The sequence below is a fragment of the Schistocerca serialis genome, chromosome 8 (assembly GCF_023864345.2).
Source record: "Schistocerca serialis cubense isolate TAMUIC-IGC-003099 chromosome 8, iqSchSeri2.2, whole genome shotgun sequence".
In the NCBI taxonomy this organism is placed as follows: domain Eukaryota; kingdom Metazoa; phylum Arthropoda; class Insecta; order Orthoptera; family Acrididae; genus Schistocerca; species Schistocerca serialis.
The window spans coordinates 246,261,444-247,414,876 of record NC_064645.1 but is presented as its reverse complement, the minus strand read 5'-3'; the positions used below and the strand labels follow the sequence as shown (position 1 = coordinate 247,414,876).

Here is a 1,153,433-nt window from a genome sequence, read left to right as displayed (position 1 = left end):
TATTAATTAATTCCCTTCAAAAATTGAATATTCACAAAACTACTACTCGAAACGTGATTGCACACAAAGCACTGTGAGGCCTGTAGTTGGAGTTGCGACCATCTCCAGACTCTGGAATTACATGAATATTTACTTTCTATGCATATCAGTGAGAAATGATTAGTCAGTTAAGAATTAATTCACCGATCTCGAAACCGATATAAACTGCAATATACGATTTTACACGCCAATAGCTGGAAGTCGAAATAAATATCTCTGTAACTCTAAGTAGGATGTCAATCTCTTTTCGAGTTTTAACTGGTTGTTTGAAGGCACTGCCAGCGAGAGAAAAATTTCTGAGTTTACAGCTGCTGTGGCATTCATCACTTACCTGAAACGTTCAGTGGGCTTAGTTTATATTTGTTGCTGGAGTGAGGAATGTTAATGCTCTTATTTTTATTTTCATCACTTTTAGAAGCACACTAGTATCTAAGCACAGATGGGAAAAGCAGAAAAATTACATATTTAAAGTTCATGACATATTACGAAAGCCACAGAAGATCATAAAAGAAACACACAAACATAAATCGAAGCACTGTCCTACAGTGGAATTTTCGGTGAATTTTCGATGTCCTTCAACTGCTGGTCAGGAGATGTTCTAAAGTCACAGTGGCAGGTGGGGAACAGCATCCCACCTGACCGAACCAGAGAAGGCTGATCGGCTTGGACTCATCTCTGAACACTCGAACAAAGTAGACATCACGCGGCTCTGAGACATCATGAAACTTTCCATTGATACCTTGCCCCTATATTGTTGGAGCCAGTCTGTAGAGGCTCCTACATCCTGCAGAAAGTCTTGTGACTCTCAGGCATCATGGAACTTACTATGAATGCTGCTTTCTGATTAGTTCTTACCGAATTTTCCAGCCAAATTGCTGCTGCTGCGTGGGAGTTCTGTCCACCATTTTCTGCTGGCAGACAAATCACTAGAATATCAGGGGCAAACTATTTTGTACAGATCGAAAAATATACAGCAGTTAAACACTGCAAAAGTGGTCTACAGATTAAGAAATACAGAGACTATAGTCAAAGACAGTTTCTCAGTTACACTGCTCTGCTAATGTCGAGGGAAGCTTGAGTTTTTCGGCGTGAAACCGATCTCCAGTCACGCTGTTTTACCGCAAACGATTGTACCATCATACCACATCGATGTAGTAAACGCAATTCATATCTTGCACCACACAAAATCATCACTCCTGCATCCTGCATATAACTATCGACCGTCCGACACTCATACATATACTGCAAAAACAGACAGATCCCAAAAACCATAAGCACATGTAGTGTATATAGTCGCAGCAGCAGATATTTCTCGCGAGATCGGTCGGCCATCCACCATGGCCAATGGTCATGAGGCAACTGCCCCCATACATGCTGGCCTGATGCCCTCTGCGGACAGCAGTCATGTGCAAAGGCTGGGCTCATTCCTCTGGCACAAAGACGCCTGCTAATGGTACTGTTTCCGACCCTGAGTGCTTGCTGCCGTTGTGTCTGTGACGAGCTGAGATCATCTCCAGATTGTGGGATTAGAAGAGATTTTACTTTCGGAGCTCTGTCGATGAGAAATGCTTCGTCGATCACGAATTAATTTATCGATCTCTTAACCGACATCAGCTGCAATATCCGATTTTACACGCCAAAAAATGACGTACTTGTGACACTTTCATGCTGAAATGATCGAGAAGCATATGAAAATTTCCGGAATTTCATGTATTTTCACATGGTTTGCCAGAATATTGTACCATTTACGCAGCTGTTCTCGGTTTTAGCCGTATAGCAGTATGCGGCCGATCGCTTGCATAGTACAATTCCAAAGATGGAGAGTTTAAATTATATCTCTAGAAACCCAAAACATTAGCGAGATCATTATATGAGACGTGCTACAAACCACTGAGTAACGAGAAACATTTCTCGTCTAAGAGCTTTACGTGAAAATTCGAAAATGGAGGAAACTGGTAGTTCCACACATATTTTTTAACGAATACCAATGTCAATGATATAATAGATTCCAGACCATTCTTATACTTTTCAAAGTCATCTAAGGTTTTAATACATATAATCGTATGTGTTTCTCAGGTCTAGCGAACCAGCTAATGTCTCTTCCACCTGTTTTTCACCATCTAGATGCAACAACCCACATCACAACTGATAATGTCTCAACGAAATAAAGACGAGAAATGTGTAGAATGGCAGTACAAGAAGCCAATCGTCGATTTACAGGGGAGGGAATAATTGTCCAGTGCAAATACATGACATATCGAATCTTCTCAAATTACCACAAAAATCGGAGAATACTCACAACACACGCGATCACGAAGGCTACCAAAAACATACTGAGTACTAGTTCACTATTCACCCACCTAGAGGACAGCACGGTTAGGTCAGTTGTACGTTTGTACCTCGCCTCTCGAGTTCGGGCGGCTCAGTGACTGGAGTGCATTTAAATGGGTCTGCACATGTTCCGTATGTATTAACAATACTACAGAGTCCACCAGAAAAATGTATACACTCTCTGTCAATCGATTTGAGCTATGAATGTGTTTTAGTACGTTCTTTGGCTCCAGAGATGTTAGTACTTTCATCGTGGTATTGAGAAAAAGCAACGCCACCTAGGTGGTGTTGGAAAAAGAGATGGCCGGAGCACGCTTGACATTCGAGCAACGAAACTATATTCTGAAGTGGTCTTTCAACTTTGATAATGCCGTTGAATTGCTACGTCAGAGGAGGCGGGAGTTTGAAACAGAACCACCAACCTGCCTAACAATTAAAGGCATCTTTGACAAGTTTGAATTGCATGGAACGATTTGTGATACCCACGAAGGAAGATGAGGAAGACAGTGTACAGATACAAGTCCTGCTTCGTTGGCTCTCGTGTTGGAAATGTGTGTTAATTCTCCATAGAAGTCTGCTACACAAAGTGCATCTGAAGTGGGGGTTAGCAGTATAACTGTATGAAGAATTCTGATAGCTGCAAAGTGGAAAGTTTACATTTCATGATTACTGCACATGATTAATGATGACGATCCTTATCGCTGAATGTAATTTCGCAAATGGTAGCAGCAAATGGTAACTGATGGTGAGACACAATTTCAGCTTAATGGAGCCATGAATCAGCATAACAGGCATAACTGGGCACTGGAAAATCCGCATGTTTATGTGGATAAAGTGCTCCATCTACGAGGGGTTTATATGTGGTGTTGACTATCAGCTAAGGGCTTAGTAGAACCCTCTTCCTGTAATGCTACTGTCACTGGAGAAGTGTACCTGGAAATGTTACGCACATCAACGCCACCTAGGTGGTGTTGGAAAAAGAGAAGGTATATGTGGTGCACTTCATGGAGCTGATGAAGAGGTCTTCTACCAACAAGATGGGGCGCCAGGTTATACAACATCTGTGATCAATTATTAAATGTGAAACAAACACATAAGTAATACTTTTCGTTCCTTAAAGTGTGTATACATTTTTCTGGCGGACTCTGTTGTTTGGCAAACGATCAATATATTGAAGCGACCCCACATCATCAGTAATATTGGCAAAAACTGTCACTTGGCAATGCGATTTCACTGAGTCATAATCGTTGTATGTCTTTGCTTTTATGAATCAGTGACTTTGCTTTTGCCGTCGCCACATGGGACGAGTTAGACAACGTTTACATGGCGCAGTTTCGTGATGCCACTTACCAGCTATTTCTCGTTGAAAACCCATTTCGTCACGTGGAAGACAAGATAAGTACTACGATATTTCGACAATGTGCCATGTAAAGTAGAACCCATAGGAAGCAAGAACTCTCCCTACGTCACAAGCAGAAAGCAAGACACCATACTGTATTTGTCGTGTTCAGCAGAAGCCCATATTCGATGGGTTTTATATTATATGTTACACATTATGAATATTTGCTGTACCTAAGTACCACCACGTTGACTATCTCGAGAACAAATCGTTACTGGTACGAGTTGTTTTAATAAAACGACGGAGAAAAGTCATATTGGTAGTTAAAGAATTTTCGTATTTATTTATTTTCGCGTTATTACTCGCATGCAACGAGACTACGCCGTTTTATAGCAACGACCCTTTCAAAATTCATGAAAACATGTCGTTATTATTATAATTTATTATATAATTTAATGTCAACGGCATTTCAGAAGCTCAAGTAACGGAAATGAGGGTCATCAATAGTGTAGTTGGTTGAGGCACTGCACCAAAGAATTGAAATTAGATTGGATGGGGGTTTGCATCCTGGTAAAACAATTTTTTCCTCCTTCGCGTTTTCTAGAAGGTTGTGGGCGTTTCATGAGAAATTAGTAGAAATAATTTCTGTAATATTTGATGTTGTGTAAATATGAACGCGCTCTCTGTCAGGAGCGAGTGAGTTCGATTTGGTGAAGTTTTATAAGCTGATGTCTTTCCTGAGTGGACTGTACCTCCCATTTATGTTTTACTACACGTTCACAGACATTAAAGTTTTAATTATGTACACCATAGAGAGAACATGTCTAGCACATGGTCTGGAAAGGAAATGTTCGTGTTAATAGAGGTAATGCAGGAATTCTACAAGGGTCCATTTTTGTGAACAAACTGTATGGTTTGCGAGCGAAATAAATCCAACAACCGTCGCTGGAGTGCGCTAAGAGCGCAAAATCACGTCAACCTGCTTGTGCCATGTGCTGACGGCGCTATGTCTCGTCACATGGGATATCCCGTCTGCATGTACATCAACGTCAGCTGCCATGTCCCCTGTGCCAGCGGCTTTCGTCTCTGTAAATGCCTACTTGACCGTCTGTCTACTTGCCAGTATCTTTTGTTGTGTCTTGTCATGTATCACGTTATGTTTCTCATACACTCAGTCATATTGCACTCATGTCAGAACAGTATAACATGCGAGTTTGTTTTAATCTGAAGTGGTATAATAAAGTATATAGTATTACGACCATGTTGTTGTTGTTGTCTTCAGTCCTGAGACTAGTTTGATGCAGCTCTCCATGCTGCTCTATCCTGTGCAAGCTTCTTCATCTCCCCGTACTTACTGCAACAGACATCCTTCTGAATCTGCTTAGATTACGAGCATAAGTGTTCTCAAAATAAATGATTTATTTATTTATTTATTTAGAATATAGCACTACACATTAAATACAGTTAAGAACAAATAAAAGTCCATAAATAAATATAAATACAGATAATAAATTAAAGCAGGTGCTATATTCTAACGTCCAGTTTCCTTATCCCGTCAGCGCTTAATGCTGTGGTCATGAAGGTCGTTTGGGTCACTCAGATAAGCTCTCAGTTTACACTCGTTAACGATGTGCTGGATGGCCTGGTTCAGTACTTCAGAGCTTGGAGCGTATTTCTTACACTGCTGTGCAGGCTGTAAGCACACACTCCGTCTCCTGTTCGGATGCGATTTATATTTCTTCACTCATGCTGTGGGGTTCAAAGCCCTTGGGTCTCTATAGAGGGTCAATAAGATATCACGCTCCAGGTGGAATATTCATGGTCCGATTTCGTGCCATTTTCTGTCAATGGCGAAGTCACTAACAGCAATCTGCTGGGCCAGTCGCAGAGACGGATTTCTGGAATGAAATTGATTTGTTCTCAACACATAAATATCCTCATTGATGGGAAGTTGAAGATCATTCATTGTCTTTCAGCAGGGCTTCTTGTCTTCTTAACAAAGGACGAGTTATGTGTCTAAATGTTGGAAGGCAGCTTAAGGAAGTCGTTTTTATGCATCCAGAAATGATGCTTATGTTTGTGTGTTGAGCTGAGTGTCTGTGAGTATCTTATTCATCTGAGGACTGTTCAAACACACTGTAGCACACTAAACAGAGTGACGAAGCTTGAAGTGTAGCTGTAGATCGAAGTGATTCTGCTAATGTTCCACATTTAGTACTGCAAAATTTCTGGATAAGGTTGTCTCATGTGCTCAGTTTCCAAGATGCTTTTGCTAGTTACGTCCTGAAAGATAGCGTCCTATCAAAAGTCATTTCAAGGCAATTTGGGTGACTCTAGTAGGGAAGCACTGTGTCATTCATAGGACCTCCAGTTTATAATCTGCCGATTTGTTGTTTAAGTGGAAACTGCTGACTTCATGTTTTGAAAAATTGGGTATGAGTCTCTACATGATGAAATATTTATGTATTGTGTTGAGATAATCAGTTAGAGTGCTTTCAGCACTTTTGAACTCTTTGTGCTGAACCACAAGTGTTAGATCGTCACCTATGTAACAAATATAAAGGATGAAAAGTATAGTGGATAATACTGATCCCTGAGTTTTTTGCTTCTTACATTACCCTGCACTACTCATAAGTGCCTGTCTGAGAGCACGTTATTGATTAGTCTCAACGTGGTTTGGTAGGGGATGACTGATCAGCTTATATAAGAACCCTCCTTTCCACACTGTATCGTAAGCATCAGGCAAGTCCACAAAACTACAGTAGTAATTTACTGGTTGTATCCACATGTATATCAACAAGCGTTATAACTCTCAGTACATTATGTACCCAGTCCAGGGTACCGTTGTTCAATAGAAGAATTGTTTTACTCAACAAAGATTGTGACGAATTATTTGGTTGATATGATGAAGCCGAAAGAAAACGAAAACTATAGAGATTGGGCTTTCGCAATGTAGAACGAGCTTATTCTCAAAGGATTGGCAAAATTTATGTCAGAAGTAGTTGTATCCGAAAATGCCAAGGCGAGAATAGTTCTTACTACTGATCAGTCTTTGTGTGTGCATGTAAAAGAAGCAGTCATGATAGTGGACTTGTGCCAAGAAACTGAAGTCATTAATGACTCTTGTTTTGCTTGAAGTATAAATTTGATGAGAACATTAATATCAGTACACCTAGAAAAATGTGATTCAATGACAAACTATGTAAATCAGGTAGTAAAAAATGGTCGAAAACTATGTGGAACTGCTTTTGCGATTACTGATGAATGGAGTTCTTTATTACTGTTAGCAGGATTACAGGATAAATACTCTCCAATGTTCATGCTACTGAACATTCAGGAATTCCTATTACGACAGATGTAACTAAAAGCAAGCTTCTCAATATGGAAGAAGCGGTTACCAATGGCAGTGCTTTTGGAGTGAAAAGTTGGCAACATAATCAAATGTATTTTCACCAAAATGGAACTTCCATATCGCCATTTAGAAATAAACTGAACCTTTATTGTCAGATCACGTGGGATACTAACATCAAGGCAAGGACTAAGCCAGGACAAGATAAGAATAAATGCAGCCAAGATGGGCGTGGCCCTTGAGATGTTTTTTATTCTATTGATAATGCCTAACAAGTCTGTAACAGTTTGCCACCCAAAGATTCTTGGAAACCTTGGGTATGGCTTTTGTTTCAGCGTGCTTCCATACTGCGGGATAGCAACCAGACCTGAAAATTTCAGTAATAATATCCCCCGGCTGGGCAATCGCAATAAGTGGTCGCTACTTCAGGACAGTGTTAGCAATGCCATCTGGTCCTACCACCTTCTTTCTGTTTGCGGACCTAAGTTGCAACCTCTTCAGTTGAAACAGGTGAAACGTTGTTGCACTCATTAGTGGCTGCAACATATATAGGCACCTGTTCATCTATTGTGGTGATGGTTCTGTGGTCCATAAGACCAGTCTGCTGGGATGCTAGCCTTCTTATTGGGACTGCAAATAACATGGTGGTCATGCTAAAGTGGTTGTTTTCGTTGGGTGCACTGCAGGAACATTTCTGTTGTCTTCCTGCAGACTGATTTGGAAGTTGGAGACAAGCGACTTCATCAACTCGCTCTCTGTGTCTGTGCACTTCCACAGCTGTCTATATTTCATGATGAAGGCAGGTTATCAGTCTCTTCATTGTTTCGTCAGCTGCCATTGCCTGAAGGCACAATTCTTGGTAAAAGCTGCCTGGACGTCAGGCAGCATCTGTCGTGAGTTAACAGTCCCATTCACATAGATTAGTCAGCAAAAAATTACTGTAATGATATTTAAACAATAACATTTCTTCATCTGAACTATTAGGCAAGTAAGTGTATAAGAATATATGAAGGGAAACAGTATTGTAGAATAGCAGCTCCACTGATGTTTTTTGCATAAACCAAGTAACAGTAATAATAATTATCTTGATTAATCGAGGTAATTTGTGGCTCAGCTCATCGTTAAAATATATGTTGAATTTCATCTTGGAATGACATAAAGATGACAATTGAGTACAACACTGCGCAAGTAGCAACGTAATTTATTACTCTTGTGAAGCACATACAAAATGCATCACACATCTTGGTAGCCAGAGAGTGAACTGTCTTTTACAACTGACGATCCCCTTCCTGGGGATCCAGTTGACTGTCAAAGAGGTTGCTACACTGCAGTGTCCCACAGAGACCACCCCATGGAGAGTGGAGCGCTGGAGGGTGCTGTGTAATGTAGTGTTGATGAGTAGTGAGGGCTGTCAATCTATGCCACACACAGGTGGCACAGCGTGAGTCATAGCAGGAGATGATGTGGCTATCTATGGTGAGAAGCTGTGAGGGCCTCAGTTGATTCTGGTTTTTCTGTTGACAGTGTTGGTTCGTTTGTGAGTGGCCGTATGTTTGACAGCATAGTTGTGGTGAGCCAATTACTTGGAGGATTATTCGGCAGGCTGATCATGAGCTCACCTCCCAAGAAGATTCAGGAGGACATCACCACGAAATCCACTGTTGTTGGTAGATGATACGTTTGTAAGGGTCTGGTAGCGGGCTGTTCAGTTACACGGTGTGGAGCTATGCGAATGGCTCCCACCGACAAGTCGGTGTCTACGAGTTTGACTGCAACGTCTTCTGGTTGGAAGTCACAGACGTCTATAATGTGCATCACTGGTTCGAGAGGTAGCAGTCAGTCACATGGAACATGGATGGAGTGTAGTCGTCCTGAAAGTCCTTCGAATTCTTTCCAGTGAAGAGTGTCGGATGTGGTTTCATCTGTTGACTGAGACCATCATAGGGTTGCCATTGATGTCAATATCTAATATGTGGCTGCAGTGATGTAACACTCACAAAGGTCCACAGCAGGGAAGCTGTAAGGCTGGCCATATGGCATCATCATGGAGCATTACATATGCACAGTAAGTGAGTACTCTATGTATGAATGGCTTTGGGGCCGAGTGTGCAGAGAGAAGGCACCAATAAATTGCAGATGTGATCTTTAACTCACTGCACTATAACAGGGAGCTCCATGGGTCTGGTGTGGAAATTGATAACACAAAGTCTGCTGAAAGTGTTTCTGTCTTGTCATAAAGTATTTCCACTAGCAAGACGTGTAGGTCGTCCTTCCAAACCATGCGAACACCAATGAGTACCCACGAGACAATCTCAGTCTATGCACCACCACGGCACATGGTAGAAGAGAGGCGATTGGTATTATGGCGTGAGTCAGTGCACCTGTCACGACATGCAGTTGTCGTTTGGGTACAAGCAGGGCTGACGACAGTTGCGAGCAGCTGCACTGTACTGCACGATACAAGTAATGTTGCAGTTGAGTTGGGGCATTGTCAGCTGGTGCAGCGTTTTCTGCCAGTGATTTTGTGCCATGTGTAATCTGTGACTCATAACTTGGAGAGAGACCCACGGTGTCAGCTACCCGTGAGGTCGGGCAGTGTCAAAACTTGCTTGCTGGGTGATTGGGTGGTGGAATCAGTGATGATCAAATTGATGAGCTGCCTTTGCTGTACAACTGATTGAAATCTGTCCATCAGGGCAAGTTTTTTTATCTGCAAGTCCCACCTTGTGCATCATCATTGCGAGCTGAAGTGGAAGTTTGATGATCCATAATGTCCAGAGAGTTAGATCTGGCGTTAATGTGGGCTCGTCGAGTGAATGTAAACGGTGCTGTAATTTGAAGAACATCCCTCGGCAAGCTGTTATTTGTAAATCACCTGTCACACCTATTGCTCAGGGGTGTGTGCAAGCTGTTGTATCAATGCAGTTTTGCTGTGTCATACTTATAGTGTGCCAGAGGGGATGGGATAATGTCGCTGATTAATTAAATGTGTTCTGTGATGTGACACACAAACATCACAAAATTTGAGCTGTCTTGTACGATGCATAGTGAAGCAAATACACGCTCATCTGTTGTGAACGGTAATGACATTACATTGGGTCAGGAAAGTGGGAGTCTAGGATGTGGTGTAGCTCTACACTCTCATTTGAAGCCTAATAACGAATGTACCACCTGAGTCGAATAGTAAGGGATGACCAGTGCTGAAACCATTGTTCGTAGTGCGGGTGGAGCTGGAAACATGCCGACAATGTCACACAGTGGTTGTGCATGTGAAACGATTGTACCAAATATCAGCGATCGTGACATGGGAGATGTAGGCATCACATCTCGTCACACGAAAACAGAATACAAATTGATTGGCGGTGATTGTGCATGTGAAACGATTTTACTAAACGTCGGCGATAGCGACATGGAAGATGCAGCAAGCACTCTTGGCATTACATCTGTTCACACGAAAACAGAATACAAATTGATCGGCGTTTGGTCAGCATGTAAGTTCACTAATAGAGACCCTGATCGCGGCCATTCATGAATCACAGTCACTATGCCTTGGAGGTGCGAGCCGATACTCTGCATTCAACAGTGTTTGCTAATGAAAGCAATGGGAACACTGCATTGTCATCGAAGTCGATGAATTTGGAGCAGTAGAGCTGCGAGAAACAGCGAACATAGTAAATTTTGTGTCCATTGTTAATGATCAATAACATGACACGCCAGTATTTCGCAAATTAATTTGTGTCCCGTGCAGATGGTTTCAGTAATGTAGAATTCTCCCCCAGAATGAGATAAATGTGACAGTTGAATACAACACTGTGCAAGTGATAATGCAGTTTATTTCTTTCATGATGCACATATGTCATACAACTGGACAGCCAAAGAGCAAACTGTCTTTTACAACCGAAGATCCCCTTCACAAGGACGATCATCAGAGAGATTGCTCCCTCGTGATGACCCGACAGTTATTATGAGGTATGTTTCTTCATGAGGCCCACATTTTGAATGTTTCAGAGAAGATATTAATTTTTAGATGATAAAGGATCATGGTTTATTACCAAGGTCAATTTATCCAACAATTCACTTCTCAGGTACAGTCAAATATATCTTGTTACAGAGAGTCACTTCTAAAGAATCACTTATTTCTTAATTGATAATGTTGCATTTCTTTTCATCATTGGCGAATTATAAAAACTGATATTTTTGTTATGACACACTGTTCACAGTAATCAGTTCATAAAATAATACTTCATTCCATCTTACATGATGGGAGTTCAACATCCGACGCGTTGTGACAGTTCTCTCTCCATTACTCTCAAAGACTAGAGAAAAACTAAACAACAGGCCCGGATCTGGGAGGGGGGGGGGGGCAGGCGGCAAACCAGGGCATCTGCACATATTCTTGAAGACAAAAACCTTGTTTCACAAAGTGCCTGTCATCCAGTGCTCGTTGCTCTATCGATTATTCATATGATTTTGACACACATCCCAGTTGGTTTTTGAATAATTTTGAGCAAATTCTAAGCCGATTTCTGAACCAGCCATAAGTCGATTTTTGGATGCAAGCATAGCATACGAGATGTCTCTGCCAGGGGAATCTTCGTCGCATCTAGATATAAAAAACTTTCCCGCAGACAAAAGGGGTCGGTGGCATACGAGCTGAGCCAGATTAATCCGAACGAGTGAATGCGAATTCCTGTTTGTTTTTGGGGTTGATTGGGTGAGCGAATGATCAATGTTCTTATAATTAATTGCGGAATCTATAGATTCAGATTACCAGAGTGGAAATAAACAGGTAAGAAAGATTACTTGTTATCTTCTCAATGTATCCAAGAAAATGAATTTTTGTCAGAAAATTCTTGTCAGATCGCTACACCACCGGTTGTACAGTGCCGAGTTAGCAGCGGCTTTAAATTCTAGTCCATGAACAGCGCGGAAAAGGCGTCGTACGAACACGTAATAGCGCCTAACCAGAGAATAAACGCGGGATAACTGAGCCTGTGATTCTGGCAGGGTTAGTGAAGTTAGCCAGAGAATAAGTTTTGACAATGGCAGGAAGAGTTACAGAATTAGTGACGACAAGATTGGTTGTTAAAACGAGGAAGGAGAAGAAACGGTGACATCGCACAAATTATGTGGAAGAACACGAGGGTTCCAAATTTATGTAAAAATTTTTGTACTACCACTTTTCCATCTCACGCTTTAGAAACCGGAGCATATGAATGAAATGTGAAACTATTTCCTAACATAAAACATTTTACTTGTAGTAGGCCTAATATGCGTTTGATATTGGCATTTCGTGAACTGTGTTCCATCGTGTTATTTATGTAAATGAGGTACACAAAAATGACCATTTGTGCCAACACAGTCTCGCTTATTTGGCATCTCTTACAATTACTGCAATATTAGAAAGGCCTATTTCGTTTTATGTAGCAGACTATGGCAAAATAGACATAATCAAATCTAGAAACCACACCAGTCTTGGGTACCATTTGTATTAAAAGCTTTTTCAGGTGGTCAATTGATAGTGACCGGTGTTTTCATTATTTGTTTTCATTGGTGGAAACCAGACGTTTTGATTGATGTTTGTATTACTTCTTGTGACTGGTGGAAATCAACGAATGGAAAACCAGGCGACAGCTGTGACGTGGCGCTGTTTTCCTGCTTTCTAGCGCCGGCCGAAGCGCGCCAGTACTCTATGTACCTGCGGCCGGTACGGTGTCCCGCGCGCCCGTATGTGTTGCATCACTTGAGCTATCGTCCCGTAGCGCTGTTATTGCTGGCAGCCAAGACTTCGGCAGTCGGTAGCCGTCTTCTCTGTTCATGTTGGCCGGTCATTTGGCTATTTCTATTGCCTCTCTAATTTTCCTCCTGAAAATAAAAGGCTGTTCCGTTAGTACGTGAACTTCACCAAATTCAATATGTTTACTGCACTCATCCTGGTGTTCTGCCATCGCTGACTTGGTGTGCTGTCGCAGTCGGATATATCTTCTGTGTTCAGTTATCCGTGTGCTGATTGGTCGCCCCATCTTGCATACATACACTAATCCACATTCGCACCTAATTTCATAAACTCCAGCAGCATGTAGTTTATCAGCTGTATCTTTCATTGTGCGAAAACACCTTTTATTCTGTTGCTGCTTCGGAAAATCGGCTTGATGCCTGCTCAGCGAGGAATTTTGCCCACCCGTTCAGTGACACCATGAACATATGGTAACAGAGCGATGTTTTGTGCTTCCTTTTGCTCTCCTCTATTGCCTTCATTCTTTGTCGCCATAGTTTTATCTATTACTAACATTCCATAACCATTGGCACAAAAATGGGCTTGAGGTTTTGTAGTTCACCCTTTAGATGTTTCTCATCGCTGATCATGTGAGCCCTCTTGGTTAAAGTGCACAGGGCGGATTTCTTCTACGTAGTTTGATCATGGGAATAGCATGCAGGTACCTGTCAGTGCTGGTTGGCTACCTGTATACTCCACAGCCCAGTTTACAATCAGGCTTTCTGTAAACTTTCACTTCGAGGAAAGGCAGCACCCCACTCTTTTCCATGTCCATAGTGAATTGGATTCTGCTGTGCAGCTGGTTGACGTGTTGGTGGAAATTTCGTAGCTCTTCCTCTCTCTCTGGTCAGATAACAAAAGCGTCGTCAACATATCGGAGCTACATTCCGGGCGTAATTGTGTGGACTGGAGAGCTGTTTCTTCAAAAGCTTCCATGAAGATGTCTGCTGTAATAGGTGAGAGAGGGGAACCCATAGCTACACCATCTGCCTGTTCATAAAATTTCCCTTTCCACCTGAAATAGGTGGTCGTTGCACAGTGGTGCACTAGATTGCAGATATCGGGTGCCATGCCTTCCTCTAAGATGTTCATGGTGTCTTGTACCGGTACATTATTGAATAAGGACTTCACGTCAAAGCTAACCATCATGTCTGTGGCCCCGATATACTGGGTGATCAAAAAGTCAGTATAAATTTGGAAACTGAATAAATCACGGAATAATGTAGATAGAGAGGTACAAATTGACACACATGCTTGGAATGACATAGGGTTTTATTAGAACCAAAAAAATACAAAAGTTCAAAAAATGTGCGACAGATGGCGCTTCATCTGATCAGAGTAGCAATAATTAGCATAACAAAGTAAGACACAGCAAAGATGAAGTTCTTTACAGGAAATGCTCAATATGTCCACCATCATTCCTCAACAATAGCTGTAGTCGAGGAATAATGTTGTGAATAGCACTGTAAAGCATGTCCAGAGTTATGGCGAGGCATTGGCGTCGGATGTTGTCTTTCAGCATCCCTAGAGATGTCGGCCGATCACAATACACTTGCAACTTCAGGTAACCCCAAAGTCAATAATCGCACGAACTGAGGTCTGGGGACCTGGAAGGCCAAGCATGATGAAAGTGGCCGCTGAGCACACGATCATCACCAAACGACGCGCGCAAGAGATCTTTCACACGTCTAGCAATATGGGGTGGAGCGCCATCCTGCATAAACATCGTACTTTCCAGCAGGTGTTTATCAGCCAGGCTGGGAATGATGCGATTCTGTAACACTTCGGCATACCTCTCACCCGTTACGGTAGCAGTTACAAAACCAGAATCATGGATTTCCTCGAAGAAAAAATGCCCAATAACGGTAGATGTAGTAAATCCAACCCATACCGTGACTTTCTCGTCGTGCAATGGAGTTTTACACGACAGTTCTGCCGGCCGCGGTGGCCGAGCGGTTCTAGGCGCTTCAGTCTGGAGCCGCGCGACTGCTGCGGTGACAGGTTCGAATCTGCCTCGGGCATGGATGTGTGTGATGTCCTTAGGTTGGTTAGGTTTAAGTAGTTCTAAGTTCTAGGGGACTGATGACCTCAGATGTTAAGCCCTATAGTGCTCAGAGCCATTTGAACCATTTGAGCCACGACAGTTCTAGGATTTTCGGTAGCCCAAATTCTGCAGTTGTGGGCGTTGACAGACCCTCGGAGCGTGAAATGAGCTTCGTCGGTTCACAACACGTTACTCAACCAAACGTCATCTTCCGCCATCTTTTGAAATGCCCACACCGCAAATACCCTCCGCTTCACTAAATCGCCAGCTAACAGTTCATGATGCCGATGGATTTTGTACGGATAGCATTGGAGGGTACGCCTAAGTGCCAACCAAACAATAGTGTATGTAATGCCGGTGCGACGTGCGACTGCACTAGCGATGACTTCCCCGTGCATGGACGAACCCGCTACAGTCTCCATTTCTTCGTGAACTGTCTCAGCAGCATTACACCTAGTGCTCGGTCGCCCACTACGAGGTCTATCGTCTAAACAACCCGTGGCTTAGAACTTCAAAATCATTCTCGCCACAGCTGCATTTGTCAACGGACCTTTACCCGTTCGAATCCCCTTCCTATGGCGATAGGATCGTAACGCTGAACTAGCACATTCCCCATTCTGATTATACAGCTTCATTAAAAGCGCCTTTTCAGGTAACGTCAACATGCTGCGACTGCTGGTGCATCTGATTCACTCTCTCATTACAGCTCCTTTTATACATAATTGTCATGTGCAGTCACTCACGTTTTGCTGCCCAACGCCATCTGTCGGACATTTTGTGAACTTTGTTTTTTTTTTTGTTCTAATAAAACCCCATGTCATTCCAAGCCTGTGTGTCAATTTTTACCTCTCTATCTCCATTATTCCGTGGTTTATTAAGTTTTCAAATTTATACTGGCTTTTTGATCACCCAGTACTTTTGTTTTAAAAGTTCTACAAAGTGGGCGGAGTCATTAACGTACGATTTTGTGTGGTCCACCAAATGTCAGAGCTTTGGAGCCAGTTCCTTTGCTAGATTGTACGTCGGTGCATTAATGGTACTCACAATCGGTCATAAAGGAAAGGACTCTTTATGGACTTTCGGTACACCATATATTCTTGGTGCCTGTGGAACTTGTGGAATGAGCCTCTAGTTTGCTTTAGCAATGCTTGCGTTGATTTGATTATCTTGGTCGTCGGATCTTCCTTAAGTTTCTTATAAACGGGTTCATCCATAAGATCCTCCATTAATTTGTTATAATTTTCCGTGTACAACATAACAGTCGCATTTCCCTTATCGGCTCTTGTTATTACTATATGAAAGCTGTTCTTCAGTTCCGCGTTAGCATGACGTTCCTCCCTGCTGATATTTTGTTTCGGAGGCTTTGTGTGGGTCTTCTCCGCCTCAGTTTGTGGTAGATGACGAATCGAAGCCTCGACAGATTCGATGATGTCTTCTTTTGGGACTCGTTTTGGTGCGACTGCGAAATTCATCCCTTTAGCCAGAATTTGTGTGACTGCATTGATTAAGATGTGGCTGGAAAGGTTAACCACCATCTGTTGAGTGTCCAGCACCAGTCCTTCGTCAGTGGTTTTCTGCTGCAGTTTGTCGAACTTCCTCATCTGATGGATGGCGGTACTATGGCTCGACCTTGCAGCCTGTTGACAGGTTAACATGTCGATCTTCTCCCATTTTGTTTTTTTGTGTAAGAAAACGTTTGACGAACTTTGATTCTTTCGCAGAAAGGAAGGCTGTAGCAAGATTAGAGAGAAAAAATGCTGGGACCTAATGATTGAAGAAATGTGTACTGTCTTGCTTGTATCTTGCCTGTAATGGTTTTATGTTTCCTATATTTAATTTTATGTCACACAAAAGAGAAAGTTGTTAGCTAATAGGCAATAAAGAGTGCAAATTTACTGAGGGTTATTATTCTCCCATTCACAAATAATCCCACTCAGTATTAATTGTGGGACTTTTTTAAGGAGGGTAGGATGTAAAACTGGTCGACTGGGACCAGAAGACCCACCGCAGATTTTAATTTTCACTGTCCTGAACATAGGTTTGATGACTTCCATTGAAAAATATACATGTTTGAATTCCACAGAGCATCTATGTTTTATGTATCAAACTCTTCAGAAATATATGCGCTACAAAATGGCATTTTTAATTTTTTTAATTTTTGACATCGTATCTCAAACGCTCAAGGGGAGGGGAGGGGGGGGAGGAAGAGGGGGCCACAACTATCAAGTTTTTGCACCGGTTCGGAAATATCGTAGATCCGGGGCTGCTAAACAAAGATAGCACAACTTGTTGGTGCAAAGCATCAAAAATACATTCTTACAATATTAACATCTCACTGTGTTCTGGTATTTATGAAAAGTTGTAACAATTTTTATTTTTATGGATAGTGAAATTCTGTGACGAATTTACATAATCAAATATTTCAAAATACGAAATACATGCCGGATACAATTGAAAGAAACAAACGAGATTTATATGATAATTTATGTTCTTAATAGTCAAAGATATAAATGGATTTCCAAAACATTACAGAAATTAATTTCAAATAAATGTTCTCAAACAAAATATCGAACACATAGACTGCCTTTCTTAACAATATCTGCAATATTCGAAGAAAAATTAATGGAACCAGAAATTTCATTAATTAGAACATGTAACGTAATCTGTTATTGAACAGAGTTCCCTGTGGTACATATTCGTCATAGCATTCTGCACTGCAGGTGTGGTGGGGCTGAGCCTACTTCTCTCACTGTAGGTGTCGAGAAGTGTTTGACGGCTAGCCGTCATCAGCTGGAGTTGGTGCTCACATGGCTTTGGCAAGAAAAGTCTTGAATTCTTTCCAATTGGTGTTCATAAGGTTGCTGCCACTATTTGGCTGTGCAATGACGTCTCCATCAATGTTGTAAACCACAACCAGTTGATCAGATGACAGAACATTGCGCATCAAGGTGGATACTCGATGTCCTAGGCCCTTGATAACTGCAAGATCGATGTTATCAGAGCTTCCACAATTTCATAGATAAATAGTCAGGTCATAAGACACTACAGTAATTGACTTGTAGCGTTCAGTGATGTGTTGGAGCTGTCAGCTGCTGGTTTTGTCTACCCTGGTGTTCCAAGCAAAAAGTTTGGCATTGTAATCTCCAGCCAGGAAGATCCTGCCGTGGTGTGACAGGAGTGCAGCAAAGTCAGATGGATCCAGTGCAACTCTTGGCGGCCTTTAGGCTGCATCTCACTGATATTTCCACAGTCACTCCAGTGGCCTGCACTAACGTTAACTCTGGTAAAGCGGTCTCAAAGTGGCAAAATGAGCTGTCGATGTAGATATCTGTGCCCCCGCCCAATTTTTCTCTGTCTGTGTATTAGCACGTGCAATTTCGCACCATGACGTTCAAACATAGTTAAGGTGCATTTCACAAACCAGGTAAATATCAGTGACCTCCTCTCTTAGAAATTTTCGAAATTCTCCAGGCTGTTGGCGAATGCCATTGGTTAAAACAGTCAATCTATTAGTTGTGTTGTCCAAGCCGCTTCCTGAGGGTTATTGTGTATTTTGCTGGGATAGCTGTCTTCAGTGGAGCAGTGATTAGCTGTGGCAGATCAGTTGATGAAACGGCAGCTGCTAGTTACAAGCTTCTGCACTAGCATCATCAGATTTGCAACTCACTGACAGTTGCAGGGATTGCGCCGCAAGCCACTGCATGTTGCGTGGTGGAGGGTACCCTGTTCCACGATTAGTCACTTTCTTTCCTGGTCGACTTGCAAATAGAGTGAGGGAAGAGCAACTATGCTTTGCACTTAGATCTTTTTACAGATGCATTAATCTCTACTGACCATTGCCTATTGTCATTTGCACATTCTCTTTTGTATCGAGAGCACACTAGCCTTTGTTTCATCATCATTTCCCGAATTTCATTAGCACTGTGGTGCAGTGATCGTCAGTTGTGTTGGTGTTTTCTGTTGGCTTTTCTCTTGGCAGGACAGGGTGGCAGTGGTCACACCGTGCTGGCTGCTCCTTTGTGTTGTGCTGTCTCACTTCCTTGAGGCAAGCTTTCTCTTCTTTGCAGGCGCTAAGGATAGAGTTGCATATTACGTTCTCTGCAATTCAGTGCTGGGTCTGCAACATTTGCTGGCGATGCGGTGATCGTTGGCGCCTCTGGTGGGACAGCTCTGGAATATGACACTCCAGGACATCTGGTGGCTAGTTGCTTTTGTTAGTAGTATATGCAAGTGGGTACGAGCACAGGGATAATGTAGATAGGCAGCCTGCACTATAAGCTAAGTGGCAATGGTACCATAAGAGGCAACCAGTTAAGTGTAGAATGGCGGAAAATTCACACAGTAATCTGGCAGTGGGAGTTCCTGAACACTAAGCCTGTTGTTTTCCTTACACAAACATGCTGTACCATTCACATGGCCTGGTCTAATTTATGACTCATATGTAAACAAACCTGCATCTTATGGCTCTTATCCAATATTTATTTAGGTCAAGTGATTACCTTAATTACTATACTTTATGATCCACTTTATAATAATTATTATAAATTATAACCCAAAATAGCCACCTTCCCCCATTCACTTTAAAGGTCATCCTCACCCTATTCTACGTCAGCTGAGTGCCGAGAAGTTCAAGGGGGTTTTATCGGATTGACTGGAGGTGCCAGTTATCGTAATTACTATAATTCGTGGCCCAAAAGTTACATCATCATCTAACACATCTGCCAAGATATTTTGACATTGCAGTGAATGCGCAAAAACGGCCGGTAATTATTAAAAATCTAAATGATTTAGCACGTATCTAGCAGAATTATGCTAAAATAAACACACCACCACAGTATTAACTTATAATTACTAAGGTATTATATATTTTTAGCGATTTTTTGCACAAGGCCGCTTTTCTAAGATACTACCCACATCTTAATCAGTATAATTTATGTCACCATCAGGCCGACTAAGATGAGCCTGACATCATGACATTACTGTGGATGTATAAAAGTGGAGGGAAATTAAGAAAGAAATCTAAGCACGAAAGTTTCTCCAGCCGTGTATACAACAGTAAACACATACAAGACGTCATTACATTAGACTAATATCCAATATTTAAACAATTTCCCACACTTTTACCGGTCAGGGACTGCACTGTCTGTGCATGGCTCAGCACTGCAAACATCACTCACCACTGCCACTGCCACTGCCACTGGCCCACAGCGACCCTCCATGCTTTAACCACTATGACTGCCACCTAGTGTCTGAGGAATGACATGCCACAGTCACTGGCCAGCTACCGTGAGGGTGGCTCTTGCTCCCCCCCCCCCCCCCCCCCCCCTCCACACACACACAAAATCCATGCGTGGGCAGACAGCTGCATAAACAATTAACATTTCACTCCAGACTACAAGAACATATAAGCATTTTTTTAAATTATTATTTAAAATGAAACTCCTCCAGCTGTTCCTTAGATTTCATATTTATTTGGCTACTGGTTTCGACATTGTGTCAACATCATCTTCAGGCCCTATATAACACACCATACATAAAACAAACAATGTGAGACATCAGCAATCTACGTGCTATTGTACAAATTAAATGTATTATAAACATATTATATAAAGGATGACTTCATTAAAAGGCGTTCATTTTCACTGAGATGCAATTTACATGGTATAAACAAATACAAATGAGGTTACATATACATGGTTATTCCCATTACAGATTAATACCAGACATTTGAATAAAGTGGGGGTATATATAAGTCTAAGTGACAAACCATTACTCTTAGAGGTAATAACACAGGCATGAAACAGTACTAAAATTGTGTTACAAGCGAATAATGATACCCTAAACACTTCTGTGGGTGCATAATTCAACTAACAGGAAGGAAAAAATGCATTGCCAATCAGACATATGTAAGGCATGATTCCATTGTTTAAAACTGGTGCTGTTTACATAGAACACATGTAAATTGCTGATTTGCTCGATCTCAGCTATTCTTTATAGAAGTTTACTCATACAACGCAACCCTAGCTTTCTAGTATACAGTTTACATGTGTTTTATGTAAATAGCACTGGTTTTCCCACTCAGTTTTTACTCTTCTTCTAGCTTTACTGGTAATATTACAAAAATTCATCAATACTGTTTTATCCTTATATACAATCAAAGCATTATCACTAAACTATTTTTCTGTCTCATTTATTGTCCTAGAAATACTATGCTGTAGATTGTCCTTTTATGAAAATGCTAGTGTCATCAGTGAACATCACCGTTTCAGCAACTGTCAGATGGTTTGCCAAATCGTTTATATACACCAAGAACAACAGAGGGCCTAACGCAGAACCCTGGGGCACTAAATAGCTAGTTTTTTTGAAATCTGAAAGATTCTCTTTGCCCTCATGACATATTTATACTTTCTGTTGCCTACCAGAGAAAAAAAGACTTGAACCATTTGAAGGCAAGTCCCGAGACCCCATAAAATTCTAGTTTCATACACAATAAGTCATGGCTGATTAGATCAAACACTTGAGTTAAATCTAAGAATATCCCACAGCTTAATTCAGTCTTGCCCAAGGCATTTAGGACCATCTTCATGAACTGAAAGACTGTCATTTTTGTGGGTCTGTTCTTTCTAAACCCATTTTGGCTATTAGTCAGTATTTTATTTTTATTCAGGAAGTCAGCTAGCCTTTCATACATTACACTTTTAATTACATTAGAAAAACCTGACAATAATGACATTGGCCTATAATTATTTATGTCAGCTGTACTATTCTTTTTGTGAAGTAGCTTTGTTATGGAGAGTTTTAGTTTTGATGGGAACACCCCCATCCTGAAAGAAGTATTAATATGTCAGTTGAGCGAGTATCTATGCTGGTAGAACTATGTATGATTACCTTGTCTGGCATTCTGTCACTACCACAAGACATTTTAATTTTTAGGTTATTAATAGCATTTCTAACTTCACATTCTGTTTCTGGGTACAGAAACATTGTCTTTTCGCAAGTTGGTATTTTTTGTTTTCGTTCTTTGAATTGCACAGACTTTTAATTAGGTTCAGTGCTATGTTCACATAATATTCATTGAATATATTGGCTATCTGTTGAGCATCTTCTATCACTTTACCCTCACTTATAATTTTGAAATTATGGGTCTTCGTTTTTACATTTTTCTGTGCTATTGTTTATACCCTTCCAAATCGATTTTGATTTATTGCTCCCCTTGTTAATGTATGAATCATTGCTTAGCCTTTTTCTGCCTATAAACCTTTCCTGTAGACCCTTCTATATTTCCTTTAGTATGGTCTTATTGTTTTATTTATTTTAGCATGTTTTCTTAGGTTTCTAAGTGTGATTGCTGATTTTTTAATTCCTTATTACCCCCTGTGTTTGTCTTCTCATTGACTTTAATTCTTCTTAACGGGAATGCCACATCGTAGGAATATTTATAGTCAGTAAGAAAACTGTCATACTTTTCGTCTATATCATCAGTTTGTTCGATGCCCCACTGCACCCTTTCTAGCATACTATTAAAAACCCACATGTCGTTTGCATTAATAAGTCTTTTTTGTACATATTTTCCAGTACTGTGCATTTCTTATTGTTCTCATTCCTTATCATTTTTAAAGCCATATGGTCAGAAAAGCCTGTGTCTGTTACTTAAATATTGTACTCACAGCTTTGTTTGTTGGTAAATATCTGATCAAGTTTGTTTCAGACCCATCCCCATATCTGGTAATTTCCTGCGCAGTAGGTTTCATGTTGTACGAGTTAAACAGATTTAATAACTGTACATTGTTATTATTACTTTTGTTAAAATTAATGTTAAAGTCGTCAAGAACTATTGCGCATTTTGACCTGAAACTCAATTCATTTAAAAGATAATCTATATTATATAAGATTTGGGTAAAGTCACCTGATGGGGACCTATAGATGCAAGCAATGATAGTTTGACAGTCTGTATGTTCACAAATACAACATTCAGAATCTTTCTCTGCACACTTCACCTTGCTAAGTTTTACCTCCTTAGATTCAACATTACTTCTAACATAGATGCATACACCTCCACATTTATGTTTCTCTGCAAGAGATACTTATTAAGTCAAAGTCTGGTATATTTGCTGCACAAATCTGAGTCTCCCGAAACCAGTGCTCATTGATACACAGCACAGAAATCACCTTAAGATTACAGTTTAAAATTACTTCCAGCTCACACATTTTGTTGCCTAGTCTTTGAACATTCTGATACAACAAAATCAAGCCACATGTGCACCACTCTGACAATTCCAAGAAAATTGCAAGAGAAGTTTTACATGTCTATTATGTAACTGATATATCTTTTGCATAGGTGCCAGATGTTAGCACAAATGGTGGTGAAGTGGTTACCATTTGAGCTTTGTAAGATGAATGTATATAAGGCAGTGGTTCGATTCCTGCTCAAACTTTCATTTTTGTTGTACAGGTGTAAATTCTGTGATATTCAAAAAAATTGCACATCTACTTTTCATTCTTGCTACATTAGCAATGTCTCACAACTATGCATGTTAACTGCCAAATGGGGCCTGCATCTCTCTCTGCAGCTCGAAATGTTGAGGTGCAAAGTTATTCCATATACATTACCAGATGGCACGTATAAGGCAGTTCGCAAATCATGACAGGCGTAAATTTTCAGGAAAACCATGTGTTGCTTCATTTACTAGTTGATAGTTACAAATACACTCCTGGAAATTGAAATAAGAACACCGTGAATTCATTGTCCCAGGAAGGGGAAACTTTATTGACACATTCCTGGGGTCAGATACATCACATGATCACACTGACAGAACCACAGGCACATAGACACAGGCAACAGAGCATGCACAATGTCGGCACTAGTACAGTGTATATCCACCTTTCGCAGCAATGCAGGCTGCTATTCTGCCATGGAGACGATCGTAGAGATGCTGGATGTAGTCCTGTGGAACGGCTTGCCATGCCATTTCCACCTGGCGCCTCAGTTGGACCAGCGTTCGTGCTGGACGTGCAGACCGCGTGAGACGACGCTTCATCCAGTCCCAAACATGCTCAATGGGGGACAGATCCGGAGATCTTGCTGGCCAGGGTAGTTGACTTACACCTTCTAGAGCACGTTGGGTGGCAGGGGATACATGCGGACGTGCATTGTCCTGTTGGAACAGCAAGTTCCCTTGCCAGTCTAGGAATGGTAGAACGATGGGTTCGATGACGGTTTGGATGTACCGTGCACTATTCAGTGTCCCCTCGATGATCACCAGTGGTGTACGGCCAGTGTAGGAGATCGCTCCCCACACCATGATGCCGGGTGTGGGCCCTGTGTGCCTCGGTCGTATGCAGTCCTGATTGTGGCGCTCACCTGCACGGCGCCAAACACGCATCATTGGCACCAAGGCAGAAGCGACTCTCATCGCTGAAGACGACACGTCTCCATTCGTCCCTCCATTCACGCCTGTCGCGACACCACTGGAGGCGGGCTGCACGATGTTGGGGCGTGAGCGGAAGACGGCCTAACGGTGTGCGGGACCGTAGACCAGCTTCATGGAGACGGTTGCGAATGGTCCTCGCCGATACCCCAGGAGCAACAGTGTCCCTAATTTGCTGGGAAGTGGCGGTGCGGTCCCCTACGGCACTGCGTAGGATCCTACGGTCTTGGCGTGCATCCGTGCGTCGCTGCGGTCCGGTCCCAGGTCGACGGGCACGTGCACCTTCCGCCGACCACTGGCGACAACATCGATGTACTGTGGAGACCTCACGCCCCATGTGTTGAGCAATTCGGCGGTACGTCCACCCGGCCTCCCGCATGCCCACTATACGCCCTCGCTCAAAGTCCGTCAACTGCACATACGGTTCACATCCACGCTGTCGCGGCATGCTACCAGTGTTAAAGACTGCGATGGAGCTCCGTATGCCACGGCAAACTGGCTGACACTGACGGCGGCGGTGCACAAATGCTGCGCAGCTAGCGCCATTCGACGGCCAACACCGCGGTTCCTGGTGTGTCCGCTGTGCCGTGCGCGTGATCATTGCTTGTACAGCCCTCTCGCAGTGTCCGGAGCAAGTATGGTGGGTCTGACACACCGGTGTCAATGTGTTCTTTTTTCCATTTCCAGGAGTGTATGTTTGTTCTAATAATTAAATTTAATTCAAATTTAGTAAGCAGTCAAATCATAAAAAAATTACTACAACTTCATTAAGATGTAAGTGTTTTTTTAATTATATTACCTCTCAAATGTCATATAAATTAAATAATACAACCTGTGATGAAAAAAAAACACAGATTGAAAATTAAGACTAAGTGGGAGTTGAACCACCACCACATATGCGTTGATCTTGTTGTTGTGGTCTTCAGTCCAAAGACTGGTTTGATGCAGCTCTCCATGCTACTCCATCCTCTGCAAGCCTCATCATCTCTGAGTAATTACTGCAAGCTACATCCTTCTGAAGGTGCTTAGTGAATTCATCTCTTGGTCTTCCTCTACGATTTTTTACCCTCCACACTTCCCTACAATACTAAATTTGTGATCGCTTGATGCCTGAGAACATATCCTACCAACTGATCCCTTCTTCTAGGCAAGTTGTGCCACACATACCTTTTCTTGCCAATTCTATTTAGTACCTCCACATTAGTTACATTATTTACCCATCTAATCTTCAGCATTCTTCTGTAGCATCACATTTTGAAAGCTTCTATTATCTTCTTGTCTAAATTGTTTATCATCCATGTTTCATTTACATACATTGCTACACTCCATACAAATACTTTCAGAAAAAACTTTCTGACAATTAAATCTATACTCAACATTAACAGATTTCTCTTCTTCAGAAACACTTTCCTTGCCATCGCCAGTCTATATTTTATATCCTCCCTACTTCAACCATCATCTGTTATTTTGTAGCCCAATTAGCAAAACTCATCTACTACTTTAAGTGTTTCATTTCCTAATTTAGTTCTCTCAGCATTACCTGATTTAATTCATCTACATTCCATTATCCTCATTTTGCTTTTCTTGATTTTCATCTTACATCCTTCTTTCAAGACACTGTCCATTCCGTTCAACTGCCCTTCCAAGTTCTTTGCTGTCTCTAACAGAATTATAATGTCATTGGCAAAACTCAAGATTTTTATTTCTTCTCCCTGGATTTTAATTGCTACTCCAAATTTTTCCTTTGTTTCCTTTACTGCTTGCTCAACATACAGATTGGATAACTCCAGTGATAGACTACAACCCTGTCTCACTTCCCGTCTCAACCACTGCTTCCCTTTCATGCCCCTCGACCCTTATAGTTGCCATCTGCTTTCTGTACAAATTGTAAATAGCCTTTCATTCCCTGTATTTGACTCCTGCCACCTTCATAATTTGGAAGAGAGTATTCCAGTCAACATTGTCAAACGCTTTCTCTAACTCTACAAATGCAATAAACATAGTTCTGCCTTTCCTTAACCTATCTTCTGAGATAAATTGTAGGGTATAGTTCAATTCTTTTATCTTGGCGGCTCGTGCATGCCCGCCTAGACGCAGGAGATTGCTGCGTTGCCAGTTGCACACGACGCACGCGCCAGGAGAAGCAGTGCCATAGTATAGCATAGTTCGCAAGCTTACGTTTAGGGGGGAGCGCACAGTTCATGAAGTAAAGCCATCACGGCCGCATTAACCCTTTCGCTGCTACAAAGACGTGCTCCCTGCATTCCGCGCTGTGGGCGATTTTGTCACTGCACGGCTCGCCTGTGCAGACACATTGCGTTCTGACTGCTTTGACACTCTTTATCATTCGATTCCACAAAAACTATTTGGCTCAAAAATTAGATTTTTACCTATCTTCTTGACTGATACCTTTTACAATTTGTACAGAAACCAGATGGCAGTTATAAGAGTCGAGGGACATGAAAGGGAAGCAGTGGTTGGGAAGGGAGTAAGACAGGGTTGTAGCCTCTCCCCAATGTTGTTCAATCTGTATATTGAGCAAGCAGTAAAGGAAACAAAAGAAAAATTCGGAGTAGGTATTAAAATTCATGGAGAAGAAATAAAAACTTTGAGGTTCGCCGATGACATTGTAATTCTGTCAGAGACAGCAAAGGACTTGGAAGAACAGTTGAATGGAATGGACAGTGTCTTGAAAGGAGGATATAAGATGAACATCAACAAAAGCAAAACAAGGATAATGGAATGTAGTCTAATTAAGTCGGGTGATGCTGAGGGAATTAGATTAGGAAATGAGGCACTTAAAGTAGTAAAGGAGTTTTGCTATTTGGGGAGCAAAATAACTGATGATGGTCGAAGTAGAGAGGATATAAAATGTAGGCTGGCAATGGCAAGGAAAGCGTTTCTGAAGAAGAGAAATTTGTTAACATCCAGTATTGATTTAAGTGTCAGGAAGTCATTTCTGAAAGTATTCGTATGGAGTGTAGCCATGTATGGAAGTGAAACATGGACGATAAATAGTTTGGACAAGAAGAGAATAGAAGCTTTTGAAATGTGGTGCTACAGAAGAATGCTGAAGATTAGATGGGTAGATCACATAACTAATGAGGAAGTATTGAATAGGATTGGGGAGAAGAGAAGTTTGTGGCACAACTTGACCAGAAGAAGGGATCGGTTGGTAGGACATGTTCTGAGGCATCAAGGGATCGCCAATTTAGTATTGGAGGGCAGCGTGGAGGGTAAAAATCGTAGAGGGAGACCAAGAGATGAATACACTAAGCAGATTCAGAAGGATGTAGGTTGCAGTAGGTACTGGGAGATGAAAAAGCTTGCACAGGATAGAGTAGCATGGAGAGCTGCATCAAACCAGTCTCACGACTGAAGACCACAACAACAACAACCTTCCCCCCATAAATGACTTAATTTTGTTTCGATGTTCAATGCAGTTATTATGCAGCATTAAATATAGTAAACCTTTGCACGAAATTTTGAAGAGTTTGCAGAGGTAAAGTCCATAGAGTATACTTTCCGGATGGTCGATTTTGGTTACCACAATGTTGAGAATGAAATGTGGACAAGATACCTATATATTTCATTTAATTTAAGTACCACATAAGTGTCGTATGTAATATTGAGAAATATTCCACCTTTCGCGACTGTAACAAAAGTTTTACTTACACTGGGCACGTTTGGCTTTATTTTAAAGCACTTCAATCAATCAAAAGGAAGTAGACAAAATACATTAAACAAAACTGTGGACTTACAAAAACATTAGGACTTGAATATACCGTCTGTCAGTGAAGTGCTCAGAGCTATGTCAAATATAATTTTGTGTGTGGCACACACAAACAGCATTTATTTGCTAAAACACTGATGAGCCAACACAAACGTTGAATATTGTGCTACCGCAGCACAAAACTACGAAAGGTGACTTGGCAATGCAGGACACAAAATACAGTCCTCTTATGATGCTTCAAAAGAGAGAAATGCATCTGGTCTAAATGAGTCGCTTATTACAGTTGCAGAAGAGGGATATATTTCAATACCATTGGTAAAACTGCGACTGTGGAACAAAAACAAGAAATAGAACATGAATACCATTGTGTATGTGCCATACCTTTCACCGATGGAAGTGCTTTAAAATTAAGCCAAACGCGCCGTGTGTAAATAAAACTTTTATTACAGTCGCGAAAGACGGAATATTTCTCAATATTACATACGACACCTATGTGGTACTTAAATTAAATGAGATATTCTTATACAGTAAATATTATATGAAATTTAGGTATCTTGTCCACATTTCATTCTCAACATTGTGGCAACTAAAATCGACCATACGGAAAGTATACGCTATGGACTTTTACCTCTGCAAACTCTTCAAAATTTCGTGCAATGGTTTACTACATTTAATGCTGCACATCAAAACAAAATTAAGTCATTTATGGGGGGGAAGGTATCAGGCAAGAAGACGTGTAAAAATCAAATTTTTTGGCCAAATAGTTTTTGTGAAATCGAATGATAAGTGTGTCAAAGCAGTGGGAACACCATGTGTCTGCACAGGCGAGAAGTGCAGTGATGACAAAATCGCGCACAGCGCGGAATGCGGGGAGCACGTGTCTGCAGCAGCGAAAAAGTTAATGAAGAGGCAAAGCACTAGAAATTTCATTCAAACGAATAAAATTCGTGAAGTAAGGCACTCCAATATTGTTTTTAAAAAAAGAAAATATTAAGCACCACACAAGGATGATCTCATTACCTCTCACTTTGCAGCCCAACACCTTAACCGTTCCGCTACCTCAGCTCATCGAACGATGTAACTCCATAAGGACTCTAACATCTCACGCAACTACTTATAAACACTGTTGGTATAACTATGAATTACTCACGCTTCGTCGAAGTACAATAGGAAATAAACAATTACCGCTGTTCTTTATTGCGAAAAAGCAGTTCGTGAGATTGAAACAAACACCTTTCCTTGCTATCGCCTGAATTAGGAGTCTTATTGCTTGTTTGGTTTAATTAATTAATAGAATATGAAGCAATTGGTATAAAGAATGCTTTTTCCAAACTTTCTGTAAAAGAAAGTCTGCTATCAAGACATTGCTTTTGTTCTATTACTTTATTTATGACTGAACGTTTCTAAAACTGAAGACATTCGTCCGTGCTCTGCACTGCTGTCGAGATCTGGCAACGTCGTTCTCTGTTCATTGGCTGACTGTGTTTTGTGACATCAGATGCTCAGAACGAACCTAAACTCAGCCGCCAAGATATATGACGCGCACTTTAGCGTTGGCTTGCATGTGCCTACATTTCTACAAAATCCAAAGTGATCTTCCCTGATGTTGGCTTCTACCAGTTTTTCTATTCGTCTGTAAACAATGTGTGTGTGTGTGTGTGTGTATGTGTGTTTTTTTTTTTTCGTCCATGACTTATTAAACTAATGGTTTGGTAATTTTCACACCTACCAGCACCTGCTTTCTTTAGAATTGGAATTATTATATTCTTCTTGAAGTCTCAGGGTGTTTCGCCCGTCTCGTACATCTAGCTGACCAGATGGAAGAGTTTTGTCACAGCTGGCTCTCCAAGGTTATTAGTAGTTCTGGGCCTTGTTTAGACTTAGGTATTTCAGTGCTCTGCCAAAGTCTTCACACAGTACCGTATCTCCCATCTCATTGTCATCTACATCCTTTTCATTTCCATAATATTGCCCTTAAGTATATCACCCTTATATAGACCCTCTATGTACTCCTTCCACCTTTCTGCTTTCCCTTCATTAATTAATGTTAATCAACATAATAAAAAATATTTTAACCATATGGTCCTTTCGTACTAATATGGATTAATAGTCTTAGGATAGAAACCGACCTGGCTCACACCGGTCTGAACTCAGATCACGTAAGAATTTAAAGGTCGAACAAACCTAATCACTGGGCTCCTGCACCCAAAATTTTTCTTAGGACTGGTTTTCCATCTGAGCTCTTGATATTCATACAGGTGGTTCTCTTTTCTCTAAAGTCTCTTTAATTTTCCTTTAGGTGGCGTCTGTCTTACCCCTAGTGATATATGCTTCTACATCCTTACCTTTGTCCTCAAGCCATCCCTGCTTAGCCATTTTGCACTTCCTGTCAATCTCATTTTTGAGACGTTCGTATTCCTTTTCACCTGCTTCATTTACTGCATTTTTATATTTCCTCCTTTCATCAATTAAATTCAATATTTCTTCTGTTACCCAAGGACTTCTACTAGCCCTCGTCTTTTTACCTACATGATCCTCTGTTGCCTTCACTATTTTTTCTCTCAGAGCTACCCATTCTTCGTCTACAGTTTTCATTTCCCCTATTCTTGTCAATTGTTCCCTAATGCTCCCTCTGAAACTCTCTACAACCTCTGGTTCGTTCAGCTTGTACATGCCCCATCTCCCTAAATTCTTCCCTTTTGCTATCTCTCCAGTTTTAATCTACAGTTCATAACTAATAAATTGTGATTGAGCCCTTATCTGTCCCTAGAAATGTCTTACAATTTAAAACCTGTTTCCTAAATCTCTGTCTTACTATTATATAATCTATCTGAAACCTTCCAGTACCTACAGGCCTCTTTCACATATACAAACTTCTTTCATGATTCTTAAACCAAGTGTTAGCTATGATTAAGTTGTGCTCTGTGGAAAATTCTACCAAGCAAATTCCTCTTTCATTCCTTGCCCCAGTCCATATTCACCTACTACTTTTCCTTCTCTTCCTTTTCCTACTATCAAATTCTAGTCCTGACATGACTATTATATTTTCATCTCCCTTAACTATCTGATAATTTCTTTTATCGCATCATACATTTCTTCAATCTCATTATCATATGTGGAGCAAGTTGGCATATAAACTTGTACTACTGTGGTAGGCATGGGCTTCGTGTCTATCTTGGCTACAATAATGCATTCACTGTGCTGTTCATAGCACCTTATCCGCGTACCTATTTTTTTATTCATTATTGAACTTACTCCTGCATTACCCGTATTTGATTTTGTATTTATAACCCTGTATTCTCCTGACCAGAAGTCTTGTTTCTTCTGCCACAGAACTTCACTAATTCCCACTATATCTAATTTTAACCTGTCCATTTACCTTTTTAAGTATTTATCTTACCTGCCCGATTAAGGGATCTGACATTCCATACTCCAGTCTGTAGAAAGCCAGTTTTGTTTCTCCTGATGACGTCCTCCTGAGTAGTCCCCGCCCGGAGATCTGAACGGGGAACTATTTTACCTCCAAAATATTTAACCCAAGAGGATGCTATCAACATTTAACCATACAATAAAGCTGCATGTACTTGGGAAAAATTACAGCTGTAGTTTCACCTTGCTTTCAGTTGTTCACTGTTGCAACACAGCGATGCTGTTTTGGTTGATGTTGCAAGACCAGTTCAGTCAATCATCCAGACTGATGCCCCTGCAATTACTGAAAAGGCTGCTGCCTCTCTACAGGAACCACATGTTTGACTGGCCTCTCTACACATACCCCTCTGTTATGGTTGCAACTACCATGCAGCTATCTGTATTGCTGAAGCATGCAAACTTCCCAACAACAGCAAGGTTCATGGTTAATGGTTTTGTCATAAGAAACTTGAATGCTGATGACTTGACCCCCACAAACTGTAACCTTCAGCACCTAGCACAGATAGATATGATATTGCAAGAGCCTATGTTATTCTGATTACGATCTGAAGTTCCTTTGGACATCCATCCGTGTCTAAAGGAACAGGCGCTGCATAGAAACATGGTTGCCAACATATGTAAGTTTGAGTCTGGCTGTGAGTCGTGCACAGATGGCCAAATGGTAAGGCAACTGCTCATGATAATTGGAAAATCAGAGTTTGAGTCCCAGTCCAGCACAAATTTTCACTGCCATCATTCCAGTCTACAACTCATGGTAGTCCTTATTCGCAATTGAGAATTCATTTCATAACGGCTATGGATGCTGCATGTCCAAAGGAACTACACACCCACAGGCACTGCAATATCGTATCTGCCAATATCAGGCATGTGACTTTCAAGTACAACATCTGACCTATGCCAGAATATATATATGGATGTACAAGTACAGGTCATAGATGCATGGTTGACGTCATATGTAAGTTTGGTTCTGGCCGTGAATCGTGCACAGATAGCCAAAAGGTAAGGCGACCGCTCACAATAAGCAGGAAATCTGCGTTCAAGTCCTGATCCAGCACAAATTCTCATTGTCGGCATTCCATTCTAACAGCTGATGGTAGTCCTTATTCACAATTGCAAATTCATTTGACATGTTTAGCACAGATTGAGCCGGTACATAACAGACATGTAAAATGTCTCTTGCGATTTTCCTGGAATTGAGTACTGCACATTACTACTTCCACATTATTTTGCTTTAATGGCCTACTAAATGTGTACAAAGTTTGACGTAAATCTAGGATCCCAACTCTGTGGCCTCCCCTTGTGAGTCAAACGCTTTCTGAAAGTCGGGAAATACTGCATCTACCTGCCCACCTTGATACAAAGCTTTCAGTATGTCATGTTTCACAACATCAATGTTTTCGGAATCCATGCTGCGTGGAGGAGAACATCATGTTTGAACACACAATATGTTCTAAGAGTCTACATCAGATTGATGTCAAGGATATTGGATGGTAGTTTTGTGGATCACTTCTACTACCTTTCTTGGAGACAGGTGTGACCTGGGCTTCGTTATTTGTTTGAGGGTTCTATGATAGATTATAGCTAGAAGAGGGTCTAACTCGGCCGCAAATTCACCGCACATCTGATATGGTTTTCATCAGGCCCTGAAGCTTTTTTCAGTTTTAGCAATGTCAGCTGTTTCTCAGCACCACTGACACATACTTATTTCACTGATCATTTCAGTGGTATGAGGATTAAGTTGGGGCAATTCTCCTAGGTTTTTCTTTGTAAAAGAACATTTGGAAATGAAGTTAAGCATTTTGGCTTTTGTTTTGATACCCTCAGTTTCAGTTCCTGTCTCACTCATTAGGTAATGGATACTAAGTTTGGTGCCACTAACAGCCTTTACACATGACAAGAATTTCTTTGGGTTTTGCGAAAGATCATTTGACAATATTCTGCTACAGTACTCATTGAAGGTGTCATGCATTGCTCTCTCGACAGCTAATTGCGTTTCAGTCAGCATCTCTCTGTCTATAGCTCTAAGCTTTGCTTCAGACCTATTTTACAGTAATCTCTGCTTCTTTAGAAGTTTCTTCACAGTGTGTATACCATAGAGAATGTTTCACATGATGCCTTATCATGCCCACCAGTAACAAAACTGTAATTTTCCCAACTGATTGTTAGATGGTTCAAATGGCTCTGTGCACTACGGGACTTAACTTCTAAGGTCATCAGTCCCCTAGAACTTAGAACTACTTACACCTAACTAACCTAAGGACATCACACACATCCATGACTGAGGCAGGATTCGAACCTGCAACTGTAGCGTTCGCCCGGTTCCAGACTGCAGTGCCTAGAACTGCTCGGCCACCTCGGCCAGTGATTGTTAGATGATTAAAGTCTCCACTGATGATTGCAGTATGATTGGGGAACTTACATACAAGTGAACTGAGGTTTTCTCTGAAGTTTTCAGTTACATCAAGAGATGAGTCTGGTGGGCAATAGAAGGATCCAATTATGCAATTTATGCCCAACCCTGATACTGAGTCTAGCGCATACAATCTCACATGCAGCTTCAATTTCTATCTCAGTAGATATGAGTTTTTTGTCTGCTGCAAAAAAATACACCACCCCCATTTCCCATTTGCCTGACCTTTTTAATATACACTTAAATTTACCCCAAAAATCTCACGGCTATCAATTTCAGGTTCCAACCAGCTTTTTGTACCTTGTATTATGCGAGCTTCACTGCTTTTCATGAGCACTTCAAACTCTGGCACTTTGTTGTGAATGCATGGCAGTCTATGATTAGGAGTTTAATACTCTCACCTTTGTGAGGAATTTCTTTTGATCTTACACTGAAACTTCTGGGTTTCCAACAGATATTGTAATCTGTATTGAATGGAGAGTCAACTAATCTAAAAAAAAACCTTTTGTGCACACCATACTCAGTCAGCTACCTGGGTAACAGCCTCTGTTGAGTAGTGCATGCCTGACCCATTTAGAGGTACTCTACAGTTCTCAATCCTATGTCGCAAGTCCAGAAAGTTGGAGCCTAGCTTGTCCAGAAGCTTCAAAGTTTCTGGTTCAGTCCTTCCACTCGATTCAGAACCAAAGGGGCCACAACCAGTTCTGGGGACAAGGCTGCAAATTGTGAGCTTCGCTGAAGTTCCATGTGCAAAACTGGTCTTCTCAACCTTCTCTTCCATTCACTGGAATGACCCAAGTATGACCTCATAGCCCATACAACGAGCATCATTTGTTCCACCCTGTGCCACAACCTACTGTAGGTTGCACCCTGTTCCCTCAATGGCTGCTGGAATAGCCTCTTCAACATGTTGAATGAGGCCCCCAGGCATATACACTGAATGCACCTGGTGTCCTTTCCTGCCCCTTGCCATCACTTCCCTAATGGGTAACATCATTCCCCATTCAGTTGAACTACCAATATTAACAGACCTCTACCCTTTTGTGTTTGCCTCCTCTTGAAATGGACAAAACAAAAAAGTTTACCCCAAAACGGGTGAAATGAGTCTCAAAGGCTTAGTTTAAATTTCAGTGAAAGACAGCACCTCAAAGTTATTGTTAGGGGGATCAGTACAATACCCTGAGTCCTTCTTGGTCCCTGTCCATCCTGTAGAGGATGCCTAGCTCTACCATTGAAACACCACTCACAGACAGTAGGCTAGTAATGAAAGGTCCTGTACTTTCTGCAGGGGAACTATTCCAACACAATAACTTGCAGCAGCTGTCAATAATTTGGCAATATTCAGGGTGCTTTCCAGCTGCTTACAAATGTCAACCAATTCGTTCTGTATTCAAGAACAGTATTCACAGTGGGGCTGCATTTTAGCTGGTGCAATGTGTTACAAGACATTGCACAAATAACTTTAAATTAAGCCTGCTGATTATCTTTTAATTTGTTGAGTTAAAAAGTTGCTAACTTCCTATAAGAACTGAAGCAAACACATAAAACAAGATTTCTGTTAAGGCAACAGAAAAACCTGTGTTAAAAATTACTTGTATCCTAAAATTTTTTTAGGTTAATTATAGCTGTTAGCAAACTTGGAAACAGAGTTAATTTATGATAAATGTAGAGAATATATATGGCTACTCGTCTTTAAGGGAAAACTAGATGAAACACAATATGTTAGTTAGAATACCTGCTACTGTAACTACGGTATATCACAAACACTGCTTACTGCAAATTAGATTATGGGCAGGACAATGGTAGCTTCTGAAAATTTTCAAAATTGCACATTTATTTGTCTTAACATTTTACATTGCACATTTTACACAATGAAATTGGAGAATGACTGTTTTAGGCCTACTGTTCCCAAAAATTTTAAACAAGCACATATAAGTGTAAGCCTTAAACTGACAATAACAGTACAAGTTTATCATGGCACTCGTGAATGTTCGAAATTTCACAAAATATCACAGTACAAATGTATAGTGATACAATCAATGAAAGATTAAGCAGAAGATGTGAACAGTAAAACATGCTAATCTATAATTTCAGCCCAGCACACAAATCTTGTACACACAGTCTCACATATAGGAAAATTCCGAAGTCAGCTTTTGTATATAAATAAACGTGCAAATGCCATGGATTTTTCACTTAGCTGTTTTTGTTGCAACTTCTGCACTGGCATGCTGAAGAAGAACATTGCAGTGTGAGTTTATCTCAGACGAAATAGCTACAATGTTTAGCACCAAAAAAGAAAGTTTTTTGCCTGTTTTACCTAACAGTGCCACTATCTGGAGCAATGTTTTGTATAAAAACATTAGTTGATAGGAAATAGGTAAGTAATTATTTCAATTAAGCCTGTTTTCATTGTGTTTCTGTGTTAGTGTGTTAATGTGAATCTAACTTCCTGATGTCATGTTTTGCTCACTTTGGCACTATGGAGAAAAACTAGGAACATGAGGTGGGGCAAAACCAGGCCAACTACAGTTTACAGATAAAAAAAGAGACCACACGGGGAAATATTAGAAGTTTAGACATTTCAAGGTGATGCCTCTGAAACCACTGTGCTCCAAGATGATGTTTCTCTATCTCCTACAACTGAAAAATTTCCAGAACCGCAAGGTGAATAATTCATCTTGGAAATAAGACTGATTGTTGTTGCTGAACCTTCTTATAGTCCATCATTATCCTCTCTGTCACCAAAGCTTCTAATTCTACTCCAAATGTTGACTTGGAAGTCCAAATCATAGTAGGAAAAAAGGGCAAAACAGCAATACTGACCAGCTCTCCATAAAAGTGTGATTTTTCAAGCTTAAGAAAAAGTCATGAAAGAGAAACAAGAAAAGAAAAACTCAAAATGAAAGCTTTTTATGGGAAAGAACAAAAAGGGTCAAGATGTAAGGAAGGTGAAGAAGTAAGAGAGAAAGATACTGCATTACATGCCTTGTTTCTCCCTCCAGTGTTGTCATCCACTTATGATGGGGACCATTTTGAACTCTAGGCATAGCAACAAATTGCTGTGTGTGTCATGCAAACTATTAGGATATATTATATCTACCTGTAAAATGTATCCTGTTTCATAATCCATCACCATCAATGATAATTTACTCAATCTGGTGATTTCCTTATCAGACAGCCATTGAAACCCTCTAATAGGTAGAGGTTGTTGAATGGCATGCCTGTATAAGTTATTTAAATCTAATTACATATTATAACTCAAAACTGCTGGATGCTTCATTGAATTACTCATCCACTCGCTGGTTATTTATCTTGGTCACATTGGCAAAGCCACCCATAAACCCCGTGCTTGAAAAATAACATTATGTCAATACAGGTTAAGAGCTTGATGTTGACATGGGTCTTTTTCAGCAATGCATCCCACAAAAACCCTGGTGCAGTGTAATAGAAGGCAGGTTCCAGCATGTGTGTTTCCGTGCATACACTCCAGAATTTCCCAAAAATGCCTGCAAGAGTACATTGGTCTCGTATAAAGTCTTGCATATTATCCTAAATTAGAGATGTTTTATCCCTGTCAAATATTCAACATGTGCTCGGTCCACCTACCAGTGTGGGCTCCAGGAGGGGAGATCTGCAATGACCACTTTCACTTGCACCACCTGGTAACATCCATCTGGCAGGCCTTCACAAAGCACCAACACCTTATTGCTGAGTTTTTTTTTTGCACTAGGCATTTGACATTGCCTGGTATCATCAAATCTTAACCACACTCTACTACTGAGGTTTCCGAATTGCTTTACCAGTTTTTAACCACAACTTTCTGTCATGCTGACTGTTTTGAATTAAGAGTTGGTTTCGTCAGCTCCCCATAGGTATAGAAGAGTGGCATCCCTAAATGTTGAGCGTCACACTCTTTCTTATAGCCATCAAAGAACTTCTGGACTCCATGGACCCAGTGATTAATTGTGCTGTTTATGTTGAAAACTTTTGCATCTGATACAGTTGCCAGTCTGTGGCCTTAACAACCATAAAGAAGGCTTCTTTTTGAGCTCTCAATCATGGCTTCCAATTTTCTCCCACTACAAAATGTGCCATGCATTTTTGTCCGATACTGCTGTCCACCCCTCTTTGACAATAAACTGACATGGCTACACTATATCTGGCAGCTTAAGGCAAATTGCATTCAGAAGCTTAATGCCTACTGATTTTGTAGCCATAACTCTTGGGGCACTGAGTGTACCAACACTGTATACTTCTACACGGCACTGCCCTTTTCATGCCTTGACTACATGTGGCAGATTTATGGTTCAGCAGCGACCTCAGCTTTGTGACAGTTTGGTTCAGTTCATCAATCCCAACTCTACAGTTTCTACACCACCAACTGCTACTCAATTACGCAATTTCCATCCTTCAGTTCCCCATCCATCAGGTTCATTTTCCCTTTGATAAGTATCAAACACCAGACATTCGACACAGGGTGTGCTGCCAAATTGCAAGGTGTTTGGAAATTTTTTGTACTGACATTCACTTACCTCCTCTCGAACGTACCCACATGGTGACCCTACTTACACTCCATTGCAGACGGAGTGGAGAATGGTGGGCTTCTGCTCCCTCCAACAAACTGTGCACTATCAAGGGGACGTTGTTTGGAATTGCTCCTCTCATTTGTCATGGACAGAGTTCTCTCTCTCGTGCCACCTTCATACTGATCATATCCATTTGCCTCATGGTGTTACCACGTGCAATGAGACACCTCCCTAATGTGAATCTAGTGCTTTGTTAACAGTGATTCACATCCTTGTGGAGAGCCACCTTACTAAGTCTTCCACCTCTTAAGGACTCCTTATCCTCAGTATTGTCATATGATGAAAGAGCAGTAAGACAAATTTTAAACTTTCTCCAAGAGAATGGCTTCTATTCCCATCTTTAATGGTTTGGCCTTACTTGGGTTGGGAGTTCAGCAGTTGTGAAACTGGCTCCTGCCACTGCATGCTGAGCCCTGGAGGGACTAATTGCATTGCTAGGGGACTGATGACCACACATTTTAAGACTCATAGTGCTCATAGCCATTTGAACCATTGCATTTCCCCAATTGCCAGCTCACGCATTCCCTTTTACCTTACATCTTTATCTTTTTCTGATAACTGCTGTCTTCTTCTCTTAGCATAGCTTGTGTTGCCTATTTCTCTTCTTTGTTTTCTCCTTTTCCATTTCAGTGAATATTAATTATTAACACTCTACTGTCCAAATTATTATTTACTGTAGAAAAAAATATTTATGTGCACAGAATGTTAAGGAATAATGTATTTAACACATATAAGGTGAATGTTTGTTTTTTAAATTATTTATAATTTCAAAATAGGTCTGTGACTGAGGTCACAGTGGGCAGTTGAACTTTTTGTTCAGTCTTGTACAAATATGGTAGTGTTTCTATTATAAGACAAGAATGCACCTGCATTTTACAATAAAATTGGAAGGAAGGAAAGAATAATGGGATAACAATTACATGCAAAATTACACACAATACAATAATTTAAAAAAAATACAAAGTTAAAAATTTATTTTAGTGTCATCATTTTCAGCTTTATTTTTAGCTTCTGATATGAACTATTTAGTATGAAAATCAGAAAAAAACAATTAGAATTTGATGTAGAGCAAAGATGCACTTTACATTTTGTATAAAACACTTTTGATGCACCATTACATCCTGGCTTTTTGTAACATCCTCTTTTTCCTGAAAATCGGGACCAGTAGCCCATTCCATCGTTCCTCACTTCTTTTTCAGGCAGTGGTTCTGCTGGCACAATTTTCTTCTTCAACTGAATTTCAGTTTCATTTGACGAACTACTGCGTCTTCCTCTTCTTCTCTGTCCACCCTTATTTAGTTTGCAAATACAAACAGCAAGAGTAGCTTTGAAGTCCAATAGGCTAAGCTGATTTACTTTTCCCACCTTACACTCTGTACAATCTCTTCTGTATAGCAGTCAAGCATTGAGTACAGTCAGATCAAGCAAGTGAAATACAAGTCTCAAGTACCACTTCTTCGACCGGATCCTGATGCGGTACAATGCTATCAGTTAGCCCAAAAGATCAACACCACCCATGCACTGATTGTAACAGTGAACAATCCTGGGACATTCAACATTTATGTTTTCTTTCTTTGTACAGTCCATCTCTCCACTATTGATGTTGGATGAGCACCAGAAAAAGTATCGAGCAAATGAACAGGCTTGGTGTCATACCATTTACAGCACACTACTTAACGCCATCAGTTCTAGATAAATGTTCCCCTTAACTCCCTCGACCACCCTTTTTCATCTCTTTGTCAGATGTGAATGTACAATCTTTGAGCCAATTACGTCTCACAGTTCCTAAAGACTGAATACCCATTTTTTCTAGTTCAACTACTAGCCGAACTCCTGTGAACCAATTACGAAAATACAATTTGTGAAACATGTGTCTATGTATCACAGAAGCCAAGCGAAGAATGTTTCCACTCACACTAACATCAGGCAAGGAAGGGTCATGCTTCACATTCCCTGTATATATCTCTAAATTATGTGCAATTCCATTTGAATCACTCAAGACAAATGCTTTATAACCCCATTTTTTTAGATTTACTTTTCACATAATTCTTCAAGCTATGTTTTCCCTTGAAAGGAATCATCTGTTCGTCTACTGACAACTTTTCACTCATGGGGATACTTTGAAAATTCCCAACCAATGACTCCAAAAAGGGCCTGATCTTATGCAATTTGTCAGCTGGATCTATATTTTCATTATCGTTGAAATGGAGTCCTAATTTTAGCTGCTCCCACCTACTGCAGCTCATTATATCAGCAACAGCTGGAATCTGATTAGCAGTTTTCCAATACATACAAGATAGTGGAAGTCCATAAATGGACATGTACATACAACAACCAAAAAATTGTTCAATTTCATTTTTATCACTGTTTATTGGTTTAGAAATGTCTTTCTGTAGTGCTTATAAGTTGGTTTGAGAAGCAACATTATCCACAATTTTTTCATCTAACAACTGCCTGGAATAGGTCACAGGTTGATGAGACTCTTCTGGTGCAAAAGGGAGAGAATTCTTCCATGGTTGAACAGGATGAATAATATGATGGGTAGTACGTCTCCAGTCATCATTGACTTGAACTTCATCACTAATGTTTTTGTTATTACTTTCATTATGCACAAGTACACTGTCCTCTGCACTATCATTATCACTCTCGGCTATAATTATATTACCTTGACGATTTTCTACTATCTCCATATCGTCCTTACTATCTGAAGCTGAGACAGAATCTTCTGATTCATACCCAGGAATGGGCCTAACTTCATATTCTTCACCTTTTTTTCAGTTTTCCTTAAAAATTTCGGGGGTCCATGACTCTAACAAAGTAGGGTTATGATTCCATTATTGCCCAATATTACTTCAGAGAAACGGACATAAATTCCATCATCAACAGGCAACATTTATACTTATATAAATTGCAGTGTTTTAATAATGAAGAATCATACTTACATATATTAATAAGTATTTTGTTTCTTTCTTGAAAAACGAAAACACAGTCACTGTAAATAATAACTAAACTAGTACCAGCACAGGAAGCTGGCAAGTGAGTGCAGCCTACCTACCCTACTTACCAAAGATAATATTATATTGGTGTCTGTGCAAAGAACCTAAATATAAAGCAGCCATATTGTAGCACTCAGTTTGGCATGACTTCAGAGCCACAGTGGGCAGTAGATGGTGAATTTTTTTTCTGCGTTTTTCTATTTGGCAGGGGTTGAGCATAGGGGTGCCCTTTTCTACAGATGAGACCCTAGCGATCCCCCTCCCCTCCTGTTCCTTTGAAGTTCATGTCAGTCCAATTTTGTGCCTCTGAATATATTTTCTGAAGTTACTTTTAAGTCTGGATCTCTCAGCCCTAATGCTTTGTACATCATATATGAACTCTGCAAACTAGTGGGAAGCATATGGCAGAAGCTATTTAGCATTTGACCAAACATTACAATTTTTTCCCATTCCTATCACTTACGGAAAGCAAGAAGAATGACAGTTTAAATGCCTTTGTGAGTGCTGTAAGGAGTCTAATCTTGTTTCACAATCTTTATGGGTGCCACGCACAGGTGTCAGAAGCATATTTCTAAATTCTTCACTTAATAATGGTTCCTGAAATTTTGTAAAGTAAGATTTCATAAAAGTGTTCGCATCTATCTTCAAATGCCTCCTAGCATTTCTCTGACAATCTCCTGCGAGGCAAACAGACCTCTATACATTTGCACTCCCTTTATTTGCTTTTATTCACCATTCCCCCATTAGTTCTGAGTGGTATCAACCCCACACACTTGAACAATATTTTACACCTACATGCACATACATATTCTGCAAGCCACTGTAAGGTGCATGGTAGGAGGTACCCTGTACCATTACTAGTCATTTCCTTTCCTGTCCCACTAGCAGATAGAGCAGGGGGACAAACTATTGTCTATATGCCTCCAAATCAGCTACCGGTAATAAATCTAGTGGCCACTGCAAAGCAGCTAAAAGTGGGCAGCCCAGCAAGAGGTGGACGACTGTCATTTGGGAGCTACAGCGACAATGAGGTGGGTCCTCACGACGGAGGAAGTAACCATGTGTGAGTCACGTATGGCCAACGCAGAGTCGACTAAGGACAACTGATTCCCTGTGAGAAGCCCGCAGGGAAGACTTCCACACATTCACAGTCTCCTTAATGACACGCAGTTTGTTGTGCATACTGTTATACCCCTCCATCTCCCAAAGCGATTCTGATGTATCCTGGGGTCCACACAAACACCACTCAATGAATGGACCATGGCAGAGATGGACTCCTGGATGTTCGCTACCAAAGGATGGCGAGGGTAGCACTGGTCGATAGCTTGTAAGCGGCTCAGGGAGTCAGAACAGAGAAGAAACGACTCACCAGAACAGGAACAGATGTACTGAAGTGCACAAGATATGGCTACAAGCTCTGCAGTGAATACACTGCAGCCAGCAGGCAAGGAACGCTGTTCAGTATGGCCTCTGTGGACATAGGCAAAGCCAACATTACCATCAGCCACCGAGCCCTCGGTGTAAACAACTTCAGAGCCTCGGAACACGTCAAGAATCGAGAGGAAGTGACAGCAAAGAGTGGCGGGGTTAGTGGAGTCCTTAGGGCCATGTAAAAGGTCCAGACAAAGCTTCGGCCAAGGTGTACACCATGGAGGTGTATGTGAATGGACTTCAAGTAGATGTGGTAAAGGGAAGGACTCCAGTTCGGAGGGAAGGGATCGCACGCGAACCGCAATTGTTAGCCCTGACCTGGGCCACCAGTGCAGGAGATGAACTGCCATGTGTGGGAAAAGGAGACAGTAATTCAGATGCTCAGGAGAACTAAGAATGTGTGCAACATATCTGGTGAGCAGTTGTGCACGTCAGATCTGCAATGGAGGGACTCCAGCCTCTACCAGGACACTCGTCACTGGACTCGTTCTAAAAGCCCCCGTCGCTAGGCGAATGCCACAGTGGTGCACTGGGTCGAGGAAACACAACGCTGAGGGTGCCACCGAACTGTAAACCAGACTCCTATAGTCAAAGCGGGATTGAACAAGGGCTCCATAGAGCTGCAGCAGCATAGAGCGATCTGCACCCCAGTTGGTGTTCCTCAGACAGTGGAGAGCATTGAGGTGCTGCCAGCACTCCCGCTTAAGCTGACGAAAGTAAGATAGCCAAGTCAATCTGGCGTTGAAAACCAGTCCTAAGAATCGATATGTCTCCACTACAGTGAGTGGATCATCATTAAAGTTCTGGTTCTGGATGAACGGTACAATGCCTACAGAAGTGAATGTCACATTACTTCACGGCCGGAAACTGGAAGCCATGGGCTAGAGCCCATGACTGCACCTTGTAAATGGCTTCCTCTAGGCGCCGTTCAGCAACAGAAGTACTAGGGGTGCAATACGAAATACAGAAGTCATCCACATACAGAGAAGGGGAGACCGATGGCCCTACAGCTGCTGCTAGGCTGTTGATGGCCACTAAAAATAAGGATACACTCAATACGGAACCCTGCGGAACGCCATTCTCCTGAATACGGGGGGAACTAAGAGACGCACCAACTTGGACATGGAAAGTACGGAGCGACAGCAAGTTTCCGGAGACCCCACTCATACAATGTGGCAAGGATATGATGTCATCGTGTCGTGTCATATGCTTTACGAAAGTCAAAAAAGACAGCAACCAGATGTTGGTGTCTGGAAAAGGCTGTTTGGATGGCAGACTCGAGGGACACACAATTATCAGTGGTAGAACAACACTGGCGGAATGTGCCCTGACATGGAGTCAGAAGGCCACATGACTCCAGGATCCAAACCAACTGCCGACACAACATACATTCCAGCAGCTTACAGAGGTCGTTGGTGTGGCTGAAGGGGCTATAGTTATCCACATCAAGTGTATTTTTATTGGGTTTTAGCACCAGAATATGGTGCTCTCCAGGCTTTGTGATGGAAAGACGCTATTGTACCAGATCCGGCTGAAGATGACGAGGAGATATCGCTTGTAGTCAGATGAGAGAAGTTTAATTGTCTGACTGTGGATCTGATACAGCCAAGGAGCTGTGTCGAGGCAATATGTAAGGGTGCTGAGGAACTCCCACTCTGTAAATGGGGCGTTATAAGGTTCACTGTGGTGTTTAGTCAACGGAGGACTTTCCTTTCCATCTGCTGTTTGAGGGTGCGAAAGGCTGGGGGGGTAGTTCTCCGACACAGAGGCTCGACCATAGTGCTCAGAAAATTGCTCAGCAATCGATTTCGCATCAGTAGAGAGCACGCCATTGATGTTAACGCCAGGGACACCTGCTGGGGTCTGATACCCAGAAAGACGCCTGATCTTCGCCCAGAGTTGGGAAAGTGACATATGGCACCCAATGGTCGACATGTACCTCTCTCAGCACTCCTGTTTCCGTCATTTTATACGCAGGCGAATGTGGGCACGGAGCCGCTTAAAGGCTATTAGGTGCTCTAGGGAAGGTTGCCACTTATGTCACTGTAGATCTTGCCGATGCTCTTTAATTGCCTCAGCAGCTTTCGGAGACCACCAAGGAACTGTCTTTCGCCAAGGGACACCCTAGAGAATGAGGGATCACGTTTTTGCCACAGAAATTATCGTTGTAGTGACCTGCTCAATCACGACATTGATGGAACCACGTGAGGAAGATTCAACGTTTACAGCAGAGGTGAAGGCCTTGCTTAAAATCCACCTGGGTAGGCGTCCGTGGGCATGATGCCAGGGGAGTAACAAGAAGATGGGGAAGGGGTCACTACCACACAGGTCGTTATGTGGTCTCCAATGGATAGATGGGAGGCGTCCTGGGCTGCAAATTGATAAATCAAAGGCCAAGTATCTACCATGAGCCACACTGAAACGTGTGGCGGCCCCAGTATTTAAGAGGCAGAGGCTGAGTTGGGTCAGTAAATTTTCGAAATCTCTGCCATGGCCAGTAAGCACGGTGCTACCTCACAAGGGGTTGTGGGTATTAAAATCTCCCAAAAGTAGGAAAGGTTTAGGGAGTTGATCAATCAGTGCAGCATATACGTTCAGGGGCACCGCACCATCTGGAGGGAGATATATGTTGTAGACGGTTATTTCCTGTGTCGTCCGAATCCTGACAGCCACAGCTTCAAGAGGAGTTTGAAGGGGCACAGGTTCACTACATACAGAGTTCAGGACATAAACGCAATCTCCACTTGACATTCTATTATATTTGCTTCAGTTCTTGTAATATCTCCTGTAGCCACAAAGGGCAGGGGTCCGCATTGCCGGGAACAAGAATTCCTGGAGGGCAATGCAGAAAGCAGGTTTAAAATTTAACAGTTGCTGTAGCTCAGCCACGTAGCGGAAAAAACCGGCACAATTTCACTTTAGTATGTCATCATCATAAGACTGAGAAGGCATGAAACACAACACCCAATGAAGTAGTCTATGCCTCAGAGTAACCTGCTGCAACTGACTTATTTCCTGAACAGGCTATATCCACTGTGTCTGAGGGTCTGACAAGATCTAGGTCCTCAGCACACACCAGGATCTTCACCTCACCCTCAGATGCGGAGCTTGTAGGCAGCAGTGGTGTGGATGCCACAGCAATTCCCTTGGTCTTGGGGGGTCTTCTTTCCGGATTTCTCTCGCTGATCCTTAGGTTTCTCTGGCTAGGACTGATTCAGTGTCCAAGACTGAGGATGATCATGAAGCCCTCTGCAGCTGCTTTTGGGCACTTCAGCCACTGGTGAGTGTCATCTTTCCCACTAGCAGAAACCTTGAAAGGGACCCTTTCCTAGCAAGAGGAGCTGAAGAAGACTTACGCTTCTCTGGCTGAGAAGTGGGGATTGGTGTCCCCAATGGCTGAGGGGGGGGGGGGGGGGGGGGGGACGACAGTGCTCCCGAGGTAAGTGGTGCGGGAGCAACCGAGAGGGAAGTGCTCCCCACCATCACGGGGGGCAGGTGCAGTCTTCCGGCTCTGAGAGCCGACTGGAACTCGAAGAACAGATGGGGCTACAATTGTTCTCGTAGCGGCAGCATAAGAGGAGCCCATAACCACAAGATGTAGGCACTCAAATTTCCTCTTGGCCTCAGTGAAGGTCAGTCAGTCCAGGGTCTTGTATCCCATGATTTTCCTTTCTCGCTGTAAAATCCTGCAGTCTGGTGAGCAAGGGGAATGATGCTCTCTGCAGTTGACACAGATGGGAGGTGGAGCACATGGAGTATTGGGATGGGATGGATGTCAACATCTCGATATGTGATGTTGGAAGTATAGCAGGAAGACATTTGGCCAAACTTCCAGCACTTAAAGCATCACATTAGGGGAGGGATACATGGCTTGCCATCACAGCAGTAGACCATCACCTTGACCTTCTCAAAAGCCAAGATTGAGGCACCAGTGGCAACCTGATCATCCCTCGGACCCTGATGTACACACCAGACAAAATGAACTCCTCATCGCTCTAAGTTGGCACACAGCTCGTTGCCAGAAGGTCCCTGTGGAATATAATACCCTGGACCATATTTCACTTCTTATGTGGTGTGATGGTAACGGAAACATCCCCCAGCTTGTCACAAGTAATGCCCGTGACTGAGCAGAAGATGCCATTTTATCAAGACTGACCCTGACTGCGTTTTGGGCAGGCCTCCACCTCCCCTAACTTGTCCTCTAAATGCTCTACAAAAAACTGGGGCCACATCGAGACAAAGGAGTCCACATCGGCTCTCGTACATAAGAGGTACTGGGGCGAATAAGGTTCACTGTCATCCTTATCATGGCAATCCTCCCAGGGTGTGGCCAGGGAGGGGAACAATTTAGAATCATACTTTCTTGCATTGTACTGAGACAGAGTGCTTAGAGGCAAGTGGTGTTTGATCACCAGCAAGTGATGATGTGGCATGCTTCATCACGCATCATCCGCCCTTGTGCCACACACTCAGATCAGGGGACCTCCCCCCACGAGCGCCGCCCAGCCACAGCAAAGGCCACCTGGTAGGATGGCCATAACCAGGAGTCCCGATGCCCCAGGTTGATGGGCATCTACTCCTTGGCATATGTGGGGAGTTAAAGGTGCAGGCATCAGCAGAGTCAGTCCTATGTAGTCAGGGGGCTACAACCAACAGGGTACAGGGCGGCCGCACCCCAATGGACTGGCTACCGTGCTGGATATGAGGTGCAAAGAACTCCATGGTCCTCGTTGGCACAGAAACGACACTGCATAGTGGGTGGAGGAAAACACACCCAGGAAGGTGTCCTCACTCAACAGATGGAGGATGAGCGGGACTGCAATGCTACAACAAGAAAGTGGGCTAAAGATCTCAATGCACGATGGACATGATGGACAATGAAAGCACCCTTCCCAATTGTTTCGCTCTTCGGGAAAATTTTGAAAAATGGAGGTCAAACCCTACAGGGGACCACCACATAAAGGCTGAAAGGTGTGAGATTCCTTTTACTCACCTCTTACGACAGGCAGGAATACCCCAGGCCTATTCTAACCCCCAGGCCCACAGAGGGGAGAATCGACTGACACACACATACAGGACTCAAGACCTCAAGAAGCTGAAGAAACAAAAACTTGGACCAAATTAAATCCTTGTCAGTTCTGATGTTGTTTCTTTGTTTACCAAAGTGAAATTCAATGATTATCTGGAGTAAATCAATTCCATTTTCCTCGTATGACATCATCATGCTCTTCCATGCATGTCTCACCACAGGCTATTCCAAGTGCAATGGTAACTTCTACGAACAGCTGGAAGGGATTTTTATCTGTAATCCACTTAGTCCACTGGCAGCCAAATCCATTACATTTCAAACCACAGACTTGTAAACTTAAGGTACGGAACAGGTACTTCAACAACACCTTTGTTTTGTGCAGCCATGGAGAGATGTCTGAACAGGTTCTGTGCCAACATAAAATTTACCTGGGAGGTAGAAAGAGACCAAGAGCTTCTCTGTCTAGCTGTGCTGGTTATGAGGGATGGTGAGAACCTGCACAAAGTGTCAAATCATCATCGAAGCCAAAAAATGGAATGATTAATGTGCTTGTAATACACGTACGATGAATATGAGCGGCAACACCTTGGATGTGATATGCAACACTGGAAAGCATTCTGAAGAGCTGTGGGTACATCACCAGTTACACGAGAAGTGTCACAAAATCTAACACACGGCAAAGTGACATCAGAAAAGAAATATCAGATATGGCCTTTCAGCAATAAATCCCGAGGGTAACAGACAGAATCCACTGTATGTTGTGTAAAAAAGGTATAAAGACTATTTGCAGTAAGACAAAGAGTACTGCATTCTGTTATCTGCACCTGTAGTTTCGTACCTGTAGACCACTGACATTAATGAATTCTATTTTCCTTGCTAAATTACGTTGAAAAAACATACTCTAACAAGTCCTTTCAGCTGGAAGGTCATGCCGATTTGTACCTGCTTATCTCTTTTGTATCATTACACATGACCAACCGAATTTTAGCAGATTCTGTCCAATAGAATTTAAACATCTTATTCAGACTCACTACATTGAATGATTGAACTTACTTTTCCCAGCACACTTGTAAATTTATTTCGATATCAAAATTTATGATCTTTCCACTAAATATTTAATCTCTCTTTTTACATTCCACCTTAATGATTTTTTATACTGCATCTGCTTTCTCATTCCGTCCATTGTTTCTGTGAACAGTATTACGCATACAGAAAACTCTCTCTTTGGCAGTTTAATTTGGACCTCATTGTTTTTTAAATTGAGAAAGTGATAATGAATTTCATGTTCCTGAACAAATGGGCAAAAGGATTGCTGTTGAGGCTGGTGCTTACATTAGTATGTGTAATTAGCTAAAAAGTATATCATAATCAGTTTTATTCATGCCAAAGAACAGAATAATTATTCAATTAGTCACTCTCCATTGGAAATATGAGCTTCATAAAACGTAAAATTTTGCTACAAGCCTGACTGATCTAAAATCAACGTAACAATATTCTTTCATTCCCAAAAAATGAATGTTCTTAAAATAACTTTGATGTATTTTGCTAAAAATTTGGGAGCTTTTTGATGTAGTATTTTTTAACTCATATTGACAGTTCTCTTACAGAATATAAGTAATATGCACCTGTATTGTACAAGTAATGTTAGTACAGAAAGGCCATTGACACTTACCACTTACCACAAAAGGGGGGGGGGGGGGGGGGGGGGGAAGTCTGATGACAGAACCAAACTTAGGTTCAACAAGTGACTACCAGGCACCTTGGTTGTGTGCTACTTGCACACTGCCATTAACACCTACTTTGGACCATATCTAGCGCTGCTGGTCAAATCAATAAATATTTTACGATCACTGTCAACATCCTATACTTCTGCGTATAACATTTCCCTGGTATTAATTTCCTATTTTGTGTACAGTACGTCTTGCTGACATGATAGTATGTTGCCACTATAATGCAACAAGGGCATTAACTGGGTGAAAGTGTTGACCCAAATTGTGACATGGCTGTATACAATGAGAATGCCCATTGGGCATTTTCCATATGAACAGTTTTGTTTTGTTGACTGTACACACAATATGTGGCCACGAGCCGGAATCCAGTAAGTTACCTTTTTAAAGTCTTGGAATTCTTACAGTCTCACCAGTATATTCTGTCCTTAATTAGGATTATCGATAATAAAACTCTGTTTCAGACAAACTTTAATTTGCAAACTGACAGTACAAAACACAAAGAGATTACCTGACTATCTAGATGCAAAAACTGAAAATTTCTGTTAGCTCCATAGCAAGTAGCAGCATTCATTGTAAAGCTGCATGGCAAACAGCAGTATACTTTAGACAGGTCTCTTATCATTTCAAAAGTAGGAAACCAATTTCTTTGAAAAATACCAATATCATAAAGCAAGTATGAAGTTATCAATATAAAACAAACAGCAACTATTTATTATAACTATGGAAGCAGCAGATTTTTTCAGAGTAGTGGGTTTCTCTCTAATTTACTAGGTTACGCTTAGCAGGTATAATTTCAAGTAGCGAATACTCTAAGATTCTAAAACAGATGGATATCAATGATATTCCATGATAGTTTTTTGGATCTTCTGTCCTTCTTGTAGACAGATGTGATCTATGCTTTCTTCCAATCATTTCAATACTTCTTACATTCGAGAGATCTACAGTATGTTATGGTCATTCAGCATCACTCAACACATTCCTTCGTATGGGTATACAGAAAAGGAGACGTGACTAAATGTATGAATATGTTACATTTTAGCAGTGCCTTCTTTTAGTATAAAGCAAAGTGACACAGTGGCTGAGGCACTGAAAAATAAAGAAAATCAATAAGCAAGAGAAAGGTGGCATCCATGCTATCTATTACCAACTGACTGCCCAATACTTCATATGAAACATCTACATTGTGATATAGTTGATAACGTACTATCAAACAGTGGATGATTTTTCAGAACAAATTAGGCTCTGAAAAGCTTCGCCTTATGCCTCCCAGTCTTTGTAACTGCATGTCTATGCTTTTCAAACTAAAACTGTGGACAAATTTTGCTCTTTGTTATTGATATGTGTCAACTATTCCAGGTCCAGCAATGTTTGTATATAGTGTGCGAAGCCACTAACAATTCTTCACCAGTCATTACTTTCTTGCACACCTTCTCAACAGGTGCATTAATAACAAAACTGAAAACTATGTTCACCTCCAGAGCTTTTCAAACCAACAAAATGGAATTCCAATGGAAAATGAGGCTCTTATACAAAACAGTACAGACAAATATAGAATGAACTTTCTTAATTCACTGCCGAACAGTGTGGGCTGGTGCCTAATTCCAGCTCTGACGAAATTGCCTCTGTTACACATCCCAACATAGTCCTACAATATGGCAACCATTAACTGAGTTTTTGCTTAAGATTCACTGGAGTATGATTCCTGAATGTGATATGTTACCCTCTGACTGATGGTTCATCACAGTCCTAACTAAAATCTAAATATCCAGAATAAAGCAATCTGCTACAGAAAGTATGTAGTGCACAGTCATTAGGAGTAGAGATGCATGCAAGAGACCTGCCAGTGAAGCTGCTGGTAAAGGTGGACGATGAGACATCAACAAGGGGTCAGGGATCTATTGAAACGTGCTTTATGGTTGCATAAATTGCTATTTCCGCTTATATGTGAATCACATTTGGTTAGGCGCTCACAGTAAATTAGAGGTATTATATTGTGTCTGACTTGCAGGATGCATCAGCACCAAGAATTTGCCCTAACACATGTAGTCCTGTCATCATAACAAAAACCACAACACAGCATTGCTTATACTGTCTTTGAAAGCAGACAATTCTCATTAAAAAAAAATACCATAGGATGGTACTGCTGGCAGTTACTCACCTTCAGAGGGTGAAATGTTTAGTGCTGCTGAGAGACACACATAAAAGTATGCACAATATCCTAGGTTTCGGAACTATTGGTTCCTTCTTGTAGAGGGAAGAGTAATAGATCAGAGAAGGTTAAAAAGAAATGACAGGCCATTCAGGCTCCCAGGATAAGAGGGACCTAACTGTTTTGAGGTTGAGGGGAGACAAGGAACGAAAGGGTTGGGGAATCACAGGGTATAGAGTCGAAGATAGTACACTGGTAAGCATTGAACTAGCTTTACTACAAACAGAATGAGAAGTAAACATGAATAAGGGGAAAATAAACACAATGAAGATGAAAAAGTATAAACTTAGTAAGATAAAAATATAAAGAAAACAGATCATGATGATGATGATGAAAATAGAGAGGGGAGGTGTCATAATAGAATTTAAGTGCAGAGGTTTGTTGTGATGTGAGGAAGTATTGGATGTGCAAGCTCCATCTCCGAAGTTCAGAGTAAGTATTATCATGTGGTGTAGCAGGCACTCAGGTTCCTTACATCACACTAAAGAACATGTTTAGTACCACAGTACTGGGTGTTCTCAAGACGGACAGTTCTCCTCTGCCCATTCATGCATTCGGCCAGTTTAGTGGTGGTCATTCCCATGTTGTAGCTACTTCATAATTACGTCTCCAAAACCCACATTACAGAACAATTGAAAGAGCTGTTTGTCACCACTTATTTAAACCTAGATGCTGAGACTCTGATGTAGTTTTTGTGCATATGACCATCTACTCTTTTCATTTTGTAGTTATTTTGCTTGTCTATAATACCTGGCATGCTGTCTGCTATATTACTGTCACCTGTAAGTGAAGTTCTGATTTTAAAAAATCAGATTCACCATGCAACCTTTCCTATTTTTGTACTGACAGTAAAACTTCTGTCTTTTAGTTTAAGTGACTTCTTATGCTTTGGTGTAAAATACTGTGGTCCTGTGCAAACTGTAATAATTTGCTTTGATAGTATTAGGCTCATTTGTGCATCCATTCACGACCTCTGTCTTTCAGCAAAGTCTAATCTTAAAAACAAACAATTGAATAATTGGAAAACATGGTGAAATAGGCTGTGGACTGGGCACTGAATGCTTTCACCAAACAAGTAACCACAAGTATTCAGAAGCTCATGCTACATTTAATTTTAGAATGGAGAGGGAGGGGGGGGGGGGGTGACATCTTCTGTAACAATACACCCAACTCTATCTGTACAACAAACACTTCGAGCATCATGCAGAGCCTGCCATGGCAATCATAATTTGACATATTTTCATACTAATTTGAAGAGTATTCACAATTATGTAGGTGGTATCATCTTAATTATGCATTTGAAGTGGTTGTCTAAATTTCTGCCTGAGCTTCAGTAAGACCTTTCCTCCCTATGAACATATCATTTAGTGACATCCTTATCAGCCTATTTGAATGAAACAAACAAAGATATGTCAAGTTGCAGACAGGCACGATTAAAAGACACTCACATATAGCTTTCGGTCAAAGCCTTCAGTAAACACACACACACACACACACACACACACACACACACACACACACACACACAAAGACCGCCAACTCAGGCTGGAATGCAACATCACATGGGATGCAAGCAGCAATATGGAGGGGGTGGGGAAGGGGTAGTAATGTATGGGTGTGGAGAGAGACAAACGCTGTCTGGAGGAGTTTGCAGAGACTAGACTGCCAACAGGCACAGTGTCAGAAGGCTGGAGGGGCAAGGGTGGGGCAAAAGGAAAGACAGGTGGAGCCACTGGCAGAGGGCTGCAAATAAACAGGGTGGAGACGAGAATGGGAATTAGATGATAGGATGGGAGGAGGGGGGGGGGGGGGGAGGGGAGAGAAACTGTTGGGTAGAGGGTGTGGGGTAGAGTGCTGCAACGCTCAGTGTTTGACCGGTCACGGCTCGCCTGTTGACGGGGGGACCGAGCCTCTCGTGTCCGGCCCCACACGACTCAGCTCGGTCACGTACTCGTCCATGTCTGATGTCCGGATTCCGGACACACGGATAACCGAGCATGACCGGTCACCGCTGACGTCTCACCTCGCCTCGTCCCGGCTCGCTGCACTGTACTGTACAAATCCAACGCCTCTCTCTCTCTTTCTATTTCTCTCTCTCTCTCTCTCTCTCACACACACACACACACACACACACACACACACACTATATATTTATCTCTGTCTCTCCCTCTCTTTTAATACAAAAGTAACGTTTCCAAGAACGGGTACGTAACACAGCTAAATTCATAGAGCACTTTCTTTTATAATATTTACTCCCGTCTTCCTAACGTCCGGCCATCCTGATTTAGGTTTTCCGTGATTTCCTTAAATCGCTCCAGGCAAATGCCAGGATGGTTCCTTTCAAAGGGCACGGCCGACTTCCTTCCCCGTCCGTCCCTAATCCGATGAGACCGATGACCTCGCTGTCTGGTCTCCTTCCCCAAAACAACCAACCAACGTAACGTCCGGGAATTTTGTTGTAAATAAAACATTGATCACAAGAGACCAATCTGTGTTAACGTAATGTGTTGTAAGCGTCATATAGTGCATCTGATTATGCGAATCAGTCCACATATCAACTCTCGCAGCAAATGTTTTATTAATAACTTCCGCCGGCCGGTGTGGCCGAGCGGTTCTAGGCGTTATAGTCCGGAACCGTGCGACCGTTACGGTCGCAGGTTCGAATCCTGCCCCGGGCATGGATGTGTGTGATGTCCTTTGGTTAGTTAGGTTTAAGTAGTTCTAAGTTCTAGGGGACTGATGACCTTAGAAGTTAAGTCCCATAGTGCTCTGAGCCATTTGAACCATTTAATAACTTCCGCAATAACAGAAGGCATTATGTTGTTTTGTATTGCATCAGCTTGTTCTTTGACATGTCTGCTTATAGTAGAGGGATGTGGCATGACATCTGCCACGTTAACTTCTCCATAATGGGCACCTAGATGTATTAATTCTTGGCCTACTTCTCTGAAACCACCAGAAACAGCATTAAAAGGTCTCATATCTTTAGCACACATTGCAACACACTTTGCTGTAATACTATTTTTTATTATTGCCGGTATTCCTGAAGGAGCTGTATCTTTGTGAGGTTTGTTGCAACTGTATTTCTTTAAATGAGTGGTTCCCGAATGGAAACACAATAATGTAGAGCAGTTTATGCACGATACGTACCCAGTAGACGCACTGTTTTCGTCTACAACCAACAAAAATATGCTCCATACTTGGCTTTTTACACCTTCCCGTCTCTTCAATGTGTAAACATTGGTTTCAATCGTACATCTTACTGCACTGGCTTCCCCGCACTGCATGATTACAGAGAGAGAGAGAGAGAGAGAGAGAGAGAGAGAGAGAGAGAGAGAGAGAGACACCACAAATGAGAAGACCGTACTGGCTGCAGTCTCACACGGATAATGACACATGTAATGTGTTTGAAGTTACGTGCTATGTATTCGGTCACGGCTTCTATGTTCGGTCACTAGAACTAGTGCGGGCAGCCTATCCAGTTAGGGTGTGCTCGCCCCATCTCGTATTTTGTGCTCGCTTACTCGGTCATGCAGGACTCTAGTGTGGGGACAGTATATGTTACCATATGTTATACTGTCCCCACACCCTCCACTGAACAGTTTCCACCCCCTCTGTCCTATCATCTCCTCCTCATTCTCGTCTCCCTCCCTGTTTATTTGCAGCCCTCTGCCAATGAATCGGCCTGTCTTTCCTCACTCCTCTCCTTTTTGTTCCTTTTTTCCCCACCTCCCTGCCTCACAACCTCCAGACAATCGCCTGTTCGCAGTCTAGTCCCTGCACACTCCACTAGACAGCATTTGTCTCTCTACCTACCTGTACATTACTATCCCTTCCTCTTCAACACCACCTCCAGATTGCTGCTTGCTTCCCACATAGTGTTCCATTCGGGCCAGAGATGCTGGATTTGGTGGTCGTGTGTGCTTGCTCTTTTGTGTGTGTGTGTGTGTGTGTGTGTGTGTGTGTGTGTGTGTGTGTGTGTGTGTGTTTTACTGAATACAGCTGTGGCCAAAAGCTATACTCCATTCACCTTAAGAATAAACCTGATGTAAACATTGCACTATGTATTCTTCCACGTTTGCTGGAGCCTCATTGGATTTCCATTTCACGTGGGACTTCAGCCAAGCTGTCTCGACTGTCAAGTGCGATAATAAGAGTATGTTTTGAGCTGTGCGTTGCGTGCACATAGACATAGTGATAAAACGGGACAACAGCTTTACCGGCAAATTTAACTTGGACAGCACTGGCCATCCAGCTAGCCTGCAGTGACATGGCCAGCTGCAGTTCACTCTTAAAGAGAGACGAGCTGAGGAGCAATACAGCTTCAAATGTCATTTAATTTTTAAGCAGAATGAAATAATACACTGCAAATCTCCCACAATACACTCGTTGGAGAAAACTGCAACACGTTATCGTTTTTAGCTAACATACTATTATAATCAAAAACAAGAATAATGAAAATTCCTGACTTAACCACAGGGTAATTTTTCTGTATAAGCTGAGTGTAACATAAGAGAGTATTGAAGGATTTCACTGTATAGTTAAAAATTGAAGCCACTCAAGGTATTGCTTACAGTAAATCTTCTGGTAATCTCTTAGCTCCTTCCTTATCCGAATCCAAGAAATATATTTCAGTTCTGGAAGTGCCACCTGCACGTTGATAATGAGCCTGTCAACAACAGAATCCACAAAGCCAACCAGGCGCAGCATTTTCTCTCCTTCTTTTATGACGACCCGTTCTATATCCTGCCAGCATTTGGCAGTGACATGTGAAAAAGCTGTGTGCGTTAGTTCCAGTATGTCTCGCAGCTTAACAGTCTTAACAGTCTTCTCGGCCCAAACTCCGCAGCTTGGCTCCAGATCAGTTCTGTTGGGTACATATTGTAATGGTACAGTAGCAAATATAAAAATGCAGCATTTGTATGATTTGCTCGATGCTGTGAAAATGTTGTTTTTCATGTTTTACTATACTTATCTACCTCTGTGGTATAAAACGATGGACACAGTCCAAATAAAGAGGATTTGGTTTTTCATTTTTGCCTTAAAAATTAAATTGTTATATTTTCTTAATTTAAACAACTTTTATGAACAGTCTTTCATAAAACACTGATAATTAAAAATTTGTATTTGAAATGGAAACAGGAATTTTGCGTCCAAATGTAATTGGAAACAAGAAGACGTGCATTATTCTAAAAAATAATGATGAGTTTTATAATTACGAGATATAGGTATTTCAAATTGAATGAGAAAAAAAAAAAAAAATAATGTCACTGAGGAGATTTGAACCAATGCACGAATATCTGCACTTGGTTCACATTCCAATATGCTACCGACTGCACCGCACATTTATCGAATTTTTGTATATCAACTGCATTATAATGCTGGGAAAACTTCAAATCCAATTATCTCCATAAATTTATGGAAAATATTAAAAACAGCCTATTCCTGGGCACTTTGTAACCGAATTCTACACGTGTGTTACACTACGAACAGAAAGCAGCCTCAGCCATTTTTATACTGCGCATTAGCAGTGCGATAATCAGAGCACAATGCTACAGAGGCTGTGGCTGTACACGATTTTTGAAATAACAACATAGCTAAAGCGTGATTAAGAAAAACATTGATGGCTGTTAATACATTTGAATATCTTAAAAGTTTCATTTAACATAACTTAGTAATAAGGTATTTAATACATGAATAGGACCCACTTCCAAGATTGTAACACCACCAGTGTACATGTGCTATAGCTTCTGAGCAATCATCACGTTTGTGTTTGTTTACATCAGGTTTATTCTTATTATGAACGGATTACATATGCGAGTGTTTTTTAACTGTGCCCGTCTGCAACTTGACATGTCTTCTTTACGGTAAGTAGCAATCTATCTTTTCCTACATTGTTGATATTCTTATCTGGAGTTTCCACTGTCTGAAGGAAATGAAACAAAGAAAACATAACTGCAGTGAAAGAAGATACCCGACAGATGGCAGCACTGTTGCCAACTATCAACCGCAAATTACAAACGGCTTCAGGAGAACAAGTCTTCTGTAGAGCTGTGGCAACAATGGAACATTGCTGTAGAGACATACAGATATATGTGATTAAATCACGTAGACACGCAAAAGCAGCCACACCGAGCACGCTGACACTGTCAGGGATCTTGTTTCGCGAGCTCTATTATAGGTAAATTTATACAAAAGATATTTAGACAAAAAAATAACAATTCATACTAAAATACAGCTATAATTAATAACAACTTTCATTTTAAAATTTCCAAATACATGCATGTTACAAATAGCTCCAGTCTTTCAAGAGTAACACCTCATATTTACATGCATGTAATCACAGTATTGGTGACCCATAACACAATATTTTGTTACATTTAATACTATCATTAATGAGAGTTTTAAATCCTGTGGAACTTTTCTTGCGAAACAGATAAAATTATGTCATGTAATTGCCACAAATGGTAATAAGAACACAATTAAAACCTTTTATTATCTGTAACATTTGCAATACTTTTAGACTGATGTCTTAACTTTGGTACAACAGCCACATCATTTAGACAAAAATAGACATAAAAATCAGTCTTAGTGTTACCATGCTTCAAATATGAGTAAGTTATTTAATTATGAAGTCATGACAATTTCATAGTAAAATATATATATATTTAAATTCTACATATACATAGTATATTTAAAAAGTAAATGGCAATTAATCCATTCTCTCTTTACCTGGATTGCATCTGAGGTAAAACAAAGTTCATAACAGTCACTCACGCCAATATTTGGCACAACACTACACAGCAGTGAATGGCATTAATCAGACATCATAGATAAAAACTTATGCTCTGTCTATTAAACTCCAGTCAGTTTTACATTCAAGCATGTAAAAATGGCACTAAATGTATTAATATATTTCTTTTAATACAAACAAAAAAGAAAGACCTAATCACATTTCATTAAAAGAACTGTGCACACCACACTCACTTCTGCATTGCTATCCAAATCGGAGTAGCAACTGGGTCATTTCTGTCAGATTTTTTAAATAATCACACCGGTATATTCCACTGTTTATCAAACTGAACACTCCTACAATAACACCTTTTGCATTACTGGCAGCATGCTGCTAATCAATTTCTTCCTTAATGCCCAAAAGACGTTCACTTGATAGAGATGAAGAGAGGGGCTGCTGGGCATAGTTTTTAATTTGTTGCAAAGAGATAAGTTGATTAGGAAATGTGTTGGATGTGGTTTTTGGAGCATCAGACACAACACCAGCTGACAATGGAAATTGACTTACTGTCGACGGAAACGCACCATGCTGAGGCAAAGGAACAGCTACATAAGATAGATACTGTGGAGCAGACGTCATCACCTGTGAGGCAGGATTCACATGCTGGTTGTGCTGGGTAAGGTGATTAACGTGCATGAGCCCGCTTACAGTCTGGAATGGGGGAAGATTTGAAGATGCGAAAGTTTCACTCCGAGAGATGGAATAAACAGAAGTAGGATTAGGAACAGATACCGAGCACTGTTGAGATTCAGATGTCTGCACTGGTAGCCTAACTGTACTTATAGCATCTCTGGGGCTATGATCTTTCGTGACCAGATTTTCACCCACATCATCAGCACTCTCTCCATTGTTTCCACTGCGATCAGTGTCTTCATCCTGTGGCTGGTGTGTCACGCCTTGCTCAAGAAGGTCACGAAGTTGGGATGCTGCAGATCGCTGTTCTGTAAATGGGGAATTATTCATCTGTCGCAAGGCCATATTTTCCCGTGCAGCAGCCTCGGACAAAACGTTACTGAAATCTGGAGATACCTTGGCCCAATATGTCTGAAGGTCAATAGCCGAATAGCCATCTGCTTCACTGCCTTGTGGATTTGCTGGAACATTCGGTTCAGCACCTGATAAAGGTGGTATCTTGTCTGTCCTATCTGCATGTTTCTGCATATGCTTCGCCAAATGCACTTCCTGTGTGTACGACTTCCCACAATATTGGCAAATATGGGTCTTCAAGTGTTTAGACTCCTTGTGTCTGGGAATATGTTCTATGAGGGAGGGCTCATCTGCAAAACATTTATGGCATGAGTTGCATTTGAAAGGCTTATCCGTCTGGTGGCAACGAGAGTGACTATGAAGATTACTCAGCTGAGAGAAAGCCTTGCTGCAGCCTGGCTCAGGACATTTATACGGTTTGTCACCTGTGTGGGTACGGATGTGCTGCTGCAAATGGGAGAGTTGAGTGAAGCTTCTCTGACATATTTCACACAGGTATGGCTTGATACCCAAATGAATTCTAGTATGCTGTGTGAGGTATGAGCTGTTTGCAAATGCTTTGGAACATTGTGTGCACTTATATCTTTTCGTGTCACGTGCTTGGACAGTATCTGCACTTTGAGGCCTCTGTAACATTAAAACAACAAATATCATTAACTCACAAGCTTAAAATCTATGCAATTAATACATTAATCATAACAATAGATAATGTAACCAAAAGCAAATATGGGCAATTTACCAAGCACACAAACCAAAATTATAAACATATCCCTCCCACACAGCTCTATATACATATTTTACCACACACACACACACACACACACACACACACACACACACACACACACACGGAGAGAGAGAGAGAGAGAGAGAGAGAGAGAGAGAGAGAGAGAGCAGCGGTATGAGAAAGATACATATTCATCCTTCAGTCAGGTGGACACATTAATCCTTTGACTGCTGGGGACGTGTAACTCTTAATGCCTCGCTGTTCCCCTGGCGCACCTGAGGCGTATATGCGCGACCTTGGATCTTCCCTACATCGCTAAGGACGTGTTTACGCATCCCACATCATCGGCCTTCCCACTGCTAGGGACGAGTTTAGGCACACTAGTAACAGTTCCCTGAGCGCTACAGACATGTATACACGCAGAGCTGTCTTTCCGCCCTGCTCTTCCAGTAGTTGTTCAATGGTCTGATTGTATAGTTCGAGAGTGCTTATATGATTGTTGCTGTGTTCCCTCTTTGCAGAATTCGAATTAGATTACTGTATTTTCATAAGTTTTCTTGTTTTCTACATGAGAAATGTCACGCTGCCGTGGTTACACAGATAAAGAAATCCTGTATATGCTCACTAAGAGTGACAGTGAATGTGAATTATCGGACATTGCTAACTGTGAAGAGTTCAACAGAATCTCAAGGCTGTAGTCCTAAGCCCTTTATATCAGAGGGGAGAGCAAGAATTACAGTCAGCAGTCCCTCTGAATCTGAGGAATCAGAAAGTGACAGTGAAACGGTTCGGAAAAGAACGCACTTAAGTGACACATTTGACTGGAAAGTAACCGATTTCCAGCCGTTAAACCATTACTTCGATGACTCCAGTTCAGGACACAAATGTCAATTAGATACTGACCCAAGCATTCTTTCATTTTTTGTGATATTTACGTCTCAAGAACTGTTGCAATTTATTGCAGACAAAACAAATCGTTTTTAGGTTTACACCAGACAAAATACTACAGAATCTGTGAATTCTCGGTTGTCAAAGTGGAAAGACACTGGATTTGACGAAATGTATTGTTTTGTTGCTGTTTGCCTTCTAATGGCGCAAGTTAAGAAGTAAAAATTAAGTGATTATTGGTCCAGAGAGACACTTTTGAACACACCAATTTTCAGCAAAATTATGTCCCGAGACCGTTTTTGTCTACTTCTGAGAACATTACACTTCAGTGATAACTCTGCGAGTACTGGAGGCGACAGTCTATTTAAAATTAGGATGATTGTTGACAAAGTTCATAAGATATTTTGCAATTCATTTCACTCACATCACAAGCTTTGTATAGATGACAGTCTGTTGCTGTTCAAAGGACGATTATCTTTTAAGCAATTTATTCCAACCAAGTGAAGTAGATTCGGAATAAATACATTTGTATTGTGTGACTGTCAGATTGGGTATATTTTAGATTTTACTGTATATACAGGCGCAGCAACAGCAATTGGGTTCCGCAATTTGGGGAGAAGTGGCGACGTAGTGGCAACTCTTATGGGACCCTACCTGGAACAGGGTCATATTCTATATGTCGATAATTGGTGCTCCAGCCTGGAGCTGTTCCTCTGGCTTTACAACCATGGAACAGCCACATGTGGCACTGTTCATAAGAATAGGCGCAACATGGCAAAACTGCAGAAGAAATTAAAATGAGGAGAAACAGAGTTTAGGTCCACTGACAAAGTCCCCACTACCAAGTGGTGCAATAAGAGAGAGGTGTACTTGTTGACCACAAGTCATACAACACAAATGGTTGAAACAGAGGAGACTGACAGAAATACTGGCAAAAAAATAAAGAAAGAGCGCAATGTATTGTAGATTACAATTCAAGTATGGGTGCAGTTGACCGTTGTGACATGTTATTGAGCTCAGTGGGATCAGTACATAAGACTGTGAAGTGGTATAAGAAATATTTTTTTCACATTCTGAATTTGTACATTCTAAATGCTCATGCTCTCGATCAGTCGGCAACAGGGCGAAAAATGGCATTCACAGAATTTCACCTTTCTCTTGTAAGGGAGATTGTGGAAAAATACGCTACAGAAAGCACAAAAGCTGGTAGGGGAAGGCATTACGATGACGAGAATCCTCTGCGATCACAGGGAGACATTTTCCGGCTGTTATCGTGAGTTTGCACAAAACAGAAAGTGCACTGGTAAACTAGATACCAATGCAAAACTTCCAATTTTCCATTATGTGTTGTACCCTGCTTTGAGACTTATCATACAAAGAAGCATTCCTAACTATTTGGAAGTAAATTTCAGAAAATTTAGTGATGTTTCTGAAGGAATTACTAAAAAAAAAAAAATCCATTTTTAACTTCGCCAGTGCGCAATACCTGTACCGTGGCGAATGTGATTACGCTGAGTATATTACGCCAGTATAACAAAACCCATATATTAATCTGTGTACGATACATTTAAATTATTAACATGTAACATGGACAGTTATATTCTTTTATCCTTAGTAGTACAAATGTAGACGCATTGGTCTACTTGTGCAAAACATGTTTTCCATAACTGATTGAAACGCCTTTGATCAATGAGAAACAACATGCTAAAGTAAAAACTCTTTTCTCAGTGCGATTTTTCTTCTTACTTTGCCTCTGTTGTTAGCCAATATTGAACATTAAACTCATTGTTCTGGGGAGGGTGGGAGGCTTAAAATTTGTTGTTCAAATGAGACCTGCTTTGAAGCATTAGTAGAAAGTGGTATTTGAAAAAGAAGTATCGAATATACCCTGTTTCCATCCTTTCATGAAAATCAACACCTTCTCGACTAATTTGTAGATTATTGGAAAATAGTAGGGGAATAAAAATTTTTATTCCTTATTGTTGTGCAGTCAATCTATTGCACTCTAAATTTCATTTTCATCATGCGTTCACATTACTAGATATGCTAACCAGAAGTTTACATTGATTTCGGGCCTGATTTTCACACCCCACTTTCATTCCAGTTGTACAACTTGGTATGTTTTACAGGGCACAGTTTTTTAGATAAATCTTGGCTGTATGACCCATAAGGGTTATTCCTCTATAGTTTTTACAAAGTCTAAAAAACTGTGCTCTGTAAAACATACCAAGCTGTACAACTGGAGTGAAAGTGGGGTGTGAAAATCAGGCCCGAAATCAATGTAAACTTCTGGTTAGCATATCTAGTAGTGTGAACGCATGATGAAAATGAAATTTAGAGTGCAATAGATTGACTGCACAACAATTTTGAAAGAATTTTACTAAATCGAATAAGTGAAAAGATAGGAAAGGAGCTGAGTGGAGAACAGCATGGGTTTAGGAAAGGAAGAAGCATGATCGACCTGATATATTCTGTCCTTCAACTGATGGAGAAAAGTTGGAAGTATAACAAAAGGGTGACAATGATTTTTATAGACATAGAAAAGGCATATGACTCCGTTACCAGGGAAAGACTCTCGGAAGAAGTGAAGAAAAAGAAATGAAGAAGATAGATACAGAAGATGGATACATTAATGTAATAAAGACAATGTACAGAGGACACAATTGTAGAATTAGAATACCATTGGGGAACTCTGAATACTTCGAAACAAGACAATGACTTAAGCAAGGAAGTATTCTATCTACTGCACTTTCTAATGTTGTGGTGGAGGGAATGAATAGGGCAGTTAAAGATATAGTAAAACAAAAAGACAAAAAGATGATTTTTGCAGATGATATGGTAATATGGGGTGATAAAGAGGTAGACATACAGTTACAACTTGATGCGTGGAAGGAAATAATGAAAAGGTATGGATTAAAAATAAATAAAGATAAGAGTGAAGTAATGGTATTTGGAAGAGAGAAAGGGATCAATGGAAATATTACCTTGAATGGAGAACCCCTCAAAGTGGTAGAAAGTTTCACTTATTTAGGAAGTGAAATATCTAGGGATGGAAAAATACCTAACGACATTAATAGGAGGTTACAGAACTGAGGCAATTTCTACCAAACAATAAAACACCTGATTTGGAAATCAGAAAAAGCAAAACTCCTTATGTATAACAATTATTACTTCCCTATTGTCACCTATGGTGGAGAAACATGGACAATGACAGAAAGGAACTGGAGTACACGGCAAGCAGGGGAAATGAAATTTCTCAGAGCAGTTAAGGGAAAAACAAGAAAGGACAGAGTAAGGAATGTAGAGATTAGAAAGGACCTTAAACAAGAAAGTATGAGAAAATAAATTGAGAAAAAGAGATTAAGATGGTATGGGCATGTTAAGAGGATGCATGGGCAGGGACTCCCCAAAATTATGGAAGAACTAAAGATGGAAGGGAAAAGACCTAGAGGGTGCCCAAGAACACGGTGGAAAATGGGAGTGAGAATATCTGTGGAAAGGAGAGCTGTGACATGGCAGCAAGTAGAGGAAGAAAAGTGGCGGGAGGACCGAGCAAAATGGAGAGGACTCCCCAGCACCCAGACCCAGCAGTAGCTGGAGCGGAATCCGGATATAGCTAGTTTTTTAGCAAAGTCACTACAAAAATACTGCATTTTAGACGTTTTTACTAAATCTTCAATTTTGCACTTAATTCATTCAGTACTGAAAAGTGCTATGGAAATGAAACTTTCTATTTAAGAACCTTGTGTTGTTAAGTTACTACATGCCAAGTTTCACGTTCGTCATAATATTAGTTCAGGAGATGCAAGAAGCCAAACTTTGAAATTTTTTCGGGCACTAATTTTTTTGGCCCATTTACCTACAATTTTCTGGCTTAATATGGTTCGTAAAATTCTTTTCATTATTATTCTTAAGAGAATGCATAAAGTTGTACAAGATGGCCAAATTTTATTTCTTTACAAAACCTATTGCCCAACATATTACAGCTCAAAGTTGCCAAAAATTCATACTGGCTCTGCACAAGTCGTATTCAGCAGAGAAATATTCAGCACAGGGCAGGTTGGACAGCGGACCGATCCAGTCCCAGTGGCAGCTCCAAGGGACAGGCACACAGTGCAGGTAGATGGATTACACCACAGGCCACGGCGCCTCAGTGCGCCTAGCAGGTGGCATGCCTCCAGCAGTCAAAGGGTTAACATATAAGGTGACCTAACAAATACCAACAAAGTTAGAAACCTTGATAATAACCCATGATATAGAAAATATGGTAGCATAATTTATGTCAGAAATTCCAGCCAAGCAAAACAAATTTGAAAGTGAGGGACAAATATTAAATTAACATTAGGTTCAGTCCTAACTGTGCTATGCTATACAATACAAAACTATTATATTAACAATTTCAGCCTGCATAACTGGGTTTGAAATAACCCACACACAAAACAAGATCAGTACTTTTATTTTATGGAAGTGATTACTGGAGTTTAATATGAAGTTAGACTTCAATATTACATTACTGATATTCAATTTGCAAGCGCTGCCAAAGAAAACAATGAAAATGCTATAAAATTATATCGAATGCAGGACATCTCCATATTACCCAAATTACATTGGCAATTACTAACAGTATAAAGTTTTGTGGTGTGTTTGCAACACTTTCAGATCTACCTGCAGTTTTCTGAACTGCCATGTATTTTTATGCCTGAAGGGCAGATAGGCACAACAAAAAGACTGTCACAAACAAAGCTTTCGGCCAATCAGCCAACAATCCTTTTTTTTGTTGTGGGTTTCTGCGACTCAGCATCTCTACTATATGGCGAGTAGCAACTTACCTTTTCACAATATTGTTACATTCCATCCTGGATTTTCCATTGTTTTATTTATGCCAGAAGGCTCAAAAAATGGTTCAAATGGCTCTGAGGACTATGGGACTTAACTTCTGAGGTCATCAGTCCCCTAGAACTTAGATCTACTTAAACCTAATTAACCTGAGGACACACATCCATGCCCAAGGCAGGATTCGAAACTGCGACCGTAGTGGTCGCGCGGTTCCAGACTGTAGTGCCTAGAACCACTCGGCCCCTCTGGCCAGCCGCAGAAGGCTCTTTTCAAGTCACAAGCAGAAGGAATATCATGTTTAATGCCTTATCAAGAACAAAACTGCTGCATACAGAACACAAGCCCAGATCGGGCAAAGATTAAGAAGCAAATTGTTTGAACCTTTTTTCAAAGGAAACATTATTTATAGCAACTGTAATTTTCAATTTGGCATTTTATATTTTATATATTTCAAAGTTTTAAATATGTAACGACATTTTAAAATTGTGTGGCATAAGTACGGCTATCTCGAATTAAATAAATAAATAGTGCAGCTTCTTGTTCAGTCTCATGATCAGTATACCCCATTCCGCGACTTTGCCTGGATTTAAAGCACCGTGTTCCAAGTTTACACACCTCTTTACATTTCAGAGCCAAATCTAAACTGCAAAATATGCAAGTCATTTTTCTAAAAAGCAAAATACATGCATTGTGTGTAAAAATTAACACACACTACAAACAAAGCAAAAACAATTCGGAACACTATTAACCAGTAATGGGCGCCCTGAATAAATTTCATAGTTGAGCAAAAGCTAGAATCAAAACAATTGCTATGGCAAAAATGACAACACACAGAAATTGTTGGCCATCAAACATTATTTCCTCACTTTGGCAGCGACAATTTGACTAATAATAATCAATCAAATGTAACCGAATTTAATTTGCTTTATCAATACTGTATACACCACTACCGATGGCCCGCAGTTTTAAAAAATACAACACATGTGAATATTACAAAATGTGGTAATTCTCCTGGCAAGACTGACTTTCCCAGTAAAATGTTAAACTCTTGTACTGACTTCATAAGATCACCACTTAGCTATAGTTAATCAGCTAAAGACTAAAGGCAAGATTCCTGACACTTAAAAATACCATTAAAAAACACATTTAACGCATTAACCTAAAACTGTGGTGGCTAAAGATTACTACAGGTTGTTCACTGCTGCGGTAAATAATCTTCTATATGTCAGTGTATGTATTTGCTCCAGAAATGATATTTTTCCCCTCAACAATATTATTTACTCGCACTTTAATGAAAAGGTTTTTAGATTGGCATCTTAAAAACTATTTTTTTACTTCCAATAATGGAAAGAAAATCATCTTATTTACTGCATTTATGTAAATCACTTATATGAATGATTACAAAAGATTGAAGATTTGATATTTGTTTTTTAATTGAAAGTTTTCTGTTAGATCACTCAACAGAACAATCTAGACAGAAAACATTCATTGAAGTGCAATTTGTTGCCACTCTAGTATACACTCTCAGTTCACACAAATGGTATCATTTGATCAGATGAGCCATTTGAAAGAAAGAGAAACAGGGATTAAAATACTAGGAATAATTATATTTTTGTTTGTTGCTCAAGACTGTCTTTCTCTATTCATAACATGTTTTCTCCAATTTAGTGTTCTGTTTACTTTGTCGGACATGTCACTGTGTTGTGCTCCTGATGTCACTGTGTTGTGCTCCTGGTGGAGTATGCTCAAATACCACACACCAAATTATATGATACATCATCTGTGTGAAGTAGCTGTTTATTGTGGCAAAGGAAGAATCTCCTGTAAGTGCCTGGTAATCAATGTTCGGATTTCTCACAATTAGCATATAGATTCTCTTACTCTTTTCATCTTTGCCAATTGAACTAAAATATTGTTCAGAAACTCAACTCTTATGTCTTTGTCAGTTGCTTGTGTCTCAATAAACTGTTCATATGCATTACAAAACAAGCAAATGTCCTCTGTAGGAATTGAAAAAGTATCATTTTGACACTTGTTCACTGACTCAGTCTCTGTAATACTGCATCATTATCCACAAAATAGGCACATTTGTTGTGACATTTACATCAGCGCTCATGGACTGTCTTATCTTGCTGTAGATGTGCATCGAAAATAATGTGCTATGTAAGACTTCATTTTAATTGTAAATCTGTGATTTGCAGTAGAGTTTCAAGAATGCCTGTCATATGTAAATGCAGCAATCAGTTTAAAAATAAAAATAGTTTATTTATAATGGTTCTGGAAAACTGCAAAGGACTTATGTGACAACCCACGTAATTGTGTTGTGCCATGTCATTTGTATTAGCAACTTGATATTTACTTGTGAAAAAGTTTGCTATTTGCTATCTTGTAATTCCTTTACTTTTGATGCTCTAGTTACTCACTCACTTGATACACCAAATGTGCAAAGAAATTAGCCCACACTGTGTAAGATTAAGTCTTGATGTGAAACAATACAATAAAAGTCTTAGTTCACATCAGACTTGCTGTTTTCTGTATGCAAGATGTACTAAGCCACAGAAATGAGCTTTTTGTTAAGAATATATGAAAGTTGTGACAGAACTGAAATAATTTAGGAGTAAAGGAGTCCATTCACCAAATAGCACAAGCGTTGACTGATCGACAGGCACATACTAAAGAGAGAAAAGGCTCTGATGAGCTAGAGTACAAATGTATACACAGAAACACCCATGCAAGTAAGTGCCCATCCATTGTGCTGGCTGGACACACAAACACTGGGATTGCAGTTCAGCAGGTAGCCTAGGGTGGGATTTGTATCTGATGGGTTGAATAGAGGGTTGAGGCTGTGGCTTGAATGGAGAACATGGGCAGGAGGGGTGGCAGGTACACAGGTGAGGCATGTGGTACATTGGTACCAGTGCCGGTAAGGTACAGAAAACGATGATGTGTGGATTGGGAGGAGCTGACAGGACAGAAGAAGGGGAAAATGTTGGGTAGAGGCTGAGGGGACAGTGGGATGGCAGAGATCAAGGGCAAGTGTGTTGCAAGGATACCTCCCACCTGCATAGTTTAGAAAAGATAATGCCAGAGTGACGGGTACCAATGATGTAGGTTGTGGTGCAGCCATTGAATTGGAGAATGTGGTGCTCAGGTGCATGTTGTGCCACTGGGTGGTCAGCTTTGTTCTTGGCCAGACTGGCAGTAGCCATTCATCCTGGTGAACAGCATGTCAATTTTCATACTGACACAGAAACTTGTGTAGTGGTTGCAGCACAATTGGTATATGACTTGGCTGAATTCACAGGTGGCCCTTCCTCTGATGATGTAAGATAAGCCTGTGGCAGGACTGGAGTAGGAAATGCTGTGTGTGTGTGTACTGGGCAGGTCTTGCACCGGGTCTTCCACACATTACGGAGACTGAATGAGTGAACTTAATCCACATACACTGCCTACTGAGACACAAGCAGCTGACAAAGACATAAGAGTTGAGAATCTAAAGGCTAATTGAGAGAAATCCAGACACTGATTACCAGGTACTACAGGAGATTTTTCCTTTGCCATAATAAACACCTACATGGCACAAATGATGTATCAAATAATTTGGTGTGTGATATTAGAGCATACTCCACCAGAAGCACAACACAGTGACATGCCTTACAAAGTAAACAGAAAACTAAATCAGAGAAAACATGTTATGAACAGAGAAAGACAGTCACATGCAACAAAAAATATAATTATTCCTACTACTTTAATTCCTTTTTCTCTTGCTTGTAAACAGTTCATCTGTTCAAGACATCATTTGTGTGACCTGACAGTATAAACAAGAGTGGCACCAAGTTGCACTTCAATGAATATTTTCTGTCTAGATTGTTCTATTGAGTGATCTAACAGAAAACTTTCAATTAAAAAACAAATATCACTGCTTCAAACTTTTGTAATCATTCATAGAACTGATTTACATAAATGCAATAAATAAGATGATTTCCTTCCACAATATAAGTAATAGTTTTTAAGACACCAATCTACAAAAAAAAAAAACGTTGTGGTTAAAGTGCAAGTAAATAATATCGTTGAGGGAAAAAAAATGTCATATCTGGACCAAATACGTACACTGACACATAGGAAATCATGTACCACAGCAGTGGCTAACCAACAGTACTCTTCAGACACCACAATTTTAGGGGATTGTATTTTCTCATCACTAGCTCCCCTTACATCAATAAAAATTATAACTTTCCATGCTAATCTAAACCTCAGATGAGGTCTCTCTCTTTGTGCAACCACGATTTCGAATTTCAGATGAAATCACTCACAAATTCAAATACAGAACAGACCATTCTGCCTGTGTACCTCCAACCTGACATGACAAACTGCCAGCACCTGCTGTATTCCACATACTGGGCAGTGCATGGACAGCACTTTAAGCTACAGTCTGTGACGGGGAACAAAAACTTGTTAATGAAGCTGCTCTTGGTTGCTTGCTGTATCATACCTGGCATCCAAAATATTTGGTAGCAAAGTGGAGAATATTGTGTCTTTTACTTAAAATTATAATGTGTTGTCCATATGACTGTAACAGGAGAAAAGTAGACTTAATATAGACATATAATAAATGTAACAAGGATGTAATACAACAGGTGAAACTCTGCGCCTAAAATGGAGTCATCCACAAATACATAAAACTATTAGCCTTTTCATGGGTAATTTGTACCGATGTTTCATTTTCTACATTCATTTGATAAAAATTTTACGTATTAATGCATGTAGAAGGATTTGAATAACGTAATGCAAAATGTGCAACAAAGAATTAAGTAGGCATTTTAACAAGCGACTGCTGTTCCAGTTCATGCAATATATTGAAACAAAAATATTTGTAATGAGAAAATACAATAGTATGTGATAGAATAAGCTTGTACAGAACTGTGTAATGTATTAGGTTTAAGTATTTGTGTATTGTGAAAAGTGTTTCTAAACAAATGTTGGTCAGGTATATAGGTGTTAATTTGACAGGAGCAGTGTGTCACATGACAAAGCACAGAACAGAGACACAAGACAAAGATCATGGTCTGGTGTTTGGGAGCCAAACGGATAAGGTGGGGTACAACAGCGTGGGATCACACGCATTTTGATTCCGAGGCAGGGTCAGGCATACAGGATTGTTCAGCAGCTAATCTTTGGGTTATAAGTATGTGAGCTGTGAACATAGTGGGATTACAGCGAATGTGATGTAGTGAACTGTTTATTGCCTGCCACTGCTATGCTAAAACTATTTACAGACTTGACTGGACCACAATGTGTAGGACCACCATTCATAGTTAAGCAAGTTTCTATGAATAAAGCAACTATATAAATCTAACGTGTGCTAAACATACATTAATATCCTTAATTCTCGATTTCATTGGTTAATTACTCATATATATCTGTATTACACTAGCTGACCTCTTAGCCACTTTGATACATCGGTGCAGGGAATGGCAATTGAATCTCAATGTAGACAAGTGTAATGTGCTGCGAATACACAGAAAGATAGATCCTTTATCATTTAGCTACAAAATAGCAGGTCAGCAACTGGAAGCAGTTAATACCATAAATAATCTGGGAGTACGCATTAGGAGTGATTTAAAATGGAATGATCATATAATTCATTGGAAGAATCCTAAGGAAATGCAATCCGAAAACAAAGGAAGTAGGTTACAGTACGCTTGTTCGCCCACTGCTTGAATACTGCTCAGCAGTGTGGGATCCGTACCAGATAGGGTTGATAGAAGATATAGAGAAGATCCAACGGAGAGCAGCGCGCTTCGTTACGGGATCATTTAGTAATCGCGAAAGCGTTACGGAGATGATAGATAAACTCCAGTGGAAAACTCTGCAGGAGAGACGCTCAGTAGCTCGGTATGGGCTTCTGTCAAAGTTTCGAGAACATACCTTCACCGAAGAGTCAAGCAGTATATTGCTCCCTCCTACGTATATCTCGCGCAGAGACCATGAGGATAAAATCAGAGAGATTAGAGCCCACACAGAGGCATACCGACAATCCTTCTTTCCACGAACAATACGAGAATGGAATAGAAGGGAGAACCGATAGAGGTACTCAAGGTACCCTCCGCCACACACCGTCAGGTGGCTTGCGGAGTATGGATGTAGATGTAGAATAATTTATGTAAGGGCATAAAGCAACCGTGTGCAACAAAACCCCTGTGCAGACGAGCCATTTAACAGGTTGTGTGCTCGCCCTGCTAGCAGCAGTAGTTACCACTAACCATCGGTGATGCAAGTACACACAGAAAACCAACACTGCCCAAACAGGCCTAAAGCTACCAACCGGTGGCCATGTAATTCTCAACCCTTAGGCGTCACCGGATGCCGATATAGGGGGGCATGCAGTCAGCACACCGCTCTCCCAACCATTGTCAGTTTTTGTGACTGGGCCGGCCGGGGTGGCCGAGCGGTTCTAGACACTACAGTCTGGTACCGCGCGACTGCTATGGTCGCAGGTTCGAATCCTGCCTCAGGCATGGATGTGTGTGATGTCCTTAGGTTAGTTAGGTTTAAGTAGTTCTAAGTTCTAGGGGACTGATGACCTCAGATGTTAAGTCCAATAGTGCTCAGAGCCATTTGAACCATTTTTTTGTGACTGGTTCCGCTACTTATCAATAAAGCAGCTCCGCAATTGGTTTCCCAAGGGCTAAGTGCAACTTGCTTGCCAACAGCAGCTGGCAGACCCAGACAGTGACACAATCAAATGCTAACCAAGCCCATCAGCACTTATCTTTGGTGATGTGACGGGAACCAGTGTTACCACTGAAGAAGTCCACACAATTTCTTAAAAAATATGGTTAGTTTCATTTTGAGAATTTGCAGGGTGCTTTATTACTGAGGAAGAGAGATTTCTAATTGCCAATAGGGCTACATATAATCTTCTTCTTCCTCTTTTTCTACAATCATCACACATTGCTGCCAAAGCTAACTTCACTTGTTTTCAGTTCAATCAACCAACATGTTTTTTGTGGGAACATTCTGCTGTTGTGGCATCACATCTGATTACAATACCTAAGGAATAGGCCTGAACTAATGACACTGAGGTTACATGATCATTAGTTCATCTGAATGAAACTCATTTTCATGCTGTTGCTTTCAATAACTTTTAAAATACATAGAAATAGCTAATTAAAGTTTTAGAACATGTATACTACAATTCAGTAGTTACAATCTATTGACAACAACATACAGTGTACTCTCAATTATTCGCGTGCAGATTATTCGTGCATCTAAAAAAATGATGTGCAATATTTTCTCTAGCAAACAGCAATAAACAACCCCTGTGTGACAATAAATGCAATTTCAGTCGTTTAAGTATTGTTTCCATTGTTATCGGCCAGCCTGTTCTATGTAAACTGAAAACAAACAGTTTTCTGGTGTTAATCAGCATGTAAGTGTCAACAAAGCACATTAAAGGATATTTGTAACAAAAATGATGGAGAAATAAAAGAATATCAATATCAGAAAAGGAAAGTTGCCACTCACCATACGGCAGAGATGCTGAGTTATGATAAGCACACCAAAAAGATTCACACAATTATAGCTTTCAGCCATTAAGGCCTTTGTCAACAGTGGACTGCAGATGTGTGTGCGAGTTGCATTTGAAAGAGTGTATGTATGTGTGTCTACCGCTGACAAAGGCCTTAATGGCCGAAAGCTAGAATTGTGTGAATCTTTTTGCTGTAACTATCACGACTCAGCATCTCCACTATATGGTGAGTGGCAACTTTCCGTCTCTCATATTGTTATATTCCATCCTGGATTTTCCATTGTTGGAGGAACGAAATAAATATTTGTCGACATTAAAACAATAATTAGAAATAACTGAAAGATTTGAGAAGGGAGAAGTTGCTGCAAAACTAAGTACAAATTATGGTATTGGTATGCATACTGTTAGGGACATTTAAAAAGAATAAGCAGAAAAGACAGAATTTTGTCAGGAAATATGACTATTTCTGGACCACCTATATGTAAAAGCATGAAGAGATTTACATTTGGTGAATTAGATGCCGCTCTTTTGCAATGTTTCAGCCAAAAACGAACAGAATGTGTCAGTCTTTCAGGCGCAATGTGCGCTCAAAAAACTAAATTTTTTCTTGAAGTTATAGAGTTAGAGGGACAGTTTAATGCCTCATCTGGATGGCTAACCAGATTCAAACAATATCACAGATTCCCGAACTTATCATGAAAGGAGAGCAGGTTACTTCAAATGTTGCTGTTGATTCCTTCCAGGAAGAGTTCCAGAAATTCGGGGGAGAGGAAAATTTCACACCAGACCAAATTAATAATCTACATCTACATCCATACTCCGCAAGCCACCTGACGGTGTGTGGTGGAGGGTACCTTGAGTACCTCTATACATTCTCCCTTCTATTTCAGTCTTGTATTGTTCATGGAAAGAAAGATTGTCGGTATGCCTCTGTGTGGGCTCTAATCTCTCTGATTTTATCCTCATGGTCTCTTCACGAGATATACGTAGGAGGGAGCAATATACTGCTTGACTCCTCGGTGAAGGTATGTTCTCGAAACTTCAACAAAAGCCCATACCGAGCTACGGAGCATCTCTCTACATTGATACTCCGCAAGCCACCCAACGGTGTGTGGCGGAGAGCACTTTACGTGCCACTGTCACTACCTCCCTTTCCTGTTCCAGTCGCGTATGGTTCGCGGGAAGAACGACTGTCTGAAAGCCTCCGTGCACGCTCTAATCTCTCTAATTTTACATTTGTGATCTCCTCGGGAGGTATAAGTAGTCTTCCACTGGGGTTTATCTATCATCTCCGTAATGCTTTCACAATTACTAAATGATCCTGTAACAAAGCGCGCTGCTCTCCGTTGGATCTTCTCTATCTCTTCTATCAACCCTATCTGGTACGGATCCCATACTGGTGAGCAATATTCAAGCAGTGGGCGAACAAGTGTACTGTAACCTACTTCCTTTGTTTTCGGATTGCATTTCCTTAGGATTCTTCCAATGAATTTCAGTCTGGCATTTGCTTTACCGACGATCAACTTTATATGATGATTAAATAATGCAGATGAAAAGTGGACTGTATTGGAAATGTCTCCCAGCCAGAACCCTTGCTTGTAAGAGTGAAGTTTGTGCTCCTGGATATAAATCATATGAAGAATGTGTTCCAATTTTGTGCACTGCTAGTGCTTCTGGGAACCACAAAGTGAAACTACTAGTGATTGGGAGAAAAAAGATCATTCGAGGACATCACAGCTAAGGACTCCCTATGGATTCACACACTTCTGTACCACAACTTCGATGATTTCTAGAAGAAAAAGAATTGCCACACAAGGCTGTTCTATTGCTTGAGAATACTGTTTCACATTCTTATGAGAGGATTCTCATACCTGAAAATGGTTTCACCATAACTATGTTTTTACCTCCTAACATGACTGCCATTAGACAGTCAATGGACCAAGGCATAATTGCATTGGGAAAATGACACTACCAGGATGGTCTACTGATAATGCTAGCTGATGAGGATGATTTAGTGGTGTTTTGTTCTGGAAGAATTTGAAATTCTAGATGCCATACATGGGATTTCTAATGCCTGGCAGGAAATCATGCCACATACATTAGTTTGATCATGGAGGAAAATTCGTCCATATATGGAAGAAAGAGATTTTTGAGGTTTCAGTAATGAAGACATAACAACCGTATAAATAATGAATCTACCAATAGTTTCAAATGGTTTTGAAGATGCCAATGAAGAAACCTTGACTGAGTGGCTAAAGACCTATGCTTGTAAACCCGGTTTTCAGTACAAATGTGACGCCGAAATTGAGACCACTGCTTCACATGAAAACAAAGAGGGGTTTAGTGAATGTGAAAGTTGTGATGAAGACAGTGACCTCATCAGTCATTGTACCGCATTTCAATATGATGATACTGTTCTAGACTATCTGGACCAGAAGGGGTTTCAGTAAAGTGAAATTATTACTGCAAAAAAATTTGAAATGCAGCGTAAAAAAAAGTCAACTCCTCTCAGAAGCAGACCAACATCACAGACTATTTAAAAAATAAACAGCCCTACGGTACCTATGCAAAGAACTTCAGTAACATTCAAACAACGAATACATCTTTGAAAATATATCGAGCATTCATGTTTTTTGATTCTTCGTGCATCTTCTCCCCTATGTTACTCCAAACAATGGTGAGTGTATTGTACAAGTTTGCTGTATTAGGCTAATCTGCTGAAATATAAAGTCCGCATGTTTTCCCAGCTTAAAAATTATTTCATAAAAGAACAATTCATTATCAAAAGAAAGAAAGTTTACGGTTTAACGCCTAGTCAATGACAATGTCACTAGCTTAGTTTAATCAAGAAATTGGAAGAAACTCAACCATCTTCATTTAAAAGCAATAATCACAGCCTCACAATGTCCTCAGAGAAGTGCTGAAACATCCAAGGATATCAGCAGAGTCAAAGTTTGCCAAGAACGTCTACCTGTAGTTCACCTGACTGCGAACTGTCATTTTTAACCATGCAATACGTAGCAGGACAGAGTGGGGGAAAGATGTGGTTTCATCGAGGCCCTTTATACCCCCCCCCCCCCCCAAGGCCTGAGTGGTGGTGTGTCTGGAAGTTTCCTTCAATAATTCTTGCGAAAACCAAGTGACTTCAATTCTGTGCATCACGGTTCTAACCTCCATCACAGAGGCATCAAAAGAAGGGGCGAAATTTGAGTAAGAGGGGCTGTGACAATCTTCCCATTCTGTGACGCGTCCATGGTAGCATTAGCCAGAATTGTGGTGAAGTTCATGCCAATGTGACATCATTAACCCACCTTACATGTCACTGGAACTTCTGAGCTGTGGCCTTGCTATCTGTAGTGTTGGCTAGCCAAGCGCTGTGATTTTGCACCATGACAGGAGGCTGTACGCACCTTTGAGACAAATTTCAAACTTAAGCGTCAGAATGGGTGCGAATTTTGAGGTTTCGAAAAAGAGATCCTTAAGTTCTGTTGTGCTACTGCAATGTAGCTGTGCCACATCATCTAATGTCCACTAATAATCTGGATGCATTGGTAATGTCACTGTCCCCCAAACTCATTATTAAAACTTACTCCACCCTACATTTGTAAGACCCCCAAGTTATGCAACACACTGTTGTTGTCGATGGAACATTCCGACTCTTAAAATGCACTGAAGAGCTCTACAAGCCTACTGGTCATATGAAGTGCAGGTAAGTAGAAAATGTGTCACAACTTAACCCTCGAGCAGGCATGCCTATGTACAAAGTGCACCAATCACGAATAACAATGCCTTGTAGTATTCCATCGTTGTTTCACAACTGCGAGCCCAAATCTATTCCTTCATTATTGCTTCACCTAACACTGTGATAAATTGTGTTGCCATACGTCCAAGAGAGCAGCAATAATATAAAATAAACAGTGAGTTAACTCAGAAAATCTTTACAGTCCAAGCAAGAAAATGACCCAGATTCTGAGCTAGCAGCACAATCCCACTAGGCACTTGTATATGAGATAATTAGCAATTAAATAATCAGCTGGCTGGGATCTGATGCAACTGCTCTGTTTAATACTTCGAGTGGGTCATTACTGTAGGGTAATCCTTGTACTCGGCAACAAAATAATATAATGAAAGTTTATTTTATTATTGTTTAATTAAACAGTGGTTTAGCTGATACAATGTAAGTTTATTTTATCATTGTTTAATTGAACTAAGGTTAATCTGTTCTATTACTAACACATTTTTACCTCGGTAACATAACACAGCTATTCCTGAAATGTGTAAATACTAAGGTGTGCGCCCACTCGTGTTGTAAAAAAATGGCACGCCAACTCACAGGTTAAGAACAAGTGAAATAAATCTTTGCTGGTGACACGCTACAAAGTCAACAAGTAAAACTGTCGAGTGTTTGGTATCAAATGGATATAATTTTCAACAAAATAATTTTCACTTTAAAGGTTGCATACCAGACAGCAATACACAATTTCTTATATAGTTACCAATAATGTAAGAAATCTTTTTTTTTCTGCAGGGAGGTATGAGAAGCCAAAATAATTGTTGTTGGGTTCAAGTATGGCCCAGGAGTGAAGCCAGTCACAGCAATCTGCCTCTACAACACATACATTGGCAACATGCTAATTTCTGGTACCCAATGGGGGATAAAGTAGGTAATCAAAGAGAACCTACAGCGTCCTGCAAAGATCTTTAAATATTTATATTAACAAATTTGTTTACTGTTTATTTGAAATGACAGTTGTGTTGGCATGCTAAATTAGGTTGAAAGATGATATCAGCAAGTGAAATGATACGACAAAAAGCTCGCCTTCGCCTATCAAACAGCGTAAATAGTTACACAGACCTTGTCCACAGGGTCATGTTTTGCTATACATCATGGACCACAAATTTATTGCTACAGTTATGGTGTTGATTTAATGAACTTTCGCAATTTTCTTTTTAATATACTGAAAATTTTGTCTTTGTTGCTAGGATCTGATACAACTGTTTCCAATCAAGCTGCAAAACACTTCTCTGGCTGCTGTTCTCTCTTTCGATACTTACAATTGAATGCTCACATAGGCACCCTTCCTGCTCTCCCCCCCCCCCCCCCCCCCCCTTGCAGTACCATTAAACATCGACCTCAGCAAGTGCTGTCAACATTGCTCTGCTAAACATTTAAGTAACAACACTGCACTTGATCTAGATTACTATTTCACTGTTGTATAACAAATCAGAAATTGTGACTGCATGCAAATTACTGCTTGACTTTTAATATGGGAAACAGTCATGAGCATAAATGAAATAGTACTCACTGCAGATGTTTCCTTAAATACTTATGGCTTCAACTACTCTACCATACTGTACAACAGTTCTTTAAGAGAAATGAAGGACAATATTGCTATTTTTTTCCATTGTAAAACAGCTTACCTTATACAGTTTTCCTAACCTGCAAATATATGTCAATTTCCACTAATTCTGAGAATCAAAAAGGTGAATTATACTACAAACAGAGGAAGCTATACATTTTTCATTTAATGTGTATGTCCATTAAATCACAGATATATCTTCAATGTTAATTTCATTCCTTCTTGTGATTCTATAAAGATACATTAATATTTAGCAGATTGTTATCTAAAAAAAGAAGGGGGAGGAGATGACAGAAACTATAAACAATATAAACTAAAGCAAATTAATCCAGTATAACAGTATCACCCTAATCCAATATTAAAAGTATTGCAGGGTGTATGATTTCAAGTGTTTCTCATTATGCCATATGCTGTATGATTGCCTTAGACTGAAATCTGCCTGCTCATTCCATTTCAAACATTAACCATTACAACCAAATTCGTTAGTATAATTCTTGACAATCATCATGAAATTTCATAATATAGCTCACACTCAGTGTGCTCAATTCAAAACATGTGATCATATTCAAAGTAATTTCACAATTTCTTATTTCTCACATTCCTCAATACTCTTTATTTTTGCACAGTTTTATCAAAAAGTACACACTGTTTTATAGAAGTTTCCTTTATAGTCCCACATTTTGAAAAGCAAATGCACACAAACGAATGTCACATATGCCTAATCAAAATAAGAAATACTCAGAAACAAAACCAAGAAACAAATTTGAAATTTCTTCTCTAAAATGTGGAATCTCCTTGACACTCCAGCAAATTCAGGTATAAAGTGGGGTGAAAAGGGGGAGAGTTGGAGGGTTTCGTGGCGAAAAATGTTCAGTTTTAAAATGTGCATACGAAGTTATGCACCATTATTAAATGTACACCTCAAATGATTTATTGTTTGCTTCTACAGTTAAGAACTACTCAGGGTCGAATACAGGCATTGTGTAGTCAAACCAATGGCAATGTGCATTAGTATAAACACTGTGAATAAAAATGACAAATGCTGAATTAAAATGTTGTAGGGGACAAAACACTGTTTTTGATTTCACATCCATGAAAATTATTGTTGTCACAAACAATTTGTGTATTTGGGGAAAGGAGGGGACAGCAACTGACATTCATAGTTGACTGTATGAAACTGCCAATATGTACCACTCACATCAAGATCAATATTCAGCAGAGATACAACATTGATTCAAATGGGGAAAGCGAAGGACCAAGAAATCCACCCAGCATCAAGTTTAAATGATTTATACAAATCACTGGCAATTAAATAAAAAAATCTTACTAATAATCTGAGATATGTACAATATTTTCTGAATTCACTGTTGTCTCTTGTTTAGTTGTGTCAAATATTAATTATATTTTCTTTTGAAATGTGATACACAGAGTGCAACATGAGGGAACATTTCTGGACACAAACTATGGGTCAGCTGTCAGCATAAACAGCAGTAATATAGATCAAGGCAGTCCGTAGTTCCCTTACCTACCACAGACACTTGCTCTGTCCATTTCAGGACAATGAATAATAACAAGGGACTATGAAGTGAGATGGTGTGGCTATGATGGGATGAAGATTGTTTATTCGCCTAAAGCAAGTTAACTTACACTACATTGTTATGATGATGTTGCAGATGGTGGAACTATCTTCCTCTGACTGTACACTATTCATAAATAGCACAACCCAAGAGAAGATTGTTTTGAATATATGATTATACAAGTGGATGTATGGAAAAAGTGGGGATGGGAGCAGGGTTCAGAAATAGTCCTGTTCCCACTAATAACTCTTCCTTGCTTTTTCACTTTCCCTTCAGGAAGGGATTCAAATGCCATTTCCCTTTTATACATTTAAAGACTTTTCAGTTGTTGGCAACAAGTATTCCAAACTGATGCTCTACACGTATCTGCCTGACAAAATATATGGAGGGCATGCTTGCATACAGAAAGAGGTGTAAAATGTCATTGTTCTACGTGAACCAATATTAGTTGAACTCAAACAGCTATATCATGCAGTTCACGTTGACAGGTACACCTCTCAGTAACTGACTAGTGTTAGGCCTAATGATTTTATTGTCTTAACTGCTATCCACAAAATTAATTGTACAACATACCTGCATAGTCAACTGCAACTTTCATGACATCATCTATTGAAATTGTTCCACAATTTCTTCTGTTCTATGGAAAATGTAATCATCATTTGGATAGCCTTTTCCAAGGTCAATGAGTTGTGCAGCCAATCCGTTTGCATTTCACTATGTAATCACATAATCTGCAAAGGCATTTCTCAAAAGCCATCCTCGTTTCTTTAAGGAAGAAAAGAGAATAATTTGTCAGTGTTTAGTAGCTACCTTTAAACACATATGACAATACAGACAACACCACAATAACTATATAATGCTCAACTAGTTGCAAAAAGCACATAAAGTAAAGTGTGTGAATAAAGAATTGTTCAATGTGTACCAAACACTCAAACCTGGGAATACAAAACATTCTCTTGTAAAAATCATTGTGACACAAATACTGCGCTGACACAACGGACGCGACAGAATCGCAGTTCTCCCGTTTTTCTATAATCATATAGGAATATTTGCGCAGAACATTAGCATTATATTATCATTCAGTTTTTATCCCGACAGCAAACAAATGTCTTCTTTAGTAGTTAACTCTGACTACTTGTAAAAATGCCTGTATGATCCAACATTCCGTTTTCATAAGATTCGAGAGTAAATGTATAAGATACTACTCTTGTACTCTATAGCATAATCTGAGGACTTGTCGAACTGCGAAATATGACAAACATTCTATTTCACAGTTACACTTCTGGAAGCGCTTTATTAAATGACATAAGATACAACTTAAATGACATAACATACAACTAACTCAATGGAACATAATGCTGTGCAGCGCTGAACAATTTGCAGTTATCGCTAAAGAAAATTCACACCTGACGAATTCGGTGACATCCACGAAGGCTCTCTTTGTCTTCAACATCGAAGCACCTGTTTCCGAAATTCTGCAGACAAGTAATTCATTGTCGTCTCATCCTCACACATAACGAATATCACAGCTTCCGTAGCCTGCTTCAAACCAAACAGAGTAAATAAACACACAAACTGCTTGCAAAACACATTTTTTGTTCATTACAAATCATTTGAATCAAAATAGACGCTAACCGGCAAAGAGCTGAAAAATTGTGAATTGGACAGGGATCCCAACATCTCTGAACACAATGAAATAAGAAATCACTGGAACACTTGTTACAGTTGGCTACATGCATTAGGTAACGATCAGCATTTGATCTCTGACTCCAATAAAAATTCTCGTTACACACAAAAAAAATTAACTTTTTGCTTTTTATCATACACCTGAAGCGCTAACGTGAAGGCCAAATTTTTGCAGCTCGCAAATAACGAAAGTTCGTATAGCGTAAAGTGTGTTATGTGATTTAAACGTGTAATCTATGTTGCAATACGTGATAAATGTGGATGGTTCAAATGGCTCTGAGCACTATGGTAAATGTGGATGCTGCCGGAAGCCTAGGTTACACGGCGCCACTGGTGTGCGCAACTCCAAGCGTGAAACGAGTTGCACGCAAATGGTTTCGCATATGTCTGTAGACGCGGCGGCACTTCAGTTTCGTCGCTTTGTGAGTGCCGTATAGTCTTAAGGAAGATGAAAGTTTTGCCAGCTGTACGAGTTGTGGCGGAATTTATGCGTATTTGCGTGATATAGCCATGTAAAAAAGATTAAAAAATAAGAAACGTGTTTGGGTTCGTGACTGGATAAAGAAAAAACGTCAGCTCGATTGCTCAGCGATCTTGTTGAGAGAAACTACGGTGGAAGAATTTAGAAATTATTTTAATCATCTTAGAATGTCATCAGACCAGTTCGCGGTTCTGCTAAATACAATTAATAAAGTAATAAGGGAAAAAAAGCTGCTGTAAATGCCAATCAACACAGGCCGTTCCGCCACATCCTGTCAAAACATTCTACAATGCATTTCAAATCCTGTCATCACACTGGCCGTCTCGTCCCGTTACTGCATCGTTAATGTTTCTTGGCAAGGAAGTTTTCATGGCTAACGTCATCCATCCATTGTTGATCACTTGATCCACAAGTTCATTTCCTTCTTACAAATGGCCATGCGCACATATCCAAATTTCTTTCCGTTGAGGTTTTAGTGGTTGATATCAGCTGGTTTTAGTAAGATATTTGCTATAAATCTGTTTCGTTCCGTTATTTATTTTTTTAATTTATAATAAATAACGAAAGATTAATTGAAGCAGTAAGGCAGAAGTCTGAATTGTATGACATGAGCGTACCAAATTACTTGACCTCTACTACATTTATAAAGAGCATTTTTATACATACCACTACCAAAGTCCAACATAACAGTTGCGATACTCACTGCTGTAAAGCCTAGTTTACACGACGACACTGCATTGCGTCACTCGTTGAGTGGAATGAGTTGCACACAAGTGGTTTCATATTTGGCTGTAGACGGGTCCCTGAGTAGTGTCTGAACTGAAAGTATTGACAACTTAACGTCACACGAGCTGTGTTGGAGTTAAAGCGTGTGCATGTAAGTGCTGCATAAGAAAAAAAAAAAACAATAAGAAACGTGTTTCGATTCGCGACTGGATGAAGAAAAGACGTCAGCTCGGTTGCTCATCATCCATGCTGAAATTTATAACGGAAGACCCAAGTAATTCTTTAAATTATCTCAGAATGTCACCAGAACTGTTCACGTTTCTTCTAAATAGAGTTAATTATGCGATAAGGAGTAAAGGTACGGTAACACATGAAGCACTTGTCACCAGAACTAAAATTACATATGATATTGCGTGCATTACAAACGAGAACATTTGGCATGATACAAGATGCGGTTTTAGTTGGTGATGACGCTTTTTCATTAACACCAATAATTATTAATATTAACAGTAATAACTATTAACATTAACAGCAATAATTTTTTGAAGCAGGCTGCACTAAGAAGAGAATGGTTTGCAAACTACTCTCTTCAAGATAGATCTGAACTGTGGCAATATTTCAAAATTCTAACATATGTGAATGGGGAGCGCTGCTGCAATGTTTGAAGTAGATAAAAATTGAATAAAGAATGCAGCTTCTTGAATTTGTATAGCCTTCCCTCCTGTCAACAATATTCCTTAACAAAGAGTTGGACAATTCGAAAGATGGGATTTTAGCCTTGTAGACGAGAGCATTGTAACAGCTAGAATTACACTTGCTTGTATTTTTCTTAATTCAGTTGTATACGTGCTCCTAACTCAATAAATTTCGCTCTGCAGCTCGTATATTGTCAAACCATCTATACTATTATCGCACATGACGGTCTCAGCAATATGTTTCCATGGAGGTATCTTTACCTCCATGTATGTTGCTTATTTTTGTAGTCAGCATCACTGAAATCCCACAAACACCTATTCAAAGCAAAGATATCCACAAAGCGAACATTATTCTCCGTTTCCCACTTCATATTTCAGTTTTTCTACATTCTACAAACACAGCTAACCTCAAAACTCATGCAACTATATTTAGTGTTGCCAAAGTTGGAACATGCCGAAAGTTAGTTTCACCAACAAGATGCACAAACGCACGGCTCGCATGTGTAGTGCCCGATAGCGCAGTTGTCTGCAACCTAGTGTCGTCATGTAAACTAGGCTTAAAAGTTGTTACCCTTTAAGAGCTGGAGCGACACTAGCGCTTCAAGCGGCAGGAAAGGAGAACTTCAGATGTGTCGTAAACACACTGCTTGTTTTGCATCACTTTCCTATGTGATTTACGAAATATTTGTATTGTTTTTTTGCCTCCAAGAGTTTGTGTAATATCAGAAGACACCGATGTTTCTAAAAATGATACTAAAATAAGAGCACGTAGGGATAAAACTCATGAAGCCAGTGGCAAATTACAATACATTCGTGAAGAAACACTTGCGACATTGGATGGAACTGCAGCTTACTATGTCGATATCAACGGAATATAAACACATAGATTCACACATAAGAAGCACAGGCACGTACCTGTACATGGAAAAGGGATAGACGCCCCCTTTATCGTTCCCACAGGCCTACTGTGTTTTAGCTATTGTCGCCCATTGCCACAGTACGGCCTTCATCTTTATTATTATTCTAAGTGGGACAAGCAACTGCAAAATAGTGGGAGAAATGTACCATAAGTGTAAAGCCCAAGTCCTCACAGCCAGTAATACTGTCAAAAGTGCTGTCATATGTTAAATTTGTCGATAAAGACTTTTCATCCAATAACATATGCACTAATTTATCAGTATCCTAGACATGCTGTACCTTCTGCTTTAAAAGGTGGAACATATTGTCGCTTATCCCACATTTTACCTGTATTCCTTCAACATACCTCTGTAACGTACACATTGATGGAACCATGAAACCTTCTGACAAAACCTGTATGCCTGAGTGCTGTAATATAATAAATTTAGAGCAAACAGCCCAGTTTTGTCTTCCCATCTTGGAGATGGCATGCTGATTTGGTTTAACAACAAACCACGGGCATGTTTTTTTTAAATATTGGGATCCTATAGTCTTCAAAATTTGTTTTTCCTTCTTCACTTGATCCTTCTGATACAGTTTCTGTTGCTGTCTGAACTTAAAATGATAGGTACTTTCCTCGTCCCCTAACAGTTTTACACGAAGTCAAGCAATCTGCACATTCTGATATTCCACATGTTTATTCTAAACACGAATAACTGCACTTAATTTCACCACTTCATCGTCAAAGGAGGTCTGTGTTGACGATTCAGATGAATCTGGCATTGATATATGGAGAATTGAACTGGCTACTGTTGTGCCATAGGAGTGTTTTACAGTTTTAGACGGACTGAAGAACTTTTGTAGCAAGTTCCTCTGCATCGTCAGTTGAGGCGGCGTACTTGACATGTCAAACAATTGGTTAACTGCTTTCTACACGAGTTTATTATTGTCTGCATTCATGAACTGGTTTTGTTGGACATGGAGCGGACAAAACATTATTATAGAGGTAAACAGGGTCCTTTTTCATAAGATCTTCCTGGCTACCATTCACTAGCCATTGTCTACTCCTAAAACGAAACATTAATCATCGATATACACTCCTGGAAATTGAAATAAGAACACCGTGAATTCATTGTCCCAGGAAGGGGAAACTTTATTGACACATTCCTGGGGTCAGATACATCACATGATCACACTGACAGAACCACAGGCACATAGACACAGGCAACAGAGCATGCACAATGTCGGCACTAGTACAGTGTATATCCACCTTTCGCAGCAATGCAGGCTGCTATGCTCCCATGGAGACGATCGTTGAGATGCTGGATGTAGTCCTGTGGAACGGCTTGCCATGCCATTTCCACCTGGCGCCTCAGTTGGACCAGCGTTCGTGCTGGACGTGCAGACCGCTTGAGACGACGCTTCATCCAGTCCCAAACATGCGCAATGGGGGACAGATCCGGAGATCTTGCTGGCCAGGGTAGTTGACTTACACCTTCTAGAGCACGTTGGGTGGCACGGGATACATGCGGACGTGCATTGTCCTGTTGGAACAGCAAGTTCCCTTGCCGGTCTAGGAATGGTAGAACGATGGGATCGATGACGGTTTGGATGTACCGTGCACTATTCAGTGTCCCCTCGACGATCACCAGTGGTGTACGGCCAGTGTAGGAGATCGCTCCCCACACCATGATGCCGGGTGTTGGCCCTGTGTGCCTCGGTCGTATGCAGTCCTGATTGTGGCGCTCACCTGCACGGCGCCAAACACGCATACGACCATCATTGGCACCAAGGCAGAAGCGACTCTCATCGGTGAAGACGACACGTCTCCATTCGTACCTCCATTCACGCCTGTCGCGACACCACTGGAGGCGGGCTGCACGATGTTGGGGCGTGAGCGGAAGACGGCCTAACGGTGTGCGGGACCGTAGCCCAGCTTCATGGAGACGGTTGCGAATGGTCCTCGCCGATACCCCAGGAGCAACAGTGTCCCTAATTTGCTGGGAAATGGCGGTGCGGTCCCCTACGGCACTGCGTAGGATCCTACGGTCTTGGCGTGCATCCGTGCGTCGCTGCGGTCCGGTCCCAGGTCGACGGGCACGTGCACCTTCCGCCGACCACTGGCGACAACATCGATGTACTGTGGAGACCTCACGCCCCACGTGTTGAGCAATTCGGCGGTACGTCCACCCGGCCTCCCGCATGCCCACTATACCCCCTCGCTCAAAGTCCGTCAACTGCACATACGGTTCACGTCCACGCTGTCGCGGCATGCTACCAGTGTTAAAGACTGCGATGGAGCTCCGTATGCCACGGCAAACTGGCTGACACTAACAGCGGCGGTGCACAAATGCTGCGCAGCTAGCGCCATTCGACGGCCAACACCGCGGTTCCTGGTGTGTCCGCTGTGCCGTGCATGTGATCATTGCTTGTACAGCCCTCTCGCAGTGTCCGGAGCAAGTATGGTGGGTCTGACACACCGGTGTCAATGTGTTCTTTTTTCCATTTCCAGGAGTGTACATCTAATTTGCAAGCGATCCTGACAATGCAGTTTATGATGGTATACACCTTTCAGGGTCCTTAGGAAACCTAAAAAAGGCAGACATCGTATCATCTTCTTGTTATTGCTGTAATTTATTGCACTAAGCTACGCTCCCATTTGTAAAAACTATTGTAGAAACCAGAATAAACAAACCCTTTTCGCTTTCGCTTCACGATCGCGCCAGACCTAACAGTTTAACTTACTGGCCGCTTGACGCGCTGCTGGCGCACTAGGCAACAAAATCGAGGCGAAGTGTCAAAATTGTTATGTTAGACTGTGCTGGTAGAGTATTGAATATTTTACAATGAAATGCATGCAATATGGCTGCAGCCAGATTTGGAGAAAATACTGTGGACTGAATCAGGTTGATTACCAGGTAGAATTTATTTGTTATTGTCAAGAACTTTAGCGACTCGTAAATAAATGGACTGAAACCTTTAGGCACAGCAAGTTGATTGTATAAACATGTGTTTGTGGCAGGCTTGTTTATTGTTAAGCACCTGTCTGGATTGCGAGTGTGGAACAGTTTTGCAGGCATCAGTAGTCAATATTTATGTGGTTTCACTAGCTAACCCCAGTGCAAATAAAAGCACTTGAACTACCAAAAGCCAAATACAAGATGTAAAGAAAACCTATCAATCTTGAAGGGAAAGATCTTGAGGGAGATACGACTATTGCACAAAAAATTGCATTGAACTAATAACTAAATTTAACCTTAAAGAAACAAATTTTTCATGGGATGTGATGGAGGCTCATATCACTGTGTTTGTTTTAATAATTCTAGGTGCAATTTAACGTAACAAATAAAAAACAGATCCTTCAAGTTTCTGCAATATAAAATGAAGACTCCTCTTCCCGAATTCCTTGTATAGTGTATGAAATACCTTTTCTCTACCATGTTATGATATTTTTCGCGCCTGCACTCTTTTATTTTCACTTCTGTCTTCTTTCTCTAAAAGACAAGCCATCCCTGCTAGTAGCAAACAACTTGAGGCCAATAAATGTCATTTTCGTACAAATGTGGACTCAAATATCCATGTATATAAGTTACCACAATGAGTATGTGCACCTTGCACGTAAAAACAGTTCAAAATATTCCAGGTAATATCGCAATTCCCGCTGAAAACACAGTTGTGGACAGCCATGCGAGTTGAGAACACGCAACTTGAATTGACTTGTGATAGTGCCGTGATGGACAGTGTGAATTGGGCTTAATGCGTGAATCATAGTAGCCAGAATTAAAATCACAAATCACATTGCGTTTGTTCGCAAGTGGGGATCCATATCCTTCTCTTCAGTACCTGTATCGTATTCCTGAATTCACAATTGCCAATATGTTCCAATTATTTGTGCTGCCATCCACATAAGACTTTCGAAATACATGAAAGTAAAGCAATCCAATCCACCATTTCATGATTTAGGTATTATTATTAAAGATCAAAATAAATGCATTTGCAGTAACAACACACCATTGCAATTTAACTAATCCATTTTAATGTCACAGTACAGGGTGCTGGTTTCTGACTGTGACAGCCCTTTTCCCCACCTGGTGTTTCCTCAGCAGCAACTAACTGTTCTGAGTGGAACTATTCTTTCTTTTGCCTTTCAGCCAAGAAACGCTTCTGCTAATAGGTAATTAGGGACTACATCTGCTCCATAAGTTCCATACTAAATCCTTCTGGAAATTTTCGCTTTTGCTACATAATGCTCTTGCAAAAACTGGCAATTTCATGTTCCTCCTCAGGCTGATTTGCAATTGACCTTAATACGTCGATAGCAGTTTCGAGATGCTGGAAAGAGACTTCATCGAGACTTTTCTCTGTACTGTGTTTTGAAGCTGACTGCGAGCTGCTGCTGCAAGATTTACCACTCACACTGTCACTGATTTTGTTAATGCTTGATGTGAGTGGAGACTGTGGTTCACTTATTAGTGTGTGCTCCACTACATGCTGATTTTCAACTTCTTCATTTTCTTTATTAAGGGAAAAATGAGATTGTTATAACCTGATTTTTAGCATACCTGATCATAATTTGGTATCACTCTCATGAAATGCAGTGTTTGGGTCAGTAATCCCCCTTACCTTTTACAGGTAACCCAGCCAGAAGATGAATAGAGAGATATAATGAAGGACTTCGAAATTCGATGGAATTTCTCATGCTTTGGTGAAACAGATAGGAAACATGTAGTGATCAAGTGTCCACGAAAAAGTGTTTCTGAATTTCATAAAAATATAAGGGCACTTTCAGCATCGTTTTCTTTGCTTTTGCAGACAGTAATTACTGTTTAGTTTACGTTGATATAAGTGAAATAGGAAGGGCATCTCATGGTAATATTTTTGCAAGCTGCACGCTACAATCGGCAATAGAACCCAGAACCCCAGATCACGTAAGAAACAGATTGACCGTCCTTACGGCGGAGCAGGCAACAGTAAAAATAGTTTTCCCGTTGGTCAACAGATGTCGCAGGCGACGCTACAATGCTAACTGACCTGTCCATGTCGCGGAATTGGCAACGCTGTATCTTCGGTGACGTGAATGACGCTGATTTGCGTTCGGCTAGAGCGCTGCGCGCAAAACGCATTCGGCACACAGCTGACTGTAGCTCATAATCGGCTGTGGTTTTTCCCGAGAATCGAAGAATGTAGATTATCTCCTGTAATTTTACAAACCAAGTTTATTTCTTCTGTAGGGATACTTCTCACAATCATGCGAAATGAAAAGTAACAGACAAACATTTCTCGCGAGCTGGTGTTTAAATGCAGACTGTATTGCAGCCGCATAGGTTTTACACTCGCCTTCCATGCCGTCTATTTCCTCTTTGCTATACAGCTCTTCTGATGTGGATTATGGTGGAAAAAAAGATCTCCACGTGCAAGTTAACACTAGAAAGTTTTCAAAATCCGCACTCGGTTATGATGCGAATTAAGGCTGGACATATTTCAATGACAGTCATTTCAAATTTAAATTCTTTTACTTTGCATGTAACTTATCGTAAATGATATAAGAGAGGCACAGAACGATGAATTTTGGATTGTTGTTGAAAGGGGGCTGCAAACGCGGTAATATACAACTGAAAGCGTGTTTTTCGAGCATATTTTGGCGGTGTCAATTTTGAAGAGCCACAGACGGCAAACAATAATTACGTTAAAAATTTACTTTGTACTGTTTAAAGATAACCCGCAAATATTCGCAACAGACGTACGCTTTTATCTGCAACACAGTTATTGTTGGGGATATCCGTACTCGCGCAGACCTGTTACTGTAAGTAGTGCTGTTTTCGAGTGAAAGCTGTGTGAGGATTATTAGCGCACAGATAAAAAAAAAATTAAAATAGGCAGCGTCTATAGTTTGCATGCTATGCTCGTTCTCTTCTATTACCTCCCTTCATTCCAGTATAAACGCTTGTTCACAGGTATAAACGAATGGCAGTGAACATTTGCGAATTATCTATGCATACTCGTTTGTAGCAGTGTAAACGAGATTTTACACTCGTTCACTTCGTTCGCTGTAGTATATACCAGGATTTAGAGGGACTGATGACGTAGCAGTTACATGACGGCTGTTATTCATTTATTTCACTGTTGCGATTTCAGCTCTAGAGCCATTTTCAAGTACCAAGGGAAAGGTCTTGTAAGGTAATGCTTCTTAAATTGTTTACCAAATGTTAGCACACTACGCTTTGCATTTTGTTATCCATATCTTATATTTGTTTCAGTTTTCACATTGCACACAAAAATGCCTCTACAGCCAAAATTACGATAGTGAAGTGAATAAACAGTTTAAAAAAGTCCAAATGGCAGCAAAGATTTCATTTAAAAATTATATGATATGATTCTTGTACAGGAAGGGCTGCCACGTTATATCAGAATATAAAATCGACAAAAGGATCGAATGCTTAGGGCTCTTTATTAATTCTTACTCGTAACTAATTTATTGATTTACCTGAATTTAAAATCCACTCCCGTGACCTTTCTTTATCTTTGAAGGGAAATCTGAACATTTTTAGTTCAGGATTTGTCCGTCTACTCCTTCCACAGTTTGATATACTCACAGCCCCTCGGCATGACGACTCGATCCACTACCACCGGTATGTCAGAAACAGCTGTACTTCACAGACGCCAAATGGTGGAAAGCTGCACGCGTTCGGACCATGTTGCCACATATTTCACAGAATGGAGTGGCATCTACTGGTTGGTGCCACAAGTAAGAGTGTGACGCTGTTGCTGCCTGGTGGCCGTTCCCTGACAAGGGTTGCCTGCTAGACCAAGCGATTGGGCAATCTATTTCTTACGTGATCTGGGCCGGAACTCTCGGCTTGCCAGAAGATGTAGTTTGGCTAGTGACCATGCTTTCCCATTGACACCATATTTAATGAAGCTTTTTTCAAAACATGAGTCACTGAGTTTAAAAGCAAAAATATTCAGTTAAAGGTTTTCGAGAGCTCGCTGAACTGTGGAAAATAAGTTTGGAATTCTGGTGCCATAATTTCGTATATTTGATAAGACAATACCACTTCACGCAACAAATGTTCGACAAAATTGTAAGGAATACATGTGCCATCCATAACTCACAGAGAAAAACGGTTCACCGACAATACGTGCAACCACAATTGCTAGACCAGGAGAAACTGGTTAGCGGAGCTTACCAGAAAGGAACAAGGAGAAGCATAAAAGCTGGGGGGCTGACAGATATACAGCTGCAAGAAGGCAGCAATAATTATTTGAAACAGGCTGTATTAAAGATAAACTACTTTATTACAGATGGATCTGTACCTTTGCAAAATTTAAGAGTTTAAAAATATGTATCAGTAGTATAAATTGTAAATGTCAAACACTGATGTGACTTTTTAAATAAATGAATATTGACACAGGAATTCAACTTACCACATTTATGTATCCTTTCTTTCTGTACACAATTCTCCTCAAAAACGAATCAGTCAACTCGAGCCTTGGGGATTTCGTCTTGTAGATGGAGACGTCTTGCTTGCCTGCAGTTTTCTCATTTCGTTTGTGTATGTCCTCCCACTTCAGAGTATTTTGCCATGCAGCTCAGACAACAGCATTCCTTCAGAGTTTGGATCACGTAGGATAGCCTCAAGTGCAACAACACATTGCTGCTTTTTTTTTTTTTTGTAGTCAACGTCATTGGAATCCCACAAAGAGCTATGCATAGCAAAGAATTCCTACTGTTCTTCACTTCATATTGAAGTTTGTTTACACTGCACTGATACATCTAATCTCAAAACTCATGCATGTAGTCTCACCAAAGCTGGAATGAGCCGAAACTGCTTCAAGGATCCCATAAATGATCATTCATTTTGTCAACTTAATTATGCTTGCCAAATATTTGACTGTGTACAGTGCTGTTCCACATGTGTGTTAAGCACAGGTCGTGTTTAGCGTGTTTCCGAGAATTTTTGATTGACTGCTTCAAGGATCCCATAAATGATCATTCATTTTGTCAACTTAATTATGCTTGCCAAATATTTGACTGTGTACAGTGCTGTTCCACATGTGTGTTAAGCACAGGTCGTGTTTAGCGTGTTTCCGAGAATTTTTGATTGACAGTGAGTTTGGCAAGATGGCGGACATTGTTTGTGTCGATGTTTCGCTGCTTGCTGTTTGGACACAATAACTTAACGATTTCGTTAGTGCTGCCAGATGCAGAGAAAATCGGCACTACTTGAAAGGTATTAATTTGTCTCCAAGTGCTGCCAATATCAAGCTTTCCCCAGTCGTGAAGTACTAAGGGGACACAGTCGCGAACAGGCTCAAAAAAATCGATTTTTTTTAGTCTTAATCTATGCTCCAATTATTTGACTACAAAATGCCGTTTCTTTCATACAAATCTGATTATTAGATTCGGAGTTATTAATTTGTTCGTGAAGCATGGTAACTAGCGTCACGTCCATTTTTGCTGTGTCTTGTGCAGTAGTCAGCATTGACTATAGTACAACAATCATTTATGTTCCACGGATATAAATACTCTTTATTTGGGTTGCAAGAGAGAATTGTTATTGTGATGTTTGCCAGCCTGTCTGCATTGTCGACTATCATTTGTCAGTTTCTTCTTCCTAGTTTTGGTGATACAAATGTAATGATTTTGTGAAACATTATAACACAATGGGTAGAATAAGGAAGTTTGAATATAAGCCGAAGTTTCGTGGAAGTAAATATGTAAAAATAAACCGCGAAACTGCTAGTTTTGAACAGAGGGCAGAAAATAATATTCGGTTCTAGGTGCTACAGTCTGGAGCCGAGTGACCGCTCTGGTCGCAGGTTCGAATACTGCCTCAGGCACGGATGTGTATGACGTCCTTAGGTTAGTTAGGTTTAATTAGTCCTACGTTCTAGGCTACTGATGACCTCAGAAGTTAAGTCGCATAGTGCTCAGAGCCATTTTTGAAAATAATATTGAAAGTGAAGTCAGTGCGAGTGTCAGTGCTTGAAGCAAGAAGTTTCTAGGTGCTGCCGGTTTTCCAAGTGCCTCTCCAATGCGTGACAATGCAATATGTGGCGTGAACAGTGTTTCTGTTGTTACAGACACACATTCTGATCTCCATGAGGTTATTACGTGAACTTATAGAAAAACACACAAATTGTAAAAACTGTGGTGGAAACGTTACTTTGCACGAAGATGTGGTGAAAACCAAGGGAATTGTTGTAATTTAGTTTTGACATGTTTGGAATGTAGCTGTACTGCCAATACAATGTTATCCCACGTAACAAGAAGCAGATTGTATGAAAACAATGTAAGATTAGTGTATGCACTTAGATCTACTGGAAAAGGGCGAAGTGCAGGTGCTGTTCTTTGTGCAGTGATGAGCATTCCTCCACCTCCAAGAAAGTTTGATGTTTACAACAAGACTATTGGTGCAGTTGTAGCTGAGGTAAGTGAATCTACAATGTTGAAAGCAGCCAAAGAAGCAGTTCAGTTGAATGATACGAAATCTGAGCCAAGGCAAATTTCTGCTGGTTTTGATGGCAGTTGGCAGAAACGTGGGCATGCATCCCTAAATGGCATTGTGTCAGCAACTTCTTTTGATACTGGGAAGGTTCTGGATATTGAAATTATTACTAAGTTCTGTGACATCTGTAGCAAAAACCCCACTATACAACATGTGTGCAAAAAGGACTATGATGGTTCTAGTGGAGGCATGGAAGTGGCTGGTGTTGCTAAAATTTTCAAAAGGTCTGTGCAGTCAAGAGGTATCCTCTATACAGACTATCTTGGGGATGGGGACAGTAAGGCTTATCAGAAAGTGGTAGAAGATAAACCTTATGGGCCTAGAGTCAAAATTAATAAACTGTAATGTATAGGTCATGTACGGAAAAGAATGGGATCACGACCTCTAAAGATACGTAAGCAAAAAAAGTTAGGCGATAAAGGGGACCTGACAAAGGCTGAAATAGACAGGATCCAGACTTATTATGGTATGGCCATTAGAAATAACTGCAACAATGTAGAAGCAATGAGGAGAGCCATCTGCGCTACATTCTTTCACAAAATTTCAACAGATGAGGGACCACAACAAAACCTTTGCCCACAGGGACCTGACAGCTGGTGCAAATTCAACAACCCAGCTACATCTTCCAGTTATAAGCACAAACATTCAATTCCAGAAAAAAATCCTGCTAGCTGTGAAACCCATTTTCAGATACCTTAGCCAACAAGAGCTCTTCAAAAAGTGTCTCCATGGAAAAACTCAAAACCTAAATGAAAGTTTGAATTCTATCATTTGGACAAGGCTACCAAGAACTGTTTTCGTTAGAAAAGAAACACTAAAATTTGGTGTTCATGATGCAGTGACGTGCTTCAATGCTGGTGTGTCGAAGAAGACTGATGTATTAAGACTCGTGGGGACAAAGGATGGTATAAATACTGAAAGGGACCTGAAAAAGATTGACAAGGACCATATTCGTTATGCTGATATTTCTGCAGGAAATGCTACCAAGCAGGCCAGGATAGCCAGAAGATCAAAGAAAATAAGAAAAGAAGATAAAGATCAAGAAGCTGAGCCACAGTATAGCCCTGGAATGTTTTAAAAGTGTGTCTGTATGACATTGTATATTACTTTCTTGCATGTAAAACTTTAATACCATTTTTCTCAAAACTACATTTTTTGACCTTCTGGTACACTTTTCTCAAAAACTATGACTGCTACACACATCAGAATACAGTATCTCTTGTTAATACAACGATGATTAATTAGATTAAAAAATAGACCAGTAGTGATAAAAAGAACAGATTTACAAGCTCCAAGGTGTTTAGAAAAGTTTTAATTTTTTGTCTTATAGAACAAAAAAATGATTACTCATGAAATATATAAAATACATTAACCATTTTTTATGTGATTTGAGAATGATGTTTCAGCTGTACACTGTAAAAGTTTCAGGTCTTTATCTCCATTAGTTACTTCAGAAAGTGTACCTGACGTTTGCTCGTTTTAGCATTGATTCCTTATGGGAGTTCCCTCGCGACTGTGTCCCCTTAAGCCAGATTCAAACAAACAACAAAGTTTAGCAACAGCTAGTGGCGTATTGCAGTTGCATGTATGAATTCCCAATTTTTAGTGGTGCAACTTAAGAGACGCTACTTTGCTCGCGCCACAAGAAGTTCAGCTAGACTGTACTTTGTTGCGCCACTTTCCCATTACCACTACTTCCTGGTGGTAGTAATTCGAAACACGAGTACTCTGTCAGAGTTATCATGGAGAAATTGCTGCTGTCTTCAGTTCGATTTCAGTGTAAGCTGGCTGTTGTGACCAAGCGATTCTAGGCACTTAAGTCCAGAACCGCTCTGCTGCTACGGTCACAGGTTCGAATCCTGCCTTGGGCATGGATGTGTTTGATGTCCTTAGGTTAGTTAGTTTCAAGTAATTCTAAGTCTAGGGGACTGATGACCTCAGATGTTAAAGTCCCATAGCGCTCAGAGCCATTTGAACCATTTCAGTGTAATTTTATTTCTATTACAGCTGACACAGTATAAGTAATAGTGCAAAAAAGACATTTAGTACCGGTAACAATATTTGCACTTCCAGGTAGTGTACATCGAACACAACAACCAAGGAACATTATATTACACACATAAAACTCAAAGTGTACAATAGCACAAGAGAGGTCTATTATATTTCACGTGATGGACTTTGCCGCCGTCTCACACAAATACATTTTTCACACTATTCCAACACCCCCCTTTGAACATATATTTAGTGGTTTGCCTTCATAAGATGAACCAAATAGCCCCACAGTCTCTCCAAACTTCTCTTTGTCGAAAGATTTTGTCAGAAGGTCAGCCAACATGTCATCTGTGCGCAGGTAGTCCACAGCAACGTTATGTCGCTCTATGTGGTACCGAATAAAATGGTGCCTTATATCAATATGTTTTGTACAAGCACTAGTGACATCATTTTTAACTAGATTGATGGCTCCTTTAGTGACGCAGATGAGCTGAAAGTTTACATTGTTTGAGGGCTATATTAAAAATGTGATTGAGAATGTATGCAAAATCTAGCTTATTGGTAACATTTATTTTCCAAAAACACAGATAGACATAAGTTATGCTAAACACGTGATGACAGAATATCGTAAACAACTAGCAGGTGGTTTAAGACCACAATGGACAAGGATCCTGGGTGGAAGAAGTGACTCAAGTACTCTGGCCCTAAAAATGTGGATAACGCAATCTGAATTGATCTGACGCTGAGCAGACTTTGATCGAGTCTATAGAAGTCTTTATAGGTTCAGCTGAGAGCAAGTGGCGATTGAAATTTCTACGCCCTGACCAGGCCGGAGCAGCCGTACGTTACCCTGTTTGCTTCGTGCTACGATGTAACTTGCACCTGGTGAGATGTGTGGGGCGGAGGCAAGGCGTAAGGCGGCACCTGTGAATCGATCGCGGCCACGAAAGAAATACAAAATCTCACGGCCTAGCGATCAGGCAGACGGATCGCGATTTACTCTCTACCAGAGCCCTGAAATCACAGGAGATTTCAGTGTCTGACACACCTGTTCGCCGGTCGTACCAAGGACCTATTTGGCTCACTTACATGACAAAGTGCACAAAGATACCAAATGTCAAGACGGGTAAACCAAAAACGAATAAGTGTGCCCTTGGCGAACGAGTAGTCCGAGACATTTGAAGTCACACTGTTGGTACAGTAAGAATTTCACCACATGCTCCCCAGTCTAACTACTCGCAAGTGAAGTCAGTCTTAGAACAGGTCTGAAGTACCAACCACACATGCCAGAGCTTCGACCAGAAGAGGCTTCCAGGCCGAAGTCCAGAACCCGAGTGCCCTGCACGTCTCCAGATAAAAATATTCAATTTTTCCGCAAAGTGCACGTACGATACCGCCTTCACCCTGTCATGTGCCAATCACAGGGCTTTAGAGGCGCTAAATCTCCCCTCCTACACGACAGCACAAACTGATGTCGAACCAGCGTAAGAGTTAAGAAACCTGCATCTCTGGAAAAAAAAGAAACCGCCAATTACTGGCCTTTTTTTACTTTTCGTGGAGAGACAAGATGTTTTTCTCTGAAGTTGCATCGCTTCCCGCGGCAACCAACGAACAGATACAATCTTAAAGATCTTTATCTAAATAGCCTGTGCCTTGGAGCAAGTTAGTCCTAGCTATGAGATGTAATAAAGAGTCTATCTCTAAACGTTTGTCAAATGCCAGAGTTTCTTTTATGACCATGGCGGCCGATGGAAATGGGCCACAGGCCTATTTGCAGAACCGGCAAGCACGAAAACGTGTGAATTTTATTAGGCTTGGCGTGCACACAATGCCCAGTTTATGACTCCACTGTGTAGATGCGTCCCTTCAGTCCATCGCCCCCCACCCATCCTTCAGTTGGCGCCAATGCAGTATAGCAGTATTGTCCTACTGGAGACATGTCTCGACAAGGGGCTGCTCTGTCTGCCCAGTATCGCAGTGGGCCTGTCCGGCCAGATTTACTGAGGGATGGGATCGCCACCAGTTGCTTTCAACTTCCAACATGCTGTTTCTACAAATTAAGAACCTTAAAAGTAACTCATACTTTTAGCGCCCTACCGGGCTCCATCAACGCCTGCTCAGGCCATTAGCTTTCTAGAGTCACGCTCAAAGTGCATAGGTTGTAAGAAAATCCTTACTAATTTTCTGTATGCGAAAGATAAAAGAGAGAGTAACTTGTTCTCTCTCAGATCGTTATATGTTCCACGATTAAATTTGTTTCTACTTCAGATTTTAATGTTCTTAGCTGCAAAGCTTCCCATGTGGTGTAAAATAGCGCCATATACTCGGCTTCTATGGTACTCAATGCAATAGTTTTTTTGCTTTTGACAGGACGATGAAATGAGGCCCCCTATTAATTTAAAGCAGCAGCCAGTAGTGGAGTGCCTATCTCCCAATTCAGTCCCCAAGTCTGTGTCACTGTAGCTTTCTAGTTTTGCATTACTTTCTCTATGGTATCTTAATTCATGATTTGAAGTTCCCCTTAGGTATCGGAATATCTTTTTCCAGCTTTCCAATGCTTTTCCTTTGGGTCTCTGCAATATCTGCTCACTGCATTGGTGGCAAAAGCAATGTCAGGTTGTGACGTTTGAGACAAATATAACAGACTCCCTACTGCTTCTAAATATGGAACATTCTTATCACGTCACACATCTGCCTCACTTATACTTAACTTCATTCCTACTTCCATTTTGAGTAGTAATTGGTTTACAATCACTCATGCCAAATTTCTTTCAGATTTTTTCCGTATGTGATGATTAATTTAAGCTCAATTCTTGTCTCTCTTCATCCTTAGCGATCTGTATAGCTAAATAACGTTTAACTTCTCCCAAATCATGCACCTTAAACTTGGTTTACAGCTGTTTCTTGAAAATTCTCATTTGGCTTTCGTTTTCAATTAGTATATACTGGGATCTGCCTTAGATTGCTTCATATTCATATTTATTAGAGTTTCATGTAGACATCAATTCCAGCAATGTTCACTTTGTTTAAGTTCATAAATCCTTTTTCGCAAATGCCAAATCTTTTCTCTTTCCGATCTGGTTTTCATGACTTCTCTCAGTGGAATGACATCTATTTCCGATCTGGTTTTCATGACTTCTCTCAGTGGAATGACATCTATCTCCTTCTCCAGTTTCCCATTTAAATATGCAGTTTTTACATCTATATGATGAATTGTTAAATTTCGTTTTGCTGCCAAGGCTAAAAGATATCTCAATGAGGCATATTTGACTACAGGGGAAAAAGCTTGTATGTACCCCTTGTTTTTGCGAATAACCTTTTATTACAAGTCGTGCTTTGTATCTTGGTGATGAATTTTCGTGGCTCTTCAAAGTAAATATCCATCTTGCCTGTAATGGTTTCTTGTCTGCTGGCGTATTTACCCATTCAAAGGTTTCGTTCTGAGATAAAGATTCCGATTACCTCTCCATTACGTCTTTCCACTCATGAGAGTTATGGCTGCTCATTGCTTTTCTGCCGTTGCTGGCGTATCATTAGAAGAATGGGCTGCATACATCGCAAAATCCGGATATTTTTTCGGTTTTGGTATGTGAGCAGAATGCCTTACATTGTTCTCTTCATTTTGTTAGTCCTCAAACTCATAGTCTCCATTTGCTTTTGACTGCCCTCATCTCCAAAAGAATAAAAACATGAGAGTGGGTTACCTTTATTGTTGGTTCCTCTCCCTGAGCTAACAGCAACATACGAGTACCTCTTTTGCTGCGTGTCTGACCTTGAGTTTACTTTTTTTCTGCACTGAGATGCAATATGCTCTTCTTCTAACACCTATAGCACCTCAATGATTTCTCCCTTTTGTTTTTATGAATAAGGAGCAGATGCAGTTTCCTTCTCTAATACATGACAGCTCGAAGTACTTTTTATATCCTGTAGGATTTTCACTTTAACACTGTCGTCCGTGATCGGTATATCCGAGCTTTCCAGCCCCATAATCATAGGCGCATAGCTTTTGGGCAGTCCTGCCAACAGCAGTGTCCCTATACAATTTCAAACCCAGAATTTCTCAGTCGGTTCGATGTGGTTATTATTTTGTTAATATATCCGTCTACACTCTTGCATTTTTCGAGTTGAGTGGTGATTAATTCACGTAACTATTCTACTTTCCTTGTATGACCTCCAACCTCAAAAGCACTTCGTAATTTGTCCAAGACTTCTTTCGCTGTCACAGCTTTTTCAACGTGAACATAATACACTGCGTCAACGAGTAGTATCAACTTTGATTTTGCTCTCCTATCCTTACTTGACTAATTCTGATCTGTGGATTTCATTGTCCCATCCACCACATCCCATAGGTCGTCCATACATAAATACGCTTCTACTGCAAATTTTCACGTTGCATAGTTTTCGCGACCCATGAATATTTCAATCTAAGGATTTTCTGCTGCACTCATTTCAATGGTAACTTTATTCTTTCTTAACGTACAGAATAATACCGAAGAATAATACAAAAGAGAGGCGTTCGTCTTGCAAGGATAACTCGTACTTCACGCAAGTGTATTACTTGGAACGTTTCCAGTACTTTCTCACTACTATATTATAGATATACTTATTCAAAATGCATCGCTGGGCCCATAACCTATTAGAGTCGACACAGTTGAATAAGTAATAGTGAGTAAAAGACATTTAGTTGCGGTAACTATTTGCACTTCCAGGTAAAATACTTCGAACACAACAACCAAGGAACATTATATTACACACATAAAACTTTGAGTGTACAATAGCACCAGAGAGGACTATTATAATTCACATGACGCTCTTTGCCACTGTGTCACACAAATATATTGTTAACACAATTCCAACAATTTCGAAAAAGGTGAAAACAAAGGTCGGCAGGTACTGAGTACAGCAATGAATGTTTGATTTCCTGCGGCAGTGTGCGTGTGTGTGTGTGTGTGTGTGTGTGTGTGTGTGTGTGTGTGTGCAAACTGATGGCATATCCCTGTATCCCACAGCCTTAAAAGATCTTTAAATGAATAAATAAATAAATAGACTTAATATATGTAACCAAAAAAAGCGAATCACATAAACTTCATAATTTGTGAGACCAAGCATTGTATAAATTGTGAGCTAGTTTCAGGGAGTAGCTCCAGAGTGTGATGTGACAGCTGTTAAACGCAAATTAGTCACTGAAAATGCCTCTATCAACTAACATAACAAGATTCTAAAAACTTGGAAGAGTGGCATGTTTGCATATGATATGTTTGTGCCAGCTATCAGTTAGTTTACCACTGCAGACAGTATTTTCGTCTGTGGGTGTTATTTCTTTTATAAATGTGTTTTTTTCTCCTGATTTATCCACGTAGAAATCCATTTTCAGAACCAACATTTGGGCTTTGTTTTCCCTGTATTTAACTCTTGTCACAGCTTTAAGGCCATAAGACTGCACTGTAACAATTTATCTGACCATACAGAACAAATAATTACCATAAACCAAAACATAAAGGATACAAAGTACAATATTAAGTACCAACCTCTACACAAAGAAAACAAAAATAAGTTCACTAACAATCTTGCTGAGAAGAGTTGGAGTGGACTACTAGATAAAAACAACAGAAAAATGATAGTATCTTTATAACTAAGTATTGTGAATACATCAATGAGGCTTTCCTCAACAAAACAACTGGATAAGTAGAGACATTATGGTATCCAGCAGTAGGCTCAAAGAATTACATTGATCAGTTAAGTGCAGAACAGTATGCTCAAATATCAAGATGTATTATACTAGGCATAAGAAAATATATCACAAAGTCATAAAATGTGCTAAGAAAAAGGTTATTGGGTAGGCTATCTGCCTTTCAGAAAACAGGGAAAGGACAGCATGGCAAACATTAAATGAAGAAACAGGTCATAAAAGGAATAAGAAGGAATGTCCCAAAGAAATTATATGAAATAACACTATGATAAAAAGCTCTGAATTAATAGCAAATGTTTTCAGCTACTATATAAATATCTGCTAACATTTGACAGACAATATCTCAATCTCAAGAACTAATGCTTTAAATAGGTTAAAGCTGAAGAAACAGGCAATAAGTAATTCGATTTACTTGTTGCCTGCTAGTGAAGGAGAAGTAATTACAGTTATAAACAACCTGAAAAACACTAAGACGCAGGATGTTTCTGGGATATCAAATATGCTCATGAAACTGTCTTCTACCTAGAGGTAGAAGACAGTTTCATGAGCATAGTTGATATCTCAGAAACATCCTAAGCCACCTACAAAAGTATTTAATGGGTCAATGGCAGAGGGGATGTTTCCAGAAGTCCTAAAAATTGCAAGGTTAATACCTTTATTCAAAAAGGGTGATGCAAGAGAACCATAAAATTACAGACCTGTGAGTATTTTACCAACAATAGCAAATATCTATGAACATATTATGTATAACTGGTTGATGAAGTTTTTCACAACCCACAAAATATTGTCCAAAAGTCAACATGGTTACCAGAAAAATAAGTCCACCACTACTGTTGCACAAGATCTCCCTGACTGTGCTAGATGCTTTTGAGAGGGAAGAAATTGCAATAGGGATATTTTGCGACTTATCTAAAGCATTTGACCTAGTAAATCACGAATTACTTCTGGAGAAATTAGAATTCTCTTGGATCAGAGGTATTGCAGTTGACTTGTTGAAATCCTACTTGAGAAACAGGTATCAAAAAGTAGAAATATCAGATGAAGAAAATACAAAGAAAATTATACACAGTGTACCACACAGTGTGATTTAAGTAAACGATCTTCCTAATGGCATCCAAAATAAGACCATTCTTTATGCTGATGATACCAATATTGTGATAAAGGATGCAAAATTAGAAGAACATGCTCGAAATGCTGAAGGCGTTCCTTGTAAGCTTGATGAATGGTTTTGTAATAATAGATTAGTACCAAATTACAAGAAAACCAATTTTATCTGTTTTAAAAATAGCAAGTTGAAACAAAATTTGTTAGAATTAAAAATTAACGAGAGCAGATTTGAGCAAGTGAAAAGTGCAAAATTTTTGGGTCTCTGCATAAATGACAAAACGACAGTCAGAGCACATCAATATTGTTTGTCATAAGCTCAACTCAGTTTGTTTTGCTATCAGGCAGTAAAGTGAATTTGTCAACATGGAAACCTTGACAAAATATTACTATGCACAATTTTATTCTATTATGTCCTTTGGGACTGAACTTCGAGAGGGTGCATTAAATAGGGATAATATCCTTATTGTACAGAAAAAGTCCATCTGCATAATGACAAGGCAAAAGAGGTGTACAGCTTGTAAACCAAAACTCAAAGTACTGTACATCCTAACAGCAGTAAATGTTTACAGTTACAGAATTCTAACAGTCACAAAAAACACAGTAATCTCTGCCAAACAAATAAAAAGGTACACCAATATGAAACCATGAATTGCTGGAAACTGAGGGCAATTCAGCATCAAACCAGCCGATATAAGAAAGGAATTACATACATAACAATGCGCCTCTACAATTGTCTTCCAAATGTCATTACGCAAATAGAGAACATAAATAAATTTTAAAGATGTAAAAGACTAATATTGACAGACAATCCATTTAATTCAAATCAGGAATTTTATGATCAAAGCAAAGTTACGAATAAAAGAATGTACGATTATAAACTTTCATGTCTATAGACTGACATGATTATAAACCTGTGTGAGCTTAACATGTATGGTTATCAACCTGTATAGTAGTATTAATTTGTAACTATTAATTTATACCTACATATGCAAACTTAAATGTACTTTCAACTTTAGTGTGTAAGACCTGAGAGTGCCTATTTGTAAAGATACAACATGTATGAACTGCATTACATCAAACTGTCTGCTGAATAAATAATAATAATAATATTGTTCATATCCGCCCATATTGTTTCTATTGACGCCATATTGAAAGCTGTGCAACTACACATAATTTGTGGTGGCCTGTGTAAATGGTAGCTCACGATACCACTGTGGAAAACCACACCACAAGCTGCATGTGTGAAACCAGATTTATGAAAGTCTTGTGTTCACTAACAAGTAACTTCCATAAGCAATTGCTGAGCTGTTTACATTAGAACAAAAACTTACTCAGGTTTCCTTATCCAGGTTACTGGGGCAAGTTTATTTTAGGGACTCACTTCGAGTATTATTGCAGAGGTGCAGTTATTCTTAAAAACCAGAGCAGTCGCCACTGTTATTGCATTATTATTAACAAATAAAAATCGTGACTTAACACAAAAATCAAAAAATTAAAAAAAGTATTAGAGTAGTACATTCTGATGTTAACAAGATAAACTATTCAATTTACTAAAATCAGAGGACTTAACTTAGATTTAAAACTTTGAGGATGTAGAATGCAAACTTGGAATGTCTCTTGTCTATTGTACAATCACATATTCGATAACAGGAAACAAAAATGTGGTGCGGTATCTCACCAAGAGACTGTGTTTTAATTTTCGATTTTTGCAATCAATCAGCTAAAATTTAAAGATATCTGTATTGCCTTTTGCTGAAACAAATTGATTGGTAAACTCATTTCATACTTCTTTGACTGGTAGTGTTAGTTACATGTTTAGGGGTTGCAATGGTACTGCCGTGGCACGCACAGCCACACAAACGCAACGGTCGGCTACCTCGGCAGAGTTAAGCAGCGCCTGCAACTCAGTACCGGAGCATTCCACCAGCCAGCGCTAGAGGCGTTCCCGCCAAACTTCCAATCAACCGCGAACTACGCACGCGCATGAGCTTTTTTCCGGCGCGGATGGTCACACTATGTTATCACCATCCGCCAATCAGGGATCGCCAACGGCCGCCAATCATCACTCCGGAATCAGCAGAGAAAGACTGGAACCGCCGGGTTAAATAGCCGGAAGAAAGGAAAACATACGTCTTTCGACCTGCCACCGACTGCCACCCGGAAGAGACTTCGGGGCAGCCGGAACGTCCAGGTGCCACGTCTTCGCTAAGCCGGCCAACGACCCTGGACTCTGCGCACGTCTACTTCCTCTGCATCCGCCGGCAAGCATTGAGAGAAAACTAGACAAAGCAATGTAAATTCAGTTCAGTTGCTAATATGTCAATTCAGTAAGGTGGCATAATTCTTTGGCTTGTTATACAATTTTGGCATGAGAAGAAGCTTTTTGTTTTCGAAGGAATTTTATCTTTTTGTAAAATTAAGCAGTGGCCTTGCTCCACCTAAAAAAACTTTTGTTCGCAAATGTGTGTTAATCTGTGGATATAACAGGTACATTTGTTTCAGTCCATCTGTCTTTGTGTCAGTCATCTTTTCGACAGTGATATTTTCTCTCCAGTACTGAACACACACAACTTCTGTAAGTTTGAGAAATATTTCCACGAAATGACAAATTCTGTAAGTGCTTGCAGCAGAATGCAAGAAACTGGAACAAATTTTCAGCCTGCAATGAAGTGTACACTGATCTGAAACTTCCTGACAGATTAAAACTGTGTGCTGGACTGGGACTCGAACCTGGGAACCTGGTGTGGCAGTTTTAATTTGTTAGGAACTTTCATGTAAGAGACTATTTCTACTAACTTGTGAACTTCTTGAAGATGTCGATAGGATGGGAGGGGAGGTTACAGATATGGTGGATCCTAAAATTCCACCCAACTCTGTGATTGCATGGATAATGCGCCATATCGCAGCAGGAAGTTCGACAGAATGCCTAATAAATATGATATCAGCTTTACATTGTTAGATTGGCTGGAGACAGGCAAATAAACTGTAACGACTCAATAAGAAAAGCTGAACTATTATCTAAAATACAGGAAAACAAACCCACTATGAAGGTATAAATTGTGGATAAAATACCTGACAGAGAGGACACAAAGTAGTCTGTTTACCACTCAACAACTGCGATCTAAATTGCATGGTTTTGGCTTGGGCCACAATAAAACGATTTCAGGGAGAATAGTATCACTGGTAACATGTCAAAGAAGGGATTGCAGAATATTGTTAATGCTGCTTTCATTTTAGTTGCTGCATAGGACTGGCAAAGTTACTGCAGGAAACAGCAGCAGCCTGAGCTGGTATTGGATATGAGATGGAATAATGGAAATGGGCATTGATTAAGTTATCATCATTACCATACCCTTAAGTGATCATGATGGTGGTGATGATGACAGTGATCTTTAGAGAACACCATTTTGACAGTTCTTTAAGGTACAGTTAATTCGTTTTTAAACATTACTGCTGTGCTGCGTTTAAATAAATGCAATATGAAAACAGATCCCAAAAATCAGTTTTTGACTTACAATTCACAGTGTCGTAAGTTGCACAATCATCTACTTCCATTTTTGTTATTTTCGATAAATAATACATATGTTGTAGGTAAAACACATGAGCATCAATATGTCAACAAATTACGCGATTTCCGATATGTCATTTAAGCGAGCAGTATTTTCGCGAGTGCCACCTGCGTTTTTGTTTCAAACACAAAACACGGATTGTGGTGCCAGTACTTTTACAAACAGCTGACACTGCCCTCCCCTTACTGCTCCTCTCCCCTAGGCTCGGCCATTCCTGACCGCTACCTCGTCAATCGTCCACTTATCGTGGGCAAACAGTTTGTATAGTGAAAAGTTGTTTTATTAGAATTACCTCACTGTACGGTGAGTTCCTATGGTTATGGAAACTACGATCAAAGATAAAACCAAATAGCATGGAAATTACCAAACTGGTGCAAGTAACATACCTTTCCCACCCATATACACTCCTGGAAATGGAAAAAAGAACACATTGACACCGGTGTGTCAGACCCACCATACTTGCTCCGGACACTGCGAGAGGGCTATACAAGCAATGATCACACGCACGGCACAGCGGACACACCAGGAACCGCGGTGTTGGACGTCGAATGGCGCTAGCTGCGCAGCATTTGTGCACCGCCGCCGTCAGTGTCAGCCAGTTTGCCGTGGCATACGGAGCTCCATCGCAGTCTTTAACACTGGTAGCATGCCGCAACAGTGTGGACGTGAACGGTATGTGCAGTTGACGGACTTTGAGAGAGGGCGTACAGTGGGCATGCGGGAGGCCGGGTGGACGTACCGCCGAATTGCTCAACACGTGGGGCGTGAGGTCTCCACAGTACATCGATGTTGTCGCCAGTGGTCGGCGGAAGGTGCACGTGCCCGTCGACCTGGGACCGGACCGCAGCGACGCACGGAAGCACGCCAAGACCGTAGGATCCTACGCAGTGCCGTAGGGGACCGCACCGCCACTTCCCAGCAAATTAGGGACACTGTTGCTCCTGGGGTATCGGCGAGGACCATTCGCAACCGTCTCCATGAAGCTGGGCTACGGTCCCGCACACCGTTACGCCGTCTTCCGCTCACGCCCCAACATCGTGCAGCCCGCCTCCAGTGGTGTCGCGACAGGCGTGAATGGAGGGACGAATGGAGACGTGTCGTCTTCAGCGATGAGAGTCGCTTCTGCCTTGGTGCCAATGATGGTCGTATGCGTGTTTGGCGCCGTGCAGGTGAGCGCCACAATCAGGACTGCATACGACCGAGGCACACAGAGCCAACACCCGGCATCATGGTGTGGGGAGCGATCTCCTACACTGGCCGTACACCACTGGTGATCGTCGAGGGGACACTGAATAGTGCACGGTACATCCAAACCGTCATCGAACCCATCGTTCTACCATTCCTAGGCCGGCAAGGGAACTTGCTGTTCCAACAGGACAATGCACGTCCGCATGTATCCCGTGCCACCCAACGTGCTCTAGAAGGTGTAAGTCAACTAGCCTGGCCAGCAAGATCTCCGGATCTGTCCCCCATTGAGCATGTTTGGGACTGGATGAAGCGTCGTCTCACGCGGTCTGCACGTCCAGCACGAACGCTGGTCCAACTGAGGCGCCAGGTGGAAATGGCATGGCTAGCCGTTCCACAGGACTACATCCAGCATCTCTACGATCGTCTCCATGGGAGAATAGGAGCCTGCATTGCTGCGAAAGGTGGATATACACTGTACTAGTGCCGACATTATGCATGCTCTGTTGCCTGTGTCTATGTGCCTGTGGTTCTGTCAGTGTGATCATGTGATGTATCTGACCCCAGGAATGTGTCAATAAAGTTTCCCCTTCCTGGGACAATGAATTCACGGTGTTCTTATTTCAATTTCCAGGTGTGTATTATGCAGGAAAAGGTTATGAACGAAATCAGTATTTTGTTCATGATATACAAGCGGCAATGCAATGAAATAAAAGAAATTGTCCTTCAGTTCTTCTGCAGAGAAAATCAATATTTTACACATGACATAAACGGGAATTCAATGAAATGAAGGACATTTAAGTTCTCCAGATCTTCTATGGACATTGTAGACTATATATCCCCATGTTGTGGTATCTTAATGAACTGTCATTAGAGGTCCAAGAAGGAGTGAATTTACGCACACTTGCATATTCTTTTTCAGTGGGAGTGTGACATAACTATAAACAAGTTAAACATTTCACTGCCCATCCAAAGAAAGTTGAAGTAATCATCAGGTTCTAAGCATAAAGCCGGGTTCACACATGTAACAAAAGTGTCGCCACAGCTAGAGGCATACTGCAGTTCTAATGCAAATGCATGTGTGAACTCCCAGTTTTTAGTGGCGCAAATTAAGAGACGCAACTTCCACCATGCCACAAGAAGTTCAACTATATTGTACTTTGTTGCACCACTTCCCTTTCACCACTCCTCTCTGGTGGCAGTGTTTTGAAATTCGAGCATTCCACTGCAGTTTCTGTGGAGTAATTGCTACTGTTCTTCATTAGATTTCAGTTTGTTTTCATTTTACTACTGAAAAAAAAGTGAGAACACTGGTCAGCAGGTATACTTTTGCAGCTTCCGGAACTACAAGAACAGCCGCCTACCTTTGGTTTTCTGCAGCAGTGTGTGCATCTGTGTGTATGGGGGGGGGGGGGGGGCAGCATTTTCAAACCAGTGACATATCACAAACTTAAACGATTTTTCGATGAATAAACTTGATAGGTGTAGAAAAAAAGCAAGTCGTATAAACTTCGTTGTTTGTGGGACCAAGAATTGTATAAATTTAGGGTTGTACGTGGAAAATAGCTCCAGATTGTCAGGTGGCAACTGTTAAACTAAAAATCTGTTATTCGAAATGCCTATATCAATAAATACAGTAAGATTCTAAAATCTTGGAAGAGTGGCGTGTCTGCAGATGATATTTGAATGCCAGCTGTTGGGTAATTTGGCACTGCAAACAGCATTTTCGTCTCTGATTGTCACTTCTTTTATAAATATGTTTTTGATCCCTGATTTTTACCTATGCGTAATCTATTTTTGGATCCAGCATTTAGATTTTGTCTTCCTTGTATTTAACTCTTGTTGCAGCCTTAAGGCTGCCCATACGATTTCTCTTGCCATCATATTGAAAGCTCTGTAAGTACTTAGAGTGGCATTCTGTGTGAACAGTAGCTCACAAAGCCACTACAGAAATCAATAAGTCATGGCGCCACATTAGTTGCGAGTGAACCCAGCTTAACATTTCCATTTACAGGTTTTCATGTGTGTATTTCTCTCATTTTAAACAATTCCCTTGCCAAGTGTCTTGTTTTCTTACTTTTGTTCATCTCTAAACATGACGCTAGAGTCAACATACATCATACACAAAAAACATCTGCTTCAAAAGTAATATTAAATTAATAAGCTTTCTACGTACATGTACAGCTTGTCTGACCCATCCATCATGAATCTGATGTACAAGGTTGCTCTTTTACAAGGGCCTTAACAAATTATTAAAAGTTTCATTGTCCAGTGATGTAATCGTTGTGTTCTAAGAGTAATATTTTCTGTAGCAGATGTTCATGGGTAAATTTCTCTCTCACTTTAAGCCATTCTCTGGACCAGCATCTTGATATTCTGCTTCTTCTTTAAACACACTGGCAAAGTCAATGCCAGAAATTCTTTGTCTGTATCTGTGACCATTCTCACTTCTGACATAATACTCACTAATGTGAACAGCTTCCGCTTAACAGTGAGACAAAATTTGTTGGTATGTGAATGGCTTGTTTGACAAATCCGTGGCTAGATAAGGGTGAATCTGATAAACAAGTCTGTTCGTTTATGGGGGCCTATAGTTTCATGCACGAGTTGCACAAACACATGCTGCACGTGCACAGTGGCCATGTAGCTCAGTTGCGTGCAATCTAGTTTCGTCGTGTAAACGAGGCTATAGGAAATGGTATGTGTAGACTGTGGGATGGAATTTCACTTGGGTGACTAGCGGAGAACTAAAGTTCTCCCATGGGACTGTGGGCTCTACTAGAATGACAAGAGAATCACTGAATGGGAGGAAAAGATTTGTGTCCTTCAAAACTGAGTTAGAATATGTGTACTGTGAAACAGACAAGTTGAGCACGGTAAAGGTCGTGGGAATTGGGTAAAGGTAAAAAACAATGGGTGAAAGGGAACAGCTCTTTAACTTCATCTACATTTGAGCTTTCAATGGCGAACAAATTAGACTTGTTAACTGAAGTAGAAGGGAAAGAGCCTCATCCAGCTGTAGGTCACAGTGGGTGCAGCAGGCTTCTAGCAAAGAAGCTAAGTATAGGTTGGTACCAAAAGAGAGTAGAAAGAAAAGGACCTTGCTGCTAGGTTGTTTCCATGGGAGTGCTGTAGTGTTGGTACAGGACAAATCAGGAATACAGTACCAGGTCACAACTACTGTGAAACCAAGTGCTAGCCTCAGCCATGTGACAGGGGAGATAGGGAATTTTTGCAAAGATTTTGACAGAGGATCAGCTTATTGTAGTAGGTGGAGCAGGGAACAGCCTGGCTACCGACAGTAATTACAGCATTAAGATCGACCTGGTGAAACAGGAGTAGCGAGTACACACGCAAATGTGAGTTTTGTGGAGGACCTACAATAGCATTGCCAACGTTAACACTGCTGTAAGCTGAGTGAACACCAAGCTGGCCAGCTTGCAGCTTCTGAAACGAAATCTCATATGGGTGCAGTGCCTTTTCCTGGAATTGGGATATGGGATTATACTGGAATCTGTAAGACCCATTAGACTCCTTTAACTATAAGTTATTTTCGTGTGTAAAATTTTGTGTGTGTTTGTGCAAAGGGTGATACAATTGATATATCTATTCAGGACCAGAGAGTACATACGGCAATATTTACACTAACTGTACAAATAAAAGAAGGCACAAACTTCCTTTTTTTGTTTTGTTTTTTGTTTTTGAGGGCGCTAGGAGATACCAGGATATTCGCTTTGGTCTTTTATCATCCTGATCTAGTCATTTAAGGATTGTTGTCTGTTGCTGTGAATCTCTTCTGATGTATTAAGCTAAATTTCATTCAAAACATGTTCGAATCCTTTATAACAATACCAGTCCACATTATTATGTTCTACTGATTAATTAATAATTTTAAGAGTAATAATTAAGATGGAAATTTGCTGGCCCAGCACAAGAAAAGCAACAATATTGAGTTCGTTCGGGAGCGTGTGTCTCATCTAATTTATGCACAGCAGCACACACACCAGATAGTCAGGCTTACGATTTTTTGTATACACGAAAAATCTATAACATATAATAATGACTACAGACGATAGTTCTTCGAGCCTTGAGTTATTTATCTCCTCTTCTTCTTTGAAGACAATGTTACGGCGTCCAGCTTGCTCTGCTTAAATTTCTTACTTCTCTGAAGTATTACAGATATCAGTAATGAAGATACATAGATCAGGTGAAATAAGTAAATGAGTTGACTTTTATAACTTGTGAAGAAAACAATGGTGCAGTGATGGAGCCCTACAGCAACCCAGATGAGTTCCATAAGGCTTACATAGGTGAAACTGGTCGCCGAGACATCAACTTGAGTTCAGTATAATGCTCCTCAAACCACTGTAGCGTGGTACTGGCTCCGAAACAACCACATTATATTGCTGAAAGATGGCATCACCGTCAAGGAAGATGTCAAGCATGAAAGAATGCAGATGGTTCGCTGCTATCAGTGTGTCTTCGATTGCTACCATATGTCCCATGCAAGCACGCACAGGAGAATGTTTCCCATAGCATAATACTGTTCCCATTAGCCCGCATGGCGCTACACGTTTCGAGCCGCCATTACCTCGATGATGCCATTTGTGGAGATGACGATGGACCTAATGTACCAAAGATGTGATTAACCTGAAGAGCTGACAAGTTTCCATTGATCATTTGTCGAATCCTGATGGTCCTGTACCCACTGCTGTCATAATTGACGATGTCTTTGAATCAGTATGTGAACACATAGGGATGGTCTGCTGCAGAGCACCATGTTTAACAGTGTACGATGAGCAGTATGCTCCAAAACACTTGTGTGTGCACCAGCATTGTGCTCTTTTGGCAGAGATGCCACAGATCGCCGTTTATCCTACTTTACAGAATATACAAGCCTCCAAACCCCACATTCTGTTAAGAGTCGTGGATGTCCAATCATCTAGCACCCAATGGTAGTTTCACTGTCCTACCGCTTTCCGTAGATGCTCATGACAGCAGCACATGAATTTATTCGACCAGCTTCGTCGTTTTCGAGGTACTTCTTCACAGGTTCTGTGTAACGATAATTTGCCCTTTGTCAAAGTCACTTATGTCAATGGATTTAACCATTTTCAGTCTATATCTGCGCTAGGGTGATCTCTCGTTCGTGTCTGCTTTGTTCACATACTTCTGTTACTGCATCAAGCGCCTACAACGTCACCAGGCAGCATCCAAAGTCGCATTGGACAGTGGTCATAATGTTTAGACTTATCGGTGTATATACTGTATGTTCGTGTCTAAGGCTACGCTGAACCTAATTGTGTTCATCCAACTGAAGACAGCGCTACCAGTCGGCCGTGTTGCGCTATGTAATGACAACTGACCATCCCATTTTACTGTGAGCATCACAACTCACGTGACAAGTGAGTGTGAGTGCTGTGTCTCACCTAGCCGCATCCTCAACAGGCCTGCTGTAGTCTATAACGTGTGTTACTAGTGTAAGACGTGTATATTTGTATTGTTTATTGTCAAATCACAATTTATGAAAGATGTTTATATTTTATTAATAGGATTAAGTAGGAATAATTAATATTTGTCATGTTGGAAATAATTGTGGTAGCAGGGAATGTCTGCACCAAAGTATTGTTGACAAGAGATACCGCAAATTGATATAATTTTAAAAAGGGCGGGAGAGACCGCGTATGGATACATTTTAAGAAAAGAGTGGGAAAGACCGCGCATTGATACATTTTGTAATGGTAGCAGGTATTGTCTGCACCAGAAAGCATTGTTGGCAGGAGAGACCGCACTTTAGCGTTCGTAGGATGTCAGTAGTAAGCGAGAAGTGAAGCGAGTCGGTAACAGGTCTGAAGCGAGAGGTTGAGAGGAGCGGTGTGCCTGCCAGCCACCAGCTATGACTTACAAGAGATTATAAACGGATGTACAGAGACATCAGCTAACTATTATCATAAGAGGAACTAATATTATTGAATTATTTTCTTTGTGAAACTCAAGACTACTGAAGGTATATTTGCGCAATGCTAGTTGTAAGATTATTGTAAAAAGTAAGTCCCATTTGAACGTTTGTAAAATAATTTCATTCAGAATATAATTAACTTTTGCCAGCAATATTGCATTTCTAATTATAATCCATCCCAAAAACCATCAACGTAAAACTTTGCAAAATTTTATTGTTATCAAGAAAAAGTTTAACTATGAATTACGTAACTTCAGTGAAATTAATTAAATAATAACGTCAGCTTTGCTATTACAGAATAACGCCAGCTTTGGTAAGAAATACAGCCACTTATTATGAAAGCCCACCAGCAGCTAATAGAATATAGTAAAACAGAGTAATTATATTCATGTCGCAGTTCGATGTAGCAGTCAGATGGCGATCCAGTAACAGTAAAAAAGGTAAGGAACAGTTTTGGATTATTGCAGATAACGACTGAGGGCCACGACGACGACACATTCTATGTTTCGTCGAAATAATCAGAAAATCACTTTTAATAAGCAGCAATTAAATTTGCAGGCGAAGATAGAGAAAGAGAATAAATTTCAAAGGGAAGATTTCATTTGTTATTATTAAGCAAGAGATGGAAGTCCTAAGGGAAGGTTACATAGGTTATTGTAAAATGGATGGTTATCAGTGACAAAATAGTATAGAGGAGACAGGAAGGTTTCGCTAGTAATTAGTTTTAACATATGTTAAAGGTTGTAAAACTGCAACTGGTCACTTTTTATGATACTTTATTTTGTCTTCATGCTGGTCTCCCCATCTTCTAACAGAGGAAGAAAGTGTGCATTTAATTTCATGTCATTTGCCTGTGTTTCTGCTGCAGAGATTTTATATTCAGTGTCCACCCATACAGATTTTGATTCTAAGAACCTCTCGAGGCGAATGCTGCGACTATTTCCTAGAAAAGTGTTGGTCTTTAAGATAGTCTTGTCAGTCTGCATTAGGGAATATTTTATAAACTTCAAAAGAAATTTAGCTGACTTTGTGTAGTTCCTCGGGGACGTCAGGAGGGGGTAGTCTCTTTTTGTCCCCCATTACATTTATTTAAAATATTTACAAGATTTCCAACGATTATATTAAACTACATTTCAATATTAACAATTTTTTCAGTGAGTCTGAGGTTTTCTTGGTCATTGTAACTTCTGTGCGTGGGCCACACTAGTCAAAAATTATTTTAAGTTCCCTTTAGTTTGGAGTGTCTTTAAAGCTTTTCCAGTCGTTTTGTCAGACTTCACTGCTGACTTTTTTCCTCCTTTTCCATTGAAGTTTTAGATATTAATGTATTTATTTTTCGGTTCCAACTTTGTGAGACATTACTAGTGCGATGGCATCTGGTATATGTTATCGAGCCACTGGTTCACAAAATTGTCATAAAAGTTCTGAAGCTTTTAGTTTTCAGGCTTACTCCTGGATACACAGGCAACATCATTTAACATTTCCATGGGAAGATGTGCTAGAGAAGAACACATTCGTATCTGATAGCGTATTTCCCCATTTTCCTTATAGTCTGGAATGATGGCGCAAAGTTGAATTTGTTTCCAAAAACACTAATTAAAATGATAATTGCAACCTGTAATTCCTGTGCCAGGAAACAAACTGTTAGCTGCTTGGACGATGGCAATTTCGAAGTCTGTCATCAGAGATATTGGGTTCATCCAGTCATGTTGCTTTTCAATAGCTTTAAAAAAACGTCCATATGTTCCTCGCTTTTTATTTTGTAGAAAATCATAAACAACTGGAATGGTGTTTGTTTCCTCCCAAGAACTGTTAAGCTCAGTGTGGAGTATGAACAACTGTCCAAACTACTTGCTTGAACTCTTGAATGTTACATGCACAAAGAATGCTTTTCCCTTTTTGCTGTCATTCGCTCCCGTGTTATCATCTGCAAGTAAAAAATTGCTACCATCATTCACCAGTAAATTATTTTCTTCGAAGAATATTTCTCCAGAATCTGTGGAATCTTGTGTAGTTCCCAGATATTTTCGTGCAAATCGATGTAACAGTTGTTTCACTCTTCTGTATGATGGGAATGATGTTATGAAGGCGTAGCCTTGGTTGAAGAGCTGCCCTGCTTCTTCAACGTAAACGGAGGAAACTGTAGCGTCTGTTTCTTTTGCCCACTTCTTTGCGCTGACTAAACGTTTTCGCACTTCATTTGCTGTTTCATATTGAATACAAACATGGCTGCCTTCTCCTAAAACTATGTTATTTTTTGTGCATAGCCTTGTTTTGCATTTATTCTTTTTAAAGTTTACACAAGTTTTTCTTTTTAAAGTTTACACAACGACAATAAGGCACATCTTGTTTGTTTGTTTGGTACACTACATATTAGCGCCTGTTGTTAATCAGTAATGGCTTCCCTTCAATGGTCTCTTAGCACTAAAATATGGAATTCTACCTACCAGTCAGAGGTCTACTGCAGTACTGAACTCTGGAAGAAAGCCACACCCACTATGAACTGGTGTAGGGACAGGGACTTCGCGCAGGAAATATGCTTTGGCCTTGCCGAGAACACGTCGCAGGTAGCGGTGGACAGGCTGGTGTATCCCACTTCTGGAATACCCTGTCCACTGCCTACAGTGTCCTCTGTGCAAATATCAACACATTCCTTCTTCATACAAGTGTCATTCCCTACAAGTGTTACAAACTCAGCCTAAGCTCACTCGCTCGTTCAGCTCTGCAGACAAACTGCATTTATAAGCCTGTGTACTCGTGAGTGAGTATTTTTGTACAAATGAGAACTGCATCTTATCCCAGAATCCGCTGTTACAGAGTCTTACTGATTGCTAGTACTACAACGAAACACACAACTTTGCAGTATGCTGAATAGACACTAGACTACATGGTAGGGATCATGAGGTATATGCTGAGTGGCAAGCCACGCCACTGACATCCGAGTGAATCCAACCAGCCCTCAGTAGCCCAGAACTGTCATAGAATGTTGTGTTGTAATTGCGTTTACGAGCGAAAACAAGGTTGTTTATGGCAGTGTGAATTTTTGTTGGCGACTGGCGATTGAGTTCAGAGATATGCCATAATTATGAGTGCATTGAGGGACTTCTTAGAGCATATTTTTAAGTGAGAAATAAAGGTTTGCTGCGCGATCGCAATTGTACTAACCACAGCACACAATGAAGTAAGTTAGAAATCAAATTTCGTAAATTTCCTAAAAACAATGAGACAAAACGAAAACGGATAATCGCTTGTAAATGTGTAGATTCGTTTTCAGTTGAAAATTCTCGTGTCTGCTCAATACATTTCACTGATTCGGATTGTAAAAGGGATTTGAAAAGTGAACTAGAATATTCTTTCGACACGCAAGTTTACAGCTGATGCTGCTCCAACTCTAAATATACCATCCTCCAGTGCTGATTTATAGCAGACTAATGACCCTAATAATGTGAGAATGAGAAACATTTGGAGTTAAAAGTGAAACTACCGTAAATAAGTAGAAGATATTCTACAGGTAAATATATAACCCATTAATGAAGAAATTACTACCAGATAAAACATTAACCCCGAAAATAAACACTGCTGTAAATGTGACATTGTGTGCTTACGCCAACAATTAGAAATAATGGAAACAGTAGAAAAAGACATCAGGCAAAAGATACAGATATAAAAAATTAAAACACGTTCAAAAGGTGATTCAGGATTCTTTTTCAGACTGTCAACAATGAGTGGTTATGAAAGGATGATGTACTAACTGGTCATCTGAAGAAATTTCAAAGGCTGCCTCTTTACGTTGTCAAACTCGTAAAGCATTATCTTTTGTCAGAGATGTATTGAAATACCCTCTTCCTAGTGAAGTGACCATTAAAAAGAAGGTTCAGGCATTTTAGCATTCCACCAAGTTTTATTGATTTAAACCTGGTTAACATTGCAGACCCGGGAATTTTATGAGACACCAATTCACCACCTCATGTCACGGTGGGACAAGTTTCTAAACAGCCAGGGTCAATATGTATAAGATACATGAACTGGTTTCTGTAATTATGCCTCGGACTCGTTTCTTTTTGAGTGCCACTTATACAAGTTCTTCATCTTGGATCAAGTACTGCAGAAGACGTGTCTCGCTTGTACGGTATAATGAAATTTTTGCTTCTGGACTAAGACAGTTGTTTCCCTTTAGTCTGGATGCCAGAAGTTCTACTCCATTCTTTGACAAATCAAGATCTCGTAGCAGACAATTTGTTTTCCCTTGACTGAATAATTTAGGTGTAGAAATTTCTCCCTCATATTCACTTCCACTGCTGATGCAGCTTTTGCACTCCAAATCCTGTATTTCTTCAAGTTCTGACATTACAAGTTCAGGTAGTTTAGTAAACACTGGTAGAGGAACTTTACTGTGTGCCACAAGTCTCCTGGCTGATTCTAAATTTAAATATAACTTTTACGTTTTTTGAATCGATTGAAACCTTTGACATCTACAACACAAAAGTACCAGTCATCATGGTGATCTTTTGGCTCTCGCCAGACCAATGGAGCACCGAAATTTGAACATTCTCTTCGCCCGTTCTTCCATTGTCGATGACACTCCACACAATTATTACAAACAGTGTGGGGGTCCCATGGTATATCTTGGTCTCCAAGCTCTATCCCAAAATATGCAAGATATTCCTCTTTACGAAGTCTGTGATGTTCTGTGATTGTTTCTGTAGACACTATTCACCACAAATATTATAACAGAACACATTGGGGTTGTTTATGTGCATCCTCTTTGTGATGAACTCATATTTTCCTGAAACAGATAAAATAAAAATACAAAAAATTTCAAAGAATTTAATATGAAGTTTTATTGTGAATTATTAAAGACTGTAATATTTAGGTGGAAATAAAGATCAACCATATTGATGGAAAATCAGCTTCCATGTGAACATTTAATTAAAATCCAAAAACATAAATATCTTCAGAACTAGAGCGAATTCGTGAGAGGTAAAGCCATATTCGGATTCAGGGCCTCGGAAATACAGGGCTATTACAAATGATTGAAGCGATTTCATAAATTCACTGTAGCTCCATTCATTGACATATGGTCACGACACACTACAGATACGTAGAAAAATTCATAAAGTTTTGTTCGGCTGAAGCCGCACTTCAGGTTTCTGCCACCAGAGCGCTCGAGAGCGCAGTGAGACAAAATGGCGACAGGAGCCGAGAAAGCGTATGTCGTGCTTGAAATACACTCACATCAGTCAGTCATAACAGTGCAACGACACTTCAGGACGAAGTTCAACAAAGATCCACCAACTGCTAACTCCATTCGGCGATGGTATGTGCAGTTTAAAGCTTCTGGATGCCTCTGTAAGGGGAAATCAATGGGTCGGCCTGCAGTGAGCGAAGAAACGGTTGAACGCGTGCAGGCAAGTTTCATGCGTAGCCCGCAGAAGTCGACGAATAAAGCAAGCAGAGAGCTAAACGTACCACAGCCGACGGTTTGGAAAATCTTACAGAAAAGGCTAAAGTAGAAGCCTTACCGTTTACAATTGCTACAAGCCCTGACACCCGATGACAAAGTCAAACGCTTTGAATTTTCGGCGCGGTTGCAACAGCTCATGGAAGAGGATGCGTTCAGTGCGAAACTTGTTTTCAGTGATGAAGCAACATTTTTTCTTAATGGTGAAGTTAACAGACACAATGTGCGAATCTGGGCGGTAGAGAATCCTCACGCATTCGTGCAGCAAATTCGCAATTCACCAAAAGTTAACGTGTTTTGTGCAATCTTACGGTTTAAAGTTTACGGCCCTTTTTCTTCTGCAAAAAAAACGTTACAGGACACGTGTATCCGGACATCCTGGAAAATTGGCTCATGCCACAACTGGAGACCGACAGCGCCGACTTCATCTTTCAACAGGATGGTGCTCCACCGCACTTCCATCATGATGTTCGGCATTTCTTAAACAGGAGATTGGAAAACCGATGGATCGGTCGTGGTGGAGATCATGATCAGCAATTCATGTCATGGCCTCCACGCTCTCCCGACTTAACCCCATGCGATTTCTTTCTGTGGGGTTATGTGAAAGATTCAGTGTTTAAACCTCCTCTACCAAGAAACGTGCCAGAACTGCGAGCTCGCATCAACAATGCTTTCGAACTCATTGATGGGGACATACTGCGCCGAGTGTGGGAAGAACTTGATTATCGGCTTGATGTCTGCCGAATCACTAAAAGGGCACATATCGAACATTTGTGAATGCCTAAAAAAACTTTTTGAGTTTTTGTATGTGTGTGCAAAGCATTGTGAAAATATCTTAAATAATAAAGTTATTGTAGAGCTGTGAAATCGCTTCAATCATTTGTAATAACCCTGTATAATAAATGCGTTCGAATATCCTCGAGAATAAAAAAAATTGTAGAGCTTTGTAATTATTTTGTCATTATTTTAGTTTTACTGTACCTAGTAATTCATAACAAATCAGTAGTAGGCTTATAAACCAATGGCTCCTGTAGGTGCTCTACTATTAATCAGTAGGACCCCATTAGCGGATTCCAGTACAATATGCAATTCTCCTTTATACGAAAATACCCCATTATGAGTTACAAGGCTTAGAAACTCAGTTCATCTGCTGAGGTGAGTGAGCAAGCGATTGAATCCAGGCCTACCCTTGTGATGTATGTGCCATGGCCTGTCTTTCTTGTGAGCCTTGCCTCACTCCAGCAGTGGACTCACATAATGCACCCATTCCTGCATGCAAACATGACATCGAAATGATCTCTCATCGTGTCCTCAGAACAATGATGCTGCTCAGGCATTAAATTAACTCATAATGTAACTCCAATGACAGTTACTTAAAATAACTTGCCAAACTGTTTACTTTAATCATATGAAATGTTTATTGTTCTTTCTAGTGTAAACCAATCTTATAATTCTGTCACCCTTATAAGTTGAATGGCTGCTCACGTAACACCCTGTATCATAGTCATTCGAGTGGGCTAACTGAAGACCCGCATATCTTGTATATGTCAAGTTTAACATTAATGTCATGAGAACGAGGACGAAAGACTCTGCTAGTAATATTTAAACTATTGCAGTAAGATCACTTATAAATAAAGGAGGGCACCGAGAAGAAGCCTTGTTGTTTCACGCTGTCTTTCTGGTTTCAGTTACTGTTGTGTAAGCGTTGGTACAGTAGTCTGTTATTAAATAATAATATACTAAATTCATTGAACGTTTGTTTTGTCTATTTATTTCAAAGCCAGACCATATTCTTGTATCTTAATGCTATGTACACTGACGGAAAAAAATCGTGACATCAGGAAGGAGTTGTGCGACATAAACGAAAGCTGGTAGGTGTATTTCTACATCTGAAAGATGGTATCTATTTAAATTTCACGCCAGTCGCATAAGAGTGGCGCAAGTAGCGCCACTACAAGGATGCTAATCAAGCTTGCTTTAAATACATGCTGCAACACTCGTGAGCGTTAGTAGCCTTTGAAATTAGACATAGTGAATTGATGTTAGTCAAGAGTGCCTTTAAGGCGACATAAACGTTGTTAACACTTCACTGAGTTTGAATGAGGTCATGTAACAGGGCTATGAAAAGTTGGATGCTACTTCTGCAATATTGCAGAAAGACTTGGCAGGAATGTAGCCACTGAACACGACTACTGGCAGCAGTGATCACGAGAATGTATTGTCGCAAGGAGACCATGCTACAGATGGGTATATAGCACTACCAAGAGGGAAGACCACTGTGTTCAGCGTGTAGCTCTGGCACATTTTACTGCATTGCAGAAGGAATCTGAGCAGCAGTTGGCCTCACAGTGACAGAATGAACTGTTATAAAGAGTACTTCAAGGACAGCTCTGAGTCAGACACCTCGCAGCGTGCATTCCATTGACTCCAAACCAACACCATTTGCGACTTCAGTGGTCTCACGCGAGAGCTCATTGGAGGGCAAGGTGGAAGTCTTTTGTGTTGGTTAGGAGCACGCCAGTTACGGGCCTGCAATTAACCTGTGTGCATGTTAGACACACTGGATCTTTACCTGAAGTTATAGTCTGGGGTTTGATTTTGTATGACAGCAGGAGCACTCTTGTGGTTATCCCACGCACCCTGACTCCATACTGTACATCAGTGATTTGACTGTTGTGTTGTCGTTCACGAACACCATTCGACAGACTGTTTTCCAACACGATAACGCTCGCCCATATACCACTACAGTAATCCAACATGCTCTAGAGAACATAGTGCCGTCTTGATCACCAGATCAGTCTCCAGTCGCCCACATCTGGGTCACCATCAAACGAAAACTACAGCACAAAAAGCGTTAACCATCCTTGAATTAACCGACCAAGAGTAATAGATATGGATCTCCATCCCGCAAACTGACATCCCACACTTGTACAACACAATGTATGCACATTTGCATGCTTTCATTCAACATTCCAGAGGTTACACTGGTTATTAACATACCAGCACTTCACATTTGCAATGGCTTATCTCGCTCTTACATTAACTTGAGATCTTGTGATGTTAATGACTTACATATGTGACATAGACAAATGTATTCCTGAAATTTTATTAGTCTACATCAATTATTTTTGAAAGTTGCAATTTGTTTTTCATTTACAGCTGCTACGTGAAAGTAGACGCTAAAATTCAGATGTGGGACTTGTCCGCCATTGTCGTAATATGAAATGATAATTTATCAGATAATTTTCTTTTATTTGTGCACCAATGAACCTGCTGTTTCTCAGAAACTAAGTCCAGCATTTAACTAACAATATAGTGTAACGTGATTGATCGATTGCATTATGCATGTACTTTTCAAAATTACGACAGTCCCCGTTTTTAACTTAGTGAATCCTTCCAAAGTAAGTATAAGGTAAACTACAATAATCATACAGCACAATGTGATTGGTCAATCGCATTATGCTATGTGATCAAAAGTATATGGACACCCCCCAAAAACAAACTTTTTCATATTAGATGGATTGTGCTGCCACTTACTTCAGGTACTCCATATCAGCGACCTGAGTAGGCATTAGACATCATGGGAGAGCACAATGGGGCGCTCTGCGAAAGTCACGGGCTTCAAACGTGGACAGGTGATTGGGTGTCACTTGTGTCATACGTCTCTACACGAGATTTCCACACTCCTAAACATCCCTAGGTCCACTGTTTCCAATATGATAGTGAAGTGAAAACGTGAAGAGACACATACAGCACAAAAGCGTACAGGCCGACCTCGTCTATTGACTGACAGAGACCGTCGACAGTTGAAGAGGGTCATAATGTGTAACAGGCAGACATCTATTCAGACCATCACACAGTAATTCCAAACTGCATCAAATACTATGACAGTTAGGTGAGAGGTAGCCCGCCCAGTTGGCCGTGCGGATTTGTGTCGAGGTCTGGTGATCTGGCCAGTCTGTGGATGGTTTTTAAGCGGTTTTCCATCTGCCTCAGCGAATGCGGGCTGGTTTCTCTTATTCCACCTCAGCTACAATATGCCGGCGATTGCTGCGCAAATAAGTTCTCCATGTACGCTTACACCAAAATTACTCTACCACGCAAACAATAGGGGTTACACTCGTCTGGTGTGAGACGTTCGCTGGGGGGTTCACCGATGGCCAAACCACACAATAACCCTGGGTTCGGTGTGGGGCGGCGGAGGGTTCAAGTGGACTGCAGTAGTCGTTGTGGGGTTGCGGACCACTGTGGCTGCGGTGGGGATGGAGCCTCTCCGTTGTTTCTAGGTCCCCAGTTAACATAACATAACATAGGTGGGAGGTGAGAAAACGTGGATTTCATGCTCATAAGCCACGCATCACGCCGGTAAATGGCAAACGACGCCTCACTTGGTGTAAGGACAACGTTGTGTGGAGTGACAAATCACGGTACACAATGTGGCGATCCAATGGCAGGATGTGGGCATTGCGAATTCCTGGTGAACGTCATATGCCAGTGTGTGTAGTGTCAACAGTAAAATTCTGAGGCCGTGGTGTTATGGTGTGATCGTGTTTTTCATGGAGGGGGTTTGCACCCCTTGTTGTTTTGCGTGGCACCATCACAGCACATTGATGTTATAAGCACCTTCTTGCATCCCATTGTTGAAGAGCAATTTGCGGATGGCGATTGCATCTTTCAACACGATCAAGCACCTGTTCATAATGCACGGCTTGCGGCGGAATGGTTACACGACAATAACATCCCTGTAATGGACGGGCCTGCACAGAGTCCTGACCCGAATTCTACAGAACACCTTTGGAACGCCAACTTCGTGCCAGGCCTCACCGGCTGACATCGATACCTCTCCTCAGTGTAGCACTCCGTGCAGAATGGGCTGCCATTCCCCAAGAAACCTTACATCACCTGATTGAACATATGCCTGCGGGAGTGGAAGCCGTCATCAAGGCTAAGGATGGGCCAACACAAAATTGAATTCTAGTATTACCAATGGAGGACGCCACATACTTGTAAGTCATTTTCAGCCAGGTGTCCAGATACTCTTGATCATAGAGTGTACTTTTCAAAATTATGACAGTCCACGATAAGTATGAGGTAAACTACAATAATCATTTAGCATAATGTGTTTGCGACAGTCCACATTTTTAATTTAGTGAATCCTTGCACTGTATGTATGACGTAAACTACAATAATCAGTACCAGCTTTCTTTGTGAATAATATTCTTCGTGGAGTGAAACTTTTCCAGAAAATTAAGTTCTGAATTCCTGAAGAGGCGAAATTAATTACAATCTTTATTCTTTACTTTCTTTATTTTCCTTCTATCTTCTCAGGTAGAGATCGTTCCATAGCCTATGTGATATGTACAGCTTTTGTGATGCAGTGGGATGTGTTGGTGGCAGTAATGCTTGTGGACTTTGTGTAGGCAATTTACTGCTGTTATTGAGCTACCAGATGTTATCGTACTGTTTGTTTACTGCTGTGTGACGATGTTCTATCAGTTGAATATCTTTTCCTAGTATCTGATGGTACTTTCTGTTCCACTTGCAATTGTCATTTTGGTAGGTGCACGACATCTTGCATTTCAGTGCCTGTTGACCAAAATGCCTTTGATTCCAGCAAACGTTAATTAAACTGCTCACGTGCTGTTTCTTATTCATGGGTGGTGCATAAACTCAGTAGCTCTTCGGAAACGTTTGTCAAGTGTTGCTGAATGGTGGCGGCGCAGAGCAGTGTCATCTTTTTGCCGGAATTCGGAGTGAATTTTGTCGAGCCAATACGTGGATTGCTTCCTGCTGATATCATGGCAACTGTTGCTGGCAACTCCATTGTTGTGTGTGCACTCTTTCAGTCACTTTGAGCAGTTTGTATAATGGCTGACCACCTTGCATGACCAGTGCTAATCACAATGTAAAACTTCCATGTACTTCCCTTTACATTCATTTTTATGTTATTGGAAATGAGTAATGTGATGCTTTACAGGAAGAACATGCTTCATTGCTAAATTAACCTGACCATGTTGTCTAATATGAACATGAGTCGCTTTAACTTTATGAATATTGGACTTCCTCTTTCGTGAATGAAAAAATGTCATCTTGAAACAATAACAAAAAAAAAGCATACTAATTCGTTTAATCGAACATTTAAGATGTAACAACACTCCATAACGACGCCTAGGCTCAACAATACTTATATTAAAACTTAAGCTCATTCCACTTTCGTACAGAAGTTGCGTTTGCTACACTGTGTTTCCAAATTAATCTGTCATGCTGTCACTATTCACAGAAGCCTTTTCATAACTGTTCGAATAGTAATATGTACCACCAGCAGAAGTTACTGATTGACAATGGTGATGCTGTTTGGCGAGACATTTAATAAATACTTACAACCACCTTTCAATGTGTAAACTGAACAATTAATTAGTTTTTCCTACCAACCGACTTTCAATCACATAATCACTTCAGTAGACTCTTCAGAAAATTTATGAAACCCAGACAACTCTCTCACTCACATATATGCACATCGCCAGTAGCGCTTGAACATTGTTGGTGTTAATAGCGAGACAGTGCCGAAGCCAGAAAAGGTGCGCTCAGCTCCACAAAAAAAAAAGAACAACGACGTTTAAGAAGTAAGTACGTTTTACTGTCATAACACCAACTATTGCAGTACTCCTTACATCCTCCCAGTATAATTTTTTCTAAAAACCACCGAAGAAAGCTTCTGAAAACCGTAAAGGTTACTTGAAATCCCAAAGAAAATTTTTAACCAATAATAATTTCAATAAAGAAACAAATAACCACATACTGATGAACAACCAGCAATTACTCCCCCCTCCTCCGTCATCCTAATGTAATACAAGTGCATCTCGTATTCTCTTCAAAAATTACCAGTTGTTTAGATCTGCTTGATACAGAGGGAAGAAAAAATGCCGCACTCAGTGGATAGCATGTGATTTCTCATCTGAGTTCAACACAAAAGTGTTTTTAGTAAAATCTAGTCCTGACAATAGGTATAATAGAAAAGCAGTTCTTTAAAAAAGAGGTTCTGGCAATGCTGTAACAGCGTGCAGCGTGGCCAAGAACAGGTAGCACGAACTCTTTGAGATGCTGGAGCTGTCCCACTGGCTCAGTGAGATGAAGCAATACATGGGAACAGATGTGCAGACTCGCCAATATTCTATTCGTTTCGTGCCAGATTTCTTTTTTTCTTTTTTTTCAGTTAAAACGTCAGACTTTATCCAACTTACACATCCCAATATAGTATCTTGTGGTATCTTTCTGTTATTGTTACCTTTATTTAAATGTTAAAACATAACACGAACTTCTTACAGACTTAAATGACCACTGTGCTATGTCCATGACATAAATGAAGCCATTAGAAAATAATAATGGATACAGTAACATCATCAGTATCCAATGAGGTACAAAATATACAATCAGTAGGCAACACTAGGTTGTGCATTATTCTAATCACCATAATTCCACTCTGTTCATTTGACATGCTGGCTTATCTGCACTGAGAGGGTACATACACGTACGAGCAACGTTCACTTTAGAGAAGGAGTTCAAAGCGACAACCTTGCATTTGCAAATATCTCGCCACTCGCTAGATCATACTTTACTGGACACTATGCAACCCACCCATATGCACCATTACCAAAGTAGCACGTAAGTGAGCTATTAGGTCATGTATATCCATGGGTGGATTATTATAAACTTTTTCCTTTAAGTGTCCCCTTAATTAAAAATTCAGTGGATTAAGGTGCAGGGAACATGGAGGTCAGAGCATTGGAGCTCCATGAGGCACCATTTCCCTGGAAACGCTTCATTTAAATATTTACACACATTAATCCCAAAGTGTGGAAGTGTGCCATCTTAATGAAACCATAGCTATCGCCGAACAACAAATGGATGCATCAAGCAAAGTATTGCAAAGAAACATGAGTGCAGGGGTGCATTAAACTTGTCCAGCAATAAGTAGGGACCCAAAAGCACTCCTCCCACAATTTCAGCCAAAGCATGCCTGAAATCCACATTCAAGGTGACATGTGGATTGCGTTCTTATCAACAATGGCTGTTGTGGAGTCATGGTAGAAGCTAGATTTGTCAGACCATATCATGTTATTTATAAAATGTTTGTTATTTTTCACTTGGCGCAAAAGCCATTCATAAAACTGTACTTCTGGCTGCTTGTCTTAAGTGTAATGATATGGATGCAGTTCTTCATAAGGTAACACTTCAAAAACTAGACCTAGAGATACGTGGAACTGCCTTGCACTACCATAGGTACTTTGCTGAGGTGACTGGTGAGCTATTTCAAGAATCGTGTCCTCTGTTTGCAGACCTTTGTCCATTACCTGCGGACAAAGATCACTGGTTTGCTGAAGGCGTTGCTCTAGGTGACAAAAAACATTCTTATTGGGATGGCGCATTTGAGAATAGCGTGCAGCATATGCACAAGCAGCAGCAGGAGCAGCAGCAGCTTGGTTATCGGATGCACCCAGCATCAAAAGCATATCGACATATTCATTGTTCATGTACTTCATTGGGAATCCTCCTTACATGAACTCGACAATACTAGTTATGGTTGTGCACTGCACAGTCAGTAGACAGATGCACACAGTATGATGGATCCCACTGCCATGTGATGGGCTACTGTCATGCAATAAAATAATGTCCTGCTTATAAATGACGAGAGCTAGGTAACGGACGTCTAAAAAAAAAAGGACCCTGACAAGGATTCCAGCCATAGCTACATAGTGGATATAGCTTTCATGTCCCAACAGACTACTCGGAAAGCTATGAGAGCTGGTATAGTACTCTGGGGTGATACATGTTCCTTTGTACATTCTGATGTACTGCATAATGTGACAGTGTTGGCAGCTCATCGTTTTCATATATGTGTTTTCAAAACGCAACCAATTTGATTCTGAATCTGGATGAGAAATCAGATGGCAAACACCAGCTGCAGCATTTTTTTTTTCACTCTGTGTATGTAGTAGGATATACATTGAAATCAAATTTAACCAATTTAATACAGTACATACAGACTAAACAGTAAAATTTCACAATTCCCTTGTACATATCTACTTTATCAGTATTCGTTAAAATAGTGTCAAAAAGTTACTTGAGGCAGTCCAGTGAAATCTGTTTACTATAATGCTCATCTAGATCATTAATCTTTTCCATGAGGAAGATGATACTTCACTATTGTAAAGGCATATTCATACAAATCTACAAATGTTATGGGCACAGGCAGTACGAAAAGCCGGCCGCGGTGGCCGAGCGGTTCTAGGCGCTACAGTCTCGAACCGCGAGACCGCTACAGTCGGAGGTTCGAATCCTGCCTCGGGCATGGATGTATGTGATATCCTTAGGTTAGTTAGGTTTAAGTAGTTCTAAGTTCTAGGGGACTGATGAGCTCAGAAGTTAAGTCCCATACTGCTCAGAGCCATTTGAATCATTTTTGAACCAGTGCGAAAAACAGTGTCATTGTGATATCATCAGCTGTTAAACGACTCAAAATGTTGCATATCTTTCCTACTGTTCAGCTCAACATCACTAAAAATACTTTCTCCTAATGCAATGATGTGTGACGTCTACTTCCTTCGAACATACACTCCTGGAAATTGAAATAAGAACACCGTGAATTCATTGTCCCAGGAAGGGGAAACTTTATTGACACATTCCTGGGGTCAGATACATCACATGATCACACTGACAGAACCACAGGCACATAGACACAGGCAACAGAGCATGCACAATGTCGGCACTAGTACAGTGTATATCCACCTTTCGCAGCAATGCAGGCTGCTATTCTCCCATGGAGACGATTGTAGAGATGCTGGATGTAGTCCTGTGGAACGGCTTGCCATGCCATTTCCACCTGGCGCCTCAGTTGGACCAGCGTTCGTGCTGGACGTGCAGACCGCGTGAGACGACGCTTCATCCAGTCCCAAACATGCTCAATGGGGGACAGATCCGGAGATCTTGCTGGCCAGGGTAGTTGACTTACACCTTCTAGAGCACGTTGGGTGGCACGGGATACATGCGGACGTGCATTGTCCTGTTGGAACAGCAAGTTCCCTTGCCGGTCTAGGAATGGTAGAACGATGGGTTCGATGACGGTTTGGATGTACCGTGCACTATTCAGTGTCCCCTCGACGATCACCAGTGGTGTACGGCCAGTGTAGGGGATCGCTCACCACACCATGATGCCGGGTGTTGGCCCTGTGTGCCTCGGTCGTATGCAGTCCTGATTGTGGCGCTCACCTGCACGGCGCCAAACACGCATACGACCATCATTGGCACCAAGGCAGAAGCGACTCTCATCGCTGAAGACGACACGTCTCCATTCGTCCCTCCATTCACGCCTGTCGCGACACCACTGGAGGCGGGCTGCACGATGTTGGGGCGTGAGCGGAAGACGGCCTAACGGTGTGCGGGACCGTAGCCCAGCTTCATGGAGACGGTTGCGAATGGTCCTCGCCGATACCCCAGGAGCAACAGTGTCCCTAATTTGCTGGGAAGTGGCGGTGCGGTCCCCTACGGCACTGCGTAGGATCCTACGGTCTTGGCGTGCATCCGTGCGTCGCTGCGGTCCGGTCCCAGGTCGACGGGCACGTGCACCTTCCGCCGACCACTGGCGACAACATCGATGTACTGTGGAGACCTCACGCCCCACGTGTTGAGCAATTCGGCGGTACGTCCACCCGGCCTCCCGCATGCCCACTATACGCCCTCGCTCAAAGTCCGTCAACTGCACATACGGTTCACGTCCACGCTGTCGCGGCATGCTACCAGTGTTAAAGACTGCGATGGAGCTCCGTATGCCACGGCAAACTAGCTGACACTGACGGCGGCGGTGCACAAATGCTGCGCAGCTAGCGCCATTCGACGGCCAACACCGCGGTTCCTGGTGTGTCCGCTGTGCCGTGCTTGTGATCATTGCTTGTACAGCCCTCTCGCAGTGTCCGGAGCAAGTATGGTGGGTCTGACACACCGGTGTCAATGTGTTCTTTTTTCCATTTCCAGGAGTGTATTTCTACAAACTCAGCAGTTATAACGCTTCAGATATCCCCTATACCTATGTAAACAATGGTCAGGCTATGCAAAAATAATCTTCAGTCTCTTGACTATACTATAACTGTAGCTTACTACTCTCAAGCAATCAAGGGAACCCTACACTGAGGTGAGATACCTCCTAATATCGTGTCACTCCTACTTCTGCTGGTATAGGACAGCAACTCGATTTGGCACAGACTGAACAAGACGTCGTTGGACGTTCCCTGCGGAAATACTGAGCCATGCTGCCTCTCCAACCGTCCATAATTGCGAAAGTGCTGCTGGTGTAGGATTTTGTGCACAAACTGACCTCTCGATTATGTCCCATAAATGTTTGATAAGATTCGTGTCGGACAATCTGGGTAGCCAAATCCTTCGTTCGAATTGTTCACAATGTTCTTCAAACCAATCGTGAATAATTGTGGCCCAGTGACATGACATCGTTGTTTGGGAACATTAACTCCACAAATGGCCGCAAATGGGTTCCAAGAAGTCGAACATAACTATTTCCAGTCAGTGATACGTTCAGCTGGATCAGAGGACACAGTCCATTCCCTGTAAACGTAGTCCATACCATTATGGAGTCACCTTCTGCTTGCACAGCGCCTTGTTGTTCTGCTGTTAGCAGAGATACTCGCATCAGCCATCAGCTGTCATAGCCCATTAACGCCAAACTTTGCTGTGCTGTCCTAGTGGATACATTCGTCATACACTTCACTTTGATTTCTGCGGTAATTTCACGAAGTGTTGCTTGTCTGTTAGCACTGACCACTGTATGGATATGCCGCTGCTCTCAGCCCTTAAGTGAAGGCTACTGGCCACTTTGTTCTCTGTGGTTTTCTTTTGTTTTGTTTTAAGGCGCAAAAACAATTGAGGTCATAAGAGCCATGAACATAACCTTAGAAAACTAATAAGTAAAAGAAGCGACTACACGTTCAGCCCAATCAAAGGAAATAAAGAGGTAAAAATAAGGACTTCCTCTTGGAGAAAGGTCCACAAAGTACATCATAGAGAAAGCGGAGGTCCCAAATCAAAGATTAAATGTACTTTGACATATTGCGTACTTTGACATATTGCTACAGCAGAAAAAAGTAAAACGCGGTCGGCAGCCTGCGCGTCGTTCGCTAAAACGACTGATAACTCAGATGGCAAACATGCAGTGGAATGTAAAAGGTTTACAAAAGGCATTCGGTCACAGAATGGCGAAGTGTCATAGTTTGATGACCATAGGCATGAAGAGGTGCGGGGTTCACCACTTAACCCAATACAAAACCTAGCTAAAATAATCTTCTCACGACGAGAGGGCTGATATGAGGTCGGCCAAGTCGTTCGGAGATGCTTAATTCCCCGCAGCTTGTTCTCGGAAGAGAAGACCAGTGGTGATGCCAAAGTGACGCCATCTGCCAACAGACGGCAATGAGATCATCCAAAGGAGTGGAAGAGCTAGCAGATCGAGACAGGAAGATTGCAACCTTTGCAGCAGCGTCAGCAGCCTCACTTGCCATCAGACTGACAAAACCATGAACCCACTTGAACATCACAGTGGTCTCCTCAAGAGCGAGCAATTGGAAGCTTTCATTGACCCACTGCACTACGAGATGGACTGTGTACAGCACACAAAGGCTCTGAAGGGCACTGAGAGAATTGGAGAATAGCACATAATTAAAACGCCTGTGTCACCGGATGTACTGGGTGGCCTGACAGAAAGTTAAGAGCTCTTGTGTAAAAATAGAGCAGTGTTCTAAAAGCCAATACCGAAAATGATCAGTGTCAATGATTAAGGTACATGCAGCACCGTGGTCAATGTTAGAGCCAACAGTGCACGTAAAGGTGCTATCGCTAAGTTGCACGCGAAGCTCGATAAACTTACAGCAATAGATTGAAATGGTAGTAGTGCACCTGGGAAGTGAATTGAGTCCGAGATTAACGTGGGCTGCCGCACGAAGCCATGGTGGTGAAGGGTTCACTCCCATCAGGAATGTGGCAGGTAGTGTGAAATTAAGCTGCTGGAGTAGTATCTGAAAGCCATCTCCAGGAGATAACAAAGAAGATGGGAGCAACCCATACTGCTAGTCAAGGGAGTTACAGAAAGAGAGGGCTTAGGATGGGTGGTCAGGCATGGCAGATAAACTGCATATGTGGCCATTGAGGAGGACATCATGCCAGTATGATATTGGTAGTTCGACAGCATCTGCATAGGGACTCTGAACTTGGCTAGTGTTAAAGGCGCCAGTGACGAAATGTAGTCCTTTATGGTAGACTGTGTTAAGACAATGGAAGATGGACGAACGTGCAGATGAATAATTGAAACGCCCACAGGCTAGTTTCGAATAGACAAGGGATTGGTACAAATGGAGGAGGGTCACCCAATCCACACCCCAGAAAGTACCACTTAGGACACTGAGGGAGCAGGTAGAGCATGTGGCCAGTAAGACACTCTCTTTTAAAAATTCCTAAAGGAAATGGGACAGGCGGTCTTGGAAGCTCCACATGTATAGAGTGCAGAGTATACCAGTCTTCCAAACAGGTGTCATAGACTTTCCCCAAATCAAGAAAACATGGCCACAGTCTGGTATTTCCACAGAAAACCGTTCATGACATGGGTTGACGAAGTAACCAGATGGTCAAATGCAGAACAGCACATTCTAAATCCACAATGTGCAGTGGTTAGTATATTCCGAGACTCAAGCCACCATACCAGTCAGCCATGAATCACACGTCAAAAATAGTTTTGCATCACCTGGGTTCGGAGAGTTCCAGAACCTGTACAGAAAATTGGAAGAGAGTCAACATAAATATCATTTCCGCCATTTTTGTTGCTCATAAAAGTTGGTTTGTTTGTGAGATTGAAGGGACCAGACCACTGGGGCCATCGCTCCCTTTTTCCATGAACTTGAAACACCCTCAAAGAATAAGAACAAACAATGGAGATGACAACAGATGACACAGGACAAGAAAGACACAGACAGAGACCAGAAAAAAGGAATTAAAATCACACCGAATGTGACAGTGGTTGGCCGACCATAGAAAAAAAAGGAAAAGCCAACCACCAAGAAACGCACTAAAAACTCCAGTCTAAAATCGTAGGCCAAAGGCCAGACTCAACTCAAAAAAAGGACAAACACTTAGATCAAACGAAAAAAACCCTGCACGAATAGAACTCAAAACTAAATCTGCCATCGCAATGTCATCTGATAAAAGTGCAGGAAGCATATCAGGCAACGCAAACGACTGCCTGAGCAGAGTTAAAAGCAGGTAGTCCAACAAGATGTGAACCACCGTCAAAGCTGACAGACAGCGACATAAAGGTGGGTCCTCATGGCGCAATAAATAGCTGTGTGTTATCCAGGTGTGGCCAATGCGTAGCCGGCAGAGGACAACAGAGTCCTTGTGAGAGACCCGCAAGGAGGAGCGCCACGCACCGGTCGCCTCGTTGATGGCCCGAAGTTTGTTGGGTGCGCCATTCTTCACCCCAAGTGGGAAGTAACTTCTGCTTCATAACTGACCTGAGGTCGCTCTCCGAAACGCCAATCTCCAAGGCTGGTGCACCAACAGCCTGTTTGGCCAGCTTGTCAACATGTTCATTTCCCAGGATGCCAACATGACCCGGAGTCTACACAAAGACCACAGAGAGGCCGCAACGGGCAAGAGTATGGAGCCTGTATAGCCGTCACCAGACGAGAGCAAGGGAAACCCTGGTCGATAGCTCGTAAACCGCTCAGGGAGTCACTACAGGGGTAGAATGAAGGACTCTCCTGGGCAGGAGCGGATATACTCTAGGGCACGAGAAATGGCGACCAGCTTGGCAGTTAAAATACTGCAGCAGGCCAGCAGTGAGTGTTGTTCATAATGATCCCCTAGAGTAAGAGCATAACCGACACAGCCAGCAACCATTGAAGCATCAGTATAGACAACGACAGAGCCTTGAAACGTGCAAGGATTGAAAGAAAGCGGCACTGGAGGGCCTCAGGAGGGACTGAGTCCTTTGAGCCCTGTGCCAAATCGAGCCGAAGGGATGGGCAGGGCACACACCAGGGGGGTATACACAGAGGGGCCTGAAAAAGAGGTGGAAGAGGGAAAGCCTCAAGTCCAGAGAGAAGAGCTCTGACGCAAACCGTGACTGTACACTCTGACTGGGGCCGCCATTCCAGAAGATGGACGATCGACTGAGGGAACAGGAGACGATAATTGGGATGCCCGGGCAAGCTACAAAAGTATGTAGCATGAGCGGCCTGTAATCATTGGCGCCGGAACTGTAATGGAGGGACACCTGCCTCCACAAGTATGCTGTTGACAGGGCTTGTCCGAAAAGCTCCAGTGGCGAGTTGGATCCCACTGTGAAGGATGGGGGTCAAGCAACTGCAATGAGGAAGGTGATGACGAACCGTAAGCCAGGCTCCCATAATCTAGAAGGGACTGAATTAACGCCTGGTACAGCCGTAGAAGGGTAGACTGATCGGCAGCCCAGCTGGTGTGACTGAAGCAACTGAAACGTTCCCTTTGAACAATTATACATGACTGTCCTTAAACTGACACACAATATTTTGTTAGCGCAACGCAATCTGACTTTCAAAAAATCCCTACGAAAGAATGGGCCCTGACTAACAGTAAACTATACCTTTCACAAATCACTTACCTCACAAAAATCTTCGCTACTCAAGCTACTGCAATACAGCGAGCGCCACTACTGCCAGCTAAATAAAAGATTCAAACTACTGAAGGCACTAACTACTGATAGGGATAGTTAGCAAATGAAAGATATTAATAGAGAACAAACAATGTATTTACCTTGATATCATCATATATAAATGTAGCAGTTCATGACAAATTTCAAAACTCTGCCATCTCTCTCCCCACATCCACCACTGCTGGCGGCTCACCTCCAACTGCGCAACGCTACATGCTGTTCACATCCAGCTGCCGCTGCCCAACACTACAATGGCAGACAACAATGCAAACTACCCACAGACTGCACACAGCACAGCCAGTGATTTTTCATATAGAGCGCTACGTGGCGTTACCAATAAGAAAACATAAACAGCCTACTTACATAGCCCCCATGCTCCCCACAAAAAATTTTACAAATTGGTTTGGGCAGTGGCCAATACAGATTTGAAAAAATTTTTCATAATTACAATAACAAAGAAATCAAATGCACACACTTATTGATACTATGTTGGTCAAAAGCTCAAATTTTCTCACAGTCTATAAAGATAGTCCTGATCGTTCATCACGGTAAAATAGTAGTGTTTTTCTCAAAGTCTGAGCAGTAGAAGAAAATGCACACGGAAGTAGTGGATTTCCATGCAGTCTTGAAGAAGTAGTGTTGTCCTTCCAACGGAAAGACAGTGCTGACTCTTGACATGCTGACAGATAATGGGCCACAACAGAGCAAACCCGCAGCAGAGTCATTCGAAGTTTTGAAGAATATTGGTAGGTAGGTCATCACAGAGCAGACCCACTGGAGTCCTGGTAGAGATTGTGGTATTGGTGGACCACCAGAGGTGCAGACCCACTGCAGTCCTTGTAGAAATAATGGTATTGGTGGGTCATCAAAGATGCAGACCCACTGTAGTCCTTGTAGAAATAATGGCGTTGATGGATCATCAAAGATGTAGACCCAATGTAGTCCTTGAAGAGATAATGGTTTGGTGGGCCACCAGAGGTGCAGACCCACTGTAGTCCTTGTAGAGATGGCCAGCAGCCATCTGTTGCGATTGTGCAGGTGCACATTCACCATCGAAGAGTCTTGCGGAGAATATAGCAAGTCCATAAACCACCACTTGTGCACTCACAAAGTTTTTGGAATTGTCCTTAGAACCAGCAATGCTGTTATCCAGTCCCTTGCTGAATCATTAACACACGTGCAAACACAATCAGTCCCTACTTCTCACATATTGTCCATATACTATGACCAACAGAAACGTGTGCAGTGAAATGTAACTAACAAGTTAATAATATCATGAACTGGTGACAATTACAATTTTATAACATAAGAATACAATAACAAAGGTACAAAATACATCATTAAAAACATAACAATACAGATAACATTTGTAGTACCGGTTTTACAAAAGAATCGAAATAACATATCCATCAGAGTTACAGGAATTGTGACATAAGTAAATATATAAAATAATGAGAATAGTTTTCGAAACATTAATTTCACACATGAACATTGAAACAGAACAGAATTGTAAACAACTTTACAAAGAAAATAACATATTATTAATGCAACTTATATTTGAGGATAACAGTATTCCTCCTCATAGTGAATATAGCTTAGTATTAGAAAAATTCTACAACATAAATCGTATTAGCTAAACACATAAAGACAGGAAAAACACAAATACACAAGAGTACACACACATATAGCGGAATAATACAAAAGGAAAGGACAGGGTTTGTTTTACTGCAGTATTTTGCATGGAGATCTCCCTTTGTTCATCATTATTCCCAAAAGTACTATCTATACCTGCTTTCTGTACTTTTTTCGTTTAACTTCTCGATGCATTTCTTCCAATTCATCGCAACTCATTCTCTTATATAGTCTACCCCCTCTTAAGCTAACTTAAATCTACTGAGCTCAGATGCTAAACTAAGGGACGAGGCAATGCAGCAGCACAAAACAAGTAACACAAACAGCAATGACAAAAAAAATCAAATTTGCAAAGCAAGCTACAGTAAATCTAAATTACCAAGCAATTCAACATTACAACTAATATGAGGTAATGCACAGCAAACAAAAAAATAAATCTGGCTTAGCAGAGTAACACAAATTAAAGTTCAGTAGCACTATGCCTGGCAAACAGCAGCTTATATCTAAACATGACATAGCTCAAGCAGAAAAAATAGTACACTAAAGACAACAATGCAGACAAGGGAAATGTATATTCACATCTTAATGTCTATGTAAATTAATGTGGTGCACCACAACAACTTATTGTAAAAAAAATATTACCATGTACTTGAAAAGAAAATTATGTGTCCAGTTACTGTTACTAGTCCCTTCTTATTGTTCTTTCCTTTCCAAGTGCTCCTTTTTTAAAGAATGTGGATTACAAAATTATTATTTAATAGATCTGTTGACAGAAAGTGTTCACATTAGCAAATGCATTTTATTTTATAAAAGCAATGCTGAAACACAGCTGGAAACCAGATATCAAGTGAAATAAGCAACTACGAAAAGCAAAGCATAAAAATATCATTCAATAGTCATGTGACATTTCATAAATTAGTAGAAATTCTCTCAACTCTCGTAGAAAGACGCTTGTCGTAATCAGGTGTGCAGATGTAAAAATATTTCTCGTCATTTCATTAGGCATTTCAGTAAATATCATAAATTACGAGCTCCACAGTATGCTTTCGACAAGGAAATGTCAATAGCGAGGACAATGGCCTCCCCTTTCTTTTTTTCTACCTGTGCTTCTGATGAGGCACTCACTAATGACTTGTTCTCCCGGCGTCTGACACAGCTGCGTGCCCATGACGCATTACTTGCAGGTGGTCACTTAACTTTCTTACGGAAATATTTACGACAGCAGTTTTCGCTACAGTGACAATCTCATATAAAAATTTCACAGGTCGAAAATTTGCGTTACAAATGTGTAGAAACAAAATCCTGTAAATATAACAGCATTCAAAAAATTTTCGCCAGCATTGTGATACATTCACGCATATACACATATTTCATAACTCTTAAAGTACGATTCTTGGTTTCCAACAACCTTTTCCACAAATCAGAGTCACCACTACTCATTATTCCTTACGTTATTACATATACATATTCGTCGACACTTCTTCAATATTTCATAACAGATACATAGCATACTCAAATAACTCATATAGCATTAGCTTATTGATCATAAACATACCTCAACAGCATAATACCCATCGTCATCATAATAATAACATCATAACAGATCAATCACATCTCAAAATCGTCGTAGCTTTCTGAATATTTTAAACCTACAAAAAATTCTCTGCTCATTTCAAAAGTGTTATCTACCTCAAATGTACTTTAAAAATCATGATCTCATACCAAATACATCATTCAAAGCTCTCATAGTATCACAATGGTTCCGAAAAAATATGAGCATTTCACAAAGTACAGACAAAATACAATTTCATAAGTGTGAAGTTATCCAACTGTGTAATTGCGTAAACACCTGTCACTGATGTAATAAAAAAAGTTTATCTCTCAGTTAAATGATCAGATAGCTGTATAATTTGTGTGTTAGAGAAATATGGTACCAATGTGTAAAGTTGTATAAGCAAATACCATATTAGCTAGGGTTCCTTGTGGTTGCCACACACATGGTACACAAAGTAAGCATGTACCCCCCCTGAGGATTAATGTAATTATACTCTCAGGTGTTACAGATGTATCACAGAAAATGTATCACGGAAAAACTTGGTATCATTGTACTTCAAATATCTTTAAAAATAAATGTTTTAAGTACAAAATTAATCACTGAAATGCGTGTCCTGTGCGCTTAATGTGCATCTTGTTGTAAGATAATCTCTGTGGAAGTGTCGTAGTTATTTTCCTCCGAAAGCTAAGTTCTACAGAAGCCAATGTACTTACCTCATGATAAACAAAAGTGAAATGCTTTGCGTATAGATATCTTAGTTATTACGCTTATTGCCATGATGAAGAAAGTACTGTGCTGTAACGTATTGCTGTGCTACGGAAAAGGCAATCTCATTGTAGCTATACCACAAAAGTTACTACTAAAACATGTTTTACTTTCCAGAAGAATTCAGAAAACTGCGCAGATATAAAACAGAAACACCGCAAAAGCAACATTGTATATTGTCACTCATTAGTAGCGTCGTGATAAAATCGTGTAGCTGTCACATAAACTAACCACTGTGTCATCTGGTATCTCACAGAAAGTACTTTAAATCCAGAATATATTTTCAAGTAAACCAAAATGTTGCATTAAAATCTCATTAGCAGTACTGGTAAATGTTCTAAGTATGTGAGCCTTATAGTCGTTACGTAATCGTGCAACTAACAAGCAAGAATGTACACACACAATAACACTGTGTCGTCTGTTCGCAATAACAATGCATTCGGAATTTCTGTTTAAATAAGTTCTCTTGGTTCTTGACTGGATATTTAACTTCAAAGACTGTTGCATGGTAACAGTTTCTAAAGCATACTAGTGACGTGAAGTGCAACGTTTTATGGCAAAGACAAAGTTAAAAAGCAGATTATCTTTCAATAAACGGTTTTACATGTGAAATGTGGTGTAAACCTTTACTCTACCTAGTACGCAGAGTTTCAACTTTAACGCAATTATCATGTGGTATACGTCGTTAAACAATACTGGAATTTTTCTTAAGGTTAGCGTCTATGTCATTTTTCTCTGAGCCAGCCGGCGCAAGCGGCTGCCTGCGGTGCGAGTCATTGTCTGTCCCTTTGTTGGCGCGCGTCGTTATTGGGATTAGGAGACCTAGCTTCTACAAATTCACGTTGTCGAAAGTGCCCTGCTCTGTTTGAATTCCGCCAGTTCTGATGAAATTCAGGTCTGTCGTTATGATTATCTCGTCTGTCGTCATGTCGGTAGATTCCATAGTTTCTTTCTTGTCGGTCACGTGGTGGAGAATTTCTCCCTGAGTCGTAACTGTGCGCTGGACCGTTGCGTCTAAAGTTATTCTGTCTCCCTTGATAATAATTGTTTTGGTTCCCATATTGTCTGTTTCTCTGATTGTCTCTGTGATAGTCATTACCACGGAGAGGTGATCTTTCCCTGTAATTATTACTCTGCCAACGGTTGTAATACGGGTGGTGTCTGTTTCGGTCACGATTTGTGTTGTGAGAATAGCCTTGTCGCGTCCAGTTATTATTTCTTTCATCGCGGAATTGCGACTGATGTGATCTGTAATTGTTGTGCTCCTGCGTTCCGCGATTGTCAGTGTCACTTTCCAGTTCTTGTAACAGTCCCTGAAAAGCTTCAATGTCGTCTTTGCAACGTCCTGCTAAAATAATATGTCGTAAATGTTCAGGTAATTTGATTAAGCAAATGCGGATGAGTTCTGAGGGGCTGTATGGGTTTGACATGTACTGATTCTTGTGCAACATGTCTTCAAAATATTTGACAAGACTGGAAAATTCAGATTGTTCGAAATGTTTCATCATTATGATGCCATGTTTTACTCGGTCTTGTGTAGCTTGAGACCAATATGATGAGAGGAAGGCATGGTAAAATTCTCCTTCACTGTGACAATCGTGAATGACCGATCGCATTCTTACAGCTGGTTCATTCTCCAAGTAGCCACACATAAATTCTAACCTGTTCTCCAATGACCAGTTGGGAGGAAAACAATGAGAGAATTGATGGAGCCACGCTTGTGGATGAATGTCGTTGGCAGAATTCTTAAATGTTTTGAATTTACGTGAACAGCTTATAGTCAAAGTCATCGTGTCGGCGAGTAGCATATCGGTCATTGTTACGTCGTGTCGGCGGTTCCATCTCAAAATTCGGTCCACCTTGCCAATTCCTTTCATAATTACCGAAATGCTCTGTGTTATTATTTTGTGGCTTTTCCGTATTTCTAAGTTCCTCTTCCCGTGTCGGAGCGCGAGTGTCCTCTGAAATATGTAATTCTTGTATCACCTGCGTCAACTGATCTTGTACTTTCCAGATTTCTCTTTTGTACTGTGTATTGATTTGATTTTGATTTTGTTTGAATTTTCTTATTTGTTCATACTCTTCTGTGTCAGTGAAGGCTACGGGTCTTGTGTCATTCAGATCATCATCTACGTTTGTAGATAAGTTAGTGACCTGATCCGAAAGTTCGGCTACTTTCTCCGATAGTGGACACATTTCCTCAGTGTGTTTTTCTGAACCAAGATTCAGAGTGTCCATTTGTGTTGAAATCGAATCTACTGTGTCCTTTAAGTTTTCCTGAGTTTTTGCAAGTTGCGTAACCGAATCGGTAGATGCAACTGAGTCAATTTTAGCCCACAAGGTCTCATGATTTTCATGAACAATGGTTTGCAGTTCTTTTATGGCTGCTTCGTGATTCTGTAATGCATTTTCATGCCGCGAAAAAATAGGTTGAAAATGCTCACAAATTTGTGTTTTTACGTCATTACAGACTTTTTGACATTTCGATTCAATGTTATGTAACTCAGTAGTTAAATCTTCACGTGTTTGTTCAAGCGTGGTGTGAAGATTTTGTTCCATTGCGTCTAACTGTTGCTGTGTTTGTCTCTGGTGTTGTTCCATTGTGTCTAACTTTTGAAGCTTTTGCTGTGTTTGTCTCTGATTTTGTTCCATTGTGTCTAACTTTTGAAGCTTTTGCTGTGTTTGTCTCTGATTTTGTTCCATTGTGTCTAACTTTAGAAGATTCTGTTCTATTGTGTCTAACTTTTGTAACCTTTGTCCCATTTGTTGCATTAACTGTAATAACAGTGCACTGGTGTCTGAAACATGTTCCTCAGTGCTATTCGGCAACACATTTGAACTGGCAATATTCGCAGTTTGAATACCAGAAAATGTGTATTGACTTATTTGAGAAAAGGGTGAGGACGCAAAACCTGAATCTACAGTATTTGCAAGATTGTGTCCTGTCATTTCGGATTCCTGAGGCGAGCTGTTGCCGACCGATCGATCGATAATGCTTCCCTCTTCACTAATTGTTTCACTGTCCACGCCATTGTTTGCCACCCGCTCCATTTCCCTATGCACAATTACCAAATTACTACTTTGAACATCAGTTAATTCATTACTCGGTGGCGCTAACACACTGCTTTCATTTTCACTGTCATTTCTCAGTTTACTTTGGAGCCTAGTATTACATTTTTCACACGCCATTATTGTCACAGTATTTCACACGACAACACAGAAAAACACAATTTGAAGATCAAAAATAAGAGAACACATTAACATAGCACTGAAAATAATATCTAGTTAATTGCAGCTGCGGAATACTTGGTGCAAATCTACATGCATACCACAACTGTTTTACTGTACAACAATGAAAGACTGCAACTACAAAGGAGATTTTCTCTACAATTACGCGCTAGCAATAAACAAAATCTACACTAATTACACAAACTACAACAAAAAATCAGAAGATTCCAGGTTCGAATCCTGGCAGGGTCGCCATATGAAACGTCCCCTTTGAACAATTATACATGACTGTCCTTAAACTGACACACAATATTTTGTTAGCGCAACGCAATCTGACTTTCAAAAAATCCCTACAAAAGAATGGGCCCTCACTAACAGTAAACTATACCTTTCACAAATCACTTACCTCACAAAAATCTTCGCTACTCAAGCTACTGCAATACAGCGAGCGCCACTACTGCCAGCTAAATAAAAGATTCAAACTACTGAAGGCACTAACTACTGATAGGGATAGTTAGCAAATGAAAGATATTAATAGAGAACAAACAATGTATTTACCTTGATATCATCATATATAAATATAGCAGTTCATGACAAATTTCAAAACTCCGCCATCTCTCTCCCCACATCCACCACTGCTGGCGGCTCACCTCCAACTGCGCAACGCTACGCGCTGTTCACATCCAGCTGCCGCTGCCCAACACTACAATGGCAGACAACAATGCAAACTACCCACAGACTGCACACAGCACAGCCAGTGATTTTTCATATAGAGCGCTACGTGGCGTTACCAATAAGAAAACATAAACAACCTACTTACACAACGAAGAGCGTTAAGATGCCGCCAGCACGTCTGTTTAAGCTACCGAACATGAGGGAGTCAAGTCAACCAGGTATCAAAAACCAATCCCAAAAACCGATGCATCTCCACCACAGCAAGAGGTTCGCCGTCAAGATAAAAGCCATGGCTCAGGTTGAACAGTGCGTCGCCAGTAGAAATGCATAACGCAGGTCTTGGCAGCCGAAAACTGGAAGCCATGTACTACAGCCCAAGACTGCACCTTGCAGATAGCGCCCTGCAGCTGCTGTTCAGCAGCTGCAATGCCAGTGGAGCTAAAGTATAGGCAGAAGTCGTCAGCATACAAGGAAGCTGAGACAGACGTTCCCACCACCGCAGCGAGCCCATTTATTGCAATTAAAAAGAGGCAGACACTTAAGACAGATCCTTGCGGTACCCATTCTCATGAACTTTGGAGGAAATATGGGAGGCTGCAACTTGCAAGTGGAAGGAACGAAGTGAGAGAAAATTTTGTACGAAAATCAGTAGCGGACCCCGAAGACCCCAACCATGAAGTGTAGAGAGGATGTGATGTCGCCATGTCATATCGTATGCCTTCTGCATGTCAAAAAAGATGGCGACCAGATGCTGACAGCAGGCAAAGGCTGTACAGATGGCAGACTCCAGGCACACCAGATTAGCGGCGGCAGAGCAGCCCTTATGGAACCCATCCTGAGACGGAGCCAGAAGGCCGCAGACACAAGTAGTCAACTCAACCTCTGGTGCACCATGCGTTCGAGCAACTTGCAAAGAACGTTGGGGAGGCTAATGGGGCGGTAGCTGTCCACCTCCAGTCGGTTCTTCCAGGTTTCAACTTGGAGACTACGATGCTTTCCCACCATTGCGACGGGAATTCACCCTCAACACAGATACAGTTGAAAAGGTCTAGGAGGCGTCGCTGGCAGTCCACCGAGAGGCATTTGAGCATCTGACAGTGGATGCGATCTGGCCCGGGACCCGTATCAGGGCAAGTGGGTAGGGCACTTCGGAATTCCCACTCACTGAATGGAACATTGTACGATTCAGGGTGGCACGTGTGAAATGAAAGGCTCCGACGTTCCAGTCGCTCTTTCAGTGAGCAGATGGCCAGTGGGTAATTCGCAGAAGTGGAACTCTGAGCAAAATGCTCCGCTAAGTGGTGTGTAATTGTATCAGAGTCAGTACAGACTGCTCCATTCAGTGAAAGTTCAGATACGCTGACGGGGATCCGAAAGCCATAGAGTCGCCTAATCTTGGCCCAAACCTGCGATGGAGAGGTATGGAAGCCAATGGTGGAGACATACCTTTCCCAGCACTCCTGCTTGCGTTGGCAAATGAGGCGACGGGCTCACACACGGAACCAATTAAAGGCGATGAGGTGTGCCAATGAGGGATGCTGTTTGTGACACTGGAGTGCCCGCCTGCGATCTATAATCGCCGCAGCAATCTCGGGTGACCACAAAGGCACAGAAGACCCAGAAGAACAGAGAATGGCAGATTCTGTGGCAGTAACGATGCCAGTAGTGACCGAGTGAACAACCATGTCAATGGAAAGAGGCTCAATAGCGGCAATGGAGGTGAACAAGTCCCAGTCTGCTTTATTCATAGCCCATCTGCAGAGGCGCCCAGAAGAGTGATGCTGTGGCAGTGACAGAGAGATCGGAAAGTGGTCACTACCGCACAAGTCGTCATACACACTCTATTGGACAGATGGTAATAGGCTAGGGCTGCAGATCAAAAGACCGATGGCTGAGTACGTGCCATGCACCACACTGAAATGTGTGAAGGCACCAGTATTTAAAAGAGAAAGGTCGAGCTGTGCCAGTACTTGCTCAATGATGCAGCCTCAGCCTGTTGCCACTGATCCTCCCCATAGAGGGTTATTCGCGCTGAAGTCGCCCAGTAAGAGAAAAGGTGGTGGCAATTGGGCTGTCAGCGCAGCCAGGACATGCTGTGGGATATCACCATTTGGTGGAAGATAGAGACTGCAGACAGTAACAGCGTGAGGAGTCCACACCTGAACAGCGACAGCCTCTAAAGGCGTTTGTAGAGGGACAGACTCGCTGTAAAGAGATTGAAGGACGTAGATGCAGACGCCACCAGATACCCTCTCATGAGCTGCCCAGTTCTTATAATAACCCCGATAGCCATGGAGGGTGGGGGTTCGCATCACCGGAAACCAAGTTTCCTGAAGAGCAATGCAGAGGAAAGGGTGAAGGCTGAGAAGTTGTCAGAGCTCAGCATGATAGTGGAAAAAACCGCTGCAGTTCCACTGGAGGATGACATTGTCCATGGCCGAGAAAGACGTGAAGGGACTGCGGAGGCAGAATACGCCACTGGGTCACCTGCTGCCACTGATTGAGTACCGATGGGACTGACATCCATCATGTCTTAGGGACCGGCGAGATCTAGGCCTTCAGTGGACGCCAGAATCTCCACCGCATCCTCAGATGCAGAGCTTGTAGGTAGCAGTGGAGTGGGTGCCATCACGATTTCCTTGGTCTTAGGGGTCTTCGATGAGTGACCCAAGGGATCCCTTCCTAGAGAGAGAAGCCGAAGAAGACTTACTCTTCTCTGGCTTAGAAGCGGGGACTGGTGTTCCCGATGGTTGGAGGGGTGCTGCTCCCGAAGTAGGTGGTGCAGAAGCAACAGGGACGGAAGTGCCCCCCAACCATCAAGGGGGCAGGTGTGGTCCTTCAGCTCTGAGAGCTGACTGTATATGGTGCAACGGATGGAGCTGTAACAGGAGTGACAGTGGCAGCATAAGATGACATCATGTGCATGGAATGAAGCCGTTCAAATTTCTGTTTAGCATCAATGTAGGTCAGTCAGTCCTGGGTCTTGTATTTCATTATTTTCCGTTCCTTCTGTAGAATCTTGCAGTCCGCCAAGCAAGGGGGATGGTGCTCTCCACTGTTGACACAGATGGGAAGCGGGCCATATGGAGTATCAGGAAAGGGTTGGACGACCACAATTGCGACATATGAGGCTGGAAGTAGAGCGAGAAGACATATGGCTGAACTTCCAACACTTGAAGCACCGCATCAGGGGAGGGATATATGGCTTCACATCACAGCGGTAGACCATCACCTTCGCCTTCTCGGGTAACGTGTCACCCTCGAAGGCCAAGATGAAGGCACCAGTGGCAACCTGATTATACCTCGGACCCCAGTGGACGTGCTGGACGAAATGGACAGCTCGTCACTCTAAGTTGGCGTCCAGCTCTTCATCAGACTGTAGAAGAAGGTCCCTGTGGAAGATAATGCCCTGGACCATATTTAAGCATTTGTGGGGTGTGATAGTAACAGAAACTTCCTCCAGCTTCTTTCAAGTGATGTAACGTTCCCTGGCAGCACACACACTATTAATCAAAGGAAATGACATTTGATTGTACTATGTACGCTATGAAGCAATTCGTATGTACTGTAATTGTTTAACAAAAAAATATTATTTAATTTTGTATAAAGGACATTCGTTATTATTGTAATATTTTCTGTAATAATATTCTCGATGTATTTATGATTGTAACATTTCTATACTCATAATGTAATTACGAAATATGTCAATATCTGCGATAAGAAAAATGTAAAATACAGCCACAGAGGGGAATAATGTTGTAAGATTACAAAGAGAAATTAACAAGCAGCAATAGTATAAATATGGATACATAATGTGCATTCTTTGTCGTCTTCCTCGAGAGCTGAGAGAGAGAGGAACCTGTGACGTAGCATTTTATGAATGAGTAGACTTCTTTTGTCTGTATCTATCTTTACCCGCCATTAGAGGAGAAATTACGAACTAATGTAAGTTGAATTATTGTTGTGGTCTACATACATTATAATTTATCAAAATTGTGTATTACTAATGTAAATTAGCTTGCCCATGTCATCTATAATATTTCTTTAGAGAATTTTCAGCATTTTTAGCAATTATCGTTGGTGTTGCTGGGCTGTGCCGCGACCGAACGATTTGCAGCGGCGGCACATTTGAAAAATTGTCCCGCTAAGAAAAATTAACCAAACCCGTAAATCGGGAGCAGATAAAATTAGCAGTGAATTACGAAAATATTTTTCTTTTACAGCAATCCTGAGACTGACGGAATTTATTACTGGTTTCACATTTGTGCAATCATAGGCGGATAGTTATCGTTGAAGTTTAACAATCTGTTGGTTCTTTCAATTTCTAAAGCAAATAACTTAAACGTATAGTGAAGTGTGTTTTATCAATGATAATTAAACGTTCAGGTCGGCTTGGCAATATTTAACCATTTTCTGCTAACAGAGACAGTCTTGTGTTCCATAGCTAACGCCGGGAAAGAATTTAGTAAATATTTAAAAAACCATTGCATTTAGAAAATGTGTGCCAAGGCCGAAATACGTAAAAAATTTAATTTATACAATTTTCAACTAAATGTTCTAAATCAGTTAATATGAATTTATCAGCATGAGAGGGTTGACTAAGGTTCACGTAATTTTAAATGTGCTTGATTCTGTCTAAATGAATTTTTATTACCACACGTAAATAAGGGGTTCTACAACAAAGTTCGTACTGAAAGAAAAAATAACAAAAATATATAAAGCAACATTTCCATCCCCAACATTTTCAAATCAATTTTTATATATTTTTTTATTTCATTAACTTGGCGCCCAACAACGTGGGGCCCGAATAAGCAGTGGCCACAAAATACCCATGAGATAACTAGGGAATTATTGTAGTCGAACTTTGTTGGAGAACAATTAATAATTTTTTCATGTATTGTATGTATTGCCTAACCAATATTGTGTGGTAATACCTGTATATGATTTTTTGCATGAGAACACTATATATACAGAGGCAAGCTGAAGAAGAGAGCTCATTTTATCAAAAAATTAATTACCTACCACAATACCAGGGGGCAGCTGCACCCAAGATATATCACCAAAAGGTAAAGCTACAGTGTAGTTGTCCTGTGGGTAGTAAAGTAGCCTCAGTGCGGTGTTCTCAGATCATTAGTGGTGTGCTTGTTGTTAATGTTCTTTTTTAAAAATAACAGGACATTTGAGTAGTTGGTCATCGTAGTATATAATAAGTGTGTTTCAACAAATGACCATTTCTTGTGTGATTATGTCAGTGAAACCTGAGTGTTAAGATATTTAGTTCAGATTTTGTTTCTTTTTTTGACTATGGTTAGATTGCGTAGTCAGAAAAATATAAACATGGATAATGAACAACAGTTAGCAAGCAGTGATATCGAGTTAGAAAGTGGGGCACAAAGTAATGTTAGTGGCGTAGTTCAGGAAGTACAATGTGAGAATCTGGGGGCAGAAGGGCAAGAAATGTTGCCACTGCCAGCCAGTTACTCAGTTGAAAGTAGAAATACTGTGCCACCTACAAGCACTAGACACGGAGGAGAGACTGGTGAGGTGTCAGAAGTGTAATCATTAAGGGTTATGTTCGAGCGCATGCTCAATTTCCAAGCTGAATTTGCACGTATGCAAGCAGAACGCGATAGTGAACGTGATGCTAAACAAGCAGAGCGTGATCGATGCCAGCATGAGAGAAACTTGCAGTTAATGCAATCTTTGGAAGCTATGCGAAGTGAGATTGTTAGTTTGAGACAGAACTATGAAACCATACCCAAAGCGGTGCAAGAACTGAGCGAAAGAGTAGATAGTATCCAGGTGGCTAACGCCAGTATCGTAGATGAAATTGGTGTACTGGCTAACAGGATGGAAAAATTAGAAATTGACACAAGTCAAGCAATAGAGCAGAAAATGTCCGAACAAAATTGAAAAGGAATTTACAAAAAAATTAGACGAGAAGGTGCACGCCGCGATTGAGGCCAAGAACTTGGGCTCGAGTGCGGAAGTGCAGGGCCTAAAATGGGCGGTGCACACTGACATTCCGCTGTGGCAGCGGAATCGTCGTCTTGCGGAGCTGGAAAACAGCTTGTTGCACGGCGACGCACAGGCGTGTGTCACGCTAGCCAAGTTCAACAATGATACGGTTATAAATATAGCAGTGAAAAATTGCGACTGCGAGACAGAACAGGCGACCAATGTTAGCGAAACAAACAAATGTCACTCCAAAATAGTGATTGAAGAAAGCCTGATTAAAAACCGACAGTTTCAGATCTTTACAACGGAGAAGAAATCTGTTCACCCTGTAGTATTTATCAAGGGATTTAGAAACATTTTGCCAAGCGTTTGGAGTCATACACAGAAAATACAGTTCGTTATGTCTTACATACAAGGAGATGCTGCATTATGGGCAACCGAAGCAGCTGACAGTTGCGACACATATGAGCAATTTGAAAAGGCATTCTTGGCCAAATATTGGTCAACATGTATTCAGGAGAGATTACGGAAAGAGGTATATAATCCAGAGCCGTATTCTCCACGATTAGGCAATTTGCGAAAATATTTTGAGAAATACATTAATAAGACCCGTTACTGGGACGAGCAGATTTCATCCCGGGATTTGATCAGACTTTTGAAATCACACTTGCCGATACACGTAAAGGAAAAACTTATACACGTACCGGAGAACGACATGGAACATTTCTTGTCTGTTCTGGACTCAATTGACCTGATTCAGGAGGATGTTAAGGCAGCCTCTGAACAGGCTAGAAGTAACGGAAACGGTTACAGAAATGGTCGAAATAACACGCCTCCACCAAATAATGGAAACGGCGGAGGTAACAATAGGAGACAAGATTATGTACAAAACGGAAATAGAGGTAGAGACCGGAATGGCAATAGTCCGCCTGTGAATAATGACCGGAAAAGGAGGTCCGATGACCGATATGAAACAGGCCCACCAAGCAATAGTAGATGGAAAAATGCCAGTGGGCCGTGGAACACTAATACCTATAACGATGCAAACCGAACTTGACCACAGAACCAGAGGCCCAGTCCGGACCGGCAAAACAGTGAAAGATATGACAATAACCGACCGCCACGACAAAATGCGCCAATTGCGCAACCGTGGCGGCCGACGCAACACAACTTACACATAGTGGAGGTCAGCGACACAGAGCAGCCACACCCATCCACCAGTAATAATCCAACAAACTAGATCCAGCCGAGATACGCTCTCCATCGTCGGCTGAGGTTTGGAGTGAGAGCAGCCCGACACAGAACAAAACATCGGAAATCTGTATCCTCAGGTATAATGACGGGGTACAGATGGGACATGAATTAATAACTGAACCACCCACGTGCATAAAGGAGCACAAAGACGAAGTACAAGCGATAATAGAGATCAAAATTAACAATATTGATGTGCAAGCAATCGTAGATACAGGTGCTACTGTCAGTGTCATGAGTATGGACTTATTCAGAGTACTGAGGAAAGAAAAGCGTATGCTGACTTTTCCTGTGAACAATTGCAAAGTCACTGGAGCCATCAGTGCACAGCGACAAATAATTAAACTCCAAGTGCGGGTGGAGATGTATATAGGGGGAGAAGCCATAGCGTGCTCGTTCCTGGTAGTAAAGGGTTTAAAGGTAGCCTGCATTTTGGAGGTAGATTTTTTGAGAGAAAGGGACGCAGTAATTGACCTTTCTCGGGGAAAATTAAGTTTGATGAACGCGGGTAGGATAGAATTGTCCATGCTCAGATCTGAAGAGGTACCTGTGCCTAATTGTAATGCTATTAACATAAAATGTAGGAATCAGTGGATACTACATTTAGACAATCATTCTCTAGGGCAAAATCTCTATTATCCAGACGTACAAAGTGATCAATTAAAAGCAAATGTGGACGCACTTGTGAACGAAGTAGCACAGTCCGAAAATTTGAACTCAATGTAACAGCAGGATTTGGTACAGTTACTATCTAACTATGCAAATGTATTTTCAGAACGACCAGGAATTGTTAAGGGATATCAATACAATATCGAGGCGAAGCCTCACAAAACCTACTGTCGAGCCTCATACTCCATTCCTTGGTCCAAGAAGGAAATAGTAGCTATCTCTTAGCAGATCCCCACTCAGGAAGAGTACGGGGACTGTATCCGCGTAAGGATGTGAAAATATTCCTACAGTAAATGACTAATAGTCCTATGTGTTATGTGTAAAAAGGTACACCATTCTTTTGAAAATGAATGAACATTAATGATGTGTGATATGTAGGGATAATGTACTAGTGTAGAAGTATTTAATTATAAGAATATGATTGACTTTCTCTTTTGTTTATGATTATTTGTGTTATGTCTTCTGTTTAGTTAGTGTTGGCTTAAGCATGCTCTAAATGTCTGCACAGATAACCTGATTAGTGCAATTATTTGTAGTGTTAAATTGTGACAGAGATCAGTCAGGAGGAACATTTTAGTAGTGATTAGTTTGTGTACTGCATGATATTTTATATGTGTGTCACACTAGAAATATTTCTTGGTACAGTCTTTTCTATTACATGTGTGTATATATATATATATATATATATATATATATATATATATATATGTGTATGTGTGTGTGTGTGTGTGTGTGTGTGTGTGTGTGTGTGTAGCTGTCAGATTGACAGATTCGAACCCAGAATAATATCAATAATATGAGACCCTGAGAACTTTATTTTCAAACTAGTATTATCAAAGAGAGTAATGCATCCAGTAGTGACCCGAGGTCACCATGGGAGGCAAACTTATTGCAAATTTAAGTAACGCAAAGTTACGCACAAAGAAGCTTCAATTGAAGCATGTGCAGATCCAATCAGTAAAAAGAGCTAGCCCGATACAGTCCTAGTCAATTTTAGCCTACAGAGACTACACTGTAGTTACGTAGGACCTTGCAAGTAAAGTGAGACATAATTTCAAAGGAGTTATTGAACAATATGCCTGAATCCGGCTGGAATGCACAAATAAAATCTACTCGAATATAAATATAGATGATTTTTGGGCAAACTAAAACGAAATTTTAATATTTGTTACCATGTACGCAATTATCACACACCTTGGTAAAGAGCGAACAAAGAAGTTACGAATGTGCTGTTACAAAAAATCGCACAACGGACATTGTAACTGAAAAAACTGAAACAAAAGTGCAGTATTGTGTGGCAGAGACAGACAGTGACTGTTAAACCTGCAGCAATACGTCACGAGGTTGTTTTGAACAAGCAATAAGAAACTGTATCATCGCCGTGTGTGCAAGTGGACAAGGAACTAGCACGACACGAACAGTGAGCCGATAACAGACGGTGGATCAAGCTAGTGTCAAACTATAACTCGTTGTGTGTCAAGGGACGCCAGGAAAGCGCATTGACTATAGAGATACATTTTGTCCTAAGGTGAAATCTTGCGTGTGACTAATGACAAGTCATGACATGGTGAAAAAAATATTGTGTGCCCATAAAACGTGTTACTGTGACAACGAAACATTGTGCAAACCAGACTAGTGAAGGCCTACTGAATAATAACTGCCAATAACTGTGTGCGTTCTTTCCCACAACAGGCAAAATGCCCATAAGGATAGTACACTGTTTGTGAACTTGTTGCATGTTTGCTGGAGCACTGCAAGAAGATGTCACACGGGCGAGCTGATATACAACGCGCATCCGGCTACTTAAGCCATGCAGCGGCCGCAGCAGCCCGTAGCAGACCAGACAGCCACACGCCTCTCCGCGCCGTAGCTGTCAACACCGGGGGCGGTGACCTACACGGAGTCGACGCGCCGCGCCGAGCGCCGCTCAACAATCATTCCACACCGCTCACCAACTACAGCATTACTGACATATCCCAAAATATTTACACAAACTGCATAACATGTCAATGAACTCGATTTTTGACAAACATTGAACACTTATTATGTATACCCGTAAACTGACGAGAGAAAATGAACACTAACAAGTGTAGGAGATGGATTTGTAACACGTAGGTAGTGGGAACATTATGAAAGGTGACGTTGTACTAAATGATTTCAAAAAACTAAGTGATATATCCTAGGACAAGTGACCTTGCAGTATATCGCAAAAAAATGATAATTACGAGTTGTTAATCACAGATAACAAACTTTCTTGAACTGTAAGTGACTGTGATATTATGTAACCGTTGATGACAAACTGGTAAATCAATTCAAAAGAATGACTGTTAAAGAGACAAGATTAATCATGAACCAACTGGGATGGCTGGGCTCCGGCACAGTTTTGCCCAGGTTTCCTGTCTGCCTTCGCCCAAATGGGGGAGCCATGAACATATATAACCCTGGGACTAATTAAAAGAGCCATTCCATAAAAAAATACAGAATTGTAAAGAACGTTACTGGCACCATTGTGTCAAAGTATAGAAACTCTTTGCCAAATGCTGCCAGGGGGCAATGTAACGTTCCCTGGCAGCACACACACTATTAATCAAAGGAAATGACATTTGATTGTACTATGTACGCTATGAAGCAATTCGTATGTACTGTAATTGTTCAACAAAAAAATATTATTTAGTTTTGTATAAAGGACATTCGTTATTATTGTAATATTTTCTGTAATAATATTCTCGATGTATTTATGATTGTAACATTTCTATACTCATAATGTAATTACGAAATATGTCAATATCTGCGATAAGAAAAATGTAAAATACAGCCACAGAGGGGAATAATGTTGTAAGATTACAAAGAGAAATTAACAAGCAGCAATAGTATAAATATGGATACATAATGTGCATTCTTTGTCGTCTTCCTCGAGAGCTGAGAGAGAGAGGAACCTGTGACGTAGCATTTTATGAATGAGTAGACTTCTTTTGTCTGTATCTATCTTTACCCGCCATTAGAGGAGAAATTACGAACTAATGTAAGTTGAATTATTGTTGTGGTCTACATACATTATAATTTATCAAAATTGTGTATTACTAATGTAAATTAGCTTGCCCATGTCATCTATAATATTTCTTTAGAGAATTTTCAGCATTTTTAGCAATTATCGTTGGTGTTGCTGGGCTGTGCCGTGACCGAACGATTTGCAGCGGCGGCACATTTGAAAAATTGTCCCGCTAAGAAAAATTAACCAAACCCGTAAATCGGGAGCAGATAAAATTAGCAGTGAATTACGAAAATATTTTTCTTTTACAGCAATCCTGAGACTGACGGAATTTATTACTGGTTTCACATTTGTGCAATCATAGCCGGATAGTTAACGTTGAAGTTTAACAATCTGTTGGCTCTTTCAGTTTCTAAAGCAAATAACTTAAACGTATAGTGAAGTGTGTTTTATCAATGATAATTAAACGTTCAGGTCGGCTTGGCAATATTTAACCATTTTCTGCTAACAGAGACAGTCTTGTGTTCCATAGCTAACGCCGGGAAAGAATTTAGTAAATATTTAAAAAACCACTGCATTTAGAAAATGTGTGCCAAGGCCGAAATACGTAAAAAATTTAATTTATATAATTTTCAACTAAATGTTCTTAATATGTTAATATGAATTTATCAGCATGAGAGGGTTGACTAAGGTTCACGTAATTTTAAATGTGCTTGATTCTGTCTAAATGAATTTTTATTACCACACGTAAATAAGGGGTTCTACAACAAAGTTCGTACTGAAAGAAAAAATAACAAAAATATATAAAGCAACATTTCCACCCCCAACATTTTCAAATCAATTTTTATATATATATTTTTTTTTATTTCATTAAAGTGAGTAATGCCCGTGACTGGGCAGAGGATGCTGTTTTTCCCAAGACTGACGCGGACCGCATTTTTTACAAGCCCTCCACCTAGACAAACTTGTCCTCTAAATGCTCTACAAAGAACAGTGGCTTCATGGACACAAAGGATTCCCCCATCAGCTCTCGTACAGACTAGATACCTGGGCAAATACATCTTGCTGTCATTCATAGCCTTTAGTTCCTCCTATGGTGAGGCCAGGGAGGAGAACGATTTGGGGTCATACATGTTTGCATTAAAGTGAGCCATTGAACGCTTAGAGACTGCTGGTGCTTGGCCACCAGCAAGAGAAAAGGTGCCACGCTTCATTGTGTGTCATCCACCCTGATGCCATCTACTCCGACCAAGGGCCCTTCCCACGGGCGCCACCCAGCCACAGCAAGGGCCACCTGGCAGGATGTCCATCGCTGGGAGTCCCGATGCCCCAGGGAGATAGGCATCTACTCCTTGGCATATGTGGGGAGTTAATAGCACAGGCATCAGTAGAGCGATTCCTGTGTTGTCAGAGGGCTACAACAAACAGGGTACCTGGTGGCCCCACAATGGACTGGCTACCATGCTCGATATTAGGTGACAAGTGGTCCATGGTCGTCGTCAGTGCAGAAAGCGACACTGCAGAGTCCATCGCGGAAATCGCACCCAGGAACGTATCCTCGCCCAAGAGATGGAGAGCGAGCGGGACTGCAATGCAACGACGAATAAGCTGGCTAAAGGTCTCAATAGACGATGGACACAATGCACCAAGTAAGGCACCCTTCCCCAATTGACCTATCAGTCATAGTGGCAGTGACATGCTGCCCCCTCCCCCTCCCGACATCCATTTTCCACCCCTACTGAATGCTCAGATGTCTGAGAGACTGTCATCAAGCAATCAGTTTACATGGGGGAATAATCATCCACCCATCATATTCAATCTTCTCACACAAGACACACACCCACTTTTGATGACCCTCACCCAACACATTGGTGTCTTCATTAGCCCACACTGCCATGGGCAAGAGCGGACATTCTTTGTACCTAACTGCCCATCACAGGCTGAGCTAATCCACAACATCCAGTCACCGACTCCTCGTGACCACTCCTGCTGCCAGCCGTGGCACTCTCTGGGCCAAGCACCAGTGGCTTGGATGAATACAGTAGTTCTATCCTATTCCACCCCAACAAAGAGCTTTCAGTTTAAAAAACCCACTTTACCCAATCCGAGGCAGGGATGTTGCTGCCTTACACCTCGAAACTCACACGTGAAATGTAGATTTCTCTCCTTTATACGAGCTATTTTCTAAGACAAAAGAAATTAGAAAAGTTGTGAATATTAGGTTTTTCTACATACCATTATATACATTCAGCAATAAATCTGATTTTATTACTGTGTTTTTCTTTCCCTGTGTAGTGTGGAGATTGACATTTCTTTAAGAAATATTGTCACAACAAGAAAACACCCCAGCTACAGCTCTCAAATAATATACATGATACCCTAGCCATTGCTTCCATCCACAAAGTGGTACGTCACTATGGTCAAATCGATAGGCTACTTAATTAATTAATTAAATCATGAGAGTCACTTTGCATGGCTTGTATTTTTTTTCAGCAGTCAGAATAAACTTGCCAGGTAGCTCAAATGGGAATCCCTGGAGGGAAGACAATGTTCTGTTTGAGGAACATTATTGAAATCCAACAATTGAAGCTGACCGCAGAAGGATTCTGCTGCTGCCAACACAGATTTCTCATAAGGATCATGAAGATAAAGTATGAGAAATTAGCACTCATGAGGACGCATATAGACAGTCTTTTTTCCTCACTCAATTTGTGAATGGAGCAGGAAAATGAATGACTAATAGATGTACACGGTACCCTCCGACACACACTATATGATGGCTTGCTAAGTAAGCATGTAGATGAAAAAGAAAATTTACTGTACCTTTTAAGATATCAGTCCATCCATTTACAACAAAACTCACGAAGGAATGTTGTCTCTTTTTTATTGAGAAAACAAAAGATGAAACTTCTGCTGCTGATTGTCTCTCGGTACTAATCTTCATATTAGCTCCTAATTTTCTCTTTGCAGTCACTTCGAGAGATGGATGTGAGAAGTTGTAATATATTTGACCACAACACTTTGAAGAAGTGGTACAGAGTTCATTTCTCAACTCCCCTTTCGACAGAGTATCACTTACAGCCATACCCTCATGGTTCTTCCAGTCCTGATATATAGCATTTGTATTCACATCATTTCCATGAGTAAGATGTACCTGCAGCCAAGTCACAGGCTGCTACTCATTCTCTCAAAATACCATGTTCTGATAACTCCGTTCCATTAGTTAGAAGACTGGTAGATAAAAAGCTATCACAACAAGAAAAGTAGCACACTAACGTACACAAGGAAATTCCAACCATGCAGAGTAGGCTATATGCGGAACGTACAAAAAAAATTCAGAAGCATAACACGTACAATTCATCGATATCAAATGATGGTCTATAAACATCACTCTGTACATGTCCAATCTCCTTTATCATGTTCATATGATTACAACACTAGCGATACAACAGCGTAATGGTAATGGTGACTTTGCTGACAGCCCATCCGCCCATCCGCCCCCCCCCCTCCCTCCCCCCTCCCCCCCCCCCCCCCTCTCTCTCTCTCTCTCTCTCTCTTCTCTCTCTCATAAAGTTATGAACTATAAAAACTTCACTAACATCACCTGGTAGAGAACTCTCTCTCTTCCAATATATTGGGAAACAAAAATCATCTGCTTATTGACATCAATCATGTGTGGTGATCCCGCTAAAATACGCATGTACCAGTCCACTGGAGCAGTCGACCAGTGATCGAACTCACTTCCACGGATCTGTGTAAAGTTTTGTCGCCTGCACTGAAGGAAGGCCATATCAACTATCAGTCATAAGTAGAGGTTTTGTTGTTTCATAAGCAATTTGATACATTATTTATTGCTCTAATACATCGAAGCAGTGTATGACTACAGTTTTGTACACTGCCATACTTTTTTTTTTCTACCATGACTTCGAGGTTTGTGTCATGGGCTAAACCGACATTAACAGGTTTCGATCCACTGGCTCTCACAGAAAGCTGGACTTTACATGGCATAAACTATTCTGTTGCCACAACACACACAATGATTTAAATAAAATACAGAAGTTGTGTACCTTATTGACAAAAAATTTGGAAGATTTTGTGGCATTGTGGAGCATTTCCAAACGACATACAGGTACTGCAGTCTGAAGGAGATCTGCGTCTCTCAGGGCGCCTTCATATCTGTCACCCAAACATTCTCTCTCTCCTCATTATTTTGTATCATCCAACAGAGAAAAACTACAAACTATAAAAACCTCGCTAAAGTCATCCAATAGTGAACACGATGTGATATTACCATGTCCCTTCTCTTCTGATATATGGAAACCATGTACTGTTTGCTTGCTGCCATTGGCCATATGTAGCGATCCTATTAAATATACAGGTATTGCTCCATTGGAGCAGGTGGCCAGCGATCCAAGTTGCTTGCACAAACTATTGTAAAGTTTCACCACCTGTACTGCAGGAGGACTATGTATCGCAAACAATCACAAGAGTGGGTTCCTGTGTTGTTCTTTAATAAGGAGCTCAATACATTGTCTTTCTGCTGTTACACATCCAAAGAGTGTAGGACTACAGATTTGGACACTGCCATACATTCTGTTTTTCATTACGACTGGAAGGTGTGATCAGGTGCTAAACCAACATTAACACATTTCGATACATTGTATCTATTGTATCTCACAGAAAGCTGGACTTTGCATGGTGTAAACTAAGCTGCTCGCATAACACACAGGATGGTTGAAATAAGACAGCAGCAGTGTATCTTATTGACAAAAAATGTGGTAGACATTGCAACATATGGAAACTGGAAGATTCTGCAGCATTGTCGAACTTTTCCAAATAGTTGTTTGAAGGTGATGATATCTATATTTAATTTCATCTTCCACAGCGATGGGGTAGCAGATGTCTCTGTGTTTCATTTTTTGAAGAGACCCTAGGCATTGATTCCTCTTATTGTGGGTGCATATTGCACCCAGGTATACGATCACTGTTTCGGTGTTCTAAGTGGTAGTCATCCTGTCCCCCAAGTCAATGGACATTGCGTCTTTCATTTTAGTTTTCTTTATTTTATCAGGTTTGCCGCAATTTCAATGGAATTTACCCAAGTAAATGAAGTCCAAACTAACACTCTCGATGAGTTATCATGTCAACAAAAGGTCTCACTGCGTCAATCTCTAGAGTCTGTCAGCCAATGACATTGCTGCATGGTTCTCAACTTCTGTATCATTGCTAAACTGCCCCTCCATTACTTTGCAAGTACCGTGTACACGTCAACATATTGCGAACCCTGTTACACAGCCTATGTCAAATTACACAAATATTGTTCCTTAGAGTAGTAGATAGCCATCACCATAGAGGAGATGCAAGAACAATGTTCCTTAGTCAAAACACCTTATAATCTCGGTAACATTTTATTGCGATTTGCCGTCTCTCTCCCCCCCCCCCCCCCCCCCTATGGGACGGAGTGACTATGTATTCTCCAATTCGTGTGTTAAAGTCAGACAGTCTAAGCTCTAGCACTCAAGCCTCAATTTTGAAATGAGCTACCCCTTTGTTGAACCTATAGGCCAAAGACCCTGAGCAAAACTCTATATGGCCTGTCTCTATGCATCTCGTAACTCTTCTTCTATATTTAACCAACACCCCCCCCCCCCTCCGCCCCCCCTCCCAAAACTGTCTCCGATTTAATTTGAAACTGACCAGAAGTAGGAGGATACTAGACCAGCCATATTCAATGTCTCTTGAAGCAACAAAACGAGCTGAGTATCACGTAATCAATATAGTTCGATATTTTGCTTTCACAAAGAGTATCACACCTGTTCCAAACTTGTACAGACAGGAAGTAGTGGTATATACCAGTTTTCTCATTCCATTACTGTAACTACCATTCTTCAAACAGTATTCTGTACTAGACTTATATCACCTGTCCAATTACAAAACATCTCTCCAGATGCTTGCATGCTGAGGGGTTTAGTACTCCTTACTAGTGTATAGTAGATAGGAGACTGATACATTTGCGAGTGTTGTGATAATATAACAGACGATTAAGGAGAAGAAGAAGAAAAAGAAATGTTTCAGTTGTGCATGATGGAGCTCCAGACAAAAGGAGTTCGAAAAATGTTACGTAAATCACTTGTGCCATCAATTCTGTAGAGTTGTTGTAGTGTATGGATTCCATACCAAGAAGGTGCTGGGAAGAAAGGAATGAACATAGAACATAGACAAAATGCAGAGCAGTGGTGTTTGACATGTGAAATTACACCCCATGCTGCACCGACTCTGTAAACAGAACCCACTCTCTTCCATACAAACAACAGATGTGTACCAGATGTATACACAGGGATTGCAGTACCTCACAAACATCTACCGCTAATTTAGAATCACCATAGTTATGAAAGTGAAAACTCGATTTATGTCCAAGGTGCGCGAAAAATGACCTGCAGCAATATCTCCTTCTCTCTCGAGTGCATCATCAGTCTACCATTACATCACACATCATTATAAACCCATCTCGAGCGGTCACTCCATCCACCACTGTCATTTTTTAATGCAAATGCAAGTCAATTTATAGGTAAATGGTTCTCTTTTCTGGGAAATCATCAAATTCAGCAGTTAACTTACATGTACATGAATAGACATGCAGCAGAATGTTGTTAAAAACCATATAGAAACTTCTGTAAGTTATTGTTAGCTGACACTGCATGGTTGTGATTGATACAGAGTACAGAGAAGCACATTGTATGTTATAACCTTTAATCACCAATAATTGCGTGGATATTCAAACACACTCACTTAGGAACAATAGCTCGTTACATGATAACAACTCAGTATCTCTTATTCGACTGCCGTGCCGTGACATGCGGCCGGCGCCGTTCGTAGCTAGGTGGCGCTCCCGCGCTCAGTCGAGTTGCGGAGCGCCTCTATCGCCGTTTGCGCGTACTGTCGTGGCGGCACTGTTAAATGTCGTGGCACTGTCACAACACTTTTCCCCCCTTGAAAAAAAAAAAACACTCACTTCCTTGGAGACGTGGACAGTGCGGAGACATCCATGGCCTCTTGTGAGGCCCTGAGAAGATCCCGCGGAGAGACACGAGAGTATGGTCGAAAATGTCCAGGACGGAAGCTCGTGCGTGGAACGTGCCTCCTAGACGAGATGATGGGTGAAAACTCCGGAGCAGCATCCATAGGTGTCGTGGACCTGGGGGTGTGCTCCAGCGAGAGGGGTCCCGGAGAAGGCAGTGTCGCGACTGGGGCCGGTTCCGGCGTACTCGAAAGCGGTAGCGACGTCGGCTGCATCAACACGTACGGTAGATCGGCAGCAGCGACAGGACGGGCTTCTCGGGCTGGTGGAGGCGAAGGAAGGGGCGGTGGCACCGGCATGGCCACCACTCGTGGGCGCAACTGGTCGTAATGGTGAACAACCATGCCGCCGTCCGTACGTATTTCACAAAGCCAGCGGCCGCGAAGAGCCTTGACCACCCCTGGAATCCATTTAGGGCGAGATCCATACCCTCGTGCCCACACGTCGGCGCCCACAGAATATTTTCCTGCACTAGGGGACACAGCACAAGGCCTGACAGGGTGAAGCAGGTGCAGTAGAGTGCGCGGTTGGCAGCCATGTAAGAGTTCAGCAGGGCTGCGATCACCCAGAGGCGTGAAGCGATAAGAACTCAGAAATTGCAGCAGAGCGTCATCTGTGGAAAAATCACTAAGGAATTTTTTCATCTGGCTTTTGAAAGTGCGTACAGGGCGCTCGACCTCCCCATTCGATTGCGGATGGAAGGGCGGTGATGTAACATGATGAATCCCTTGTCCAGTACAAAAATCACGGAAGGTCTGCTAAGAGAACTGAGAGCCATTGTCCGTGACGATCGTGGATGGAAGACCTTCTAGCGCAAAGATTTTGGACAAAGCCAGCGTCGTCGCCGCAGTGGTTGGGCGACAGACATCGAACAACAAACGGAAACTTCGAGAAGGTGTCAGTCAACAGTAGCCAATAAGTACCAAACAAGGGACCAGCAAAGTCAGCGTGCACCCGTTCCCATGGCTGCTCCGGGTCAGGCCACGGAGAGGGCATTGTAAGAGGTGCAGCCAGTTGTTGAGCACACTGACCACACGCAGCAACCATGTGGGCGATGTCCGAATCAATACCGGGCCAATAAACGTGCCTGCGGGCCAGGGACTTAGTCCGAGAAATACCCCAATGGCCTTCATGCAACAGTTTGAGAACATCTTTGCAAAGAGAGGCTGGCACCACGACCCATGGAGATGCGCCATCCGTGGCCAGAAGAACAACATCATCACGAACAGACAGACGAAGACGCAAGGCATGGTAGTTGCGAATGGGATCCGATGCCCGGCCCTTGGTCCTGTCCGGCCAACCCCGTTGAACAAAACCGATCACCTTACGCAGGACCGGGTCCCATGCAGTAGCCGACGCGACCTGCGAACCTGTAAGGGGAAAACCCTCGACCGCACGACCTTCTTCCTCATCAATGTGGAAACAGAGTAGTTCATCACGATCGAAAACCGGGTCGGGGTCCATCGGCAATCGCGACAATGCGTCAGCGTTGGCGTGCTGGGCCGTGGAGCGATAGTGAATCTCATAGTGAAAACGAGACAAGTGTAAGGCCAAACGTTGCAGGCGGTGAGCTGCCTTATCTGGAAGCGATGCCGATAGGCTAAACAGAGAGACCAGCGGCTTGTAGTCGGTGATTAGGTGAAACTTAGAACCATACAAAAAAACGCTGAACTTTTTTAGAGCATAAATGATAGTGATCGCCTCCTTTTCGATTTGAGAGCAACGCCGTTGCGCATCGTTGAGGGTCTTGGAAGCATAGGCGATGGGTTGTTTCGACCCATCCTCATACCGATGGGCCCCTAGGCCAAACGGTGGCGCGTCAGTCGCCAGAACCAAGTGCTGACCCGGACGGAATGTGGCAAGACAAGGCGCTGACTGCAAATGAGCCTTCAGGCGGACAAAAGCCTGCTGACACTCGTCGGACCAACAGAAAGGGACGTTTTTGCGTAACAGCTGATGCAGAGGATGAGCTACCGCCGCCGTGGATGGAATGAATTTGTGATAATAAGCAATCTTGCCTAGAAACGCCTGAAGTTCGTTGACCGTAGACAGCCGGGGTAGAGCGTTAATGGCCGCAACGTGCTGACGTATAGGACGTATACCCTCACGGGACAAGTGGAAACCAAGATACACAATGGAGGGTTGGAAGAACTGTGACTTGTCCAGATTGCACCTCAACCCAGCCGAATGCAAAACCCGAAACAGTGAACGCAAATTGCGAAGGTGCTCCTCAGTGGAGGCCTCCGTGACAACAAAGTCATCCAGATAGTTTATGCAGCCAGGAACGGAAGCCATGAGCTGTTCCAAAAACCGCTGAAAAATGGCCGGCGCGCTAGCGAAGCCAAATGGTAACCGCTGGTACTGATACAACCCACAAGGAGTGTTGATGACGAAAAATTCCTTGGAAGAAGCATCCAACGGCAACTGATGGTACACCTCCGATAAGTCAAGTTTGGAAAAGAACTGGCCCCCAGCGAGCTTGGTAAATAACTCCTCAGGACGGGGAAGAGGATAAGTGTCAATGAGGCTCTGAGCGTTGACAGTGGCTTTAAAATCACCACACAATTGCAGACTCCCGTTTGGTTTAGAAACCACCACGATTGGCGATGCCCATTCGCTGGAGGTAACAGGAAGGAGAATCCCTGAAGCTGTTAACCTGTTTATCTCAGCCTTGACAGGTTCACGCAACGCCACCGGAATAGGGTGTGCCCGGAAAAACTTAGGGCGAGCTGTAGGTTTAAGAGTAATGTGGGCTTCAAAATCCTTGGGACGACCCAGACCAGCAGAGAACACGGACGAAAATTCAGAACACACTCCATCCAGCTGTTGATACAGAATATCCTCAGATATGAGGTGCACATCATCATGAATGGAGAACCCGAACAACTGGAAAGCATCATAACCGAACAGGTTTTCAGTGCCCGCATGATCCACCACATAAAATGTGATGGGCCTAACAACAGACTTGTAGGCAGTGGAAGCATCAAACTGGCCAATGATAGGAATTTTCTGTTTATTATAAGTTCTCAGATTTCGCGTAACTGGAGACAAGGGAGGGGAGCCCAACTCCAAATACGTGCGAGAATTAATGAGAGTTACTGCAGAGCCAGTGTCCACTTGCATGCGAATGTCTTTATCCAGAACACGAACAGTAACAAACAACTTATTTGTTTGAGAAAGCACACAGTTAACGTCCATGTCCGATGCCTCGTCCTCGTCGACAGGAACTTTAGGGGACTGACATACAGAAGCAATGTGGCCCTTTTTCCTACATGAATTACACGTGGCCCAACGTTTTGGACACGCGGCCCTGTTATGCTGTACGAAACAACGTGGACAAGAAGGAAGTGCGGAACGAACCTGCTTCTGTGGTTTCTGTTGTCGCTGCGAGCGTTGCGGCCCAATTCGACGTTGTTTACGCGAGTGAACCGCCGCCATATCTTCGTTAGTTAGACAATAAGTCACACATTTCTTGGAAGGACAGAGAGGCAGGTTCCCGCAGAGGGGCTAACTGAGATAGCAGCTGATAGATCCGTGGGGAAATCCAAGATGGAAATAACGACTTACACATAGGAGCGTCGACAACGCCGAAAGCCAAGAAGTGTTGCCGCAAACGCTTCTCATAATCCTCCCAGTCTTCAGCGGCCTCGTCGTAAGGAGGGAATGGAGGCGGAGAAGAGGAAGACAGATGATGAGTTAGCGACGTCAACAATGCCTGAATAGCAGCCGTCAGCTGTGTTTGTTGTTCAATGAGCGCTTGCATAAACTGTTCCATGTCTGCCCCGTCACGAACACACAAATCCACAAAGCAGTGAAAATATCCGACCTCGTTGCCAAAAAGTGTTATAACCTTTAATCACCAATAATTGCGTGGATATTCAAACACACTCACTTAGGAACAATAGCTCGTTACATGATAACAACTCAGTACCTCTTATTCGACTGCCGTGCCGTGACATGTGGCCGGCGCCATTCGTAGCTAGGTGGCGCTCCCGCGCTCAGCCGAGTTGCGGAGCGCCTCTATCGCCGATTGCGCGTACTGTCGTGGCAGCACTGTTAAATGTCGTGGCACTGTTACAACATTGTAAATAATGTTTTTAGGGTTTTAAAATACTTAAACAGTCTTGCACAGGGTAAAATACACAATCCATTCTGTAGCTATACAGTATATTGCAGTCCCCCAGCTGCTAATACAACACACCTTAGCTAAGGACATTTTATAAAAACCTGTAAGATGGTTGCTGATAACTTTTGCATTACATATGGGCTTGTGATCCGACAAATATAAATTTATTAATCTACATTTGGTGATCATTCACGTTAAACAATTTATTCCAGCATGGGCAAAAGTGACAAAGCAGATAAAGTTACGAAAATTGAAGGAAAATATGTATAAATTGAGAGAATATACGCCAAAATGCACGGAAATGGAATGGGAATGACAGAGTACTTGGATGTCTTCTGCTTGGTGCAAGAAAATTCTTCTACATGGAAACGAGCATGCGACAGCAAGAGGAATATGAGAAAAAGTTGACATGGAAGCACTGGGTAAACAGGGAAACAGCCATTTTTCGTGGACACCAATAAGATGACTGGAACAGATTCTTTAAAGTGGATGATCACCATATGTAGAGTAATAAATTTATATATGTCAGATCACAAGCCCAGATGTGATGCAAAAGTTATCAGCAATGATCTTACATAATTTTGTAAAGTGTCCCTAGCTAAACCGCATTCTATTGCATTTTTAATGGCATTCTGCTATATGTTTATTGAGGTAATAGGGATACATGCAAGTTGACTGCTGTATTCGATGGTTTCCTGGAAAAGAGAACCTTTTGCTTCTAAATTGACTTGCATCTCTGTTGAAGGATGACAGAAAGTAGATGGAGTGACCACTGGTGATGGGGGTTGTAATGAGATATGATTTAATGGCAGACTGATGATACATTCAGGAGAGGGAGACATTGCTGCACCCATTTAACCATTTTTTCTGTTGTTCTCTCAGAGTGTATCAGTTGTGTGGTATAGCCTGCATCCAGCTCATATACAAAAGGGTGTTGTGTGTGTGACACAGGGCGCTACCTATCTGTAATCGTTAATAGCAAACTTCTCCATACCACAGTCATCAGAGCATTTCCAGCTCATGTGTAATGAAACAGCTGGCCGCGGTGGCCGAGCGGTTCTAGGCGATTCAGTCCGGAACCGCGAGACTGCTGTGGTCGCAGGTTCGAATCCTGCCTCTGGCATTGATGTGTGTGATGTCCTTAGGTTAGTTAGGTTTAAGTAGTTCTAGGGGACTGATGACCTCAGATGTTAAGTCCCATAGTGCTCACAGGCATTTGAACAATTTTTTTGTAATGAAACATGTCCATCGATGGAAAACTTGTTTCAATACACTCCATCAGACAAACGATGGAAAACTTGTTTCTGTACACTCCATTAGATGAATGAAGATTTACGCAATGTACTCCATTCCCATGCCACATCTTGGACATAAAGGAAGTCTTCATTTTCATAACTGCGGTGATTCTAAGTTAGTGGCACATGTTTGTGAGTTACTGCAATCCCTGTGTATACATCTGGTTGACAACTGTTGATTGTATGGAAGAGAGTGAGTTCCATTAACGGAGTTAATGCAATATGGCGTGTAATTTCACATATCAAACACTGCTGCTATGCATTTTGTATGTGTTAAATGATTATTCCTCTCTTCCCAGCACCTTCTTGGTACAGAATTCATACACTATAACAACTCTACAGAATTGACAGCACAAGTGATTTACATAACATTATTCCAACTCCTTCCATCTGGAGCTCCATCATGCAAAACTCAAATGTTTCTTCTTCTTCTTAATCTTATTTATATCACCACAACACTCTCAAATGTATCAGGCACCTATCTACCATACACCTTTAAGGACTACTAAACGTCTCAGCATGCAAGCATATAGAGAGATGATTTGTAATTGGACAGATGACACAAGACTTTGAAGAATGGTAGTTACAATACTAGAATGAGAAAACTGCTCTGTACCACTGTTGCCTGTCTCTAATAGTTTGGAACTCTTTGCAAAATCAAAATATCCAACTGTATTGATTACATGAAACTCAGCTTGTTTTTTTGCTTCAAGAGACAACGAATGTGGCTGGTCTAGTATCCTCCTACTTCCGGTCAATTTCAAATTAAATCAGAGACAGTCCGGGGAGGGGAGCGGAGGGGGGTGGGTGGTTGAAGACAGAGGAAGAGTTACGAGATGCATAGAGACAGGCCATAGAGAGCTCAGGGTCCTTAGCCTACAGCTTCAACAAAGGGCAAATGTATCACACTGCTCATGAAAGAACAACAAAGGAACCCTCTTTTGGATTGTTTGTGGTATATGGTCCACATACAGTAAGGGCGGCAAAACTTTAAAATGGTCTGTGCAAGTGACATGTATCGCTGGTCACCTGCACCAATGGACAAATACCTGTATATTTAACCGGATCAATACACATAGTCGATGTCAACACACAGATGGCATTTGGTTCCCAATATTCTGGAAGAGAGAGTTGGCGGAAAATCTTATTGAGTTCTCTACCAGGTGATGATGGTGAAGTTTTTATAGCTTTACTCCATTGGATATTACAAAAATAAGGAGGAGGAGGAGGGGGAGAGAGAGAGAGAGAGAGAGAGGGTGGGGGGGGGGGGGGAGAGACAGAGATACTGTGCTGTCAACAAAGACTTAGGCACCATTACACTGTCATGTTTCCAGCGTTGTAATCATAGGAACACGATAAAGGAGATTAGGACATGTACAGAGTGATATTGATGAATTGTAGGTGTTATGCTTCCGAATTTCTGTGCACATTTTGTTAATTTCCTCGTGTATGTTAGTGTGCTATTTTTCTCAATGTGAAAGCTGTCGGCCTTCTAACTAATGGAACAGTGCTGTCAAAATGTAATGGGATTTCAAGAGAATTAGCAGGGGTCTGTGATTCGACCGGGGGTATCTCTTATTCATGGAAATAATGTGGATTCAAATGCTATATATCAAAGACTATAAGATTCATGAGAATACCGTAGGTAAGGGATACTCTGGTGAAAGGGAAGTTGAGAGGTGAGCTCTGTACCACATCTCTGAAGTGTTGTAGTCAAACATATTACAACCTCTCGTGAAGTGACTGCAGTGAAATAGTAAGGAGCTAATATGGAGGTTTTTACTGACAGACAAATATCAGCAGAAGTTCTGTCCTTTGTTTTCTCTATAAGTAAGAGAGAACATAACTGAGTTCTGTCTGCCTATAAATGGATGGACTAATAGCTTAATATGTAGACCAAATTTACATTTAGGGCTATATACTTACTTAGCAAACCAATATACATCGTGCAGTGAGGAGACCCTGCACTACTATTAGTCATTCCCTTTCCTATTCCACTCTCAAATTGAGTGAGGAAAAAAGATTGCCTATATGCCTCCTTCTGAGTACCAGTTTCTCGTATCTTACTTTCATGGTCCTTATGTGAAATGTATGTTGGTAGTGGTAGTACTCTTCTGCAGTCAGCTTCAAATGTCAGATCTCAATAGTGTTCCTCAAGAAGGACATGGTCTTCCCTCCAGGGATTCCTATTTGAGTTACCTGGTGAGTGTAATCCAACTACTGAAAAAAAATTACTTGGCATTCAAAGAGACTCTCATTATCAATTTAATTAATTAGCCTATTAATTTGATATCAATGACATGCTGCCTGGCAGGTGGAAGTAATGACTATGGCACTACAGATATGGCTTTTTTTTTCTGTTGCAACGACATGTTTTAATGAAATTTCAATCACCCTCCTACACAGGGAGAGAAGACGTTGGTAACAAAATCAGAGGTATTACCGAATTTTTAACATGATACCTAGTATAAGATGGTGGCAAGTGTTTTAAGTGATATATTTGACTCGTGTAAATTATTACACAATTAAATTGACAGAGTGGTGCAAATTGACTGTTTCCCTCTATTTTGGATATCAAAATTGTGTCAGCTCTCCCATTGTCGCCAGCATTATCCAATCCTGAGGAGAGGTGAAAACCTCCATCTGCGTTTTTTGAGTCATTCACACACACACACACACACACACACACACACATACACACACACACACACACACACACACACACAAAGCAGGAAGTGGCGTCTTGAGAGGCACAGAGACAGGAAGTGTGTCTGGAAGTTCCCAATCAACATAATGCTGCCTATTGATGCTTTTTCTGGGGCCACAAGATCAAAGGAGGCCAATATCAGGTCCGTGGTCAGTGGTATTTAGTATTGTGATGTTTTTACCTTCGTGGTGGCGCCCAAGCTATGAAAACTCACGCAGGAGACCCCAAATGGTGGCTACTATACCACACTTCATTCCATTCCTCAGTTCTTACAGTTATTACATCATGGGAAGCAGCTGTGGGGAGTCCAGGCATGAGCTCTACCCAAGTGGGGCAAACTGATTAAATGAAGAATATGCATGAATATATTATAGTCACTGGTTTGAATTTTGTGTTGTGGGATCCTTCCTCTCCAGCACAGAATGGGTCTTTTTCCCAACAATTTTTTCTGGGAGGGGTGCGGGTGGGGTGTCCTCTGGTGGTGGAATTGTGTACTAGCTCAGTCAATCCATGTCTGTCAAGGGGAGCACACGAACAAAAATTATCCACAGAGACAACACAACTGATCTGCAACAGTGTAATTACATAATTAGGACATTTAGTTGCTGGATGTGACCTTTTTCCGCCAAGTAAGGATATTCAACCCCTGAAAATTGAATTTTATAAATAAACAGTATAACCTGTACAATGTAATTGACATTGACTTCATTTCTTGTCACAAAAGCCTTCCTCTCCAGCACAGACTGAGTTTTTGACCCACCAATTTCCAGATGGAGGAGGGGAGGAGGAGTGGAGGATGGGAGGGAGCGCTGGGGGATTTTCCAGATGAGGACAGGTTAATTAATTGACAAATTAATTAATTAGTCAATTAATTTAACAGCAAAAGTGTGCTTCTCTCAGTTAGGGGGTTTCCCAGAGCGATGGAGGAGGGGTGAGGGGTTTCTCAGAAGGACAGATTATCCCAGGGTGTGGTAAATCAGTGGCTTATAAATTACTTAGCTGAACAATAGATTACAATCATAAATCAATCAGATTTGCCTCTGAATGTATGCTTGACCCTTAATGTATGCAACTGCTTTAACAAAATGCCCCAGAACATATTTTGTCCCACAACTCTCCTGAAAGAGGTGCCAATTGGCAATTGGGAAAGTTAACAGCTGAGGCAATCATCCCTCTCTGGGTCTGACCTATACCAGGGGCATATACGATTCCTACCTGTCGACCTTTGGCTGGGTGTTATATGTTATCCACTCACATGTTATGCTTCAAATGCATGGGCCGGTGTCAAGGATTGCACAGGGAGGAGGACGAAAGAAAGAGGAACCCCAAAAGCTGATGTATAGGAAGAGGAGGCGATGGAGATGAAGAAAGGAAGAGAAAACAGATGAGGAGCTGTCTAAATTCTGGGCTATAGAAACTTTGGGACACATTCGCACAAATATCCAAGACACATTTCCCAAGAGAGCAGAAAAGGAATAGCAGAAGGATAGACATCTAGAACGGAAGGGGAAGAAGAGCTGCAAAAGGTGGGGCCCCATAGCCAAGCACGAACTTCCTGGAGAGGAGTGAGCCCCTGGGGAAGGGAGGGAGGGGGGGTTGTCCATTGTGAGAAATAATGCCTGAAATTTGGTATTCCTGGCACACACTGTGGCTCTTGGATTAGTGAATTCTCTAATGATTTCTGAAATGGAATGTCCAGTATGTCTAACTCAAACTACAATTCTGTGTTCAAAGGTTCAAAGTATGTTAATTCCCATTTGGCCATAATCACATCGGCAACCTTCTAACGTGTATCATCTGAGTACAAATAACAACTCTTGTCAGTGTACTGCCGTTTTATACCTTGTGTACGTGATATTACCGCCGTCCATATGTGTGCATATCACTTTCATCACCACAACATACATATTCACCAAACTGGAAGATCAGTAGTTACCAGCTGTTTGTCTAGTGAGGTAAACCATCTCAAGACTATATCTGAAATAGAGAATCCTTTCTCAAATGAAAATCAAATCAATTTACTCAGATTATGTCAATAGGATAAACTAGAAAAATGAAGCACAAGAATATTTATTATCTACAGGATGTATACGTGGACAAGAAAAAGTAAATTCCCGGATTTCCCAGTTAAAAATATGCTTTGTCCAGGGTGAAAGTAAACTTTTCCGTGTTAAGTGACAGTATACCTTTCCTCAGAAATGTAAAACTTATCAATCCTTTGAATGGTTATGGTTTTACACACCGGCGTACAGTTTCCCGGCCTTTTAGAAAACCAAACACTGTAAAAAAAGAAAAAGAACAGGTCGTGGAATGATCTTTGATGTGCAGCAACATGTATGCTGAATATTTTTGTATTACAAAAGTATAAACTTGAATTCCTCCAAACACCACATGTTACTTTCAGAAGCATTGAACACGAGATTGCGATGCGATTTTTTTAAACCAGTCATAGCTCATGTCACGTGATCTCGCCAGCCAATGACAACAAATATTCAGAGCATAATACACGTGATGTAGTAAGCCAACACCAAAATCACTGTTAAGCAGCACGTACACACAAATAGGAAACGTTAATGATTTAAATTAATATACATAGCGTTGCTAAAAGGAAAGCAAAGTTTTCACATATACTATTGGTCTTGAGGATTAATAAGCTGCAAGAGAAGCTACACTTTCAAATATAATATTGATCTTTTTTGCACATGTTACACTTTAAGATACATCACACACATGTGCGGGTAAAATTTTTAATAACGACATAAACGTCTGATCTTCTGGCCTCGAAATTTTTCTAAATGGTCGTCCTCAAAGAGTTTATTTTTAAATGCGATTTAAATGCTCTGTGATTTAAGAAATTCATTGTACATTCTCGCACATAGATCATCTTGCATAACAGGAAATTTACTTTGAAAATAATGCTTTTCAAACAACCATTCGCAATATTTTCCCGCAACCTGTTAGAAATAGGTTTGTTTCAGCAGGTGCCAGAGAGCGCCAGATACTAGGTGTCACCATGCTTGCGCAGCTACGATGACACACAAAGCCGATGTGTAAAACATTGAAAGAACTTGAATCGTGAATTTGCAGAACGACTTAAGTCCCTCGAGGTACGTATTCAGAAACAAAAAAAAACTGTCCATTATCTTACTGAAGCGAATATTGCACTAAAATAATGCATTATATGTTACATACACCGAAACTACACTCCTGGAAATGGAAAAAAGAACACATTGACACCGGTGTGTCAGACCCACCATACTTGCTCCGGACACTGCGAGAGGGCTGTACAATCAATGATCACACGCACGGTATAGCGGACACACCAGGAACCGCGGTGTTGGCCGTCGAATGGCGCTAGCTGCGCAGCATTTGTGCACCGCCGCCGTCAGTGTCACCCAGTTTGCCGTGGCATACGGAGCTCCATCGCAGTCTTTAACACTGGTAGCATGCCGCGACAGCGTGGACGTGAACCGTATGTGCAGTTGACGGACTTTGAGCGAGGGCGTATAGTGGGCATGCGGGAGGCCGGGTGGACGTACCGCCGAATTGCTCAACACGTGGGGCGTGAGGTCTCCACAGTACATCGATGTTGTCGCCAGTGGTCGGCGGAAGGTGCACGTGCCCGTCGACCTGGGACCGGACCGCAGCGACGCACGGATGCACGCCAAGACCGTAGGATCCTACGCAGTGCCGTAGGGGACCGCACCGCCACTTCCCAGCAAATTAGGGACACTGTTGCTCCTGGGGTATCGGCGAGGACCATTCGCAACCGTCTCCATGAAGCTGGGCTACGGTCCCGCACACCGTTACGCCGTCTTCCGCTCACGCCCCAACATCGTGCAGCCCGCCTCCAGTGGTGTCGCGACAGGCGTGAATGGAGGGACGAATGGAGACGTGTCGTCTTCAGCGATGAGAGTCGCTTCTGCCTTGGTGCCAATGATGGTCGTATGCGTGTTTGGCGCCGTGCAGGTGAGCGCCACAATCAGGACTGCATACGACCGAGGCACACAGGGCCAACACCCGGCATCATGGTGTGGGGAGCGATCTCCTACACTGGCCGTACACCACTGGTGATCGTCAAGGGGACACTGAATAGTGCACGGTACATCCAAACCGTCATCGAACCCATCGTTCTACCATTCCTAGACCGGCAAGGGAACTTGCTGTTCCAACAGGACAATGCACGTCCGCATGTATCCCGTGCCACCCAACGTGCTCTAGAAGGTGTAAGTCAACTACCCTGGCCAGCAAGATCTCCGGATCTGTCCCCATTGAGCATGTTTGGGACTGGATGAAGCGTCGTCTCACGCAGTCTGCACGTCCAGCACGAACGCTGGTCCAACTGAGGCGCCAGGTGGAAATGGCATGGCAAGCCGTTCCACAGGACTACATCCAGCATCTCTACGACCGTCTCCATGGGAGAATAGCAGCCTGCATTGCTGCGAAAGGTGGATATACACTGTACTAGTGCCGACATTGTGCATGCTCTGTTGCCTGTGTCTATGTGCCTGTGGTTCTGTCAGTGTGATCATGTGATGTATCTGACCCCAGGAATGTGTCAATAAAGTTTCCCCTTCCTGGGACAATGAATTCACGGTGTTCTTATTTCAATTTCCAGGAGTGTACATAAGACTGTCATTACAAAAGCATTATCTTGTACTTCCTCCATGTTCATAGTTTTGTTTAAAAAAGGAGGGCAAAGTCGTTTTTCAAATTAACTTCAGTTTTGCTTCTTATGTAATAAAATTCTGGCATATAAACATATCATATTGTATTGCCTTTATTGACAAACACATTCAGAATACAGAGAACGGTAAATCATCCAGGGAAATAAACATACTCGACAAAATTTCCAAAACGAAATTGCTATTTATTTTACTCATTTTCCTTTGTTTCCCAAGCTGCAATTTTCACATAAAATGCTTTAGATTCATTACAGTTGGGAATGTACTTCAGCATTTTGCGTATGTTTTTAATTTTATTTTCACTGATTGGACACACACCATTTGGATAAGCATGTCTGTGTGATAGTTCAGGGATGTGTGGATATGTTGGCCCAAGGATGGAAGAGTGTTGAATTATTCCTCCTATGAATAGTTTTGCCATAACTATTCCGATCTGTTCTGCAGAAAAGCAGAGTTCCATAAAAGTTGAAACAGTGAAAGATACCTTTTTATCTCTAGGAATGTCCTTAACAGACGTCTCTATGGAATTGGCATTTCTTTTGTAATAATGTGACCAACAGTTGTTGTAATCATAAACATCCTCACTTTCAACGATTGTAAATGTAAAATTTCCTTTAGTGCTAGACTATGTATATACACATGTCCTTCATTGTGTAGAGTCTATCCACACTCATCAATCGTCTTTTCACTACTACGAAGTAATTATCATTTGGCAGAAAGGACTGTCCTCTATTAGAGAAAATAAGTCTGATGTTCAAAAAACGGCTCTGAGCACTTATAGCCATTAAAAACCTGATGAGAGTGTTGTTCTTATTCTGGCCTGGACAGCCATCACAAAACAACCAATGTTCTTTAACACTATAGATGAGGTACAGGTATTGAATAATGGAGGAGAAAACTGCATATCTCATTTGGACTTATCTCAGCTTTCCCTTCATGGTAGATGTAGAAGGATACTGAATTAGTTTTATGTTATGCACAGAGAAAACTGGAATTGTCGGTTGACGATAATAATACATGTCCTGAACTGGTATCTTAGGCAAGCATACATTTTGCATGTAATCAAATGTTACAGCAAGAAAATCCTCTCTCTCAGTGTATAATGTGGTTGCATCTTCTAGTGTTTTGTAGGACTTTTTGCTGTGACGTCTGAACTAGGGATTCTGCTGCAGCTACACGTTTAGCACAATCATTAAGTGCACCGCTTTTCACTTTAACACGTAATTCATGTGTCTACATTGGGCCCACCAAATCTCAAACGGAAATGGTTATTGAAATATCTGTGATAATAGTGGTAAGACACATTACTTTCAGGATATTTGACAAGAAACATGTCACACGTAGATTTCACAGTTAGCTCACTGTTTAAGTAGAAAACATCTGTATTTCCATACTGGGTTTGTTTAGTTGGAAATGATTCAATATGGGCATGAACAGAAGCAAGTATATCAGCCTCTTTTGCGTTCCCTGGTTTGTGTTTTCTGCGGTTGTCTTTAGGAGACTTGTCACGAAGCAGCAACTTACCCAATCTCTTCACCCTGGATTCGGTAACACAATAAACACTGAGGAAGGCTTTCTTACATTCCTCTATCTACTTGTCTGAATCTTTAACGTAATACTTGAACATAGCTGCCTCAGTACCAGAGTCGTCTTTCCTTCTTGTTCGTTTTTTTATGGTAATACTTTCAGTTTGTCCCTGTAAGAATACATCTTGTTCGTTCTTAGTGTGAAAATATTTCATGTAATTAACTGCTTCCAACTATGCATTTTCGGAAATCAAGATGAGACATTGTTTCCTGCATCTGAAATATATGACAACTTTTTTATAAACAAGAGTCTACATTACTAATAATTACCAGTCTCAGTAAGCTACAACGATGTGTACAACAATATTGTGTAGAACAATATTATGAAACAAAATTAAATCCAAATTGCTTAACCCCCAAGCAGGTCCTGTTTGTGTAGCTGAAACTAACTTCCCCACAAGATTTACATGCTCCAAACCTTTAACCTTGGTACACTTTATTGTAGCTCTCTTGTATTCTGCAGCCCTTTTCATTCCTTTCCTTGTATTTTGGTCATTATTTTCTTCATTTCCAACAACACCAATACATAAAGAACTGCTACTAGACGCCATTTTCGTTTGCAACTAACGTATCGCAGGGCTACCCCAGAAACAAAAGTAATATAGACGTTTCACTAACTTAAAGCTATACATGAATCTGTTAACAATCATCATTATATGACAAGCAAAACAACTCAAGTCCTGGACTAAGGCTGTTTTGACAGTAAACACGAATGTTCTGTTACTGGAAATAATGTGCAGAAGTTAGGTACTAAAGTCTCTTTGGTATTAAGTGATGTGTGTTGGGTATTGGAACATTGCTGTGCAGATAACTCAGAACCATGAAAATGTGGATTTAATTCGTTTTGCAGATTCATGATTCTCTTACATTGTCATAAAAGAAACAAGACATCAGAGGATACTCCAAGAACATAGGAATTTCGTGAACCATACTAAAATGCATAATTCAGCTTAAAGTGCATATTCGTATGTCCAGACTCGAATGTAAATTTTCTTGGACTACCAGTACTGTATTATCTCATGTTTGGTTCTTTATTATGGTATAATGCCATACGCACTAGAAGATGAAAACATGCACTTTTGAAATGCATTGAACAGTTCAAACCAGCCAATAGAGTGGAGTTAAACACTGCATTTCACATAAATTGACTGCCTCAGCGGAAAAGATTAATAAAAGCCAGATCTCTTTAGCAAACCGACACAAATAACTTCATTGTTCTGCAAGGCGATTAATGCTCGACTGTCAGAAAGGTGGAAATAAAATAAAATCTGAAACTGATAACATATTTTATCCTTCCTTAATTACGTGAATGAATTTTAATTCACTTGATAGCTCCCGGCCACAGAAATCCGTTTTGTTTTAAATTGATGTGAGAGCAATAAATGAACACTAAACGTAATCACAGGTTGCATGGAAACTACTCGCCTCCCCACTACAATTCATACTGCTCTGTGCATCAGCCCCGGATCAACGATATTTCCGAACCGCGGCAGTACTAGATAGTGGTTGCCCCCTCCCTCTACCTCCCTCGAGCGTTTGAGATAGGATACCAAAAATTTAAAAAAATCGACTTTGTTCATTTTATAGTGCACACATTTCTGAAGAGTCTGATATATAAAACATATGTGTTCGAGAAAATGTAAGACATGTTATTTCGTCTTAAGTGTGTCAAAGTTCAGCATTCTTCATTCACACGTCACTGCATTTCGTTCTGTGGAATTGAAACATATAATATTTTGTAATGGATGCCATCAAAAAAAAAAAAAAAAAAAATGTGTGAAATCTTATTGGACTTAACTGCTAAGGTCATCAGTTCCTAAGCTTACACACTACTTAACCTAAATTATCCTAAGGACAAACACACAAACACCCATGCCTGAGGGAGGACTCGAACCTCCGCCAGGATCAGCCGCACAGTCCATAACTGCAGCGCCTCACACCACTCGGCTAATCCCGCGCGGCTGTAATGGATGCCAACAAACTATATTCAGGACAGTGGAAATTAAAATGTTCTATGGTGCCTCTCTTGCTCCCAGTCGGCCAGTTTGACATCCAGCCCCTCTTTTAAAAAATAAAAAAAATTAAAAAAACTCGCAAATAATATTGAATGGGATTATTTCTAACCGGGAGACCAAGAACTCTTCAGAAAATCTGCACTCTTTATTGCCTATTAGCTAATAACTTGCTTTTTGCGTAACGTAAAATGAAGTATAGGATACATGAAACCAGTAAGGACAAGAAACAAGCAAGACAGTGCACATTTCTTCCATCCTTAAGTCCTAACATTTCTTTTTCTCTCTAATCTTGCTATAGCTTTACATGGAGTGCTTTCCTTTCTGGGAAAAAATTTATTGCCTCATCAAAGTTCGTCAAACGTTTTGCTACATGAAAAAACCAAATGTCGTCGTCTAATGCTGAAAAAGTTAATACAAACAGTACACAAAACCAGTGTGGTTTATCCGTCTGATTATGTGTATTTTGTTACTGTCTGCTAGATACAACGAAATAGGCCTGTCTACTATTACAGCAGCTGTAACACACACCAAATAAACAACTGTTTTGACGCAATGGTTATTTTTATAACATGACGGAATATAATTCACGAAGTACAAATATCAAATACCTAATTAGGCCTACTACAAGCAAAACGCTTTATGTTCGAAAATAGTTTCACATTTCATTCATACGCCCCAACTTCCCAAGCATGAGATCGAAAAGTAGTAGTACGAAATTTTTATGTAAATTTGGATTCCTCATATTCTTCCATAATCTGTTTGATGTCCCCATTTCTTCTCCTTCCACGTTCTAAGAAACAATCTTGTCATCACTAATTCTGTAACTATTCCTGCCAGTGTCAAAATTTACCCTCTGGTAACTTCACTAACCTTGCCACAATCAATGGTTTAGTTATCCCGCGTGTATTCTCTGGTTAGGCGGTATTACGTGTCCGTACAACGCGTTTTCCGCGCTACTCCCAGAAAAGAACTTCAGCGGCTGCTACCGGCGTCTGTACAACTGACCGTTACTAATGTAGCAGTCTGGCCAAAAATTTTCTACCAAAATTTCATTTTCTTGGATACACTCAGAAGATAATATGTAATCTTACTTCCCTGTTATTCCTGTTAGTCGTTTATTTCCACTCTGATAGTCTGAATCTATGGATTTCGCTGGTAATTATAACAACACTGATCATTCGCAGACCCAGTCAACCACATAAATAATCAGCAATTGGCATTCATTCGTTCGGCTTTATTCCGCTCAGCTCGCATAGCCCGATCCCCTTCTGTCTGCAAGAAAGTTTATTTCTAAAGCGACAGGGATTCCCCTGGCAGAGACATTACGCACACTATGCACGCATTCAAAAATCAACTTGTGGTTCATTCAGAAATAAACTTAGAATATGTTCAAAAACCAACAGGACATATGAATAATCGATAGACCACCGTGCGCTGGATACTCGGCGCGTTGTGAAACAAGGTTTTTTCCTGAATAATATCAATTTGGCGCACCCCCTCCCCTGAAATTGCCGCCTGGGGCAGTTAACCTGGTTTGCCCCCAGTGAATCTAGCAGCTTGCGTGTGCCAGTACAATTTTTCCAGGTAGCATCTTGCTCCTACTGCTTATACAGCTAACAGCCACACTTCTGTAGCCAGCAGTGGGAGAAGGTACTACAAATGCGCAACTCAGCTGCGCATGCACATAAGCCCACTCACAACTGCTCAAACGAATCTAATGTCAACAGTTGTGGCGTCACGCTCATTGGAGGCAATTTGTTATTACGAAGCATTCCACAGTCTTCCTAAGGCCTTTGACACATTTTGCTGTTGGCAGACGCTTGTGTGATCACTGTGTTTTGTTGTTATATATGGCGCATTTCCTTTGCAAACTTAAGTTTTATTTTCATATTTTTTTTTTCTCTCGTTCATATTTTACTGCTGCAGTATGATTCTGCAGTAGCGGGCTACAGTAGTATCCTTTGTTACAGTTTTGTTTCTTACCAGTCAAAATTACAAAAATTTAACTGAAAACTAAAACAAAAAAATTCCCGGAATTCCTAAAAATTCCCGGGTTTTTTCCCGGTTTTCTCCTGGATGAAAAAATTCCCGGATTTTTCCCGTATCTTCCGGTTGCCCCGGGTCGTATACACCCTGATCTACCTCAGTACTTTTAATCAAACAGAAGAAAATTTTGACTATATATCACAACATCTATAAATGCAGAAGCAAAATTGAAAACATTTTTATCTCAAGATAACAGTAGAACATAAATAAATCTGATGTGATCATAGTTCAAACATACTGGCTAGAGTGACATTATGACACTGTTGTTTTGTGTGTTAATTACTGTGAACAGGAACAAAAATATGCTACTTAAATTTGGGAAACATTTAAAAAGACGGGTAATCCAAGTTGTGATTAGACTACTGAAAGAAAAACACTCACAAAACAATTAGAAGTTGGCGTTTTTCTTTGAGTCTCAACACTGTAAGGAACATGGACAGTCAGTGTCAGATGGGTGTAGCAGCTGATTTTGACATCTGCTACTGCTGAGAACATGCAGCCTATACATTGGGGCGGGGCGGTTCATCACAAGCAGCCAGTGAACTTTATTGGCGGCCAACTGCATGAGTGACGTCGATGATGACTTATCTGCTCGGAAGAAATCAAGAGTGAAAAAGGCAAATGCACAGCTCTCCTGTGCACCCCACGTTTTTGTGGCCTTGACAGTGAATGAGGCAAGGCGTAAAGCTGGACTGCGGCACACCATCGCCCCACATGACTGTTCTCTCAGCAGGTCGTCAGACGTGTAAAAACAGAGTAGCTTAGCGTCCTGACACATGACAAGAATCAAAATATGCACACCACATAAAACTACTACATTCTCGATCTCTAGCTTTGTAAGTGCCACAAATGCTAGATGCCAAGAAGAAAGGAAATTCCACTGGTCACAAAAACGACAGACTACATTACTGCTGGTGCTGCAGACACAGAACATTAACATAAACAGTATGAAACACTAGACGATCCACAGTTTAGAAAATTGTCAGTTCTTTTACTTTGTGGGTAACACTCGGTCTTCTTGTCGGCCTACATCCTCCTGAATCGCATCGATGTTGACCTAAACATCATCTTGTGCTTCTTCTTCCATCCTCATATTTACATCTTTTAAACATTCAGACAGGCACACACCCTTTTCCGGTCCACCTGTTATGTTTCACACACGTCTGCAAGCATACGGTCAATCTCAACCATGTGTTCTGCTATCATTCCACCTTCTTCTATGCCGCTCTCTGTAATCAGGTAAGCCGTAATTATCTCGCGCGCATCCGTGACGGCAATCTACATCTACAGCTGCACTGTGAAGCACATGGCACTAGTTATTAGGGTATCTTCCCGTTCCATTGACATACTGAGTGCAGGAAGAATGATTGTTTGCGTGTCTGTGTGTGTGCCGTAATTAATCTTGTCATATCCTCACGATTCCTATGTGAGCAATGCACAGGGTCTTGTAGTATATTCCTAGAGTCGTCATTTAAAGGTAGTTCTTCAAACTTCGTGAGTAGGCTTTCTCATGATAGTTTACCTCTATGTTCAAGAGTCTGCCAGTTCAGTTTCTTCAGCATCTCTGTGACATTCTCCCATGGGTCAAATATGTGACCAAATGCGCTTTCCTTCTCTGTATACATTCAATATTTCCTGTTAGTCCTATTTGGTATGGGTCCCACACACACATGAGCAATACTACAAAATCGGTCGCAGATGTGGTTTGTAAGAAATTTCCTTCGTAGACTTTTCCAAGCATTCTATAAATAAACTGGAGTCTACAACCTGGTTCATGTCTTCTCTCATCTCCAGCAGTTTCTCCTCTCTTTCAGTTTGTACAAATATTTTTCGTACCTGCTCTAGTTTCAGTTATCGTGCCAATCAGATCACTATGAACTTTGCACAGTAGGCTTTTGTCACCTAGCATACTATGTGACTATTTTCGTCCAGTACTCCCATACACCGATTTCTCTGCAGGCCTAATTCCTTTTCCAGAAATTCTGAGTACATTTCACTATATTTCCGGTTGTACAGTCGATTGTAACTCGACTTTGAACTCTCGTCTGAAGTGCTGTTGTCCAGTATTCCACCAGGAACGTCATCTCAGCTTCCACATACAATAATTTATTTATTTATTATTATTTTTTTTTTTTTTTGTTTCTGCTTCAAAGACAAGATATCAAGCGTTTTCTCACGATTTAACAATCTCTGGCACTTTTCTTCTAAATCTCGTTTTAGTTTTTAACAGTCTGTTTCGGTTTCTCTGTAGCAGTTATCATTACTTAGTTTCCCTGAACCTTCCACTCCAAAGGATATTGTTATCTGGAGATGAATTATACTCGGTTTTGTTACTAGGTGTATCTGTGGCACCGAAGTTTTAATTGTGCCTAATTCTGCCATTAGTTCCATGTGCATTGGTTCTCCCTTAGTCACGTCATCAAAACTGGAATCTTTGAGCCCTGCTCTATTGTATTCCTCCTCTTTATGGAGCCAAGGATCCACAATACTGTCTACTTTTGTTTGTTCTTTTACCAAAGACATTTTCAGACTTGAAAATCAGAAGTACAAAATACAAGCCTAATGAGCATCCTCCACACAGAATTCGTCACATGCCAAATGGCTCGAAAGTTTCGCCTACAGCTTTTAATCAGGACCCTCCTTCCTAATTCCATCTATTGTCCACATTACTCTTTTATAAAGATTTGAGAAGAGTGAAGATTACAATAACTTTCTAGTTAACTTAGCTTTCATGTAGAGTTGGCTCCATTTCCTGTCTAGGGATCTGATTTTTGAAGCTGCAAATGTCACATTTTAGGGCCTCACAGTTTCCATTTCCTGTCTAGGGATCTGATTTTTGAAGCTGCAAATGTCACATTTTAGGGCCTCACAGTTAAATTGATCTAAATATAAATTTGAAGATTATTGTTTCAGAATTTTTGTTTTTACATAGACATATTATCTCACATTTTAGTGTATCATACAGTATTCTGAATTTCACATTAACAAAGCCAAAATTACATTGTTCGCACAAAATACAAAAATACATCCAGTCACATCAGAGGCATGCTTACGATTCCCACACTCTGGAGAAATAATGATATTCCAATTGGTTTACAATTTTCCTTAACAAATGAATTTCTACTAGTTTCTGTTACATTCTTAATTTCAATTATTATTTCATAAATGAATCCAGAAATAAACGTAGTAACCAGTACAGTATTGCATAATTAATAACAGAAATTTTAAGTGTGTCAATAGTTCATAATTTCAAATTTTTCTAACATTCAGAACTAGTACTTTTCGATTATAACATCAAGACTAAAACAATTTATAAAGTAATTCATTTTCATAAATTTCAGCTTGAAATGCAACATATTGTGTATAAATTTATATGAAAGTTTTCAAACAAGCAACTGAGATAATACTGATCTGCCCAAAATTCGAAAAATGATACTGGTATCGACAACTACTGCTGAGGAAAAGTAATGCCAGAGGAGGATGTCCTGTTACAAGGTGCAAATTCAAACTATGTGTAATTGGCATTCTAACACTACTGCTGTTTCTTTCTAAGGCTGATGATTGCTGTGCCATTGTGTATTGCTGAAATTGCACGGGTCCCTGTGCATCGACGAATTGGGTGTCTCAAACCACTGCAATCCAAGACACTGCTATGTCACACACGATTTCCTTTGTGATGGCACTTTTTTTACTCTCTCCACTCAAGAACTCGTCCCCTCTATCGTTTGTAGCTGTTTCACATTATTGTGTTCGATTTACTATTCTTCACCAAAAAGCATTAGTCCTTACAACAGCAAACCAGCTGCATAACCCCCATGTACTTCCCCTTTAATTGTTTGTTGTGGCTACTGGATTCCAGTAATGGGATGCTTTAAGGACACAAAAGGCTTCACTACTAAATAAACCTAACTGTGTTGCCAAATACGAACAAGTGTCTCTTTTATAATACTTAACGAATATTATGGTTCTTCAATTATGAATGGAAAACTGTCACTTTGAAAGAATGACAGTACAAATCATACTACTTTTGGCACACAATACACTTCCTAACAATGCCTGGGTCTGGACCAGTTCAAGAATATTTTTCCCCAAAAGCCGCTCTTCATTTAGTGTCGCCCCCCCCCCCTCCTCCTTCCACCCTTTTCATTCATATATTTTCATCCCTGTCAATTTTTGCTACTAATTGTGATATACACTTAGGCTCTCCTGGCACTACTCTCAACTTGGGGCCCCAAGAGACTGCTATTAATTGTGATACATCCTGTACCGGTTGAAAATCTTGCAATTGTGGTGCCTCTAAGGCCCTCTCATCTAGCCACCCCAAGTGGCTGCTTTTGTTGCTTGGACCTAAAATCCCCCCTTGCCTAGGCTCAAGTACACTTATATTAACAGTTGACTTCATTCCACTTTCATGCTGAAGTCACTATTGCTGCACTACATTTCCAAATTAATCTGTCACATTGTCACTGATCACAGAAGCTTTTTCATAACTGTTCAAATAGAAATATGTTCCACCTATGGAAGTTATTTGTTGATAATGATGATGGTGTTTCATCCACAGACCTAATATATATTTACATCCACCTTTCGATGAATAAACTGAATTGTTAATTACTTTTGCCTTACGAACCTATGTAATACTTTCAAATTCTTAATCATCACTTTAGCAAACTCTTCAGATAATTTATACATGACGTGACTACTTGCGAGCACCCTTTATGAAACCTGACAATGACTCTCCCACTCAGCTACAGGCACATAAACAGTAAGGCATGGGCTTTGTTAATGTTAGTAGTGAGACAACGTTCTTGTCAGAAACAGGCATGCATAGCTCTGTGAATTCCAGAAATCAGCAATGTGTAAGGAGTACAATTTACTGTGTCATAATATTAACTATAGGTATAGTCCTTGCCAAGCATTATCAAATTGGAAACTGTAACTGTGACTATCATACCACGTAGATATTGCAAGAATTATGAAGGTGTTTTGTCACTTTGTTCTTCCTGATACAGCTGTTGTCTGAACCTTTTGCCTAGCAATTTGGTGCTGCGAGCAATTAATTCAGTTTTTAAGATAAAGTAAGCTTGCTGGTGAGGTGGGCACATAATAATGTCCAACACCAATGCAGCTGCTTCCTTTTACGAATTGCTGATCGCTGACATAAATTGTTTGTGATCATCTGAGATGTATTGAAGAGTGAAAATATATTCCGTAACAGTGAATAAAATTTGTGGTTGGTCAGGTATAAATGGTGGAACCCGTAACAGCAAACAGGGTGTGAAAGAATCACTTGATCTGATGGATGGACGGTTCATTGCTCGTGAGTGTGGTTGCGATGCAGAAGAATCACCAGAACAGTCAATTTCTTCACATTTGGTTTAACTCGCATCCTTCCATAGCAGAAATATCCAAAGCACTGTGTCTAACCAATACAGGTGTTTCAATTTTATCAGCGATTTCTTCTTTACACACCACAGTGTCCACAGTTTGTGTTCCAGGAAGAGTAATCTCCAAAACCTGTATTTAACTGCAAATTTCTTGAACCTCGACATTGATGGTGTGCAACAGGTTATGATTGTTTTCCATTATGGTGCCATATTTTGCTGACCACAACATAAATCGTCCACACTGAAATTTGTTTCTTCAGTTTTGGAGCCCGAATTACTGGTACATGGGTAATACTGGTACATGACATGCAACAATGTACATGAGCTTCATGTCTACAGAAATATGGAACAGCACATGTAACAATGTACATGACCTTTAAGTACAGAAATACATTTATTGCTCACAACACATGACACACATTATGTTGTTACATAAGAGCACAAAGCACTCAGGGAAAATCTGTAGATACAAGTTTATATCAAAGGTAATACACAGCAAAGTTGATTACTAGAAAAATTGTCTCCCCAAGAGAAAGCAAGGCTTCAATAAGGTAAGCATGTTCTAATGGATGTAGGTTCAGGTAGTTACACAGAGATGAAGAGGTTTGCATGGGATTGATTAAAGTGGAGAACTGCATCAAACCAGTCTCCCGAATGAAGATGACAAACAGTAGACATGTACTGTGTGACAGGGCCCTACTTGTAAGAATACTGGAGGGTACACTATAACCACTGCCCCCTCCACCCTTGTTTCTCAACCACAACAATGCTGACACCCTGTCCAGTCTTCAGTTCACTTTGCTGAATGAATAATACATTGTACAAGCACTGGTCTAAAAGCCTGTTTTATAATGTCACATAAAAAATTGCTGTACATTCTCAAACATTCCTTTAAAGTGCTGTACAATGAGCCAGGCAAGCAGGACCCTACCAATTAGCCCCTTCTTTAGTTTCAGCTGGGATTTCCTTTACTAATGACTTGATGTAGCCCAACAGGGCAGAAGACACAACAGTAAGATTCAGTAACCACACTGGCCATGTGTCAGGACATCCCTTTCCAAACCAACAAGTAGGTTGCCTATTGTTCAGATGCTCGTGGACATAAATATTGAAGGGAGACGGTGCATCATCATGTTGAAAGTACATATAGGATAATTCACAGACAGAACTGCACTTAAAATTCAAAATTATTTGGCCCAGTTGTTTGCGCATGTTTATGATTCAGGTGTACTTGCTGCTCACCTGTACCTTTAACACTATATTCTTTGAAGTGTACGTTACACGGATAAATAACAACTCTTACTGATGAACCATAGCAATAATTACCTCATTTTCTACTGTTTGAAGAATTCTCTGTTAAGCATCCTGGCCAACTCTGTGTGACTTGAATAACACAGTTTCTTGAATGTTTCTATCCACGGTTACCGTGATCAACTAACAGTACTTCACAAAAAGCAGGAATTTTTTAAAAAAAAAATCTGATAATTTATGTGTAATCAATAAATTATTTATCCTTTATGTAGTGGGGTAACAAATGTGCTCTAATCTCAATATGAGTAGAAGATAATACATCGAAAATATGCTATAGTATTAAATAATGGTATTTAATTGGTTCAATACAATATAATTACCTTGAAGTAATTTACAGTCTTTCACAGTTGTGCTTCCTTTGAAAGTGTATTTTTCAATAGAATGTACTACTGAGAGAAGAGCAAAATTGTTATCTCGAAAAATATAGCTATAAAATTCATCACAAGACACATCCTTGAAACTGTACTGGACCTATAAAATTCCTTAGCTGAATCTATCAACAAAGAGCTCATTTCTTCTGTCCACTGAGCAACTATGAGAGGAGACACTGGTTCAGCAGATGCATTGCTAGCAGGAAATGCAAAAAAAGTGGCAATTTTTTTTCAAAATTTCTGAAAACGTTTCAAGATTCTGACACTTTTTAAATAAAGGTCACTTCTGTTGGTCTAGGTAGAGTTTTCATCTAACATTATAAATATGGAACCATTCTTGATGTTGTAGAACTGATCAAACAATTCTGAATCATCCATTTTCACACCTTTGGTTTGTAAGTACTGAAGACATGGAAGAATGTCTTCAAAGCAATTGTCCTTTAAGTCATCAGGTTTAAGCCATTTGAACCCCTTGAATTCTTCCATTAGTAGCAACATTTTTCTGGATAATCAGAGCAAGTTTCATAGAAACAAGATACATTTTACATGTACACATGGCACTCCTTTTCCAAGAAAGCTTGTGTAAAAGAATTTAAAGCTTCTCTGACTGAGAGGGATGAACTTATTCTTAAGCCTGTTTTTCAGTGAAATTAAAACACTTTCATATAAGTCATGCACTTCTACAATAGAATTGTGTTCTTTTTCAAAAAGACATCGTCCTGCAATTAAAAATGTGATCCTCAAGGAGAGAAGCAGAAGATATTACTCCAAAAATTTCTAATTGTTATGGGCACATATTTTTTTACCCTGAGAACAGAAGTGAGATTCAAGTGCTGAGTACAACTTCAGAATCCTCCTCATTGCTGGGTACAATGACAGCCATCTGGTTCTGAAATGGTTTTGGAGTTGTTGGTAATTTGTGTCGACAAATTCAGTGAAATCCTTCAGTTCCTCTGTGCGTACTGCACACACGTGGGGGGGGGGGAACTTTCATAGCAAACAATTATATATGTTAAGGGACAGAATCAGTTTGCATTGCAAGGTCTTGTGTAACATCTATACATGGCATCCAGTCTGTTATACTTTCATTTAATTATCTTTTGAATGCAGAATACACATTATTTTCTCTCCTGCATGCAACCAATCTATTGAGAAGTACTACAGTAATGTTTTTAGGATTCTGTTCATCAGTTTGTAAAACTGGAACTCTTATAGGTTCGCTTTGTTGCTCGTCTGTCTGTCCATCCATCTGCCAAACTGTGAAAACCCTCTTGTTCAGGAACAGGTAGGTAGGCATATCAAGTTGAAATTTATGTTACATACTGACATCTATGGTCCCTTGAAGGTGTAATACAATGAAGCTTCTAAATCAGTGTACTCAAAAGAGACGGCCATTTGTGTCATGCATTTTGATACCCAAAAACTCACTCATCAAAATCTATAGGGTGGTTTCCATTGACCTAGAATGGTGAAATTTGGAAAGACACAAGGTTTCACATTACAAGTAAAGAGAAAAAAATCCGAAAATTCATAATTTATAATTATGTAAAAGGAAAAAATACTTTTGTCACTTTTTTATCCATTTGTCTGTTAAGACCCTTTTCCTCTGCAACAGTTTGGCATACCAAGTTCAAATTTATGTCATATACTGAGGTCTACGTTCCCTTGGTGGTAAAAACTGTAAGCTTCTAGAATGAGATTTTCACTCTGCAGTGGAGTGTGCGCTGATATGAAACTTCCTGGCAGATTAAAACTGTGTGCCCGACCGAGACTCGAACTCGGGACCTTTGCCTTTCGCGGGCAAGTGCTCTACCAAGCTTCTAAATCAATGCAATCAAAACCCATGGCAATTTATGTCACATATTTTGATACTTGAAAATGCACTCATCAAAGCGTGTAGATTGCTTCCTTTTGATTTAGAATCGTGAAATTTGGCAAGAAGTCAGTTTTCACAGTACAAGTAAAGGAAAAAATCTGAAACCTGCTAAACTAACATATCACATAAAAAATATATTTTTCTATTTAAACATACACATCATCATTCATCAAAGGCATAATGGAGGAACATTAATGCATGCAAACATAAAATTTAAGTTTTTCTCTTTCTACAAATATAAACTGAAGTCCCCTGCACTCTTCTTTAGTGACAACCATTTAAACAAATTAATCCACAATTATCCATGTCGTGTACTTGAGAACAGGCAAATGTAATGAACTGTGGTCATTCCACAATCATGCGACATTTGCATGTAATGGGGAAAGTTCAAAATTCAGATGTGTGGATACTGTATGTTCTAAGCCAAAATGAAAAAAAAAATCAGCGAGTAGCCATATCTCTGCTTGCTCCTCATCAATTGACTGTTCCCATCCTGTATCATTACTGGTAACAAGAAGTGATATCTTTATGCTAACATATGGAAAGGAAAAGAATGGTTTAGCCCAAACAAAGCAATAACACCCCATACAAAGACCTGCATCTGTCCACAAAAGATAACATTGTGCATCTGGTGGAACAGCGATGGTGTGGGATGCTATGAACTGCCTCCCAGATGTGTAAACATCAGTGCTGACATTTACTGTCAACAACACAGGCATCTTGCACACACAGTCCAAGAACAATGACCAAGAAGACCGAGTGAAGTGATGCTACTCCACAATAATGACCACACGCATTCTGCTAGACTGACAGAAAACACTATACAGGAGATGGGTTGGGAAGTCATTCTGCAACCGCCTTATTCACCTTATCTTGCACCCTCAGACTTTCACTTTTCTGCTGTCTATTGATCAACCTGCAAGGAACTTCCTCCCAGATGAAAATGTGGCTTGATGAGTATTTGCCCCAAAACCATGTGATTTCTACAGTCACAGAATCAAACAGTTACTCCAGCATTGACAAACTGTTGTAACTAGAAAAGGAGACTATATTGTTGATGACTAAGTCTCCCTTTGTGTATCTGTTGCATTTACGAAACTTAAAGAAAAACACTACAAATGTATGCTCCAACCCACTACATCATGTTTGCAATAAGCAGCATTGAAAGTACACCTCCCATTGAAGCTCTGCAATCGTTGGTGGTTCTTCGGTTTCCTCGAACATTCCATCATCAGTCTGCATCTCTGGACCTTAGTAGAGCTTCATATGTAGGACACACTTGATGTTTATGCAGTTTAACTTCTTGATGAATGGTGATAACCTTAAATTCAGTATGTGATGAATAACAAGTGACAAAGGATGCAATACAGCCCAAAGCAATGCCTTAGTAACTTTTCTGATAGTCTCTCTTTCCACAGAGGAATAAAAATCCATACTAAATCTTACCAGCAGCATCTCATTGGTCGGTACATAGCGTTATATATAGCCAAGTCATCAAAAATCAAAAAATGTCATCTAGGGAAAAAAATTCATGTAGTCACAAATTTGTTCATGAACAGCATGCTAAAAATCCTGACCAGTGGGGTGTGAGTGTGGGGTGGGGGGATATGTAAAAACAACATTTTTACATTTTTCTTTTATATCTGTAAAACCATGGCTTCTACCAAAAATGTTTACCAGTAGAAAATCAAACTACATTAAATTTCCTACAAAAAGGTCCTAACCGTTTTTTCTGTTTCTCCGTTGCAGGGGACAGAAAAATCACAGATTATTAAAAATAGTTTTTTAATCATATAAAATTGATGTTTATTGCTAAATGAAGTGGATTAAGAACAAATGGTAAATGTGAGTACCAAATCTAAGTTAAGCGGTAACTAGGGTTCTGGGGATTAAACACAGTGGAAAGGTGGGAATGGAGGTTACAAGCATGAGGCAAGGTAGGTCACTGCACCGTGGTCATGCAATTCCCTTTTTCACAGGTTTGCAAAATGAAAGGCGAGCAGACAGTTCTCAATTCTCTCTACAGCATTACATCACAACAAAAACCAACTACAGGATATTTCACAAAGTTATACCGACCCTTCTACAGCTTGCCTTATGGACACGGTGACACAGTGAGCAGACACTCCCAGGGGGGGTGTGAGTTGGAAGGGGGGGGGGATGTTTGCGGCAAATAAAATTTGATAACTTTACATTGGCTACAAAAATGGGTTGCTGATAATATAAAGGCAAGAAAAGCCTATGGACAGATTCTACATAAATCTCTGCACACTGTTCTACACTGCTAAAAGGGAAACTGATTCTTATTCAACCTGTAGAGCAGTTTTAGAGTTCTTCTGGGAAAAGCGCCTTCCTCCACAACAAGTGCTCCTTGCTTTTCAGTTTACAGATTATAAACTCCCACCCACAGCATCTCCTGCCCTGTACTCTTACGTAAGACGTCAAAATATCTTCATTGAGCTCATGGTTATATAGCAGAGTTATTTTCAGTCTATTAAGTGAGTCTTTACTTGGACAATGGGCTTGCTGCAGTGGTAACACCAGTTACCATCCGATCACTGGAGTTAAGTGCTGTTGAGCTTGGGTGGCACTAGGATGGGTGACTGTCCAGTCTGTCAAGCCCTGTTGGCAAGTGGAGTAATCATAGCCTTTGTCATGGCAATTGAGGAGCTACTTGACTGAGAAGTTGCGGCTAGGGGGCCCAATCTTGAAAACTGGCAGCAGCAGTAGCAGCACCAGCAGAGCAGTGCGCTGAACACATGCACTGAGTGGACCACTTACCATAGATGCACACTTTGTCTTACAACATGGATGTCAATACATCTGATGGAACGGGACTGATCATGTTTAAATCTAGAGCAGTAATTGCCTGCACTACATTGCACAACTTGAGTTGAAATATCTACACCTAGGTGACCTCCTCCTGTTACAGAAGGAGCCAATTTAAGCCTATGGGCCTCTTCAGATATTGAGAGAGCTGAGGCTGGGGTGCTTCATTTAATATCCTCATGCTGTATTGTATTATTGCCATTGAAAGTGGAGACAATGAAATCGGCTCTCTGTGAATGACGTAGTACTGTCACAAGTGTGGCCTTTTGAAAGTACATGCAGGCGTCACTGCATCCAGGTGCTGAGGTTTTTTACATAATAGCTTTTTTCACAATGCAAATAAACACTCACTTAATAAACTGAAAATAATACCAGTTTATAAACACGAGCTTAATGAAGTGTTTTTTTTTTTTTTTTTTTTTTTTTTTTTTTTTTTTTTTTTTTTTTTTTTTTTTTTTTTGTCTACTCACATGACAGAACTGGATAAGAAATGCTGGGGAAGTATCATCAATCTGTTTACTGAAAAGCATGCCAAGCTTATGATGGAGAAAGTTGCCTTTCCTGGAAAAATGAATGACTAGGAATTAGTTTCTCCTCTAACACTGTAAAATGGTGTGCAGAGATTTACACTGCTTCTTTCCATTTGGATTCCCAGTATAAATGTTATTAAAAATTCATATCTGTATTCTGTGTAGTGTTAAGGCACCTTGTGGAAAATAACCACTCCCGACCACGTGTGCACACTGTGTCACCAGTTATTCTTAAGACGAGCTGTGGAATGGTTAGTATAACTTTGTAAAATAACCTTTAGTCACTTTTTGTAACACAGTGTGATAGAGAAAATTGGGAATTGCCCACTTGCTCTTCATTTTGCAGATCTATGAAGGAGGGATGTGCATAACCACAATCTGGTAACCTACCTTCCCTCACATGTCTAACCTTCACCCCAGTCTTTCAACTCTGCACTCCCAAGACACAAGTTATCCCTTAATATGGTTCTACTTAGATGTGGTACACACATTTAATATTCATTCTTAAGACACTACATTTACGATATACATTAACTTTATACCATTAAAACACTATTTTCAATAATCTGTGATTTTACCAACCCTTGCAATTTGGAAACTATTAGTTGCAGAGAAAAACTGGTTTGGTCTTTATTGTAGGAAATTTAATGTAGTTCAATTGTGTAATAGGAAAAAATTTCCCTAGAAGCCACTGTTTTTGAGATCTTAAAAAAAGTGATCTTAACATACCAACCTACCCCCACACTCATACTTCCACCTCACTGGTAGGATCTTAAGTATGTTGTTCATGACACTCCCCTTTACCACTATGCGAAAATTTGCAGCTACATGAATTTGTCCCCATAAATTTTACTTCATTGACTGGGTAATAGTGCTCTTGGTCTTTCTCCTTCCTGCCTTTCTTCTTCAGACCTGGTGATGAGGTGTTTCACATAGTCATCCTGAGTATCATCCAGTTGACACAGGACCAGTGTATTCTCTGTCGTTTCGGGCTTGTGACCACGGAGCAGAAAGAACAGTAGGGAGCCTTCAGTATCTTGCTTCACTGTGTTATATGCAAATGTCATGACAAGGTTGTATTGTATCCCAATCTCTCTTTTCAGCAACCTATATTGAAAACTTAATCTGTTTTCATCTTATTAATAAATTCTGGGGGGCAAATTGTCTGTGGGTGTTAGGCAGTTGTCATCCTGTGGATGATGTCATAATGCGAAATTAAGTCAGATACAAGTCTCAACAGGAAAATATTTCCACAATCATGGCTCATCATATAGGCTGCTCTGTGCTTTAAAATTATGTCTTCTATAAGGCACCTTGTACTTTCCAGAGCTTCAACAGCTGGCACAGCTTTGGTGACAGCATAGTGGGTGAGGTAGTCAGTGCAGAATATTAGTCATTGTTTTCCATTTGTTAGCTTTGGGAACCTCCCAACAAGTTGATTCCAGTTGGGTGGTATGGCTTTGCTGCAGGTGGGATTTGTACCAGTGAGTGATGCCCACTTCTGATTCTGTCTAGAGCCTTCATGAGTCCCAGGTGACCAGATTTTGGAGCACCCTCGAAATATATTTCTGGATAGTTGGCCATAGATGAGCTGGGATGATGAGGAACCATTTCCATCCCATTGGATCATACTTCCTCTTACAAAATATCCAGTTTATTAGCTATTACGTTATTATCCTATGCTTGGTTCCTCCTCCTTCACGACTTATATGGTTTTCAACAGTACTGGGTCTACCCTGTTCACCAGCAATGTCATTTAATGCAGCAATGACTAAGATTTCATCCACATTGCTTTATTCTGTCAAAGTATTTCTTAAAAGGCAGTCGGCATCCTTCCACATTTACACCTACTTCTATGTTCTGCATGGCAGAGGGTATGCCCCGTGTACCAGTCAATAGGGCTTCTTCTCATTCCATTCACGTATGGAGCAAGGGACGAATGATTGTTTCAGCGTCTGCTGTGTATACCATTCAGACGTATTCCTGAAGCTTTAGTCCCCTTCTTGCCAGTTGACCTCATGCCTCATTGAGGCTAGTCAGCTAGCATAGAGAATAATGGTTTACCACAACAGTGAATGGTTTACCAAATAGAAACAATACAGTTTGGTCATACAATACAAGTGGTCATACAATGCAAAGACTGGAGAAGGTGTTAGCATCTTCTTAAGGACAAGGGAAGATCTTTCTCGCACCTCTTTCCAGGACAATTTGTCTTCACCTTTCAGTAGCTCTTGCAAAGAACATGCATTGGTACTAAAGTACTTTACGACTCGTCAGTAGAACAGGCATATTCTGAGAAAACTTCTTGCAACATGAATGTGCTGAGATTTGGAAAAGCTGTAACTGCTCTTCTTTTCTCTGGATCAGGATGGGCTCCGTCACCATTCACTAGATGCCCCAAGATTTTTATTTCTTTGGCAGCAAAGATGCACTTTTTCTGATTCAGATGGATGCCTAGATGCACTTTTTCTGATTCAGATGGATGCCTGTAGTCTGAACACTCTTCAACATAGATGTCAGATGGCTTAGATGTTCTTAAAATGTCTTTGAAAAAATACAGTGTTATCCAGATAGCATTGGCACATTGTCCATTTAAGGTGTCAAAGTATGTTTGAAGGTGCCTGGAGCATTAGACAGTCCAAAAAAAACTAAACTCAAAAGCCATCAGGAGTAATGAAGACAGTCTTCTCACAGAACGCCTCATCAACCTCGATTTACCGATAGCCTGTCTGCATGTCCATAGTAGAGAACTACTTTGCTCTCTTCAAGCCATCTACTGCACCATCAATGTGGAGCAATGGGTAGACATAATTCTTCATGATTTTTTTTTCAGTTGTCAGTAGTCAAAACAGTAATGCCATGTACCATCTTTCTTCATGACCCCGGGGGCCAAGGACCCTCTGAAGGTTCAGTGATGTCACCTTGCAGCATCAGCTACACTTCCTTTTGGATTACTCTTCATTCAGCAGGCGACAAACTATATCAGTGCTTGCTAGTTGATGAATGATCCCATTGTTAATATGGTTTTTTTCCTTTGGCTGCTTGTTCTTTTTCTCTCCACTCCAAGATTCGAAAGCATCCAAAAACTGACCCAAAATGGGTATCATTCACTGATGTTATTTCACAGTCTTGCCAGATATTATTGGTGATTCAATAGTATCTTCTTCTCCTGCTTTGTCTGCAGTGGTAGTGAAGCACTACTCTTTGTCAATGACACTGTGCTACCCTTCCTGGACTGGTTCTGCTGTTCTTCTACACATACCTTTATGGATGAGCTGTAGCTGCTAGCAACAGTGTTTCAAAGTTCTCCTTCACCATATACAATGTTTATGATCATCACTGGCATGGAGATTCTCTGTATGAGCACAGTATCTTTTGCATCCAACAAAGGCTTCACCGTTTAACACAACATGTTGACCGACAACTGAACTTGTCTCAGTGAAGGGGGATACAAACATCTTCCCACCAACAACCATCCAGAGCAATCTTTATTATGTGTTCTTGTTGGAATGGCTTTGCCAGTTTGGAGTTCTAGTCTTCCACAGTCTATGACTACTTGCACTGCCTGCAAAAAGTTCCTCCCAACAAAAAAAATTATAACTACATTCTCCTAAAACAATACATCTGAAGGGCTGTGTTCTCTCATTGATAGTTATTCTTGCAATAAATGTTCCCATCAGCTTGACGTATTTCCTATTTTTGACTTTCACCACAATTGCTTTCGCCTCATGGGCGACAACCTTCTTTGGGTGACGACAATAAATATCCAAAATTATGGAAAATTAAGTTCCAAGTCAGCTAGCGCCTGCACAGGTTGGCCATCTATGACGTCAATGATATTTCCTGACAGCTCCGTGACTGTCGACAATGCAGGATTTGTATCTGCGCTGAACTCACCCCCACAGACAGTCATCTCACTTAGCTGTTAGCTAGGTAAGTGCCTGGTACCTCTGTATGGGTACAACATGTTGGCAAGTGCCTTTGTCCGGTAATGGGCTTTGTTCAACAGGTCAACTATAATCATTGATAGGCATGAATAGAACTGTTCATTGGTAGTAGGTGGTGTATTAGTTGTCAAAAACATCCTTCTTTCAGTGTAATACTATGCAATGTATTTAGGGCACCCACAGTGGAAACACATTAGTTTGTTGTTCTCTGTCCTCCAAATGTCTGTTTTTCTATAGGAGTTACCATGGGAGTTGGTTGTACCTGCATTGGTCAGAAACTGGGTCATCATTTGATGGCTGCAGCATAAGTCTGAATTGACCAGGTCAGTTCTTCATGGTGTCTTCATCTGGTGGCAGAGGTTTCTGATAAGAATCAATACTCATCTTCTTAGCATTCTTTATTACCTCCCAATATATGAGATCGACATTCAAGGCTGTTATCTCTCGTATACTCAGTCCGATATTTCTAGCTGCTACACATTGCTGTATCACTTCACTTACTATCTGGAGTATGAGAGAGGTGAGCTCACTGTGGTTTCCCATAACTGCTATATACACCACATCACGCAATTGGTCTCAACTCTTTCATCTGACTTTTTCTGTTGCATTTCCTTGTCTTGCTGGCAACACCTGATTAATTTCTCTGTCGTTATAGCATCCTTTACCAGAAGAGCTGATACATGTCTTCTGCGACTCCCTTCATCGAGCGTGAAATTTTGTTGGCCTTTGTCATATTAGGATTCACGATGTGACATAGGGCCAAAATATATCATATGGGTGACCATGTCACTTCCTCATGACACTGGGCCCTGTTAAATTGTTCTTCCACTAAACAGACCTGCTGCTGATTGTCACCAATTTTTTTTTTTTTCTCTTCAGTTTGGCCTGCAGTTTATCCCAACCACTCTGCCTCTCTCCACTGTTCTCCCCATGCTGCTAAGCTGTACCATCTAAGTAAAAGTACATATTTACCAAACACATCAAGTCATCCCAAATGTTGAATTTGGTGACTCAGTCAAATCTTTCTGCCATTTCATCCGGTTGTGAGCAGCATCTCTGGAAAACACTGTTGGACACTAGTTGTACAGCTGACTTCTTGCTGTTTTGGAATCCACGAGTGGTCCCTGATGGATCTGTTACTCAAGTGAGATCCAGTGACTCATCCACATTCAAAGTCACTGAGCTCTCCCACTGCACAGATTCTGCTGTCACTCCTTCTCTGTTGACAACCCAGTACTCCCCACCTTCTTTTATACTGGCAATTCTGCCACTCGTGACGTCTAGTGGCCAATTCTGCATTACTCAGTGGTGTCCAGATATTTTTGATCAGAGAATGTACATCCACACGATATTTTGTTGATATAAATACTTAGGTTTCTTCAGCCTCTGTGAATCTCACGAAATAGTACTCTGTGTACTGCAACAAGGTGGAACGACTACAGAGTCCCATAAATGGGTCAGGTGTGCAACATGTATCAGAGGCTGCTACCCATTGTAGCTCACTGGGTGTGAGGTGTACACGAGGTGTTTTAGATTAGACAACTTTCCATCTGCTCCATATAATGACAGACCCGAAGCATTAGCATAAGAGTAAAGAAATGCCACCCACAGGCGAAAGTATTAAAAGCCTAGTGATCAACTGCCAAAGCATCCACAACAAACTGATAGAAATGTATATACCTGCGTGACTCAGACATATACATTCCTGTAAGAGTGCAATGGATCCTTGATGTCTGTTTAAGTGTGGATGCACTAGTACCGTCTGAACTCCTGTGGGAATCAATAATTTGCGTGTACGGTGTTTAAGGATGAGTGATGCTGCACTGCAGCATGCAATACGCTGGAAATTTTGGTCAGATGAAAAGCATGTCCAGATGGCCAAGGCAGTTAGCACAACCATTCCAGAGAAGCAGAGACTCCAGGTTTGAATCCCAGTCCAGCATAAATTTTCACTTTTCGCCACTGCATTATCACACTGCTCTGTCCAGCTGGAAGTCATGAGTTTCCCACCCATCCTCTCCCTTTACTTCATCTATTTTATATAAACAAACTGATAGGTTTCAAAGCACCCCCAAAAAGCAGCGGAGCTCACATAATAAATACTAGATACAGAAATCTGTTAAAAACCCCAAAACTGACAGCAGTGAAATTTTTATGGAAAATTTAAAAGTATATCGAAAGGATAGGTTTACAGAACATAGAGGTAGTGCATTTGTCACAATAGACAAGACACTACAATCCATGGACATAGAAACCAAAACAGCATGCGAGCAAGGTAGGTAAGAAAGCACAAGAGAATGACTTTGTAAAACTCAGTATCAACAGTGGGTATAAACTTGTAAATGAATCTTTCTATCAACTGCCAGACTCATGCGCAGAGGTAACTGAAAACTTCACAGTAAACCTCAGTTAGTTAGTGCATACATTTCCAATTCATACTGTCATCACTGCAGAAGACTTTAGCTGTCTAATAATCAACTGGAGAACTGGGGTAGTTTACAGTTTTATGTGATGGGCATGACTAGACACCTTGCAAATCAATGCTAAGTGCTTTCTCTGAAAATTACCTAGGACAATATATGAGATGGAAAGTACACACACACACACACACACACACACACACAAAAAAAAAACTGCATTCTCGGGCAAATGCAACTGAAACCACACTATATGGTGAGTAGCAACTTTCCTTCTCATAATATTGTTTATTCCATTCTGGATTTTCCATTGTTTACTTACCTAGAACAGATAGTTTGGGAGGCCATGCATGATGGAAATGTGTTTTCCCTTTGAGGATGTCCACATTGGAACTGGCACTACTGACCATGAGACAGTTGTAGCAACAGTGATTACCAAACTACTACAAAGGGCAACTAAAACAAGTAAAAAGATTTATATGTTCAGTAAATTAGTCACTTCACAATGAGGAACTTGAAACTTATAGTTCTGGACAGGAGCATGTGGAAGAACTGTGTGCACTGGATAAACACGTACATAGTAGAATGTTTCATGATGGGCAGGGACCCTCCACAGTACAGTGTCACTGTAAAGAAAGTTCAGAGAAACAACAACCACTGCATAATAGATGTAAAACAAAGAATATGGCTACAGTCAGGGATAAGCTAAATGAAATCCTTGTTTTGTAAATAAAAACAGCCTGTTCTTGCTGCACTGTATTTTGTTTCTCGCAGGCACATTTCACCTTTTCACTTTAAGGCATCATCAGTGGGATAGTTCGCGATTTTGATTGGCATCTCCATTTCCTCTCATCTGGTCACATGCTGGAGGTTGGACTACAACTCTATTTACGAAACATAAGCATGTCTTTAAACTGGCGTTCTACGGATCGGAGCATGGAATGTCAGATCCCTTAATTGGGCAGGTAGGTTAGAAAATTTAAAAAGGGAAATGGATAGGTTGAAGTTAGATATAGTGGGAATTAGTGAAGTTCGGTGGGAGGAGGAACAAGACTTCTGGTTAGGTGACTACAGGGTTATAAACACAAAATCAAATAGGGGTAATGCAGGAGTAGGTTTAATAATGAATAGGAAAATAGGAATGCGGGTAAGCTACTACGAACAGCATAGTGAACGCATTATTGTGGCCAAGATAGATACGAAGCCCAGACCTACTACAGTAGTACAAGTTTATATGCCAACTAGCTCTGCAGATGACGAAGAAAATGAAGAAATGTATGATGAAATAAAAGCAATTATTCAGATTGTGAAGGGAGACGAAAATTAAATAGTCATGGGTGACTGGAATTCGAGTGTAGGAAAAGGGAGAGAAGGAAACATAGTAGGTGAATATGGATTGGGGCTAAGAAATGAAAGAGGAAGCTGCCTGGTAGAATTTTGCACAGAGCACAACATAATCATAACTAACACTTGGTTTAAGAATCATGAAAGAAGGTTGTATACATGGAAGAACCCTGGAGATACTAAAAGGTATCAGATAGATTATATAATGGTAAGACAGAGATTTAGGTACCAGGTTTTAAATTGTAAGACATTTCCAGGGGTAGATGTGGACTCTGACCACAATCTATTGGTTATAACCTGTAGATTACAACTGAAGAAACTGCAAAAAGGTGGGAATTTAAGGAGATGGGACCTGGATAAACTAAAAGAACCAGAGGTTGTACAGAGATTCATGGAGAGCATAAGGGAGCAATTGACAGGAATGGGGGAAATAAATACAGTAGAAGAAGAATGGGTAGCTTTGAGGGATGAAGTAGTGAAGGCAGCAGAGGATCAAATAGGTAAAAAGACGAGGGCTAGTAGAAATCCTTGGGTAACAGAAGAAATATTGAATTTAATTGATGAAAGGAGAAAATATAAAAATGCAGTAAGTGAAGCAGGCAAAAAGGAATACAAACGTCTCAAAAATGAGAGCGACAGGAAGTGCGAAATGGCTAAGCAGGGATGGCTAGAGGACAAATGTAAGGATGTAAAGGCCTATCTCACTAGGGGTAAGATAGATACTGCCTACAGGAAAATTAAAGAGACCTTTGGAGATAAGAGAACGACTTGTATGAATATCAAGAGCTCAGATGGAAACCCAGTTCTAAGCAAAGAAGGGAAAGCAGAAAGGTGGAAGGAGTATATAGAGGGTCTATACAAGGGCGATGTACTTGAGGACAATATTATGGAAATGGAAGAGGATGTAGATGAAGATGAAATGGAAGATATGATACTGCGTGAAGAGTTTGACAGAGCACTGAAAGACCTGAGTCGAAACAAGGCCCTCGGAGTAGACAATATTCCATTGGAACTACTGACGGCCTTGGGAGAGCCAGTCCTGACAAAACTCTACCATCTGGTGAGCAAGATGTATGAAACAGGTGAAATACCCTCAGACTTCAAGCAGAATATAAGAATTCCAATCCCAAAGAAAGCAGGTGTTGACAGATGTGAAACTTACCGAACTATCAGTTTAATAAGTCACAGCTGCAAAATACTAACACGAATTCTTTACAGACGAATGGAAAAACTAGTAGAAGCCAACCTCGGGGAAGATCAGTTTGGATTCCGTAGAAACACTGGAACACGTGAGGCAATACTAACCTTACGACTTATCTTAGAAGAAAGATTAAGGAAAGGCAAACCTACGTTTCTAGCATTTGTAGACTTAGAGAAAGCTTTTGACAATGTTGACTGGAATACTCTCTTTCAAATTCTAAAGGTGGCAGGGGTAAAATACAGGGAGCGAAAGGCTATTTACAATTTGTACAGAAACGAGATGGCAATTATAAGAGTCGAGGGACATGAAAGGGAAGCAGTGGTTGGGAAGGGAGTAAGACAGGGTTGTAGCCTCTCCCCGATGTTGTTCAATCTGTATATTGAGCAAGCAGTAAAGGAAACAAAAGAAAAATTCGGAGTAGGTATTAAAAATCATGGAGAAGAAATAAAAACTTTGAGGTTCGCCGATGACATTGTAATTCTGTCAGAGACAGCAAAGGACTTGGAAGAGCAGTTGAATGGAATGGACAGTGTCTTGAAAGGAGGGTATAAGATGAACATCAACAAAAGCAAAACAAGGATAATGGAATGTAGTCTAATTAAGTCGGGTGATGCTGAGGGAATTAGATTAGGAAATGAGGCACTTAAAGTAGTAAAGGAGTTTTGCTATTTGGGGAGCAAAATAACTGATGATGGTCGAAGTAGAGAGGATATAAAATGTAGGCCGGCAATGGCAAGGAAAGCGTTTCTGAAGAAGAGAAATTTGTTAACATCCACTATTGATTTAAGTGTCAGGAAGTCATTTCTGAAAGTATTTGTATGGAGTGTAGCCATGTATGGAAGTGAAACATGGACGATAAATAGTTTGGACAAGAAGAGAATAGAAGCTTTCGAAATGTGGTGCTACAGAAGAATGCTGAAGATTAGATGGGTAGATCACATAACTAATGAGGAAGTATTGAATACGATTGGGGAGAAGAGAAGTTTGTGGCACAACTTGACCAGAAGAAGGGATCGGTTGGTAGGACATGTTCTGAGGCATCAAGGGATCACCAATTTAGTATTGGAGGGCAGCGTGGAGGGTAAAAATCGTAGAGGGAGACCAAGAGATGAATACACTAAGCAGATTCAGAAGGATGTAGGTTGCAGTAGGTACTGGAAGATGAAAAAGCTTGCACAGGATAGAGTAGCATGGAGAGCTGCATCAAACCAGTCTCAGGACTGAAGACCACAACAACAACAACAAGCATGTCTTTATGTGTGATCTCCAGCATGTGACCACATGAGAGGAAACACAGATGCCAACTAAAAATGCGAAGAACTATCCCACTAATGACACATTACAGTGAAAAAGGAAAAATGCATCTAGGAGAAGTAAAATACAGTGCAGCAAGAAGACATGGTTTTTATTTACAGAACAAATATTTCTATGCTTGCTGCGCAGGATGACCACCCAAACAAACTTGTGAATGAAATCCATTCAGCTGCCAAAAAAAAAAGAGTCAAGCCTTCAATGACTGCCATAGTAACACTCATGGATAACACAGGAACTGAAATTGAAAGTAGCTAAGCAAAATCAGAAATGCTTCACTCAATTTTCAAATGTTCCTTTACAAAGGAAAATTATGGAGTAGTGCCCCAGATTCTCACATCACTGCAATGACAAGATGATATAGATATTAGTGTCAGTGGCATTCCAAAACAGCTGAAATAGCTAAAATTAAACAAAACTAATGGAATCCCTAATAGATCTCTGCATATAAGGAAGGCAGCACAAGTTACACCCGTCTACAAGAAGGATAGGAGAAGTAATCCACATAACTACCGTCCAACGTTGTTGACATCTATCTGTTGTAGAATATTGGAACAAACTCTATGCTTAAACATATTGAGGTATCTTGAACAAAATAACCTTGCTCATGCCAGCCAGCATGGATTCCGAAAATGTTGAGAAATTCAACTTTCACTTCCCTTACGTGACATCGTGAAACACACAGATCAGGCTGTCACATTCATGCAGTATTTTTTGACTTCTGAAAAGCTTTTGACTCAATATACTAACTGCATTTATTATTAAGTCCAATCTTATAGGGGTGTCATGCAAAATTTAGGACTAGACTAAGGTCTTCTTTGCAGGGAGAGCACAGTGCATTATCTTGGCTACAGAATTTTTGATAGATGTAGAAGTAAAGTAGACAATATTAATAGTAACCTCAAACTTCTTGTCGCTAATACTGTTACCTATAATGAATAACCACCTGAAGAAAGGTATGCAAATATCCAGTCAGATCATGATAATATTTGAAAGTGATGCAGACTGCTAACTAGCTACACCTATAAGGCACCAGTTTCAATACACTGGATGAAGTTTTCCAGCAATATTATGAAAAGCATTGCTACTCAATGTAGAGATGACACATTGATTTGCAAACATGCACAGCAAAAAGACTGTTACACACTGAGCTTTCAGCCAAAGCCTTCTTCAGAGGGAAAAAAACCACACACACACACACACACACACACACACACACACACACACACACAAAAAAAACGATCTCCAGTTGCTCTGGTCGTACTGCAACTGTATGGAATGGAACCAGCAATCTGGAGCGGGCTGGGGAAGGGGGAGGAATAGCAGGGTATGAGTGGGAGGAGAAAAGTGACCACTCCTTGACGGAGCATGCAGAGATTAGATCATTGCAAAATATACCTATTTTTAAAAAATCATATAAAAATTACTTGACATCTCTCTCAGTGACAGTCTACCTCCTTCCAAAATAACTACGTAAATGCAGATCCCATGTAGCTTATATTTAAATAAATAGTATAGATGGCAATTGATAGATTTATACAATATAAATTACAAGGGTTGTACCAAAAGTAAGGTTCCCAATGAGCTACAGCCTTGAGGGAAGGTGCTAGGCTCAATCTGACAACAGTGCCGTGTGCAGTGGTAACCCCACTCTCGAGCCAGCACATCCACAATTCGCTATGTCACTCAGTGTTGGCTTGGCAGCCATCAGAGATGGAAGTGTTGATTGCCACTCCCGTCAAGTGCCAGGTTCGAGGAGTAATCTGGTTTCTCCATGCATGGAAGTTACCGCCCATGGAGATCCATCAGCAACTGACTGAGGTTTAAGGTGAAGATTGCATGTCCATTCAGCATGTCCGCAAATGGTGCAGGGCTTTTGCTGAGGGTCACAAGGAAGTTAGCAATGAAGAATGGAATAGAAGACTGCCAGTTTCGGATGCGATTGTCCAGAATATCAACTGCTCAAAGATTGGAGGGTCACTGTCTGTGAACTTGTTGAACACATTCCTGGAGCTTCACATGGCACAATTGAAAGAACTTTAACAGAAACTTGGGTTATCACAATGTGTGTGCTTGCTGTGTCCCCTGGATGCTGAACAATGGACAAAAGGAGGGGCTGTGCTCGCAAGTTCCTTCAACAACGTGAGGGGGGAGGTAATAAGGAGAAGTTACTGGACTCTATCATCAAATGAGATGAAACGTGGGTGTTTCGTTACACCCCCTGAAACAAAACAGCAATCTCGTCAGTGCTGTCACTCCGGTTCACCGCCACCAAAGAAATTCATACAAACGCAATCGGCTGTAAAGGTTATGGTGACTGTGTTTTGGGATTGGAAGGAGGTACTACTCATCGATTTCATGCAACCTGGGATGGCAATAACTCAGACAGATATTGTGAAACATTGACCAAACTCCGGTGAGCAATCCAGAATCGCCAGAGAGGATGATTTGAGTGTTTTATACTGTTGTACTTTTAACTTAAAACTTGATTATGGCAAATTACGTGTTGAATTACTATGCATAAAATTGCCGCATTTGTTGAGAATAGTCAGGGTTCTGATCATGGTAACCAACAAATAGTGCATAAACAAGTGAAAAACATTTTCAGTATACTTGCTTTCATCAGATATGAAACCAAAAATGACGGTCTGGTCATAAATATGTACCTCAGTATACGCTGAAGCAACTTACGTGGATGCTAGAGTTGGCCTAGGGGGCTGCCAACATCACAGCTACTATGCCTGGCACTAAGAGGTCTGCAGAGTGGAAGTGCAGCCACTCGGGCATGTCTTGTTCGAGTATGAATGCTCTGAGTGAGTAAGCTGTAGTTGAATAGGACAGATGCAGCCCGGCCTGGAACACTTGTTGCTCTGATGCTGTGACTGCCATAGCAGCTCTGTGTGTGTGCGTGCAGGCTTGTGTTGCTTCAGATATGGAACAACATTCATATCAATTTAGTTATGCTGTAGATGTGCATTCCTGCAGTGTAGTGTCTAATGCTTTACACAACAAAGAAAATTCAGAAACAGTCAAAAGTTCCACAGTTCAAATCAGTTGTTCTGCAAAACTGCAACTTTAGTTCACTGTCCCATGTGATTGTAGCCAACATAAACTCAATTTCAACCACCTGAAAATTTTTGCATGTGTAGATTCATTATTTTTTTATACAATTTATAGATTTACAAATAGTCTTCCCTGTAGTATGCAGTATTAATGGTAATCTTACCTTTTAGAACATCTTTACTGTTGTAGCAACTATAATCAGACATTTTGTAGTTAACCTAAAAATTAAGTAGTAGTAATGGTCTAAGTTCAGGCTATAACATATGGTCTAAATTTGCATTTATCTAATTCTAATCTTATCCTCACAATCCCTATGTGAGCGATACATAGTTAGTTGTAGTATATTCCTAGAGTAACCATTTAAAGCTGGCTCTTGCAACTTTGTTAACAGACTTTCTTGGGATAGCACATGTCTATGAGCAAGAGCCTTCCAGTTCAGTTCCTTCAGTAGCTCTCTGACACTCTCTCACAGATTAAACAAACCTGTGATCATTCGTGTTCTCCTCCTCTGTATATGTTCAATCTCCCCTGATAGTCTTACCTGGTACAGGTTCCACAAACTTGAGCAATATTCTAGAACTTGTCACATGTTTGGTTTGTAAGCAATCTCCTTTATAGATTGATCACATTTCCACAGTACTCTACCAATAAACCCAAATCTACCACCTCTTTATCTGCAACTGAACCTATGTGACCATTTCCTTTAATATCCCTATAAAGTGTTACACCCAGGCATTTGCACAAGTTGGCCAATTCCAACAGTGACTACCGGTAACTACATTATAATCACAGTATACATTTTTTTTCCTTTCTGTGAAGTGCACAATATTAGATTTCTGAACATTCAGAGCAAGTTGCCATTGAAGTCTTGTCAAGATCTGACTGAATATTTATGCAACTTCTTTCAGACAGTACTTCATTGTAGAGAACTGCATTGTCCAATTAGCCGGTTGGTTGATTTGGGGCTTGGAGACCAAACAGCGAGGTCATCGGTCCCATCATATTAGAGAAGGATGGGGAAGGGTGTCAGCCATGCACTTTCAAAGGAACCATCCTGGCATTTACCTGAAGCACTTTAGGTTCATCACAGAAAACCTAAATCAGGCTGGCTGGACGCGGGTTTGAACCATTGTCCTCCGCAATGAAAGTCCAATGTGCTAATCACTGTACCACTTTGCAGTGCATCTGCAAAAAGCTTGATTTTTTACAATTAATACTGTCTGCAAGCCCTCCCATGAACCATGGACCTTGCCGCTGGTGGGGAGGCTTGCGTGCCTCAGCAATACACATAGCCGTACCGTATGTGCAACCATAACGGAGGGGTATCTGTTGAGAGGCCAGACAAATGTAGGTTTCCTGAAACGGGGCAACAGTATTTTCAGTAGTTGCAGGGGCAACAATATGGATGATTGATCTCGGCTTAACAGCTGAAAGCAAGGGAAAACTACAGCCATAATTTTTCCTGGCGGCATGCAGCTTTACTGTATGCTTAAATGACGATGGTGTCCTCTTGGGTAAAATATTCTGGAGGTAAAATAGTCCTCCATTCAGACCTCCGGGCGGGGACTACTCAGAAGGACTCAGTTATCAGGAGAAAAAAATCTGGTGTTCTACGGGTCGGAGCGTGGAATGTCAGATCCCTTAATCAGGAAGGTAGGTAAGTAGGTTAGAAAATTTAAATAGGGAAATAGCTAGGTTAAAGTTAGATATAGTGGGACTTAGTGAAGTCTGGTGGCAGGAAGAACAAGACTTCTGGTCAGGTGAATACAGGGTTATAAATACAAATCAAATAGGGGTAATGCAAGAGTAGGTTTAGTAATGAGAAAAAAAAAAAAGAGTGCGGGTAAGCTACTACGAACAGCATAGTGAACGGATTATTGCAGCCAAGATAGACATTAAGCCCACACCTGCCACAGTAGTACAAGTTTATGACAACTAGCTCTGCAGACATCGGCAGAAGACCCAAAGGACGACCTAAGCAATGTTGGGCTGGTACAATTCATAAAGACCTCCAATGGGTGAACATCCAACCACATGCAGCCTGTGAGAGTGAAATGAGAACAACAGACGCATGTAGCAGACCCCACAGGTACGCGAGACAAACGCTGAAGGAAAAGAAGACATTCAGTTGGCTTAAGAAGAGGCTTACCAGATTATTTTGTGGCCAGCCCAGGACATACTTTTGATACCATTTATAAGTCTCATGTTTACTTTGGCTTTAAAAAATCTCATGTTTGCTGAAGCAGTAGCAATGATGGCACTCTTTCATTTATCTGTTTCTACATGGACTTTAATATTACTCTTCCTTTACGTGCAATAGAAAATTCTCCAGTACATAGCATGGAATAACCATGTTCAGCACTACAATCAATATAGTCGCAAAAATTTGTACCCTTGTTGCTGATTAACATTAAATACACAATTTTGCCCATTGCTAAATAATGAAACAAGAAATGAACACAGATAAAATGATTGAAAACCAAGACAAATTACTTCAAACATGGAAACAAACACATTGCCCCTGTTGTGTTGCCAAGTGACTGACAATAAGTGAAACATTGTGATGAAACCTTTGGCCATGCCTCTCCACTGGCACCAGCGCTTGCTCCACGGTCGGCCAAGATTGGCATGACCATAAGAGAATGTTTAAAAAATGGGATGTCCAACACAGAAGAATAATATGTAAAAAATCCTCGTGTCATAAAATAATGAAACCCCGATATCCTTTTTTTTTTTTGCAGCCCCAGACAGCATTAAAAATCCAGGACTGTCTGGTCTAATCCCAGACATATGGTGAGCTTAAGTAGTAAGTCAATTTGAGCTAGTAAACATAATTATTTGCTGCTTAGATCATTTTTAGATGAGAATGGGAGTGGGAGTGATTACGTTCTTTTATTTACTGTATTTTGTATGGCACAGTTAAAGCAGCATCTCTCAATTCTCCATCCCACTGCAACCAGCCAGAAGTCAAACTAAAGCCATACATATGAAAAGCTGTAATTTAACATTCACATTGCCTGGTCAACGATACTTCACAATGAAACGGAAATGTTACTCCATCGTTTGCAGCATGTAACTTTAGTCTGAAGATGGCCGTAACTGGTCAAAACCGGTTACGACATTGTGAAATGTTCATGCAATTATGCCATGTAATATACAAAAAAAAATTAAAGACCTATATTCTTAGTATAAATACAAAAATCTCACAATGAAGAGAAAAATTAAGGTTCACCACAGCTTTCAACAGTAAACCAAAATAAATGCCTATAAAATACAGTGCATAAAATAGTGCTACAGAAATTTAAACAGTGGTGATACTATTTTGCTTTTACGAAATATTTTGCATTTTAGTTTTCATTTATGACCAGTGTTACCTCACCCATCTCTGGAAGTTTCATGTATCTTAATTTATGAACGATATATATATAATTTTTTTGTTTTAGAGATCTTGACAGTATTGTCTCAGTTATCAGAGGCTTAGTAGACCGTGCTGCTTTTGATAGGCAGGTGTCAAAAATATTTTATTGTAATTAGTTCAATGTTTCAAATTTTGAAAGGTTGGGTTGGTATGTCCACCAGCACCTCTGCACTAAAATATTCTGAGTGTAAAATGTTGTACTACTTAATAGCCATGTGTTGTTTTGGCAATTAAACATAACTGACACACATGAATTTTTTGAAGGCTTTGCCTTAACTTTGTTTGCGATTGCTCTTTGGCATGGTTACACAATTTAAGATATTTCTAATCTGCCGAAATAATTCTTAACCCTTATCCATTCGAGGAAGAAATTTGACAAACAACTACATTCTATGCATAACTTAATTAAAATATTAATGGATTATGATAGCAAAACTAAAAATGCCTGCAGCTGAAAACAATGGCTATTGAAAACACCTCTGAATGCAAATGAAAGTTATCATGAGAATCCAATCACGCTGGGAAGAATACACAGGTTAAGTTATACTCTGCAGATGAGTTTTTCCTAGTAACAGTAGATAATTTTACCTTAGGTAACAGATTAAAACTTATTTCTACAAATAGCTGTGAATCAAACTCACAATGCCACACAAGTATTTGTCAGCAGGGACACCAAAGCAGAATTATGCATCTACAAACCAAGTTATGTAAATATAGAAGAGTAGGTGGTGTTTTGGGGAATGTTTGCCAATATGAGCAACATATGTGGAGAACATGTGGTCTAGAGGTAATGTGACTAGTAATAAAAATGTCCTGGGTGCTGGGCGTGAATATAGTCAAAGCACTTTTAATTAATATCAGCAATGGTGGCAAAAGACTTCCAGCACAAGAAGTAACCCTCATTCTACCAACAGCCTTGTCGAAGGGGGTGGATGAATGCACAGGTGTCTGGTGCACTTGCCTTTGGGACTGGAAAATACCCATAATAGGTGGAGGAATCAGTAACGATCAATGGCATCAGCATGTAGAAGGCAATGGAAACCACTGCATTAAAGACGCACAAGGTGTATCCAGAAGACATGTGGCCTGTAACTGAAAAAATGTGATGATGGTATAGAAGAAGAAATTGCAGTCGATACAGAAGAGAAGATAGGAGATCTAGACTTAACCAGAATTTAAAGTAGATTGAAGACTTGAGGTTAGATAAAGCAGAAGGGATAGGTAATATCCCATCAGAATTTCTAAAATCATAGGGTGATGTGGCAACCAAACCACTATTCATGTTTGTGTGCAGAATCTATGAGACTTGGGACATTGCATCACAATTTCAGAAGAGTGTCATCCACACATTCCGAAGATGGCAAGAGCTGATAAGTGTAAGAACTATCACACAATTGGCTTAATAGCACTTGCGTCCAATTTGCTGACAAGAACAATACACGGAAGAATAGAAAAGAGTTGAGAATCTGTTAGAAGGAATTTGGAAAGGTAAAGGCAGCAGAGGGGCAGTCCTGACATTGCACTTAATAACAGAAACAAGACCAAAGAGCTTCATAGGTTTGGTCGACTTTGAAAATGTGCTCAACAACACAAAGTGATGCATGACGTTTGAAATTCTTAGAGCTATAGTGAATGGTGGTAATACGCAATATGTACAAAAACCAAGAGGGAACACTAAGAACGGAAGAAGCATTCAGATTAAAGGAGGAGTATGAGTCTATCACCCCTGCTGTTCAATCTACACATCAAAGAAGTAATGGTGGGATTAAAGTCAGGGTGACAGGATATCAATTAGTTATAACAGCACACTGAATGTGTCTCACACCTTCTGAATAAATGTTGGAACAGAAACTTCAACTGTTACACAACTCTACATACACTAGCCAGAGAATTTCAATCTGCAGTTTCTGCACACCACATTAACATGATTACAATAAATCTGTCACTTCTATTTCCTCTGCAACAAGGTAACAAAAAATCGTATGTACACATTAAATATTATTCCAGACTTTGCTCCAATCAGTATCAACTGTTTTAACCTTTTTTGAGTTTCCACTTTTCCCTCCACAAACAGTATGATAAAATAAAGAATATCACAATTTGTAACAGATGCATTAAAGAAGCTTCACAGATTTAATCAATTTAAAAGATACAGTCTTTAAGTTCCTTAAAATAATAACAAAAATAACTTAAATGCCATGACAAGAAGTATAAAATTCAACAGATCATTTACAGAAGTTTATATTTTGTACATGCAAATGATCACTTAATGATATGGAAACTAAACAGCAGTGCCATGATTAGTACATGGAACATGATTTTTTTCCAATTACTCTTTGTTCTTAAGTAATAGCTCAGTGCAGGTTCAAGCAGTCTCTCAGAAATTGATATAGTGTGGAAGGAATTTATGAGCTGTTCCTTGAGTTACAATGCAAATCTAGAAGTCAAAAGATGCTGCTGGAAAAAGTGAATTCCACTTACTAACAGTAGTAACTTACAAAGTTCATTTTTATAAACACAAAAGAACCTCTTGTGAGGTCTCATTTTCTTGGTACTGAAATTAGCTGAAGGATTTTGGCCTGAAATGTTTAAATTCAAACAATAAGGTGACTATTATATTCACCTGTATCTGTTAAATACCATAAATACTGCACTAGTTTATGGCTGTAAATGAACTAATTTGTTCTTACAGTTAGTTGTGACTTATGTGGCTCTATACTGTATAATCTGCAGCACCACTTTCAGTATCACAGTACAAAAATGGGAGGAAAAAATTCTACACATTTAGCATAAATATTTATCTAGATAAAATGAATGTTCCACTTCACTGAAAAATGGGATTGCCAAGACAGTATTAACAAAACACCTGAACACTATAAAATCTGGCTTCTCTTAGAGGGACCTTCTGACAGTACACAAAAATCTGCTCTGGTATGCACAAAATTAAAGCTGACTATTTCCTGGAGCAGAAAACTTAACTTATTAATTCACTTGGTAGCCAAAACACAAAGCCACAAAGATGAAAGTTACATCTGAACATGATCTGCTCCTAAACAATCACCTCTTCACTTGGCAACTAACAAATTTGTTTTTAAGTTACATACTACCTATTAAACAACAAGGATGTACTAAGTTTCATTCTCACTGAATCATAATTTGGAACATAGGTTTCATCTAACAGTATCACTGGGTATTAATGAACTACCAAAGAGTAACCAACATCACACAATGTAATATGATGAAAGCAAAAATTAACAATCAAGGAAGTTAGCAGCCATCAACAACTCTAGAGCAATCTCAGGTGCAATAGGGAATTCTGGTATCTCCGTTGAGCTGTTCGTGTAACGTACTTTGTACGTAAAGTACATACACACCTTCTGCAGAACATGAGAGCTGAAAATTAAAGTTCTGACATAAGTGAAATTCTACACACAATGCACCATTGTAACAATATATTCTATGTCGCATTGCAAATTAACAAATGCTGCAGTGCTTACCCTAGTTTTAAAGAGAAAAAAGGAGATAATCAGCAACAACATAACGTGTCAATATACGTCTGACAGTATACAGACACACAAACAAAACCATATCTTCCTAATTAACGCAAGAGATATAAACAGTTGAAAACTTACGGGATTTCTCTAAAATTAACTTCATTGGTTTCATTTTCAGCGAACTGTCCAGGTCCGCTGAGCATAGCTTTAATAGTTCCCGACGTCAGGGCATGTTCTCGTTTGACTATAAATTCGTGGCCATCCGATGATATCAGTTTGACATACATTGCATCGGGGCCCTCGCACCCGCCGTAGACCTTTTCTTCATCCTAAGGGAGGCAGAAACTGTTGTAAAATTATTGAATTAATGCAAAACGCTCTTTAACTTCGTGATAGTACGTTGACCAACCTTTTTGTCATCCGAGATGTCGCCAGACATAGTGATACTGAACTCTGAAACATTATTTCAATTACATTTGACTGTGATATTACGAGTGGCAGATCTGCGAACTTTCGAAATTATACGCCATGGGCGCATAGATCAAAATAACACCAAGCAGTCTTTTTTAATCTTACGTACCTAATTCAATCTTCTGAGTATGACTTTCAATACTGTACACTACCACAACTCAACAGCATCGCTGGGAACTCGTTTCCGGTTTCAAAATTAAAGTCCACTGTCAACGAATATCACTTTCGGCGTACTGCAAGCGCCATCTGACGCATATTCTCTCTCATACGAACAAAGATATTAAAGAATGTTGAAGCCTCCAAAGATTAAATCGTTACTACGTTAGATTGAAATGTCTTCATAGGAACTTCTTAGATATGTCGCATCCAAAACGGATGGTTCTTATTTCTTTGTGTTGATGTTTGACTGTGTTGTTATCAAACATGTAGGCGGCCCAATAAAAATCGCGATAAGCACGTGATAAAAGAAACAATGGCCCGACAAGGATGTGTGTACGTATCGTTTTGCTGGCACAGCAACGTAAGCATCACTTGAAGGTGGACGTGATAGAATGGCAGCTACGATACTGGTAACTGGTGGGGCTGGGTATGTGGGCTCACACACAGTAATTGAATTACTAAACTCCGGGTATGAGGTGGTGGTCGTTGACAATCTAGTGAATGCTTGCCAAGGTGAGAGGTTGTAGAAATTAACATTTAAATAGTTGCTGCACTTTAAAATGTGAATGACATCGTGAAAATGTTGTCAGTATCTTAACACGACTGTCTTGTAATATTTTACACTTTAACTTGTACCGTACTGTACTTTAGCAGCTTCATTTTATGCTTGGGCTAATTTATTATTTTCTTTCTTAACGCTGCTATTCACATTTCCCTTAAAATGGTGAAAAGAAAACTTAGCACAGCCAGTTTCAGGATCCATGTGGTGTCTGGGGGTAGATTCTGAAGCTATACTATACCTTACTAATTACAATAACCAAATAATCGCATACAAAAATGTTACAAATAGATTACAAAACTATTACAAATAGATAACTTCTAGCAGTGATATTCTAAAATATAGAGCACGTTTTCTCCAGACTAATTTGCTTCATAATGCCACAGAACTGCATCCAGCAAATCAATGATTTGTGAAGATTCATTATTTTAACACTACCGCTGAAATTTTATGCTAATTTAGTTGTAGTTGCTTTGTGATTGAAGTATAGAAAATCATTTTCTGTGAATTTAACCAGCATATTGGACCTTGAAGTACCAAATTTTGATTTTTTTAGAACACTGATGTTTATTGTTTCGGTGGACCATCTAAAATGTAAGATTTTTTTTATGGATTTTGTGTGAGTCTTCCTTTTTTTTAAAAAAAATTTGTCGTTTTTTAAAAGAGAGAGATTACAATATTTTAGATAGTCTGACTTACATTTTGAAGTTTCAGTTTTCTGTTTTTTTTTTTCCACATGAATCATGGACCTTGCCGTTTGAGGGGAGGCTTCTGTGCTTCTGTGATACAGATAGCCATACCGTAGGTGCAACCACAACAGAGGGATATCTGTTGAGAGGCCAGGCAAATGTGTGGTTCCTGAAGAGGGTCAGCAACCTTTTCAGTAGTTGCAAGGGCAACAGTCTGGATGATTGACTGATCTGGTCTTGTTTTAACACTAACCAAAACGGCCTTGCTGTGTTGGTACTGCGAACTGCTGAAAGCCATAATTTTTCCCGAGGGCATGCAGCTTTACTGTATGCTTAAATGATGATGGTGTCCTCTTGGGTAAAATATTCCGCAGGTAAAATAGTCCCCCCATTCGGATCTCTGGGCAGGAACTACAGTGGAGGACGGTGTTATCAGGAGAAAGAAAACTGGTGTTCTACAGATCGGAACGTGGAATGTCCGATCCTTTAATAGGCAGGTAGGTTAGAAAATTTAAAAAGGGAAATGGATAGGTTAAAGTTAGATATAGTGGGAGTTAGTGAAGTTCGGTGGCAGGAGCAACAAGACTTCTAGTCAGGTGACTACAGGGTTATAAGTACAAAATCAAGTAGGGGTACTGCAGGAGTAGGTTTAATAATGAATAAAAAATAGGATTGTGGGTAAGCTACTAAAAAACAGCTTAGTGAACGCATTATTATGGCCAAGATAGACACAAAGCCCATGCCTACCACAGTAGTAAAAGTTTATATGCCAACTAGCTCCGCAGATGACGAAGAGATTGAAGAAACGTATGATGAGATAAAAGAAATCATTCATGTAGTGAAGGGAGATGAAAATTTAATAGTCATAGGAAAAGGAAGAGAAGGAAATGTAGTAGGTGAATATGGAATGAGGGTGAGGAATGAAAGAGAAAGCCACTGGGTAGAATTTTGCACATAGCATAACTTAATCATAGCTAACACTTGGTTCAAGAATCATGAAAGAAGGTTGTATACATGGAAGAGGCCTGGATATACTGGAAGGTTTCAGATAGATTATATAGTGGTAAGACATAGATTTAGGAACCAGGTTTAAATTGTAAGATATTACCAAGGAGCAGATGTGGACTCTGACCACAATCTATTGGTTATAAACTGTAGATTACAACTGAAGAAACTGCAAAAAGGTAGTAATTTAAGGGGATGGGACTTGGATAAACTGACAGAACCAAAGTTTCAGGGAGATCATTAGGGAACGATTGACCAGAATGGAGAAAAGAAATAAAGCAGATGAAGAACGGATAGCTTTGAGAGATGAAATAATGAAGGCAGCAGAGGATCAAGTAGGTAAAAAGACGGCTAGTAGAAATCCTTGGGTAACAGAAGAAATATTGAATTTAATTGATGAAAGGAGAAAATATAAAAATGCAGTAAGTGAAGCAGGCAAAAAGGAATACAAACGTCTCAAAAATGAGATCGACAGGAAGTGCAAAATGGCTAAGCGGGGATGGCTAGAGGACAAACGTAAGGATGTAGATGCATATATCACTAGGGGTAAGAAAGATACTGCCTACAGGAAAATTAAAGAGACCTTTGGAGAAAAGAGATCCACTTGTATGACTATCAAGAGGTCAGATGGAAACCCAGTTCTAAGCAAAAAAGGGAAAGCAGAAAGGTGGAAGGAGTATATAGAGGGTCTATACAAGGGCGATGTACTTGAGGACAACATTATGGAAATGGAAGAGCATGTAGATGAAGATGAAATGGGAGATACAATACTGCGTTAAGATTTTGACAGAGCACTGAAAAGTGAAAACAAGGCCACGGGAGTAGACAACATTCCATTAGAACTACTAATTGCCTTGGGAGAGCCAGCCCTGACAAAACTCTACCATCTGGTGAGCAAGATGTATAAGACAGGCGAAATACCCTCAGACTTCAAGAAGAATATATTAATTCCAATCCCAAAGAAAGCAGGTGTTGACAGATGTGAAAATACTGAACTATCAGTTTAATAAGTCATGGCTGCAAAATACAAACACGAATTCTTTACAGATTAGTGGAAAAACTGGTGGAAGCCGACCTTGGGGAAGATCAGTTTGGATTCCGTAGAAATGTTGGAACACGCGAGGCAATACTGGCCCTACAACTTATCTTAGAAGCTAGATTAAGGAAAGGCAAACCTACTTTTCTAGCATTTGTACATTTAGAGAAAGCTTTTGACAATGTTGACTGGAATACTCTCTTTCAAATTCTGTAGGTGGCAGGGGTAAAATACCAGGTGCAAAAGGCTACTTACAATTTGTACAGAAAACAGATGGCAGTTATAAGAGTCGAGGGGCATGAAAGGGAAGCAGTGGTTGGGAAGGGAGTGAGACAGGGTTGTAGCATATCCCCAATGTTATTCAATCTGTATATTGAGCAAGCAGTAAAGGAAACAAAAGAAAAATTTGGAGTAGAAATTAAAATCCATGGAGAAGAAATAAATACTTTGAGGTTCGCCGATGACATTGTAATTCTGTCAGAGACAGCAAAGGACTTGGAAGAGCAGTTGAATGGAATGGACAGTGTCTTGAAAGGAGGATATAAGATGAACATCAACAAAAACAAGGATAATGGAATGTAGTAGAATTAAGTCGGGTGATGCTGAGGGAATTAGATTAGGAAATGAGACACTTAAAGTAGTAGATTAGTTTTGCTTTTGGAGAGCAAAATAACTGATGATGGTCAAAGTAGAGAGGATATAAAATTTAGACTGGCTATGGCAAGGAAAGCATTTCTGAAGAAGAGAAATCTGTTTACATTGAGTATAGATTTAAATGTCAGGAAGTCGTTTCTGCAAGTATATGTGTGGAATGTAGCCATGTATGGAAGTGAAACATGGATGATAAATAGTTTAGACAAGAAGAGAATAGGAGCTTTTGGAATGTGGTGTTACAGAAGAATGCTGAACATTAGATGGGTAGCTCACATAACTAATGAGGAAGTATTGAGTATAATTGGGGAGAAGAGAAACTTGTGGCACAACTTGGCTAGAAGAAGGGATCGGTTGGTAGGACATGTTCTGAGGCATCAGGGAATCACCAATTTGGTATTGGAGGGCAGTGTGGAGGGTAAAAATCGTAGAGGGAGACCAAGAAATGAATTCACTAAACAGATTCAGAAGGATGTAGGTTGCAGTAGGTACTGGGAGATGAAGAAGCTTGCACAGGATGGAGTAGCATGGAGAGCTGCATCAAACCAGTCTCTGGACTGAAGACAACAACAACAACAATAATTTTTATTCAGTTTCTTATAACCTTTAAAAGACACCGTGTGCGTTATGACAGTAGTCTTGAAAATTCTAAATTTTACCCAGTTGCTTAAATTTTACTTTACATTTAAGCATGGTATCCAGAGCATAATTATTAGGACTTTGGAGTCATTAATAATGCCAGAGTCAGCCAAATAACAGTTATTTTCTTATTTTATTAGTCAATTTATTACATTATTAGATTTGTATATTCTTGTTTAGACAAAAATTTGATTTTCCAATGTTACCTGTAAAAATATTTTAACTTACCAGTGCTCTGCGAAGTTGTTGTTGGAAAGCTCTTGTAGAATATAAAACATTTGGATTAAAGGATGGCGCTCACTGAAAAGCAGAAACGTTCAGCTGCTGATTGGTGCACACACAAAATAAAAACCTGGCTAATTTTCAGAATTATCCTTTGCTCAGCAAGAGTGAAATACACACACACACACATACACACACACGCGCGCGCGCTCCTACATGGTGCTGGCTGGATTAACAAAGTCAGTGCTATATTTCCGCGGGCACACTAGTATTGGTGGGTGTAGTGTTGGGTGGGATGGGGTAGGTAGAGAGGGAGGTAAGTGGCAGGTAAGGAGAGCAATTGAGGGTGGCTGGCTAGCTGCTCACAGGGAGGTGGCCAGTTTGCCGGCCAGGAATGTGGGAGGGAGGGAGAGTGGCTGGCATATGGGCTGGCACAATTGTAGCAGTCAGCTGGAAGTGGCACACCATTTTACTTCCTGGATCACGATTGATACATTTCCCTGTACACCAACATCCATCATGACCTTTCTGTTGTCAGACAACATCTCTCCCAACATTCTTCAGACTCCAAACGAACCAACTTATTCCTTATATAGCTTACTAACTATATTCTGGCTCACATCGACTTTTCCTTTGAAGGGAAGGCTTACAAACAAATCGACAGCACAGCCATGGCCACCCACATGGCATCGTCCTGTGCCAAGCTGTTTATGGACCAGCTAGAGGAAACATTCCTAGCCTCCCAAAATTGCCAACTGCTAGCCTAGTTCAGGTTCATTGATGATACCTTCAAGATCTGTTCTCAGGGCCAAGACACCCTATCTATATTCCTTCATAACCACAGTACCTTTTCTCCCATCCATTTCACCTGGTCCTCCTCCTACCCAATGCACCATCTTCCTGGAAATTGAGCTACACATCTATATTGGCTCCATCCATACCTTTGTCCACATTAAACCCACTAACCACCAAGAGTATCTTCATTTTGGCAGGTGCCATGTCTTCCACACCAAAAAAATCGCTCTCATACAGCTCAGCTATTAATAGACAACATATCTGCAGTGACAAGAACTCCCTTGCCAATCTTGGTGAAGGCCTCACGAAGGCCTTCATATACAGACACCACCTCCGAAACCTAGTCTACAAACAGAGTTCCCATGCTGTATCCTCGCACACACCCTATCCTCCCACCACCCCCAAGAATTAGCCATAAAGGAGCACCCTCCTCCTCATCCAGTATCACTCTGGACTAGAACAACTGAACCGTGTCCTTTGCCAGGTCTTTGATGATCTCTCATTCTACCCTGAAATGAGGGACGCCATATTCAAGATCCTTTCTACCCCTCCCAAAATGATGTTCCGTCACTCACCCAACCTACATGTCACTTTACCACATCCATAAGCCACTTGTACTGCCAACCCCATGCCACAGGGATCATATCCCTGTAAGACATGCCTAATACAGCCACCCAACATGGTGTACTGCAGTCCTGTCACAGGCTTATCCTAACCCGTCAGAGGCCAGGCCACCTTTACAAATAGCCACGTTGTATGCAAACTCCGCTGCACACACTGCACAGCTTTTTATGTTGGTATGACTACCAGCTAGCAGTCCACCACGATGAGTGGCCACTGCGAAACTGTTGTCAGGAACAAAGTTGACCATTCGGTGTCACAACACGCTCAATTTCAATGACTGCTTCACAAATCATGCCATCCGGATCTGTCCACCATCAGCTTCTCTGAACTAGGCAACTGCACTCCAGTTATTGTTCTGGCTTCAGTCTCAGCTAAATCAGTGCCTCTGCACCCTCCACCCAACAGCTTCCTCTTCCTCCCTCCTATCCGCCCGTCCCAATTCACATCCCACGTTGCCTTTAGTGCCGACAAGTCAACACTTCTGGTTCCTTTAATCCAGAATACTAATAATAATTTACTTAATCTTACATTTATGTTATATACGCATTAAGGCAGTATGAATTCTATTGACATCAATGCACATTTTATGTAAGGACCACGAAGTCAAGTTAGAGCAATTACAGCCTGAATGAGATTTTCACTCCGCAGCAGTGTGTGCGCTGATATGAAACTTCCTGGCAGATTAAAACTGTGTGCCGGACCAAGTTGGGGCCTTTGCCTTTCGCAGGCAAGTGCTCTACCATCTGAGCTACCCAAGCATGACTCGCGCCCTATCCTACAGCTTTACTTCTGCCAGTACCTCGTTTCCTACTTTCCAAACTTCACAGAAGCTCTCCTGTGAACCTAGCAGAACTAGCACTCCTGGAAAAGGTCCTGAGTTTGAGTTTCGGTCCAGCACACAGTTTTAATCTGCCAGGAAGTTTCAATTACAGCCTGTCCAGAGTGGTATAGCCAGTCGTTTTTCTCCCACTCCTTTTGTGAGTGGAACAGGAGAGGACACCGTATGGTGGCCTGAGGAGTATTTATGTAGATGTAGAAGTGTGTGGCAGATGGTACTTCCCATTGTGCCGGTTATTAGGGCTTTTTCCCTTTCTGTGCACAGGTGGAGTGTGGGATGAATGATTGTTTATATACCTCTGTGTGCACTATAATTAAACTAATATTATCTTCATGTTTCCTGTTCAAGAATAATCGCATTATGCAGATCCAGTTGTAGAGTCTTATTCACATGATTTTTCAGTCTAGTTTTCATTACAAGTATATTTTCTGTAAATCCAATATCATTTACTTCCATTCTATGTGAAGTAACATAGAGATGCCATTGTACCATAATTCTTTCAAAATTTATGTATCCCAGGGGCTCACAATTCTTTTGAGAGTACGTGTGTGCAAACACCAGACCCAAGCCATCTCGGCATATCTCCTCTTCTTGGGCCAAGGAACTATTCTATGATTGTTTCATTCCCTTCAGCTTGACCTCCAACAATTGCCCTACCTAATGTTGACTTGAACCTACCTCCAGTCATTTTTGGTTATTCAACTTTGCCTTGTTTGATAGATCTTGCACCCCATTCAATTCATTTACAAATGGCTGCCATTAACAAGTTTCACCTACTTACTGTCTTCCAAATTTCTCCGTATTGCAGGCCCTGCAGAGAATGTCACTCTGTGTGTGTGTGTGTGTGTGTGTGTGTGTGTGTGTGTGTGTGTGTGTGTCAGCGTGTCAGCAGGAACTCCCACAGTGTAGCTCAGTGACTATACAGGGAATACACTGTCGATGCCTGAGCTGATCCCTCCCAGTAAATGCTCAGGAGTATGAGTTTATATTGTTTGTCTTATTTGGTACTTCAGAGCAATGACCTCCATGCCAAGTGGCCATGGCCTTGGTAGGGTGACACTCGTGGGGAGATGAGTGAGAGGCACCATGACAGACCAATAGCAACTAAGAGAACCAAGTTAAACCACTCTGGAGTCGTACAGCCCCAGCAGTCTCATAAGATCAGTTGACTTACTATAACACAGAAGAATATAATCCCAGTATTTTTCCCCTGATTAGCTATGAATTGAAATGAAAAGTAACCTGTTAAACAAGGAGAGAGATACGTGCTTCAGTTCCTGATCCATACTATGACTGACTGTGAATCCTTTTCAAATTCCTAGCTATTATTGTTTGTGAAAGAAATTGAAGACGTGTAGAGTAAGGTATTTCAATAAACAAAGTGTGGAACAGATCTGTGCTGATTAAAACAGCTTTCTCCCTCACTCATTTGCGTTGATACACTGTGACTTGAGGGTGACTCATCACTGCAAAGAGTTAAGATTATGTTTACAGATTTTATGTAAAATTCTGTGTACCTCCCACACCAAGTGCACAAAATTTGGCCACGTGTCATCTTGTACAAATCAACCTACCTGTAGAGATTACAGGCATCCCTACACATGTATGACCATTGTACAACTGGCTCACTGCACAAATTTTGTGGAGGATCACTCCCACCAATCACCAGCCTGCGTTGTTGCAAGATATCATCATCTATTATTGTTTTAACACAACAAAGAAATCGGGCAAAAGTGGAGCATCTTTACCCTGTCCAGATGATTATAAGCTACTTCTGAAATGTAACCTTTACATCATGTGCAGTGAGGAGAAATGTTGCCTCCACCTCCTGGTCACTGGTCCCTAGCAGCCATTTTATTTCATCCGTTCATATAAGGAAGGCTACCCTCACTCTCGCCCCTTCCCCCTAACTGCTTTTATGTATGTGCTGGGGACTTCAACTCTATCCACCCATATAGTAAAGACTTCTAGCAGAGGGCTCCCCCCTCCTGGTCCTACTACCCTAACCCCCACAATTCCACACCCTAATGACAGCCAGTGGCTGCAAGAAAGGTGAATATTGGGCCGCAGAGGAGTCTTTTGTCATCTGTACCAGACTCGGCCTGGATATTTTTTCTCCTGAATCCAGATTCAATTAGAAGTAAGAGGAGGGAAAGGAGAAACCATAAAGAGGAGGAGGAAATGAAGAAACCACAGACAATGGCAGCCCCAGCTGCCCTATAAGTGCATGTGCACGCTCACACACACACACACACACACACACACACACACACACACACACACACACACACAGAATTGTTTATAGTTAGTCACTACCTAGCTGAACTGGAGCACTTGCTGTCGCTTTACACTGTGGCTTCAGGAAGCCAAATTCCCCACAGCATATTCACCCATTATACATAATTACTGAACAGAATTAAGCCTGAAAGAACACCTGGCAGGTTGTGTACTCTGGTCCTTGAGATTGTCTCTAGTAACCAAACACCACTTGATACCATGGCTAAAGTTGTGGCAATGTGCACACAGATGAGTGTAGAAATCACATTTGCAATATATATCCTCATCTCAAGGTTGTGATGACATACTGTGGGATTATTGATTTTATCTGCTAGTTGATCGCGCCCATTATTTTTTCTTTTCGGCATAAATGCCCATAACCCTTTCTGGTGCAGCTCTGAGACCACAAACCTTGGTAACTTCTTAGAGTAGGTGTTATAAAATCTTAAGCTTTTTGTTTTGAATTTACCCATTTATTCAATAAAAGTTACACATCTTTGTGATAGTGATCACTATCTGATCATTTTATCCCTCCCATAGCAGTACTCAATTGGACGCCCTATATATTGGGTTCTTAAGAATACTGCCTGTCAGACTTTTAGCACTTTGTCACTTTAGACATAAATGGCCCTGAGTAGCATCGAGAGCTGCATCTAACCATTCCTCAGGCTAAAGTCAATAACGTCAAGTGAGTGATATGTAAGAGATTGTAGTATATTCCTGGATTCCCCACTTAAAGCAGGTCCTTAAAACTTTGTAAGTAGCCTTTCTTTTTGTATAGTTTCCATCATATTCAACTGTCTAATAGCTCAGTTTCTTCAGCATCTCCGTGACTCTCTCCCTATAATCAGACAAACCTGTGACCATTTGTGCTGGCCTTCTTTGTATACAGTGAATATCTCCTGTTAGCACTATGCGGTACAGCTCCCATGCAGTTGAGGGTTGGTATGGGAATAGTAGCAGTTGTGATGCATGTTATTAGAAATTGTACACTGTTCTCATGACCATTCAGACATGGGAAGACTACATAGTAAAGATGAATGCGAAATAAATAGAAGTAGTGGCTCATGTCATGCCTGAAGAATGTGAAGTGTTTGAGAAGGGGAAGTTGACATCTGCAGATAAGATTAGCTATAAATGTGGCAACAGATGTTCTGTTGAGAAATTATCTAAGCTGTCTGTTCATTACTGATAAAATCCACACTCCATTTCTCATATGTGCTAACCTACAAATATATGGAATAATCATTCTGGTTAGATTGCTCCTCGTTTTGAAAATACCTGTGGCAATGGAAGCTGTTAAAGTGAAATGCATTCTGATTTTTTTATTAATAATGAACACTCCAATCTCATTTCCTAAACTGCAGATTTCATCCTTCAAGTCTCTTGTACACAGTATTAGTCTCTGTTTGGCATTAGTCCAAAATAATAACAACAATAGTAATAATAACAAGATAGTTATTACAATGTAATTGATACAACATGACTGTTTTCACAGATGCCTCTTGAAACATGATGAGGGTAGCTACGTATTTTATTTTAATAAAGTGCAATGGCAAGGTAATGATTTACATATATAGCAAGTATGCCAGGACCCATGTTGCAGATTATCTGAATATCACCATGAAACATAATTCTCTGGGAATAAGGATGTTAAGTACGGATGAATAACATTAAACAGTGTTGTATAATACACCTTAGATATGTATGAGTGTACATGTTTGTGGGGGATGACCCATATCTGCCGTAACTCGGTAACTATTTTAGAAAGCTGCTACATCTTAGATGTTAATAAAGTTAAAGCCTTTTTGAAAATCAGTGGTGTAAGAAGGAGAGTAATGCAAGAAATGGCCAGTAAATTTGAAAGTAATTTTTTACTGGTCTGTCAAGATATTAACAAAATTTTGGACTTACATGAAGTCTGTAAACAAATTAGAACCATCTATACTATACAGTCATTCAGTGATCACTCTGGCACCAAAATGAATGTTGACAGAGATGGCTGAAACATTAGTCTTCTGATATTTTTCGCTTTGAAGGTTTGTAATAGAATTCCTCCTTTCAATCATTTTAAAAATGCCAGAGTGACAGAGATTGAAAAGTTATTGGGAATAGAAAATTAACTAAAATCATTCAGAACAGGAAAGGCATATTTTTAATTTGGCTTTGGTTTATTGAAACATGACCATCAGTTTGGATTCTGTTTAGATTACACAAAAGAACTTGCTCGACTTTTAGCAACAGTTTATCACAAGTCACTAGAGACATAATGAGCTCCAGGCAGTAGCAATAAATAAATAAATAAATGCAGGTCATTCCCATTTTCAAGGAGAATCATTGGACAGATACACATTACTGTAGGTTTGTATTACTAACATCTGTCTATTTTGTGGAATCATGAGTAAGTTTTATGTTTGAGTATTACTGCTTTTCTTTAGAATGGCACTCTCCTCTGTGGGAATCAATATCTATTACACAGGGATAGAGCATGTGGAACAAAGCACATTCTGTTTGTCACTGAAATTCGGGAATCAGTAGATAACGGCATCCAGAATGTACTTGACACATTTAGTGAACAAAATAAGAGCTTACCAAGTTTCAGAAAAAATTTGTGACTGCATTCAGGACATTGTAGCATATAGAGTTTCTCGTGTCATCTTTAATGGTACAAAATTAACTGATGTAAAAGTAGCTTCAGTAGTACGATGGGAGGATTTAATGGCCATTGCTGTTCATGATATGTACAGGGTATATTAGCAAGAATGGTCAGTATTCAGAGGTATGACAGGAACGATCATTTGAAGTAAAAAAGTCTAGTAATCAGGGGCTTTAAAATGCACACCTTAAGAACTATGTGCATTTCTTCATCTCTGATGCTGGGAAACAAATTTCTTCTACTGTAAGCTATTTCCTTTCTATATTTTGGGAGGAAGTAGAATGCACCAAAACAAGAAAAAATTGTATAGTAGACATAGACTCCGGCAGGCAAATGAGCTATGAGCACTTTTTCAGTAGAATAGACATGTTTCACAGTCTGAAGATGACCAAGTGCTCAAAACTCTTAATTTATGTGCTTCAGAGCCCATGTTTATCACATTTTTTTCTTGTTTTGGTCCTTACCTCCTCTCAAAATATGGAAAGCAAAGAACTTGCAATAGAAGATGAAGTAGTGTTAACAGTTCTTACAGTGTGCATTTTAGAGCCCATGTTTACTTTATAGTCTTCTGCTTTGAATGATCCTCTCGTCATATCCCTGAATATTGACCATCCCTCCGGGGACACCCCTTGTAAATGATCTAGTGCATAATACCAGAAGCTGTGTGAGGCTACTGAAAGATTATAGTGTTGTGTATGGAAATGTTGCAGTGCTAGAGAGTTGTAGTGAAAGGCAGAAGGTAGGATCTACCCTTGGTGCAGGGGTTGGCAGTCAGTATTCATCACAAATAAGTTTAATAAGTTGCTCATAAACAGGTGGAAAGACCCACTATTATTCTATTACTTTATTGGTGTTTAACCATGGCAAACAGTAACAACCATAAAATACCTAGAGAGTTTGTGTCCAGAGTGAATAGAATGACCACATAAAACTAGTTGTGGCAAAGGTATAAGACAGATATTTATTGAAAGTTTATCCATGAAATAAATGGCTTAAAAACTGTGGATCTAGTGATTCTTGAGTATTGCTCTTCAGCCAGGGACACTTATTTTGTAGGAATGTTTGAGGAGCTGTAGATGATCTCAAGATGAGAAGTTAGAGAAGACTTTAAGAGACATGACCAATTTCTCTACAGATTTTTTTAATAAGTGCCAGAGTGTCACAGAAATGCTATTCAAATACCAGTGTCTGATGCTCTCACAGAGAGGTTTATTGTCAAAATGTGAAAGTTTATGTTCCAAGAACACTCAAGTAATGTATTACTTCCCATCACATGGACCTCACAATACGACCATAACAAAAATGCAAGAGAAATTTCAGCCATTTTTTAAGTCTTCTGATTGGTTTATTGCAGCCTACCACAAATTCCTCTCCTGTGTCAATCTTTTCATCTCAGAGCAGCGCTTGCAGCCTACTTTTTCAATTAATTGCTCTAAGTTTTCAAATATCTGTCTTCCTCTATAGTTTTTACTCTATGTAACTCCTTGTAGTGTCAAGGAAATTATTCCACAATGACTTAACAGATGTCCTATCATCTTGTCCCATCTTCTTGCTAGTGTTTTCAATATCTTCCTTTCCTCATGATTCTGTGGAGAACCTTCCATTCTCTACCTTATAAGGCCACCTTATTTTCAAAATTCTTTTGTAACACCATGTTTCAAATGCTTTGATTCTCTTCCGTTTCCATTTTCCCACAACCCACGTTTCTTCCCCATACAGCGCTCTGCTCCATATGTATATTCTCAGAAATTTCTTCATCAAATGAAGGCCTTTGTTTGATACTAGCAGACTTCTCTTGGCCAGGAATGCTCTTTTTGCCAGTGATAGTCTGCTTTTCATGTCCTTCTGACTCCATCTATTGTGGGTTATTTTGTTGCACGTGTAGCAGAATTCTTTAACTTGATGATGTAGACGTAGACCCTATAAGTAGTGAGAGAAGAAGTGCACAAAGCCACCATATGTGTGAAAAAAAAAAGGAAAGACAAAATCAAACAATGGAAAGTCGAGGAGGGAATAACACAGTATCGTGAAAAGAATATATTGCTACTCGCTGTATAGAGGAGACATTGAATCACAGGTAGGCCAATAAAAAGACTGCTGTATATTTTAGCTTTCACTCAAAAGGCCTTCTTCTGAAGTAAAACAAACACACACACACACACACACACACACACACAAACTAGCACACACATGAACACTGTCTCTGGCACTGTGAATCTCAAAACAAGCTTCTAAAATTATTTTTATATCTGGAGGAAGACAATCCTGTAAACAGAAACAGTGTCTGAACTTGTTCTGCTTTACAAGAAAGAAGCAGACAGGTGTAGACTATAGAGCTATTAGTTTATTAGTGACTAAAGTTGCCATCAACCATGTAGGCATTAACTTGAGATTCGCAGATTTAGAGAAAGCTGTTGACTCAGTTTCAGCAGAATCTGTAGTAACAACCCTCAAGAAGCAAGTTATTATTGTCATCTTTATTATTATTTGTCACATCGGACCACTTGAGCTGTACCACATCCACAGTTTCTTTGAAGGTTGTAGTTTGTGGTTCTTATGGTCTGCCCACTAGCTTTTCATTTGTTGTGATCATGATTTCCTCAATTCATCTGAAACCTTTGTAACCTTTATGTGTGTCCTTTCTGCAGGAAATGTGTGTATTAAGAAGGGTGTTAATTTTATCTTGGTTCTTTGCATCACTTTCTCAAGTTTAAAAGCTTTGAGATTGTGCTGCATTTCTTAAATCCATGTCCCCCTATCTTCTTTCCCAGATTTCTCATCAGTAGTTGTAAGATTCTGTTTTCTGGCAGGGAGAAGAAATATAAGAAACAAGAGATTATTTCCTTCTTCATTGTAGTGATGATTGCTTTTGAATTCTGCAAGGTACAAACAAACACTGTATGTTACACAGGGCAAACAAGAATTACATAGATCACTACTCACATTAGAGTCCACAATCAGTGGATTGTCGGTCCCACAAAGTGATGCTAGAGGATGAGTCCACAACCACAAAACGCCAATCAGTTAGCTGGGGACCATAAAGGTTGTGTTCAAAGTTCTTACTGGCTCAGAAATATGGCCAGTCAATTTCACAGGAAAGGTTGCAAGCCAACCGCTCCGTAAGGATGGAGACGTCCATCAGCAGCAAAGTATGAGCCATGCAAAGAGAGACACAAAACAGAATCTGGTTTCACAGTGATGTCATAAACACTTAGGTAGTAAGGCAAATTCTGAACTGCTTCATGTAGCAGAGTGATCTCTCTTGCTAATAAAGTGCTTACCTTATTTGAACACTGCTTTCCCCCAAAACTTACCAAGGTTAGAGCAAAGTATACAAAGAAGCCATGGATTACTCGAGGAATAGGGGTATCTTGTAAAACAAAAAGAAAACTGTATCTGTCAATCCGAAACATTTCCAATGTTGATGCTATAGCACATTATAAGAAATACTGCAAAATATTAAAGACTGTAATACGGATGTCAAAGCAAATATATTACAAGGAAAAGATAGTCATATCAGATAACAAAATAAAGACAATATGGGATATAGTGAAGGAGGAGACCGGTAGAACCAGACATGAAGAGGAACAAATAGCATTAAGAGTAAATGATGCATTGGTGACAGATGTGTATAGTGTTGCAGAACTTTTTAACAAACATTTTATAACTGTTACTGAAAAGATGGGGTTGTCAGGTTCGGTAGATGCTGCTATGGATTACCTTAGACCAGACATTTCAAGTAACTTCCATAATATGAATTTGACCCTCACTACCCCAACAGAAATAATGTCCACCATAAAATCTTTAAAATCAAAAACATCTAGTGGGTATGATGAAATATCAACAAAGTTAATTAAAGAATGTGATTCTGAGCTAAGTAACATATTAAGCTATCTGTGTAACCAGTCGTTTATCAGTGGAATATTTCCCGAATGGCTGAAATATGCTGAAGTTAAGCCACTGTTTAAGAAGGGAGATAAAGAAATAGCATCAAATTTCCGTCCAATTTCACTGTTGCCAGCATTCTCAAAAATTTTCGAAAAAGTAATGTACAGTCGTCTTTATAACCATCTTATCTCAAATAACATACTGTCAAAGTCACAGTTTGGATTTCTAAAAGGTTCTGATATTGAGAAGGCTATCTACACTTACAGTGAAAATGTACTTAATTCATTAGACAAAAAATTGCAGGCAACTGGTATATTTTGTGATCTGTCAAAGGCATTTGACTGTGTAAATCACAATATCCTTTTAAGTAAACTAGAATATTATAGTGTAACAGGAAATGCTGCAAAATGGTTCAAATCTTATATCTCTGGCAGGAAACAAAGGGTGTTATTAGGAAAGAGATATGTATCAAGCTATCAGGCATCATCCAACTGGGAACTAATTACATGTGGGGTCCCACAAGGTTCCATTTTGGGGCCCTTACTTTTTCTTGTGTATATCAATGACCTTTCATCAGTAACATTACCAGATGCCAAGTTTGTTTTGTTTGCTGATGATACAAACATTGCAATAAATAGCAAATCAAGTGTAGTCTTAGAAAGATCAGCCAATAAAATATTTGTAGACATTAATCACTGGTTCCTAGCCAATTCTTTGTCACTAAACTTTGAAAAAACACACTACATGCAGTTCAGAACTTGTAAGGGGTGTCCCAAGAGTATATGTCTAACATATGATGACAAGAAGATAGAAGAAGTGGACGGTGTTAAATTCTTGGGATTACAGCTTGATAATAAATTCAACTGGGAGGAGCACACCACAGAACTGCTGAAGCGTCTTAACAAATCTCTGTTTGCAATGCGAATTTTGTCAGACATAGGGGATATAAAAATGAAAAAGCTGGCATACTATGCTTACTTTCATTCCATAATGTCATATGGGATTATTTTCTGGGGTAATTCATCAAGCCAAGCTAAAGTTTTCCGGGCACAAAAACGTGCAGTAAGAATTATATGTGGTGTGAACTCAAGAACATCCTGCAGAAGCCTGTTTAGGGAACTAGGGATACTAACCACAGCTTCCCAATATATTTATTCCTTAATGAAATTTGTCATTAAAAATATATCACTTTTTCAAACCAACAGCTCAATTCATGGAATCAATACTAGAAATAAGAATAATCTTCACAAGGATTTAAAGTCACTTAGTCTTGTACAAAAAGGTGTGCATTATTCAGGAACACACATTTTCAATAACTTGCCAGCAGCCATAAAAAGCTTAACAACCAATGAAATTCAGTTTAAGAGAAGCCTAAAGGATTTATTGGTGGCCAACTCCTTCTACTCCATTGATGAATTTCTGAGGAAAACCAACTGATTTGTATATAAGTACAACATAACTTCTGCACAATTTCAGTGCAGTAATGTGTTCACTGAAAATTTGTGTGTGTGTGTGTGTGTGTGTGTGTAAGTATAATCTAACTTCTGCACCATTTCAGTGCAGTAATGTGTTCACTGAAAATTTGTGTGTGTGTGTGTAAGTATAATCTAACTTCTGCACCATTTCAGTGCAGTAATGTGTTCATTGTAAATAAGTATTACAGTAGTTGTATTACATGTTTCTTACCTTATAAATAAATATAAAACTTTTTTATTTTAAATTCAGTGCAATAGTATTTGTAAAATGACTCTTAGTGTTCATTAAAAAATGACGATCATTCCACTTGGGACCTGTGGAATGGTACATTAGCTTATTTGTTTTAGTTTAAATATTTGTCATGTATTGTTGTTTTTTCTGACATGTTCCACATCCTGGAGGACCTCCTCACTACGGATCAATTGGAATGAAAGTAAATCTAATCTAATCTAATCTAATACATTGTGCCTGACTTTGTAGGCTCCTTGATGCCACAGGTCTTGCCTATTGCAAATGCTATCTGCAGTCATTGCTAGTGTTGCTCGCTGCATCTATTGGGCTGTCTCCCATCAATATGCCCTATGCTGGTTGTATTGATATCCTCACCCAGCAGTAGATCAAATGTGTTTGCATCTTCAGCACTGCTATTAGGATACAATAATTGGATCAGTCTCTCAGTAGATAGTTTCATTGTCGAGGATTCTCCTAATTCTGTCAACCTATTTTTCTTTTTTTTTAGGGAAATACCTATATTAGTATAAAAACGAATATATACGTAATGTTAATACAGGGAAATTTGGATTTGAAACAGGAGTCAGGCAAAAGAGCTTGCATATCACGAAAACTATTCTCAGCAGCCCTAGAGAAATTTTCACGTCCTTCACCAAGAAAAAGAGTGACAGGGTATTTGTTAGTGAAATGTATCTGAACTGCTTTCGTTTTACTGTTGACATTGTGCTGTGTGCCTCTTCATGCAGAAAACCATCAGCAACTAATGGGAGAAGTTTATACAATAACTTTGAGAGTGGACCTGAAAATTTTTTGTAATAAGACCAAAATAATATACATTAGGCACAGCAGAAATAAAATAATACACATTAACAATGCAGTGAGTTTTTGTGTTTAGGGCAGTTGAAGACAACCACATGGACAGCATAAGAAATAAGGAGAAGGTTGAAAATGGGCTGTTTTATCTGTGTGGTAAACTGAACTGTTTTGGGAACAAGTCTTCTTCTGTGTCTCAAATAAAAAGTTTACAGTCAGTATGTATTACCAGTTTTGATTTTTGGCAGTGAGAGATTGATTTTTTACTGCAAAAAATATTGAAAAATTGATGGTTGCTCAGCAAGCAATGGAGAGATTCATGTTGGAGGTTACTAGGAGAGATGGGGGAAACTGAGAAAATGCACAAAGAACAGATTGCATTGGAAGATATAGTTATGAATATGGTGGAAATGAAATGTAGATAAGCAGGACATACAGCAAAGCAAGTGAATAGTAAATGTCCCAAGGAGTCACTGTGCTGGGTTCCAAGAGATAATAAAACGCTTCACATGACAGCACAATGGAAGTGCAAACACCCTATCCCATATTCCTATAACATCAATTATTGAACTACTTAGTTGGAGAGAGGGAGTTCCCAACTGTGTTTTATGTTCTTATACTGTGTGTTGCTGTCCTTATATTTTTATTGTTTCTGTTTTAATCTTCTTCCATGTAGAGAAATGAAACTAGGTTTGTAAATAATTAAATCAAAATTAATGTGAAAAATACTACTCTATGTTCGTAAAAGTCATGACCCTTCCCTATCCCCACCCCCCACCCTCTGAACCGCTCTTCCATACACACCAATAGAAACACAGTTAAGGAGAACTTCATCATGATTTTGCTGTTACGCAAATAATTACTGAACAAAGTGAAAAATTTGAAGTATTTAGACAATTGTGTTTGTACAGATCTTTCTTGGCTGAACTCCTCCTCTTCCTGCAAAGGCTTAATTCAGATTCGCCTGGTCCTTTTCCAAATTTACCTTTCTTGTCATTGACATCAACCATATTCAAGTCCGCATTCAAACTGTAGTCCATATAAAACCCCTACAGCCTAGACATCTGCGGCGAACATATCTACTCCATCATTAAATCCCTCAAAAAGTACACCAACAATCTCTCCCAAGCTTTCTCTTCCCACAACTACCCTGCAGATCTTAATTACAAACAAATCTCCTGGACAGTATCATCTACTCACCCTCTAATTAAAACAGCCACCTCTTCTAAAAACCTCAGAACCACACCCCTGTTTTCCAGTGCCACCCAGGCTTTGAATGCCTCAGTATATTACTCTTCCAAGGGTGGGACTTTCTCAGTCATGACCTGAAATAAGATAATCTCTCTCTGATATCCTCCCTATATCACCCACTATTGCCTTTCATCACCCTCTTAACCTCCATAACATCGTAGTCACGCTATATAACATCACCAAACCATTATCCCAACTGCAAGGTTCCTATCACTGCAATCACCCTCCCCTGTAAAACATACCCCCAGCCCACTACTGGTAAATCTGCAATATCAGAGGCAGAGCTACTTCCAAAAGTACATTTTTTTTCTTTTTCATTGACAGACTTGTGTCAACTGCACAGAAAGTATTTAATATACACATGACCACCACTAAACGGGATAAAAACACTGTCCATCTCGAGGACACGCAGTATGCAGTTCCTGAACATGGTCTACAGCATGAATCAGTGACCTGAGTGCCTGTATTTTGTTTATTGTTTTTAACAACAGTGTAATAAAAGAGACTGCACACACACAAGTGCCTGTATTTTATTTATTGTTTTCAACAACAATGTAGTAAGAGACTGCACACACACACACACACACACACACACACACACACACACACACACACAAGGAAGCGCACCTCACGCACACACGACCACCAACTACAGCATCTCAGGCCGGAAAGCGCGAGATGCTGGAGTTGGTGATAATGTGTGAATGAGGTGTGCTTGCTTGTGTATGTGGCTGTAGTGTGCCTCTCTTTCACTGATGAAGGCTGTGGTGACTGAAAGCTTTATGTAAGTGTCTTTTAATTGTGCCTGCCTGCAACTTGACATGACTTCTTTAGACCCTATTCACCCAGGGCTACCTGACAACGAAGAGACTGGGAGAATGGATGACTCAAGTAGCCGATCACAATCACATAGGCACGACATGAGAGTCCGTTATTGCCAAGTCACTTGTGGCGTGAATAGAAAATTAAAGCAGTTCCACTGGCTGTGGGCAACTAATGTATGTAGTGCGCTTTTTTGTGTGCTATGGCCCCAGTAATACAATGTTCTGTGACTCTATTAGTGATGATCATCTTATAATAGAGTATTATTATTACTGTTGGTACAGAAGGAGAAAAGAGCTGTGGGTTCATCCTTACACTGAGAATAAATTAAATTTTAGGTTACAAGTTGCCTAATTGCTTGGGTGCATTGGACAGGAAACATGTCCGCATTGAAAAATTACCTGGGACATGTTCAACTAACTTCAATTATATACAGTCCACTCCACAGTATTGTTGGCATGCTGATGGTTTAATAATTATCATTGAAACTGATTATGCAGGTAGAAATAGTGATGGAGGAATATTTCGTGCTTCAGCAACCAAAAACTGGATTACAAATGGAAGATTAAACTTGCCATTCCCTTCGAGGCTACCAGATGATGAAAATGAATATAATGTCCCTTATTATTTTGTAGGAGATGAAGTGTTTCCGTTATTACGCTACTTGATGCCACCATATACACAAAGAACACTCAATAACGCTAGATAAAGCAGAGGAAGAAAATCTGTTAAATGCTTATTTGGAATGCTAACACAGAAGTTTCAAGTCCTGAGCAGTCCTTTTCATTCTCGAACTACAGGAAGTGTAGTGACATAATAAAATTCGTGTGCATGCCACATAATTTCTTTCGAAAATATGAGGGTATCCAATACAGTTGTGGTGAGCAATAATGCAACAACTTCAAAACGCCAATAGTCAGAATCCTGCCAAGGAAAGACATTGCACTGCATCCTCATTCTGCTGCTTATGAAGTAAGGAATTATTTAGCCAACTACCTTCTGACACCTTGTGCTTCCCCCCCGTGGCAGTGGAAGTACTGGATCAATAGTAATCAGGATCTACTATAATAGTCTTTCTTCACAAAATTATTCATTTGTAATGTGTATTTCTGTAATACTTATAAATAAATTTCTGTATGATTTTATTTACATATTGATATATAATTAAAAATGTTTTAGTTACATATTTATTAAATTCTTTGCGTGGTGGGTGCTTATAAATCATTGAGTAGTTTTTCAATAAAATGGATCTTAAAGCATAGTACGTAGGACTTATTTATTTTATGTTAAAAATTTTAATGACTGATAATGAACTTACCTGACAGATCAACCTCCTTGGCTACTTCATGCCATGCTCTCTCATGTCACCTCCTTCCTTTAATACCCTTTCAATTTGTAATTTTATAGTTACGGATATTTCTCGCACGAATTTCAAATTAAACATTTGTTCATACATTGCACAAGCCAATGGTACGAATGCAACTGAGAGACCAGGTGACTAGCATGTCGGGTCACATAGTATCCAAGTTGCGACGACTCTGGAATGCTGCTACTGAAGTATCCCTGCGTGGGCGACCCCACCTAATTACACATGCCGGGTCTCTTGGTTGCAGAGTATCTCAGTCACTAAGAGACTTGAGTATCCCCATGTCAACAGGTCTTTAGACTAACAGCAATCTGTCTTCTCCTACATTGTTGATATTCCTACCTGGAGTTTCCATTGCTCTACTGTATTGGTTTTAGTTTTTCACCTTTGTTCCTTCCTTCCTTCTTCTTTTTGTTTCTACTGTTGTAGTTTTTAACTACACTGTTCACTTCTCTTCCCCCTAATCAGTCTATATTTCACACTCTGTCCTTTCTATGTCTGGACTGAAGTGGGCACAGTGCTTACCATTGTACTGTTTCTGATATGATATGATGCTCTCTTTGTCTCCTGCCCTTTCATTGTTGTTTATTCTTGTCCACACTACTGGTGGGTCCGTCTTGTCCTGGGGACAGAGTGACCTTCCCTTCGTTTTTGATCTTTCCCAACCTATGTATGTCTCCTCACTGGAGAACAAGCTAAGATAGTGTCATCACATTTATATGTATCTATCAATAGTACTAAACACTTTGCCTCCTGGATGGCATTACTGTACAGTAAATCCGTTTTATAATTTATTAGTTTTCTTGATTGAGTACAGTTAGACCCCCCACTCCAATTATGTGCTCACTGCTGATTCAACATTTCAATAACACCCTGAAAACTGCAGTACATGTGGTAGTCATGAAGTTTTAACTATCACAACAAAAAATAAAGTTATGTACTTTATTTTTTGTTTGTTTGCAGGTACATGCTTACAGTTTTCACAAAATGTCACAGCCCATTGATAAAATAATTTATAATGTGGTAATTCATTTTCAGCGGTAGCAGCTTAAAGTTTGTAGCTGTTTCAGACAAATCCATATAACTTCTTTAACCGTGTGGGTTGGCCTAACATGGCTACAGCAATTCTACTGCTGCTGGAAATAAAGTACCATGCGCAGGCAAATCCAGATAACTTCTTTAACCTCTGAATTGGCCTGACATGACTGCAACAATTCCACTGCTGCTGGAAATAAAGTACCTTGTGATACTCCACTGCTGGGCTGTGCGATTTTGTTTTGGTACCTGTAGAGGCATACAGTGGCTTGGTAATTTCAACATGTACCAAAACTGTAGACATGTATGTGCAAAAAAGCTGAAAATTGGGTACGTAACTTTGTTTTTATGAGATAATAACTGAAACTTTTTGGAGTGTTTCTCTTACCTTTCTCCCCATCAGCACAACATTTTTACACTTGAGCAGCACTCTACAGACTGTCTAAAGTGAAGAAGTCTTTGCAGACTTCATCGCAGCAGACGAGAATGTTGCTGTACGTTAGATTGGGTATATTTCTCCACATTAACACACTGACTACCACATGAGTTATATATAACTCGCAGATAATTTTCTCTTTGAGCCACATGAAGTAAATAAAACTCGTGAACATATTCTCATTTAAAATTCCATGCTAACTCTCAGCGGCATACGGTGAAAGAAATCATATGTGTGGCCTACGGTTATCTAGAGTGCAAGAAAAGTTATAGGCATTGGTATTCATGAGTTCTACCCAACTCACATGACTCAGTCATCCTGGACTTTTCTTCCTTTTGTAATTTAATTTTAAACATTACTTACACTATAGAATGTAAATTACGTACTGTTTTTATTTACATTTTCCAACTGGATTTGAAAAAATTGGGTAATGGCACTTTGTTCCTCTAACGCCTATATGCACTGGGCACTCTTTATCTAACACGTATATGCACTGTGTTAAAAAAAAACTGCACAGACCTGTGGGTCACAGTTTTTACAGTTCCATGCAGTTTTGTTGGCATTTCTTGATAGCTTGCTGTCATCCATATTCATACATCATTTTTGCAGCACTGTGCACCTTTGTCTGGCTACTCCCACGTTCATAAGTGCACAATCTGCAAGCAATGCATTGGCTTTAGTGAGGGATGTCTTAGGTTCATATGCATCTTTTGTGCGGAGCAGTTTGTCACTTTCTCTTTTAACTCAGGGGTTGAGGTTTTCTTAATGTTGATGTAGCAGTCAACAGCATGTGTGTTTACCATTGCTGATCCTGTCATTAATTCGATCGCTAGCTTCCTGTACCATTTTACTCTCCATCTTAGACAATGGGAGTATGTCTTCATGTGTAGTTCCTTCTCTAGATTGTTGCACAGATGACAAAATGGTAGATATTGAAATAGATGACAGAAGGATAGAAAACTATTAAAATCACTCAAAAGAGGAAAGGCCGCTGGACCTGATGGGATACCAGTTCGATTTTACACGGAGTACATGAAGGAACTTGCGCCCCTTCTTACAGCGGTGTACCGTAGGTCTCTAGAAGAGCGTAGCGTTCCAAAAGATAAGGGCACATGTCATCCCCGTTTTCAAGAAGGGATGTCGAATAGATGTGCAGAACTATAGACCTATATCTCTAGCGCCGATCAGTTGTAGAATTTTGGAACCTGTATTATGTTAAAGTATAATGACTTTTCTGGAGACTAGAAATCTACTCTGTAGGAATCAGCATGGGTTTCGAAAAAGACGATCACGTGAAACCAAGCTCGCGCTATTCGTCCACAAGACTCAGAGGGCCATAGACACGGGTTCCCAGGTAGATGCCGTGTTTCTTGACTTCTGCAAGGCATTTGATACAGTTCCCCACAGTTGTTTAATGAACAAAGTAAGAGCATATGGACTATCAGACCAATTGTGTGATTGGATTGAAGAGTTCCTAGATAACAGAATTCAGCATGTCGCTCTCAATGGAGAGAAGTCTTCCGATGTAAGAGTGATTTCAGGTGTGCCGCAGGGGAGTGTCGTAGGACCATTGCTATTCACAATATATATAAATGACCGTGTAGATAACATCTGAAGTTCACTGAGGCTTTTTGCAGGTGATCCTGTAGTGTATCTAGAGGTTGTAACAATGGAAAATTGTACTGAAATGCAGGAGGATCTGCAACGAATTGATGCATGGTGCAGGGAATGGCAATTGAATCTCAATGTAGACAAGTGTAATGTGCTGCGAATACATAGAAAGAAAGATCCTTTATCATTTAGCTACAATATAGCAGGTCAGCAACTGGAAGCAGTTAATTCCACAAATTATCTGGGAGTAGGCATTAGGAGTGATTTCAAATGAAATGACCATATAAAATTAATCGTCAGTAAAGCAGATGCCAGGCTGAGCTTCATTGGAAGAATCCTAAGGAAATGCAGTCCGTAAACAAAGGAAGTAGGTTACAGTACACTTGTTCGCCCACTGCTTGAATGCTGACTCTGCAAGAGAGACGCTCAGTAGCTCGGTACGTGCTTTTGTTGAAGTTTCGAGAACATACCTTCACTGAGGAGTCAAGCAGTATATTGCTCCTTCCTACGTATATCTCGCAAAGAGACCATGAGGATAAAATCAGAGAGATTAGAGCCCACATAGAGGCATACCAACAATCTTTCTTTCCACAAGCAATACGAGACTGGAATAGAAGGGAGAACTGATAGAGGTACTCAAGGTACCCTCTGCCACACACCGTCAGGTGGCTTGCGGAGTATGGATGTAGATGTGGATGATTAGAGAGATATGTAAATGTCTTTGATTATTATTGCTGGTTTTTTTTCTTTGTCCCTCGCCCAATGTCTTCTTCTTCTTCTTCTTCACCATTCTAACACATCCAGCTTATCTTTCCATTTCAGTATGATAACACCTGTGTTACTTTCTTTTGCTAAGTGTTAATCCTTCCTCAGTTTTGCCTGTACAATTTCCTGCGGACTGAATTTTCTATTTGTTCTTAGAGTGCCACCTAAATGTGTTGATCATTCAAGATGAGCCCTTCAGTAAAAACTGTATGTTTATAAAATCCTTCCCTAATTTAATAAATCACCCATAAGGGTCATACCAACAACTGGTAGAGGAACTCCAAGCTTAGTATCCTTCCCACAGTACACTTTTAAATTCCAGGGGTAGCCACCCTTTAGACAGTGTCTAAATAATTTTACTCCAAATTAATGACACTTTTCCTTTATGTACTGAACAAAACTTAGTTGTTCTCAAAATGACACATGTGTTTCATCAGTGGAAACTTCTTTACCTGGCATGACTACCCTTTGAAATCTCTGCAGTAATTTCTCTATAATTAATTCAGTTCTGAACGAACAGTCTCCTACAGGGTTATTGAAAAAAGTCATAAATGTAACAGCAGTTCAGACTGATTTTGTGACACAAGGTTTTTTTTTAATATTGTTTTGATAGAGCAAATTTTTTGATCCGTAATTTGGAATATTTGGCTATAGTGACATCCATCACAAAAATTCTAAAAATCATTGACTTTTAATCTTGCCGACATCAAACCATTTATTCAGTCGTGAATTAATACTGACTGAATTATTTTTTAATATTTGTTTAGTATATACATTAGTTTGTTGCATCACATACTCTAAAGTATCATCAGTTACAAAGTATTTGAAACAATCAATCATGTTTTGTCTTCGAGACATAGTGCAACAAAAGCATTTAAACTCCAATTGGTATGAAGAAACACAAAATATTTCATATTTTTGCATATAACTGGTCTCCAGACAATCTCATTAAAATTTTTTTCAGGGTTGTCACCATCTTCAGAGATTCCCGATATTACATATATTTCATTGGAATGTGAAACAGTGTGAATAACATGGTTAGAGGTGCATTGTTGACTGGTTTTTACAGCTTTGTAGCCTGACTTATTGACTGATTGTGTATATAAAACTTTTCTTCCTCCCATCACCAATTGTGGAATATCACCTTCAGAACTTTCAGTTTCACTTCCAGGCTTGTCAGGTAAAAAGCTGTCAGAGTTAATGTTAAATAATGACGCAGTAGCTTCGTCACTTATGCCCATAACTTCATCTAAAAGTTTCTGTACATTCCTTCGTTTATCTTCATAACTTCTGCAAGACATTTTCTTTCTTCTCTGTATTTCTTGGTTACAGCACAAACAACATCAAATAAAGACTGTAGCAACAATGTAGGAAAGCAATAATGTAACTGCACACAAATACTATTATGAACTGAAAGACTGGCAAGAGTGCCAACCCAAATTTTTTAGCCACATAGTATATCTCTGTCCGGGCATACTTTGGCACCATTTGTGTCATGTGTGACTTAAAAAAAAAAAGGCTCGATAATAAAGTACTAAGCGGAAATATTGTCAGCTTATTTATGCCTAAATAGTTTATTTGGTACAAAATGAAGGAGAAAATGAAAAAAGATCCTTGGGGGTTGATAACCAAAGTATGCCATGGCAGCCATTGTGTTAAAAGATGCAATATTTTGATATTGGTACCTCTACAGATAGTGGATGGATGACATTAGAAACCATGCATATCTGTAGTGAAAAGTAGTCTACAGGAGGTCTTTATTCAACAGTGGATGTCAAATGGCTGATAAGTGACAGTTCTTCTGGTAGTGCATTAAAAATATGAAAGTCGCTTGAAGCAACAACAAAAAATACCTTTTTGCACTTGGTTGGCTTAGAAAACCATGATGTACAGTTGAAGAAATGTTCTCAAGTGAAGATATCGTCCACACACAGTTATTCACTTTTCTGTGAGAATTACGTCTTCAGTTATCGAATTGCTAATGTAGAACGCTCTTCAGTTTGAGAAACTCAACTTATAGTATGTTTGAAACATCAGCAGTTAATAATAATTAGATAATAAAATCCATTGTTACAGGAAAAGATGGCCAACCTGAGGCCCTGAAACGTGTTGAGAAGATCACAGGAAAGAAAGTTAAATTCTACAATGTTGACCTGTTAAAGTTAGATGAACTGGACAAAGTCTTTTCTGCGGTAGGTATTTATGGTGTATAGAATTACTAGAAAATGAAATAGCTTTGTAGCCACTATTTTACTTTAATAACAAAAGAGTACTGACATCTTTCTATTGTTATGCTCAAATTGACGGCCTGTCTTGTAAAAAAGAAACCAAGTGAATCTCGAGCAAAGTTCGTAATAATTGATGGTTATATGTTCCAGGGATCATTTTGCATGATAGATAATAATGATGTGGAATGAGTCATTTTACACTCGCATCACAAATTAATTTGTACGTGTGGCTACATTCTGAACATTTTTAAGGGTGGTTTTTGTGAAAAAAAGATATGCAGGTGTGAAGTAGTAATTCCTACCCACAACCTTTTACGCATTATGGTAATAGGAATTCTTCTGCAGAATAGAAGAAATTGTAAAGGAGAAACATTTGTAGTTTGTTCTCACATTTCATTCTGCTGTCTGTCAGACATTTTGTATCAATGGATAAGTAATAAAAAAATTTTGTCACAGCATTGTGCATCCCTTTTTGAGCTAAAGACAACCTTAAAGTAGAGTAATGAATGTCATTTTTCCTTCTGGTATTGTAATGTGTACATTATTGTTACTTTTGATCGGTAGTGAATTACTTACAACAAATTCATGAGGGATGTACTGTGAAGCAATAGTCAGAAACCCGAACTCCTGAAGTAGATGTCTACAAGGTGATCATGGCTGAGCACCACATATTATTCTTACAGCATGCTTTTGTGAATGAAGACTTTCTTTTTAAAAGATGAGTTACAGCAGAACATTATTCCACATGGCTTATTGAAACTTATTGATATTGTGTCATCTGTCATATATAAAATATGATTCTGTTGCAAATGCAATATTTGAATACTACTACTAATTCAGCCTAATCATCCACTGTAGCAGAAAAGTGTTTTCCTGATATAGTGACTGATTGCTCACTTACATTTGAGAACATTGCACTGTAACACAAATGGGGCAACACAATAAGAAATAACCAATAACATTTATTAAGAATACGTTGCAATATAGTACTTAACTTTGGTACAGAGCTAATGGCTGCAGGCGAAAATGGTAACCATCTACAGAGCTGTGACAACACTGGAGCACTGCCATAGAGACGTTTGCAAAATTGCGTTACGTTATTGGTTGACATAGGCCCACAAAGCTGCCACCTCTAGCCCACTGCAATTTTCAGAGATCAACTTGTGCCTACTCAACTGTAGGAGTTCTTGGTTTGCTGACAGCTGTTGTAGTAAATTTAGCATTGTCTGTAGGACGAGTTCTGGTTGGGCCATGTCTCAGAAATGTGCTAAGAACAGTTTACAAAATTCATGGAAGTTTTTCTGGAAAGGAAACGGATTAGCAACCCTTGAATCTACTACGAACAGAATATTTTAAGCCATGCAGTGTTGCCACAAAAATGGTGAAATTGATCACAAACTGTAAGAAACAAGTGAAAATAAAAATTTTCATACCTAGTAATTTCTCTCTTTTCTCCAGTATTGTTTTCTTTTTACTTTTTACTTTTACTTCACCCAGTAAAGAGAATGTTGTGTGTTTGCACTGTCTAGTTGTCAAAAATTTCTGATTTTTTTAAATCCCACTCCCCCGCCAAATGTTGGATATTGGAGACAATTTGTCAACAATGTTTAAAGTTTGTCCTTGTTGCCAGAATGTTGTGAATGAAGTTAGTGAATGCTACTGTTAGTTCAGGTGAAACGTCCAGTCCTGTGAAGGTGGCTGACTGTACAATTAAACACTTGTTTGAAAGGGCGGCATTATAACAGAAATGTGGCAACAGAATAACAAATAACCAATAACATTTATAAAGAGTATGTTACAACATAGTAGTTAATTTGGGTACAATTTGGTGCATGGCACTTGATGTCCTAAACCTAATACAATGATATCTAAATAACTTTGCTGTCTCTTGGTAGTCTACCATATAGTCACTACAATGAAATGTAAATTGTGTAGACACTTTATTAATGGTCTTAGTTCTCCATAAAAAGCAACTGCTAAGTCAGAAGGTGGTCTTCATAGAACTGTACAAAACTGGCTGCAGGCACTGAACTGAATTGTCTGACTGCTGGTTCAGAACATTATTTGTCTGCGACACGTGTTTTGTGCCTGTCTGTCGAAGAATTTCTTTGTCTGCCAGTACAAGGTAGAAGCGATGTAGTCCATGGTTGACAGTGCTCTCTGTAGCAACTGATCACACTATTGGTGGGTGTAAATGATGCACTGAAGGAAGTGTCACTGAAGCAGAAAGAGATTGAGTTTTTGAGTGCGATCTGGAGAGCAGTGCACAAAACTGGGAGGCACGAGACAAGTGTTGTGATGCTGGCAGTGTGCTGATCCTGTAGTGTACAGCAGCCAGGTTGAGCAACCCAGATGTTTGCTTATTGAAGCTCATATTTACTGATGTCCATTTGGACATCTTTCTTCAGAGTAGAGTTACATTCCAAATTTAGAACTTTTTTAATTATTTATGCTTCTAAATTTGATATGTTATTGTACTGATATTTTACTTGGACTCTACTGTATAACTAATATTGCTAAGATGTCATGTACAATAATTCAGTTTTTTACATTTCCTGTACGTGCTAGTGGAAATTCCTGGTACATTTGTCAGTATAATCTGTAGGATTTAGCAATATCATGTAATGTAAAATTTAATTACTAGCATGAGATGTATGATGAATTGGCTTGTAATTATAGGAGATTTAATTTTCACCCATTTTATTATCATGTGTAAGATACTGGAATTTAAAGATATTTTTATTGTGTTTCAGCATCCAATTTCCCTCGTTATGCACTTTGCAGCACTTAAGGCAGTTGGAGAGTCAGTGTCATTACCTCTTGCTTACTATAAAAACAATGTCAGTGGTTCAATCATTCTCCTTGAGGTATGTTATTTACCTACTAATTATGATTGGCTTGGCTTTAAAAATTCTCTTTTTGTGACACTTTATTCCTTTATAACTGTAGTGGATATAATAAGCAATAACCAGGAAATGCTGTGTAACAGACCACCATGTAGCTGAAAGAATGGCTTATAGTTTCTCTAGGGAATCTCTGTTCAAGTGGCAAAAAATAGTCAGACACAATGAGTTTGGTAAGTCAGACTGGGGCATTGCCAATATTATGGATTAAACTGTAATTTGTGTTTGGAGGTAAGTCAGTCCTGTCCTCCCCATTCTCCTCAATGTAATAGAACAAAAGAGTGAGAGAGTCCTGAAACGTTACCTAAATGGAAATATTGAAATCGAAACACACTTTACATGAATTTTTTAATAAGTTGCAAATAATGTGTGTCCAACATAGGCAATGAGGTTTGGCCAGTTACTCTCCCTAACCTCCTCCTTTCCATCTTTTTGGCAGCTCCACGGTGCTGAATTTACAAATTATCTGGAACCTTTAAGAAAGATGTTCTTGCTTCCAGTTGTGGATATTTTTCCACTAAGATTACTGCTTCAACCAGAGTAAAGGATAACTGCAAGATTCCATACAGAGAATGAAGCAGAATATGTTAGTGATGACAAAACAACCTCCTCTGAGCATTTATTGACTATCGCAGGCCGGCTGCTGTGGCCCAGTGGTTCTAGGTGCTTCAGTCTGGAACTGCGCTGCTGCTAGGGTCACAGGTTCGAATCCTGCCTCGGGCATGGATGTGTGTGATGTTCTTAGGTTAGTTAAGTTTAAGTTGTTCTAAATCTAGGGGACTGATGACCTCAAATGTTAAGTCACATAGTGCTTAGAGCCATTTGAATTTGACTATCACAGTCAGGGACACAGATAGCAGTGGATAGCTCCCTTTTTCATTGCCAGTTTTAGACTGAGTGTACATTGCTTGGTCTTGCTTCATTATCTGTGTGCGTTTGAATTCGCAATCCCTCCCCCCCCCCCCCCTTTTTCTTTTTTTTTTTTTTTTTTTTTTTTTTTTTTTTTTTTTTTTTGCCCGAGATAATGGCTCCTTTATAGGCACAAAATATTTAACATTGCATATTTCAGTTTGTCCTCTTTTAAAGCTGTTCACTACCATAAACTGTCAGACATCTCTGTTCTCTTACACACTACATTTTTGTAACTAATGGCTTTGCAGTTCTAAAATTAATTACAGTGTTGGTGGAATACAAATAATTTAAGGAGTAAAGGTAATAACTCACTACATAGTTGAGGTTCTGATTTATCAATAAGCAAATAAACAAGACTTTGATTAAAAATAAAATTGTATTGCAGTTGCAGGTCACACACAACTTTTTTTATTATTGGCTTCATGCATTAGACATGAATGTCTTCAGAAATTTAGTATCTAGCGGCAACATACTAAATGTATCTCACTGTACAGTGGTGACATCAGACGTAAAATGACATTTTACATTTGGCCACCAAATTTTTGAAGATGCTTGCATCTGATGAGCAAAACCTGTAATAAAAGGAAGTTGTATGCAACTTGTGGCCGCTCCACAGTTTTATTCCTTTTGGTCGCGGTTCCCTGCAGGTGATGCCCGCAAGATGTCAAATGTTGCTAGCTTCCAAACAGTTCTTCTTCAGATCTATACACATACTCCTGTATGCCTACATTATCGTGACTGACAACATTTTGCCGGGACTGTAGCTCACCTGGATCAAGGGTTTGTGTCAGGTAGAGTGCTGTAACTGCAAGCGGAACGGTTGCAGGGTTGCCGGGAACTAAAGCGCGGTGGGACCAAACGGGAGCGGCCCGCGAACAAACAAAACGAAAGGGGAAGGACTTACATAAACAACGATGAATGACCTAGCAAGGCCTAACGAACAACAACACGCAAATAGCAACGGGGTCACAAGTGAAACCTCACGAATCCACAGTGTCCACTCGTACACGGAAACCAAGCAGACATGCTGTCTGTAGGCGAGATGTCGATAGACTAACGCGAATATCAGACTGCCTGCTGAGCGAGAGGCAGGCGCTTAAATACCTGATAGAGTACGTTGCTATTGGCCGCTTGGACCACGTGCTCCACTGTGGCGCCCTCACATTATACGCGGGCAAGGAGTGCGCTCGTAGCCACGGCTTACGGCGCGATAGCTGGAGAGACCTCTAGTGGTAATCAAGGTCCATGCCATCTGGCACGTATTCGAAACCCGTGCACTTGGTACCAGATAGAGTGGGTGAGGAGAGAAAGTAGGCACATTGTCCTCCACCTCTCTTGTTGACAGCATCCAAACCTCTGTCCATGTCAAGCATAGTGCCTGCTACCGTCCTTTCCGTACTAAAATAGGACCAACCTTTGTCAACACATTTTCAGTGATGGGAAATCTGCCCAGTGTGCTGAAAGCCTTACTAAGACTTCCAATCAGGCAGACAGATTTCCCATACTCTATCCACCCCCAGGAACCAACTACAAAGGAGCATCTGCCTCACCACTCAGAATCATCCCAAACTGAAACAACTGAACCATATCCTCCACCAGGGCTTTGACTACTTACCTCCACACCCAGAACAAGGAATTTCCTGCCTACAATCCTCCCACCCTCCCAGAGTGGTATGTCACTACCCATCCAATCCTCCCATATCCTAGTCCATTCTTACATCACTCCCTCACCTTGTGCTCTGTTGAGATGTATTTAATTTCATCCTTTACTGAAGATTTCCACAGAGGGGAGCATTAAATGAGTCTATAACCAATCTTTGTCAGCTGAGCCACAAATTTAATTCAGAGTTGGAAATTACATCAGATGGAGTTAGTAATTGATAAGTAGGTTCAGGTGCTCACTTTCCTCTTGGAGTCTCACAATACTTTACATATATATTCCAATTACGCTTTGTGTTAATGGTATATATCTGAGACTCGGCACCTCAGCTGTTTGGTGATCATTACCTTTAGTCCATTAATTATTTATAAATACTGAAAACTGATTATCTTGTGGTAGATAGTTGAACAAGACTGTAATGTATATTGCTAAGATAATGATTCACAGATCCTTCATTATTTAAATTTTTGAAATTAATTTATCACTTGTATTGCCTGTGGTTGAAATTAAATTCGACCAATTGAGTCAGTGGATCTGATCTATGATAAATGTCATTTATCTTAAAGCGATACACTCCACATAAAACTGTGTTTCAAATTTTAGCCTCAGATCTGACCCATAGCAAGTGTTGCATTGTAGCTACAAGCATTCTTCAAATAATTCTTCGGGTTCTCTGTAATTGTTTTATCATTTGAAGTGAGTCCCTGGTACAGTGCATTGAAAAATAAATTGTGTTAATGGTGGCAAATTAACTTTTCCCTTATAATAACACAATGTGAATGCCACTGTGTCATGTGCAGTAACCTCAGATGCAAAATGATTAGCATTACAAAATCCCCCCAGGTGTTCTTTCGTGAGTTCATGTATGGTGCCCATGGGGCCCCAAGCTATTGCAGCCCATTCTTCCTTTCCTGTACCCCTCCCTTCCAATCCTTGCTCTTTCCCTGCTGCCTCCTCCTTCCCCTCTCTTGGTGTTCTTACTTATGTCGAGGTGGTGTCCACCTTGTTTACTGTATTCCTTCCGGTTTTGTTCTGTGTGCCTTTTCTTTCTCATCTTCCCTTTTCAACGTTTTTGGTCCCCCTTTGGGGTTCAACCTCTGTTTCTAAATTTCCTCTCTGTAGTGTGAGCCATTTGGGGAAAACTTCCTCCCTAGCGTCTGTGGTATGGATCCCTCCCTCCCTTCCTCCCTCCCTCCCTCCCCCCCCCCTGCCCTTTCCCCTCCCCCTCCTTCTCTGTATCCCTACTCCACTGCCAAAGGTCACAAGCACCAATAGCCAGTCCATGTGGTGGGCCTGTTATGTATCCCTGACAACATAGGGATCACACTTCTGATATCTTGGCTTTGCCTTCCCAAGTGTGCCTAGGAATGCTTGCTTGTCATTCTGGATCAGCTATGAGGAGAGCCCCTGATTGAATTGGGTGATGTCAGGGTGGATGTGTTGCATATGAAATGTATCAAGTTCCAAAAATCTGACCATTCTTTTGTGGCCTTCCATTTGATTGGTAATGGATCATTGAATGCTACCTCTTCTGACCCTATAACGTCCCCTTCCCTTGCTACACGCTGTGAGGAGGGCCAGGCTTGGGGTGAAACACTTTCCCCACTACCTGGTCTGTACTAGGATGGATAGGGACACATTCACCACCACAAAGCTGTTATATTTTGTGGAAAATATCTAAGAAAAGTTTGGCAAAGTGGAGTCTCTCAGTAAGACACTGTCGGGTTCCATATTGATCAAAACTACTTCTGCCACGTGATCTGCAGCCCATCACACTTTATCATCTTGGCGATGCCCCGGTGTCCATTACACCTTACCAGTCTGTAAATGTGGTTCAGGGACCTCATCCTTCAAACTGATGAGGAACTCCATGCCAATCTGGAATTATGAGGTGTTCGTTTCATTCATTGTGTGCAGAAAGGTCATAAGGACAATTGCCCTGATACAACGACGTTATTGTGGATTTTGAGGGATATATCCTCTCAGAGAAGGTCAAGGTTACATGTTACCCGTGTATTGTGAAGCCAGACGTTCCGCCACCCAGGAGGTGCTTTCGGTGCTTGTGTTTTGGGCACATGTATTCCCAATATATGGGGGACCCTTTGTGCTGTGAATGTGGACACACACTCTATGAGGGGAGCACTGTGTTCCCCCAACTACGTGCATTAATTGTCATGACCATCGCTCTCCACGCTGACCAGATTGCCTGGCTTATAAGAAAGAAAAGAAGACACAAGAGTATAAGTCCCTTGATCTTTTAGCTTACACTGAGGCTCGTCAGAAATATGACAGACTTCATCTTGTGTCGATGACTTCTACTTTTGCCTTTGTTACATTCTTTGCCCCTCCTCCCTCTTCCTTACTGCAGTCCTGTGCCCCTCTCATCTCCCACTCCACCACGTTTCCCATGCCCTCCCCTCGAGATACCCCTCCATACCTGCCCTCCTCAACCTATGAAAGAAGAAGAAGAAATGTAAGTCTCGGGACAAGGCTTGCCCACTGGAGGTGCTATCCCCCCCCCCTCGCAACCTGAGTGTGACCTCTTATTTACGGATGTCACCCCATCCTCATGATGGATGGTGACCTGCCAGTGTGATTGGCTCCAGCCTGTTCGCCTCCCATTTGGATACCCACTCCATGATTATTCAGTGGAACTGCAATGGCTACTACTGTCACATCCCAGAGTTGCAGTTCCTTATTGCCTTTTACTCGGCAGCTTCTGTTATTCTCCAGAATCTCATTTTACTGATGCTCACTAACCGACCGTTCATGGGTTCCGTGCTTTGTTGGAACTGCGTTGGCCCTTTAAGGGCTTCCAGTGCCATTTACACGTTGGTACATACAGATATTGTTATTACATGGATCCCACTTCATACCAAATTGGAAGCAGTTGTCGTCTGTGTCCACTTGGAGTCCGTAATCTCTATCTCCCTCCTGACAGATCACCTATGTCTGCTGCCCTGCTGTCTTGTCTGGGGTTCCTCATGGACCCATTTCTTGCGGATGGCGACCGGTGCCTTCTTAATGATGGTTCCCCTACTCATTTTAGTGCCATGTATGCAACTTCCCTGCCACTGATCTTTCACTTTCTTCCCTTTCTCTCCTCTCTTCGTTTTGCTGGTGGCCACATTATGACTACTGTGATAGTGACCACTTCCTGTTGATTCTCTCATTCCCTTCCCACCATCCGATGACCAGGTTACCTCGATGGGCTTTACATCATGCTGATTGGCCTGTATATACCTCCGAAGTCATATTTACACATTATTTCCCAGGTTGTATTGATGAAGTCATCCGTGATCTTTGAACTAGGTACAGGGAATTATTTTCCACCAGGATCATCTTCTCCAAACTGACGAGGAGCTCTGTGCAAACCTCGAGCGACAAGGAGTCCGATTTATCTGCCATGTACATCTGGGCCCTAAAAACAATAGCACCGATACAGGCGCCTTTATCCTGTCCTTTGAGGGGGATGCCCTCCCAGCGAAGGTAGAGGTGATGGTGTATTGGTGTGATGTAAAACCTTACATTCCACCACCAATGAGATGCTTCAAATGCTTATGGTTTGGACACATGTCTTCCCGTTGCACCAATGATCCCCTCTGTGTTGACTGTGGGCACCCCCTCCATGAGGGGAGTGCCTGTGCTCCACCGCCAGCGTGTGTAAATTGTAATGCGCAGCATCCTCCATGCTCGCCAGCATGCCCAGTGTATTTGGAAGAATGACAAATTCAGGAGTACAAGATCATAGATTGACTTACGTACACCGAGGCTTGTCGAATGTATCAACACCTCCATTCCGTGCATATAACTTCTACCTTTGCTTCAGTCATGTCTATTCCCCGTCGTACCCCTCCTCTTCCCAGCACCGACCCATTCTCCCCACACCTTCAGCCTCACCCTCACTCTCCTACTCTTACTCCCCCTCGTCAACAGTACCCATACCCACCCCTTCAGGTGCTGCTCCCCCTCCTCTGCCGGAGAAGTGCTCCCCTTCTTCGGCAGCTGCCGGTACTGGAGCTTCCTCCCAGGACACCTCTTCCCCGCACTCCCCTCAAAGGCGATATGCTGTTGCACATCGGCCGTGCGATCCGCGACCAGTGGGCGATAAGATTACCAGGTGTAATTCCATGCCTGACCTCGCTGCAATGTGCCCTTCTCTTTCTTCACAAAAGAAGAAGCAGAAACACAAGAACAAGGGCAAGGCCCCTCCGGTACTGCCTTGTCTTCCTCCAGCCAATGATCCAACAGGGTCTGACCCCACCTATATGGACATTACCCCATCCTTATCGGTGACGGACGGCGACCCGGTGACGTGACTGGCTCCGGTCCGTTCGCTTCCCATTTGGACTCCAGCTGGAGAATCCTCCAGTGGCATTGTAATGGCTATTTGCGTCATCTCCCAGAGTTGCAGCCCCTTCTTTCCTCCTACTCTGCTGCTTGCATTGCTCTCTAGGAGACCCATTTTATCAATCCTTACTCACCCACCCTTTGTGGGTTCCATGCTTTTTGTCGAAACTGAATTGACCCCTTGCGGGCTTCTGGTGAAGTTTGCACCGTGGTCCTCAAGGACATTGTTAGTAAACGGGTTCCCCTCCATACCACTCTGGAAGCCATTGCTGTCAGTCCATCTGGCCACTCGAATCACAATCTCTACCTCCTGCCTGACAAGTCACCCACATCCCTTGCCTTAACAACCCTTCTTCAACAACTCCCTTCTCCCTTCATGCTTCTAGGGGACTTTAATGCCCACAACCCTCTTTGGGGTAGGCACGCGACTACTGCCCTGGGCAGGACAGTTGAAGCTGTTCTGGCAGAGCTTGACCTCTGTCTCCTAAACACCAGCACTCCCACACACTTTAGTGTGGCGCACGGCACTTTCCCTGCCATTGACCTCTCCATCTGCAGTCCCGGCCTTCTTCCCTCCATTCAGTTGGGATGTGCACAATGACTTATGTGACAGCGAACATTACCCAATTGTTTTGACCTTCGTTCAGTGGCTGCCATAAGTCCGCACCCCCCTCTTCACAACTGTGGGCGAAACTCGGGCAAATTTTTGGCCATCGTCCTCCCGCCAGCATTGCAGGAATTTTTGTGCGTGGTGTTGTCCTTACCCATCCGGACTTTGTCGCAGAGCATTTTGCTCAACACTTTGCCCTAGCCTCTGCATCGACTCAGTATCCACCCACGTTCCTCCTCCTGAAAGAGTGCACGGAACGACTGCCTTTGACTTTAGTTTCTTGCTGCTTGTAGCCTTAAAACGCCCCATTCAGCGAGTGGGAATCTGCCAGTGCCCTCGCCCTTTGTCCTGACACGGCTCCTGCACTGGATTGGATACATAACCAAATGCTCCAACACTTATCGGTGGCTGGCCACCGTCGTATACTGACCCTTTTCAACCATCTGTGGAGTTAGGGGGTATTTCCTACCCAGTGGCAGGAAAGCATTGTTATTCTGGTGTTGGAGCCTGGGAAGCCACCTCCGGATAGCTACTGTCCAAGTAGCCTTACCAACACCCTCCGCATGCTCCTTGAATGCATGGTGAGTCTCGCAGCTGTTTTGGATCCTTGAATCCCACGACGTTGTGTCATTGACTCAAGATGGTTTTTGCAGTGGCCACTGCACGGTGGATAACTTAGTCCACCTGGAGTCTGCTATGTGGTCGGTTTTTGCCCATTGGCAACACCTTCTTGCAGTCTTTGACCTGCATAAAGCCTACGACACCACCTGTCGCCACCACATCCTCACCACCCTTCACGAATGGGGCCTTCATGGTGCTCTGCCCGTTTTTATATGTAACTTTCTTTCTTGTCACTCTTTCCGGGTCCAAGTTGGTTGCTCCTAGAGCACTTCCCATCGGCAAGAAAATAGGGTTCCACAGGGTTCCGTGTTGAGCATCCCTTTCTTTCTCGTTACCATTAATGGACTGGTGGGTGCTGCTGGGCCGACAGTGTCCCCCTCTTTGTATGCTGATGATTTTTGTATCTACATCGCTTCCTCAATCATGAGTGCTGCAGAACGCCATCTACAGGGGGCAATCTACCAGGCACAATCATGGGCTCTCTCCCATGGTTTTCAGTTTTCGGTGGCTAAGTCTTGTGTCATGCATTTCTGCCGTCGCTGTACATTCCATCCCCATCCGGACATGTTCCTCGATGGCCAATCCCTCGAGGTGGTGGACATCCATCGCTTCTTGGGTCTGGTCTTCAATGCCCATTTGACATGGCTCCTTCATCTTCGCCAGCTGAAGACAACGTGCTTGTTACATCTCAGTGTTCTTAGATGTCTGTGCAATACCGCCTGGGGTGCAGACCGCTCTATTCTCCTGTGATTGTACAAAGCGCTGGTCCAGTCTCGTTTAGACTACTTAGACTACAGGAGTCCTGCCTATGGTTCTTTGTCACCTTCGACATTGCAGATACTAGACCCCATCTACCATTGTGGGGTACGACTTGTGACTGGTGCCTTCCGGACTAGCCCCTTGATTAGCCTTCTCACAGAAGCAGGGATTTCACCGCTGCGAGTTTTGCGCCAACAACAGCTGATACCTTATGTGCTCCGCATTTGCTGCACTCCAAAGCACCCTAATTATGGTCTCCTTAACCCGACACGGAGATCAACCTCCCGCGACGGTGGCCACGATGTGGGCTTACCATGGCTGCCCGCATTCAGTCACTCTTTTTCTGAGCTCTGACACTTCCCTTTACTGCTTCTTTTCTCTGCTTACGCAAGTACCCCTCTGTGTTGCATCTCTCGGCCACAGCTCTGTCTTGATGTCTCCATCAATTCAAAGGATTCTATCCCTCCAGAGGCCCTTCGCCACCATTTCTACCGTTTCCTCAGAAGTGATTTCTACTGATTGCTCCATGGTTGCTGGTCACACTGGTTATGCTTACACGTATGTGAGACACACGGAACTTCATTCCTTGCCAGATGGCTGTAGTGTTTTTACTGCAGAATTGGTTGCCGTCTTGCGCACACTGGACCATGTCGAGACTGTCCTTCACTATCTGTAGTGACTCCTGCCATGTTGGGATACCTGGTAATGAACTTGCCGATCGACTAGCTGAATTGGCTACTAACGAGCCATCTCTTGCTGTTGGCATTCCAGAAATAGACCTTCGCTCGGTGTTATGTCGTCAGGTTCTGGGACTTTGGAATGCAGAATGGCACACATTTTCTTTGCCGAACAAGCTCATGGCGATAAAGGATTTTACAACTATGTGGCAGTCCTTATGGGCCTCTCGGAAAGCCTCTGTCATCCTTTGATGGCTCCGCAACGGGCTGACTCATGGTTATCTCCTGCGTCGTGAGAACCCCCCTCTCTGTCGTTGTGGATCAATATTCTGTGGTTCACCTCTTACTGGAATATCCCGACTTTGCCACCTTGCGACGGACTTTTAGCTTCCCAGACTTGCTACCCTTGGTGTTAGCTTGACAATGCCTCAGTGGCTGATCTAGTTTTATGATTTCTTTGTGATGGGGTTTTTTTATCACTTTATTTAAGCGTGGGACCTTCAACCTTATCAGTTGGCGGAGGGGCTGTCAGGCCGTCTTGCTCCCCCCTTCCCCCGATTGGACTGGCTTTGACTGGACTTGGTGGTTCACCCCAACCTTCCCACTCCTCCTTTATGGGATCTATTTTATCTTGAATGTCTATCTTATTTACCTGTGCTTCTTCCTTCATGCTCCTGTCATTAGTCACTTTCTTTCCCTCCTCTCTTCTTCCATATTCTTCCTTCCATCTGTGTCAATAATTTGTAATTTTATGGCCATTGTAGTTCCCTCTTATAGTGTGAGGTTTTATCAGTTTTAGTTATTCCAAGGTCGGTGGGACTGATGACCGTGTAGTTTGGTATCTTTCTCCAGTCCAACCAACCGGTAGCACAACTGACCCGAGGGGAAAATGGCAACGAAAACTTAGAGTAGAAGGACTCCAGTTGCTGATTTGCTCTTGTGACGCTGTCTGTTGCTGCTGAGGCCACAACCAACGCTGCCCCATGTGACGCTGAGTCGAGTGTTGCACTGCTGCAACAGCTGCCCCTTTGTCCTGAACAATTGCAGCTTGCCTAACAGGTTTGACTGAGCAACTTCCGGTACCTCCCCCTACTCAGCAATCTGATCACTTGTGACTCGTGACACTTCAAAGGACTGTGCTATATTGAGCACATCTGTAAGTGCTCACATTGAAGTTCTTTTTCGTGGACATCCCAATCCAGGACCAGACGAATAATAATGTCACACACACCATTTGATCAGCGCAGGATACGTGATGGGTACTAGTGACAAAGTTACAATGACAGCGCAACCCATGTAATTCAGCTGCCCAGACATTATAAGAGTGGGCATTTCTGACAACGGTAAAATTCTATGTCCATTACAATGACCTGTGTATTGTCACAGTAATAGATTGAAAAAAGCTTGCACGTTTCATCAAATGATAAGGTGGCCGGTTGTTGCTAAGATGCAAGTTGGCACAACTGATACACATGCAGTGAAAGCCAGGAAAGTAAGGAAGCCCTACACAGGTTGGCATCTCCCATGCAGAAAACTTGGAAATGTTGGTGTAACAGTGTCTCGTAGGAGTCCCAGTCTTCGACCAATTCATCATGTGCCAGAAGGGGCAACAGTTGCACAGACGAAAGACAAATGTCCCGCGAGTGTGCAGATGCCACTTGATTGGGAGCAATGGTCAGAACCTGCTGTTGATCTGTGAAAGCTTCTTGCTGGGCAATGATACGTTGGAGTGTTTCTTCCATCGAGATGTTTGTCAGGTGACTTAGCACAGACAGTAACCATAGAAGAAACATAATCTTCTCTCATCGCCAAGTTTGTTATAGCGAGGAAAAACATGATTTATGGAACTTAGTATTTCATACAGCCAACTTGAGATACAGTTAAGCACAGGTTGTGCATAGCACTGAACACATTGAATGGACAACAGCTATACAGGGTACAGAATAGGCCAAGCACTCATTTGCGATCCCTTAAATAATACTGTTTCTTTGGTGACTCATCAAAGCACGCCAGGGGGCTGACCTAGGTGGCCTCCAAGTGCGCATGTGAACTGTATGGACACATCATTTCTGAAATTGTGCCCAGAAAGATATACATGTTTAGTAAACTAGATAAAAAAGCAGTGGTATCATATTGCAAAGTGGAATTTGAGACTTTTAGCACAAAGCAAGAGCATGTAGAGGAACTATGGCTCAAGTTTAAAAGAATAATTGACGGTGCACTGGAGAAATGCGTACCCAGTAGAACGGTCCATAATGGGAGGGACCTGCACATAGTATACAGTCACTGTAACTAAATTTCTAAAGGTACTGAGATTACTGCACAATAGCTGTAAAACAAAGCGTAGAGCTATAGATACAAAGATGCTGAATGAAACATGTTTGACTGTCAAGAGAGCAACGCGTAAAGCCTTCAGTGAGTACCATAGCAGATTTTTATCAAATGATCTTTCACGAAATCCAAAGAAATTCTAGTCATATGTAAAGGCTACTAGCAGCACCAAAGTTAGTTCCCAGTCCCTAGTGAATGAGACAAGAACTAAAATTGAGGGTAGTAAAGCAAAAGCTGAAATGCTTCACTCCATTTTTGAAATGTTTCTTTATGAAAACCCAGAGTATTGCCCCAGTTTAATCCTCATACCACTGAAAAGATGAGTGAAATAAGTATTAGTATCAGTGGTGCTGTGGAACAGTTGAAATTGTTAACAATGAACAAAGCCCCAGGTTCTGACGTAAACCCCATCAGAAACTATACTAAATTTGTGGGCGAGTTAGCCCCTCTTCTGACTGTAATCTATTGTGATCCCTCTAACAAAAAAGCGTTCACAGTTCTTAGAAAAAAGCACAGGACACATGTGTCTACAAGAAGGTTAGTAGAAGTGATCCATAAAACTACCGTCCAGTATCCTTGGCACTGATTTATTGTAGAATGTTAGAACATATTCTGAACTCAAACATAATGAGGTATCTTGAACAGAATGACCTCTTCTGTGCCAACCAGCTAGGATTCCGAAAACATCAGTCATCTGAAACCCAACTTGCACATTTCTCATGTGACATACTGACTGCCTTAGTAGATCAAGGCAGTCGTGCAGATGCCGTATTTCTTGATTTCTGAAAAACATTTGACTCAGCACCACACCTAAACTTATTGTCAAAAGAAAAATCATATGGGGTATCAAACAAAATTTGTGACTTTGATTGATAACTTTCTGGTACGAAGGATGCAGCATGTTATTTTGGTCAGAGTGTCATTGACAGATGTGGAAATATCTTGTGGTGTACCCCATGGAAATGTGTTGGTACCCTTGCTGTTCATGTTGTGTATCAATGACCTTGCAGACAATATTAATAGTAACCTCAGACTTTTTGTAGATGATCCAGTTATCTATAATGAATTACAATCTGAAAGAAGCTGCATAAATATTCAGTCAAATCTAGGTAAGATTTCAAAGTGGTGCATAGATTGTCAACTCACTTTAAATGTTCAGAAATGTAAAATTGTGCACTTCAGTAAATGAAAAAAAAAAAAATGTAGTAGCCTACATCTATAATATCAGGGAGTTACGGTTGGAATTGGTCAACTCATACAAATTCCTGGGTGTAACCCTTTGAAGGAATATGATATAGAATGATTACATAGGCTCAGTCATGGGTAAAGCAGGTGCTAGACTTCAGTTTATTGGTACAAAACTGGGAAACTGCAGTTGGTCCGCTAAGGAAGTTGCTTACAAATCACTTGTGCAGCCAGTTCTAGAATATTGCTCAAGTGTGTGGGACTGATACCAAATCAGTCAAATGGGGAATATTGAACGTATTCAGAGAAGGGCAGCACGAATAGTCACAGGTTTGTTTGACCCTTGGGAGAGTGTCGCTGAGATGTTAAAAGAACTCACCTGACAGACTCTTGAAGATAGATGTAAACTGTACTGAGAAAGTCTACTAACAAAGTTTCAAGAACTGGCTTTTAATGACCCCCCCCCCCCCCCCTCGCCCCGTGGTCCCACAGTCCGTTTTTGGGTACTTGTGTGGCGCACATGGAGCCCCAAACTATTGCAGTCTCCTTTCCTTTCCAGGCTGTATTACCATCCCTGTTCCTCTCCCTCCCTATCCTTTCTCCTTTGTCCCTGCCCCCTCTCTTCCCTCTTAGTGGACTTCTTTTTGTCGACCTGGCTATCCTCCTGGCTTTCTTTTGGTCTGTGCTATTGTTTTGTTTGCTGTTTCCATTTCCTTTTTGGCGTTTTTGGTCCCCTTGGGGTTTGACCTCCATTCCCAAAATTTTCTGTTCAGTGTGAGCCATTTGGGGATGAACTCCCTATCTAGCTTCCATGGTGCAGGTTCCTCTCCCCCTCCCCTCTCCTTTCCCTTTGCACCCTGGCCCCCCTCCTACTAGGTCACCAGCACAGTAGCCAGTCCATGTGGTGGGGCTGTTATGTACCCACTTGGCTGAGCCCCCTGAAACCACAGGGATCACACTGCTAGTACCTGAGCTGTTAACATCTTGTGTATGCCCAGGAGTCAATGCTAATCACTTTGGGCCACCAGATCTCCCGGCAATGGTGCCGTGCCAGGCGGCCCTTGCTGTGGCTGAGTGGCACCCATGAGGTGAGCCCCTGATCAGAGTGGGTGGCACTAGGACGGACGCCTTGAGCATGAAGCAACAAAAGCTTCACCATTCTGGCCATTCAGTGGCTGTCTCTAAGAGAGATAGCATATGTGAGATTGCTTCTTCTGATCCTTCGGTATTCCCCTCCCTGGCCACCCCCTGGGAGGAGAGTCAAGCTTGCCGGCTTGGGTTGAAACCTTTCCTTCAGTACCTGGTTTGTACCAGGATGGATGCTGGAAGTTTTGCCATGACCAAGCCTTTATTTTTCATGGATACGATTGAAGATAAGTATGGTGAAGTGGAATCAATGAGTAAAATGCAGTTCGGTGCTTTGCTCATAAAGACATCGTCTGCTGCCCAATCTGACGCACTGTGTTCTTTTGATCTCAGTGATCTCCCAGTCTCCATCACGCCCCATCCAATCTATGAGCTCAGTACAGGGAATTATTTTCCACCGAGATCTTCTTCTCCAAACTGACAAGGAGCTCCATGCTAACCTTGAGCGGCGAGGGGTTCATTTTATTCGCTGTGTGCAGCAAGGCCCTCCAAAGAATCGCACCGCTACAGGCACCTTTATCCTGGCCTTTGAGGGGGTGTCCTCCCAGAGAAGGTCAAGGTAATGGTGTATCAGTGTGATGTAAAACCTTATATTCCACCACCAATGATATGCTTTAAATGCTTATGGTTTGGACACGTCTTCCCGCTACAGCAATGATCCTCTCTGCAGTAACAGTGGGCGCCCCCTCCATGAAGGAAGTGCCTGTGCTCCCCCTCCCCCATTGTGTGTAAATTGTCATGGACAGCATTCTCCACACTCGCCTGCATGCCCGGTGTTTGTGAAAGAAAGAAGGATTCAAGAGTACGAAACCTTAGATCGGCTCACCTACACCGAGGCTCATCAAAAGTATGGCTGGCTCCATCCCGTGTCTATGACTTCTGCTTTTGCTTCAGTTACATCCATTCCCCCTCCTACCCCCTCCTCTTCCCAGTTCCATCCCATTCGCCCCATACCTTCAGCCTCCTCCTCACTCTCCCACTCCACCTCCCCGTCAGTACCCATACCCACCCCTTCGGGTGCTGCTCCCCCTCCCCTACTGGAGAAGTGCTCCCCTTCTTCGGCCGCTGCCGGTACTGGAGCTTTCTCCCGGGACTCCTCATCCCGTCACCCCCCTGAAAGGCAATCTGCTGCTCCGCATCGGCAGCACGATCCACAGCCAGTGGGTGCCAAGGTTGCCAGGTTTAATTCTGTGCCCACCCTCACTGAAGTCTGCCCTTTTCTTCCTTCCCAAGAGAAGAAGGAGAAACACAAGAACAAGGGCAAGGCCCCTCTGGTATCCCCTGAGGTGCAGCCTTCCCCTCCTCCAGTCAATGAACCAGTAGAGTCTGACCCCATGTATATGGATATTACCCCATCCTTATCGGTGACGAATGGCGACTCGGTGGCGTGACTGACTCCGGTCCGTTCACTTCCCATTTGGACTCCAGCTTGAGAACCCTCCAGTGGAATTGTAAGGGATATTTGCGTCACCTTCCAGAGTTGCAGCCCCTTCTTTCCTTCTACTCTGCTGCCTGCATTGCACTCCAGGAGACCCATTTTGTCAATTCTTACTCAGCTGCCATTTGTGAGTTCCACGCTTTGTCGGAACCAAATTGGCCCCGTGTAGGCTTCTGGTGGTGTTTGCACCTTGGTCCGCAAGGACATTGTTACCACTCTGGAAGCCATTGCTGTCAGGGTCCATCTGGCCACTCCAATCACAATCTGTAATCTCTGCCTTCCACATAACAGACTGCTCACATCCCTTGCCCTCACCACCTTTCTTCAACAACTCCCTTCTCCTTCCTGCTACTAGGTGACTTTAATGCCCACAACCCTCTTTGGGGTAATAATAAGACTACTGCTCTGGGCAGGACAGTTGAAGCTGTTCTGGCAGGGCTTGACCTCTTTTTACTAAACACAAGTGCTCCCATACAATTTAGTGTGGTGCACAGCACTTTCTCTACCATTGACCTCTCCATCTGCAGTTCTGGCCTTCTTCCCTCCATGCAGTGGGGTGTCCACGATGACTTATGTGACAATAACCATTACCTGATTGTTTTGACCTTCCTTCAGTGTCTCTCGCTCCGTCACCCTCCCAGGTGTGCCATTCTAAGGCTGATTGTGGTGCCTTCTCCTCTGCTCTCATTCCCCCTATACTGCCACACGACAGTGTTGATGAATCTACACAGACTTTGACTGCCACCATCCTTTCAGCAGCTGTTTCAGCAATCCCTTCCTCCTCAGGTTGCCCCCATCGGGAGATGGTCCCTTGGTGAACTCCGGAAATTGCTGCAGCTATAAAAGAGGTCTTTAAACAACTCCGCGCCCGGACCTGCTACCTAATAAAATTTCAGGAACGGATTTGCTGGGATCGATATGTAGCTGGTACCATAGGACCACACATCCCCTCTTCACAAATCTGGGCGAAACTCAGGCGAATTTTTGGCCACCGTCCTCCCACCGGGTTGCAGGAATGTCTGTGCATTGTGTTGTCCTTACCAATCCGGAATTTTGCAGAAAATTTCGCTCAACACTTTGCTCAAGCTTCGCCATCAGCTCAGTATCTGCCCACATTGCTTCTCGCTGCTTGGAGCCTTATAATGCCCCATTCAGTGAGTGAGTGGCAATTCGCCAGCACCCTCGCCTTTTGTCCAGACACGGCTCCTGGACCGGATCGGATACATAACCAAATGCTCCAACACTTATCGGTGGCTGGCCACCATTGTATACTGACCCTCTTCAACTGTCTGTGGAGTGAGGGAGTCTTCCCTACCCAGTGGCAGGAAAGCATTGTTATTCCATTGTTGAAGCCTGGGAAGCCACCTCTTCAGTTGGATAGTTACCATCCAAGTAGCCTTACCAACACCCTCTGCAAGCTCCTTGAATGCCTGCAGAGTCTGGTGGCTGTTTTGGATCCTTGAGTCCCACAACCTTTTGTCATTTACTCAAGGTGGTTTTTGCTGTGGCCGCCATATGGTGGATAACTTAGTCCACCTGGAGTCTGCTATCCGGCCAGCTTTTGCCCATTGGCAACACCTCCTTGCAGTCTTCTTTGATCTGCATAAAGCCTAGACACCACCTGGTGTCACCATATCCTCTCCACCCTCCAAGAATGGGCCTTTCTCTTTTCGGGTCCAAGTTGGCTCCTCCTACAGCACTCCCTATCGGCAAGAAAATGGGGTTCCACAGGTTTCAGTGCTGAGCATCCCTATCTTTCTCAGAGCCATTATTGGCCTGGTGATGACTGTTGGGCCGACAGTGTCCCTATCTTTGTATGCTGACAATTTTTATATCTATGTCGCTTCCACTGTAATGGGCCCTGCAGAATGCCATCTACAGTGGGCAATCTGCCGGGCACACCCATGGGCTTTGTTCCATGGCTTTCAGTTTTCAGCGGCCAAGTTGTGTGTCATGCATTTCTGATGTCACCGTACAGACCATCCCCACCCGGACTTGTTCCTCGATGGCCAGCCCCTCGAGGTGGTGGACTCCCATCTCTTCTTGGGTCTGGTCTTCACTGCCCGGTTGACATGGCTCCTTCATCTTCGCCAGCTGAAGAGGACGTGGTGGTCCCATCTCAATGTTCCTAGGTGTCTGTTCAATACCACCTGGGGTGCAAACCGCTCTGTTCTGCGGTTGTATCAAACGCTGGTCCAGTCTCTCGTTTAGACTATGGAAGTCCTGTCTATTGTTCTGTGTTGCCTTCGACATTGCAGATACTAGAGCCCATCCACCACTGTGGAGTCCAACTTGCGACTGGTGCCTTCCGGACTAGCCCCGTGCTTAGCCTTCTCGCAGAGGTGGCGATTCCACCACTGTGAGTTTTGCGCCAACAACAGCTGATATCTTATGCGCTCAACGTTCGCTGCACCCCCAAAGCACCCTAATTATGGTCTCCTTTATCCAGACACGGAGATCCCCCTGCCGCAGCGGCAGCCACGATCTGGTCTTACCATGGTTGTCTGCATTCAATCGCTCTTTTCTGAGCTCCAGCAATTCCTTTTACCACCTCTTTTCTCCACTCACACACGTACCCCTCCGTGGTGCGTCCCTTGGCCACAGCTGTGTCTTGGTCGCTCGATTGATTCAAAGGGTTCTGTCCCTACGATTGCTCTTCACCGCCAGTTCTACTGTCTCCTCAGTTCCTTTCAGGGTTCAGAAGTGATCTATACTGATGGCTGCATGGTTGCTGGCCACACTGGTTTTGCTTACACCTATGCACGACCCACGGAACTTCATTTGTTGCCAGGTGGCTGTAGTGTTTTTACTGCTGAATTGGTAGCCATCTTGTGTGCACTGGGCCATTTCCACTCCTGCTCAGTACTATCCTTCACTATCTGTAAAGACTCATTGAGTGATTTGCACGCTATTGGCCAGTGCTCCCCTCGCCACCTGTTGGTCATCGCTACCCAGGACTCCCTTTCTCTCCTTGCTCAACGTTGGTGCTCAGTGGTTTTCATTTGGACCCCAGGCCATATTGGGATTCCTGGCATTGAACTTGCCGATCAACTGGCTAAATTGGCTACTACTAGGCCATCTCTTGCTATTGACATTCCGGAAATAGGCCTTCGCTCGGCATTACGTCATCAGGTTTTGGGCCTATGGAATGCAGAACAGCGTACTCTTTCTTCGTCGAACGAGCTCAGGGTGATTAAGGAATCTACAACTCTGTGGTGGTCCTCTTTACAGGCCTCTTGTAAGATTCTGTCATCCTGAGCCAGCTCCACATCGGCCATACTTGACTGACTCACGGTTATCTCCTCCATTGCGAGGACCCCCCTCTCTGTCGTTGTGGATCGTTGTTGACTGTGGCCCACATCTTATTGGGCTGTCCCAAATTAGACGCCCTGCAATGGACTTTTAGCTTTCCAGACTCGCTACCCCTGGTGTTGGCTGACACTGCCTCAGCGGCGGATCTCATTTTACATTTTATTCATGATGAGGGTTTTTATCACTTTATTTAAGGGTGGGACCTTCCACCTTATCAGTGAGTGGGGGGGATGACAGGCCCTCTTGCTCCCCACTTCTCTCCGATCGTATTGGCTTCAACTGTGCTTGGTGGTTCACCCTAGTCCTCTGCCTTCCCATTCCTTTCCTTATGGTGTCTGTTATGTCTTAAGCATCTCTCTTGTCTCCTGTGCTGCTTCCTTCATGTCCCTGTCATTAATCACTTTCTTTCCCTCACCTCTTCTTCTGCCCTTTTCCTTCCTTCCCTGTTAATAGTTTATCATTTTATGGACATTGTAGTTCCCTCTTCTAATATGGTATTTTATCGGTTTTAGTTACTCCAAGGTCGGAGGGACTGATGACTGCTTAGTTTGGTCCCTTCTCCACTCAACCAACCAACCGGCTTTAAATGATTACTCAAGGAATATACTACAAACCCTTATACATCCCTCACATAGGAATCATGATGAGATTAGAATACTACAAATCCTTATACATCCCTCACATAGAAATCATGATAAGATTAGAATAATTACAGCATCCAAAGAGACATTCAAGCAATCATTCTTCTCATGCTTCATACTTTAATGGAATGGGAAGAAGCCCTAATAACTGGTACAATGGGGTGTACCCTCTGCCAAGCATTTCACTGTGGTTTTTAGAGTATAGATGAAGATGTAGACTAGACAGATTTTAATGCACAATAGAGAAGGTATTATCAATGTTATGAATGTGAAAACATCAATCTTGTTTTACCACTCTCAGCAGCTAGGTACAGGTTATTTTTTTCTTTATGCACATCTATGGCAAAGTACCTTTCAAATTATGTAAGTTTCATTGGCCTCCTTGTATAATTAATATTAAAAATTAGTACTTTAATTTTTGTGTTTGTGTATTAATATTATGATTGATTGACTAGTTTTATATGTTTTCGCACCAGTCTTTGCAATAAGCATATCTATGTAGTTTAATGGTGACAAGAGCCCTTGTGTTGTCCTCCCTCCCTCCCTCCTTCCCTTTCCGTCTCTTTGTTTGTTTCTTTCTTTCTTTCAACTTCTTCATCCTTCCTGTGTGTGGGATAGGAATTTGTACTAGGATTTTGTATATCCCTTACATTTGTAAGGAACAGCACTCCATACAATAAGAAGGGATGAACTGTAACTGGAATTCAAACTTACATTTATTGCATTGTTGATAATGTATAAATCAAGAGTAGAAAAGTCCTTGTGAATGTTTTGTGCTCTTGCCTTCGTCTGTCCACAATATCTAATCCCCTCAGAATTTAATTTGAACTGCATTCCAGTACCCTTTTTTCCCATTCTTGATGTTCAGTTTCTAACTTCTTTTCATAACACTATCCATTCTGTTCAGCTGTTCTTCCAAGCCATTTGCCATCTCTGACAGAATTTGTGTGTCGTCAGCAAATGTCAAAGTTTTCTCCATGAAGTTCATTTTCCTTTCCAAATTACTTATTATACAAATAGAATGACATTGGGAATCAGTTACAACCCTATCTCAATCCCTTCACAACCACTGTTTTCTTTTAACATCCTTCAGCGTCTGTAGATTTGGCCTGCTTCAATCTATCTTCCAAAATAAGTCACACAAACCAATATCCCTTGTGGCTGGCTTTTACCAGTCTTCCCATTCTTTTGAATATATGTATCAGTATTTTGAAACCTGGATTTTCCATTGTTTGACTTATTCAACTGATGGTTCAGTAATATTCACACCTGCCAGCACCTGTTTTCTTTGGAATTGGAATTATTACATTAATCTTGAAATCTGAGTGTATTTTACCTGTCTCGTGCATTTTCCATGCGAGGTGGAATATATTTGTCAAGGCCCGTTCTCCTAAAGAGCTTCATAATTCTGAGGGAATGTCATCTACTCCATCTTTGTGTGATATATTGTCAGTATTGTTTCTTGCTTTTTCTGTAACATATCTTTTTTTGCTTTCTGAAGCATGTGCAGACTATGAATTAGTGGTGGTGGTGGTGGTGGTGGTGGTGGTGTGTGTGTGTGTGTGTGTGTGTGTGTGTGTGTGTGTGTGTGTGTGTGTGTGTTTTACTAAATAAATGTAATTTACTTGTCAACTTGATTGGTTACCAGGTAATGAAATCTCATGGTGTGAAGAAACTAGTTTATTCATCATCTGCAACGGTTTATGGAACTCCTCAGAGTTTGCCCTTAACAGAAGATCATCCCACTGGTCAAGGCTGCACCAATCCATATGGAAAAAGTAAATACTTCGTGGAAGAAATACTCAAGGACTTAGTTATATCGGATAAGGTATCTATAAAATTATGTAAAATAGTTGTCATGGATAGCACAAATTTATGATTCAGAAGATTTGCTTGCCCTCTTAAACATGTTGAACTTTTTTTGGAGTGCACTGGTAGTGTAATGAAACATATTTTGCTCCCCCTTGATACCGGTGCCTCCAAACTCGAGGAAAGCAAGGTGAGCATTGATCATATGCTACGTCTCATCATGAAGTTTGTGATGTGTAATCTATCCCCAGTCTTTCCATTATCACCATATTTTCTTGTTACTTTATTCCTTTGTACTACCGAGCAAGGTGGTACAATGATTAGCACGCTGGGATTGCATTCAGGAGGACAACGGTTCAAACCTGCATGCGGCCATCCTGATTTATTTTTTCTGTGATTTACCTAAATCACTTCAGGCAAATGCCAGGATGGTTCCTTTGAAACGGCATGGTCAACTTCCTCCCCATCCTTCTCTAATCCGATGGGACTGATGACCTTGCTGTTTGATCCCCTCCCCCAGGTCCTTCCTTTCTATAATTGTATGCCTTCCCTGTTTTAACATATACTTACTGATTCTTTTTGTGTTTATTTCTCTCCCCCTGCCCATCCATCTGCTCCACCACTTGTGATAGCCTACATTTCTGGTATATGTTTCCTGCATTTGTGTCTGCATCAAGCAATTTTTGATTTTGACTTGCGATCGACTGCTACTCACCACATATATGAGGTGTTGAGCAGTGGGCAAGCACTATGTGAAAACAGACTGTATGATATTATTAGCTATGTGACCCTTGCATCAGAAGAAGTAGCAATCTCAGCTGGAGTGGGCAGTTCATTTCTCACATAATGAACTATGATGTGACATCAAGTAAAAATACCTTTCTTCCAACAAACTCCGTTCCAGTTTTAACAACACATTTACAAATAGTACACAAGATTATGTATTTTGTAGAGATCTTAAACGTGGTTCATCAATTAAACTGCATACGTTTGTAGTGTGCAAGTGTAAATGAGAAAACCATCAAACACGACAGTTTTGCATATCATCATTGTTTCAGCTCAATTTCTCTCTGCCAGCTAATGACAGCACAGCGTACATGATACTGCACAAATATGACAGTCATCAAATATGATGGACCAAAGAAACTGTCTCTTTGTGACAGACAGACAGACAAGAATTTAAATTACACTGCACAAGTAGTAAGATTGATCGCTTCTTAAGAAATTACGACCGTTGTTTTTTCCAACTCATAATCACAACCTTTCAGAATGACCTAGACCTTGGTCTTTGTAACATATCACACTGTTGCCACAAACTGTATTCACAAATAGTAAAAATAATATTAAATAAATATTGGAAGAAACACAGTCGATGGTCTATTTTACTTCCTAAAAAACGTGTGCATGACGTCATGTACCCTGTGCTGTGATTTGCTAATGAACCAAACTGATTAGGGGCTATGTTGACTTACATGTTAGCACAGCTGAAGTGCCATATTTGTGATTTTGTATTTATGCATGTGTACTATCAAAATATGCCATTTGATACTTCACTAAGATCTCTCGAAACCATGTTGTTTTTGGTACATTTCTAGTGCAAACATATCAGGGAATGTGATTTCACAAAATACAACGATTGCCTCTATTTAAAAATAAAAGATTTTTCATTTTTTCGGAAAAGGATTTTTTGGTGGCATTCTCGTACAGTTACAGATCCAGATTCACAGCCCTAGGGTCTTGTTTCAACCATAGTATGATAATGATGAACTCCATTAATGCCGATATATCAGAGATTCCATTAAGTGTACCTGGAATTGCGAGTCTAAGCCATGTATGTATTCTAAACAGATACAAATTCATCTGTAATGTAGTGGAAAAGCAATTTTTCCAGTGGAAAATGTAGACATTGTCAAATGATTTCTGTTGTACTGATCATAAATGTAGAATACAAGTGGCTGTTTCCGCACTATAGTGAAGTATTGATGTACTGACAGATAATATTTGAGAAGAAAATAAGGTTATGACAGTGCTTCCTTTTCAGAAAACTTTCCAGTGGCGTGTGGTTGCTGAGTTATTTTTCCTTTGATTGATTAGATGTAATGGGTTTTACATAAATGTGTTCCATTTTTTCTGTAATGTAAATATATGTGATTTTTGATGTCAGTGAATGTGAAATTGATAAGTATATTTTCTTTTTTTTAGCATTTCACTGAAAAACAAATAAGGCAAAAATAAGGAACAGGCGGAACTTCGAAAATAAGCTATCAGAAACTGATAAAGAAACTAGCAAAAAACAGCAAATTTGGTTAAAAAGCTTAGAAATTAACATAAAATAGCACTGAGTTGGCCATAAAATAAAACGAGTTTTTCCTATCCCTATATATAACACAAAATGCAGAACATTATTGTCCATTTTGCCAGCATGGATTCCTCTTATTACTAGTACATACCAAAAAAAAATTTTGTGGTTTTTCTTCCAGTTTGCTAATTTTTGTAGTTAAGATTTTCTTTCCTCACCGTGAAATTATTGCCCACTGTTTTACTCCCAGGAAAGAGCTTTGACAAGATTATTTATTGTGATGCCCCCATAAGATGTGCCAGTTAATAAATTATTGAATGTAAGAAGAGAGGAAAAACTATTAACAAATTCACACAGATGGAGATAAGGAAATGAAAAGACAGATTCAAAGAAAATGGGACTGAAAAAGGAAAGACAATAGCCCCCAATTCTAATTCTAAAAAGGATTTTACTAATATAATAATATGAAATGATATTCAACATAAGTTTAATGTTATTTGCAGTTGGCTTTTATACAAGAAGTCCAACAGTTTATGCTCACATAGTTATAAGAAAGATAAGATTAAAACCCTATTACATATTTCCTAATGTAATATTGTTCGTCTCACAGTAAGGAGGATTTCCTAAAGAATGGCTAGCAGTGATCTAAGTGAGATGCTGTCATCTTACATAACAGCAATTTCTCTGTCAAGAGCAGGGTGTTCTCTTATTTACAGGAAAATATGCTCCTCTATGTTGTTGCATATGTAATGCTGCTTTTGCGTGAACCTAAGAGAACATTTAATACTCTTGACAGAAGATAAAAGTATTAGCTGCATCAACGCTGGAACATAGCCAGCTGTCTGCAGTCTGGTGCACCTAAAATTTTCTGAAATTCCAGAAACTCTTAATAGTAGTACCAGCGTAAGAACTCATTGTCAGCAACGATTAGCTTTTTTCTGAATAAGTTGGCCACTGAGGCCATATTTAAACAAATTACTAATCCAGACAGTAATGGCTGCCAACAATGAAAATCTCCAACTGAAATTAATTGTGCCAATACTCAGAGAGAGGATGTTAATTTTTACATGAATAAAATTGTGTATCATTTTAAGAAACAAAGCATGTATTTTAAAGATAGCAAATGCATAATTTCCAGCAATTCAGACTTTTTTCAACTGAGCAGAATAAGAGCATCCAGATATTACAATAAGACAAAGCAGAATGATCACAAAGAAGACATTTCTGAATTGCAAAAGAAACAATTTTCTTAAGTATTTGATGCTTCGGTCACATCAGAGATACCACTTGTATATCCATTTTCAAACTGCGATAGAATTCCTATGACCTGTGTCTCTGTGTTTTACATCACTTTAACACAATTCACTTATATTTTTCACTAAATTTTTCCAGGAGACATTACACCATCCCGCCCCCCTAAGGACATTCTTTGTGGAAATGCTTACCTTCACTGGGCAAAGGAATGCTGTTATTTCACCCTATGCATCATATACTGTGAGCCGTTTCTTTCATATCAGTCTAGTAGGATGCCAGTTCCCTGCTATTTTGAGTGCACTGTCAACAGCAACCTTGCAACCCTTCCTTCCCCCTGTATTACAGAATTTCTCATGTTCAGTCCTTAATACTGAGAGAGGTAACCATTTGTATGGATTCCTATACTTATACCTATAACCTAACATCTTCATCCAGTGCATAGAAACTTTGATAGGACTCGTACAGAATTACAACTACTCATCTATTAAAAATAGTGTAAATCCATTCTCAATTATACGAGCTATGAACTTGAAAATTTCCTGCAAAGTCAAGTTACAAAATTTATGAATCACAAATTATGGAAAAAAATGGAAATGAAGTCCCATGCTTCTTTACAGAGTGTAGGGGAACGATGCGGGAGACCCGCACCGCCTTACTAGGCAAGGTCCTAATGGAGGTGGTTTGCCGTTTCCTTCCTCCGACCGTAATGGGGATGGATGATGATGATGAAGACGACACAACACCACCCAGTCATCTCGAGGCAGGAAAAATCCCTGACCCCGCCGGGAATCGAACCCGGTACCCCGTGCTCGGGAAGCGAGAACGCTACCGCGAGACCACGAGGGCGGACTATCACAAATTATAAATATTAATAAATTACTTATAGTTAAACAGATTGCTGACATTTGGTGATGCTTCCTCAGTGACCAAATGCTATCAGACTACCAATTAATAACTGTTCATTAGCAAGAATCTCTAATTTCATAAACTTTTGTCTTGGTCTAATATACTTTCACATATGAACTAATTTTCAAATCCAGCAGAAGCTGGATAAAAGAAACTTCCTCACTTTCCCATGCATGTATTCCAGGGTTCTCTGACCCAGCCAGCCTAAAACAGTGAACTCCATAGTAGCTTACCACACACATACCATCCCCCTCCTTTATACTACCTCTTTCTTCAATGGAGGAACATCACCTGACATACCATATAACTACTTACTAGAATTCTCTGACCCCATAAATATAACAGTCACACAGTATTCCATCTTACTGTGTTAACATCACATGGCTACAATAAACCTGAACTGAAACATTTGCTTTGCAATAAAATAAATAAAATGCACATGTAATAATTTAAAAAGATGACAGTGAAGAAAATAAAGTATTTTAAACCCCATAAAACTATAGAAGACAAGACAACAGCATCAAAAACAATGACAAGGTGTAAAATGTATGGTAGATATAAAACAACCAGGACTAAATAACTGATAGCTACATGTGACACAGAATAATAAACAAAAGACCACCAAAGATAGCACAAAAAGTGCTGAAACATGTTTGGATAAAGCAGAAGTAAACAAACAGTGCCTTGCTTAAGGTGGAATTTCTCTCCATTATTCCACATATTTAATAATGATTAAACATTTTGTATCTGCATAATTTTCTAGTCTATTAAAACAATTTTCTAGTCTATTAAAACTACAAACCCTTGCCAGTAGCTTATTGAGACACTCTTCTTCTCTCTTATTGATATGCAGCATCTATCTATTTCATCTGTAATTACTTTCACAATGCAAATTCTGTCTTGTTTCTATATAAATTTAAAACAAGAAGGCAGAATCATGTCGCAATAGATAGCAGTTTAGTTTTTTATTATTCAAGTGTAATTACCAGTTCAAACCCAATTAGGCAATTTTCAGAACAAAAATTACAACAAACAAAAACAAATCTAATAATTACTTTGTGTCATTTAAGTTATTTATAATCAAACATGGAAAATCCAGGATGGAATGTAACAGTATTATGACAAGGATAATTGCTACTCACCATATAGCGGAGATGATGAGTCGCAGATAGGCACAACAAAAAGACTGCCGTAAAGTGAGATTTCGGCCAACAAGGCCTTTGTCAAAAGTGGACAACACACACTCGTGCAACCGCAACTCACACACCCTTACCTCTCCTGTGCCACACAAACTTGTATCTCATCCTACCAACCCCTCCCCAGTCCCACTCTTCCTCCTCCTCTCTATTCCAGTTTGCACCTACTAACTTCACCTAATCTAGTCACATTTGTGATCCCCTCTTCTTCAACCACAGACCTGCAACCCATATTACAATCTTTTTATTTATTTTTCCTTTGATGTTATTGTGTCATAATGCCAATTTCAGTTGGTTTTTGCCTTTCAAATCAGCCTACTCCCTCAGATTTCATCTAGTTTCTCCGTACTTCATCTGTTTCATCCTTTTCGTGATTTTCACCATGTGTTTGGGTGTATTTTCAAAATGGTGAAAACCAACTGAAATAGGCAATGAGATCGAAGGAAAAATGAATAAAAATATTGTAATGGGGGTTGCAGGTGTGTGGGTTAATAAGTGTGAAGAAGGAGGGTGACAGATATTACTAGATTAGCTGAAGTTAGTAGGTGCAAACTGGAATCAAGAGGAGCAGGAGTGGGCATGAAGAGGGACTGGTAATATGAGATACAAGTTCATGTGACACAGGAAAGGTATGGGAAGTAACACACAAAAATATGCGAAAGTGACTTGGGGAGATTGATCAATTTGAAGGTACAGGATTAATGATATCGACGAGAGTAATGTGGAACAAGAGATGCTGCATCAACAATTGGCGTGGTCTTGTAGCAGTGTGCTGTGCATGGCTAAGTTATTTATAGTAAGAAGGAACTGGAAAATACAGGAAGAACCTCATTTTTATCGACAAAATTTTGGAGGTTGAGCGAAGATATTTTCTGAGTATTTTGACACAAAGTACCCATTTTTTTCGTAGCGGATTATCATTTCCTACAATTATTTATCTCTCTTTTTTTTATTTTTTTTTTATTTTTTTATTTTATTTTTTTTTAATTGCAACACAAATAACTGCACAAACAGTATGCAGTCAGTGGCATGTGCTGTGTGTCTTGTTTGGAAACAAACTTGTTGCATTTCGTTTCTGTTTAGGGTTTGTTTTTTCAGCAGTATTAGTTGTACATTAACAGTGACACAAAGCAGTATGGATAGGTTTAATGCTGAAGGGTTGATCAGTATGCATCCCAAGTATGCAGTGGAAGAGCCGAATGATGATGCTATGCTGGGCTGTTCTTGCAGTGAAGGCAACCACCTCACAGTACTTTCGCATCTGTATGTAGCTGCATTACTCTGAGTTTTGTGTTGTACATATTCGTGACTGCATATGATGGGCTAATCCACTGTTATGGAGGTATTTAAACAGAAACATAGGTAATTGGGGTAACAAACTGAGTAATTCATAATTAAATTATTATTCTGTAATGAGCCACTAGAGACCACAAATGCCTTATACCAAAATACACAGAAAATATCCCTGACCAGCCCCTGAAGTTTTTTGTTGGAATTCAGATACAACCTGTAGAAGCCATCATTCCCCATTACCTAAAATGCGGGACAGCTGCTACCATCGGCAATAGCAGGTGCGCACCATTACAACTAAGAAACCATGAAAAGCTCCATGATTGTATGTGACAGTATGTCACAGAGTTGATGTTACTGTCTCGATAAAGTGGTAGTGCTGTATTATGTACATAGTGATGTGAGCATTTGTGTTACTGGTGCATTTCTTACAGAGGTTAAAATACAAATAAAATGTATTAATATATAGCAATTTACAAAAAGAGGCTACCTTTTACAGTATTAAGTTATTGAAAGGCCCAGCAAATAGGTATATGTAAGGAAGGGAAAGGTGTGTGTGTGTGTGTGTGTGTGTGTGTGTGTGTGTGTGTGTGTGTGTGTGTCTTTACAATCATACGTCAACAAAATTATTCCTTCCAATAGACCATTAGTGTCATTCCTTCAGATATTTTCTCACTTCTTTGACAAACTCCAATGGAAGTAATTAGTCCCAAAAGCTGTAAACGGTTTTTCTGTTATGATATCTCCAGTGATGTATTTGCTTCCATCCCCATGGTATGTTACAGTCAAGCATGTATTAAATCTGGTAATTAACTTGTGCTTCTTCATTCTCCTTTGCTGTGCACAATCCCAAGCGATTATTCTATTGTCATGGAGATACTTGAATCATCTTCATATTTTATCTTTTTGAATAGCAACTGAAACCACACAACACTTTTGATTGTCATTTTCATGCCACATGTTTCACTGTATACAACTTAAGTTAATAACAGAAGGAGAGGGTATTTTGTGTATTATTGCAACATTAATTATACTTTTCTGATATCTTTTATAAATGCATTTGCTTGCAGCATAAAAATAGCACTGCATTGTACTGTTATGTTTTAGGAATGGTCAGTTGTCTCATTGCGTTACTTTAACCCTGTTGGTGCCCACAAATCAGGTCATATTGGAGAAGATCCTAGTGGGATACCCAACAACCTCATGCCATACATATCTCAAGTGGCTGTTGGTCGTCGACCTTCATTGTCTGTATATGGTTCTGACTATGAAACACCAGATGGTACAGGTATGTCATTATCCTTTTGTTTTCTTTCAGATGTTACACTCTAAAGTGTCTGTGTATTATATTAACATTTCTGCTTGTGTTCGCTTCATTCAGCATTTCTCGTGTCATGTATCAAGTAAAAAATTTTTATGAAAGATTGATGTACAAATAACTGAAGGAGTAAAGTTCTCAACTTACGTTATAGTTTAGGTGTTGAATGGCTGATAGGCACATAAGACATACAATGTTGCTAAGCTCTCATACTACGTATTTCTTCATAGTTAATACAGAGATGCACATACACTCGTGCACACACACACGCACACACACACACACACACACACACACACACACACACACACACACACACACACACACACGAGTGAGAGAGCGAGATGGGGGTGAAAAAGAGGAGTAAGTTGGATTTGCTTATGTTATAGATCCAGTGTTGTTCTCCCACAAAGTACAAAGATTAATTCAATTGTTCGTCATGTTCATTCATCGTAGTGACTTCTACCTTTCTCCTGCTCAATATAGTCTTCATCCACCTACATATGGCAGTCTCATTGCTATACTCTTCTGCAGCTCTAACCACAAATTCATGTGTTGCTAACATCTCCCTTGATAGTCAGGAAGATGCAGAGAGTGATTTTCTGAAAGTCTAGTGCTTTTTCCACCTTCCCAACAAGTTGGTGAAGAAGTGCTGTTTCACATAATTTGCCTGATTTATATGCATGTTGGTTTACATGTAAAGAAAACTTAGTTAGCCTCCTTTCCCAAATGTGCTCATTAATCAGTATTTCTAATGTCATGAAAAGAAAGGAGGACAGACTGATGAGTCTCATACCGTTGGGACCTACATAGGAACCTAATTAAACTCTCTTGCCAGTTGCAGCAAAGCTTGAAAAGTACCTCTTGGATTAGTTGGTATTCTGGTGAGCATTTTGTGAAGTCTAGTGTAAGCAGCTGTACCTTCCACTTTCCTTCAGAATACCTTACAGGATTATAGTTTTGCTTGCTTAATCACAAGTTTGTATATGGCAAGAACCTCTCTATATTTTGTCCATTGTCCTTTCCTTCTTGCAAGGTTGAACAGTCCTCTTGTCAGCTTCCTTTGCAATTCCCCGTTATTGTTCCACCAAGGTACATTCCTGTTTGTCAGCTTCTTGGTGACTAGGCACTCTTCAAAATATGGGGTCATAATGGCAGGCAACACTGCATCCGCCATTTCCTTAAAATCTACTGGATTCCTTATCCAAGTTTTGACTTCAGATAAGTGTGAGTTGAGGTCTTTCCTTTAAGAGTCCCAGTATGTTTTCCTAAGATTCCTGTAGGCCATGGTATGTTTGGCACCCATTTCAACCTCAAACTGCATGTATATTGTGTTCAGGTAAGGATGGCTTCAAGACCACATGTCCTTGTTTGACATAGGTGCCCATTAGAATAGACCCAACCGTTATACCAGTTGTTTTTTCCCTTTTTCTTACATTCCTGAATGAAGGTTTGTTGCCTCTATTCAGTGCCTCCAGCTTATCCTCGAATAAAAGTTCAAGAATGTGCTCACCTCTGTTCTTGGTGTCGCTTCTTCCCTACACCAGGTTGTGGTCATTGGCATCGGAACCTACCAGCAGTTGCGCATTCTGCTGTTAGCAGACATGCACTTCAAGGAGTACTGTCCTCACAAGGAGGGCAAGCTGAGGCAAATTCCATTTCCCTTGTCTTCCTTCCTCATGTTGCTTTATCCTGGTGGTCACTAAGTTCCTGGAACTGAAGTCTGCCATCAGGACGAATGAAGTTCCATTCTTAACGTAAATGAATGTTCTGGCATCCTTTAGATTCCTAGCATAAATCAACTTAAGTCCAGTTCTTCCAATGCCTGAAACACCCCCTTTATATTAATAAGGTTCCTGGATAAGAGCCATGTCAATCTCCTGTCTTTGTAGAAGACGAGTTGGGGTGGCAGCTGCCCCTTTATTGTGCTCCAGGTTTATCTGCAGCTTTTGCAGCCTCCAACATGTTGCCATGGTTGCATCTAATGTCTTTGATTATCCTGATGGAAACTTGCAAGAACCCAAGTACAGTTTTAGGCCTTGGATTTTTAACCATCAATTTTGGTCAACTGCTACAACTTTTTGATTGATTACCCTCCAGTCCGGTTTCAAGACTTTCTGGTCATGTGCCCATACTTCCTCAAACAGTCTTACGAGGAGTTCCTTAAGAAGTTTCTGTACCCAAATAGTTATCCTTGCAGGCTTTGGAAGATCAGCCGCTGTCTTGACCAGCAACTTCACCTCCTCCCATGGAGATATCTTGGGTACCACCTCCTTAAGCCAATCCACTCTTTCCATCACCTCGCAGGCAAAGATACAAGCACCCTTGAGCAGATAAACCCTCCTGACTCTGGGCCTGGGCATGCATCTCCCCAATCTTCTCAAAGAGTGTCATCTGAACAAGCTCCATTCTGCTGCAAGGTTATATTGACCAGTGGATACCCCTGTTGGGTAACTGCCATCCTGAAAATGGAGACAGCAGCTCTATAGGTGTTTCCCTATTTCTTGCCTTGGCTTTTTCTGGATCTGTTTATGTTGATAAGTGGGAGTATTAGACTCCTCCCTTGTTCCCTGTCTTAGAGTAGAAGGGACACGGTTATAGCTTCAATGCGAGGGAGTCTCCCCCCCCCCCCCCCCGCCCCCCCGCCCCCCCAAGACCTTTTAGTTCCTCCATTGATCTTTAGAACACCATTCTTTACCTTCCTTTTCTTCTTGTTCTTTGAGAAGTTTTCTCCTCTGAACCCCAGACATGAATTTGTTCTTGACCTAATCCAACTTCTCAGTAACAGTTTCCACTTCTAGAACTAGTCTCTTATCTAGTCCAATTGCGGAAACAACTTCCATCAGTTCCAACCCTGATGCTTGGGTGTTTGAGGTCTCATCAAGACCCTCAGTTTTTGTTTTGTTTTGCTTGTTCTCCATTTTGGTCCCATGAGAATTGCTAATTGCTCAGTTGACACCACAGAACCCCACCCAGTGCGAAGTTAATTACTCAGGGAGGTCGCCTGGTATCCCTGAGGCTCTGTTAATGACACGTGTTCCTATGTGCCGCATACCCATAGGCACAGAGCACATCACTCCTTCGGTTGGGTACCTGGGGAATTGGGGAAGGAAATGGGAGTGAGTAAGGGAGTGATGGGGCTTTGGGACAAGGGGCTTGCAGAGAAAAGGAAGAATCATCTTAATAGGTACTGGTGTTGTCTTGTTGCAATATTACATCATACAGGCTTATTCCTCTCCTCTCTACCTTGCTGTAATGTATGGATTTCTGTTTCTATCTGGCAATACCATTAGCCTGTAAAACAAACTGTGTGACTACTCCACAAACTTCTAGAGATTACATCAAACAAATAATGAGGAAAGGCAGCCACTCACTTGCTGTTGAATGATGTTTGGTGTGTAGGTACACTTAGGATATGAAAATAAAGTTTTCAAGATTTTGTACTTTTATCATTTTTTCCTTATATGGAGAACAACCTCCTCCTCCTCCACTCCCTCCCAAGTGGCTAGACTGTGTGGAAGTGTTGTTAGTGGTAGGTAAGTTCCATGTGGACAATAGTGAGCCACTTTGAGTTTAGAAAATTCTGGAGAGTTATCAGGTGATGATTCAGGGGGAGTGGAGAAAGTACAGTTAGATGGAGGAATAAACTGAAGAAGGCAGGGTTCAGTATTGGTTTTATGTTGAGCCTGATTCGTAGGGTTGCTAGAAAGAAATGTTTCCTCTTTAGGGACCAGGAGTAGGAGTGGTCTTTAACAAACTCAGCATGACTGAATTTGGGGCAAAAAGATGAGGCCTTTAGAAAGGACTGATGCTTCTGTAGGATTGAGGCTTCTGGAGAATAGATTCAAAAGTGTGTTGCCGGTCTACTTAGGTTCTGGGTTCTGTAGTGTGGCAGGAGGGAGTTTCTGAGAATATATGGCAGGTGTAGTATGTCGAGGGGGAAGTTTCCCCCCCCCCCCCCCCCCACCTTCGGCATTACATTTTGCAAATTTTACTGTTATAGTATGCCAATTTTTGTGTTACTTTCTGCTGATTTTGTTTTTAGTTTTTGACAGGTTATTTTTTAAGTGTCATGTCATTCTTATTTTGGGCTTATTTCTTTGTTTTTTGTTGTTATGTTGAAGCTGAAAATATACCCATTGAGTACATTCTATTAACTGACATCACATTTATTTAAATTATTAAAAAAGAAAATTTATCTATTGAACCCATTAAATCCAATCAATCCACAAAACAAAACAAAAATATTTTTGAAAAAGAGATTATTGTCATAACTTCAAAAGTTCCCTTCTGGGACATTGTGATGCAGGTTCAACAACACTTCAAAATAGTGTGAAGACAACCAGGCTCAGTGTAAAACTGAACACAAAAGACAAAATGTCTATGGCACCGCAGCAGATATTTGACAGTGTTTGTGTACCCTAACTGGCATGTAAAGTTACTTTTCAACTAAATTATGAAGGCATTTGTATCCCTTCAGAATATTTTACACAGCTGAGACTTTAGGATTAAATGAGACCACTCACTGAAAAGCAGAAGCATTGAGTTGTCAATAGGCACATGGAAAAGAAGAAAACTTGGTAACTTCTGGAGTTATCCTGTGCCAAGCTAGAGTACATGCACGCGCACGCACACACACACACACACACACACACACACACACACACACACACACACACACATATATATACAAGGTCTGTTCAAAAAATTCCGGAACTTTTCCACAAATTTTTCTGCACTTACCTTCTACTTATTGGTAATGGTCTCCTTCAAAATACTCTCCTCCAAAATTGGTACACCATTCCCAACCCCATTTCCACTTCAGTCTTGGTATGGATATTGCTGTATTGAGTGAAGCCCTGTCTATGAATTTTCTTTTATCTTGTCTATCGTTGCACTTCTTTGTCCTTTCAACTGGGTTGTCAACTTTGGAAATTAAAAAAAAAGTCCGGAAGGGCCAGGTCTGGAGAGTACAGAGGATGAGTGTGCAATAGTCATGCACCAACAGGGATGAATGTGCGGGTGTGTTATCATGATGCAAGAGCCATGAAATTTCTCGCCACATTTCAGGCTGTTTTCTCACAGGCATAGCAACTCGTCCAGATAGTACCATCGATTAACAGTTTCCCCCTCTGGCCCGAGCTCATGTTGAACTAATCCTTCAAAGTATAGAAAACTATCAGCGTGGCTGTGACGTTTGGCCTGAATTGACGAGCTTTTTTTTTGGTCTTGGAGAACCTCTCCCAAACCATTGTGAAGACTGAAGCTTGGTCTCATCATCACAACTGTAGACCCATGTCTCATCACCAGTTATGATTCTGTTAAAGAACATCTCATTCTCATTTGCACAATCTAAAAGCTCTTCATAGATTTGAGGCGGCGGTCTTTCTGGTCTTGACTCATGAACCATGGGATGAACTGGGTGGAAACACTATGGATTCCAAGATCCTGTGTCAGGATTTCATGTCATGATCCAACCGAAATGTTACATTCTTCTGCAGTCTCTCTGACAGTCAGTCTTCGATTGGTATGCACAATTTCATTGACATTCCTGACATGAGCATCGTTGTTAGACATTGAAGGGCATCCTGAATGTGGGTCATCTTCATCTTCCATCTGGCCATTTTTAAACCGAGTATGGCATAAGCACTCATCACTGTAGGCTTCCTGCATCATTTGGTGTGTCTCTGTAAAGGTGTTCTTGAGTTTCACGCAAAATTTTATGCAGGTGTGTTGCTCTGCCATCTCGAAATTCGCAAACCGTATGACACAATGTTCTACTCAATAGAGCACTGAACAATAACTAACAAACATACAACAATGAAACTTCTGGCAGTTACACATTAAACACAGGCATGTGCAGGGGTGCCAGCCGCATTTCGCTCCAACACACCATTGGCACGAAATTACGAATGTTCCAGAATTTTATGAACTGACCTCGTACACGTGCCTATGCCCCTATGTGGTACTGGTGAGATTGACCATGTCAATGCTATTCTGTGACAGGTGGGCTGCTTGTGATGGGGTACTGTCAGGTGGAGTGGGTAGAGGATAAGAGAAGTAGGGAGAGGGACTTGTGGGGGGGGGGGGGGGGGGGGGTAGAGGGAAAGAGATGCAGGGAGAGGGATGGGGATGGGTGACTAACAGCTCAGAGGGAGGCTTGTTTGCTGGCTAGGAACACAGGAGAGAGGTGTGGCAGGTATAGTTGTAGCAGCTGGAGGGAAGTGGCACGTGCTGAAGGCTATGTGGGAATATGAATTGGGAGGGGGTGACAGGATGGAGGAAGGGGAAACTGTTGGGTGGAAGGTGGAAAGACAGTGGGTTACCTGATATTGAGGCTGGGACTGTTATGGGAGCTCTTGCCGCAAAATGCTTCTGCTTTTTGGTGAGTGGTCTCCTTTAATCCTAAAGTATTTACATCGTACTAGAACTTTCCTACAACATTTTCATAACGTAGACTTGCCATTCTTGATACATGTAAGAGAATCTTTTTCCAAGTCAGCTTTAATAGATTTCATTATCATACCATGACTGAAAGAAGAACCTAGAACTGTGAACACACATTACATGTTTGTGAGGCCATAGAAGATGCTAGCTTAACTAGAAGATGCAACCCTGTGTGTTTCATTGTTTCCTTCACTTCTGTCTGAAGTGTACATCCCTTCATTTTCTCAAAAGTTTGCTGGTTTAACCACCACAATTCATTTTCCCACAATAATGAAGCAATCTTCAGTTTTAAAGAGGGATGCAGGTAATGGTTTTATATGGGGATTTCTAAATTCATGATATTTTTATGCACTAGATTGTACCAAAATCGATGTGGTTGGGCAGGTGTTTAATGCAGTGCATCAGTTAAACTGTATATTTTTGTAGTATATGAATATAGATACGAAAATAACAAATGGCACTTGAGTTCCACAAACTTGTAAATCTACATCACTTGGTCAACATATCAGCACACAGGACACGTAATGTCTTGCAAAATTTTTCTGGCAGTAAAACAGAACACTGAGAATGTTTATTTCAATATTTATTCAATGTTATTGTTACTATTTTGTGAATGAAAAAAGGAATAGGGTTCCATATTTGCTGTTTCTCATATCTTGTGAGCAATGTAAATGTGTAGTTTAATTGATGTGCCACATTAAAGATCTCGTCCAAATGCGACATTCTTTTGTGCGACAGATTGTGTAAAAGTGGTCTGAAATGTCACGTTGGTGAATAAAATTTTTACTGGTATAAAGAGAGTTGGAAGTAGCATCTTTTCATTTGGTGCCACGTCAACAACCATAGTTTTCTATGCAAGAAATCAACTGTCAATTTATACACAATTCTCAGTGCTGAGAAAGAAAGTCAAAATCCAGTTTCAGGGTTCAATAACTATCGTTAGGCTTAGAATGACAAAACCATGTCTAGAATGTGTGTTTTTGGTTGGCATACAAAATTCAGGGATTGCAAGGAAGAAGTTGAATACTAACAATGTGCTGGACATATCAGCTGTGCATTCACCTGTGACTGATGATCTACAAATACAGAAGTTGTGCCAAAGGTTGTCTTGATGAATGAAAGAAACACTGTGTAACAGATTTTTTTTTTTTGTGAAATGTTGGAACATTTTGGAGGCCAATCCAGGTCCTCAGGGCAGAGCTGTAGCTATTGATGAACCTTAAATTTGTGAGTATGATTCATGAGTAAAGGGCAAAAGTTTCTAGTAGCACACAAGTGCCTCTACTTGATCAAAGAATTCTTGAATAAATGAGAGTGTAACAGATATTCATTGTCTTGTTTGAGATTAAAAGTGTGCTCCGAAAGAAATCTATGTCTGCTAGATGAACAGTCAATAGTAAATTGTATGCATAAGTACATGAATGTGTAAGAATTTTGGCTGCACTCTGTTCAAAGGGAGAACACTGGTACCTGAATGTTCCATCAAAACTGCACCCTGTCACACATCTCTGAATGTTGAGCTAGCACTGGCCAAACACAAAATGAAAATAATTAACTAACCAACTTGCTGTAAAAAGAATGAAGTTCTACTGTAAATTTCTGTTCTTCACATATTATTTATTGTATTTTTCAGTGAAATACTGTTGAATCTATGTAAATTAGAACATTACTTGGTTTCATGACTTCTGTTTCCGCATGCTAGTTAATAAGCATGCTTCTCTAAGGACTGCTGTCTCAGAATGAAAGCTAATATTAAGGTATTGGAATTTTCTTGTAGTGTAGTCAGTCAGAGTGACAAAAACTGTTTGAAAATTCCTAAAAAAAAGTATAACATAATTTTTATCTTATTGCATTCCTCATGTTTCATGTATGTTCTGTATGTAATACATAATCACTGTTAAAGTAGGGTAACTGGAATTCTCTTCTGTGTTTCCACATCTTTACAACTTTCTATTGGACAGTGTACAATCTTAAATAATGGTTTGGGCACATCCACTGCATTTTGAACTAGTATTTTGAAGGCCAGCATTAAAATGCCACATAAATGTGAAGCAGTTTTTGTGATTCATTTGCAATCATCGACAGCAAGCAGTATTTTAAGATTGTAAAAAAGTGACTCAAAAATGCGTGGTGATTATGATACCAGCACATGCCCCATATTGAGAGTTGCTAATTTCTTACATGGAAAAGATGATTTCCACAAACTTTTTGTCCTTATTCCCTAGAACCAGTATAAATGGCACTTTTGTAACAATTACATAAAATTTATTTACATATTTCGACAGAATAGAGTCACACTTATCAATCATCAGCACTATCCTAATCTATACCTTATATTCAGCATCAAAATTACAAAAAACTGTTTTATTCCAGGTGTCCGTGATTATATTCACATAGAAGATCTGGCTCTCGGACATATAGCAGCTGCAAAATTGCTTTTATCTTCATTGTCAGGTCAATTCAAGGTCTATAACCTTGGAACGGGTCGTGGGAATTCTGTTCTTGAGGTATGCTGCAGTACTTAATTTTTAAAAACAATGATTTCCAAAATAAAATAATCAGAGTTAAAAGAAAAATCCTTCCTAACAAAACACTAGCAGACATGCACTTGAGCAAAGGATGTCATTTCTACTGTTGATTGTCGTGTCCTGCCATCACACTCTTGACCACAATCCTCGATAATTTACCATTCTACAGTTCCAGCTGTCTCTTTTGTCATAAGAAGCAACCTCTGGCATTGGATTTAAAAACCTGATTTTTTGTGTCACCTGTCTCATGTTAACATCTACACATTAACCTTGTTAAGCTGCTACTGGGCAGACTGGTTATTCTTCTTGTTTCACTGTCAGTAAATATCTTTGAACTGTGTATCAAAACCATATAATTTGAATTACTCTATTGGTTGGACACACAAAATTTAATTTTAATCTTTTATAAGCTGTGGGCTAGACTACTTGTCTGAAGCAATTTGTGCCGTTAGTGTAAAGGGTGAAATAACTTTGTTAGTACATTACTGACTTTGCAAATGTAAGCATGATGAACTGTCCATCATTGCTGCCATCTGTTGGTTTCTTTCATTGTGGAACTACACTAGTCGGACTTGTAGTGTGGTTTCATGACTGTGCCGGTGGACACTAGTACACACATAGCAGTATTTTAGAAGATATTTTTGATGGTGTTTGAAATAAAATTTGCACTAGAATAAAATAAGGTTGTATTACCACTATTTTTACAGTGATACTTGGCTTGTTGTTATTTTGAACAGAACTATCTCCTTTAAATAATAACTATTAACTATTGATCACAGGTGATAACAGAAATACTAACAACTCAGAAGAAGATAATCAGCTTCAGCCATCTTACTTCCAGTATAATAAGCCTACAGTTTCATAGACATAGCTTTCCAAATAGACTACTTCTTGAAATTATCTGTTCCACTAAGTATGCAGGTATCATAAAAAGTTTTTCTCCCTTTAAATTTATATTTTTAGACTTCAGAAATTGAGTATCTGCAGAACTGTCAGTTACAAACACATTAATGGCATCATAAATTATGGCACCTTGTCCTCAACTAGTGTATCTGCTGTAACATTATGCGAGAACAGTTTGTTGTATTTGCTGATTCTGGGTTCTTTATTGAACAATCAAAACACAAATTCCCATTCTGTTTGTGGTTTCATCATACAGGATGTTTGTCTTTATTCCGTCTATAACTTCACTGGTGAATTTACTATTTTCAGAAGAAATTTCTAGGAATAAAACAAACTATCATGTAACATGTGAGACAATAGTCGCAAAATAATCATCACAGTTTCTAGGCATTACTTTGGACAACAAAGATGATTTAGGTGTGACTTCAACTACTTCATTTTGTGCTGCGTGTGTCGCCGTAGTGACTGTACTACAGTGTAAACATGCAAAAATTTTACCATTACTGACGTGTCTTCTCTTTAGTGCAAAATTTGAAAGTAGTGACTTTTAAGAACCTTTGAAGTGAATTTTGCAAGTGATGATTAGAATATGAATTTCTGTGTGAGAGGACATTTGAAATTTTTTGCAAGTACAGTTACTTTCCCGTATGCCAGTAAGCTATAGATATGGCAACATACATAACAATTTTTGCATATTTACATTAAAGTCACCCCTACAATGCAGCAACTTGCACACATCACACCAGGCATCATTCTTATTACATTTTCATAGGGTTTCCCATACCATATTTAGAAAACAAATTACTTTTTTTATAGTGCCTGTAAAGTGAGCCAACTATATAATCTTTTTAAGTTTTATGTTGTGAAACTTAAAATTTCCCATTACTTCATAGATATTATGCATTGAATTACAGTGCAGTCTGTGACAATTATTGGAAAAAAATCTGGAAAGTAGGGTAGGAAACACTTAACTGTTAATGCAGTATGCTGCTGTTGTATGCATCTGGTTTCTGAATTTCTCAATTTTTGTGGGAGCTTATTTAAAATTGTAAGGTGCAGTAAACCACATGTCACAGTGTCATGTGTGCCCAAAAAAGTGGAACCATTATACACAAAAAATGCGAATTATAGGCATGTACTTTTCACTTTGATAATTCTGCTTACGAAATTTAAGAATAACTATCAATGTTAACCAGAATACTTCAAACTGCAGTTCATCTTACTACAGGGATTGCAAGTAATATGACATTCCTGTTGTGCTTATAGATCTGTATCATACGTATTAGAGTTAGTGCACCAGACCTGAGGGCTGTTTCTCCTGTTATTTCTAACGTACATCATAATCTCACGTCTCAAAAGCAAATAACTTATCTGTTAAATATTTCTCAGACAAATACTCTATCAAGGTAGATTTTTATTCAAGAATTCGGCAATCCATGACTGTATGACATGATTTTCCAGCTTTGCTAGTGAGATGTTAGCTTTTGCAAAACTTCAACAGTTCCTTTCCCAAAACAGTCTTTTTATTGTTTTCTTCTTTTGGCACTATTTAGGTTTTTCAACAACTGATGACTGTTTATATGAGTAATGAGAAGCAGCAGCTTTTTTCTCATTGGTGAACAGAGTGCTTCTCTTATATAATATTTCTTGACAATGTCTGTCTGTTGTTGGCCAACTAGACAATGGCAAAATCTTTACTAAACTGTTTTTTAATCTGTTGCATATAAGCCATGACTAGCATATTGCTGAAGGGACGAATGACCCATACTTGACAATACGGCAGACAGAACTGACAAGGTAGTAGAAGCAGAATGGAACTGAACTGCAGAGCTATACCAGCATATTCTAGAAAGACTAGGCATGGTGGCTGACCAGAGCAGCTGAGTCGATAGAAATTGAATAATATCAACTCATATCGATTGCTTTTTGGTCACTGCCAACTTTGGCTGACAGACAACATTATGTTTAGGGTGACTAAATCTACAAAACCAAAAGTGACAAGGTGAATTAATGATAACTGTTGAGCGTAACTGATTTAAAAATCATTTATTGTCATACTAGACACATAAAACAGTGTGTCCTCATCTAGTTACAGACAGCAGCAACTAAAAATCATAGGCCCAACTGGTAAACACATTTCAGTTTCTATTGATTCTGCTACTCCCAGCAACTACCTTGCTGGAATTGGCTTGTATGTGTTTATATTGCAAGTCTCACAGCAGAGTCCTCTGTTGCTGTATGTGACAACATGTTATAAAGATCTCTCACCTACCCAACAGTTAACGAGCACAATGATACACCACCGCAGTTTTGAAAGGTGTCCACATTCTCTTTCCAAACTGAGATTTTCCAGATGCTGTACAATATGAGTAACGGTCGATTACTTCATAGATGCAGAAAATAAAGCTGGTACTTTTCACAGAAGATCGATTGCTAGTGGTGAATGTAATAAAATAAATTAATAATACCTTTGCAGAGGGCCACATGATTTTACTGCTGTATCCATAGGTAGATTTCATGAAAAAGGAGAGTGCAGAACTCCTGCTGTCGAGTTTGCTGATAATGAACCTAAGTTCCCGGTTGGGACTGCTTTTATGGTATGGTTCTATTGTGATTCTTAACTGGATTTTTAATTGTTTGTTTCATTTTGTTTTCAGGTGATTAAAGCATTTGAAGAAGCGAGTGGTTGTAAAATTCCATATACCATCTGCCCCAGAAGACCAGGTGACATAGCAGCATCGTATGCAGATGCTTCGCTTGCTAACAAAGAGCTGGGTTGGACTGCTGCAAAAACTCTTCACGATATGTGTTAGTATATATATATGGATATTTCAGTGAAAATAATTCATTTTTTAAATATAATAGAACTGGATAGACAAGACAATCTATTCATCAAGTGCCAGGAGGAGAAAACACACACAAAAGTTAAGGAAATATGGAAGCTTTCAGAGCCAGTGACTCCTTTTTCTGGCAGAAAAGTTTAAGGGGAAGGAGGAGAGATGATGGCAAAGGGCTGGTGAGGTGTAGGATATGGGTAGAATTACAGAAAAGTTGCCCAGAACCCTGGGTTAGAAGAGAAGTACCATACAGGATGGGAAGGAAATATATGTATACCTACACACATCAAAAAAAGTTTTGCGTCACCCCGGTTTGCAGAACTCCTGAAGATAGACGTTGACACAGACGCAGCCCCTTTGAATGTTCATAGATGTCACTAAACACACCCAAAGATGTAAGCAACCATGCGTGAGCAGCGCCTATTAGCCGGAGGGAGTCCGACAGCCGATCAGTTCCAGTCTTTCCACCAGGAAGGAGGTACACGGCTCGTGTTGTCTGTAGTTCAACCATGCCTAGACGGTCAAACCATGGTTCGATCACGTCCACATTGTTACTTTATGCCAGGAAGGGCTCTCAACAAGGGAAGTGGCCAGGCGTCTCGGAGTGAACCAAAGAGACGTTGTTCGGACAAGGAGGAACTGTCGGTGACATGCCTCGCTCAGGCCGCCCAAGGGCTACTACTGCAGTGGATGACCACTACCTACGGAATATGGCCCAGAGGAACCATGACTGCAACACCACCATGTTGAGTAATGCTTTTTGTGCAGCCACAGGATGTCGTGTTAAGACTCAAACTGTGTGCAATAGGAAGCATGATGCGCAACTTCACTCCCAACATCCATGGCGATTTTCCACCTTAGCAACCATGATACCATGCAGCACAGTACAAATGGGCCCAACAACATTCCGTGCAGACCACTCAGGATTGGTATCGCATTCTCTTCACCGATGAGTTGTGCATGTTCCTTCAATTAGACAATCGTCGGAGACATGTTTGGAGGCAACACAGTCAGGCTGAACACCTTAGACACATTGTCCAGCGAGTGCAGCAAGGTGGAAGTTCGCTACTGTTTTGGTGAGCATTACATGGGGCTGACGTATGCCGCTAGTGGTCATGGAAGGCGCCATAACAGCTGTATGATACATGAATGCCATCCTCTGACCAATAGTGCAAGCATATTGGCGAGGCAATCATCTTCATGGACGACAATTCGTGCCCCCATCGTGCACATCTTGTGAATGTCTTCCTTCAGGTTAACGACATCACTTGACTAGAGTGGCCAGCATGTTCTCCAGACATGAACCCTAACGAACATGCCCGGGATGGATTGAAAAGAGCTGTTTATGATGACCCACCAATCACTCTGAGGGATCAGTGCCAAATCGCCATTGAGGAGTGGGACAGTCTGGACCAACAGTGCCTTGATGAAGTTGTGGATAGTATGCCACGACAAATACAGGCATGCAGCAATGCAAGAGGACGTGCTACTGGATGTTAGAGGTACCAGTGTGTACAGCAATCTGGACCAACACCTCTGAATGTCTCGCTGTATGGTGGTACAATACGCAACGTGTGGTTTTCATGAGCTTTAAAAAGGGCAGAAATTATGTTTATTTTGATCTCTATTCCAATTTTCTGCACGGGTTTTGGAACTCTTGGAACTGAGGTGATGCAAAACTTTTTTTTATGTGTGTACATTGTTGGCCTTAACACCTTGCTGATAGAAGTGCATTAGCGTTCAGATTTATAACAACGTATTGCCTGCTGACAGTGACACAATAGTAATTTTAATTGGAATTTTGCAGCGGTCTTCAGTTACATACAGGAATTATAATTACATCCTCAGGATGATTGATTGGTAGTGCTTACACACATAACGCCCCTTATTTGTCACATGGGTGTGCCACCCTGCTGTCATCTGCAGCTTGGTGGTTGCCTTTCCTCATTTCTACCTGTTGTTGCCATCCTAGAACTTCCATTAGCATAGTAATTATAATTTACGATTTGTAAAATATTTACATGTAGTATAAACACCAAAATTGTAGATAAATCACTGCCTTTGCAACCCTTAAGCCTCTCTAATTCTGTCAAATTGTAACATTTGCAGTGGGGTAATATACATATTTAATTAGAACATGAATGTTTAGACCATTGGCATCGCATAAGAAATCTGATAATTTAACAGTATTATGGAGAATATCATTTTGCCAGAACAGTGGTTTGCTTTTTTTTATTTATTTATAATTGCTGTAAGTAAGTCTACCAGACTATGGACAGAAGCTTTCTAGTATGATGTTATATAGGTTATCATGAAGCAGTTGGTAATATGCAGTCTGTTAAAATATGACTAGGTTCTCTCTCTCATGTTTATGAATGACTAGGTTCCCTTTCTCATGTTTATGAATGAATGACTAGGTTCTCTCTCTCTCATGTTTATGAAATAATGGCATTTGTTGTGTTTTATTAAGCAAAAAGGACAGTGATATGGTTGCTTACTTAAATTTGACATAAATGAGTATGAAATCCATGTATGGTTTTTGTAACTCATTTCCGGTGAATTGCAAGATTGTTGTTGTTGTGAACAGTCACAGGATTCTAGGCTTCTCAATTGATGTTAGTCTGGTCAGGTGACATGAGTTACAGCCTTAGACATGTTCACAATCAACACTCCAACCTTGCCTTTCCTTCATTGTTGTGTGCCCTTTATTCAGACCATGAACTGCTAAAGTAAAGAGTTTGTGAAGGATGCAACATAGAAGTGGCCTGCATAAGTCTTTGTACTCCCAAATTAAAGAAATTTTAATCTCATGATATAATACCTGGATATTAGATAATAAGAATTCAGTAGAATGCATTAAAAAAAGAAAGGTATGTGGTTCATGCATCTCAGTTTCCGCATGACGATCATCAATCAATCAATCAGTCAGTCAGTCATTTCACAACCACTGCTGGCTAAAGGCCTCCTCCAGACTTCTGCACATAATACAGTCTTCAGCCATATGTATCCATTTTGCTCCTTGTGTGTTTTCTTATGTCATGTATCTCCTTTCCATATGGTCATTGTCTCAGTCTATTCTTATACCTTGAAATCTAGTGAATAGCTTCATTAGACTTCTACCATTCATTCAATCACCACAGTAGTAGTAATTTATTCATTCAAACATCATTTTACATTGATAGATGATTTGTCAGCCTTATACAAGGAAAAGTTTAGCTGTATGTGTCGTCATCTGTGTCGTCATCATCATCGTTGTAGTTTTCAGTCTGAAGACTGACCTAATGAAGCACTCCATGCTAGGGAGCATGCTCTTCATCTCTGCATAACTACTACAACCTACATCCATTTGATCCTGTTTATCATATGCATCCCTTTACAGTTTTTACCCCACATGTCCCTCCCATTACCAAACTGACAATTAATTGATGCCTCCAGATGTGTGCTATCAACTAGTCGCTTCTTATAGTCAAGTTCTCATAAATTTCTTTTGTCAACAATTTGATTATCCAGTCTACCCATCTAATCTTCTGTCTCCTTTGGTTATGCCTAATGTACAATACTTTTTTATGCATACATGTGTGGGAAAAGGTAGCTTAATAAAATGAAAAATAATTATACAGTGTCAGTTAAGTTTCTCTACTCTTTTCACTGCATACACCGTGCACACTTTCTGATCACTTTAGGGCTACTACTATGCTGCTGTGTATCTGTTACATCTGCTAGTCTTCCATTCTGCCTTCTGAAAAACTTGGCGTCAACTCATGATGAATGAGATATTAAAAGTAGAAAAATAGTGGAACATTTTCAGTGTTTTATGCATTAATGACCATCTCTCCTGCTACTCCTTACCAACACATGCCCCCCCCCCCTCTCCCCTCTGTGTTCTTTAAGTAATCTTTAATTGCATAATATACATTACTTAAGAGGTACACTTTGATTGCCTTTTAAATAAATTCATTTTAGTTGTCTCTTTAACCTCCTGGGGCAATTAACTGTTCAATTCTGATCTCTGACAGCAAATGCTGTTTTTCATTGATAAATCGAAGCTGATTCCTGTTCTATGATTGTGTGTAAAACTGTTTGTGTCTTACCTAATATTGTTTTTCCTCACATGCAGAACAGATTGGGAAATGAACAGACGTGGCAGTAAAAATTCCCAATTTTTTAAATTGTTCTCTTGAAATTAACCCAAAGGGCAGCCAGATGCAAATGAGACAGATGGAAAAAAGTAAGTAAACTGTTTATTATTTCAAAAGTAATTGCCATAACTGTTAATACATTTATCCCTCTTTGAGACAGTGTGATCAGTGCTTTCATGGAAAAATGTTTGCAGTTATCTATGAAACCACAATTATATCCAGCCAGCATCTCTTCATCCATAGCAAATCGATGACCACAAACGTCTTTCTTCAAGGCTACAAAAATATAGTAACCGCATTGGGAGAGATCAGGACTGTATGGAGGATATCTAAGGGGTTCCCAGCGAAACTTCTGCAGTGTAGTCGAAACAAATGGGCTCGCCCATGTGTTGCCCAGTTTGTTTAAAGTATGCTGCAGAAGTTTTGCTGGGAAGCCCTTATACATTCTCCATACAGTCATATTTTTGGAGCCCTAAAGAAGGATACTTGTGGCCTTGATTTGCTTTTGATGAAGAGGTGGACACTTGGCTACAGTCATGGTTCCATAGGCAACCACAAACATTTTCCCAAAAGGGTACTGACTGCCCTGGGGTAAAAGTATTAGCAGTTATAGTGATTACTTATGAAGTGATAAACAATTTACTTCTTTTCATCTGTTTTGTTTTCATTTGACTCTCTGTTATACTAATAATTATTTTTCATGTGGCACATCTCAGCTGTTTGAAAATTTTATCCATTTTTTGCGTATTTGAGCCCTAGAAAAGTCATATAGCTAAGAATTGAATGTACACAGGAACGTTATATCAGCACTAGCAACTGGCTGTTACACAGTAGAAACCTAGGGGCATAATTGCATGCAGCCACTATCTTTGTACTCGTATGTTTGTGCCATGTCAGTTGATAATACTAGCCAACATAAAAAATATTTTTGAGGGTTTCTTTCATTTAATGAGTGAAATCTTCCTTATTTTGAATGTGTGTGTGTGGGGGGGTACGACAAAAAAATTTAACAATGTTGGAAAACATATCTTTTCTTACATAGTTGATATTCCTGCCTGGAGTTTGTTGTTTGAAACAAAAAAGTTTATTAGCTCTAGTTTCTGTGATTGACAATAGGTGGAAATATTATATTCTGGTCTATTAAGAGGAAATAATACATTTTAATTAAATATGTCAACAATGTTGAAAGTTCAGTTGAATTATACATTTTTTTTAATAAAGCTACATTCCAAGAGTCCTAAATTATGGAAGAAACCCTGGCGGGTGGTTGTATCTGAAGAGAATCATGTGGTGGCTACATGAGCTCGTTTTCTTTTGACTTTTCTCTTGTGAGTTTCCAAGCACCCCTATTCAGAGACCAGCAGTAATCTGCAAGCTCAGGATCATTCCAATGGCTGTGATATATCTGTCCCATTACAATAATTTCCTGGTGGCACCTTTCCCCATGTTCATCACAACAAGGAGGGAAAAAGTCTAGATGTGAGTGGAGGAAATGCACCTTAGGGACATGATAGATCCAAGTTGATGGTATTTTTGCAGGACTACTACCATCAACTAAGAATGGTTACTGTCTCTTTTGTTGCCTAAAAACCCATGAAGGCTTCCCTAACTTCCTTTTCTTTCCCCATCAAAATGTGATCAAACACAAGGTCCTTCAAAGTTGCCAAATTCGTGACCCACAAAAATACAGTAAAACTCTGCTTTTATGTTCCAGAATAAATGTTTCCCATTATTTGTGACATTTTTTATTGCTCTCATCAAATTTCCTATGTCCACAATGTTAATTTGCACCCAATTTTGCGTCAATATATTTATAATTTTCACACGATTTACCCTTTATGAAAAAGTACTCTCGAAGAAAAAATGATGTAATTGACGTAAAATGATGTAATTCATGTAAAATAATGCTGGTCATTAATTAGTGCTTACAAACGCTACGTGGTTAGGTTTCTTGACACCAGGGAGTCCTACTCAGCAGATCGGAACTGGTAAACCAGTAAGAGTCAGAACAATTCATGCTGTATCTCTTGCTGCTGCCAAGCTCTACTCGGCATGGTGGCTGATGGGAATAACTATAGATTCGTTCGAATAAAGACATCATGACTAGTCACAAGCATTTCCACAGTGTGCTGACCGTGCATGCGCAGCTTCGTGAGTGTTATGATCATTGTGACACCTTTATCAAATCACATTTAGCGTATTTCATCATTTGGCCACTTGTAGCACTAGTTGACACCTTCACTTACTACAAGTTGCTCAGATGTTTTAGTTTTAATCACAGCACCAATTACCTATTTTTTAGTGCTGAGCAAAATGCATTTTGAGATTAATTCTCTTTGTCAGGTGAAGTATTTACATATGTATTTTTTGTGGTGTTACACAAACAAACAATGTGAGTGAGAGTATGCTTGTGTGTGGTTTTCTACATAATTGAGGAGGCACAGTACCTGATAACTTCAAAAATATGGCTACAATGCAAGAGATGCAAAACAACACATATGCAAACTCCACACAAAATACTGATGTAAATATGTGCACTTGACAACCAGAAAAAAATTCTCAAAACGCATCATCCTAAGCACAAAAAATAAATAACTGGTGCAGTGTTTCATTATTTAAATAATGAATGGCAGCTGTAGGCTTTCTAAAAACATCAGTTATGATACATGAAATAAGTTTCTGCTTCCAGTTACAATTACATCAGCAGTTTTTATTAGAAATGAATCTTTAATAGGTAATAAACAAGTCCCTGACAAGTATTATGTACATATATTATGCATAAAATGTGAAAATGCAAGAGGTATCCTGTACATAACTTTCACAGCTTAAAACATTATTTCCCACATTTTACACCATTTTTTTAAAGTCCCCTGAAAAGTGTTAAAACGAAGTTTCACTGTACTCTCCTTAACCTTTGCATTACTTAAAATAGGCCTGCCCATCTTAGTTCATTGCTTTGACAAAATTTTCATCAACCTCACCTTATATAGGGGTGGAGAATAATCTCTTTTGGATCCACGAGAGGTTCAGCATTGACATTTTTCACTCTAGGGTTAAGATTTCTTGCAGGCCAGTGTGCTTGAGTATAATGTGATTTTATATCCCTACTGTCCTGCATATGTAAAATGCAACAGTACTAAGTGTAGCCTAGTTCTATTCCTAAGAGAGCAGCGATGACTTTTAGATCACTTTATATTTTCCACTTGTTTTCAGAATATTTGATTGAGTCAAGGAGAGCTTTCATGTTTGCATAAGTCTCCTTCAGTGAACTGCATGACTTCAGAAGCAATACAGCTGTTGTGAAGCAATACACCTTTCAAACTTAGCTTGAAGGAATCTGTGAGTAGCCTCTAGGATCATGGTTCGCATGCAAAGATTTCATCAAACCATCAATATAAAACCAAACAAGAATATTGGTTTTCTTCTCAAAATGAGAAAGCAGATTCCTAGACATTGTCTGCAATATGAAACCTTAATGTTGAAGAGGATTCCATTGCTGTATTCTTGATCCTAAAAGTTCAGTTTTCTCCTTTGACAACCAAAGATCTCGAATGAGGACACTCAATTCCAATTGATTCAGTTGGTGTGGTTTACTATCTTTTTCCACAAAATCAGGGTCATGGGATGCGTAAAGCTCCTTAGGTTCTTCTTCCACACTGCCTTCGTCTTCTATTTCCACCCCAAAGTTCTAGGGGTAGAGTAGGAACTAGTGAAGTATCTGAATGTGAAATAGGTCACATAGCAGATGGAGGATTCAGGTACTGAATTGTTTTTCTGTATTTTGTTGTCAATCCTGCCTTTATAGGTGGAATCAAGCAGAAATAGCAGTCATCTATGCGACTTGTAGGGTTTCGATAAACCATAGGTACAGCAAAAGCCATAGATCAGTATTTTTCAGCCATTCATAAAGTATAACAGAAGAAGAGTTGCAACATATATTTGGAGCCCGTGACGTATACCAGTCCCTTACCTTCATAACAAAATAATACCGATAGGCGTTCTTCACAAGAGGTGTCAGATTCCGTTTGTGTGATGAAAATGTTATTCGCCACAAATGTAAGAAATGTTATTCACTGAATTTACACATTTTCATAAAGTTTACACCTTAAGACTCAAAATATCATAATTTCCGCACTAATTAAAACAGAAACAATATGTATGTTTATAATCTACAGACTACAGAAAAAAAAATATTTTTTGCAGTGACAGGTGTCCCAATTTCAAAAGAAATTGTCTTCCAAATAGAAAATGTAGACTAAGAAAACGATATGCTACTTTACTTTATCACCAAAACAAGAGCTGGTCGGTCATTTTTATGGTTATTCATGTATTCAGCAGGTGAAAATACATATAAGCAGCTATTTTTGAACCCGTTACATTTTCATTGTTGGCCAGTGTAATCAATATTTATATCCCCCTCCTTTAAAAAAAGTGTTTGATACCCAGTCTTTAGATTTATCATTTATATTTAATGCAACAGCTGTTTTTCTCCCTTTAAGCTGAAATTCGTTCTGATTGTTTTTTTTATGTTCAGTATTAATTTATTACACACTGCCCAGTTTTATATATCCTTGAGGGTTTTATCTGCCTTGCCTACTAGGAGCTACGATGTTTTATCAGTGACTGATGTTGCTATCATTAGCAAAGACAAAACCAAATTTTATTTTCACTACAATCATAATTACATCTTCCACTCTAGGCTGCTCCGTGATTCATTTGTTTATTTTTCTGTATCTACTAATAATTTGCAAGAAGCATATCCCCATTGCTTTTTAAGTAATCCTCAGTTCTGGAAGGTTTCATTACTAAAAGTTCACATCTCAGTGCCAAATGTCAAAACTTGTAATATTTACTTACCATAAATTTTCTATTTCAGGTGCATCAGAAGCTTAGTTTTGAAAACTGTTTACTTTACCAAAAGCACTACAGCTCACATTTCCATCTGTGTTACTTTCTTTTGCTGTTCCTCCAGTCACTGTCTTCAATTTGTTCTGTGAATTCTTTCTTCATTCATACCATTTCCTTGCATACGTCTGAATTACATACCATTTAGTCAGTATGCATGTGGCAGCATGCGCTACCTAACATCTTAAAAACACCACTCATAAAAATGATTTTCTTCTAGGGCTATACCTAGGGTTCTATTGGTGAGAGAAAGGTAGGGTAAAATATTTTGGATAGGCCTTGGGCTAGGGCAGTTATGGTTGCGTGTGAGAGTGAGAGGTGAGTTGCATGTTAAAGAGAGCACAAATATGTTTCTCCGATAGGAGCAATTGTTGTGCTCAGAGAGGAGCACTTTCTCATTGGTCATGTTATATTTGATTAATATAACTTCTTTCATCTTGCTCTGCTAAGGTCAGGTAATTGTTGAAGTTTTTTCTGTAGTAGACGCAAACAGTAGCAAGAGGGCGTGCTGAAAACTAATGCCTCCAAATTATTTTTTATGTGAAAACTCTTAAAGCTTTTTGGATAAAAGAACTTTATTAACATTTCATGTCTTTTCTTCATGTCTACATATTTATTTCTCAACAAAGTTACTGTGATGACAAACACATTTCTCCCAACAAGAGACCAGTTTGTTGATACTGTCACTGTAGAATGGTTGACGTTGTCGACAGAACCACTGCTTCACCTCTGCTTGCACTGCTGCATCACTATCAAAGTGTAGGCCTGAAAAGTGTTCTTTAAGTTTTGAAAACAGATGAAAATCAGATGGGGCCAAGTTGGGACTGTATGGAGGATGATTGATGACAGTGATCTCGAGGCTGGATTGTTAGAGATATCACAGTGCTTGTGTATGATCTGGCATTATGGTGCAGAAGGAGAGAGTGCTCCAAGCATGGCTAAACTCTTTGAAATTGCGCTTTCCGTGTTTTGAGGATCTCACAGTTTATTGCAGAGTTTATCGTGATGCCTTCAGGTATGAATTTCAAATCCACCACAACTGGAATATCCCAAAACTTTGTGAGCATGACTTTACCTGCTGATAGCATGATCCTTTGTGCTGGAACTCCATGGATGCTCTCTTGTTTTCGGGGTCAAAATGGTGAACAAACCTGTATCACCTGTCACAATATTGTTAAGGATCACATCACCCTCGCACTTAAAACGCAAAAGAAATTGTTTGCAGGTTCTACTGTTCTCTGTTTCATGTTGGGAGTAAGCATTCGAGACACGACACTGTACTTAGTTTTCTGTACCACAGTTCTGCAGTGACGACCTGCACACATACTCCTGATACCCCTAAATTAAGTGAGATATAACAACGAAAACAATCAATAACTGACAAAATAATTCAGTTGGATAGATAAAAAATATACTCACCAAGTGGCAGCAGAAATCATGCACAAAAGATGGTTGTAATTGGCGAGCGTTCAGAGTCAGTGGCTCCTTCTTCAGGCAGAAGGGTTGAAGGGGAAGGAAGAGGGGTGAAGGAAAAGGACTGGACAGGTCTAGGGAAAGGTAGATTTCAGGAAAGTCAGCCAGAACCGCAGGTCAAGGGAGACTTACTGCACAGGATGAGAAGAAAGGACTGACTGTTTGGGACTGCATTGTATAAGATTTGAAAACCTGAGATCTGTCTCCCACCTTTAAGCTCTGAAGTTTTCAAATCTCATCCGTTGCAGTCCCCAACAGTCAGTCCTTTCTTCTCATCCCGTGCGATAAGTCTCCCCTGACCTCTTTCCCTAGACCTGTCCAGTCCTTTTCCTTCATCTCTTTCCCTTCAACGCTTCTGCCTGAAGAAGGAGCCACTGGCTCTGAAAGCTTGCCAGTTACAACCATCTTTTATGTGTGTATTTTGCCGCCACTTGGTGGTAGATTTTTTATCTATCCAATTAAATTATTTTGTCACTTAAGTGAGAGCTATTATTGTGTTATCCAACAATTTTCTCTGATGAGTTCATCAGCCAAATTCTGATGAGTCTTCGATTGCTGTAAGAAGTGTCCACTCTGAGCTCTGTCACTTATGTTGAGGTTAGCACCACTGTTTCCTTCATTACAATTATGAACAACGCAACATCACATATTACTAATGCCGGTACAATCATAACTGTACATACCCTTTCATTCTTCTATGGATATAATAAGATACAAATTTCCTGTGACTAGGAAATCAATTACAGCACACTGTTTCTCAAGCATTGACATAGTTGCAGAGTGTTGCAACATGTGTCAGCAAAACAAGAAAATTGACAAAGTTATATGCATGACATGTAATACCTCAACCGGTATTGAGAAAAGAATAAAAAAATTCAGAGGCGTGACTTCTCAGCACACTTCCATATGTATTTTTGTATTCAGTCTATTTCATTGATACGTACTCCTCGTTGTTTCCTCAGTTTAAGAACTTCGAAATTTGCTCTAGGACTGCTGAAAATAGTTTTGGTGCAATGGAATGTCCTGTTTTATTTCTGAGTTTCCAGCTGTTCTGTCCAGGTGTAATGAAAGCTGCATCATGGGTATTTATACATGGCAATTCAAAATGAGTATAGCAGTTACAAATGGCTATGACTATTTAATGCATAGCAGTACATCGATAAGAGTGACAGAAAATGTAAGACAGTAATGTTTTCTACATACATAGTAGCTGTCCTGTGTTTCCCCTCTTAGTCACAGTGACTACGTCCATGTGAGAGTGTATTTTGCACTATATATTCGTAAGCATGAGTGGAGTCATTGATACTAGCACTTCAACAATGCAAATTTTGAGTTCTGAACTTGTTTGCAACAAAGTATGCACATACACAAGGTTTTTTGCATAAGCCTTTGAAAAGAAACCCTAGAATGTCAGGTCTGGAGTTCTGTGTGAACAAGAGCAGATTACAGTGTCATCATGTCCAGTATGACTCATCCAAACATACTATGTCGGTGAATTGCCATTGCTATCTGCAAATGTTGTTGGCATTTGGAAGTGCTTGACTGTATCGCTGACAAAGCCATCTCTGCACTTTGATGACAGAATAACAGTTTTGAAATCCTTTGACACTTCACTTGCGCAGCACTGCCCATATAGCTACCAGCATCCGGTTCACTGCCTTTGTACAACAACTGAAGGTTCAAACTCTCTATTATGTTCTGGGTAATTTCTATTGCTGTATCTCTAGCATTAAATAGTCGCTGTTTGTAACTACTGTATCCTTTTCAGTTGCCTGCATAATGTCGATATTTTATACAATAGTATAACAGCAGTAAATTGTTGCATTATCAGTAGTACAGTTAGTGTGAAAAGTTAGACATTGATTCCCTATACCATCAGCAGCACAAGTTGGTGGGAACTTGTTGACATTTGCTTGGCGTAAAGTGGGGAAACACAAATAGATTTGGGAGATGAAATAGTGAAATCATCAGAGAATGAAATGGACAAAAAGACATGCTCTAGCAGAAATCCTTGGATAATAAAGAAGGTATTTAATTGGCAAAAGGAGAAAACATAAAAATCAAGCAGGCAAAAGAAACTAAAGGACAAATGCAAGGCTGTAAAAGCATGCATGTCTATGGGAAAAAATTGAAGATAGCTTTGGAGAAAAGCCAAGCAGCTGTATGAATATCAAGATCACATGTAGCAAGCTAGTACCAAGCAAAGAAACTTGAAAGGTGGAAGGAATATTTAAAAGAGCTATACAAGAGTAATGGTCTTCAAGATGTTATTACAGAAGGGAAACAAGCAGTAGATGAAGATGAGATGGGAGATGTGATTTGTGAGAAGAATTTGATAGAGCACTCAAAGACTTAAGTCAGAACAAGGCTCCTGGAGGAGACATCTTTCCTTTGAAATTATTGATATCCTTGGGAGAACCAGCTACAACAAAAACTATCCCACATGGTGTGCAAGATACAGTATACGAGCCTGGTGTAATAACATCATACTTCAGAAGAATGTAATAATTCTATTTACGAGGGCCACTGTTTCCATTTCTTACCATCTCAAAAAATTATATACATCTTTGGAAAACTAACACAGTTGTTTGTTAACATAACACTTATCACATTTCTTTTGTATCAGACTAAATAACCACACCAGCCCAAATGAACACAAATGTAAATGGTAGAAATTTTACACAAATACTACAGACAGATGTGGCAGATTGACACTATTGGCTGGTGAGTCACATGGTACACTTCCCCTTGCTACTGCACATAACCCCACCACTTGCCATCTTACATGTACATCAATGGGGCAGCTGCTGGCTTAACTGTTGGACATCTTCAAAGCACATGGCACTCACTCAGTAGGATTCAAATAGGAAGTAGACTGATTAGTCTGTTAGCAGGGTATCCTCGCTGAATAGCAAATTATCTATCGTGTGGACTCAGTAGGTATTATGATCATTATCGTCTGCAGACAGGAAAGAAACACGAGTGACACTAGCATGTTGTTGTTGTTGTGGTCTTCAGTCCTGAGACTGGTTTGATGCAGCTCTCCATGCTACTCTATCCTGTGCAAGCTTCTTCATTTCCCAGTACATACTGCAATCTACATCCTTCTGAATCTGCTCAGTGTATTCATCTCTTGGTCTCCCTCTACTATTTTTACCCTCCACGCTGCCCTCCAATACTAAATTGGTGATGCCTTGATGCCTCAGAACATGTCCTACCAACCGATCCCTTCTTCTGGTCAAGTTGAGCCACAAACTTCTCTTCTCCCCAATCCTATTCAATACTTCCTCATTAGTTATGTGATCTACCCATCTAATCTTCACCATTCTTCTGTAGCACCACATTTCGAAAGCTTCTTTCTCTTCTTGTCCAAACTATTTATCGTCCATGTTTCACTTCCATACATGGCTACACTCCATACAAATACTTTCAGAAAATACTTCCTGACACTTAAATCAATACTCGATGTTAACAAATTTCTCTTCTTCAGAAACGCTTTCCTTGCCATTGCCAGTCTACATTTTATATCCTCTCTACTTCAACCATCATCACTTATTTTGCTCCCCAAATAGCAAAACTCCTTTACTACTTTAAGTGTCTCATTTCCTAATCTAATTCCCTCAGCATCACCCGACTTAATTCGACTACATTCCATTATCCTCGTTTTGCTTTTGTTGATGTTCATCTTATATCCTCCTTTCAAGACGCTATCCATTCCCTTCAACTGCTCTTCCAAGTCCTTTGCGGTCTCTGACAGAATTACAATGTCATCGGCGAACCTCAAAGGTTTTATTTCTTCTCCATGGATTTAATACCTACTCTGAATTTTTCTTTTGTTTCCTTTACTGCTTGCTCAATATACAGATTGAATAACATCGGGGAGAGGCTACAACCCTGTCTTACTCCCTTCCCAACAACTGCTTCCCTTTCATGTCCCTCGACTCTTATAACTGCCATCTGGTTTCTGTACAAATTGTAAATAGCCTTTCACTCCCTGTATTTTACCCCTTCCACCTTCAGAATCTGGAAGAGTATTTCAGTCAACATTGTCAAAAGCTTTCTCTAAGTCTACAAATGCTAGAAACGTAGGTTTGGCTTTCCTTTATCTTTCTTCTAAGATAAGTCATAAGGTCAGTATTGCCTCACGTGTTCCAGTATTTCTACGGAATCCAAACTGATCTTCCCCGAGTTCGGCTTCTACTAGTTTTTCCATTCGTCTGTAAAGAATTCGTGTTAGTATTTTGCAGCTGTGGCTTATTAAACTGACTGTTCAGTAATTTTCACATCCGTCAACACCTGCTTTCTTTGGGATTGGAATTATTATATTCTTCTTGAAGTCTGAGGTTATTTCACCTGTTTCATACATCTTGCTCACCAGATGGTAGAGTTTTGTCAGGACTGGCTCTCCCAAGGCCATCAGTAGTTCCAATGGAATATTGTCTACTCCGGGGGCCTTGTTTCGACTCAGGTCTTTCAGTGCTCTGTCAAACTCTTCACGCAGTATCGTATCTCCCATTTCATCTTCATCTACATCCTCTTCCATTTCCATCCTCAAGTACATCGCCCTTGTATAGACCCTCTATATACTCCTTCCACCTTTCTGCTTTCCCTTCTTTGCTTAGAACTGGGTTTCCATCTGAGCTCTTGATGTTCATACAAGTGGTTCTCTTATCTCCAAAGGTCTCTTTAATTTTCCTGCAGGCAGTATCTATCTTACCCCTAATGAGATAAGCCTCTACATCCTTACATTTGTCCTCTAGCCATCCCTGCTTAGCCATTTTGTACTTCCTGTCGATCTCATTTTTGAGACGCTTGTATTCCTTTTTGCCTGCTTCATTTACTGCATTTTTATATTTTCTCCTTTCATCAATTAAATTCAATATTTCTTCTGATACCCAAGGATTTCTACTAGCTGCCTTCACTACTTCATCCCTCAAAGCTACCCATTCTTCTTCTACTGTATTTCTTTCCCCCATTCCTGTAAATTGTTCCCTTATGCTCTCCATGAAACCCTGTACAACCCCTGGCTCTTTCAGTTTATCCAGGTCCCATCTCCTTAAGTTCCCACCTTTTTGCAGTTTCTTCAGTTTTAATCTACAGGTCATAACCAATAGATTGTGGTCAGAGTCCACATCTGCCGCTGGAAATGTCTTACAATTTAAAACCTGGTTCCTAAATCTCTGTCTTACCATTATATAGTCTATCTGATACCTTTTAGTATCTCCAGGATTCTTCCAAGTATACAACCTTCTTTCATGATTCTTGAACCAAGTGTTAGCTATGATTAAGTTATGCTCTGTGCAAAATTCTACCAGACGGCTTACTCTTTCATTTCTCTCCCCCAATCCATATTCACCCACTACGTTTCCTTCTCTCCCTTTTCCTACTCTCGAATTCCAGTCACCCATGACTATTAAATTTTCGTCACCCTTCACTATCTGAATAATTTCTTTTATCTCATCATACATTTCTTCAATTTCTTCGTCATCTGCAGAGCTAGTTTGCATATAAACTTGTACTACTGTAGTAGGTGTGGGCTTCGTATCTATCTTGGCCACAATAATGCGTTCACTATACTGTTTGTAGTAGCTTACCCGCATTCCTATTTTCCTATTCAGTATTAAACCTACTCCTGCATTACCCCTATTTGATTTTGTGTTTATAACCCTGTAATCACCTGACCAGAAGTCTTGTTCCTCCTGCCAGCGAACTTCACTAATTCCCACTATATCTAACTTTAACCTATCCATTTCCCTTTTTACATTTTCTAACCAACCTGCCCGATTAAGTGATCTGACATTCCACGCTCCGATCCGTAGAACGCCAGTTTTCTTTCTCCTGATAATGACATCCTCTTGAGTAGTCCCCGCCCGGAGATCCAAATGGGGGACTATTTTACCTCCGGAATATTTTACCCAAGAGGACGCCATCATCATTTAATCATACAGTAAAGCTGCATGCCCTCAGGAAAAATTACGGCCGTAGTTTCCCCTTGCTTTCAGCCGTTCGCAGTACCAGCACAGCAAGGCCGTTTTGGGGACACTAGCATGTAGCAAACAAAATATCAGAGAAGTTGTACCTTTGAACCACCAAAGAAGTGATTCAGATAACATGAGGAATTATCTTCTGCAGTCACATGAAACACTTTCCTATCTGTTCATATTCACAATATTTTGATGTTTTGCATTCAGATTTTAGTTGGCTATGCACCACAAAACTTGCTGCAAGTATTAATGCATTTGTTGAAAACCTTGACATATTAACAACTCATCAAAGGAAACAAAGCTGTATCAAAATGAAATCCAACATCAGTCGTCAATAAATCCTAGGGCCCCAGAATTGGAATACATTCCCGCATTAGTCATGCCTCTTACTGATGTCTGTAAGACACACAGTGGATACAACATTATTCCTAGAACATAGTGCAATATCTTGACTGAAAACATGTTTTTCCCATCTTCCACAAGTGCTTCTCTTCAGCCTTCCTCTGGATGCTAATTGTCTTTAATCTTCTAAGAAAGAAATAATTGCTTCTGAAAAATCAGTTTGATCAGTAATGTAGAATGTTGTTGTCATAGGTGTTAGTTCAGTAGTGTTCATATGAACATACATTGCTGAGGGTAAATTATTGAAAACAATTGATGTTACAGTAGCACAAAAACTGAAATCAAGTCAAGCTGAGCTCAGAAGTCTGCTTTATATAATTGTTAATCTCAGACTATTTCACCAAGAAATAATAAACTTTGAGTAGTAAAATTTTTAGAACCAAGTTGAGTTCAGTTGCATTCATCAGTTCACATCCGAGTGGCACTACAAAAGAAAGGATTTTGTTTGTTTTGTTTGTTGTGATGTCATCCATTCTGGCACTACGAGTGCTATGTTACTCACAGCACCAGACCAATGCTTTTCTTTGAAACTGCATGTAGGATAAAATTAATATATTCAATTTCCAAAACTGCTCACTTGGGTTGATGAACTAGACAGTTCATATTACATTTTTAACTACTAAACATTTCTTAATTGCTATGACAACTGTACGCTCATTGATAAACAGAAATATTAGCATTTGTACGTCAATTAGCAAAGTCATGTTTATCGGACAATAGTGAACTGAAGCAGTGTTTTTGTGGCTCAGTGGTAACATGCTGGATTGGAGATTGTAATGTTTAGGTTTGATCTCGGGTCAGTCCTGTGAGTATGTATTGCATTTACCACTTGTTTCGCCTCTGGCAACATTTGATAATGTGCAAAATGCTGAGTTGCATCTTGGTTTGGGGCCCACATTAAACTGTAGGTGCCCATTTATTGGGATGAATAACTTTGTTTGAAGACCTGAGGAAGGCAAGGGTATACCACCTCCAAAAGAACAAAGTACATCGCTGTGGTTTTGACAACCAACTATCAGGCTGATGACGACTGTACGTAAACAGATAATGTAAGTGTATACTTCTGCTGTTCTCTGCATCAGTAGTTACTTTAGCATTGAATGACAATTGCTTTAAAATCAGCAAACTATTAGACTTTCATTCACACAGAAAGATGCCTAAATCCATTATCAACAATCTGTAATACTTTATTGTACGGACTATAAGAAACAATTTTTATTCCCCCCACCCTCCTTTCAAAAAATTGCCTCCAAAATTCAGGTGCATCTTATACTCAAAATTAATACAAAATGTCCAGTGTTTGTATTAAAATTCCTACCAGTCTTAAAAATGGCTATATATTCGGTGCCGGGAAACCTGTCTGTATCTGGCAACATTGGATTCAACTGGTAGCAGTAGTGCACCGGTGCGACGAACATGAGGTATTGTGATTCACAAGCTTGCCAAAGCTGTCTACCTCCCACATCACCATCACAAACCCTGAATACTGTCTAGCCTGTGATGTGTCATTGCAGTCTGCGGTGCCATTGAACTTCAATTGAAAATTATTTATGTCATCGATAACAGTACAATGTTTTTGCTAGTAGCTACTTTTGTAATGGAAAAATATAAAAGGCATTCATATGATGCGGCCTGTAAATCGAAACTAACAGCACAAGCAGAAGAACATGGAAACAGAGCAACTGAGTGGGATTTCGGCCCTCCACCAACAGAAGAAAAAAAAAATTCACAACTGGTGGGCTAGTAAAGAAGAACTGAAGAAAATGAGGAAGAGTAAATGTGCAAATAGAGAACCGAATGCAAAATGGCCAAAACTAGAAGATGACGTATTGAAATTGACTCAAGGACACCGTCAAAATGGCATTGGAATTAATACAAGAATGGTTCAAATACATGCTCATAAGCTAGTGCTGCAGTGGAACTTAACAGACTTTAAGGGTGGAGTAGGTTGGTGCTACATTTTTCTTCATACTTTTAGGATTTGAAGGTCATAATCCGGATACAGTTTCCTAAAATTTTTTAAAAATGGCTTTGAAGACTAGAAGATAAAAAGAGTGCTGTTATGTATGAAACATTTCTAGCACATTAACATATTCACTGGTAGCTGAATGCACAGTGTAATCATTAAAATTGTGTCCATCCAAATCGATGGTATTTTGATTGAGCAAACAGTTGTGTTTGCTACTGAAAACTTAGTTGTTAATGTGAACACTCTTGCTATAGATCCTAACTATTGTCAGTAACAACTTGTTGTAGCAAATTTTGCTTCAAAAGTCCTTAACATCTTACACAATTATCAAAGAAGCCCCTAATGTAGATAAAAAGAGCTTCGCATTTCTTAATTGCACTGTTCAGCTGTCATTTTAACACTGCAGGAAAAACATTTACACAAATGTACTGATATTTATCGAAGGTGAACAGTTACACACGTATTGTAAGAATGAACGTCCAGGCACAGTAAGCATAACCGGTTACCGTACCATTCACAACACCACATCCTCTCTATGTTAATATTTGTGCAGCTTATAGGAGTGTGTAATGAGGTAAGCTCTTTAAATAGGCCTACTTGAGAATTTTCAGAGATTTGCAGTTTCTTGTCTTGGGCTGCTTGTTAAAGTCTTTTGCAGCATGTAGTAAAGCTCCACTCTAGACTCTGCCTGAGCAAGGTGAACTGATATTTTTGATCATTTTATTATTGTCAATTCTATTTTCTTTTTAAACATAAGGTAATTTCTGTGACATAAAAAACTTTCATGGCATATAATTTGTTCTGTGAAATTTTGCGTTAACTGCAAGATGGAAAACAACATGCAACCCTGATATTGTGGTCCAAAGTCTTCTGACCATCTTCAGGTGTACACTGGTGAAAGTGCACTGATTTCCCCGGTTTAGAACTTTGCTGATGCATGCATGGTGTACACAGTTATCATTGCCCTAATCAGTCAGGATGGCAGTTTCCAATTAGGTAATGTATGGCATCCTGCTATAAAAACCTTCACGCCCTGCACAGTCGGCACCACTCTGTGAATTTGCCGTGTGAAGAAGGTCGATCTTAGATTGTTGAGCTGAGCTTTCATCATGGAGGACACTCACCGCAATGTACAGACTTGCAGCAGACCTGTATGCACTCTAGCAAATGCTTGCGCATTAACAGCTGTATACACCACGCATGCACTGGCAGTGTATTAAACAGGGAAGATCAAATATAAAATTTCAATGTTTCGGAGACTGTTGCAAGACGCCTTCCTCAGGGTGTACTGCTAACTGCAGGGAAGATCAGTGTACTTTCGCCAGTGAAGATGGCCAGAAGATCATGGCAGCAAGTAACCAACATTCAGCAGTTTGCCTAAAATTTCATGGCGCATGGTAATTACTACTTATGGCTCTTAAAAATTATTTATTGTAGTTGCAATTTTCAGCCTCACTCTTTTCCACGCAAATATCAAAAACGGAAGCACGAGAAAGGCAAATATGCTTCTGTTTCAAAGACGACTGAAAAGTGGGGTAACAGCTGCATCATTCTATCTTCCTCACCACCTACAAAAAATTTTTGCATGTGAACATACCCGCACTTTTTCTAGCATTAATCTAGCCTCTTACTCCCACAAGCTGCCCTAACTGTAATTCTCACACTCACTACGCCATCACTAGAAGTTGCTCATACCCATCCACTCCCACTTGCCCATTCTCACTCTCATTCAGCCCAATTCATTGTCATTATCTCTTTGTGTCTCCAAACTGTCACTGTCTCCTATCTCACAGTCATTGTCTCTCTCTTGCTATCTCTTATTGCTACTATTTCATTCATGCCTTCCCACTACTTCTGTTTCTTCTCACTATCACTTTCTCTCTCTTCCTTGTTGTCATTGTCACAGGCTTTTGTCTCCGATTGTCAGCGGCTCTCGCCCACTTTCACTTTCTACTTCTATTTATTCCTCTCCCACTGGCACTGTCTCCTTCACTCTGTTACGAGCACAATTGTGTCACTGTCAACTACATTCTACTGCCACTGAATCACTGGGTCTCTCTCACACTACCATTGTCTCCTTTGCTCTTTCTGTACCATAACAACTGTCTAATATCATCCAGTATTTATTAACTTTCCATCTCTTTACCAATGCCACTGTCTCCTCCTCTCTCAACATAATGAAGTATGAATATGTTGACATGACAACATTTTTGGGGACATTTATGAAGGTGCTGAGGAAGCTTGTACCACACTTTTCAGCAAGAGTCCTACAAAAAGGAACATAGTCATATTTTTGTGCTCCGATAGGAACTACTTTCCATTGATGCCCATCTTTTCCCTGCCACAGCAGGGCATGTCATTTTGATAGTTTACTTATGTGTGAAATTGAAATAATGGAAAACTAATTTTATACCTCAGACCAGATTTTACATGCACTAAAATTTTTCATGTACTTCAGTCCTGCAACATGGGATTCCCAGAACCCTTGTGATGATAATTGAGACACTTCACTGCATATCTTTCATGTCGCATCACTTTATAAACTACATTTTCACCTCATACTGTATTTTATGTGTACAAGTAGGGTAACTTCAAAATTTTCAAGATTATTTGAGATCAAGATATTAGAAAATATCGTCAAAATAAAACTCATTTGCTGTGAGTAGCCGTCTTGGTATCTGCAGGTGGAGTGTATTTTAGTGGCTGATGACTGCTGTATTCAGGTTGTGTGGCAATGTTTTGACTGCTCGAGCAATGTCTGTTCTATACCTATTAATCCATGCAGCTACAACTAACACTACCACTTTAATGCTCCATTATTAGATTAGTTTAGGAATCAACCGTGCAACTCATGATTTATCTCAAGAGTCCAGCTATGCTGTGTCGTGTTCTTCCTCGGCATTAAACTTCTTCCTTCCATGCAGATTTCTATAAGTGAAGTGGCTATAAAACAAAACACTGCTTCTCTACTTAAATAAAGAGTAGATTGATTCCAATTAAATCTGTATACTGCCACAAACAAACATTCATAAACTATTACATGTTATATTGGAAGATGCTACTCCCATAACCAACTAATATTACTGTCTCTAATGGTGCCTTGATGAGCCTCGTAAGGCCCATTGTAGACCACATCAAATGCAAAAAGAATCCAACTGGTTTGCTCCATTTGCCTAAGCAGGAGGAAGTGTGTAATATTCAAACTTTGTTCCTGTGCTTTAGGATAGTGACATTAAGATGATCCATCTGTTGGTACACAAACTGCCCGTTACCCAATGGCTATCAAAAACTCTTGCTCCTACCTTCTTATCACCAAAAGAAGAATCCTGTTTGTATGCAAGGTGTTTTGGTACATGTTAGGTAGCTGACAGTGTTGTATGCATACTGATACAGTTAGGCACACAGGTATAAATACAGCTACCATTCCAATATTCAAACAAGTGCGAGTGGTATCCAGGTCACACAATAGCCATGCATCCACAAAAGGAAAATTCAATACAGAAAACTACTAACCTACAAGAGAATTGCTAGGAAGTACTTATCTTAAAGAGCTGGAATATTTAGTGTTGGCAATAGACACTCATCAGTGTAAAAGTTCACGACACTATCATAGCTTTTGGATTTGTTAGTTCCTTCCTAAGGGAGGAAAGAGGGATAGATTGAGGAAGGTTAAAAACAAAGGTCGAATCACTCAAAGATTATTAACCTTCCACAACCTCACTACAGGTGGTTTCCTCTCATCCTGGAGTCTGAGTGTCCTTTTGAACTCTCGCCAACCTATCCTTCTCTCCTCCCTAAGGAAGGAACTATTAGTTCCAAAAACTAGAATAGTGTTGTGTAATTTTTCTTTTATATGTGTGTAGCATCAGAACTAAGTGTTTCTGCACCTGAAGCTAAGTGATGGCCAGCAATTATGTCTCGTAATTTAAAATCTGTACCCAGAACCACGGCAGAGCTACAGTAGTAACGTATCTGTGTACTATGTAATCTGCCTACAAGCTCTACAAGGCACCAAATGGTGCATGGCAGAGGGTATATTGTACCATTATTAATCATTTCCTTTCTTGTTCCATTTGCAAATGGAACAAGGGAAAAGTGACTGTCTGTATGCTTCCATACAATCCCTGGTTTCTTGATACTTAATATAGATGTACATCGGCAACAACATAAACAATCCACAGTTGGCTGCAAATTCCAGTCTGTAAATTTTCACAATAGTGTTTTGTGAAAATATCATAATCTCCCCACCAGAAATTCCTCTTTGAGTTCTCAAAGCGTCTCCATAATACTTGTATGTTGATTGAACCTACTGGTAACAAAACTAGCGGTGCGCCTCTGAATTGCACCGATCCATTCCTTTAATCTGACCTGAAACAGTAGTCAACAGTACTCGAGAACGGATCACACAAGTGTTGCAAATGTGGTCTGATTTATAGTACAGATACACATTCCTAAAATTCTTCCAGTAAACGAAAGCTGACGATTCATCTTTCATACTACCATCCTGATCTGTTCGTTCCATTTCATATTGCTTTGCAGCATTAGGGCTAGATATTTGATAAACATGAAAATGTCTACTATAACACTGCTAATACTGCATGTGAACATTATAGGATTGCTTTTCCTACTCATCTGCATTAACTTACATTTTTCTACATTTTGAGCACGCTACCATTCACCACACTAAATGTAAATTTAGTCTTAAGTCATCCTGTATCCTTCTACAGTCACTCAGTGATGATACTTTCTTGTAATCTACAGTGCCATCATATTAAAGTGCATTGCACACTCCAAACGACGTGGTTCATTTGAACATTGGCCATATTTTGACTGTGGGTTATTCATCAGAGTGTATAGTTTGTTTGCAACAATACTACAGAGGAGTTTATTTATGGTGTGGTTTTTATGTATGATGTGGTTGCTTTTGCAGTTAGTCGTGCCTCTGCTGAGCAGAGCGATATTAGTAATGCAAATAAGGAACAGGCAGACAGGGAGAGAAAAACTAGGGATAATCACTGAATAGAAATGAAGGCACAATTAGCCTTGGGTATGTCCAATGCCAAGTTAAAGAGCGAACTCTTCAGTATGAATGAAGTTATCTATATTGCTACTATACCACGTGGGTCCTTTGTATACTCCCACTGAGCACCAATTTCCCAAGAAATAAACATGGCGTTCTGCGTGTCCAGTTCCTGTGCTGTTTATATTGGTTGTAATTTATTTTTTTATTATTTATTTTCCTCCTCTTTGTGTCTCATTTTAATCCACCCCCCCCCCCCTCCCCTTTCTTTCCACTCTTTGCTTGCATTAATCTTTCTACTTTCTCTTATATTCATAATCCACCTATACTTCAGGCTCTGTCCCATCTATCATCTCTGAAATGGGACTGGCACAGAGCTTGGCCACATACTGTCTGAAGCCTTCTCCCTCATCTGCACCTCCCTTGCTCCTCATAACAGAGAGATCCTTCTTAGCCTAGGATTTGACTGGCCTGCCCTCCCTTATTTTCCAGCTTCCCCCCCACCCCCAACAAATATTTTTTTTCCTCCTTGAAGAAGGAACATATTGCTCTGAGAGGTAGGAGTGTTGCTTTCTATTTTTTCTATTGGCAGTGCTGATGGATATTCTAGAAACCCTCATTATCATTGTGTGTCAGATATATTATAGATAAGGTATTCTTTAGAGAGAGGCAGTTCAGCCTTGAAAGGGGGGAGAAAGTGAATGGAGATGAGGTGAGATATGATACAGTAAAAATAATTTGACAGAGCGCTGAAAAACCTAATTTGAAACTAGGCACTTGTAGCAGAGGCAGTCTATACATGTACCTCTTGTTGATTTAATACTTTGTGTCTTCTTCATGGTAGAGCTGCAAATGGTGTATTATACTAGCTATATGCCCATGGTTTGCAATGGAAATTAAAGAAGGACCTTTGGATACCAACACCTTTCAGGGTTCTGTACCTCAGTCAGTAAAAACAGAACCCTTGCAAGATCATTTTGTCAGAAAATTCGTTTTTCCTAACCAGGAAGTCAAATGTTAATGAAACCCATCAAAAGAAGCACAGGAAAATTCACTTGAGAAAAATTTTAAATTACATAGAGACATAATGTCCGGCCAGTACTTACCTTCAAGCAAAGTTCACCATACTGCTAACAGACACATGTAATTTTTTAAAAAATAAAATGTACATAGCTTTCAGAATGTTAGTTCCTTCTTCAGGTAGGAAAGAGGTACAGATTGGAAAAGGTTTGAAAGGAGTATCAGGTCATTCAGATCAGGTGGACATAGGTGAAGGGGGACATGTCAGGAAGTAAGAGACCAAAGGAGTGTGTTAGTTTCAGCCCAGAGATAATACAAGGTGACAATTATGGAACTATATGAAAAATAAATAAATTAGATACAAACTATGGCGTCCACACACTTCACTATAGATATTCGGATTTAGGTTACGACATGTTCGATGTGCCTGCCATCATTGACGATGATGTGGTGCAGACGAATACCGAAATTCCACATGACCCGCCGAAGTGTCGGAACATTGATGCTGTCGTTGGCCTCCTGAATGGCTGTTTTCAGCTCAGCAATGGTTTTGGGGTTATTGCTGTACATCTTGTACAGCACAAAAGGGAGTCACATGTGTTCAAATCTGGAGAATATGGCGGCCAATCGAGGCCCATGCCAGTAGCCTATGCATACCCCAGAGCCAGAATGCGGACTCCGAAGTGCTCATCCAGGACATCAAACACTCTCGTGCTTTGATGGGGTCGAGCTACGTCTTGCATGAATCACATCTTGTCGAAATCAGGATCACTGTGGGTAATGGGGATGAAATCATCTTCCAAAACCTTCAGGTACCTTTCAGTAGTCACAGTGCCATCAAGGAATATCACACCGATTATTCCATGACTGGACAGTGCACAACACACAGTCACCCGTTGAGAGTGAAGAGACTTCTCGATCATGGAATGCTGATTTTTTTGTTCCCCAAATGTGCCAATTTTGCTTATTGATGAACCCTTCCAAATGAGTGGGCTATGTTGCTAAACCAAACTGTATATGTGTATACAAATTCCCATCATTCCCCGCGGTCAACTGTGCAGTTTGAGTGTACTAACACAACCGTTCTGAAATTATGATGATTTTATTTAATATAGTTCATTAATTGTCACCCTGTAGAAGGGCCTAACAGGAAGAGAATTGAGGCCTAACAGGAAGAAAATTGAGAAGTGTAATTAATAACTAAGAAGAAAGGAAACTGGGTGAAACCAAAAATAGGGAGGGGGGCAGGAAATTGAGATAAAAAAGCAAGCAAGTAAATAAATGACTAAATAATGAAATTCTACCAGTGGGTAGGAAGGAGGAGGATTGTTCATGGAATTTAAGTTCAGGAGTGTGGTGGAATGCAAGGATGTATCAGAGATCATAGTTTCCATCTCCGTAATTAAGGATGGAAGTATCAAAATGTCATGTGTGGTGAAGCAGGCAATAAAGTCTCGTGAATCGTGCTGTACAACAGGCTCAGTAAGTGGGTACTGGGCTCAGTCTGGAAATATGTCATCTGAGAACAGTGTTACAGAGATTAGGAAGGCAATAAAAGGCATCAGTGAGTGATGTGGGAAGGGTATCTGTGAGGGATGATTTCATTTAAAGGCTTGACCTGACAAAGTTGTAACCTTGGCAGAGTCCTGTATCGAGGTCTGTTGGGCGGGAAGGGCACAAACTGCCCAAGATAATTGTTTGTGGACAAGGTGTGTGGGGTAGTTCAAGGAGAGAGAAACCTGGGAAAGATGTTTGTAAGATTCTTTCATCGGTTCAGTGTTGGAGGAGATACGTTCTCCATGGATGCGTAGACTGTTAGGAAGAAAGCATTTGATGTAGGAGTGACAGTTGAATTGATGAGCTGCACCTGGTCAGTATTGTGTGTTCTTCGTAGCTATTTCACAGAGTTTTTTTCACTATTCTCTATTTTAAAAAAGTAATTTGTTAGCAGTCAAGCAAGCATAGCCTGTCATTAGCACTTTGATTGTTGCAGGTGCAGACACATGGCGTTGGCAGTCACAGAATCCACATGGTTTTTCTTCGTCAGAACATTAGTTATGATAAAGGATCGTACCACCTTGAAGACTGTTCATAATTGCAACTGTGCATATTCAAAAATAGTTGGAAGAAACCATTACCAGTAGTTCCAGTAATATGTGCCCAATAATCTGTAATTTCAATGAAAGTAACATAATTTTTGTGTATGACACTGTGACATATGCAATGTTTTGCATTCATAAGGACCATAGTCTTATTTTTATGAATTCATTATATCTGACTACTCCAAATTTGGTCCGCCTTCACACGTTAGTGGTCAGTGTGGCTGCCTGGTACTGTCAGGAATTTTTTCTCAGTTGGAGGACTGGAACGGAGTCCACTCAGCCTCATGATGCCAATTGAAGAGCTACTTGTATGAGAAGTAACAGCTCCAAGGCTTGCAGAGCCAACAATAACTGGAAAAGCAGTGTGTTGACCTCACACCCCCAGATTGGCCCATCTGAGGTTAGAATCACTGAGCTTTTCATTCGTTCCAAATTTGACAGGCGTAAATTATTACTTCTTGTGTTTAATGATCTTGGATTTCAAATCTTTTCTTATCACATTATTGTATCGAGTTACACTCCCCCCCCCCCCCCCCCTGCCCCTCCAATGTGGGTGAATTTATGAAATGGGATGTGTGTGCATTACATTCAGTGCCGACATATTTTAAAAAAGTATGCTTGCATCCCAGAAGTTTTGTTCAGATGACACCAGTAATTATTCATATTGTCCTACAGGAGTAAGACATTAAAATCTCTGTCAGTATTATTTTGATCTAAAGTGACAAAGGACACACACACACACACACACACACACACACACACACACAGTGGTTAATGTTCCATAGATTAGTAACAAAAGTGTAGGTTATCTACTTGCAGCTCGAACAGTGAAACAAGCAGCTGCCCAATTTGTAATGTGTTAGTAAAGCAAACTGAAATTGTAAAGTATCAGTTTTATGCAAGGTATGTAACTTACGCAGCTGCTCAATACAATTTTTTCCATAAAGTGATCTGCATACTAAAGAAAGACCAGTGGAACATTTGTCTTCATAGTGGATCGCCTAACCGAATACTTGGATAGAAAGACAATATAGTATTGTTTATAGGACATAATTACATGATAAACCATTGGAGGTACTCCAGAAGATGTTTGGAGGTATGCTGAAATTTTGGAATAAGGATCAGCTGCAAAAAATGTCCATTATTGTGATTTTGAGATTGAAGAAAATAATGTGTGCCAAACTTCATAACTTTATTTGCACGCAGAGAATAAAGTTTGTTACAGTTAAAAGTATTTTATACATAATTAATCTGATTGTATTACTACAAGCTTTGTACTCAGTTGCTGATTTTCCATTCACATGCATGTTTACTATTTTGAATAGTGTGCAGAGTTGAATTCTTTTAATCAGCTACACATAATAAGTAAAGGAAAAAAAAGTGAGACCTGTCTCTGTGATCAACTTTCTGAATAGAACAAGGTTCCGAAATTGTATATAGCAGCCATACTTCGGTCAAATACCAGATTTTCCCTCTTATTTTTGTTTACTGTAAGAACAAGCTGACTTGAGATTATGTTAGCTGTCATTGTAGAAGGTCATAGTAAGAGTTGCAGACTTCAAAGTAGAATTGCATAGATAAAATATATACTCACCAAACGGCGACAGATGAAAAAATATATAAAGATTAAGTGTGGTGCAGCCTCCAACAATTGGTCTTTCTTCCTCATCTCATCTGGTAAGTTGCCTCTGACATGGGGTTCTGGGCAACTTTTCTGAACTCTTCCCGTTTCCTAAACCTCGCCAGCCAGTCCTTTTTCTTCATCCCTCTTCCTTCCTCTTCAACCCTACTGCCAGTAGCTGCTGGCTCCAAAAGCTTGCACATTTGCTTAACCTTTATATATGTTGCCTCCTCCTGCTGCTTGGTAAGTAGCTTCTTTATCTATTCAATTTTAATACATTTTGAAAAATTTATTATTTTCATTGCTAGACTTTAAGTCGACATTTTATTAGAGATCTTTCCCTTTTTCTTGCATTTTTATTATCATAGATCATCTTTTAGATTAAAACACTTGCCAACAGACGAAATGAAGATATGACACATAAAGAGGAAAAAACATAAGTTGTCTTAAATGGTACGAGGTAGGAAATAAGGCAGTGACATAGTGCATACTGCAAATAATTCGTCTCCAAATAGAATAATATTGCTTTGCTCAGTTAAAGAAAGATCTTGGTGTTGAATAGAAAATTAACGTTTTGCTAGAATTGTGTAAATAGTCTGTTCTCTTAATTATTGGCTATAAAATCTGTGGGAGAAACGTCCATTATTTTTACAAAAACCCACCAAATTGTAATAAAGATTATATTTCATAACATGTTACTATTAGATAAGTGCAGAATTAATTTACAAAAACTACGCTTATTCTGTCAGAATGTTATTACTATGTTTGCTTGGAAGAATTTGGCACAATGCAGAAAGAAACTAGTGCATTCTAATGTGTTTGCCATTGATACTCTTCAAATGTGACTAATTTCAAATTATGACATATGGACTCATGATTCACAATTGTCTGAGATTTCACAGCTGTGGATGTAACTAAACAAAACATTCATAAGTCTAATGACATACACTGAAAGTCCTTTTCAAGCATTCACTTTCAAAAAGTGCATCTTATTGTCTGTTCTTTATAATTATCTTTAATAGTTTTGTAATGTGAATGCCATGCAATCCTCACCTAAGTACAAATCACATAGAGTATGGTAAGCAATCTTTTACACTTAGTGTTCCAAACTGTGCTGCAGATTTCTGTTTGTTGAAACAGAATTCGATCCTAGTCGCCCTTGCATGGAATTGTGTTATGCAAAATAAAGCTTTAAATGTGTGATGTATATTAAGTATTTTGTTATGTCATCGGTTTGTGTGCCCTAACAGCGGCAACCAAATCGAAATATGTTCCTGACTTGAATATGTACAGTTTTGTGATTTGCAATTTTATTGATCAATGAAGTCGTTGCAGTGTACCGGTAGTACAATATTTGGTTGTTTATATTTGTGTATATTGACATCTACCGACGTCTTATGAACGGTGGAGAATATGAAACATGTATAATTCCTATTTTACAGCCAGTTGTATAAAAAAACACTGTAACTGTTTTTAGACGGTGTGGTGCAGTAAATATTATTTTGTGGGCCTAGTGTTCTTTTATTATGATTTATTTAAACCCTCATATCACGTCTTTTACCACTTGTTTTATTGTCTCTATTCAATCAACGTGGGGCACAATGCAGAAATAGTGGATGACGTCAGTTTGCGTGATTGTGGACGGTACCATCTGCACACGCGCAGTGATCGCGTGGAATTTTAATGTCGAAATGTAGTACGGGTAATTGTTTGATTGTATTGCTGACGTCGTGTGTGTATAAAGCGCGAATCTGTTAATTGACATTAGAGGTAAGTTAGTTTATTAATAGCATCCATGAAAGATGGTTTTACATTTTGTGAAAGTTTGAAAATTGCACGATGCAGCGGATGAACATTTTGTGCTGCGGCAGCGAGTGGCGTCTGTGTTCGTGCCCAACCCATCGACGAACTAGTGATCTAAGTTGGCGGTTGTGTCAGAACTCTGTTTTTGTTGTTGTTTGATGGAGATTTCGACTATCAATTAAGGTAACTACCATTTTTAAGTTAACGTTAGTTTTCATTAAACTGTTACATTGCGACGCTTTTAATATATTAATATTCAAGGTGTAAGTACGAACAGCGGTTTGTTTTGATGCGTTTGAATGGAATGTAAAAGGCTCACTTGTGTTGAATGAATTAAACTAACCACGTAGAGTGATAAACAAAAGTAACGCTTCAACGGAGTGTCATTAAATAAATGAACGAAGTATGGAATGTCATTAAGTAACAAAATATAAACATCAGGTACCGGACGGCGGCTTTCCTCCCACACTGTTAACTGGGATGCAACATATTCGAAACACGTAAACATCATTCAGAATTTTATTTTATGCTGTAAGAAGCGTGTGACCTGAATAATAGTATTTTCACCTCATGTGACGTATGTATATGTGGAACCATCAGTGCAATGTACATAGTTTGTGTTGAGGTAATTTTATTTTAAATGCTTATTGAAACGAAACTAAATGTTTGAAAGAAAAAGTGCTTATTACCGATGGGTAGCACAGCTCCTTTCCCTTCGCTAATTGTGTGGATCCTGCAGTGATCGAAAACTGACAGCGCAACGTATCTACAGATTTAGCATGTACAAGAAAGCAAACTGACGTGTTACTACTATTCTAATATGCAACAAACAACTGCATATTTTGAGTATGAGCTAATATGAACATAATAGATTCACAATGGACTTACATTTAAACATGAAGCTGCACCTGTTTAGTGCAAACCGGCCCAAGCGTCATACAGATTGGCGCGAAACCCATAGGGCAGATTATATAAGCACATCGACGTACAGAGTAATGAGTGCTACATGATTATGGATTACTGTTGTGGTCTTATACAGAGATGTAGCAGATCATTTATTTGTAGATGCTGTAAATTGATTTCTCAGTGATGACATTGCCTTGCAAAAACACAGATTTTGTCCTTTTATTGAAACATGTTGCTAAATATAACAACTGTTATACATAAAAAGGAAAAATACTGTAAATAATTCAGATTTCTTTCAGAAAACTATGATGTATATATTATTTTGTTTTGTTATTACCTTTGGGACAGAACTCACAAATGCTTACAATATGTAGACTGTATATAGGGAAATGATCGCCTTGAGTGGAACTAGTTACTCGTTAAACATCGTCAAAAAAATGAAATCGTGGTCTGTATGTAGTATTTCTACTCTTTAGTAAGACAACCATTTCTTATATATTTGTTGAGTGTCAATGGATGTCAGACTACAAGGCAAAAGGTCCGGGGGACCAGGGTTCAATCCTAAGTCGGCCATAGAATATTTTCCGTCACATGTCGCTTCTTGGGCCACTGGTAGTGATTTAGTAATATGAGTAATGTGAAGCTGCACGGAAGTTCAGTGTCCACGTTAAACTGTTTTTATTTTTGTAGTTAAGTCTGTTTTAGTGGGAGGAGGAAGGCAATGGCTTACTGTCCCCACTAAGACCATGTTTAGTAAAGCACTTTAGTTTTCAAAGCAACCTTAGGGTTAACGATAGATTTACGTGAAACCGCGTGCTAGTTGTTATATTATAAATATAACCGGTCGTTTTGCACTGAACAATACACATAGGCGACATGGTAAATTCGGCGGGCCTCAGTTTTCTTACAGCTATATCTTCGAGGAAAAGAAAAGTTAGTACATTCAAAGGCCTATTATTCCGTACCAGTATTTCCACAAGTTGTATTTTGGCTCGGGAGGTGACGTTTGAAATGACAGCTTGTGACCGCCGCATGTGCGGCATTTCTGCAGCATTACGCGCTGTGACCCAGCAGCCGTGATCAAAGTCGTGACCTTTGGCGCAGGGGAGTGTTCGCTGTCGCCAGTGACATCATCCTGGATTGGGGTCATATCACTCGTGTTCCATCAAGGGCAGTAGTACTGCAGGTGCCTACTGATTTCAGTTGTTACAAGGTATTGGTTGGGTACAGCGGTTCAGTAATCTAAAAAAAAAATTAGACACGTAGCAATGTTTTTCTTTTTTTTTCTAAATACGTCGAAGAAGACAATGGGATTGTACTCATAACAAATCGATCGTCAGTTTTGGTTTGTTGCATAATTATGTGTACCGTGACTGCATGACTCATTAGGAAATACGACAGAATATTTACATCTTTATGTTTTCAACATTATTTAAGAAGTACATTTTTAGAGTTTGTACATTTAGGGAAATGTTGACTGGAACACACCTTATGAAATTCTGTAGGTGGCAGGGATAAAATACGGGAGCAAAAGGTTATCTACAACTTGTGTAGAAACTAGATGTGAGCGTCAAAAGGGCATGAAAGAGAAGAAGTGGTTGAGAAGGGAGTGATGATGGTTGTAGGTTATTCCTTATGTTATTCAATTTGTGGACTGAGCAGTCAGTAAAGGAAATAGAGGAAATGTTGCCATTCTGTCAGAGACTGCGGTGGAATTGGAACATCAGTTGACTTTAATGGATAGTGTCGTGAAAAGAGGTTATAAGATGAACATCAACAAAAGTGAAAGAATGGTAATGGAATGATTAAGTCATATGCAGCTGAGGGAATTTGGTTTAGAATTGAAACGCTGAAGGTAGTTTATATGTTGTGCTGAGAATGATCAATCTAGACAGGATACAAGGTCAAGTAAATCACTTCTGGGAAACTTGTTAAAATTGAGTATAAGAATAAGTTTTAGAAGTCTTTCCTGAAGATATTTTTCTGAGTATAGTGTTGTATGGAAGTGGCACGTGCTTGATAAGTGGTATAGACAGGAGGAGAATTTAAGCACTTGAAATTTATTGCTACAGCTGAAGGTGAGGAGGTACTGAGTCAAATTGAGGAATAAAAAACCGTTATGGCACAACTTGAGTAAAAGTAGTGATCGGTTGATAAGGACACGTCCCGAGTCACCAAGAAATAGCCAATTTGGTAACTGACGGGGGGGGGGGGGCAAGGCTTCCTACAGTAGAATAGGTTCAAGTGATATATATTGCAGTGGTTAGGTAGAGCAATTTATTTTTTCCCTTCACATGTCGGAACAGTGCAGAGTCACAAGGAGCAAGGTCTGGATTGCAAGGAGGCTGCTCAAGAAGTCTCTGTCCTGTTCGCCACAAATATTCACCACATGCTTTTGCGCAGTTGTCATAATGGATGTACCAAATGCTCATTCTTGACGTCGATCGCACGTTCTTCAAAGATTGGAAGACTGGGGAGAGACAGCTCAGTGCACCACTTTTCTGTGACTGCCTTCTGTGTGTCCAAAACAACGCTCTCCACAATTCCGTTGCATTTGGGAAAAAAAAGACAGCTATCATTTTCTTCTTTACTGATCGGGATTTTCTGACAGCTACGGGTGTGTCGTCATTTTCAAAGATTCAACCTTGTTTTGAGTCATAGGACCCCAAGTCTCGTCAACTATCACGATATTATTCACTTACTGAGATTGCCCCTTAGAAGACTTCTTTAACATCTCCCTGCACCAAGTCTCACGCCGTGTCATCTGCTCTTCCGTCAGTCTATGCAGAGACCCAGAGACAACCAAGTTTCTTTATTTGCAAATGATCATGCAGAACACAACGAATTGCTGGTGCATTTAGTCCTAAGGTATCCTCTGTCTTGCCTAGTAAGGCGGCGCGAGTCTCCTACGCTCTGTAAAGTAGTATGGGACTCATCATCATCATCATCCTCTGTCTGCTTGCAGATCACTTGCCTGTCTTCGTGTAGCATTTTCCTCGCGGCATTAGTATTTTCCTCCCTAACTGATGATCGTGGCCTTCCCATCCTCCAGAGTGATATTTTCTCTTTAAGAGTTCACTCTACCATCTGAATATAGTTGTACGATGTGGACACACATCACTGAGTGCAAGAGTCATTTCTTCGCAGCAGTGGTTTATGTTCAAACCATGCGCAAAGTTGCACCGCAAAACTGCCCAAATCTCACTCCGTGACCACGATGCCATAGCAAGCACTTCCAACTAACCCTGCTGGTGAACGACTGCGCCCACGGCTCAGCGGCTACAATGCAAGTATGATGTATTATCAGAACACAGCAACAGTCACCCTCCTGCGACTCATTGTTGCGTCGTATTGCAAAACTTTCCTAGTAACTTTTGTATTTATATTGTTGGGTGCTAGCCACAGTTGCGTAACCCCATGTTGTTAAAGTAATCAAAATAGTTACGTATCCTTGTCCTCAAACAAAGCTCTCTCTTGGTGGGAATTTCTGTCTCACTTCTTTTCTCTTTCTGGATTTACATCCTTTTGCCAAAAGAAGAATGATTCATCATCTTGTCTCCCGTTATTTTTTTTATCTCCGGAAATAATAGAGCAGTTTGTCATGATTGAAAAAGGAAGTAATGCTGTATTTTTTGTTTTTGAAGTTGCAGGTCTCCATGACGTAACGCGAACACTTGGAAGTCTAATGCTGTAATGTTTTCCTCATCGTGCAGACGATGCAGCTGAATGCTTGGTTTCTGATTCATTTTCTTCCAGCGTGTTTGTAAGCACATACGTATATCCCGAAGCAAAATTTTGTGTTTGTCTAAGAAAAATAGCCTGTTTACCAAATGAATACATGTTATTTGCATTATTTGAGGCAAAGCTGCACTCGATATTTGAGAGCACTGAGATGAGAAGGAAGGGCACGGTGAAATTCTTATGCTCTCGATCCCCTGGAGCTATGGTCGCCAAACTTATAAGTGTTACGAACTATCGTGCCGTTTTTAAATCCTGTTGTGGGCTACTAATTAAAATAGAACAGAAATAAGTGTTTTTTTTTTAAAAATCCGACATTTGTTTGTTATTAAACTTACATTTCTAGTAAATATGAAATGAATTTTAATTTAACTGTAAATAGGAAAAAATTCAGATTCAATTGTACGTAAGAAAGAAATTGAAGTGCAGTTACTGATTTCAGTACAATAAGAACAGATTTTTTTATCATAATTGTTTACTCGTTTCTGTCAGCAGCAAGTTATTTTGATGTTACGGGAGTAGGTAGTGGCTGCCATTCAAATACAGTTGCCGGCCGCGGTGGTCTAGCGCTTCTAGGCGCTCAGTCCGGAACCGCGCGACTGCTACGGTCGCAGGTTCGAATCCTGCCTCGGGCATGGATGTGTGTGATGTCCTTAGGTTAGTTAGGTTTAAGTAGTTCTAAGTTCTAGGGGACTGATGACCACAGATGTTAAGTCCCATAGTGCTCAGAGCCATTTGAACCATTTTGTCCGCCAGTCAGTCTGTACTGTATTTATTATAAATTTCATACTAGAAAAGGAAACCTCACACACATGTAAAGCTGAGAACTGCGTTCATTTTCAGTCGAACCTGGACCAAAATTAGGTTTTTTTTTTCTTTAGGAACAAGAGGTTAAATATGTTCAGAGCTTGAAGAAAGAAATTTGAATCATTTTGAAAATCAGCCAGTACCAGCTTCACTGCAGAATTGCCTTCTTGAAAATCAAATTACTGCATGACAAAAGTAGCGAACTCTTCAGCATCAAACTCCATAAAAGTGATTATTGAAAGTTCTCCCTGCAGAAGCAAAAAGGGCGTAGGCTTAGCGTCTGGGGCGTCGCTCATCCGGTGCACGGTTCGTCGATACGGCAAAGCATGTGTGATCTGTCTCTCACAATAACCATTCTGACGAAAGATGACCTCAAGATGGGCCAAATCGACTGACAAACTAACATGGTCCGAGATGACGTGGGCCCTCCGAACCAAGATATAAGTACCGCTTCACGTTCAGCGGGATGGTGACAACTGCCTGTAGATATGTCAGTGTAAGTAGGCTTCCTGTAAACCCAACGTGCCATCAACTTCCTCCTGACCAACACATCAAAGAAGGAAAGGCGGCCATCCTTTCTTCCTCCAAATAGTCGAGTGGAGGTGCTCTAAAAAGTCGTTCACAGTGCCATGAGGCCAAACTACGAAAGTATTGTCTACATATATGTAAAAAACTCGAAGGTTTCAAAACCGCCGACTCCAAGGAACTTTCCCATAAACTGATTGGCAATAATAGGTGACGACGGGCTTCCCATGGAAGTCCACCTGTCTGCTCATAGCACTGGTCATTAAATAAAGGGTAAGTGGAAATTGCCGGCCGGAGTGGCCGTGCGGTTCTAGGCGCTACAGTCTGGAGCCGGTCGACCGCTACGGTCGCAGGTTCGAATCCTGCCTCTGGCATGGATGTGTGTGATGTCCTTAGGTTAGTTAGGTTTAAGTAGTTCTACGTTCTAGGGGACTGATGACCTCAGAAGTTAAGTCGAATAGCGCTCAGAGCCATTTTTAAGTGGAAATTAACACACAGGTTCGTTAATGCAACACCAAACGTGATAAGCCGTAACGAATTAGACAGAGAAACGCGAGTAAAGAGAGAGAGAGAGAGAGAGAGAGGGGCCAAATCAAAACTTACTAGAATACCAGTCAAACTGTACGTCTCGGCTGTTTCTTCTGTTTAACATTCTACTTTTGGCGGTTCTACGTATCTGTTCTGCAGAAATATTAAAGCACTGTCGAGTTGTCAGTTTTCTCAGCGCACAAGTGTTAAGCTTGGTTCAAAATGGCTCTGAACACTATGGGACTCAACATGTGAGGTCATCAGTTCCCTAGAACTTAGAACTACTTAAACCTAACTAACCTAAGGACAACACGCACATCCATGCCCGAGGCAGGATTCGAACCTGCGACCCTAGCGGTCGCGCGGTTCCAGACAAGCGCCTAGAACCGCTCGGCCACACCGGCCGGCGTTAAGTTTGGATGGTGCCATTATTGATCCCATGACACCAGAAGTGTTTGTTTACTGTGTGGTCAAAATTTAGTTATCAACTTAATATCATTCCATTTTAGGCTTAATTAGTGTTTTCATTTACTTTCAATGTTATTATGGCTTCGAGCTTGTGAGGAAAACATTAGAAGCACATCAAGGTAGCGGCGCAAATGATCTTGAAGATGAAAATGACCCTGTTGACATTAAACTTCTTACGAACAAAGCTGTGACTAGTGAATCAGATACTGAAGAGAGAAATGAATAAAGAGAGAAGACATCTAGTAGCAGAAGCAGGTATAAGTAGTCCCCTATTGAGCCTCTAAGGAATGTGAGAACACCAGTCCACAATTTGATCATGAAAGTTTCTACACTGAAAGTCACTACAAGAAGATTAGGAGACTGGTGCAGTCCGTTGGAAGCGTGGGAATGTTGATTTACCAGACATACGTTAGATTTGTAGAAGATATTTCCCAAATATGTTGATCAGTGAGTGTGGAGAGAAGAACTTGGATGAATGTTGAGTATTGGTGAAACATTGTGTTTCTGTTCGTATGTACCATTCCATTATATGCCGCTAATTTTTCACACCCAATTCGTTCATCTTACATCAGTCTATCACTGTTTCATGTTATTTCTTAATGCAGTACACTAGTTTGAATTTTTGTGTTCCATTTCGATTGACTGTTATGCAGGATTAGGTACACTTGTTTTCCTTTTGTGATTTATTTTGAGTTTTTTATGTTAAAATGTTTTGTTTTCTAATTTTTGTACGAGGGATTACCCAAAAAACCGTGATTAGTTTTTAAAACCTATATATTTTCAAATTGTTTACAAAACAACCTTACCCTCTTTAGAATACTCTCCATTCCATTTAATACATTTGTCCCATCGGTGCTTCCACTGCTTCGAAACATTTTTTTGTACTCGTCTTTAGAAATGGCTTACAGCTCCTCCCTCCTCCTCCTCCTCCTCCTCCTCCTCCTCCTCCTTCTTCTTCTTCTTCTTGGCTTCTTTAGTGTTGTCAAATCGGTGTCCTTTCATGCCCCTTTTCAGCGTAGAAATAAAGGTGTATGGAACCACGTCAGGTGAGTAAGGTGCGTGGGGCGGCGGAACCATACCATTTTTAACCAAAACCTGTCTAGCAGAGATGGATGCGTGTGCAGGTGCGTTGTCGTGGTGGAAGAAGTCTCCTGGCTGCCACAAATCCTGTCATTTTGACGAACTCTGTTGCGCAATCTTCTTAAAACTTCCAAATAAAAGGTGAGCACAGGCTCTAATGTTTTCAATATTTTCGTCGATTCGGGCAGTTGATGGACGTGCAAAACGGGGTTTGTCATCAATCGACGTGTCGTCATTTTCAAATCGAGCAAACCACTCGTATACTCGTATACATAGCGTTATCTTGGTAAGCTGTTTTCAACTTTAAAACAGTTTCAGCAACATTATTACCGACAAAAAAAAAAAAAAAAAAAAAAAAAACAGAATTTCACAGCTGCACGGTGTGCACTCAAACCTGCCATCATAAAAAACGAAACAGAGCTAGCAAAAATTATCACTGTGGAAGAGCAGAAAGTCAGGTGGACAACACAGGCGGCACTGACCTGGCATTGAGGTGCGCTATACGCGCCTAGCGGCAGAAATGCGTACTACACACAAGCCCCGCCCACCGCAATGTTTTTCCGGTTTTTTGTATGAATCAAAGTCTGTGGTGGAAGTAAAATAGACCACTTTCCACGGAAAAAAGTGGTATCCTTTCGGACCCCACACCGCCATTTATGCTCCAAAGGAGTCATAACTCCCTAGGGGATTAACAGTCGCTCTCTAACTGAACTCAACAATGAACAAAACGCTACGGTAGCGATACTGCAGCTGGATTGTGGTTTGTCTTCGTATTTTCTATGTATGAGACATGTCCAGAAAATCAAGTGTACTAGATTTTCATTTTTTAAAGAAAAAGTCTATTGAAAAAATTACGGGATATTGCAGATACAACTGTTGACTATTTCCACATAATTGCCACCCCTTTCAGTGCATTTGGTGATCCGTGGCATAAGCTTCTGTATGCCTCGAGCTCTCCCTCCAGCTCCTTCCCCCACTTCAGAACGTCTTTCTGCACCTCCTCGTCGGTTGAAAATTTAATTCCACTCGCGCGTGTCTTCATGAAGGTGGAAATATAACCTGAAGGCGGGGGATGGTTCAAAACATTACAGCCGAATGAGTCCAAGAGCGCCTTGGTGCCTAAGACAGTGTGAGGACGAGCGTTGTCGTGCAACAAGCACACACGCGTCTACAGAATTCCCCTCCTTTTGTTTTCAGTGCCCCTTTTGAGTTTTTTTAGGGTCTCTCAATATCGTTGTGCATTCATGATGTCACCCTGACGCAGAAATTTGATCAGAATGAAGCTTTTTTGGTTCCAAAACATTGAGCCTATGATTATTTTTGCTCAAATTATGGTTGAGTATTTGGCGGATGGGGAATTGGTGTGACGCTACTGTACGACTGTCTTTTTGTCTAAGTCGCGTAATGAGCCACTCACGTTTCATCTCCAGTTACAGTACAGTTCAGAAAATCCTCGCCTTCCAATACTCAAGGCGTTCAAGAAAATCGCGGGCGCTATTCACCCGACTTTTATTTTCTGCTGCTGCCTGTCAGCTGTTTGGGGCCCATCTTGCGCACATTTTCCGGTATCCCAACGTTTCAGTGAGTGACTCATATTATAGTGTTCCGGAGAGTTGTGAAAACATAGCAAAAATTTCATCCACTGTCAATAAGTGGTCTTCACGAACAGTTTCCACGGTTTTTTGCACCAACTCACCACCCGAAATGAAAGGTCATCCTCCCCTCTGTTCGTCATGAATATTTGTTCCGTCTCCACAAAGCTCCCTACGCCACTTGAACAACACACTTGTTCTGTTCATAACAGCTTCGCCGTAAACCGTTTTGATTCGCGAAAAAAAATTCGGAAAATGTTAATCCCGCGAATAGGAAGCAGATCCCAGCACGCGGCTCGCACTGGGCGAGATTTCTTACCGACATCTTTCACGCAGCTGGACGCTACAACATGAGGTTACGTACTACCGTGTTCCTGCAATGCTCAGCTCACTCTGGTCAGGGAATGTGCCTCTACCACTCAGTGTTGCCAGTCGTCAAAAAACCGTAGCCCGTTAATGGTCACAGTACACTTACTTTCTGAAGTGCCTCGTATGTCATCAGCTTGAACAGTTTCCAGCCCCAGGCTGGGTCTGTTTCGAATATAAGCCTCGTCATCTGGTCCTGTTTTCCTTCCATCTGTCATGTGTTCACTGTGGTCATGTCGTCGCCCTTGTTTAAACACACACCTTTCGGCCATCTATCCTTTGATCTTCCTCTTGGTCTTTTCCTTCTCATCTCCATTTTATGTATCTTCTTGGGAGTCCTCTTGTTTTCCATTCTCATTAAGGGACCATACCATCTTAGAATAGATGTTTGTAACCTGCTCTGCAAGGGTTACTCATTCACTATTTCCTTTACCCTTTCGTTCCTCTTCCAGTCTGTCCTTGGCACTTCTATCCCACTTTTGAGAAACTTTCACATGCTGGTAATCTGCTTACATCTCTTTTCTTCTTTGCCCATGTTTCAGATGCATAGATCGGTATTGGGTTGTAGAAACGTCTGTATATTTGCTTTTTTTGTGGGACATCTTTGTTCCAGGCTAGGCTGCCTGTCTGTCACATTCACTGACCTCTCATTTCTTCCATTTTACTCTATCAGTCTTCCCAAGTACTTGACACTTTGCACCTTTCTCAAACTGCTCACCTTCCATCCTTATTCCACTAGTTGTCGTTGTAACCAGGATCTTAGGTTCCATACTGTCTCAGAGTTTCTTCCCAAGCATCCAGCTGTTCCTGAACCTCCGCTCCCTGTTTTCCCACATCAAGACCATTGCTTTCATCTTATCTGCTCCAGTTTTTCTGCAAACTTAGTCATTAGCTCGTATAAGACCACAGTGAAGAGGAGAGGTGACCATGCCCCACATGTTTGCTGGAGCCATTGCGTCCTTTCATTTCCCACTTATACACAGCTCAAACTTCCACAGTATATGTCCTCCACTGTGCTTGTAGTCTTTTTTTTTCCACTGCCTTCTTTTCTAGTGCTTCCCAGACCTTTCTTCTACAGAGGCTATCAAATGCGTTTTCCGTATCGCGAAAGGCCATCGTAGTGGTGTTCCTGGAGCTACCTTGATGCAAATATGAGGTTGACCTCCCAGCTCTGAAGCTATGTATTACTCTCTTGTATATACATTTTTTTAAATTAAGTCTACCGAAAATATAAGTGCCGATAGAGGTCTCTCGACGCCCAGGGACCTGGACTATCTGGCCAATGCACAAATCCAGTTCTTGCGATACCGACTTACGTACTAGCAAGAACTAATCATCTTAATGATGTACTCGTCCTAAAAATAAAAATAAGAAAAGAATGTGGAATTGTTTCATTTCGTAGCCGTATCTCTTGTGAATGTATCAGATGAAGGGACTGTTTCTCTTTGGGAAATAAAGGACGACAATTTAAAGCGAGTGTACGGGCTGTATAGCGCCGTCCCTCGGTCCCGCTTTTCGAATCAACTGCGCCGGAGCGTCGCTTTTGAAAAGAGAGACGCCACAGCTGGTCGCCAGGGACGGCAGCCTCCGCCTCGCCGCTTATTGTATGGGGCCCCGTCCCCCTCATTGTACCTTCGCCAAGCTTAAAGTTATTCCGCCGCACCAGGGTTCAAGGTGCGACAGCACCGCCCATCTCAATGAATGAAACAGGCGTGGGAACGTCTGTCGCTGCTAGAACTATCAAACGGCCTGTGTTACACTGCATAGCGTTAACTTGCAATGTTAGTTGATCTCCTGTCACTACCGATATCCGCAAACTATTGATTTCTTATTTTAGAAGAACAAGTAGAATCACTATTTCATTGGATAAAGAAACACTCTTCTACAGTTGAAGAGTGAAAATGGTAAACATTGTAACTGCCAAATCGCACGTTTGGCAACAGAGTGAAGAAAAACAGTGTATATCTGTTTCTGCTTGACTGACTTGTATCCAAAAAATTCAGAAGCTATTCCGAAACCATAGGCTGTTCACCGTATCACCGCAAACAATAATGAGACATATTAAAAAATAAATGTATATTCCTGACATTGCCAGAAGGAGAGCGTTCTGTAATATAATGAACTCCGTAAAAACACCAAGCAGCCAGGTACACTAATAATGCGTTTATCTGGATGACCGGTTTCGACAAGATTATCTTACCATCGTCGGATTTGCAAGGACAGAACCAGATTGACAGGGTAATGATGTTACAAAAGGTGTAACCGAAAACAGTTGGCATGTCCATATACAGGGTGTTACAAAAAGGTACGGCCAAACTTTCAGGAAACATTCCTCACACACAAATAAAGAAAAGATGTCATGTGCACATGTGTCCGGAAACGCTTAATTTCAATGTTAGAGCTCATTTTAGTTTCGTCAGTATGTACTGTACTTCCTCGATTCACCGCCAGTTGGCCCAATTGAAGGAAGGTAATGTTGACTTCGGTGCTTGTGTTGAGATGTGACTCATTGCTCTACAGTACTAGCATCAAGCACATCAGTACGTAGCCTCAACAGGTTAGTGTTCATCACGAACGTGGTTTTGCAGTCAGTGCAATGTTTACAAATGCGGAGTTGGCAGATGCCCATTTGATGTATGGATGAGCACGGGGCAATAGCCGTGGCGCGGTACGTTTGTATCGAGACAGATTTCCAGAAAGAAGGTGTCCCGACAGGAAGACGTTCGAAGCAATTGATCGGCGTCTTAGGGAGCACGGAACATTCCAGCCTATGACTCGCGACTGGGGAAGACCTAGAACGACGAGGACACCTGCAATGGACGAGGCAATTCTGCGTGCAGTTGACGATAACCCTAATGTCAGCGTCAGAGAAGTTGCTGCTGTACAAGGTAACGTTGACCACGTCACTGTATGGAGAGTGCTACGGGAGAACCAGTTGTTTCCGTACCATGTACAGCGTGTGCAGGCACTGTCAGCAGCTGATTGGCCTCCACGGGTACACTTCTGCAAATGGTTCATCCAACAATGTGTCAATCCTCATTTCAGTGCAAATGTTCTCTTTACGGATGAGGTTTCATTCCAACGTGATCAAATTGTTAATTTTCACAATCAACATGTCTGGGCTGACGAGAATCCGCACGCAATTGTGCAATCACGTCATCAACACAGATTTTCTGTGAACGTTTGGGCAGGCATTGTTGGTGATGTCTTGATTGGGCCCCATGTTCTTCCACCTACGCTCAATGGAGCACGTTATCATGATTTCATACGGGATACTCTACCTGTGCTGCTAGAACATGTGCCTTTACAAGTGCGACACAACATGTGGTTCATGCACGATGGAGCTCCTGCACATTTCAGTCGAAGTTTTCGTACGCTTCTCAACAACAGATTCGGCGACCGATGGATTGGTAGAGGTGGATCAATTCCATGGCCTCCACGCTCTCCTGACCTCAACCCTCTGGACTTTCACTTATGGGGGCGTTTGAAAGCTCTTGTCTACGCAACCCCGGTACCAAATGTAGAGACTCTTCGTGCTCGTATTGTGGACGGCTGTGATACAATATGCCATTCTCCAGGGCTGCATCAGGGATTCCATGCGACGGAGGGTGGATGCATGTATCCTCGCTAACTGAGGACATTTTGAACATTTCCTGTAACAAAGTGTTTGAAGTCACGCTGGTACGTTCTGTTGCTGTGTGTTTCCATTCCATGATTAATGTGATATGAAGAGAAGTAATAAAATGAGCTCTAACATGAAAAGTAAGCGTTTCCGGACACATGTCTTCATAACATATTTTCTTTCTTTGTGTGTGAGGAATGTTTCCTGAAAGTTTGGCCATACCTTTTTGTAACACCCTGTATATGGAAAAGTTGCATACCTTCAACTTTACAATCCACTCAATGTCCGCCACCTGCACTTTGTATCGTGTTATATCACATCGTGGGCTACAAGCAGTGGCGCCTCAACGCCCGCTCAGCGAACGTACGAGCCTCCGCAGCAGCCGCCGCCTCGTTCATGCTCTCATGCTGACTGCTGTTCATCGGCGACAAAGGCCGGAATTTTCACGCCAGTATCGCAAATGGACGTCCACTCAGTGGCGACAGATGGCTTTTTTCAGATGAATCACGTTTTATGCCCCATCGGACATATGGCCGTTAGCGTGTACCGCGTGAAATGTCCGAAAGAAAAAGGAGTCCACGGCGGAGGAGGGAGTGTTATGGTCTGGGGAATGCACTCGTGGCATTCTCTGGATGACCTCGTCGTTCTGGAATGCAAATTGGATGAACGCAAAGTATGCATCTACCCTTAGGGGCCATATGCACCCCTACATGCAAGTTTTTTTCCTCGGCACGGTAGCATCTACCAGGAGGACAATGAACGTGTCACACTGCTAGCAGTGTACGTGCGTGGCTCGAAGAGCACCAAGATGAGTTTGCCGTACTCCCGTGGCCAACAGACTCCCCGGATTTGAAACCAGTCTTCAATATGTGGGACCATCTCGCTCGAGCTGTCGCCATTGATCCTCAGCCGAGAAACTTTGCGCAGCTGGCCACGGCCCTGGAGTCGTCATGACCCCATATCCCTGCCGATACCATGCAGAACTTCATTGACTGTCTTCCTGCACTGCAAGAGGTGGTTATTCAGGCTTTTTAACAGGCGGCCAAAGTAATGTGAAAGGACAGTGTAAATGACAGTAAAATGTTCCAGTATAATCGTAATAATATGATTACATCAGCGGTTATTACAGTGCTTTTGCTTTTATTGACGTACACCCCTTACCGCCCCTCTCGGATGTGCGCTTGGTAGAGCTGCACGTGTCCTCACGTGATAGCGATTGCTTTTCGGCGATGGGACCGGTTGGTAGGACATGTTCTGAGGCATCAGGGGATAACCAATTTAGTATTGGAGGGCAGCGTGGAGGGTAAAAATCGCAGAGGGAGACCAAGAGATGAATACACTAAGCAGATTCAGAAGGATGTAGGTTGCAGTAAGTACTGGGAGATGAAGCTTGCACAGGATAGAGTAGCATGGAGAGCTGCATCCAACCAGTCTCAGGACTGAAGACCACAACAACATACACACACACACACACACAGATATATATATATATATATATATATATGCGCATCGCGTAGAGGTTTCCTGTTGGAACTCGGAGAGCTTAAGTTCCAAGAAGAGTCGGCCAACATATCATTTGCTCTCCCACAGACCTGGCGCACGACGAGAAAATCAAGGAAATTAAGAGGTCCTGCGATCCGCGTCGTTCTTTGCACGCGCTGTTCGTGAATGGAACAGGAAATGGGGGAAAAGATATCGGTAGTAGAGATACCTCCACCACATATCGTAAGGTGGATTGTGGAGTGTAGATGTAGATGACCAGCCACGTAGTTTTCGCATATCATTGGCTGGCTTAAAGCCATTAGGTATTTATCCTTCTGTTCAGTTTAGTAAGTCACGGTTGAATTATCTATGGAAGAATGAAGCGATTGGTTGATGCTGAACAGGGCGAAGATAAACTTTAATCACGGGAAATGCAGGAACGTGAGCAACAATATTCACCGTGCAACTTACCTTCGAAAGAAGGTAGGTTGAAGAAAGACAAACCAATATTTGTAACTTTTGTGTATTCAGGAAAAAACTTTTGGAAACGTGTATGGAATACACTGTTTCAAATTCTCAAAGATTAGAGATAATATACTGGGAGCGAAAGGTTATCCTCAAATTGTACAACAAACAGTCTGCAGTCCGTCAGGGACCTGAAAGGGCCGCAGAAATTGGAACAGGTGTGTGGTCTGTCTGCTGTAATACTCAGTTTGTACAGAGAATAAGCAGTAAAAGAAACCATAGAGATATTAGGTTTGCCGAAGATACTGTGATTCTGCCAGAGACAGTAAAGGACTTGGAAGCTCAATTTAACGCAGTGGATAGTGAACTGAAAAAATGTTACAAGACGAAGATCGTTAAAAATAAAGGAAAGTTAATGAACTGCAATCGAATTAAATCAGGTGATACCAAGGGAATTGGATTAGGCAATGAGGCGCAAAAGTAGTTCGCGAATTTTTCTATTTGATTTGTGAGGAACATATGTCGGTAAAAGTATAGAAGATCTAAAGCAAGAAAAGTTCGTGTAAAAAAGAGAAATGTATTGACACTGAATATAAAAATTAAGTGGTAGGAAATCTTTTCTGGCAGTATTAGTCAGGTATGTTGCGGATGTGAGACGAGGACGATAGATACTACAGACAAAAACGAAATAAAAGAATTTAAAATTCTATGTTACAGTAAAATGCTGGATATTAGATAGGTGATCGGATAATCAATAAGGAGGTACTGAATCGAATCAGGAAAATTTATAGGTTGACTAAAAGAAGTGGTCGCGTGATAGGAGACATCAGAGGCATCGAGGAATAGTTAGTTTAGTAATGTGGGAATTGAAGGAGATAAAAACTGTACAGGGAGGTTAAGGCTTGACTATAGTAAGCAAGTTCAGTTAAATGTATGTCGCAGTAGCCACGGAGAGATTAAAGTGGTTTGTACGGGGAAGACTAATGTGCATTAAACCAGTTTCGTTCTGAAGATTGCAGCAGCCACATTCTGTTCATATAAAAGCCAGTGCTGCAGTATGATGTACTTACTTAAGTGCTTCACGCACGCGCAATTCTGATCGTAGACTGTCAACTTTCAAACATTCTCGGAAAAGTCGAATAAATCGCAGGTATCCGTGAACTGCCTCTGCACCAGGATTATCTCCTGCACAGACCAATTGCTTTAGTGATCCTAGGGATAGTGGTTATCGCTGAAGCAACCGGTTTTGTGTTACACCGGTTCTTATCGTCTTCATTTTAACCTGACTGTTAAAACCGTTCGAAACAACCGGTTTCTGAAATTACTGATTTTCAATTTTTTATTACTATAAACATAAACTTCAAACAAAGATGGAAATGGATAGGTTTAAGTTAGATATAGTGAGAATTAGTGAAGTTCGGTGGGAAGGGGGAACAAGACTTCTGGTGATGTGAATACAGGGTTAAAAATACAAAATCAAATAAGGGCAATGCAGGAGTAGATTTAATAATGAATAAAAAAATAGGAGCGCGGGTCAACTACTACTAACAGCATAGTGAACGCATTATTGTAGCCAAGATACACACGAAGCTCATACCCACGACAGTACAACAAGTTTATATGCCTAATCTATCCGCATATGATGATGAGAGTGAAGCAACATATGATGAGATAAAAGAAATTATTCAGATAGTGAAGGGAGACGAAAATTTAATAGTCATGGGGACTGGAATTCGATAGTAGGAAAAGGAAGAGAAGGAAAAATACTAGGTGAACACGGACAGGGGAAGAGGAAGCCACCTGGTAGAACTTTGCACAGAACACGATTTAATCATAGCTAATACTTGGTTTAAGAATCATGAAAGAAGACTGTATACGTGGAAGAGACACTGGAAGGTTTGAGATTGATTATATAATGGTATAACTAAGATTTCTTGACCTGAATTTAAATTGTAAGACATTTCCAGGGGCAGATGTGGACTCTGACCACAATTTATTGGTTATGAACTGTGGATTAAACTGAAGGAACCAGAGGTTGTAGAGTGTTTGGATGGGAGTATTAGGGAACGATTGACAATAACAGGGGAAAGCAATACAGCAGAAGAAGAATGGGTAGCTTTGATAGATAGTGAAGGCAGCAGAGGATCAAGTAGGTAAAAAGACGAGGGCTGGTAGGAATCCTTGGATAACAGAAGAGATATTGAATTTAACTGATACAAGGAGAAAATATAAAAATGCAGTAAATGAAGCAGGCGAAAGGGAATAAAAAAGTCTAAAAAATGATATTGACAGGAAGTGCAAAATGGCTAAGCAAGAATGGCTAGAGGACAAATATAAGGCTTTAGAAGCATATATCACTAGGGGAAAGATAGTTGCCACCTACAGGAAAATTAAAGAGACCTTTGGAGAAAAGAGAACCACCTGTATGAATATCAAGCGTTCAGATGGAAAACCAGTACTAAGCAAAGAATGGATAGCAGAAAGGCGGAAGGTGTATATAGAGAATTGAAAAGCCTTAAGTCGAAAAAGGCCCCGGGAGTTGATGACGTTCCGTTAGAACTACTGATAGCCTAGGGAGAGCTAGTCGACAGAATTCTTCCATCTGTCGAGCACGATGTATGAGACAGGCGAAATATCCTCAGACTTAAAGAAGAATATAATAATTCCAATTCCAAGGAAAGCAGGTGCTGACAGGTGTGAAAATTACTCAACTATCAGTTTAATAAGTCATAGTTGCAAAATACTAACATGAATTCCTTACAGAAGAATGGAGAAACTGTTAGAAGCTGACCTCGGGGAAGATAAGTTTGGATTCTGGAGAAATGTAGGAACACGCTAGACAGTACTGACCTTACGACTTCTCATAGAAGGCAGGTTAAGGAAAGGCAGACCTACGTTTATTGCCTTTGTAGAACTAGAAAAAGCTTTTGACAGTGTGCACTGGAATACTCTTTCAAATTCTAAAGGTGTCAGGGATAAATTACAGCCGGCCGGTGTGGCCGAGCGGTTCTAGGCGCTTCAGTCCGGAACCGCGCGACCGCTACGGTCGCAGGTTCAAATCCTGCCTCGGGCATGGATGTGTGTGACGTCCTTAGTTAGGATTAAGTAGTTCTAAGTTCTAGAGGACTGATGACCTCAGATGTTAAGTCCCATAGTGCTCAGAGCCATTTTTGATAAATTACAGGGAGCGAAAGACTACCTAGAACTTATATGCAAACCAAACGGTAGTTATAACAGTCGAGGAACATGAAAGGGGGGGGGGGCAACGATTGGAAAGGGAGTTAGACAGGGTTGTAGCCTATCCCAGTGTTATTCAACCTGTACTTGAGCAAACAATAAAGGAAACAAAAGAAAAATTTGGAGTAGGAATTAAAGTTGGGGGAGAAGAAATAAAAACTTTGAGGTTTGCCGAAGACATTGTAATTCAGTCAGAGGCAGCAAAGACTTTGAAGAGCAGCTGAACGGAATGGACAGTGTCATGAAGGGAGGATATAAGATGAGCATCAACAAACGCATAACAAAGATAATCGAAAGTAATCAAATTAAATCAGATGGTGCTACCGGAATTAGATTAGGAAATCAGACACTTAAAATTGGAAATGAGTTTTGCTATTTGGGCAGCAAAATAACTGATGATGGCTGAAGTAGAGAGGATAGAAAATGTAGACTGGCAGTGGCAAGAAAAGCGCATCTCAAAAAGAGAAATTTGTAAAAAAAATGATGAAATGATAGTGTGTCATTGATGGCCGGGAGACGGCATCCGGGAAGTTCGGATGCCGAGTTGCAAGTCTTATTTCAGGCGACGACACCACAATGGGCGGTTTGCGTGTTGGTGGTGATGAAATGATGATGAGGACAACACAACACCCATTCCACGAGAAGATTAAATCTCGAACCGGGCCGGGAATCGTACCCGGCCTGCTGTTTGGTAGGCAAACACGTTACCACTCAGCTAAGCAGGCGGACAAACAGATTTGTTAACGTCGAGTATAGATTTAAGTGTCAGTAAGTCTTTTCTGAAAGTATTTGTATGGAGTGTAGCTATGCTCGGAAGTGAAACATGGACGATAAACAGTTTAGACAAGGAGCTTTTGAAATGTGGTGCTACTGAAGAATGCTGAAGATTACACAGGTAGATACATAACTGATGAGGAGGTAATGAATAGAATTGGGAGGAAAAGAAATTTGTGGCACAACTTGACTAGAAGAAGGGATCGGTTGGGAGGACATATTCTGAGTCATCAAGGGATCACCAATTTAGTTCTGGAGGGAAGCGAAGGAGGTAAAAATCGTAGAGGGAGACCAAGATACAAATACAGGAAGCGGATCCAGAAGGATGTAGGTTGCAGTAATTATTCGGAGATGAAGAGGCGAGGCTTGATCAGGGCAGAGTAGCATGGAGAGCTGCATCAGACCAGTGGCGGATACAAATGGGGGGCAACCCCCCCCCCCCCCCTCCTTGCGGCGCCGCCCGCATTGTCGCCCCCGTCAGTCAGCCCGCACGCTATTCGTTCGTTTCTTTCGTCGGTCGACTCGGCTAAATCGAGTTACCGAGTAGCTGTACATTCCTATGTAGTACGCGCGTCCGCGTCATCGTATTTTATACGTTTCTGTCTGGCCCATAGATAGCTAACGCATACTTACGAGAAAAGTCGCTGCCATTCTAGTGATCTCGATACGTTATTCTGTCTGGCATTTGTTCTAGACAAGTCACGAATATTCTATTATTTTCTTGTACAGTGAACGTAGCGTTATAAATATGGACTACTTGCAGAATAGGAAGCTTGTTTACATTCAGAAGCAGAACTATTAAGACTGAATAATGAATAAATAAAAGGTTGTCTGTTTGTCCTAGATCTGACTATCCTACTTTGCAAACGCCGTACAAAATATTTGCTTTTCTACCTGCACCTATTACTACAGTAGAAAGGAAGTAGAAGCGTACAGAGACATGTCTCACGTCGTGGATGAGGATCGAGTTAGTGGCTTAGCTCTGTTGAACACTCATCCTGACATTAATTGTCCTATTGACGATGTAATTAACCAATTTTCCAGGAAGTATAGGCGCATAGAATTCATCATTTAACGAAGAGAACCATAATTGTAACTTTTTTATGTCATAAGATGGCACTGTCTTGTATATTGTATAATCAGTTTAAATAAAACTTTCTTTAACTTTGCATGTGACTTGATTATTTTTTATTACGGTAAAAGTAAGGGTAGCTCAATATAACTTTAGCGCCCCCTACTTGAGGTTTTTCTGAATCCGCCTCTGCATCAAACCAGTCTTCGGACTGAAGACCACAACAACAACAGTGCAGCTGGGGTAAATATATCTGCGAATTCAGCTTTTCTGTTTCTGTCAACCCTAGACCGCCACAAGGCAACAGATAAATTATTATTTCCGCGACGCTGTACCGATTCGTATGTCTTGTGTTTGTTGCTGGTTCCTAATGCGTTCCTTAGGCGTTGTTATTAAAAGATTGTGTTCCGGTTTTCCAAATTTCTATAAAATCCAATATTTTAAAGCAATGGAAGTTTTACGAATAAACATCACTCGTTTTTTTTTAAAAAAAAAGGTTTATTTAAAAACCAAAAATTTTACTACTGCTGCTGTGGCAAGACGATGTGGCGATTTTTTACTTGGTTATTAGTAAAAAACGAAAAAAACCTATTGTAAGCGAGACCAAACAAATACCGAAAAATACCGGTTGCGTTGTGCCAAAAGCTTCATCATGCATAAATCATATGATTCCGCTTATTTTCGGAAGCATCCTCTGTAAGAAGTCTGGAAGTAAATTCTAAATAAAACCCTTTTAGGCAGATCCTCTAAGAGGTGCTGGTAGAATATATTAAACTTCAAGCCAATCACGTCCAGTCCGTACTCAAATAATTAAACTTCTGCCAGCATGAATAGTAAAATGAGGATTTTCACCCTTCCACAAATGTTAGAAAAAATTGTTAATCTATCTCTTCCATAAGTTGCTTCATCTGCAGATAAAACTGAAGATACAAAGAACTAATTGATGGTTTCTGCAACAAGCCATTGGCACAAATTCGTTGATCGATAAGCGGAAGACCCGGCAGACGTTGAAAATGATACGTAAGTATGAAATACGCCCTTTGCGGTACTGTGAGATGTATTGCATGTTAAGGCAGCGTGCCGCGTGCTGAGACCTGGATGTTCTTAGAGCCAGCTGAATGGTTCTTTGTGGTCAGACTTACAAGCTGATCTTGTTCTAGTCTGTAAACCATTACATAACTAGGTGGCGCAGCGGCTAATGCAGAGGACTCGTATTCGGAAGGACGCCGGTCCAAATCTCCTTTCGGGTATCCAGATTTAGTTTTTCTGTTGTTTCCATAAATTGCTTAAGGCAAATATCCGAGATTGTGCTCCGTGTGGAATGACCTCATCGTCGACGGGGCGTTAATGCCCTTTCCTTCTTCGTTATACCATTTGTGGAGCTACATATTCCTTCTCAGCAGCCGCATGTGAACAGCAGCATATGTTGGACGCCTCGACCGTTTTCCATCAGCAGTTGCAGCCGTGCAGTCTCATATTCGTTGCACCTTGCATGGTCGTATTCTGCCTGATCGCAGAAGTAAAATCCAGCCTTATTTAAATGGATCACTTTGTAAGTAACTCATTAGTATTCCACACGTGAAATGTTGAAGACTGATTATTTCAAGTGTATACAAACGTCAAATATAAAGTCTCCATAACCCGTAGCCTTTGAGCGTACAATGAGTGCCTCTGCATATTGAGTTGCATCGATTATGGTACTCGATTATCTAATAAAATCAATTTTGACAGTTGATGCACGATGTAGAACGGATTGCTCGGAAGTATCAGGAGAGCCAGTCCATTCAGCGAGAAAAATCCTAATAGGTATGCGGAATCCCAGTTGCCTTTATCAACAAGCAGTACCGTGAGTTGATGGGGTTCAAACAACGCTACGCCTCATGTTGCAATAAACGGCCTAGTTTGTCTTTACTCGATGTAACCATAGTACTGTGACGAGGCTGTAGTTTCGCAAATTGTTGAAAATCGTGTACATGTTATCCAACGGCTTCGCCATAACTTACCTCACGACTTTTATCCTGCCAGTTCATTTGTCTCACCTATTAGTCGCTTTCTGGAGAACACAAAAAAATGGCTGTAATGGCAGATTTTAAGAGGAGGACAAACAGAGCGGCTGACAGTAGCTGCACTCGCTCTCCAGCAACAAGGAACTACTTGACTATAAGGAAGAAACTTTCAGATAAGCTTATACGGAGAAAGATAAGGAAAATTTGAGTTGAACGGAATGCTACAGGTGGAAGAGAAACGCGCCTGAGAAAGAGGAACATAAGATTTTATCAAACTTACCAAAATGGGACATAATTCTTCCAGATGCATTCAAAGAAGAGTGAAGTAAGTAAGGAAATCTAGAAGGTTTTCAATTGACTACAAAGCATACTTCATAGTTGGGCTGAGTACATTCACACAAACTCAGAACTGCTCTCACTCGGACACCAGCGATAATTGAGTAACGACGGTGCAGCTTAGGCGTCGCTGCCCTCTAATTAGACGTTTGTGAAAATTTTAACTCCGATAATAATTTAAAATATTGATGTAAATGCACGTAAAACTCTTAATGCCACTACAACCTCGTTACTGTCACAGAACCGATATACAGTATAACGCAAGCCTTACGAATTGCATAAAAAGTATATATATCGCGTCATATTTGTTCTTTTTTACATTAACCATCAGAACGTGTATGCTCGGTGAGCGTACAGTGCATGTTCAATATGTCCTCCTTGTTGGTAAAGAGTGTTCTTAAAAGCATCATTGACTGGTTTCCTGCAATTTGTCTCGCCCTCAATTTTAAAAAGGCACGACATACTCACTTCTGCACATCTAGGGGTGCTAAACCAATCATAAGTGTAACACATCGTAAGAAAACAATAAACAGGATGGAAACTTCAACTTCTTAGGTTCCATGTTGATGAGAATTTAAACTATAAGAAGCAGGTTTTGGAATTCCTAAAGCAGCTTAGTCCAGCCACATTTACACTTGGAATAATTGCAAATCTTAGGGTGCGACAAATTAGTAAGCTGACATATTTCACATATTTTCATTCGATAATGCCATTTGGAATAGTGTCCCGGGATAACCTCATCTTTAAGAAAGAAAGTATTGATTTCTAAAAAAGTACTGTAAGAATAAAATGTGGTGTTCACCCACGGTCATCTTGCAGACGTCTTTTTAAGGAGCTGGGCATTCTGGCTATATTTTCACATTATATTTACTCCCTCTTGAAGTTTGTTGTAAACAATCCACTACAGTTGAAAAGGAACAATTATGTACATAATTATAATATCAGAAGGAAAAATTATATTCGTTACTCCACATTAACGTTGTCTTTAGCTCAAAAAGGTGTTCACAGTGCTGCAACAAAAATTTTTGATCATTTAGCCATTGATGTAAAATGTCTGACAGGCAGCAAAGTAAAATTTGAAAGCAAACTGAAAAAAGTTTCTATTGAGAATTACTTCTGTTCCAGAGAAGAATTTGTAGTATAATAATGTGCAAAGGGTGATGACGATGATGAAGTCCCATACTCCTTGTCGGAGCGTAGGGGAGCGATGCGGAAGACCGCACCGCCGTACTAGGCAAGGTCCTAGTGGAGGTGGTTTGCCATTGCCTTCCTCCGACCGTAATGGGGATGAGTGATGATGATGAACAACACCGAGTCATCTCGAGGCAGGTGAAAATCCGTGACCTCGCCGGGAATCGAACCCGAAGCCCCGTGCTCGGGAATCGAGAACGCTATCGTGAGACCACGAGCTGTAATGATAGGAATGACTAACTCACTCCATGGCTGGACATGGCACCCCATGCACTCAATTTTTTTTACGTAGTTTCAGTCTCACGTGCAACATTAAGAACTTCTCATGCTTAAAATCTGAGATACTGCCAATTGACGCTACTGTTCAGATGAAAGTAAAGGAAAAAAAAGTGTTCATTATGTAACTATGTTTACAAATTACTTTTGGATGTGAATGCAAAATGACTCGTTCTGCGTCATTACTATTTAGCATTCAAAATGATCCATGGGACATGAAGCTAACTAACGTACCACCTCCTCGAGACGGAACTATGATGTTTCCGACCACCCTATGACGCAAACCGTCAGTGGTTCCGTAGTAAAAACTTTTGATAGCCGTTTGCAGTTGCATTCGATTCATGGTTTGTTGCGATAAACTGTCTCCTTCAAATATCCCGATAAGGAATAATCATAGGGGTTAATATGATAAGGAATAATCATAGGGGTTAATGTGCGGGCTGTGTGGCGGCCATATCGAACCGCTCTGAAAACATTCTGCATATCTATGGGACATCAAATGCGCTCGAAAGGTTCGTGCAGGAAATCCAGAATAAAGTTAGCTGTGTGAGGACGGGCTCCGATCTTCCATGAGCCATTGCATCTCCATTGTTAACCCTTTTGCTTAAAGTTGCAGAAAATAATTGTTTTGTGACTTGTGCGTGTAGTGCGCGCTGTTAACTGTGTCGTTAAAAAAGATTGGCCCAGTGACTCCAAGCCTGGACATGGCACCCCATGCACTCAGTTTTTCTCCGTAATTTTCAGTCTCACGTGCGTCATGGTGAGCTTCTCTTGCTTAAAATCTGAGATTCTGCCAATTGGCGCCAGGGCGTTCAGATGAAAGTACACCTTATCAGAGAACCATGTGTTACGGATTATGGCATCATCATTTGCAAGAGCCGAAGTTACAAACAGTAATCGCCATACTTCGTTATTACGTTGCCATAAACTGAAGCGGTGGTGACACGCATGCGTGCCATTGACAAGTGCTGTCTTCTCGTGAATCTTATTCGAACTGCGGCTACTCGTGACAACATTCCAACGTTGCCAACCTGTAAATAAAATGGTATACAGTGTCAGTATGTGAAATTTCGTGCGCCATAGTTCTGAGGCATCAAGGGATCACCAATTTGGTACTGGAGGGCAGCGTGGAGGGTAAAAATCGTAGAGGGAGACCAAGAGATGAATACACTAAGCAGATTCAGAAGGATGTAGGCTGCAGTAGCTACTGGGAGATGAAGAAGCTTGCACAGGATAGAGTAGCATGGAGAGCTGCATCAAACCAGTCTCAGGACTGAAGACCACAACAACAACAACAACATCCTGTAGCTGCTGACTGTTGAAGCACGTCGATCGACGGTTGGCAAGTGATTTTTATCTGTAGATAATATATGATCAGAGGAATGCTTGGCGGAAAGAATTGCTAGAAAAAACACCGATTTTCTTTAATGGGAGGATGCCTTGGGTGTTCGGGTCAGCGTGTGACTGTGATGTGCAGTTGGGACGCAGTACCAAGTACGCGCTGTCGGGAAGGAGATTTTTTCGGTCTCTAGAAATTCCGTAAATTAGCGTTATTTGCACTTTATAGGAACCAAGGTAATTAAAATCGCTTCGTTCATTCCCCTTTGCTTCATGCCTGCCGCTTATCCTCTGACGCTCTGAAGCGAATAATGTATTTTGACCTTGAACAGTTGACAACTGTGGCTAGACTGGGCGCATAAACTGAAGATCTGGTCCGCGGGTTGGTAAGAGGCATTGTTTTCGAATGGACGCTACTTTAAACCTGGCTGTTTGATACATACTAGACTTTAGTGTAATAAACGTCGTACAGAAATAGGGTGTTCCATCGCGGTAGCATACAGAAGATTATTTGTTCGCCCTTGGACGAGACCAAGACATGTTGGAGACTGGACGAGGTCATCTGAGTCTCTCTGTCCGCTAGACATCAGCCTGATTGTATTAACTGGGAAAAGATGAATCGCTTAACTAGCGACGTTATAAATCAAAGTACTCGTAGAACGTCAAGCAATAGTACCGAGCGAGTGGTGCAGTTGTTAACACCCTGGACTCCCAATACGGAGGATGAGGTTCAAATCCGCATCCGACCAACCAGATTTAGGTTTTCCTTGCTTTCCCTAGATCGCTTAAAATAAGTGCCGGGGTGTTTCCCTTGAAAGGGCACTGCCGATTTCATTCCCTAATCCGAGCTTGTGCTCGGTCTCTATTGATCTCGTTATTGACAGGATATTAAACTTCAATCTCCCTTCCTTACCTTTTTCAACAAACAAGGTTATACATAGGGCCAGTGGACTACTGAGACTGAGGGAAAGCGCTGTCTACCACACACAACGAGTATAGCAGTTGAACTGGATGTGCTGAGTTGTACGGGATGCAATCAAAGATGACTTGACTTGAAGTGACATCAGAGAAAACTGGTGCTGAACCTTCACTGTAATTAGTAAATTGTGTCTGATTTTACCAGAATTCGAGTCAAACCGTGATATCTGGATTTTTCGCAACCAACCAAGTCTCTCCGTTACGTTAACCGAGCATACCTCCATGCCTAGCTCTAATTTTAATTGTCACCGATGTTTCTGCCTATGCTTTTCGTACTCAGCTACGCGATATGTGGTCCTACAGGGTATGTGGGAATAGCACGCTTAAGGGGACGCAGTCAGTAGAGCACTGTAGCTTACCCTACCATAAGGGGCGTACGTCAGAACTGAATTGAATTCGCTGAACTGAAATGAATGTTGTGCCCTAAGTCAGTGAAGTTACAATGACGTGCTCCTACAACCGATCCGTGCCCCCAGTGGCGTTACTGCAGTAGAGGTGAAAGCATCAGCGACAATGAAAGTTTCACTTAGGCCTGGCGTGCTCAGATCCACAACGGTCAAGGTGACTGTCCACGAAAAGCAATAAATTCTGTTTCGAGTTCCACTCTGACATCAATTTTCATTAGTTACGACATATTCATTTATTACATTTACACTGTTGGACATGAAAGAAAGAAACACGCAGAATGGAAGGAAGAAACAAGATGGAACTTCGCGAGTTCGGAGAGTACGTGATAACTTGACAATATGAGTGGATGCAAGCACTGATTAGGTTGGAAGCAGTAACCATAAAGTCGTCGTATCCTTTCCTGAGACAAGTTGGCACATAACTGCTGTAACTGGTCCTTGACTTCCTTGGCACTGGCAGTGGGAAAGAATTGACTTCTGAGCTGGTCCAACAGATGTTCTATCAGGAACTGATCTATGGGCCTTGCTGGCCACAGAAGTACCTCAACATCACCTACACAGTTTATAGAGATACGTGCCATGTGTAGACAAGCATTGCCCGGTTGTAAAACGGCACTACGATAGTGTAGCATGAGAGATAATACATGAGGACGCAGCATATCTGTGACGTACCGTTGTGCCGTCAGAGTTCCCTCAGTTACTACCAGCCGTGACCTGAAGTCATACCCTGTGGCTCCCCACTCAATGACGGCAGGAGTAACATAACAGTACCTCTCCGAAACTTTGGAAGAATGGGACCTCTATCCAGGTCATTGCCACACTCCCCGGTGACTGTCATCTGATGCAGTGGAGAACTGCAATCCATCGCTGAACACTATGCGACGCCATTTATCAACAGTCCATGTTTCCTGGTCACTGCATCACTCGAAATGCAGCCCGTTGTGTTGTTGTGTTAACGGCAGCTTACGGAAGGGACGATAATTTCGAAGTCAGGCTGCTGCTAGTCTCGGTACGAGGGTACTTGGTGACACTATATGTTGCAGAGAGTCCATTACTTGTTGTCACTGGACAGGCCCAGATGTGAAGAGGGTTAGGATGTGCTTGGCGTACAATTCAGCGATCCCCCCTTGTGGTGGTCAGACATGGCCGACTGGAACCTTTAACACCGATTGTGTCTGCTCTCACGTTCCCATGAAGTCCAACGTCAGGTTCCTGTCACATTTGAATGCCCCACAAATCTGGATATTGCACGATCCGACCAGACAATCACATCGAGACACACAATGACGCCCCTTTCAAACTCGGTCAGATGCTGATAACACTGTCTTACGCAGCATCTCCGTGTCCTACACAATGTCCACTCAACATCTGACGCTGTGCACGCCCCCCAATTATGCAAGTAATAGCAGTGCCCTAGGCTGTTATTTGAGAAACAACGGCCACCATTTACGTCTTATTGCGGATAGTTTAAATACTGCGCATTTTGAACCCAACGGCAGGGATCTGGACAGAAGACCTTGACATTTATGTTCATCGTAGTACTAACCCACATAGTATAATCAATGAACAAGTAATAAGTGATAGACAATGGTTTTTCACCGTTTTTGATGAGCTGCTAGTTTCTTTTCTCTTTTGCACTTCTAACTAATACAAATGTTCTTTCTTACGTTTTGTTTGTGACGGACACACAAAGTAAAATAAAACGAATTACTTTATAACTAAGATTTTATGCTTAGATTTAATCTTTTTATTTTACCTTTTATGTCTTTTACTACTTACCCTTAATGTTGACGTGAAATAATACACCACTTTAAATTTGTATTAATTTTTGTTATTACCGTAAAATAAATCTTGTTAAAATGTAACGGCTTACTATCCCGTATTGGCGAGATGCGTCGCCACCAACCATATGCCATCTAATGTAAGCGAGTTTATTTATGCGGCGTTGAGGGCCGATATACTCATTCGTCTGCTAAAACGAAAGTAAACTCCGTCCGAACAGGCCTTGAAAGGCGCAGCTGTCCCGACCGGCCGCCGTGTCATCCTCAACGCACAGGCGTCATTGGATGCGGATATGGACGGGCATTTGGTCAGCACACCGCTCTCCCGGCCGTATATCAGTGTACGAGACCGGAGTCGCTACTTCTCAATCAAATAGCTCCTCACTTTGCCTCACAAGGGCTGAGTGCACCCCGCTTGCCAACAGCGCTCAGCAGAACGGATTGTCACCCATCCAATTGCTAGCCCAGCCCGACAGCGCTTAACTTCGGTGGTCTGACGGGAGCCGGTGTTATCACTGCGGCAAGGCCGTTGGCCATTCGTCTGCTTGCTGTCTTTATGTGAATAAAGTAACTAAGTGGCCTTATATGTCGAAAAACTTCTTTACCACAGCATTGTAATCGTATTTCATTGTGATACGTATTTGTTGTTGTTGTTGTGGTCTTCAGTCCTGAGACTGGTTTGATGCAGCTCTCCATGCTACTCTATCCTGCGCAAGCTTCTTCATCTCCCGGTACCTACTGCAACCTACATCCTTCTGAATCTGCTTAGTGTATTCATCTCTTGGTCTCCCTCTACGATTTTTACCCTCCACGCTGCCCTCCAATGCTAAATTTGTGATCCCTTGATGCCTCAAAACATGTCCTACCAACCGATCCCTTCTTCTAGTCAAGTTGTGCCACAAACTTCTCTTCTCCCCAATCCTATTCAATACCTCCTCATTAGTTACGTGATCTACCCACCTTATCTTCAGCATTCTTCTGTAGCACCACATTTCGAAAGCTTCTATTCTCTTCTTGTCCAAACTAGTTATCGTCCATGTTTCACTTCCATACATGGCTACACTCCATACAAATATTTTCAGAAACGACTTCCTGACACTTAAATCTATACTCGATGTTAACAAATTTCTCTTCTTCAGAAACGATTTCCTTGCCATTGCCAGTCTACATTTTATATCCTCTCTACTTCGACAATCATTAGTTATTTTGCTCCCCAAATAGCAAAACTCTTTTACTACTTTAAGTGTCTCATTTCCTAATCTAAGTCGCTCAGCATCACCCGATTTAATTTGACTACATTCCATTATCCTTGTTTTGCCCCTGTTGATGTTCATCTTATATCCTCCTTTCAAGACACTGTCCATTCCATTCAACTGTTCTTCCAAGTCCTTTGCTGTCTCTGACAGAATTACAATGTCATCGGCGAACCTCAAAGTTTTTACTTCTTCTCCATGAATTTTAATACCTACTCCGAATTTTTCTTTTGTTTCCTTTACTGCTTGCTCAATATTCAGATTGAATAACATCGGGGACAGGCTACAACCCTGTCTCACTCCTTTCCCAACCACTGCTTCCCTTTCATGCCCCTCGACTCTTATAACTGCCATCTGGTTTCTGTACAAATTGTAAATAGCCTTTCGCTCCCTGTATTTTACCCCTGCCACCTTCAGAATTTGAAAGAGAGTATTCCAGTTAACATTGTCAAAAGCTTTCTCTAAGTCTACAAATGCTAGAAACGTAGGTTTGCCTTTTCTTAATCTTTCTTCTAAGATAAGTCGTAAGGTTAGTATTGCCTCACGTGTTCCAACATTTCTACGGAATCCAAACTGATCTTCCCCGAGGTCCACTTCTACCAGTTTTTCCATTCGTCTGTAAAGAATTCGCGTTAGTATTTTGCAGCTGTGACTTATTAAACTGATAGTTCGGTAATTTTCACATCTGTCAACACCTGCTTTCTTTGGGATTGGAATTATTATATTCTTCTCGATGTCTGAGGGTATTTCGCCTGTCTCATATATCTTGCTCACCAGATGGTAGAGTTTTGTCATGACTGGCTCTCCCAAGGCCATCAGTAGTTCTAATGGAATGTTGTCTATTCCCGGGGCCTTGTTTCGACTCAGGTCTTTCAGTGCTCTGTCAAATTCTTCACGCAGTATCATATCTCCCATTTCGTCTTCATCTACATCCTCTTCCATTTCCATAATATTGTCCTCAAGTACATCGCCCTTGTATAAACCCTCTATATACTCCTTCCACCTTTCTGCTTTCCCTTCTTTGCTTAGAACTGGGTTGCCATCTGAGCTCTTGATATTCATACAAGTGGTTCTCTTATCTCCAAAGGTCTCTTTAATTTTCCTGTAGGCAGTATCTATCTTACCCCTAGTGAGACAAGCCTCTACATCCTTACATTTGTCCTCTAGCCATCCCTGCTTAGCCATTTTGCACTTCCTGTCGATCTCAATTTTGAGACGTTTGTATTCCTTTTTGCCTGCTTCATTTACTGCATTTTTATATTTTCTCCTTTCATCAATTAAATTCAATATTTCTTCTGTTACCCAAGGATTTCTATTAGCCCTCGTCTTTTTACCTACTTGATCGTCTGCTGCCTTCACTACTTCATCCCTCAGATCTACCCATTCTTCTTCTACTGTATTTCTTTCCCCCATTCCTGTCAATTGTTCCCTTATGCTCTCCCTCAAACTCTCTACAACCTCTGGTTCTTTCAGTTTATCCAGGTCCCATCTCCTTAAATTCCCACCTTTTTGCAGTTTCTTCAGTTTCAATCTGCAGTTCATAACCAATAGATTGTGGTCAGAATCCACATCTGCCCCTGGAAATGTCTTACAATTTGAAACCTGGTTCGTAAATCTCTGTCTTACCATTATATAATCTATCTGATACCTTTTAGTATCTCCAGGATTCTTCCAGGTATACAACCTTCTTTTATGATTCTTGAACCAAGTGTTAGCTATGATTAAGTTATGCTCTGTGCAAAATTCTACAAGGCGGCTTCCTCTTTCGTTTCTTCCCCCCCAATCCATATTCACCTACTATGTTTCCTTCTCTCCCTTTTCCTACTGACGAATTCCAGTCACCCATGACTATTAAATTTTCGTCTCCCTTCACTACCTGAATAATTTCTTTTATCTCGTCATACATTTCATCAATTTCTTCATCATCTGCAGAGCTAGTTGGCATATAAACTTGTACTACTGTAGTAGGCATGGGCTTTGTGTCTATCTTGGCCACAATAATGCGTTCACTATGCTGTTTGTAGTAGCTTACCCGCACTCCTATTTTTTTATTCATTATTAAACCTACTCCTGCATTACCCCTATTTGATTTTGTATTTATAACCCTGTAATCACCTGACCAAAAGTCTTGTTCCTCCTGCCACCGAACTTCACTAATTCCCACTATATCTAACTTTAACCTATCCATTTCCCTTTTTAAATTTTCTAACCTACCTGCCCGATTAAGGGATCTGACATTCCACGCTCCGATCCGTAGAACGCCAATTTTCTTTCTCCTGATAACGACGTCGTCTTCAGTAGTCCCCGCCCGGAGATCCGAATGGGGGACTATTTTACCTCCGGAATATTTTACCCAAGAGGACGCCATCATCATTTAATCATACAGTAAAGCTGCATGTCCTCTGGAAAAATTACGGCCGTAGTTTCCCCTTGCTTTCAGCCGTTCGCAGTACCAGCACAGCAAAGCCGTTTTGGTTAATGTTACAAGGCCAGATCAGTCAATCATCCAGACTGTTGCCCTTGCAACTACTGAAAAGGCTGCTGCCCCTCTTCAGGAACCACACGTTTGTCTGGCCTCTCAACAGATACCCCTCCGTTGTGGTTGCACCTACGGTACGGCTATCTGTATCGCTGAGGCACGTAAGCCCCCCCACCAACGGCAAGGTCCATGGTTCATGGGGGATACGTATTTATGCAAAGGAAAATTTTGTGAATATTGATTCATACCTGTGTATCTGTATAAATAAGTTACTGCATGTGTTCACATTTATAATGTACAACTGTGTTATTAATTTAGCAGGTCATCTGATGATGGGTTACACCTGATATGTGTTATGAAAATGAAGGAGTGCCATTAAAATCTAGTGACTACTTTTTGCGTCCTATCAGTTTTTTTAATAATTATATTAAAAATGACTGTTATAATGATGACAAGTGTCGTGGAAGATATTGAAAACTAACGCATAAGAGATTTTCACTGTTTAACTCACTTCACAGAGAGAGACGGGCTGCCACTTCCTTCTTCGTCATCCCGACTTGTTCACTGGGGGCGTCTGCGCCGTCTAACCCCTGTTATATGGTGGTGTATTGCTTCCGTACATTTGCACGCTTTCAGCGTGAATTATTGTACAATAGTTCCCCCTTCAAAAGTAGAAAAACATTACTTCGCAATACTTAGCTTTGTCAGTGGGCTGGGCCATTTTGTTTTGATTCCTCCATTGGCGTACTGTGGCCCGAGGATTTCAGCGTGTTCTAGAGCGGCAGATGTGTGCCTGCACCCAAACCAAACATTAATTACGTAACTTTAATTTTTGAGGTGACAATTAAAGCTTAACGGCTAGCAATCGTATTTTTCGGCTTGTGAAGCGATACATGAAAACTCTGAGGTCAGATTTTATCTCGTGTCTTGCCTTTAGGAGTCGAAAGTGCGGAACACGCTTCCGAACAGTGTGTTTCGGAACGTGAGAGCGTCGACTGTTGCTTTCGCCGGGTGGTGTGAGCTGTGGTGTAGGATAGACTCTCGAGGCCTCCGCGCGACGTGGGGCAGATGTGCTGTAACGTAACGGTATGGGCGGACACGGCAGACCGGTCCGACTAGCGCCGTGGCCTCATTCGGACGGGGCAGCCACTGCGGCCAGAGCAGCCCAGCTCAAGAGTGCGCCTGCACTGGCCCCGTTCCCGTCTGGCAGCCGTCATTGCATTTTCTGACAGCGCTACCGAGCGAGGTGGCGCAGTGGTTAGCACACTGGACTCGCTTTCGGGAGGACGACGGTTCAATCCCGCGTCCGGCCATCCTGATTTAGGTTTTCCGTGCTTTCCCTAAATCGCTCCAGGCAAATCCCGGGATGGTTCCTCTGAAAGGGCACGGCCGACTTCCTACCCCGTCCTTCCCTAATACGATGACCTCGATGTTTGGTCTCTTCCTCCAAAACAACCCAACTCTCTCTGACAGCGCCGTCACGCGCCTCTATAGCGGTCGGCATTCATTTCACGATTTTACGTTCCGTGAAGTGCACAACTTCGTAAGTATCTACACTGAGAGCGGTCTTCGCACCAGCAACACCACAGTGGAGCCTCGTTTTACCAGGACTGACGCGAGACCGAAGATAATTATCGAAAATCCAGATAATCCGGCAATTAAGAAAAAAATCACAGTTCTGCTGAAATGGTTTCCGCCTGGCGTTCCAAATAAACCATTGTTTTGTACGTCTGCGTTGTTAACTCCCTAGGTACCATAATAATGTCATGTATGTAACCCAGTGGTCAGGTATAAATTTTTTAATTGGACGCCACTTCGGCAGCTTTTCGTCACTAATCTACCCAAGTTATCCATCCGGGGAAAGGACACCTACAGATCAACGTGGAATCCGAAATACATGTTGTTCTTGGGAACTCCACACATCGATGAGAGGTAAAGCCTAGATTAAAGGTAGAATGGAAACTTCAGTGCTCCGACCGGGATGCGATCCTGCGGCATCTCGGTTTCCGCGCACACGCTTTACATTACCCCCAGACCCGAAAGGGTCAATTGTCTTCACATTGAGCGCCAACATCGTCAGCTGAATAATGATCACTATCGCCGTTATCCGCAGACGAAAATAACGATAATTTCTTCATCAAATCATCAGTTTGTAGCGAAGGCCTTCAGTATATTTCTGATTAATTTTCGACTCTGTCACCGTTGTGTTTCAAACACCAAATTCAGTAGCAACGTTGTCCAGCAATTCTTTATTCATCCTGTACACAACCGGTAACTTTTTGTCCGTGAACGCTACCATCTTTTTACTCTTTGAAGTTGTTTCACACTCGCAACAAACGGGGGCAATTCAGTAGTAGGCAGCCCAATGTTATCAACTGACACTGCGCCAGACTCAGTGTATGGCGGTTAACCATAGTTAATGCAGTTACGGCAGTAACTGTAATGGAAAAAAGTAAGTCGATCCGAATTAACCAGAGATCCCCATTAAGGAGAGCTGGATAAATTAGCTTCTAATGCACTACAATTTTTATCGGATAGAATTCTCTCCGAGGTAAGTAACAGAATCAGCTGCGAAAGAGGTGAAATTGCAACTAATACTATTTCTAGTGTAACATCAACAGTAATGAGCCTGTTAAGGTTCCCTGCGGCACACCACATATTACTACAAAATGTCTGTGTCTGTGTTTTCTGTATCAGGAAATTTTCGATTCTGTCGCGAAATCCCACATTAATCTATTTTCTATGGAAGTCATCGATGTCATACTGAATCAGAAGTTTTTCGAAAGTTTGTAAACACCGAATCAACCTAATTCAACCGATAAGGTCATGTGTGAACACGACAAGTTGAGTTTCGTATGATCCGTGTTTTTGGAACACGTATTTTCCGAAATGACACATGTTTCGCGCTGGCTGCGCTGCGTTGAAATTGGCGATTTTTTGCAGAGTTAGAGTCGGGAAGGCAAAACAAGGTTAGCGCTCGACTAGATACACGAGTGAAATAGCCGTAACAGCGTATCGAAGCTGATGGTCTCCAAGACAGTGTAATCGAAGTACGCCTGCGCAATCTTGGAGCCTGAAGACGGCCACAAACGTAACAGCAAGCTTGACAAGCATTCATGATCAGCCACTGTGTGCAAGCGTGGGTGACCTTCTGTAGGGTACCTATGCTCTGGCATTCAGACTGTTAAGTCTGCTTGAGGCTTGGTTGATTTTCTGTGGCGTTGCTGGCCATTGAAATTGCAGCGCAATGAAGACTGCATGCAGGAAACGTTAAATTGACAATGCAATGTACTACACACTTCGATATTAAAAGGGTTAGCATTTCAACACCACCGCAAAAAAACAGGTATGAGTAACGCCATCTCCATTCTGTATACAGTATGACAATTCAGCTGCCCCTACCACTGGGTTTTATGCAACCCACAACAACTTCAAATATCAAGTGCAAGATTTTCATATTCTCTCACTTGCTACGGACAAACTATTAGCCCTACAGAATAAATGAACAGGACGTTTTTGTGGGAAACCTAATGAAGTTAAATTTCCTAATGGGATACTTTTTCACCAGAGACCGTAGTTTTCGAATTATTCAAGAAACGCATTAAATTTTCTACAAACAGGGCCTGTTCATTTTTTCTGTAGGACTAATAGATAGGGCGTAGTGAGCGAAAGAATAAGAAAATCTCGCACATAGTTTTTGAAGGTATTTCGTATTGTGTAAAACCTGGCAGTAGAGGCAGCTGAATCACCGTGTATAAGGAAAGATTACGGAGCGGAAATCTAATTCAAATCTTGGTTGTTTGTCAGATCTTGCTATGTCGCGACTAAGAAGGAAAATATCTAGCAGCACGTGTCGAAATTCTACAGTGGTAAGATTGTGGCCTGTCGAGACTGGATTATCGTTCTCGAATCTTGCTGCTCTTGTTGGTCAGGGTTCCACGACTGTCATGAGAATACTGTGTTGTTGGGTTCAGGAGGGCCGTATACATTTACTCAACACCGTGCAGTATTTCAGCACTCCCAAGCAACTAGCACCCGAGAGGACAGACATAATCTTCGCTCGGCCGTGCAGGATCCTACCGTCATGTCAGTAAATGGGCTTGTTCTCACAGACTGTGCAGTGACATCTGGATCACCACGAGCTGTCAGCACGGCGATCGTTTTTGCGACTACCATTTTTTGACACGGCAATAGAAAGATGCTCGCTGACAGTGGTGTTCCCAAAGACACCACTGGACAGATGAGTGACACCACATAAGTCCCATTCTGTGTAGAGCATCACGATGAATATTTCAATGTGGAGGCTGCATGGAGAACGAACATTGCCAGATTGCATACGTCATCGTCATATGAGCCCAGACCTAGGGTGATCGTATGAGGTGCCATTTCGTACACAACACGACCACACATCTGTCTGGCAGGCCTTACAGCACTGCAACACATCAGAATTGTATTTTCTGACGACTCTATGACGTTATGTTTCAACAAGAATAACGCAAGACCGCATATTGCTAATTCTGTCCTGATCTACCTCGATTAGAGGATGTTTAACTACTGCCCGCGCCTAGCATGTTTTCCAGAACCCTTACTCAATAAAAACATCAGGTCGTCGGTTACCGAGAGACTAGCGCGCCACTACTCTGCAACCACTACGATTTAGGAATTCTTACAAAGAGTTTAAGCAGACTGGAATGACACACCCACATCTGTTATCCAAGCTCAGTGCTACTCGACGTTCAGCGTGTTAGAGCCGTTGTTGCTTTAACAGTGTATACTGTGTGTACACCCTACAAATTTAATCCTGTATCCTTCCTGCCCTAGAGGATGTAACGGGTAAAAGTGGAGATATTTTTATATGTGGTACCACCTTATTATGTAAATGCTCCATCGTGTTGGTTGTTTTATCTCTTCGTCGAACAGTCTTGCCACAGACACGTCACAAACTTTATGACCTGGTGTTTTCTGCATGGCCGTAACTAAACCACTAAATGGACTACGTCTGTCAGTGTACACTAACCGTGTTGCGTCGACGTGTCCACACTTCAGTACTTGACCTGCTGCCCAGAGGAAAATAAGCATTAGTGGCTTCCTCTTAACACATGTCCTTAGAGGTACTAACCAACCAGAAAACATGCCACTACTAATAGCTATAACTAGAGACCGGATTATATGCATTTGCATGTTGCATATGCATTTGCATATTTGACTCTTTTTAAGCGGTTATTGCCTTTTTTTTAAACTAAACACGAGCGACGATGCATATTTTCGCTCTATGTTTACAATATTTTAAAAATATAGCTCGATCTAGTTTTGATGTCTCACAGATTGACCACGGCCTAGAACTTCGTGCAGTTGCCGACATAGAGGCCACTGCCTATCGAAATCATGACAGAAGAGGAACAGGAACAGGCAGAAAGAGTCAGTGCTCCTGCGCCCGCACCCCCGTTAATCCCCTCCGTTGTTACACCGTAAGCGTCGGCAACAATTAAAACTACGCAAGCTTTTAGTCGCACGTCCATTGTTTTAGTTTAGCTGTCTGTTTACTTGTGCACAGTTGAACGTTTCTACGACGTGTAGTGTGTAACGTGTTGTGCGCCATGCCACCCGAAAAAAGAAACGACGTTTCGTGGATAGCTGACCACTCTGGAACATTTACATATAACGGAATTGGTTCGTGGAAAATAGACCAGCATGTCAAGGCGAGGGAGGAATGCAGAAGAAACCACAACAACTTCTGACTACAGCAAGTTGCAGTAGCAGGGATTTGTCCAAAGGTAACAAAAAAAGTCTGTTTAACATGGATCTATGTGAAGCATTCATTGCAAGCAATATTCCTCTTCAGAAACTTACAAACCCTATCCTCAAAGGCCTCCTGCGCAAATATTGCTTAAATAAAATTATACGAGATGAATCAACATAGTGTAAAAATTACATACCAACAAATTACGTAAATGTTCCACAAGAAGTATGCAGTCAACTCAAGGACAGCATTAACTGTATTTCAGTTGACGAAACTACAGACACTTGTGGCCGTTACATTGCAATCTAATTGTTGGTGCTTTAAAAGAAGAGCCTTCTCCTTCCTATTTAGCGGCCTGCAAAGAACTTGAAAAAGTAAATCATTCTACGTCCGCCAGGTTTGTGAATGAGAGTATTAGAAAAACATTTCCAGAATCTTCTGTAGATGAAAGGGTGTTTGTGTTTTTCAGATGCTGCTCCCTATATGATTAAAGCGGGAAAATCCGTCGGAGTGTTTTATCCCAGTTTGATTCATGTGACGTGCTTTGCTCATGGAGTACATCGTCTTGCTGAAGAACAACGTTCCACGTTTGTGAATGTAAATAAACTAATTTCATCCACAAATAAAATGTTTCTAAAGGCTCCTGCTCGCATCAAGACTTACAAAGAAAAACTACCAAATGTGCCTTTACTTCCCAAACAAGTGATAACTCATTGGGGTACGCGGGTAGAAGCAGTGTCGTTTTACAACGAACATTTCGAGACCATTAGAGGGGTAGTAAACGACTTCGATAGCTTTGGCAGTTTGCCAGTGCAAGGAATCTTTAATGATTCCTTATTAAAAAAGACATTGCTGTGATTGGCACTCATTTTTCCCATATATTTGCAAGTATTGGTTCAAATGGCTCTAAGCACTATGGGACTGAACATCTGAGGCCATCAGTCCCCTAGAACTTAGAACTACTTAAACCTAACCAACCTAAGGACATCACACACATCCATGCCCGAGGAAGGATTCGAACCTGCGACTGCAGCAGCGGACTGAAGCGCCTAGAACCGCTCTGACTCAACGGCCGGCCTGCAAGTATTAAAAAGCTCGAAACTTTAGATTTGGCGTTGAATGAGTCTATTCAGTTAATGAACAAAATTATTCTAGTGAATTCCTCATTGGCGGAGGTATTCCCAAGAAAACACAAGAAAAGTTTGAAAACATTTTAAACGATAACCCAGGCTTTGAACCCTTGTGCCAAATTGATAGTTTTATTAATGGGACGGGTGAACTTTTTACCAGAAACAATAAGTGCTAACATAGCACCCAAATTCAAATACTACCCAGTTACGTCAGTTGAGGTAGAACGGTCGTGTTCTGCTTATAAAAATGTTTTGAGTGATCGAAGACACAATCTTACTACCGAACATTTGGAACAGTACTTGGTCGTTTATGTTTACAATAGTGGGAAAATGTAAGATAAATTGTAGATGATACTTTGGGCCAATAGTGTTAATTAAAAGTTAATGCTGTTAAAAAAATCCTGATTGTATGTTGTTATTTTATATAAAATCTTAAAATCAACCACGCGGAGCTGTCGTAGTAAAGTAGTTGGCCTCTAGATGGCCTCAGCGTTGCAGATGGGGAGCGTAATAAGCAACACACATCGTATTACTGACTGTAAGGTTACATCTTTATACAACTGAATAAATACAATTGAAATTTTGCTGTTCATGCTTTTTCTGAATTTGTTGTAGAGCTTTCCAGTACTGTAACGCCTTGTCAGCACAGCTTGCATACGTAATGTCAGTGTCATTCACATAATATCGCCGCAACTGTGAATCAACTGGTCAGCGAAATAAAGGTGTGCTAACAAAATTTCAAACTACAGGAACTGCCGAATTTTAAAATTCGGTTTGCTCTCGCGCCCGTGAAAGTTGGAAATTATCAAGAGTGTATCATTTGAATTTTCAATAATAGCAACATTTTGACATGCGAATATATTTACTTCATAGTGTAAGAACACTGTGTTGGCGGGCCGAATACCCTAACCAAGGTGATTGAAAAATGAAGTTACTGGTCCGTTATTGAAATAGCTCTTCTGTTGGCAATGGAGGTGGGTAAAAAAGAACCGCATTCTGTTTCTGGCCTCATTACTTAGTCAGGTTACGGGAGTCGAACTAGTTCCCAACAATGTTGTGGTAAGTGCTGTGCCACTGTGTTTTCAAGGCTCTTTCGACTTTCAAGATTATGATGCAAACCTGACAAGCTGTCTAACCCGCCGTAGTTAGTGCTTGCGGCTTTCGTATGCAACAATCAGTCACGCTGTGTATCAGAATGGGGACATTTCGCAACAGTGAAGTAGCAGTCGCGCGTGAGCTGAGAGCAGCAGGGGGTGCAGCAGCGGGGGGTGCTCATCTCTTCGGTGTAAATAGTAGATTTTGTTTTTGATGTCTGTGTCTTCTACATATAATAATGAGATACGGGACCAGGTCCCATTAAATGGCGCTGTAAGTTGTATACAAGACAAGAACGCCGCCCCACGATAAAGAAAACTGGTCAAGATTTGTCCAGTGAAGTAGTGTAACAAGTTCATCCTGTTTTTTCATTCGGTTAGGAAAGGTGCTGGACAAAGTTTTATAAATAATAATACAACTTAAATTCATTAGAATTTTTACTGATTATGCTCTTGTCTTTCTAGCAAAGAGACACTACACGGCAATCAGATTTTTGTATTTTTTTTTATATAATTTTGGTACGTGAAGTTCAGAACTCAAATATACATCTCCCAAAGCAATTGGAGAAAGTTTTCAAAAATACTCCAGAGAATCATGACTTTTTAATATGCTACACGAAGGTGGTGTTGTTTCGACAAGGAGCGTGCAAATGTCGTAGGTTGCTTCCCTGACGCTTGAGGGGGGGGGGGGGGGGGGGGGGTCTGGTTTCGAAACCTAGCGAAATCAAATTTTTAAACAAAGGTGCATATTCTGCGGGCATTTACGTTCAGCTTAAAATAGAAAAAGATAGAAAAAATTAATTTATAATTTTTTAAGTATACAATCTTGATTTACAATCTTTTACAAGAGACCGGCAAACACGAATTTTTGTTTGCAGTGAAAACTGGATTTCTGTGTGCGGTATATAATTAGAAATACGAAGACGTTTATTTCTCATTGAGATGACAGATGTGTTACTTGGCTGATATTTGATGAATTCTCTTTGTGCGTAAATTTTGTTCGACTGTTAGCATAGTATAGGCTACAGCCGAATGTAATTTTTTAGTCTCTATTTTTGTTGGAGTTTGATTGTAAGTCATTAAGTGATCAGCGAATGTGGAATGTGCGCTGTTGTTTTTAAGGTATATGAGGCGCTCGGAATACTTCGTTTTGATTTTCTGTTACATCGTACAGTCCGTGTACACACACTGTTTCTTTTGTTGTTGTGAAGTCTTTGTACCTCTATTGTATTGTCGTATGGTATTCTAACTGAAGTCCCTGTTCAACCTGTTCCCTGTTGTGTTCACTCGTACGTGTGCTGCGTGTCGATGAAAAAGTGACAGAAATGGTAATACAGGTGATTACTCTATGTACAGGTTGCCCATACCTTACATTAATATTACGGCGTCGATTCCAATTAAATTTGCCAAATAAGCACAAGTCGTAAGTGGACTATTGCAAAGGTACGGCCATAAAATGATAAACAGCCAAAGTCTAAAATGGGAAACATTCAGACACGTTGAACCACCCAGCTGCTGCAGCGTACAATATTCAAATTATTTGTAGTTGTAATCCGAAGTAGGGAAGTCGGCGTAATTTGGTGAGGCGTTCTTGGTTGGTTGGTTGGTTTGGGGAAGGAGACCAGACAGCGTGGTCATCGGTCTCATCGGATTAGGGAAGGATGGGGAACGAAGTCGGCCGTGCCCTTTCAGAGGAACCATCCCGGCATTTGCCTGGATTGATTTAGGGAAATTACGGAAAGGGCGTTCTTGAAGACGGGTGTCTGTGATAAGGAAAACTGTGGAACGACCGAGCGTCTGTGCCCCCATGATACATTTAGGCGTACCGGCGTTGAGTTTGGCAGCGATCCGAGGACAACCCGATGGAAGCCGAAGCTGGTCGCAGCAGCAGCGCAGCGCCACGACGTGCGAGCTAATGACCTCGGGACGTGTGGCATGGCGGGCTTTCTCGCAGGTGATTGTCCGGGATGGCGCGGCCACGTGTTACGGCACGGACAGGACTGCCAAATCTGTATGCGCGTGTCGCCACACTCGACTCACAGTGGGTATGGCGTTTTCTCAGCAAGCATACAAGCAGCGCTGGGCTCTGGCTTGTCGGTGTAAGCCATAGGAATCATTTCTAAGCTGCAAGTTAAATTCAAATAGTATGTCTCTAAATTATACTATCCCAGGGATGTGGGAGGATCGCCGAATAGACCTACGTATATACTCCGCAATGTCGGAGGATAAATAATACTGATATTGTCGATTTCCTCTCCTTTTCAATTTGCCTACTAGTCGAGGGAAAAGTTATTAAAATTATTATTCTTGCTATTATGCTGTGGTTTACTGTTTCGTACCCGTCTAGAGGGGTGGGAGGGGTGTGTGGGGGGGGGGGGGGGTTATTGTGGATTCGATGTGGGCTCGTCATTGACCCAGTGAATCACGGTGATTTATGCTCAGGTTACAAAAGTAATAGGATACGTCTTGATATCGTGTCGGACCTCTTTATGCCCGGCATAGTGCAGTAAGTCGACGCTCTCTCAAGAGTTCGCGTCTGCTCGTATGTGGGGGCCCTTTAGTACTCCACACTCGCTGCAATCAATTGATCATTGAAGACGCCGAGCCATTCGCGATGTGACTGGCGGCAGATCAAAACGTTGAATACTGACGCGCACCCACTACGAGTCGTCTTTTAGCCGAGAAAATGGATGACGTAACAGAGGCTATGAGTTTTATACCGGACTGTGCTACATCATAATATCGATAAGTCGAGTTCAGTTAAGCGATATACTTAATCGATATTTGTCAAGAAAATATATCGGTAACATAGATATTTGGTGGCAGTATAATCAGATAATATTGTTATTATAATCATTTAACTCGTATTAGAGAAAACTCAACCCTACTTTCTTATTAATATTCAAATATTTACAACATAAGAATGGTACCTACAACGTTTTACCATGAAATACGTAGAGAAATTTTGACTCTTGTCAATTGTGTACTTTCGTAACCTTCTGTCACTCGAAAGTAAGTTGGGACATGCATTAGAAATGTGACACTAAATAAAAGAGATCAGTCTTGGACGTTGAACACACTTCTCCGGAATTATCGGTATACCGTACCCTGGACGGTTAGGAGGTAACTTATTCACAATCTGAAGCGAAATATCTCGACCTACTCCCTTTCTGAATCAGATAGCTAGGAATTATTTGTCTGTTGTAGGGACTACAGTTCCTGCTGAAAGATTATTTTCAAAATCAGGTGATGTGGTTCCTGCCAAAACAGGTGGATTAAAAGCAGAATATACTAACAAATAAATTTTGTAAGTTGTCTAGAAACTGAAGTTTTGAAATTGATATTTTTTCATTTTTATTGTGTAAAAAAATGTTCAAATGTGTGTGAAATCTTTTGGGACTTAACTGCTTCGGTCATCAGTCCCTAAGTTTACACACTACTTAACCTAAATTATCCTAAGGACAGACACACACACCCATGCCCGAGGGAGGACTCGAACCTCCGCCGGGACCAGCCGCACAGTCCATGACTGCAGCGCCTTAGACCGCACGGTATAGTATGTACTTGAGTGATTTTTTCTGATTATTTTTTTTTTGTATGTGTAGTATAATATTTTTCATTTTTCCAAAGATTTCTCTATGTGTAAAATAATGTATAATTAAATTTGGTTTTTCCTAAATTTTTCATTAATTCATGAAACTCACCTCTCACAGTTTTAAATAACTCGTGCAATTATAATTGAACTGAATGTAAAAACTAAATTTTTGGCACCGATAGATCTAAATGTCGATTCTTGAATGAGTTGTGTCGATTTGGATGCTTAATACAGAGATATTCGCTAATATCGATATTCATCTTTCGATGCCCATAAAGGCTTAACTGGAGTTGTAAAACTCCCGAAGACAACGGTAGTTTTCTTTGTAGCCTTGGTCGGTTAAGGTTCTGCCTGCGTTAGCTGTACCTTAGGTGTGTTGTATATTTGTTGTGCGTTGCCTCATAACGTTCGTTTTCTTTACGTATGCGATCAGTCTCTTACTGGATTCCCCTAAAACCCGGGAGCCGTGAATCGTGTAGAAAATGTGTGAAGATGTATAAAGAACTGTGTAATCTAAGGAAAATTGTTGTTGTACGGAGTTATTCTCCTGTGTGTTACGTAAAAATAAACGATATTTATAGCAACACTGAAACTGCCAGTAGTTAATTCAGGTTTTATTCGAAAATTGTTGCTTTGCTACGTGGAACAGAGGGATGTTGTAATAAAAATAAAGAAAACTAGACACGTTTATCATATAGCGCTAGAAAACGCAATTTCCTGAAAAAAGTAAAGTTAAAAAAAAAGGCACAACGAAAACAAACGAGACGTTTCTTCAGTACTTCGTACACGTTTCTGTCATTCATAAACAACTTTCGCAGTTATCACTAATACAGGAAATTCTTGCCTTTGATCATGATGATGAACGGTCTGTTGACCACAAAATAACAACAATAGTTAAACAGATTTGTTTATGTATCTGGATGTAAACTGTACTTGCATCAAAGGTAATAACTTTGGTTACATAAAAGCGCAGAAGTTGCGCCTCCATTACTTATAAAATGTAGTTTATATTTTGTAAAGCTGTAAGATACTCAGTGGACTAACACTGAAGGACGCACGGTTATAAGTATATGCAAAGCTAACAAACAACCGATGAGAAGCCGTCGGCTCCCTGTTTCTCTTTTACACATTCATTTATTTATCTTTCCCTACCAATGCTATCAGTACTATCGGTAATCCTACCATTAACTACGTGACTTGTGTAGTGTATTAAAACTGCTGAACTCTAGTGCTGGTGGAGTGCTACTCTAGCGTTAACAATGCAAAGACTCGCCGTATGCAGGGGCCCTGGTACGAACACACGAGACCGCCAGTTGGCCGCCGGCCGGCGAGTCTTGCAAGCGTGGCCCCGACTGCTGACCGTGGCGCTGGCCAGACGCCCCACTACACAGCGCCCACGCAGCTCCAGCCGGCAATCTGTGCATGACTGATGACATCACCGGCGCTTATTCCCTGCAGCTAACAGGGGCACGTAGGGTGGGAGTGGGGCCGCAGGGGAAAAAGGAAAAGGAAAGGAGCGTGCGGCCGGCGCGGCGCCTTGGCACACTCACAAGTCGGACGTGACTCGTCTGGTGAAAACATCGCCGATCGCGTTTCGCAGGTCACCCAGACGCGCGTCACTCAGCCCTGTTTTCCTGCAGCCCAGCTACAGAAAGCACGTCCGCAGTTGGTCAGCGCCTTAGATTCGCTACATTCGTGGAAACTCTGGTCGAGACCGCGCCTTTAGTTGTTCCCTTCCGACAGAATAATAGACCGAAATTACAGTAACGACACCCAATGGTGAAAACAACAGAGCGACGAAACACTGTGTCATCCTCAAATATGGTCGTACAGAGAGAGACAGACAGACAGAGAGAAAGCGCACAAACGTTGCCAAGTTCCCTGTGTGAAGAGTAATTCATGTTTCAACATGTTCCAAGCTAATCTGCCTGAATAGTTCACAGACGGATGTGTTTGATGCTAGAAAAGATTACTTTCTAGTTTCATGATCGCTTACAATATGCAAACCTGCACAGATGTGCGGGCGTAGCCCGACCAAACTCCACCAAAAACATGTCAGAGGATGTTCGGGGACATTTCATGAGCATTTTAGTGTAAAGGACTAGGGGGTGACCATCGGTCCTGGGCCAGTGGGCCGGCCGAAGTGGCCGTGCGGTTCTAGGCGCTACAGTTTGGCGCCGAGCTACCGCTACGGTCGCAGGTTCGAATCCTGCCTCGGGCATGGATGTGTGTGATGTCCTTAGGCTTAAAAATTCCACCGCTGTTTGGGAACGTGGTCTCCAGGTACTCGAACACAACCGTTTCCTAGTCAATGATCCGTTCAGTTGGACCAGAGGACTTAATTTATTCCATGTAAACACGGTTCACACCAGTGTGGAATCAGCACCTGCTCGTTGACAACTTGGGCCCATGGACTCGTGATGTCAGTGACACGCTCGTACCCTACCATCGGCTTTTACCATCCGAAATCGGGTACTCATCTGACCTGGCCACCGTTTTTCAGCCATCTGGGTTCAAACCGATATCGTCACGAGCCTTGGAGAGACGCTTCAGGCGATGTCGTGCTGTTAGCAAAGGCACTTGCGTCGGCCGTCTGCTGCCATAGCCCATTAACGCCAAATCCCGCTGCATCGTCCTAATGGATACGTTCGTCTCACGTTCCACATCGATTTCTGCGGTTATTTCTCACAATGTTGCTTGTCTGTCAGCACTGACAAATCTCTGCAAACGCCGCTGCTCTGTGTCGTTAAGTGAAAGCCGTCGACCACTGCGTTGTCTGTGGTGAAACGTTATACCTGAAATTTGGTGTTCTCGGCACACTCTTAACTCTGTGGATCTGAGAATATTGAATTCCTTAACGATTTCCGAAATTGAATGTCCAATGTGTCTAGCTCCAACTACCATTCCGTATTTAATTCCCGCCCTGTGGCCGTAATCACGTGGGAAATCTTGTCACATGACTCACCTGAGTAAATATGACAGCCTCGCCAATACACTGCCCTTCTCTACCTTGTGTACGCGAGACTACAGCCATCTGTATTTGTGCATGTCGCTTTCCCATGACTTTTGTCTTCTCAGTGTACTGTGCAGAACAGTTATTACTCAAAGATAACGCCAATACGAACACTGCTGAGTTTACACAGGATCCTAACGAGGATCAAGAGTAGTTTTAAATCTCTAAAGCCACTAATAACTTTCCATTCCTCCCCAATATTTACACTCAGTGGCGAAAGTAATTATCATTATACTGAAATAAAAAGTAACTTTACAATACTGGCTGTCGCACGATATCAACCTCAGCAAGTTCACATTCTCACACGGTTTAAAAGCATTTAGCAGTTTACGAAGTATTTATTTACTTAGCTGAAGACTAAGACTATTCTTTTGGAATAACCCTAACTTTTCACGTGCATAAACAAACGTGTCAAGATCTGCGCTGGCGAACGAACCAGAGTAGAATGAGAGTAAGCCCACCTTGCAACAGTGGCTGGCGCTCATGGGCGATAGTGGGGGAAGCGACATCTTGTAAGAAAGTTTAACATCTTTTAACTTTCTTTCGTGACTTACGCGCAAGTTGGCATGACTATGTGCAACTTGGGTGCTTTTACATCTAAGGTGACTTACGCGAGTGATGGGGGATGCACGTGGATGTACTTGATGCCTGTGAAAACCCGGTTTTACTCTCTATTTTGTGTTGTACGTTTGGTGGTTGTCAATTGCAGGCTTTTCACTGTTCATTACGGTAGCCGGGAAAATAAACCGAATAAGTCATAATTGCATTATTTCGCTGTGCCGAGTTGCCGGAGAAAAAAATGGCTCTGAGCACTATGGGACTTAACTGCTGAGGTCATCAGTCCCCTAGAACTTAGAACTACTTAAACCTAACCAACCTAAGGACATCACACACACCCATGCCCGAGGCAGGATTCGAACCTGCGACCGTAGCAGCAGCGCGGTTCCCCATTGAAGCGCCTAGAACCGCTCGGTCACATCGGCCGTCTCTTTCTTAATGACAACTACAAAAATATGATACTAAACTTCATATGTACTCATCACATTCTCCTGCACCTGTCACCTATCCTTGAGACACAGCTCTCACACTGCGCTTTAGGAAAGATGTCACTGTTCTCGAAGAAAGAAAATCTTTCCGAATAGGCTGAACGTAACTCTGGATGTCTCCTGAGAGACAAACTTTTTGTTTTTTCTTAATATTTATAGAATGTACATAATCACAACTATTGGCTTGATTTAGAGGTTTCAGTCATCATAACAACAGTTTTCAGATCACATTACAACTGAGGCAGTATATTAACGAATTATTGTTTTTTCCCCAAATACATATGATGTCAAGATAGACGTTAGGATCTGAAAGAGGGCACGAGCTTCTTTGCGTAGATTACCTATTCTCCTGCTGCGTCCGACTAGTCTGTGAAGCAGAAATCTTTATGGTGCGATTACGGAGGAGCAGCAAAGAACAGATAAAACGTATTTTATGAGTCTGCCGGCAACGAGTCTTATTTGAACTTCTCTCTTGATTTCTCGACAACCTTTCCGGTCTACTTAGTCGACACTGCGTCCATTGTTCTTATCTCTCGCTGCAGACTTTTATGCCTAGTCGGCCTTTCCACTTCGTCTCTTTCTGCCTAACCACTTTCGTTACTGTTCCCTCTTCGCTTACTCTCCATCTCGGAGTTCTGAAACTGACTCTTTGCCGTACAAAAGTACTCGTATCAGTGATCTTATAGCTTTCCCTTCCAACCTAAATTAATCTATCAACAACGTGCACCTTCTCACAAAATCCGATTTGGAGGTATCCTGAATAAAGCTCGGTACGTGTCTTACCAGTACTTATAATTATACGTAGCTTCAGCACCTTACGTCATCACGTGAGATACATGTACTGTAACCCTCAAACAGTGTGATAAAGAGTCTTCCCTTTGGAGACTGACAAGTGTATTTCGCCCCGTTTTCGACAGTTTGTCATGCTTTCAGCAATGGATTGCGGTATGGGGTTCCGAACCCGCTCCCTATCTACGTCTACATCTATACTGTACAAACCACTGTGAAATGCATGGCAGAGGGTACTGTCCATTGTACCAGTTATTGTAGATCCTTCCCATTCTATTTGCGTATGGAGCGCGGAAACAATGATAGCGTAAATGCCTCTGTACGCGTTGTAATTGATGTAATCTTGTCTTTGCGATCCCTACGGGAGCGTTACGCAGACGGTTGTACTATATTCGTAGATTCCCCTCTTAATGTTAGTTCTTGAACCTTTTCAAGTAGCCTGATATGGAATAATTGATATCTATTTTGAAGCGCCCGACAATTAAGGTTTTTCAGTATCTCTGTGAAGCGCGGCCATGGGCTCAACTGATCTGTGGCCATTCATGCTGCTGTTCTTTACATGCGTTCCGTATCTCCCATTAGCCCTATTTTGTAAGGATTCCACACATATGAGCAACATCTAAAGACGGGTTGCACGAGTAGTTTGCAAGCAGTTTCCTTTGTAGGCTAACTGCATTTATCCAAAACCAATGAACCGAAGTCTGCCACGTGGTTTACCTACTGCTGAAGATGTGTAATTCCATTTCATATCCTTACAAATTGTTACAACGACATATTTATTGAGCTACTAATTCCAGTTCTGACTTATTGACGCTGTGGTGTGGAATTCTAATGTATGTGAAAGACCTTTTTTCGATTATGAAACTAAACAAATCACGATTACAAGGAAATGTGAGTGCGAAAATCTATGAATTTGTCTGCATGTGTCCGTATCCCGACAGTTTATACCAAACAAAATAATATTATGTCTTCAGTGCGTCAAAAATAAATAATATTGAAAATCTGTTTTGTTTTTGATCTACAGTATGTTGTTGAGCAAGGTGAAATACAAAAGCAAGTAGTTTGCAGTGCAATGCGTAGCCATTTAAATGCTGCGCGTTTGTGATTTCCCCTTCTTCCCCACCTCGCTCTCAGACAGTGTGACAGCCGGTCGGTGTGGCCGATCGGTTCTAGGCGCTTCAGTCTGGAACCGCGCGACCGCCACGGTCGCAGGTTCGAATCCTGCCTCGAGCATGGATGTGTGTGATGTCCTTAGGTTAGTTAGGTTTAAGTAGTTCTAAGTTCTAGGGGACTGATGACCTCAGATGTTAAGTCCCATAGTGCTCAGAGCCATTTGAACCATTAGACAGGGTGACAAGGCAGTGGGGGAAGTATGCCAGCCAGGCTGTGCGCTGTGGTAAAAGTGCCAGGCCACAGCTCTCGAGCCGAAGTCGTGGCAACCCTTGCTCTAAGGCGACAATATGGGCACCAACTAAGCTTGAAAGGGCTCTTCGAGGCATATTGACTGCCTGAACTGCATACAGTAGCCGCATTGGCTCGTTCATGATTAGAGGCATAACAGCTGTACCAAAGCACACTGAGAATCTGGTTTTTCTTTTACCTCCATCACGCAGGATGCTATACAGGGTATGTGTGTGGGGGGAGGGGGGGGGGAAGGTCCGTATTTTAAAAGTGATAGTGTATGTAATTCTGAACAAAAAATCTTGTATGGACATAGGTCCGCAAGTGCTTCGTTAGAGAGGTATGGGCATTGAAAGGAACTTTAATTCTGCAAAATTGATGTGCACAACGTGAACGTATACGCAATACAAGTGGACCGTAACGTGATTTTCTTGTAAACGACGCACGGATACTTGCCATATTTACGCCATGCGACCTACGACGTAATATGGTCATGTGGCGTACGTAGTACACTCACCAGTTGTTTTCGCAGTTGTGCCGTGTAAGCCGCATTGCGTAGTGTACCGGCGACAGATCGGTTAGCTGTATAGTGTTAACTGTGTTCGTTCAAGCGCTGCTAACAATACCACATGTCTACAGTGGGAAATAGGCAGATACGATGTATGTTTATGGCTTCTGCAACCGTAGGGCTACCGCTGCAAGAGAAGAATACCACAGGCGCTTTCCGACTCGACGATTACCTGATCACAGGCTGTTTACCAATGTGTGTATTGGTTTGCGTGCAACAGGCTCTCTTCCAAGTAGTTCTTTCGTCCGAGCGCACACCTCAACAAACTTTGCAAGAACAGGAAGAAATTATCGCAAGTGTTGAGCGAAATCCCGGTACGAGCATACGAAGAATGTCCCTGCGTATGAATGTCCCACAGTCATGTGTATGGGAAACACTACAAGCGGAAAACCTGTATCCATTTCACATACAACGTTTCCAAAATCTCCACGTTGGCGACAATGCCCAACGTCTTCAATTCTGCCACTGGGTAACTGAGAATAGTCATTTGCTTCCATACATTCTATTCACTGACGAAGCCCAGTTTCACGACATGGAATAAACAACACACGCAATAATCATCGATGGTCACGGGAAAATACACACGCTTCAGTGGATAGCAATTTCCAAGTTCGATTTGCCATAAATGTTTGGTGCGGCGTGATCAATAACCTTTTGATAGGTCCATTTATTATGAGTCAGCGATTGGCGGGAGAGAGGTACTTGCAGTTTTTTGGAAAATTCATTTGTGGAACTATTGGAAGGCGTCCCTGTGGCCAAGCGGACTGGAATGTACTTTCAACATGACGGTGCCCCTCCACAAGTCACCTTATGTGTGAGGGACCATCTCAACCGCACCTACCCTAATCACTGGACTGGCCGTGGCGGTGCTATTAACTGGCCTCCAAGATCACCTGACCTTACACCTTTATATTTCTGTTTATGGGCTTAGATGAAATCAGAGGTACTCAAAGTAAAGGTAAATACACGAGATGAACTGCTTCGTCGCATCATGGACGCTGCTGAATTGATTAGGAACCAACCGCAGGCAACACATGTTATCGCTAGAGCGCAAAAGTGCAGTGACGGTCATGGTGGGGTATTCGAAACTGTTCTGTGAACTGTACAACATCTGTACGATAGGTGTTAAAGCCGTTTGTAAAAGACGTGGTACATCTTTTTCAACTGAATACATGTAACATGCATGTTGTAACGCATTATGTACTAAATGCAAAGTGAATAAACATTATGTAAAAAGGTGTAACATAACTGTACTTCTCTGTAACATTGTTTTCAAGAAAATCACGTTACGGTCCAGTTGTATTGCGTATTCGTTCACGTTGTGCACATCAATTTTGCAAAATTAAAGTTCCTTTCAGTACCAGTACCTCCATAACGAAGCATTTGCGGACCTATGTTCATATAACTTTTTTGTTCAGTATTACTTATACTATCACTGTGTAAAATATTGACCTTTCCTCGCCGGCCGCGGTGGTCTAGCGGTTCTAGGCGCGCAGTCCGGAACCGCGCGACTGCTACGGTCGCAGGTTCGAATCCTGCCTCGGGCATGGATGTGTGTGATGTCCTTAGGTTAGTTAGGTTTAAGTAGTTCTAAGTTCTAGGGGACTGATGACCACAGTAGTTAAGTCCCATAGTGCTCAGAGCCATTTTTGACCTTTCCTCCCCAAACACCCTGTATATTGAGTTTTCTTGTGATCAGAAGAATTTTGAGAGAGATTATCAGTAAAAATAAATAAACGTGGACTCTGAAACTTCCTGGCAGATTAAAACTGTGTGCCGGACAGAGACTCGAACTCGGGACCTTTGCCATTCGCGGGCAAGTGCTCTACCAACTGAGCTACCCAAGCACGACTCACGCCCCGTTCTCGCAGCTTTACTTCTGCCAGTCTCCTACCGTGCTTGGGTAGCTCAGTTGGTAAAGAAATTGCCCGCGAAAGGCAAAGGTCCCGAGTTCGTGTCTCGGTCCGGCACACATTTTTAATCTGCCAGGAAGCTTCATATCAGCGCACACTCCGCTGCAGAGTGAAAATATCATTCTGGAAACATCCCCAAGGCTGTGGCTAAGCCATGTCTCCGCAATATCCTTTCTTTCAGGAGTGCTAGTTCTGCAAGGTTCGCAGGAGAGCTTCTGTAAAGTTTGGAAGGTAGGAGACGAGGTACGGGCAGAAGTAAAGCTGCGAGGACAGGGCGTGAGTCGTGCTTGGGTAGCTCAGTTGGTAGAGAACTTGCCCGCGAAAGGCAAAGGTCCCGAGTTTGAGTCTCGGTCCGGCACACAGTTTTAATCAGGCAGGAAGTTTCATATCAGCGCACACTCCGCTGCAGAGTGAAAATCTCATTCTGGAAACGTGGGCTCTGCAGATCATGTGGGTAGTGTAAAACATTTGTGAGCAGCAGCGTCGTCAGCTTGGCCGCGTACAGATCAGAGAGGCTAGTAAGTTTCGCAGACGCTGCGGGACCGCCCAAGACATCTCTCCTCTGGTGGTCCCCGTGACCAACTGCCCCTCGGGGGGTCCTGTGGCAACAGAAGACATTAAGGCTGCGGGGACAGGGCAGCGTCCCAGCTGTGCAAATGCCGGCGGGCGTTGCTCGACTCCTAATGACATTCTGATTGCAAAACTGATCCATTTACCCTTTCTCTCTCGTCTGCTTGCACAAGCTAAATTTCAGTTCCTAATGTGGGTCACTGGAGGCCGGCTCTCTCGTTAACAGATTAAAATCTTCTCCTTTTTAATGCTTCTCTGCTTTTGTTTTTTTGCTTCTGTTATGAACACAGAAAGTGTGGAATAAAAATCAAACTGTAATGCAAATATATTTAACTAAATGTATGCTATTTATAATGGGAATTCAAGCTTCCCTATGAAGCAAACAACTGTTGTTTATAAACGCTCATGTTTCAACACTATATGCCATCCATCAGTGGGTACTTTTATTTAGAAAAAAGAACTATTAAAAGTACCCACGATGACACAGAAGTGATGAAACATCTTCGGACATTTATAAACAACAGTTGTTTACATAACAGGCGGACCTGAATTCCCATAATTTGGTCTGCAAATAAGGCTGCTACTAAAACTTCAAAACCAAGATGCTTATGCCATTTATATTTTTCCATACGCTTGTCGCCTAAGTTTATTAAGAATTATCTTCCGTGGCCAGAAATATATACAGGTATATACTCTAACATTGTAGTTTTTAGGTTATAAACAAGTCTAGCATTTGCGCTTTCTAGCGTCGTGTTTTATTAACCATGCATGTTGATGAAGCGTTACACGTGGAATTACATTTTCCGTGCAGGTAAAGCTTGTAACCTGTATTTCAAGTACTGAATATTCTTTCTTCAAAAACGTTCTTCTCGTGTAACGTGTGCTTTAGATATAGTGTTCAACTTCTCAGCGAAACTAACTATTGGTAGGGCCTGTGTTGCGCATGTGAACAGCATCCGGAAATAAAACAAATCTTACTGAAATTCTGAATTTGAAATAATGAAAATGAATGTAATTAAATGCCAAAAGAAACTAATTATGTCCCCAGTCAAAATTATTTAACCGACAGTCGATACGGTAGTAGGTTATGAAAGTTAGCTAACATGAAATGCAATGTCAGATTTAAAATATCCACAAAATAAAATACAGCTCAACGCAACAGAAAGTAACTGTTTAAGATTATCTATGCTGTTCGCTATAAATTAATCTGCCTACTTAGCACAATACCTGTAAATTCTGACTATGTACTATTTACTCACAAGAATGCAAAGTGAGATCTGCCGTGAAATAAAAGTAACTTACCTAATGCTCAGCATACTGCTTTATGTCTCATGTGCTGACGTTCTCGAAAGCGAATAATTCAGCGGATGCAGCGGGCAAAATAATCTCTTTGCTTGTCAGAAAGTCTGCCTCTGCATATAGCATGAGTTGCAATACACGCACGACAAAATATGGAGGAGGGTATTACCTAGAAGAAAATCGTCCTTGAAAAATTATAGTCTGATTATTGTCAAAAAACTCTGTACAGCATAAGAAGGCTCTGACAATTACAAAATTATCTCATTATAAAAATTAGGCATTTCAGTCAACAGCGTAATTTGTGATATAATGAAAAGAGAGATCACATTAACACAAATCATTAATATTATTAGTTATCTAATGGTCAAAGATTTCCTTCAGTTGATAGTTTTGACAAACAAACATTTCATTCTTGCGCATGCATGGATTACCTTGAACTATTCCCCCAAAAATCTTCTCCATCCTATACAGTAAATAAACTAGCTTTATAAACAAGTTTTCATCTCCATAATAAAGTACTCCAGATAATTTCCTCCAGATTCACAAATACCAGATCTCCACCTTTGAAAACTCAACTGCTCGCTACGATGCGTCTTATAATAACATCCAGCGCTGCACAATTGACTGGCGACCAAGCGTGCCACAGACTACATTAAACACTGAGTCGAGGCTAAACGTTTAACGTAACAAAACTGCTTCTCACGTTACTTATGACACTATGAGGAATGTTTTGTATAAGAAATTCAGTAATGGCCTCTCGAGTTTGGCGTAAGTACCAGAGATTTTCAATAGGCTTGGTCCTCTCAGTGGGTGTTGAACTCTAGATCTTGACTTCGCCACTGCGAGCTGCAGTTTAACGTTTAGTCAATCGCCTAGCGACTTCGCAATCATTTCCTTCCCCAGTTTCGTCGTACAGTGATAGTGTCTCGTCAGTGGTACTTAAATGTTTCGTCTCATTTTTCCTTCTTCCCCATTATGGCAACTTTACCTCACCTGTCCATATGTCCATCTACCGCCGAATCCCGTAAATAATACTGGACGTTGACTGTCAAGACGTAACTACGCCACTAGCACATGAGTCCCATAAGCTAGTGTTTTTACTACCTACTGCGGTTTTTATGACGTGTCACTGCCGTAATCTTAAAGGCTATCAGAATTTTAAAGCCTCCACATGGCGATGTGACTGCCCGCTCAGGGAAGTGCAGTGAATGAAGATAGATCGCTTAAGAATGTAGCAAGTGTAGAACCGTTTTAGGCCGGTATTACACAATTATATTTCTTTGACAAAGACATTGATCAAATATTTGTCAAATTTCTTTTACAAAGTCCTTTGACGTGACGCTATAAAAGCTTATTACACTGTCGACGTATTTTCCATCAAATACCAAGCTGGCAGACAACAACTTATTATTATGCGCTGCAGTTGCTAGTACTACAGTTGCGCTGTGTGTGTGTATTTGGAACAAAATCGGCGGAGAAAAAGGAAACGTACATGGATAAAGCCATAGGTATTACGTCGAAATAGTAAAAGCACTCAGCAAAATTTGTTACGAGAGCTGCTAAAGGAGGACGTCAAGTCTGTATATAAATTACTCACGAATGGATGAGAGTGTATTTCAGTATTACTCAGTAAAGTGGCTTCTCATATTACAAAACATAATACTCTTTTTAGAAATGCTATATATGCAGAACACAGTCAAATTATGACACTGGGGTTTCTTGGCACAGGAGAGATCTACTCAAGTTTACAACACAGCACTGGAATATCAGATTACACATTAACCAAAATAATTCCAGAAAAGTGTGAAGCGATTTATAAAGCACTGAAGTGGCAATATGTGAAGGTAAATAAATGATTAGTACACTATATGGGCAATAAGAACTATTTTTATTTTTGAATAATTTAATTAATGGAATTAGTGTTCCAACAATTACACCGAGCGAGGTGGCGCAGTGGCTAGCACACTGGACTCTTATTCGGGAAGACGACGGTTCAATCCCGCGTCCGGTCATTCAGATTTAGGTTTTCCGTGATTTCCCTAAATTATTCCAGGCAAATGCCGTGATGGTTCCTTTGAAAGGGCACGGCCGACTTCCTTCCCCGTCCTTCCCTAATCCGATGAGACCGATGACATCGCTGTCTGGTCTCCTCCCCCAAACAACCCTACCCCCCTCCACCAATTACAAAATTGTTCCACAAAATTTCGGGCGAACTGCCGGATGTTTGTAACTTCCTGCCACAATATTGCGGCGCAGAGTCTTCTGGCCATCTTCAGGTGATACTGGCGAAAATGCACTGAGCTGTGGTATCTAAGGCCCCACCGGCACATGCGTGGTAGATTCACTTGACGTTGCGCGTGCGCTATTTGAGCGCGTTCGATTCTGCAATGCCGCTCGCCCTTCGTGGTGAAAACTCGCCGCATCGATGTCAATTCGATTGTCTTCCTGTGATTCCATCACAGAACTACGGCGGCTACGGAGGTCACGAAGTTTTTCAACGATTGGAATCTTTTCAACGTTGAAAAATAGTTGGAAAATCTCTGTCCCCATGGATGCGCTATGAGAGTGCTGAAAAAGGAAATCGTATGGTGCAAGATCTTCCTTCCTTCTCGATCAGTGTCCCTCACGTCTATGTGGCCTTGGTAAAATTGTTCGCACCATTCACTATGGATGGACACGACACTGCATTTGGTCCTTATACCGCCAGAATTTCACAGTAAATCTGTGTACAATTCTGACGTTTTGTCCATAAGAATCGTTCTACCCCGCGTACTTCAACTTTGGAGTTCGTTTCCAGCTGCTGCGCCATTTCACCCAGACACTGTGATGCACCTTCTATATGTACCGCAGCAGAACTGTCTCTCATTGAAACCCAAAACGTGTACTCTCTTCTGAGAATGCGCCGCTCTTGTTACGCAATAGTCTTAGTTGTGTGAATTGCTTTCTGAAGTCATTACCTATTTTGAGACATTACTACATGGTGGATACTTGATTGCGTCCGCAGCTATGCAATCAATTTGCCGGGGGGGGGGGGGGGGGGAGTACCATTTAAAAACTCCAATTTTTCTATGAACTTTGTTAGCAGATTGTTTCAAAAACGTAATATTTCTTTTATCAATGCTGTACAATGAAAGAAAATGTTATGTTTTCTCTTTTTCTGCTAAATTTTCTGTGTATCGTAAAATATGCGTATGGCTGTCGAATCATTTCATCAATAATGCACAGGTCAGCAACAGTGCGAAATGAATGACACGTCCACATTGTTAATTAAGTCACCTGTAGAGCAAGACTTACGGAGTAAGTCAGTATTTTGGTTTTATCTGTATCATGTTTTCTTTTGTGAAGGAAGTTATAAATAGCGTCCGAACTCTCATAGGGTACTGTGACTGCCGAGGATAAAAAATCGCACATTAAGATTCAAACTGTACGTGACAATAATCCGAACGAAATCCACACAGCTTTAAGTGAAATTCGTGGTGAGTTAATGCTGTACCATAATATAGTTTCTCTCTTTTCTAATCGTTTTCGTGAAGGTCGTCTGAACATGAACAACGACAAAATAGCACAGAGGCTGGAGAATTTAACAGATGATCAAATCAGAAACTTGTGGCAGATCCACTTGAAAAAGCCCGTCATGCAACAGTTGAGGAAAATTGTGAAGCTACAGTGATACTGTCAACATAAAGCGTTCCGTATTTTGACAAGTGAGTTGAATGAGAGAAACCTTTCTGGGCATTGCTGTAACTAGTATTTCACTCTGAAGTTGAAGCTTTCTTGCATCGTATCGTTGTTATTGATGAACCATTTGTTAGAGACTTTGTGGCAGAGTTGAAAGTACAGTCGAAAGAACGGAGAGGTCAATGTTTCTCACGAACAAAAATGTCGGCCTCAATTAAAGATTAAGCAAATGACGATTACCATAGAATCAACAGTAGAGAAAGCGTTCCATGTTGACATGGTGTTAAATAAATGTGTTATACTGAATTCGTGCAACACCTGACCAAAAAAATCCACAAAACCGGACTTAGTTTGCTCGAGTCTCGGCAGGTCCGTCTCCACGATAACGATCGCCGTCACACCGCCAATGTCGTACCAGAAAATCTGCGCGAATGTGGTGCCTCATGAATCATCCAGTCCTAATGCGAGTACACTAGTCAGTGACTTATACCCAAAGTTGTAACAGCCGTTGCGAGGACGCAGGCATTCATCTCTGGAAGAGCGTTCTGCCACCCTTACCTGAACTATGATTAGCAAAGATACTGTGTTAGATGGGACTATGAAACTCCTGCACCATTGGAATGGATCACTTGAGAAAGGAGACAATATTGAAGGTCTGTAGAGAAAGTATCAAAAAAATAATCGTGGCAACAAATAAAAAATTATATGTTTTATTTATTAAATGACCCTCGTAAGTATTACTTGTCCTACATTAAGCTACATTTTAAATTTTGAATTCATCATAGTTCAAATATTCACAACGTTAAAAAGGGCATCCACAATACATAAAAATCATAGAGATACAAGGGTAAAAAAACATACTTTGCACATTAAAGGTAAAGGCTGAGTATGTAATAGGACTGCTGATACTTTTAAAAATATCGGGAATCCGATATATCGATATTTAAAAAGTATCATTATTGACATGTATATATATAAAAAATTATCGATATGTGGACGGGAAAAATATCGACGTACCGGCCAAAACAAGTATCGGCTGCACGTTGTAAATATGCTGCTAGTTTCAGAGCTGTATATTTAAGTATTGCTTTATTGTTAGATATTCTATACGTCAAAAAGCTAGCAGCCTGCTTATCCACCTTAGGGCAAAAATTGAAAGCAAGAAGATGCACGTTCACGTTTGACGATAACCACTTTGCTAACAATGGTAACTGCAGATAAGTTGCACAATAGCAGGTATCTGATGGGTCCGTCGTTCGGTTTCGTCAAATATCGGATTTGTATGGAAAAACTTCATGTCGACTTCTCTCTCTCTCTCTCTCTCTCTCTCTCTCTCTCTCTCTCTCTCTCTCTCTCTCTCTCTCTCTCTCTCTTTTCCTTCTTCAAACGTCAGCGAACTAGCAGGTGCAGTGTCAAAATTGCATGGTGAAGTTAAACGTTGCAGTTTGTGTGTGCAGCGCCGAACGCCGATTACGTCAGCAATTCCCTCCGCCCACCATAAAGACCATTCCTGACATTTAGATTTTTGTTCATCAGTTTCAACATCTGTTTTTGAAGAATACCGATGTGAAGAAATAACACACTAGCTGCGTTAAAAAAATTTTTTTTTAACGCAAATGGTGTGCTATTTCTTCACATCAGATATCTTGTTATTCCTGTCACATTGCCAGCCCCTAGTGCAGTTTGACTACTTCTTTGTGCTATCTATACGGATGGACGTGTACGGGTATGGAGACAACCTCATGAATCCATGGACCCTGCATGTCTGTAATGGTTTGGGGCATGTGCAGTTGGGGTGATTTGGGACTCCTAATACGTCTAAATACAACTGTGACAGGTGACACGTATGTAAGCATTCTGATCACCTTCATCCATTCATGTCCATTGTGCATTCTGACGGACTTCGGCAATTCCAGCAGGACGATGCGACATCCCACACTTCCAGAATTGCTACAGGGTGGCTCCAGGGACACTCTTCTGAGTTTAAACACTTCCACTGGTCACCAGACTCTCCAGACATGGACATTATTGAACATGTCAGAGATGCCTCGCAGCGTGCTGTTCAGAAGAGATCCTCTCCCCCTCGTACTCTTACGGATTTATGGTCAGCCATGCGAGATTCGTGGTGTCTATTCCTTCCAGCGCTACCTCAGAGATTAGTCGAGTCCATGCCACGTCGTATTGAGTCATTTCTGTGTGCTCGCGGGGGCGCTATATGATATTAGGCAGATGTTCCAGTTTCTTTGTCTCTTCAGTGTATGTCTGCTCCACATTTCCTCCTAAACCACTGGACCGATTACAGCCCAACTTGTTTAAAACATTACTTACTGTCTGGAAAGAATTGTTGTGGGGGGTAAGAACCACCTATCTAGGAAAGGGGTGGGTTTGGGTATAGAAAAAGATGCGCTAATACCCGACTTTACTCTTTCAATATTTGAGAATGAGAGCACTTGGCAACTTGCAACAACCTTTACACATAATATAAAACCTTTACGAAACTTGGTCTCGCTGACAATTCCTGCAAAATAATGAAAAGAGAAAGTTTAGCTCTTACTACATTTTCTCTGTTTATCCAGTAAAACTGTCGCATCAGGCATGACGTTTTGATTTATTACTTACTTGGTACTAAATGTATTCGCGGCATATTTTGCAGACAGTGTTTAGGTACATCACTGAATGTACCTGCAAAACTATATCATTGTACGACTCATAGTTCAGGAGATATGTCGTCATAAACACAAAGCTGCTCGAAAAACAGCCGCATCATACTTCATCATTTAAATTTATTGCTACTTTTCTCTACTAACTCCGCTCGCAATATATTTCGCTGACAGCATCCATGTAAACCTCTGAATGTACCTACAAAATTTTACCATTGTACGACATATTGTTCAAGAGATTTGACGTCGGGCGGAATTCGTTGATTTACAAGAGAACATGTGCACAGATATGTGTGACATATTTGTAACGTGCGTATGCGGGAAAGGCCATAGGTAAAAAGCTCTTCGTAATATTCCTGAATTGATTTCAACCAATTTTTGTGCAGATACTACTTACTACCTGGAAAGAAATGCTTTGTGGTGTAACAACCAGCAACTTCGTATTGGGGTGGGAGTGAGGACGGGGAGGGGAGAGAGAGAGAGAGAGAGAGAGAGAGGAGGGGGGAGGGAGGGAGAAGGAGGCAGAGGTTGACAGAGAAAGAAACGACGAGGAGATGGACAGAAAAAAGAGGAGGGGCAGATGGACTGAGAGGAGGAGAAGGCGAAATGGATCGAAGGGGAAGGTGAGGAGATGGACAGAGGAAGAGGGGAAGATGGAAGAGAAAGGAAAGAGGTGAGGAATATATATATAGAGAGACGGAGAGGAGTACTTGGAGAGAGAGAGGGGGGAGGAGGAGATGGTCTAATAGAAGATTGCAACGCCGGGTACTCAGCTATAAAAACGTTCCTTTTTTTCCTTCGACTCTTATAACTGTAGTCTCGCTTTTGTGCAAATTGTAGATAACCTTTAGCCTCCTGTATTTTATTCATACTAGTTCCAGAATTTCGAAGAATGAAGAACGTAATCCATTATTACGTTCTTCATTCAGTCAAAATAACTGAGGTAAGGTTTCTGTAACTCTCCCCCCCCCCCCCCCCCCCGTCACCCCTACGCCCCCTTGGACCGTGGACGTGGCCGTTGGTGGGAAGGCTGGCGTGCCTCAGCGATACAGATATCCGTACTGCAGGTGCAACCACAACGGAGGGGTATCTGTTGAGAGGCCAGACAAACATATGGTTCCTGAAGAAGCGCAGCAGCCTTTACTAATCAGAACGGCCTTGCTGTGCTGGTACTGCGAGCGGCTGAAGGCAAGGGGAAACTACAGCCGTAATTTTTCCCGAGGGCATGCAGCTTTACTGTATGGTTAAATGATGATGGCGTCCTTTTGGTAAAATATTCTGGAGGTAAAATAGTCCCCCATTCCGATTTCTGGACAGGGACTACTCAGGAGGACGCCCTTATCAGGAGAAACAAAACTGGCGTTCTGCGGATCGGAGTGTGGAACGTTAGATCCCTTAGTCGGGCAGGTAGGTTAGAAACATTAAAAACGGAAATGGATAGGTTAAAGTTAGATATAGTGGGAATTAGTGAAGTTCGGTGGCAGGAGGAACAAGACTTCTGGTCAGGGTTATAAATACAAAATCAAATAGGGGTAATGCAGGAGTAGGTTTAATAATGAATTTAAAAAAATAGGAATGCGGGGAAGCTACTACAAACAGCATAGAGAACGCATTATTGTGCCCAAGACAGACACGAAGCCCACGCCTACCGCAGTAGTACAAGTTTATATGCCAGCTAGCTCCGTAGATGACGAAGAGATTGATGAAATGTATGATGAGATAAAAGAAATTATTCAGATAGCGAAGGGACACGAAAATTTAGTCATGGGTGACTGGAATTCGATAGTAGGAAAAGGAAGAGAAGGAAACGTAGTAGGTGAATATGGAATGGGGATAAGAAAGGAAAGAAGAAGACGCCTGGTAGAATTCTGCACACAACATAACTTAGTCGTAGCTAACACTTGGTTCAAGAATCATGAAAGACGGTTGTATACTTGGAAGAGGCCTTGAGACGCTGGAAGGTTTCAGATAGAGTATATAATGGTAAGACAGAGATTTATGAACCAGGTTTTAAACTGTAAGACATTTCCAGGGGCAGATGTGGACTCTCACCACAATCTATTGGTTATGAACTGTAGACTAAAACTGAAGAAACTGCAAAAAGGTAGGAATTTAAGGAGATGGGACCTGGATAAACCGACTAAACCAGAGGTTGTATAGAGTTTCAGGGAGAGCTTTAGGGAACGACTGACAGGAATAGGGGAAAGAAATACAGTAGAAGGAGAATGGGTAGCTATGAGGGATGAAATAGTGAAGGCAACAGAGGATCCAGTAGGTAAAAAGACGAGGGCTAGTAGAAATCCATGGGTAACAGAAGAGATATTGAATTTAATTGATGAAAGTAGCAAATATAAAATGCAGTAAATGAAGCAGGCAGAAAGGAATACAAACGTCTCAAAAATGAGATCGACAGGAAGTGCAAAATGACTAATCAGGGATGGCTAGAGGGCAAATGTAAGGATGTAGTGGCATATCTCACTAGTGGTAAGATAGATACTGCCTACAGAAAAATTAAAGAGACCTTTGGAGAAAAGAGAACCTCTTGTGTGAAATTCAAGACATCAGATGGAAACCCAGTTCTAAGCAAAGAAGGGAAAGCAGAAAGGTGGAAGGAGTATATAGAGGATCTATACAAGGGTGATGTACTAGAGGACAGTATTATGGAAATGGAAGACGATGTAGATGAAGATGAAATGGAAGATATGATATTGCGTGTATAGTTTGACAGAGCACTGAAAGACGTAAGTCGAAACAAGGCCACGGGAGTAGACAACACGCCATTAGAACTGCTGACAGCCTTGGGAGAGCCAGCCCTGACAAAATCTACCATCTGGTCAGCAAGATGTATGAGACAGGCGAAATACCATAAGGCTTCAAGAAGAATATAACAATTCCAATCCCAAAGAAAGCAGGTGTTGACAGATGTGAAAATTACCGAACTATCAGTTTAATAAGTCACGGCTGCAAAATACTAACGTGAATTCCTTATCGACGAATGGAAAAACTGGTAGAAGCCGACCTCGGGGAAGATCAGTTTGGATTCTGTAGAAATATTGGAACACGCGAGGCAATACTGACCCTACGACTTATCTTAGAAGAAAGATTAAGGAAAGGCAAACCTACGTTTCTAGCATTTGTAGACTTAGAGAAAGCTTTTGACAATGTTGACTGAAATATTCTCTTTCGAATTCTGAAGGTGGCAGGGGTAAAATAGAGGGAGCGAAAGGCTATTTACAATTTGTACAGAAACCAGATGACAGTTGTAAGAGTCGAGGGGCATGATAGGGGAGAAGTGGTTGGGAAGGGAGTGAGACAGGGTTGTAGCCCATCCCCGATTTTATTCACTCTGTATATTGAGCAAGCAGTAAAGGAAACAAAAGAAAAATTTGGAGTAGGAATTAAAATCCGTGGAGAAGAAATAAAAACTTTGAGGTTCGTCGATGACATTGTAATTCCGTCAGATTATTTGGTAAGCGTGATAGCGTTACGGAGATGTTTAGCAAACTCAAGTGGCAAGACTCTGCAAGAGAGGCGCTCTGCATCGCGGTGTAGCTTGCTGTCCAGGTTTCGAGAGGGTGCGTTTCTGTATGAGGTATCGAATATATTACTTCCCCATACTTATCCCTCCCGAGAAGATCACGAATGTAAAATTAGAGAGATTCGAGCGCGCACGGAGGCTTTCCTGCAGCCGTTCATCCCGCGAACCATACGCGACTGGAACAGGAAAGGGAGTTAACGACAGTGGCACATAAAGTGCTCTCCGCCGCACACCGTTGTGTTGAACGGAATGGACAGTGTCGTGAAAGGAGGATATAAGATGAACATCAACAAAAGCAAAACGAGGGTAATGGAATGTAGTCTAATTAAGTCGGATGTTTCTGAGGAAGTAGATTAGGAAATGAGACGCTTAAGGTAGTAGATGAGTTTTGCTATTTGGGGAGCAGTATAACTGATGATGGTCGAAGTAGAGAGGATATAAGATGTAGACTGGCAATGGCAAGGAAAGCGTTTCTGAAGAAGAGAAATATGTGAACATCGAGTATAGATTTAAATGTCAGGAAGTCGTTTTTGAAAGTATTTGAATGGAGTGTAGCCATGTATTGAAGTCAAACATGAACAATAGATAGTTTAGACAAGAAGAGAATAGAAGGTTTCGAAATGTGGTGCTACAGAAGAATGCTGAAGATTAGATGGGTAGATCACATAACTAATGAGGACGTGTTGAGTATAATTGGGGAGAAGAGAAATTTGTGGCACAATCTGACTACAAGAAGGGATCGGTTGGTAGGACATGTTCTGAGGCATCAAGTGATCACCAATTTAGTATTGGAGGGCAGCGTGGAGGATAAAAATCATAGAGGGAGACCAAGATGTGAATACACTAAGCAGATGGTAGGTTGCAGTAGGTACTGGGAGATGAAGAAGCTTGCACAGGATGGAGTAGCATGGAGAGCACCATCAAACCAGTCTCTGGACTGAAGACCACAACAACAACAACAACAGATGCTAGAAATATAGACGGGTTGTCTTTCTTTAGTCTACCTTGCAAGATTAATTCGTAGCATCAGTATTGCCCCCATCGTGGTACTTGTATCCAGAATCGAAAATGATCTCCCTCTGTGTCGGCTTCTACCGTCATTCTACTCTACTGTACATAATTTTGTCAGTATTTTACAACCATGACTAATAAAACTGATAATATTTTGATGTGTGAACACCTGCCTTGTTTGCAGTTGGAATGCTTATGTTCTCCCTGAAGTTAAAAAAAAAAAAAAATCCTATGGCATTGTTGGCCGGGAAGCACCGTCCGCAAGCAGGTTACCACTCAACTTTTTAAATTTTTTTAAAATTTTTATTTGGTCTTTGCGGATGTCACATGACATACGTGTTGAAGCTCGTTGTTGATCCCTTCACTCAGTTTTTTATTACAAGGACGAGCCAGCTCTCTGACCCAACTCGCTGAGCAACCGTGCCGACTCTAAAGCAAGCGGACGTTTAAGTTCCACCTAACGTGGTGTCCGTAAGGACGTGTCCAAAGGGTCACCGCCATCACTGTAGGAGCACCGATTTTGTTTTTCGTGCGTTTCTCTGAGAGAGCCACACCGCATCACGAAAGTCTGTTGTGCCGGCTGGGCGTTGGTCGGGCTTGGCTCACGCGCCAGCGGCGACGCCACGTCACGTGACCTCTAGCGACGGAGCGTGGAAGGGGATACGAAAGGGGGGGGGGGGGGGGTCAAGCCGAGCGGCTCTCTCCGCTTTCACCTTTCTCGAGACAGTCCTGCACTCGTCGTATTGTTCTTATTCGCGTACGCTTGCTGCATAATGGCGCTGGAGACGATCAAGAATCTCGATCGTAAAATACTTAAAACACATCATCATTTTCTTTCTGATTTAACATGGCCAGCTATTCACGAATTATTATGTACTGGATGTTGAATAATAACCACAAGCAGTCACAATAGAAGGTGATTTAACACATGGATAATTTCGGGCTTGTGGTTTACATTCATGTATATGTTTCCATACTCAGTGCTGGAAATCACTGTTTAAATCAAAAACAAATAATGTTATGATGAATATACAGACACAGTGAAACTTTTGGGAGTGACAAAGCGACATGTGTGTTATAAAATATTATATTACTTTCACACGGGTGGTGTATCCATATCGTTTTAACATTACATTTATCACATTTTTTTACAAAATATTTCGCTTTCTACACGTTAGCTGTATATTAACCACAATGCTAATTATTTGTGCTTCTGTATTTTGTCTTTGATAAAGTAGTGGCATTTTAGATGTTATTAGCTTCAGTAGCACATACAGTCATAACATCCAACGTATTTACAGTGGGAAACAGAGGTTATGATCAAAGTGTTTAGGTCAAAGAAGTACATAGACGTTTCACAAGCATATACGTAACAGACAACACAGTTCATGAAAATAAAATTGTCTCATGATTGTGGAACCACAGTGCCATTTATAGTATATAGAATGGTTGCTGGCGAATTATATAAGGTTAAATAGGCAATATCTTCCTTTTTTCTCAAAAAGTTGCTAATTGTGAGGGGGGACAGGAGTTACAGTTTTTGATTTTTAAAATATTTCATGAAATGATTTGTTTGCAAGGTGTACTTGTTCCTTGAGAATTAGGTGTTGTGATTTAGAGCTATCACAGTGTAACTTTCCAGCTCTTTAATAAGATACATTTTCTTTCGTTCCCTGACAGTGCATATTATATGCAGGTTGTTTTTCTTCAATGGCTGTGGATGGGTAGTCTTGTTCTTTCAGATGTATTGCAGAATTGGATTGTTTAGCCGGAAGGCATCCATGTGTTCCCCGGTATCTTATAGTGAAACTACTTCCCGTCTGGCCTACATAGAATTGTGGGCAATTGTCATTAAAAAGTTTGTAAATACCTTATCTGGCGTGACACTGGCTGTTTGCCTTCTTGCAGTGAATTATGTGCTACTGTAGCTTATTGTTGGTGCTGAAGGATATTTGAATACCACTCTTATGAAAGCGTTAGCTACGTGGTATGAAATTTTTCTTATAAACGGGACGCGAGCAAATGTGTGTATTTGTTCTTGTGAATCTCATTTAGTAAGGTCGGCATTGTTCCTCTTTGCTTTTGTTGTGAAGTTTATCAGATATATCTGGCCTACATAGAATTGTGGGCAATTGTCATTAAAAAGTTTGTAAATACCTTATCTGGCGTGACACTGGCTGTTTGCCTTCTTGCAGTGAATTATGTGCTACTGTAGCTTATTGTTGGTGCTGAAGGATATTTGAATACCACTCTTATGAAAGCGTTAGCTACGTGGTATGAAATTTTTCTTATAAACGGGACGCGAGCAAATGTGTGTATTTGTTCTTGTGAATCTCATTTAGTAAGGTCGGCATTGTTCCTCTTTGCTTTTGTTGTGAAGTTTATCAGATATATCTGGATTTTATGAATGTACACCGTGCGAAAATGGACTGAAACCCGAAATCGGTTGTACGCTAAATAAAATCACATTTTGTGAGTGGTAACGGTTATTATTCTGCATACTGTAAAAGAACAGTCACGGTGTTCAACTGCATCCTTTACGGATGAAATACATATTATGTATTGGCCTTTGTATTCTACAATTTAACCATTGCATTATGGAGTGCAGATGTAATGTGAATTTAATACCTCTACGCGGTTACAAGACGTGAAGACAAGACGCATCTACTGCTCTTTGAAATACAAATGAAAATTTTTTCATAATACTGCACCGCAAATGATCATATGCATACGCTGGAGAAATAGAATTTTTTTTATGGCGGTACTTATTCTGATATGCTCTATTTCTTGTTTGTTGTTTTCTGTGTCCATTATTTTAAATATGTGTCGATCTCGCGTCTGCTTCAATTTTCAGTCTTCTCTGGATGTTGATTTTGACACGGTAGTTCATCCGCACAACTTTCTACGTCAAATACCTTTCTGCACTTAAGATTTCTGTGTGCTCTCAGGTACGTTAGATTCCTGTTAGCAGAAGAATTGAAAAAAGAGTCTCGGTGTCTGAATTCTTTCTTTAAGTGCCTGAGTATTTGTTGTGCGTCAGAATTGACAAAATCGTAGATTTTCATTGTGTGGGGCGTTATTTTTGTAGTTTTTAATTTTTTCCCGCTCTTCTCATGTCACATCAATATTACAACATTTAAAGGTAGAAGCGTACACTTTTGTTTACGTAGGAATCCGTCTCCTGAACTAGATACAAGATTGTTATATGTATTTCTTCGAATTTTTTACACTCATCGTGTTTTTAGGATTACGCCATAGGTCTAATAAAAGCTCGAAATTTTATTAAACTTTTTTCTGCAAAGTTGTTCTGAAATGATGCCGTATTGCCACAATTCTTCTGGGAGAATCTATGAACAGGTTTTACATTATTTTTTGTTTTTTACAGAAGTTCACGAGTGTTCGTCACAGGCTGTTAAGTGTGAATATGTTACAACTAATCATTCTCTTCCTTTGTATAGGTGTATAATCCTACACATAAAGATTTTTATCTTGAGACCAAGCTCTATACAAAATCAGTGTATATAAACAAGAGCCTGTTATATATATCGACAACTGGATTTCACTCTTGAAAACTTTGTGTTTGGTTTAAATTTGAACTGTGTACAAAGTCACTGATAAAAACACGGAGATGTAGATGTGAAGACAGTGGAGAGTAACGTGGTGTTGCGAGAACCTGTACCGCTGGTACGTTCGTGGCTGGTAAACGTTATGGTATCAGCATTTGCCGGCTGCGTTCTGCCTTGGGCGCGCTGGTAACCAGTCAGTGGCATTTCCTCACCACCAGTGAGGTAAGCAGCAGTGATTCACAGCGGGCAACAAGGCGGTGCACTCAGCCCATACACAGCCTGCACACGGCAGCCGTTCCAGCAAGAGCTTCGTTACCACTCAACGGCAGCGATCACTTTCGTGATACGAACACAAACACAACTGATGCTGTGCAGTGGTTCCTAAGTACACTGGACGCCGGTAATATTACACTTAGAAGGGTAGAGACAAGGCTAATCATAAATGATAGTATGTAAAACAAGGCGACTGTAATGTATGGTTAACGTGCGATATCCACTGACGTGAAAACTTCTCTCAAGTTCGTGTAATACGTAACCGAACAAAGTAACAGACGCTACCGAGCTATAAGCTGCCTTAGTTTTCGTTATAATTTGTATATTTCAGTCCATGTGTAATATCGCCATTCACATTTTAATAATATACCAAGCTTTCAAGTTTAGTGTCCTGGTAGCAAAGTTTAGTCGATCATTATTTTAACGTGTTTATTTCAAAATAAAACAACAGCATACTCAGGAAAATGTTTTCCCTCAATAAATTGTACGCTGGTCTTTATAAGTCGTTTTCAGTTCATTATGCTGTAAAATAATTATGCTATCGTCATGTAAAACAGTATTAGGAATCGTGTCAGAAAGTCATATAAAATCTGATTGTAATTGTGTCTTTCAATTTCCTACGTAAATATTAATAAGTGTAGGGAATGTACAGCATTCTTTGCCTGCTTCCCGTGTTGGTTGTAAATTCATTTGTTTGGTGTGCTGTCATCTCTAATACTACCCGTGTGTTACACTACAGACTTAATACTGCTGCAGTTGGATATCAGAGTATACCATTTCTTTTCCAGTACTGCTCAAAGTTTAATTTTTGAGACATTATCAAAAGTTTTTCGAAAGTCTGTAAAGTTTATAAACTTCGTACATTAGACACTAAACATTGCTTCTTCCATAATATTAACATCATCCAAATTATACTTGCTGTCATGATACTGCGAAGGGCTGAAAGCAAGGGGAAACTACAGCCGTAATTTTTCCCGGGTACATGCAGCTCTACTGTATCGTTACATGATGATGTAGTCGTCTTTGGTAAAATACATCGGAGGCAAAGTAGTCCCCCATTTGCATCCCGGGCGAGGACTACTCAGGGGGATGTCGTCATCAAGAGAAACAAAAGCGTCTTTCTTGGGATCGGAGCGTGGAATGCTAGATCCCTGAAACGGGTAGTTAGGTTAAAAAGTGAAAAAAGGGAAATGGATTGGTTGAAGTTAGATATAGTCGGAATTAATGAAGTTCGTTGGCAGGAGGAACAGGATTTCTGGTCAGGTGAATACATGTTTATAAATACAAAATCAAATTGGGGAAATGCAGAGCGGGTTTCGTAATGAATAAGAAAATAGGAATGCGGGTTAGCTACTATGAACAGCATAGTGAATGCATTATCGTAGTCAATATAGACACGAAGCCCACGCCTACATCAGTAGTACAAGTTTACATGCCAACTAGCTTCGCAGATGATGAAGAGATTGAAGAAATGTATGATGACATAAAAGAAATTGTTCAAGTATTTAAAAGAGACGAGAATTTAATTGTGATGAGGAATTGTAATTCGATGGTAGGAAAAGGAAGAGAAGGAAAAGTACTAGGTGAATATGGACTGGGGGGAAAGGAATGAAAGAGGAAGCCGCCTGGTAGAATTTTGCACAGGGCATAATTTAATCATCACAGTCAGTTGGTTTAAGAATCAGGAAAGAAGTCTGTATACGTGGAAGAGACCTGGAGACACCGGAAGATTTCGTATTTATTATATAATGGTTAGACAGAGATTTACGAACCAGATTTTAAATTGCAAGACATTTCCAGGGGCAGATGTGGACTTTGACCACAATTTATTGTTTATGAACTGTAGATTAAAACTGGAGAAATTTGAAAGAGATAGGAATTTAAGGAGATGGGCCCTGGATATGCTGAAAGAACTGGAGGTCGTTGAGAGTTTCAGAGGGAGTATTAGGCAACGGTTGACCAGAAGAAGGGGAAGGAATACAGTAGAAGACGAATGGGTAGCTTTAAGAGATGAAGTACTAAAGGCATCATTCACCATATAGATAAAAAGACAGGCCTAAAGGAATCCAGGGATGTCACAAGAGATATTGAATTTAACTGATGAAAGGAGAACATTTAAAAATGCAGCAAACGAAGCGGGCGACAGGGAATACAAATGTTTTAAATGTAGCTCTTTCGTGAAGTTATTGACTACTTGTATAATGTAGTGTAGTGCCGTATTGATTTTAAAAATTCTTGCGTATTGATATCGTGTCGTTCTTTTAGAGTCTTCCCTCCAGAGCCGGCCGGTGTGGCCGTGCGGTTCTAGGCGCTTCAGTCTGGAGCCGCCTGACCGCTTCGGTCGCAGGTTCGAATCCTGCTTCGGGCATGGATGTGTGTGATGTCCTTAGGTTAGTTAGGTTTAAGTAGTTCTAAGTTCTAGGGGCCTGATGACCTCAGATGTTAAGTCTCATAGTGCTCAGAGCCATTTGAACCAAGCCTTCCTCCAGAAACTTGTAGCAGCAAGTTGCCGGACGGAAGACGGCGATAGCAAGAAGAAAGAAGCACCGGATGGAAAGATTCTGGAACATTGACGCGATACCAATACCTAAGTACTTCCAGTAGCAAAGACGACGACCGATAAAGCCTACATTGTTATGTAGAGTAGTATAGTTGTCATTATAACAATTTTGATGATGATATAAGGAATGGGGTGAAGTCCAGTAGTGGCATGTAGCTTACTCCTCTCGACTAGCCCACCAAGCTAAACGCCCCATCCGACGTCTAGATCATCATCAAGATTGTCACGTGATGTCACTCTATGAGACATTAAATCATAATATTCTACATCTGTACTCCGAAAGCACGTGGGTACTTCTACCTCCACTAAAGTTTCCAACCCTCTATATTTCATTCTCGTTGCGAATGCTGTGTGGAAAGAAAGACTTTTTTTGTCATTAGTATTCTAACTGGTCTGATGCGACCCGCCACGAAACCTCCTTAGTCCATATCTTAATAGTCTACTTACTTTTCAGCTTCCTTCTACAGGATGATCAGAAACTGTTTGAAAAGACTGTAAGGGAGGAGCAGGGGAGGCTGTGCTAAGAAGTATTTGTTAGGAGAAAAATTCGATACGTTGCGCCGTTTCTGAGTTATTTTATAATGAAAGTAGCCAGTCAAGCCGTTACGCGCGAAAATTCAAGCACTTGCGCGCGCTAAAATGCGGTAATGCACAGACATCTGTGGTTCCATGATTTACCATTTGTTCAAATGCCCATTACAAGTTAAAATGTGCCTTTTTCGGAAATGATAAGTTTAACCTAGCTGAGCATAAACTGCATTTGTTCGGTTTGAGGAAACCAAACGAAGAATAAGTTTGGCGAAACTGTCTCTTGCAGGCTTCTTGAATTTGCTTGAACTCTGAAGCGGCGCGACGTACCGAATTTTTTCTTAACAATTATTTAAGCTCTCGTGCAACATCCTACAAGTTTTTCAGACTGTTTCTGACCACGCTCTGTATCAACAGATCTCAAACACTTATATTCTCTTCTTTCCCGGTTTTTCCGCAGACCATTAGTAACCACAACACAATGCTGTGCTCCGAACGTACATTCTCAGAAATTTCTTCCTCATATTAAGGCCTATGTTTGGTACTAATAGACTCCTTATGGCCGGGAATCTATCCCTCTGGCACCAAAAATGTTACTTGACCTGCTGTTGAAGCTGGAACATTCCCGAGTAAATACGAAGACGTCGTCGCTTGTATCCATAACGTAAACAACGTAGCTCTGTTTGGAAGTTGGGTCTGCCAAGCCCAATATGTTACGGCCAGGGGGGAACTAACGGTCACCACATGTGTGCCACGATAACCAACTACTCTCAGGTCTCGCAGCGTCTGTTCACGTGTGCTGGCACAGATTTTTCCTGAACATCGCTGTGGATAATGCACTCCTATGTTGTGGGGGCATTAATTTGTCTGAGAAATTATTTATGTCCTCGTTGCGTACCGTCGTCTGGTATGAATTGTTTCTTCTATCATTATTTAAAATTCAGTGAATTGATTGAGATATTCTTTGGTGTAGGCCCATAGTAGTTCTGTAACCCATGTCAGGGAGTAAAACGTTTTCCTGCAACTAATACAACGAGCGCAACTTTGTATCGATAGCTAGTTCTGTACGTTAGTCTACTTAAGATATGAAGATACAGATAAAAAAGAAAGAAGATTGTCGACGAAGATGTCATTAGAGACGGAGCACAAGCGCAGATTGATCGAAAGGTAGGGAAGGACATAGACTGTTTATTTCCAGAAGAACGATTCCAGCCAGCATTTGGCATTCAGGGAAACTACGGAAAACTGAGTCTGGGTGCCAGACGGGATTTTGAACCATCTTACTCCCAAATGCGACTGCAGCGTCTTAACACTGCACCACTTCGCTCGTTGTTCTAGTTGTATGTCTTACTTGTAATGTGGTTGGTCGAACTCATAATGTGGCCGACAAAAAAAAAAAAAAAAAAAACACGTTGTCTTTTGAAAGATCTTAGATTATTGAAACATTATTAGTGATCTCTCTTCCACCATTTCATGTCCTTGTTGTTAAGTATCTAGAAGTGTGTTCTTAAATCCAGATATGCACCCTACATTCAGCAACAGATACGTTCTAATTCAGGCATGTTCTGTTTGTATCTACGTGGTATTCTTCAGTGCCCATTAATCGTTTGCGTTTGCTGCTTGCGACTTACGGGAACTTCCACTGCATTTTAAAAAAAAACGAATCTTTCTGTTATATAGTGGTGCGCCTAAAAAGATATTTGTAATCTGTATTTACGTAAACAATGGCCCGGACCTTTTTCAAGTAACAACTGTCACATTTTCGTACTTAACTGATCTCACAGATGTAGGCATCAACTATTTATGGTTCCATGCTGCTCCAGTCTTAACAGCTCACATTGAGACAAATGCACGGATATAACTATTTTCTGCGTCACGGAGCAAAAATACATTACAATGCGTTTTATTACGTTATCACTTTATCTCCTGAACAGAGAGCGACACGGAAGTTCGCACCACTCTGCTCGGAAACCCACGTCACCAGGCATCATATAACTGACGTTTATGCGTCACTCGACGGAAACTTGCATCACCAGAGTAGGACACAGTCACGCTTTAGCGTTAGACTTCACAAAATTTAAAACGTGATTTGAGCCACAGAAAATGTTTTGTTGTGGCCTTCAGTCTGCACATTGGTTTGATGCAGACGTCCAGGTAGTCTTTCCTGCGCAAACCTTTTTATTTCTGCTTAACTGCTTTAACGCACATCCATTTCAACTTGCTTTCTCAAATTCGAGCCTAGGGCTCCCTCTGCAATATTTACTCCCACACATTCCCCTACCGAGCGAAGTGGCGAAGTGGTTAGCACACTAAATCGCATTCGGGAGGACAACGGTTAAAACCTGCGTCCGGCCATCCTGATTTACCTATTCTGTGATTTCCCTGAGTCGCTTCAGGCAAATGCCGGGATGGTTCCTTTGATAGTGCACGGCCTACTTCCTTCCCTAATCTGATGGGACCGATGACCTCGCTATTTGGTCCCCTCTCCCCATATCAACCTATCCCAACCCAGCCAAACTTCCCTGACGATTTCTTTGATACCTCAGCATATGCCTTTTCAACACATACCTTCTTTTAGTGAAGTTGTGCCATAAATTTATTTGCCCTCCTATTCGATTCAGTACTTCTTCATTAATCAACAGAACTTCCCATACAACCTTCTGAATTCACCTATACACCACTTTTCAGAATCTTCCGTTCTCTGTCTGAACTGTTTATCGTCGACCTTTCACTTTCGTACAAGGCTATGCTCCAGAGAAAAACCTGCAGACTTACTGACAGTTAAATTTATATTAGATACTAAAAAATTACCAATTTCCACTTATATCCTCTATACTTATAACATCGTCATATCACTGCTCAAATAATAAAACGCATCTACTACTTTTAGTGATTCATTTCCTAATCTAATTTCCTCAGAATCGTCAAATTTAATTCGGCTACATAGATTACCTTTGTTTTACTTTTGTTCAAAATGGCTCTGAGCACTATGGCACTTAACTTCTGAGGTCATCAGTCCCGTAGAACTTAGAACTACTTAAACCTAACTAACCTAAGGACATCACATACATCCATGCCCGAGGCAGGATTCGAACCTGCAACCGTAGCGGTCGCGCGGTTCCAGGCTGTAGCGCCTAGAACCGCTCGGCCACTCCGGCCGGCTTACTTTTGCTGATGTCCATCATACAACCATTGTGCAAGACACTATCCAATGTATTTTCGTTCGACATATCGAAGAAAATAATACATTACAAAGTGAAAAACATAAATTATTATAAATGATATAACATATCAGAAAAAATATTAAGCGAATAGGAGAATACACTATACACACTGCAAACAGATAACACATCTGAACTGAAAAGCACAAAACATCATGATTTTAAAAGACTTATTTAAAAGAAGGTCACCATACACATTGCAGTGAAATAGCAACTTGAAGATCACTAAGCCGCTGCAGGGCTTCGCCAGAGACATTGAAGATGTCTTTAACTCCTCTTCCTTTGGAACCATAAATTACACAATTTAAAATATGATCCATAGTTTGAAATTCACCGCGCTCACAGAATTGATCATTTGCAAGATCCCACTTTGTCATTGAGCTTTGACAGTAACCTGTTCCAGTTATTATTGCGTTTAATCTTGTCCAAAGTCAAGGGCAAAGCTAGAACCTGTTTGATCACGTCAGCAATAAGAGATGAATTATTCAGGGTTTTTCTTCACCAGTGTTCCTGCCAGCCCCTTCCTTCCTCAAAAACATCAAACGTTTGGATGGTTTTCCAGAGATGGGCCCTCGACTTCAGTCGATCCTTTGTGTGTAACTGATGATGAATTGGAAGATCGCACTGGTTTGATATCTTCTTCGATTAATTTTTTTTTTTTTTTTTTTGCAGCTTTGCGTCTGGTATTTGAGCATTGGACAGAAGTGGTGGCCATGTTGTGAGGATCGATTTCAATGAGCCGTTTATGAACCTCTTTGATTCATTGTACTCCACAACTATTTTGTGTGGGCACTCATTGCCCATACTGGGGCGCAGTCATCTGCAATACTACATATCATTGTCAATACAGATATATACAATGTGTTCGCATCGCATCCCCACGAGCTTGCATGCTAGTTTGACTAGTATAGTATTTCTGGCCTCCCCCCCATGAACCATGGACCTTGCCGTTGGTGGGGAGGCTTGCGTGCCTCAGCGATACAGATGGCCGTACCGTAGGTGCAACCACAATGGAGGGGTATCTGTTGAGAGGCCAGACAAGCATGTGGTTCCTGAAGAGGGGCAGCAGCCTTTTCAGTAGTTGCAGGGGCAACAGTCTGGATGATTGACTGATCTGGCCTTGTAACATTAACCAAAACGGCCTTGCTGTGCTGGTACTGCGAACGGCTGAAAGCAAGGGGAAACTACAGCCGTAATTTTTCCCGAGGACATGCAGCTTTACTGTATGATTAAATGATGATAGCGTCCTCTTGGGTAAAATATTCCGGAGGTAAAATAGTCCCCCATTCGGATCTCCGGGCGGGGACTACTCAAGAGGACGTCGTTATCAGGAGAAAGAAAACTGGCGTTCTACGGATCGGAGTGTGGAATGTCAGATCCCTTAATCGGGCAGGTAGATTAGAAAATCTAAAAATGGAAATGGATAGGTTAAAGTTAGATATAGTGGGAATTAGTGAAGTTCTGTGGCAGGAGGAACAAGACTTCTGGTCAAGTGAATACAGGGTTATAAATACAAAATCAAATAGGGGTAATGCAGGAGTAGGTTTAATAATGAATAAAAAAATAGGAGTGCGGGTCAGCTACTACAAACAGCATAGTGAACGCATTATTGTGGCCAAGATAGACACAAAGCCCATGCCTACTACAGTAGTACAAGTTTATATGCCAACTAGCTCTGCAGATGATGAAGAAATTAATGAAATGTATGACGAGATAAAAGAAATTATTCAGGTAGTGAAGGGAGACGAAAATTTAATAGTCATGGGTGACTGGAATTCGTCAGTAGGAAAAGGGAGAGAGGGAAACATAGTAGGTGAATATGGATTGGGGGGAAGAAATGAAAGAGGAAGCCGCCTTGTAGAATTTTGCACAGAGCATAACTTAATCAAAGCTAACACTTGGTTCAACAATCATAAAAGAAGGTTGTATACCTGGAAGAATCCTGGAAATACTAAAAGGTATCAGATAGATTATATAATGGTAAGACAGAGATTTAGGAACCAGGTTTTAAATTGTAAGACATTTCCAGGGGCAGATGTGGATACTGACCACAATCTATTGGTTATGAACTGCAGATTAAAACTGAAGAAACTGCAAAAAGGTGGGAATTTAAGGAGATGGAACCTGGATAAACTGAAAGAACCAGAGGTTGTAGAGAGTTTCAGGGAGAGCATAAGGGAACAATTGACAGGAATGGGGGAAAGAAATACAGTAGAAGAAGAATGGGTAGCTCTGAGGGATGAAGTAGTGAAGGCAGCAGACGATCAAGTAGGTAAAAAGACGAGGGCTAATAGAAATCCTTGGGTAACAGAAGAAATATTGAATTTAATTGATGAAAGGAGAAAATATAAAAATGCAGTAAATGAAGCAGGCAAAAAGGAATACAAACGTCTCAAAAATGAGATCGACAGGAAGTGCAAAATGGCTAAGCAGGGATGGCTAGAGGACAAATGTAAGGATGTAGAGGCCTGTCTCACTAGGGGTAAGATAGATACTGCCTACAGGAAAATTAAAGAGACCTTTGGAGAGAAGAGAACCACTTGTATGAATATCAAGAGCCCAGATGGCAACCCAGTTCTAAGCAAAGAAGGGAAGGCAGAAAGGTGGAAGGAGTATATAGAGGGTTTATACAAGGGCGATGTACTTGAGGACAATATTATGGAAATGGAAGAGGATGTAGATGAAGACGAAATGGGAGATAAGATACTGCGTGAAGAGTTTGACAGAACACTGAAAGACCTAAGTCGAAACAAGGCCTCGGGAGTAGACAACATTCCATTAGAACTACTGATGGCCTTGGGAGAGCCAGTCATGACAAAACTCTACCATCTGGTGAGCAAGATGTATGAGACAGGCGAAATACCCTCAGACTTCAAGAAGAATATAATAATTCCAATCCCAAAGAAAGCAGGTGTTGACAGATGTGAAAATTACCGAACTATCAGTTTAATAAGTCACAGTTGCAAAATACTAACGCGAATTCTTTACAGACGAATGGAAAAACTGGTAGAAGCGGACCTCGGGGAAGATCAGTTTGGATTCCGTAGAAATGTTGGGACACGTGAGGCAATACTGACCCTACGACTTATCTTAGAAGAAAGATTAAGAAAAGGCAAACCTACGTTTCTAGCATTTGTAGACTTAGAGAAAGCTTTTGACAATGTTAACTGGAATACTCCCTTCAAATTCTGAAGGTGGCAGGGGGAAAATACAGGGAGCGGAAGGCTATTTACAATTTGTACAGAAACCAGATGGCAGTTATAAGAGTCGAGGGACATGAAAGGGAAGCAGTGGTTGGGAAAGGAGTGAGACAGGGTTGTAGCCTCTCCCCGATGTTATTCAATCTGTATATTGAGCAAGCAGTAAAGGAAACAAAAGAAAAATTCGGAGTAGGTATTAAAATTCATGGAGAAGAAGTAAAAACTTTGAGGTTTGCCGATGATATTGTAATTCTATCAGAGACAACAAAGGACTTGGAAGAGCAGTTGAACGGAATGGACAGTGTCTTGAAAGGAGGATATAAGATGAACATCAACAAAAGCAAAACGAGGATAATGGAATGTAGTCAAATTAAATCGGGTGATGCTGAGGGAATTAGATTAGGAAATGAGACACTTAAAGTAGTAAAGGAGTTTTGCCATTTAGGGAGTAAAATAAATGATGATGGTCGAAGTAGAGAGGATATAATATGTAGACTGGCAATGGCAAGGAAATCGTTTCTGAAGAAGAGAAATTTGTTAACATCGAGTATAGATTTAAGTGTCAGGAAGTCGTTTCTGAAAGTATTTGTATGGAGTGTAGCCATGTATGGAAGTGAAACATGGACGATAACTAGTTTGGACAAGAAGAGAATAGAAACTTTCGAAATGTGGTGCTACAGAAGAATGCTGAAGATAAGGTGGGTAGATCACGTAACTAATGAGGAGGTACTGAATAGGATTGGGGAGAAGAGAAATTTGTGGCACAACTTGACTAGAAGAAGGGATCGGTTGGTAGGACATGTTTTGAGGCATCAAGGGATCACAAATTTAGCATTGGAGGGCAGCGTGGAGGGTAAAAATCGTAGAGGGAGACCAAGAGATGAATACACAAAGCAGATTCAGAAGGATGTAGGATGCAGTAGGTACTGGGAGATGAAGAAGCTTGCACATGATAGAGTAGCATGGAGAGCTGCATCAAACCAGTCTCAGGACTGAAGACCACAACAACAACAGTATTTCTGGATTTCAAATTCTGCTTCACGTCTTTTAAGTGCGGCCTGTAGGAAAATATACTGTCAAGTTTAACTCATAAGTATTTATGAGTGTTTCCAAGTTTAGTGGCTCTCTGTAGAGTTTTAAATCTCAACTTCGTGTTAGCTGCTTTATTGTTGAGATGCTTAGTGATACTTACAGATTTGGAAGGATTTGGTTAAATGTTTCATTTGATGTAAAACTCATGAAGAGTAACTGAGGTACTATTCAGAGTCGCTTGACTTTGATTTTATGGCAGTTGCTAAATCATCAGTGTAGGCAACTTTATGTGACTGTGTGTCGGGTAAATACGATACATAGAAGTTTAAAAGTAAGAGGCAAGCACTGAATCTTGAGGTGGCAGTTGTTCTGACACTGCTTATCTTGTCTCTTAGATGGACACTTTAAGTTCACTCCAATAACATAGATTTCATGATCTTAAGCTTTTGCTTGATTTGATGACTTCTGCGAGTTTATCTAAACGCCCTTTGATCAAGACTGTGTCATATGCTCATGACTGATCAACTTGGCTTCATTGCATCGTGGAAGCCTCTTTCTATGTATGTGGCCAGCGTCAGTGCTTGTTTACAACAGCTACTGTTTTTCCTGAAATCACTTGCTCCACCAGCATCACCATTTCGATGAATGGCATTAATCTCGAGGCCAATACCCTCTCAAACAGTTTTTAGGTAGTACACGGTGGAAAGCTAGGTCTGAAGTTGTTTGAATCGTCTGCTGTTTTCCCTGGTACTGCAGTCAGCCTTGCCTCCTTCCATCTCTTTGGTAGTTTTGTAGAATCAGTTATTTTTTTCAGAGTCTGCTATTTCTGTGAAGAGTCTGACCAACCAGATTTTTGGTTTTTGCCCCAATTTAAAAAAAAAGTCCGGTAGTACACCATTCATACCTGGGGCCTAACGGTTTTGCACTAGCATTTCACCAGTATCAACTGTATATGCAATTTCTGTTTCACCAGCGTCAGCTGCACGTGCAATTTCTGTTTCACCAGCATCAACTGCACATGCAGTTTCCTTTTTTTTGTTTTTTGTTTTTTTTTTTTGAGAAATTTTATAAATAGCTCTTCAGCTTTCAGTTCCTTTTTTTTTTGAACAGCTAATTTTTATTTTTGGTATTTTCTTAAGTGTGAAAGCAATTTGGTTTGGTGAGACACTGGTAGCTAAAGCTTTCAAATGCCTTGTTTGTCCCAGTTTTTGTCGCACATTCCATCCGTTATGACTAGAATGTGTAAAGTTAAGAGAAGACTCTGTACCCTGCCACATGTTTCTTCGTTCTTGATTTAAGAGCTCGATTACTCACACAGCAACCTCATTGTCTTTAGTCTAGGAGTTGCACACATTATTCTGACCAGCAAAGGATGTGTGCCCTTTCCTTCCTCCATGAGGGATAGATTTGTTACGTGGTCCTTAGTAGCCCAGTGAATGGATGGATAGGGGAAGGGATGGACAGAGAGAGGGGGTAGGAGGAGATAGATAAGAAGAAGGAGCAAGAAGAGATGGATAAGAAGAGGGGGCATGAAGAGGTGAGCTGAGAGAGAGAGGGGGTAGGAGATGGGCAAAGAGGGTAGAGGGGATGGACAGAGAGGGAGGAGGGGATGGCTAAGTGGGGAGGAAGAGATGGACACAGAGAGGGAGGGAGTAGGAGATGTGTGAGATATGTGTAGAGTGCATATGCAAGTGAAGCCTAGGAGAAGAAACTAGTGTGTGTGTGTGTGTGTGTGTAACGCAGACTGTATGTATGTCTAGGATATGCGATATCCTCCTAAACTCCTGGATCGATTTCAGCCAAGTCTGGTACATAAACAGCAAACTTCACAAGTATCAGCCGTTGTCATACAGGCTGCCCTGCAAGACTGACATGTTCTGTGCGAGTAGTATCGGCCTGCCTTATCTACCTGCTTTGCAGGGCAGCCTGCGTGTGAGAGGCAGGAAACTTTTTTCCAGCCACTAGTATGTAGGCTCCTTGCACAACAGGTGTGTTGTGTTTGAGGAGTATTGGACATGCGATATCCTTCTAAACTCGTGGATCGATTTCAGCCAAGTCTGGTACATAAACAGCAAACTTCACAAGTATCAGCCCTTGTCATATAGGCTGCCCTGCAAGACTGACATGTTTTGTGCGACTGGTATCGGCCTGCCTTATCTACCTGCTTTGCAGGGCAGCCTGCGTGTGAGAGGCAAGAAACTTTTTTCCAGCCACTAGTGTGTAGGCTCCTTGCACGACAGGTGTGTTGTGTTTGAGGAGTATTGGACATAGGAGACAGACAGACAGGGACGAGGGGGGCACAAACAGAGAAGGGGAGGAGGAGCCGAGAGAGCAGGAGGGGGAGATGCAGGAGGGAGGTCGAATGTGTAAAAGAGCAGTAGGGTTGTGGAAAAGGAAGAGGGAGGTAGGAGGAGATGGAAGAGAGAGGAATATGGGTAGAGGGACAAGGAAGCTATGGTCGGCGAGAAAAGACACAGGAGATGGACAAATAGGTATGGGAAGAAGGAAATGGAGAAAAAGAGAGAATAGGGAGGATAAGGGATACAGAGAGCTGGGGGAGGAAGATGTGGACACAGAGAGGACAGAGGAGATGTGGGCAATATGTGTGTCGAAAGCGGTTTTGGCTAACCTGATAAGTTTCGTAATTAGAAGGATAAAATCTTTATCAAAGCAGTACATTTCCCCTGTCAAATGATTGTGAACGGAGAAAAGACAGCGTTTTCCGATTATGCTACATCATTCATGCAAGCTTCACTGTCGTAGATCGAGAGAGTGTGAGTTCTCAGTTCCTGTGATTTGTGACGATACTTGGTCGGTATACAGTATTTCCTCCGCAAAGTTATTGTCTTTCTGGATAACCCAAATTGCTTCGTGCAGTGAAATGCGGAACGGTGATACATTTATGAAGAATACGCCGAATGCTTCTGTGAATTGTACATCCCTCTATCTTTGAATTTACGAGAACTGGCCTACGAATTTGTTTTAAAAGTCTCACGAACCGCCTTTTCTGCTGCCTTTTTGATACTGTACTGATTCTTCCTTTGAATGCGTTGCCACAGCGTATGCATTACACACGCTCTAGTAATTCTTTGTGTAAAACTGATGTACAGTATAATTATACAGCATCTAACAAACATAAATGGCCAGACTTTCAGGGAACATTCCTCACACGTAGAGGAAGAAAACATGTTATATGGGCATGGGTCTGGAAACGCTTCATTTCCAAGTTAGAACACAGTTTCAGAACGAGACCCTAACAAATAGTCACCAACAACGCCAACACAAACGCTGACAGAAAATCTTTGTTGAAGTTGTGATTGCATAATTTCCTGAAAGTTATCGACAAACCAATACGTGCTGAGTTTCAGAATTTACAATCTGATCACGTTGAAACTAAGCCTCATCCGTAAACAGCTCATTGGCGCTGAAGTGAGAGTTGTCACATTATTGAATGACCCATTCGCAGAAGTGTGCCCGTGCATGAAAATCAGTTGCTGATAGTGCCTGCACATGCTGTGCATGGTACTGTTACGGCAGCTTCTCATGTAGTACTCTCCAGTCATGTGGTCAACATTACTTGTTACAGTTACGCTGACGCAAGAGTCGTCGTCAACTGCACGAAGAAGCTTGGCGTCCAGTTGAGGTGTCCTATTCATTCTAGGCCTACCCCAGTCGCGAGTAGTAGGTTTAGGCTACCCACGCTCCCTAAGGCGACGATCATTTGCTTCCAAAGTCCTCTGGAAATCTCTCCCGTTACAAACGTTGAGCGCCGCGGCCATTACCGTCTGCTAATCTGTACAGAAGCAAAGGAGCTGGCATCTGCCGACTCCACATTGGAGTGCACTTCCATTGCATAGTGCTAGCAGCGAAGTGCGTGATGAACACTAAACGGTTGTTCTACGTGCTTGAACAGTCCATGATGAACAGTAAACAGTTGATACTACGTGCTTGAAGCACTGAAGATGTCGCATGTCAACACAATGACGTGAGTCATACATTAACATTACTTTCGTTGTATTGGAACAATAAACAGTGGCGGTGAACCTAAGAATTACATCTTATTGTACATTCTATCGAATAGAGTGTTATGAACATTTCAGGGAAATAAACGTGTCATGTAATGCTGGTACGTTCTGTTTCTGTACGTTTCCTATGATTAATGTGATTACGGAAACAAGTAGAAAATGAGCACTAATATGGAAATAAAGCGCTTCCGGAGCCATGTCCATACAACACACTTTATACCTCTATCTGTAGGAAATATTTCCTGTAAGTTTGGCCGTACGTTTCTGTTACACCCTGTACTTTCACTCAGCCACTTCTTTAGATTGTTCGGCTATGCTGCTTCGCCTATTTTCTATTCCACTTGCTAATTTCATAATCGAAGACAGAACGTCGCTATTTTCTTTATGTAGATCAAGGCGTCTGAGCCGGCCGGAATGGCCGAGCGGTTCTAGGAGCTACAGTCTGGAACCGCGTGACCGCTACGGTCGCAAGTTCGAATCCTGCCTCGGGCATGGATGTGTGTGATGTCCTTAGGTTAGTGAGGTTTAAGTAGTTCTAAGTTCTATGGGACTCATGACCTCAGAAGTTAAGTCCCATAGTGCTCAGAGCCATTTGAACCATTTTTTTGAACCAAGGCGTCTGAGACTTTCTGCATCTGATGCTTGGAAGCACGCGTTGTACAAAACTCAAGGGCAATAGAGCCATTAAGAGAAATCTGAAGGCAGCGCTCAAGCGGTCTCGCTGATGATTGGCGCTTGTTAAGGACACTCAAAGCTCCATTAGACGGCTAGACTTGCAACCACCCCAAGTCAGCTTCTCCGCTAACGTGCTATATCGCGTGCAATGAAGCAGCATTTTGCGGCCTTCTGAACTAAACTTTCTATGGTAAACTGTAGTTTTCCGAAATGTCACATATTGGAATGAGTCAAGTACTACTCAGTCTTTATCCACTGCCAGGCGTAACGTATTACTAACCATGCATGTTTTCCTTTTCTGAATGCAGAACCTTCAATACAATTTTTAAATGAGTGAAAAGCCCAATATAGGCATAAATCACACCAGTGCGAACATTCGCGTGTATAGTGGGATATCACGACAAGTGACGTGCCATTCGGCAAATACGTTTGATTCAAATGGCTCTGAGCACTATGGGACTTAACATCTATGGTCATCAGTCCCCTAGAACTTAGAACTACTTAAACCTAACTAACCTAAGGACAGCACACAACACCCAGCCATCACGAGGCAGAGAAAATCCCTGACCCCGCCGGGAATCGAACCCGGGAACCCGGGCGTGGGAAGCGAGAACGCTACCGCACGACCACGAGATGCGGGCAAATACGTTTGTGTGTCGAATGAATTCATTCAAACAAACTCTGACCCTTTCCTTTATAGTGTGTGTTACTTGGCTTTATAGAATATTTTACATTATATATTTTCTTATTTTTATATTTTCTTATATTTTCTTATAGGGAACTTTTGGGTTAGGATAATGCTGTGAAATGATAAGCAGCTTGCACCTAATTGTGCAGTCAGTAGAATAATATGGACGCAGCATTAACATTTGTGATACGGGCCTAATATTGTGCCCTTCACATGCCACCGTGTGGTGTGTGGCGGAGGCTACATGCTGTACAGTGCATTAACAACGATTTCCATAACAAATGCTCTTTTGAAGTACGTTCTTATCTACTTCTCCCTCTTTCTTATCTTTTTTTTCCTTTATCGGGACTCCTTTTTCTTTGCCTAATAATAGTAATAGGTTTGTCAGTCCATTCATATCCGCTGTTTAGTGTACACGTACAAGCGCTAGCTAACAAACTACTTCTCGCGGATCGCGACAACAGAGGGACGTCATCAACCTAGGGCGCATCCAGCTTTGTGTACAACAGTGTTTGGCTTTCATTTTGAGAAGGCTTTCTCGCACTGTCAGATTTACATGGTAAATACTGTTAATCATGTATTTGCGATTTAAGAGTTATCAAAAGGTGGTTTAAATCTTGCAAGACTTTCTGTACATACGGGGTGAACAAAAATACGGAAACGCCAGAACACAGCACATACGGTGTAGGAAAAACGTTGGCATTCTAAACAGTTTCCAGTCGCCTCGTAACGGATAAATACAGGCCCTGTTTGCTTTCCAAGGGAATTGAGACCGTTTCTCCTGCACAACAATGGCATGTCCAGGTAACAATGACGGAGGTGGATAGAGATCACTTTTCTCTAAAGTAGACCATGATTGCTCAAAAATAGTGAGATCTGGTGGTGTGGTAGCCAGGGGATGTAAGCCAGTTCACCCTCGTGCTCACAAAACCAGTCCTGGTCGATGTGAACAGGGTGCCCTGTCCTCCTGAACACAGTATCACCACTGGGGAACAAAAATTACACCTTGGGTTGAACCGAATCAGCCAAAATGGTTACACAGCCCTTGGCAGTAATGCGATCTTGGAATGACCAGCTTTCTTAGTACCAGTGTCGTCCCCATTGTCTTTTGGATATATTGTAAATGTAGGTTCTAGCTAACATTCTTTACATGATAAAGAAAATACTAAAATAGAAGACTTTTAGAAACAATTTCCACAAATGATATTAAAGGCAAATAAAATGGCTGTAAAATTATAGCTTACGTTGGATCTAGTTATCAGATGAAAAGTATATCGTGATCAAAGCTCTTAAAACTCTAATAATGTGCTCGGAGAGAAGCCATTCACCTAAATAGCATTATCGTATGGGGCATCAAGCAATATTTGTGACTGGATTAAGGATGTTTTTGCTAGGAGGACACAAAGTTATCTCGGAAGCAGAGTTTTCGACAGATGTAGAAGTAACTTCGGGTGTGCTGCAGGGAAGTGTGTTGGAACCCTTGCTGTTCACGTTTTGTATTAATGACATTGCAGACAATATTAATAATAGCCTCAGATTTTCTGCAGACAACGCAGCTAACTGTAGTGAAGTCCTGTCTAAAAGAAGCTGTTCAAATATTCAATCAGCTCTTGATAAGATTTTAAAGTGGTGCAACTTGCTGGAAATGTTTAGTAATGCTTAATTTTGCACTTCACGAAATGAAAGAAGATGTGGCATCCTATGACTATAATATCAATGAGTCACAGTTGAAATCGGTCAGCTCATGCAGAGACGTAGGTGTGGAACGATCACATAGGCTAATTCGTACGTAAAACAGGTGGCAGATTTCGGTTTATTGGTAGACTATTGGAGAAGTCTACGAAAGAGACTGCATGCAAAAGACTTGTTTGGCCCATCCTAGAATACTGCTCAAGTGTGTGGCACCCATACCAATTAGGACTAACAGGAGATACTGAAGCTGGCCGTTGTGGCCAAGCGGTTCTAGGCGATTCGGTCCGGAACCACGCTGCTGCTACGCTCGCAGGTTCGAATCCTGCTTCGGGGATGGATTTGTGTGATGTCCTTAGGTTAGTTAGGTTTAAGTAGTTCTAAGTTCTAGGGGACTGATGACCTCAGATGTTAAGTCCCATAGTGCTTAGAGTCATTTTTTTCCGAGATACTGAGCAGGTACAAAGAGTGGCAGCGCGAATAGTAATCGGTTTGTTGAACCCACGGGACAGTGCCACGAAGATGCTGAAGAACTGAACTGTTTCATGGAATAGTTTGCGTCTATCTTGAAGCTGCCACGGCTGCAAATTATCTGATGGTAACCTACTTACAAAATTTTTGGAACCAACGTTAAATGATGAATCTAGGAATGCATTACAACCCCCTGTGTACCCATACCACAGACACAATGAAGAGAAGATTAGACTAATTACAGCACGCACAGAGGTATTTAAGCAATCATTCTTCCTACGGTCCATACGTGAATGTAAAGGGAGAGGCCCTAATAATTGGTACACTGGCATGTAACCTTTGCCATGCACTTGACGGTGGTTTGCAGAGGATGGATGTAGATATAGACCTCGAGGAGTGCACACGGGACTCATGGAATAGCACGATATGACTGCCCAAATCATCACAGAACGCCCACCATGTTTCATCCTTAGGACGTAAACTCGGCCGGAAATTGAAAACAGTGTGAAACAAGACTCTTCCGAACAAGAGACTTTCTTCAATTGCTCCGCAGTTCAGAGTTTATGGCTTCGGCATCACGTTTTCCTGTGACGGGCATTTGCATCACTGATGTGTAGTTTTTGAATTTCAACCCGCCTTGCAATCTGCAACTTATGGAGATTCCTTCGTATAATTTTGGTGCTGACTGGGTTCGCGAGTGCGACATTCAGTTTTGCAGTAACTTTGCAGCTGTTGTCTTATTTTTCGTCACAATCCTCCTCAGTGACTACCTTTTAAGCATCACTAAACACACACTTTCGTCCGTGTTGTGACTTAGCTGATGATGTTTTTCCCCTTTTCCCTGTATGCGGTTTAAATCTTCATTGCGGTGTCTCTTGAAACACCAAACACTTCGGCTTCCGTGGCTACAGAAGCACCCACCATACGATCACCAAGAATCTGCGCACGTTTGACTTCGCTGAGCTCCGACATAATGCACTCAGTTGTACACAGAACACTGTTCCGACTGCGACTGACACTTGCAACGTATTGAGGACATTGCACGGATGTCATTCGCGATCACATACAGCAGGGCAACCTACAGGCTTAGCCAACAGCTGCATTTATGTTCATGTATGCATTGCTCGCGTGGTTTCCATATTTTTGTCCGCTTCCTGTATAACAATCAATATTTACCAACTCTGAATTTCTGAGCAGTCAACTGTAGCCTTCAGTTCCTACAACCATAGCTTAGATCCGTTTACGTTGTAAGCGCTTCATTGGGCCTCTTCAGTTGACGATTTACCATCTAACGCATTGAGGTACTTATATATAAAAGACAATTACTGTGTATTTTTAATTAATTTGCTTATATGCTGCAATCACCCTTTTTTTCTTTTTAACCCCATAACACTAAAGGGAGGAGGGAGATGTTACAGTGCTGCTAAACCATCGTAAATAACGGGTGTCCGGGAAGTAAGGACGAATTTGAATTTTGTGCCATTTTGTCATATACCGTGGTTTTTTCATGTTCGTTATCTGCGATCCTTCCCATTAGTAGCCTGATAGCTTTTGTGTGGTGAGCATTGTTCTTTGATGTTTATTTTCGTCTTGTAGAAAATGACAAAAAATAATGGTTCAAATGGCTCTGAGCACTATGGGACTTAACTGCTGTGGTCATCAGTCCCCTAGAACTTAGAACTACTTAAACCTAACTAACCTAAGGACATCACACACATCCATGCCCGAGGCAGAAAATGACAACTGAGCAACGCGTCCAAGTGATAAAAAGTTACTACAAAAACAGTGCAAGTCCCACGGCAACCGTTTGTGAATTGCGTGTGGCACTCGGAAGTAATGCTGCTACAGTCGAATCACCAGTTCGGAAGTTGATTCGGTAGTTTCAGACCACGGGTTACGTTTCAACGTCAAGAGAACAGGACGACCGCGTTTTGTTCGGACACAAGAAAATATTGCTGTCGTGCGTGACAATGTGGCCGTAAGCCCCAGAAAATCAGTTCGCCGACCAGCTCAACATTTGAATTTATCCCTAAGTTCACGGCATGAAAGCCTTTGAAATTATCTGAAAATGTATGTGTACAAGATTCAACTTATACAAGAGTTGAAGCGTGCAGATCATGGAAAGATACATCTATTTGCTCAATGGGTCTTGGTTCGACAAGCGGAGAACTTCACAAAAAGAATAACGTTCCCGGATGAGGCGCACTTCCACTTCAGCGGGTACGACAATAAGCAGAACTGCAGAATTTTGAGTAGCAAAAATCCGCGAGTGACCGTGGAAGTTTAGATGTATCCACAACGCACAACAGTGTGGTGTGGGTTCTGGGCAGGAGTAGTGATCGTCCCTTACTTTTTTTAAATGATGAGGGAGTTGCCGTCACTGCGAACGGCTACCGTTACCTAAAAATGGGTTTTTTTCCTCTTATTAATGAAAATGGCAATTTTTTTGTCTCAACAAGACGGTGCAACATGTCACACATCCCTTGAAACGATAAACGACTGCAGTGCTGATTGAAAGGTTTCCTCAAAAAATTATCTCTTTGCTTGGCAGTCAGAAATAGCCTGCCAGATCATGCGATCCTACACCTTGTTTTTTTTGTGGAGATTTGTGAAATCAAAATTGTACGTGAACAAACCACAAATAACACACCAGTTGTAGGATGAAATTCAAAGGGTTATTAATGGCACCCCACCTGATATTTGTGAACGCATCATCGGGAACTTCAATGTACGCATTGTTCATTGCTGCGCAGCCTTGGGTGGTCATATGGGGGATATAGTTTTTCGTACATAACTGGGAGGAGTTACTTAATATGTTTGTAAAAAAAATTATATTTTCAACAAATTTTGTGTGTTCAATAGCAATTTAACATTCGTCACTAGTTCCCGGACACCCTCTATTACTACTCCACATTTTGTTCAAAGGAAGACGTAATTTATAGGTAAGGAATTAGTTAATTACAATAATTAAATCTCCATTAGTAGATTACATACCAAATTAGGTACAAAATGCCCTGTTTTATACCCTATTGCAATCATAAATTTTACCAGGGTTTAGTAGTTAGGGTTAATTGACTCACTTGGTGAGGACTTGATAATCAGTCTAAACCGGTAATGACTTAATTTTTGCGATCTGCGACAGATATATACAATAAAAAATAGTACAGTTGTCATTGTACCTTTTTCTAATACAGGACATAGGACGAACATTCGACGTTCAGTGTGCCTTAATTTTATTAATTTGAATATTTGAATCGTTTTACGAGTTGTATGTGGATGAAGTGGTATATATATCTTCGGTCATCTTGTAAGGGACGCTCACGGAATTAATAGAATAAAGATGCCTTCACACCTGGGTAACTTCATGTGCGCACTAGGTGCGTGCGTCCATTGCTCAAAGGGGCAACGGGGCGCATGCACAAGTGCGGTCACGCATGCCTGTGATAATGCGCGCTCGAGCCACCGTGTGTAGGCGCAGGAATCTACCCATCCCAGACGGGGAGATACTCCTACGTGTGCAACAGTCATGCGCCTGTCCGCGGTTCTCATCATTTGGTGCTTTACCCGCTGAAAGATCCAGTTTTTCTCGCGCAATCAAATTTGCCTTTGCGTTAGCTCATTGGCCGAGTGGTCTAACGATAAATACGTGGAATCAGTATTATCGTGCATTTACTTTTTTCTGTATGGTTAATTCTGTTGTTTATAAAGACAGCTTGAAACTAAATAACTGTCTGCAGTTCCTCACGAGGAAGAATAACCTGGAAACCACAACGGCAAACCTGAGCAAAATGAAAAGTCTTCGCTCGTAGTTCCGAAGAATACGTAGTGCAGAATAGCAATTCTGGGACTCTTGACGCCGGCCGGAGTGGCCGTGCGGTTCTAGGCGCTCCAGTCTGGAACCGTGTGACCGCTACGGTCGCAGGTTCGAATCCTGCCTCGGGCATGGATGTGTGTGATGTCCTTAGGTTAGTTAGGTTTAAGTAGTTCTAAGTTCTAGGGGACTGATGACCATAGCAGTTAAGTCCCATAGTGCTCAGAGCCATTTGAAACATTTGGACTCTTGACGTGTCGAAGCCCTGTTGGTTCCCTTACGAACTGCTTTGGTTAATATGTTGTTTGTGTCAACGAGAGCAAATATAAAAAAGACTGAAATCTCTAGCAGAAATGCGCATTCATGATTCATAAAGTAGTTTTTGATTTCCAAAAAAATGGCTCTGAGCACTATGGGACTTAACATCTATGGTCATCAGTCCCCTAAAACTTAGAACTACTTAAACCTAACTAACCTAAGGACATCACACAACACTCAATCATCACGAGGCAGAGAAAATTCCTGACCCCGCCGGGAATCGAACCCGGGAACCCGGGCGTGGGAAGCGAGAACGCTACCGCACGACCACGAGCTGCGGACTTTCGATTTCCAAATGGAATCGGAAACGTAAGATCTAATATCTGATACTTCATTAGCCGCCAGCATATCCATATTCTGCGGAAACTGTTCCTCTCTATGTTTCGCAGATTTCAACTCCGAACACATGCGGCTTACCCAGCGAATCGATTTCATCAGAGCAACAACAAACGGTACCGAAGTTTCTGACTGTTTATAATGCTTCAGCCCGTGACTCTCCAAGTGGAGCAAAAATTTGCATTCGTAATATAAAATAAATGACTATAAGCACGTTGATTTGATGGTTGTTACATTTTCTCTTCATACAAAAATTTTCTCTTTTGTAGAGTTCATCTTTACGATTACACGTTTTGCGAGACAAGTATAATACACGTACTTGCATGTTCTTGACCTGTTCATTGTAAAAGTTAAGAATCTCACAAGTGTTATGTTCCGCGCGGTAAGTCTGATAGGTAGCATTGGGTGGTTCTCAGGGTGCCTTTAGACAGCTTGTTTATGGTGCAGTCTCGATGCTCAGCATTGCCAGCGTACCTGGCTGACCCTGACTAAGGCCGGTATTACACTATCAAATTTCTTTGTCCAATATCTTTGTCAAAGATATTTGATGGTGTAATAGGGACTTTGTCAAATGTCATCCAATATTTGATCAAATCTAGGGCCTCGCTGTAGATTTGATCAAAGAAATCGCCTGTCTTCTGTTCTCTGCAATGTGACATGTTACCACATGGAGCGCTAGCATCGCTGCATTCTGTCGTCTGTAGTGTTTTTATAAACATTGCCGGTAAATACAATTGGTGTGTGCCGACAACTACAAAATTAATAGAGATGTATGAAGCTTATGAGGCGCTTTACAACGTGAGGCACCCTGAATACAAAAATAGATTAAGAAGATTGGAGACCTGACCTGACCTAACCTAACATAATCCTCTTCTGTAGCAAGGAATCTGAGTGTTACAGTGAGCCTGTCTTCTGAAGATGTAGCAGTTATTAAGTGAATATTGTGCTTTGTGATATGAGGATACACCTCACAGAGCACATACAGAAATGTATGCTCATCCATTCTTAAGTAATTGATGTACAACTTGACGTCTTCCACTGTAAGCCCACCTAACAAGTTTTGTTGAATGCTTTTATCGTGTCGTCGTAAAACCCACGGCTTCACCCAGATTAGATTAGTTTTTCGTTCCATAGATCCGTGCTGAGGAGATCCTCGTGGATGTGGAACATGTCAATTTTTTTAAGCCGAAATAACAATACTAATAGTATGAATAAATACATCATTTGTTTCTATTAAAAATTTCGTCAATGGAGTAGAAGGAGTTGGCCACTAGTAAGTCTTTCAGGTTTCTTTTAAACTGATCTTTATTTGTAACTAAAATTTTTATGTTTGCTGGCAAATTATTTAAGATGAGTGTTCCTGAGTAGTGGACCCTTTTTTGAACTAAAGTAAGTGCTTTTAAGTCCTTGTGCAGATCATTTTTGTTCCAGGTGTTGTATGTATGAACTGAGCTGTTTGTTGGAAAAAGAGATATATTATTTAGGACAAATTTCATTAAGGAGTAAATATACTGAGAGGCAGTAGTTAGTATACCCAGTTCTTTGAAGAAGTTTCTGCAGGACGTCCGTGAATTTACTACACAAAATAATACTTATTACACGCTTTTGGACTCTGAAAACTTTTGTTTGACTTTAAGATTTACCCCAAAATATTATACCATATGACATTATGGAATGAAAGTAGGCAAAGTATGCAAGCTTTTTCATTTTTATGTTGCCTATGTCTGCTAACACTCGAATTGGAAATACAGACTTGTTAAGGCGTTTCTGCAGTTCTGTGGTGTGCTCCTCCCAACCGAATTTGTTATCAAGTTGTAATCCCAGGAATTTAAGACTGTCAACCTTGTATGTATGGTTCCATTTTTTCCCCCACTTCTTTTCCGCATGTGCACACGATGCAATTGCGGTATGTGCAACAAGTTGTTGTCAGCCATCTTGAACTTTGACGGAAAATTTGATGACAGTGTAATACCCCGTCTAGCGCTACGTCAAAGATCTTTGTCAAATATATTTGACGGAATATTTGATCACATGTTTGATCAAATCTTTGACAAAGAAATTTGGTAGTGTAATACCGGCCTAACGATCCCACTGCCCACTGTCCACCTCCAAGGGCGCATTTAACTACAGGCTAGCCCGGGCAGCTGCAGCTTGATTACTGGAATAGCGTGCGTACTGCTCTCTGGGTGTGGATAGAATCAATCATGCAGACATGTTTAGAAAGTGGCATGCACCTACTACAAGCGTGCTTATACGTAAGACGCGCCGGCCAGAGTGGCCGCGCGGTTCTAGGCGCTACAGTCTGGAACCGGGCGACCGCTGCGGTCGCAGGTTCGCATCCTGCCTCAGTCATGGATGTGTGTGATGTCCATAGGTTAGTTAGGTTTAAGTGATTCTAAGCTCTAGGGCACTGATGACCTGAGAAGTTTAAAGTCCTGTAGTGCTCAGAGCCATTTGAACCATTTGAACGTACGGCGCGCGAGAACAGGCGAAACGCGAGCAGGTGTAAACGCAGCTTAAGTCTGTCGCTAATGCAAGTCTTTTTATGTTCGTTGTTGTTAAACGTTTCTGTTAATTCCTTGCACTGAGTAAACAATCAGGAATTGTGCAGCTGATCTCTGAATATTCTCTAACTCTTCTGTTAAGCTAATTTGTTAATAGAACCATAATGATACACAAAATTGAAAATAACGATCGGGCGACAATTTTAAGCGATATTCTTCGCAGATAAATTACACTTTCCTACAATTATGGCAATAAATTTCTCCCTCTCTCACTGCTAGAGTCACGTGGTTGCCGATGCTGTAGACAAACAGTATACACTGAGGTGACAAAAGTCATGGGATACCTCCTACTGTCGTGTCGGACTTCCTCTTTTACGGCGTAATGCGACAACTCGACGCGGCACTGACACGAGTCGTTCGAAGTTCGCTGCAGAAATACTGAGTCATGCAGCGTCTATAACCGTCCACAACTGCGAAAGTGCTGCCCGTGCAGGATTTTGTGCACGAACTGACTTCTCAGTTATGTCCCATAAATGTTCGATGGGATTTACGTCGGGCGATCTAGGTAGCCAAACCATTCGCTCGAACTGTCCAGAATGTTATTCAGACTAATCACGAACAGTTGTGGCCCGGTGACATGGAGCATTGTCATCCATAAAAACTCCCTCGTTCTTTAGGTACATGAAGTCCATGAATGGCTGCTAATGGTCTCCATGTAGCCGACCATAACCATTTTTAGTCAGTGATCGGTTCAGTTAGACCAGGGCACCCAGTCAATTCTATGTAAACACAGTTCACACCACTATGGAGTCACCAGCCTGCACAGTGCCTTGTTGACAACTTGGGTTCATGGCTTCATGGGATCTGCGCCACACTCGAACCCTACCGTCAGGTCTTACCAACTGAAATCTGGACTCATCTGACCAGACCACGGTTTTCCAGTCGTCTAGGATCCAACCGATATGGTCACGAACCCAGGAGAGATGCTGCAGGCAATGTCGCGCTGTTAGCAAAGGCACTCGCGCCGGTCGTCTGCTGCCATACCCCATTAATGCCAGATATCTACTTACTGCCCCAACTGATACGTTCATCGTACGTCCCACATTAATTTCTGCTCTTATTGCACCCAGTGTCACTTGTCTGGTAGCAACTACAACTCTATGCATACGGCGCTCGTCTTGATCTTTAAGTGAAGGCCGTCGGCCACTGCGTTGCTGGTGGTGGTGAGAAGTAATGCCTGACATTTGGTATTCTCGGCTCATCCTTGACACTATGGACCTCGCAATATTGTCTCGGTTTCCGAAATGGAGTGTCCCATGCGTCCAGCTCGAACTACCATTCCCCGTTCAAAGTCAGTTACCTCCCGTCGTGCGGCCATTATCACGTCGGTCACCTTTTCACATGAATCACTTGGTGCAAATGACAGCTTCGTCAATGCACTACCCTTCTATACCTTGTGTACGCGATACTACCGTCATTTGTAATGGGTGAACTTAATAAAATCGACAAACTTCAGTGACGGATTCCTGATTGGAAATGGAGGAAAAAAGGTCTTATGAACATGTGTTCCGGAATGCATCGTTGGCACGGTAGATGGCACTGACGAATGACAGTTCCTCTGACCACATGCCGTGTGTTTCTTGTGTGTTGCAAGTAATAGGTATAGTAGCGGTTGTCATGCAGGATACACGTAATAATCGTACTTTGGCTTACACCATGTTGATGTAAGCACCTCCAAATCTGGTGTACGCACAGTCCGCCGCCTCCCTGAAATTTCATCTGTCTGAAAGGACCCATGATCACAAAAACGCCCAAAAAGGGCTTGAAATGGCGTGTGATGTGGGTGGCGTCTGTGAGGGTGCTTGCTTTGGTACAGCCGTGCTAGCTCTCGACTGTTTCCATACGCTTGGCCGTACACAAACAACACTGTGGCTTGTTCTCGACATTAGTACCATACCATCCTGTTGCTTACAGTACATTGCGTCAGTCACAGAGCCTGCAAAGCACAATGAACACATGTCACGTGGTGAGAGGGACCTTCTTTCGCCAGCACCATCTACTGCGGCAACGATGCATTTTCGGACACGTGTTCATAAGACCTTTTTCCTTCCATTTCTAGTCAGTAATCCGTCCCTGCAGTTTATCGGTTTCATTCGTGTTCACCCTGTGTGTGTGTGCAGTTTCCTGTCCTACGACTTTTGTCACCTCAGTGTATAAACAGATGCTAAAAGTCACGCCATTCATCAGCTTTGTATAATCAGTAACAAATAAAATTTATTTGTGACACAAACTCAACAGCTACATCACTCAGGTTGTAGCAAATGGCGGAGTGATGTCTGCGCTTTATTCCAAGCCTTTCATGCGTTCGCTGTCTGACTCCGAAAAACACCAAGTGGGCCGACTATCCGCCGGCCCATATAAACAGAGGTTCCCACACACAACTTAAAATTTTCGAGGTGATATTTAAAACTTTTGTCACTATCTTATATCCATTTTCTATGATGTTATAAATCTAGACTCAATTGCGGCAAAGAGAAGCAACGAGCACTTCCAGTTACATGTCCAGCGACGATAGGAACTGAACAAAGCTCTTTTTCATCTCGGAAAGTTTTTTGTAAAAGAAAAAAACTCCAGTAAACATGGGCTCTAAAGTGCATACCTTATCAAATGTGAACACTTGTTCATCTTCTCTACGGTGAAACATATCTTTTGTACTGAATAAGTGCTCGTGGACGATACACATTTTAGATCCCATTTTTATGAGACATTTTGTCTTGTCCTGGTCCATACTACCACCTCTGAAAGTTTGTCGGTGGATTTCTGGTTCACCCTGTATAAAGACAATGAAATATGTCCAAGATAAATGTTATTTCCAATGAGTTTACCGAGATTGGTATCATATTTAATGGTTGTATTACATTTATTACGATAAACGATAGATACAAGACGATAGCAAAGTTCCTGATTAGCACAATGTAATTGCTTAAATATCTTAAAAAATATCCAATACAGAGTCTAAATTTGTTTAATAAATCGTGATTTTATTTCAGAAGAGTCATCGAATAAATTTTTATCTTATTTCTTCCTATGGGTGTAAATCTCAATTATTTCGATGTATTCATTCTGTGGCGTTTGATCGGCAGTTGCAGTGCTCAGAACACAGTTCATTCCTTTGCTATCGACATTTTAAGCGAAAAATTATTGTTCAATAATAACGGCCCCCGCCCTTCTTCTGTGTACATTCAGAGAGGTTGCAATTAAATTTAGTCTAATGATATAGTGTTTACCATGTTGTATGTCTGTATTTATAGCCGAGGAAGATGGTGTTCTTATGTGCCTTTTCCATTTGTTTCAGGTGAGTAGGGGAACACTGCAGAGGTTCAGTGAGCGCATAGAGAAAGACGAATGGCTTTGTCGATATTGGCGTGCAAGAGAATGCCAGAGACTCGCTGCTGGCGACGCGCAAACGCTACTTGCACGCTGCTGTTTAAGGAGGATTTATATTCCTCTTTTCTGTGGTCATCACCTTTCGGTAAGAATTACATTTAGCTGCACAGAACGGAGAAGAGAGAAAGGGGGGAGGGGAGGTATACGACTTCGGCCGTTGTTGATGTTTTATACTAATCTCAGTACCTGGCAGAGAAGTGAAAGATAACGATAAATGTATATGCAAGGGTAGCTCTAGAGAAGACGACTTCGACGCCACGCACTTTGTAATATGTCTGGACGCTATTTATGTTAGTGCAGGATCTCGTGACGCCTGACGGAGAGCATGTCTTCTTGCTGAGTAAAAATCCTCTTTCACTGTAATGCATAATTTTGTAGACGGAAATAGCCGTTCTTAAAGGTGAAGGTGGCTCCAGTTTAGGAGAACGTGACCTCTTGCTGTGTTATTCCAGCACCTGAGGCAAGTAATGGGCTATCATTCGTTCGCCTTAAGTTGTGTGTTTGTACACAGACAACTTCGTGTTTTGCGTACCTGATTTCACAGCAGGGCTTATTAACGGCCGTTCTGCACGTCCGGTTGAAATAGATTTTCTGCCCGCTGCCCTCAACAGTTCAGTGTCATTTCCATATCCCGTGCCACTGATGACAGCCTCATGCTCTCGCCAGTGCATATTTTCCTCTCGTAAATCTGTGAAATTCGGGAATTGTAATTCGGCACGGAAGCTAGTCGTGTAGTTTCGAGGGCGCAGTGGCACTGTGCCAAGGTGTCGGAAGAGCTTCGATCGATCCGCGTTCCAGCCATTAGATTTACGACCGCCATAATTTCGTTCATTTGTTCGATGTAAATGTCAGCGTGATTCATAAGGGCCTGCGCCCTGCGCGAAACTCCAGCTCGCTCTTTCACATTTGAAAGCTCGCTGGATTAGTTTTGCTCAATTATCGGGCGGCTATCGTCGAAGCTACAGTAATACCGTGCAGATGAGTATAACAATTGAGTCGGTAGTTTGAAGAAGGGAACAACCGCCAAAAAATCGATGTTTTTCCTTTCTTTCCACCAGACACATGTTCGCATGTAGAGCTTTGAAAAGAGAACGAAGGCCACTGAGGTGCCGGCTTATTCTTACTTGAGTATATTCGAGTTCGTCCACCCTCAACGTTGTGGTTGCACTAACAGCAGGTGATCGTATCTGCTGTTCAATCTTTTAAAACATCGTGTTTGCAGTGCATCTAGGTATTGTTTTGTGTTAAATACCTTCATTAAAGGTGACTGAATAACAGTAATTTATGTAGCAACTATTCTAAGTGGTTTAAAAGAATTTTAGTTTGCCGACAACGAAGTTCCTGGAAATTTACTCGTTTTCGATTTCAAAAAACAGGATATCAGTATACTTCCTACCTAAAAATTACAGACCACACCTGAACTCCTTGATCGAGTAGCAAAAAAAAAGTGCTCCGCATTCCACCATAAATTTCATACAGTGTAAAAATTCCAATACAAGACAAGAAGATCAAGGCTGTATGATAGACAGTTACATACATTCCACATGAGTACAGACCATTTCATGAGGAGGCGTTGATGAGATCAACAACAGCTGCTGCAGAGGACGATAAAAATGGGAAGTAAAGATTTTTAGGGTAAATTTCATAGACAATGCTTTCAAAACCTGTGAGTTGTATAGACATTTTTCGTATATGTTTGTTATCAACTTTTGTGAAAATTTAACTATTTATGAGGTCGAAATAAGAATTTTTAATGCCTAATTCATAATCAGTTTGAAGAATGGAGAAAATCCACGGTGTTGTCCTTCAGGACAATCCAGTTCGACTTTCCAAGGTACTGAGATAGGAGGAAAATGTACAAGGATCTCATATAAATGCTTGGTTAAGACAAAATTAAAAATAAGAAAAATGGCTCTGAGCACTATGGGACTTAACTGCTGAGGTCATCAGTCCCCTAGAACTTAGAACTACTTAAACCTAACTAACCTAAGGACATCACACACATCCATGCCCGAGGCAGGATTCGAACCTGCGACCGTAGCGGTCGCGCGGTTCCAGACTGTAGCGCCTAGAACCGGCCGGGCCACTCCTGCCGGCACCCGAGGGAGGACTCGAACCTCCGGCGGGAGGGGCCGCGCAGTCCGTGACATGGCACCTCTAACCGCACGGCCACTCAGAGCGGCACAGTGGAACAAATCGTACGCTATCAGGGGTGACGGTCCGGCGCCGTTTATTACGGCATGGGTTTCGTACTCGCCGTCCACTTCTCTGCCTACCTTTGACCAACGTGCAGAAACATGCTATACGGCAACGGTGTATGGAACGCCACCACTGAGGACAGGAATGGCATCAATAGTATTCTCGGACGAATCCAGGTTCTGTTTGCTTGAAAATGATGGCCACATGTTGGTTCGCCGCAGACAGGGGAAGCGACATCACACTGACTGCACTCGGACAAGCCATACAGCGCCGACTCAAGGACTTATGGTTTGTGGTGCTATGGGGTACAGCTACAAATCTTAGTTCGTTCATGTCCAGGGCGCTGTGATAAGTGTGACCTACGTGAATGAGATCCTGCGACCCGTAGCTATACCCTTTCTGCACAACACCCGAGACGCCATTTTTTAGCTAGATAATGTGCGACCACATGTTGCTGCACGAACAAGTGCCTTCTTGGTGTCTCAGGATGTCAGCCTTTTCCCCTGGCCCACTAGATCACCATACTTGTCGCCAACGGAAAACGTATGGGAGAGAGTTAAATGACGGGTGCAGCGCTGTGACCCGTTGCCAACCCCCATAAAAGAACTTTGGAACCAGGTGAATGCAGCATGGATAACTAAACCACAGGATGCCATTCGTGCCTTATAAGCGTCGATGCCATCACGTATGTAACAAGTTGTCAGGGCCCATGGCGGACCCTGTGCCTACTAGGCAACAGGACACATGATGAACCGAGGTGACGGAAATGTTAAACATTTCTGCAGAACATAGTAATGTATTTGTCCTGTGAATATGACTAGTCGTTCAAGGGTTCAGTTTTTTCTGAACATAAGTGTAAGCCATATCTCAAGGTCTTCGTACCCAGCAAGGCTACACGCTGCCTCTATTATTCCTTAAACTACTTTCCGTCAGTTTACTTGTTCTCCACCAACGTATAAGTGGGACAATAGAGCAAACTATATTATTACCTACTGCACGTATCTTTTGCCGCCCTCTGCTAACGCTGTCACTTAGTGCCTGTTTCAACATTCCGTGAACAAAGCTTATGCTAAAAGGAAGGGGAAAAGTCGCCACAAAGCGTACACCAGTACTGCACGTGCAGAGGGCAAGTTGCGCACACTGTGTGTCTTACCCACCCAACCTCCTTGACATTTTGTGCTAGTCGAACCTAGTTAGTTGCTTTCAGCCTCTTCGCTCGGGAGTGGATGAAGAAGTGTGAGGTGTACAAACAAAAGGTGAACATGCGAGATAAACAGCTTGGTCACATCATGGACGCTGCTATCCGCAATAGCGAACGTGAGAGGCACACAGACAAGTAACACATGTTCTCCCAAGAGTGCACAAGTACACTGCAGATGACGGTGGGATATGGAACATTGATTGTGAACTGTAAACCAAAACTGTTTCTCGTTTTGCAGGGCCGGCCGGAGTGGCCGAGCGGTTCTAGGCGCTACAGTCTGGAACTGCGCGACCGCTACGGTCGCAGGTTCGAATCCTTCCTCGGGCATGGATGTGTGTGATGTCCTTAGGTTAGTTAGGTTTAAGTAGTTCTGAGTTCTAGGGGACTGATGACCTCAGAAGTTAAGTCCCATAGTGCTCAGAGCCATTTGAACCTTTTTTTTTTCGTTTTGCAAAGCAGTAGTCCAGATGACTGGTAGGTTATTTCAACAGAACCAAATGAGCTGATAACAGTTGCGGATTGATTGATGACTGCATGATTGGATTAGGAATTGCGTTCATCAAATGCTGTGCAGTTCTGTTCGTATGTCCAGACTGATACCTTACAGCGGAATTTACGGAGGCCAACTGATCGACATAAAATTATAAGTGTTGTAAGTGTACTTGTCCGCTCTATTCTCATATCTTGTACCGCCTACTTTTAATTTGTAATCTGATGATTCTGATAAGAATAAATATTTTTTTAAAAAACATTCCTTTAAATTGACATGCTTATAAGTCTTGAATCTTTGATGATGTAAAACCAGTGACAAGAAGAGAGTTAATGTTGTGATTTCGGGCGTTCAGTCAGCTTGAGCGTCAAATGGCAGAGCGTGCGCCGGGAGTCGAACTCGCCTACAAATAACCCAGCATTATCGTCAGCCACACGAATTGCAGCCACATGTTCGGAAATATTGCCGACCCCTGTTGCTCCGTAATGTTTGCGGCAATAGGGTTACATCTCCGGGCCAGATGCGTTCTTAAGGACCGGAAACTGAACGGAAGGAGCTAGTGGACGGGAGTGACGCTCTCCTGGTTTTGAATTTCACAAGGAAAAAGGTAAGAAAAATAGAAATGGGGGTTTGTTCGCGCGTTCGCTTCTAAGTAAGCGAACTGCTTCCGAAACTTCCACTCATGAACTGATGCTGGAGACATGTCTTCTCCAGAATGTTGTAATACGTTTTGGAATGTGTCGTGTAAGCAACTGGTTCGAGAATTGACGCGAGCGATACCAATATGAAAGATAGTACACCACTTACAGCAACATTGGCTACTGATGCTTCGTACAGGAATTTGACGTTCTTCTTTAAGCTATAAGGGAAAGATGGAAAAGATAAGTAAGCGTTCATTATTTCGAAAATAATCGCCGTAACCGTTAATGCATGTTGCCAAATTGTTCGAGTACCCTGCAGAGGTTTTGCTGGGAAGTCCTTACACATCCTCCTTACAGTCCCGATCTCTCCCCATGCTATATCCATATTTCCGGAGCCATGAAGACAGATATTTTCGTCCGTCATTTCTTTCGGACGAAGAGTCAGACGCCTGGGTCCAGTTATTGTTCTGTAGGCAACCACAATTGTTTTCCCATGAATACATTGACAGTCTTGTCTCTCATTCGATTAAACTTATTAACAGTTATCGATTGCTTTTGGTTAAACAGTTTACTTATTTTTTCTCATTGTCTCGTTTTCATTTGACTGCCCCGTATACACTTTTCATGGATATGCATCTTGGTACCAGATGTTTGCAACGTTTTCTCGGAAGGGCTTAAGAGATTAATTACGATAGTCTGAAACAGCAGTCCACTGTTCATCTTAATATTTTCTGTGGTTCACTAGTACAGTGACAGTACTTTGAATTTCATAAACGCGATATTTTATGACCATAGTTATGTGGCGTGAAAAGCACTGTATACAGAGACAGTAATAAAAGGCAACAAAGACACGCGACGAACCTAAAAAAAGTTAGAAGTCTACATACATACTTTGCAAGCCACCGTATCCTGTACCACTACTAGTCGTTTCCGTTCCTGTTCCACGCGCACATGGAGCGACGGAAAAACGACTGTCTGTATGCCTCCGTATGAGCCCTAATTTCTCGTATCTTATCTTCGTGGTTTTATGGGAAATGTATAGTGGCGGCTGTAGGGTCGTTCTGCAGTCAGCTTCAAATGCCGGTTCTCTTACATTTTCTCAATAGTGTTTCTCGAAAAGACCGTCGCCATCCGTTCAGGGATTCCCATTTGAGTTCCGGAAACATCACCTTAACACTTCCGTATTGTTCGAACCTACCGGTAACAAATCTAGCAGCCTGACTGCTTCAGTGTCTTCCAGTCCGACCTGGTGCGGGTCCCACCAAACACTGGAACAGTACTCAAGGATAGGTCGCACTAGAGTCCTACGTGCCGTCTCCTTCACAGATGATCCACACTTTCCTACAATTCTCCCAATAAACCGATGTCGACCATTCCCCTTCCCTACTACAGTTCTGAAATTCTCGTTCCATTTCATATCGCTTCGCCACGTTACACCCAGATATTTAAACGACGTGTCTGTGTCAAGCAGGGCACTACTTATGCTGTATCCGAACATTATGGGTTTGTTTTTCCTACTCATCCTCATTAACTTGTATTTTTCTACATTTAGAGTTAGCTGCCATTCATCACACCAACTAGAAATTTTGCCTAAGGCACCTTGTACCATCCTACAATGACTCATATTCGACACCTTCCAGTACAGCACAGCATCATCGGCAAACAACCGCCGATTTGGCCCACCCTGTCTGCCAGATCATTTAAGTATATAGAAAGTGTTAGCGGTCCTATCACACTTCCCTGGGGCGCTCCTGACGATACCCTCGTCTCTCATGAATCCAAGCCGTCGAAACGGATAACATACTGGGTTCTATTACTTAAGAAGTCTTCGAACCACTTAATATTGGAGAACCTATTCCATGAGTTCGACCTTCGTTAAGAGTTTGCAAATGCTTTTCGGAAATCTAAAAATAGGGAATCTGCCTGTTGTCCTTCCTCCATAGTTCGCTGTACATCATGTGAAGAGTGTCACGTGACCGATGCTTTCTAAAACCACGCTGATTCGTGGACATAAACTTCTCGGTTCGAGAAAATTTATTGTATTCCAACTGAGAAGAATTCTGCGGCAAACCGATGTTCAGGATATTGGTTTGTAATTTTGCGGTTCCGTTCTTTTACCCTTCTTGCATATGTGAGTTAATAATAATAACAATAAAATATATAAATGTGGTGATTGAAACCGGATGTGTTTATACCACAGAGTACCGCTCCATAAACACAGCCTCACAGTTAAATAATTTGAAGAAGAAAGAAAGGAAAACAATTTGGCAAATTTTAGGTCCAAAGTATGAAAATGGGATTTGGAAATTGAGAAGCGACAAGGAGGATATGAAAAACTGAGAATATAGCAGGTACAATGAGAAAACGGAGGTTTATATTTTATACCAAAATTTCATAGTTTGCAGAAGTTAGGGATGGAAATAAAAGACAAAGACATAGAAAACAGGCATGAATTCAGGGAAAAGGCACAAAAACTGAACGGTTTAAAAAAATGTCAAAAGCAGAGAGGAGGACATGGATAGGAGAAATTAAGTAACAACAGTGAGCAAGAATGGAGAAGTATTGGTAGCCAAAAAAAGGAAAAGAATGAGTTTTTAAAATCAGATGTTTCGCGTGGTCCTGATTCGGCCAGATTCGAATAATATAGCAGTAATAATAATAATAATAATAATAATAATAATAATAATAATATGTTTACATAAGTAATTACTGCATCAGTTTAGTAAAAATCCAAGAAATAGCACTTGAAAAGCATTCATCCGAAAATTTGAGTAGAATATGTGTCATGGAATTAGTTTAACAATGGGTAACAGTAACAAACTTGCGCAACTTTGACAGCATTATAATTTACGTGAGATAAAATTGAAGTGCGTGCTCAGCATTATCAATATTTCACTTAGCACAATCACTGTGAACATAAGTCTGGAAACTATGACAATGTGGTTGTGTATGTTAAGGGGATGCTGTCTCTTTCAGTCGTTTCCATCTAGGCTGTGTTCGGGAAGTTGCTCGATTGTGTGTGTGTGTGTGTGTGTGTGTGTGTGTGTGTGTGTGTGTGTGTGTGTGTGAGAGAGAGAGAGAGAGAGAGAGAGAGAGAGAGTTTTAGTGGAGAGTCTTTCCCTTTCTGTCTTCTCTTAAAAGCGCCCATTCACAGCCTGACTGGTCCGCCTACTCGTCCAAATCTGTGGGTGGACCGGCAACCGCGACTGCTTGAAGGATGCTACCTGCCTGCACTGACGGAATGTGGGCTTGCAGATATCGATTGGGGCTAGCAGGTAGAGATCTGCCAGTCAAACCAACTGGTCCGGACCACCGACACGATCGCGGATCCATCGCCGGCGGATTCGTCTGCCTGTGTTTGGGGGGCCCTTGCTGAAAATGCTATTGTTTGTAGGTTCTGCCTGTATACTTACGAACTATGTGGGTTTTATTGCTGATAGCAAGGACAGTCAGCCTGGTAATGTGCCCCATACAAAGTTTCAGTGTTGCGTGTAAGGTCGTCAGCCTATCCTCGAGGGCAGGCCCCCAGACAAGCGGCTCAGAAGTATCGTGTGTTAAATGTAGTTTGTAATTTCTAGAATTATTTGTCAGTTTCGAGACTTAGTTGTTTTGGTACTTCATTCTTAGACAGTTAGCTGTGGAATTTGGAAATTGACACGTGTAAAAATACACTCCTGGAAATTGAAATAAGAACACCGTGAATTCATTGTCCCAGGAAGGGGAAACTTTATTGACACATTCCTGGGGTCAGATACATCACATGATCACACTGACAGAACCACAGGCACATAGACACAGGCAACAGAGCATGCACAATGTCGGCACTAGTACAGTGTATATCCACCTTTCGCAGCAATGCAGGCTGCTATTCTCCCATGGAGACGATCGTAGAGATGCTGGATGTAGTCCTGTGGAACGGCTTGCCATGCCATTTCCACCTGGCGCCTCAGTTGGACCAGCGTTTGTGCTGGACGTGCAGACCGCGTGAGACGACGCCTCATCCAGTCCCAAACATGCTCAATGGGGGACAGATCCGGAGATCTTGCTGGCCAGGGTAGTTGACTTACACCTTCTAGAGCACGTTGGGTGGCACGGGATACATGCGGACGTGCATTGTCCTGTTGGAACAGCAAGTTCCCTTGCCGGTCTAGGAATGGTAGAACGATGGGTTCGATGACGGTTTGGATGTACCGTGCACTATTCAGTGTCCCCTCGACGATCACCAATGGTGTACGGCCACTGTAGGAGATCGCTCCCCACACCACGATGCCGGGTGTTGGCCCTGTGTGCCTCGGTCGTATGCAGTCCTGATTGTGGCGCTCACCTGCACGGCGCCAAACACGCATACGACCATCATTGACACCAAGGCAGAAGCGACTCTCATCGCTGAAGACGACACGTCTCCATTCGTCCCTCCATTCACGCCTGTCGCGACACCACTGGAGGCGGGCTGCACGATGTTGGGGCGTGAGCGGAAGACGGCCTAACGGTGTGCGGGACCGTAGCCCAGCTTCATGGAGACGGTTGCGAGTGGTCCTCGCCGATACCCCAGGAGCAACAGTGTCCCTAATTTGCTGGGAAGTGGCGGTGCGGTCCCCTACGGCACTGCGTAGGATCCTACGGTCTTGGCGTGCATCCGTGCGTCGCTGCGGTCCGGTCCCAGGTCGACGGGCACGTGCACCTTCCGCCGACCACTGGCGACAACATCGATGTACTGTGGAGACCTCACGCCCCAAGTGTTGAGCAATTTGGCGGTACGTCCACCCGGCCTCCCGCATGCCCACTATACGCCCTCGCTCAATGTCCGTCAACTGCACATACGGTTCACGTCCACGCTGTCGCGGCATGCTACCAGTGTTAAAGACTGCGATGGAGCTCCGTATGCCACGGCAAACTGGCTGACACTGACGGCGGCGGTGCACAAATGCTGCGCAGCTAGCGCCATTCGGCGGCCAACACCGCGGTTCCTGGTGTGTCCGCTGTGCCGTGCGTGTGATCATTGCTTGTACAGCCCTCTCGCAGTGTCCGGAGCAAGTATGGTGGGTCTGACACACCGGTGTCAATGTGTTCTTTTTTCCATTTCCAGGAGTGTATAAATGCTCCTGCTGAAATGTGTTTCGGGGAGAGTCATGACAAACCCGCACCATGCCCCGTGGATAAGTGCCCACCCGCAGACTGTGTTGTGGACGCCCCCTGCTCGCTCAGTCGCCCCCCTGCCCCCTACTATTGGACGCCGTAAATCACGGAGCGTGTAACTGGGTCCGCTGTCAGAGCACGGCCGCAGCTCTGGTGACCAGGGAGAGGATGAGCTCCGCGGTCGTAAAACGCTTGTGCCAGCGGAACAACGACAACATCGTAATCTCCGTTATTACGACCGCCGGGGCTGGCCGCTGGACAACGGCACCGGAGCGAGCAGCTAGCGGTGCTAGAGCCTAGCGAGCTGCACTCACCGCGGCTTTCCGGGTCACTCTGCCAGCGGCACAGGGCGATAGCTGTAGTGGTAGTGGTAGAGTGGCGATATTTTTCTACGAGGATCGTTCAGTATGTAATGCATAACATTTTTGTACTCAAAGTATCGTGATTTAATTCGTGATTTAAATCCACCATATCACACTACTGGCCATTAAAATTGCTACACCACAAAGATGACGTGCTACAGACGCGAAATATAACCGACAGGAAGAAGATGCTGTGATATGCAAATGATTGACACCTACAACGTGCTGACATGAGGGAAGTTTCCAACCCATTTCTCATACACAAACAGCAGTTGAACGGCGTTGCCCGGTGAAACGTTGTTGTGATGCCTCGTGTAAGGAGGAGAAATGCGTACCATCACGTTTCCGACTTTGATAAAGGTCGGATTGTAGCGTATCGCGATTGCGGATTATCGTATCGCGACATTGCTGCTCGCATTGGTCGAGATCCAATGACTGTTAGCAGAATATGGAATCGGTGGGTTCAGGAGAGTAGATGGGGACGTTTGCAAGACAAACACCATCTGCACGAACAGTTCGACGACGTTTGCAGCAGCATGTGCTATGAGCTCGGAGACCATGGCTGCGGTTACCCTTGACGCTGCATCACAGACAGGAGCGCCTGCAATGGTGTACTCAACGACGAACCTGGGTGCACGAATGGCAAAACGTCAATTTTTCGGATGAATCCAGGTTCTGAGGTTCTGTTTACAGCATCATGATGGTCGCATCCGTGTTTGGCGACATCGCAGTGAACGCACATTGGAAGCGTGTATTCGTCATCGCCATACTGGCGTATCACCCGGTGTGATGGTATGGGGTGCCACTGGTTACACGTCTCGGTCACCTCTTGTTCACATTCACGGCACTTTGAACAGAGGACGTTACATTTCAGATGTGTTACGACCCGTGGCTCTACCCTTCATTCGATCCCTGCGAAACCCCACATTTCAGCAGGATAATGGACGACCGCATGTTGCAGGTCCCGTATGGGCCACACAAAATATTCGACTGCTGCCCTGGCCAGCACATTCTCCAGATCTTTCAGCAATTGAAAACGTCTGGCCAATGGTGTCCGAGCAACTGGCTCGTCACAATACGCCAGTCACTACTCTTGGTGAACTGTGGTATCGTGTTGAAGCTGCATGGGCAGCTGTACCTGTACACGCCATCCAAGCTCTGTTTGGCTTAAGGCCCCGCCGTATCAAGGCCGTTATTACGGCCAGAGGTGGTTGTTCTGGGTACTGATTTCTCAGGATCTATGCACCCAAATTGCGTGAAAATGTAAGTACATGTCAGTTCTAGTATTATATATTTGTCCCATGAATACCCGTTTATCATCTACATTTCTTCTTGGTGTAGCAATTTTAATGGCCAGTAGTGTATTCCCCAAATTCTTTAACCATAAAACCGTTTTCAACTTAATTTCCTTTCATATCTGTGGTCGTACGTCACCTTAATAGGAGTATGAGAGCCTATATGTCTTCGTTATAATACTCTACTGGTCGGCGTCACAACCACGTTCTTGCTGTGTCAATAACTTACCCATCATTGCTGTAGCGCTTCCCGTGGAGCCCATACTTTGAAAGATGTACATATTAGGAGACAAGTTATGAAAGATGTACATACCACGTGAAATGACAGTTTGTTTGGTACATTTGAGAGGTTTATTTGGAATATTTGCCGTAAAGAGCATTAGTGAGAAGTGTCCTTTGGCTACCGGAAGTTGTACAAGTATTATTGAGCAGAGCGCGGGCGAGCGAGGGAGTCAGCAGTTGTCGGCCACAGACAGACGGACAATGTTGAGTCGTCACATAGTGGGGAGAGCATGGATGGCGGCCGTGCCGCATAGAGAATGAAATTTTATTTGAGGTGCTCCTTTATATGTAATCCAGGATTGAGGATAGAGGATGATTTTAGAGAGAAGCGTCAAGGTAATCTCCATTTCGTTTATATTCCCGTTATTATTGTAGTGTGAAGATTTAGTTGTGTCTTATAATATCAACATGTTGGTATCCATAGTGTTCAGTATACTAATTAGTTTCCTCTCATAATTGTTAGTTAAATGCATTTCATTTAAAAAAGCAAAGAGCAAATTTTACATTATTTAAATATTATGCATAAAAGTAATTCTTCTGGTATATGACAGTACTGAGAAAATGTTATCGTTCATGCTGGTTCCAATTTCCTTTTTATCTCAATAAGTTGATTCTGTATAGTTGTAGAATACAACCTTTTTGTCATTTATAAATATTGGACTGAAATACTGCGTGGCAGCAAATCATATTTTCGGAAAAAGAACAAAAGTTTAATTTGTAAAAGTAAGATAAAGGAAGGTACGGCAGTTTGTCGTGTAGCGATATATTTCAGAAACCTGCAATTCAGCACTTCACATTGTTGCAGTGTGCAGAAAAAGCCGAGTTACCCGTTGCAAGGTAAGAAACAGTTCTAGGACCTAACCGAACCTACTGAGATGAAATGAGAAGCACTTTTCATTAGCAAAATTTACATATAAACTATGTAAATGCGTTTTTCTAACAGGACACTCATTTATTACGTATCAGTTAACTATTGTATGTTACTGTTTGATGAGGAAACCACTGATAAATATTCTTGATATTCAGTTTCATTTACAAGTAGTCAGATGCAGTTTACGTTAATGGATATTACAGTCATCAAAAATAATTTGCATAGTTATGTTCGTGTTTAAAAGTAGGATTGTTGTGGTTGTGGTCTTCAGTCTTGAGACTGGTTTGATGCAGCTCTCCATGCTACTCTATCCTGTGCAAGCTTCATCATCTCCCAGTACCTACTGCAACCTACATCCTTCTGAATCTGCTTAGTGTATTCATCTCTTGGTCTCCCTCTGCGATTTTTACCCTCCATGCTGCCCTCCAATACTAAATTGGTGCTCCCTTGATGCCTCAGAACATGTCCTACCAACCGATCCCTTCTTCTAGTCAAGTTGTGCCACAAACTTCTCTTCTCCCCAATCCTATTCAATACCTCCTCATTAGTTACGTGATCTACCCACCTTATCTTCAGCATTCTTCTGTAGCACCACATTTCGAAAGCTTCTATTCTCTTCTTGTCCAAACTAGTTATCGTCCATGTTTCACTTCCCTACATGGCTACACTCCATACAAATACTTTCAGAAACGAATTCCTTTCACTTAAATCTATACTCGATGTTAACAAATTTCTCTTCTTCAGAAACGCTTTCCTTGCCATTGCCAGTCTACATTTTATATCCTCTCTACTATTTTGCTCCCCAAATGGCAAAACTCCTTTACTACTTTAAGTGTCTCATTTCCTAATCTAATTCCCTCAGCATCACCCGATTTAATTTGACTACATTCCATTATCCTCGTTTTGCTTTTGTTGATGTTCATCTTATAAAGCTGCATGTCCTCGGGAAAAATTACGGCTGTAGTTTCCCCTTGTTTTCAGCCGTTCGCAGTACCAGCACAGCAAGGCCGTAAAGTAGGATATGAAAGGCGATTCTAGATCAGAATCTGTAATCGGAATTTAAAAGTTATATAGTACCCAAGTAAAACGTAATAGTTGCGTCACGTTCAGTTCACGTTGCGTTACAGTAGTATAATTGTATTTAGAAAGCATCATCTTCAGTGAGCCAAAGAAGTGGAAGTCAGGAGATGTGAGATGCAGACTGTAGGACGGATTTTGAAGAATAGTCATGATCTCTTGGGCATACAGACTTGTGTGTAGCACTGTGGACACAAACACGCTGTAATCGTTTCCTAAGTGTCTCAGGTAGACTTCGGCGTGAATTGATGGAGACATTACCTGAGGCTATAAAAAATGAGATATCATTTACAAACTCAGACAAGCTCATCATGGCGAACTGTGTTCACGGATCCATACTACAATCGGGTCGTGACTTTGGAGCATGGAGTGAGGAAGAGTTGGCGCTGTTTGCTGTATTTAGCACAAAGGCCCACGTCTTGTCTACTTTCATGCTCCTCCTTTTCTGTTAGAAATGTTTTTGTGATATTGAATTTCTATAGCCTCTCTTTACATGTTCGGAACTGTAGTATTGCCGGCCGGGGTGGCCGAGCGGTTCTAGGCCCTACAGTCTGGAACCGCGCGACCGCTACGGTCGCAGGTTCGAATCCTGCCTCGGGCATGGATGTGTGTGATGTCTTTAGGTTAGTTAGGTTTAAGTAGTTCTAAGTTCTAGTGGACTGATGACCTTAGAAGTTAAGTCCCATAGTGCCCAGAGCCATTTGAACCATTTCATTTTGAACTGTAGTATTGGAGAAACGAATTGAGTGGTTCCCCAATTCCAGTGCATGATCTGCTATAAACCGGATGTTGATGCTTGTTTTACACGGTCCATTCACATTAATGTGACCACCTGTCAAAGCCTGTATGACCATCTCTAGGAAGGGATTCAGTGAGGTTCCGGAAGGTACCGGCATGGATGTAGAGCCATATCGACTTCAGTGCCGTCTAGGTATCTCGGTTGAGGATCCTTGGCGCGAACAGCCCGGTCGACGTGGTCCCACAGATTCTCGATTGAATGTAAATGCGGCGACTTTGGTGGCCACGGGAGTTGTCAGTGTACTAGGGAAAAACAAACTGCGTGTAGGGGTGGACATAGTCCCTAAGGATAGATGTTTAGTTGTGTTGGTCCATTGTGCGTTCCAGAATGACGAGATCGCCTAGGGAATTCCTCGAAAACATTACCCAGACCATAACGCTACTTGCCCCGGCCTGGACCCTTCCGACGATTGTTGAAAGATGTTTGCTTTCAGACGTCTCACGCAGTACACGGTTAACGGCTTCCATCATCTGAAAATGCCCCCTATCGGCACTCAGTGGACATGACTGGACCATGTAGTATTCCGCTGTTCACTTGACCACATGTGCAAGGCATTTGGTATACTTCTTCTGTGGCAAGTAGTGGGTGTTGGTCCGTTGCTAAATGAAGCAAACATCGCCAACTCTTCGGCCTACAAGTTGCATAAAAGATACGTCTGCGCGACACTGCGATCTCACGAAGCGACCTGATAATGTCACGGTCGGACCGTTGTTTGCTGAGCGTATTTGAGTTTGAAACTACTAATTGGGTCTTCATACCCTCTTCTGACGTCTCCAGCGCTAGGAGACCAAAAGTTCGGCACAGAAACACGCCTTGGACCACGGCCTAAGGATGCAAATACCGACCATGAAAGCCTCCACTGAATGAGCTACAGATTTGTGTAAAGAATCAACCGGTAATCGCAAAGCCTGGTACGTATACGCTCAGTGCTGTAGAAAAATAGTGAAGTGTTTTGTTCATCCTCCCTTATGTTAGCTACATACAATTCTCTTAATGCAATTTTGTCATATGATGACATGTTGGAGACCGTGGCTGTTTTTGAAGACAAATGTTGATCGTGTTAGGACAGCAACCAGCCACAAATTTACTTTGAGTTCCTTTATTCAAAGGAAACCGTTACCGGTTTCGAATCGTTGCGATTCATCATCAGACGGTTTACACGCTTTCTTTCTACATTTGGTGTGATTTTTACAGATTAATTGACCTAAAATATAAATAAAACATAATTACAAACACGTCACACACAGATGGTTGCGTTGCAGATTTTCGTTGCATGTGACTTACGTGAAACGTCGGTTTCGAGTGATTGTTTCTATAAGGTTCATCCAATCGATGTAAATGCATTCCCACTGCATCCTCGTTGTTGCACACGTAATAGTTGTCACTGTACACTTTAGATCTGTCGCTGAGTTCATTCCAACCAAGCACAACATGTTTTGGTACATACAAAGAGCTTACAAACATATGGGTGTCACAGATGCTGTGATATATCGTAACATTTGATGATGATGTCCTATGTTTGGAAAGGACCATATATTCTTTTACAAAACTGTAATGTCTTTTACATTAGTGTAGAGAGATTAAATTTTTTTTTATAATTTATATATAAATCTGTTATTGCTAATTTAATTATAAAGTTTTTTATATATTATTTAGAGCTGTATAGGTAAAATAGTACATTATTTTATTACATTTGGCAGTATGAGAATTATAGTAACATATAAATTTTCTACTTGATCTGCAGATAGGTGTATTAATATTATTTGCTTTGGAGGCTGGAAAGTAATTTTTGGAAATTTTTCAGGAAAGGGGCGTTAGCCAACTCTGTTTGTTCGTTAAGGATATAGTCTGGGGTGCTGTTTTTGTGTGTGTGTATTTCTAATTCTTCTAATATGTTCATAGTGGCCCCTTTTTCTGTTAGATGTAAAATCTTTAAGTTGTCCTCAATGTTACCCACTGAATGGTTTTCTTCAGCAATATGGGCTGCAAATGCTGATTTGTTCAAGTTACCAAGTCTTAGGGCATCAATATGTTCTTTATATCTAATTTCAAAACTTCTGCCTGTCTGTCCAATGTAGAATTTTGGGCATGTATCACACTTGAGTTTGTATATTCCTGATTTACGGTAGGGACTCTTGGAGGTGTTTACATCATGTATCACTTTTTGTTGTAATTTATTTTTTGTGGAAAAGCTGATTCTGATATTTTTCTTCTTTTTAAATAAGTTTGCTATTTGGTATAAAAGTGGGCCTATGTATGGGAGAGTAGCATATTTAGGTTTGGCTTCAGTGGCACACTGATTTGGCTTGAAGTGACTGCTGTGAAGTGGATCTGTGGGTTTTGTCTGCATTTTGTTGTGGAGTTTTTCTATTATTGTGGGTTTATATTCATTATTATGAGCAACTGTTTTAATTATGTTGATTTCATTTTGTTGGTCTGTGTCACTCATTGGTACTTTTTTAATTCGGTGTAGCATCGTTCTGAAATATGCCATTTTTTGTTGGCGGGGGTGGCAAGATGAGTTGCTAATACTGACATCTGTGGTGGTAGGTTTTCTGTAAATACTGAATTGATGTTTATTGTTACTATTGCAAATTTTCAGGTCAAGAAAGTTAATGCTTCGCCCGATTGTTAACTCAAGAAACAGCCCTGCATACTTCATAAGCCGTAAATTAAAAGACCTCATTACCAAATACTATACATTTGAAAATAACTACACCATACATAACACACATGAACTCATAAGCTTAATTAAAGACATCCACATCCCACCAACAGCTAAATTAGCATCACTAGACATAGTCAACCTGTACACGAACATCCCTGTAAAAGAGACTATTAACATTATAAGAAACAATCTGCTTAAATATAAGAAAATTAGTGTTGCAGAGATCTGCCAACCAGCACATCTCAAACAAAATAATATACTACAGAAGATATGTTGATGATACAATACTGCTTTTTGATGGTACAAGCAATGAAATAGATACATTAGCAGCAGATCTTAACAAAATGCACCAAAATATTAAATTCACTGTTGAACATGAAACTAATAAAAGCATTAACTTTCTTGACCTGAAAATTTGCAATAGTAACAATAAACATCAATTCAGTATTTACAGAAAACCTACCACCACAGATGTCAGTATTAGCAACTCATCTTGCCACCCCCGCCAACAAAAAATGGCATATTTCAGAACGATGCTACACTGAATTAAAAAAGTACCAATGAGTGACACAGACCAACAAAATGAAATCAACATAATTAAAACAGTTGCTCATAATAATGAATATAAACCCACAATAATAGAAAAACTCCACAACAAAATGCAGACAAAACCCACAGATCCACTTCACAGCAGTCACTTCAAGCCAAATCAGTGTGCCACTGAAGCCAAACCTAAATATGCTACTCTCCCATACATAGGCCCACTTTCATACCAAATAGCAAACTTATTTAAAAAGAAGAAAAATATCAGAATCAGCTTTTCCACAAAAAATAAATTACAACAAAAAGTGATACATGATGTAAACACCTCCAAGAGTCCCTACCGTAAATCAGGAATATACAAACTCAAGTGTGATACATGCCCAAAATTCTACATTGGACAGACAGGCAGAAGTTTTGAAATTAGATATAAAGAACATATTGATGCCCTAAGACTTGGTAACTTGAACAAATCAGCATTTGCAGCCCATATCGCTGAAGAAAACCATTCAGTGGGTAACATTGAGGACAACTTAAAGATTTTACATCTAACAGAAAAAGGGGCCACTATGAACATATTAGAAGAATTAGAAATACACACACACAAAAACAGCACCCCAGACTATATCCTTAACGAACAAACAGAGTTGGCTAACGCCCCTTTCCTGAAAAATTTCCAAAAATTACTTTCCAGCCTCCAAAGCAAATAATATTAATACACCTATCTGCAGATCAAGTAGAAAATTTATATGTTACTATAATTCTCATACTGCCAAATGTAATAAAATAATGTACTATTTTACCTATACAGCTCTAAATAATATATAAAAAACTTTATAATTAAATTAGCAATAACAGATTTATATATAAATTATAAAAAAATTTAATCTCTCTACACTAATGTAAAAGACATTACAGTTTTGTAACAGAATATATGCTCCTTTCCAAACATAGGACATCATCGTCAAATGTTACGATATATCACAGCATCTGTGACACCCATATGTTTGTAAGCTCTTTGTATGTACCAAAACATGTTGTGCTTGGTTGGAATGAACTCAGCGACAGATCTAAAGTGTACAGTGACAACTATTACGTGTGCAACAACGAGGATGCAGTGGGAATGCATTTACATCGATTGGATGAACGTTATAGAAACAATCACTCGAAACCGACGTTTCACGTAAGTCACATGCAACGAAAATCTGCAACGCAACCATCTGTGTGTGACGTGTTTGTAATTATGTTTTATTTATATTTTAGGTCAATTAATCTGTAAAAATCACACCAAATGTAGAAAGAAAGCGTGTAAACCGTCTGATGATGAATCGCAACGATTCGAAACCGGTAACGGTTTCCTTTGAATAAAGGAACTCAAAGTAAATTTGTGGCTGGTTGCTGTCCTAACACGATCAACATTTGTATACAATTCTCTTACCGGCCTTGTGACCGTGCGGTTCTAGGCGCTGCTGGTACGGTCGCGGGTTCGAATCCTGCCTCGGGCATGAATGTGTGTGATGCCCTTAAGTTAGTTAGGTTTGGTTCAAATGGCTCTGGGCACTATGGGACTTAACTTCGGAGGTCATCAGTCCCCTAGAACTTAGAACTACTTAAACCTAACTGACCTAAGGACATCACACACATCCCTGCCCGAGGCAGGATTCGAACCTGCGACCGTAGCGGTCGGGCGGTTCCAGACTGTAGCGCCTAGTTAGGTTTAAGTAGTTCTAAGTCTAGGGAACTGATGACCTCAGATTTTAAGTCCCATAGTGCTTTGAACCATTTGAACAAGTCTTTGTTGATGTCGCGTGCCAATTACTTATTCATTTCGGCATAACTATTTATCACAACTCTTTTCTGTATATACAGCTAGAGGAAGTACCTACTGCATACTTAAATTCAGAAAACCACCACGACCAACACAAGCTGTGCCTCTTGTATATGATATGTACCAAGAATGTAAAGAAGTTTGGGAGAAATTTCTTCCAGCAGGTTCTCGTCTTATTACTGAGCCTCCTAAATGGACTTGGTGTTCCCAGGAAATAGTGGGTAGTTTTGAATCGGTTCCGTACTGAGTATGGATGTTGTGGTGCTTGTTTGAATAAATGGGGCTCAAGGGATACCCCGGCGTGAGACTAGGATTTCTGTGTGCGAAATACGCAGCACCTGATCGAAGAGTGTTTATTACGAAAAATTCATGGTGGTCTCAATGAACTGCTTTTGGTGACACCAAGATCTGTGGACTGGATAAGAGTTCTCAGGGTGTCTACGACCCGGGAGATCCGGGAAAAACCCGGGAATTTTTTCATCCGGGAGAAAACCGGGAAAAACCCGGGAATTTTTTTGAAATCCGGGAATTTTTTCATTGTTTTTGTTCTCAGCTAAATTTTTGGTACTTTGACTGGTAAGAACCAATACTCTAACAAAGGATATTACTGTATCCTGCTACTGCAGAATAATACTGCAGCCATAAAACATGAACGAGAGAAAAAACTAAAATAAAACTTAAATTGCAAAGGAAATGCGCCATATACAGCAACAGAACACAGTGCTCATACAAGCGTCTGCCAACAGCAAAATGTGTCAAACGCTTTAGTAAGACTATGCAGTGCTTCGTTACAACAAATTGCCTCCGATGTGCATGACGTCACAACTGTTAACATTAGATTTGTTTTAGCAGTTACGAGATGGATCATGCGCATCCGCAGTTGAGTTGTATCTTCTTCCGCTTCTGGCTACAGAAAAAAAAGGCAGCTAGATGCTACCGGTAAAAATTTTACTGGCGCAGCAGCCCTGGATCTAGGAGTGTGGGGGAGGGGGGGGGGCAAATTCATATAAAACTTGTTTCACAAAGCGCCTAGCATCCACCGCACGTTGGTCTATCGATTATTCGTATGACATTGAAACATGTCCCTGTCGGTTTGTGAACATTGTTGAACACATCCTGAGTTGATTTCTGAATGAATCATAAGTTGATTTGTGAATGCGTGCATAGTGTACGTGATGTCTCTGTCAGTGGAATCCTCGTCACATCTAGAAATAAACTTTCCTGCAGACAAAGGGGGCTATACGAGCTGAGCAGAGCATAGCCAAATGAAAGAAAGCCAACCACTGTCTGATTATGTGGTTGATAGGGTTTGCGAATGATGAGCGTTGTTACGATTACCAGCGAAATCCATAGATTCAGACTACCAGAGTGCGAATAAACGACTAACAGGAACAACAGCTAAGAAAGATTACGTATTATCTTCTCAATGTATCCGAGAAAATGAAATTTTGACAGAAAATCTTTGGCCAGATCGCAATACTAGCAAGGGCCAGTTGTACAGTCTCCGGCTAGCAGCCGCTTTAAGGCCTATTCTGGAAGTAGCGCGGAAAACGCGTTGTACGAACACGTAACAATGCCTAACCGGAGAATAATCGCGGGATAACTAAACTGGTGATTCTGGCAGAGTTGTCAAGTTAACCGGCGAATAAGCTTTCACATTGGCAGGAATAGATGCGGAATTAGTGATGACAACATTGTTTGTTAGAACGAGGAAGGAGAAGAAACGGATACATCACACAAATTATGGAAGAATAAGACGAGTCCAGATCTCTATAAAAATTTCGCACTACTAATTTTCGATCTCATGCTTGAGAAACTGGAGCGTATGAATGAAGTGTAAAACTATTTCCTAACGTAAAGCTTTTTGCTTGTAGTAGGCCTAATAGGCATCTGATATTGGTACTTTGTGAATTATAATCTGCCGTCTTATAAAAACGACCATTTCTGCCAAAACGGTCTCGTTTATTTGGCGTGTGTTACAATTGCTGCAGTACAGTATTATAAAGGCCTATTTTGTTTTATCTCGCAGACAGTGACAAAATATAGGTAATCAGGTCGAGAAACCACAGGGCCTATTTGTGATTACAGCGTTTTCAGTATTAGACAGCGAAATTTCGATTTTTCATGTGGCCGGCCGGAGTGGCCGTGCTGTTCTAGGCGCTACAGTCTGGAGCCGAGCGACCGCTACGGTCGCAGGTTCGAATCCTGCCTCGGGCATGGATGTGTGTGATGTCCTTAGGTTAGTTAGGTTTAAGTAGTTCTAAGTTCTAGGGGACTGATGACCTCAGCAGTTAAGTCCCATAGTGGTTAGAGCCATTTGAACCATTTTTCATGTAGCAAAACGTTTTACGAACTTTGATGAGGTAACAGATCCTTTCGCAGAAAGCTGTAGCAAGATTAGGCAGAAAAAAAATCTAGGAGCTAAGAATTGAAGAAATGTGTACTGTCTTGCTTGTCTCTTCTCTTTACTGGCTTTATGTTTCCTATACTTAATTTTATGTCACACAAAGCGGCAAGTTGTTAGCTAATATGGAATAAAGAGTGCAAATTTTCTGAAGAGTTTTTTTTCTTAAAAAAAAAGAGGGGCAGGATGTCAAACCGGCAGACTGGAAGCAGGAGAGGCACCATAGGACATTTTAATTTCCGCTGTCCTGAATATAGGTTGATGGCATCCAGTACAAAATATACACGTTTCAATTCCACAGACCGAAATACAGTGGCGTGCGATAGAAGAATGCTGTGTGAAGAGGAGTGGCGCTGCACTTTGGCACACTTAAGGTCAGATAACATGTCTTACAATTCCTCGGACACGTATGTTTTATGTATCAGAGTCTTCAGAGAGATGTCCGCTACAAAATAAACGTATTTTTCAAAATTCGATTTTTTTAAATTTTTGACGTCCTATCTCAAACGTTCGAGGGACGCCACTATCTTCTATTGCCCCGGTTCGGAAATATCGTAGATACGGGTCTGATGCGCAGAGCAGTCTGAGTTATAATAGGGAAACGGGTAGTCTCCATGTGACCCGTGTTTACATTTAGTGATTTTGCTGTTTCCTCTTTGTCTACTGCACTCACGTCAAATGAAAACAAAATTGATTTCTTTGGCCGGGAGCTGTCATGTGAATTAAAATACATTCACATAATTACGGACGGCTAAAATACGGTATTAGTTTCAGATTTTATTTTATTTCCACCTTTCTGACAGTCAAGCATTAATTGCCATGCAGAACAATGAAGTTATTTTTATCGGTTTGCTGAAGAAATTTCTTTTATTAATCTTTTCCGCTGAGGCAGTCAATATATTTGAAACAAAGGGTTTAATTTCAAACTATTGGCTAGTTTCAACTGTTCAGAGCATTTCAAGTGTACGTTTTCATCTCCTAGAACGTATGGCCTTATGCCATAACAAAGAACCAGGCATGAGATAACAAAGTACTGCTACCCAAGGAAATTTACATCCTGACACAATATTGAAAAGCTTAATATAAGATCGATGCCTACTTCACTGGGAATCTGGGACTCATTTAAAAATCAGCTCTTTGATGACGAGCTACTTAAGAATTTATAGCCCAGAAGATCATACTTTTATGTCGTTATTAAAAAATTTACTGGTACATTTGTGTGATATATCTTAAAATGTAATACGTGCATAAAAGCCCAACATTATATGTGAAAGCTTAGCTTCTCTTGCAGCATATTGGCTTTAGAGATCAATATTATATGTGAAAGCATTGTTTTTCTTGTAGGAACATTATATATATTAATTTAAACCATTAACTTTTCCTGTTCGTGTGTTCGCGCTACTTAACAGTGATGTTGCTGTTGGCTGACTACACCACGTGTCCGAAGCTCTAAATATACGCTGTCATCGGCTGGCGAGATCACGTGACATGAACTATGACTGGCTTACAAATACGCATCGCAATTTCGATTTCAATGCTTCGGAAAGTAACAGGCGGTGCTTGATGGAATTCGAATTTATACTTTCATAATACGAAAATATGCAGCGTACATGTTACTGCACATCAAACATCTTTCCAAAAGGTGTTTCGTTTTCTAAAGCGCCGGGAAATTCTACGTGCATGTATAAAACCATAACCATTCACAGGATTGATAAGTTATACAGTTCCGAGAGAAAATATACTGTCAATTAACAGGGAAAAACTGTTTCCACCCGGGAGAAAGTGTATTTTTAACCGGGAAACCCGGGAATTTTTTTTCCTTGTCCACGTATACACCCTGGTTCTAGATAATTAGTTATAAAATTGTTGTGTGTTTGTTTATATTATGTAGTTTTTAATGTTGTTTAACGATTTATGTATGAAGTCTTTAAACAAGAATGTAAAATGATCCTGTAAGCCATACGAATAGTAATAATACCCTATATACTCATACCAGACCTCCTCCGTATCTGTGTGGTCAGTGTAGATAAAGGAGGACAGGGGTTCAATTCCCGGTACTGTATAGGATTTTTCCTTGGTGGGAGGACTGGTACGAGGTTTACTCGTGATGCCAGTTGAGGAGCTGCTGGAATGAGAAGGAGCGGCTGCAAAGTCTGGAAAGTCGGCAGAGCGATCGGAAGAGCATAATGCTGATCTAATGACCGCCCATACTGCATACGCATGACGCCGTATGGCAGGGGATGACACGGCGATATCCTTTGGGCCTTAAAGGCCTGGATGAGGAGTTTATTTAAATACTCATACCTAAGCCTGCCCCTGGAATATCTCGCGGGCGGAGCTCGGAATATGCAAGAGCTAGAGCGCCAGCGATACCGCTAATGTTGGAACACGCCGCAGGAAGGTTCCCTCGGCGACAGAATGGGATGGCGTGGGTGGCGGTTGCGGTGCTGTAGCAGCGATGCGTTGGCTGACGCTTCGCGCGGAAAGAGACAGCGATGCGACGAGCCGCGGCACGTGGCTCTCGATCGAAGCCGCCGGTCTCAAAATAGTGGCGCTTCTGCATAAACACGGCCGGACGAGCGAGGACTGTCACTTGTAGAAAAACAAGCGGCCGCCTCGTGTGATGTGATGTGATGTGATGCGATGCGACACGACGTGATGTGATGCTGGGCTCCGCAGGCATTAAAAGCGCCATCTGGCCGTCTCCGGAAGCGTGTCGCTGTTTGTGTTTGTGCTGGCCGAGTACACCGGCCGAGCGCTGGTCTGCGCAGTGTAAACAGTCCAGGAATATCGCCGCCGCTGCCGGCTACGCAGCGCCCGTCTGGGCGGCGCGAAGGAAGCGGGAACGCCAGTTCGTGTGGCCTCTCGTTCTAAATTACACGGGACCTCTTCGCACTCTAGGACTAAACGGAGGACGCGGTTGTCAGCAGGACGCTGGGCTGCACCACCAATCGAAGACACGGTCAGGTAAAATAGTGGCCAGCAACAAGAAGTTTTAGATACCTAGGCTCCACAGTCGCTGCTGATGGAATTACAATTAGAATCAACTTAAGCTGGAACGATCACATAGATAATGTTGTGGGAAATACAAAGCAAAGGCCGGCCGCGGTGGCCGAACGGTACTAGGCGCTTCAGGCCGGAACCGCGCTGCTGCTACGGCCGCAGGCTCGAATCCTGCCTCGGGCATGGTTGTGTGAGATGTCCTTAGGTTAGTTAGATTTAATTAGTTCTAAGTCTAGGGAACTGATGACCTCAGATGTTAAGTCCCATAGTGCTTAGAGCCATTTGAACAAAGCGAAGACTGCACTTTATTGGCAGAACACTTAGAAGATGCAACACATAAGACTAAAGAGACTGCTGCACTACGCTAGTCCGTCTTCCACTAGAGTATTGCTGTCCGATAGGGGATCCTTATCAGATGTAATTGTCGGAGGACATCGAAAAAGTTAGAAGAAGAGCAACTTGTTGAGTAATATCGTTAAATAGGGGAGGTAGTGTCACGGATATGATTAGCGAGTTGGGGTGGCAGTCATTAAAACAAATGCGATTTTCATTGCAGCGAGACCTGTTCACGAAATTTCAATCTGCACAATTCTCCTCTAAATGCGAAAATATTTGGTTGACATCCACCTATAGTGGCAGAAATGATCACCTTGCTAAAATAACAGAAATTAGAGGTCACAGGGAAACGTCAAGTGTTTGTTTTTTCCGCGCGCAGTTGGAGATTGGAACGGTAGCGAAATAGCGGGAAAGTGTTTCTATGAACCCTGTGTCAGGCACTTAAGTGAGAATTGCAGAGTGGTCATGTAGATGTGGATGGAAATTTCAGAGTAGAAATCTGTAACCGCCTGTGAGCAACACATAGCTCAAACAGCGTTCTGTGACTGGCGTACTTTGTGATCGGAATACTCCAACCAGGCACAAGTCGAACGTATACCGACCTGTAATCCGTTCAGTTGCATTCTATGGTGCTGCCCTTCAGCAAAAGACATGGGACAACGACTTGCTGTCATGGAAACAACGAGAATGAGATGGACATCTGGTTTAACAGTGAACTGTTGTTCAAATGGCTCTGAGCACTATGGGACTAAACATCTGTGGTCATCAGTCCCCTAGAACTTAGAACTACTTAAACCTAACTAACCTAAGGACATCACACACATCCATGCCCGAGGCAGGATTCGAACCTGCGACCGTAGCAGTCGCGCGGTTCCGGACTGAGCGCCTAGAACTGTTGTTGTTGTTGTGATCTTCAGTCCTGATACTGGTTTGATGCAGCTCTCCATGCTACCCTACCTGTACAAGCTTCTTCATCTCCCAGTACTTACTGCAACCTACATCCTTATGAATCTGCTTAGTGTATTCGTCTCTTGGTCTCCCTCTTTCATGTCGCAGATGATGAAGCTCGTAAGTTATATGGAGAAGCACCGGTAGTAGAGAAGATGAGAGGCAGCCATCTACGATGATATGGTTCTTAGAGGAGACGCAACAACAGTGGCAAAAACTGGTTTCAGGTTGATAGTAAATGGTAAACGGGCAGTAGAACAACCTAGGTGGCCATGGATTGACACCCTGCACAAGGAACTCAAGATCTCAGACCTGCGTCCTGATCAGGCACAAGAGCGGATAAAATGGTGGCAAAGAACTATAGTAGCGAACTCTGCCACCGTGCAAGACAAACGCTAAGGATGGAGAAGACGAAGAAGAAGAAGAAAAAGATCCATCATGCACACAATACTCTCAGTTTTCAAGCTATGTCGATGGATGGATCGCCGTCGATCGCATCGCCTGCTATCAGCAGCGACGCAGGTACACTGCAGATGTCGAGCAAATAATTGACCTTACTCATTATACAGACAAATAAACACACTGCCACATACAATAGACTTACGTATTTATATATAGGGCACATTGTACCAGAATTAAATTAAAAGTAGCTTCCATCCGTCGGTTTTGGCCGAGGTTTTCGGGAGATTGTAATACAAAATCTGGAACTAAAAATTCCCTCCAAAATTGAAAAGGGATTTCACAATTGGGAGTCCCTGTACCACGCTATCAACTCCCCTGGTCTTTGGGCGAAAAGACGTTGATTCTGCCAAGGGCCAGTACTAGAAGCTCTTATACAGGGTGTCGCAGAAGGAATGGTCCGTATTTAAAGATATGAAAGAAACGATCTTCCGAAGTAAAAATGTCCAGTAAACGTGGGCTCTAGCATGCAACCTTAAGAGCTGTGAGCATTTGTTTATCGTCGCTACAGTGGAACACGTCTCTTCTACTTAACAAGTGCTCTTAGTTCTTAAGCTTTAGAGCCCATGTTTAGCTGACTTTTTTGCTTCGAATGATCGTTCCTGTCATATGCTTGAATACTGACCATATCTCCTGGAACACGATGTGTAGACAGGGTGAGTCAGATAACGTTTATCTCTGCAACTTATAGAATAATAAGTGAAAGGAATATTTATTTAGGTAAGTTACTCTCTCTGCGGAGCTGTGAGCGTACTTTTAGTCATTTTGCAGAGAGCTACAGCAACGATTTTGTAAGTGCAACTTTATATTTTTGTATCTTGTAGCTGGTGTATTTAAACAAACTGTGAGGAGATCAATGTAAATGCAAATTTTAGTCATGTAGCTAGAAACGGCACACGGCGTAGACTCTGTCATTGTGTTCAGGATGTTCCGATGGTGGGATGTTAATTTAAGTGACGTGTTCTAACGAGTGGCCATTTTCCTGAATACACAAGTCAGTGCGCCGTCTATACGACCTGCTCACTCGTTTGAACACCTTGTGTATTGTGTATGTAACCGGGAACCTAGAAACAACGGAGAGGCTTCGTCCCGCCGTAGCCCTCAGTGGTTCACAACCCCAAACAGGCCACAGCTGTCCACCCACCTCACCGCCGCCCCACATCGAACCCAGGGTTATTGTGCGGTTCGGCCCCCCAGTGGTCCCCCACGGGAACGTCTCATACCAGACGAGTGTAACCCCAAATGTTTGCGTGGTAGGGTAATCATGGTATACGCGTACGTGGAGACGGTGTTTGCGCACAATCGCCGACATAGTATAATTGAGGCGGCATAAGGGGAACCAGCCCGCTTTCGCCGAGGCAGATGGAAAACCGCCTTAAAAACCATCCACAGGCTGGCCGCCACACCGGACCTCGACATAAAGCCGCCGGGCGGATTCGTCCACGCTTTCCCGCTCAGGAAGCAGCGCGTTACACTACGCGGCTAGCCGGGCGGGCTTGAACAGCTTACTTAGATGAACATTCCGCCACCTGAACATTCATCTGAACGCAGCCAATGATGTACAGTTTAGTGCAATTGCGTTCCGCGGCCAGAGTGATGTGACATAAAAGTTTTCTGATATGGTACCGCATCATAATATAAAAAACTATACTGGTTACAATGGCCTTCCTCTGGATCTGGCTATATTTATTTATTTATTTGCGTTATGACGCGGTACCATACTCAGAAAACTTTTATGTCAGACGTACAGCATGTTGCATCCACCCCTAAAACTTTGAACGTTTCTAGCTCCCAACTGAAATTGATAGAAATTTGGATTAAATTGATTCTTACAACGTTGGTTTAAGTATATTTACTACAGCGTAGAAAAACTAGTGCTCTGTCTAAAAAATTGTCCCCGAAAAATTACTAGATAAAATTTGTTCATAAGTGCGCAAAAGAGTAACGTTTCTTAACTTTACATATCTCAATAAATATTTCTTTTCACATATTATTTTGTAAGTTTCAGAGAAAAACACCTTATCTAAAACACCCTTCAGATTGTCTATCTCCGAAAGTACGTCGTAACAACTCAAACAAACTGCTCTATGTATGCGCTAGACAATGAAAAGTATATATGTAAGTAAGCCGCGTCATGTTGAATTAAAACTTGAGCTTTCTGAGATATGCATCTCTTTCTTCATCAGGAACTGACTACCTATCTCTTGTTTCGCCTTTCTCCGTCCCTATTGTAAAAGTAGATTTGTTGTTGTTGTGGTCTTCAGTCCTGAGACTGGTTTGATGCAGCTCTCCATGCTACTCTATCCCGTGCAAGCTTCTTCATCTCCCAGTACCTACCGCAACCTACATCTTTCTGAATCTGCTTAGTGTATTCATCTCTTGGTCTCCCTCTACGATTTTTACCCTCCACGCTGTCCTCCAATACTAAATTGGTGATCCCTTGCTGCCTCAGAACATGTCCTACCAACCGATCCCTTCTCCTAGTCAAGTTGTGCCACAAACTCCTCTTCTCCCCAATCCTATTCAATACTTCCTCATTAGTTATGTCATCTACCCATCTAATCTTCAGCATTCTTCTGTAGCACCACATTTCAGAAGCTTCTATTCTCTTCTTGTTCAAGCTATTTATCGTCCATATTTCACTTCCATACATGGCTACACTCCATACGAATACTTTCAGAAATGACTTCCTGACACTTAAATCTGTACTCGATGTTAACAAATTTCTCTTCTTCAGAAACGCTTTCCTTGCCATTGCCAGTCTACATTTTATATCCTCTCTACTTCGACAATCATTAGTTATTTTGCTCCCCAAATAGCAAAACTCCTTTACTACTTTAAGTGTCTCATTTCCTAATCTAATTCCCTCAGCATCACCCGACGTAATTCGACTACATTCCATTATCCTCGTTTTGCTTTTGTTGATGTTCATCTTATAGCCTCCTTTCAAGACACTATCCATTCCGTTCAACTTCTCTTCCAAGTCCTTTGCTGTCTCTGACAGAATTACAATGTCATCGGCGAACCTCAAAGTTTTTATTTCTTCTCCATGATTTTTAATACCTACTCCGAATTTTTCTTTTGTTTCCTTTACTGCTTGCTCAATATACAAATTGAATAACATTGGGGAGAGGCCACAACCCTGTCTCACTCCCTTCCCAACCACTGCTTCCCTTTCATGTCCCTCGACTCTTATAACTGCCATCTGGTTTCTGTACAAATTGTAAATAGCCTTTCGCTCCCTGTATTTTACCCCTGCCACCTTCAGAATGTGAAAGAGAGTATTCCAGTCAACATTGTCAAAAGCTTTCTCTAAGTCTACAAATGCTAGAAACGTATGTTTGCCCTTCCTTAATCTAGCTTCTAAGATAAGTCGTAGGGTCAGTATTGCCTCACGTGTTCCAACATTTCTACGGAATCGAAACTGATCTTCCCCGAGATCGGCTTCTACTAGTTTTTCCATTCGTCTGTAAAGAATTCGCGTTAGTATTTTGCAACTGTGACGTATTAAACTGATATTTCGGTAATTTTCACATCTGTCAACACCTGCTTTCTTTGGGATTGGAATTATTATATTCTTCTTGAAGTCTGAGGGTATTTCGCCTGTTTCATACATCTTGCTCACCAGACGGTTGAGTTTTGTCAGGACTGGCTCTCCCAAGACCGTCAGTAGTTCTAATGGAATATTGTCTACTCCGGGGGCCTTGTTTCGACTCAGGTCTTTCAGTGCTCTGTCAAACTCTTCACGCAGTATCGTATCTCCCATTTCATCTTCATCTACATCCTCCGTAATATTGTCCTCAATTACATCGCCCTTGTATAGACCCTCTATATACTCCTTCCACCTTTCTGCTTTCCCTTCTTTGCTTAGAACTGGGTTTCAATCTGAGCTCTTGATGTTCATGCAAGTGGTTCTCTTATCTCCAAAGGTCTCTTTAATTTTCCGTAGGCAGTGTCTATCTTACCCCTAGTGATACTCGCTTCTACATCCTTACATTTGTCCTCTAGCCATCCCTGCTTAGCAATTTTGCAATTCCTGTCGATCTCATTTTTGAGACGTTTGTATTCCTTTTTGTCTGCTTCATTTACTGCATTTTTATATTTTCTCCTTTCATCAATTAAATTCAATATTTCTTCTGTTACCCAAGGATTTCTATTAGCCCCCGTCTTTTTACCTACTTGATCGTCTGCTGCCTTCACTACTTCATCCCTCAGAGCTACCCATTCTTCTTCTACTGTATTTCTTTCCCCCATTCCTGTCAATTGTTCCCTTATGCTCTCCCTGAAACTCTGTACAACCTCTGGTTCTTTCAGTTTATCCAGGTTCCATCTCCTTAAATTCCCACCTTTTTGCAGTTTCTTCAGTTTTAATCTAATCTACAAGAAGATTTAGAAATGTGAATTAGTAAATTCAACAGAGAAAGTGACTGTTAATCTTAGTGGAGCCTGGGACAGGATTCTAGAAACGGATAATTCTCTTAGAATCAAAACTAAAACATGATTTCAAAGGAAAGTGGTGCTGCTGCCGTCGGTCGCCGTTCTCCTTCCGCCTCGAAATCTGTCCCGTATAGACGGGGCGGCATTCGCTTCACTGTCCATTTAGTGCATTTGTGCATGTCAGGCTCTCCCCAGGTTACGTCACTCTACCAACAGTAGGTACGATTACTCTACAGGTTTTATCGCATGCTCCAAATGCTGGAACGATATCCACGACGCCACGCAGTCCTAACATCCGACTACCATTTTCTTCTACTTTCCTGTGTCATACAACCCTAGGACACCTCTGCTTCTCTTACATGCCCCGTGAAGCTGAACCCCAAAATCGTGTAGTCTCCCCCATCGTTGCAAATCGTGGGCAGCTAGCAAGCCTCCAACTCGTCCCACCATGTTTCATCCGCAAACTCTCCATGTCCTTCCAACGCAATTTCAATAGCCTTCCCCTCGTAGACAATCGATTCTTCGCTGATATCTCCCCTTCCTCCCAACGATAACCTTACACACCCATTCGGAATGAATGCTGGAGGCCATCCTTTCCTTGTCTTGCTGGCATCCTATTGATCTAACACCTACATAGCATCTACCAGTTCCTTCCCACATACATATCCCATATCCTGTACTATATAACACCCTCTCCATTACAGTCAGATATCAATCTCTGCTCACGGTTATATCAGGAGCCCCCATCTCACCATCCTCATAACTAAAAGACTATACACTACATCATCATCATCATCTTGTCATAAACATGCGAGAAATCAGGTCTCCTACGAAGGCTTTTAGAGAGTCGTTTCTCTTTAGTTGCGAGTGGAATACAAAAGGAAGTGAGCAGTAGTGGTACGCGGTACCCTCCGCCATGCACTGCATGGTGTCTTGCTGAGTATATATGTAGATGTAGATCATACCATTTTTGATCTCTTAAATATTTTCTATTACTTTCATAAATTATGAAACCAGCTTGCTGCAGAGTGGCAATTTGGCCGCCGCCAGCACATCCCCAGAAAGGGGAATATGCGTTACAGTTAAATTGTAAAAAAAGGTTTCAGCTGTTACCTTCCCACGTCACTTGTATCTCCTTTTAGAACTGTCTAATAAGTGGAAACTTCAAATAAATCAACAGAAAAGACAAGCCACCAATTTTGGCCGCTCCACTCGGCCATTCCGGAGTGTAGATTACGCGCCTCTTCGCGTACAAGCAAGTCATTATTTGACTAACACAGTGTCTAGGTCTGACCCTTGACAGAAAGCTCACATGGACTGCACACCTTCTTACCAACCATCACAATACCCGAACGCAACTAAATATTCTGGGGTCTGTATCCCACTACCGTTACCTCAAAAATGGTTCAAATGGCTCTGAGCATTATGGGACTTAACTTCTGAGGTCATCAGTCCCCTAGAACTTAGAACTACTTAAACCTAACTAACCTAAGGACATCACACACATCCATGCCCGAGGCAGGATTCGAGCCTGCGACCGTAGCAGTCGCGCGGTTTCAGACTGTAGCGACTAGAACCCCTCGACCACCCCAGCCGGCACTGTTATCCTCACTTCTAAATAAGTCATCCGACTCATCCTTACTTATGCCAAAGTTGCCTTAATCTCAACCTCTCCTAAATTTTACAAATCCCTTGTAATCCTAGAAAGATAAGTTCTGTATCTCGTTTTGCGCATCCTTCTCCCGCACTGTCTTCTCTTCTTGGAGCACCTTCGAATCCAAAAGATTAATCGGAAAATCAGTCCCATTACCCAATATATCACATATCACTAGTCCGGGTACCCTGTTACGTCACTACATCCACATCTCAGTTTCATGCCTTATCCATCCTCAACTGCCGAGTTTCAACCAACTGCTGGTACCCAACCATGAAATCTGCCCCGAGATCATCCAACCCAAATTAGCAACTCTTCACTTTACCCAATCCTCCAGTTTCCTCCCTCCTCAATCCTACCGTTAATAACTGTAGTTTTCACAGAGCCGTTTTCTAGTACTCAATATTTCATCTACTTCATGAAGACGGCGTTTCGTGTCACCGTGTCGCTCGACTCATTCGCGTCAAAATTTAACTTCGCGAGGCTATGAGCACTTGACGAGATCTGCAGCCGAAGGCGACAAAATTGGAGTCTGGTTGCAGTGTTTGTCAAAAATCAGAGGCTAGATTAGCGGGACTAGAGGACTACTTTAGTACAACGAAGTTTGTAAATCCGTCTAGTGGAAAGTCTTGTTTGACCTTGCGATCTTGACAGGAGAGACCTTGACAAGGGAGACGCTTGTATGTCAACTCCGTTGTGTAGTAAACAGTTCGTAAATAGAACCGTTAAAAGCGTGGAGAGATAAACGACTGTTGTTTATGCGATGATGCCACCCGCCTGGAGTGTACTAAAAATTCCCCGTGGCTAGCTGGAATCGCACACGCTCTTTTAGCTCAGCGCCGTTTATTTAACATTAACATAGGTGTAATTGCAATTGTTAAAGTTTCTGTGAAAAAAATGATTTTTCTACAAAATCAGGTAGTGATGAAGACTTCTATCCAGAAGGAGGGGTGTCAGGTCCCATCACTACCGTCTCGAATTACGTTTTCCACGGTTTATCTAAATAATTCAGTCAGAGACCATTATTATTCTTTAAAATAAAGACCACGAACATTCTCAGTCCTCAGCCTTTCCATATCTTGTTTCTGATCCGTCTGTAATGACCTCGCCTCGTACACGTCATTTTCAGCATTACTTCAAAAGACAAAATCATAAAATTTAACAACGCAGTTTACATCAAGGATCTCAAAAACGAAGGATGCCTATATATTTCAGATTAATACTGTTCTTAGAACAATATACTCATAAACTAGAAAATAAGTTACCAGTGATTCCCTACCGAAGTTAAAAAATCATTTCGCCGCTATCTACTTATTTAAATTAGATCCATTGCCGATTTCACACCGACAGGTTCACCATCAGACGGCTACACACGATTGATTTGCGGTTTTTTTACCCTGCGTGGACAGTGAAAGTCGCTACTTATCTGCGTTGCGCTCAGTTTCTTTGTGTGTGTGTGTGTGTGTGTGTGTGTGTGTGTGTGTGTGTGTGTGTGTGTGTAGTCATGTTGTTGAAAATCTATATTTTTATGGGCCGACACGTCGATATTTTTCCTTCGATTTATCGATACTTTTTGCCTATTTAACGACGGCATGAAATGACATTTTCCCAAATATCTGTGTATCAGATTCCCTATATTTATAAAAACATCAACAGTCCTACCGCGTACCGCCCACCGTGAAAGCTGGACTGGCCACTAGTGGGCGGTAGAGACCAGGTGGACTGCCTCTGGTCTAGATGACAAATGCCAACAGCCGAATGCGACAACCGTCGGCGTCTCCCGAGCGTACCATCTGACTGCAACAGCTGATGTCTGAAAAGGATGAGGAATGATCGGTCCTCAGCAAGTTTCCGAAGTCAGAACGTAATTCTACCTGCTAGAACGTAGAAAGCAGTTAATGCCTTCGTTCCTCAGAGATATCCCCTCCTACCTAGATGCCAACCTACCCAAAGGAGAACATTTTCTTTATCAACGCGCTTCTTTGAAGAAGCAGTACCCGTTCGAATTTTCGGCGGCTTCCGTTGTCACCGTTTTGGAGATATTGCTACGTTTTCTCATGATGGTCGTATCATAGATCAGATTTCGGGATATGGCTCGGTGCTATGTAAAGAATCGGCCAATGACTTTTCTTTGAGAGAAAGGTATGTACCTAAAGTTAAACAAATATTGAAATAAAATTGGTATTAAAAAATAAATGCACCGAAGAATTAGTTGTAACGAGTAGATCAATATTCTGTAGGAATACAAATTTGATTTTAATTAATTGGTGTCTCTTTCTTTGTTATTAGATCTCGCATGAGCGCTCATGTAAGCAGCTTGGTGCATGGCGAAGTGTGCTAGAGTTTTAGTGTCACAGGGTCAGATGGCTGATCGTTCGCACATCTGTAGTGTTGGCTACAGGAGGAATGAAACCCAGCTATTTGCTTCATGCAGAGATGACGGACACTGTACTATTTCATTCAGTTTTGAACCAAAGTTGACGGATGTGTAAGTTGCTACACAACAAAAACAAATTCCACAACCTACTGTGAATCCTAATGTGGTAACGCGCGTTATTCGACAGTAGAGATTGACAGATGAGGATGTTATATTGAACCGAAGTCTTCCGACTTAGTACTATGGCCGACTAGGGAACAAAGAGGTGTATTAGGTTGGTGCACAAGTTCGTAGCATTTTTCCATAAATTTAATAAACTCAACAGATACACATAACACTTTAGTCATCAATAATATTCTCCTTCATTATTTACAACAAAGCTGGGGTAATTTTTCGATTCCGCGACTGTAGAAATCACATGATTTTGAGGCGAAGAACTCGTCGAGCCATTTCGGAGCGCTTCTCATCCGAAAAGGAAGTTTCTTGAAGGCTGTTCGTTAGAGAGCGGAAAAATTGAAAATCTGAAGGTGCAAGATCAGGTGAATAATGTGTCTACGGATTGAGTTCCCAACCCCACTCCTGTATAGTGTTATTTTGCAGCCTAACAGAATGCGGGAGGGCGTTATTGTGTCCTGGTTGCTTTTCTTGGACTGAATAAGACGACTCAAATGGTTCAAATGGCTCTGAGCACTATGGGACTTAACAGCTGTGGTCATCAGCCCCCTAGAACCTAGAACGACTTAAACCTAACTAACCTAATGACATCATACATATCCATGCCCGAGGCAGGATTCGAACCTGCGACCGTAGCGGTCGCGCGGTTCCAGACTGAAGCGCCTAGAACCGCTCGGATACACAGGTCGGCTAAGACGTCTCAGTTCTTGATAGTAAATGCCAGCAGTGATACAGTAGTTCCCCTTCGGGGAAGCAATTCGAAGTATACCACACCGTCGTTGTTCCACCAGATATATAACTTTATCTTTTGTGAAGGCGCTCAGGTTTTGGTACGGTGAGTTGCTGCTTTGTTTGAGCTCAGCTAATCCTTTCTTTCCCTTATGTTACTTTAAAGACATCATTTATGGTCATCACGAAAGATACGGGATAGGAATGGTCGGTATTTCACGAGCCAATATATGACGGGGAAGCTGAGATGCACATAGGCCACCAACTGTTGTTTGTAATTTTGACTTAGAGCATGCGGTACCCAAACACCCGATTGCATGCAAATGTCGCGTAATGGTGGAATGATCACAGTTCATCTCATGTGTAAGTTCTCGAGTACACTGATGTGGATAATTGTGGATTAATACACTTAAATAATCTTCATCAAACCCCGAAAGTCTTCCTGAACGCAGAGTCACTAATATCAAACCGATAACCATTCTCTTGCTGTGCTCTGTCCAATGACATTATTCCCATAGACGCCGCAAATGTTTCTGGCTGCCTCCGCTGCTGCCATCCCTCTGTTGAAATCAAACAAGAGAATACGTCGGAAATGTTCCGATTGCTCCACGTGGCACCCCCATTTTGTAGCGTCCGCAGTTCCACTCATTATCTCAAAATGACAGTATGTAAAGTCAGATACCAACAGCGAACTACAAATAAGGAATGACAATCGATAAATTAACCCGTAGCATCCGGAATACCAACCTGCAAAACAGAAACGCTACAACTTAGAACACCAACCCAATAGAATGGATGGCGGTAGCAACTCGCTGTGAGGAGTGTACAGGGTGAGTCAAAAGTCCTTGGACACCTTCATAAGTTGGAAGATTAAAGGGAAAATTGAAATGTGATGATGGGATCATAGGTTTGATGTGCGGACGCAACTTTTGGAATGAATGTCATTCATAGCCGGTATCTTGAAATCCGCCGTTTTGGATTCAAGTCATTTTTTTTAAAGGGAAGGAGGGTGTATGACACATAAAATAACACACGTTTTAATTTAGTGGTGTAATTTGTTTTTGTCTATCTTGTACAGTTTAGAGGTTATTAATGTTCGAAGTTGGGAAATTACCTTCATACCGACTGCTACAACACATGTTCTACGTGCTGTCCATCCCGTGCAATGCACAGCTGTAGTCGCCGCAACCACATTAATAACTTCTAAACTGTACAAGATAGACAAAAACAAATTACACCACTCAATGCCAGAGCTCAAGCGAGTGTTATTTGATGTGTCATACAACCCCCTTCCCATAAAAAAAAGACTTGAATCCAAAATGCGGATTTCAATATGGCTGCCATGAATGACATTCACTCTAAAAGTTGCGGCCCCACGTCAAACCTATGTTCCCATCATCACATTTCAATTTTCCCTTAAATCTTCCAACATATGAAGGTGTCGAAGGACTCTTGACTCGCCCTGTATTATGCGAAAGATTTCTCCCGTTCAAAGAGTTACTGAATGACGTTCAGTAACACTTGCAAGTATTCACCAGTGAAAATACATATTCAGACAAGAGATGAGTGCAGCGTCAGAAGTAAGGAGCTAAAGTCGTTGTGGCCACCGTTGCGTGAGGATAACGATTGCCGCGTAACTTTGATTCGTTCATAACACGTTACCATAGCACTTAAGAGATTGCGTGTGCCGCTGTGCCGGAGTGGCGGCTTCGCCTACAGAACCGGTCCGAGTAGCGTGGGATTGCCTGCAAGCGCTGAGCGGCAGCAGGAGCTGACAAACCGGACGAGCGCCGCATCCCGGACTCAGCCGTCGCTGTTCGTCCGCGTATGCGTGTGTTTGTGTGTGGTCTGCCACAGTTTACCATTCACGGAAGCCGCCCGGACGTGGAAACAGGATCCTACTCCCGCCCTCGTGTGTGTGTGTGTGTGAGAGAGAGAGAGAGAGAGAGAGAGAGAGAGAGAGAGATAGACGGCGGACGCAGCGGCGGACGCAGCTTGTCAGGTCCCATTATCATGACAACAGGTGCGTTTCCGCAGTGGCATTGTCCTTTCATCTTGCACATATTTCCTTGCCAAATCATAGCTCGTGTTTCATATGTAGAAGAATACTTCGGTTTTCATTCTGACAGTAAGCAGTAAGAATGTTGTTGTCTCATAAGTTCAATAAACTGCTTGGTGCAACTCTCCACGGTAATGTATCTGTGCAAGCCTTGTCGTTTCTGCATAACAACCAGGCACGGATCCAGGGCTCGATCCTGGACGAGGTCGGGGCGGTAGGGTCATATCTAATGAATACTTCGCAAGCTGCCTGACGGTGTGTGGCGGGGGGGGTCTCCTAGCATCAGTATCTGATCTCTCCGTACGTGTTCCGTTCGGGAATGGCTCGTGGGAAGACTGATTATCGGTAAGTCTCTTTATTAGCTTTAATAACTCGAATTTTCTCGTTCTGGTCATTTCGAGAGATGTATGTAGGAGGAGATAGTATGTTGTCCGACTATTCACGGCACGTACTGCCTCGGAATTGCAGTAGTAAACCACTCCGTGACGCACAACGCTTAACTTGGAGTTTGTTCATTGTCTGTCAAACTTTCTCACGCCGGCTAAAGCACCCGGACCCTATGACGAAAGGCGCCGCTCTTCGTTGGACGTTCTCTACACTTTCTATTAGTCCTACCTGGTATGGGTCCCAGAGTGGTGAGCAATACTCTAGAAGCGGTCGAACAAGCATTCTGTAAGCCAGTTCTTTCATGGGTGGGTTACATTTCCTTAAGACTCTTCCTATGAATCTCAGTGTAGCATCTGCTTTTCGTACTATTTGTTTTATGTGGTCATTCCGCTTAAGGTCGCTCCGTGCTTTTCGTACTATTTGTTTTACGTGGTCATTCCGCTTAAGGTCGCTCCGGATGGTTACGACTGGATATTTTGCAGTATTTACTGTTTCCAGTCAATTCTTTTCACATTTGCCTGTGGTCGGCATTAAATAAATGCCTTATTCGCCCAGCTTTCTTGGAGTATCGGGACACCATTCAGGTGGAGCATCTTGGAAATAAGTACAGCCACATTTGAGTTGTTCTAACCTTTCCGTAACTGTTTGAAATCAAGTGGCTTACTCCTTATAAATCTTCACCATCTTTGGACCACTTTCCGTTGGCGATTGAGTGTCCGAAATAAAGAATTGTATGCCGGCTTGGTATTCTAGTTTATCCATTTGAGCGAAACACACACGACAATACCATTAAAAAATATCAACCAACCACCGTTACTCAATTTATTCAAAATAGATCTGCACCAGCTTCGAACATGTATTTTATTTTATGGCTTCTATACTGGATTGATTCTGAGTTTCGAAAGGTTGTCCAATGTTTCTGGGAGTGGTTGTCCCGTCGAAATTCCAATGTTCTTTCTGAACGGATGAGGTCTGACTTTGAAATGCTTCATATTGCAACACGTCCCGTGGTTCGTCGTAGCATTGAGGGATTTGTAGTGCTGTACACCGATCGTGCTTCAAAACATAGAGTGAAAAAAGATATTCGTTTTGGTGCATTTTTTGGGCTTTCTGACACTAAAAGTCGGTTTTCAGAATCAACACAGAATTTTCGACAGCCCGACCTTTTTAGAAACTTTGACTCCATCAAGAAACACCCTATATATTTCGTTATTAACACAGCGTAAAATACGTTAAATAAAAAGTGTGCTGCCGGCCGGAGTGGCCGAGCGGCTCTAGGCGCTACAGTCTGGAACCGCGCGACCGCTACGGTCGCAGGTTCGAATCCTGCCTCTGTCATGGATGTGTGTGATGTCCTTAGGTTAGTTAGGTTTAAGTAGTTCTAAGTTCTAGGGGACTGATGACCTCAGAAGTTAAGTCCCATAGTGCTCAGAGCCATTTTTTTTTTTTTTTTTTTTTTTTTTTTTTAAGTGTGCTGCCGGCTGGAGACGAACCTGCGATTGGTAACCTTTGATGGTACATTTTTGAAAGAGTGGTGTAGTAAATTGTAGCTGATGATGTTTTCATTTAGAAATACGTATTGTTCTATTTGCTGACTTAAACTGATGTAAGGACAATATTAATCTGGAACAAATCTGTACCCGATTTTTAAGAATCGTGATGTAAATAGCTTCGTCAGATAATGTTATTTTTGTATTGTGAGCATTAGACCGTTATTAGACAGAAAAGCTACCATAAAGCTGTTTAGACATAAATTCTCACGGAACTCTAAATTCTATAACCTCTTGTGTCTTATGTTTGAAGTCACGTCTAATGTAACGGCTTGTCCGAGACCATATCATAAAGCGAAAAAACATACGCACACAACATGAAACTTCCGTGTTATTCAGATAGAAAGCGCATGTTATTCAGATAGAAAGCGCAATGAATTACCTCTTCCTATGTGGAAACATTGTCACCTAATTTAAGAAGAAAAGTCACTACGTCTGAATTTACAAAATTTTCGGCTTGCGTGTGTAGGACAAAGATTAACGATGGTGTGAGATAGTTGAATTTTTAGCATAGATGCAGTTTCATTGAAATTGTCCAGATTTGAGTTTACCACAATTGCTGAATAATTCAGATCCAGTGTCAGTTTATGTCTCGCGATGAAATCCATCATGTCCAGTAGAGTCTACACTGTTAGTAATTAAAAAAAAAGATTACGTTTTGAATTCATAAGGGCATTGCCCCCGCAAGGTCCAATACAGACTGTGAAGCTAACAGATGAAAAGCTTCTGTACTCGTAGGACAGATTAAGTGCACGTCACAGCATTGGGTACTAGAGATACGTTATCTGAGTTGTTAGAGCAGACAGGTAAGTCAGTTATTGGGTCGATAGCGCATTCGAGCCTTTCTTGAGTTACTTATTTACCCACGATAAGTTGCTAGTGCATCAAAGAAAACAATACACTGGAAGTGAGAACGCCTTCAGTGTATTGAATACAGTCGCGTCCACAACTGCGAAATTTGGATAGAACTAGAAAGAGAACAATATCTTAGGGATTTTATCTGCAACTGATGCATCATAGGCGTTCATATTGCGGTCATAGCTTGTTATTTTATCGTAGAGTGTAGTTACTTCTTTCCTATACTTCTTAGCTCCTGGCGCCTCCATTTTGTTGTATAATTTGTCATGCTGAAGATATTTATTGTCTTTTCCTGATGTCTCTTACTGACTGCAGCGTCTGCTGCTGTGCAAAGTACAGGGTTATCAATGAGTTTTCAGTGCTTATCTTATTGTGTCGCCAGTCAGTCTGTGTGCATCGGAACCGAGCGAGATAGCGCAGCGATTAGGACGATGGACTCCTGTTCTGGAAGAACGGGGCTTTAAAATGTCTGTTATATTACGCATATTGAGTACACATTTCTAGGAAAGTGCCTTTTTGATTATGTTTCAGTTGGATCTGTGTGCACATTGAAGCTTTGTTTCCTAGAAACGGGAGGGGAAAGTGTTCTGAGGGGGATGGGAGGCAGTTTAATTTAAGACTGCGTAAACACTATATTGAAATACGAGTGTACACTGACGACGTTATGACCACTGTCGAGTGAACCAACTAGTTCGCTGTTACGAGGCTAATTCACTTATTTCTGCGACGCGTTTCAGAGATTTAAACCCCCATCATCAGATGAATTTGTGTGGACTAATGAACCAGGTATGAGTTGTATTATGACTTTGCGGTAACTTGTGACACTGTCTAGTAGAAGACGAAAACAAAACACTATTTCAGTACACGGCTTCTGGTTTTGTTGAGGTCTTTGAAAGCGTGTACGACAGTATAAATTTAAAAGTAAAAATATCTCCAGTTACTACAAGCTCCTTGTGATTGGTAGCAGTAATCTCGTTGTTTCATTCGATACTACGAGTAATAGAAGTTACAAAAGGCAAATTGTTGTGGCCCGGTGTTTGGGAACGAGCATATCGGAAACGGCGAGGCTGGTCGGCTGTTCGCGTGATACTGTCTTGAGCACCTATGGAAAATGGGTGACGGACGTGGGGCTACATGCTGGTGGACGTCCACGGCTCATCGCAGTATATGGAGGCAGGAGGCTTTCCCGTTCTGTAAAGGACAGCTGGCGATCTGTGGCAGATCTGACGGCAGAGTATGAGGGTTATTCGGAAAGTAAGATACGGTCAGTCACGAAATGGAAACCACAGTGAAAACATGACGAAGTTTTCACGTATGTGTCGGGGAGTATGTCTCGTATGCCCGTAGATCGCATCACATCGCTCTTCGCGGTTCGAAACGCGCAGTGAGCTCGTAAAGAAGCCTAGAAAATAACGTCTTCCGCCAAGTATGATTGCCTCCTGAGAAATTTCGCCTGATTTCGCGCAGCCCACCATAAAATAGCTGCCATGCATTACCCTCTTGACGACAATTCTTGGGTAGCGCAGGGGTGATGAAGACGCTCATGCAGCTTTTTCGATGGAAGTCTTTGATCACCCACCACACAGACTGCACTTGGCTCCCTCTGAGTTGCATCCCTGCTCACAGGAACCGCTGCCTATGAAGACAATATTTTGGTAAAGCCAACGAGCTGCAGACCAGTGTTGAGAATCGGAAAAAAGGACAGGAGGTTGCCTTCTATGACGAGAGTATTGGAAAATTCGTAAAACGCTACGACAAATGTTTAATGAGGAACCCCTTTAGTACGAGGTCACAAAACGCCAATGGTGTTTATGGCTTTCGACGCCCCAGATATTGTCTACCTGCAACCACAATATTCCATTTTGGATGCTGATGGCAACAGGGGGCGGGTTGGGGGTATCCAGTGGAGAGCACAGCATGAGACTACGGCGAGTAGTTGAACTGCTTAGTCGACGAGTAAATCACAACATCACTATAGTGCTAACGGTGTTGATACAAAGCAGAGCAATGGCAACGGTAAAAAAAGCAAACATTGCATTATATAATACCACTTGCCGAAGTTGACGTATTGTCAGAAAGAAACCTAAGGAATTTCGCAGAGTGAGAAGGAAGTGGCAGAAGAAATATTTGCGTTTCTGCAGTTTGAGTCAGTCGTATACGTTCTATTGTGCGGACATTGTACATGAGGAGTAAAATGATGACGACACATACTTAACAAGTGAAAGTGATACTGGAACAGGTGTCAAGCCTTGTAGTTCATCATCCTTGTTGGACAGGGAGACACAAATCCCGTCGCCAGTGAAACGTAGTAAAGGACTATCATTGTCCAAGGAGCGGGTACAGAACATAATTACATAAGTGGGAGATCATCCGCAGCATAGTAACGAAACAATTATCAACAGATTTCGAATACGTCCGCAGCAATATAACCGTGTAGTGCATAAGAAAAACCAACTGATATTCAAGGGAGGATAAGGCGCACTTGTTACAAAAACTGTTGTTTGTGCGTTTCTAGGATGTTCGATTCAATTTACAGGATGTGCATGATAGCAGGTTGCGTTATGCACATCAAGTTACGCGCAATGATTTTAAGAGAAGCAGTGGATGGTTGTACAGAACTGGAAGACATAAAATAACGAAATTTCAAACAAAGCGTCAACTTGACGATGCACAGCAAACTGCGGAATCGCCCTGAAAATTTTTAGACGAAACAAACTAATCCCGTCGTTCAGCGAGGTGTTTTCAACTCCGACAAATCGGGATTTGAAGAAAAAATTCGTGTGAATGGAAGTCTGGAAATAAGAGGTACCAAGAGAATTGTGTCAAGATCAACTAACATCAAAGTCTTAACGCATTCGTATACAATTATGTCGACTGTTAATCTGGATGGTAAATTGGCTGGAAAGTTATTTATTGTGCTGCGAGAAGTTGAAGGTGCTCTGCCCCCTACGCCTCTTTCTCGTGCGCGCAGTCTTGCAAGGATAATAGGGAATATTTACTTTACAGCAAGCAAGAGTGGGAAAATGAGCGAATCCGAACTATGGTAGAGCACTGCTTTTGGTCAATAGCTGGTCAAAATAATTTGATTTTGCGTGATTCTTGGTCTGCGTATAAAAATCATACTCCTTTAGAGCAAACATCCAAAAATGGTTCAAATGGCTCTGAGCACTATAGGTCCTAACATCTGAGGTCATCAGTCCCCTAGAACTTAGAACTACTTAAACCTAACTAACCTAAGGACATAGCCGGCGGTGGTGACCGAGCGGTTCTAGGCGCTCAGTCCGGAACTGCGCGACTGCTACGGTCGCAGGTTCGAATCCTTCCTCTAGCATGGATGTGTGTGATGTCCTTAGGTTAGTTAGGTTTAAGTAGTTCTAAGTTCTAGGGGACTGATGACCACAGATGTTAAGTCCCATAGTGCTCAGAGCCATTTGAACCTAAGGACATCACACACATCCATGCCCGAGACAGGATTCGAACCTGCGACCGTAGCAGTCGCACGGTTCCAGACTGAAGCGCCTAGAACCGCTCGGCCACCGCGGCCGGCCAAACTATCCATCCCGAAAAGTATATGACACTGCAATTCATACCGCAATGAACCACTTGACGAATTCGGTCTGTGTATGTTTGGTTTTTTTTTCGTGCCTATAAAACATATTATTGCACTATCTGCAGATACGCCTTAAAGGATAGCCAGTTTCACGATAAGCTACACGTTTGTAAATCCCAGGAGGTCGCCTTCGATCTTGATGGTGCGAACCTTTTTGATCACTGTGCCACGCCATTTTTTATTCGGTTTTCACCGTGCAAGTTAATGGTTTGTTTTGAACATGTCTTGATTGTCGACGCTGTCCATTTTGTGAAGTGTAACACATACATCCCGTAGAAGGTTGATCTCCGCACCTCCCGGACACTCGTTTTCTGTCGGTTCCTGATGCATATGGTGAGCCATTAACAACTAATAATTTTCCTGTCATAACTGTTAATACAACACTTTCAAATGAGCCTTACTAAAGATTGAACTTGCGATCTTGTAAGTCGGAGCGGCGGCTATGTAGAGAAGTAGCAGGAAGATGTAACTGCACAAATAAAACATTTTTGATTACAATGTGGTTTCCATTTCCGAATAGCCCTCGCACAATGCTGGTGCAGGCACAAGTCTTTCAGATCACACCGTTCAGTGCACGTTTTTGAAAATAGGGTTCCACACCAGACGACCTCTAAGTGTTCCCATGTTGACTCAACGATATCGACAATTACTATTGCAGTGGGCACGTGATCGTCGCGATTGGACCGTCGATCAATTGAAACGTATCGCGTGGTCGGATTAGTCTTGTTTCTTGTTATAGTATGTGGGCGAGGCGAATAAATGTGGGCGAAGGAAGCTCTTTACTGCATTCTAAGATGTAAGAAAAGACCGTAACGATGACCTAATGGTAAGTAGCTAGATGGCATTAGAAAACAAGCTGGGGCGATGTGGATTCCTATGACATTATGGTGTAATTCTTGTCACGGTCCGTGTGGTCTATGGCGTCTTGTCACGGTCCGTGCGGCTCCCCCCGTCGGAGGTTCGAGCCCTCCCTCGGGCGTGTGTGTGTGTGTGTGTGTGTGTGTGTGTGTGTGTGTGTGTGTGTTGTCCATAGCGGCTAAGTTAGCTTAAGTTAGAATAAGTAGTGTGTAGGCTTTGGGAACGATGACCTCAGCAGTTTGGTCCCATAAGACCTTAACACAAATTACCAAATTGCCACTGTATCGATTTGGGAACCTCACTTTCTAGAGTCCTCGAACGTTTGTGGTTCTTTGGATCTCTCTTTTTGGCGTAATTAAGAATACGCGTTTGTGGAATCAGCTTATTTTAACTGAACGGAGTTTAGATCCTATTGCGCGGGGTGTTTAGTATCCTGACAAAGTGTCTGATAATGTTAATGTAAAGTAGCTCCTATTCAAGAAGTATGAGGGATTTTTCGGAATTTTTAGAGGGGATCAGGATTCAGCTTATTATTTTCATGCGAAGGGCATTCGTGCATTGCTAAGAAAGGATACAAAACTTTACACTACCCACTCATGCACTCCGCGGAGAATTCGGCGGAAGACGTGGGCAAAGCAACAGACATCATTACGGATTCTGCACGGAGTAGCAGTACTGTCGCTTTTAATGCCATACTTTACGGACTACTCTTTTTTTCTGTTTAAATTACTCCATTTGAGCCGGCGTCTAATGATGCTTGCCGCAGGAAAAGGGCGCCCCCTCCGCTTGAGACGTCCGTTGTTTCGGTCTGAGCTCCGTGGCTGCTTTAATGAGCAAAATCGCGCCCCCAGCTGACGCACTGCTTGCCTCAATTCCAGCCCATTAGCTGCTGCAAAAGCGACGCGAAGATGCGACAGACTTGAATAGAGCCGTACTGCTCTGCGCTGGACTGTATTGGCTCGCTGGTAATGTTCGTACATTGTGCGGTCCCGCCCCCCTCCCCCCAGTTTCACACAAAAGGAAAATGACAATGAATGACAGAAAACGCTTCAAGGCTGTAAGGCCTTCTGTGTACCATTTTTATCTCAGTAAACTGAGTTTTTCTCTATACATACTGCCAGTTGTGGTTAGTAGATCACACATTTGTAATGGGTGTGTTCATACGGTCGCTTTGAAACGGTATGCACTATATGATCAAAAGTATCCGGACACTCCCAAAACATGTTTTCTCTATTAGGTGCATTCTGCTGTCACCTACTGCCAGGTACTCCACATCAGCGACCTCAGTAGTCATTAGACATCGTGAGAGAGCAGAATGTGCCGTTCCGCGGAACTCACGGATGTCGAACGTAGCAAGGTGATTCGATGTCACTTATAAGTCTGCACGCGAGATTCCCACACTGCTAAACATCCCTAGGTCCACTGTTTCCGATGTTATAGTGAAGTGGAAACGTGAAGGGGCACGTACAGTACAAAAGCATACTGGCCGACCGCGTCTATTGACTGACAGAGACCGCCGACTGTTGAAGAGGGTCGTAATGTGTAATAGGCAGACATCTATCCAGACCGTCACACAGAAATTCCAAACTGCATCAGAATCCACTGCAAGTACTATGACAGAGAGGTGAGAAAACTTGGATTTCATGGTCGAGCGGCTGCTCATAAGCCACATATCACGCTGGTAAATGCCAAACAACGTCTCGCTTGGTATAAGGAGCGTAAACATTGGACGATTGAACAATGTAAAAACGTTATGTGGAATTACGAATCACGGACACATTGTGGCGATCCGATGGCAGGGTATGGTTAATGCCCGGTGAACGTCATCTGCCAGCGTGTGTAGTGCCAACAGTAAAATTCGGAGGCGGTGGTGTTAGAGTGTGGTCGTGTTTTTCATGGAGGGGGCTTGCACCCCTTGTTGTTTCGCGTGGCACTATCACAGCACAGGCCTACATTGATGTTTTAAGCACGGTGTTGCTCCGCACTATTGAAGAGCAATTCGGGGATGGCGACTGCATCTTTCAACACGATTGAGCACCACGATGCACGACCTGTGGCAGAGTGGTTACACGATAATAACATCCCTGTAATGGACTGGCCTGCACAGAGTCCTGACCTGAATCCTATAGAACATCTTTGGGATGTTTTGGAACGACGATTTCGTGTCAGGCCTCACCGACCGACATCGATACCTCTCCTCGGTGTAGCACTCCGTGAAGAATCGACTGCCATTCCCCAAGAAATCTTCCGGCACCTGTTTGACTGTATGCGTGCGAGAGTGGAAGCTGTCTTCAAGGCTAAGGGTGGGCCAACACCATATTGAATTCCAGAATTACCGATGGAGGGCCCCACGAACTTTTAAGTCATTTTGAGCCGGGTGTCCGGATACTTTCGATCACATAGTGTATTTATTCCAGTAAAGGCACACATGTGGCCATCCGTAACATGTAATAATGTTTCTTTTATTGATTGACATTTTTACCATCACGATGCTGTTACCCACATGCATACATAGTACAGGCCTACAATCAATGATTCATTCGTTTTCAGAGTCCTATGTTTCGCTAAGTATTGCGTGGACAAATATGACTGAAGCCTGAATAGAACCGAAAACTCACCGAGTTTGCATTGTGTCCACCAGCTGACGTTGCGAAGGCAGTGCCTTGGCAGAACGGCAACCAAGCAAGAAAACAGTTTTTGTAAGTTATCTGTTACAACAGTCCAGCTATCATTCGGAAACAATTATGGAAAAGAACCGCCATCTAACCACGGCACAGTGCGATAGTATCGACAGTTTTGACACACTGGTCGTCTCTGTAAACAGAAAAGTACCGGTGGACCAAGCGCGTCAGATGCAACCATGGTGAGGGAGAAGAAGTTTTGTAAGCACTCTAAGAAGATCAACGGTCCGCGCAAGCCTCGAACTTGGAACACCGCAGATTCTTCTGTGGAAGATTTTGCGACCACGGTTACATTTGATTTGAAAGCGTACTGTCTGTATCTCATACGCCTTCAATTTTCCCTCACAATGCAGGAAGCACTTGAGGATGAACATTTCGCCTTCAAACCTAACCTTCAGTGACGAAACAACCTTCCATTTTTCTGGAAAGGTTAATCGCCACAATGTGACAGTGTGGGGTTCTAAGGCGCTGCAGTCCTGGACTGTGCGGCTGGTCCCGGCGGAGGTTCGAATCCTCCCTCGGGCATGGGTGTGTGTGTTTGTCCTTAGGATAATTTAGGTTTAGTAGTGTGTAAGCTTAGGAACTGATGATCTTAGCAGTTAAGTCCCATAAGATTTCAGACACATTTGATCTTTTTTTTTTTTGTGGGGTTCTGAACATCCTCATGAAATTGTGGCGCATGAACTAGTTTCACCGTAGGTTACTGTTTTCCGTGCAATGTCGCAGGCGAAGGTGGTTGGGCAGTTTTTCTGATATGAGAGGACTGTGATGGAGGCCACGTAACTTTGTATGTTGTGATTATTTGCACAACTGACTCCTGATTCCAAGAATTTCATCGTCCAACAAGACGGTGCACCCCCTTCATCGGAGCATCGAGGTTCCTCTCTAGCTAAACGATGAAATTCCTCATCGCTGGATTGAGCATAATGGTGAAGATGGTGCGGATCTGTTCCCTAGGACCAACTCACTCCCCACGCGTTAAGGAGCTTGTTTACGTGTCACCACTGCCAAGAAAACCGCTAAAGCTCAGGGAACAATGCTGCTGTGGTGGCCATTGAAGGATATTGCTATATAAGGTACGAAACGAACCTTACTATCGCTTTGATATACATCGTGTGACCAGAGAAGTACTAATAGAACATTTGTTGAGTGCAAAAAGCAAACTTGGTGAATTTACAGCCCGATTCATGCATCAGTCGTATTTGTACATGTAATACTTTTAGGGTATAAAGCTTTTAAAACTAATGAGTCATTCATAGTAGCCGTGTATCATTTCCGGTGAATTTAGAATTTCAGTAATTGCCATTTAAAAACATGTAGAGGTCAATGTGTAACGACTGATAGGAACAAAAAAACTAATGTATATCTCTGTTGTCAGGTCACGTATCTCAAAGTGGCTAATCATTTCATTTTATGCTAATCCACTCTCGTAGGTGCCAACAAGACTGTAACCGATGTCGGAAGGGAAACAGTTGCATTAACCAGCGTTCTGATTAAAATTTCGTGCCGCATCTTGTGTATGATCCATCCTGTGTGAGCTATATTGACATCGTAGCCAACTGGACACGGAACTCTAAAATAAGGAACTTCGATATGCTTAGGAAGTCGCTTGATAACATAATATTACTTAGTGTGCAAGATCTGCCACTTTTTACCGTTTCCCATATTGTAATGGCTTTCGACTGCCGTCCATAGTTCCTTACAAAGAGTGAACAGAGTGTTAATATTTTCTGTGAGGCTGTATATTGCACATCGTACTTTATTTCCACCTTTTGTTTGAATCATCAACATGAATCATCATCAATGTTTGAAAAATATTCGGAAGTCGCTGATTTCGAGGTTAAAGGTAGGCGAATCTTTGCACTTTCAGTTTTCTCGAACAGTGGAATCATTCTATCTCAGAAACTTTACGGGTGTAGGAATGTTGGTAATATTTTATAATATTGTATTTTAATCTCTTATAAGATCCATTACTCGAGCGATTTCATATTCAGCAGGGCTTCTGTATTTTTCGAAAATTCGTACTTAAAATGGACCGGCGTCTAATACTTAAGATGTGCCTGCGTGCAAAAATATATGCAGATCCGTTGGTTTTCCGGATCTGCCGACAGCCAGAGAGCAAACTTCTCGGAAAGGAGGAATACTTGGAGAGCCATTCATTGGCCGCTCCGAGAGCTGTACTTCGATAGCTCAGGTAATTGTCTGCAAAAGACGAAGATTCCAAAAATCAACGCGCAACTTTATACAGAAATATTTACTTTGCTTTGATGAAAAGTAAGTTAATAAAGGTTTCCGCAAAAAACCCCAGTAAACCGTTAATATTTTTATTTCATTTAGTTTATTTCATATTTTTATTTCATTTAGTTTATTTCATTTAATACAGCCAGTAACAGACGCTAGTCTAAACAAGTAGTCGTTGAACTAAATTGAATAAAAGTATGTCGATAATTGAAATATACCATTAGAAGAAAATAAAAATTCTGTGCACGCAGTTCCATTCCGCGCCGTAGATATTTCTTCGAAACATCGGGATAAAATCATTACAAATGGTCGTATTTATATGTAATTTAATTATCAATGTCATTAATACAATGGTTACACAGAGCAGTGCAGTGTTTAAAGAATAGGTAAATCACAAATCTGGACTGTCGCTTGCCGCTGTATGCCCGATTGGCCAGCTACGTAATTCCTTTGCGCCGTTTTCTCCATTTCCTTTTCGACGTTGCCATAGCTTCGCTAGTTCATGTAATGGGAAAAGTATCTGGTGGCTTGTACATTGCAACTGTTTCAGATAACCTGGCTCATTTTGATGTCGTTTTGCGATTGTGTTCTAATACCATAAACAAAATTTAATCTTTGTATAACGAGGAACAAAACCTTGCTTCTGCATTTTCCAATTGTATCTATAGGAAGGTAAACCATTACTTTAATCTCCGTGACGATCAATTTTCTCCGTGACGTGGTTCAAGCTGTACTGAAATGCCTAAAAATTTTAAAGCGCGTGTGCTGGGCCGGGATTCAAATCCGGAGCTTTCCTTGAGGGAATCATACTTCATAGCGCTGTGAACTAAGCAGACTGGAACCGCATACACGTACTTGTGTTCTGTGTGACCGTTCGACATGTGTTATACACAGTACCCCTGTGATCTATTGTGAGAATCAAAACCGTTCTTTTAACTGCTCAAATTCAAATGGTTCAAATGGCTCTGAGCACTATGGGACTCAACATCTTAGATCATAAGTCCCCTAGAACTTAGAACTACTTAAACCTAACTAACGTAAGGACATCACACACACCCATGCCCGAGGCAGGATTCGAACCTGCGACCGTAGCGCTCCCGCGGTTCCGGATGCAGCGCCAGAACCGCACGGCCACCGCGGCCGGATTTTAACTGCTCCCTATTGGATATGTCACACCGATGTCTTCCTCAGATCTCTTTGATTCACCGTATTTAGCCAATACTTTGTGATGGTGGCTCAATTAAGATCTAGGAAACGATAATTCAGAAGAGGTTGCATCTAGAAACTGAAGTCTGTGAAGAACAGTTTGGGTTTATGCCGGGAAGAGTAACAACCGACTCAATATTTGCGCTACGGTAACTGATGGCGAGGCACAGAGAAGTACAAGCCGAACTGCATATGGCCTTTATCGATCTTGAGAAGGCATATGACAGAGTGTCGAGGCAAGAGATATGGAGATGTCTGAGAAGTAAATGCCTGCCGGAAAAATATATTAGGTGGTAGAAGACATGTATGAAGGTGCAATGACACAAGTCAGGAGCAGTGCAGGCGCAACAAAGGCATTTCCAGTGAGAGTAGGACTACATCAGGGATCTGCTCTCAGCCCATATCTCTTTGACCTTGTCATTGATGTACTAGTCAAAGATGTGAAAAAAGAGGCACCTTGGAGCACAATGTTTGCCGATGATGTTGTAATCTGTGAACCCACCCAGGAGGCACTTCAAGACAAGCTTGAACAGTGGAGAAAAACTCTAGAGGAAAGGGGAATGAGAGTTAGCAGGGTGAAAACAGAGTATATGTATACAAAGGATGCCAAAGACCTATATTTAACCTGCAAGGAGATCAACTGACGCTGGTCAGTAAATTTAAAGACCTAGGCGTTTACATGCAAAGTGATGGAGGACTGGAGGCCGAAATACAACACAGGATAAATAGTGGATGGATGAACTGGACGAAACTGAGTGGAGCACTGTGTGATACGAAGGTTAGCTGCAGAATGAAAGTCTGTGGGAGGCCTGCGATGCTGTATAGCGCAGAAACTTGTCCAATTACAAAAACCCAAGAGAAAAAGATGGAAGTGGCAGAAATGAGAATGTTAAGGTGGATGAATGGGGTGACACGAAAGGATAGTCTAAGGAATGAGTACATCTGGGGAATAGTGAAAGTGGGGCCTGTAGGGAAGAAGATCCAAGAAAGTAGGCTAAGATGGTATGGACATGCGCAGAGAAGAGTACTACGCGGGGAGAAGAATTGAATACCTAGAAATCGAAGGACCAAGGAGAAGAGGAAGACCGAAACTGAGATGGAAGGACAAGGTAGCAGGAGACCCACGGGAGAAAGTATGGCTCAGAGAAGAAGCACTGGATAGGCATTTATGGAAGAATAAGATCCTGCAAAGCAACGCCGATCCCACATGACGTGGGAAAAGACTGAGATGATATTCATGATGGCTTTGTGTTGGCGGCTCAGTGATTTTGTGCCAGTCTGAGAGTTCAGAGGTGTTGTCGAACTTCAATTCACCCCTAGTTATATTAGTAGGTACGAAGAATCTCGAGTTGTACGCGTTACGTTGTACTTCTATCTCTATATTCGGTTTGTGGCGCTTGTTCGCGAATGGCACGTGGGAAAAATGACGATCGGTAAACCTTCCTATCAGCTCTTATTTCTCGGAATTTCTCGTTCAGGTCATTTCGCGATACATGTGTTGGATGAAGTGAAATGTTGCCTCACTCTTCCCCGAACGTATTCTCTCGGAATATGCACAGTAAACCTCTCCGTCATGCATGACGCTTATACCCGTGTTCTAGCGTCTGCCACTGGAATTCGTCAAGCGTCTTCGTAAAGTTCTCGCACCGACTACACAGTTCCTTGACGAAGCGCGGCGCTCTTCGTTGAATCTTCTCAATCTCTTCTATTAGTCCAATCTGGCGAGAGTCCCAGACTGATGCTACGGTCGCAGGTTCGAATCCTGCCTCGGGCATGGATGTGTGTGATGTCCTTAGGTTAGTTAGGTTTAAGTAATTCTAAGTTCTAGGGGACTGATGACCTCAGATGTTAAGTCCCATAGTGCTCAGAGCTATTTGAACCAGGCTGATGAGCAATACTCAACAATCGGTCGAACAAGTGTCATGTAAGTTACTTCTCTCGTCGAGGAATTTCATTTCAGTAATATTCTTCCTATGAATCTTAGCCTGGCGGTTGCTTTTCCTACTATTAGTGTTAAGTGGTCACTCCACTTTAGCTCGTTCCGGATGGTTACTTCTAAGTATATACGTTAGTTACTATTTCCAAAGATTTGTTACCAATAATGTAATCGTAGAGTAGTGGATTTCTTCGTTTTTTTATGCAAAATGTATTACATTTATTTATGTTTAGGGTCAGCAGCCAATCTCTGGACCAATCATAATTACTCTGCAGGTCTTTCTGGTATTCGGTACTGTATTCTGGCGTTGCTACCTTCATATAGACAACCACAGCATCTGCGAACAGCCTTGTGGATTTCCCGACCTTACCCACTAGATCATTTATATACAGGGTGGTCAGGAAGAGCCTGAACAGTTTGTAAAAGTCTCACAGGGTACGTTATTATGAGAAATAATTGTCAAGAAACAGATTCGATACATTGTGCTGTTTCCAAGTTAATTATCATTGAAATTAGGCAGTCAAGCTGCTTTGCTCGCAAAATCAAGCGGCCAGCCGGATACAATTATTCCAGTTATTCTCATAGAGTAGATGATAGCTCACGAGACTCCTCAGCTTTTGGCTCGGGTTCCCTTGTCCATTTTTTGTATCGCACGCCATAGGAAACCAACCGAAGAACACATTTGGGCGCGCATCGACCTTAATGGCTAACTTACGGAAATTATCTTGGAAACGGCGCAATGTATAGAATTTTTTTCGTGATAATTATTTCTCAGCACAACTCTCCTGCAGCATCTTTACAAACTTTTCCAAGCTGGTAAACAGCCACGGTCGTATCACACTTCCCTGAGATACTCCTGATATTATCTTTACATTTGGTGATTCTATAACTGGCTAAGTAGGCTGTCAGTTCAAAGATCGAAGGAAAGCAACGACATACCATACCATATGATCCCGCCTAGTAAAGCGCTGTGCTGTTCAACCAACCATTTGGGTTGATGACAGCTGTACCTGTTCGTTAACTTGACAATTACATGTTTTTGTCAGTTTTAAAATTTACGGAGGTCTACGTCTAAATCTACATTTACATCTACATCTACATTTGTACTCCGCAAGCCACCCAACGGTGTGTGGCGGAGGGCACTTTACGTGCCACGGTCATTACCTCCCTTTTCTGTTCCAGTCGCGTATGGTTCGCGGGAAGAACGACTGTCTGAAAGCCTCCGTACGCGCTCTAATCTCTCGAATTTTACATTCGTGATCTCCTCGGGAGGTATAAGTAGGGGGAAGCAATATATTCGATACCTCATCCAGAAACGCACCCTCTCGAAATCTGGCGAGCAAGCTACACCGCGATGCAGAGCGCCTCTCTTGCAGAGTCTGCCACTTGAGTTTGCTAAACATCTCCGTAACGCTTACCAAATAACCCTGTGACGAAACGCGCCGCTCTTCTTTGGATCTTCTCTATCTCCTCCGTCAACCCGATCTGGTACAGATCCCACACTGATGAGCAATACTCAAGTATAGGTCGAACGAGTGTTTTGTAAGCCACCTCCTTTGTTGATGGACTACATTCCCTAAGGACTCTCCCAATGAATCTCAACCTGGCACCCGCCTTACCAACAATTAATTTTATATGATCATTCCACTTCAAATCGTTCCGCACGCGTACTCCCAGATATTTTACAGAAGTAACTGCTACCAGTGTTTGTTCCGCTATCATATAATCATACAATAAAGGATCCTTCTTTCTATATATTCGCAATACATTACATTTGTCTATGTTAAGGGTCAGTTGCCACTCCCTGCACCAAGTGCCTATCCGCTGCAGATCTTCCTGCATTTCGCTACAATTTTCTAATGCTGCAACTTCTCTGTATACTACAGCACCATCCGCGAAAAGCCGCATGGAACTTCCGATACTATCTACTAGGTCATTTACATATATTGTGAAAAGCAATGGTCCCACAACACTCCCCTGTGGCACGCCAGAGGTTACTTTAACGTCTGTAGACGTCTCCCCATTGATAACAACATGCTGTGTTCTGTTTGCTAAAAACTCTTCAAATTGTAACAACCACATTATTAGACCTACGAACATCGGTATCCAAACTTGGTACCATAAGCAAAATCCGAATAACCACTTTACCTACTGTTCAAACCACACTGAAAACCCATCACAGTAAATTGCAGTCATATATGTAGCTCTTGTACTTTTTGTTTACAAACATGACGTAAGTTCATTGTATGCGTGACCTACTGTTGCATTTTTTTCTTTTTTAATCGAAAATCGTAGCTTATATTAACGAGACCAACACAATTAATCGATTGCCTCATAGATGGTCCCTCTTTTCTCCTGTCGGATAAAACTAAGAAGGGGCCAGGTCTGCGTTCCAGAGGCGTAGCATCTCATACGAGAAGCCTCCTGACTTTCATCTTTCAAGGAGAAGAATGACCTTCACGTGTCAGGAAACAGGTTGTGTAACGGACAGCAGTTTGTTCTCTTTCCTCGGTTTGCTGAAGTACTTAAGAACCAACGGAAATAATGTTGCTAATGCTTTCTAATGTATTATTCGACGGTACCATCTCTTCGTGTACGGACCTGCTCCATACAATCACCAGCAAAAATAGTGTGCTGGTTCACAGTCTCTCCTCGGAATGCAAACTATTGTGTTTAGCAGCCTTTCAAGCTTTCACAGAAACTTAAAAAGTGGTAAATATCGCTGTAATGTTCCTCGAAATATTCGTCTTTTAAATTTCTACACATCTGCATGCTATGGACCCTTGTACGGAACCTTTTTTTCCCTTTATGATGTTTATACCTCAAAAACATGGTTCTGGAACGATCAGTACCTGCTTGACTTGACGTATTTTTGTATTGACGTAAGGGAACAAAAAGAAGTTGGTCGGTGATAAAATCGGATGAATGTGGGCAATCACACATTGTTTCGATGTTTTTTTCTCTGTCAAATGTCGACCGAACGACATCGCCAATTACGAATGCAGTGTGCGCGTATTGTCGAGACAGGGCCGTGGATCAATGGAAACGTGTCACCTGGTCGGACGAATCACGTTTGTGTTACATCAGACCGTATGCGTCGTCGTCCAGATAAACAGCTGTTCTGGATTTGCACCACATCGTGAACATAGGCCAGTGAGGGCAGTATTATGCTACGGGGGACATTCACCTGGGCTTCTATCTTATGATAGTAATCGAAGGCACCACTATCGCTATAGCTGTGGACTAGGCGAACGTCGTTGCGGATCGCCTGCACCCCGTCGTGTTTGATGCCATTTCCGACAGCGAAGGCGTATCCCAGCATGACAGTTTCCCATGTCACCAGGCCAGAATTTGGGTACGGTGGTTTGAGGGGCATAATGAGCTCACGTTGAGTTGTTGATGACCACTAAATTCACCTGATCTGAACCGAACTGAATTCATATGGGGCGCTATTGGTGTCTACAAACGATCCACGTGACCTGTGCGGAGACATCTGGTATCACATACCTCCGAAAACCTACCAAGGTCTTGTCGGACTCTTGCTACCCAGAATCGATGCTGAATTGCATTAACAAAGTGGACCGTAGCGCTATTAAGTGGGTAATCATGACGTTGTGGCTCAGCAGTGTAAGTAGTGTGTAGAATTTAGTATGAAGATTAGAATAGCGGTGACCCTCACAGACTTAAAAAAAAGACTCCAGCAGTTCCGAGACACACAACAGCTGGAATGTAAAGTGTAGGTTGGGTATAGTATAGATAGTTATGACTCGAGGTCATCCCTAGACGGCCGTGAACGTGTGTAGAATCGAGATAAAGTAGTAGTATATAGGTAGGTTTCTTCCTTTATCTTTTGTTGGTGGTTCGTTTATTCTAATTTATACCCTTAATGTCACCTTATGGTGAGTGGGTGAGAGTGTTACTGGTATCCTCTTTTTCCCCGTTCCCTGATCCAGTGACGAATATGTGCGTGGGCAGAACGGCTGTCGGCGAATCTAATATTCTTCTTTGTCTTTGTTCGTCATCTGCGCAGGGTCGGCGTGATTATTAACTAATTTGGCATGGTTAATTGTAAGGCGTGACCGGACGTCGTTCGTGTCGCACACGTGACACCCCCCTCCCCCCGTCATAGAATGTGTGTACCGTCTGCATGTAGTGCTATTCTTGTGAAAGTTTACTAAATGTTTGCGAATCGTGTAGCTGAGGTGGGTCTTGGGTTCCAGTTTTGTATTCACCTAGTTGGATGTGGGAAACCGTCTTAAACCACTTCCAGGCTGGTCGGCATCCCGGCCCTCGTCGTTAACCCGCGGGGCGGGTTCGATCTGGAGGTTGTGCGTCTCACCGTCCTGGAAGCGGCTCTTCAAAGAGACAGCTATCCTGTCAGATACTGTCGGTAAAACTAAATTGAGCACTAGCACCCCAGATTTTCTCTTCGTGGCTATTTCCCGAGACGTATGAGGGGGGGAAAGTAACACAATGGGGGGGGGGGGGGGAGGCGGGCATGAAGGAATTACGCGCTTGGGACGGTAATCGGGAGGTATAATGTACTTGTGCAAACAAACAAATGACTGTAGTTTCAGAAAAAATTGGTTGATCTGTTCAAGGGAGTAAGCTTCTCAAATTGAGCAAGTCAGTAACTCGTTGCTCCTCCTTGGGCCCTCTTGGAAACAGTTATCGGGGTTGGCATTCATTGATAGAGTTGTTGCGTATCCTCCAGAGGGATATCGTGCTGAAATCTGTACAGTGGCGTTTTATTGTCAAAATACCCAACTCGTCGGAGGGCCCTGCCCATAATGCTCCAAACGTTCTCAACTGCGGAGAATCCAGAGACCTAATTGGCCAAGGTAGGGTTTGGCAAGCACGAAGAAGTGACGTAGAAAATCTCGCCGTTTTCGGGCGAACACTATCCTTCTGGAATGTAATCCCAGGATGCTTGCTATGATGGGCAAGAAAACGGGGTGTAAAATATCGTCGACGTACCACTGTGTTCTAAGGAGGCCGCGAATGGCAATCAAAGGCGTCCTCCTATGAAATGAAATGGCACCCCAGATCATTACTCCTGACTGGCAATCGACAGGCAGGTTAGTATTCCACCGGGCTGTCTCTAGACAAGTCTTCACTGGTCATCGGCGCTTAGTTCGAAGCGGAACTCATCACTGAAGACGATTTTACTCCTCCCAATGGGGATTCAGGTCGAAGACGTTTCTGAAGACATCTTGGAGAGCGGTGAAATACCAATCTGACTGTTGCTTGTCATATGGCCCCACATCCAGGAGTGATGGTCTGGGGTGCCGTTTCTTTTCATAGCAGCAACCACAGTGGTTGTCATCTGCAGCACACTTGCAGCATAGTGGTACGTCGACGGTATTCCACGCCCCATTTTGTTGCTCTTCACAGCAAACCGTCCTGAGCAAGGTAATGGCCATCTGCGCAAAAAAATGGTTCAAATGGCTCTAAGCACTATGGGACTTAACATTTGAGGTCATCAGTCCCCTAGACTTAGAAGTACTTAAACCTACCTAACCTAAGGACATCACACATATCCATGCCCGAGGCAGGATTCGAACCTGTGACCGTAGCAGCAGCACGGTTCCGGACTGAAGCGCCTAGAACCGCTCGGCCACAAAGGCCGGCCAATCTGCGCACGTCGTGAGTTTATTCTACTGCTCGTGTTGGTGCTTGGAAAACCCTATCTTGACCAGAAAGGTCGTTTGGAGCATTACAGGCAGGGCGCTCCAAACAGCTTGGTAATTTGACGATCTCACGCGCCAGTTGGACAGAATTTGGCGCGGTGTCCCTAAGGAGGACAACCAAAAACTATCAATCAGTGCCAAGCCGAGTAACTGCTTGCATAACGGTCAGAGCTGGAGCAACGCATTATTAACTTGCTCAGCTTGTGAAGCTCTTTTTGTTGAATAAATCTTTTAATTTTTCTGAAATTGTAATATTTTGCTTGTCAGTACCATATTATTCCTTCGTGGTGCAGTTTGTCTTTTTTGTTTTGTTTTGTGTATGTTGTCCGACTCTCCTTAGAATGCGCGTTTCGACAGTAAACCTCAGCGTTATGCGCAACCCATCTCTCGTATCGTATGCCCCTGGTGTTTGTCGAGCATCTCCGAAACGCTCGCCGGCCAGTGTGGCCGAGCGGTTCTAGGCGCTACAGTCTGGAACCGCGCGACCGCTCCGGTCGCAGGTTCGAATCCTGCCTCGGGCATGGATGTGTGTGATGTCCTTAGGTTAGTTGGATTTAATTAGTTCTAAGTTCTAGGGGACTGATGACCTTAGAAGTTACGTCCCGTAGTGCTCAGAGCCATTTGAACCATTTTGAACCGAAACTCTCTCGCGCGCCGACTAAAGGTTTTCTTTGTTGGATCCTCATTGTTTCTTATATTATTCCCACTCGGTAAGGGTTTCATACCAAAGAGTAAGACTCAAGAATCGATCGAACAAGTATTTTATAAGCTGCTACGTATGTGGATGAGTTACGTTTCCTCAAGTTTCTCCCAATGAATGTGAGTGTGGCATCTGCTTCAACTATTTTTTTATGTTGTCACTCCACTTTAAGTCGCTTAGGATGATTGCTGCTACACATTTTACGGTAATTACTGTTTTCAGAGATTTATCGCCAATAGTATTTATGCGCCCATGCGTTACGTGTATTTACGTTCGGGGTTAACTGCTAGTCCCTGCATCAGTCGTCAGTCCCCTGCGGGCCTTCCTCATTATGATATGTTAAAATATTTCGTTCTGTAACATTATCATTGTACAGGGGTTGTGGGTTGAACGACCCGCGACAGACCTCTGAGAGTAAGCAATAAATAAATTTAAAATGAATGAGTAAACGTGCCCGTAATTAAGATACTTGTGCCTAAACAAATGTGTGATTCAGACGAATCTGCTTCTTATAACGGCGTTAACTGTTTTAGGTAACGTTCTAATTACTGTGAAGGGGAATAGAAGGAGAACGAAGCGCGGGCGTTTCGATATTAATGAGCGCGTAATGCAGTTTCTCACTTAAGGTGGCCCGTGAAATTCGGCGTACCTATAAAATCGCTCCAAGTAGGGGGAACGCCACGCCGCGCTGGTGGAATTGCCTCATCACTTATTCATTGCGCCTGCGCGTAGCGCGCGGCAACCCGCAACGCCACAACTTGTTTGCTAGTTTGCGCGTCGTCTCCCGCCACGTGGGTGGGTGCCAGCACGCACCTGACCCTGAATCTGACGGGCTTCGGCGTTTATCAAGTACATACACAACACTTTTACACTCCGCCTGCTTACGATGCTTCTATGTTTAGAGCGCTCGCAGTTCGACACTCGGGGATTTGTTTACAGCAATGCCGTGAAAAGGAGAAATGTTTTTGCATGTAATACAAATTTAAGTTGAAGACCGACCCAACAATTACAGAGGAATATCACTGCTGGATATAACATACAAGATTCTTTCTCAAGTCCTTTTGAATAGGGCAGAGCCGCAATTGGACCGCAAATCGGGGAATACCGGGGGAGGTTTTATAAAGGGTAGATCACGTTAGGAACAAATACTAGCCGGCCGGTGTGGCCGAACGGTTCTAGGCGCTTCAGTCTGGAAACGCGCGACCGCTACGGTCGCAGGTTCGAATCCTGCTTCGGGCATGGATGTGTGTGATGTCGTTGGTTAGTTACGTTTGAGTAGTTCTAAGTTCTACGGGACTGATGACCTCAGATGATAAGTCCCATAGTTCTCAGAGCCATTTGAACAAATACTAAACCTCAAAAACATTATGGCATACCAAATATCAAGGGCAAAGACATACGTAATCCCCTTCATTGATTTCGAAAAAGCATATGATTCGATTCATACAGAATCTCTATTAATAGTCCTGGAAGAAATGGGTTTGGATAAGAAAACAACTAATATTATAAAAACGGCCCTTACAAATACATTTTCGAAAGTTAAATTTATGGGCGAATTATCGGAACCCTTTGAAATAAAAACGGGAGTGCGACAGGGAGGTGGGCTGTCACCGTTGCTGTTCAATTGTGCGCTTGAGAAAGTAGTCAGAGAATGGAACACAAATATTAAGAGTGGTATAAGACTGGGTTGCAAAAAGAAGAACCTTAAAGTAAATTGCATTGCTTTTACAGGTGATATGGCCCTGTTTGCTGAAACGGGGGAAGGAGCACGGGAGCAAATCCTTGAACTAAAGAAACAGGCAGCTAAAATAGGTCTTCACATCTCCTTTGAAAAAAACTAAGATATTGGCAAACATCAAGCATTTAAGTAAATACCTCAAAGTTCAAGAACAGAAGATTGAAATAGTAAAAGAATTCAAGTATCTCGAAGAATGGATTAGTTGGAATGCTGGGGAAAGCAAAGCAATGGAATCCAGAAAAAATAAACTTGAATTGGTCTTCCAACTAACAAAAAATACATACAATAAAAAATCCCTTTCATGGGGGTCCAAAATTACACATTACAAGACAGTGATTAAGCCAGAAGCACGGTATGCAGCAGAAACACTAAACATGAAATTCTAAGGCCAAATGGAGAAACTTGAGCTAAAACCATTTGACACTATTTATGTATTCTTCACCGACCGACGTGTGGAACAATAGGGCGGTGTGTATTATTTTACGTATTTGTCAACACTTTCCGCTGAAGTTGCATGTTGCACTGTTTTTCGTCACACACTGCGCGGGCGTCTGTCATTTTTCCATGACCTCTTGCACGAGTAGGACTTTGGTTGAATAAAGCGGTCTTTTGCCGTGCTTCCAAGGGAACATCACCAACTTCATCCCGTATTTTAAGGAGGAAAGAAGCACATATGCAAGATATCACCCCCAGAAATTGTCCCGTGCGAAAATTTTTACTATAATTCTGGTGGTACGCAGTTATGACCCTCTGAAAGTACGGCCTTCCAACTTTCACGCGCACCGTTTGCCACTTGTTCGGCCCCCCTACAGCCCGAGCGTGAAGTACTATACATTGGAGTGACAACCAGAGCTCCTCATATACGCTGGATGTTGAAGGCGAGGGAAGAGCAAGGCGGAGGTGGACACGTCTACTCATGTTTTGAAATGTAGTTCGAGAGCACACGTCATTGTACGCGTAAAATACCAAGTAGTAAAAGTGCGTAGTATAGCAACCTCCTGCGCAAATACGTTCAGTATTATTCTAACAATATTCTCGTACTGATATGCGAAACTGTATACACATCTGTAAATCAAAATGAATAAACTGAAGCAGTTGGAGAATTGTTATGCACTCCGTCTTCAGACTACGAGTGGCCTACCGGGACCATCCGACCGCCGTGTCATCCTCCGAAGAGGATGCGGATAGGAGGGCCGTGGGGTCAGCACACCGCTCTCCCGGTTGTTATGATGGTATTCTTGACCGAGGGAATTGCTATGAAATAAAGTTAATGATCTTCGATTTACAATTTAATCATGCCGTCCATGTTAAAGAATAGCGCATATGCCAACTTACTTGACTTGGACAGTGTCAGCTTTAAAATTCAGAGAAGACAACGCACAGCAACGGTGTTAATGCTTACATTTCTCTTCGCTACTTCTTTAATGACACTCATCCGTTTTATTCATTAACACTGCATTTGTGACTCGCAATATAAAAATGTGCAAAATAAAGGAATTCGTAGCACCAGGTACAAGTTAGAAACCGCGCACTTTGACACAATTAACAAAGCATGTTTCCAATGTCAAAATAGTACATAGAAACCTGTCACTCACTCTACTGTACAGCGCTTCCTACTAGAGCATTAAGCAACTGCGACGGAGCGGCGCAAGTGACAAACGACCGGTGCGCGCGAAAGTTAGAAACTGTACTTCCAGAAGGTCGTAATTGAGGACTGTCTGAAATATGGCCAAAATTTCCGCGCGTGATCGATTGTTGGTGCTGATATCTTGCATGTTTGTTTTTTCTCCTTAAAAGATAACGTCAAGTTGGTGATGTTTCCTTGTTAGTACAAAACACTTTCAAACATCTATGAAAACCATACTTTTATTGAGCCTTGCTTCTAGTGCTGAAGGCAGTTCAGTATTGAAGAAAAAATACACTACTGGCCATTAAAATTGCTACACCAAGAAGAAATGCAGATGATAAACGGGTATTCATTGGACAAATATATTATACTAGAACTGACATGTGATTACATTTTCACGCAATTTAGGTGCATAGATCCCGAGAAATCAGTACCCAGAACGACCACCTCTGGCCATAATAACGGCCTTCATACGCCTGGTCATTGAGTCAAACAGAGCTTGGATGGCGTATACAGGTACAGCTGCCCATGCAGCTTCAACTCGATACCACAGTTCATCAAGAGTAGTGACTGGCGTATTGTGACGAGACAGTTGCTCGGCCACCATTGGCCAGAAGTTTTCAATTGGAGAGAGATCTGGAGAATGTGCTGGCCAGGGCAGCAGTCGAACATTTTCTGTATCCAGAAAGGCCCGTACAGGACCTGCAACATGGGGTCGTGCATTATTCTGCTGAAATGTAGGGTTTCGCAGGGATCGAATGAAGGGTAGAGCCACGGGTCGAAACACATCTGAAATGTAACGTCCACTGTTCAAAGAGCCATCAATGCGAACAAGAGGTGACCGAGACGTGTAATCAGTGGCACCCCATACCATCACGCCGGGTGATACGCCAGTATGGCGATGACGAATACACGCTTCCAATGTGCGTTCACCGCGATGTTGCCAAACACGGATGCGACCATAATGATGCTGTAAACAGAACCTGGATTCATCCGAAAAAATGACGTTTTGCCATTCGTGCACCCAGGTTCGTCGTTGAGTACACCATCGCAGGCGCTCCTGTCTGTGATGCAGCGTCAAGGGTAACCGCAGCCATGGTCTCCGAGCTGATAGTCCATGCTGCTGCAAACGTCGTCGAACTGTTCGTGCAGATGGTTGTTGTGCAAACGTCCCCATCTGTTGACTCAGGGATCGAGACGTGGCTGCACGATCCGTTACAGCCATGCGGATAAGATGCCTGTCGTCTCGACTGTTAGTGATACGAGGCCGTTGGGATCCAGCAAGGCGTTCCGTATTACCCTCCTGAACCCACAGATTCCATATTTTGCTAACAGTCATTGGATCTCGACCAATGCGAGCAGCAATGTCGCGATACGATAAACCGCAATCACGATAGGCTACAATCCGACCTTTATCAAAGTCGGAAACGTGATGGTACGCATTCCTCCTCCTTACACGAGGTATCACAACAGCGTTTCACCAAGCAACGCCAGTCAACTGCTGTTCGTGTATGAGAATTCGCTTGGAAACTTTCGTCATGTCAGCACGTTGTAATGGTCGCCAACCTTCTGTGAATGCTCTGAAAAGCTGATCATTTGCATATCACAGCATCTTCTTCCTGTCGGTTAAATTTCGCGTTTGTGGCACGCCATCTTCGTGGTGTAGCAATTTTAATGGCCAGTAGTGTATACACGTAGTCTTCCCGGTGGGGTCAGGGATTTTCTCTGCCTCGTGATGACTGGGTGTTGTGTGCTGTCCTTAGGTTAGTTAGGTTTAAGTAGTTCTAAGTTATAGTGGACTGATGACCATAGATGTTAAGTCCCATAGTGCTCAGAGCCATTTGAACCATACACGTAGTCGTATCGTTACATCATTAGGGTGGACAAAATAAGTGTGCTGAAAAATATTTATAAGACTCACACAGAACTGACTCATGTTACTGCACAGAAGATCTGCGTATCACGGAAAAAGCTGGAAACCGTGATTTCGATACACCAGCAGATCGCTGTCGCACTTCTGCGCATGTGCTTCTTCGGCATTCTCAGTTCCGAATACTTCTCAGTGTCATTAGGTTCGAGTGTGTGAGAGGAGCACGTGTCGTTACTGGCCAATTGAATGCAACACAAAACGGTGCAAAACAGTGCGTTTTCGTGGTAGAGTGTTATGCGAAGCACCATTCTGGAACACGTGTGCCGAACAGCTTTCTGAAGAGTTTAAGATTGGAAGTGTTTCGGCAAAACGTCCAGCAAAGTCGTCAACGCAAAACTTAGTGGCAAAATGGCGCGAAACGAGCTCTGTAGTGAACAAAAACAGTGATTACCCGCAAAGCGTTCGAACACCAGAAAACAGTGCTCGAGTCGTACTGTAAAAACTTCCGGGTCAGTTTTATATTGGCCACCCCTACGATGTACAGTATCCTCAGTCAGTCTTTTGGTTGCACGTCTGTTACAGACCTCAATTATCTGTAGTTGAACCATTCAATTAATACTTTCCTTGCATGTGGAGGCCCCAAGTGTACTCTTTACGCCCTACTTTTGATACCTCTGGAGGCCACTGCTCTTCTTCCTTAAGACTGATATCGTTATAACTGAACTAAACTTTGTGCATCTTACGCTACCTTGGGTGGTCGGTTTCCCAATATCGTCTCCACGTACCATTACTAAATTCTGATTATTAGGAATGAATAATTGTGAACGTTTTCAAACGTACTTACATTCATGTCGTTCGTTTTGTCGGAGGCTGTAGGCAACTTGGCCCAGGCCAACTTTTGATAAAAGTGATCGGGCAGATATGTGTCGTTTCTAAAAGAAACGTCACAAAGTGTGTAATTGTCTGGTCTGTACCCTTGCGCGGATTCAAAACAAGAAATGGATACAAAAATTTCTCTATGACAAATGTTTGGCAATAGCCCGCAGTGTGTCGTACACCTTATCTCAGTGCTCGTCGCTAACCCTTTCAAACGAGATTACGGTTATTTGCATACAAGCATTCTTCTACTACGACTCCGATATCTCTCCGTAATTTGTCAAAACGACAAGTTAATTGTCGACCCTCCACTTATCTCTAACTGTTGCGAAAACATGGCTTTTATGCCAGTTGTACAGTGTAGCAACAAGATACGTGTTTTTAAGAGCGATACGATATTACATTGTATTGTTAAAGAAGATGCAATGTTCCTTCGACCATGCATGCATGTCCGAAGGTACAGGCACTGCGGCGACTACAGCCGTTATGAAATACATGAAATGTATTGGCAGTTGCGAATATGAACAACCATCAGCTGTATAAGAGAACGAAGACAGCATTTGTGCCGGACCAGGACTTGAACCCGAATTTCCCGCTTTACGCGAGCAGTCACCCTAACTGCTATGGCTATCCGTGAACGACTCACGAGCAGACCCAAAGTTCCACGTGCCGACGCTCCTGCTTCACATCCTGTGCTCCTGGACTTGACTGAAAGTCGCTGCCTGCTATCGGCGGATATATACGGTATTACAGTGCTTGTGTGTTACTAAGAACGATGTAACGTTCCTTCGGACATGCATACATGTCTGAACGAACGTACAGTGCGGCGACTAAAGACGTTATGAAATTTTCAGTGTTGTCATATCCTTTGAAATGTGAATTCTTCTAGGACAACTCTCCAAGGTTTTCCACCCAATAATATCCAAACAGTAGACTCTGTACACAATTTATTAAATCGCCAATACTAAACTCTTCAACAAATTCATATAACTTACAGAACTTAAATGGTTAAAAGAATGAGCTTTAAAAACAATAACGGCGTCTTGCCACCATAAAAATCAAAGAACATTTTACAATAGTGCTTTTAGAGTTTACCCAAGAGACAAAATCCAATAATAAGTTAACTTGGCAATACAACTTAAGATCGTTTACAAAAACCTTTAAAAATGATAATGACACTTGGCACCATAAAATCGGAAAACATTAAGAGCAGTAAAATAATAATAATAATAATAGCAACTTGGCACCATAAAATAAGAGAAATTTCTTGTGCAAGAACAAATTATAATGGTGCTTTAAAAGATTTTGCTCCACAGACCAAGATCCAATAATAATTTAGCTTGGCATTACAATTGAAAATCATTTATATTAAAAAAAAACTTAAAGATAATGGCACTTGGCACCATAAAATCAAAGAAGCGCAACACGCAACCAATAAATATAATAAAATAAAATAATAATTTGATACAACCCAAGGGTAAGGGCAACTCCCAACGCAATCACAGACGAGCGAGCTCTCAACACTTCGAAGCCTTCCCACTAGAAACGGTCCTCGAAATAAACCGCTGAGAGCTCCCCGACATGCCTCCCACAACTGCCCACCACTTACGCACCTTGATTATGTTCTGTAACACACGACAGATAATATCAACACAAGATAAAATTCAAAAATCAAATAACAATATAACATCCCGACAGCACATGATAACCACGGCGCCGTTAACTCGGGCGCTCTTAACAAGTGCCGGAAACCAACACACACGAATCTTAATAAACAATTCTCGCTTCTTAAAACAAAACAATAAAAGCCAAGCGCACATGAATAGTCAAACCACAGTCTTAGAAGTGCCTTAACGACACCAAACGCGACTATTCCACCAAGTTAATAATAACACAGTGAGTTAAAAATACAGAACATACCACTAAATGCTGTTACACAAACCAAATTGACGAGATCGTGTTGTTCAGGTCCCAGAAGACCACATATACCAAGCAGCAGTAATTCACTATGCATATACTGTCCAAAACCGCCTTTCTTAGGCAGACTTTACCTAACACATCAAATGCCAAATATACCATACATGAACGCAACTCCGGGCAGGTAACAGGAACCACCTACGTGAATTCCTTCAAAAAGGAACAAACAAGTACCACCAAAGGTAACGGTGAGCGGACCGGGTGGGCAACGACCCACTCAGCGGGATAACCAAAAGATACTCCAGTTGAGCAAATAAATTAGTACTAACAAATATCGTAACGTGCCACACACACACACAGCAAAAACTTCCAACAACGCCGTCCCACATCAGAAAGAAGTTCAGAAACCGCTGCTGGAGCTTCCAGCGGAAAATCTGACGAGCCAACCTAGCCCACACGCTAACCTGGCAGATGACTCCAAAATTCAGCAACTAGTTGTCTCCGGGCCAGAGTATCACAGGACCCCACCGGACCTCCACATCTGACAGGCAGGCAGAACAAGTACGCCGACTCCAATTAATCACCACCGCATGGCCAGCACAGCGGCGAGTCGCCTCCGCCACAGGCCACTCTGCTCATATTGCGAGGCACAACAATCTTTGCGCTAGTCTCCAACAGGTCAGGCAGAGCGAACTTCACGTTCCGTGCAGTACCCGGAAACCGACTACCCTCTCGCTTTCCGCCGGCCACCGCAAACACACGCCAGAGACGTAATAGCAAATCACCACCGGAGCGCCATCCTCACCAGAACAGCGAACTACAATCGATTATAGCGCGCGCTCTAAACAAGATCATATGATAGCGGCGCGCGCCATATCACCCTTATGCAGCTGATGGTTTCGTATTTAATGACGGCTGAGTCGCTGCAGTGCCTGTTTCTTCGGTCATGCTTGCATGTCTAAAGTACAGTTCATCGTTCTTGTTAACAACACAGGCGGTGTAATATCGTACTCATCCGCCGATACCAGGCAGCGACTTTAAATCAAAATGTCCACCCCTGTACGAGAATGAAATAATTCGTCTACGAATACAGGTTGTGACGCAACAACAACGACATATGGGACTTTGGGTATGGCCATGAGCCGTTCCTGGTTATAACCAATTTGTAGGGATATGAAACAGAACTAACACGTAGGCTCAGCGAAAACCTACTTACCAAGTTTCAAGAACCGACATTAAATCAGGAATTTACATACCGCTCTCGTAGGGATCGGAAGATAAGAGTATTAATCACAGCGCGGGCAGAGGCGTTTGAGCAATCATTCTTCCTCCAGTCCATACGTTAATGGATCAGGAAAAAGGCACCAGTAACTGGTACAGTGGGAAGTCTCCCCCGCCATACACTTCTTAGTGGTTTGCAGAGTATTGATTGAGATGTAGATTCCAGAGCGCTTCTAAAAACTGAGAGTAATAAGGATGCGTTGGAGAACAAGTTTTAGCAGTATTTAATGGCGTGAAGGTACCGAGAGTTTCTGCTAGATAAGCAGACATTTAGACGGTGTTCGGATCGAGGTACACTTTCAGAGCTGTGTACCAGATCGTAGACGATAGCGTGACACAGAGGCAGGCCATGATCAATGCATAGTAGTGACATCAGTGTTTCTATTCAAATGTTCCTTTACAAAAGAGTGTTGCCACCATTAAATGGCCTTACTGCTGCAAAGATGAGCATCATCGTAATCGGTACCAATAGCATGGAGAAGCAATTTAAGCCGGTTCAAATGGCTCTGAGCACTATGGGACTTAACTGCTGAGGTCATCAGTCCCCTAGAACCTAGTACTTAAACCTAACTAACCCAAGGACATCACACACATCCATGCCCGAAGCAGGATTCGAACCTGCGACCGTAGCGGTCGCGCGGTTCCAGACTGTAGCGCTTAGAACCGCTCGGCCACTCCGACCGGCTTTAAGCCGGTAAAACTCAGTAACGCCACAAGGCGAATTACATTCTATACAGAATTTGTGAGTCAATTAACTCCACTCATGACCGTAATTTACCGCATGTCCCATCAACAAAAAAAAGAAAAAAGAATGTTCTCAGTAATTGGCAATAAGCACGGGCCATGCGCATGTTCAAAGTACGAAGTAGTACTGATCTGTATCACTCACGTCTATTTGTAACAGAATCCTATAACATATTTAGGAGTTCTACATGGAACAAATGACCTTCGGCATGGAAATAAATATGGATTTGGAAAACGGATCAGCTCGACTCGCCCTATATCCTCAGTACAATGGATAAAAGAAAACCAAGTTGATTCGATATTTCCAGCTTGCGAAAAGCTTCTGATTCACCATCAGATTGCTGCCCTCTAAATAAAACACGTTCCGTAGTTGATTAATTATGAAATGCGGTTTTCGGCTGAATACATTGTAAAAATGTAGGAAATTAAAAAGATGGGATCTGGGTAATTGAGGCAGATATTGTCGAGAGTTTCAAAATCAGCATTAGGCTGTGATTAACTGAAACAAGGATAGGAGTGGTATAGAAGTTGAAATGGTAGCTTTGAGAGAGAAATAGTGAAGGCAACAGAGAAAAGAACTAGGAAAAAAAATACAAGGTTGAGCAGAACTCATTGCATCTGACTTAGGATATTAAATTTCGTTAATAAAAGAAAAAAACATAAAAATGCAGCAAATGAAGCAAGAGACAGAGGATAAAGACGCAAAAAAATAGTGGCAGAAAGTGCACTTTGGAAAAGCGGGAATTGTTTGAGTAGAAAAAAATTGGTTCAAATAGCTCTGAGCACTATGGGACTTAACATCTGAGGTCATCAGTCCCCTAGAACTTAGAACTGCATAAACCTAACTAACCTAAGGACACTACATACATCCATGCCCGAGGCAGGATTCGAACCTGCGACCGTAGCAGTCGGGCGGTTCCGGACTGAAGCGCCTAGAACAGCTCGGCCACCGCGGCCGGCTTGTTAGAGTAGAAATGAGAGACATGTAAGACTGGAGGAACGATAGAATGATCAAAGATACCTCTGCAGAAAAGAGAAGCAGCAGTGTCAATATCAAGAGCCCACCGAGCGAGGTGGCGCAGTGGTTAGCACACTGGACTCGCATTCGGGAGGACGACGGTTCAATCCCGTCTCCGGCCATCCTGATTTAGGTTTTCCGTGATTTCCCTAAATCGCTTCAGGCAAATGCCGGGATGGTTCCTTTGAAAGGGCACGGCCGATTTCCTTCCCCATCCTTCCCTCACCCGAGCTTGTGCTCCGTCTCTAATGATCTCGTTGTCGACGGGACGTTAAACACTAATCTCCTCCTCCTCCTCCTCAAGAGCCCAGATCATAAATCAGTACTAAAAAAAAGAATAGCTGTAGTTTAGTCAGTAGTTTAAGCATCCGCCACGTTAGCCGAAAGCGCTAACGCGCTGCTTCCTGGACTCGGGTGGGCGCGCCGGCCCCGGATCGAACCCGCCCGGCCGATTAACGACGACGGTCGGTGTGCCGGCCAGCCTGGATGTGGTTTTTAGGCGGTTTTCCACATCCCCCTAGGTGAATACTGGGCTGGTCCCCACGTCCCGCCTCAGTTACATGGCTCGCAGACATCTGAACACTTTCGCATTGTTCCATGGCTTACACTAGTCGCAGACTGTTGGGGTAAACTAATTCTGTCCTGGGGGGTACGGGGTGGCGGCAGGAAGGGCATCCGGCCACCCCTTAATCTAACATTCTCAAGTCCGATTAACCATGTTGACCCTGCGTACCTGCGGAACAAAGGGACAAGCGGAAGAAAGTCAGTAATTTACACCTGCATCTATAGGTTGGAAACCACTATGAAGGGCAAAGCAGAGGAAATTTCCTATTTGATCAGTTATTAGGACTTGTTCCCATTCCATTCACGCGTGGAGCGTGGGAGCTGTGATTGTTTAAACATTTCCGTGCGCCCTGTAATTGATATAATCCTGTCCTTGCGATACCTACGGGAGCGGTACGTAGCAGTTGTAGTATATTCCTATATTCCTTGTTTCACCACTTACAGCTGATTCTTCAAACTAAAGTAGCTTTTCTCGGGACATATTACGTCTATCTTCAAAAGTCTGCCAGTTCAGTTTCTTCCGCACCTCTTTGACACTCTCCCATGGGTCAAACAAACGGGTGACCATTCGTGCTGCCCTTCTCTGCATATGTTCAGTATCCCTTGTTAGGCCATTTGGTACTGGTTCTGCCAACTTGAGCAGTATTCTAGGATGGGTAGCACGAGTGTTTTGTAAGGAATCTCTTAGATAGACTGACTTTTTCCCGTAGTGTTCTACCAGTTAACCGAAGTCTGCCACCTGCTTTACCTAGGCTGAGCCTACGTGCTCGTTCCGTTTCATATCCCCACAAATTGCTCCCTCTAGGTTTTACTATGAATTGACAGATCGATCTGAGACTCATTGACGTTGGCCGGCCAGAGTGGCCGAGTGGTTCTAGGCGCTTCAGTCCGGAACCGCGCGACCTACGGTCGCAGGTTCGAATCCTGCCTCGGGCATGGATGTGTGTGATGTCCTTAGGTTAGTTAGGTTTAAGTAGTTCTAAGTTATAGGCGACTGATGACCTCAGATGTTAAGTCCCATAGTGCTCAGAGCCATTTGAACCATTTTTTTCAATGACGTTGTCGTAAAAGGATACAACGTTTTTATAGTTTTGTGCAGGTCAAAATCTGATCATTTAAAGCAAATTGCCAATGCCAGATGAAACCAGACCAACAAATACACATTGCAAACCCATGGAACCTATTATGAATCAGTTAAGCGAGACCAGGTCATCTTGTTCACTGGAGTAAAATCACACTCTGGTATCGAAGGCAATGAACTAGCTGAGGAAGTAACTTGCAGAGGAGTATTACTGAAAAATTAACTCTCGTTTATATACTTTAACCATGTTATCATGGCGAGAACGGTCTCTAGGTGGCGAGAAGAATGAAATCTTGGTTAAAGGGAAGACAATACGCAGAAATCCAGACGACAGGCCCATCACAGCTGTAGATAACTTCGTGTAAATTGCCGTAGAAAGTAAGTACCAACTAGACCTGTTGTTGAATTGAGATCAGCAATGGCAAATTTCCTATAATTTATTTGTTAGATTCCGCCGTCTGCGATTATGACAGAAATTCACAGGGAAATTCTGCACTTTTTCTCGTTTACGGAAAGTACAGGAACGTTTCTATGCAAACTGATTGACCTCCGACAACGAACTACCTGTCTCCTGTGTAGGAACAAGTCAGCCGCAAGTGTCCTGTGTTCGTTTGTAATATCTTTCATTGTGAACATTAAACTATGACTATGTCAAGATAATGTGTATTACTTCGATGTATTAGAAATGTGCCTAGTGTATAATTTTATACAGGGTGTTACAAAAAGGTGCGGCCAAACTTTCAGGAAACATTCCTCACACACAAATAAAGAAAAGATGTTATGTAGACATGTGTCCGGAAACGCTTAATTTCCATGTTAGAGCTCATTTTAGTTTCGTCAGTATGTGCTGTACTTCCTCGATTCACCGTCAGTTGGCCCAGTTGAAGGAAGGTAATGTTGACTTCGGTGCTTGTGTTGACATGCGACTCATTGCTCTACAGCACATCAGTACGTAGTATCAACAAGTTAGTGTTGATCAGGAACGTGGTTTTGCAGTCAGTGCAATGTTTACAGATGCGGAGTTGGCAGATGCCCATTTGATGTATGGATTACCACGGGGCAATAGCCGTAGCTCGGTACTTTTGTATCGAGACAAATTTCCAGAACCAAGGTGTCCCGGTAGGAAGACGTTCGAAGCAATTGATCGGCATCTTAGGGAGCACGGAACATTCCAGCCTATGACTCGCGACTACGGAAGACCTAGAACGACGAGGACACCTGCAATGGACGAGGCAATTCTTCGTGCAGTTGACGATAACCCTAATGTCAGCGTCAGAGAAGTTACTGCTGTACAAGGTAACGTTGACCACGTCACTGTATGGAGAGTGCTACTGGAGAACCAGTTGTTTCCGTACCATGTACAGCGTGTGCGGGCACTATCAGCAGCTGATTGGCCTCCACCGGTACACTTCTGCGAATGGTTCATCCAACAATGTGTCAATCCTCATTTCAGTGCAAATGATCTCTTTACGGATAAGGCTTCATTCCAACGTGATCAAATTGTAAATTTTCACAATCAACATGTGTGGGCTGACGAGAATCCGCACGCAATTGTGCAATCACGTCATCAACACAGATTTTCTGTGAACTTTTGGGCAGGCATTGTTGGTGATGTCTCGATTGGGCCCCATGTTCTTCCACCTACGCTCAATGGAGCACGTTATCACGATTTCATACGGGATACTCTACCTGTGCTGCTAGAACATGTGCCTTTACAAGTACGACACAACATGTGGTTCATGCACGATGGAGCTCCTGCACACTTCAGTCGAAGTGTTCGTACGCTTCTCAACAACAGATTCGGTGACCGATGGATTGGTAGAGGAGGACAGATTCCATGGCCTCCACGCTCTCCTGACCTCAACCCTCTTGACTTTCATTTATGGGGGCATTTGAAAGCTCTTGTCTACGCAACCCCGGTACCAAATGTGGAGACTCTTCGTGCTCGTATTGTGGACGGCTGTGATACAATACGCCATTCTCCAGGGCTGCATCAGCGCATCAGGGATTCCATGCGACGGAGGGTGGATGCATGTATCCTCGCTAACCGAGGACATTTTGAACATTTCCTGTAACAAAGTGTTTGAAGTCACGGTGGTACGTTCTGTTGTTGTGTGTTTCCATTCCACGATTAAAGTGATTTGAAGAGAAGTAATAAAATGAGCTCTAACATGGAAAGTAAGCGTTTCCGGACACATGTCCACATAACATATTTTCTTGGTTTGTGTGTGAGGAATGTTTCCTGAAAGTTTGGCCGTACGTTTTTGTAACACCCTGTATATTTTACGTTCTAAGTTCTACGAGGTATTGTCGCTCATCCTTACGTTACTTGTGCAAGTTTAATTCGGTAATGTCACTGGAAACGCTTTGGGCACATCATTGGTGACTTACTTATTGGTTGGCCAGGCCAGATAAATTTTGAAAAAGCATAAATACGTCGTCTGCGCGTTAGGGCGGCTTGCTGGATGTTACTCCCATACTTCACCAGACTGAACCTTTTCGCAATGTGACAGGCCCCATTTAAAACTCAGGTGTAGGTGGCGTACGTGTATTATCCTTGCGTCATGTGGTGTCGAAATCGTTAGAAACGTTTATCTGCTACTTTTCATAAATCAGCGTCGTCCTTCAAGGTGTCGCAGGCGATTTATTTTTCCGCTAATGTACACCGTGTCGTAAATGCAGGCGCCTTTGTGCGCACTTTAGCGAGTGCCGCCGCCTTTCTGCTCGTGTGCACTCCCTCCAGTTCCCTATTACACTCCCTCCAGTTCCCTATTAACCCCTGCGCGCTCCTTCCATTTTCCTACGCTCGCGGGTAATTAGCAACTCATTGCGAGCGCCGCCCTCTTCGGCGCGCGCTTAAACCAATTTGCAGGTAACTAATTGAATGTGTATATGCATCAGTGCCTCTCCAAGTCAGTTATTCGCGCCGTACCTGCGCCTCTTGACAGAATTTACTGTGTGTACTGGGGAATTCGTTTGGCCTTCATCTTCTTCCAGACTAGGATCTTACGTATGATTGAAGACTGAATATTCGAAATGATGTTACACGCAGCTGGAACCGGAGGCAGAAATTTAACAGAGTTAAACGGAGATCAGGTTCGGATCCAGGGTTTGGTTGCGTGGCAGGGGGAAGGAGGAGGGTCACAGTTTATTACTCTCTTCCCTCCTCTCTCCTAATACATTTTGCCGTCACGCCCACTTTAAACGTGCCACATATACAGGGCGCGGACAAAATATAGAAACACGACAAAAAAAAACACATTACCTTGTCTCCTTATACGGTGTAGATAAACCGTTAACATTCAAAGCAGCTTCCAGCCGTCCCAGAAAGGATGAATGCCGGTTCTGTATGGTTTTCAAGGGAGTCTTATACATTCTTCCTGCAAAATAGTAACAAGTTCGGCTAAAGATGGTGGAGGTGAATATGGATCAAGCACCCATCTCTCCAAAGTACATGACAACGGCTCAGTAATATTGGGATCTGGTGACTGTGTTGGCCAGGCGAAATGCGACATGTCATCTCCGTGCTCACAAAACCAGTCTTGGATTATGCGAACTGTGTGAACAGTGACCCTGCTGCCTTGGAACACTGCATCACCATTGGGAAACGAGCATTGTACTGTACCATGGAGTGGACTCGATCGCCCAAATCGTCACATAATCTTTGCCAATGACGCAGCCTTGCATAGTAACCATGGGGCCCATGGAATACCGTGATATGGCTGCCCAAATTGTCACCGAACCTCAGCCACGTTTCACTCTTAGGACATAAACTCGGCCAGAAGTTGGAAACAGTGCGAAACAAGACACTTTCGACCAAACGAAATTGGCCAGAAGTGGGAAAAAGTGTTAAACAAGAGCCTTCCGACCAGGTGACATTCTTCCATTGCTCCATGGTCCAGGTGTTACAAGTACGGCATCACGTTTTCCTTTTGTAAGTATGGGCATCAGTGAAGAGTGGTTTTGGAATTCGATCTCGCCTGGCAATTCCCTGCTTCTGGAGCTACCTTCGTGTTGTTTTGATGCTGACAGGGTTCGGGAGTGCGACATTTAAGTTCTATAGTGAGATTTTCAGCTGTCGTCCTCTTTATTTTTCGTCGCAGTCCTCTTCAGTGTCCGGGCGTCACGATCACTCCACACCCACCCACCCACCCAACCCACCCACCCACCCACCCACACACACACACACACACACACACACACACACAGGTCCGAGCTGTGACTTATCGCATGATGGATTTCCCAGTTTCCCTGTATGTGGTATAAATCTTCGATGTGGTGCTGCTGCGTTGTTTACGGATACAGCATCGGTCCCTGGGTGAAGAGGATATAAGCTCCGCGTCCGACAGGTGACGGCCCAGTTCGATAGCAGGATGAAGAGTACCCATCTACATCTACTTCATACTTCGCAAGCCACCTAATGGTGTGTGGCGGAGGATACTTTCAGTACCAGTATCTGATTCCTCCCCCTGTTCTACTTGCGAATAGTGCGTGGGAAGAATGATTTTGGTAAGCTTCTGCATTGGCGCTAATTTGTCGAATTTTCTCCTCGTGCTCTATACGCGAGATGTATGTGGGAGGAAGTAATACATTGTCCGGTTCCGCTTGAAAAGCGTTGTTTCGAAATTTTAGTAGTAAATCTCTCCGTGATGCACAACACAGCTCTTGAAACGTCTGCCAGTGGAGTTTGTTTAGCATCCCCGTATAAAATCTGAGTGTGCACTCTTCTTTTGCCTTTGTCCCGCCGGGATCTCCATGGTTATTACCGAATTGGAGTGGTTAATTTAAGAGGTTGCCGGATGTCCTTCCTGTGCCTCCCCACCACACGGTCCGCCCCCTTGTCGTTTCTAAATTGCATACATTAAAACTGTGAGCATTTCTTCCCCGACACTGTGTAACATAACGTCTGCCGTAGATTGTAGACAGTTGGGAATGTGGGTCTCACGGGAAGTGTGCAAGGGATAAGTGCCTGCAGTCGCGCTATTCATCCGTGTCCTCGGTGGCTCCGATGGATAGAGCGTCTGCCGTGTAAGCAGGAGATCCCGGGTTCGAGACCCGGTCGGGGCACACATTTTCAGCTGTCCCTATCGAGGTATATCAACACCACCTGTCGGCAGCTGAGGGTTTCAATTAATTATCATTTATTCTAGAGAAGCTGCACGCTCGTCAATGGTATCTTTCTTTCGAGAGCAGTTACTATCTGAGAGCAGTTACTATCTTCATAAATACTGTGAAATAAGTCTCTTGTGCTGCAAGCTCTTTGCCTTACGTATTGTAGAGGTGGTAATAAGGACGAAACCAAGAATAAAATGTCCCGCAAACATAGGTTCTGATAAGCGTACCTTAAGAGCTATGAGCAGTTGTTCATTTTCGCTACTTTGAAAGATATCTCTGCTACTGAACAAGTACTCTTAGCTTTTAAGGTACCCACTTCAGAGCCTATGTTTACTAGACCTTTTTCGCTTCGAATGATCGTACGTGTCATATTCCTGCATATTGAGTATTCGTCCTGGTACATGTGATTGTGTCGTAAAAATATATAACAACTATAAACTTCATGGCTCATATGGCCAAGGTTTTCGTGATTTTATGGCAAAATGCCCGTTCAGTGAGCTTTTCAAAAATTTTCTGACCCATTGACTGGATTATTAGTGTTGTTGCTGTTTTTTGTAGTTTCTACTTTCGACTGACGTAATTGTCGTCCATAATATTTGGTAGGATCTGCCTTTCATTCGTGCTTGGGCGCTTCGGTGCTTCGTAAACGCAGACAACAAACGCCAACGACCTGTGGTCCCGCCGGGACCGGCGCAACCTCGCCGTGAGTGATGGCCAGCACTGCAGCGGTATTATACGTAATTGGCCGTACGGTCGCCGCAGCCGGCGTAATGTCCGGCGACCCGTGTCGTAACCACAGGGGCGCGGCCAGTACGCGGGGAATGCCGGAGCGTGGCGGCGTGTCGCGGCTGTGATTTGATGGGCCCGCCGTGACTGCGCGCGCGCTGCCATTACGTCCAGACCGCGGCTGCGGTCCTCTGCCGGCGCGGGGCACTCATCTCGTCACCAGACGAGTTCATTAGCGGCTTGGTGCACGCATCAGGTCTATAACACTGCATTTTGATACGTAGAGAGCTACTTGTTCACAACTGTTCATCTTCCATGTTACGTATTACTGACGTAGCGTAGACTGAGGTGATAAAAGTCGTGAGATAGCGATATCCACGTATACAAATGGCGGTAGTATTGCGTACACAAGGTGTAGAAAGGCGGTACGTTGGTGGAGCTGCCATCTGTACTTAGGTGACTCATATGAAAAGGTTTCCAACCTGATTGTGGCCACACGACAGAAATTCAGAGACTTTGGACGCGGAATGGTACTTGGAGCTAGACGCATGGGACATTCCATTTCGGATACCATTCGGGAATTCAGTGTTCCAAGATCCACAGTGACAAGAACGTGCCGAGCGTATTTCACGCATTACCTCTCACCACGAACAACGCAGCGACCGACGGCCTTCCGTCAACGGCCGAGAAAAGCGGCGTATGCGTAGAGTTGCTAACGGACTACACTGCGTGAAATAACCGCAGAAAACAATGTGCGACGCACGACGAACGTTTGTGTTACGACTGTGCTGCGAAATTTTGCATTAATGCACAGGGTAAAGTAGCCCGGAGGACAGAGTTCCAGGGTGGAAAAAAAGGGCACAGGAAAGGAAATACAGTACTACTTGCAGATGTTGAAAGTGACCACCATTCATGTACTGGCGCTTTTAGGCCCTGGTCAGCAAGTGATTAATGCGGATCGAAGCTGGACTGCTGGAACTGCTGCTACCTCATCCGAAATGTTCTGCTGCAGTTCTTGAAGACTATGAGTGTTGTTGCGATACACGTTAGAGTTGAGGGCTCCCCATGCAAAGTAATCGCACACTGACAGATCGGGTGACTGGGTTGGCTAGCTAGGACCGCGACCGGGCTGTCCTTTGTAACAACTCTGTCAGGCGTGAAGATGATGCAGATAGATGTGCTGCAAGGTTCGGCCGAGCTTTATGGACCGTTGCTCCATCGTGTTGGAAGTCGTTATATGCACACATTCACGTCCAGTCGTATCCGCTCGTCCGGGCTACTTTTATTTGCCCCACCACTATGACAGCAGACGACCGACGCGAGTGCCTTTGCTAGCAACACAACACGGCCCGCAGCGCCTCTCCTGGGCTCGTGACCATATCGGTTGGTCCCTAGACAACTGGAAAACCGTCTCCTGGTCAGAAGAGTCCCGATTTCTGTTGGTAAGAAATTATTGGTGAGAGATGATGGTAGGGTCTGAGTGTGACGCAGACCCCACGAAGCCATGGATCCCCCAACAAGGCAGTGTACAAGTTGATGGGGCCTCCATAACTGTATGGGCCGTGGTTATATGGACTCGACTGAGTCTCTGGTCCAACTGAACTGGTAATTGACTGGAAATGTTTATGTTCGGCTACTCGGAGACCGTTTACAGCCATTCATGGACTTCACGTTCCCAAACAACGATATCATGTCAACGGGCTACAGTTGTTCGCGACTGGTTTGAAGAACATTCTGGACAATTCGAGCAACTTATTTGGCCACCCAGATCGCCCTACATGAATCCTATCGATCATTTATGGGACCTGATCGAGAGGTTAGTTCGTGCAGAAAATTGTGTGCCGGCAAGCTTTCGCAATTATGGACGGCTATAGAGGCAGCATGGTTCAATATTTCTGCAGCGGACATCCGACGACTTCTTCAGTCAATTCCACGTCCAGTTGCTGCACTATGCCGATCAAAAGAATGTCCGAAACGATTGTATGAGATACCCCATGACTTTAAAAAATGTAAATGTCGTGTGACTAGGGCCTCCCGTCGGATAGACTGTTCGCCTGGTGCAACTCTTTCGATTGGACACCACTTCGGGGACTCGCGCGTCGATGTGGATGAAATGATGGTGATTAGGACAACACAACACCCAGTCCCTGAGCGGAGAAAATCTCCGACCCAGCCGGGAATCGAACCCGGCCCCTTAGGACCGACATTCTGTGGCGCTGACCACTCAGCTACCGGGGGCGGACACTCCATGACTTTTCTCACCTCAGTGTACAGTGGACCACTGTGGCTAACAACAGAAGGCGAATATAGGATAAGGAAGGAAATATACATCTGCATCCACCGCAATACTCTACAACTCACCTTATTGCGGAGGCGCTTCTGGTATCGTAACACGTCAGTACAGCGAAGATGCTGAGGGAATTTAAATGTGAATGAGTGGAAAAAAGCGCCATTGTTTTCTCAAAATCCTTATGAGTTAACTTAGAGAGGAAAAAAGAAAAACTCTGTGTCAGATAGTGTGTGCACCGTTCATAATTCCGCCTTTATTTGGTGAGCTATGCAGACTGACATTTTTTCTTCGCTTTGTACGCGAATGCAGTGAGGAAAACAGTCGCCAATGTTTATTTGTTGCTTATTCAGCCTGACCAGATTTGGAACTTACGGCCCACCCTTTCATCTGAGAAGAGATGTTATAAAAATATTCACAGGAGTCACAATAATAATAATAATAATAATAATAACAATAATTGACACTAATAAACAACTGTGGCAACACAGGGAGGGAAAAGTTGGGAGGAGGGACTGACGAGAGTGAGCTGCAGATTAGTATATGGAAGAGTTGGCTAGTGTGATAGAACGTGGGACTTTAATCGTATTTTGAAGTTTCGAATAAATTTATTTTGTCTGATTTTTTTGAGGGAGATTGTTCGAAAGCCACGTTCCTGACACAGAAAATGATTTAGAGAACATAGCATGATGGTACAGAGTGGATTTTACTGGAGACGACGATAGAGCAGGCCTAGGAGTTGATAGTTTCTGTTCTTATCGGCATGCAGCCATGATAATTGTTCGTAGGCAGAAGTGATATAGTCGAAACAGCGTACGTCATAAATGTATCGCATACAAGCATTCATCGCCAGTTCTAGCCTGCTCGAATTTTTGCACGAAAGTCCTTGGAGAATAGCATTACTATAGTGAAGTATAGGGAGTATTAGTGACTTCGCGAGCTTCTCTTTGACCTTTGAAGGAAATACTTTTTTATCTTTCTGTAGTAAATGAATTGACGCTGACACCTTCTTGCAAAACGTAGTTGTGTTTCCAGTCCAGTCTGTGTGGTGGTCCAGAATTAACCTCAAGTTCTTTGACGAAGAGGAGAAGGTTATTTCTGTGCCGTTTAGCATTAACGATGGAAGAGATTCTCTAAACTGTGTGGTACTAGATTATATTAGATTTACTTTCATTCCAATTGATCCGTAGTGAGGAGGTTCTCCAGGATGTAGGACATGTCAGAAAAACAATAATACATGACAAATATTTACAACTGAAACAAATAAGCTAATGTACCTTCCACAGGTACCAAGTGGAATGATCTGATCGTCATTTTTTTTAATGAACACTGTATGAAAGAATCATTTTACAAACACAAATGCACTAGATTTAAAATGAAAAAAGTTTTACTTATTTATGGGGTAATAAACATGTAATAGAACTATTATAAGACTTATTTACAATGAACACATTACTGCAATGAAATGGTGCAGATGTTAGGGTGTACTTACACACACACACACACACACACACACACACACACACATATATATATATATATATATATATATACTGCACTGAAATGGTGCAGATGTTGGAGTGTACTTACACACACGCACACACACACACACACACACACACACATATATATATATATATATATATATATATATATATATATATATATATATACTCCTGGAAATGGAAAAAAGAACACATTGACACCGGTGTGTCAGACCCACCATACTTGCTCCGGACACTGCGAGAGGGCTGTACAAGCAATGATCACACGCACGGCACAGCGGACACACCAGGAACCGCGGTGTTGGCCGTCGAATGGCGCTAGTTGCGCAGCATTTGTGCACCGCCGCCGTCAGTGTCAGCCAGTTTGCGTGGCATACGGAGCTCCATCGCAGTCTTTAACACTGGTAGCATGCCGCGACAGCGTGGACGTGAACCGTATGTGCAGTTGACGGACTTTGAGCGAGGGCGTATAGTGGGCATGCGGGCGGCCGGGTGGACGTACCGCCGAATTGCTCAACACGTGGGGCGTGAGGTCTCCACAGTACATCGATGTTGTCGCCAGTGGTCGGCGGAAGGTGCACGTGCCCGTCGACCTGGGACCGGACCGCAGCGACGCACGGATGCACGCCAAGACCGTAGGATCCTACGCAGTGCCGTAGGGGACCGCACCGCCACTTCCCAGCAAATTAGGGACACTGTTGCTCCTGGGGTATCGGCGAGGACCATTCGCAACCGTCTCCATGAAGCTGGGCTACGGTCCCGCGCACCGTTAGGCCGTCTTCCGCTCACGCCCCAACATCGTGCAGCCCGCCTCCATTGGTGTCGCGACAGGCGTGAATGGAGGGACGAATGGAGACGTGTCGTCTTCAGCGATGAGAGTCGCTTCTGCCTTGGTGCCAATGATGGTCATATGCGTGTTTGGCGCCGTGCAGGTGAGCGCCACAATCAGGACTGCATACGACCGAGGCACACAGGGCCAACACCCGGCATCATGGTGTGGGGAGCGATCTCCTACACTGGCCGTACACCACTGGTGATCGTCGAGGGGACACTGAATAGTGCACGGTACATCCAAACCGTCATCGAACCCATCGTTCTACCATTCCTAGACCGGCAAGGGAACTTGCTGTTCCAACAGGACAATGCACGTCCGCATGTATCCCGTGCCACCCAACGTGCTCTAGAAGGTGTAAGTCAACTACCCTGGCCAGCAAGATCTCCGGATCTGTCCCCCATTGAGCATGTTTGGGACTGGATGAAGCGTCGTCTCACGCGGTCTGCACGTCCAGCACGAACGCTGGTCCAACTGAGGCGCCAGGTGGAAATGGCATGGCAAGCCGTTCCACAGGACTACATCCAGCATCTCTACGATCGTCTCCATGGGAGAATAGCAGCCAGCATTGCTGCGAAAGGTGGATATACACTGTACTAGTGCCGACATTGTGCATGCTCTGTTGCCTGTGTCTATGTGCCTGTGGTTCTGTCAGTGTGATCATGTGATGTATCTGACCCCAGGAATGTGTCAATAAAGTTTCCCCTTCCTGGGACAATGAATTCACGGTGTTCTTATTTCAATTTCCAGGAGTGTATATATATATAGTCACTTATTTACAATGAACATATTACTGCACTGAAATTGTGCAGAAGCTACCAATAAATCCTTTAGGCTTCTCTTAAACTGAATTTTTTCTGTGAACGACTTTCAATGAAAAGAAAGCTAATCTTTAGACAGGGAAAGCAAGTTTGCATGTTATGGGAAAGTGATGAATTATAAACGAAAAGTTATTTCATTTCATTCTGAAAAGCTGAGTTTGACAAAATGGTTTATTATGACAAAATTTCAAAAGAGTCAAGGTTATTGTTGTAGGAAGGGCCTACTTATAGAGGTAATCCTATATTGACAATGAGAGATAAACAATATAAACCTGTATCATTGTCTTGTGAATGTATTCTCTGATTTACATAAAACTTTATAATATTCACACTGATTGAGTGTATATACAATTATTTGTTGAAGCTTTAAAAGAGGAGATGCTACAAGAGGCAATAGATCTATATGATGTATTCATCAGTTATATACAAAAGCTATCATGTCTGATACCTATGTTGTTGAGAAAGTGTTTAGTCCTGTTGTCAGAGTACACAGGGTAAGCTTCACTGTAGTTGGCTGTTATTGGTAAAGTAAATACATTATTCCTACTCCCCATAGACTCTCGCATTTAATATTTGTCTGTTAGTTGATACTAACTTTGGTGGTAGTTTATCTTTTGAACTTAGTGAACCCTGAAGGTGAGATGTGTTGTTATAATTAATATCTAGATAGCTACCTCAATATAACACGAAAAGTGTTATTGTGTCCATCAATTCATAGGCAGTGATGTCGTAGTGAGTTGTAGTGTGACTTATAGCATGAGAAGCTTATTATCAAATCTTACGTGATGTCGTTATGTTAATACAAACTTTTCAAGTCACACAGATTACGCCATTAGATGCTTTGTGAGCGATTAAGATTACTTGCGTTTTAGATGAATTAAATGTCAAACTTATGCTTTGCGCCGGCTGACATAAGGCAAGTAAATTATCATTTACGTAAAGGATGGCTATGCACAGGTTTGTTGGACTTGCACCTAGATATAATCGAGTGTCGTCAGCGTATAGGTGATATTTGCAGCGGGAGAGAATAGTTGACAAATCTTTAACATACAATGAGAAAAGTAATGGGCCTAGTATTGAGCCTTTTGGGACCCCCAGATACTGCAACCCTTCAGTTTGATCTTTTTGATCAAATCATTACACACTGTTGGCGAGATATAAGGTATGAGTGGAATCATTGCGCAGCACTCGAAGAAAAATTTAGCTTTTGAGTTTAGCAAGTAGAAGTCAAAGTCAACAGCTTTTCTGAAATTCAAAACGCACATATAGTCGCATGTAATTTATCCACACCTAGTTTCTGTTCGTCATTCGCTTTTATAAGAGCTGTAGTTGTGATGCGATTTTGCAGGAAACCAGGCTGGTATTCATCTAAAAGGTTATTTGTTGTTAAATAATTGGTAAGCTGTTCGAGGACTATGTATTCTTAGGCTATGTATTCTAAGCCTTGGATAGTGCTCATCGAATGCAAATAGGTTTAGTCAGAATGTTGTTTGGCACACCCCTTTTTGCGTAATGGTTTTATAGTACATGCTTCCAGGATGTTAGGAAGATGCTGGAGGTCAGAGAATAGCTAAAAATGTTAGTTGTTTAGAGCAGTAGGGGACCGACGAGAAAACTTATCATTACACTTATATAATCATGCCCTGCCGCTGCCGAACCAATACGCACAGCGGACTACCTGACTGTGTTAGGGCTTAACGGCTGCAGAAAAACATTTTCGTTTGTACCAACCACCGATACTTAAAGGATTAGATTAGATTAGTACTTGTTCCATAGATCATGAGTACGACACTTCGTAATGATGTGGAACGTGTCAGGTTAATAAAAGGTGTATATACAAGATATTACATTACACAAAATAATACATGACACTTAATATTTTTAATATTTTTTTTTGGTGGGGTTTGGGGAAATTACCCACTTACTATATCAAAAAATTCGTCTGATGAGTAGAAGGAGTTGCCATTAAGAAATTCTTTTAATTTCCTTTTAAATGATATACGGCTATCTGTCAGACTTTTGATGCTATTAGGTAAGTGACCAAAGACTTTTGTGGCAGCATAATTTACACCCTTCTGAGCCAAAGTTAGATTTAACCTTGAGTAGTGAAGATCATCCTTTCTCCTAGTGTTGTAGCCTTGTACATTGCTATTACTTTTGAATTCGTTCAGGTTGTTAATAACAAATTTCATAAGTGAATATATATATTGTGAGGCTACAGTGAAGATCTCTAGCTCTTTAAATAAGTGTCTGCAGGATGATCTTGGATGAGCTCCAGCAATTATTCTGATTACACGCTTTTGTGCAATGAACACTCTCTTAATGATGAGTTACCCCAGAATATGATGCCATAGGAAAGCAGAGAATGAAAATAGGCGTGGTAAGCTAATTTACTGAGATGTATATCGCCAAAATAGCGTAAATAGCTGAACTCAAACGTTTCAGCAGATCCTCAGTGTGTTTTTTCCAGTTCAACCCCTCATCAATGCATACACCTAGAAATTTTGAATATTCTACCTTAGCTACCGATTTCTGATCGAAGTCTGTATTTATTAATGGTGTCATTCCATTTACTGTGTGGAACTGTATATACTGTGTTTTGTCAAAGTTTAATGAGAGCCCATTTGCCGAGAACCACTTAATGATTTTCTGAAAAACATCGTTTACAATTTCACCAGTTAATTCTTGTCTGTTGTGTGTGATACCTATACTTGTATCATCGGCAAAAAGTACCAGCTTTGCATCTTTGTGAATATAGAATGGCAAGTCATTAATATATATTAAGAACAGCAGAGGACCCAAGACCGAACCTTGCGGCACCCCATTCTTGATTGTTCCCCAGTTTGAGAAATCACCAGTTTTTTTCATATTATGTGAACTGCTTATTTCAACTTTCTGCACTCTTCCAGTTAGGTATGATTTAAACCATTTGAGCACTGTCCCATTCATACCACAGTGCTTGATCTTATCTAGAAGTATTCCGTGATTTACACAATCAAAAGCCTTTGAGAGATCACAAAAAATCCCAACGGGTGACTTCCGGTTACTCAGAGCATTTAATATTTCATTAGTGAAAGTATATATAGCATTTTCCGTTAAAAAACCCTTCTGGGAACCAAACTAAACATTTTGTTAAAACTTTATTTTTACAAAGGTGTGAAGCTACTCTACAATACATTACTTTTTCAAGAATTTTGGATAAGGCAGTCAGAAGAGAGATTGGGCGGTAGTTGTTGACATCAGACGTATCCCCTTTTTTAAGCAATGGTTTAACAATGTCATACTTCAGTCTAGCTTCAGAGCTTCAGTAGAGCTTTTTGCGCATCACTTTTCGGACAAAAGACGTTCTTTGCGCGTAGTACAATTGCTTACATAACAGAAGCGAATCACAGTCTGATTCCAGATTGATTACGGCTAACCGCAGACTACTTATTCGGCGTACATTCAGTTCCATATAGCAAAGCATTGTTTTCCAGAATGTTCTAAAAGCTATTTGTTCGAATTGAAGTTTACAGTTAAGCGTACTGATATCTCTTAACGCTTACAAAAATCTAAGGATCAAAGTAGTAATAAAATGTACTTAATAATTACGAAATAAATCCAACAATTTCAAACTATATCACATGTAAAGGTTTTAGATATCTTAACTTTTACAGCATACCAAATGTTTTCGAAGAAATTGAATGTGTTTTTGAACTATAATTTACTGAACAATTTGGCATTACGTAAATTATATTTGAAAAATAATAAAGTCCACGTGACATTAGTTATAAATGATATAGGAAAAATAGTAACAGAGCACATTTCTCATAGACACAAAATATTTTAATTATATGTTTTTTTTAAAAAGTGAGATCCATAGGTTGACTTAAGTTCCATTACGAAATAATTTCACATAATAGTTCGCAACAAATGTGTTTTAAAATATCGTAAACAAATTTGGGAAAGAATACAATATTTCAGACTATAGCATACTAATATAAATACCATGAATCTAGTACTGCTCAACCGAAATCAGAATAAACATTGCCAGAGAAAGAGGTGGAATCGCAGATTTCTGTTAACTCAGGATGGTATCGTAAGCTTCGGGTGATACATAAAGCCCTAAATCTAGGTTTGTTGTACAGGGAACCTGAAGTATTGTTCATGTCTTGTATCGCCTTGAACAATAGGGAAACATAAAGTTATTTGCATCTCGTTCTGCTGTAAGCCTTAAAAAAGTTTTAGTATCAGTTCTTCTTTCGTAGAAGAAGTGTTATCTTATGCAGAAAGTCTGTATTGAAAAATGTGGATATATGGCATTAGAAAACATTCAGAGCAGAGCCTGAATTTTGATGTAACGTGTCATTTATTTCCACCGGATAAACTTAAACGTTGCCTTGCCAAACACCTTCCCATATAAGACATGATAATGATATGTACTGCAACGCAAACTTATTTGACAGTATATATTTAGTAAAACTCTGAACCCTCAACACGTGCGGTTCTAGGCGCTTCAGTCTGGAACCGCGTGACCGCTACGGTCGCAGGTTCGAATCCTGCCTCGAGCATGGATGTGTGTGATGTCCTTAGGTTAGTTAGGTTTAAGTAGTTGTAACTTCTGGGGACTGATGACAACAGATGTTAAGTCCCATAGTGGTCAGAGCCATTTGAACCATTTGAACTCTCAAAATTTAGCGCGTTTCAGTTGTTTACGACTATCTTTTCTGTTCGCAGGTACGTTCGTTTACTGGTTGACCATGCGAACATCGACTGATGTTGCTGTTCTGGGTATGTTAACTTGTTTCAAACAATCGATAAGCTCTCAATAATTCACATGTATGGGAAAAATGTTAATACAGCATTCAGTAAATTAGTTTTCATGTCACCGAATTTCTAGTGTTTGCAGTTTGAATGTGACTTATGGTCTCCTGCTTCCCGATTGAGATCATAAATTGAACGCTGATTAAATGAGGAGTGGAAGTGGAAAACACTAAGTGCTAAATCTCACATTTGTCAGGGGAAGTATTCTGGTAACCCAGAATTATGTGCGTACCTCATCACCGCAAGAAAATGAGACAGGTTAAAAAATAAATACTGTATTAAGAACCAGGAAACGGGTGGTTGTAGACGCCATTAACCTAGTTTTTGTTCCATGTGCCATTAATACTGAGGCACCACTTTCTATTTGTGATAATAAAAACTGAATTAATGAAAGTACTCCCCAATTATTGTCTTATGTTTCTTACACAACTCCATTCTTGGGATCAGATGTTGCCAAGTTTACCGTAAAACTCCGTGTGCCGTTGAGGAAGAAGTGGAACATCGCCAAAAGGTCTTTCTATTTTGCAACTGATAAACATATTTGATCTTTCAGATGAAGTACAGCATGGCATACATCTGCATTGGTCTTTCCTGTTTTGAAAACATTGACATTTTTCTATTCTTCTGTTTGAAAGTAAGAATTTTTAATAGCGTTTGAGATGGATGAGTATGAGACACTTAGATGATACAGCGGTTGTGGATCTTACACGCCTGCATTGAAAACACTATTTCAGCAGCATCTTCACGATCAAGGGAGTCAGATGTACGCATAACAGTGCCATGGAATGGGTTCATAGCTTTAGATGACGGCACTGCTGACGGAAGCACTGCATGGCACAAAGACCGGCAATTTCTTGTAATGGATGTTTGGAAATGTGTTCCATGATTTGACTCTTGGAACAAGTCTAGGGACATACACCAGAGTATCAAGATCACAGTAGCACAGAAAACACATTTTTTTAATGTCACTTAGAACGTTTCAAAAAATGGCTGTGCTATAATCTCCTATGTTGTTGATTTTCTGTTCATGTAATCGCAATATCTTCCACATAACATGAGGGAGTGTTGATTTCAAAACACAAACTGACAAAAAGACGGCTGACATATTTATTCGATCTTGGTTTACTGTAACATACGCGCGAATATTCTGTTCAGTTGTGCGTCATCTTCCAGTTAATTTTAGCCGTTACTGACTTCCTTGAGCGTCCGATAACTATGCAGTTATCATTTCGTTGTTGCCACTGCTCTTCCTTACACTCGTCAAAATTCACTGTAACTACAGGAACAGACTTAAGTTTCGCAACTTTCGTGGAACACGGAGCTATCTTTTGCACAGATGCTTTGCTGACCTCCCATTGCAGCTCAACATAACGTAAAATACACGTGATCCTACGACTATCGTTGCATCGGAAGATGGTCTTTTGCGGAGACTCTACCTAAACAAGGAGATGTTATTTGAAATTCAAAGAAGAAGCCTGCATTCTGAAACGGCATGCAAGACAACACGTATCAGCTATAGCTGCTCCTCGCACTGTGGAAGCAGCTGCGAGATTCCGATGGGATTTGGTCATCTACCTTCTCGTCGTGACCTCCCGCGCAATAGCTACTTCTGCCTCCACCTGAAGAACTGGCTCTCATCTCGAAGCGAAAACTAGATTGCAGAATTGCATGAGTTCCGGAGACAGAAATATTACACAGAGCACTTGAACTGTTTGCCGATATTCGCAGTGGAATGGTGATTACAGAGGAAAGTTATGTACATTCTATTTTTCGCGCAAGTACTTGTCTCCATCTAAAAGTTTTACCCTCTCATAGTTCCCTCCATTAACAAAATAACTATTTCGGAATGAATTCATCACCGTGTAGCGGAGTGTGCGCTGATGTGAACTTCCTGGCAGATCAAAACTGAGTGCCGAGCGAGCCTCGAACTCGGGACCTTCGCCTTTCACGGAAAAAGTGCCCTACCAGTTGAGCTTTCCTAGTACAATTCACGACCAATACTCTCAACTTCACTTCCGCCAATACGTCATATCCTAGTTCCAAACTTTCATATTAGTGTCACTCTGCTGCAGAGTGAATTCATTCTGGGAACAACACCTCAGGCTGTGCCTAAGCCATTTCTACGCTATATATTTTCTGGCAGCTGTGCAAGTGCCGCAAGCTTCCCAAGATAACTTCTGTGAAGCTTGGAAGGTAGTAGATGAGGTACTGGCAGAAGAGGAGGCGTGAGAAAGAGTCGTGAGCGGTCCTTGGCTGGCTCAGTTGGTAGAGCACTTTCCCGCAAAAAGCAAAGATCCAGACTTAAAGTCCCAGTCCAGCACTCAGTTTTGATCATTTAGGAAGTTCAAATTAACCATTCCGTGATGTCTCAATATATCTGATATCAAATGATCCCTTCTTGTAGTCAAGTTGTGCCATAAATTTCCCCTGGGCTAGATTCACTACCTCCCTATTGGTTAGTCGATATACGCATCCAATCTTTAGCAGTCTTCTGTCACATCAGCAGAAGTTTTGAACATGGCTGCTTGGTTCAGCGACCGTTTATAAATTAAAATTGAAACAAATGAGCCCTCGGTCACATTTTTTTAGTCGTATTAACCAGGTTTCAACACTTCTAAATTCTGATGAAGGCACTCTTATAAGTGTTGAAAAATGGTTAATAAGACTACAAACTGTGACCGAGATTTCATGTGTTCAATTTTAGATTTCAGGAGCTTCTTCTTGTATGAACTGTTTATCGTCCACATTTTAATTCCGTACAAGGTAAATACCTTTAGAAAAGCGTTGTTAACAAATGCGTACTTAATGTGAACAAATTTCATTTTTTCAAAAACGCTTTTGTTGCTACTACCCGTCCAGATTTGATATCCCCTTTACTTCAACAATCGTCACTTACTTACAAAACTCATCTATTGCTTTTAGTGTCTTGTTTCTATTCTAATTCCATCCGAATTACATGATGTAATTCGATTACATTCTACACAAATCAAAAAAAGTTTTGCACCACCTCGGGTCCGAGAGTTCCGGAACCTGTACAGAAAATTGCAATAGAGATCAATATAAACATCATTTCAGCTCTTTTTATTGCTCGTAAAAACCACACGTTGCATGTTGTATCATCATACTGCGAGACCTTCAGAGGTGGTGGTCCAGATTGCTGTAGACACCGGTACCTCTAATACCGAGTAGCACATCCTCTTACATTAATGCATGTCTGCATTCGTCGTAACATACTATCCTTAAGTACATCAAGACACTGTTGGTCCAGATTGTCCCACTCCTCAACGGCGATTCGACGTAGACCCCTCAGAGTGGTTGGTGGGTCACGTCGTCCATAAACAGCACTTTTCAATCCATCCTAGGCATGTTCGATAGGATTCATGTCTGGAGAACATCCTGGCCACTCTAGTCGAGCGATGTCGTTATCCTGAAGGAAGTCATTCACAAGACGTGCACGATGGGGGCGCGAATTGTCGTCTATGATGACAAATCCCTCGCTAATATGCTGCCGATATGGTTGCACTATCGGTCGGAGGATGACATTCACGTATCGTACAGCCATTACGGCTCTTTCCATAACCACCAGCGGCGCACGTCGGCCCAAGATAATGCCACCCCCACACAGCAGGGAACCTCCACCTTGCTGCACTCGATGGACAGTGTGTCTAAGGCGTTCAGCCTGACCGGGTTGCTTTCAAACACATCTCCGACGGTTGTCTCGTTGAAGGCATATGCGGCACTCATCGGTGAAGAGAACGTGATGCCAATCGTGAGCGGTCCATTCAGAATGTTGTTGGGCCCATCTGTACCGCGCTGCATAGTGTCGTGGTTGTAAAGATGGACCTCGCCGTGGACGTCGGGAGTGAAGTCACGCATCATGCACTCTATTGCGCACAGTTTTAGTCGTAACACGACGTCCTGTGGCTGCACGAAAGCATTATTCAACATGGTGGCGTTGCTGTCAGGGTTCCTCCGAGCCATAATCTGTAGGTAGCGGTCATCCACTGCAGTAGTAAGCACTTGGGCGGCCTGAGCGAGGCATGTCATCGACAGTCTCTGTCTTTCTGTATCTCCTCCATGTCCGAACATCACTTTGGTTCACTCCGAGACGCCTGGATACTTCCCTTGTTGAGAGCCCTTCCTGGCACAGAGTAACAATGCGGACGCGATCTAACCGCGGTATTGAACTTCTAGGCATGGTTGCACTACAGACAACACGAGCCGTGTACCTCCTTCCTGGTGGAATGACGAACTGATCGGCTGTCCGACACGCTCGGTCTATAGGCGCTGCTCATGCATGGTTGTTTAGTGACATCTCTGAACAGTCAAAGTGACTGTGTCTGTGATACATTATCCACAGTCAACGTCTCTCTTCAGGAGTTGTGGGAACCGGGGTGATGCAAAACTTTTTTTGATGTGTGTATTACACTTGTTTTACTTTTTATAATATTCATCTTATAACTTCATTTCAAGACAATCTCCATTCAGTCTTTTACCATGTCTGACAGTATTACAGGTTCGTCGGCTCACCTCAAAAGTTTTCATTTTTGTTCCTTGAACTTTAATTCCCTTTACTTATTTCCAATTTGTATTAGTAGTGAGAAAATGTCCGAGAGGCGGTGCGTGTGTCTTAATATTGCTTGAGCTGCGTATTTACAGGCGATGGCGTCAGTCGTGCATTCGACGCACGATGTTTGTGTAAATGGAGCTCCAAGGCTTCTTGATCTTTTAATATCAGCTGATGTCATCGACGTCAGTTAGGTTTATAGAACTGGTGCCGTTTCAGGCTTGTTTCCTGACTTCACACAGAATCTGAAACATATGATAATTATTTCCCCCAAGGTCAGTATCGTTGTATGGCGACTGTGTTGTAATGACTGTATTTATACTAAACTACGAATGGAAGAAAGAAAGTTTGAAAGTAGGCCTGAACATTAGCTATAATAAGACTGAAGTAATATAGAATGAACTCGCAGAAAAGAAAATTGTACATATTAACAGTGTATTGGTGGATATAGTTAGTATTTTTGCATTTAGGGCAGCTGAAGAGAATCATTCGATGAACAGCAAAAGGAGTAAGTAAGAAAAGAAAATGGCCCAGAGTAATTTTCATGAAATAAAAACGGTTTTCTAAACTACGCTTTGACGTGTCTTCTGTCAGTGTGTGTTACCAGTTTTCACTTATGGCAGTGAGACCTAGTCTTATAATGAGAAAACCATCCTGCAACTAAGGGTTGTAGTGGACATATGTGCCTTTATAATACTTTGAGAGACAGGAAAACATTGAAATGGGTTATGGAACAGACTGAAGTAGAAGATGTAAAGATAGCGATACTGAAAGTAACATCGAAATGTATGGCACAGGTACCAGGCAAATAGATGGTAGATAAACCAAGGTGTCCTTGGAACATTCAAAGAGGTAAGGAACGACGTAGATAGCAAACTAAGGGAAGGTAGGCAGATGACATCAGAAAATATGCTGGGGTAACGGGGATATGTATCGGATGAAGACCATAATGCATAGGAAAGCCTAGAGATCCATCAGTGGATGTCAGATGGAGAACCAACCAGTCACATCGTTAGAGAGTTACTTCTGACATTTCTTCATTAGCAATGCGTTTTGAATCCCCTCCCCCGTTGCCAATAAATCTATCGAACCTTGAGTTTCTCTGGGCGGAGAATACAGCCGGGCGTCGTCGTCGACAAACGCTGATATTTCGACAGGAGCACCTCCTGTCCTGTGCATGGAAATTTAAAATCTTGGTTTGCAGAAATATTCCGGAAAGATAAGACAAACGCGCACACACACACACACACACACACACACACACTAGCGTCAGCACACAACCACAGACGACCAGCGTCAGAATTTATCTATCGTGCATATTAACAAACAGCGGTGAGGTACCATTAACTGTGTACCTCTGTTACTTGACCAGGGAGATCAAGATTCCAAGTAAAACACAAGCAATAACTTCAATCTTTAATGTAAAGTAACTTACTAATTTAATCTCAACTGCTTTCTTAACACCAGTATCCCCATTGCTGGAAGTGTATGCCACACTCCGCGTGTCTTTATAACCCGTAAGATGACCGGTGACAAGGCAGTGTTCTCGAATAACAGATTTGCTCTGCTGTTGTAAGCGTGTGCTACGTTTATGCTCAATACACCGGTCATCCGCGGCCCTGATGGCCTGCCCAAAATATGACGTCACATCTCCAAGAAATACGACAGACACGCGCCTTGCGCATTTTCAGATGGTTCAAATGGGTCTGAGCACTTTGGGACTTAACATCATAGGTCATCAGTACCCTATAACTTAGAACTGCTTACACCTAACCAACCTAAGGACATAACACACATCATTCCCGAGGCAAGATTCGAACCTGCGACCGTAGCGGTCGCGCGGTTCCTGACTGTAGCGCCTAGAACCTCCCGGCCACCACGGCCGGCCCTTGCGCATTTCGGGTCCCTCCTTTGCAGATCCTGAAAGGATCCAAACCCTAGAATATTTGCAAAAATACGACCAATCCTGTTGGAAATGCTTCCTGCGTAAGACAGAAATGTCAGATTCTTGGATGATATGTCGGTATTCTCTTCACTCGCCCGATGCGCGATTGGTCCATAGCGCAACACTTGTCTAACCTGTCTTTCACTATAACCATTCTGACGAAAGATGGGCTAACTCAATTGACAAGCTTTCAGGATCTGAAATGACATGGGTCCAATGAACCACGGTACGAAGTACTCCCTGTACTGAGCCAGACGGTGACAGCTGTCAACCGTAAGTTTCAAGCTCTTCAATGACATGGGTTCTATGAACCAACGTACGAAGTACCCCTTTACGCTGAGGCAGATGGTGACATCAGTCAACCGTAATATACAAATCAGTGTGCGTTGGCGTACTATGAACGGCAGGTCCCAACGTACTATCAGCCTTCCTCTTCACCAACACGTCAATGAAGGGAAGGCAGTCAGCCTTTTCCCCTCCATCGTGAAGGGAATATTCGGGTGGATTGAACTGAGATGTCCTAAAATGCTATTTATTACTTCCATGAGTGTAACACAACACAACACCCCCCCCCCCCCCCCCACACACACACACAAAAGTGGAAGTCAACAATTGTGGAAACAGGTTCGGTAATGCAATACCAAACCTAACCTCAATTAACCGTAACGAATCAGGCAGAGAACGCGAATGAAGAGAGAGACCACATCAAAACGTGCTAAAATATAAGAGTCACTCAAACTCAATCTCTCTAATCGACATAATAGATCAGCCGAACTCTTTAATTTGATGCTCACACTGACCTACTAGTGGGTTCGAGTAGCACGATGTTTTGCTACACGATATGTCGGAGCGGCAGTCTTACTCAGAGTCGACCTAATGGGAACATCTTCCTTGTTGAACTTCGGAAGACCATATAATCTATGAGAGACAGCACAATAAGAATGAAGACTCTTGATAGTCTCGTGAGACAAGGAACTTTTCTTCAGGTGGTTGTTACTCTTTCTCTCAACACTTTTTTGTACGGTCAGCACTGACCTTGGGATGCGCTGTATCAGATAGTAAACACTGCATCTTTTGAACGTAATCCTGCTTGTCCACCGCAACTGTAACATTGCCCTTGTTGATGGGTAAGATAACAATATCAGGACACCCCCCTCCCCCGTGTGACCGGAAAGCAGCCCTTTAGACATGTTATTTATGTTACTCTTGGTTGAACACGCCCCAGACAATACACGAAATGCTTCTCTCCTAACTCCTCGATAGCATCAGTACGTACTTTAAAACCAGCCTGTTCGAGAGATAAAATCGCTTGGTCGTCAGTGCAAAATTTAAACCTGCATTGTCCAAAGCTTTCTTCGTAAGATCGATCACAGAACGTCTGGATGTACTGTAGTATTACAGTCCGAGCCACAGGAACTTTCAAACTTCGCCGAATGCCCGGTGGTTACAGTATGAAATTCTCAGTCGGAGTGCGACCAAAAAGAACTTGCCATCAAATCCTAAGATAATGCTGAAATTTTCAAATCAGTCATTAAATGAAGCCAAAATAATTCCTTGCAAACAAAATCTAACTGTCGGTGAGTGCTCGTATAATGGATCTTTTCACGAACAAGAGCTAAACTAGGGCGTTACTTTATGCGATTGGCTGCAGGAGAATTAATATGATGCACAACTTTGGCAAACGTTGTAACGGCTGTACTGTCTCGACACTGTAACAATTTGTAACAGTGGAATTCCGTGTAACTACTTGTGCACAAATGGTTCGTTCATTTTCTGTCACAGAGAACAACACTCACTTGAGTGCAAAGACAATTCAGTACAAACTGTTGAAAGTGCGTTGATAGATTGATGCGTAGATTTTGTTATGCTTGTAGCGTCCATTTACCGTGAGAACATTAATCGATTGTCAGTTATTATCAGAAGCGTTAATATTGGACTTGAAGAGACTACTGAATTTCCGATGTTTAACAGTAGTGAGAATCGTTGCGGACAATGGAAAAATTGAGTAGCAAATGGAAGCAGTCGACCGTCAAGATATGCTCTGTGAATTTAATAAAGGGGCAAAGAAAGCGGTTACGGTTCGTAATATTTATGCTGAATTTGGGGAGAATTCTAAAACAAGAAAGTGGTCTTCTCGGTCGATAGGTTGTTCGTTTTAACGTAAGCTACGTAGATTGAAATGAGATGTCCTTAAAAGCCATTTAAATTCTCACTTCCATGAGTCCCCCTCCCCCCCCCCCCCCCCAGAAAAAAGTGGAAGTCAACACTTGTGGAAACAGGTTCGTTAATACAACACCAAATCTAACATCTACATCTACATCTATACTCCGCGAGCCACCTTACGGTGTGTGGCGGAGGGTACTTATTGTACCACTATCTGATCCCCCCTTCCCTGTTCCATTCACGAATTGTGCGTGGAAAGAACGACTGCTTGTAAGTCTCCGTATTTGCTCTAATTTCTCGGATCTTTTCGTTGTGATCATTACGCGAGATATATGTGGGCGGTAGTAATATGTTGCCCATCTCTTCCCGGAATGTGCTCTCTCGTAATTTCGATAATAAACCTCTCCGTATTGCGTAACGCCTTTCTTGAAGTGTCCGCCACTGGAGCTTGTTCAGCATCTCCGTAACGCTCTCGCGCTGACTAAATGTCCCCATGACGAATCGCGCTGCTTTTCGCTGGATCATGTCTATCTCTTCTATTAATCCAACCTGGTAAGGGTCCCATACTGATGAGCAATACTCAAGAATCGGACGAACAAGCGTTTTGTAAGCTACTTCTTTCGTCGATGAGTCACATTTTCTTAGAATTCTTCCTATGAATCTCAACCTGGCGCCTGCTTTTCCCACTATTTGTTTTATGTGATCATTCCACTTCAGATCGCTCCGGATAGTAACTCCTAAGTATTTTACGGTCGTTACCGCTTCCAATGATTTACCACCTATGGCATAATCGTACTGGAATGGATTTCTGCCCCTATGTATGCGCATTATATTACATTTATCTACGTTTAGGGAAAGCTGCCAGCTTTCGCACCATGCATTAATCCTCTGCAGGTCCTCCTGGAGTACGTACGAGTCTTCTGATGTTGCTACTTTCTTGTAGACAACCGTGTCAGCTGCAAATAGCCTCACGGAGCTACCGATGTTGTCAACTAAGTCATTTATGTATATTGTAAACAATAAAGGTCCTATCACGCTTCCCTGCGGTACTCCCGAAATTACCTCTACATCTGCAGATTTTGAACCGTGAAGAATGACATGTTGTGTTCTTTCTTCTAGGAAATCCTGAATCCAATCACAAACCTGGTCCGATATTCCGTAAGCTCGTATTTTTTTCACTAAACGTAATTGCGGAACCGTATCAAATGCCTTCCTGAAGTCCAGGAATACGGCATCAATCTGCTCGCCAGTGTCTACGGCACTGTGAATTTCTTGGGAAAATAGGGCGAGCTGAGTTTCACATGATCTCTGTTTGCGGAATCCATGTTGGTTATGATGAAGGAGATTTGTATTATCTAAGAACGTCATAATACGAGAACACAAAACATGTTCCATTATTCTACAACAGATTGACGTAAGCGAAATAGGCCTATAATTATTCGCCTCTGATTTATGACCCTTCTTGAAAATGGGAACGACCTGCGCTTTCTTCCAGTCGCTAGGTACTTTACGTTCTTCCAGCGATCTACGATAAATTGCTGATAGAAAGGGGGCAAGTTCTTTAGCATAATCACTGTAGAATCTTAAGGGTATCTCGTCTGGTCCGGATGCTTTTCCGCTACTAAGTGATAGCAGTTGTTTTTCAATTCCGATATCGTTTATTTCAATATTTTCCATTTTGGCGTCCGTGCGACGGCTGAAGTCAGGGACCGTGTTACGATTTTCCGCAGTGAAACAGTTTCGGAACACTGAATTCAGTATTTCTGCCTTTCTTCGGTCGTCCTCTGTTTCGGTGCCATCGTGGTCAACGAGTGACTGAATAGGGGATTTAAATCCGCTTACCGATTTTACATATGACCAAAACTTTTTAGGGTTCTTGTTTAGATTGTTTGCCAATGTTTTATGTTCGAATTCGTTGAATGCTTCTCTCATTGCTCTCTTTACGCTCTTTTTCGCTTCGTTCAGCTTTTCCTTATCAGCTATGATTCGACTACTCTTAAACCTATGATGAAGCTTTCTTTGTTTCCGTAGTACCTTTCGTACATGATTGTTATACCACGGTGGATCTTTCCCCTCGCTTTGGACCTTAGTCGGTACGAACTTATCTAAGGCGTACTGGACGATGTTTCTGAATTTTTTTCCATTTTTGTTCCACATCCTCTTCCTCAGAAATGAACGTTTGATGGTGGTCACTCAGATATTCTGCGATTTGTGCCCTATCACTCTTGTTAAGCAAATATATTTTCCTTCCTTTCTTGGCATTTCTTATTACACTTGTAGTCATTGATGCAACCACTGACTTATGATCACTGATACCCTCTTCTACATTCACGGAGTCGAAAAGTTCCGGTCTATTTGTTGCTATGAGGTCTAAAACGTTAGCTTCACGAGTTGGTTCTCTAACTATCTGCTCGAAGTAATTCTCGGACAAGGCAGTCAGGATAATGTCACAAGAGTCTCTGTCCCTGGCTCCAGTTCTGATTGTGTGACTATCCCTAATTAACCTAACGAATCAGACAGAGAAGGCGAATGAAGAGAGAGACCACATCAAAACTTGCTAAAATATAAGTCATTCAAACATAATCTCTCTAATGGACATAATAGATCGGTCAGATGTTAATCTCAGACGTCTATGAAGACCGTCTGAACTCTTTAATCCACAATAATGTCAGTCAGTGTCGCCAAAAATCCGCAAATGTTTTTTTTATGAACTGTGACCATCGACCATCGTGTGACGTTTGTTTTCCAGTTTTGAAGGGTTCAGTTATTTGATGTACTGGTTCCCAAAGACCTAATCCTAAACAAGAAAAATCAGCAGGTGCTGTCATAACAACCGGTTTCGAGCAACTGGCGGTAGATGAAACGAGGAAAAAGAGAATCAATCTAAACTCGATAAAATCTACCAAATAACTGTCTACGTTATGATATACAAGAATAACATCATACTTAAATGCACATGCTGGAACCGATTTCCGTTGCGTTGCTACAAAGTTGAATGGGACGGTAGGTAGAGGTTGAGTTTTTTGTAGATATTATGAAATCCATTATTTGTCTATTGATAAATGTTTATATTAGCATAATGATTATCGACCTCGGTAGATTTTATAGTTACATTCATTAGGCTAATGCGATATGAATAATAAACATTTTTAAGCTTCAAAGTTAAAAAAATTAAATTTCAGCATTTATAATAATGGGTAAGAAAAGAGCGGTGATAGAATGAGTTCATAAGCATCATTGTGTGCCCTTTTGGCCATGAACAGTATCAACCAACCTTCTTTCATCCGTATAGCCGACGAGAAACTTTGCCTTCATATGGTAACTGCAAAAACAGAAAGAAAAGTACGTGTTTGTGAAAAAGGTCTGTGTTCACGCACAAAGACAGTGTTATGCACCTGATGGAACAATGAGAGTGTTGTATCTCACACGTTGCTTCCCAGGAGTATACGCATCACTGCTGGCATTTATTGCCAACAACAGAGACACCTTGCGTACACTCTCCAAGGAAAACAAGCAACAAGAGTGCGTCCAAGTGCTGCTACTTCACGATAACGATCCGCACTCGGCCAGGCTGACAGGAGCTCTGCAATCCTGCTCCCTGTCCCGTCTCGTAGACTGTCGCCTTTTCTTCTCTACCGCTCTGTATTCAACAGCTATCACGGAAATTACTTTGCAGACGAAAGTGAGCTTCTTATTTAGTGTAACCGTTTCTTTAACTCCACACGAACTGGTTTATAATGGAGTGGTTTCAAAATCTACCCAAGCATTGGTAGAATCTTGTAGATAATGTAAGAGGGAAATTATATTATTGGTCATTTATTTCTCTCATTTTTATTTAATGACCTGGTATATAGATTCCTTAAACTTTCTTAGATAATGTGTTTCCATAGAGGTTCTAATACAGGAAATTTTCAAACTTACCAGAGAGTGGACCCGAACTGCAACCAGGGAATTTCGGTGGTTATTCAGGGATACTATCTGAATATTGTAGTACAAGATAGCCCGTGGTTTCAGGCACTCGTTACAGAGTAAGAATGTAATTTTGTTTGATCCGGTTTGTTATCCTTGGATGGGTGATCGTCTGGGTCTGCCGAGCACTGTTGGTAAGCGGGCTGCACTCAGCACCTGTGAGGTCGATTGAGGAGCTACGACAACGGCTGGGAGAGCGGTGTGCTGACCACATGCCCCTTTATACCCGCATTCAGTGACGCCAATCGGCTGAGGATGACACGGCGGTCGAACGGTACCGTAGGGCCTTTCGAGGCCTTTTCAGACACAGTTCGGTTTTTTATATCAGTTACGTTTCTTGCTGTGAAATACCTTCACAACTGTGGAAAACTAAGTACTCTGCAGTAATTTTAACACGGAAATATCCGCTTTATCTCAGGCGCCTATTTATTTATGCAAAAGGGTTGGTGTTTCCATCACAGCTTAAATTCAGAAAACCTGTACACAAGTTGCATATCGACCAACTCTCCGTCAGTAAATCTACCCATAATGCTTTGTACCACTGTTAACCTACATACAGCTAACGCTGCCGGAAAAACAAACCCAAGACAGAACCAAACATTAAGGAATACAAGCTAGAGGCCGAGGAGTAAACTGGACATCACTATTGTAAACAGCAAGTATCGTGAATGAGTGGAATTATGTTTGCTCCCACTCAACACAAATAGTACATGCCGCCGATGTCTACGGATACTTCCACGCATGTTAGGTGTAATTAAAAAATGAATGGAGGCAAAAAATCAAACGAAATGAAATTAAAGTGGAACTTCGGTTTAACCTGGATCTCCAGTTCACAAACATCGTACTTTCTTTTGTTTTGTTTGTTGTTCGTACAGTAACTGTACAGCATTTGATACTCTGGAAGTAGTAGCGGTAACAATCGACAACGAGAGATATTGAAGTGAAATTCATTCAACTGGCCCCGCAGCTACTGGCACGGTGTCAGCTAATGAGTTAACATTGAGCTGTAGAATATACTACTGGACTCGTTTGTGACGAGTGTAAAATAGCATCAAAGAGAAGACACTAGTCCGTGCAGAAAAAGTTACGTGCACTGTATTCTATGTATGAAGGAGAATTGTTGGAAAACGTCGCTGCTGAATTTGGTGTAGGATCTTCAACGGTGCCAGGTTATAAGAAGAACCGGAAATAAATCATAATTTTTGATGACAAAAATTATCGCCGTTTGCACGAGTGCAGACAGTAACGATAGCGATGATGTATCACTGGACGGCCGGCAGTAGTGGCCGAGCGGTTCTAGGCGCTACAGTTTGGAGGCGAGCGACCGCTACGGTCGCAGGTTCGAATCCTGCCTCGGGCATGGATGTGTGTGATGTCCTTAGGTTAGTTAGGTTTAATTAGTTCTAAGTTCTAGGGGACTGATGACCTCCGAATTTAAGTCGCATAGTGCTCAGAGCCATTTGAACCATTTTATCACTGGACTAAGTTGCCGTTCAGTCTGAAGACATCAATACACCTAAAGAAGCTGCGACGCAGCTGGACAGAATAATGGTTGATATGAAATGCCAGGCGGAAACAGGTTCTATCGAAGTAATGCTGGTCAAGCTCAAAATGGTTCAAATGGCCCTGAGCCCTATGGGACTCAACACTGAGGTCATCAGTCCCCTCGACTTAGAACTACTTAAACCTAACTAACCTAAGGACACCACACACATCCATGCGCGAGGCAGGATTCGAACCTGCGACCGTAGCGGTCGCGCGGTTCCAGACTGAAGCGCCTAGAACCGCTCGGCCACACCTGCCGGCGCTGGTGAAGCGCCTATTTGATCGTACTGAGTGTAAACCTCATAGGACTTCAGCTCTAAACGTACCTACTAATTAATTCAGTGTATAAAATTATGTTTTTTTATATGTAGCTACATGTATGTGAAAAAATTTACAATGGGCGTATTTACGTGAAAATAAATATAATGAGTGTGTTTATGGGACTTAATCCGTGTTATTCTAATTTCCTTCTGAATTTCTAGGTTTTCGATGTCCGTCTCGGTAGCTGTGCATTCTGCGCTCAGATTGCTTACCGAAGGTGCGCGGGTTCGATCCCCGGTTGGGTCGGAGATTTTCTCCGATTGGAGACTGGGAATTGTGTTGTCTCTACGTTCGTATCGTCATAATAGGCACTTCCAGAAATCCAATAAATTTAAAAAAAAGATTTTTCGATAATTCGGATGAGCTAAGATTGCACGTAATCCGGATAAACGAGGTTGTAGTGTACTCTGTGTATCGAGCCACCAGAGACCACTGGCCCCTTACACAAAATACTCAGAAAATATCCCTGAACATCCTTCGTAATTTTGTTGATGAAGTTTAGATTCACCTTATAAATTTATAGGTGTATATTGAAAGAGTTGTTTTAGATTAAAAGTGCAGGAAGTGTTAAAAAACAACCGCCTTGTCGCAGTGTGCTGGCTGCCGCTGTCGATGCCGGTTACGAAGTGTCGGCCCTTCACTGTTTAATGCCACTCTGGGGGTAGAGGAGCGGCGCATAATGAAGACAGCGGGCACTTGCAGCCCCGCGCGTCCCAGGAAGGGGAGGAGAGTCCTGTGTTTTGCGAGCGGACGTCCGGCTTCGGCTAATGAGCGGGGTTCCGTCCCCACTGCGGGTCCCTTTCTCTTCCCCCCACCCCGTCTCTTTTCCCCTAGCGCTGCCAGCACGCGTTCGACAGCGGGCGCCAGCGGCGTCGGCGTCGGAGTGGGCATCGATTGTGTGCGCGCCCCGCCGGCGCCGCTCTAATTGGGGACGCACACTTCTCCCTCCCCTCCCTCCCGCCCCTTCCACCGCCCCCCCACTCCAGGCTCCCACTGCCACAACAGGCGCTCCGCAGACGCTTTCACTGTGCGCGCAGCGTGCGGAAGCAACGACACCTGCAGCTAAAATTAGCCAGTCGCTAAACAAAGTATCGCTGTCTGAGAAATCGTACACACTGAAACATTCCTTTCCTCCGTGGCCCGGAGCTTCTGCGGCGTCGTGCGTTGTCCTATTCTCGTCGGCCCCGGCCAGAATCGACACACTCTTGGCGATGTGTGGCGAGCGAGACGAATTACACTTAAGTACTGCTCCCCAGATTTAATAGGAAACGTTTAGTGGGGGACCCGGATTAGTTCTCTGCAGTGCAACACATGTAAAGACAGTTTAAATAAGGGTTCCAGTGCTCACGAGACAGTTTGAACTTCTCACTACTCCAGGGTCAATAGTTAACGTTCCGTAGCAATCTAACTACTGTGCGCAACAAAATCAAATCGTAATTGACGACTAAGTGTGAATTTTGACTCAAAGGTGCCTCCAACCTTCCTCTGTAATGGTGCAACAACGTGGCGCCCTGCGACGGCGCTCTCGAGCTCAGCGACGCTTCAAACAGCTAAGTGTCGACACATCGGAAAAAAGGCCAAACGTCGGCAATTTCTTCTGAGTGGAAGTTCGATTTATGATGTTACAATGGCACCAAATTTCGCCCGGTCTTAGGCGCCTCGTCACGGCTCGTGAGGCTCCCAGCGTCGGAGGTTCGAGTCCTCCCCCAGGCATGGGTGTATGTGTTGTTCTTAGCGTAAGTTAGTGTAAGTTAAAGTGGTGTGTAAGCCTAGGGACCGATGACCTTAGCAGTTTGGTCCCATAGGAACTTACCACAAATTTCCAAATTTTTTTCACCAAAGTTCCGTCCACCGCCACTGTGGAAGGTCTTCACACTCTCTTTTACCCACATTTCACATATTTTTTTACCGCCTTTGCGATGAAGGTCAGCAACCACGACACCCAGCTTTTAAATCACGTTGTTTTCGTTTGGGTGGTGAAGGAAAACACTTCAGACATTTCACCGCGTACCATCGTCGCGATAAGGCCTCTGGGGTGTCATACATTGAGGTAGTGAAACCTTCCTTTCCCTTGGGGCGTAGATTCCCACACATTACGCAGTCGAAAATGACAGTTCACAGTGCGACGAGTAACAAACAGGACGACGCTCTTGACAGTGTTCGAGGGTGCTGACACCGCCTGGCCGTTTGCTCCCTGCAATCGTGGGACTGCTACCCTACTCAGGGTGATCACATCTTTTTAAATGTAAGAGGACAGCATTTTTTGCTGTGCCTTCTGGATGGAACCACTGGGGACCATTCAAAACTGTTCACGAAATCTGAGTGTGATCCGAAGCAGTAACGTGGTTCTTTCCTTTTTCATCCCAGTACTTGTCAGAAACTATGACACCAATTCAGCCACAACGTTGCTCTAGCGCCCTAGGGTTAAGCAACCCCTTCGACACCTTGAAGTTTGGTTACCTTCCGCTGCTAGAACAACCGCAAGGCTAGATTGGTGTCGAACTTTGACAAGTACCACTTAACGTGTTCAATAAAGGTGCATGGGATGCCACAGACGGTGTTGCCCAACTAGATGACCTAAGAGGGACACTTCACCACCTTATTCACTCAAGTGTCAGTGTCTAAACCTCCCATGATCACGCCACAGTAGGGCGCGAAAAAGGACGAATGAAAAAGCATATACATCGTTTGCTCCTTCGAATCACGTTCAAATTTCGTCAGATGGTTCAGAACTGTCCTTAGTGGTCGCACACTGCATGGCACAGCAAAAATTGCAATCACATTGCACTACAAACGGTCGTGATCACGTTCGATGGGGATGCAGCCCCACGATGTCCATAGGGTAGGGGTCGACAGCAGTGTCGAGCATTGCCATGAACTACGTCATGTTGCTCGTCGCACAGCGAACTGTCGTTTTCTACGCGAAATGTGGAGGAATCAACCCGCCAAGGGGAAGAGGTGGTTTCATTTCCGCTCTTTCCCATGAGGCCTATTCGCGCTGATAGTGGGCGGCAGTGTGTCTGAATTTGTTTCGTCGGCCACCCATACGAAAACCGTATGATTTTAATGCCGGTGTCGCGGTTCTGAACTTCATCGCAGTGGCGCCAAAAAAAGGGGTACAATGTTGGTAGCAGGGTGTGTGACGAGATCCCCATCGTGTGACATGTCCACCACAGCATTGAGCAGAACTGCGATGGAATTTAGTGTCAATGTGACATTATTAATCCACCTTCTAAGCCTCAATAACTTCCGAGATTTGGCCGTTTTTTCGCATTTATCGACATCTTACTGTTTGAAGCTTGAGGGTCAAGTGTCAGGTCGTCAGCCTTTTGCACCATTACAGAGGAAAGTTGAAGACACCTTTGAGCCAAGTTTCAAACTTACGCATTGCAGTGGGAGACAATTACGGGGTTTCGAAAGGCGATCCTTAAATTTTGTTGCGAAGTCTACGTTCAGAAAGATTCCAAGATTCGACCACTGGGTCGCCTCCATTAGGCTGCCAACAACTCCCGCCGAGAATCTCAACGTAACAGGAATGCAGTTTAAAGTGAATAGGGACAAGTCACATCAAAACACTACATACAAATTAACATGCAAACGAATCTAATTTATTGGTTTTGGTCATTCACAAGATGTGCACGATGGGGGCGTGAATTGTCGTCTGTGAAGAATGCCCCGCCAATGTGCTGCCGATATGGTTGCACTACCGGTCCGAGGGTGGCATTCACGTATCGTGCAGCCGTTACGGCGCCTTCCATGACTACCAGCGGCGTACTTCGGCCCCACATAATGTCACACCAAAACAGCAGGAAATCTCCAACTTCCTGCACTCGCTGGCGTTGAGCCTGACCGGGTTACCTCCAAACACATCTCCGACGATTGTCTGGTTGAAGGCATCTGTGAAACTCATCGGTGAAGAGAATGTGATGCCAATCCTGAGCGGTCCATTCGGTATATTGTTGGGCCCATCTGTACTGCACTGCATGGTGTCGTGGTTGCCAAGAAAGATTTCGCCATGGACGTCGGGAGTGAAGTAGCGCATCATGCAGTAGTAGCCCTTGGGCGGCCTGAACGAAACTTGTCATCGACAGTTTCTGTCTCTCTGTATCTCCTCCATGTCCGAACAACATCGCTTTGGTTCACTCCGAGACGCCTGGACACTTCGCTTGTTGAGAGCCCTTCCTGGCACAAAGTAACAATGTGGACTCGATCGAACCGCCGTGTTGACCGTCTAGGCATGGTTGAAATACAGGCAACACGAGCTGTGTACCTCCTTCCTGTTGGAATGACTGGAACTGATCGGCTGTCGGACCCCCTCCGCCTAATAGGCGCTGCTCATGCATGGTTGTTTACATCTTTGGGCTGGTTTAGTGACATCTCTGAACAGTCAAAGAGATTGTGTCTGAGATACAATATCCACAGTCGATGTCTATCTTCAAGAGTTTTTTGATGTGTGTATAAAGCATGTCGGTGAGATGTGAAAAACAGTGCAGTCGCTGTCGTAACGCGGAAGTGGAGCGACTTATGTGACGTCTAAAATGAAATGATCATTGGCTTTTGGGACAAGGGTGGAAACTTTCGGAAACGGCAAAGTTTGTAAACTGTTCGCATGTTGCTGTGTTTGTGCAGGGTGCGGCGCTTAAATCGGGACAAATGAATTTTTTTTAAAAATCAAATTTATTAAAACAAAATAAAAATGAAAATGAAAATCCTTGTACCTAGAAGTAGTGGTATCTTTCAAGTGTAACATTACTCGATGTATTCAGCCGTAATGATCGCCTCCAATCTTATCCTGGAGCGATCGCACGCAAAACTGAAACATCGCTGTCTACATTGGCGAATGCTGCTTGGATTGCGACTCGTAGACATGCGACATTCGGGTGCATCGTCTTATTGGTAACTATTTCGACTACGCTCCAAAAATAGTAGTCGAGGGGGTTCAAATCTGGCGTATTCGGGGAGCAGAACTCTTTCGATCAGAACATTTCAACGTTATCCGAAAGCCAATTTTGGACTGAATGGCTCGTATGAGGCCCTACTTTGCCATCCGACGCATTGTTCGTTCGCTGACGTTCAATACTGACGCCAATTGCGTCAGCGATTGCCTCTGGTCCTCCGAAGTCAGCGCCTGAGCCTTTTTGATGACTGCTGCAGTTCGTGTCCCGCGTTTCTTCGAATGAGATTTCCTAGCCGGGTTCGGGGAACCTTCCCCAGACTTCTCAGAAGCATTATACTTGGCCACAATATTGTAAACAGTTGATCTCAGGTACCCGAAGAATCGAACTGTTTCAGTGGGCGAACGCCAAGCGCGAAGACTTTGGATAATCGGAGCTCTTTGGTTCTACTCCCCACTTGTCCGTAACATCTCGGTCATTCTGATGTTCTGATTGACTGTTTACTAGATGCTTACGACTTTCAGGAAAGTCAATCGCGACCTTCGGCGGAACTACGATATGGCGGGGAATTGAAATTTGCCCAGATTTAAGCGCCGCACCCTATGTACCGTGCATGGCAAAACGGCGCTGTCCAAAACCGGCATCGAGGCGGCTGTGTTGCTCCACGAGCCGTAGATGACAGGGATGAACGGTAGCTACGGAGATGTGTACGGGCAAATAGACGTGCAACTGTTAAGCAACTGGTAGTGTCTCCGCAATGACCGTTCAGCGAACTTGCTTTGTATGGGCATCCGCAGCAGGTGCCTGGTTCGTGCACCCCCACGCTGATACTGCAGCTGGACGTCCACTGAGCGGCGACAGGTGACCTTTTCAGGTGAATCACGTTTTATGGCTCATTGGCTAGATGGCCGTTGGCGTGAAATGTCTGAAAAGACTCATAACATGACAATGGTCGGACTAGTCCAGGCCGGAAGAGAAAACGTTATGGTCTGGGAAATGTTTTCGTGGTATTCTCTGGATGACCTCGTCCTTCTGTAAGGCACAATGGGGTAAAACAAGTATGCATCTGTCCTTTTAGTTCATGTCCACCTCTTCATACAGTTTGTTTTTCTTCAGCACGATGGTATTTATCAGCAGGACAATGCACCATGTCACTGAGCTTGCAATGTATGTGCGTCGTTCGAAGAGCACCGGGATGCGTTTACCGTACTCCGCTAGCCACCAAACTTCCCGGATGTAAACCCAATCATGAATCCGTCAGACCATTTCGTTTGGACTGTACCTGCCATAGATCCTTAACCGAGAAACCTAGCGCAGCTGGCCACAGCACTGGAGTCGGCATAGCTGCACATACCTGTCGATATCTTCCAGAATCTGCTTGATTTTCTTTCTACACGTCCGCGCTGGAAAAGGTGTTTATTTGGCTTTGACAAGTGGTCACATTAATGTGACTGGACAGTGTATTTATTCGTACCAGACTTAGGAATCCAGCCTGTAGCCTCAGCAGGTCACCCTGTCGTTCTCGCCGCAGTTCGCTGTGGGTGGCCGGATAATTGGCACGGGCTGGGAGCGCGTTGGCGCTGCCGGTTCCTACAGCTGCCGCCTGTTGCGACATACGGCGACATGAGGCGTCGGGTCGGCGCGCGCCGCTGTCAGCGTTCCGCGTGATGCTCGCCCGCGGGCAGTGACGGACGGAAGCGGAGATGCGCAGCCGACTCGGCTGGAAAGTGTCCAAGCTGCGCTGTAGGCTGCACCGGCCGCCGGCACGCTCAGTGGGCGCGCACCATCCACAGCCGACGCTCCTGGTCTTGTCACGTTACTCACCGTGCGTCCCTCCAGCAATTAATGTACAGCAAAATTTCTGTCCTTGCAATTAAGGAACGGAGACTTCACTCAAAATAGTTGTGTGTATACGCTGATGACCTACTGCATAATAACGTACTGATACAACTGTGGAACGTAGTAGGCATGCGTGCATGATTTCGACAAGTCATTGGTGCGTTTCCGGAGGTATGAGACACTAGTCACGCAGTTCCCATAAATTATGGGTCGGGGTTTGCAGGCACTATCCTGCACCTCGAAACACTGTAGCACGATTCTGGCCTTGTGATGCATTGTATTGTATGTATTGTATATTAACCCGGGACCTAGAAACGATGGAGAGGCTCCGTCCTCGCCACATCCGCAGTGGTCCACAACCCCACGACGACTACCGCAGTCCACTTCACCCCTTCGCCGCCCCACACCGAACTCAGGGTTATTGTGCGGTTCGTTCCCCAGTGGACCCCCCCCCCCCCCCAGGGAACGTCTCACACCAGACGAGTGTAACCCCTATGTTTGCGTGGTAGAGTAAAGAGTAATGGTGGTGTACGAGTACGTGGAGAACTTGTGTGCGCAGCTGTCGCCGACATAGTGTAACTGAGGCGAAATAAGGGGAACCAACCTGCATTCGCCGAGGGAGATGGAAAACCGCCTAAAAACCATCCACAGACTTGCCGGTTCACCGGACCTCGACACAAATCCGCCGGGCGGATTCGTACCGGGGAGTAGGCCGGAATTGTGATGCATACAGTACTCCTACTGGAAGATGCTAACGCGTCGTGGAAGACATCAAGCATGAAGGGATGCGGGTGGTCCGCAGTAGTGTTTACGTAGTCCAAGGCTATTCGGTGCCTTCGATTACTACCACAGGTCCCATGGAAGCCCAGATGAATGGCCCCCAAATTGCAATGCTGCACCTACAGGCCTGGTTTCGAGAAGCAGTTCTACACTGAAGAGCCAAAGAAACTAGCACACCTGCCTAATACCGCGTAGGGCCCCCGCGAGCACGCAGAAGTGCCGCAACGTGACGTGGCATGGACTCGACTAATGTCTGAAATAGTGCTGGAGCGAATTGACACCATGAATCCTGCACGACTGTACATAAATCCGTAAGAATACGAGGGGGTGGAGATCTCTTCTGAATAGCACGTTGCAAGGCATCCCAGAAATGCGCAGTAGATCTGAATGGATGCAGGTGATCAGACAAGATGCTTAGGTGCGTATCACGTGTCAAAGTCGTATCTAGATGTATCAGGGGTCCTATATCACTCCAGTTACGCACGCCGCACACCATTACAGACCGTCCCCCAGCTTGAACAGTCCCATGCTCACATACAGGGTCCGTGGATTTGTGAGGTTGTCTCCATACCCGTACACATCTATCCGCTTGATACAATCTGCAACGAGACTCGTCCAACCAGGCAACATGTTACTAGTCATCATCAGTTCAGTGTGGGTGTTGACGGGCCCAGGCGAGACTTGAAGCTCTGTGTTGTGCAGTCATCGAGGATATACGAGTGGCCTTCGGTTCCGAAAGCCCATATCTATTACGTTTCGTTGAGTGATTCGTACGCTGACACTTGTTGAATGCTCAGCTATGAAATCTGCAGCAGTTTCCGGAAGGGTTGCACTTCTGTGACGTTGAGCGATTCTCTTCAGTCGTCGTTGGTCCCGTTCTGGTAGCATCTTTTTCCGGCCGCAGCGATGTCGGAGATTTGATGTTTTACCGGATTCCTGATATTCACGGTACACTCGAGAAATGGTCGTACTGGAAAATCCCCACTTCATCGCTACCTCGTAGATGCTGTGTCCCATCGCTCGTGCCCCGACTATAACACCATGTTCAGACTGACTCAAACCTTGATGACCTGCCATTGTAGCGCTCTAAGAACTGCTCTCTGAGCACTATGGCTCTGAGCACTATGGGACTCAACTGCTGAGGTCATTAGTCTACTAGAACTTAGAACTAGTTAAACCTAACTAACCTAAGGACATCACAAACATCCATGCCCGAGGCAGGATTCGAACCTACAACCGTAGCGGTCTTGCGGTTCCAGACTGCAGCGCCTTTAACCGCACGGCCACTTCGGCCGGCTCTAAGAACTGCGCCAGACACTTGTCTTATATAGGCGTTGCCGACCGCAGCGTCGTATTCTGCCTGTTTAAATATCTGTATTTGAATACGCATGCCTATACCAGTTTTTTTTTTTTTTTTTTTTTTTTTTTTTTTTTTTTTTTTTTTTTTTTTTTTTTTGGCGCTTCAGTGTATGACAGCGTATCTGTACACTACCATTGACCTCGTGTAACAAGAAGCATGATTCATCCGGTCAGGCGACTGATTTACAATGACCCATTGTCCAGTCTCGTTGATCCCATGCCCAATGAAATCGCATCATGTCTACGCCTTTGCTTCCGCCGTTTTGCAATACGCAGCAGCAATGGCAAGTGGTGGTTCAGGTGGTAGGTCGTAAGTGTCGTAGAATCAGCTTAGGCATTTGTAAACACAACGCCATCAAAATACTAGTCGATTAGTGATTGCGTCATAAAGTTATTCTCGATTGAATAAGTAAACTTACGAGCGCAATTCTCGTCATTTGCGGGAAGTTTTAATTTTCTGTTTGGATAAGTCTGCGGCTGAGGTTCATAAAATAATGGGTAAGACCTATGGTGAGGCGCGTATTATGAAAGAACGTGCAGAGAATGTTTTTAACGCTACAAGAACGGTGATTTTGACATCGAAGACGGGCATGACGGTGAAAGAAAGAAGGTTTTCGAAGCTACTGAAACCGACGGAAACAATGTGGGGAGACCGTTATCGAAAGCAGTTGATGCATTTTGGTACGTGGTTCCCAATTCGTTCCACACTTACCCGCCATATCGTAGATACATAAAAGAGAAAGCGGGATGAAATCATGGTTGGTAGTCACAATTTATAATTAAGACAGTTTATTGAAATTACACATTTTAAGGAATTTGACAATTACAAATTGTGGACGAGCCACTACATAAAGCTTTGCAAATACAGCTAGAAACCCAACGTACTCAGTACTCAAATAAACAGTTCCTTAAGAGAAAGTTATAAAATAACTTAATGTGCCAGGCATTTATAGAAACCTTAAGCATAGCAATTATCAATTACTTCACATAGCCACTTCATCAAACTCCTTAAAACCAGTTATTACAGTAAGAAGGCCCCACTTAACATTCTTCACTGAAATACCCTTATAAAGTTACTATTTCGATCCGTTTAAAGAAGCACTTGTTAAAAGGTCAATTACAAACTTAACGTTTCCGGGTACTAATACCCCTCGCTTTATTTTCCCTTATTAAGAAAAGAGAATTACTGACAAACTTCGGAAATTCAAACACCCATATAGGATTTTCCTCAAAATACATATAATGAAAACAATTACCATTAAAGGGTGATTTAATGACACTTCAACACTAGTGCCAAGCTAGGATCCTATTACATAAAATGATAGAACCACTTACATAAAAACTACAGCAGAAACACTGATCTTTAAAAATGAATGTCCCCGTTCTCAGACGTGTTATTAAAGACTACTAGGAAGAGCTGCGCAAGGAACTCAGCAGATGCTATGCAGTTTAAAGTTTAGCCAGTTTCCAGTCGGTAAGATTTAAGGAAACAGGTTCGTATAAGAACAGGTTACATCTTAACCCGCCTTCGCGGAACGAAGATAAATACTAAACTTTGGAAGGCGGTATGCGAACAACTCCCGGTAGTGGCCAGGTTCTTAAAGACTGCCAGGTCTAGACCTCGGATGACATTTCACTCGCCGCCAAGGCGGTGGAACAATCAAAGGTTTTTGCGCGAATCCCAAAGACATTCCAGTAACTTTGAAACACAGAAACACTCGGCAGAACCTTTGACTCGATATCTGGGTAAGCGTGTAAAGGAACACGTTACACTACTGACAAATTCGCAACTTTGACCTTAAGCATTTTACACATGGACAACCGTATTAATAGAGTGCAGGCTTTGAAAACGCCAATATAAAATCATATGATTACAAGAAACCCAGAGCACTAGTAAAACTTCTGAAAAAACTTTCGAATAACGGCCACCATTTAACTAGGCCAACTGAAGTCTTCCACACCATGTTAAAGTTCGACTACGAAAGTCTCACCGTAATAATAAAATTTAAATGCCTCTGAATGCGTCAGTCAACAAATCACAATTACGACCACTTACTTCATATCACGTACATAATACGAAGGAACGGGTTCCACAGTTTCACCGCTTCACTTCAAATTTTGTTTCCAGCGAAGTCACAGAACTTGTACCTCCAAGCTGCCCATGTCGCCAAAACGCCCGACCAATTTCACACCACAACATGTAACGGTCATCACGCTCGTTCGGCATCCGTTGACACTCGTCTTCCAGAGACAGTCACGAGATCTCGAGGGTTACCCGTCGAAGGCTAACAACCAAATCGCTTCGCCCGTCAACCCGGAAGATAAGACACGCGAAAAGCAAAGATAGCTTAGCTCAATCACAATCGATCTCAACGATACATGAACAAAATAACACTGGCGCTAGCTTACCACGGCTCACATTTGAGTCGAGCACTGAAAGAAAGACAGCCACAGTACAGTGATAGACACGAAATGGTGATTTTGCAGCGTTGAGATGGGAAGTCCTACGCCATCCGCATATTCTACCTCTGACTACCACTTTTTTCTGTCAATAGCTTATGGTCTGGCCGACTAGGACCTCTGTTCATAAGAGCAAGTGCAAAATATGATCGGTTCATAGATCTCCTCAAATGAGATCCAATTCTTCCGACACGGGTACCGTATGCTGCCCGAAAATTTGAAAAAGTAGTGGCCACCGATTCCCAGTACTTAGAATCGCAGTTTTTTTTTACTATAAAGCCTCGAACTTCGAGAATAAACGGTGAAAGCAAAGTTGTAGACCTAATAACTGACGATGTCATCAGGTCAGCATAAGAACACGTCAGAGCAGCATGCTACGGAGCACTGTGTTCAACGATGTGTGCTGAAGAGTGTGCTCCGAAATGCTTGTGCCCAAACCAGCATTGCACTCTGTCGTCAGATAAACCTACCCTGCTTTACAAGGAGGAAAAGTCTCTGACTACTATGTTCTGTGATGAGGTGCCGATGTTAAAACATTCTTGCCTACTCGTGGTTTCACCGTCCTTCAACCAGTTTCCATAGATGATCTCGACAAAAGCACGCGACCACCTTAGCCACATCCGAGAAGCTGGTGTCCACGCACCGGGCTATAACAATCTGCCCTCCCTCAAGGTCGCTTATGTCAATGGATTTTCCCATTTGCGTACAGCCGTTAGTATGCTTCGTGTCTGTCCCGCTGATATAGTTTCCTTATCATGTCACGTGTCAACACTACGACGCTACATTCAATTTCGCCTTGGGCAGTCGTCGTAATGTTTAGGCTCTTTGTATTCGACGAATGATTATAGGCAGAAGTATAGTAATTTTGATTAATGGGTACTACTCGTAACTCTTCCATTTACCGAGATATTAAAGCATGTAGGTTTTTTTATAGAACGATGTAACTTGCTAAACTACATTCGAAAGGTCTTGAAAACACGGGTACAGCGTTGAGACATGTCGCAAAAATGTGCGGAATGTATGCGAAATACGAAAGCAAGGTAGCTGGAATCGGAATTGCAGTTTCAACAATGCAAACTGGGGCTCTTGTTCCACGCTCCGTTGTTATTGTAAAATAAAAAGCATACAAAAATGGACGCCACCGAGCTATTGTGGGTTCGTCCTTGTCACTGCCATCGTGTGTGTTTTATGCTTGGTACAGAGTGTATGACACTTTATAAAATAGGTCAAACCGCAAGATAGAGGCATAAATTTGTACTTTCCACGCTGTTGTTGCTCTACCAGCCGGCCGGCCGGAGTGATCGAGCGGTTCTAGGCACTACAGTCTGGAACCGCGCGACCGCTACGGTCGCAGGTTCGAATCCTGCCTCGGGCATGGATGTGTGTGATGTCTTTAGGTTAGTTAGGTTTAAGTAGTTCTGAGTTCTAGGGGACTGATAGCCCCAGAAGTTAAGTCCCATGGTGCTCAGAGCCATTTGAACCCCTGCTCTACCAGCCGGCAGTGCTGCTAAATGTTTTCACATAAATCACGCTTGTGGAAAGAGTAGGAAACTGTTAATATATGCGATTGCAGGCTTTCTCGGCGTATTTCAGCCGAGTGGCGTCGTCTTCTAGTCGCAACGTTTCAGTGGATGGTGTATCCATCATCTTCAGGCGAAGTGCGGCTAGAAGACGACGCCACTCGGCTGGTAACCCGTGAAGATTTCATAACTGTGTACTAGTTTTGTTCTGAAGTCATATTCTTTAGCCGGCCGCGGTGGACGAGCGGTTCTAGGCGCGTCAGTCCGGAACCGCAGGACTGCTACGGTCGCAGGTTCGAATCCTGCCTCGGGCATGGATGTGTGTGATGTCCTTAGGTTAGTTAGGTTTAAGTAGTTCTAAGTTCTAGGCGACTGATGACCTCAGATGTTAAGTCCCATAGTGCTAAAGAGCCATTTGAACCATCTGACCCATTCCATATTTTTTGGTCGCTGCTACTTCCACGTCTTGTCAAATTCACTGAAAATCATTTTGTAGAAGAACTGATGTCTACCCTTCATATTGTCTCTTGTCATTTCAACGCCCTGGTTTGTATTTATTTTGTAGCAGTTTATTTCTGTCAACCGTCGTATAGTGCACGAAGCGATATCTGATTAATCAGGTGTACCGTACTCGCGCTCCTGAGCGCGACGGTACTTACATACCGGCGTGACTCTAGCAAGCAGAGTCGTCAATTGTGGCACAATTTGACAGTAGAATCTTATTGTAGAATCTGTTTACAAGGGAACCTCCCCATCGCACCCCCCTCAGATTTAGTTATAAGTTGGCACAGTGGATAGGACTTGAAAAACTGAACACAGATCAATCGAGAAAATAGGAAGAAGTTGTGTGGAACTATGAAAAAAAATAAGCAAAATATACAAACTGAGAAGTCTATGCGCAAGATAGGCAACATCAAGGACAGTGTAAGCTCAGGAGCGCCGTGGTCCCGTGGTTAGCGCTAGCAGCTGCGGAACGAGAGGTCCTTGGTTCAAGTCTTCCCTCGAGTGAAAAGTATCCTTTATTTATTTTCGCAAAGTTATGATCTGTCCGTTCGCTCATTGACGTCTCTGTTCACTGTAATAAGTTTAGTATCTGTGTTTTGCGACCGCACCGCAAAACTGTGCGATTAGTAGACGAAAGGACGTGCCTCTCCAATGGGAACCGAAAACATTTGATCGCAAGGTCATAGGTCAACCGATTCCTCCACAGGAAAACTCGTCTGATATATTCTATACGACACTGGTGATGGCATGTGCGTCAGATGACAGGAATATGTTGTCGACCCACCTAAATTGTACACTTGGCGAATGGGTAAAAAGATTCTTCTACCTTGCCCGATTTAGGTTTTCTTGTGGATGTGATGATCACTCCCAAAAAAGTGATGTAAACACAGGAGTTTGTCACATAAACTGCAACAAATGAATGCAACAGTTTCACAGTCGCACAGTTTTCCCTGTGCTCTGTCAAAACATATGTTTTTAACGTTTTCAAATTTTTTCCGTTTAGGTGTAGCGTCCCCATATTACGGCGCAGTTACCTCGCATCGGACGGTCGGACAAATAATAATTGCCTGAAAATAAAAAATTACACTTTTCACTCGAGGGAAGACTTGAACCAAGGACCTCTCGTTCCGCAGCTGCTCACGCTAACCACGGGACCACGGCGCTCCTGAGCTTACACTGTCCTTGATGTTGCCTATCTTGCGCATGGACTTCTCAGTTTGTATATTTTGCTTATTTTTTTCATAGTTCCACACAACTTCTTCCTGTTTTCTTGATTGATCTGTGTTCAGTTTTTCAAGGCCTCTCCACTGTGCCAACTTATAACTAAATCTGAGGGAGGAGCGATGGGGAGGTTCCCTTGTTAGCATGGATGGTTTTTGTCTTGGTACTACGGTAATAATAAAGAGAATGTTATTCACTAGGCCACACTGCACGGGGGAACAAATTTGCGTGCTAACAAAGCCATTCTTCATCTTTGTGCATCCCTCGCTTTCGATTCGCGACAGACCTTTAATCACCTGTCCTGTCTGTCTTTAGGAGCAACGACAGTCGCACAGAGAGGGGAACGCTGCATCTTTATTCATAACACTGTTTGAAAGCAAAAGACAGGGGGCAGAAGCAGAGTAAAAAAAAATCGTGAGTTCGTTATTTTTCCTGCGGAAACATCCTTTTCTGTGTGTACCAACTAAGAAAATAATTTTTATTGTGTCGTGATCTTTTTTTAAAGCTACTGCGTTCGTACAAAAAGGAAGTGGAAAAATCGTGGTTATGGTTCACGACTCACGTTTATCACACATTTTCCCCTGATTTCCCAAATCTCACCCTTCCAATCTATGAATGTTTCTGAGCGGTGTTAATACTTTTTTGCATATACAAATTCTGGACAACGATGCACCACAAGATGATTCGGCAAACAACGTCATTCTGCCGTTTTAGTTCCTCGCGCTTCGGAGTGGCCTTTGAACATGTAACGACGATGTTAGTGTTGGTGCGCGTTGCTACTTTGCTATGACAGATTTCAACATGGTTCACAAGTAAGTAGCAGATCAGTTTCTATAGAGAGAAACTGATAATTTTCGGTGCATATAAATGTTTCCATAGAGCGTCAGTACCAGAGACTTGTCATAGTAGCATGAGGAGCATGGCTCACCAGTACCAGTACCAAAGGAGAAAAGATGAAATATGGAAGTCAGAGAGAGGGACCAAATTGGCTACGAGGTAATTTATTCTGTCTCCAAGCAGAACACATGAAGCCCGGTCCTTCTTGTACAACACTTGAGTGAGTTAAAACAGTATCCCCTCGATGTTTATCGTCTGTCCATTACTTGTATTCTTTTCCCTGTCCTCGCCTGCCCACTTCTTTCACTTGCGATTTTTCTATTTTTTCATTTTTTATATTGTGTATTTCCTTTTCCGTGGGTTTTATGCTAACATTGCGAACGTTATGAGACTAACATAATACTTACTAAGATCTTTTAAAATTGTATTTGGATATTTTGCAATGCGGGCCTTTTTCTTAAGTCGGATGGTGACTTGTTTTAACAAGAACGAAACGCAGGCGGTTTATGAATATACAGAAGAGATCCGTAACACATTAAAAACTCGAAGGGCTTGCAATGAAACCTGAATATATTAACAAGAGTGTATGCTCACAGGAGCACCTTTTTTACTTGCTTCAAATAAAAAGAAGGTCCAAATGATAAAATCTTCCGTTTCTCCTCATGTAATCCGCTGCTGGTCCTGTTAGAGTTGTTATGAACAGAGCTCACGCTGATTCTCTTAAGATATTTTAAATTACTTGTTCCAGATAGTCGATAGGTGAATATAAAAAATGGGACGGGACAAAATTGGGCAATTAGAAAGGCAAGTTATTTGTTAGTCCATCTTCATCTTTCCGGCTCAGATCAACGTTTGTCCGAATATCAGATGCCGGCAGCTCTGGCACATTCTATCATTAGTAGACTCTATACCACAAAAATTATAGATTTCGACATTTTAACTGCAGCATGGAGTACACATTTCAGCTTGTACAATCAGCGTGTGTGAATTCCACACTGTCGATCCGAATTCGATTTTGATCATTTACAATTCTCGCAAAGATCGGCTCTGAATTGATTCTTGTTTATCAGAACTTGGCTGCACTCATCAACATTTATTTTGGGAACGGGCGCTGATAACCTCGTTGTTGTGCGCCCTAAAACACTAATCATCATCATCATCAACCAAATTCGATTTCCAGTATATATTTAGATATAACATCCTTCCGAGTATAAGGATCAGCGACTTGTCTGTACCGTACGTTTCTTTTTATCTATTTTCAGTCTCAGTCGCACTCCACTGTAAACTCACAACTAATTTCGGTTTGTTCACATCAATTTTAGAGTCATTGTATTCTTTGAATTTCAATACTAACGTGAACCCATTACCTAGTTCAGTTTAAAGTCTCCTTGTAACACGTTTGAAGGACCAGCTCTCCTTGTTACCAGGTAGCTGGAAGGACCAGAGAAGTTTCGAAGGTGCCAGACACCAACTTCGCGTTGGATGGTTGAATTTTATGTTTTTTTTTTTAAATAAAAGTTTAGAAACATCGTCATTTACTCGGCGAGGTGGCGTATTCGTGAGGAAGTGAGCTCAAAACCGTGTGTTGGCTTCCTGGCTTAGGTTTCCTCATACACTACTGGTCACTAAAATTGCTGCACCAAGAAGAAATGCAGATGATAAACGGGTATTCATTGGACGAATATATTATACTAGAACTGACATGTGATTACATTTTCACGCAATTTGGGTTCATAGATCCTGAGAAATCAGTACCCAGAACAACAACCTCTGGCCGTAATAACGGCCTTCTTACGCCTGGGCCTTGAGTCAAACAGAGCCTGGATGGCGTGTACAGGTACAGCTGCTCGTGCAGCTTCAACACGATACCACAGTTCATCAAGAGTAGCGACTGGCGTATTGTGACGAGCCAGTTGCTCGGCCACCATTGACCAGACGTTTTCAGTTGGTGAGAGATCTGGAGAATGTGCTGGCCAGGGCAGCAGCCGAACATTTTCTGTATCCAGAAAGACTCGTACAGGACCAGCAACATGCGGTCGTGCATTATTCTGCTGAAATGTAGGGTTTCGCAGGGATCGAATGAAGGGTAGAGCCACGGGTCGAAATACATCTGAAATGTAACGTCCATTGTTCAAAGAGCCGTCAATGCGAACAAGAGGTGACCGAGACGTGTAATCAATGGCACCCCATACCATCACGCCGGGTGATACGCCAGTATGGCGATGACGAATACACGCTTCCATTGTGCGTTCATCGCGATGTCGCCAAACACGGATGCGACCATCATGATACTGTAAACAGAACTTGGATTCATCCGAAAAAAATGACGTTTTGCCATTCGTGCACCCAGGTTCGTCGTTGAGTACACTATCGCAGGTGCTACTGTCTGTGATGCAGCGTCAAGAGTAACCATAGCCATGGCCTCCGAGCTGATAGTCTATGCTGCTGCAAACGTCGTCGAACTGTTCGTGCAGATGGTTGTTGTCTTGCAAACGTCCCCATCTGTTGACTCAGGGATCGAGACGTGGCTGCACGATCCGATACAGGCATGCAGATAAGATGCCTGTCATCTCGACTGCTAGTGATACGAGGCCGTTGGGATCCAGCACGGCGTTCCGTGTTACCCTCCTGAACCCACCGATTCCATATTCTGCTAACAGTTATTGGATCTCGACCGACGCGAGCAGCAATGTTGCGATACGATAAACCGCAATCGCGATAGGCTACAATCCGACCTTTATTAAAGTCGGAAACGCGGTGGTACGCATTTCTCCTCCTTACACGAGTAATCACAACAACGTTTCACCAGGCAACGCCGGTCTACTGCTGTTTGTGTATGAGAAATGGGTTGGAAACTTTGCTCATGTCAGCACGTTGTAGGTGTCCCCACCGGCGCCAACCTTGTGTGAATGCTCTGGAAAGCTAATCATTTGCATATCACAGCATCTTCTTCCAGTCTGTTATATTTCGCGTCTGTAGGACGTCATCTTCGTGGTGTAGCAAATTTAATGGCCAGTAGTGTAGTTTCCCTGCATATCGCCTACAGTCCGTTCGGCTGGCTACCTGTCCCGCCGAGCTCGGTTGTACTTTCATCACAATTTACTTTTTCGCTCCAGTCTGTTCCCCGACACATTTCATTGTTTATATTCCCTCCATAGCAATTCCCAACGTACATCTCTCCTTTATCCGCTTAGCAATCATCAGTTTTTGAATAATTCGTTAAGTCCGTGCCTTACAGCAGTAAGTCAAAAGCTGATAATAAACACTCATTGCAAACTATCCATTTCAGACACATCAAAAAGCATGTTTTTGAAAACGATATTTGGTCCACCGGAAGGACTCTCAGCCTTTGTTCTTTTTCTGTGTATTTCTTTTACTGCTCCTGCAGCCGTCGTCTACAATTGCCATACATAAAAATCTTTTCAGCTTGTTCCATGTCTTCGTTGATAAATTGTACTGTTCTATTTTCAGTCTGTTGGCTACAATTACATTCCTTTAGGCTTATTACAGTTGATTTCCAGGCCTAGTTTCAACTTTGCTCCATTGATTACTTCAGTTAATTGTTGCAAGTTGATCTATACTAACTTGCAGTTAATGGATCTTAAAACTACTACTACCGTCATATTCCCGCAGTACCGTCGCTTGGAACAGCGTCCAACACAATCAGAAAAAATATATGTTTTAATCTATAGCCGCCTTTGTCAAATTTCCCTATTGGCTACCGGTTTCTGCACACTGCACCATCCTGTAATTATAAAATCCCAGCGCATCGTTAAAACAATAATGTAAGAGAAATTTACGTTTTTTCCATGATAGCAAATATATGGCGCATAGTGCAACCTTAAGATATACAGCTAGCTCATGCCTCTGGCATTCAGTCGTCACGCTAGCTTCCCAAGTAGGTGCGTCAAACGCTAAAAGTAAAGGTCAGTCCTGAGCTTTAAGTGGATGCAAATTGAGGCCAGCAGCGATAACAGTGCCCCCTCCCCCCACCCCGCCCCCTTTAGGCAAAGTTCGGTTTTGCTACTTTATAAAAAGGGTCATAATGTAGAAAATATCCAAAAAATAAAAGCAATATAAAATATGAAATTTGAGCATACACTGAGGTAACAAAAGTTGTGGAATATCGATATGCATATATACAAATGGAGGTAGTATCGCGTAAACAAAGTGTAAAAGCGCAATGCAGTGGCGGAGCTGCCATTTGTACTCAGGTGAATCATGTGAAAGGGTTGTCGACGTGATTATGGGCGCAAGACGGAATTAACAGGTGTTGTACGCGGAATGGTAGTTGGAGATAGACGCATGGGACATTCCATTTCAGAAATCTTTAGGGAATCCAATATTCCGAGATCCACCGTGTCAAGAGCGCGCCGAGAATACCAAATTTCAGGCATTACCTCTCAGCACGAACAACGCAGTGGCCGACGGCCTTCAGTTAACCACCGAGAGCTGTGGCGTTTGCGTAGAGTTGTCAGAGCTAACAGAGAGCCAACGCTGTGTGAAATATCCCCAAAAATCAGTGTGGGACTTGCGACGAACGTATCTGTTAGGACAGTGCGGCGACATTTGGCGTTAAAGGGGCTATGAGGGCAGACGATCGTCGCTAATGTCTTTGCTAACAGCACGACGTGATCAGGGCCGCCCCTCTTGAACTCGTGACCATATCGGTTGGTCCCTAGATGACTGGAAAGTTGTGGCCTGGTCATCTGAGTCCAGATTTCAGTTGCTAAGAGCAGATGGTTATGTTCGGCTACTTGGAGAGCATGTGCAGCCAGTCGTGGACTTCATGTTCGCAAACGACGATGTCATATCGCTGCGCCACAGTTGTTCGCGATTGGTTTGAAGAACGTTCTGGACAATCCGAGCGAATGACTTGGCCACTTATATCAACCGACATTAATCTCACCGAACATTTATGGGACATAATCGCGTGGTCCCTTCATGCATAACACCCAGCACCGGCAACACTTTCGAGGTTATGGACAGCTATACAGGCAACATGGCTCAATATTTCTGCAGGGGACTTCCAACTTATCTTCAACATTTCGCGGCCCTGTCAGCAACTGTATAAATATTAATTTTAATTTTAATAATGAACAGCCTCAGTTGCACCGTTTACCTAGAATTTACCTAGGTTTCAGTCGGGATAACCCAACCCTCTTCAGAGTAACAGTAACTATCGTTTCTCCGTAGTGGACATCGTCAGTACAGCACTCGTGGTTGCCGCATCGCGGTCGCGAAGTGGGGCCGAGGCAGTTCCAGATAAGTTTTATAGTCTGACGATAATTTATGGACTTGTAGTTTTAGCTTGACGATGTCCAATATGGACAAACGGTAGTTACTGTTAATCTGAAGAAGGTTGGGTTATCCCGACTGAAACCAAGGTAAATTCTAGGTAAACGGTGCAACTGAGGCTGTTGATTATTAAAATTAAAATTGACTTCCAACTTGTTGAGTCCACACCACGTCGAGTTACTACACTACGCTGGACAGAAGGAGCTCCGACACAATATTAGGAGGTACCCCATGACTTTTGTAACATCACTGTATCACATATATTTATATAAACCGACCGGCCTTTGTGGCCGAGCGGTTCTAGGCGCTTCAGTCCGGAACCGCGCTGCTGCTACGGTCGCAGGTTCGAATCCTGCCTCGGGCATGGATGTGTGTGATGTCCTTAGGTTAGTTACGTATAAGTAGTTCCAAGTCTAGGGCACTGATGATCTCAGATGTTAAGTCCTATAGTGCTCAGAGCCGTTTGAACCATTTTTGATATAAACCGTATACAAACGGTAAATGTAAATATGATTACAGAGATTTGCTGTTTTGCCTGTAATGTTTTATTATAGTGGCTGCTACTTTATTCTATGTTTTGTGCGCAATTTCTTAAATTTCGTGTTTTATGCTGTTTTTATTTTTTGATATATTTTACATTGTGACTCTCTTTGAAGTAGTAAAAATGAAATGCTGTACGTTGGAAACACTCTTATCACGAATGGTCGCAGTTTGCCTCTATTTAAAGGTTAGTATTTCACACACTTACCGAGCGAGGTGGCGCAGTAGTAAGCACACTGGACTCGCATTCGGGAGGACGACGGTTCAATCCCGCGTCCGGCCATCCTGATTTAGGTTTTCCTTGATTTCCCCAGATCACTTCAGGCAAATGCCGGGATGGTTGCTTCGAAAGGCCACGGCCGATTTCCTTCCACATCCTTCCCTTATCCGAGCTTGTGCTCCGTCTCTAATGACCTCGTTGTCGACGGGACGTTAAACACTAATCTCCTCCTCCTCCTCCTTCTTCACACACTTACTTGTGGATACCTTGCCGGAAACTAGCTCTAGATAGAAGAACCGTAACCAGTGCGCAGTGAGCTGACGCCGAACACTCTATCTCAGAGGCTCGATGTGGCAAAATGCGAGAGAATAGGAAGGACTGCCGCCGTGCGTCGTAACTTTTGGAAAAGCCATCTTACTCGAGCTCGGCAGTAAAACGGCAGAGTGCGGCTGCGGAATGATTCCGGTTACTGCTGCTTCCACATGAAACATCCGTTGGCGGTCACACAATTCGCCAGCGCACTAAAAAATTAATGCGCCATTTTGGAGATGAGAACGCGATCCCTTCCGACACAAGGCGCGTATTGTGGATTGTCTAAAGGATAGAAACACGTGAGGCAATGCTGACCCTATTTATTACTTAGGAAGATTGATTGATAAAAGACAAACCTAACTTTATAGCACATTTCTATTTCGAGGAAGCTATTGAAATTCCGAAGGCGGCATAGATAAAATAAGGGACAACTTATCCAGAAACAAGACTGCAGACATAAGTGTCGAAGGACATGAAATGGAAGCAGTAGTTGAGAAGGGCGTGAGACGGAGCTATAACCTACCCCCAGTGTTATTCAATCTTTACAATGAGCGAGCATTAAAGGCAACGAAGGAAAAGGGGTTAAAGTTCAGATTTGCGGAAATACTGCAATGCTGTCAGAGACGGGAAAGGAACTTGGAAGAGCAGTTGACTCGCATGGATAGTGTCTTGAAAATAGGTTATATGATGATCATCACCGTAAAAAACAAGAGGGGTGGAATGAAGTCGAATTAAATCAGGTAATTACAGAGTGGATTACATTAAAAAATCAGACAGTCAAAATACGAGATTAGTTTTGTTATTTAGGCAGTAAAGTAACTGACAGTGGCTGATGTAAAGAAGAAACAAGACGCAGACTCGCGAGAACAAGGAAAGCGTTTCCTAAAAAGTAGTTAATTTACTTAGTTGGCCACATGAACGAAAATCGGTTCATTACCAGGCTACCAGTGTCTCCGGGTCTCTCTTGACTTCATCCGTATACATCATTTTTGCTGTACAATGGGGTTTAGGACCTTCCGGTTACTCTTCTAGCACTGGCTTCACCATCCTTTCTTCTCTTCTCTATGCGTGTCCCAGACTTTCAATTCTTATATTCAGAAAAAGTTAACATCGAATATAAATTTAAATGTGAGGCTGTCTTTTCTGAAGATGTTTAGTACTGTGTAGTTTTGTACGAAAGTGAAACGTGGACGATTAGCATTTAAGACAAGTAGAGAATAGAAGCGTTTGAAATGTGGTGGTACAGAAGAATATCGAAAATTGGATGAGGTTGTAGTAAAACAATTTAGGGGGTACTGAATCGGAATTGTCATTTTGGTACTGGAAGAAAGTAAACAGTTTTAAATGGATGTAGATTTACTTAGGTATGCAGAGATGAAGAGTCTTGCACAGGATAGACTAGTACGAAGCCAGCCTTCGGACGGAAGCCCGCAACAACAACATAGACTGATTAAATACACACATCAAAAAGTTTTGCATCACCCCTGTTCCCAGAACTCCTGAAGATAGACGTTGACTGTGGATATTGTATCTCATACACAGTCCCTTTCACTGTTCAAGGATGTCACTAAACACACCCAAAGATGTAAACATCCATGCATGAGCAGCGCCTTTTAGACGGAGGGGGTCCGAAAGCCAATCAGTTTCAGTCATTCCACCAGGAAGGAGGTACACCGCTTGTGTTGTCTTTTGTTCAACCATGACTAGACGGCCAATACCGCGGTTCGATCGCGTCCGCATTGTTACTTTGTGCGAGGAAAGGCTCTCAACAAGGGAAGTGTCCAGGCGTCTCGGAGTGAATCAAGGCGATGTTGTTCGGACGTGGAGGAGATACAGAGTGTCAGAAACTGTCGATGACATGCCTCGCTCAGGCCGCCCAAGGGCTACTACTGCAGTGGATGACCGCTACCTGCGGATTATGGCTCGGAGGAACCCTGACAGCAACGCCACCATGTTGAATAATGCTTTTCGTGCAGCCACAGGACGTCGTATTACGACTCAAACTGTGCACAATGGGCTGCATGATGCGCAACTTCACTCCCGACGTCCATGGCGAGGTCCATCTTCGCAACCACGACACCATGTAGCGCGGTATAGATGGGCCCAACAACGTGACGAATGGACCGCCTAGTATTGGCATCACGTTCTCTTCACCGACGAGTGTCGCATATGCCTTCAACTAGGCGATCGTCGGAGACGTGTTTGGAGGCAACCTGCTCAGGCTGAACGACTTAGACACACTGTCCAGCGAATGCAACAAGGTGGAGGATCCCTGCTGTTTTGGGGTGGCATCATGGGCCGACGTATGTCGCTGGTGGTCATGGAAGGCGCCGTAGCGGCTGTACCATGCGTGAATGCCATCCTCCGACCGACAGTGAAATCTTATCGGCAGCATACTGGCGAGGCATTCGTCTTCATGGACGACAATTCGCACCCCCATCGTGCGCATCTTGTAAATGCCTTCCTTCAGGATAACGACATCGCTCGACTAGAGTGGCCAGCATGCTCTCCAGACATGAACCCTATCGAACATGCCTAGGATAGATAGAAAAGGGCTGTTTATGGACGACGTGATTCACCAACCACTCTGAGGGATCCACGCCGAATCGCCGTTGACGAGTGGGACAATCTGGACCAACAGTGCCTTGATGAACTTGTGGATAGTACGCCACGACGAATACAGGCATGCATCAATGCAAGAGGACGTGCTGCTGGGTATAAGAGGTACCGGTGTGTAAAAGCAGTCTGGACCACAACCTCTGAAGGTCTCGCTGTATGGTGGTACAACATGCAATGTGTGGTTTTTATGAGCAATAAAAAGCGCGGAAATGATGTTTATGTCGATCTCTATTCCAGTTTTCTGTACAGGTTCCGAAACTCTCGGAACCGAGGTGATGCGAATCTTCCTTTGATGTGTGTATAAACGTTGGCTTCCGCGGCCATTGTCACATTCAGTAAACTTTTTCTGGGTTTGTGACTGCATTGTCAATATGTAACACTACCGACGTCGGAGAGTGTTTTAATTTATAGTAAACAAAAGAAGGTCAGTTGCAACAGGGACTGATACGTCGGTAGTTTTACATATGGACAATGTGCTCACAAACCCAGAAAAATTTTACTGAACGTGGACTGATGTCTGACGCCTCGGTGGCAGTTTGAGGTCTGCGCAGATTTTGTATAGGATCCTACAGCTCCAACCTGCTGTCCAACCCAGAAGTCAACATTTCAGCCGTCCACCAAGACGATAGATAATACACTGAGCGTATCATGTCCACCCCGTGTACACTTTCCTGCTGGAGGAACAAATCAACTGCTGGTAAGTGGAATTATCTGTGATATCTGCTGACATAAACCCGGCCGAGCATGCTTGCGAGCAGTTGTAGTGCGTCGTCGCAGAAACAGGAGAGTCGCAGTCGGAGAATGGGACATGCGTGAGCGAGCATTAACGCACCGACCACCTTGTGGAAAAAATGGTTCAAATGGCTCTGAGCACTATGGGACTTAACATCTGAGGTCATCAATCCCCTAGAACTTAGAACTTCTTAAACCTGACTAACCTAAGGACATCACACACATCCATGCCCGAGGCAGGATTCGAACCTGCGACCTTAGCAGTCTCGCGGTTCCGGACTGCAGCGCCTAGAACCGCGTGGCCACCATGGTCGGCCCACCTTGTGGACAGCATACCAAGAAAGAGCCAATCTTGTTATGATGGATGGCGTGGAGCAGCATGGTACTGAATGTTTCCCAATAGCAGATTTTGATTTCACAGGTGTACAAAGATGTTCACTTTCGAAAAAACTGCCTATATTTTGATTATTGTTTTGTTATTATTTCACCGTAAATCTAGATTTTATATTTCGCAATGCATATTCGTTCATTCCTGGTTGTTCGTGAATCAAAGTGTACACAAATTTTCAGATTAGTAAAGTTAAGAATGTGAAAGGTAAGGTAAATAATTAAAATCCCTTGACATATGAATATGAAAGAAATTATGCTTATACCAAATGAAATATTTGGAATGCAAACAACGGTAAATGGAAGTGTGAAGTGGTTCTGTCCTGTTCGTTCTTGTGCTTTGTGTGCCAGATTCAGCACAGATGTTAAAACAAACGTAAGTAGGACTTACTAAAGTAAATGAAACTTTCTGGACGTGGACAAGTTTCGGTGCATAACCTCACTGGCACGCCCAGCCTCAACTCACTCCAAAGGGATCTATAAGTGAAAGTTAACCTACACCTATCTGTAAAGCGACTGATGATGGCAGCATGTTGCCGAAACGCGTCGCGCCAGCAAATGTTGCTAAACAAAGGTGACTGAAGCTGAAAAATTATTTCATAAAAATGTTACAGTATTAAAAAATAAAAACAAATATCAATATTACCAATGGCATTTTTTCGAAATTCTGTTACAATCTGTTCCATTGTGATTTTTATGCTTGCTAGCAGAGATATCCGCATCTTTATCTGGCTGTCACAGAGTTGCATTCTTTCTTTTTTTCCCCCCCTTATATTCACTGTGTCGAAATACAGCATGTTCTTTACTCGCGAGCTCATACATAGGTCCTGTAACTCTCTGCACAACACATGACTTTGTCGAATGACAAATGTAATTGCTTATAATGTGAAACAGTAGCAACACAGACGCCGCGCAGCATCCCTCTGTGTGAGACGTAGATTTGGCTGTGGGTGCTGCTTTAGGCTAGATGGGCCTTGTTGCGTGCTGCTTATAAATAGCCGTGCCGACTCATGAATCACGCTCTTGTTGCCAGAGATAACACGCCGAGGAACGGGAAGGTCCGGAATTAGGACAGAGTTTACTGAAGCGTTCGGCTCCATTATTGCCACAATGTTTAAGGTAGTCTGCTGGATCGCGATCCCTGGCGTACTCGGTTTAGCTTGAGCTGCCCACAGACTTCAGATTGCGGACGAATGCCACTCGAGATAGGCTGTCGGGTGGGTTACTCTCCGAGCGTATTTATACACGCTGTGGTGATCGATGCCCGTATTTCTCGTCCGCAGTTAAGTGCTCCACCCCGAGACCTTACTGCTACGTCGGTTTGCCCAGTATCTCTCCAGCGCCCTGCTGTACATTGATTTTTCATTCCATTGACCCCGGGAGGAGGTAATCGTTTACTTTTATCAAAACAGTTTCAAAATACGACTACAGGTTGATTTTTGTTGTTCACTTTTTGAAGTAGATCTACAGCGTGATGTGTCTCCATTCTCTTTGTAACTGTATGTTAGCTTTTTGCGTTGTGTAGACAGTTCTTTTAAGTAAGGGAAAGGGAGTGTCTTCACCTTATGCCCCGTCCGTGGGAAGGTTAATTATGATTTTCTGTGTCCGTTAATTCGTCCCTACTCACAAGGGGTTCTAAACATTGATTAAGAGACTGAGAAGGTAGATAAGGGTTGTAACACACAAATAATTGAGTTATAATTAAAATATTCATAATTAGCCATATCGCTGCTACAAACGTGCTCTTTTGCATTCAATGCTGAAGCGCTTTTCGTTATGGGTGTACTGTCCGCCTAATGCTGATGCCTTTGTTGAGACACGGCGTTTCGGCCGATATGAAACACGTATCATCCGATATTTCGAAAACTATTTGGTGAAAAAACCTGAGATTTTCACGTCTTACAGTCTGACACCTTCATTCGATAGAGAACTGATGCGATGCCTTATTACTGCATGGCAGTGTCGAAGTTAGGTTAGGATATCGGGTCTTACTTATTGCGCTGCATCAAATTAAGTAAAACATTGCAAGAAACTTTAAAGAGGTCGCAGAGGTTAATCGCATTGCGTACGTTTCATTTTACCTCATACATTGCAGTGAGTGAAATGTAGATAAGATATCGGAATTATATTTAAAATTGAGAGCAGAACAATATCTCTTTTCGTTCTTGAATTATTGGCTTTTATAACCGAAGGATGGTGCCGCGCGCGGCTCGCCCATTCACGTCCTTGCGCATTGCGAATAATCACGTGGTCATAACAATGGTCATATTTCATAAACGATTCAAGATGTCGAAACGTGGTTTCTTACAAATGATAGTACGCAATGAGGCACATATCTTCTATGATAAATACTCGAAACTTTTTTATTCACCGAGATGTGAAAATAACATGTCCGCAGCAGTGATGGCGACAATTCAGGACGCATTCAGACGTCCATAGCACCGGAGGAAAACGCAAGTTGCGCGCGTATACGCGCCCACAACACGTGGGGAACGGCGTAGCAGGACGTGCATACACGCCCACAGCAGCGAAAGGGTTAGAACCAGGTCTTTCACACTGTCGAGAACGTCCTTCACAAAAGTATGGTAGCATCCAAGAATTTGCTGCAGACAGCTGTAAGTAAAAGACTTAACACTTAAAGGGAAACCGGCATTGTTAATAAGTTACTAAATACGTTTGGTAGTAGAGTGTCAAACATGCTTCTAGGACCGAAATTTCACCTCTGCACGACAGATATTGTTGGCGAAAGATTTCGAGATAAACCGGAGAAATCATTGCACTCATGATATTTCGAACGAGGGTACAAAGAAAACAGGGGTGGCGCGGAGAAAGCTATTCATTTACTCCGTTCCACTGTAGCCTCTTACTTCCAATTTAAACAGCCGCGGTGTTGATTCTTACATAAATTATCCAGTTTACATTAATAATTAATGCCATCCTACACAATACTACCTCCCATCAGTGTTACTATTTCTTCTATTAATAATAATAATAATATAATAATAATAATAATAAAGGCCCGGGAAAAGAATAGGCCTCCGGTATGTTGTGCCAGTCGTAAAAGGTGACGAAAAGAACGAACCACTAATAGGGCTAACCCCCCTTTTAGTGTGATTAGTTGGTTCAGGACAGAACTAATGAAGCTTCGGACAAGCGCTGTCATGGTCGGGGACGACGCTTGAACCCTATGCCCGTCCACAATGGTAACGACACTGCTAGCCACACGGAAAATGATTTAAATCCAAATAGAGGTGTTTTGCAGGATATGCTTCCTGCAACCACTCTAGAAGGAAAACAAAGACAGAGGATGAGATCGTCAGATGAAGTTAACCGACACCTCATGTTCTGTTATTATCAAGCGACAAACTTAGGAACCAACACAACTGGATACAGATCACAAGTATACACAACGTTTATTACCAGATACCCAGAATTAAAATTTTTAACAGAACAACGACTAGCTGATCAGATCCGTGTAATAATCAAAAATAACAGGATAACCCAGTCAGAATTAGAAAACATCAAACAACAAGTACAACAAATACTGGAACAAAATAATGTGCAATCAGAAGAAGAAGAAGAAAATACAGTAATGGACTCAAACATCGCAGAGCAAACAAACAAAGAACAGCACCCATCAATTAAACAATCAGAGGAAAACGAAATCTTAAGACAGCCACCAGAACAAGCACAAATAGAACACGAAGTGACACACATGTTAGATATAGAAGAAAAATTCCAGCTGACATATATAGAATACAAAGACACAAATACAGACATTAGACCTTTCTTGCATAGACCACCGAATAACCCACAAGTCGAAACAACAATAACAACTATCAACACAATCATACACAACAAAGTAAATGAAAATACAACTATGGAAGAGTTACAACTACTGGTTTATACGTATAGGAACACTCACTACACTAAGTATACACACTAGGCAGAGATCAGAACCAACCAACACACAGAAGAAATCCACAAAACCAGCATGGCAACACAGACTATAGATCAGAATAGAAAAACTGAGAAAAGACATCGGACAGCTAACACAATTTATAAGACTTTTTTTTTTGTACGAAAACACTACATGGCAAGCACCCGTATCATCTAACACAGCCACACATCGAGCAAGGCGCATCCAACACATGGCTAAGAAAAGGCAATATATACAGTGAGACAGAAGGATTCATGATTGCAATACAGGATCAAACAATAAACACCAGATATTACAGCAAGCATATTATTAAAGATCCCAATACCACAACGGATAAATGCAGACTTTGCAAACAACAAATAGAAACAGTAGATCACATCACAAGCGGATGTACAATGCTAGCAAATACAGAATACACCAGAAGACATGACAATGTAGCAAAAATAATACATCAACAACTTGCCATACAACATAAACTGATAAAACAACACGTTCCCACATACAAATATACACCACAAAATGTACTGGAGAGTGATGAATACAAATTATACTGGAACAGAACCATTATAACAGATAAAACAACACCACATAACAAACCTGACATCATACTCACCAATAAAAAGAAGAAATTAACACAACTAATCGAAATATCCATACCCAATACAACAAATATACAGAAGAAAACAGGAGAAAAAATTGAAAAATACATCCAACGGGCTGAGGAAGTCAAGGACATGTGGCATCAGGATAAAGTTTACATTATACCAATTATACTATCAACTACAGGAGTCATACCACACAATATCCACCAGTACATGAATGCAATACAGCTACATCCAAACGTATACATACAACTACAGAAATCTGTAATTATTGATACATGTTCAATTACCCGAAAGTTCCTAAATGCAATGTAACATATACCGTACAGTTAAAAGGAAGTCACGCTTGATCAAGGTCCGCGTCACTTTCCATTTTTAACCACACATAACGTCTGAGAAAGGAAAGAAATAATAATAATAATATATTTAAAAAAGAGATGCGATGCTTTATTACTGCATGGCAATGTCGAAGGTAGCTTGGGATATCCAGCAGACTGCTACAACACTCCTGCTCGAAACACTTTCTCGCGCCGCATTAAAACGGTTCATGAGCGCCATTACGTGTGTCTGTCAAAGGTAATTAAAAGAGATTCAAGGCTGCAGCCGAATGCGATAACCTTTGGCTGTCTTCCAAGCGTACCATTTAACTGCAACCTCTGATGTTCTACATTTTAGAACACTTTTTTTTTTGGAGGTTTTCCACCCTTTTATTGCACCAACTGACGCAAGGGAGGACGTCTTAAAAGAGGAGTCGATAAAATTTTAGCGGATTCTAATGGCTGTCGCCATTTCGGGGCAATGTTCTCTCGTGATGATTGTATCACAGATCAGATGACGGAGAGAGTTGTACAGACATCGAGATAATATAAAAAAATTAAATACACCTGTGTGTTAGTTTTAACGTGGTGATCATTATTCCATAGGAATGTAAATCAAGCTCGAGCTTCGCGTTCTGGCCCTGATGGGGGACCGGCCGACCGCCGTGTCGTCCTCTACCAGCAGCAGCAGCAGCAGCAGCAGCACTGGATGCCATATGGTGGGGCTTGGGGTCAGCACACTTATCTCCCGGCCATTGTCAGCTTTCTTGGAATTACTACTTCACACTCAAGTAGCTCATCTTAGCATAACGAGGGAGAGTGCATCCTGTTCCAGTCCTCTCACCAGGCCCCTGCCAGTAGCGGGAACCGAACCCGGGTCCTCCTCATAGCAGCGAGATGCGCTGACGACTGATCTATGGAGGCGGGCAATATAAATCTTGTTTTAATTAATTGGAGCTTTTTTTTCGTATTAGATCTCGCGTGAGCGTCATGTACTCGTCTCGGCGTTTTTTTTTAACTTTCTGACAGATTAAAGTGTCAGGTCGGGACTCGAACCAGGACACTCACCTTTCACGGACAATTTTCTTACCGACTGAGTTATGCAGGCACCACTAACAACCTGCCCTCACAACTTCAGCGCCCTTATCTGATTGCGGTGCTTTTTGCTCGTAAGTGATGACATATTTTCTAGAATTAATACTGCCTTTTGTTTATTCTTCTCTAAATCATCGGAGGCGCTCTATATGGTACGCTTTTGTGTGTCCACGTACGATGACTATTCCATTGTTGTGCCCGCAGTTTGTACGACTTTGGTAGTCATCGTTATCAGATGTTGCGATCCATGGACTAACGCGTGATAGCTGACACCCACGATCGGGGTTTAAGTACTCGTCGCGCACCAGGTGCTTGAAGACGGACCACAGATTCGGCATGAGAAAACATGGGGAGGGAAATTGGACGTATCCATTCGGAAGTAACCTTACTGGAATTTTCCATACTTAGGGACAACATCGTAGACCTAAATCTAAATGACAGGATGGACCGTCCATCTCATGAACATACGTAAAACATCGATCACACTGTTAGGTTTGCAATTAATAACTTGTCGGACATTGTGTTGAGTTAGGACACGGGCAGATTATTGTTAGTTGCGGAATGCTGAAAAACTATGCAAGGAGCGAGCTACCGTGGATGATGTGACAAGAGTAGACTGAATGTTGTAACACTTTGCGCAAAAATGAACGCTTCATCTAGAATGGGCAACCAATCTGTCATTTTGAGATAATCTGAAAAATAATTTTATTTTAATACCAGGTCATAGCGCGCCAGTCAGAGCTAAATTGTGTCCCAAGAAGAAAACGCAATTTAATCTTTGAATAAAACACATCAGTTACTTGAGAAGTTGAAATATTTCAATTTTTTGTTGTCATGAGCATACAATGCAGTTACGCGTGGGAAAAAATGTCAGACATATCACCGCCAAAAAGTTATTCACAAACTCTTACCCTTATTACACTGTTTAATGACATTTTCTCACATTTCTGTATCGATTTCCTGGATGACGCGCTCAATTTGGTTCTTTCACTCAGCAATAGTTTTTTCTTCACGTAAACACGTGACTTCACGTGTCCTCGCTGGAAATAGTCATACGACGTCACGTCGCAGGTACTTGGTGGCTAATTCTCGTCTCTTCGCCGTGAGAAGCCGCGTTCTGCAAATTACTCGTGCAGCGAAGTGAGTGATTCGCGCGCGGTATGACAGGTGGCGCCGTCTTACTGGTACCATTTGATTTCGAGGTCCATCTCATCCAGGTGGGACCAAAGAAATTCAGTTATCATTTTTGATAATGTAAGCCATTCGCCATCACTGCATTACCCGCGGCATTCTCGAAACAATAAGGCCCAGTCACTCTGCTCGCCCAAAATTCGCAGCAAACAATGGCTCGTTGTGCGTGCATCGGCTGCTCAAGTGGTAGGTGACGATTCTCGTTGCCCCAAATCCAATAGTTATGCTTGTTGACGTAGCCATCCAATTGAAATTGCTGAAGATGACACTCCTCGCGTAATTGTTAAGTGTTTTCCAACAACTACTCGGCGAATCATGCCGTTGCAGGTGATCGGTTGGCAGTAATTGTCGCGTCAGTTTAGCCTTGCGAGGATTTAGGTGAAGAACATTTGTCAGAATTCGCTGCATGGTGCTCCTCGATGTGTCCAGTTCTTGTGGGCGACGGCGAATCGTCGTTCGGGGACTTTAGGTTACATTCTCATGTACTGAGACAGTATTTTTAGCAGACCAGCCGGTACAACGTCGCTTTGATGTCCGAACTACTTTTCTCATACCCCACTAATAGTCGTCGAATCGACGATGAATCTTGTACGTTTCTTTTACCGATAGTTGTACGTAATTTTTAGATCTTTTTAAAGAACTTTCCACTTATCTGCAATAATTTTTGACTTTGAAATCGCATTGTTCGCTATACTCGGATTAAAATTACATAATAGCTTACACCTCACGCTTTGAGCTGGTTTCCTACAATCGGAGCGCTCAACATCACGCCCGAACCGTCCGCCGTTGTCAAACAGCCACAATTGACATGCGTCTGGCACTTTTTTTTCGTATTTCTTCGCACGTGATAACCACATCAGAAACAACACATAAGCGGCTTGCAATGAAATTGCGTGCTTGTGGAATATCGTCTCAGTTATGTGACTGGATTTGTTATTTCCTGTCAGAGAGGTCATAGTTCGTAGTAATTGACGGAAAGACATCGAGTAAAACAGAAGTGATTTCTGGCGTTCCCCAAGGTAGTGTTATAGGCCCTTCGCTGTTCCTTATTGATATAAACTATTTGGGAGACAATCTGAGCAGCCGGGTTCTTTGCAGATGACGCTGTCGTTTAGCGACTAGCATAGTCATCAAAAGATCAAAACAAATTGCAAAACGATTTAGATAAGATATCTGTATGGTGCGAAAATTGGCAATTGACACTAAATAACGAAACGTGTGAGGTCATCCACATGAGTGCTGAAAAGAATCCGTTAAACTTCGGTTACACGGTAAATCAATAAAATCGTAAGGCCGTAAATTCAATTAAATGACTCGGCATTACAATAACGAACAACTTAAATTGGAAGGAACACATAGAAAATATTGTGTGGAACGCTAACCAAAAATTGCGTTTTATTGGCAAGACTCTTAGAAAAAGTAACAGATCTACTAAGGAGACTGCCTATAGTACACTTGTCCGCCCTCTTTAAGAATACTGTTGCGCAGTGTGGGATCCTTACCAGATAGCACTGACAGGTTACATCGAAAAAGTTTAAAGAAGGATAGCACGTTTTGTATTATCGCGAAATAGGAGAGAGAGTGTCACTGAAATGATACAGGATTTGGGATGGACACCATTAAAACAAAGGCGTTTTTCGTTGCGGAGGAATCTTCTCACGAAATTCCAATCACCAACTGTCTCCTCCGATTGCGAAAATATTTTGCTGACGCCGACCTACATAGGGAGAAAAGATCACCATGATAAAACAAGGAGAATCAGAGCACGGACGGAAAGATACAGGTGTTAGTTCTTTCCGAGCGCTATAATTGTGAAGGTGGTTTGATGAACCTGCCAGGCACTTAAATGTGATTTGCAGAGTATCCATGTACATGTAGAAAACAAACACACACACACACACACACACACACACACACAGCGATGCTAATGAAATAAAACGTTTCATACACTACTGGATAGTTACGCAAAAATCGCGATTTAGCGTTACATGTGAGTTTTTATAATCACAGAAATTGACTTGCAGTAGATAAGCTTCGACACTGCATGAAGCCGAATATTTGAAGGCTGCAATTCATCGTTGCGACAGGGCCATCACAGTTGTAAATACAGCTGCTCTATCCAGCGTTGTGGTATAACGCAACGGTTAGCTTTTTAATCCCACTTGTAAGGTCGTAAGTTCGAATCTTGTCAAATGTTGCAATTTCTTAATTTGTAAGTCTAATTAAAAGAGTTTGATTAATATTTTTATTCAATTAATTGCTTTAAATTTGTTTCTAATACTATAATTGCTTTAAATTTGTTTCTAATAGTTTCCGCTTCATGTTCGTCATCGTATTGACTTTTTCATTTGCTCTTATTTTTCTTTCGATCATTCTTTCTTCCGTTCATCTATTAGATGATTATCATTATTTATATGTTCTTTAATCGTTTGGACTCTGCCTGTGTCGCCTATAAACTGCAACCAAGTGTCAACGAGAACTGCTCATTGGTTGGTAACGCGGCAACTCGTGTAGCCAGTGTAAGGATAGTTTCAGGTAACGAATGATAACGAGAAACTGCACTTTGCTTTTATCGCTGAAACTGAATTTTCTTGTACTTGAGTTTTCTCGTAGAGAGTAGCTTTAATCGCCGTGAACAAAACGAAGCCTCAGATTGTTAAGCGCCGTTTTCTCGGGTACATTGCACATCACGAGGTTTTAGCCAGCTTAGGAACGAGTTTGAATTCAGGGCTACAAAACGCGTCGTCTGCCGCAGTTTAGTCATTGGTCACTTAAAAAGGGGGTCAACAGAGAATCTCGAATTTCCTATACACACGTTTTAACAGCATTATTATGTGATGAGATCCGCCTTGTTTGTGTTTGGCTTATAATCGAGCGGTAGCCGGTAGCGGATGCGGCAACTCTGTAGCAGCAAGTTACAGACGCCAACTGTCAAGTAATTTTAATCGGACTAAAGATGACAACTGACAAGGAACCCCTTGAATGCGAGGGAACAAAACTTTGAGGTTCGCCGATGACACTGTAATTCTGTCAGAGACAGCAAAGGACGTGGAAAAGCAGCTGAACGGAATGGACAGTGTCTTGAAAGGAGGATATAAGATGGACATCGACAAAAGCAAAACGAGGACAATTTGAATGTAGTCGAATTAAATCGGGTGTTGCTGATGTAATTAGATTAGGAAATGAGACACTTAAAGTAGTAGGTGAGTTTTGCTATTTGGGGAGCAAGATAACTGATGATGGTCGAAGTAGAGAGGATGTAAAATGTAGACTGGCAATGGCAAGGAAAGTATTTCTGAAGAAGAGAAATTTATTAACATCGAGTATACATTTAAGCGTCAGGAAGTCGCTTCTGAAAGTATTCGTATGGAGTGTAGCCATGTATGGAAGTGAAACGTGGACGATAAATAGTTTGGACAACAAGAGAATAGAAGATTTCGAAATGTGGTGCTACAGAAGGATGCTGAAGATTAGATGGGTAGATCTCATAACTAATGAGGAGGTATTGAATAGAATTGGAGAGAAGAGAAGTTTGTGGCACAACTTGACTAGAAGAAGGGATAAGTTGGTAGGGCATATTATGAGGCATCAAGGGATCACCAATTTAGTATTAGAGGGCAGTGTGGAGGGTAAAAAACGTAGAGGGAGACCAAGAGATGAATACACTAAACAGATTCACAAGTATGTAGGTTGCAGTAGGTACTGGGAGATGAAGAAGCTTGCGCAGGATAGAGTAGCATGGAGAGCTGCATCAAACCAGTCTCAGGACTGAAGGCCACAACAGCAACCCGGTCCTCGGGCAACGTTTCAATGGAGACGAGATTCGTGGCTACATGTCCGACATGTCTCGACACTTTTTTTAAAATCACTTTTACTTGTTAAACACGTATCGTAATCATTGTACTCCTCATGCACGTTGTCCGCTCATTCGAGCGTATACGACATCACACGTTCCACTGACTCATCTCGCAGAAACGCTAATATTTCATCTGCCACTTCTTTCTCACTGTGCGAAATTCCTTGGGTTTCTGAAGATATGTCAACTCCTGCAGGTGTTTTTGTTGATATAATGCGATGTTTGCTTTGTTTATCGTTGCCATTGGTCTGCTTTGTATCAACAGCGCTAGCACTGTAGCGATGCTGTGAGTTACTCGTCGACTAAGCAGTTCAAGTACGCGCCGTAGCATCATGATGTGGATAGCTCGAGTGTGTGCTGTAACGCCTACAACGCCTCTCGGTATTAATAAACCAAAATAGCTCCCAAATTAGCTCCCATGCCCTCGAAATATAAATTCAGAAAATGTCCCAAGCCCCTCCACAAGTAGTAATTTACGAAATAGAAATAAGAGACAAATAGAGGGAAATCTATAGTAGAAAAACAATAGAAAAAGAAAAGAATTTTAATCATAAATTTTGGAAGCATGGGAGGGAGGAAAAACGATAGAAATGGTTAAATTATTAGTTATTCTTATATATGAGAAAATCAATATTGTAGTCACAGAACGTAGGTCTTGAACACCAAAGATAGCGTTTACTAAAGTATAAATAGACATACAATGCAATTATGATACTCCAGTCTCTATCCTCTAGTCTGTTCGAAGTCAATTAGGACGTACAGCTTTAGGAAGCAACAATAGGAGCTTAATTAAACCAGGGCGCAAGAATAAATCGCGACGAGATTGTTTTTTGGGAAGCATTAATTTCAGATCAGAATTAGAACTTTTGTCATGTTAGAGGAACGGGGAGGTGATCAATAATCTCTCTGACTTTGTCACTTCGTGTGAAGATTTAAATCTTTTACGGAATTAACGATTTTTGGACAGATTCGGACTTTGTATTGTTATAGTGGAAAAGCTTTATTTCACGCGACTAGTAATCATAGTTCGTGACAGTTTATGAATATTAAACGGGAACAATCTTTTTATCGAAAGTGACAGAACATTGTTTAGTATCTCTGGTATTGACGGGATTCTAGATTAGATACTTATTCAAAGAACCCCTTTGAATGCGATCGTGTGAATGAACTGATTTATTAATAATTATTGTTAAATAAAATAACGTGTTAATTTGAAACTGACTATTCGTCTTGAACTTTTCTTCGATTTAGGTTCATAAATAATTAGGTTACGCGATTTTCACCAAGAATAAACTGCAGACTAGTAACTGAAACAAGTGAACGAGAATCTATTGAAAACACTGGTATTAATGTACTTGTGGTTTTTTCCTTCAAAACTGGGAAGACAATACGTGTAGTGACTCACTGGGGTTAATTTAAGAACTAGCCGGGGTAAAACAAAACCCCTCAATACCAGTCAATGTATAGATAAATTAACATTCCTACTTTCGTGCAAGATACGGAAGTCGGGATAGAGAAAAGGGTCGCTACACTGCCCCTGTTGCATGGTAGACAATATGTGGGGCGTCGAACGCCGTAAACATTATTGACCTTTCACGACCTCTCATGCCGTAAACATCATTGGCCTTTCACGACCTCTCACTTAAGGGGGTCCTTGTAAGACTTGCCAACCGCTCAAAATGAAAATCGCGCACTATAAAAACTGTGCCTCGTTACTTCGAGCCGGCCGAAGTGGCCGAGCGGTTCTAGGCGCTACAGTCTGGAACCGCGCGACCGCTACGGTCGCAGGTTCGAATCCTGCCTCGGGCATGGATGTGTGTGATGTCCTTAGGTTAGTTAGGTTTAAGTAGTTCTAGGGGACTGATGACGTCAGATTTTGGATCTCATAGTGCTCAGAGCCATTTGAACCATTCGTTACTTGGACTGCCTGTGCTATCGCAAGTCGGCGCCACCTGCCCGTGGGGAGGAGTGACCCAGCGCGGCGGCGACACGTGTGTTATTGACGGCAGGCGGACTTGTTGCGTGCGGCAGCAACCCGCAGCGCCGTGCGGGATCGCGCCGCGCGCCTATCGAGCGGCGGGGGCGCTGCCTGCAGTAACGCGATCTGCAGCCACTCCGCTGCCGCACGCCGCATTGTGAAACTGCGCCGCGCCGCGCAGAGCCCTGCAAATATAGGACTCCAGAAATACGGCTGGCTTCACCCTGCCTGCCCGCACGCCCGCCCTGTCTTCCCCGAGGCGACCGAGGCCGGTTCAAATGGCTCTGAGCACTATGGGACTTAACATCTGAGGTCATCAGTCCCCTAGAACTACTTAAACCTAACTAACCTAAGGACATCACACACATCCATGCCCGAGGCAGGATTCGAACCTTCGACCGTAGCGGATGCGCGGTTGCAGTCTGTAGCGCCTAGAACCGCTCGGCCACTCTGGCCGCCGACCAAGGCGGCTCCGTGACAGACCAATCTCCGTCGGTCCAGCTTTACACGGGTGTCAATGGTGCGCCGTCTGTCATTGGGTTCTCCTTCCTGCGGAAAATAACATTTCGTCGGGTATACTCTTGAACATTTACTCTGAGGTTACAAAAGCCATGGAATGGCAATGTACACATATACAGTCGACTATAGTATCACATGCACAACGTACCGGGTGATCAAACAGTCAGTATAAATTCGAAAACTTAATAAACCACGGAATAATGTAGATAGAGAGGTATAAATTGTCACACATGCTTGGAATGACATGGGGTTTTATTAGAACAAAAAAAACAAAGTTCACAAAATGTCCGATACATGGCGCTGAACAGCAGAACGTCAGTGATTGCGCATGACAATCTTGTATAAAAGGATCTATAATGAGAGAGAGAATCAGATGCGCCAGCAGTCGTAGCATGTTGACGTTACCTGAAAAGGCGCTTTTAGTGAAACTGTATTATCAGAATGGGGAATGTGCTAGTTCAGCGTTACGATCCTATCGCCATAGGAAGGGGATTCGAACTGGTAAAGGTCCGTTGACAAATGCAGCTGTGGCGAGAATGATTTCGAAGTTCGAAGCCACGGTTGTTTAAGACGATAGACCCCGTAGTGGCCGACCGAGAACCAGGTGGGATTGACGGAGGACATCGAAGGGTGCAAAAAAGGGCAGCTCGTTTTGTATTATCACGTAATAGGGGAGAGAGTGTGCCAGATATGATACGCGAGTTTGGATGGAAGTCACTAAAGCAAAGACGTTTTTCGTCGCGGCGAGATCTATTTACGAAATTTCAGTCACTAACTTTCTCTTCCGATTGCGAAAATATTTTGTTGAGCCCAACCTACATAAGTAGGAATGATCATCAAAATACAATAAGAGAAATCAGAGCTCGAACAGAAAGGTTTAGCTGTTCGTTTTTCCCGCGCGCTGTTCGAGACTGGAATGGTAGAGAGATAGTATGATTGTGGTTCGATGAACCGTCTGCCAAGCACTTAAATGTGAATTGCAGAGTAATCACGTAGATGTAGATGTAGGCGTAATGCTGCTGAGTCAGTTCAGGAAGAAATGGAGACTGTAGCGGGTTCGTCTATGCACGGGGAAGTCAGCGCTCGTGCAGTCGCACGTCGCACCGGCATATTCCATACACTACTTTTTTGTTGGCACTTACGCGTACCCTGCGATGCTATCCGTAGAAAATCGATTGGCATCATGAACTGTTATCTGGCGATTTAGTGAAGCGGAGGGCATTTGCGGCGTGGGCGTTTCAAAAGATGGCGGAAGATGACGATTGGTTGAGTAACGTGTTGTGTACCGACAAAGCTAATTTCACGCTCCGAGGGTCTGTCAACGCCCACAACTGCAGAATTTAGGCTACCGAAAATCCTAGAACTGTCGTGGAAACTCCATTGCACGACGAGAAAGTCACGGTATGGGTTGGATTTACTTCGAGGAAATGCGTGATTTTGGTTTCGTAACTGCTACCGTCAACGGGTGAGAGGTACGCCGATATGTTACAGAATCGCATCATCCCCAGCCTGGCTGATAAACACCTGCTGGAACATACGATGTTTATGTAGGATGGCGACCCACCCCATATTGCTAGACGCGTGAAAGATCTCTTGCGCGCGTCGTTTGGTGATGATCGCTTGGGCTTCCAGGTCCCCAGACCCCAGTCCGTGCGATTATTGGCTTTGGGGTTACCTGAAGTCGAAAGTGTATCGTGATTGACCGACATATCTAGAGATGCTGAAAGACAACATCCGAAGCCAATGCCTCACCATAACTCCAGACATGCTTTACAGTGCTGTTCACAACATTATTCTCCGACTACAGCTATTGTTGAGGAATGATGGTGGACATATTGAGCATTTCCTGTAAAGAACATCGTCTTTGCTTTGTCTTGCTTTGTTATGCTAATTATTGCTATTCTGATCAGATGAAGCGCTATCTGGCGGACATTTTTTGAACTTTTGTATTTTTTTGGTTCTAATAAAACCCCATGTCACTCCAAGCATGTGTGTCAATTTGTACCTCTGTATCTACATTATTCCGTGATTTATTCAGTTTGCAAATTTATACTGACTTTTTGATCACCCTGTATAAAGGGACAATGCATTGCCGGAGCTGTCGTTTGTACTCATGTGATTCGCATGGATAGGTTTCCGATGCGATGATGGCCACACAACAGGAATTAACAGATTTTGGACGCGGAATGATCGTTGGAGCTAGAGGTACGAAACATTCCATTCTGGATATCGTTAGGGTGTTCAGTATTCCGAGATCCACATTGCCAAGAGTGCCCCGAGAATACCAGATTTCAGGCATTACCTCTAATCACGGACAACGCAGTGGCCGACGGCTTTCGCTTGACGACCGACAGCAGCGGCGTTTGTGTAGAGTTGTCAGTGCTAACAAACAAAGAACACTGCATGAAACCAACGTGGGACGTACGACGAATGTATCCGTTAGGACAGTGTGGCGAAATTTGGCGTTAATGGGCCATAGCAGCAGACGACCGACGCGAGTGTCTTTGCTAACAGCGCGAATCGCCTGCCTCCACAACTGGGCTCTTGACTATATCGGTTGGACTCTTAGACGAATGGAAAACAGTGGCCTGGTCAGATGTGTTTGGGTTTTTTGGGGGAGGAGACCAGACAGCGAGGTCATCGGTCTCGTCGGATTAGGGAAGGACGCGAAAGGAAGTCGGCTGTGCCCTTTCAAAGGAGCCATCCCAGCATTTGCCTGGAGCGATTTAGGGAAATCACGGAAAACCTAAATCAGGATGGCCGGACGCGGGATGGTAAGATGTGTCTCGACGTCAGTTTGTAAGGGCTGATGGTAGATCGGTGAAAGACGCACGACACCCCTTAGCTGCCTCAGGTGTGTATAAAATTCCGTGTAGCTGTGGCATGGTATATATTGGAACAACTAAAAGGAGTGTTAATACACGCCTAGCGGAACACAAAAGGAACCGTAGATTGGGACAAGTTGACAAAGCAGCTGTAGCGGAACACGTTTTCAAAGACGGTGATCACGAAATAAAATTTAGTGAGACAAAGTGATAGCTAGGACCTCACATTATTATACCCGCATGTATAGAGAAGCTATAGAGATCTACAAGCATGAAAATAATTTTATTAAAAAGAAGAAGGATTAAAACTAGACAAAGATATGGCGGTCGACTTTGTACCAACGAAGTGACTATCGATTACCTGTAATCGAGAGAGATGGCACTAGCCAGAGATAGTTTTAAAGTCGAAAGCACGTGATGAGTGGTGGCGCCATCTAAGCGCTCTATATAAGCGGGACCTGCAGCGCCTAGCAGCCAGTCGGCGACTCAAAAAATGGTTCAAATGGCTCTGAGCACTATGGGACTCAACATCTGCGGTCCTCAGTCCCCTAGAACTTAGAACTACTTAAACCTAACTAACCTAAGGACATCACACACATCCATGCCCGAGGCAGGATTCGAACCTGCGACCGTAGCAGTCTCGCGGTTCCGGACTGAAGCGCCTAGAACCGCACGGCCACCGCGGCGGGCTGTGTCGCCGACTCACCTCAGAAGATGTTGCCCCTCAGTAGGCAACGTCAGGAAGGAGAAGAAGTTTTATATATGCACCACGGCAATTCAGCCCGGAAATTTTAATTAATGAAGACGCCGGCCGTGAAAGCTTACATGTTATGATTGGGCTGATGGTAGGGCTCGGATGTGGCGCTAACCCAAGAAACTGTAAGTAGGCTGTTTATGTTTTCTTATTGCCTGGAGCGATTTAGGGAAATCACGGAAAACCTAAATCAGGATGGCCGGACGCGGACGGTAAGATGTGTCTCGACGTCAGTTGGTAAGCGCTCTGTATGAAAATCACTGGCTGTGCTGTGTGCAGTCTGTGGCCAGTTTGCATTGTTGTCTGCCATTGTAGTGTTGGGCAGTTGGATGTTAACAGCGCGTAGCGCTGGGCAGTTGGAAATGAGCCGCCAGCAGTGGTGGATGTGGGGAGAGAGACGGCGGAGTTTTGAAATTTGTAAGACTGGATGTCATGAACTGCTATGTATATTATGATTTTCCAACACTATTAAGGTAAATACATTGTTTGTTCTCTATTAAAATCTTTCATTTGCTAACTATGCCTATCAGTAGTTAGTGCCTTCCGTAGTTTGAATCTTTTATTTAGCTGGCAATAGTGGCGCTCGCTGTATTGCAGTAGTTCGAGTAACCAAGATTTTTGTGAGGTAAGTGATTTGTGAAAGGTATAGGTTAATGTTAGTCAGGGCCATTCTTTTGTAGGGATTTTTGAAAGTCAGATTGCGTTGCGCTAAAAAAAATATTGTGTGTCAGTTTAAGTACAGTCACGTGCAATTGTTCTAAGGGGACGTTTGAAAGCCATGGACCCACGTTGTCAACAAATCACTGTGCACACTGGTAGTGATTCCATAATGGTGTTGATTGTTTTTACATGGAATGAACTGGGTCCTCTGGTCCAACTGAATCGGTCATTGACTGTAAATAGTTATATTGGGCTACTTGGAACCGTTTGCAGCCATTCATGGACTTCATGTTCCCAAACAACGATGGAATTTTTATGGATGACAATGCGCTATGTCATCAGGGCACAATTTTTCGTGTTTTTTTTTTAAGATAATTCTGGACATTTTGAGCGCATGATTTGAACACCCACACCTCCCGACATCCAACATTTATAGGACGTAATCGAGAGATCAGTTCGTGCATAAGACCCTGCATCGCCAACAGTTTCTCATTTATTGACGGCTGTAGAGGCAGCATGGCTCAATATTTGTGCAGGGAACTTCCAACGACTTGTTGAGTTCGTGCTACGTCGAGTTGTTGCACTACGCCGAGCAAAAGGGCATACTACACGACATTACGAGGTACCCCATGACGTTTTTCTCTTCAATATACAGGGTGTCCCACTCAAACCTCCCTGATTTCAAGGACCTAGGATGGAAAAACCACAGTAGATACGACAATGAAAAATGGACCATATTGTAGAACATCTCAATTTATATTCCTGCGTCAGAAGTGCCAAGTATCGTCGCAAGAGTGCAGCATGGTCGCATGAAGTGAAAATGGCGACTCCATAGCAGCGCGCGCAAACAGAAGTGTGGTTTGCAGACACAAAATCGCCGATTACTGTGCAAAGAAATTATCGTCGTATGTATGAATGTGCTTCACCTAATGTGAAAACAGTTAAGGAATCGTATAGGAAGTTTTTGGCAACAGGAAGTGTTCTGAAACATGCTGGCGGTGCACGTTACAGCGTTTCAGAAGAGACAGTGGAAGACATCAGACAAACGTTTCTCAGAATCTCACGTAAGTCAATTCGTCAAGTATCTAGGCAACTTGATGTAGCTCGATCAACAGTGCATCATGTAGTTCACCAGCGTCTTAGTATGTGTGCTTACAAAGCGCAAATTATGCAGTTTCTGACACCTAACAACAAACCCCGCCGACAACAATTTGCTGCGGATATGCTGCAGCCTATTGATATGGATGTCAGCTTCATGGAAAGATATTTATTCTCAGAGGAGGCAACCTTTCATCTGTCAGGAAGCGTTAATAGGCATAATGTTCGGATTTGGGGTTCGCAAAATCCGCACGTTGTCATTGAACATGTTCGTGATAGCCCTAGACTAAACGTCTGATACGGGCTAATGCACGACAGGATTGTTGGACCGTTCTTCTTTGCGGAACAAACGGTGAGTGAGTTAGTGTATCTGGACATGTTAGAGCAGTTTGTATACCCTCAGATAGAAGACTTGCAAGCCAACATCATTTTTCAACAGGATGGAGCCCCGCCACATTGGCCAACGGCTGTTCGCAAGTTCCTGGATAGGAAATTTCCCAATCTTTGGATCGGACACGGGAGACCCATTGCCTGGCCACCACGTTCACCTGACATTACGCCGCTTGATTTCTTCACGTGGGGATTCGTGAAGGACCTCATGTATGCGACCGAAGTGGACGATATTCCTACGTTGCAACATCGTATCACTAATGCGATTGCAACAATAACAGAGGAAATGTTACAAAGAACTTGGCAAGAAATTGAATACAGGCTCGATATTCTTGTAGAGGTGTATTAACGATAAATAAACAAATTCTTTGAGATGCTCTACATTGTGGTGCATTTTTCATTGTCGTATCTACTATGGTTTTTTTCATGGTCTTTGAAATCAGGGAGGTTTGAGTGGGACAGCCTGTATAAAGATGCGTGTATACGTGTCTTATTTTACGGCGAGCCGGCCGGAGTGGCCGAGCGGTTCTAGGCGCTACAGTCTGGAACCGCGCGACCGCTACGGTCGCAGGTTCGAATCCTGCCTCGGGCATGGATGTGTGTGATGTCCTTAGGTTAGTTAGGTTTAAGTAGTTCTAAGTTCTAGGGGACTATGACCTCAGAAGTTAAGTCCCATAGTGTTCAGGGCCAATATGTTTGATGAATTCATAATGAGCTGTTTTCTGTAAATCTGTTAAAAAGTGTTACACACACACACACACACACTCACACGAGAGAGAGAGAGAGAGAGAGAAGTACAAATAGAGTTGGTAGGTGTTGAAATAGACAGTAGAACATACAATAGGTCTCACAAGTTTATCAGATGTTCTATGTCCAGTTGCATTTGCTTGATGGTATAATATTTGATGTAGTGTTATATTGCCTATCGTTTGCTGCTACGCTAAACTGCAGCATTACAACGGTCACGGCATCTTTAATAGTTCTTTTAGTCACTGGGAAGGAACGGCCGTTCGTGTCTTAGAGTTTCCGCAGAGACAAATATGAGGGAAAGGCATTAGGAGATTTGAGTAAGCGTTGAGAAACTTAATACCAGCGTGCAGTCTACAATAGGATTATTAAGAAGCTTTATACGGGTCAGCATTTCGAGCTTGCATCCGGCTGAGCACGGTTCGTAATACGCGACTCAGAAAACCAGTATCTCTAGTTCTGTAATCAGATATCTAAAAACTACACACACTATATCTCGGTGTTCTTATGACGATCATGCGACAAAACTACTCGTCGCGAGGCTTTCAAATCGTGTGAAGCTGAACGAAAACTTCCTGTACTAGCCGTTGTACCACGAAACTAATACCGGGCCTTCCGGGGCAGTGGTTAAAACACTGGACACGCTTCGTGAATGACTGGGACCTAATTCTCCTATGATCACCCAGAATTTAGTTTTCGTTCCTTTTTCTTAATCGTTTGAAGCAAAGACTGGGTTGTTTCCTTCGAAAAGAAGAAAGTCCTTTTCCATTCTTATCCTATTCGAGTTTGTGCATTCTCTATACAAGCCTTGTCGCCAGCTATAACATTAAACCGTAATCATTGGTTTCTTTTGAATTATCACCCAGGACTCACTGAAAAGTTAGTATTAGTAAAATATACCATCCATGCGGGAAAACTTTCTCAATGAAAACAATTGTCTCATAGTGTGGAATAACAGCATGGTCTCTTTGTAAGGGAATATCCTCCACCTGTTCATAGTTTGGCAGAGATTCTCTGAACAAGAACCATTTTCTTTCATTACTGCAGAAACTTTTTCACTTCTCCATGAACGAATAGTGAATATAACTGCGATTCACACTGTAGGTTACTTTGAGTGGCAATCCAGTTGCAACTGATGTTGTGCCATGTAGACAGAGAAGTACTGTGCGTAATTATTTTTGGAAACTATCGTTGATTGTCTATACATTTGGATTCCTTCTGTTGCTGAGAACGACCAAAGTAGAAGGAGCGCTGCACCACTGCACGCTAGCTACCTGTGCAAATACGAATAATTTGCCACAGATAGCTTGGATGTCTTTTCAGTGTGCGCCGCGTATAATCTACCACACGAGAAATCGATTACCGTAGTTGAGGGAATCTAATTTCCCGTCCATGTGTCCCGACGTTAACATTCAGGAAGCTTAGATGTGTGTTTGTATTGAAAATAAAGAGTGTACGTTATGGGTGGATTTGAAGGAGACACAGATACCGCAGTACAGTTTCTTCGTGCGGCCAGTAACGCTGGGGGAGCTACTGGCGCAGCGTTCTTCTGTATCAATAGAAAGGAAGCAGCTGAGGATAATTGCGACGCTCCCCTAACGTTGCGTAGCAGCGCCTCGTGCATTAAAAACTCTCGCAGAACTGTGCAGCATAAAAGTTTTAATCGCCACTGAGTCGGGATAGCAGTTGACTGGAAGATCCAAAGATTAGCTTTAACTGCCTAATTGAAAACTTCATGAACGCGCTGTGATTAAGTCCCTTTCAACGACATACATTTGGAATTGCAACTGTGAATAGCCTTCCTTACTGTTCAAATTTGTCAATAAACGCGTGCTGCGCCTGCTAAATGCTTCCTATTTCATAGAGAGAGAGAGAGAGAGAGAGATTTGCTTGACTATTGTGTGCGAGTTGCGTCAACCGCTGTACAGAGACGAGGAAAGCAGTAAATTGAAGTGTTTTTGTTCGGGCGTCGGTGACAGACTGCCTTCATGCAAGCGCATCAGTGCTCATTACTCTTTAAATAATATCCTCTCTTTTCAAGAACAACGTAATGATTCTAATCCAAAACAAGGCAGATCCTGACATGTGTGAATATTATTGAACCATCACTCTAGTAACTCATGGTTGCGAAATACTGTAAAGAAATATTTACAGAAGCAGGGAAAACCTGGTGGAAGTCTAATCGCGGACGATCGTTTTGAGTTCTGGAGAAATGTATGAACACGCGAGGCAGTACAGCCCCTACGACTTTGCATAGAAAATAGACTGAATAAAGGTAAACCTATATTTATGTCATTTGTAGATTTAGAGAAAACTTTTGATTTTGTGACTGGAACACACTGAAATTCTAACGGTAGCATGGATGTATTACAAGTAGTCAAAGGTTGTATACAGTTTGAACAGAAATTAAACTACCGATATGAGACTCGAGGGAGATGAAAGGAAAGCAGCAGTTGAGGAGGGACTAACGCAGTTTGTAGCCTATCAACAATGTTATTCAGTCTATACGTTGAGCAAGAACTAAAGCCACTAAAGGGGAAATTGGAAAAAGGAATTAAAGTTCAAGGAGAAAAAATAAAATTTTTGTGGTTTGCTGATTACCGTACAGTTCTGTGAGAGAAGGCAAGGGTACTGGAAGAGCGGTTGAAAGAAATGGATAGTGTCTTGAAAAGAGGCTATAAGATGAACATCAACAAAAATAAAAAATAAATGTTAATGACATGTAGTTGAATTTAAATAAGTTGATGGTGAGGGATTAGATTAGGAAATGAGATACCGCAAGTAGTTGAAGAGTTTATCTATTTAGACAACAAGATAATTGACAGTGACCGAAGTAGAGAGGAGATACACAGTGCGTTCCAGATCTGTTAGGACTGTGGCTATGAAAAACAAAAGTCATGTATTATGTTCACAAAATCACTACATTTATCCAAAATAGAATCCCTCTGAATCAATACACAGCTGAAATCGTTTGAAAAGTGCTTTCTTTTAAGTCACTGTAGTCGGATGGGGCCAAATCCGACGAAAACGCTGGACGACACAGAACTGTGATCCGTTTGCTGGCCAAGAACTGAGCACAATCTTTGCCTTGTGGACTGGGGCGTTGTAGTGGAGGAGCTATCAGGAAACTGCCTCTCGGTATTGAGGTCAAATTCGACGAATTTTCGCCCAAAAACACAAAACTTAAAACTTGATGGAGCCTCGCTGCTCCACCGCCATTTTCTGACATTGTCAGACATCTACTTTTACGGCCAGGACTCCTGCTGCAGCCGTGCTAGCGCTTTGATCTTCTACATAACTGTTGTTGAAACTTCGAGGATCCTAACGCCGCAACTCTCCCCGAGATAGCACTGCAGTTTGAAATTCCTCAAAAGCAGCCCTATCGGAACTGGGACACACTGTGTAATGTGCGGACTGGCTATAATAAGGAAAGTAAGTCTGTAAAACAGAAATTTGTTAACATTGAATATAAATTTAAATTTGTGGAAGTCTTTTTCTGAAGATATTTGTCTGGAATGTAGCGTGATACGGAAGTGAAACGTGACGAACAAAAAGTTTAGTATAGTATTAAATAGAAGATTTTGAAATGTAGTACTACTGGAAAATGCTGCAGACTGGATGGGTAGATCGAGGAATTATTGTACTAAATTGTATTAGGCTCAACTTAATCACAAGAAGGGATTGGTTGATAGGACACATCCAAGGGCATCAAGGAATCTTCAGTTTGGTAATGGATGTTGTAGGTGTGGGGGTAAAACTGGTAGAAGGATAACAAGGGTTGATTACAGTAAGAGGGGTTCAAACGGTTTTAGGTTGCAGCAATTCTGCGAGATGAAGGGGCTTGCGCAGCATACACTAGCGTGGAGAGGTGCATCAAATCTTTGTTCGGACTGAAGACTACAACAGCACCTGCAGCACAAAGTGAAACAAATATTGTTAATGTTCCGAGTTGAATAATTGCAGCTGGAGAGAGAGAATAGGTTGAATTTCCATCTAGAATGGACTCGAAGTAATACCCTCACGCTATAGAAGAATGAATGTAAGGCGTAGTTTCCTTGAACCTGGCATCCATCTCTTAGGCCTTTTGCCCTCCAGGATCCACATTCATATCCATATCTTCTTTGGCAATCTGTTATCATCCAATCATTTTGTGATCGACCATAGTATAGTAAGCTTTTCCTCTCAATAGCTTCCTTCCATTATGTTCCACGCACTTCCTTCTTCATGGCAATTCTCAGCCGCACTCTGCAGGGGCAGTGAAGACGCTCCTGCAGCCTTTTCGATGGGAAGTATTCGATCACCCACAACACAGACCTAATTGCCTCGTCCTGAGTATCATCTCTGTTAACATGAAACGCTGAATACGAAGACAACGCTTGGGTGCAGACTACACGCTATAGACCAGCGTAGAGAATTATCGGATAGCTCAGGTGGCTGCCTTCTATGACGATGGTGTTGGAAATTTGGTATAAGGCTCCGACAAATGTCGAAGTCGGAGCGGCGACTATGTAGAGAAGTAACTGGAAAGTGTAGCTAACTCTTGCAAATAAAAAGTTTCTGATTCTCACTGTTGTTTCCATTTAGTGACCGATCGGAACTTACTTTCTGGACAACCCTATTATGTTGATGAAAAACGCTGATTTTTTTTCCAATTACCTATCGATTCCGCCAATTCTGAGTCTATTGCGCGTCACGAACTTCAGGGGCAGTTTTTTCAAATGCGGGGCGTTGTTGAGCGAAAATATGTTAACAGTCTTTCATTTTAGGTTGTACCCAAGCGACTTGCCAAGTATGTGCCGAATCGTTTGACCGTGCCTGAGGCCTTCTTCTTGTAAGCATTATCAATATTTAACTAAGCATTACGATTGTAAACACTGGTCTGCAAGCTACGGCTATACCAGCGTGTAAATGAGGGGACTACACTTTCTTCCTACGCTCGAGAAGTCAGTTTTTCTGTTTTTCATATAAACGGGGTGGTCAGAAACTGTCTTAAAAGTTTGATAGAGTGTGGCAGGGTACGTTGTAATGGCAAATAATTTTTAAGAAAAAAATTCGATATGCTGCACCGTTTCTGAGTTAATTAGTATTGAAGATAGCCAATCATGCCGTTGTGCGCGCAATTTCAAGCAGCCCGACAAATAGAATTAGTGTCAGTTGTTCTCATAGTGTAGATGATAGCGCACGAGACCGCTCAGGCTTTGGCTCGGGTTCGATCCTCACCACTGTCCCACGTCCAATATTGGTATCGCTCTCGTGTTCGGTTTTAGGTAACCAAACAAAGAACACCTTTGCGACAGAGTCCCTGGCGGGCCATATGAACTGGCACGCTCAGCGGCCTAATTGACTAACTTCAACGCTACTTAACTCGGAAACGAAGAACGTATCGAATTTTTTTCTTAGCACTTATTTATCGGCACAGCTTTTCAGATTGTTTGTGTCCATCCTGTACATGTATTAGTGGAGATTCTCTGCCTATGCGCCCTTCCTTACTAACCTTTCTGTGGTTTGCCGGGTCTACCTGTGGCTCCAACGAACCGTGTCGGATTTGTCATTGACAGCAGTTATGGCAACTCTAAAAATCTGCACCTTTACATGCGTGGAATGTTACCGGTCCGGCTGCAAAACCATCCATTTGAACAGGCGCTTACACAAGCAACGGGAAAGGTACCGTGTTGGATGAGACTTGTAAGTTTTAGATTACGTTTCTGTAGTCGAGACACTATCTTCTCGCTACTGTATTCTTTGGAAGTTAGTTATGAAACATGAAAATTGATGTTATATACACTCATGCTTATAAATTAAGGAAATTGCAAATGGTTCAAATGGCTCTGAGCACTATGGGACGTAACTGCTGTGGTCATCAGTTCCCTAGAACTTTGAACTACTTAAACCTAACTAACTTAAGGACACGGTTCTAGGCGCTACAGTCTGGAACCACGCGACCGCTACGGTCGCAGGTTCGAATCCTGCCTCGGGCATGGATGTGTGTGATGTCCTTAGTTAGGTTTAAGTAGTTCTAAGTTCTAGGGGACTGATGACCTCAGAAGTTAAGTCCCATAGTGCTCAGAGCCATTTAACCTAAGGACATCACAAACATCCATGTCCGAGGCAGGATTCGAACCTGCGACCGTAGCGGTCGCGCGGTTCCAGACTAGCGCCTAGAACCGCTCGGCCACTCCGGCCGGCGATAATTGCAGAATGTGGTACCACACAACGTGGGATACGGCGCTAATAGGATAGGCACATAGGAAACACACAGAACACAGTTCTGTAAGTCCACGGTATTTGTGATAAGTTGAGAAAACCCTCCTGAAACACATGTGCTACAAAACGCCACTGTTTCTTGCACGTGTACCCCGACATCAATATGGGATATGATAACCATGCACACATACACAGGCCGTACAACGGGTTGGCATAGTGTGGATCAGGTGGTCGAGCAGCTGCTGGGGTATAGCCACCCATTCTTGCACCAGTGCCTGTCGGAGCTCCTGAAGTGTCATAGGGGTTTGAAGACGTGTAGCGATACGTCGACCGAGAGCATCCCAGTCATGCTCGATAGGGTTTAGGTCTGGAGAACAGGCAGGCCATTCCATTCGCCTGATATCTTCTGTTTCAAAGTACTCCTCCACGATGGCAGCTCGGTGGGGCCGTGCGTTAGCATCCATCAGGAGGGAGGTGGGACCCACTGCACCCCTGAAAAAGCGGACATACTGGTGCAAAATGACGTTCAGATACACCTGACCTGTTGCAGTTTCTCTGTCAAAGAAATCCAGGGATTGTACGTGCACCAGTCATAATCCCATCCCACACCATCAAACCACGACCTCCATACAGGTCCCTTTCAAGGACATTAAGGGGTTGGTATCTGGTTCCTGGTTCACGCCAGATGAAAACCCGGCGAGAATCACTGTTCAGCACTGTTCAGACTATACCTGGACTCGTCTGTGAATATAACCTGGGTCCACTGTTCCAATGACCATGTACTGTGTCTTGACACCAGGCTTTACGGGCTCTCCTGTGACCAGGGGTCAGTGGAATGCATTTTGCAGGTCTTCGGGCGAATAAACCGTCTGTTCAGTCGTCTGTAGACTGTGACTCTGGAGACAACTGTTACAGTGGCTGCGGCAAGGTCCCGAGCAAGGCTACCTGCAGTACTCCGTGGCCGTCTGCGGGCACTGAGGGTGAGATATCGGTCTTCTTGTGGTATTGTACACTGTGGACGTCCCGTACTGTAGCGCCTGGACACGTTTCCTATCTGCTGGAATCGTTGCCATAATCTTGAGATAACACCTTGTGGCACATGAAGGGCTCGTGCTACGACCTTCTGTGTTTGACCAGCCTCCTGTCGCCCTAGTATTCTACCCCTCATAATGTCATCAATATGTGTTCTTCGAGACATTTTCAACACACAGTCACCATTAGTACGTCTGAAAACGTCTGCACACTTACTCGCTGCACCGTACTCTGACATGCACCAAAGCACCTCTGCGTATGTGGACTGCTGCCAGCGCCACTGTGCGACGACCGCAGGTCAAATGCACCGCATGGTCATACCCCGAGGTGATTTAAACCCGCAAACCACCTAACAGAGCGTTTTTTCACCATGTATCAGCATTATCCTTACTTTATGAGCATAAGTGTATAAAAATATACACCCTTGTCCCTTTTCTTGTTCTGGGCCCACGACACTTCTCTCCCACCTCCGCGGATCCTTGCCTGGCAAGCCGAGAAGCGCCGCAGAATGCAGTTTACATGCGTCATTGTGGAGGAGCGGACGTCGGAAGGGCGGGCAGTCGTCTCTGGCGGTAAGGCTTCGCTGCTTTACATAAGCGTCGGGCGGACCTGTTCCGTGTGCTTGCCGCTCCGTGAAGCGACCCGTGTTAGTTTACACCTGCCCACCGCCGCGCCTCTGGTGCCCGTCGCTCTCACCACTCTGTACGGTAATCACGGGGAGCCTTTAAACACCGGGTAAAGCTATGTTTTCATAGCTGCGGGAATTTCCCGCAACGTGCTGCGTACAACGCGTGCGAGACTGTGTTCCCCCTCGCACAGTACAAACATGCCAGGCCTTTTTGACACAGAGTCGCTGCGGGCACTACCTGCGGGAAACGCTTGCATGCTTCGGGAAGAGTCTGTCCCGCACGTTGCAGCGATTTGCTCGGTCGGAGGACTGGGAGAAGTCGAACTGAGAAGCAGGCAACTACTAGACGACAGGTGCAGTAATTTGTTTCGCTCAAGTAGCAAGAGTAGCTACGGTAATTCTTTCGGTCTAGCTATTGAAGCATTCACCAAAAATGTCGGCTGACCGCTTATCAGTCTCAGAAGATGAGCAGCTAATCGAATTGGTTCTCGAACGGAATATTTTTGTGGGATATGGTTGAAGCTTATTGAAAAAACCCAAGTGAAAAATTAGTTAACTTGCGCAGAAATTGGAAGAAAAATGAATGCAACAAGAAGGTAGAAATGTATTCATTGTGTCCAATGTAATACATTTGTAAATATCTTTTGTACTGATACTTTGTTTATCCATAGTTACAATGAGTTAGTCCGCCCGGTTGGCCGTGCGGTCTAACACACGGCTTTACGGGCGGGAAGGAGCGCCTGGTCCCCGGCACGAATCCGCCCGGCAGACTTGTGTCGAGGTCCAGTGAACCGGCCAGTATGTGGATGGTTTTTAGGCGGTTCTCCATCTGCCTCGGCAAATGCGGGCTGGTTGCCCTTATTCCGCCCCAGTTACACTATGTCGGCGTTGCTGCGCAAACAAGTTCTCCACGTACGCGTACACCACCATTACTCTACCACGCAAACATAGGGGTTACACTCGTCTGGTGTGAGATGTTCCCTGGGGGGGGGGGGTCCACCCGGGGCCGAACCGCACAATAACCCTGGGTTCGGTGTGGGGCGGCGGAGGGGTGGACTGTGGTAGTCGTCGTGGGGCTGTGGACCACTGCGGCTGCGGCGGTGATGGAGCCTCTCCGTCGTTTCTAGGTCCCCGGTTAGCATACAATACAATGAGTTGGATGTTATGAAAGTAATCAGAACTATGAACGATGCTACCCGAATACTATTCCCAGTAATATACAGTCTTCCTCCTCTTTCCTAACCGAGCGAGCTGGCGCAGTGGCTAGCACACTGGACTCGCATTCGGGAGGACGACGGTTCAATCCCGCGTCCGTCCATCCTGATTTAGGTTTTCCGTGATTTCCCTAAAGCGCTCCAGGCAAATGCCGGGATGGTTCCTTTGAAAGGGCACGGCCGACATCCTTCCCCGTCCTTACCCAATCCGACGAAACCGATCACCTCGCTGTCTGGTCTCCTCCCCCAAAAAACCCAATCCAAAATCCCCTTTCCTAACTTACATGTAATGTTTGAGAACCATTATAGAGCTCTATATTGGTCTTCGCTATCTCGCGCCTAGCAAAACGTTCCTCGCATCACACTCCATCTCTCCTCGCGCCAACCGACCACACAATACACTGAGGCGACAAAAGTCACAAGATACCTCCTAATATCGTGTCGGACCTCCTTTTGCCAAGTGTAGTGTAGCAACTCGACGTGGCATAGACTCAACAAGTCGTTGGAAGTCCACTGCCGAAATACTGAGCTGTTCAAATGGCTCTGAGCAGTATGGGACTTAACATCTGAGGTCATCAGTCCCCTAGACTTAGAACTACTTAAACCTAACTAACCTAAGGGCATCACACACATCCATACCCGAGACAGGATTTGAACCAGCGACCGTAGCAGTCGCGCGGTTCCGGACTGAAGCGCCTAGAACCGCTCGGCCACCGCGGCCGGCATAGAGATCAGTGATGTCTTTCCGTGTTTTGTTTGCATGACGAGTGTGCAGTTCGGATGTCAGTCAATGTGAATAAACTTAGTGAAGCATGAAAATTTCCCATTCATTCATCAATGAACCAGGCAGAAGAAACTTAAGTAACATTCAACATGAATCGTTACAAATTCTACATAAACTCAGCTATTGAGGGAACGATGCACACTGACAATCAACTCGTCGTCGTCTTGGAAGTGCCAACCGCATAATTGTTTCTTCATTTGAGTAAAGAGGAAGAAGTCAGAGTGTGCCATGCCAGAAGGACTCCGGGAGGAGTCAAAATTTGACATCTCAAAAATGTCTGCATGTGTAACTGTGTCCTGTGCAGAATGTGCGTGGCCATTCCGTGGTGCTACGACACCTCTTTGGATAGCTTTCATCTACGCTTCATCCTGACATCCTCCTGTAACATCTTCAGGAGAATGTGGTATGTTCGTGTGACGGTTTGGCCCTTAAGAGCATAATTTTTGCGTCACACGACAGCAGTCCCAAAAAACAGTTAGCATCACTTTGTGGGATGGTGACTGGGTCTTCGCCCTTTTCGACATTGGGGATCTTTGTGTGTCCTCTTTTTGCTTTCCTCCTTTTTTCCCCCCACTCCTTTCTGCGCCCTACTTGTTTTATCACAGCGAAAGCAGCGTTTCCAGACTGAGTTTTCGAAATACCCTATGCCAAATATAAAAATTCTCCAAAATCATACCATTTCGACAACGTCTCCCAAAATATCTTAAACCCAGCTACTTCTGTAAACTATTATTTATTATCAACTTTGACAGCTTGAAGAGTTGGTATTAAATGTTCAGGATCATAAAATTATCATACAGATCAAAAAATTATGGTTCATAACTAAAATTTTTAATTTTTAAATGATAGCCTGCTTTTTTAAAATTCTTCTGTTGATTTAGCGTCAGCGCGACACCTACAACACACTTCGCAGCTCGACACCCTCCATCCACTACGGTGTTGTGAACACATAAAAACCACTCCTGTGTTTTCTACTTTCACCTCTTGAACGGTCTTAATCGCCGATCTTCCATTACCTTAGATTTAATTATAACAGATCATACCAATACCGAAACGTTTTCCAGAGATACTCAATATTTGAAACAGTATATATTCATATCACGTGTGTTATAAAATAAAAACCATCAAACGCCAGTTTCCACTACGATGATGAAATCGAATGTGGCGTCTCCTTAGAACGCGATACGACAACGAAGGTCGATAGATATCCTAAACGTTCGAAGCTGGTCATTTACACGTCATAGTAATGCCACGGTGAGGTATCATCGTGGTGAGCGTGACGTCTCCCATAAAAGGTCGTTACCGAAATTTTCTTCACCAAAAATTTCTTCAATGTTTCCATTTTCCCAAAGACTACGCAAAAAACATTTCTCCAAAACCGCTAAAAATAAATCGCTGCGGATAGGAACCACTCTACAGGGAGCGAAAGGCTATTTACAATTTGTACAGAAATCAGATGGCAGTTATAAGAGTTGAGGGACATGAAAGGGAAGCAGTGGTTGGGAAGGGAGTAAGACAGGGTTGTAGCCTCTCCCCGATGTTGTTCAATCTGTATATTGAGCAAGCAGTAAAGGAAACAAAAGAAAAATTCGGAGTAGGTATTAAAATTCATGGAGAAGAAATAAAAACTTTGAGGTTCGCCGATGACATTGTAATTCTGTCAGAGACAGCAAAGGACCTGGAAGAGCGGTTGAATGGAATGGACAGTGTCTTTAAAGGAGGATATAAGATGAACATCAACAAAAGCAAAACGAGGATCATGGAATGTAGTCAAATTAAGTCGGGTGATGCTGAGGGGATTAGATTAGAAAATGAGACACTTAAAGTAGTAAAGGAGTTTTGCTATTTAGGGAGCAAAATAACTGATGATGGTCGAAGTAGAGAGGATATAAAATGTAGGCTGGCAATGGCAAGGAAAGCGTTTCTGAAGAAGAGAAATTTGTTAACATCCAGTATTGATTTAAGTGTCAGGAAGTCATTTCTAAAAGTATTTGTATGGAGTGTAGCCATGTATGGAAGTGAAACATGGACGATAGACAGTTTGGAGAAGAAGAGAATAGAAGCTTTCGAAATGTGGTGCTACAGAAGAATGCTGAAGATTAGATGGGTAGGTCACATAACTAATGAGGAAGTATTGAATACGATTGGGGAGAAGAGAAGTTTGTGGCACAACTTGACCAGAAGAAGGGATCGGTTGGTGGGACATGTTCTGAGGCATCAAGGGATCACCAATTTAGTATTGGAGGGCAGCGTGGAGGGTAAAAATCGTAGAGGGAGACCAAGAGATGAATACACTAAGCAGATTCAGAAGGATGTAGGTTGCAGTAGGTACTGGGAGATGAAAAAGCTTGCACAGGATAGAGTAGCATGGAGAGCTGCATCAAACCAGTGTCAGGACTGAAGACCACAACAACAACAACAACAACACAGGAACCACTCTATGATGTCGCATTGTTATCTTACAATTCCACCAGATCAGCAAGGTTTGTTGCAGCTCTGTCCTTCAGATGCAAAAAATTACGGCACGGTACTCCACTTTACCAACGAGATGCGCCATTTTGATTTGGTTCCTCTACTGGCGTGCTACAAGACAATGGCGCGGGATTTCACTAGGCACCGACACTGGAACCATGTATTTCCGAATAATATGTCACTTTAGTTTTTCGACATGATAATTAAAACTTTATTAGTACTTCTCGTAGTGGTAAATGATGCACATCGCTGTGTTAAAAACACTCGTTTCATCGAACTGAACAAAAGTATTTTGTGCATTTCGATGTATTCGATACGTCGCTGTTCTTTTCGTTCTTTGCATCGACTGGGCGTACATACACACTTTTATTTGTTTTGTTATCTTAATAATCTTCGCCTTCTGGAAGGGCAAGGCACTCGGCATTTGGACATTCGTTCGTTTCGTGAATCTGAATGTAATATCTCTTTAACCGAGTAGGTTTAACCAAAGCGAATGTGTCGTCTGTTGTTACCGATAATGCAGCCAACATGTTCATAGCAGATAAATTAGTATTACGTAATCGCCGTAGCGGCGTCCAGTAGGGACTCAAACGCGGTCACTGAGCCACACACAATCAGCTTTCTGTCAAAAGAAACACATTTCATGTCTCGCTCACATCTTGAATTTGATGGCTCAGGGCATAACCGCAAGCAGTGGAAGGCAAAACATTATTTCTAAAATTAACCAATAGTAACATGGCTTAAACAGAGTTGCACTGCTAGTGACGAATTGCCCAAAAGTTCCACTACTACAACAAAATTAGTGTAATGGGTGTCCACTCATTGGAACATTACTTACTATATGGTACAAATATTTTTAAATCTGCGGATTGTATTAAATGACATTCTCTTCCGTTAGACAAATACTCCTTCATGCTCCGTGGATCAGAAAATGCTTTGTAACATATTGCGATCTTAGTGGCTGCTACAAAAGAAATTTCTGGTGACAAACATCGCACATATAGGAAAATCATGCCCTTAGTCGCAAGCTTTCAAAAATTACGTCGCCTGTCATTGAAAACCCATGGCGAAAGAGCTGCAGGAAGTTGCTCTCAATTAAATAACCAGAAGCATGAGTCCCATAGATCCTGTGAGTGCTATTCCATTGCAAACGTTTTAGATCCCGCTTCAAAAGAAAAGACCTAAACGATGCAATATCTTGTGCGGATGCTGTAGCAAAAATTAAAAATTGCATGGGGACTGACTGGAGTTGGTCTGAAGATACTGAATCCGACTCTTGACAACTGTGATAAAAATTGAGATGTATTTTCACTATAGAGTAATCATCAGCAAACTAATCGAAAGAATAATTAATCTGAAGATGAACTTTAAATTTATCCGAGAACTGCTGTTGGAAGACCAAACGAAAATCAGTTGGAAATTTGATAAATTAAAAAAATACAATTTCTAAAATTTTATAAAATCGCCATTAAATATTTGACAATAGTCGACACCTGTGTTCCATCTGAGAGGCTAATTTCACACACTGCGGAGGTTTTGAATCGACAACGAAATCGATTGACGGGCAAATATTTCAGTGTAATTTTGGTTTTGAAAAGCGTAGAAAAGAAATACTGGGATTTTTGCGGTAACTGTCTTGGTGCATTCTAGTAAAAGATTTTGGACACCATGAAAACATCTATTTTCTCTTAGTTGTATCGCTATTCAGTTTTAATAAAAAGAGAGAGAAGTCTATCTACTGGAAAAAAATCGATGTGTTCGCTTTACACGAAAGAAACTATGACGTTACATTAGTATTTTGTCATGAATACAGTGTCATTTCATGTTGAACGTTTTCGTGGTAGAAAGTGACTGCTATTTCTTTATCTTACTAAACACTACACATGTTTGACCGCTTTCTGATCTTGGAAGAAAATAACCAAAATAAGTTAAGGCGTGTACTCGAGTTAAACGGACGTTGGCACCAGCGCTCTGGCAACAGCGGCTGTGCCCACGCCAGACAGACAACCTGTCCCAACTACGGAAGAGTTATGCAGCGAGTGCCCTTCTCTTTGCGTCATCGCCCGCCATGTCGGCTCACGTCATAGCCGGCAGTGTCATAGTGATGACGTACCGCTCTCCATTACCCATTGCTTTCTGCGAAACAGTCTAACCGCATGAAGTCAGCCCAGTTATGCGGCTGGGATCTGGAAGCAAACGTGTCCGTGGCGGATAACATCTCTAGTTTCTAGCCTTCGGGTACATTTTCCTTCCCAGTTAAACTTCCCTCCTTGTTGGCAATTGCACCAAACGGACAGCGATGGTGATGATTTTTTGCGTCTGACGTCCGATGGGGGGGAGGGGGGTGGGGCGTGGGAACGGTCCGCCCTTTACTGTAACTTGGTTGGTTGTAGCAGAAGATCCTGTTGTGATCTTTCCGGTCCACGTTCACTGCCCTCTTACCGGTTCGTTTTGTCCGATACAGTCGAATCCTAGAATACCACTCTGATCTTCGTCATCTTGTCTTCGGGTCCCGTATGAAAGTGAGACGCCGGCGGTTGTAGTATATTGCGGTTCCTCACATAATAATGTTTCTTCAACCTTTTTGCCTCCAAACTATATCCCTGTCGCGGTATAATTTCCTTCAGTCTTCAAGCTACTGTCACTTCAGATGTCACAGCATTTCCACGACGCTCTCCTGTGAGTAAAAGTAACCTGTGACCATGTTGTTCCTTTGACTATGTTCAACTCCCTTGTTAGTCCTACGTGTCGTACACTTGAGCGATACTTAAATATGACGCCTACAAGTGTTTTGAAAGCAGTCTTTTTTGTAGACTTCAGTTTCCTAGTATCCTGCCAGTGAATCGAAGATTGCTGCATACGTTACTTACGATTGAGTGATCATTCCACGTCACATGCCTACAAAATGTTACACCCAGGTATTTGTATGGACTGACTGTTTCCAATTGTGACTCATTGATAGTGTCGCTACAGGAAGGTATTATTCTGCGTTTTGTGAAGTGCACAGTTTTACATACCTGTATTGCACTTTGCTGGACATGATACACGGGATGTATGCAGGCCATTGTGTCATTACTATGCTGAGAGCTCGTCACTTGGTTCTCTAGTTGTTACGGAAGAGATTATGAATGCCACGAACTACATATATATTACTGCTGGTTCTCTTCTTCCCCTCTACGGTGACTACCAAACGAGACATGTGCTCATTAACTCTGAAAGACGAAACTCTAGGAGCTTGATACTGCATTGCAGTTGATGTTCTGGTCGCCAAATTCGCCGAATGCCTGCCTTATCGAACACAGCTAGTATTCCATCATGCACCAGCTCATATCTTCGAAAGCACATCCGCATAATCAGTTTGTGCTGTTGGCTTTTGCGTGAGCGTGTGGACCCGTCTATCTCTGTCCGTATGGCAAGGACTGGCATTATCCGTGTTACTAAGGACAGTCACTGTTTCGTTTAGCAGTAAAGCGTCGATATGCTATTAGGTGGAGGATCATGAGGTTCTGTCGCATAAGTGTACAGGTCTGCTGCTTAAACATCGTAACATCCTCGTATATGACATGATCAAAAGCATCCGGATACTCTTATGTAATGCGGAATTGACCACCGTATGTCAGCCTTGGCGGAACATGCTCTTCAATCAGGTGATCACGTAGTGAAATTTTCAGAAACTGAAGTTTTATGTACTATGACGAACTATTATCCACGGCTATATAGAGAAGCCATAGGAATATATAAAGAGGGGGATAATTTTAACAGAAAATAAGATACTATGAAACTCAGTGATATATGGACTGTGGCGCTACAGAGTCGATGAGAAATTTTTACCTTTGACGTACTATAATCGATAGGAAAATTTTTTTTATCTTTGACAAAGTTTCTCTCTGCTATCATGTGAAATCCAGACCACGCCACTTTCCACAGTATTTAGGCCGCTCTTCGACGTCCGACTCGTCAGTCGGCAAGACTCAGCACAAGAAGAAGCACCTCCGAAGATGTCCAACGTAGCCTTGGACGAAACATCAGGGATTGAACGGTTCCCTGGACCACGGCCATACAACCAGGAAAAATTCTCAGCAGCAGTCACTAAAAAACTAAACTATTTCCGAACAGACCATGAAAGCCCAACGGCACAGACCGGCCGCCGTGTCATCCTCAGCCCACAGGCGTCACTGGATGCGGATATGGAGGGGCACGTGGTCAGCATACCGCTCTCCTGGCCGTATGTTAGTTTACGAGATCAGAGTCGCTACTTCTCAATCAAAAGTAGCTCCTCAGTTTGCCTCACAAGGACTGAGTGCACCCCGCTCGCCAGTACCGCTCGGCAGACTGGATGGTCGCCCATCCAAGTGCTATCCCAGCCCGACAGCGCTTAACTTCGATGATCTGACGGGAACCGGTGTTATCACTGCGGTAAGGCCGTTGGCCACGAAGTACTCAATAACCTCCCCTTATTAACACTCCACAGTTAGAATGGATGTAGCTTGTTATATTGCATAAAAATACTTTATTTCGTATTACTTTACAAAGTGCACAAGGTGATATTCGGTAATACTTCACAGGGTGCTCGCGAACTGCGGCCCTTGGCTGCTCGAGACATATGTCAGCTCGCTGCAGTGTCTCGAGGCTATTTGAGGCGTCCGCTCTCAGCAGGTGTTTGGCAGTTCAAATGGTTCAAATGGCTCTGAGGACTATGGGACTTAACAGCTGAGGTCATCAGTCCCCTAGAACTTAGAACTACTTAACCTAACTAACCTAAGGACATCACGCACATCCATGCCCGAGGCAGGATTCGAACCTGCGACCGTAGCGGTCGCGCGGTTCCAGACTGAAGCGCCTAGAGGCGCTCGGCCACCCCGGCCGGCACTTGGGAGTTCCTGCGTGCATAAAGGGCCAGGGAAGTCCACTTCCACACACACAGAATTACAGCATTTCCCGACATGGAGCAGACTGTGCTGGACAGACTGACTTATCCAGTTTGTAAAATACCACTAGATGGCACTTGGAGTGGCAAGTGAGTTACGGAACCCAACAAACATCGACTAATCACTGGATGTCACCAGAGTAAAAGATCCATCAGCGACCTTTATAGTTGCACAAGTCGACTGTCGGTAATCTAATAGTGAATAGGAAACGCGGAGGTTGGACCGCAGGTAAACCAAAGTCAGGCAGACATCATGTACTGCTGGGCAGGGACCGCCGAGCGCTGCGGAGGGTGTTTGTAGAAAATCACATGAAATCATTGTAAAGGAATCACTCGCGAGCTCCAAAGTGCAATCTAGCTAGTGGGTAGGGAGGTAAAAAGAATTGCATAGAATGGTTGAGCATCTCCTTATAATTTACACGTTTCTGAAGTCAGTGCTGGCGGTAGAAGGGTTTGGGTTTGGCAAATACCTGGAAAACGATATCTGTCATCACGTGTAGTGCCAACAATGAAATACAGAGAAAGTGGTCTTACGGTTTGAGTGTGTGTTTCGCGGTTAGGGTGTCGTCTCCTCATTACGCCAAACGCTAAATGCGGAATGATATTGACAAATTTTACAGCATTTCCATTATAATTATCCAGGCTGTTATGCCGTGGTCGGTTGATGAATTTTGTCTCAATTCCCAACGTTTAGTCTCCGACTGCGGGAGACATCTTCAAGGGGGTCCGTAGTACAGCACTGTGTACTGCGTACAACAGAGCAATACTTTTGAGAAGGTGATTGTTTGTGTCACCATGACGGTCCATCCTGTCTTAAAGCAGCATCTGTGAAGTCGTGGTCGGTGGACAATAACATCCCTAAAATGAATTGGCCTGCCCAGGGTCGCGACCTGAGCCCAATGGCACACCTTGGGATGAGTTAGAATGTCGATTTGTCCTCTTATCGTTCCTGGTTTCGACTCTTGAGGAAGAATTGTAAGTAGGTTGTTTAGGTTTTTATGTTGGTAACACCACGTAGCGCTCTATATGAAAATCACTGACTGTGCTGTGTGAAGGCTGTGGTTGGTTTGCATTGTTGGAGTATATGCTGCCGGCCGAAGTGGCCGCGCGGTTAAAGGCGCTGCAGTCTGGAACCGCGAGACCGCTACGGTCGCAGGTTCGAATCCTGCCTCGGGCATGGATGTTTGTGATGTCCTTAGGTTAGTTAGGTTTAACTAGTTCTAAGTTCTAGGGGACTAATGACCTCAGCAGTTGAGTCCCATAGTGCTCAGAGCCATTTTGAGTATATGCTACTGTAGTGTTGGGCAGTTGGTCGTTAACAGCGCGTAGCGTTGCACAGTTGTAGGTGAGCCACCAGCAGTGGTGGATGTGGAGAGGGAGATGGCGGAGTTTTGAGAGCGGATGATCTGGACGTGTGTCCATCAGAGACAGTAAATTTGTAAGACTACATGTCATGAACTGATATATATATATATATATATATATATATATATATATATATATATATATATATATATATATATATATATGACTTTTGAACGCCATTACGGTAAATACATTGTTTGTACTCAATCAAAATCTTTCATTTGCTAACTATACGTATCAGTAGTTAGTGCCTTCAGTAGTTAGAATCTTTCATTTAGCTGGCAGTATTGGCGGTCGCTGTATTGCAGTAGTTCGAGTAACGAAGATTTTTGTGAGGTAAGTGTTCCATGAAAGGTATAGGTTATTGTTAATCAGGGCCATTCTTTTGTAGGGATTTTTGAAAGTCAGATTGCGTTGCGCTAAAAATATTGTGTGTCAGTTTAAGCACAGACATTTATAATTTTTCTAAGGGGACGTTTCAGAATGGGCTGCCATTCCTCCACAGGCATTCAGACTCTTCGTAGTAAATGTCCCGGAAGAGTTCAAGTCGTGATTAGGGGCGCACCACATAGTAATGTCCACAAATAGTTGTCTCAATACTTTTGATCAGATAGTATTTATTGTAGAGTAATGACGTACTCTGATACAAGAACCATGTATGATGCAGTGGGGTGTAACTGGCTATTAAACCAGCAACTGGGTATATTGTTTTGGGCTCGAAGATTTAACGTTCTGTAGACGATCATCGCCGCGATGCGAGAACCGCTACGCCCGGAAACGACGCTGCGTGTAGGTGGAGCGGACGCGTTCCGTCACGCGCCTTCTGAGCACGGCCCGTGACCCTTGAGTCACGCCTGTCTGAGGCCGTGACGCGAGCCCGCCTGCCGCGGGACCCGCCACAAACGACGCATCGAGCGGCAGCTGATTACTCACAACTATTTCTGCTGTTGCCGTATTGTACGAGCAGGCGGCAAGTCGTAGCCAGGACGCTTCCAGTGATCTTGTTTTGCTCATCAAACCTAAGGTTAGTTTTCAGCAATTCTCCATTCCTGTCGTTTTCATGAACTGTCAATACCGGGTCATGGGCTGCAACGCTCCGAGTCACTGGACGAGCCGGACTCGGAACGAATCTATCCGCAAGACAGAAGCGTTTGACCCACCGTTTTAGGTAGTTAAAGGGGTACATAGACCCTCCTGTACATGCTATGTTAAATTTCAGGAATATTTTCTCTTGTAACACATCTATACGTATATATACTCTCAGGAGCCAAAGAAACTGGTACACCTGCTTTATATCGTGTCGCAGAAGTGCCGCAACACGACGTGGCGTGGACTCGACTAATGTCTTGACGTAGTGCTGGAGGGAACTGTCACCATGAACCCTGCAGGGTTGTCATTAAATCCGTAAAGTATGAGGAAGTGGAGATCTATTCTGAACAGCACGTTGCAAGGCATCTCAGATATGCTCACTAACGTTCATGTCTGGGGAGTTTGGTGGCCAGTGGAAGTGTTTAAACTCAGTGTCCTGGTGGGATTCCCCAAGTCCGTCAGAATACTCAATGGACATGAATCGATGCAGGTAATCAGACAGGATGCTTACGTGTGTGTCACCTATCAGAGTCGTATCTAGACTTATCAGGGGTCCCATATCACTCCAGCTGCACTCGCCCCACACCATCACAGAGCTTCCACCAGCTTGAACAGTCCCCTGCTGACATTGGGGGTCCATGAATCCATGAGGTTGTCTTCATACCCGTACACGTCCATCCGCTCGATACAATTTGAAACGAAACTAGTCCGACCATGCCTGGTCGGACGAGTGTCGTGAAATCTTATGGGACGTAACTGCTAAGGTCATCAGTCCCTAACCTTACACACTACTGAAGCTAAATTATCCTAAGGACAAACACACACACCCATGCCCGAGGGAGGACTCGAACCTCCGCCGGGACCAGCCGCACAGTCCCCGACTGCAGCATCCTAGACCGCTCGGCTAATCCCGCGCGGCCAGGCAACATGTTTCCAGTCAAATGTTGGTATTGACGGGCCCAGGCGAGGCGTAAAGCTTTGCGTCGTGCAGTCATCAAGGGTACACGAGTGAGCCTTCGGCTCCAAAAGCGCATATCGATGATGTTTTGTTGAATGGTTGTACAGGAAAATCCCCACTTCATCGCTACCTCGAAGATGCTGTGTCCCATTGCTCGTGCGCCGACTATAACACCACGTACAAACTCACTTAAATCCTGCTATCGGAGCAGCAGTAACCGATCTAACAACTGTGCCAAACGCGCAATGTCTTATATAGGCGTTGCCGACCGCAGCGCCGTATTCTGTTTGCGTATCTCTGTATTTGAATACGCATGCCTATATCAGTTTCTTTGGCGCGTCATTCTATAACTTAAAGTCCCCTGCCGCGTTTTTCAGTCTGCACGCGAAAGCTAATCTCTAAAATTACTGTGTGCATTTTGATACGGTTTTCACTAACAGGTAGACTGATTGACGAGGAAGGTTTGTGTACACGGGGTGTCCCTCTAAGAATCGTCAGGCGCATTTTCTCTGGTGTTTCTGCAGATATTTGCAATTTTGTTTCTGAAAAGTTTACCTGGAGTCAGCCCATACAAATTCTGTTCATCACGTTTTTCATCCGGCGCCAATTGTCCACTGAAAGCGTCGGTTTGTTTCTCAGTACAAAGAAAATTATTTTTAAAGCGGAATTTTGCTTGCCCACTCGATAGAGCGGTCTCAAATTAGTCTCCTGCAATATTTCTGTTATCGGTATTTATTAACAGGGACTACAAAACGCGAAGAATAAGCGTTACTCTAGCAGCGGTCGCACCGCCCTGGCCCGCGTGACTGCTACTGGTATGTAGCAGCACTGCTCAGTCGCTGGTGGAGTACTCGTTATTCTCTGTGTTTTGCTGTCGCTGTTAATCCATATCGATGAAACAAATATCACACTAGAGTAATGTGAGATCGACTTAATCGTAAGTTTTTGAAACGCTGATTTCAAAATTTGTCTTATTACAAATTACAGTGCTGAGCATAGAGTGATCCGCAAATTTTTATATTGCTTATTTAAAGTTGAATAAACTAAATGCAAAATCGTGAACAATTGCCTGTTTCTTCTACGCTCTTCTGTCATGAGAAAGTAATGTAGATCAGTGGCATTAGCACTGTGTTTCATACTATTGTTCATTGCTGATCATTAAAATTGTAGCACCAGGAAGACGGCCTAAAATTAACACTTAATTAGAATGAAATGTATTTACTGAACGTAAGTCATTAGCTTTTCAGCCAGAGGGAGAAAGCAAGTAGGAGTAACGGCGTCTACAACCTTTATGAAAGGAATGACACCCGTGTTATGCATCGTGTAAGAAAGAAAAACTCTATCACCACTCGTCGGAACCTGACAATAGCATGATCATGGACTATTGAGAGTGCCGTTTCCCATTCTGTTCTTTTGCTGATGGCATTGGTCGGGATGCCACGACAGTCGTGCGAATAAGGAATCGGTGGATACAGGAGCGCCATAATCAACGCCAGTCTCAACGGCCGCAAGCGACTAGCGCTTGAGAGGACAGACACGATATTTCGATCTTCAGGACCGTTGAGCCAATCACTTACTTTGATCAGGGGACAGGCTGGCTTTCCGCTAGACATAAATCCATAAGGACAGCGCGATGACGTTTGAAGTACCGTGGACTGTTAGCACGGTGCCCATTGTCTCAGCTTCCCTTGATCCGGCAGCAGCGACAGAGCACATGACGTAATGGTCTTGGATGCTATTGGGTACACAACAAGATCACCGATGATTTCGCGTAGCTAGTAATTTGGACAATACCCATTACATTTTTGACGTATTAAGGCCGGTGGCTGCGCCCTATTTTCAAGGTTTTTCCGATATATTTCAGCAAGATAACGCAGGACTGTATGTTGCCCTTTGTACTCTGACTTACCTCTATACAGAGAGTGTTCAGCTATTGTCTTGGTCCGTAAGTTCTCCAGATTTCTCACCAGTTGAAAACATCAGATTACGTGTTGCCGAGAGACTGGCATGCCACCACTCGCTAGCAACTACTATTGATGAACTCTGGCATAAACAGCATGGAACGACATATCCATATTGTCGTCCAAGCTCAGTTCGTCTTCTTGCCCAGCCGGCGGCTCAGTGTGCTAAATATCGCCCGCTGCATACCCTCATATTACCTTGAAATTTAACTACGTATGCTTCAGTATATATTGTATACGCACAGTTAGTAAAAATTCGTTATTTGTTGTCCTTCCTGGTGTTGCGATTGTAATGGGCTGTGGTGAATTTCCTTTTAATTCTCACGAATACGCGAAGCGTCGCGACAGGTAGCAATAGAGCGTACGTAAAACAGGCCATTTGAGTTCGCAACGAATGTAAGTATAATAGATTGCCAACATAACGACTGTATGCGCCCTTATAAATCAGTGTGGCCCGACAATAAAAGCCCTCAAAAAACTGGCAAGAAGATGTCGGTCACTACCCGACAGGTATAGTGACGAGCGGTGTACGATGTATCTCAAAAAGTCAGTGCAAGAATAACCGTTTGAGTAAGCTGGAAGATACCATGGAGCAAAATGAAGAAAGGGGGAGGGGGGATACTGCGGTGTATCTCCGTCGTCCCAGACGCCATGGAAAGGATAATTTTTAGCGGTGATATCTTTTTATATCTGAAGCCAGGCACGTAGCGCCGCCGCGCATACAAAATAGGTAACTAGAGCGAAAACTTTTAACTGCAGCCACTATCACGTATTTGCTATAGTATTTGTTCAAGGATGTGTGAGCGCAAACGGCGGCGGAATCCCGCGTTTCGTTGAAGGAATAGTAGATTATAAGGTACGTACATTAAGGGAAAACTTGCTCCGTGATATCTAAAAATGGACGAAGTAACTATGCGACTAGCCGGTCCCATGTAGTTATCATATGATGGTCCAGAAAAACCTGAAGGTGGAACCGCAATACGCTAACGTAAACGAGTTAAGAAATCGTATAATACAGTGGACACTCTTATAAAAAGCAATCGTATTAGGATGTGTGGATAAAAACCCTAAGTCAGTATCGCAAACATTCCTTTATTGTTAACTAGTTTCAGCTCACTGAGGAGCCATCTTCGGATCAATAAAACAATATTACTTAATTCGGTGTGTATCAGCCACCAGGCACCACACATGGTTATAATCTGTTGAAATGAATCGCTGTTATTATCATGTATACACAAAAATAGAAGGTCGTCATGGTTATATAATTTACAACTTCAGCCATGTGTCACATATGGATACATGTCTGGTACATAGTGGTGGTGGTGGTCAGTGTTTAGCGTCCCGTCGACAACGAGGTCATTAGAGACGGAGCGCAAGCTCGGGTTAGGGAAGGATTGGGAAGGAAACCGGCCGTGCCCTTTCAAAGGAACCATCCCGGCATTTACCTGAAACGATTTAGGGAAATCACGGAAAGCCTAAATCAGGATGGCTGGAGACGGGATTGAACCGTTGTCCTCCCGAATGCGAGTCCAGTGTGCTAACCACTGCGCCACCTCGCTCGGTGTCTGGTACATGGCTAACACTGTACATTATACAGGGTGTTACAAAAAGGTACGGCCAAACTTTCAGGAAACATTCCTCAGACACAAATAAAGAAAAGATGTTATGTGGACATGTGTCCGGAAACGCTTAATTTCCATGTTAGAGCTCATTTTAGTTTCGTCAGTATGTACTGTACTTCCTCGATTCACCGCCAGTTGGCCCAATTGAAGGAAGGTAATGTGTGGGCTGACGAGAATCCGCACGCAATTGTGCAATCACGTCATCAACACAGATTTTCTGTGAACATTTGGGCAGGCATTGTTGGTGATGTCTTGATTGGGCCCCATGTTCTTACACCTACGCTCAATGGAGCACGTTATCATGATTTCATATGCGATACTCTACCTGTGTTGCTAGAAATGTGCCTTTACAAGTGCGATACAACATGGGGTTCATGCACGATGGAGCTCCTGCACATTTCAGTCGAAGTGTTCGTGCGCTTCTCAACAACAGATTCGGTGACCGATGGATTGGTAGAGGCGGACCAATTCCATGGCCTCCACACTCTGCTGACCTCAACCCTCTTGACTTTCATTTATGGGTGCATTTGAATGCTCTTGTCTACGCAACCTCGGTACCAAATGTAGAGACTCTTCGTGCTCGTATTGTGGACGGCTGTGATACAATACGTTATTCTCCAGGGCTGCATCAGCGCTTCAGGGATTCCATGCGACGGGGGGTGGTTGCATGTATCCTCGCTAACGGAGGACATTTTGAACATTTCCTGTAACAAAGTGTTTGAAGTCACGCTGGTACGTTCTGCTGCTGTGTGTTTCCATTCCATGATTAATGTGATTTGAAGAGAAGTAATAAAATGAGCTCTAACATGGAAAGTAAGCGTTTCCGGACACATGTCCACATAACATATTTTCTTTCTTTGTGTGTGAGGAATGTTTCCTGAAATTTGGCCGTACCTTTTTGTAACACCCTGCATAACAATGATGACAGCCTACTTGAGTTTGTACATGACAATAAGAGCAATTCAGCTCAACAGATTATGTTGATGTATAATGCATGGTGGCTGATACACACATAATTAAATAATAATTTTTGTTGATCTGAAGATGGTTCTTCAATGAGTTGAAACTAGTCATCAATAAAGGATTTTTTGCGATCTTGAGCCAGGACTTTTATTCACACATTTTAACGCAACAGATCGTCTGTCTCCTTACTTTGCTCTGTCAAATAACAGTCTTATTAGGAATAAAAAAACTGAAGGAAAACTTAATAAGCTGGTTTGACATTAATGAAGAAAGATAAAGGTGACAAAGATTCTGAAGTCGACAGCAAAGTGACTAATACACCCGATTTACAGTTAAAATCGTGTGAGTTGTATGGTCGCGTCATATTTCTTCAAACAATCGACGTTTCGACCCGTCTTCTGGGAGTTTACCCGCCCTCGTGCTCGAGAAGTGGGATTATTGGGTAAAACTCTTGGGCTACCAGAATGAGATTTTCACTCTGCAGCGGAGTGTGCGCTGATATGAAACTTCCTGGCAGATTAAAACTGTGTGCCGGACCGAGACTCGAACTCGGGACCTTTGCCTTTCGCGGGCAAGCGCTCTACCAACTGAGCTACCCAAGCACGACTCACGCCCGGTCCTCACAGCTGTACTTCTGCCAGTACCTCGTCTCCTACTTTCCAAACTTTACAGAATCTCTCCTGCGAACCTTGCAGAACTAGCACTCCTGAAAGAGAGGATATTGCGGAGAGATGGCTTAGCCACAGCCTGGGGGATGTTTCCAGAATGAGATTTTCACTCTGCAGCGGAGTGTGCGCTGATATGAGGTACTGGCGGAAGTAAAGCTGTGAGGACGGGGCATGAGTCGTGCTTGGGTAGCTCAGTTGGTAGAGCACTTGCCCGCGAAAGGCACAGGTCCCGAGTTCGAGTCTCGGTCCGGCACACAGTTTTAATCTGCCAGGAAGTTTCTTGGGCTACCATTGGCGGGCCGTCGTTACTGGCGAGAAAGAGAAGTATTCCCGCGCTAATACTGAAGAAGGGGGTTATTGGCTAAAGTGCTTGTGGCTAGCATTGGTAGGCCAACGTTGGTTGGAAAAGGATTTTTCCCGCACATATGCTGGAGAAGAGTTATTGGTTAAAATTCCTCCTGCTACTATTGGCGGGCCGACATCATTGGCTAGAAGCAAACGGTCAGAGCATGGAGAGGGGCAATGTTTATCCAAAATATGTGTTACTGTCCTCAGAGGTGGCTTCCAGGGCGTTGTCTGTATTGGTCGCACGCTGCGCCTGCTTATTCACTTCCTTGGTGGCGGGAAGCCACGATGCCCGAGCCTATAGCCGCACTCTTTTATTGGAGTTTCTTAGAAATTTCATTCGCTTCTCGAACTTTTCTTCTATAACTGTCTGTTTCCTGAACTCGGAGTGGCCGAGTGGTTCTAGGCGCTACAGTCTGGAACCGCGCGACCGCTACGGTCGCAGGTTCGAATTCTGCCTCGGGCATGGATGTGTGTGATGTCCTTAGGTTAGTTAGGTTTAAGTAGTTCTAAGTTCTACGGGACTGATGAGCTCAGAAGTTAAGTCCCATAGTGCTCAGAGCCATTTTCCTGAACTAGCACACGTACTTTATTGAAATCGATTGCAAGGCTAAAGTTCTCGTGATGTTCCCCCACCGTCGACTTCATACTTTGTTTTAGCTGCATGTGCCGTTCGTTTTTCCTGAATACGTTCTTTAACAGTCCTTCCTGCTTCTCCTCTATATGCTTCGTCGCAGCAAAACGTCATTTCATAGAAGCACGCAGTGTGGAGGCGGTCAGGTACATCAGTTTTCCCTCGGAAAAAGTCTTGTTTCTAACGTCACTTATTTCTAACGTCACACACGTGTGACACTCTGTAGAAAGGGACCATAAAAAAACTGCAAGTACAAGTTCTTCCAAATTTCCCCACCAGTATATATAACTAACGATAATCAACTAAAAATTGCCCCACAAGCTGCGACATTGTCGCGAATAAAACAGTGACCCGTATATACAATAAGTTTCCTTTAATTTACGCCTATGGTCGCAAACTTTTTGTTGACAGATTACCGGTTTCGGTCTATAATGACCTTCATCAGATCTGTTTTATAACAACATTAGGACTTTGTTTTTATAAAACAGATCTGATGATGTTCATTATAGACCGAAGCCGGTAATCAGTTAACAAAAAGTTTGAGACCATAGACGTAAATTAAAGGAAACTTATTATAAAAATTGCTCGTTTCTTTTAAATATTGCCGTAAAGTCAAACGAACAAAGCAGAACCTGACACCTCAAAACCATAACGAAAAAATGGCGTAGTATGCAGAAGCCATGTCAGCTGACGACGGGCAGTTCTGGGGAGTTTTGAAGAGAGTTATAGCAGTTAGTAACGCAGTCAATCGAAATTGGAAATTAGTGGTAAGGTCTTATGGGACCAAACTGCTGAAGGCATCGGTCCCTAAACTTACACACTACTTACTCTAACTTACGCTAAGGACATCACACACATCCATGCCAGGGAGGACTCGAACCTTCGACGGCGGGGGGGGGGGGAGGAGGGGGGAGCCGCGCGAACCGTGACAAGACGCCCAAGACCACGCGGCTACCCCCCGCGGCCAGTCACCCGAGCAACAGTTTCAGATGATTCGACCTAATCGACCTAATAAATAATATCGTTGGCATCGCTGTATACGCCATATTGAAGTGGAGCGATACTTTTTTTTTATTTTGTCCTAAATAATAATATACAAACATTACACGAATGTTCTGCTTCTCACTAAAGTCGCCACAAACAATATATGAAGCTGTGTAATTGCAACCGTGGACAAATCAATGAGCACAAGACGTATATATCCATAATAATAATGAGCGTTTAGCATTGGTGGCCGGGAGACCCCTCGCGGGGCAGTTCGGCCGCCGCTCCACAAGTTCTTTAACGCCACTACGGCGACTTGCGAGTGAATGAGGATGAAATTATGATGAAAAACACACAACACCCAGTCATCTCGAGGCAGAGAGAATCCCTGACCCTGCCGGAAATCGAACCCGGGACCCCGTGCACGGGAAGCGAGAACGCTACCGCAAGACCACGAGCCGCAGACTATATATCCACAAAAGCTGTGGATTTGAGGGTTCGCCTTTTATGCCGAAACAATAAGCATAGACAGATGTCAATCTTTGTAGAAAAATCTTAAATTTTTATGAAGTTCGAGGTATTTACAGTGTAAATTAATGCATCTGCGTCATCCCGTCTTGAAGTCTGGTGGGTTTCCTTTGGCAGAATGTAGTATAATTCAAGACAGACTCAGTGTGCCGTGGCAGAACAGTTTGCGCGGCAGAGACGCCAGACATCCAGGAGAGGCTGTTGGCGCACTGCACCTCTATGGTAGCTGCCGTCTGTTTGAAGCGCACAGATCTGTTTGCCTTGAGACGGAGCGTTACGCGATAGGGCACTGTGCAAGCCATCCCGCGATAAGCGGCCGCCCGCACTGTGCGGCGCCGTCTGTCCGAGTTCGCCGAGCGAGTTCCAGTACTCCGTGCATCTGCCTGCCTGCCTACCAGAGCCTCAGCCAAGATGACAACATACCCAATCATTTAAACACGAGACCCACTGGACTACGGTTAAACAGCAGTGTTGTTTCGTCCACAAACGGTGCGGTCTGACCCATTTCCTATTAATCCCTATACCCCCTTGACTTTATACAATTGGGGAAATAGATCCTTGTTTCATTGGTATTCTCTGGTTCATCTTTCTTCCTCTGCCTTAACTATGTTGTACAAATCTTCTGTTAAGACGGTTGTGCAGTGAAGTCACTGATGACAGTGCCACTAAAGCAGAGTTATTAAACACGGTTTTCTGACACTCCTTCATCAAAGAAGACGAAGTAAATATTCCCGAATTCCAATCAAGAACAGCTGCCAAGATGAGAACCATAGAAGTAGTTATCCTCGGTGTAACAAAGCTGCTTAAATCACTTAATAAAGGCAAGGCCTCTGGTCCACATTGTATACCAGTCAGGTTCCTCTTAGAGTATGCTGATAAAATAGTTCCATATTTAGCAATTATATACAACCACTCGCCCACAGAAAGATCCGTACCTAGAGACTGGAAAATTGCTCAAGTCACACCAATACCCAAAAAGGGGAGTAGGAGCAATTTTCTGAATTACAGGCCTATATCACTAACGTCGATTTGCAGTAGGGTTTTGGAGCATATACTGTATTCGACTGTTATGAAGTACCTCGAAGAAAACGATTTATTGACACATAGTCAACACGAGCTCAGAAAATATCATTCTTATGAAACACAACTAGCTCTTTATACTCATGAAGTAATAAGTGCTGTCGACAGCGCATGTCAAATTGATTCCATATTTTTAGATTTCCAGAAGGCTTTCGACACCGTTCCTCACAAGCATCTTCTAACCAAACTGCCTGCCTACGGAGTATCGCCTCAGTTGTGCGACTGGATTCGTGATTTCCTGTCAGAAAGGTCACAGTTCGTAGTAATAGACGGAAAGTCATCGAGTAAAACAGAAGTAATATCCGGTGTTCGCCAAGGAACTGTTATAGGCCCTCTATTGTTCCTGATCTATATTAACGACATAGGAGACAATCTTAGTAGCCGTCTTAGATTGTTTGCAGATGATGCTGTCGTTTACCGTCTTGTAAAGTCATCGGATGATCGAAACGACTTGCAAAATGATTTAGATAAGATATCTGTATGGTCCGAAAAGTGGCAATTGACCCTGAGTAAGGAAAAGTGTGAAGTTATTCATATGAGTACTAAAAGAAATCAGCTAAATTTCGATTACGCGATAATTCACACAAATCTGAGGGCTGTACATTCAAGTAAATACTTAGGGATTACAATTACAAATAACCTAAATTGGAACGATCACATAGATAATATTGTGGGTAGAGCGAACCAAAGACTGCGATTCACTGGCAGAACACTTAGAAGGTGCAACAGGTCTACTAAAGAGACTGTTTACAGCACGCTTGTCCGCTCTATCCTGGAGTATTGCTGTGCGGTGAGGGATCCGCATCAGGTGGAACTGACGGATGACATCGTAAAAAGTACAAAGAAGGGCACCTGGTTTTGTGTTATGGCGAAATAGGGGAGATAGTGTGACAGACATGATACGTGAATTGGAGTGGCAATCATTAAAACAAAGGCGTTTTTCGTTGCGGCGGGATCTTCTCATGAAATTTCAATCACCAGTTTTCTCCTCCGATTGCGAATACATTCTGTTGCCACCCACCTACATAGAGAGAAATGATCGTCACTATAAAATAAGAGACATCAGGGCTCGCACAGAAAAATTTAAGTGCTCGTTTTTCCCGCGTGCCGTTCGAGAGTGGAACGGCAGAGAGACAGCTTGAAGGTGGTTAATTGAACCCTCTGCCAGGCACTTTATTGTGAATAGCAGAGTAATCACGTAGATGTAGATCAATGCGATCTGTGCCATTTACAAGTCGTATTTGAGAACATTCGAGAATATTTGTAAAAACTATCTTTATGTTCTTTACCTTGAAAAATACATTGATGCGAAAGAGACAGAAGATGACCATCACGATGTGATGGCGACTACTTCAGACACTCTTCACTCCACAGTCATAACAGTTACCATTCTTGAACCACTATAGTGCGCCACGGGGAAACAAGAGAAGCACTAGACAAAACAGCCAGTGATTGACGGTGGTAGATGGTTTTGGAGGTATCATCAATTACACACACACACACACACACACACACACACACACACAAAACAGTACTTACGTTCCTTCGGACTACGACTGGTCTGAAAGGTAAATACAGAGAGGAGACGTCACTCGAAAGTTTCCCTGGTTTTGTATTTCACTATTTATGTCAGTTTTTGCGGCTTCCGCTTCTGATCGTTATTGCACTGGTTCTGACTTCGTACAGGACAGCAGAAGCATTGGGAGGTGCAGCCATTGACGTTGGTTCCGACGTCATTGTATGTCTGTCCAGATACTAGGCGGTAGATACCATTGAACAAATATTTAATACCACTGGACCAAGTGTTTTCTGTTCGATTATCTATTTTCTCTCATGTAGGACAATGCAGCATGCAAGTTAACGAGTTCCGTTAAAGTTTTCAGACGGCGTATTTGGTTTTGTTTCAATACGGTTGTCCATGTTACGTGGATGTATGAATTGGCGAATGTGCAACTTTTTCAAGTCATCTGATACCAGGTCACTCCTAGAGCGATGTGGTATTTTCGGTTCCACACTGTAAGAACTGAGATTGACAATTTTTTTATGTTTGTTCTGTCTAACGTTATTTCGACTAGTTATTCATAAAATAAAGGTTCTTTTATTATAACGGTTGGTCTCACACTGCGTGTACCGCAGTTGTGACTATCAGCCACTTTCGGACGGCTACCTAGTTGTACAGTGTTGTCCCTAGCGTTCGGGTAACTCAGACAGTTTATCCGAAAAAGCAAACTTTAACGTCACACACTCGTGACGTGGTGAGTGAGTGGTTGCGCAGTTATCAAACACTATTTTTATACAATGATTCAGGCTCTCTGTAAGCCAAGGATGTAGGAAACTGGTCGCGTGGAGGACACTGTGTTGAAAAAACGGAGCAACTTCGTTTCACTGAGGTGCAGTAAAGAAAGCAGTTCACTTAAGATTTCGATGTGACACAGGAGTAATTATACTCGAGCTTTATTAAATTAATATAGAGTGCAAGTGTGCGTAATACAATTTTTATGTGTGCAGCAGGTAACACTGACAAAATCCGTAGTTGGTAGGAAACGGCTTTCCACATGTAACTTGGAAAGGCCTAAGAACCTCTCGGTAGTGTGTCACGGCCGTCAGGAACCTGGTCTTCTTGCGAGCGTACGTTTCCGTGACCACCACTGTCAGCAGTAATGTACTTTGGCTACATTCCTGCCAAGTCTTTGTGCAATATCGCGGTAGAAACATCCAGCTTCTCGTAGCCCTATTACACGCTCTTATTTAAACTCAGTGAGTTGTTGATCACGGCGTCTTTGTCGCCGCATTGGCAGTATTGACTTAACATCAGCTCACCACGTCCTATCTCAGAGGTAACTAACGCTCACGATCGTTACAGCGCTTATTTAAAGCAAATCTGATTTGCGTCATCATAGTGGCGCTTTACCAGCGCCACTGTTATGCAGCAGGTGCGAAATCTGAATAGACATAGTCTTTCAGACGTAGAAACATGCCTGCCTACTGTAGTTTATGTAACGCAACTCCTTCTTGGTGATGCGATTTTTTTTCAATCAGTGTCTGTACTGGAGTCAGTTTTTCATAACAGTTATTCAAGGTTTCGTAAGAAATTTTTCATAAAATAAATTTTAAATATGTATCGCCGCCTTTCTTTCACGTGACTTGTTCGTGTAACTTAACGTGCAGAGAGCTAGCGAGACGGAGATGAGCCAAAGTCGGATCGAATCCCTGTGGCAGAGTAACGACCACTGGCCTTGAACACCAGCCAGACTGAGTATAGTTTTTAGGCGGTTTTCCACAATCGTTTAGTCAAATGCTGGGATTGTGCCGAATCTCCGCCAAAGAAAAAGCTAAATGAACGAGTTAAAATACGATAACACGGAACAAAGTTTACACTATTCGCAGACACGTGGCGCACACGACTTCCTTCCATTAGAGAGCGTAAACACACACACACACACACACACACACACACACACAGAGAGAGAGACAGAGAGAGAGAGAGAGGCCGATGTTGAACTCGAAGCTGATTGGCTGCGAGCTCAGGGCGCCATATTTTTAACCGTCTTTTGTTTACTGTAGCTGGAGAAGTGTGCTCGGTTCTGTTGTAGGTCGATTTTAACGCTCCCAATACCTATTATGTGACAATTATTTGCAGAAAGAAGTACAGTAGGTTTTGGCGCACTTCCGCTGTCCTTTCGTTTTCGTAATTTATCATCAATAAAGAATCATGTCATAAATCGAAAGTGCGGCGATGATTGTCACATTAGCATTCTGACACCAGTTTTTGTAGACTAAATTTTGATTCACGGGAGATTTAATTAATTTAACATAATTTTTAAGTTCAATAAAGAGTAATTCCACGGTGTTCCGTTATTAAAGTAAAAACAGTAGCGAAATTAGTTTCATGGCATTAGTGTTCCCGACAAATGATGAAAGACGCAAACAATAGGCTATTAAAGTTAGCACAGGAAATGAGATTCTTAAAACCGACAAATTATTCCTGCTGTGGAAGTGTGTATTTTGTGCTGTTTTTGTCATTAATAATGTCTAATCAACAACGTTTTGTTGTACTAATGTTCCAGGAATATTCAACTGTACGATTTGTACGTTGCTAGCACAAGAACGAATAAAAAAGTCACATTTTTAGTACTAGACTGTTTTCAGATGATGATTGTAGTTGTTGGCCTAAAAACATAGGTAAAATATTTTCACTAAGTACGTAACACACACTCGTAAATGTGTATTTCGTTTTTGTCTCAGTGGTTAAATTGTATAGCGCCCATCCAGGATAACACCAAGAGCTCGGGTTAGTTTTTGGTCAGTTCCATTTTTCCTTCTTTTCAATTATAGCTTTCTTCGTCTCTGATAGTGATTTGTTAATGAGAAAATTTGATTTGCTTATTGTGACATATGCCCATAGTAGTACCCCCAATGAGACCGCAAATTTTTATTGACAATCACACGGCAAAGTATTGATTTTGGGAAATAAAGGGCAAAGAATATAAATCTGACGATTGTTATTTTGCTAGCGTGTATAAGATGGATACCTGTTATGTACTACTCTGTGGATTTTTTTTTTCGTTTCCGAAAATCAAATTCTATTAAGTTGTTTCTTTTCTTCGGTTCTTTATGTTTCAGCTATGCATTGCTGAATTTCCTCATATAAGAGAATGTTATTAGGTCTACAGTGCCTCACTGAAATCATACGGGGGTGAAAAATAGATATTCAAAGTACTAATTTCACCGATGAATATCCCAGCAGGAAATGGCTTCAGAACATCTGAAGTAAATAAATGAATCTTTATTTGTTCGATTCCGTTATTTCAGAACGTCTAGAAATCCAATGAGTGGAGTGGCTATTATTTCACTATTCTTAGCGTTCGTTCTGTAACACTCTCCTGGCATACTAATACTAGTGATTGCACACTGTTGAACTGCCCCTTTACTAGAATTTTTATTTTGGCCGCGATCGTTTATGACAATGGAAAGTAATCGGACTGTACTTCTCTCTCTCTCTCTCTCTCTCTCTCTCTCTCTCTTTCTGGGCGGTGGATGGGCTGCCAGGGTACAATATCCCACTCTCGGCTTAGAGCACTGACAAAAATATTCAAGAAATGACAAAACATAATCATAGACGCAAACATTTAAGAGGATTTTAAAATACAATCGAGATATGGTTACAAATGTACAAAGCGGTTTTCTTCGTATAAGGTTTAAAAAGTTAATGAACATTCTAACAGTTAAAGATAAAAAGACAAAAAAATCGGACGTTAAAATGAAAATGAAACGGCGACCTTCAATAAAAAGAAGCTATGCACTCTCACTAAAGAGGCGGAGGTCATGCGCCGGGTGAAGAAGCTGAGGGGAGGTTAAACATTTGCATGATGGTGGGTATAAATGTATGAAGCTGTTGGGTGGTGTCCATAGAAAAAGGATAGTTGATAAGGTGTGTAGGAGAGGAAGGTAGAGAGTATAATGGAGAGGGAAGCGAGAGGGCGACGCCTGATGTGGAGTGGAAATAAGTGGGAAAAGCTATAGCTGGTAGGATGGATAAATATCGGAGCGGATTTCATTGCCTGGGAGAGGGAGTCAGTGACGTTGCGTTGGGTTACGATATGGAGTGTGTGTAGGTATAGGGATGGTGGGACGTGTTTGTAAAGGCGCGACATCGTACCAGCGTTGGTGATGAGAGGGGAGACAGTGGGGTTATTTGAATCCAGTTTGCGGATGGTATATGAATTGCGGAGGTTTTCGATGCGGGTGAGGCGGAGTAGGAATTTGAAAAGAAGGTAGAGGAATCGAGCTATACTTCGACACATGACGAGTTGAATATTGAAAGGAGCAGAGTTATTCGAGCGAGAATCGGTTAATTGGGACCCGAGATGGCTGTAAAACTTCGTTAGTGAAGGACAGAAATTTGGATATAGTTCCCAAGCTGCTATTTTAAGTAACATGAGCACTAATAGTTATCATAGACTGTATGTAAACCTTTACATTGCACAGAACGTGAGCTATTCATGGAGACCCTAAATCTTCTATAGATGAAGTAACATAATACAATTTATGACTTTAATAGCACAAATAGTTCACTATAGATTAAGTTTCGCACGAACATTTACTATGGCTTACTGGTTAAATGGTTCAAATAGCTCTGAGCACTATGGGACTTATCTTCTGAGGTCATCAGTCCCCTAGAACTTAAAACTACTTAAACCTAACTAACCTAAGGACATCACACACATTAATGCCCGAGGCAGGATTCGAACCTGCGACCGTAGCGGTCGTGCGGTTCCAGACTGAAGCGCCTAGAACCGCTCGGCCACTCCGGCCGGCGCTAAAAAACAGATAGATATAGATGGATAGAAAGGGAGAAAGCGAGAGAGATAGAGAGAATGAATCGAATCAGAAGAAGCTGAGTTTCATGTGACAGTTTGACTAAAAGAAGGGACAGGTTGACAGGACTTATCAAGACATCAAAGAGAAGTTAATTTGGTAATGGAGGGAAGTGAGTGTGTTTGTGTGCGGAGTGAAGGATTATATTATAGAAACGGACCAGGGCTTGAACCGAGTAGACTGGCTGGCTGCAGTAGTTATGCAGATACACTATTTCATCGAAAGTATCAGCACATTCCTATGTAGCGCTGAATTGACCATTACATGTACGACGAGTAGCGGATCTGCCAGTATAAAAGGAGGCAGGGAAGTCTTGTGTCGTCAGCAGACAAGCAGTAACAGTGAGGAGACCTCAGAGATTCGAATGTGTTCTGGTCATTGGAAATCGCTTGAGTAACAAATCCGTCAGGGACATTTCAACTCTTCTAAAGCTTCCCAAGTCGAGTGTTCGTGATGTAATAGTGAAGTGAAAAATCGAAGTGTTCGTGATGTAATAGTGAAGTGAAAAATCGAAGCCGGCCGCTGTGGTCGAGCGGTTCTAGGCGCTTCAGTCTGGAACCGCGTGACCGCTACCGTGGCAGGTTCGAATCCTGCCTCGGGCATGGATGTGTGTGATGTCCTTAGGTTAGTCAGGTTTAAGTAGTTCTAAGTTCTAGGGGACTGATGACCTCAGATGTTAAGTCCCATAGTGCTCACAGCCATTTGAACTATTTGAAAAGGTGAAGGAGCAATGACAGCTAAACCAAAACCAGGCATACCACATCTACTGAGAGACAGCGGTCGTCGAACATTGCCAATGGTAGGTGCAAAAAATCGCATGAAATCAGGAGAAGAAATTACTGCAGAGTTCCAAAGTGCTACCAGCAATCCGGCTAGCACAATGACTGTGCATAGTGAGTTAAAAAGAATAGTCTAAAATGGTCGAACACCTCCTCATAAGTCACACATTTCTGTAAGCAATGCTAAGCAACGCTTTAGGTGCTGTCAAAAGCAGCGCCGCTGGACATTGGATGATCGGAAACGGATAATTTGGAGTGACGAATCACATTATAGTCTGTGGCAATCCGATGGAAGGGTTTGCGTTTGGCGAATTCCTGGAGAACGTTACATTCCGTCTTGTGTCGTGTCGGCATTGAAGTACGGAGCAGTGAGTGTTACTTACGGTATGTGGATATTTTTCATTGTTAGGTTGTGGTCCTCTTTATTGTGTTTAAGCAAACGCTAAATACGGACGGATTTGATCAGATTTTACAGCATCGTCTACTGCGTAAAGTACAGAGAAAGCTCGGAGGCGATGATTGCATTAGTGTGTCAATGCGTCCTGCCGTAAAACAGCAACTGTGAAACAATGGTTTGTGGATAGTAACATTCCTGAAATGGACTAACCAGATCCCCGACCTGAACCCTTTGGAACACCTTTTCGATGAGTTAGTACGTTGATTTCGCTCCAGACCCCAGCATCCATCAGCACCGTCTCTGGTTTCGGCTGTTGAAGGAGAATGGGCTGCCGTTCCTCCACAGACAGACATCTCGTGAAAGCGTCCCTTGCAGAGTTCAAGCCTTCAAAAGGGCAAGTGGTGCACATACACACATTTTTAATGTCCACTAATAGGTTTCCATATACTTTTGATCAGGTAGTTTATTTAGAGACTGTACATTATAATTATCCGGGCTGTTATGCCGTGGTCGATTGATGGATTCTGTGTCAGTTCCCAATGTTTCGTCTCCCTCTGCGGAGGACATCTTCAAGGGGGTCTGTAGCTCGATGGAAGGTCCAACACACTCACTGGCTCGTTACTGACTGCCGCTAAATTCCGTGTCCGCGCGCTCCCGCGCCGAGGCGTGACGTCACGTGTGTTCGAACCACCACCCACAACAGAAGCGGGGTGTTATCAAGACGTTAGCGGACAGAGCTAGAAATATTTGTGAACCTGAGTTGCTCGACGCTGAGATGGAACATCTCCACAATCCACTAATGAAGAACGGATATTCGTCCGCCGAAATAAGACGTGCGTTGAGACAGCCACGCAGAAATCATAGTGACGTACAGGCTACTGCAAACTCTAAGATTTTCCTGCCGTTTGTTAAAAATGTAATGGAAAGAATATGGAGGAGCTTGACGAGCGGAATATTACCGTAATTTACAAGCCCACCAGGAAGATACAGGAATACCTTAAGCCTGCCAAGGACGCTCGCAATCCATTGGAAAAAGCTGGAGTGTACAGGATCCCATGCAGCTGTGGAGATGTTTATGTGGGTACCACTAAAATAACTGTTTCAAAACGTTTGGAAGAGCACAAGGGCAATTGTAGAAGAGGAGAAACGGAACGATCAGCTGTTGCGGAGCATGCTTTCCAGCCAGGTAACCACCATATTCGTTTCGAGGATACGCAAGTACTAGCGGCCACAAGCCGATATTACGAAAGGCTCTACAGGGAGGCAATCGAAATCGCCAAACACCCTAATAATTTGAATCGAAAGAAGGAGGGCGTGAAATTAAACGGTACATGGATGCCGGGTGATGGCAACGGCGATCGACGGCAGCGGGCAGCGGCCAATTGCACTGACATTTTCAAAACACGTGACGTTACGCCTAGGCCGTGGAGTGCGCGTACACGGAATTTAGCGGCAGTCAGTAGCGAGCCAGTGGGTATGTTGGACCTTCCATCGAGCTACAGACACCCTTGAAGATGTCCTCCGGAGACGGGGACGAAACCTTGGGAATTGACACAGAATTCATCAACCGACCACGGCCTAACAGCCTGGATAATTATAATGGACATGACATTTCCAGCCGTGGAAGTCTACATTTTAATATTCAGAGACTCTCAGGAGAAAGTAGAGAGGAGTACGATGTCAGTAGTCAGTATAGTCTTCGCCAGAAGACAACATCGACGACAGTGTTGTTGCTGCACGAGGCGTGAGCGAGTAGTAAGGCGGGAGGAAAACAGCGCAGCGGTGAGTATGGAGATGGGCAGCCGGTGTGTCCGGGAATGCGCTGCGCACGGGAGCGCGCGAGGAATGTGCTGTGTGGCGGGCTGGATGGTTGGCTCGCGTCGCACGCCGTGTGGCGGCCTTTGTGGCGTTGTGCGTAGCTGCGCCTCTGGGTGCGTACGCGCGTCTCATAGCAGCCGCTACTGCACGCCGTCTGTCATGTGTAATTACGTCGCACCCGCCCGCCGGACGTAGACTTTCCCACTCTGCCGCTGTGGACATTGCGTCTATGTCACACGATTCACTGGGGCCCGATGGCTAATTGGACGAGTGTCAGACAATAACAACAACAACAACAAAAAGAAATCGAAGCTCTGGGGTTCCAGTGTTCGATTCTCAGTCAGGTGAAACATTTTTTTCCCTCCTTGTCTTACGACTTCATAGTATACGTCGACCTAGAAAAAGCTTTCGACAACTTAAGTAGTGTAAGCTGCAGGGAAAGAAGAGTATTATACAGTATGTACAAGAACCCATGAGTGAACAGTACGAATCAAAGACTGGGAGATAAGTCAAAATTTTAAACATGGCTGAAGCAGCAACTGTTGAAAATCTTCACGGTAAATAATAACAGCGAAACAGTTGCAGGATAAAGATTTACTGAAATTATTGACCACGGTTTCGATGTATCTAAATATACCTTCATCAGAAGCAAAAATACACCTGAACAGGAAGACACCGTCATTAGCAAAAAACTTAACACCATAACTGAGATAGAAGGAAAATAACACTCTTATAGCTTTAAGTAACCATGAAAATTACCGAAGTATTACAAGCACAAAAACTTTTAGTCACTTACTAAAATCACATCCTGCAGTGGAGATACATAAAAGAATCGTGCCTAAGGCGTCGTCAGTAGTTAAAATTAAAATATCACCTCCATCTGTACAGCATAATTATGAAAAGATGGTCGATGCGAACACGGCATATCATGAGTACTTAGCCTGTGAACTAGCGTGAAGAGGGTGTGGAAGCACTAGGGTAGACAGTTTCACCGAGAGAGGGCACTTGAGGTAAGCGCGAGACACTCGTACACATTAAAACACGGGGATACATACTCATGCGCGTCAAAATTTTAAAGGTTGTGCTAATTCAAACCCTCTGTGTTAATAAATAAAACATATCAGAACCATTTAAAACACCTACATAAAATAGAAAATATGAACACCAATTTGGCTGTGTCCTAGTGTCAAGCAGGTGAAGCTTGCGCTAAGGAACACATCTAACGAGAGACAGGCAGGTAGACCCATAGTAAGATATAAAGAACATATGCTAGCTAAAAATGGGGAAAACATGTACAATTCCACGTTTGCTGAACATCTATTGCTCTTACAGTATTCGCGATGTAAATTGGATGACGTAGAATTGTTACACGAAATGAGTAAGGGTTACAAACTGGACCTGTTCGAGGAATTAGAAATTTTGAAACATCTATCTCAAGAAGATGGATTTATTCTTAACGAACAGGTGCAGCTTAGAAACAATTTTTTTTTTTTGATAGTTTCAAACCCCTTCTTGTTCTGACGTAATATAGTCTGGCTGACTAGAAGCTAATTTTCTTGTCTGTTGATGTTGGTGAGATGCTCCTTTGCTGCCTTGTTGGGATTTTATTTATTTTTGATGATTGTTGTTCGCGGTTTTCTATGTGTATGTGTGGTTTAAATGATTCTGTTATGTTTTTTATTCATGACGACAGATGGTTTCGATTTACTAAAACATCTTGTTCGTTTTCGCTAGTGCGTATTCTAGTCTTTAATTTGCGCGAGATTCTCGCGCGTAACACTAGTGCCCTCTGTCGTTAGACGTGTTCCTTAGCAAGCTTCACCTGCTTGACACTAGGACACAGGCAAATAGGTGTTCATATTTTCTGTTGTGTGTAGGTGTCTTAAATGGTTCTGATATGTTTTATTTATTAACACAGTGGGTTTGAATTAGCACAACCTTTAAAATTTTGACGCGCATGAGTATGTATTCCTGTGTTTTAATGTGCACGAGTGTCTCGCGCTTACCACAAGTGCTCTCTCTCGGTGAAACTGTCTGCCCTAGTGCTTCCACACCCTCTTCACGCTAGTTCACAGGCTAAGTACTGATAATATGTCGTGTTCGCATCGACCATCTTTTCATAATTATGCTGTACAGATGGAGGTGATATTTTAATTTTATCTACTGACGACGCCCTAGGCACGATTGTTTTATGTATCTCCACAGCAGGATGTGAATTTAATAAGTGACTAAAAGTTTTTGTGCTTATAATACTTTGGTAATTTTCATGATTACTTAAAGCTACAAGTGTTTTTTTTTTCTTTTTTCAGTTATGGTGCTAAGTTTTTTGCTAATGAAGGTGTCTTTCTCTTCAGGTGTATTTTTGCTTCTGATGAAGGTATATTTAGATATACCGAAACCGTGGTCAAAGGTTTCAATAAATCTTTATCCTGCAACTGTTTGGTTGTTATTATTTACCGTGGGAGGTAAGTGCTCAGATTAAAAATAGTCTGACATACATGTAGCGGGATTGTAATAAAACGTGAAAGAGTATCAGTGATAAGATTCGCCGATGACATTGGTATCCTCAAAGTGAGGAAAAATTGCAGGACCTCTTGAATGAAATGAGCAGTCTAATGAATACAAGGTATGTAGTGCGGCTAAACCAATCAGGAGTAGCAGAAACGAGATTAACTAAAATATTAAAATTGAGAATCATGTAGTAGAGAAAGTCTAGGCATTTTGCTTCTAGAGTTGCAAAATAACGCTTGACGCACGAAGCAAGAAGGAAATTAGAAGCACACTGTCACAGGCAAATAGAACATTCCTCGCTAAGAAAAATAAGTCTATTGGTATTGAGCGTAAGCATTAATAAGAGGAGTATACTTCTGAGGATGTGCGTTCAGAGCATAGCATTGTGTTGAAGTGAATGATAAATTATGGGAAAACCGATAAAGAAGAGGATCGAATCGTTAGAGATGTGTTGCCATAGAAGGATTAAATGATCGGATAACTCAGTGCGGAAAGGAATATGTGGAAAATACTGTTTAGAAGAAATGACAGATTATAGGATGTGTGTTAAGATATAAGGGAATAACTTCTCACATTTGCTACACATTACCTTCATCTCTGCAGAAGTACCCTTCTGCAAGAGTATTCTAGAAACTGCCGAATCAGGGTTGCAAAGTCAGCCCAAACCGCTTGCCTTATACCTCGTGTTACGGACTGTTGCGTCATGTCTTCAGAATTTGTAATAAATAGGCTAAAGAATCGACCCGTACGATGACACGCCATCCTCTGACGTGATAACGTAATTTTAACAGTCTGCAGCTTGTGGTCTTGCGGAAGCGTTCTCGCTTCCCGCGCACGGGGTCCCGGTGGGGGCAGGGATTTTCTCTGCATCGAGATGTGTTTTGAGCCCATCATCATTGACTCGCAAGTCGCCGAAATGGCGTCAACTAAAGAGGACTTGTGGCGGCGGCCGAACTCCCCGCCTGGGGCCTCCGGCCAACAATGCCATACGATCATTTCATTTCATTTTTTTAATTGTAACAGCGGTCAAATTTATGAACATGAACTGAATGAAGGTCCTGTCTTTATTTACATTCAGTATTAAATTAAAACATAGTGGTATTATTTATTACATACATAACTGTTTTATTTATAAAGTAGCGCTTTGGGAGCGTGGATACTGGTTATATAACCACAATAAAAATGTGTTTCACTTACTGTTTTACTCCATGTTTGACGCCATCGGAAACTTCCAAAAACTCATAAATAAAGAATTCTCATTCACTTAAATTCTTTATGACATGAACATTTGTCTTAAATTAATTGAAAGATTTTATCTCCATCGAGCTGTACACTATACTTGATGCCTTAATGGAAATTCACCTACACTGGCTTCCTTGTCACGCTTGGTGTCAATCGGTGGAAATCGCCAAGAAATTGCAGCGCTCAAATTGCCTAGTACTTCTGTACCTTGTGTCTTTCGTGTTAAACAATTTTTATTGACAATGCAACCTCACCCCTAGCCACCTGCTAACAGCTTTTATTACTGAACGAATATAAGTATTTCAAAGTCGGAGTCAATACTGTACTCAGTGCTGGAAAAAAGGCAGGAATCCCTGTGCTGGGCACAGGCCTAGCGTGGGTGATTTGCCCTAATTGCCCTCCGGCCAGTTGTGAAGTGACAAGTGCATTTATCTATATCGTGTGGATGATGAAGATGAGTTGTTATGGTACACTATCGGTGTTGTTACGGATGAAGAAGAGACACAAGGGAAGAGAGGGTGAAACCCAGCGCCAGCACATACTCTTCCCCTGTGGAATTTATCAAGGTGTCCGCCGAGCTTAAAGCACCGATCTTAGTGGCAGATACCAAATTGTGACCACAAAAGAAAGGGTTAACATCTGTCCCAGGATTCTCAGCTCATAGAAATACACTAACTCCCTTCTCTCCCTTTTGACAAACGAATGTCGACGATCAAATTTCTTCGTAATCTCAGATGTTGGAGACTTGGATCCTGCAGCAAGCCTTACGTTATAAACTTTTGAGGAGAAAGCCTCTTGGCAACCGACTACTAGATGACGAAACCGGAACAGGCGTGTCCTACAAGGAGACCTTACATGCTGGTACCCTTCAATTGCTTCGTATATATAGGGTTGGAAGTTTACTAAATTGTCGCAGTGTAGAAGATATTTTGTTATTACGTCTATTTGTCACGGATTTTTGCAGCACGATGCCTTCGTCGGTCATAGATTCGTCGTCGGGCCGGCCGCTGTGGCCGAGCGGTTCTAGGCGCTACAGTCTGGAACCGCGCGACCGCTACGGTCGCAGGTTCGAATCCTGCCTCGGGCATTGATGTGTGTGATGTCCTTAGGTTAGTTAGGTTTAAGTAGTTTTAAGTTCTAGGGGACTGATGACCTCAGAAGATAAGTCCCATAGTGCTCAGAGCTATTTGAACCATTTTTAGATTCGTCGTCACATTGGTTTATTGTATTCAGATTAGCTACTTCCTCTGTTTCTCGTTGCTTGTTTTCGCTAACGCTGGCTCTCATCTTCACATCCTCTGCCTCTTTCATAGGTGCATTCTGAAGTTCCCCATCCGGTGCGTTGTCAGTAACGCTGATAGCATCTTCATCAATGGACTTACTTTTATTGTGGGCCATGCCGGTCTCTATTCCGTTCACTTGCTCTGCGGCTATAGTTGCATTAACGCTTGCTGTCGTCTACACATGTTCTTCCAGACCGGTAGGCGCATCTGTTGTTCTCCGTCATGTGTGATATGAGTGACGCCGATATCGCCTCTATACCCCCGCCGGCGAAACATTGCACGTGACAGTTCGCTTTTTGTCTATTTACGTTGGCTACACTGTAATAGCGATGTTGCAACAGCAGCCTCTATACACACAGCAGACGATACAGTTTTCCGTTCCGTCTCGTAAATGCAAGCGATTGAGCAATTACAGTGTATATAAAACTCGTTTTTAGTTGTACTACAATGACAGGAAGTAAACAACCGTATAACAATACATGTAAAAGCATAACAATGCGCACCCTTTCGATAACGGAGCAAAGAAATACAAAAAAACAAGCATCTGACGACTGGTACTTTCAAATCAATAATGTACGTAGTTTACAAAATAAATAATAACCGAGATTGCAATAAATAACCAATATTAGTAATTTTTCACTCACCAATTTACAGCGATAATGGCGCAATTCCATCCAGCTCGCCATCGTCACTGTTGTCCGATTCATCGCCAAAACTGTCTTCATCGTCGTCATCAGCAAGACAAATCATTAATTGTTCATGGCCACTGATAATTCCTTCTATTGTCTGTGCTGCTCGTATAAGCTTCTCGATGTGCTCTACTTTTTTTCTCCATGAGGCTGCATCCACAGTCACAAGAGCTTCACGCAACAGCTTTTCCACCTCTGTTATTGTAAAGGACTTGTTGTTGTTCCTTACATACATTTTTACATCACTCCATATTAACTCAATAGGGTTGAAATGGCAGTGATATGGTGGCAGCCTTATTACAGTATGACCCTGCTCCTTGGCAATTTCGTCTACTACATATGTAGGTGTCGTAGGCTTATTTTCTTTAACAAGAGAATACAACAGAACCTTTGTCGTACTCATATCCGCTGCAATATTTCGAGCCTGTAACCACTGCACCATAACTTCTTTCCGATCATTTGTGGTTGGGGCTTTGTTCTGTATCACCGAATGATATGGAGCATTGTCCATTACAATTGTTGTAGGGACAGGAAATTGTTTTAAAAGGTTCCTGAACCACTCAACAAATTGTGTGTGATCCATATCTTCATGGTAATCACCAGTCTTTTTCGATCTAAAAACAAAGTGCGTCAGGGACAAAACCACTGGAGGAGCCAGCATGAACCACAATTAATCTAGCTCCTCTTCCCGTCGGCTGATGGCCGCTACTGCTGGGTGTGTTATCCGTCCAACATTTACTGACAGCTTCCCCGGCATTAACCCACGTTTCGTCTAGCCAAATTATGGAATGAATGTCTCTGCCCACAAGTTTGTGCAAGAAAATACTACGAGCGGTAACAATATGTGCCCTCTCTAACAGTACTTTGCGTCCGTCTAGCGTTTTGTAACGGAAACCCATATTTTTTAGCACAATTTTTAGTGATATTTTACCACCCCTGAAGAGTTCACTTTCTTTTAAAGAGATTAATAACTTAGCTACAGTCGGATACTCTTTTCTGCTGTAGTAAGCATAAACATGCCTACGAATTGCATCAGTCTGGAAAGAATCTGAATCTGTGATAGGACTAGGCCGCTTTTTCTTCTTTCCCGGGGTTGATAAAAATGTATTATTTGATCCAGACAGCTCGGAATCATTACGGCTCACTTCAGTATCTTCCAAGTTTTGTAGTAATACTCCCTTACTTACTACGGTTCTTGCACTAATACCAAGAGTTTTCGACGTACTTTCCACCAATTTGTCGGCAGGAATTGATGGCTGTCCATGAATGCTTAAGTAGTTTTTCTCCTGCTCGTAAAACTCACGAGTTCTGCGTAATAACTCCAGTGCCCGGCTGTTTAGCGGCACCCCTCGACGCAAAGGATTGTCACTAAGTGAACGAAGTCTTTTCGGTGGCATTTTCCAAGTATGTACACTCACAACGTAACAAAAGTCACAACGATATAGCACACAGTACAACGAAAACACGCGGTAAACAACATACAATTCACGTTGTATACACATTCGCTAAACAAAGCCGGCAACGCGGGAACTTTGACGTCACAGCACGTGAGTAACAGCTGTGCTCACTGCGCTGTGATTGGCTGGCGCCCCACGCTGAACGCCTAGCGCCTATCGTTCTTCACTTGTTACTCTGTTACGCTGCCAACTTCATGCGCAAACGTCAAGTGCAATGTTTCAGCGGCCCGGATATAGTCGATCGATTTACTTTTATTGACAGCTTTGTCACACTCCACTCTCTCGTCCGTGACAATTCCTGTAACTTCTTCCCTCACATTTCTCCCACTTCCAGGCCCGGATGAACCCATATAGGGGTCTGTCCGTCCAAACAGAACACTTGCATAATATGTCTGTTCTTCTGTTTCACTTTTCCAATAGGCAGTTGTACAGGGCGCCTATGGTCTCAGTTTTCCCTCAGGTGTCCAGCTGACTTGGATATGAAGCAGGTGAGAGTTTGGCTTCCACGCACAACATACGACCTACGACCGTACACAATCAGAAAAGTGGGTATGTGCGTTTGTCATTCCACTGTGGCTGTTCGATTGCCATTAAACTTGTTGTCGGACCACACCGGTTCTCCGATATCGTAAACTGCCCAATAAAGGCTAAGCAAATATCTGAATTTTTTCAAACGGCACAAACACTCACAGATTCCAAGCAACCTGCATAACTGTGCTAACAGGACCATGATTATGCTTAAATCTTACGCTATCATCAGTTTTACTGACTATTCGCACACAAATATCATATTTGTTCATTTAGCATATACACAATTTACAGCGTTATTAGTTTGAGTACCTATAACCTCGTCATCAAAGCAACTTGACATCATTAACTTGTAATTTCAGACTAGGGGAGGGGCGGGAGGAGCGTTTCGGTATTTCTGCCTTTCAAAAGATTATTTCAAGGTTTCTGCCTTCAAGGAAGATACTTTACGTACAGTTCAGCTGACACTTTCCTGGAGTACTCCGCAGTAAACAAGCGCTCCGCTGCACACAGCCGCAGCTATTTCCTCACGCCACGGCGTCCAAACACGGAATGACCGCCGCCAGCGACTACGTTAGTAATGATTTGTATCTAACTGCTCACGGATAGCTTCAAATCTTCAAAGGCTATTTATTTATTTCTTGAGAACTGCGTCGCTCTGCTTTAGGAAGTTGATGTTCGCGCATTGACAGGCAGATCATAAGTATGAATGAAACAGAAGAGGGCCAGTCGGTAAGACACCCTTCGTAGCGTAAACCTCAAAAACCAAAAGAGGATACAACAATTCTAAATCATCCGAGCCGAGCTGTGGAGTACGGACTTTCAGCGTTTTATTCTTGGTTCTCAAAATTACTAACTCGAACACTGTTCTCTAAAAGAAGAGCTATATAGTGGCGAAACGTCAATTTACACGCTCCGATAGTTTTGATTTTATTCGTCAAATTCATATATAGAAGTACACACATCAAAAAAAGTTTTACATCACCCCAGTTTCCAGAACTCCTGAAGATAGACATTGACTGTGGTTCAAATGGTTCAGAGCACTATGGGACTTAACATCTATGGTCATCAGTCCCCTAGAACTTAGAACTACTTAAACCTAACTAACCTAAGGACATCACACAACACCCAACCATCACGAGGCAGAGAAAATCCCTGACCCCGCCGGGAATCGAACCCGGGAACCCGGGCGTGGGAAGCGAGAACGCTACCGCACGACCACGAGATGCGGGCGACATTGACTGTGGATATTATATCAAAGACACAGTCCATTTCACTGTTCAGAGATGTCACTAAACCCGCCCAAACATGTAAAAAACCAGGCATGAGTAGCGCCTATTAGACGGAGGGGGTCCGATAGCCGATTAGTTCCAGTCAGTCCACCGGGAAGAAGGTACACGGCTCGTGTTGTCTGTAGTGCAACCATGCCTAGACGGCCAGTACCGCGGTTCGATCGCGTCCGCATCGTTAGTTTGTGTCAAGAAGGGCTCTCAACAAGGGAAATGCCCAGGTGTCTCGGAGTGAACCAAAGCGCCGGCCGCAGTGGCCGAGTGGTTCTAGGCGCTATAGTCTGGAACTGCGCGACCGCTACGGTCGCAGGTTCGAATCCTGCCTCGGGCATGGATGTGTGTGATGTCCTTAGGATAGTTAGGTTTAAGTAGATCTAAGTTCTAGGAGACTGATGACCTGAGAAGTTAAGTCCCATAGTTCTCAGAGCCATTTGAACCATTTTTTTAACCCTGACAGCAACGCCACCATGTTGAATAATGCTTTTCGTGCAGCCACAGGACGTCGTATTACGACTCAAACTGTGCACAATAGGCTACATGATGCGCAACTTCACTCCCGACGTCCATGGCGAGGTCCATCTTTGCAACCACGACACCATGCAGTGCGGTACAGATGGGCCCAACAACACGCCGAATGGACTGCTCAGGATTGGCATCACGTTCTCTTCATCGATGAGTGTGTCATATACCTTCATCCAGACAACCATCGGAGACGTGTTTGGAGGCAACCCGGTCAGGCTGGACGCCTTAGACACACTGTCCAGTGAGTGCAGCAAGTTGGAGTTTCCCTGCTGTTTTGGGGTGACATTATGTAGGGCCGAAGTACGCCGCTGGTGGTCACTGAAGGCGCCGTGACGGCTGTAGGATACGTGAATACCATCCTCCTACCGATAGTGCAACCATATCAGCAGCATATATGCAAGGCATTTGTCTTCATAGACGACAATTCGCGGTCCCATCGCGCACATCTTCTGAATAACTTCCTTCAGGATAACGACAGCGCTCGACTAGAGTGGCCAGCATGTTCTCCAGACATGAACCCTATCGAACATGCCTGGGATAGATTGAGAAGGGCTGTATATGGACGAGGTGACCCACCAACCACTCTGAGGGATCTACGCCGAATCGCCGTTGAGGAGTGGGACAATCTGGACCAACAGTGCCTTGCTGAACTTGTAGATAGTATGTCACGGCGAATACAGGGATGCATCAATGCAAGAGGACATGCTACTGGGTTTTTGAGGTACCGGTATATACGGCAGTCTGGACCACCACCTCTGAAGGTCTCGCTGTATGTTGGTACAACATGCAATGTGTGGTTTTTATGAGCAATAAAAAGGGCGGAAATGATGTTTATGTTGATCTCTGTTGCAATTTTCGGTACAGGTTTCGGAACCGAGGTGATGCAACGCTTTTTTTGATGTGTGTGGGGAAGTACATTTTGCACTGAAGGAGATCGTAGATTTTAGGACTCAATATTTCGCTGAACTAAACAGGACGGCAAGTTCAGAGAATCTATCAATCTCGTTCTGAAAGTCCTGACGAAGTTTGACAAAGGAGAGTGATGCTGGATTTAAAAGTATCCTTGACGCGCTGCTATGGAGGGTTCAGTATCTCCGATGAACTGGGATGGAGGATTAAGGAAGCCCCGGATTTACTAACGTAACGATCCAAACATTCGCCCTCTATGATTTAGGGAAATTACTGAAAAAGTAATTCAGGATCAGTATGCAGGTATTGAACTGTGCTCCTATCGAATATGAAGGGAAGAAGGAAGGCAGATTAGCGTTCAACGTCCTGTCGACAAGCTCCAATTGGGGAAGGAAATAGCCGTACCCTTCCAAACAAACCGTTCCGGCACTTGCTTAAGCGATTTAGGGAAAGCACGGAAAATCTACTGGATGACCGGACAGGGTTTGAACCATCGTCCCGTCTGTCAACCAGTGTGTCACCTCACTCAGTATCGAATATGAGTCCTCCTGTAATGTGTCGTGATGGCTTCACGATGCGTAGCTGGAATTGGCCACTTTATACAGCAGATACTTGTATTGTAGAGTGTAGCCATGTATGGAAGTGAAGCATGGACAATAAACAGTTCTGACAAGAAGAGAATAGAAGCTTTTGAAATGTGGTGCTACAGAAGAACGTTGAAGATTATATTTGTAGATTACGTAATTAATGAGGAAGTACTGAATAGTATTAGGGAGAAAAGAAATTCGTGGCACAACCTGACCAGAAGTAGGGATCGGTTGACAGCACACATTCTGTAAGTAAGTGTTGAGGGTAAAAGTCGTAGAGGGGGACCAGAACTTGAATATAGCAAGCAAATTCAGAAGGATGTAAGTTGCAGTGATGATTCGGATAGGATGAGGCTTGCGCAGGATACAGTAGCGTGGAGAGCTGCATCAAGCCAGTCTGCGGACTGAAGACTACAAGAAAACAAAAGCGACACAGCAACGTACTCCAGTTGGGTTGCTGAGGGCACTGTGACATGTCCCAGCGGAATTACGTTCACAGGGCGCAGGGCACGCAGCGCTCTCGCGTTGCGTCACCCCGGAACCAGAGTCGGCCGTCCACATCAGAAGCCGTTTGTGGCGGCTGAATCACTGCAGTTGCTGCGATCGCACGACCGTTACGTGACCGCCGCCCCGCGAGCGCGCTGTGTACCGACGCCCCGGTCACGTAAGCCGTGCCCGCCAGATAATTGTCTGCGGCCGACGGAACGGAAATAACTCAGGTCTGCCTGATGAAGCCGTGCTGCCGAGGAATGCCGGCCGCACCCTTCGTGACAGCTGGTTCAGCCGCCCAGCTCTGCTACTGCTCATTAGGGCGAACGCATAAGAAAAATTTACAGTCCCAGTCGCAGATATATACAGTTGCCAGTCTAATCCGTCTGGAGACGGCGTCATCACTAATTTTTCGAAGCGAAACATGGAACTGCTAGTCAATCTCTCGTTAAGAGGCGTCTGCACTTTTGATTTCAGCGGGCGACGGATACGTACACTATGTGATCAAAGGTATCTGGACACCTGGCTGAAAATGACTTGCAATTTCGTGGCGCCCTCCGATGGTAATGCTGGAATTCAGTATGGTGTTGGCCCACCCTTATTCTTGATGACAGCTTGCACTCTCGCAGGCATACGTTCATTCAGATGGTGGAACATTTCTTGGGGAATGGCAGCCCTTCTTCACGGAGTGCTACACTGAGGAGAGGTATCGATGTCGGTCGGTCAGGCCTGGCACGAAGTCGGCGTTCCAAAACATCCCAAAGGTGTTCTATAGGATTCAGGTCAGGACTCTGTGCAGGCCAGTCCATTACAGTGATGTTGTTGTGTAGCCACAGCCCGTACATTATGAACTGGTGCTCGATCGTGTTGGAAGATGCAATCGCCATCCCCGAATTGGTCTTCAACAGTGGGAAGTAAGAAGGTGCTTAAAACATCAGTGTAGGCCTGTGCTGTGATAGTGCCACGCAAAACAACAAGGGGTGCAAGCCCGCTCCATAAAAAACACGACCACACCATAACACCACCGCCTCCGAATTTTACTTTTCAAATTGTTCAAATGGCTCTGAGCACTATGCGACTTAACTTCTGAGGTCACCACACGCCTAGAACTTAGAACTAATTAAACCTAACTAACCTAAGGACATCACACACATCCATGCCCGAGGCAGGATTCGAACCTGCGACCGTAGCGGTCCCTCGCCTCCAGAACGTAGCGCCTAGAACCTCACGGCCACAACGGCCGGCAATTTTACTTTTGGCACTACACATGCTGGCAGATGTCATTCACTGGGCATTCGCCATACCCACACCTTGCTATCGGATCACCACATTGTGTACTGTGATTCAACACTCCACACAACGTTTTTCCACTATTCAATCGTCCAGTGTTTATGCCCCTTACACCAAGCGAGGCGTCGTTTGGCCTTTACCGGCTTCATGTGCGGCTTATGAGCAGCCATTCAACCATGAAATCCAAGTTTTCTCACCCCCGCCTAACTGTCTTAGTACTTGCAGTGTATCCTGATGCAGATTGGAATTCCTGTGTGATGATTTGTATAGGTATCTGCGTATTACACATTGCGACCCACTTCAACTATCGGCGGTCTCTGTCAGTCAATAGACTAGGTCGGCCTGTACGCTTTGTTGCTGTACGTGTCCCTTCACGTTTCCATTTCACTATCACATCGGAAACAGTGGACCTAGGGACGTGTAGGTTCAAAAAATGGCTCTGAGCACTATGGGACTTAACTTCTGAGGTCATCAGTCCCCTAGAACTTAGAACTGCTTAAACCTAACTAACCTAAGGACATCACACACATCCATGCCCGGGGCAGGATTCGAACCTGCGACCGTAGCTGTCGTGCGGTTCCAGAATGTAGCGCCTAGAACCGCTCGGTCACCCTGGCCGGCGGACGTGTAGGAGTGTGGAAATCTCACGTACAGACGTATGATACAAGTGACACTCAATCACCTGACCATGTTCGAAGTCTGTGAATTCCGAGAAACCCCCCCCCCCCCTCGTCTGCTCTCTCACGATGTCTAATGACTACTCAGGTCGCTGATATGGAGTACCTGGCAGTAGGTGGCAACACAATGCATCTAATATGAAAAACGTATGTTTTTGGGAGTGTTCGGATACTTTTGATCACATAGAGTATCTGTCAAAGAATGAGAAGAGCATCAGAGTGCACAGTGTGTTGCGACTTGTGGTACAGTGATTTAATCGTACAAAAACACGAACCAGCGAAAGTGTCCCACGCAAGTAGGCAGAAACTCCTGGGATAGCATATCAGGTCATAATCGTAATGATGTTGAATTTGTCTTTAGAACAATGACAGCTGGTTCATTCATATTAGAGCTGTTCATTATAATGCGAGGGATGAAAGTAAAATATTGTAAATACATGTTTTTATTTTATGTGTAAATATACATGCTTTTATTTTATGTGCAGGTGTGAAATTCGATATAAGAGTCCCATTCTTAACTGAAGTGATAATGGGGTACCTCCCATTATGGTGTCGAACTTCCTTTTGCCCGGCGTAGTGCAGCAGCTCAAGTCATTTGAAGTCCCCCGCAGAAATACTGAGCCACGCTGCCTCTATACCCGTCCATAATGGCGAAAGTGTTGCCCGTGTAGGATTTTGTGCACGAACTGACCTCTCCCACAAATGTTCGATGGGATTCTTGCCGGGCGGTCTGGGTGGCCAAACCATTCCCTTGAACTGTCCAGAATGTTATTCAAACCAATAGCGACATGTTGTGGCACGGTGACTTGGTGCATTACCATGGCAACATGAGGTCCATGAGGGCCTCCAAATCGTCTCCAAGTGGCCGTACATAACCATTTCAAGTCAATGATTGGTTTACTTTGACAAGAGGATCCAGTCCAGTCCACGTAAACACAGCGCACAATACCACCAGCCATCACCAGCTTGCACAGTGCCTTGTTGACAACATGGGTCTACGGCTTCGTAGGTTCTGCGCCGCGCTCGGACTCTACCGTCAGCTGAAAGCAGGACTCATCTGACCAGGCCACGGTTTTCCAATCGTCTAGGATCCAACCGGTATGTCCACTAGCCTAGGAGAAGCGCTGGAAGCTACGTCGTGCTATTAGCAAAGGCACTGGCGTCGTTTGTCTGCTGCCAGTGTCTACTAACGCCAAATTTCGCCGCACTGTCCTAACGCATACGTCCGTCTGTTTTACACCGCGTTGCTTGTCTGTTAGCACTGACAACTCTACACACACGTCGCTGCTCTAGGTCTTTAATTGAAGGCCAATGCGTTGTCTGCGGTGAGAGCTAATACCTGAACTTTGGTATTCTCGGCACACTGTTGACACTGTGGATCTCGGAATATTGGATTCCCTAACGTATTCCGAAATGGAATGCCCCATGCGTCTGGCTCCAACTACCATTCCGCGTTCAAAGTCTAGGAATTCCTGTCGTATGGCCATAATCGCGACGGAAACCGGAGTACAAATGACAGCCGCGTCAATAAACGGCCCTTTTATACCTTGTGTACGCAATACTTCTACCATCTGTATAGGAACAAATCGCTATCCATGACTTTGGCACTTCAGAGTAATTGCAACACTGTTCCAGTTTTCTGGAATTGTCGTCCCCCTCAGATATTCTGTAAAGTATTAACAATTTTGACAATTTACTTACGTATTACTTTGCCTCCAACTTGAACCGTTCCTATTGAAACGTCAAGCAAGTTTCCTGTCTTCGTATCTAGAATGGATTTTTAAACTTCATTATCAACTATCTGTGTTTGTGATTGATCTCTTGAACTACACTGCCGAATGAAAATGTAAAGCACTGAGAAGACATGATCGGATGTAAATGTAACTTTGTACCATGTACACACCATTGGCGGGTATGCAGATTAATACTATTTTGCAGCGTCTGTGTTTGACGGTGTATTATGAATGTCTTTCAGACAGGCAAGCGTCTCTCAAGATGAAAGGCTACACCCCTGACGCACTCTTCTGTTGACCTCTACTGGTCCTATCTTATCTTTCCCAGTATTTATGGTAATTTTTGTGTGTTGAAACTTTTCGGCAATACTTACATTAAATAACTTCATTTTTCTGTGACATTTTAGAGCTATATGAAGTAGGCGTAATGTGTCTGTTATTGCGGATAAGAGTAGGCTTCAGCTATACAATTTATTAGTGGCATATGAAAATATGAACTAGCCCGGGAGCTTTGGATCCTCCCTTGTCTTGTTACTCTGTGTTCTGCATATCATTTGAAACTTTATTAGTGATGTGGTTTTCATATTCACCTCGAATAACGAAACCTAACGGCTGAAATATGGCAGCTGTTGTACTGATTGGTCATCCAGTACTATTTTCGAACGTAACTGAAATTTCCGTTTGTAGGCCATTACTTTAGTTTCTTAGTGAAATTTTTAGATGGTATTTCTTACAAACTTGATTTAGGCAGTGTGTTTCAAACTGGAGGTCATTTTCTGTCTTCTGCATAATTATTCGGTCGTCAGCAACGCGCGGAGTGGCCGTGCAGTTTGAGGCGCCATGTCACGGACTGCACGGCCCCTCCCGCCGGAGGTTCGAGTCCTCCCTCGGGCATGGGTGTGTGTGTGTGGGGGGGGGGGGGGGGGGAGGGGGGCTTGTTCTTAGAATAAGTTAGTTTAAGTTGTGTGTAAGTTTAGGGACCGATGACCACAGCAGTTTGGTCTCTTAGGAATTCGCTCACACACACACACACGCACACACACACACACACACACACACACACACACACACACACACACACACACACACACACACACACATTTGTACCCTTGTGCTAATCAGACACTTTGTTTTAACTTCCCGCTTCCACTCTCAAACACCCCCCCCCCCCCCCCCCCTTGGCTGAGTGTTCAGCACGTCTAACTCCCACGCAGAGGGCCCAGATTCGATTCCCGGCCGTCTCAGAGATTTTCTCAGCTCGGGGCCTGGGTGTTGTGTTTTCCTTATAATTTTCTTCACGCAAGTCGCTCAATGTAGCTACGATTTAAAAAGTCCCCAGATGGGGACTCCCGGCCATGAATGTCGTACGATCATTTCACTGTCAAACAATGTCATCTAAATATTAGGTGAAAGGGTACACTCCTGCCGCGCTCTTCTGTTGATCTTGCTGGTCCTGTCTTCTCTTACCTTGTATTTATTATAATTTCTGTGTTTTGATACAAACGCTTTAATAGCTGTATTAAACAACTCAGAAAACGTTTTTTTCCATGACGTTCTAAAGCTTGCTTTCATATTGAAAGCCTAAAGGACAAGAAAACGTATCTCCAAATCTTTTCCCCTAACTGCATAATAATTCAACTTATGCATGTTTCTCAGAATCAACTGGAGTGTTCGAAAACCGGCTGTTTAAACAGACAACAGGCCGCCTTCATCCAACTGCGCTAGTGCCTCGTCCACTAATAACCTCGGGCTCTACGAATCGTTGAACACTCAGGCGTCCTTTCTTCTCTCTCTCGTGTCGTTAACACGTGCGTCCGACCACCAGTTTGGAAAAGCCGTAAATTAAAAATAGCGACCCTCCACATCTATTTCCTCCGTATGACCAGGAATTGGCCGTCCTGTGACGAGGGGAGTTTGAGAGAACGAGTTTCAGTTTGCGCTCCGGGTCAGTCTGTCAACGGCGCTCCCTTTGATCTCGCGCGCGGCCGCACCGCTTTGCTACTCAAACAATCGCCCGTTACAAAGTACACATCCCGGCGGAAAACTTTACGCCGCGCCGGCTGCCCCACAGACTCTTGCAGCTTTACACTCTGGTGATGCCGAGTTGCCACAGGGGTGAAACAAACGGCTGTTCTTAGTCGTCTCGTCATTTGCTACCTACTTTATACAGTACTGATGTGCAGGTAATCTCCCAGACTTTCTGTGCGGTTTAATGAGGAAAAACAACAGTAAACAGAAGCATTTATTTTTGTCTGTATCCTTTTTTTTTATGGCTGCAGTTCTTTGTATACGAGTCTAATGTTAGCTAAATCGCCAATTATCGGATATGTAACTCCAACAGGCGCCGAGACCGCCTATACACTAAACGAATTCTCTCCTTCAGCCCGCCGTGAATACCAGGTGTCACCAACTTACAGAATGGCATAACAACTGGTCAGCCTCCATACACCACATGTGGGTCGTTGTGTGTATAGCGTTTAAGAACACCGACGATTTTATCAGCCGAATTAAACATCAGCATATTGACCAAGGTGATACAGTGGTCAGTTTTGAAATGGTCTCTCTGTTTATACGTGTTCGTGTCAAACGCCGTGTAAATCCCGTCTCTCAGTTATCTGATGTACAGTTCTGGGATTGTTTAAATACACGTTGACAAAAATGGTTCAAATGGCTCTGAGCACTATGGGACTTAACTACTGAGGTCATCAGTCCCCTAGAACTTAGAACTACTTAAACCCAACTAACCTAAGGACATCACACACATCCATGCCCGAGGCAGGATTCGAACCTGCGACCGTAGCGGTCACGCGGTTCCAAACTGAAGCGCCTAGAACCGCACGGCCACACCGGCCGGCCACATTGACATTGTCGCATTTCCTATATGGCGGCCAGTATTTCGACCAGATGGACGGCGTGGCGATGGGAAGTGCGTTAGCTCCATCGATAGCCAACCTTTTTATGGAAAAACTGAAGACATCGCTTAGGACATGGCTCCAGCTAAGCTAAATGGCTTTTATCGCTACGTCGATGATACTTGTGTCATCTGGCCCCATGGACGTGAAATACAGGGTGAATTCTTAGATCACCTGAATGTCGTTCGCGACCGCATTAGGTTTACGATGGAAGTAGAGATAGATGGCGAATTGCGCTCCCTTGACGTCCTCGTTCAACAGAAGGGCAGTGGGCACCTCAGCCACAGTGTCTACAGGAAATGTACACGTTCGGATCGGTGTCTGCAATTTCTCAGCCACCGCCATCGGGCACAAAAACGTGGCGTTCAGAACGCACTTGTCCAATATGCTGAAGTTATCTCAAACGCTGAAAACCTGCGACTTGAGCTAAGCCACCTCCGAAAAATCTGTCGGGAATACTGCTACAACCACCGCCAGGTATCACAGGTTATTATTTCTGGTGAGACGCGCAGGAATAAACCCATCGAAGAGGAGAGCAAGGAAACCGTTTTTGCTATTGTCATACAGCATCGGGAAGATTAACGGCTGCTGAAGAGACGAAACATTCCGTCACTGTTCAGGTCCCTAGCAAAAATATGACAGCTCATGAGGTCTGTGACGGACGATCTAGGGCTCAGAACGATTGGAGTTTACAAGATACCATATCATTGTGCCTGCCATTACGTCGTCTAAACAGTACGCACTGTGGAACAACGCCGGAGAGAACAACGAGAGGTGCTTACGCCTATGTTATCCCGAAAAGTCAGCCATGCAGAACACTCTTTAGAAAATCGACACAGGTTTCTGTTCGAGGAAACGTCATTATGAGGACGAAATGATTTTGGAATAACGTTGTAAAAGAAGCTATAGTAATAAAAGTATCTGAAAACACCATCAATTACGGTGGCAGTTTGCAGCTTTTTACAATCCGGGGCCAGGCCACCGTGAGTTTGCAGTAGACGCGACGGACGAGTGACGGAAACGATGTCATATATGGCGAGGAAGTGACGTCACAGCCCGCAACGCGGCTATGTAGCTACGAGGCCACGACGACACTGAAGTCATTTACGACTGGACAGTTTCCGAGGAGAGTTCGGTCGACAATTGGTTCAAATGGCTCTGAGCACTATGGGACTTAACATCTGAGGTCATCAGTCCCCTAGAACTTAGAACTACTCAAACCTAACTAACCTAAGGACATCACACACACCCATGCCCGAGGCAGGATTCGAACCTGCGACCGTAGCAGTCGCGCGGTTCCGGGCTGAAGCGCCTAGAACCGCTCGGCCACCGCGGCCGGCGCTCGGTCAACAGCTCGTGTGTCTTTAACCACCTGACGTGGCTGGAAGCCTGGGAAGATTTTATCAATTGTAACGCCGCGAGACCATTTATTCATATATAAACAACTTTTTCTGTTATGAAAAGATAAACCCTTCTGTAGCCAAGATCGCTAACGCCTGCTTATGCGGCGGCGCTCGACTAAGATGTGGCCAGTTTCGAAATCCGGCGATGGAAGAAATCTTCACCACCAGTATTTGGCCGCCAGGGAGAGGAAAGATGGTGGGAAGTTCCTGATAAACAGACTTTTTACCAATGTCTCGGATTAAATTCCAAACCTCTCCGCAGTGTCTCGAGGAGCAAGGACGGCATATGACAGTTAATGTTGATCTAGTCTGTCGGATGGGGACGTTAATCCGAGAACACTAAAGAGGAGAAAACGTTTCATTTCTGCTAAACCAGTGTAAAGTTTACTACTCCACATTTTAAATGAGTCATAATTTATAGGTTACACATTCATTATTTACCATTATGAGATGTCCATTGGTCTGTAACTTTCAAATTAAGTACAAAATGTCCTGTTTTGTAGCCTAATGCAATCGTAAGTTTTACATGGAGTTTAGTAGTATAGGGTTAGGGGTTAGTCAATAAGTATGTGCAATCAATTTTTTAATAATTTATTCCAAAAACGTACACAATTGTTATTGAAATCATTTTTCAATATAGTCACATTGTTTTACAGTGCCGTGGTTCACCGCTGCACCACCTTTCCGATGCCCTCTGAAAAGCAACATATGTCCCACTTCTTCCACCTGTTGATCGGAGCTGAATGGACGGCCTCTTGAAGCATCCTTAAGTGGATCAAACCGGTAGCGAACCGACGGGAGGCGGGAGATCAGCACTGTATGCAGAATGCTCCAACACCTGGAAATAGAGCGCCTGAAGAGTTTGAATGTTGTAGGGGCGGTATGAGGAACGCGTATTGTCAAGCAACAAAAGAGCACTTGTTATGTATGATTTCTAATGCAGAGCCACGACTAATCTGAATATGGTTTGCACATCATCAACAGTCACCCGCTCTGTTATTCGGAATGAAGCACGGACTTGTTCACTATTGGTATCAGTTGTGGCTGGGCCGGACTGTTGTGGCCGAGCGGTTCTAGGCGCTTCAGTCTGGAACCGCGCTGCTGCTTCGGTCGCAGGTTCGAATCCTGCCTCGGGCATGGATATGTGTGATGTCCTTAGGTTAGTTAGGTTTAAGTAGTTGTAAGTCTAGGGGACTGATGACCTCAGATGTTAAGTCCCACAGTGCTTAGAGCCATTTGAACCATTAGTTATGGCTGTAGCTGGACTCCCCGGTCTTTCCTCATCCTTCACGCTCTTTCGACCACTGTTGAACTGTTCAGTTCACTGGTAAACACTTCGCTGTGAAAAAGCATTGTCCCCATATTGTCCTGAAAGTCTTCTATGAATTACCGGTCCTGGTACGCATTCGGAACGCGGGACACAGGTTACGGAACGCTGCAAACCCCGTGTGGCGCAGCCATTGTAGTGTATCGTTCAAAAGTACAAAGCCAGCTGAAGGCTAACGTCTAAAATGATTTCTGTTGACGAACACTGAAAAGCGAATCAGTAATAAGTATACAAGAAAATAAAACAAATATTTATGATATTTTGAGCTTTAATTTTATTAAATCCAAAAAAATGAAATGTGGTTTGAGCACAAAATTCCATATCATGGAATAACCATTATTAGAATTACGTTCCATTGTGGCTGACTGCACAGTAAAGACGTGCTACCATAAGAAGTAATAAGAACTTTACACTATACAATTTGAACTGCTTCTCGTGAAGGGAAGTTGCTATATGAAAGCTTTTTTCTAAATAATAAACAGAAGTTAATCGATCACGGACGTGAAAAAGTATATCAATTAAATTGTACTGCTATTACACGTTCAACAAAAATACAGTTGCAAGTGAATAGAAAATAAGTTTGGTATTTCTTTTTCATTACTGCTGAGAAGAAAAGTTTTGTTTTAAAAATCTAGAAAAGAAGAGATCCAAGAAAAGAAGAGGTACAACAGAGTGGCTAAGAAACGACATGGGAAGAATTTTACCCTTTTCGCCAAAGTAAAATTACTGCGCAAGAACTTGGAAAGAAAATAAAACAAATTTTACAGTCATTTAACGAAATACATGGATCCTAAACATGATTCATAGATAAGTTGTAAAGACTTTTGTAAAATACGTCTAATCTTACGAAATCAGTCTTACTGTTGTAACATTACCTACACTGATTCCAACAACGCAAAGCAGACTTACGGCTGAAACCTACCACGGGCGAAGTCAACGGTGCCATCTAGCGGCTGGTGACCACAAAAAACTGTGGAGTCAACCCAAAGACAGAGCAAAGTAGCAGGTACTTGTTTACTTACCATCGTAGCTTTCTACATGAGAATTTCGATGAACAATCCATTAGGAAGATGTCACCAGATAAGTTTAAAATGGAGAATACATAAAAAATATTTGTACAGCCCTTATGTGAGTGGCACTGCATTGTATGCGATCTGTATCGGGTCGGACATCGGCTGTAAACAAAGAAGAAGCAACGAATGGTCACAGGCTTTATTTATCTGGCGAGAGGGAGTAACTGCAATGTAGAAAAATCTAACCTGGCAGCAACTCAAACAAACACGCCGTACAGCTCGCCTAGAGCCTCCGTAGGAAACTTCAAAGTAAGACTAGGGAAATAATAGCTCGCACAGAGGCTTATTTGCCACGTACTCCATGCTGATCCGCAGAGATGGATGTAGATAGGATTTATAATTTCCTTCCTTCCCAGGATCTCTTCAGCCGTCCTCACGTGGGCTGTGAATTCCGACGTCATCGTGCTATATACGTGACGAATTTCTGGCGTCAGATCGAGAAAGACGCACGTTGCTGAGTGTTTCCAGACGCCCAGGGTAATATAAGAATGGCAGGTATTCTAAACGGGGCTTCGAACGTGAACAAACGAAGTGGAAGAACTTCATCTTCGTTACACGCACATCGCTTCGCGTGTAAGTACAGACTGCCTGGGCACGAGAATTATGTCTATCGGTAAATGCATTTAAAGAGGCCAGTGCAGCTACCATAATATACATTGACGGTGGAGACTATCTCGTGTCTTTGATAAAATGAAAAGTTAATTTGTGCGTGTCCATTTCGAGACCTGATATATATACCATCGTAAGTATCTGGGAACCTATTACCTGATACCGGTATGGGGTGTGTCCCCCCTTCGTCCTTTAACGGTTTGAAGTCCTCTGGGGACATGTGAACGAGGTGTCTGAATGGCTCTGGAAGAATGGCAACCTCAGAAAAGGTAGTGATTTTGGATGTTGGGGTCGGGAGCACGCTGTGGTCTGGAGTGCATGGTCGACGGCCCCTGTCTGAAGGACGATTGAAATGCCCTTGAACATTTCCTTTGCAATGGATGCCATTAGCAAATTTGTGCTGTACGACCACACAACTATTGCAAACGTGGAAAACTCCAACATTGGTCGTATAAATTTGAAATTTTATTATTATTATTATTATTATTATTATTATTGTTATTATTATTATTGAATATCGATTTCAGTCACAGAGTGATCATCCTCAGTGTAAGACTAAGTCCAGTGGACTCATATAATCATCCACTAAGGAAATGGCTTATAAGGCGCTTGTTCGACCGATTCTTGAGTATTGTTCATCTATCTGGGATCCCTACCAGATAGGACTGACAGGAGAGATAGAGAAGATCCAACGAAGAGCGGCACGTTTCGTCACGGGATCGTGTAGTCGGCTCGAGAGCGGTACGGAGATGCTCAGCAAACTCTATTGGCAGACGTTACAAGAGAGGCGTTATACATCACGGAGAGGTTTAGTAATGAAATTTCGTGAGAGCACTTCCCGGGAAGAGTCGGACAACGTATTACTTCCTCCTACATACGTCTCGAGTAATGAAAAAGGGGAGAAAATGCCAGAAAGTTTGGAGGGCTTAATTAGTGGTGTAGTAAGTACCCTCGGCCACACACCATTCGTGACTTGCGGAGCATGATGCAGATGCTGAGAACACAGTACTCTTCGCCTCCTTTTATACTGGTGAGTCCACATCTCGCGACATCTAGTGGTCAATTCCGCGTTTCGTAGTGGTGTTCAGACACTTTTGATCAGATGGTGTAGTTCGCGTGCGGCACCTATAGCTGCCAGTTTGCCGCTGGAGTGCGCTGCGTTGCACGATCATTCGCGGTACACTTCCCCGTGAACAAGCCATATAATTTCTTTATGTTAGCAGGATGGTGCAGATAACGTCAGACGTTGCATGCCACATTCCGTATGAAGGTGGCCGAGTCTAGCCCCAGCAGGTGTTAGGGTCGGCCGTAATAACCGCAACAAGAAGGCAGGACTAGAGAAGTGCAGCGGTGCGCCGCAGGTGAGGAAGCGGCAGGTGTTTGCAGGGCTCATCCCGCGGACACTCGACGCTCTTTGTGCTCCGTTGCCGGGCAACGCGGCCCGAGTGCCCGCGAGCTGAATAACCCGCTCCATGCGCCTCAAAGGCCGCTTTAGCCCTCGTCTCGCGCCAAGGACGTCGCCACCAACCCCAAAGTTCCGCGTCGCGACGCCGCAGCCAAATCCTTGCCACCTCAACACGATCACTGGCGCGAAGCAGCAGCAGATTGCAGGTGCTGTGATTAACGTTGCTGTTTTGACAAGAGTCCCTTCCGAAAGGCGTGGCGTACGGCTTGCATCAACCAGTAACCAGACACGCGCCTTTTAGTAGTTAATAACATGATGCGGATTTTGTAAACAATATAAATTGTTAGATAAATACACTGATCCAAGTGCGTTTCTATTTGTAGATGATAAAATAATAATACAAAAGGTGAGCCGACGTGCGGTAATTTCCAAGAATGATTGCCTATCGAAGTTGGAGGGCTCCAAACGATACATATCGAACGTGCGATAGTAAATCGATTATGGAAGTCTCGTGGCGCCCGTTACGAGTATGTTTCAAGTTGTCACTACAGAAACGACAAAAGAAAAGCGTTACAGAAGCACTTGTAAATTCAAAGGAGACGACTTACCTTACTCGTCGTCGGTGTTATCGTCTTGTGACAATCCACGTGATGTATAAGCTGCAGGGGCAATTCCTTTTTTCCCGTACCCAGGAAACTCTGCCAATATCATGCAGGAATATCGGCAGAGTGTCGTATGCGTCGACTTTCCCCTGCAAACGCAAGTTGTGAAAGTATAGGCACTGGAACAAATACAGTTCGTCCCTCTGTCCTGGACGCCCTTCTCTTTTTATGGTAGACTTGACAGACTTCCACAGCCGTTCTATATTCTGGGTATGGACACTGGCGTCATCTGAAGAGAGAAACTCCACAGATTCGTTCACGAATTCGTGCTCGAACCCTTCAGCTTCGAGAGTCTGGTACGACTGAAACCCGTCTGTGGTGACTTTTGTTCCAGGCAGTGTGAAATGTTTTATGAGACCCACTAAAGTCACCTTGTCTCAGGACAATACCCTCACAACGAAACACTTGCGTGACTCCCTTTCTATCCCACCAAAAACCCAAATATGATCTACTTCACTTTTAGAAGGTCGTCCTCTCCGATTCCTTCGTCTAGCAATACGAGACTCGTCTACTTCTACTACTTTTTTCGGTCCATCAATTGGCACACTGTCATTTGTCATTATCACGTAGCACACTTCTCGGCAAAACCCGAAGTAGTCACACACAGTATTTGGCGATAACTCAGTTTATGATGCTGTGGCTTGCAACGTGTAATCTCGAATCCAGCACGATACAAGAATTACGCTCGTCTTAATCGAGAATTTGGAGGACTCAAACCACATATTTTTCCTGATGCTGGTTCGCTTTCCGCAAAGTCCGCAATGAAATTGAAACGGAATCTCAGTGTCCACACACCTCTTACGGAGTTTCACAGACATCGCAGCACCATAGTCAACACAGTCCCTGCTTTCCTCGTCCGGCAGAAGTCCATATTTCCGGAAAAACGTCAAACATTTGTCTATGCTGGAAATGCATGGGATTAGAGTTTTCCATGTGAGGCAATACACAGAAGAAACTTGAGAAGCAGCACACATTACACTCGTTATCAAGAGAAATCGTGTCGTTTTCCCAATGGAATCACAAAAAATTACGGCGGGAATGTAATATACATGAACTGAAGAAACAACGCAAAGCTGATAAAAATGACGATCACAAATAATTTATCATAACACGCACCGCGAGACTTCCATAATCGATTTACCATCGCACGTTCGGTTTGTATCGTGTGGAGCCCTCCAACTTCGATAGGCAATCATTCTTGGAAATTACCGACGTGCAATTGATAGTACATCAGCTATAATAAATATACGTAGAATGTAAGCTTAAATTTCATTACATAAGACGAAAGTCATGGCCTTTTTAAATAAATAACCAATATGATCCAAAATAGTATTAACAACTTAGTTATTAAAAAGATTTTGAATTTCCAATATCTGGGCTGCGGCACATGTTATGATGATCCTAATGGTGTAGATGGAAAGTTGTACAAGTTTCAAGCAATACTTAGAACAATAAACGGAACATTTGAGTATAAAACTTGAAAAGATTCAAAAATTAAATTTTATAGAAAATACTGCAATACCTGCATTGTTGTGTTCAGGCGACAGTTGGATAAATGAAAAAAAAAAGACAGCACAATACAAGCAGCAGAAACAAGCTACTTGAGCAAAGTGAAGAGCTCCACAAGAAGGTATAAGTGAATGTTCGTGCTGTTAATGAGGAAATAACTGAATACAGAGAGGTGGAAACTATATAAGTTGAATGAGGAATGAAAGCTTTATCAAGACTATTCTGTACTACAGTCCGAAAAAGGCGAGACATAGGTCGACGAAGCAAACAACGGACGTAGACATCGGGAAGGCTGAACAGACAGATGCTTAATCCCTGTATCTAAGACGACGATCAGTCGGAACTAGGCAGTGGAAAAAATAGTATAGAAGCTAACAATGACACAGGATGATTCACAATATTTGTGATTCTGCGATGTTCTGATTTTTCGAACCATGGCTTGGACTCACTCATTCAAATTACCGTTATCTTGAAGCAGGATGTTTATTTCAACGTTGTCGGTGACTAAATGTTTCCCTTTGGTCTATTTTTCACAGTGAGTGTTCTGTGTGAACTCCAGTCTTTCAAGATGACGACAGCCATGGACACACCCACCGTCGCTCCTTGATTGGCCCGCTTAAACACCTATACTAACCCCGTAGAAAATGTCAGGGACTATACGGGCAAAAGTGTAAAAGGTAGCAATCAACATCCCCGTAGTTTTGTAGCTGTGGGAGATGTAATCAAGAATGATTTGCTGTAGGCGGATATGGCATATCTAAAGAAACTTGTGGATTTCCTTCCCCGCTGATTCAGGCAACTGCCAAGGCTAAAAGCGTTGCTACACGATGAGTTCTAGGGTGACTAATGAGTGTCTGGTTTATAATAGGTGGAAAGCCTTCAAGACCGTCGCACAGTGCAATTTCTGCTGCATTATGCTACGTTTGCATGGCGACAGGGATAAACAGCGTATGTCTACAGTTTTGGGCTTTTCATCTATGACATTTTCCGTCTATTTCTGTATCAGAGGTTTTTTTGCGATTTTATCTCATTACATTTCTTTCGCGAGTTCTCAAATGCCGCTATAAAAATATTTCCTATTAAAAAACATAGTTGCCTCAATGTCTCGTTTACATATAAAGCTACTTATTGTAGCTGTTCAACAAATTACACACCTTGTTGCCAAGGAGTTACTTCCACGTCTTCGATTGTGGGAAACGACGCATTCCTTCTCCCTTGCCTCACGCCTCACACATACCCCACGCACTTGTGCTTCCCCCCCCCCCCCCCCCGTCTTCTCTCCCTCCCCGCTCCTCCTCCTCCGACGCACACACACACACACACACACACACACACACACACACACACACATACTCTTCAGGTCCATGTAGAGCACTTCCCGTTGAAACCCTCCCCAGCACGTTCACGCGTGTCTGGCACGTACACATCCCTCTCTCTGCAAATATACCTGCGTGAATTCAAAGTTCGTTATTTCTGTTACCACTACGTTTCGCCCTCTTTCCTATGCTTGACATTACTGTTTGCTCCATTGCAGAAACATTTAAATGTTTTTTGTTTATATTCACTTTTCTTTACTACGAAATTTGACTGTAAATGTATCCTGAGTGTGCGGCGTTTTATAGTTATTCATGTTTTGCATTTTGCTTTGCTGTCTTACATAAAGATGTTATCACATAGTACCGATATCACATCATTATACGTCTGGTTAATAATTATTGACGTTGTTAATGTCAGATCACGAGTAGTATTCATAAAGTTACAGTTACGATCACGGAAGAATAAAGTTATGTGATAATGTTTGTTTATTTGAAGGTAAATATCTGCAGGTCCGGTACACATTGAAATCCGCGTGACATAGTACCGTAGCAGATAACCAGAGAAGGCAATTTCACTTACCCCGCACTTCTTTCTCTTTTTTCTTTTCCCTACCATTACGATCCATTGGTACAGCACAGCGGCATCGCTGACGAGGACCTCCCATCGATCTAGAGGGCGGAGATTGGTACCTGGAGATGTTTGGCGAGAACGAATGTGTCAGTCGGGCGTTCGCAAGCCTGCAGGGAATGTCCCGGGAGCTCGTGCTGCGCCCTTCGCACGTAAAAAAGTGAGTTAGTTTTCTGATATGATGGAGTATAGTCAGTCGGACCGGAGCGTGCTTACAGGGCAGATCCCTAGAGCATGCGCTTCTCAGTATCGCGCATAAAAGTGAAGAAAGTTGTGGAAAGAGTATACTGACAGTCGTACCAGAGCTGAAACGCGAGTAGAACGCATAGGTGTGTGAGCCATGTGAGATTTTGAAGCTCATATTTATGTTTAGTATCTTGTGAAGGCGATTCCACAGTAACGAACCGGCAATGATAAACTCAAACAAGCTCGTGATAAATGAGTGCAATCAGAACAAGAAGGAACGCGTTATGTGAATTTAAACTGGAATAAAATAAATTATGTCGTACAAAAATGTTCACATATTATAGTCTCTTCATTATTGATAGAATATTTTGGAAGGGACACAGAACCACAGAACAGTGTGGGAGAATAGTTAACGATATGCGTCGTAGGCTCATGGTCAGAACTTCAATTGTAGGCGCATGTACCTTGGGTGTAAATTCGGCCTCTGTAACTTGCTACTTCTTGGTGTCCGATGCCTAATTTTCCAACCAGCCAGACAAAAAAAAAAAGACAAAAAAAAGGCTCTGAGCACTATGGGACATTATTTTTAACATCTAAGGTCATCAGTCCCCTAGAACTTAGAACTACTTAAACTTAACTAACCCAAAGACATCACACACATCCATGCCCGAGGCAGGATTCGAACCTGCGACCGTAGCGGTCGCGCGGTTCCAGACCGAAGCGCCTGCAACCGCTTGGCCACACCGGCCGGCAGCCAGAGTCCAGCAAGTATTAATCACCTATAGTCGTATATAAACGCAATAAAATAGTAGGGGTGGCTTACAACCTGTCAACAAGCAAAACATTTTTTTTTCGGGGTGATAATAATTACGTCTTAATGACTACCCCGCGCAGATTGCCCTCTCCGGCGATGTTTGAGATGTATTGGTGGTTTCAGAATCTTTTTCTGAATTTGTAAGTAGAATCTTTTAGGCTTTTGAATTTATACGAGAGTTTGTAATTCGAGTTTTGACATGGAAATTTTCAAAGAAGCGGCACTGGTCTCGATATCAGGGATCATTTGTATTATACTGTCGAAATAGGGTATAAAAGCAATTTTACCGTGTGCGGAATGCAGTCTTCCACCCATTTTTATGGGTCCTGTAGCAGTTACGCTGGCTTAACTTAGAGAGGCAGTGGAAATGTTACACAAAGATACACGATTATTTATGTCCGTTATATTTTACAGCAGTCACCCTGTCTGTTGACTGAAGTTATCTCATAGGAGTTTCTATACAGGCTGCAGGTTTTCTTTGATCTGCTATACTGAAATTCTGGGATGGTAAGATATAACACTTCCTTGTAAAACATTCATCACTGCAATAGGTGCGCCTCTCCAGATGAAATTAATTCGCGTTTCTAAGAAAGTAAAACCCACTGTGCTAACTCAAGATGGAGAACTGAAACGCAATAAGCATCTGATTTTACTAGCCAGCACAGAGCCAGAAATAAACCAATGTAGACAGCAATTGGAAGCTCAACACTACAACATTTACCGCCTGATATGAACCTACGCAGATGTTGCGTGGACCTCTGATTCTACCAGAGAGATTTTAAATCCCTCAGAGTCGTGGAAAATAGATGCTCCGCGTCATATTCAGCACCTGTTCGTATCTTACCTGCTAGTTACCACAGCACTTCGATAACATACTTCATTTTCTGGGCGAGCCAACCCAACACTGCCGGCCGCGGTGGCCGTGCGGTTCTAGGCGCTGCAGTCCGGAACCGCGGGACTGCTACGGTCGCAGGTTCGAATCCTGCCTCGGGCATGGATGTGTGTGATGTCCTTAGGTTAGTTGGGTTTAATTAGTTCTAATTTCTAGGCGACTGCTGACCTCAGAAGTTAAGTCTCATAGTGCTCAGAGCCATTTGAACCATTTGAGAACAAAGTCCTTTGCAATACCGTGCTATTCGATGTCTCAACATGTTTTACCACCGCCTCCCACTGGACTCATGCTCGGTATGAGTGAGGCTCAGTCTCTGACATAACATCCAAATTTCGGTTTCCCATGGTTTCCTTGATTCACATGGAAGCAAATTAGCACGGCGATCCCGTATAAAAGGCAACGGCCAATTCATTTCCTTTCCCTGTCCAATCAGAGGTCCAGTTTTGAATGTAGCGATTTGTCTGTTATCAACACCTTTATTTTTCATTTCCAGCATCGTGCAACCGCAGCAACTTCATAGCAACAACAGCTTCGTCAATTTCTCCATTTTTAACGCTCATTGGGTGTTTTTCCTTAAACTAGGTTAAGTAAACGTATTCTTTTGAGTCAGTGACTGTTGAATGCTGCCTACGTCGAATGGAGGTAACTTGCATCGGCCTTGTTACCTCTAACGATACTTGTATAACTAAATGTGTAATACTGCACGAACAAAATAATCGGACACTCGTATGTCTAAGTGTGTAATTCAGCTGAACAAAATAATCATTTAACGCTAGCGTTTAGTATATTGCTCATGTATCCGTAACACAAGTAGTTTTAAAATAGTACTTCAAATTACTGGATCCGCCCAAAATTTATTATTATTTCCACTACGCATTTCAAAGGGTCACACCTCCGTCATCAGGTGGACTTGTGCCAATTAATAAGGCATGTGTGTGTCGTACGTACGTCATTTGCGGAAACATGTGGCCCTGTCTGGTAGCAAAAGACGGTGAAAAGAAAGAAAGAAAAAAAATACTAACTTTACCACCACTCAATACCGCCCCACAACAGCACCCTTTCAACGAGGACCCACTCATCACACCATGCACACCAATTTTAGAAATTAGCCCTTAGTCTAGTCACAATAAAGAAGTCATTGAAAATCATATGACTAAAAACCTTCAGTTCTGTCATAATCAACTTGTGCAATCTCCCCCCCCCCCTCTCTCTCTCTCTCAGGCCTGCTTCATAAATACACAAAGACCAAATTAATATGTTAATAATACGAGTAGTAACTAAAACGTTACGTAGAGTTTGCCGCTTTTGGAGACTTTACTATTTTGGTATGTTCATTGCCATTGTCAGCTGCTAATAGGTCATACTTGCTTAATTCATTGTACACAAAGTGCATGTGATGTAGGGCCTAAACACGACCGAGAAAGGCATTTAAATTTGTATTTCTGTTAACCATGCGCATGGGCGTCCGCAGAAATTTCTCCAGGGGGTTGGGCAAGACGCTAAAATTGCCTTTTTTCATGTAAATGAGTTGTTCAGTTCCGAGATTTGCCTTGCCTCAATAACTAAATTTTATAGGTGGCCTAAAAAAGTTATTATATGCCAGGGAACTCGATACTTTTCACTCAGTATATTAACGAAGATTCTGTACAGATTCCAGCGGTTGAGGGAGTGGGTGGGTGTAAGCGCCCCATCTTGTTTATGTCTATCGAATCAAAAGCCTCCATATAACTTAGAGCCTTGTACTAAAATGTGTTTTTTTCTGCTTTGAGACTCTGCCACATGCTATCCCACAGTCGTTCACAGAATACACACATGTTTTATTAATTGACGTAAATAGATCTGATGATTTGGCGGTGGGGAGGAGGGAGTGTAACGTGTACTGGAAATTATAATAAACTACTGTGACTGGTCACGATCAAGCCTAAGCCAAAATTTTGACGTTTATGTATTGTTTTATTGAATACTTCGACAGATATTGAAAGGTTGTCTTTTTGTTTCAGGTGGGTGAATCTCCAGTCTCGTCGCTGAGAACGGATCGACGCATGCGGCGTTGCTTGTTGCTCTGAAGAAGCGAAGCGAGGTGCTTGACGTGGATCGTTTCACTAGCATTCAGGTAACGCTCCCTGTCCTTCCGAGGCCCGACCGTGAGCGATGTCTGGCGGTGGAGCAATGGTTTCCTTAAATAAACGTGCGGTTTCCCCGAAAGCGTGCTGTTCGGAAATCCGCGCGAATCGCGTCTCGTCGCGCAGCCGTCGCTATTAGAAGCCCTAGTTATTTTCGGAGTATTACGAAAAGCCGATTACGTGGAAGCAACTATAGGGTTTCCCAGAAAAGCGCTAGCCAGCGCGGCCGAGAAGCACGTCATGCGCGTTTCAAAACACACCGCGGAGTCTGGCGACTCTAGACCGTGTTGTTACTAGGGGAACGTTTTCCTCTAAAGCTAGAAACGTGTCTACGTGTAGCCTATTTCTTCGCGTGGCGTCCGCTCTGGGACATTTAAAGAATAAGTAAACCAAGCTCAGATCCAATAGGCAGAATTTGCAATGTTTTTTCCCCGACTGCAAATTTCCTGTCTTGGAAAGCATTGCCCGGTGGTGTTTTCAGTTGTAGGGATATTTTTGTCGCGCTAGCGTAGAACAGTCAGAAATTATTTTTCATATCGATTGGTTGGTTGATTCGAGAGAGCGGCGCAAACAGCAAGGTCATCGATCCCATCGGATTAGGGAATGATGGCGAATGAAGTCGGCCGTGCCCTTTCAAAGGAATCATCTGGGCATCTGCCCGAAGCGATTTAGGGAAATCGCGGAAAATCTAAATCAGGATGCCCGGACGCGGGTTAGAACCGTCGTCCTGCCGAATGCGAGTCCAGTGTGCTAACAACTGCGCCACCTCACTCATCCATATTACTTCCGTCCTCTTTTGGTTTCTTATTTAGATAATACTTCTTCGCAGAATGAGTATAAAATTCCCGCCAATCACAGCCGTAAGCTCTTTTCTCCCTTAACGCCTGTTGTGACCTGCTTCTCACATCTCAGTTGGGGATCTTAGCCTGTTTCTCCACATCCTGCATGCGGCTATGAAGCTGTAGTAGTATTTATTTGTTCTTAGATCATAGCGTCTATTTATACAGAAACAATGAAGCATATTACAAAACAAGTGTGTTACAGTCTTATGGCAGATATATTTATGTAATATCCAGTTGTACTACAGTATTAGTCTAATTTACTCTGAAACACACAGAGAGGTATTTACACACTACCTCACTTGCATCACCTCACTCCGTCATGCTTTCTGAGGCTTGCTTCAGCAGTCTGACGTGTGTTTGAGGGAGACTACAACTAAGGCACCAACGAACAGTGGAAGCTCCCGCACATTAAAACCAACATTTCCGCAGTATATGAGGAATAGGCAGACTTTCAGTTATCATCTCGAAAACATAAAATAACTTAATTAATTTTTTGTTCCTTTGAGATACGAGGGTTGACTGAAAAGTAATGCCTCCACCTTCGTAACTCTTCAACAGTTGGCAGCATTGGTATGCGGCAGGTATTGGCTTGTTCCGTAGCCTCTTCTCTACAGCTCCAGTTGGCGGGAAGCCTTAGCATTGAACGGTTGTGTTGTTACAGTGTAAAGTATGGAACCCTGCCTAGACGGTCGGTCAATGCGATCTAAGCAATGTGCAGTCATTGAATTCTTGACAGCAGAAGGTATCACCCAAAAGGAGATTCATCAGAGAATGAAAGCAGTTTGTGGTGATTGTTTTGATGTGAGTTCTGTGCGTAGTTGGGCGAGTACGTTTAAAGATGTTGAGGCGAGAACACATGACGTGCGTGACAAAGAGTTGCACGTCCTGTGACAGCAACTACTGAATTTCACAAGCAAAATGTTGACTGATTGTTTCAGGATGAACTGCGAACTCTGAAACGACGGCTAACAAGGGTCCGAAAGGAAAAGGGAAATTTTTTCCTGCAGCACGACAATGCCAAACCACACGCTTCACGTGCCACCACAGCAGAAGTTCAAGGGACTGAATCTCACCACCGTACGGCAACCTCCATACATTCCAGATTTAGCACCGTCTGACTTTCATCTGTTCCCGATAATGAAAAACGATCTGCGGGGACATCATTATGCTTCTGATGAAGACGTTGGGAGAACTGTGAGACTGTGGTTGCGGAAACAGTGTCGACTTCTTTCGTAACGGCTTCAGAAAACTTGTTCATCGTTGGCAGAAATGTGTCCAGTTGGCTGGTGATTACGTGGAAAAGTGAATATTGGAAACTAAAGAGCACATTCTAAGGACGATTTCTGCGTTTGATTTATTAAAATATTCCCATCCAAACCCAATGAACGAAGGTGGAGGCATTGCTTTTCATTCACCTCTCGTACATATCTGCAGTCTTGGTACTAACTGAAATTTGCGTGACAGTTTTTAGGACATCACTACAGGAACCGAAACAAAATTTTTTAAATTTCTTCGCCAGAATTTGTACTCTATTGAGCAGCCTGAAACAAACATTACCACTATCGATTAAAATTAGTACACCCTTTTAGATTTATTGTTGTAGCGGTCGATCGGTACTAGGGGCTTCAGTCCGGAACCGCGTGACTGCTCCGGTCGCAGGTTCGAATCCTACCTCGGGAATGGATGTGTGTGATGTCCTTAGGTTAGTTAGGTTTAAGTAGTTCTAAGTTCTTGGGGACTGATGACCTCAGATGTTAAGTCCCATAGTGCCCAGAGCTATTTGAACCATTTGATATGCGAGTACCTCGGGAAATTGGAGTGTAACGATTATGAATCATAAGTGATGCATAAAAACGAAAATATGAATACTGCTATAAAGCCTACTGATTTTTCCCTATACTCGTCGGAAATTTACGGTCACTATTTAAAGGCGTATGACTTTGGCAAAAAGAAAAAAAAAAGAAGCAGATTGAAAGAGATGGAATTCCCTAATCATCAGTGTTATCAAAAATTACGGTGTTTCACAGTAAGATTTGGTACACGAAGACAACATGAAGTTTACAATAGCTTCTGAATGAGAATCACACTCACGTGCAGGAGATTCTTAAATGTTCGTACTATTTACATGTGTAGGAAAATAGGTGTGAGTAAAGCGTAATCGATCGATGGTGGAAATCGTTGATCGTCCAAATGGCTCTTCGTAAACTATAGCCTTGTAGGAATTTCAGGTTGTAATGCTGCGAAATATCCACCTTTCTTATATAGGGATACGTTCCACATTTCTCGCCATTGATGTTTTCCGTGACTCTTGACTTCACTTAATAGGTCTGTATACCCTAATTTCAAAGCGAGGATAGTTCCTGTAGTTTCAGGCTGTTTGGGTAATTCGTCAACGTCCTCATTATAACGAATGCCAGCGTGCACCCAAAGCAGATGGATTATCTGGCCCCTTCGTTTACTGCGAACATATTTCAGTACCAACTATCTAAAAGTTGGTTGTTTAATTCTATCTTTGGTGTCGAATATTTTTAATGACACTCTGGGAGTCAAAACGAAATGGTGCAGCCAATTGAGAAAGTGGAGTATAGTGCGATAAGTTGACTTCGGCATCAACTAACTTGACTTCGGCATCAAATGTTCAGAATATTCAAATTTGTATGAATTCGTAAGGGTCCAAACTGTTGAGGTCATCGGTTCCTAGACTTACACACTACTTAAACTAATTTACGCTAAGTACAACACACACACCCATGCCCGAGGGAGGAGTCGAACCTCTGGCGGGAGGGGCCGCGCAATCCGTGTCATTGCGCCTCAAACCACGCGGCCGCTCCGCGCGGCTGCTTCGTCATTAACGGTATGTTCCAGCTGTTTCAGGCCAATCCAGACGACTAAGGAAGCCAGCTTGACTGACTTGACACAGCTGGAACATACCGCTGGTGCCGAAGTAGACTTACCGCACGATACTGCACTTTATCAATGGGCTCGACCATTTCGTATTGACTCCTCGATGTATCCTGCGGTACTACATCACAGGGATTTCAAAGTGTACCAGTACTTCAAACATGTTCCTGCAAATACATAAAATGTCTTACGTAACTTTTTTTTTCGAGGTGATAAAGTTTATGACTAATCCTTGTACGGTATCTAAATTCGCTTGTATGCTGTATTCCATAGAGACGTTTGCTCTTGCGAATATAGTAAAGGAGCTCCTCGTCCAAGGCGTGAAGGCCCAAGGGACGTCTACCGGCCGCCGTGTCGTCCTCTGCCTTGCGCCGTCATGCACATACGGTATGGAGAGGCATATGGTCAGCCGGTATTACTCGGTCAAGTAGTTCCTCAGTTGGCACTACGAGGCTGAATGCACCCCGTACCAGTCCATCCACCAAGGAAAAATCCTTGTCAGCACAGGGAACCGAATCCAGGATCTCTGCTAGGCATCCATCAACGCTGACCACTCTGCTACGAAGGCAAATTTTTGAGAATATACCCCCTCTGTGACTAACTAAAGGTAAAGCTGTCGTTTCAGGATCACAGTTCCTTACCAGGCATGGTACTATCGGAGGTACTATGCTCTAACTTTCCTTCTACTTTTGCACTGACTTAGCGAGACCCACAGTTTATCATCGATTCAAAACCACGTTACAATTCAGCATTTTTCACATTGACAAATGTTACCGGAAGTGAAACAAGCTCGAAATCGAAACCTCTGTATGAGTAGTCTAGCACTTTACCAATGAGGCTCCGAGCCACCTCTCTGTACTATGTTCTAAATATTCTGTTGTTGCTCTGTCGACCTGCTGGTATGAAATCCTTTTTTATTCCGTTTTTATCGTTGTGATAATTTGTTGTACAAACTGCGTTAACCGTTTTGAAGTTAACCCATTGTTTTTGTAAGTGGTTAGGTGTTGGATTAGCTAATAAACACGTAATACCTTAAAAAACATTTACTACAAATAAAATTTCCCACAGCTAAGCAGAATCTTAATTACACCTGTAATTGATGACGTCCAGAATGGACTTAAACAAGCAAGCAATGCAGAAGAAAACTCGATCGCAACTTCTCTTTTAAATCTTGAAACGCTCAGTTAACTTTAAACTCCAGAAAATTACTGCTGCTACAAGCCAAGCAGTTCTTACATTGATCAAGTTTGCTAATGACCAAAGTAGAATTCCGAATTACTAAAACCCAGTTCAGACCTTACACAGCATTCCATTAAATTAATTACTCTCTGAGCCACTTAAAGAATTAAGTTTTACACGTCAATAAGGCTGCGCGTTATCTCATAAATTACAGTAATAACAGACTTAGGCATCACGCCAGAACCAGCAGACGTGAATACCGGCATCAGGTGGAGGAATACTTACGTATAGCGGTAACTGGAGACTAAACCGTGACCTACATAACGCTCGCTAGCCATCAGTACAAGCACAATTATTAAGCTATCTGGAATACAAGAAGGAAATATAAATAGGCTCACAACAAATGGACACGTACAGTTTAAAAGGAACATGTTCAGATCTTCACAAATGAATAAAATTTAACTACTTGCACTTTAGCAACTATCGCACTGATTCGAGAAGCGACTCAAAATTGCTACTGAAATGTATCAACATCTCCGGCCTCCATCTTACACAATTAGGTAATTATTTAAGCACTGTGACGATCTCAATCACCTGACTTGCTCGCGCTCAGCAAACTTTAATTAACTTCACAAGTATCAGGACAAATTTTATCACAGCCCGAATAGTTACACTCAACTCGTTCCCGGACAGTTCTTAAAACGAAGAAACCTCACAGTGGCAGACGACGAGGGTGGGATAAGTCTGGTGCCGGCCTGTGTGTCCGAGCGGTTCTAGGCGCTTCAGTCTGGAACCGCGCGACCGCTACGACCGCAGGTTCGAATCCTGCCTCGGGCATGGATGTGTGTGTCGTCCTTCGGTTAGTTAGGTTTAAGTAGTTCTAAGTTCTAGGGGTCTGCTGACCTCAGATGTTAAGTCCCATAGTGCTCAGAGCCATTTGGTAGGTTTCCCCATAACATTGACAATTTCCCAAGAAAATTTATCATGGCTCTCCATTAAACAAAGGAAGTTGCATGGGGGCTTAGTTAAATTTTAATATGCAAATAATTTTTATTTTAGTAGCTGACTGTCCGGTTACGCAGTCTCGTAACCGGTTGGCCCTGACTAGTATTTGTACGCAATCTGACTGCATAGAACAACAACAAAGAATGAAACGAAATTTCCGTTAACACAATTAATTAATTAAGTCCCCAGCAACTATAAAACCTAGGAAACAACAAAACACAAGTGTAGCTGTTCTATGTGTGGAAGTGTGATTCAACGTACACATCTGGCACGTTTCTTCCTCAATAAGACCAGATATCTTAAACACCATTTATACTGAAGTAATTTAAAAAAACCTGAAATATTATAATTGCACCTAGAAACCAGAAATACAGTCTAATACAAGAACACGAGCCAGATGCTTTGTTGACTGAACCTGTGACCAAGAGGCATTATTGTTTAAGACATTGAAATAATAAAAAAAAGGATTTTTTTACCTACATATATATTGACGAAAAGCACACTCTAATCATTACAGCATCCCCAAGCCAACAACATCTGGTGTCTAGCCCATCAAAACAATACTACAAGTTCTGAACAAGCACTCTCCATGGGAACTTCTCAACAACGACTCACCACTGCTACATCTCAACAAGCACTCTCCACCACCACATCTCAACAAGAACTGCCTACTGCTACTTCTCAATAAGCACTCTCCACTACGACTTCTCGACAAGAACTCTCCACGACGACTTCTCGACAAGAACTGCCAGTGGAGGCGGCTGAATAATACTCTTTGGCGCAATCTCTGGCGCTGTGGCTCAGTGTAGCCACCTTTCAAAGTCTCCGCAACAAAAGGACAAATCGAGTCGGATCCACAGGATGTTCACGATCCAGGTGAGAACTCACCATCGCACTGCCGTATCACAACAGCCTTGGCTCCTCACAAGGCGTGCAGTAGAAGTTCCCGTCCGCCATGCCCCAGGCCAGCGTACACTCTCGCCGCGACGCGCTACAGAACACCACTGCAATAAATGCGGGAACCAAGTGTTTGCCACTTAAAATGTCCGTAGCAAGTGCGCAACTACCACTAGGAGCACACCAAAGCTAAGGCCTTCTCGACGAACGCCATCCGACCTTGTTCTTCTCTCCTGGTTGCTCACCAAACAAGCACTAACTGAGCACCCGCTCCCCTCCATTATACCCCGTAGTCGCAACCAAAGAGTTGACCACTGTCGATATACACTTAAGCGCCAAAGAAACTGGCATAGGCATGCGTTTTCAATTACGGAGATATATAAACAGGCAGAATATGGCGCTGCGGTCGGCAACGCCTGTATAAGACAACAAGTGTCTGGCACAGTTGTTAGATCGGTTACTGCTGCTACAATGGCAGGATATCAAGAGTTTGAACGTGGTGTTTTAGTCGGCGCAGGAGCGATGGGACGCAGCATCTCCGAGGTAGCGACGAAGTGGGGATTTTCCCGTACGACCATTTCACAAGTGTACCGTGAATATCGGGAATCCTGTAAAACAACACATCTCCGACACCTTTACGGCCGGAAAAGATCCTGCAAGAACGGGACCAACGACGACTGAAGAGAATCGTTCAAAGTGACTGAAGTGCAATTCTTTCGCAAATTTCCGCAGATTTCAATGCTGGGCCATCAACAAGTGTCAGCGTGCGAACTATTCAAGGAAACATCATCGATGTGGGCTTTCGGAAGCGAAAGCCCACTCGTGTATCCGTATGACTGCACAATAGAAAGCTTTACGCCTCACCTGGGACCGTCAACACCGAAATTGGACTGTTGATGACTGGAAACATGTTGTCTGGTCGGACGAGTCTCGTTTCAAATTGTATCGAACGGATGGACGCGTACGGGTATGGAGACAAGTCATGAATCCATGGACCTTGCATGTCAGCAGGGAACTATTCAAGCTGGTTGAAGCTCTACAATGGTGTTGCGCGTATGCAGTTGGAGTTATATGGGGCCCCTGTTATGTATAGATACGACTCTGACAGGTGACTTGTACGTAAGCATCCTGTCTGATCACCTGCATCCATTCATGCCCCTTGTGCGTTCAGACGGACTTAGGCGATTCCAACACGACATTTCGACGCGGGACACATCCAGAATTGCTACAGAGTGTCTCCAGGAACACTCTTCTGAGTTTAAAAACTTCCGCTGACCACCAAACGCCTCAGACATGAACATTATTGAGCATATCTGGGATGCCTTGCAACGTGCTGTTCAGAAGAGATCTCCAACTCCCTCCCTCACCCCCCCCCCTACTCTTACGGATTTATGGACAGCCCTGCAGGATTTATGGTGTCAGTTCCCTCCAGCACTGCTTCAGACATTAGTCGAGGCCATGCCGCATCGTGTTGCGGCACTTTTGCGTGCTCGCGGGGGCCCTACACGATATCAGACAGGTGTACGAGTTTCTTTGACTCTTCAGTGTATGAAGCTAAGAGGATATTTGCGGTAAGGTAAATTGAACTGCTGCGCCGCGGGCCAGTCTTTAGATGGCAACTACCGTCTATTTCATGTATTGTACACTGTGTGTTTGAGTGCTTTCCGGGTATGATTTTTTTTATTTAATGAAACGAAAGCAGTAAGCTCGCTTTGTAAAATCTCTGTCACCTACTTTGAGCCGTAAAGGTTGGAATTGGACGTAGACAAATTGAGTGGGCACCAGTGCGTGCTTGTCATGGGAATCCAACACGCGGTGTGTCAACGACAAACCGTGTCGTCGATTGAAGACATTGTCACAGCTACTCGTAGTAGAGAAGCAACGGTGTTTTAATATGTTTAAGTAAGATTGGTTTAGAGCAAAATTTCTGTATAAGAAGTGTAATAACGGGTTTATGTAGTACAATTTGATGGATTGGGAGAGTATAATATGATACGAAAAAATACTTCTAGAGTTTATAATCTTTAGTCAAGGCTCAAAATTTACAATTATTCTGTAAAGTAATTATTTTAAATCCAAAAGTTTTATTTAAATGATTGTTTCCATTATTCATGCAACCGTTTTACATTTCAGCGAGAACACATAATTGCTCGGAGCAAAAATGATAGCACTTGTTCAGAACAGAAAGTTTACTTGATATGTCAGATAAACATTCAAAAGAATATCGACTCAGTTTGCTATATATAGAGGGTCATTACACTGAGTCCTCGTCCAATTAAACAAAGGTATTTTCTAGGAGATATTTTATGTCGGCTCGATAAGAATTGTATCTGAGGTTTCACTGAACTGGCAACAGTTTTTCTATCCGTGTTGGAGGCATACAGACATTAGTTTCTTCGTAGTGGTACTAGACACACTCAATCAAGCACCGCAAGTTGGCTTGCGGAGTATGGATGTAGATGTAGATGTACCTGTTTCAGACTTTTATGTACCCGACCATGAACATACCAGTTGCTTTCTGTCGCAGCTGAGGGTGGTACATTTAAAATCCTGGACGTCAAAACGCACAAACGTTTTTTATTGACAACAGTCCTCTCCACCAGCTCTATGGAGACATATGACTGGCAGCGGTCCAGAGACAGTGTTCCGAAAAGAAAGAAATACCAGGTCGAAATTCTGCTAAATTTTCAGCAACAGTTCCGAAATGACGTTGATGCAAATTACTTAGTGTGGCTACACAGTCCACTTTCCTCATTTACAGTAGGAGCTCCTACACAATAACCGTCGTACCAGGTTTCCTATTATGTGGATCTATTTGGACGCAAACTCTAGTTACGATTCACAGCAGCTTTTATAACTAATGAGGCTCCTGCAGATAATATGTTGTTCTCATTGAGCGCTGTCCCAACGAAAGCTGAAATCAGAGTAAAAAGCTCGTACTTCCAACAAAACGGTATCGCTTTCTTCTATTCGCATTATAGCGTCATGCGTAGATTGCAGTAACCGAAAAGCATCTTCCAATTTCTGTCATGTTACATCCTGTAACACGACAGGCCCCACAGCCTTGTCGAATTACACACTGTAGTTACTCTGTTCCTTAACAAACCATCAAAACATGTTGCAACAGCCCATCGCGTTCTGGATGGAAGCTGAGTGTGGCAGTCACGTACCGTAGTTCTCTTTGCTACTAGCCTCCAATATTGTACTGGGGATATGGCTCTACTTCAAAGTGTTAATTATTTAATACAAGACTGCAGCGAAAGAGGCTCCGATTGGGGGGGGGGCTACTAAGACCACCTCGTTGTCACTCGCATTAAGTTCATGAAGTACTTCTAGAGCCATAAAGTCTTTTATCAGTATTACGGTATACTGATAATTTTTACTTTATGTGCCGTCTGACTTCAACTGAATGAAACACAATTTTCATGTATCATACGTTTCGCCTTTATTTTCTGCAAGGCATCTTCACTGGCTTGGAATATGTACATATTTTTGCTATTTAGTTTGCATTTTGGTCAATGTAGGTTACATATAGGTTATGAACAGTTCTGGTGGTTGGTTTTTGCTATTATGTAGTAATATTTTGAACTGTACTTACAGGTTGCGTGGACGATTTTCTACATATTACGCTCCTCTTGCATTTTTGGTGTTGTTCCTCTTCTTATAAATGCCAATTTGCGGTTTTTCCCCCACATTTCACAGCACTAAGAACTGAACACTTGTTTTGATGCAATTTGCCGACTGTCAGATGTTCGTGCCAACTTTCGCATGTAATTATTGAAGTATCTGCGATCTGTTTGTGTATGCATTTTGTGTGTGTGTGTTTGTGTGATATAATTTTTTGTGGTCTATGAGTGTGTGTGTGTGTGTGTGTGTGTGTGTGTGTGTGTGTGTGTGTGGTGTGTGTCCAGAAGGTGAAGGGGGGGAGGTTTTTTGTGGGCTGATAGTGTTTGTGTGTGTGTGTGTCCAGAAAGCGAAGGGAAGGGAGAGGTTTTTTGTAGGCTGATAGTGTTTGTGTGTGTGCGTGTGTGTGTTTGTGTGTGTGTGTTTGTGTGTGTGTGCCCAGAAAGCGAAGGGAAGGGGGAGATTTATTTCTTTTTTTTCCCCTGGTTGTGTGATAGGGACGATTTTTATCGCATCATTTCTTTTATTAAGTGTAGTAGGGAGCCTGTGCTGATGTGTATTTGTTCATTTATCACATGTTTGCTTTCAGCGATGGCTTTCTGAATGCGGAAGTTCTCATGCATTTGTATAAGATTTTTGTCATGGTTGCTTGTTCTCATTATTTTCATTTCTCGTTCCATGTTTGTAGGATGGTGATTACTGTGTTTTAAATGTTCTGCAAATGTGGAATGGTTTGTTTCGTACGTCCAACATCTGATATGTTCTTTATCGGTATCCTGATGCTGTATGCCGCGTTTCATATGCTGGCGATGTTAGGATATCATTGATGTAAAATGTTGCATGCAGCTGTCATATTTTGAGCATTTTCTGTTATAACAGCAGCGAACTTTTCACTGTCTCTCGCATCGATACGTCGGTGACAGTATACGCACAATATTGGGTAGTTTCCTTTTGCACTTTAGACGAGTGTTCTTGTAAAATTCTGGATCCAAATTGCTTGTTATGGAATTAAGCGCACTGTGGCCTTCAACATCCGTCCAGCCATCCACAATTAATGCGAGGGAACGTGACTTCTGCATCTTCTACGTAACAGCTGCTTGCTCACGTTTGTATTCGGCTTCTAAAAGGCGTCCTCGAAGTGCTTGACGCGTAGGTGGCTCACAGTTAGATCGTATCTTTTGGTTCAATGGTTCAAATGGCGCTGAGCACTGTGGGACTTAACATCTGAGGTCATCAGTCCCCTAGAACTTAGAACTAACCTAAGGACATCACACACATCCATGCCTGAGGCAGGATTCGAACCTGCGACCTAGCGGTCGCGCGGTTCCAGACTGTAGCGCGTAGAACCGCTCGGCCACACCGGCCGGCCAGTATCTTTTGGAAGGTATGTGGCCATTATTTAAGCAACCAAGTAAACATGTTATAAAACCATGCGTATTGCGATTAAACCTTTGAATACGACGTTTTTATATCTCATCACTGGTAGTGCAGCGCAGCGCGTGGTTGTGTCAGGCCTTGGAAAGGAGAGATGACGCGGCCACGGAGGAAGCGCGTGGGCGGCGCCTCCAGTTGACCCGACGCCCCGTGCTGGCCTGGGGGCAGCTCGGTGCTCGCTGCCTCTCTGACAGCCGCCCGCCACCATCTCGTCGGCACTAACCACTCGCTCACATTTCATTACGCTACACCTGAACTGGTGTGCAAATTAGAAGGGGCGTTCTTAACGTGACATGCCCAGTAGAAGGAAGGAAGATTAGGGTTTAACGTCGCGTCGAGATCGAGGTTATCAGAGGCGGAGCAAAAGCTTGGAATGTTTCAGTAGTGGATGTACTGGTAATGGTTTCAGCGTCGTCCGCCAACATATGGCATAGTGGCATAGCTACCAGAGCGCCATCTGTGTCTGCCCTTTAGTAGGAAACGCTCACAGCCAGAAGGCTCAGTGTGGTGCAAACGTTTGAAGCAAGCAGACAACCATCCCACCGAGATGAACTCGTGCTTCCTACAGTCAACTGAACGTGTTTGAAAGGGGTCAAATTGTGGCCTTCCAGAGAAGCAGGGTGGTCCTTTCGGAGATTTGCCACCCAAGTTACAGGTACTGCGTCAGTCGTGCTACGATGCTGATATCAGTGGTCACGTGAACATAGCCACACACATAGACGAGGTTGTGGACGCCTACGCAGCGCAGATGCCCGCTAGGATCGTTGTACTGTAAAGGCAGCAGTGGCAGATCGTACAACTAGCACAGCAAAAATAAGAGGGTTTGTGAGTACAGACGTACCAGCACAAACTGTTGCGAACCGGTTATTAGCAGTGGAACTAGTGGCAGGCATACTCTAGACCGTCTTCTACTCAAATCACACAGCATTGACGTGCACCGTTCGACTGGTACCGTCAGAGCATCAATTGAGGAGTATGATGGACTATGGGCGAAACTCCGAAAAGTGCATTTCCGGTAAAAGTGAGTTGAAGATTTGCATGTTTATATCTTATTGAAAAACAGTTATATTTCAGTGGTGTAATAATTCTATCGTAGACCATACTTTTAACATACAGAATCATTCCCTACCACTGAAGTTATTTCTTCCATTTGTGATATATTATCCAAAATATGATGAATGGTTTACGCCCTTTTTCCATCAAACCATGATACCTCTAGAAAATATCGTGAAATTTGAGTTGAAAATTGCTTTTATTATTTTATTATCCAGTTAAACTGTACATTAACAAAAGATATATGTTCCTGGCCATTACAGTTTATGTTCCTGTTCAGGATCAGTAGCTTCTTCACTGTTTACTCTGTCTTCTTCATACCAGTCTTTAACTGTATCAGGAAGAAAGCGCAACAGGTCTTGAATGTCCTTCAACTTTCTTTTCTTCTTTTTGTCTGTAAAGTCATTTTCTGACTCATTACCACTCACTTCACTCATTATATCACCCAAGTTAACACGCAACGCAGTGAAGAGTCAATACAATGCATATACGCTGTAAACAATGTGACAACTGCCTGTAATCCACTGCCTTCTTAAGATGATTTCTTAGCACATACCAAAGATATCGAGCTGAAATTTTCAGGGTGGGTAATTCAAATGTGGAGGTATCGATTTAGCACTTTGATGGAAAAGGGCGTAAATCCAATTACGCCCATAGTCCATCACACTCCTCGATTGGAAGATGGAATGTTGCGCCGTGGTCTTCAGCGATGAAAGCAGATTCTGACTTCATGCAAGTGATGGTTGTTTGCGCCTACCGCGTAGACTTCATGAGTTCTCTCTCTCTCATAGAGTGCATTTGTGGAAGCCACGCTGTCCTCACCCTAGGCATTATGGTTTTGGATGCGATAAGCTACAATATCGTTCGCCTTAATTGTTTCTGAAGGGGACGCTAACCAGCGCTTGGTAAGTGCAGAATGTTGTTAGACCTGTTCCTTTACCGTTCTTGCTACAGGAAGGCGATGTGTTGTTCCAACTGGACAAAAATGGTTCAAATGGCTCTGAGCACTATGGGACTTAACATCTATGGTCATCAGTCCCCTAGAACTTAGAACTACTTCAACCTAACTAACCTAAGGACATCACACAACACCCAGTCATCACGAGGCAGAGAAAATCCCTGACCCCGCCGGGAATCGAACCCGGGAACCTGGGCGCGGGAAGCGAGAACGCTACCGCACGACCACGAGCTGCGGACCAACTGGATAATGTTCGCCGACATACTCTGCAAGACGTACAGCTACTTCTCATGCAGTACCATCTCCGGACTGTCTCCTATCGTTTGGGGTCTGATAGGACGAGAAGAGACTCAAACGACTCGTCAGCCAACAGCGCTTACCGAACTACATGAACAGGTCGAGCAGACATGTGGCTGTGTTGGGTTGTTTGGGGGAGCCGGCAGGAGTGGCTGTGCGGTTCTAGGCGCTTCAGTCTGGAACCGAGCGACCGCTACGGTCGCAGGTTCGAATCCTGCCTCGGGCATGGATGTGTGTGATGTCCTTAGGTTAGTTAGGTTTAAGTAGTTCTAAGTTGTAGGGGACTGATGACCAAAGTAGTGAAGTCCCATAGTGCTCAGTGCCATTTGAACCATTTGAGGACTCTTGTATCCCGCCTGGAAGGCGGCGCGTGGCTCTGCCCCTGTAAACTGAATGGGTAGGCCGAATGTAGGAAGTGAGCAGGAGCAGGTGAGGTAAGACTCTCGGTACAGCTTTTTACGTGAAAGTACATTTAATTATTAGTCAATGACATACGTAACTTTACAACTGAAGAGCCCGTAGGTGCAAAACCGTATTCCCGTCGTAAGTAGTACATAGTCTCAATAGCCAGCTGAGGTTGAAGCGATGTTTTCAGGTCGTCTGCTCTTGATGAAATTGGCAGAATCTGGAGCGGAGCTCGTAGAGCTCTCCCGCGCCGGCTAATGGGCCCTGTCGTCGGTGTCTGTCGTAGTGCCAACCTATCAGAGCGCACCTACGTTGTGGCATTGTAGCTATCGATACCACAAGGACAGTACTCGCAATATGTACGATCGACTGGATGCCAGAGTCACCACCTTTATTGCCACCCGTGGAAGCTACATTACGTAACTAATATGGGCGTTGCAGCGTGGGTCGGTACCTTGTGCTGCTGATCTGTAAATTTAATCATTTCGTGTATTTCATATGCACTGTTGCAACAATAAATCTTGAATGAATTGGAAACCTCCAAAAGGTTGTAGCTACTAATTTTTTCCAGCAATATATATATATATATATATATATATATATATATATATATATATATATTGTGTGTGTGTGTGAGAGAGAGAGAGAGAGAGAGAGAGAGAGAGAATTGGGAAGGGGGGGGGGCACCGGAAAAGAAGCACAAGGGAAGAAGCGGAATAAACTAAGATAGTATAAAAAACACTACAGACTTCTCATTGGATTTCCGAAGCCATGTCAGTGAAATTGAGGTTTCGCAATTTAGCCACGTTGCATGTTATCAGATTATCACAATTATGTCGCAGTGGTTTTAATTCCATCGCAAAACCTGTACGCCATTTAAAATACACTGATGGAAATGGATAGTGTTACACAATAAAGGAACTGTCCGATATTGTGTATCAAACTTTGTGGAGATGTTCACAACATGAGGCGTATTGAGTGATTAAACTTTCATTTTATTCGGAACTCTGCCTGTAACTTCTGTCCGGATTTCAACTGCTGTCATCCGTATGTTCATCAGTTTGAGGGTGCGTCCCCTGCAGGCACGAATACACGGTTACATTCGTTGTCCATGGAAACAAAAGCCTCCCAATGTCATTTTCGAGAGTTTCTTGCCATCCTGAAACACATGCTGTGACAGTCCATGACGGGTGATGGCTGGAATTTGTTCTGCAAGTATACGTGTTGTAGAACTCTGGTAACATCCCTCAGGCCGTGGCTAAGCCATGTCTCCGCAATATCCTTTCTTTCAGGAATGCTAGTTCTGCAAGGTTCGCAGGAGAGCTTCTGTAAAGTTTGGAAGGTAGGAGACGAGGTACTGGCAGAAGTAAAGCTGTGAGGACGGGGGGTGAGTCGTGCTTGGGTAGCTCAGTTGCTAGAGCACTTGCCCGCGAAAGGCAAAGGTCCCCAGTTCGAGTCTCGGTCCGGCACACGGTTTTAATATGCCAGGAAGTTTTATACGTCTTCTCATCACACCGCAGATGTGCTCTATTGTTGACAAATCAGTGGACCGGAAAGACCAGTCAAGCATTCATACATGCCTTAAGGCGTTCGACATGTGAACTGCAATGTGAGGCCTTGCACTATCCTTTCGGAATATGCCATTTAGTACACTCGTCATGAAGGGTATAACAGGTTTTACGATTTTTGCCATACACTCCCAAATAAAGTTACAAAATCAATCCTCTTGTCATATGTAATACCTCGCCACACGACGACTCCATGAGTTTGAGACGTATGTGTCTCGAGAATCGCTGCTCGCTATGGTCTGCGGACACGTTGGCGTCGATCCGGCTTCCACAAACGAAAGCGAGACTCATTTCTAACCACCACAGAATACCACTGTGTCCCAACTGATTCTGGTCCTCCACCATGCAGGTCTGTGTTTCCTGTTGTATGGTGGCAGCGGCAACTCGAATTTCAACCCACCTTCCAGTAACCTGCTCCCGGGGGTTTGTGGTGACACTCTGCCTGTAACTTCGTCCGGATTTCAACTGTTGTCATCCGTCAGTTCATCAGAGCCGATCTAGCAGTCCTACGATCTCCTCGTGATTTAGTCCTTTTGGAAGGACCTGTGCCTGTTCTTCTTTGCACACTGTTGTCCTGAGGTCGTCTCGTCACCATTAGTTCCGAAGTTATTACACTAAAACCCATCTTTCTATGCGATCTGTCGGTATGATGCTCCCATGTCCCTCAAGTCACTGACCTGACCATTCTCGATGTTCCATATGTGCAAGTTGCACGTGGACGTCCACTGGACATGCATGCTGCGTTGCGATATCCACATGAAAAGTTCGAGTAACATTGGACACATACAATAGCCGTCAAGTTCTTACATCACCCTTAATCTGTAGGAATGATTTCCCTCTGTGCTGAAAATAAGTTCGCAGAAGGAGGAAATTTTAATCAACATATGCCGCAGGCATGGAAACACTGGAGTGTCAGTTTCGTACCGTTTGCACAAACCGGTAATGGTGTAACACTTTGCATTTCCGTCAGTGTAGATATACTGGCGTCTGATGGCATCCTCCATGTCCTTTAAAGGTAACGATTCATGTTACAGCTCCAAGGAAAGATACGTCTGCCTTAGATATGAATGCCGGCTGTATAACTCATGTCACACAGTGCACAAATGAGATCGTTAGGGTCGACAGTTTGCTAGCGGCTTGAAAGAAGCCAGCGGTGACGAATATAAAAGCGTCCTTGCCGAGTTAGATATATGGTGGTAGATGAATGGTACCAAGTCCCTCTAGCAGGGCAGTCATGCACATCTTTAGCGAGTGCAGACATTGCCTGCAGGAGGTCAGCGGGCGTTAGAAATCAAAACTGCAGGTCAGCCAATGGTCGCATGTAACTTTATTTTGATGTATTTCAATTGACCAACGCGAGCATCTTCAGAAATTATGTAACCGAGGGCTACAGTTTAAAAAAGCGACTTGTGGGTGCTCTCCAGATTTAAATGCACATGTTTGTTTGCGCTTCAGAATTACTTCGAAAGATCCTGACGTATTGCCCGGAAGCAACATAATGGTTGACTTCACGACAGCCGTCCTGTTCTCCATCGGAGTCAGAGCAGATAATATTATATTGGCAGTTGGAGATTTTGGTCGCCTGACTCGGTGCTAGTTTTTGTTACCAATATGTGGTGCGCCACTTGTTATAAAGTGGACTAGTAAAAGGAAGGATTGGGGTTCGATCCTCCTTCCACTGATCCCAATTAGGTTTTTTCGTTTTTCACTACATCATTTCAGACGAATGCTGGGACGGTTGCAGTAGTATTGAGATCACAGTGGGACCGACATTGTTGGCCATACAAAATAACTGACGATAGACGAAGTGTAAGGATATAAAATGCGACTGACAATATCAAGAAAAGCGTTTCTGGAAGGAAGGAGAAATCTGATGAAATCAAATATAAATTTAAGTGTTACGAAGTCTCTGCTGAATGTATTTATCTGGATTCTACGCTTGTACGGAAGTGAGACGTTGTCGATAAACAGTTTAGGCAAGGGAATAAAAGATTTTCAGATGTGGTACCAAACAAAAACTGTGAAGGTCAGATGGCTAGATCGAGTAACTCAAGAAGATACAGTGAATCAAACTGAGGGGAAAAAGGAATGCGTGGAAAAACTTAGCTAAGGGAAGGGATCGGTAGACATGACACAGCCTGAGGTGTGTGTGTGTGTGTGTGTGTGTGAGAGAGAGAGAGAGAGAGAGAGAGAGAGAGAGAGAGAGAGGAGCTCGGTGATTGTTCTGCCATTCGTGTCCCTCTACAATTTATTGAGCGAAATAACCCTAAGCGTACAGTGATACTCATGCTGCTAGACTGTTCAGTATGGTACGAGTTTCCTTGTCTTTAATTACCGTGCTTTTGTTTTTACTGGTCAATGCATACGTTTGCACTGCGGCCATCTGGACAAATAAGTCTATTCTCTCTCTCTCTCTCTCTTATACTAGCAAAAATTGAAAACTTCTGCAACTATTCTCTCTCTCTCTCTCTCTCTCTCTCTCTCTCTCTCTCTCTCTCTCTCTCTCTTATACTAGCAAAAATTGAATACTTCTGCAACGTGTGTCAGAGAATTCCCATTGCATTCTAAGTGCTACTTGACTATCATACCAATTTTGTCGACTTGTTCTTTCTTTTACCAGCAGGTTTATATCTGTGAGCTATAATCGAGCAAGCAAACTGTTGGTAATGTTTTGTAACAGTAGGTGGAACTTGGAAACACCTTTTCTTATGCTAGTAAGTTTATTAGATTTCGACACAGCTATACGATTTCCTTGTTCATTTACGTTCCATTTTTATCAAAACCAGTCGCTTTTCTGCATTCAGGTAAGCGTTGTAATCTCAAGACTGGAGCACGTCTGAAACGTCATTTTAATATTTTTATAGCTTGGTTTTAGATAAGCAGTTGAAAATTTTGAGCTTTCGTATTAAAGATGAAACGCTGTAGACCAAGGTGCCCTGATTGACGCCATGTCTGTTGACTCCCAAAAGGCATTAGACACAGTTACGCACAGTCATTTTAGGGGATAAAATGCGAGCTTACCGAGTATCGGCCCAGATTTGTTGTTGGGTTCAGGACTTCCTAGTAGGTACACCTCAAAACATTTTCTTAACAGGACGGGATCGCCACACGTAAAGGTAATTCGGATGTCCCCTTTTTTTCCGCGTACTATATACATCTGAATTATCAAGTGGATAACGTTGGATGTTACGTGAGGCTGTTTCGCAGACGATACTGTTGTCCATAGGAAGGTTGCAGCACCAGGAAACAATAGTGGAATGGACAAAAATCTACGGTGGATCGATGATTGGTGGAAGGACTGGCAGTTGACCCTGAGCGTAAATGAATGTAAAGTATTATACATGGTAGGCGAAGACATACGTTACTGTTCGATCACGCTGTTGGTAATAAATCACTTTAAACAGCAACTATCATGAAATAGCGGATGGTTATAATAAAAGTGCAGTGTGGGCTCTCACTATCGGGGGCCAGCGAAACTTGTTAGATATGCTAATGCGTTAATGCGGAACTGATCTATAATGGAAAAAATTAGTCCAATTCTGGCCACCAGGTGAAAACCTGCCGCTGTACAGCGTCTCGTCGACCTCTCCGGTGCTCATATTGAACACATTGTGAATGCGGCGGTAATAATAAAATCTCCGTTATGCCTTTCTCACTTGTTTCACCTTTTCTTCCCACGTCCCTTTCCTAATTCATTACATGTGGAAATGTTTCTGTACGTCTTTCTTGCATTCCCAGCACCAGTTTTGCACCTGGTGGCCAAAATTAGAACTAATTTTTTCCAGCGTAAATTGTTTCCGCATTAACACATTAGAATATGTACCAAGTTTAGCTGCCATGCAATAATTACTTGATCTATGTGGGTAGCTGCACTTTAACTATAATCACCCAGTACCTCGGAGCAACCGTCTGGCTCGACCTAAAGTGGAATGACCACATAAAATTAACTGTAGGAAATTAGACCCTAGACTGAGACGGGTTGTTTTAGTTGGCGCGGGAGTGCTACGGGTATGTTCGACAAAACCCAGTGGCACACACTACCTGAGAGGCGTTCTATAACGCGGAAAAGTTCACTATTTGAATTCAGTATCCTCTCTTGACATTAATAGCTACCTCGCAGATTCTAGGCATGTGGTCAGCGAGTCTATAAGGTTCCACACATCCTCAACGACATTCCGATGATGATCCTTGCCTATGTGAACGTTCCGATTACGTCTGTCCACTTCATCCCAGACAAGGTCAGTAGGGTTTCAATCAGGCCTTTGGGACAGCCACACCACATCTTTCAGTACTTTTTTTTTTTTTAATGCAGTGTACTTCCTGCAAAAGGCCGTTCGACGTTTTCGGTCATTATCCTGCTCTAAAACATTTCCCTATTAATCGTAATCCTTATGGTACTTATGATGGAGAAGTATGCAGTGATAACTCTTCTTGTCCGTACACTCTTCTATTTTCATAATGTCGCCAACTCTGTCTCATGCAAAACACACACACACAAACGATGACAGAACTCCCACCGTGTTTAAGTATCGGTAGAATGCACTACTCGACAACTCTTCCTCCTTCAGATCGACGAACAAATGTCGTCCGTCTAGTATCAGAAAGTTCGATTCATATGTTAGTAACACTTTCTTCCACTCAAGTGTTCTTGCCCATTCGAATCTTTTCTTTCTATTTACATGCTTCGGAAGAGATTTCCTCACTGCTACATTGTTCTTTCAATCCGGCACCAATCACTCCTCTTCTTACAGTTGACCCGATATGTTTTTCTTGTCCATTTCTACCAGTACTGGGCGAATTAGTGCTGCCGTTTTGAACCTACACTATCTGATCAAAAGTATCCGGATACCTGACTGAAAATGACTTACAAGTTCGTGGCGCCCTCCATCGGTAATGCTGGAATTCAATGTGGTATTGGCCCGCCCTTAGCCTTGATGGCAGATTCCACTCTCGCAGGCATACGTTCAGTCAGGTGCTGGAAGTTTTCTTGGGGAATGGCAGCCCATTCTTCACGGAGTGTTACACTGAGGAGAGTATCGATGTCGGTCGGTGAAGCCTGGCACGAAGTCGGCGTTCCAAAATATCCCAAAGGTGTTCTATAAAATTCAGGTCAGGACTCTCCGCAGGCCAGTCCATTACAGGGATGTTATTGTCGTGTAACCACTTCGCCACAGGCCATGCATTATGAACAAGTGCTCGATCGTATGAAAGATCCAATCGCCATCCCCGAATTGCTCTTCAGCAGTGGGAAGCAACACGGTGCTTAAAACATCTATGTAGGCCTGCGCTGTGATAGTGCCACACAAAACAACAAGTGGTGCAAGCCCCCTCCATGAAAAACACGACCACGCCATAACACCACCGCCTCCGAATTTTACTGTTGGCACTACACACGCTGGCAGTTATCGTTCACCGAGCATTCGCCATATCCACACCCTGCCATCGGATCGCCACATTATGTACCGTAATCCGTCGCTCCACACAACGTTTTTCCACTGTTCAATCGTCCATTGTTTTCGCTCCTTACTCCAAGCGAGGCGTCGTTTGGCATTTGATGATTATTAGTACAACACAACACCCAGTCTCTGAGCGAAGAAAATCTCTTTACTCTGCCCCAGTCTTCTCTTCTTCACACATTCCACCAGTTCAACGATTCTTCTGTCTCTCGATCTTCTTCTGGATCTCTTACTTCCTACTGTCATTTCACCAGCCTGTCTTGGTATCTTGCCAAATTCCATTCTTTTAACAAGACCATACCATCTTAATCTTATCTTTACTATGGCCTTCTCTTTCAATGTCTCATTTTTTACTTTATTTGTTCCTGTTTGTCCTATCCAACTTCTGTGAAAATTCATCTCGCAAGGTTGTAGCCAGCTCTCTACATTTTTCGTTTGTTTTTATCCACGTTGCCGTTGCTCACTTGAGTACTGAAGTATAATATGCTCGATGAAAGGTTTGTTCACTTTTTCTGTATGAGGGACAGTCAAATGAAAACGAAAACCCGCCACAATGAGACGACGGAATGGTTCCATTAAAAAACAATCACCACACGCGTTAAGACATTTATCCCACTGAGAGAGGAGACGATCAATTCCTGTTATCGTAGAACGCCGTCGACCGCTGTCGGATCCACAAGGTTACCCACTCTTGCACTTCCTCGTCCGATTGAAACCGACGTTCACGCACGCCTTTCTTCAGGTCGCCAAAGATGTGAAAACACCGTGAAAGATCCAGGCTGTACAGGGGATATCGCAGTGTTTCCCAACCAAATCGCTGAAGCGTTGGCTTCGCCGATTATCAATGTGGAGGGGGTCGTTATCGTGCAACTGAATGATCCAGTCCGCCAACATTCCGACAGCAAATGGCAAAGCCAACAATGGGAACATCCTACATCTCCCCCGCTAAAGTGGGCCAAAGCTGTTCACACAAGTTCCGGTAAGGTCATGATGACCTCCTTCGATTGCAGAGGTCCTCTGCTCGTCGAGATCCTCGACGTGTAACCACAATCAGTGCCCAGCACTGCGAAGACACTGTGAAGAAACTGGGACGCGCCGTAAATTCAAAACGCCCAGGAATGCTGTCGAACGGAATCGTCCTGTTGCACGATAACGCCCGCCCCCACACTGCCAATCAGACGAAGGCTGTGGTTCAAATGGTTCAAATGGCTCTGAGCACTATGGGACTCAACTGCTGTGGTCATCAGTCCCCTAGAACTTAGAACTACTTAAACCTAACTAACCTAAGGACATCACACACATCCATGCCCGAGGCAGGATTCGAACCTGCGACCGTAGCAGTCGCACGGTTCCGGACTGCGTGCCTAGAACCACGAGACCACCGCGGCCGGCAGACGAAGGCTGTGCTTCAGCAGTTTGGTTGAGGAACACTGCAACATCTTCCGTACAGCCTGTATGTTTCACCGTGTGATTTTTCGCATCTTTGCCGGCCGGAAGAAAGAAATAAGTGAACGTCGGAAGTTTAAAGAGTGGGAGCGGTTGTGGATCCGGCAGCGGCCGACCGCGTTCTACGAAACAGGAATTAACTGTCTTGTCTCTCAATGGAAATGTCTTAAGGGGGGTAGGACGTCAAACGGGCCGACTTGGAGCAGGAGAGGCACCACAGGACATTTTAATTTCCACTGTCTATACTTTTACTAATAAATTCATAAAACTTTGTCAGCATGACCAGGCCGAAAACATAACGAAATTATTTTTTTTACATGTGAAATTTCATCATTTTTTCACTTACTAATGGCAGTATTTGTTGCTATAGGTACACTCTTCTTCATAAGTAAGAGAGGTTCTTCGATGAATTTTGCACAGGATACAAACCATACTTAAAGGTGTATGAAACTCTAGAATTATCCAAATCTATCAAAAACTGTGGTAAAAATGAAGGTAATTAACTATAACATTTGTGTTTTTTCTAAACATGAAGTTTAAAATATAACAGTTCATTCGTTTTTTCATAAATTAAATAAATTCTAGAGTTTCATACACCTGTGGGTATGGTATGTATGCTGTGCAAAATTCGTCGAAGAATCTCTCCAACTTATGAAGAAAAGTGTACCTATAGCAACAAATGTAGCCATTAGTAAGTGAAATAAATGACGAAATTTCGCACGTAAAAAAAAATTTATTTTGTTATGTTTTCGAACTTCCATTGCATATGAATGTGAATCCTAAATTCTTCCAGGTGTTCCTGACAAAGTTTTATGAATTTATTTTTAAAAATATAGACACTGGAAATTAAAATGTCCTGTGATGCCGCTCCTGCTGCAAGTCGGCCCGTTTGGCATCCTACCCCCCTTAACACGTGTGCTGATTACTTTTGAATGGATCCATTACATGGTCCCGATGTGGAGAGCCTTCGGTTTTCATTTGATTGCCCCTTATACATTCTTGCACCACACCGAGTTTATTGCTCTCTGCAGAAATCCAAGTGCTCTTCCCCTTTTACTGATCTCATTATTCCTCTCATCTTCTTCTATTACGCTCCCCAGGTGCTTCAAACTTTTACTGGTTTCTTTAATACATGCCGTCTAATACAGTACTTATATCCGTTGCTACTCTCACCTTTTTCGTCGATATCACCGTCACTTCACACTTTTTCCCATTAAACTTCAACCCGTGTCCTCCCTCTGCTTCCTGCGACACATTTAGCATTTGTTATTATCCTGCTTCTCCGTTTCTTCATACAATTAAATCATCAGCGAACACCGTTGCTTTTCACAGTGTAATGTCCTGTTCGCGCCTCCACTCATGCCGTTGTGTCATACATTATGGTGATGGGAAATAAATGGGACAGCGCACGCCCTTACACCATCCCATTTTTCTATTCTGCCTAGTCTGTCTTGACTTCTGCTGCTTTTACACAATTCACGATTCTTTGATAGATTTCGTTTTATTTTCGTAGTCTCTCTTCTGATCTCGCTTCTTTTCACAGTATCATAAGCCTTCTCATTGCCCAAGAACACCATTACGAAATCCCATGTTCATAGTGTTTTTCTCGGCTCTGTCTTACACTAAAAAGTAGATCCAATGTCGACCTTCCCAGCCTAAGCCTATACTCCGTCTCTCTCCTGCCTGTCCAGCTATCTTTCATAACCTGTTTTTCATGGTCTTCTCAAATACCCTGGCAGCCTGGCACGTCACTCCCTTGTAATTTTGACTTAGTTTCGTGCAATTTTTCTTAAAAACTAGCACTATGAATCCTTTTCTTCAGTCTTCAGGTGTCATTTTTTCCGATATTGTTCTCATGGCTCGACAGATATCCACTGTACTCCCAATTTCCAAGTGGGAACGTCGAAAACTGTTTAAATATAGAAACTGCATCGCCCAGGGTAACAGCAGGAATAAAAGTCTCAGCCGAATCAGTAATTTGGAGTTAAGCGTAATTGTTCACACACACACACACACACACACACACACACACGCACACACGCACACACAGACACACACACACACACACACACACACACACACACACACACACACACTCACACTCACTCACTCTTTGCCGAGCACGTGCTGACAGGCACGTACGAACAGCAGGAGAGATCGTCCCATGCGGCGCACGATGTCCTTTGGCGCAGTGGTCTCTCAGCGAGCGCGACAAAAGGATACATTTGTCAATTGAGGTCAGCCACAGTAGCGCGAGCTTCTCTTCATCTGGCCAAATGCCTCTTTCATCACAGCTGCAAGAGCGGACGCTGAGGGCCGCGAAATGGCGTCCGTTGAGACAGTGCAAGTTTCGATCCTCCAGTACTGCAACTGAACGTAATTTCTTCCTTTGTATGTTCTTATTCGACTAATAATAATAGAAATAACAATAAAACGGAAAACGTTATTACTGTCACTGACATTGTTGACGTAGAAATAACAATAAAACGGAAAACGTTATTACTGTCACTGACATTGTTGACGTCCTACTTTCGGCAAGACAGAAGTAATCAGCCGCCACCTCTCGCAAGACGAAACGTACCAAGCATTACTAGAGACAAGGGCGACACAACTGAGAGTTCAATACTGAAAATGTTTGAGGGACAGTGCTTCACGCCAGAAGGACTGGATGCAGTTTGAAACTATCTTCCATACTGACACAGCTGCTAACAGGAAACAATGACCTTTGAAACCGTCACAAGGGGAATTCTACCAAGCGCTTTCCTACTCTCTCGTTCGAATGGGATGGTCGGGCAGCTGGCTATACAGGCAAGAAGTACACACAGAAAGTAAAAATATTTTGCTGACTACTCGGTACCAGTTACTCTCTACAAGAAAATATCACTCGTCTGAACTGTACACGTACGCGACAGAATGAAATGAACTTTTCCTTGGCAGTAATCTCGGCTGAACTGAGAGAATGTGTGTCAGTTTCTCCTACAAGAGAGAACAGGATGGAGAAACCACCATTATCTGTGCTTGAAAAATGTCTGTGCCTTTCTGAAAGATAATTAGGTAACCTACCTGTAATCACCTCTGAATTGCATATTACGTTGCTGTCGCACCAAACTTTAAAATTCTCTCTCCTGCTCAGTCACCTCACCCCGACCACAATCACCACCACAATGATAGTTACATTCCTTACACTCTCCACCCAACCTTCGGCTGCCGGAAATATTCAGCCTTCCCTAAACTTCAATATCCCAGTAGAGAACGTGTAACAGCCGGAAAGGTCACTATGTTTATGTGTGTTTATTCTGCAAAGTATGAGAAACAGTGATTAGTCACGCGTATGATTTACGATTTTTAATGTTATTAATAATGGAAAAGAGCGGCCAATTCTGGAATTACAGCCGATTTGGCCACTTTCACAGAAAAAAGTAACTGACGAATATTTCGTAACAAAAGAAGATTAGCGTCAGACCGGTATTCGAACCCGGATCTCTTTCTTATTTGTAGCAATCGCTTTAACCAATCAGCCCATCCGAGTACGTCTACAAGACCGGCACAGACATTTATAGTCGCTTCGTACTTTACTAATAACCAACCGGGTGTTCTCTATTCGGAAAGATCACAACGGGTAAAGTTGGCGGACCATAACTTTTCCTGCTGTAGGGATGAACTTCAACTGAATTAAAATCGGGTGGCTTAATCGGTTACGGCGACTACTCGTGATTAACAAGAGCAGCCCAGCCTCGCATAGATTTTCATTTGTCACGGAGTATTCATTACATTGCAGGTACAGCTTTTCTGAACGGATTACACTGACGTCATCGCATTCCACTGATTTCATTACCTTTTGATTGTGTTCATTTCATTGATTTTAATTCAACAGAAGAATTCGCTCAATCGCGAATTGCGTTTTGCAGCAGTAATTTTAGGACAGTCGGACAGAAAGTCCGCCTTTTGCAAGATAAAGTATGTTTATTCTTGCTTTACTCATACATATTTCAACATTTTCTATGGTATCTTCAGTGAATTTTTGTTTACTGTTCTGTCTCACATAACGCTGTCGGTTATTTTTTGCTGGTATTTTTTTTTTACATTAAACATCGTACAGCTCGTCATGTTTTCTGACAGTACGGTATTGGTTGCCTTAGTTATAGAAGTGTAGAAAAACACGTACAATAACACGTGAGTTGGCGGTGGAAACCTCGGTTTTTGTGATAAAATAAATGAAATGCGTGTGTAAGGGCTAAAAGCAGAGTTAGAGAAAAAAATAAACCCGTTTTAACATGACTGAAACAACAGGAAACAAGGCTACAGCAATAGAATCCATGAAAAGCTGCACATGTGAGCTATACATTAAAAAAACCACAAGCATAAAGTAACTGTGTGGTAGACACAATAACAAACAATAAGCTATTGAAGTATGCACAGTCAGTGCCGAGACGAGTATGGTTAATGCAAAAATAAACAGTGTATTGCCTACGGCGGAATTTCTCTCCAATTTTCCTAAAATTACTACTGCAAAATGCAATCCGCGTTTCAGTGAATTCTTCAGTTGAATTAAAATCAATAAGATTAATAGAGTTTATCTTCACATGCACCGAAAGTAAGTAGAGCAACAACAGCCAAAAGAGTGTTAGTAATTTCAGAATTAGATTTGATGATAGGAATTCGAAACGAGACAGAAGATTAGAGAGCCGCAGCATTCGTGAATAGTTTGGGGAAGGCGATACAGGGAGCGGTATACTGACAACTATACTATTAGACGCAGTCTAAAGTGTTTATATGCTATAATAAGGCTCACACTTTGTTACTCTAATAAATCTCGTAGTTACCCCTTAAACTTTTTTTCTCTTTGCGTTAATTCTGGATTGATCATAAGACAATATTTGTAGTTGCACACACTCTATACAATGTGTAGGATTTCTTTGGTTTCTTTTAACAATATGCGTAACGATATATGGGAGCCAGCGTAAGCAGTTTTTCTGTCCTAACACACGCCATTAATGCAAAAATTTTTACTTGTACAAACTAAAACGTTTATCCATAGGGAGACATTTAATTTTTCGGTGGTGGACGCTGTTCTTTGCTGTTTTGAACTTCACCGGTTTGATGCAGCTATCCGCGCAAATTTATAACGCGCAAGCCTCTTCATCTTTGCATAACTACTGCAAAATATATCTGTTTTAGCTTCTTAATGAATTTAAGTATTTTTACACCATCCCTCCCGTCCACTTGTTTCCGTTACCAAATTGACAGTTCCTTGATGCCTCAGCGCCGTCATACCAACCGATCCCTTATTTTTGTCGTGCCATGAACTTTTTTCCGCAATTTGATTCAGTGCCACCCCAGTTATTCGATATACCCATCCAGTTTTCAACATTCTTCTGTAGCATCACGTTTCAAAAGCTTCTATTCTCTTGTAGTATGAGCTGCGTGTCGTCTACACTTCACTTCCGTACAAGGCTACACTCCAAAGAAATAGCTTCAGAACATAATTCTTAACATTTCAATTTATATGGGATGTCAACAAATTTCTCTTTTTCAGAGACGCTTTTCTTGCTATAGTCAAACAGCATTTAATAACACTTTCCATCAACAATTATTGTGGTACCCAATAGCGAAACACATCGACTGCTTTTACTGTCTCATTTCCGAATGTAATTCTTTCAGCATCACATGGTTTAATTGACTACATTACACTACCTTTGCTTTAATTTTCTTGATCCTTCATCTTACAATCTCTTTTTAAGACAATATATGTTCTGTTCAACTACTCTTCCAGATTCTTTGCCGTCTCTGACAGAATCACAATGTCTTCGGCAAACTTTTACTTTCTTTTCCCTGGAACTCGTTTCTATTTTCTAATTTTCGTGGTTTCCTTTACTGCTTGCTCAGTTTACATATTGAATAACATCGGGAATAGGCTACAACGCTGTCTCACTCCCTTCTCAACCACTGCTTCCCTTTATGTCCCTCGAGCATTAGTATTGCGCTCCCTGTGTTTTACCCCTGCTACCTTCAGAATTTCGAAGAGAGCATGCCAGTCAACATTGTCAAAAGCTCTCTCTAAATCCACAAATGCTAGAAACGTATGACTGCCATTCATTAACCTATCTTTTAAGAAAAATGGTAAGGTCAGTATTACTGATCTTCTTGGAGGTCGGCCGGCCGCTGCGGCCGAGCGGTTCTAAGCGCTTCAGTCTGGAACCGCGCTGCTGCTACGGTCGCAGGTTCGAATCCTGCCTCGGGCATGGATGTGTGTGATGTCCTTAGGTTAGTTAGGTTTAAGTAGTTGTACGTCTAGAGGACTGATGACCTCATATGTTAAGTCCCATAATGCTTAGAGCCATTTCAACCTGGAGGTCGGCTTCTATCAGTTATTCCATTCACCTGTTAATAATTCTTGTCAATATTTTGCAACCATGAGTTATTAAAGTGATGGTTCGGGAATGTTCACACTTGTCAGCACCTGCCATGTTTAGAAAGGGAATTATTTCATTCTTCTTTATGTCTGACGATATTTCGCCTGTCTAATGTACCTTCCATACAATACGGAATAGTTTCGTTATGGCTGGCAGTCCCAAGGAGTTCGATAATACGGAGGAAATGTTATCTACTCCAAGCGACTTGTTTGGAGTTCGGTCTTTCAGAGCTCTGTCAGTTCAGACAGGGGAATAACGAGCACTTCCACAGCCAAAGAAAAGAAAGGACGATTGCATCTCACAACATCAAAACGAAGTACACGAGATATAAGTGCATGTACACAACAGGAAAACGAAAATATATTCAATGCCAGCGAAGTGCAATCTTCTAGAAACAGAGCACATATGTATAGAACAACATTAGCGATGGAGTATGAAGCAAAAAGTCATGGGCAGTATTGTAATGTAATGTTGTTTTATGATAGTAATGCAAGGCATAAGAAATGTTTACGATTTTGATTAACAGATTTGTTAAAAAAACTACGTTGTAATGGTGACGACCGTAGAAACTTTGAAATGAAGCGAAACGAGTGTGGCTTAGGTAAGACTATTATTGTCGTCACAGATATAACCCATATTCAGGACCGATTTAAGGCTGTGATACAATACGCCATTCTCCAGGGCTGCATCAGTGCATCAGGGATTCCATGCGACGGAGGGTGAATGCATGTATCCTCGCTAACGGAGGACATTTTGAACATTTCCTGTAACAAAGTGTTTGAAGCCAAGCTGGTACGTTCTGTTGCTGTGTGTTTCCATTCCATGATTAATGTGATTTGAAGAGAAGTAATAAAATGAGCTCTAACATGGAAAGTAAGCGTTTCCGGACACATGACCACATAACATATTTTGTTTCTTTGTGTGTGAGGAATGTTTCCTGGAAGTTTGGCCGTACCTTTTTGTAACACCCTGTAGATCAGGAACAATAGAGAGCCTATAACACTTCCTTGGGGAACGCCGGATATTACGTCTGTTGTACTCTATGACTTACCGTTTATTACTACGAACTGTGACCTTTCTGACAGGAAATCAGGAATCCAGTCGCACAACTGAGGCGATACTCCGGAGGCACACAGTTTGGTTAGAAGCTGACTGTGTCAATAAATCGTTTTCTTCGAGGTACTTCATAACTTTCGAATACAGTTTATGTTACAAAACCTTACTGCAAATCGACGTTAGTGACATAGGCCTGTAATTCAGCGGATTACTCCTATTTCCCTTTTTGGGTATTGGTGTGACTTGAGCAATTTTCCAGTCTTCAGGTACGGATCTTTCTGTGAGCGAGTGGTTGTATATAATTGGTAAATATGGGGCTGTTTTATGAGCATACCGAACTCCCTGGAGAGGTTACGAGTTGACACCACGCGGCTGCCATTAGGTCGCCATATCAGGGAGGAGGGCAGGAATGCGACACAGAAGGAGGGCACGACAATTAGCGCCGAGGTCGGTCAGCCGACGAGGAGGAACGGGCCCACACTTTATGCTGGCGTTCACGCGACCACCCACAGATGAGCCCTTTAATGCACACTCGGCGCGGTAGGAGGGTCGGTAAAAAATTTATGTTTGTTAGAGGACCTACTCAGATTACACGCTTCACCGTCCTTTTCAAATGAATCTGCAGTTGTACTTCGCAAGTCACCTTATCGTGTGTGGCGGACGGTCGACTGTAATTTCCTTCCTTCCTTATGCCCTTAGAATCCTATCATCAATGTGTAACATGCAATGTCTTTTAGTTACATATTATTCATATGTACACTCATTTCTTAGCTATGGAATTCATTTTGGGGAAACAAATGCACAAAATATGAACATAATTTTCAAACTCCAGAAAAGAGCCATAAGAATTATAACGAGTCGAGTTCATTGTAAAGATCTGTTCAGAACAATGGGGATTTTAACTGCTGCATGTGAATACATTTACCAGTCAGTTGTTCACATCAAAAATAACAGCTCTGTCCATGACCATGCAACAAGAGAGAGACTCAACTTACATTTACCAAGAAAAAATGAACATAAAACTCAAAAACAGCATTTTCTACCGAGGAATAAAACTCTACAGTAAATTACCAAAAGAGATTAAAGAAATTGCCAAAATACACTTACTTAAAAAGGCGGCTAAAAAGTACCTGTTGTGCAATACATTTTGTACATTGAACGATTACTTAGCTAAAACAAAGTGGGGGTCTGATAAAAAATATTATACCAATAAATAATAATAATAATGATTATAAAGTACGCAACATTCCACATAACATTTTCACTTTGTTTTTTTTTTCCTTCTTTTTTTTCCTTTCTAGAAATACTTAACCCCAAGCTATGCATAGCACAGTACTAACACCTCTTTCTCTTTCTGAGCTCAACATCTCACTCATTATGGAGGGAAGCTGACTCAGTTTTTCAGGATAGCAAATCGGAAGTTGCGGTACAGAAAATGGCCCAGAGGTCACCTATGTGTGTGTGTGTGTGTGTGTGTGTGTGTGTGTGTGTGTATGTGTGTGTGTAGTGAGTGGTTATGAAACAATTTGTGTATAGTGTGTGCAGTGACTGATAGTGAGATATGAGTGATCAATGTAGCATTACATTATTTAATAAGTTATTTGTAAAAAAAGTATTGTATACCAGGAGTAAATCTAATGATTGTCTCTAACTAGAAGTCTGTAAATATATGTGTATACGAATTAGCTTATTTTAAATTGATCTAAATTAGTAAATACTTTGACATGTCCTATATCCCGGTAAAAAGAGATCTAGAGATCTACGGATGAATAAAGCTGCTACTACTACTACTAATACTCTGTTTCTTTCTCGAATACTGTGGCAAGAACGATTGTCCATTATTCTCCGCATCAACTGTCATTTCTTTGATTCTTCGTCGTGGTCATTTTGCGAGACCTACACTACCGCTTATTCAGTAAACTTGATAATTATCATCTATTCCCCTGCAGATACCATGTATGCCATATAATACCAAGGCTACGGTAGAGTAAGCGAAGGAATAGTACAGTGTAAATGACAGTTGGTGGGCGGATGCCCTTCCTAATGCCGTCAGCCGTCTATAGCACAGAATTCGTGTATCCCATCTTTCCGCGCCTAGAGTAAGTCTCATGTTCAAATGTGAGAGCGCTTTCTAAATGTTTGCTTAGTGTGTATCTGATTCGGGATTTGGGTGCCAGCCCAATATTTACGTAATTGGGTGTGGGAAACCGCGTAAAAACTACATACAATCTGGCAAGCTCACGAGCTCTGGTCGTCAATCCGCGGGGCGGATTCGATCCTGTCGGCTATCTGAGTGGGTCCGTATCGCTTGTTAGTATTAGCTCTAGATACTTGCACATTTGACGTGCTCAAGATACTCGCCAATAATCAGGTCATAAGATATTATTTTGGCGTGCTACTTATTTAATTTTTTTTAAATATATTTGTTTGTTTGCCCTGCACAGATCAGGACCTTGAGGTCTAAACACCTGTACAGCAGACAGTGTAGAAATACTTATTTTTATTTTTTATGCTATTAAATATAATACAGTCTAAGACAAAAATAAAACGACGCACCACGAAGGAAATCGATGTATGTTGTAATGTTATGTGAGCCTCACTGCCTTTTTTTTAAAACTAATTTGTGCCTGATTTTATTCTGAGAAGCTCAGTAATGTATGTAAATACCATAAATGTAAATGTGACTCAAAAAGTACTTGAAGGGAAGTGAAAGCGCAGCTGGACAGCAAGAAACTCTGCGCAATCCCCGCAACGATTGGACTCTAAAAGAAAGACAATGGATTTATTAAAAAGAAAAAAGAGGAAGTATCTTGTGGAAAGATGACGTGTTGCTAGGCCGTCGCGCAGAACGTATTGTTACATTTAATGAAAATTGATATTTTAGTGATAAAACCGAGTAAAGTATGTGTAAGAGTTGCCAAACATTTGTGTATACAAATTTTCTGGAACTGAAGAATAGAAATAGCTTGTGTTTGGAAAAGGGAGTGAACTTCATTGTCGTTGCCGTCCATCAATCGACGGAATTGTAAGTGTACAAAGTTCACTAAAGTACAGGAAGAGAAATGCATTTTCTATAGTTTTCATTCAATACGTAAGAACCTCTCATAATTTCTTAATTACGGTAATTGGATTATGTTCTTGTAGAATAGTATGGTGCTGAACTCCACTGACCAATTTTGATGTAGCGGGACGTCTAGTTTGAAGGAAGTTTGTGTGCCAAGCAATCTCCTTTTCTCACGAAAAGCAGATTCCTGTTTGATCAGGTCCCTTAGGTATGATAAGCTACAAAAACTTGGACTCAAAGCTATCCGCAATACGGCCAAGTAACCAACAGAGTCGTACTTTAAATCTTAAAGAACAATAACTTCCGCCAAGTTATAACACGTCACCAACTGGTGCAGAAGCTGATCATTTAAGGAGGCAGCAACCAAAAGTAAGGTACCAGTTACGATTTAAAGTAAAATCTCAATCAAAATCAATCTCTCTCTCCAAACACACATATAAATATTCATATTATGAAGATAAAAGTCATTTTATATTGGCGCCCGATTGGGTGTGGGAAACTGCGTAAAAACCACATACAGTCTGGCAAGCTCACGAGCTCTGGTCGTTAATCCGCGGGGCGGATTCGATCCGATCGGCTGCCTGGGTGGGTCCATATCGCTTGCTAGTATTAGCCCTAAATACTTGCACATTTGACGTGCTCAAGACACTCACCAATAATCAAGTAATAAGATATTATTTCTGCGTGCTAATTATTTAATTTTGTTTATTTATTTGTTTTGTTTGGCCTCCCCAGATCAGGACCTTAAGGGCCTCCGTTATATAAAACTAAACATCTATACAGCAGACAGTGTAGAAATACTTATTTTTTTATGCTCTTAAATATAATACACTCTAAGACAAAAATAAAACGACGCACCACGAAGGAAATAGGTGGATTTGATGTACATGTACAGACAAACCTATCATTATAATTTCAGAAAAACAGAATGATATATTGAAGGGAAAGAGATTCACAAAATGGGGCAAGTGAGTTATGCTTGCTTACCCTCCGGCCCTTATGCAAGCAGTTATTCGGCTTGGCATTGATTGACAGAATTGTTGGATGTCCTCCTGAGGGGTATCGTGCCAAATGATGACCAAATGGCGTGTTAAATCGTCAAAATCCCAAGCTGGTTGGAGGCTCCTGCCCATAACGCCCCAAATGTTCTCAATTTGGGGGAGATCCGGCGACCTTGCTGCCGAGGTAGGGTTTGGAGATCGTGAAGACAAGCAGTAGGAACTCTCGCCGTTTGCGGACTGCCATTACTTGCTGAGATGAAAGCCCAGGATGGCTTGCCATAAAGGGCAACAAAACGGGGCGTAGAATATCGTCGACGTACTGCTGTGGTGTAAGGTTGCCACAGATGACAACCAAAGAGGTCCTGCTATGAAATTAAAAGGCACTCCAGACCATCACTCCTAGTTTGTCGGACCGCGTGTTGGCCGACAGTTGGACAGGCATCCCACCGCTGCCCGGGGCGTCTCTGGACACATATTCGTAGTTCATCGTGGCTCAAATCTAAGCGGTACTCACCACTGAAGGCAAATGAGATTCCAGGCCAAAGACGTCTATTCTTGTTCTTTTCACCTCTCGAATTTTTATCTCTAATATTTCCAGCAATGTATTTCTTAGTGGTATTCTACTTTTAAGTGACTTCTGAACGTCTCCTAACGTGTTCCTATTTATTTTCGGAATATGTGACTGTGCTCTTTCAAAATTTCTCTTTCTTCCATTTCTCGACATCCAATTTCTTTATCTATTGCCTTTTCTTACTAGACTTTAACCTTGTCCAAATGTCTGCTGCGAGTAAACTATGATCTTTATCAGCATTTGCACCTGGAAAGGTTTTTGCTACCCTAATGCCGTTTTTGAATCTCTGATTGAGTCTTTGCAAACTCATATGTCCACTTCAATCAGTCATTTTGTCATCTTCAATAAGTTTACTTTCCCAACTGCCCAATGCTTTTTCATTCAATCTGACCTTTTTTTCATATGTACATATACTTCGTATTGCATGTCGTGTGTCTGTTTTTTGTTTAAATCTTGCCTCTAATTTTTCAGTTTCTTTAAATTTTCTGTTTTGTTTTGTGAATCGTACAGGGGTAACTCTAGCACTTTCGTAGCCTCCCTGATTTCCTTTATCCGTCCTGCATGTTGCTTCATGTTCCAAAATTTCTCTGTAATTTTTCTCCCCAGTCATATTGATTATAACAAAGACTATTTGAGACAAGTATCTAACAATATCACCTGGAGCTTTCCGTGTGTATTATCTTCATTCATGCCGCATAAACCAAGTATTAGCAATCCAGTACTAGAAAAAATTACGGAGAGTGAAATAGAAAATAAAATAAAAAACAAACGAGAACAAAACTAAAACATTTCTAACCCTTTGGGCAACGATATTGAGATTTAAGGTTATGGAGTGTTTTGGCTCAACGAGAAGTAAAGGAAGAGATGTCATTATTTAAAGCGATAAGCAGGTTGGTTTATTTTTGAAACTAGAAATTGGTAAATTTTCTTTGATGATTGATGGGACGGTTAATTTAAAATGAGAGGTTGAATTACGATATCCTGCAAATTCGTTGATGTTCGAATGCTACATTTAAGTATAAATATTTAGCACTAAGGCTGTGAAGCTATCGATAAACCAGAGAAAATATGTGCCAATCTCGCCTTCGGAATGTGTTCAAGCAGGACAATTACAGATTTCATCATATTCCAGAACTAAGTTGGTTTTATGCAGCACAATTTTCATGAGAGACTGTGTACATTCATTTTGCTGTGCGCTTGTTAACTTTAAGTTATGTTACTTGGGAATGTATTCCCATACGCCATTATTGAATGATATGAAGCAAAATACGGTATCATATTGGTCTGTGTATTTCCTAAACTTACAATGACATGAAGTTCAAACATAATTTTACGATTTGTTGTCACGCTCTTTGTCTGTTACAACTGATTGTTTTAGTCGTATCATGTAACTATTCAGCTTGTAAAAACTTATTTAAAGAACAGTGGTTTGTCTCAGGTATTGCATGAACTTTATTTCGTTGCGCCACGTCCGGTTACGAGTATTTTCTACACATGTAGTGATGATTTAAATTCAATAGAAATGTTTCATTTTGATGATACACACTGGGATTGAAGTACTCAGTGTGTCAGTGTGAATAGTTGCAAGGTAGAATCTTATGTAGATAGGTTGAGTCTTACAGTGAATAACGATCGTAAATTGTGTTACCCTTGCTGTTTCCAGTACAAATGACACTTTTAACCATGAAGTGCGTCACTCCAATGCAGTATATCCAGTACGGTTTTGAACCAAAGTAACGCTACACCTACACTTACACAAAAGTTGAACAGCTTACTAGGTAAATTTAGCACCCTTCTCGATCGTTATTCAAAGAGAAAACCAGTTATTTTAAGATCTTATTTCACAGATTTCCCTGTTAATAGGTTAATCAAGTGTACTTTACTGCAAATGTGCGCCAGTCACTCAAAACATAAACATCATAAAATACGGAGAGAATATTCGAAGTTGATCATGGTATAACAAAATGAAGTTAATTCAACACATGACTTGTTCCTGATATTTCAACACAATTTGTATTTCCGCTCTGTTGTGATGTTCCTTTGCTCACTTGACGGTAAATTATTGTTAGTTCTTTTTGAGTGTCTAATTTAAGGTCATTTATGTGAAAAACAATACTGGACCTAAAACTGCACCTTGTGGAACACCGTAATAATTTATAGGCCTTAGAAAATGCAGTTCTACCTTCTAATTGGTTCATTTGTGAGGAGAATAAGGTGAACTTGGTAGTCGTATGGTGGTAGGTAAAGCACAGTGCCTTGCAGAATGCAAACGTAGTTTTGAATCGGCACTGTCGTTACAGAGAGAGGGAAGGGCGAGAGGTTTTTATTAAGTCCTTTTGTTGTGCCGCCGATCCCAGAGCGGCAGGCGCTGTTGCAACACCTCTCTCTCGCCTTCACGTTGTTACTCTGCACAGCGGCGCGCGTTTCCGGCGTCCCTTCGCGGTGCGTACGGTGCGTGCAATCCAGCGCGGCCCCCCTCCACCTCGCCACTCCTGCGCGTCTTTCCCCCTCCACGTCGCGACACGTCATCCGTGTCACACGCGCCTCCTTCCACTGCCAGGAGGGGGGGACGAAAGAGCTTGGCGGCTCCCTCGCCAGTCAGCGAGTAACCACGGACGGAGTGAAACGATTGTGCGCAAGTTTCGTGTGCTGTGCGTTTGGAGGCAATTAAGACTTCACTGTGATTGTTACTAGTATGAAGTAGCGCAGCTGCCCGCACCTAGAAGTGTCCTACGACTGGAAAATATTGGTGGATTGCGTCCTTGTTCCTGATTTAGGCAGTGCTGTTATTTCAGGTGAGACAGCGTCATGTTGTTAGTCCGTAGTCGGCCACTAGCATTGTAAAAGATAATGTCGCGCCGCAAGCTATCGCTGGTACATAATCTGTTACGACAGAGATAAAGGTTATTGCATGAAACTGTCGCAGTGTGGTAGTCGGGTATTTAGTTCATCATCGAGTGAAAACATGTCTCGTCCTTGCTTCTACCCGCCCGTATGCCCCAGTCTTGCATAGTTGTCGCATTAGTATTAAAAGTACTTCTTGTATGCCACAAACATCTCATTCTTCGCGCATCGCCACAGCAATTTCGAATTTCTAAACGGTTCCTGTACCACCTTTTTGTCCGCCTCGGTAGCTGAGTGGTCAGCGCGACAGACTATCAATCCTAAGGGCCCGGGTTCGATTCCCGGCTGGGTCGGAAATTTTCTCCGCTCAGGGACTGGGTGTTGTGTTATCCTAATCATCATCATTTCATCCCCATCGACACGCAGGTCGCCGAAGTGGCGTCAAATCGAAAGACCTGCACCAGGCGAACGGTCTACCCGACGGGAGGCCCTAGCCACACGACATTTCCATTTTACCACCTTTTTGTCAGACGAAGCGTCGTTTTGTTGATCCCCTGTGCCTTCATTGAAGGAATACTGTTGCTGACTGAACCGTTGAACAACGCGAGCAAATTATTCCGCTCCATCGCAAGCGCTGCACTGTTGTCGATGAGGTGTGAATATGTTTGTAGGCGGTATTACAAAGTTAGTGGTACCTGCGATGACTCGCAGTTGCTTTAGGTGGTGGCTCGCAGAATGGCGCTACCTGGGAGTGTACGGAGATGGTAGGTAGTCCTCGTCTTGGACGCTGGCCAGCTTTGGGCGTGGTTTCACACTGTCTGTCCCGGCAAATGCTGAGGTGGTTGATCCCTCGCACCTTCAAAGCACTTCGAACTCTCAAGGAAGATATTACGCCATTCACCGGGTGGGGACACTTTCACTACATGACGAGAAGCGGTTTTCTTCAGCTATTACGAGCAAAAACTAACATTATAAGGTGTGCAGAAGAGTAAGGACTAATAGGGTGAAGCTGAAGTTCTATTAAAAAGAGCGAGATTTTACCAAATACCAATTTATCTGAGTTGAACGCAGGTATAGTTCCTATAATTAAGCCACCAGATTCGACAGGTGAGGCAGAGCATCTTAACATTAATATTCCAAGTATCCCTATTGTGTTAAATACGGTGTTACATGACCACTGGTTTACGCCCGTCAGACTTCTAGTTTTGTTATGGAGCTTTCGTAAGTGCGTCGTAATGACGTTAATGGTTGTGTGCGTACGTGGCTACAGTCTGTATTGGTGTATTTCCTAATTTTTCTGATCGGCGTGGAGATACGTCTCGTAACTGAAGCACCGGGGAATTGCACGCCCAGTGAACACGCAAATTCATTTTGGCTGTTACGAAAACTTGGTACTCGCCTGCAGACCTATAGATTTGGCGTATATTTGTCACTGCAGACTGTAATACTCAGTATCTTATATTGCAGTGACAGTAAGTAGCCTGCTGAAGCGATGCAGAGTCCACAACGACTACAGGCAACTGATAACAGGGCGTGAGCACTAATTGTTTCGAGTAAATAGAGAAGAATGCTGTTGTAATTGGATACCTGTTCTTTACACGCATTACACGGGATTTCCAACATTTGGTCAAGTAATGGTGATACTGTTCCCTAAGTAGGTAAACGATATTTTTCAGCACTTGTGCGAATTTGCTTGCAAACAATAAACCTGTTTAGCTCTTAGCGCAGGACTACGGACGGTGTTGCAGCGGTTCTCGTAGCGTGAGCAAGAATGAGAAACGGGAGACTGGGAAATTATGGATTTGTATAATATTAGCAGCTGAATTCACGAAAGTTATTCGATGTAGGCATTACCTGTATTCCTTAAATCGCAGTATTTCTGTGGGTGGAAGGTGAAGGCGTCATATATAGGTATGCGGAGCCGCATATCGATTTTGAGTTTCTTCTTTTCCTTTATATTTACGGAAACAATACTGTTTTCGCGAAATAATGAGCATTGCAGTATATTAAACATTCTGTTTTTTTTCTGAGATAAATACTAATTTGAAGCGTGTGCTTCATTCGTCGTCAGCCCTGTGCTGCTGCTTCTTCTCTCTCTCTCTCTCTCTCTCTCTCTCTCTTTCTTCTGTAGACAAGTTCCCACGAAAAGCGTGCCGACCGTAATGCGTTTAAGCTTAAATGGGATTAATGTTATAGAATAAGGCGAGATAGATGTGTGATGCTATACATTTTCAATACAATAATGTCAGCTGTTCTTAAAATACAATTAAGTGTTGTATTCTATATGAAAAGAATAAAACTGTTTGTGGTCACTGATTTGGGGTCACTATGAGAAGTAGTATAGTTTATATGAAAAACAATTTTCCCTCGAAATTCTCAAATCCTAGTCCACGACTTTACCGTACGCCCAATGGATGAAATTACCAATTGATTATAATCAAAAGGATGTGTGCTAAAAGGTATCTTTAGTATCTTTTTTTTTTTATTATTTTTCAGAAAACAGCCGAAATGTGTAACGATTTTTCTCCCAATGACAAGCTACCGTTTTGTAAATCCGTAACCCGCAATCTCCTCCTCTTCTAAGCTCAGACATAGATAGGAGTTCCCCAAGTGCTATTCATCGCAGTGTTAGGAACCGGCTCCGTCTCAGTTTCTGGAACAACCGCTGGAGAAGGACGGAGCGAGTTCTTCGCGCAAGGACTGAAAGGGGCGTTGGCTGTGTGAGAAAAGTGGTAATATTCGGTGGACACGGTACTATCCGATGGGTGGCCTCCGACCACTCGTTGCACTGTGGTAGAGGATTTGTTTGTGCGTGCTTCGGTGGGTACCTCAGGACTGGTGACAACAAGTAGGGCGTGGTTTGATGATTCACGCTGAAGGCACGATTGCAGGAGAAACCACACGTGACCGACCCTGCCCTAGCGGGAGCTTCCATTTTTATGTGGAACGTAATGCATTGTTTCTGGCTTGGCGGACTTCGTGTTTGTATGAGCCGCCTGCTAATTCAACGATCTTCGTTGCCATTAGCAGCCACTGTCGTACCGAGAGGGTGGTGAGATAGGCCAACGCACAGGGCGCAGGCCCAGAAGGAACGCAAAAATTAACCGAAAAAGAAGACGAGAAAGAGAGACAGTTTAAGAACTAATGGGGGAAGGGTGCGTGATTTCTCCAATCCATCGTGTTCGTAGCATTTGTCTGCGAGAAGAAGCCTTCCCTCGTGGGAGAGGAGGAGATTAGTGTTTAAACGCCCCGTCGACGACGAGGTCATTAGAGACGGAGCACAAACCCGGATAACGGGAGGATGGAAAAGGAAAGCGGCTGCGCCCTTTAGAATGAACCGTCCCATCATTTTCTTTAAGCGACTCCGGGAAATCGCGGGAAACCCAAATCTGGATAACTTCCCTCGCCCCGTCACGTTAAACGAACGCTGTTGTTACACTGACATATCGTCCAAGTAGCCCAATAAGTAAATAGCTACTATCGAATGGACGTCCATCGCAAACATGGTTTATATGGCACAATGCACTCGGTTCACAATGCACAGCTCGCCCACGTTCAACAATGGAGTTGCCTGTGCTACTTTTCGCTACGGTAATATTGTAGAATCTCAATGATCGGCGAGCAGGTAACGAAGTTAAATTATGCTGTTTGTCGACTGAATACTAATAATGCATGAGAAGGGGACAAATTCTACTTTTTTATACCTTCGTTTATAAAAGGCATATACAATTTGTAATTTACTACAGTGAAATAGTTAATTTGTCGTGTGCGATGGTTTTCATCAATATAGTCCGCTTAACTACGATTTTTCAATAAAGCTTCAATTTCATTAAACCTGCAGACAAGATTGTATAAATTTTATTAAACCTGTCTAGAAAGCTCAAAGTTCTTGTTGTTGTCTTCAGCCCTGAGACTGGTTTGATGCAGCTCTCCATGCTGGTCTATCCTGTGCAAGCTTCTTCATCTCGCAGCACCTACTGCAACCTACATCCTTCAGAATCTGCCTGGTGTATTCATCTCTTGGTATCCCTCTACGATTTTTACGCTCTACGCTGCCCTCCAATACTAAATTGGTGACCCCTTGATGCCTCAACACATGTCCTACCAACCGATCCCTTCTTCTTGTCAAGTTGTGCCACAAACTTCTCTTCTCCCCAATCCTATTCAACACCTCCTCATTAGTTATGTGATCTACCAATCTAATCTTCAGAATTCTTCTGTAGCACCACATTTCGAAAGCTTCTATTCTTTTCTTGTCTAAACTATTTATCGTCCATGTTTCACTTCCATACGTGGCTACACTCCACACAAATACTTTCAAAAACGACTTCCTGACACTTAAATCTATACTCGATGTTAACAAATTTCTCTTCTTCAGAAACGCTTTCCTTGCCATTGCCAGTCTACATTTTATATCCCCTCTACTTCGACCATCATCAGTTATTTTGCTTCCCAAATAGCAAAACTCCTTTACTACTTTAAGTGTCTCATTTCCTAATCTAATACCCTCAGCATCACCCGACTTAATTCGACTACATTCCATTATCCTCGTTTTGCTTTTGTTGATGTTCATCTTATATCCTCCTTTCAAGACACTATCCATTCCGTTCAACTGCTCTTGCAAGTCCTTTGCTGTCTCTGACAGAATAACAATGTCATCGGCGAACCTCAAAGTTTTTATTTCTTCTCCATGGATTTTAATACCTACTCCGAATTTTTCTTTTGTTTCCTTCACTGCTCAAAGAAGCAAGTAATTTTACGGCAGAGGGCTCGATTTTGGTCTTTCTACCAGAGTCGCTTGATCTCCTCGGTACGAATCTGAAACAGCAGGTGATAGTAATAATTGCGGCTGGACTATGGACATTATGTTGCATGATTTGAAGAGGTTTTTTTTTTTTTTTTTACTGCCGCTGAACGTCTCTCGCCTTTGATGAAATCCACTGGCAGTATTGTGAGGCGACATGCAATGGACGAATACTTGAAATGAGGCCTAGTACGGAAAGGCAATATAAGATGCAGTTTTTTAAATACAGTGCTTCTGTAAATGAAATCGCACAAAAGAGCGTAATGTGACTGATTATACAGTACTGATGTTAGTTTGGGGTGGTTATCATTATACTCGTACAACCAAAGGCAGATTCAGAGAAAAGTTGCTGGAGTCTTAATAAATGTGTGTACCCCACAGGAAAGAGCAACACGGACGCGCGGATAACACTTCAATGCATTTTTTTGCTTTTAAGAGGAAGCTGTGTGTAAAAATAAAGAACTGGTATTGAGAGAAGACTAACCTGTTCAGATAGCTGCGTGCGTTAGCACGACGCTTCCGGAATTCAGAGAGCCGCTGGTCGAATTCACTCGACAAAGGACCGCAGCTCGTGGTCTAGTGGCTAGCTTCTGGATCACGGGGTCCCGGGTTCGATTCCCAGCCGCGTTGGGGATTTTCTCTGTTTGTGTTGTCCACATCATTTTCTCATCATCATTAGTGACAGTGGCTAGATTTGATTGTGTAAAAAATTGGACTTTGTAAAAACTGGTACTTATAGGGGCGCTGATGACCGCGCAGTTGAGCGCCCCACAAACCAAACATCATGATCACCCGACGAGACCCGGTGTGCTGGTGAGCCTGGATTTGGTTTTTAGGCGGGTTCCCATATCCGAATAGGCGAATATCGGGCTGGTACCCACGTCCCGTCTCATTTAGGCTATTCGGAAAGGTTTAGAAAGCATTCTCATACTTTTGCATGGGTTAACCCTAGACGCAGATATGTAGGGTACACAAATTTCGCCCTCGGTGTGAAAGGAGTGGCTACAGGAATGGCTTACGGCCACTCCCTACCGCTAACAATAACGAATCTAGATTAACATGGCGACCCCATGAAGATACGGGATAGGACCAGGAGAAAGAAGAATAAGTCCCTACAACAAGAGAGATTAGGGCAATGTGGTGAAGTTACGTCCAGTTACTTTCCCATTGCGCGATATGCGGATGGCTTAAAGCGCAGTGTCGGATGGAGTACCCTCTGCCGTGCGTCGTTTAGTGCGTTGCGGATGTGTAGTTACATCTTGATAGGAGCAAAACAGCACAATAAAAATTTATTGGTGTTTTTAAAAGTAATACAAGTAACAGAAAACAGCTTTGACACAACATTCCACATTCTCAGTTCAATATCAGTATTTTATATCCAATTAAAAAGCTTCAGATGAAGCATCCAAGACATCAAACCATATCGCAGAGTTATCTTTTTTTTTTTTCCGAAGCACTGCTCCGCGGTAGAAGTGACCAGATCGTGTAGATATGCGCCTCGCGTTATTTTGTGTGGCAGCGAGTTCAGCGAGACCCAGATTTTTAAAATTTATTTATTGCCTTTTGGTTTCACGGCTATACAGCCAATCTTATTATATACATTTTAGTAACAGTATCCAGTTTTGACAATTATGTATGTACAACATTGAAATCCATTTATAGTAGAAGAGGTAAAATGTTTATAAAATTTGTTTGTATATACTAAGCTTATCTATGTACAAGATGCAAATTGAGTTGGAAGAAAAGAAGTAATATTTCCTATTATGCGTCCTCTTTGCCTTCTGATATACTGGGTAATTGTATCCTCCAGGCAATACGATTCTTCGTTTCGTCTCTGCCGCCTCACAGTGACTTCTTTTACGTAACTCTTGCTGTAGTCGCAGGATCGTGGTTTTGCTGATTAGACATTCCTAATTCCTTGATAGCTGCGCATACGAGCTCATACACCCTGAGGCGCGCTTCCAATGTTTGGTTCTGAGCGCGAGTCACATTTCCTTAATATCTCTCTCTCTCTCTCTCTCTCTCTCTCTCTCTCTCTCTCCATCCCCCTCTCCCTCCTTCCCCTTACCCCATCCCTCCCTTAAAACACACATAAATATAACTTGCCGTTATTTTCACTTTTGATGTGCTACAGATGCCTAAAACGTTAGGAATAATACTCAAGTAAACTTCGTCCACAGGCCCTGGAGGGCCTGTCGGTACCGACCGACCACCGTGTCATCCTCTGTCAGTGGCGTCATTGGATGCGGTGTGGAGGGGCGTTGTTCAGCACACCGCTCTCCTCACCTTTGTCAATTTTCGTGACCTGGGACTGCTGCTGCTCGGTCAAGTAGCTCTAAATTTGCATCACGAGGCTGAGTGCACCTCGTTCCAGACCTCCAACCAGGGGAGAACCTGGGAGAATCGATCCTGATTCCTCTGCATGACAGTCAGCCGTACTGACCGCTTAGGTTCGGGGGCGGACAGTAAAAATAATAAAATATTATATACTCATACATATCCAGCGGTCAAAAGCCTTGCAGACTACGCGCTCCTTGCACGAAATGCCTCCATTGCTCTCTGTTTTGTGCTCGACTCCTCCGGGCCTCTTCAGTTCCCAGGGCTGCCAGGTCTTCTACCCGTCGCCGCATTAGTCGTCCTGTAGGGCGTCTAGTGCCTGGTCGTTCCTCAAGTGTTTTTTTCACCTGTGGGATACTGACTACATGGCCTGCCCACTGGATTCTTTTGCTTTTCAGTTTCTGCAGTGTTGTTGGCTGTTACATCAAGGAAAGAAATAATTTCCTCATTCTTCCTCCTTCACGATTCTCCTTTACTTAAGGTCGCATCCCACATTTTCCTCATTATTATTCTTTCAAATATTAATAGTTTTTTCCTTTCTCGTTTAGTCATGCTCCAGGTTTCTGAAACGTACATGACTGCTGGGCAGATCACTGAGTTATATACAATATTTTCTTCTTAGTATTCGCTGATACTGACTTTGAACTGTCCGCCCCGATAGCTGAGTGGTGCCGGCACGATAGCTCAGCGTGTTCGGTCAGAGGGCTGCGTGCTCTCTGTAATAAAAAAAAACTGAGTCAGGGAATCAACGATCAACTTGAACGGATGTCTTGTGACGTCCGCCTACACCAAAAGGAACGAACTATATCGAACAAAAAAAAAAAAGTGGTCAGCGTGACGGATTGCCGTCCTACGGGCCCGGGTTCGATTCCCAGCTGGGTCGGGGATTTTATCCGCTCAGGGACTGGGTGTTGTGTTGTCTTCATCATCATTTCATCCCCATCCGGCGTGCAGGTCGCCCAATGTGGCGTCCAATGTAATAAGACCTGCACCAAGGCGGCCGGACCTGCCCCGTAAGGGGGCTTCCCGGCCAATGGCGCCAAACGCTCATTTCCATTTTTTCCGTTTTGAACTGAGCGTATCTCGGAGGGAGTACATGGATTTCATTCCTGCTGCTGTTCTTTGCTTGATTTCCATTTCCATTCTGCTGCTACTGGCAAACGAAGATCCCAAGTATTTGAAGTGATGAACTACCTTGAACCTCATTCTATATTTCACAAAAAATCTTAGCATAACGTCAATGAAAATGCAACTCAGAGAAATATAGCAGCTGGAGTGCATACATTTAAAAATTGGAAAAATGTGTCATGTAATAAGTTTAAGAGATTTATGATAGCAATTAAATCGGGTGATGCTGCGGGAATTAGATTAGGAAATGAGACGCTTAAAGTAGTGAACGAGTTTTGCTATTTGGGGAGCAACATAACTGATGACGGTCGAAGTAGAGAGGATATAAAATGTAGACTGGCAATAGCAAGGATAGCGTTTCTGAAGAAGAGAAATTTGTTAACACCGAGTATTGATTTAAATGTCAGGAAGTCGTTTCTGAAAGTATTTGTATGGAGTGTAGCCATGTATGGAAGTGAAACGTGGACGATAAATAGTTTAGACAAGAAGTGAATAGAAGCTTTCGGAATGTGGTGCTACAGAAGAATGCTGAAGATTAGATGGGTAGATCACTTAACTAATGAGGAGGTATTGAATGGAACTGGAAAGAAGAGAAATTTGTGGCAACAACTTAACTAGAAGAAGGGATCGGTTGTAGGGCATATTATGAGGCATCAGGGGATCACCAATTTAGTATTGGAGGGCAGCGTGGAGGGTAAAAATCGTAGAGGGAGACCAAGAGATGAGTACACTAAACAGATTCAGAGGGATGTAGGGTGCAGTAGGTACTGGGAGATGAAGAACCTTGCACAGGATAGAGTAGCATGGAGAGCTGCATCAAACCAGTCTCTGGACTGAAGACCACAACAACAACAATGATAGCAAGATCTTCTCATAAATTTGACAGCGTTAAAACTGCCACAGTACAAAATCGGAATGTGTACACACCGTTATCAGTATCTCACGTAACATTTGGATTCTGAATAGAGGGCCGCGGACCATGGCTGTGTGAACGTGTAAATGAGGGGAATGCCGTTTCCTTCAGTCGTTCCCGCCTGTGTCTGTGAAGTCATGTTTTCAGTGGTTTCCTTTTTCTTAGTGAATGTTATTTTTCCACTTTTTCCTTCCGTTACTCCCTGTGGTTTGTCAGTTCATTATGTGGACACAGCAGCGATGTTGGAGATGTTGACAGCAAGTACAGTCAGCGTTTGAATATGTGTGCATTTACCTCGCTGGAAGCACATCAACGCAGGTTGGTCCTCAGGTAAGAAACTGAAAAGTATCTTGAACCCTTATCCGGGACTTTTTCGCGCTACTTTATTCTACCTACAGTATACGTGTAATTACGCTTCCCCCCTCCCCAATTGAATCCGCACCTGTGGCTTACTGTGCGCGAATATGCATATAAGTAACATAATCTTCATATTTTGAACTTTCATACTCTCGAAGCCAATCACCACAAGTCGTTATTACAGATGCCGAACGAAACAGGCACAAATTCGTACCACCTCTTTTCAAATTCTAGCACTGTTCTACTCCGTGGGTACAGTTATCCTCCGTCCTGAATCACCCGCAGACGGCCAGCAGGTGCACGCGACAGGTTTTTGTTTGTCGGGTTAGCAAAGGCAGGCGCGCAGCGTCGTCGAGTTTCCCGCGGAATGTGGGCCAGCAGCGGCAGCTGCGAGAGCAGGTGTCTGTGCAGGGCGGGGTGTTGGTGGGGGCGGGAGCCGGAGTGCAGGCCAGGTAGGGACTGCACGCCGTTCCGCCACACTGCCTCGCTGGAGGCCGGGCTGCCACTGCGCAACTCCAACTCTGCCGGTGCGTCCGGGCAGTCGTGTTGGCAGCGTGAAGAAAAGCAACGTGCATCTGCCCACCATCGCACTCGGAGCCCAGTAAGAGTTGGTATTTTTTCTCATACGGTCACTGCGTTAAAAAAGACGTGGACTGAAGTAAGCTGGGAGCGTCAAACACTCTAATGAAAGTGATGATGAAAGATCTGCGAAATAGTTTCACAGTCTACGACTATACTTTGACGTCAGCTGCTTGCCAACGGTACTCGAACCCGGATTTCCCACTTACAGCGAGCGGTCAACTTAACAACTTTGGCTACCCGAGCACGCCTCCAGATGGCTATCCCAACACACCTCCAGGACCTTTGCAAACTTACATTGTGATCGCTTCTCAGTTTTGGGTATTGATAACTTGATACCAGGGACTGAGTTTAATTTGCACAGCACTGAAGATGATCACTATGTGATCGCAAATCGATTCTGCGATCAGTAAAACATTAATATTACGGCCAACGCTGACCTTCCTTTTAATTTAACATATATGGTCGTTGTGCACACTGCACTCCATGGAGTCGCCTATCAAACTTACACATATGCCACGGAGTCGACAACTCATCTACTACATCTACATCTACATTTATACTCCGCAAGCCACCCAACGGTGTGTGGCGGAGGGCACTTTACGTGCCACTGTCATTACCTCCCTTTCCTGTTCCAGTCGCGTATGGTTCGCGGGAAGAACGACTGTCTGAAAGCCTCCGTGCGCGCTCTAATCTCTCTAATTTTACATTCGTCATCTCCTCGGGAGGTATAAGTAGGGGGAAGCAATATATTCGATACCTCATCCAGAAACGTACCCTCTCGAAACCTGGCGAGCAAGCTACACCGCGATGCAGAGCGCCTCATGCTCGCACCATTCGTGGTTCCCGCAGAGGGAGGCAAATATTATATCGTCAGTTCAGCCCGTCGAGGCATGGATACATCACGGATGGCTACAATCCTGTGCTCGGCTCTACTTCATGTTTAACCTGCTGTAATCTTCAGTGACAGTGTCTTGCATGCATGTCTAAAGGACATATTATTGTGATGATATAGACACTGTATTAGCAGACATTGTAGCCATCAGTGTTGAAAGAGGACGAAGTGCCGTTCGGAAAGTAAACAAATGAATAAAATTACATTTGAATTGTTTTATCGCTGTATTTCGTGCTCTTTACAGAAGTTGATACACGTATGTGAAGTTAAATGGCAGTTCGCTTTCATTTACACATAACACTACTATACCTGGCAAATGGAGACCTCTTTAGTGCCGCCAAGTATGGTTACCGCTATTATACTCTGAAGAGCCAAGGAAACTGGTACATCTGCTTAATATCGTGTAGGACCCCCGCGAGCACAATGTCTGAAGTAGTACTGGAGGGAATTGACACCGTGGATTCTTCAGGGGTGTCCATAAAACCGTAAGAGTGCGACAGGGGGGGGGGGGGGGGGGATCTCTTCTGAACAGCACGTTGCAAGGCCTCCCACGTATGCTCAATAACGTTCATGTGTGGGGAGTTTGGTGGCCAGCGGAAGTGTTAAGACCCAGAAGAGTGTTCCTGGAGCCACCCTGTAGCAATTCTGGGCGTGTGGGGTGTCGCATTGTCCTGCTGGAATTGCCAATGTCCGTCAAAATGCACAATGGATAGGCATGGATGCAAGTGATCAGACTGGACGCTTACGAAGGTGGCACCTGTCAGAGTCGCATCTAAACGTACCAGTGGTCCCATATTACTCCAACTACACGCGCCCCACGCCATTACAGAGCCTCCACCAGCTTGAACAGTCCTCTGCTGGCATGCAGGGTCCATGGATTCATGAGGTTGTTTCCATACGCCTACACGTCCATCCGCTCGATACAATTTGAAACAAGACTCTTCCGACAAGGCAACATGTTTCCAGTCGTCAACAGTCCAACGGACGTTGACAGTCCCAGGCGAGGCGTAAAGCTTCGTGTCGTGCAGTCATCAAGGGTACACGAGTTGTCCTCCGGTCCAAAAGCCCATATCGATGACTTTTCGTTGAATGGTTCGCATGCTGACGCTTGTTCATGGCCCAGCATTGAAATCTGCAGCAATCGGCTGAAGGGTTGCACTTCTGTCATGTTGAACCATTCCCTTCAGTCGTCATTGGTCCCGATCTTGCAGGATCTTTTTCTAGCCGCAGCGGTGTCGGAGATTCGATGTTTTACCGGATTCCTGATGTTCACGGTACACTCGTGAAATGGTCCTACGGAAAAATCCCCACTTCATCGCTACCTCGGAGATGCTGTGTCCCATCGCTCGTGCGCCGATTATAACACCACGTTCAAACTCTTGATATCCTGCCATTGTAGCAGCAGTAACCGATCTAACAACTGCGCCGGACACTTTTTGTCTTATATGGGCGTTGCCGACCGCAGCACAGTGTGTATTATTCATGTTTATATAGTATGTATATTAAAGAACTAAGTACCTACAAACGTGCACGCACGAGAATTCAACAGGTGGCAAAATTTGAAAGCAGCCGGTTTAGAACTTTCGTAGATTAACTATTTTGAAGAAACCAACATTAACATTTTTATAACGTTTCCCCTTTTGTTACACATACTGTATATTACATACACGCCAGATGGCGTTCCAGTAGATAAATAAAAACACGTGAGTATTCGAATGCAATCTTGTGTCAGAATATCAAATCAATTCGTGAAGAACTTTCAAAGGGTTGAGATTTCGAATAAAAGAACATCTACGTTTGTACTTATATAGAAATTGTTAAGTGTTCCTAATCGCAAATCTCCGAAAGTTTGTGAATGAATAGTTAAAAATTTTTACACAACGTTGCGTTGAAATACGCACGTGCCTTTGTGTGCCTATTTTTAATATATGTAAAATATAAATCTTTATACATTTAATAATAGGGAAACGTTACAAAAATTCTCGAACTGTTGTATATCTAAAAACACTCCTGTGTAATAAAGCAACATGTTGCCAAAATTTCAAAGCAATCAGTCAAGAACTTTCGGAGATACACGATTTTGAGCAAACGAAAATTTACATTTTTATTTATATAGATGAGTGATAATAAATAATTGCTAAAGACTAGAATTAGATAACTATTAGAAGGTTTTAGAACATTCTCCCGCTTTACTAAGTATGTAGGTACTTAACTGAAGCCGAAGCCCATTTTTCCCTTGATGCTAACTTTTCACGTAAAGCAACAAACGATTCAAGACGTGGGCTGTCCAACGAACTAAAGCAGATCCATATAGCGGCAGTCGCCGATGCTATACTACGATGGTGGGCTGAAGCTATACGACCGTGTTGGCGAAGGTGCGTTTGGCCAGTAAGTTAAACGAGTCTTAACTTTTCTGACTTCCAGGCCAGCTACATGAAAGGAGCCAGTGGAGTGTTTCCATAGGCCAGTTCACTGGCCGTTATGGTGGTGGTGGTGGTGGTGGTGGGGAAGCGTGAGCAAGTTTTCGTTGCCTTTGGAGACGGATCTTTGGTGGTTAAACGCCTCACTGAGCAGAATGCAAAATTGAGCCTCATCGGACCACACTATACTTCTCCTTTCCGCTATTGTCCATTTTACATCTACACTGGTACTCCGCAATCCACCTTACGGCACATGGCAGAGGGAACCCCGTACCATTACTAGTCATAGTACATATCAATAAAGCGAGTGGAAAAAAGTACTGTCTGTATGGCTCCGTATGAGTCCTAATTTCTCGCGCAGTGTGTATTGGCGGCATTAGAATCGTTCGGCAGTCAGCTTCTATGCCGGTTCTCTAGATTTTCTCAATGGTGTTCCTTGAAAACAACGTCGCCATGCCTCATTCCCATTTGAGTTCCCGAAGCATCTCCGTGACAATTGTGTTGTTCGAACCTGCCAGTAACAAATCTAGCAGTTCGTCTGTGAATATATTCTGTATCTTCCTTTAATCCAACTCGGCACGGATCCCAAACACTCGATCAGTACTCAAGAACTGGCCTCACTAGCGCCCTATAAGCGGTATCTTTTGCAGATGAACCACACTTCCCAGGAATTCTCCCAACGAACCGAAATCGAATATTCGCCTTACTTACCACAATCATCAGATGCTCGTTTCATTCCGTATCGCTTTGCAGCGTTCCGCCCATATATTTAAAAGACGTGACTGTGTCAAGCAGGACACTACTAATACTGTATGCGAACATTACGCGTTTGTTTTCCTACTCATCCGCATTAACTCACATTTTTCTGCATTTAGAGCTAGCTGCCATTCATCACACCAACTAGAAATTTTGTCCATATCATCTTGTATGCTCCTACAGTCACTCGCCTTCAATATCTTACAGTACACCACAGCATCATCAGCAAACAACCGCAGATTGCTGCCCACCCTGTCCGCCAAATCATATATGCATACAGAGAATAATAGCGGCCCAACACACTTACCTGGGGCTCTCCTGACTGTATCTTTGTCTCTGATGGGCTCTCCTGACTGTATCTTTGTCTCTGATGAACACTTGCCGTCGAGGACAGCGTACTGGTTCCTATAACTTAAGGAGTCTTCTGTGTTGTTTGAAGACGTGCAAGCCGTAGCCGCTAATGGCCTTTTGCGAGGTAACAGAGACCAAACGGCCTTTACATGCATTTCGTGCTCCAATTTGCGCTCGGGAAGTGGTTGGGTGGGACCTGTATTTACTGAAAGAAGAATTTCCTGTCGAGTTTGAAACAAGTTATCTTCGACAAAGTGTGTCATTCTTCTGCAGTCTCTGCAGTTTAGTGTCTTTTTGAGACCACTTGGGCGTGTGGATGCGAATGGTACGCTATTCCTTGTAGATACATAGGATAGGCCCCGTTCGTATACATATGGTGTAACTTCGTTCACGTTGTGGTCACGGACACGTCCAGACACTACCAATATTACACCAGCTACAGCTCTGTCAAAGCGAACAGCAGGGGTGACTATTGCTTTGTCCATTGAACTTATGCCTGCCTTTAATCCAACTTTATAAGGGTCGCAGACAGGCGAAGAATACTCAAGAATTGGTCCAACAAGAGTTTTGTTCCCAATTTTCGTGTCTGAATTACGAGGGTCAGTCAAAAAGTAATGCCTCCTATTTTTTTTTCTACGTTTAATTGTCAGGAAATTTAAATGCAATTACATAGGTTGAAAACCACAACATTGAGGATCATTTTGTCATTTTTCAATGTAATCTCCGCCCATCTCTACAGTTTTGGTCCATCTTTGAACAAGGGCATGTATCCCAGCACGGTAAAAATCACAGCTCTGCTTCCTAAGCCATTGACGCACGGATGTTTTGACGGCCTCCTCATCTTCAAAATGAATCCCACGATGAGCTTCTTTTAGTGGCCCGAACAGATGGAAGTCTGATGGTGCCAGGTCAGGGCTGTATGGGGGATGAGGCAAAACTTCCCATCCAATTTTGACAATCTCGTCAGAGGTGTGACGACTGGTGTGTGGTCTTGCATTGTCATGCAAAAGAAGAACATCTGCCATTGATTTTGTTGGGTGAACTCGCTGAAGACGTGCTTTAAGTTTGTTGAGGGTTGTGACGTATTGAACAGAATTTATTGTGCATCCCTGCTCCAAAAAATCAACCAGAATCACACCCTCTGTATCCCAGAAAACTGTTGCCATAACTTTCCCTGCCGATCGCACAGTTTTGAATTTTTTCTTCCTCGGCGAGCTTGTGAGACGGCACTCCATTGACTGCCTCTTTGATTCGGGTTCAAAAAAATGCACCCATGTTTCGTCCCCGGTCACAATTTTTTTCAGAAACTCATCTCCCTCCAAACGGAAGCGCTGCAAGTGTTGGGAGGCTATTGTTTTCCTTGCCTCTTTATTCTGATCGGTTAACATTCTTGGAACCCACCGTGCACAAACTTTTGAGTACCCCAATTGTTTAATAATCGTGATCACACTGCCTTTAATAAGAGAAATAATGCGACACACTTCATCTGCAGTCACCTGACGGTCACCACGAATGATGTCATCAACTTGCTGAATGTTGTGTGGAGTCACTGCACTCACCGGCCTGCCGCTCCGCTTTTCGTCAGTCAACGGTGTTTGCCCTTCAGCTTCCTTACAACGACGAACCCATCGTCTAACAGTGCTGACATCCACTGTCACAACACCATACACCTTCTTCAGTCTTTCATGAATGCGTATGGGCGTTTCACCTTCTGGATTCAAGAATTCAATCACACAACGCTGTCTCAAACGAACATCGATGTCGGCCATCTTACAAACTTCTGCTGTGCTGCCACCTGTTGACACAGAAAGTTACTACTGCAGTGGATTGCAGAAGAAGGTTTGAGGAATGGCGCCAAATTCAAATTTTTCACTTAACTTAATTTCTTTAAGTAGAAAAAAAATGGGAGGCATTACTTTTTGACCGACCCTCGTAGATTACTGGAGGATTATGCCAGTAAATCTGAGTCTTAACACCTGCCGTCACATGGCTAAATTTATTTGGTCGCCCTTTCTTATATTACGCGTACCTGAAATAGTGAGGTCTAACGTGGCTTCTGCATGAATTCGCAAAATACACTATTCTGGGAGTTAGTGGTGCTGGCAAGGGCGTCCGCAGAAATTTTCCCAAGAGGGAGTAAGATTCTAAAATTCCCATTTTGGATATACCGATCAACGTATCGTACCCAAGGAACTAAATTTGACCGAAATTTCGGTAAACTTATAGTATGTAATATGATTGATAATTATCCACAAAAATTTTTAAGGCAGGTTATGTTGTACCTAAACAGTAAGCATATGTAATAGTATACCCAAAATAAATTTTTGTATATTGTTAATGAGAATAAGAATGCCATATCTTTATTAAAAATACGGAGTTTTAAATGAACTATGAAATGAAGCTAGAAAGTAATATCTTCCAGAACTGTTGTTCATATTCGAATGATGTTACACTGACACTCAAAATTAAAAACACCGAAATATAAAATAAGCGAGAACAATTGAGAAAATCGTCTTGGATATCGAAAAATACCAACGAAGATTTGTCACATTTCATAATCCTCAAAGTGGAGAAACATCAAGTAAACTTTTAAAAAAGGGTTATTCAACTTTCACGCCACGTACAAAACTTTGCTTCCAAAACTTCGTATAAGACCATTTCAATGGATTTATTGCATTACTTTCATGATTTCTATTTTTAGATATTGACTGTCATAACTTCAGTTGTACAAAATGTGTTTTCAGAGCTGCGCTTTTGGGTTGGGGGTATAATATAACCAATGGCCAGTATACGACTAGGTGAAAGTAAGAAATCTCCCAAAGCGACCTTCAGATTGGTCGGTAGAATTGCGTTTTAACAGCTTCGGTCCGAACCAAGTTAATCCTCGCCTCTACAGTTAAACACTTTATTTTGGAGCCATGGCAAGTGGAGTGCACTATTCGTAACTCCATGACTGGTTGTGCTGCGGTGGTGGACCCCATTGCACCTTGAGGATGTTCCAATTAGTGGAGTGGACATCTTTGCGACCTTGAAATTTCATTCGTTAGATTTCTCCCTTCCAGTGCAGAAAACGGTATTTTCTTTCTTCGACCGATTTTGAGTCCATAGACTAGGTGTAGATGTACGTACGCACCTCCAGTATAGCGCGGACGTGTTCTTCAGTGTCTAGCACAGTAGCCTGGCGTGAGAAACTTGAGTATAGAATCAGCGCTTTCTTATGGGTCTTCTTTGTACACAGCCGAACGGTAAACAACTGTTGTGATTCTGTTGTGTAGCGAGTGGAAGACGCGTCCGTGTGTGAATTGAGGTCGTATTACGTGCAGGTATACTGCAACGCTGATTATGTTATGGTATGGTGGTCCGAATCCGCGCGTCAGGATCTGCCTATTTGTGTTTCTGGATAACTAATTTACAAGAAAATAGTAAAGGAAGGAAGATTGATGTCTCGTCAACAACGGGGTCAATAGAGACAGAGCACAAGCTCCGACTAGGGAAGGATTGGGGAAAGAAATTTACCGTGCCCGTTTCAAAAAATCATCCCACCATTTGTCTTTAGGGATTTAGGGAATCACAGAAAAGCGAAACTGGGTGGACGGACAGTGATTTGAAGCGTCGTCCGCCCGAATGCGCGACCAGCGTACTAATTACTGCGCCACCTCGCTCGGTGTGAGATAAGCTGATAGCTACGGTAGCAGTATCGCCCATCGAACTCGGCAAATTTAAAGCTGCAATTTACTCGAGTCGTAAACAGTGTAAAAAACTCATTGAAAGTTCTATACTGAATAAATCACTACTGAGATTCCTGGATCTGGCTCCCCCGCCCACTCCCCTCCCCCACCCTCACCTGCTTCTCTTGAGGACACTTGTGGGTGACGATGTCCGCGCCAGAGCAAGGTGAAGGTTTGCCTGCAGCCGGCAGTGTCGCCCACAGGCGGCGGGTTGCGCAGTAGAAGCCCTGCGTGGGCGGCGGAAAGTGCGCACCGCAGCGTGGCTCCCCACTGAACCGTGGCCTGGCTAACGCACAGTAGGCTCCGCGTCCGCACGACGGGTCGCCACTCTTCCTTCATCTGGCGCTGTCCCGCAGCCTGCATTGCGACGGGCTGCAGTGCGAGACGCACAGGCTGGCGATTTTGTAGGTTAGCGCAGGACAGGCTGTGACTTTCGCTCAGTGTGTGCTCGGCTAGAAACGAGGAGTTTTTGAATACGATTCTAGTGCCTTCGTGGTTGTCACAAATTCAAAAGTACCACCTTACCAGATTTGTGATTGGATACGGGGCTTTCTTGCAGATGGAATTCAAGTCGTCGAACTCATCGAAATGAAATCGACAAATGTAATGTCGGGAATTCCAAAAGGAGAGTAATACGGCCGCTACTATGTGGTATTTATAGACTGTCCAGTATTCTCGATTGGTTTTAAATCCAGTGAGTTTGGTGGCCAAGTGCGTACGGTGAACGGTGCTCTTCGAACGCACGTATACTACTGTGTGACACATTGTATTGTTCTTCTGGTAGATGCCATCGTGCCGAGGAAAGGCGCACTGCATGTATGTGTGGACATGATCCCTAGGGATAGATACGTATGGTGTTAATCCATTGCGTCTTCCAGAAGGACGATATCACCCAGTGAATGCCACGAAAAGATTCCACAGACCACAACGCTCTCTCCTCCTTGATCTCAACCCTTCCCACGATTGTTGCAGCGCCAGTGGAGCATAAAACATGGTTCATCTGAAAAGGCCATCTGTCGCCGCTCAGTGGACATCCAGTAGTGGTATTGGCGTGCAAATTCCAGCTTTCGTCGCCGATGAACAGTAGTTAGCATGGAAGCGTGAAACAGGCACCTACTGCGGAAGGTCATAGGCAGAAACGTTTGCTAAACGGTCGTTGAGAAGACACTGTTCGTGTCCCTTGATTCATCTGGGGCCTGGGCGGTCAGTTGCTCAACAGTTTCACGCCTGCTCGGCCGTGTATATGCCCGCAGCCATTGTTGAACCCTTTCATGTATGGCTCATAGTGCACTACAATTGCCTCGGCGCCGATTCTGGATAGCGTCATTTTGCCATGGACGTTATACTTGAACCATGGGGGCACGCAAACAGTTCACAAACTTAGCCGTTTCGGAAATGCTTCCGTCCTTCGCCCAAAAGCGAATCATCATGCCCTTTTGGACGTCAGATAATTCGCTCCGTTTCGGCACTACGAGAATGACTCACTGCTTTTCCTCATTCCCCCGACACGCTTTATATAGCCTCCACTGCTAGTGCTGCCACCTTCCATCTGTGAGTGGTTCTTGCACGTTGGCATCTATCATAGGCAGTGGTCACATTAATGTGACTGGACCATGTATTAATAGTGGACAACTTTCGAGGCTCCGCAACATCAGAAGACTAGCGAAATACACGATCGATAAGAGGTACAGGACACCCAGTTGGCCATAAATACAGGACTATTACAAATGATTGAAGCGATTTCATAAATTCACTGTAGCTCCATTCATTGGCATATGGTCACCACACACTACAGATACGTAGAAAAACTCATAAAGTTTTGTTCGGCCGAAGCCGCACTTCAGGTTTCTGCTGCCAGAGCGCTCGAGAGCGCAGTGAGACAAAATGGCGACAGGAGCCGAGAAAGCGTATGTCGTGCTTGAAATGCACTCATATCAGTCAGTCATAACAGTGCAACGACACTTCAGGACGAAGTTCAACAAAGATCCACCAACTGCTAACTCCATTCGGCGATGGTATGCGCAGTTTAAAGCTTCTGGATGCCTCTGTAAGGGGAAATCCACGGGTCGGCCTGCAGTGAGCGAAGAAACGGTTGAACGCGTGCGGGCAAGTTTCACGCGTAGCCCACGAAAGTCGACGAATAAAGCAAGCAGGGAGCTAAACGTACCACAGCCGACGATTTGGAAAATCTTACGGATAAGGCTAAAGCAGAAGCCTTAACGTTTACAATTGCTACAAGCCCTGACACCCGATGACAAAGTCAAACGCTTTGAATTTTCGGCGCGGTGGAGATCATGATCAGCAATTCATGCCATGGCCTCCACGCTCTCCCGACTTAACCCCATGCGATTTCTTTCTGTGGGGTTATGTGAAAGATTCAGTGTTTAAACCTCCTCTACCAAGAAACGTGCCAGAACTGCGAGCTCGCATCAACGATGCTTTCGAACTCATTGATGGGGACATGCTGCGCCGAGTGTGGGAGGAACTTGGTTATCGGCTTGATGTCTGCCGAATCACTAAAGGGGCACATATCGAACATTTGTGAATGCCTAAAAAACCTTTTTGAGTTTTTGTATGTGTGTGCAAAGCATTGTGAAAATATCTCAAATAATAAAGTTATTGTAGAGCTGTGAAATCGCTTCAATCATTTGTAATAACCCTGTATAATGTATTGCGCATAAATAATCGAAGAGATCCACCACTGTTCGATTACAATATTGGCAACTTGTCACTGGGAACAGTAACCACCGTATAATACCTGGTAGTATGCCTCCGGAGCGACTTTAAGTGGAATGACCACATAAAACAAATAGTAGGAAAAGCAGATGCCAGCCTGAGACTCATTGGTATAATCTTAAGGAACTGTAATTCATCCACGAAAGAATTGGTTTACGATAAATCGATAAACTAATTCTTGAGTCTGGGACACTTGAAGGCTGAGTAATATATGAAATATTGATCCAGAGAAGAACGGCGACCGCTACGGTCGCAGGTTCGAATCCTGCCTCGGGCATGGATGTGTGTAATGTCCTTAGGTTGGTTAGGTTTAAGTAGTTTTAAGTTCTAAGGGACTGATGAACTCAGATGTTAAGTCCCATAGTGCTCAAAGCCATTGGAACAATTTTTAGAAGAACGGCGCATTTCGTCACGGGATTCATTAGTTGGCGCGAGAACTTTATAAAGTTTCTCAACAAACTACCAGTGCAGACGCTAGGAAGAGGGAAGAGAGGCGTCGTGCCTCACGAAGAGATTTATCGTTTAAATTTCCAGAGCGTACGTTGCAACAAGAGGAATTAGATGTATACGAAGCCTTATCGACAGTCCTCCTTCACCACTCGCGAATGGAACATGGAAACCGGGGGGGAAGGGGGGGGGGGGAGGGCAGGCAATCAGTGGTTCCAGAAGTTTTCCGTACCACACGCCGCAAGAGAGCATGCACAGTATAGTTGCACATGTGGAGGTGTGTGTCTGCGAGAGTATGCACCTTTTAAGTTCCTACAGAAGGTCACTAGATGCGGCTACTGAGGTGTGATATTACAGTTTTAAATTTTTCTCCGTTTTGGTATTGTTGAAACACGGCAAGTGCGGAACTGATCGAATAGCGTTACAATGAGCCTTTAACGAAACTGTAACCGCCTGGGTACACAACGCGCTGTTGTGTAGCGCCGTCGTGAACTTCCTGATCACCAGTTTTCTCACCGGTGTGCTGCACTAAATTCCAAACTTCTGCAAAGTCTCTCACGACAGAGGGCACGTGACACCACCCGTCGGATCGGGACGTTAAGCTCGGTGCTGCCTGAGAGGAGTAGGCTGTCTATCGCCACCGTGTTTCATCCTCTCCCTCCTCACATCGTCATCCGACACAAGCATGACACTACACTATACACACCCATACGCGGGGATCTACGCTCACAAGCTACACTAAAATACACAGTTCTCACACTTCGGAGTAAAGGATGCCAGTGTGCGCGAAGGAATAAAGAACTTTTCCAACGAAACTTTGTCTCGAAACGTGGCAAAAAATCCAAAGAGATTCTGGTCGTATGTGAAGTATGTTAGCGGCAAGAAACAATCAATGCCTTATCTGCACGACAGCAATGGAGATACTATCGAAGACAGTGCTGCCAAAGCAGAGTTACTAAACACAGCCTTCCGAAATCCGTTCACAAAAGAAGACGAAGTAAATATTCCAGAATTCGAATCGAGAACAGCTGCCAACACGAGTAACGTAGAAGTAAATATCCCCGGAGTAGTGAAGTAACTTAAATCACTTAGGAAAAGCAAGTCTTTTGGTCCAGACTGTATACCACTTAGGTTCCTTTCAGAGTATGCTGATGCATCAGCTCCATACTTAACAATCATATACAATTGTTCGCTCGACGAAAGATCTGTACCCAAAGACTGGAAAGTTGCACAGGTCACACCAATATTCAAGAAAGGTAGAAGGAGTAATCCACTAAATTACAGGCCCAAATCGTTAACGTCGATATGCAGCAGGATTTTAGAACATATATTGTGTTCGAACATTATGAACTACCTCGAAGAAAACGGTCTATTGACACACAGTCAACATGGTTTTAAAAAATATCGTTCCTGTGAAACACAACTAGCTCCTTATTCACATGGGTGCTATTGACAAGGGATTTTAGATCGATCCCGTATTTCTGGATTTCCGGAAAGCTTTTGACACTGTATCACACAAGCGGCTCGTAGTGAAATTGCGTGCTTATGGAATATCTTCTCAGTTATGTGACTGGATTTGTCTTTTCCTGTCAGAGGTCACAGTTCGTAGTAACTGACGGAAAGTCATCGAGTAAAACAGAAGTGATTTCTGGCGTTCCCCGAGGTAGTGTTGTAGGGCCTTTGCGGTTCCTTATCTATATAAACGATGATTTTCCAGACAATCTGAGCAGCCGTCTTCGGTTGTTTGCAGATGACGCTGTCGTTTATCGACTAATAAAGACATCAGGAGACCAAAACAAACTGCAAAACGATTTAGAAAAGATATCTGAATGGTGCGAAAAGTTGCAGTTGACCCTAAATAACGAAAAGTGTGAGGTCATCCACATGAGTGCTAAAAGGAACTCGTTAAACTTCGGTTACACGATAAATCAGTCTAATCTAAAAGCCGCAAATTCAACTAAATACCTAGGTATTACAATAACGAGCAACTTAAATTGGAAGGAACACACACAAAATGTTGTGGGGAAGGCTAACCAAAGACTGCGTTTTATTGGCAGGACACTTAGAAAATGTAACAACCTACTAAGGAGACTGCCTACCCTACGCTTGTCCGTCCTCTTTTAGAATACTGTTGCGCGGTGTAGAATCCTTATCAGATAGGACTGACGGAGTACATCGAAAAGTTCAAAGAAAGGCAGCACGTTTTGTATCATTGCGTAATATGAGATAGAATCTCACAGAAATGATACAGGATTTGGGCTGTACATCATTAAAAGAAAGGCGTTTTTCGTTGCGACGGAATCTTCTCACGAAATTCCAATCACCAACTTTCTCCTCCGAATGCGAAAATATTTTGTTGACACCGAGCTACATAGGGAGGAACGATCACCAAGATAAAATAAGGGAAATCAGAGCTCGCACGGAAAGATACAGGTGTTCAATCTTTCCGCGCGCTATACGAGATTGGAATAATAGAGAAGTTTGAAGGTGGTTTGATGAACCCGCTGACAGGTACTTAAATGTGATTTGCAGAGTATCAATGTCTCCCAGCCAGCACTACCACACGACTTTACTTTTGCCTTCAGAAAAGACTGTTGGAATTTCATCGAGGGTCGTGCTTCCGTCAACAACGAATTTCGTATACGCCTACCAAAATCGTTTACTGTTCCAAAAACCATCGAGCTGTGCGCAGCGTGATTGACGAGGTCCGGCACGTGGCTTAACATGAGATAGAGCCATCCTTAGTCGTAACGAAGACTGTAGTACATTCAATTTTGCGCGAAAATTTAGCTCTGAAAAAGATTTGTTCCTGATGGATTCTGCCCAGTTTTACCTCATCTCAGAAACAAGCTCCTGTCAATTGGTGTAAGGAAATGTTAAAAAAAAATCGATAGGGGAAATGCAAAATTCGTGTACAACATCGTAACAGGAGACGAATAGCCATTGTTCTTTTGCGTCATCAGTCTTCTGACTGGTCAGATGCCCACGCCAAGAATTCCTTTCCTGTGCCAGCCTGTTTATTTCAGAGTAGTATTTGCACCTAAAGCCCTCATTTTTATTTGTTGGGTGTATTCCAACCTGTCTTCGTCTATAGTTCTTACCCTCTACGCTCCTTCTGGTACCATGGGGGTTATTTCCTGAAATCTTAACAGATGTCCAATCATCATGTCCGTTCTTCTTGTCTGTGTTTTACATATATTCCTTTCCGCGTCGATTCTGCGGAAAAGCACTTCTTCCTTAGCTTGTCAGTCAACTTAATTTTCACATTCTTCTGTAGCACCGCATCGCAGAAGCTTCGATTCTCTTCTGTTCCGGTTTTCCTACTGTCCATGGTTCACTACCATACAATGCTGTGCTTCGAACCTACATTTCAGAAATTTCTTCCTCTAGTTAAGTCTTACGCTTGGTACTAGTAGACTTCTCTTGGCCGGGAATGCCCCTTTTCCCGTTACTAGTCTGCTTTCTGTGTTCTCCTTGCTCCCTCCATCAGGGTTTTTTTTGACTGCCTACGTATCCCGCTATTGCTTCTTCGATGTATAGCTTGAACAGTAGAGGCGAAAGATTACGTCGCTGTCGTAGCCCTTTTTAATCCGAGCAATCCGATTTGGTCTCCCACTCTATTTCTCCCCTCTTGGCTGTTGTAGATATTGAATGTTACCCACCTTTCCCTACAGCTTACCCTTTTTTCTCGGAAGTTCTAACGTCTTGCACTAATATTGTCGAACGCTTTTTCTAGGTCTATAGATCCTATGAGCGTTCCTTGAGTTTTCTTCAGTCTTGCTTCCGTTATCAAGGGCAACTTCAGAACTGCCTCTCTGGTGCCTCTACCTTTCCTAAAGACAAACTGATCGTCTTCTAACACATCCTTGATTTTCTTTTCCAGTGTTCTGTATGTTATTCTTGTCAGCAGCTTCGATGCATAAGCTGTTAAGCTGATTGTGCGATTGCTTTCGCACGTATTTGCCCTTGCTATCTTCGGAACTGCGCGGGTGATATTTTCCCGAAAGCCTGATATATTTAGCGTAAAGCATGCAAAAGAGAGGAGTGTGTCCGTTGGACATGTCATCGTATTATTTTAAAACCGGCAATACCTGTTTCGCTGTTTTGCTTCTTCTCACTACTGCCCATTCACTCAAGTGCTCGTTAACGGATACCACCGATCGCATCTGTTTCAAGTCACAGCAGCTACGCTCCCGTGCTGCAGCTTGTTCTGTAAACAAGTATACTGTGATTACTTTCACAGCTGCTACCTTTAATCCTTAAGATGGAAAATACTGATTTGGGATGTATTTCTACGACCCGGAGACTAGCAAGCAGCAGTCATCCGCTTGGTTGTTACAAAAGGACCGAAATCAATAAAAATGGCTTGTTCGCGACACACTTTCAAGAAAATAATGGCTTCTTTCTTTCCTTATAGTGAATAATTTCACGAATCGTCGTTGAAATCTGAAAAAAAAAACAACCGAAAAGTCTCATGATTGTTGATCATAACGTTGCAAAAATGGCTCTGAGCACTATGGGACTTAACATCTCTGGTCATCAGTCCCCTAGAACTTAGAACTACGTAAACCTAACTAACCTAAGGACATCACACACATCCATGCCCGAGGCAGGATTCGAACCTGCGACCGTAGCAGTCGCGCGGTTCCGGACTGAGCGCCTGAACCGCTAGACCACCGCGGCCGGCATAACGTTGCAAATCAGTTGGTTATTTGAAGGGGAAAAACATCGAACTGAAGTGTCATTGCCTATATTCAGTTGACATATCGCGAAACTCTTTCTTTTCAACCCCTTATGACAAACAAAAAATTCTTGGACGACAAACAAAAAATTCCTGGACAGTTTTCGAATCCTTCCAGAAACGTTTTTTTGTTAGGAACCAATATCAGACTGGAAAAGAATGTTTCGAGAATTGCCTCGACAATGCAAAAGTCTGTTAATTGTTTCATTTTGAGAAACTACAAAACTTTTACACAGAGTAATTTCTTTCGTTGTTCTTGTAAACAAGTGATGGGTTATAGTGTCAAGATACCGTTTTTCTGTTTATGTCACCGAATGAAAGAGTGGGCAAGTAGAAATGGCATGTTCTCGAAATAGTGAATTTCGAGGACCTATAATCGAAGATGCGAGTATTTTGGTCTAAACCTAACTAACCTAAGGACATCACACACATCCATGCCCGAGTGATGATTCGAACCTGCGACCGTAGCAGCAGCGCGGTTCCGGACTGAAGCGCCTAGAACCGCTCGGTCACAGCGGCGGGTTATTTTGGTCTAATGATACCAAGAGAAGTGAAGTAGCTCCATCCTGTAAATCGTATATATTGAGCCCATCTCGGTTAACGAGAGGAGGATACAGCTGGTAAAGTTTGTTGGAACCGTTATTAACATACAAATTGCAGATGAGCTTTTTATTAGTTTTGAAGCTTGAATACATTCAGGAGAGTGACTTGTTGCATGGTGCCCCACCTCCTCGAAGTAAATGTGATCCTTTGACATTTATCGGGATTCATTATGATTTTCCGTAGGTTGGACCATTCCAAATATCCGTAACGGCCTTTGGGGGACTCACGGTTATGTAATTAAGGTTTGATTCTCTGCGGTACATTCCAGCCCTTAGAGAAGCATCATTTCCTCAAGATATGCATGTGAAAGATACATAACGTGGCTACAGATTTGCTATGGGATCGGTACAATTATTCTGCAGTTTTCAAAGCTTTTCGTTTTCAGCTTCCAGCTTTAGGTATGGCTTCCGATTACGTCCAAGAAAGTGATAGTGTAGCGTAGGTGGTGATATGTTGTTTAGTCGCCCACCGAACAATTAGGTCATCGAGAGATAGTTTTCAAAGAGCAATAGCAATGACTACGTGTATTTTATCGTAGTGTCTTATCATGGAAAACTTTTCCACTTGTGTACCTAGAAGAAATTGTAATTATTGTGTCCATATTGGTCCAACGCTCTTCCATTTCAATGGTGTTAGTTTTTTTACATTTTAAAAATTATGACCTTTTGTTGCAACCCTTGTGATAGTGTTATGAGAGGGGTGGATGTAGAATATCAACCTGTGTTTCCTGAAAAGACGCGCCAAGGACCAGACTCCACCTTTGCAACGTTCCGATGCTTGCCAGCTCGAACTAAGCCGTGGAAAAGTCCACTCTGCGTTGCGTTAGCTGCGAATTAGGTATTTTCCTGCGACGTACAGATCATCCGGTACACACAATGGAGCCGTGTTCCGTCTTGCCTTTAGTGCGGTAGCTGCTAATTGCTGGCTGAAGGGACCCGCTTGTAACTGTTTTCAGTCTGACGAACGTAGCGTTTATCACTGCCTCACATACACACAGAATGCTCTTTGTTCTTCCGTTATCTGCGTCGTTCAGCTTGCCCGAACTCAACAGTGAGACTGTATTCCCTTTTTTGGTCTGCGCTTGCTCCCAGAAACGCATTCACAGGAAAAACATTGTACAATGTACTATCGTTATATACAACTTATTTTCTCAGTGCTACCAATAATTTACGTTTGAATTCATCACGACCTCGTTTTCACATGTAGCTTGTGAAAATAATGGGCATACTTTTTTTAATCCTCTTCTTTTTTCCTTCGTTGTTTTTCCACACGCGGCAAGATTGACTAGTGATTGGCTAGGACTCATTCATGATTCGGAGGTAATTTTATTTTTAATATGTGACTCAGTGCCTTTCCTGCCTACGCAATCGTCATTTAAGGTAAGGTAGGAAAATAATGTGTGTTATCGGGTTGTGATCGTTTCAGCTGTGTTGTGTGTGTATTTGTTTCGTTCTCTGCATCGGTCTTGTGAGTGGTTTGATGCGACCACAACTATTTGTTCGTATATTCTATAATATCTGTATGCCCCAAAAATTTTCACCTCTAGTACCATAGAAGTTTTTCCCTGTTGTGTTAACATACTTCTTAAACATTTAAAGTGATTTTTCATTAGAACAGCCTACTATTTGCTTCCATGTTAGAACAATTGTTTTATTTTGCGTACTACAGAAGGCAAAAAGTAACACGAACAACAAAATGTGCTACTGATTATGGGATGGCGCAAGAGAGAAAAACAAGAAGTTGTGTTCTGCACGAGGCAGAAACCTCAAGGGAGAAAAAAAAAGGTTTACATGTCCTATAATCGTGTCCCTCTTCTAGGTTATTCTCGACGTATTCCTTTCCCCGATGATTTAGCAAAAGACTCCCTGATTTATTATCTTATTAGTGCTTTTCTACATCTTCCTGTAACAACATGTTTCAAACAACTCAGTTCTCTTTTTTCTGACTTTCCTACATACGTTTCAAAAATTTCTTTCTCAAGTTAAGTAAGGTCTGCGATACTAGAAGACTTGTTTTGCCTTTACTCTTCCGGGCCGCTACGGTCGCAGGTTCGAATCCTGCCTCGGGCATGGGTGTCTGTGATGTCCTTAGGTTAGTTAGGTTTAAGTAGTTCTAAGTTCTAGGGGACTGATGACCTTAGAAGTTAAGTCCCATAGTTCTGAGAGCCATTTGAACCATTTGAACCTTTACTCTTCGGCTACTTGTATCCTTGTTTCGTTCGTCAAGCGTTATTTTCCTTCCACGGTGGCGCAATTCCTTTCTCAATTTTGATGCTAAATTTTTCACTAATCTCATTTCTGCTACCTGACAATACGTTCGTCTTCGTTTTGTTTACTCCCAGTCCATATTCTGTATTCAGCAGACTATTCATCCTGTACTGTTCTTCTCTCTCTCTTTCACGGGGGACAGCAATGTCGTTAGCTAATGCTATTGCTGATATCCCTTCAGCTTGAATTTTAATCCTACTTCTGAACATTACTTTTATGTCCAACAGTACTTATGTGATGTACGGATTAAACAGTATAGGAGAAAGATTGCATTCTGACTTAAGCTGTTTTTAAACCTTGCAATTCGTTCTTGGCTCTCCAGTCTTCTTTTCCCTCTTGCTTCTTGTACGTATTGTATATTATCCGTCCATCCTATAACCATTGTGTATTTTTTTCCTGAGAGTTTCAGACATCTTGCCCCACTGTAGCAGTGACTGTTAGTCCAGAGCGCGGATTCGATCTACAATGATTCAACTTCTCATCAGCAAGTTTGCACACATTGCATCAACGCGCAGGAAGACCTCGCTTCTTTTTAAAAGCGTTACCGTATTGTGCTGTCAAATGGACACACAAAAGATGCTTGTTGAAATTTTTTTTATATCTTATAACTGTGACTTACAAAAGGGCTCTACTCCTGGAAGCCATGGTAACCAATGTGTGCAATCAATCTCGTACCTGCTTGTGGACCGTCAGTGGGAAAACTAAAAAATTGCACTCAATGTCTTATGGAACTGCCTTCAAGAATGTATTGCCTCAGCTCGCTTACCAGTAAAATTCACGTGAGGAAGAGTCTGTGCTTTAGATTGGTGTTAAAATTAGAAACTAAATGAAATATTGTCGTAGAGCGTTTTCCTTCTCTATCTCACCGGGGGCACCAACATGTTTGAAGCTTGTGAGGGATGTGACACAACATTTGGCACGAAATATTGGAACTCCCACAGTAGATATCAAATCGAAGAAATTTGTATGTAGCAGGTAGGCGAAATGGTTACGAAAAAGTTCCATCAGAGTGTCGTGTCACACTTCAGCCGGCCGGCGTGGCCGAGTGGTTCTAGGCGCTTCAATCTGGAACCGCGCGATCGCTACGGTCTTAGGTTCGAATCCTGCCTCGGGCATGGATGTGTGTGATGTCCTAAGGTTAGTTCGGTTTGAGTAGTTCGAAGTTCTAGGGGACTGATGATCTCAGATGTTAAGTCCCATAGTGTTCAGAGCCATTTGAACCTGTAACAGTGCGTGTGGTGTGGGGGATGGCAGTGAAATACCGTGTGGTGCCGGAGATGGGTAGTCGTCTGTTGGGCACACCACCCGTCTGGCGTTCATGCTGAGATATTGGAACTAAAAAAAGCGAGTCTCATATGTGTTTTAGCCGATGTATTACTAACTGAACTCATTTTCAGGTTCTTGTATTATTGCCGCAAACAGTAATGCACTTAGATTGTGTGTGTGTGTGTGTGTGTGTGTGTGTGTGTGTGTGTGTGTGTGTGTGTGGGAGGGAGGGTGTGGGTGTGCCGAATTCAGTTACTGAACAATTACCAGATTTCAAGGTAAACGAGGGAGTTAGTGCATTCCAGCAGACGGGCGCTGGCTTAGTCGGGCCCTTGCGCAGCATGTCTCAGCTAACCCCCTGCAACCAGGTGGCGATGGCCAAGTTGTAACTAGTTTCGAGCCAGGCCGCCGGCGTGTCTGCGGAGATGAGATTGGCCTGCAGGAATAGACGGCAGGCGCACTCAGGGAGTGTCGCATGCGCCAGCAACTCACAGATTGCCAATCTCTGCGCATTAAGTGTGACAGCCTAGCTCGCGTGCAGGTTTTCTGCTCGGCAGGAAGCGAGTCGTAACCGGAGCTTAAATCGCTCCCCTCGCGTGGGTCGCTGAAAGGTCGCGACGTCTGGGTTATGTCCGAGGCTTGTAGGCGGTTAATGTGGCACACGCGCCCTGCACTGCGGGCACGGTGCACAGTTTCTCTGTCATGAACGTCGACAAAATGATGGCAGAATGTGTGTACTGTCGGGAAAAAAAAAATTAGTGCACCTGTAAAGAAGGCGTCGATTGATTTTGATCCGATGACGGAATATGTCATCTGGGGCATGGTAGATGTATCCCGCGTCCGGACATCCTGATTTAGGTTTTCCGTGATTTCCCTACATCGCTCCAGGCAAATGTCGGGATGGTTCCTTTGAAAGCGCACGGCCGACTTCCTTCCGCATCCTTCCCTAATCCGATGAGACCGATGACCTCGCTGTCTGGTCTCCTTCCCCAAACAACCCAACCCATAGTAAATGTACTGGTAATGCTTTCAACGTCGTCCACCAACAGATAGCGTAGTGGCATAGCTACCAGAGCACCATCTGAGCCTACCCTTTGATAGGGAATGATCACAACAGGAAGGCTGAGTGTGGTGCAAACGTGTGAAGCAAACGCGGAGTCGCACTCGTGCTTTCTACAATGGCGGGATGGTCCTTTTGGAGAATTGCCGAAAGTTAGACGTGCTGCGTCAGTTGTGCTACGATGCTGGTATCAGTGATCACGTGAACATTGCCACACCCGTAGACGAGGTTCTGGAGAATGCCGGACATTTGCCACAACGGACATTTGTCACAATTGCCCCTTCGCCAGGTAGCTTGAGTAGCGATCCCTCAGGTAAGGGACGCCCTTCCTCGTACTTCTTCTGTCCGCTTTCAAACCGCCGTCTGCCCATCTTACTCGATACAACCAGTACGTAAGGGACCTTCTTCTTCGACATCTTGGCGAAATACAGAGCTTCTTTTCCGAAATCGAAATATTTATAACTTTTGGGAAACGAAAGCAATACCGACGATTATGTCAGTATGTAATTAGTTCTGCCAAGTATAAATATAGATCCCTCTGTCTGTACGGTAGCTTCCTTTCACGCTTACTGATTGCGATAGAAACAGTTCATCGCCATGGGAGCAACAAGAAAGGAACGATGTAAAGAGAATGCGAATGTACGCTAACCATTTCTTTTTGATCACTGCATATTTGCCTACTTTAATTACTACAACTGCATGCCCAAAAGACAATAAGGAAAGAAGAAATGGGTATGCGAATGTTTGAAAAGAGGAACGACATACTCCATGTTAATTTACTCTCTAAAATCCGATATCCCTTGCGGCGAAACATTAGTTAATAAAGTGTAGAGGGACAATGTTCAAAACATGACTGAAAATACGTTCACTAAATAGAGATAAGAATATCTGTGATTGAAATGTCATCTAAAGTCGACGTATAATTTTAAAATGTTAGAAGTAAGGAAATGAAGTAATACAGATGCTATGCTTGTAATGTACGTTGTTGTTCTACATCGTTTAGCTCTGTTATTTACAGGGTCACACAGAAAGCATCCTTGGTTCTGGAGGGAAAAGCCGTAATTGTAATGAACTGCACTACAACAGAAACAAGAAGGACAACTTAAGAAAAATAATGTAATGTGTGTTCAAGCTCACAATCGACATGGAAGCAGATAGTTCCTGTGACTTAGCATGGGCAGAGGTTATATTCGACAACCGGAATAAATCAATAACTGTCTCCTTTTACCGACCCCTGGTCTCAGATGAAACAGTTGCTGAACAGTTCAAAGAAAACTTGAGCCTCATCACAAATAGGTACCCTACTCATACAATTATAGTCGGCAGTGACTTCAATCTACCTTCCATATGTTGACAAAAATACATTTTCAGACCCTATTGTAGATAGAAAACAACTTCCGTAATTGTTCTAAATGCATTTTTAAAACTATTTTGAATAATTAGTTCATGCGGCCATTCAAATTGTAAATGGTTACGAAAACACACTTGACCTGAGAATCACGACGGATACCGTGAATAGTGGACACACAGTAGTAGAGAGGGTCAATTCCGCAACAAAGAAATTCACCAAAACTAAACGCGAAATATGTCTATTTATATAAGCAGCTAAAAATTCGGTTGACGTCTTTCTAAGAGACAGTCTCCAGTCCTTCCAAACTATGTAAGTGAAGACCATACGTGGCTTAAGTTTAAAGAAATAGTATCAATAGCACTCGAGAGATTCATACCAAATAAATTAATAAGAGACGGAACTGATCCCCCATGGTACACCAAACACGACAGAAAGCTGCAGCAGCAGCACCAAAAAAGGCACGTATAATTTAGACGAACGCAAAATCTCCAAGACTGGCGAAGTTTTACTGAGGCTCGAAATTTGGTGCGGATTTCAGTGCGAGATTCATTTCATACGTTCCACAATGAAACTCTCTATAGAAATCTGGCGGGAAATCCAAAGAGACTCTGCACCTATGTTAAGTAAACGGGCGGAAAGGCTCAGTAAGTACCTTTACTGCGCGACAGCGACGGTAATGTTACTGACAGTGTCACTGAAGTGGAGTTACTAAATGCAGTTCCATGGGTCGGGCGGCAGGTGAGGAGGAGGAGGAGGAGGAGGAGGAGGGGGAGACAAGGGACGCAACCCTTCGGAGCAGGTAAGATCGTGGCAGCTGTCCGGCGTGGCAAAACGCACACCGTTCTGGACGTCCACGCAGCACGGACGCGTCAGGATCCTCGTACTGTAAGGGGAGCAGTGGTAGATTGTACACGGCTACCACAGCACAGGTAGGAGAGCTCGTGAGCACAGACGTGTCAACACGAATTGTTGTGGACTGGATATTAGCAGTGGGCCTACGGACACGCATACGTACAGCCCGTCTTCCGCTCACGCCACAGCGTCGACGTACACGGCTCAACTGGTGGCATCAACTTTTAATTTCTAGATTTCCTTGCCATTTTCGATACTCTTAGTTTTCGTGCTGTTATTCTCCAAACGCCAGCTGATAAATTTGTTGAACTGATCACCAACCATTTGCACAGAAGACTTTTTATTCCTTCACTGGTTTCAGGCACCTCGTGCTCTTCTCCAGAAGACTGTAGAGAAAATACACCATAAATGGTTCAAATGGCTCTGAGCACTATGGGACTTAACTTCTAAGGTCATCAGTCCCCTAGAACTTAGAACTACTTAAACCTAACTAACCTAAAGACATCATACACATCCATGCCCGAGGCAGGATTCGAACCTGCGACCGTAGCGGTCGCGCAGTTACAGACTGTAGCGCCTAGAACCGCTCGGCCACCTCGGCCGGCACACCATAAATAAACACATATTAGATAAGAGTATTAAAATTCGAAGTTTAAACATTTAAAGATGAAAATATTATACATACTTATAATCATCGCATTATTAGCGAGCGTAAAAAATAAGCAGGTGTTTGCAGCATACTACTACAGTCCTAAAAATACAAGAACAATTTGTAATACAATAATAAATACGTTAACACAGAAAGGAGATCGTAAATGCTTACATGTGCATCATAGTGCCTGTACAGATATGGTATAAGGAAACCAAACGACAAGTAAAGACATGATGCAGGAACTGGAGCTAATCAGCTAATGATATGCGTATCATGGGGTTGGTCTCAGGGTGGGGGTCAACGTACGATAAAATAATAAAACAAAAAAACCTTCTGCTACAGTAGTTGCCACACGACATAAACTTTCTGACACTTTTTATAACTAGCTATTGACTGAGAATTGTTTTTCCACTTGTTCTAGTTAGAGCTTGCAGTCCCATGATACGCTTCGCACTTTGTTTTCGCCGAAAATTTCCCTACTAGCGCGCTACTGACCTCACTACACCTGTTAGGGAGATTACTTGCAAACTTCCCATTGGTAGTCTCACATCTCTTTTGTATTAATTTATTTTCTCTATTATTAGTTTTTTTTTGTATGTTAGTCAAAGCGCACTTACGTTTTCGTTTGTGCCTACAGTTGCGAAAGTTTTTGTTTTTTATTATTTTATCATACTTTCATCCCCATTCTGAGACCAACATCAAGGTACGCGTGTTATTAGCTCCAACTCTGGGATGATGTCCGTATATGTTGTTTAGTTTTTTTATACTATATTTGTACAGGCACTGTGATCCACAGGTAAGCATTTACAAGCTCTGTTTGCGTTAACACATTTGTTTTTGCATTACAATTGTTCTTGTCTTTTTTAGGACTAAGTAATATGCTGCATAAACCTGCTTATTTTTTACGGTCGCTGATAATGCGATAATTACAAGTGTGTACCATATTTTTATCTTTAAATTTTTAAACTTTTCATTCTTAATTTTAATATTCTTGTCTAGCTCGTACTTATTTGTATATTTTTCTACACTGTCTTCTGAAGAGAAGACTGTGTCTGAAACCGGTAAAGGAATAAAATGTCTTTCGTGCGACTGGTTGCTGATATTTTCAACAAACAGAAATACAGTTGCTGAACATGGATAAAATGCTAAAAATAAATGTGATACATTTAAAAGCGTAAAAGCTTTTACAACAGTGTTTTCTTCGGCGGTCGGGGGGGGGGGGGGGAGATTTGTCATGAGTCCCTTTACCACCTCTTTGATCAACGTTGAGTACCCATGCTCAAGCGTTTGCTTGTTGCTTTCCTCGTATGACTTGAAAATAGATCAAGTGTCACGCAGATTTTACAGTCGTAATGATTGTGCAGAATTAGTCTACTTACGGCACCCTAACAGGAACAGTGACTCAAAAATGCAATACTTGAGAAAACTCGACTTAGAATTAATTGTACAAAACTTATGCTGAAATAGCATAAGCTTCATTTAAATTTCAAGTAAGTATTTGGAAGTAAATTCCATTAATTTTTTCGTGAACGTTGGGACACTACACAAGTATTTTTCACTGACAAACTGAAAATGGCCACTTTTCGTCTTTTGTCGCATTTCTTGCCGGGGTGCGATAAGTTGAAGGATGGTGGCACGAAGTGCTCGAGCATGCATCTACATCTACATCCATACTCCGCAAGCCACCTGACGGTGTGTGGCGGAGGGTACTTTGAGTACCTCTATCGGTTCTCCCTTCTATTCCAGTCTCGTATTGTTCGTGGAAAGAAAGATTGTCGGTATGCCTCTGTGTGGTCTCAAATCTCTCCGATTTTATCCTGATGGTCTCTTCGCGAGATATACGTAGGAGGGAGCAATATACTGCTTGACTCCTTGGAGAAGGTATGTTCTCGAAGCATCAACAAAAGCCCGTACCGAGCTACTGAGCGTCTCTCCTGCAGAGTCTTCCACTGGAGCTAATCTATCATCTCCATAACGCTTTCGCGATTACTAAATGATCCTGTAATGAAGCGCTCTACTCTCAGTTGGATCTTTCTATCTCTTCTATCAATCCTATCTGGTACGGATCCCACACTGGTGAGCAATATTCAAGTGTACTGTAACCTACTTCCGTTGTTTTCGGATTGCATTTCCTTAGGATTCTTCCAATGAATCTCAGCCTGGCATCTGCTTTACCGACGATTAATTTTATATGGTCATTTCATTTGAAATCACTCCTAACACAGGAAGGTCGCAGTTCGTAGTAATAGACGGCAAATCATCGAGTAAAACTGAAGTGATATCAGGTGTTCCCCCGGGAAGTGTCCTGGGACCTCTGCTGTTCCTGATCTGTATAAATGACCTGGGTGACAATCTGAGCAGTTCTCTTAGGTTGTTCGCAGATGATGCTGTAATTTACCGTCTAGTAAGGTCATCCGAAGACCAGTATCAGTTGCAAAGCTATTTAGAAAAGATTGCTGTATGGTGTGGCAGGTGGCAGTTGACGCTAAATAACGTAAAGTGTGAGTTCCGAAAGAAATCCGTTGGAATTCGGTTACTCGATAAATAGTACAATTGTCAAGGCTGCCAATTCAACTAAGTACCTGGGTGTTAAAATTACGAACAACTTCAGATGGAAAGACCACGTAGATAATATTGTGGGGAAGGGGAGCCAAAGGTTGCGTTTCATTGGCAGGACACTTAGAAGATGCAACAAGTCCACCAAAGAGACAGCTTAACACTACACTCGTTCGTCCTCTGTTAGAATATTGCTGCGCGGTGTGGGATCCTTACCAGGTGGGATTGACGGAGGACATCGAAAGGGTGCAAAAAAGGGCAGCTCGTTTTGTATTATCTCGTAATAGGGGAGAGAATGTGGCAGATATGATACGCGAGTTGGGTTGGAAGTCATTAAAGCAAAGACGTCTTTCGTCGCGGCGAGATCTATTTACGAAATCTCAGTCACCAACTTTCTCTTCCGAATACGAAAATATTTTTTTGTGCCCAACCTACATAAGTAGGAATGATCATCAAAATAAAATAAGAGAAATCGGGGCTCGAACAGAAAGGTTTGGGTGTTCGTTTTTCCCGCGCGCTCTTCGGGAGTGGAATGGTGGAGAGATAGTATGATTGTGGTTCGATGAACCCTCTGCCAAGCACTTAAATGTGAATTGCAGAGTAATCAAGTAGAAGTAGAAGTAGAAGTAATGCCTACTCCCAGATAATTTATGGAATTAACTGCTTCCTGTTGCTGACCTGCTATATTGTAGCTAAATGATAAAGGATCTTTCTTTCTATGTATTCGCGGCACATTACACTTTTCTACATTGAGATTCAATTGCCATTCCCTGCACCATGCGTCAATTCGCTGTAGATCCTCCTGCATTTGAGTACAATTTTCCATTGTTGCAACCTCTCGATATACCACAGCATCATCCGCAAAACGCCTCAGTGAAATTCCGATGTTATCCACAAGGTCAATTATGTATGTTGTGAATAGCAACGGTCCTACGACACTACCCTGCGGCACACGTGAAATCACTCTTACTTCGGAAGAAGCCTGCCTGTGAAGCTTGCAATTAACACGAGCAGCTGAATGGAAGAAGGCTTAGCGGGAGGCGGCTGTGAAGAGTTGCGCAGTGTGCGCCTGGGCGGTCCGCCACGGGGTTAGAGCAGCGGGTCAGGATGTGACCGGTGCGGCTCCGAGCCCCGTAATGCGGTCAGGGGCGGCCCGGAGACGCACCCCGCGATCAATAGCGGCGCAAGTGGGCCGACAGTGTGCCGTGCCGTGCTGTGCTGCGGTCCAACGCTTTCCCTCTCATTCCCCTGCCAGCTCGCGGTTCGTTACCTCTTCTGTGCTGGCGCCGCGCTGCGGGAGCAATCCCCTCGGGTAGGCGCTCCCGTGTTTGCTACCGCAGGGGAAGGCTGTTGATTCTCAGAGAGGGACAGACGCTATCCGTGCTTAAGTTACCCTCTCGATCGCTCATCGCAAGTGCTTAGCTCCTCCTGGTGCGCCAGGCTTGTAAGTTTCTTGCAGTTCCGACCTCACCTGCTCACCATATTGTTGCTCATCCACCTCTGGACCGCCTTCTTTCCCACCGTCCCCGGGCTACGTTGCCGTTTGGGATCTACATCTACATCTACATTTATACTCCGCAAGCCACCCAACGGTGTGTGGCGGAGGGCACTTTACGTGCCACTGTCATTACCTCCCTTTTCTGTTCCAGTCGCGTATGGTTCGCGGGAAGAACGACTGCCGGAAAGCCTCCGTGCGCACTCGAATCTCTCTAATTTTACATTCGTGATCTCCTCGGGAGGTATAAGTAGGGGGAAGCAATATATTCGATACCTCATCGAGAAACGCACCCTCTCGAAACCTGGACAGCAAGCTACACCGCGATGCAGAGGGCCTGTCTTGCAGAGTCTGACACTTGAGTTTGCTAAACATCCCCGTAGCGCTATCACGCTTACCAAATAACTCTGTGACGAAACGGGCCGCTCTTCTTTGGATCTTCCCTATCTCCTCCGTCAACCCGATCTGGTACGGATCCCACACTGATGAGCAATACTCAAGTATAGGTCGAACGAGTGTTTTGTAAGCCACCTCCTCTGTTGATAGACTACATTTTCTAAGGACTCTCCCAATGAATCTGAACCTGGCACCCGCCTTACCAACAATTAATTTAATATGATCATTCCACTTCAAATCGTTCCGCACGCATACTCCCAGATATTTTACAGAAGTAACTGCTACCAGTGTTTGTTCCGCTATCATATAATACAATAAAGGATCCTTCTTTCTATGTATTCGCAATACATTACATTTGTCTATGTTAAGGGTCAGTTGCCACTGCCTGAACCAAGTGCCTATCCGCTGCAGATCTTCCTGCATTTCGCTACAATTTTCTAATGCTGCAACTTCTCTGTATACTACAGCATCATCCGCGAAAAGCCGCATGGAACTTCCGACACTATCTACTAGGTCATTTATATATATTGTGAAAAGCAATGGTCCCAGAACACTCCCCTGTGGCACGCCAGAGGTTAAATGGTTCAAATGGCTCGGAGCACTATGGGACTTAACATCTGTGGTCATCAGTCCCCTAGAACTTAGAACTACTTAAACCTAACTAGCCTAAGGACATCACCCACATCCATGCCCAAGGCAGGATTCGAACCTGCGACCGTAGCGGTCACGCGGTTCCAGACTGAAGCGCCTAGAACCGCACGGCCACACCGGCCGGCGCCAGAGGTTACTTTTACGTCTGTGACGTCTCCCCATTGATAACAACATGCTGTGTTCTGTTTGCTAAAAACTCTTCAATCCAGCCACACAGCTTGTCTGATATTCCGTAGGCTCTTACTTTGTTTATCAGGCGACTGTGCGGAACTGTATCGAACGCCTTCCGGAAATCAAGGAAAATAGCATCTACCTGGGAGCCTGTATCTAATATTTTCTGGGTCTCATGAACAAATAAAGCCAGTTGGGTCTCACACGATCGCTGTTTCGGGAATCCATGTTGATTCCTACAGAGTAGATTCTGGGTTCCCAGAAATGACATGATACGCGAGCAAAAAACATGTTCTAAAAATCTACAACAGATCGACGTCAGAGATATAGGTCTATAGTTTTGCGCATCTGCTCGGCGACCCTTCTTGAAGACTGGGACTACCTGTGCTCTTTTCCAATCATTTGGAACCTTCCGTTCCTCTAGAGACTTGCGGTACACCGCTGTTAGAAGGGGGGCAAGTTCTTTCGCGTACTCTGTGTAGAATCGAATTGGTATCCCGTCAGGTCCAGTGGACTTTCCTCTGTTGAGTGATTCCAGTTGCTTTTCTATTCCTTGGACACTTATTTCGATGTCAGCCATTTTTTGTTTGTGCGAGGATTTAGAGACGGAACTCCAGTGCGGTCTTCCTCTGTGAAACAGCTGTGGTAAAAGGTGTTTAGTATTTCAGCTTTACGCGTGTCATCCTCTGTTTCAATGCCATCATCATCCCGGAGTGTCTGGATATGCTGTTTCGATCCACTTACTGATTTAACGTAAGACCAGAACTTCCTAGGATTTTCTGTCAAGTCGGTACATAGAATTTTACTTTCGAATTCACTGAACGCTTCACGCATAGCCCTCCTTACGCTAACTTTGACATCGTTTAGCTTCTGTTTGTCTGAGAGGTTTTGGCTGCGTTTACACTTGGAATGAAGCTCTCTTTGCTTGTGCAACGTGTGCTAGAGTCCCTTGGTGTGGAGTCTGTACAACCCCAAATCCTGGGTTTTAACCGGCCTGCCACCCTGGTTACTGAAGAGGCCCGGAGTGTTTTTCGATTCATTGCTGTACAAGAGAGATTGCACCCCTGCCACCGTTTTTAATGCAGCAATTTCTGCCATTTTATCTGAGCACCTCGACTATGTAGCTTTTTTTGCGGATGGGGGATTCCGTTGGTTGCTCTGTTGTTTTTCCGGATCGTGTCCTCAAGGTCCGCCTTTTACTGTCTTTGATGCAGAATTGTCTGCGACCTTGCGGGCACTAGAGCAGATGAGACATTCTTCCTGTCCTAAATTTCTTGTCTGTTCCGATTCACTCAGTGCCCTTCACTCATTGCAACGTTTGTATCCAGCAGATAAAATAGTCCAGACAATCCAGGATGCCCTCCTCCAACTACAGTGACTGGGGAAGGTTGTGGCTTTCTGCTGGGTTCCGGCGCATGTCGGCATTGCTGGGAACGAAAGGGCAGATCTCGCAGCCAAGGAGGCGTGTCTCGATCCACAAGTATCTCAGTGTGCTATCCCCCTGCACGCACTCACCTCGCAGTTGAGCTCACGAGTCATGCATCAGTGGGAGGATGAGTGGCTGGAAATGACTGACAATAAGCTCCATTTGGTCAAGCCCACAACCCGTGTGTGGTGTACTTCTTTCCAGACCCGTAGACGGGACGAGGTTCTCCTCACTCGGCTTCGAATAGGCCACAGCCCTGTGACGCATGGCTTCCTGCTCCGGCGAGAGGACCCTCCAATGTGTGGCGCTTGTGGCGTCCAGGTCACTGTGCGCCACGTTTTATTGGATTGCGTTTTATTTTCTGACCAGCGCACCGCGGCTGACCTGCCAGGGGACCTGCTGCCATCTCTTTTAGGCAACACTCGGACGAATGTGGTTAAAGTTTTAAAGTTCTGTGCCATGTCAAATGTTTTTACAAAGATTTTAGGGAGAGGATCTTAATTTGCTCACTGTGTGACAAGCTCGACCATATTTTATGTAAGTGGCCAGCCAATGACAATTTCCTATGGCATTCTTGTTGCTACGTTTTCCCTTTCCTTACGTGTTACTTTCTTATGTAGCATTTTCCTTCTTTTCCTGCCTTCTTTGCGTGTGTGCTTCAGTTTCATTAGGTCTGTCCAGATTGGTTCCTTTTAATGTGTGTCAGGGCGCTGATGACCTCGACGTTGAGCGCCCATAAGCCCCAACACACACACACACACACACACACACACACACACACACACACACACACACACAGAACTAACAAGTACATTCCGCCCTAAACGCACGCAAGCGCGCACAAAACCACTCGAAACCCAATCCCTATAAAACTCAAGTGTGTGCGAGAGGCGAGAAGAAACCTGGAAAGCACGCAATTTAAATACTGTGCCCAACCCTAATACCTAGAGTTGTTAAACAACACTGTATAGGGACGAGACAGAAGGTACGCTCTCGCTCTATGTTTCTCTGCTGTACAGTATGCCGCACCATTCTGGACGAAGTCTGCACAGCCTTTCCAAGTTGATGTGGCTCTTCATGAGACAGGCTGAGCTAATAACAGGCTGCGTAAGACCAGTTGCAGTCAATAAGACCTTTCCTCTCTCGCGAGTAGCACCCCCAGACAGACAGGTGATTTTCTCTCAGGGAGGTCACAGTTCGTACTGATAGACGGTAAATCATCGAGTGATATCTGGCGTCCCGCAAGGCAGTGTCATAGGCCCTCTGCTGTTCCTGATTTACATAAATGATCTAGGTGATAATGTGAGCAGCCCCCTTAGATTGTTTGCAGATGACGCTTTGATTTACCGTCTAGTAAAATCATCAGACGATCAATTCCAATTACAAAATTATCTAGAGAGAATTTCTGTGTGGTGCGAAAAGTGGCAATTGGCACTAAACAAAGAAAAATGCGAGATCATCCACATGGCTACTAAAACAAATATCCGATAAATTTTGGGTATAATAAATCGCACAATCTAAGGGCTGTCAATTCGACTAAATACCTAGGAATTACAATTACGAGCAACTTAAATTGGAAAGACCACATAGGTAATATTGTGGGGAAGGCGAAACAAAGACTGCGCTTTGTTCGCAGAACACTTAGAAGATGTGATAAACCCACTAAAGAGACAGCCTACATTACACTTGTCCGTCCTCTGCTGGACGGATCCTTACCAGGTAGAACTGATGGAGGACATCGAAAAAGTGCAAAGAAGGGCAGCTCGTTTCGTGTTATCGCGCTATAGGGGAGTGTCACTGATATGATACGCGAGTTGGGGTGGCAGTCGCTGAAACAAAGGCGGTTTTCTTTGCGGCGAGATCTACGAAATTTCAATCACCAACTTTCTCTTTCGAATGCGAAAATATTTTGTTGACACATACGTAGGGAGAAATGATCGTCATAATACAATAACAGAAATCAGATCTCGAACGGAAAGAATTAGGTGTTACTTTTTCCCACACCCCACTCGAGAGTGGAATGGTAGAGAAGTAGTATGAAAATGTCTCGATGAACCCTCTGGCAGGCACTTAGTGTGAACTGCAGAGTAACCATGTAGATGTAGCAGCACAGATAACAAAATTCAAGAGAGAGATCCAAGCCATCCGTTGTTTGGTATTCATCCTTATCCTTCACGACTGTATCCAAAGAAAGCTCCCTCATAACAACAGCACTAGCTCCAACTTCAGCAGAAGCTTGCCGAACTGAGCTGTGGAGAAAAGCGTCCCGCGGAGTATTATGAACAGCAAAAGAGAAGCTACCATCGGCCTGCCGTCTGCAATGCGGGACTTGGAAGACCCTCAAGATTGACAGCAGGAATGAAGAGGTACAAAATTAATTTCAGGAAGTGGAGTATCAGCGATAATGAACTTGTGGATGCGGGGCAACGCAGCACTCTTGAACACTTGTTGGTCTTCAGTAATCTGAGCGAACCCTGAGACCTCGCGGCGGCGAATGACCGTGCCGTTGTGGCTGCTGAACAGTAGACTCACAAAGTGTAAAATTCTCTCACCATTAGTGTTAAATTGTAGTTTTAGGATTTATTATTATTTGGAGACTCGGCCGACAAATGACACACCGCGATACTGAATGAAAAGTCAGGCTGTACCGAATACTTCCGGGTAGGAACGACCAAAGCCGAGACAGAGCGAACCTTTGGCCCACACACGTGACCTGCGGGAAGCCTGGCACACCATGGCCAGCCCCTACCTAAAGCTTTTCTTTGGGTTGACTGCAAGTGAGCGTTAGGAGCTGCTCGCCGTTGCACCCCATTATTTTTAATTCTCTAGGTACAGCCATTGTGCTAGCTAGACTACTGGTAGCACTTTGGAACTCGCGAGTGATTCCTTTCACGAAATTCACGCGATTTTCTACAACTATCCTCCGTCATGCTCGACTGCCCTTGTCTGTCAGTACACTAAGTCTGCATGGTCTAGTTTAGCTGTGGTTCCCCTTCTCATTTCCACTTATCATGCCACCAACAGTCGACTTCGCAATTTTAGAAGGGTTGAGAGTCATTGAGGGATTTGTTAGTTAGGTGACACGCAATGATTAATCCACGTTCGAAGTCACTGAGTTTCCTGACCGACCCATTCTGCTGACTGTTTCTCTCCTGACAACACAGTACTCCCTCCTCCTTTTTTAACTTTACTCTCGTGAAGTTTAGTGCTCAATTCCGCATTACATAGGTGTGTCCAGATACTTCTTATCACATTGTGTAGATAACTGGAACCTCAAAGTAAAAAGTCAAGAGTCTTTATGTGGCTGAGTGATAGAAAGCCAAATAAAAACATAGCGAATGTGGGTCATCCGTACCGGTTTCAGGTCGTGGCCGAGCAAACGTAATGACCAACCCATGGTGATAAATCGTTGCCTCAGTCTGTAATCAAGTGAAGGACGACGGCCATTTAACCACCTGGATACGCAAGTCGAAAGTTAAACCTGCGTGCTATGATCATCAATCGAAATTTGTCCAGTAACTGACAGCCCGAAGTAATTTAGCCGTCTTGGTTATCCCATTAAACCCTGACGCAAAAGTACCATTTTGCTTTTAAACATGCACTCGTGTGCTACGTACCGACGACGCAAGAGGATAGTAGTCCTCGTTTGAATATCGTTTAATGTTGTGCAACGCTTGAACGAGAACAAAATACCCGCCTTCGTTTTCCCAGGTTATGGTTGTCAAGGTTGAATAAAAATACATGTATCTTTTCAGAATTATTTATTAATGTGTCAGTATTAATTTCCTTCAAGGTACGATTCATTAGAATGTAGGCAGTTTGTGCAACTGCTTTGTTTTCTTCGATATTTGAATCTTTCCTGTAACATTGTTTATAATTATGTGGTTTACCTCTTTCATCGATTCTGTCTTCATCGCTTTTTTGTTTGCAAAACATAGTTCTTCCATGGTTCGTTGCAGCTTAATGGATGGAGAGATGTCACTGGGAGCCATTATGGTATGAGTACTGGACTAACAAGGAGAGGCCGCCAATTGTGAAATTCAGATTCGCTTCATACTGCGCATAATAAAAGCTCATGGCCAGAGGTGTAATGTGGCAAAGCACCAAGATGCACTTCTCAGCCGTTGTCGAGAAAATCGACAGTTTAAAGAAACCGTTGCGGTGAAATACTCTCGACGATTAGTAATTTTCTACAGCGTCGTGGCGCAGCGGTAAGCGCTCGGGTTCGTAATCCGAAGGTCGCCGGATCGAATATATATATATATATATATATATATATATAAAAGTATTAATGAATTGCTTATGCATGTTGGTGAAGGCGGATCGCTCTCCAATTGTACCGCCTCCATTTTTCAGTTTTTTTTAACAGGGTGTACCAAAGCTCTCCCGTCCGCACTGATTTTCGGCGATGTTATAAGTTGCGCCAGAATATCGTTTCTACGTCTTCCGTTAACTATGCGTGGTTAACATTATGAAGACAATTAATAACATTTGTGAAATACAACTTTGTTTGCGGGAAACATAATGATGTTCGAAGTCGCCAGTTTTTCCACGACAAACGACTTTCAACAACTTATTATATGCATAATTGTTGCAACTGATTGCCGGGAATTATATATATATATGAATTATAAAAAACAAATACTAAAAAAAAGGTTGCATAGCGCGAGATTCGATCCGGCGACCTTCGGATTACGAACCCGAGCGCTTACCGCTGCGCCACGACGCTATAGAGAATTATTAATCGTAGAGAGTATTTCACCGCAGCGGTTTCTTTTAACTGTCGATTTTCTCGACAACGGCTGAGAAGTGCATCTTGGTGCTTTGCCACATTACACCTCTGGCCATGAGCTTTTATTATGCGCAGTATGAATCGAATCTGAATTTCGCAATTGGCGGCCTCCCCTTGTAGCCGGCCGAAGTGGCCGTGCGGTTAAAGGCGCTGCAGTCTGGAACCGCAAGACCGCTACGGTCGCAGGTTCGAATCCTGCCTCGGGCATGGATGTTTGTGATGTCCTTAGGTTAGTTAGGTTTAACTAGTTCTAAGTTCTAGGGGACTAATGACCTCAGCAGTTGAGTCCCATAGTGCTCAGAGCCATTTGAACCTCCCCTTGTAAGACTAGTATTCATAGTTGCAAAAATTCAGAAGAAGCAGTGAAGTGTCAGCAGGTGCTTTATTCTGGCGGAACTGCTACGAACTGTTTCGCCATCCCTCACGTGTTTTTTCTGCAGATTTATTCGCCAAAACGACGTGGAACTTCCGCATAGTATTCGTTACTGATTCTGCAAACGAAGGTTCAGCGCACCATCATATGCGAGATCAGTAGAGGGGTGCCTAAGAATTTGAGAGCCTTTATCGAGCGCGTTCTTTTCAAATGAACGATCCAAACATTCGCCATAATCTGCTTAGGAAAACCCGAAACTAGCTAGTGGGACAGGAATTTGAACCCCATCTTTTCGAATGCTAGTACATCATCTTAACTGCTGCGATACCTCGCTCTCTGTGATCGTACGTTGTGGTGGTAAAGATCTCTGCACCCTACGCCTTTTAAATGGAAGAACATAGTGGGCGGCAACCGCCAAGTTGGATGGAATTTAGCGTGTGTTTTTTATCTTAAGTCTTCGGGAATCTTCCAGTGGGATTAGTGGGCCTTGGTCCACGTCATACAGCTACACTCATGTTTCATCGTTGGTTAAACCCTGTTCCTGTTCCAGTTAGCGAGGGATGCGGCGCGGTGGCAAGACAATAGATTCTCATTCGGAAGGACTGTGGTTCAAATCCCCGTCGCTACAGCCAGATTTAGGTACTTCGTGGTTGGCTTAAATAGCATATGACTAAAACCTGGATGGTTCCACCGAAAAGGATACGGCAGATTTCGTTCCTCCAAGTTTCAACTACAAATGTAAAGGATATCGTCGTTGACGAACCCGAAAACACTAATGTTCTTTCGTTCTTTCATTGCTTTGTTCGCTTGTGTGTTTTTATTTGGCATTCCTGAGCAATGTCCATTCGACTCTACGTTTGTCCTAAATACAAAATTTTTGAAACACATTTTGCTTTGAAAACACCTGGAACAATTGTTTGGCTCGAGCCAAATAATACGTGAAAATCAGTAACGATAACTATTGGCAGGTTTAGAGTAACCATATTCTTCGCATTACTAATAAGTTGTTGTATTGCGGTGTTTATGGCGTTACCATTTACATCTTTCTCGCCGAAAAATACGAGGGCTATTCATTTATTAAGATCCGATCGGTCGCGAAATGGAAACCACAGTGAAAATAAAAAATGTTTTATTTGCATCAGTTAGCCACACCTTCCTGGTACTATTTCTAAATAGTCACCGCTCCGAGTCACATATTTGTCGTAGCGTTGTACCAACTTTCCAATAACCTCGTCATAGCAAGCAGCCCTGTGCTTTCCGTCTATTCTGTTCGCTGGTGTGCAGCCAAAGTGTTGTCTTCATGTGAGCGGAGATGAAGCTCGGAGCCAAGTCCGGGCTGTTTGGTTGCTTATCAAACACTTCCCATCGAAAACGCTTCAGGAGCGTTTTCATTGCAGTTGCAGTATGCGGTCGAGAATTGTGGTGAAGATGGTAATGCTTGAGGATTACGTTATGTGGGTTGCATGGAATCAGGATAAATCTCTAAGAAGGCAGTCATTCTTGGTGGGAGATGCTGCTGTTCTAGCTATCTTTACGTGCTCACCCTGCGCTCAGAACTGAAGACTGTGACTTGATGCAATCGACGGGCATACTAGAGACACTGCCCAGTACATCTACGCAAAGTTTCGTCGGATTTTCACTGTGGTTTCCACATCACGACTGATCAAACCGTAACTAACGAATAGACCTTGTATTTATGCTTTTTTCAGTCACTGATGACTCTCTAAAAGCAACTTTCAGTATTATTATCAGCCATAATGGCTATGTTTGTAAACCGTGACTGTGTGGGAAAACTATTTATTTCTAGTTTCTGCTACCAGTCACTTTTTATTTTATGCTTAATCTAACATAATGCAACGCGTTTCGAACATGTTTTGTTCATCTTCAAGCGTTTGTACATACATACAGTCCGCTATCTTGTGTTGTGTGTATAACATCGAAGCAATTTGTGCAGTGGCAGTCAGTGACAAAATATAATGTGCAATAGTGTAATGTCAATCAATAGCTCCGCCATTATACCAGGGATGCAAGTGAAGCAGCAAGATGATGTAACTGTAAGTGGTCAACTGTCATATAAAAGCCCTTCACACTATTTTCGTAACACATAACTGATGCAAATCTGTCTGCATCCGATACAGGCTGTGATATATATAGTCAACAAAAAAGAAGAAAACCAGCAGAAGACATCACTGACTTCGATTTCTAGATGTACACTGCCCCCTCCTTCCCCCCAAATGCCACACCAGCAGCTACAGTAAAAAACAAAGTGTTCTAGATCAATCTAGTTTAAGACTGTTTATTTTTAAGTAACATTTCTCGATTTATGTATGCATGTACAAACGTTTGAAGATGAACAGAACATGTTCGAAACGCGTTGCATTATGTTAGATTAAGCATAAAATAAAAAGTGACTGGTAGCAGAAACTTGAAATAAATAACATTCAGTATGTCGAATTACGTGGTGCGCTTAATTCTATTCTTGAAGCAAAATTAAATGCATTTTTTTTTTCACAATTTAAAAATTCGCCGAGCATACCAAAACACTGCTGTTGTTTCTGACACCTAACAAAATAAGCATCCAGTGTGGGTACCAACCAAGGTTAAAATGTACCTACGACAGATGTACAACTCAAGAAAAAATTGAAGACAATTGCATGTCTAGAGATAAAGATGGGGCGCTGTGGTTGAGACATTGAACTGATATGTGCATAATCGGAGGTCAGTTCCCCGTCCGGACATTCTGATTTAGTTCTCCCAAAATTGTGTAACGGAAACGACGGAATGGTTCATGGCGCAACCGCTGTACTTCCCCGTCCGAGTTTGTGCTCCAACTTTAATTACCTCGATATTATTTCACAGACTGCGAATTCCTTGACATCAGCTGTACTAGGTATAGATCTACTGCCCAGTAGTGACATGTGAAAATTAGTGCCGGATCGGTAGTCCAAACCGGGATTACGCACTTGTTGCAGGCTGTAGCTTTAGCCACTTCGGCTCTCCGTACATGCCCCGTGGACCGAATTAAGCGAATTAATTTAGATGTGTTGTGTACAGCTGTGTACCGTCAACAGTTTCTATTCTTTTAAACATGCATGTTAAATCCAAGTAATGTTGCCTCGCGATGGATGACGAATTTCGGGGACTCTTATATAAGGATGTAGGCAATGTTACATACGGAAGTTCGGGTACGTCCGGAGAGCGTGCACAGATAGCAGAAGTGTTTATGGCGACTGCTCGCGATAAGCAGGAAATCCGGATTTGATTTAGGGTCCGATGCAAACTTTCACATGTCACTGTTGGGTGGTAAATATATACTCAGTATATCTGATCTCAAGGAATTCGCAGTCAGTGAACTAATTTCGAAGTACGAGATGCGACAATAAAGTATTGGGACTGATGTGAAAAAAAAATGTTGCTTACCGTTTTAGTCAAGTTTAGTGTTGTCTCCTCCAAAGTAGTTCCCTTCTGATTGCACACACTTTTTCCAGCGCTTCTGCCATTTATGGTAACATTTCTGGAACTCATCTTCTGTAATATCCTCCAAAACCCTCGTCACAGCTTTTTGGACATCTTGTGTTGTTTGAAAAAGGTGTCCCGTGACCGCCGTTTTGACTCTTGGAAATAGAAAGAAGTCGCACGGAGCGATATCTGGTGAATAAGGTGGCTGTGGTAGTACTGAAATCTGTTTTGAGGTTAAAACTTGCTGAACTGACAGAGCAGTATGGGACGACGCATTATCGTGATGCAGAATCCAATTATCAGCAATGTTGGCACGGACACGAAGAACTCTTTTAAGAAGTCTTTCTAAAATTTCTTTGTAGTAATATTGGTTAACTGCTTGTCCAGGAGGCACCCTCTGTTTATGAACAATTTCCTTGGAATCAAATAATCACACAAGCATGCATTTCACTTTTGACTTTGACATGCGAGCTTTTTTGGTCTGGGTGATCCCTTTGTGCGCCATTGCGAACTCCGGCGTTTTGTCTCTGGATCGTTCTTAAAAAAAAGTAATAATAAATTCCGTGTTTCTCGCTGTTGTGGTGTGAGATTTTTGGGGATCATTTTTGCACAGGGTCGGCCGGTGTGACAGAGCGGTTCTAGGCGCTTCAGTCTGGAACCGCGCGACCGCTACGGTCGCAGGTTCGAATCCTGCCTCGGAAATGGGTGTGTGTGATGTCCTTAGGTTAGTTAGGTTTGAGTAGTTCTAAGTTTTAGGGGACTGATGACCTCATATGTTAAGTCCAATGGTGCTCAGAGCCATCTGAGCCATTTATGCACAAATCTTTCTCGTACCAAGATCTTCAGTTATTATTAGACGAACCGTTTCTCGATTGATGTTCAGTTCTTCTGCAATCATTTTCACAGATAATCTTCGATCTGATATTACGAGTTCACGCACCCTGGCCAAGTTGACATCCGGCCGTGAGGTTGTTAGTCGTCCACTGCGGTCGTCATCTTCAACATTCGTTCTGCCTTCACTAAACATTTTACGCCACCGAAAAACTTGCGCTCGTGACAAAACCTCCTCTCCAAAAGCCTTCTGAAGCTTACCGTAAGTCGTCGTCGCGTTTTCACCCAATTTAACGCAAAAAGAAATGGCTTACCGTTGCACAATATTATACGGTTCCATTTCCGTGACGAGAGACACAAACACGTGTTATTACAGCACAACTCAAGACTGAGCAGTTGCATCGATGTGCCACTTGGACTAGAAGCAGCTTATAGACCAAGGTCAAAGATATTGTGCCTACGGAAGCCTGCAGGGTTGACACATCTTGCAAAGAAAATAAGTCTCATTACTTTATTGTCGCACCTCGTGTATCATCAGCAGCAGCCATCGTTTCAGACATGCGTGTGTATATTTAGTTACTGCGTTTCGACGTGACGTTAAACTGTATTCTTCCCTTTTCTACGTTTAGTTTAGTTATTGCATGTGCCATGGATTACGGCCTTTCGCTATGATGTGGAACGACCCAGTTTTGCAGCTCAGTAAAAAATGTGGCAACTTTATGACCATTTACGTGATTGTCTTAAACTATTTTTTTCTATACAGTGATATATAGTCCATTATCTATAACACGTGCAGTATACATGTATAGAGGCTGCGGAATTAAAACAGTTTCGCGTAATTTGGCCAAACGAAAAACCAGCCACGAGTGCAGACCGCTCGGCAGTTATGCACAAATTGTTGCCCGCCACGAGCAGACACAACAACAGATAAATAAACATGTAATAATCTGTATATATAAAAGAAAGTCGTGTTATTTACACTATTTATAACTCAAGAACGACTGGACCGATTTGGCTGAAAATTGGTGGAGAGGTAGCTTAGAACCAGGAGACGGACATAGGATACTTTTTATCCCGTTCGACCGCTATAAAAAGTGGTATAACAAAAACGCATCTGGCATGGAATAACAAAACTCAAATGTCAGCTAAAAGTCACTATAAAACGTGGTATAACAAAAACGCATCTGACATGGAATAACAAAACGCAAATGACAGCTAAACGTCTATGGTTAAGAATCAGTATATATCATTAATTAAAAATTTAAAGAAATAATTTGTGTTTTCTTTGAATTATCATTAACAATGCCGCGACCAAGACGATCGAATATTTCTTGACAAAGCGGTGGTGCAAGAAGGGTAGAAAACATTGCGAATGAAAGGACTGAATGAAAGGACAACAAATTGCCCGTGAAGAGCGCCGCGTTAGTATGTCTCGGCTTCGTGCTTCTCAATCACAAGAGCAAAGTGAGGCAGCACGTAAAACGGCTCGGTTGGCAATGCGAAATCGTCGAGCGAACAACAGAGATCAACGTGTAGATAATTTTCGACGCACAAGAAGAGATTTATCACGTGATGATTTGAATCGAGCAACGTTTAGATACGATTGCAGCACACTTATCAACAAAGTATTCCCAAACATCATTACTAACTACAAAAGTAATGAATGGTTGAGTGAGCGAGCAGTTTTAGCGGCTAAGAATAAAAATGTAGATGACCTAAATTCCATAATTCAGAATGAGATCATTGGTAAAATGCATTCATTCAAATCTGTTGACTGTGTAACAAATGAAGATGAAGCCACCAACTATCCAATTGAATTTTTAAACTCCTTGGATGTGCCTGGCTTAACTACCGCACATTTTACGCCTAAGAGTTGGCTCTGTAATAATCATGCTTCGAAACATAAACCAACCAAAGCTATGCAACGGTACGCGTTTGGTGGTAAGTAAATTGACGAACAATGTTATTTACGCGACGATACTCAAAGGAAAATTCGAAGGTGAGGAAATTCTCATTCCGAGGATCCGGATGATCCCAACCGATATGCCGTTTGAGTTTAAAAGATTCAAATTCAAATGTCTCTGAGCACTATGGGACTTAACATCTTAGGTCATCAGTCCCCTAGAACTAAGAACTACTTAAATCTAACTAACCTAAGGACGTCACACACGTTCATGCCCGAGGCAGGATTCGAACCTGCGACCGTAGCAGTCCCGCGATTCCGGACTGAAGCGCCTAGAACCGCACGGCCACTGCGGCCGGCGAGTTTAAAAGACTTCAATATCTGATCCGTCTTGCATTCGCCATGACCATTAACAAATCACAAGGGCAGTCCTTGAAAGTTCGTGGTTTAAATCTGGAATATTCATGTTTTTCACATGGTCAATTATACACTCCTGGAAATTGAAATAAGAACACCGTGAATTCATTGTCCCAGGAAGGGGAAACTTTATTGACACATTCCTGGGGTCAGATACATCACATGATCACACTGACAGAACCACAGGCACATAGACACAGGCAACAGAGCATGCACAATGTCGGCACTAGTACAGTGTATATCCACCTTTCGCAGCAATGCAGGCTGCTATTCTCCCATGGAGACGATCGTAGAGATGCTGGATGTAGTCCTGTGGAACGGCTTGCCATGCCATTTCCACCTGGGTCTTAGTTGGACCAGCGTTCGTGCTGGACGTGCAGACCGCGTGAGACGACGCTTCATCCAGTCCCAAACATGCTCAATGGGGGACAGATCCGGAGATCTTGCTGGCCAGGGTAGTTGACTTACACCTTCTAGAGCACGTTGGGTGGCACGGGATACATGCGGACGTGCATTGTCCTGTTGGAACAGCAAGTTCCCTTGCCGGTCTAGGAATGGTAGAACGATGGATTCGATGACGGTTTGGATGTACCGTGCACTATTCAGTGTCCCCTCGACGATCACCAGTGGTGTACGGCCAGTGTAGGAGATCGCTCCCCACACCATGATGCCGAGTGTTGGCCCTGTGTGCCTCGGTCGTATGCAGTCCTGATTGTGGCGCTCACCTGCACGGCGCCAAACACGCATACGACCATCATTGGCACCAAGGCAGAAGCGACTCTCATCGCTGAAGACGACACGTCTCCATTCGTCCCTCCATTCACGCCTGTCGCGACACCACTGGAGGCGGGCTGTACGATGTTGGGGCGTGAGCGGAAGACGGCCTAACGGTGTGCGGGACCGTAGCCCAGCTTCATGGAGACGGTTGCGAATGGTCCTCGCCGATACCCTAGGAGCAACAGTGTCCCTAATTTGCTGGGAAGTGGCGGTGCGGTCCCCTATGGCACTGCGTAGGATCCTACGGTCTTGGCGTGCATCCGTGCGTCGCTGCGGTCCGGTCCCAGGTCGACGGGCACGTGCACCTTCCGCCGACCACTGGCGACAACATCGATGTACTGTGGAGACCTCACGCCCCACGTGTTGAGCAATTCGGCGGTACGTCCACCCGGCCTCCCGCATGCCCACTATACGCCCTCGCTCAAAGTCCGTCAACTGCACATACGGTTCACGTCCACGCTGTCGCGGCATGCTACCAGTGTTAAAGACTGCGATGGAGCTCCGTATGCCACGGCAAACTGGCTGACACTGACGGCGGCGGTGCACAAATGCTGCGCAGCTAGCGCCATTCAACGGCCAACACCGCGGTTCCTGGTGTGTCCGCTGTGCCGTGCGTGTGATCATTGCTTGTACAGCCCTCTCGCAGTGTCCGGAGCAAGTATGGTGGGTCTGTTACACCGGTGTCAATGTGTTCTTTTTTCCATTTCCAGGAGTGTATGTGGCATGTTCACGGGTCGGAAGACCATCTGCGTTGTATGTTCTTGCGCCTGATAATAAAACAAAAAAAATGTCGTGTATGACAAGGTACTTAATTGAAGAGTGGAAGCTATGCACCTAAAAACATAAAGAATAAAGAATCATTAAAATACTTAATTTTTTATTTGTATTTCCTAATAAAAAATTGAACGTGATTAGAGTTCGTCGGGTCAGCTAGTTAGATAGTAAAGGAATGGTTCAAATGGCTCTGAGCACTATGCGACTTAACTTCTGAGGTCATCAGTCGCCTAGAACTTAGAACTAATTAAACCTAACTAACCTAAGGACATCACACACATCCATGCCCTAGGCAGGTCCGAACCTGTGACCGTAGCGGTCACGCGGTTCCAGACTGAAGCGCCTAGAACCGCACGGCCACACCGGCCGACGGATAGTAAAGGAACAACAAATGAAGTTTCCTACTCAATACAAAACGCAGTCGCAGTAGCTTCGAAACAGTAGATGACAGTTGGCGGGCGACAATGAGCGGTCTAGCAGTCGAGGCGGTGTTTGGTACGCCACCGTGTTCTGCACCGGTTTTGTACAGCGATATATCGCTCTGTGCCCCGCGAAGAAGAGCTCCAGCCAGCGCTTTGCAGATTGGCCAGAAGCGTGGCCCGCCTGTTCCAGTAGGCGGCGTCAGCTTCGGCGTCCGGCGGTTGTGCGCCGCCGGCCGGTTTTGGGGGCAAGGACGCGCCGCGTGCAGATTACATCAGCTCCCACCGTGGCCAGCCGCCGTGGATCCTGCGTCCGCAACGCACTGCGCCACCAACTTCTGTGTACCGTTCCCGCACCGTACAGTTAAAAACCTCAACACTGCCTGCGTCGTGCCAAAGATAAAATAGTACGGAGCCGCGGGACAGAATAGACTATCTTCAATGTGTGTTGTTGTTGTTGTTGTGGTCTTCAGTCCGAAGCAGTACTGTTTTTCTGGGGGAACGCTGGGGGATGCGTACCCCTAAACTTTTTCGTCGAAAAAAATTTTTTTTTAAGATGTTGAGAACTTGGAGCCGCGCGGGATTAGCCGAGCGATCTACGGCGCTGCAGTCATGGACTGTGCGGCTGGTCCCGGCGGAGGTTCGAGTTCTCCCTCGGGCATGGGTGTGTGTGTTTGCCCTTTGTCCTTAGTATAATTTAGGTTAAGTAGTGTGTACGCTTAGGGACTGGTACCAAAGATTTAATTCAAGGACGTACATTTTTTATTTCATTTTTTCGTGTTGGTAATTGCAATACGAACGATACCAGTGAAGTTTTTGGTGGAAAAAGCGATGCCATTAACTGTTGCAAGCATTTCGAAGCTGCAGCAACCGTTCTCGACAGCTGAATCGCTAGCAGCTAGTTCGGGAGTATTTGATGGAGAAGAAAATGCCAGTATCCCTCCTTCCTCTTCAGAATGTACTGAAATGTGTTCCTATATCGACGAGTGAATGTGAACGTGGGGTTTTCCCAAATGAGTATGATCGTCTCGCCAACAAGAGCTTCAGTTCGTCTTTCCACATTCAGCAATCTGATGTTCATAAAGTTGTTTGGTTCTCCACTGATGTTGTTCCAGCCCATGGACTATGTACACCCTTCCTTCATGAAAGGCAGATATCTTGCTACTGATAGCAAGAGTAAAGTAAGAAGGCGTGAAGACTACTGCAGCCATGAACTAAAGTCAGTTTGGAAACTGTTGTAATGATATTAATGTAAGTTACACTGTAGTTGTATAGTTAAATAAATTTTCAGCTGTATTAAAAATTGGGTCAGTTGAAGATCGGGATACCACCCATCATCTATGCCATTTCGAGAGCCAAACAAGGCTACAAAAGATTTTTGTAGTGTAGTTTCTATTGTTGTTCATGATAGGTGTGGATGGTTTTTGTTGTATTGTGTCTTTTAGTGGTGTTTTGTAGGTTGAAATATGTGTTCGGTAATATTTCCTGGTATTGTTTTGTATGTCGGAGGGTTGATTGGACTCACCTGTTTCATTTGAGGGGTATTATAGGTCAATTGAAGTGTACGATGCTATTTTCTTTTATTATTGAGCGGTTGATGGGAATCGCATGCTTCATTTGAGATTATGTAAACTGAAGTGTTCGATACCACATTCTCTTGTATGTCTGGGTGTTTCCCGGTATCGCTTGCTTCATTTGACGGCAGACGGGTGGTATCTCATGCTTCAGTTATAAGTAATTTTCGCTAAATTATATCCAGTGTCGGAGTACCCCGCAAAATTTTTTTTTAGAAAAAAAAAGCACTGGTCCGAAGACTGGTTTGATGCAGGTCTCCATGCCCCTCTATCCTCGCGCAGTGCTCTTCGTCTCCGAATAAATACAGCAACCTACAGCTTTTTGAGTCTGCTTGCTGTATTCATCTCTTTGTCTCCCTCTACGATTTTTAGCCCCCTCCCCACACTTACAGCCAACACTAAATTGGTGAGACGTTGATGTCATACAATGTGTCCCACCAACCGATCCCTTTTTTTGATCAACTTGTGCCACAAATTTATTGTTGCCTTAATTCTATTCAGTACCTCCTCAGTTACGTGATCGACGCATGTAATCTTCAGCATTCTTCTGTAGCACCACATTTCGAAAACTTATATTCTCCTTTTATTTAAATTGTTTAACGGCCATGTTTCACTTCCGTGCGTAGTCACATTCTAGACAAATACTTTCAGAAAAGCCTTTCTAACACTTAAACCTACACTCGATGTTAACAAATTTCTCTTCTCCAGAAATACTTTTCTTGCCATTGCTAGTCTACATTTTATATCTTCTCTACTTCGACCATCATCAGTTATTGTGCTGCCAAAATAGCAAAATCATCTTTTACTTTAGGTGCCTCGTTTCCTAACCTGATTGCCTTAGCATCACCTGATTTAATTCGATTACATTCCGTTATCCCTGTTTTGCTTTTGTTGATGTTCATCTTATATCCGCCTTTGAAGACAATGCCCATTTCTTCAACTGCTCTTCTGAGCCCTTTGCTATCTCTGACAAAATGAGGATGTCATCGGCAAACATCAAGGATTTTATTTCTTCTCCTTGGACTTTAATTCTTACTCCAAATTTTTGCTTTGTTTCCATTACTGCTTGCTCAGTGTACAGCTTGAATAACATTGGAGACGGGTTACAACCCTGTCTCCCTTTCCAATCATTACCTCCTTTTCATGCCCCACGACTGTTACAACTGCCACCTGGTTTCTGTACAAGTTGTAACTAGCCTTTCGCTCCCAGAATTTTACCCCTTCTGCCTTCAGAATTTCAGAGAGAGTATTCCAGTTAACATTGTCAAAAGCTTTCTCTGAGTCTACAGACGCTATAAACATAGGTTTGCATGTCTTCTAAGATAAGTCATAGGGTCAGTATTGCCTCGCGTTTTCCATGACTCTGGTGTTCATACTTTTCTCCGGAATCCACCAGACGAGTGTAACCCCTATTTTTGCGTGGTACAGTACTGGTGGTGTACGCGACCGTGCAGAACTTGTTTGCGCAGCAATCGCCGACATAGCGTAGCTGAGGCGGAATAAGGGGAACCAGCCCGCATTCGCTGACGCAGATGGAAAACCGCCTAAAAACCATCCACAGACTGGCCGGGTCACAAGACCTCTACACAAGCCCGCTCGGCGGATTCGTACCGGGGAACAGGCTCTCCTTCCCAATCTGGAAAGCTGTGCGTCGAAGTCTTCCTTCAGTCCGACCTGGCACAGATCCCAAAGACTCGAGCAGTACTCAAGAATAGGTCGCACCAGCGCCCTATATACGGTCTCCTTTTCAGGTGAACCACTCTTCCCTAAAATTCTCCCAATTAAGCGAAGTCTACCATTCGCCTTCCCTACCACAGTCCTCAAAGGCCCCTTACATTTCATATTGCTTTGCAACTTTACGCCGAGATATTGAAATGACTGTGTCAAGCAGGACACTACTAATACTGTATCCAAAAATTACAGGTTTATCGTCCTACTCATCCGCGTTAACTTACATTTTTCTACATGTAGGGCTAACTGCCATTTATCACACCAGTTTTGCTGTGAGGAGAAGTGGATCAGGTCTGAAGACAGAACAGTGGTTGCAGAGGTATAGGTGAAGACCATTTGATATTCCCTACGGTAAATCTGTTCCAGTAATATAGTAGTTATGTTATTGGTTTTGTGTTTTTGTCAAGAAAAACTATTTACAAATCTATGTAAGTCGCCACTTACAAAGCGTTAATACGAGTAATAATAATCATAATAGTAGGAGTAAATAACGAATGAAGACGTTGCGTTCGCGAGATTCCCTTGCGTCTCTGTTTAGAGTTTACAGAGCCCGTGACATTGACTTTAGGGGACTTCCTGTCAAGTTTATGTCATCCAGGACATGAGCGCATCAGCTGATTAACCCCTTGGGCGGCTGACGCAGTTTCCGAGGTAATTTTCTGGTGATCTCACTGCCATCAAGTGATGCCATCATCAGCCACGAATCCGTGACATTTACTGCGCATTCCGAGACGACTGCCACGCACCGACAGTGGGACGAAGCTGGCTTGCCTCCCATTCCTTGGGCCGCATCTCGTTGGCAAATAGACCCACATATAGCATTTAGTAATCGAGTACAGTTTGGATTAACGGCGGGAGGTCTTGTTGGCTGTAATGTTATTACCACTCCACGCTAAGTCCTTTGCATAGTGGCGAGGAGCGTAGCATTAGTTGCGCAGTCCTAGCGGCAAACATCAGCCGTGGCATTGTTAGGCCCGCATTAGTGGTCCAAAGTTTTTTGACAAATTTGTTGTAAAAGCTAGGGCAACGCTCTAACTTTTATAAAAGACACGCTGAAAGTACCTAGCATACCGTCAAAGTTTTTATAAAACGTCTTTTCAACAGGTATTTGACAAAAATCCTGTAGTCAAATACGGGCATTAGCGTGGCAAGTGAGCAAATGTTGGCAGTTCAGGCTGTAGCGTTGGAGCCAATTGATTTAGCTACAAGCTGTTGCGACTTAACGGCGCGGGGATCTATGTTACTAAACGGCTAAAATCTCCACGTCACCGTTGCCGGTTGCCAATCTAACGCTTCCAGGGCCACTAGTAGTTTGATTTTCAGTATTACATATGAGGCGCCTATAGCACGCCGTCGTCGATTTTGAGATTGTAGCATGTTTGCATGCTGCTGACATCTGTTGATCTTATGGTGAACCAAATTTATCTACGCAGTACCCCTACACTGTATATTTGATCATTTGCGAAAAGCTGTCTGACAGACTTCTGTGATATTAGCTTCAATAGGGACCCAAACCACAAATTTTCATTGTTGTACAACGGTCACTGGCTACACTGACGCCCATTTCTTCTTGAAAGGTGGAACCTCTTGAAGAGATCCCCGTACAAAAACCTCACTTGCCATGGTTTCAGTATTCCAGTCTGTAAAACGGATGCTGATTATTTCAGGGCCATTAAACACGTTATCGACTTCACTACCAAACCAAAAATTGGTGCACATGGCAACAATTTACATTTCAGAAGTTTTACGTTGATGAAGTTTTCAACCAGTTGCCAGGGATGAACTGTTGCTTAAAGTGACATATTCTTCAGTGGGGTTGTGTGAGACCACCATTTTCTTCAAGTCACATCGAAGGAGACGACAATTTATCTTCCGACATTTTGTAGATGCCTTGCAGAATCTAGTGTGAAAATACGCAGGCGGAAGGCAAATGTCAATCTTGAAACACAAAGGCTTAACTAAACTACTAGATCAAACTTGTGAAGAACCACATAGGCTTAACAAAGCTACTAGATTTCATGACTTAACAAAACCAGTATATTTCATGCCGGAAGTGCATTACTCGCGCAAACAAAGTTAACCCTCGGCGCGATGGCTGATGGGAGCGACCGTGAGGGCATTTCCCATTTACAGTCGCTCCCATCAGCCACTGCGCCGAGTGTCAACTTGTGCGAGTAATATGCAGTTTTTCTGACCTCAAGCCAGGTAAGGTGCTTAATGAAAATAATGATAACGAGGACCATGAAGTTTTGGGATAGGTGTGTGTGTGTGTGTGTGTGTGTGTGTGTGTGTGTGTGTGTGTGTGTGTGTGTGGTTGTATCTGCCCTTTATGTTCTGATTCTAGTGTCTCATTAATTACTAACAACACAACAGTCAGAAAAACACTGTCGCCACTAGCCTAGATGTGAAAATTGTGTGAACTAATATTAACAACAATAATAATAAACCTAAATATTAATTAAAATGTCATAAAGTAAAATGGGTTCATAATTTTTATAGGAAATATAGTGCGCTTAGAGTTGGTTAAATGTGTTTTCCTCAGAACTTTGTGTCTGTGCTTTGGACCTTTATGGTGCGCAGTGCCTCATAGAATCATTGATCTAATATAAAATGCTTTTGATGTACTCATTAAGAGATACAACCTAAACGTTAGGGATGTACCACAACAAGTACTGAAGTTAGAAACAGCGTATGTCTTGAGTCAGCGGAACTAACGGCGCCCAAACTACCCTGATTACATTCATGTAGTATCTGAGAGTGAGAACTATTAGCGGCTTCCAACAGATTATATACACAATTTCAAACCTTTACGGAACTTTTTCCCCGTGACAACCCCCCCCCCCCCCCCCCAACTCCCCGCTCCACCGTTTTCCGCCCGCACACAATCAAATAACGAAAGAAAAATCGACCAGAAGTTAATCGATACCCATCCATCCTCCGTTCGAACCCGCTCATGTCACTATTCTGGTTGGTTCACGGAGAAAAGCTGTGCCGGTGTGTTCCTGTTGGCTGCAAGAGTGGCAAGTGCGTACTGACCAATTAACGAACATGCTGTAATATGTTCGCACAATATGGTGAAATTTACTTTCGTCTGTTGTGAAGTGCTCTCCAAGACGGAATTTTCTGCGCCGTTAACAGTGCTCTCGGGCGTTTATAATGGGGCCAGCGTTCCTGTCAGGCGTGTTCTCATCTCTCTGCAGTACAGTCGCGTATTTTGTTGGGTACGGAAGGATGAGGAGAAATGAAATGCTGTTGGAGGGTAGGTGTCCTTGGGTGTTCCTCTGACTCTGTTAACAACACTCTCAGACAATTCTAAAAGTAACGATATTTTTCGTAAACGGCGTACTTTAGAAAATCTTATGGATTGCCAATCAAATTGGCGGATGTGATACAGATTCTGGACTCGAATTTGGAAAGAGCGATATCGAAATTATTGTTCAGCCATCCTGTTTTTCTGTAAATCGCTCTTGACAAAGACTGGGATGATTTCGTGAACAAGGCCTTAGCTGGTTTCTTTTTCTTCTTCTAATTCACATAACCACTTTTGAGTAACAGGCACTTTTTGTAGGCACAGTGTCCAGTCACATTAATGTTAACACGTGTCAAAAGTCAGAATAACTACCTTTCACAGTGCGGACCGCTGCGAGACGTACAGGAAGAAAGTCAGTGAGGTTCTGGAAGTACCGATGCGGTTCCATGCCGGCCCCACTGCTGTGGCCCGCTGCACTGTGCTTCTCGCTTGGGGGTCCCAGGCTCGTACAGTTCGATTGAGGTGGTCCCACAGGTTCTCGATTCGGTTTAAATCCGGGTGGTTTGGTGGCCAAGGGAAGTACGGTAAATTCACATTGGTGCTCTTCGAACCACGCACGTACACTGCTACCTGAGTGGCACGTTGTGTTTTCCTGTTAATAGATGCCATCATGCCGAGGGAAAACAAACGGCATGTAGACGCCGACGTGGTTCCCAAGGATAGATCCAAACTTGTCGTGATCCATTGTGCCTTCCAGATTGACGAGATCACCCAGGGAATGCCACGAAAACACTCCACAGGCCATATTGCTCGCTCCTCCGGCCTGAACCCTTCCTACGATTGTTGCAGGATGTTCGCTTTGAGGCGTTTTACGGCCGTCTGTTCGATGGAGCATAAAACGTCATTCATTTGAAAAGGCCACCTGTCGCCATTCGGTGGACCTCCAGTTGCGGTATTAGCGTGCAAATTCCAGCTTTCGTTGCCGATGAACTGGAGTCAGCATGGGTGCATAAACCAGGCACCTGCTGCGGAGGCCCATATGCAGCATCGTTCGCTGAACGGTCGTTGAAGAGACACTGTTGATAGCCCCTTAATTCGATGTTTCGGTGCCGTTTTTGGACAGCACGCTTTTACCATGCACGGTATATTTTAATCACAGCGGCACGCGAACAACCAGACTTTTTAGGAAATCCTTTCACCCTTAGGTAACGGCCTTGCCACAGTGGATACACCGGTTCCCGTTAGATCACCGAAGTTAAGCGCTGTCGGGCGTGGCCGGCACTTGGATGGGTGACCATCCGGGCCGCCATGCGCTGTTGCCATTTTTCGGGGTGCACTCAGCCTCGTGATGCCAATTGAGGAGCTACTCGACCGAATAGTAGCGGCTCCGGTCAAAGAAAACCATCGTAACGACCGGGAGATCGGTGTGCTGACCACACGCCCCTCCTATCCGCATCCTCAGTGAGGATGACACGGCGGTCGGATGGTCCCGATGGGCCACTTGCGGCCTGATGACGGAGTGTCACCATTGGCTCGAAAGCCAAAGATCATGCCCTTTTGGGTGTCGCATAAATCGCTCTATTTCGGCGTTACGACAAAGACTGTACTATTTTCAGCGCCCCCGGACACGCTTTATATACCCTACTCTGCCAGTGCTTCCACCTGCCGTTTGAGAGTCGAATTTTGACGTCGAACATAGGTGGTGGTCACGTTAACGTGACTGGATCGTGTATAAGGGGCAATGTAACGAAAACGAGACTGATGGGGAAAAAATGTAAGTAAACTGTTTATTATTTCAAAAGTAATAGCAGTAACTGTTAGTGTAGTATCTCACTGTCAGTTAAGACGGTCAGTGGCTTCATGGGAAAACGTTTGCGGTTGTCTGCGAAACCAGACTGAACGCAGGCAAACACTTCTTCGTCCGAAGCAAAACGACGGCCACGAATGTCTTCCTTCAGACTTCAAAAAATAGGAAAATCGCACTGGGAAAGAGCGGGACTGTATGGAGGATATGTAGGGGCTTCCCAGCAATACTTCTACAGGATTCAAGTACGCTGCAGAAGTATCGCTGGGAAAGCCTTTATGCACTGAAGAGCCAAAGAAACTTGTAAAACTGCCTGCACCAGTTTCAACAGTCCCCGTTGACATGCATGTCCATGGATTCATCAGGTTGTCTCTATACCCGTATGCGTCCATCCGCTCGATACAATTTGAAACGAGACTGGTCCGGCCAGGGAACATGTTTCCAGTCATCAACAGCCCAATTTCGGTGTTGGCGGGCTCAGGCGAGGAGTAAAGCTTTGTGTCGTGCAGTCATCAAGGGTACACGAGTGGGCCTTCGGCTCAGAAAGCCCATTCGATGATGTTTCGTTGAATGGTTCGCACACTGACACTTGTTGATGGCACAGCATTGAAATCTGCAGTAATTTGTGCAAGGGTTGCACTTCTATCACGTTGAACCATTCTCTTCAGTCGGCGTGGTCCCGCTCGTGCAGGATCTTTTTCCGGCCGCAGCGATGTTGGAGATTTGCTGTTTTCCTGATATTCACGGTACACTCGTGAAATGGTCGTACGGGAAAATCCCGACTTCGTCGCTACCTCGGAGATGCTGCGTCCCACCGCTCGTGCGCCGACTATAACACCACGTTCAAACTCACTCGAATCTTGATTCCCTACCATTGTAGCAGCAGTAACCGATCTAATAGCTGCGCCAGACAATTGTTGCCTTATACAGGCGTCGCCGACGGCAGCGCCGTATTCTGCGTGTTTACATATCTCTATATGTGAATACACATGCCTATACCAGCTTCTTTGGCGCTTCGCTGGCCGCGGTGGTCTAGCGGTTCTAGGCGCGCAGTCCGGAACCGCGCGACTGCTACGGTCGCAGGTTCGAATCCTGCCTCGGGCATGGATGTGTGTGATGTCCTTAGGTTAGTTAGGTTTAAGTAGTTCTAAGTTCTAGGGGACTGATGACCACAGATGTTAAGTCCCATAGTGCTCAGAGCCATTTGAACCATTTTCTTTGGCGCTTCAGTGTATATCCTCCATACAGTGCCGATCTCACCCTTTTGCGATTTCCATATTTTTTGAGCCGTGAAAATAGATAGTTGTGGCCGTCATTTGTACGCCTGGGTATAATCATGGATGTTTAGCCGCAAACATTTTTTATGGAAGGCATCGACCGTCTTGTCCCACAATGGGATAAATGTATTAATCTTTATGTCCATTACTTTTGAAATAATAAACAATTTATTCAGGTTTTCCTATCTTCCTTGTTAACCGCAAACAATTTTCATTGAAGTCATTGTCCGTGCTGCTTCACAACATGATAAATCTATTAACTTTTACGCCATTTTGAAATAATAATAATAGTTTGTTTACTTTTTCCCCATCTGTGTCATTTTCGTTTGATTGCCACTTATAGTTACTGCAGTCAAAACTGAAGGTCACTTGGGCCATGGTCGATGCAAATTACGTGACTTTTAGTCTCCGCCTGCGGGAGATTGTTCGAAGGTAAAACAGCAACTGCCTCAAGAAACTGCAGGGGCCCCGGAATTTATAGGGCTGTATAGAGGTGACTGGTTCTGATCCGTTTCCAACTGTTCTCGTTTGTTTTCCTGTGCGACATGCCTGAAACTAATAGCGTAAGAGCGCATGAAAGTGATAAGGCTCTTACGACCCTGTAAAGCCTACTCATACTGCCAAGTTAAGCGTGAGCGTGTGAATGGAATCTCACGATCGTTACCGCCACAGATAAGGTACGAAGGCCGCCACGCACAAACAGTCTAGCAAGTCAAATGGGCCTGCCCTGAGGGAAGCTGGGGAAGCTGAGAGAGATGGACTGGCGTGGCTCAACCGGTCCGGTAGGGTTTTCGGCAGGCCCACAATGCACGACGCCGAGTCACAGAGCTGGTACTCGGCCTTCTCGTGTGTGGGAGCCGTAGGCTGCTGGTGGGATGCAGCGTTCCCAGTGACTGGAGATATGTGCATATCATTCTCGCTTTCAGGACTAGTCGTCGAACAGACACACACCACGATAGTTTTATATCACTGACGTCTATGGTAGAGTTGTAAAACACTTTCTGTTCTCGTCCAGGTCAGTGCTGTGTTCCTTAATTTCCGGAATGCGTTCGATACAGTTCGGCACTGTCGCCTAATGACAAAAATGCAGGCGTACGGTATAACAGACCAGCAAATAGAACACAACATGTCATTCTTAACGGACAGAAATCTTAAGAGTAAAACTTATTTTGGACGTTCCACAAGGGAGTGTTTTTGGACCATTACTATTCACTCTGCATTTAAAAAAGCTAGTGGATAACATCAGAATCTGGATGAGGCTGTTTGCGAGTAATGCTGCTGTGCATGGAGAAATGGAAACGTTAGAAAATTATAGCGAAAGAAGGATCACCTCGGAGTCGCTGCTTGATGCTGGGACTGGCAAAAAAAAAAAAAAAAACAGATTTAACGTGTTGCGCATACATAATGGAAATTCTAGTTATTGCGTGATTACAAAAAGGCACAACAATCACTGGAATATCTAGTAATGTGCATCCGGAACGATTTAAAGTGGAACTACGACATGGAACTAATCACATGTAAGGCGGACATCAGATGAAGATTCGCCGGAAGAATCCTCAGGAAATGTAGTCCAGTAACAAAGAAGATGGCTTACAGAACCCTCTTTCGATCAATACACGAATATTGCTCATCAGTCTTGGATCGGTATGAGGCAGGATTGATAGGGGAAATCGAAAAGATCCAAAGAAGAGCAGTGAATTTTGTTGTCACGGAGATGCTCATGCAACTCCAGTGGCAGGCGCCGTAGGAGAGGCGTCCTGCGTTACGATGTGGTTTACTGTCAAAATCCCGAGAGCGCACGTTCCTAGAAGAGTCGAGCAATATATTGCTTCCTTCTGCGTATATCTCGCGGAAAGGCCATGAAGGTAAAATTAGAGAGATTCGAGCTCAGACGGAGGTGTTTACCTACAGTTTTTATTCCCGTCCACGATTTACGACTGGACGCACACGAGAAGGTAGCTTGCGGATGTAGCTGTAGATTTAGTAGACGTAGACGGGGAATACGACACGCCGAACCACGCCGGTCCACTTACGGCAAGGTTTGGCTGCATCGATTGTGCTTGGCGGCTTGTGTCTTGAATTTAAGTTAAATCACAGGTTCTCAACAAAGACCTAATGTCTGGTAATAGCGATAACGTTTCATATGTTACTTTTTTGGAAACGATGTGTCCCTATTTCCGCGCTATCCGTGGAAAAGCCAGAACTGCCATATGATTGTGTTTTGGTGAATAAGTCGCGGATAATGTTCTTGGCAGAGATGCAAACACTCAAATTACGAAGCAGGCAATAGCTGCACCATCAACCAAAAACGAGGGAACAGTCGTGGCAGCATTCCACACAACCGACGGTTTAGAGAACAATATTGACGAAAAGGAACCACCGAGATATTGAAGGAAGAAATTATTTATTTGTTTTTGTCATTCTTTTTTTATGATGTGCTTTTGTTAACGGCATTCATAAGGTCGTGGAAAAATGAGACTTAATAACGCTTCTTATTGTTTCCGTTTTTGCGAAAACATCATAGAAATGTAATTAAAAAATAAAATTGAAAAGCAAGACGATCGAAATCGGCTATTGCGGGAGAAACACTTCTAAGTGGAGCTCTCATTCCAGGCTCCTCTGTCGTTATGTTTAAATAAGAACTCCGCGATCAGGCACGGAGGATCAACCGAAACGGATTCAGCGGTGCGTTGACAACAGGTTTATTCATTTATTTATTTATCGTGTGCTGAAAATTATATTACCTTTATGGACAAATGTGCTGACTCACAAGTTAGTACAATCTTACGTCTCCACATCTACTTCCCTGATCGATTTTATGGCTCCATCCGATGCGTGCTGAATATTCGTTGTCGTTCCTTTGCACGCTCGAAGAGGACTGTCAGCAACGATGTGATGGATTGACTGTAAGGAGGCATCAGTCACAAGTTGCAGGACTAGCCCATCCCCGCTTTACATTAGGATACCACATTTGCCTTGTCCGGTTCGTGTCTGTTGATGTCTGGGGGTGATCGAATCCAAAATATCCGTGTTGAAGGGTTCTCAATTAGACATTTGTTGACTGTTGATGATAGCTCGCACTGGATTTTCCGTGAATGGTTGACAAAGGGGGCCCAACAAGGTTGTTTGATGTGCAATATGACGGTTGTCTTTATTTCAAACGTTTGTACTCTGCTTGTGCAATATCTATGAATGTGAAGCTAAGAGACCCCCAGGAGAGCTTCTGATCTTTGTACTCTGAATACATCCCCTAATTGTCCGCATTGCCTGATTGAGTTACACGTCTATCTTCTTAGTGTGAGCACTTTTGATCCAGAACGAGCAGCACTGTACAGCAATAGAGTATCATAAAGCTAAGGCTATGGCTCTTAAAATCTGAGCAATAGATCCTTTCTACTTTAGCAGCTACGTTTCAAAGATGCTGCTTGCAAGTTAGAGTTCTATCTAATGTTATTCCAAGGTATATTTTTGTCTACTGCATTAAGACTTAGGCCATTGCGTCTGACGTCAGCCATTACTGTTTGCTGAGGATATAGGCGAAGGCACCATTTCTTGAAAGATGCATCCAAAACTTGAAAAGAGTTTGAAACGTATATCAACAGAAGTAAAACAAGGGTGGTGAAATACACAGTCCAGTCACATTAATGGGACCACCTGTTAAAAACTTGAGCATCCAATTTTTTTTTTTTTTTTTTTTTTTTACACGGACATTCAGGAAGAGAGTCAGTGGCATCGTCCTGGATGATTACGGCAGGGACGTCGAGCCATCCTCCCGACTCCATTGCCGTGACCATCTTCACTAGGTTTCTGGGTCGAGGATTAATGGCACGAACAGACCTATAGGCGTGGTCCCACAGATTATCGCTAGGGTTCTGATATGGGGACTTTGGTTGCCACGGGTGAACGCTGCTCTTCAAGACATCCATGTACCCTGCGAGCTCTGTGACACGCTGCATTGTCCTGCTGGTAGATGCTATGGTGCAGGGGAAAAACAGACTGCATATAGAGGTGGACATGCTGTGTAAACGATCATGCATACGTGTGTTGATCCATTGTGCCTTACAGAATGACGAGAACACCCGGGTATGCCATAAAAACATTCTCCAGACCATAACAGTCCCTCCTCAGGCCTGGAGCCTTCCGACGATTGTTGCAGAGCGTTATTCGCCATTGACCATCTGTCTGATGAAAAGGCCACCTGTCGCCACCAGTGTAGTTGCGGTATTGGCGCGAAAATCCCAGCCGCCGTCAGCATGTAGACGACGCAGGCGTCTGCTGAGGAGGCCCATACATACCAACGTGGTATGTGGTGCACCACAGTTGCGTCGGCGCCGGTTTTAGATAGTGCCATTTTGGCACGGACGGCGTTCTTTAACCACTCTTTACAAACTTAGCCGTTTCGGAAGTGCTTCCACCCTTGACCCGAAAGCCAATGATAATGATCTTTTGGACGTCAGATAAATCGCTCCGTTTCCGCATTTCCAGAACGACTCCATTGTTTTCCGCGTCCCCGTAACACGCTTTATATACCGTCCCGTGCTAGTTCTGCCACCGGTGATCACATTAATGTGAGTGGACCGTGTAAATCAGGCGACGCTGAGGCAATTAAATTAGGAAAAACTAAAAATAATAAGTGACTTTTTCTTATTCGGGCATCAGGATAACTGAAAACCATGGATCTAAAATGCAGACTAGCAGAAGAATGAATAGACTTTCTAAAAATGAGAAATACTGATTAACGTCGAATATAAATTTAAATTTTAGTAAATTTTAGGCAGTCTTCTGTCGAGGCATTTTTTCTGGAGCGTAGCGTTGTACAGAAGTGCAATGTGGACGACGAATTAGAGAACAGAAGCTTTTGAAATATGCTACAGGAGAATACAGAAGTTAGGCGGGTAAACCGGACAATTACGAAAAAGTACTGAATCGCATGGGAGATGGGGATAAATGACACTACTTTAGTAAAAGAAGGAATCGTTTTTAAGACTTATCCCAAGGCATGAAGGAGTAGCCAGTTTGGTAGTCGAGGGAAGTACGAGGAATAAAATTTATTGGGGACCAGGGCTTGACTACAGCAAGCAGGTTGAAATGAATGTAGTTGCAATAGCTACGCAGTAGTTATGCATATCTGAACGGGTTTGCGCATGATAGACTAGTATGAAGAGCTTCTTCAAACCAGTCTTCCGCCTGATGGCCACAACAACAACAGAACATCGAAAAAACATATGTAATTAAAGCTTCCGCGTCAACCGTTATGTCCCGTAAAGTAAATTCTTTACCCTGAGACGACTAGCAGAGCACTGGCGTGAACTCACCGCCGACGCGATAAAGATCAGGGAAAGATTATCTTTGATTCATTCTGGCAGGCTGCCTCTGGTAGGGGCGAACCTGTTTGTACCGGGTCCTGTCGCCTTGGACTACTCAGGCTCATTCATAGTGCCGGCTCAGACTGCCGACAGCCACTGGGCAGGTATTCTCTCTTTGCGGACTGGAGAGCGAGCAGGCGAGTCCTCACTCACCCTCCACAGCTACCTCACCAGGAGCGCCATAGGGGTTTCACAAAGTTTTACGAGGGTGAGTCAAAAACTAATGTCTCCTGTGCCGTAAAAAATTGAATAGTGAACGTATAACAGCAGAATTAGTACAGATAATAGCCTGAACTGCCCTCTACTCAACACTGCCGTTCAACATAGTCACCACGCGATTGTACACATTTGCGCCACTGTTGACGCAGCTATCAGATCAAGTTTGGAAAAATTCAGGGTTTTTCTTTTTGATTAATGATTTTAGAAACCCAGGTTTCGCCGTTAATTGTGAACTCTTGCGTGTCTGTCTCCCCGAATCACTTCATCAGCATATCTTCGATTGACATGACATATTGTCGCCTGGCAGCTGTGCGGTTTACCTGCAATCTGTTTCTCCGCTGCCAACTTCTTCATCCACCACCCCACATTGCTGAGGTTCATTACAGCGTCCCCATGCACATTCTTCATGGATGAAGTTAAAACAGCTTTAAAATCGTGGATCGAGAAGCAAACCCTGAATTTTTCCAAATGCTTCGATTGTCAGGGTTAGACGATGGCGCAAGTGTATACAAACGCATGATGATTATGGAGGACCATAGTGTTGTGTAGGTGTCTGTTCAGGCCATGACCCACACTAATTCCGGTGTTATATATTCGGTAGTAATTTTTTTAAATATTTGATTGTTTTGTGACAAAGGAGACATTACTCTTGATCCGCCCTTGTAACAATCCTGTGGCTGCGTGCATTAAGGAAACGCAGTGCACTGGCACGCCCCGGAATTTATTATTTTTGATCAAATGAGTTAACGCTATAAGGAATACAGAATTTAGCAACTAATATAAGGGACGCATAAGACACACACTCAAACACGATCTGTATGTATCATCGCAAATTGCACTGCACTGCACCTCGAGACGGGAAACTGACTCTTTAGTCATCCTGCACGGCATTTGTTGCGCTCTTGCAGGGAGGGCCTTTTGGAACCCAACAGTTGTCCTACAGGATGACTTGAACGAGTTTCCCATCTGGCAGTTAAGTACAACGCTTATAGTGATTTACTTTGATTCTGTTCGAGGGCGTTTCGTGCGTTGTTTGGATTAGATACTAATTTCTGTACTCTGGATAATGTTAATGCATTTAATGGAAAGAAAACACCCCTCGGTTCTACCTACGCTCGGCGTCGCCACTGGTTTTAAAAGCGAGCTGCGAAATATTGGTGTAACCTGTTGGTGTAGCTTGTAGGTGCTCTTTGAGAGATGTAACTTGGTAGAGGGAGTGTGCGACTCACTTTTTCGCTCTTCATTTTTCAGGTTTTTACCCGCTTGCACGTACTATGGTCAAAAATCACGGCGAACCAGCTACACCACCCACTCTTCTGCTTACGTGACAATTACTTGGCTGTTCTGATTACGGTTTATCAACGCGCTCAAGCACGGTTAGCTATACTTCATCATAGTAAGTTTATCCATAATATAAACAAATGCCTGCTCAGCGAAATTCGTTAGCCGCAGGCTCTGCCTTTGTGTCCGTTTGCGTTGTTTTTCTAGCGTGAGAATGTGTGAACTTGCTTCGTATTCTGCAGTGAAACGTAGACAGAGAAGGTTGAAAAGCGACAAGAAATTGTGCTTTGTCGTTTCAACTGAGTCATCCGTCGCTTCTTCGTAGCACAGTATAATAAATGAAAAGCACAACATTGGGTGTGGTCTGCAGGATTAATTTATTGAGTTTTCGGGCTACAAGTCCAACATAGGACTTTAACTGACTATCGAAGTCAAAGAAGTTAACAATATTTACAGACAACAATGGAAAAGATGTTACTAATCTAGACTGGCTCAAACACCGTCGAGTATATGCCATCTTCGACAGTGCGGCGGCAATGCATTTAGAAAGGTAAGAAGTTGAACACCAAATAAATATAAAGGCAGCAAACAAGGAAAAACATTAACACTAAAATCGAAGAAACAGTGCCTGTACAACACTTTGCGTTTTTTTAAATTCGCAGTTACTGTTCTCTATAGGCACTGTTTTCCGAATGTAGTGTTTGTTTTTCCTGGTATTCTCCCTTTATATCTATTTATTTTTCAACTTTTTACCTTTTTAATTGCATTACTACTGCAATGTCAGATATCATATTTACTGTGTGTATGTGTGTGTGTGTGTGTGTGTGTGTGTGTGTGTGTGTGTGTGTGTGTGTGTGTGTACGCGCGCGTGCGCCTCAGTCTAGAAGTGTAACATCGTGTCCATTGTTACTTGTGAATATTGCAACTTCTTTGACGACGATAGTGAAACTCTGATAATGGCCTTATAAGCCGAAAACCGGTTAATTAAATAAATCCTTCCTGTATAACATAAACAGTGTTTTGCTTTTCATTTATTATTGTGATTTATGATTACGAGAATTCATTTAGTCAAAAATGTGTGTGGACTCCTAAGGGACCAAGCTACTGAGGTCATCGGTCTCTAGACTTGCCCACTGCTTAAACTAACTTACGCTAAGAACAATCTATGCCCGAGGGAGGACTCTTGAGCCTCCGGCGGGAGGGACCGTTCAATCCGTGACATGGCGCCTCTAGCCGCTCGGCCATTCCGCGCGGGAATTCATTTATTATTATGATTTAGGTTTACGGGAAGTTTTCAGCAAAAAATGCGTCACTGCGGATATGGCGGATTTCAAAAATAAAAACGTGTGAAAAAGGGAAAACAGAACACAAGTCCACTCCTGACTAATCATCACTTGCGCTAATGCCAACGACGGACGGGAAGGGCAGTTTAGCTGCATGTTAGTTGCGCTAGTAAAGCTCATTCTACACGAGCCAAATCAGATTACTCGCGGTGGGTGCTGGTCAAGTTACTGCTTATAAATTGGCCGCCAACTACGCAGCGAATGAGTCTGTTACGTCACTGACAAATGTGCCGAGTGTATAGTTAAAAAATATGTATATACTGAAGACTGCGCATGTGGAGAAACAGCGGGCGGCTGCGTCGTCTGCTAACATCGGAAGTTAACCCATTCTCACTGCCTTAGTCAAATTATATTAATTGATTTTGTGCTTTTATGTCTTGTTATACTTTATCTTGTCGGGTGCTTTGTTTTCGTGAAACGTTGCGAAGATTGCATGAGGACTTTGTATTATTGGTGTTCTCCCAAAAGCGAGACCAAATATTTGAAAGCAAGTTTTGCAACACTGGACATAGAAAAAGCTTATACTGTGCATAAAGACGACTGTAAATAGATGAAAAACGATTTAATGAAAATTGTTTCACCGGTGAAAAAGTAAGATATACTGAACGAGAGGAATAGTGTCGTTGTTATTTCGCACTTAAAAAACAAGATGGAAAATATAAAGTAAATAGGCGGTGCCTTGAAAATGTTGATTGTGTTTGTGTGTATACATGGTGATTCCGCTATGACATTACACGCTTTCAGGGATGATGGTCAAGGGCAAATGTATCAGTTTGAGGTCAGGGATCATGGTCCGGAAACGACCAGGTCGAAAGTTATAAGCAAAAATCATTGGACATTGGAAAGTTCCTTTGGGACCAAACTGTTGAGGTCATTGGTCCCTAGGCTTACACACTACTTAATCTGACTTAAACTAACTAACGCTAAGGACAACACACGCACCCATGCCCGAGGGAGGACTCGAACCTTCTACGAGCGAGCCGCGTGAACCGTGGTAAGGCACCTTAGCCCTCGCGGCTACCTCTCGCGGCCGAAATTCATTCTGACACCTCTGGCAGTGGAGTAACGGTAGTCTTGTTGCTAAGACTGTAGGGTAGGGAACTTTTCAGAGTTGGTAGTATGGACCAAATAAGAACAAAATGTCCTGTAAATATCTGCTCTAAAATGCACAGATTAAGATCTATGGGCACTTGTTCAGTAGAAGAGATGTGTTCCACAGCATCGAAGTTGAACAAGTGCTAGTAGCTCTCCACTGAGCACTTTGGAGTTTGGAATCGGCCGGGTTGGCCGAGCGGTTCTAGGCGCTTCAGTCTGGAACCGCGCGACCGCTTCGATCGCAGGTTCGAATCCTGCCTCGGGCATGGATGTGTGTGATGTCCTTAGGTTAGTTAGGTTTAAGTAGTTGTAAGTTCTAGGGGACTGATGACCTCAGATGTTAAATCCCGTAGTGCTCAGAGCCATTTGAACCATTTAGCCAGCCAGCAGTTTGGAGGTCATGTTTACTTGTCATTTTCGTCTTATTGTCATCCATATGCCATCTCTGAAAGTTGCCTATCCTACAATCACAGCAACAACAGTATCAGTACGTGTATTCTACTGTCAGAGGTATCAGAACGGGTTTTGCTTAGAACTTTCGACTCATTCGTTTCCGGTACAGGGTCCCTTGCCTCAAATTGATATATTTACCCTTCTTCATCATTCATGAAAGCTTGTAACATCATTGCGGAATCAGCCTGTGTATGTCCTCGAGCAAATAAATGTAGATATTTAGTGACATGTGAGCGGCACATCTTTCAGTACTTTGCATAATGGAAAATTTGCTATACGATGTTTGTCAAGAATATTAACTAAGAATTTTTGTTTAGGCATCAGTAAACTTTGTCATTAATAGCTCCTTCATTCTATTACTGTATTTCGACTAATTATTAGAAGGAGGGTTCCTCGTAATCTCAGTTTCACGGTTCAGGGTGGCAAATCACACAGCAAACAGTTCCCACAAAGCAGACAAGTTTATCACTGACGTTAAACAGAAATGGCCATTGCTGAAAGACGAGACGCAGTAGAGGAATAATACGCCAGGGGCACGCTGCAGTGGACTAGATTGCTACAAGTATTCAATTGAGACTTCAAAATCGATCGTATAAAATGGACTTGAGCCGATGCGCGGGACGTGAGGCTACAGCTGAAACGTACCTTGTAAACGTGCAAACGCTGAGGAATACATGGCACATCGGTAACTTCTGTGTTAAACTTAGGACGAAGAGCATACTAGTGTGGACGCATCTAGTAGGAGTTGGACGTGTGGCGGACGTGCCATCGCGGCCGGTTTCGCTATCTGGCCAAGCCGCGACCGGTGCTTACGTCACCCTCCGGAATACTGCGTTACGCTGCTGGTCGCCGGCAGCATAGACCGCCCTTACCGACGGCCTCCGCGCTATTAATACGCAACACGTCTTATCCATCGACAGCCGGACTACTGACGAAGTTGCCCCAGTGTCAGGAGGAGAAAATAGCGGCTATTCACGAAAATATCCCACTGACTCACCTTAACAACGCGCGGCCTCTTGAGCAGCTAGGTTCGACGTCTTTTTGGATATTGAAAACGCTTACATAGACGTACGATCCTTTGAATAAAAATGATAAGAAGAAAGATTACCATTTAAACTCACCCCCCCCCCCCAACACACACGAACTATAAATCGCTTGCAACAACTTGCTTGTTGCGACCCCTCCGCACACTATCGATATATCAGTATTCGAACGCCGCTGTATCGTGAACTTCAGCTACGGAAAATGACAGTTGATATCCGTATGTCGAGCAATCCTTCCAAAAGAAAAAACAATGGCCTTGCGTGTGAGTAGGACACTCATTCCGTACAAACTTAATTGGCTCAAAATGGTTCAAACGGCTCTGAGCACTATGGGACTTAACTGCTGTGGTCATCAGTCCTCTAGAACTTACAACTACTTAAACCTAACTAACCTAAGGACACCACACACATCCATGCCCGAGGCAGGATTCGAACCTGCGACCGTAGCGGCCATGCGGTTCCAGACTGTAGCGCCTAGAACCGCACGGCCACTCCGGCCGGCCACACACTTAATTACGTAAGGTACATGGACAGTTTATCTATTAGTAGAATTGAGGACATTGACGTATTTTTCGTGTCATCAACATTGATACTAGCGAGATATCAGCCCCAGGGATTCCAAGAACTTCGAGAATGTTTTAATTTGAAGTTTGAAGTCGGATAACAGATGGCAAAAGTAATACTTTTTTCGCGTGATGTAAGTACTTATTAACAATTTCGGATTTTCTCCTTTACTTGTACAGTGAAACCTTGTTTCATGCCAAATTTGATGATGCTATATCAGCAGGAAGTACCTATGGATTTTGATGAGTGAGTTTTCGAGTATCAATATATGTGACATGCCCGTATATTTTGATTGCTTTGATTGAAAAGTTTAAAATTTTACATCGTCAAGGGACAACAGACGTCATTGACATAAATGTGAAGTTGATGCGCCAAACTATTCCAGAGAAAAAAGATCTTAACGGACGGACAAACAGACAGACGGATAAAAAAGACAAAATATTTTTTCATGTTATATAATGACAGATTAAGAATTTTCGGATTTTTTTCCTTTACATGTTCTGCGAAACCTGCCAAATGTCATTGTTTTATGTCAACAGGATGTAGTGAGTTTTCAAGTATCAAAATATATGACATTGATTGCATCGACTTAGAAGGTTAAAATTTTTGCACTCCAAGGAACTATGGATCTTAATATGTGACATAAGTTTGAAAGTGATACGTCTAATCGTTCTTGAGAAAAAAGGTTCTTAACAGTCGGACAGAGAGACAAGAAAGCGATTCTATAATAAGGGGTTCATTTTTAGAGATTGAGGCACGGAACCCAAAAAAGTGGGAACTGAAATTTATTAAATTTGTTTTGGAGTGCTTTCCTTGGAAATTGTAGGCTGTTATAGAATACATTATATTTTTCGTCGATGGCAACTGTGTTGTGTACATCTTTCAGTCCTTTTTTATTTATTAGACTCAAAGCTTTAACTACGGGTATTTACAAATGGTTTCGCTAGCTCGATGTTTGTACAGAAGTGTTATCGGTAGCAGAATTACTCGTTTCCATAACTCGTCTTTTAAAGTGTCTGAGGCAGAATTAGAATATATGGATTCCAAACACATTATAAATACATAAATACATATTTCTATAGTTCTAACTAACTTCCAATATGCACTAAATTGCGATTCCATGTCCATCCAATTAAATTATTATTTCTGTTTAAATTTTATGGTTTATCGTATTTTTATATCTGTCTTTTGCCTTAAAGAATATAAAGCACTAACGAGAAGTGTGATTTTTTACAGCAGCATTACATCTTTATCGTGATACCTTATTGCTTTTGTTCCTGCAAGTACTTGGAGAGACTGTAATAGAATATCTTTTTGTTTTAGGTGAGTTACAACTTCGACCACGTGGCACTGCACGGCGCGGAGCGAACGCTGCTTTTCGCTTCCTACACGTTTCTCGTATATAACCCGTCGAGATGAGGTAAAAGTTTGTACTAGTTACATGTCGCCACTATTTAGGTAATGTCCTGTTCTTCCGAAGCGGCATTGTGCCTTCGAATCCTTCAAACTCTAATTCCTCACTCCATATTGATAGGTACGCTGGTTCACAGTTCGGAGGAAAGTAAAGGGCAAACCACTGGCATTGGGAACCAGTACCGTAAATCACACTGATGTCAGACGGACGAGCATTCCGCTCGAGGACTTCTTCACTCAGATTTTGAGAAACCAACGACCATTTTAATAGCGCTGGTTATCTCTCAGCTTCAGCGTGAAGCGCCATGAGAGGAAAGCTTTGTCAGTGGGTAGTGATCTCGTGATTGCGAAGTCTTTGAGTGTGCTGATATTGAAGTAGGGTAAAATGTTCTTGTTCCCGCGGTGTTACGAAATGCTGCGTGAGTGGGACTATGCAAATTCTCAAAATTTTTTTTTTTTTAGCACTTTTCATCCAGCTGTCTGATGGAGGATAGAGGCGTCTATTTTGAGGCTCGTTTATTGTCCTTTTCAGCCAGATTTGAGTTACAAGTTTAATTTTGAATTTATTACAATTTCTCTGCTCTACTAAAAGTGCTTGTAACTTCTGATGCAGTAGTTCCCAATAATTCTTTACGTCTGTGTACCATGTGACGCTGCAGCCACGCTTCTGTGTCTGCTTGTAGCGTGTGCGTTGGGATACGCGTAGAACATTTAGCGTTGGTTTTCGTGTTTCTTTAGGTATAGTAAAGGTACTGGACCACTGTAGTGTTGATTATGGATTGCATAAAGCAGACAGGAAAAGTGTTACATTAAGTAGTGACACCGATATTTTTCCTAGCATATAAATTTATTTAGGAAGAGTCAGAAACAGAAACGGTGACCCATTGTAGCGCTTACCCAGCGATAATAATTACCAGGATACACACTACTATAGTACCAGGGACGTTCAGCAAGTAATGCGACACCGTTTGTTTCTGAAAGCAGTTTGGTTTTAGTCAGGATTCCAATACACCATATTGCTCTTCATTCTTTAGGCTAAAAAATCTTACTTCTCAACATACATAATTTGTGTCCAATGCGACGACCTTATGGCGCATCACTGGGAGGGCCTATATGCCCTCATGGTACCGCTCTACTGGTCGACGTCGGAGCCAACGTCTTGGTGCATCAGTAACCTCCCCACCATCCATTCGGTGTGCATTATGCATTGGACTAAACAGGTGGAAGTTGAAAAGTGCGAGATCGTGTCTGTAGGGTGGATGAGGAAGAACAGTCCACTGCACTTTCGTGAGCTCCTCTCGTGTACATAGACTTTTGTGAGGCCTTGCGTTGCCATGTAGAAGGAGAAGTTCTTTGGCATTTAGTGACGACGAATGCGCTGAAATCGTCTGTCAGTTTCCAACATTGTAGGAGTCATAGCTATGTAGGGCCGGGCGGCACATGGGAGATCGGACAGGTTGCGATGATGACTACGCCTTGCCCAACGACTCACCGTACTTTTGTTCACTGCCAGGTCTCCGAAGACATTCTGCAAGTGCCTGTGAATATCTGCAATGGTCTTGGTTTTCCGCCAGAAGAAACTCAATGACAGCTCTCTGCTTGGAACACACCTCCGTTGCCATTTTGAAGGCTACCTATAGCTCCGCTACCTTTCGGAACTTCATGAAAATATACGGGCTGACGCAGGAGTATTCCACGACGTACCACAAGAAGTTCCGCATATTTCAACCGAAATTGGTCGATAAAAGAAATATCTTGCATTACTTATCATATATGTACAGAGCGAGGGGGGCGCAGTGTTAGCTCATTGGACTCGCATTCAGGGCGACGACGTTTCAAACCCGCGTCTGGACATCCAGACTTAGGTTTTCCCTGATTTCCCTAAATCTCTCAAGGCATACGCCGGGATGGTTCCTTTGAAAGGGCACAGCCGATTTCCTTCCCAATCCTTGACACAATCCGAGCTTGTACTTCGTCTATAATGACCTCGATATCGTCAGAACTTTAAACATTGATTTTCTCCACCTCCTCATTCATACACGTGCCTCATTTTTCCCTCAATCGGCGCTGGACTAGCTTCTAATTTCCACTGCATAAAATATATTAAAACAATATTTCTGCGGCCATACGCTTTCTTCCTTAACTCATTTGTGCCCTATAATATACAGAATGTAAGGTACTCGAATGGAGCATAAAATTACTTTGATAAAAAAAAGTGGACTTGCCTTCTTTTCCCGCGAGTGCTCTTTATTCGTCTGAAGCTCAGTGAAACCATGCAAAACATAAATCTGGATAGCTGGTTCACGATATGAAACCGGCCCCTCCCGAATGCCAGTCCAGTAGATTAACACCGTGCCATACCCCTTTTTCTTCTTGTGCTGTTAACTGATGTTGCCACAATTACTTCTAGTACTACTACTACTAGTATTACGAGAGTGAGTGAAATGAAAACCTTAAATATTTTTTTAAATATTATTTATTGTGCAGAAGTGGCACAAACCTGTAACACTTTTCAACATAATCTCCCCCACCCTCAATGCAAATCCTCCAGCGCTTACAAAATGCATAAATTCCTTTAGAAAAAAAAAATTCTTTTGGTAGTCCGCGCAACCAATCATGCATGCACCGCGCATGCCGCGTGGCGTACCTCTTCATCAAAACGGAACTTCTTTCTTCCCATTGCGTCTTTGAGTGGTCCAAACATATGGAAATGACTTGGGGCAAGGTCTGGTTAGTATGGTGGATGAGGAAGATACTCAAAGTGCAGGTGTGTGATTGTTGCAACTGTTTTACGGGCAGTGTGGGGCCTTTCATTGTCATGATGCAAAAGGACACCTGCTGACAGCAATAAACGTTGCTTTGATGTGATTGCAGGCCGCAGATGATTTTTTAGGAGATCTGTGTATGATGCACTGGTGACAGTGGTCCCTCTAGGCATATAATGCTCCAAAATGACGCCTTTTTCGTCCCAAAAGAGAGTCAGCATAACCTTCCCTGCAGATGGTTCTGTTCGAAACTTGTTTGGTTTTAGTCATGAGGAATGGCACCATGCCTTGCTCGCTCTCTTCGTTTCCGATTGGTGGACGTGAACCCAGGTTTCGTCCCCAATAACGATTCTTGCAAGGAAGCCATCACCTTCTCGTTCAAAGCGCCGAAGAAGTTCTTCACAAGCATCAACACGTCGTTCTCTCATTTCAGGAGTCAGCTGCCGTGGCACCCATTTTGCAGACACTTTGTGAAACTGCAGCACACCATGCACAATGTGGTGTGCTGACCCGTGACTAATCCGTAAACATGCTGCAATGTCATTCAGTGTCACTCCGCGGTTTTCCTTCACTATGGCTTCGACTGCTGCAATGTTCTGTGGAGTCACAAATCGTTGTGCCTGACTTGGACGAGGAGCATCTTCCCCTGAAGTCACACCATTTGCGAACTTCCTACTCCATTCGTAGACTTCCTGCTGAGACAAACATGCATCTCCATACTGGAACTTCATTCGTCGATGAATTTCAAGAGGTTTCACATCTTCACCAAGCAAAAACTGAATAACAGAACGCTGTTCTCCCCTGGTGCAAGTCGCAAGTGGGGCTGCCATGTTTATACTGATACTGCGACGGTATGTGTGCATCTGCACTATGCTGCCACCTACAGGACATTTTGCACGCTGTTTGTAGCACGCTTACCAACTTGGATAACGGCGCGAAATTTCGATTTGTTATTACAAATTTAAGGTTTTAATTTGACTCACCCTCATACTACTTGGTGCCACTGGTGTAATTAATTCTTTTGATAATGTCATTTCGGCTTTTAGCGTTTAGCTCTATTTCTCTCCCACCTCCCTCCTCAGTGCTGTTTCTTTTCTCTCTCTCTCTCTCTCTCTCTCTCTCTCCCTCCCTCCCTCCCTCCCTCCCTCCCTCCTCTTCCCTCACCGCTACTGAGGCGAGACCTCTTCTGTTTCCTGTGAAACACTACACCAGCGGTGAAAGTGTAAGGTATGCAGACATGTCTGTAAGTTGGCGACCTAGTATCGCTTTCAAGGCTGTGCTCTTTGAATAGGCATAACGGGATACATTGTTGGTTTCTAAATATATGTCAGTACTACGCAAACGGCCTTATAGTGTATCGCAGAATGTACATTTCGTGTGTCAATACCGTTTCCTCTCTTTCTTGCCCACTTGTCGAATGCTGGACAGAGAGAACCACTCCCGTAAACGTCCGTATGGATTCTCATTTATCATATTTACCGGTCACTATCATTTTGCAGTATGAGTATGTATATTGGATGAAGTAATGCGTTGCCGAACTCTTCGTGGATCATACGCTCTTGGTATTTTAGCAGTAAAATGTCTGTGTGGTAAACGATGAATCTTTCTACCGTCTGCCACTGAAGTACCTCCGTTGCGCTCTGCGGCTTACTAAACAAACAAGTGCCGGAACTCGCCGGCCTCCTTTGTACCTTCTCTATCTCATCTATTAACCCTACAAGACTGACTCATAGACTCAAGAACTGTTACGATTGCTACGTCTCGTAGATTCGTTACATTCTTCGAATGAGTTTGTCAGGTGTATTTACTTCTTTTGCAATCGCTGTTTTTAACGGTTACACGCTCACATTGTTTATTTTATGACAAAGTACAAGAATTCAGCCGTCATTTGACGTAACAATGACACGGTAGCTGACGGCAAAAACCAAACCCTGTGTTTCGTGATTAAATAAATAAAATGCGCGTGTATCAGTTGCAAAGGACAATAGCGAAGGAAATAATAGTTTTAACACGTCTGAAGGAACAGCAAGCCAGACTACAGCTTCAGAAATCACAAGCTGTAGAATGTATGGTAGATACAGAAGTACCAGCACGAAATATGTAATAGCAACATTTCATACAGAATGGTAAACAAAATTCACTAAAGGCGCCATAAAAAGAGCCGAAACGTATTTGCGTATGACAGAATTTCTCTCCGCTTCTACGAGAAATTGACGTAATCGGTACAGACCTAATAAGACGTGATCAAACTTTACCTAGTGACCGAATACTTCCATAGCAAGTGCCTTGTGACTTTCGTGATCTGAAAACTGTGATCAGTATAAGCAGGGGGAACCTAATTATCAATTTCCTTTCCAAAAGCAACTGTGTAATTTTTTTCCCTAAAACTAAACCACGAAACGTAGGACATGAAGAATACATTGAATAGCTCGAAGACTTTTTGAGTGATAGAACCATGTCACCCAGTGGCCTATCCTGTAGGGCTAGTGTACATCGGAGACAAATGTATCGTCAGGAGTCCCAGGGAACTGTGTTGGGACCGCCCTTGTTTTCTATATCTATGTTTGTATCTGTATCTATACGACGCAAGCCACCTTAGCACGCTGTAATCGCATTCGGGAGGACGACGGTTCAGACCCGCGTTCGGCCATCGTGATTTCGGTTTTCCGTGATTTCCCTATTTCGCTTCAGGCAAATGCCGAGATGGTTACTTTGAAAGGACACACCCGACCTCCAACCCATCCTTCCCTAATCCGACTGGACCGATGACCCGCTGTATGGTCCCCACCCTCAAATCAACAAGGTGCTGACCTTACGGTGCACGGTGAAGTACACTTCATGCACTACTGTACACTTTTCCTGTTCCAAGTCGCGAATGGTTCGCGGGAAAAACGATTGTTGGTAAGCCTCCGTGTGGACTCGAATCTCTATAACACTATCTTCACGGTATTTTCACGAAATACACGTAGAACGGAGATTCCTCCACGAGCGCGCGCTCTCAGAATTCTACCACTAAATCACACCACTTTGCAGAACGCCTCTCATTCAGCGTTTGCCACTGGAGTCAGCTGAGCATCTCCGTGTCACTTTCATCCTTACTAAATGAACCTATAACAAAATGTATTGCTCTTCTTTGGATCTTTTCGATTTCCCCTATCAATCCGGCCTCGAACCGATCCAAGATTGGCGAGCATTATTCAAGTATTGGTCGAACGACGGTTCTGTAAGCCATCTCCTTCAATGGTGGACTAGATTTCCTGAGGATTCTTCCGGCGAATCGTAATCTGGCATCTTCCTTACATGCGGTTAGTTTTGTGTGGCAGTTCCGCTTTAAATTGTTCCTTGCGCACACACCGTGATATTTTATGGAAGCAGCTGATTCCAATGATTGTACTGCGTTCGTGTAATCTTACAATACTGGGCGTTGTATCTACGTTTACTCAATAGATCACATTTGATTAAGTTTAGCGTCAATTGCCACTCCCTGCACCAAGCGTCGATCCTCTGCAGGTCTTTTTGAATTTTGCTATTTTATAGCGTTGCTACTTCTGTGTGTACACTGGCATCATATATAGTCTGTTAAAAAAATTCCGGAACTTTGTCCACAAAATTTTTCTACACTTACTTGTCCACAAAATTTTCCTACGCTTACCTTTCACTTGCTGTGCATTGTCTCCTTCGAAATATTCTCCTCTAGAATTGTTACATCGATCCCAACGCCGTTTCCACTTAAGCAGCCTTGGTACGCGTCTTGCTGGGTCGCGCGAAGCGCCGTCTGCTAATTTTCTTTTATCTCGTATCTTCGTCCTTTCAACGGGGCCGGCTGGTGTGGCCGAGCGCTTGTAGGCGCTTCAGTCTGGATCTGCGCGACTGCTACGGTCGCAGGTTCGAATCCTGCCTCGGGCATGGATGTGTGTGATGTCCTTAGGTTAGTTAGGTTTAAGTAGTTCTAAGTTCTAGGGGACTGATGATCTCAGATGTAAAGTCCCATAGTGCTCAGAGCCATTTGAATCTTTCAACGGGGTTTTCAACTTTGGGAATAAAGAATAGTCCTGAGGGGCCAGATCTGGAAAGTACGGAGGATGAGACAGCAGTGATTTCAGTTTTTTATTTATTTTCGTTGTTTATTTATTTATTGTTTGCAGTAGTCACGCACCAACAGGGATGAATGTGCGGGTGCGTTATCGTGCCGTGGGACGATCTTGGCAAAAACACGATGCATTTCAACATGCTGTGTCAGGATTTCATAACATGATCCGACTGAAATGTTAGATTCTTCGGCAATCTCTAGGACAGTCAGTCTTCGATTGGCACGCGCAATTTCGTTGACGTTCCTGACATGAACGTCATCAGTAGATGTCGAAGGGCGTCCGGAACGACGGCCATCTTTAACTTAACGTCCGGCCATATTTAAACAGTGTGAACCATTAGTAATACCGAGTACGGCTTATGCACTCGTCACCGCAGGCGTCCTACATCATCTGTTGTGTCTCTGTAAAGGTTTTCTTGAGTTTCACGCAAAATTTAATGCAGACTCTTTGCTTCTCTAACTCTGCCATTTCGAAATTCACAAACTGAGCGGCACAACGTTCTACTTAATACGCCACTGAACAATATATAACAGACGTACAACAATGAAACTTCCAGCAGTTATACATTAAACTGAGGAGTCTGCAGGGATGCCAACCGTATTTCGCCCCAAAACACCATTGGCGCGGAATTAGGAATATTTTGAAATTTTTTGAACAGACCTCGTATTGTGAAAATTAATTGCCCTGTAACACTTCCGTAGGGTACGCCTGAAATTATTTTTACGTCTGAAGACATCTCTCCGTTGAGTGAAGACATCTCTCCGTTGAGGGTGGCCTGCTGTGTTCTGCTTGCTAGAAACATTTCAGTCCAGTCACGTAGTTGGTCTGACATTCCTACGCTCGTATTTTATTCATTAGGCGGATCTGTATCGAATGCCTTCCAGAAGCCAAGGAACACGACATCTACATGGGCGCCTGAATCTTCGGCTTTCTCTCTATATATAAACGATCTGGCGGATAGGGTGAGCACCTGTTTGCTGATGGCCTGTAGTGTACTGCAAAGTAACACCGTTGATTGGCAGTAAGATGATGCGCGATGACTTGGACATAATTTCTATTTGGTGCGATGGATAGAAACTTGTTCTAAATGTGCAAAAATGTAAGCTAATGCAGAGGAGTAGGAAAAGCAATCCGGTAATGCTTGAATACAGTATTTGCGGTATACCGTTTGGCGTAGCCACGTCGCTTAATCATCTGTTTGTAAAATTGCAAAGCGATATGAAAAGGTACGAACTGTTAGGCTCGGTAGTAAGGAGGGCGAATGGTCGACCTCGGTTTATTGGGAGAATTTTAGGAAAGTGTAGCACATACAGAACACTGATGCGTTTCATTATTGAGCGATGTTCGAGTGTTTGGGCTCCCCACCAGAATTAAAGGAAGATGTCGAAGCAATTTAGAGATGTGGTGCTAGATTTCTTACCTGTAGGTTCGATTAAGACGTGTGTATTACAGAAATGCTGTGTGAACTTAAATGGGAATCCCTAGAGGGAAGATGACATCCTTTTCGTGCGCACCATTGAGGAAGTGTAAAGAAGCGAGATAAGCGACAGACTGCGGAACAATTCTACTGTCGCCAACGCACAATTTCAAAAAAATGGCTCTGAGCACTATGGGACTCAACTGCTGTGGTCATCAGTCCCCTAGAACTTAGAACTACTTAAACCTAACTAACCTAAGGACATCACACACATCGATACCCGAGGCAGGATTCGAACCTGCGACCGTAGCAGTCGCACGGTTCCGGACTGCGCGCCTAGAACCGCGAGCACAATTTCACAGAACTGCGAAGAAAAGATAAGAGGAATTAGCGCTCGTAGGAAAGTAAGAGGAGCATTCCGTAAGTAATGCAACACGTTTTTTTCTTGGCCAATTTCGATTGAGTCGGCCGTTGTGGCCGAGCCGTTCTAGGTGCTTCAGTCCGGAACCGCGCTGCAGCTACGGTCGCAAGTTCGAATCCTGCATCGGGCATGGATGTGTGTGATGTCCTTAGGTGAGTTAGGTTTAAGTAGTTTTCGGTCTAGGGGACTGATGACCTCAGAGCCATTTGAACCATTTGAATTTCGATTGAAAACACGGAATTTTTTGTGGGACATCGTGGAATATTCCCGCTTCTGCTACTATAGTTTCATGATGTTCCGATTGGTGACGACGATATACGTAGACTTCAAAATGGCGTCTGTAATGAAGGTGGGTCCCAAGCAGACAGCTGTCATTGGGTTTCTTTTAGCGGAGACTGGTGGTGAATAAAAGCACGGTGAGTCTTTGGGGGAGGCGCAAAACTGTCCGATCCCCGGCCGGCCGAAGTGGCCGTGCGGTTCTAGGCGCTGCAGTCTGGAACCGCAAGACCGCTACGGTCGCAGGTTCGAATCCTGCCTCGGGCATGGATGTTTGTGATGTCCTTAGGTTAGTTAGGTTTAACTAGTTCTAAGTTCTAGGGGACTAATGACCTCAGCAGTTGAGTCCCATAGTGCTCAGAGCCATTTGAACCATTTTGTCCGATCCCTCGCGTACCGGCTGGCCGCACACAGCTGTGACTCCTGCAGTGCTGGAACGTGCGGTTACCCTCATTCGAAGTGAACGATAGGTGACAATCACACACCTCTCTGCGCAACTGGATCTCTCTCTTGGTAGCGCTGATAAAACTCGTCCACCAGTTGGGCTACTCAAAGGTGTGTGCCCAGTGGGCTTCTCGCCACCTAACAGGAGACCATATAGAGCAACGAAGGACCATCTGTGCGGAATTGCTTGCGCGTTGCGAGGCTGATCGGGGCCATTTTTTGTCGGACATCATAACAGCCGATGAAACATGGGTTCTTCGTTTCAAATTGGAAACAAAACGGTAATCCGTGGAGTGACGCCACACAACCTGCCCTGCAAAAAAAAGTTCAAGACCGAACCCTCAGGCAGTAAAGCCATGGCGAAGGTTTTGTGGGACTCTGAAGAGGTTATTCCGTTTGCTGTCCTCCCTCATCGTGCAACGATCAAGTCTGAAGTGCGTTTTGCTGTCCTCAGGTAACTGATGAAAGGACTTCAGCGTGTTCGTCGCCACGAAAAAGCAAACAAACTTCTCCTTCCCCATGATAACGCAAGGCCTCAGACAAGTCTGCGCACCCGAGAGGAGTTCTCAGAACATCATTGGAGTGTTCTTCCTCATCCACCTTCGAACTTCCACCTGTTTCGCCCAGTGGAGGATGCACACCGAAATGATGTGGAGGTTATTGATGCTGAAAGACATTTGGTCCAACGTCGACCAGTAGAGTGGTAGCATGCAAGCATATAGGCCTGCCTAGTAATATGGCGTAAGGTCGTCGAATTGAAAGGAAATTATGTTGAAAAATATGGCTTCGTAGCCAAAATAGTTAGGAATAATATGGTGATTTAGAATCCAAAATTAGAAAAGTGATTTCACTTTTTTAACATCGTCCTATTCATCATTAGATTTGCAAACCAGCCTGCTTTCGGTAAAAAGTGTGTTGCATTACTTATTAAGCGCCCTCGTACACAGAGTGAACATTAATAAAATCGACAATCTGAAGGGATGGATTCCTGACTGCAAATGGAGGAAAAAAGGTCCTATGAACATGTGCCCGGATAGGCATGGTTACCACGGTAGATCATACTGACGAATATTGGCCATGTGCCATGCGTTCCTTGTGGGTTACAGGCTGTGTGATGGCGCAACATACTAAAGTAGCAGAATGGTTCGGTATTCTTGTCGGAACAAGGCGAGATTGTGTTTGTGTAAGGCTAAGCAGTTGGCAAAGGTTGGGAGGCAACACGGCTACACCAAAACAAGTACCCTCACAGACACCAACCATATCACACAACATTTCAAGCCTTTTTTGGGCTTTTTTAAAATTTTATATCATGGGTCCTTTCAGGCAGGCGAACGTGCACAGAAGCGGCGGACTGTGCGTACACCAGATTTGGCACATCGGTTTCTACAGGATATTGAGACTAACCGTAGTATTATCTCCAGGAAAGTTGTTCGCCAACATGGTGCACGCCAAAGTAGGATTATGTGTATCCTGCGTGACAACCACTACTATCTCAATCACCTGCAGCGAGTGCAACCATTATCAGCAGCGGACTTCTCTCTACGGGGAGGATTTTGCCGATGGTTTTTGCATGAGACCATCACTGTTATGTGGTTTCTGTCTTCAGGCGTCATTACTCAACAAGCAACCTTAACTACAGCTGGCATCATCAATCTGCATAATCGTCATCTGTGGGTTACGGACAATCCTCCGGGAGTGGTTACCTAGGCGTCTCATCAGTATTGGTTCAGCATCAATGTGTGGTCAGGAATTCTTGGCGACCACATGCTTGGACCGGTTATTGTTCCACAACGCCTCGACGGAGGAATGTACCTGGACTTCCTGCGGAATACTTTGTCTGGGCTGCTTGAGAATATGCCTTTGGGAATACGACAGGTTATGTGGTTTCTGCATGATGAAGCACGACCCCACTTCTGAATTACAGTTCGCCAATATTTCCACATCTTTCCCCGACTTTGAATTGGACGCGGAGCCCCTGCAGCATGGCCTGCTAAATCACTGGACTTAAAATCCTGGCTTTTTATCTTCAGGGGCATCTCGAAAGCGTTGTGTATGATGAACTAGTTCCTGATGGGCAGATCCCGTAGTAGTGTCTTCACGAAATCTGTGACGCTAGCCGGCCGGAGTGGCCGAGCGGTTCTAGGCGCTACAGTCTGGAACCGCGCGACCGCTACGGTCGCAGGTTCGAATCCTGCCTCGGGCATGGATGTGTTTGATGTCCTTAGGTTAGTTAGGTTTAAGTAGTTCTAAGTTCTAGGGGACTGATGACCTCAGAAGTTGGTTCTAGAACTGGCAGTCAGTCTGGTTGGTATGCATTTTGTGCAATAACGGTCGAGACAAATTGTGGCAACTTGTCAGGGTTATCTTTCGTAATTGTATAATAAATATAAATACAGTTCACTATTGAAACACGCATATCTCGTAGATCAGCACTGAATTTTCATGTTTCGTACGTTTTTCCAGGTCCAGTGTAAAGTAGTACTTTGCCTATATTGTCGTATCACAAGTGTAAAGAGAGTATGGTTTGAAATACGACGCATCGTTGCTGTCAAAGTCCATCGATATTGACATTCAGTGACAATAGTTTGTTGCCTGTACATGCGAGTATTGCTCGTATAATTGAGGTTATGGCACATTGACACGGCATGGTACGGTAACTAAGGAATTTCCGGGGGCGGCAACAGCTTATATCTCACGGACTTGTTGATAAAAATGTAAATCCTAGATGAACTTGAAATAATTGCTAATATGTAAGGTGGGAACGGTTCACGAAAATTTGGCATTTCAACGTGGAAAAACCTGGAAATCACAGGGAAATCTTTAGATGAAAGAGAGTAAATCAAGAAATTGGTATAATTGCTATCCAGAACTACATCAGCGCGCTTGAGAAGAAAAATCCGCTGCGCAGTTTTACAGACGCCTCCAGCGTGTGCTCTACGCCGCAACGCGCGGAATTGCTTTTGTTCTGTGCTTCGTATTTTTTCCCCTGTGGCAGCGGGTTACGTGCTGCTGTAACCTTGGCGTGATCGTGGGACGATGTCGGATGTCGGACTGGGTAGATAGACAGCCAGCTACCGTAGTGACCTCATCACTGGACAAGTCCTTCGCGTCCGTACCGCCGTTGTTATTCCGGTTAACCAAAAGCGCAACATGTATCTGCCCCCATCCTTTCTTGCTATTTTGCTCTCAACAATAGTAGGTTATAACTGCAACCCGTTGGTGCATACTTTGTTTATTGAACTCTCAGTGATGAAGCACAAGGATGTCAAATATTTAGTAGTTACTCGAACTTTACTGTTTGTTAGAATTTCTCAACAGGTTTAATAGTCACTGCTATCAGCGCACGCTTCAGAGCTGGAAAATCGGTATATTCATTTGTGACCCCAGAATGGAAAAATGAAATATTGAATGAAATTCAGGACTTTAAGAAGTCAATTCTTCACTAACTTTTGATTCAGTGCTGTTAAATTATGATGTCTATAACGATTCGCAATTTTAGAGTGATTATATCTTTGCCTTTAGAAATAATATCGTTGCATATTTCGTGTACAAACATCAGTGGTGCCTTGCTCTGTGTGTGTGTGTGTGTGTGTGTGTGTGTGTGTGTGTGTTACAGACTGACATATCACCAAAGTTGGCTCATCGATAGCGAAGCCGTACCAAGTGTAGTTTTGATCGCCACCGTCTTTCTAGCCTACGGCGTTTTATACAATAAACAGCGTGCTATTCGTTATTTCTCGAGATTACTGACAGTGAACAACAAAATATAGCGAATCATAATGATGAAGAAGGAGAATGCGTCGTAAGATGACAGAGTGTTTAGTGACTTTGTCCTGTCAACGACTGCCCGGGCAATCAAACCAAACGCTCTCTCAGATTTGCTAAACATTCTTCCCAGGCAGTCCATGGTACATGCTGAGCCCAAAAGAAAGTTCTGCAGTAAAATCTATGCATATCTAAGTTACCTTTGTACATCGTCTTGTTAACCTGACCATGAGGTAATATCCAGAAACATGCTGCAGGAACGTAGTAACTGAAGCAGAAGAAAGTATTATGACTGGCAGCGGTTTCTGTAAAACATTCTTATTGTATTAATGTTTTGACTCGCGTTACACATGCTTTTAAAACATAAGGATGCCCTTCAGAACAATGGTTAGCTTCTTTCTTCGCAGACGCTTAGTAATAAGATACATATTAATTTAAATTGCTCCCCGCCCCAGTGTAGATTAAGACTGAAAATATTGCTACCGCTTTTCCTCTTTGAGAGTCCATCTCGCCAAATTAGAGTCCGCTTGCTCTCTTCAGTACAGTGGTACATTCGTGCCCTAATAATATTGTTATAATTCTCGATTTGTGTACCTGTGGATCAGTAGCTGTTATGTAAGTAGTTTATTAGAACTGGTACTATGTCTGTAACTACTGAAAGGCGTTTCGCCACAATACACTTCACCTGTCATTCACTTAAAACACGCCAATGGTACGTTTTCCTCATCCGTTTCTTGCTTACAATCTGGATATGATGATTGCACGGCCGTTTCACTAGAATATCCTGATTTTCTCTCTGCTGCTGTGCATAAAAAGTAAAATAAATTTGCAGATTAAAAATGGCGAACAATCAAACACAACAAGGTAATATTTTTCAGACGGCTAGTAATCAGTTGCAGCCGCTGGGTGGAAGGGAGGAAGCGGAAAAGGCTGTTTTCGCGCTCCCCGCCTTAGCTGTCGCAGGCATTCTTCTCGGGTCTCAACTATTTTTGTAGGTGCCGGCAGTCATCAAAATGTACCTTGGTAGAAGCGTTTTTCGTGGCGTTGAAGCCTGTATTTGTTCAGTATTTATTGTCAGCACTAGTTTTTCAAACCTTCAATATATTGAAGCGATTCTCTCACCGTCTGCAATATCGTCAGTATTGTCAGTTGGCAACGCGATTTTGCAAGGTTAAGATGTCGAACACCCAAAAGAAAGCATGTGCTACAATTAAATTAGCAGCAGCTGAAAATAAAACGAGTAAAAAAAGGAAATGGGTCCGAAAATGCTTGGGAAAAAAAGGAGTGACTTACCGCATGTTAATTTACTGGCTCAAAACGAGCCACGGACCCGAAAGATTTATGAATCTATTTTCCGATGAGACTGGCATGGTACGACAAATTATTACTGTAGCTAAGAGATAAAAGAGAGATACGCAATACGTTAATGAGAGAGACTATCGCAGTCTACGCCTGTAACAGATGGGAACAGCAAAATAGTCATGGAAACCTGTGAAGCAATGTTTACATCATGTGAACCAGTGTAAACCAAGTGTAGCTACATACTGTGTTTATTTTGTGTACATAGCTTAGTAATGCAGGTTATAAGAAGCAATCAGATGTGAATACCACAAGGCAGTGCACTCACCAGCACTGCATCTAGCTACCCTTGGTCCACAACATGATGTTTTTGTAACAGCTCCATCTGAAGATGAGTCTGCAGTGGCTTGAATAAATCGTAAAAAAGCGACTGGTTCCATATTTTTTACCAGATAAACGCCAAATCAAATCACAGTCGCAGTTCGTCATCCACAATGGATTTACTGAAATTATATCTGCCGTGGAAAGATATATTCATGTGATTTACGCAAAACTTTTTTTACGTTTTGCGATGATTTGATGTGAATAACTTGCATTTCGCAGACCTTGTAACCTCCCAACAGAAAAAAATATGTATAAAATTTATATATATATATATATATATATATATATATATATATATATATATATATATATATATATATATATAACATTCACATTTAGTGTAGCCACTCAACAGATAAATTCCTTAACCGACCAATAATAAAATGTGACTAATCTCTCAATAAAATTGTGGCTCACATATAACCTTTCAATAATTAAGTGACTGTGAACCTAAACTCGTAAATCTGAACATCAGCAATGCTGCGTCATGGCCCTGAAAATTCATTCTGAATACATTGAAAAATCTTACCTCAATGAAGTCGCGGATAACGCGTATATATCTGCTCCTATAAGAAATTTTTCTGGCACAGCCCAGTGCAATGCTGTCCGCTAGATTTGTTATGTATAAAACGAAACAACTGATTCTTCTTTACGATAATAGGGATGACCATGGATTGGAGAAATTGGAAAATTCTTTAAACTGAGATGAATGATTGTCAAAAGTTAATTTTATACGAAAGATTAATATTAAAAGATTTTTAAAAACATTTACATGGGACTTGATATAACAATAGTACAAATTTAGTTGTAACAAATTAGATGCGCGCGGCTGCTTTTACCTTATACTACATCGCTCGGGCACGACCGCCCCAACCGGCCGACTGCGAGCTACCACCACTGCTGCCGACGCTGCTCCTACTGCAGCCGACACTGCCCTCTGGTTGGTGGTTTGGGTTGTTTTGGGGGAGGAGACCAGACAGCGAGATCATCGGTCTCATCAGATTAGGGAAGGAACTCGGCCGTGCCCTTTGAAGGGAACCATCCCGGCATTTACATGGAGCGATTTAGGGAAATCACGGAAAACCTAAATCAGGATGGCCGGACGCGGGATTGAACCGCCGTCCTCCCGAATGGAAGTCCAGTGGGCTAACCACTGCGCCACCTCTCTCGGTTTCAAATGTGTGTGAAATCTTATGGGACTTGACTGCTAAGGTCATCAGTCCTTTAGGTTACACACTACTTAACCTAAATTATCCTAAGGACAAACACACACACCCATGCCCGATGGAGGACTCGAACCTCTGCCGGGACCAGCCGCACAGTCCATGACTGCAGCGCCCTAGACCGCTCAGCTAATCCCGCGCTGCTCTCTGGTCTGCGATTCTATTATAGCTTACATAGGCAGCGCGTGAGCAATCCATCGAAATTACATCTGCTCGGGTGCGCTAGCAATAAATTCCTTAGTCATGGACCTCTTATAACCTCGTAGTAGTTATTGCATATGTATGACGTACTTTACCAATTGAAGCGTTTTCCAGCACTGCTGTTTAATATGACAAGCTAAAAAGACGTTTTCAAATAAATAAAGGAAACAGTGCCAGAGTGAATCCTCCTTCCTGAAGTGGTAAGCACAATGACTGTCCCTATATAAGCCTATTAAAACATACACATTGTACAGTATTGTTGGTGGTTCATGAACCTCTTACCCACATCTGAATGGCGAGTACTGACAAACCGTCAATATCCGACCCCACAGGCTCAGCGCGCATTGACAGTACTGAGGGTATTTTAGGATCTATCAGGGTCACTCGTCTAGATTTATAGTATTGACAGTACGTCAGTCCGCGCCGTCAGACGGTCGGTACATTAACGGTGTGACGGTATTATTGAGGGCCCTTTAACAGATACCGTAGGACGCTGCCGAGCTGTGCGGCCGCTCCGTGCCCTCTATGTGGCGCAGAACCCACCGCACTCCTGGCTCCCCCAGCGCGACTCGGCGATCTTCAAGACTCTCGTACAACGCGTGCTTCAGTACGGGACGGTTGCTTGGGGGAACTTGGGGCTGAAACGCACCCATATCGTCCGTAGAATACACAGAGCAGTTTTTTGTGACTCGCTCTGCACCTCCAATGGAACTGACTGTACTTTGGTGCGTGCACACCGCACCGGTGACAGCGTTAAATCAGCTATCGTAGAGTTTTTCTGCTCGAGTACACGCGTGCCAAGAGTCGTAAAGATACGGACACCAAGGTCGAAATGTACTGCCGCGGTAGCCCAGACGTCCGGTGCAGCTGCGTGACTAAGAACAGGCGGGCTCCCAGTAATAACTACTTCCCATCGACACGCAGCGTAGTGTGCCTATCCATCGCCGTTTGCGTGTTGCGACACGTCTACGGATTCCTTTTTAAGTTGGGGCTGCGGTGAACGACATGAGCGACGATTCTAGAGCAGCGGCGAAAAGTGTAAACATAATTCCCGCGGCAGAGTTTATACTATGACATTGCTCTAAGCCACGCTCAGTAGTTTAGCAGCGATAGGGACGTTGTAATCGCTTAATATCGTGTGCGAATGTCACATTTTTTGTTGGTAAAATTACTTGCAAAGCCCACACTGCAGGGCGAGGAAGATTTGCTTTCGACGAATTTTGGAGTGAAGTGCCAAGCTGAAAACAACACATATAAGAAAAAGTTTATTTTCACATTAATAATTGTGCTAACTAACATTGGAATCCGACAAACATAATTTTTGAAAAGATCGCGAAATTTTGCAACTCTTTAATTTGGTCTATCGGCGGAAGCGTGGGTAGGTGGCACATTCATTGGTTTTAAAATCGGTTTCCCTGTTAGATAATGTTCAGTACCATCTCTGTCAATTATTAAATTGTGAACTAAGCAAATGCATTCAACAATACAGTCGACTTTTGTGTGTGTGTGACCAGTATTTTCTGTTTAGAATACATTATACCAGAAGGACGTTCATCTGTTCTTCGTGATAACCTGGTTTTGAAGTTTTGTTTGATAACATCTGAGGGCTTTCGTTAGGTTTTAACGCCGTAAGTAAAAGTGTGTAAGCTTCGTAAGTAAAAGTGTGTAAGCTTCATTGCCTAAAAGAATAAAGGATATTATTGTATTACAGTTTGACAAACCATTGGCATCTGGAATTCTGGTTCCTCCGTTTGTCAAATGCAGAAAGAAAGGTGATGACCTGATTGTTCCAACAACGGTTGGTTTTTCGTAACCACCGATATTATTGGTTTGTTCAGTCTCGAGCTTTTTGCAGACAAATAGTATTTTTGACTAGACGCGTTGCCCTTTTATTTATAAACTGTCTTCTGTGATCATTCTGAAGATATTAATGCATAACATGTCTCTGCATTTTGGTATTTATAGATTGAAAACAGCGTTTACTTATACAGCTTTTGCCTCTTCTTTACACATTCTACAGACTAAGTGCGTCTTGCAGGATGACCAAAGAAGAGGCTTTATCGAGAAAAGCAAAATGTATTTGGTAAAAAAAAGGCTCTTAATACGGAGAAGCCAATAATAATTCATTACAGCAGCTGGTCCAGAAGAAGAAGGAAGTGCAAACGAACATGCCATCTAAGAGTCTTTGTAACACAGTAGAACATTATGTTTGTAGTTTTTGAAAATAGGGGAAGTATTACCAGGACAAATAATTTGAATGCGTTTTTCGACTCTACATTTCCAAAGCAGTTACAAAAATTCCAAATAGTGTAATAGACATCCGTTATTTTTCTGGTTCAGATGGTTCAAAAGGCTCTGAGCACTTTGGGACTTAACTTCTGAGGTCATCAGTCCCCTAGAACTTAGAACTACTTAAACCTAACTAACCTAAAGATATCACAAACATCTATGCCCGAGGCAGGATTCGAATCTGCGACCGTAGCGGTCGCGCGGTTCCAGACTGTAGCGCCTAGAACCACTCGGCCACTCCGGCCGGCCTATTTTTCTGGAATCATCGTCATCAGCAGTTCTCCTTTTTGGCAATTTGACGATCTGTTCGTGTAATTTTAGTTACTTCCATTACGACTTTCGCAATAGTTGCAACTGCTACACGAAAAGAAGTACGTTAGTCTACTAAATGAGCAGCAAGTAGATAGCAAAACAATCGCATTTCTTATTTTATAGTGTTTCATAGTTACGCACTGTTGTTATCAAAAGAAGTATTGTTATAGCATGTCGGGCAGCGCTTGTTGAGGTGAAAGTGGCCGTTCTCTGAACAACTGCCTTACGGGATGACTGTTTCCCGGCGAGCAGTGCAAGCAGTGTGCGGCGATTAACGCAGATGCTGTTCGTGTACTTTTCTTACATCAGTTTTATTAGTAACTAATATACGTATTCCGTATCGTATTAATCTTTCGTAAAAAAAAATATGCTTGCCTCCCGTGTGTCTTGGGCACTACGTCGCCATTAATTCAATGCGCGCTCTGTGAAGGCTGGGCATAACTTTGTGAAACCGCATGTTATTGCTTCTTGTGACGTAGTGGGTTAGATACAACGGGGACTTCCTGCTCGATCGTCAGTTTACAGGCAGACGAAAATCGCACATCGTTTTGTTTTTCAGCAACTGCAGCATGAAGAAAATGGAAAATCTTACGTAATAAACTTAGAACTTCCTTGGCCTCCTCTCCAAATCCAAAACACCACTCAACACTTAACTCCAATCGCTGTTATCGAAGCCCCCCCGTGCACGCCTCACACAAACTGCGATCCACGCTTCACTTCAGTCGCTGCCTTCTCAGATGCTCGTATCACAGCTACAATATAAACGGACCCTTAGGACCACCACAGATGTCGCGTTGTCACAATCGTGATGTACGAGGTGCAAGACGACGTTACCGATAGGACAATATTTTCTCTGGGACCGAACGTACGAGGGTCTTTTTTTTTTTATTTTCAACTTCCGATCGGACAGCAGAAAAACTACGCAAGCGGCAGGCGGGCGGTGCGCATGCGCACAGTAGTTGACCGCTCATGTACTGAGATTCGTCCGGCAAATTTCCGCCACTGCCCGGTTAACCAAAAACTCGTCACTTGAGTCTGTTGTCGGATACAAGTGGATTCTGCCATCGTAGAAAGGAGACCGAGTACACGAGTTCGCAAGTACAACCGTGGACCCGGCAGCATTGCCGCTGCGTAAGCAAGCGTTGTGCGTGACTTTTACCGTATACTGGCTGCTGCGCGCGGCTGCGCTCGCGTGTCAGTAGTTTTGTTGTGACGAGTGATGGTGAGTAAGTAAGCTACTGCACATGCAATAACATCAGCTGCGCTTACGTGTCTGCCTGGTCGGGTAAGCATAGCTCTCCCCCTAAACACGTTGCAGATTGTGGAACCATTGTATTCATTACTTTGAATCGTATCGCGGAGCACATTCAACCATTAGCAGTACCTTCACAAAAATTTCATTGAGATCGGTTCAGCATGTCAGTAATATAAATTATAAACTTAAACGCCATGCATGATGCGACAGTTTTTCATGCATCTCAGTGTTTATGACACCATATATTCTGAACTGTGTGTCGTGCAGTGGTGTAATTTTGTTGCATGTACGCCGGCCGAAGTGGCCGAGCGGTTCTAGGCGCTTCAGACGAACCGCGCGACCGCTACGGTCGCAGGTTGGAATCCTGCCTTGGGCATGGATGTGTGTGTTGTCCTTAGGTTAGTTAGGTTTAAGTAGTTCTAAGTTCTAGGGGACTGATGACCTCAGATGTTAAGTCCCATAGTGCTCAGAGCCAAGCCATTTTGCATGTACATTTAGAGGTGTATGTGTACACTGTCTCCAAAGTGTATCTTGAATACAGTAAGTATCAAATAAGTAATAAATAAAAACGCCTGGCAGTTTTACTGCATGAACAGCGAAAATGTATGCGACTAAGCCTTTTCCTTTCATTATTTTTTTTGGAGATTTTAAGCGAGAAAAATTGTTGTAAGTGCTTAAAGTTATGTGTAAAGTTTGTTGCAAATCATTAAGTGCTCCCATTCTCAAATACTGGATGAATAAAATATGGGTATTCGCCCGTTGTGGCCTACACTTCCATTTGACCCCCACCCCTTTGATAGGTATGTGGCTCTTAGTCCCATAGCGATTCATCCGGACAGTAAGTGACATGGAATGAGATTTTCATTCTGCAGCGGAGTGTGCGCTGATATGAAACTTTTCTGGCAGTTAAAACTGTGTGCCGGACCGAGACTCGAATTCGGGACCTTTGCCTTTTGCGGGCAGGTGTCCTACCAACTGAGCTACCCAAGCACGACTCACGCCCCGTCCTCACAGCTTTACTTCCGCCAATAGAACACTTGCCCGCGAAAGGCAAAGGTCCCGAATTCGAGTCTCGGTCCGGCACACAGTTTTAATCTGCCAGGAAAGTTTCAGTAAGTGACATGTGTGCAAATTTTGGTTGAAATCTGTCGATTGGTTTCGGAGGAGAAGTGGAACACACATACTTACAATTTTATAGTATGTATGGGTATCTTTTGTTTCTGTGATCCGATTTTGATATACGATGCCCAAATTAGTACTCAAGTTACGTGCGAGAATCCCATGAAAAGTCGTCTAGTAGTTTCGGAGAACAACGTGTTCAGACTGACAGACATGACGGTTTTACAGATTTGTGTGTGTGTGTGTGTGTGTGTGTGTGTGTGTGTGTGTGTGTGTAAAACTTTTCTGAAGACTGTTGTAAATTTATTTGAATGTTTAAGCGCTACTCAGCTTTGTTGAGGCGATGAGCTGGTCCCGACAGTCGGTCACATAAAGCCACGATTAACCTTACAGGAGGGCACGCTCAGTAAGAGAGAACTAGCCGAAGAGTAAGAAGCAACCGCAGCCATACCGTTCTCAGACCGGTCATACACGCGGAACTGCGGCGGGAAGGAAGGAAGCCGTTATAGCACTGACGTAACAGCGACGCCTTGATTTGTAATGTATGCAACGTGCAACATTAGAGTCGTACTTCCTCCGTTTCTGCTCTGCCTCTCATCTGCCGCATCACACGCTCTGTCACTGTCGATTTCAAGACACCAGTCTGTGCTGACGTGCAGTCACATAAACATGGCCACTTAACATTGATGGATTTCCCAGCCAAGTGCAAATTGGGAAGCGGTATTTGTTTCTAGCAAGCAGAAGGGAGTAGTGCAGCAGAAATTCAGCGAAGAATGAGCAGAGTGTATGGAGAAAACTCTACGTGTGACGGTGATGTGCGTGCGTGGGTCCCGGAATTGTTCTGATCGATGTCAGCGCCTGTCGTCACAGTGCTGGTGCAATCCAACGGCTCTTTGATCAGTTTCACTGTGACATTTTCGATCACCCGCCATACAGCCTCGACTTAGTGCCAAGTGACCTCCATTCATAAGTGGCTAGGAGGGCTGCGCTCCCAGGCTAACGAGGAGCCGTACAACATCAAGACTCATTTGTATTCGGTGGGGGCAGTATTTTATGAAGAGCGTATTGAAAAGTTTGCCCTAAGGTACGGCAAATGCTTCAATCGTTGTGATTATTATGTCGAAAAGAAAACACAGGTATACGAAACTTTTAGTAATAAAATAGTTTTTTTATACGAGGTGTAAACAGTATAAGCTTCCAAACTACATCTCCGTGTGATTTTCAAAAAAGTCTAATGAAATACGGTTATATCATGTTCTTTATTTTTGTATTCCTAAAAAACATATTTGTAGGATTGATGCTAGATGCATTTCCGTTTACATCATCAACAAGCGGTACACGACCTTTCTTGTGCATTACCGACAACGACGCAGCAGTCAGAGAAAGGTAACGAACGAAGCAGAGCAACGCAAAAATTGGACGTGTACAACGACGCTGCACGGCCGGCAGGTCCTATCTGAACAAGCAATATCAACAGTCATTGGGTTGTCGAGAACGTTTAATTCATTTTGCCTAAACAATAAATAAGATAGAAAAAATGGTTCAAATGGCTCTGAGCACTATAGGTCTTAACTTCTGAGGTCATCAGTCCCTTAGAACTTAGAACTACTTAAACCTAACTAACCTAAGGACATCACACACATCCATGCCCGAGGCAGGATTCGAACCTGCGATCGTAGCAGTCGCGCGGTTCCAGACTGTAGCTCCTAGAACCGCTGGGCCACTGCGGCCGGCAATAAGATAGAAATAGATGTTTTCTCTTTTACAACATTACTATAACGATGGTTGTGGTAGTAAAGAAAACCTAACATCAAATAAAATGTCTTTCCTTTAGTACAAAATCGACCAGTTACCACGGAATTCGTTGTGCATTAATTACAATCGACTGTTTCCTCTTTTTATAACAGTACCCTAACGAATGTTAATTCGATCTTTTTCCTTTTGTACAGCAGTACCATAACTAAAATGAAAGCTACATTACTTTGATTCCTCTTACACTAGTACTGTAATGTGTTCAAAATGCCCACCATTCGATTCGACACATGCTTCATTACGGCGAGCCCAGTTCCGTCGCATTCGTTCACACACATCCACATTTGCGTTTATGGTATTGACAGCATCTAAAATCCTCTGCGTATGTTCGTCCATATTATTTACTTGCTGAGCATAAATAAATTCCTTCATATGGCCTAAAAGTAAAAATCCAATGGATTTAAATCAGAACAGCGCGCTGACCATCGACGAGGACCAAACGCCATATCCATCGTCCTAGAAATTGTGTACTCAAATATCTTCGTACTATGCGACCAATGTGGGTTTGACCACCATATTGGAGGAACCACGGCTAATGGAATATCTTCTAATAAAGTTGGTAGCTATGTTTCCTCTAGAAAGGTTCGATAATTGTTACCAGTCAATCGTGCAGATGAAACATCGGGCCCAATAATGTAATCATCTATTATACACGCCCATACATTTACGGAAAAGCGGCGCCGAAAATGTGTTGCTACTACTTGCCGCCGGCCGGGGTGGCCGAGCGGTTCTAGGCGCTACAGTCTGGAACCGCGCTACCTCTACGGTCGCAGGTTCGACCCTGCCTCGGGCATGGGTGTGTGTGATGTTCTTAGGTTAGTTAGGTTTAAGTAGTTCTAAGTTCTAGGGGACTGATGACTTCAGTAGTTATGTCCCATAGTGCTCAGAGCCATTTGAACCATTTTTACTACTTGCCGCAGATTGTGTGCACTCCACAATGGTTCTGAGCACTATGGGACTTAACTTCTCAGGTCATCAGTCCCCTAGAAATTAGAACTACGTAAACCTAACTAAGCTAAGGACGTCACACATATCCAAGCCCGAGGCAGGATTCGAACCTGTTACCATAGCGGTTGCTCGGTTCCAGACTGTAGCGCCTAGAACCGCTCGGCCAGCCAGGCCGGTATATACTCCACGTGTGTATGTTATGGTTCAAATGGCTCTGAGCTCTATGGGACTTAACTGCTGAGGTCATCAGTCCCCTAGAACTTAGAACTACTTAAACCTAACTAACCTAAGGACATCACACACATCCATGCCCGAGGCAGGATTCGAACCTGCGACCGTAGCGGTCGCGCGGTTCCACACTGTAGCGCCTAGAACCGCTCGGCCACCCAGGCCGGCTGTGTATGTTATGGAAATTAGTTTTTCCGTCGCAAGTGAAACACGCTTCATATGTGACGAGTATTTTTTTTTTTTTTACAAAAATCATGCTGCGCACGTTGTAACAAAAACCACACTGAGAATTCTCGTCGCGGGGGGAAATTTTGCGCTTCCAACGCCTGTACGCGTTGAATGTGGTAAGGCCGCAGACGCTCCTCTTTCAAAGTGCGATAACGACAGTGTGGGATACATCCACTTGGCGTGTAATGCTTCTACTACTCTGACAGTGAATAGGATCTTCGTGGATGCGGCACAGGGTTTGTTCCTTAGCTTCAAAAGCACATTCTTCGCGTTGTGGTCCTCTGTCTTCTGTAAAGAGACAGTAAAGACAGTAAAGAGACAGTATCACTCAATCTATGTAAATTAAATACGTATTTCTAAGTTGTATACTGTGATTATTTATGTAACAATAAAATGAAAGCATATCAAAACAGGCTGTACATTTTGCATACAGAGTTCAGGGTAAAAAGGTAAAGATAACTATTGTACTTCGTTACGAATTAGTTGCAAAATAAGAGTATAGGGCGATACAAAGCTTTGGTGAAAATCAACAGATGTCGATAGTGCAGGAAGTCTTTGTTGTGGAAAGCGTTCTCGATAAATTCGCACAGCCGCCCTCGCAACAACTTTTGCCTCGGCATAAATTAAATGAATATCGCATAGTTCAGCGTAAGTAGATTTCCCTTCCATCCTAACGTTTAACAGAGTTGCAGTAATGTCCGCTTAGGTAACTCGACGGCTGACGGACGTTGATCGGCGTATTACAATGACTCAGCCACGTAGGCCGTAGTTGACTATGTGTTTGCGACTGACGCTCTCGATATCAGTACGCGCAGCGGTAAATGACACGAACCGATTGCTTACATAAGCGCACCTGTGTTGTTGGGGGAAGGAAGCGTAGCAGGTAGGCAGCAGGCAGCGTGTTTTGCTCCAGTATAATGAATTCTCCCAGTGTACTGTGCCTGATGTTTTACACAAGTCACATCTAATTCTGGTATACTGTCCAATGCCTATTTGTCTGAAAACATTGTCCCGAGACGACCTGTTTTGTGGGACAACCGCAGGGGCCGGACGGTTTGGCCGAGCGGTTTCTAGGCACTACAGTCTGGAACCGCGCGACTGCTACGGTCGCAGGTTCGAATCCTGCCTCGGACATGGATATGTGTGATGTCTTTAGGTTAGTTAGGTTTAAGTAGTTCTTAGTTCTAGGGGACTGATGACCTCAGAAGCTAAGTCCCATAGTGCTCAGAGCCATTTGAACCATTTGAACAACCGTAGCCGCGCGCGATAAGCCGAGCGGTCTGAGGCGCTGCAGTTATGGACTGTGCGGCTGGTCCTGGCGGTGGTTCGAGTCCTCCCTCGGACATGGGTGTGTGTGTTTGTCCTTAGGATAATTTAGGTTAAGTAGTGTGTAAGCTTAGGGACTGATGACCTTAGCAGTTAAGTCCCATAAGATTTGACATACATTTGAAAATTTTTGAACAAACGTAGGAAATGGATAAACATGTTACTAGACGTTTTAAATCAGTTACTTCCGGCCTACTAACCGGATTTTTTTCCAGCTTATACCTTTTGTATCTTGTTTGCACTTGTCTTGCCTGTGGCCTCGTAGTGAAGACACGAGTACGAATTATAGCAAAAAAGACATAAAAATGTTCACATTATTAAACAACTATGTGTTCTGACGATATCAGTTTGCGACTGTTGCTCGACCCCCAATACTGTATCCTTAAGATCGGACGACCCGTTTACTACGGAGGTTTCTTACAATCCGCATTTGAAAGTTAAAAACGCTGAGATATGAACTCAACTGCATTGTACTAACTGGACGTATTTGGTGAGTACGTAAATGTGAAAATGTTCAGATCTCGCATACATTGTTCACCGGAGCAGAACAACACACTTTCAGTGAACTACTCCCACACTTTCACTGAGTCGATCGAGAAAGTTGAAAATTGCTACTTCCCGATGACTATCCGAGATCGATAAACTAATGAGCCACTACGTTTAGTTCCACATTTTATTTATTGACCTATTGTGTGAGATCGAAAATCCCCTACGTACATAAATGGTGCCGAAAACGCCATATTTGAGAGAGAGTTTGATGCTTCTGGATTTATGTCAACCAGGGAACTTAGAAAAGTAACGAATAAAATGCGTGAAAATTTTCGGAAAGTGAGACCGAGGCCAATATTTACACATGACGGACCAGACTTCCGTTAGTTAGCGAGTGATCATCCCCTTGCGCATTCGGTTTTGGCTCTCAGCGACAGCAATGTAATTTCATGATGGTAGTAAATAACATTGTAACGAACACACCATCTACGAAGGTAATCCCAAAAGTAAGCTCTCCAATTTTTTATTAGCACATAGAGCCGTTTATTTCTGCATTGGTTTACATCAGTTTACAGCTTGAACATTTTGCTATTTTTCGACAGTAACACCATTTCTGTCGATGCATTTTTGTAGACGCTGTGGCAGTTTTTGTATGCCCATGTCATACCAGCTCGCCGCCATGCTGTTCAGAAAGTTATGAACCTTTTCTTTCACCTCGTCGCCGGAGCTGAATCACTGGGACCACAATTAACGCTGACAGGTACTGTGAGACTCTGAAAAAACTCAAAGGGGCAATTCAGGACCGGAGAAGAGGAATGTTGAGTAAGGGCGTACACATTCTCCATGACAACGCCCGCCCACACATCGCTCGGCAAACTGTTGCTCTCTTGCAATAGTTTCAGTGGAACATAATCACCCACCCACCCTATAGTCCTGACTTGTCGCCCAGTGACTTCAGAACTGAAGTAATATAGGGAGGCCGACGCATTACGCACACTAATAAATTCACATATTGCGATAGAAAGTGTGAAAGCTGTACAGTCCGCCATCAGCTTTTATGTAAAATAATCAAAATTCTATCTTGAAACAATACATCCTTTAAATGAGCCACCACAACTGTAAGAATGACCACATCTCCAAAATGTCGATGTTGTACGGTCAAGTCTATGTGAAAGACGTCAGATAAGTCGAGTATTGGTGTCTTAAACGCTTTCAAACTTTATTGACTCTTTTTCAGTATTATGAAATACAAATCAAAATACAACTGTCATTTCGATCGTCCTTAAAACGGTCGTCTTCCACCCTGAATAGGATCGCTGCGAAGACGAATAATGTTCAAATGTGTGTGAAATCTTATGGGACTTAACTGCTAAGGTCATCAGTCCCTAAGCTTACACACTACTTAACCTAAATGAAGCTAAGGACAAACACACACACCCATGCCCGAGGGAGGACTCGAACCTCCGCCGGGACCAGCCGTGCAGTTGCGAAGACGATCGAAACGTCGGTTCTGTACTTTCTTTACACGCAGCCTAACTCGCAGATGGATTTTGTTGAAATTGCTGATCGTGGAACGCTACTCGCTTGTACTGTCTGATCAGAAGTATTCGGATGTCCATTGGTGAATACTGATTGGCCCTGAACTCTGTTGGCATCATTTACAGTTAGGTGTCTGAATGTCTATGGAGGAGTGGTAGCCCATTTTTCTAAAGAGCCGAAATTTAAAAAAAAGGTAATGATGTTGGACGCCGGGGTCTGGAGTGAAATCAGCGTTCTAACCCATTCCAAACATGTTCTATTCGCTTCAGGTCGGGACTCTGGACTGGCCTGTCCATTTCAGGAATGTTGTACACAAACCACTACACCACAGAAGCTGCTTTGTGACGGGGAGCAATGTAATACTGATACAATCAATCACTGTCTTCGAACATTTTCTTTACTGTACTCAGTACACAGTGCTGTAAAATGTGTTCATATCCTTCCGCATTTAGCTTTTCCTTAAGGGGGGTAGGACGTGAAACGGGCCGACTGGGAGCAGGAGAGGCATCACAGAACATTTTAATTTCCACTGTCTCTTTATAAATAAATTCATAAAACTTTGTCAGCATAACCATGAAGGATTCAGAATTTACACTCACAGCAGTGGAAGTTCGAAAACATAAAAAAATAAAAATTTTTTACATGTGAAATTTCATCATTTTTTTCACTTACTAATGGCATCATTTCTTGCCATAGGTACACTTTTCTTCATAAGTAAGTGAGATTCTTCGATGAATTTTGCACAGCATACAAACCATATTCAAAGATGTATTAAACTCTAGAATTTTACAAATCTATTAAAAACTGTGGTAAAAATTGAGGTAATTAACTAGAAAATTTGTTTTTTTTCTAAACATGAAGTTTAAAATATAACAACTCATTCGTTTTTTCATAAATTAAATAAATTCTAGAATTTCATACACCTGTAAGTATGGTTTGTATGCTGTGCAAAATTCATCGAAGAATCTCTCTAACTTATGAAGAAAAGTGTACTATAGCAACAAATGCAGCCATTAGTAAGTGAAAAAATGATGAAATTTCACACGTAAAAAAATTTATTTTGTTTTATTTTCGAACATCCACTGCAATGGGTGTGAATCCTGAATCCTTCCTGGTGATGCTGACAAAGTTTTAAGAATTTGTTTGTAAAAGTATAGACACTGGAAATTAAAATGTCCTGAGATGCCTCTCCTGCTCCAAGTCGGCCCGTTTGACGTCCTACCCCCCTTAAGCGCAATAAGGGGTTCACACCGTAAGCATCCCCATACAGTAACACCACCTCCTCAGTACTTCACTGTTGCCACTGCACGGGAGGGCTGGTAACGTTCTGTAGGCAGCCGCCAAACCCATACCCTTCCATCGGATTACAACTGGGTATAGCGTGATTCTCAACTCCATATTACTCGTTTCCAGACATTCTCTGCTCAGTGGCGTCGCTCTTTGCGTCACCTCAAAGGTCGCTTGGCATTGACTGTAGCAATGTTTGGCTTGTGAGGAGCTTTTCGACCGTTGTACCCCATTCTTCTTGACTTCCTGCGCACACTGATTGTGCTAGTTGGACAGCTGGTAGCACTTTGGGACTCACGAGTAATTCCTTCCGCTGATTTCATGCGATTTGTTACAACCACCCTTCGCACTCCGCTATACTCGATAGTCTGCCTGGTACTGATTTATCTGTGGTTGTTAATTTGCGTTTCCACTTCACAATCACATCATGAACGGTCGACTAGGTCAGCTTTTGAAGGGGTGAAACTTTCCTGACGGATTTGTTACTCAGGTGATACCCGACTAGTAGTCCACGTTGGAAGTCACTGAGTTCTCATGACCTACTGATCCTGCTGTTACTGCTCGTCTACCGACAACACAATACTCCCCACCTCCTTTTATGCTGGCGGGTCTTCTCATGACATTTAGCAGTCAGTTCCACATTACGTAGGGGTCTCCGGGTACTTTCGATCAAATAGTGCATTTTTCGGCTGTATTTAGAATAAATTGAATATTTGACAGTTTTCATAAGGAATCAGATAAAAATTATGAAACACAGTCGCAGTGAGTGTATCCTCCTTTTCGAACTAATGAATTCTGATACAGTTCGTCGCCTCTGAGGTAACTACGCTAGAAGAAGTTGGCTCGATATTTCAACGCTCCTATCGTGAGACCGCTGTAATGGTCGTTGCCGACGATAAAAGAAAGATGCGGCAACTGCTTTGACATGCTGTTCATTCAGCAGCTCTGCTGCTTTAATTATTGTGATACACTGGAGGCGGGAGTCCAGGCACGAAAAAAGCAAGACGTTACACGCAGTGGACTAGCGGATTAGAACGAACGTGATGAAGTTATCTCGTGAGGCAGTAAAAATACGTCGTGCTCCGTCAGGTGTCGCCTCGGTGGTTGTAGAATTCGTCGACACTCAATTATTTAAAGCGCCTGCGACCGCGCTCTCTTAAGATGAAGTTTTAGATTAAAGGGAGGAAGAATATGGTTTATTACCAAGATGTCAGCAATGTGAGCCCTAAGGTTTCTTCTTTTCCTTCGACGATACGACCCGATGCTTCCTTCAGATTCACTACGCTCAGTTCTGTCTTGAATTTTAAGTGAGGTTCTTAGACAGTCAAGATGTGTAAGTACTGTGTAACGGCTTTGTCAAGACTAAGTGGGATTGTTGGTTATCTGAATTCTCAAAAATCGGGATAACGGAAAAATTCAGAGGAAAGAAAGGTATGGGTTAGAGGCCATAAACAAACGCATTGCATTTCTCTTCACATAAATTTTGACTATATATGGGAAAAATAGTGAAAATAGTGAAAAAATCATTGAAATAATCAATAAGTTGTTCAGTCAGATTCATATGTCGTTTATATGCAACAGAGCAACATGATCGCGTGGGCGTTTCACTAGCGATAATTCAGCCTAATTTGTTTTCGCTGGGCTTTTCAAATAAACCATTTATTTGTCGTCCTGCTTTGTTGCCTCTGTATGTGTCATAACTCTTTTAAAAAATGGTTCAAATGGCTCTGAGCACTATGGGACTCAACATCTGAGGTCATCAGTCCCCTAGAACTTAGAACTACTTAAACCAAACTAACCTAAGGAAATCACGCACATCCAGGCCCGAGGTAGCATTCCAACCTGCGACCGTGGCAATCGCGCGGTTTCGGACTGAAGCGCCTAGGACCGCTCGGTCACAGCGGCCGGCTTCATAACGCTTTTAGATTAAACGCCAATTTCGTCTGCAGATCCACATCATCGTTGTCGTCGTTGTCTGCAGCTGTACAAACCCCTATAATGTCGTTCAGAAATCTTACAATGACCATCGTGATTGTCATTTCACTGTCAGTAATTTATGTATGTGCTTGAGCATCCTGGAATGTTGTCAAAACCTTGAACACAAAATTCAGCAGGTATATTTTCCTTTACACATCCTATGTGCTGTATCTTCTTCTTCTTCTTTTGCACTCGGTACAGCAGTATGGTGTTTCCCGTGTGTCCAGATGTACTTGACACGCGACAGCTATAAAGTTAGACAAGAAAAATCGCTATCAACATTAACTGGTCGTCGGACTCACGCGCAGTGTGTTCGTTTTATTATCCATTTATAGCATCAGGCAGGTATACAAACGCCGTCGCGTCACGCTTATTCAGCAGCAGCAGCACCCGTGTGCGAGGATATCGGGCAGACACATCGGCACCCCTATCGTCGTGTTTATGACAGCGGCCTGTGACACTGCGTTTTATTACAAGGGGGCGTGGTGAGTGGGGGATGGGGAGGGGGATGTGGAGTGGGCGGGGGCGTGGCCGTGCGTGGTCGCGAGCAGCTACGAGGGGGCGTGGCGTGCTGCCACCGGCACGCTCTGCAGCTGCGTCCCACACGGGCAGGGGAGAAATTAACAGCCATCTGTCTAAGCAACAGAGCGCGTGCACTGACCAAGACATCTCTACGGTGTTTTTCATACGATCCTCCAAAACTCTCATTTCAGCTGTCGACTCTGTCATGCCTCTTGCTAACCTATTAGTAACGATTAAAGGAAAAAAGAAGACCGAAATGTTAGAATATACGAGGGGCGTTCAGGAAATAATCCAACAATTTTTTCTGAAAGCAGGTTGGTTTAATTCGGGATTGCAATACATCATAAGGAATAACAATAGAGGATATACTAGTGTTGACCAAATGGTGGGCGAGTGTGTTAGGACTACCTGCAGAGACCTCGAGTTGTGCAGTGAAGTGCTTGGATGTGATCCGCCGTTCACCTCGAATGAGAGTGTCCGCACGTTCAAACATTGCATGAATCACAACTGTGTGCGGCCGGCCAGCACACGGGAGAACGGACAGGTTTGCACGATGTTGTTGCAGTGATGACAGACGCCTCGCACAAACGACTCACCGTGCTTTTGTTCGCTGCCAGGTCTCCTACGTAGATATTCTGCAAGCGCCTATGAATATCTGCGACGCTCTGGTTTTCCGCCAAAGAAACTCAATGGCAGCTCTTTGCTTGGAACGCATCTCCGTTACAGACGCCATTTTTGAAGGCAACATCTAACGCCGCCATCTGTCGGAACGTCATGAAACTGTAAGGGCTGAAGCGGAAATATTCCACGACATCCCTCAACAAATTCCGCATTTTTTCAACCGAAACAGGCCGAGAAAAAAATTATTGAACGCCCTCTCACTTCTCGTACATATAACACACCGTAACTGAGATAAAATATTAAGATTGGGTTGGTGGCCTGAAAGTCGCAATAGTCGATAACTTAAGGTTCAGAGATGGCACTAACGGTATAGTGTAAGCTGTTCCATGTTGTTGAATAATTGTCATTTGTATAATTATATTGTGGACAGTGTGACGTTTCCGTTCGAGCTTTTTCTTTTCATGTTGTCTGTCTGTAGATCCCGGTGATTCGAATCAGCTTCGTTTCTTCTGGTCTTTATCTCTGAACAGTATACTTTCTTTCTCACACTCGGCAGCTTTCTTCGTTTTCTGTCATGAATGTTTCTCTACAGTGTCTAATTCTAATAGCAAAGACGTGGTCATTGTCAGACTGCTGGTCATCTACAATCACGCCAGGTTGGGGACCAGTCCTTAAAGAGAGTGCATGAATTCAAATACCTAGGGGCACTTTTCACTGAAAACTCGTCATGTGAAGCAGAGATCAATGCAAGAATACAAGCAGGAAACCGATCTTACCACAGCCTAGCACAACTGCTTCGGTCCAGATATCTTTCCAAACAGTTCAAGATTCGACTGTACAAAACGCTGATCCAGCCTGTTGTTCTATATGGCTGTGAGACATGGAGTACCCGGAAACAGGACTTCCATAAGCTCCTTGTTTTTGAGAGAAAAGTGCTTCGGAAGATCTTCGGTCCGGTTCTGGATGCAGATACAGGGGAATGGAGGATCAGATACAACCAAGAGCTCGAGGAACTATACCAGCAGCCCAACATAGCAGAAACTGTCAAAGCCAAACGAATGCAGTGGGCTGGCCATGTGGCCCGGATGGAGGATCCTGGATTTCACACCTACAGGAAAGAGACCGCCAGGGAAACCCAAGAAGCGTTGGAACGATGGTCTCCATGAAGATTTAAACCAAGTATCAATAGATGTGGACGGATGACGGATAGCAGCAATGGACAGAATACAGTGGAGGAGAAAACTTGTAGATGCGTGCGGTCCACCGGTCTTGATCACGTCGTAGTAGTAGTATAGTAGTAGTAGTAGTAGTAGCAGTCTAATTCTGCCCTGAAAATCTATGACAGCCTGACGTTTTTGTTTGAGATTCACCTTGTAGTAAAACTCTTTCCTTTCTTCCGTATCTCTTTGTTGCTCCTGGATCCAGCGTACTTCAACTCTCTTGTTCACAAGAAACTACTTCACCTCATGTGTGAACCTCTCCTGGTTCATTCTAAGGATTTATAGGTGGAACGTGCTCTTTCTTTTCCCGATTTTGTCCGAGACGTCGCCATTTGGGTATAGAGTTCCTGATTCGCTCACCATATACACTCCTGGAAATTGAAATAAGAACACCGTGAATTCATTGTCCCAGGAAGGGGAAACTTTATTGACACATTCCTGGGGTCAGATACATCACATGATCACACTGACAGAACCACAGGCACATAGACACAGGCAACAGAGCATGCACAATGTCGGCACTAGTACAGTGTATATCCACCTTTTGCAGCAATGAAGGCTGCTATTCTCCCATGGAGACGATCGTAGAGATGCTGGATGTAGTCCTGTGGAACGGCTTGCCATGCCATTTCCACCTGGCGCCTCAGTTGGACCAGCGTTCGTGCTGGACGTGCAGACCGCGTGAGACGACGCTTCATCCAGTCCCAAACATGCTCAATGGGGGACAGATCCGGAGATCTTGCTGGCCAGGGTAGTTGACTTACACCTTCTAGAGCACGTTGGGTGGCACGGGATACATGCGGACGTGCATTGTCCTGTTGGAACAGCAAGTTCCCTTGCCGGTCTAGGAATGGTAGAACGATGGGTTCGATGACGGTTTGGATGTACCGTGCACTATTCAGTGTCCCCTCGACGATCACCAGTGGTGTACGGCCAGTGTAGGAGATCGCTCCCCACACCATGATGCCGGGTGTTGGCCCTGTGTGCCTCGGTCGTATGCAGTCCTGATTGTGGCGCTCACCTGCACGGCGCCAAACACGCATACGACCATCATTGGCACCAAGGCAGAAGCGACTCTCATCGCTGAAGACGACACGTCTCCATTCGTCCCTCCATTCACGCCTGTCGCGACACCACTGGAGGCGGGCTGCACGATGTTGGGGCGTGAGCGGAAGACGGCCTAACGGTGTGCGGGACCGTAGCCCAGCTTCATGGAGACGGTTGCGAATGGTCCTCGCCGATACCCCAGGAGCAACAGTGTCCCTAATTTGCTGGAAAGTGGCGGTGCGGTCCCCTACGGCACTGCGTAGGATCCTACGGTCTTGGCGTGCATCCGTGCGTCGCTGCGGTCCGGTCCCAGGTCGACGGGCACGTGCACCTTCCGCCGACCACTGGCGACAACATCGATGTACTGTGGAGACCTCACGCCCCACGTGTTGAGCAATTCGGCGGTACGTCCACCCGGCCTCCCGCATGCCCACTATACGCCCTCGCTCAAAGTCCGTCAACTGCACATACGGTTCACGTCCACGCTGTCGCGGCATGCTACCAGTGTTAAAGACTGCGATGGAGCTCCGTATGCCACGGCAAACTGGCTGACACTGACGGCGGCGGTGCACAAATGCTGCGCAGCTAGCGCCATTCGACGGCCAACACCGCGGTTCCTGGTGTGTCCGCTGTGCCGTGCGTGTGATCATTGCTTGTACAGCCCTCTCGCAGTGTCCGGAGCAAGTATGGTGGGTCTGACACACCGGTGTCAATGTGTTCTTTTTTCCATTTCCAGGAGTGTATATGGTCCACGTCCTGTTCGTCGAGGTCCCAGTATCCTCATCAGAATCCTTCGTCCCACAGCCTCTTAAGTAATCCTGCTTTGCATATAAGGCTTCAGGGCGGCCCACTGTCTGGTAATTTTTAATTTTGCGTTGATCTTCTTATTGTAGATTATCATAGTGAGTGTGTCCTAAATTCATGTTATTTATACGTGCTCCTGCAGCTTCTTTTTCTGTCAGACTCGTTTCTATCCTATCTTTAGATATTTAAAATTTCTCTTGTCATTCGAATTTTTCTTCTTTTTGATGTCGTACAACCAAGAACTGTCTCGATGTTCGTCTCACTCTGTGTTTTCTTGATAGAGATCTGTAAACCAGCTTCAACCGCTTGCCTCTGGAGTCAGGTGGTTTGATTTGTCGCCTCTTGTAATCATTCCGACAATATCACAGTGTCGTGATGGCAGACAATTTACCCGTATTCCTTTTTTTCCCCAGTCGTGAATACGACACCATTGATTAGTCGTCGCCGTTGAGACGAGCACCTTATGACGCCATAAATTTTACCCTTCTTGATTTGTTGGTCAGTATCAATTTCATCACCTTCACAGTCAGCGAGAGCCTCTTGATCTATAGTAAATGATAGCAAGTCGCACTACTGCACTCATGTTCACAAATTAAGGATAATGCTGATACATGGTGAAACAACACTCTGGTGGGCGGTTTGCGGGTTTAAATCACCTCGGGGTACGATCAGGCGGTGCATTTGACCTGCGGTCGTCGCAGGGTGGCGCTGGCTGCAGTCCACATACGCAGAAGTGTGTTGGTGCATGTCAGAGTGCGGTGCAGCGAGTAAGTGTGCAGACGTTTTCAGAAGTGCTAATGGTGACTCTGTGTTGAAAATGGCTCAGAGAGTCCATTTATAGTCCGAACAGAGTGATTCTCGCCGGGTTTTCATCTGGCATGAACCAGGAACCAGATACCAACCCCTTAATGTCCTTGAAAGGGACCTGTATGGAGGTCGTGGTTTGATGGTGTGGGAATGGATTATGATTGGTGCACGTACACCCCTTCATGTCTTTGACAGAGGAACTGTAACAGGTCAGGTGTATCGGGACGTTATTTTGCACCAGTATGTCCGCCTTTTCAGGAGTGCAGTGGGTCCCACCTCCTGATGGATGATTACGCACGGCCCCACCGAGCTGCCATCGTGGAGGAGTACCTTGAAACAGAAGATATCAGGCGAATGGAATGGCCTGCCTGTTCTCCAGACCTAAACCCCATCGGGCATGTCTCGGATGCTCTCGGTCGACGTATCGCTGCATGTCTTCAAACCCCTAGGACACTTCAGGAGCTCCGACAGGCACTGGTGCAAGAATGGGAGGCTGTACCCCAGCAGCTGCTCGACCACCTGATCCAGAGTATGCCAATCCGTTGTGCGGCCTGAGTACGTGTGCATGGCGATCATATCCCGTACTGATGTCGGGGTACATGCGCAGGAAACAGTGGCGTTTTGTAGCACACGTGTCTCGGGACGGTTTTCTCAACTTATCACCAATACCGCGGACTTTCTAACAACCCTACCACAACAAAGGTCAAAAATTAATTATGATTGTAGTGTTGCTCACGCTGCTAAATATTGCATTTTCGGGCAACAACAGTTATATTATGTGGCAGGTGTCATTAGAGCACAGTTAATAAAGTCATTTCTTGAAATAATGGATATACTAGGCACTCATCTTTTCGTGTTTCCCACGATGGTCTGGTTGTGAACTCATGGCTCAATCATCGAAAATCTAGGTAGTGATGATTCCAAGCTCTGATGCAAAGAGGCTTAGGTGTTATTCTGCGATATTCAAAAGTTTTACAGATGTGTTTCGTAAACCATTCTTGAATATTAAACTTTTGCAAGTTAGGACAATGGTGATGTAAAAAAAATAAAGAAAAATCAGCACTCGGAATTTAAGTTACACTTTTTTTTATTACTTTTGTTGCAATATCACGTAACTCGTTCCAAAACATCACTTCCCAGTATAAAACATACTTGAAAATACCTTCCTCACTGTTAAAGTTCACATTTCATAAACTGACTACAATTTGCGTCTTTTTAACATGACGACCACAGCTTGACTCTCCAATAACCGCTTACGCGCCCAAAAATCAGTTTTACAAGTATGTCAATGATCATAGTGACAAAAGAAAGAATACACATAAGAATAATATCATTGCAATATATACATATCGATGTATCGAAGTACCTCTACATTAATGAAATCAAATCTGAATGTTGTCACAGAAATATGTTAACTATTTTACAGAAACACAGTAGAATATTGCTGGTATCGAGAGGTTGAGGTGAGATGCCGTAATGGTTACGTAATCCAAGTACCATTACAACTTACTGATCTGTGTCGTGTGTGTTCCCTATGTGCCTATGCTATTAGCGCCAGTTTTGTGTAGTGCCACGTTGTGTGACACCACATGCTGCAATTATCCTTAATTTATGAGCATGAGTGTAGAAAGCTGGTATGTAAAAATCACCAAGAGTCGCCACAGTCAGTCCTCTGTTTTTGCGCTTGCGCAGTCTGGAGCATACTCAAGAATTTAGCAACTACACTCTCGGTATAGTCCAGTCTACCTGATCATTGACGTCAGCGACCCATTCGCGACGCGGCTGGCGGCTGATTTACACGCAAACACGTGCCGCGCAGCCACAGCGAGTAGTCGGATTTGGCCAGCAAGTTGCTTGTGTAAAACGGTCTTCGAAGAAGTTGTGATGCGACCAACGGGACGCCGTGGTACGGACGAGTTGAGCCGAGCCTATCGAACGGTCCCACTGTGCCGTGCCGTGCTGTGCTGTGGTGTGCGGTGCCGGCGTGCGCTGTCCCGGTGGCCGCTATCGAGCGCGGCGGCCGCGTCGCTTCCGCAGGTCGATGACCTCGGCCACGGCGGCCGCGCCGCGGAAACCTGCGCGCCGCCCCCTCCCCCAACCTCCCGCCGCCCCCTGACCCAGCCGTCGGCGGCAGACCGCCAGCGGCCGCGCGCCTACTGGCCCGCAACAGGCGATTCCAGGGGTCGACGCCGCGCGAGGAAAAGATTTGCCGCCGCTCGTGCCCGGCGAATGGTGCTAGGGGAATCCCCTGTGCCTTGTCTTCTAGTGCTAGCGGTGCGTACACTCTCTAGTAATTAGAACATGGTGTATCTCCATACGTGGTAACCAGATTATACAGGGAGATACGTGAATCGAAAGGCTTTTTACAACTTGTACAGAAACCAGACGGCAGTTATAAGACTCGACGGGCATGAAAAGCAAGCAGTGATTGAGGAGGGAGTGAGACACGGTTGTAGCTTATTCCTGAAGTTATTCGAGCCTGAAGCGATGCAGTCCTTCAGCAAAGGAAATAGCTTACAATACGTTAGTTAGGCGAGTCTGTGTGGGACCCTTACCAGTTGGGTCTGATTCAAGAGACTGAGAAGGTCCAAAGAAGAGCGGCAAGATTCGTGACTGGTACGTTTAGCCATCGCGAGAGCGTTACAAATTTCATTGAAATTTTGAAGCGGGACACACTTGCAGCTAGACGACGCACTAAACGGAAGGGACTGCTCACTAAATTCCGAAATCTAATCTTCACCGAGGATGTAGAGCATATATTATTACCACCAACTTTCAAATCGCGTAATGATCATCATTCAAAGATTATGGAAATAAGAGCTCGTACTGAGGCGTTCAGACAGTCGTTTTTCCCTTGCGCAACCCGCGAGTGGAACAGAGGAGGGGAAATATGACTTTGGCGTGAATAGTGCCCTCCGCCACACACCCCTCCGCCACACACCGCTTGGTGGCTAGCGGAGTATATATGTAGATGTAGATGTAGACATTGAGCAAGCGGTGAAGAAAAATTTGGAGTAGAAATTTTCACCCAGGGAGAAGAAATAAAAACTTTGAGGTTAGCCGAGGGGAAGGACTTGGAAGAGCAGTTGAACGGAATGGACAGTGCCTTGAAAGGAGGATTTAAGATGAACATCAACAAAAGCAAAACAAGGATAATTGAATTGTAGTAGAATTAAATCAGGCGATGCAGAGGGATTTAAATTAGGAAACAAGACACTTAAATTAGTCTTGCTATTTGGTCAGCGAAATAACTGATGATTACCGAAATAGAGAGGATATAAAATTTAGACGGGCAATGGCTAGACAAGCGTTTCTGAAGAAGAGAAATTGTTGACGTCGATTATAGATCTAAGTGTCAGGTAGTAGCCTTTTCGGAAAGTATTTGTATGGAGTGTAGACCTAGTTCGGAGAAGGAAGATGGATGACAAACAGTTCAGTCAAGAAAAGAATAGAAACTTTTGAAAAAATTGTTCAAATAGCTCTAAGCACTATGGGACTTTATTAACATCTGTGGTCATCAGTCCCCTAGACTTAGAACTAGACTAGAACATCACACACATCCATGCTCGAGGCAGGATTCGAACCTGCGACCGTAGCAGCAGCGCAGTTCCGGACTGAAGCGCCTAGAACCGCTCGGTCACAGCGGCCGGCGAAACTTTTGAAATATGATGAATAGGACAATGCTGAATATAAGGTGGGCAGATCGAATAACTAATGAGGAGATCGACTCAGATTGTGATAAAAGGGAATTTATGGGATAGCTTGATCAAAAGAAGGGATCAGTTGATAGCGAAGCGTCCTGAGATATCGAGGAATCGGCAGTTTGGTAATGTAGGGAAGTGTGGGAAGTAACAGCTGTAGAGGGAGACCAAGGCTTGACCACATTAATTAGCTTCAAGTAGACGTAGGTTGCGGTAATTATTGGGAGATGGGGAGTCTTCCTTAGGACAGAGAGCTGGATCAAACGAGTCTTCTGACTGAAGACCAAAACAACAACATACGTGCAAGAATAAGGAAGGACAATGAACCACAACCCTTTCTGTCACATGTTTCCTTCTATTTTCCACAATATTTCTATATACGCCTCTCCAATGTTTTAAACGATTCGTCTTTCTTTTTTAAATTCCTCGAAAACTGCTAATTCTTATTCAATGAAAATTGTACCTGAATACTTGTTAAATTCGGTTCAAGAAATTTTATGTTTCACAAAATAAAAGGCAAATTAAATCGTAACAGCGAAACTTATTAAATTTTTTTGGTAATGATGACTATCTATTTAGAAAGATATCGTCACTTCTACGATAATGATCTGCCACTTATCACTTCTTTCACCTCTGGAAATGTTGGTTAACGTGGAAAGTCGAGTTTGACTTTGTTTGGAGGTCTACAGTAAATTGGAGGTCCTCCTATAAATGACTAGCTAAATCAGTTCCAAACCACTACCCTTAAAATAAATCTCCACTAATAATTAGCCGCGTGGTCTAGGGGCGTCATGTCACGGTTCGCGCGGCTCCCCCCGTCGGAGGTTCGAGTCCTCCCTCGGGCATGGGTGTGTGTGTGTTGTCCCTAGCGTAAGTTAGTTTAAATTAGATAAAGTAGTGTACAAAATGGTTCAAATGGCTCTGAGCACTATGGGACTTAACATCTGAGGTCATCAGTTCCCTAGAACTTAGAACTACTTAAACCTAACTAACCTAAGGACATCACACACATCCATGCCCGAGGCAGGATTCGAACCTGCGACCGTAGCGGTCGCGCGATTCCAGACTGTAGCGCCTGGAACCGCTCGGCCACTCCGACCGGCGTAGTGTATAAGCTGAGGGACCGATGACCTCAGCAGTTTGGTCCCTTAAGACCTTTCCACAAATTTCCAAAATTTTCCACTAATAATTAGCAGAAGCTGGCCGTTGTGGCCGAGCGGTTATAGGCGCTTCGGTTTGAACCGCGCTGCTGCTACTGTCGCAGGTTCGAATCCTGCCTCGGGCATGGATGTGTGTGATGTCCTTAGGCTACTTAGGTTCAAGTAGTCCTAAGTCTAGGAGACTGATGACCTCAGATGTTAAGTCCCATAGAGCTTAGAGCCATTTGAACCATTTGAATTAGCAGAAAATATCGAGGATAATATAATAATATCAGTGATTTTCGTAATGCTCACCAACATACAAGAATGTTTATTGTCTTCAGTCTCGGTAGACGGATAAATGACTTGATGGCCTCGAACAACCATTCGAATCTTGCTAGGTAAATGTGTCTTGATATTCGTTCAATGATAGTTTATTTCGTCTATCTCTGTGCGATCAAAGTCAGCGAGCAAAGTATGTGCCATCGTAGAGGTTTAAATTACCCGCTGTCCCTCTCTGGTGTAGCTAACAGAATTTACTTTCTCTTCAAGTGTTGTATTTTAAATAGCATTCTATCGTAGAAGACAAAAGGGGGGAATGTTGCATTGTTACTAAACCATCGTAAATTTTACTATTCCATATTTTGTTCTGTGGAAGTCACTAGTCAGTTATGATTATGAGGTCTCTAGTTTTATGTCACATACAAAATAAGTACAAAATGCCCTGTTTTACAACGTTTACTGAAAAACTAGATTTGCCGAAACGGCGCATTGGTACCATCTGCAGTCGTAAATTTTACGGGGGTTTAGTAATCGACAGTTAATTGAGACTGTACACTCCTACTTCTAGATATCTTGAGCTTCACCGTCACGTTCGCGCTTTCCCTCTTTTTCCCGTATGTGCGTTCACTGGACACCGTGTTCGTTTCATGTTATTCCATTACGTACTGTTTGTTTCGGTTTCCCTCGCTTGTTTAGTTTCACTGCCGTAATGTACAATTCAGCTCTGTACGTGTCACGACCGCACTTCACTCTCACGTGCTCTGATACGTGTAGCGCACTCGCTTTTCGCAATGTGACAGACGACAGGTATGCGACCAGAATATATATTTTTACTCGCGGTATCTGTCAGTGTCCGTTGACGCGTGTGCCGCTGACGTGCACAGCTCTCGCGCCGTTTGATGTCTGGCGAAAGAGTCCATTTCGTTTAATGGGTGTTTGCGTGCGGCGTTGCGAAGAGTTAACATAGCGGGTTGGCGGGGTGACAGAATCAGGCTGGGCTCTCGCGATTGGGTTGTATGTGTGTTTCCTTGCCTATATCGTTAATCTCCGTCGACGGTTTAATCACAGCCTTTGTTTCCTAGCCGGTAAACGAATGGTGACTTGGTTGAACCGTGTGCCCCATTCTGCGTAGTGGTAACATAATGAACCGTCACTCAAGAGGACCATGGCTGGCTAAGGGTTTTAATTCACGGCACTGTTCCTACTTTCTGTCTTTCTTTTCTTTTTTGTTCTCTTTACGGCGTAGTTGTGTTGTTTTTAATAAACTTTGGAAGTCGCGAGTTGGTGGAAATAATTTTGCTGTGCAACAGACGCCTGTTTACAGTAGCAGCGCCTTATGGAATGTCCTGTGCGGGGTGCTGTGTTTACACGACTGCTCGTGGTCCGTGCCGTAATTGCGTGTGGTAATATCATCAGGAGAGACGAATAGCCGTGTTGACATACCTGCATTACAAATGTTTCTCTCGAGTGCTGCTGGTCTCCTGGTTGTACAGTGGTGTGCGTTTGCTTTTGGCCGCTTCCGTCTCGTGTGTTTACCTCTTCACGTGTGAGTGTGCAGATCTTTGGCTGCCTTCTCCGTGGTACGCTAGGGAGGGCGTGTCCGTGGTGTCAGTGACCCCCGCGCCTAGCCTAGCAGTACGTCACGCTTAGCCACAGGCTCTCCCTCGTCGTCGCAGCTCACTGTGCCGCTTCGGGTTTTTCTGGCTGCCAGTTTATTCCTTTGTCAGGCACGTCGCTGTTTACTGCAGTCAGCGAAATGCGTTTAATACACTACTGGCCATTAAAATAGTAACACCTAGAAGGATAATGAATAACGAAAGTTGTGATTATGCAGTCGTAGCGAACCCAGCAATGCTTCGCGATTGCTAAATGTGTATAGCAATTCGATATACGTCCTCAACTCCCCTCCTTCCCCCCATCTCTCTCTCACACTGCCCTCTCACTGTGCATCACCTCCTCCCCCTTGTGTCTGTCCATTTCTTTCCCTCTCTCTATGTCCATTTACTCCCTTCCCCCGTGTCCATGTACGCCTCTATCTGACCTTGTGCCTTGTTGATTGTTACTACAAATGAAACCTTGATTCGGAATTGAAATTGCTTAAAATGAATGGGTGAATCGGTTGGTGTCGCTTATACACGGGGTATGAGAGAGACCTCTCCAGCTGCTGGACCTGTGATTATAGTAGCTTCAAAGACAGTATTTCGCGGTAAGTATACTAAAACATATAATCTATTTTCCAAGTGCCCCGTCCAGTAACGTGTAAAAATTTAAAGTAAATCAGTCAAGAACTTAACGAGATTTTTGGTAACAACGCTAAACTACGGCTTCATTGAGAAGTACAGATTTCATGTAGATATTTATACACGGTACATATTTAAAAATATGTAACTCACATCTTTTCCAATGTTTATTGTAGTATTGTGTATGAGTTGAAGTAAATCGGTCAGGAATTTTTTGAGTTTTTTTATAGTAACTTCAAACTACGACTTATCTTTATGAAGTAGTATAGATAGTAGGAAATACATGATTAAATTTGTAGGTTGTTGGGAGTATGGAGAGTACGAAATGTAGTACACAGAGCTGCTACGTCTGGCGGCAACAAAGACTCTAAAAGTGGCTGGACAATGAGTCGAACTAAGGTGGTGTACGGTTTGGTCATTCCATGCTTCTTCAACTACACTGATCTACATCGACATCTACATCCGTACACCGCAAGCCACCTGACGGTGTGTGGCGGAGGGTACCTTAAGTATCTCTATCGCTTCTCCCTTCTATTCCAGTCTCGTATTGTTCGTGGAAAGAAAGATTATCGGTAAGCCTCTGTGTGGGCTCTAATCTCTCTGATTTTATCCTCATCGTCTCTTCGCGAGATATGCATAGGAGGGGGCAGGATAAGTCAGAACATCATGACTACCAGCTTGTTATCGATATAAACCCGTTCACGCGAAAGCAGCGTCATCTGGCAGGGAATGACTGCTAGTCAGACACACGCACGGTGAATCTACAGCGTGCTGTCTGTTTGCAGCATGGGGAAGGCGCGCGATCTATCTGAGTTTGGCCGAGGGCAGATTGTGACGGCCCGGAGGCTCCGCACGAGCATTTCGTAAACTGCACGATTTGTCGGGTGTTCGAGGAGTGCTGTGGTGAATGTCTTCAACACGTGGCGAAACCAGGATGAAACTGCGTTCAGACATCTTGAGGTTGGGCGGCCACCGGTCATTACAGATGTCCGACGTAGACTAGGCAGGTTGGTAAAACAGGACAGACGGCGATCTGTGCCGGAACTGACATCAGGATTTAATGCTGGGCAGATTACAAGTGTGTGTGAACAAACAGTGCACCAGACGATGGGCCTCCGCGACCGACGACCCATGCATATGATGTGCCGATGTTAACACCACGACATCGGCAAGTACATCTGAAAGGAACACTTGAACATTGGCGGTGGACGTTGGCACAGTGGAAGAGCGTTGCGTAGTCTGATGAATCCCGATACCTTCTTCATCATGCCGATGGACGGGACGGAGACAAGCTGGCGGCGGCTTCAGTACGTTCTGAGGAACATTCACGTGGGCATCCATGGATGCAGTGGAGCTCGTACATGGCCCATGACGGCCATGAATGTCGTGTACTAGTTGAAGACCACTTTACTCCCCTTCCTGACGATCACGTTTCCCGGCGGCAGTGCCATTTGATAATGCGTCATGTTACAAGTGAGGACTGTGGTTCGAGGAACACAGTGGCGAGTTCCAATTGATGTGCTGGCCGCTCCAACTCGCCGAATCTGAACCCGATCAAGCACATCTGTGATATGATTGAACGTGGCGTCAGAGCTCAGCGCCCCCCTCCCCACAATTTACCGGAATTGCGTGATTTGTGTGTGCAAATGTGGTGCCAACTCCCTCCAACGACCTACCAAGGCCTCACTGCTTCCTTGCCACAAAGCGTCGCCGCTGTTATCCATCCCAAAGATGAACATAGCGGCTACTAGATAGGTGGTCATAATCTCTTGGCTAACCAGGTTATACGTCAGAGTTCATCAGCCGTAGTGACTGACAAGTGGTGGCGTGCGTGCCAGCTTCTCCCAAACCCGTGACCAAGTGTTTTCAATGGGTAAGAGATCTGGAGAACGTGCTGACCAGAGCAACTGTCGAATACCATGTGCATATAATTAGTTACGACAACACGGATACCATGCGGTGTTGCGTTATTTTGTTGAAAGATAACATCACGCAGACCTCGAAGGTAGCGGGCACCCACTGCCCTTAACACGTCATAAGTGTGACGGCTGCAGCCAAATTACGGTCTGTGCGAACCAGAGTTGATCATGTTCTGTGGCACCCTGTACCACCATGCCAAGTGCTGAACTCGTATTGACGACGAAGAGGACGACTAATGCAGTCTGGTGCCTCCACCGTTGTGTCGTACACTGACCCAGGACTCGTCTGACCTGTGTCCAGTGTTGTTGCGCGCATCTCTGTTACCGTGCCTCTCTGCTGTCGCGACAAGGGAAGCCCCAACAGTGTCCGCCGTGCTGACAGTCCGGGGTACTCCAGACGTCGCCGCACTGTCCTTCTGTATACTTCTATGGCTGCAAGTAACCCATTTCGTGATCATACAGCAGTCGGATTTTTTTTAAATATTTAGGGTACATGAAAGACAGAACTCATATACCAGTCATCTGATTCAGTTTGATGCAACTCTAAAAAATTATCGAGAAAATCAACTTTGAAGATTTCCTAGTTTCCATAGTACCATGATTTACCATGGAACGCATGGCTATTCAGATGTCTCTGAACACTATGGGACTTAACATCTGAGTTCATCAGTCCCCTAAAAGTTAGAACTACTTAAACCTAACTCACCTAAGGACATCACACACATCCAAGACCGAGGCAGGATTCGAACCTGCGACCGTAGAGGTCGCTCGGTTCCAGAGTGAAGCGCCTAGAACCGCTCGGCCACATCGGCCGGCTAAGTTATTCAATCTGTACATTCAGCAAGAAACAAAGGAAACAAAAGAAAAATTTAGAGTAGGAAACTAAACTCCAGACAGGTTTACCGACGACATTGTTAGATACGGCGAAGGACTTGAAAGAACAGTTGAACGGAATGGACAGTCTCTTAAAAGGATGATTTAAGACGAACATCAACAAAATCAAAACAGGGATAATCGAATGTAGTCGAATAACATCAGGTGACGCTGAGGGAATTAGATTAGGAAAGGAGACACTTAAAATAGTTGATGAGTTTTGCTATTGCAACAGCAAAATAACTGATGATGGTCTAAGTAGAGAGGATATAAAATGTAGACTGGCATTAGCAAGGAAAGCGTTTCGGATGAAGAGAAATTTGTTCACGTTGAGTATAGATTTACGTGTCAGGAAGTCTTTTCTGAAAGTATTTGTATGGACGGTAGCCATGTATGGAACAGTATCACGGATGATAAACAGTTTAGACAAGAAGAGCGTAGAAGCTTTTGAAATGTTGTACTACAAAATAATGTTGAAGTTTGATTGGCTAGATCACGTAAAGAATGAGACGGTACTGAGTAGAATTGGGGAAAAGAGGAATTTGTGGCGCAACTTGACTAGAAGTACGGATCGGTTGATAGGACACGTTCTGAGGCATCAAGGGATCAGCAATTTAGTACTGGAGGAAAGCATGGGGAGAGCGGGTGAAAATCATAGAGGGAGACCAAGAGATGAATGAAAGGAGTAAGCAGATTCAGAAGGAAGTAGGTTGCTGTATTTAATCGGAGAGGATGAGACTTACACAGGATACAGTATCATTAGGAACTGCATCAAACTAATTTTCGTACTGAGGACCACAACAGCAACACAATCGTGAGATCCAAACCAACGCGACCTGCAGTACGACGAAACCATAGACAAAAGCGTCGATAGGCCAAATTTCTGCCGCTGCCTGTTTCCGACAGATGCTGGTAGGCGTTTCTCGTTCTTACACGAGGCATAACACGGTCATCTTAATGAAATTCAAATGCGATTTGTGAAAGTTGTTGACGTCATTCCTAGCTGCTTTGTGCGGCACACTTAATATCAGTTGACATTTCTCACAGATCACATTCATGGTGCCGCCATTTTAATGGCCAGCAGTGAAGATGTATTACCTGCCTTTGCTACACACAGAGTTGTACTTGACCACACACACTCAGTTGCTATTGGTGTTCCGTGCTTTCTACTGCGGATGAGATGTGTACGTCTTCTCTTTTGTTTCATTTAAGTCGCCTCTTTTAATCATCAGTTTACCGTTTCATTGACGAGACGTCGAGAATAAATGTTGTACGAGTCCAGTGTGATAACTACCGTAACACTCAAAAGTTAAGCATAATCAAGGAAAAATAATGGAGAAAGTCAACAGGTGGAGCGCCGAGCTCCTAAACTGAAGAGTTTATTTGTAATAAGAATTGATATGGGGATGGATTGTTTGATATCCGAAATCGATAATATCTCAATACGTTTTGCCCTTTAAGGCTGCCAAATAAAATTTGTTATTAATCACAAGACATTGACATATGGCAGATCCAAATCAATGATAATGTCTTCCTGTCTTTCGACCACAGTCATTGATAATGTTTGAATGATTTTTCCGCCATTTGACTGTACAAACTTCTTTATTTTGTATTACTATCGTTATCAGCCATTATCAGGTACAACTGCCAAATTTTATTTGTACAAATGCGTAGAAACTGGACCATAAGTTTAACATCGGTATGCCGTTTTAGTGTCAGATTAAAAATTATCGGAATAATACTACTTACATATTAGGTGTAATTAGACTTTGCTAAGTGAAGTCATCGTCAAGATCTATTAAAGTGGGTGTCCCTGCGTGTAGATCAGTACATAATCACCGAAATCTATGGCAGTCAGGTAGCAACCATGTTTTCCAGCCATAAAACTCATTGATTGTCTTTGCAAGTCATCCTGCAAATAGATACTGATTTCTGGCGTTGCTACTTCCTTATAGACAACCGCACCATCAGCGAACTGCCTTAAAGAGTTTCCGACGCTATCTAGTAGATCATTTATATAGTTTGTAAACGGTTTCGGTTCTGTCACACTTCGTTGGGGTTCTCCTGAAATTACCTTTACATATGGCGATTTTGTTTTGTTGAGAGTGACGCGTTGTTTCATCTGCAAGGGAGTTCTGAGACCAGTCGCAGATATTTTTCGGTAGTACTAAGATCATATTCTGTTTGGTATTCGACAGTTCCTTCCTGAAGTCAAGGAGTTTGTATCACGACAATATAATTTTTCTTCCTATTATCCTACCTGGCATACCAAGTTCTTATTGGCATTGTCGACTGCCATGCCCGTGAATACACTGAACGCTGTTCTGAGAAGATTAAAGTTGGCCCTATTCTTCAGTGTCACCATAACTAAGTCCTTCCAGTGCGGCTATTAGTTCCTCATTTAACGGAGAGGTCTCCGGAAGAGCCATTAATTATCCTCTTTGCTGCTTCTTTACCGTAGTATGCATTACTCACGCTCGACGCAGTACGTGAACAGTGCATAAAGAGGCGTCACAAATTTTCCCATTCATCAACAGCATCCAACAATTTCTTGTCGTAATAGATCCCACGTATGGACTGTGCGTTTGAATGTCCAAATCCGTTACTGTATTCTTATAATTTGCAACAATACATTGATGATGAGAAGATGCCACAACTGAGCGACACAGCTATGAGAGTCAAGGAGTACTCTACGGCATTGGCCCCTTATATAACTTGCATTTGCCGGCCGCTGTGGCGGAGCGGTTCTAGGGGGTTCTAGGGTTCGGAACCACGCTGCTGTTACGGACGGAGGTTCGAATCCTGCCTCGGGCATGGGTGTGTGTGATGTCCTTAGGTTAGTTAGGTTTAAGTAGTTCTGTGTCTAGGGGACTGATGACCTCAGATGTTAAGTCCCATAGTGCTTACAAGGGAACCTCCCCATCGCACCCCCCTCAGATTTAGTTATAAGTTGGCACAGTGGATAGGCCTTGAAAAACTGAACACAGATCAATCGAGAAAACAGGAAGAAGTTGTGTGGAACTAGGATCAAACCGGTAATGTTCGGATACAGTATTACTAGTGTCCTGCTTGACACAGTCAAGTAACTTTAATATCTGGGCGTAACGCTGGAAAGCGATATGAAATGGAACGAGCATGTGAGATCGGCAGGCAAATGGTCAATTTTGGTTTATTTCGAGAATTTTAGAGTGGTTCACCCGCAAAGGAGACCGCATATAGGACGACACCGCAGGAGTGTTTGGGATCCGTACCGGGTCGGATTGAAGGAAGACATCGAAGCAGGCGGGCAGCTAGCTTTGTTACCGGTAGGTACGAAACAACGGTTAAGTGTTAAGGAGATGCTTTGGGAACTCAAATGGGAATCCCTGAAAGGATGGTGACGTTGTTTTCGAGAAACACTCCTGAGAAAATGTAAGAGAACCGGTATTTGAAGCAGAGTGCCGAACGATTCTACTGCCGCCGACATACCGGGTGATCAAAAAGTCAGTATAAATTTGAAAACTTAATAAACCACGGAATAATGTAGATAGAGAGGTAAAAATTGCACACTTGCCTGGAATGACATGGGGTTTTATTAGAACAAAAAAAAACAAAGTATTGCTAGACGCGTGAAAGATCTCTTGCGCGCGTCGTTTGGTGATGATCCTGTGCTTCCAGGTCCCCAGACCTCAGTCCGTGCGATTATTGGCTTTGGGGTTACCTGAGGTCGAAACTGTATCGTGATTGACCGACATCTCTGGGGATGCTGAAAGACAACATCCGAAGCCAGTGCCTCGCCATAACTCCGGAAATGCTTTACAGTGCTGTTCACAACATTATTCCTCGAGTACAGCTATTGTTCAGGAATGATGGTGGACATATTGAGCATTTCCTGTAAAGAACATCATCTTTGCTTTGTCTTACTTTGTTATGCTAATTATTGCTATGCTGATCAGATGAAGCGCCATCTGTCGGACATTTTTTGAACGTTTGTATTTTTTTTTGTTCTAATAAAACCCCATGTCATTCCAACCATGTGTGTCAATTTGTACCTCTCTATCTACATTATTCCGTGATTTATTCAGTTTTCAAATTTTTACTGACTTTTTGATCACCCGGAACATCGCGCTGAAGGACCACGAAGATAAGATACGAGAAATTAGGGCTCATACGGAGGCGTACATACAGTCGTATTTCCCCCGCTCTATTTGCGAGTGGAACATGAGGGGAATGACAAGTAGTAGCACGGGGACCCTCCGCCACGTACCGTACGGTAGCTTGCGCAGTATCTGTGTAGATGTAGATGAGATGGGTGCAGATTATTGAAATTTATTGAATAAAACTAAAGTTCATATTTATCCCTGTAGAAGTTTGTGATCCCCGCGCCTCTTTAATTATTTTGAAATCGGGCGTTTATTTCAGAATCTCATCTGCGTTTCCGTCCGCCCCCGGTAGCTGAGTGGTCAGCGCGGCAGAATATCAACCCTAAGGGCACGGACTCGATTCCCGGCTGGGTCGGAGATTTTCTCCGCTCAGGGAGTGGGTCTTGTGTTGTCCTAATCATCATCATTTCATCCCCAACGACGCGCAAAGTGGCGTCTAATCGAAAGACCTGCACCCGGCGAACGGTCTACCCGACTGGAGGTCCTAGTCAGACGACATTTACATTTTTGCATCTACACTCCCAACTAGTTTCAACTTACGCCAATGATGTATCAGAGGAGTCTTAACTTCTAGCAGTTCCTGCTACCATATAAGTAGTGGAGCAATCCACCTGCTCTATGCATGCAGTTCATCACCCTCGCCTATTTCGAATGCAGGCAGTGTAGGAGTAGCAAATCATGCCTGTTTGCTGCTGCGTTACCGATCCACAGCTTCCTTCGCTTGAAGTTGTCGCTGAGTCAGATAACGAGCCAAGGTGAAAAAAAAAAAAGAAGAGAGTCCCGTCTGCAAAGTGAGAGCGGCTGCCGCCATCGCTTTGATCGTATCTCGGCGCTGGTAACGGCGCCTTTCGTGCCGTAATGGGCTGTCTGTGTGGGTCGAGCATGCCTGCAGAGTCATTGCCGGTGGAAATGCCGACCCGTGACATCATCTAGCAAGGACGTGAAAGTAAAACAGCGTTACACAACATCCTCCGATAGGTCCTTCAACTCCCTATGCCGAATTGAGGACACGCGGATTATCGACAGCGGTGTGCAGGTAAGAAGGCGACTTCGTGGTGTGTTATGCGAAAAGAGGGATGGAGGATACTTTGCGACGTCGCCAACGTTCTCCCTGCCTGCCCCACGCCTCACACTCCAGCCGTTGCCTACCACGGTAAACTGGCGACGCTGGGGTAAGCGCCCCATCGCGCCACTGTCTCTGCGTCGGACTCTAGAAATACACACATCAAAAAAACTTTTGCATCAAAAAAATGGTTCAAATGGTTCTGAGCACTATGGGACTTAACTTCTGAGGTCATCAGTTCCCTAGAACTTAGAACTACTTAAACCTAACTAACCTAAGGACATCACACACATCCATGCCCGAGGCAGGATTCGAACCTACGGCCGTAGCGGTCGCGCGGTTCCAGACTGTAGCGCCTAGAACCGCTCAACCACTCCGGCCGACACTTTTGCATCACCCCACTTTCCACAACTCATGCAGATGGACGTTGACTGTGGATATTGTATCAAAGACATAGTCCCTTTGACTGTTCAGAAATGTCACTAAACCCGCCCAGAGATGTAAACAGCCATGCATGAGCAGCGCCTTTTAGACGGAGGGGGTCCGACAGCCGATCAGTTCCACTCATCCCTTCAGGAAGGAGGTAAACGGCTCGTGTTGTCTGTAGTTCAACCATGCCTAGCCGGTCAATACCGCGGTTCGATCGCGTCCGCATTGTTACTTTATGCCAGGAAGGGCTCTCAACAAGCGAAGTGTCCAGGCGTCTTGGAGTGAACCAAAGCGGCATTGTTCAGACATGGAGGAGATACAGACGGACAGGAACTGTCGATGTCATGCCTCGCTCTGGTCGTTCAAGGGCTACTACTGCAGTGGATGATCGCCACCTACGGATTATGGCTCGGAGGAACTCTGACAGGAACGCCACCATGTTGAATAATGCTTTCCGTGCAGCCGCAGGACGTCGTGTTACGACTCAAACTGTGCGCAATAGGCTGCATGATGCGCAGCTTCACTCCCGACGTCCATGCCGACCGCGGTGGCCAAGCGGTTCTAGGCGCTTCAGTCCGGAACCGCGCGACCGCTACGGTCGCAGGTTCGAATCCTGTCTCGGGCATGGATGTGTGTGATGTCCTTAGGTTAGTTAGGTTTAAGTAGTTCTAAGTTCTAGCGGACTGATGACCTCAGATGTTAAGTCCAATAGTGCTCAGAGCCATTTGAACCATTTGACGTCCATGACGAGGTCCATTTTTGCAACCACGACACCATCCAGTGCGGTACAGATGGGCCCAACAACATGCCGAATGGACCGCTCAGGATTGGCATCACATTCTTTTCACCGATTAGTGTCGCATATGCCTTCAACCAGACAATCGTCGGAGGCGTGTTTGGAGGCAGCCCGGCCAGGCTGGACGCCTTAGACACACTGTCCAGCGAGTACAGCAAGTTGGAGATTCCCTGCTATTTTGGGGTGGCATTATGTGGGGCTGAAGTACGTCGCTGGTGGTCATGGAAGGCGCCGTAACGGCTGTACGATACGTGAATACCATCCTCCGACCGATAGTGCAACCATATCGGCAGCATATAGGCAAGGCATTCGTCTTCATGGACGACAATTCGCGCTCCCACCGTGCACATCTTATGAATAACTTCCTTCAGGATAACGACATCGATCGACTAGGGTGGCCACATTTGTTCTCCAGACATGAACCCTATCGAACATGCCTGGGATAGACTGAAAAGGGCTGTTTATGGACGACATGACCCACCAATCACTCTGAGGGATGACACGAAATCGTCGTTGATAAGTGGGACAATCTGGACCATTCGTGCCGTGATGGACTTGTGCATAGTATGCCACGACGAATACAGGCTTGCATCAATGCAGGAGGATGTGCTACTTGATGTTAGAGGTACCTTTGTGTAAAGAAATCTGGGCCACCACCTCTGAAGGTCTCGCTGTATGGTGATACAACATGCAATATGTAGGAGCAGTAAAAAGGGCGGAAATGATGTTGATGTTGATCTATATTCTAATTTTCTGTACATGATCCGGAACTCTCGCAATCGAGGTGATGCAAAACTTTTTTGATGTGTGTGTATACAGAGTGATCAGGGACAGTTTGAAAAGCTTGTAAGAGTATTGCAGGATACGCTGTGCTGAGAAATAATGGTTACGGAAAAAGTTAGATACGTCGCGCCGTTTCCGAGTTAATTAGCACTGAAGTTAGTCAGATAGGCCGTTGCGCGCGCAAATTCAAGCTGCCCGCCAGGTAAAATTGGTGCCAGTTGTCCTCATAGCGAATATGATAGCGCACGAGACTGCTTAGCCTTTTGCTCGGGTTCGGTCCTTAATACCGTCGCAGGTCCAATTTCTGTATCTATCTTTTGTTCGCTTTCAGGAAACCAAACGAAGAATCCATCTGGACACATAGTCATTTGCGGGCCGCTTGAATTTGCGCGGGCAACGGCCTGACTTGCTATCTTCGATGTTAATTAACTCAGAAACGGCGCTACGTACGGCATTTTTTCATAATTGTGTCTGAACTAACACGAAAATCAACGCTACATTTTCTACGCTCGCATCGAAGAGTAAGAGGGGCGTTTGAAAAGTCCGTGCGAAGTCCGAGAGGTCATGTTTAGTTAGTAGCATCTTTGGAAAGAACTCACGCCAAGTTTCAGCCATATTGGTCTATTTCTTTGTGTTTGGCATTCGTGTGAATCAAGGAAGTCGAGGATTGTCAAAAAATGGACGAAAAAGAATTTCGTGTGGTGATCAAACATTACTTTATGAAAAGCAAAACGACACAGGAGACTAAAGAGAAGTTTGATGTACATTACGGCGACTCTGCATCTTCGATTAGAACAGTTTATAAGTGGTTTCAAAGTTTTCGGAGTGGCCATATGGGCACAAGTGATGTTGAGCGTTCTGGACGCCCTGTGGAGGTTACGACTCCAGAAATCATTGATATAATCCATGATATGGTGACGGATGACAGAAGTGTTAATGTGCGTGAGATTGCTAGAGAATCTAGGGAGAATCTATACCAAAAAAAGCGAAGACCAATCGTTCGGGCGGAAAGGTTATGGCGATTGTCTTTTGGGATTAGCAAGGGATAATCCTCACCGACTATCTTGAAAAGAGTTAAATTATTACAGGTGCATATTATTCATCGTTATTGGACCGTTTGAAAACCGAGCTGCAAGAAAAACGCCGACGATTGGACCGCAAAAAAGTCCTTTTCTGTCACGACAATGCACCAGTACACACCTCAGCAGTTGTGGTCGCAAAATTAATGGAAATGGGATTCCAACTCGTTTCACATCCCCCATATTCTCCAGACTTGGCTCCCTCGGACTGCTATTTGTTCCCCAATTTGAAGAAATGGAACAAAGATTTTATTCAACGAGGAGGTGATTGCAGCAAGTAATAGCTATTTTGCAGACTCGGACAATTCCTATTATTCGGAAGGGATCACCAAATTAGAACAGCGTTGAACGAAGTGTATAAGCCTAAAGGGAGCCTATATCGAAAAATAAAAGAGGTTTACCCCAAACAGGTAGTAGTTCATATTTTTACACGAACTTTTCAAACGCCCCTCGTACTATGCAGACAGATGCAGAAGACTGACATTATTGGCTGGATCGTCACGTGCTACACAGTTTCTTGCCACAATGCCCACTGCGCTTCGGCCCGCCACTCACCTTTTGCTGTCCACGCCACTTTAATACCTGTCCCACTCTATGAAAAGTAAAACTAAACTAAACTCCGCCCGAACAGGCCATGAAGGCCAAACGGCACCGAGCGGTCGCCGTGTCGCCCTCAGCCCTCAGGCGTCCCTGGATGCGGATATGGAGGGGCACGTGGTCAGCACACCGCTCTCCCGGCCGTTTTGCCAGTTTACGAGACCGGAGCCGCTACTTCTCAATCAAGTAGCTCCTTAGTTTGCCTCACAAGGGCTGAGTGCACCGCGCTTGTCAACACCGTTCGGCAGACCGGCTGTTCACCCATCCAGGTGCTACCTAGTCCGACAGTACGTAGCTTCGGTGATCTGACGGGAACCAGTGTCACCATTGTGGCAAGGCAGTTGGCGTTGACCCTGAAGAGTTAAAAAAATACTTTCCGCTTCTTTTAGGAAGTTTCGGACTGTTTTTAATTGTATTTTCCTTTGCTTAATTAGCGAATTTGGAAATTAACATCTAACCTCCTCACAACATCACTTTTCACCTCACCTCTCTTGCGAGTAGACGTAAATAGTGTTTTACAAGATTTGTATCTGACGATGTAGCTGCAGGTTCCGAAATGAATCGAAAATATTTGTGACTGAAGACGCTATTATTAATGTTTCCTCTATATTACGTTTCTTTTCCGTCTTGGAAAGGCATAAGTGTTTCAATGAAAATTTTTTACCTGCTTGTCTGTGGCAACGAGTTTAAGACAAGCTTTCCGCCCTGCCTAGTTAGAGCAAACCTGCAACATTTTGGGACAGCAGCTCGTGTTATTAGCCGTGCTTGTCCCCTGTGGGATTTCCCTGCGTGTGTTTTACAGGCGGAAAATGGGCGGACTTTCGCGTTGCTGAGTGCTCACACGGTTTGTGAACCCACACGGCATAACAAATTGCAGCTGCCACGGCCGTGGAAACTTTCCCAGCCTCCGGCCGTGTGCAACCACTCTGTGCGTTGACCGCGCTTACGAGGGTCGGGAGCCTGTAAAACCTGTCACGGACAGCTGCGAGCTATCTCCAAGCCGATCGAGGGTAAGGATGGCGCCAAAACTTCTTTACATCACTCTTTCTTCCCTACCCGAGCTTGTTCGAATACCAGTGGTGGAAGAAATTTTCATCACCAAGATTTGTTTGGCTTGGAAGGAGAGGCCAACAATTCCGCACAGGTGCAGATGATGCAAGTTGGGTTGCCTAATTTTAGGTGCGTGAAATACAATAACGCCTATTAGTGAACATTAACATGGAGTGTGAAAATGGTTTTCGCTCCGATAAAGATGTGGCTGGCCTTTACTCATTTTTAATGACTGTATCTTCCTCGGATTTGTCTTATAAAATCCACGAATGTTGCGCATAAGTCTATGGCACTACATACTTCAGGAATTGTTTGGAAAATACAGGGTGGCGCACGAAATGTGTTACCAATTGTTTCTTTCACAATTTACGACGCACATTAGATGTCCCGCAGGGATCTCTACAGCAGTACCAGCAGAGCTTGGAAAAACAAATGAGTTACGAAATGACGTGTAATTCACGATACTGCCGCTAGGAGATTAGTAAGCAGCAATGGCTGACAATGGAAGGCTGACGACACAGCAACTATCGGCAATTGTGTTAGTTTTTCATGAAACGAAAAGCCTTGTTGTGACTCAGAGGCGTTTTCGACAACAGTTTAACACACGATGGGTCCCTTGCAAGATGACCATCCACAGGTTGTACGATAAATTTGTACAGGAAGGAACAGTATTGGAAGCGAAGCGACCTCGGCCTAAGCCTGTTCGTTCGCCGGAGAATATTGAAGCGGTACGAGTTGCCGTAAAGAGAAGTCCCGGGAAATCGTGTAGAAACGCAGCAGTGCAACTGGGAATAAACAGACGCTCCGTTCAACGCATTCATAAAAGTGACCTAAACCCACAAGTGCTTCATGAACGACAACATTATGCTCCGAGGATTACAGCGTGGGCAGCAATTTCCAGTCACGGACTTATTGGACCCATTTTCTTTGAAGAAACTGTGAACAGCGAACGTTACTTGAGCATGCTTCGCAATAGCTTCATTCCACAGTATCTTGCTCCTGCCTTGCCCTTCAACACGCAGGGGTTCATGCAGGATGGAGCAAGGCCACATAGTGCAAACACTGCGTTGGAGTTTTTACACGAGCATTTCGACATGCGGATCATTTCACTCAGGTTTCCAGGTCGCTTCAATGACGGACAAAATTGGCCCCCCAATAGTCCAGACCTCAATCCATGTGACCTTTTTCTTTGGGGGTACCTAAAGGAAAAAAAATTTCCCGAAACGTCCACGTGATTTAATGGAGCTGAGAAGACTTACTCTTCAAGATTGCAGTTAAATTACGGAAGACATGTGCCGTAGGGTAATCACTAACTTCAGTGTTCGTTTGAAGGAAGTTAGGAAACGAAATGGTGGACATATTGAGCATGTGCTGAGTTAGAACAAATCTCCATGGGTGGCTCTTCATTGTTGTATATGCTCCTTTCAGATTGTATTGACAATAATGTCTATATTCAAAGGCAAAATGGTAACACGTTTCGTGCGCCACCCTTTAGATGCGGGTGACAGGAGAAATAGATATTTAAGGCTAGCGTAACTCCAGCCTGTTGCTAAGAATCGCAGCGTTAGTGCTCTCTTGTGCTGATATGGATCGTCGATAATTTGTATCTTGGTTTGAAAACTTTCCTTCAATTGCAGCTAAATGGAGGAGGCCATGGACGTGCGGATGAAGTTTTGGAATAAACCAAGCGATAGTTGCAGCTGCAAAACACTAATCAGAGCCAAACCACCATTTCTTTAGCGTTTGCGCAAGGATTCGGACATCCACATTTTTCTGTCTGCGACGTTATGCTTTCATGACCAACAGCGTACTCGTTGTACAAAATAAACCAAGTTTTACGTTTCTTTTCTCCCTTAGTCTGCTGAATATAAGTTTAGCGATATTACTGCGGCAACGTTTTTGCACAAGAAAGCCATCATAGTATGCCCTCTCTTCCTTTCGCTCTAGTGCAAATGCTTATTCGCAGGTACAAGTAAGCGTTGCTTGCAAATGCGCATTCGCTTGTGTTCTCTTGTATAAAAGGGGCTTTATTGTCTACAAACCGTTGCCTCGTAGATGCTGCTTTATGACAGGCTGCATTGTCATGCGATTCATGCAATCATCATCTAGGCATTGTTCCTCTTCTGTACACAGCACACTGTACTGTAAAATGTGTTCATATTCTTCCGCATTTAGCGTTGTCTTAAGCGCAATAGCACTGCCTTACCATAACACCATCTTCTGTGTAATTCACTGATGGCTCTGCGCAATGATGGCTCTGCGCAATGATGGCAGGTAACGTTCTCCAGGCATTAGCCAAATCCAAAATCTTCTACCGGATTGCCACATGATATAGCGTATATCCTCACTCCAGATCGTCGCTTAGAACTGACTGCAGAAATACATGGCTTACGAGCAGCTGCTCGACCATTGAAACCTATTCTTTTTAACTCCGTGCGCACAATCATTGTGCTAGCTGGACTGCTCGTACTTCGAAAGTCACTTGTATATCCATCCGATAATTTCGCGAGACTTGCTACGGCGACCTTCCGCAGTGCTCGATGCTCCCTGTACCCCAGTACATGAGATTTGCCTGCTTTTGGTTTAGCCGTAGTTGTTCCTTCGCATTTCCCCTTCACAGTCCCATCGCCAACTATTGATTAGAGCAGCTGTAGAAGGGTTGAAGTGTCCAAGATGCATTTGTCACTCACGTGACATCCAATGACTAGTTCATGTTCGAAATCACAGAGGTCACCTAACCGACCAATTCTGCTGTCACTGCGTCTCTGCTGACAACACAGTACTTCCTGCCTCATTTTATGCTGCCGGGTTCGCATGTCGTGACATCTAGTGGCCAATTTTTCAGCACTGTACGTGTGGGTGTTCGGATACTTTTGTCCAGATTAAATCTGCACTTAACACTCAGCAAACCACCCTATTTTCTGTAGAGTGTGACGACTTGCCGGAAACACATGAAAAATCTGGAATTCTCAGGGAAATCGAATTTATGCAAACGTCAGGGTAATCTGGGGGAATTCTGAAAGATTCGGGAAATTCTCCGAGATTCTAGGGGTACTTGAACCGTTCGTCGATAGAAGTAAATGTTCTGAAACAATTTGTTATATATAATTTCGAGGTTCCGTCTCGGAAACAACTGGTAGTGGAGGCGCGAAAGGAATGCTGAAAAAGTGCATTGAATTGTAACATTTGTTGCTTGATCGCATCTACCTCTGGTGCGCTCGCTGTCCTTGGGAATCATCATTTCCGTTTCCGTTGGTTTCCGATTGCCTGGTTGAGACTGCAACGGCGAATCAGAATTTGTCTCGTAGCTGTGATTTCGATACCTATACAAAAATAAAGATATGGTTTTTTTAAAATGAAAACCTATAGTTACGGGTCCATATTTAAACACGAATTCCGACAAATGTTTGCAAAGTAGTGTCGCAAGTATTTCTCTGGCAGCGCACTATGAGAACATCGGTCTTCGGGCGCAGCAATCGCTGAGTGGCACATCTTGACTGGGTGTTGTGTGCTGTCCTTAGGTTGGTTAGGTTTAAGTAGTTCTAAGTTCTAGGGGACTGATGACCATAGATGTTAAGTCCCATAGTGCCCAGAGCCATTTGAACCATTTTGGCACATCTTGGCGCAAACAGATGGTATTTCATTCTTTTAATGGGGCTTCTTCTTTAATGCAACGCTGTCAGTTTTTGCTCTATTAGCGATCATTGGCACATGTTCTCATTTCAACTGTTTCGGAAGAGAAGCCTCTCCACTTTGGGTCTACTCCCCCTCTTCCCTCGTTGCCTGCATTTTCGCGGTGCAATATTTCAGCAGACACTGTAAATCCCGAAGTATGGCTTTTAAATCATTGTCTTTAATGTTTTCATCTCACGAATCAGCTAAGCCCACTGTGCTACTACATCTCTGAAACTCTATACCAAACTAAAGTGAAAATCAACAAATATCATAGAACAGATTGATTCCCTCAAGATCCACTTCATAGTTTACTGGCCGACCCAAACTGCTTGTCATATGACACTACATCCTTTCGTAACTAGTGAAATGGGCGTTTCATGCTACTGTGTCATCCGGTAACGAGAACGACACTTCAAATACGAGAGCTTCCGATTTTACAGCTCCATTGTCGTCTGGTAGGTGCATTAACCGTGCTTCGCTGTTTCCCTACTTCTTTGTCTGTACGCAGCACTTGCTTTTACAACGAAGATTAGTCACCTGAAGTATACGCCTCATGGGTGGTCTTCACTTGACTGCTAATGCATTCTTTCGTTGTTCGGGCTAAGGACTGTCCTTGAAATACGCACGTCAAACGACCATCGTATAGCACATCGACTTGTTTGACCCGTGATGACGTAGGCTGCCGTATATAGCTCATCCTATGTCGATGGCCGATCAAGTGCATGGTAGATGTGTCGTTAATTATGCGTGTGTTTTCGGGGTGCACTCAACCTCGTGATGTCAATTGAGGAGCTACTCGACCGAATAGTAGTGGCTTCGGTCAAGAATACCATCATAACGACCGGGAGAGCAGTGTGCTGACCACATGCCCCTCTTATCCGCATCCTCCTCTGAGGATGACACGGCGGTCGGATGGTCCCGATGGGCCACTTTGGCCTGTAGACGGAGTAGTATGAATGTTAAGCTTTTTTTATTATTGTTGTATAATCACTTTATTTGTAGTGCCATCACTATAAACTACACATAAAGTGATTATACGACAATTACACGGCACGGGCGCACACCGTTGGGGCAATGTTGTGCTGTAGAGGACATTCTCTTAGACTTCAGTGAGACCTGTAGTAATAATAGTAGATAACACGTGAGCTGCCGCCTATGTGGACGTTACTTCCATCCCTTCATGCTTACTGTCTTCCCTAATGGCGATGGCATCTTCCGGCAGCATACTATCCGTGTCAGAAGGCCAGCATTGTGCTGCAGCCGTTTGAGGAAAATGACAGTGAACTCAGGTTGATGTTTTGGCCACCGAATTCAGCTGATCTGAACCCAATGGAACATATCCGAGGTGCAACCGGGCGCCACATCCGCGCCCACAGACCACTCCGCTGTAATTTATGGGCTTTGGGTTACAATAGATGGTATCACAAACAGTTGGAACAAATTTGGCAATTGTGGACTTAGGAACACGAACAGGTATTGTAGTGAAAAATATGAATCGCCACTTGCCAGGAAACGCAATGTAATTTGTAACTTTAGCTCTGACGACAACGCTTCGCTCATTACAGTATCTTTTTTCTGTATTGCATTGCTCATTGTATTTAAAAGATACGTGAACTGGTCATTCGGAGGTGATTAAAATAACTTCTTGGGTCTTCCACTACAATTTCTTTTAACAATGTTGCAGAGCAAGTGAGTCGCAAACCCAAATACGTTTCTTAATTCTTTTTATCTTTTTTCTTGTGCAGTGATTTCACGCAAAGCAGCATTAACTCCGCCACAACTCGTGCAGCTGCCAAAACTTTCATTTTGGACAAGAATATACGGCACTCACAAACGACGAAACTGAAGTGTACACAGATGGCAGCGTGTCTACAGACGTATACGAAACTATTTCCATGCACCTCGTTTCACGCAACGAGTGGCGCAAGTCAGTGTCGTGTAAACTAGGCTTAAGACGTTGTCGCCCACGGCATTTGGTCCTTGCGGTGACTCTCTTTTCCAAAAGGAGGCACGCGCGTTTTGTCCATTCTGTCACGCCGACGGCCAGAAAAACGTCTCCTGACTTACCCACTTACATGATTCATCAATATACAGCATTCGCTGTGGCGGCTGCAACGCTTTCTCTGCAACGCAACAGCTGTCCGTAACAGCTTTGCTCGTGAAGGTAACTGTAGCGTAGGAGACTGCTGTATTAGCTTATTTTGTTCTGTCTGTTTGCACCGTCCAACAAACTGAAACATTTTTTTTCTGCATCTGATTTCTAAATGGGTGATTTTTACCTAATGAAAACAATCATCGTATCACACAAAAATTGACATCTACCTTCCAAACAGTAATAATGATTAGAAATGTTAATGCACTACCTAGTTACATGTCAGTTTATTTGTAGAAGCGAGATGAAGACCTTTTTATTTTGTGAGATATCTCATCAGACTCTCTAAATATAAACCAACGGTAATCCCTCTTCATTAAAGAATCCATGATGGCAATGTTTCATGTTAACTGTGTATACGTGGAAGCTTTGTGCCTGTTCATAGCACCCACGTAATGCGAGAAAATAAAAGACGCGAATGTAAAAACGTTTTTGCATTTATCCAACAATACAGTCACAATAGAAACATAATTCCCTTCTGTTGTCTAAAAAGCGAAGAACAGAGGCTTTCAAAGAAGTTCAGCTATGTATCTCCGCATTCGTGAGTTTCGCATCAAACTTCTTATCGATCAGCAAGTATGTGATTTGTGGCCCGATAAAGTCACCTTCTTTTGAATGACTGAAAACCTTGTGACGGCCTTTTCAGTTGCCGATATGTACCCTCCATAAATTTTAGTGTGTAGAAATGTCGAGAAATCTTTTTGAAATTGAAACGATTGATGCAAAGAAGCACTACACCGAAATGTGATGTGATACTGCAGTGTCTCGAAACTTAAGGAATCGAACGAAGCAAAATAAATAATTTGTTGTTCGACGAAAGAAGTTCAGATGTTCCATATTCGGTAAGGAGGTTTTGTTTTGAAAGAGAAACATTACACAAAAATTAATACGATTAATATACAGATATACCGCTACATTTTGCGTATTATTTGACACCCGTAATTCCCCTTCCCATTCGATTCAGACAAGAATGAAACATTTACGCTCTGTTTTAAGAAAAGTTAGTTTTTCACGCATCTCAATGCTTATGACGTCGTATCTCGCGAACTATTTGTCATACAATGATATAATTTTGCAGATACATACAATGGTGTGTATGGATGTTATGTGCAAAATCTGTTGCGAATACAGATATTAGTGAAGAAGGAACAAATTTAAACGTGTACGCCCGATGCTGAAGCATTACTGCATACACAATGGAAAAGTAGTAAGCTGTAAATTTTTTCCTTCCATTATTTTGTGGGAGGTGTAAGCGACAAAAGGTTTCCAAAAAGTTCGAGATAGTGTGTATAGTTTGTTAGAAGTAGCTGAGTGCTCTCATTATTAAATATTGGACAATTACAGTCTTTGTAAATTGAGCGCAATCTGTTACGCATTTCAAATAATACGCAGTTTCTAACTTTTAATATCCGACTTATTGTGTTAAACCTTCAACATAATATTATATCTCTTAATGAGTAGATTATGACAGATTTTAATTATTTTAAATTCGTTCAATGATCAAATTAAAATACTGGAAATAAAATTTTCGTTGGCCCTGGAAGAAACTGGCAACTGTGACTGGGCGCCGAGTGAGCCGTTGAGTAATATTTATATTACTGGTTTCGTTATCAGACGCATGCGTTTCCATTGTCTCGGTGGCAACAAGTTAAAAGTTGAAAGGCCCGCTCGCATCTACGTCTGCACTTCACAATGTTGCCGTGACGGCAGTTGCCGGCCGGGGTGGCCGAGCGGTTCTACGCGCTTCATCTGGAACCGCGCGACTGCTACGGTTGCAGGTTCGAATCCTGTCTCGGGCATGGATGTGTGTGATGTCCTTAGGTTAGTTAGGTTTAAGTAGTTCTAAGTTCTAGGGGATTGATGACCACAGATGTTAGGTCCCATAGTGCTCAGAGCAATTTGAACCTTTTAGTGACGGCAGTTAATTTTCGCAGAGACTGTCGTCAGGTGAACGAAACTAATAATAGCGAGCTACTGTAAATGATTCATTTGTTTTCAGAGTCCGGTATATTCCAAAGTGTTACATGTACAAATACGACCAGAAGGATTTGTGTAAAAGATCCATGATGTAAACAGAGCATTGTGCGTTTGTCTCGACAGTTTAGGGACAGTAGTTGTCTTGTAAATGGGAAACCACCAGTCGACCAAGTGTGCCAGATGCAGCCGTAGGGAGGAAGAGCGAAAACTTTGTACGCATTCCAAAAAAATCAGTGGTCCGCGCAAGCTGCGAACTTGAAATACCACAGCAGAATGTGCGGATGATCTTGTGACGGTGGTTACATTTCGTACCGTATCGTCTGCAGTTCGAGTAGCGATTAAAACCGGAATATTGTGGCCGGTGCCTTCAGTTTTGCGTCATAATGCGGGAAGCGCTTGAGGATAAACATTTCGCCTCCAAGCTGATATTCAGCGACGGAGCATCCTTGAGTTTATCTGGAAAGTTTAATCGCCACTGTGTGAGTTTGTGGGGCTCGGAACATCCTCATGAAATTATGGCGCATGAACGAGATTCGCCGAGGGTTATTGTTTTCTGTATAGTGTCACAGACGAAGCTGTATGGGCCGTTTTTCTTTTGTCAGAGGACTGTGGCGGGTACCTCTTACCGTGATATGTTGCAGTTGTCATTGTTTCCACAGTGACAGCTGATTCGGAGGATTTCCTCTCCCAACAATACGGGACACCCTCTTATTGGAGCATCCATGTTCGTCGCTATGTAAACGACGAACTCCCGCATCCTTGGATTCGGCGTAGTGGTGAAGATGGTGTGGCTCTGTTCCCTTCACCCCGCAGATCGCCTGACTTAATACATTATGACTTTTTCCTTTGGGGGTACATTTAGGATCATGTTTACGTATAGCCATTGCCGAGAACACTGGAACAGCTCAGAGAACGCATCAGTGCTGCCGTGATGACCATTGACAGAATGGTACTACATAAGATATGAAACGAACCTGACTAGGGCGTGGTCGCGTGTCGTGTGACCAGAGGGGCACCCATAGAAGATTTGTGGAGTGCAAAATGCAAACTTGGAGAGTTTACTGTTCTGTTCATGCATCAGTTATATTTGTTCATGTAATATTTGGGAAAATATAGAACTTTGCTGACGAATGAATCATTTATAGGAGTCCTGTACATAAAATAATACGCGACATCTGAATATTTATCTGTACTTTAATTTCCAAAGGCTGCTGTGTTCCCTGTAGTCGAAACCAGAGTTAATCCTTCCATTTGCCGGCATGTGATGATCATCACTGCATTCTAGAAAGATCACGTGTAGTGGCGTCCCATATTCCCACCCTATGACATATCGTACAATTACAGGTGGTCAGGTTGGATGATGTAGGCAGTGTCAGATTTTGTGCTTTTCTTCCTGTAAGACATAGACGGCGCAGTACTGAAGAAGTTTCCTGACACATTGTAGTGTAATATGATACGGTGACTAAACCCACATAAGAGTTGCACTTTTCCGTTCTAGCTATACAGAACCTCACTTCTATGATTGTACGGCATTACGTCATTCGGCGGGAACATGGTACGCTGTAATAATGATGATCTTTCCGCAGTGCTGTGTGGATGTTGGATATGCGTACACACGGAAGCATATGACATCTTTTTTGTCTGGTATTTCTTAATAAAGTCCAAGGGGCAGTAGTTAACTAATCGCCAGTTTAATGTAGTGTTTGATTCAAATAAAAAATAACCATACATGTAAAAAAGATTTCTTGCAAGATGTTTCTAGTTGCATGTACGTACAGTAGAAGAATGTTCGCGATGAATGGGGCAGAGAACGGGGAAGTAGCACTCTTCCTCGTTCCCTTCCGCCACAAGGCTGCAAGTAGATTTTGTTGTTGACCATCTGAAAAAATTTGCCTCCAAAGTAGACCTTCGTTATTCGCGTTGTACAGTCCCCGTTTTGTTTTTTGTTTACAGCACCGATGCCCAAGGGGAAAGTCTTGTCACACTTGCATGACGACATCGCAACCATGTTGTAAACAAAAAATAGACGTAGGAAACCCTAGCACTGAAGATCTTTTGAGTGAATAAAACGGGATGGACATCGTGATGAAAGCAAATTTCTGTAGTTGCGTACAAAGCGGCAGTGTTAATAAACAAACCGTTTATACAGTAGCCACTAATAATACGACCATAGAAATGCAGGCTTAAACTGATATTATTCCGCAAAAATCTGAAAAGGTGCGATAATTTTAGCTTGTAGTCAATCTGCTCGCGCCTCATCCACTGGCAGTAATTTACGTGGCCAAATGGTACAGGAATGCAGCCTTTTATTTGAATTTCTCTAGCGCATATATTACCTGCCGAAAATTAATTTTCAGATATTGTTAGCAATACCCTTTTATTACTTTTGAGGCATACACGATCACATAGAATGAATTTTCGGCGTGGTAAACTCTGAAGCAGTCTTAGAAATAAAGTGCTGTTACGTTCTCTCTCTCTCTGAATTTCCAGCAGATCTGTTACGACACACAGCTTGAAATATGTTTAAAAGAAACATCCTTTGCCTTTTCAATAGCTTGATAAATAATAAATACGTAGTCCATTGAAATATTCAGTAGCCTTCTAAAAAAAGTGAAGCACCCAGGAGACATAGTCGGTTGTCAGCATAACGTCGTATACGTACACGCCAATGGTAAATGTATATATAAGCAATTAGAGTTGCGATTCTCTGTGGCAGGTAGGTTCGGCCACCGCAGTGCACTAGTGTTGATCGCGTTTAGGAGCTGTTAAAAAAAAATGGCTCTGAGTACTATGGGACTGAACATCTGTGGTCATCAGTCCCCTAGAACTTAGAACTACTTAAACCTAACTAACCTAAGGACACCAAACACATCCATGCCTGCGGCAGGATTCGAACGTGCGACCGTAGCAGTCGCGCGGTTCCGGACTGAAGCGCCTAGAACCGCTCGGCCACCGCGGCCGGCCTTAGGGTTGTTGCCAGGCCTGGTAGGTTATACAGGGTGAGTCAGGAGGAAAGGTACATGCTTTGAGGGGTGATAGTATTAGTGATTCTGAACAAAAACACTTCATATGGACGTACGCCCTATTCCGAATGGTTTCCGAGGTAGGACACACTTAATATCACTTTTGTACGTTTTTCTTGAATAACTCGAAAACCGCACACTCCAGCGCAAACGTGTCGCAGTACAAAGTTGTTCTACATTAAATTTCCTACATAAAAGGTCCTATCCACCTTTTTCTGTAAAAATAATGCTTTGCGCGAAAAGAGCGCGTGCATGTTGAAAAACTCGCTCGACGCGCATGCTCTGTAGCTTACGCTGTTTTTGTAGGCCAATTTGAGGTAGCATAGTGAGGTAGCAAGTTGAGACGAACGATTTGATACGGGGCACTTGTGATCTATCACGTCGGGAAACTACCTCAAATTGGCCTACAAAAGCTACGTAAGCTTCAGCGCATGCGCGTCGAGCGAGTTTTTCAACATAATCACGCTCTCTTCGCACAAAGCATTAGTTCTAGAGAAAAAATGAATAGGAACTTTTCTGGAAAAAATTAAACCCCATGTCATTCCAAGCATGTGTGTCAATTTGTACCTCTCTATCTACATTATTCCGTGATTTATTCAGTTTTCATATTTATACTGACTTTTTGATCACCCGGTAGTTTAATTTTGTACTGCGTCACGTTTTCGCTGGAGGGTGCGGTTTTCAAGTCATTCATGGAAACCGTACAAAAGTGATATTAAATCTCGGAAACCATTCGGAATAGGGCGTACGTCCATATGAAGTTTTTTTGTTCGGAATCACTAATACTATCACCCCTCAAAGCATTTACCTTTCCTCCTGACTCACCCTGCATAAGGATGTTAGACTGCACAGAATGTGTTGCGGTGTTGGAAGGGATAATGTAGCAATGGGCGTACTTTGAACATGGTACACTCACCAGTCAAAACCGGTAGACCACGTGTGGTATGCGTTGGGGAAACGTATTGGAGCACGTCGACACGCAAAAACGACCATCCATCATTTGTCATCCGTGTTGGTGGAGGAATGGAACGCCCTGCCACAAGAACTCCTTATCTATCGTGTGAGCACGTTGCAGAGTATGCCCTGCTGCATGTGGCGATCACGCACCCTATTGAGAACCATGTCCCGCCTTCTGTAACGTCCAGGGGACCATCATAACTCGCAGTGACTCCAGTGTAGTTATTGTCCTTGAATATAAGTTTACGTTCTGTACTACGCAGTGGAAGTTCTTTGTGTGGTCCAAATTTCATCGAGCCATGTATGTCACTTGGCAGTGACGCATCAAGCGGAAGTTACTTGCGTTCTTTACTTTTTGCAGACATCGCTCGAATTGCATCAAGAGAGTCACAGGTACGATGTTGATGGAGTTGGGACGGCACGTGCTATTCTGCTCTAGACTGCGTAATAGTGCACGCCCGACTTGACGTCGCATTCCTACCGCGCACATTGCTCTGTCGGGCACCCACTGGTGCTCCTCATTGTTAGCTTTTAAGGGGCTCCGGAACGCCCTATACTTGCAATGTTAAAATAACGCTTATAAATTACATCTTTCCTCACAAAGTATTTGAGGTAGGAAGTTGAACTTTTTACAGATTATTTATTGGAATATGGGCTACAACTTAACATAGGGATTTTACAAAATTTTAGTTCAGTTATTAAAGATGATTTTTCTTCAATTGTAATGAAAATTCACAACATTTTTTTGCAATTTTTTATTTATATATTCAAAAATATACAGTTTTTGGAAAAAGTCTGTGTTAAATTATGCAGAAGGTACTGTGTAACATTTACTGAAAGTTTGAAACAAATATGTTTGGAAGATCCTTAGAAAACATGTAATTAGTATGAGAAAATAAAAGTTTTGGGAATCGAGCGACAAAGATTGGATTAACTTTTTAGTGCATTCCAGGTCCATAGGATGGATTATCTTCATCCTCTGCAAACTCCTCCTCCAGCTTCCTCTTGTTCCTCCTCCTGTTTACTCTTGCTTGTATTTCTAGACTCTTTACAGCCCTGTCTGCAGCCCGAAGGCGTTCCTTGTCTAAAGCAAGCATCGCTCGTTGTTGTGTTCGTAGATTTTGCTACCATTTTCTTCAGTTGCAGTTACTGCAACACTGTTCCAAAAGGTGGTCATGTATGAACACTTATCACATTTCAGTTGTATTTCACTAGCAAGTCCTACGTGCTTTATTATGGAGAGTTCCAGACCAACTTCACTACAATGAATACATCTTACACAGTTTGAAAAAATTCCTTTGAGAACCGACATATCAAATATTTCATTCACATCCGATTCGCCCATAAAACATTCATAGTTTTCACTCATTGAACCAAGCTTCTTCTGTGAAGTATTTTCTTTCCCACTTTGACTGCTATGGGCAGGTGTACTTGAGAGGTTATTGTTTACAGTAATAACACATACCTTTGGCTTTCCAACATGTCTCCTTTTCTTAAAAGCCTTCAGGGGATTTCTAATAACTTTACTTTTACTCATTATTGTACTTCAACAAAACAGAGACTCAAGAAACAGAATTAATTACGAATATTTTCGAGATAACGACAGAGTAAATAAACATGAAACAATCGACAACACACCAGCGATATATATTGAACCATCACAGGTTAGCCACAACACATACTTTATCTCACATCACTAAAATGTGCCTGATGAACACGGTCGTTAATAATAACACCATTTGACAGCAGTTTAACAGCGCCACACTGGGTCACGCCCATGTAGAACACATTTCAAAAAAAATTTAAAAATAGTTGTCGTCTTCGGAATTGAATAAATTATATATCTATTAAAAGGTAATAGTCTGCAGATTCAGAAAACGCAAAAAAGTAAAAATTGAACTTTTCATGATTTTGAGCCTTTCCGGAGTCCCTTAGGGGACCTTCACAGGCTGCGGAATAGCCGAGCACGAGTGGCGATCCGCTAAGTGCAGCCGGTGGTGAGCGCTGGCGCATAATCGGCGATCGTTAGGGCGTCTGGCCGGCGCGGTATTCCCGGCGGGCAGGGGTCGCGTGCGCCGCCGCGCCCTCTCGTGCCGAGGAGCCGTTCCGCGGCGGCCGACGCCACACCGTCGCGACGCCGCCTCCGCTGCCGCCGCTGGTGTCGGCGCCGTCTGGCGGACCCTGCGTCGTTGCGTGTGGCGACGCCGGCTGCCGCGCCGCTTGTTCCCACTGTCAGAATCGCCCGAAGCCATCCAGCCGATCGACGAACACTGTCTGACGGCTGCTGGTAAACATCATTTCCTAGACCGTCACCCGGTCGCAGACGTGTCTGTCTTCGTATTAGCGTTCCGCATCTCAATCGCTAAACACGGAACCCTAATAGAATGACCTCGTTGTCTGTCTGTCTGCCTGCCTGCCCGATTGTTAAGACCTCCTTTTTCTCAGCATAACCGATGGCCGTAAGATTATTTTACTTAGAACCAAAAATTGACACCCTCGGGTGACGCGTCGGACAGCGTATGTATCTTCTTACTGATTGGTAATGTGCAGTCTTAGACATAAAATCTGACCGCCGGCCGGCCGCCACAGGAGTAAGTCCGGGTCGTTCACTTAAGGTGGCCAATACAACCGACCGCTTAGACCGGCCATCTGCACAATCTGGCAACACTGTAAGATGCGGAAGTGTCTGCCGGCACGGTAGCTCTGCGTGTTCGGTCAGAGGGCTGCGTGCTCTCTGTAATAATAATAATAATAATAATAATAATAATAATAAAAAAAACTGAGTCAAGGAATCAACGATCAACTTGAACGAGTGTCTTGTGACGTCCGCCCACACCAACGCAAATAACATTACCGACCAAAACGCAAAAAAAGTGGTAATCGTCGTGCATTCTAAACTCATAGTCTCGTGTTCGCGTCCAACTTTTTTTAAAGCACATTTCGTCCATCGTCTGAAGTTACGGGTCTGATAGAACACGGAAGATAATTCGCTTCACACTCCACCCACCAATAATAACAAATACTTCCGGAAACAACTCAGCAGGACAGCGCGTGGCTGCGTCGCGATCAGAACAGCTTACGCTCCAGCATTTCCTCGCGCTGCAGCGGCTAGCTAGGCGCCACCCGCCGCCTGAAATCGGGCGCCGCCCAGGTAAAATGAAATGAAATGAAATGTCGTGTGGCTAGGGCCTCCCGTCGGGTAGACCGTTCGCCTGGTGCAAGTCTTTCGATTTGACGCCACTTCGGCGACCTGCGCGTCGATGGGGATGAAATGATGATGGTTAGGACAACACAACACCCAGTCCCTGAGCGGAGAAAATCTCCGACCCAGCCGAGAATCGAACCCGGGCTCTTTGGATTGACAGTCTGTCACGCTGACCACTCAGCTACCGGGGGCGGACCGCCGCCCAGGTGATGTGTGTGTGTGTGTGTGTGTGTGTGTGTGTGTGTGTGTGTGTGTGTGAAATCTTATGGGACTTAACTGCTATGGTCATCAGTCCCTAAGCTTACACACTACTTAACCTAGATTATCCTAAGGACAAACACACACACCCATGCCCCAGGGAGGACTCGAACCCCCGCCGGGACCAGCCGCACAGTCCATGACTGCAGCGCCCAGGTGAATGCGGCGCGACGCTGTCAGTGTATGTATCAACTGTCATTTTCTAATTTGAAGTTCTCGTTATCATCTTGCAGTTAAACATTGGATTTTGCATACTTTAAAATCATGAACTCACGGTTAAGCGTTTTTCAAATTGGGTCGCAAGTGGGAAAAAGTGTAACATCTGCAACACAGCTACCTCCTCTGCATCACCCCTCTGTTATACCAAAAGTAAATACTGTGATACAGTTGATACATAAACTGATTGCGTCGCGCCGCATTCACCTGGGCGGCGCCCGATTTCAGGCGGCGGGTGGCGTCTAGCCGGTGGCCGGTAGCTAGTTGCTTTAGCGCGAGGAAATGCTGGAGCGTAAAGCTATTCTGATCGTGACGCAGCCACGAGCTGTCCTGCTGAGTTGTTTCTAGAAGTATTTGTTATCACTGGTGGGTAGAATGTGAAGCGAATTATGTTCCATGTTCAATCAGACTCTTAACTTTAGACGAGGGCCGAAATGTGTTTTTTTTATTTTTTTAATATATATATAGAAAAGAAGAAGAAGAAGAAGATGATGAAGGCACGGTTGGACGCGAACACGCGACTATTGAGTAATGCACGACGATTACCACTAGACCACCGGCTCACACAACCGAAGAACATCTAGGAAGTAGACAACGCTTCCTCATGACACTTCCGCATCTTAGATTGTCGGCAGATTGTGCAGATGGCCTGACTTACTGTTGTCAGTGGCGGTCGGTTTTATTGGCCACCTTAAGTGAACGACTCGGACGTAGTCTCTGTGGCGGCCGGTTTTTATGTCCAAGACTGTACATAAATCACTATGCTGTGAGCCTCCAATACATTAGTACACTGAGGAGCCAAAGAAACTGATACATCTGCCTAATATTGTGTAGCGCCCCCACGAGCATGCAGAAGTGTGGCAGCAGGACGTTATAACGACTCGACTAACGTCTCAAGTAGTGCTGGAGGGAACTGATACGATCAATCATGCAGGGCTGTCCATAAATCCGTAAGAGTACAAGGGGGTGGAGATCTCATCTGAACAGCACGTTGCAAGGCATCCCACATATGCTCAATAATGTTCATGTCTGGGGAGTTTGGCGGCCAGCGGAAGTGTTTAAACTCCGAAGAGTGTTCCGGGAGCCACACTAGCAATTCTGGACGCGTGGCATGTCGCATTGTCCTGCTGGAATTGCTCAAGTCCATCGGAATGCACAATGGACATAAATGGATACAGTTGATCAGACTGGATGCTTACGTACGTGCCACATATCAAGAGTCGTGTCTAGACGTATCAGGAGTCCCCTGTCACTCCAACACCATTACAGAGCCTCCACCAGCTTGAACAGTCTCCTGCTGACATGCAGAGTCCATGAATTCATAGGTTGTCTCCATACACGTACACCTCCATCCGCTCGATACAATTTGAAACGAGACTCGTCCGAACAAGCAATATGTTTCCAGTCATCAACAGTCCAATTTCGGTGTTGACAGGGCCCGGGCGAGGCGTAAAGCTTTGTGTCTTGCAGTCATCAAGGGTACACGAGGGGGCCTTCGGCTCTGAAAGATCGTATCGATGATGTTTCGTTGAGTGGTGCGTACGCTGACACATGCTGATTGGCCCAGCATTGAAATATGCAGCAGTTTGCGGAAGGGTTGCACTTCTGTCACGTTTAACGTTTCTCTTCAGCCGTCATTGGTCCCGTTCTTGCATCATCTTTTTCCGGCGTCGGAGATTTGATGTTTTACCGGATTCATTATATTCACGCTACACTCGTGAAATGGTCGTACGGGAAAATCTCCACTTTCATCGCTGCCTTGGAGATGGTGTGTCCCATCGCTTGCGCGCCGGCTATAAAACCACGTTCAGACTCACCTAAATCTTCATAACGTGCCATTGTAGCAGCAGTAACCGATCCCCAACTGCGTCAGACACTGATTGTCTTATATAGGCGTTGCCCACCGCAGCCTGCCCGTTTACATCTCTCTCTACTTCAATACGCAAGCCTATACCAGTTTCTTTGGCGCTTCAGCATGAGCGCGGTAGATTGGCCGCTGGGCCCCAAATATTTATCGTTAAAATTCGGCACCATTCGGAACACTTTCTGTCGACTTTTCTCCGTTTGAGATTGCTGCCACACCCAGCGACTCCAAAGTTGTGTTACTTCAGTAACTGTGTCATCTCAACAAGTTTTAACAGATCGCAGATGTTTACTATTGTCCGCAGCTCGTGGTCGTGCGGTAGCGTTCTCGCTTCCCACGCCCGGGTTCCCGGGTTCGATTCCCGGCGGGGTCAGGGATTTTCTCTGCCTCGTGATGACTGGATGTTGTGTGATGTCCTTAGGTTAGTTAGGTTTAAGTAGTTTTAAGTTCTAGGGGACTGATGACCATAGCTGTTAAGTCCCATAGTGCTCAGAGCCATTTGAACCATTTGTTTACTATTTTTTGCGTGGCTTTTTTTCCATTGCGCTGTATTACCACAGCCTTAATTTAATTTTGTATTTCGTTGGTACAAATAAGTACCTCATTTGAAGATGACCGTCTCTGTAAAGCGCATTCGAGAATCCATGTTACTTCCGTGTCAAAATTTATACTACAGCAGGTAATCGGAAAGAGTTGTATACGCCCGTGAGGCGTCAGTAATGGAAAAAAAAAACGCTCTGTAACCCAGCAGTGACCGCGCTGTTTGCCTCTTTGCCCGTGAGCTAAGCGGCTAATTTTACTTAGCTCACCGACGAATTCACCGCTAATTAAAATTAATCGCATCTTAAAATATTACGATGTCCGTAAGTATCTTTGTATGTTACTGAGCACGAAAGCTACATTCCTAAGAAGCTCGTAACGTTAGGTGACGTTTTTGAATTCGGCTGTTGGTTGCTACTACATATTATCAAATACAGCTGAGAATCGCGGAATGCACGAGTGCGTAATTTGGGCCGCAGTTTGACGGCCACTGGGCTATATTTATCTTATTTAAATTTATGTTACATACTAAGGTCTATAGTAGGCAACGGCCTTGCCGCAGTGGATACACCGGTTCCCGTGAGATCACCGAAGTTAAGCGCTGTCGGGCGTGGTCGGTACTTGGATGGATGACCATCCAGACCACCATGTGCTGTTGCCATTTTTCGGGGTGCACTCAGCCTTGTGATGCCAATTGAGAAGCTTAGTGGCTTCGGTCAAGAATACCATCATAACGATCGGGAGAGTGGTGTGCTGACCACACGCCCCTCCTATCCGCATCCTCCACTGAGGATGACACGGCGGTCGGATGGTCCCGATGGGCCACTTGTGGCCTGAAGACGGAGTACTAAGGTGTATAGTCCCTTAAGCTTCTGGATCCGTGCAATCAAAAGATGATGCCATTTATGTCACATATTTTGATACCCGCAAACTCCTCATTAAAAACCGTAGGATACTTCCAGTAGACTTAGAATCATGAAATTTGGCGAAAACCAAGGCTTCACAGTACAAGTAAGGGATAAATTCCGAAAATGTTTTATTTTGTAAATATAGCGCACGAAAAAATGTTTCTTTTTTGGTCATTTGTTATTCGATTGTCTGTCTGTCCGTTTGTTAAATTTCCTTTTTCTCAGGAGGTCAACTGTGTATTTCTCAAAGCAATTATGTGGGGGGTGGGGAAGCTACCTGATTTGATTTTGGGAAATCTAGATCTGGATGACAGGACTTAGACTTGAATCGCGCTCCTCCAGAATACGAGTCCGGTGCTTTAAACACCTCGCTCGCTAATGTACGTGTAAATTCAAAGACAGCGAAAAGCATTACAATAGACCCATAAGTTCACAGTCATCTTTACGACGTAAGGCCAAAAAGCCACCAATTGCACCTTACTTTCTTACACGCATCACTTGAAGCAGATCCAGACTCAACCCCGGTCCAAACAACGCTGAGTGTACTACAAAGGGTTCTTTCAAGACTCCGATGACACGGGAAATGCTCTTCTTTGGCCAGGACAAAGTCAAACATAACTAAGCATTCCACATCAGGGCCGATATCAGGAGTTTTAACTGCACGACCGCCGGCCGGAGTGGCCGAGCGGTTCAAGGCGCTACAGTCTGGAACCGCGCGACTGCTACGGTCGCAGGTTTGAATCCTGCCTCGGGCATGGATGTGTGTTGATGTCCTTAGGTTAGTTAGGTTTAAGTAGTTCTAAGTTCTAGGGGACTAATGACCACAGCAGTTAAGTCCCATAGTGCTCAGAGCCATTTGAACTGCACGACCGAATACAAAAGTGTCTGCTGGACGATATACGCATAGCTTACGTCTGCCTCAGGAGTCACAGCTTCCCAGCGAACTGTGTGTGTGTGTGTGTGTGTGTGTGTGTGTGTGTGTGTGTGTGTGTGTGTGTGTGTGTGTGTGATGCTCTGAGTAGTTGTGTGCCAGCCGTTCCGGCCGTGTGTCTCCCCCTCACGACACGGCGATTCCGTTTATTGTGCAGTTAGTAACGTCAGAATCGGACCATTAATGAATGTAGTAATGTGCTCGTCACAGCCGGATTCTGCTCTAGTGTACGGATTGTCATGTTTCACATTCTTCTGTAGCAAAACAGGCAGCCAGAACTATCACAGGAGTATCGTGTTAAGACAGCCTACATTCTGTGGTTGACGTTTCAGCTAGTCGAGTAGTAGGAGCCAGCCGCAAGCCAATTGCTGTTCTGCCTCGACCACTAAGTAGTGCTCGCCTGTTTAGTCGGCCCATACAGTCTTTTCAGGCGTCGCCGCCTGAAAATCGGCAGTCCCCCACCCTCCCTCCGCTGCTCACCGGTACTGCAGTCTTGTCAGTCACAAAGTTCTTCCATTCGAGCTATAGCAGCTACACACAATAGGTTCGAGCTTTGGCAGTTAGACCTAATAGGTTTCACTTGAAGGGCTGGTTTCACAACTGACTCCAACCATATAATAAGCGTCACTCACGAACCTGACCATTGGCTTGTACAAATTCATTCACCGAGACGAGCAGCGATAATTATTGCTCAGTGAATGTCGTAGTGCGTCCAAAAAAGACCCTCGTTCCAAAGTTCGGCAGTTAGTAAAGACACTATTATCGGTCTTGTTACGTCAGATCAAAGACAAATACAGATTTGCTGATTTGACACACATAATCTCTCTTGTGTCTGTCATTTAAAGTTCGAGTAATCTGAAACATTGTCACTCTTTCGTTATCATTGACGATAGTGCATGAACAAGTCAGGAAACAAGCCAGAGTCTAGCAGTACAGTGAGCTAATGTTGGCACAATGTAAACGCTGTGCAGTGTAATTTCTGCGACCCGTCCTTATATGATATGTCCTATACATGTCGCGCCGGCGATCAAGTCTCCTTTAGAAAGGACAACATTTTCCGCCTGGAGCGTTATTAATGTTGTAAAATTTCACACTGGGTGGAAGCGCAGTGGAAACTGTGTGCGCAGGTAACATGAATTCGATAGTAATTGTTACGTGAAGTGCTACTTTTTTTTGTATACAAAAGACGAAGACTCCTGTCAACACTGTAAATGTATTTTAGATTAGTTTGTTTTGACATTTTAAGGTAGACATTAGCGCCAATCGTACCCTGGGACGAAGTTACATAGGCTTAACAAAGGACTGATTCCGACATAAAATAAGTCTTACAACCGCAGTACACTGAAACGAGCAAACAAGACGAATATATATATATATATATATATATAATCCTACTGGCTACTCAAAAGAAAAGATAAATCGCTGATGATATGCATTTGGGATGTTTCCAGCTCAATCCATATTAATGACTGTGTATCTAAAGTAACAATAAAATGTTCTTTTATGTGTCCTGCAAGAGTTGTTTCAAAAGCTGCGGATAGATAATTGAGTAATTGTTCAGAACTAAAAGTACAATCTAAACAGAAGAGGAGAACAGTTTACAAGAACAAGAGTTGGATATTACAACCATACGTACAGCCGTATGTTTAGTTACAGCAGTATTCAGGCACATACATATAGGATGCCCATAGTGACGTACATTTAGAGGCTGAGAGTTCCATATTTTCCTGAGGAGCGAGTGGGAAGATAGTAGTTTAATTAAGCTTCGGACTTACCCTGATATTCTAATTACCAAGAGCATTAAATTAGCAGCACAGGGAGCTATAACTTGATGTTGTCACTGTTGACAAAGTCGTACAGTAGTTTATGCGTTTCTGTACCGTTGGATGCTAACAAGTAGACATAATTGACACGAGGACAGTATCATCGTAAAAGGAACGTTATGCATTAACGTCCTTCAAAGGGAGTATGGCCGAGGTCGCGATCGTGGTGAATAAAGACGATCAAGTCCGTGTTGAAAGCCAGATAATTATTGTTGGGTACATACACTAATCTGATAGCTGCCCACCGTTAGTCTAAATGCCATCTGATGGCGTTATGCGCACGTGACTCTGTGAGGGAAGTATATGAGCGGAGCAGTGACGAATGGGGAACCATTGTAGCGACAATATTGGCAGCAAATGGGGCATTTACTGACATAAACGACTTTGACAAAGCGCAGGTTGTTACGGACCAGCACCTGGGAACAAGCATATTGAAAACGGCGAAGCTGGTCGGTTCTTCGCATGCTACTGTCGTGAGCGTTTATGGAAAGTGGTTGCAAGATGTTGGACGTCCACCCTTCATGACCCATGACGTTGTGGCATAAGGCTTGGTAACTTTGTAAAGCAGGATAGGTGGCGATCTGGGGGCAAATTTGTCGACAGGGTACAATGCTGCTGCAGACACAAAATCTTCCTGAGCACTCTGTTCCGCTCGCTGTTGAACGCAGAGCTCCACAGCAAAAGGTCTCTATGTGTTTCCACATTGATCCAAAGACATCATCAGTTACGACTGCAGTGGCACGGGGTCATTCAGATTGGGCCGTAGATCACCTGGTCGGATTAATCACTTTTCTTGTTGTACCAGCTCGTTGTTCGTGTCTGGCTACTAGAAACCTACACCTTGACATTGACTGGGACCGGCATTATGATTGAGGGACATTCACCTGGGCTTCCGTGGAACCTTTGGCGGTACCGGCAATGGAAGGCACCATGACAGTTGTGGAGTACGTGAACTTTATGGCGGGCCGCCTGCATCCCTTCATGTTTGATGCCTTCCTCAACGGAGATGGCATCCTCCAGCACGATAACTGCTCCTATCACAAGGTCAAATTCGTGCTAGAGTGTTTCGAGGAGCATGATAGTGAACTCATATTGATGTCTTGGCCACCCACTGCAGACTCCAAAGTAAAGTACGAGCATATGGGATTGGTTCCCAAATATATGCGTGGCTCGAAGACTTCTTACGTAATAGAACCCAGTTCGTTGTCCTCGATGATGAATGTTCATTGGAGGTGATGGTATCATCTGGAGTGCCCCAGGGAAGTGTGGTAGGTCCGCTGTTGTTTTCCATGTACATAAATGATCTTTTGGGTAGGGTGGATAGCAATGTGCGGCTGTTTGCTGCTGATGCTGTGGTGTACGGGAAGGTGTCGTCGTTGAGTGACTAGGAGGATACAAGATGACTTGGACAGGATTTGTGATTGTGTAAAGAATGGCAGCTAACTCTAAATATAGATAAATGTAAATTAATGCAGATGAATAGGAAAAAGAATCCCGTAATGTTTGAATACTCCATTAGTAGTGTAGCGCTTGACACAGTCACGTCGATTTAATATTTGGGCGTAACATTGCAGAGCGATATGAAGTGGGACAAGCATGTAATGGCAGTTGTGGGGAAGGCGGATAGTCGTCTTCGGTTCATTGTTAGAATTTTGGGAAGATGTGGTTCATCTGTAAAGGAGACCGCTTATAAAACACTAATACGACCTATTCTTGAGTACTGCTCGAGCATTTGGGATCCCTATCAGGTCGGATTGAGAGAGGACGTAGAAGCAATTCAGAGGCGGGCTGCTAGATTTGTTACTGGTAGGTTTGGTCATCACGCGAGTGTTACGGAAATGCTTCAGGAACTCCGGTGGGAGTCTTTGGAGGAAAGGAGGCGTTCTTTTCGTGAATCGCTACTGAGGAAATTTAGAGAACCAGCATTTGAGGCTGACTGCAGTACAATTTTACTGCCGCCAACTTATATTGCGCGGAAAGACCACAAAGATAAGATAAGAGAGATTAGGACTCGTACAGAGGCATATAGGCAGTCATTTTTCCCTCGTTCTGTTTGGGTGTGGAACAGGGAGAGAAGGTGCTAGTTGTGGTACGAGGTACCCTCCGCCACGCACCGTATGGTGGATTGCGGAGTATATATGTAGATGTAGATGTAGAAATTCGTCTAACCTCAACCAGAACGTACGTATTTGGCACGCCATCGGGCGTCAGTTGCTCACCCAAAAACCACCGGACGTAATTTTCGTGAATTGTGTAACCTGCGCTTAGAAATCTGGTGCCACATGCCTCTGAAAACCTACCAACGGTTTGTTGAATCCATGCCACGCCGAATGGCTGCTGTAATTTGCTCCAACGGTGGGACCTATGGTGGTCATAACGGTTTGGCTCAACAATGTATAACCACGTTTGATAACTTGCTTGTAGATGCAGTTGTTGGCGTTCCAGATATTTACACAGCTTTCAAGCGTTGGTAATACTTATTTAGCTATTTTGACTCTGTTGTCTCATGACTTCATGCAATTTAGTGTAGTACACTACGGGGCAAGCAAGCATTATGTGCATAGTAATTTGGTTTCCACAGATTACGAACTAGTATACGAACAATACAAAAACTGAGGTTTGGTTGGTAACTGTACAAATGGACCAGAGAATAGAGATTGGAACAAGTAACTGGGACTGTTGTAAAAACGTAATTGAGATGAGTGAGACATGCAGCAGGTGAATGTATGGTAGAGTGGCATGTGAAATTCTTCGCTGGGCTTCAAGTGATACGAAACTATAGAGATGACGACCTAATAGAAAGTGTGTGGATGAAATTAGTGAACAAGGAAAAGTTCGGTGGAGGATTTTATGCAGTAATGGATGTCAGATGGCTGATGAAAATATTATACACGACATTTTTCTCGAATGTTCTGAAAGATCTGTCGGAAGAACAACGCATCAGTGGGTAGCAACTGAGGATGTAGTGTTCGCCACATCCATCAGAGACTAGTAAGAAGACATAAATAGTCGAACTGATATTAATGCGTGCCAGCGGTAAAAGAAAAGCAGAACTCTTAAGCTCTCACCCGTTCATAGCGTCCACGGTTTTTACTTCTGTCCTTTCAACTGTAATATTAATTTAATTGAAATTGTGTGTAAGTGCTCGACAACTGATGAATGATCTGAAGACCCCTGTGGCCTTGTGTGAATGGCGCCCATTTTTTCTTTGTTGTATACCTTCATTGATATCCCGCGGGAAAACCACCCGGTATGACCTCGACGTTGTATCGTCGCTTCTCATTGTTTCACGTGCCGATGTACGTGACTTGCACTAGAAAGAGGACATGTCATAACTGCATTCCGCCAGTGACCTCAAGAAAGTCTACCTTTGTGTTAGTGGTTTCAAGCCAAGTCGTTTACCATTTGCACAGGACATTTATACTGTCACTGACTAGCGGCGACTAAAATGGTTTATGTGGCTTGCGACTAATTGCAGGTGTTTCCATTAAAATTTCGGAAAGATCTGGTTTACTTTTTTCCGGTGTTTGTACTCGCCACCGTGTCAATTGTCAATTTCCTTTCATTGAACATTTACTAGTTTTAAAGTTCTTGTAATCTCCACAGTGTGATAATCGTGTATGTTTGAGGGATTCCTCAACACAGAAATTTACACTTATAAGCCCAAACATTACGACCACTGCCCATCGCGACGTTGAATGCCGTAAGGAGAGTATGTAAGCTTTGCAGACACGGACGGGCTAGCGAAGATGTGGGCTGCAAATGGGGAAATCCATTGAGATAAGCGACTTCGACAAAGGGCAGATTATTGTTACGCAGTATCTCGAAAACGGCGAAGCTGGTCTAATGTTCACGTGCTACTGTAGTGAGCATCTACGGGTAGAGGTAGGACAGTGAAACTACCAGTGGGCGCTAAATGGTAGGACGCCCACGGCTCTTCACAGAACGTAGGGTTCGGAGGCTTGTCTGCTCTGTAATATAGGATAGATGGTGATCTGAGGCATCTCTGCCGAAAGAGCACAGTGCCGGTGCCCGCACAATTGTTTCGGAGACACCATTCACCGTACATTGTTGAACATGGAGCTCCGCAGCAGACCACTCCTACGTATTCACACGTTGACCCAAAGACATCGTCAGTTACAGTTGTTGTTGGCTCCAGACCATATGGATTCGACCGTCGATCAATGGGAACGTGTCGGCTCTTCGAGTGAATCACATTTTTGCTACAGTAGATCGATGGTCGTCACCACAAACGCCGTCATCTAGGCAAATGGCTCGAAATGTCCAGCGCGCCACGCAGTCTAGTGGGAGCAGTATAGTGCTATGGGAGACACTCTCCTGACGCTTGCATGGCACTTTTCGTAGTAATCGAAGACACGCTGGCATCTGGAACCACCTGCATCCCTTCATGCTTGATGTCTTCCCCAACGGCGATGTCATCTTTCAGCGGTATAATTGCCCGTTTTTTCGGAGCAAAATTTGGAAATTTGTGGGAAAATCTTGTGGGACCAAACTGCTGAGGTCATCGGCCCCTAAGCTTACACACCACTTAATCTAACGTAAACTAACTTACGCTAAGGACAACACACACACACACACACACACACACACACACACACACACACACACACACACGCCCGAGGGTGGACTCGAACCTCTGAAGGGGGGAGCCGCGCGAACCGTGCAAGACGCCCCAGAACGCGCGGCTACCCGGCGCGGCATTTCTCGGAGACAGAATCGTGCTACAGTGGTTTGAGGAGCGTTATACTGAACTCAAGTTGACTCTGGGCGACCAAATTCGCCAGATTTAAATCCAATGGAACCCATCTGGGTTGTTTTCGGGCGCCATACCGCGTACGCAAATCAGTGGCCCGTTATTTGCGCGAAGTACATGACCTGTGCGTAGATATCTAATGCTGCATATCCCCACAAACCTACCAACAAACTGTCGGATCCCTGATACGGACAAACAAGCTTTTAAGCAGGTGGTCATAACGTTTTGGCTCATCAGTGTATTTTGTGCGTCAGTTCTTGCATCGTTTCCAGTTACCGGTTGTTACTGGTAACGGGCATCCGCGTTAGATGCAAGATTCATTAGGATTAGTCATCTCTTCGGCGTCGGTAATAAAAACTTCAGCAACGCGTTGCTATTACTGGCAGCATGCATGGACCAGGTACGGAAAATAAAGCCATTCTAATGAAAGTAAATAACAAAGACGTGGGTAGCACGCTGGAGGCGGCACATCCCCGCGCGTGCAGCCGGTCGGGAGTCTGTTGTGGCCTTATACGGCATCGGCGGTTGGCCACGAGGCGGCCAGGATTGAAGAGGAGGGGGGGGGGGGGCGACCGACAGCCTGTGGCTATTCCTCGAGCGAAGCCGACACGTGCAGCCGTCTGCTGGCGCGATCGGTTAAAACGGGCACGTTGGATGGCTCTTCAGATGTTAAGCAAGCCGCTGTGTGTGACACGCGATTCAATAAAATTTTGCAGACCTCACGTTTAAAAGTTGATTCATACTCGACGTCAGCAAACGGATCGGGACGGAAGGCGATGTCACCTTCAAATAGTCGTTTATTCACACTTGGCGCAACGTCATCACACCACTTCGCTCAGCCCTATGAAAGTCGTGTTACGAGATATCATCCGTGATAGAAAAATTTGGATGTCGTGTCAGAGTAAAGGAACTAGCAGTGGTAGAATTTATTAACGGCCGACGCAAGATTCATAACGGACGTTATCTTGACGAAGCTTGTGTGGTAAAAAACTGCTGAGAAATGAGACAATCGGAAAAGTGTTGTCCAAACATTTCAAAAAATCGACGGTTATTTGCGAGAGAAAATGTATTCATGCAAACATATCATACTGTATCTGAATGCAATACGCATAGCCCTTTTACCCAATCCATTTTATGTTTTTCTTTCTAAGTGTCAAATAACATAAAAAACAATCGTAGTTTTGTATTTCAAACGAGCTGACGTATTCACTGTTTAGAAAGGTTATTCAACGAAAATTATTTCTAGAGTACATTATGTTTTACTCCGTCGGGGTACTGTAAAACCTAAATCTCTTGTGAAAGAACACTCGCGGAAAACGTTGACGCTGACATAATATTCCGTTGACAGTCTGTGTGAATGCGGCCATGCGTTGGGGGAATATTTCGACATTCCGTTGCCTCAACATTTAATGAATAAATTGCAGAAATAATATTTAACTTATAGAATGACACCAACAATATTTAATCATCCTTTGAACTGACATCAGAAACTTTGATTTTCTTGGTGAAAATACGTGTAATTATTATTAAAACAACACTAAGGATGGAAATAAATAGCTTAATATGCCTAATACAGTAGTAAACAAAGTGTCAGCACCAAAAACTATGACGAGGTGTGTGAAGTACGACACGACCTGCACAAAGTAACTGATGCGGTATGTGAGACAGAGCTATTAAAAATCCACTGAAGATCACACATCAGTTGCTCAAACAGCGTGCTCAGAGTTGTGTAAGTAATCATTCCACCCACGCTATATCCATGAATGGAACAAGAAGACACTGTGATACACATAGTGAACTACACAATACCATCTGCCACACACTTTGAAACGTTCCATGAGCCACAGATGGATTGGATTTTATTTCATCTTTATTGTTCTGTCATCCTCAGCTGCATGTGGAAACTGTTTTGTTAACTCTGTCTATAAGCAACTGAATGAAACTAAATTTTATCAGAACGAAACGTAAAGGGAATGTCTTGATGAAAGCAGGTAAAGTGGACTATAGTGATCAATTGCACATTACGTAGGGTGTCCAGATAATTTGAGCAGATAGCGCATATCGCGATAAAAATTAGTTTTACTCAGCAGCACATATACAGACGTAATTTGTGAATTTTATTTGTATCAAAAGGAAATTTCTCTGGAGAAAACTACAAAATTATAAGACACAATTGAAGGCCAGCACTTAGTTCATTACTGTTGATAGACACCTGTGAAAGTGCACATGCTATCTTAGCTTTTTGAAGTAATAGTTTCTTCATCAGCCAAGAGAGAGGGGTAGAATGGGGAAGATTAAGAAGGAAGGGCAACTGACTCAGACTCTGTCTTCCTGGGGCCTGTGCTGAAATTTCGCCCCTTGAAGGCAAGTAATGGCCAGTGGTTCTGTCTCTATCTCTTCTGTATGTTTATGTGTCTCTCTTTAATTTTATTTCTTAGTTTTCACTCAAGTGAGATATAATGTATTTGTTTTGAGAAGACCTTGCAATGGAAGGTAATGAGAGGATGTTTGTTTTGTTGCAGCATGCCTGAGGAGACGAAGGCGGCTGAGAAGGGCGAACAACAGCCGGCCGTGAAGCAGAGCAGTGGGGGCGGGAAGACCGTCCTCGCCAGGGTCACCCTGCTCGATGGCAGCCTGCTGGAGCTCAATGTGGAGGTAGGTCTACGTGGCATTAGGTTCAAACCAGTGGCTGTTGAATTGCCCAGTATCTGCAGCACATTATTAGACAGCATTCGTTATGTGTCGGTGCATGCTCGATTATAGATTTCCCAGTGCATGGCAGTTTAAGCTCTTTATGTACAGAGCGTTCGCAATTAACTTTGCCAGCTCTTCTTGTAAAAATGTTTTGTTGACAATATTGGCAAACTGGTCCCTCATTGGATAAAATGTGTTTGTCGCCAGGGTGACTGTGTTCAGAAATAAACATGTAGGCATGAAGAATAAAGATGTAGAATGTTAATAATAGCAGTTTCATCTAAAAAAACTTTAAGAATTTACACACAAAAACTCGGAGGCCTTACTTTCCAGTATGCCCTTCCAAAATGTGTTAAACAGACGTACATAATCATAGGCCTACCCTTCAGCAAAACAGATATCTTGTGAATTTCCTAAAGACGTTCAATACAGTTGCTTATTGCTGTTTAATGAAGAAAGTACTAGCTTACTTGTATTGGAATACATCTACATCTGCAACTCAGCAAGCTACTCTGTGCTGCATGGCAGAGGATACCTTGTACAACTACTAGTCATTTCCTTTCCTGTTCCACTTTCAAATAGATCAGGGGCGAAGCGACTGTCTATAAGCCTTCATATGAGCCCTAATTTCTCTTATCTTTGTGACTGGATTCACACACACACACACACACACACACACACACACACACTCACTCTCTCTCTCTCTCTCTCTCTCTCTCTCTCTCTCTCTCTCTCTCTCACTCACTCACTCACTCACTCACTCACTCTAAAGACCCTAAGAAACTGGTACACCTACGTAAGATAGTGTATGGCCCCCATGAGCACGCAGAAGTGCCACAACATGATGTGGCGTGGACTTGACTAATGTCTGAAGTAGTGCTGGACACAATTGACACCATGAATGCTGCAGGGCTGTCCATAAATCCGTAAGAGTAGAGGGGGTGGAAATCTCTTCTTAACAGCACATTGCAAGGCATCCCAGATTTGCTCAATAATGTTCATGTCTGGGGAGTTTGGTGGCCAGTGGAAGTGTTTAAACTCAGGAGAGTGTTCCTGGAGCCACTCTGTAGCAATTCTGGATGTGTGGAGTGTCACATTGTCCTGCTGGAATTTCCCAAGTCCGTCGCAATGCACAGTGGACATGAATGGATGCATGTGATGAAACAGGATGCTTACATATGTGTCACCTGTCCGAGTCATATCTAGATGTATCGGGGATCCCATATCACTCCAATTGCATGTGCCCCACACCATTACAGAGCCTCCACCAGCTTGTACAGCCCCTGTTGACATGCAGGGTCCATGGATTCATGAGGTTGTTTCCATTCCTGTACATGCCCATCTGCTCAATACAATTTGAAACGAGACTTGCCTGACCAGGCAACATGTTTCCAGTCATCAACAGTCCAATGTCGGTGTTGACAGGCCCAGGCGAGGCGTAAAGCTTTGTGTCATGCATTCATCAAGGGTACACTAGTGGGCCTTCAGCTCCGAAAGCCCATATTGATGATGTTTTGTTGAATGGTTCTGTTGTGGCGCAACAAGCTTGCTACGCCACACTGTGAAGGGAGCCGAAAGAAAGGCACGCGTACACACACGCCGACTGGCGTCAAGTCTGGAACAGGATACGTTATGACTGCTATAAAGAATATACGTAGCTTTGGAATATACTTAACTTTTAATCACTCCTTGTGATACATCTCTCTTGACTATACAAATGAGACTCGTAAGATACATGCACTGTTACAATTGGCGCCTTGCTAGGTCGTAGCCATGGACTTAGCAGAAGGCTATGCTAACTGTCTCTCGGCAAATGAGAGGAAGGCTTCGTCTGTGTAGTCACTAGCAAAGTCGTCGTACAACTGGGGCGAGTGCTCTATCGTATCTCGAGACCTGCCTTGTGGTGGCGCTCGGTCTGCGATCACACAATGGCGACACGCGGGTCCGACATGTACTAAATGGACCGCGGCCGATTTAAGCTACCACTTAGCAAGTGTGGTGTCTGGCGGTGACACCACAGGTTCATATCCTGATACTTGTTAATGGCCCATCATTGAAATCCGTAGCAATTTGTGGAAGGGTTGCACGTCTGTCATGTTAAAAGATTCTCTTCAGTTGTTGTTGGTCCCATTCTTGTAAGATCTTGTTCCGGCCACAGCGACGTCAGAGATTTGATATTTTCCCAGATTCCTGATATTCACGGTATACTCGTGAAATGGTGGTTTGGGAAAATCCCCACTTCATCGCTACCTGGGAGATGCACTTTCAGACTCACTTAAATCTTGATAACGTGCCATTGTAGCAGCAGTAATAGATCTAACAACTTTGCCAGGCACTTGTCGTCTTGTGTAGGCATTGCCGATCGCAGCACCGTATTCTGCCTGTATGCGTGCTATGCTGGAGGATGGTCACAAAGTACAGGAAGATCTACAGATTAGTGATTTGGCCAGGGACTGGCAGTTGACTGAGAACTAAACAAATGTAACACATTCTGTATATAGATGAGGAGATTCAGTTACTGTTCGATAGTGCTTTAGGCTACAAATCACTGGAAACAATAATAACCATGCAGTACTAGGAACTAACCGTCCCAAGTGATCTAAAGTAGGAAGTCACATAAAACTATATACTCATTCGACTGATTCTTGAGTACTGCTTGTCAGTGTACGACACTTACCAAGTTGGATTAATGGGAAGAGAGACACAGAATACTCAGTGAAGAGTGATTGATCTTGAGAAGTTTTCATTAGAAAAACAAAACAAAGAATAATGATCATACTGTCATTAAAGTATCTGAAACTGACTGGGATCAAATACTTGATAGTCAGTTAATGCACTGAACTTTATAAAGTTACTAAACTATGTTGATATAATGCTGTAATAAAAATTCTTCATGTTATCCAGTTAAACGTCAGTATCTGCAGAAAGTGAAGCAATGGATGAACCCATTGGACATATACGTAACTCGAGTAATCTGTGTCGAAAAGATGGTCTGCTGCTGTTGCTTTAGAGGAGGAAGTCCAAATCTTACAACTGATCAGAGTAAGAAAGATGCTGACACTAATATGTATCACACATGTTTGTGGATTTTGAAGTAATTTATTTCCATCTTGAAGTCATCCAGAAGACAAGCAAGCAGTGGTAATGGGCTAATTTGGCACAGTGTGTACCTTGAAGAATGATTTCAGATTCACAAATCAGAGCAGCACAGTGGCCACCTCGAAAGTCCGCGCAAAATTGGCCTACAACAGTGGTCCTGATGGGCCTTATATACATTAGGTGCAGTGTTGGTGATTGTTAAAACTAGATAATTAATGAAATACAATGAAATTTGACTTATATCCAAATGGAAAATGACATAGTATGAATCGTAAAATAAAATGTCATTAGGCAGTAAATGTACCTTGTTTCAGAACAGTCTCATTCACAATGAAAATAGTAAGATATTTGAATATAATAGCGTATAAAAATCTTAACTGTACACGTTGCATTTGTGGATCATGTGAAAAAATATCCAATACAATTTCTTCCTAGCATTTTTCCTAGCTTCATTAAAAATGTACTTCATTTCAATAATAACAGTCTTTGGAAAAACAGTCTAGGAATTCCTTAAAGTAGTTTGTTTACATATTTGCAATTAGCCTTCTTGTTAATAACAGTAATTACATTTCACACAGTAAACAAAATGCTCTGCAGTTACACAATAAGACTCAGATTTTAATTTTATTCAGTTTTTTAGTTACAGATAATATCAGATTTAAAATGTGTGTCACAGACAATTGTCATAACTATTTTTTAGTGATTTTAAGTAAACTTGTTTTCAAACAGTCCAACAAATTATGTTGTCTACTTGAGGCATAAAGAATACTTTGTACAAGGCATCCTGTGCTGGCTCAGGAGTATTATCAACACTGATTAGCAACTCATACCTGTTGCTAAGGCATAAGGAGCAAGCCATGCAGCCCATTCCCACTTTTGCCTTCCACCCAGTGAGAAGGGAATCCAACACTATCTGCCACTCACTCTCAAGTGAAGACAGACCAGTCAGATTTTGGAAGATGCAGTGACAACCAAGTCACCAGTGGATTCAAGCAGCACCAAAGGCATTACTAGTCTCGTCACTGGTGTCTCAGTGTTGCCACAGTTTTGAGTAGTAGTCAAAAGCCTGTTTACTGGGCCCAATGCAGCTTCCAGCTGTTTATGGGCACCAGCCAATTCTCCTTGTGTCTGCTCGCTACCAGCACAGTCTCTAGCAATACTGTACTGTTTAAAAACTGAATAAGATCTCAAGAAATACAAACTGAGCAGTCTGAAGTAACTGAGAAAGTACGAACAGACCCCTGCAAAAGAGAAAATTACCTGATGGTGGTGCTACTGAGATCGGAATGTGTGCAACACACAAACAAGGAGAGAAAACAGGAAGAAACACTTTGTCTCAAGGTTTAACCCACTGACTGCCACGCAGCCGGTAGCAGAGCAGAGGCAGTAACCTCTGCTATGCAGAGCCTAAGATCACAAGATCTGTAAGTTTTTAATGCAGGAATAAATTTCTGTGCTGAAAACTCATGTGTTAACAGTTACTTTTTACTAGAAACTCTGCCTACTCAAAAGCTACTACAGGAAATAAATACGCAAATTATAAAGCACTGATCGAAACTATAACCCTGTGCGCTAACTTGAGGTTTAAATAGTCATGTCACATAGTGCTTCTGGAAGTGGGAAGCTATGTGGGAAAGTTGTCTCCCACAAAGATGTGCACCAAAATTTATGCAAAAACGTAGAGTAAGTTACTAAACACTAGTCTAAAGAGTAAAGTGCACAGGTACAGTTCACTTTCTCACGGAAGTCTGTGAGAAACAGAAACAGAAACTAAACTGTATATCAAACTAGTTCAGCTACAGGCACAACCTCTCTGCTCTGCAGGTGTGGCTACATGGAAACTCGTACAGTAATTCACAAAAGGATGCTATAGTGTTCTGTGATGTTGCTGGAACAACAGCTGCTGGGTGATGAACAGTGATTAGTTCTGAGTGAGCTGATGTAAATCTCAAACAAATAGCCTCACATCCGTTGACCACCTTACATAGATCAATGTATGCATTTTGAAGTTTCTTTAAAAGTATGGTCTAATTTCATGTTGTATTATAGACACTATGTGATGCATACTTGGTGCTGGTTCAGTGCTACTCTTTAGTGTGTGAATGTATGTCAGATGTAGGTTTGTAAGCTTTACATTCACTCCCGATACGAAAGCATAACTCTCAACAGAGTAGGAATCATCATTATCTGTGCACTGAAAGTAAGCCAATAGCAAAAGCTGGATAGTTTATAAACAGAGCAGTGTCACCATAGGCATAGTAATAAGATACTAGACTAAACACCTCATACAGCATGGAACAAGCACCAAAGTGACCCTTCGCTGGCTTACATCCACACTAGTGGTGTCACATGTGGTCCTGACCCTTGTGGCCGCAGTTTCCATGCTGGGAATTTGCAGCTTCTCTACGTCACTGCTGCTATAGACAGCCACTGGAGATAGGTTCCTCACTCTAATTGTTATGTAGAGCCAATTATGTCCAGGTTTATGTTGGTGCAGGCATGAGAGGAGGGGAATTGTAGTGGAGCTCCCCATCATGTGTTCCAAGTGGCATGGATAACTTAAATGGCCTTGTGTTTTTCCAGGGCTGGCTGGGTTGACGATATGTGGGAGGCAAATGGCTGGGATGGGGGTACAACAGGGGCTGGCAGTGGGAGTGATTTTGCGTTCACGGGTTACCATGATTGTGTGTGCTAATGAGTGAGGTAGTAGGGGCCACAGGTTGTACCAGTGAGTGAGCAGTAGATGTGATACAGGACTATTATATAATAGCACAGTGGGTGGCAGTGTGGGTATCAGTTCCCTGGGTCAGAGGCAGAGTGGCAGTGGTGCTGTTTGTGAATGCAGTCGTGGCCAGAGCTGCACTTGGTTGCGAGTTATGAACTTGTGAGCGGCTGTGTTGTCGAGCATCTGACACCCCCTACATCCTACAACAGCCACTCGGGACACCCCTGGCAGCAGTGTAATATGCATAACCAGACGCAGTTGCCATGTGCACACTGTAAGAGGCACAGCAGCTCTGGCAGGGTTTGATGCCTGCACCCATATAATATTTTGGCCAGACATGTCAAGTTCACAGGAGTGAACCTTTACGTCGTCAGGAAGCTGTGTAGTGCTCCCTCGGTCAACATTATCAGCAAATCCTTGGGCACATAGGTCTTGAAAGTCATGACCTGCTTGGCATCTGAATTGGAAGCTGTGTGGAAATGAGCAGTGATCAGACGTTTAATGCTGTTATGGCAAAGAAAGGCCTTGAATTGTAATGGCATAAACTGGAAATTCCTGGCAGACATCAATATGTAGTGCAAGCTCTCAGTTGCACAAGTTAGACAGTGGGCACAGATGGTAGTGTGGGCAGTGGATGATGGCATCTGTGCCACAAAAGGCAAATTGGAGATAGCATCCCCCCACAAGAAACCACATAGCTTCCTGAAATGGCGCAAAAAAATTGACATACACTCTTTTTCATGGGTGCTTTGGGCCTGACTATGGCAAGCACTGCTATGCCAGGGCTGGCTGGTTCAGTGAGCAGGCAGGAGTGGCACACATGTTCAGTTGCAGCATTAATACAGAACCAATACACGTGCCGCTGGGCACAGCTTTCTGCTTATTGTCCTCAAGTGTAAGACACAAAGTGGCTGGAGTGTGGGTGGAATGATGACCAGTATTCGGAGTTTTTTGATGTTAGTGTTAAGTTGCCATTTGTTGCAGTAAGCCTTTGCTACATCCCAAAATAGTTTTGATGTGCTAGATCAGCATGTTTTGATAAACACTTTGACCACTGTGACTGCACTGCAGAAAAACTGGGCAGAACTGGGTCAGGGGCAGTACTACTGTGCATGCTGTCGGCAGATACTCATCTAGGGTTTGTTGCAGATGCTGGTTAGGTCCAAAACAGTTTCCTGAAGATTGAACTCGACTTCGGCAACATTGGGAAATGGGAGTAGGACATATACATTAGCAAATTGGTTGATGGAAGTGTATTTCATTGGTTAACCACTCAAAAACAATGGCCTTCGCAGTAGATGCTGTGCTATCTTTTCTGGAAGCTTAGTCCAGTGCCCACAAAGCAATATTAATGCCCTGTTGTCGAACAATAAGTGGAGTTTGCAGGCACACCAAGTACACATGAAACTTCTTCCCACCATAAATAATTGCTAAAGCCACATTTTCAGTGTGGGAATAATTCAGTTGTGCTGCCAATAATGTTTTTCAGGGGCAGGCAACCAGTCTTTTGGATCTGTCTGACATTTTATGAGACATAAGCGCCCCACTTCAGTACAGAGATGCTTCCGTTGATAGTGCCAGCTGCAATCCCAGTGCATCATGCATTGTGCCGCCACCTGACTATGACTGAAGATTTAGTGATATGTATGATGCCACATGCTTCAATGCTGACGTGGAAGGATGTTTTTGACCCACCCATTTATAATTATAAAAAGTTTTACACATTGTTGAGTGGAAATTGTTATGATCGAATTAGTGAAGTCTCTCATGAGATACTAGTGATTCGGATGACCTTGAACTCTGGTGAGACTTGAGGGTGGAAGAAGAAGATGACAAGTAAAAATCATCAGCTGAATGCTGGTGTCATGACAGTAACTAACTACTTTTGATACCTCGATTACTTTATCGAATGTACACTGAGCTTTAGAAGCAACCTCAAAAGATTTAGCAAGACTTCACTAAGGCCAGAATTGAATGTTGCTAATGCTTAGGCCAGACTTCCCTGTTGGGGACTAGGCACAGCTGGACACATAAACACATTATGAGTCAGTGGTTCTGCATAGGAAACTTTACAACTCTGGTAATTGAAACTGCATTGTTGTGCAAGACCCTGGAAGTCATCAGCCCATGCCGCACATGACTGTCCCTCTTGTTTGTAACACTGATTAAACTTTAGGTTGGTTGCTACAAGGTGTGCTTGATGGCTATAGTGTTTAGTTAACAGAGTACATAACTCATTGAAAGATAAATTACTATGGACTGTGAATGGTCACAATTTCTGCACCACTAGAAGACAGGAGTAAAGCTTTGCTGCCTATCTGAAATGCTATAAGCAAAACAGTGGTGTTCAGAATGTTAGGAGGTATGGGTTCCAGCTCTCTGAAGCCTTGTCGAAGCAGGTGAATGGTAGTGGAGCCCTAGTTGTAACCAATGACTGATGTTGTTACTACTGACACGTGAGCTCCAGCATAGCAACATGCTGTTCTTGCTGTTGCTGCTTTGCAGTTGTAGTTGTTACGAGTGCTGTTGCTGTTGTTACTGCAGTAACAGCTGTTTTGTCAAAGTTTAAGAAGAAACTTGGTGTCCATAGTACCCGGATGAATTTGGCTGTGTCATGAAATGCATGGTAGAGTAGCAAGTGCTTACCACCACTCCTAATATGAAAGTGTAACTGTAAACAGAGCAAGAATTGTTGTCATTTGTGTGCTGAATGTATACTAATAACAAAAAACAGACAGTCCAGAAAAAAAGTAGGGTCATTCTAAGGGTAGTGATATGACAGTAGACTTAACACTTCATGCAGCACATAACAAATGCTGATACTGTCCATGGGCCAGCTTATATGCATGCCAACGACATTGCCCAAATGACCATGGTGCTGCCTCTATGGGTCATGCATGGTAGCGACTTTAGTGCTGGCGACCTGCAGCATCTAAAATGCATCACCTACTGGATGCAAGTCTAGAACCTTAACTACAATGTTTGCAATCATTAGACCCATTTAGTAGCCTCTCTATAGCCTGATCTTACCGAGTCTGACTTTGTCTTGTTTCGAAAGCAGTAATGCATCTTAAGGGCAGGCTATTTGAAGTGCCCTTGCAAACTTTAGATGAAAATGTGTCCAGCTACTGGAAGATTCTTCGGGAAAAGTAGATTTGAAATAAGAGGAGATACATTAAAAGCAGTGGAAGTTATTTTGTGCAAGGGGAATAAATGGGGGTTTTATGCAAAACTTTTCTAGTACCCTTTCTATCAGTAGTAGATGTGAAGACTGAATTTTCTCATGTTGAACGGAAGGAGTGATCTATGTTTTACTTGAGACTGTCTGTATATTATGTGTTTTAAGAATTAACAAGCTTCTGTGAGCACTACAGACACGAACATGTCCATGTGCACAAGGGGATTTTTAATTGTAAATAATCCTATTTCTCTCAAAATCTATAAATAATGTGATATATTGTATCCAATATAATCATAACATGGTATGAGGTACTAAATCACAGTGGACACATTTTATAACAAAAACTTTTTGAAGAACAGAAAATGACAGTTCAATTGTTGAAACTGGTTGTCAGCAATGAAGGCTAATTTATGTGATCTTGACTACTGAAAGTTTTTCCCCAAGATCTGAAGAATTTTAAGAGTAGCTTGAAGAAAGCTTTTGTAACAGGTGTTAATATGGCAGAAAAAAAGAGTATTGCAGAATGTTGAGGAACTCAGGTTCCTTAATTGGATTTCTGCTACTCACCATATAGCGAAGATGCTGAGTTGCAGATAGGCACAACAAAAAGATTTTCACCCTTAAAGCTTTACCGTCAATGGCCTTTGTCAACAATAGACACACACACGTACACACACACACACACACACACACACACACACACACACACACACACACACACACACGTAACTCACACACACGACTTGGGTTTGCGTGAGTGTGTGTGCGTGTATGTGTGTCTGTTGTTGACAAAGGCCATTGGCCGAAAGCTTTAAGTGTGAAAAATCTTTTTGTTGTGCCTATCTGTGAGTCAGCATCTCCGCTATATGGTGAGTAGCAACTTTCCTTCTCATAATATTGTTACATTCCATCCTGAATTTTCCATTGTTTGATTTAATTGGATTTCTATGTGTGAATAGTTGAATACTTAAAACAAAAGTTCAATTATGGTTTTATCAGATGAATCCAATAAAATGAGTTAGGAATGTTATGATCATGACTGAAGTAACAGTGATATCCAGTGGTACCCAGTCCTTTATTCACTTTCATGTCATAAAATAAAAAGGTGAAATGTGTTTACTGTGATCAAATACATTTGCGAATTGTATAAAATCTTTTCCCAGTATTTACAGTCCATCACTGAGAGTATGTTTTTGTTCACAGCGAAGAGCAAAGGGCCAGGATGTGCTGGATAAAGTGTGTGAGCACTTGAATCTTCTAGAGAAGGACTACTTTGCCCTGACTTATGAAGACAGACACGATCCTCGTAATTGGCTCGAGCTGGACAAACGGGTCACAAAATTCATAAAGAGTAAGTGAAATTGTGGCTTCATATAAATTACTTGTATTTTTCAGTATTTCTTGTAGTACGTCTGTTTGTGAGAGACTTGTGTGAGACGTAATCATTTTATAACATTTTGCACATGCCAGTATTTTAATGGACAGTTCCCATTTTAATGGACAGTTTATGGCCTCAGCTGCTGCTTCTTGATTCAACAAATGAGTAACCAGATGTGACATACATGCAAAATTGAGGGCTGTTTTTGATGTAATTTCACAGTTTTTGGGATTATTTTGAACAAAACTGCCCTGTTGTTCGATCATTTGAAGTCAAACAGAAAGTTACATCATTTTACGCATTAAATTCTTGTTCACTAGAAAGGGGGAAAAGTATCCATTCTTTACAAAAGGGCAGGACTCATTGACACACAGTTTTTCAGAATGAAGATTGCTTCATCATGAACAGGGGGGGGGAAAGTGGAGATTCATTACTGAGGATATTGAGAAAATTAGCAGAGAAGTCAACCATTAACCACATATCATGTAGGCCACAGCCAGACAAATCCAAAGAGAAATCAAATAATGCTGAATAGTAATTCTGCTCTCGTCCAAGACTACCCACTCTTTTGGCAGAATGGACCGTGTGTCCTCAGATTTATCGTGTGTGTGCCACTTGTCAAGTAGCCACTTTTTCATTATTCAGCTGTCATTTCTTGTTTGGAGTTCTTACATCTGATAATAACTAGTGAATCATACAAATGTAATTTATCATATTAATTAATCATTTCCTTGCTGCCTGTATCATCACAATTAGTTTTCTCTCACATTTCTCAGGAACACACAGTACTGATGCATTCCATCCCTGCAGTGAATACATTAATTAAATTGTTACAGAAATAAAAGAGAAATTTTACAACATCGTATAAACAGTTACTCGTCATGCCCCCAGTGTCATTTAATCTGAATGTACAGTTTGCATTTTGAACAACTTATATTCTTAAGAAGAATCCATTGCAGTACTGTATCTGTGACAAATTTAGTTTAGCAAGTTGCACCACTGCTCACACTGCATGTAAAATATGCAGTGAAGAACCAAAAAAACTGGTACACCTGCCTAATATCATGTAGGGCCTCCACAAACACACAGAAGTGCGGCGACACTACATGGCATGGACTCGACTAATGTCTGAAGTAGTGCTGAAGGGAATTGACACCATAAATCTTGCAGGGCTGTCCATAAATCCATAACAGTACGAGGGGGTGCAGATCTCTTCTGAACAGCACATTGCAAAGCATTCCAGATATGCTCAATAATGTTCATATCGGGGGAGTTTGGTGGCCAGAGGAAGTGTTTAAAGTCAGAAGTGTGTTCCTGGAGCCAGTCTGGATGTGTGGGGTGTCACATTGTCCTGCTGGAATTTCCCAAGTCTGTCGGAATGCACAATGGACATGAATGGATGCAGGTGATCAGACAGGATGCTTATGTACATGTCACCTGTCAGAGTCGTATCTAGACGTATCAGGGGCCCCGTATTACTCCAACTGCACATGCCCCACACCACTACAGACCCTCTACCAGCTTGAGCAGTCCTCTGCTGATAGGCAGAGTCTGTGGATTCATGAGGTTGTCTCCATACCCATACATGTATATACGCTAGATACAATTTGCAAGAGACTCATCCGACCATGTTTCCAGTCATCAACAGTCCAATTTTGGTGTTGATGGGCCCAGGTGATGTGTAAAACTTCATGTCATGCAGTCATCAGGGATACACGAGTGGGCCTTTGGCTCCGAAAGCCCATGTCGATGATGTTCCGTTGAATGGTCCGCACGCTGACCCTTGTTAATGGCCCAGCATTGAACTGCAGCAATTTGCGGAAGAGTTGCACTTCTGTCATGTTGAACGATTTTCTTGTCATTGTTGCTCCCATTCTTGCAGGATCTTTTTCCAGCCACAGAGATGTCAGAGATTTGATGTTTTACCAGATTGCTGAAATTCACGGTACACTCATGAAATGGTCATATGGGAAAGTCCCCACTTGATCGCTACCTGGAAGATGCTGTGTCCCATCACTGAAGCGCTGACTATGAACCACTTTGAAACTCACTTAAATCTTGATAACCTGCCATTGTAGCAGCAGTAACCAGTCTAACAACTGCATAGGACACTTATCATCTTGTCTAGGCACAGCCGACCACAGTACCATATTCTGCCTGTTTACATATCTCTGTATTTGAATACGCATGCCTGTACCAGTTTCTTTGGCGCTTCATTGTATGTTGCAAGAAATAAGGCCTTCTGATGCAAAACTGAATACTGAATGCCTAAGGGACTCATGACAATCAAAATGGGCAGATGACTTTATCCATTCATGGTAATGTCGGGAATAAATAAATGTAAAATGAAAAGATTTTGTCACTGAAGAACTGTATAAAGAATTTCAATTTGATCCAGGTTTGTAAAGTTATATCTGATTTGCTTAAATGAAGTACCATTCATCATAGATTTTGAACTTGACGACAACAACGACAGCAACAGCAACAGCAACAATGAATGGTGCTGAAAATACAGAACCAGGAAGTGTATGAATTTTGAATCAATGTGCACTAAAAATATCACTATCATTATTATTGTATTGCATCTTACCTTAAGTTGCACGTTTCCTGTAAATGCCTACATATTTCAGTCACATGATAAAATGCATCATTCTCTGCAATAGGAACTGTTGTTGTCGCGGGCCTATTATGAGTTAAACTAGCTGTTTCTGAGGAATTAATACTATTTTTGTGTTTTTGGTAATTGTAAATAATAGTTGTGTATTTTATGAAAAACATTTCACAATGATCTGCTAGTTGTATGTTTCATTATGACTTTCCTAAAAGTTGGAAGCATGAATGAGAACAAAGAAAAATAAATGACCTCCACTACAGCTCTATAATGAGCTGCACAGTTAACATTCTTTTCTCTGTGACTGGATCAACAGACATCCAAAAATACAAAAGTACTAATAACTCTTTAAAATAATAAAAAGCAAAGCTAGCAGCCCATCTAGCTTAACTCAGGCTGAGCCAATTATAACAACAGTCTATTCACATGTTATTCAGCACAAGGATTTAGATTTGCATTTCTAGTTCACATACTGACTTAACATCCTGGTGTAGATCAAAACAAGCTGCATTTAGTGTAGACAACATGCTGCATTTAGTGTAGACTTAAGACTGAGGTGGAATAGGTAATTACAAGACATAGATAATGGAATTTTAGTTAGGTATAACAAACAGAAATATAATGTGAAAGTAGTGATAAATTTAAAGCTAGTAAATCCCGAATTCATACTTTCTGCAGCGGCACTTGCAGTAGAAATAAAAAAGTGCTCACTGATGCTGAAACTGTACAGAAACATGTTTAGGTAAAATAAACAAAAAGTGCATTCTTTTAAGGAAGCATGTTATGTTACTATTATGTTACTACAATATAAAGGGATGTGTTATGTAAGTCATGAAAATTATATGAATATAATAGAGGGAAACATTCCACATGGGAAAAGTATATCTAAAAACAAAGATGATGTAACTTACCAAACGAAAGCGTTGGTATGTTGATAGAGACACTCACAAACACAAACACCCTGTTGTGTCTGTATATGTGCGGATGGATATGTGTGTGTGTGTGCGAGTGTATACCTGTCCCTTTTTCCCCCTAAGGTAAGTCTTTCTGCTCCTGGGATTGGAATGACTCCTTACCCTCTCCCTTAAAACCCACATCCTTTTGTCTTTCCCTCTCCTTCCCTCTTTCCTGATGAAGCAACCACGGGTTGCGAAAGCTTGAATTTTGTGTGTGTGTTTGTGTTTGTGAGTGACTCTATCAACATACCAACGCTTTAGTTTGGTAAGTTACATCATCTTTGTTTTTAGATTCATGAAAATTATATTTCAATAACTGTAGCTATATCACTGTTGGGCTCTGTTAAACTTCTCCCTCTTTCATTTCATTTGATTCCATTGTTGAATATAGATTCTTATTGAGTGATTTATATATTTTCTTTACTTTATGTTTGTTGTTGATTGAATTTGTCAACATTTACTTTTGGGAACATTTTGTTAATTTATAAGAATGTTGTCCTTAATATTCTCACAAATGCTGTGTCTCTTTTCAAACATCAGTTCAAAACTTCATGTTGTATCATAAATACCATAGTATTCACATTTTCCTTGTATAACTTCCCTGTTGTAGACTGTTTGAAACAATCATTTCCTTACTTTTGTTGAGAATTAATTTGTAATTAATTTTATGATTTTGGTCAGATTTCCATGCAAATTTCTTTTTATTTATAGATGAACCATGGAAATTCAACTTTGAGGTTAAGTTTTACCCTCCAGATCCAGCACAGCTGCAAGAAGACATCACAAGGTGAGTTTACCATGATCACCACTTCTATTGATTATAGTTTATTTGCTGATTGTACTTCATAACAATGGTGAGGGTGTTCAAAGGCAATGTCTAAATTTGGCCCACTTTTCTCTGATATCAAACTTTTCTCTTATATCTAAAAATGTTTTCCTGACTTTATGTACTGTCTATTCATTGTTAAATTAATTTATATATACTAAACACTGGAGACTTAGTTGTACATTCTTGTGTGGATACATTGTGGTTACCAGAACCACACTGATGAGCCAAAATACTATGACCACATGTACCATGAATTTGACAAGTCTGTGGTAAGTTTCCAAAGGTATTTCTACCCACAGGTCATGCAATTTGTGTGAATTGGGGTAATAGTGTTTGTGGGCATAGTGCTTGAGGACGTGCTCTATAGGCTTCAAATCAGGTAAATTTGGTGACCAAGACATCAATTTGAGTACCTCTATTGGTTCTGCCTTCTATTCCAGTCTCTTATTGTTCATGGAAAGAAAGATTGTCAGTATGCCTGTGTGTGGGCTCTAATCTCTCTGATTTTATCCTCATGGTCTCTTCGCGAGATATATGTAGGAGGGAGCAGTATACTGCTTGACTCCTCGGTGAAGGTATGTTCTCGAAACTTCAACAAAAGCCCGTACCGAGCTACTGAGCGTCTCTCTTGCAGAGTCTTCCACTGGAGTTTATCTATCATCTCCATAACATTTTCGCGATTACTAAATGATGCTGTAACGAAGTGCGCTGCTCTCCGTTGGATCTTCTCTATCTCTTCTATCAACCCTACCTGGTATGGATCCCATACTTGTGAGCAGTATTCAAGCAGTGGGGGAACAAGTGTACTGTAACCTACTTCCTTTGTTTTCAGACTGCATTTCCTTAGGATTCTTCCAATGACTCTCAGTCTGGCATCTGCTTTACCGACGATTAATTTTATATGGTCATTCCATTTTAAATCACTTCTAATGCCTACTCCCAGATAATTTATGGAATTAACTGCTTCCAGTTGCTGACCTGCTATGTTGTAGCTAAACCATTGTATCTTGGTTCTAGCCTTTGGACACAGACAGGTATCTGGCTGGACAGTGCCATCGCTGTCAGAGAAGACATCAAGCATGAAGAGATGTAGGAGGTTCGCAATGTTCACATAGTACACAGCTGTCGCAGTGCCTACAATTACTGCTACAGGTCCCGTGGAAACATAGGTGTATGTCTCCCATGGAATTTTTTTGCCTCCATCATTCATGCCATGAGTCATGTTTTGAGCCACCATTCGCACTGATGATAGTTTATCCAGGCACAAAAGTCTTGGTGTAACAACAAATGTAACTCATCTGACCAGGTGGCATGTTTCCTTTGATCCATGATCCAATCTTGATGATCACTTGCACAATAAAATTGTGACTGATGATGTGATTGGGTCAACATGGGAACAGACGTTGGGGTGGTCTGCTTCAGAGTCCCATGTTCAACAATGTGCACTGAATAGTGGGCTGTGGAAGACTTGTACCTAAACCAGTATCATATTTTGTCATCCAATGTGCCACAGATTACCATCTGTCCTGCTTTAGAGGGCAGGCAAGCCTTCGACCTCTACATTCTGTGATGAGGTGCCTGCATCCAACACTTTGTTGGCAACTTGTGGTTTCGCAGTCCTTCAGCGACTTTCCATAGATGTTCATGACAGTTGTACACAAACAGCCGACCAGTTTCATACTTTTGATATACTCATTCCCATGCAGTGGGCCATACCCATATACCATCTTGGGACCCATGTAATCACTAAAATGATTGCCCAGTTATCTCTGCTGTGCTTATATTCTTTCAGTATCAAAACACGTTCCCTCTATGCCACCATGCAGCATTCATGGGGGCAGTTGTCATAATGTTTTAGCTTGTAGCTGTACATTCATGTGGTAAATATAAAGTGAGAAATGAACAATGGTTAGGCAGGTCAACAAGAAGCTGAAAGTTAATTTTGAACTTGCATCTTTCTCCATAACACAGACTTGTACACTCCCTTTATTTGAAGTTGGAGAGCGCTGTTTATGTCCTTGATTCAGTAAATTGACTTATGTTTAATACATATAAATAATCCTTCAAAAAAAATCTACTATCCTTGTAGTCGTCCACTCTCTCTCTCTCTCTCTCTCTCTCTCTCTCTGGGATAACTGCCTACAGTAAAGCTGCTTCTGACAAAGCATAATGAAGCATTTTACTGCTGATGTTAAATAATAATTCAGTATTGTTCTACTAATCAACAGAAATAAAATGTGAATACTTAACCAAGCAGTATCTTTTTTTCTGTGCATAGGAAAATATGTATTTTTTCTTGGGTTTCAGATACCAGTTGTGCCTACAGATCCGCAATGACATTCTAGAAGGAAAGTGAGTATTGTTCTAGTGTACAATAAATATGACTGTGGACAGAATAGCAAATCGTGCAGTTATGTTAAATCAGTATGTTTTGGATGAGTGAATTCCATAACTGTTACTGTATTTCATTCTTCACAGGTTTCTTATTCAGCCGTCAGTTCAAAAACTGCATACAGTATTTCTGTTACTGGGGAGAAAGTGAAATATTCATAATTCTGTTAATCATTTTAACTTTTTTAACCAAAATATACATCAGCCTAAGATTTTATTATTCTCTTACACTTGCACACACACCTGTGTGCATAAGCACCACAACCCCCCCCCTCCCCCCTCCTCCCATGCGCACACATTTTTTTCACAGAAACATATATTGTACAAGATGCTAGGTTTTTCAGAGAATTTTTCATCTGGAATCTTATGGGTGATTTAGTTTGCACAGTTCCTGAGGAAAAATAAGAATGAGGGCTTTATGTATAGTGACTCTTAAAGAAACACAGATTGCAGCAGCAGCAGTGTAAAAGTTTTGGTGCAAAATTTTAGCAAAAACAGATTTTTATTTCAAAAGATATGATTAATGTCTTCCTGTCGTTATTTTTCAGGCTACCTTGCTCATTCGTAACACATGCTCTTTTGGGATCATACTTAGTTCAGTCAGAGCTTGGAGACTATGATCCAGATGAGCATGGGAGGAATTACTTAAAAGACTTCAGGTTTGCTCCAAACCAAACAGCCGAGCTGGAGGAGAAAGTAATGGATCTGCACCGTACACACAAGTAAGTAATTATGCTTGGTTTGTATTGATAATGGAACACTTGTTTGCAGGATTATGACAGTTATTCCACTCTGCAGAAATTTTCCATGTTGCTATGTGATTGGGGATCTCATAGTGAAATAGTTACAAAGCAAGAATTTACATCAGCATTTAAACAGTAGTTCTTGCAGGTTTTCCTTATCATTTCGACTACTTGTAAATAATACAAATTTTAAAGTTAAAAGCCAGTCTTTTTGGTTTTATGCTAGTGTATTGTTTTTATAGTCACTTGACTTATGACAAGGTTATTTGACTCATTGGTGTGGTGAAAAACCTTCTGATGGAATTGATTTGAAATACCATATTGCTGACATTTTTTAAAAATTAATTGTGTACAGCATCAGTGTATCAACTATTACTTGATAAATTTTATTACAATTCACTAGGGACTGATGTGTTACAGATTAATTATCACATCACAGCAAATTAAACTGTCTTTAACATATTCGCATTCTTGACCAGAGAGAGTTTGAATTATAGACTTACATTCAGTAACATGATGTTGATTCATGAATTTACTTATTCATTGTAGCATGAGCACTTAGATGACACTTTTTCTCAGAGGGCAGACACCAGCAGAAGCAGAGCTCCACTATCTGGAAAATGCGAAGAAACTTGCGATGTACGGTGTTGACCTCCACCCTGCCAAGGATTCAGAAGGTGTGGACATAATGCTGGGGGTTTGTGCCTCCGGTCTGCTGGTTTACAGGGATAGGTATGCCAATTTTATGTCATAATTTATGTTTCAGTAATAGAGTTGAATTATACATGACATTACTGTATAACCCTTCTAAGTCTCTTAATTTTAATTAAGTTGTTTCATATTAATACACCATTGAAAAAATTGTTTTCAGCTGTCTGTAAATCCAGATAATGATAAATTTAACTCTGGGAATAATGTTGTTTGTTTGAGAATGAAAAGACTGGAGATGAAAAAATTTCTTATTTAATAACAATAATAGGGCAGGAACAATAATAGCATTGACTAGAGAGGGTTGCACTAGGAACAAGATAAGAGCTGCAAATAACAATTTTATTCTCCTTTCATGTTCTCTGTTACTCCTTCTGTACAACAGTTCCATTTGCACCACTGCATTGGATGTTTTGTTGCTTTCCACCCCTATTAACATTTATTCGGTACATGTTTCCAAGACTACTGGCCAGTCAGCACCCTTTTAGCCTCAAGACATACTTACCGTTACCATCTTTGTGCTGGGTGCTTGTTTATATTTTTATTTTGGGGTACATAAATTTGATACCACTCTTTGTACTTATTCTTGATCTTTTTTGTATTTTGTGAGTACCGCATTTTGTTATTAGTCAGCTTTTAATATGTAAACTCATGACAAACTTCCAGTCCCCCCCCCGCCTTCCCTCTCCCCTCCCTTCCCCAAGAATCATGGACCTTGCCATTGGTGGGGAGGCTTGCATGCCTCAATGATACAGATAGCCGTACCATAGGTGCAACCACAATGGAGGGGTATTGTTGAGAGGCCAGAAAAACGTGTGGTTCCTGAAGAGAGGCGACAACCATTTCAGTATTTGCAGGGGCAACAGTCTGGATGATTGACTGATCTGGCCTTGTAACATTAACCAAAATGGCTTTGCTGTTATGGTACTGCGAACAGCTGAAAGAAAGTGGAAGCTACAGCTGTACTTTTTCCCAAGGGCATGCAGCTTTACTGTATGGTTAAATGACGATGGCGTCCTCTTGGATACAATATTCTGGAGGTAAAATAGTCCACCATTCGGATCTCCGGGTGGGGATTACTCAGAAGGACGTCGTTATCAGGAGAAACAAAACTGGCATTCTACGGGTCGGAGTGTGGATGTCAGATCCCTTAATGAGGCAGGTAGATTAGAAATATAAAAAGGGGAATAGATAAAGTTAAATATAGTGGGAATCAGTGAAGTTCGGTGGCAAGAGGAACGAAACTTTTGGTCAGGTGAATACAGGATTATAAATACAAAATCAAAATAGGGGTAATGCTGGAGTAGGTTTAATAATGAATAAAAAAATAGGAGCATGGGTAAGCTACTACAAACAGCATAGGGAACACATTATTGGAGCCAAGATAGACACAAAGCCCACACCTAACACAGCAGTACAAGTTTATATGCCAACTAGCTCCGCAGATGACGAGGAGATTGAAGAAATGTATGATGCGATAAAAGTAAGCATTCAGATAGTGTGGGGAGATGAAAATTTATTAGTCATGGGGGACTGGATTTTGATAGTAGGAAAAGGAAGAGAAGGAAAAGTAGTAGGTGAATATGGAATGGGGGTAAGGAATGAAAGAAGAAGCCGTCTGGTAGAATTCTGCTCAGAGCATAACTTAATCATAGCTAATGCTTGGTTTAAGAATCATGAAAGAAGGTTGTCTATGTGGAAGAGATCTGGAGGCACTGGAAGGTTTCAGATAGATTATATCATGGTAAGACAGAGATTTAGGAACCAAGTTTTAAATTGTAATACATTTCCAGGAGCAGATGTGGACTCTGACCACAATTTATTGGTTATGAACTATAGACTAAAACTGAAGAAACTGCAAAAATTATAGTAATTTAAGGAGATGGGACTTGGATAAACTGAAAGAACCAGAGGTTGTAGAGAGTTTCAGAGAGAGTATTAGGGAACAATTGACAAGAACGGGGAAAAGAAATACAGTAGAAGAAGAATGGGTAGCTTTGATAGGTGAAATAGTGAAGGCAGCAGAGGATCAAGTAGGTAAGACGAGGGCTAGTAGAAATCCTTGGGTAACAGAAGAGATATTGAATTTAACTGATGAAAGGAGAAAATATAAAAAGCAGTAAATGAAGCAGGCAAAAGGAATACAAACATCTCAAAAATGAGATCGACAGGAAGTACAAAATGGCTAAGTGGGGATGGCTGGAGGACAAATGTAAGGATTTAGAGACGTATATCAGTAGGGTAAGATAGATACTGCCTATAGGAAAATTAAAGAGACTTTTGGTGAAAAGAGAACCACTTGTATGAATATTAATAGCTCAGATGGAAAACCAGTTCTAAGTAAAGACGGGAAAGTAGAAAGGTGGAGGGAGTATGTATAGGGTCTATACAAGGGTGATGTACTGGAGGGCAATATTGTGGAAATGGAAGAGGATGTAGGTGAAGATGAAATAGGAGATATGATATTGCGTGATGCACTGAAAGACCTGAGTTGAAACAAGGCCCCGGTAGTAGACAACATTCCATTACAACTACTCATAGCCATGAGAGAGCCAGCCCTGACAAAACTCTACCATCTGGTGAGCAAGATGTATGAGACAGGCGAAATAACCTCAGACTTCAAGAAGAATATAATAATTCCAATCTCTAAGAAAGCAGGTGTTGACAAGTGTGAAAATTACCGAACTACCAGTTTAATAAGACACAGCTGCAAAATACTAACACGAATTCTTTAGAGATGAATGGAAAAACTGGTAGAAGCTGACCTTGGGGAAGATCAGTTTGGATTCTTGGAAGATAGATTAAGGAAAGGCAAACCTACATTTCTGGCATTTGTAGACTTAGAGAAGGCTTTTGACAATGTTGACTGGAATACTCTCTTTCAAATTCTGAAGGTTGCAGGAGTCAAATACAGGGAATGAAAGGCCATTTACAATTTATGCTGAAGATAGCAGTTATAAGAGTCAGTGGACATGAAAGGGAAGCAGTTTTTGGGAAGGGAATAAGACAGGGTTGTAACCTATCTCTGATGTTATTCAATCTGTATATTGAGCAAGCAGTAAAGGAAACAAAAGAAAAATTCGGAGTGGGAATTAAAATCCATGGAGAAGAAACTAAAACTTTGAGGTTTGTCAATGACATTGTAATTCTGTCAAAGACAGCAAAGGACCTGGAAGAGCTGTTGAACTGAGTGAACAGTGTCTTGAAAGGAGGATATAAGATGAACATCAGCAAAAGCAAAATGAGGATAATGGAATGCAGTTAAACTAAATCATGAGATGCTGAGGGAATTAGATTAGGAAATGAGACCCTTAAAGTGGTAGATGAGTTTTGCTATTTGTGGAGCAAAATAACTGATGATGGTCTAAGTAGAGAGGATATAAAATGTAGACTGGCAATAGCAAGGAAAGCGTTTCTGAAGAAGAGAAATTTGTGAACATTGAGTATAGATTTATGTGTCAGGAAGCCTTTTTAAGAATATGTATGGAGTGTAGCCTTGTATGTAAGTGAAACATGGGTGATAAATAGTTTAGGCAAGAAGAGGATAGAGGCTTTCGAAATGTGGTGCTACAGAAGAATGCTGAAGATTAGATGGGTAGATCACATAACAAATGAGGAGGTATTGAATAGAATTGGGGAGAAGAGGAATTTGTGGCACGACTTGACTAGAAGAAGGTATTAGTTGGTAGGACTTGTTCTGAGGCATTGAGGGATCACCAGTTTAGTATTGGAGGGCAGTGTGGAGGGTAAAAATCATTGAGGGAGACCAAGAGATGAATACACTAAGGAGATTTAGAAGGATGTAGGTTGCAATAGGTACTTTGAGATGAAGCAGCTTGCACAGTATAGGGTAGCATGGAGAGCTGCATCAAGCCAGTCTCTGGCCTGAAGACAACAACAACAACAACAACAACAACATGATCAACACAGTCTTTTAATATTTGTCCATGAATCTTACTTGCACTTGGGAAGCTTGCAGCTCTGTGACCTTTGTAATTGATGGGAATTTTTACATTTTTTAGACATTTCAAAATGTATAAGAAACAAAATTTTTCAAGTAACGTGTCTCAGCAGCAGGAGTGTTGTTGATTCTGTGAGCAATATTGTTTCATAACTTTTCTCATCCAAGCTAATACTCTACATTATCACTATGTTGTATTGGTTATTTCCTCTTGTCATTCGTTTTCAAATACCTGGACCCAAATCTTTCATTACTCTCTACATAGTCCATTTGCTTTCATTAAAAGTTTTGGTTTCTTTCGTATTACAAACACTATACAGGGCACTATTCCTCTGGTTTGTTTGTGCAGCATTTGGTGTGATTGCTTACCACTGAAAGTAAACACTACAAGGGCAAAATAATCACCAAGCTGGAACAGTGTGACTGAAATAAACAGTAAGCTGTACGATCGCAGCACAGTCTGCACAGAACAAAGGCAAGAATGTCACTGATGCATGATAGGCTGTGAGTGATGAGTGGATCAGACCTTGTCCTGCCTTGACAGATGCCCTGAACTCGTAATTGTATCAAAGAAATGTTCATTCAAGAAAAATAAATTATGAGCCAAGTTTCAGGCCAGTACTTACCTTCAGGAGGAAAAATTTGTAGTACTGCCGATAGACACACATAACATTAAAATGGACATGCTATCTAGCTTTTGGAACTCACATTTTCTTCATAGGTGAAAAGAGAAGGGGTTAGGTGGAGTGGGGGTGGGAGCTGGGGGGGGGGGGGGGGCCTCACTTGTAGTGAGACAAAAACTTTGACTACTACTGTCCTCACCACAGGTTGATCTCTCTGATCCTGGTGTCTGACTGAACTGTCATTTCTGTTTAACCTTCCCCAAACTATCCCTTCAAATCCCCTAAGAAGGATCTGTTAGTTCCAGAAGCTAGGTAGTATCTCACTTTTGTATGTGTCTGTCGGCAGAATGGCGCATTTTCCTTGTGAAAAGTAAGCAATGCTCAGCAATTCTGTCTTATTATTTGTTTATACACTGTCTGTAGTCTGGAGCATATTGCATTGAATTATGCTGGTATCATAAAAGTTTTTCTTCAAAACTTACTTTTGGCAAATGTTGATAAAGTACTTACATAAGATCACATGGTGTGCAGTTTTAATTATTGATTTGTTACTTCAGTTGATTTATTAAGTTAATCTATCAAAAAATACATTGAAATATCGTAATGTAACTCCAATTACTGTTCCGCTTGCGTATTTAAATTGCCCACTGTGAAAAATGTTTTGTGGCTCAAATTTAAATCTTGAAGATAGTAGAATGAATTTTCACTTTGCAGCGGATCACTTGCTGGTTTGAAAATGCCTGACAGATTAAAACTGTGTGATGGATCTGGACTCAAACCTGGAAACTTTATTTTTTTTAAAGATATTGGTTATGCACTGCAAGATATCATTGTTGCTCTAGTTTTTCTCACTAGAAGTTTCAGCAAATAATTAAACACATGCAGAAATATACTGTATTTGCAATTATTCTTCTGATATGTTGCACAGGTTACGGATTAACCGGTTTGCGTGGCCAAAGATCCTGAAAATTTCATATAAGAGGCACAATTTCTATATAAAGATCCGTCCTGGTGAATTTGAACAGTATGAATCAACCATTGGTTTCAAGCTGGCCAACCATCGAGCTGCTAAAAAGCTATGGAAGGTTTCTGTGGAACATCACACTTTCTTTAGGTATGTGTTTTAATATGAGAGATGTAACTATAATTTTAGTTTATTGGAAATATTTTTACAGTTAATAACTATAATTTTAATTTATTGCAAACATTTTACAGTTATTTGTAAATTGTAATATCTGTCTTGAAAATAATGTCAAATGCATCTTCAGATCAGTTAATTGTATGTTCAACAAAATGTAGAGCTTTGCTACAAGCTATAAAAAGTTATCCATTTTTCTGTAGTTAAATGTCTTTGATTGTTGAGATGCTCATGTTAGCTGACTTTGACCTTCAATATAGAATTACTGCTGACTTAGTCTTCACCATACTTCAATTTATGAATGCTGGAATGCGCAGAAATAAGTGTAAGAACTTGGGGTGTAACTTTTATTACAACTGTATTACCCATGAGCTAAGATGTACTATTCTTATTTTCAGCACTATACAACAGTTTTGCACAATGAACATTAGTATACAGTTGATAATTGTAAGAACTTGGGGAGTAACTTTTATTACAAATGTGTTACTCATGAGCTAAGATGTACTATTCTTATTTTTAGCACTATACAACAGTTTTGCACCATGAAAATTAGTACACAGTTGATAAGAGCACTAACATTTACAACATGTGCTTATAGACTTTAGGGGGGGGGGGGGTAAATCTCTTCATGAGGCGTCAGTGATTGGGCTACGCTACTTTACTGAGGTGTAGATTGAGAAAGACAATGGCAACTGCTGTCTATTCTCTGCTCAGGAAACTCCATGCATCTACAATTGAGGCGGATACTACAATATTATGAAAAGGAAAGTTGCTACGGCACAACAAAAACACAGTCACAATATAAGCTTTCAGCCAACCAAGCCTTTGTGGAAAGTAGACGACTGACACACACACACACACACACACACACACACACACACACACACACACACACACACAAAAATGCAAATGCTGCTCACACTTGCACTTGGACAAAGGCCTTGTTGGCCGAAAGCTTATATTGTGACATTCTTTTTGTTGTGCCTATTTGTGACTCAGCGTCTCTGCTATATTGTGAGTAGCAACTTTCCTTTTCGTAATATTGTTACATTCCATCCTGGATTTTCCATTGTTAGAGGAAGATGTTTGTTGAATATGAAGGCCAAGGAGGACAGTATGTGTTTTTCATGGAGGACATCCTGTATAGTCCCCTTTTGAAATTATGGTACAGTATAAGCATGGTAAAGAGCCAGATTTTATAGATCCATAGATCTCAAGTTCATCCCTGATAAGTCTTTAGGATTTTTATGTGTCACATATCACTTCATTCGCCTCTGACAGTGTTTGTTGTTGTAATAGATGCTGAGCTGCTTTGTAATTTGGAGTTCACTTTAAACTTTAGGTTCCCCTGTAGCTTGCTGGGTAAGACAGTTCAAAGATCAGAGGAACGGACATGGAATACCACTTTCAGTAGGACCATGCCCAGTAAAGTGTTATGATTTTCAAACCAGTTGTCAGATTTATGACAGCTTTACCTTTTTTGAAGTATAGTGTAGTTGATGTGAGATATGAGAAATACATCTGTGGGCTCTTAAATGCCATTGGAAAGGATACCAAACCGTGTCACTCAAAGCTGGGATGAGCATTTTTCTAAAAAAGGCTTACACCCCTCATGGTTTGCCATTCTAGATGTATATAGAATGTTTCTAAATTTTACAGACTTCTACAGTATCCAAAGGACGTTGGAGTGGTAATGGTTTGATTAGAAACTCATGTCTGGGTATCATGAATAGTAATGGATTTGTCACGCTTGCCTGTAACCGCTCTCTCTTCTGATAATGTTTTGTACACAAAGAAAACCAGTTTGACAGTTACTGGTGTTTTTTATACAATTTTTTTGTGGAATATTTGGATGGTACATGAAGAACTTTCATTTGTACTGCTCTTGCTATAACACTATGATTTATTTTATTTGTTTACAAGCTCTCTCTTTTTGTGCTTGGGGAACAACACAGAAATTTAGTCTTAACCCGATAAAGAAAGCCACTTTTTTGAATATGGCAATACCTTAAAAATTATGGAAATAATGCAAATGAAATATCTGTGAAAGGAAAGGCAAAATAGGAAACCTTTCAATTGAATGGCAATACCTTAAAAATTATGGAAATAATGCAAATGAAATATCTGTGAAAGGAAAGGCAAAATGGGAAACCTTTCATTGACACCTATCCAGCATATAGTGTAGGGGCTGAAGTAGATAGAATGTAATACTTATGAGATGTTTAAAACTTTTTGTTACTGTAAATAAGGAAGTTTGTGAAAATATCTTACTAACTTGGTGACATTAGGTATTGACAAAATCTTGACTTTCAGACTTATGACACCTGAACCAACACAAAAATCAGGCTTATTCCCACGTTTTGGATCAAAATTCCGTTACTCTGGCCGGACACATTATGAGACTAAAAAGGCACTTATAGAAAGGCCTGCTCCACGGTTTGAACGCAGCCTGAGTGGTCGAGCTCTCACCTCACGAAGCATGGATGGTAAGCCGAGAATGAAAGACTTTTTTTCACGTGTGTTATGTAACCTAACTGTGAGAGAAAATTGTGCAGTCAGTGACAGTTTCTTTGAATGAACAATATGTTTTTCTGTCAATAGTTTTAGGTTCCAAAGCTCAATTTTAAATGCTGGCACACATTTCCTATGCAAAGTTCCTTATTTCACATGTATAAAAAGTGTCCTTTACCTGAAGAACACAATGTTGGATTGATCCTTTCCTGTTTTTGTATGTGTTGTTTTATATGTCTTTATTATTTAGTCATTTATTATAGAGAGGATTGTACATAAGAGGAAATAAAATGAGCTGCTACTTTATACTGTGCACCATGATGAAATGTGAAGTTGTTTTAGTTTAACTGTAGCACTTCTACTCACCATATTACACATCTTTGACCACTTATACTGTTCAGTATTCTTTAGTTTGTATTCTTACACATCCCGTACCCAACTACTTCTTCCTCACAGTTCCAGAAGGAGGTCACTATTTCTCGTGCAACTTTAAAATCTTTGTTGCTGAGAATGTTCATTATACGTTTGTCATTCTGCCTGTTGAGAACAGTGCTTTTTTTCCCTCAGTAATTATTCAATGAGAATATGTTTCAAGTATTATTTTTTCATATTCATAATGAAAAGAAAAACATGCATGAAAATTACAGGCAATAAAAGAATATTATCTAGGTGTGAGCTGTTGATTCAAGAACAGTTTAGGCAAGGGGCAAGTTTAAAAACATTGTTGATTGTTTGGATCCTGGAATTTTTGGAGCTTTTTTTCTTGGAGAAAAGAGAAATATAAGAAATTAACAATAGAAGGTGCTGACAAAAAGGGAAAGTTTCTCCAAAAATTGAATCAGGAGAATCCGCCTTGCTCTCCTATTCTGTTTATATTCTGCTTTTAATTTTCTTTCCATTTGTGTCTTCCATGTTTTCAAATATTCTTTGTTTTAGACAGGGGTACTTTTCAGTGTATTCTATGTCTCAAATGTAGAAATTCAGTCATATATATATTAACAAGACTCTCCTCTTCTACTGCAAATGTTACTGACTTATTTCAATCTTTGATAACTTTGATCCTACTAAATGTAAATGACGCTGTGGAATCTCAGCATACAGTAGCACATTTTAATACCTACACAAAGGGTGATGATGGCCCCAATTGTACTGTACAATCTATTATTGTGGTGCTTCTGTCGGAAGTAACAGGACAAAGGAAAAGATAGATGGAAAGACATTGATATAAAGAAACTATGTACTCCACTGCTGAAGCTGTCAATTTATTTGTGTTCCACAGTGTTGGCTGATATTGACCATTCAGTTATTTTCGGTTTCACCTAGGAACATGTCAATGTAAAAAGATCATCGAAAAGAAAATGGGGACTAAAATTATAATATCATTGGCACTTTATAACAGATTGTACATTACTATTGGGGCTATCATCTCTCTGTATTCGTATTGATATATTCCTTGGTACACTTGAAAATCACCGTACAGTTGAAATTAGCCAATTGTTTCATTTAAATTGACAGTCTAAGTAGGAAAAAAGATTGACTTATTGTTGCTGTGGATCTAAATATGAAGAAATAAAAAATATACCAATGTTAGTATGTGGAATCATAGCACGCAATAATTTAATTTTGGTAGCTGAAACTGAACTTAAAATAAAAGATTTAACTGTCTTTTTTTTCACACAATGTAGCCCTATCAGGGCCAGGAAGACTGCAGGCAGAAAATGCCAGTGATGCCAACAAACGCCATACAATGTCGCACCCACCCGATCACTTTCCTGATATGGAACCAGCACGCCCTGTGAAGGAGCTCAAGGAGAAGGAGGAGAAGATAAAGGACAAGGTAATTGATGTGATAGTGAATATATCAGAGACTTTTAAGAGCCAGTATTGCTGCTTACAAACAACTTGTTTTTTTTACTAACATTGTATGTCACATTTAATTGCAGAAAGCAAATAATGAGTTCATTCCCATTAATATTTTGTGATGAGCATGCTTATTGTGGTTCTTTGGTTGAAGAAACTAAAAGGGTAGTTTCTGGATTTATGGTAAAATATTTAATTTATATTTACTTCTTCATGAAAGTGCAATGCTATAGTGTCTTTCATAATGGAAGCAAATTTGACAGGTGGTCAGAATATTTAAAAATTGCTACAGAAGAGCAAAAGAGGTGGGGAGGGAGGATAGAAAATGGAAGCATATGAGGAAATGAAAAGAGCTTAAGAGCTTAAAAAGGTACTTCGAGAGAGAAATGGAGAGGCTACAGTGACACCAGTACTATTTTTGATTTGCCATTGTCTCACACTAGGAAATTGCTTGGAAATGTATTTAATAGTATTTTTGAAAGTAATTTGCCAGTACATAACCCTTCTGATCGTATTTAGACAGCAGCCATAATTGTCTCACTTGCCAAACAGTAATTACGAAGAAACCATTAACCTATGTTTTTGATCTTACAAGTAATCGTCTACTTTGTTGGTAGGTTTCATTTCAGGCAGTGTAAGAACAAATTGTGATAAGTAACTATATGGCCACATACTGACTGAAGTGGCCCAGTGGTAAGACATTGAACTCACATTTAGGGAGAGTAGGGTTCAATATCCCATGCAGCCATCCAGATTTAGATTTTCCTATATCACTTAGGTGATTATTGAAATGCTTTCTTTGCAAAAGACATGGCAGATTTCCTTCACATACTGACAAATCTTATCTTCTGTTCCATCTCCAATGATCTCATTATGAATAAGACTTTAAACTGTAATCTTCCTTCCCACATGGCAACAATTCATATCTAATTACTCCTCTTGCAGTATCAGTGTAGCCAAATATTCCATCTCATGCTAAAATACTTATAAAGACTGAGTTACAGTATTGTCTACCTGTGGTTGGTGGAAAGAACAAGTGAGGCAAGAATAGTTATTTGAAGTTGCCAGCTATAATACAAAACACTCAACACCATGCCTAAGAACGTAAAAGGGTGGTTGATTTAAGAGGACATTTTCATTTTTTATTTTGGTTTAGTTCTTCATTGTGAGGATAATTTCTTCTTGTATCCCCCAGGCTCACAAGTCTAATTAGAGGTGTTACCAATGTATACTCCTTATTCACCTTTCACATTATGCTCCCTTTTCTATACTACATCATTCAAGTGATTCTTCATTGTGAAGATAATTTTTCTTGTGTCCCCCAGCCTCACAAGTCTAATTAGAGGTGTCACCAATGTATACTCCTTATTCACCTTTCACATTATGCTCACTTTTCTGTCCTACATCATTCAAGTGCTGAGACAACAATTGTTGGTCCTGAACTACTTTTAAGGTTTGATAACATAGTAATTATGATGATGACAACAACAGTAGTAATAATGCCAATAATAATATAAAACTTGTGTTAATTGCACAGCTGCCATGATACTCATGTATGTACATGGTAGGCCATGTGGTCATGTTGTATGCAATATTACACAAGGACAGAGGCCTACTACTCTAACCCATTTATGGTGTATTATTAAGGACCCAGTATTGGCCCTATAATGCAATATTTTGTTGCATGTGCAGCCCAGTGCCTGTTATGATATTTTTGTTTAACGGTATATCCTTCATTGTGGAGGGGGCATACACACTCAAATGTATCATCAACAGAGTTGCTCAATTCACTTCCTCAGGTTTTGAGAGGAAGTGAGATAGTGTCATATCATATGCAATTAGAGGACCTCCTCCTTGTATCTGTCATTCCATTGAACATTTCAGTTCATTCAGTTTGTCAGAAGAAGCAGTTGAAATATATAGGGACAGATCTTTGAAAATATTAATGCCACAATGTACATATGCTGCATTCTAAAATAGCAGATGCTTCAGAAGACACAGTCATTTCAACAAGTACTTAATAGCGAGGATTAACTTACTACACTTAGCTGCTGTGATGTACCATGAAAAAAATGCAAATTAGATTATGACCTTGTTTAATATTTGCATGCTGGAGTGAATCTACAATGTCGGAGGAAGATCATGAGGTAGCATGCGAAAATATTTTTGTTGTACGAGTGAAATCTTTTATTCAAGCTTTGTAGATTGTGTTATTATAACAGAATCCTTGATACAGGGTTTTCTGCACCAATATTGTGGAACATCCTCTATAACATATCTTAGTTCAAATATTTTTATTATTATTGCAATGCGAGTGCCACTGTGAAAGTGGAAACTGTGTGCTGTAGCATACAATAAATGCACATAGTAGCTAGTAATATTGGCCCTGTACTTTGCATTCTAATTTAATCTGTGCATGTGGTTACCCATGCAGGCAGTGAGAAACAAAGTGGGAACACATTCTTCAAAGTCTGTCGACCTGATAATGTAGGTCTCACTTCATGTTATACATGATGAAAACTGTTACAACTGTAACTGTTTGACAATTCATGATAAATACAAGCTGCCTTCAGTCACGAAATGCATTCTTATTGATCCACTAATACACTAATAATAAAAACGTATAAGGGAATCACCATTACAATAATGTATGGGGGGGGGGGGGGGGGGGTGGAGAGAAAGAAAAAAATCAATGACTCCACACTTATATTTCAGAACAAAGTGAGAAATGTTTTTAGTAAATGTTACTGCTAGTTGACAGGGCACCAAGCTAAGAACTTGAGTACAATGAACCCAATTTCTCTCAGATTAAGAGCGCAAATGAAGGTACACAACATCAGTGAGCTGGTAAGACCTATTGTTACTTGAGCAATGTGAAAGGGTATCTAGTTTGCTGGAAGAAACTTTAATAAATCATTTTAGTTAAAAAAAATGTTTGATCAGATCAGCATGTACAACACACCTTATCACCACAGTACACGTACGCATGCTGCCTCTACATTATTGTTGCAGATAGCATTCACTTGCCTGTGTTGGAGAACAGCCTCAAACAGGTATCACTTAAAAAAGTGAGCAAAACTGATTGATAAGCCGAGTATAAAAATTAGAAACAAAACTCAACCCCTACAAGGAGGAAAAATTCCACAGAAAAGTATGTCAGAAGATAAAATCAAACAATGGAAAATCCGGGATGGAATGTAACAGTATAATGAAAAGGATACTGGCTACTCACCAGAGATGCTGATTCGCAGATAGGCACAACAAAAAGACTGTCACAGCCAACACACACACACACACACACACACACACACACACACACACACACACACACACACACGCCTGCAAATGCAACTCGCACACTTGACCACAGTCTCTAATGGCTGAAGCTAGACTACAAGCAGCAGCGCATGATGGGAGAGGCAACTGGTTGGGGGTAAGGAAGAGTCTAGGGCGGGGAGGGGGAGGGATAGCGGGATGCGTTGGAGAGAGGGTAGGGCAGCTAGATGCAGTTGGGACGTTAGATGGAGGGGTGAGTGGGCGGGGGAGGAGGGGGGGCGTTAGTGGAGAAGGAGAGAAGTGAAAAGACTGGATGTGCTAGTGGAATAGTGGGCTATGTAGTGCTGAAATGGGAACAGGGAAGGGGCTAGATGGGTAAGGACAATGACTAACGAAAGTTAAGGCCAGGAGGGTTACGGGAACGTAGGATATCTTGCAGGGAGTGTTCCCTCTGCAACAAGAAGATAGTGGCACAAACATTGTTGCAAATTCCACCTTACATACTGCATTGGTGAAAATGTTAGAAGTTTCTACACATATTTCAATGAGAATGTGGATGTATTTCATCTGAAATATTTTGAGAAATCATCAACAGCTAAACAGAAGTAGACCTCTGGGCATACAGTAACCAGTACAGTAAGTACAAAGAAAACAAGAGGAGCAATTGTAATATTTTGGAAGATCCAGAAATTAATGTACTCTTAATAGCATGCTAATGAAAATACTGAGTGTAATGGGTACATCATTATTGCATTGTTGCAAATTATGTCTGCAATTTGACAGAGATAATTTGCAATAGTACAAAATGGGATACAATTAGCTTTCTGAGAAACCTGTCAAAAATGTGACCTGTGGAATTGACAGTGACTTAAGTGTATTTCCAGCGCTGCATTTAAATATCTTCAGAATTAATTTTAACTTGATCAAAATTTACAATGTATAAATGTATGTGGTTAACACGAGATGCAGTAGTCCTCTGTGACCGTTAAGAAGCATCTGAAGATGAAGCCCCAAGGTGCGAAATCCACTGTGCATAAATCAATAAAAAAAACTGTTGACTAATGGCAGCTTTTATTTATCGCTGGCATGTAGTTTTCGTTTTACATCTGCCTTAAAGTGAAAATGAACTCGTGACTATCTTACATGTACTGACCATCTTCCGTAATTGCAACACTGAATTGCTATGCCCTTAAAATTTAAACACAGGTTATGGGGAAAAATAAACATATCAGTTAGGATGAGGAAATATGACAACTGGCCAAATGGAGGAGATTATAATTTCTGGGCAGACACATAAAATAATGGTGATTATTGTAGGAAGGCTATTGAAATTGCATTGTTAATGCACACACTGTGTGTGTGTGTGTGTGTGTGTGTGTGTGTGTGTGTGTGTGTAAGAATAGTTCAGTAAATGAGTTACAAAAGAATAGTTCAGTAAATGAGTTACAAAAGTCAGCATTTTTTATGTGTCTGTGTGCTACTCTATGCTTTTTTCTGTGTGGAGAACAATTCCCTTTCCATGTCTTCACACATTTAAAAAGAAGCCAGTATTGCAAGATGTTCTAAAATTAGCATTGACCACTGTGTCCTTTATGCAGCTGACACCCTTATTGTATCGTGAGTGACTGGTTTCTTTGCTCTGCAGAGAGATATTGATGACTGTGGGAAAGATGGAAAACCAATGAGTTTGTTCATAATCAAAAGAAATTTATGTTGGAAACAAAGAAATAATCTCTTTATCCTGGAGCTAAGTATATAAAGAGCAATCATAAAGCTTTTCTTCCTGTTCATGTTCACTGCAGAACAAGACGAATTTTTTAAAATATTTTGGTTTTTCTCTTCATTTTGACTATCCAGTGCCTTTCTTGTCAAACTGGAAATTTTGATCCAGCTACAAAGATGAAATAGTGGAAATGACCTAATCACTGTATTGCAACTGCTCTACACACAAAATGTGATTCAAATGTGGGAAGAGGGATAATCTGTGGTTTTACACAATAGAGGATATTGCAATGTTTTCTGGCTATTTACAGAACAATATATGCTCTTCGGACTTAATGAATGTTGAGTGACTGTAAAGTGCTGCATAAGAACATTGCACTTTTTTATTTTATTTTTTAAAGTAATAACATGCAATTGTTCTAAAGACTTTTATGAAACCAAATGAATTCAGTATCCTTGGTGAAGTGAAGTACTACAAGAAAATTGACAAAGTCTTGTTCTGCTTCAGTGTTTGACTTGTACTTTGCTTGGGAGCAGCGAACCTTTCCATTTTGATCTTGTTAAAACATATAATGAACATTTGCGGTTAAGGTGATGTCTTCAGATGTTTTATCAAAGTTGTCAGTTAGTCAAATGTCCTACATGCTGACAACTTCATTTTTGGAATGCATTACTAAGTTATTGTAACAATATTTTGAAAGGATAGTTGCTACTCGCCATATAGTGGAGATAGATGCTGAGTCACAGATAGGCACAACAAAAAGACCGTCAGAAAGTGAGCTTTCGACCAATGAGGCCTGTGTCAAAAACACACACACACAAACACAACACACACACACACACACACACACACACACACACACATGACAATGAGTTTCTGGCAGCTGAAGGCAGACTTATATGTGAGTTGCATTTGCGTGCGTGTGCGTGTGCGTGTGCGTGTGTGTGTGTGTGTGTGTGTGTGTGTGTGTGTGTGTTCTCTGTTTTCGACAAAGACCTTATTGACTGAAAGCTCACTTTGCATCTGCACTATACGGTGAGTAGCAACTATCCTTTTCATAATATTGTTACATTCCATCCTGAATTATCCATTGTTTGATTATTTTTACCCTTAGCACAATTTCGTCAGTGGTTACTTCGCAGTCTTCAAGGATTAGCTGATCATTTTTACAGGAAAGATAATTGTATGAGCAGTTGATGATAATTATCATTTCAGTGTGGTTGTATTGCTGATTAAATCATAAGGCTGACTGTCCCAAAAGCTGCATGAACGCTAGATATGTTTCACATTGAAGACTGGGTAAGTGATTAAAAAAATGGGGTTCATACGAAGCGAAGAAATAGAAAAATGGTTTACACTTAAGACTGGTGAGTTATTTAAAAGAATAAACTGACATATTTGGTAGTGAAATGTGTAGAGTGAGAGGGCTATTAGATCATTATTGTAACAAGACTTACAAATAAGTCAGAGTTTTGACTTTCATTCTAGAGGGAACTGTGACCAGAACAAAGTTAACTTAATGCACTTTGTCTGTACAGCTATCACCTGAGTAATGATTTCTGCTGCTGTGTATTTAGGATTCCTTATTGGTCATTCTTACTAACAGGAAGTCACCAAAGCAGTTGCATAAACCAATGTTATATTATGCTTGTGATTCATATAACTAACTTCATAGCCAAATTAATTCAAATTCAGTTTCATAACATTTGTGGGTTTTGTAAAAGTGGATTGTAAGTATAGTTATTTCTAAAATTAATTCTGGTTTAGTAAAGTTCAATACGTTTATTTTCAATATCACTTTATGATAACTTTTTACTAATATTCTGGCTCCCACTTTGTAAAAATACCATTGCCTGCTACTTTTAACTGTACTAACATCCCCATGCAGACCACACCCTTCCCATCCTTCTGTATTAATTTCCTTGTGGAGGTAGCTAGTTGTGGCATGCATGCTGTGTATGTTATAACTACCGGTGGCAGCTGGAGCGCAAGTCGAGCACAGGGACGACATCTGCCAGCAGCAGCAGTTCGATGGAGGGCGAATATGAAGCTGCATCAGGAAGAGCAGACGACTCGCAGGATGACAAGCCGAAGGTAGAAGAGCTGGATTGTACAGTGTGGGAGTGTGCTTTCCTGGCCTCCAAATGCACCTGGTTGTGAGAATGGCAAGGGAGAACTTAGGATTCTACAGCTAAACAGATCCTGTGAAAGGAAATCTTATTATCATTTTTGAGTGTGGTATGAGAGTAGAGACATTGTGAATGAAATCATGTTTCATGATTCTCTTAGTTACTGAATTTTGTAGTGGTATCACTTTCCCTTTTAGGGATTTACAAGGAATATAGAAATACTAACTCACCAACAGTGTGTTTATGGAGGCGGTAGACTGCACGTGGGGGGGGGGGGGGGGGGGGGGGGGGGGGTGGAACCTCCTACTCCTCCTTCCTCTTAACTTCAGATGTAGTTTATGGGGCACTTGTTAACCTGGACCCAGACTCTTTTTTGACGTTACAAATAATAGTGTGGAGAATGACATAATTTATCACTGAAAAACTGAAAAAAATTAAAATCTCTATAAATTCTCACAAAGTAATCCCAAATTTTCAGTAACAATGTTCAGCTTCGATTCAGTGTATTTCTACCATTTAATAATAATAATAATAATAATAATAGCCTGCCACTGTTTTAAATTTTGTAATGGAGGTTGTCCAGCCTTTCCCGAAAGAACTTATTATATATGCATTTCAGGAAAATTTTCTCTAGTTTTGCGTTTCTCATACTGCTGAAAACCAAGCCCCATTTACACTGGACATAGCTCGCTTTCCACAAAAGCAGCTGACATTCCTGTTTGTCAGCAGTGAAAGTGAGATTTGAACCAACTTTGGGCTGAGAATAGCCACTATAACAATACCTCAGTTGTGAGTATTAGTGTCAGAGTTATGAGCTTTTGTGCTGGCTTGCAACTGTGATCAAGTTAACTGTGATACAGTAAAAAATACGAGTAGCATTGATTCATTGTCGCAAACTAGCACAAGTTCTTTACACTGGATTGACAATCTTTTTTATATAAGACATCTTCCAAACCCTCACCTGTAGTGAAGACTTGTTTGTTTATCCTCCACAGTAGCCAATGTACCATTTAGCTTTTATGAGTATGTGTTCACATCTCAAATATATTGGCTCATTACTCCTTTTCTTTCTTTACTTGTAGTGCACGCATTCACCCTATCAGTTGCAAGTGGTCGTGAATTTTTGTAATTGTTAGATTTGAATCACTGGAAAGATATTTCTACCCAGCCAAACAGGCTCACAGAGAAAGTGGCATGTTAAAAGATTTTGCTCTATAAGTGTTATGTGTGCTATCCAACTTCAGTAGATTATTCACTTGTTTGTTCATAATGTAATACAGTCTCTGGTCTTAGCAGAGAACTGTTGTGTGTGTGTGTGTGTGTGTGTGTGTGTGTGTGTGTGTGTGTGTGCGCGCGCGCAGGAACAGGGATTCGAATGTACTTAGGCGTTTGTGGATGTGGATTGAACTGCTTGGAGCTATAGATTTAAAACATCAAGGACATTGGCACTGATGATCATTAGGGATATTAATTCACAAGGACTCTTGTGATACATGTATACAGCCAGGTGTTGAAGAGGCCAGAGTGAGGCAAATATAGTGCTTTGAATGTCATAGAATAAAATAGATGCTGTGTACTTTGTGGCTGACAGTTTGCTTACAGCATGAACATTGGTATGTGTTGAAATGAAATTTTGCATTGTTACCTCTGTTTCAGTTTCCTTCTTTTAAGACTGTTTGATCTTGGTTTGAGGATTTATGTATTATTGCATGCACTTTGTCTTTATTTTGTCTGGTAGGATAATTACTGTGCATTTGCTTTAAATTACTTAAAAGTTTTGTGGAAGAATGAAGTTTTAATTTGATTGAAATTACACATATTTATTTGTATTTCAAGGTAACCCAGTACTCTATTTTAAACATACTTTATAAAGGATTGCATAAATCTGTCCATTGTCTACCAATGTTTTAGTTGTTAGGTACACATTTAGTAGTAGTGCAGGGTTCCAGAAACACAAATGGTTTTTTAGTAATTTTCTTTGTTTTTAATTTCACTGGTATGTCATAACATGTTTAAGTAATGAAGGTGACAGGATATACAGTAAATAACATTTCAGAAATTCACCTTATATGCATGCAACTGTTTGCTTTCTGTATATTTTGTTTTCTTGTGAGTATGAGAGGCAAAATCACAGTGAATGTGAGAGTAGTTTTCTGACTATTTGAGTTGAATAAAGACTGCATTTACCTCTTTTTTTGCATTTTGTGGTGCTAGTATCATTTTTAAACACTTCAGTAAGTACAGACACAACTATTAATAACTAAGAAAAAAACTATTGCCGTTTTTACTGCAATAACATTCCTGCCTTACCCTCTCAGCTGGAAAAAATAAATACCTTTCAAGAATTTATTTGTGTTTTGTACTTTCAATTTGATGACACATCATCCACTTCTTCACTTTTTCCACATGTCTTTTACAACTAATGATGTATTGTTGCTATTACCAATCATCTAAATGACAGACTTGCTCTGTTGTTCTCCCTGCTATCAGTTTTATAATGCTGTATGCCTATAAACACAAACCATATTTTGCTACCCCCTCTTCTTGTAGACAGTGTCCCACTTGTCTTTTGTTATTGGTGGGTTTATAATTGTGGCTGCCTTACGATGATTTCCATTTTATGACATCTATATCCTGATGAGATTTAAAAGCTTTTCTCGTAGTTACTGTATCTACAATATTTACTCTGCCCTTTATCAGTCCAGTTAAGTTTTAAACAAATATGGGGTGAGCCAGCTGTTCAGCTGTAGTTGATTAATATGCGATATGTACTTAAAATAACATGAGTGGTAGCTCAGTATTTAGAAAAACATATGGGCTGTTACATGTGTGTATGCAGCAAGTATCAATGATCAATGAGCTACAATTGAGTGGCTGCCATTCCTCATTTTTGTTTATTGTTGCTATCCTGAAGTTTCCATTGTTGCAACACGTAACTTTTAATATGGCTATACAGCACATCTTTCAGTTACTTTCAACTCAGTTGTTAAGTTTCACATCATATTGCACTGAGCTACAAAAATACAGCTTGACTAACATCTTTATTTCTGCAGAATATGAGACAGCAAAGAATTTCTCCTTTTGAAAATTTTTTCCTTGGGGGGAAAATCAGTGCTACATCTCATACTTACTTTGACAATATTGTGTAACATTCAACGTCCTTTATCCTCTTTGCAAACTCTTTTTGTCTGTAAGGATTGTGATGAGACTATAATCCCTAATTTCTGTTTTCTTATTTCTTATCCAAAAAAGAAAAGTTTTGATATTTAACAAAACCTTACATGTTCATCATGTCCCTTTATGTGTCACTGAGACACGTTCCTCGCAAAATTCCTTTTTTATGACGTCTGAATATTCTGTCCGTTATCAGTGGGTTATCAATTTTACAAGGCGGTAGCAACCTTTTCATTTGCAGAAGTCTTCATAATCACTTTGTCTGTTTGCGCATCTTCTTGGTAATGTAAAAAAATAGGTAATGTCTGCCTCTTCAGAAAATGATTATTTAGGAAATACTTACATGTGGATGTAAATGACAGCATTTCTCTTCTCAGATCAGTAATATAAAATAGTTAATTTCTCCTTATCTCTCAAATGATGTATTCCCAGTTAATTACACATTATGGAAGAGTTCCATACACACTACATTGTAATTGAACTAGTTTGCTGTTAATGGACTAACTGTGTCTATACTTGCTGCAGGTATTCATTCAGGCAGTATATTGGTGGGCTTAAGAGTGTGTCCTTTTTGTCTGTGGCTTCAGATGTGTAGCACATAAGCATTGTAACTATGAATCAAACAAAAATTGTAACACAATGTTTTTTCTGGTAGAACTACTTTTAAGTAATTTTTACCATATACAGGGTGTTTCAAAAAGAATGACCTGACTTTGGATTGTAGTAATTACGAAACATGGGATGAGTTGGCAAAGGAAATGTGTGTTGTTTGAATGGATGTGGCCTAAAGTTTCATAAAATTTCTGGTAGATGTCAGTCAGTGCATCTTCTCAGTTTGTAGTCAGTCAGAAGTAAGATGTTGACCATGCGGCAGAAGGTGTTTCATGTGTAGCAGTCTGCAAAGAGTGAGTCAGTGATTTCAGTCCAGCACACTTTTCATAGTAGTTCTTGCATTGACCTGCCTGCACCCAAAACACATTTGTCAATGGTATCACCAAATTGTAACATTTCTCTGGAAAAAGTTTATGGTCCCTTCGATTTTGATGAAAATGCTGTGACTGGAATAAGCTATCTTCAAGTGCTGCAGAACTGGAGTTCTCCACAACTTCAGGACTCCGATTATTTCATTTTCCAACAGGATGTAGCTCCACCACATTGGCACAACAACACATGTCAGTTTCTCAATGACTGTGCCTTAGTGCTGGATAGGGCACACAGGACCCCGAGACACCGTCCTGGATTCTTGGCCTCCCAAGATCACCTGACATGACTCCATGTGATCTTTACTTGTGGGGATATGTGAAGGAAAGTGTGTTCATTTCCCCTTTACCTCCTGACAGAAGAACAAAGTAATAACTGACATAACTTCTGTAAAAGCACACACAGAGTATTTTTAATAGAATAGCCTTAACTTTAAGATTTTGTGAGTGTTTTGCAATTCATCCCACTTTTTTTATGTTTTTATTAATAAATAAGGAGTATTGAAATCTGGTAATTCTTTTTGAAACACTCTGTATTATAAAATTGTCACCTACTTATACATATGATTTAATGTAGTTATTTGTTGTGGATGTTTCTTTGCACACTTGTTTTTATTACAGTTATTGTCACATTACACATCTTTCTTTTTTTATGGTATGCTCTCACTTCCAGTTCTACATGTGGAAAATATGGATTTTAAAATTTTTGGGGATTGAAGATAATGCCAAACTCAGGAAAAACTTTATTTAAGAAAGAAACTATTGCACAGAGAAAATTTTTTATTCTGACTTGTGATTATATTCAACCTGAGTTAATATCCAAAGTAATTTTATTTTATATATTGACTTTTCTCCCACTACCATGCAGTTGTTACTGCTTTAATAGTCTCTCTGCATTTGTGGTACATGTGACTTTTTCAGTTGCACTTTCCTTGTGATTTTCTGTGAAACCAACTGTTTTATCTGTCACAATTTTTCCTGTTACAATGTTTCCATTAATATTTCAATATATTTTATATCCCATACAACATGTGTAAAAGAATATCACATGTGGGGAAAAGTTGAAAGTTATGTTGGTATTGTGTAGAGTGCAACAACAGTTTTTCAACTGGTTAGGCATTTCTCTTGTTACAACCCCATTAATCACATCGAAAAAGAAAATTTGTGTCTTTGGAGCTCATTATAATAAAATTCACTCTTGTTTTTATATACCAGTTACACTAACACTAATTATGTATATGCAGATTGAGAAATTAAAATTGGAGTTTTGTTAATAATAGTTTATGATGCTGTTCTTTTGGTATATATTGTGAGGTAGGGGGACATGAAAACTATTAAATATCGTGTTGTGCTATTCAAGTGTCATTACACAAATGGTGTGGGAAAAATACATGTATTTGCTGGAAATTGATAAGTAGAAGTTTGTCATATTTTTGCAAGTTATAGAACTGAAATGTAAATTCGTTGAACTACACTTCATGGATGCTGATGACAGGAGCTACAACTAGTTACAATTTGGATTTTGAAATTTACCATGTCTCATGACCAATTTAGAATGTTTTCATATCCATATTTTAAGGGTCTGCATCTGACATTTTCGCTTGCTCAGATTGCTCGGAACATGTAGTTCCCTGTAAGTCTGTCAGATGTCAATATAGCCACCTTGGACTGAGGGAGCAACCACACTCCACTCTCATGACGCTTGTTCGAGTGTAGCACACTCAAATTGCTCGATCATCTGCTATAATTGCTCGAGCGCCACTCAGTTGTCCGCTGTAGGACCATGGTGCAAGAATGCGAGATGAAGGAGAGTGCGGAAGCAAAACCTTATTCAGAATGATATATCCTGAGTGTGAAAGATGGTGGCTGTAACAATGTTAGGGAGAGATCATCAGTGACTGACAAGGGTGTCAGCTACACGTACTGTGGCACATGCTCTACTCTTCAGTCTTACATTCCACCACCACACATCTGAAGACAAATGTCTGCAGATTTCGACAAAGTGTAATTTCTGAAGCATTAGCAGTTTTGGTAAAAGGTACACTAATTAAAAAGGTGTGTAGAAATGTGTCCCAGAGGTCTTCATCCAAATACTTTAACATTAGGTGTAGGATTTTGTGTTTTTTGTATCAGGAGCTTGTAAATGTCAGTTCAGAATTGGGAGATGCAGATGTTTCCAACGTTCTGACTCCTCCTATGATAATAGTACGAAACACTGAAAGATAAGCCGATGAAATATGAGTGACTATGATGTCCAGCATTATTCAGGCCATAGGCATGAATGCGTATGGATGTACAGCGGATAATGGACCAACAATATCAGGAAATGTGTTACCTATCTAGTACTGTGGACTTTGATTATTGAGATTAGGCACTGTGGAATATGGCATTGATGACAAATCACTTTTCTGAGAAGAAAAAGAAGTATGCGGAATTTATTAAGAACTACATCGAGGAAACATTATTCAGATTGTTAGGAGTAAATCCCCACCATTTTAATAAGATTTCATTTTCCACTGACGAAGACACTAATGTACGCAAGGTACTGCAATCCTTTCAATATTATGCATGTATTAAACATGTATTGAACATAGTCCGGAAACATATGTTAGATGACAATTACTTAATAAATGGGCTTGGAGTAGTTTATTCCACAACCTATGCTGCTAAAGATAGTGACTGTTTCATGAAGAAAAATGGTGACCTGAATATGATATACACAAGCTTAAGCAAGAAATGTAGAATAAGTGTAACAGCTTGTTTAGAATGCTACACTATGTATAAAGGCACTACGACAAAGTCATGGAACTGCTTCCAGAGAGAGGTGTCTCTGAAAAACTTACTGATTATGACAACAATATTGCAGAAGAATTTGTGACATTTTTAGAGCCAATCATAGATGCAACAGAAATGCTTGAAGGCGAGAAGTTTCCAACAGTTCAGTTTGTTTCATCATGGCTGCACAAACTGAAAAGTCATTGCAATTTAGGACCTAAAGATACAAAAATGCATACATTTAAATTACTGTAGATACACTGTGTGTCTGGCAAATTGCGCCTAATTGCAATATGCTGCTTACAGTGTCACCGCTATTGTGGCAGTACATTACAATTGTCATATTATCACCTATTAACTGTAAGTACTACGAGTACTGAATCATCGCTGTCTCTCTTTCTCACAGACTAGAAAGTCTAAACTTTGGCATTGCACAGAGTAGTAACAATTCTGTGGTCACCCTTCTGATTACTGTCAGTGATATTTGTTTGTGACAGAGATGAGACATAAAATAGTGTGGATCAAATGTGTGATGAAGCATCAGGTTCTGATAAGCTAGACCAAAAAAATTTCAGTGCGGTTTGGAACTTTATTTCTGACTGACAAAGCGAACTTGATCTGAAATTAGTTGATTCATTGTAATTATGTCAACAGGGAATAATTTGGAGACAATTTTATTCTTGTTAGATTTATAATTTGTTAGGTTATGAGGATCACATATGTACATTTGAATCAATAAAGCAGGTGTTATAAAAAGCAGCAAGAGGTTCTTCATTATGAGACCGACAAAAGTTAGATATGTAATTCTCCTGTGAAATTCCCAGTTGTTTCCAAGGTTTTCTTATTGCATAAAGCAAGCTGTTTTCTCCTTATGAATCACAATGATGTCACAATTAAAAACTGCCACTCAGGAGTATATGTCTGATCTGAGTGTAGTCCCATCAGCTGGTGGACATATGTCAGGAGCAGCACCAGCCTGCAGGCACAGAGTGCTGCTATTAAAATGGTGGCAACAGCATCACAGCAAGTGTGTCAGAAGGGCCATCCCCTGGCCTCCTCTCCCCTTAGTGCCTCATTCAACTACAGCCCACTTCGAGCGTTTGTACTCGGGGAAGCCGTGATCGAGCGCAGAACGCTCGAGCGAGTAGAGTGAGCGAAACCCCCAATTTGCTGATCTCTAGTAGCTGTAGTTACCATCTAAAGATGAAAAGAGATGGAGCCAGTCAAGGAAAATTTAAAATAGTATATGTTAGTGTCCACTAATCTGTTATCAATAAAATGACATGTATAGATTTGTTAAAAAAAGGTAGTCGTGGTCATTGCATCTCAAAAAACAACTACATCCGAAGTTAAAAAAAGAGTTTTGCTATGTTATAATGAGATTGTGTAACTTGTGTGTAAATACTTAAAAGTAATATGATGCTCTGAATAATAAGAAAAAAATTAAGTAAATGGCACACTCCTCAACCTTCACAGAAACCTGTTGGAGGTGTTGCAGTTCTGCCTCCTGGTGCTCTTGGCTTTGGCAAAAAGCAAAAAAAGAAAGATAAGGATGGCAGTGACAAAGAAAAGGGAGCAGCAGAGGCAGAAGATGAAGAAAAAGAGAACAGACAGGACAACGACTCACTAAATACTTCCGATGAAAAATCACCTACCAGGAAGAGAGAGAAGCTCAAGATTAAGGTAAGATTTATCTACTTAGTTTATAGGATTCAACTTTCAGGAGAGCAAAGCATCATATAATGCTGGAAAACATTTCAGTGCTGTTTTTTCCATCTGGAGTGAGATAAGATGTATCCTTATCAACTACACTCAACCTCTTCAGTTTTAAAATTTAGAACTCTTTCATATTGAAGTACTGATTTACATTTAACATAGTGTGATTATTGATTTATTTTTTTAAGTAAATTTAAATCAAGTAAATTCTAGACTTTTTGTTAATTGTTTCTAATTTACTTATCATTCTTAAGATCTTATTTGTACATGAAAGAAATAAAGAAAGAAAGAAAGAAAAGGGGAAAGAACATGGTAAAAGTTTTATCTTTGTTAAACTGCATTGTGAAGAAAATACTAATCACAACAAAAGAGAGAGCAACCACGCATTAGAATGATATTTCTTATTTTGAGAGACATCACTGACACATGTCGTGTTAAAAAAGAACCATCTTTACTGTGGGGTATGTCAGTCTTGTTTCTAGAATTCTTAGCTCTGAAGGAATAGCAGAAGAAAGAAAGGAAATACTGTTGCCAGGAGTTGGTGCTAATATATATCATGGTCACCATCTAACTGGAAACAGGATTTTCTGCCATCAGTTTATGTTTACCCAGTTTTAACCAAAATTATTGTATTAACATATTTAGTGTGATGACACTTTTTTTTGTAGAGCCATATACTTTTTTGAAGTTTAATATGTTTTTCATAAGTGATCATACTACTTGTCCACAACATAGCAGACTTTTTGCTTAGCATTTTATCACGTAAACAGAAATTCATATGTGGGCAACTGTATTATTTCAAAATATTTTTGAATAGTTTTAACACTCTGTTTCAGAATGGCTCTTCCATAGACTTATCAAAGGAAAACATATACAGAACGTACCATAATTTCTGCGGCAGAAAAAAGTGTTATTTAGTGAAAAAAATGAAAATTTTATGGAAATGCCTCTAGTCATTTTAATTATACATCTCTCTCTCTCTCTCTCTCTCTCTCTCTCTCTCTCTCTCTCTACCCCCCAATGATCAATAAATTCCCACATTAATGCCATAAAATCTTGTAGTATTATGTAATATTTCAGAACACTATTTGTTTATATTAGTTGACTAATTGTGCAAAGTCATTGTTATGTAAGTCAGAAGGACCATATCTTCAGTTCAAAGGCAAGTATGTGGTGTATGTGATATTTGAACAGTGATTGCTTTAGAAGCATTGTGGTTTGTTGTAGTTCATTTGCATAAGTATTGTTTGAATTTTTGTACATAGAATTTGTATATAGCGTAATGTTTGATTTTGCATATGACTACCTTAAAATAACAAAGAATGCTAATTGTGTAAATAAATTTATTACACACTTAAGAAAAAAAACTCTTAAAAACTATTTATCTCATGCAGAGAAATAGAAATTAGGTAAAATGTCCATGTTCAGTAATGAAAAGTTGTGCTCTGTACTCTCCCCTATGTATGCTATTAAAGGAGAACAACAAGGGCCATGAGGTGAGGATGGTAGTGAAAGGGATTCAATAGAGGCAAAATCATTGATGCACAGAATACTGCTCTAAGAGGTCAGGAAACAAGTAGTGAAATAAACAGTAGACAGGCCTTATACAGTGACCAGATATTTAATGCATGTAATTAACAATTTGAAGAGATTATTTAAACTGGACATTGAAAAAAATCAACAGCAAATGAGGGACTGCAGAGTGAAGGAAAATAGAAAAAAAGGATGAAGAGGAATTAAAAATAAAACAGGGGGAAGACACTTACGAGATGTTGGGGTGCCCATACGAGAAATGAAACTACTCTTGACATAATTAATGTTGACACAGAGAACTTGTGTTAAACATACATTGAAACAAATAGTTGTATCCCATCAGACTGCTATCAATCCACGTGTGAAAGTGAACATTGTAAAACTGTCCAAAAGAATAAATATGAAGACTGTTCATCTTACAGCTCACTATATCTTATTGTAGATTCTTTTATAACACAACCAATAGGGGCTGGGTATTAGCTTCACCACCGCATTCTTTTATACCTCATTTGCTCAAAGGTCATTGTGTGACTTCCACCATTCACCATTTCTTCACCAGCACTGCTGTCACGGATGTTTTCTTTCATATAATTTCTACTTCTATAATTATAACCATTCTGTTCATGTAGTTAATTCTGCATGAACTGCATTTCCTTTGTTTCTACTTTCTGTTTTCTTATGTATCATCTTCGTTTTCGGGGTTTTATGTATCTTTTTTGTTCTGTTACTGGACGTTTCTTTTCAGTTGAATTCTCAACTGAATGTTATTATGCTATTATAGTTTTTAACTGTTGAATAATGGTCAGGGAAATTAAAGGCACACTGCAGAATGAAAGAAGAAAAATGATGTCATAAATGGTAAAGAATCCGCAAATATATCACTATTGACAGTTGCCACATCCTTCACTTTGTTCATATTATTTTAAAATTGTTTCTTGTAACATTTCAAAACTATTTCAATTTTAATAGGATGTAAAGTACATTAAAGTAGTTAATATTAGTTTTGATTTATATTATAAATGGAATGTGGTAATTTTCTAATTTTAATATTGTGTAAAAACAAGATGTATTTTGTAGAAATAGACCGATAATGAGGCATGGTGATACTTTGCTGCATGGTAATGAAAAAACTCATTGTTTTTTGAACAGCACTAATTATGGAAGCCATAAGATTTTATTGTTTATAAATCTTTATCTGATAAAAATGCAAATTAAATAGGGCATTAGTTGTTATTCTTTTCTTGCTCATGCACAGTGGAAAGAGCTTCATATTTGAAGTGCTAGCTTAATTATTTCTTAAACAGTTTCAGAATCTAGAGAAAGATCAGGTCTGGGATTATACTCTTGATTTTACAGTGATTATTGTGTGACACATAGGAAGCATTTATAAAATGCACAGAGCAAAAGATAACTGAGGACATATAGGTGACATTTAACAACTGTGAATAGTCTTATAAAAATTTATCAGAATATTACATGTCAAACAGAACAATAGATTTCCCTTAAAACACAATTTAGAGGAATTTTTCCTATCTGTTGCTTTTCATCCCCTGATGAAATTAGTTTTTCAGCACCAGAAAAGAATTAATTTGCTTTACATCTCACATTTACAGGTGTTCAAATCATCCACTGGCAATACCAAAATACAATTTTACATTTGTTTCCTTGTGTTTATCATTATAAATTCACTCACTTATTTTCATATTTCACTTTCCTACCATTAAATCAGATGCTCTCTGAAATGAAGTTCTGTACCCCCTCATGTGCTTTTGGCACTGCTCTGATTATTCATTTGTTTTCCAAGATAACATACACTTCTTTATTAGATTGCTTTTTTTCTGGAAATCTGTTTACGAAATGGTCTATAATTTCATTCTGATCCTTATGTTTGTAAAATTTTTGCAGTTCGATTGTGTGCGCCCAGTCTGAAACCTATTTTGCTCCAGTACTGCAATCTTATCCACAGGATAATATTCTACAATGCAATCAGCAATTCACAATTAAATTACTGAAATCTCTTGTTCAGTGTCACTTATGCAGTGTATTATTGAATACTAACATTTTCATTGCGGCTTTGCCCTCCTACACATGTCACGTATATTGCATAATTGATGCCTTGTTTTAGGGAACATAACCTCTTTTGTTATAATAAATAAACAAACACTATTTCACAACTTTTTATTACCATCTAACAATTTCAATCTGGTCTGGAGATCATCTTCAGATTGGGTTCCATAGAGCATAGTTTTTGAACTGTTTACAAACTGCACTTGGTGACACCAGACCTGAATATGATCTACAGTGCATACTAAAACTGGTAATCAAAAATAAAAAGTTGTGATCCTTTGTGATCTTATTTATTACATATGTTGTACACATCATTTTTCCCTTCTCTCTGTCACCCCCCCCCCCCCCCCCCAAAAAAAAAAAAAAATACATTTCTCCTCCCTCCTCTCTGTCTGTCTGTCTCCTGTGTCACCCTGTTTTCATTCCCATGTCCACCTCAGTGGGAGATGGTTCTTGCCCCAACAGTAGTTCTTTCCCGACAACAAGCGGTATATGTATCAAATTTGGTTGAAATCAGTCCAGTGGCATAGGAGGAAATGTGGTACAGGCACAAAAACATCCATTTATAAAATATATCTAGATATATAGATTTAGGCATTAATGACTGTTGAGGTTTTTTTTAATCTTTTGTGAGGTGTTTTTTATTCTGTTTGTTTCATGTTTGGTATTGTGGTTTCTTTCTTTCTTTTTTTCATATTTAGACTCCAGGTTTCCTGTTTGCGAAGGGCAGCCCTCCAAAAGACAAGGAAAAGGAAGAGAAAGAAAAAGAAGATGGTACACCAGAAAAAGAAAAGAAAGAGAAGGAAAGAAAAGAGAAAGAAAAGAAGGAAAAAGATAAAAAAGAAAAAGATAAAAAAGATAAAAAAGTGAAAGATGAGAAAGTGGCAGTTGCACTTACTGATGACACTGCCAAGTCTGGGGCTTCAGGTGGTCCACCCAAGGGTTCCCCTCAGCTTCCAGGGTACACAAGAGAGTATGATTATGTAGAGGAGGAGCCACAGAGTGAGGACCAAAGGCGTTTTGAACCTCAAGGGGGCTTTAGTTATGAGAAGGGTCGACTGGAAACTACTCCCGAACGTTCCCCCCCATCCTCCTCTGGGCGACGTGCTACTGGCTTAGCTTTCAATTATGCACCTGGTGAGACCACACCTGCAAGTAAAGGGCTACGTACTCCTGGAATTGATTATGTGGCTTCTGCAGGGCTTAAGGAGCAGGCAAAAGGTGCCGGTGCAGCCCCAGTTATTGTGCCCCCGACAACCCAATCATCAAAGTTTATAATTATTGCTGGAGGTAAACCTTCAGTTGTTGCTGGCTGTGAACCTCCCATAGTGAAGGCTGAAGATGGAAAATTGGTTGTAGATAGCGCATGGCCCAGTCCTCTTGCTAAAGCCCAAGTGGTTGCTGGCACAGATGAGAAACCTGCTCCTGTCAGAGATATCTATCCTGGACTGATACTGAAGGATGGAAAGTTGCATTTGCCAAAAGATGTTGATGTCATTGAAGGGTATGAAGTTCTCGAGAACAAAGATGGTAGTGGTGTGACGGTAAATCAGTGTCGCTACTTGGGAACTTATACAGGTCGAGATGGACGGCCTGTGCAGGGAAAGAAGAAACCAGCTTCTGTGGCTGGAGCAGAACTTCTTGTAAGTCGAGATGGGAAACCTTTATTAGCGGCCGATTCAAAGGGCAAAGGTGGCGTTTTTGTTGTAGGACGTAGTGGCAAGATAGATATTCCCCCCGAAGAACCATTTTCTGCAACACTGTCAGGTGCCATGGCTGTGAAAGGTCATGATGGAAATCCACTTCTTGTTTGGGGTCAACTTCCCAATACAACAACAGGGCCTGATGGAACACTTTACATTACAGGGAGACATTCAGGTGACCTAGATGGTGCTCCTGTTATAATGGGCAATGATGGAAAACCACTTCCAATTACAGCAGTGTGTGGAAGTTCCAAACATAATTCACTTATACCTGGTGGCATAGTTTCTGTATCAAAAGGAAAAACTGATGTACACCGTACTGGTTTCTTGGGAGAAGTTGAAGATGATGGTGATCGTGTACGTGGAATTTCTGTCACCGTTGATCGTCATGGGCAACCAGTTGAAGCACCTCCTGTTGCAGTGGCCATCCTGGGGCCTACTGGTAAGACAGCTCTGCTCACTGGAGACCACCAATTAGCTATTGCAGCAGGTAAGGATGGTAAAGGTACTGTTACTTGCAGTGGAGAATTTGAAGGTGCACCTACACTTATCAACAAAGATGGTAAGCCTGTTCTTGTAGATGGATGGCCTGCCATGCTTAAAGCTGATGGAGGATACCAGGCTGAGTTTTCAGATGTCATCGAGGGTGCGAGAATTATTCGCGGGGAGGATGGTCAGCCAAAAACAGTGAAGAGCAAGTATATTGGCACTGTTGTAACTGGAGACAAAGGAAGGATTGAAAAAGTTAAGCTGGTTCTAGACCCTGAGGGACAGCCACTTGCAGTTACAGAATCAGACCTGGGAACAGTAGTAAGTGCAGATGGCAAACCAATTGAGAGACTTCAGGTAGTGCCCAGTCCCAAGACTACTCCAGAAAAGAAGACTTCTTCACCTATACCCTCACTGCCCAAGATAACCTTACCTAAGATATCTACTGGGTCACCACGTCTACCTGCAGCTGATGGCAATAAAATTCAGGATACAGAAGCTCTGCTAGCAGCAGAGAGAAGCCATGCAGGCATTTTGGGCATTGCACCAGGGGCAGTAGTTGCCTTACCAGAAAGTCAAGTACTTTTGCTCACTTCCAAAAATGGAAAACCTTTGCTTGCAACTGGAAGTATACCACCTCCAATTGTAGAACAGGATGGTAGGAAAGTTATCCCTGGCAAATTCTCAGGCAGCCTGGATGGTGCTACAGTCATCACTGATAGACAAGGGCAGCCTGTAGCTGCAAGTGGGTGCCGAGCAGATGTAGTGAGAGGACCAGATGGAAAACCTGCTGTTAGTGCACAATTTACACATGTTGTGGAAGGAGCCAAAATTACACCAGGGAAAGTTTCACAAAAGCCAGATGTGGGCTACACAAAATATTTAGTTAACTTGACTGGTAGTGGAGGAAAACCCATTGGACCAGCAGAAAGGCCAGAGAATGTAGAGGCTGTCACAGTAATCCTTGGAGCAGATGGAAAGCCACTAGAGGTAACAGAACCAGCACCTGGTGTACTGATTGCAGGTGATAAAAAGCCTGTAATAAATACTGCTTCAGGTGTCAGTGGAGTATTAGCTGCTGGAAAAACATCTCCCTCAGGTGCAAGAGCACTGCCAACTGATCACGTTCTGTGCTTAGTTGCTAAAGATGGCAGTCCTGTAGTTATAACTGGTGACATACCTACACTGGTAACTTACAAGGATGGTAGGAAGGCACTTCCAGGAAAAATGGGTGGGAAGCTTGATGGTGCGACAGTACTGGTGGATAAGAGTGGGCAGCCAGTTACTGCTGTAGGGCAGCCTATTGATGTAATCACTGGTAATGATGGCAAGCTGGTAATTTCTGCACCATTCACTCATGTAGTGGAGGGAGCCAAGATCAGACCAGGTAAAGGAGGAAAATTGGATGCAACTAATACCAAGTACTTGACATCGGTTGTAGGATCTGGAGGCAGGACTCTGAAGCCTGGTGAAAAACTGGAAAACATTGAAACGGTTATGTTGGTTGTTACAGCTGATGGGAAACCAGTAGAAGTTACTGAACCAACTCCAGGAGTTCTGCTGTCTAGTGATGGGAAGCCTGTAGTTAATTCAGCGACATCTTTTGAAAGTGGACGTGCTGGAACCCTAATTCCAAAGTTACAGATAACTGAATTGCCTGTGAATGAAGCACTGTTGCTCATATCCAAAGAAGGTGTTCCTGTAATTGTTACTGGTGATTTGCCAGCACCAATCATCACTAAAGATGGGAAAAAAACACTTCCAGGTAAGTTTACTGGAAAGCTTGAAGGTGCAGTTGTTAGTGCAAAACCAGATGGACAAACTATGACTCTTAAAGGACTTGAAATAGAACCTATTACTAGCCCAGCAGGAAAGCCAGCAGTTGGTGCCCAGTACACTCATGTAGTAGAAGGAGCTAAGATCATGCCAAAGAAGAGTGGGAAACCAGAAGTGACACTCACTAAATATCTTGTTACACTGGTTGATAAGGAAGGGAAACCAGTCACACTTGGAGCTAAAAATATAGATGTGGAGGAAGCTACTGTTGTTCTTGGAGCTAATGGGAAGCCATTAGAAGTTTCAGAAACACCAACAGGTGAACTTCGTTCAAGTGATGGAAAACCAGTGATGAAACTAACCTCTGATGCAGATGCAGAAGGCATTGTGAGAGCTATTGTGAGTCCAGGTCATCCTGTATCTTTCTTAGCTGCTGATGGAAAGCAAGTGTCTACTGTACCTCTGCGATATGGAGGACTCATTGGTACAACTGATCCAGCACCATATGTTGATGGAGTTACAGTAGTTGTGGATAAAGAAGGACATCCGGTTGTTCTAACTGGACAGTATCCAGCACCAATAATCAGCAAGGATGGAAAGAAGATCCTTCCACCTGGAAAATTTCCAGGAAGTCTGGATGGTGCCATTGTTCTGGAGGATGAACGCTCAAAGCCTCTGATTCCTCGGGGCCTATACACCGAAGTTGTTGCAGGGCCTGATGGTAAGCCACAGAAGGTGGTCCATTATGCACACATCATAGATGGTGCCAGAATTATTATAGGGAAAAATGGTGAGCCTATAGTATCCCGAGAGAAATTTTTGGGCACTTTGGTGGGTAAAGATGGAGAACTGTGGTCGCCAGATAAGTCTCCATCAGACATTAAAGGAGCAGTAGTGGTAGTGGAAAAGGATGGAGAACCAGTTACCATTGTGGAGAAACTGCCGGGCATTATAGCTGACAAAGATGGACAACCGATCATTTCTGTTGAGAAGCACTTGGGCATAACACCTCATTCAAGGCTTGTGATAGGCCAAGGCAGTCCAGCAACTGGAATTGGCAGTCAGCCATTTATGCTGAGTGCACCATTTACTCAGACTGTAGCTGTAGCTAGTGGTGTTGTTGCCGTTGTAGGAAATGATGGAAAGGTCTCAATTGTTGCAGGACAATTTCCAGCTCCTGTCTCGAAAGGTGGTAAAATGGTACTCCCAGAAGACTTTCCAGGTAAACTGGCAGGAGCTCCTATCCTGGTTGGTCATGATGGTAAACCTGTGATAATGAAGGGACTACAGGCTCAACAAGTTTCTTCGAGTGATGGAAAACCAATGCTCACTGCAGACCACTCACACATTGTAGAAGGAACAACTGTTACTCTAAATAAGGATGGGAAGCCTATATCTTCACCAGCAAAATTCCTGTTGACTCTTATTGGCAGGGATGGCAAGCCACTGCCACCTGAAAAGACTATGGCCACTGAAGTCAATGGGCTAACCATTGTGTTGGGATCTGATGGCCAACCACTTCCTGTTACGGAGATAGTTGCTGGAACTGTTGTAAGCAAAGATGGTAAGCCAATAGTTACTACAAGACATCCAAGCATGGTGACGAGTGTTGAACACAAAATACCAGCTGTTAAACCAGTGACAACAGTTAGTAGTGCTGACAGCACAGTAACCACTTTGGTAACACCTCAGCCTATACATATAATTGAAGGAGTAATAGTAGTTGTTAGGAAGGATGGAAAGCCAGTGATTCTTACTGGTCAGTACCCAGCACCCATAACAGACAAAAGTGGGAAAAAAGTTTTGCCTCCAAAATTTCCAGGAAATTTGGAAGGAGCTGTTGTTCTGGTTGACAAAGACTCAAAACCTACAATCCTGAAAGGAACAGAGATAGCTCAAACAACAGGCAGTGATGGGAAGCCCTTGGCAGTTGCTGATTATACACAGGTCATAGAAGCAGCAAGAGTTAGTCTTGGAAAGGACGGGAAACCTATAGTGACAGCTGATAAATTTGTAGGCTCACTTATGACAAGAGATGGTAAACCTCTACCTCCTGGGAGATCACCGTTGGAAGCTGAAGGTGTTACTGTTGTCTTAGGGAAGGATGGACAGCCAATGGCAGTGGAAGAAACTCCTATAGGTGTAGTGAGTGCACAGGATCGACAGCCGTTACTGTCTGTGCAAAAATTCTTGGAAAGTGTCCCAGGTTCTTCAGTCTCATACTCACCACCTCCAGGTCACACATCTTCAGGCACTGTGCAAACAACTAGGGTAGTGATGGGTTCTGCTTTAGGAGGAGGACCACCAGTTGTTACAACTCATACAATAAATATTGTAGAAGGGGTTATGGCAGCTGTAAAGAAAGATGGAAAACCAGTTATTTTAGTTGGTCAGTTTCCAGCTCCAGTTTCTGGTAAGGATGGGAAGAAAATACTACCAACAAACTTTCCTGGTGGTCTCGAAGGAGCAACTGTCTTGGTTGGGAAAGACAGTCAGCCAATATTACTAAAGGGACAATATGCTGCAGCTACGGCTGGTAACGATGGCAAACCTGTAACAGTTGCTGATTACACACAGGTTGTGGAAGGGGCTAGAGTTACCCTTGACAAAGAGAATAAACCTTTAGTTACTAACACTAAATTCCTTGGATCATTTGTTGGGAGTGATGGCAAACCACTTCCACCTGGTCGTTCTCTTGTTGATTCTCAAGGTGCGATGGTAGTTTTGGGGCAGGATGGTCAGCCATTGCCAGTGAGAGTATCTTCATTTGGATCTGTTACTAGTGAAAGTGGGGAACCTATCTTATCAGTTCAAAAGTTCTTGGAATCAGTTCCTGGAGCTACTGTGGCTTTCGAGCAAGCTGGTCCAACAACTTCGACAACTGTAGAGACTACTTCTGTTATTCTTGGGCCTGATGGCAGGCCTGTACAGCTTGGGTCCCCCCATACCACATCCCGCACCATAGGAATTGTTGATGGTATCATGGCTGTAGTTAGAAAAGATGGTAAACCGGTGATATTAACAGGAAGATTTCCAGCTCCTGTGCCTGGTAAAGATGGAAAAAAGGTACTTCCACCTAAATTTCCAGCAAATTTGGAAGGAGCTACAGTTCTCACAGACAGGCATGGCAAGCCCCTTACACTGAAGGGTCTATATGCTGCAAAGACTTCAGACAATGATGGAAAACCGCTGGCTGTGGCCGACTACTCTGAAGTTATTGAAGGTGTGAAACTTGTTATGGATGAAGATAATAAAGTGACAGCAAGCCCTGATAAGTTCCTTGCCACATTAGTCACGAGAGATGGAAAGACGTGGTCACCTGGGCGCTATCCGGGAGACATGGAAAGTGTTACAGTAGTTCTCGGGCAGGATGGCCAACCATTGTCGGTGACAGATATTGGTGGAACAATACTGGGTAAGGATGGCGTTCCAGTCTTGTCTGTTCAAAAGTTTGCTGAGACTGTTCCTGGTTCTACAGTATCATTCATGCAGAAAGGTGGTGCACCTTCAACTGGTACAGTGCAAACATCGTCAGTTGTTCTTGGTCCTGACGGGAAGCCCGTTGCAAGCGTAACAGGCAAAGATTCGATGGAGTCATTTACCAGTCAGACTATCAGCACTGTGGAAGGAGTGATGGCAGTTGTGAAAAAAGATGGTAAACCAGCAATTCTTACAGGGCAATATCCAGCCCCTGTGATAGCAAAAGATGGAAGGAGAATTTTACCTGCCAAGTTTCCAAGTAGTTTAGAAAGTGCGACTGTTCTCACAAGTAAGGAAGGGAAGCCACTAATTCTGAAAGGTGTGTATGCTGCACAAACTGAGGACCCTAGCGGAAAGCCCCTGTATGTGGCAGATTATTCTCAAGTTGTTGATGGGGCAAAAGTTAGCTTAGGAAAGGACGGAAAAGTGACTGTTATGAATGAAAAGTTCTTAGCTAAACTTTTTGGGAGCGACGGACAGCCATTATCACCTTCAGCTGTCAGTCCAGGAAGTGTACAGTCAGTTTCAGTAATTTTGGGCAAGGATGGTCAGCCATTAGCGGTAACAGAGAAGCCATCAGGTGATGTGGTAGGAAGTGACGGAACATCGGTTATTACAATGCAAAGGTTCACAGAATCAGTTACAACATCAACTGTTAAAACGGCATCATCAGTTGGTGGAGTTGTCAGAACAGAGACAATAGCTATCATGGAAGGCGTAACGGCACTGCTGGCAAGAAACGGACAACCTTTAATCATAACAGGACAATACCCAGCTCCAGTTGTAGGTGCAGATGGGCGGACTATCATACCGGGGCAGTTTTCAGGATTATTAGATGGTGCCACAGTTTTGACAGGAACGGATGGCCGACCACTAGTTCTCAAGGGAGTACCTGCGGAGGCAACAAAGTCTCGCAGTGGTGAACCTGCTTTGTCCGTTGACTATACACATGTATTAGAAGGAGCAAAACTTTCAGTGGGTCGAGACGGTAAGCCATCTGTAGTACCAAAACGTTACCTTGCAAAACTGCTCGGCCCAGGAGGAGAAAAGGTGCCTTCAGGTTCCCTTCCATCCCAAGTAACAGGTGTAGTCGTGGTACTGGGGGAGGATGGTGAGCCAGTAGCTGTGTCTGGTTTAGAACGGGGACGTGTCAGAGCGGAAGGAAATGACCTAAAAGTTTTTCGGCGAGGTTCAGATGGGGAGCTTTCAGATGAAGAAGACTCAGGTGATGAACTTGCAGCATATGCAGAGGACACAATACTCGGCCCCAAGGTTGTCAAAACGACAACAAAAAGGACTGTAGTGAAGGACAGTGGTGGCCTGCGTCGTAATGTGGAAGAGAAAGTGGAGGACCTGGGTGCAGGAACAGTGTCTCTTACAACACACGAAGATGAGGTGATGACCATGAACATTATTCTGGTGGTGGCAAATGCTGCTCTTTGATTGCCATAATTTTCTGCATATGACTAATATACGTAGCTTTAAAACACTGGCATCTGAGCAAATGTAAAAAAAATAACCATCTTTTTCATGCCCTGCATTCTTCAGGGAATTGTCATTAATGAAATGCCAAGTACACATTAGGAGTAAAGAAAATGTGTTAGCAATAATTTGGGGAAAAAAAATCAAGCCTTATATGTGTATCTCTTTCGTGTTGAGCAATTCAAGAACACATGTGAGCAAGTTCTTTCACTTGCAATACAAGAGTGAAGATAAAAGTGGCACTTGTACAAATCATACTCATATGTCAGTGCATTGCTCAGATGCTGGTAAGCATGATTGTATATTTATCGCTGGTAATGCTCTAATATTTCTAGTACTAACATTAAAAAGCTGCATGCAGTGAATGTAGTGGGGAGATGTTGTGTGGCATGTACTAGTCAAGGCACTTGTAATGTAACATAAGATTTTTGTTGGAGTTTCCTTACAAGCTTTTCTCAGTTCGTGAATTTAATTTATTTGTAGTTAGTTGTTAATGTTATTTGCCAGTGTACCTAACAACTCTTCACCGTTTCTCTGCTGGGTAAGCGTATTCTAAATTGAAAATTGTTAGTTATTTCTGTCAGCTTGTTTCATAGCACAATGTAACAACTGTTCTCGCTACAGCCTGAATTATCTTACATCTGCCAAATTAAATCAGTTCTCATTTATGATAAGTAAGTAATAATGTGCTTTTGCTGTTTACAATGGTATTTTACTCTTTCTTTAAAAGTAATTCTATTAAGTGTCTTATTTGCAACTGCCATTAGTAACTAATGTGTCAACTTCTATGTCCCTAAGAGTCAATATTACGTATATAGTTTTAATTTTTCCAGCTTCTGAAATAATGCATTTTTTAATTGCTGCAGTTTTGTTCAATGGCTTTGAAAGATTTTGAAAAAAGACATACAGAAAGAACAGTGTGTGCAATATCAGATGAATGAATTAATCATACACAGTAAATAATAGTTGTTAAGAACTTTTAATAGAAACAATATGGAATAACTGCCATTGTACACTTAGGCTTTCAGACTCCACAGTTGACCACTGCAAGGTGTGCACAAAAAGAACAGTGAATGTAGGAAATCAAGTGAAGTCCTACTCACCGTAAGATGCTAATCACTCACTGATATTATGAAAGTTATGGACTGTTGTAGCATGTTTACATCAGGAACATACTTCATTGTTCTTATTCTGGTAATCTATATGCAGGTCACTTGATTTTATTTCAGTTCCTTCAGTGTTTGATTCCTTATCCTCTCTGTAATCAGAAAACCATATTTGCTAAAAACTGAATCATTATAATATGCCATACATTACTGTTTAGTTTAATACTGGCTTCAACTATTTGCTTTAGACCCTTTTCTTCCCCCAATGAACTGGAATATAATTTCTTGAATTTCAAGGGACTTGTTTTTTGGCTGAAAGTATAAAATTATTGTTTTCTTTGTATCTTTATTGACACAAAGTTATTGATTCTATTGTGTACTAAAACTGGCGTACTGTTGTAAAAAAAATATTATATTCAAAATTTTTCGAATGCAATTCATTCACTACATATTAAAATCAAAGTTGGCTGTATACATTAAATGTTACATGTGTAGCACTTGTTTTTGGCATAATTCAGTAGATTTGTTATTCCTAGCATTAATGTAATCAGTGTTACACTCAACACACCATTTGGGTTGGATGTGATCTTGCTGCAGTTGTGTTAATGTCATTTCACATTGTCATTTTTATGCACAAGCATGTATATTTTGTGTTGTACTTTTCACGGACTGAACTGTGTAAGTAATGTTGAAAATGAAACAATTTTTGGTGTAATTCAGTATCTGTAACGTCCAGTCTAATTTCATGTGTAGTAGATAAAACAAAAGCATGAACTGTGTGACTGTTGGTTCAAGTTTTATAGAGAAAGACACAAGATAAAAGAATAACTTGGGGAACATAATCCTGAGAGAACAATTGAATAACCAATGACAGCAACTGAATAACCAGTATCAGTAAAATTTAAATAATGCTGTAAACCTATGCAGACATAAGCCATATGAGAGTAGTTGGCCTCAACCACCAAAAAGTATATTTTGTGGTTAACAGAAATGAATTTGTGTACAGTATAAGTTTCACAAAAAGAAACTGAGTTGCTACAATGAGCCCAGTAAAGATAGAAGTTTAAATGCACAGTAGTAACTTTGTGTGTGTGTGTGTGTGTGTGTGTGTGTGTGTGTGTGTGTGTGTGTGTGTGTGTGTGTAAAGGGGACGTCGGTTGTGTATTATCTATTCTTAAAATAAGAAATTGAAGTAATTTTGTGTTACACAGAATTTGTCGTTACTCTAGAATGGTTTGGTAGAAGCTGGAGTTATAGTCTGACCAAAATTACTTGTTAGTTGACACCTCATGCCTTGGGCTTTGGTTCCTCTTGTCGGAGCTCAAATGCAGGCCGTGCATTTTTTTCAATGCACCATGACAAAGCGACAGTTAGTTTGCAGTTTTTGAGTAGTGTCGTGTGGACAGATAATGCATTGTAGGACACTACATGCATCCCATTTAGCTGTTGCTAGCCTTAACAATGAAAAGGTCCCCAGCTCATGTTTGCACCCTCCTCCCAGTTGTCTGAAATTTAACTGAAGCTCAGCTAACAGCTGATTTGGCAACCCTGTAGCAGCGTTTTTAAAATGATTTGATATGGTACACTCGTTTTTTTTTAAACATAATTAGTTACTTCATCATACCATGTAAATGTGTAAAAAATTAATTACTCAGTTTCTTTTGACTGCAGTGAATACCTATTGGATTCAGAACATTAATAAGGCACAGAAAAGTAGTGGAAACAGTAGTAAGCTAATAACGAAGGTTCAGATTACAGAGTACCTACATGAGGCCTTAAATCAGCAGGTCAAAATGAGAGATAAACTCAGACTGAATTGCAGAATAGTTGTGTTGAAATAAAAGTGTGGAAAAATAGACAGATCAGATGAACTGGAAGAAAAGAAAATAGGTAATAAAAATGAAATATCAGTATGGCAAAATGGATGTTAATAGTCAGCTATAGAGAGAAGACAGAATTTTCAGCCATCAGCTTTTTGACTGTTCTGATACTGTTTTCATTAAGCCTTGATGCCATGGTATATGCCTCAGCCAACTTGTTTCTCATCTTAACTGACAGAGACCAGAGACAGGGTATCATGGTTGTCAAAGTCGGTTTCAATTGCTGCTGTTAGTGAATACAGGTTAATCTCAATCTGTTTGCGCGTGGACTTCGTGAAGGAAACTGCATGCAGTGGACATTTGGAATCAGGTGTCTCACAAAAGGGCCATGGCTCACAGTAATACATAAAGTTGTTTGTCGTCAGTGGGCAAAACAACAGTGGAACTAGACAGTACTGTACTGGATGTGTGTAGTGTTGTCTGACAAGTTGCGATTTTGGCGCATTTCAAATTGTGCAAGTTGCTGAGTATCCAGTGAGCTGTTTAAACCTCACTCTACAAGGGCTTTTCTTACTGTGGCTTGGATCCACTCATTCATATTACCATGAACGTGAACCAGAATGTTTTTTTCACCATTCTCAGTGACTAAATATTGCTCTTTCTGCTGCGCCATCCTGATGAATACACTGGGGACACTCCTGTCTTCCAAGATGGTAACAGTCATGTTCAAAAGGCTGCACATTTATGCTCCTGGTTTAACAAACACATAGTTACCCTATGGAACTTCTATTTGCACACTAAATCACATGATCTTAAGACCATAGAAAATGTCTGAGATTATTTGGAACAGTGAGTGAATCATAGTAGTCGACATCCTCACATTTCGCTAGCTCTGTGTCCTAATCACAAAAAAATGGCTTCAGATATATAAGGCATAACTTAAGAAACTTGTGGTCTCTCTTATTCACCAAATTGAGCCCATTATGAAGGCTAGAAGCAGTGTTTAGTGTGATATCTCCTGAGGGTGACTAATTACACTAGCCAACGAATTTCAACTTATTTCCTGGTTCTAGTTTGTAAATGGGTGGTTTTGCCTAATTTTGGAGTCCTATATTCACCGGCAAAATCATTTTTTCTCTATCAAGTCACAGTACCTCGATACACAAAAGAACCAAAACATTACAGATGAACATTGACAGAATTAAAAGAAACAAGGCATACATATTCAGAACTATGTATGTATGTATGTATGGGCATGGCCCCAGTAGAAGATCTAAATTAGTTCACAACATAATTTCAACTTTAATCTCCTTTGGTATTAAAAACTGTGGGAATGATGATCTTTATATGTTCACCATTTCATCATTCTCTGTAACAAAACCCCACCAGTAGTCGCCCATCATTGAATGGATCCAGTGACCTGGATAGTGGTGTTCCATCATACAGATGTGTTAGTGAAATTGCTAACCCTGCTCATCGCTTATGGCTCCCAAAGTTTCCAGAAATAAATCAAAGTGGGAATGTGAAAAGCGAGTTTCAAGCAGAATTTAATGCCCTATGTTCTTGTAGCTGTCTTAACAGCTCATTCATAATGGAGACATTGTATAATCTCTTCTGTTGTTCAAAAAGCCCTTCACAATTGCTTTGAAAAAGGACCAGGTGGCTTATTTGATGTTTGTGAGTTTGATATCAAAGGTTGAATGTTTCATCAAATTTTCTTATTTGTAATCCAATAAATGCGCCTTCTGTCAGTTTAGCCTCCCTCTGCTAAGGAAACTTTTCTGTCAAATGGCTGAAAGCTCGACCTCCTTCATCATAGCTTTTACAAAGTTCTTCGTAAGGCTGAACTTGAGATGAAGAGAAGGCAAAAAGTTATTTTATTGGGTTCAATCAATTGATTGTTTTTGCAGATTTTCCTTTCCAGATGTGTATGATTTTCTTATAGGCCGTTCCTTGACTGTATTGTGGTTCTTGCTGTCACAGCTGTCCATAGGCACAAAAACTGCGACATTTTGTGAGCCCATCTTGTAAATCTGTGGCTTCAAGTTACAGACAGGAGTATATTATTACACGCTAGAACATTTTGAAATGTAGATTCAAATTCTACACATCGAAACACATACTAATTGATACATCACATCCCAGGTGCAAAATGGTTGTTGAGTAGTGTTATTTGTCTGATGTGTTTATTACATGTATGAAACAAAGACAACAAATCATGTTCTGAGTAATTGGAGGAAAAAAGATATGTGGAGATGGAGAGATGTATTTTGCATTTATCTTTGTATAAATTATGAACATAAAATAATGAAAGAAAAAATTAGTCTACTGTGCACATAACTGTATTTAAAATTGAAGAAAGGCTCAGAAATTTTGCGTTATTTAAGTCTGAAGAAGAAATTGTTGAGGCAGTATTGAGTAATTGTAAATATGAAGAGTTGTGTCACAGTGAACCAAAATGATACTTATGTATTGAAAATATTTGTGCTTTGGTCAAAAAATATAGCTTCAGAAACACACAGCAGTATAAGAGCTTATCTTCTCCATAGTGTCGTTTAGCTCCACTTACTAATTTTGGAATAGTTTTCTTCGTCACTGTGCATGTGAAATAATGTGTGTTGTGTATTTACCACAGGCACTATGCTTCTCAGTTTCTCAATTTAGGATTCTAGGTCGTCCCCCCCCCCTCCCCCCTCCCCCCAGTGAAATGGGTTGCACATTATGATCATGGTGATGGTACTCAATAGTGTGAATAACAAATGTAATTAAATATTCTGCCTACTAACTCACTGTTGTTTATGTATAAGAAATTCTAAAGTAAAGTCAAAGAGAAGTTTAGACTATTGCTATTTTTGTTACAGCTGCTTTCAGTTTGTGATTGACGTATTGTTTATCATGAACTTGTCGGTAAGATTCAGTGTTTCTTCTGCATTTGAAACTTCGTCCGCTCATTCTTCATTGATTGGGTTACATGGATTTTTGTGATAATGCCTCTGTACAATTTTGTTGTGTACACTGATTGGGACTTGCACATTAAATGCATGATTGAATCAGGGATACATGTTATTAACACCATGCTGTTCCTGATATCAACAAGAGAAACTGCTTTGCATCACGCTTATATTGGAGAACTTTTTTGCAAACATACAGTGTTATGCAGTGACTTGCATATTTTATAGGGTCAGTTGTTGCAGTCTGTGCCATACTAACTGGTCATGGGGTACTTACAGGCAGAGGTGGGCAGTGATGATGGACGATCCCCCCATGTGACAGCAACTGCTGTGACGACTCGAACAGCAACGACTCACGAGGACAAAGAGACAAATGCGAAAACTAGTCAGGTGAGAAAAATAACATTGTGCTACATTGACATGCTTGCCTATTGCTTTAGAATGACAAAGTAAGTACTTATACAATGGAAACTCCCTCTTGGAATATCGACAATGTAAGGAAAAGATAGATTGCTGCTTACCGTCAAGATGAAATGTTAAGTTGCAGACAGACACAATTAGAAGACACTTACATATTAGTTTAAGCCACAGCCTTCATACGAAAAAGAACACACACACACACACACACACACACACACACTTACACCTCATGCACATATGACTGCCATCTTCGACAGCTTGGGCAGTTCGGACCATTCTGGTCTGAGCTGCCGGAGATGGCAGTCTTGTAGTGTGTTGAGGTGTGCTTGTTTGTGTGAAGGAATGTCTGTGTATTTCTCCTTCTTTTCCTGGTGAAGGCTGTGGCAGAAAGCTAATGTGGAAATGTCTTTTAATTGTGCCTATCAGCCTATTACTCGTAATTATACTGAATCAAATAACACTGAATTTCAGGTGGAAGAGAAGACAGTAGCCCACACCACAACTACAAGTGGTGCAAGGCAAGAACAACGAACTGTTACTCAGGAAATGAGAGCTACGTCAACAGTAGTTACAACAGATCAACAGGTACTGACATACTGCTTGAAATCTTAAATAAGCATTTACATCGTTCTTGCATGTTGATGGTTGAGTGCCAGATACTGTCACATGAAAATTTATATTCTGCATGTGGATGTCAAATGATTGATTTGATGATTGTCTCAAGTTACTGTCATCTACAGAAACATAACCATTCCTCTAGAAGTTGCTTACTTCTATGTCAATCCAGTCTCATGCATTTATTGAGAAAATTAAAATTTCTTTTTTGTGCATTTTTTCTAAATATTCTGCACTTTAGTTGATAATCTGTAGAAATTGTGTCAGCTTGCCATTGTATATTCTGTTGCAGAATGTAACCTTGTATGGCCCTAAGTTGGTGTTGCTATTATGTTATTCAAAATTTATTTTACTGAGCAAAGATTTGTGACAACTAGTCTCTGTTTATGAAATTTAAGTTACTCCCATAATATGAAATGTTCAAACAAATTATAGAAATGCAGTCAGGTGATATCACTACAGCAGCTGATATTTTGACACATGTATATCCTGTCAGTTTCAAGGCACAAATGCAGTGAGAGAGTGCTCTACAAGGAAATTTAAAATGTCATTATTCAGGGCGTATGCAGAAAGGCAACAGACACACCATAAACAACTAGCACTGAATATTAATCACCAATGGATGAGCTAGTAGCATTAACTTTGTCCCTACATGATTCGACCAGGAAGCGAGAAGGGCTTATAACAGGAATACCTCCATACCAAAATATAAACAATAATATGACATCATTTTTAACTGCCCCTTTACACACACAGTTACCATAATTACAGTGTGACATGTTTATGTAGCACTAAACTGTCGCAGAATAAGAGATTGAGAACTTATGCAAGTGCAATGTAGTAGTCACCTGTATTTTAATCTCACTATAACAGTTGCTTTTCACTTAAAGTTAAACTAATAACTATTTGAAAAGCTTTTAGACTGATTCTTATAGCTATTAATTATGGAAGCAACAATCATGACTGAATTCAGGACAGAGGAGGAAGTTTAAGTTAAAGATTAAATATTCTACACAAACAGAAAAGAAATGAAACTCATTTGAAGGCAATGTATTATTCTTTATATACAGTATGGGGTTACTGAGTGGTCAGTTTACGAATCTGAGTGTGTCCTAACTGAAGGATAATAGTTCTTCAGTATGTTACTTTACCATTTGAAGGATATAGTCGGTGCTTGCAGCTAAGTGAGTGAGCCAATCACCCTTTGGATAAATGCACTGCATGTTGTCAAACAATAGGACGGCCATGTTTTCCAAGTATCATCCTCAGTATTGCCCATTTAGCGAAATGCATAGCACACCCATGACACATGTCCATTTGCAGTCCAAGCTCGTCGTCACTGTCTTTCTGTGCTGGCTTTGTCTCAGACATAACAAACAGTTAGTACTGAAGAAGCTATAGTGCCCTATCGAACATTCGCAAATTGTTGTTTAAAAAGGATTTGAACATAAGTTCTTGTATTGCATTATAATATTTACATGATAAATGATTCAAAATACATATAAATATTGAACAAAATATGAAACTGATAATTTACAAAACTTAAATTTATGTAATTTTGCTAGTTATGAGAATAACCAACAGATGGTGCCACAGACTGGACAACTCACATTTACGGACAACCAGTACAGAAAACACTTAAAATTACCCAGATTTCCAACAGATAACATTACAAACTGGTCAGCACATTACAGATGACTTAGACTAATGACTAGGGTGAGGGGAGGGGGGGGGGGAGGATAAGAGAGAGGAGGTAGAGAGAGATTAATTGCATAAGTAGCCTTATTGTTACAGGTTCTAAGCATAAATTAAGAAAAAATCTCCATCTCTAATCTCAAATACCAACAGCTCAAAGTGCACGTCAGAATCTCTACATCTGTACTCCACAAGCCACATTACAGTGGAAGGTACTTTGTGTACAGGTGTCACGTCTCATTTTGCCTGTTCCAGTCGTGTGTGGTTTGGAGGAAGAATAGTTTCTGGTAAGCGTATGTGTGAGTGCAGATCTCTCTAATTTTATATTTTATCTTTGCAGTCTTTTTGTGAGATATATGTAGGACAAAGAAATACATTGGTTGACTCTTCTGGGAATGTACCCTGTCGGTACCTTAATAGTGAACCATGCTGTGATGCAGAATGCCTCTCTTGCAGTGTTCACCACTGGAGTTTGATAAGCATCTCTGTGATGCTTTCGCACTTCCTGAATGAAACTGTAATGAAATGTGCTGCTCTTCTTTGGATCATCTCTATTTCCTTTATCAGTCCTATCTGTTACAGATCTCAGAGTGACAAACAGTTTTCAAGTATTGGTCAAATGTACATTTTATAAGTTATTTCATGTGTTGATGGACTACCTTTTCCGAGGCTTCTTTCTGTGAATCTCAGTCTGGTATCTGGCTTACCCATGATTGATTTGATGTGGTTTTCCACTTCAAATCACTTTGTGTGCATTCTTATTGACAGTGATTGTTCTGCAATTGTGTAATCATACAATAAAGGGTATTTCTATGTATTTGCAATTTAGAATATGCTACATTTGTTTATGTTGTGGATTGATTGCCACTCTCAGCACCAAGCATCGAGATGTACATCTACATCAGTATTCCACAAGCCACCTGATAGTATGTGGCAGTGGTTATGTCTGGTGCCACTAACTGGTCTTCTTTCCCTGTTGCGTTCATGAATGGCTTTTGGGAAGAGGGATTGTGCGTAAGCGTTTGCATTAACTCTAATTTCTCAAATTCTCTCGTTGCCTTGCATCAGTCCTACCCAGTTAGGGTCCCAGATTGATGGACAGTACTCAAAAATCAGTCAAACAAGTGCCTTGTGAGCTCTTTTTCTGTGAATAAATTTCATTCCTTTTCCTTGTGAGTCTCAATCTGGTGTGTGATTTACCTACTATTTGGTCTTGTGCAGTTCTTCCTGCATTTCACTCCAATTTTCTAACAGTGCAGCTTCTCTTTATATGACAGAATCATCTGCAAAAAGCCTCATGGAACTTCCAGTGTTTTCTCTCCATTCGGAATGACATCCTGTGTTGTGCATGCTAGAAAATCTTCAGTCTAATGACACAGTTGGCCTGATATTCTGTATGGTCATATTTTGTTCATTAAGTGGCTGTGTGAAACTGTATTGAATGCCTTCTGGAATTTAAGAAACCCAACATCTACATGAGTGCCTGTATGTTCTGCTTTCTGGATGTTGTGGATGAACAGAACGAGCTGGGTTTCCCATGTACGTTGTTTTCGAAATCCATGGTGATTGTTACAGAGGAAATTTTAAGTCTCTAAAAATGTTATAATATGCTAGAATAAAACACGTTCCAAAATTCTACATCGATGTGAGAGCTAATAGGGCTGTAGTCTTGTGTATCTGTTCGACAACCCATCTTGAAAATGGGAATGATCTGTGCTTGCTTTCAGTTATTAGGAGCACTTCATTCCTGAAGAGACATATGGTCCGCAGCTGCTAGAAAAGAAGCAAGTTCTTTCACATACTCTGTATAGACTCAAATTGGTACATCCTCAGGTCCAGTGATCTTTCTTCTATTAAGCACTTTCAATTGCTTTTCTGTCCCTTGGTCATTTATATTAATATGTCATTTTAGCATTCGTGCAAATATTTAAAGTAGGAACAACATTACAATCTTCCTTTGTGGAGAAAGACATTTAGTAGATAGAATTTTACTTTCAAATTTATTGAGTGCTTCTTGCATAGCCCTCCTTATGATAATTTTGGTTTTGTTTAGCTTTTATTTGTCTGTGAGGCTTTGACTATATTTAAATTTGCAGTTAATCTCTTTTTGCTTTTATAGCAGCGTTCTAACATAGTTGTCGAACCAAGGCACATCTTTTTCATACCTCATAATCTTGCATGGCGCATATATGTCTAAAGTGTATTGTACAATACTGTTGACTTTGTTCCCTTAGGTTCAAAATTGTCAGTGCTGGAGGTGAAATTTTCATGTTGACCTGTCAGATAATCTGAAACCTGTCTTTGCGTCTGTGTTTGTCACATTGAGGTGCCAAAAGTCATGGGATACATCCTAACATTGTGTTGCACCTCCTTTTGCCCAACATAGTGCACCAATTTGACATGGCATGAACTCAACAAGTTATTGGAAGTCCCCTGCAAAAATATTGAACCATTCTGCCTCTACATCTGTCCATAATTGTAAATGTCTTGCCGTTGCAGGATTCTGTGCACAAATTGACCTCTCAATTATGTCCCATAAATGTTTGATGGGATTCATGTCGGGTGACCATATCATTCGCTTGAATGTGTCCAGTATGTTCTCCAAACCTTTCATGAATAATTGTGGCCTGGTCACCTGGAACATTGTCATCCATAAAGATTCCATTGTTGTTTGGGAACATGAAGTCCATGAATGGCTGCCAACGGTCTCCAAGTATCCGAACGTAACCATTTCCAGTCAATGATTGGTTCAGTGGGACCAAAGAACTCAGTCCATCGTATATAAACACAGTCCACTCCATTATGGAGACACTACCAGCCTGCACAGTGCCTTGTTAACAACTTAGGTCCATGCTTCATGAGATCTGCACCACACTCCAACCCTACCATCAGCTCTCATCAACTGGAATTGGGACTCACCTGCCAAGGCCACGGTTTTCCAGTCGTCTAGGGTCCAACTGATATGGTCATCAACCCAGGAGATGTTGTACTGTTAGCAAAGGCACTCACATAGGTCGTCTGCTTCCATAGTCCATTAATGCCAAATTTTGACACCCTGTTCTAATGGATTCATTCGTCGCATGTCCCACATTGATTTATGTGCTTATTTCATGCAGTATTGCTTGTCTGTCAGCACTAACAAGTCTACACAGATGACACTGCTCTTGGTCATTAAGTGAAGGCCATCGGCCACTGCATTTTTTTGTGGTGAGGTAATGCCTGAAATTTGGTATTCTTGGTACACTCTTGACGGTATGGATCTCGGAATATTACATTTTCTAATGATTTCTGAAATGAAATGTCCCATGCATCTAGTTCCAACTACCATTCCTTGTTCAGAAGTATGTTAATTCCTGTTGTGTGGCCACAATCATATTGGAAACCTTTTTTATGAATCATCTGGGTATAAATGGCAGTTCTGCCGATGCACTGCCCTTTAATACCTTGTGCATGCGATACTACTACCATCTGTATATGTGCATATCACTGCCCCATGACTTTCATCACCTCAGTGTCTTTTTCACAGGAGGACTGGTGCTAATGCATTGTTCTGGAATAACAGATTTGCTTGGCTGTTGTAAGCATTTATGACACTTATGCTCAGTACACCATTCCTCCATGGTCCTGATGGTTGTCATATGATGTCACGTCTCCAAGGAGTACAATAGACACTCACTCTACACAAACCAAGACCATCCTTTGCAAACCCTAAAATGGCCCTAATACTAAAATGTGGTTGAAAAATGTGCTTCACACCGTTTTTTAGGGGAGTATGACCATCCTGTTGGAAGTCTTATCTGCATAAGGAAAAAAGACTGTAAACTTTGGGGCCCCCTCTATATTTTAATCCCTCACCCAATTCACAATTGGTCGATACGGTAGCATGTTTGTGTTCTGTCTTTCAATGCAACCATTCTGGCAAAAGGTGACTTTGAGGTAGGCTATCTCGGCTGATAAACTTTCAGGGTTTGAGATGACATGGACTCTATGAACCAAGGTATGAAGTACCCTTTCATGCAGGGCTAGATGGTGGTAACTATGAACCTCAAGATACAAATCAGTTGATTTGCCTTCCAATAAATGGCCTGTCCCAATGAACCGTCAGCCTTCTACCTGACCAACACGTCAGGGAGTATGATGTGAATATTTGGGTTCAGTGAATTCAGATGTTTCAGAAAGTGTTTAAATTATCCATTCTACTAGGCCAAACAACAAAAGTATCATCTGCATATATAAATAAGCTAAGGAAAGATTTAAACTTTGTACTGATGTCCAAACATTTGACAGTTCTTGATTTTATAAGTTCTGTTAAAACAGGCTGTATTTTGAGTGCCTTCTGATACTGCTGAGGATGTTTGGAGAAAATAATTTCATATGTTGACTGGTACATGTTCGCCAAAGAGTACTATTACAGAAGTTGGGAGGTCTGCTTTGTGTTCATTCGTAGGCCTATTGTCAGTAACATGGGTGCCGTGACTTACCGTGTAGCAAAACACCTTACCGTGTAGCAAAACACCTTACCGTGTAGCAAAACACCTTACCGTGTAACAAAACACCTTACCGTGTAACAAAACACCTTGCTGCTCTTTGAGATGACATGGACTCTATGAACCAAGGTATGAAGTACTCTTTCATGCACTAATAGGTTACTGTGTATGTCACATTAAGAACTTGGCAAATTTATTACGTTGATGTTATAATGAATTTTGATGTGGTCTCTCTCTTGACTTGCATTCCTCTGATTCATTACAATTCATTCAGGTTAGGTTTGGTGATGGATTAATGAATGTATTTTGACATATGTGATTTCCACTTCCTTTTTATTCAACAACCAGTTCTATGAACAGACAGATGGTGTTGCAGTGGAGAGTCCTCTGTCACCTGTTGTTGCCTATCTGTTCTTCAAGACTTTGATTGGTTGGTTGATTTGGGGGAGGGGATCAAACAGCGAGGTCATCGGTCCCATCGGATTGAGGAAGGATGGGGAAGGAAGTCAGCCATGCCCTTTCAAAGGAACCATCCCAGCATTTGCCTGAAGCAATTTAGGCAAATCACAGAAAATCTAAATCAGGATGGGCGGACATGGGTTTGAACTGTCATCATCCTGAATGCGAGTCCAGTTTTCCTTACCACTGTGCCACCTCTCTCAGTTAAGATTTTGAGCAACATATACTGGAGTTGTCAGCATTGAGACCTGCACGATTTTTTAGATATATACCCAAGAACACTGTAACTTTATCGCATGAAGAAGCATAAATACATGAGAGACAAATTACGTACAGCAGAAAACACACAAGTGGCCACCAGAGCCTTGCATTCCATCTTATGTGGACAGGGGACACAGCTGGCAGGTTGTACACACTACTGTCATACCAGCAGGCTGGGTGGCCTCTCGTGGCTGAATTAAGCACGGTGAACTATAAACGATTGAACTATAAAATGGTACACACACAAATTTGATAGTTAAAGCATAAACAACACTTATGTTGTTTAGCCTTACGGAAGTGAGAATTCAAAAACTTTTGTAGAACATCTGAATTCAATCCATCTGAATATTAGCTTCTTGGTGGAGGTGGAAAAGGATGGCTGTCTTCTCTGTCTCGATGTGTCAATCAGGAGGAAGGTTGATTGTACGTTGGGACATTCTGTTTCTATGAAGTTAACTCACACTGATTTGTATCTTATGGCTGATAGTTGACACCGTCTGGCTCAGTGTAAAGGGGTACTAAGTACCTTGGTTCATAGCATCCATGTCATCTCAGACCCTGAAAGTCTGTCAGTTGAGTTAGCCTACCTCGAAGTCACCCTCCATCAGAATGGTTATAGTGAAAGACAGATCAAACACACATTGTGCTATCGACCAACCATGAATCAGGTGAGGAACGAAACTACTCAAGTGACATTAAAGTCTATGGCCTTTTTGCCATATGCAGGTAGTATTTCCAAAAGGACTGGTGGTATTCTGTGGAAACATGAGTGAAATCTGTTTCTCGACCACGATCTAAGACTAGTGCCCTTTACGGATCTATGAAGGATGATATCAGTTTGTGGTTGTGTACTCTATACCTTGCAGTAATGGCATGTCATACATTGATCAGACCATCAAGACTATGGAGGGCAGGTCTACTGAGCATAAGTGTTCCACATGCTTTCAATAGCCGAACAAATCTGATATTGCAGAACATTGCCTTAGCAACAAAGAGATTCTGACATTAACTTCCAGCTATTGGGTTAGTGTCATTTAGGAAACAGTTGAGATTAAATTTGGATGTAGCTTGTAAACAGAGACAGAGGGGGTTTTTGCTTAAGTTTTTCGTGGAACCTTCTGACAGCATAATGCTACTTGCTCACCTGTTGATAATTAATATTCACTATCGACAACTTCTGTCATCTTTGGTTGTGTGTTGGCCCTAGTTGTTTACGGTGTGTGTGTGTGTGTGTGTGTGTGTGTGTGTGTGTGTGTGTGTGTGTGTGTGTATGTATGTTTTTTACCTTTTTGTATTTGCCCTACAAACCAAGGCCATGAATTTCCTTGCACAGCATGTTTTAACTGCATTTGTCTCCTGGAATGACAGGGTGTCTGCCAGTCAAAATATCGGTGTTTGTTGAAGACATCATCCAGCTGCATTCTCATAAATTGTTAACTAGTCACTATTTAGTTTTTTAACCTTCTTTTAGCATTCTTCACTGTTTTCAGGTAATATCAACGCATCTATGAAGGATTCACATTTAAATTTACACTACATAAAAGCAAATAAGTGCCATGCTTTTCACTTTGAATACTCACACTTCTTACTTTTGCTAAGTGAGGCTATGGCAATCTTAACAGAATGCATTGAAGTCACAGTTTGTGTGACTGAGATATGTGTAATAAATACTGTGTAAATCTAAATGTTCATCTTCTGTAAATGTATGTAAGATCATCTATCGAGTAAATGATAATGAAATAAATTTGAAATCCTAAATCGTAAACAGTTGCTGCAAATGTTTGCTCAGAAATGTATGTAAGTCACCACGGTTGTTAATGTGTATGGAGAATTTGTATTTTTGAGGCCACTACATAATCTCATTTGAAAATCTTTAGAACTATACACTTCACAAATAGGCATGAAAATCCCCTAATTGCCTTCTAACGTGTCATTCCAGTTTGAGTTACAACCACTGTGGCACTTTCTTCTAACATGGTTTCTTTTCTCAACTTTGTATGCTTAAAAATGTCATTTTATGTGTAATTTAATATCTATGGCAGTAAAACTGTTGTTTTTCTTTCTCTTCCACCTTCTTTCTATTAACAAATGGTCATCATTTGTTAGATTTACAAAGAAATCTGTTGTAATTTTGGATTATGTTTGTTTATTTTCACTCCATGGGATAACAGTTAATTTCATTCCTATGCACAAGGAATAAAAATTTAGTCCAGTTTTTGTACTCTGGCAGGCAAAAATTTCAGTCATCAAACATGAAATTAATTTCACAAATTAAGAGTAGCACAAGTAAGTAGTTACAATTTCATGGGAATATGCTTCATCACATATGCAGAATCAGTATTTTCTTAAGTTACAAATTGCCCACACTCCGCCAGTGTAGTGTGATTACATACATTATGCCTCGGTTGCAAGACTGCTTGCATGTCAGCCATTTGCCCACCCATGGCCATTTGTGTCCATGCGTGCCCTGCTGTCCCCAGGTGGGCATGTGAGTTGGTTCAAAAAATGGTTCAAATGGCTCTGAGCACTATGGGACTTAACTTCTTAGGTCATCAGTCCCCTAGAACTTAGAACTACTTAAACCTAACTAACCTAAGGTCATTACACACATCCATGCCCGAGGCAGGATTCGAACCTGCGAGCGTAGCGGTCGCGCGGTACCAGACTGCAGCGCCTAGAACCGCTCAGCCACTCCGGCCGGCGCATGTGAGTTGGAACAGCCTTTATTATACCATCAAATTCAAAACATAGTTATCCTGATGGTTTGAAATTGAGTGACAAACCAGAACTTGAACCCAGGTCTCATTCATCGCTCATCATGATGTTTTGATTACATTATGGTCACAGTTTCATTCAATATATTACATTGTATTTTGAACATGTTTTCTCATCTTCATGTATATCAACAAACAGGTTAAAATGAAATATGTACTATGTAGAGCCTATTCTGAATAGTATTGGAAGGTAGTAGGAAAGTAGGTGAAGTCCTGGTGTTTTTCTTGTTGCGATGATGTAGGTCACCTCACCAATAGAATGACTTCTTCAGTGATGTCATATTGCTTTTAGCTGTTACTGTTTTTATTTTACTATTGAAATTTCAGCATTTGTTCCATTTTCAAGCATCTACAAAACTTAACACAATATGCTGAGAACAATGTAACATGGGATTATTGTACATGCAACCAATTTTGCAGTTTGTTGATGTTTATGTACTTACAAGATTTTTGACATGCAGGTTGAAGTTGGGCACAGATTACAACATAATATGCATGCACATCAAAGAGCAAACAGTCAACACTCCCAGTTACTTATTGGTCATGACATTCCATTTTATGCACTGTAATTTTGAATGTATTGTATGTATCATGACACATTGACCCATCTAAAAATGCACACTTATACTACATCAGACTAAAAGTGTAAAACAATCAAAAAAAATTTTATTTATGAGAATATATTGTGAGTGTTCTTTGAAGGCACTGTAAATTTCCATTAGTCATCCTTTCTATTAGTCTTCCTTGCTACTGGTGTTACAATTGCAGTTTTGTAGATGTGCACTAAGTGAGAGTTTGGAGTTCTCACTTATGTTTGTGTGCTCTGTGAATCTGGTGAAGAAACATCTACCTGTTTGTTCTATATAATTATTTAATTGTATCTAAAAACAAAGATTCTGTAACTTACCAAACGAAAGCGTTGGTATGTTGATAGAGACAATAAAATAACAAACACAAACACACACACAAATTTCAAGCTTCATCAGGAAAGAGGGAAAGGCGAAAGGATGTGGGTTTTAAGGGAGAGGGTAAGGAGTCGTCCCAATCCCGGGAGCGGAAAGACTTACCTTGGGGGGAAAAAGGGACAGGTATACACTCGCGCACACACACACATATCTATCCACACAGGTATACACACACACATATGCGAGTGTATACCTGCCCCTTTTTCCCCCCCAAGGTAAGTCTTTCCGCTCCCAGGATTGGAATGACTCCTTACCCTCTCCCTTAAAACCCACATCCTTTTGTCTTTCCCTCTTCTTCCCTCTTTCCTGATGAAGCAACTGCGGGTTGCGAAAGCTTGAAATTTGTGTGTGTGTTTGTGTTTGTTATTGTCTCTATCAACGTACCAACACTTTCATTTGGTAAGTTACAGAATCTTTGTTTTTAGATATATTTTTCCCACGTGGAATTTTTCCCTCTATTATATTCTTAGAATTAATTATTTAATTGGATAGATAAAAAAATCTACTCACCAAGCGGCAACAGAACACACACATAAAAGACCGTTGTGATTGGCAAGCTTTCGGAGCCAATGGCTCCTCCTTCATGCAGAATGAAGAGGAAGGAAGATGGGGGGAAAAGGACTGGAAAGGTCCAGGAAAAGGGGTAGATTTTGGGGAAGTCACCCAGAACCACGGGTCAGGGGAGACTTACCGTACGGGATGAGTAAAAAAGACTGATTGTTGGGGACTGCCTTGGACGAGACTTGAAAACCTGAGAGCTTAAAGGTGGAAGACAGGGTTATATGAAAGACAGAGATTACTACTAAAATATCGTGCACGTTTTAAAAAGAGTGAAAAGATAAATGTATTGTGCATAACAGAGGTGGGAGGGGGGCAGTGAAAAATAGACAAAAAATAAATGAATCATGTAGAAAACTAAAACAGAATGAAGCAAAGAGTAGTTACACTGAATAAAAGCTGAGATGGAAGAAATCAACATAAATTAAGGCCAGGTGGAAATTATTATTTGTTCCATATAGAAACTATAATATTCACCACATTTCATTTTATAAATTTCTTATTGTATAAATCATTTTATTTTATGCATAGTGTGTCTGACCATTTTACCTACTTTGTTGTTTGTGGGAAAAAGTGAAAATTATGGGCTGTTCTATCTGATATGGTACTGTTATAAGTTAAAACAATGTATTTCATTATTTCTGATTCTCTTTCATGTTAATGTTATTTATTTCACTATATTGTTATTTTGTACAGTTTGTCTACCATATCAGTACTGTGGCCATTAGTTGTTGCTATATGTTTTAGCATACGTAACTCTTTGGTGATTTCGTTCTGTTCTAAAGGGAGGTTAATGATTCGGATGGTCACGGAGTGAGAAAAGGCCTTCTTATGTATTTCTGGGTGGCATGAACAGTTGGGGATTATGCTGTCAGTGCAGGTTGATTTCAGGAATATTACAAATTTAGGGGTGTCATTGTCATTCTGTATGGGCTTGCTTGTCCTTTTTTATTTCAGTAATTGTGCCATAAAAGAGAACAAGAGCATTGTCTACATACCTCATATAGTATAAAATTTTCCTAGTGATAGTAGTAAATATTTCAAAAAATTGGTTCTCTGTATGATTTACAAAACTAACTGCAGGACACTAGCAATACAACTGCCATGGCAACTCCATCTGGTTATGAATGTATCTTATATTGGAATTTAAAATAATTGAAAGATAATATCAGTTGTAGTAATTTGGTAATTTTATCAGCTTAGGCTATTCCAATTTTTTAATATATGAGTGGGATCCTTTTTATATTATCAGTGGTTTCTATTGTGTATTGTAGATGCTTGAAAATGAAACAAATACCAAAGCTGCAATAGTGACATCTTAAAGCAACATGACATCATTTTAAAAAATTATAAAAACTGTGGATCCATATTAGAAGAAAGGATAATTTATGTTCCATAGTTTTAGATTATTTAAATAATAGGTATTTTTGTGTAACTGACAGTAGGTATATAAATGCATCAAAATATGAGTTACCTGTGCTCAAAACACATCACTTTGCATTAAATTAAAACATGCCATTGTGACTAGTAGCAGTATACCACAAATAAATGAGGACTATCATACCCAAAATCCTACCCACATCATCCAAGTTAGTATTCCAGCACCCACCCTACCTACAGAATGTCCTTGCCCAGACTTATTCCAATCTTGCACCTACTGGGTCATTCCGTTGTGGCTGGCCCAGGTGCAAGACTTGTCCCATACACCGACCCACCACCTCCTACCACAGTTCAGTCACAGACATTTCATACCCAGTGAAAGGCGGGCCACATCTGAAAGCAGCCGTGTTGTACAGGGTGTCCTAGGAGGAATGGTCAATATTTAGAGATGTGACAAGAATGATTATTCAAAACAAAATGAGTGTAGTAGATATAAGCTCTAAAATGCATACCTTATGAGCTCTGAGCACTTCTTCATCTTTGATACTGTGAAATACATCTCTTCTGCTGAGAGGTATTTGCTTTCTGTATTTCGGGAGAAGATGGTGCAGACCAAAACACCAAGAAATTGTGTGGTAAACAGAGGCTCTAAAACGCATACCTTAAAAACTACTAGCATTTGTTCAGTAGAAGAAATGTGCTTCATAGTAGTTAAGATGAACAAGTAGTTATAGATCTTCGGATATGCACTTTCTAGCCCATGTTTAGAGGACATTTTTTTCTTGTTTTGGTTTATACTGCTATCTCTCAAAATATGGAAGCAAAGAGCTTGCAGTAGAAGATACTTGTTTCACAGTATTGAAGATGAAGAAGTGCTCATGTCTCTTAAGGTATGTATTTAGAACCCAGGTTTACTAGATGTTTTTGCTTTGAATGATCGTTCCTGCCATATCCCCATATATTGACCATTCCTCCTAGGACATTATGCTGCAATTACTGTGCAGCAAACTATGTGCATGACAAGTAACCAGCTGTCTACTCAGACGAATGGCTACCACCAAACTGTGGCAAACTGCAAACTTGACCATCCAGTTGCCGAACATGCTGCACACCACAGCACAAATGACAACAGTTGCTTCAATATGCAGGATATCTGGATTTGCCCTTCCATTACAAATTTTCTGAACTACACAGGGGAAAATTGTCTCTCAGTATATCCTGCACTCGCATAGTTCCCCTGGCCTAAATCTCTGGTAATCTGTTTCTGACTCTCTCACCTTACCTTGTCCCTTCTCTCTTCCGCCCACATCACTCCTTCCCCATCCTGATCATTTACTGCCTTCTGCCACCACTCTTCTTCCCTTCTATGTGGCCACTCTCTCTCTCTCTCTCTCTCTCTCTCTCTCCCTCCCTCCCTCGCTCCCTCCCTCCACCCCTCTCCCTCTCTCCTTTTCCACCCATATCCCTTTCTCTCTCGTCTCCCTCCACCACCCCCCTCTCCCTCTTTCTGTCTCTCTTTTATGCCCTACCTCATACTCTTTTCATCTTGTTATGCTGTGGTTGAGTCATCTGTTGAAAGACCTGCGACTTTCTCACTGCCGCCTTCTTGCATCATTCCCTTCCACTTCCCACCTCAGTCCAGAAAACTGCTTTCAGTAATCAATAATCAGTCTCACTGTGACCAAGGGAGTGTCGTTTTGATGTCTGTGTGGTTGTGTGGCGAAGCTTGAAAGCTAATGTGAGTATTCTTTTCTGTTACCTGTTTCTATGCTCCACACATCAGTTTATGCGTTGTTTCTTCCAGGCGTTTTCATTATTGTCATACATTCAAACAGAGATAGAAAAAGATACTTTCTCTATTGGTTGACATTGTATATAGAGAGGGACAGAAATGCTAGTTTTCTGAAACTGGTCAGATAATATGCATTTTCCCAATCTTATTTTCTTATCACTAGGTTCATATTCTTGATAGTTCTTGCACAGCAGTTTATTTTTTCTACAGGTATTCTTACTACTAGCTACTTCTAATCCCTCACTGATAAGACATACTCAGAGAGCCACTTGTCGGATGACTCATGTTACGTTACACTGTTTCCTGTTTATATGTTATTGTGATGATCACTTAGCTGCCAGTAAGGATCAGCCAGTGTGTACTAGTAATATACAGGTTTTGCTGCATAAGAGCCATGACCTTGATAGCTCCTTTTTCACAGAAGTGATTTGGATTTTGTCTCATGTATTCCTTGAACATTCCCACTTTCTTCAATACTTTTGTCTCATTTACCAGATGATGGAATTGCTGGTCCTGAATGTTAATGCTTTTGTCAGCTTTTGTTATTGTCTTTTTCTGTTGCCTCCTGTTAACTAGAAAGTGTTTTTATTTGTCTGCAGTTCCATTTTGGTGATTATTTTCTTTAGACAGAACACATATCAATTTGTGTCTGTTTTGTAACTTATATTGATGACTTTCCAGTTTCATGCACACTCTCTTAGTCTTTTATAATTGTTTCTTATAATGTGATTGTTTTCCATTCCTCTGTGCCCGTTCTGTTTTTTATATTTAAGTTTTTCTTTCTCTCTAGCCTTTTCTTTCCTGTGTGGCTTTCTTGTTGAATGGTCTGATGCTCTTGTAAAAAAACACAGAATTGTTGTCACTATTAACTAATATGTTTTGTTATTTTCCCACAATTGTCTTCTGCCTCTATCTGGTGGGGTTAGGTCATTGATGCTAATTATGTTAAGCATATGCCAACATTATCCCTCTTAACCTGATTTTCAAGTAAATTACTAACAAGGAAAATTTGGCTCTGGAACCTCAAAATCATGTTGTGTTTTACCTGTTCCTGTTGATTTGACACCTGCGAAAAATTCAGATGTTTGTAGTAATTTTAGTAATTTATTAAAACTAATAACATTCATGCTTGCTATAGAGCAATTTTATATTTCCCTGGTTACTGTATTCAGTGTCCAGTCAAGCAGGAAATTATATTACATATACCAGAAAGAAAAGCTAGGAAGGCCATTCCCTCCCCCTTCCAAAAGAGAAATACGAGTCTCCATTGCTTTTTGCTGTTTCTGCTCTAATGCTACACACTGTGCCCTGATCCTTTCCCTGCTTGGCTTGCTGTATGGCTAATGGTATTGCTGCATGCCTTCCACTTTCTTAGCAGTTTTCCAGACGCTCAAGTACAAGCTCTGATGACTCTGGAACACCTGTGGATCTGCTGGACGAACCTGAGGATGGTCTCTTCTATGCCAATGGTGGTGCCAGACTTCAGGTAAGCACTACAGTGTTTCATCTCTCTTATTCTGATTACAGCAGCATATGTGTCCAGGTGAGACCACTCCATAGTTCCTCTCACAGGACTTACTCCCATCTCATCAACCATAGTACAGAAATTGTAATGAGATTGTATTGGTCTTTCTTTTCTAAAACACATTTCTAGTAAGTCTGGTATCACTAGATAGTACTTTCTTGTGCTGAATGACTGATACTTCTGAGTGCTGCACCAAAGACTACAGTTCAGAAACCAGCGTGTACAGGAATGTTAATTTTATCAGTAGCAAGATTATAATACGTGCACTAAGAGCAGTTGTGGTAAATGTAAGACCCCCATTTTTGGAAAGATTGTAGCAGTTTTCAGTCCATAATTTCAATCCAGATGTGACAGTTTACTTTGCACTGTTGCAGTTCTCAAACTAAAAAAAAAAATCTTTTGTGTATTAATGAGTAAATGTGATAATGTGAGAAAAATAGAATATAAAGGATGTAAGTTACTCCCTTAGATTATTATCGTTACTATTGTTATATTAAATGAGTTAATTTTGATGCAGAAGATGACTCCAACACCATCAGTGAGCTGTGAAATGTAAGATTTTTTAATTTTAGTTCTATTGAAATTGTATAATACATTTTGTGTGTAACAGACTAATCCACTGTTAAAGAATTTCCTTGCTATTGCTGTGTCTTTTAGCACCCTGCTTGCAACTAACTTCAACACAAACAATACAAGCACACATGAAAAATTGTTAGGCAAAACTGTCATTGAAGGTACTACATTTTCATACTTTATTATAAATAATTTTTTGAGTTTTGTGAAGTAGCTTCAAAATGTCCAATTCCTTCAAAGCAAGAAATTATATACCATCGCTAAGATTTACATTAATGTGGAAACATTGAAATTCATTGAATATGTCCATATTAACAAGAGCCTGGATGAATTGCTATAAAACAGAAAGTTCGTGTTGCAAAACCATTGTAAATTATGTCTATACGTATATGTACTGATTATCAGATTTTGAGGATCTTTCTGTGAGTGTGCATAATAACCGTAACAACTTGAATTCATTTATCTCAATTCACTACTGATTCATTTGTAATAATTTTTATTAGCATATAAATAAACCTTGAGAATTTAACTTATCATCATCAGTTCATGTGACATATCTTATCCCAATTCTCAAAACATGTCTGTACAGTAATAAAAGTTGTTACAAAGTGTCTGAAATGAATTATTGATGCCAAATAAGTTATCAGCTTTGTTGAATTGTTGGTAACTGAGAGTACTGTGGGTATTTCTCCTGAGGAGTAAAACAGTACAAGTGCAGGAGACTCAGTTGGACAGAGGGTAGAGGTATTAATTTTGAGATTGTACATTCGTGTCATAATTTCACATTAGATGTAACTTGTTTTCTTTGGTGTCTTTGGAGTGATTCTGTGACTATGAAAGTGTGTTTGCCCACGTTTATCTTATTGTATACTGGTGTGGTTTTATTTGAAAATCAAGTGATTATGTCTTCCCTGACAGTTGTACTGAATTTGCGACCCTCCCTGTGTGATACTTAACTCTTTAACTGCTCTGGACATGTTAATGCGTGCGCCTTTGTAGCTGTCCCTGTGTGCTCCGAATGTAGACATGTTCAGAGTACCAGGTAGAAGGACTGGTGGTGTAGGTAAACACATTCAGAGCGCACAGGGACAGGCACAAAGGGGCGCGTTAACACGTCCAGAGCTATTAAAGGGTTAACAAAAGTGATTTGCTTATGATTGTATAATAAATAATTTCTTATTCTGCAAGTACTGATTACAACTTTTTTCTTGATTGTGTAACAGCCCATTGTGCCAACTGAAAGTAAAGTGTATAGCCAGCCAGGATCTCCCAGCACAACCAGTGTAACGAGCACAACAAAAGTACCTGTTGTAGCTACAGAGACACGTAAGGTAACAGTCGAAGAAGGACCTTACAGTGCCTCAGGAGAGATCGTCAGTTCTCAGACCATCTCCAGCAAAACGAGAACTGTTGAGACAATAACGGTGAGAGTCAGAAGCAATACTGAGCACAGTGTTGTAACTATGATTTTTATTAATCTTTCATTAAGCACGTTCTATTTTTGTATTCTGTACTTTTCCCCTCCCTTGTTTGGTATTTATGTGGTTTAACAGATTATTTAAACATCCAGTGTAACATGAGTTTGTCAATAATTGTTTTGTAGTAGTGGCTTTTTTCTGTTTATGTGATTTTAACCTCCTACAGTTCTTTATGTATGTGAAAAAAATCAATTTGCACTGTGGTTTGGTTGCTCATTAGTTTTTAGATCACCCTATATCTGGGTAGGTCAATAAATTTCATTCTTGGACAATACTATGGGTGTAAAACATCACATAAGACGATTCATAGTTAAGCAGTGTGAGTTCATATACATAGAAAAGAAAAACTGAAGAGTTAACTTCGTAAGGAACAATTGGTGAACACTCTTTTTCACTTTGGTTTCTTCATGCTGCTTCCCTCTCGTATCATTTAAAGTGAATGGAATTACTAATGCATTTATATTTACCATGATTTCAGTTGCGTCAGCCACTAACCAGAAATGAAGCTGTCCAGATCACTTAATGTATTTTCTTATTTATAACGTCTTTCACCCACTGCCATTGTCAAATTCAAACTTAGAAGCTGTCAAACAACATTCAGCATCAGTATCATTTGAAAGTGTCCTCTGATATTGACTGATGAGTTGATAATGACACTAACTTGTTTTACTTGTTCAGAGTTTTGATCTGATACGGCAGTAGCCAAAACGATGTTGAAAATAAAGAAATATGGTAAACGATTGAGGCAGCTTCATCCACAAAATGTCCACAGCGGTTACAGAGTCATTAAGGAAATTTATTTCCTTTATTAATACTAACCAAAAAGCAACAACCATAAGATTTTGACAGTTAGGTCCCATGTTGAGTTCTCCATACTGCCAAGGGTATCTCCTTGTACTGATATGGAATGCACTCATCATCTTGATGCCGACTGAGGAGCTACTTGAATGAGAAGTAGCAGCATCATGATCTGGAAAGTGTGCTAAGTGGCTTCGAGAGCAGTATTCTGACCACATGACTGTCCATACCACATCCACATGATGCCATAAGGCAAGAGGATGACATGGCAGCTGGTAGACATCCCTTGGGCCTTCATGACCTGGACAAGGAACTTGCACAAAATAGATAGGAGTAATGTTAATATGTGTATAAGGAAAGATAGTGCAGGTGGTTTGTCATCCATTTATCAGGTTTGAATGTTGTTTGTGAGAAGATTGTGTTATGCCATATATAAGAAGGAGAACAACACCAGCTGGATCACAGCCTATGAACAGGCCAAGAAAAAAATTATTTGATTTTATTGGCAAATTTGGTGTTACTTTTTGTCAAAATATTTATTTTTTTGCCAGATTTGTTGTTGTTTTGCAAATAAGTTAATACTTTTATCAAATTTTTTATATTTGCCAAATTTGGTGTAGATTTTTTGACATATTCGCTATTTTTTTTTGTGACATTTGTTATCATTTCCTGCCAAAGTCGGTGTTGCTTTTGCCAAACACAATGCATTTTTTGCCAAATTTGGTCTTATTTTTACAATTTGGTGTTTTTTTCAAATTCAGTGTTTTTTTTTTTTGAAAATGTAGGTTTTTTTTTTTGCAGATTGGTGTTATATTTTGCAAAATTTGGTGTTTTCTTAAAAATTCAGTGCTTTTTTTCGCCAAATTTTGTGTTATTTTTTGCCAAATTCATGTTTTTTTTTTCTAAATTTGATGTTCATTTCTGGCCAAATTTGATGTTATGCTTTTGCCAAACTCCATGTTTTTACCAAATTTGCTGCTTTTTTGCCAAATTCTGCATTATATTTTCTATTTCAGTGGACATCAAAGTTAATTAAGTGGTAAATTTTAGGATTATATATGAACATTACTGTTGAGAGATAAGATGTCAAAATGCAATTTTAACATTCAGTAATTGTCAATTATGTGTAGTAATAAACTGCCATTCTCAGATTTAAACATTTTTACATAGCAAAATTACAAATTTTGCAGTCTCATAAAGATTGCAGATTTTGTTATTGTTCTGAAAATTGCTTATTTCTAATTATAGTCTTCAGAAAATTTTCCTGTCCCTGCCTGTTGAGATTGGTGTTTCTCATTCCATGATATTGCTGCTTGCATTGGTCAGGAAACCTCGAGTGACATGTGAAAGGAGGGCCATACTTAATGTCTTGTAGGATCTCAACATCTTCGTGAGACTGGCGCCTGAAAGTACATACACGTTTTTCACTTGGCAGTGCAGGTTGGTACAACTGCATCATGTACCTTGAGTCGGTAAATGGGTTTGTTGCAGAAAGTATACACACGGACAGTGTGACCATGGACTGTCAGCACAGTGACCATTGTGGTGGCTTGCCTCAACATGGCAGCAGAGAGAGGCGTGCCGAAAGTAATTATGCTCCTGACATCTGTATAGCCAATGGCTGTGCTTTATTTCTGAGGTCTCCCTGACATTACCTTTCACAGTATTATGCAGTATCACCTGTTGTGTGTACTGTCCCTACCTATCCCAGTACAGTGGGTATGCAACTGTTGTGATGGCCAACACATACTTTTAAATCTATTGTCCAATAAAAATATCTGGAAAAAAATTGCAGAGAGATTGTTGTACCACTACTCACCAGATACCACAATTGCTGAACTCTGGCATAGAGTTGAAGTAGCATGGGTAGACATTACTGTCTGTCATCCAAGGTCAGTTCAACTTGATGCCCAGCCAGATTAGAGCCACTGTTGGTGTACTTTATTTCATATCCCATGTACTTCCAAGTCAGATTTTGTTATTTACTATCCTTCCAGGTGATGCAGTTTCAGTGGCTAGTAATGTATATGAGAGTATTAACAACTTGTAGCAATCCATCTCTGTATACTGTTCATTTGCAAACAATTAAATCTTTTTGTCAGATGAACTGTGCCAAATTCGTGCAGCAGGAAATCTGCTTATCATCAGTGTTCCTGACAGATTGAAAATTAACTTTATTCTATTTGTACATCTTATTCATTACTTAGCTGTTGACAGCTTGCTGTAAACGTACTGCAGCTGTTTAGAATGGCTTGTTCCATTTCTGACAACTCGTGTAGTATCATTAACTTGGGGATACTGTTTATGAGAGATAATTTTATGAGGGAGAATCTGATAGTTGTTGCTGTCAGCTTCTCTCTCTCTCTCCCTATTTTTTTTTTTTTTTTTGCTCCCCCCCCCCCCCCTCCCCCCTCTTCCTTGCTCTCATCTCACATATGTCATTTAAGTATATTTTGCTGAATCAGAAATAATTGTTGGACCATTATTCACTAAGTTCTTCCATTTGCTTCTTGTCTAATAAGGTGGCATCAGGCAAAAGCTTAACATCCCACAATTTAGATGTCATGAACAAACTGTACAGTGCCAGTTCCTAAACACATGGCAGAATGGAATGGGACAAATCCTTGCTTTCTTTAATTTTTTATGAAAGAAACTTAATCCAAATAGGAGAGTATGATTTTAGCAAACTTTGTTATTGATATCTAGTTGGTTTTTAAATTCTACCTATTTTTTATTGCAGTACAAAACAGAAAAAGATGGAGTGGTAGAGACGCGAGTGGAACAGAAAATAACTATTCAGTCAGATGGTGATCCTATTGACCATGACAGGGCACTAGCAGAAGCTATTCAAGAAGCAACTGCCATGAATCCTGACATGACTGTTGAGAAGATTGAGATTCAGCAACAGCAGCAGCAGCAGCAAGGGGCTCCAGGTAACATTCCATGTTACCAATTCAGAAATGATATACTAGTTTTTCCATATACGTGGAGAATGAATAAAACAAATTAAAGCATTGATTATAATAGAGAGAAACATTCCACGTGGGAAAAATATATCTAAAAACAAAGATGATGTGACTTACCAAACGAAAGCGCTGGCACGTCGATAGACACACAAACAAACACAAATATACACACAAAATTCTAGCTTTCGCAACCAACGGTTGCTTCGTCAGGAAAGAGGGAAGGAGAGGGAAAGACGAAAGGATGTGGGTTTTAAGGGAGAGGGTAGGGAGTCATTCCAATCCTGGGAGCGGAAAGACTTACCTTAGGGGGAAAAAGGACAGGTATACACTCGCGCGCGCGCGCACACACACACACACACATATCCATCCGCACATACACAGACACAAGCAGACATTAGCTGCTTGTGTCTGTGTCTGCTTGTGTCTGTGTATGTGCGGATGGATATATGTGTGTGTGTGTGTGTGTGTGTGTGTGTGTGGTGTGTGTGTGTATGCCTGTCCTTTTTTCCCCCTAAGGTAAGTCTTTCTGCTCCCGGGATTGGAATGACTCCTTACCCTCTCCCTTAAAACCCACATCCTTTCGTCTTTCCCTCTCCTTTCCTCTTTCCTGACGAAGCAACCGTTGGTTGCGAAAGCTTGAATTTTGTGTGTATGTTTGTGTTTGTTTGTGCGTCAATCGACCTGCCAGCGCTTTCGTTTGGTAAGTCACATCATCTTTGTTTTTATATATATATAACTTACCAAACGAGAAAGCGCTGGTATGTTGATAGACACAGTAAAAAACACACAAACACACACACAAATTTCCAGCTTTTGCAACCCAAGGTTGCTTCATCAGGAAAGAGGGAAGGAGAGGGAAAGGTGAAAGGATGTGGGTTTTAAGGGAGAGGGTAAGGAGTCATTCCAATCCCGGGAGCGGAAAGACTTACCTTAGGGGGAAAAAAGGACAGGTATACGCGAGCGCGCGCGCGCACACACACACACATCCATCCGCACATATATAGACACAGGCAGTCATATGTAAATGCAAAGAAGTTGGGCAGAGATGTCAGTCGAGGTGGAAATACAGAAGCAAAGATGTTGTTGAATGACAGGTGAGGTACGAGGGGCGGCAACTTGAAATTAGCGGAGGTTGAAGCCTGGTGGGTAACGGGAAGAGAGAATATATTGAAGGGCAAGTTCCCATCTCCGGGAAGTATCCAGATAACCCGGACGGTGTAACACTATGCCAAGATGTACTGGCCATGCACCAAGGCATGTTTAGCCACAGGGTGATCCTCATTACCAACAAAGACTGTCTGCCTGTGTCCGTTCATGCGACAGACTTGTTGCACTGTTGAAGTTTTATTTAACACTATAAAGTGGTTATGTGCATTACTGCTTCTTAATTGCAAAAATATTCTGGAGGAGAGAATTAGAAAACTTCTGTGAAAACTGGCATTCATTTCCTCATGATAGTCACCTTTATCCTGCTACGTTTTTCCTATCAGTGTGTTTGTTATTTTTAAGCTGTACTGTCCATTAGACCATTTACTAGCACCAAACATGCATTATTCGACATCTTAGCAAACCACAGTGTCTTCAAATGAAATTTTCCTTACAGCATGCAGATAACAGCACTCCAGGCCACTGTACCACTTCTCTCAATGATTAACTTCCGGTACAAAAACTTTTTGTGCCAGAAACCAAACTTGTGAAGACAGTTTTGAAGAGACAACTTACTCCCATTAAATAATGCTGCTTATTTGAAGCTTCAGAGAAGTTTGCTTAAAGTAGAATCAAACAATGGAAAATCCAGGACGGTAAAACAAGTATGTGAAAAGGATAGGTTGCTTCTCACCACATAGAGGAGGTGTCGAGTGGCAGACACACATTGAAAAGACTGTTAGATATTGTTAGCTATCAGACTAAGTCCTTCATCAGATATAGACAAAGCAAAAGAAACACACACACAGAAACACACACACACACACACACACACACACACACACACACACACACACATGGCCACTGTCATGTTGTCTTCGGGCCCTAAGGCCCAACTGTGACTGCGTTTGAGGTGAGCAGCAATTTTTGCTGCGGTGGTCGGTGGGAGTACAGAAGAGTTGTAGGTGGTGAGGGGGGGAGGGATAACAGGATGATGTTGGGGTAAGGTATTAGTGCTGCATGTGGGAGCTTGCAGGGACATGATGGGGACAGGATAGTTGGCTGCTAGGGCATTGAGAGGATGTGCTTTGGGCAGGGGGGGGGGGGGGGGAGGGAGGGGGGGTTGGCGGCAAGACAAGAGGAGAGGTGTAGAGAAGGGGATAGGGATATGTAAATGCTCTGGCAGGATAGAAGACATTCATAGGACTGGAGTGGGAACAGGCAAGGGGATAGGTGTGTGGAGAACAGGGACTAGCAAAGGCCAGGGGGTAACAGGAAGGAAGGATCTGTTGCAGGTATGGTTCCCACCTGTGCAGTTATAAAAGCTGTTTGTTGATAGAAGAAACCAGATAATGCAGGCTCTGAAGCAGTTGTTGAAGTCAAGCACATTATGTTGGGCAGCACACTTAGCAACTGGGTGGTCCACTTATCTCTTGGCCACAGTTTGGTGGCACTATTCATGCAGACAGCCGGCTTGTTAGTGGTCATGCCCACATAGAATTCAGCACATTGGTTGCAGCTAAGTTGGTAGGTCACTTGACTGCATTTATAGCTGGCTCAGTGTTCGATGGTGTGGGAGCCACGTGTGACAGAACTGGGATAAGTGGATGTGGGAGGATGTATGGGACAGATCTCGCATCTAGGTGTACTGCAGTGAGACGAACCTTGGGGCAAAGGGTTTTAAGCAGGAATGAAATAGGAGTGGACAAGGATATTGTATAAGTTGTCTGGACACTGAAATACCATATTGAAGCATGGTGGGGAGGATATTTCTCATTTCTGGGCATAGCATGAAGTAATCGAAACCTTAGTGTAGAATGTGATTCAATTGCTGCAGAGCTTGGATGGTACTGAGTGATGAGTGGGCTGCCCCTTTGTGGCCTGGCAGTGCGTATGGGGGGATGGTAGATAAGGCAGAGGAGGGCTTTTTCTGAATAGGATGGGGAGGATAATTTTGGTCTGTGAAGACCATAGTGAGATCTTTGGTGCACTTAGAGAGAGACTGCTTGCCACTACACATCTGACGACCACAGGTGGTTAGGCTGCACGGATGTGACTTCTTGGTGAGAACCTGGTGGCAATGCTGAAGGGAAGGTATTGTTTGTGCTTGGGAGGGTTGATGTGCAAGGATGTACTGCTCCTTGAGAAGGTATTGATGTTATAGAGAAATATGGGTAGGGTGTCCTCACCCTCGGTTCAAATCGTGAGGATATCATCAGTGCATCTGAAGCAGGTGAGGAGTCTTGGACTCTCGGTGGTTAGGAATAATAATAATAATAATGGCGTGTGACGAGGGCCTCCCGTCGGGTAGAATGCTCGCCTGGTGCAAGTCTTTCAGTTTGACGCCACTTCGGCGACTTGCGCGTCGATGGGGATCAAATGATGATGATTAGGACAACACAACACCCAGTCCCTGAGTGGAGAAAATCTCCAACCCAGCCGGGAATCGAACCCGGGCCCTTAGGATTGACAGTCTGTCGCGCTGACCACTCAGCTACCAGGGGCGGACGGTGGTTAGGAATGATTCCTCTAGATGTTTCATGAATAGTTTTGTATAGGATAGTGCCATATAAGTGTCAATTTGACTACCACAGATTTGTTTGTAGATGATTGCTGTCAATCGAGAAGTAATTGTGGGTGAGGATAAATTTGGTTATGGTGACCAGTAAAGAGGATGTAGATCAGGAGTCAGTTGGGGGCTGAGAAAGTCAGTGTTCAAATAGCATTTGTTTAACATAGGGCTTTCATTGCTTGTAATAACCATACATATGTCTACATATTGCAACATGCTGGAATGCACCCATCTGCATTACCGTCTGTCTTTTTTTCTTGTCACTTTTCCCACTAGAGAATGACTTGATGATGCTTCATCAGTCTTACCTTCCTTTCTAACCTCCTCCTCCTGAATTTTCAGCACTGTAATTGGCGACCTTGACCACAGACTTGAATTCTCGTTCCAACCCTCAATATTTGTATTCTCAGACAACATCTTTAACAGCAAACCCCATGTTCATAAGTGTGAGACTGCCTCTCAAATGAAACTGATACAAAAACACTCTCTCTCTCTCTCTCTCTCTCTCTCTCTCTCTCTCTCTCTCTCTCTATTCGTTTAGGCGGTTCGGACTCTTCGTGACCGCATGAACCAAATCACGCCACTTTTTCCTGTCTTGCACTTTCTCCCGTAGACCTTCCAGGTTGGAATGCATTGCTTCTGTGATGCCATCGATCCATCTCATCCTCTGACGTCCTCTTCTTCTAGTTCCTTCAATCTTCCCCATCATTAATGTTTTTTCCAGCAAGGCATGCCTTCGCATTGTGTGTCCAAAGTAGGTCAGCTTTTGTTTTAACATTAGACCTTCCAGGGAGAAATCTGGTTTTATTTGCTCCAATATTGATCTGTTGGTTCTCTTTGCAGTCCATGGAACTCTAAGAAGTTTCCTCCAACACCACAATTCGAAGGAGTCAATTCTTCGCCGTTCAGCCTTTCTAATGGTCCAGGTCTCACATCCATACATCACAACTGGAAAGACCATAGCCCTCACAATATGGATCTTTGTTGCTAGTGTTATATCTCTGGACCTTATAACCTTGTCAAGGTTTGACATCACCTGTCTACCGAGCAACAGGCGTCTCCGGATTTAATGGCTGCAGTCGCCATCAGCAGAGATCTGGGAACCGAGATAACTGAGTGTGGTCACTACCTCCATGGTTTCTCCTGCTATATCCCACGAATTGGTAGGTGTAGTTGCCATAATTTTCGTTTTCTTCACATTCAGCATAAGACTGGCCTTTTCACTTTCATCTTTCACCTTCAGTAAGAGTGTTCTCAATTCTTCTTCACTTTCTGCCAACAGGATCGTATCATCCGCGCACCTGAGGTTGTTTACATTTATTCCAGCTATTTTAATTCCTGCTTCTCCTTCATCTAGCCTCGCATTCCTCATAACATGTTCTGCCTACAAATTGAATAAGTACGGTGACAGTATGCAGCCTTGCCGGACCCCTTTCTGAATCTTTATCCATTTCATTGTTCCATACATGGTTCTCACCGTGACTTCTTGGTCAAGGTATAAACTCTGTATCAGATGAATGAGGTGATCTGGTACACCCATGTTTTTCAGTACGTTCCATAATTTGTTGTGATCGACGCAGTCAAAGGCTTTGGCGTAGTCAATAAAGCAGAGGTACACATCTTTCTGGAATTCTCTCGCTTTTTCCATAATCCACCGAATGTTAGAAATTTGATCTCTAGTTCCTCTTCCTTTCCTAAATCCAGCTTGTTCTTCTGGTAGCTCTCGATCTAGATATTGGCGAAGTCTATTTTGTAATATTTTCAACATAACTTTGCTAGCATGTGAAATAAGTGCGATTGTTCGGTAATCTGAGCATTCTTTAGAACTGCTCTTCTTTGGAATGGGGATGAATACTGATCTTTTCCAGTCTTCTGGCCACTGCTGTGTGATCCATATTTTTTGACATATTGAGTGCAGCACTTTCACTGCATCCTTTCCAGTGACTTTAAACAATTCTGCTGGTATTTCATCATGTCCACTAGTTTTGTTATCAGCCATATTTTCAAGGGCCCACTGGATTTCGCTCTCCAAAATATCTGGCTCTAGTTCTAAATTAACATCAGCAGTAGGAGCCCTGTCACTATGCAGTTCTTTCTTGTATAGGTCTTCTACATATTCTGCCCATCTTTCCTTAACATCCTCTGCTTCACTCAGATCTTTCCCGTTTCTATCTTTTATCATTCCAATTTTTGCCTGGAATTTTCCTTTAATTTCTCTAATTTTCTTATAAAGATCTCTTGTCTTCCCCGTTCTGTTACTATCTTCAACTTCCTTGCACTGTTCATTAAAAAATATATTTTTATCTCTTCTAGCTAATTTCTGAAAATCTTTATTTAATTCAAACATAGCTGATTTATCTCTCTTGATTTTTGCTTTCCTTCGTTCTTCTGCAACTTGCAGTGCCTCAACTGATAGCCATCTAGCCTTCTTACTGTTCCTTTTCTTGGGAATGTGTTTCTCTGCGGCCTCCTTGACAGTATTAGCTTCTTCTGTCCACATCTCTTGCGAGCTTTTGTCCTCCAGCTGTAATACATTAAATCTGTTTTGTACCTCTACAGCGTAGTCGGAGGGTATAGAGTTAAGGTCGTATCTGCAAGTTGGGATACTTTTTGCTACATTCTGAAGTTTCAGCTGAAATTTTGCAATCAGGAGCTCATGATCTGATCCGCAGTCAGCCCCAGGTCTTGTTGTAGCTGACTGAACTGCACTCTTCCACCTCTGATTGCAAAGTATGTAATCAATTTGGTTCCGGTGTTGGCCATCTGGTGGAGTCCAGGTATATAGGCGTCGTTTTGGTAGTTGAAACAGTGTATTAGTAATTATCAATGAATTTTCTTGGCAGAATACTAGGAGTCTCTGTCCAGCTTCATTTGTTGTACCAAGACCATATTTCCCTGTTATACCTTCTACAGTTTGATTTCCCACTTTTGCATTCCAATCTTCAACTATGAAGACGATATCATTTTTTGGTGTTGACAGTAGTAATTCTTGTAAATCTCCATAGAACTGGTCAATAATTTCCTTTTCAGCATTGGTTGTTGGTGCATAAACTTGAATTACTGTGATGTTGAGGGGCTGACCTTGGAGTCTGATGGACATCATTCTATCATTTTTATATTTGCATCCCATTACAGCTTTTCTCACTTTATCACTAACTATGAAGGCTACCTCATTACTTCTGTTGTTATCGTGCCCAGAATAATACACCATATGGCCATCCGAAGCAAATTCTCCCATGCCAGTCCACCTCATTTCACTTATTCCCAATATGTCGATGTTAATTTTCTCCATTTCTCTTTTCACTATGTCTAGCTTTCCTTGACACATGGATCTTACATTCAATGTTCCTATGCAGTGCTTCTCTTTGCACCATCTTACACTAGTTCCCAACAAAAGCTGATAAAGGGAGAACACCTGAAAATTCTGCACTTGAAATGAGAGCTGAGGAACATGCAAGTAACTGATGCTTGGCAGTGTCTACAACCTTTTACTGATGGGTTGGCGACAGGGTCACAATACATGCAGAGATATTTGCGGCACAGCAGTGGAAACAGGTTTGTTGTTGCTCTTACCGAGGCAATGGCATCAAGGCCCCTCTATCAGGTGGAACTGTTTAAAGTCTCAAGGTATTTTAATCACATAGTAGTTAACATTAACACAAGTATTTCCTTCAGAGATGATGTGCCACCTGGAGGAAAATATGTGAAACTTATGTTACAAAACTTTGCTGTGCAGAATTTTTTTGTAGTTTTATTTCAGAAACTTCAGTTTGCTGTTGAGAAGTTACTTATTTATTAATTTATGACAGTGAGAAATCCGTACAATGAGTTAGTCATGAACTTCTCTCAATACCTGCATAGTACATTTTTAGTATTTTCATCAAACCATGCTATGGCAGGGGGACTCTGACATGTAATGGGAAAAATAATAATTGGAAATAAATGAGCAATGAGGATACATTCATTAAGTTTCCTAGGATTCACCTTCTTGTTCAAGAAAGTGGCCTCCGGAAATAAAACATAAATAATCCAATTACAGTACCACCAAACTTTCCAGAAATTAAAAAAAGAGATTAGAATGAAATTTTACCAAATCATGTCTGTTCCTAGAGTACTGTATTGAATCAGAGTATGAGCTGCAATATGAGAGTAATTGAGAAGAATAAAAATATACACAAGAAGTAGAATGTCGGCGAAAAACAAGTACAACATTTCACATACATGACTATGGAAAAATGGATTAAGTAGCTGGATGGAATGGGCTGTAATGGTATTTCCAATAAGATACAAAATCTAATAATAATAATAATAAATCATGAGACTGTTCACATTACTATGGAATTATTTTTAAAGGTGTATTAGTGTGTATGTGTTATTTACCTTGAATGTGTCCTTACACATTCACCAAAATTGATCAATTCATTGGTGGTGGGTGGGCAGTTGACTACAAATATGTTCTTGCAGTCCACTGGAAGGCATAAGTAGTGAAGTTCCCACACAGCTTCGCAAGAAATAACAATCGAAAATGCTCTGAGTAGACATGTGCAAATGCAGGGGTGTGTGCACCGGGTAATGGATGTACTTTGAGAGCAATTGCTATTAATTGAACATATTCGGTATGTATTCTAAATGCTAGCTCAGTCTGATTTTTGTTGTATCACCTTTAACTGATTAAAAGAACACTTCGGTAAACTGCTTGTCTACATTCACAATTGATAGAGTTTGTTGGAATTTGTCTCAGCGTAAACTCACAGTAGAGGTCAAACACAGTCATGAACTAACATGCCATGATAAATGGGTTCGCAGTAATGCAGGCAGTTTCTCCCTCTTTGTCAAACCTCAGAAGTACATCAGCCAGGGGATGGAGATTGTTGGGCCAACCAGGAAGGAGATGGAAGGCCAATGCCATAAAGAGGATCAGTATATATGTGATGCTGTAGGTAAATGACACAAGAGCTATTTGTAATGATGACATGTATCATGAGTACTTAACCCTCCAACCATCAGCGAATTACTGATTTTTCTTTATAAAATCGCAGACCAGTTTCATTTGATAATTAGTATAGTTCAAAGATTGTAACAAGAAAACCAAGACTTAATTTAGAAGTGATTTTTGACTGACATTTAACGTACATAATTCAGGAAACATGAAAATTTGTGTTCAGTGTTATAAACACAGGGAAAAGTTTATGGTAATTTTTGTTGAGTTTGGTATATTTTGAAGTAAGGTTCCATACACAAGCTCGCAAAAATGGCTACAAAATTGCTGGCATGAGACTGTATATGTGTAAGTGTATGGGTGATACTTGAGGATGTGTAAAAAAACTCCCGACATTCTAGAGCAACAGGAAAAGACTAGATGGGAAAATAGTGGCTCTTGATGTTCTAGAGCAACCAAAAAAGATTTGACAAGCAAATAGTGACTTCCGACGTACAGACAGGCTATAAACTATATCCAGTGTGATAACAATGTGCCCTGCAGGATCACTCGGAAAGAGCTGAATGCAGACATGCACGTTGCCTCTGGCTGAAGATAAGACATCTTTTGTGATTGGTAATTTTAGCATAAAAATAATAAAAAGATGAAACATGCTTTTGCTCCATCGATTATTATACAAGCTATACCTAGAGCACTGTTGTTTAATTAATTTATAAGGTATTTAAAAGCATATTTATGTGTAACAATATTGTGGCCCTGCAATATGACCTACATGCATTGCCAAGGGGAACCACCAAATTATCCCTAGGGAGTGGGAGGGGACAAGTTATTATTGGTTATTATGCCTCTTGCTTATGCACCCTATGACTAATACTGCTGTAATGGATAGCTGATTGATAAATTTGCTTATTCCTTTTGTTATTTCTTGCTCTTGTGTTTTCAGGGCCCTGAAGTGACTGAACAGCCACCTGTGAAAGCACCTTGTGCCACCTGGCTGGCCCCTTCACTGCCTCAGCACAGTTTTGTCCGTTCTACATTATCATCAGAAGTTCAGCAAAACTCAGAACAATAACATATATATATATATATGTTCACGTTTGTTTTATACATACACGTTGTTCTTCAGTCTTAGATTTTTGACACATATTGTGTGCAAAATTATTGTAAAATCTCAACTTTTTGTTAATTAGCTCTATTTTCTCCCTTTTTTATGCTGTGTGATGTGTGTGTGTGTGCGTGTGCGTGTGCGTGTGCATGTTTTCCATTTTGTATTTACGACGACAGCTTTTTGCTTTGTTTTCTAGCAGTCACATAATGACTGCCTTGCAGCATTTTTCATTATATCACCAATGCTGAAGAATAAAAGGCAGGTACTGCATTCTTACAAAATTCCAACTTTCATGCCAGTGGAAAAGAGTAAATATATATAAGTTTTGAGTGCAATGGCTAAGTTGCAAAATAAACTGGAAAATCTGCTTTGCCTGTATTTGATAATCAGTGGTAGTGCACATTCAAGAAGCTTCTTTCAGCTTCCTTCAGAATACTGGGATGGAATAAATATTACAATCAATATTGTTGACATGTGGTCAAATTCAGATGTTTAGAGGCTGGACTGGTTCAAAACTGTATGTGAAAGAAACAGAATAAGGATTAAGTAAATGCAATTCAATCCCAGTGCTTACACTTGTGATATCCATTTTAGTAGGATCTGTGGTATCTTTAGAAGTTGAACTGCAAGATATCAAGAGGAGCGCCTTTTGTGTTTGTGGCAGGAATATTGCCTTCTGTTGCTTGCCATGCAACATTTCAGACTGAATGCAGAGTTTATTGCCTAAAGTGCAACTGACCAATAAAAAGATTTATTATATCTTGAAAAGTCTAAACAAGTTGAAATGTAAAATATATATATATATAATATATATAAACGTACAATGAGCAAGACATTCCAGTTACTTAATTGACAAGAACTTGTTTATATTTCTTTTACTGATAAAATGAGCCATCACAGAGACATAACTGTGAAGGTTGGCATTTGTCCTTTGTGTGCTAATGGCAGCTAGTTCCAAATATTGTTTCCACTTTTTTTGTCTTGATGCAGAATTTGCCTCCTACTAACATGTTCACGGACTGTAAAAATGTATGTTGTAAATATTTATAATAATGGCACATTGATTGTCAAAAAGGTGGAATCGTCATATGCTTGCCATTCAGAGTATTTGCATAGCACTGCTTCTGTTATCAAAATAAATTTATTGATTGAATATATTTTAGTTTCATTTCACTCCATATTTATTGTAAAGCATTCAGTTTATTTAGGTAAGTTATATGTGCTGCAAGTATTTCTCACTTAAAATACTGTATTGCAGTGTGTTTTTCTTAAAAAGTCCCACCTACAAAGGAGTAATACACATTCACATCTGCATAAACACCTTAGATTTCTTCTGCAATCTTTTTTGTCTCATACATTGCCAGCCAGTGACCGAGGTAGGTTAAATTGATGTAGAAAATGTGCAGCTTGCACATTAAGGCTAGGCTGTTTTATGTAATTTGGTAATGATGGAGTGTAAAACATTTTGTCGGGCAGTGTACATACCTCAATGAAACTGATGATGGTAACAACACAGGATGATGATGGAGTGTAAAATATTTTGTCGAGCAGTGTACATACCTCAATGAAACTGAACATAGTTTCAATCAGGCACAGAGGACGATATGGTGCCGACCACATACCATGTAATCCTCTACCATAAGGCATCATTTGTATGTGACGTGGAAGGGCATGATGGAGTAGCTTTGCAGTTTGTCTCATATGAGGCTGATTGCAACATCATCATGCTCATGTCTTCTCCCAAGGAAAAACCAGGGTAGTACCAGGAATTGGACCTAGTCCTCTGTGTGGCAGTCAAGGCAAGATGACCACTCAGCTACTAAGGCATACTTTTTATTTATGTAGTTTCTGTAAATTAAAATAGCTGTAACAGATGAAATTTGCTATGAAACTAACTTGTAAGAGTACCTACTGAAATTCGGATAGCTTTAATTCAAAGGACTACTCACACCTCATCTACATCTTTAAGCTCACTGGGAAGTGAAATATTACAATAACAGAAAATCCACTGTGGCTAAACAAGAAATGGGAGAAAGGTAACCACTCACCTGTAGCTGATTGATACATGGGTGCCATGGCATTGATACAGACACATTACTACCTTTCGAATGGTTACTCACACGCACGTGGCGCGTACACACACACACACACACACACACACACACACACACACACACTGTATGCAAGCTGTATCTGATATTCACAGTTATTCAGCAGTCTTAATAATACTGATGTCATTCAGAGACAATGCTATACTGAAAGGTAGCTGGCAATAACTTTAGTTGCTGTGCACTCAAACTGATGTATTTTTAAGCAGAGGTATCGTGCTGCAGCAACCTTTGATATTTTGGGTGCCATGAGGTGGAAACTTAAATAAGGACACTTCAATGGAAAGCAAGATTAGTGAGTTAATATTCAGTAGTAGTTGCAGTAGCACACCTCTGTCAGTATGCATGGCGATTGTTTTCCTGTGTTGTTACCGTTTTTGTTTAATGTGAATTTCAAGTACAAATACACATGAAGTACGTGGAATAACCAACTGCTGATTGGTCTGGGTGAGTGGTCACTCACTTCTCAAGCATGTCCAATGATTACAAACCAAATAAGACTTCCCTGACAAAATAGGATTCCTATTACGATTAAGTTAGAATATGAAAGTGGATGTTACATTATCATATCATTTAGAGCGCAGAAAAATGTGGGGTATAATGTTTTTCCCTGTTGAATTGTTGCAGCTTGAGACTGAATGTTGTACCACAAATGTGTAGAAACTGTTAATCTGTGGCGTAGTCATTATCTTGTACCCAAATACTCAGAGGAGTCATTAGCCACTATAGAGTATTCAGTATTCAGTATTGTATTAACAGAGAAATAATACTGGGCTTCTGTGCAGTTAACATCAAACACAGTGGATTTTCATTTATATAGTGTTTTTAGTCTTATTAGAAGATAGGTGGATGCCCAAGATTTGTGCAAGGTGCATAATTTATTTTTGTAAATATGTTTTTCATTATTTACTTTCTCATGGTGTGCTGGACTATCTTCACTTGTGCCCTCATAATATCTTAAAAGAAGTCTAAATGAAATTCACCATGTGATGGGGTGTGAGGAATGTAGAGGAGCTAAGATTTTTTATTAACTGTAATTTAAAATGGAATTATTTTATGGGCTCACATGGGTGAATCAGGAGGAAGCTACTATTTCAGTGCAGTACTGCTGTCATGATGCTGGCCCTTAAACATTGCTTTAGGAGGCACACAATGCACTTCACCCACTGTAACATCCTCCAGTCACTACAAGATCAGCACTATATCAGAAAAGCAGCTCCCTCTTACCTCACAGGGGCAAATCAATTCTGTTTTAAATTACAATGAATAAAAACTTTCCTCTCCTCTCTCAGCTTTCATTCATATCATGAACTATATTTATGCTACTTTGAAGAAATTAGTGGTGCAGTAGTGGGGCTGTTTTATGAATTTGCATTCTCCCAGTAGTATTATATACCCCAATTAGGGTCACTTGCAATAGTGACCTAAACATTGGTTCATCATTTTTAAAATATGACACAGTCTACTACAAAGAAGAATTTTATGTAAGTTGATTTACAGAGGTATATACATATTAAAACAGTACACCAGAAGACTCTAAACTGTGCAGAATTAAAGAAGTGTGCCACAAGGAAGTTGTTCTATTTAAATAAAAAATTCTGTTGTGAACATTTTGAAAATTCAACCTGCAGTGTAGTAAACACATTCGTGTGCAATGTTTAAGAGAATATTGTCTCAGTACAAATAATTTCTATGTTTGATGTTCACTGATTGGATGTTGCTGTTAATTTTGAACTACTCCATATAATTAAGGAAAAATTCAGCAAGGGAATATATCCGCAGGGATGGCAGAGGTAGTATTTTGAGGCCCTCGAACAATGCCCTGTACTAAGTTTGTGAACTGACGCTCTTACTATAACTCTCCCTTTAAGACCAAGAGGAAGAATTATACGACAAAAAGAACAAATACTGTTACATATTCTGATTGTGAGACTGAGAGATGTAGAATCATTGTCCACTGATGGAATAATAGGCTCACAATTTCCAATTCACACCTGTGTGAATAATAATTATTACAGGCACGTCAGTTTGATCCCGTTAAGGTGTGGGACTTAATAGAGAATTGATAAGCAGGCTCCGAAAAAAGTTTGCTATCATTGGTAGTGATCTGCATGAGATGTAAAAAAAATGACTGCTAATTGTTCGTCAGCAAGCCTTTCTTCCAGAAACCAGAATAAGTACTCACAAAAACTTAACACCTGATCCATCAGCTGTGAAAATGGTGTTATTATTCTTTGAAATAAACCCACTTCCACAATTTCATGTTAACATACTTATTATCAATGAAAATTACAAATGCTTGCACAGGCAATGGACAAGGCAGGAGAGAGAGAAGTGTGTCTCTTAAAAAACAAGTGAGAGTGAGACTGAATCTCAAAAAGCAGGTGATGAACAACTTACAAAAATTCAAAGGTAGCATTTTGTTCACTTTCATCATGATAACTGATGTACAGTAAATCTGCCTTCCCTGGCCATGAAAAGTCATCGGATTTCGTATTTTCAACAACATCTATAATACGAAATACAAATCACTGGCCCCTTTGGTTGAGACAGAGAATTTTCTTTATAAAATTACTCGGTGTAAACAAATGTTTCTTTCACTGCAAAGTGTGCCTCTGTACGATGTGTATTTTATATTTAAAGTCATTTTCTATAAGTTTCACTTCATGATTTATAATTTTTTTTGTCCAGATCGTTTTAGCATTAGCTCACAGTTTGTTAATCTGTACTCATGGTTTCTGTACTTTCATTTTAGTTTGACTTAAAGTCGCCTTATACTAGGCACATAAAGGTTTAAGCATTTCACTCAATTTTAGTTTGTTCACTTAACATCTAATAGAAAATTACAAAGAAAATCATTTCAAATGTTTTTCTAGGAAGAGAATTGAGAAAGTCACCTTATCATTTATTTGAGGTAAAATGTCGTACATCAGGGTTGCCACAGGTTCTGGAAATTAGGCATTATAAGGGAATTTCAAACATGTCAGGGAAATCAGGGAAACATGAAAAAAAACACTGAAAAATTTTGTTTTTGTCTCAGTAGATGAAATGGTTTGTTTACTGAGATGTCATGCATCGTCACTGGTTGGGTACAGCTGAGCACGTGTGCTGCTTTCCTATTCCCTCATCCCTACTGCTTCACCCCTTCCTACCACTCCCTCTGCAGTTGAGCACATGTGCCGCTTTCCTACTCCCTCATCCCTACTGCTTCTCCCCTTCCTACCACTCCCTCAGCTTGCAGTTAGAGCTGTCACAACATCTCGCCACTAGCCTAGCAGCTGCTGATGAGAGGCAGGGATGAGTGAGGAGTGGTTCATTTGGAACCGATGCTCAGAGACTGTAGATGCAGTGGCTGGAGATGCAGTCATGTGTGCACCAGCTGTGTGTGGAGTGATTTTGTGAATGTGCATGTGCTCTCATTTTCTGACAAAGGCTATGGCCAAAAATTTAGTTGTGAGAGTGTGATTGTCTTTTCTACATGCCTGTCTGTGGCTCAGTATTCATCTTTATCGTGAGTTGCTACCTATCCTCATTATTACTGATTCTCAGAGTATTTGCAGAAATTATCTGTTGCATGGATTGATCGCACCATGGTCCCATTTCATCAATGTGCTGTCTGTGACTCCCGGATAGCGTGGCCACACGAGTGGATTTCCATGACAGGCTGAAACTGCTGGCCATTTCTGCGGGTATCTCTTAACGGATCGGGCCTGCCGATCTGAAGCCCTTTGTTTATCACCGATGTGCAGGTCTCGCCCAGCAGATCTACTCTCATTGCACTGCCCACGGGTGGGGTCTATTTGTGTGTGGCGTAATGCAGTGGATTTTCATGGTTTATCCATGGACCCAGGACTGTAGTGTTCCTTGGCAGGCCAGAGGCCGTGGTCAGTCGATTTGTTGGCTTACACAACTCTTCCTACCTTATACATTTCTTTCAAGAGCCCTATTTCTTTCTGAGGTTATTTCTGGAATTGGTGAAGGTATTTTAAATCTGTCTTGGGACTCCAAGGAAATGTGTATTTCTGTCACGAAATATGTTTCATTTTATTGAAATAAAATAATATAAGTGGTCTTAATGAAACACATATACCATTTGGCTTGCTTTCTCTACCTAAAAATAGTTCACTACAATAGATGTTGATGTTGGTACTTAAAATTTTTGATCAGATTATGAAACACCGTGTGCTTGCAAGTTTTATTTATGTATTTCCTTGTTTGGCACTGTTGATTCTTGTACTGTAGTTACAAATATGGATTATCAACTTATGTCTTTACTTACCCTTGAGATCATTTTTCATTTTTGTCCTAAAAATTTAATTTGTAATGTTTTCTAAATTTAAATAAACTTTATTAACAATCTTTTATAAAATGTCAATAATTAAGAATTGATATTTGCAATAAAAACTGCAATAAACAATTAGAAACAAGAGTAAGTGCATTTTTAATTAAAATAGTAATTAGATATATGGTACTTAGCACATATTTAATGAATTTTACATTTCAAAGATTTAGGTATGCCAAATTTAGTGAAAAAGAAAGAACAACTAGTGCGATACTTTAAATGTTGATAAAGAGATTAAAATTGTGGATTACCATTCTATAATGCTACCGATTCAGCTGTGCATCCTGTATTAAAAAATTCCTTTAGTTTAGTTAATATAGTTCCTCAGAAAAACTGAAAGATGATTTTCTCTGAAAACTCATAAAAACACTAAGAACAACCTGCTACTCACCACTTTTTGACAGTGTTCCACACGCATTTTACTGTGGAACAGAAAGCAGTGTCAGACACTTTCACACTACATGTTACCAGAGCGACAATCTGAGCACAAAAGCACAGAGATTGCGACTGTCAGATGAGTTTTTAAATAAAAAACTGTATTGCTGAAATATGGTTAAGAAAAAAGTTTATGACTTTCGAACATTAGATTATCTTAAAGTTTCATTTACCTTAACACAGTGATAAGATATCTAATACATAAGTAGGACCTACTTCCAAGAGCGTAACAACTCCGGTTTACATGGGCAATGTCTGCTGGCAGTCACCACATTTATGTTTGTTTGCATCAGGTTTGTTCTTGTGATGAACATAGTATAAAAGGTATTGCAGCCTATCTTTCACAGTTGCTCAAGCTCAACACTACGGGAGGGCTGAAAGAGGAACAGTGACACCAGCTTGACTAAGAGTTATTATATGATTGAGGGAAGGGGAGCAGTGAGTGAGCAACAGATTTCATTGTGCGGCCAAACTTGGGACTCTATGCTTCTTTCTTTGGCTTTTTATGAACATTTACCATGTGTAAACAGCAGTTTGCCGAATACAATTGTAATCAGTATCAAACTGGCTTCAGAATTGGACAAATACTCAATAGTTTTCATTTCTGCAGGAGATGGTAAAAGTCTAGATAGGGGTCAGTTGTGTACATATGTGTTTCTTGCTGCAATGTTGTTGACACTTGCTGCTACCTGTGACGGGAGTGGGAGGGGTGGGGGGTGTCAACGGATGCCACACAGCCAATGAAAGAGCTGTTGTTAGAAGATTAAGCCACAATTTATTTGGAAGCAAGAGGTATTGTAACATTCTCACATCAGTATCGATGCGAAATCCGATATTTATTCGGAAACGAGCAACTGTGTTCTCAGGACCCATCTTAATGACAATCTCAGAAATAGCAACATACTCAGAAGAAACTGTGAAATATTTGTCACAACGAAGATATAAATTTCACAATTGTGCTGTTAGGATGGTGCTGATGATTAAAAATAATTATACCACATGCTACAGGATTAGTAAGCAAAAAAGGTAGAAAAGAAATGTTCCGAAAATTTATGTAGACCAATCCTTTTTGTTTGCTTTATTTCTCCTAGTATTATCAAAATGTAGAAATCAGTAAATGGCATAAGTTTAGAATAGACATCATGTTAACTTTTTTGCACATACTTTATGTTAAGAAAACAGTTTGTAACTTTGATTAGTCAGAATATGTTAGAAATAAATTTTTCTGAAGCTGCCTCTTAAGAAAGGTGAGTTGCCTTATATTCAGGCCATCTTATAGTCAGATAAATGTGATAACATTCCGAAAGGATGATGAGAGTTCATCTCAAGATCGCTAAACCATATTACAGGTACACAAGTGCACATTACTGTTGTGTATTGCTGTCTGTGCTTGTATGAGTTACACTGTTTGTGTCTGAAGTCCATTTTAGTACTAGCTGCTTGAAATTGATTACTATCATGATTCCTTGTCGCCTTGCTGTTTTTATATTGTGCTTTAAGCACAAGTTTGTTGGCCTCGCTCATGAGAAATCCAATTAGAATACAGCTACTGGCATGTCTAATGCCCGAACAGTTCATTACAACGATTGAAGAGCGCTTTTTCAAAACTCGGTAAGTGCAACAGATACAGTTCTCCATAAAATAAGTTTTACTATTTTTACCTACATAGATATGTTTCAGTATCTGATTTTTTCATCTCAACTAGATCTCGCTGATGTTAGTGAGTTAATTAATGAAATATATTAAAATTTAATTTTTATGACAGTGTATTAAGGTGAGATTTTTCGTCTTTTCGAAAGTCAATAAATGTTTGTAATTATTGTTGCTATTAATTATGTTGCATTTTTTAATTCCATGTATTTGTTCTTCAACATAATTTTTTTATGAACTGTAGTGTTAACTATGTTTGCATTGTTGTAAAATGCATATTTTTGTGTTTATTATTATATATAGATTTTAAAAAAATTAACATGATGGGAGTGGCAAATGGGGGGGGGGGGGGGGGGGGAAGGAGGAGGCTTGGGCAGGGAGGGAGAGGGATAGTATTGTGGGGATGGTGGACAGTGAAGTGCTGCAGGTTGGGCGGTGGGCAGGGAAGAGGTGGGGGGGGGGGGGGGGGGGGGGAGGAAGTAGGGGAGAATGAGAGAAATAAATAAAAAATAAAATAAAATAAATAAAAAAGACTGGATGTGGTGGTGGAATGACAGCTGTGTAGTGCTGGAATGGGAGCAGGGGAGGGGCTGGATGGGTGAGGGCAACGACTAATGAAGGTTGAGGCCAGGATAGTTAACAGGAACGTAGGATGTATTGCAGGGAAAATTCCCACCTGTGCAATTCAGAAAAGCTGGTGTTGGTGGGAAGGATCCATGTGGTACAGGCTGTGAAGCAGTTATTGAAATGAAGGCTATCAAGCTTAGCAGCGTGTTGAGCAACAGGGTAGTCCACTTGTTTCTTGGCCACAGTTTTTTGGTGGCCATTCATGTGGCCAGACAGCTTGTTGGTTGTCATGCCTACATAGAATGCAGCACAGTGGTTGCAGCTTAGCATGTAGACCACATGACTGGTTTCACAGATAGCCCTGCCTTTGGTGGGATAGGTATGTTGGTGACTGGACTGGAGGAGGTGGTGGTGGGAGGATGTATGGGGCAGGTCTTGCATCTAGACCTATTACAGGGGTATGAGCCATGAGGTAAGGGATTGGGAGCAGGGGTTGTATAAGGATGGACAAGTATATTGTGTAGGTTTGATGGATGCCGAAATACCACTGTGGGAGAGGTAGGGAGGATAGTGGGCAGGATATTTCCCATTTCAGTGCACGAAAAGAGGTCATTGAAACCCCGGGTGGTGAACGTAATTCAGTTGCTCCAGTCCTGGGTTGTACTGAGTTACAAGGGGAATGCTACTCTGTGGCCGGGCAGTAGGGCTTTGGGAGGTGCTGGGAGACTGGAAAGATAAGGCATGGGAGATTTGTTTTTTTTTTTTTTTTATTACAAGGTTGGGAGGATAATAACGGTCAGTGAAGGCTTCAGTGAGACCCTCGGTATATTTCGAGACGGACTGCTCGTCACTGCAGATGTGACGACCACGGGTGGCTAGGCTGTATGGAAGGGACTTCTTGGTTTGGAATGGGTGGCAGCTGTCGAAGTGGAGGTATTGCTGGTGGTTAGTATGTTTGATATGGATGGAGGTACTGATGTAACCATCTTCAAAGCGGAGGTCAACATCTAGGAAGGTGGCTTGTTGGATTGAGTAGGACCACGTGAAGCAAATGGGGGAGAAGTTGTTGAGGTTCTGGGGGAATGTGGATAGGGTGTCCTCACCTTCAATCCAGATAGCAAAGATGTCATCAATGAATTTGAACCAGGTGAGGTGTTTAGGATTCTGAGTATTTAGGAAGAATTCCTGTAGATGACCCATGAATAGGTTGGCATACGATGGTGCCATGCGGGTGCCCATAGCCGTATCCTGGATTTGTTTGTAGATAATACCTTCAAAGGAGAAGTAATTGTGGGTGAGGATATTGTTGGTCATGGTGACTAGGAGGAAGGTTGTTGGTTTGGAATTCGTCATGTGTTACGGCCTAGCCACCTGTGGTTGTCACATCTGCAGTGACGAGCAGTCCTTTTCGAAATATACTGAGGATCTCACTGAAGCCTTCACTGACCGTAATTATCCTCCCAACCTTGTACAAAAACAAATCTCCCATGCCTTATCTTTCCAGTATCCCACCACCTCCCAAAGCCCCACCATCCAGCCACAGAAGAGCATTTCCCTCATAACTCGGTACCACCCGGGAGTGGAGCAACTGAATTACTTTCTCTGCCAGGTTTTCGAAGACCTCTTGTCGTGCCCTGAAATGAGAAATGTCCTGCCCACTATCCTTCCCATCCCTCCCACAGTGGTACTCCGTCGTCCACCGAACCTACACAATATACTCGTCCATCGTTACACAACCCCTGCTCCCAATCCCTTATATCGTGGCTCATACCCCTGTAATAGACCTAGATGCAAGACCTGTCCCATACATCCTCCCACCACCACCTGCTCCAGTCTGGTCACAAACATACCTATCCCACCAAAGGCAGGACTATCTGTGAAACCAGTCATGTGGTCTACATGCTAAGCTGCAACCACTGTGCTGCATTCTAAGTAGGCATGACAACCAACAAGCTGTCTGGCCACATGAATGGCCACCAAAAAACTGTGGCCAAGAAACAAGTGGACTACCCTGTTGCTCAACACGCTGCTAAGCTTGATAGCCTTCATTTCAATAACTGCTTCACAGCCTGTACCACATGGATCCTTCCCACCAACACCAGCTTTTCTGAATTGCACGGGTGTGAACTTTCCCTGTAACTCTCCTGCCCTCAACCTTTGTTAGTTGCTGCCCTCACCCATCCAGCCCCTCCCCTGCTCCCATTCCAGCACTACACAGCTGTCATTCCACCACCACATCCAGTCTTTTTTATTTATTTTACTTTATTTTTATTATTATTTTTTATTTATTTTACTTAATTTTTATTATTATTTTTTATTTATTTCTCTCATTCTCCCCTACTTCCCCCCCCTCCTCACCACCTCTTCCCTGCCCGCCGCCCAACCTGCAGCACTTCACTGTCCGCCATCCCCACAATACTATCCCTCTCCCTCCCTGCTCCAGCCTCCTCCTTTCCGCCACCTAGTCGCCTCTCCCATCATGCACTGGTGCTGCTGTGTGTGTGTGTGTGTGTGTGTGTGTGTGTGTGTGTGTGTGTGTGTGTGTGTGTGTGCACTCTGCTTGTAAAGCTGTATTACAAGAATGAAGGCTGTGCACATGTTGTTCTGTAGAAGTTCCAGACACTGAAAGGTTTGAAAAAAGGCATCGGTCCAGTGACTGCCGTGGGTCTGGAGAAAATTATTTGGAAATTCGAAAAGACGAGTTCTTTTGGTGTGAAACCTGGTAGAGGGAGGAAACGAACTGATTCGACATCAGTGCAAGCAGTGAGCACAGCAATACTGGAGGAGATGAGTGGTGGTGTACAAACGTGTAGTGCACGGAGAATTGTCCGAACATTGGACATACCCATGAGCATGGTGTGTAAAATCCTACGAAACATCCTTCTTTGCTATCCATTCAAAATTACCCATGTGCACGAGTTGTTTTTTGCTGAGCTGCCAGCAAGACAGACCTTTGCTTTAGAATTTCTTGCTCACATGCAAGCGGACAATGATTGGTCATGGAAGATTTTGTGGACAGACGAAGCTCACTTCCATCTGACAGGATATGTCAGTACACAGAATTATCGAATATGGGCAACAGAAAATCCACATGCAAATCAACCAGTGCCACTTCATCCTGGAAAGGCTACTGTGTAGTGCGGATTTACAGCATCATTTATCATAGGGCCATTTTTTTTTTTGAAGAGACAGGTGCTTCCGGTCCTGTTACCTATACCATGACTGGTAAGTGCTATGAGAGTCTTTTGTGCAACCATGTCATTCCAGCTCTCCAACAGCATGGACACGTGGATGGGATCATTTTAATGCAAGATAGTGCACCTCCGCACATTGCAAATCCGGTTAAGCAGCTGCTGAAGTGCCATTTCTGAAATGCTAGAATTATCAGCTGCCATTTTCATACAGCCTGGCCATCTCTATCACCTGATCTTAATCTGTGTGACTTCTGGCTGCGGGGCTATCTGAAAGATGTTGCATTCAGTGTTCTGATTGCAAACTTAGCTGCATTGAAGGCACGCATTTCGCAACACATTCTGAACGTGACCCCGGAAACTTTCGATCAGTTGTGAAACGTGTGAACAGCATATTTACATGTTTTGCGCCAGTCACACAGAAATTAATAATCTGATTTGATTTTGATTTATGCTTTTTATGCAGTTTTTGGCCTCAGGACAATTAAAAACCGATGTGATTGATGCTTTTTGTGCAGTTTCTGGCCTCAGGACAATTAAAAGCCAATGTGGTAAACGCTTTTTAAGCAGTTTATGGCCTCAGGACAATTAAAAACTGATGTGAGTGATGCTTTTTATACGATTTTTGGCATCAGGACAATTAAAAACCAATTTTTCCCATCCAATGTGATATGACCTTGCTGTGGTGGTTGGGCTTACGTGACTAACAGTATCACACTTGTACACCCATGCACACTGAGTAGTACAATTTCTTTAATGTCAAACATACACCTTAGGCATTGTTGTACGACTCACTTGTCATTTGTAGTCGACCACTATTAAATTATTATGTTTACAGCGCCATCTATTGCTTTATTTTGTAACTATTTATTTTTCTTCTGCTAAACATTTTCCCCCTTCTCCGATAGTATTCCATTGCAATTTGATGTTATTATGACCAGTGGTGGTATTTCTGCAGCAGTTTGAAAGTTTAACTTTAATTATAATTGCCCTGTATTTTACAAATGTTTCAATCTATCATTCAGGACATCTCATATAGATACATGAGGGTGGTTTAATGGAAATAGAAGTGGAAACATGTCTGGAGAAGAAGAGTAAACTATGAACTAGACGCAGTCATGCACTGTGCTTTCATGGTATACTAAAGGAAAATAATCCATCTGTCATTAAGATTTGCTTTGACAACCAGCAAAGCCAGTCTTTTCAAAACTATCAGTCAGTGATGTTTTCTTACACTAGACAAGTGTAGTTATACAAACTGTGCATCATGATACATAGTACGGAGCAAAAGAAAGAAAGCATTGTTTCCTACATCTGGTTGGAGACAGAATCTTCAAGAGGATGCAGTTAAGTTGCTTTGGCTTTGCTGGACTTACTTTCTGACTTAGATAAAAAAAAGAAAACACACACACACACACACACACACACACACACACACACACACACACACAACCAAATGATGACACCAATACTATATATCTATTCTCAGATTCTTGCAGACGCCAAAAGAAAAGTGGTTGTATGATGGCAATGCTTACAGTGTTCTTGGAAAAAAGAGAACAAAATTCAATAATATTCATCACTTCTTCCCTGTTCGTTGCCATAACTACTTGCCTCCAGATCAAGTGCTTGGTAGTATTGAGAAGTCTTACAGAAAAAAGGAAGCACCTTGTCTCCTAAAGAATACTGATATGAGTTAAACAATTATGTTACAATACTTATCACTGCTATTACTGTATTATGCCACTGTATATCTGTTATTATTGTTTGTATTCTCAGTAAAGTTGAAAACCATAAATTTAAAAAAATCAAACAATGAAAAATCCAGGATGGAATGTAGCAATATTCTGAGAAGGAAAGTTGCTACTCAGTGAGATGCTGAGTCGCAGATAGGCACAACAAAAAGATTTTCACACTTAAAGCTTTGGGCCAATGGCCTTTGTTAACAATAGACAGTCATGACAAGGAAAAGCAAAGCAGGCAATTGGGCTTGGCCACAACTAGAAGTGGACAACAGTAAGGAGAGAAAGAGGGCTCGATGAGCCACCACTCTAACATACATTGTATTTCTTGAATTGCAGCCTCTCTCTTAGACAATGGAACTCAATAAGTGTTTTTACAAAATGTTTCATGGGGCTTCACCTCCATGCGGTATTCTTAGGTTTTATTTATGGCAGACTTCTTGTCAAACTTCCGAATGTACTTTGACAGTAAATCTTTCAATTGCTCTTGCTGTTGGAAAGTAATATCGGTAGACCCTAAGGCTTTATCCTGAACTAATATTTTTCATCTTCACAATTCGAAGTACTCTGATGAAACGAATCAATAACCAGTAACTGTCTCATTTTGACAAGCTGTAATCGAATGTTTTGACAATAACTATTGTGGCGCTTAGGAATTTTGATTAAATCGGCAATGACTCCTTTCTCATCAACACGAAGGCAGCATTTATACATCTCTAAGTCAATTTTGACACACTTCTCCCTTAATAACTCAACACCAAAAAGTACATCGTTCTGTCAGATGTTCCACTCCTGAAAGGAGATTTCTGTGACGTCTCCCACCATCACGTTAACATGGGATTGGATTTTTACTAGTTTCCATTTACTACCCCCTGCACCAACGATCTTGCAGTTTTCAGATGGGTAAATTGGGGGCTTTCAAATTTTACTTTTTTCATCAAATAATACTTTAGACATAACATTGATCAATGCCACGTACATGTGTGCACTATTTCCTTTGAATATTCAGCACACGTATGAAAACTATGTTAATTTGTTACTCAAATCTGCATCTTCATTATACCTTAACAGGTGACTACGGAAATCAGTTTCATTCCCACTCCAACCCATAGTCAGCATCCAAAGGTTAAATGTGACCTTCACTAGTTTGTTGAACTAGGCACTAAAGGACGAGTCTCATGGGTAACTTCGAGACTGTTCACTGTGGGATTTTGATTATGCCAACGTGTGTCAACATCATGATTTACTTCAGGATTTTGTTGCAGATAAGTGTTACCATTTCCATTAAAGGTTATGTGATTCTGCTGATTGGAAAGCCACTGATTGTTTGAATTACTTTGTGTAGTATTGAACTGTAATGTGTCTTGAGCATTGGAATACCTTGATTATGGTTATTCTGTTTATTTCAGGGGCATACTCCATTATTTTGATAACCGTATGGTGTCTGTAGTTGTTCCTCTGCATTATCTTATGATTTGGAGAGTCAACAGTTACATACCTAACCACACTTGATATTTGAGGTGCTGGTGCGGGGCAACAAGTCCGGCACGAGCATCAGCTGATCTGTCATGACTGTTGCCATAATGCTGATGCGGCAGCATTGCCTAATTCATTCCATTCCCATTCTTATGATTATTTCCATTGCTGTTAGCCCTTGCATCTTCATTTATCAATTCAATGGTGTCTAGTACAGATGAAAAGTATTCCAAATTAGATTCAGGTACCTCCACAAGCTATTCCCTGATGTGGATCGCCAGCTTGCCTTTAAAAATACGTAACACATCTTTATGTGATATAGGTTCATCCAAGAAGTGAATCTTGTTCAAATATTTCTCAAAATGCCTCCTTAGACTTCTCTGTCTAGGACTTTATAAGTCTGGATTAAGGAGTTCCTTTCTTAGTTTTTCTTGAACACATTTTGACCAATACTTTTCCAAAAAGGCATTTTCAAATTATCCATACAAGGGACAACATTCTGCAATAGCAGCAGCCCATAGGGCAACCTTGCCCTGGACGAAACTTATGGTGAAATGAATCTTTTGGTGATCAGACCACATATCAGACAATAAATTTAAAAGATTTAATGAAAATAATAGGATGTACGGTACAGTACTCTTTTCTGATATGAACACCTGAAATTTTCTATGTCTAAGGAGACTTTCCTCCAACAAGACAGAAGTAAGGGTAGGTTCTTCCGCTAAACTTCAACTGGTGTACCTTCGTGGGTATTGTCTACCTGAGCATACGTTATCACTGGATGCATTGTATTGCATCAGACTATGATAGTCGCCACTGGCTCAAGCTGCTTGAGCCATACGTGGTGTGTTATCACCAATTTGCCATTTCACAGTATTTAATTGCTTTTCCACTTGACCAATTTGATCAGCTAATTTAACCTGAACCTCTTGTTGCCAGTTGAGCAGATTGCCAGTCAAAGTTTTTCTCACGAAACTAAATTCACTTTTGACAGCTTGCACTGTTGAGGCCCGGTTCGCCATATATCTCGGTGACAGTCTGAGCTACCACTTTCTTTACCTCTACTTTAAATTTTTCAGTAATTTGATTACTCTTTTCTTATAGAAATTCCTCCATTTTGCTTTCGGCTTCTGTAGCTAGATTTTCTATGCAGTACACTATTTGCTTTACTGTGAACATCTGACTATTTTGCTCTTGTTGCAAAGCATCAAAACTTTCAGACAAATCTTTTACCTTTTGAGGAAGGCCCTTCCTGTAAATCTGATATTTCAGTATTTATGTGATCCTGATCGGATCTTAACACTAATGTTATGTGGCTAGCCACTTCTACTTTCAACCGTTTGGTCTGATTCTTATGTTGTTCACTAACTTGCTCCACTTGTTGTCTCAAAGCAGAAAAACAATTTCTTGTTTTTGATTCATGCTTTCTAATTTTTACAAAATCAGTCTAAGAGGATCTTGCGCTGTAGTAACAGATTCATTTGTCTGGCCTGATGTGACATTATCTACACCGACAAGGGGGCTAGAAATAATTGCATCTGGATCAATTGCTGGATTAATATTCGTAGCATTAACATGAGCAACAGATGCAATGGTCATGATCTTGGATTCTCAATACGCATAATTTTCAGCCGGTGACATAATGCTACTTGCCACAGCCAGATCGGTAGTTGTGTGTACATCGGCTGACCCATTGTTAACTATCGGAATATTTTCATTTGCTGTAATAGTTTGTGCAATTCTCAGCGATTGTGAGTTAACACCATAACAAGGGATAGTAACTTTCTAAAATGTTATCACTTTTACACAATACTACTCATTAATACACTTGGCAAAGTGTGTCTTTGGTAATGTACCGCTCACACTGGTCAGTGGCGTGCACTTAACTATGCAGGTACACCATCTTGTGAAATTTATACAGACTGTAATTTTAATTACAAAAAATTCTAAAAATTTAACTAAATACAAAAGAAAAAAATCAAAATGCCCAAGGAGATTTATTTCTACTTACACGGGTCTATTGAATTTAAAACCACTGATTAATTAATTTTTTTGGTTATCTGGTGCTGTATACGCCAACAATTGTTATGATAGTAAACTCGTAACTCCTTTACCAGTATTTCAGAGTCAGTGAAATTTTCGTGTATCGGTATCAGACTTTCAGACACTGTAGCACTACAAACCAAGATGCACTGACACTGCATATTTGCAATATAAACAAGTTTAAGTACGAAATCCGCCAGATACGGCACAATAGGCCAGCCACTGTGGCCCAGCAGTTCTAGGCGCTTCAGTCCGGAATCACGCTGCTGCTGTGGTCGCAGGTTCTAATCCTGCCTCGGGCATGGATGTGTGTGATGTCCTTAGGTTAGTTAGGTTTAAGTAGTTCTAAGTTCTAGGGGACTGATGACCTCAGCTGTTAAGTCCCATAGTGCTCAGAGCCATTTGAACCATTTTTTGAATGGCACGATAGGTTCGGAAACTGTGAAATCAAGATTGCACTGTAAGATGTGCTTTTGTTATGCAATCTGAGCGCAGGTCCAATACCGGTATACATTTCATTCATTCATTTTCATTTTATTATCTTCTCGTAAATCATATACGTGATGTAGGAATTGTCACAACGAAGTTATCTTACAAGTACAAGTACTACAAACATGATAATGGAATATCACTTTCAATGCATTTTTCAAAAGTACAAATTTAGACATATAAATTAAAATTTTTGGCAATAAATTTACACACAGTCAGAGTACTCATCTATGTCACAGGAAGTTTAGCTTAAAATGTAATTTTAAAGTTCAGTCTTAAATTTTACTTCATCTATTATTTCCTTTATGTCCACTGACAGAGCATTGTAAAGTTTTATTCCAAAATAACTTGCATGCTTTTGGGTTTGTGTTGTCCTTAACCTTTCTACATACAAATTCTTGCGACTTCTTGTATTGTAATTGTGGCAGTCCTCATTAATACGTAGATTTTTCATATGTGCTATTGTACACAGAATGCTTTTAAATATATACAGTGATGGTATTGTGAGTATTTGTAGTTATTTGAAAAGGGGCCTACAGTGAGTTCTTGGAGAATTATATGTTATGATTTGTATAGCTCTTTTCTGAAATTTGAAGAAATCTATTAAGCTTGATTTAGTTTTACCCTAGAACACTGTACCGTAAGACACGATGGACTGAAAGTAAGCAAAATTCAGTAGTCTAGTACAGTCTGTGCTGCTTGCTGTAGATAATATCCTCAATGCAAAACATTCCGAATTGAGCCTGTGGGATAAATACTTGAGATGGTCTTCCCAGCTTAAGTTATGATCAATGTGCATGCCCAAAAACTTTGTGGATTGCACACTCTCTATCTACTTATCAATTAGTTTTAACTGGAGATCTAAATCTTGGGTTGCTTTGCCATACTGTATATAATTTGTTTTGCTTAGATTAAGTGTTAACTCATTAGCATTAAACCATTGTTGCATATGTTGGGTTGTTGTTGGGTTGCAAGATCATTGGTCTCATCGAATTAGGGAAGTATGGGGAAGGAAGTTGGCCACGCCCTTTCAAAAGAACCATCCCTGCATTTGCCTGGAGCGATGTAGGGAAATCACGGAAAACCTTAATCAGGATGGCTGGATGCAAGATTGAACCGTCATCCTCCTGAATGCGAGTCCATGGTGCTAGCCTCTGCTCCACCTCTCATTGTTGTATATATTTCAGGACTGTGTCACTTGTGATGTTTAATGATTTTTTTATCATAACTTATAATTATGCTCGTGTCATCTGTGGACAACACTATTTTGGTGAAAATATTTGGATTTTTTTATGTCATTTATATAAATCAAGAATAATAAGTGACCAAGAACACTGCCCTATGGGACTCCTATTTCCATTTTCTTTGCATCTGAAACCCACTTGATTTTCTGACTTTTTTGTTCTGCGATGATTTCTATCAGCTGAGTTCTATCTTGAAGGTAAGATTCAAACCATTGCCTTACAACGCCCCTTACACCTATTGCCTCCATCTTGTTTAACAGAATTTGAAGATTTACTGTATCAACAGCTTTAGATAGATCTAAGTTAATTCCCACTACAAATTTGTAATTGTCAAGATTCCTGAGAATCTCTTCAGCATATGCATGGATGGCTGATTCTGTGCTGTGGCCCTAGCGAAAGGCATGTTGATTGCAGATCAGAAGTTTGTAAGCATCTAAGTAATTTATGAGACTGGTTTTCATTAATTTCTCTAGAATTTTGGAAAATGTTTGGAGAATGGGTATTGGTCTATAATTTTCTACCTTGTGCGGATCTCCTTTTTTAAACAGAGGTCTAACCTTAGAGATTTTCAACCTCTGAGGAAACACTCCTTCGCTGAAAGACAAATTGGTAATATGTACCAGGGGCTTTATAATTTGTTGGTCAATTTTTTTTTTTATTATTGACACGGCACTTCATCCACACCTGCAGACATTTTTGATTTTAGACTCTTTATCACCATTAATATTTCATTATCACCTGTGGGAGTTAACAACATACTACTGTCCACTTTTGGGGCTTTTAATTTCTCATGTTTAGTAAAGTTTTTACTTAGTGACATAGGGACACTTAAAAAAGTAATTACTTATGTAATTTGCCAGAGTTTTATCTTTTAATTAAATATTTTTACTATTTTTGAGTACTATTTCCTGATCCTTGGGGCCCTTACCTATTTCCCTTTTCACAATTTCCCAAGTCGTTCTTGATTTATTACCTAATTTTATTATTAATTTATCATTACTTAATAATTTTGCTTTTGTAATTACTTTTTATGTTTTTTTTGTAGTTTATATAAAAAACAAAGATGCTGTGACTTACCAAACGAGAAAGCGTCAGTAGATAGACACAATAAAAAACACATAAACACACACACAAATTTCAAGCTTTCCGAACCCAAGGTTGCTTCATCAGGAAAGAGAGAAGGAGAGGGAAAGATGAAAGGATGTGGGTTTTAAGGGAGAGGGTAAGGAGTCATTCCAATCCCGATTTTTGTAGTTTGTTACATGTTCTTTAAACTTGGGGTCAGTACAACTTTTGAGCTTGTAGTTAAGCATTTTCATGACCATGGAGGAATTTTTAATACCTGTTGTGATCCAGGAGTTAGCATGTAAATGCCCGTATGAGTCTGTTTTGACAAAAGTTGTACTTCAGTTCCTTTCCTTCCAGATTTTTTTGCTTTTTCCTAGTTTAGTACATTTTATCTCTTCTTTCTGGTCAGCTGTCTCAGTGTATTCAGTCAATGGCTCATTGATTTATAGTCATAGTATATTGCATGTAACAGAAAAGAACAGAATTATTACAGCATCTTATTGTTGTTGTTGTTGTTGTGGTCTTCAGTCCTGAGACTGGTTTGATGCAGCTCTCCATGCTACTCTATCCTATGCAAGCTTCTTCATCTCCCAGTACCTACTGCAGCCTACAACCTTCTGAATCTGCTTAGTGTATTCATCTCTTGGTCTCCCTCTACAATTTTTATGATGCCTCAGAACATGTCCTACCAACCGATCCCTTCTTCTAGTCAAGTTGTGCCACAAACTTCTCTTCTCCCCAATTATATTCAATACCTCCTCATTAGTTATGTGATCTACCCATCTAATCTTCAGCATTCTTCTGTAGCGCCACATTTCGAAAGCCTCTATTCTCTTCTTGTCCAAACTATTTATCGTCCATGTTTCACTTCCATACATGGCTACCTCCATACAAATACTTTCAGAAACGACTTCCTGACACTTAAATCAATACTCGATGTTAACAAATTTCTCTTCTTCAGAAACACTTTCCTTGGCATTGCCAGTCTACATTTTATATCCTCTCTACTTCAACTGTCATCAGTTATTTTTCTCCCCAAATAGCAAAACTCCTTTACTACTTTAAGTTGTCTTATTTCCTAATCTAATTTCCTCAGCGTCACCCGTCTTAATTCGACTACATTCCATTATCCTCGTTTTGCTTTTGTTGATGTTCATCTTATACCCCCCCCCCCCCCCCCCCCATGAACCATGGACCTTGCCGTTGGTGGGGAGGCTTGGGTGCCTCAGCGATACAGATAGCCGTACCGTAGGTGCAACCACAACGGAGGGGTATCTGTTGAGAGGCCAGACAAACGTGTGGTTCCTGAAGAGGGGCAGCAGCCTTTTCAGTAGTTGCAAGGGAACAGTCTGGATGATTGACTGATCTGGCCTTGTAACATTAACCAAAACGGCCTTGCTGTGCTGGTACTGCGAACGGCTGAAAGCAAGGGGAAACTACAGCTGTAATTTTTCCCGAGGGCATGCAGCTTTACTGTATGATTACATGATGATGGCGTCCTCTTGGGTAAAATATTCCGGAGGTAAAATAGTCCCCCATTCGGATCTCCGGGCGGGGACTACTCAAGAGGATGTCGTTATCAGGAGAAAGAAAACTGGCATTCTACGGATCGGAGTGTGGAATGTCAGATCCCTTAATCGGGCAGGTAGGTTAGAAAATTTAAAAAGGGAAATGGATAGGTTGAAGTTAGATATAGTGGGAATTAGCGAAGTTCGGTGGCAGGAGGAACAAGACTTCTGGTCAGGTGACTACAGGGTTATAAACACAAAATCAAATAGGGGTAATGCAGGAGTAGGTTTAATAATGAATAACAAAATAGGAATGCGGGTAAGCTACTACAAACAGCATAGTGAACGCATTATTGTGGCCAAGATAGATACGAAGCCCACACCTACTACAGTAGTACAAGTTTATATGCCAACTAGCTCTGCAGATGACGAAGAAATTGAAGAAATGTATGATGAAATAAAAGAAATTATTCAGATTGTGAAGGGAGACGAAAATTTAATAGTCATGGGTGACTGGAATTCGAGTGTAGGAAAAGGGAGAGAAGGAAACATAGTAGGTGAATATGGATTGGGGGACAGAAATGAAAGAGGAAGTCGCCTGGTAGAATTTTGCACAGAGCACAACATAATCATAACTAACACTTGGTTTAAGAATCATGAAAGAAGGTTGTATACATGGAAGAACCCTGGAGATACTAAAAGGTATCAGATAGATTATATAATGGTAAGACAGAGATTTAGGAACCAGGTTTTAAATTGTAAGACATTTCCAGGGGCAGATGTGGACTCTGACCACAATCTATTGGTTATGACCTGTAGATTAAAACTGAAGAAACTGCAAAAAGGTGGGAATTTAAGGAGATGGGACCTGGATAAACTAAAAGAACCAGAGGTTGTACAGAGATTCAGGGAGAGCATAAGGGAGCAATTGACAGGAATGGGGGAAATAAATACAGTAGAAGAAGAATGGGTAGCTTTGAGGGATGAAGTAGTGAAGGCAGCAGTGGATCAAGTAGGTAAAAAGACAAGGGCTAGTAGAAATCCTTGGGTAACAGAAGAAATATTGAATTTAATTGATGAAAGGAGAAAATATAAAAATGCAGTAAGTGAAACAGGCAAAAAGGAATACAAACGTCTCAAAAATGAGATCGACAGGAAGTGCAAAATGGCTAAGCAGGGATGGCTAGAGGACAAATGCAAGGATGTAGAGGCCTATCTCACTAGGGGTAAGATAGATACTGCCTACAGGAAAATTAAAGAGACCTTTGGAGATAAGAGAACGACTTGTATGAATATCAAGAGCTCAGATGGAAATCCAGTTCTAAGCAAAGAAGGGAAAGCAGAAAGGTGGAAGGAGTATATAGAGGATCTATACAAGGGCGATGTACTTGAGGACAATATTATGGAAATGGAAGAGGATGTAGATGAAGATGAAATGGGAGATATGATACTGCGTGAAGAGTTTGACAGAGCACTGAAAGACCTGAGTCGAAACAAGGCCCCCGGAGTAGACAATATTCCATTGGAACTACTGACGGCCGTGGGAGAGCCAGTCCTGACACAACTCTACCATCTGGTGAGCAAGATGTATGAAACAGGCGAAATACCCACAGACTTCAAGAAGAATATAATAATTCCAATCCCAAAGAAAGCAGGTAATGACAGATGTGAAAATTACCGAACTATCAGTTTAATAAGTCACAGCTGCAAAATACTAACACGAATTCTTTACAGACGAATGGAAAAACTAGTAGAAGCCAACCTCGGGGAAGATCAGTTTGGATTCCGTAGAAACACTGGAACACGTGAGGCAATACTGACCTTACGACTTATCTTAGAAGAAAGATTAAGGAAAGGCAAACCTACGTTTCTAGCATTTGTAGACTTAGAGAAAGCTTTTGACAATGTTGACTGGAATACTCTCTTTCAAATTCTAAAGGTGGCAGGGGTAAAATACAGGGAGCGAAAGGCTATTTACAATTTGTACAGAAACCAGATGGCAGTTATAAGAGTCGAGGGACATGAAAGGGAAGCAGTGGTTGGGAAGGGAGTAAGACAGGGTTGTAGCCTCTCCCCGATGTTGTTCAATCTCTATATTGAGCAAGCAGTAAAGGAAACAAAAGAAAAATTCGGAGTAGGTATTAAAATTCATGGAGTAGAAATAAAAACTTTGAGGTTCGCCGATGACATTGTAATTCTGTCAGAGACAGCAAAGGACTTGGAAGAGCAGTTGAATGGAATGGACAGTGTCTTGAAAGGAGGATATAAGATGAACATCAACAAAAGCAAAACAAGGATAATGGAATGTAGTCTAATTAAGTCGGGTGATGCTGAGGGAATTAGATTAGGAAATGAGGCACTTAAAGTAGTAAAGGAGTTTTGCTATTTGGGGAGCAAAATAACTGATGATGGTCGAAGTAGAGAGGATATAAAATGTAGGCTGGCAATGGCAAGGAAAGCGTTTCTGAAGAAGAGAAATCTGTTAACATCCAGTATTGATTTAAGTGTCAGGAAGTCATTTCTGAAAGTATTTGTATGGAGTGTAGCCATGTATGGAAGTGAAACATGGACGATAAATAGTTTGGACAAGAAGAGAATAGAAGCTTTCGAAATGTGGTGCTACAGAAGAATGCTGAAGATTAGATGGGTAGATCACATAACTAATGAGGAAGTATTGAATAGGATTGGGGAGAAGAGAAGTTTGTGGCACAACTTGACCAGAAGAAGGGATCGGTTGGTAGGACATGTTCTGAGGCATCAAGGGATCACCAATTTAGTATTGGAGGGGAGCGTGGAGGGTAAAAATCGTAGAGGGAGACCAAGAGATGAATACACTAAGCAGATTCAGAAGGATGTAGGCTGCAGTAGGTACTGGGAGATGAAAAAGCTTGCACAGGATAGAGTAGCATGGAGAGCTGCATCAAACCAGTCTCAGGACTGAAGACCACAACAACAACAACAACAACAACAACATCTTATACCCTCCTTTCAAGACACTGTCCATTCCGTTCAACTGCTCTTCCAAGTCCTTTCCTGTCTCTGACAGAATTACAATGTCATCGGCGAACCTCAAAGTTTTTATTTCTTCTCCATGGATTTTAATACCTACTCCAAATTTTTCTTTTGTTTCCTTTACTGCTTGCTCAATATACAGATTGAATAACATCGGGGGGAGGCTACAATCTTGTCTCACTCCCTTCCCAACCACTGCTTCCCTTTCATGTCCCTCTACTCTTATAACTGCCATCTGCTTTCTGCTCAAATTATAAATAGCCTTTCGCTCCCTGTATTTTACCCCTGCCACCTTCAGAATTTGAAAGAGAGTATTCCAGTCAACATTGTCAAAAGCTTTCTCTAAGTCTACAAATGCTAGAAACGTAGGTTCATCTTTCCTTAATCTTTCTTAATCTTCTAAGTTGTAGGGTCAGTATTGCCTCCCGTGTTCCAACATTTCTATGGAATCCAAACTGATCTTCCCCAAGGTCGGCTTCTACCAGTTTTTCCATTTGTCTGTAAAGAATTCACGTTAGTATTTTGCAGCTGTGACTTATTAAACTGATAGTTCGGTAATTTTCTTATCTGTCAACACCTGCTTTCTTTGGGATGGGAATTATTATATTCTTCTTGAAGTCTGAGGGTACTTCGCCTGTCTCATACATCTTGCTCACCAGATGGTAGAGTTTTGTCAGGACTGCCTCTCCCAAGGCTATCAGTAGTTCTAATGGAATGTTGTCTACTCCCGGGGCCTTGTTTTAACTTAAGTCTTTCAGTGCTCTGTCAAACTCTTCATGCAGTATCGTATCTCCCATTTCATCTTCATCTACATGCTCTTCCATTTTCATAATATTGTCCGCAAGAACATCGCCCCTGTATAGACCCTCTACATACTCCTTCCACCTTTCTACTTTCCCTTCTTTGCTTAGAACTGGGTTTCCATCTGAGCTCTTGATATTCATGCAAGTGGTTCTCTTTTCTCCAAAGGTCTCTTTAATTTTCCTGTAGGCAGTATCTATCTTACCCCTTGTGAGATAAGCCTCTAATCCTTACATTTGTCCTCTAGTCATCCCTGCTTAGCCATTTTGCACTTCCTGTCGATCTCATTTTTGAGACGTTTGTATTCCTTTTTGCCTGCTTCACTTACTGCATTTATGTATTTTCTCCTTTCTTCAATTAAATTCAGTATCTCTTCTGTTACCCAAGGATTTCTATTAGCCCTCGTCTTTTTACCTACTTGTCCTCTGCTGCTTTCACTATTTCATCCCTCAAAGCTACCCATTCTTCTTCTACTGTATTTCTTTCCCCCATTCCTGTCAATTGTTCCCGTATGCTCTCCTGAAACTCTGTACAACCTCTGGTTCTTTCAGTTTATCCAGATCCCACCTCCTTAAATTCCCACCTTTTTGTAGTTTCTTTAGTTTTAATCTACAGTTCATAACCAATAGATTGTGGTCAGAATCCACATCTGCCCCTGGAAATGTCTTACAATTTAAAACCTGGTTCCTAAATCTCTGTCTTACCATTATATAATATTTGAAACCTTCTAATATCTCCAGGGTTCTTCCATGTATACAACCTTCTTTCATGATTCTTGAACCAAGTGTTAGCTATGATTAAGTTATGCTCCGTGCAAAATTCTATCAGACGGCTTCCTCTTTCATTTCTCTCCCCCAATCCATATTCACCTACTATGTTTCCTTCTCTTCCTTTTCCTACTGTCGAATTCCAGTCACCCATGGCTATTAAATTTTCATCTCCCTTCACTACCTGAATAATTTATTTTATCTCATCATACATTTCATCAATTTCTTCATCATCTGCAGAGCTAGTTGGCATATAAACTTGTACTACTGTAGTAGGTGTGGGCTTCGTGTCTATCTTGGCCACAATAATGCGTTCACTATGCTGTTTATAGTAGCTTACCCGCACTCCTGTTTTCCTATTCATTATTAAAGCTACTCCTGCATTACCCCTATTTGATTTTGTATTTATAACCCTGTATTCATCTGACCAAAAGTCTTGTTCCTCCTGCCACCGATCTTCACTATTTCCCACTAAATCTAACTTTAACCTATCCATTTCCCTTTTAAATTTTCTAACCTACCTGCCCGATTAAGGGATCTGACATTCCACACTCCGATCCGTAGAATGCCAGTTTTCTTTCTCCTGATAACGATGTCCTCTTGAGTAGTCCCTGCTCGGAGATCCAAATGGGGGACTATTTTACCTCCGGAATATTTTACCCAAGAGGATGCCATCATCATTTAATCATACAGTAAAGCTGCATGCCCTTGGGAAAAATGACGGCTGTAGTTTGCCCTTGCTTTCAGCCATTTGCAGTACCACTACAGTAAGGCCGTTTTGGTTATTGTTACAAGGCCAGATCAGTCAATCATCCAGACTGTTGCCCTTGCAACTACTGAATAGGCTGCTGCCCCTCTTCAGGAACCACATGTTTGTCTGGCCCCTCTCAACAGATACCCCTCCGTTACTGTTGCACCTACAGTACGGCTATCTGTATCGTTGAGGCACGCAAGCCTCCCCACCAACGGCAAGGTCCATGGTTCATGGGGGAGGGGGGGGGGGGGGGGGGTGTATTACAGCATATACAGCATAAAATTCAAGTCCTGCGTGCGTTGTCGTCAGTATAACTTTCCCTTTCAGACCTAGATGAAGAATTATATGGGCAAAAGATTAAATATTGTTAATTATTGTGTTTTTGAGATTAAGGTATGTAGAATCATTGTCAGCTGCCAGAATAATAGGCTTGAAATTTCTAATTTACGACTGCATGAATAATAATTATTACGGGCTCATCAGTTTGATCGCGCTAAGACATGGGACTTAATAAGAGAATTGATAAGCAGGACTGAAAAAAGTTTGCTACTGTTATAATTGATCTACATGAGATAAAAAAAAAAAAGATTGTTAATTGCTCGTTGGCAAGCCTTTACTCCAGAAAGCATTATAAGTACAAAACTCAGCACCTGGTCCATCAGTTCTTTGAAATATATCCAGTTACTCAATTTCGTGTTAATGTACTTATTATCAGTGAAAGTTACAATTGCTTGCATAGGCGATGGCCAAGGCAGGAGAGAGAGAAATGTGTGTCTCTAAAGAACAAGCGAGAGTGAGAGTGTCATGAAAACAAGTGATTAACATCTTACAAAAATTCAAAGGTAGCATTTTCTATTCATTTTCATCAAGATCACTAATATATACTAAGTCTGCCTTCTCTGGCTGAGAAACGTCACTGGATTACATATTTTAAACAACATCTAAAATACAAAATACAAATCACTTGATGTATCATTTCACTAGGTAAGAACAGTTTTTGTGGATGGACAAAAGTTCATAAAAATGTTATACCATACAATGTAATAGTGGGAAAAATTAGGAGAGTAAATGAAGTTTTGCATATCGGCATTCATAACATTGCTGTGGAGAGGCGTTTGTTTATTACAGGTACAAACAGTAGGGACAAGTAGAGGAAATTGAAACAAGCAAATAATTCTAATAAACATTGGTCTATAAACCAATGGTTTCCTTGATACGCCATGTGCACAAGTGCAGTCATGTCTGTGTTTAAACTGTGTTGTCTAAGACTATATTTATTTCATAACATCGCAAGTGAGATATAAATTACAAAGTGATAAATTGCTCTTGTTTAATTTTATCATCATTCAGGATATTTAAGTACTGGTAAATAGCATTTTGACGACAAGTGGCTCGCCAATCCCACGACTTTCTAGGTCCCCCAACTTGAACCGGTTGGATTCTTTTGTATGGGTGTAGCACTTGTGCTGTTGTGATTAAATGTTTGAGAAGATCAATGCTGGTGAAGTCTTGGAGAGAACTGTTGCTCTTTGTGACGAGTAATTGAGAGATACCATACTGTAGCCAGGAGCAAAGTAGACCACTCTCCAGCACAACTTGCAGCTGAACATGGCGTGCTTCATTTCAGTGGCTGCTTCCAACCCAGGCCATTTGGATTCTCCCCTCCACCACCAGCTTTTTGGAACTTTCCAGATGAGAGTTATCCTTACAATACATTCTCTACTCTCAAAATTATGCTGGCTTCAACCTATGATATCTTACTGTCTCCACACCTTCCACCCAACAGTTTCTGCCCCTTCTGTCCTATCACCTCCTCGAAATTCAGGTCCTTTCACCCTCACTGTTCACTGCTCTCTGCCAACACACCCTGCAGTCTCTTCCCCTCTGTGCTCGTGTCTGTTTCCTCTCCCTCTTCCCCCCCTCCCCCTGGCCCTCCCTGCCTCCAATCCATAGTCTTACCCTGCCTCCAATCCATAGTCTTATGGTACTTCCCTGGCTGCCTTGTCCTGCAGCCTTCTAGCTTCTAGTACCTGCAGGCTCTGCCAGACAGCACTCCTCTTTTCCACCACCAGTACCCCCCTATCCCTCCCTGCTCCCTGATCCACTCCAGATTGCTGCTTTCATTCAACGCAACAGCTGCAGTCTGGCCAGAGCAGCTGTAGTTTGCGGTCATGTGCTTGTGTGAACGTATATGTTTCCTTTCTTTCCTGAAGATGGCATTAGCTGATAGCTCAGTATGTAACAATCTTTTCGTTCTGCCTGTTTGCAAGTCAGCGTGTCATCTTTACCATGTGTAGCACCCATACTTTTCATAATTGTTGATATTCCACCCTGGACTTCCCATTGTTTGATCCTTCCTGTAATTTCACAGTAAATGAGATCTTACTTGTGAAACTACCATTCACCTTGACTGGTAGCATCAGGCCCCACAAATGAAATAGGCATTTCAGTTACGGCATGATTAAAATTATTTACGAACAGGGTAAGGCCCACAGAAGTAACTTATTACTGCAGACTGAATTAAGTTCAGTATATTGCTCTCAAGAACAAAATGAGATGGTTCACAAATTGAGAATGATCCAGTTCTGGACAACAGATGGCCCTAGCATCCTCTCCACAGAAAACTGGTATAAGAACCACAGAAGCAAACAATAAGGTGAGTTTGTCTAGCATTTTGAGAGCTATACATGTAGTATCTAAAGGGAACCTGTCAAGGGAAGATATATGCACATAATCAGTGAGCCATGAGAGAGACCAGGAAACGAGAACAGTTATGTGTCAGCATGATGCTTACCATCATTGCATTGTGGCCTCAACAATGCACCACTTGCAGCCCCAAAAATGAGTGTGTGTTATCAGTGTGATCATGATCCTGACATGTGTTATTTAAAAATACTATCAGATTCTACAAGTGTGTCTACTGGGCGTGTTTGGCTTCAAGGTAATGATGTCCAGATGTGTTGCAACTGCAATGGCTGCCAATCTTTTGATAAATGGTTACTGATAGATTGCGACCAGGAGCTGCTTCTGAAGAGGGTCCACATGCTACATTTTCTGCTTTTATCACCTCAGCAGTGACATGCTAGAGTTCCTACCCTTGAGGAAAAATAGTCCTATATTGCCAACCTGACTAGAGAGTCAGCATTTCTCTCCTGTGGTGGGTCAGATGAATAGTGTAGCTGACTGCTGGAGCATTGGCCATCCTGAAAAGATGCCAAATAGGCTCTTACTGAGAAAACAGCATCTTCCTCTGCTGAATGTTAATGTGAAATGCATTTGAATGCAATGGCTGGAATCTGTCTTTTCAGTAGTGCTGTCATATTGGGATTATGTTATTAATTCAGCTTCTAAAAAGCTGAAAATCATATGGACCTCTCCCCCATTAGTTATTTACCTTGGGGCCCCACTGGTTGTGTAAGAGTTGCTGCAAAAATTATTTATCTGGGCAAAAATTGTTTACTGAATGAATGTCTCAGGATGTTTATTATGCTTGCTATCCTCCCGTGATTACTGTCATCTGATTCATCCCCCCTCTGATAGTCAGAATCTATATTTGGATTTTGAATTATCCAGGTATTCCATTTCTCTGTTTTCCATAGGCTGAATGATGTGACTGTTGTGACCTCTCACATGGGTGCACGTGTGCTACAAAAGTCTCTCATTTACATGTAATATCGATGAACTCTGTGAATGCTTAGTGGAGGGTTGTCAGTGCATTCAAAACATGCCTGGGATTTTTGAATGTGTACAGGAATTGATGAGGAGACATGCTAAAGGCTGCTTTCACGTGGACTGTTGCCATGTGGAACACTTTGTGTAAAGTGCTTGTCCTCAAGTGCATATCTGCATCTTGTGCAATCAGGAACTCTGTTGTTAGATGTTCTTGTACTCAGTCATAATACCATGCATTAGAGAAACAACTGATTTTCAGACCTATGTTTATTAGGAATATCTGCTTGTCCCATTGTCCTCTACTTTCTCCCTGTTGTTTGAACCTATATTAGTCGAACTCCTTGTATTCCAATCCCAAAGAAAGCAGGTGTTGACAGATGTGAAAATTACCGAACAATCAGTTTAATAAGCCACAGCTGCAAAGTACTAACACGAATTCTTTACAGACGAATGGAAAAACTAGTAGAAGCTGACCTCGGGGAAGATCAGTTTGGATTCCGTAGAAATACTGGAACACGTGAGGCAATACTGACCTTACGACTTATCTTAGAAGAAAGATTAAGGAAAGGCAAACCTACGTTTCTAGCATTTGTAGACTTAGAGAAAGCTTTTGACAATGTTGACTGGAATACTCTCTTTCAAATTCTAAAGGTGGCAGGGGTAAAATACAGGGAGCGAAAGGCTATTTACAACTTGTACAGAAACCAGATGGCAGTTATAAGAGTTGAGGGACATGAAAGGGAAGCAGTGGTTGGGAAGGGAGTAAGACAGGGTTGTAGCCTCTCCCTGATGTTATTCAATCTCTATATAGAGCAAGCAGTAAAGGAAACAAAAGAAAAATTTGGAGTAGGTATTAAAATCCATGGAGAAGAAATAAAAACTTTGAGGTTCGCCGATGACATTGTAATTCTGTCAGAGACAGCAAAGGACTTGGAAGAGCAGTTGAACGGAATGGATGGTGTCTTGAAGGGAGGATATAAGATGAACATCAACAAAAGCAAAACGAGGATAATGGAATGTAGTCGAGTTAAGTCGGGAGATGCTGAGGGTATTAGATTAGGAAATGAGACACTTAAAGTAGTAAAGGAGTTTTGCTATTTGGGGAGCAAAATAACTGATGATGGACGAAGTAGAGAGGATATAAAATGTAGACTGGCAATGACAAGGAAAGCGTTTCTGAAGAAGAGGAATTTGTTAACATCGAGTATAGATTTAAGTGTCAGGAAGTCATTTCTGAAAGTATTCGTATGGAGTGTAGCCATGTATGGAAGTGAAACATGGACGATAAATAGTTTGGACAAGAAGAGAATAGAAGCTTTCGAAATGTGGTGCTACAGAAGAATGCTGAAGATTCGATGGGTAGATCACATAACTAATGAGGAAGTATTGAATAGGATTGGGGAGAAGAGAAGTTTGTGGCACAACTTGACCAGAAGAAGGGATCGGTTGGTAGGACATGTTCTGAGGCATCAAGGGATCACCAATTTAGTATTTGAGGGCAGCGTGGAGGGTAAAAATCGTAGGGGGAGACCAAGAGATGAATACACTAAGCAGATTCAGAAGGATGTAGGTTGCAGTAGGTACTGGGAGATGAAGAAGCTTGCACAGGATAGAGTAGCATGGAGAGCTGCATCAAACCAGTCTCAGGACTGAAGACCACAACAACAACAACAAATTGTATTTACAATTACGGTAGCAGCTCTTGGGTTCTGTACATAGTCGAATATGATTCTCGCAATATACCTTTTCTTCTGTTTTCAGGCTTAAGAATTAAATATTTTTGACTTTACTAATGACTCTACTGTTTATTTGATCATCATGTTATAGGAATATGCGAGTTTTGTGAGAACTGCATCTTAGTTGTGCACTATACTATGTTGCAGTTAAGCAACACTGTGTTTGCGTTGAGTTAGACATTGATGCTTTCCACGTATCTGTTTGCTAAATCATTTCATTATGTTATCAGGGCCAATAGGTAATGCCTGTGAATTTTTTATTCTGTTCTCAATATTGGTTGAGGTACTACATGTCGTACGTATTACTTGGTTCACTTTCCCACTTCGATGACGCAAGTTGCAACCTCCTGCTGCTGGAGGGTTCTGAAAAGTAGCATATAACATGGTGGTGTGTAACATAGGTATAACCCTATCCCTCAGCATGACAATACCAGACCAAAATCTCATAGAAAGTTTGAAATGGGACACACTTGCAGATAGACGGCACGCTAAACAGAAGGGGCTGCTCACTAAATTCTGAAATCAGATCTTCACCAAGGATGTAGAGCCTATATTATTACCACCAACTTTAAAATCACGCAATGATCACCATTCAATGATAAGGAAAATAAGAGCTTGTACTGAGTTGATCAGACAGTCGTTTTTCCCTCGTGCGATCCGCGAGTGCAACAGAAGGGGGAGAAATATGACTTTGGCGTGAATTGTGCCCTCCCCTCTGCCACACACCGCTTGGTGGCTAGCAGAGTATATATGTAGATGTAGATGTAGAAACACATGCCCACGGACATCTGCAACAACTCGATCCAATGGGTTCACTCTAATTGATCCTCCTCTGCACAGTACCGAATTGGCCCCATCTAATTTTCCTCTGTTTCAAACACACATTGTAATTCTGTCAGAGACAGCAAAATACCTCGAAGAGCACTTGAATGGAATGGACAGTGTCTTGAAATGAGGATGTAAGATGAACATCAACAAAAGCAAAACGAGTATAATGGAAAGTAGTCGAATTAAATTGGGTGATGCTGCTGAAATTAGATTAGGAAATGAGATACTTACAGTAATAAAGGAGTTTTGCTATTTGGGGAGAAAAATAACTGATGATGGTTGAATTAGAGAGGATATAAAATGAAGACTGGCAATGGCAAGGAAAGTGTTTCTGAACAAGAGAAATTTGTTAACATCGAGTATAGATTTAAGTGTCAGGAAGTCTTTTCTGAAAGTATTTGTATGGAGTGTAGCCATGTATGGAAGTGAAACATTGAAACATGGACAATAAATAGTTTAGACGAGAAGAGAATAGAAGCTTTCGAAATGTGGCGCTACAGAAGAATGCTGAAGATTAGATGGGTAGATCACATAACTAATGAGGAGGTATTGAATAGAATTGGGGAGAAGAGAAATTTGTGGCACAACTTGAGTAGAAGAAGGGTTCAGCTGGTAGGGCATATTCTGAGGCATCAAGGTATCACCAATTTAGTATTGGAGGGCAATTTGGAGGGTAAAAATCATAGAGGGAGACCAAGGGATGAATACACTAAACAGATTCAGAAGGATGTAAGTTGCAGTAGGCACTGGGAGATGAAGAAGCTTGCACAGGATAGAGTAGCATGGAGAGCTGCATCAAATTAGTCTCTGGACTGAAGACCACAACAAAAACAACAACAACAACAACAACAACAAGAAGCACCATCAAGGACTTCACTTTGATAATGATGAAACATTGCAAGCAGAGGTAAGATTGTGGTTCCCTTAAGAAAAATTCTACAGTGCTGGTATCAACAAACTGGTCTCTCATTTGAAGAAAAGTGTTTGTCAGCAGGGTGACTATGTTGAAAAATAAATATGTAGACATGAAAAATAAAGATGTAGAATGTTAATAAAGTTTGTTTTATTTAAAAAGTCCAAAGAGTTTTCATATAAGAAATTTGGAGGCTTTACTTTTCAGCATCCTTCATAGATGCCTCGTTCTATTTGATAAATTGTTTACATTATGCTACAGTTTTCACAAAAGGCACTTACTTCACTGCATACAGACAAAACATTAATCCCCTGTCATCATTATTAGAAGATCTTTGCTATGGAAAAAAGTGGTGTAAGCTGAATTATCCTCCTCCAACTTGTCATCATCAAAGTCAGATTTAAACTTATTCTCTTTTTGCTGAAACCAGGAGATAACTTTTGTTTCTTGTTAGCTAGAAAAAAAAAAAATGAATTTTCTATCAGTGCTCATTTCCTGTAAATGAACTGTGACTCCAAGGTTGAAATATGTATACTGAGATGTGTTATTATTATTTTTTGCATTGACGTCCCAGAAACATTTTAAAACAGTGGTTGTATGGAATTCTACATGTAATTGTTCTTATCTTCTCCTTCTAGAAAGTAGTGTTACTAACAAGACAAGTGTTTAAACACATTTTGTTGATATGCATGCAAACAAATTGAAGAAGTACAAAGTTTTGTTGCTTCCTGTTGACTGAAATGCTATGTCCTTTGAAATTAGGTATTGAAAATTATCGCTTTGTGAGTCAACACAATTTTTGCACATACAGAGATCTGTGTTCTGCTGTTTGGTATGTTTGTGTACGTAAGCCCACACAAGAAATTTGTGATATCGATATCTCATTCAAAATGCTAACTTTTTGCTAACATAGCATTTATTGTTCAGTGCAAATTATACACGGTGGTCCATTGAAAAAAACTACAAAGAACAAAACTCGTCTAGCTTGAAGGGGGAAACCAGATGGCACTATGGTTGGCCCACTAGATGGCACTGCCATAAGTCAAATGGATATCAATTTCATTTTTTCAAATAGGAACCCTCATTTTTTATTACATATTCGTGTAGTACGTAAAGAAATACTTTTTTCGCTTTGTGATAGATGGCGCTGTAATAGTCACAAACATATGGCTCACGATTTTAGACGAACAGTTGGTAGAAGGTAAATTTTTTTAAATTAAAATACAGAATGTAGATACATTTGAACGTTTTATTTTGGTTGTTCCAATGTGATACATGTACCTTTGTAAACTTATCATTTCTGAGAACACATGCTGCTACAGCGTGATTACCTGTAAATATCACATTAATGCAATAAATGCTCAAAATTATGCCTGTCATCCTCAATGCATTTGGCAATATGTGTAATGACATTCCTCTCAACAGCGAGTAGTTCACCTTCCGTAATGTTCGCACATGCGCATTGACAATGTGCTGACACATATTGTCAGGCGTTGTTGGTGGATCATGATAGCAAATATCCTTCAACTTTCCCCACAGAAAGAAATCCGGGGACATCAGATCCGGTGAACGTGCGGACCATGGTATGGTGCTTTGACGACCAATTCACCTGTCATGAAATGTGCTATTCAATACCGCTTCAACCACACACGAGCTAAGTGCTGGACATCCATCATGTTGGCAGTACATCGCGATTCTGTCATGCAGTGAAACATCTTGTAGTAACTTCGGTAGAACATTATGTATGAAATCAGCATACATTGCACCATTTAGATTACCATCGATAAAATGGGGGCCAATTATCCTTCCTCCCATAATGCCGCACCATACATTAACCCATCAAGGTCGCTGATGTTCCACTTGTTGCAGCCATCGTGGATTTTCCGTTGCCCAATAGTGCATATTATGCTGGTTTATGTTACTGCTGTTCGTAAACGAGGCTTTGTCACTAAATAGAATGCGTACAAAAAATCTGTCATTGTCTCATAATTTCTCTTGTGCCCAGTGGCAGAACTGTACATGATGTTCAAAGTTGTCGCCATGCAATTCCTGGTGCATAGAAATATGGTACGGGTGCAATCGATGTTGGTGTAGCATTCTCAACACCAACGTTTTTGAGATTCCCGATTATTGCGCAATTTGTCTGCTGCTGCTGTGTGGATTAGCCACAACAGCAGCTAAAACACCTACTTGGGCATCATAATTTGTTGCAGGCCGTGGTTGACGTTTCACATGTCGCTGAACGTTTCCTGTTTCCTTAAATAACATAACTATCCAACAAACGGTCCAGACACTTGGATGATGTCGTCCAGGATAGCGAGCAGCATACATAGCACACCCCTGTTGGGCATTTTGATCACAATAGCCATACATCAACACAATATTGACCTTTTCCGCAGTTGGTAAATGGTCCATTTTAACACAGGTGATGTATCACGAAGCAAATACCATCCACACTGGCGGAATGTTACGTGATACCACGTACTTTCACGTTTGTGACTATTACAGTGCCATCTATCACAAAGCAAAAAAAGTGATCCTACTAAAACATTCATATTTATTTATGTACTACACGAATATGTAATAAAAATGGGGGTTTCTATTTAAAAAAACACAGTTGATATCTATCTGTTTGACCTATGGCAGCGCCATCTAGCGGGCCAACCATAGCGCCATCTGGTTTCCCCCCTTCAAGCTAGACAAGTTTCGTTATTTGTAGTTTTTTCGTTTGACACGTATTTCATGAGATATTTGGCCTGGTCACGATCAATGGACCACCCTGTATAATGTATGTGGCTGTCTATTGTAATGACATTGTTTACATTCTAATCAAGGTTTTCCTTAACCATGTTAATATATAAGAGCCAGAACTCAGTCATGTAATTTTTAATAATTTCCTTATTTAGTATCCCCACCAGCAGACATCATGATGGAGGCAGATGACCTGGCATGGGTAACGCAACAGAATAGTGCAGACCTGCTGACAGAAGTGTTTACCTGTGGCTGGCAGGTACCTTGGTGGATCAGAGCTAATGCTGAATTCAGTCACTGTGGACCACCCCTTGCACTTTGTGCTGAGTGTTATCACCAAGTGCTCATTTGTTAGCCATGCACATCAGCTACTTGCTGAGTTTATACATGTGATTTCAGACTTCTCTGCTTTCCCGTAGATTGAGCCTCGTGACAAGAATTCTTTCCTGTTACAGGGTTCTGTTCCCTGGTTATTGTCTTGCCACCATCCATATGTGAAGTACCCATGCTGAAAGAGTTGTTTAGCGGCATTATCATGCCTATGCAGACACTAAAGTGGCACGGAGGTCTTCTTAAGCACTTGTTACCTCTGTTTTATCCCCCCTTTTCATAGCGTTAATTTTTAGACCATCATTGATCCAGCATTTCTGCAATGCTGGCGAGAATAGGTGCTGCAGAAGGAACAGCAGCAGCAGCAGGAGCAGCTGTAGGTGCTGATAAATCAGAATACAGACTTGCTCAGTGCCATTGCTCTGTTGGCGGCAGACCAGGAGCCTTCTGTGCAGTTTTCTTTCCTGACCCCAACACCATTTGCTTGTTTTGAGGAGTCTATGGAAAGGTGAGAGTGTTGTGTTATTATGCCAGTTCTTGCTGCACTGCCAATTAAAGTGTATTGTTGATCCAGCCGGTAGGACTGTGTTGCTATAGTACAGCAGTGCAGACTTATACAAAGCTGTCCAGAATTTGAAGTCCTCCATTGAACCTGAGAAACTGCCTGTTGATGAGCTCTGTTAGTTGCTGACACTGTATTTTGGACACAAGGCCCATGTAGTGGCAACACAGATGCAGTTTAACTGGCACACAAATGCCCTGTGCAGTTGTATGCGGCTCAGATTGCTGATTTGCATGGTCTCCCGTTTAAGAGACATTTTGAGTGTCCAAACTGTGCTACCACTTTATGCAGGTTTGCCAATTCAGCATCTGATTGCACAGTTAACACCTGATCCTAAGGTTCAGACATGGACATTGCTCATGTCTGACCATTCTTTAGCCAACATTTCCCAGATTGTGAAACCACATTAGCCGATGGTGGTGGCAAGGGAGATCCTTTCTTGTGATTGGCTGGTGGCATGATTAGGTGGGCCCACAGGATATTCCAAGTGGCCTTGCCTGCTGCCTTGCATTGACATTGCTGACAATTCTGGTGCAATGGTGTTGTGGCACTGCCCATCTCCACTCATGACAAGCTCAGTGGGTCACATTCTCTGCTTCGTCTTTCTCTTCTTGGGCAATCCAGCAGTTCTTCCCCAACTGTAATCTGTTGTCTGTTGAGCATGTGGAGGCCTTGTGTGGATTATGCCATCAGAGAGGTAATTTGGGAACTGCTTGTGACAGTTGGTGAGCTGCATGTGTCATTGGACACACCTGAGTTTTCATTGGAATCTTGGGTCAGCTCCAGTGCCTCAAATGTGTCTCCTCGGTGTGTTGGGTGATGTTGTTTGTGGATGGATGACATGGGAGCTATGGTCAGCCTTACTAAATTAGATACATACAGGCTCTTGCAGCACCTGATGTTACAATGATTGCTATGTCAGGTTGTGTCATATAGTTAACAGTGCATTCCTTTGAGGGGGCAATTCTCCATCTCCATATGTTATAAAAATGTGGAACAGCATCTTACGTTGTTAGTTGTGAATTCAACAAACACACAAAATATTTTTTGGCAGAGGTTTTTTCTGTTTTTAGTTTACAGATAGTTGACAAAGTGCACTTATTGTCTCAGTCTTTTCCTTTTCATGGTTTCATGATTTCAGCTCCTTACTGTGGTCATACAGCTCACTTCTTCAGAATGTCTTGGGCCGGGCAGAAAATTATGAGGCGTGGTTCTTTTTTTTTTTTTTTTTTTTTTTTTTTCCAGAATTTGGAGGTGACTAGATTTTGTCACTTCTATCCCCATTCCTTGCTCCATGTGTGACAATGTTAAGGCTCAGATGCAGTGTTAGCAGGATCAAGGAGTCATTTTCCTATTTCATTGAGTCAGTGGGCATTACCTGTGGTGGTATGACAATGAACGCTTAATGTGTCGCAGACTCGTAACCAATTCTGTGGCTGGCAGAGTTCTTGGTGACATTCCGGGGGTTAGTAGTTTTCATGCTGTGACTTGTGCGATGCCTATCTGCAGTCATTGTTGTATGTAGTTTCTTGGAGTATTTTGGCCCTCAACACCTCCTTCAGGCTTCACCAGTTTCATTACTTGCCTTTTGGAATCTCGTCTGTGCCAACAATTTGGAGCAGTTGATTCAGGACATTCCCTGTTGTGTCCCTGCTGGTGCCCAAGAACCTGAAGGAGCACCAGCCTTTTTTGGATAAGATTTCATATTATGCTTAGTTTATTCTGCGGGCTGTGCACATCTGCCATCCTCTTAACTGGGTTTGCAGACTGTCAATGGACTTTTCAATCTCTCAAGTGGTGTTTGTGCACTGCCCCCTGTCTGGCTCTTTTATACCAGATAAACCCATAACCCTGGCCTGTAACCTATCGCAGTATATGATTGGTGTGTTCCTGTCTCATCAGAATTTGGATTGCCCAAGTACCTCATCACTTATGCATCCCAATATATGATTGGTGTGTTCCTGGCTCATCAGAATTCGGGTGGCCCAAATACCTCATCACTTATGCATCAAAGAAGCTTTCCACTGCACAGTATAATTATTTACAGGTGGATAAGGTGACGCCATCTATTGTTTTTGAAGTTAAAAAGTTTCATGTTTTCCTGTATGGTGCGAGGTTCCTTCACATCACCAACCACAATCAGCTGGTTTCATTATTTGGTCCTTGTCCCAAGCTGCCAGAAAGGACTGTTATCAAGTGCTGAGGTGAGCCCTCTTTTGCAGTAACTATTGCTGTGATATTCGTTACCATTCCACCACCCACAATGCCAATGCTGACGCACTATCGCAGCTACCAGTGGGGCCATGATTCAGAGTTCAGTCAGTAGGAAGCCCTCACGTTTGTGTCGGATGACACCTTGCTGCAAACCCTGTTGCAATTCCCATTGATAGCAGAAGAGGTTGTGACTGCTATGGTAGCTAACTCACATTCCTGGAAAATCATTTTGGTGTACAGATGGATTGGCTGCAGTGCATCTTTGGGTGCAGAACTGTTGCAATATACATTTTTTCCTTCTATGTGATCATCTCACCATTGTCCAGGGAGTCTTCACATTTGCAGCAAAGGAGCAGTGCTATCAAGTGGTCCCTCCCCTCCCTCATGTTGTGTCCTATCATAGTCCAGTTGCTGCATGCATCGCACTGCGTATGAGTCACACAAAAGTGTTTGCTCAATCTGAGATCTACTGGCCAGAAATTGATCGTGACATCGAACATCTGGTGTGGGCTGGCTGGTTCTGTGTGCTGAATGAGGCTACTCTGTCATGCCAGCTCTCTCCTTGGCTGGTCCTCAAGCACCCTTGGGACAAGGTGCATGTCAATTTTGTGGGTCCGGTCTTGGACAGCATGTGGTTGTTGGCGGTCAATTTGTCGTCGTATTTCCTATAAGTAGACAAGCTGTCCTCTATGTCACTGACTGCCACTATTCACACATTGTCAGTTATTTTTGCCATCAGGAGGCCCCAAGGACCTTCCTTTTTAATAACACTTGGCAATTTGTGTTGCGATTATTTGTAGACTTTTGCATTCGCCATGGTATCTAGCATCTGAACACCATTCCATTGCACTCAACTTCTAACTCGGAGGTGGAGCACTTTGTTATGTACATTCAGGCCCCAAATGAATTCAATATCTGCCTCTTTCTATGATGATGCATTGTCGAGTTCTTTGGCTACATACCAGATGACACCAGTCAGCAGGTGCACTCTGGCAGAATGATTGCATGGATGCCTGCTGTGTCGTCGCCTGGATTTATTGCACTGTGAGTCACAGTGCCCCAGACCACTGTGGCTCACGCTTTTTTCTCCTGGGGTTGCAGTTTGGTCCTGTTCCATCGGCCAGCGGCAGTAGTGGTCCCTGCTGTGGTGGTGGAATAGAAAGATTGACAGTTATTTGTGATGGATGTTGCCAGCAAGTAGCTGACCCATCATGCAAATCAGTTGCACATGTGTGCTACTGGGACACACCATCATGGTATGGTTAGCCATGCAGCAGAGTGGTCATGGTGTTGTTCCACAGGCAGGCTTACAATTGGAGTAGTGTGCCTTCCTGTTTCTGCCCCCTTCACCATCCTCTCATTTCCAGCAGCCTCAGGTCCCTGGGGATTAGTGGCTGTTCCTGCTGAAGTAGAGGCCATGGATTTTAATCTGCCCTCCTCCCCCTCTGCCTCCTCCCCCTCTTGCCATTGGAGTTGGCACCACCTACACTACCACCAGTGGATCCTCTGTTGCCTCAGCCTTTGTGCCTATTTGCTCTTCTGGCAGAACCAGCGGTGTTGGTGACGCCTCCCTCAGTGGCTGGTCCATTGCTGAATTCTCTGGCACCCTTGCTGGTTTATGCACTGGAGGTTGTGGCACAGGACTGGCCATTTTTGGCCTAATGTGGCTTTCTGGCTTTCTGGGGGGGGGGGGGGCAGATTTAGTATTCCCACCAGTGGCTATCGCAATGGCAGCAGGTGAGGTGGTGTGGAGAACAGTGCAGAACAGTGTGGAAATCTGTAACGGAGGGCACACATGACATGTAGTATGGGAAGACTTGCTGACAGAAGTGTTTACCCATGCCTGGGCAGAAAATTTCCAGGTACATGTTTCTGTTAAGATATTGACAGTACCTAAATTCTGTTGCCCTATCCCATTTCCTACTCCATGCACAACAATGTAAAGCCTGAGTTACAGTGTTGGCATGACCAAGGTGTTGTTTCTTCTGTTTCATCAAGTCAGTGGGCCAGCCCTTTGGTGGTGATTCAGAAGCCTGATGGCGCCTCCATCTTCGCAGTGCACAATGTGTCATGGATTTGTAACCAATTCTGTAGCTAGCAGAGTTACTGGCAAAGTTGCCAGGTGGCCAGTATTTTTCATGCATCAAACTGCATGATGCCTATATGCTGTTGCCATTGGACACAGTTTCTCAGATTTTTTTGGTGCTCAACATCCCTATTGGGCTTTACCAGTTGAGTCACTTGTGTTTTGCGATCTCTTCTTTGCCGGGATTTTATCAACAGCAATGGTATATGGAGCAGTTGATTTCAGGACATTCTCTGTTGTGTCAATTACCTTGATGACTTCTGCGTAACACACCCTACACAAGAGGAGCATTTACGAAACTTTCAGTTAGTTTTCCATTGCTTCCTGGAGAATGGCCTTTGTTGCAAGCTAGGAAAGTGCAGTTTTTTTCTTTCGAAAGGTCGGTTTTTTGGGACAGTGCTTAGCAAAGATGGTCTCATCTCTACAGATGACCGCATCAAAGCCATTGTTAACCTGCTGGTGCCAAAGAACCTGAAGGAGATTCAGAACTTTTTGGGTAAGATTTTGTAAGGGCTTTAACTTTAGTGTGGTCTACAGATTTTCAACGGGGTTTTCAGTCTTTCAAGCAGTGTTTGTGCGATGTTCCCTGTCTGGATTCTTTTATGCTGTGTAAACATTTAACCTTGGCCTTGATTGTGTGCCAGTATAGCATTGGTGCAGTTCTGTTTCATTAGAAGCTTAATGGGGGCCAAACAGCGCATTGCTTATGCATCAAAGACACTTTCCACAACACATCAAAGTTGTTCACTGGTGGAAAAGTAGGTGTTAGCTCATCACCAACCACAAGCTACTGGATTCCTTATTTGTCCTTTCGTCCCAAGGTGCCTGCTAGGACTGCTTACTGAGTGCCGAAGTGAGCCCTATTTCTCAGAAACTACTGCTATGACATTCATTACTGTTCCACTGCCTGGCATATCAAAGCTAATGTGCTATCATGGCTACCAGTGGGGCTGATCCAGAGTCTGATCAGCAGGTGGCTCAAGTGTGCAGCATTGGATAATACCTTGTCACAAATCCAGTTGCAATATCTGTTGACAGCATGAGAGGTCACAACCACCACAGCCACTGACCCACTTTACTAGAAAATCATTGCATAGTTGGGATGGCCAGACTTGTCTCTTCCAGTGTTGATCCAGCGTGGTGTACATTTTTTTTTTTCCTACGTGATCAAGGAGTCTTCAGACTTGGTACAGAGAAGCAACCTGGTCAAGTGGTTGTACCCCCAGTGCTGCATCCTCATATACTCCAGTTGCCGCCTGCATCACACTGGGGTATAACTCATATGAAGGTGTATGCTTGATGTGTACTGACCGGTGATTGATTGTAATCAAACATCTGGTGCAGGCTTGCAGGGCCTATGCACAGAACCAGGCTGCACCATCACGCCAGTTTTCTCCGTGGTTGGTCCTGGAGCACCATTGGATCAGGGTACACATTGTTTTCGTGGGTCCGTTTTGGGGTAGCATGTGCTTCCTGGTGTTCAATGTATCATCTGATTTCCCATAGGTCCTCCACGTTGTTGACTATCATTGTTTGTATATTGTTGGTTATTTTTGCCATTGAGGGACCCCCCGGGACCCTCGTGTCTAATAATGGTAGGCAATTTGTGCTACAGGTGTTTGAAGACTTTGCATTCACAATGCTATCCAGCTTCTGAATACCACTCACATTGCTACTAATATGGACATGAAGTGGTTATGCATACATTCAAGCCCCAAATCAAAGCTGTGTCTGGCTCTTCCCATGAAGATGCAGTGTCGAGTTCTTTGGTTGTGTACTGAATTTATTTGAATTTTTATAATTTTTTTGCTTTAAAATTTTTGCATATTGGTACTATATTTTCTGTGGATGTAAAGTAAAGTGTGCTACACTCGAGTTTGAAGTTCTTTGCACTGTATGTGAGTAATGTAAGTAAAATAATATGTAAATTGTTTATTATGTTAAACAATTTTCTGATGACATTTTGTGTTTACAAATATTCGTGTGTATAAATTGTTCATGTTGATGTAAAAATGACAGTTTCAGAAATGGTCATGATTAGGAACAATGTAAGAAATAAGTGTTATGTAAAAGCCAGTGTGCTTTTGTTTGAAATGAAAGTGGCTCTGGGAAGTGGAAAAGGTGGAAAGGGTGAATTGGTGCGCTACCTAGAGCAAGTGCGGGAAGTAAGTCATACAGTCTGTAGGCAGCAGTGATTTAGGCAACACCTTTGTGGAGCAGGAGAAGCTCTGCCTGCAAATTTGCACAAAAATGCCTCAGATGAAGACTGCAAATGGTTTAGGGCCTAGCTGCAAATTGTTGGGCTAATGTATGTGAAATTGAGCCCATACAGCAAGATACTTGCAGGCTGTACTGTGGGCAGTGTGGCAGTCATAATTGTTCACCACACCCAAGCCTAAAGCCACCAGATAAGATTTTTTTTGTATTTTTACTTTTGTACAGTGTGAACCAATAATTTAAACTGTGTTTTAATGATCATTCTTGAACTTTAAAGAAACTGGTTCACCCTGTTATTTCATCCTAAAACCTATATAGGATTCCTTCCTGGTGTTTGATTAATCCAACTATCCTGTTTTACAGACTTATGAAGTCTAATCATACACCTGTATAGGGTTCCTTCCTGCTGTTTGATTAATCCAACTATCCTGTTTTACAGGCTTATGAAGTGCCAAGTAAATATAAAGAGGCACCATTTAAATTGTTTTTTGTGTAAATAATAAAAAAGTTTTCTTAACTATAGCTAAGTGTTATAGTAAAAGTTTGCTTACATAAGATTCAGTCAGAGTTAAGCCAAGTTACTAGAAGCTGACTATACAGAATTAGTTCAAAGAGTAATAGCTTTTGAAAGTAAATTCCAGTAAGATAGAGGTTTTGTTGAAGTGAAATGTTCAGTATAAAAAACGTGTGCATTAGTATCTAAGTATTTTAGTATTTAAGTTTGTTGATTATGGAAAGTGCTTTTCTAGAGGTCTGCCATGGCCAGTTTGTTTTAGCTTTCTTGAAGTTATCTACTGGGCTTTTTCTCTTTTAAAAACATAATTTTTAAGGGTATAGTCCAACATTGTTTACATAGAGTAATATTTATTTGAAGAACCAAATTAAACAGTAGCAAGAAAGTATGCAAAATTCGTACTTCTCCTTTCCAATACTTCACCGTTTCATTGCCTGGATAGGCTGAGGACCATTAGTACATGTTTTAAAGTACTAAATGAACTGTGAACTGAGTTGTCCTAGCTTTAATATAATATTATTCATACTGTGTTTCTATCTAACAACTGGCTAGGATTTTAGGAAAAGAAGTGAATAGTCTGATTTACTTACCCATTAGACACAACACACAGTGAAATCCTATTAAAAAGGGTAACTCTGTTGATTAGCTTTTCCTACAAACAGGACTGTCTTCCTATAGAGTACTTTATTTGGAAACTAAACTAAATTGTAGTAAGAGAACTAAATTGCTTGGCAATATAGAGACAGGGTTTGTGTTATTTAGGAAAATCATACTAAATTACAATAGTACTGGTAGGGCTACACGTGGCTTTTTCCATGACAGTACTATTTGTTCTGTTGGGGTATGCTATACATGGACCTAGTGACAGGACCTTTTACAGACCGTGAAAGTCAGAATAAAATTGTCAGGAACAGCCTAAGGTTACTAAAAGTCTATCTGAAAAAAAATGGAAACACTGTTCTGGTGTAACCACAAGCACCGGAATGAAGATGCAGTATGCGAGACCAGAGAAGGCGGTGAGAAAATGTCGGCCAGTGGTGTGCGGAATTTAACAGCACTTCACCACGATTGACACCTGGAAGAAGCAAATGTAAGTGCCGCTCCTGCCAGCCTTGGCCACTCAGATTGCCCCATTCTGCAACAGACATTTGTGCTATGCTATCAGATTGTCATGATTTGTATCAAGTGGTTACCTGGACTTTGTGTATAGCAAGAACTTTACTGTTTTCATGTTGCCTCTCACTAGCGACATTTGCTGTAACCATAGTTAACTACTGTCAATGGCTTTATTAAAATAAAACTACTAATGTTATTTGTTTGAATTGTTGTATACCATTCCAAGAATGCAACATCCTTTAGGCACCCTGTAACCAATGAGTGGGCAAGACCCCATAACTAGTGACGAGGTGTTAGAAACAAACTACATGCCTGCTGGCCATTGCTTGCACATTAATCCTCTCTTGTATTTACTTTGCAGGGGTACATCTTGCTTTAACAGTTTCTTGTCATTTTTGCTAATCAGTGTTTTCAGGTGGGCATTGCAGGAACTTTATTTGTACATATTTTTGCCTATTTTGCTTGCATTATCTATTTGTTACATTTGTGTCTTCCAACATGCCTACCCCTCCAGTCCTGCCCCCTACTCAGGCGCCACAGCTGCAAGTGTTAGATGCCACACAGCTAATGCAGATATTTCAGTTCCAGACACAGCAGACATTTACTCTTCTCAACACGGTGCAGCAGTTATTGGCCAACGCTGCACGCCCGACAGAACAAGCACCACCTACCACAGCTGCTATACAACATTTTTGACAGTTTTGTGAACAGAAAGAGGAATGGCTCGAGTGGCCCTCACAGTTCGAGGTGCACGTCATCACCCACAATGTACTTCCCTACCTATTATCCACAGTAGGAAGTGCAGTGTTCAGGTTATTTAAAAAACATTTTCCCTAACGCTACTCCAAGTGAACTTGATTAAGATCTGGTGGTAAAAGCCTGAACAAAGTATTATGGCCAACAAGTGAATGTGATAGTAGCTAAGTATCAATTCTTCAATTGCAAAAAATGGTCAGAACAAACTTATTGCAAGTGGGTAACAGATTTGCAGGGTATGACAAGGAAATGCAAATTAAAATGTACTTCCAGTGCTTTATATTCACATGTTATGTTGCATGATGCAATCATGTACAATGTGCCTGATGTGAAGATCAGAGAAGAAATTTTGAAACAGTCCGATCTATCATGTTAGCAGGTAGTGTAAATGCTAGATCATTACGATTCTGGTGCCTTGTTGATTCAAATATTTGAGCAGCCAGCTATTTGTCAGGATGAGTCCCTTAGTTGTGATCACCCCATTCCGTACGGGCAGCGTGCACTAGCTACACTGAGTAAACGACAGCTGTCTAAACCGTGAAAGCAGTTCGCCAAACAGGCGGCTACACAGGCAAACAGAATTAAGTCTTGTGCTCACTGGTATACATGGCACAAACTCCAAGACTGCACCTCCCGACAAGCTCAGTGCTAAGCTTGTGGTAGTAAAGGACATGTGCAATCCATGTGTTTATAATGGAACACACATAAGAATTTGGCCCACTCACAAAAACCTAATCACAAGGCCCATGCCATTAATGAAGTATATTCCAAGTCTGCAGCTAGCAAGCATGTAGTTTTGTCAGTGATACATCAGTCAAACAAACTTTTTGTTCCGTTACTTATTTGTGGGAAATGTGTGAAATTTCAGTTGGACGCGGGTGCTTCTGCCACATTGCTCAATCGTTGCACATATGAATTATTAGGCTCCCCACGCCTCTCTAAAACAAGCACACAACTGATGGCTTATAATGGACAAGACATTCCCGTTCTCAACAGTATCTTTTACAGTGCTCCAATCATGCAAGTGTGAGAACATATTTGGCCTTGATTCTTTTGATTTATTTGACTTTAAGATTCAGGACAACATGTTGTCAGTGTCTGCATTCAATGCAAAAGACAGTGTAGCTAGCTTGCTAATAGAATGCCCAGAACTCTTTTCTGAAGTTTCAGGCAAAGCTAACAATTATGTTGCACATATTACGCTGAAAGACAATGCTCAGCCACAATTTTGCCGTCTCAGAACTGTTCCCATTGCATTAAAGGACAAAGTCATGGCTGAACTTAAAGAATTGCAAGATAACGTAGTTATTGCGCCCATATCAGCTAGTCAATGGGCAAGTCCACTGGTTTTGCTCCCCAAACTTTCAGGTCACATTCACCTCTGTTGACTTTAAGTCTACAATTAACCCACAAACTGTCATTGATACTTATCCATTGGCACACCCAGAGGATCTAGTGGACAAATTAGGCACTGGACACTACTTTCCAAAAATTGATTTGTGCGACGCATATCTTCAAATACTGCTTGATGCAGAATCTCAGAAAGTGTGTGTAATAAATACTCATATGGGCTTGTTTAAATATTTGCATTTGCCTTTTGGCAGTGCTTCCGCACCCATTGTTTTCCAACAGTAGTTGGAACAGCTGACTGCGCAAGTGCCAAACTGTTCAAACTATTTGGATGATATTGTAGTAGCAGGTCATACACCTGAAGAACATATTGCAAATTTATGTGCTTTGTTTCGTGTGTTATCTGATGCAGGACTAAAGTGTAAACTGGACAAGTGTGATTTTTTAAACCTGAGTTGCAGTATCTTGGTCACGTCATAAACAGTCAAGGTGTATATCCTCTTCAGTCACATTGGTTAGCCATATGAGACTTGCCAGTTCCTCGCAGTATCACAGAATTGCAGTCAGTTTTAGGGACAATGAACTATTGTTTCATTTTTTTATTTGGTTCATACTGAATGCCACACAAATCGCAGCTCCATCACATTGCTGTGTTGCAAGAACGTCCCATTTGTTTGGACAGATGACTGCCAAGTAGCTTTGAAAAACTTAAAATGCATTGCTCAGTGATTGATGCTTAGTTCACTTTGATCGCGACAAACCAGTTGTATTGTAAGTTGACGCTTCCTCTTTCGGAATCGGTGCAGTGCTTTTGCACAGAATTGGTGATAGGGACAGACCTATTGCTTTCGCATCAAAAGTGTTATCCAAAGCTCAGTGGAACTATTCACAAATTGAAAAAGAGTCTTTGGCTATTGTGTGTGATGTCACTGAATTTCACCACTACTTGTATGGCAGAAAATTCTGCTTAGTAATTGATCACAAGCCTTTGCAGTCCTTGTTTCATCTGACGAAACTGGTTCCTGTACAAACTGCCCAAAAATTACAAAGATGGGCTTTGTTGTTGTCTCAAAGCCAGTACAAGATCGTGTATCATCCGATGGCTCAACATGGTAATGCAGACGCACTTTCACGTCTTCCAGTTGGCCCTGACACAGACTTTGACACTTCTTCTGAATCTTGTTGTCACACAGATGCTCAGGATTTTGAATTGCTTCCATCTTTTCCATTGAACTATAAGAAAATTGCACAGGCCATGAACGCTGATCCAGATTTGAACGTCTTGCTCAAATACATATGCACATCTTGGCCTCACTCACTGAATAGTGTGGTATCGATAGCTATGATGCCACGGCGTAGGTGCAAGTTCTTAGATTGGGACTACGAGAAAGGAAGATCTTTGCCGACTACAGCGCCCTCTAGCCGGTGCTCTGCAGCTCTACAGCTCTACAAGTGCCGCTCCAGATTCAGCCCATTTGATCACAAGTAGACCACCAAGCAACATTGTTTCTGTTTCATAGTGGGCGAGCCACTACAGATTTGCCTTTGTAGCTTTTAGTAGCTGTTAGCTTTCACACATGAATGGCTTTGCACGTACGTGCTCATCTGTATCACACATGAATGGCTTTGCACGTACGTGCTCATCTGTATGCAAAGTTAAGTAATATTATAATTTGTATATGTCCATACACCAGTAAAAGAGCTTTAACCTATATACAGTACCGAAGTACTTCACCTTTTCCTGCTCCTACTTGTGATCTTCACTCTCAGCCTAGTTTCAGAAGCAGTTCACAGGGGCAGATCCACATGCCGCCTATCCAGGTGGGATACAAAAAATAGCATAAAAAACACTGTAGTGCACCGATACTTTGCACGTCAGCATAAGCTCACTGCACAGAAAGGCATAATTCTTGTTCAGGATGACAGTGGCCAGTCACATGTGTTGATCTCTAAAGCTTTGCAAAAAGAAGTGATGCCATTACTGCACCAAGGACACTGGGGGATTGGTCGAATGAAACAATTAGCACGTCGATACTGTACTTGGCAAGGTATTGATGCCCAAATAGAACAGACAACATCACAGTGTCACACATGTGCAGAAAGTCAGTCTGCTCTGCCACAAAAGTTCTCTGGATCTTTTTGGAACACTCGCTGGCTAATTGTGATTGACTCATGTAGCAAGTTTCCTTTTGCTGTGCCAAATGAACTCGACAACCTCACATAGCACAATTCAGGTGTGTCATCAGTATTTTGCCTGGAAAGTTTACCTGAAGTGATAGTGTCAGACAATGGACCTCTGTTCACATCAAATGAATTTGAAACATTTTGTGAACGCAATGGCGTACTGCATCTGACTAGTGCACCATTCCATCCATAGTTAAACAGTGAAGTGGAACATTTTGACAGAACATTCAAGCAGCAGATGGCCAAACTTTGTTCCCCACACACCAAGGATCAAGCATTGCAACTGTTTCTCGCCTAGTATCATTCACACCCGTGAGGTGGACCATCGCTGGTGGAATTGTTTCACGGCTGCCGCCACCACACACTGCTCCACCTTCCTCAGCATCTGGCGCCACAGAGACACCGCAAGTATCACTTTGCGGTGCATGATATTCTCTTTTACAGGGATTTTAGTGGCAGTGGATGGTGGAAGTGAGGCAAGATCTTTCAGTCTCTCTTCCCCCAGATTCACGGGCCCAGAGGACAGCTCGGCCACAGCAGCCACCAGAGGGTGTCATCATGACACCGCAGGACGACCCAATGTGGGGACAGAGCCTTCACCTCCTCCACCTCCTCTCGTTCTACCGATGTAGCTGGACCTGCCCACATGGCAGCAGTTGCTGCCTTCTTCATCTGGTTCAGGGCAGCAGGAGGTGGACATCTACCCTTCTGGTCATTTTCCGGGGGATGTTTCCACCAGAGCACAGGCCGTATGGAAGGGTACGGCCGGAAGCTTGACGTCCCCTGCAGCCATAGCTTCCGGCCCATTGAGACACCCACACTTCTGCATCCCCTGCTGTGGTCGCACTCCATACACGACAGTCCGTCGCATTGGGGGGGGGGGGGGGGGGGAGGAATGTTCTGGTGTAACCACAAGCCCCAGAATGAAGATGCAGTACACAAGACCAGAGGAGGCGGTGAGGAAACATCAGCCAGTGGTGAGTGGAATTGGACCACACTGCACCAAGAGCGACACCTAGAAGAAGTGAATATAAGTGCCACTCCTTCCGGCCTTGGCCGCTCAGATTTCCCCAGTCTGCAATGGACATTTGTGCTATGCTATCAGACTGTCATGATCCGTATCAAGTGCTTACCTGGACTTTGTATATAACAAGAACTTTACTGTTTTCATGTTGCCTCTCACTAGCAACATTTGCTGTAACCAAATTGTTTTATAGAAATAAAACTACTAATGTTATTTGTTTGAATTATTGTGTGGCATTCCAAGAATGCAACATCCTTTAGTCCCCCTATAAGCAACTAGTGGGCAAGTTCCCACAAATACAGTCTAAAAACACTGCCAATATAAACGAAAAACTTAAGAAACAGAGTGAAAAAATGGACAGGAATAACCAAAAGTTAGAAAAAATTAATAACAAAATAGGTTTTCTGACTGAGGAACATATTAACACGAAGAAAGATGTGAAATATTTAGGTGAAACTGTCAGTAATATACAGGCAGAAATAGTGCACCTTAATGACAGGACTGAAATTGAAATAGAGAAAATACAGGAGCAGGTCAGGCCTATGGTAGAGTTGAAGGCTGAGGAAAAATTTTCTTATGTTAAAAAAGCAATAACAAAAGTGAATGAAGAACAGGTTCCTCAACTGGAATTACTGTTTGAGAGACTGAGAAAAACTTAGAAAGGAAACTAGAGCATTGCGAAGAGAAGTGTTGCAATAACACTTCCAGTATACAAGAAAATGTTAGTGACCTAAAAAGAAACATTACATGTAATGACCCTTATGTGGAAGACAGAACACCAATTTACAAGGTACTACAGGGCAAAGAAAAATTCGACCCTTACCGAAAACACAGTGGATTATCCCCTGTGGATTTTATTAAGAACTGCAATAGGCTACTTCCTGAAAATATCACAGATCAGGAAAAAATAAATATCATAATTAGTGGTTTATCAGGAGATGCTAAATGATCAGGAATTAACTTACGTACTGAAGCAATGACCCTCAGTGAATTTAGACAAATTCTTGAATGAGTATTGGTCTGAGCAGATACAAAATAGTCTCTGGCTTGAGTTTATAATGATAAGAATGTTAGAAGGTAAAAGTCGAATGAACATGAAAGAATTTTGTGAGTCATGTATAGGAGACTGGCTCAATCGAAGGAGTGATTCCGAGATCATATGGGAACTCTGGAAGAAATTACCAGAAGACTTCAAAAGATATGTTGGCAGTAACCACCGTACTTCTTCTGCATTTTTAGAAAAAGTGATTGACAAAAACCACTGGTGAGAAAACAACTTCCATTAGAATAATAACCTCCAGAATGAAAGAAATGATAGGAATAACAGCTATGATGAGCAGAATGATAACCAGCATCATGTTAATACTGTTCAAAGAGGAAGAGGCAGAAGCAGATTTTCCTCTACCCATTGCGGAAGTGGACATAGGCTGCGAAATAGCTCCCATAGAGAAGAGTTAAACTAAATAACGCAAATGTTGAAGGTCATACGGACACGGGAATAAGATACAGGAGACCTAAATACAAGAAATATTCTTGACATAGACAATAGCTTCAATACACTGCAATATGGTGCAGATGAGAGGCCGGGCACTATTGCTGCTCTGACTGATGATAATGCAGGTAAAACACAGTCAGCTAGCAACAGACATATTTCGTGTGCTAACAAGTCACTGCAGAGGACTGCTGTAGTGAGAATTAATTCTAGAGCAGTGCGGATGGAAAGTGATGTCACAGGGCTATCAGCTGAGGCTGTGAGTAAGCCAGTAGATGGGGCATCACCTGCTGTAACCAATTCAGAGGCTATGGACAGACAGCATGCAGTAACTGAGATGGAGGAGAGTTTGTATGGAATTGATAACTGGCATATACAGATGAGTAATGTGTATGACGGTATAAAACAATGTAACAAAAAGGAAGATAGCTTTACTACAACCAGAAAGGAGGTAAAGGAGAAAGGTTTATTGTCCGGAGCTGTGCAGAGAACATGAGCTGCCAATACAATTAAATCAAAAAGCTCTGCAGAGAGGATGTGTGTCACTAATGTTAGGAAAAATGAAGAGGTCGTAAGTAGACGTGAAGTAGGAGATGCAGATTTACACTTTGCTGAAGAATCATCCCATGACAAATAATATGCAGATATCGTTACTGTCATTTATAAGCCTGATTTGAAGGAAAACGAATTTGTGTGTTTGGCAGAAATCCACAAAGATTGTAATGTTTATGAAGTCAAGCTGATGATGTCAGGGAAGATAAGGAAGACAGTTCTGATGAAGATGAACTATCAACAGAGGAAAACAATCTGCCTGCTACAAAAAATAAACAAGAGGAACTCATTACTATAGAATGAATCCAGAAATGCATGAATTACAAGACTAATGATGATCTAGAGTTTTCAAAGAAATTAAGAAGGGTATTCATGTTAGAAGCCGACAGGGATAGAAAATATTCTGACTTAAATGAGAATGAAGAAATCAATCAATTTAATGATTCAGAATAGGAGGAAATGAAGCTTACTGAAAAACTCTGATAGAAATGAGAATATCAGAGAATGAGAAAATTTTGAGTGAAAAGTTGCCAAAACTGGACAGTAAACAGGAAAAAGAAGTTAGTCAAGAGGAAATAAAAGCTGTAAATGACGAGGCCTGTAAAGAAGCAGTAATGTTGATACAGGGTCCAGAAGACATAACGGAACCTAAGAAAAAGGAACCTCCTGACAAAATGATTAGTGAACAGCAACAACTAAAGATCATAAACCATTTTGCGATTGGAAAGAAGAAATAACCACCTGACTTAGAATGTAAAGAGATGAATACCATTTCATGGGAAGATGTAATGGAGATCAAGACTTATTGTGGGAGGAACAAGAGGACAAGGAAGTGAAAGTGATGAAACAAACCATAATCGCGATTGAAGTTTATGGTTACAAAATTAGAGCATTATTGGGCACTGGTTCCCAGATTAGTGCGATATCTCAGTCTTTCTTTGAATACATTAAAGACAAGCTAGGAACAGTTGTAATCTCAGTGCAGGGAATTAGAATAGTGCGTGTGACTGGAAGAAAAAGCAAACCAATTAAGACGCAAATTTTGATAGAATTTGTAATAAAGGGTCATCCTTTTACACAAAATTTTCTGGTGATTTCAGAATTTAGCACCAAAATAATTATGGGCATAGATTGGCTACAGAAACAACAGGTAGTCATCAACAGTGCAAATGAAATTGTTGGTGCCATGAGTAAGGAAGGGACCGTGAACATAGAGTTTGAAGAAACTGACAAAGACCTTGAAACAGAATTTCAGTCTATGATGATGCAGATAGATACTAATAATGAACAATTATCAGAATTGTTTGAAGGTTATCACATAAGAAGCATCAAAAGTTTAGACCAGATTTTAGAAGAATGTCGTAAAATTGTCGCTGATATACCTTATTTGGACCCAGTGCAGAAAAATGAGTTACTGAAAATACTGGATCAAAATTACAGTCTGTTTTCTGATTCTCCTGGTAGAGTGAAAGATTTTGAGTATCACATGGAAATTCTGCCACGTAAAGTGTTTTTCGTTTACCCATATTTGGTACCAACAGCAAAAAACAGGCCGTTCAAGCTGAAATTGACAAGATGCTTGACTGGGGAGTTATAGAGCACAGCAACAGTGAATATAATAATCCACTAATTATTGTAAGTAAGAAGGATGATGTGGTAAGAGCTGTAATTGATGCCAGGACCGTAAATAAGATAGTGAAGAGTGAAATAGTTTGTCCTGAGTCATTAGATGAAATGTTGCAAAGATTCTATCATATTTGTCCAGCTGACGGTTGGGTACTGGCAAATCATGTTGGATGTCGATTCAAGAAAATATACAGCTTTCCTTTTTGCTGGCTAGTGTTATCATTACAAGGTGGTACCATTTGGTGTAAATACATCAGTTTCTGTGTTCATACATGCTTTGGATTGCATGTTAGGAAGGGAACTAAGCTGTAGACACATAATTTATGTGGATGATTTGTTGATAGCTACTCAAGAATGGAGGGAATTTTGTAATTTATTGGAACATGTATTTGTTGCATTACAAAAAGGAGGAATGACACTGAAGTTGAAGAAATGTGAATTAGTGAGAAAAGTAAACAAAAGTTTGAGACATATTGTTACCACAGAACGGATAGAGAAGGACCCTGAGAAGCCAAAAGCTATCAAAAGGTGTCCCCCTCCAAAGAACAGGAAACAGTTATTTAGGATTATGTGGGTTTTATCAAAAATTTGTAAAAGGGCAAGCTTTTAATAGTAAAGCTTTAAATTATTTGTTACAAAAGAATAGTGCATTCGTTTGGACTGCTGAATGGCAAAGGGATTTTGAAGAAATAAAAAGGGAATTACTTAGAGATAATATATTACATCATCCTGACATGTCATTGCCATTCCACATGAGCACAGATAGCAGCAGTTATGGGACAGGGTTAAAAATCTTTCAGGAAATGGAATCTGAAGGGGAAATTGTTTGCAAAACCATTGCCTGCACAAGCAGGACATTAACAAAATATGAACGAAATTATACTATTTCAGAAAAAGAGACATATCTATAATTTGGGGATTGAAGAAATTTCATAATTATTTATGGGCACAAAATTATTACACATGCTGACCATAAAGCTCTAACATTTTTGAAGGATTGCAGACTGTTGAACTAGAGACTATCTTGCTGAGGTTTATTTTACAGCAATACGATTATGAAATATTGTATGTGAAAGGAACAGAAAACCAAATTGCTGATGCACTGCCAAGGCTACCTGAAGGCAATGAGCAGACCAATTTAGAAACCAATGAGGATGGAACTTTTAAAGTATTATACTTGAAAGAAGTAGCTGGTGGCAAGAGACTAGCCAATATATGTAAAAATATTAGGAGGTTCCAAAATGAAGATGAAGTGTGGAAATCAGTGAAGGTCAAATTTGACAGTAATGATTGTCCACAGATACCAAAATTTTACAAAATATATAAAGGGGTACTGTTTATTAGAAAAGGGAAAAATAGTGAAGAATGGCAAGTCTGTTGGCCATCACAGTTTGAAATAGAATTAATTGATTACTTTCATTTGGCATATGGACATTGTGGGGCAGAAAGTGCCATGAGAAAATTGCAAGTATTGTCAAAATTGGGAGCAATGCTTTGAGAGAGGTTACAGAATGTTTAAAGTCATGCAATGTTTGTCAAAGAGCTGAAGTGGCCAACAATACCAACGGAGGTGCTATGCAGAGTCTCAAACCACTAGATAACTTAGAGCTACCGTCTGTGGACCTATATAGCCCCTACCTAAAACTGCTGGAAATTTCACCTAAATTCTAGTTATTTTAGATGTATTTTCAAAATTTATTAAACTGTATCCAATAAGAAAAGCCACAGCTAAAGCAGTTTTCCATAAAATGTTGGAATACTTTAGTGAGATAAGGATACCAAGGAGAGTACTATCTGAGAATGGTCTGCAATTCATTGCAAAATTATGGTTAGAAGGAATGGAGCAAAAAGTAATTCAAGTAACACACATTTCAGCCTACCATCCATCCTGTAGCAAGCTGTATGTGAGAATAGGAAGACTATGCAGGACATACTGTCACAAAATCATAGAACTTCGGGGCAAATTTATTCCAAAATTTGAAGTAATCATGAATTCATTACAACATGAAACCACTGGTTTCACACCCGAAGAAATTATGTGAAGCCATAAAACTAAAAGTCTGATAGAAGAAGTTTTAGAATACACACCCAGTAAAGAAATAGATTTGGTAAAGAAAAAGGAAATGGTGAGAGAACTCAGTAAATGAAAAGCAGAAACAAGAGCCAAAAGGCACAATGAAAAGGTAAAATTTTCAAAATTTAACATTGGTGAACTGGTACTTGTTAAAGCTAATGAAACATCTAGCGAGGTAAATTAAGAGATTTCAAAATTTAAATAAATTTACTATGGTCCTTTTGAAATTCCAGGCGTACCACACTTTAATGCATACTTTGTGGTTTATCCTAACAAGGGAATGGTCAGACTTGTCATGCCGAAACATGTATTGCTTATTTTAGCAGCTGACATGAACTGGAAGTCACCTAAAAAAAATCACAAACTTGGCTGTGTTTCCTGCTTGGTGCTTGCAGTGACGGCTGGCCACCCCTGGAAATGGCGAGTCGCGAGCTCTGTGCGCATCGTCGGGAAGTGCGGCCGTCTTATCACGGCGTTCACTAAAGAGGAATATCGCTGCATGGTTTTGGTGGAAAGGGGAAACGAATATTCGTTTCTGTGGCATGCATGTCCTTTTAATTTCTGGTACGTATTTCGAAACATACCGTCCTGAAACTGGTTAGAGATGTGAAAGATGTTCTGTACATGTTCATCTATACTCCGCAAGCCACTTTACGGTGAACATTCAATCTCCCCTCACAGGTGATGGCGAACCCTGTAAATGTTTTGCTGCTTGCCATGGAGATATACCACAGACGCCAAATGAAGCAATCAACAGAAAACATGCGTGAAGACTATGTGTTGTGCGACATGGTTGTTAAACTTCTAGACGAGCATGTAAATGGTGCAGACATGTGGCTAGAAACAACTGAAACACTCGATATTGCAGACTGTGAATCTACAGACGGCGAAGACACCGACGAAAGTTGCACTCATGAAGACTCTTCGAGTGATAGTGCCACGTACCATCATCAGCTATCTCCGAAAGTAACACCAGCAACTACAATTACCTTATCAGACAAAGAGAAAGTGGTGACGAATTGGTTGAACGAAAGTGGTAAGAAACGCCTACGTGTCAGTACAAAATAAGTATCGATTTGTCCGTTCTGAACGTGAATTGTATAGATGGAAAAAGGAAGTCACTGGACGACGTAGGAGTCGACTGGAAATTGCGACGGAGACAAATGCGCGACTTTTTGAGCTATTTACCGATGCCAGACAACAGTCATTTAGTGTCAGCAATACAACTTTGTGTGATTGGGCGTTAGAGATTGCCAACGCGATAGGCGCTAAAGAATTTACAGCTTCTCAAAGTTGGCTTAGTCGCTTCAAAAGATCACATAAAATTGTGGCAAGAACAATAACAAAATTTGTATCGAGAAACAGATCGGAAAATGAAGTGACACAAATCGAAATGATAGAAGCTTTTCTTACGGATGCAAAAAATAAGAGCGCTAGTTTTAGTGAATCGTACGTGTACAATGCAGATCAGTCAGGTTTTCAAAAAGAAATGCATGTGAAAAGAACACTGCCATTCAAAGGGAAAAAAACATATTGAGGCGATTGCGCAGTCGACTGCACTCACCCATTCATACACTATAATGCCTATAATTAGTCTGGATGACTATATGTGTGTCTTCAAGAACCAATTGGACGTTTTGGACCACGTGTCAAAAGAACAATGTTCTATGCAAACAATCTTGTGGTAGACCCATCGAAGTCTGGAAAAATGGGAAATGAAAACGTTACACTTTTCATGCATCATGCTTTTCTTCAGTTCTGCGGGAACAAATCTCTTCTCCTTCTAGATTCGTGGTAAGGTCATAAAAGGCCTGATTCATTAAAAGCTCTATTTCGAACCCACCCTGACAAAGAAGTAGAGATACTTCAGATTCCACCCCCACGACGAACGTAATTCAACCTTGAATTTTTCCTTCAGTGGAAGGCATTTTACAGAAAACTAACAGAGAAAATTATCCTGTACAGATCACTGCAATTTCCTGTCTATCAGTGTGACAATATTCTCAAGCTGCAATCAGTAGTACATTATCAATTTTCCTCCCCACGGTTTCAGAATTTGATTAAATATGCGTGGCAGTCCTCAAAATATACTGATACTAGGCCTGATTCATTCCTAACACGAGTCCAGTTTTATCTACGGAAATCTAACAACGTCTGTGATTCGCAGGGCTGTCATATGTCGTCTTTGCTTGTATGTTCTTGCTGCACAAAAAACCTATGTTTTGAACATTGTATCAATATTCCGTGATTTTGAGGTAATTACAAGAAATAAAATTTGGACGTGTTCTAAACCGTATATTTATTTGTGTCTATTTCATAGCTATTTGGAAAGAATGTTGTAGATAACATATCAGCCATATTTGTCAACGAATGTTTAATTATCATACAATTGCTTTCACTGGGGGAACCAGCTCTCTCATTGCTTTGGCAAGAGAGCAGCGCGTAGCTAATGCCACCTTGTCCCTAGATGACGTTGGTATAACGTAGCGAGAGAGGTCAGGGTTGTACAAGAGGCAGTTATAAGCGCGGAAACCATGCGACAGTAATGTCTCACTTCATAAAATCGTTTACAGACTTCCAGGTCATGTCAGCAGCTAAAATTCTGCATACAGGCTTCTTGCAATGTTAACTCACAGTGGTAAAAAAAGCAACACAGGTTTCAAGATGACGAGTCTGACCATTCCCTTGTAAGGCCAGAAAACCACAAGGAACTAGAAACATTGTTGACCTAAAGAAGTATATTGCCATAAATGTGTAAAAATTTGTAACTATTATTATTATCCAATGTCTGTATTATCTATAAATTTTATTGCAGCCATATTAATATCTGTCAAATTTCAGGTTCTGAGATACTTTTGTGTAAATGTGCAGTGATGGAAAATTGAAACAAATGTGTCACTTAGAGGACTGTTAAGTGAAATAATGCGGCCTAAGGGTTTTGCTGAAGGAGGACTGCCAAAAAGTATGTCAAAGTAAATGGGGCAACCTACAAGGGAGAATGCACAAAATGTTCTTAAAGAAAATGTAAAACGGATTGCTTTTGATCTCATAAAGAGGCAGCCAAAAGAAAAGTGTATGCTGTTGGTTCACAGGAGCCACGGAGGACTGCCATAATACCCATACTGGAGGCAGCAAATTGTTCTATTAAAGTGTAGTAATTTTGTATTATTAATGTTAAAACATTTATGTGTAAAGTATGTTTTTATGATGTAACTTGTAACAGACTTAAGTGTATAGTGTTTGTTCAGGAGGACAACGCTTTAATGTAAATGAACCATTGAAACATATTATTTTTGGGTATTTCAGTCTTGCTTGCCTGTAGGGACACTAATTGAAACAGGGACATATATACCATTATTTGTTTATGGTTCATTTAAATTTTTATAATTTTTTTCCTTTAAAATTTTTACATATTGGTACTATATTTTCCGTAGATGTAAAGTAAAGTGTGCTGTACTGGAGTTTTGAAGTTCTTTAAATTGTATTTGAGTAACGTATGTAAAATACAATGTAAATTGTTTATTATGTTAAATAAATTTGGTTCAAGACCCGTGAAAGGACGTTGTATACATGGAAGAAGCCTAAAGATACTGGAAGGAGTCAGATAGATTATATAACGGAAACACAGAGATTTACGAACCAGGTTTTAAATTGAAGACATTTCCAGGGGCAGATGTGGACTCTGACCACAATCAATTGGTTATGAATTGTAGATTAAAACTGAAGAAACTACAAAAAGGTGGGAATTTAAGGAGATGGGACCTGGATAAATTGAAAGAACCAGAGGTTGTAGAGAGTTTCAGGGAGCTTTGAGAGATGAAATAGTGAAGGCAGCAGAGAATCAAGTAGGTACAAAGATGAGGGCTAATAGAAATCCTTGGGCAACAGAAGAGATATTGAATCTAATTGATGAAAGGAGAAAATAAAAAAATTAAGCAAGAAAAAAGGAAAACAAACGTCTCAAAAATGAGATCCACAGAAAGTGCAAAATGGCTAATCAGGGATGGCTAGAGGACAAATGTCAGGATGTAGAGGTGTATATCACTAGGGGTAAGATACATACTGCCTACAGGAAAATTAAAGAGACCTTTGGAGAAAAGAGAACTACTTGCATGAATATCAAGATCTCAGAAGGAAACCCAGTTCTAAGCAAAGAAGAGAAAGCAGAAAGGTGGAAGGAGTATATAGAGGGTCTATACAAGGGCGATGTTCTTGAGGACAATATTATGGAAATGGAAGAGGAGGTAGATGAAGATGAAATGGGAGGTATGATATTGTGTGAAGAGTTTGACAGAGCATTGAAAGATCAAAGGCGAAACAAGACCCTGGGAGTAGACAACATTCCATTAGAAGAACTGATAGCCTTGGGAGAGCCAGCCCTGACAAAGCTCTACCATCTGGTGAGCAAGATGTATGAGACAGGTGAAATAACCTCAGACTTCAAGAAGAATATAATAATTCCAATCCCAAAGAAAGCAGGTGTTGGCAGATGTGAAAATTACCGAACTATCAGTTTAATAAGCCACAGTTGCAAAATACTAATACAAATTCTTTACAGATGAATGGAAAAACTGGTAGAAGCTGACCTCGAGGAAGATCAGTTTGGTGTCCGTAGAAATTTGGAACATGTGAGGCAATACTGACCCTACGACTTATCTTAGAAAATAGAATAAGGAGAGGCAAACCTACATTTCTAGCATTTGTATACTTAGAGAAAGCTTTTGACAATGTTGACTGGAATACTCTCTTTCATATTCTGAAGGTTGGTGGGGTAAAATAAGTGAGAGAAAGGCTATTTACAATTTGTACAAAAACCAGATGACACTTATAAGAGTCAAGGGGCATGAAAGGGAAGCAGTGGTGGGGAAGGGAGTGAGACAGGGTTGTAGTCTAACCCCGATGTTATTCAATCTGTATATTGAGCAAGCAGTAAAGGAAACAAAAGAAAATTTTGGAGTAGGAATTAAAATCCATGGAGAAGAAATAAAAACTTTGAGGTTCGCCGATGACATTGTAATTCTGTCAGAGACAGCAAAGGACCTGGAAGAGCAGCTGCACGGAATGGACAGTGTCTTGAAAATGTGTGTAATATGCAAAACAAGGATAAAGGAATGAAGTCGAATTAAATCGGGTGATGCTGAGGGAATTAGATTAGGAAATGAGACGCTTAAAGTAGTAAATGAGTTTTGCTATTTGGGGAGCAAAATAACTCATGATCGTGAAAGTAGAGGGGATATAAAATGTAGACTGGCAATGGCAAGGAAAGCATTTCTGAATAAGAGAAATTTGTTAACATGAAGTATAGATTTAAGTGTCAGGAAGTCGTTTCTGAAAGAATTTGTATGGAGTGTAGCCATGTATGGAAGTGAAACGTGGACGATAAATAGTTTGGACAAGAAGAGAATAGAAGCTTTCGAAATGTGGTGCTACAGAAGAGTGCTGAAGATTAGATGGGTAGATCTAATTAGTTTAATGAGGTGGTACTGAATAGAATTGGAGAGAGGAGAAATTTGTGGCACAACTTGACTAGAAGAAGGGATCAGTTGCTAGGACATGTTCTGAGGCATCTAGGGATCACCAATTTAGTATTGGAGGGAAGTGTGGAGGGTAAAAATCGTAGAGGGAGACCAAGAGATGAATACACTAAGCAGATTCAGAAGGATGTAGGTTGCAGTAGGTACTGGGAGATGAAGAAGCTTGCACAGGATAGAGTAGCATGGAGAGCTGCATCAAACCAATCTCTGGACTGAAGACCACAACAACAACAACAACAATTTTCTGATGACATTTTGTATTTAAAAATATTTGTGTGTATAAACTGTTCACGTTGATGTAAATTTGACAATTTGAGATATGGTCATGCTTAGGAGAAATGTAAGAAATGGGTGTTATGCAAAAACCAGTCAACTGCAGTCGAGGCGGGTTTCTAGTTTTTTAATATATTAACCAACGACTGCTGATGCACTGCAATGTTGAAGGTTCTTAAAAACCAGTGTGCTTTTGTTTGAAACAAAAGTGGCTCTGATGAATGGAAAAGGTGGCAAGGACGAATTGGTGTGCTACTTAGAGCAAGTGCGGGAAGTAAATCACATAGTCTGTAGGCAGCAGTGATTGAGGCAACACCTTTGTGGAGCAGGAGAACCTTTGCCTTCAAATTTGAACAAAAATGCCTCAGATGAAGACTGCAAATGGTTTATGGCCTAACTGTGAATTGTTGGGCTAATGTATGTAAAATTGAACGATGCCAAGAAGAGAAACTGAGCCCGTACAATAAGATACTTGCAGGGCGTACTGTAGGCAGTGTGGCTGTCACAATTGTTTGCCACATCCAAGCCTACAGCCACCAGATAAGATTTTTTTTGTATTTTTATTTTTTTAAAGTGTGAACCATTAATTTAAACTCTGTTTTAATAATCATTCTTGAACTTCAAAGAAATTGGTTCATCCTGTTATTTCATCCTAATCATACATCTATATAGGGCTCTTTCCTGGTGTTTCGTGCGGTAGCGTTCTCGCTTCCCACGCCCGGGTTCCCGGGTTCGATTCCCGGCGGGGTCAGGGATTTTCTCTGCCTCGTGATGACTGGGTGTTGTGTGATGTCCTTAGGTTAGTTAGGTTTAAGTAGTTCTAAGTTCTAGGGGACTGATGACCATAGATGTTAAGTCCCATAGTGCTCAGAGCCATTTGAACGTGGTGTTTGATTAATTGAAGTATCCTGTTTTACAGGCTTATGAAGTGCCAAGTTAATATAATGAGGCACCATTTAAATTGTTTTTTTGTGTAAATAATAAAAAAGTTTTCTTAACTATAGCAAAGTGTTATAGAAAAAGTTTGCTTACGTAAAATCGGAGTGAAGCCAAGTTACTAGAAGCTGTTAAATGACTATACAGAATTAGTTCAAAGAGTAATAGCTTTTGAAAGTAAATTCCAATAAGATAGAGGTTTTGTTGAAGTGAAATGTTTAGTATAAAAATGTGTGCTTTAGTATCTAAGTGTTTTAGTATGTACGTTTGTTGACAATGGAAAGTTTTTTTCTAACGGTCTGCCCTAGTCAAATTTTTTTAGCTTTCTAGAAGTTATCTACTGGGCTTTTTCTCTTTTAAGAACATAATGCATAAGGGTGTAGTCCAATACTGTTTACATAGAGTAATATTTATTTGAAGAACCAAATTAAACAGTAGCAAGAATGTATGCAAAATTCATACTTCTCCTTTCCAATGCTTCACTGTTTCATTGCCTGGATAGGCTGAGGACCATTAGTACATGTTATAAAGTACTAAATGAACTTTGAACTGAGTTGTCCTAGCTTCAATATAATATTATTCATACTGTGTTTCTATCTAACCACTGGGTAAGATCTTAGGGAAAGAAGTGAATAGTCTGATTTACTTATTCATTAGACACAACACATGGTCAAATACTGTAAGAAGGGTATAACTCTATTGATTAGCTTTTCCTGTAAACAGGACTATCCTCCCATAGAGTACTTTATTTGGAAATTAAACTAAATTGTAGTAAGAGAAATATACATGGCAACATAGAGACAGGGTTTCTATTATTTAGGTAAAAGCATACTAAATTACAATAGTAGTGTTAGGGTTATAGCCTGCCATGGGCTCTTCTGGATTTGTCACACCCTGAGTCTTATGTGCTGGTACATCATGGTCTGCCAAATTCTCCTCACGGGGCTGCTGTTGTGGCATGGTCATGCAGCCTGTGGCAGGAGGAGTCAGTGTTGGGTGTTGCTGTGGGTCAGAAAGGTCAGCAGGTGTTTGGTGGATGTCAGCAGGAAGCAGCTAACCCATTATGTAAACCAGTTGTGCCTGTGTCCTGTTGGGGCATCACCACTACAGTCTCCTGTTCATCCATGCAACAATGTTGGTCTTGGCATTGTTTCACAGGCAAGCTTTCATTTGGAGAGGTGTACCTCCCCATTTCCACATCCTCCTATCACTAACAGCCTTAGACCCAGTGAGGCTGGCGGCTCCACCTGCTGATATGAAGCTCATGGATTTTAACTCATCCGCTTCCCCTAAGCTTTCCCCCTGACCCATTGGCAGTGGAGATGGCCCCGCCTTCACTGGTGATCATGGACCTTCCATTCTTCAGTCTCCATGTCCTTTCGATGGAGCCAGCAGCATCGGGATTGCCTCCTTCAATGGTTGGTCCACTGCTGGTTTCTCTGGCAATCTCTCAGGAGGTAATGCCCAAGACTGACCATTCTTGGACCTAAGTGGCCTTTTAGGGGAGGTTACTATCCCTGCCAATGGACATCATGATGGAGGCAGATGAGCTGGCGTGGATAGCACACTGGAATAGAAGAGAAACCTGGCATGCAGGATGCAAGTAAAGTGTAGTTTGGTCGGACCCGCTGGTGGGGGAGTTTACTTGCAGGCAGCAGTACGTTAGCAGGCGAGTGCTAATCCTGAAACCACCATAGGCCTCGTCTTGCTCTTCATACTGGGTATTGTTGCAAGAGCTTAGTCATCAGCCACCCATTCCAACCACATGGTGAGTTTATCCCCTCGCACATCTCTATGTGGCTACCCCATAGATTGATTCAGATGCCAAGTTTTCTTTCCTCTTACTGGGTTCCATTCTTCAACTGGTGTTGAGCCACCATTGACCTGTGAATTATCTGCACTGACCATGTTATTTAGTGGCATTGTCATGCCTGTACAGATACTAAATTTTGTGCATATTGTCTTCCAGGTGTGATAACTGTTCTGAATTCTGTATGTATACTTTCCCCTCTGTTTTCCCCAGGGAGAAAAACCATATGCGGGTAGGTCTTCTAATCTCAGAGGCTAATATCCTTTGTTCATAGTCCATTCTTGTGCAAGGTTCTCTGTGAAAGTTTACAGGTTGATGCTCTTCAGATAGCAACTAACATGTTTTCATCACTTGTCATCTGAGAATTAACATTCCTCAAAAATGATGATAAGCAAATTGGTGTTTACTGTTGTTCAGAAAATATGGGACTCTCAATCAATCTTGCAGGTACAACATATTATTTTTTTCATTATGAAAATAATCTACTTATACTTTTGAGTGCTATCTCATTTTCTTGGTGTTGGAACTATGTTTTATTACTAATGAAGTAACCTAGTACATTCACCAACTGGATCACTATTGTTTGATTGATTGATTGATTCATTTTCACATTGTGTTCCATAGATCCCATGATGAAGGAGAAGCTTGAGGGATGTGGAATGAGTGAAGTTTGTTAGATTAATATGCAGAAGTAACCATTGTGGGCCTCTTCTATGTAATACTCTTGTTCTTTCACTGCTCAGATTCTGTTTTAATCTACTGCTTCCTGTTAAGCATTTACCTAACTCCACTGATGTCAGGAAACAGTATCAGCTGTTTTTACAATGGAAAAGTTAAAAACCTATGTCCAAATATTCTGGTAAGTTATGGAGGTAACTAACGAAGTGCCTCATTTTGTTTTTGCATTCCAATTTCCTAGCTGAAGTCTATGAAACTTGTCTGGTGACTTATTTTTAATTCTAGATTCACTCCTATTTTTAACCACAAATACCATTGCGGAATGAATATACCATCAGGTGAATGTAAGAACACCAAGTCCCTGAAGAGGCTTCTACAAGGTTTTCAGTTATTAATTTTGTATAGTAGTCTTGCTAGCTGCCACTGCAGAACAAATACTTTTTTTGACCTTAGTTGCATTGTCCCATAAGATTTTGCTACAGGACAGTATTTACTGAAAGTAATCAAAATACGCTAGCAATCTTGTTTGCAGGTCAACACAATGAGACACATTTCTAATTGCAAGTCAGGCAGAACATTTAGTAATTCACACATCCCTCCATGATTTCCTCCTTTAGTCATTGGAAACATATCAATCTGACAGTTTCATCCATATGAGTGGCAAAAAATGTTGAAAAGATGTGTATGAAATGGATACTTATGACAGTTTGTGTGCCAAATCAAGGTTCAACTCAATGACACAAACATTTTCCACACTATTGTGTTACTGTTGTTGTTGTGGTCTTCTGTATGATGACTGGTTTGATTTGACTCTCCACAGTATGCAATCCTGTGCAAGCTTCTTCATCTCCAAATAACTGCTGCAACCTACATCCTTTCAAATCTTCTTATTGTATTCATCTCTTGGTCTCCCTCTACAATCTACACTTCCATTCAATACAAACTAGTGATACCTGAATATCTCACAATATGTCCTATCAACCAATCTCTTCTTACAGTCAAGTTGTGACATAAATTTCTTTCTTACTCAGTTCAATTCAGTACATCCTCTTTTGGTCCGCCCCAGTAGCTGAGTGGTCAGCGTGACGGATTGCCGTCCTCTGGGCCCGGGTTCGATTCCCGGCTGGGTCGGAGATTTTCTCCGCTCAGGGACTGGGTGTTGTGTTGTGTTCATCATCATTTCATCCCCATCCGGCGTGCAGGTCGCCCAATGTGGCGCCGAATGTAATAAGACCTGCGATATGGCGGCCGGACCTGCCCCGCGAGGGGCCTCCCGGCCAATGACGCCAAACGCTCATCATCATCATCCTCTTTGGTTACATGATCTACCCTTCTAACCTTCGGAATTCTTTTGTAACAATACATTTTAAGCTTCTTTTATCTTCTTGTCTGGAGTATTTTTTGTCCCCATTTCATTTACATACAAAGCTACACTCAAAACAATTACCTAAAGAAAAGAATTTCTAACACTTAAATCTATATTTGATGCAAATGAATTTCTCTTCTTGAGAAATGGTTTTCTTGCATTGGCAATCTGCATTTTATATCCTCTCTACCTCAGCCATCATCAGTTATTTTGCTGCCCAAACTGCAAAACTCACCTACTACTTTTAGTGTCTATCATCTCGGCCAATTTACTCTTCCCTTTCCTACTGAGAGTCAGGCCATGACTTGTGAATTCCCAGCTACCAATACAATCAACAGGAACCAAACCTATGCCTGACAAAGTAGCTGCCTGAAGTAGTTGGTCTAGCTCCATAATGACACTCCTGACATAGCTGCTCAATTGGGGTCAATCATACCACAAGAAAGCAGGAACAAATATTGTAGCCCTGATACCTATCAATACTGTTTCCCACTCCACCCACTACCACACCATGGTCCTGCTTTGCAAAACCGCAGCACAATGGTCCTACATCCTCTATCACTTGGCTAAGACATGCACTGGGCTTGAAAAACTTGTGATCTGGTACCTGTCACCAAATTTTTCCTGCAAGATATGGCCCCTACCTCTTCCATGGCTACTACCTGACAGTACTTTCCTCCTACTTTCTACTTTTTTTTAAACAGTTGGTTTCCTGGTGAAAGGCAGTTGAGTGCTGACTACATGTACATCTACCTCAGCCTCTTCCTTAGTTAACTGATGTAGCAAGGTAAATCTATTATTTGTGCCAATGATGAAACTATCAGATACTGTTCCCTTTCTGTGGCCCCCGTTCCTTGCTACTGCTTCCCACCTGTCTTCATTCTTCTTCCCCCTTAACCTAATCAGTTCCTCCCTAGCACTATCCAGTTCAGCCTCAAGGGCTCTAATCTACTCTTTCTGTTCAGCTATTTTCCTATTCCTTGAACATACTTTGCAATACCATGGAAGAGCCCCATTTACTTCCCCAGTTCCCACGCCACTACATTTCCCCCAATGTAACCATATGTTACAGTAGGTTCATAGAACCCCAGCACTAACTGTCCTACAGCAGCTAAAACACTTCTTGCTCATTGTTGTTTACAATCTTTTCACAAAATTTGTCTAGACAATAACAGTAATGTTCTCTTAACTACAGATCACAAGAGTCATTAAAGTTATGTGGAACACTAATATACAGGTATACTATTGTGGCGGCAGCACCGTCCAACGCACGAAGGGCTGAACTACGACACTGCCGACACAAGTAGGGGCAGCTGTACCGTTATGCGGAATTTCGGCAACGGTGCGTTGCACACCGGACCGCACGGGAACAAAGCTGCCGGCAGTGCAAGCTAGTCGACGCGACGCGACACACGTCTCCCCAGTTCTTCCGCCGCGGACCACGTGCGTCGAGTCAACGTGACTCCGCCGTAAATGCGTACGCGCGGTCGTAAACGCAGTCGCCGTTAAATTGTCTTTCGCTTCTTCGCGGACGTTACGGCGCCTCCAGTCGCGCCAAGAGTAGAACATTCTGTGACGCGGCCTTTTGTCTCGCTCGGTCCACGCCGCCGCGCCACGGCTCGTCACTGGAGTGTGCACCCTCCGGGATCGGTGACCGAGCCGTGCCGCCAGTGCAACGCGCCTATGTAGACGGACATTAGCGAAGTATATTATTTGTCATTTATTGTAATGGCAGGAAAAATAAATGTGTCCTGTCCAGAAACCGCTTTAGTCATTTATTGCCACAAAGCCTCTCCCATGAGCATAGTGTGTGGGCGCGGCGATAAATGCCGGTTCACTGCACATGAGCGACTGTAAGCGGGGATACAACACGTTCCCGCTTCACTGGTGACCCCGACGTGATCTGAGGCTAAAAAAACACGTGGTGACAAACGTTCGTCGGTACGAGAGACATGGAACTGCGAGTAGGCTTGCGCGCATACGCCCGCGCCGAACAGTGCTCCGTAGTAATTTTTTTTAACTAACTTTTTTTGTATTGTTTTTGTGTGCGTATATTTTGATTGCGGACTGCTTAGTGTTATTTTTTTTTCTTTTCGTGTGTTTCCCTTGTGTTATTTTCACTGTGTACTTTCCTCTTGTACGAGGATTCGACTCTGAACTAAGATGGCGACACTAGAGGAGTTGCAAAAGACCGTCGAGGAACTGCTCGCACGCAACACGAGGCTAGAGAGTGAGCTACAGGCACGGACTACACGCGCGGACGCCGCGCAGCCACAGACAGCTCAGGACAATGTTGGCGCGGAAATCCCCGCCACAGCAACGCCTCCTACGACTGCTGGAACGCCGACAGGCGCAGGACGGGCACTGATCAGGCTGCCTCCCTTTTGGCCGCGCGACCCTGTAATCTGGTTCAGCCAGGTTGAGGCGGTATTTATGAGCAACCACGTGACCTGCGACCTGGCGAAATTTGGGCACGTAGTGAGCCAGCTGGACCAGAACTATGCGGCCGAAGTGCGGGATATAATCACCGCCCCACCGACGCAGTCGAGCTACAAACGGCTCAAGGAAGAGCTGATCCGGCGGATTTCGTCGTCAGAGGAACAGCGTGTGCACCAACTGCTGCGGCAAGAGGAATGCGGTGATCGGAGGCCCTCGCAGTTCCTGCGCCACTTGCGGAGCCTCGCGCAGTCCGATATGGTGCCAGATTCGCTGTTGCGCACTATCTGGGTGCGCAGCCTCCCAGCTCAGGTGCAGGCAGTGATAGCCGCACAGACGGAGATGCAGCTGGACGCCGTCGCTAACTTGGCCGACAGGGTGCACGACGCGCTGACAACGGCGCCTAGCACCGCGGCTGCGGCAGCTTACGACTCCGTCCCCCCTCACCGTGGCGGCCAGCGCCTCCCGCACCCGCATCGGATGCCGACCTGCACCAGCTAGTGCAAAACTCGACCACACAGGTGGCAGCTCTCTCGACGCAAGTCGACCGGTTGGCGCGCTCGCAGCAAGAGGGCAGCACGCGCCGCAGCGGCAGCAGACCGGGCGACAGGCGGCGTGGCTCGCGCAGCCGGCAACACAGCAACAGCCGCTCCAACGGTACCCCGCCGACGTCACACCACGCACAAAGCGGCTACTGCTGGTACCACGCCCGCTTCGGCAACGAAGCAACCAGGTGCCGCGCTCCTTGCTCGCACCCAAACACCAGCTGCGACCGGACCTAGGCGCACCCGGCTGCAATATGATATCGAAGCGTCTGTTTGTTGCGGAACGGGGGGCAGGCGTGAGGTACCTCGTCGACACGGGTTCGGACCTCTCGATCTTCCCCCGTTCTATGTTACGAGACCGCAGGCGGGCCGAGGCACTCTGCCTTACAGCGGCGAACAACTCCACTATTAAAACTTACGGCACACACAGCCGCAATATAGATCTGGGCCTACGGCGCACGTTCTCGTGGACTTTTACCGTGGCCGACGTCAATGAGCCGATCCTGGGCGCAGACTTTCTCGGCCACTACGGGCTACTAGCCGACATCGCAAACGGCCAGCTCATCGACGCCACAACTAATTTAAAGATAGCGGGACAGCGCCGGCAGGCTTCATACTACAGCGTTAAACCCGTGAAGTGCCCCGGACCGTACGCTGACATTCTGGAACAATTCCCCGACCTCACCCGCCCAGCCGGTGCACCGAGAGACATCAAACATTCGACGGTGCACCACATAATAACCACACCCGGACCCCCCACATCGTGTCGCCCACGTCGACTCGCGCCGGACAGACTCGCAGCAGCAAAGGCAGAGTTCGAGGCCATGCTGCGGCAAGGCATCGTGCGACCATCGAGCAGCCCATGGTCATCGGCGTTGCATTTAGTGCCCAAAAAAGACAATTCGTGGCGCCCGTGTGGGGACTATCGCGCCCTTAATTCGCGAACGGTGCCGGACCGATACCCAGTCCCACACCTTCAAGACTTCAGCTACGCCTTGGCGGGCTGCGCGGTGTTCAGCAAGATTGACTGCGCAAAGGCGTACACCCAAATTCCAGTGGCGCCCGAAGACATCGAAAAAACAGCCATCGTAACGCCCTTTGGGCTTTTCGAAAGCCTGTTTATGACTTTCGGTCTTCGGAATGCTACCCAGACTTGGCAGCGGTTCCTGGACGGCGTCTTGCGAGGCTTGCCATTTTGCTTCGCCTACCTCGACGACATCTTGGTGTATTCCAAGTCGCCCGAACTCCACCGCCGCCACTTAACGACCGTCTTTCAGCGCCTGAGTGAAGCCGACATCGTCATTAACCCCGCTAAATGCGAGTTTGGCGTGACGGAAATTGAGTTCCTCGGCCATTTAATTACGCCCACCGGATCGACACCGCTACCGGAGAAAGTGAAGGCAATACAGAACATGCCGCGTCCGCAGACGCACAAAGAATTACGACGTTACCTCGGCATGTTGAACTTTTATCGTCGACACCTGCCCAACGCCGCAGCAGTGCAAGAGCCGCTGACTAAGGCGTTAGAAGGTCCTACCTCAACAGGAAAGACCCTCGTGAATTGGACAGACGCAATGGAGCAGAGCTTCACAGACTCAAAAAGGAATCTCGTGGAAGCGACGCTGCTCGCGCACCCGGTACATGACGCGGACTTAGCTGTAGTCGTGGATGCCAGCCAGGCCGCCATCGGCGCGGCGTTACAACAGCGCGTCGGCGGGAGTTGGCAGCCTCTCGGTTTTTTCTCTAAAAAGCTTTCCGATTCGCAACGTGCTTGGAGCGCTTATGACCGAGAGTTGCTTGCGGTGTACGCGGCGGTGAAATACTTCCGACCGTCCATAGAAGCCCGACAGTTCATCATTTTCACCGATCACAAACCCATTACCCACGCGTTCGAGAACAACCACACTAAGTGTTCACCGCGCCAACTCCAGCAGTTAGAGTATGTGTCGCAATTCACGACTGACATTCGACACATTTCGGGGATAGACAATATCGTCGCCGATTGTTTGTCCCGAGCGTGTGCCGTTATTTCACCCCCTGTGAACTTTGAGGACGTGGCCCAAGTACAGGAGAGTGACGAAGAACTGCACCGCTTCTGTCACGACACTTCCAGCGGCCTGCAACTGGAGCTGGTGCCTGTCCCCGGCTCCGCACAGAAGATTTGGTGTGACACCTCAACCGGCACGCACCGACTGTTCCTCCCGGGGAAATTCCGGCGCAGTGCCTTCGACCGTGTCCACGGACTGTCACACCCCGGCATCAACACCACTGCGACGCTCGTGGCTGCGCGTTTCGTCTGGCCCGGGCTTCGGAAGGACTGTCGCGAATGGGCGCGGACTTGCACCGCATGTCAGTGCGCCAAAGTCGGGAGGCACACCCACGCACCCGTGGGCACCTTCCCGGACGCGACACGCCGATTTGCGCACGTTCACGTGGACCTCGTCGGCCCGCTTCCTCTCTCACAAGGCAAGCGGTACCTCCTAACTATGGTGGACCGCTTCACTCGCTGGCCGGAAACAACGCCCGTCGCGGACGTCACAGCCGACACCGTCGCCACCGCATTCGTCGACACCTGGGTGGCACGCTTCAGATGTCCCAGTCACGTGACAACTGATCGCGGCCGCCAGTTTGACTGCGCGTTGTTCACGCACGTCGCCAGACTGTGTGGCACCCGGTTACACAGGACAACCAGCTACCATCCGGCGTCGAATGGCATGGTCGAACGGTTCCACAGGACTCTCAAAGCCGCTCTAACCTGCCACGACACCTCATGGCCAGAGGCGCTTCCACTGGTGCTGCTCGGCCTGCGAGTCACGCCGAAGGAGGAGATCGGCGCGTCACCTGCCGACCTCGTTTACGGGCAATCTCTGACAATCCCGGGCGATTTTGTCGAAGATGCAAGACTCCCACGCGACGCCGTGGCACCCACTCTGGCGGAACGTCTGCGCAGTCACATGGCCGGCCTCCGAGCGCACGCACCGACGCGGCACGGCACCGGGAAGATATTCGTCCACGCCGACCTGCAGCGCTGCACGCACGTCATGTTGCGTACCGACGCAGTACGGCCACCTCTCCGACCGCCCTACAGTGGACCGCACCGCGTGATTGCCCGAGGAGACAAAACGCTGGTCCTCGAGTGCAACGGAAAGCCGTCGACAGTGTCAGTCGACCGCGTGAAACCAGCCTACGTCTCGCCCGCTCCATCAGCCACGCATTTCTTCGACCCGGCAGAAGATCTGTTCACGGACGACACTCCCTCTGCCAGCGGTCAGACGGAACCCGCACCCGGAGCCGCCGGTGATGCACAGCCGCAGCCTGCTGTCATCGCGCCGCCACGTGCGCCTCCCTCCACCACGTCCAGGCAGCTGGTACGGCCGCCCGGACCGCGCCCACCACAGGCGCACCGGTCGCCCCCACCACAGCCGCCAGCGGACTACGTCACGCGCGCCGGCCGCCGCGTCCGATTCAAACGGCCGTGCTGCGTCGCCAGCGCGCCACGACACCCAAACCGGCAATCACGCGCCCGAGCCACCGAACGCCGTCAGAATTCGGCGCCCACGAGCCGCCGTCCGCTGTAGAGACCCGACCTCCAGCTGCAAGTGCCTTCGGCCGGTAACTCCAGTCGAGCGTTCGTCACAGCTCCTGGACCCGCGTTCGCGTCTTTTGCCTCCGCCGCGTCGGGCGTTGAGGCCGGATCGGCACCCGTGCCTGCTTACCTCATTCGCTTCTCCGTCGAGCTCCGGACATCGCGCACCACACCGCCCGGCTCGTCCGTAGTAGCTCCCGGACCCGCGTTCGAGTTCCGGCGGTACCGCACTCGCGCAAGCGCCTTCGAGACGTCACCACCAATGACCTGCAACGCGCGCCTTCACGCGCATCGCTACGGACAGTCGCAGCCAGTGCCTGCAGCCGCTGTCACTAGCTGTCAGCGCGAGGACACGCCCACGGCACGCTCGCCGGTCCGGCGCGCTGACGTCACGGGCCGCCGCCCTTCCGACGCCGACCGACCCCCGCCAAAGCTGCCGCACTGCCATCACGCAGTGCGCGAACTTTAAACACACGCGCGCCACCGAACGATCGCCGCGTTTTCGCAGCTACGGAGCTCCGCTCTCCAAGGGGGGATCTGTGTGGCGGCAGCACCGTCCAACGCACGAAGGGCTGAACTACGGCACTGCCGACACAAGTAGGGGCAGCTGTACCGTTATGCGGAATTTCGGCAACGGTGCGTCGCACACCGGACCGCACGGGAACAAAGCTGCCACCAGTGTGAGCTAGTCGACGCGACGCGACGCGACACACGTCTCCCCAGTTCTTCCGCCGCGGACCACGTGCGTCGAGTCAACGTAACTCCGCCGTAAATGCGTACGCGCGGTCGTAAACGCAGTCGCCGTTAAATTGTCTTTCGCTTCTTCGCGGACGTTACGGCGCCTCCGGTCGCGCCAAGAGTAGAACATTCTGTGACGCGGCCTTTTGTCTCACTCGGTCCACGCGGCCGCGCCACGGCTCGTCACTGGAGTGTGCACCCTCCGGGATCGGTGACCGAGCCGTGCCACCAGTGCAACGCGCCTATATAGGTGGACATTAGCGAAGTATATTATTTGTCATTTATTGTAACGGCAGGAAAAATAAATGTGTCCTGTCCAGAAACCGCTTTAGTCATTTATTGCCACAAAGCCTCTCCCATGAGTATAGTGCGTGGGCGCGGCGATAAATGCCGGTTCACTGCACATGAGGGACTGTAAGCGGGGATACAACACGTTCCCGCTTCACTATTAATATAATAATGTGAAGCACTTAAAGTAATGTTGAGACTCAAAACTTGAATACCCAAAAATTAGGTCTAAGATTGCATACATGCAATATGGACTTCACACATTTCGAAGAGAAATAAAAGATAGTACTTAAAACCTTTAACTCCCCAAGTACATGTGGCACTACTAAGTATATGTGTAATGAATACAACCTAAATTCTTCATTTAATACTTATGCAAATTTGTATGAAAACCTATGTTTTCTACATACATTATCTACGTAATATGAGTAATATAACAGAATTTGTCACTGCTTTGTTTCATTAAAAGACACAGAAACTTCAATCATTTGTATATTACATCTCCTATTCTGTAACATGCATGTCATGACAAATCCTCACACATGATTCTTATGTGCAATACTTTGCAGTGAGTGTTAGGGGAGGGGATATATGATATAGTAGACTAGGACAACATCTAACAAAAAATACAATTCCATCCTTAACAAAGAATGCAATACTACCCCATGAAGTTTATGTGAAGCTACATAAATGCAAGAGCTTGTATTGTAACATTACTGTATTAGTGTACTGATGAACATGTCAACTTAAGATGAATTGTGATCAATTGAGATGAACTGTAATTAATTTATAAAGATTCTGAACTACACACTAGAAACATGTCAAAAATAAAGTAAACCAAAGTCTAAGTTATCGTTCATGAAATTCATATGCAGAAATGTTATGGTAATTATGACAAAACCAACTATAAAGATAAAGGATTTATCTTTTTGTGCAGCCACAGGACATCATGTTATGACTGAAACTGTGCGCAATAGGCTGCTTGATGTGCAACTTCACTCCTGACATCCGTGGTGAGGTTCAGCTTTGCAAGCACGATGCCATGCCAAATGAACTGCTCAGTACTGGCATCACGTTCTCTTCACCAATGAGTGTCACGTATGCCTTCAACCAGACAATCGTCGGAGATGTGTTTGGAGGCAACCCGGTCAGGCTGAAATCCTTAGACACACTGTTCAGCAAGTGCAGCAAGGCGGAGGTTCGCTGCTGTTTTGGGGTGGCATTATGTGAAGCCGACGTTCGCCGCTGGTGGTCATGGAAGATGCCATAACAGCTGTATGATACGTGAATGCCATCATCCGAACGATAGTGCAACCATATTGGCAGCATATTGGTGAGACATTCGTCTTCACGGATGACAATTTGCACTAGCATTGTGCACATCTTGTGAATGACATCATTCAGGATAATTACATCCCTCGATTAGAGTTTCCAGTGTGTTCTCCAGACGTGAACCCTATAGAACATGCCTGGGATAGACTGAAAAGGGCTGTTTGTGTACAACGTGACCCACCAACCACTGTGAGGGATCTATGCAGAATCACCATTGGGGAGCGGGACAATCTGGACCAACAGTGCGTTGGGATAGTATGCTATGACGAATACAGGCATTCATCAATGCAAGAGAACGTGCTGCTGGGTATTAGAGTTACTGGTGTGTACAGCAATCTGGACCACCACCTCTGAAGGTCTTGCTGTATGGTGGTACAACATACAATGTGTGGTTTTTGTGAGCAATAAAAAGGGTGGAAATGATGTTTATGTTGATCTCTATTCCAATCTTTTGTACAGATTATGGAACTCCCTGAACCGAGGTGATGCAAAACATTTTTTATGTGTGTAGATTTGTGCTTTAGAATTTGATACATGCATGCCATGAGACTAAATGAGTAGGTCCTTCTACAATTTTGAAATGGGACAATGCCATTAAATATCTAGTCCTCATATCCTGCACTGTAAAAATTTGGAATAGTGTCTTAGTACATCTGTGTGTACACCTTATTAGTTCATTTTTTCATTGCATTTAGCTCTGTTTATTAAGGTTTCATATGTGAACCCTTTTTAATCCTATCTGATGTAAATCCTATATACTTGCTTTTTGAATATAAATAGGGAGAGCATATGCCGTGTGATGTGTGGAAGGTATTGAACAGCATATTTAGAACACAAAACAATGTTTAAGGGTTTGATGTGAATGTCAGACAGGAAGTTACCTATTCGTTGGAGCGTGTGATGAGAACTCTAGGGATGAAACTGAAAGATGTTGGCAGACCCACTCCCCACACTGCTGTGTGGCTGTACCATGCTGGATGTTGCAGTATTTGTGTGCAAATTCCAGCCATTTTCACTGATCAACAGCAGTCAGCATGGGTGCATGAACCAGGCACCAGCTGCAGAGCCCCATAACCAAATGTTTACTGAACCATCATTGAGCAGACACTGTTGGTAGCCCCATGGTTCATCTGGGTGGTCAGTTGCTCAACAGATGCATGTCTGTTTGCCCATACACACCTCTGCAGCTTTTGTTCACGCACCACCTATGGCCTATGGTGCAACACAGTTGTCTTGGCACCAGTTTTGGATAGTCCCATTTTGCCATTCTTGCTTCAACCACTGCATCATTGGAACTGTTTAGAAACTTACCCATTTTGGAAATGCTTCCAACCTTGACCCAAAAACCAATGATCATGCCCTTTTGAATGTCAGATAAATCGCTCTTTTCTCCACATTATGTCTACAACTGAACTGTTTTCTGTGTCCCCCAACATGCATTACGTACCCTCCATTGCAAGTGCTGCCATTTGCTGTCTGTGAGTGATTATTGCATGTTGATGTTGAATATATGTGATGGTCAGATTAATATGACTGGACCGCATGTTTCGTATGTCCTCAAAACTACTTTTATGTTCAATCCAATTTGATTGCTTTATACTACATTAAGTCCTCCATAATCTACCATTTTTTCCTCAGATATCTTTTAGTTAATAGGTGCTTTATATTTTCCTCTGTTATAAAACTCTTCTGTGATTTAGAAGTAAACTGAGCACCATTGTCAGAAAGACTTGCTTTTGGTATTCTTAATTTTCCAAAGTGACATTTTTTTAATTTTCTGTATTATGAGTTTGTTAGTTGCTTTCTTTATAGGATGTAACTTTATGAATTAGAAAAGAAACCTATCTTAACAGAAAGGTAACTTCAAGTTCTTTAGGCTTTTGGTAGTTGCCCTAACAAGTCAATTCCTGTGAGTTTTATCTGCTTCTTTGTAATAATTTTCTGTATGTATCATTTTAGTAGTATGGTTAGTGATCTTTACATGTTGATATCTGTCACAAGCAGTGGCTAAAATAATTCTGACTCATTTGGCTAATTTATAAAAATATAAATCATCTTAATTCTTTTGGATACATTTCAAAGCTTCACAGTGTCTGTAGCTTTCACATACAAACTTTCATGTAAGACTAGCTATATATTGTTTTGGCCAACACAACTTCCTATTATCACTGTCTGGACTGTTTCTCTAAATAACAATCCTCTGTAAATTTTATAGTTCCTCTTTTCCATTTCCTTTCTTTCCCAAGTAACATTTAACAAGCTTACAATTTTCATCTTGTTACAAATCCTCCTGTTCTCTTTTTCATTTTTAATTCTTAATTCTTTTCATATAGATTACCCTGAAATCCCTTTCTCCTCGATTCCTGCTCTCTTTACATTTATCCTCCCACCAAATGATAATTAGTCAATGCATCTGCAGTTACAGTTACCTTTCCTTTTATGTATTTTATTCAATAATAAAGTTGTTCCAAGAAAAGTGCCCATTTTGTAATTTTACTGTACTATAACTTGTACTCCTGCAAACAACTTAAAGCCTTGGGATCAGTATATACAATAGTTTCATGTCTCAGTACATAGTTTGTAATTTTTTTGAAAGCCCAATGTTCTGCTAATACTCCTGCAAACATCTTAAAGCCTTGGCATCAGTATATACAATAGTTTCATGTCTCAGTAAATAGTTTCTAATTTCTTCGAAAGCCTAATGTTCTGCCATTAACTCTTTTCCAGTCGCATTGTAATTCTTCTTGTGTTTTTGTAATGATTGCTTGCAGATGCTACAGAGTGATGTTTTACTCTGCTATTTATTACTACCTGTTGGAAAAATGAGCTTGCACTCCTGTATCACTAATGTCTGTTGTTATGCAAGATGGTAATGCCAAATCTGGTCTGTGTAAATTCTGCTATCACATAACTTCGTCTTTATTTAATCTAAAGCTTGTTGGCATTCCTTACTCCATTCCCACAATATATTTTTTCTTAAAATATTATTCAAACAAGGTGCATTCAGAGCCTGAGTTCTTATATATTTTCTATAAAAATATATTTTATACAATCAAGAGAATGATTTTGACTCCTTTTTTTACTTATGGGCAGGAAATTTTGCTATGGTTAATATTTTATCACTGTTAGGCAAAATTCTTTCCTCTTTAATGCTATGGCCAAAATTTTAACTGTTTTGCAGAAAAATTACACTTTTCCAACTTAAGTAGCATATCTCCATCCCTTAACTTTCTCCCTACTTTCCTTAATAACTGCAAGTGCTCTCCTTCCAACTTTTTCCTGTAACTAAAATATCATCTACATAAATTATCAGTCTAATAAGTGATTCCGTTCTCAGAACAAAATCTAAGCCTCACATAAACTCTGCATCAGAACTCTTTTATCCAAATGCTGCAACACAGTATTGATAAGATCTACCACTGTATAGAAAAGCAGTGTGCACTCTGGAATCAGGATCAAGCGATATCTGATGAAAATCTGAGGTAAGATCAAGAGTAGCCATGTAAGTGACATCTTTAAATTTATCCAATAGTTTGTCTGTATTTTCAGGGTGGTCAATTTCTCTCTCTAATACAATGAAGTGATAAAAAAATTGTTATAGGCATGTGTATTCAAACACAGGTATATGTAAACTGGCAGAATATGGCACTGCAGTTGGCAACACCAATATTAGGCAAAAAGTGTCTGGCGCAGTTGTTAGATCAGTTACTGCTTGTGCAATGGCATGTTATCAAGATTTAACTGAGTTTGAACATGGTGTTATAGTCAGCACATGAGCAATGGGACACAGCATCTCTGAGGTAGCAATGAAATGGGGACTTTCCCATATGACCATTCCACGAGTGTACCATGAATATCAGGAATCCGGTAAAACATCATACCTCCGACATCGCTGTGGCCAGAAAAAGAACCTGCAAGATTGGGACCAATGATAACTGAAGAGAATCATTCAGTGAGACAGAATTGTGACCCTTCTGCAAATTGTTGCTGATTTCAGTGCTGGGCCATAAAGAGTCAGTGTGCAAACCATTCAATGAAACATCACAGACATGAGCTTTCAGAGCTTAAGGCCCACTCAGGTACCCTTGATGACTGCATGACTTGAAGCTTTATGCATCGTCTGGATCCTTCAACACCAAAATTGGACTGTTGATGACTGGAGACATGTTGCCTGGTTTCAAGCTGGTGGTGGTTCTGTAAAGGTATGGGACGTGTACAGTTGGATTGATATGGGACCCTTGATATTTTTAGATATGACTCTGACAGGTAACATGTACATAAGCATCCTGTCTGATCACCTGCATCCATTCATGTCCATTGTGCATTATGATGGGCTTGGGCAATTTCAGAAGGACAATGGAACACCCCACACTTCCACAATAGCTACAGAGTGGCTCCAGGAACACTCTTCTGAGTTTAACCTCTTTTTCTGGTCACCAAACTCCCAAGATGTGAACATTATTGAGCATATCTGGGATGCCTTACAATGTGCTGTTCAGAAGAGATCCCCAGCCTCTCATGCTCTTATGGATTTATGGGCAACTCTGCAGGATTCATGGTGTCAATTCTCTTCAGCACTACTTCAGACATTAGTTGAGTCCATGCCATGTCATGTTGCATCACTTCTGGGTGCTCATGGGGGCCCTGCATGATATTAGGCAGGTGTACCAGTTTCTTTGGTTCTTTGTGTATTTTATTTAAGTGCCTGGAATCCAATACAAGTATTATCCCTCCGTATCTTCTACAGATGATGAGTGGGTTACTGTATTCACAGCAACTCCTTTCTATAAGACTCCAACTCACCATCTTTTGTAATTCTCTTTTTACAACCTCCCTTCTAGAGATAGGTAATCTGTAATGTTTAAAGAAAAATGGGTTCTGCGGTCTTAATTTGAGTTCACACTGGTTATTCTTTTCTCTTGCTGGTTTCTCATTAAAAACATGATAGTACTCCCATAAGAATTTTCTTAAACCCCCTTTCTGACTCTGTGTAAGTTTCTCCAAACCTTGTCCTTGGTTTCAATTAAATTATGATAATATTCTAATTTTCCTTCTCAATTAAACCATACTCCTCTTCTTCAATGTATCTACTATCATCAATACACTTTACCCCATTGACTTGATTACTGCTATCTATGCTATTCTAATGATCAATTTTGTCTGAAAAGAAATTCTACTTCTTGGTCCTGTAAAGTATAATTCTTTGATGGTCCAACAAAATCTCAGTTTATCTTTCACAGTCCAACTCTTGCTCAAAATAATTTCCTCGCTCAATTTGGTTATCACCAAACAAACCTAGATAAATGACATGTTATTGATTCTAAGTGACAGTAATATTTGTTTGTTAACTCTCTGTAGCTCCTTTAATCAGAATCACTATTATATGTAACTCAACAAAATTTGGACTGCATTTTATTCCATCTCTTAATTTTTCAGACTTCCTGTATCCATCAGACAGCAGCCTCCCCATTTATCAGTTTCAATACAAATATATGGGCTTTGCTGTGTACCACTATCATCTTTCTTTTCTGTCTTGTGCAAGAGTTCCCTCTCAATGTCTTTGAACCCCATATCTTTTATTTCATCTTTGTTCATATGTGTCTCTACTTACTTGCATGGTATTCACAGGCATATTAGTGTTTTTATTAGGTCTCTTGATTATTTCTTGTCTCTCCCCACAACTCTGGATGCAAGCTTTCACACATCTTTCCCAATGTGTCTTTCATTCTATTATCACTACTTTCATCACCACAATGGTTCCAAGCTACCCTTAAAATTTCATTAATTGTACACTTCTCATACTCTATTTCATCCTATCAATCATTTACTGCTTTACTGATATCAACTGGTAAAATCTCACTCCCATGTACAGGAGTTCTGGCCTCCCTGGATGTGGTCATTCCTACCTCATAAATACACTCCTCTAACACATTAACTTTAACTTCTACATAAACCATGTCATCTAATTCTGTATATAAGTCTATACCACTTTGTATTTTCTTGTCAACATGTTGTTTGTTATGGAGGGAAAATGTGCGTAATATGCAAAATGAGGATAATGGAATGTAGTCGAATTAAGTTGGGTGATGCCGAGGGAATTAGACTAGGAAATAAGACACTTAAAGTAGTAAAGGAGTTTTGCTATTTGGGGAGCAAAATAACTGATGATGGTCGAAGTAGAGAGGATATAAAATGTAGACTGGCAATGGCAAGGGAAGCGTTTCTGAAGAAGAGAAATTTGTTAACATCAAGTATAGATTTAAGTGTCAGGAAATCGTTTCTGAAAATATTTGTGTGGAGTGTAGCCATGTATGGAAGTGAAACATGGACGATAAATAGTTTGGACAAGAAGAGAACAGAAGCTTTCAAAATGTGGTGCTACAGAAGAATGCTGAAGATTAGATGGGTAGATCACATAACTAATGTGGAGATACTGGGTAGAATTGGGGAGAAGAGGAGTTTGTGGCACAACTTGACAAGAAGAAGGGATCAGTTGGTAGGACATATTCTGAGGCATCAAGGGATCACCAATTTAGTATTGGAGGACAGTGTGGAGAGTAAAAATTGTAGAGGGAGATCAAGAGATGAATACACTAAGCAGATTCAGAAGGATGTAGGTTGCAGTAGGTACTGGGAGATGAAGAAGCTTGCACAGGATAGAGTAGCATGGAGAGCTGCATCAAACCAGTCTCAGGACTGAAGACCACAACAAACAAACAATGATGTGCTAATGACATAACAGTGGCCACCCAAAGTTAACAAGAATTGAGTCAGGAGTGTAATGAAGTAGGATATTTGCTAGCTGGTGGCTTTAATGTGCACATAAAAAGAAAGCAAACTAAGGTATCACAGCACATTCCCATACTGTACACTGAGGGTGCGTTGAATCTCAAGATACTCAATATCTCTTTGAAACCAGTTAACTGAGTAATGTTCTAGACACTGTTTTAGCAGCAGAATAAAATCCAAATATAGAGGTCCCTATTTTATAAATAAAATCTTTACTCCAAACAATTGAAGTATATGCAGTCTCTCAGTATGTATTATCTGAACAAACAATATCCTCAGAAACAGTATTGCTGTGATAAAGCCGATGAACAACTATCAGCAGCTTTGTGGTGTAGTCTTACAATACATATTAATAATTAATAGGGGGAAGCATGCATGCTGTGTGTGGATGCTGGAGGAGCCTGCTGCAGTTCAAGAACAGCTGAATGTGCTTTTGGCTATGGTCTGTTGTTTGCCTCAGGGTGCAGCAGGGGCAGAGAAACTGGCACATTGTGTGGAACACTTCAGGCATCTCCTCTCTTGCCCACAGGCTCTGCTGCTGAGGCACCAATTACTGTACCTGACGTGGTGGATCTGCCACATGGCAGGATGAATGGCGGGTAGTAACATGTTTGTGTTGCTCAAGGCAGAAGGGCAATGTGGAGACTGAGCATCTGGCCGTGCCTATTTGCCCTTTGAATGAACAGCTGGCAGTTCCTTCAACAGGGTCTGAGCAGGAAAACAGGGGCAGGAATTTATTGGTTATTGGGAGCTACAACATTAGACACATTATTGAGCTCCTTAGTGTTCAGGGCAAGAAGAAAGCCAATGTGCACTTGGTAAAGCTGCTGGAGGTACTCACTTGAGATGTGGAGGAGACCTTGCCTGTGGTTATTGACTGTGCATGGTGCATTCGTCTGCAAGTTGTGGCACACCTTTGCACCAATGACATCTGTCTCTTGGGTTCTGAGGCCTTCCTCAGTACACACAGGTAGTTGGAGGAAGTGGTGAAGCCTGTTGGCCTCGTGCAGACAGGCCTTACAATTTGCAGCATTGTTCCCAGAGTTGATTGGTATCCTTTGGTTTGGAGACAAGTTGGGGATCTTGGCCAAAGACTTTGTTGACTCTGTGATGTTCTTGGCTGCAGATTTCTGTATCTGTGTTATGGGAGGGGAATTGTAGGACTCCCCTTAATAGGTCAGCAGTGTACTACACAAAGGAAGCAGCTTCTTGGGTAGCAGAGTGCTTGTGGAGTGCACATGGTTTTTTTTATTAGGCTAGACAGTAGCTTGAGGTACTCTGATTAACAGTCACTAGATGAAATACTGATAGTGAAAGCAGACTATGTACAGAGTAGTGATAGTTTGACTGTCATCAGGAAATTTCTCACCCTCAAATTATTCTTGGAACTGAGACCTAGCAAAATCCCAAAGAAGAAAGCTCTGAGATATTTAGCGATTCATAAGACATATATTGAAAAGACAGATTAGACACCATAGGAGGGGGAGTGTTCATTGCAGTTGACTAAAATATAATCTCTACTGAGGTCGAACTCGAGTGTGACAGTGAAGTTATCTGGTCATGTGTAACACGTCTAGGTGAAATCAAGTTAATTGTTAGATGTTTTTACTGGCCACCTGATTCTGCTGTGACAGTTTTAGAGTCATTCAGAGAAAGTCTACAGTCAGTAGTGCAGAAACACCCAAACCAAGCAGTATTAATTGGAGGCAGCTTTAACCTGCTGAATATAGACTGGGACATCCATGGATTTATTGCAGGGGTACAGACAGACAGTATTGCAAAGTACTTTTGAATACATTTTCCGAAACCTGTTTGACAGCTCACATGTAATGGAAATAATATAGACCTTGTACATACAAACAGGCCTGACCTTATCAATGGCATGGGAAGAGACAGGGATTAGTGACCATGATATCATCATAGCAATGATAGTCACTAAAGTTAAGAAATCTGTCGAGATGGCTAGGAGAGTATTTGTACTAGATGGCACAGATAAGTATTTGGTAGTGTCCCATTTACTCAATGAATTGATATCATTTAGTTCCAGTATGATGAACATAGTGGATTTATGGGCAAAGTATAAATAGATTATAAATTGTGCTCTGGAGAGGTATGTGCAGTGTAAGTGGATTAAGGTGGAAAAGACCCACTGTGATTTAACTGTGAAATTCAGAAAATGCTGGGAACACAAAGACCATTGTACTGTCAATTCAAAACAGAACACACAAATGATGATTGGCAAAGTTAATAGAAATTTGAGCATCTGCATAAAGATCTACTGACAAAGCAAACAACTACCACCATCACACTTCAGCAAAAGCTCTTGCCAAGACCCTGATAAAATTATGGTCCTATGCAAAATCACTTAGTGGGCCTAGGGCTTGTATACAGGCAATTGTTGACCAGTCTGGTGTGGCAGTAGAAGGCAGCAAAAGGAAATGCAAAGATTCAAATTTCACATTTAAGAAATTGTTCAAGCAGACTCCTGTATGGAGGGCATAGTAATAAGCATTCCTTGTATAGAGAAACAACTAAAATAGTTGAATACAAATAAGTTACCAGGTCCAAAATCCCAATACAGTTCCACAAAGAGTACTCTACAACATCGGTCCCTTACTAAGTTTGCATTTATCATGAATCTCTTGCCCAGCACGAAGTCCCAAGTGACTGGAAAAGGTGCAGGTGACTCCTATATATAAGAAGGGTAAAAGAATGGATTTACAAAATTATAGACCAATATCTTTCACTGGTTTGATTCAGAGTTCTTAAATATATTCTTACTTTGAATATAATAAATTTTCTTGAGACAGCAAAGCATCTGTCCACAAATGACCATGGTTTTAGAAATCATTGTTCGTGTGAAACTCAGCTTGCCATTTTCCCACATGATACCCTACAAGCAATGGATGAAGGGTAACAGGCAGATTCCACATTCCTCAATTTGTGAAAAGCATTTAATATGCCCCTAGGGAGCTTACCACTCTTTGGTGAGTACATGCCTGACTACCAAAGGTCTCAGCCTTTGCAGCACCACTTCCTTTTTCTGTGTTTCAAACATACACTTTGACGATCTCTTATCTCATCAGAATTCCCATTGGATGGTCCTTTTGATGAAGACACTGTTTGGATTTGGTTCATGATTTTGGTCTTAATTTTCAGTTTTACATCTGGCACTATCTTCACCTTCCATTAACGATTATATTTTCCTTATTATTGGGTTTGAGCTGCCCTTTTTCATAAATTTTACAAAAGTGTGTGTCATTCAGGCAAGGTCTCCCACTGTGGTGTATGCCCTACCTCTGTGCCCTTCCACCCTGGCACCCTTCCTTCCTGTTGTCAGAATATGCCCAAAACCTAGCACAGTAGCCATCCCGTTGTGGGGGTGTTGTTGAGTGCCTGCATGGTGGTAGCCCCTTAATTTTTCAGGGATAGCACTGTTGATGGCTCCACCACACACTCCCCATGTATGCCATGGAGTATGTGCCCATCATGACTGGGGCACAGGGCCTCCCAGCAATGGATTACTAGCCAAGTAGCTGTTGCTGATACTCACTGGCACCCCTGTTCGGAGTTGGTGGCACCATGACAGATAGTTTGCACATGAAGTGACTTAAACTTTCTCCCCCTGGTAGTCACACATCCTGAGCAGTCTCTCTGAATCGAAAAGCCTCATATGATGCAACAAAATACAATACCAATGTGTTCCCATGCCCAGCCAACTGCGGGATGAATGTAGGACTAGATAACAAGGAGCAAGATACTCCCCCCAATATCTGGTCTGTACCAGGACCAGCAGGGACATCTTTTTGGCCACAAAGGCTTTATTTTTGGTCAGGCACATTGAAGACAAATATGGAGAAGTTGCAACCATCTCTAAGATGAAGAGCAGTTCCCTCATGTTTAAGATTTCATCTCCTAATCTCCTGCCCAGTCACAGGTGCTGCTCTCTTGTGAAAAGTTGGGTGACATTCCCATGACTGTCACCCCTCCAAGAGTCTCAGTATGATCCAGGGCATCATCTTTCACTGTGATCTTTTGCGATCTGATGATGATCTGAAGGCCAACTTAGAGAGATGGTGTGCACTTCACCCATTGTATACATAGGGAACCAAGGGAAAGCAGAGTTGCTTCCAGGGCCTTCATCTTGGTTTTTGAGGGTGATACATTGCCTGGGAAGGTCAAGGTGTCTTTCCATTGCACTGGCCTGTCTGCAGGGATTGTGGACATCTGTTGCACATGCTTGTGCCCCTCCCCCCATCTGTGTAAACTTAGGTGGGCTCCATTATCCAGTCTCAACAGATTTCTCCATTTTTAAGCATGAGAATAAAATCCAGGAGTATAAGACTCTGGACAAGCTCACATATCAAGAGGCCAGAAAAAAGTATGAGTGTCTTAATCCTACACAAATGATGCAAACTTAATGCTACAGCCACAACATCATCCCCTTCTCTGTTGATGGTGCTCTCTTCTGTTGTGCCTCTTACACTGGGCCTTCTGAGTCACCTGCTAATGACTGCCTCCAAGTGATTAGGGGCCCTTCTGGTGCTTCCTCCCCACCCCCACCTCATCCTCCTCCAGCTTCTCTAGCTACGAAGAGGTCTCTTGGGACTCTGCCTTCCATGGTCTCTGCTGGTCCACAGCCAGATGCCAGCCAGTGGCTGAAAGAACCACAAGCTGCTGGCTCTCAGACTTCTCATTCTTCCTCTGTCCCTGAAACTTAATCAGGGAAACCTTTCCAGTCATTGTCTTCTAAGGAGAAGATGGATAAGAAGGACAAATGGAAGTTCTCTAAGATGAAGGAAACTCCGTTGGCTCCCATGCCACTGGACTCTGCATGTATTCCTATGCCCAAGGTGGAGATGAGGCACCAGATCTCCCTAGGTAATGTGCCACAGAAGTTATGTCAGTGGATTTCCTGATGTCTCAGCCTGTGGCACTACATGACCTTGGGTCATAACCTACCCCCACCCCAGTCACTTCATGCCCCCACAGCATTCAGACAGAATGACTTGCAGTGGGATTGTATCAGATTTTTCCACCTCCTGAACTATGGCAGCTTTTAACCACTTGTCTTGCATTCTGTGTTACCATACAGGAAATGTGGTTTCCTGCAACTTGGACCCCTGTCCTTTACGGCTACCGTAATTTTTTTGAGAATCATACTGACTATGAGAGGATATCGGATGGAGTTTGTATGTATGGACTAGACTCTGTATATAGTGCCCTTGTTCCTCTTGATACACCTTTGGAAGCTGTGGCTGTTCAGGTAGGGAACATCAGAATTTTAACATCTGTAATGTTTACCTTTCTCCTGATTATGTCATTTTCAGAAAATATTGTCTGTATTATTCTCTCAGCTCCCTCCCATCTTTCCTAGTCCTGGATGATTCAATGTCCATAACCCTTTTTGGGATGGAGCAATGATCACTGACCATGGTAAAGTCATCGAAACTTTGCTGGCACATTGGATCACATAAATCTCTATCACACATATGGGCAAAGATCAGACATCCCTACAGATTCCGGTCACCTGCAGGTGTACCAAGTATTTCCTTAGATGATGCCATTTATACTAATCCAGATGCTGTTCCAAACATTTTTCTGAGCATTATGCCCATGTATCTGCATCTGAGAACTACCACCCCACCTTTCGGCTAATAAAACAATGGGTGGAGTGAATGTGCTTATCTTTTACAACCCGCCATATAATGCTCCATTCAGTGAATGGGAACTCTCAGTGTCCTAGGCCATTACCCTGATATGGCTCCAAGGCCAGACTGCATCCACAACCAAATGTTGAAAAAACTCTCAGTGGATGGTCAACATCACATCCTTGCCCTCTTTAATCAGATCTGGAACAAGGGTGAGCTCCCATTTCAGTGGCAATAAAGTGGAATAGTTCTGGTACAGAAACCATTAAGAACCCCCTAGAGATGGACAGGTATTGCCCAATCAGTCTTACTAACATTCTGTGTAAGTTGCTAGAATACATGGTGAGCAAGTGGCTATGGTGGCTCCTTGAGTCTCAGGGCCTTTTATCCGTATCTCAGGGCAGTTTTCATCCTTACTGTGTTAAATGAGTGGGGTCTCCAGGGTCCACTCCTGATTTTTGTTGAGAACTTCTTGTCCCTCTGTGCATTCTGGATTCAAGTGGGTTCTTCACTCAGCACCCCCGCATGTCCAAGAGAATGTCGAGAATTTCTGTGTAAATTCTAGAACCACTCAGCCTTCTACCGTCTTGAACACACAATATTCTAGATGCAAGTGTGGGATGGTAAAATCCTACCCACTGGATGTCACATGTTTGTGTGTCCAGGTTTAAAATCAGTTGCGGGAAGAAAGCAGATGCAGCGGTCAAATGGCACCGGCAAGTACCAATCAGACAATCCATAGATGTGTTAGTGAGTGTGTAATGAAGAACCATAGAGTTTACATGCCGATCTGTGCTTATTGTGTCATTGACTGTTGTTAATTATAACAAGAACAGTTGAAAAAGTACTATTGTGGACTCTTGACTCAGCCTTGGTAGAGGCAAGACGTATTTTCTGATTCCTTTTAAGAAAGTCACGATAGTCTAGCCAACTTTCTTTTAACTGTAACTCATTTTGTTTCTCATGTTCGATGGAACGAGGTACCTACAGAAAGTTGCAAATGTATGTTGAAAGTGTGAACTATGTTGCGCCTGAAAGTCAAATAAATTGTTAACTGACGAAAAGGCAAGTTTGTATGTCTACTCATTTTATATGTAGAAAGAGGCTTGAAAGTTCCTGTACCTAGCTCTATTTGGCAGAGAAGAAGTCGAGAGATTTTCCAGTAGCCGACTATCCCGTAAAGAAGAGGGGCTGCAAAATTCCAAATAAGTCACCTTGTAAAGAAGAGGAATGTGGTTTGGGGAAATAAATCAGTATAAGCCACACCCACACTTGCACTTTAAGTCATCAGAACATTAGAGCACCTCCACATCCTTACTATGTTACATGAGTGGGGTCTCCAGGGCCCACTCCTGATTTTTGTTGAGAACTTCTTGTCACTCTGTGTGTTCTGGATTTGAGTGAGTTCTTCACTCAGTACCCCCACATGGCCAGGAGAATAGGACCCTGCAGGGCTCTGTACTGATTGTTCCCTTATTTCTGGTGACAGTCAACGGCCTAGCAGCAGCTGTGGGGTCTTCAGTATCTCCCTCCTTATATTCTAACATTTTTGGCGACCAAGAGAGTGTGAAGTGTATGTGCAAACTCCCCACTTCTCTCACATGAGTTGACTGACTTGGGAATGCGCAGCCGATCTTCTTCTCTGGATAGCCAGCTTCTGGAATCTCTACAAACCTCTTTTCTGAAGAATGATGCTAGTCACAGGAACCTTTAAGACTATCTCTCTCTTTGTGAAATAATGAGGTACTCAAGAATACTTTTCAACAACTATCGGTATATTTGAACTTCCACAAAGAACAAAATTCACACTTCTTTCATAAACAATTGACTTCTTGTAAGTCACCCATGTTATCTCACATTAGAAACAATTAAGTTACATTTACAACAGAGTTGGCTTGATAACCATGACTATTATACAGGAATCATACACATGTCTTGCCTCTAGTAAGTTCAAGTTAAAAGTTACTAAAAATCTTTTTTCACCCAATTTTCTTTCATCACTAACAATACTCACAGTTACAAAACAGCACAGAATAACACAGAAGTTCCTTGGTGCTGCCGTGTGCTTTTACTACGACTTCCATGGACCACCAGTGAGAGGGTGGCCAGGCAGATGGAGCAAAATGCCTGGGCATAGGACCCATGCCTTCTGGACCCTTGAAGGTCTGCCTGAGGTACAGAGGCCAACACTCCCACAGTCAGAGAAGGAACCCAGTCCTTCTGGTCCAAGCAGATATACATATTTCTAGTCAAAGCTGTAAAACATTGTCTGTCATAGCAAATAAGCAAAAACTAATCTGTTTATTCTGCTATTGCTTAAAAATGAATTAGTGATTTTTGTACCATTTTGATTAGTGTTACCCAGGGTGCAATATGAGGAGGTGGACTATCTCAGGGTTTACTTTATAAGAAACTAGTTTCGCATATTCCATCTTTGAAGTTTGTTACCTGTTGCCTTCTGAATTTTAAATCAGGACAAGATCTTTCCTATCTTTTTTTTTTAAGGAATTGATTTCAATTTTAGTGTTAAGTTGAATTTGCTCTGGTATCTCAAGAAATCTACATACATAATCTGGGCTGCAGGAGTAGAACTGACTTCCTGTGGAAACTTTCACAAGCACTGGTAGTTTCGTCTATTGCAACTTACATGTTAGTTCTGCCCACATGGATGGAGAAAAGAGTGTGATTTTGTTTGTATAAGTAGTCACAGAATTTTTGTAGTTTTTCACACACAGGCATCACTGACATCAAATCCTTAACAAATCATATCGGAATCCAGCACTGGCAGATCAGATATATAGGACAGAAACTTACTGATCTAATTTCTAGAATAGCAGTTATGTACAGGTCCCAGCATTTGCATCTTTTGCCACCAATTCTATGTTAGATGAGATTTACAACCTTAGATTCTTACATTAGTCCAGAGTTCACTTCCAACTTTCATTATGCTTCCTTCAAACTCTGAAAACATTGTGGTTGGAGATAATTCCAGACATTAATTATCACATATATTAACAACTGTTGAAAATAAATGCTGATAAGGTGAACTTTTCTTATTGTTCAACAAAGAAAAAAACTTTTACCATTGTGGACGAGGAACACTGCGACTGTGATGAGTGAAGGTTTCTTGAAACTACTGCAACCAGTTACCTTTTGTTTTGTTCTTCAATTTTTATTATTATTCTTTTATTGGTTTTGAACTGCGTAGTGGTTCATCATCAGATGGTACATGTTTCTTAATTGTCTGGAGCAGTGTGGAAGTCATGTAGCTGTGGTAAGCTAATGAGTCCAACACTGCTGCAGGCAATTAATAAATATGTACCATCTGATGATGAATCTCTTGGCAGTTCAAAACTAGTGATTGAATAATAAAAAATTAAAGAATAAAACAAAATATGACTGATTGCAGTACTTTCAAGAAACCTTTAACGAAAAAAAACACTGGAATATAATGTCTGTTAACAAGCCTAAGGACAGTAAATAACTAACAAAAACTTTGTGCAATACTGGAAAGTTCCAGCAACATATATTGACATACAAAGTATTTTGAGGTTTTCAGCCTCACAGAATATTACAATGTTCTCGTCAGCTTCATTATGTAACAGCAGATTCTCATATGTATTTATCTCACTTCATTTATTCAGAGCAACATGAACTGCCTGAATGCTTGTAGATAATTTTGATAGAATTTTCCATCTAGTTGGATTTAAAAAAAGCTGTTAATATTTTTAATGATTATCTCTTCTCTGTATTCTCCTTTCAGTTGCTTATGTATAAGTTTTGGTGGTCTCTACATTATTACGAAAAGGATAGATTGCTACTCATCATATAGAGGAGAAGCTGCATCGCAGACTAACATGATAAAAAGACTGCTAGATGTGTGAGGTTTCGGTCAAAAGACCTTCTTCTAACATAGAAAAAATGCACACATTCATGTAGGCACAACTTATACACACATAACCACTGCTTCTGGTCACTGAGGCCTGACTGTGAGAAAGTGCACCTGATGGGATAACCAGTTTGGGTTGTGGGGGGGTAAGGAGGGGGTTGGGGGGGGGGGGCAGGAACATCTGAGTAGGTCTGGTGGAAGGTATAGTGCTGCTTGTGGGAGCATGCAAGAATGTAAGAATGTGGTGGAGATAGGGTAGGGCTGCTAGGTGTGGTCAGGAGGTTTGGAGAGGGGTTCAGGTGGAAAACGAAGAGAAGTAGAGGAGATGGAAAAAGAGATAGGTAAGGGGTTGGGAACAGGGGCAGAGTAGGGATGCACAAGGATATTGCATAGGTTCGGAGGGCAGCAGAACGCCACTGTCAGAAAAGGTGGGAAAGATAGTGTGTAGGATATTTCTTATTTCAGGGCTTGATGAGAAGTAATTGAAACCCTTGAGGAGAATGTGATTCACTTGCTCCAGTCCTGGGTGGTATTGACTCATGATGGGATTGCTCTTTTGTGGCTGGACAGTGGGATGTGGGAGATGGTAGGTGACTGGAATGACAAGACATGGGAGATCTGTTTTAGTACAAAGTTAGGAGGATATATATTAGTGATGAGTTGGGGCTTTACAGCTGTCAGATAATTGTGAAACTTCATTGCACATGGCCATCAGCTGTTTATTTTCATGCTCAGTGCTGCATGTTTCATTCAGTAGACCATTATCAATCTGAAGCAAAGTGTAATAAACTTGTCATTACAATGTTTGAAGTGAACAATTTCGATGTAGGTAGAAAAAATAGCTTCTGTTATAATAAATAATCTCCAAAAGATGCAGATATGTAGGAGACAAACACAAGATGATCACAAACTTTCATGCTGTGTCTGTCTCCTACAGATCTTTGTCTTTTGGAGACTGTTTATTTTAACAGAAACAATGTTTTTCTACCTCCATTGAAGTGGTTCACTTCAAGTGTTGTAATGACAAGCTGGGGTATACCTTGCTTTAGCTTGATGATGGTCTACTGATCAAAACTGGTAGCATTGAGCATACAAATAAACTGCTGATGGTCATCTACAATGAAGTTTCACACTTAGAAGGGTAATTTCAGCCTGTGAAGGCTTCAGTGAAACCCTTGGTATATTTGCAGAGGGACTTTTCAGCAATACAGATGTGACAGCCATGAGTGGCTAAGCTGTATGGAAGGGGCTTCTTGGTATGGAATGGGTGCAGCTGTCGAAGAGGTGGTATAGCTGGTGGTTGGTAGGTTTTATGCAGTCAGAGGTATTTATGTACCCATCTTTGTGGTGGAGCTCAACATCAAGGAAGGTGGTTTGTTGGGTTAAAGCAGAACAGGTAAAGCAAATGGGAGAGAAGGTTTTGTGGTTGTGGAGGAATGTGGATAGTGTGTCCTCATCCTTGGTCCAAATCACTAAGATATCATCAGTGAATCTGAACCAGGCAATGGGTCTGGGATTCTGAGTGGTTATGAAAGATTTCTCTATACGACACATGAACAAGTTGGCAAAGGATGACACAATATAGGTGCCCATTGCTGTACCACTAATTTGTTTGTAGCTGATGCCTTCAGAGGATATAAATGGTCATGGTAACCAGATAGGAGGTTGTAGGTTTGGAATCAGTTGGGCACTGGGGAAGGTAGTGTCTAATAGCAGTTCAAGGCCATGGACATTAAGGATGTAAGTGTAGAGTAAGGTGGCATCAGTAGTGATGAACAGGGTGGTGTGTGGTAAAAGGAACAGGAACTGTAGAGAGTCGGTGGGGGAAATGGTTGGTGTCTTTGATATAGGAGGGTAGGTTAGGGGTAATAGGCTGAAGGTGTTGGTCCATGAGAGAAAAGATTCTCTAAGTTGCGGCACTGTAAGTGGCCAGTGAGATGTTGTGGTTAGATGAGGTTATGGACTTTGGGACACATGTAGAAGATAGGAGTGCAGGGGACAGTAGGGGTGAGGAGAGAGATAGATTCAGGGAAGAGGTTCTGGGATAGACCTAAGGAATTGAAGAGAGGATGGAGATCCTGTTGTATTTATGCAATGGGGTTTGTAGGTAAATGAATCTGTCAGATGGTGGAGTCCTTGCACCAGGTAATTTCTGTGGTTCAAAACCACAACGGTGGAGCCTTTATTGGCACATAGGATTATGAGCTTGGGATCAGTTTTTATGAGGTGGATTGTGGTTCTTTTTGCATATTTAAGGTTAGCTTTCATGTTGAGGAATTAGGGGAACGGTGATGAGGCAAGATTTATGGTTAATAAATTGTGAAATAGGGGGTGATATGGGGACAGTGGTGGTGGATCAAGCTTGAATACGAGAGTGAACTGAGCAGGCAGGATTCAACATTGGCAATAATTGTTAGGGTTGGTGGCAAAAAAAAATTTCCACTCTAGGGACTGGGAGGAGGAAAGAAGGTCTTTAACAAGTCCAGCATGATTGTATCTGGGAGTGGGGCAAAAGGTAAGGCCTTTGGAAAGGACAGATACTTCTGTGGGACTAAGGCTTTTGGAGGAAAGATTCATGACTGTGTTTCAAATCTGTGTTGTTTCTGAATCCTGTATGGTGGTGGGAGGGAGTTTCTGAGAATGTGGTAGATGTATTAGGTTTGTGAGTCCAACTATGTTGGCTGTAAGGGGACGTGGGAGAGGTTTGGAGGCTGTTGTAGAGGTGATGAATAGTTGTAGTCCAAGGTGAGGGTAGGAGGTGAACAGCTGGAGAGCTTTTGGAAGTGGCATTATGCATGCTCCTTTAGTTCCTGGAGGGCAAGAGTTTGTGTGAGAGATGGTATATAGGAATTTGGGATTGTAGAGCAGGAGAATTTTATGGATGGATAGGAAGTACTGCAAGGAGATTTGAGCCTGATTTACACCATTTTGCAGGACTAGGTTGGGGAGAGCTATGGAATGGCGAAATTTGAACAGGTGAAGATTACTTTAGAAAGAGGCTTTGCAGCTGGAGATAGGTAATTTGATTGCAAAGGGGGGAGGGGGGGGGGGCTGAGTCCCATGAGCCAGGCAACAACACAGGAACAGTATATGGGGCTGGGTTCCGGCTGGGAATAAGGGAACTTTTGTGTACTTGATAGCTCTATGGGATCAAATCATCAATGAGTGACTTTATCTGGACACGGCACATTTAAAGAATATTTGGGCAAAAAATAAATTAAATGTGTACCTTTGATCATTGTAAAGTCATGGAGATTTCTATAAACGAATATACAAGGATAAATATAGAATGGGAAGATGTTGGCAGTCTGGGGAGGGAGGGAGAAAGGTACAAAGTACTGAGTTTATCCTGAGTGCCTGTTTGAGACAGAGGACACTTCTGCCAAGAGTGCAGACTTAGGCCCGCAGACAATTACTCACAGGGAACTGTGTTGATGTGGTGTCGCCTCCTCGAAGTCACACTGCACTGTGAATTGAAAATAGTTCAGCACCAATGTCAGGACAATAACTACTGCACTGAACTGCTGGAAAATTGCAGAATATACACTGCCTGACAAAAAAAGTGAAGCACTCAGAAGGAGAAGAGGAAAATAAATGAAATTACAGAGGGGTCCGAGGTTATGTGAAATGACAGTATCAACTTGGTAGTATGGCGTTGCACACCGTCTGGCTCAGATGCATGCACTGATTCAGTTAGGAAGGGTGTCACACAACCATTGAATCATCTTCTGAGACAAGATGGCCCACAACGATTGTAACTGGTCCATGATATGGCAGCAACACCACTCTTTTTTAGCACTACTGAATAAAATAATGATGCTACCTTATCTAAAACACTATGCCATGGAAGTGGTCAGATCAGAGCTGACCAGACATTATTATGACAGGGGTGGCCTGGTGATACAAAAAGAATGCTGAGCAATAGGTCATCACCAGGCCAGGCAAGGATAAGCATTGTAATAGCGACAACACAGCATAAAGACGGAGCCCCTACGGTAATGTGGTCTGCTCACTTCATGCCCAAGCCATAGGTTCTGTTGGGGCTATGTGCTGGGAATTGTTGCTTTGGCAAAATAGGCAGGCCGCTGAGGCCAAGCGGTTATAGGCGCTTCAGTCTGGAACTACGCAGCTGCTACGGTCGCAAGTTCGAATCCTGCCTTGGGAATGGATGTGTGTGATGTCCTTAGATTAGTCAAGTTTACGTAGTTCTAAGTCTAGGGGTCTGATGACCTCAGATGTTAAGTCCCATAGTGCTTAGAGCCATTTTTTTGGCGAAACAGTTATGCACCAAGCCCATATAAATACCCCTCGTTTTTAGATAAATGCTTGCAATCTGTCAGCTACAAGTTTCCAAGAGAGGTCCATGGCAGTCTACAAGTTGACATGAACATACACGCTGCTGCCATGAGACTTGACCTCCACTGTAGACCTACTGCTGGCTCTGAGTCTGATGTTGTGGACAGTGTCTTCCAGCTAGTGGGCCACCTCTGGGCCTACTTCCATTCACTGCTAGCCTCCTACCATAAACGGCCACTGTTTGAGACTACCCTCACCTGTACTGTCCAGACCTGCCAGTAAGAGCAGGCACTATTGCTGAGAGCCGTCTTCCACACCTAATGGTGTGTGCTGTGTCCATTCAGCACATATGAGGCCCAGGCTGCCCCATACCCCTGGCGTCATTGTACCCACTGAGTTGCTGGCATCACTGTTTCTCTGGGCAAGTCACACAGCCAACTGCTGGAGACCATAGTCAGCATGCTTCCCTCAGTACCTCAATGTAGGTTGTCTTAAGAGGATTTCCTGGAGAGCATTGCCCCCGCTGACTGATGTTACATTGTTGTAATATATCCAAAGTGAGTGGGTAGCGAGGGAGAAGCAAAGAGTGTCTGTAATGCCAAGGGTGCCACTTGTAGAGGGGCGCCAAATGGTCTCTTAGACAACCACGATTTTGTGAAAAACATATCACTATTAAAGTAAATTATATACAGTGTATTACTATACAGGTTTCTGGACGGGGGGGGGGGGGGGGGGGGGGGGAGGGGGGGGCCAGTAAACTGAAGTGTCGTACCCTGTGTGCTAATAAAGTGTCGTGTCCCGGGCGCCATTTAAGATCGCTATGCCACTGCCCAAAATAGCCACACCCTACTTACGCCACTGTCTGCCTCTTAGCTGAGTGGACAGCACGTCTGACTGTTATACGGAGGCAATCCTCAGATGCAACTAGGCTGACTGATGTTACATTGTTGTAATATATCCATGTATTTTTAATCAGTAATGTTTCCATGTTGATACAATAACATTTCTACCCATAGCTCCACTGCTTCCTAACCAAGAGTGGTGAACTACAGTCTCCTGACACTAACTACCACCTGCCATAGTGGCCATCCACACCCATCCATTAAAACATCGTGGATACTGGCACTGGGATGGAGTTGACAGCCGAGATGGTCCCACACTTTTCTGTCATGGACAGAGCTGGGAATCTTGCTAGCCATAGGAGTACCTCATCATCTCAGAGACAGTTCATAGAGACACATGCCATGTGTTGACGAGCATTATCCTGTTGAAAAATGGCACCAGGATAGTATCGCGTGAGAGGTAACATTAGAGGACACATGATTGTCGTGACGTATTGTTTTGCAGCCATAATTTCCTCATTCGTACCAGTTGTTACCATAAGTCATACCCAGTGGTTCATGCCATGACACCAGAAGTAATACCGCTGTTACTCTCTAAATATCTCATCCAGTTGCCACCATACACACCGATGATGGTCATCTGGGATAGTGCAGGACTGTGATTCATTGCTGAGCACAATGATGAGCAATCCATGCTTCCCAGTTACGGTACCACACTCCAAAAACATCCATTTGCCCTGTGTTTTTAACTGCAGTCTATTCTGGCTGCTGCTAGCGTCTGACCAGTGGTGCAGGACAAAACAGAGTGTTGCAGGGAATTGGTAACTTGTCTTCAGTCGGCAGGAGCAGCTGTGAAGGGGTTATGATGTGATTGGTGCACAATACTGCGATCCTTCCTTGTGGTGGTCAGATGAGGTGCACCTGAACCTTGATGATGAGTAAGCCTACCGTCACATTCCATTGCAGTTCAACAATGGCCACTGTCACATCCGAATGCCCCACAAATCTGGATATTACACGATTCGACTACCTCGCCAAATTGAGACCCTCAACGAGGCACCTTTCAAACTCTGGCAGCTGCTGATAATGTCGTCTCACACAAGTACATGGCATCTCCTAGTCCTTCACGGTGATCACTCAGCATACGAGTACTGTGCTCTTCACTCCTGTCATCTATCTTCCCGAGCCTGGTGACAACATTAAACATGAAGTACACTAATGCACAATGATGGCTGTTCTCTCACAGGGAATTGTAACTCTGACCAGGTTCATACCCACCAGTGATGAGTAAGTGTAGAAGTTACACTGACATCCGAACATGTCTTTCTAGGTGCTCCACTTTTTTGCGAGGTAGTGTATTTGGGATGGGATTTTCAGTTCTGGTATTTGACTGACAGCCAAGAGAAACCTCCTGAAAACTTTTGCCATGGCCAGAAAATGGAAATTTAATTCTGGACGATATGTACCAGACAAAAAATGAAAGTCTGTGAAAGTGTATTTGTTTATCACTACGCAGAGTAAAATCGACCACTTGCTTGACATGTAAAGTGGATCTATGTCCCTGCAGATTAGAATAATGAGAGCTATTGTTTATAGCAACCGAAAACATGAAATAAGCGCCTCTGAACTAGGGAAAGACAGGTCTTGCAGAACTGTTGCTTGACAGAATCCAATCCGAATCAGCTGAAGATTCCATTTCAAGCATCTTTGGTTCCTTCCCACTTGAGTGCCCTCATAAGGCTCCCAATCATTCCCTTCCTATTTCTTCTCTTTCCACTCGCTCTTACTCTTTCCCTTCAGCCTTTCTCTTCCTCATTTCATTTCGCTTACCTCAAAACTGTACCCAAGCGGAAATGGTGCCCAGGGCATGCGCCCCAAAATGAATGGGTAGCGAGGGAGAAGCAAAGGGGGTCTGTAATGCCCCGGGTGCCACTTGCAGAGGGGCGCCAAATGGTCTCTTAGAAAACCAAAATTTTGTGGAAAACATATTACTATTAAAGTAAATTATAGGATAAGGTGGGGTAAATACGATCTAGTAATTTCTTGTGGCTATAAAACATTTATCCGACATCGGATCATAACGTTATATACGTTAAATTATAGGTAATATAAAGGAGCAACTGTTTGCAAAATATTTTTGTTATACCATCAATAGTTTTTTAGATATCCGTATTTTAAGAAACGTCAATTTTTGCCATTTGCAAAACTGATGGGGTAAATCCGACTCCCTATTTGTTTGGCTGATTTTGCACACAAATAGTTCTAAATGAACGTTTTTTTGGGAAATAATTATAAGCTACTATGTTTTTTACGTAAATGAACAAAATGTATTCAAAAATAACAATGTTTAGAGTACTAAATGTACTGAAAGTTAAATGAATGTAAATTTTAACTGAAAAAAGATGATTTCCTTGCACGGCAGTGCAACAGCAATGTCGATCTCGGAATGTTAAAATCACGAGTGACAGCTCGTAAAGACATTCCCATTGGCATTGCAGCAACTGCTCGGCGAATATCATTTTGACTGCGTTTCGTCGTCTTTTGTTTTTAATTTCGTACCATTCTCCTAAAAATAAACAAAAATTCACTTTGTTTACATAAATAAATAATCCCATACACATAAACGATAAAAAATATGCGGTCGGATTTACTCCACCATTTAGCGGTCGGATTTACCCCACCATGCCATTTTTCATTTAACCACACAAAGAAACAATTTACATGAAATTTCCAACAAAAACGATACATACACTGAATAGGTCACTAAACGCACTAAAAAAATTTCTTATGGTTTATTTTGCGATCGTTTTATTTAAAAAGGTAAATCTAGTGATTCAATTTGCACAAAAGTTAAATTGAAACAAACGAAAACACACTTGTTGTCTTTTGAATGTCTAAATGTCAACTGCGACAAAGCTGTCAAGGTGACATTTTCGTTATTTCGAATGCCCTATATGGTAAAACTAATGCGAAATCGCTCCGCTTTGCCGTTTACCCACCCAGTCGGATTTATCCCACCTTACCCTATACAGTATATTACTATACTTGTTTTTGGAGGAGGGTGGACGCCAATAAACTGTAGAGTCGTTCCCTGTGTGCCAAGGAGGGGGTTGGGGGGGGGGGGTGCTAATAAAGTGTCGCGTCCCGGGCGCCATTTAAGTTCGCTCCGCCACTGCCCAAAATTGCCACACCGTGCTTACGCCACTGTCTGCCTAAGCTGAGTGGTCAGCGCATCTGACTATTCCGCGGAGGCAGCCCTCAGATGCAACTAGCTGGCCGAATTGTTAATTCCGTTTGTTCCAAATTCAGTGTTAAGCAAGTCTTACGATTTTTCTTGTCACATGGTCAGAAGCCATTCCAACTTTGACTGTAACCTCCTGATCTGGAGAGAACTCAAGCCCGCGAGTCAATTGAGCACTGATAGTCATTGTACCAAGTGAATGAATGATCCGAGGCTCCCTAGAATTTATTGTAGTTAGGGACAATGCACCTCTCCTCTTGCTGATTTCTGTCTCCCCTGTGTGAGTGCACGTCCAGTGATCGATTCTGTAGTAGATAAGTATCCCAAACGTATGAAGAGGCTCTTTGCGCTTAATTCCTATACTAAATCAACGAAATCCACTCCTCCTTTTTGCGTACATAAGGGACTAAAGTAGTATAAGAGTGTCTATGTTTTGCATATCGCCAGTCTGGTATCAAGCTTTGTAATAAATATCTAGATTTCTGAATACAGGTTAGCTGTTATTTGAGACTATGCCGCTACCCTTTCTTTCAGAGAGTACTGATGTGATATCACTCTGTCGAAGAAAATGCGACCTGAATGAAAGTGAACAGCTTCGTCACTGCATGGTCTTACCGAATCTTAGCATATACGTTGCCTTATGTTTGTTGTCTTCCTTTCATCAGACCAGTTAGGAAGTGTAGGGCTTATATGTTCTAACTTAACAACTCTGTATTCTGTACGATCCTTGTACATGCAGAGGGCAATCACAAGGAGAGATAGGGCAAGTGAGACTTTGCCCAGTGTACTAACTTAAATAGAGTAATTCTCCCCCCTCCCCCCCTCCACCCCCACCCCATCTCTCTGATATCATGACAACAACTCTCAGGATCGACCAGCTGATCAGGTAATATGTTACGATTAGGCTCCCTTTATTATGAGTGGTAAATTAGAAGAAAATTAAGACGTGTCCTCTTTCCTAATGCTTGGGGTTGCGTCAGGAAATACGGAGTCCGAAGCTACCGCCTCTCACCTCTCGCACTCTTAATGTTGAATGCCTTGCTTTTAAACTTCACCGAAGATTGTGTTGACTTTTGTGCATGCTAAATCACTCCTTCGATAAATTTTTTTTCAATTTCTTGGTATTTTTCCTGCAGCCTTGGTTTCCCAGTACGTCCTGTTTATTTCATTCCATATTGGTCCGCCCCGGTAGCAGAGTGGTCAGCGTGACAGACTGTCAATCCTAAGGGCCCGGGTTCGATTCCCGGCTGGGTCGGAAATTTTCTCCGCTCAGGGACTGGGTCTTGTGTTGTCCTAATCATCATCATTTCATCCCCATCGACGCGCAGGTCGCCGAAGTGGGGTCAAATCGAGAGACCTGCACCAGGCGAACGGTCGACCCGACGGGAGGCCCTAGCTAAACGACATTTCCATTTCATTCCATATTGCTGTCTCCCAGAGTATTTTAGTACTTCCTTCTTTCGTCGATCAGTTGAAGAATGTCGTATGTCACCCAATGCTTTTTCCCAGATAATTTCCTTGTGCTTTGTTTGCCTGGCCAATTTCTGCAGTTTCCTTTCAAGATATGTCCATTCCCCTTCAACGGAACTGACTACTGTGATATTGATTACCGCAGTATTTACAGCCTTGGGGAACTACGAAAGTACATCATTACTCATAAGCTCAGTATCCCATTTCTTTCATCATTAATTCTTCTGGATGATTCTCTTAACTTTCAGTGTAATCTTCAGCATTACTAAATTGTGATCCGCTTCTACACTAATGGCCATTAAAATTGCTACACCACGAAGATGACGTGCTACAGACGCGAAATTTAACCGACAGGAAGAAGATGCTGTGATATGCAAATGATTAGCTTTTCAGATCATTCACACAAGGTTGGCGCCGGTGGCGACACCTACAACGTGGTGACACGAGGAAAGTTTCCAACCGATTTCTCATACACATACAGCAGTTGACCGGCGTTGCCTGGTGAAACGTTGTTGTGATGTCCCGTGTAAGGAGGAGAAGTGCGTACCATCACGTTCCCGACTTTGATAAAGGTCGGATTATAGCCTATCGCGATTCCGGTTTATCGTATCACGACATTGCTGCTCGTGTTGGTCGAGAACCAATGACCGTTAGCAGAATATGGAATCGGTGGGTTCAGGAGGGTAATACGGAACGCTGTGCTGGGTCCCAACGGCCTCGTATCACTAGCAGTCGAGATGACTGGCATCCTATCCGCATGGCTGTAACGGATCGTGCAGCCACGTCTCGATCCCTGAGTCAACAGATGGGGACGTTTGCAAGACAACAACCATCTGCACGAACAGTTCGACGACGTTTACAACAGTATGGACTATCAGCTCGGAGAACATGGCTGCATCACAGACAGGAACACCTACGATGGTGTACTCAACGACGAACCTGGGTGCACGAATGGCAAAACGTCATTTTTCGGATGAACGCAGGTTCTGTTTACAGCATCATGATGGTCGCATCCGTGTTTGGCGACATCGCGGTGACTGCACATTGGAAGCGTGTATTCGTCACCGCCATACTGGCGTATCACCCGGCGTGATGGTATGGAGTGCCATTGGTTACACGTCTCGGTCACCTCTTGTTCGCATTGACGGCACTTTGAGCAGTGGACGTTACAGTTTAGATATGTTACGACCTGTGGTTCTACCCTTCATTCGATCCCTGCGAAACCGTACATTTCAGCAGGATAATGCACGACTGCATGTTGCAGGTCCTGTACGGGCCTTTCTGGATACAGAAAATGTTCGACTGCTGCCCTGGCCAGCACATTCTCCAGATCTCTCACCAAGTGAAAACGTCTGGTCAATGGTGGCCAAGCAACTGGCTCGTCACGATACGCCAGTCACTACTCTTGATGAACTGTGGTATCGTGTTGAAGCTGCATGGGCAGTTGTACCTGTACACGCGATACAAGCTCTGTTTGACTCAATACCCAGGCGTATCAAGGCCGTTATTACGGCCAGAGGTGGTTGTTCTGGGTACTGATTTCTCAGGATCTATGCTCCGAAATTGCGTGAAAATGTAATCACATGTCAGTTCTAGTATAATATATTTGTCCAATGAATACCCGTTTATCATCTGCATTTCTTCTTGGTGTAGCAATTTTAATGGCCAGTAGTGTATAATCTGTTCCTGTGTGTGCCTTACAGCGAACTATGAGATTTCAGAGTCTTCGTCTCACCGCGATGTAACGGAGCTGGATCTTCCTTTTCCAAGTATACCTCTTCCTCTGGTGATATTGGACTGGTGTATTCCCTATTACCAGCTGAAATTTATAACAGAAATCGGTCTTCCTCCTCCGTCGCTGGACGTCACCTGAGTAACAAATTGATCAGAGACATCTCAACCTTTCTAAAGCTGCCCATGTCGACTGCTTGTGATGTGATTGTGAAGTTGAAATAAGGAATAACCACAGCTAAACCAAGATCAGGTAAACCTCATCATACTGACGGACGGAGACCGTCGAGCACTGAGCAGTTTCACAGAAGCCATACATTTTCAAGTGACACCTTGGGGGGTTTAAGGAGCGATTGCAGTGAATAGTGGATGACTGGAAACGAGTGATTTGGAGTGATGAATCTGGTGGCAATCCGATGGAATTGTTTGGGTTTTGCAAATACCTGGAAAAGTTACCTCCGATCACGTTTAGTGCCTATAGTGAAGTACAGAGGAATTGGTGTTAGAACATGGGGGTATTATTCGTGCTTAAGATGTGGTACTGCTGTTATTGTGCTTAAGAAAATGCTAAATGTGAAATGATATGAACACATTTTCTTGCATTCTGCACTGAATACAGTAGAGGAACAGTTTGGAGACGATGACTGTATCAGCCTGACAGTGTGTCCCATGAATCAGCATCTTTGAGGCAATGGCTTGTGAACAGTAACATTTCCAAAATGTCAGATACGCCGAGAGTCACGACCTGAATCCAGTGGAACATCTTTGGGACGAGCTAGAGCGTCGACTTCGCTCCAGGCCACACTGTGCAACATCACTCTGGTTTCGGCTCTTGGGGAAGAACGGGCTGCCATTCCTTTGCAGACATTCAGACATCTGACAGAAAGTGCCTGCAGTAGCATTCAAGCCATCATAAAGGCGAAAGGATTGACACATCCAATATTAATGTCCACCATTAGATGTCAGGATAGTTTTGATTGGATGTTACACGGTCCAGTTCAGTGCTGTGACAAGTTGCGCTAGATTGCTCGGTTCAGAGTTCGTGGCGTGAACAGCCTCATTCTCTATTGGGTTCAAATCTGGGGAGTCTGGTGACCAGAGGAGCACAGTACTCTCATCCTGGTGCCTTCCAAACCACGTGCAGATAATGTGAGTTGTGTGACATGTTGCATTGTCCTGCTGGTAGATGCCATTGTGCCGAGGAAAAAGTAAACAGCATGTAGGGGCGGATATGATTGAAATCTAGTTTCACAGGAAAGAGTGGATCAGGTTATGGAGAACCCAGAAGCGGTCGGCGACCAAATAAACGTCGTCCGATGAGACGACCGACCGAACGACTAACCAAGGTCGTCCCCACTCAAGTCATGTATGTCGGCAACGGTTGGGCAAGTCTTGGTTGTCCAGATCTAACTGCTACTCTGTCCCGAATGAACTCCCGACACACATTGACGTGGAAATACTAGCAGTCCCTCCAAAGATAGTACGACAGTGCTCTTATCGATAAGCGCTGCTGGTGCCACTCATGGGCAGGCAAGCCAGCAACTTAGTGACGCCAGTAAACCGAATAAGAAACGGGACGGCAGTACCGCAAAGACAAGATGTCAAGTAATAAACGACACGGACACGAGCCGCGCACGGCTCAATGGTCCACACAGATAGAGACATACTTGCGTTGATCCATAGCACCTTTCAGAGTGATGAGATCACCGAGGGAATGGAACATAATCATTCCCCAGAATATAACACTCCCCTCCTCTGCTCTGGACTCTTCCGACGGCTGTTGCAGCCCCGTACATACCAAGAGCCATCCGCGTGATGGAGCGTAAAACATTTCTTATTTGAAAAGTATCGCTATTCAGTGGACTTCCAGTTGCGATATTGGCGTCCAGATTCTAGCCTTCGTCGCTGATGAGCAGCTGTCAGCATGGGTTCATTAACCAGACGCCTGTTACGGAGGTCCGTACGCGGTCACATTCGCTGAACGGTCATTGAGAGAATGCTGCTGGTAACCCCTGGGTTCATGTGGGAGTTCAGTCGCTCAACAGTTGGAACGTCTATCTGCGTCTATTCGCTCGTACACAACTCGGCAGCCGTCCTTCACCCCTGTTATCTAAGGCCTGTGGCGCACCACAACTGCCCTGGCGCCAGTTATGTATAGCACCATTTGCATGCACAGTATACAGAGCGTATCGAACAGAATCATCCGATTAAAAAAAATCATTACTATTTCGATATATGAGATATGTGCGTAAACAAAATACTGTTGGAAAGAGCAAACTATAACGTTTTACCTGGTTACCGGCACACTGGCATCTGAAAGCGTGGGAATTTTTAAATCAGAGGATTACTTAACGATGGATCGATCGCACTGGACCAAATGATGCAGCCTTACATTACTACCCTCCAAAGTCACCGGACTCGACTGTACGTCATTATTTCTTGTGGGGATTTACAAAAGACTGTCTACGTGCCTCCGTTAGCAACAACAGTGAATATACATGGTGGTCTATTGATCGTGACCGGGCCAAATATCTCACGAAGTAAGCGTCAAACGAAAAAACTACAAAGACGAAACTTGTCTAGCTTGAAGGGGGAAACCAGATGGCGCTATGGTTGGCCCGCTAGATGGCGCTGCCACAGGTCAAACGGATATCAGCTGCGTTTTTTTAAATATGAACTCCCATTTTTTATTACATATTCGTAAAGAAATATGAATGTTATAGCTGGACCACTTTTTTCGCTTTGTGATAGATGGTGCTGTAATAGTCACAAACATATGGCTCACAATTTTAGGTGAACAGTTGGTGACAGGTAGGTTTTTTAAATTAAAATACAGAACGTAGGTACGTTTGAACATTTTATTTCGGTTGTTCCAATCTGATTCATGTACCTTTGTGAACTTATCATTTCTGAGAACGCATGCTGTTAAGCGTAATTACCTGTAAATACCACATTAATGCAATAAATGCTTAAAATGATGTCCGTCAACCTCAATGCATTTGGCAATATGTGTAACGACATTCGTCTCAAAAGCGAGTAGTTCCCACATGCATTGACAATGCGCTGACGCATGTTGTCAGGCGTTGTCGGTGGATCACGATAGCAAATATCCTTCAACTTTCTCCACAGAAAGAAATCCGGGGACGTCAGATCCGGTGAGCGTGCTTCGACGACCAATCCACCTGTCATGAAATATACTATTCAATACCGCTTCAACCGCACGCGAGCTATGTGCCGGGCATCCATCATGTTGGAAGTACATCGCCATTCTGTGATGCAGTGAAACATCTTGTAGTAACATCGGTAGAACATTACGTAGGACATCAGCATACATTCCACCATTTAGATTGCCATCGATAAAATGGGGGGCCAATTATCCTTCCTCCCATAATGCCGCATCATAAATTATCCCGCCAAGGTCGCTGATGTTCCACTTGTCGCAGCCATCGTGGATTTATCGTTGTCCAATAATGCATATTAAGCTGATTTACGTTACCGCTGTTGGTGAATGATACTTCGTAGCTAAACAGAACGCGTGCAAAAAATCTGCCATCGTCCCGTAATTTCTCTTGTGGCCAGTGGCAGAACTGTACGCGACGTTCAAAGTCGTCGCCATGCAATTCCTGGTGCATAGAAATGCGGTACGGGTGCAATCGATGTTGACGTAGCATTCTCAACACCGACGTTTTTGAGATTCCCGATTCTCGCGCAATTTGTCTGCTACTGATGTGCGAATTACCCGCGACAGCAGCTAAAACATTTACTTGGGCATTATCATTTGTTGCAGGTCGTGGCTGACGTTTCACATGTGGCTGAACATTTTCTGTTTCCTTAAATAACTAACTATCCGGCGAGCGGTCCGTACACTTGGATGATTTCATCCAGGATACCGAGCAGCATACATAGCACACGCCTTTTGGGCACTTTGATCACAATAGCCATACATCAACACGATATTGACCTTTTCCGCAATTGGTAAACGGTTCATTTTAACATGGGTAATGTATCACGAAGCAAATATCGTCAACACTGGCGGAATGTTATGTGATACCACGTAGTTGTACGATTGTGACTATTACGGGGCCATCTGTCACAAAGCAAAGAAAGTAGTCCAACTAAAACATTCATAGTTCTTTACGTACTACACGAATATGTAATAAAAATGGGGTTTCCTATTTAAGAAAACGCAATTGATATCCGTTTGACCTACGGCAGCGCCATCTAGCGGGCCAACCATAGCGCCATCTGGTTTCCCCCTTCAAGCTAGACGAGTTTCGTTCTTTGTAGCGTTTTCGTTTGATGCTTATTTCGAAAGATACTTGACCCGGTCACTATCAATGGACCACCATGTGCATATAGCTCAAATGGCCCTGAGCACTATGGGACTTCACTTCTGAGGTCATCAGTCCCCTAGAACTTAGAACTACTTAAACCTAACTAGCCTAAGGACATCACACACATCCATGCCCGGGGCAGGATTCGAACCTGCGACCGTAGCAGTCGCGTGGTTCCAGGCTGAAGCGCCTAGAACCGCTCGGCCACATCGGCCGGCACAACAGTGAATGAACTGAGACACATCGCATAACAGCAGCTGTGGAAGCTGTTAACTCAAGGTATGCTCGCTGCATTGTGGGAATAATTGGAATACTACATTGACGTACGCCGTGCATCTCAAAGGGGGCATATTGAACACCTACGAGAAGGTATGATAGTTTTTTGATTTTTCCGTTCATCAAAAAATAACATTCATTGTACTGTTTATTGGGGGAAATATAGACGTGCCAAATCGGATGATACTTTTTTGTAAACCGTGTACTTTAAGGACGGCGGCACACGAACTGTGACAAAGTTATTTGTTTTGGAAATGCTTCCACCCTTGGCCCGAAAGCCAATGATCAAGCCTTTCTGGAAGTTAGATAAATGGCTCCATTTTCGCATTACGACAACGACTTGCAGTCATTCTGATAAGAATAATTCTATTGCTGAACTATGACAGTGACTGACACTATGCCCCACTTTCCTATTCATGACGAATCTTACTCACATTATGCCATTTTCCGCTGCTGTCGATATTATTCTATAGTCGTCTGACCAGAAATCCTTGTGTTCGTTCCATTCGTTTCATAGACCCACACTATATAGAGACGGAACCTTTGCATTTCCCTTTCCAGATTGTGTAGCTTCCCTACCATATTCAGACTTCTGACAATCCACGTTCGGTTGTAAATTCTCTTAATCGCCGCCATGCTACCCATAGACCTCGGAACACCGCGTGATTGTAAAAATCTGAGTGAGTGTAGTATTTGATTAATTTCATTAACAGTACAGAGTAACCCACCGCCTTGAAATGTAAGGTGGGTCGTATGCTTCTGAATCTAATAGCAAAGACTTCTCATTGTTACAGTCTTATTGATATACAGTTGTTAATGCTTTTTTTAAATAATATACAGAACATAATATATAAAGATTTCTGTGAGGTTACAGCGAATTGAATGCTTAACAATTGTTAAAATGGTTCCATATAATTTGTTACTACCTACTTGATGAGAAATAATTTATATAATGCAAATGTCAAAGAAAAAAAAAAAAAGAAAATGAAACACAATGAGTGTGGTGAAAATAATTTGTATTATGTAGAGGGAAGTGATATGCTGTATTTGGATGTGTAATACAGTCTAAGTAGCATGTGGCTAATAATGGCTTATTTCTACCTATTTCAGATGAGAAGGTCTCGGTACAACCTCGAGGTATTCTCACCTGAAATGGATTGCGCTAATGTATGCTTACACAGGTTATACAGGTTAAATGCTGATTGAGCACTATGGGACTTAACATCTGCGGTCATCAGTCCCCTATAACTTAGAACTACTTAAACCTAACTAACTTAAGGACATCACACACATCCATGCCCAAGGCAGGATTCGAACCTGCGACCGTAGCGGTCGCGCGGTTCCAGACTGTAGCGCCTAGAATCGCTCGAGGTAATTTGTACTGAGTTGCGTTTAGTCTTGCTACTTTGTGCATAATTTTTGAGGCTTTGCCAATTGTCAATTTTATATGGTGGTTGAAAGTCTGTTTTTCGTCTTGATGCAGTCCGAGCCGCGCGGTATTAGGCGAGCGGTCTGAGGCGCTGCAATCGTGGACTGTGCGGCAGGTCCCGGCGGAGGTTCGAGCCCTCCCTCGGGCATGGATGTGTGTGTTTGTCCTTAGGATAATTTAGGTTAGGTAGTGTGTAAGCTTAGGGACTGATGACCTTAGCAGTTAAGTCCCATAAGATTTCACACACATTTGAACATTTTTTGCAGTCCAGCATAACGTGTGGCTTTCTTCCCCTGTATGCTTGTATTGTCTAATTTTAGAATTGGATTCCTCTGTAGTGTCCCTCTGAGCAGTAAATATACAATTTTGTTGGGAGCTATTTTTAATTTATTTTCTGCGCACCAACTGTTAATTTTCTGAAGCAGTCGCGTGCCTTTTATTTCTAGTGCTGCTCTCGAGTCGGCTGACACCACTATGAGCAGGTCATCTGCGTAAGCCACCACACCTCTTACCCTGTCGTCACTGTCCAGGGTGTTCAGCAAGGCCTCGATTGCGATATCCCAGAATATTGGTCCGCAGATCGAGCCCTGTGGACACCCATTTGTTATTCTGTTGACAACCTTCCGTGTACCAGCCCTCTACTCCGCCACTGCAGTAATCGAGGAGGCTATTGTAGAGGGAAGTTGATAGCCCCATTTCCCTTAACCTGGCGAAGAGGGACGGCCACCACAAGTTGTCAAAAGCCCCGGCTATGTCGACTGTGTAGCGGGAGACGTCCGTGAGTCAGCATAGCGAGGCTAGCGCGACAGACCAGCGCACACACATCCGGCCTTGGCGGCGGCGGCGGCGGCGGCAGCGGCGGTTCTTCCCCATCGCTATCTGGCGCGCACGCGGGCGCGCACGTGTGCGCCGCCGGCCACTGGCGATGTTTACTGGCGGCCGCTAACCTCTGCAAGAGGGACACGCCAGTGCTCTCGCCAGTACTCTCGCCACTCGCGTGCCGTCATGGAGCAACAGAAGCAGCAGCAGCAGCAGCAGGCGACGCAGCCCACGGTGAGTGTGGCGCGCTGCTCGCTGTCCCTGGTCCTCACCTGCTCCGTGTCGACCCACGCAACACCCTCTTCCAGGTCCAAGGGAGCCCACACCCGTGACAACGAAGTCGGGGGGAGGGGGGAGCCACCCCCTCCTCCTCCCCGCTGGGTCCCAGGGAAAGTAAAAAGTATAGTGTAGTCAGGTGATCCTCTTTCAAGAAAATGATATAAAAGTCGGTATTAAGCAGGTGTTTCACACCAGTCGGAACTGAAACTTTTTTAATGCTTACTTACAAGTTGCCATTCGTCTTCCAAAATAGGAAACATACTCCATACCTCCAGGTCGAGCCCCTCCCCTTGCAGCCGGCCGAAGTGGCCGTGCGGTTAAAGGCGCTGCAGTCTGGAACCGCGAGACCGCTACGGTCGCAGGTTCGAATCCTGCCTCGGGCATGGATGTTTGTGATGTCCTTAGGTTAGTTAGGTTTAACTAGTTCTAAGTTCTAGGGGACTAATGACCTCAGCAGTTGAGTCCCATAGTGCTCAGAGCCATTTGAACCAACCCTCCCCTTGCATACCATCGTATGGGCACCCTTGCCCTCTGCTCCCTGATTGTTTTGCTTCTCCTATAGGGAGCAGATGTAAGGGAAGGTGGTTGTGGTCTCGAAACAACTTTTTACTGAAGAGCTTATACGAGGTCCCTCAGGTCGAATGGTCAACATTCAGGGATATGACAGGAATGGCCATGTGAAGCATAAAAACTTCATACGGACATATGCCGTATTCCGAATGATTTCCGAGATGGAACACATTTAATGTACACTGTTATTTCTTTTCTGTATCATTCAGCATATCGCTAGGCTTACACATTTACACATATGCAACAGTTAGTAAACATTAATCCGCTAGGATAGCCGAGAGCGCTAATGCGCTGCTTCCTGGACTCGGGTAGGCGTGCCGGCCCAGATCGAATCCGCCCGGCGGATTAACGACGACGGCCGGTGTGCCGCCCAGACTGGATGTGGTTTTTAGGCGGTTTTCCACATCCTACTAGATGAATACCGGACTAGTGCCCACGTCCCGCCTCCGTTACACGACTCACAGATATTTGACACACATTCACACTCTTTCACGATTTACACTAGACGCAGACAGCTCGGGTACATTAATTCAGTCCTGGGGGGTATGGGGTGGTGGCAGGAAGGGCATCCAGCCACCCCTTAAAATTGTTGTTGTTGTTGTGGTCTTCAGTCCTGAGACTGGTTTCCATGCCAAATCCGTACTTAACCCTGCTGACCCTGCGCACAATGCGGGATACAGGCTGTAGGAAAAGAAAGAACAGTTAGTAAACATTACAACACTTGTACCACATAGCAAGTAAAAAAATACGTATTTCTAACACATTCACCTCTATCGATTATCGTACACAACACATTACAGCTGTTGTACAGTTCACAATAAATGTTCGAATATCCCACCGTCATGCGAACCGACAGACATTCGTCAGAAACGGCTTTTACCACTAGTCCTACAAGAATCGAAACTGCCCTGCTTTCGCTCTATGTTAGGTACTTTCTTGACCCCCAGCCCCTGTGTCGTATTCGTCATCCGATTTCAGAAGGCGGACGAACATTAATCACGACCTGAAGCACATACTTAACCCGACATTGGCCACAGTACGCTTGCATCTATACGGTGGCGCCGAAAGTGAGGCGGGTGTGGGATATGCTTTCTTCAGTCCCTCTAGCGACACACACCAAATAATTTCACTGCCGCCCGAATCGCCTATCAACACGACGGAGTTACTGGCTATCAGTGAGGCAATTTATTATGGCACGCAGACTTTCCGGCTGGTACTAATCCTCAGGGACGAAAAATGTCTTGGAGGCTACAATGGACGCGGGAACATCGGGCACTGACGTCCGCTTATTTGTCGTAAAAGAGAATCAAATTCTGCTTAATGAAACTGTTAAGCAGAGCTTGACGAAAGGGCAGTTCTGCCAAACACCAGTCCCTTATACGGATTTCAACTCGACGGTCAAGAAAGCTGCTTATAACGACTGGAAGTGTGAATGGCACGGTCCCCTGGCGGCCATACAATCGAACGCCTCTTCTAGGCCCTGATTCATCTCGGTCAAGCTTAATAGACGTCATGTGATCTCTCTGTCTCATCGCTTCTGACCGCTGTCATCTGGAAACAACGGCGGTGGCGGATATATATATATATATATATATATATATATATATATATATATATATATATATATATATAGGTATTATTTGCTTGCGAACTATTTAAGAGTTGTGTGGATCTTGTGCTCCCATTGAAACAGCCCGGTTCGAAAGCTGGACCGTCTGCTTGTGTTTTTACTTCGCATTAAGAAATAAACTTTGTGAACGACGCCGTTGTCCAGCTTTGAAATATAAGTTGCCGTGTGTTTAATTCTCCTTTGGAACCAGCCCGGTTCGAATCCTGGATCGTAATTTTGTGTTTTTTTTTAAATTTGTATAACAAACGTATGTTTGTACTTCACACTCTTTATCATTGTCCTATTGTGAATATTGCACTGATGTTAACTTGGCACCATTTTAACTACTACTGGCAGTCCGGAGTTCGTCTTCCAGTGTTTTTAATTTACATTAAGAACTTATGTTTGGTCAACAAACTCTTTTTTGTTGTTGTCGTGCTGTGGAAACTGAAATTATGTTAGTACGGCACTTTTAAACACTTTTGGCTATTTGGTCTTTGCTGCCCAAAGCTAAAAATAAATAAAAGCCTCACTGTCAGCTTCAGTGCATTTGTGCACTCTTGGGCAAACATGTTTTTTTCTTGACTGAGTGCCTCTGCAGTTCCCTAATGAGGACAGCACCGTTCATGATCCCTTCAGGGGGCACACCACTCTTTGCCAGGTTTGTGCTTGGCTACCACGGGGCCCCAGCCCTTGTAGCATCTTTTCCCTTTCGTGCTGCATGTCTATCCTCTTACTACTCTTTTTCCCCTCCCTTGGGGAACATATCTGGGGTGTTATTGGGAATGTTCTGTATTGTCTGTCGCTGACGTAAGAACAGTCTCACCACTGTTTTTTGTTACCTTTCCCTCTCTATGTTTCCCTTCTGCTCTCTCTCCTCCGCTTCGGTGTTTGAGGTTCCTCTTTTTCTTCTTCCTCCCTGTGCACTCCTGAAGGCCGGCCCACACGTCTGACCCGTAACAGGTGACTGGGTAACGCGTAATTCCCAGCACCGGGTCAACAGGTAGGGTTCGCACGTACCCCCCTGATACAGGCCAGGCCCAGGGAGGGCCTGAGCTGCTACCTTCCCAAATTGCCGATTGGTCCTTCGGTCAGGTGTTTGGGAGGTTTGACCTAAGGTGTGAACAATCACCTAAGGCAGGTGCACTCCCCTGTGAAGGGGGCCCCCAGTTGCAAGGAGCGCGCCATTGGAGACGCTGGCAATCATGGGCGATTTTCTCGCAATAAGCCAATCATCTTCACAATCAACATCTACGAAACGTAAACGGTATGAGGCTAACGATTCAAAGCCCCAGCTGCAACATGGTTCCTCGTGGTCTCATGTACTGAAGACGATCAGTCCTTTGCAACGGTAAATCCATTTATTACTTAGAAAGGTGTTGATGCAATTGCTGGCCCTGTGAAATCCTGCTCTCGTTTACGGAATAGCATTTTGCTTTTGTGAACTACTTCTGATTCTCAAGCACAACAACTACTTTCCACCTCACTTCTCCACGGCTATCCTGTTTATGTCGACGCCCATAGAACTCTGAATTCTTCCCGTGGTGTTATTTACACTAGGGCGTTCGACGGTCTGACTGAGGCCAAAATCCAACCTTACCTCTTCGATCAGGGTGTCGTTGCCGCCCATCGGATGATGAAAAAAGGTCGAGTCTTCCTTAGTGTGCACCCACACTCTTCTTCTCACCTTTGATAGAGTGGTGCTTCCGTCCATGATCAAAGCAGGCTATAAAACTATCACAGTCTGGCTCTATGTTCTGTACCTGATGCGCAGTGTCATCTTTTCAACCACACTAGAACATCTTGTCGACATCCAGCCAAATATGTAACCTGTGGTAGGGATGTGTATGAGGGCGATTGTCTGCCTCCTTCTCCACGCTGTATTAACTGCAATGACGGCCATGCCACCTACTCTCGGGATTGTCCCATGTATCTTCATGAGCGGGCTGTCCAGGAGATATGGGTAAAGGAAAAAGTGCCTTACCCAGTCGCTCGCAAGTAATTGGCTAGTCGCAAATCCTGTGTTTTCCCGTCTGGCGCCTATAGTTCTGTTCTTGTTACCCCTCGTTCCGTGAAGGACATGGCCACACAGACATGCGACCTCGAATTCAGCTCTGAGGTTGTGAAATCGTCCAATGTCAAGGTAGCATCGCCATCCCCCACGTCCAGCTATGCAACAAGCCATCAGACTCTCGCCTCATGGGGTGAAGCCACCAGCTACCCAACTGGTAGGCCAGAAAGGACAGAAGGAGTACTTCTGTGAAGACATCCTATGTCCCTTCAGCCAAACAACACCCATGTTCCTCTGATAACCGTAAAAGCTTGAAGAAGTCCACCAAAGCCAAACAGTCGTCTCCTTTGCTAACTCTAAGATCCTCTTTGACGGTGTTGCCACGTGATACCTTAGTCCAGCTGGCCTCCATGTCTCTGGTGCGCACCACCAACAGTTTTTCTGCATTGGACTCCACAGACCGACAGCACAAGCGGGCCGATGCTTATGTGGATCTCATGGAGCAGGATGCTCCTGCTTCTGTACACTGTAGCAGCGAGTCTTTGCAGGCCGTCACTCGGCAGCTGCTGAGGTGACATCCCTTCATCTCTTCCTCATCATGACTCTCCTCCAATGGAACGTTTGCGGCCTTCGGTCCCACCTGTCTTTTTCCCTCCATATCATTTATGTCCCACCATCATTCGATGTCACCAGGGAAGACTTCCTTCAGCTTATTGGGCAGCTACCTCTCCTTTTCTGCTACTTGGTGACTTCAATGCGCATCATCCCCTTTGGGGTTCTCCAAAAACCTGTCAGAGAGGTACCCTCCTGGCTGATCTTCTTAATCAACTTAACCTTTTCTGCCTTAACACTGGAGCACCCACATTCCTTTCCAACTCCTCGCAGACCTATTCCCATTTGTACCTATCCTTCTGACTGCCCAGTTTGCCCATCATCTTGAGTGGTCCGTTGTTTCTGACACCTACTCGAGTGACCATTTCCCATGTGCTATCCGTTTGCTGACTCCTACCCCACCTGCGTGCACACCCAAGTGTCAGCTTACTAAGGCTGACTGTTGGCTTTACTTCTCCCTGGCGGTCTTCGAAGAACAAGATTTCTCCAGTTGTGATTACCAGGTGGAATATCTCACAAACGTTATCCTTACTGCTGCAGAACGTTCCATTCCTCATTCTTCCTTTTTACCACGCCATGTCCCAGTCCTTTGTTGTGCTGAGGCACGCCGCGATGCTTTTCGCGCACGGAGGCGTGCTCTCCGCGTTTTTAAGCATCATCCTACGATAGCAAACTGCATTCATTATAAACAGATGCGTGCAAAGTGTAGTCGCGTTCTTCGGGATAGTAAAAAAGCTAGCTGGATTTCATTCACTAGTTCTTTTACGGTTCCACTCCTTCCTCTGTCGTGTGGGCCAACTTCCGATGGCTCCCAGGGACCAATATCCATTCGTCAATGTCCGGCCTGACAATAGCAGACGATGTCATCGTGGACGCTATTGCTATCTCCAGAACATTGGGCCGCCATTTTGCGGAAATTTCGAGCTCTTTCTACTATCACCCTGCCTTCCTCCATCGGAAACGATCGAAAGAGGCAAGAGCGATACCCTTCTCTTCTCAGAATCGCGAGTGCTACAATGCCGCCTTTACTATGAGGGAGCTAGATCATGCCCTCAGTTCATTCCGATCCTCCGCCCCAGGGCCAGACGCTGTTCACATTCTCTTGTGGGCAAGCACTTTCTGCGTAATACGTACAACCGTATCAGGGCAGAGGGCACATTTCCCGGACGTTGGTGTGAAGCAGCTGTCATACCCATACTTAAGCTTAAGGACAAAAACCTTCCTTCTAGCTACCGCCCTAACTTTCTCATCAGCTGTGATGGAATGTATGATTCATGCCCGGCTGGTACGGTGGTTCGAGTCTCGCAAGACTGCACAGTGTAGATTTCGAACGCGCCGTTCTGCAGTTGATCATCTCGTTACTTTGTCCACCTATGTCATGAATGGTTTTCTGCGGAAATCCCACACTCTGGCCGTGTTTTTACATTTGGAGAAGGCCTACGACACCTGCTGGAGAACTGGTGTCCTCCGTACACGTGGGGCCTCCGTGGCCGCCTGCCCTGTTTTCCTTAGGAATTTTTAGAAGACCGAGTTTTCAAGGTGCGTGTGGGTTCTGCCGTGTCGGACACCTTTATCCAGGACAACGGTATGCCTCAGGGTTCCGTCCTTAGCGTCGTCCTCTTTGCTGTCTGCCACTGGGCATCTCCTGCTACTTTTTTGCTGACGATTTTGCCATCTATTGCAATTCTCCACGGACCTGTCCCACTGAGCGGCGTCTTCAGCTATGCCTTGATCGTCTTTACTCCTGGAGCGTTGACAATGGCATTCGTTTTTCCACTAACAAAACAGTTTGTTTGGATTTCTGGCGGCGTAATTGGTTTCTCCCACCATCTTTACATCTTGGACATGTTGTTCTTCCCTTCGTTGAAATTACGAAATTCCTGGGGCTCATGCTCGATATGAAACTTTCTTGGTCCTCCCAAGTGTCTTACCTGACAGACCGCTGTACGCAATCCCTCAGTGTCCTATGTGTCCTAAATGGTACTTCCTGCAGTGCCAATCGAACCACCCTGCTCCGTTTGTACCGATCCCTTGTCTGTTCGAAACTAGACTGTGGGTGCTTTGTTTGTATGTCTAACGTCCATCCCTCTTATGCCGTCTCAACACTATCCACCATCGTGGCACACGTTCGCCCACTGGCGCCTTTTACACGAGTGCAGTTGAGAGTCTGTAAGCTTAAGCTGCTGGGCTACCACTGTCCTACTCCTGTGACTTTCTCCTCAGCAGGTATGCATGCCGCTTGTCCGCCATGCGTGGCCATCCATCCTATGCTTCCTTCTTTGATGATTCCCTTGATCGCCAGTATGGGGCGCGTCCCTATTCTCTGTTACATCCTGGAGTCCGCTTTCGGCACTTGCTCTGGCGGTTTAACTTCACATTACCTGCGAATTTCTCGGTGGGTGTGAGCCCTTCACCACATTAGCTTCGTGAAGCGGTCCATGTTAACCTTGGCCTTCATTCACTTCCTAGGGATACTACTCCAGCCTCGCTCTATCGCCTTCAGTTTCACCACCTTCGCATGGAACTTCACGATAGTACCGTTGTGTACACTGATCGCTTTCGGATTGACCATGGTGTCAGGTGTGCCTTCGTCATTGGCGCCCACGTCTTTCGGTATGGGATTCTGGCACACTGCTCAGTATTTACAGCCAAGCTCTTCGCCCTGTATCAGGCAACAGAGTGCATCCGGCGACACAGACTTTTCAATTGTGTCCTCTGCTCAGACTCTCTCAGCGCCCTTCAAAGTCTATGTGCGCTATACACCACCCATCCCTTAGTGCAACGGGTCCAGGAAAACTATCACTGCCGGCCGAAGTGGCCGTGCGGTTAAAGGCGCTGCAGTCTGGAATCGCAAGACCGCTACGGTCGCAGGTTCGAATCCTGCCTCGGGCATGGATGTTTGTGATGTCCTTAGGTTAGTTAGGTTTAACTAGTTCTAGGGGACTAATGACCTCAGCAGTTGAGTCCCATAGTGCTCAGAGCCATTTGAACCATTTTTGAAAAACTATCACTTGTTTATTCTTGGTGGAGCTACTGTGATGCCTATGTGGGTTCCTGGTCATGTTGGTCTGCCAGGAAACGAGGCAGCTGACGCTGCTGCCAAGGCTGCAGTGCTCGTACCTCAGCCCACTAGTTCCTATGTTCCTCCAATAATCTCTGTGTTGCAGTCTGTCAGGAGATGGTGTCCCTTTGGCATTGCCATTGGTGCTCCCTTTACGGGAATACATCTACATCTACATCTACATGATTACTCTGCAATTCACATTTAAGTGCTTGGCAGAGGCTTCATCGAACCACAATCATACTATCTCCCTACCATTCCACCCCCGAACAGCGCGCGGGAAAAACGAACACCTAAACCTTTCTGTTCGAGCTCTGATTTCTCTTATTTTATTTTGATGACCATTCCTACCTATGTAGGAAATATTTTCGCATTCGGAAGAGAAAGATGGTGACTGAAATTTCATAAATAGATCTCGCCGCGACGAAAAACGTCTTTGCTTTAATGACTTCCATCCCAACTCGCGTATCATATCTGCCACATTCTCTCCCCTATTACATGATAATACAAAACGAGCTGCCCTTTTTTGCACCCTTTAGATGTCCTCCGTCAATCCCACCTGAGAAGGATCCCACACCGCGCAGCAATATTCTAACAGATGACGAACGAGTGTAGTGTAAGCTGTCTCTTTAGTGGACTTGTTTCATCTTCTAAGTGTCCTGCCAATGAAACGCAACCTTTGGCTCGCCTTCCCCACAATATTATCTATGTGGTCTTTCCAACTGAAGTTGTTCGTAATTTTAACACCCAGGTACTTAGTTGAATTGGCAGCCTTGAGAATTGTACTATTTATCGAGTAATCGAATTCCAAAGGATTTCTTTTGGAACTCATGTGGATCACCTCACACTTTTCGTTATTTAGCGTCAACTGCCACCTGCCACGCCATACAGCAATCTTTTCTAAATCGCTGTGCAACTGATACTGGTCTTCGGATGACCTTACTAGATGATAAATTACAGCATCATCTGCGAACAACCTAAGAGAACTGCTCAGATTGTCACCCAGGTCATTTATATAGATCAGGAACAGCAGAGGTCCCAGGACGATTCCCTGGGGAACACCTGATATCACTTCAGTTTTACTCGATGATTTGCCGTCTATTACTACGAACTGCGACCTTCTTGACAGGAAACCACGAATCCAGTCGCACAACTGAGACGATATCCCATAGGTCTGCAGCTTGATTAGAAGTGGCTTGTGAGGAACGGTGTCAAAAGCTTTCCGGAAATCTAGAAATACGGAATCAACTTGAGATCCCCTGTCGATAGCGGCCATTACTTCGTGCGAATAAAGAGCTAGCTGCGTTGCACAAGAACGATGTTTTCTGAAACCATGCTGATTACGTATCAATAGATCGTTCCCTTCGAGGTGATTCATAATGTTTGAATACAGTATATGCTCCAAAACCCTACTGCAAACCGAAGTCAATGATATAGGTCTGTAGTTCGATGGATTACTCCTACTACCCTTCTTAAACACTGATGCGACCTGCGCAATTTTCCAATCTGTAGGTACATATCTATCGGTGAGCGAGCGGTTGTATATGATTGCTAAGTAGGGAGCTATTGTATCAGCGTAATGTGAAAGGAACCTAATCGGTATACAATCTGGATATGAAGACTTGCCCGTATCAAGCGATTTGAGTTGCTTTGCAAACCCTAAGGTATCTACGCTCAGGTTTATTAGGCCTCTCCCAGCACCTTTGACGACCTCCTCTCCTCGCATGTCTGCAGTTGTCTTTTACACCATTATCACAGTATGTGTTTGCATTAAAACAAAGTATGAAACTGGTAGAAATGCATGTAAGTTCAATCAAACTGTTCAGATTCAGTTTCCAGAGCGTTTTCCTGTATTTTCATATGACCAGTTTCAGGCCAGCTGCCCATCTTCAGGTCGACTTGTCGACGTGTTGCTCTGTAACTGTAAAATATTATCTGAAGATGGGCTGCTGGCCCGAAACCGGTCATATGGAAATACAGGAAAGCGATCTGGAGACTGAATTTGGTCAATTTACATAAGTCCAATCAATTATGCACAGGTTTATAAATGAATACCTACAAAAGATCAAATATTGATGACGTGTCACAGCATATCATATCAATATGGCAATCCGTATAATTACTGTCTCTTCTGAAGTTCTCACTTCCCGAGCACGGGGTCCCTGGCTCGATTCCCGGCGGGGTCAGGGATTTTCACCCGCCTCGAGATGAGTGGGTGTTTGTGTTGTCCTCATCATTTCATCATCATTCCTGAAAGTGGCGAGTCTGGACTGAGCAAAGGTTGGGAATTTGTACCGGCGCTGATAACCGCGCAGTTGAACACCCCACAAACCAAACATCGTCATCATCATCATCTTCTGAAGTGCTGAACATGTACAGAACTAAACAGATATCCTTGCACAAGACGTGGTGTGTCCAGTTAGAAGTCACATTTATAACTAATCTGGTCTGACTCATCACCTCTTGTGCAAGGCTACCTGTTTTGTTCTGTGCATGATCAGCAGTAGTTCACATGGGGCAGTAGTATGGCTTCCCATATTCGTATGATATGCAACAACGTAGGTTAATATTTGATCTTTTGTATGTATTAATTGATACCAAACGTCAGTCAGGCATGGTTAATGCCAGGCACCACAAGCAACTGGGCTTGTACATTTCAGCCAACCCTGTACACAAGAACTGGATGAACAACATGCAGCTGCGGCATGTGTGAGCAGCCCATAATGGCTGCCTTCTATGATTTCTATTTTAAAATTCTGTGACTAAAGCCTTATCGCTTGATATTTATTTTATACGTGGCATGCCAGTTTTAATGTTTTATTTCTGACGAAGACACTCTTAGAAGTGGCCGAAACCTAGAGCACAAGACTTCATTTTGCGACCGATGGCTGTCATTTCTTTAATTTTTTTATGTGTTCTTTTTGTTGCCTAAGAATGTTGTCAAAACCTCCTTGAACGATACCCAACCTTTGTTCTTTTTCTCAATTTTGGTTTAAAATTAAAATGGAATTTCATTTTTCGAATGTCAGGTCCAATAAATACGCCTCTTTCCAATTTTGCTCGTAACAGATGAGAGAACTTCTAGCAGACGTGCTCGAAACAGTATCTTTCGGTAAAGCTTTCTTAAACTGTTTCATAACGCCCAAATTAATATTTAGAGGTTGTAACATAGTTTCTTCGGCTGTACGAGATTCTTGCACAAAACTGTCTTCTCAGAAGGCTTCAAGGATTTCCTTCTGGCCAGTTTATTCTGGACCAATTTTGATCCTTTACCCTACAATTCCATTGACAAAAAGAGGATATTCAGTAGCAAAAGCCACTGGCTCACCAAGACGCACACATGATACTTTTAGACCGTCCAATGTATTCCTGCTATGAGAGCAAAGGTTTATTTAATATAAAACTATAACAAGATCGTATCACAATGTTTTCCATCGTTCCTTACTTAATTCTATATTCTTGGAGATATGGTCCATCTATGCAACTAAATGAAAGGCTGTTTACTTTGTGCCGTATACGTTTCGCATCTTTTTGATTATGAAGCATCATGGTTGGTAATACAAGTTTGTTTTATGTCTGTAACAATGGCATTATGTTTGATTCTAGAAATGTTATTATAATTTTTGTTGTTATTCTCTTATGCTAGTTTGGAAAGAAACAACTTTTTGGAGCACAATTTCCGTAAGGTGAAATTAGCATTTGGGTCTACGTACGATTTTATGATCTCTTTATTAAATGTACGTCGTCCTAGAATTGTACTTAGTCGACCTGCATACACCAATATGTCCGATTTTCGGTGGTTATGAACACGTTTTAATTGACCGCCTGAGCTTCAGTGTGTGTTAGTTGTGCGTTTTTCTGTATATAATGTTCCCAGCTATCGCTGTGTGTTTTTCGTTCGTATTTTGTTTGTGTTGTGGTGTCTGTGTGTAGTTTGACATTTGTTTTTTATTTATGTGAGCGTGTTATTGTGCACACACAGTGGGGCCTTCTCTGGGAGAAAGGGGAGATTCTAGTGAAGGGAAAGTGTTTGTGATGGGGAGACTAACTTATTATTTAGTCTGGTTATGTGCTACATCTGTATTTATTGTTTCAGTGGCTAAGATGGTACGTGAGTTGCTACTTATGTTGATTTGGTCACTTTTATTTTCTTCTTCACTGCTAGGACTATTTATATATGAAAGTTATTCAATATAACAGCAACGGCTCAAGCAACAAGTGAAATACTGGCAATTCACCATACAAGGAAGATACAAGAGGTCGCAAAGCTAAGCCAATGAACATACAACCAAAGACATTCAAAGTACAAAGTAAGATGCAGTATAATGATGCAACTTTAGAAGTACAAAACAGTGAAAATTAACTATGATAAACACAAGGATTTTTATACATACAATGTTTTTTAATTCATACATACAACGACCGATATCAAAGGTCCACATACAACTAAGTGACACAAAAACATCACCTAATTGAAATTAATTACATTCTAATGAACAGAACAAAACTTCCATCTCAAGCCATAAAATAATTACATACAGATATCTACACTGAAAGTATATGCGTAAGTTCTTATAAATTGTTGTAGTAAAGTATGACAAATCAATACTATTCATAAATGTGAATAAGGCCTGTATAAAAGGTCTCTCTTGTGCCTACACTATGCCAAATACGTCGTATCCAAGTGTACATCCACAGGTATTCATTAGATTTAATCGATTACCAGATGATAGAGCGCAAAAACCAGTGAAGGTAAACATAATGTTATATACCCTTCTAATTTATAATCAGATTAACCAGGCGTGGGAAGGGGGTGGGGTTGAATATAGGCACATGGAACTAGACATAATACTAAATTGGTTGTTGATATACACGTATCAAGGTCAACTCCAAGAAAAGCTAATAAACACTTGAGCCAACATAGTGAGAGCCAAAAATTAATTTAAAAGGTAATAAATTTAAGACCTCTCAAACTGTGAACCCAACACTCATACAGAGTGAAAAATATAAAAAAATGAAGATAAAGGAACAGTCACGGAATTCAGCAGCATCCACTATGGATAAAATTTTAAAAGATGAAGCTTTATGTATGTAGTAATGCACCCTTATGTATCTACACGTAATAGTCAACCTATAAGAAAATGTAATTAAAATTATTAAACAGGGGCACAGAGCTCAACATATTAACTCCATGTACATAACTGAAACTATAGATCAAGTCTTCCAAAAGATTTACATGCATCACATTGTGATTGTTTCGAACACAAAACCAAATTTCACATTGTACAATAAAAGCTAAGGTATAATGAGAATGTTATGTGACAAGAGCAGGAAAATGGTAATGTAAATGTCATGTGACTAGGGCCTCCCATTGGGTAGACGGTTCGCCAGGTGCAAGTCTTCCGATTTGACGCCACTTCGGCGACTTGCGCGTCGATGGGGATGAAATGACAACACAACACCCAGTCCCTGAGTGGAGAAAATCTCCAACCCAGCCGGGAATCGAACTGAGGCCCTTAGGATTGACATTCTGTAGTGCTGACCACTCAGCTACTGGGGGCAGACAGGAAAATGGTACATTTAAGTAGCTTTACATAAGAATAAAGAATATGTCAAAATAGTTTAATAACCTTCTGTAGAATAATGTGAACAGAAAGTCCATCAGTACCATTGTAGGAGGACATGTCAATAATACGTATCACCCATGTGTCTCACCACACACAAGTACATGCGCAGATAAAAAGCTTACTGAAATGAAAGTAAGAAGTATAAAGGACATAAAGGTGGAGTGAAGGGGTAGGAGGTGGGAAAGGGAATACTGCAATAGTGAAAAATAAAATTTATGAGATGACACGTGGCAAATATGTTTAATATGTATAGTATAATATGAGGAATCATGAGAAAACAGTAACACATAAAATGTAAAGTAATTCATTTATGTATCTTTAATGTTAGTCAATGACTATCCAGTATTGATCTTACAGCTTTCTTTATGACAGTTTGAAATGAATGCCTAGTAAGTACCAATATAAGAGGCTACATCAGTTGTTTGCTTCAATCAAGAAACTAGTTATAACTAAATTAATTCATATAAAATATCTGGGATCTAGCTATAATTAAATTCGTATGTCTGATATACACCTTATGAGATAAAAACAACAACTAAGTTTATAGGTCTCAATATTATCTGCAGCTATAAAACTGTCACAATGAATACTGTAAGTCTACTATTGGATAGTCGGTATCTTATGTTAGAGATACATAAATGAATTACTTTCCAGTTTATGTCTTACTGTTTTCTTATGATTCGTAAGATTTTATTATACATAGCGTACATTTTTCCATGTTTTATCTTATAAATTTTATTCTTTACAATTACAGTATTCCCTCTCCCATACCTCCCTCCCTCCAAACCACCCTCATACTCTTTATACTTGCATGTTATCCTCACTTCAGTAAGCTTTCTCTTTGAGCATGCACGTGTGTATGGTCAGACACTCAGGTGATACATACTATTGATATGTCCTTTTATATTGGCACATATGAACTTTCTGCTCACATTATTGTAAAAAAAATAGTAAGACTCTTTTGACATATTTTTTATTCTTATTTGAAGGTACTTAATGCATAATATTTTCCTGGTCTTGTCTCATAGGCTTATCATTACACCTTGAATTTTATTGCACAATGTATAATTTGGTTTTGTGTTTGAAGCAATCAAAATGTGATGATATATGAACCCTGATTCTTTTGGCAGGTTAGAGCTATAGTTTTTGTTATATAAATGGACTTAATTTGTTGAGCCCTGTTTTATGTTTAATAATCTTAATTATTTTTGCCATGTAGTCTGACTATTGTGTGTAGCCATAAAAGGATGCATTACTACATTTATACTTCTTCATCTTTCACATTTTTCACTTTGTACACATGTTGCTTCCACAATTTGAGAGGTTTTCAATTTATTACTCTTTAAACTAATTTTTGGCACGTACTATATTGGCTCAAGTGTTCATTAGTTTTTTTAGAGAGTCGACCACCATGAATATATGTATCCACAACTACTTCTGCTATTATGTCTAGTAGTGGCTTCCTATATTCAACCCTACCCCTCCATCCCCATCCCTGTGTTAATCTGATCATCAGTTTGATGGTTAAATGACATGATATTTATCTTTACTGGTATTTGCATTCTCTCTGATAATCGATTTGATCTTGTGTGTATTTTTGGATGTATACTTGGCTAAGATATATACATAATATAGGCACAAAGGAAGCATGCTATATGGAATGTATTCATATTTTTGATTGGTTTTGACTTCTTGTACTTTACTACAAGAATATATAAGAACTTACATGTAGATTTTGAATAAAGGTATACATATATAATTATTTGATGGCTTGAGGTGGAAATTTGGTTCTGTTTGTTGTACTCCTGGTACATTTGAATGTAATTTAGTTTTGCATAGCTGATATTTTTATGTTTCTTAGTTGTATTTAGACCTTTAATATCAGTCACTGTGCTTGTGAACAAAAAAATGTATGTATATAAATCCTTGTTTTATCATAGCTATTTTTCACTATTTTGTACTTCTTAAGTTAGAGCATTATGCTGCATCTTACTTGTGTTGTCTTTGGCTGCATAACCTTTGGTTTAGGTTTATGACCGTTTGTATCATACTTGTTATGTGTTAGACTATCAGTATTTTAATTGTTGTAGACTGAGTCATTGCTACAGTACTGAATTCGACGCGTGTGAGGAAAGTAATGACACAGGGTACACTGCAACCGACCTGCCAACGCTGTGTTGTTCTGCTTGTGTAGACTGGTGTGTTCATCCCTTCCAGGTGCACAATCTGAGTTTCATCTCCATACAGCCATCACGTGATTTCTGAGAGTGCAATCAGTGAAGTTGTGTTTTTGTTGTGTATTACGAAAATGGAACAGCGGAATTTAGAGCAACGTTATACAATCAAGTTTTGTGTTACACTTGGGGAACCCGCGAATGTGACCTTCGAAAAGTTGAAACAGGCCTTTGACGAACATTCCTTATCAGGAGCACAAGTTTTTCGCTCGCACAAATTGTTCTTGGAAGGCCGAGAACACGTTGAAGATGAACCTTGCTCAGGGAAACCTTCAACTTAAAAAAACCGACGAAAACATCGAACATGTGCGTGCTCTTGTTAGATCGGACTGACGTTTAACGATGGGGATGATGGTTGACCTGTTAAACAGTTTCACCATACATCAAATTTTGACCGAAGGTTTGCACATGCGAAAGGTTCTTGGCAAAATGGTGCCGAAAAACCTTATAACTGAGCAAAATGACGATCGAAGAAGTGTGTGTGTTGACATTCTTGAGAGGATTGTCAATGACCACGAATGTTTCAGTCATATGTTCACAGGCGATGAATCCTGGGCTCTTTAGTTTAATCCTGAGACAGAGCAGCAAAGTGAGGAGTGGCACTCTGAGACCTCCTTGACCAAAGAAAGCTCGAATGAACAAATCTAAGGTCGAACAATGCTGATTTGCTATTGTGACAGTAGGGGCATCATGCATTAAGAATTTGTTACTCCTGGACAAACTGTCAGCAAGTGTTTTACAAAAATGACCTTGAAAAGTTTAGGAAATTGGTGAATCGAGTGAGATCGGACTTTGCAGACAAGGGGATACTGTGTCATATCACACAGCCATTTCCACCACGGAATTTTTGACCTTAAAAAGGCATCTGTGTTGTTCCACAGCCGCTATATTCAGCTGATCTGAGGCCTAGTGACTTTTTTCTTTTCCAAAAAATTGAAAAATTTCTAAAAAGGATGTCATTGTGGGGCTCTGGTGAGCGTTTACAAGAATGTGACCGACATGTTAAAGGCGTTCCCAGTTAAAATTTTCAGCACTGCTACCAAGTCTGGGAACCCAGTGTATAGCTGCCGAGGGGAACCACTTTGAAAGGGACAATATTGTTGTTTGAAAAAAAGTAAAAATTCAGATAGATAAAAAATCAGTCTCATTACTTTTCTCACACACTTCATATCTGTGTTAAATGTTTCTCACATTTCTGACTCGATTATGTTATTCATTTATATCTGAAGACGTGAATGTGATGTTGCCACTGTAAAAATTTTTCATAGGTGTCTGAAGTTTTTGGTTACGTTTTTCTTTGGAAATTGTGTTTTGTTTCAGTGTTCACATCTTTCGTCATTGTTTCATTCATATGTTCAGCACTGTGAAGATGGGATGGCTGTTTCGATACTTCCATATTATTATGTGTTGTTTGTATGTAGTTTTGAAATTCGTACCTATCAGTCCCAGGTATACTGACTTGCAGTCTTGACATTCTCACTGATATATAGCAGCTCCTTGGTATTTGTCCGATTTTTCTATTAATTTGGCTAGACTGCGCATATTGTTCTGTATGTTACGTGAATCTTTGTTTCTTCAATATATTTGCTATTCTGTGTTTTGATTTGTTTTTTTTTTGTGTTAAAGTGTACCATTTCTTTTTGTTAGTTGTGTCGTGAGTGTTCCTTTTCTGTGTGCTTGTGTGTGCTGTTGTGTGTGCTGGTTGTGGAGTGTGCTCTTTGTGACATCTGCTTATTTTCGCTTTCCTCTTGTTATGTGTTGGTTTTTTGGTTGAGTCTCTATATTATATGGTTATTAAAATTGTATTTGGCTATAAGCTGTGTTGGTCCAATTCTTTCTCGTAGTTTTCTCTGCTGAGTGGGATTTTGTTCAGTTTGTTAGCATGCATTGAAGAGCTGCTGATATGTGGTTTTGTGGGTGGTTTGATGTTACATGTATAATTGTGTCAGTTACTATGGGATATCTGGATATCTGTAAATGGCATTTGTTATTATTGTTCTCTCTTTATTGTTACATACAAGAGGTGTATTTGTTTTTCTGTTTCTGTCCTTGAGGATAGTGTACCTAGGAACTCATGTTCAGTACTTCAGTCTAGCGACTGATTTTAGAATCACATGAAGGAACTCACACTAGAGATTACCACAAACACCTTCCAGCATTTTCTACTGTTTTTGCCGTGGGTAGGCATAAGACTGTGTTTTGTGCAGCATTTCTAAATATTTTGAGTTATACACATTAAGTGCTGTATAATGTATTAAAACCATTTGTAATATACTATTAATTCTTCAATCACAGAATTTTATAGCAAGTAGGCCTACAATTCCACATATTTTTAAAACTAGTTGTATAACATACTTCATTGGTCATACACCTTCTCCTACCTTGAAGTAGAATGGAGTTTCATTTATGTCCTAGGAATTGTATCTTTCTTGAAAATGGAAATTTGTATTAATTACCAACAGTTTCTATTTCAAAATGTACTTAACTTGTAACTGGCTTTTGATAATATTTCTGCTTAATTTGACTTCATTTGATTATTGGTGTGTAGCAGAGTAATTATGTAACAGATAGATGAATAAATACATTAGGTTTGATTACATGGTAATAATTGTGCCCCATGACCATGATGTAATCCAGGACAGAAGGAAGGTCAGCGTCAGTCATAAAGTTATCTGTATTTTATTGCATATCTAGATTTCAATAGTCAGCTGTAACGATGCTGATCTTCTGTCTGTGCTTGGATAGTTATCGTATTGAAACGGTTTTTTCGATTGTAAAGCTTTTAAATTTATACAGAATATTTTTTTCTAGATAAATAACCATGTTGTACTTTGGAACATGTTTTTACGTACATTTATAAAAACCTTATTTTCTGAAGTAATTTTTGTAATTTCAGAAAAAGACTGCAGCACGTAAAAATAAGAAAACACCATTTAAAAACGGAAAAAATATGTTGAACTTCTATTACAGAGCTGGCTAGAGGTGAAAGTCTGAAAAGTGTCGCAAAGTCCAACACTCTCCCCTACGCTGTTTATGTCTGCATGAAGTTTATTTTCTCTGTTGACTCATCTATCATACAGATTTTATCTTCCAATAATCTTTATCAGGAAACTATTTTGTACCATTTGTTGCAAATATTGTTTCAAGGATTGCATTTTCTGTTTGGTTGATAAACGTATTTATCAGTGTTTCTCATACTCGGGATCGCTTTGGAAATCCATCCTTGTAATATCCATGCAATATTCCTTTTCAAATTAGAAGTAATATAGCGATGTGATTTCCTTAATGTTTTTGGTTATTTCTGTAATATTATTTGTGGTTAATTTTGAGTGTGTCAGTAGGTTGTCTTCAATTAGTTTCATTGTGTCTACAGCTGTTATAGAAGTTTAAATCTTTTCTATGTCAAACAAAATAAGCGAAGATGTTTATGGAATGTGTAAATTTTTAATTTGTGTTTCTCAGTCGGCCGCTGGTGGCCAAACGGTTCTAGGCGCTACAGTCGCAGGTTCGAATCCTGCTTCGGGCATGGACGTGTGTGATGTCCTTAGGTTAGTTAGGTTTAAATAGTTCTAAGTTCTAGGGGACTGATGACCTGAGATGTTAAGTCTCATAGTGCTGAGAGCCATTTGAACCATTATATTTCTCATTGTTCTGTTGTTCTTCATTTCGCAATATTGTTTTATGATTTCGTTTATGAGTTTTGCCACATAGTATGATGACGCATTCAAAAAATTTATGAAGCACAAAAGGAAGTCAAAAACACCAATTCTCAGGAGCCATCCAAAAACACACAAACCAAATATTCGGATGAGACTTTCACAAAGTTTACATTCCACATCCTGGGTAAAGATTTTTAAGGTCACACATGGAAGTGAAAGTCTTCTTGCATTGACAATATTATTTTCTTCCTAGCTGAAATGCTTATCCAAAGTTACACCCAAGCTCTTCACTGTCTTTCCTGTCACAGAAATCAGAACATTGATTTCTGATGAGCTACTAAAATTACTTGGGACGTTTTCACTTTTAGTTGAAGTCCCAGATTTTGCACCTGTCTTACAATCAAAGATGCATCACAATGATTTTTTTTATACATCAATCTGGTTTGATTCGTCCTGTCATGAAGGACTCCTGCGCCAACCTCGTCATCTTAAAGTGTAACTTGCACCCTACATGCTCAATTATTTGGTGGATTACTCCATTCTCAGTCTTTCACTACAGCTTTTACAATCTACAGCGCCCTCTAGTACCATGGAAGTTATTCCCTGATGTCTTAACACATGTTCTGTCATCCCGTCTCTTCTTCTTGCCAGTGTTTTCCATACGTTCCTTTCTTTGCCGATTGTGCAGAGAACTTCCTCATTCCTTATCAGTCCATCAGATTTTCTACATTTTTATGTAGCACCTTATCTCAGACCCTTCGAATCTCTACTGTTTTGGTTTTCCCACTGTCCATGTTTCGCTGCCATTCAATACTATGCTGCAAACATACAGTTTCAGAAATTTATCCTCAAAGTAAGGCCTATGTTTGATACCAGCAGACTTCTCTTGGCCTAGACTGACCTCTTTGTGCTAGTTTGCTTTTTTATGTCCTCCTTACTTCGTCTATCGTGGGTTATTTTGTTTCCAAGGTAGCAGAATTCCTTAACTTCATCTACTTCTCAATCCCGATGTTGAGTTTCTCGCTATTTTCATTTCTGCTACTTCTCATTACTTTCGTCTTTCTTCGATTTAATGTCAATTCATATTCTGTGCTCATTAGACTGTTCTTGTAATCCTTCTTCAGTTTCACTGCGGACAGCAATGCCAACGTTTGATTGATTGATATATAGATTGAACAGTAGGGGCGAAAGACTGCATCACTGTCTTACACCCTTTTTAATCCGAGCATTTCGTTATTAGTTTTCGAATCTTATTGTTCCCTCTTAGCTCTTGTACATATTGTATATTACCCGTCTTTTGCTAATGCTTACTCAGAATTTAGAACATATTGCACCATGTTTTTACAGATCGACAGACCGCATAATCGTGTCTTGATTTTTCTGTAGTCTTGCTTCCATTATCAAGCGGAACGTGAAAACTGCCACTCTGGTGCAAGGTGCCTAAAGGTAAACTGTCCGACATCTAACAGATCCTCTACTTTCTTTTTCATTCTGCTGTATATTATTCCTGTCAGCATCTTGAATGAATGACGAGTATCTGTTAACCTAATAGTGCGACACTTCTCGCACTTATCAGCTCTTACTATCTTCGGGATTTTTCCGAAAGGTTCTGCCACAGGTACCTGGTCGCCACTCCCCCTTGCCTTATTTGATCTCAGGTCTTCCACAGCCCTTCCAAATTCTGACTTTAACACTGGATTCCCCATGTCTTCCACATCGACTACAATTTCTGCTTCTATTACGCCATAGAGGCCTTCAATGTTCTCTTACCACCTATCCGCTCTTTCCTCTGAGTTTAACAGCGGAACTCCCACTGTGCTGCTAATGCTATCACCCTTGCTTTTAATTTCACATGAAGCTGTTTTGCCTTTTCTACTAGGCCTACAACTTTGCTTCCGCCGTTTTTTCTCGAAGTTCGGGGCTTTATTGTGAAAACTTACTAAAAAATTATGATTCGTAGTATTGCCCATAGCTGGACACTACATTCTCCCATCTTTCGGATAGCATACGAATCTCGTGGCGGAAGAACTGGGCGTCTTTTGTGGGGATCCATGAATCGATTCAATTTTGCACTTGTTCATATGATGGGAAGTGCTGGTCAGCCAGACTGTATGCCACTGATCGAAAAAGGTGGTAGTCTGAGAGAGCAACGTATGGAGAATACGGCGGGTGGAATAGGATTTCTCATTTCAACGTTTCCATGTATATTTTGTCGGGTTTTGCGACGTGGGGTCGAGCACTGACCTGCTGCAAAATTACCTTTACTTGTCTATCGAATTATTGTGGTCGTTTGTGTTTCAGTGCTGGGCTCGAACGCACCAATTGCTTTCGATAATGATGTCCTGTGATTGTCTTCGTCTGTTTCACTAGCTACGAAAACGTTCAGTCTTCCATCGCCACCGACATGCCGATCTTCAACATCAAAATCACCGTTCTTAAGGCGTTAAAAACATTCTCGGCACGTTCGTCCACTAATAGTTCCCTCACCATTGGTGTTACCCAGCATTTTAAGGGCCACAGCCGCAGATTTCTTCATGTTAAAGCAGAAAATTAATACTTACCGCAAATGGCGAGAAGGGGTACGTAAGTCGACGTACTTAATCGAGAAGAACCTTATGATGCAATCACCAATAGATTAATATTTTTATGGCATTATGTTTACAGCTGCATATATTACACGTATGACCAACCACCCGAACGCCACTTGCCGCTACTGCCGTCTATTGCAAAACGGCGGAAGCAAATTTGTAGACCTAATATATGCTGAGCCAGTCCTTCAGACGATCATTTATTTTTTTATTTCTTCATATTTTTCACGCAACCATTTCGCCTTAACTTCCCTATAGCTCCTAGTTATGTCATTCCTAAGTGACATGTATTTCACTATTCCTGTCTGTCCCTGATCTTTATTGTACTTCTTCTATCGTCGATCAATTGAATTACACTCCTGGAAATTGAAATAAGAACACCGTGAATTCATTGTCCCAGGAAGGGGAAACTTTATTGACACATTCCTGGGGTCAGATACATCACATGATCACACTGACAGAACCACAGGCACATAGACACAGGCAACAGAGCATGCACAATGTCGGCACTAGTACAGTGTATATCCACCTTTCGCAGCAATGCAGGCTGCTATTCTCCCATGGAGACGATCGTAGAGATGCTGGATGTAGTCCTGTGGAACGGCTTGCCATGCCATTTCCACCTGGCGCCTCAGTTGGACCAGCGTTCGTGCTGGACGTGCAGACCGCGTGAGACGACGCTTCATCCAGTCCCAAACATGCTCAATGGGGGACAGATCCGGAGATCTTGCTGGCCAGGGTAGTTGACTTACACCTTCTAGAGCACGTTGGGTGGCACGGGATACATGCGGACGTCCATTGTCCTGTTGGAACAGCAAGTTCCCTTGCCGGTCTAGGAATGGTAAAACGATGGGTTCGATGACGGTTTGGATGTACCGTGCACTATTCAGTGTCCCCTCGACGATCACCAGTGGTGTACGGCCAGTGTAGGAGATCGCTCCCCACACCATGATGCCGGGTGTTGGCCCTGTGTGCCTCGGTCGTATGCAGTCCTGATTGTGGCGCTCACCTGCACGGCGCCAAACACGCATACGACCATCATTGGCACCAAGGCAGAAGCAACTCTCATCGCTGAAGACGACACGTCTCCATTCGTCCCTCAATTCACGCCTGTCGCGACACCACTGGAGGCGGGCTGCACGATGTTGGGGCGTGAGCGGAAGACGGCCTAACGATGTGCGGGACCGTAGCCCAGCTTCATGGTGACGGTTGCGAATGGTCCTAGCCGATACCCCAGGAGCAACAGTGTCCCTAATTTGCTGGGAAGTGGCGGTGCGGTCCCCTACGGCACTGCGTAGGGTCCTACGGTCTTGGCGTGCATCCGTGCGTCGCTGCGGTCCGGTCCCAGGTCGACGGGCACGTGCACCTTCCGCCGACCACTGGCGACAACATCGATGTACTGTGGAGACCTCACGCCCCACGTGTTGAGCAATTCGGCGGTACGTCCACCCGGCCTCCCGCATGCCCACTATACGCCCTCGCTCAAAGTCCGTCAACTGCACATACGGTTCACGTCCACGCTGTCGCGGCATGCTACCAGTGTTAAAGACTGCGATGGAGCTCCGTATGCCACGGCAAACTGGCTGACACTGACGGCGGCGGTGCACAAATGCTGCGCAGCTAGCGCCATTCGACGGCCAACACCGCGGTTCCTGGTGTGTCCGCTGTGCCGTGCGTGTGATCATTGCTTGTACAGCCCTCTCGCAGTGTCCGGAGCAAGTATGGTGGGTCTGACACACCGGTGTCAATGTGTTCTTTTTCCCATTTCCAGGAGTGTATTTCTTCCGTTACCCCGAGTTTTTATGCAGTTGCTTTCCTTGTATCTATGTTTGTCTCTTCAACATCTGTCATTGTACTAGTTGTTATTGGCTAAACCGTTTTTCACTGTAGTTTTTACTATTCTAGAAATGGACAAGTGCCCATATATAGAATTTAACTCACTGTTACACATTATTACATGTTATCATTCTATAAAATATGGAGTATCTACCATATTGTTCATACTTGTTACGTAGTTTTTACGTGACTGATGTGTAAAGAACAGCAAATTTGCAATTTAATTGTAGGCAGTGCCGGATTCAGTTGGCAGGGCAGATAATTTAGAGTGAACTGTACTTGGTCGCGTGTCGTGCTGTGCTCGTTCAGGCAAGGCGTAGAACTTCGACATGGGCAAACGTAGCGTGAGATCCCCAGTCGGTGGATCCCAGACCGGTGGATCCCCGTCCAGTGGATTCCTCGTATGCTAATAGCAACCGTTGCGCCATGCCCGCTGCGTGCAGCTGCGACACACTATCTCTCCCTCCCCCTCCCCCTCTCTCTCTGTCTATCTATCTCTCCCCTCTCCTGCCCTTCTTGTTTACGCCTTCTTATTCTTCCTTGTGAACACTTCCTCTTATTTTTAACATGGAAAGCCTCTTAGAAAATCTGCAGAATTCAGATTTGGTAGCGAGACGTCATCTCGAGATAGCTGACGAGGTTATCTTACGGGTATTAATCTTGTATTTAGAACTATATAGGGCAGTGGTCGTCAGAGCGACGTCCGCGGGTCGCATGCAGCCCTAATCAAGCATTCGTGCGGTCCGCCGTTCTCAGCCGTGTTTTAGAGTAACATGCGTCTAACAACTAATAGCCGAATACAAAAATGTCAACTATCACCAAGAGCTTCTAACACTGTAATCGTCCTGCTCGATTAAAAGCAAAAATACTTGCACCGATAGTATTATTTTAATTTGCGCTTAAGTTATTGGTTATGAACTGTAGATTAAAACTGAAGAAACTGCAAAAAGGTGGCAATTGAAGGAGATGGAACCTGGATAAACTGACTAAACCAGAGGTTGTACAGAGTTTCAGGGAGAGCATAAGGGAACAATTGACAGGAATGGAGGAAAGAAATACGGTAGAAGAAGAATGGGTACCTCTGAGGGATGAAGTAGTGAAGGCAGCAGAGGATCAAGTAGGTAAAATCCTTGGGTAACAGAAGAAATATTGAATTTAATTGATGAAAGGAGAAAATATAAAACGCAGTAAATGAAGCAGGCAAAAAGGAATACAAACGTCTCAAAAATGAGATCGACAGGAAGTGCAAAATGGCTAAGCAGGGATGGCTAGAGGACAAATGTAAGGATGTAGAGGCTTATCTCAGTAGGGGTAAGATAGGTACTGCCTACAGGAAAATTAAAGAGACCTTTGGAGAAAAGAGAGCCACTTGTATGAATATCAAGAGCTCAGATGGAAACCCAGTTCTAAGCAAAGAAGGGAAAGCAGAAGAACTGATAGCCTTGGGAGAGCCTGCCCAGACAAAACTCTACCATCTGGTGAGCAAGATGTATGAGACAGGCGAAATAACCTCAGACTTCAAGAAGAATATAATAATTCCAATCCCAAAGAAAGCAGGTGTTGACAGATGTGAAAATTACCGAATTGTCAGTTTAATAAGCCACGGCTGCAAAATACTAACACGAATTCTTTACAGACGAATGGAAAAACTGGTAGAAGCCGACCTCGGGGAAGATCAGTTTGGATTCCATAGAAATGTTGGAACACGTGAGACAATACTGACCCTAAGACTTATCTCAGAAAATAGACAAAGGTAAGGCAAACCTACATTTCTAGCATTTCTAGACTTAGAGAAAGCTTTTGACAATGTTGACTGGAATACTCTGTTTCAAATTCTAAAGGTGGCATGGGTAAAATACAGGGAGCGAAACGCTATTTACAATTTGTTCAGAAACCAGATGGGAGTTATAAGAATCGAGAGGCATGAAAGGGAAGCAGCGATTGAGAAGGGAGTGGGTCAGGGTTGTAGCCTCTCCCCGATGTTATTCAACCTGTATATTGAGCAAGCAGTAAAGGAAATAAAAGAAAAATTCGGAGTAGGTATTAAAATCCATGGAGAAGAAATAAAAACTTTGAGGTTCGCCGATGACATTGCAATACTGTCAGAGACAGCAAAGGACTTGGAAGAGCAGTTGAACTGAATGGACAGTGTCTTGAAAGGAGGATATAAGATGAACATCAACAAGAGCAAAACGAGGATAATGGAATGTAGTCGAATTAATTCAGGTGATGCTGAGGGAATTATATTAGGAAATGAGGCACTTAAAGTTGTAAAGGTGTTTTGCTGTTTGGGGAGCAAAATAACTGATGATGGTCGAAGTAGAGAGGATATAAAATGTAGATTGGGAATGGCAAGGAAAGCGTTTCTGAAGAAGAGAAATTTGTTAACATCGAGTATAGATTTAAGTGTCAGGAAGTCGTTTCTGAAAGTATTTGTATGGAGTGTAGCCATGTATGGAAGTGAAACATGGACGATAAACAGTTTAGAAAAGAAGGGAATAGAAGCTTTCGAAATGTGGTGCTACAGAAGAATGCTGAAGATTAGATGGGTAGATCACATAACTAATGATGAGGTATTGAATAGAATTGGGGAGAAGAGGAGATTGTGGCACAACCTGACAAGAAGAGGGGACCAGTTGGTAGGACATGTTCAGAGGGATCAAGGTACCACAAATTTAGCATTGGAGGGCAGCGTGGAGGGTAAAAATCGTAGAGGGAGACCAAGAGATGAATACACTAAACAGATTCAGAAGGATGTAGGTTGCAATAAGTACTGGGAGATGAAGAAGCTTGCATAGGATAGAGTAGCATGGAGAGCTGCATCAAACCAGTCTCAGGACTGAAGACCACAACAACAACAACAACAACAAAGGGATCAAATTACGAACATGTCTCACTTTCTCTCTCCCTTCACATGCATCTGTCACACGATATCGACATTATAAAATCCCGCACTACAGGTGAACGTAATTTTCATAGAATAAGGTGAACTGGACCCAATTAGGCAGGCGTAGTATACACTGAAGAGCCAAAGAAACTGGTACACCTGCCTAATATCGTGTAGGGCCCTCTCGAGCACACAGAGTGTCACAACACGACGTGGCATGGACTCGACTAATGTAAGAAGTACTGGAGGGAATTGACACCATCAATCCTGCAGGGCTGTCTATAAATCCGTAAGAGGACGAGGGTGTGCAGATCTTTTCTGAACAGCCACTCTGTAGCAATTCTGGACGTGTGGGGTGTCGCATTGTCCTACTGAAATTGCCCACGTCCGTCGAAATGCACAATGGACATGAATGGATGTAGGTGATCAGACCGCATTTTATGTACGTGTCAGCTGTTAGAGTCGTATCTAAATGTATCAGGCGTCCCATATCACTCCAACTCCACAAGCCCCACACCATTACAGAGCCTCCACCGGCTTGAACAGTCCCCTGCTGACGTACAGGGTCCATGGATTCATGAGGTTGTCTCCATACCCGTACACGTCCATCCACTCGATAGAATTTGAAACGACACACATCCGACCAGTCAGCATGTTTCCAGTCTTCAACAGTCCAATGTCGGTACTGGTGGTCCCAGGCAAGGCGTAAAGTTTTGTGTCGTGGAGTCATCAAGAATACAGGAATGTGCTGGCCAGGGCAGTAGTCGAACATTTTCTGTATCCAGAAAGGCCCGTACAGGACCTGCAACATGCGGTCATGAATTATCCTGCTGAAATGTAGGGTTTCACAGGGATCGAATGAAAGGTAGAGCCACGGGTCGTAACACATCTCAAATGTAACGTCCACTGTCCAAAGTGCCGTCAATGCGAACAAGAGGTGACCGAGACGTGTAACCAATGGCACCACATACCATCACGCCGGGTGATGGTGACGAATACACACTTCAAATGTGCGTTCACTGTGATGTCGCCAAACACGGGTACGACCATCATGATGCTGTAAACAGAACCTGGATTCAGCCGAAAAAATGACGTTTTGCCATTCGTGCACCCTGGTTCGTCGTTGAGTACACCATCGCAGGCGCTCCTGTCTGTGATGCAGCGTCAAGGGTAACCGCAGCCACGGTCTCCGAGCTGATACTCCATGCTGCTGCAAACGTTGTCGAACTGTTCGTGCAGATGGTTGTTGTCTTGCAAACGTCCCCATCTGTTGACTGAGGGATCGAGACGTGGCTGCACGATCCGTTACAGCCATGCGGGTAAGATGCCTGTCATCTCGACTGCTAGTGGTACGAGACCTTTGGGATCCAGCACGGCGTTCCGTATTACCCTCCTGAACCCACCGATTCCATATTCTGCTAACAGTCATTGGATCTCGACCAACTAGTGCAACAATGTAGCGATACGATAAACCGCAATCGCGATAGATTACAATCCGACCTTTATCAAAGTCGGAAACGTGATGGTGCGCATTTCTCATCCTTACACGAGGCATCACAGCAACGTTTCACCAGGCAACGCCGGTCAACTGCTGTTTGTGTATGAGAAATCGGTTGGAAACTTTCCTCATGTCAGCACGTTGTAGGTGTCGCCACCGGCGCCAACCTTGTGTGAATGCTCTGAAAAGCTAATCCTTTTGCATATCACAGCATCTTCTTCCTGTCGGTTAAATTTCGCGTCTGTAGCACGTCATCTTCGTGGTGTAGCAATTTTAATGGCCAGTAGTGTATTTTGAGAGGTGGCAGTATGGACCAAAACAAGAAAAAAAGATCCTAGTAAACATGGACTGTAAAATTCATACCTTAAGACTTATTAGCAATTGTCCAGTGGAAGAGATGTTTTCTCACAATAGGGGAGATGAACAAATCCACATAACTCTTAAGGTAACAGCTTTATAGCCCATATTTTCTGGTCATCATTTTCTTGTTTTGGTTGACACCACCACCTCTCAATGTATGTAAAACAAGAGCTTGAAGTAGAGGCTATACCGGTAAAGCATGACTATTGGGGACTAATAGCATACCAATTTATGTAGATCGGTCCTCGGTCCATATGCTGCCCGAGGTGCTGCCTCACAATGTCACAGCTGGCTCACGTACAAAAACGTTTAACGACCACTATCACGCGGTGTTTCAGGTAGTAATGGAGACTAATTCGAATAAAACATTCCATATAACGCATGTCCAATTTTTACTGGTTTCTGAGATGCAGCTGTTAGAAAGAAACCCAAACCATACTCACAGAAAGTACCGTGTTAAGTCAAATGATTAAGTTGAATTTTAATTTTCATATATTCCACCTAACAACTAAACGTACATTTCGTGTGCTTGCACACAGGAACATTAAAACACACATCGCAGTAGTACAAAATACAAGAAAGAGCAATACACTCCAGAGGTCTCTTGAAAACACCATGTATAGCTCCTCTGATGTCATCCTGGCGTTCTTTTATGACGGCAGCACTATTCAGAAGAATCAGTTCATCCCATGTACTACTTCTTTGTAGACTTCGCATGTCAAACAGCCTGACAACAAAAATCAAAAGGCGTTCGGCCCGAGGACCTTGGTAGCCAGACAACGCGATCATTCCTGCCGATTCATCTTCCGGGAAATGTTATGTTTACAGTAGGTGTTATCTGAGGAATCGAATGTGCAGTGGCTGGAAGAACAGACCCATTCTTCTAGCCAAACGAACCTCTTCTAATAATGCTGGAAGTCTTTTCCATGAATTTGTACAAAGTGTAAATATGTACAGCATGCTTGTACGGTACAGTAGCATTTGATAACCGATAAGAATTAGTTGAAAAAAATCTGTTATGTAAATTCAAGCACAACTTCTCATCTTGAACTTCAAAGTAAAAATGACAATCGATAAATAGGCCAATTTTTAGGCTTCCGTGGCTCAATCGGTGAAAACGGAACCGTTATGGGATCGCTTTTTTTCCGCCTGTCTGCCTGTTAGACGTGTCAGTTTGAAATTTATCTCACATATTAAGCTATAAATGAGTACAAAGTACCGATTGAGAGAAAATAGAAGAAAGAGGAAAGTAATGAGAAGCAGCAAAAACGACAACAAAAAACTTAACATCAGAACTGGGATCAGGAAGTAGACAAAGTTAAGGAATTGTGTTACCTAGGGAGTAAAATAATCCATGATGAACGATGCATGGAGGGCGTAAAAAGCAGACTAGCACTGGCAAAAACGACATTCCTGATCAAGAGGATCTACTGGTATCAAACATAGGTCTTAATATTAGGAAGAAATCCCTTAGAATTTACGTTTCTAAATCTACATCCATACTCCGCAAGCCACCTGACGGTGTTTGGCGGAGGGTACCTTGAGTACCTCTATCGGTTCTGCCTTCTATGGTTCAAATGGCTCAACATCTGAGGTCATCAGTCCCCTAGAACTTCGAACTACTTAAACCCAACTAACCTAAGGACATCACACACATCCATGCTCGAGGCAGGATTCGAACCTGCGACCGTAGCGGTCGCGCGGTTCCAGACTGTAGCGCCTAGAACCGCTCGGCCGCACCGGCCGGCCTCTGCCTTCTATTCCAGTCTCGTATTGTTCTTGGAAAGAAAGATTGTCGTGATGCTTCTGTGTGGGGTCTAATCTCTCTGACTTTATCCCCATGGTCTCTTCGCGAGATATACGTAGGAGGGGGCAATATACTGCTTGACTCCTCGGTGAAGGTGTGTTCTCGAAACTTCAACAAAAGCCCGCACCGAGCTACTGAGAGTCTCTTTCAGAGTCTTCCACTGGAGTTTATCTATCATCTCCGTAACGCTTTCGCGATTACTAAGTGATCCTGTAACTAAGCGCGCTGCTCTCCGTTGGATCTTCTCTATCTCTTCTATCAATCCTATCTGGTAAGGACCCCACACCGATGAGCAGTATTCAAGCAGTGGGCGAACAAGTGTACTGTAACCTACTTCCTTTGTTTGCGGACTGAATTTCCTTGGGACTCTTCCAACGAATCTCAGTCTGGCATCTGCTTTACCGACGATTAATTTTATATGGTCATTCCATTTGAAATCACTCCTAATGCCTACTCCCAGATAATTTATGGAATTAACTGCTTCCAGTTGCTGATCTGCTACATTGTAGCTAAATGACAAAGGATCTTTCTTTCTATGTATTCGCAGCACATTACGCTTGTCTACTTTGAGATTCAATTGCCATTCTCTGCACCATGCGTCAGTTCGTTGCAGATCCTCCTACATTTCAGTACAATTTTCCATTATTACAACCTCTCGATATACTACAGCATCATCCGCAAAAAGCCTCAGTGAACTTCCGATGTTATCCACAATGTCATTTATATATATTGTGAATAGCAACGGTCCTACGACACTCCCCTGCGGCACACCTGAAATCACTCTTACTTCAGACGACTTCTCTCCTTTGAGAATGACATGCTGCGTTCTGTTATCTAGGAACTCTTCAATCCAATCACACAATTGGTCTGATAGTCCATATGCTCTTACTTTGTTCATTAAACGACTGTGGGAAAACTTGCGGAAGTCAAGAAACACGGCATCTACCTGGGAACCCGTGTCTATGGCCCTCTCGATCTAGCGGATGAATAGCGCCATCTGGGTTTCACACGATCGTCTTTTTCGAAACCCATGCTGATTCCTACAGAGTAGATTTCTAGTCTCCAGAAAAGTCATTATACTCGAACCTGATGCGTGTTCCAAAATTCGACAACTGATCAACGTTAGAGATATAGGTCTATAGTTCTGCACAACTGTTCGACGTCCTTTCTTGAAAACGGGGATGACCTGTGCCCTTTTCCAACATTTTGGAACGCTACGCTCTTCTAGAGACCTACGGAACACCGCTGCAAGAAGGGGGACAAGTTCCTTCGCTTACTTTGTGTAAAATCGAACTGGTACCCCATCAGGTCCAGCGGCCTTTCCTCTTTGAGCGATTTTAATTGTTTTTCTATCCCTCTGTCATCTATTTCGTTATCAACCATTTTGTCATCTGTGCGACAATCTAGAGAAGGAACTACAGTGCAGTCTTCCTCTGTGAAACAACTTTGGAAAAAGACATTTAGTATTTCGGCCTTTAGTCTCTCATCCTCTGTTTCAGTACCATTTTCGTCACAGAGTGTCTGGACAGTTTGTTGTGATCCACCTGCCGCTTTGACGTAAGACCAAAATTTCTTAGGATTTTCTGCCAAGTCAGTACATAGAACTTTACTTTCGAATTCGTTGAACGCCTCACGCATAGCCCTCCTCACACTACATTTCGCTTCGTGTAATTTTTGTCTGCAAGGCTTGGAGTACGGCACTGTATGGTAGGGAAACATGGACTGTGGGAAAACCGAAAAAGAAGAGAATGGAAGCATTTGAGATGTTGCGCTACAGAATAATGTTGAAAATTAGGTGGACTGATAAGGTAAGGAATGATGAGGTTATCTGGAGAATCGGCAAGGTAGGAAATATATAGAAAATACTGACAAGAAGAAGGGACAGGATGGTAGGACTTCTGTTAAGACATCAGGGAATAACTTCCGTGCCGGTCGGGGTGGCCGAGCGGTTCTAGGCGCTACAGTCTGGAACTGCGAGACCGCTACGGTTGCAGGTTCGAATCCTGCCTCGGGCATGACCTCAGAAGTCCCATAGTGCTCAGAGCCAATAACTTCCGTGGTACCAGAGGAAACAGTTGAGGGTAAAAACTGTAGAATAAGACGGAGATTGGGATACATCCAGTAAATAACTGAGAACATAGGTTGCAATTGCTACTCTGATATGAAAACGTCAGCACAGGACAGGAATTCGTGGAGGGCCCTCGTTAAAACGGGTCACAAGACTGAAGACTAGAGTAAAAAAATAAATAAATAAAAAAAAATAAAAAAATTATCCTCTTCAATTAAAATAAGTAGAAAAACTTATCTCTTCACTCCATTCCCGACTGATGTTAGCAAGTAATTTATCGTATTTCTCAAGTTTCCAGGTCTACTGTCCCTTGGTGGTATAAAAATGTTCTAAGTCCATGCAACTTAGATACTGCCATTTATGACATGTATTTTCCACACTCGTAAACTCACTCATCAGAACCTATAGGGTACTTCCCGTTGACCTAGAGTCACGAAATTTGCAATAAGCAAGATTTCACATTACAAGTAAAGGAACAAGATGCGAAAATTGTTAAATCGTAATACCACATAGAGATAAATATTTTATCCCAGTACTTAAAATTAAATATTACGATTGCGGTCTCAGTCGGACGACATTCGACAGTGAGCGAAGTATCGGAAAAACCCCCAGTTGACGGCTGTGGCTCTCGGAATAGAAATATCTGTATCATTCTTATGACTGGACATAATTTTCCAAGTAAAAAAAATCTTTCATTTCCTTTGCAGCTATCACAGTTTTCCACGTCTAATCCAGACCTTTCTTACGACAGGACATAGTCATTTTCTTTGCACATGCCGGAACACATGCCTGCTCCCCAAGGCGAATCTATATCACGCATCCCCTATTAGTATGTACACTACTGGCCATTAAAATTGCTACACCACGAAGATGACGTGCTACAGACTCGAAATTTAAGTGACAGGAAGAAGATGCTGTGGTATGCAAATGATTAGCTTTTCAGAGCATTCACACAAGGTTGGCGCCGGTGGTGACACCTACAACGTGCTGACATGAGGAAAGTTTCCAACCGATTTCTCATTCACAAACAGCAGTTGACCGGCGTGGCCTGATGAAACGTTGTTGTGATGACTCGTGTAAGGAGAAGAAATGCGTACCATCACGATTCCGACTTTGATAAAGGTCGGATTGTAGCCTATCGCGATTGCGGTTTATCGTACCGCGACATTGCTGCTCGCGTTGATCGAGATCGAGATCTAATGACTGTTAGCAGAATGTGGAATCGGTGGGTTCAGGAGGGTAATACGGAACGCCGTGCTGGATGCCAACGGCCTCGTATCACTAGCAGTCGAGATGACAGGCATCTTATCCGCATGGCTGTAACGGATCGTGCAGCCAAGTCTCGATCCCTAGTCAACTGATGGGGACGTGTGCAAGACAACAACCATCTGCACGAACAGTTCGACAACGTTTGCAGCAGCATGGACTATCAGCTCGGAGACCATGGCTGCGGTTACCCTTGACGCTACATCACAGACAGGAGCGCCTGCGATGGTGTACTCAACGACGAACCTGGGTGCCGAATGGCAAAACGTCATTTTTTCGGATGAATCCAGGTTCTGTTTACGGCATCATGATGGTCGTATCCGTGTTTGGCAACATCGCGGTGAACGCATATTGGAAGCGTGTATTCGTCATCGCCATTCTGGCATACGCCCAGTGTGATGGTATGGGGTGCCATTGGTTACACGTCTCAGTCACCTCTTGTTCGCATTGACGGCACTTTGAACAGTGGACGTTACATTTCAGATGTGTTATTACCCATGGCTCTACCCTTCATTCGATTTCTGAGAAACCCTACATTTCAGCAGGATAATGCATGACCGCATGTTGCAGGTCCTGTACGGGCCTTTCTGGATACAGAAAATGTTCGACTGCTGCCCTGTCGAGCACATTCTCTAGATCTCTTACCAATTGAAAACGTCTGGTCAATGGTGGCCGAACAACTGGCTCATCACAATACGCCAGTCACTACTCTTGATGAACTGTGGTGTCGTGTTGAAGCTGCATGGGCAGCTGTCCCTGTACACGGCATCCAAGCTCTGTTTGACTCAATGCCCAGTCGTATCAAGGCCGTTATTACGGCCAGAGGTGGTTGTTCTGAGTACTGATTTCTCATCTATGCACCCACATTGCGTGAAAATGTAATCACATATCAGTTCTAGTATAATATATTAGTCCAATGAATACCCGTTTGTCATTTGCATTTCTTCTTGGTGTAGCAATTTTAATGGCCAGTAGTGTATATATTTCACCAATAACTGAATGCTGACGATACGAGACAATACTGAGCGAAAATCAGCGATGGGTGGACATATCTCATAAGTTTTTCTTGCGAGTGGTACCACAGTGTCTTAGAAAGAGAGGCGTAATCGTCTTACCCGCCGCCAGATGTTAAGAACTCAATAGCAGCGACCATGTTACTGTCACAAGCGATCTTGGTTCTATAGGTGTTCACAAGTATCGCTAACGACATCCATGTTAAAAACTATACAAGCCTCATATATCGAGGTATGGCATTACGTCAGAGTGTAGCGGTTTTTTCACACAAATACCGCGACACTGAATTTGGTCGGTGATCGCTGGAGTGTGTATTAACAGACCGACAGTGCGGTTACACGTCGCCAGCGGCAGAAGCTCATACTAAAATCACAGAATTTGGAAAGTGATTCGGCTAAGGAACGTGGTATGAAGCAGAAATTTGCAACTCCCTCATGCCACCGCTAGATATTTCTTCAGTATTTGTATCGCATCGTGTCTCGATGCCACGTCAGAGGTTCTGCGACATATCCACTGGTTATAGGCGATGGCTGATTGAGAATGATCACATACAGTGGATGGTGTGCTGATTGAGGTCGTAAGAAATGTACACTGGCTTTTCCGGTAGAAATGCTGTCTGCGATTTGGAATCAAGTCTTTCCATACGACCACATACCTGCGTTGGATCCTATGGAGAAGTCTTTCAATGATCTCAGCCACTAGTGAATCGTATTCGTGGCATTCTCGTATCTCGAAACGAGCCACCTTTTCCAAACCTATCTGTTACAGTACAATTACAACGTGGCTTTAGATTGTCCCTATGAATCTTGTAACTACTCCTCAGACTCTGCCCTGCCATCCCCGCACTTTGCGTATGTGATCGTTCCAATTTAAGTCGGAACTGAGCAGCAGTTGGAGAGAGCTATACGAGCTATATCTACCACATTTTGCAACCTGTGTAGAAACGGGCTGAGTTAATGCAAGAGGACCGTTTATTAACCACTCGGTGGAAATGGGAACATGTTGTCATAGCTCCACCAACGTGTACGATGTGTAAGGTCAGCGCCAACTGAAGCCTGCTACTGCAGCAGGAGGTGGTATACAGACAGTACAAACAGTTATGGTGGTGTTTCTTATTGGGAAAATTAGGAAGACTCAACATCATACAGGAACTGCAGATCGAAGCAGATCTGCGTCCCTCAGGGTTCATTCACGTCTATCACCCCAACATTCTATCATCGTTATTCTGTGATGTGTTGGCAAATGTGCCAACACCTTGTAGATAGAGGAGGCCGAAATGCACGCTATCTAACGCAGACGGGCGTGAATTCTGGAACAGGATAAGTAGTGAATTCTAATAAGAAAAGTATGCAGCTCCTCGAATACTTAACTTTTATTACTTGTGTGAATACAGCATTCTTGATGAGACATTTCATAAGATAACTATCAAACTATGTAAGGCTAATGGCGCCTTGCTAGATCGTAGCCATGGACTTAGCTGAAGGCTATTCTAACTGTCTCTCGGCAAATGAGAGAAAGGCTTCGTCAGTGTAGTCGCAAGCAAAGTCGTCGTACAACTGGGGCGAGTGCTAGGCCGTATCTCGAGACCTGCCTTGTGGTGGCGCTCGGTCTGCGATCACACAGTGGCGACACGCGGGTCCGACATGTACTAAATGGACCGCGGCCGATTTAAGCTACCACCTAGCAAGTGTGGTGTCTGGCGGTGACACCACATTCTGTACCATCCAACAGAGAAAAATTACGAACTATAAAAGCTCCACTAACTTTCTCTGATAGAGAACTCGATAAGATTTTGACTGCATCTCACTCTTCTGGTATACTGGAAACAAATACCGTGCCAGCATCGAGCATATGTGGCGATACTATTAAATATATAGGTATTGATCCATTGCACAGACCAGTGTAAAGAGTCAACACCCGTACTGTAGAAGGAGGAGGGCCATATCCCAGAGATTATCACTCTCGAGACAGGCTCCCTGTGACCCTGTGTCGTTTGAAATATTGTTTTTTTCCTCTACTGTAACACGCTTTGTACACTGCCATACATTTTGTTGTTCCTGCCATGACTTCAAGGTCTGTGTCAGGTTCTGAAATGACATTAACACGTTTTGACCCACTGCTACTCACAGAAAACTCGCATGGTGTAAATCACGTTGTTGCTGCTGCTGCTACAACACACACGCACATACACTCACACACTGGATGATTTTAAATAAAAGACAGTCACAACATACGGAAACAGGAAGATTTTTGCAGCGTTGTTGAGAGTTTCCAAACTGCTGTCCGAAGGTGATTGACAGGCTCTACATTTAAACTCATCTTTAACAGTGACGGAATAGCTGATGAATCAGTATTCCGTTTCGATCGACTCCTCATATTGTTGTCTACATCTACATCTACATCCATACTCCGCAAGCTACCTGACGGTGTGTGGCGGAGGGTACCTTGAGTACCTCTATCGGTTCTCCCTTCTATTCCAGTCTCGTATTGTTCGTGGAAAGAAGGATTGTCGGTATGCCTCTGTGTGGGCTCTAATCTCTCTGATTTTATCCTCATGGTCTCTTCGCGAGATATACGTAGGAGGGAGCAATATACTGCTTGACTCTTCGGTGAAGGTATGTTCTCGAAACTTTGACAAAAGCCCATACCGAGCTACTGAGCGTCTCTCCTGCAGAGTCTTCCACTGGAGTTTATCTATCATCTCCTGTAACGAAGCGCGCTGCTCTCCGTTGGATCTTCTCTATATCTTTTATCAACCCTATCTGGTACGGATCCCACACTGCTGAGCAGTATTCAAGCAGTGGGCGAACAAGCGTACTGTAACCTACTTCCTTTGTTTTCGGATTGCATTTCCTTAGGATTCTTTCAATGAATCTCAGTCTGGCATCTGCTTTACCGACGATCAACATTATATGATCATTCCATTTTAAATCACTCCTAATGCGTACTCCCAGATAATTTATGGTATTAACTGACCTGCTATTTTGTAGCTAAATGATAAAGGATCTATCTTTCTGTGTATTCGCAGCACATTACACTTGTCTACATTGAGATTCAATTGCCATTCCCTGCACCATGCGTCAATTCGCTGCAGATCCTCCTGCATTTCAGTATAATTTTCCATTGTTACAACCTCTCGATACACCACAGCATCATCTGCAAAAAGCCTCAGTGAACTTCCGATGTCATCCACAAGGTCATTTATGTATATTGTGAATAGCAACGGTCCTACGACACTCCCCTGCGGCACACCTGAAATCACTCTTACTTCGGAAGACTTCTCTCCATTGAGAATGACATGCTGCGTCCTGTTATCTAGGAACTCCTCAATCCAATCACACAATTGGTCTGATAGTCCATATGCTCTTACTTTGTTCATTAAACGACTGTGGGGAACTGTATCGAACGCCTTGTGGAAGTCAAGAAATACGGCATCTACCTGTGAACCCGTGTCTATGGCCCTCTGAGTCTCGTGGACGAATAGCGCGATCTGGGTTTCACATGACCGTCTTTTTCGAAACCCATGCTGATTCCTACAGAGTAGATTTCTAGTCTCCAGAAAAGTCATTATACTCGAACACAATACGTGTTCCAAAATTCTACAACTGATCGACGTTAGAGATATAGGTCTATAGTTCTGCACATCTGCTCGACGTCCCTTCTTGAAAACGGGGATGACCTGAGCCCTTTTCCAATCCTTTGGAACTCTACGCTTTTCTAGAGACCTACGGTACACCGCTGCAAGAAGGGGGGCAAATTCCTTCGCGTACTCTGTGTAAAATTGAACTGGTATCCCATCAGGTCCAGAGGCCTTTCCTCTTTTGAGCGATTTTAATTGTTTCTCTATCCCTCTGTCGTCTATTTCGATATCTACCATTTTGTCATCTGTGCGACAATCTAGAGAAGGAACTACAGTGCAATCTTCCTCTGTGAAACAACTTTGGAAAAAGACATTTAGTATTTCGGCCTTTAGTCTGTCATCCTCTGTTTCAGTACCATTTTGGTCACAAAGTGTCTGGACATTTTGTTTTGATTCACCTACCGCTTTGACATAAGACCAAAATTTCTTAGGATTTTCTGCCGAGTCAGTACATAGAACTTTACTTTCGAATTCATTGAACGCCTCTCGCATAGCCCTCCTCACATTACATTTCGCTTCTCGTAATTTTTGTTTGTCTGCAAGGCTTTGGCTATGTTTATGTTTGCTGTGAAGTTCCCTTCGCTTCCGCAGCAGTTTTCTAACTCGGTTGCTGTACCACGGTGGCTCTTTTCCATCTCTTACGTGATCATTGTTTCGGTGCTAGCCATCCCCGGAAGGTGTTCCCCCACCACCAGAACTCTTTCTCCCTCTCAAACAAGCTATCTCAGTCAATCATTATGTGGTAATCAACAGAGTACTTGTGAACGGATGGAACAGGAAAGACACCACCGATGTGATGTAATAATAAGCGTCACTGTTGATAGTGCAAACAATTTTACCGTAATTTCAACACCGTCCAATGACGTGGCGGCATGCTTCCAATTTCAGTATCATCGCTGAACTGCCCCTTCCTCTATTTTGCGATTATCATTGCAAATGGACGACTGTGCAGTATGTCCAATCATTGTTAATTCTTGAACATATACATCAAAGTATACCAGATCTCCTCGCACTCTTTGACCAACCCGCCCTGCAGCACTATCAGTGATTTAATCTGCAGCTGACCAGAAGTAGACCGCTACATTTCATGTCTCATGAAGAAATGGAAAAGGCCAAGTTCGTAACCACTGTTCTGCACCCATCCAAGTGCACAAGTTTTCTCCAGATGCGTGCATATCGAGGAGGTTAGCACTCCTTATCGGTGTCTAGTAGTAGATAGGAAAGTGTTGTGATGTAATAGCAGGCGCTTAAGAAGAACTAGAAACGGGTGGTTTTTATGCTTGATGGAGCTCCAGATGGACAGAGTTCGAAGCATTTTAAGTAAAACTACCCTATCAGTTCTAAAGTATTGTTATAGTGTCTTGGGTATTGGTAAGAGAGAACATAAACACATGCACTTCTAAGGCTACACGGTTTTGCACTTGAAACAGGTTATATTCTTAGATTGTTGCAGTTTCTGACCTGTTAAAATGTGTGCAATGCAACACTGTTCATATTCCAATGTAAGAAATATATTTCCAGTGCACATGCATTCTTCTTGCAGCTTTCTCTACGATACAGTATGGTGACAAACTGTAAAATGAAAATCTACTTCCTTAAAACATCGATTTTGTGGGATACATGCACAATATAGCTTTCCAGAGGTGTGTAGCGTCCACTGTTCACATCCGATCACAGTTCAGAAACTATACTATGATCACATCTGTCCTATAGAAAATGATCATTAGTAATGGAGAATACCTCTTACAAGGAAATTGAAAAACGCATAGGAGAGGCGTTTGACATGTGAAGTTACACGTCATGCTGCCATTAGCCCTGGAAATAGGACATCTGCCAAGCAGATGTATCACGGGGATCGCAGTACCTCACCAACACCTGTCGCTAACTTAGAACCACCATCGTTATGAAACTGAAGACGCGATTTTATACCCAAGATGCAACAGGGGAGTGGAGTACGTAGCATAAATCTTCATTCGTTTAGAGGAATGTGTCGAAACCGGATTGCCACGTTTTATTACACATGAGATAGATGTCCTCTGATCACCAAAAGGTTTGCTGTTAACGATCGCAAGTAGACATTGCTCTAAGTCACACACAGAACATACGGTTGGGTACGAGTCAAATGCAGGGTATGTCATTCAACTGATGCATCCTGACAGAACAACAGAAATAAATGGTCAAATGACCTGCAGCAACATCTCCCTCTCTCTCCAGAATGCGTCTACCATTAAATAGTACCTCATTACAACTCCACCAAAACCGATCACTCCATCCACTCTCTGTCATTCTTTAATGCAGATGCAAGTAAGTTTAGAGGCAGATGATCCTGCACTTTAAACAGGCTATAGTGTTAGATCGTTTCATTATCTTGACAGACATAGAATAGAATGTCGCCTCAATGAAGAATAGAGACTGTTTCCCTGAATCCCGGCGCATCTGTGTCAATGTTTTCTCGTATTCCTCTTGCTGTCACATACTTGTACCCATCTAGAAGAACGGTTCTGAGCCAACCAAAAGACACGCAAACACTTTCTTAATTTCCCGGAACTTCGTTGTATTTTCCCTCGGTTTTTACGTATTTTCCGTAATTTTTCGTAATTTTATCGATTTTGAGTCACTTCTATTGATGAAATCATGACATCACTTCTCGTTCCATGTTCTAAAATTGCTTATAAATGTCGTATAACTGCCAACACGTAGCGCAAATGCACTATTTTTCTGGTCGGGCGGCACAGTATAGCTCTGTACTCGAATGCATACAGTCACCTCCACCCACATATTCTACAGCTGCAGTGCATTTGCACTAGTTTTCTGTTATGTCTGTGCCTGTGCAAGTGTCGCCGATGGCTCCCCGGACCCCACAGTAGACCCAAGTTAGCGTTCGAGTGTGGATCGGACATGCATTTTATCCAGAGTGATGTTGGGATGCAGATTCACAAAATGCCATGTCCGGGATAGGATTTTAAGGTCGATCCGCCATGCATACTATACAGAGTGACGCTTGGATGCAGATCCACAATATACCACATTTGAGATAGTGTTCGAGTATGGATCTGCCACGCATTACATTCAGAGCGATGTCCAGAGGCGGATCCACCACATGTCACATCTGGGATAGGGCTCAAAGGGGGACCAACCACACGTCACATCTGAAAATGTGTTCTATGTTCGAAGATGGGTCTGCCAGCGGGAAGACCACTTTCTAAGACACAGTGGTACCACTCACAAGAAAAACTTATGCGACACTCACTGATTTTCGCTCATTACTGTTTCTTATCACCAGTATTGAGTCACTGGTGAAGTTTTACACTTAGTAGTAGAGGATGCGTGATAAATTCGTCTTGAGAAGCAAGCTTATAAAATATGTGTTCCAGCATGAGCAAAGAAAATGACTATGTCCTGTCATAAGGAAGATATAGATTTGATGTGGAAAACTGCAATAGCCGCAAAGGGAATGAAAGATTTGCTTACTTGGAAGATTATGTCCAGTCATAAGAATGATACAGGTATTTCTATTTCGAGAGCCACAGCCGTCAGCAGGAGGTATTTCTGATACTTCGCTCATTGTCGAATATCATCTGATTGACACTGCAATCGTAGTATTTAATTGTAAGTACTGTGATAAAATATATGTGGTCAGTTGATATGTAATGGATATGTGATGGACAGGCTGTCTCATTAGAATCGGTAGGAAGAATGGATCCTGTGGTATTCTGGGATACTTCTGTAAACAGTTTCTGAAAGTGGCGCAAAAGATTTCTATAGCGTATCCAGAGGGAGAATTGGCTGTCATTTACATAAACATGAGATGTTAGTTTAACTCTGACAACCTTTCAGTTGAGCCTGCGAGAGTGGGTCGCTAGGGAAACATCTCGCTTGGCAATTAGGACAGCACTGGACCTTCAGGTACAAAGGTAATGCGCCAGCACACCAGCCACAGTGGTCAGGTAAACAGCTCACTACATTCTCCAGGTGTGCGCACACCGGTCAGGCGTGCACGCCTTGGAACTCTGTAGGGAACAGATTGGTGACATGTCGCGGTCGAATTTCTTAACAATAGCTCAAAAGTGTCTTTACATGCAGTGAGTGTTTGTGCACTGCATTATTTCGGCTGTTTAAATGTTGTGAGCGTGTTTGCAGAGTGTTACACTTGCATTTTTTGACAATTTTAGGCATGGTGAACGTGTCTGTACATCAGTGTATCTCATTATTTTGTGAACATGTCTGTAGGCTGTGCAATGCATTATTTCGACAGTTTAGAATTAGTGAACGTGTTTGTAGAACATTTACGAGCTGTTTGCATGTCTGTACATCAGTGTACTGCGTTATTTCGGTAATTTACGAATAGTTTGCATGTCTGTAGGCTATGTATTGTGACCCCAAGCACGTCAGGGCCAGTGTTTTGTATCAGCATAGTAAATAAAGCATGTGAAATCCACCCCCTAAATAAATTGTTCCAGTTTCCCACTGAAATAAATAAAGTACACTTTTTCCTCTCCAGCAACTTTATGGAGACTGTTTCCCACCAGTTTCAAGGAAGAGGTGGTGGTTGGATGACGTAGGTTAGTGACGGTAGCCCAACTGACCTATTTCCCCACCAAAATTTGAACTTATGTCCCACCAAAATTTTCCTGCAATGTTCTTGGGAGGGGAGGGAGGAGGGGAGGGAGGAGGGGAGGGAGGAGGGGATGGAGGAGGGGAGGGTGTTAGGTTAATGGAGGTAACCCAGTTGACCCATTTTCCTGCCAAAATTTCAACTTCCCACCATGATGACATTGCGACATTCCCTCATTTATGGCCGCCATCTTGGAGCTGCCATCTTGAATAAATTTGGGAACAATGCAGATTGGGGCAATATGAACATTGTCCCACTACTTATGTGTGCAGTGCAACATTCTTGGATCGTTGATTCGTCTTTATACCTTATATGACACGAATTATTTTTGTTTGTTGCTGTACCACAGTGCTACCTCGTGACTGTTTGTAACGTCTATGATATTTAGTTGAGAATCTGTCTTCACTCTGTTAATGTACGAAAATGTGCTTGTATAATCAGTACAATACGTACATTGTTTTGTGGAATAGTTTTTTACGATTGACTTGCTGATACAATTGTTCTCATGTTCATATAATATCGGTCCATTACAGTATATGGAAATGAAATGAGCGTTTGGCATCATTGGCCGGGAGGCCCCTTGCGGGGCAGGTCCGACCGCCTTGGTGCATGTCTTATTACATTCGACGCCACATTGGGCGACCTGCGCGCTAGATGGGGATGAAATAATGATGAAGACAACACAACACCCAGTCCCTGAGCGGAGAAAATCCCCGACCCAGCCGGGAATCGAACGAACGCCCCTTTGGGCGGCAGTCCGTCACACTGACCATTTTTTTTTTTTTTTTTCATTTTGTTCAAAATCGTTCGTAGCGTTCGGTCTGGGCGAACATCCTTTAAAGTTGATCGTTGTCTCCTTTCCTCAGTTTTTTATTACAGAGGGCAAGCGCTTCTCTGACCTAGCACGCTGAGCTACCGTGCAGGCAACCATTCAGATATCGGGGCAGACATTACAGTATTGGAGAAGATATAAGACGCATTTGGTCAAGATTCAGTGAAATATACTGCGTACAGTATTCATCACAATAAATGCTGGGCAACAGTGATGTAGGGTGTTTGAAGTTATACTTCTGTATAAGCATTAATCTAGGTCGCCCCTAACTTGACGCTGTAAAGCATATGTAATTAGTCAACTATACCACCTCATAAAATATTTACCATTCTTTCTGAAACATCCTTTATAAATTAAACGGGAGAAGCAATTAAAGAAGCAAATTAGGGAAAGTCCTTAATTTTCTCGTAGAGTCGTTAACTGCGTGCGTTAATGGCGTCTTAAAGCGAGTACGACTTTTAATAATGAAGTATTTATCAATTTGCAAAATGTGTACTATAACTTAAGGATATCGTCGCTACTGGGTAACTGTATCCATGGTGAGGCCACAGTCAAATGACATTACATTATCAGATTTCAAAACCAGTGTCGTATTGCCTGCAACACGATGGTGCTGATTCGAACTTACATGCACTCCGCAGATTTAAGGGGTCGTCATGGTGCGGAAGACCGTTGCAACTGGCACTCCAATCCTCGCTTGTTAAGCGTGGTTTACACGGAAGCCAGGATAAACCATAGAATCACTGAACGATCATTCTCTTTGCAATAAACGTGGGCGAGCACGAGCAAACAGCATTCGGTCATGTCCGGTTGGCATTCGCTGGGGCTCGCTCTAACTCCGCTGCTTGTCGGCTTTCGGCGAGCCATCAAAGGAAGTTCACGTGACCTCCGCTTTGCTATTGCAGGGCAGGCAACATCCACATGCTTTATTGTGCGCGAACTACTTTCCTAGTAAACGTAAGTTTCGTCAGAGGTGTGTGGTTAGAAGAAAATGTAACAGTGCTAACAGATGAATATAGATATCACATGCGATCAGACGGGAACGGAGTGAAGAGACAAGCTTTTGTGCTTCTCTTAAATGTATTTTCCTAGCAAGTAAACAAATAAGAATATGTATTTATTCTTACGTCCAAGGTGGCTGAATGACGTAATAGATGCATCTGCTATTTGACGTAATCTGTACTAATAAGAAAACTGTAAAATTGTGGTGTTTGTTTGTCTGTATGCCTGAACACGCTTCTCCAAAAGTACTGGACGAATTTTCATGCGGTTTTCGCAGGTAACGCGAGCATAGCGTGAGGCACCGTATAGACTTTCGTTCATCAGGATCGGGTCATGGAATAATAGTTATCGTAATGTAGAGTTTTGTCTAAAACTTTCGTATCTGTCTGTTTCAACACGCCAATCTCTTTATGGGTTTCTCACGGGTATTTTGGATTTAGCTTGGGGCACCGTATAGGCTTCATTTGATCAAAATCGAATCACGGAAAAAAAGAGACTTAAAATTTTATCCCTACTAATATTATAAATGCGAAAGTAACTCTGTTACGTTTCCTCGACTAACCCGCTGAACCGATTCTGCTGAAATTGTTATGGAGATAGCTTGAACCCTGTGGAAGAATATAGGTTGAATTTTCTCATTATGTGAGTATTGAAGGGCGATCTGTTTTAAGTGTTAAAAACCATCCCCCTGACATCTTGTGCGTGAAGTACAGCGTGAAATGTTTTACTACAAAAGAATGTTTAAGACCTGAAGACGACAGCTTAGACTGTTGAAACCGGTTGTCTAGAATAAAAAATATTTTGTTCGGTCTTGGCTTTTGGTTGGTTTTTAAGAAGAACATACGCTACTTTAGAAAGTGTGTAGTACAAGATAGTTATTGATTTGAAGAATATTATGCGAATTAAGGAAAAAAATTGCTCTTTGAAAAATCTGTCTATTCTTTGGCTTCTGATCTTTTATCATATTTGTGAAAATGCGTTTTTTGGATGGTATATGCGATATGGTTAAAAGTAATACTTACTTTCCGTGTCCGGAACTAGACTTCAGACTTCCAAAAATCAGCAGCCAATATGGCCTTGTCATTTGCTTCCCATAAGTTATTCATTGTGCAGGGCTGGTCTAAATATGGACAGATAAGCAGGTGTTGAGGATCCTGGGCAGAACCACACAGGCAGAGAGTGTTCTCATTCTCTTTTCGGGTACCCCATTGCTGCAAGTTTGTCTTGCAGTTTGGCACTTCTACCCTCATACGGTTGAGGGTTCTCCAGACTGTGTGTGGTAGGTCTCCACCAGGCGCCAGTTTTTCTTTTTCATCTTTATGGGGGTTTCTCAGGCCGATTTCCCAGCTTTTCAAACGATTCTCTGCAGCCGACCCTTCCAGGGCTCGGTTATGTAACAGGAAACTCTTCCTCGAACAAAGCCGTCGGTCAGCAGGCTGGTGTCCATATAAAGGGTGACGCATGTCCTTCTCTTGCTTGGTTTTTTCGGCTTCGGCAGCGATGTCACGTCGTATGTTGGGCGGTGCGATCCCCATGATTAAGTACATATTGTGCACTGGGGTTGGCCTCAACCATCCGGTAACAATCCGTGCCATTTCATTCACCGCGACATCAACTTTCCTCGCGTGTGTTGATGCAGACCATACTGGAGCGGCGTATTCCGCGGCTGACACACTGAGCGCAAGGACTGAAGTTCTCAGGACTTTTGAGTTTGCACCCCAAGATCCACTGGTTAGTTTCCTGATGATGTTATTTCTAGCTGAGACTTTTTCCCTTGTGGCATTACAATGATGTTTATAGGTCAGTGTGCGATCCATCGTGACGCCAAGATATTTGGGCGTTTTACAATGCTCGAGACGTTCACCTCTCCATATTATATTTAATTCGCCATTTGCGTCCCTGTTCTTTAAATGGAGTGCACAGACCTGCGTCTTGAAGGGGTTCGGTCTTGGATGGTTTGCCTCATAATACTGGGAGAGAGCTTCCAAGATACTGGTTAATTTCTCCTCTACATCCATAAAATCGTTACCTTGGGCTGCAACTGCAGTGTCATCGGCATACATAAACTGGCGCGTGATGTTTGGCACTGGTTGGTCATTTGTATATATATTATACAGATCTGGGGTGAGGACGCTTCCCCGAGGTAGGCCATTCCTCTGATTTCTCCACCTGCTCTTCTTGCCCTGCAGACAGACGAAAAATCTCCTATTATGCAGGAAAGTGCTTATTAGTGATGTTTAATGGTAATCTCTTGTCACATTATATACTTTCCTAAGGAGCCTCCGATGGTTTACAGTATCATATGCAGCTGAAAGGTCTATGAATGCCACTCCCGTGATCTCTTTCCTCTCAAACCCATCCTCGATACGTTGGGTCAGGTTCAGGACTTGACCGCAGCACGATTTGCCTGGTCGGAAACCTGCCTGCTGTGGGATGATCTGTTGTTCCAAGACGCTTTCTATGTGACTTAGCGTCAGGCTTTCCAAGATCTTAAAACAGTGACATAAAAGAGACATAGGTCGGAAGTTTTTTGGATCATGAGAGTCCTTTCCTGGTTTCAGAAGTACAACCACTCGGGCTTTCGTCCACATCTTTGGAATATGGGGTCTTTCTACACATGCGTTTATCAAATCTAGCAGCCACTGTAGGGTATTACTGCCAAAGTTTTTAATTTGCTCGACTCTAAGTTCATCGATACCAGGAGCTCTGTTAATCTTCAAGCTGGAAATAGCTACGGTAAGTTTTGACATTGTAAATGGTGTCTTGAGGTGATGATTTTCCTCTGCCGGATCACGTGCTAATGGTTCCTGGTATTTTCTACCGTGGGTTTTGCCATTCATAAGGCGTGTAGTGGCGGCTTGGTCTGCCGTGACGTTAGTAAAATTTATCATTTGACTTTGTGGTCTCACCGTTAAGGTTCTTTAACAGTTTCCAAGCCTGCCTACTGTTCTCTTTCATGTCCAGATTCCCCACGAGGTCACACCATTTGGCTTTGCGGTTCTCAGCTATGACTGACATGAGTTCATCGCCTGCTAGAAGTGTATCATCATCAAATGGGTCGTTATCGAAGAGCTTCTGGTATCCTTCCAGTAGTGGCTTTGCGTCCTCAGACAGTCCCGCAATATACTGTGTTCTGCATCCTCGCGGTATTGTTTTCCTAGACACCTTCTGAACGAGTTTGACAAGAGTCGTACATCTCATCAATGAGCTCTCTAAATTTCTTCCAATTGGCCTAACCTTCTTTTGAAAGGAACTTGTTCAGGCTTAACAACTGCATTGACCGTGCAAATTATGGCCCGATGCTGCGTATGAGGAATTGGCTCCCCAATCACTTTTCCACATTGGCCAGCGAGTTTCTTGCTAACAAAAATGTTATCGGGATTGTACCCTTTCTTCCATCTGCCACTATTAAAGGAGCTTGGCAGTTTCGGGTCATGTATGAGCAGTAGATCGTGTACCTCAGCCCAGGTCTCTAGTTCCACTCCGCTGCTGTTACTTTCTTTATAGCCCCATGTAGTGCTCTGACAGTTGAAATCGCCCAATACAAAATTAAAGTCTTGGTAACTGAAATTGCCAGGCTCAGTGAAGACAAAATCTGTTTCTGGGGGTTTGTACACAGAGGTAACGTTATACTGCTGAGTTCGAACAGTTAATATCTCAATGTCATGCCTGTCAGTCAGTGATGCAGAAGTGACTCTAATTCCTGGCCTGGCGAAAATGACACTACCGTACCTTTCATGTGGTCTCTCCAAAAACATCTTCTTTCCATCTATTTTGGGTGTGGGTCTTGTGCTGCCCCGATGAGTTTCTTGAATCAGGAGGAAGTCACATTGATATTCTTTACACAAGTCAGATAATAAAACTTCTTTGTCTCTCGATATTCCTTCAATGTTTATCGACATCATCACAAGCGGCCTTAGAAGAGACCGTTTGGGTAGTGTCTTATTGGTCTTCATTTTCTCAGAAGTCTGTTCCGGTTGTTGAAGGATTAGTCGCTGATAGATCAACGTTGCCCGGGGTGCGCCCGATTGCGGTTCTCGTTTGTATCTTGCTGTCGCAATCTTCGGGGAGGCTCCGTCATTGCACCCCGGGTCAGCATACCTTAAAAGTAATGAATACAATACTTATACAATCTTCCATAAGCTTAATCCATGCTTCCACACGATTTGTTAGGTAATGTTGCGAGGTGCCGGGGCTAGCAGTGTATTTAACACTAAATTCTTCTAGAATCTACATATATTCTAACTCCGACTTTTGCTGCTGCACATGAATTAAAAAGATACGCGAACTGACTGTAATGAACCCTGCAAGTGGAGTAGAAAAGAGTTTGGCACCTGCAATAATTTAATTTGATAAATAAGTTAAATAAAGGAAGGTTTCATTAACGTAGTGAGAAATGATAGGGTTGCTCTACCGATTAACGGAATGAAAGTTCTGTCCAAAATAACAATATGATTTATTAAGACTAAACACAAAATAATAAACAAAAACACATGAAATATTTACAATACGTCAAATTGGCTCAAATTGGATACTCAAACAAACGCTGTGAAGGTGAAGTTGTCCCTAAACTAGATTGTGACGTTTATGACGAAGTGGTATGTGGAGCCAATTCCTTGCCACTCAAATCTTAAGAGAGTCACACCGCTAACCCAACATTAATTGCTGCTACATTAGTGAGAACTCAGACAATGAACACCCAAGATAGAACAAAGTTAGAGAAGACGAACAGGCGCGCCCTGCTGAGCTCTGATTATCGCCTAGCAAAAAGGCCTGCTGTGCCGGTGCTGCGGACGTACATTACCAAGCTGTCTTCTTAGCTGCAAGGACACGATCTGGCGAACTGGAAGCGATGGCTGGTTGCTTCGACGTCCCGTCGTGGTGATAATAATGTCGCGAGTATAGCCCAAAAGAAATTATCCTGGCCTGGTTGTTCCAGACTAAAGACTTCCTAGCAATACAAATGCGCCTCTGAGGGAGACGAAGAAGGCTCGCCACACAATCACTGACGATACAGTGATTGATTTTAACAAGCGAAGTCACCCAGTAACTCCGATACAGTCAACATTAGCCAAAACTGCTCAAGACAGACAACAGAGGCCTCTTGTACACAGAACGCTCAATTGCCAACTGTACTCGGAAAGTTACGTTGAAGTCGAAACTTCAGCAACTTCGTCAAACAGTTACAATTAAATAAAAGTATATTAGACAGCCAACGGAAGGCAGGCTGACCCACGCAGCGAGAGCTCAGTCTTGTAACCTACTTCGACCGAAAGGCGAGAGCCGACTCCCCACAAGAGCACCCGTACAAACCGAACACAGAACACTCCCGCCCCCACGACAGTGGCCGTCGTTAACCGTTCCAATCAGCAACTCGAAAACCGGCGGAAAATTCCACTCTACTGCCGGAGCACTACCATTCCACCAATGGAGATTCTTGGCGCCAATTTCTGCGCCGATTTTGCTACGTCACGGAGCTATGCCCTGACCAAGTCAATCACAGTTACGATTTTGCAGAAAGCGCGGGAATTTGCCCGCCAAAACTGCCTGGGTACACAAGTCATTCCCACGCCTCGCTGGTAGCCCGCCAGAAAGTGTTTTCGCTAAGTTTCTGCGAAGTAATGGGACCTCTAGCCCAGCCGCTACTTCAGGCCCCTCCGAGCGTGTCTCCTCCGCTATTCTACCATGTCGGCGTCTGGAAAGCATTCACTCAACTCCCTCACACCCGTCAGCTTACCCTTTCAAGATCAGCAGAGCCCACCTGTCACCGGACCACCCGGGTGACGAGAAACGCTGTGTGGGAAGTCCGTGTGTGAAGGAATAGCAACTTTACACCGCATGCAATTGGAGAGGAAAATCGCCGGATAGAAATATGAGAGGGGGCTCATGCCACCTCTCATAGCTCCTACGCCATTTTAGATTGTAATTGGTGAGCGGTTGGCTCACTTAGGAGCAAGGTAGTGAGTCAATCGCCCAAGAACAATCTTGCAAACTGACTCCACATGCCGCACTCTATGAAGGAAATCACTGCAACTGAAAAATGCAGCTCATAGAGGGAGGATTATTTATGATGTAGCTAACTTCACCTTCTTAATATGGAACTCTAACACTCACATCACACATCCATACCCAGGGAGCCCCTTCCAAACACCAATTCACACAGACATTCACGCACTAAATATGGTCCGGGCATGTGAGCCAAATATGGAGCAGTTTATTCTTTACAATCAAAGTTGGAGTGCTCCGCAATTAAATGCCCAAGATGTTACAACAATCTGAATCATTAAACTAACCTGAACTCACTCACACATGATACTATTTAAGTTAACAATCTCTTTAGGAGCTTTCAGAATCTAATTACAACCTCTGATTCATTCTGTCTCTCTGCAGCAAGAATAACCTTTACAAAATGTTCCCTGAACTGATGGTCCATTCACAATGACAGTGGTGGTATCTGCCTCAGTTTATGGGGACTTCAGGCACACTGTTTGCATACACACAACAATAAATACAAAATACAAAAAAACAGCATGGTGTGGAGAACAATACAGTAATTTGTAATTTGTGCGCCCTACTCTATCACTTACATAAGGATTACAGTGTAAAACACAAACACATACTAGGTATAACATACATTACAAAAACAACACTAGAGAAAGAAATTTTAAGAAAAAAAACATGGTTCATGGGGCGTCAAGTTGTGCGTGGACATTGCTCAATGTTCACGACTGTGCTGAGAATAAGGCACTAAATCACATTGTTAGAAATATTCGAAGCACTTCACAAATTCCTTAGTTTCTCTGAGGGGGTTGGTATGTTGAGTCATATGCATTGATGCACGTGGTTCCATGTCTTGAGCATCGGAGGGGGCTTTTGGGATGGGGCCACAGTACTGACATCACATAGGGCTAAACGTCGGGTGTTGTTGCTACATTGTTGCAACAGCAATAGGGAGTGCTGGAGCATCTGCAGTACGCCATTGAGATTGCAGTCAGACCCACGCATATGATAACGGCAGTACGGTAGGAAGACATAATGACAGGCTCTCCTCATGTCGATTAAATGTCTCTGAGGCCTGCTAGTTGGGATGCATCACTAGTCCAGATCTCTTCTCTTCCTGGACAGTACTTTACGTTTCCCAATATTGAAGTTCGACGGGGGGTGATGGCACGTGGAGTGACTCCACAAGTGTGTGAGGTCATCCAGACAGGATCGAACTAGGAGCGACGATTGCTACAACTGCTCTCTAATTGAGAGGAGAAGTTAGAAATGAGACAATTCATTTGTTAGAGTTTGTGGCACGATACTGCTTTGTGTATGCAGATCTGCCAATGCTAGTGAGTTGTAAAAACCCAAACAGGTGAGTATATAGCGTCCCTTTCTGTCCTGAGGCACATGAGGCGCAGGTTCTGACACCATATGTGATCTTCTTCCTGTACTCATGACAACGTGGTCTGCCGCAGGGAATCCCTCCAAACGGCTGCCGCATCCGGAGAGCTAGCTGGCTGTCGCGTGTGGGTCGCGTGTCAGTGTCAACGGTCAGCCTCACTTTCGCTTGTGGCCCGGCGAGGATCCCGCCTAATCCCTCAGGTATACGGCCCAGTGACTGTCAGCTTGCAGGACCGGACGCTCGCGCGCCCTTCTCGTTAGGTGGCGCGCTGACGCTCCCCTTCATGCAGGTAGCCGAAGACCTCTTGTTTTTGCTCCGGCTGGCCTCTGCATTGCCTCGATACCCGTCATCTGCACAATTCTGACAAAAATCTTATGCCTAACTTTTTCCCATGACCTTCTATGTTATAATAAATTTACATAACGACACATTGATGGTCTGTCATTTCAGACACTCTTATTTTACTTTTATAGTTATTAATCTATGGCTATCATTATAACAAAATCTTGGTGTATCTAATCTAGACATGGAAATAATTTATCTTGATATTTGTGTAGAGACCGATCTCACTATTGTAGATGGTGTGTGACAACTGATGCTATGTATTGGATGAACAACTAAATGTGCGGGCCCGCACTAATATTACTATTAATTATATAGATCGACAGTAGACATGCTCAAGAATTAACTACCATTTGCCAACGATCTACATTCTATGTCTTTTAATTAAATTATGTTGTTATGCAGGTCTAAGTTTTACTGTGCTATAAAGAACATGCAACTATTCTACTTTCGCTCGCCCGTCGTCCCTCCATCTCGGGCCTGTGGTTTGGTGACCCGAAAAATAGCATCCCAACAGGCGCGCGCCAAACACTTGTGGTAGAAAACCACCACAATATTAAGGATCTAGTTATCGTTAAATCCTGAAGTTTAACTTATCCTAGTATATGGTACTCTCTCTCTCTCTCTTTTTTTTATACGACACTCTTACATAATTCCTGTTATGCTGAGATGTCTCGCTGCTCGCCGCTATGGACGACAGTGATGCGCGCCGTACGACATGGCCTCCGAGTTCTCACTACGCCTCACTGAAACTCCAGAGACTGGGTTAGCCATGGCTATACAAGACAATAAATTTATAGTTGCAACTTCTTTTTCTATGTTATGCGGTATTCGCGATCAAAGCACACCTTTCCAGAGGCAATGTAATATGACCAAGCCAGGACTGGTTCCTGTTGAGGATTCCGTCGCCCACCACACACCAGCTACACAGTATGGTACGAATCTCCAAGTATAATTCCTTGGTTATTCATCTGTGACAGTCACAAGCAGCACGCTAAATCCCCAACCAGCACATTGGCATGGTAGGCTTTATGCCCGCATTTCTACCGTCTAGGCCCTAGGGCACCATTGAAGTCAAACGCTCACAGGTTCACCCCGACTTGCAAGACAACGATGCTGGCGCATCACTGTAAGAACTATACTGCCCATGTTCATCCTCAAAATCACGCAATATACCACAATCTTGCAGTGCACTGACGCGTGCCTGCAAGCATTGGTATGAACGTCTCACGAACTGGTTGTGGCCGCTATGGAGCGTATCACGACTTCTCAGAACGCTTCTAAGAGCACGTTCTTGTATGCGCCCGTTTGTGCGACATCTCCTCACTCATCATTATCCCTCAACATGGACACCAGACAGGAAAGGACTAAAACAATGCTCATGGAAAGATAGTGTCTCCTACTCCACCGACGTTGGAAGTCGCGAACAGAAACAAAAAAGGATAGCAGCAGTAAATTCTTATGCGAGACAACGCAGCGTGTTAATACTTTAGCAATCTTAATCTATTAATGCAACGATTATTGTTCCCCGAAGAAAGGTTCATATATTTGCCTATTCTACTATGTACACCACTTAAACTACTACTATTCCACGAACTCCTTTATGTGAGAGATGTGGTGGAGTCCTATGGACTTCTTTCCTTTCAGTGTCTCCAATTCATAAGCATTGTGGTGAGCTGCTCTCCTTATACGGTACGGGCCGTTGTAAACAGAATAGAATTTTTGGCATTTCATTTTTTGTTTGTTCGAAAGTCGGAAAGACTTCACGAGCACACTTTGTCCAATTTGGAAGCGTCGTAGACGAGCTCCCCTGTCGGCACGTCTCTTCCTGACCTCTGCTGCAGCCCGTATCCTCTTGAGAGCCAAATCCACTATGGCTTGGTGCTGCGTTCACGCCCTTGGTGGGAAGTTTACGACCTCGGTTATCAAGTCCTTAGGAATCCGGTTTTTCAGTACTGTAATGGCTGCCAGTTTCGTTATCCCATGGGGTGCCTCATTGATCACCTCCTGGAAGTCTTTAAGGAAAACGTCCCATGTCGTGTGCTGTTTGTTACAGTACAACCGGCACAAGTTTCCGAGTTTCTTAATAACCCGTTCTGCAGCATTCGAGCTCGGATGGTGTGAAGATATAAAAATGAGATCAATTTTACATCCACGCAACGTCTCCTTCCATGTTTTCGACTTAAACTGTGGCCCGTTATCAGAAATAATTCTACTCACATGACCAACCTGTTGTAGGAAATCCCGGATTGGGGCTCGTGATACAGTTCGTCCTGTCGCCCTCATCAGTGGCGTAAAGGTAACGTATTTGGACGTTAGTTCAACAAACACTAATACGTAAGTATATCCTCTTCTTGTTCTTGGCAAAGGCCCCATCAAATCTGTTGCCACTAATTGTCTTAATTTGGTCGGTACGATTGGGTACAACGGTGCCTGCATGCTCACAGTGGTGGGCTTAGCCTTTTGGCAGTCTTTACACACCGACAGTACCCTCCGAATTCGACGCTCCATGTTTCGAAAGTAACACATGGTCCTTAGCTTGAGATTGCACTTGCGTGGTCCGAAGTGTCCACAGCTGAGGTGAGTATGCCATATAACCTTGTTTATTAGGTGTTCAGGGATGCATACCCCCCATTAAGTGTCATTGGCATTATTTCGGTGGAAAATTATGCCTTTCCGCAAGAGGTAGAACTGCCTGATGGTGGCGTGTCTTCTGTCTATCCATTTCTGTTTCAATAACACTAGGGGAGGGTCCTTGTCTTGCTCCTTCTTGATGTCCTGCATACTACAGGTAATAAAATTTTCAAAGGCTACTTTCTGCATATAGAAAAGGCAGTAGTGATTTTCCTCCAGATCTTCTTCCATGTTGTGCTCAAATCCGATCGGTGACCGTGATAAGGCGTCTGCAATAATGTTCTGACTGCCGGGGATATATTCTATCGAAAAGTTGTACTGCTGCAGATATGATGCCCACCTAATGAGCCGCCTGTGATTAAGCTTTGCAGTCATCAGGAACTCGAGTGCCTTGTGGTCTGTGTAGACCCTCGTCTTGCGGCCAAACAGAAGGTATCTGAATTTTTCAAATGCCCATACAATAGCCAGCGCCTCTAACTCGGTTACTGAGTAATTCCTCTCAGTTTTGGCTAGTACTCCGCTACCAAACGCAATTGTCTTCCACACCCTGTTTCCTTCATGTACATAGTCTTGGAACACCATAACACCCAGACCTGAATATGAACTGTCCGTTACTATGCAAAGCTCTTCTGCTAAATTAGGGTGTGAGAGGATGGGTGCTTGTAATAATGCGAATTTTAATGCTTTCCATTCGGATTCGGCCGCCTCATCCCATTCCCAAGGAATCTTCTTTCCTGTAAGTTGATGCAACCTAGGACTGCTCTGAGTTTTGACATGTATAAAGCGGTTGTAAAAATTTATGATCCCCAAGAACCCCCTTAACTGCTTCTTTGTCGTAGGAATGGGAAACTTTTCAAACGCTTCGATCTTTTCGGGATTTGGCGCAATGCTCTCACTCGCGATGATATGTCCTAGAAATTTGACAGAGGACGTCCCAAAATTCGATTTTTCGATATTGATAGTCACTCCGTATTCCTTGAGTGTCACAAGGAGTTCACCGAGGACCGCATTGTGCTCTCCCCAAGATTTCTCCGCGATCAGCAAATCGTCCACATAGCAGGTGACATGACGTTTCAAATTATCGCTTAGTATGCCGTCCAGCCCCCGAATGAATGCGGCAGATGAAATGTTCAAACCAAATGGTAGACGACGAAACCGGTAACATCTTCCAAATGCTAAAAAGGCTGTGTACTGTCTGCAATTTGGATGAAGCTCGATCTGCCAGAAACTCGATTTTAGATCAACTGATGAGAAGATTGACATTCCATGGAAGTTTTGTAAGAGTTCCTCTAATCTTTCCGGTCTGTCTGTTTCGGGTTCTATTATGGTATTAATTTGTCGCGAGTCCAAGACTAAACGAATACTACCATCTGCCTTCTCGACTACTCTTAACGGGCTGAAGCCGTAGGTTCTATTCTTCCTTCACTCAGCATTCGCGTAATTTCAGCTGCTACTTTCTGTCGATATGCCAAGGGGATTAGGTAGGGTGGCACACGAAACTGGTTGTGCGGACGTACACGGAATTCATATTGGAAGTTCTTTATTGATCCTGTCTTGGGAATGAAGACCTCAGCATGTTCTACTAGTAATTTATGAAGTTCTTTGCGGTGGTCGCACCTTATATTCTTTATTGCTTCCACTTTTTCTCCTATTTTCTCCTTTATTTCTCCCATTATTCCGACTTCATTCTCATCCGTGTCCTCTTCCCTACCCGCAACGTCGCCCTGTTCTTCCTTTCTGTCTTTCAGACACGCGTAGTTTATCCGTACACAGTTAGACGGTAGTTGAGCTGGGATCAGCTGGTCGTCGAACTTAATGTGGACGGGATTCCCTTTCCTCAAAACCACTTCACCTCGTCCTAGATCAACTATCGCTTCGTGTTCATTTAGGAAGTCCGTTCCTATTATCATGTCGATCGCCAGATTTGGCACGATCCAGAAGTTAGACTCTATTTTGTGTCCTTGGCAGGAGAATTCCAGTCTTGTTTGTTGGGTGACCTCCGTACGTTTACCCGCTAATGCCCCTTTTATTTTGGTTTTCTTAACCGATAGGACAGGCCAGTCCATCTCCTGAGAGCACCTCTTGTATACTGCCTCAGATATTGCTGTTATGTAGCTTCCACTATCTATTATCGCATTCATACTCTTTTCAGCTATTGCTACTGTGATAAGGGGCTGCCGATCCTGTCGAGGAGTTGTTTTATGTTCTTCGAGCAGGATTTCTGATAAATCTTCGTAATTTATCATCCATAGTTGGCCAGGTCCGAGATTACGTGCGAAATTCCGGCGGCCTGTGTTCGCACTAGTCTGGCGTCAATCCCTTGTTAAGCTCCCCCTCCTCTGACGTGCATTAGGATTTGCGGGTCTAGTTTCAATCTCCTGGCTCCACTGTTGCCCTTGGTTTCGCTCTCTCCAATTACGGTCGCTTTGCCGTTCGTTGTTCCTCCTATCCCAGATTCCTTGTCTAGATTGACCCTGCTCCCTGACGTTCTGGTTTCCGTGTCTTTGGTTTCCATAACCTTGAATAGCGTAACCTTGACTTCCGTAACCCTGGTTTCCTAACTGACCAGTGCGATTATGCGATCTGTTGTCGTCTTCCCTCCCTGGCCCGTGGTATTTGTTACTTTGCCCCTTCTTCCTGTCCTTTGCGTCTTGTTTATCAAAGACTGCTTCGAGTTCGCGCAATAGACTCTTGAATGCTTCTATGTCAGATCCACACTTCCCCACAAGTGTCTGTTGGTACCTAACTGGCAATTTGGAAAAGCAAAATTTAATGATTTCTCCGTTGCTATATGGACTGTCTAAAAATTGATTCTTCTTGAGTAAATCATCAAGAAATTTGGTTGCGCTCCTATGCCCGGACACTTCCAGTTCAGGACAAAATATTATTTCCTCTTTAATCCTGTCTTGCGTTTCCTTTGACCAGTAGGTCCGCAGCAATGCGCCAACAAATTCCTGATAAGTCCGACACGTCACTGCCACACCCCGCATCTTTTCCGCTGCTTGGCCTTCGATGTGTCCACACATGAATTCTAATTTTGCCTGGGTTGGCCATGATGCCGGTAATGAATTTGTAAACTGCATCACCCAGCTCTTCGGATGCATCGACCCTCCATTTTCTTTGAACTTCTGGAATTTTAGTATCGACAGGAAGTGATTGTGATCAAAATCCGGTCTGATCCTGGTATTGTCACTCGTTTCCGATACTTGCACGTCTGCTGAGTGTCCTGTTCTAGCTTGCTGATAACTGTGATGTGCTACCTCTGTATCACAGTGGAAGTGGCAATCAGAATTCACTCTCCTAAGTGGGCTATAATTATTGGAGCTACTACTCGCTGTTTCTGCGTGTGCATTGTTAGTTCCGCACTCGGTCATTGGGCTAGAGTACGGCGGGCTTTTCCTCGGAGACACAATTCTGTGTATTCCATCATTGGTATCCGAACGCGCAGTGCTCGTGTGCCCGTTTTGCTCTAGTTTTGCTATCCGACTCTCTACTTCTTCCATTCGTTTCGTGGTGTTCGCAACCGCGATATTACCCTGAGTTTTTAAGAACGCTAGGGATTTTGAGTGGGATTGTGTTGTACGTCGCAAGCGCCCTGCGAGTTTAGAAGTTGCTTCCGCGACTTTCATTGCCCCTATTGCTGCCGTTTTGGCCAGGCCTGCTACTTTTTGTGCAGCCATTGACATTTGTTTTACTTCTCCACATTCTTTCTTTATTGTTAGTAATTCCCCACGAATTTCCTCTATATGCGAAATTATTGCCTCAGTGTCCTTCTTACGCTGTTCGTCAGTTTCTTCCTTCTCCTTCTTACGTTGTTTCTCATCTTCTTCCTTCTCCTTCTTGCGTTGTTCGTCAGCTTCTTCTTTCATTGATCGTAGGAAGCTCAGTATTGGGTTTACGTCATCTTTTTGATCCTCTTCAAACGTGGGAGATGTAACTCTGGACACCTGGGCGCTAGAGCTCTGACGTGGCCGAGCTAGCCCCTGTCTGCTCTCGTTCGTTTGGTTATAAACTTCTGCTACCGTCTCGACCTGTGTGCCTGTCTCTGTTTCATCCTCTACTTCACTATCATAATCACGGCCGCAATGCTGCTCTAAGACCGCGTCCAAATCACCTTCCTCATCAATGACCCTGGCGTCCTGTCCTGCTAAAAATGTGCCCATATCATCTCCGAACCTATTCCCGTCAGTAAACTGCCCCTTATCCATTATGCTATCCTCTTTTGTTTTAGCTTCGCTCGATAATAGTCGTGCCTTACTTCTCGTTATCATTCATGAAAAACAAATTTATCAAAAATGCACAATAAAATTAATCTACTCCATATATTTTTACACATAGACATAAAATTTCAACAACGCCGCTCCAACGCTGTAATTATACGCACGATTTGTTATGGTACAGAAACCGCACACAAACCCGACAAAGTGTGATGTGGTACGGACACACCATCAAAGGAACACAAAATAAACAACGAACAAAAAAAAATATATACACTGAAAACAAAAACTGTAATCATGCGCCGCTACTTAAAACTAAACGCAGATCTACCAGAAAAAAACTTGGGTATTAATCAATAAAAAATTAAGCAAAGAAAAAATTCTGAGTGTCCCTACTAATATTACTGCTCGCTTATCAGCGATTCACAGGAAAGATCCGAGGCTAAGGGTCGCCATTTTATGCGAGGTGCCGGGACTAGCAGTGTATTTAACACTAAATTCTTCTAGAACCTACATATGTAAATGATGATCTAAGCCCCCCCCCCCCCCCCTATTCTAACTCCGACTTTTGCTGCTGCACATGGATTAAAAAGATACGCGAACTGACTGTAATCAACCCTGCAAGTGGAGTAGAAAAGAGTTTGGCACCTGCAATAATTTAATTTGATAAATAAGTTAAATAAAGGAAGGTTACATTAACGTAGTGAGAAATGATAGGGTTGCTCTACCGATTAACGGAATGAAAGTTCTGTCCAAAATAACAATATGATTTATTAAGACTAAACACAAAATAATAAACAAAAACACATGAAATATTTGCAATACGTCAAATTGGCTCAAATTGGATACTCAAACAAACGCTGTGAAGGTGAAGTTGTCCCTAAACTAGATTGTGACGTTTATGACGAAGTGGTATGTGGAGCAAATTCCTTGCCACTCAAATCTTAAGAGAGACACACTGCTAACCCAACATTAATTGCTGCTACATTAGTGAGAACTCAGACAATGAACACCCAAGATAGATCAAAGTTAGAAAAGACGAACAGGCACGCTCTGCTGAGCTCTGATTATCGCCTAGCAAAAATGCCTGCTTTGCCAGTGCTGCGGATGTACATTACCAAGCTGTCTTCTTAGCTGCAAGGACACGATCTGGTGAACTGGAAGCGATGGCTGGTTGCTTCGACGTCCCGTCGTGGTGATAATAATGTCGCGAGTATAGCCCGAAAGAAATTATCCTGGCCTGGTTGTTCCAGACTAAAGACTTCCTAGCAATACAAATGCGCCTCTGAGGGAGATGAAGAAGGCTCGTCACACAATCACTGACGATACAGTGATTGATTTTAACAAGCGAAGTCACCCAGTAACTCTGATACAGTCAACATTAGCCAAAACTGCTCAAGACAGACAACATAGGCCTCTTGTACACAGAACGCTCAATTGCCAACTGTACTCGGAAAGTTACGTTGAAGTCGAAACTTCAGCAACTTCGTCAAACAGTTACAATTAAATAAAAGTATATTAGACCTACTTAACCTACTTCGACCGAAAGGCGAGAGCCGACTCCCCACAAGAGCACCCGTACAAACCGAACACAGAACACTCCCGCCCCCACGACAGTGGCCGTCGTTAACCGTTCCAATCAGCAACTCGAAAACCGGCGGAAAATTCCACTCTACTGCCGGAGCACTACCATTCCACCAATGGAGATTCTTGGCGCCAATTTCTGCGCCGATTTTGCTACGTCACGGAGCTATGCCCTGACCAAGTCAATCACAGTTACGATTTTGCAGAAAGCGCGGGAATTTGCCCGCCAAAACTGCCTGGGTACACAAGTCATTCCCACGCCTCGCTGGTAGCCCGCCAGAAAGTGTTTTCGCTAAGTTTCTGCGAAGTAATGGGACCTCTAGCCCAGCCGCTACTTCAGGCCCCTCCGAGCGTGTCTCCTCCGCTATTCTACCATGTCGGCATCTGGAAAGCATTCACTCGACTCCCTCACACCCGTCGGCTTACCCTTTCAAGATCAGCAGAGCCCACCTGTCACCGGACCACCCGGGTGACGAGAGACGCTGCGTGGGAAGTCTGCGTGTCAAGGAATAGCAACTTTACACCGCATGCAATTGGAGAGGAAAATTGTAAGATAGAAATATGAGAGGGGGTTCATGCCACCTCTCAATGTAGCATGATGCATAGATGCGCATCCCTGCCATGTCCCTCTGTACGCACTACTCACTAGTGACACTGCCTATGGCGAACCATCGTGCACTGGGCAGTTTGCGAAGGGGGGCAGTCCACCCCCGTTAGGTGAGTGATCAGCGCGGTGGAATGTTCCGCCACGGGGCCCGGGTTCGATTCCTAGCTGGGGCAGATTTTCTCTGCTCGGGGACTGGGTGTTGTGTTGTCGTCACCATCATTTCATCCCCATCTCCGATGTGCAACTCACGCAATGTGGCGTCGAACGCAGTAAGTACTTGCCCTCGGCGGCCGAACTTCCCCGAATGGGGGACTCCCGGACCACAATGATGTACGCTCATTTCCATTTTGCGAGGGGGTAAGAGCGAGCCAAACGTTACGAGCTATGCTTACCCAAACAGGCAGACACCTGAGGCAGCTGATGTTATTGCACGTACAGTAGCTTACTTACACACTATCATTCATCATAACAAAACTACTGATATGTGAGTACAGCTATCTGCCTTTCAGATAAGTGCACATAAGCTTTAACCACATAGCCTACGAAACGCGCTATATGTCCATTTCACATTTCATTAATCATACTTCATTGATATTAACTTTCTGATACATGTTTTAATAATGCTTCATATACGTCACAGCAGACATCAGGAAACACCTGAGATAAAGCAGGTATTGAACTGCGAAACCAATACTGATTTAACTATCTCCAGCTGCTAAAAATAGGTGTGTAAATGCTACAGATTATGTCGCATACTTCATGCTTGCGTAAAAATTGACTTGCATTCGGAAAGATGAGATTTAAACCCGCGTCCGGCCATTCTGTTTTAGGTTTTCCGTGATTTCCCTAAGTCGCCTCAGGCAAATGCCAGGACGGTTCCTCTGAAAGGGCACGGCCGAATTTCTTCCGCATCTTTCCCTAATCCGATGGGGCCAATGACCTTGCTGTTTGGTCCCCTCCTCCAAATCAACCAGCCAACCTATATTACTGTTTTCCTTTGTCATTATGACTGCCTCATCAAAAACAATGCACCTCTCATCCACAATAATCCGACTTGAATGCTACAGTTTTGCATCGCAGCTATAACTAGCATTGCATCGAGTGAAAACTTAGTGCACATTATAAACGAAAAAAAACAACCAAAACTGCATAAGTGTGAGTAGGACTCGCGAACCGAAAGTTCTGTAAAATCTTAAAAAACGTATATAGACAGCTTATCTATTCCAGGAACGAGAATCTCGACGATTTTCTTGTTATAGACATCGATACTGCCAAGATATCGGTCCCAAGAATTCCAGGACTTTCGAGAATGACAAAACAAATATCTTTTCATGTGATATAGTTACAGATTTACAACTTCCCGATTTTTTTTCTTTACTTGTAGTGTGAAACCTTACTTTTTGCCGAATTTCATGCTTCTAGTTCAAAGCGAAGTACAGGTTTCGATGAATGAGTTTGCAAGTGTTTATTTGATACTCAATAGTGAATCCATAGTCACAGTATATAATTTTTTTTCCTTAAAAAAGGGATTACATTTCCGGTTTCACCGAACTATGTCGTCATTTTCCCATGTAAGACATCAGTTGGAGAATATATAATTGGAATTATGACCATACATCTTACAAAAATTACGAGAAATAACAAGACTAGACAACTGAGGCAATGGGGCACATCCAAATCACTACAAGCTATGCCCATGCTTGCCCAAACTTCATTTCTTGTTATCGATATCTACACTGCCCAGATATCGGTCCCAAGAATTCCAGGACTTTCGAGAATGACAAAACAAATACTTTTTCATGTGATATAGTTACAGATTTACAACTTCCCGATTTTTTTTTCTTTACTTGTAGTGTGAAACCTTACTTTTTGCCGAATTTCATGCTTGTATTTCAAAGCGAAATACCCTATAGATTTCGATGAATGAGTTTGCAAGTGTTAATTTGATACTACAATAGTGAATCCATAGTCACAGTATATAATTTTTTTCCTTAAAAAGGCCTTACGTTACGGGTTTCACCGAACTACGTCGTCATTTTCCCACGTAAGACATCAGTTGGAGAATATATAATGGGAATTATGACCATACATCTTACAAAAATTACGAGAAATAACAAGACTAGACAACTGAGGCAATGGGGCACAACCAAATCACTACAAGCTATGCCCATGCTTGCCCAAACTTCATTTCTTGTTATCGACATCTACACTGCCAAGATATCGGTTCCAAGAATTCCAGGACTTTCGAGAATGACAAAACAAATATTTTTTCATGTGATACAGTTACAAATATTCAACTTCCCGTTTATTTTTCTTTACTTGTAGTGTGAAACCTTACTTTTTGCCGAATTTCATGCTTGTATTTCAAAGCGAAATACCCTATAGGTTTCGATGAATGAGTTTGCAAGTGTTAATTTGATACTACAATAGTGAATCCATAGTCACAGTATATAATTTTTTTCCTTAAAAAGGCCTTACGTTACGGGTTTCACCGAACTACGTCGTCATTTTCCCACGTAAGACATCAGTTGGAGAATATATAATGGGAATTATGACCATACATCTTACAAAAATTACGAGAAATAACAAGACTAGACAACTGAGGCAATGGGGCAGAACCAAATCACTACAAGCTATGCTCATGCTTGCCCAAACTTATTCCATGTCCTAATGTAGACCAGACAAAAACTACACCAAGGTAAAAGTAGGACGTGGAACGAACTTTTGGGCAAGCGTGGGCATAACTTGTAGTGACTTGGTTGTGTCCACATTGCCTAGGTTGCCTGGTCTCATTATTTCTCGTAATTTGTGTAAGACGCATGGTCATAATTCCCGTTATATATTCTCCAACTGATGTTTTACATTTGAAAATGACGACATAGTTCATTGAAACCGGTATTGTAACCCTTTTTTAAGGAAAAAATTTATATACTGTGACTATGGCTTCACTGTTGTAGTGCCAAATAAACATTTAAGTTATATTTTGGTCACACTCCTTACGACAATTATGTCAGAATATAGAATTTGCGAGTGTCAACATATGTGGCATTGGCTGAAAAGTTGTGTACCGCCAAGGGACCGTATGTCTTAGTATGTGAAGTAAATTTGAACTTTACCCGTTACTGAGAAAAAGGGTTCTTAATGGGACAGACTGACAAAAAAATGTATTTTTTTCATGTGATGTAACTGCCGGCCGCTGTGACCGAGCGGTTCTAGGCGCCGCAGTTCGGAACAGCGCTGCTGCTACGGTCGCAGGTTCGAATCCTGCCTCGGGCGTGGATGTGTGTGATGTCCTTAAGTTAGTTTGGTTTAAGTAGTTCTAAGTCTAGGGGACTGATGACCTCAGAAGTTAAGTCCCATAGTGCTTAGAGCCATTTGAACCATGTGATGTAATTACAGATGAACAACTTTCGGATTTTTTTCTTTACTGGTACTATGAAACCTTGTTTCTTGACAAACTTCATGATTCGGAGTCAAAGGGAAGTATCCTATGGGTTTTGATAAAGCAGTTTGTGAGTATCAAAATATGACATAAATGGTAGTGTCTTCTGATTGCACTGACTCACTCTCTCTGCCTCTCCCTCTATCCGAACAGGCCTTGGAAGGCCCAAAGCTATCGACCCACTGCTGTGTCATCCTCATACCATAGGCGTCACTGGATGAGGATATTGAGGGGCATGTGGTCAGCACATCGCTCTTCCGGCTGTCGCCAGTTTTCGTGACCGGAGCCGCTACTTGTCAGTTAAAAAGCTCTTCAACTGGCTTCACGAGGGCTAAGTGCACCCCTCTCGCCTACAGCACTCGGTAGACCCGGGCGGTCACCCATCTAAATGCTAGCCACGCCCAACAGTGCTTAACTTCGATGTTACCTCTGCGGCGAGGTCGATGACGATTGCATTCACTGAGAAGGTTAAATTTTTTACACCGCCAAGGTGACCTTGGTATGTGATATAGATTTGAACTTGATACGCCTGTCCGTTTCCGAGAAAAAAAAAGTTTCTTAACAGACAGACAGGAAGACAGACAGACATACAGACAACAATCTTGCTAGGATACAGTTTTTATCAACTGTGGCACAGTACCACAGAACCGCAGCTTTCGTAGGATTGGCACTCTGTGCTCGTCCTCATACGATTCCACCACTGTAATGGCTTGTTGTTGACTTACACAAGCGAATGATAATGAACACTGGCAAATTGTCTGCGAATGTTTGTTTAGCCTTATGGTAAACGAGTCTTTCCACCTGTCTGAAACTACACTCCCAAGTGGTTCCAAACACACTGGAGGGACGACGCTTAGGAGGGCATACTTATATTTATCTATTTCATCGGACCAGTATTAATTTCATACAGAACGAGATCCCACGAGAAGACGAATATTAAGTGACGAATAGCAGTGAATAGAAATATTATAAAAATATATATCCGAATATTCCTTCGTAACCCTGGTTTCAGGAAGTTAAAGCAAATAGAAGATGTGAAAGTTCCACAAAAGCACGAGATTTAATTATGAATAATTTCCCAGTCAAGTCCACAAGATGCATCTCCGGACTGATTCTTACTGTGAATGTGATGGAATAACAACAGGAAATATAAATTACATTTTCTTCGTATGTATATTACACTAACGCGACAGCAATTTTTACAGAAGCTCGAAATTTAGTGCGAACATCAATGCGAGATGCTTGTAATAGTTTCCAGCACGAATCTTTGTCTCGAAACATGGCAGAAAATCGAAAGAGATTCTGGTCGTATGTAAAGTATGATTGCAGCAAGACACAATTAACGCTTTTTCTGCGTGTGAGCAATGGAAACACTATCGACAACAGTGCTGCCGAAGCAAAGTTGCTAAACACAGCCCTCCGAAATTCTTTCACCAAAGAAGACGGAGTAAATTTTCCAGAATTCGAATTAAGAACTGCTGCCAACATGAGTAACTTACAAGTAGATATTCTTGAAATAGTGAAGCAACTTAAATAGATTAATAAAAGCATGTCTTTCGGTCCAGACTGTGTACCAATTACGTTCCTTTCATAGTATGCTGATACAAAAGCTCCATACTTATCAATTATATACAACCGTTTGCTCGACAAAAGATCCGTACCCAAAGACTAGAATGTTGCACAGGTCACACCAATATTCAAGAAAGTTAGTAGGAGTAATCCACCAAATTACAGATCCGTATCATTAACGTCGATATGCAATAGGGTTTTGGAACGTAAAAAATGGTTCAAATGGTTCAAATGGCTCTGAGCACTATGGGACTTAACTTCTGTGGTCATCAGTCCCATACATATATTCAGTTCGAACATTATGAGTTACCTTGAAGAGAACGGTCTATTGACATACTATCAACACGGATTTAGAAGACATCGTTCTTTTGAAGCCCTACTAGCTCTTTACACACACGAAGTGTTGAGTGCTATTGACAAGGAATTTCAAATTGGTTCTGTATTTCTAGATTTCCAGAACGCTTTTGACACTGCACCACACAAGCGGCTTGTAGTGAAACTGCGTCCTTATGGAAAATCGTCTCAGTTATGTGACTGGATTCGTGATTTCCCGTTAGAGAGGTCACAGTTGGTAGTAACTGACGGAAACTCATCAGCTAAAACATAAATGATTTCTGGCGTTATAGGCGTTATGTTCCAAGTATGTTCACAAAAAATTTCATTCTCCTCCTGCAAAAAATAAAAAATTAGACATGACTGTCCAAAACTTTTTGAACGCCCTATATATATATATATATATATATATATATATATATATATATATATATATATATATATATCCAGCTGAATATTCACTAGAGTGTCGAGTAAAAATTTCAGGTAAAGTGATCGAGTACTTTTCGAGATTGATAACGTTTCCCCTTTTTGTACATACCAAATAGGTATTTATATGTAATAAGATGGCCCTCTAGAAAGCACATAAAAACACGCGCGTATTCGAATGCAACGTTGTGGCAATATTTCAAAGGAATCGTAGAGTAACTTTTGGAGATTTAAGATCCTGAACAAACGAACATTTACTCTTTTATTTCTATAAAGATTTATGTCGCCACGAGAAACTTCGATCTCATACGCAGTACTTTCCACAAAAAGTAAACAGAAGATTTCGCTATTGCCTTAGAGTTCTTCCTATTGCTAAGTTTTCGAAATTCATCTCATATACTTTCTCGCTGTTCTTCAATACTAAATGTATGCCAGTACAATTAACGTTGCCAACAGTCGAATGAGTAAATAAGAAATCACATGTGCCGAATGAGGGTTTTCGTTCTACGAAACGAACGCAATGGTGTAACTATGTAACAGAAGCGACAACAAATCACAGAGCAGAAATGCATTCAGAATTACTTTCTGCTCTTGCAGGTATTGGACTACACGCCACCTAAAAGCTAATAGTATCGCTCCAAATTATTTTATAGATATATTAAATTAGGAAAGCAAATTGTTTAGGAGAAAAGTTATATGAAAGAAGTACAAAATCTTTATAATGTATACTTTATTTTCTTACACACATTACACAGTTCTAATCTTTGCATCAGCAATTAGACGCAAATGAACAAATTACATAGCTTCAAAACTAAACACAAGAAAGGCAAAGTAAAGTTTTGACCCACGATGTTCTTGAGTTAATACTTGGTTGCATAGCCCATTGAATGTATTACTGCAGGATACCTGGATTCCGTAGAATCCACGAGTTTGGCCAATCGCGCGTGAATAATCTTCTTCCAATGCTCACACAATTCTTCGTAGAAACCCCCTTGTTAATGCAGTTTTGTTGGCGAACACCTCTCTCCAGCTCGCCACAAAGATGTTCCATAGGATTTCAGTCTTGGACATTCCTTTACTACGTGCAGCTTTAGAACTGTCTTCACATGGCCAGAAGTGCGTTTCTGATCGTTGTCATCCTGGAAATGCAAATTGCGAGACACATTTCGTTTACCGTGAGGTATCATACGTTTTGTTAATATTTCACCACACTTCAGACTATCCATTACTCCAAGAATTTCGGCCAGAGAACTGCACCACTTGGTGAGAAACAGCCCCACACCATGGTACTGTCTCCTCTGTGCCTCATCCTGGATACTTGGTACTTTCTATCATTCCTCTTGTTTTTCGACCGTCGAACGTACCCTGTCCTGCCTGCGGAGAAGAGATTAAACTTGCTTTCATCACTTTTTACTGTTTTTGAGCAGTCTTCAGTGGTCCACTTGTTAGCAAACTATAGTCTTGTCTTCCTATTTTTCGCACTTATCATAGGTTTTCGAGAAGGTCGTCTGCCATTTAGATCTATAGCTGCTAAGCGACATTTATTGTCGAATCATGGACCTACTCCCCGTGTTTTGCCTCTAGATCACCATGTATTGCCCGGGTTGATTTTTTGGGATCAGTCATAGATTGCTTTCGGATGACCGCAGTTTCTTTTTGGGTGGGATTTTCGGCGCCAACTACTTCGTGCGTTGTTCTCTATTCCCATTTTTTTTCTGAAGCCCGGACGAGAGACTCACAAGCTGTTGCGAGATGCCAAAGGTCTTCGCAACGAAGGATTGAGTTTGGCCTAGACGCAGTGCTGTTGAGCCTCCTTCTCTGAAATATTCATTAGTTTTAGGCATTGCTGCAAGTAAATAAAAATATTAGAATTATGTTTGCTTTTTGTAGTTAGGTTCGTTGCAGTCTCCCCATTCTGCAAAATACTTATGATCCCGTTGGAAACAAAGTAAATTCCATGCTTACCTGCTCTCAGCAATTAATGCATGTAATCGTGGTGAGGTCAAGTAGTCTTTCATCTGAACAACCAATCTGTTTTGATACTGCATATAGATAAACTCGATTACCAACCGACTAGTTAAACTACAAAATACTTTTGAGCGATACTGTAAATCTGTGACAATGGTCAAATGCTTCGCTAAGTACACTGATGTGCCCAAACATTGTGACAACTACCAACCGCCAAATCGAATGCGTCCTGTGGGCCCTGACGTAGTAAGGAATTTATCTAAGCTGAGCAGAGATGAATGGGGAATCATTCTAGCGATGATGGGAAAAACCAATGATTAAGTGAATTTCACAAAGGGGAGATTGTTATGGTCTGGCACCTGGGTATAACCACCTTAGTGAAGCTGGTCAGCTATTCTCGTCTTACTGTTGTCAGCATCTATGGAAAGCAACTAAAGGATGGTGAACTCACAGGAGTAGTGGGGAAATGTTCGTATGGCCCCACTCTCCATTGCTGTCAGATGTATCCAAGATGGCGGTGATGACGTCATCCAAGATGGAAGCATGTAGACTTCGCAACAGCGTATGACGTCATCCACGATGGCGGCCATTACGTCATTCAAGATGGCGAATTTTGGTGAGAAGTTTGAATTTTGGCAACAAGTTTGAATTTCGCCGGGAAGGTAGGTCAATTGGGCTACCTCCACTAAACTAACCCCCTCCACTTCCCTCCCCCAGAAAAATGACAGGAAGTTTTAATTCCAACAGTATAATGCATCACACCATGGTTATCTCTACTAGCATAAGAAAATCGCGGGAAGGTAGGTCACTTGGGCTACTCCCACTAACCTAAGTCAACCAATGGCCATCTCTTTCTAGGAATTGGCGCCAAGTTTGAATATTGATGGTAAAGATAGGTCAATTGGGCTACCTCTACTAACCTAAGAAAATCGTGGGAAGACAGGCCACTTGGAGTACCCCCACTAACGTAAGTCAACCGACCGCCACCTCCTCCTACGGATTTGTGGGAAAAGGACTCAGCCTGAACTGGGCTGCTGGAGAGAGGAAGGAGTGTACTTTATTTATTTTGGAACAATTTATTTAGGGATGGAATATATTTATCACAGTGATACAGAACACACGCTCTCACATGCCACACAACATACAGACGTGCAAATTACTCCTAAGTAACTCATGTATAATGCTCTACACACGCACTTGCTAATTGTAAACTCTCAAAATAATGCATTGCACAGACTACAAACATGCAAACCACTCGTAAATACCGAAGTGGCCGTGCAGTTCTAGGCGCTGCAGTCTGGAACCGCAAGACCACTAAGGTCGCAGGTTCCAATCCTGCCTCGGGCATGGATGTGTGTGATGTCCTTAGGTTAGTTAGGCTTAAGTAGTTCTAAGTTCTAGGGGACTGATGACCAGAGAAGTTGAGTCCCATAGTGCTCAGAGCCATTTGAACCATTTTTTTGAACTCATAAATAATGCAATACATTTACGTCCAGAGAGCCAAACAACTCATGAATTGCCAAGATATTAATCCATCTAAAAGACTATGCAAACATGCTTGCTGATTGTCAACTGTCAAAATCATGCACCAGTCTTTATTTAAACAATTAGAGGCAACACCACCATCCACTGTGTTCACCAGTAGGTCCAGACTCAAACTGACCTAGTACACAGTACCACTACCAGAGAGTGTCCGACGTCCGTTCCATGAGATAATCCAAGATGTCAGCCATGATGTCAGCTGATGATGCAAGTACCATTATCCAAGATGGCGGCAGACAGTGTGTTCACCACAAGATCTAGACCTAGTACACAGTACCACCACCAGAGACCACTGTCATCCGTTTCGTGATGTAATCCAAGATGGTGGGGGGAATTGGCAGGAATACGACTCTGCCTGTGCTGGATATAAGTTTTTATTTTGCAGGTAGCCTCTCCACCACGAGATCTAGAGTCCAGCTGACCTAGTGCACAATACTGCCCACCAGAGGGTGCTGGGAAAATGGTAGAAAATGAGTCATCCTGGGCTGTGCTGCTCGGGAGAGTAATCGAAATCAACTCATACATGCAATCAACGAGTGCAAGCACCGTCCGCCACCCCCTGTCCAGGCACTCGTCAGCTGTCAAACCACGCACAGATGCCCGCATGCACGAGGCGGTGATATACCTTTCATACTTGAAACCTGAGAAATTCCTCTCGAAATACGTGTTCACCTAGACACTGTTGCTGACCCGACCAGATGGGAGTGCAGATGCTCCAGGGTGGTGTGCACCGTCACAGCCGCGTGCCGTCTCGAGATGCAGGTGGAAGTTGCCTGTATTTTCAAGTATACAGTCAGTGTTATACTGACGTCACTGAACTCCAAAGCAGCTCCCATATGCTAGACGCCTCCGGGCAGCACGTGTCTTTACCATTGATGACAGAGAAACACAGGGCACATTGTTCCTTGCATGACATTAGAGACACTTAACTGCCCAGTGTGACTGACACAATGCCACACGTAACTACATACTATTGCAAGTGCATCTAACAGCGTTTCAATCTTACACTGATGTCACATGACTAGGTAAAAATAAGAACTGAGTCGACCTCGCGGAAATTGCAGTGTCCTGGAAATAGTTAACACTCGCTTTCTTGATGTCTCAACTTGTATGCACAGAAATTACTGCCCTAACAGAACCTGTTTACGAAAATACTGCAGAATAACGTCGAATGCAGTCTTCCTCGCGGGCCTATCGTGCTACTCCATCCATTACGTGTTACCCTTCCTGCTTTCAACACACACAAACGTTCCCGCGCTATGTAGAAGCTCCTATTTCCCAGCATGAAGGATGTGAATGAATCTAGCATTATGATTGGCTCTTATCGAATTTACTCGCCGAATTACTGATGCTGCCAGTATCGAAGCACCATCCGCCTTTTTTCCTTCTGCAAATGAGACTTTCAGCGGTTATTTTACACAGATCGCCATATTGCACTGGCAATTAAATCTTACAAACTACCACACATATCCTGAAATACAGAAAGACTCTTACTCGTTTACACTGCTCTCCCACCGATGACATGAGCTTGAATATTAAAACGTGAAACTGACCTGCAACTCATCAATATATCACCGCATACCCTATATAACGTCAATACTCCTATTCAATTACACTGCTCTCCCACCGAAGACACGACCTTGAATGTTAGTGCACGAAACCGATCTCCAACCCAGCAATATATCACTGTGTACCATGTCGATATAGTAAACATACAATTTATATCCTGCTCCAAACAAAATCATCCCATTTACATCGTTCATATATATACTGCAAATATGGACAGTACCGTATAACTCCTCATAGCACTAGATATTTTCCCGCAACCAATGCTCACAATTCATCCACCCCCAATGCGTGACCAGAACACCCTCAGTGGACCAAAGTTTCTCTCAGAACTGTTATACAAATTTGGGCTCGTTTCCTCTCAGCACAAAAATGTTACTGTTTCTGGTTCGAACCCGATTCCTTGCTTGCTCGCTTTTCTACATACATCTCCAGACTAGGGGATTACAAGAACATATGTATTTTCACATGGTTCACCATAATATTATCCCATTTTCGCGGTACTTCTCGATATCAAGCACTAGGCAGCATCCTACCAGTCACTAGCGCGACATAATTCCCAAGATATAGACTGTAAATTATTTCTATACAAACCCGAAACTTTATCTAGGTGGGAAGTGCTGCAAACCACTGACTACCTAGAAACTTGTTACATATGCAAAGACATTTACTCGGCAACTCGAAACAAAGAGAGGAAACTGATATTTCCACTCTTGAATACCGATGTCGGTGACATAGTAGATTTCAAATCACCCTATTATTTACAAGGTTAACTGAAGTGTATCTCATGTCTAGAGAACCAGCAAACGTGTCTTCCACACGCTAGATGCACACACCACAACCGATCTTCTCTCAACTAAATAAAGGCGCGAAATGTGCAGAAGCAGTCGACTGAACAAATTACATGGGGGGAATAACGATCCAGCATAATCGCACCTCTGTATTCAATGTTCTCAAATTTCCATGCAATCACTAAAGCTGTCCAACTCATACTAAGTATTAGTTCGCTATTCGGTCATTTAGAGGATAACTTGGATAATTCATTTGCATTCCTACACTCCAACAGGCATCTCCAGTCTGACAGATCCTACCGTTAATGGGAAACGTGAATCACCCCCGCACAGGTGACCAGCTCTGCAGGCCGAGCACGCACAGGTAGAATGTTTATCCTAAGAAATCAGTCACATGTATATTTTACCCCTGTTTTTTTCTTTATTTTTTTGGTCATCACTCTACTGACTGGTTTGATGCGGCCCGCCACGAATTCCTTTCCTGTGCTAACCTCTTCATCTCAGAGTACCACTTGCAACCTACGTCCTCAATTATTTGCTTGACGTATTGCAATCTCTGTCTTCCTCTACAGTTTTTGCCCTCTACAGCTCCCTCTAGTACCATGGAAGTCATTCCCTCATGTCTTAGCAGATGTCCTATCATCCTGTCCCTTCTCCTTATCAGTGTTTTCCACATATTCCTTTCCTCTCCGATTCTGCATAGAACCTCCTCATTCCTTACCTTATCAGTCCACCTAATTTTCAACATTCGTCTATAGCACCACATCTCAAATGCTTCGATTCTCTTCTGTTCCGGTTTTCCCACAGTCCATGTTTCACTACCATACAATGCTTTACTCCAGACGTACATCCTCAGAAATTTCTTCCTCAAATTAAGGCCGGTATTTGATATTAGTAGACTTCTCTTGGCCAGAAATGCCTTTTTTGCCATAGCGAGTCTGCTTTTGATGTCCTCCTTGCTCCGTCCGTCATTGGTTATTTTACTGCCTAGGTAGCAGAATTCCTTAACTTCATTGACTTCGTGACCATCAATCCTGATGTTAAGTTTCTCGCTGTTCTCATTTCTACTACTTCTCATTACCTTCGTCTTTCTCCGATTTACTCTCACACCATACTGTGTACTCATTAGACTGTTCATTCCGTTCAGCAGATCATTTAATTCTTCTTCACTTTCACTCAGGATAGCAATGTCATCAGCGAATCGTATCATTGATATCCTTTCACCTTGTATTTTAATTCCACTCCTGAACCTTTCTTTTATTTCCATCATTGCTTCCCCGATGTACAGATTGAAGAGTAAGGGCGAAAGGCTACAGCCTTGTCTTACACCCTTCTTAATACGAGCACTTCGTTCTTGATCGTCCACTCTTATTATTCCCTCTTGGTTGTTGTACATATTGTATATGACCCGTCTCTCCCTATAGCTTACCCCTACTTTTTTCAGAATCTCGGACAGCTTGCACCATTTTATATTGTCGAACGCTTTTTCCAGGTCGACAAATCCTATGAAAGTGTCCTGATTTTTCTTTAGCCGTTTCGATTATTAGCCGTAACGTCAGAATTGCCTCTCTCGTCCCTTTACTTTTCCTAAAGCCAAACTGATCGTCACCTAGCGCATTCTCAATTTTCTTTTCCATTCTTCTGTATATTATTCTTGTAAGCAGCTTCGATGCATGAGCTGTTAAGCTGATTGTGCGATAATTCTCGCACTTGTCAGCTCTTGCCGTCTTCGGAATTGTGTGGATGATGCTTTTCCGAAAGTCAGATGGTATGTCGCCAGACTCATATATTCTACACACCAACGTGAATAGTCGTTTTGTTCCCACTTCCCCAAATGATTTTAGAAATTCTGATGGAATGTTATCTATCCCTTCTGCCTTGACCGTAAGTCCTCCAAAGCTCTTTTAAATTCCGATTCTAATACTGGATCACCTATCTCTTCTAAATCGACTCCTGTTTCTTCTTCTATCACATCAGACAAATCTTCACCCTCATAGAGGCGTTAGAGAACTTCAAACGTATCTCGTCATTCCTTAGTACTTCCGTATCCCAGTTCTTTGCGTATTGATTCTTCCTGACTAATGTCTTGAACTTCAGCCTACTCTTCATCACTACTATATTGTGATCTGAGTCTATATCTGCGCCTGGGTACGCCTTACAATCCAATATATGATTTCGGAATCTCTGTCTGACCATGATGTAATCTAATTAAATTTTCCCGTATCTCCAGGCCTTTTCCAAGTATACCTCCTCCTCTTGTGATTCTTGAACAGGGTATTGGCTATTACTAGCTGAAACTTGTTACAGAACTCAATTAGTCTTTCTCTTCTTTCATTCCTTGTCCCAAGCCCATATTCTCCTGTAACCTTTTCTTCTACTCCTTCCCCTACAACTGCATTCCAGTCACCCATAACTATCAAATTTTCGTCCCCCTTTACATACTGCATTACCCTTTCGATATCCTCATACACTTTCTCTATCTGTTCATCTTCAGCTTGCGACGTCGGCATGTATACCTGAACTATCGTTGTCGGTGTTGGTCTTCTGTCGATTCTGATTAGAACAACCCGGTCACTGAACTGTTCACAGTAACACACCCTCTGCCCTACCTTCCTATTCACAACGAATCCTACACCTGTTATACCATTTTCTGCTGCTGTTGATATTACCCGATACTCATCTGACCAGAAATCCTTGTCTTCCTTCCACTTCACTTCACTGACCCCTACTATATCTAGATTGAGCCTTTGCATTTCTATTTTCAGATTTTCTAGTTTCCCTACCACGTTCAAGCTTCTGACATTCCACGCCCCGACTCGTAGAACGTTATCCTTTCGTTGATTATTCAATCTTTTTCTCATGGTAACCTCCCTCTTGGCAGTCCCCTCCCGAAGATCCGAATGGGGGACTATTCCGGAATCTTTTGCCAATGGAGAGATCATCATGACACTTCTTCAATTACAGGCCACATGTCCTGTGGATACACGTTACGTGTCTGTAATGCAGTGGTTTCCATTGCCTTCTGCATCCTCGTGTCGTTGATCATTGCTGATTCTTCCGCCTTTAGGGGCAATTTCCCACCCCTAGGACAATAGAGTGCTCTGAACCTCTATCTGCTCCTCCGCCCTCTTTGACAAGGCCGTTGGCAGAATGAGGCTGATCCCAACAACTACTGTATGTTACTGTTGCAAGCGGTCATGGTTCTACAGGTGCACACAAGTATCCATGTTAAAAGCTACCCTGGCTTTATAAATCGAGGTACAACATTACCTCTGAATGAAGTGGTTTTTCTATCTGGACAAATACCGAGACGATGATCGCTGGAGTGTATATTATCAGACCATCAGTGCACTTACAAGTAGCCCACGACGCAACCTCGTGATAAAATCGCTGAATTTTGAATGTTATTCGGCTAAGGACTGCGGTATGAAACAGCTATTTGCGACACCCTCACGCTGATAGATATTTATCCAGTATGTGTAACTTATTCTGCCCCGATACCATGTCAGAGGTTCTGCTATATATCCACTGAATTATAGTCGATGACTGAGAAGGAACACAAACAGTAGTAAATCGTATGCTTATTGAGGTCATAAGAAATGTACACTAGCTTTTCAGATCTCTAGTGTTATGCCAACCACTAGAAATGCTGTCTGCGATTTGGAATCAAGTGCTCCCATTCAACCACTTACCTGCGCTGGATCACAACCACAAGTGAATCATATTTCTGGCACTCTCATATCTTGCAATGAGTCACCTTCCTCGAACCTGTCTGCTACAGTAAAATTACAACCTGGTTTTAGTCAGTCCCTACGCATCTTGCAACTGTTCCCATTTGTATGGCTTTGCGCATGTGATCGTTCCATTTTAAGTCGGAACAGAGCAGAAGGTGGAGGAAACCATATACACTACCTTCTGCAACCTGTGTAGAAACAGAGCGATCTGAGTTGGTGCGACAGGAGCATGTTTTGACCATTCGGTGGAAATGCAAGCATTATGGTGCGTCCCCAAACTACATATAAGTACTACAGATCCACGTCCATTCAAGTCTAACAGCCCAACATGCTGTCAAGCTGTCATCGTGCGATGATGCAAAACTGCGGTGGGGCTCCAGTGCGGAGAGGGAGATTTTGCAATGCTCCCCAGAATAGCGCAGCGTGCAGCCCTCCAAGCATTCCTAACGGTATATCTTGTACCTCACCGAATTTACACCTCAAGCTGCTGCTGCTACTGCAGCCTGTGTGGCACGATCCTATTAAATATACAGGCACTGCAGAGGCCACTTTAAAGTTTGGTCACCTATACTCTAGGCGAAGGATCGTATCCCACAGACTAAGTCGCAAAAGACGCTCGCTCAGGTCCTGTTTAGTTGTTTGAAACACTGTTTCTTAACACACTTTTGTACAATGCCAAACATATCGTTTTTCTGCCATGACTTCAAGGCCTGTGCCAGGTTCTACACTGACATTACGAAGTTCTGATCCGCATCCTTTCACAGAAAACTAGACAATGCAAAGTGTAAATCATGTTCTTATGGCAGATACCATAACACGCCACACGTTGGCTGATTTTAAATAAAAAACAGTTACAACATAAGGAAACTGGAAGAGTTTACTCACATTGTGTGGAGTCCCCAAACTACAGTCTGAAGGTGATTCACAAGGTCTACATTTAGACTCGCCTCTCACACTGACAGAATAGCTGATAACTCTACCTTCCGTTTCGAGTGATTCCTCATATTGCAGTCATGTACGTGATCACTGTTTCGGCGCAATCCACGCCAGAAGGTATAGCCCAGCCGCCAAAACTCTCCAACTCAAACAACTGAGGCAGCAGCTTGCATCTTGCACATGCATCCCTGGAGCGTCTGTGCTCCTGTCTGGTCGCATCAGCAATGGTGTCTAGGTGAACACGTATTTCGAGAGGAATTACTCAGGTGTCAAGCAGTCAAGCATGAAAGGGATGTTGCCGCCTCATGCATGTGGGCATCTGTGCGTGGTTTGGCTGCTGACGAGCGCCTCACTTCATGGGGACTGCCGCTAACCTCCTGTGCAGTTTAGTGGACAAGGGGCGGCGGACGATGCTTGGGCGCATTGATTCCGTGTGTGTTGCATTATTTTGCGAGTGGGCCTGTAGGCTGTGCTATGCGCTATTTGGACAGTTTACAAGTTGCTTTCGTGTCAGCACATCTGTGTACTACATTATTTAGGAGGAGTCTGCATGTCTGTGCTGAAATTATTTTGGTAAATTAGAAGTTGTTTGCGTGTCTGGAGAGCATTGTTTAGAAGTAGTTTACAGGTCTGCAGACCCTGTATTGTGACCCGAAGCATGTGTTTTGCGTCAGTGTGATAAATATACTGCATCCCTAAATAAAATGGTCCAAAATAAATAGAGTACACTCCTTCCTTACTCTCCCCAGCAGCCCAGCGCAGGCTTAGTCATTTTCCTGTCATTTTCCCCCCCAGACCACCAGCTTGGATTACGTCACAGGAGGGATGACAGCGCCCTCTGGTGGGCAGTATTGTGTACTAGGTCAGCTGGACTCTAGATCTCGTGGTGAAGAGGCTACCTGCAAAATAAAAACTTATGTCCAGCACAGGCAGAGTCGCATTCCTGCCATTTCCCCCCACCATCTTGGATTACGTCACAAAACGGATGACAGCGGCCTCTGGTGGTGGTACTGTGTACTAGGTCTAGATCTCGTGGTGAACACACTGTCTGCCGCCATTTTGGATAATGGTACTTGCTTCATCAGCTGACATCATGGCTGACATCTTGGATTATGTCACGGAACGGACGTTGGACGCTCTCTGGTGGTGGTACTGTGTACTAGGTCAGTTAGACTGCGGACCTACGGGTGAACACAGTGGATGGTGGTGTTGCCTCTAATTGTTTAAATAAAGACTGGTGCATGATTTCGACAGTTGACGATTAGCAAGCATGTTTGCATAGTCTTTTAGATGGATTATTATTTCGGCAATTCACGAGTTGTTTGGCTCTCTGGACGTAAATTTATTGCTGTATAATTACATCCGGTTCTTATCAGTAGTGATAAGGACTTCCGCTCGCGCTGCTCGCTGCTTGGAGTCACTGTGCGCCCAGCAAGCGGGACTGCAACACTTGCATGTCTGTAGTCTGTGGAATGCGTTATTTTGAGAGTTTACAATTAGCAAGTGCGTGTGTAGAGCATTATACATGAGTTACTTAGGAGTAGTTTGCACATCTGTATGTTGTGTGGCATGTGAGAGCGTGTGTTCTGTATCACTGTGATAAATATACTCCATCCCTAAATAAATTGTTCCAAAATAAATAAAGTACACTCCTTCCTCTCTCCAGTAGCCCAATTCAGACTGAGTCCTTTTCCCATGAATCCCTAGGAGGTGGTGGCAGTCGGGCGACTTAGGTTAGTGGAGGTAGTCCAAGTACCTATCTTCCCACGATTTTCTTAGGTTAGTAGAGGTAGCCCAATTGTCCTATCTTTACTGCCAAAATCCAAACTTGGGGCAAGTTCCTAGGAAGATGTGGCGGTCGGTGGACTTACGTTCGTAGGGGCTAGCCGAAATGACCTACCTTCCTGCGATTTTCTAAGGTTAGTAGAGATAACCATGGTGTGATGAATTATCCTGTTGGAATTTGAACTTCCCGTCATTTTTTGGGGGGAGGGGAGGGGGTTAGTTTAGTGGAGGTAGCCCAGTTGACCTATCTTCCCGCAAAATTCAAACTCCCCACCAAAATCCGCCATCTTGAATGACATCACGGCCGCCGTCTTGGATGATGTCATGTGCTGTGGCCATGTCTACATCTAGCCATGTTGGATGACGTCATAGCCGCCATCTTGGATACATCTGGCAGCAATGGAGAGTGAGGCCATACGAAGTTTGTCCCACTTCTCTCTGGTGGTCGCCAAGGTGTTGCACGTCCATGCGTCATTGGAGAATGAGGAAGCCGGAGGCTAGCCGTCTCTGTAAATTAGGACAGCCAGCGGTCTGTGGCAGATCCAACAACAGAGTACAGCGCTGGTGCAGGCACAAGTGTTTTGGAGAACATCGATCAGTGCACATTATTGGACATAGGGGTCCTTAGTAAACTCGGCCCACGTGGTCCCATAGTGACCCAGCGCCATCGTCAGTTAGATTCCAGTTGGGAAGGGATCATCGAGATTGCGGATCAATGGAAACATGTCTCCTGGTCAGATGAATCAGGTTTCTTCTTACACCAGATTGATGGTCCTCTACGGATATGGCAACGACCATGTGTTCGGTGGAGCACAAAACGTGATTCATCTGAAAAGGTCGCTGAGTGAACGTCCAGTTGCGGTGCTGGAATGCAATTTCCAGTTTTTGTTGCCGACGAACAGCAGTCTGCATGGCTGCATGAAACAGGCTCCTGCTGCAGAGGCAGCAATGTTCGCTGATTGGCCATTGAGGAGACACTGTTCGTAGTCCCTTGGTTCATTTGGACGGTCAGTTGCTCGACAGTTGCACGTATATTCGCCTGTAATCACCAACACAGCCGTTGTTGACGCCTGTCGTTTATGGCCTGTTGTGCATCACAGTTGCTCGGCGCCGGTTTCTGATAGAGCCATTTTACCATGCACTGTATACCTTAAGCTCAGCGGCATGCCAGCAGTTTACAAACTTAGCCATTTCGGAAGTGCTTCTATTGTTCAAATCTCTCTAAGCACTATGGGACTTAACATCTGAGGTCATCGGTCCCCTAGACTTAGAACTACTTAAAGCTAACTAACCTAAGGACATCACATACATCCATGCCCGAGGCAGGATTCGAACCTGCGACCGCAGCAGCAGCGCGGTTCCGGACTGAAGCGCCTAGAACCTCTCGTCACAGTGGCCGGCGAAGTGCCTTTATCCTTGGCCCGAAAGCCACTGATCATGCCCTTTTGAACTTCAGATAAATCGCTCCGTTTCCGCGTTAAGATAACGACTGACCTGTTTTTGTGCCCCCCTCCCCCCTGCCGGCCGGAGTGGCCGAGCGGTTAAAGGCGCTACAGTCTGGAACCGCACGACCGCTACGGTCGCAGGTTCGAATCCTGCCTCGGGCATGGATGTGTGTGATGTCCTTAGGTTAGTTCGGTTTAAGAAGTTCTAAGTTCTAGGGGACTTATTGTGGGGCGGCGGATAAGTTTGTAAAAATAATTAAAAATCTGATTGCTGTATAAATGCTTGCATGCAGAATCAGTTTCTGGCTTTTAGAATGTTGTTAATGCTGTCTTTCGCCATTCTCAGCACTGGCTCTCTATTTACTTTTTAGCACCCAGAAAGTGATTTAACAAAACGTGGAGCCAGTAATTAGAGATCCTAGTGTCCACTTCATTTGAGATACCATTATAGCTGCAGCTTATAGCTCTGAGGAATTAGGAGATTGTCCGGGATTTCTAATCAAAAACGGTTTTCCAAAATAGTTGAGTATATTCTGAAATTCACTGATAAAAAACACAAGTATCCCTACAACCTAACTAACAGAGCAGTTCAGAGTCTAATGCGCTGATGCAACTATAAATGTCCGAATTAAATGTTAAAAAGAATGCTCGCCATAATTTGATGAAAATATTTCATCAAACGCCACGCTAAATAATTGGTAGAATGTCTGTCCCGCGACGGCACTTGAAAATACGACAATACGCAAACTGAAGCTAGATAATGAAAATCATCCCAGAATTAACACTTCACTTGGAATGTTTTCATGGTTCCGCGTATCTCTAGTAACTTAATACGGCTGTTTGTAGCAGTGACACTGATGCGACGCGACTCCCGACACAGATGGCGTGTCATTCAGCGTCTAGAGAGAACTGGGGCCTTTCTTCCTCGCGCAGCGTTCTTATATATAAAGCCGCGGTGCGGACGGCTAAGGGAACGCCTGATCAAATCGGCTCTCTCGAATAGCCGCTGGGCTAGTAACGTACCACTTCAAGTTACATAATAATTTATAGCTTCTTTTGCTGATGGCCGATGAAGCTCTTAATTTAAATGTGCATTCAGCACGCAGGTAAGTATTGATAATAAAATTTTGACGTGGCTAAGTTAAATATTTTGGGCGAGAGAATTAATTAAATTACACTGTACGCAGTAGATGAGCTCTGAACTGGCCCTTTTGAGATCCGCTATCGCTATAATTTTATAGGTATTCAAAAGAAACTTTTCACATCTTCATAGTCATAGCGGACCTCCAACCTATTTAAATCTAAACATCCTAGCCTTATTTATTAGCCTACTTAATCTATCTTGCTTCCTTCAGTCTTGAGATGAAAACCAGAAAATCATGAATTTCCACTAAAATCTTAATTTGTGAAATCCAAAGTACTGTTTTTAATAAATCATTATGAAAGATGAATCTAAATATAAATTTTGAAGTCTCTAGCTCTGTTCTGTTGCGCCAATGATTTTTTCAGAAAAACGTCCAAATTTCGAAAATGGCTGAAGTTATCGAACTGATATTTAACACACATTAATTTAGTATTATTCCTGACATGCTAGAAAAGTTTTAGGTCATTTGCTTGATTTTTAAGGTATTGCGCAACATTTATGACGTCAGAGCTAGTTACAGCAGACTGGCTGGCACACAATGGAAACTGATGTGAATTTACTACAGCGTGAGTAGGCTGCTTCCCTACATCATGACCACAGCAGTTGAGTCCCATAGTGCTCAGAGCCATTTGAACCATTTGAACGCTCCCCCCTCTGCGACAAGTTTTAGATACCCTCCACTGGCAGTAGTGCCAACAGTCATCTGTGAATCGTTGTTGCATGTTGACGTTGAACATAGGTGGTGGTCACAATAATTTAACTGGACATGTATCAAGGGCAGTCGAATGAAAACGACTCAGGCCCGCTCGTCGAAATTCATGGAGTAATGGATAATCTGAGTATGGTGACATATTAAGAAAATACATGATATCTCGCGGAAGACGAAATGTGCCTCATAGTTGGTAATTCCAGCATGACAATGATCCGAAGTACACTTCTACCAATGTGAAGACAGTTCTGAAGCAGCATGTACTAAAGGAAGGTCCAACCAGAGTCCAGACTTAAGCCCCATAGAATATCTTTAGGGCGTGCTGGATCGACGTGTTCGCCAACAAAACTGCAATAAGAAGGGGGCTTTCTACAAAGAATTGTGTGAGCATTAGAAGAAGATTACTCAAGCGCGATTGGCAAAAGTCATGGATTCTGTCATTCAGGTATCCTGCAGAAATACATGCATTTCGGAAGTGCTTCTATGGTTCAAATGTCTCTAAGCGCTATGAAACTTATCTGAGGTCATCAGTCCTCTAGACTTAGAACTACTTAAACGTAACTAACCTAAAGACATCACACACATCCATGCCCGAGGCAGGATTCGAATCTGCGATCGTAGCAGCAGCCCGGTTCCGGACTGAAGCGCCAAGAGCCGCTCGGTCACAGCGGCCGGCAAGAATTTTTGTGGTTGTCTGTGTAACTATGACTGTGCCCAGAAGTACACCTCTTCGTCTGAATCAAATCGACGGCTACGAATGTATTTCTTCAGGGCTCCAAAAATATGGAAATGTTACGGCAAGAGATCGGGACTGTGTAGAAGATGTGTAAAGTCTTCCCAAAGAGACTTCTCGGCGTAACCGAAACGGTATCGTTCTGTTGCATGATAATGCCCAACCACGTATTGCCGAGACTGTTTCGACTACACTCCAAGAGTTTCACTGAGAAGCCATTACGCATCGTCTATACAGTCCCGATCTCTCACCACGCGTTTCTGAGTTTTTGTAGCCTTGAAGAAAGACATTTGGGGCCGCCGATTTGCTTCGGAGGAAGAGGTCCACGCCTGGGTACAATCTTGCTTCCGTAGGCAGCCGCAAACATTTGTACATGAAGCCATTCACCGTCTTGTCTCACAGAGGGATAAACGCATCAACAGTTATGGCGATACTTTCGATACAATAAACGGTTTTCTTACTTTTTTCCGTCTGTCTCGTTTTCGTTTAACTACCTTTTAAATTAAACGTATATTGCAGATAAGTGGATCTGAATTTTGTTAACTGTGCGCTGGTGTCAACGTCTACAAAACGTTGGAAGCTAAAGAAGTGAGTTAAAATTTGTGCTGCGGCCGGGACTCTAACCCCGGTCTTCTTGCGTACTAGGCAGATATGCTGAGCATTACACCACCACATTATGGTCAACCTAACTGCACAAACTACTCAAGTCAAATACTCTCCCCAACACAAACTCTAATTCACATCTCCCCATATGTTGTCGCTATTACCAGGGCTCTCCGACATAAGGGGAGATATGAATTGGAGTTTATGTTGGGGAGGGTGTTTGACTTGTGTAGTTTGTGCAGCGGTTTTGACCATAATGCTGTGGTAGTGTAATGGTCAGCATACCTGCCTAGTAACTAAGAATACCTGGGTTCGAGTCCCGGCCGCAGCACGTATTTTAATTCACTTCTTCAGCATCCAACGTTATCGTGTATAAAAAGCTTAGCACTGCAGACGGCTATTGAGTGGGCCGTTCGGGCAGGTGAAACTACCGGTTGTTTCGCTCTTTATTTTAAAAGTGATCATGCTTCAGCTAAGGGATGTGTAGGATGTTGACTCTAAAAGCCATCGTGCCCCGTGACGTCAGGAGCCTTTGCCGGATGTGTATACTGTGTGCCAAGCAGCTTCGCGATGCAAATGCGTAATGCGCGTCTCCCGTACGTGATATGCCAGCGCGGCTACCGTCCAGGCGGAACTGCAGTTCGATCTCACAGCGCGCACGCCGTCGGTTTGCGGTAAGGGAGTGCGGAAGTTGAGGTCGAGGGCGACGTTGTCCCGCACGTAGAAATACGTGATCAACTACTGAAGTTTGGAACCTGGAAGGGAACTAATGGCTGAAACGATGCTACGATGGCGGGTCGTGATTCGCGCCAGGGTCGCTCACTCGACAGAGCACTACGGCGGAAAGCAGCGTTCCATGTTCGACTAGCAGTTCAGCACACAGTTTTAATGTGCCGCGAAAGTGAATAGGGACTAAGACCGGTTGCAAAACAATAAATAAGTCCGATATACCACTAACGTTATTTACTATGGCCTTTAAGATCGTAGACTTTCTCCTCCATGCGCTGCACCATTACTCGAAACGAAATTATTCACAATAAAATATACAATACATCGCAATATTTCCACCGTATAATATTTCTTGCCTCCATTTCTCCCTGTGCTTTTCTTTTTCATGGTTTACATCTTACCCGACTTCATAAAACTTCTTACACAGGTCGTCGTGGACGAAGACCACTATAAAACATTGTATTGCAATGATCAATATGGCGGATTAATATCACGTCAGAACAATTGCTAATATTCATGTTTTGATATGTGAGGTAATATTTACCAGGGGATCTCAAGGATTTTCTGGTTGCCAATATTTTCAAAAGGCTGGTTAGGACATCTCCCCCCCCCCCCCCCGCCCCATCCATGAACCATGGACCTTGCCGCTGGTGGGGAGGCATGCGTGCCTCAGCGATACAGACAGCCTACCGTAGCTGAAACCACAACGGAGGGGTATCTGTTGAGAGACCAGACAAACGTGTGGTTCCTGAAGAGGGGCAGCAGCCTTTTCAGTAGTTGCAGGGGCAACAAAAATGGTTCAAATGGCTCTGAGCACTATGGGACTTAACATCTGTGGTCATAAGTCCCCTAGAACTTAGAACTACTTAAACCTAACTAACCTAAGGACAGCACACACATCCATGCCCGAGGCAGGATTCGAGCCTGCGACCGTAGCGGTCACGCGGTTCCAGATTGAAGCGCTTAGAACCGCACGGCCACAGCGGCTGGCTCAGGGGCAATAGTCTGGCCTTGTAACACTAACCAAAACGGCTTTGCTGTGCTGGTACAGTCAACGGCTAAAAACAAGGGGAAACTACAGCCGTAATTTTTCCCGAGGGCATGCAGCTTTATACAGTAGAAGAAGAATGGGTAGCTTTGAGAGATAAAATAGTGAAGGCAACAGAGGATGGTAAAAAGACGAGGGCTAGTAGAAACCCTTGGGTAACACAAGATATATTGAATTTAATAGATGAAAGGAGAAAATAGAAAAATGCAGTAAATGAAGCAGAAAGCAGAAAGTGCAAAATGGCTAAGCAGGGATGGCTAGAGGACAAATGTAAGGATGTAGAGGCATATCTCGCTAGGGGTAAGGTGGATACTGCCTACAGGAAAACTAAAGACACCTTTGGAGAAAAGAGAACCACTTGTATGAATATCAAGAGCTCAGATGGAAACCCAGTTCTAAGCAAAGAAGGGAAAGCAGAGAGGTGGACGGAGTATATAGAGGGTCTATACAAGGGCGATGTACTTGAGGACAATATTATGGAAATGGAAGAGGATGTAGATGAAGATGAAATTGGAGATATGATACTGCGTGAAGAGTTTGACAGATCACTGAAAGACTTAAGTCGAAACAAGGCCTCGTGAGTAGACAACATTCCATTAGAACTACTGACGGTCTTGGGAGAGCCAGCCCTGACAAAACTCTACCATCTGGTGAACAAGATGTATGAGACAGGCGAAATACTCTTAGACTTCAAGAAGAATATAATAATTCTAATCCCAAAGAAAGCAGGTGTTGTCAGATGTGAAAATTACCGAACTATCAGTTTAATAAGTCGCGGCTGCAAAATACTAACACGAATTCTTTACAGACGAATGCAAAAACTGGTAGAAGCCGACAGCGGGGAAGATCAGTTTGGATTCCGTAGAAGTGTTGGAACACGTGATGCAATACTGACCCTACGACTTATCTCAGAAAATAGATTGAGGAAAGGCAAACCTACGTTTCTAGCATTTGTAGACTTAGAGAAAGCTTTTGAAAATATTGACTGGAATACTCTCTTTCAAATTCCGAAGGTGGCAGGGGTAAAATACAGGGAGCGAAAGGCTATATAAAATTTGTGAAGAAACCAGATAGTAGTTATAAGAGTCGAGGAGCATGAAAGGGAAGCAGTGGTTGGGAAGGGAGTGAGACAGGTTTGTAGCCTGTCCCCGATGTTATTCATCTGCATATTGAGCAAGCAGTAAAGGAAACAAAAGACAAATTCGGAGTAGGAATTAAAATCCATGGAGAATAAACAACAACTTTGAGGTTCGCCGATGACATTGTAATTCTGTCAGAGACAGCAATGGACCTGGAAGAGCAATTGAACAGAATGGACAGTGTCTTGAAAGGAGGATATAAGATGAACATCAACAAAAGCAAAACGAGGATAATGGAATGAGTCGAATCAAGTCGGGTGATGCTGATGGAATTAGATTAGGAAATGAGACACTTAAAGTAGTAAAGGAGTTTTGCTATTTGGGGAGCAAAATAACTAATGATGGTGGAAGGAGAGCTAATGGCAAGGAACGCGTTTCTGAAGAAGAGAAATTTGTTAACATCGAGTATAGATTTAAATGTCAGGAAGTCGTTCTGAAAGTATTTGTGTTGAATGTATCCATGTATGGAAGTGAAACGTAGACGATAAATACTTTAGACAGGAAGAGAATAGAAGCTTTCGAAATGTGGTGCTACAGGAGAATGCTGAAGATGAGATGAGTAGATCACGTAACAAATGAGGAGGTAACGAATAGACTTGGGGAGAAGAGAAATTTGTGACACAATTTGACTAGAAGAAGGGATCGGTTGATAGGACATCTTCTGAGGCATCAAGGGATCACCAATTTAGTATCGGAGGGCAGCGGGGAGGGTGAAAATCGTAGAGGGAGACCAAGAGATGAATACAATAAGCAGATTCAGAAGGATGTAGGTTGCAGTAGGTACTGGGAGATGAAGAAGCTTGCACAGGATAGAGTAGCACGGAGAGCTGCATCAAACCAGTCTCTGGACTGAAGACCACAACAACAACAACAGAGCCCACCAGCAAGTTGAAGCTACAAATGGTTCATTTAAGCTGTAATTGGCACAGCAAAGAAGGGTATTAGAAGAAGTTTCCATAGTTATGTATACCTGTCTGGCCAGAGGAGTGTGTAAACCCATACAAAGAATTCTGTGAAAGTAATGTTTATGAAACAGCAGGTGAATTGCAGGGTAACATCGACACAACTAGACGTATAAAGTGGAACTGAAATCTTAGAATCCCTGGACTTCCGCATCCCAATCCCGTTGCAGTCTACATTGTGAGCACTTCCACTGCTACGGCTAAAAAGAAATGAAAGGAACTGAAACTGAATACAATACTCCCTACCATTAAGAACTGGACAAATAACGACTGTCATTAAAGAAATGACCTACATGTGACATATTCCATCGCACACCATTCTTTCGAAGTGCTCATAAACATACTAAGTAAAGCTATGAGTCGGTAACTTTCTAGTTTGGTTTGCCTGGTTTCAGTAAGGTTACGACTTTTGTTGCTTTCATTTTTGGTGGTACGCTGCCCGTTTGCAGAATGTTTGTGAAGAACTCACCTAGCTACTTTTTCACATACCTATCACAGTGCAAAAGACGTTCTGTGTTAATGCCATCAAAGCCTTGGGCTTTCCCTGATTTCATTTCTTTAATGTTAGATCGTCAACTTGAAAAATGTGTCATTTCCATTTAATAACACAGAAAGGTTTACTGCAAAGAAGATAATCGTGAATCATGCCTGTCTTATAAGTATCAAAGTAGTTTACCCATAATAAATACGAATATTGAGTCGATATCCATCATTTCGCATCTGTGCCTGACACATCTCAAAATCGATCAATTAATTTATATAGATTATGGCTATTGGAAAAATTTCTGCGGACACCCACGACTAGTAGTATTGTACCCCACAAACACTACGTTTTACAGTGTTGGATAAAAATTGTAGAAATAGTTTTTCTAAAATTACAATTCATAAATCTTTCTTTCATGACACAGACTCAGTTCCAACAAAAAGTATTACAGGTAATACGAAAATTGTAGTATTTGAATAAATAATATACATTTTATAAACTCAAGTGGGATCAGACATTTTCGAAATACGTGCTACTAAAAAAAATTGGTGACTCGAGCGAGTGTAAAGCAGTCAGACTGCCCTGCAATCCCTCCAAAGGATTACCAACAGAATTTGAAATGTGAAAATGGTACAGGGGACTATTTAGATAAATTCATTTCACTTCATTGTAAAACTTTATTTAACAGCTTCTAGAACACATATGTACAAACTTAAACATTGTCATTGATAAATATAATTTCTGAAATTTTTGATGGCCCCAATTGACCTCTTTTTTCAGTCAGTGTTTGTCCTGCTTTCGAAAATATCCTATCTGAAGGTACCGAAGTCGCTGGTACGCACAGCCTATTTAGGGCCAATGAATATAAATGTGGGTAAAGAAGTTTCCTTTGTTCTCGCCACAAAAAGAGTATCACCATCCCTCGGGAGCAACATCTCAGAAATGTATTTGTACATTTCAGTTACAGCCATAGCCTTAGAATCATAAGTTTTTGTTGTTTTTGCCACTTCGTTGTCAAAGGCTTTCCACAAATTAAAATTTGTTAATGTTGGAAAAGATGATTATAATGGAAGTCCCTTTGAAGAGGAAGCTACTGAAGTGGGCTCATTAGCTTTTTCTTATGTTAATAGTTGATAAACTTCACTCACGATTCCATCGTATGCCTGCATATACTTCGTGCTTCCTGCTGTGAACCCGTTTTTTTTTAATTTTTTAATTTTTTTTTATTGTGGATCAAGTAACGTCGCTTGGCCAACAACATACGACGTATAAACAAGCCGCTCTTCGGCAGCGTTTATCATCGTCTCAGACATTGCAACTATTACGGGGGGCAACCCTTCCTGGTTTTTAAACGTAGACATGAAGTTTAAAAGCGTCCAAGTTAAAGCCTCCATTTTGGGCAACGACACAGTTTGCCCAGCGACCTCCTCTTTAGTTACTTCATAAAAGATTTGAAGTAACTTAATTGAATGTTCTATGATATCCCACTCCTCTGGCGACAGTTTATGCTCATCATTTCCAAGAACAGCTAAAGTGGAAATTATGGGCAATTTGTTTCCAAAAACACGTACTGGCATGTCGGAAAGCGAGTTCCATCGCGTGGGGACATCTTGTTTTAGTTTTAGTATCGGCAGAGTCATTTGCACTTGCGTTTCCTTTAGTTTATTCATTGCAAGTGATCCTTTTTTGAAAAATTGAACGAGCCATTTAATTTTTTCGACCACACTCTCAGTTGGTTTTATACCCGATTTGACAATTAAATTTATAGTGTGGGCTAACAGGGGACGTGAGCCCATTTACCAATTTTGACCGCAGCAATCATGTTAGCTGCATTGTCGGTTGGAACTTCCACTATTTTGTTGGTTATTCCCCAGTTGCTCGCTTTTCTTTATAGAAAATTACCTATGTTTTCTGCAGTGTGTCGAGGCGAAAATTCCAGGCAACCCAATACATTCGAATGAAGTTTTGTGTTATCATCCATATAGTGTGCAGCAATCGCAAGAAAACTTTGATTGTTCGGAGAAGTCCACCCGTCAGTTGTCAGAGCGACTGCTGTCGTCGAATTCAGTTTTCCTCGTAAATTATCCCGCAGTTGACTGATTAGTTGTGGCAGCAAGCTGGTCGAAAGGGTTTTCCTACTTGGATGCTGGTAATTGGGGCATAGCAGGGAAGCGAACTTCCTAAATTCTTTGTCTTCCGCAATGCTGAAGGGATGGTATTTCTTACAAATCATTTTAAGCAACTGTTAGTCGATTTCTTTGCTTTTATCAATTGGGAGGGGCTTAATAATACTGACAAAATTTTTCAAAGATGACTGTCCGCCTCCTATTGAAACAGGTTCAAAGGTGGCAAATGCAGGCATCCTGCTGTCCAGATTGTTCGACGATAGCGAATCAACTTCGCTGACAGGTTCGCTCACAGAGACTGAGGAGGTAGAGGCTGGGGTGAGTCGCTGGCAAGACGCAGTTGACGTCGTAGCACTTCTTTCTGTAGATGTTTACGATGGAGACCTAGATCGAAAACCCATCCTGCAATACTGATGATGGCTTTGCAATATTTGCATTCTTCTCTATCCACCTGTATTTTCTTGTAGTGACACCACAATAAAGACGTTGAAAATCTTGGCATCTGTAATATTATTATAATTTCATTACTAATTCGCCTTAAAAAGTTACCTTGAAAAGATTTAAAGAGAATCTCTGTATTCATTGTACAAACCATTATAAATAAATATTGATACTTAAAATTACACAAGATTAAAGTAGTTGGAAATTGAATACCAGGGAATGGCGTTGATAAAGTCAATGATAAAAGATTCGAAGTATAATTATGGTTACTCTTATGACAATTTTAAAAATTATTTTTTCTTTTTCTTGAGTTACCACCCCTCCCTCTCCTTTCCCCAACTGGGCTCCATTCCATGTAGAAACGAGCTGTGAAATTTGAGCTCAATGAGATAAGGCCCCTTCACCACAAAAATCTGAAAACCTTGAAAAAATATTTAAGTCCGCTTAAGTATTACTTCTGCACGACTGCATGATAAGTTCATTAATTGTTTAATGTAGACAGATTGTTTACTTAGACTTTCTTAGCTGAATGCATTTTCTCGCATCGCAATATTCGTGTAACGGGCCAGTGACTACAAGCAGACGAAGATGTTTCTCGGTGGCCACATGGTCAGGTAAAGGCTAACAGATAGGCCGGCAGGCTCAGCGCGAACGGAAGTACGGATTTACGGAACTAAAACCTGTTTACGATCCAGCACGGCCACCCCAGAACACAGTCGCCTTTCCTTTTCGAGGGAAGATCGTAGCAAGTGCAACGTCTTTGTTTTCTGTTCGTTTACGTAAAATAATTCACATTCGCAAGGGAATTACTCGCATTAAATAACTGGCCAGTAATGAGTCGTCTATCAAACCTACATTAATAATTTTCTTTCGAAATTTGTTGGTGTGTGCATCACATTGCGCATCAAACTGCCATACTAACGGTGCGGGAACTGAAGATTTATTTATATAAATCATAACTTCCGACACAGGTGATGAGAAACGGCACACTAAAATCAGAAGCTTTGTATCAGCAACAGCGGCAACTACATAAGGATGTTGGAATAACGTCATAACTTTATAAGTGAAAAGAAAGAAGATGGGGGGGGGGGGGGGGGGGGAAGGGTTCGTGAATGGAATCAGTCCTCAGTTATTTGAGAAAGAGAACTTTTGAGTGAGCAAGGGCAGTAAGGCAACTATTAACAGACGAGAGTGAAACGTTTTGCTGCACTTAATATAAACTTTACACAAATGTATATGAAAATAAAATCAAAGCGAAATCTATTACTAGTTCAATGCTGATAATTGTGTTTAACGTAATATGGAAAAGGTTTCCAAGTCACTTCTCTACGTTTGTCTTTAATATGTGGAAAACCATGGCCTCCAGAGAAAACGTATCCCGATATAATATTTAACTACATTAAATATCCTACAAAAAAGGCCCTATTCATTTTTTCTAGCATTAATAGTTTGCGTGTAGAGAGCTGGAGAGGAGAACATGAAAATCTCACGCGATGCGCATGGGCTATAGCCCATGTAGTCTCGTAAACCTGTTGGTGGCTGTTTCCCGCCTTAATAGACCACAAGTGTCTTGTATAAAATTCTTCGTCTCGACTTCCTCTACATAGCTATGCTACGTTGTATACAATAATCGTTTACACCCTATACACATTTCGCGTTGTCTTTGAGTTCCTAGGCGAAGTAGAGTTTTCTCAACACACTTGCGTCACACACTTAATAAAAATTAGGTTTTTATGTTGTATTATTAAAGTTAATGCAGCAATAATAATAATTAAGTTCTCAGTAAAAAGGTTTTTGGTTTGAAAGCTTCTTCTGAACAAATGTTTTTGAGATAATAAGGAAATACGATTTTATGGCAATCTATGTCTTTTTCAAATGGAGAGGCACTCCTTTCCTACTGAGCCACAATGACGCACAACGCACTTTTTTTCCAAAGAAACCAAACTAGCAGGTAATGCAAATTGGAAACAAACAAACTCAAAAGTAATTAGAGCCTTCCTAAATGTAATGTTCTGTATATGAAAGATACACGAAAATCGTTTTATATGAATTTTCTTACACTAAAAATTAAGCAAATTATTGAAAGTTAGTTGCTAAATGAAGTTGATGAAACCAAAAAATATATGAATAACAAAGAAAACCTTTTCTTGTTATAAATATGTCTTCTGCTGTTCATCGATATAATGAAGTGAGCTGATATGCCCTTTTGTTACCTGAAATGACGTATCTATTACATACAACGTAATTTTTTATGTAATTTACATAACTATAAAATACTTTTTGATTACCGGTCGTGGACTCTGAATAGCCAGAACCAAGAGCAAGAACAGTTTGGAACACATATACAATGGGCGAGCGCAGTGAACGAAACGAACAACTGGGTACTGAACTAACTAGGAGCAGTCGGCATTGGATCTGCGGCAGGTGGTCATGCGAAGAACAAAGACTGCGGCCAAGGGAGACCGAGGCTGAGACGAGCACGGGACGGAGGCTGGAACGAAAACTGCCCAAGTGACCGCCACGACCGAAGTGAACTAGTGAACTATGAACCGATCGTTCCTTGTTCCCGGGAAATATAAGTAGACCGCCGCGACCGAAGTGAAATATGAACCGATCGTTCCTCGTTCCCGGGAACTATAAGTAGACCGCCGTGACCGAAATGAACTATGAAAGACAGTTCCTTGGATTTCGTTCCTCGGTCCTTTCGTTCATTATGGTGAACCGTTCCTTTGCACCTGTTCGTTCGCGAACTACCCTTCTCTAGTTTGATCCCATGAGACATTACCACAAATATAAAAATTTTTTTCGCCAGAGGGACCTGTGACGTAATCCCCGAACTCGCCGTCTCTGTATGCTCGGAGACGCGACCTGCCAGTCTCCGCGCTCCCCTTTTATAACCTTAAACACGTCGCCTGACTCTTGTCGTCTACAAGTGACTCTGCCGGCGTAGAAACGAGAGCACGTACACGAGTGGGAGTTTATTAGTCGACCGCAATATTATTGTACCTGGGAGTGAGAGCGCTTCGCTCGTCTTATCGTGATATTTCACGAGGACTCGCCGAAGCAGTTGATAGTACGAGGCACAGTGTGATGTGTTTCCTTTAGTCACCACTCCACTTGTTTACGAACACGTCGCCGCAGGATTCCGATAACAACCACATAAGCCAAGTTCAATAATATCATGGTCGACTAGAATAATCGAGGACTCGCGGCATTGCCCCTATAAAAACAAGCTGTTGGGTATGATGATAATCTGTGCACATTATAAATCAAAGTCCATCACCGCGTTTTTCTGACTGTACATGAAAGCAAATCTCAGGAACACTGTAGAGGTTTTGATACTCTTATTACTAACGAACAGACTGATTTACAAGAAAGATTTTTGAATATAATTTATAAACATTTCAAGAAAATTGTTTAAACTATGATGAGTTAAAAACGTCGCCACGTTTTTCTGTCTTTCATCGCCTCCTTCCTTTCCCTTTGTCCATTTCCACAGTCCCCTCCATCTCCTCCTCCCTCTGACCATGTACTCCTCCTACTCCTTCTTTCCTCCTCTGCCTCTCCCACTTTCTTTTCCACCTGCCCACTACCACTCTGCACCTACCACCTGCCTCATGCATCTCTCCCTCCTCCCCCCTGTACAATTTGTCATCCACCTCTTTCTGTCCATCCCCTCCTCCATCCATAGTATCAAACTACACTCATTAGCACTTATAGCCCCTGCAATACCATTCAATAAAGCAAGTCGATACTAGTCCCACAACATCCATATCATAGACAGCAGGTGACACATCAAGGGCTTGAAAATCACTTATTTACCCCTGACATACAGGCCACCAGTCAAAGCTGGTCGATAAAGAAGACTGATACTATAACAATGCAACATGTGTGTCATGCAGGGTAGCCTGTATTGCAGGAGTTGGGAAAAACACCTTTTTTCTCATATCTCCACTCCTATTGGAGCTCGGAGGCTATACATTCAACAGTGTTGATATTCATGAGGTCTGCTGTTTCTGTACAAAATTTGGTTGAAATCGATCTAGGGGTTTGGGAGGAGATCCTGGATATACACATGTACCCTCTATACATCTGTGTGTGTGTGCATGTGCATGTGTGTGTGAGAGAGAGAGAGTTTGTGTGTGTGTGTGAAATTTATAATATATGTTCTCTATTCAGAGAAAGGCTAACAATTATGACGGCATACACACTCTTAACACAAGTTACCAAGTCTGTGAAGACAGTTCAAGAAGACAGGACACAACGATGGGGTTTATCCTGTTAACAGCCGAGTTAAATACAGTATTAAAATAAAGTTACAAAACAGAGTGATACACTATATGGCTCACTATTAGCCAAAAAACACAAATCATGATGACAAAATGAACACATAAACTGACTCCATTGATATGTTAGCACATATTAGTAGTCTCTTTCAATTAATGTTGTACATAGAAGTCTGCCTTGCACAATCATAGAGATTACTTAAAAGTGCCCGTTCCAGCTGCATTTATTAAAGGCTAACACGGTGTCATTTAAAGACCTTTGCGAGTAATGTGACACATCTTTCTCATTTTTTATCAGAAATTTTTGAACTTCCTGGGAGACAATAGTCCAGCACCTAGGCTTTTCTAGGAGAACGTTTGAAAGGGTAATAAAAAATTTAAATGACATGTCATAATTTAATTTCTGGATAATACCAACATCAAATAACGTAAGACAAAAGTGTTTAACAGATCATTGTTACTGTGATCCTATATAATGTCATTCAAAAGACTATGGTCCATCTCTCAGCTGCACATGCCAAAGAAGGCAATGTCTTTTCATGTTCCTTCTACCATCTAAGAATATCAGTTTCCGCCTCTGCATCCTTTTCGGTGACAGCGATTGAGAGATACATCAGTACTTCGCGGTGTTTGTCCACATGATTCAGACTTCTCGCATACCTCTGGAATTTCAATGGACACAACAGTTTCGATGGGCCTGATGTACTTTCGTGTGAACCATGAGCAACTAGAAATATCAGAATCGTTGGCAACATTCACTCATCCTGTCTTAAGATCACAGAATAATAGGCGTATATAGTTGTTTACTCACCTGAAATGCAGCAATCTCTTCGAAAACAACTTCTCTGTATTCAGTGCTCAGAATCAAAAGGTCACGATATGGTGGATAAATAACGTAACGATTTTGTGGTGCGAGTGTAGTTTAATCCTATCACTAATTCCGTCCCTATAATCTCTGCATCCTAATTTAAGTATTGCCCTGACATCACTATCCAACTCATTGAGACTCAAGTGATCATACAAAAGTTTAAATCATCACAGAAGTACCAACCGGAGGGTTGAATAATTGTCTCGTTCTAGGTTATTACCAGCTTCTTGTAATGGCTTGAGGAACAGGATAAGTTCGTTTAGGGTCTGTTCACCTATATTCTGAAATCTATTCAGTTCTTTTTGGGGGAGCAACAATTTAACTTCGATCAGAGGGATGGTATCTAACAGAGTAGCATATCTAACAGTGTGTTCCATCGGACTTCGACCTCTTATTTAAGTGATTTTTGTGTCTGTTTGAAAGAAAAACTCTCTTACAATACGCCACAAGTGCTTCCCAAGAGTTTATCGTCTATTATGCACGAGTTAGGTCTGGTTCCGATACTAGGAACTCCGATTTCAAAGTATGTTTTACTTAAGCCATAAGCCAACTACAAGCACAAGGAAGCCTAGTAATGTCTTTCAGAGCTGCCACTGTATTAGAACATTGATCTGTTTCTAAAGGCGTTGACTTCTTCAAATCCTAAGAAATTTGCAAGATCTCGAAATGGCGAACAAGCGTCATCGGGAAATGGGAAATGGGGCAGTTTTCCGTACTCTGTTTTCTATATGCCACTTTTCAATAATACTGGATACAGTCACTGTAGTGTATGTTACTTTACGTGCATCATCCAGCCGCATATAAATTTGGGAAGAAACGCTCTTGTCGGCAATAACAGCAGTAACTCTTGGAACCAACACCTTTTTAAGAGAGTTTGTAATGGATTTAACATACCGAGATGGGGTGGGGTAGTATAGCTGTTGTGTCTAGACAAGACAGCCTAGACACAATGAGAGGAAGCCGAAAGGCACGCGCTTACTCACGCAGGCTGGCGTGAGGTCTGAAACTGGATACGTAATGAATGCTATAAAGAAAAGTACGTAGCTTCTGGAATACTTAACTTTAATCCACATTTGTAGAACATCGCTCTTGATGATACATTTAGAATCTCAATATCAATTGAATACGGCGCCTTGCTAGGTCGTAGCAAATGTAGCTGAAGGCTATGCTAACTCTCGTCTCGGCAAATGAGAGCGTATTTGTCAGTGAACTGTTCCTTGCAAAGTCGGCTGTACAACTGGGGCGAGTGCTAGTACGTCTCTCTAGACCTGCCGTGTGGTGGCGCTCGGTCTGCGATCACTGACAGTGGCGACACGCGGGTCCGACGTATACTAATGGACCGCGGCCGATTTAAAGGCTACCACTTAGCATATGTGGTGTCTGGCGGTGACACCACATTCCTCCCCCGCAAATCGGCGAACGGTTGTGGTATAAGGCTTCCGCCCGCCGTGGGGAGGACCCCATGTTGACGTATGCGACGAGGTGGGGAGCCTAACAACAGGCGAGGCTGTGCCACCCGCACCCGGCCATTCGGTCCGAGGGGAGCTAGGAAACGCCTGAAAACCTAGTCCAGGGTGCACGCCAACATGCGGTGTATGCGCCCTTAAAGAGATAGGAGGGGCCGAAGGGTCGACCTCCATCGCGTCGGGGTAACAATTTCACTATCACTCTGTACGTCTGGACGCCGACACACGCTCATAAGTGAGGCTGCCGCTCATTACTTTGAATTCTGTAGGCGGCGAGATGGAATCCAAATTGGCGTGACCACTCCGTCCAGCTTTCCATCGCCGCATGGAATTGACGAAAAGGTGGTGCAAGTGCGTGTTGTGGCTGCGGTAGCGGTGGAGCGGCGGCTGCCGCATCGTTCTGCATTGCACGTTGACCCTGGACGAGCTGTCCAAGGGCATCCAATAAGGCCTGCGTCTGCTGATTCTGCAAGCGATAAAATTCGGACAGTACATCTGGAGATTGAGGCGAAGCCATGACACAAGTAAATTAGGGCAATACGAACGCTAAATCCTCTTTTGAGACTCGTCGCCAAATATGTTGTGTCTAGACAAGACAGCCTAGACACAATGAGAGGAAGCCGAAAGGCACGCGCTTAAACTCACGCAGGCTGGCGTGAGGTCTGAAACAGGATACGTAATGAATGCTATAAAGAAAAGTACGTAGCTTCTGGAATACTTAACTTTAATCCACATTTGTAGAACATCGCTCTTGATGATACATTTAGAATCTCAATATCAATTGAATACGGCGCCTTGCTAGGTCGTAGCAAATGTAGCTGAAGGCTATGCTAACTCTCGTCTCGGCAAATGAGAGCGTATTTGTCAGTGAACTGTTCCTTGCAAAGTCGGCTGTACAACTGGGGCGAGTCCTAGTACGTCTCTCTAGACCTGCCGTGTGGTGGCGCTCGGTCTGCGATCACTGACAGTGGCGACACGCGGGTCCGACGTATACTAATGGACCGCGGCCGATTTAAAGGCTACCACCTAGCAAGTGTGGTGTCTGGCGGTGACACCACAATAGCCTCCATACAGATAAATTTTGGGGTACGATAAATCACACAAATCTAAAGGCTGTCAATTCGACTAAATACCTAGGAATTACAATTACGAAAGATTTAGGTGTTCATTTTTCCCACGCGCCATTCGAGGGTGGAATGGTAGAGAAGTAGTATGAAAATGGTTCGATGAACCCTCTGCCAGGCACTTAAGTGTGAATTGCAGAGTAACCATGTAGATGTAGATGTGTAGAGACCAACTTCACAACGCACTTCAGCTCCAAGAGATAAGAGTGCGCTGTCTACTTTCTTGAAAACTGAGCCACGAACATCTGAATGAACTAAAATGTTTGCTACGGTCGCAGGTTCGAATCCTGCCACGGGCACGGATGTGTGTGATGTCCTTGGGTTAGTTAGGTTTAAGTAGTTCTAAGTTCTAGGGGACTGATGACCACAGATGTTAAGTCCCATAGTGCTCAGACCCATTTGAACCATTTGAACTAAAATGTTTACAGCATATGAGTGCCACTGAATCACAAAAATTTTAATATGCGCTGCTTCATTGCTTGCCACAATATCCAAGTAAATACATATTTTTAATGAAGTAATGTAATTATTTAAACGCCATCAATAATGAAATGGGAATCGGTGTGGGTCTGCAACAATACAAGAGAAGGAATCAAACGTTTATTTTTATACGGAGAACGAGGTTTTTCATGTCCTCTCTTGATTTTCTTAATGAAACGCTCTGATAGATTTACGATTTTATTAGCATGTTGGTGAGATGAATCTTTGGAAAGTGTACTGAAATCTCCCAAAAGACCTAAATTTCAACATCGTAACAAGGGAAATGTAGATGTTACTCGAAAGTTACCACTGATGATACACATCTGCACGCTTTAGTACGGGAATGAGGCGCGACTCCAGCGCCATCGTTCTCTGTCTCATCATACTCGCGGACAGTGAAGGCAGGGGGGGGGGGGGGGGGCGGAGGAGGACAGAGGCCAGTATGGCACTGATGTAACAGCGTCGCCTTGATTACTAAGGTATGCAACCCTCATACTCACTCTGTTTCTGATCTCGATCCACCCAGGTATGTTCTTCCAGATTATTTATGTTGATCGCTGCTCTCGATCAGAATTATTGGATAATTTAATGTATCTTCTTTGGTGAAGGAATTTCAGAAACGATTTTCGTCATAGCTGTTGTTCAGGAGCTGCAGTGTGTATTCTTTTCACTAAAATGAAAGTCTGGTATTGTTGTTGATGTTGTGGTCTTCAGTCCAGAGACTGGTTTGATGCAGCTCTCCATGCTACTCTATCCTGTGCAAGCTTCTTCATCTCCCAGTACCTACTGCAGCCTACATCCTTCTGAATCTGCTTAGTGTATTCATCTCTTGGTCTCCCTCTACGATTTGTACCCTCCACGTTGCCCTCGAATACTAAATTTGTGATCCCTTGATGCCTCAGAACATGTCCTACCAACCGATCTCTTCATCTAGTCAAGTTGTGCCACAAATTTCTCTTCTCCCCAATTCTATTCAATACCTCCTCATTAATTACGTGATATACCCATCTAATCCTCAGCAATCTTCTGTAGGACCACATTTCGAAAGCTTCTATCCTCTTCTTGTCTAAACTATTTATCATCCATGTCCCACTTCTATACATGGCTACACTTCACCCAAATACTTTCAGAAATGACTTCCTGACATTTAAATCTATACTCGATGTTAACAAATTTCTCTTCTTCAGAAAGGCTTTCCTTGCCATTGCCAGTCTACATTTTATATCCTCTCTACTTCGACCATCTTCAGTTATTTTGCTCCCCAAATAGCAAAACTCCTTTACTACTTTAAGTGTCTCATTTCCTAATCTAATACCCTCAGCATCACCCCAGTTAACTCGACTACATTCCATTATCCTCGTTTTGCTTTTGTTGATGTTCATCTTATATCCTCCTTTCAAGACACTGTCCATTCCGTTTAGCTGCTCTTCCAGGTCCTTTGGAGAGTGTGACAGAATTGCAATGTCATCGGTGAACCTCTAAGTTTTTATTTATTCTCTTTAGATTTTAATTCCTGCTCCAAATTTTTCTTTTGTTTCCTTTACTGCTTGCTCGATATACAGATTGAATAACATCGGGGAGAGGCTACAACCCTGTCTCACTCCCTTCCCAACCACTGCTTCCCTTTCAGTCCCCTCGACTCTTATAATTGCCATCTGGTTTATATACAAATTGTAAATAACCCCTTTCGCTCCCTGTATTTTACTCCTGCCACCTTCAGAATTTGAAAGAGTATTCCAGTCAACATTGTCAAAAGCCTTCTCTATGTCTAAAAATGCTAGAAACGTAGGTTGGCCTTTCCTAAATCTATAGCCGGTCAGTGTGGCCGAGCGGTTCTCGACGCTTCAGTCCGGAACTGCGCTGCTGGTACGGTCGCAGGTTCGAATCCTGCCTCGGGCATGGATGTGTGTGATGTCCTTAGGTTAGTTAGGTTTAAGTAGTTCTAAGTCTATGGGACTGATGACCTCAGATGTTAAGTCCTATAGTGCTCAGAGCCATCTGAAACATTTGAACCTCAATCTAAGATAAGTCGTAGGTTACTATGGTATTAGGTACACAAAAATTTTTAATTTCACTTTAGAGGTTTAATCAGATTAATCTTCATCTTCTGAGTTTTGATACGGGCTTAAATCATAGCTTTCAAGTATTTGTGTGCTAGACTTTGCATTTATATGAGCTACAGACATACTGCATATGATGCCGACGCTTAAAATGCGCTGGGTCCTTTCCACATTTTCATGATGGCTGTCTCCACACTCCGGCATTATAAAGCGAGTGCCACTCACTCACCTTGCGATTCCGCAAACTCGCTTCTGGCTGCCAACATCGACCTTCGGATGTAGAAAAGAATTGCCGCTATTCCATCGCCCTTTGACGCCACCACCAGTTGTTAATAAAACAGAATTTTTTAATTAGCTTCCTCCAAATTGATGCTGGCGTTGGTTTTGAAAGGATATACGGATGCTAGCGCTCCCACTATGTGTAAACTGTATACGTGATAAGTTCCCTTCAAGTTATGTTGCTAGTTGCTATTCATAATATTTATTACGTCCTGTTTGCAATGTAGCATTCTGTTGATTGCTATTTATGTATTTTTTGCGATATAACGTGGTTTATTGTATCCTTAAGTAAGGTATGTGGCTTCTTTCTGAAGCTGAATTACTGTACAATCGTTTTTGACAAACATGTTACATTTTTCTGATGCTCGATCACTGTACGTTTCGATCGTTTTGGGGGGCACCACAGCCGTATATTTGCTAAAAGACATGTTAAAGTATTAGAACTGGGATTTTTTTTTCAGAAGTATTCAGTTTATTATACCTTGCACGATTGGCTAATTTCGGTCTTACAAGCCATTCTAAAGCACAGGAGGCGTCAACCCGTATTGTATAATTATCCTGTTAATATATATCGCTGTTTATTTACAGTATAAATGTACACCACATCGACACCTATTGTACTTGAAAATGGCTTGTAAGGCCGAAATTGGCCAGTCGTGCAAGGTATAATGACTTGAATACTTGTGAGAAAAGCAGCCGAGGTGGTATGGTTCAAAATGTCCTTTAACACTGTATATTTGTTTCTAACAACCTTTTAATACGTTTTGCTTACACTTTTTAGGATATCTTTTTATCATGTTATTGGTATTTGGACATTAGCTTACCTATGATTTAAGCCTGTACCAAAGTTCTGGAGATGAGCGTATTCTGTTAAAAATGCTAAAGTGAAATTAAAAATCGTTTGTGAAACCAAGGACTGAATTTTATTTTGATGAAAAGAATATGGGAAAACAGTGTTTAACTCCTCTTTAGTGGCGCAGTCGTTGGTAACGTTGCCTTTGGTATCACGCAGTAAAGGTATTGATTGTCTCTTGCTGCTGGTATACTTTTCGTACGGTAAGAATGCTGTGTATTTCCTGTCACATTTAGAGAGAGAGCTTAAAATTTATGTTAAGTGTGGAGCTTCTGTGAAACGTCGCCAGTCTTGGAGATTTTGTGTTCATTTAAATCTGGCACGCTTCTTTCGTTGCTTCCGCAACAAAGTTCTGAATTATTTTGTGTACCACGAAAACTTGCTCCCACTCTCGTTAATGTAACTGGCATAAAGCGTTCAGTTGTCAACTCAGCTGCAGTTCCGTTTTTTTTAACTTAGTTATGTTGGTAACGAAGCCAGTTTGACGTGCGAAACTCCGCTCCTTGCTGATATATAGGGGCGCTCGGCGGCGCTTAGCGGCAGTAGTGCCGGCTTCCTTCCTGCCAGGTGTTGCTACACATGCCTTCAGACCAGCACACAGGAACGCTGCAAGCGCTGCAGCGTATCTCGGCGAGCGGTATCTGTCGGCAGAGCCACTTCCCGCAGCGTACGGAAAAAAAAGTCGTAATCAGAAAAGCCATAAAACGTTCGCCTGTATGTTCCGTCAGAAGATGGTTCTGGAAGAATCTTCTGCTATTTCTTTTCCTTTGTTGGCCAAAATGAACCAGTGTCCCGCATCTAGTGACTGCACCGTTGACTGGATGTTGAGTACAAAGAGAGAAAGGAAATGTTTCCTTCTCAACTCGAATTAGCTAGATTTTGATTCTTTCTTCGATGTAATCAGCTTGTTTACTGCGGAGTCTACCACACTGTTGACTCTGCATCTACATCTACATACACTACTGGTCCTTAAAATTGCTACAGCAAGGATAAATGCAGATGATAAACGGGTATTCGTTGGACAAATATATTATACTCGAACTGACATGTGATTACATTTTCGCGCAATTTGGGTGCACGGATCCTGAGAAAACAGTACCCAGAACAACCACCATTGGCCGTAATAACGGCCTTGATACGCCTGGGCATTGAGTCAAACAGAGCTTGGATGGCGTGTACAGGTACAGCTGCCCATGCAGCTTCAACACGATACCACAGTTCATCAAGAGTAGTGACTGGCGTATTGTGACTTGCTCGGCCACCATTGACCAGACGTTTTCAATTGGTGAGAGATCTGGAGAATGTGCTGGCCAGGGCAGCAGTCGAACATTTTCTGTATCCAGAAAGTCCTGTACAGGACCTGCAACATGCGTTCGTGCATTATCCTGCTGAAATGTAAAGTTTCGCAGGGATCGAATGAAAGGTAGAGCCACGGGTCGTAACACATCTGAAATGTAACGTCCACTTTTCAAAGTGCCGTCAATGCGAACTAGAGGTGACCGAGACGTGTAACCAATGGCACCCTATACCATCATGCCGGGTGATACGCCAGTATGGCGATGACGGATACACGCTTCCAATGTCCGTTCACCGCGATGTCGCCAAACACGGATGCGACCACCATGATGCTGTAAACAGAACCTGGATTCATTCGAAAAAATGACGTTTTGCCATTCGTGCACCCAGTTTCGTCGTTGAGTACACCATCGCAGGCGCTCCCGTCTGTGATGCAGCGTCAAGGGTAACCGCAGCCATAGTCTCCGAGCTGATAGTCCATGCTGCCGCAAACGTCGTCGAACTGTTCGTGCAAATGGTTGTTGTCTTGCAAACGTCCCCATTAGTTGACTCAGGGATCGAGACGTGGCTTCACGATCCGTTACAGCCATGTGGTTAAGATGCTTGTCATCTCGGCTGCTAGTGACACGAGGCCGTTGGGATCCAGCACGGCGTTCCGTATTACCCTCCTAAACCCACCGATTGCATATTCTGCTAACAGTCATTGGATCTCGACCAACGCGAGCAGCAATGTCACGATACGATAAACCGCAATCGCGATAGGCTACAATCCGACCTTGCGTGGCGGAGGGTACCCTGTGCCACTACTTGTAGTTTCCCCTCCCACTCGCAAATAGAGAGAGGAAAAAAAACGACAGTCTAAAGGCCTCCGTATGAGCCCTAATTTCTCGTATTTTATCTTCGTGGTCCTTACGCGCGATGTATGTTCGCAGCAGTAGAATCGTTGTGCAAACAGCTTCAAATGCCTGTTCTCTACATTTTCTCACTAGTGTTTCTTGAAGAGGATGTCGCCATCTCTCCAGGGATTCCCATTTGAGTTCCCGAAGCATCTCCGTACCATTTATGTGTTGTTCGAACCAACCGGTAACAAATCTAACAGCCCGCCTCTGAATTCTCCGATGTCTTCCTTCAATCTGACTTGGTACGGTTACCAAATACTCGAACAATACCGAAGAACAGGTTGCAGCAGTCCTACATGCGGTCTCCTTTACAGGTGAACCACTATTTCCTAAAATTCTCCCAGTAATCCAAAGTCGACCATTTGCTTTTCCTACCACAGTTTTCTCATGCTCGTTCCACCTCATATCGCTTTGAAACGTTACGCCCAGATACTTCAACGACTTGATTGTGTCAAACTGGACACTAGTAGTACTGTATACGTACATTACAGGTTTGTTCTTCCTACTCATCTGCACTGACATAAATCTTTCCACACTTAGGGCTAACTGCAATTCATGAGCCGGCCGCGGTGGCCGAGCTGTTCTAGGCGCTTCAGTCCGGAACCGCGCGACTGCTACGGTCGCAGGTTCGAATCCTGCGTCGGCCATGGATGAGTATGATGTCCTTAGGTTAGTAAGGTTTAAGTAGTTCTAAGTTCTAGGGGACTGATGGCCTCAAATGTTAAGTCCCATAGTGCTCAGAGCCATTTGAGCCATTCATGACACCAACTAGCAATTTTGTCGGATCCTCTTGTATCTCCCTAGAATCACTCAACTTCGACACCTTACCGTACACCACGACATCGGTAACTTTTGTTCTTCCTTGTGTCAGATGATCAAATGGTTCAAATGGCTCTAAGCACTATGGGACTTAACATCTGAGGTCATCAGTCCCCTAGACTTAGAACCACTTAAACCTAACTAACCTAAGCACTTCACACACATCCATGCCCGAGGCAGGATTCGAACCTGCGACCGTAGCAGCAGGGCGGTTCCGGAGTGAAGCGCCTAGAACCGCTCGGCCACAGCGGCCGGCGTCTGATGATCCTAACATAATCTCAATTACACTGTCACGGAAGGCAGTTTTATTTTTGTCTCTTGTTGAAGCGTGGCTCTTAGCGCGTATTGTACATTTCGTGTGAAACCACAGTGTACCATAAAAGTTGCGACACTCCGTCTCGTTTTTGTTACCCCCAGCGATAGCAGCACTCCAAACGGTCAGCAAGCGACACTTCTAAATATGACATCGGATGAGTGCCAATACTAATGTTTATTCTGATTTGTAACATAGCATTTACAATAGTGCCATAAAAATCGACAATAACTAAAAAATTACAATACACATGCGTGATTATTTAGCTTCCTAAGGTCCTTGGCTGATACGAAACAGGGCATTGCAGGACAGTATATTTATGATTCTATTGTAATGTTGAGACATTTACTAAATAATGTCGTTTTCTTTTAATAACAAAAAAATTGCTAGTAAACGCCAGAACTGACCTTTTACAGACAGACGTCATATATCTATCCAGCAAAATAGAGTTTTGTTCGCTACACTGTCAGCCAAATCAGTTAATGTGGCTCATAGGAAACCTATATGCAGTGTAATACCTACATTATTTCACGTATAAATTAGCCATCACAACTGTAGATTAAGGGAAGACCCCAAAGAAATGATAATAAATCGTCAAAACCATTGAAACTGATTCCCAACGCAGGAGAAATCAGTTCCACAATTGTTACTAAATCTGAGCCATTAACAGCAATAATCTTCAACACATTCTCTTTTGAAGGAAAGTAATTACATTTATAAAAATACTCGTGAGTTAGGAAGTAGAGTGAAGTGTACAAAAGGGCGATTCATTGGGCTCCCTAAAAGTCAAAGAAAGTACCTATTATAATAACAATATACCTATATACATATGTGTGTGTGTGTGCGTGGTTCTCCTGCATGTTTCAAATCGTTCAAATGGCTCTGAACACTATGGGACTTGACATCTGTGGTCATCAGTCCCCTAAAACTTAGAACTACTTAAACCTAACTAACCTAAGAACATCACACTCAGCCATGCCCGAGGTAGGATTCGAACCTGCGACCGTAGCGGTCCCGCGGTTCCAGACTGAAGCGTCTAGAACCGCTCAGCCACACCGGCCGGCCTTCTCATGCATGAAATGTGTTTATATTCTCTTGGTTTCAACGGAACAAGCTGCAAATGTAACACATATTCAAAAGTATTTCGTCATGGATGAGTTGTAGCGTATGTCACTGAACCAGTGTGTTTTGGCTGTTGAGGCGTGGCACCTTATATCGTTCCTGTCTATAGCCTGTGGATCGGGAGAGTAACTGATGCGTGCACAGTGACAGCTGGCCTGAAGCGGGTTCAGTCGAGTCCGTAGTTCTACTTTTCACCTGCTAGGGTCATAAGGCTCTTGGGAGATACGAAACAGGGCACTGCAGGACAGTATATTTATGATTCAATTGTAACGTTGAGACATTTAGGAAATAATGTCGTTTTCTTTAAATAACAAAAAAATTGCTAATAAACCCCATAAGAACTGACCTTTTACAGAAAGACGTCACATATCTAGTCAACAAAATAGAATTTTGTTCGCTACACTGTCAGCCAGATCAGCACAAAGACATTCAAGAAACAGGTCAATAGAATGTTTTTGTGAATTGTTCTGTTTATTTCTTGAAGTCTTTTTTGTTTATTTATGTTTTTACAGTTTTGTATATGCTTTTAGTAGTGTGAATAATGCGTGAATGTGGTCTAAAGTAAATATGTAGATCATTGTTCTACTGTTCAGATGTTAAAATGCATCTGAAATCCTAAGGGACCAAACTGTTGAGGTCATCAGTCCCTAGACTTACACGCTACTTAAACTAGCTTAAAGTAACTTATACTAAGAACTACACACACACACACACACACACGCACACACACACATACACACACACACACAGATGCCTGACTCGAACTTCCAGCGGGAGGGGCCGCGCAGTCCGTGACATGGCGCCTCAAACCGCACGGCCGCTCCGTTTGGCTATTGCTCTACTGATGAACGTTGTACGACGGGCAATTTTGTATCAGAATATGTTAAGTAAGTTTATCGTAAAAGGAAAGCTAATTCGAGTGCAAATGAAAGTAGTTAATAACGGAAAATGTAAACAAAAAAAAAAATGGCTCTGAGCACTATGGGACTCAACTGCTGAGGTCATTAGTCCCCTAGAACTTAGAACTAGTTAAACCTAACTAACCTAAGGACATCACAAACATCCACGCCCGAGGCAGGATTCGAACCTGCGACCGCAGCGGTCTTGCAGTTCCAGACTGCAGCGCCTTTAACCGCACGGCCACTTCGGCCGGCTATAAACAAAATGTCAGAATGTTAAATATTTATTTCGGGAGAAAGTACACTTTGACGTTTGTTATTTGTTGATTGGTTAGTCATGAAAAGCGCGGACTAACACGGGAGAATAATGTTTTTCTATTGGCCTTAAAGAAAACTGACCAATCAGAACGGAGTATTCTTCGCGCGTCTTTTCTCCTGGAGATATAGAATGCTTACAGCAGTCTAAGAGTTGGAGCCCAGCCTTTCAATGTATGCTCGTGTGTAGCATGAGCTCCAAAGGAAGTTATAATTTGCCGGTTTTAGTTGTGCTACATGTTTCAAAAGTGTTCTAAAAATGTTAAAATGTGTGTGAATTCGTAAGGGACCAAACTGCTTAGGTCATTGGTCCCTAGACTTACACACTACTTAAACTACCGTATACTAAGAACAAAACACATACCCATGCCCGAGTGAGGACTCGAACCTCCGGCGGGAGGGGCCGCGCAGTCCGTGACATGACGCCTCAAACCGTGCTGCTACTCCGCTCGACAAAAGTGTTTTAAAGTGAAGGCATATTTATTCCGGTGTGTTTTTTTAGGAACTACGGACTTTTTAAGTAATTTTGTGTATGAGAGAAAACAGTAATTCCGCGTGGCATATTGAGTAGATCGGTCTAAAAACTTGAGTGCATTAGATACCGGTTAACTTGATAGTATGGCGAGCATTTTCATTTAATAACAATCCGTGCTTAGTAGCTGTTTAGATTTCGGGAAATACGTTACCATAATCTTGCTAACGTGAATGAAAGGGTTTGTGCATGACTGTGTTAAGATTAGCACGTGCTTGGCAGGGAACGCGTACATTACCAAGGTTCAGAATATACCGAAGTTTTGCCAGTATTTCCACCTTTCATTCAAAATTAAGACCGTTTTCCGATTCTTGGAATAGTTACGTTGTATGCAGCTGAAAGCAAGAGAATATATACACATTTCATGCATGAGAAGCGCGCGCGCGCACACACACACACACACACACACACACACACACACACACACACACACACACACACACATATATATATATATATATATATATATATATATATATATATGTTATTATCATAGGCATTTTCTTTGACTTTTAGGGAGTCCAATGAATTGCCCTTTTGTACAGTTCACTCTACTTGCTAACTCACGAGTGTTTTTAAAAATATAATTATTTTCCTTCAAACGAGAATGTGTTGAAGATTATTGCTGTTAATGGCTCAGATTTAGTAACAATCGTGGAACTGATTTCTCCTGCGTTGGGAAACAGTTTCATTGTTTTTGACGATTTATTATCACTTCTGTGCGGTCTTCCCTTAAGCTATAGTTGTGATGGCTACTTTATACGTGAAATAATGTAAGTATTACATTCCCTTAGGTTTCCTATGACCCACATTCACTGATTTGGCTGACAATGTAGCGAACAAAACCTGCAGTACGTTAAGTTTCTGCTTGGCTTTCCTACCGGCGACCTGCTGCAACGAGTTCACAAGTAGGTGCAGGTAATGGACGAAAGGAACCGCGCCGCCACACTCTTTTTACGTGTATTTCACGGTACTTCATGTCTCTTGGTCACTTAATAAGCATGTAACGCAAAAATATCACAATTATTCCGTTAATTAAGTAGAAAGTAATTAGAAACAAACATTATCCTTACGACGCGTGTGACTGACTGCTTTCTCACCGCTTGGAGTGCTAGCGTGGTACCGGCTGACAAACGGTAACAACTTTCGCACCAGAGAGTGTCGTGACTGTATTTATTGAACAGTGGCCAAAGCCAGTCTAGTTCGCTTGTTAATCTTTCTCCATGGTTATTGTTTCGTTACATAATGTTGTGACTCGTTTTCATGAGCGATAGACTGTAACATTCTTCAGCGTGACGTGTGAACTACCGTGTTTGGGTTGTTGTAGGAAGTTTTGGTAGTGCAAGAAGAGAGATTTGAAGTAAAAAGCCAGCACTTAGCTTGTTACACTTTAATAACAAACACCAAGGGGAAAGAAGACATTAACACCTCCGTTCACCGGATGTATCACTGTCAACAGTGACACACGCTCTCATTTCATGAGAGATTCTTGAGAGGCGTTTTACACGAACCATTCTCTGATCAAAATCGACTGCTCTTTGTAGGTGCACATAGTGCGCTTGCATGTAAACCAGCAGCCAATGTGATCTTATCTTTGTCGTGTGATATCGAGAGCTTGCATGCATTTAAACGCGCAGTTAGGAATTATGAAACTCATCTGGAAAAGTTATGCGCTCCCCGACGGAGATGGCTGCTGGCCCTCGTAAGGCTTGCAGTGTCACAGGCTGTGACGCATGCACCGCCGCCTGTCTTTCCCGAGGGCTTCACACGTGAGACAGTGACGTCAATGATCAATTAACTGTGCCGAGTGCAGAGTACTAGAATCAAGGGTACGCCGTAGGCTGCGCATGCGCAGAAACAGGGGACTGTGACGTCTGCTGACACCTGATGTAAACCTATTCTCGCTGAGTTCACAACTATTGTACAAATGGATTTTGCGGTTTTGCGTCTCCTTAATATTTATTTTGTTGCTTGCTTTGTTTTCGCTAATATTGTACGAGGGTCTGATGTTTTTCCTACTGGAGCTCTCCCACAGAAAGACGGAATATCTGAAAGCAAAGAGGTATTTACGTTCTAAAATACCTGGACGAAGGAAAGGTCTACGCTCTGCGTAAATAAGAAACACAATTTCATGAAAATTATTTCCTTCAAATAATTGGGAATATTCTAATAATTACTTGTTCCAAGTTTAAAATGGAGGAAAATTTAAAAGTGGAGTTGGAGCACTGTTCTAAAAGTGGAAAAGTAAATTCTATTAAAAAAAAATCGATGTTACTTGACACAAATAAAACGAGGTACAAAGGATAAAGTAAAAAGGCGCTGTTTAATGCCTTCTAAATATTGTTTCACGTCTTTATAAGTGTATATACTATCTAATAAAAAGTATCCGGACACCCAAAAACAGACATTAATATAGGATGTTTATTGAATAAAATTTTTTTGAATTAAAAATACTTTTAATGCCTATATCGCAATTTTCCTATTAACATTAAGTTATGATAACTAGTTTCGGTTGCTTCCTACAGCCATCTTCATATCTGTAAACAATTGGAAGAAAAGTGACCTAAGAAAATCTTGTACTATGAAATAGGATATAAAACACTGTATAAAAGCTGACCAAAAAATGTGATGGGGAGCCGATCCTAAAAGTAAAAGTGAAGATTTGACAAATCCATTTAACAGTGTAGTACACAATATGGCAATGATTATAAGATAACAAACCGTTCAAAACATAAAAAAAGCGGTTAATATGCGTTGAAAAGCATTGTCAGCTGTAGAACAGCTAATGATGTTTTCCATAAGCACTGGAAGGAATCATTCGCTGCAGTACGCATATGCAGTGGGAAGTATCATTAGTTGTAGTACAGGTAATGATGCTTTGCAATGCATACTCACTGTTTTCTTATATTTTGAACGCTATGTTATCTTACAAACATTGCCATATTTTGTGCTATACTATTGTATGCATTTGTCAGATTTCACTTTTACTATTGGAACTGGCTCCGTATTATGTTTTTTAGCCAGCTTTTACAGAGTCTTTTCATATCGCATTTGACCGTATACAATTTTCTTAGGCAATTTTTTCTCTATTTGTTTACAGATCTGGAGATGGTTGTACAAAGCAACCGAAACTAGTTTTCACACTTTAACTGTATTAGCAAAATTGCGGTCTAGGCAGCAATTTTTTATACTTCAAAAATTTTTACTTAATAAACAACATTAAGGGCGGCGTCTACTCCCTGACATTGTCACTCTCCACTGGTATAAGATGTATTCATTGTTCGCCATTATGA

The 1,153,433-nt window shown here is 42.2% G+C and overlaps 4 protein-coding genes, 1 non-coding gene and 2 pseudogenes across 11 annotated transcripts; 4 read left to right on the top strand and 3 right to left on the bottom strand.

Annotated features, from left to right (window-relative positions):
* Positions 1–58,080: 58,080 nt before the first annotated feature.
* On the bottom strand, positions 58,081–82,211 carry LOC126416435 (zinc finger protein rotund-like). The gene is made up of 3 exons (XM_050084157.1): positions 81,965–82,211; positions 81,132–81,323; positions 58,081–60,266 (listed from the first exon to the last, which is right to left on the bottom strand). The coding sequence occupies exons 2-3, from the start codon at positions 81,135–81,137 to the stop codon at positions 58,986–58,988; spliced, it is 1,287 nt and encodes a 428-aa protein (XP_049940114.1). The 5' UTR covers positions 81,138–81,323; positions 81,965–82,211; the 3' UTR covers positions 58,081–58,985.
* A 128,412-nt stretch (positions 82,212–210,623) lies between these two features.
* Positions 210,624–212,752, bottom strand: LOC126416041 (elongin-C). Its single transcript, XM_050083506.1, has 4 exons — positions 212,599–212,752; positions 212,428–212,471; positions 212,157–212,347; positions 210,624–211,917 (listed from the first exon to the last, which is right to left on the bottom strand). The coding sequence occupies exons 2-4, from the start codon at positions 212,455–212,457 to the stop codon at positions 211,776–211,778; spliced, it is 363 nt and encodes a 120-aa protein (XP_049939463.1). The 5' UTR covers positions 212,458–212,471; positions 212,599–212,752; the 3' UTR covers positions 210,624–211,775.
* Positions 212,753–212,873: 121 nt separating this feature from the next.
* On the top strand, positions 212,874–316,038 carry LOC126416040 (UDP-glucose 4-epimerase). 2 transcript variants are annotated; one of them, XM_050083504.1, is made up of 8 exons: positions 212,874–213,161; positions 240,410–240,525; positions 243,315–243,428; positions 264,755–264,934; positions 272,968–273,148; positions 281,999–282,132; positions 285,714–285,864; positions 312,799–316,038. In XM_050083504.1, exons 1-8 carry the CDS (start codon positions 213,041–213,043, stop codon positions 312,858–312,860), a joined length of 1,059 nt encoding a protein of 352 aa, XP_049939461.1. In that variant the 5' UTR covers positions 212,874–213,040; the 3' UTR covers positions 312,861–316,038. The 2 variants fall into 2 exon arrangements, with proteins under 2 accessions (XP_049939461.1, XP_049939462.1); XM_050083505.1 differs by having other exon boundaries at positions 212,881–213,009.
* A 321-nt stretch (positions 316,039–316,359) lies between these two features.
* Positions 316,360–930,694, top strand: LOC126416139 (mesocentin-like). Of its 6 annotated transcripts, XM_050083682.1 has the most exons (20): positions 316,411–316,514; positions 633,696–633,808; positions 833,963–834,095; positions 844,343–844,490; positions 848,796–848,871; positions 851,221–851,265; positions 851,853–852,026; positions 852,627–852,779; positions 858,268–858,453; positions 860,791–860,963; positions 862,674–862,825; positions 869,828–869,941; positions 878,382–878,588; positions 882,923–891,064; positions 897,308–897,418; positions 897,920–898,033; positions 913,810–913,920; positions 915,756–915,956; positions 919,549–919,741; positions 929,375–930,694. In XM_050083682.1, exons 3-20 carry the CDS (start codon positions 833,964–833,966, stop codon positions 929,380–929,382), a joined length of 10,440 nt encoding a protein of 3,479 aa, XP_049939639.1. In that variant the 5' UTR covers positions 316,411–316,514; positions 633,696–633,808; position 833,963; the 3' UTR covers positions 929,383–930,694. The 6 variants fall into 6 exon arrangements, with proteins under 6 accessions (XP_049939638.1, XP_049939640.1, XP_049939642.1 ...); XM_050083681.1 differs by lacking the exon at positions 633,696–633,808 and having other exon boundaries at positions 316,360–316,514; XM_050083683.1 differs by lacking the exon at positions 633,696–633,808 and having other exon boundaries at positions 316,374–316,514; positions 913,813–913,920.
* Trnas-cga (transfer RNA serine (anticodon CGA)) lies at positions 588,671–588,745 on the bottom strand. The gene has a single exon. It is a non-coding gene; the product is annotated as a tRNA-Ser (tRNA).
* LOC126417198 (5S ribosomal RNA) lies at positions 734,275–734,392 on the top strand (annotated as a pseudogene).
* On the top strand, positions 823,548–823,665 carry LOC126417207 (5S ribosomal RNA; annotated as a pseudogene).
* Positions 930,695–1,153,433: the final 222,739 nt, after the last annotated feature.

Coding starts and splice junctions, on each gene's coding strand:
- LOC126416041 (XM_050083506.1), bottom strand. CDS start 212,457: ATGTCTGGCGACATCTCGGATGACAAAAAG. Junction 212,348..212,427: donor ACATCTCGGATGACAAAAAG/GTTGGTCAACGT, acceptor TGCCTCCCTTAG/GATGAAGAAAAGGTCTACGG. Junction 211,918..212,156: donor GTTAATTTTAGAGAAATCCC/GTAAGTTTTCAA, acceptor TTTAATTTTCAG/CTCTCATGTTCTGCAGAAGG.
- LOC126416040 (XM_050083504.1), top strand. CDS start 213,041: ATGGCAGCTACGATACTGGTAACTGGTGGGGCTGGGTATGTGGGCTCA. Junction 243,429..264,754: donor GTTCAATCATTCTCCTTGAG/GTATGTTATTTA, acceptor ATTGGTTACCAG/GTAATGAAATCTCATGGTGT. Junction 273,149..281,998: donor TGAAACACCAGATGGTACAG/GTATGTCATTAT, acceptor GTTTTATTCCAG/GTGTCCGTGATTATATTCAC.
- LOC126416139 (XM_050083681.1), top strand. CDS start 833,964: ATGCCTGAGGAGACGAAGGCGGCTGAGAAGGGCGAACAACAGCCGGCC. Junction 834,096..844,342: donor TGCTGGAGCTCAATGTGGAG/GTAGGTCTACGT, acceptor TTTTGTTCACAG/CGAAGAGCAAAGGGCCAGGA. Junction 862,826..869,827: donor AGGAGAAGATAAAGGACAAG/GTAATTGATGTG, acceptor TACCGGTGGCAG/CTGGAGCGCAAGTCGAGCAC.